Source organism: Stegodyphus dumicola, chromosome 10 (genome assembly GCF_044657685.1).
Source record: "Stegodyphus dumicola isolate Sdum_Otavi_A_Nest chromosome 10, ASM4465768v1".
NCBI lineage: Eukaryota > Metazoa > Arthropoda > Arachnida > Araneae > Eresidae > Stegodyphus > Stegodyphus dumicola.
This window is the reverse complement of record NC_140777.1, coordinates 100,133,642-101,287,074: the sequence shown is the minus strand read 5'-3', so window position 1 is coordinate 101,287,074 and position 1,153,433 is coordinate 100,133,642. Positions and strand designations below refer to the sequence as shown.

General features: G+C 32.6%; 7 protein-coding genes and 2 long non-coding RNA genes across 11 annotated transcripts; 4 read left to right on the top strand and 5 right to left on the bottom strand.

The window, feature by feature from the left end:
* The first annotated feature begins 286,991 nt into the window (after positions 1-286,991).
* LOC118189896 (uncharacterized) lies at positions 286,992-315,128 on the top strand. The gene is made up of 3 exons (XM_035360599.2): positions 286,992-287,139; positions 291,840-292,172; positions 314,881-315,128. The coding sequence occupies exons 2-3, from the start codon at positions 291,857-291,859 to the stop codon at positions 315,060-315,062; spliced, it is 498 nt and encodes a 165-aa protein (XP_035216490.1). The 5' UTR covers positions 286,992-287,139; positions 291,840-291,856; the 3' UTR covers positions 315,063-315,128.
* Positions 315,129-356,208: 41,080 nt separating this feature from the next.
* On the bottom strand, positions 356,209-698,059 carry LOC118189897 (filamin-A-like). 2 transcript variants are annotated; one of them, XM_035360600.2, is made up of 39 exons: positions 697,832-698,059; positions 624,298-624,748; positions 551,379-551,639; positions 550,076-550,173; positions 548,760-549,026; positions 548,496-548,573; positions 543,888-544,050; positions 542,524-542,724; positions 541,136-541,273; positions 530,825-531,082; positions 522,331-522,521; positions 519,347-519,607; positions 519,111-519,231; positions 518,865-518,983; positions 515,501-515,606; positions 506,984-507,556; positions 500,678-500,851; positions 490,907-491,043; positions 490,396-490,582; positions 487,013-487,183; positions 486,400-486,529; positions 476,934-477,087; positions 476,183-476,372; positions 471,725-471,972; positions 398,444-398,570; positions 394,401-394,541; positions 394,121-394,249; positions 393,850-394,023; positions 393,591-393,749; positions 392,228-392,431; positions 385,935-386,087; positions 385,705-385,833; positions 383,904-384,170; positions 381,044-381,181; positions 380,667-380,909; positions 377,415-377,585; positions 377,121-377,336; positions 364,685-364,882; positions 356,209-357,318 (listed from the first exon to the last, which is right to left on the bottom strand). In XM_035360600.2, the coding sequence occupies exons 2-39, from the start codon at positions 624,647-624,649 to the stop codon at positions 357,131-357,133; spliced, it is 7,215 nt and encodes a 2,404-aa protein (XP_035216491.1). In that variant the 5' UTR covers positions 624,650-624,748; positions 697,832-698,059; the 3' UTR covers positions 356,209-357,130. The 2 variants fall into 2 exon arrangements, with proteins under 2 accessions (XP_035216491.1, XP_035216492.1); XM_035360601.2 differs by lacking the exon at positions 506,984-507,556 and having other exon boundaries at positions 697,832-698,051.
* LOC146995052 (uncharacterized) lies at positions 637,596-672,771 on the top strand. Its single transcript, XR_015043684.1, has 3 exons — positions 637,596-637,710; positions 669,508-669,660; positions 672,691-672,771. It is a non-coding gene; the product is annotated as an uncharacterized LOC146995052 (long non-coding RNA).
* Positions 698,060-703,991: 5,932 nt separating the features above from the next.
* LOC146995051 (uncharacterized) lies at positions 703,992-738,910 on the top strand. Its single transcript, XR_015043492.1, has 3 exons — positions 703,992-704,059; positions 714,545-714,697; positions 738,584-738,910. It is a non-coding gene; the product is annotated as an uncharacterized LOC146995051 (long non-coding RNA).
* A 954-nt stretch (positions 738,911-739,864) lies between these two features.
* LOC118195176 (vesicle transport protein SFT2A) lies at positions 739,865-769,971 on the bottom strand. The gene is made up of 8 exons (XM_035366432.2): positions 769,819-769,971; positions 769,478-769,546; positions 766,638-766,724; positions 754,926-755,011; positions 749,720-749,801; positions 746,769-746,804; positions 744,164-744,252; positions 739,865-742,703 (listed from the first exon to the last, which is right to left on the bottom strand). Exons 2-8 carry the CDS (start codon positions 769,541-769,543, stop codon positions 742,664-742,666), a joined length of 486 nt encoding a protein of 161 aa, XP_035222323.1. The 5' UTR covers positions 769,544-769,546; positions 769,819-769,971; the 3' UTR covers positions 739,865-742,663.
* Positions 769,972-770,123: 152 nt separating this feature from the next.
* On the top strand, positions 770,124-805,817 carry ave (sterile alpha motif domain-containing protein aveugle). 2 transcript variants are annotated; one of them, XM_035366433.2, is made up of 6 exons: positions 770,124-770,267; positions 778,010-778,107; positions 787,426-787,594; positions 788,434-788,500; positions 795,327-795,406; positions 798,265-805,817. In XM_035366433.2, exons 2-6 carry the CDS (start codon positions 778,024-778,026, stop codon positions 798,276-798,278), a joined length of 414 nt encoding a protein of 137 aa, XP_035222324.1. In that variant the 5' UTR covers positions 770,124-770,267; positions 778,010-778,023; the 3' UTR covers positions 798,279-805,817. The 2 variants fall into 2 exon arrangements, with proteins under 2 accessions (XP_035222324.1, XP_035222325.1); XM_035366434.2 differs by having other exon boundaries at positions 770,132-770,301.
* Positions 805,818-807,052: 1,235 nt separating this feature from the next.
* LOC118195175 (tubulointerstitial nephritis antigen-like) lies at positions 807,053-975,054 on the bottom strand. The gene is made up of 11 exons (XM_035366431.2): positions 974,516-975,054; positions 872,336-872,399; positions 856,056-856,160; positions 834,864-834,954; positions 833,619-833,760; positions 831,497-831,647; positions 825,233-825,395; positions 825,096-825,141; positions 814,039-814,165; positions 810,688-810,730; positions 807,053-808,314 (listed from the first exon to the last, which is right to left on the bottom strand). The coding sequence occupies exons 1-11, from the start codon at positions 974,823-974,825 to the stop codon at positions 808,183-808,185; spliced, it is 1,374 nt and encodes a 457-aa protein (XP_035222322.1). The 5' UTR covers positions 974,826-975,054; the 3' UTR covers positions 807,053-808,182.
* Positions 975,055-1,016,471: 41,417 nt separating this feature from the next.
* Positions 1,016,472-1,026,143, bottom strand: LOC118195179 (uncharacterized). The gene is made up of 6 exons (XM_035366436.2): positions 1,025,987-1,026,143; positions 1,024,405-1,024,463; positions 1,022,424-1,022,528; positions 1,020,962-1,021,000; positions 1,018,321-1,018,353; positions 1,016,472-1,016,615 (listed from the first exon to the last, which is right to left on the bottom strand). Exons 1-6 carry the CDS (start codon positions 1,026,087-1,026,089, stop codon positions 1,016,583-1,016,585), a joined length of 372 nt encoding a protein of 123 aa, XP_035222327.1. The 5' UTR covers positions 1,026,090-1,026,143; the 3' UTR covers positions 1,016,472-1,016,582.
* A 34,591-nt stretch (positions 1,026,144-1,060,734) lies between these two features.
* LOC118195178 (cysteine dioxygenase 1-like) lies at positions 1,060,735-1,084,980 on the bottom strand. Its single transcript, XM_035366435.2, has 2 exons — positions 1,084,653-1,084,980; positions 1,060,735-1,061,171 (listed from the first exon to the last, which is right to left on the bottom strand). The coding sequence occupies exons 1-2, from the start codon at positions 1,084,958-1,084,960 to the stop codon at positions 1,060,865-1,060,867; spliced, it is 615 nt and encodes a 204-aa protein (XP_035222326.2). The 5' UTR covers positions 1,084,961-1,084,980; the 3' UTR covers positions 1,060,735-1,060,864.
* Between the last annotated feature and the right edge of the window lie 68,453 nt (positions 1,084,981-1,153,433).

The window sequence follows — 1,153,433 nt, the reverse complement described above, 5'->3', positions numbered from 1 at the left end:
CGTAAGCCCAGATGCGGCGCAGCGCTATTCAATTTCCATAGCCATGTCTATCCCTAATTTAGTGGCACTTCAGTGTAGTTACAAAACATGAAGCTTGGACATACGTATAACGATTGCAATAGAAAAAGATTAATTTACTACCAAAAAAGAGGAGAAAAAGACACAGTATATTGGTTCAGAAAAATTAAGGACAATTTTTCTAAAGGTTTTATTGTTCTTACTGGATTCTTTTATAACGAGAAACTTAAAGTAAGGAATGTAGAAACAAATATCAAAATTAATTCGGATTACAGTCAGAAAAAACTTTAAACACCTATATTAAAAGACGAAATGTCATCTCTTTATCCAAAAGATCTTGAATGTATTAAGTTCCATCAGGTCAAGGCTACAATTCATACCTCTAAATCTACTGCTTTAAGGTTTGAAAAAATAAGATATGAAACCGGAATTAAAGCTGTACCCTCTAGTTGCATATCCTCGAAATCTCCTGATGTGTCTCCCATGGATTAATGTGCATTTGTACGTTTAAAACAAGCTCTTTATACCCCACATAGCACAAAAACATCTTTGGGATATCCCGAGGATGTTGCTCGCGGGATATGCGCACATCCTCAGGACATCCCGGAATATCCCGCAAACCTCCTCCCGAGTGCTTAATGTCACATCCCGGGATATCCTCAGGACATCCTAACTAAGTCCCATCGACAGCGTGCGGGATGTTATTAGGATATGAACTCCTACCTACTACATCCTCAGGACATCCCACCATATCCTAAAAACATCCTATCTCCCATCGACAGCTCATGGGATGTTATTAGGACTTAACGTCCTACTTACTACATCCTCAGGACATCCCGTAATATCCCAGTTTCCTCCTAAAGTCATCCTCCTGAGTGTTTAATGTCACATCCCAGTATATCCTTAGGACATCCTATCTAGGTCCCACCGACAGCGTATGGGATGTTATCAGGATTTCAAATTTTTACTAGTTACAATATCACTTTAACCTTTAAAATACATACTCTCCACTGCTTAATACCCGGTATATATACAAAGAAACTTCCAGTGAAAATATGTGAAAGTGTCGTAATGATCTAAAACCTACTTATTTTACAGACAGTCTCAAATCCTTCTCCTAGAGTTACTCAGGAAAAATCAGAAATGTTGAGAATATTTATACAACTTATTTTGTTTTAAAAACTAAATTTGTGAATATATTAAAACTGAGCAAGGAAATTAAAATGAATTATTAATACAAAATATTATAACAGAAAATTTTGCTTTTATTTTTAAGATATTAAAAATCTTTCGAACATTTTTAAACATCCAATAGCCCCCAAATTGAAGTATTCACAATTAAACTATTTTACAAAATCAGTTTCTAATTTCAGTTAATTTGTATTAAAAATTCAATAATAAAATTAGCCATTTAATAATCTTTACATAAATGAATCATCTTTCTTTAAAACATGTAAAGAAATTTTAGTGTTTTGATGAGACTGTTGGGAAATTGTTAAAAGGAATAAATTGTATTTTTAAAACTAAATCAGTATGTTTTTGTAACATGAAAATGCTGCAGGCTGTTTTATATATTTAATATTTAGTTGTAAAAATTATGTTGACATTATGTTAACAATTCTTTACATCATTCAAAAGGTAACTCAAGCTCTTCTAAAATTCTATCTTTCTACTCACACACACACACACAAAAAAAAAAAAAAAAAAATCTGAAAGGCCTCAGATTTTAGCAGTCACTTAAAAGGGCTCAAAGTTTATGAGTGCATAGATTATCAATACAGACGGGGCAGTGGAAATAGCAAAACATTTTATAAGATACTGACACCAGAAATTTAAATATCTTCTGTATATTTGAAAGGTGAAGAACTATATCATGTAATTATATAAAAATATTAAATGTTTTCAATTAGATATATGATGAATTAAATGCATTTTAAATCAATCAGATTAAAAAGTAAAAAAAAAAAAAAATACATTGTTAAGAACTGTGTGTATTGCTTTTAAATAGCTTGGCTTGTTAATCAATAAGAGATTAGATTTTAATATGTTAAATTTTGCCAAATGACAAAACTTGAATGAAAAGCGAAACAAGTTTACAATTGACGACATGAAGTCACATTTTGAAACTAATAGCCCTTTTGGACTAAAAAAAAAAAGTTCTGAAAATAATTTGCACTTGTGCTTATGCAAATTTCAGTACAATGAAATTTACCAGTTGAAATCAGCACCAAATTAAACTTCGTAAATTCTAGCACGTTAAAGGTTATCTCATCCAGAATTTTATTACTAACCATTCATTTTCAGAGCAAAATAACACAGTAATTGCCATTTATATGACAATCAATATCGAAAATTTAAATCTGCATTTTACACAACAGAGAAAAATTCCAAAAGAAGATCTACTGTTTACCATGCAATTAAGGCATTTTATTCTGCAATCAGCTTTACCAATTATTAATACTTCTAAGTATATTCAGTTTATTCTTTCTGTTTAATATACGTTGTGTAAAATTTTCCATAAATTTATTCATTCATTTTATTTTGAGGTGAGCTGTTGTTCAATTCTCAATGTCAACGAAAATGTTTAGTTCATGTTTTATTCGGTCTCAAAAGAGAAATGAAAACATGTGGATTTATGTACGTGTTATAAATACATGTATTATGAATCAAAATACATGAGAAATCAGAGTGAGAAAAGCACTACTACCTTAATCTGTGATTATAATATAACAAATGCAGTGAATTATAGTTAATAAATAGTGAAAATATTTATATTTCTGAAATATTTCATATATAACATTTTAAGTTTCGCATATGTGGCAATTTGAGAATTTTTTACGTATACCAATTTTTTTTAAATGTCTAAAAATTTTTGTATTTTCAAGGAAAGCTTATTCTTTCACCTTTAGTATACAAGTAATGGTGTAACCAATCCCTTAACATAAACTGTTGGACTAACTGTGACAACAAGGCTGCCCTCTGGTGAGTAGCCAGTACTTGCCTTTTACTGAAGTACTTCAGTAAAAGGCAAGGCTCCCACTAGATAGGTTGTACCAGACTGTTGCGCTGTAACTTTTCTTAAAGTTAAATGTAATGTCCGTGTGTAACTTAAACCTGTTAATAAATATTTGTTACACTATACCGGACTCTTCTATGACCCTATCTAAAATGACCCTTTTACAACGGTAATTTACCAGATAAAATTACTTATTAGGGAATACAGAAAAATATCTAACCACTTACCTTTGTGACTTCATCTGCAGAGAGACTAAAAAAGTAATTCAGCTAAATCTGTTATAATAAATATTTATAATAATGCTAAATCCTGCAATAACTATTAATATGACAAATTTTGTAAACCTATTTATTTGGATGAAAAATAAACACTTTCAGAAATTTATGGCACTATATTATGATTAACAGAGGAAAAACACTTTTCAAAATTCAAAATAGTTTTTATTAATCCAATTTATGACATTTTCTTTTAATTCCTGAAAAATAATCTTAGATCCATGTAAAAAAAAATATGTATTGTATATAAGAACTCTTGATAAACTGGATCTCTGCCATTGCCTTTCACAGCACCTAAAATAAAAAACATTCACAATTACTATATGTGAATATAATTTATAATTAAATTTAAACAAATGACTATTAGAATGCAAATTAAAGGAAGCATTTAAATTTTTTAACATTTAGTACCTATAAACAGAGTAGCAATTATTTGATTATAGTAAAATAAATATGGGGGATGCCTTTTAAAATTTTTTATGTCAGAAACTAAACTTAAACCACCAGCTGAACATATGAGGAGTTTTATCAATCAGCCATTGGTAGGTGACCTGGATACTGAATTAACATATAAAGTTGCCAAGATAAAGAGAGAAACAAAATTATGATAATCACATCTTACCTAATCATAAAACTATTTTAAATTTAATGTGTAGGCAAGTCCAAAAAGAATGAGAATGAATTTATTTTGTAACACAAAGTAAAGTTATCTTGCAGGAGCAAAAAAAAACTTGTCTCATGAGATTGGCAAGTAAAAAATAATTAACTGCATCTGATAACATTTATCTGATAACACATAAGTGGTTGTTAACCATGCGCAGAAAATAAAATCTGATCACGATACAGATTTTATTTTCTGCACAGATTAGATTTTATTCATTTTAAACTTTTGAATTTAACTGCAGAAATCTACCAAAGAAGTATATATTTTATGTTGTAACAGTAGTAAATGAAGATGTGGCTAATCTTTGCTGTATGGTACACCTTGGTTTCTGTCTGAAAAAAATCGCAAAGTGGTAATGGTTGTTCATGAAACCTGGAAGCCCATTGTGTCAAATAAGTTTTTTGGTAACCCTAATATTGATAATGTTAGCGAAAGTATTCTTGGGAGGGAAATTAAGTTTTTGTCAATAAAAAAGGGTTACTTCCGCAAATATTGTCAATGTGTTGTGATAAACTTAGTTTTGGGCTCTTTTTTTGTAATAGTAACTCTTTTGTATGGACCCCGGTTTTTGGTTACTACCACTCTTTTCAATTGCAGTGTTTGGTTTCATGTAAGTGGTATGGTCTTGTATTTTGAACTTGCTATTATTTTGGTGTGGGTATCATCATTTGAGTATGTCTGAGGTGACTAAGAGACGAAAACTTTAATTGAATTGCTTACCTGGAAGATGGAAGAGATGGTGGTGGGAAGCCTAAACGTATGCATTTGAAAAAAAGGTATGTTAAAAAATGACGTTTCATTTATTTATTCGTCTCTGTGTGTTAATTTTTGTTAAAAGATTTGTTGTTTAATTTTTTATGTTAGGAAATATGTATTTTTTGTAACTTATTCTGATCTGTTTGTGCATTTTTGGTTGTCTCTGTGTTTTAAGACAGCGGCAAATTTTTTCTGGTTAACATGATAGTTTTAACCTTCTGATTTTCTTAAAGTGAAAATAGATCGATGTGTACATGGGCAAAGTTAAGGCAGTGCACAATGCCTAGTTTGTGCAGTTCTCTCTCTCTCTTTTTTTTTAAGTTAAAATAGGTCGATGTGTACATGGACACCAAGTTTGTGCATGTCTTTGACTTCTTATTTTGGTTTTGTGTAGTGCCCATCTTGAAATCGGTGCCGATCTTGGTATCAAAAAAGAAACAATTCGCCAAGGGTTACTGTAGAGTAAATTTTTACCAAAGATGTTCTACCATAATCACCGTTTCAGTGGTTTAAACACTAGTGGAGCAGTATGCAGAGATGAAGATTTGAGTTTTGTTTACACAGCACGATGGTTTAGGCACTCCAGCTATTACGGTGAACAAGATTATAATAAACATAGCCACAACAATTGTCTATAAACATTGATGTATAACACTGCATGAACTAATAGATTTCTTATGTTAGTATATAGAGAATCCTTAATCGAAGTGAAAATGAGAAGACTGTGCATGCATTTCCTTTAATTGAAACATGGGTTTGACCATACAAATCTCAGTCTTATGGGACATGCCACACTATGCAGATAGACAGTAAATAGTGCTCATGCTGTTTTTGTTTCTTAGAGCTATGAAATAAATATACTTCTACATTTTTCTTTTCGGTTGATCTTTACATTACGGTAACTGGTAGTTTGGCGACATTTTGGAGGCGATAAAGGTTACTACCTGGGACTTTGGTAATAATGTGAGCAGTACTGAGTTCTGATTACGCATTATTTTGTGTGGGGGAAATGAGAGATCATGGGATATGTCATGTGATATTAATGGACGAATTACGGTTCTTTAATCGGAAAAGGGGGGAAATCGGGACAAAATCTGGAAATTTTGTATTTGGCTTCATTCTGTGTTGTGTGAAATAGTGTTTGTGAATTTTTGGATCCCATGGCCGTAAGTAAAGTGAATTCGAAATGGGTATTTAGTGGTATTGAAAAGGATAGTAAGAAATGTTTTTTAAGGTTGTGTGAGAGAGAAATAAACATGTTTTATTATGTTATTTATTTTACCTGGTATATTGCTTTGAAAGATAAGTATGATTTTAAAGATTCTGAAAGAGAATGAAGAAAAGTGTATCCGCCACGTAATGAAGATTCTGAAGGAGATTAGGTAAGTTAGTATTTTTAATTATTTTTATGCATTGTTGGAAATGTAAGGTGGAAAGGAATTTGGTATTATTGGGAAAATTGTTATTAGCAATGATTTAGTTTAAAGTAATTAGGATTGTAAGGTAATTTTTATTAATTGAATGTATGTGCTCATGTATATTTTAAGTGGTGTTTTTGAATTTAATTATATTTTAATGAAATGATAGTTATTTTGTGAATTTTATACTTGTAGGAATTTTGTGTATGTTTAAGTTGAAATAAATGTGCATGGAAATAATTTAAATATTTGATAATAAATATTTGTAATGCTTCATGTATGAATTCGTTGGTGACGTGTATAATGTAATAGATGATTTAGAGGTAAAAGTTTTTGGATATTTTATTTATTTTATATGTGGAAATGTTCATATTTGTAAAGGGTAAATACTTTTTCGCGATCAGGTAATTTCATATATGTTCTTTTTACCGGGTTTAAAGATTGAAAATGTCATGTATTTTCGTGAAATTTTTCGAATTTATGAGAAAAAAGCAGTGTACATGGATATAGTGAAGAGTGTGCGCAATGCCATTTTTGTGCAATTCTGGGATGTTTTTTTAAGTAAAAATAAGTCGACGTGTACATGGTTCAGTGATATTTTAATGAAATGATAGTTATTTTGTGAATTTTATGCTTGTAAGAATTTGGTTTACGTTTAAGTTGAAATAAACGTGCATGGAAATAATTTAAATATTTGATACTAAATATTTGTAATGCTTCATGTATAAATTCGTTGGTGACGTGTATAATGTAATAGATGATTTAGAGGTAAAAGTTTTTGGATATTTTATTTATTTTATATGTGGAAATGTTCATATTTGTAAAGGGTAAATACTTTTTCGCGATCAGGTAATTTCATATATGTTCTTTTTACCGGGTTTAAAGATTGAGAAAATTGTCATGTATTTTCGTGAAATTTTTCGAATTTATGAGAAAAAAGCAGTGTACATGGATATAGTGAAGAGTGTGCGCAATGCCATTTTTGTGCAATTCTGGGATTTTTTTTAAGTAAAAATAAGTCGGCGTGTACATGGTTTATGTGTATGTGTTATTTTGAAAAACGCGTAAGGTGTATGGTATTGTGCACTTTTTCCGAATTTTGCAGTGAATATTTGTCATGATTAAGCAGTTTTGTGTTTGATAAAATTTCTAGCATAAGTGTAATTCGGCTAGTAGATTGTTGGAAGAAGTGTTCAGTAGATAAGAAGAAAAGAAACATGTCTTTACTTCGTGAAGACAAAATGGCGGCGGGGAAAAAAAATAGAGGGTTGCTGTAGGGGAGTTGGTCACCAAATTTTCGCCAAGTTACCGTAATGTAAAGATCAACCTTCTTTTCTTGTTTCACATTTGGATTACCTATCAAAAAGTAAGGAATTTTGATATTATTACAATATCTGAGTTAAAATAACATTCCAAATAACAATTATTGGTCATGTTAAGGTAATGAAAATTATAAATTAGGTTAAAAAGTAACCCTTAATGTGGCATATTTTTGAATTAAACTCTATCGACTTTAAAAACAACAAAACATCCCTCTTTATTAGGGAATTTAATAAACTAATTTTAAAGAGCTATGTATGAATTCTTTCCCTTCCATGTTATAATAACTGAAACAAAATTCCACTGATACAGTCAAAATTCCTAAATGCAAGTACATAAAATTTACTTTAGCAATTTTAAGAGATGAGACAGACTGAACACATGAATAAATTTCTATCAAAGAATAATTTATTAAATTTGGCCCGTTCCATAGTAAACTTTAACCATTAGATTACATTATTACACCATGTCATCAATTTGAAAAGCAAGTCATATGCCAGACCTTGATTGTAAAAGAAATACACAGAATAATATATAGATTATTGAAAAATGATCTGTACCAGTGTTTATAGATATGATTAAATGTAACAGAAAATTTACTGTCACAACCACATTTTTAAGTGAAATGTATAATTTTAACATTTTATAATATTTAAGATATAGCATTAAATGCAAAACTATGTACATGGACTAAGTAAATTAAAAAAAAATAATAATAATTAAAGAATGAATGTCATGAAAAATTTCAAAACAAGCAGAATTTAATTTAGAAGGCTTTTAGACACTTATGATAAATAAATTTGAGACTTCTTCACCCAAAATTAAATTATAATTAACTAAAACCAGTGTGACTGACCTTCCACAAAATCCTTCAGCTGCGATTTTTTTAAGCTTGAAAACCAAATTCTTCTGGTAATAACAGCTTAACCAGTTGAAATCCCTACAGAAAGTTTGATAACACAATAATAGAATTAATAGAATAGAAAAATTAACACAAAATTATAGAACATCATTTAAACTTAACATTATTACAAATTTTGGTGCTTTCTGACTATCTGCAAAGCTGTGAAAATCGGCAAAATGTTTGGTTAGTTTCTGGTTCATATCTACTGCTCTGTTCACAAGTAGTAATTCAAATAAGCACTTTAATTTTAGGATGCACACACACAAAAATATATATATTGGGTCAACATTCACATATTTTTCATCCAACGGAATACTATTTGGAAATAAAGATTAAATATAAAGCATGTAAATACATGTGTGTGGTATGCATATTCATATTTTGCTGTTATTGTGTACATACTCTTGCAGTTTTAACATAAGTTGAAGCTGTGAGGGCAGATGATCAGAAAATATCAGAATTTTTCATGTACAAGAAAAAATTGCCCTGACAATAAACAATGACAATAGTATCTCAATTGTTTAGCACTGACATTTACATAGTGCATTAGAAATATATAGTAATATATGTATAATAAAAAGATAATTGCGATAATTGCATACTATTAAATCCTTTTTTTAAATGACAAACTTATAACAATTCTTTCACATATAATTAAACAGAATTCTTTCACATGAACATCCAAAATCCATTCTTAACTAAAAAATAAATAATAAAACCATGTAAATTTCTTATGAAGCTCATCATTTCCAAAATGTCCATTTCTGAAAGTTCCCAGCATTTCTCAGTATATTATTAAATTACTAAACTAAGCATCAATGATTGTCATGTTCACTAATGTGACAATATCTTTCACACTTCTTTGTTACCACAAGTAACAAGTAAGCTTTGATAAATCTTTAACTGATACATGCTACATTTGTCTAAAATTTGTACAAATACTAAAATTAAATGAGCTTTATAATGTACTCAAAGAAATAATTTTGCATGAAAATTTGTATGTTATGTAGCAGAATATTGGCCTGATTAATGATTCAGGAAATAATTCAAATTTCAGCTTGTGTTAAAATAAAAACTATAACACAAAGATAAGCAAATTTCCTCATGAACAATGCATATTAACAATATTATATACTGGCGATCACACAGTACTGATTGCTTCAATAAACATTATTGTAATGGTGTTATTTAAAAGACTAATATTTTAATTACTTTCTTAATTAAAACATTAGTCTTTTTCTCTTCCTCTTTCTAATACCAAAAGAAAACCCAGATAAGAAATATAAAAATATCAGTAAAAATAAATTATATTATTGAATGACACTTTACATTAATTACACTTATGCATATATTATTTTATTATAAATTATTTCAAAATAAAAGAAGAGAAGGAGGAGAAACTTTATTATTGGCATTTCTAAAATAATATAAACATTAATAATTTAGTACAGTTTATTATTTCAGGCAAAAAGAATTCCCTTTTCTGGATAGCATTTATATTTCCCTCTCAACTTCAATAAAACATTACAGAAATGTATTTATGTATGCTTGCATATTTGTAAATGTATGTGTGTGTGTATACATAAGCACATACTTACAAACCCAGGTTCATACATTTCCGAATCCGGTCCCGATAACAGAACAGTACCCTCCAAAAAAACTTAAAACTTCCAATTCTCCATGTTTTAAAATTGAATTACTAACTAGATTAAGATAATGTTTCAACCATACGTATTTTGAACAAAACAATGCAAACTCTTATTTTTATACAATCGTTCAAACTATTTAATATAAATTTATTGCTGCAATAAAATAATAATCTGATCACACATAATATTTTGAAACAGAATGCATAAACTGAACTAAAAAGAATTCAGTCATAAACATTTGGATAGCAGGACAAATCAGATATTTGAAGACAGCCATTGAGATATACACGTAATTCACGACAGAACGGTAACAATTCATAAAGCTGTGATAGCTAACACATTTAACTGTCAAAATAACATAAATCAAAAAGCAGAAAAGTAAACATACAAGTATTGCAAATGAACTTACCTTTCATGCAACAAAAAATATCCATAGAAAAAGTAAACCTCATGGCGCAGCCATCTTGGATTTCGTTTCAAATCAGACGGACGCGTGACGTTTACAGATTTGCGGAAGAATACAAGGAACTAGTAGTTTGCCGGATGCAATGTGCAATGACGCGTAAGAATATAGTTCTGCAGAACTTCCTACATTATTCCGTAATAAACAGTACTATGTCATATTTTTTTCTTTACCTCATTAATTAATTAATAGGGAAATAGTTAAGTAATGCTGAATTAATTTTCAATGAAATGTAAAAATTTGCATGTATGTGACGACCACCTTCTGTCCAATATATTTCTGAGAATATAAACATATTTTGGAATCTGAGAGTATTAGTAAATAAATGTATAGAATATCGCCTCTCAAACGACCCCTCCTGAAAGTGACCAATAGTTCTGAGATTATAAATAAATATTGATATTAAGCATTATTTCTATAAGACGACCATCTCTATATAAGACCAAAGTTTCTAGAATCTTGGATAGTCATCAAAGAATTATTTTTACTGCGAAATTATCGCACGACTGTAATTCAATATCAATAACAGATCTCGCGATTGAAAAACATTTTCTGTCCTGTAATTAGGGGAAAAAATTTTTCCTTATGAGGTATTTCTCCCGCTTTCCTAGCGTGCCTTCGTGGTGTAAAGGTTCTGCACGCTGGGCCAGTATTTCAGAGGTCCGTGGTTCGATTCCGGGCAAAGGCGGTTGCTAATTTTTCATCTCTACGGCTTTCCAAAAAAATCCTAATGTCTCTACAGTGGCGCCCGAACTACAAAAGTGTTGGATGAGGTATATCCACACCTAGGATTTAGTGATTGGGTACCCTTAAAAAAAAGTCGCCCTTTAAAAACGCTAGTAATATAAGGTATTTCTCCCGCTTTCCTAGCGTGTATTCGTGGTGTAGTGGTTCTGCACACTGGGCCGGTATTCCAGAGGCCCGTCGTTCGATTCCCGGCGAAGACAGTTGCTAATTTTTCATCTTTCCTGCTTCCAAAAAAATACCTAATGTCTCTATACCCAAATTTTAAAAAGAAATTCGTTTCAGAATTAAAATATATATATATATAATTTTACCTATACTTAGTAGGATTAGTAATCTGTAAGTTATTATACATGTAATTTATACATTTTTTATAAAAAAAATATATGTTATTTAGAATTTTGCAAATATTCTAGAAAATGCTAATCCATTGAAAAAAACTTTTCCATGACTAAATAAATTTTGAAAAACGTCAGAAAAAATAGCAGTTAAAATTAATAACAAAATAACAAGAATAAATCATCAATCATATCAATATTTTTAATGTACAGCATTTAGAAACAATTTAGTAAAATACATATGAAAATTAAATAATGTGTAAGTTTCCAGATGTGCAATGTCAAAAAATTAAAACTGGTAAATTGAACAAATATCCTCAAAATGTTTGACAACGGAAGTCCTCCGGACAATGCAGAATGAATGTCCTCAGGATGTGAAATTGGTGAAGTCCTCAGGACATCTGAGAATCAACATCTTCAGGACGTCCTGTCATGTCCCGGGATATAGCGACTTAAATAAGACATCCTCAGGATGTTAAATTACGATCTCCTCAGGACATCTGATAATCAACATCCTTAGGACATCCTAAGTATGTCCCGGGATATTACGACTTAAATAAGACATCCTGAGGATGTTTTGTGCTATGGGGGACGTGGCATCCCCAAACATTGGATGGACTGTGGAACATTTTGAGGTAGAAGTGGCATAAAATCAACCTTGATGTTTTCAGGAAAAGGCTTTTCTCTTGGAAATCATGATGTAATATGATAGTTCAACAAAAGGACTCTCAGACGGAATATATTAGAAAATGAGATTATAAGATGTGTTTATATATCTAAATCTTTGCAAAATCCTTAAAAAAATACCTGAACACCCCCTGTACTCAGTGGTTTCCGATAGGTTTGTTGAATTTTAAATTTCAGACTGAACGTTTGAGGATTATTCATAGTGTTTCCTTTATTCTCATTTTTATTAATAATGCCTCATAAATATTTATTCAAATATATGAAAATTTCATTTTGTAATTTATAAAATACGCTGTTTTTAAATATTTTTTACCCAGAGGGATATTAGCCCGAATTCTGATCAAATGTGTATGTGTGGTAATGAAAAAAATGATCCCTTTGCGCGTAATACAAAGTATGAAAGCTTTCAGTTTAATATTTGTTTTTCCTGTATCTCTGGGTTTGTAAATTCTTTAACATCCAGTATATATACAATCGAGACATTTTTATAAAAAAGTTATTTAAATCCATTTCTTCCAAATTTCATGTCGTGACTGATTTGTTTGAGTAAAAGTCAGGTTATTTGAAAAAGGCAAAGAAAAGGATGGTTACGTACCTGGCGCGAGGGAGGGCTTTGCGGAGAACGTTCTAAGGGAAATTGCCTCATATACGTTGAGATAACGGAAACTGCAGAAGCCAACCATGCAGCCAGCACGTTGGCAAGGAATGAAACAGGGTAAAACTCTTAGCAATCTTAATGACAGAGCATATTGCTATGGAACATATATTGAAAATACTTCGTTTGAAAAGAAAGCAATATATTCTCATTTATTATTTCTAGTACGTTTTGACATAAAAGCCACAGAGAGAAAAAAATCTAAAATAAAAAATAACATCCTTATTCGTGTTTTAACGATAATCTGGAGATTTTTTATGCGAAATGCCGACAAATCACTTACGAAAAACAAAAAGGAAGTGGCTGACGGTCACTTCGAATTGGGAGCACAGACAAGAAGGGAAAATATGCCTAAGAAAAATTTCAATAATAGCTACAGCTTTCCTTAATTCAATGAGAAGTTATACTTAAAAATAGAGCATATTGGTAAATCATAACTGAATATGGTGTGTAAACTAGTAAATTAATTTAAGAACACAAAAAGTAATTTAGCAATAGCATTTAACTGCAAATAATCATTTTAATTTCAGGTTAAGATATAATTTCATTTTTATTTTACAGTTCTGAAATGTAGCTGCAAAAAAGAATTTTAAACTGACTTTCTGTTTGCATTTCAGCTGTAGCGAAATCGATTGGACTGAAAACATCCTTCCTCTCTCTTATCGAATAAGGCAATTTTTTCCGTTCAAATCCAATGCTCAGTCAATGAGATCGTCACTTAGTCAGTCATTTTTCAGTCAAAGTCCAATTTTTATTCAGTCACTGGTCAGGCAAGGAGATGTTCCCTTTCTCGGTCCCTGTTCAGTGAATGTCCAATTTTTAGTCTGTCAGTGGTCAGTCAATGAGATCGTCACTTAATCAGTCATTGCTCAGTCAATGTCCAATTTTTAGGCAGTCACTGGTCAGTCAATGAGATTGGTGTCATGGCAAACGAATTTTTGACGAATATGAATTGAAATTGTGTAAACTTGTCTGAGATCTCGATAGTATGCTATAAGTCCTTGGTTTATTTTTAATTTTTTAAAGCAGAAATATTTTACTAATGGTTTTCTTAGGTTTGAAATTTTGAAACGCTTGCTATGATTGGTAGAAGGGATTGGTGTCATGGCAAACAAATTTTTGACGAATATGAATTGAATTGTATAAACCTATCTGAGATCTCGATAATATGCTATAAGTCCTTTGTTTATTTTAAATTTTTTAAAGCAGAAATATTTTAGTAATGGTTTTCTTAGGTTTGAAATTTTGAAACGCTTGCTATGAGTCGAAGAAGGATGTTGAGTGTATTCGTCATCAATATAGATAACAGGGACGGTACCAAAGACGGCATCAACAGGGTGTTCTTGAGAATCTTGAATTGGTTTGAGTTCTGTTCTGTCTATTTGATCCAATTTGCCATTCATTCCTGGTTCATTATTTGTGTTAAGGAGATTACCAGAATCGATGTCACTTTGTGCTCCAAGATCGTTATGCGATACAATGCATTCAGCATCCAATGATTTAAAACAGGCATTCAAACTGAATTCTTCTTGGTTCAACATGGTTATACTGCTATTCGTGCCTATTTGATTACCTGAGTTATCAGGTTTTGGAAAATCAAAATCCATTTCTGTTTCATGTTGCAGGTAATTAAATTGGTTTTCATCGCTGATATTGTGCACATCATAAGGATTATTATCGAAATCTTTGGCAAAATGGTGGATGTGGTCAGTATCACTATCAATATGCAAATTAAGAAGATTATTATCAAGAGCTTCGTTATTAACTTCGAGGACATCGGTGTCACTGTTTATATCCACATCAAAGGAATCATCATTAAATTCATTAATATCATCATATGAATCAAGGAAATCTAAATTAAGTACCTTCTTTCCGTTGTTAAACTTGTGTTCATTACGGTTAATAGAGTTTTCATCATTATTTTTCCGAGTTTTCTCTTCTCTTCCAGGAAACAAAAGAAACACAGTCGCAAAACAAATAAGTATGCCCAATAGGCTGTCGATAAACGGTGTTGGTATAAAAACGTAGCACAATACTGTGAAAAAAAAGAACTCCATTTCTAAAAATGGTTCCAATTCGATTTCAGCATTAAAAATAAAGAGTTTAAGCAAATAAGCTCCACACGTAAGTTTTGAGCACCACTAGATTCGGTATCTCTAATGATTATGGTTTATAAGCATTGTTAAAAATGTATACATTAACTTTGTTGTAATTCAACAAAAGCCTAAAACAATTATTGGTAAATTCATTGTTTCGAACGCTATTAAAAGGATTCCTTGAATATGTAACAATGAAAGGTATTCTGATATATAACTCATAATAGAAGGAAGATTCTATGTGTCTGTCTTTCGTTTGGGCTGAGTATAAGCTAATAGACCCAGGGCTACGAATTTGCTACATAGGTGCATCTAGACAAGAGCCAGTGCACCTCGAAACGAGGTTTCCAAAATTTGAATGAGGTTTCAAATTATATTTTTTTAATTTTTGTTTTATTCATTTGTCTTTGATAAAATCGATAATTCTCTTTCATTACATCAGCAATAATGGCACGAGGCCATTGTTGCTAGTGTATCCCTGTTGCCATTCGGAAAAATGAGGGCGAAAATTACCGTTTTAAGAATTTTTAATTAATATCTCTGATTTTTGCTATTTTTTGGATAAAAGTGTAAGCGGAAAATTGGAAAACGAACCAACGCTAAACTACCGCTGCCATACATATTCAAATAAATAATTCTTTTTGGGGGGGGCTTCTTGCTATACAAAACATAAACGTAATACTTATATATAACCAGAGATTATTATTATTAGATCGAAAATACGTGAATACTATGGAGAAAATATTTATCAATAAAAAAAGTACTTTCAAAACATGTATTTTTCTTTGACCTATTATTTTAAAGCACAGAAATTATGTTATCCATACACTCTCATGAAAATGGCTTCATCAACCTTAGGCTGGGTAAAAATTCATCTAAATATATACACAATACAGAAATATATCAAAATATTTTTAATTCTTTAATATCCACCTCTTTAAGATAAAATCAACTGGTTAGCGTAACGTTAACTTACGTTACATAATTAGCAAGAACAATACACCAAAATGAGTTTTGGTGATCGATGTGCATAGTGTATATAGTGTTTTTCCTACTTTTCATTATTTATTCTTTATTATATTTCCTTAATTAGTGCTGGCAAATCGATATGGATCTTTCGCCCTCTGGGGCAGCACTTTGATGTGTATTATGTATTAAAAATTTCGATAACTGGTCTGTACAACTATGCTTCGCCCACTCCTTTTGTGTGCCTCAACAACTACCCCTACGCTATTCCGTTAGTTCAAGACACGGAAGTAGGAAGACGCTACAGCTGTAGCACCTACGAGGAGAACGATATGCCAAAGTTTTTATACTACAGATGTGCTAATTTGCTTTTACGATTTGAAAGTTATGCTTCAGATATATTTAAATCGCTGTTTTACCTAAGTTTTGCCACTGTTACATATTGCCACATTGTATGTGATTCAGAACTTCAAGTGCACAGGTTTGTTCCATCATTTGGATTTATTTTTCACTTTTATGATACCCACTAAGGACAGATATGGATAGGTAAAGATTTCAGGGTCATGTTCCTATTAAATAAGCGAAGCCCTATGACCTATATATCATTAGAGGTAATGTATTTATCCCTAGGAAGGATAAATTCAATTTCCATAGCCTTGTCTATCCCTAATTTAGTGGCACTTCAGTGTAGTTACAAAACATGAAGCTTGGACATACGTATAACGATTGCAATAGAAAAAGATTAATTTACTACCAAAAAAGAGGAGAAAAAGACACAGTATATTGGTTCAGAAAAATTAAGGACAATTTTTCTAAAGGTTTTATTGTTCTTACTGGATTCTTTTATAACGAGAAACTTAAAGTAAGGAATGTAGAAACAAATATCAAAATTAATTCGGATTACAGTCAGAAAAAACTTTAAACACCTATATTAAAAGACGAAATGTCATCTCTTTATCCAAAAGATCTTGAATGTATTAAGTTCCATCAGGTCAAGGCTACAATTCATACCTCTAAATCTACTGCTTTATGGTTTGAAAAAATAAGATATGAAACCGGAATTAAAGCTGTACCCTCTAGTTGCATATCCTCGAAATCTCCTGATGTGTCTCCCATGGATTAATGTGCATTTGTACGTTTAAAACAAGCTCTTTATACCCCACATAGCACAAAAACATCTTTGGGATATCCCGAGGATGTTGCTCGCGGGATATGCGCACATCCTCAGGACATCCCGGAATATCCCGCAAACCTCCTCCCGAGTGCTTAATGTCACATCCCGGGATATCCTCAGGACATCCTAACTAAGTCCCATCGACAGCGTGCGGGATGTTATTAGGATATGAACTCCTACCTACTACATCCTCAGGACATCCCGTAATATCCCAGTTTCCTCCTAAACTCATCCTCCTGAGTGTTTAATGTCACATCCCAGTATATCCTTAGGACATCCTATCTAGGTCCCACCGACAGCGTATGGGATGTTATCAGGATTTCAAATTTTTACTAGTTACAATATCACTTTAACCTTTAAAATACATACTCTCCACTGCTTAATACCCGGTATATATACAAAGAAACTTCCAGTGAAAATATGTGAAAGTGTCGTAATGATCTAAAACCTACTTATTTTACAGACAGTCTCAAATCCTTCTCCTAGAGTTACTCAGGAAAAATCAGAAATGTTGAGAATATTTATACAACTTATTTTGTTTTAAAAACTAAATTTGTGAATATATTAAAACTGAGCAAGGAAATTAAAATGAATTATTAATACAAAATATTATAACAGAAAATTTTGCTTTTATTTTTAAGATATTAAAAATCTTTCGAACATTTTTAAACATCCAATAGCCCCCAAATTGAAGTATTCACAATTAAACTATTTTACAAAATCAGTTTCTAATTTCAGTTAATTTGTATTAAAAATTCAATAATAAAATTAGCCATTTAATAATCTTTACATAAATGAATCATCTTTCTTTAAAACATGTAAAGAAATTTTAGTGTTTTGATGAGACTGTTGGGAAATTGTTAAAAGGAATAAATTGTATTTTTAAAACTAAATCAGTATGTTTTCGTAACATGAAAATGCTGCAGGCTGTTTTATATATTTAATATTTAGTTGTAAAAATTATGTTCTTGACATTATGTTAACAATTCTTTACATCATTCAAAAGGTAACTCAAGCTCTTCTAAAATTCTATCTTTCTACTCACACACACACACACACACACACACACACAAAAAAAAAAAAAAAAAAAAAAAAAAAATCTGAAAGGCCTCAGATTTTAGCAGTCACTTAAAAGGGCTCAAAGTTTATGAGTGCATAGATTATCAATACAGACGGGGCAGTGGAAATAGCAAAACATTTTATAAGATACTGACACCAGAAATTTAAATATCTTCTGTATATTTGAAAGGTGAAGAACTATATCATGTAATTATATAAAAATATTAAATGTTTTCAATTAGATATATGATGAATTAAATGCATTTTAAATCAATCAGATTAAAAAGTAAAAAAAAAAAAAAAAAATACATTGTTAAGAACTGTGTGTATTGCTTTTAAATAGCTTGGCTTGTTAATCAATAAGAGATTAGATTTTAATATGTTAAATTTTGCCAAATGACAAAACTTGAATGAAAAGCGAAACAAGTTTACAATTGACGACATGAAGTCACATTTTGAGACTAATAGCCCTTTTGGACTAAAAAAAAAAAAGTTCTGAAAATAATTTGCACTTGTGCTTATGCAAATTTCAGTACAATGAAATTTACCAGTTGAAATCAGCACCAAATTAAACTTCGTAAATTCTAGCACGTTAAAGGTTATCTCATCCAGAATTTTATTACTAACCATTCATTTTCAGAGCAAAATAACACAGTAATTGCCATTTATATGACAATCAATATCGAAAATTTAAATCTGCATTTTACACAACAGAGAAAAATTCCAAAAGAAGATCTACTGTTTACCATGCAATTAAGGCATTTTATTCTGCAATCAGCTTTACCAATTATTAATACTTCTAAGTATATTCAGTTTATTCTTTCTGTTTAATATACGTTGTGTAAAATTTTCCATAAATTTATTCATTCATTTTATTTTGAGGTGAGCTGTTGTTCAATTCTCAATGTCAACGAAAGTGTTTAGTTCATTTTTTATTCGGTCTCAAAAGAGAAATGAAAACATGTGGATTTATGTACGTGTTATAAATACATGTATTTATGAATCAAAATACATGAGAAATCAGAGTGAGAAAAGCACTACTACCTTAATCTGTGATTATAATATAACAAATGCAGTGAATTATAGTTAATAAATAGTGAAAATATTTATATTTCTGAAATATTTCATATATAACATTTTAAGTTTCGCATATGTGGCAATTTGAGAATTTTTTACGTATACCAATTTTTTTTAAATGTCTAAAAATTTTTGTATTTTCAAGGAAAGCTTATTCTTTCACCTTTAGTATACAAGTAATGGTGTAACCAATCCCTTAACATAAACTGTTGGACTAACTGTGACAACAAGGCTGCCCTCTGGTGAGTAGCCAGTACTTGCCTTTTACTGAAGTACTTCAGTAAAAGGCAAGTACTGGCTTTTACTGAAGTACTTCAGTAAAAGGCAAGGCTCCCACTAGATAGGTTGTACCAGACTGTTGCGCTGTAACTTTTCTTAAAGTTAAATGTAATGTCCGTGTGTAACTTAAACCTGTTAATAAATATTTGTTACACTATACCGGACTCTTCTATGACCCTATCTAAAACGACCCTTTTACAACGGTAATTTACCAGATAAAATTACTTATTAGGGAATACAGAAAAATATCTAACCACTTACCTTTGTGACTTCATCTGCAGAGAGACTAAAAAAGTAATTCAGCTAAATCTGTTATAATAAATATTTATAATAATGCTAAATCCTGCAATAACTATTAATATGACAAATTTTGTAAACCTATTTATTTGGATGAAAAATAAACACTTTCAGAAATTTATGGCACTATATTATGATTAACAGAGGAAAAACACTTTTCAAAATTCAAAATAGTTTTTATTAATCCAATTTATGACATTTTCTTTTAATTCCTGAAAAATAATCTTAGATCCATGTAAAAAAAAATATGTATTGTATATAAGAACTCTTGATAAACTGGATCTCTGCCATTGCCTTTCACAGCACCTAAAATAAAAAACATTCACAATTACTATATGTGAATATAATTTATAATTAAATTTAAACAAATGACTATTAGAATGCAAATTAAAGGAAGCATTTAAATTTTTTAACATTTAGTACCTATAAACAGAGTAGCAATTATTTGATTATAGTAAAATAAATATGGGGGATGCCTTTTAAAATTTTTTATGTCAGAAACTAAACTTAAACCACCAGCTGAACATATGAGGAGTTTTATCAATCAGCCATTGGTAGGTGACCTGGATACTGAATTAACATATAAAGTTGCCAAGATAAAGAGAGAAACAAAATTATGATAATCACATCTTACCTAATCATAAAACTATTTTAAATTTAATGTGTAGGCAAGTCCAAAAAGAATGAGAATGAATTTATTTTGTAACACAAAGTAAAGTTATCTTGCAGGAGCAAAAAAAAACTTGTCTCATGAGATTGGCAAGTAAAAAATAATTAACTACATCTGATAACATTTATCTGATAACACATAAGTGGTTGTTAACCATGCGCAGAAAATAAAATCTGATCACGATACAGATTTTATTTTCTGCACAGATTAGATTTTATTCATTTTAAACTTTTGAATTTAACTGCAGAAATCTACCAAAGAAGTATATATTTTATGTTGTAACAGTAGTAAATGAAGATGTGGCTAATCTTTGCTGTATGGTACACCTTGGTTTCTGTCTGAAAAAAATCGCAAAGTGGTAATGGTTGTTCATGAAACCTGGAAGCCCATTGTGTCAAATAAGTTTTTTGGTAACCCTAATATTGATAATGTTAGCGAAAGTATTCTTGGGAGGGAAATTAAGTTTTTGTCAATAAAAAAGGGTTACTTCCGCAAATATTGTCAATGTGTTGTGATAAACTTAGTTTTGGGCTCTTTTTTTGTAATAGTAACTCTTTTGTATGGACCCCGGTTTTTGGTTACTACCATTCTTTTCAATTGCAGTGTTTGGTTTCATGTAAGTGGTATGGTCTTGTATTTTGAACTTGCTATTATTTTGGTGTGGGTATCATCATTTGAGTATGTCTGAGGTGACTAAGAGACGAAAACTTTAATTGAATTGCTTACCTGGAAGATGGAAGAGATGGTGGTGGGAAGCCTAAACGTATGCATTTGAAAAAAAGGTATGTTAAAAAATGACGTTTCATTTATTTATTCGTCTCTGTGTGTTAATTTTTGTTAAAAGATTTGTTGTTTAATTTTTTATGTTAGGAAATATGTATTTTTTGTAACTTATTCTGATCTGTTTGTGCATTTTTGGTTGTCTCTGTGTTTTAAGACAGCGGCAAATTTTTTCTGGTTAACATGATAGTTTTAACCTTCTGATTTTCTTAAAGTGAAAATAGATCGATGTGTACATGGGCAAAGTTAAGGCAGTGCACAATGCCTAGTTTGTGCAGTTCTCTCTCTCTCTCTCTTTTTTTTTTTAAGTTAAAATAGGTCGATGTGTACATGGACACCAAGTTTGTGTATGTATTTTTTGTAACTTATTCTGATCTGTTTGTGTATTTTTGGTTGTCTCTGTGTTTTAAGACAGCGGCAAATTTTTTCTGGTTAACATGATAGTTTTAACCTTCTGATTTTCTTAAAGTGAAAATAGATCGATGTGTACATGGGCAAAGTTAAGGCAGTGCACAATGCCTAGTTTGTGCAGTTCTCTCTCTCTCTCTTTTTTTTTTTAAGTTAAAATAGGTCGATGTGTACATGGACACCAAGTTTGTGTATGTCTTTGACTTCTTATTTTGGTTTTGTGTAGTGCCCATCTTGAAATCGGTGCCGATCTTGGTATCAAAAAAGAAACAATTCGCCAAGGGTTACTGTAGAGTAAATTTTTACCAAAGATGTTCTACCATAATCACCGTTTCAGTGGTTTAAACACTAGTGGAGCAGTATGCAGAGATGAAGATTTGAGTTTTGTTTACACAGCACGATGGTTTAGGCACTCCAGCTATTACGGTGAACAAGATTATAATAAACATAGCCACAACAATTGTCTATAAACATTGATGTATAACACTGCACGAACTAATAGATTTCTTATGTTAGTATATAGAGAATCCTTAATCGAAGTGAAAATGAGAAGACTGTGCATGCATTTCCTTTAATTGAAACATGGGTTTGACCATACAAATCTCAGTCTTATGGGACATGCCACACTATGCAGATAGACAGTAAATAGTGCTCATGCTGTTTTTGTTTCTTAGAGCTATGAAATAAATATACTTCTACATTTTTCTTTTCGGTTGATCTTTACATTACGGTAACTGGTAGTTTGGCGACATTTTGGAGGCGATAAAGGTTACTACCTGGGACTTTGGTAATAATGTGAGCAGTACTGAGTTCTGATTACGCATTATTTTGTGTGGGGGAAATGAGAGATCATGGGATATGTCATGTGATATTAATGGACGAATTACGGTTCTTTAATCGGAAAAGGGGGGAAATCGGGACAAAATCTGGAAATTTTGTATTTGGCTTCATTCTGTGTTGTGTGAAATAGTGTTTGTGAATTTTTGGATCCCATGGCCGTAAGTAAAGTGAATTCGAAATGGGTATTTAGTGGTATTGAAAAGGATAGTAAGAAATGTTTTTTAAGGTTGTGTGAGAGAGAAATAAACATGTTTTATTATGTTATTTATTTTACCTGGTATATTGCTTTGAAAGATAAGTATGATTTTAAAGATTCTGAAAGAGAATGAAGAAAAGTGTATCCGCCACATAATGAAGATTCTGAAGGAGATTAGGTAAGTTAGTATTTTTAATTATTTTTATGCATTGTTGGAAATGTAAGGTGGAAAGGAATTTGGTATTATTGGGAAAATTGTTATTAGCAATGATTTAGTTTAAAGTAATTAGGATTGTAAGGTAATTTTTATTAATTGAATGTATGTGCTCATGTATATTTTAAGTGGTGTTTTTGAATTTAATTATATTTTAATGAAATGATAGTTATTTTGTGAATTTTATACTTGTAGGAATTTTGTGTATGTTTAAGTTGAAATACATGTGCATGGAAATAATTTAAATATTTGATAATAAATATTTGTAATGCTTCATGTATGAATTCGTTGGTGACGTGTATAATGTAATAGATGATTTAGAGGTAAAAGTTTTTGGATATTTTATTTATTTTATATGTGGAAATGTTCATATTTGTAAAGGGTAAATACTTTTTCGCGATCAGGTAATTTCATATATGTTCTTTTTACCGGGTTTAAAGATTGAGAAAATTGTCATGTATTTTCGTGAAATTTTTCGAATTTATGAGAAAAAAGCAGTGTACATGGATATAGTGAAGAGTGTGCGCAATGCCATTTTTGTGCAATTCTGGGATTTATTTTAAGTAAAAATAAGTCGGCGTGTACATTGTTTATGTGTATGTGTTATTTTGAAAAACGCGTAAGGTGTATGGTATTGTGCACTTTTTCCGAATTTTGCAGTGAATATTTGTCATGATTAAGCAGTTTTGTGTTTGATAAAATTTCTAGCATAAGTGTAATTCGGCTAGTAGATTGTTGGAAGAAGTGTTCAGTAGATAAGAAGAAAAGAAACATGTCTTTACTTCGTGAAGACAAAATGGCGGCGGGGAAAAAAAATAGAGGGTTGCTGTAGGGGAGTTGGTCGCCAAATTTTCGCCAAAAAATCGCCAAGTTACCGTAATGTAAAGATCAACCTTCTTTTCTTGTTTCACATTTGGATTACCTATCAAAAAGTAAGGAATTTTGATATTATTACAATATCTGAGTTAAAATAACATTCCAAATAACAATTATTGGTCATGTTAAGGTAATGAAAATTATAAATTAGGTTAAAAAGTAACCCTTAATGTGGCATATTTTTGAATTAAACTCTATCGACTTTAAAAACAACAAAACATCCCTCTTTATTAGGGAATTTAATAAACTAATTTTAAAGAGCTATGTATGAATTCTTTCCCTTCCATGTTATAATAACTGAAACAAAATTCCACTGATACAGTCAAAATTCCTAAATGCAAGTACATAAAATTTACTTTAGCAATTTTAAGAGATGAGACAGACTGAACACATGAATAAATTTCTATCAAAGAATAATTTATTAAATTTGGCCCGTTCCATAGTAAACTTTAACCATTAGATTACATTATTACACCATGTCATCAATTTGAAAAGCAAGTCATATGCCAGACCTTGATTGTAAAAGAAATACACAGAATAATATATAGATTATTGAAAAATGATCTGTACCAGTGTTTATAGATATGATTAAATGTAACAGAAAATTTACTGTCACAACCACATTTTTAAGTGAAATGTATAATTTTAACATTTTATAATATTTAAGATATAGCATTAAATGCAAAACTATGTACATGGACTAAGTAAATTAAAAAAAAATAATAATAATTAAAGAATGAATGTCATGAAAAATTTCAAAACAAGCAGAATTTAATTTAGAAGGCTTTTAGACACTTATGATAAATAAATTTGAGACTTCTTCACCCAAAATTAAATTATAATTAACTAAAACCAGTGTGACTGACCTTCCACAAAATCCTTCAGCTGCGATTTTTTTAAGCTTGAAAACCAAATTCTTCTGGTAATAACAGCTTAACCAGTTGAAATCCCTACAGAAAGTTTGATAACACAATAATAGAATTAATAGAATAGAAAAATTAACACAAAATTATAGAACATCATTTAAACTTAACATTATTACAAATTTTGGTGCTTTCTGACTATCTGCAAAGCTGTGAAAATCGGCAAAATGTTTGGTTAGTTTCTGGTTCATATCTACTGCTCTGTTCACAAGTAGTAATTCAAATAAGCACTTTAATTTTAGGATGCACACACACAAAAATATATATATTGGGTCAACATTCACATATTTTTCATCCAACGGAATACTATTTGGAAATAAAGATTAAATATAAAGCATGTAAATACATGTGTGTGGTATGCATATTCATATTTTGCTGTTATTGTGTACATACTCTTGCAGTTTTAACATAAGTTGAAGCTGTGAGGGCAGATGATCAGAAAATATCAGAATTTTTCATGTACAAGAAAAAATTGCCCTGACAATAAACAATGACAATAGTATCTCAATTGTTTAGCACTGACATTTACATAGTGCATTAGAAATATATAGTAATATATGTATAATAAAAAGATAATTGCGATAATTGCATACTATTAAATCCTTTTTTTAAATGACAAACTTATAACAATTCTTTCACATATAATTAAACAGAATTCTTTCACATGAACATCCAAAATCCATTCTTAACTAAAAAATAAAAAATAAAACCATGTAAATTTCTTATGAAGCTCATCATTTCCAAAATGTCCATTTCTGAAAGTTCCCAGCATTTCTCAGTATATTATTAAATTACTAAACTAAGCATCAATGATTGTCATGTTCACTAATGTGACAATATCTTTCACACTTCTTTGTTACCACAAGTAACAAGTAAGCTTTGATAAATCTTTAACTGATACATGCTACATTTGTCTAAAATTTGTACAAATACTAAAATTAAATGAGCTTTATAATATACTCAAAGAAATAATTTTGCATGAAAATTTGTATGTTATGCAGCAGAATATTGGCCTGATTAATGATTCAGGAAATAATTCAAATTTCAGCTTGTGTTAAAATAAAAACTATAACACAAAGATAAGCAAATTTCCTTATGAACAATGCATATTAACAATATTATATACTGGCGATCACACAGTACTGATTGCTTCAATAAACATTATTGTAATGGTGGTCATTAAAAGACTAATATTTTAATTACTTTCTTAATTAAAACATTAGTCTTTTTCTCTTCCTCTATCTAATACCAAAAGAAAACCCAGATAAGAAATATAAAAATATCAGTAAAAATAAATTATATTACTGAATGACACTTTACATTAATTACACTTATGCATATATTATTTTATTATAAATTATTTCAAAATAAAAGAAGAGAAGGAGGAGAAACTTTATTATTGGCATTTCTAAAATAATATAAACATTAATAATTTAGTACAGTTTATTATTTCAGGCAAAAAGAATTCCCTTTTCTGGATAGCATTTATATTTCCCTCTCAACTTCAATAAAACATTACAGAAATGTATTTATGTATGCTTGCATATTTGTAAATGTATGTGTGTGTGTATACATATGCACATACTTACAAACCTAGGTTGATACATTTCCGAATCCGGTCCCGATAACAGAACAGTACCCTCCAAAAAAACTTAAAACTTCCAATTCTCCATGTTTTAAAATTGAATTACTAACTAGATTAAGATAATGTTTCAACCATACGTATTTTGAACAAAACAATGCAAACTCTTATTTTTATACAATCGTTCAAACTATTTAATATAAATTTATTGCTGCAATAAAATAATAATCTGATCACACATAATATTTTGAAACAGAATGCATAAACTGAACTAAAAAGAATTCAGTCATAAACATTTGGATAGCAGGACAAATCAGATATTTGAAGACAGCCATTGAGATATACACGTAATTCACGACAGAACGGTAACAATTCATAAAGCTGTGATAGCTAACACATTTAACTGTCAAAATAACATAAATCGAAAAGCAGAAAAGTAAACATACAAGTATTGCAAATGAACTTACCTTTCATGCAACAAAAAATATCCATAGAAAAAGTAAACCTCATGGCGCAGCCATCTTGGATTTCGTTTCAAATCAGACGGACGCGTGACGTTTACAGATTTGCGGAAGAATACAAGGAACTAGTAGTTTGCCGGATGCAATGTGCAATGACGCGTAAGAATATAGTTCTGCAGAACTTCCTACATTATTCCGTAATAAACAGTACTATGTCATATTTTTTTCTTTACCTCATTAATTAATTAATAGGGAAATAGTTAAGTAATGCTGAATTAATTTTCAATGAAATGTAAAAATTTGCATGTATGTGACGACCACCTTCTGTCCAATATATTTCTGAGAATATAAACATATTTTGGAATCTGAGAGTATTAGTAAATAAATGTATAGAATATCGCCTCTCAAACGACCCCTCCTGAAAGTGACCAATAGTTCTGAGATTATAAATAAATATTGATATTAAGCATTATTTCTATAAGACGACCATCTCTATATAAGACCAAAGTTTCTAGAATCTTGGATAGTCATCAAAGAATTATTTTTACTGCGAAATTATCGCACGACTGTAATTCAATATCAATAACAGATCTCGCGATTGAAAAACATTTTCTGTCCTGTAATTAGGGGAAAAAATTTTTCCTTATGAGGTATTTCTCCCGCTTTCCTAGCGTGCCTTCGTGGTGTAAAGGTTCTGCACGCTGGGCCAGTATTTCAGAGGTCCGTGGTTCGATTCCCGGGAAAGGCGGTTGCTAATTTTTCATCTCTACGGCTTTCCAAAAAAATCCTAATGTCTCTACAGTGGCGCCCGAACTACAAAAGTGTTGGATGAGGTATATCCACACCTAGGATTTAGTGATTGGGTACCCTTAAAAAAAAGTCGCCCTTTAAAAACGCTAGTAATATAAGGTATTTCTCCCGCTTTCCTAGCGTGTATTCGTGGTGTAGTGGTTCTGCACACTGGGCCGGTATTCCAGAGGCCCGTCGTTCGATTCCCGGCGAAGACAGTTGCTAATTTTTCATCTTTCCTGCTTCCAAAAAAATACGTAATGTCTCTATACCCAAATTTTAAAAAGAAATTCGTTTCAGAATTAAAATATATATATATATAATTTTACCTATACTTAGTAGGATTAGTAATCTGTAAGTTATTATACATGTAATTTATACATTTTTTATAAAAAAAATATATGTTATTTAGAATTTTGCAAATATTCTAGAAAATGCTAATCCATTGAAAAAAACTTTTCCATGACTAAATAAATTTTGAAAAACGTCAGAAAAAATAGCAGTTAAAATTAATAACAAAATAACAAGAATAAATCATCAATCATATCAATATTTTTAATGTACAGCATTTAGAAACAATTTAGTAAAATACATATGAAAATTAAATAATGTGTAAGTTTCCAGATGTGCAATGTCAAAAAATTAAAACTGGTAAATTGAACAAATATCCTCAAAATGTTTGACAACGGAAGTCCTCCGGACAATGCAGAATGAATGTCCTCAGGATGTGAAATTGGCGAAGTCCTCAGGACATCTGAGAATCAACATCTTCAGGACGTCCTGTCATGTCCCGGGATATAGCGACTTAAATAAGACATCCTCAGGATGTTAAATTACGATCTCCTCAGGACATCTGATAATCAACATCCTTAGGACATCCTAAGTATGTCCCGGGATATTACGACTTAAATAAGACATCCTGAGGATGTTTTGTGCTATGGGGGACGTGGCATCCCCAAACATTGGATGGACTGTGGAACATTTTGAGGTAGAAGTGGCATAAAATCAACCTTGATGTTTTCAGGAAAAGGCTTTTCTCTTGGAAATCATGATGTAATATGATAGTTCAACAAAAGGACTCTCAGACGGAATATATTAGAAAATGAGATTATAAGATGTGTTTATATATCTAAATCTTTGCAAAATCCTTAAAAAAATACCTGAACACCCCCTGTACTCAGTGGTTTCCGATAGGTTTGTTGAATTTTAAATTTCAGACTGAACGTTTGAGGATTATTCATAGTGTTTCCTTTATTCTCATTTTTATTAATAATGCCTCATAAATATTTATTCAAATATATGAAAATTTCATTTTGTAATTTATAAAATACGCTGTTTTTAAATATTTTTTACCCAGAGGGATATTAGCCCGAATTCTGATCAAATGTGTATGTGTGGTAATGAAAAAAATGATCCCTTTGCGCGTAATACAAAGTATGAAAGCTTTCAGTTTAATATTTGTTTTTCCTGTATCTCTGGGTTTGTAAATTCTTTAACATCCAGTATATATACAATCGAGACATTTTTATAAAAAAGTTATTTAAATCCATTTCTTCCAAATTTCATGTCGTGACTGATTTGTTTGAGTAAAAGTCAGGTTATTTGAAAAAGGCAAAGAAAAGGATGGTTACGTACCTGGCGCGAGGGAGGGCTTTGCGGAGAACGTTCTAAGGGAAATTGCCTCATATACGTTGAGATAACGGAAACTGCAGAAGCCAACCATGCAGCCAGCACGTTGGCAAGGAATGAAACAGGGTAAAACTCTTAGCAATCTTAATGACAGAGCATATTGCTATGGAACATATATTGAAAATACTTCGTTTGAAAAGAAAGCAATATATTCTCATTTATTATTTCTAGTACGTTTTGACATAAAAGCCACAGAGAGAAAAAAATCTAAAATAAAAAATAACATCCTTATTCGTGTTTTAACGATAATCTGGAGATTTTTTATGCGAAATGCCGACAAATCACTTACGAAAAACAAAAAGGAAGTGGCTGACGGTCACTTCGAATTGGGAGCACAGACAACAAGGGAAAATATGCCTAAGAAAAATTTCAATAATAGCTACAGCTTTCCTTAATTCAATGAGAAGTTATAGTTAAAAATAGAGCATATTGGTAAATCATAACTGAATATGGTGTGTAAACTAGTAAATTAATTTAAGAACACAAAAAGTAATTTAGCAATAGCATTTAACTGCAAATAATCATTTTAATTTCAGGTTAAGATATAATTTCATTTTTATTTTACAGTTCTGAAATGTAGCTGCAAAAAAGAATTTTAAACTGACTTTCTGTTTGCATTTCAGCTGTAGCGAAATCGATTGGACTGAAAACATCCTTCCTCTCTCTTATCGAATAAGGCAATTTTTTCCGTTCAAATCCAATGCTCAGTCAATGAGATCGTCACTTAGTCAGTCATTTTTCAGTCAAAGTCCAATTTTTATTCAGTCACTGGTCAGGCAAGGAGATGTTCCCTTTCTCGGTCCCTGTTCAGTGAATGTCCAATTTTTAGTCTGTCAGTGGTCAGTCAATGAGATCGTCACTTAATCAGTCATTGCTCAGTCAATGTCCAATTTTTAGGCAGTCACTGGTCAGTCAATGAGATTGGTGTCATGGCAAACGAATTTTTGACGAATATGAATTGAAATTGTGTAAACTTGTCTGAGATCTCGATAGTATGCTATAAGTCCTTGGTTTATTTTTAATTTTTTAAAGCAGAAATATTTTACTAATGGTTTTCTTAGGTTTGAAATTTTGAAACGCTTACTATGATTGGTAGAAGGGATTGGTGTCATGGCAAACAAATTTTTGACGAATATGAATTGAAATTGTATAAACCTATCTGAGATCTCGATAATATGCTATAAGTCCTTTGTTTATTTTAAATTTTTTAAAGCAGAAATATTTTAGTAATGGTTTTCTTAGGTTTGAAATTTTGAAACGCTTGCTATGAGTCGAAGAAGGATGTTGAGTGTATTCGTCATCAATATAGATAACAGGGACGGTACCAAAGACGGCATCAACAGGGTGTTCTTGAGAATCTTGAATTGGTTTGAGTTCTGTTCTGTCTATTTGATCCAATTTGCCATTCATTCCTGGTTCATTATTTGTGTTAAGGAGATTACCAGAATCGATGTCACTTTGTGCTCCAAGATCGTTATGCGATACAATGCATTCAGCATCCAATGATTTAAAACAGGCATTCAAACTGAATTCTTCTTGGTTCAACATGGTTATACTGCTATTCGTGCCTATTTGATTACCTGAGTTATCAGGTTTTGGAAAATCAAAATCCATTTCTGTTTCATGTTGCAGGTAATTAAATTGGTTTTCATCGCTGATATTGTGCACATCATAAGGATTATTATCGAAATCTTTGGCAAAATGGTGGATGTGGTCAGTATCACTATCAATATGCAAATTAAGAAGATTATTATCAAGAGCTTCGTTATTAACTTCGAGGACATCGGTGTCACTGTTTATATCCACATCAAAGGAATCATCATTAAATTCATTAATATCATCATATGAATCAAGGAAATCTAAATTAAGTACCTTCTTTCCGTTGTTAAACTTGTGTTCATTACGGTTAATAGAGTTTTCATCATTATTTTTCCGAGTTTTCTCTTCTCTTCCAGGAAACAAAAGAAACACAGTCGCAAAACAAATAAGTATGCCCAATAGGCTGTCGATAAACGGTGTTGGTATAAAAACGTAGCACAATACTGTGAAAAAAAAGAACTCCATTTCTAAAAATGGTTCCAATTCGATTTCAGCATTAAAAATAAAGAGTTTAAGCAAATAAGCTCCACACGTAAGTTTTTAGCACCACTAGATTCGGTATCTCTAATGATTATGGTTTATAAGCATTGTTAAAAATGTATACATTAACTTTGTTGTAATTCAACAAAAGCCTAAAACAATTATTGGTAAATTCATTGTTTCGAACGCTATTAAAAGGATTCCTTGAATATGTAACAATGAAAGGTATTCTGATATATAACTCATAATAGAAGGAAGATTCTATGTGTCTGTCTTTCGTTTGGGCTGAGTATAAGCTAATAGACCCAGGGCTACGAATTTGCTACATAGGTGCATCTAGACAAGAGCCAGTGCACCTCGAAACGAGGTTTCCAAAATTTGAATGAGGTTTCAAATTATATTTTTTTAATTTTTGTTTTATTCATTTGTCTTTGATAAAATCGATAATTCTCTTTCATTACATCAGCAATAATGGCACGAGGCCATTGTTGCTAGTGTATCCCTGTTGCCATTCGGAAAAATGAGGGCGAAAATTACCGTTTTAAGAATTTTTAATTAATATCTCTGATTTTTGCTATTTTTTGGATAAAAGTGTAAGCGGAAAATTGGAAAACGAACCAACGCTAAACTACCGCTGCCATACATATTCAAATAAATAATTCTTTTTGGGGGGGCTTCTTGCTATACAAAACATAAACGTAATACTTATATATAACCAGAGATTATTATTATTAGATCGAAAATACGTGAATACTATGGAGAAAATATTTATCAATAAAAAAAGTACTTTCAAAACATGTATTTTTCTTTGACCTATTATTTTAAAGCACAGAAATTATGTTATCCATACACTCTCATGAAAATGGCTTCATCAACCTTAGGCTGGGTAAAAATTCATCTAAATATATACACAATACAGAAATATATCAAAATATTTTTAATTCTTTAATATCCACCTCTTTAAGATAAAATCAACTGGTTAGCGTAACGTTAACTTACGTTACATAATTAGCAAGAACAATACACCAAAATGAGTTTTGGTGATCGATGTGCATAGTGTATATAGTGTTTTTCCTACTTTTCATTATTTATTCTTTATTATATTTCCTTAATTAGTGCTGGCAAATCGATATGGATCTTTCGCCCTCTGGGGCAGCACTTTGATGTGTATTATGTATTAAAAATTTCGATAACTGGTCTGTACAACTATGCTTCGCCCACTCCTTTTGTGTGCCTCAACAACTACCCCTACGCTATTCCGTTAGTTCAAGACACGGAAGTAGGAAGACGCTACAGCTGTAGCACCTACGAGGAGAACGATATGCCAAAGTTTTTATACTACAGATGTGCTAATTTGCTTTTACGATTTGAAAGTTATGCTTCAGATATATTTAAATCGCTATTTTACCTAAGTTTTGCCACTGTTACATATTGCCACATTGTATGTGATTCAGAACTTCAAGTGCACAGGTTTGTTCCATCATTTGGATTTATTTTTCACTTTTATGATACCCACTAAGGACAGATATGGATAGGTAAAGATTTCAGGGTCATGTTCCTATTAAATAAGCGAAGCCCTATGACCTATATATCATTAGAGGTAATGTATTTATCCCTAGGAAGGGCTACAAATAATAAGATCAATCATATGCTTACATACGGAACGATCACAACAGACGACATTCTGACATCATACCAGGCGACGACATTTCATACGACCATCATAACAGACATTCTGAACATGCAAAACCGAGTGAATAGACTATAAAACTTCAATCCTCTACATTCCTCAATAATATGATATACTAATTTGGAAAGATGCTCAGTAGAATTCAAGGCAGGGCTGTCTACTACGAGGCTCAGGAAGCTGTCTACTACCAGCTCCCCCACAACCGGGGTTAATTAGACGGATCGAGACTCATCGCTCCTACACATTTCAACTCCACTAGTGTCTATTCTCTATATTTTCCTGCCCAGGTAAGAATGGCAACTCGATGGCATGTATTTAGGAAAGGTACTCTCGTGTGTCTACGGCTTCCGAAGGCCATTGAAGGGAGCGATACGCGATCTTATTACTGACTGTACGACTGTCGCCTGCTTCAGCTAGGGGGTAATTTGAGCTATTGTTTACTTCGTTGACAGTGTAAAATACGGCTGAGACGTCTCACTCGACGATTATTCTAAGTTAACTGTGCTTTGTACTTTGCCCCATCGCTAGTTCGTTTTCCCGCCATCCGTGCATTCTCGGTATGCACTTGACACTGTCTTATATTAAAATGCTGTCCCGCTGAGGATTTTGGAAATTGTATTTCCCATGCGACGAGTGACTACTATCTGCCCGATATTGAAGCTGTGTCATAAAGTTTACCTATACTGGTATGTGAAACCACTGATTATCAACAACCACAGTGCTAGCTTTACGTGCATTTAGCACAACTTCCTCACGTAAGCCCAGATGCGGCGCAGCGCTATTCAATTTCCATAGCCATGTCTATCCCTAATTTAGTGGCACTTCAGTGTAGTTACAAAACATGAAGCTTGGACATACGTATAACGATTGCAATAGAAAAAGATTAATTTACTACCAAAAAAGAGGAGAAAAAGACACAGTATATTGGTTCAGAAAAATTAAGGACAATTTTTCTAAAGGTTTTATTGTTCTTACTGGATTCTTTTATAACGAGAAACTTAAAGTAAGGAATGTAGAAACAAATATCAAAATTAATTCGGATTACAGTCAGAAAAAACTTTAAACACCTATATTAAAAGACGAAATGTCATCTCTTTATCCAAAAGATCTTGAATGTATTAAGTTCCATCAGGTCAAGGCTACAATTCATACCTCTAAATCTACTGCTTTATGGTTTGAAAAAATAAGATATGAAACCGGAATTAAAGCTGTACCCTCTAGTTGCATATCCTCGAAATCTCCTGATGTGTCTCCCATGGATTAATGTGCATTTGTACGTTTAAAACAAGCTCTTTATACCCCACATAGCACAAAAACATCTTTGGGATATCCCGAGGATGTTGCTCGCGGGATATGCGCACATCCTCAGGACATCCCGGAATATCCCGCAAACCTCCTCCCGAGTGCTTAATGTCACATCCCGGGATATCCTCAGGACATCCTAACTAAGTCCCATCGACAGCGTGCGGGATGTTATTAGGATATGAACTCCTACCTACTACATCCTCAGGACATCCCGTAATATCCCAGTTTCCTCCTAAACTCATCCTCCTGAGTGTTTAATGTCACATCCCAGTATATCCTTAGGACATCCTATCTAGGTCCCACCGACAGCGTATGGGATGTTATCAGGATTTCAAATTTTTACTAGTTACAATATCACTTTAACCTTTAAAATACATACTCTCCACTGCTTAATACCCGGTATATATACAAAGAAACTTCCAGTGAAAATATGTGAAAGTGTCGTAATGATCTAAAACCTACTTATTTTACAGACAGTCTCAAATCCTTCTCCTAGAGTTACTCAGGAAAAATCAGAAATGTTGAGAATATTTATACAACTTATTTTGTTTTAAAAACTAAATTTGTGAATATATTAAAACTGAGCAAGGAAATTAAAATGAATTATTAATACAAAATATTATAACAGAAAATTTTGCTTTTATTTTTAAGATATTAAAAATCTTTCGAACATTTTTAAACATCCAATAGCCCCCAAATTGAAGTATTCACAATTAAACTATTTTACAAAATCAGTTTCTAATTTCAGTTAATTTGTATTAAAAATTCAATAATAAAATTAGCCATTTAATAATCTTTACATAAATGAATCATCTTTCTTTAAAACATGTAAAGAAATTTTAGTGTTTTGATGAGACTGTTGGGAAATTGTTAAAAGGAATAAATTGTATTTTTAAAACTAAATCAGTATGTTTTCGTAACATGAAAATGCTGCACGCTGTTTTATATATTTAATATTTAGTTGTAAAAATTATGTTCTTGACATTATGTTAACAATTCTTTACATCATTCAAAAGGTAACTCAAGCTCTTCTAAAATTCTATCTTTCTACTCACACACACACACACACACACACACACAAAAAAAAAAAAAAAAAAAAAAATCTGAAAGGCCTCAGATTTTAGCAGTCACTTAAAAGGGCTCAAAGTTTATGAGTGCATAGATTATCAATACAGACGGGGCAGTGGAAAATAGCAAAAACATTTTTATAAGATACTGACACCAGAAATTTAAATATCTTCTGTATATTTGAAAGGTGAAGAAACTATATCATGTAATTATATAAAAATATTAAATGTTTTCAATTAGATATATGATGAATTAAATGCATTTTTAAATCAATCAGGATTAAAAAAGTAAAAAAAAAAAAAAAAATACATTGTTAAGAACTGTGTGTATTGCTTTTAAATAGCTTGGCTTGTTAATCAATAAGAGATTAGATTTTTAATATGTTAAATTTTGCCAAATGACAAAACTTGAATGAAAAGCGAAACAAGTTTTACAATTGACGACATGAAGTCACATTTTGAGACTAATAGCCCTTTTGGACTAAAAAAAAAAAAAAAGTTCTGAAAATAATTTGCACTTGTGCTTATGCAAATTTCAGTACAATGAAATTTACCAGTTGAAATCAGCACCAAATTAAACTTCGTAAAATTCTAGCACGTTAAAGGTTATCTCATCCAGAATTTTATTACTAACCATTCATTTTTCAGAGCAAAATAAACACAGTAATTGCCATTTTATATGACAATCAATATCGAAAATTTAAATCTGCATTTTACACAACAGAGAAAAAATTCCAAAAGAAGATCTACTGTTTTACCATGCAATTAAGGCATTTTTATTCTGCAATCAGCTTTACCAATTATTAATACTTCTAAGTATATTCAGTTTATTCTTTCTGTTTAATATACGTTGTGTAAAATTTTCCATAAAATTTATTCATTCATTTTATTTTTGAGGTGAGCTGTTGTTCAATTCTCAATGTCAACGAAAAATGTTTTAGTTCATTTTTTATTCGGTCTCAAAGGAGAAATGAAAAACATGTGGATTTATGTACGTGTTATAAAATACATGTATTTATGAATCAAAATACATGAGAAATCAGAGTGAGAAAAAGCACTACTACTACCTTAATCTGTGGATTATAATATAACAAAATGCAGTGAATTATAGTTAATAAATAGTGAAAATATTTATATTTCTGAAATATTTCATATATAACATTTTAAGTTTCGCATATGTGGCAATTTGAGAATTTTTTACGTATACCAATTTTTTTTTAAATGTCTAAAAATTTTTGTATTTTCAAGGAAAGCTTATTCTTTCACCTTTAGTATACAAGTAATGGTGTAACCAATCCCTTAACATAAACTGTTGGACTAACTGTGACAACAAGGCTGCCCTCTGGTGAGTAGCCAGTACTTGCCTTTTACTGAAGTACTTCAGTAAAAGGCAAGGCTCCCACTAGATAGGTTGTACCAGACTGTTGCGCTGTAACTTTTCTTAAAGTTAAATGTAATGTCCGTGTGTAACTTAAACCTGTTAATAAATATTTGTTACACTATACCGGACTCTTCTATGACCCTATCTAAAATGACCCTTTTACAACGGTAATTTACCAGATAAAATTACTTATTAGGGAATACAGAAAAATATCTAACCACTTACCTTTGTGACTTCATCTGCAGAGAGACTAAAAAAGTAATTCAGCTAAATCTGTTATAATAAATATTTATAATAATGCTAAATCCTGCAATAACTATTAATATGACAAATTTTGTAAACCTATTTATTTGGATGAAAAATAAACACTTTCAGAAATTTATGGCACTATATTATGATTAACAGAGGAAAAACACTTTTCAAAATTCAAAATTTTTTTATTAATCCAATTTATGACATTTTCTTTTAATTCCTGAAAAATAATCTTAGATCCATGTAAAAAAAAATATGTATTGTATATAAGAACTCTTGATAAACTGGATCTCTGCCATTGCCTTTCACAGCACCTAAAATAAAAAACATTCACAATTACTATATGTGAATATAATTTATAATTAAATTTAAACAAATGACTATTAGAATGCAAATTAAAGGAAGCATTTAAATTTTTTAACATTTAGTACCTATAAACAGAGTAGCAATTATTTGATTATAGTAAAATAAATATGGGGGATGCCTTTTAAAATTTTTTATGTCAGAAACTAAACTTAAACCACCAGCTGAACATATGAGGAGTTTTATCAATCAGCCATTGGTAGGTGACCTGGATACTGAATTAACATATAAAGTTGCCAAGATAAAGAGAGAAACAAAATTATGATAATCACATCTTACCTAATCATAAAACTATTTTAAATTTAATGTGTAGGCAAGTCCAAAAAGAATGAGAATGAATTTATTTTGTAACACAAAGTAAAGTTATCTTGCAGGAGCAAAAAAAAACTTGTCTCATGAGATTGGCAAGTAAAAAATAATTAACTGCATCTGATAACATTTATCTGATAACACATAAGTGGTTGTTAACCATGCGCAGAAAATAAAATCTGATCACGATACAGATTTTATTTTCTGCACAGATTAGATTTTATTCATTTTAAACTTTTGAATTTAACTGCAGAAATCTACCAAAGAAGTATATATTTTATGTTGTAACAGTAGTAAATGAAGATGTGGCTAATCTTTGCTGTATGGTACACCTTGGTTTCTGTCTGAAAAAAATCGCAAAGTGGTAATGGTTGTTCATGAAACCTGGAAGCCCATTGTGTCAAATAAGTTTTTTGGTAACCCTAATATTGATAATGTTAGCGAAAGTATTCTTGGGAGGGAAATTAAGTTTTTGTCAATAAAAAAGGGTTACTTCCGCAAATATTGTCAATGTGTTGTGATAAACTTAGTTTTGGGCTCTTTTTTTGTAATAGTAACTCTTTTGTATGGACCCCGGTTTTTGGTTACTACCACTCTTTTCAATTGCAGTGTTTGGTTTCATGTAAGTGGTATGGTCTTGTATTTTGAACTTGCTATTATTTTGGTGTGGGTATCATCATTTGAGTATGTCTGAGGTGACTAAGAGACGAAAACTTTAATTGAATTGCTTACCTGGAAGATGGAAGAGATGGTGGTGGGAAGCCTAAACGTATGCATTTGAAAAAAAGGTATGTTAAAAAATGACGTTTCATTTATTTATTCGTCTCTGTGTGTTAATTTTTGTTAAAAGATTTGTTGTTTAATTTTTTATGTTAGGAAATATGTATTTTTTGTAACTTATTCTGATCTGTTTGTGCATTTTTGGTTGTCTCTGTGTTTTAAGACAGCGGCAAATTTTTTCTGGTTAACATGATAGTTTTAACCTTCTGATTTTCTTAAAGTGAAAATAGATCGATGTGTACATGGGCAAAGTTAAGGCAGTGCACAATGCCTAGTTTGTGCAGTTCTCTCTCTCTCTCTTTTTTTTAAGTTAAAATAGGTCGATGTGTACATGGACACCAAGTTTGTGTATGTCTTTGACTTCTTATTTTGGTTTTGTGTAGTGCCCATCTTGAAATCGGTGCCGATCTTGGTATCAAAAAAGAAACAATTCGCCAAGGGTTACTGTAGAGTAAATTTTTACCAAAGATGTTCTACCATAATCACCGTTTCAGTGGTTTAAACACTAGTGGAGCAGTATGCAGAGATGAAGATTTGAGTTTTGTTTACACAGCACGATGGTTTAGGCACTCCAGCTATTACGGTGAACAAGATTATAATAAACATAGCCACAACAATTGTCTATAAACATTGATGTATAACACTGCATGAACTAATAGATTTCTTATGTTAGTATATAGAGAATCCTTAATCGAAGTGAAAATGAGAAGACTGTGCATGCATTTCCTTTAATTGAAACATGGGTTTGACCATACAAATCTCAGTCTTATGGGACATGCCACACTATGCAGATAGACAGTAAATAGTGCTCATGCTGTTTTTGTTTCTTAGAGCTATGAAATAAATATACTTCTACATTTTTCTTTTCGGTTGATCTTTACATTACGGTAACTGGTAGTTTGGCGACATTTTGGAGGCGATAAAGGTTACTACCTGGGACTTTGGTAATAATGTGAGCAGTACTGAGTTCTGATTACGCATTATTTTGTGTGGGGGAAATGAGAGATCATGGGATATGTCATGTGATATTAATGGACGAATTACGGTTCTTTAATCGGAAAAAGGGGGGAAAATCGGGACAAAAATCTGGAAATTTTGTATTTGGGCTTCATTCTGTGTTGTGTGAAATAGTGTTTGTGAATTTTTGGATCCCATGGCCGTAAGTAAAGTGAATTCGAAATGGGTATTTAGTGGTATTGAAAAAGGATAGTAAGAAATGTTTTTTTAAGGTTGTGTGAGAGAGAAATAAACATGTTTTATTATGTTATTTATTTTACCTGGTATATTGCTTTGAAAGATAAGTATGATTTTAAAGATTCTGAAAGAGAATGAAGAAAAGTGTATCCGCCACGTAATGAAGATTCTGAAGGGAGATTAGGTAAGTTAGTATTTTTAATTATTTTTTATGCATTGTTGGGAAATGTAAGGTGGAAAGGGAATTTGGTATTATTGGGAAAATTGTTATTAGCAATGATTTTAGTTTAAAGTAATTAGGATTGTAAGGTAATTTTTATTAATTGAATGTATGTGCTCATGTATATTTTAAGTGGTGTTTTTTGAATTTAATTATATTTTAATGAAATGATAGTTATTTTGTGAATTTTATACTTGTAGGAATTTTTGTGTATGTTTAAGTTGAAATAAATGTGCATGGAAATAATTTAAATATTTGATAATAAAATATTTGTAATGCTTCATGTATGAATTCGTTGGGTGACGTGTATAATGTAATAGATGATTTAGAGGTAAAAGTTTTTTGGATATTTTTATTTATTTTATATGTGGAAATGTTTCATATTTGTAGGTTTAAAGATTGAAAATGTCATGTATTTTCGTGAAATTTTTCGAATTTATGAGAAAAAAGCAGTGTACATGGATATAGTGAAGAGTGTGCGCAATGCCATTTTTGTGCAATTCTGGGATGTTTTTTTAAGTAAAAATAAGTCGACGTGTACATGGTTCAGTGATATTTTAATGAAATGATAGTTATTTTGTGAATTTTATGCTTGTAAGAATTTGGTTTACGTTTAAGTTGAAATAAACGTGCATGGAAATAATTTAAATATTTGATACTAAATATTTGTAATGCTTCATGTATAAATTCGTTGGTGACGTGTATAATGTAATAGATGATTTAGAGGTAAAAGTTTTTGGATATTTTATTTATTTTATATGTGGAAATGTTCATATTTGTAAAGGGTAAATACTTTTTCGCGATCAGGTAATTTCATATATGTTCTTTTTACCGGGTTTAAAGATTGAGAAAATTGTCATGTATTTTCGTGAAATTTTTCGAATTTATGAGAAAAAAGCAGTGTACATGGATATAGTGAAGAGTGTGCGCAATGCCATTTTTGTGCAATTCTGGGATTTTTTTTAAGTAAAAATAAGTCGGCGTGTACATGGTTTATGTGTATGTGTTATTTTGAAAAACGCGTAAGGTGTATGGTATTGTGCACTTTTTCCGAATTTTGCAGTGAATATTTGTCATGATTAAGCAGTTTTGTGTTTGATAAAATTTCTAGCATAAGTGTAATTCGGCTAGTAGATTGTTGGAAGAAGTGTTCAGTAGATAAGAAGAAAAGAAACATGTCTTTACTTCGTGAAGACAAAATGGCGGCGGGGAAAAAAAATAGAGGGTTGCTGTAGGGGAGTTGGTCGCCAAATTTTCGCCAAAAAATCGCCAAGTTACCGTAATGTAAAGATCAACCTTCTTTTCTTGTTTCACATTTGGATTACCTATCAAAAAGTAAGGAATTTTGATATTATTACAATATCTGAGTTAAAATAACATTCCAAATAACAATTATTGGTCATGTTAAGGTAATGAAAATTATAAATTAGGTTAAAAAGTAACCCTTAATGTGGCATATTTTTGAATTAAACTCTATCGACTTTAAAAACAACAAAACATCTCTCTTTATTAGGGAATTTAATAAACTAATTTTAAAGAGCTATGTATGAATTCTTTCCCTTCCATGTTATAATAACTGAAACAAAATTCCACTGATACAGTCAAAATTCCTAAATGCAAGTACATAAAATTTACTTTAGCAATTTTAAGAGATGAGACAGACTGAACACATGAATAAATTTCTATCAAAGAATAATTTATTAAATTTGGCCCGTTCCATAGTAAACTTTAACCATTAGATTACATTATTACACCATGTCATCAATTTGAAAAGCAAGTCATATGCCAGACCTTGATTGTAAAAGAAATACACAGAATAATATATAGATTATTGAAAAATGATCTGTACCAGTGTTTATAGATATGATTAAATGTAACAGAAAATTTACTGTCACAACCACATTTTTAAGTGAAATGTATAATTTTAACATTTTATAATATTTAAGATATAGCATTAAATGCAAAACTATGTACATGGACTAAGTAAATTAAAAAAAAATAATAATAATTAAAGAATGAATGTCATGAAAAATTTCAAAACAAGCAGAATTTAATTTAGAAGGCTTTTAGACACTTATGATAAATAAATTTGAGACTTCTTCACCCAAAATTAAATTATAATTAACTAAAACCAGTGTGACTGACCTTCCACAAAATCCTTCAGCTGCGATTTTTTTAAGCTTGAAAACCAAATTCTTCTGGTAATAACAGCTTAACCAGTTGAAATCCCTACAGAAAGTTTGATAACACAATAATAGAATTAATAGAATAGAAAAATTAACACAAAATTATAGAACATCATTTAAACTTAACATTATTACAAATTTTGGTGCTTTCTGACTATCTGCAAAGCTGTGAAAATCGGCAAAATGTTTGGTTAGTTTCTGGTTCATATCTACTGCTCTGTTCACAAGTAGTAATTCAAATAAGCACTTTAATTTTAGGATGCACACACACAAAAATATATATATTGGGTCAACATTCACATATTTTTCATCCAACGGAATACTATTTGGAAATAAAGATTAAATATAAAGCATGTAAATACATGTGTGTGGTATGCATATTCATATTTTGCTGTTATTGTGTACATACTCTTGCAGTTTTAACATAAGTTGAAGCTGTGAGGGCAGATGATCAGAAAATATCAGAATTTTTCATGTACAAGAAAAAATTGCCCTGACAATAAACAATGACAATAGTATCTCAATTGTTTAGCACTGACATTTACATAGTGCATTAGAAATATATAGTAATATATGTATAATAAAAAGATAATTGCGATAATTGCATACTATTAAATCCTTTTTTTAAATGACAAACTTATAACAATTCTTTCACATATAATTAAACAGAATTCTTTCACATGAACATCCAAAATCCATTCTTAACTAAAAAATAAATAATAAAACCATGTAAATTTCTTATGAAGCTCATCATTTCCAAAATGTCCATTTCTGAAAGTTCCCAGCATTTCTCAGTATATTATTAAATTACTAAACTAAGCATCAATGATTGTCATGTTCACTAATGTGACAATATCTTTCACACTTCTTTGTTACCACAAGTAACAAGTAAGCTTTGATAAATCTTTAACTGATACATGCTACATTTGTCTAAAATTTGTACAAATACTAAAATTAAATGAGCTTTATAATATACTCAAAGAAATAATTTTGCATGAAAATTTGTATGTTATGTAGCAGAATATTGGCCTGATTAATGATTCAGGAAATAATTCAAATTTCAGCTTGTGTTAAAATAAAAACTATAACACAAAGATAAGCAAATTTCCTCATGAACAATGCATATTAACAATATTATATACTGGCGATCACACAGTACTGATTGCTTCAATAAACATTATTGTAATGGTGTTATTTAAAAGACTAATATTTTAATTACTTTCTTAATTAAAACATTAGTCTTTTTCTCTTCCTCTTTCTAATACCAAAAGAAAACCCAGATAAGAAATATAAAAATATCAGTAAAAATAAATTATATTACTGAATGACACTTTACATTAATTACACTTATGCATATATTATTTTATTATAAATTATTTCAAAATAAAAGAAGAGAAGGAGGAGAAACTTTATTATTGGCATTTCTAAAATAATATAAACATTAATAATTTAGTACAGTTTATTATTTCAGGCAAAAAGAATTCCCTTTTCTGGATAGCATTTATATTTCCCTCTCAACTTCAATAAAACATTACAGAAATGTATTTATGTATGCTTGCATATTTGTAAATGTATGTGTGTGTGTATACATAAGCACATACTTACAAACCCAGGTTCATACATTTCCGAATCCGGTCCCGATAACAGAACAGTACCCTCCAAAAAAACTTAAAACTTCCAATTCTCCATGTTTTAAAATTGAATTACTAACTAGATTAAGATAATGTTTCAACCATACGTATTTTGAACAAAACAATGCAAACTCTTATTTTTATACAATCGTTCAAACTATTTAATATAAATTTATTGCTGCAATAAAATAATAATCTGATCACACATAATATTTTGAAACAGAATGCATAAACTGAACTAAAAAGAATTCAGTCATAAACATTTGGATAGCAGGACAAATCAGATATTTGAAGACAGCCATTGAGATATACACGTAATTCACGACAGAACGGTAACAATTCATAAAGCTGTGATAGCTAACACATTTAACTGTCAAAATAACATAAATCAAAAAGCAGAAAAGTAAACATACAAGTATTGCAAATGAACTTACCTTTCATGCAACAAAAAATATCCATAGAAAAAGTAAACCTCATGGCGCAGCCATCTTGGATTTCGTTTCAAATCAGACGGACGCGTGACGTTTACAGATTTGCGGAAGAATACAAGGAACTAGTAGTTTGCCGGATGCAATGTGCAATGACGCGTAAGAATATAGTTCTGCAGAACTTCCTACATTATTCCGTAATAAACAGTACTATGTCATATTTTTTTCTTTACCTCATTAATTAATTAATAGGGAAATAGTTAAGTAATGCTGAATTAATTTTCAATGAAATGTAAAAATTTGCATGTATGTGACGACCACCTTCTGTCCAATATATTTCTGAGAATATAAACATATTTTGGAATCTGAGAGTATTAGTAAATAAATGTATAGAATATCGCCTCTCAAACGACCCCTCCTGAAAGTGACCAATAGTTCTGAGATTATAAATAAATATTGATATTAAGCATTATTTCTATAAGACGACCATCTCTATATAAGACCAAAGTTTCTAGAATCTTGGATAGTCATCAAAGAATTATTTTTACTGCGAAATTATCGCACGACTGTAATTCAATATCAATAACAGATCTCGCGATTGAAAAACATTTTCTGTCCTGTAATTAGGGGAAAAAATTTTTCCTTATGAGGTATTTCTCCCGCTTTCCTAGCGTGCCTTCGTGGTGTAAAGGTTCTGCACGCTGGGCCAGTATTTCAGAGGTCCGTGGTTCGATTCCCGGGAAAGGCGGTTGCTAATTTTTCATCTCTACGGCTTTCCAAAAAAATCCTAATGTCTCTACAGTGGCGCCCGAACTACAAAAGTGTTGGATGAGGTATATCCACACCTAGGATTTAGTGATTGGGTACCCTTAAAAAAAAGTCGCCCTTTAAAAACGCTAGTAATATAAGGTATTTCTCCCGCTTTCCTAGCGTGTATTCGTGGTGTAGTGGTTCTGCACACTGGGCCGGTATTCAGAGGCCCGTCGTTCGATTCCCGGCGAAGACAGTTGCTAATTTTTCATCTTTCCTGCTTCCAAAAAAATACGTAATGTCTCTATACCCAAATTTTAAAAAGAAATTCGTTTCAGAATTAAAATATATATATATATAATTTTACCCTATACTTAGTAGGATTAGTAATCTGTAAGTTATTATACATGTAATTTATACATTTTTTATAAAAAAAATATATGTTATTTAGAATTTTGCAAATATTCTAGAAAATGCTAATCCATTGAAAAAAACTTTTCCATGACTAAATAAATTTTGAAAAACGTCAGAAAAAATAGCAGTTAAAATTAATAACAAAATAACAAGAATAAATCATCAATCATATCAATATTTTTAATGTACAGCATTTAGAAACAATTTAGTAAAATACATATGAAAATTAAATAATGTGTAAGTTTCCAGATGTGCAATGTCAAAAAATTAAAACTGGTAAATTGAACAAATATCCTCAAAATGTTTGACAACGGAAGTCCTCCGGACAATGCAGAATGAATGTCCTCAGGATGTGAAATTGGCGAAGTCCTCAGGACATCTGAGAATCAACATCTTCAGGACGTCCTGTCATGTCCCGGGATATAGCGACTTAAATAAGACATCCTCAGGATGTTAAATTACGATCTCCTCAGGACATCTGATAATCAACATCCTTAGGACATCCTAAGTATGTCCCGGGATATTACGACTTAAATAAGACATCCTGAGGATGTTTTGTGCTATGGGGGACGTGGCATCCCCAAACATTGGATGGACTGTGGAACATTTTGAGGTAGAAGTGGCATAAAATCAACCTTGATGTTTTCAGGAAAAGGCTTTTCTCTTGGAAATCATGATGTAATATGATAGTTCAACAAAAGGACTCTCAGACGGAATATATTAGAAAATGAGATTATAAGATGTGTTTATATATCTAAATCTTTGCAAAATCCTTAAAAAAATACCTGAACACCCCCTGTACTCAGTGGTTTCCGATAGGTTTGTTGAATTTTAAATTTCAGACTGAACGTTTGAGGATTATTCATAGTGTTTCCTTTATTCTCATTTTTATTAATAATGCCTCATAAATATTTATTCAAATATATGAAAATTTCATTTTGTAATTTATAAAATACGCTGTTTTTAAATATTTTTTACCCAGAGGGATATTAGCCCGAATTCTGATCAAATGTGTATGTGTGGTAATGAAAAAAATGATCCCTTTGCGCGTAATACAAAGTATGAAAGCTTTCAGTTTAATATTTGTTTTTCCTGTATCTCTGGGTTTGTAAATTCTTTAACATCCAGTATATATACAATCGAGACATTTTTATAAAAAAGTTATTTAAATCCATTTCTTCCAAATTTCATGTCGTGACTGATTTGTTTGAGTAAAAGTCAGGTTATTTGAAAAAGGCAAAGAAAAGGATGGTTACGTACCTGGCGCGAGGGAGGGCTTTGCGGAGAACGTTCTAAGGGAAATTGCCTCATATACGTTGAGATAACGGAAACTGCAGAAGCCAACCATGCAGCCAGCACGTTGGCAAGGAATGAAACAGGGTAAAACTCTTAGCAATCTTAATGACAGAGCATATTGCTATGGAACATATATTGAAAATACTTCGTTTGAAAAGAAAGCAATATATTCTCATTTATTATTTCTAGTACGTTTTGACATAAAAGCCACAGAGAGAAAAAAATCTAAAATAAAAAATAACATCCTTATTCGTGTTTTAACGATAATCTGGAGATTTTTTATGCGAAATGCCGACAAATCACTTACGAAAAACAAAAAGGAAGTGGCTGACGGTCACTTCGAATTGGGAGCACAGACAACAAGGGAAAATATGCCTAAGAAAAATTTCAATAATAGCTACAGCTTTCCTTAATTCAATGAGAAGTTATAGTTAAAAATAGAGCATATTGGTAAATCATAACTGAATATGGTGTGTAAACTAGTAAATTAATTTAAGAACACAAAAAGTAATTTAGCAATAGCATTTAACTGCAAATAATCATTTTAATTTCAGGTTAAGATATAATTTCATTTTTATTTTACAGTTCTGAAATGTAGCTGCAAAAAAGAATTTTAAACTGACTTTCTGTTTGCATTTCAGCTGTAGCGAAATCGATTGGACTGAAAACATCCTTCCTCTCTCTTATCGAATAAGGCAATTTTTTCCGTTCAAATCCAATGCTCAGTCAATGAGATCGTCACTTAGTCAGTCATTTTTCAGTCAAAGTCCAATTTTTATTCAGTCACTGGTCAGGCAAGGAGATGTTCCCTTTCTCGGTCCCTGTTCAGTGAATGTCCAATTTTTAGTCTGTCAGTGGTCAGTGAATGAGATCGTCACTTAATCAGTCATTGCTCAGTCAATGTCCAATTTTTAGGCAGTCACTGGTCAGTCAATGAGATTGGTGTCATGGCAAACGAATTTTTGACGAATATGAATTGAAATTGTGTAAACTTGTCTGAGATCTCGATAGTATGCTATAAGTCCTTGGTTTATTTTTAATTTTTTAAAGCAGAAATATTTTACTAATGGTTTTCTTAGGTTTGAAATTTTGAAACGCTTGCTATGATTGGTAGAAGGGATTGGTGTCATGGCAAACAAATTTTTGACGAATATGAATTGAAATTGTATAAACCTATCTGAGATCTCGATAATATGCTATAAGTCCTTTGTTTATTTTAATTTTTTTAAAGCAGAAATATTTTAGTAATGGTTTTCTTAGGTTTGAAATTTTGAAACGCTTGCTATGAGTCGAAGAAGGATGTTGAGTGTATTCGTCATCAATATAGATAACAGGGACGGTACCAAAGACGGCATCAACAGGGTGTTCTTGAGAATCTTGAATTGGTTTGAGTTCTGTTCTGTCTATTTGATCCAATTTGCCATTCATTCCTGGTTCATTATTTGTGTTAAGGAGATTACCAGAATCGATGTCACTTTGTGCTCCAAGATCGTTATGCGATACAATGCATTCAGCATCCAATGATTTAAAACAGGCATTCAAACTGAATTCTTCTTGGTTCAACATGGTTATACTGCTATTCGTGCCTATTTGATTACCTGAGTTATCAGGTTTTGGAAAATCAAAATCCATTTCTGTTTCATGTTGCAGGTAATTAAATTGGTTTTCATCGCTGATATTGTGCACATCATAAGGATTATTATCGAAATCTTTGGCAAAATGGTGGATGTGGTCAGTATCACTATCAATATGCAAATTAAGAAGATTATTATCAAGAGCTTCGTTATTAACTTCGAGGACATCGGTGTCACTGTTTATATCCACATCAAAGGAATCATCATTAAATTCATTAATATCATCATATGAATCAAGGAAATCTAAATTAAGTACCTTCTTTCCGTTGTTAAACTTGTGTTCATTACGGTTAATAGAGTTTTCATCATTATTTTTCCGAGTTTTCTCTTCTCTTCCAGGAAACAAAAGAAACACAGTCGCAAAACAAATAAGTATGCCCAATAGGCTGTCGATAAACGGTGTTGGTATAAAAACGTAGCACAATACTGTGAAAAAAAAGAACTCCATTTCTAAAAATGGTTCCAATTCGATTTCAGCATTAAAAATAAAGAGTTTAAGCAAATAAACTCCACACGTAAGTTTTTAGCACCACTAGATTCGGTATCTCTAATGATTATGGTTTATAAGCATTGTTAAAAATGTATACATTAACTTTGTTGTAATTCAACAAAAGCCTAAAACAATTATTGGTAAATTCATTGTTTCGAACGCTATTAAAGGCATTCCTTGAATATGTAACAATGAAAGGTATTCTGATATATAACTCATAATAGAAGGAAGATTCTATGTGTCTGTCTTTCGTTTGGGCTGAGTATAAGCTAATAGACCCAGGGCTACGAATTTGCTACATAGGTGCATCTAGACAAGAGCCAGTGCACCTCGAAACGAGGTTTCCAAAATTTGAATGAGGTTTCAAATTATATTTTTTTAATTTTTGTTTTATTCATTTGTCTTTGATAAAATCGATAATTCTCTTTCATTACATCAGCAATAATGGCACGAGGCCATTGTTGCTAGTGTATCCCTGTTGCCATTCGGAAAAATGAGGGCGAAAATTACCGTTTTAAGAATTTTTAATTAATATCTCTGATTTTTGCTATTTTTTGGATAAAAGTGTAAGCGGAAAATTGGAAAACGAACCAACGCTAAACTACCGCTGCCATACATATTCAAATAAATAATTCTTTTTGGGGGGGGCTTCTTGCTATACAAAACATAAACGTAATACTTATATATAACCAGAGATTATTATTATTAGATCGAAAATACGTGAATACTATGGAGAAAATATTTATCAATAAAAAAAGTACTTTCAAAACATGTATTTTTCTTTGACCTATTATTTTAAAGCACAGAAATTATGTTATCCATACACTCTCATGAAAATGGCTTCATCAACCTTAGGCTGGGTAAAAATTCATCTAAATATATACACAATACAGAAATATATCAAAATATTTTTAATTCTTTAATATCCACCTCTTTAAGATAAAATCAACTGGTTAGCGTAACGTTAACTTACGTTACATAATTAGCAAGAACAATACACCAAAATGAGTTTTGGTGATCGATGTGCATAGTGTATATAGTGTTTTTCCTACTTTTCATTATTTATTCTTTATTATATTTCCTTAATTAGTGCTGGCAAATCGATATGGATCTTTCGCCCTCTGGGGCAGCACTTTGATGTGTATTATGTATTAAAAATTTCGATAACTGGTCTGTACAACTATGCTTCGCCCACTCCTTTTGTGTGCCTCAACAACTACCCCTACGCTATTCCGTTAGTTCAAGACACGGAAGTAGGAAGACGCTACAGCTGTAGCACCTACGAGGAGAACGATATGCCAAAGTTTTTATACTACAGATGTGCTAATTTGCTTTTACGATTTGAAAGTTATGCTTCAGATATATTTAAATCGCTATTTTACCTAAGTTTTGCCACTGTTACATATTGCCACATTGTATGTGATTCAGAACTTCAAGTGCACAGGTTTGTTCCATCATTTGGATTTATTTTTCACTTTTATGATACCCACTAAGGACAGATATGGATAGGTAAAGATTTCAGGGTCATGTTCCTATTAAATAAGCGAAGCCCTATGACCTATATATCATTAGAGGTAATGTATTTATCCCTAGGAAGGGCTACAAATAATAAGATCAACCATATGCTTACATACGGAACGATCACAACAGACGACATTCTGACATCATACCAGGCGACGACATTTCATACGACCATCATAACAGACATTCTGAACATGCAAAACCGAGTGAATAGACTATAAAACTTCAATCCTCTACATTCCTCAATAATAAGATATACTAATTTGGAAAGATGCTCAGTAGAATTCAAGGCAGGGCTGTCTACTACGAGGCTCAGGAAGCTGTCTACTACCAGCTCCCCCACAACCGGGGTTAATTAGACGGATCGAGACTCATCGCTCCTACACATTTCAACTCCACTAGTGTCTATTCTCTATATTTTCCTGCCCAGGTAAGAATGGCAACTCGATGGCATGTATTTAGGAAAGGTACTCTCGTGTGTCTACGGCTTCCGAAGGCCATTGAAGGGAGCGATACGCGATCTTATTACTGACTGTACGACTGTCGCCTGCTTCAGCTAGGGGGGTAATTTGAGCTATTGTTTACTTCGTTGACAGTGTAAAATACGGCTGAGACGTCTCACTCGACGATTATTCTAAGTTAACTGTGCTTTGTACTTTGCCCCATCGCTAGTTCGTTTTCCCGCCATCCGTGCATTCTCGGTATGCACTTGACACTGTCTTATATTAAAATGCTGTCCCGCTGAGGATTTTGGAAATTGTATTTCCCATGCGACGAGTGACTACTATCTGCCCGATATTGAAGCTGTGTCATAAAGTTTACCTATACTGGTATGTGAAACCACTGATTATCAACAACCACAGTGCTAGCTTTACGTGCATTTAGCACAACTTCCTCACGTAAGCCCAGATGCGGCGCAGCGCTATTCAATTTCCATAGCCTTGTCTATCCCTAATTTAGTGGCACTTCAGTGTAGTTACAAAACATGAAGCTTGGACATACGTATAACGATTGCAATAGAAAAAGATTAATTTACTACCAAAAAAGAGGAGAAAAAGACACAGTATATTGGTTCAGAAAAATTAAGGACAATTTTTCTAAAGGTTTTATTGTTCTTACTGGATTCTTTTATAACGAGAAACTTAAAGTAAGGAATGTAGAAACAAATATCAAAATTAATTCGGATTACAGTCAGAAAAAACTTTAAACACCTATATTAAAAGACGAAATGTCATCTCTTTATCCAAAAGATCTTGAATGTATTAAGTTCCATCAGGTCAAGGCTACAATTCATACCTCTAAATCTACTGCTTTATGGTTTGAAAAAATAAGATATGAAACCGGAATTAAAGCTGTACCCTCTAGTTGCATATCCTCGAAATCTCCTGATGTGTCTCCCATGGATTAATGTGCATTTGTACGTTTAAAACAAGCTCTTTATACCCCACATAGCACAAAAACATCTTTGGGATATCCCGAGGATGTTGCTCGCGGGATATGCGCACATCCTCAGGACATCCCGGAATATCCCGCAAACCTCTCCCGAGTGCTTAATGTCACATCCCGGGATATCCTCAGGACATCCTAACTAAGTCCCATCGACAGCGTGCGGGATGTTATTAGGATATGAACTCCTACCTACTACATCCTCAGGACATCCCGTAATATCCCAGTTTCCTCCTAAACTCATCCTCCTGAGTGTTTAATGTCACATCCCAGTATATCCTTAGGACATCCTATCTAGGTCCCACCGACAGCGTATGGGATGTTATCAGGATTTCAAATTTTTACTAGTTACAATATCACTTTAACCTTTAAAATACATACTCTCCACTGCTTAATACCCGGTATATATACAAAGAAACTTCCAGTGAAAATATGTGAAAGTGTCGTAATGATCTAAAACCTACTTATTTTACAGACAGTCTCAAATCCTTCTCCTAGAGTTACTCAGGAAAAATCAGAAATGTTGAGAATATTTATACAACTTATTTTGTTTTAAAAACTAAATTTGTGAATATATTAAAACTGAGCAAGGAAATTAAAATGAATTATTAATACAAAATATTATAACAGAAAATTTTGCTTTTATTTTTAAGATATTAAAAATCTTTCGAACATTTTTAAACATCCAATAGCCCCCAAATTGAAGTATTCACAATTAAACTATTTTACAAAATCAGTTTCTAATTTCAGTTAATTTGTATTAAAAATTCAATAATAAAATTAGCCATTTAATAATCTTTACATAAATGAATCATCTTTCTTTAAAACATGTAAAGAAATTTTAGTGTTTTGATGAGACTGTTGGGAAATTGTTAAAAGGAATAAATTGTATTTTTAAAACTAAATCAGTATGTTTTCGTAACATGAAAATGCTGCAGGCTGTTTTATATATTTAATATTTAGTTGTAAAAATTATGTTCTTGACATTATGTTAACAATTCTTTACATCATTCAAAAGGTAACTCAAGCTCTTCTAAAATTCTATCTTTCTACTCACACACACACACACACACACACACAAAAAAAAAAAAAAAAAAAAAAAAAAAAAATCTGAAAGGCCTCAGATTTTAGCAGTCACTTAAAAGGGCTCAAAGTTTATGAGTGCATAGATTATCAATACAGACGGGGCAGTGGAAATAGCAAAACATTTTATAAGATACTGACACCAGAAATTTAAATATCTTCTGTATATTTGAAAGGTGAAGAACTATATCATGTAATTATATAAAAATATTAAATGTTTTCAATTAGATATATGATGAATTAAATGCATTTTAAATCAATCAGATTAAAAAGTAAAAAAAAAAAAAATACATTGTTAAGAACTGTGTGTATTGCTTTTAAATAGCTTGGCTTGTTAATCAATAAGAGATTAGATTTTAATATGTTAAATTTTGCCAAATGACAAAACTTGAATGAAAAGCGAAACAAGTTTACAATTGACGACATGAAGTCACATTTTGAGACTAATAGCCCTTTTGGACTAAAAAAAAAAAAGTTCTGAAAATAATTTGCACTTGTGCTTATGCAAATTTCAGTACAATGAAATTTACCAGTTGAAATCAGCACCAAATTAAACTTCGTAAATTCTAGCACGTTAAAGGTTATCTCATCCAGAATTTTATTACTAACCATTCATTTTCAGAGCAAAATAACACAGTAATTGCCATTTATATGACAATCAATATCGAAAATTTAAATCTGCATTTTACACAACAGAGAAAAATTCCAAAAGAAGATCTACTGTTTACCATGCAATTAAGGCATTTTATTCTGCAATCAGCTTTACCAATTATTAATACTTCTAAGTATATTCAGTTTATTCTTTCTGTTTAATATACATTGTGTAAAATTTTCCATAAATTTATTCATTCATTTTATTTTGAGGTGAGCTGTTGTTCAATTCTCAATGTCAACGAAAATGTTTAGTTCATTTTTTATTCGGTCTCAAAGGAGAAATGAAAACATGTGGATTTATGTACGTGTTATAAATACATGTATTTATGAATCAAAATACATGAGAAATCAGAGTGAGAAAAGCACTACTACCTTAATCTGTGATTATAATATAACAAATGCAGTGAATTATAGTTAATAAATAGTGAAAATATTTATATTTCTGAAATATTTCATATATAACATTTTAAGTTTCGCATATGTGGCAATTTGAGAATTTTTTACGTATACCAATTTTTTTTAAATGTCTAAAAATTTTTGTATTTTCAAGGAAAGCTTATTCTTTCACCTTTAGTATACAAGTAATGGTGTAACCAATCCCTTAACATAAACTGTTGGACTAACTGTGACAACAAGGCTGCCCTCTGGTGAGTAGCCAGTACTTGCCTTTTACTGAAGTACTTCAGTAAAAGGCAAGGCTCCCACTAGATAGGTTGTACCAGACTGTTGCGCTGTAACTTTTCTTAAAGTTAAATGTAATGTCCGTGTGTAACTTAAACCTGTTAATAAATATTTGTTACACTATACCGGACTCTTCTATGACCCTATCTAAAATGACCCTTTTACAACGGTAATTTACCAGATAAAATTACTTATTAGGGAATACAGAAAAATATCTAACCACTTACCTTTGTGACTTCATCTGCAGAGAGACTAAAAAAGTAATTCAGCTAAATCTGTTATAATAAATATTTATAATAATGCTAAATCCTGCAATAACTATTAATATGACAAATTTTGTAAACCTATTTATTTGGATGAAAAATAAACACTTTCAGAAATTTATGGCACTATATTATGATTAACAGAGGAAAAACACTTTTCAAAATTCAAAATAGTTTTTATTAATCCAATTTATGACATTTTCTTTTAATTCCTGAAAAATAATCTTAGATCCATGTAAAAAAAAATATGTATTGTATATAAGAACTCTTGATAAACTGGATCTCTGCCATTGCCTTTCACAGCACCTAAAATAAAAAAACATTCACAATTACTATATGTGAATATAATTTATAATTAAATTTAAACAAATGACTATTAGAATGCAAATTAAAGGAAGCATTTAAATTTTTTAACATTTAGTACCTATAAACAGAGTAGCAATTATTTGACTATAGTAAAATAAATATGGGGGATGCCTTTTAAAATTTTTTATGTCAGAAACTAAACTTAAACCACCAGCTGAACATATGAGGAGTTTTATCAATCAGCCATTGGTAGGTGACCTGGATACTGAATTAACATATAAAGTTGCCAAGATAAAGAGAGAAACAAAATTATGATAATCACATCTTACCTAATCATAAAACTATTTTAAATTTAATGTGTAGGCAAGTCCAAAAAGAATGAGAATGAATTTATTTTGTAACACAAAGTAAAGTTATCTTGCAGGAGCAAAAAAAAACTTGTCTCATGAGATTGGCAAGTAAAAAATAATTAACTGCATCTGATAACATTTATCTGATAACACATAAGTGGTTGTTAACCATGCGCAGAAAATAAAATCTGATCACGATACAGATTTTATTTTCTGCACAGATTAGATTTTATTCATTTTAAACTTTTGAATTTAACTGCAGAAATCTACCAAAGAAGTATATATTTTATGTTGTAACAGTAGTAAATGAAGATGTGGCTAATCTTTGCTGTATGGTACACCTTGGTTTCTGTCTGAAAAAAATCGCAAAGTGGTAATGGTTGTTCATGAAACCTGGAAGCCCATTGTGTCAAATAAGTTTTTTGGTAACCCTAATATTGATAATGTTAGCGAAAGTATTCTTGGGAGGGAAATTAAGTTTTTGTCAATAAAAAAGGGTTACTTCCGCAAATATTGTCAATGTGTTGTGATAAACTTAGTTTTGGGCTCTTTTTTTGTAATAGTAACTCTTTTGTATGGACCCCGGTTTTTGGTTACTACCATTCTTTTCAATTGCAGTGTTTGGTTTCATGTAAGTGGTATGGTCTTGTATTTTGAACTTGCTATTATTTTGGTGTGGGTATCATCATTTGAGTATGTCTGAGGTGACTAAGAGACGAAAACTTTAATTGAATTGCTTACCTGGAAGATGGAAGAGATGGTGGTGGGAAGCCTAAACGTATGCATTTGAAAAAAAGGTATGTTAAAAAATGACGTTTCATTTATTTATTCGTCTCTGTGTGTTAATTTTTGTTAAAAGATTTGTTGTTTAATTTTTTATGTTAGGAAATATGTATTTTTTGTAACTTATTCTGATCTGTTTGTGCATTTTTGGTTGTCTCTGTGTTTTAAGACAGCGGCAAATTTTTTCTGGTTAACATGATAGTTTTAACCTTCTGATTTTCTTAAAGTGAAAATAGATCGATGTGTACATGGGCAAAGTTAAGGCAGTGCACAATGCCTAGTTTGTGCAGTTCTCTCTCTCTCTTTTTTTTTAAGTTAAAATAGGTCGATGTGTACATGGACACCAAGTTTGTGCATGTCTTTGACTTCTTATTTTGGTTTTGTGTAGTGCCCATCTTGAAATCGGTGCCGATCTTGGTATCAAAAAAGAAACAATTCGCCAAGGGTTACTGTAGAGTAAATTTTTACCAAAGATGTTCTACCATAATCACCGTTTCAGTGGTTTAAACACTAGTGGAGCAGTATGCAGAGATGAAGATTTGAGTTTTGTTTACACAGCACGATGGTTTAGGCACTCCAGCTATTACGGTGAACAAGATTATAATAAACATAGCCACAACAATTGTCTATAAACATTGATGTATAACACTGCATGAACTAATAGATTTCTTATGTTAGTATATAGAGAATCCTTAATCGAAGTGAAAATGAGAAGACTGTGCATGCATTTCCTTTAATTGAAACATGGGTTTGACCATACAAATCTCAGTCTTATGGGACATGCCACACTATGCAGATAGACAGTAAATAGTGCTCATGCTGTTTTTGTTTCTTAGAGCTATGAAATAAATATACTTCTAAATTTTTCTTTTCGGTTGATCTTTACATTACGGTAACTGGTAGTTTGGCGACATTTTGGAGGCGATAAAGGTTACTACCTGGGACTTTGGTAATAATGTGAGCAGTACTGAGTTCTGATTACGCATTATTTTGTGTGGGGGAAATGAGAGATCATGGGATATGTCATGTGATATTAATGGACTAATTACGGTTCTTTAATCGGAAAAGGGGGGAAATCGGGACAAAATCTGGAAATTTTGTATTTGGCTTCATTCTGTGTTGTGTGAAATAGTGTTTGTGAATTTTTGGATCCCATGGCCGTAAGTAAAGTGAATTCGAAATGGGTATTTAGTGGTATTGAAAAGGATAGTAAGAAATGTTTTTTAAGGTTGTGTGAGAGAGAAATAAACATGTTTTATTATGTTATTTATTTTACCTGGTATATTGCTTTGAAAGATAAGTATGATTTTAAAGATTCTGAAAGAGAATGAAGAAAAGTGTATCCGCCACGTAATGAAGATTCTGAAGGAGATTAGGTAAGTTAGTATTTTTAATTATTTTTATGCATTGTTGGAAATGTAAGGTGGAAAGGAATTTGGTATTATTGGGAAAATTGTTATTAGCAATGATTTAGTTTAAAGTAATTAGGATTGTAAGGTAATTTTTATTAATTGAATGTATGTGCTCATGTATATTTTAAGTGGTGTTTTTGAATTTAATTATATTTTAATGAAATGATAGTTATTTTGTGAATTTTATACTTGTAGGAATTTTGTGTATGTTTAAGTTGAAATAAATGTGCATGGAAATAATTTAAATATTTGATAATAAATATTTGTAATGCTTCATGTATGAATTCGTTGGTGACGTGTATAATGTAATAGATGATTTAGAGGTAAAAGTTTTTGGATATTTTATTTATTTTATATGTGGAAATGTTCATATTTGTAAAGGGTAAATACTTTTTCGCGATCAGGTAATTTCATATATGTTCTTTTTACCGGGTTTAAAGATTGAGAAAATTGTCATGTATTTTCGTGAAATTTTTCGAATTTATGAGAAAAAAGCAGTGTACATGGATATAGTGAAGAGTGTGCGCAATGCCATTTTTGTGCAATTCTGGGATTTTTTTTAAGTAAAAATAAGTCGGCGTGTACATGGTTTATGTGTATGTGTTATTTTGAAAAACGCGTAAGGTGTATGGTATTGTGCACTTTTTCCGAATTTTGCAGTGAATATTTGTCATGATTAAGCAGTTTTGTGTTTGATAAAATTTCTAGCATAAGTGTAATTCGGCTAGTAGATTGTTGGAAGAAGTGTTCAGTAGATAAGAAGAAAAGAAACATGTCTTTACTTCGTGAAGACAAAATGGCGGCGGGGAAAAAAAATAGAGGGTTGCTGTAGGGGAGTTGGTCGCCAAATTTTCGCCAAAAAATCGCCAAGTTACCGTAATGTAAAGATCAACCTTCTTTTCTTGTTTCACATTTGGATTACCTATCAAAAAGTAAGGAATTTTGATATTATTACAATATCTGAGTTAAAATAACATTCCAAATAACAATTATTGGTCATGTTAAGGTAATGAAAATTATAAATTAGGTTAAAAAGTAACCCTTAATGTGGCATATTTTTGAATTAAACTCTATCGACTTTAAAAACAACAAAACATCTCTCTTTATTAGGGAATTTAATAAACTAATTTTAAAGAGCTATGTATGAATTCTTTCCCTTCCATGTTATAATAACTGAAACAAAATTCCACTGATACAGTCAAAATTCCTAAATGCAAGTACATAAAATTTACTTTAGCAATTTTAAGAGATGAGACAGACTGAACACATGAATAAATTTCTATCAAAGAATAATTTATTAAATTTGGCCCGTTCCATAGTAAACTTTAACCATTAGATTACATTATTACACCATGTCATCAATTTGAAAAGCAAGTCATATGCCAGACCTTGATTGTAAAAGAAATACACAGAATAATATATAGATTATTGAAAAATGATCTGTACCAGTGTTTATAGATATGATTAAATGTAACAGAAAATTTACTGTCACAACCACATTTTTAAGTGAAATGTATAATTTTAACATTTTATAATATTTAAGATATAGCATTAAATGCAAAACTATGTACATGGACTAAGTAAATTAAAAAAAAATAATAATAATTAAAGAATGAATGTCATGAAAAATTTCAAAACAAGCAGAATTTAATTTAGAAGGCTTTTAGACACTTATGATAAATAAATTTGAGACTTCTTCACCCAAAATTAAATTATAATTAACTAAAACCAGTGTGACTGACCTTCCACAAAATCCTTCAGCTGCGATTTTTTTAAGCTTGAAAACCAAATTCTTCTGGTAATAACAGCTTAACCAGTTGAAATCCCTACAGAAAGTTTGATAACACAATAATAGAATTAATAGAATAGAAAAATTAACACAAAATTATAGAACATCATTTAAACTTAACATTATTACAAATTTTGGTGCTTTCTGACTATCTGCAAAGCTGTGAAAATCGGCAAAATGTTTGGTTAGTTTCTGGTTCATATCTACTGCTCTGTTCACAAGTAGTAATTCAAATAAGCACTTTAATTTTAGGATGCACACACACAAAAATATATATATTGGGTCAACATTCACATATTTTTCATCCAACGGAATACTATTTGGAAATAAAGATTAAATATAAAGCATGTAAATACATGTGTGTGGTATGCATATTCATATTTTGCTGTTATTGTGTACATACTCTTGCAGTTTTAACATAAGTTGAAGCTGTGAGGGCAGATGATCAGAAAATATCAGAATTTTTCATGTACAAGAAAAAATTGCCCTGACAATAAACAATGACAATAGTATCTCAATTGTTTAGCACTGACATTTACATAGTGCATTAGAAATATATAGTAATATATGTATAATAAAAAGATAATTGCGATAATTGCATACTATTAAATCCTTTTTTTAAATGACAAACTTATAACAATTCTTTCACATATAATTAAACAGAATTCTTTCACATGAACATCCAAAATCCATTCTTAACTAAAAAATAAATAATAAAACCATGTAAATTTCTTATGAAGCTCATCATTTCCAAAATGTCCATTTCTGAAAGTTCCCAGCATTTCTCAGTATATTATTAAATTACTAAACTAAGCATCAATGATTGTCATGTTCACTAATGTGACAATATCTTTCACACTTCTTTGTTACCACAAGTAACAAGTAAGCTTTGATAAATCTTTAACTGATACATGCTACATTTGTCTAAAATTTGTACAAATACTAAAATTAAATGAGCTTTATAATATACTCAAAGAAATAATTTTGCATGAAAATTTGTATGTTATGTAGCAGAATATTGGCCTGATTAATGATTCAGGAAATAATTCAAATTTCAGCTTGTGTTAAAATAAAAACTATAACACAAAGATAAGCAAATTTCCTCATGAACAATGCATATTAACAATATTATATACTGGCGATCACACAGTACTGATTGCTTCAATAAACATTATTGTAATGGTGTTATTTAAAAGACTAATATTTTAATTACTTTCTTAATTAAAACATTAGTCTTTTTCTCTTCCTCTTTCTAATACCAAAAGAAAACCCAGATAAGAAATATAAAAATATCAGTAAAAATAAATTATATTATTGAATGACACTTTACATTAATTACACTTATGCATATATTATTTTATTATAAATTATTTCAAAATAAAAGAAGAGAAGGAGGAGAAACTTTATTATTGGCATTTCTAAAATAATATAAACATTAATAATTTAGTACAGTTTATTATTTCAGGCAAAAAGAATTCCCTTTTCTGGATAGCATTTATATTTCCCTCTCAACTTCAATAAAACATTACAGAAATGTATTTATGTATGCTTGCATATTTGTAAATGTATGTGTGTGTGTATACATATGCACATACTTACAAACCCAGGTTCATACATTTCCGAATCCGGTCCCGATAACAGAACAGTACCCTCCAAAAAAACTTAAAACTTCCAATTCTCCATGTTTTAAAATTGAATTACTAACTAGATTAAGATAATGTTTCAACCATACGTATTTTGAACAAAACAATGCAAACTCTTATTTTTATACAATCGTTCAAACTATTTAATATAAATTTATTGCTGCAATAAAATAATAATCTGATCACACATAATATTTTGAAACAGAATGCATAAACTGAACTAAAAAGAATTCAGTCATAAACATTTGGATAGCAGGACAAATCAGATATTTGAAGACAGCCATTGAGATATACACGTAATTCACGACAGAACGGTAACAATTCATAAAGCTGCGATAGCTAACACATTTAACTGTCAAAATAACATAAATCAAAAAGCAGAAAAGTAAACATACAAGTATTGCAAATGAACTTACCTTTCATGCAACAAAAAATATCCATAGAAAAAGTAAACCTCATGGCGCAGCCATCTTGGATTTCGTTTCAAATCAGACGGACGCGTGACGTTTACAGATTTGCGGAAGAATACAAGGAACTAGTAGTTTGCCGGATGCAATGTGCAATGACGCGTAAGAATATAGTTCTGCAGAACTTCCTACATTATTCCGTAATAAACAGTACTATGTCATATTTTTTTCTTTACCTCATTAATTAATTAATAGGGAAATAGTTAAGTAATGCTGAATTAATTTTCAATGAAATGTAAAAATTTGCATGTATGTGACGACCACCTTCTGTCCAATATATTTCTGAGAATATAAACATATTTTGGAATCTGAGAGTATTAGTAAATAAATGTATAGAATATCGCCTCTCAAACGACCCCTCCTGAAAGTGACCAATAGTTCTGAGATTATAAATAAATATTGATATTAAGCATTATTTCTATAAGACGACCATCTCTATATAAGACCAAAGTTTCTAGAATCTTGGATAGTCATCAAAGAATTATTTTTACTGCGAAATTATCGCACGACTGTAATTCAATATCAATAACAGATCTCGCGATTGAAAAACATTTTCTGTCCTGTAATTAGGGGAAAAAATTTTTCCTTATGAGGTATTTCTCCCGCTTTCCTAGCGTGCCTTCGTGGTGTAAAGGTTCTGCACGCTGGGCCAGTATTTCAGAGGTCCGTGGTTCGATTCCGGGCAAAGGCGGTTGCTAATTTTTCATCTCTACGGCTTTCCAAAAAAATCCTAATGTCTCTACAGTGGCGCCCGAACTACAAAAGTGTTGGATGAGGTATATCCACACCTAGGATTTAGTGATTGGGTACCCTTAAAAAAAAGTCGCCCTTTAAAAACGCTAGTAATATAAGGTATTTCTCCCGCTTTCCTAGCGTGTATTCGTGGTGTAGTGGTTCTGCACACTGGGCCGGTATTCCAGAGGCCCGTCGTTCGATTCCCGGCGAAGACAGTTGCTAATTTTTCATCTTTCCTGCTTCCAAAAAAATACCTAATATCTCTATACCCAAATTTTAAAAAGAAATTCGTTTCAGAATTAAAATATATATATATATAATTTTACCTATACTTAGTAGGATTAGTAATCTGTAAGTTATTATACATGTAATTTATACATTTTTTATAAAAAAAATATATGTTATTTAGAATTTTGCAAATATTCTAGAAAATGCTAATCCATTGAAAAAAACTTTTCCATGACTAAATAAATTTTGAAAAACGTCAGAAAAAATAGCAGTTAAAATTAATAACAAAATAACAAGAATAAATCATCAATCATATCAATATTTTTAATGTACAGCATTTAGAAACAATTTAGTAAAATACATATGAAAATTAAATAATGTGTAAGTTTCCAGATGTGCAATGTCAAAAAATTAAAACTGGTAAATTGAACAAATATCCTCAAAATGTTTGACAACGGAAGTCCTCCGGACAATGCAGAATGAATGTCCTCAGGATGTGAAATTGGTGAAGTCCTCAGGACATCTGAGAATCAACATCTTCAGGACGTCCTGTCATGTCCCGGGATATAGCGACTTAAATAAGACATCCTCAGGATGTTAAATTACGATCTCCTCAGGACATCTGATAATCAACATCCTTAGGACATCCTAAGTATGTCCCGGGATATTACGACTTAAATAAGACATCCTGAGGATGTTTTGTGCTATGGGGGACGTGGCATCCCCAAACATTGGATGGACTGTGGAACATTTTGAGGTAGAAGTGGCATAAAATCAACCTTGATGTTTTCAGGAAAAGGCTTTTCTCTTGGAAATCATGATGTAATATGATAGTTCAACAAAAGGACTCTCAGACGGAATATATTAGAAAATGAGATTATAAGATGTGTTTATATATCTAAATCTTTGCAAAATCCTTAAAAAAATACCTGAACACCCCCTGTACTCAGTGGTTTCCGATAGGTTTGTTGAATTTTAAATTTCAGACTGAACGTTTGAGGATTATTCATAGTGTTTCCTTTATTCTCATTTTTATTAATAATGCCTCATAAATATTTATTCAAATATATGAAAATTTCATTTTGTAATTTATAAAATACGCTGTTTTTAAATATTTTTTACCCAGAGGGATATTAGCCCGAATTCTGATCAAATGTGTATGTGTGGTAATGAAAAAAATGATCCCTTTGCGCGTAATACAAAGTATGAAAGCTTTCAGTTTAATATTTGTTTTTCCTGTATCTCTGGGTTTGTAAATTCTTTAACATCCAGTATATATACAATCGAGACATTTTTATAAAAAAGTTATTTAAATCCATTTCTTCCAAATTTCATGTCGTGACTGATTTGTTTGAGTAAAAGTCAGGTTATTTGAAAAAGGCAAAGAAAAGGATGGTTACGTACCTGGCGCGAGGGAGGGCTTTGCGGAGAACGTTCTAAGGGAAATTGCCTCATATACGTTGAGATAACGGAAACTGCAGAAGCCAACCATGCAGCCAGCACGTTGGCAAGGAATGAAACAGGGTAAAACTCTTAGCAATCTTAATGACAGAGCATATTGCTATGGAACATATATTGAAAATACTTCGTTTGAAAAGAAAGCAATATATTCTCATTTATTATTTCTAGTACGTTTTGACATAAAAGCCACAGAGAGAAAAAAATCTAAAATAAAAAATAACATCCTTATTCGTGTTTTAACGATAATCTGGAGATTTTTTATGCGAAATGCCGACAAATCACTTACGAAAAACAAAAAGGAAGTGGCTGACGGTCACTTCGAATTGGGAGCACAGACAACAAGGGAAAATATGCCTAAGAAAAATTTCAATAATAGCTACAGCTTTCCTTAATTCAATGAGAAGTTATAGTTAAAAATAGAGCATATTGGTAAATCATAACTGAATATGGTGTGTAAACTAGTAAATTAATTTAAGAACACAAAAAGTAATTTAGCAATAGCATTTAACTGCAAATAATCATTTTAATTTCAGGTTAAGATATAATTTCATTTTTATTTTACAGTTCTGAAATGTAGCCGCAAAAAAGAATTTTAAACTGACTTTCTGTTTGCATTTCAGCTGTAGCGAAATCGATTGGACTGAAAACATCCTTCCTCTCTCTTATCGAATAAGGCAATTTTTTCCGTTCAAATCCAATGCTCAGTCAATGAGATCGTCACTTAGTCAGTCATTTTTCAGTCAAAGTCCAATTTTTATTCAGTCACTGGTCAGGCAAGGAGATGTTCCCTTTCTCGGTCCCTGCTCAGTCAATGTCCAATTTTTAGGCAGTCACTGGTCAGTCAATGAGATTGGTGTCATGGCAAACGAATTTTTGACGAATATGAATTGAAATTGTGTAAACTTGTCTGAGATCTCGATAGTATGCTATAAGTCCTTGGTTTATTTTTAATTTTTTAAAGCAGAAATATTTTACTAATGGTTTTCTTAGGTTTGAAATTTTGAAACGCTTGCTATGATTGGTAGAAGGGATTGGTGTCATGGCAAACAAATTTTTGACGAATATGAATTGAAATTGTATAAACCTATCTGAGATCTCGATAATATGCTATAAGTCCTTTGTTTATTTTAATTTTTTTAAAGCAGAAATATTTTAGTAATGGTTTTCTTAGGTTTGAAATTTTGAAACGCTTGCTATGAGTCGAAGAAGGATGTTGAGTGTATTCGTCATCAATATAGATAACAGGGACGGTACCAAAGACGGCATCAACAGGGTGTTCTTGAGAATCTTGAATTGGTTTGAGTTCTGTTCTGTCTATTTGATCCAATTTGCCATTCATTCCTGGTTCATTATTTGTGTTAAGGAGATTACCAGAATCGATGTCACTTTGTGCTCCAAGATCGTTATGCGATACAATGCATTCAGCATCCAATGATTTAAAACAGGCATTCAAACTGAATTCTTCTTGGTTCAACATGGTTATACTGCTATTCGTGCCTATTTGATTACCTGAGTTATCAGGTTTTGGAAAATCAAAATCCATTTCTGTTTCATGTTGCAGGTAATTAAATTGGTTTTCATCGCTGATATTGTGCACATCATAAGGATTATTATCGAAATCTTTGGCAAAATGGTGGATGTGGTCAGTATCACTATCAATATGCAAATTAAGAAGATTATTATCAAGAGCTTCGTTATTAACTTCGAGGACATCGGTGTCACTGTTTATATCCACATCAAAGGAATCATCATTAAATTCATTAATATCATCATATGAATCAAGGAAATCTAAATTAAGTACCTTCTTTCCGTTGTTAAACTTGTGTTCATTACGGTTAATAGAGTTTTCATCATTATTTTTCCGAGTTTTCTCTTCTCTTCCAGGAAACAAAAGAAACACAGTCGCAAAACAAATAAGTATGCCCAATAGGCTGTCGATAAACGGTGTTGGTATAAAAACGTAGCACAATACTGTGAAAAAAAAGAACTCCATTTCTAAAAATGGTTCCAATTCGATTTCAGCATTAAAAATAAAGAGTTTAAGCAAATAAACTCCACACGTAAGTTTTTAGCACCACTAGATTCGGTATCTCTAATGATTATGGTTTATAAGCATTGTTAAAAATGTATACATTAACTTTGTTGTAATTCAACAAAAGCCTAAAACAATTATTGGTAAATTCATTGTTTCGAACGCTATTAAAGGCATTCCTTGAATATGTAACAATGAAAGGTATTCTGATATATAACTCATAATAGAAGGAAGATTCTATGTGTCTGTCTTTCGTTTGGGCTGAGTATAAGCTAATAGACCCAGGGCTACGAATTTGCTACATAGGTGCATCTAGACAAGAGCCAGTGCACCTCGAAACGAGGTTTCCAAAATTTGAATGAGGTTTCAAATTATATTTTTTTAATTTTTGTTTTATTCATTTGTCTTTGATAAAATCGATAATTCTCTTTCATTACATCAGCAATAATGGCACGAGGCCATTGTTGCTAGTGTATCCCTGTTGCCATTCGGAAAAATGAGGGCGAAAATTACCGTTTTAAGAATTTTTAATTAATATCTCTGATTTTTGCTATTTTTTGGATAAAAGTGTAAGCGGAAAATTGGAAAACGAACCAACGCTAAACTACCGCTGCCATACATATTCAAATAAATAATTCTTTTTGGGGGGGGCTTCTTGCTATACAAAACATAAACGTAATACTTATATATAACCAGAGATTATTATTATTAGATCGAAAATACGTGAATACTATGGAGAAAATATTTATCAATAAAAAAAGTACTTTCAAAACATGTATTTTTCTTTGACCTATTATTTTAAAGCACAGAAATTATGTTATCCATACACTCTCATGAAAATGGCTTCATCAACCTTAGGCTGGGTAAAAATTCATCTAAATATATACACAATACAGAAATATATCAAAATATTTTTAATTCTTTAATATCCACCTCTTTAAGATAAAATCAACTGGTTAGCGTAACGTTAACTTACGTTACATAATTAGCAAGAACAATACACCAAAATGAGTTTTGGTGATCGATGTGCATAGTGTATATAGTGTTTTTCCTACTTTTCATTATTTATTCTTTATTATATTTCCTTAATTAGTGCTGGCAAATCGATATGGATCTTTCGCCCTCTGGGGCAGCACTTTGATGTGTATTATGTATTAAAAATTTCGATAACTGGTCTGTACAACTATGCTTCGCCCACTCCTTTTGTGTGCCTCAACAACTACCCCTACGCTATTCCGTTAGTTCAAGACACGGAAGTAGGAAGACGCTACAGCTGTAGCACCTACGAGGAGAACGATATGCCAAAGTTTTTATACTACAGATGTGCTAATTTGCTTTTACGATTTGAAAGTTATGCTTCAGATATATTTAAATCGCTATTTTACCTAAGTTTTGCCACTGTTACATATTGCCACATTGTATGTGATTCAGAACTTCAAGTGCACAGGTTTGTTCCATCATTTGGATTTATTTTTCACTTTTATGATACCCACTAAGGACAGATATGGATAGGTAAAGATTTCAGGGTCATGTTCCTATTAAATAAGCGAAGCCCTATGACCTATATATCATTAGAGGTAATGTATTTATCCCTAGGAAGGGCTACAAATAATAAGATCAACCATATGCTTACATACTGAACGATCACAACAGACGACATTCTGACATCATACCAGGCGACGACATTTCATACGACCATCATAACAGACATTCTGAACATGCAAAACCGAGTGAATAGACTATAAAACTTCAATCCTCTACATTCCTCAATAATAAGATATACTAATTTGGAAAGATGCTCAGTAGAATTCAAGGCAGGGCTGTCTACTACGAGGCTCAGGAAGCTGTCTACTACCAGCTCCCCCACAACCGGGGTTAATTAGACGGATCGAGACTCATCGCTCCTACACATTTCAACTCCACTAGTGTCTATTCTCTATATTTTCCTGCCCAGGTAAGAATGGCAACTCGATGGCATGTATTTAGGAAAGGTACTCTCGTGTGTCTACGGCTTCCGAAGGCCATTGAAGGGAGCGATACGCGATCTTATTACTGACTGTACGACTGTCGCCTGCTTCAGCTAGGGGGTAATTTGAGCTATTGTTTACTTCGTTGACAGTGTAAAATACGGCTGAGACGTCTCACTCGACGATTATTCTAAGTTAACTGTGCTTTGTACTTTGCCCCATCGCTAGTTCGTTTTCCCGCCATCCGTGCATTCTCGGTATGCACTTGACACTGTCTTATATTAAAATGCTGTCCCGCTGAGGATTTTGGAAATTGTATTTCCCATGCGACGAGTGACTACTATCTGCCCGATATTGAAGCTGTGTCATAAAGTTTACCTATACTGGTATGTGAAACCACTGATTATCAACAACCACAGTGCTAGCTTTACGTGCATTTAGCACAACTTCCTCACGTAAGCCCAGATGCGGCGCAGCGCTATTCAATTTCCATAGCCTTGTCTATCCCTAATTTAGTGGCACTTCAGTGTAGTTACAAAACATGAAGCTTGGACATACGTATAACGATTGCAATAGAAAAAGATTAATTTACTACCAAAAAAGAGGAGAAAAAGACACAGTATATTGGTTCAGAAAAATTAAGGACAATTTTTCTAAAGGTTTTATTGTTCTTACTGGATTCTTTTATAACGAGAAACTTAAAGTAAGGAATGTAGAAACAAATATCAAAATTAATTCGGATTACAGTCAGAAAAAACTTTAAACACCTATATTAAAAGACGAAATGTCATCTCTTTATCCAAAAGATCTTGAATGTATTAAGTTCCATCAGGTCAAGGCTACAATTCATACCTCTAAATCTACTGCTTTATGGTTTGAAAAAATAAGATATGAAACCGGAATTAAAGCTGTACCCTCTAGTTGCATATCCTCGAAATCTCCTGATGTGTCTCCCATGGATTAATGTGCATTTGTACGTTTAAAACAAGCTCTTTATACCCCACATAGCACAAAAACATCTTTGGGATATCCCGAGGATGTTGCTCGCGGGATATGCGCACATCCTCAGGACATCCCGGAATATCCCGCAAACCTCCTCCCGAGTGCTTAATGTCACATCCCGGGATATCCTCAGGACATCCTAACTAAGTCCCATCGACAGCGTGCGGGATGTTATTAGGATATGAACTCCTACCTACTACATCCTCAGGACATCCCGTAATATCCCAGTTTCCTCCTAAACTCATCCTCCTGAGTGTTTAATGTCACATCCCAGTATATCCTTAGGACATCCTATCTAGGTCCCACCGACAGCGTATGGGATGTTATCAGGATTTCAAATTTTTACTAGTTACAATATCACTTTAACCTTTAAAATACATACTCTCCACTGCTTAATACCCGGTATATATACAAAGAAACTTCCAGTGAAAATATGTGAAAGTGTCGTAATGATCTAAAACCTACTTATTTTACAGACAGTCTCAAATCCTTCTCCTAGAGTTACTCAGGAAAAATCAGAAATGTTGAGAATATTTATACAACTTATTTTGTTTTAAAAACTAAATTTGTGAATATATTAAAACTGAGCAAGGAAATTAAAATGAATTATTAATACAAAATATTATAACAGAAAATTTTGCTTTTATTTTTAAGATATTAAAAATCTTTCGAACATTTTTAAACATCCAATAGCCCCCAAATTGAAGTATTCACAATTAAACTATTTTACAAAATCAGTTTCTAATTTCAGTTAATTTGTATTAAAAATTCAATAATAAAATTAGCCATTTAATAATCTTTACATAAATGAATCATCTTTCTTTAAAACATGTAAAGAAATTTTAGTGTTTTGATGAGACTGTTGGGAAATTGTTAAAAGGAATAAATTGTATTTTTAAAACTAAATCAGTATGTTTTCGTAACATGAAAATGCTGCAGGCTGTTTTATATATTTAATATTTAGTTGTAAAAATTATGTTCTTGACATTATGTTAACAATTCTTTACATCATTCAAAAGGTAACTCAAGCTCTTCTAAAATTCTATCTTTCTACTCACACACACACACACACACACAAAAAAAAAAAAAAAAAAAAAAAAAAAAAAAATCTGAAAGGCCTCAGATTTTAGCAGTCACTTAAAAGGGCTCAAAGTTTATGAGTGCATAGATTATCAATACAGACGGGGCAGTGGAAATAGCAAAACATTTTATAAGATACTGACACCAGAAATTTAAATATCTTCTGTATATTTGAAAGGTGAAGAACTATATCATGTAATTATATAAAAATATTAAATGTTTTCAATTAGATATATGATGAATTAAATGCATTTTAAAGCAATCAGATTAAAAAGTAAAAAAAAAAAAAATACATTGTTAAGAACTGTGTGTATTGCTTTTAAATAGCTTGGCTTGTTAATCAATAAGAGATTAGATTTTAATATGTTAAATTTTGCCAAATGACAAAACTTGAATGAAAAGCGAAACAAGTTTACAATTGACGACATGAAGTCACATTTTGAGACTAATAGCCCTTTTGGACTAAAAAAAAAAAAGTTCTGAAAATAATTTGCACTTGTGCTTATGCAAATTTCAGTACAATGAAATTTACCAGTTGAAATCAGCACCAAATTAAACTTCGTAAATTCTAGCACGTTAAAGGTTATCTCATCCAGAATTTTATTACTAACCATTCATTTTCAGAGCAAAATAACACAGTAATTGCCATTTATATGACAATCAATATCGAAAATTTAAATCTGCATTTTACACAACAGAGAAAAATTCCAAAAGAAGATCTACTGTTTACCATGCAATTAAGGCATTTTATTCTGCAATCAGCTTTACCAATTATTAATACTTCTAAGTATATTCAGTTTATTCTTTCTGTTTAATATACATTGTGTAAAATTTTCCATAAATTTATTCATTCATTTTATTTTGAGGTGAGCTGTTGTTCAATTCTCAATGTCAACGAAAATGTTTAGTTCATTTTTTATTCGGTCTCAAAGGAGAAATGAAAACATGTGGATTTATGTACGTGTTATAAATACATGTATTTATGAATCAAAATACATGAGAAATCAGAGTGAGAAAAGCACTACTACCTTAATCTGTGATTATAATATAACAAATGCAGTGAATTATAGTTAATAAATAGTGAAAATATTTATATTTCTGAAATATTTCATATATAACATTTTAAGTTTCGCATATGTGGCAATTTGAGAATTTTTTACGTATACCAATTTTTTTTAAATGTCTAAAAATTTTTGTATTTTCAAGGAAAGCTTATTCTTTCACCTTTAGTATACAAGTAATGGTGTAACCAATCCCTTAACATAAACTGTTGGACTAACTGTGACAACAAGGCTGCCCTCTGGTGAGTAGCCAGTACTTGCCTTTTACTGAAGTACTTCAGTAAAAGGCAAGGCTCCCACTAGATAGGTTGTACCAGACTGTTGCGCTGTAACTTTTCTTAAAGTTAAATGTAATGTCCGTGTGTAACTTAAACCTGTTAATAAATATTTGTTACACTATACCGGACTCTTCTATGACCCTATCTAAAATGACCCTTTTACAACGGTAATTTACCAGATAAAATTACTTATTAGGGAATACAGAAAAATATCTAACCACTTACCTTTGTGACTTCATCTTGCAGAGAGACTAAAAAAGTAATTCAGCTAAATCTGTTATAATAAATATTTATAATAATGCTAAATCCTGCAATAACTATTAATATGACAAATTTTGTAAACCTATTTATTTGGATGAAAAATAAACACTTTCAGAAATTTATGGCACTATATTATGATTAACAGAGGAAAAACACTTTTCAAAATTCAAAATAGTTTTTATTAATCCAATTTATGACATTTTCTTTTAATTCCTGAAAAATAATCTTAGATCCATGTAAAAAAAATATGTATTGTATATAAGAACTCTTGATAAACTGGATCTCTGCCATTGCCTTTCACAGCACCTAAAATAAAAAAACATTCACAATTACTATATGTGAATATAATTTATAATTAAATTTAAACAAATGACTATTAGAATGCAAATTAAAGGAAGCATTTAAATTTTTTAACATTTAGTACCTATAAACAGAGTAGCAATTATTTGATTATAGTAAAATAAATATGGGGGATGCCTTTTAAAATTTTTTATGTCAGAAACTAAACTTAAACCACCAGCTGAACATATGAGGAGTTTTATCAATCAGCCATTGGTAGGTGACCTGGATACTGAATTAACATATAAAGTTGCCAAGATAAAGAGAGAAACAAAATTATGATAATCACATCTTACCTAATCATAAAACTATTTTAAATTTAATGTGTAGGCAAGTCCAAAAAGAATGAGAATGAATTTATTTTGTAACACAAAGTAAAGTTATCTTGCAGGAGCAAAAAAAAACTTGTCTCATGAGATTGGCAAGTAAAAAATAATTAACTGCATCTGATAACATTTATCTGATAACACATAAGTGGTTGTTAACCATGCGCAGAAAATAAAATCTGATCACGATACAGATTTTATTTTCTGCACAGATTAGATTTTATTCATTTTAAACTTTTGAATTTAACTGCAGAAATCTACCAAAGAAGTATATATTTTATGTTGTAACAGTAGTAAATGAAGATGTGGCTAATCTTTGCTGTATGGTACACCTTGGTTTCTGTCTGAAAAAAATCGCAAAGTGGTAATGGTTGTTCATGAAACCTGGAAGCCCATTGTGTCAAATAAGTTTTTTGGTAACCCTAATATTGATAATGTTAGCGAAAGTATTCTTGGGAGGGAAATTAAGTTTTTGTCAATAAAAAAGGGTTACTTCCGCAAATATTGTCAATGTGTTGTGATAAACTTAGTTTTGGGCTCTTTTTTTGTAATAGTAACTCTTTTGTATGGACCCCGGTTTTTGGTTACTACCATTCTTTTCAATTGCAGTGTTTGGTTTCATGTAAGTGGTATGGTCTTGTATTTTGAACTTGCTATTATTTTGGTGTGGGTATCATCATTTGAGTATGTCTGAGGTGACTAAGAGACGAAAACTTTAATTGAATTGCTTACCTGGAAGATGGAAGAGATGGTGGTGGGAAGCCTAAACGTATGCATTTGAAAAAAAGGTATGTTAAAAAATGACGTTTCATTTATTTATTCGTCTCTGTGTGTTAATTTTTGTTAAAAGATTTGTTGTTTAATTTTTTATGTTAGGAAATATGTATTTTTTGTAACTTATTCTGATCTGTTTGTGCATTTTTGGTTGTCTCTGTGTTTTAAGACAGCGGCAAATTTTTTCTGGTTAACATGATAGTTTTAACCTTCTGATTTTCTTAAAGTGAAAATAGATCGATGTGTACATGGGCAAAGTTAAGGCAGTGCACAATGCCTAGTTTGTGCAGTTCTCTCTCTCTCTTTTTTTTTAAGTTAAAATAGGTCGATGTGTACATGGACACCAAGTTTGTGCATGTCTTTGACTTCTTATTTTGGTTTTGTGTAGTGCCCATCTTGAAATCGGTGCCGATCTTGGTATCAAAAAAGAAACAATTCGCCAAGGGTTACTGTAGAGTAAATTTTTACCAAAGATGTTCTACCATAATCACCGTTTCAGTGGTTTAAACACTAGTGGAGCAGTATGCAGAGATGAAGATTTGAGTTTTGTTTACACAGCACGATGGTTTAGGCACTCCAGCTATTACGGTGAACAAGATTATAATAAACATAGCCACAACAATTGTCTATAAACATTGATGTATAACACTGCATGAACTAATAGATTTCTTATGTTAGTATATAGAGAATCCTTAATCGAAGTGAAAATGAGAAGACTGTGCATGCATTTCCTTTAATTGAAACATGGGTTTGACCATACAAATCTCAGTCTTATGGGACATGCCACACTATGCAGATAGACAGTAAATAGTGCTCATGCTGTTTTTGTTTCTTAGAGCTATGAAATAAATATACTTCTAAATTTTTCTTTTCGGTTGATCTTTACATTACGGTAACTGGTAGTTTGGCGACATTTTGGAGGCGATAAAGGTTACTACCTGGGACTTTGGTAATAATGTGAGCAGTACTGAGTTCTGATTACGCATTATTTTGTGTGGGGGAAATGAGAGATCATGGGATATGTCATGTGATATTAATGGACTAATTACGGTTCTTTAATCGGAAAAGGGGGGAAATCGGGACAAAATCTGGAAATTTTGTATTTGGCTTCATTCTGTGTTGTGTGAAATAGTGTTTGTGAATTTTTGGATCCCATGGCCGTAAGTAAAGTGAATTCGAAATGGGTATTTAGTGGTATTGAAAAGGATAGTAAGAAATGTTTTTTAAGGTTGTGTGAGAGAGAAATAAACATGTTTTATTATGTTATTTATTTTACCTGGTATATTGCTTTGAAAGATAAGTATGATTTTAAAGATTCTGAAAGAGAATGAAGAAAAGTGTATCCGCCACGTAATGAAGATTCTGAAGGAGATTAGGTAAGTTAGTATTTTTAATTATTTTTATGCATTGTTGGAAATGTAAGGTGGAAAGGAATTTGGTATTATTGGGAAAATTGTTATTAGCAATGATTTAGTTTAAAGTAATTAGGATTGTAAGGTAATTTTTATTAATTGAATGTATGTGCTCATGTATATTTTAAGTGGTGTTTTTGAATTTAATTATATTTTAATGAAATGATAGTTATTTTGTGAATTTTATACTTGTAGGAATTTTGTGTATGTTTAAGTTGAAATAAATGTGCATGGAAATAATTTAAATATTTGATAATAAATATTTGTAATGCTTCATGTATGAATTCGTTGGTGACGTGTATAATGTAATAGATGATTTAGAGGTAAAAGTTTTTGGATATTTTATTTATTTTATATGTGGAAATGTTCATATTTGTAAAGGGTAAATACTTTTTCGCGATCAGGTAATTTCATATATGTTCTTTTTACCGGGTTTAAAGATTGAAAATGTCATGTATTTTCGTGAAATTTTTCGAATTTATGAGAAAAAAGCAGTGTACATGGATATAGTGAAGAGTGTGCGCAATGCCATTTTTGTGCAATTCTGGGATGTTTTTTTAAGTAAAAATAAGTCGACGTGTACATGGTTCAGTGATATTTTAATGAAATGATAGTTATTTTGTGAATTTTATGCTTGTAAGAATTTGGTTTACGTTTAAGTTGAAATAAACGTGCATGGAAATAATTTAAATATTTGATACTAAATATTTGTAATGCTTCATGTATAAATTCGTTGGTGACGTGTATAATGTAATAGATGATTTAGAGGTAAAAGTTTTTGGATATTTTATTTATTTTATATGTGGAAATGTTCATATTTGTAAAGGGTAAATACTTTTTCGCGATCAGGTAATTTCATATATGTTCTTTTTACCGGGTTTAAAGATTGAGAAAATTGTCATGTATTTTCGTGAAATTTTTCGAATTTATGAGAAAAAAGCAGTGTACATGGATATAGTGAAGAGTGTGCGCAATGCCATTTTTGTGCAATTCTGGGATTTTTTTTAAGGAAAATTAAGTCGGCGTGTACATGGTTTATGTGTATGTGTTATTTTGAAAAACGCGTAAGGTGTATGGTATTGTGCACTTTTTCCGAATTTTGCAGTGAATATTTGTCATGATTAAGCAGTTTTGTGTTTGATAAAATTTCTAGCATAAGTGTAATTCGGCTAGTAGATTGTTGGAAGAAGTGTTCAGTAGATAAGAAGAAAAGAAACATGTCTTTACTTCGTGAAGACAAAATGGCGGCGGGGAAAAAAAATAGAGGGTTGCTGTAGGGGAGTTGGTCGCCAAATTTTCGCCAAAAAATCGCCAAGTTACCGTAATGTAAAGATCAACCTTCTTTTCTTGTTTCACATTTGGATTACCTATCAAAAAGTAAGGAATTTTGATATTATTACAATATCTGAGTTAAAATAACATTCCAAATAACAATTATTGGTCATGTTAAGGTAATGAAAATTATAAATTAGGTTAAAAAGTAACCCTTAATGTGGCATATTTTTGAATTAAACTCTATCGACTTTAAAAACAACAAAACATCCCTCTTTATTAGGGAATTTAATAAACTAATTTTAAAGAGCTATGTATGAATTCTTTCCCTTCCATGTTATAATAACTGAAACAAAATTCCACTGATACAGTCAAAATTCCTAAATGGAAGTACATAAAATTTACTTTAGCAATTTTAAGAGATGAGACAGACTGAACACATGAATAAATTTCTATCAAAGAATAATTTATTAAATTTGGCCCGTTCCATAGTAAACTTTAACCATTAGATTACATTCTTACACCATGTCATCAATTTGAAAAGCAAGTCATATGCCAGACCTTGATTGTAAAAGAAATACACAGAATAATATATAGATTATTGAAAAATGATCTGTACCAGTGTTTATAGATATGATTAAATGTAACAGAAAATTTACTGTCACAACCACATTTTTAAGTGAAATGTATAATTTTAACATTTTATAATATTTAAGATATAGCATTAAATGCAAAACTATGTACATGGACTAAGTAAATTAAAAAAAAATAATAATAATTAAAGAATGAATGTCATGAAAAATTTCAAAACAAGCAGAATTTAATTTAGAAGGCTTTTAGACACTTATGATAAATAAATTTGAGACTTCTTCACCCAAAATTAAATTATAATTAACTAAAACCAGTGTGACTGACCTTCCACAAAATTCTTCAGCTGCGATTTTTTTAAGCTTGAAAACCAAATTCTTCTGGTAATAACAGCTTAACCAGTTGAAATCCCTACAGAAAGTTTGATAACACAATAATAGAATTAATAGAATAGAAAAATTAACACAAAATTATAGAACATCATTTAAACTTAACATTATTACAAATTTTGGTGCTTTCTGACTATCTGCAAAGCTGTGAAAATCGGCAAAATGTTTGGTTAGTTTCTGGTTCATATCTACTGCTCTGTTCACAAGTAGTAATTCAAATAAGCACTTTAATTTTAGGATGCACACACACAAAAATATATATATTGGGTCAACATTCACATATTTTTCATCCAACGGAATACTATTTGGAAATAAAGATTAAATATAAAGCATGTAAATACATGTGTGTGGTATGCATATTCCTATTTTGCTGTTATTGTGTACATACTCTTGCAGTTTTAACATAAGTTGAAGCTGTGAGGGCAGATGATCAGAAAATATCAGAATTTTTCATGTACAAGAAAAAATTGCCCTGACAATAAACAATGACAATAGTATCTCAATTGTTTAGCACTGACATTTACATAGTGCATTAGAAATATATAGTAATATATGTATAATAAAAAGATAATTGCGATAATTGCATACTATTAAATCCTTTTTTTAAATGACAAACTTATAACAATTCTTTCACATATAATTAAACAGAATTCTTTCACATGAACATCCAAAATCCATTCTTAACTAAAAAATAAATAATAAAACCATGTAAATTTCTTATGAAGCTCATCATTTCCAAAATGTCCATTTCTGAAAGTTCCCAGCATTTCTCAGTATATTATTAAATTACTAAACTAAGCATCAATGATTGTCATGTTCACTAATGTGACAATATCTTTCACACTTCTTTGTTACCACAAGTAACAAATAAGCTTTGATAAATCTTTAACTGATACATGCTACATTTGTCTAAAATTTGTACAAATACTAAAATTAAATGAGCTTTATAATATACTCAAAGAAATAATTTTGCATGAAAATTTGTATGTTATGTAGCAGAATATTGGCCTGATTAATGATTCAGGAAATAATTCAAATTTCAGCTTGTGTTAAAATAAAAACTATAACACAAAGATAAGCAAATTTCCTTATGAACAATGCATACTAACAATATTATATACTGGCGATCACACAGTACTGATTGCTTCAATAAACATTATTGTAATGGTGTTATTTAAAAGACTAATATTTTAATTACTTTCTTAATTAAAACATTAGTCTTTTTCTCTTCCTCTTTCTAATACCAAAAGAAAACCCAGATAAGAAATATAAAAATATCAGTAAAAATAAATTATATTACTGAATGACACTTTACATTAATTACACTTATGCATATATTATTTTATTATAAATTATTTCAAAATAAAAGAAGAGAAGGAGGAGAAACTTTATTATTGGCATTTCTAAAATAATATAAACATTAATAATTTAGTACAGTTTATTATTTCAGGCAAAAAGAATTCCCTTTTCTGGATAGCATTTATATTTCCCTCTCAACTTCAATAAAACATTACAGAAATGTATTTATGTATGCTTGCATATTTGTAAATGTATGTGTGTGTGTATACATATGCACATACTTACAAACCCAGGTTCATACATTTCCGAATCCGGTCCCGATAACAGAACAGTACCCTCCAAAAAAAACTTAAAACTTCCAATTCTCCATGTTTTAAAATTGAATTACTAACTAGATTAAGATAATGTTTCAACCATACGTATTTTGAACAAAACAATGCAAACTCTTATTTTTATACAATCGTTCAAACTATTTAATATAAATTTATTGCTGCAATAAAATAATAATCTGATCACACATAATATTTTGAAACAGAATGCATAAACTGAACTAAAAAGAATTCAGTCATAAACATTTGGATAGCAGGACAAATCAGATATTTGAAGACAGCCATTGAGATATACACGTAATTCACGACAGAACGGTAACAATTCATAAAGCTGTGATAGCTAACACATTTAACTGTCAAAATAACATAAATCGAAAGGCAGAAAAGTAAACATACAAGTATTGCAAATGAACTTACCTTTCATGCAACAAAAAATATCCATAGAAAAAGTAAACCTCATGGCGCAGCCATCTTGGATTTCGTTTCAAATCAGACGGACGCGTCACGTTTACGGATTTGCGGAAGAATACAAGGAACTAGTAGTTTGCCGGATGCAATGTGCAATGACGCGTAAGAATATAGTTCTGCAGAACTTCCTACATTATTCCGTAATAAACAGTACTATGTCATATTTTTTTCTTTACCTCATTAATTAATTAATAGGGAAATAGTTAAGTAATGCTGAATTAATTTTCAATGAAATGTAAAAATTTGCATGTATGTGACGACCACCTTCTGTCCAATATATTTCTGAGAATATAAACATATTTTGGAATCTGAGAGTATTAGTAAATAAATGTATAGAATATCGCCTCTCAAACGACCCCTCCTGAAAGTGACCAATAGTTCTGAGATTATAAATAAATATTGATATTAAGCATTATTTCTATAAGACGACCATCTCTATATAAGACCAAAGTTTCTAGAATCTTGGATAGTCATCAAAGAATTATTTTTACTGCGAAATTATCGCACGACTGTAATTCAATATCAATAACAGATCTCGCGATTGAAAAACATTTTCTGTCCTGTAATTAGGGGAAAAAATTTTTCCTTATGAGGTATTTCTCCCGCTTTCCTAGCGTGCCTTCGTGGTGTAAAGGTTCTGCACGCTGGGCCAGTATTTCAGAGGTCCGTGGTTCGATTCCCGGCAAAGGCGGTTGCTAATTTTTCATCTCTACAGCTTTCCAAAAAAATCCTAATGTCTCTACAGTGGCGCCCGAACTACAAAAGTGTTGGATGAGGTATATCCACACCTAGGATTTAGTGATTGGGTACCCTTAAAAAAAAGTCGCCCTTTAAAAACACTAGTAATATAAGGTATTTCTCCCGCTTTCCTAGCGTGTATTCGTGGTGTAGTGGTTCTGCACACTGGGCCGGTATTCCAGAGGCCCGTCGTTCGATTCCCGGCGAAGACAGTTGCGAATTTTTCATCTTTCCTGCTTCCAAAAAAATACCTAATGTTTCTATACCCAAATTTTAAAAAGAAATTCGTTTCAGAATTAAAATATATATATATATAATTTTACCTATACTTAGTAGGATTAGTAATCTGTAAGTTATTATACATGTAATTTATACATTTTTTATAAAAAAAATATATGTTATTTAGAATTTTGCAAATATTCTAGAAAATGCTAATCCATTGAAAAAAACTCTTCCATGACTAAATAAATTTTGAAAAACGTCAGAAAAAATAGCAGTTAAAATTAATAACAAAATAACAAGAATAAATCATCAATCATATCAATATTTTTAATGTACAGCATTTAGAAACAATTTAGTAAAATACATATGAAAATTAAATAATGTGTAAGTTTCCAGATGTGCAATGTCAAAAAATTAAAACTGGTAAATTGAACAAATATCCTCAAAATGTTTGACAACGGAAGTCCTCCGGACAATGCAGAATGAATGTCCTCAGGATGTGAAATTGGTGAAGTCCTCAGGACATCTGAGAATCAACATCTTCAGGACGTCCTGTCATGTCCCGGGATATAGCGACTTAAATAAGACATCCTCAGGATGTTAAATTACGATCTCCTCAGGACATCTGATAATCAACATCCTTAGGACATCCTAAGTATGTCCCGGGATATTACGACTTAAATAAGACATCCTGAGGATGTTTTGTGCTATGGGGGACGTGGCATCCCCAAACATTGGATCGACTGTGGAACATTTTGAGGTAGAAGTGGCATAAAATCAACCTTGGTGTTTTTAGGAAAAGGCTTTTCTCTTGGAAATCATGATGTAATATGATAGTTCAACAAAAGGACTCTCAGACGGAATATATTAGAAAATGAGATTATAAGATGTGTTTATATATCTAAATCTTTGCAAAATCCTTAAAAAAATACCTGAACACCCCCTGTACTCAGTGGTTTCCGATAGGTTTGTTGAATTTTAAATTTCAGACTGAACGTTTGAGGATTATTCATAGTGTTTCCTTTATTCTCATTTTTATTAATAATGCCTCATAAATATTTATTCAAATATATGAAAATTTCATTTTGTAATTTATAAAATACGCTGTTTTTAAATATTTTTTACCCAGAGGGATATTAGCCCGAATTCTGATCAAATGTGTATGTGTGGTAATGAAAAAAATGATCCCTTTGCGCGTAATACAAAGTATGAAAGCTTTCAGTTTAATATTTGTTTTTCCTGTATCTCTGGGTTTGTAAATTCTTTAACATCCAGTATATATACAATCGAGACATTTTTATAAAAAAGTTATTTAAATCCATTTCTTCCAAATTTCATGTCGTGACTGATTTGTTTGAGTAAAAGTCAGGTTATTTGAAAAAGGCAAAGAAAAGGATGGTTACGTACCTGGCGCGAGGGAGGGCTTTGCGGAGAACGTTCTAAGGGAAATTGCCTCATATACGTTGAGATAACGGAAACTGCAGAAGCCAACCATGCAGCCAGCACGTTGGCAAGGAATGAAACAGGGTAAAACTCTTAGCAATCTTAATGACAGAGCATATTGCTATGGAACATATATTGAAAATACTTCGTTTGAAAAGAAAGCAATATATTCTCATTTATTATTTCTAGTACGTTTTGACATAAAAGCCACAGAGAGAAAAAAATCTAAAATAAAAAATAACATCCTTATTCGTGTTTTAACGATAATCTGGAGATTTTTTATGCGAAATGCCGACAAATCACTTACGAAAAACAAAAAGGAAGTGGCTGACGGTCACTTCGAATTGGGAGCACAGACAACAAGGGAAAATATGCCTAAGAAAAATTTCAATAATAGCTACAGCTTTCCTTAATTCAATGAGAAGTTATAGTTAAAAATAGAGCATATTGGTAAATCATAACTGAATATGGTGTGTAAACTAGTAAATTAATTTAAGAACACAAAAAGTAATTTAGCAATAGCATTTAACTGCAAATAATCATTTTAATTTCAGGTTAAGATATAATTTCATTTTTATTTTACAGTTCTGAAATGTAGCTGCAAAAAAGAATTTTAAACTGACTTTCTGTTTGCATTTCAGCTGTAGCGAAATCGATTGGACTGAAAACATCCTTCCTCTCTCTTATCGAATAAGGCAATTTTTTCCGTTCAAATCCAATGCTCAGTCAATGAGATCGTCACTTAGTCAGTCATTTTTCAGTCAAAGTCCAATTTTTATTCAGTCACTGGTCAGGCAAGGAGATGTTCCCTTTCTCGGTCCCTGTTCAGTGAATGTCCAATTTTTAGTCTGTCAGTGGTCAGTGAATGAGATCGTCACTTAATCAGTCATTGCTCAGTCAATGTCCAATTTTTAGGCAGTCACTGGTCAGTCAATGAGATTGGTGTCATGGCAAACGAATTTTTGACGAATATGAATTGAAATTGTGTAAACTTGTCTGAGATCTCGATAGTATGCTATAAGTCCTTTGTTTATTTTAAATTTTTTAAAGCAGAAATATTTTACTAATGGTTTTCTTAGGTTTGAAATTTTGAAACGCTTGCTATGAGTCGAAGAAGGATGTTGAGTGTATTCGTCATCAATATAGATAACAGGGACGGTACCAAAGACGGCATCAACAGGGTGTTCTTGAGAATCTTGAATTGGTTTGAGTTCTGTTCTGTCTATTTGATCCAATTTGCCATTCATTCCTGGTTCATTATTTGTGTTAAGGAGATTACCAGAATCGATGTCACTTTGTGCTCCAAGATCGTTATGCGATACAATGCATTCAGCATCCAATGATTTAAAACAGGCATTCAAACTGAATTCTTCTTGGTTCAACATGGTTATACTGCTATTCGTGCCTATTTGATTACCTGAGTTATCAGGTTTTGGAAAATCAAAATCCATTTCTGTTTCATGTTGCAGGTAATTAAATTGGTTTTCATCGCTGATATTGTGCACATCATAAGGATTATTATCGAAATCTTTGGCAAAATGGTGGATGTGGTCAGTATCACTATCAATATGCAAATTAAGAAGATTATTATCAAGAGCTTCGTTATTAACTTCGAGGACATCGGTGTCACTGTTTATATCCACATCAAAGGAATCATCATTAAATTCATTAATATCATCATATGAATCAAGGAAATCTAAATTAAGTACCTTCTTTCCGTTGTTAAACTTGTGTTCATTACGGTTAATAGAGTTTTCATCATTATTTTTCCGAGTTTTCTCTTCTCTTCCAGGAAACAAAAGAAACACAGTCGCAAAACAAATAAGTATGCCCAATAGGCTGTCGATAAACGGTGTTGGTATAAAAACGTAGCACAATACTGTGAAAAAAAAGAACTCCATTTCTAAAAATGGTTCCAATTCGATTTCAGCATTAAAAATAAAGAGTTTAAGCAAATAAACTCCACACGTAAGTTTTTAGCACCACTAGATTCGGTATCTCTAATGATTATGGTTTATAAGCATTGTTAAAAATGTATACATTAACTTTGTTGTAATTCAACAAAAGCCTAAAACAATTATTGGTAAATTCATTGTTTCGAACGCTATTAAAGGGATTCCTTGAATATGTAACAATGAAAGGTATTCTGATATATAACTCATAATAGAAGGAAGATTCTATGTGTCTGTCTTTCGTTTGGGCTGAGTATAAGCTAATAGACCCAGGGCTACGAATTTGCTACATAGGTGCATCTAGACAAGAGCCAGTGCACCTCGAAACGAGGTTTCCAAAATTTGAATGAGGTTTCAAATTATATTTTTTTAATTTTTGTTTTATTCATTTGTCTTTGATAAAATCGATAATTCTCTTTCATTACATCAGCAATAATGGCACGAGGCCATTGTTGCTAGTGTATCCCTGTTGCCATTCGGAAAAATGAGGGCGAAAATTACCGTTTTAAGAATTTTTAATTAATATCTCTGATTTTTGCTATTTTTTGGATAAAAGTGTAAGCGGAAAATTGGAAAACGAACCAACGCTAAACTACCGCTGCCATACATATTCAAATAAATAATTCTTTTTGGGGGGGCTTCTTGCTATACAAAACATAAACGTAATACTTATATATAACCAGAGATTATTATTATTAGATCGAAAATACGTGAATACTATGGAGAAAATATTTATCAATAAAAAAAGTACTTTCAAAACATGTATTTTTCTTTGACCTATTATTTTAAAGCACAGAAATTATGTTATCCATACACTCTCATGAAAATGGCTTCATCAACCTTAGGCTGGGTAAAAATTCATCTAAATATATACACAATACAGAAATATATCAAAATATTTTTAATTCTTTAATATCCACCTCTTTAAGATAAAATCAACTGGTTAGCGTAACGTTAACTTACGTTACATAATTAGCAAGAACAATACACCAAAATGAGTTTTGGTGATCGATGTGCATAGTGTATATAGTGTTTTTCCTACTTTTCATTATTTATTCTTTATTATATTTCCTTAATTAGTGCTGGCAAATCGATATGGATCTTTCGCCCTCTGGGGCAGCACTTTGATGTGTATTATGTATTAAAAATTTCGATAACTGGTCTGTACAACTATGCTTCGCCCACTCCTTTTGTGTGCCTCAACAACTACCCCTACGCTATTCCGTTAGTTCAAGACACGGAAGTAGGAAGACGCTACAGCTGTAGCACCTACGAGGAGAACGATATGCCAAAGTTTTTATACTACAGATGTGCTAATTTGCTTTTACGATTTGAAAGTTATGCTTCAGATATATTTAAATCGCTATTTTACCTAAGTTTTGCCACTGTTACATATTGCCACATTGTATGTGATTCAGAACTTCAAGTGCACAGGTTTGTTCCATCATTTGGATTTATTTTTCACTTTTATGATACCCACTAAGGACAGATATGGATAGGTAAAGATTTCAGGGTCATGTTCCTATTAAATAAGCGAAGCCCTATGACCTATATATCATTAGAGGTAATGTATTTATCCCTAGGAAGGGCTACAAATAATAAGATCAATCATATGCTTACATACGGAACGATCACAACAGACGACATTCTGACATCATACCAGGCGACGACATTTCATACGACCATCATAACAGACATTCTGAACATGCAAAACCGAGTGAATAGACTATAAAACTTCAATCCTCTACATTCCTCAATAATAAGATATACTAATTTGGAAAGATGCTCAGTAGAATTCAAGGCAGGGCTGTCTACTACGAGGCTCAGGAAGCTGTCTACTACCAGCTCCCCCACAACCGGGGTTAATTAGACGGATCGAGACTCATCGCTCCTACACATTTCAACTCCACTAGTGTCTATTCTCTATATTTTCCTGCCCAGGTAAGAATGGCAACTCGATGGCATGTATTTAGGAAAGGTACTCTCGTGTGTCTACGGCTTCCGAAGGCCATTGAAGGGAGCGATACGCGATCTTATTACTGACTGTACGACTGTCGCCTGCTTCAGCTAGGGGGTAATTTGAGCTATTGTTTACTTCGTTGACAGTGTAAAATACGGCTGAGACGTCTCACTCGACGATTATTCTAAGTTAACTGTGCTTTGTACTTTGCCCCATCGCTAGTTCGTTTTCCCGCCATCCGTGCATTCTCGGTATGCACTTGACACTGTCTTATATTAAAATGCTGTCCCGCTGAGGATTTTGGAAATTGTATTTCCCATGCGACGAGTGACTACTATCTGCCCGATATTGAAGCTGTGTCATAAAGTTTACCTATACTGGTATGTGAAACCACTGATTATCAACAACCACAGTGCTAGCTTTACGTGCATTTAGCACAACTTCCTCACGTAAGCCCAGATGCGGCGCAGCGCTATTCAATTTCCATAGCCTTGTCTATCCCTAATTTAGTGGCACTTCAGTGTAGTTACAAAACATGAAGCTTGGACATACGTATAACGATTGCAATAGAAAAAGATTAATTTACTACCAAAAAAGAGGAGAAAAAGACACAGTATATTGGTTCAGAAAAATTAAGGACAATTTTTCTAAAGGTTTTATTGTTCTTACTGGATTCTTTTATAACGAGAAACTTAAAGTAAGGAATGTAGAAACAAATATCAAAATTAATTCGGATTACAGTCAGAAAAAACTTTAAACACCTATATTAAAAGACGAAATGTCATCTCTTTATCCAAAAGATCTTGAATGTATTAAGTTCCATCAGGTCAAGGCTACAATTCATACCTCTAAATCTACTGCTTTATGGTTTGAAAAAATAAGATATGAAACCGGAATTAAAGCTGTACCCTCTAGTTGCATATCCTCGAAATCTCCTGATGTGTCTCCCATGGATTAATGTGCATTTGTACGTTTAAAACAAGCTCTTTATACCCCACATAGCACAAAAACATCTTTGGGATATCCCGAGGATGTTGCTCGCGGGATATGCGCACATCCTCAGGACATCCCGGAATATCCCGCAAACCTCCTCCCGAGTGCTTAATGTCACATCCCGGGATATCCTCAGGACATCCTAACTAAGTCCCATCGACAGCGTGCGGGATGTTATTAGGATATGAACTCCTACCTACTACATCCTCAGGACATCCCGTAATATCCCAGTTTCCTCCTAAACTCATCCTCCTGAGTGTTTAATGTCACATCCCAGTATATCCTTAGGACATCCTATCTAGGTCCCACCGACAGCGTATGGGATGTTATCAGGATTTCAAATTTTTACTAGTTACAATATCACTTTAACCTTTAAAATACATACTCTCCACTGCTTAATACCCGGTATATATACAAAGAAACTTCCAGTGAAAATATGTGAAAGTGTCGTAATGATCTAAAACCTACTTATTTTACAGACAGTCTCAAATCCTTCTCCTAGAGTTACTCAGGAAAAATCAGAAATGTTGAGAATATTTATACAACTTATTTTGTTTTAAAAACTAAATTTGTGAATATATTAAAACTGAGCAAGGAAATTAAAATGAATTATTAATACAAAATATTATAACAGAAAATTTTGCTTTTATTTTTAAGATATTAAAAATCTTTCGAACATTTTTAAACATCCAATAGCCCCCAAATTGAAGTATTCACAATTAAACTATTTTACAAAATCAGTTTCTAATTTCAGTTAATTTGTATTAAAAATTCAATAATAAAATTAGCCATTTAATAATCTTTACATAAATGAATCATCTTTCTTTAAAACATGTAAAGAAATTTTAGTGTTTTGATGAGACTGTTGGGAAATTGTTAAAAGGAATAAATTGTATTTTTAAAACTAAATCAGTATGTTTTCGTAACATGAAAATGCTGCACGCTGTTTTATATATTTAATATTTAGTTGTAAAAATTATGTTCTTGACATTATGTTAACAATTCTTTACATCATTCAAAAGGTAACTCAAGCTCTTCTAAAATTCTATCTTTCTACTCACACACACACACACACACACACACACACACAAAAAAAAAAAAAAAAAAAAAAAAAAAAAATCTGAAAGGCCTCAGATTTTAGCAGTCACTTAAAAGGGCTCAAAGTTTATGAGTGCATAGATTATCAATACAGACGGGGCAGTGGAAATAGCAAAACATTTTATAAGATACTGACACCAGAAATTTAAATATCTTCTGTATATTTGAAAGGTGAAGAACTATATCATGTAATTATATAAAAATATTAAATGTTTTCAATTAGATATATGATGAATTAAATGCATTTTAAAGCAATCAGATTAAAAAGTAAAAAAAAAAAAAATACATTGTTAAGAACTGTGTGTATTGCTTTTAAATAGCTTGGCTTGTTAATCAATAAGAGATTAGATTTTAATATGTTAAATTTTGCCAAATGACAAAACTTGAATGAAAAGCGAAACAAGTTTACAATTGACGACATGAAGTCACATTTTGAGACTAATAGCCCTTTTGGACTAAAAAAAAAAAAGTTCTGAAAATAATTTGCACTTGTGCTTATGCAAATTTCAGTACAATGAAATTTACCAGTTGAAATCAGCACCAAATTAAACTTCGTAAATTCTAGCACGTTAAAGGTTATCTCATCCAGAATTTTATTACTAACCATTCATTTTCAGAGCAAAATAACACAGTAATTGCCATTTATATGACAATCAATATCGAAAATTTAAATCTGCATTTTACACAACAGAGAAAAATTCCAAAAGAAGATCTACTGTTTACCATGCAATTAAGGCATTTTATTCTGCAATCAGCTTTACCAATTATTAATACTTCTAAGTATATTCAGTTTATTCTTTCTGTTTAATATACGTTGTGTAAAATTTTTCATAAATTTATTCATTCATTTTATTTTGAGGTGAGCTGTTGTTCAATTCTCAATATCAACGAAAATGTTTAGTTCATTTTTTATTCGGTCTCAAAGGAGAAATGAAAACATGTGGATTTATGTACGTGTTATAAATACATGTATTTATGAATCAAAATACATGAGAAATCAGAGTGAGAAAAGCACTACTACCTTAATCTGTGATTATAATATAACAAATGCAGTGAATTATAGTTAATAAATAGTGAAAATATTTATATTTCTGAAATATTTCATATATAACATTTTAAGTTTCGCATATGTGGCAATTTGAGAATTTTTTACGTATACCAATTTTTTTTAAATGTCTAAAAATTTTTGTATTTTCAAGGAAAGCTTATTCTTTCACCTTTAGTATACAAGTAATGGTGTAACCAATCCCTTAACATAAACTGTTGGACTAACTGTGACAACAAGGCTGCCCTCTGGTGAGTAGCCAGTACTTGCCTTTTACTGAAGTACTTCAGTAAAAGGCAAGGCTCCCACTAGATAGGTTGTACCAGACTGTTGCGCTGTAACTTTTCTTAAAGTTAAATGTAATGTCCGTGTGTAACTTAAACCTGTTAATAAATATTTGTTACACTATACCGGACTCTTCTATGACCCTATCTAAAATGACCCTTTTACAACGGTAATTTACCAGATAAAATTACTTATTAGGGAATACAGAAAAATATCTAACCACTTACCTTTGTGACTTCATCTGCAGAGAGACTAAAAAAGTAATTCAGCTAAATCTGTTATAATAAATATTTATAATAATGCTAAATCCTGCAATAACTATTAATATGACAAATTTTGTAAACCTATTTATTTGGATGAAAAATAAACACTTTCAGAAATTTATGGCACTATATTATGATTAACAGAGGAAAAACACTTTTCAAAATTCAAAATAGTTTTTATTAATCCAATTTATGACATTTTCTTTTAATTCCTGAAAAATAATCTTAGATCCATGTAAAAAAAAATATGTATTGTATATAAGAACTCTTGATAAACTGGATCTCTGCCATTGCCTTTCACAGCACCTAAAATAAAAAACATTCACAATTACTATATGTGAATATAATTTATAATTAAATTTAAACAAATGACTATTAGAATGCAAATTAAAGGAAGCATTTAAATTTTTTAACATTTAGTACCTATAAACAGAGTAGCAATTATTTGATTATAGTAAAATAAATATGGGGGATGCCTTTTAAAATTTTTTATGTCAGAAACTAAACTTAAACCACCAGCTGAACATATGAGGAGTTTTATCAATCAGCCATTGGTAGGTGACCTGGATACTGAATTAACATATAAAGTTGCCAAGATAAAGAGAGAAACAAAATTATGATAATCACATCTTACCTAATCATAAAACTATTTTAAATTTAATGTGTAGGCAAGTCCAAAAAGAATGAGAATGAATTTATTTTGTAACACAAAGTAAAGTTATCTTGCAGGAGCAAAAAAAAACTTGTCTCATGAGATTGGCAAGTAAAAAATAATTAACTGCATCTGATAACACATAAGTGGTTGTTAACCATGCGCAGAAAATAAAATCTGATCACGATACAGATTTTATTTTCTGCACAGATTAGATTTTATTCATTTTAAACTTTTGAATTTAACTGCAGAAATCTACCAAAGAAGTATATATTTTATGTTGTAACAGTAGTAAATGAAGATGTGGCTAATCTTTGCTGTATGGTACACCTTGGTTTCTGTCTGAAAAAAATCGCAAAGTGGTAATGGTTGTTCATGAAACCTGGAAGCCCATTGTGTCAAATAAGTTTTTTGGTAACCCTAATATTGATAATGTTAGCGAAAGTATTCTTGGGAGGGAAATTAAGTTTTTGTCAATAAAAAAGGGTTACTTCCGCAAATATTGTCAATGTGTTGTGATAAACTTAGTTTTGGGCTCTTTTTTTGTAATAGTAACTCTTTTGTATGGACCCCGGTTTTTGGTTACTACCATTCTTTTCAATTGCAGTGTTTGGTTTCATGTAAGTGGTATGGTCTTGTATTTTGAACTTGCTATTATTTTGGTGTGGGTATCATCATTTGAGTATGTCTGAGGTGACTAAGAGACGAAAACTTTAATTGAATTGCTTACCTGGAAGATGGAAGAGATGGTGGTGGGAAGCCTAAACGTATGCATTTGAAAAAAAGGTATGTTAAAAAATGACGTTTCATTTATTTATTCGTCTCTGTGTGTTAATTTTTGTTAAAAGATTTGTTGTTTAATTTTTTATGTTAGGAAATATGTATTTTTTGTAACTTATTCTGATCTGTTTGTGCATTTTTGGTTGTCTCTGTGTTTTAAGACAGCGGCAAATTTTTTCTGGTTAACATGATAGTTTTAACCTTCTGATTTTCTTAAAGTGAAAATAGATCGATGTGTACATGGGCAAAGTTAAGGCAGTGCACAATGCCTAGTTTGTGCAGTTCTCTCTCTCTCTCTTTTTTTTTTTTTAAGTTAAAATAGGTCGATGTGTACATGGACACCAAGTTTGTGTATGTATTTTTTGTAACTTATTCTGATCTGTTTGTGCATTTTTGGTTGTCTCTGTGTTTTAAAACAGCGGCAAATTTTTTCTGGTTAACATGATAGTTTTAACCTTCTGATTTTCTTAAAGTGAAAATAGATCGATGTGTACATGGGCAAAGTTAAGGCAGTGCACAATGCCTAGTTTGTGCAGTTCTCTCTCTCTCTCTCTCTCTTTTTTTAAGTTAAAATAGGTCGATGTGTACATGGACACCAAGTTTGTGCATGTCTTTGACTTCTTATTTTGGTTTTGTGTAGTGCCCATCTTGAAATCGGTGCCGATCTTGGTATCAAAAAAGAAACAATTCGCCAAGGGTTACTGTAGAGTAAATTTTTACCAAAGATGTTCTACCATAATCACCGTTTCAGTGGTTTAAACACTAGTGGAGCAGTATGCAGAGATGAAGATTTGAGTTTTGTTTACACAGCACGATGGTTTAGGCACTCCAGCTATTACGGTGAACAAGATTATAATAAACATAGCCACAACAATTGTCTATAAACATTGATGTATAACACTGCATGAACTAATAGATTTCTTATGTTAGTATATAGAGAATCCTTAATCGAAGTGAAAATGAGAAGACTGTGCATGCATTTCCTTTAATTGAAACATGGGTTTGACCATACAAATCTCAGTCTTATGGGACATGCCACACTATGCAGATAGACAGTAAATAGTGCTCATGCTGTTTTTGTTTCTTAGAGCTATGAAATAAATATACTTCTAAATTTTTCTTTTCGGTTGATCTTTACATTACGGTAACTGGTAGTTTGGCGACATTTTGGAGGCGATAAAGGTTACTACCTGGGACTTTGGTAATAATGTGAGCAGTACTGAGTTCTGATTACGCATTATTTTGTGTGGGGGAAATGAGAGATCATGGGATATGTCATGTGATATTAATGGACTAATTACGGTTCTTTAATCGGAAAAGGGGGGAAATCGGGACAAAATCTGGAAATTTTGTATTTGGCTTCATTCTGTGTTGTGTGAAATAGTGTTTGTGAATTTTTGGATCCCATGGCCGTAAGTAAAGTGAATTCGAAATGGGTATTTAGTGGTATTGAAAAGGATAGTAAGAAATGTTTTTTAAGGTTGTGTGAGAGAGAAATAAACATGTTTTATTATGTTATTTATTTTACCTGGTATATTGCTTTGAAAGATAAGTATGATTTTAAAGATTCTGAAAGAGAATGAAGAAAAGTGTATCCGCCACGTAATGAAGATTCTGAAGGAGATTAGGTAAGTTAGTATTTTTAATTATTTTTATGCATTGTTGGAAATGTAAGGTGGAAAGGAATTTGGTATTATTGGGAAAATTGTTATTAGCAATGATTTAGTTTAAAGTAATTAGGATTGTAAGGTAATTTTTATTAATTGAATGTATGTGCTCATGTATATTTTAAGTGGTGTTTTTGAATTTAATTATATTTTAATGAAATGATAGTTATTTTGTGAATTTTATACTTGTAGGAATTTTGTGTATGTTTAAGTTGAAATAAATGTGCATGGAAATAATTTAAATATTTGATAATAAATATTTGTAATGCTTCATGTATGAATTCGTTGGTGACGTGTATAATGTAATAGATGATTTAGAGGTAAAAGTTTTTGGATATTTTATTTATTTTATATGTGGAAATGTTCATATTTGTAAAGGGTAAATACTTTTTCGCGATCAGGTAATTTCATATATGTTCTTTTTACCGGGTTTAAAGATTGAGAAAATTGTCATGTATTTTCGTGAAATTTTTCGAATTTATGAGAAAAAAGCAGTGTACATGGATATAGTGAAGAGTGTGCGCAATGCCATTTTTGTGCAATTCTGGGATTTTTTTTAAGTAAAAATAAGTCGGCGTGTACATGGTTTATGTGTATGTGTTATTTTGAAAAACGCGTAAGGTGTATGGTATTGTGCACTTTTTCCGAATTTTGCAGTGAATATTTGTCATGATTAAGCAGTTTTGTGTTTGATAAAATTTCTAGCATAAGTGTAATTCGGCTAGTAGATTGTTGGAAGAAGTGTTCAGTAGATAAGAAGAAAAGAAACATGTCTTTACTTCGTGAAGACAAAATGGCGGCGGGGAAAAAAAATAGAGGGTTGCTGTAGGGGAGTTGGTCGCCAAATTTTTGCCAAAAAATTGCCAAGTTACCGTAATGTAAAGATCAACCTTCTTTTCTTGTTTCACATTTGGATTACCTATCAAAAAGTAAGGAATTTTGATATTATTACAATATCTGAGTTAAAATAACATTCCAAATAACAATTATTGGTCATGTTAAGGTAATGAAAATTATAAATTAGGTTAAAAAGTAACCCTTAATGTGGCATATTTTTGAATTAAACTCTATCGACTTTAAAAACAACAAAACATCTCTCTTTATTAGGGAATTTAATAAACTAATTTTAAAGAGCTATGTATGAATTCTTTCCCTTCCATGTTATAATAACTGAAACAAAATTCCACTGATACAGTCAAAATTCCTAAATGCAAGTACATAAAATTTACTTTAGCAATTTTGAGAGATGAGACAGACTGAACACATGAATAAATTTCTATCAAAGAATAATTTATTAAATTTGGCCCGTTCCATAGTAAACTTTAACCATTAGATTACATTCTTACACCATGTCATCAATTTGAAAAGTAGGTCATATGCCAGACCTTGATTGTAAAAGAAATACACAGAATAATATATAGATTATTGAAAAATGATCTGTACCAGTGTTTATAGATATGATTAAATGTAACAGAAAATTTACTGTCACAACCACATTTTTAAGTGAAATGTATAATTTTAACATTTTATAATATTTAAGATATAGCATTAAATGCAAAACTATGTACATGGACTAAGTAAATTAAAAAAAAATAATAATAATTAAAGAATGAATGTCATGAAAAATTTCAAAACAAGCAGAATTTAATTTAGAAGGCTTTTAGACACTTATGATAAATAAATTTGAGACTTCTTCACCCAAAATTAAATTATAATTAACTAAAACCAGTGTGACTGACCTTCCACAAAATTCTTCAGCTGCGATTTTTTTAAGCTTGAAAACCAAATTCTTCTGGTAATAACAGCTTAACCAGTTGAAATCCCTACAGAAAGTTTGATAACACAATAATAGAATTAATAGAATAGAAAAATTAACACAAAATTATAGAACATCATTTAAACTTAACATTATTACAAATTTTGGTGCTTTCTGACTATCTGCAAAGCTGTGAAAATCGGCAAAATGTTTGGTTAGTTTCTGGTTCATATCTACTGCTCTGTTCACAAGTAGTAATTCAAATAAGCACTTTAATTTTAGGATGCACACACACAAAAATATATATATTGGGTCAACATTCACATATTTTTCATCCAACGGAATACTATTTGGAAATAAAGATTAAATATAAAGCATGTAAATACATGTGTGTGGTATGCATATTCATATTTTGCTGTTATTGTGTACATACTCTTGCAGTTTTAACATAAGTTGAAGCTGTGAGGGCAGATGATCAGAAAATATCAGAATTTTTCATGTACAAGAAAAAATTGCCCTGACAATAAACAATGACAATAGTATCTCAATTGTTTAGCACTGACATTTACATAGTGCATTAGAAATATATAGTAATATATGTATAATAAAAAGATAATTGCGATAATTGCATACTATTAAATCCTTTTTTTAAATGACAAACTTATAACAATTCTTTCACATATAATTAAACAGAATTCTTTCACATGAACATCCAAAATCCATTCTTAACTAAAAAATAAATAATAAAACCATGTAAATTTCTTATGAAGCTCATCATTTCCAAAATGTCCATTTCTGAAAGTTCCCAGCATTTCTCAGTATATTATTAAATTACTAAACTAAGCATCAATGATTGTCATGTTCACTAATGTGACAATATCTTTCACACTTCTTTGTTACCACAAGTAACAAATAAGCTTTGATAAATCTTTAACTGATACATGCTACATTTGTCTAAAATTTGTACAAATACTAAAATTAAATGAGCTTTATAATATACTCAAAGAAATAATTTTGCATGAAAATTTGTATGTTATGTAGCAGAATATTGGCCTGATTAATGATTCAGGAAATAATTCAAATTTCAGCTTGTGTTAAAATAAAAACTATAACACAAAGATAAGCAAATTTCCTTATGAACAATGCATATTAACAATATTATATACTGGCGATCACACAGTACTGATTGCTTCAATAAACATTATTGTAATGGTGTTATTTAAAAGACTAATATTTTAATTACTTTCTTAATTAAAACATTAGTCTTTTTCTCTTCCTCTTTCTAATACCAAAAGAAAACCCAGATAAGAAATATAAAAATATCAGTAAAAATAAATTATATTACTGAATGACACTTTACATTAATTACACTTATGCATATATTATTTTATTATAAATTATTTCAAAATAAAAGAAGAGAAGGAGGAGAAACTTTATTATTGGCATTTCTAAAATAATATAAACATTAATAATTTAGTACAGTTTATTATTTCAGGCAAAAAGAATTCCCTTTTCTGGATAGCATTTATATTTCCCTCTCAACTTCAATAAAACATTACAGAAATGTATTTATGTATGCTTGCATATTTGTAAATGTATGTGTGTGTGTATACATATGCACATACTTACAAACCCAGGTTCATACATTTCCGAATCCGGTCCCGATAACAGAACAGTACCCTCCAAAAAAAACTTAAAACTTCCAATTCTCCATGTTTTAAAATTGAATTACTAACTAGATTAAGATAATGTTTCAACCATACGTATTTTGAACAAAACAATGCAAACTCTTATTTTTATACAATCGTTCAAACTATTTAATATAAATTTATTGCTGCAATAAAATAATAATCTGATCACACATAATATTTTGAAACAGAATGCATAAACTGAACTAAAAAGAATTCAGTCATAAACATTTGGATAGCAGGACAAATCAGATATTTGAAGACAGCCATTGAGATATACACGTAATTCACGACAGAACGGTAACAATTCATAAAGCTGTGATAGCTAACACATTTAACTGTCAAAATAACATAAATCGAAAGGCAGAAAAGTAAACATACAAGTATTGCAAATGAACTTACCTTTCATGCAACAAAAAATATCCATAGAAAAAGTAAACCTCATGGCGCAGCCATCTTGGATTTCGTTTCAAATCAGACGGACGCGTCACGTTTACGGATTTGCGGAAGAATACAAGGAACTAGTAGTTTGCCGGATGCAATGTGCAATGACGCGTAAGAATATAGTTCTGCAGAACTTCCTACATTATTCCGTAATAAACAGTACTATGTCATATTTTTTTCTTTACCTCATTAATTAATTAATAGGGAAATAGTTAAGTAATGCTGAATTAATTTTCAATGAAATGTAAAAATTTGCATGTATGTGACGACCACCTTCTGTCCAATATATTTCTGAGAATATAAACATATTTTGGAATCTGAGAGTATTAGTAAATAAATGTATAGAATATCGCCTCTCAAACGACCCCTCCTGAAAGTGACCAATAGTTCTGAGATTATAAATAAATATTGATATTAAGCATTATTTCTATAAGACGACCATCTCTATATAAGACCAAAGTTTCTAGAATCTTGGATAGTCATCAAAGAATTATTTTTACTGCGAAATTATCGCACGACTGTAATTCAATATCAATAACAGATCTCGCGATTGAAAAACATTTTCTGTCCTGTAATTAGGGGAAAAAATTTTTCCTTATGAGGTATTTCTCCCGCTTTCCTAGCGTGCCTTCGTGGTGTAAAGGTTCTGCACGCTGGGCCAGTATTTCAGAGGTCCGTGGTTCGATTCCCGGCAAAGGCGGTTGCTAATTTTTCATCTCTACGGCTTTCCAAAAAAAATCCTAATGTCTCTACAGTGGCGCCCGAACTACAAAAGTGTTGGATGAGGTATATCCACACCTAGGATTTAGTGATTGGGTACCCTTAAAAAAAAGTCGCCCTTTAAAAACGCTAGTAATATAAGGTATTTCTCCCGCTTTCCTAGCGTGTATTCGTGGTGTAGTGGTTCTGCACACTGGGCCGGTATTCCAGAGGCCCGTCGTTCGATTCCCGGCGAAGACAGTTGCTAATTTTTCATCTTTCCTGCTTCCAAAAAAATACCTAATGTCTCTATACCCAAATTTTAAAAAGAAATTCGTTTCAGAATTAAAATATATATATATATAATTTTACCTATACTTAGTAGGATTAGTAATCTGTAAGTTATTATACATGTAATTTATACATTTTTTATAAAAAAAATATATGTTATTTAGAATTTTGCAAATATTCTAGAAAATGCTAATCCATTGAAAAAAACTTTTCCATGACTAAATAAATTTTGAAAAACGTCAGAAAAAATAGCAGTTAAAATTAATAACAAAATAACAAGAATAAATCATCAATTATATCAATATTTTTAATGTACAGCATTTAGAAACAATTTAGTAAAATACATATGAAAATTAAATAATGTGTAAGTTTCCAGATGTGCAATGTCAAAAAATTAAAACTGGTAAATTGAACAAATATCCTCAAAATGTTTGACAACGGAAGTCCTCCGGACAATGCAGAATGAATGTCCTCAGGATGTGAAATTGGTGAAGTCCTCAGGACATCTGAGAATCAACATCTTCAGGACTTCCTGTCATGTCCCGGGATATAGCGACTTAAATAAGACATCCTCAGGATGTTAAATTACGATCTCCTCAGGACATCTGATAATCAACATCCTTAGGACATCCTAAGTATGTCCCGGGATATTACGACTTAAATAAGACATCCTGAGGATGTTTTGTGCTATGGGGGACGTGGCATCCCCAAACATTGGATGGACTGTGGAACATTTTGAGGTAGAAGTGGCATAAAATCAACCTTGATGTTTTCAGGAAAAGGCTTTTCTCTTGGAAATCATGATGTAATATGATAGTTCAACAAAAGGACTCTCAGACGGAATATATTAGAAAATGAGATTATAAGATGTGTTTATATATATAAATCTTTGCAAAATCCTTAAAAAAATACCTGAACACCCCCTGTACTCAGTGGTTTCCGATAGGTTTGTTGAATTTTAAATTTCAGACTGAACGTTTGAGGATTATTCATAGTGTTTCCTTTATTCTCATTTTTATTAATAATGCCTCATAAATATTTATTCAAATATATGAAAATTTCATTTTGTAATTTATAAAATACGCTGTTTTTAAATATTTTTTACCCAGAGGGATATTAGCCCGAATTCTGATCAAATGTGTATGTGTGGTAATGAAAAAAATGATCCCTTTGCGCGTAATACAAAGTATGAAAGCTTTCAGTTTAATATTTGTTTTTCCTGTATCTCTGGGTTTGTAAATTCTTTAACATCCAGTATATATACAATCGAGACATTTTTATAAAAAAGTTATTTAAATCCATTTCTTCCAAATTTCATGTCGTGACTGATTTGTTTGAGTAAAAGTCAGGTTATTTGAAAAAGGCAAAGAAAAGGATGGTTACGTACCTGGCGCGAGGGAGGGCTTTGCGGAGAACGTTCTAAGGGAAATTGCCTCATATACGTTGAGATAACGGAAACTGCAGAAGCCAACCATGCAGCCAGCACGTTGGCAAGGAATGAAACAGGGTAAAACTCTTAGCAATCTTAATGACAGAGCATATTGCTATGGAACATATATTGAAAATACTTCGTTTGAAAAGAAAGCAATATATTCTCATTTATTATTTCTAGTACGTTTTGACATAAAAGCCACAGAGAGAAAAAAATCTAAAATAAAAAATAACATCCTTATTCGTGTTTTAACGATAATCTGGAGATTTTTTATGCGAAATGCCGACAAATCACTTACGAAAAACAAAAAGGAAGTGGCTGACGGTCACTTCGAATTGGGAGCACAGACAACAAGGGAAAATATGCCTAAGAAAAATTTCAATAATAGCTACAGCTTTCCTTAATTCAATGAGAAGTTATAGTTAAAAATAGAGCATATTGGTAAATCATAACTGAATATGGTGTGTAAACTAGTAAATTAATTTAAGAACACAAAAAGTAATTTAGCAATAGCATTTAACTGCAAATAATCATTTTAATTTCAGGTTAAGATATAATTTCATTTTTATTTTACAGTTCTGAAATGTAGCTGCAAAAAAGAATTTTAAACTGACTTTCTGTTTGCATTTCAGCTGTAGCGAAATCGATTGGACTGAAAACATCCTTCCTCTCTCTTATCGAATAAGGCAATTTTTTCCGTTCAAATCCAATGCTCAGTCAATGAGATCGTCACTTAGTCAGTCATTTTTCAGTCAAAGTCCAATTTTTATTCAGTCACTGGTCAGGCAAGGAGATGTTCCCTTTCTCGGTCCCTGTTCAGTGAATGTCCAATTTTTAGTCTGTCAGTGGTCAGTGAATGAGATCGTCACTTAATCAGTCATTGCTCAGTCAATGTCCAATTTTTAGGCAGTCACTGGTCAGTCAATGAGATTGGTGTCATGGCAAACGAATTTTTGACGAATATGAATTGAAATTGTGTAAACTTGTCTGAGATCTCGATAGTATGCTATAAGTCCTTGGTTTATTTTTAATTTTTTAAAGCAGAAATATTTTACTAATGGTTTTCTTAGGTTTGAAATTTTGAAACGCTTGCTATGATTGGTAGAAGGGATTGGTGTCATGGCAAACAAATTTTTGACGAATATGAATTGAAATTGTATAAACCTATCTGAGATCTCGATAATATGCTATAAGTCCTTTGTTTATTTTAAATTTTTTAAAGCAGAAATATTTTAGTAATGGTTTTCTTAGGTTTGAAATTTTGAAACGCTTGCTATGAGTCGAAGAAGGATGTTGAGTGTATTCGTCATCAATATAGATAACAGGGACGGTACCAAAGACGGCATCAACAGGGTGTTCTTGAGAATCTTGAATTGGTTTGAGTTCTGTTCTGTCTATTTGATCCAATTTGCCATTCATTCCTGGTTCATTATTTGTGTTAAGGAGATTACCAGAATCGATGTCACTTTGTGCTCCAAGATCGTTATGCGATACAATGCATTCAGCATCCAATGATTTAAAACAGGCATTCAAACTGAATTCTTCTTGGTTCAACATGGTTATACTGCTATTCGTGCCTATTTGATTACCTGAGTTATCAGGTTTTGGAAAATCAAAATCCATTTCTGTTTCATGTTGCAGGTAATTAAATTGGTTTTCATCGCTGATATTGTGCACATCATAAGGATTATTATCGAAATCTTTGGCAAAATGGTGGATGTGGTCAGTATCACTATCAATATGCAAATTAAGAAGATTATTATCAAGAGCTTCGTTATTAACTTCGAGGACATCGGTGTCACTGTTTATATCCACATCAAAGGAATCATCATTAAATTCATTAATATCATCATATGAATCAAGGAAATCTAAATTAAGTACCTTCTTTCCGTTGTTAAACTTGTGTTCATTACGGTTAATAGAGTTTTCATCATTATTTTTCCGAGTTTTCTCTTCTCTTCCAGGAAACAAAAGAAACACAGTCGCAAAACAAATAAGTATGCCCAATAGGCTGTCGATAAACGGTGTTGGTATAAAAACGTAGCACAATACTGTGAAAAAAAAGAACTCCATTTCTAAAAATGGTTCCAATTCGATTTCAGCATTAAAAATAAAGAGTTTAAGCAAATAAGCTCCACACGTAAGTTTTGAGCACCACTAGATTCGGTATCTCTAATGATTATGGTTTATAAGCATTGTTAAAAATGTATACATTAACTTTGTTGTAATTCAACAAAAGCCTAAAACAATTATTGGTAAATTCATTGTTTCGAACGCTATTAAAAGGATTCCTTGAATATGTAACAATGAAAGGTATTCTGATATATAACTCATAATAGAAGGAAGATTCTATGTGTCTGTCTTTCGTTTGGGCTGAGTATAAGCTAATAGACCCAGGGCTACGAATTTGCTACATAGGTGCATCTAGACAAGAGCCAGTGCACCTCGAAACGAGGTTTCCAAAATTTGAATGAGGTTTCAAATTATATTTTTTTAATTTTTGTTTTATTCATTTGTCTTTGATAAAATCGATAATTCTCTTTCATTACATCAGCAATAATGGCACGAGGCCATTGTTGCTAGTGTATCCCTGTTGCCATTCGGAAAAATGAGGGCGAAAATTACCGTTTTAAGAATTTTTAATTAATATCTCTGATTTTTGCTATTTTTTGGATAAAAGTGTAAGCGGAAAATTGGAAAACGAACCAACGCTAAACTACCGCTGCCATACATATTCAAATAAATAATTCTTTTTGGGGGGGCTTCTTGCTATACAAAACATAAACGTAATACTTATATATAACCAGAGATTATTATTATTAGATCGAAAATACGTGAATACTATGGAGAAAATATTTATCAATAAAAAAAGTACTTTCAAAACATGTATTTTTCTTTGACCTATTATTTTAAAGCACAGAAATTATGTTATCCATACACTCTCATGAAAATGGCTTCATCAACCTTAGGCTGGGTAAAAATTCATCTAAATATATACACAATACAGAAATATATCAAAATATTTTTAATTCTTTAATATCCACCTCTTTAAGATAAAATCAACTGGTTAGCGTAACGTTAACTTACGTTACATAATTAGCAAGAACAATACACCAAAATGAGTTTTGGTGATCGATGTGCATAGTGTATATAGTGTTTTTCCTACTTTTCATTATTTATTCTTTATTATATTTCCTTAATTAGTGCTGGCAAATCGATATAGATCTTTCGCCCTCTGGGGCAGCACTTTGATGTGTATTATGTATTAAAAATTTCGATAACTGGTCTGTACAACTATGCTTCGCCCACTCCTTTTGTGTGCCTCAACAACTACCCCTACGCTATTCCGTTAGTTCAAGACACGGAAGTAGGAAGACGCTACAGCTGTAGCACCTACGAGGAGAACGATATGCCAAAGTTTTTATACTACAGATGTGCTAATTTGCTTTTACGATTTGAAAGTTATGCTTCAGATATATTTAAATCGCTATTTTACCTAAGTTTTGCCACTGTTACATATTGCCACATTGTATGTGATTCAGAACTTCAAGTGCACAGGTTTGTTCCATCATTTGGATTTATTTTTCACTTTTATGATACCCACTAAGGACAGATATGGATAGGTAAAGATTTCAGGGTCATGTTCCTATTAAATAAGCGAAGCCCTATGACCTATATATCATTAGAGGTAATGTATTTATCCCTAGGAAGGGCTACAAATAATAAGATCAATCATATGCTTACATACGGAACGATCACAACAGACGACATTCTGACATCATACCAGGCGACGACATTTCATACGACCATCATAACAGACATTCTGAACATGCAAAACCGAGTGAATAGACTATAAAACTTCAATCCTCTACATTCCTCAATAATAAGATATACTAATTTGGAAAGATGCTCAGTAGAATTCAAGGCAGGGCTGTCTACTACGAGGCTCAGGAAGCTGTCTACTACCAGCTCCCCCACAACCGGGGTTAATTAGACGGATCGAGACTCATCGCTCCTACACATTTCAACTCCACTAGTGTCTATTCTCTATATTTTCCTGCCCAGGTAAGAATGGCAACTCGATGGCATGTATTTAGGAAAGGTACTCTCGTGTGTCCACGGCTTCCGAAGGCCATTGAAGGGAGCGATACGCGATCTTATTACTGACTGTACGACTGTCGCCTGCTTCAGCTAGGGGGTAATTTGAGCTATTGTTTACTTCGTTGACAGTGTAAAATACGGCTGAGACGTCTCACTCGACGATTATTCTAAGTTAACTGTGCTTTGTACTTTGCCCCATCGCTAGTTCGTTTTCCCGCCATCCGTGCATTCTCGGTATGCACTTGACACTGTCTTATATTAAAATGCTGTCCCGCTGAGGATTTTGGAAATTGTATTTCCCATGCGACGAGTGACTACTATCTGTCCGATATTGAAGCTGTGTCATAAAGTTTACCTATACTGGTATGTGAAACCACTGATTATCAACAACCACAGTGCTAGCTTTACGTGCATTTAGCACAACTTCCTCACGTAAGCCCAGATGCGGCGCAGCGCTATTCAATTTCCATAGCCTTGTCTATCCCTAATTTAGTGGCACTTCAGTGTAGTTACAAAACATGAAGCTTGGACATACGTATAACGATTGCAATAGAAAAAGATTAATTTACTACCAAAAAAGAGGAGAAAAAGACACAGTATATTGGTTCAGAAAAATTAAGGACAATTTTTCTAAAGGTTTTATTGTTCTTACTGGATTCTTTTATAACGAGAAACTTAAAGTAAGGAATGTAGAAAGAAATATCAAAATTAATTCGGATTACAGTCAGAAAAAACTTTAAACACCTATATTAAAAGACGAAATGTCATCTCTTTATCCAAAAGATCTTGAATGTATTAAGTTCCATCAGGTCAAGGCTACAATTCATACCTCTAAATCTACTGCTTTATGGTTTGAAAAAATAAGATATGAAACCGGAATTAAAGCTGTACCCTCTAGTTGCATATCCTCGAAATCTCCTGATGTGTCTCCCATGGATTAATGTGCATTTGTACGTTTAAAACAAGCTCTTTATACCCCACATAGCACAAAAACATCTTTGGGATATCCCGAGGATGTTGCTCGCGGGATATGCGCACATCCTCAGGACATCCCGGAATATCCCGCAAACCTCCTCCCGAGTGCTTAATGTCACATCCCGGGATATCCTCAGGACATCCTAACTAAGTCCCATCGACAGCGTGCGGGATGTTATTAGGATATGAACTCCTACCTACTACATCCTCAGGACATCCCGTAATATCCCAGTTTCCTCCTAAACTCATCCTCCTGAGTGTTTAATGTCACATCCCAGTATATCCTTAGGACATCCTATCTAGGTCCCACCGACAGCGTATGGGATGTTATCAGGATTTCAAATTTTTACTAGTTACAATATCACTTTAACCTTTAAAATACATACTCTCCACTGCTTAATACCCGGTATATATACAAAGAAACTTCCAGTGAAAATATGTGAAAGTGTCGTAATGATCTAAAACCTACTTATTTTACAGACAGTCTCAAATCCTTCTCCTAGAGTTACTCAGGAAAAATCAGAAATGTTGAGAATATTTATACAACTTATTTTGTTTTAAAAACTAAATTTGTGAATATATTAAAACTGAGCAAGGAAATTAAAATGAATTATTAATACAAAATATTATAACAGAAAATTTTGCTTTTATTTTTAAGATATTAAAAATCTTTCGAACATTTTTAAACATCCAATAGCCCCCAAATTGAAGTATTCACAATTAAACTATTTTACAAAATCAGTTTCTAATTTCAGTTAATTTGTATTAAAAATTCAATAATAAAATTAGCCATTTAATAATCTTTACATAAATGAATCATCTTTCTTTAAAACATGTAAAGAAATTTTAGTGTTTTGATGAGACTGTTGGGAAATTGTTAAAAGGAATAAATTGTATTTTTAAAACTAAATCAGTATGTTTTCGTAACATGAAAATGCTGCACGCTGTTTTATATATTTAATATTTAGTTGTAAAAATTATGTTCTTGACATTATGTTAACAATTCTTTACATCATTCAAAAGGTAACTCAAGCTCTTCTAAAATTCTATCTTTCTACTCACACACACACACACACACACACACACACACAAAAAAAAAAAAAAAAAAAAAAAAAAAAAAAATCTGAAAGGCCTCAGATTTTAGCAGTCACTTAAAAGGGCTCAAAGTTTATGAGTGCATAGATTATCAATACAGACGGGGCAGTGGAAATAGCAAAACATTTTATAAGATACTGACACCAGAAATTTAAATATCTTCTGTATATTTGAAAGGTGAAGAACTATATCATGTAATTATATAAAAATATTAAATGTTTTCAATTAGATATATGATGAATTAAATGCATTTTAAAGCAATCAGATTAAAAAGTAAAAAAAAAAAAAATACATTGTTAAGAACTGTGTGTATTGCTTTTAAATAGCTTGGCTTGTTAATCAATAAGAGATTAGATTTTAATATGTTAAATTTTGCCAAATGACAAAACTTGAATGAAAAGCGAAACAAGTTTACAATTGACGACATGAAGTCACATTTTGAGACTAATAGCCCTTTTGGACTAAAAAAAAAAAAGTTCTGAAAATAATTTGCACTTGTGCTTATGCAAATTTCAGTACAATGAAATTTACCAGTTGAAATCAGCACCAAATTAAACTTCGTAAATTCTAGCACGTTAAAGGTTATCTCATCCAGAATTTTATTACTAACCATTCATTTTCAGAGCAAAATAACACAGTAATTGCCATTTATATGACAATCAATATCGAAAATTTAAATCTGCATTTTACACAACAGAGAAAAATTCCAAAAGAAGATCTACTGTTTACCATGCAATTAAGGCATTTTATTCTGCAATCAGCTTTACCAATTATTAATACTTCTAAGTATATTCAGTTTATTCTTTCTGTTTAATATACGTTGTGTAAAATTTTCCATAAATTTATTCATTCATTTTATTTTGAGGTGAGCTGTTGTTCAATTCTCAATGTCAACGAAAATGTTTAGTTCATTTTTTATTCGGTCTCAAAGGAGAAATGAAAACATGTGGATTTATGTACGTGTTATAAATACATGTATTTATGAATCAAAATACATGAGAAATCAGAGTGAGAAAAGCACTACTACCTTAATCTGTGATTATAATATAACAAATGCAGTGAATTATAGTTAATAAATAGTGAAAATATTTATATTTCTGAAATATTTCATATATAACATTTTAAGTTTCGCATATGTGGCAATTTGAGAATTTTTTACGTATACCAATTTTTTTTAAATGTCTAAAAATTTTTGTATTTTCAAGGAAAGCTTATTCTTTCACCTTTAGTATACAAGTAATGGTGTAACCAATCCCTTAACATAAACTGTTGGACTAACTGTGACAACAAGGCTGCCCTCTGGTGAGTAGCCAGTACTTGCCTTTTACTGAAGTACTTCAGTAAAAGGCAAGGCTCCCACTAGATAGGTTGTACCAGACTGTTGCGCTGTAACTTTTCTTAAAGTTAAATGTAATGTCCGTGTGTAACTTAAACCTGTTAATAAATATTTGTTACACTATACCGGACTCTTCTATGACCCTATCTAAAATGACCCTTTTACAACGGTAATTTACCAGATAAAATTACTTATTAGGGAATACAGAAAAATATCTAACCACTTACCTTTGTGACTTCATCTGCAGAGAGACTAAAAAAGTAATTCAGCTAAATCTGTTATAATAAATATTTATAATAATGCTAAATCCTGCAATAACTATTAATATGACAAATTTTGTAAACCTATTTATTTGGATGAAAAATAAACACTTTCAGAAATTTATGGCACTATATTATGATTAACAGAGGAAAAACACTTTTCAAAATTCAAAATAGTTTTTATTAATCCAATTTATGACATTTTCTTTTAATTCCTGAAAAATAATCTTAGATCCATGTAAAAAAAAATATGTATTGTATATAAGAACTCTTGATAAACTGGATCTCTGCCATTGCCTTTCACAGCACCTAAAATAAAAAACATTCACAATTACTATATGTGAATATAATTTATAATTAAATTTAAACAAATGACTATTAGAATGCAAATTAAAGGAAGCATTTAAATTTTTTAACATTTAGTACCTATAAACAGAGTAGCAATTATTTGATTATAGTAAAATAAATATGGGGGATGCCTTTTAAAATTTTTTATGTCAGAAACTAAACTTAAACCACCAGCTGAACATATGAGGAGTTTTATCAATCAGCCATTGGTAGGTGACCTGGATACTGAATTAACATATAAAGTTGCCAAGATAAAGAGAGAAACAAAATTATGATAATCACATCTTACCTAATCATAAAACTATTTTAAATTTAATGTGTAGGCAAGTCCAAAAAGAATGAGAATGAATTTATTTTGTAACACAAAGTAAAGTTATCTTGCAGGAGCAAAAAAAAACTTGTCTCATGAGATTGGCAAGTAAAAAATAATTAACTGCATCTGATAACATTTATCTGATAACACATAAGTGGTTGTTAACCATGCGCAGAAAATAAAATCTGATCACGATACAGATTTTATTTTCTGCACAGATTAGATTTTATTCATTTTAAACTTTTGAATTTAACTGCAGAAATCTACCAAAGAAGTATATATTTTATGTTGTAACAGTAGTAAATGAAGATGTGGCTAATCTTTGCTGTATGGTACACCTTGGTTTCTGTCTGAAAAAAATCGCAAAGTGGTAATGGTTGTTCATGAAACCTGGAAGCCCATTGTGTCAAATAAGTTTTTTGGTAACCCTAATATTGATAATGTTAGCGAAAGTATTCTTGGGAGGGAAATTAAGTTTTTGTCAATAAAAAAGGGTTACTTCCGCAAATATTGTCAATGTGTTGTGATAAACTTAGTTTTGGGCTCTTTTTTTGTAATAGTAACTCTTTTGTATGGACCCCGGTTTTTGGTTACTACCACTCTTTTCAATTGCAGTGTTTGGTTTCATGTAAGTGGTATGGTCTTGTATTTTGAACTTGCTATTATTTTGGTGTGGGTATCATCATTTGAGTATGTCTGAGGTGACTAAGAGACGAAAACTTTAATTGAATTGCTTACCTGGAAGATGGAAGAGATGGTGGTGGGAAGCCTAAACGTATGCATTTGAAAAAAAGGTATGTTAAAAAATGACGTTTCATTTATTTATTCGTCTCTGTGTGTTAATTTTTGTTAAAAGATTTGTTGTTTAATTTTTTATGTTAGGAAATATGTATTTTTTGTAACTTATTCTGATCTGTTTGTGCATTTTTGGTTGTCTCTGTGTTTTAAGACAGCGGCAAATTTTTTCTGGTTAACATGATAGTTTTAACCTTCTGATTTTCTTAAAGTGAAAATAGATCGATGTGTACATGGGCAAAGTTAAGGCAGTGCACAATGCCTAGTTTGTGCAGTTCTCTCTCTCTCTCTTTTTTTTAAGTTAAAATAGGTCGATGTGTACATGGACACCAAGTTTGTGTATGTCTTTGACTTCTTATTTTGGTTTTGTGTAGTGCCCATCTTGAAATCGGTGCCGATCTTGGTATCAAAAAAGAAACAATTCGCCAAGGGTTACTGTAGAGTAAATTTTTACCAAAGATGTTCTACCATAATCACCGTTTCAGTGGTTTAAACACTAGTGGAGCAGTATGCAGAGATGAAGATTTGAGTTTTGTTTACACAGCACGATGGTTTAGGCACTCCAGCTATTACGGTGAACAAGATTATAATAAACATAGCCACAACAATTGTCTATAAACATTGATGTATAACACTGCATGAACTAATAGATTTCTTATGTTAGTATATAGAGAATCCTTAATCGAAGTGAAAATGAGAAGACTGTGCATGCATTTCCTTTAATTGAAACATGGGTTTGACCATACAAATCTCAGTCTTATGGGACATGCCACACTATGCAGATAGACAGTAAATAGTGCTCATGCTGTTTTTGTTTCTTAGAGCTATGAAATAAATATACTTCTACATTTTTCTTTTCGGTTGATCTTTACATTACGGTAACTGGTAGTTTGGCGACATTTTGGAGGCGATAAAGGTTACTACCTGGGACTTTGGTAATAATGTGAGCAGTACTGAGTTCTGATTACGCATTATTTTGTGTGGGGGAAATGAGAGATCATGGGATATGTCATGTGATATTAATGGACGAATTACGGTTCTTTAATCGGAAAAGGGGGGAAATCGGGACAAAATCTGGAAATTTTGTATTTGGCTTCATTCTGTGTTGTGTGAAATAGTGTTTGTGAATTTTTGGATCCCATGGCCGTAAGTAAAGTGAATTCGAAATGGGTATTTAGTGGTATTGAAAAGGATAGTAAGAAATGTTTTTTAAGGTTGTGTGAGAGAGAAATAAACATGTTTTATTATGTTATTTATTTTACCTGGTATATTGCTTTGAAAGATAAGTATGATTTTAAAGATTCTGAAAGAGAATGAAGAAAAGTGTATCCGCCACGTAATGAAGATTCTGAAGGAGATTAGGTAAGTTAGTATTTTTAATTATTTTTATGCATTGTTGGAAATGTAAGGTGGAAAGGAATTTGGTATTATTGGGAAAATTGTTATTAGCAATGATTTAGTTTAAAGTAATTAGGATTGTAAGGTAATTTTTATTAATTGAATGTATGTGCTCATGTATATTTTAAGTGGTGTTTTTGAATTTAATTATATTTTAATGAAATGATAGTTATTTTGTGAATTTTATACTTGTAGGAATTTTGTGTATGTTTAAGTTGAAATAAATGTGCATGGAAATAATTTAAATATTTGATAATAAATATTTGTAATGCTTCATGTATGAATTCGTTGGTGACGTGTATAATGTAATAGATGATTTAGAGGTAAAAGTTTTTGGATATTTTATTTATTTTATATGTGGAAATGTTCATATTTGTAAAGGGTAAATACTTTTTCGCGATCAGGTAATTTCATATATGTTCTTTTTACCGGGTTTAAAGATTGAAAATGTCATGTATTTTCGTGAAATTTTTCGAATTTATGAGAAAAAAGCAGTGTACATGGATATAGTGAAGAGTGTGCGCAATGCCATTTTTGTGCAATTCTGGGATGTTTTTTTAAGTAAAAATAAGTCGACGTGTACATGGTTCAGTGATATTTTAATGAAATGATAGTTATTTTGTGAATTTTATGCTTGTAAGAATTTGGTTTACGTTTAAGTTGAAATAAACGTGCATGGAAATAATTTAAATATTTGATACTAAATATTTGTAATGCTTCATGTATAAATTCGTTGGTGACGTGTATAATGTAATAGATGATTTAGAGGTAAAAGTTTTTGGATATTTTATTTATTTTATATGTGGAAATGTTCATATTTGTAAAGGGTAAATACTTTTTCGCGATCAGGTAATTTCATATATGTTCTTTTTACCGGGTTTAAAGATTGAGAAAATTGTCATGTATTTTCGTGAAATTTTTCGAATTTATGAGAAAAAAGCAGTGTACATGGATATAGTGAAGAGTGTGCGCAATGCCATTTTTGTGCAATTCTGGGATTTTTTTTAAGTAAAAATAAGTCGGCGTGTACATGGTTTATGTGTATGTGTTATTTTGAAAAACGCGTAAGGTGTATGGTATTGTGCACTTTTTCCGAATTTTGCAGTGAATATTTGTCATGATTAAGCAGTTTTGTGTTTGATAAAATTTCTAGCATAAGTGTAATTCGGCTAGTAGATTGTTGGAAGAAGTGTTCAGTAGATAAGAAGAAAAGAAACATGTCTTTACTTCGTGAAGACAAAATGGCGGCGGGGAAAAAAATAGAGGGTTGCTGTAGGGGAGTTGGTCGCCAAATTTTCGCCAAAAAATCGCCAAGTTACCGTAATGTAAAGATCAACCTTCTTTTCTTGTTTCACATTTGGATTACCTATCAAAAAGTAAGGAATTTTGATATTATTACAATATCTGAGTTAAAATAACATTCCAAATAACAATTATTGGTCATGTTAAGGTAATGAAAATTATAAATTAGGTTAAAAAGTAACCCTTAATGTGGCATATTTTTGAATTAAACTCTATCGACTTTAAAAACAACAAAACATCTCTCTTTATTAGGGAATTTAATAAACTAATTTTAAAGAGCTATGTATGAATTCTTTCCCTTCCATGTTATAATAACTGAAACAAAATTCCACTGATACAGTCAAAATTCCTAAATGCAAGTACATAAAATTTACTTTAGCAATTTTAAGAGATGAGACAGACTGAACACATGAATAAATTTCTATCAAAGAATAATTTATTAAATTTGGCCCGTTCCATAGTAAACTTTAACCATTAGATTACATTATTACACCATGTCATCAATTTGAAAAGCAAGTCATATGCCAGACCTTGATTGTAAAAGAAATACACAGAATAATATATAGATTATTGAAAAATGATCTGTACCAGTGTTTATAGATATGATTAAATGTAACAGAAAATTTACTGTCACAACCACATTTTTAAGTGAAATGTATAATTTTAACATTTTATAATATTTAAGATATAGCATTAAATGCAAAACTATGTACATGGACTAAGTAAATTAAAAAAAAATAATAATAATTAAAGAATGAATGTCATGAAAAATTTCAAAACAAGCAGAATTTAATTTAGAAGGCTTTTAGACACTTATGATAAATAAATTTGAGACTTCTTCACCCAAAATTAAATTATAATTAACTAAAACCAGTGTGACTGACCTTCCACAAAATCCTTCAGCTGCGATTTTTTTAAGCTTGAAAACCAAATTCTTCTGGTAATAACAGCTTAACCAGTTGAAATCCCTACAGAAAGTTTGATAACACAATAATAGAATTAATAGAATAGAAAAATTAACACAAAATTATAGAACATCATTTAAACTTAACATTATTACAAATTTTGGTGCTTTCTGACTATCTGCAAAGCTGTGAAAATCGGCAAAATGTTTGGTTAGTTTCTGGTTCATATCTACTGCTCTGTTCACAAGTAGTAATTCAAATAAGCACTTTAATTTTAGGATGCACACACACAAAAATATATATATTGGGTCAACATTCACATATTTTTCATCCAACGGAATACTATTTGGAAATAAAGATTAAATATAAAGCATGTAAATACATGTGTGTGGTATGCATATTCATATTTTGCTGTTATTGTGTACATACTCTTGCAGTTTTAACATAAGTTGAAGCTGTGAGGGCAGATGATCAGAAAATATCAGAATTTTTCATGTACAAGAAAAAATTGCCCTGACAATAAACAATGACAATAGTATCTCAATTGTTTAGCACTGACATTTACATAGTGCATTAGAAATATATAGTAATATATGTATAATAAAAAGATAATTGCGATAATTGCATACTATTAAATCCTTTTTTTAAATGACAAACTTATAACAATTCTTTCACATATAATTAAACAGAATTCTTTCACATGAACATCCAAAATCCATTCTTAACTAAAAAATAAATAATAAAACCATGTAAATTTCTTATGAAGCTCATCATTTCCAAAATGTCCATTTCTGAAAGTTCCCAGCATTTCTCAGTATATTATTAAATTACTAAACTAAGCATCAATGATTGTCATGTTCACTAATGTGACAATATCTTTCACACTTCTTTGTTACCACAAGTAACAAGTAAGCTTTGATAAATCTTTAACTGATACATGCTACATTTGTCTAAAATTTGTACAAATACTAAAATTAAATGAGCTTTATAATATACTCAAAGAAATAATTTTGCATGAAAATTTGTATGTTATGTAGCAGAATATTGGCCTGATTAATGATTCAGGAAATAATTCAAATTTCAGCTTGTGTTAAAATAAAAACTATAACACAAAGATAAGCAAATTTCCTCATGAACAATGCATATTAACAATATTATATACTGGCGATCACACAGTACTGATTGCTTCAATAAACATTATTGTAATGGTGTTATTTAAAAGACTAATATTTTAATTACTTTCTTAATTAAAACATTAGTCTTTTTCTCTTCCTCTTTCTAATACCAAAAGAAAACCCAGATAAGAAATATAAAAATATCAGTAAAAATAAATTATATTACTGAATGACACTTTACATTAATTACACTTATGCATATATTATTTTATTATAAATTATTTCAAAATAAAAGAAGAGAAGGAGGAGAAACTTTATTATTGGCATTTCTAAAATAATATAAACATTAATAATTTAGTACAGTTTATTATTTCAGGCAAAAAGAATTCCCTTTTCTGGATAGCATTTATATTTCCCTCTCAACTTCAATAAAACATTACAGAAATGTATTTATGTATGCTTGCATATTTGTAAATGTATGTGTGTGTGTATACATAAGCACATACTTACAAACCCAGGTTCATACATTTCCGAATCCGGTCCCGATAACAGAACAGTACCCTCCAAAAAAACTTAAAACTTCCAATTCTCCATGTTTTAAAATTGAATTACTAACTAGATTAAGATAATGTTTCAACCATACGTATTTTGAACAAAACAATGCAAACTCTTATTTTTATACAATCGTTCAAACTATTTAATATAAATTTATTGCTGCAATAAAATAATAATCTGATCACACATAATATTTTGAAACAGAATGCATAAACTGAACTAAAAAGAATTCAGTCATAAACATTTGGATAGCAGGACAAATCAGATATTTGAAGACAGCCATTGAGATATACACGTAATTCACGACAGAACGGTAACAATTCATAAAGCTGTGATAGCTAACACATTTAACTGTCAAAATAACATAAATCAAAAAGCAGAAAAGTAAACATACAAGTATTGCAAATGAACTTACCTTTCATGCAACAAAAAATATCCATAGAAAAAGTAAACCTCATGGCGCAGCCATCTTGGATTTCGTTTCAAATCAGACGGACGCGTGACGTTTACAGATTTGCGGAAGAATACAAGGAACTAGTAGTTTGCCGGATGCAATGTGCAATGACGCGTAAGAATATAGTTCTGCAGAACTTCCTACATTATTCCGTAATAAACAGTACTATGTCATATTTTTTTCTTTACCTCATTAATTAATTAATAGGGAAATAGTTAAGTAATGCTGAATTAATTTTCAATGAAATGTAAAAATTTGCATGTATGTGACGACCACCTTCTGTCCAATATATTTCTGAGAATATAAACATATTTTGGAATCTGAGAGTATTAGTAAATAAATGTATAGAATATCGCCTCTCAAACGACCCCTCCTGAAAGTGACCAATAGTTCTGAGATTATAAATAAATATTGATATTAAGCATTATTTCTATAAGACGACCATCTCTATATAAGACCAAAGTTTCTAGAATCTTGGATAGTCATCAAAGAATTATTTTTACTGCGAAATTATCGCACGACTGTAATTCAATATCAATAACAGATCTCGCGATTGAAAAACATTTTCTGTCCTGTAATTAGGGGAAAAAATTTTTCCTTATGAGGTATTTCTCCCGCTTTCCTAGCGTGCCTTCGTGGTGTAAAGGTTCTGCACGCTGGGCCAGTATTTCAGAGGTCCGTGGTTCGATTCCGGGCAAAGGCGGTTGCTAATTTTTCATCTCTACGGCTTTCCAAAAAAATCCTAATGTCTCTACAGTGGCGCCCGAACTACAAAAGTGTTGGATGAGGTATATCCACACCTAGGATTTAGTGATTGGGTACCCTTAAAAAAAAGTCGCCCTTTAAAAACGCTAGTAATATAAGGTATTTCTCCCGCTTTCCTAGCGTGTATTCGTGGTGTAGTGGTTCTGCACACTGGGCCGGTATTCCAGAGGCCCGTCGTTCGATTCCCGGCGAAGACAGTTGCTAATTTTTCATCTTTCCTGCTTCCAAAAAAATACCTAATATCTCTATACCCAAATTTTAAAAAGAAATTCGTTTCAGAATTAAAATATATATATATATAATTTTACCTATACTTAGTAGGATTAGTAATCTGTAAGTTATTATACATGTAATTTATACATTTTTTATAAAAAAAATATATGTTATTTAGAATTTTGCAAATATTCTAGAAAATGCTAATCCATTGAAAAAAACTTTTCCATGACTAAATAAATTTTGAAAAACGTCAGAAAAAATAGCAGTTAAAATTAATAACAAAATAACAAGAATAAATCATCAATCATATCAATATTTTTAATGTACAGCATTTAGAAACAATTTAGTAAAATACATATGAAAATTAAATAATGTGTAAGTTTCCAGATGTGCAATGTCAAAAAATTAAAACTGGTAAATTGAACAAATATCCTCAAAATGTTTGACAACGGAAGTCCTCCGGACAATGCAGAATGAATGTCCTCAGGATGTGAAATTGGTGAAGTCCTCAGGACATCTGAGAATCAACATCTTCAGGACGTCCTGTCATGTCCCGGGATATAGCGACTTAAATAAGACATCCTCAGGATGTTAAATTACGATCTCCTCAGGACATCTGATAATCAACATCCTTAGGACATCCTAAGTATGTCCCGGGATATTACGACTTAAATAAGACATCCTGAGGATGTTTTGTGCTATGGGGGACGTGGCATCCCCAAACATTGGATGGACTGTGGAACATTTTGAGGTAGAAGTGGCATAAAATCAACCTTGATGTTTTCAGGAAAAGGCTTTTCTCTTGGAAATCATGATGTAATATGATAGTTCAACAAAAGGACTCTCAGACGGAATATATTAGAAAATGAGATTATAAGATGTGTTTATATATCTAAATCTTTGCAAAATCCTTAAAAAAATACCTGAACACCCCCTGTACTCAGTGGTTTCCGATAGGTTTGTTGAATTTTAAATTTCAGACTGAACGTTTGAGGATTATTCATAGTGTTTCCTTTATTCTCATTTTTATTAATAATGCCTCATAAATATTTATTCAAATATATGAAAATTTCATTTTGTAATTTATAAAATACGCTGTTTTTAAATATTTTTTACCCAGAGGGATATTAGCCCGAATTCTGATCAAATGTGTATGTGTGGTAATGAAAAAAATGATCCCTTTGCGCGTAATACAAAGTATAAAAGCTTTCAGTTTAATATTTGTTTTTCCTGTATCTCTGGGTTTGTAAATTCTTTAACATCCAGTATATATACAATCGAGACATTTTTATAAAAAAGTTATTTAAATCCATTTCTTCCAAATTTCATGTCGTGACTGATTTGTTTGAGTAAAAGTCAGGTTATTTGAAAAAGGCAAAGAAAAGGATGGTTACGTACCTGGCGCGAGGGAGGGCTTTGCGGAGAACGTTCTAAGGGAAATTGCCTCATATACGTTGAGATAACGGAAACTGCAGAAGCCAACCATGCAGCCAGCACGTTGGCAAGGAATGAAACAGGGTAAAACTCTTAGCAATCTTAATGACAGAGCATATTGCTATGGAACATATATTGAAAATACTTCGTTTGAAAAGAAAGCAATATATTCTCATTTATTATTTCTAGTACGTTTTGACATAAAAGCCACAGAGAGAAAAAAATCTAAAATAAAAAATAACATCCTTATTCGTGTTTTAACGATAATCTGGAGATTTTTTATGCGAAATGCCGACAAATCACTTACGAAAAACAAAAAGGAAGTGGCTGACGGTCACTTCGAATTGGGAGCACAGACAACAAGGGAAAATATGCCTAAGAAAAATTTCAATAATAGCTACAGCTTTCCTTAATTCAATGAGAAGTTATAGTTAAAAATAGAGCATATTGGTAAATCATAACTGAATATGGTGTGTAAACTAGTAAATTAATTTAAGAACACAAAAAGTAATTTAGCAATAGCATTTAACTGCAAATAATCATTTTAATTTCAGGTTAAGATATAATTTCATTTTTATTTTACAGTTCTGAAATGTAGCTGCAAAAAAGAATTTTAAACTGACTTTCTGTTTGCATTTCAGCTGTAGCGAAATCGATTGGACTGAAAACATCCTTCCTCTCTCTTATCGAATAAGGCAATTTTTTCCGTTCAAATCCAATGCTCAGTCAATGAGATCGTCACTTAGTCAGTCATTTTTCAGTCAAAGTCCAATTTTTATTCAGTCACTGGTCAGGCAAGGAGATGTTCCCTTTCTCGGTCCCTGTTCAGTGAATGTCCAATTTTTAGTCTGTCAGTGGTCAGTGAATGAGATCGTCACTTAATCAGTCATTGCTCAGTCAATGTCCAATTTTTAGGCAGTCACTGGTCAGTCAATGAGATTGGTGTCATGGCAAACGAATTTTTGACGAATATGAATTGAAATTGTGTAAACTTGTCTGAGATCTCGATAGTATGCTATAAGTCCTTGGTTTATTTTTAATTTTTTAAAGCAGAAATATTTTACTAATGGTTTTCTTAGGTTTGAAATTTTGAAACGCTTGCTATGATTGGTAGAAGGGATTGGTGTCATGGCAAACAAATTTTTGACGAATATGAATTGAAATTGTATAAACCTATCTGAGATCTCGATAATATGCTATAAGTCCTTTGTTTATTTTAATTTTTTTAAAGCAGAAATATTTTAGTAATGGTTTTCTTAGGTTTGAAATTTTGAAACGCTTGCTATGAGTCGAAGAAGGATGTTGAGTGTATTCGTCATCAATATAGATAACAGGGACGGTACCAAAGACGGCATCAACAGGGTGTTCTTGAGAATCTTGAATTGGTTTGAGTTCTGTTCTGTCTATTTGATCCAATTTGCCATTCATTCCTGGTTCATTATTTGTGTTAAGGAGATTACCAGAATCGATGTCACTTTGTGCTCCAAGATCGTTATGCGATACAATGCATTCAGCATCCAATGATTTAAAACAGGCATTCAAACTGAATTCTTCTTGGTTCAACATGGTTATACTGCTATTCGTGCCTATTTGATTACCTGAGTTATCAGGTTTTGGAAAATCAAAATCCATTTCTGTTTCATGTTGCAGGTAATTAAATTGGTTTTCATCGCTGATATTGTGCACATCATAAGGATTATTATCGAAATCTTTGGCAAAATGGTGGATGTGGTCAGTATCACTATCAATATGCAAATTAAGAAGATTATTATCAAGAGCTTCGTTATTAACTTCGAGGACATCGGTGTCACTGTTTATATCCACATCAAAGGAATCATCATTAAATTCATTAATATCATCATATGAATCAAGGAAATCTAAATTAAGTACCTTCTTTCCGTTGTTAAACTTGTGTTCATTACGGTTAATAGAGTTTTCATCATTATTTTTCCGAGTTTTCTCTTCTCTTCCAGGAAACAAAAGAAACACAGTCGCAAAACAAATAAGTATGCCCAATAGGCTGTCGATAAACGGTGTTGGTATAAAAACGTAGCACAATACTGTGAAAAAAAAGAACTCCATTTCTAAAAATGGTTCCAATTCGATTTCAGCATTAAAAATAAAGAGTTTAAGCAAATAAACTCCACACGTAAGTTTTTAGCACCACTAGATTCGGTATCTCTAATGATTATGGTTTATAAGCATTGTTAAAAATGTATACATTAACTTTGTTGTAATTCAACAAAAGCCTAAAACAATTATTGGTAAATTCATTGTTTCGAACGCTATTAAAGGCATTCCTTGAATATGTAACAATGAAAGGTATTCTGATATATAACTCATAATAGAAGGAAGATTCTATGTGTCTGTCTTTCGTTTGGGCTGAGTATAAGCTAATAGACCCAGGGCTACGAATTTGCTACATAGGTGCATCTAGACAAGAGCCAGTGCACCTCGAAACGAGGTTTCCAAAATTTGAATGAGGTTTCAAATTATATTTTTTTAATTTTTGTTTTATTCATTTGTCTTTGATAAAATCGATAATTCTCTTTCATTACATCAGCAATAATGGCACGAGGCCATTGTTGCTAGTGTATCCCTGTTGCCATTCGGAAAAATGAGGGCGAAAATTACCGTTTTAAGAATTTTTAATTAATATCTCTGATTTTTGCTATTTTTTGGATAAAAGTGTAAGCGGAAAATTGGAAAACGAACCAACGCTAAACTACCGCTGCCATACATATTCAAATAAATAATTCTTTTTGGGGGGGGCTTCTTGCTATACAAAACATAAACGTAATACTTATATATAACCAGAGATTATTATTATTAGATCGAAAATACGTGAATACTATGGAGAAAATATTTATCAATAAAAAAAGTACTTTCAAAACATGTATTTTTCTTTGACCTATTATTTTAAAGCACAGAAATTATGTTATCCATACACTCTCATGAAAATGGCTTCATCAACCTTAGGCTGGGTAAAAATTCATCTAAATATATACACAATACAGAAATATATCAAAATATTTTTAATTCTTTAATATCCACCTCTTTAAGATAAAATCAACTGGTTAGCGTAACGTTAACTTACGTTACATAATTAGCAAGAACAATACACCAAAATGAGTTTTGGTGATCGATGTGCATAGTGTATATAGTGTTTTTCCTACTTTTCATTATTTATTCTTTATTATATTTCCTTAATTAGTGCTGGCAAATCGATATGGATCTTTCGCCCTCTGGGGCAGCACTTTGATGTGTATTATGTATTAAAAATTTCGATAACTGGTCTGTACAACTATGCTTCGCCCACTCCTTTTGTGTGCCTCAACAACTACCCCTACGCTATTCCGTTAGTTCAAGACACGGAAGTAGGAAGACGCTACAGCTGTAGCACCTACGAGGAGAACGATATGCCAAAGTTTTTATACTACAGATGTGCTAATTTGCTTTTACGATTTGAAAGTTATGCTTCAGATATATTTAAATCGCTATTTTACCTAAGTTTTGCCACTGTTACATATTGCCACATTGTATGTGATTCAGAACTTCAAGTGCACAGGTTTGTTCCATCATTTGGATTTATTTTTCACTTTTATGATACCCACTAAGGACAGATATGGATAGGTAAAGATTTCAGGGTCATGTTCCTATTAAATAAGCGAAGCCCTATGACCTATATATCATTAGAGGTAATGTATTTATCCCTAGGAAGGGCTACAAATAATAAGATCAACCATATGCTTACATACGGAACGATCACAACAGACGACATTCTGACATCATACCAGGCGACGACATTTCATACGACCATCATAACAGACATTCTGAACATGCAAAACCGAGTGAATAGACTATAAAACTTCAATCCTCTACATTCCTCAATAATAAGATATACTAATTTGGAAAGATGCTCAGTAGAATTCAAGGCAGGGCTGTCTACTACGAGGCTCAGGAAGCTGTCTACTACCAGCTCCCCCACAACCGGGGTTAATTAGACGGATCGAGACTCATCGCTCCTACACATTTCAACTCCACTAGTGTCTATTCTCTATATTTTCCTGCCCAGGTAAGAATGGCAACTCGATGGCATGTATTTAGGAAAGGTACTCTCGTGTGTCTACGGCTTCCGAAGGCCATTGAAGGGAGCGATACGCGATCTTATTACTGACTGTACGACTGTCGCCTGCTTCAGCTAGGGGGTAATTTGAGCTATTGTTTACTTCGTTGACAGTGTAAAATACGGCTGAGACGTCTCACTCGACGATTATTCTAAGTTAACTGTGCTTTGTACTTTGCCCCATCGCTAGTTCGTTTTCCCGCCATCCGTGCATTCTCGGTATGCACTTGACACTGTCTTATATTAAAATGCTGTCCCGCTGAGGATTTTGGAAATTGTATTTCCCATGCGACGAGTGACTACTATCTGCCCGATATTGAAGCTGTGTCATAAAGTTTACCTATACTGGTATGTGAAACCACTGATTATCAACAACCACAGTGCTAGCTTTACGTGCATTTAGCACAACTTCCTCACGTAAGCCCAGATGCGGCGCAGCGCTATTCAATTTCCATAGCCTTGTCTATCCCTAATTTAGTGGCACTTCAGTGTAGTTACAAAACATGAAGCTTGGACATACGTATAACGATTGCAATAGAAAAAGATTAATTTACTACCAAAAAAGAGGAGAAAAAGACACAGTATATTGGTTCAGAAAAATTAAGGACAATTTTTCTAAAGGTTTTATTGTTCTTACTGGATTCTTTTATAACGAGAAACTTAAAGTAAGGAATGTAGAAAGAAATATCAAAATTAATTCGGATTACAGTCAGAAAAAACTTTAAACACCTATATTAAAAGACGAAATGTCATCTCTTTATCCAAAAGATCTTGAATGTATTAAGTTCCATCAGGTCAAGGCTACAATTCATACCTCTAAATCTACTGCTTTATGGTTTGAAAAAATAAGATATGAAACCGGAATTAAAGCTGTACCCTCTAGTTGCATATCCTCGAAATCTCCTGATGTGTCTCCCATGGATTAATGTGCATTTGTACGTTTAAAACAAGCTCTTTATACCCCACATAGCACAAAAACATCTTTGGGATATCCCGAGGATGTTGCTCGCGGGATATGCGCACATCCTCAGGACATCCCGGAATATCCCGCAAACCTCCTCCCGAGTGCTTAATGTCACATCCCGGGATATCCTCAGGACATCCTAACTAAGTCCCATCGACAGCGTGCGGGATGTTATTAGGATATGAACTCCTACCTACTACATCCTCAGGACATCCCGTAATATCCCAGTTTCCTCCTAAACTCATCCTCCTGAGTGTTTAATGTCACATCCCAGTATATCCTTAGGACATCCTATCTAGGTCCCACCGACAGCGTATGGGATGTTATCAGGATTTCAAATTTTTACTAGTTACAATATCACTTTAACCTTTAAAATACATACTCTCCACTGCTTAATACCCGGTATATATACAAAGAAACTTCCAGTGAAAATATGTGAAAGTGTCGTAATGATCTAAAACCTACTTATTTTACAGACAGTCTCAAATCCTTCTCCTAGAGTTACTCAGGAAAAATCAGAAATGTTGAGAATATTTATACAACTTATTTTGTTTTAAAAACTAAATTTGTGAATATATTAAAACTGAGCAAGGAAATTAAAATGAATTATTAATACAAAATATTATAACAGAAAATTTTGCTTTTATTTTTAAGATATTAAAAATCTTTCGAACATTTTTAAACATCCAATAGCCCCCAAATTGAAGTATTCACAATTAAACTATTTTACAAAATCAGTTTCTAATTTCAGTTAATTTGTATTAAAAATTCAATAATAAAATTAGCCATTTAATAATCTTTACATAAATGAATCATCTTTCTTTAAAACATGTAAAGAAATTTTAGTGTTTTGATGAGACTGTTGGGAAATTGTTAAAAGGAATAAATTGTATTTTTAAAACTAAATCAGTATGTTTTCGTAACATGAAAATGCTGCAGGCTGTTTTATATATTTAATATTTAGTTGTAAAAATTATGTTCTTGACATTATGTTAACAATTCTTTACATCATTCAAAAGGTAACTCAAGCTCTTCTAAAATTCTATCTTTCTACTCACACACACACACACACACAAAAAAAAAAAAAAAAAAAAAAAAAAAAAAAATCTGAAAGGCCTCAGATTTTAGCAGTCACTTAAAAGGGCTCAAAGTTTATGAGTGCATAGATTATCAATACAGACGGGGCAGTGGAAATAGCAAAACATTTTATAAGATACTGACACCAGAAATTTAAATATCTTCTGTATATTTGAAAGGTGAAGAACTATATCATGTAATTATATAAAAATATTAAATGTTTTCAATTAGATATATGATGAATTAAATGCATTTTAAATCAATCAGATTAAAAAGTAAAAAAAAAAAAAATACATTGTTAAGAACTGTGTGTATTGCTTTTAAATAGCTTGGCTTGTTAATCAATAAGAGATTAGATTTTAATATGTTAAATTTTGCCAAATGACAAAACTTGAATGAAAAGCGAAACAAGTTTACAATTGACGACATGAAGTCACATTTTGAGACTAATAGCCCTTTTGGACTAAAAAAAAAAAAGTTCTGAAAATAATTTGCACTTGTGCTTATGCAAATTTCAGTACAATGAAATTTACCAGTTGAAATCAGCACCAAATTAAACTTCGTAAATTCTAGCACGTTAAAGGTTATCTCATCCAGAATTTTATTACTAACCATTCATTTTCAGAGCAAAATAACACAGTAATTGCCATTTATATGACAATCAATATCGAAAATTTAAATCTGCATTTTACACAACAGAGAAAAATTCCAAAAGAAGATCTACTGTTTACCATGCAATTAAGGCATTTTATTCTGCAATCAGCTTTACCAATTATTAATACTTCTAAGTATATTCAGTTTATTCTTTCTGTTTAATATACATTGTGTAAAATTTTCCATAAATTTATTCATTCATTTTATTTTGAGGTGAGCTGTTGTTCAATTCTCAATGTCAACGAAAATGTTTAGTTCATTTTTTATTCGGTCTCAAAGGAGAAATGAAAACATGTGGATTTATGTACGTGTTATAAATACATGTATTTATGAATCAAAATACATGAGAAATCAGAGTGAGAAAAGCACTACTACCTTAATCTGTGATTATAATATAACAAATGCAGTGAATTATAGTTAATAAATAGTGAAAATATTTATATTTCTGAAATATTTCATATATAACATTTTAAGTTTCGCATATGTGGCAATTTGAGAATTTTTTACGTATACCAATTTTTTTTAAATGTCTAAAAATTTTTGTATTTTCAAGGAAAGCTTATTCTTTCACCTTTAGTATACAAGTAATGGTGTAACCAATCCCTTAACATAAACTGTTGGACTAACTGTGACAACAAGGCTGCCCTCTGGTGAGTAGCCAGTACTTGCCTTTTACTGAAGTACTTCAGTAAAAGGCAAGGCTCCCACTAGATAGGTTGTACCAGACTGTTGCGCTGTAACTTTTCTTAAAGTTAAATGTAATGTCCGTGTGTAACTTAAACCTGTTAATAAATATTTGTTACACTATACCGGACTCTTCTATGACCCTATCTAAAATGACCCTTTTACAACGGTAATTTACCAGATAAAATTACTTATTAGGGAATACAGAAAAATATCTAACCACTTACCTTTGTGACTTCATCTGCAGAGAGACTAAAAAAGTAATTCAGCTAAATCTGTTATAATAAATATTTATAATAATGCTAAATCCTGCAATAACTATTAATATGACAAATTTTGTAAACCTATTTATTTGGATGAAAAATAAACACTTTCAGAAATTTATGGCACTATATTATGATTAACAGAGGAAAAACACTTTTCAAAATTCAAAATAGTTTTTATTAATCCAATTTATGACATTTTCTTTTAATTCCTGAAAAATAATCTTAGATCCATGTAAAAAAAAATATGTATTGTATATAAGAACTCTTGATAAACTGGATCTCTGCCATTGCCTTTCACAGCACCTAAAATAAAAAAACATTCACAATTACTATATGTGAATATAATTTATAATTAAATTTAAACAAATGACTATTAGAATGCAAATTAAAGGAAGCATTTAAATTTTTTAACATTTAGTACCTATAAACAGAGTAGCAATTATTTGATTATAGTAAAATAAATATGGGGGATGCCTTTTAAAATTTTTTATGTCAGAAACTAAACTTAAACCACCAGCTGAACATATGAGGAGTTTTATCAATCAGCCATTGGTAGGTGACCTGGATACTGAATTAACATATAAAGTTGCCAAGATAAAGAGAGAAACAAAATTATGATAATCACATCTTACCTAATCATAAAACTATTTTAAATTTAATGTGTAGGCAAGTCCAAAAAGAATGAGAATGAATTTATTTTGTAACACAAAGTAAAGTTATCTTGCAGGAGCAAAAAAAAACTTGTCTCATGAGATTGGCAAGTAAAAAATAATTAACTGCATCTGATAACATTTATCTGATAACACATAAGTGGTTGTTAACCATGCGCAGAAAATAAAATCTGATCACGATACAGATTTTATTTTCTGCACAGATTAGATTTTATTCATTTTAAACTTTTGAATTTAACTGCAGAAATCTACCAAAGAAGTATATATTTTATGTTGTAACAGTAGTAAATGAAGATGTGGCTAATCTTTGCTGTATGGTACACCTTGGTTTCTGTCTGAAAAAAATCGCAAAGTGGTAATGGTTGTTCATGAAACCTGGAAGCCCATTGTGTCAAATAAGTTTTTTGGTAACCCTAATATTGATAATGTTAGCGAAAGTATTCTTGGGAGGGAAATTAAGTTTTTGTCAATAAAAAAGGGTTACTTCCGCAAATATTGTCAATGTGTTGTGATAAACTTAGTTTTGGGCTCTTTTTTTGTAATAGTAACTCTTTTGTATGGACCCCGGTTTTTGGTTACTACCATTCTTTTCAATTGCAGTGTTTGGTTTCATGTAAGTGGTATGGTCTTGTATTTTGAACTTGCTATTATTTTGGTGTGGGTATCATCATTTGAGTATGTCTGAGGTGACTAAGAGACGAAAACTTTAATTGAATTGCTTACCTGGAAGATGGAAGAGATGGTGGTGGGAAGCCTAAACGTATGCATTTGAAAAAAAGGTATGTTAAAAAATGACGTTTCATTTATTTATTCGTCTCTGTGTGTTAATTTTTGTTAAAAGATTTGTTGTTTAATTTTTTATGTTAGGAAATATGTATTTTTTGTAACTTATTCTGATCTGTTTGTGCATTTTTGGTTGTCTCTGTGTTTTAAGACAGCGGCAAATTTTTTCTGGTTAACATGATAGTTTTAACCTTCTGATTTTCTTAAAGTGAAAATAGATCGATGTGTACATGGGCAAAGTTAAGGCAGTGCACAATGCCTAGTTTGTGCAGTTCTCTCTCTCTCTTTTTTTTTAAGTTAAAATAGGTCGATGTGTACATGGACACCAAGTTTGTGCATGTCTTTGACTTCTTATTTTGGTTTTGTGTAGTGCCCATCTTGAAATCGGTGCCGATCTTGGTATCAAAAAAGAAACAATTCGCCAAGGGTTACTGTAGAGTAAATTTTTACCAAAGATGTTCTACCATAATCACCGTTTCAGTGGTTTAAACACTAGTGGAGCAGTATGCAGAGATGAAGATTTGAGTTTTGTTTACACAGCACGATGGTTTAGGCACTCCAGCTATTACGGTGAACAAGATTATAATAAACATAGCCACAACAATTGTCTATAAACATTGATGTATAACACTGCATGAACTAATAGATTTCTTATGTTAGTATATAGAGAATCCTTAATCGAAGTGAAAATGAGAAGACTGTGCATGCATTTCCTTTAATTGAAACATGGGTTTGACCATACAAATCTCAGTCTTATGGGACATGCCACACTATGCAGATAGACAGTAAATAGTGCTCATGCTGTTTTTGTTTCTTAGAGCTATGAAATAAATATACTTCTAAATTTTTCTTTTCGGTTGATCTTTACATTACGGTAACTGGTAGTTTGGCGACATTTTGGAGGCGATAAAGGTTACTACCTGGGACTTTGGTAATAATGTGAGCAGTACTGAGTTCTGATTACGCATTATTTTGTGTGGGGGAAATGAGAGATCATGGGATATGTCATGTGATATTAATGGACTAATTACGGTTCTTTAATCGGAAAAGGGGGGAAATCGGGACAAAATCTGGAAATTTTGTATTTGGCTTCATTCTGTGTTGTGTGAAATAGTGTTTGTGAATTTTTGGATCCCATGGCCGTAAGTAAAGTGAATTCGAAATGGGTATTTAGTGGTATTGAAAAGGATAGTAAGAAATGTTTTTTAAGGTTGTGTGAGAGAGAAATAAACATGTTTTATTATGTTATTTATTTTACCTGGTATATTGCTTTGAAAGATAAGTATGATTTTAAAGATTCTGAAAGAGAATGAAGAAAAGTGTATCCGCCACGTAATGAAGATTCTGAAGGAGATTAGGTAAGTTAGTATTTTTAATTATTTTTATGCATTGTTGGAAATGTAAGGTGGAAAGGAATTTGGTATTATTGGGAAAATTGTTATTAGCAATGATTTAGTTTAAAGTAATTAGGATTGTAAGGTAATTTTTATTAATTGAATGTATGTGCTCATGTATATTTTAAGTGGTGTTTTTGAATTTAATTATATTTTAATGAAATGATAGTTATTTTGTGAATTTTATACTTGTAGGAATTTTGTGTATGTTTAAGTTGAAATAAATGTGCATGGAAATAATTTAAATATTTGATAATAAATATTTGTAATGCTTCATGTATGAATTCGTTGGTGACGTGTATAATGTAATAGATGATTTAGAGGTAAAAGTTTTTGGATATTTTATTTATTTTATATGTGGAAATGTTCATATTTGTAAAGGGTAAATACTTTTTCGCGATCAGGTAATTTCATATATGTTCTTTTTACCGGGTTTAAAGATTGAGAAAATTGTCATGTATTTTCGTGAAATTTTTCGAATTTATGAGAAAAAAGCAGTGTACATGGATATAGTGAAGAGTGTGCGCAATGCCATTTTTGTGCAATTCTGGGATTTTTTTTAAGTAAAAATAAGTCGGCGTGTACATGGTTTATGTGTATGTGTTATTTTGAAAAACGCGTAAGGTGTATGGTATTGTGCACTTTTTCCGAATTTTGCAGTGAATATTTGTCATGATTAAGCAGTTTTGTGTTTGATAAAATTTCTAGCATAAGTGTAATTCGGCTAGTAGATTGTTGGAAGAAGTGTTCAGTAGATAAGAAGAAAAGAAACATGTCTTTACTTCGTGAAGACAAAATGGCGGCGGGGAAAAAAAATAGAGGGTTGCTGTAGGGGAGTTGGTCGCCAAATTTTCGCCAAAAAATCGCCAAGTTACCGTAATGTAAAGATCAACCTTCTTTTCTTGTTTCACATTTGGATTACCTATCAAAAAGTAAGGAATTTTGATATTATTACAATATCTGAGTTAAAATAACATTCCAAATAACAATTATTGGTCATGTTAAGGTAATGAAAATTATAAATTAGGTTAAAAAGTAACCCTTAATGTGGCATATTTTTGAATTAAACTCTATCGACTTTAAAAACAACAAAACATCTCTCTTTATTAGGGAATTTAATAAACTAATTTTAAAGAGCTATGTATGAATTCTTTCCCTTCCATGTTATAATAACTGAAACAAAATTCCACTGATACAGTCAAAATTCCTAAATGCAAGTACATAAAATTTACTTTAGCAATTTTAAGAGATGAGACAGACTGAACACATGAATAAATTTCTATCAAAGAATAATTTATTAAATTTGGCCCGTTCCATAGTAAACTTTAACCATTAGATTACATTATTACACCATGTCATCAATTTGAAAAGCAAGTCATATGCCAGACCTTGATTGTAAAAGAAATACACAGAATAATATATAGATTATTGAAAAATGATCTGTACCAGTGTTTATAGATATGATTAAATGTAACAGAAAATTTACTGTCACAACCACATTTTTAAGTGAAATGTATAATTTTAACATTTTATAATATTTAAGATATAGCATTAAATGCAAAACTATGTACATGGACTAAGTAAATTAAAAAAAAATAATAATAATTAAAGAATGAATGTCATGAAAAATTTCAAAACAAGCAGAATTTAATTTAGAAGGCTTTTAGACACTTATGATAAATAAATTTGAGACTTCTTCACCCAAAATTAAATTATAATTAACTAAAACCAGTGTGACTGACCTTCCACAAAATCCTTCAGCTGCGATTTTTTTAAGCTTGAAAACCAAATTCTTCTGGTAATAACAGCTTAACCAGTTGAAATCCCTACAGAAAGTTTGATAACACAATAATAGAATTAATAGAATAGAAAAATTAACACAAAATTATAGAACATCATTTAAACTTAACATTATTACAAATTTTGGTGCTTTCTGACTATCTGCAAAGCTGTGAAAATCGGCAAAATGTTTGGTTAGTTTCTGGTTCATATCTACTGCTCTGTTCACAAGTAGTAATTCAAATAAGCACTTTAATTTTAGGATGCACACACACAAAAATATATATATTGGGTCAACATTCACATATTTTTCATCCAACGGAATACTATTTGGAAATAAAGATTAAATATAAAGCATGTAAATACATGTGTGTGGTATGCATATTCATATTTTGCTGTTATTGTGTACATACTCTTGCAGTTTTAACATAAGTTGAAGCTGTGAGGGCAGATGATCAGAAAATATCAGAATTTTTCATGTACAAGAAAAAATTGCCCTGACAATAAACAATGACAATAGTATCTCAATTGTTTAGCACTGACATTTACATAGTGCATTAGAAATATATAGTAATATATGTATAATAAAAAGATAATTGCGATAATTGCATACTATTAAATCCTTTTTTTAAATGACAAACTTATAACAATTCTTTCACATATAATTAAACAGAATTCTTTCACATGAACATCCAAAATCCATTCTTAACTAAAAAATAAATAATAAAACCATGTAAATTTCTTATGAAGCTCATCATTTCCAAAATGTCCATTTCTGAAAGTTCCCAGCATTTCTCAGTATATTATTAAATTACTAAACTAAGCATCAATGATTGTCATGTTCACTAATGTGACAATATCTTTCACACTTCTTTGTTACCACAAGTAACAAGTAAGCTTTGATAAATCTTTAACTGATACATGCTACATTTGTCTAAAATTTGTACAAATACTAAAATTAAATGAGCTTTATAATATACTCAAAGAAATAATTTTGCATGAAAATTTGTATGTTATGTAGCAGAATATTGGCCTGATTAATGATTCAGGAAATAATTCAAATTTCAGCTTGTGTTAAAATAAAAACTATAACACAAAGATAAGCAAATTTCCTCATGAACAATGCATATTAACAATATTATATACTGGCGATCACACAGTACTGATTGCTTCAATAAACATTATTGTAATGGTGTTATTTAAAAGACTAATATTTTAATTACTTTCTTAATTAAAACATTAGTCTTTTTCTCTTCCTCTTTCTAATACCAAAAGAAAACCCAGATAAGAAATATAAAAATATCAGTAAAAATAAATTATATTATTGAATGACACTTTACATTAATTACACTTATGCATATATTATTTTATTATAAATTATTTCAAAATAAAAGAAGAGAAGGAGGAGAAACTTTATTATTGGCATTTCTAAAATAATATAAACATTAATAATTTAGTACAGTTTATTATTTCAGGCAAAAAGAATTCCCTTTTCTGGATAGCATTTATATTTCCCTCTCAACTTCAATAAAACATTACAGAAATGTATTTATGTATGCTTGCATATTTGTAAATGTATGTGTGTGTGTATACATATGCACATACTTACAAACCCAGGTTCATACATTTCCGAATCCGGTCCCGATAACAGAACAGTACCCTCCAAAAAAACTTAAAACTTCCAATTCTCCATGTTTTAAAATTGAATTACTAACTAGATTAAGATAATGTTTCAACCATACGTATTTTGAACAAAACAATGCAAACTCTTATTTTTATACAATCGTTCAAACTATTTAATATAAATTTATTGCTGCAATAAAATAATAATCTGATCACACATAATATTTTGAAACAGAATGCATAAACTGAACTAAAAAGAATTCAGTCATAAACATTTGGATAGCAGGACAAATCAGATATTTGAAGACAGCCATTGAGATATACACGTAATTCACGACAGAACGGTAACAATTCATAAAGCTGCGATAGCTAACACATTTAACTGTCAAAATAACATAAATCAAAAAGCAGAAAAGTAAACATACAAGTATTGCAAATGAACTTACCTTTCATGCAACAAAAAATATCCATAGAAAAAGTAAACCTCATGGCGCAGCCATCTTGGATTTCGTTTCAAATCAGACGGACGCGTGACGTTTACAGATTTGCGGAAGAATACAAGGAACTAGTAGTTTGCCGGATGCAATGTGCAATGACGCGTAAGAATATAGTTCTGCAGAACTTCCTACATTATTCCGTAATAAACAGTACTATGTCATATTTTTTTCTTTACCTCATTAATTAATTAATAGGGAAATAGTTAAGTAATGCTGAATTAATTTTCAATGAAATGTAAAAATTTGCATGTATGTGACGACCACCTTCTGTCCAATATATTTCTGAGAATATAAACATATTTTGGAATCTGAGAGTATTAGTAAATAAATGTATAGAATATCGCCTCTCAAACGACCCCTCCTGAAAGTGACCAATAGTTCTGAGATTATAAATAAATATTGATATTAAGCATTATTTCTATAAGACGACCATCTCTATATAAGACCAAAGTTTCTAGAATCTTGGATAGTCATCAAAGAATTATTTTTACTGCGAAATTATCGCACGACTGTAATTCAATATCAATAACAGATCTCGCGATTGAAAAACATTTTCTGTCCTGTAATTAGGGGAAAAAATTTTTCCTTATGAGGTATTTCTCCCGCTTTCCTAGCGTGCCTTCGTGGTGTAAAGGTTCTGCACGCTGGGCCAGTATTTCAGAGGTCCGTGGTTCGATTCCGGGCAAAGGCGGTTGCTAATTTTTCATCTCTACGGCTTTCCAAAAAAATCCTAATGTCTCTACAGTGGCGCCCGAACTACAAAAGTGTTGGATGAGGTATATCCACACCTAGGATTTAGTGATTGGGTACCCTTAAAAAAAAGTCGCCCTTTAAAAACGCTAGTAATATAAGGTATTTCTCCCGCTTTCCTAGCGTGTATTCGTGGTGTAGTGGTTCTGCACACTGGGCCGGTATTCCAGAGGCCCGTCGTTCGATTCCCGGCGAAGACAGTTGCTAATTTTTCATCTTTCCTGCTTCCAAAAAAATACCTAATATCTCTATACCCAAATTTTAAAAAGAAATTCGTTTCAGAATTAAAATATATATATATATAATTTTACCTATACTTAGTAGGATTAGTAATCTGTAAGTTATTATACATGTAATTTATACATTTTTTATAAAAAAAATATATGTTATTTAGAATTTTGCAAATATTCTAGAAAATGCTAATCCATTGAAAAAAACTTTTCCATGACTAAATAAATTTTGAAAAACGTCAGAAAAAATAGCAGTTAAAATTAATAACAAAATAACAAGAATAAATCATCAATCATATCAATATTTTTAATGTACAGCATTTAGAAACAATTTAGTAAAATACATATGAAAATTAAATAATGTGTAAGTTTCCAGATGTGCAATGTCAAAAAATTAAAACTGGTAAATTGAACAAATATCCTCAAAATGTTTGACAACGGAAGTCCTCCGGACAATGCAGAATGAATGTCCTCAGGATGTGAAATTGGTGAAGTCCTCAGGACATCTGAGAATCAACATCTTCAGGACGTCCTGTCATGTCCCGGGATATAGCGACTTAAATAAGACATCCTCAGGATGTTAAATTACGATCTCCTCAGGACATCTGATAATCAACATCCTTAGGACATCCTAAGTATGTCCCGGGATATTACGACTTAAATAAGACATCCTGAGGATGTTTTGTGCTATGGGGGACGTGGCATCCCCAAACATTGGATGGACTGTGGAACATTTTGAGGTAGAAGTGGCATAAAATCAACCTTGATGTTTTCAGGAAAAGGCTTTTCTCTTGGAAATCATGATGTAATATGATAGTTCAACAAAAGGACTCTCAGACGGAATATATTAGAAAATGAGATTATAAGATGTGTTTATATATCTAAATCTTTGCAAAATCCTTAAAAAAATACCTGAACACCCCCTGTACTCAGTGGTTTCCGATAGGTTTGTTGAATTTTAAATTTCAGACTGAACGTTTGAGGATTATTCATAGTGTTTCCTTTATTCTCATTTTTATTAATAATGCCTCATAAATATTTATTCAAATATATGAAAATTTCATTTTGTAATTTATAAAATACGCTGTTTTTAAATATTTTTTACCCAGAGGGATATTAGCCCGAATTCTGATCAAATGTGTATGTGTGGTAATGAAAAAAATGATCCCTTTGCGCGTAATACAAAGTATGAAAGCTTTCAGTTTAATATTTGTTTTTCCTGTATCTCTGGGTTTGTAAATTCTTTAACATCCAGTATATATACAATCGAGACATTTTTATAAAAAAGTTATTTAAATCCATTTCTTCCAAATTTCATGTCGTGACTGATTTGTTTGAGTAAAAGTCAGGTTATTTGAAAAAGGCAAAGAAAAGGATGGTTACGTACCTGGCGCGAGGGAGGGCTTTGCGGAGAACGTTCTAAGGGAAATTGCCTCATATACGTTGAGATAACGGAAACTGCAGAAGCCAACCATGCAGCCAGCACGTTGGCAAGGAATGAAACAGGGTAAAACTCTTAGCAATCTTAATGACAGAGCATATTGCTATGGAACATATATTGAAAATACTTCGTTTGAAAAGAAAGCAATATATTCTCATTTATTATTTCTAGTACGTTTTGACATAAAAGCCACAGAGAGAAAAAAATCTAAAATAAAAAATAACATCCTTATTCGTGTTTTAACGATAATCTGGAGATTTTTTATGCGAAATGCCGACAAATCACTTACGAAAAACAAAAAGGAAGTGGCTGACGGTCACTTCGAATTGGGAGCACAGACAACAAGGGAAAATATGCCTAAGAAAAATTTCAATAATAGCTACAGCTTTCCTTAATTCAATGAGAAGTTATAGTTAAAAATAGAGCATATTGGTAAATCATAACTGAATATGGTGTGTAAACTAGTAAATTAATTTAAGAACACAAAAAGTAATTTAGCAATAGCATTTAACTGCAAATAATCATTTTAATTTCAGGTTAAGATATAATTTCATTTTTATTTTACAGTTCTGAAATGTAGCTGCAAAAAAGAATTTTAAACTGACTTTCTGTTTGCATTTCAGCTGTAGCGAAATCGATTGGACTGAAAACATCCTTCCTCTCTCTTATCGAATAAGGCAATTTTTTCCGTTCAAATCCAATGCTCAGTCAATGAGATCGTCACTTAGTCAGTCATTTTTCAGTCAAAGTCCAATTTTTATTCAGTCACTGGTCAGGCAAGGAGATGTTCCCTTTCTCGGTCCCTGCTCAGTCAATGTCCAATTTTTAGGCAGTCACTGGTCAGTCAATGAGATTGGTGTCATGGCAAACGAATTTTTGACGAATATGAATTGAAATTGTGTAAACTTGTCTGAGATCTCGATAGTATGCTATAAGTCCTTGGTTTATTTTTAATTTTTTAAAGCAGAAATATTTTACTAATGGTTTTCTTAGGTTTGAAATTTTGAAACGCTTGCTATGATTGGTAGAAGGGATTGGTGTCATGGCAAACAAATTTTTGACGAATATGAATTGAAATTGTATAAACCTATCTGAGATCTCGATAATATGCTATAAGTCCTTTGTTTATTTTAATTTTTTTAAAGCAGAAATATTTTAGTAATGGTTTTCTTAGGTTTGAAATTTTGAAACGCTTGCTATGAGTCGAAGAAGGATGTTGAGTGTATTCGTCATCAATATAGATAACAGGGACGGTACCAAAGACGGCATCAACAGGGTGTTCTTGAGAATCTTGAATTGGTTTGAGTTCTGTTCTGTCTATTTGATCCAATTTGCCATTCATTCCTGGTTCATTATTTGTGTTAAGGAGATTACCAGAATCGATGTCACTTTGTGCTCCAAGATCGTTATGCGATACAATGCATTCAGCATCCAATGATTTAAAACAGGCATTCAAACTGAATTCTTCTTGGTTCAACATGGTTATACTGCTATTCGTGCCTATTTGATTACCTGAGTTATCAGGTTTTGGAAAATCAAAATCCATTTCTGTTTCATGTTGCAGGTAATTAAATTGGTTTTCATCGCTGATATTGTGCACATCATAAGGATTATTATCGAAATCTTTGGCAAAATGGTGGATGTGGTCAGTATCACTATCAATATGCAAATTAAGAAGATTATTATCAAGAGCTTCGTTATTAACTTCGAGGACATCGGTGTCACTGTTTATATCCACATCAAAGGAATCATCATTAAATTCATTAATATCATCATATGAATCAAGGAAATCTAAATTAAGTACCTTCTTTCCGTTGTTAAACTTGTGTTCATTACGGTTAATAGAGTTTTCATCATTATTTTTCCGAGTTTTCTCTTCTCTTCCAGGAAACAAAAGAAACACAGTCGCAAAACAAATAAGTATGCCCAATAGGCTGTCGATAAACGGTGTTGGTATAAAAACGTAGCACAATACTGTGAAAAAAAAGAACTCCATTTCTAAAAATGGTTCCAATTCGATTTCAGCATTAAAAATAAAGAGTTTAAGCAAATAAACTCCACACGTAAGTTTTTAGCACCACTAGATTCGGTATCTCTAATGATTATGGTTTATAAGCATTGTTAAAAATGTATACATTAACTTTGTTGTAATTCAACAAAAGCCTAAAACAATTATTGGTAAATTCATTGTTTCGAACGCTATTAAAGGCATTCCTTGAATATGTAACAATGAAAGGTATTCTGATATATAACTCATAATAGAAGGAAGATTCTATGTGTCTGTCTTTCGTTTGGGCTGAGTATAAGCTAATAGACCCAGGGCTACGAATTTGCTACATAGGTGCATCTAGACAAGAGCCAGTGCACCTCGAAACGAGGTTTCCAAAATTTGAATGAGGTTTCAAATTATATTTTTTTAATTTTTGTTTTATTCATTTGTCTTTGATAAAATCGATAATTCTCTTTCATTACATCAGCAATAATGGCACGAGGCCATTGTTGCTAGTGTATCCCTGTTGCCATTCGGAAAAATGAGGGCGAAAATTACCGTTTTAAGAATTTTTAATTAATATCTCTGATTTTTGCTATTTTTTGGATAAAAGTGTAAGCGGAAAATTGGAAAACGAACCAACGCTAAACTACCGCTGCCATACATATTCAAATAAATAATTCTTTTTGGGGGGGGCTTCTTGCTATACAAAACATAAACGTAATACTTATATATAACCAGAGATTATTATTATTAGATCGAAAATACGTGAATACTATGGAGAAAATATTTATCAATAAAAAAAGTACTTTCAAAACATGTATTTTTCTTTGACCTATTATTTTAAAGCACAGAAATTATGTTATCCATACACTCTCATGAAAATGGCTTCATCAACCTTAGGCTGGGTAAAAATTCATCTAAATATATACACAATACAGAAATATATCAAAATATTTTTAATTCTTTAATATCCACCTCTTTAAGATAAAATCAACTGGTTAGCGTAACGTTAACTTACGTTACATAATTAGCAAGAACAATACACCAAAATGAGTTTTGGTGATCGATGTGCATAGTGTATATAGTGTTTTTCCTACTTTTCATTATTTATTCTTTATTATATTTCCTTAATTAGTGCTGGCAAATCGATATGGATCTTTCGCCCTCTGGGGCAGCACTTTGATGTGTATTATGTATTAAAAATTTCGATAACTGGTCTGTACAACTATGCTTCGCCCACTCCTTTTGTGTGCCTCAACAACTACCCCTACGCTATTCCGTTAGTTCAAGACACGGAAGTAGGAAGACGCTACAGCTGTAGCACCTACGAGGAGAACGATATGCCAAAGTTTTTATACTACAGATGTGCTAATTTGCTTTTACGATTTGAAAGTTATGCTTCAGATATATTTAAATCGCTATTTTACCTAAGTTTTGCCACTGTTACATATTGCCACATTGTATGTGATTCAGAACTTCAAGTGCACAGGTTTGTTCCATCATTTGGATTTATTTTTCACTTTTATGATACCCACTAAGGACAGATATGGATAGGTAAAGATTTCAGGGTCATGTTCCTATTAAATAAGCGAAGCCCTATGACCTATATATCATTAGAGGTAATGTATTTATCCCTAGGAAGGGCTACAAATAATAAGATCAACCATATGCTTACATACGGAACGATCACAACAGACGACATTCTGACATCATACCAGGCGACGACATTTCATACGACCATCATAACAGACATTCTGAACATGCAAAACCGAGTGAATAGACTATAAAACTTCAATCCTCTACATTCCTCAATAATAAGATATACTAATTTGGAAAGATGCTCAGTAGAATTCAAGGCAGGGCTGTCTACTACGAGGCTCAGGAAGCTGTCTACTACCAGCTCCCCCACAACCGGGGTTAATTAGACGGATCGAGACTCATCGCTCCTACACATTTCAACTCCACTAGTGTCTATTCTCTATATTTTCCTGCCCAGGTAAGAATGGCAACTCGATGGCATGTATTTAGGAAAGGTACTCTCGTGTGTCTACGGCTTCCGAAGGCCATTGAAGGGAGCGATACGCGATCTTATTACTGACTGTACGACTGTCGCCTGCTTCAGCTAGGGGGTAATTTGAGCTATTGTTTACTTCGTTGACAGTGTAAAATACGGCTGAGACGTCTCACTCGACGATTATTCTAAGTTAACTGTGCTTTGTACTTTGCCCCATCGCTAGTTCGTTTTCCCGCCATCCGTGCATTCTCGGTATGCACTTGACACTGTCTTATATTAAAATGCTGTCCCGCTGAGGATTTTGGAAATTGTATTTCCCATGCGACGAGTGACTACTATCTGCCCGATATTGAAGCTGTGTCATAAAGTTTACCTATACTGGTATGTGAAACCACTGATTATCAACAACCACAGTGCTAGCTTTACGTGCATTTAGCACAACTTCCTCACGTAAGCCCAGATGCGGCGCAGCGCTATTCAATTTCCATAGCCTTGTCTATCCCTAATTTAGTGGCACTTCAGTGTAGTTACAAAACATGAAGCTTGGACATACGTATAACGATTGCAATAGAAAAAGATTAATTTACTACCAAAAAAGAGGAGAAAAAGACACAGTATATTGGTTCAGAAAAATTAAGGACAATTTTTCTAAAGGTTTTATTGTTCTTACTGGATTCTTTTATAACGAGAAACTTAAAGTAAGGAATGTAGAAACAAATATCAAAATTAATTCGGATTACAGTCAGAAAAAACTTTAAACACCTATATTAAAAGACGAAATGTCATCTCTTTATCCAAAAGATCTTGAATGTATTAAGTTCCATCAGGTCAAGGCTACAATTCATACCTCTAAATCTACTGCTTTATGGTTTGAAAAAATAAGATATGAAACCGGAATTAAAGCTGTACCCTCTAGTTGCATATCCTCGAAATCTCCTGATGTGTCTCCCATGGATTAATGTGCATTTGTACGTTTAAAACAAGCTCTTTATACCCCACATAGCACAAAAACATCTTTGGGATATCCCGAGGATGTTGCTCGCGGGATATGCGCACATCCTCAGGACATCCCGCAAACCTCCTCCCGAGTGCTTAATGTCACATCCCGGGATATCCTCAGGACATCCTAACTAAGTCCCATCGACAGCGTGCGGGATGTTATTAGGATATGAACTCCTACCTACTACATCCTCAGGACATCCCGTAATATCCCAGTTTCCTCCTAAACTCATCCTCCTGAGTGTTTAATGTCACATCCCAGTATATCCTTAGGACATCCTATCTAGGTCCCACCGACAGCGTATGGGATGTTATCAGGATTTCAAATTTTTACTAGTTACAATATCACTTTAACCTTTAAAATACATACTCTCCACTGCTTAATACCCGGTATATATACAAAGAAACTTCCAGTGAAAATATGTGAAAGTGTCGTAATGATCTAAAACCTACTTATTTTACAGACAGTCTCAAATCCTTCTCCTAGAGTTACTCAGGAAAAATCAGAAATGTTGAGAATATTTATACAACTTATTTTGTTTTAAAAACTAAATTTGTGAATATATTAAAACTGAGCAAGGAAATTAAAATGAATTATTAATACAAAATATTATAACAGAAAATTTTGCTTTTATTTTTAAGATATTAAAAATCTTTCGAACATTTTTAAACATCCAATAGCCCCCAAATTGAAGTATTCACAATTAAACTATTTTACAAAATCAGTTTCTAATTTCAGTTAATTTGTATTAAAAATTCAATAATAAAATTAGCCATTTAATAATCTTTACATAAATGAATCATCTTTCTTTAAAACATGTAAAGAAATTTTAGTGTTTTGATGAGACTGTTGGGAAATTGTTAAAAGGAATAAATTGTATTTTTAAAACTAAATCAGTATGTTTTCGTAACATGAAAATGCTGCAGGCTGTTTTATATATTTAATATTTAGTTGTAAAAATTATGTTCTTGACATTATGTTAACAATTCTTTACATCATTCAAAAGGTAACTCAAGCTCTTCTAAAATTCTATCTTTCTACTCACACACACACACACACACACAAAAAAAAAAAAAAAAAAAAAAAAAAAAAAAATCTGAAAGGCCTCAGATTTTAGCAGTCACTTAAAAGGGCTCAAAGTTTATGAGTGCATAGATTATCAATACAGACGGGGCAGTGGAAATAGCAAAACATTTTATAAGATACTGACACCAGAAATTTAAATATCTTCTGTATATTTGAAAGGTGAAGAACTATATCATGTAATTATATAAAAATATTAAATGTTTTCAATTAGATATATGATGAATTAAATGCATTTTAAATCAATCAGATTAAAAAGTAAAAAAAAAAAAAATACATTGTTAAGAACTGTGTGTATTGCTTTTAAATAGCTTGGCTTGTTAATCAATAAGAGATTAGATTTTAATATGTTAAATTTTGCCAAATGACAAAACTTGAATGAAAAGCGAAACAAGTTTACAATTGACGACATGAAGTCACATTTTGAGACTAATAGCCCTTTTGGACTAAAAAAAAAAAAGTTCTGAAAATAATTTGCACTTGTGCTTATGCAAATTTCAGTACAATGAAATTTACCAGTTGAAATCAGCACCAAATTAAACTTCGTAAATTCTAGCACGTTAAAGGTTATCTCATCCAGAATTTTATTACTAACCATTCATTTTCAGAGCAAAATAACACAGTAATTGCCATTTATATGACAATCAATATCGAAAATTTAAATCTGCATTTTACACAACAGAGAAAAATTCCAAAAGAAGATCTACTGTTTACCATGCAATTAAGGCATTTTATTCTGCAATCAGCTTTACCAATTATTAATACTTCTAAGTATATTCAGTTTATTCTTTCTGTTTAATATACATTGTGTAAAATTTTCCATAAATTTATTCATTCATTTTATTTTGAGGTGAGCTGTTGTTCAATTCTCAATGTCAACGAAAATGTTTAGTTCATTTTTTATTCGGTCTCAAAGGAGAAATGAAAACATGTGGATTTATGTACGTGTTATAAATACATGTATTTATGAATCAAAATACATGAGAAATCAGAGTGAGAAAAGCACTACTACCTTAATCTGTGATTATAATATAACAAATGCAGTGAATTATAGTTAATAAATAGTGAAAATATTTATATTTCTGAAATATTTCATATATAACATTTTAAGTTTCGCATATGTGGCAATTTGAGAATTTTTTACGTATACCAATTTTTTTTAAATGTCTAAAAATTTTTGTATTTTCAAGGAAAGCTTATTCTTTCACCTTTAGTATACAAGTAATGGTGTAACCAATCCCTTAACATAAACTGTTGGACTAACTGTGACAACAAGGCTGCCCTCTGGTGAGTAGCCAGTACTTGCCTTTTACTGAAGTACTTCAGTAAAAGGCAAGGCTCCCACTAGATAGGTTGTACCAGACTGTTGCGCTGTAACTTTTCTTAAAGTTAAATGTAATGTCCGTGTGTAACTTAAACCTGTTAATAAATATTTGTTACACTATACCGGACTCTTCTATGACCCTATCTAAAATGACCCTTTTACAACGGTAATTTACCAGATAAAATTACTTATTAGGGAATACAGAAAAATATCTAACCACTTACCTTTGTGACTTCATCTGCAGAGAGACTAAAAAAGTAATTCAGCTAAATCTGTTATAATAAATATTTATAATAATGCTAAATCCTGCAATAACTATTAATATGACAAATTTTGTAAACCTATTTATTTGGATGAAAAATAAACACTTTCAGAAATTTATGGCACTATATTATGATTAACAGAGGAAAAACACTTTTCAAAATTCAAAATAGTTTTTATTAATCCAATTTATGACATTTTCTTTTAATTCCTGAAAAATAATCTTAGATCCATGTAAAAAAAATATGTATTGTATATAAGAACTCTTGATAAACTGGATCTCTGCCATTGCCTTTCACAGCACCTAAAATAAAAAAACATTCACAATTACTATATGTGAATATAATTTATAATTAAATTTAAACAAATGACTATTAGAATGCAAATTAAAGGAAGCATTTAAATTTTTTAACATTTAGTACCTATAAACAGAGTAGCAATTATTTGATTATAGTAAAATAAATATGGGGGATGCCTTTTAAAATTTTTTATGTCAGAAACTAAACTTAAACCACCAGCTGAACATATGAGGAGTTTTATCAATCAGCCATTGGTAGGTGACCTGGATACTGAATTAACATATAAAGTTGCCAAGATAAAGAGAGAAACAAAATTATGATAATCACATCTTACCTAATCATAAAACTATTTTAAATTTAATGTGTAGGCAAGTCCAAAAAGAATGAGAATGAATTTATTTTGTAACACAAAGTAAAGTTATCTTGCAGGAGCAAAAAAAAACTTGTCTCATGAGATTGGCAAGTAAAAAATAATTAACTGCATCTGATAACATTTATCTGATAACACATAAGTGGTTGTTAACCATGCGCAGAAAATAAAATCTGATCACGATACAGATTTTATTTTCTGCACAGATTAGATTTTATTCATTTTAAACTTTTGAATTTAACTGCAGAAATCTACCAAAGAAGTATATATTTTATGTTGTAACAGTAGTAAATGAAGATGTGGCTAATCTTTGCTGTATGGTACACCTTGGTTTCTGTCTGAAAAAAATCGCAAAGTGGTAATGGTTGTTCATGAAACCTGGAAGCCCATTGTGTCAAATAAGTTTTTTGGTAACCCTAATATTGATAATGTTAGCGAAAGTATTCTTGGGAGGGAAATTAAGTTTTTGTCAATAAAAAAGGGTTACTTCCGCAAATATTGTCAATGTGTTGTGATAAACTTAGTTTTGGGCTCTTTTTTTGTAATAGTAACTCTTTTGTATGGACCCCGGTTTTTGGTTACTACCATTCTTTTCAATTGCAGTGTTTGGTTTCATGTAAGTGGTATGGTCTTGTATTTTGAACTTGCTATTATTTTGGTGTGGGTATCATCATTTGAGTATGTCTGAGGTGACTAAGAGACGAAAACTTTAATTGAATTGCTTACCTGGAAGATGGAAGAGATGGTGGTGGGAAGCCTAAACGTATGCATTTGAAAAAAAGGTATGTTAAAAAATGACGTTTCATTTATTTATTCGTCTCTGTGTGTTAATTTTTGTTAAAAGATTTGTTGTTTAATTTTTTATGTTAGGAAATATGTATTTTTTGTAACTTATTCTGATCTGTTTGTGCATTTTTGGTTGTCTCTGTGTTTTAAGACAGCGGCAAATTTTTTCTGGTTAACATGATAGTTTTAACCTTCTGATTTTCTTAAAGTGAAAATAGATCGATGTGTACATGGGCAAAGTTAAGGCAGTGCACAATGCCTAGTTTGTGCAGTTCTCTCTCTCTCTTTTTTTTTAAGTTAAAATAGGTCGATGTGTACATGGACACCAAGTTTGTGCATGTCTTTGACTTCTTATTTTGGTTTTGTGTAGTGCCCATCTTGAAATCGGTGCCGATCTTGGTATCAAAAAAGAAACAATTCGCCAAGGGTTACTGTAGAGTAAATTTTTACCAAAGATGTTCTACCATAATCACCGTTTCAGTGGTTTAAACACTAGTGGAGCAGTATGCAGAGATGAAGATTTGAGTTTTGTTTACACAGCACGATGGTTTAGGCACTCCAGCTATTACGGTGAACAAGATTATAATAAACATAGCCACAACAATTGTCTATAAACATTGATGTATAACACTGCATGAACTAATAGATTTCTTATGTTAGTATATAGAGAATCCTTAATCGAAGTGAAAATGAGAAGACTGTGCATGCATTTCCTTTAATTGAAACATGGGTTTGACCATACAAATCTCAGTCTTATGGGACATGCCACACTATGCAGATAGACAGTAAATAGTGCTCATGCTGTTTTTGTTTCTTAGAGCTATGAAATAAATATACTTCTAAATTTTTCTTTTCGGTTGATCTTTACATTACGGTAACTGGTAGTTTGGCGACATTTTGGAGGCGATAAAGGTTACTACCTGGGACTTTGGTAATAATGTGAGCAGTACTGAGTTCTGATTACGCATTATTTTGTGTGGGGGAAATGAGAGATCATGGGATATGTCATGTGATATTAATGGACTAATTACGGTTCTTTAATCGGAAAAGGGGGGAAATCGGGACAAAATCTGGAAATTTTGTATTTGGCTTCATTCTGTGTTGTGTGAAATAGTGTTTGTGAATTTTTGGATCCCATGGCCGTAAGTAAAGTGAATTCGAAATGGGTATTTAGTGGTATTGAAAAGGATAGTAAGAAATGTTTTTTAAGGTTGTGTGAGAGAGAAATAAACATGTTTTATTATGTTATTTATTTTACCTGGTATATTGCTTTGAAAGATAAGTATGATTTTAAAGATTCTGAAAGAGAATGAAGAAAAGTGTATCCGCCACGTAATGAAGATTCTGAAGGAGATTAGGTAAGTTAGTATTTTTAATTATTTTTATGCATTGTTGGAAATGTAAGGTGGAAAGGAATTTGGTATTATTGGGAAAATTGTTATTAGCAATGATTTAGTTTAAAGTAATTAGGATTGTAAGGTAATTTTTATTAATTGAATGTATGTGCTCATGTATATTTTAAGTGGTGTTTTTGAATTTAATTATATTTTAATGAAATGATAGTTATTTTGTGAATTTTATACTTGTAGGAATTTTGTGTATGTTTAAGTTGAAATAAATGTGCATGGAAATAATTTAAATATTTGATAATAAATATTTGTAATGCTTCATGTATGAATTCGTTGGTGACGTGTATAATGTAATAGATGATTTAGAGGTAAAAGTTTTTGGATATTTTATTTATTTTATATGTGGAAATGTTCATATTTGTAAAGGGTAAATACTTTTTCGCGATCAGGTAATTTCATATATGTTCTTTTTACCGGGTTTAAAGATTGAAAATGTCATGTATTTTCGTGAAATTTTTCGAATTTATGAGAAAAAAGCAGTGTACATGGATATAGTGAAGAGTGTGCGCAATGCCATTTTTGTGCAATTCTGGGATGTTTTTTTAAGTAAAAATAAGTCGACGTGTACATGGTTCAGTGATATTTTAATGAAATGATAGTTATTTTGTGAATTTTATGCTTGTAAGAATTTGGTTTACGTTTAAGTTGAAATAAACGTGCATGGAAATAATTTAAATATTTGATACTAAATATTTGTAATGCTTCATGTATAAATTCGTTGGTGACGTGTATAATGTAATAGATGATTTAGAGGTAAAAGTTTTTGGATATTTTATTTATTTTATATGTGGAAATGTTCATATTTGTAAAGGGTAAATACTTTTTCGCGATCAGGTAATTTCATATATGTTCTTTTTACCGGGTTTAAAGATTGAGAAAATTGTCATGTATTTTCGTGAAATTTTTCGAATTTATGAGAAAAAAGCAGTGTACATGGATATAGTGAAGAGTGTGCGCAATGCCATTTTTGTGCAATTCTGGGATTTTTTTTAAGGAAAATTAAGTCGGCGTGTACATGGTTTATGTGTATGTGTTATTTTGAAAAACGCGTAAGGTGTATGGTATTGTGCACTTTTTCCGAATTTTGCAGTGAATATTTGTCATGATTAAGCAGTTTTGTGTTTGATAAAATTTCTAGCATAAGTGTAATTCGGCTAGTAGATTGTTGGAAGAAGTGTTCAGTAGATAAGAAGAAAAGAAACATGTCTTTACTTCGTGAAGACAAAATGGCGGCGGGGAAAAAAAATAGAGGGTTGCTGTAGGGGAGTTGGTCGCCAAATTTTCGCCAAAAAATCGCCAAGTTACCGTAATGTAAAGATCAACCTTCTTTTCTTGTTTCACATTTGGATTACCTATCAAAAAGTAAGGAATTTTGATATTATTACAATATCTGAGTTAAAATAACATTCCAAATAACAATTATTGGTCATGTTAAGGTAATGAAAATTATAAATTAGGTTAAAAAGTAACCCTTAATGTGGCATATTTTTGAATTAAACTCTATCGACTTTAAAAACAACAAAACATCCCTCTTTATTAGGGAATTTAATAAACTAATTTTAAAGAGCTATGTATGAATTCTTTCCCTTCCATGTTATAATAACTGAAACAAAATTCCACTGATACAGTCAAAATTCCTAAATGGAAGTACATAAAATTTACTTTAGCAATTTTAAGAGATGAGACAGACTGAACACATGAATAAATTTCTATCAAAGAATAATTTATTAAATTTGGCCCGTTCCATAGTAAACTTTAACCATTAGATTACATTCTTACACCATGTCATCAATTTGAAAAGCAAGTCATATGCCAGACCTTGATTGTAAAAGAAATACACAGAATAATATATAGATTATTGAAAAATGATCTGTACCAGTGTTTATAGATATGATTAAATGTAACAGAAAATTTACTGTCACAACCACATTTTTAAGTGAAATGTATAATTTTAACATTTTATAATATTTAAGATATAGCATTAAATGCAAAACTATGTACATGGACTAAGTAAATTAAAAAAAAATAATAATAATTAAAGAATGAATGTCATGAAAAATTTCAAAACAAGCAGAATTTAATTTAGAAGGCTTTTAGACACTTATGATAAATAAATTTGAGACTTCTTCACCCAAAATTAAATTATAATTAACTAAAACCAGTGTGACTGACCTTCCACAAAATTCTTCAGCTGCGATTTTTTTAAGCTTGAAAACCAAATTCTTCTGGTAATAACAGCTTAACCAGTTGAAATCCCTACAGAAAGTTTGATAACACAATAATAGAATTAATAGAATAGAAAAATTAACACAAAATTATAGAACATCATTTAAACTTAACATTATTACAAATTTTGGTGCTTTCTGACTATCTGCAAAGCTGTGAAAATCGGCAAAATGTTTGGTTAGTTTCTGGTTCATATCTACTGCTCTGTTCACAAGTAGTAATTCAAATAAGCACTTTAATTTTAGGATGCACACACACAAAAATATATATATTGGGTCAACATTCACATATTTTTCATCCAACGGAATACTATTTGGAAATAAAGATTAAATATAAAGCATGTAAATACATGTGTGTGGTATGCATATTCATATTTTGCTGTTATTGTGTACATACTCTTGCAGTTTTAACATAAGTTGAAGCTGTGAGGGCAGATGATCAGAAAATATCAGAATTTTTCATGTACAAGAAAAAATTGCCCTGACAATAAACAATGACAATAGTATCTCAATTGTTTAGCACTGACATTTACATAGTGCATTAGAAATATATAGTAATATATGTATAATAAAAAGATAATTGCGATAATTGCATACTATTAAATCCTTTTTTTAAATGACAAACTTATAACAATTCTTTCACATATAATTAAACAGAATTCTTTCACATGAACATCCAAAATCCATTCTTAACTAAAAAATAAATAATAAAACCATGTAAATTTCTTATGAAGCTCATCATTTCCAAAATGTCCATTTCTGAAAGTTCCCAGCATTTCTCAGTATATTATTAAATTACTAAACTAAGCATCAATGATTGTCATGTTCACTAATGTGACAATATCTTTCACACTTCTTTGTTACCACAAGTAACAAATAAGCTTTGATAAATCTTTAACTGATACATGCTACATTTGTCTAAAATTTGTACAAATACTAAAATTAAATGAGCTTTATAATATACTCAAAGAAATAATTTTGCATGAAAATTTGTATGTTATGTAGCAGAATATTGGCCTGATTAATGATTCAGGAAATAATTCAAATTTCAGCTTGTGTTAAAATAAAAACTATAACACAAAGATAAGCAAATTTCCTTATGAACAATGCATACTAACAATATTATATACTGGCGATCACACAGTACTGATTGCTTCAATAAACATTATTGTAATGGTGTTATTTAAAAGACTAATATTTTAATTACTTTCTTAATTAAAACATTAGTCTTTTTCTCTTCCTCTTTCTAATACCAAAAGAAAACCCAGATAAGAAATATAAAAATATCAGTAAAAATAAATTATATTACTGAATGACACTTTACATTAATTACACTTATGCATATATTATTTTATTATAAATTATTTCAAAATAAAAGAAGAGAAGGAGGAGAAACTTTATTATTGGCATTTCTAAAATAATATAAACATTAATAATTTAGTACAGTTTATTATTTCAGGCAAAAAGAATTCCCTTTTCTGGATAGCATTTATATTTCCCTCTCAACTTCAATAAAACATTACAGAAATGTATTTATGTATGCTTGCATATTTGTAAATGTATGTGTGTGTGTATACATATGCACATACTTACAAACCCAGGTTCATACATTTCCGAATCCGGTCCCGATAACAGAACAGTACCCTCCAAAAAAAACTTAAAACTTCCAATTCTCCATGTTTTAAAATTGAATTACTAACTAGATTAAGATAATGTTTCAACCATACGTATTTTGAACAAAACAATGCAAACTCTTATTTTTATACAATCGTTCAAACTATTTAATATAAATTTATTGCTGCAATAAAATAATAATCTGATCACACATAATATTTTGAAACAGAATGCATAAACTGAACTAAAAAGAATTCAGTCATAAACATTTGGATAGCAGGACAAATCAGATATTTGAAGACAGCCATTGAGATATACACGTAATTCACGACAGAACGGTAACAATTCATAAAGCTGTGATAGCTAACACATTTAACTGTCAAAATAACATAAATCGAAAGGCAGAAAAGTAAACATACAAGTATTGCAAATGAACTTACCTTTCATGCAACAAAAAATATCCATAGAAAAAGTAAACCTCATGGCGCAGCCATCTTGGATTTCGTTTCAAATCAGACGGACGCGTCACGTTTACGGATTTGCGGAAGAATACAAGGAACTAGTAGTTTGCCGGATGCAATGTGCAATGACGCGTAAGAATATAGTTCTGCAGAACTTCCTACATTATTCCGTAATAAACAGTACTATGTCATATTTTTTTCTTTACCTCATTAATTAATTAATAGGGAAATAGTTAAGTAATGCTGAATTAATTTTCAATGAAATGTAAAAATTTGCATGTATGTGACGACCACCTTCTGTCCAATATATTTCTGAGAATATAAACATATTTTGGAATCTGAGAGTATTAGTAAATAAATGTATAGAATATCGCCTCTCAAACGACCCCTCCTGAAAGTGACCAATAGTTCTGAGATTATAAATAAATATTGATATTAAGCATTATTTCTATAAGACGACCATCTCTATATAAGACCAAAGTTTCTAGAATCTTGGATAGTCATCAAAGAATTATTTTTACTGCGAAATTATCGCACGACTGTAATTCAATATCAATAACAGATCTCGCGATTGAAAAACATTTTCTGTCCTGTAATTAGGGGAAAAAATTTTTCCTTATGAGGTATTTCTCCCGCTTTCCTAGCGTGCCTTCGTGGTGTAAAGGTTCTGCACGCTGGGCCAGTATTTCAGAGGTCCGTGGTTCGATTCCCGGCAAAGGCGGTTGCTAATTTTTCATCTCTACAGCTTTCCAAAAAAATCCTAATGTCTCTACAGTGGCGCCCGAACTACAAAAGTGTTGGATGAGGTATATCCACACCTAGGATTTAGTGATTGGGTACCCTTAAAAAAAAGTCGCCCTTTAAAAACGCTAGTAATATAAGGTATTTCTCCCGCTTTCCTAGCGTGTATTCGTGGTGTAGTGGTTCTGCACACTGGGCCGGTATTCCAGAGGCCCGTCGTTCGATTCCCGGCGAAGACAGTTGCGAATTTTTCATCTTTCCTGCTTCCAAAAAAATACCTAATGTTTCTATACCCAAATTTTAAAAAGAAATTCGTTTCAGAATTAAAATATATATATATATAATTTTACCTATACTTAGTAGGATTAGTAATCTGTAAGTTATTATACATGTAATTTATACATTTTTTATAAAAAAAATATATGTTATTTAGAATTTTGCAAATATTCTAGAAAATGCTAATCCATTGAAAAAAACTTTTCCATGACTAAATAAATTTTGAAAAACGTCAGAAAAAATAGCAGTTAAAATTAATAACAAAATAACAAGAATAAATCATCAATCATATCAATATTTTTAATGTACAGCATTTAGAAACAATTTAGTAAAATACATATGAAAATTAAATAATGTGTAAGTTTCCAGATGTGCAATGTCAAAAAATTAAAACTGGTAAATTGAACAAATATCCTCAAAATGTTTGACAACGGAAGTCCTCCGGACAATGCAGAATGAATGTCCTCAGGATGTGAAATTGGTGAAGTCCTCAGGACATCTGAGAATCAACATCTTCAGGACGTCCTGTCATGTCCCGGGATATAGCGACTTAAATAAGACATCCTCAGGATGTTAAATTACGATCTCCTCAGGACATCTGATAATCAACATCCTTAGGACATCCTAAGTATGTCCCGGGATATTACGACTTAAATAAGACATCCTGAGGATGTTTTGTGCTATGGGGGACGTGGCATCCCCAAACATTGGATCGACTGTGGAACATTTTGAGGTAGAAGTGGCATAAAATCAACCTTGGTGTTTTTAGGAAAAGGCTTTTCTCTTGGAAATCATGATGTAATATGATAGTTCAACAAAAGGACTCTCAGACGGAATATATTAGAAAATGAGATTATAAGATGTGTTTATATATCTAAATCTTTGCAAAATCCTTAAAAAAATACCTGAACACCCCCTGTACTCAGTGGTTTCCGATAGGTTTGTTGAATTTTAAATTTCAGACTGAACGTTTGAGGATTATTCATAGTGTTTCCTTTATTCTCATTTTTATTAATAATGCCTCATAAATATTTATTCAAATATATGAAAATTTCATTTTGTAATTTATAAAATACGCTGTTTTTAAATATTTTTTACCCAGAGGGATATTAGCCCGAATTCTGATCAAATGTGTATGTGTGGTAATGAAAAAAATGATCCCTTTGCGCGTAATACAAAGTATGAAAGCTTTCAGTTTAATATTTGTTTTTCCTGTATCTCTGGGTTTGTAAATTCTTTAACATCCAGTATATATACAATCGAGACATTTTTATAAAAAAGTTATTTAAATCCATTTCTTCCAAATTTCATGTCGTGACTGATTTGTTTGAGTAAAAGTCAGGTTATTTGAAAAAGGCAAAGAAAAGGATGGTTACGTACCTGGCGCGAGGGAGGGCTTTGCGGAGAACGTTCTAAGGGAAATTGCCTCATATACGTTGAGATAACGGAAACTGCAGAAGCCAACCATGCAGCCAGCACGTTGGCAAGGAATGAAACAGGGTAAAACTCTTAGCAATCTTAATGACAGAGCATATTGCTATGGAACATATATTGAAAATACTTCGTTTGAAAAGAAAGCAATATATTCTCATTTATTATTTCTAGTACGTTTTGACATAAAAGCCACAGAGAGAAAAAAATCTAAAATAAAAAATAACATCCTTATTCGTGTTTTAACGATAATCTGGAGATTTTTTATGCGAAATGCCGACAAATCACTTACGAAAAACAAAAAGGAAGTGGCTGACGGTCACTTCGAATTGGGAGCACAGACAACAAGGGAAAATATGCCTAAGAAAAATTTCAATAATAGCTACAGCTTTCCTTAATTCAATGAGAAGTTATAGTTAAAAATAGAGCATATTGGTAAATCATAACTGAATATGGTGTGTAAACTAGTAAATTAATTTAAGAACACAAAAAGTAATTTAGCAATAGCATTTAACTGCAAATAATCATTTTAATTTCAGGTTAAGATATAATTTCATTTTTATTTTACAGTTCTGAAATGTAGCTGCAAAAAAGAATTTTAAACTGACTTTCTGTTTGCATTTCAGCTGTAGCGAAATCGATTGGACTGAAAACATCCTTCCTCTCTCTTATCGAATAAGGCAATTTTTTCCGTTCAAATCCAATGCTCAGTCAATGAGATCGTCACTTAGTCAGTCATTTTTCAGTCAAAGTCCAATTTTTATTCAGTCACTGGTCAGGCAAGGAGATGTTCCCTTTCTCGGTCCCTGTTCAGTGAATGTCCAATTTTTAGTCTGTCAGTGGTCAGTGAATGAGATCGTCACTTAATCAGTCATTGCTCAGTCAATGTCCAATTTTTAGGCAGTCACTGGTCAGTCAATGAGATTGGTGTCATGGCAAACGAATTTTTGACGAATATGAATTGAAATTGTGTAAACTTGTCTGAGATCTCGATAGTATGCTATAAGTCCTTTGTTTATTTTAAATTTTTTAAAGCAGAAATATTTTACTAATGGTTTTCTTAGGTTTGAAATTTTGAAACGCTTGCTATGAGTCGAAGAAGGATGTTGAGTGTATTCGTCATCAATATAGATAACAGGGACGGTACCAAAGACGGCATCAACAGGGTGTTCTTGAGAATCTTGAATTGGTTTGAGTTCTGTTCTGTCTATTTGATCCAATTTGCCATTCATTCCTGGTTCATTATTTGTGTTAAGGAGATTACCAGAATCGATGTCACTTTGTGCTCCAAGATCGTTATGCGATACAATGCATTCAGCATCCAATGATTTAAAACAGGCATTCAAACTGAATTCTTCTTGGTTCAACATGGTTATACTGCTATTCGTGCCTATTTGATTACCTGAGTTATCAGGTTTTGGAAAATCAAAATCCATTTCTGTTTCATGTTGCAGGTAATTAAATTGGTTTTCATCGCTGATATTGTGCACATCATAAGGATTATTATCGAAATCTTTGGCAAAATGGTGGATGTGGTCAGTATCACTATCAATATGCAAATTAAGAAGATTATTATCAAGAGCTTCGTTATTAACTTCGAGGACATCGGTGTCACTGTTTATATCCACATCAAAGGAATCATCATTAAATTCATTAATATCATCATATGAATCAAGGAAATCTAAATTAAGTACCTTCTTTCCGTTGTTAAACTTGTGTTCATTACGGTTAATAGAGTTTTCATCATTATTTTTCCGAGTTTTCTCTTCTCTTCCAGGAAACAAAAGAAACACAGTCGCAAAACAAATAAGTATGCCCAATAGGCTGTCGATAAACGGTGTTGGTATAAAAACGTAGCACAATACTGTGAAAAAAAAGAACTCCATTTCTAAAAATGGTTCCAATTCGATTTCAGCATTAAAAATAAAGAGTTTAAGCAAATAAACTCCACACGTAAGTTTTTAGCACCACTAGATTCGGTATCTCTAATGATTATGGTTTATAAGCATTGTTAAAAATGTATACATTAACTTTGTTGTAATTCAACAAAAGCCTAAAACAATTATTGGTAAATTCATTGTTTCGAACGCTATTAAAGGGATTCCTTGAATATGTAACAATGAAAGGTATTCTGATATATAACTCATAATAGAAGGAAGATTCTATGTGTCTGTCTTTCGTTTGGGCTGAGTATAAGCTAATAGACCCAGGGCTACGAATTTGCTACATAGGTGCATCTAGACAAGAGCCAGTGCACCTCGAAACGAGGTTTCCAAAATTTGAATGAGGTTTCAAATTATATTTTTTTAATTTTTGTTTTATTCATTTGTCTTTGATAAAATCGATAATTCTCTTTCATTACATCAGCAATAATGGCACGAGGCCATTGTTGCTAGTGTATCCCTGTTGCCATTCGGAAAAATGAGGGCGAAAATTACCGTTTTAAGAATTTTTAATTAATATCTCTGATTTTTGCTATTTTTTGGATAAAAGTGTAAGCGGAAAATTGGAAAACGAACCAACGCTAAACTACCGCTGCCATACATATTCAAATAAATAATTCTTTTTGGGGGGGCTTCTTGCTATACAAAACATAAACGTAATACTTATATATAACCAGAGATTATTATTATTAGATCGAAAATACGTGAATACTATGGAGAAAATATTTATCAATAAAAAAAGTACTTTCAAAACATGTATTTTTCTTTGACCTATTATTTTAAAGCACAGAAATTATGTTATCCATACACTCTCATGAAAATGGCTTCATGAACCTTAGGCTGGGTAAAAATTCATCTAAATATATACACAATACAGAAATATATCAAAATATTTTTAATTCTTTAATATCCACCTCTTTAAGATAAAATCAACTGGTTAGCGTAACGTTAACTTACGTTACATAATTAGCAAGAACAATACACCAAAATGAGTTTTGGTGATCGATGTGCATAGTGTATATAGTGTTTTTCCTACTTTTCATTATTTATTCTTTATTATATTTCCTTAATTAGTGCTGGCAAATCGATATGGATCTTTCGCCCTCTGGGGCAGCACTTTGATGTGTATTATGTATTAAAAATTTCGATAACTGGTCTGTACAACTATGCTTCGCCCACTCCTTTTGTGTGCCTCAACAACTACCCCTACGCTATTCCGTTAGTTCAAGACACGGAAGTAGGAAGACGCTACAGCTGTAGCACCTACGAGGAGAACGATATGCCAAAGTTTTTATACTACAGATGTGCTAATTTGCTTTTACGATTTGAAAGTTATGCTTCAGATATATTTAAATCGCTATTTTACCTAAGTTTTGCCACTGTTACATATTGCCACATTGTATGTGATTCAGAACTTCAAGTGCACAGGTTTGTTCCATCATTTGGATTTATTTTTCACTTTTATGATACCCACTAAGGACAGATATGGATAGGTAAAGATTTCAGGGTCATGTTCCTATTAAATAAGCGAAGCCCTATGACCTATATATCATTAGAGGTAATGTATTTATCCCTAGGAAGGGCTACAAATAATAAGATCAATCATATGCTTACATACGGAACGATCACAACAGACGACATTCTGACATCATACCAGGCGACGACATTTCATACGACCATCATAACAGACATTCTGAACATGCAAAACCGAGTGAATAGACTATAAAACTTCAATCCTCTACATTCCTCAATAATAAGATATACTAATTTGGAAAGATGCTCAGTAGAATTCAAGGCAGGGCTGTCTACTACGAGGCTCAGGAAGCTGTCTACTACCAGCTCCCCCACAACCGGGGTTAATTAGACGGATCGAGACTCATCGCTCCTACACATTTCAACTCCACTAGTGTCTATTCTCTATATTTTCCTGCCCAGGTAAGAATGGCAACTCGATGGCATGTATTTAGGAAAGGTACTCTCGTGTGTCTACGGCTTCCGAAGGCCATTGAAGGGAGCGATACGCGATCTTATTACTGACTGTACGACTGTCGCCTGCTTCAGCTAGGGGGTAATTTGAGCTATTGTTTACTTCGTTGACAGTGTAAAATACGGCTGAGACGTCTCACTCGACGATTATTCTAAGTTAACTGTGCTTTGTACTTTGCCCCATCGCTAGTTCGTTTTCCCGCCATCCGTGCATTCTCGGTATGCACTTGACACTGTCTTATATTAAAATGCTGTCCCGCTGAGGATTTTGGAAATTGTATTTCCCATGCGACGAGTGACTACTATCTGCCCGATATTGAAGCTGTGTCATAAAGTTTACCTATACTGGTATGTGAAACCACTGATTATCAACAACCACAGTGCTAGCTTTACGTGCATTTAGCACAACTTCCTCACGTAAGCCCAGATGCGGCGCAGCGCTATTCAATTTCCATAGCCTTGTCTATCCCTAATTTAGTGGCACTTCAGTGTAGTTACAAAACATGAAGCTTGGACATACGTATAACGATTGCAATAGAAAAAGATTAATTTACTACCAAAAAAGAGGAGAAAAAGACACAGTATATTGGTTCAGAAAAATTAAGGACAATTTTTCTAAAGGTTTTATTGTTCTTACTGGATTCTTTTATAACGAGAAACTTAAAGTAAGGAATGTAGAAACAAATATCAAAATTAATTCGGATTACAGTCAGAAAAAACTTTAAACACCTATATTAAAAGACGAAATGTCATCTCTTTATCCAAAAGATCTTGAATGTATTAAGTTCCATCAGGTCAAGGCTACAATTCATACCTCTAAATCTACTGCTTTATGGTTTGAAAAAATAAGATATGAAACCGGAATTAAAGCTGTACCCTCTAGTTGCATATCCTCGAAATCTCCTGATGTGTCTCCCATGGATTAATGTGCATTTGTACGTTTAAAACAAGCTCTTTATACCCCACATAGCACAAAAACATCTTTGGGATATCCCGAGGATGTTGCTCGCGGGATATGCGCACATCCTCAGGACATCCCGGAATATCCCGCAAACCTCCTCCCGAGTGCTTAATGTCACATCCCGGGATATCCTCAGGACATCCTAACTAAGTCCCATCGACAGCGTGCGGGATGTTATTAGGATATGAACTCCTACCTACTACATCCTCAGGACATCCCGTAATATCCCAGTTTCCTCCTAAACTCATCCTCCTGAGTGTTTAATGTCACATCCCAGTATATCCTTAGGACATCCTATCTAGGTCCCACCGACAGCGTATGGGATGTTATCAGGATTTCAAATTTTTACTAGTTACAATATCACTTTAACCTTTAAAATACATACTCTCCACTGCTTAATACCCGGTATATATACAAAGAAACTTCCAGTGAAAATATGTGAAAGTGTCGTAATGATCTAAAACCTACTTATTTTACAGACAGTCTCAAATCCTTCTCCTAGAGTTACTCAGGAAAAATCAGAAATGTTGAGAATATTTATACAACTTATTTTGTTTTAAAAACTAAATTTGTGAATATATTAAAACTGAGCAAGGAAATTAAAATGAATTATTAATACAAAATATTATAACAGAAAATTTTGCTTTTATTTTTAAGATATTAAAAATCTTTCGAACATTTTTAAACATCCAATAGCCCCCAAATTGAAGTATTCACAATTAAACTATTTTACAAAATCAGTTTCTAATTTCAGTTAATTTGTATTAAAAATTCAATAATAAAATTAGCCATTTAATAATCTTTACATAAATGAATCATCTTTCTTTAAAACATGTAAAGAAATTTTAGTGTTTTGATGAGACTGTTGGGAAATTGTTAAAAGGAATAAATTGTATTTTTAAAACTAAATCAGTATGTTTTCGTAACATGAAAATGCTGCACGCTGTTTTATATATTTAATATTTAGTTGTAAAAATTATGTTCTTGACATTATGTTAACAATTCTTTACATCATTCAAAAGGTAACTCAAGCTCTTCTAAAATTCTATCTTTCTACTCACACACACACACACACACACAAAAAAAAAAAAAAAAAAAAAAAAAAAAATCTGAAAGGCCTCAGATTTTAGCAGTCACTTAAAAGGGCTCAAAGTTTATGAGTGCATAGATTATCAATACAGACGGGGCAGTGGAAATAGCAAAACATTTTATAAGATACTGACACCAGAAATTTAAATATCTTCTGTATATTTGAAAGGTGAAGAACTATATCATGTAATTATATAAAAATATTAAATGTTTTCAATTAGATATATGATGAATTAAATGCATTTTAAAGCAATCAGATTAAAAAGTAAAAAAAAAAAAAATACATTGTTAAGAACTGTGTGTATTGCTTTTAAATAGCTTGGCTTGTTAATCAATAAGAGATTAGATTTTAATATGTTAAATTTTGCCAAATGACAAAACTTGAATGAAAAGCGAAACAAGTTTACAATTGACGACATGAAGTCACATTTTGAGACTAATAGCCCTTTTGGACTAAAAAAAAAAAAGTTCTGAAAATAATTTGCACTTGTGCTTATGCAAATTTCAGTACAATGAAATTTACCAGTTGAAATCAGCACCAAATTAAACTTCGTAAATTCTAGCACGTTAAAGGTTATCTCATCCAGAATTTTATTACTAACCATTCATTTTCAGAGCAAAATAACACAGTAATTGCCATTTATATGACAATCAATATCGAAAATTTAAATCTGCATTTTACACAACAGAGAAAAATTCCAAAAGAAGATCTACTGTTTACCATGCAATTAAGGCATTTTATTCTGCAATCAGCTTTACCAATTATTAATACTTCTAAGTATATTCAGTTTATTCTTTCTGTTTAATATACGTTGTGTAAAATTTTTCATAAATTTATTCATTCATTTTATTTTGAGGTGAGCTGTTGTTCAATTCTCAATATCAACGAAAATGTTTAGTTCATTTTTTATTCGGTCTCAAAGGAGAAATGAAAACATGTGGATTTATGTACGTGTTATAAATACATGTATTTATGAATCAAAATACATGAGAAATCAGAGTGAGAAAAGCACTACTACCTTAATCTGTGATTATAATATAACAAATGCAGTGAATTATAGTTAATAAATAGTGAAAATATTTATATTTCTGAAATATTTCATATATAACATTTTAAGTTTCGCATATGTGGCAATTTGAGAATTTTTTACGTATACCAATTTTTTTTAAATGTCTAAAAATTTTTGTATTTTCAAGGAAAGCTTATTCTTTCACCTTTAGTATACAAGTAATGGTGTAACCAATCCCTTAACATAAACTGTTGGACTAACTGTGACAACAAGGCTGCCCTCTGGTGAGTAGCCAGTACTTGCCTTTTACTGAAGTACTTCAGTAAAAGGCAAGGCTCCCACTAGATAGGTTGTACCAGACTGTTGCGCTGTAACTTTTCTTAAAGTTAAATGTAATGTCCGTGTGTAACTTAAACCTGTTAATAAATATTTGTTACACTATACCGGACTCTTCTATGACCCTATCTAAAATGACCCTTTTACAACGGTAATTTACCAGATAAAATTACTTATTAGGGAATACAGAAAAATATCTAACCACTTACCTTTGTGACTTCATCTGCAGAGAGACTAAAAAAGTAATTCAGCTAAATCTGTTATAATAAATATTTATAATAATGCTAAATCCTGCAATAACTATTAATATGACAAATTTTGTAAACCTATTTATTTGGATGAAAAATAAACACTTTCAGAAATTTATGGCACTATATTATGATTAACAGAGGAAAAACACTTTTCAAAATTCAAAATAGTTTTTATTAATCCAATTTATGACATTTTCTTTTAATTCCTGAAAAATAATCTTAGATCCATGTAAAAAAAAATATGTATTGTATATAAGAACTCTTGATAAACTGGATCTCTGCCATTGCCTTTCACAGCACCTAAAATAAAAAACATTCACAATTACTATATGTGAATATAATTTATAATTAAATTTAAACAAATGACTATTAGAATGCAAATTAAAGGAAGCATTTAAATTTTTTAACATTTAGTACCTATAAACAGAGTAGCAATTATTTGATTATAGTAAAATAAATATGGGGGATGCCTTTTAAAATTTTTTATGTCAGAAACTAAACTTAAACCACCAGCTGAACATATGAGGAGTTTTATCAATCAGCCATTGGTAGGTGACCTGGATACTGAATTAACATATAAAGTTGCCAAGATAAAGAGAGAAACAAAATTATGATAATCACATCTTACCTAATCATAAAACTATTTTAAATTTAATGTGTAGGCAAGTCCAAAAAGAATGAGAATGAATTTATTTTGTAACACAAAGTAAAGTTATCTTGCAGGAGCAAAAAAAACTTGTCTCATGAGATTGGCAAGTAAAAAATAATTAACTGCATCTGATAACACATAAGTGGTTGTTAACCATGCGCAGAAAATAAAATCTGTATCGTGATCAGATTTTATTTTCTGCACAGATTAGATTTTATTCATTTTAAACTTTTGAATTTAACTGCAGAAATCTACCAAAGAAGTATATATTTTATGTTGTAACAGTAGTAAATGAAGATGTGGCTAATCTTTGCTGTATGGTACACCTTGGTTTCTGTCTGAAAAAAATCGCAAAGTGGTAATGGTTGTTCATGAAACCTGGAAGCCCATTGTGTCAAATAAGTTTTTTGGTAACCCTAATATTGATAATGTTAGCGAAAGTATTCTTGGGAGGGAAATTAAGTTTTTGTCAATAAAAAAGGGTTACTTCCGCAAATATTGTCAATGTGTTGTGATAAACTTAGTTTTGGGCTCTTTTTTTGTAATAGTAACTCTTTTGTATGGACCCCGGTTTTTGGTTACTACCATTCTTTTCAATTGCAGTGTTTGGTTTCATGTAAGTGGTATGGTCTTGTATTTTGAACTTGCTATTATTTTGGTGTGGGTATCATCATTTGAGTATGTCTGAGGTGACTAAGAGACGAAAACTTTAATTGAATTGCTTACCTGGAAGATGGAAGAGATGGTGGTGGGAAGCCTAAACGTATGCATTTGAAAAAAAGGTATGTTAAAAAATGACGTTTCATTTATTTATTCGTCTCTGTGTGTTAATTTTTGTTAAAAGATTTGTTGTTTAATTTTTTATGTTAGGAAATATGTATTTTTTGTAACTTATTCTGATCTGTTTGTGCATTTTTGGTTGTCTCTGTGTTTTAAGACAGCGGCAAATTTTTTCTGGTTAACATGATAGTTTTAACCTTCTGATTTTCTTAAAGTGAAAATAGATCGATGTGTACATGGGCAAAGTTAAGGCAGTGCACAATGCCTAGTTTGTGCAGTTCTCTCTCTCTCTCTCTTTTTTTTTTTAAGTTAAAATAGGTCGATGTGTACATGGACACCAAGTTTGTGTATGTATTTTTTGTAACTTATTCTGATCTGTTTGTGCATTTTTGGTTGTCTCTGTGTTTTAAAACAGCGGCAAATTTTTTCTGGTTAACATGATAGTTTTAACCTTCTGATTTTCTTAAAGTGAAAATAGACCGATGTGTACATGGGCAAAGTTAAGGCAGTGCACAATGCCTAGTTTGTGCAGTTCTCTCTCTCTCTCTCTCTCTTTTTTTAAGTTAAAATAGGTCGATGTGTACATGGACACCAAGTTTGTGCATGTCTTTGACTTCTTATTTTGGTTTTGTGTAGTGCCCATCTTGAAATCGGTGCCGATCTTGGTATCAAAAAAGAAACAATTCGCCAAGGGTTACTGTAGAGTAAATTTTTACCAAAGATGTTCTACCATAATCACCGTTTCAGTGGTTTAAACACTAGTGGAGCAGTATGCAGAGATGAAGATTTGAGTTTTGTTTACACAGCACGATGGTTTAGGCACTCCAGCTATTACGGTGAACAAGATTATAATAAACATAGCCACAACAATTGTCTATAAACATTGATGTATAACACTGCATGAACTAATAGATTTCTTATGTTAGTATATAGAGAATCCTTAATCGAAGTGAAAATGAGAAGACTGTGCATGCATTTCCTTTAATTGAAACATGGGTTTGACCATACAAATCTCAGTCTTATGGGACATGCCACACTATGCAGATAGACAGTAAATAGTGCTCATGCTGTTTTTGTTTCTTAGAGCTATGAAATAAATATACTTCTAAATTTTTCTTTTCGGTTGATCTTTACATTACGGTAACTGGTAGTTTGGCGACATTTTGGAGGCGATAAAGGTTACTACCTGGGACTTTGGTAATAATGTGAGCAGTACTGAGTTCTGATTACGCATTATTTTGTGTGGGGGAAATGAGAGATCATGGGATATGTCATGTGATATTAATGGACTAATTACGGTTCTTTAATCGGAAAAGGGGGGAAATCGGGACAAAATCTGGAAATTTTGTATTTGGCTTCATTCTGTGTTGTGTGAAATAGTGTTTGTGAATTTTTGGATCCCATGGCCGTAAGTAAAGTGAATTCGAAATGGGTATTTAGTGGTATTGAAAAGGATAGTAAGAAATGTTTTTTAAGGTTGTGTGAGAGAGAAATAAACATGTTTTATTATGTTATTTATTTTACCTGGTATATTGCTTTGAAAGATAAGTATGATTTTAAAGATTCTGAAAGAGAATGAAGAAAAGTGTATCCGCCACGTAATGAAGATTCTGAAGGAGATTAGGTAAGTTAGTATTTTTAATTATTTTTATGCATTGTTGGAAATGTAAGGTGGAAAGGAATTTGGTATTATTGGGAAAATTGTTATTAGCAATGATTTAGTTTAAAGTAATTAGGATTGTAAGGTAATTTTTATTAATTGAATGTATGTGCTCATGTATATTTTAAGTGGTGTTTTTGAATTTAATTATATTTTAATGAAATGATAGTTATTTTGTGAATTTTATACTTGTAGGAATTTTGTGTATGTTTAAGTTGAAATAAATGTGCATGGAAATAATTTAAATATTTGATAATAAATATTTGTAATGCTTCATGTATGAATTCGTTGGTGACGTGTATAATGTAATAGATGATTTAGAGGTAAAAGTTTTTGGATATTTTATTTATTTTATATGTGGAAATGTTCATATTTGTAAAGGGTAAATACTTTTTCGCGATCAGGTAATTTCATATATGTTCTTTTTACCGGGTTTAAAGATTGAGAAAATTGTCATGTATTTTCGTGAAATTTTTCGAATTTATGAGAAAAAAGCAGTGTACATGGATATAGTGAAGAGTGTGCGCAATGCCATTTTTGTGCAATTCTGGGATTTTTTTTAAGTAAAAATAAGTCGGCGTGTACATGGTTTATGTGTATGTGTTATTTTGAAAAACGCGTAAGGTGTATGGTATTGTGCACTTTTTCCGAATTTTGCAGTGAATATTTGTCATGATTAAGCAGTTTTGTGTTTGATAAAATTTCTAGCATAAGTGTAATTCGGCTAGTAGATTGTTGGAAGAAGTGTTCAGTAGATAAGAAGAAAAGAAACATGTCTTTACTTCGTGAAGACAAAATGGCGGCGGGGAAAAAAAATAGAGGGTTGCTGTAGGGGAGTTGGTCGCCAAATTTTTGCCAAAAAATTGCCAAGTTACCGTAATGTAAAGATCAACCTTCTTTTCTTGTTTCACATTTGGATTACCTATCAAAAAGTAAGGAATTTTGATATTATTACAATATCTGAGTTAAAATAACATTCCAAATAACAATTATTGGTCATGTTAAGGTAATGAAAATTATAAATTAGGTTAAAAAGTAACCCTTAATGTGGCATATTTTTGAATTAAACTCTATCGACTTTAAAAACAACAAAACATCTCTCTTTATTAGGGAATTTAATAAACTAATTTTAAAGAGCTATGTATGAATTCTTTCCCTTCCATGTTATAATAACTGAAACAAAATTCCACTGATACAGTCAAAATTCCTAAATGCAAGTACATAAAATTTACTTTAGCAATTTTGAGAGATGAGACAGACTGAACACATGAATAAATTTCTATCAAAGAATAATTTATTAAATTTGGCCCGTTCCATAGTAAACTTTAACCATTAGATTACATTCTTACACCATGTCATCAATTTGAAAAGTAGGTCATATGCCAGACCTTGATTGTAAAAGAAATACACAGAATAATATATAGATTATTGAAAAATGATCTGTACCAGTGTTTATAGATATGATTAAATGTAACAGAAAATTTACTGTCACAACCACATTTTTAAGTGAAATGTATAATTTTAACATTTTATAATATTTAAGATATAGCATTAAATGCAAAACTATGTACATGGACTAAGTAAATTAAAAAAAAATAATAATAATTAAAGAATGAATGTCATGAAAAATTTCAAAACAAGCAGAATTTAATTTAGAAGGCTTTTAGACACTTATGATAAATAAATTTGAGACTTCTTCACCCAAAATTAAATTATAATTAACTAAAACCAGTGTGACTGACCTTCCACAAAATTCTTCAGCTGCGATTTTTTTAAGCTTGAAAACCAAATTCTTCTGGTAATAACAGCTTAACCAGTTGAAATCCCTACAGAAAGTTTGATAACACAATAATAGAATTAATAGAATAGAAAAATTAACACAAAATTATAGAACATCATTTAAACTTAACATTATTACAAATTTTGGTGCTTTCTGACTATCTGCAAAGCTGTGAAAATCGGCAAAATGTTTGGTTAGTTTCTGGTTCATATCTACTGCTCTGTTCACAAGTAGTAATTCAAATAAGCACTTTAATTTTAGGATGCACACACACAAAAATATATATATTGGGTCAACATTCACATATTTTTCATCCAACGGAATACTATTTGGAAATAAAGATTAAATATAAAGCATGTAAATACATGTGTGTGGTATGCATATTCATATTTTGCTGTTATTGTGTACATACTCTTGCAGTTTTAACATAAGTTGAAGCTGTGAGGGCAGATGATCAGAAAATATCAGAATTTTTCATGTACAAGAAAAAATTGCCCTGACAATAAACAATGACAATAGTATCTCAATTGTTTAGCACTGACATTTACATAGTGCATTAGAAATATATAGTAATATATGTATAATAAAAAGATAATTGCGATAATTGCATACTATTAAATCCTTTTTTTAAATGACAAACTTATAACAATTCTTTCACATATAATTAAACAGAATTCTTTCACATGAACATCCAAAATCCATTCTTAACTAAAAAATAAATAATAAAACCATGTAAATTTCTTATGAAGCTCATCATTTCCAAAATGTCCATTTCTGAAAGTTCCCAGCATTTCTCAGTATATTATTAAATTACTAAACTAAGCATCAATGATTGTCATGTTCACTAATGTGACAATATCTTTCACACTTCTTTGTTACCACAAGTAACAAATAAGCTTTGATAAATCTTTAACTGATACATGCTACATTTGTCTAAAATTTGTACAAATACTAAAATTAAATGAGCTTTATAATATACTCAAAGAAATAATTTTGCATGAAAATTTGTATGTTATGTAGCAGAATATTGGCCTGATTAATGATTCAGGAAATAATTCAAATTTCAGCTTGTGTTAAAATAAAAACTATAACACAAAGATAAGCAAATTTCCTTATGAACAATGCATATTAACAATATTATATACTGGCGATCACACAGTACTGATTGCTTCAATAAACATTATTGTAATGGTGTTATTTAAAAGACTAATATTTTAATTACTTTCTTAATTAAAACATTAGTCTTTTTCTCTTCCTCTTTCTAATACCAAAAGAAAACCCAGATAAGAAATATAAAAATATCAGTAAAAATAAATTATATTACTGAATGACACTTTACATTAATTACACTTATGCATATATTATTTTATTATAAATTATTTCAAAATAAAAGAAGAGAAGGAGGAGAAACTTTATTATTGGCATTTCTAAAATAATATAAACATTAATAATTTAGTACAGTTTATTATTTCAGGCAAAAAGAATTCCCTTTTCTGGATAGCATTTATATTTCCCTCTCAACTTCAATAAAACATTACAGAAATGTATTTATGTATGCTTGCATATTTGTAAATGTATGTGTGTGTGTATACATATGCACATACTTACAAACCCAGGTTCATACATTTCCGAATCCGGTCCCGATAACAGAACAGTACCCTCCAAAAAAAACTTAAAACTTCCAATTCTCCATGTTTTAAAATTGAATTACTAACTAGATTAAGATAATGTTTCAACCATACGTATTTTGAACAAAACAATGCAAACTCTTATTTTTATACAATCGTTCAAACTATTTAATATAAATTTATTGCTGCAATAAAATAATAATCTGATCACACATAATATTTTGAAACAGAATGCATAAACTGAACTAAAAAGAATTCAGTCATAAACATTTGGATAGCAGGACAAATCAGATATTTGAAGACAGCCATTGAGATATACACGTAATTCACGACAGAACGGTAACAATTCATAAAGCTGTGATAGCTAACACATTTAACTGTCAAAATAACATAAATCGAAAGGCAGAAAAGTAAACATACAAGTATTGCAAATGAACTTACCTTTCATGCAACAAAAAATATCCATAGAAAAAGTAAACCTCATGGCGCAGCCATCTTGGATTTCGTTTCAAATCAGACGGACGCGTCACGTTTACGGATTTGCGGAAGAATACAAGGAACTAGTAGTTTGCCGGATGCAATGTGCAATGACGCGTAAGAATATAGTTCTGCAGAACTTCCTACATTATTCCGTAATAAACAGTACTATGTCATATTTTTTTCTTTACCTCATTAATTAATTAATAGGGAAATAGTTAAGTAATGCTGAATTAATTTTCAATGAAATGTAAAAATTTGCATGTATGTGACGACCACCTTCTGTCCAATATATTTCTGAGAATATAAACATATTTTGGAATCTGAGAGTATTAGTAAATAAATGTATAGAATATCGCCTCTCAAACGACCCCTCCTGAAAGTGACCAATAGTTCTGAGATTATAAATAAATATTGATATTAAGCATTATTTCTATAAGACGACCATCTCTATATAAGACCAAAGTTTCTAGAATCTTGGATAGTCATCAAAGAATTATTTTTACTGCGAAATTATCGCACGACTGTAATTCAATATCAATAACAGATCTCGCGATTGAAAAACATTTTCTGTCCTGTAATTAGGGGAAAAAATTTTTCCTTATGAGGTATTTCTCCCGCTTTCCTAGCGTGCCTTCGTGGTGTAAAGGTTCTGCACGCTGGGCCAGTATTTCAGAGGTCCGTGGTTCGATTCCCGGCAAAGGCGGTTGCTAATTTTTCATCTCTACGGCTTTCCAAAAAAAATCCTAATGTCTCTACAGTGGCGCCCGAACTACAAAAGTGTTGGATGAGGTATATCCACACCTAGGATTTAGTGATTGGGTACCCTTAAAAAAAAGTCGCCCTTTAAAAACGCTAGTAATATAAGGTATTTCTCCCGCTTTCCTAGCGTGTATTCGTGGTGTAGTGGTTCTGCACACTGGGCCGGTATTCCAGAGGCCCGTCGTTCGATTCCCGGCGAAGACAGTTGCTAATTTTTCATCTTTCCTGCTTCCAAAAAAATACCTAATGTCTCTATACCCAAATTTTAAAAAGAAATTCGTTTCAGAATTAAAATATATATATATATAATTTTACCTATACTTAGTAGGATTAGTAATCTGTAAGTTATTATACATGTAATTTATACATTTTTTATAAAAAAAATATATGTTATTTAGAATTTTGCAAATATTCTAGAAAATGCTAATCCATTGAAAAAAACTTTTCCATGACTAAATAAATTTTGAAAAACGTCAGAAAAAATAGCAGTTAAAATTAATAACAAAATAACAAGAATAAATCATCAATTATATCAATATTTTTAATGTACAGCATTTAGAAACAATTTAGTAAAATACATATGAAAATTAAATAATGTGTAAGTTTCCAGATGTGCAATGTCAAAAAATTAAAACTGGTAAATTGAACAAATATCCTCAAAATGTTTGACAACGGAAGTCCTCCGGACAATGCAGAATGAATGTCCTCAGGATGTGAAATTGGTGAAGTCCTCAGGACATCTGAGAATCAACATCTTCAGGACTTCCTGTCATGTCCCGGGATATAGCGACTTAAATAAGACATCCTCAGGATGTTAAATTACGATCTCCTCAGGACATCTGATAATCAACATCCTTAGGACATCCTAAGTATGTCCCGGGATATTACGACTTAAATAAGACATCCTGAGGATGTTTTGTGCTATGGGGGACGTGGCATCCCCAAACATTGGATGGACTGTGGAACATTTTGAGGTAGAAGTGGCATAAAATCAACCTTGATGTTTTCAGGAAAAGGCTTTTCTCTTGGAAATCATGATGTAATATGATAGTTCAACAAAAGGACTCTCAGACGGAATATATTAGAAAATGAGATTATAAGATGTGTTTATATATATAAATCTTTGCAAAATCCTTAAAAAAATACCTGAACACCCCCTGTACTCAGTGGTTTCCGATAGGTTTGTTGAATTTTAAATTTCAGACTGAACGTTTGAGGATTATTCATAGTGTTTCCTTTATTCTCATTTTTATTAATAATGCCTCATAAATATTTATTCAAATATATGAAAATTTCATTTTGTAATTTATAAAATACGCTGTTTTTAAATATTTTTTACCCAGAGGGATATTAGCCCGAATTCTGATCAAATGTGTATGTGTGGTAATGAAAAAAATGATCCCTTTGCGCGTAATACAAAGTATGAAAGCTTTCAGTTTAATATTTGTTTTTCCTGTATCTCTGGGTTTGTAAATTCTTTAACATCCAGTATATATACAATCGAGACATTTTTATAAAAAAGTTATTTAAATCCATTTCTTCCAAATTTCATGTCGTGACTGATTTGTTTGAGTAAAAGTCAGGTTATTTGAAAAAGGCAAAGAAAAGGATGGTTACGTACCTGGCGCGAGGGAGGGCTTTGCGGAGAACGTTCTAAGGGAAATTGCCTCATATACGTTGAGATAACGGAAACTGCAGAAGCCAACCATGCAGCCAGCACGTTGGCAAGGAATGAAACAGGGTAAAACTCTTAGCAATCTTAATGACAGAGCATATTGCTATGGAACATATATTGAAAATACTTCGTTTGAAAAGAAAGCAATATATTCTCATTTATTATTTCTAGTACGTTTTGACATAAAAGCCACAGAGAGAAAAAAATCTAAAATAAAAAATAACATCCTTATTCGTGTTTTAACGATAATCTGGAGATTTTTTATGCGAAATGCCGACAAATCACTTACGAAAAACAAAAAGGAAGTGGCTGACGGTCACTTCGAATTGGGAGCACAGACAACAAGGGAAAATATGCCTAAGAAAAATTTCAATAATAGCTACAGCTTTCCTTAATTCAATGAGAAGTTATAGTTAAAAATAGAGCATATTGGTAAATCATAACTGAATATGGTGTGTAAACTAGTAAATTAATTTAAGAACACAAAAAGTAATTTAGCAATAGCATTTAACTGCAAATAATCATTTTAATTTCAGGTTAAGATATAATTTCATTTTTATTTTACAGTTCTGAAATGTAGCTGCAAAAAAGAATTTTAAACTGACTTTCTGTTTGCATTTCAGCTGTAGCGAAATCGATTGGACTGAAAACATCCTTCCTCTCTCTTATCGAATAAGGCAATTTTTTCCGTTCAAATCCAATGCTCAGTCAATGAGATCGTCACTTAGTCAGTCATTTTTCAGTCAAAGTCCAATTTTTATTCAGTCACTGGTCAGGCAAGGAGATGTTCCCTTTCTCGGTCCCTGTTCAGTGAATGTCCAATTTTTAGTCTGTCAGTGGTCAGTGAATGAGATCGTCACTTAATCAGTCATTGCTCAGTCAATGTCCAATTTTTAGGCAGTCACTGGTCAGTCAATGAGATTGGTGTCATGGCAAACGAATTTTTGACGAATATGAATTGAAATTGTGTAAACTTGTCTGAGATCTCGATAGTATGCTATAAGTCCTTGGTTTATTTTTAATTTTTTAAAGCAGAAATATTTTACTAATGGTTTTCTTAGGTTTGAAATTTTGAAACGCTTGCTATGATTGGTAGAAGGGATTGGTGTCATGGCAAACAAATTTTTGACGAATATGAATTGAAATTGTATAAACCTATCTGAGATCTCGATAATATGCTATAAGTCCTTTGTTTATTTTAAATTTTTTAAAGCAGAAATATTTTAGTAATGGTTTTCTTAGGTTTGAAATTTTGAAACGCTTGCTATGAGTCGAAGAAGGATGTTGAGTGTATTCGTCATCAATATAGATAACAGGGACGGTACCAAAGACGGCATCAACAGGGTGTTCTTGAGAATCTTGAATTGGTTTGAGTTCTGTTCTGTCTATTTGATCCAATTTGCCATTCATTCCTGGTTCATTATTTGTGTTAAGGAGATTACCAGAATCGATGTCACTTTGTGCTCCAAGATCGTTATGCGATACAATGCATTCAGCATCCAATGATTTAAAACAGGCATTCAAACTGAATTCTTCTTGGTTCAACATGGTTATACTGCTATTCGTGCCTATTTGATTACCTGAGTTATCAGGTTTTGGAAAATCAAAATCCATTTCTGTTTCATGTTGCAGGTAATTAAATTGGTTTTCATCGCTGATATTGTGCACATCATAAGGATTATTATCGAAATCTTTGGCAAAATGGTGGATGTGGTCAGTATCACTATCAATATGCAAATTAAGAAGATTATTATCAAGAGCTTCGTTATTAACTTCGAGGACATCGGTGTCACTGTTTATATCCACATCAAAGGAATCATCATTAAATTCATTAATATCATCATATGAATCAAGGAAATCTAAATTAAGTACCTTCTTTCCGTTGTTAAACTTGTGTTCATTACGGTTAATAGAGTTTTCATCATTATTTTTCCGAGTTTTCTCTTCTCTTCCAGGAAACAAAAGAAACACAGTCGCAAAACAAATAAGTATGCCCAATAGGCTGTCGATAAACGGTGTTGGTATAAAAACGTACCACAATACTGTGAAAAAAAAGAACTCCATTTCTAAAAATGGTTCCAATTCGATTTCAGCATTAAAAATAAAGAGTTTAAGCAAATAAGCTCCACACGTAAGTTTTGAGCACCACTAGATTCGGTATCTCTAATGATTATGGTTTATAAGCATTGTTAAAAATGTATACATTAACTTTGTTGTAATTCAACAAAAGCCTAAAACAATTATTGGTAAATTCATTGTTTCGAACGCTATTAAAAGGATTCCTTGAATATGTAACAATGAAAGGTATTCTGATATATAACTCATAATAGAAGGAAGATTCTATGTGTCTGTCTTTCGTTTGGGCTGAGTATAAGCTAATAGACCCAGGGCTACGAATTTGCTACATAGGTGCATCTAGACAAGAGCCAGTGCACCTCGAAACGAGGTTTCCAAAATTTGAATGAGGTTTCAAATTATATTTTTTTAATTTTTGTTTTATTCATTTGTCTTTGATAAAATCGATAATTCTCTTTCATTACATCAGCAATAATGGCACGAGGCCATTGTTGCTAGTGTATCCCTGTTGCCATTCGGAAAAATGAGGGCGAAAATTACCGTTTTAAGAATTTTTAATTAATATCTCTGATTTTTGCTATTTTTTGGATAAAAGTGTAAGCGGAAAATTGGAAAACGAACCAACGCTAAACTACCGCTGCCATACATATTCAAATAAATAATTCTTTTTGGGGGGGCTTCTTGCTATACAAAACATAAACGTAATACTTATATATAACCAGAGATTATTATTATTAGATCGAAAATACGTGAATACTATGGAGAAAATATTTATCAATAAAAAAAGTACTTTCAAAACATGTATTTTTCTTTGACCTATTATTTTAAAGCACAGAAATTATGTTATCCATACACTCTCATGAAAATGGCTTCATCAACCTTAGGCTGGGTAAAAATTCATCTAAATATATACACAATACAGAAATATATCAAAATATTTTTAATTCTTTAATATCCACCTCTTTAAGATAAAATCAACTGGTTAGCGTAACGTTAACTTACGTTACATAATTAGCAAGAACAATACACCAAAATGAGTTTTGGTGATCGATGTGCATAGTGTATATAGTGTTTTTCCTACTTTTCATTATTTATTCTTTATTATATTTCCTTAATTAGTGCTGGCAAATCGATATAGATCTTTCGCCCTCTGGGGCAGCACTTTGATGTGTATTATGTATTAAAAATTTCGATAACTGGTCTGTACAACTATGCTTCGCCCACTCCTTTTGTGTGCCTCAACAACTACCCCTACGCTATTCCGTTAGTTCAAGACACGGAAGTAGGAAGACGCTACAGCTGTAGCACCTACGAGGAGAACGATATGCCAAAGTTTTTATACTACAGATGTGCTAATTTGCTTTTACGATTTGAAAGTTATGCTTCAGATATATTTAAATCGCTATTTTACCTAAGTTTTGCCACTGTTACATATTGCCACATTGTATGTGATTCAGAACTTCAAGTGCACAGGTTTGTTCCATCATTTGGATTTATTTTTCACTTTTATGATACCCACTAAGGACAGATATGGATAGGTAAAGATTTCAGGGTCATGTTCCTATTAAATAAGCGAAGCCCTATGACCTATATATCATTAGAGGTAATGTATTTATCCCTAGGAAGGGCTACAAATAATAAGATCAATCATATGCTTACATACGGAACGATCACAACAGACGACATTCTGACATCATACCAGGCGACGACATTTCATACGACCATCATAACAGACATTCTGAACATGCAAAACCGAGTGAATAGACTATAAAACTTCAATCCTCTACATTCCTCAATAATAAGATATACTAATTTGGAAAGATGCTCAGTAGAATTCAAGGCAGGGCTGTCTACTACGAGGCTCAGGAAGCTGTCTACTACCAGCTCCCCCACAACCGGGGTTAATTAGACGGATCGAGACTCATCGCTCCTACACATTTCAACTCCACTAGTGTCTATTCTCTATATTTTCCTGCCCAGGTAAGAATGGCAACTCGATGGCATGTATTTAGGAAAGGTACTCTCGTGTGTCCACGGCTTCCGAAGGCCATTGAAGGGAGCGATACGCGATCTTATTACTGACTGTACGACTGTCGCCTGCTTCAGCTAGGGGGTAATTTGAGCTATTGTTTACTTCGTTGACAGTGTAAAATACGGCTGAGACGTCTCACTCGACGATTATTCTAAGTTAACTGTGCTTTGTACTTTGCCCCATCGCTAGTTCGTTTTCCCGCCATCCGTGCATTCTCGGTATGCACTTGACACTGTCTTATATTAAAATGCTGTCCCGCTGAGGATTTTGGAAATTGTATTTCCCATGCGACGAGTGACTACTATCTGTCCGATATTGAAGCTGTGTCATAAAGTTTACCTATACTGGTATGTGAAACCACTGATTATCAACAACCACAGTGCTAGCTTTACGTGCATTTAGCACAACTTCCTCACGTAAGCCCAGATGCGGCGCAGCGCTATTCAATTTCCATAGCCTTGTCTATCCCTAATTTAGTGGCACTTCAGTGTAGTTACAAAACATGAAGCTTGGACATACGTATAACGATTGCAATAGAAAAAGATTAATTTACTAGCAAAAAAGAGGAGAAAAAGACACAGTATATTGGTTCAGAAAAATTAAGGACAATTTTTCTAAAGGTTTTATTGTTCTTACTGGATTCTTTTATAACGAGAAACTTAAAGTAAGGAATGTAGAAACAAATATCAAAATTAATTCGGATTACAGTCAGAAAAAACTTTAAACACCTATATTAAAAGACGAAATGTCATCTCTTTATCCAAAAGATCTTGAATGTATTAAGTTCCATCAGGTCAAGGCTACAATTCATACCTCTAAATCTACTGCTTTATGGTTTGAAAAAATAAGATATGAAACCGGAATTAAAGCTGTACCCTCTAGTTGCATATCCTCGAAATCTCCTGATGTGTCTCCCATGGATTAATGTGCATTTGTACGTTTAAAACAAGCTCTTTATACCCCACATAGCACAAAAACATCTTTGGGATATCCCGAGGATGTTGCTCGCGGGATATGCGCACATCCTCAGGACATCCCGGAATATCCCGCAAACCTCCTCCCGAGTGCTTAATGTCACATCCCGGGATATCCTCAGGACATCCTAACTAAGTCCCATCGACAGCGTGCGGGATGTTATTAGGATATGAACTCCTACCTACTACATCCTCAGGACATCCCGTAATATCCCAGTTTCCTCCTAAACTCATCCTCCTGAGTGTTTAATGTCACATCCCAGTATATCCTTAGGACATCCTATCTAGGTCCCACCGACAGCGTATGGGATGTTATCAGGATTTCAAATTTTTACTAGTTACAATATCACTTTAACCTTTAAAATACATACTCTCCACTGCTTAATACCCGGTATATATACAAAGAAACTTCCAGTGAAAATATGTGAAAGTGTCGTAATGATCTAAAACCTACTTATTTTACAGACAGTCTCAAATCCTTCTCCTAGAGTTACTCAGGAAAAATCAGAAATGTTGAGAATATTTATACAACTTATTTTGTTTTAAAAACTAAATTTGTGAATATATTAAAACTGAGCAAGGAAATTAAAATGAATTATTAATACAAAATATTATAACAGAAAATTTTGCTTTTATTTTTAAGATATTAAAAATCTTTCGAACATTTTTAAACATCCAATAGCCCCCAAATTGAAGTATTCACAATTAAACTATTTTACAAAATCAGTTTCTAATTTCAGTTAATTTGTATTAAAAATTCAATAATAAAATTAGCCATTTAATAATCTTTACATAAATGAATCATCTTTCTTTAAAACATGTAAAGAAATTTTAGTGTTTTGATGAGACTGTTGGGAAATTGTTAAAAGGAATAAATTGTATTTTTAAAACTAAATCAGTATGTTTTCGTAACATGAAAATGCTGCACGCTGTTTTATATATTTAATATTTAGTTGTAAAAATTATGTTCTTGACATTATGTTAACAATTCTTTACATCATTCAAAAGGTAACTCAAGCTCTTCTAAAATTCTATCTTTCTACTCACACACACACACACACACAAAAAAAAAAAAAAAAAAAAAAAAAAAAAATCTGAAAGGCCTCAGATTTTAGCAGTCACTTAAAAGGGCTCAAAGTTTATGAGTGCATAGATTATCAATACAGACGGGGCAGTGGAAATAGCAAAACATTTTATAAGATACTGACACCAGAAATTTAAATATCTTCTGTATATTTGAAAGGTGAAGAACTATATCATGTAATTATATAAAAATATTAAATGTTTTCAATTAGATATATGATGAATTAAATGCATTTTAAAGCAATCAGATTAAAAAGTAAAAAAAAAAAAAATACATTGTTAAGAACTGTGTGTATTGCTTTTAAATAGCTTGGCTTGTTAATCAATAAGAGATTAGATTTTAATATGTTAAATTTTGCCAAATGACAAAACTTGAATGAAAAGCGAAACAAGTTTACAATTGACGACATGAAGTCACATTTTGAGACTAATAGCCCTTTTGGACTAAAAAAAAAAAAAGTTCTGAAAATAATTTGCACTTGTGCTTATGCAAATTTCAGTACAATGAAATTTACCAGTTGAAATCAGCACCAAATTAAACTTCGTAAATTCTAGCACGTTAAAGGTTATCTCATCCAGAATTTTATTACTAACCATTCATTTTCAGAGCAAAATAACACAGTAATTGCCATTTATATGACAATCAATATCGAAAATTTAAATCTGCATTTTACACAACAGAGAAAAATTCCAAAAGAAGATCTACTGTTTACCATGCAATTAAGGCATTTTATTCTGCAATCAGCTTTACCAATTATTAATACTTCTAAGTATATTCAGTTTATTCTTTCTGTTTAATATACGTTGTGTAAAATTTTCCATAAATTTATTCATTCATTTTATTTTGAGGTGAGCTGTTGTTCAATTCTCAATGTCAACGAAAATGTTTAGTTCATTTTTTATTCGGTCTCAAAGGAGAAATGAAAACATGTGGATTTATGTACGTGTTATAAATACATGTATTTATGAATCAAAATACATGAGAAATCAGAGTGAGAAAAGCACTACTACCTTAATCTGTGATTATAATATAACAAATGCAGTGAATTATAGTTAATAAATAGTGAAAATATTTATATTTCTGAAATATTTCATATATAACATTTTAAGTTTCGCATATGTGGCAATTTGAGAATTTTTTACGTATACCAATTTTTTTTAAATGTCTAAAAATTTTTGTATTTTCAAGGAAAGCTTATTCTTTCACCTTTAGTATACAAGTAATGGTGTAACCAATCCCTTAACATAAACTGTTGGACTAACTGTGACAACAAGGCTGCCCTCTGGTGAGTAGCCAGTACTTGCCTTTTACTGAAGTACTTCAGTAAAAGGCAAGGCTCCCACTAGATAGGTTGTACCAGACTGTTGCGCTGTAACTTTTCTTAAAGTTAAATGTAATGTCCGTGTGTAACTTAAACCTGTTAATAAATATTTGTTACACTATACCGGACTCTTCTATGACCCTATCTAAAATGACCCTTTTACAACGGTAATTTACCAGATAAAATTACTTATTAGGGAATACAGAAAAATATCTAACCACTTACCTTTGTGACTTCATCTGCAGAGAGACTAAAAAAGTAATTCAGCTAAATCTGTTATAATAAATATTTATAATAATGCTAAATCCTGCAATAACTATTAATATGACAAATTTTGTAAACCTATTTATTTGGATGAAAAATAAACACTTTCAGAAATTTATGGCACTATATTATGATTAACAGAGGAAAAACACTTTTCAAAATTCAAAATAGTTTTTATTAATCCAATTTATGACATTTTCTTTTAATTCCTGAAAAATAATCTTAGATCCATGTAAAAAAAAATATGTATTGTATATAAGAACTCTTGATAAACTGGATCTCTGCCATTGCCTTTCACAGCACCTAAAATAAAAAACATTCACAATTACTATATGTGAATATAATTTATAATTAAATTTAAACAAATGACTATTAGAATGCAAATTAAAGGAAGCATTTAAATTTTTTAACATTTAGTACCTATAAACAGAGTAGCAATTATTTGATTATAGTAAAATAAATATGGGGGATGCCTTTTAAAATTTTTTATGTCAGAAACTAAACTTAAACCACCAGCTGAACATATGAGGAGTTTTATCAATCAGCCATTGGTAGGTGACCTGGATACTGAATTAACATATAAAGTTGCCAAGATAAAGAGAGAAACAAAATTATGATAATCACATCTTACCTAATCATAAAACTATTTTAAATTTAATGTGTAGGCAAGTCCAAAAAGAATGAGAATGAATTTATTTTGTAACACAAAGTAAAGTTATCTTGCAGGAGCAAAAAAAAACTTGTCTCATGAGATTGGCAAGTAAAAAATAATTAACTGCATCTGATAACATTTATCTGATAACACATAAGTGGTTGTTAACCATGCGCAGAAAATAAAATCTGATCACGATACAGATTTTATTTTCTGCACAGATTAGATTTTATTCATTTTAAACTTTTGAATTTAACTGCAGAAATCTACCAAAGAAGTATATATTTTATGTTGTAACAGTAGTAAATGAAGATGTGGCTAATCTTTGCTGTATGGTACACCTTGGTTTCTGTCTGAAAAAAATCGCAAAGTGGTAATGGTTGTTCATGAAACCTGGAAGCCCATTGTGTCAAATAAGTTTTTTGGTAACCCTAATATTGATAATGTTAGCGAAAGTATTCTTGGGAGGGAAATTAAGTTTTTGTCAATAAAAAAGGGTTACTTCCGCAAATATTGTCAATGTGTTGTGATAAACTTAGTTTTGGGCTCTTTTTTTGTAATAGTAACTCTTTTGTATGGACCCCGGTTTTTGGTTACTACCATTCTTTTCAATTGCTGTGTTTGGTTTCATGTAAGTGGTATGGTCTTGTATTTTGAACTTGCCATTATTTTGGTGTGGGTATCATCATTTGAGTATGTCTGAGGTGACTAAGAGACGAAAACTTTAATTGAATTGCTTACCTGGAAGATGGAAGAGATGGTGGTGGGAAGCCTAAACGTATGCATTTGAAAAAAAGGTATGTTAAAAAATGACGTTTCATTTATTTATTCGTCTCTGTGTGTTAATTTTTGTTAAAAGATTTGTTGTTTAATTTTTTATGTTAGGAAATATGTATTTTTTGTAACTTATTCTGATCTGTTTGTGCATTTTTGGTTGTCTCTGTGTTTTAAGACAGCGGCAAATTTTTTCTGGTTAACATGATAGTTTTAACCTTCTGATTTTCTTAAAGTGAAAATAGATCGATGTGTACATGGGCAAAGTTAAGGCAGTGCACAATGCCTAGTTTGTGCAGTTCTCTCTCTCTCTCTCTTTTTTTTTTTTAAGTTAAAATAGGTCGATGTGTACATGGACACCAAGTTTGTGTATGTCTTTGACTTCTTATTTTGGTTTTGTGTAGTGCCCATCTTGAAATCGGTGCCGATCTTGGTATCAAAAAAGAAACAATTCGCCAAGGGTTACTGTAGAGTAAATTTTTACCAAAGATGTTCTACCATAATCACCGTTTCAGTGGTTTAAACACTAGTGGAGCAGTATGCAGAGATGAAGATTTGAGTTTTGTTTACACAGCACGATGGTTTAGGCACTCCAGCTATTACGGTGAACAAGATTATAATAAACATAGCCACAACAATTGTCTATAAACATTGATGTATAACACTGCATGAACTAATAGATTTCTTATGTTAGTATATAGAGAATCCTTATTCGAAGTGAAAATGAGAAGACTGTGCATGCATTTCCTTTAATTGAAACATGGGTTTGACCATACAAATCTCAGTCTTATGGGACATGCCACACTATGCAGATAGACAGTAAATAGTGCTCATGCTGTTTTTGTTTCTTAGAGCTATGAAATAAATATACTTCTACATTTTTCTTTTCGGTTGATCTTTACATTACGGTAACTGGTAGTTTGGCGACATTTTGGAGGCGATAAAGGTTACTACCTGGGACTTTGGTAATAATGTGAGCAGTACTGAGTTCTGATTACGCATTATTTTGTGTGGGGGAAATGAGAGATCATGGGATATGTCATGTGATATTAATGGACGAATTACGGTTCTTTAATCGGAAAAGGGGGGAAATCGGGACAAAATCTGGAAATTTTGTATTTGGCTTCATTCTGTGTTGTGTGAAATAGTGTTTGTGAATTTTTGGATCCCATGGCCGTAAGTAAAGTGAATTCGAAATGGGTATTTAGTGGTATTGAAAAGGATAGTAAGAAATGTTTTTTAAGGTTGTGTGAGAGAGAAATAAACATGTTTTATTATGTTATTTATTTTACCTGGTATATTGCTTTGAAAGATAAGTATGATTTTAAAGATTCTGAAAGAGAATGAAGAAAAGTGTATCCGCCACGTAATGAAGATTCTGAAGGAGATTAGGTAAGTTAGTATTTTTAATTATTTTTATGCATTGTTGGAAATGTAAGGTGGAAAGGAATTTGGTATTATTGGGAAAATTGTTATTAGCAATGATTTAGTTTAAAGTAATTAGGATTGTAAGGTAATTTTTATTAATTGAATGTATGTGCTCATGTATATTTTAAGTGGTGTTTTTGAATTTAATTATATTTTAATGAAATGATAGTTATTTTGTGAATTTTATACTTGTAGGAATTTTGTGTATGTTTAAGTTGAAATAAATGTGCATGGAAATAATTTAAATATTTGATAATAAATATTTGTAATGCTTCATGTATGAATTCGTTGGTGACGTGTATAATGTAATAGATGATTTAGAGGTAAAAGTTTTTGGATATTTTATTTATTTTATATGTGGAAATGTTCATATTTGTAGAGGGTAAATACTTTTTCGCGATCAGGTAATTTCATATATGTTCTTTTTACCGGGTTTAAAGATTGAAAATGTCATGTATTTTCGTGAAATTTTTCGAATTTATGAGAAAAAAGCAGTGTACATGGATATAGTGAAGAGTGTGCGCAATGCCATTTTTGTGCAATTCTGGGATGTTTTTTTAAGTAAAAATAAGTCGACGTGTACATGGTTCAGTGATATTTTAATGAAATGATAGTTATTTTGTGAATTTTATGCTTGTAAGAATTTGGTTTACGTTTAAGTTGAAATAAACGTGCATGGAAATAATTTAAATATTTGATACTAAATATTTGTAATGCTTCATGTATAAATTCGTTGGTGACGTGTATAATGTAATAGATGATTTAGAGGTAAAAGTTTTTGGATATTTTATTTATTTTATATGTGGAAATGTTCATATTTGTAAAGGGTAAATACTTTTTCGCGATCAGGTAATTTCATATATGTTCTTTTTACCGGGTTTAAAGATTGAGAAAATTGTCATGTATTTTCGTGAAATTTTTCGAATTTATGAGAAAAAAGCAGTGTACATGGATATAGTGAAGAGTGTGCGCAATGCCATTTTTGTGCAATTCTGGGATTTTTTTTAAGTAAAAATAAGTCGGCGTGTACATGGTTTATGTGTATGTGTTATTTTGAAAAACGCGTAAGGTGTATGGTATTGTGCACTTTTTCCGAATTTTGCAGTGAATATTTGTCATGATTAAGCAGTTTTGTGTTTGATAAAATTTCTAGCATAAGTGTAATTCGGCTAGTAGATTGTTGGAAGAAGTGTTCAGTAGATAAGAAGAAAAGAAACATGTCTTTACTTCGTGAAGACAAAATGGCGGCGGGGAAAAAAAATAGAGGGTTGCTGTAGGGGAGTTGGTCGCCAAATTTTCGCCAAAAAATCGCCAAGTTACCGTAATGTAAAGATCAACCTTCTTTTCTTGTTTCACATTTGGATTACCTATCAAAAAGTAAGGAATTTTGATATTATTACAATATCTGAGTTAAAATAACATTCCAAATAACAATTATTGGTCATGTTAAGGTAATGAAAATTATAAATTAGGTTAAAAAGTAACCCTTAATGTGGCATATTTTTGAATTAAACTCTATCGACTTTAAAAACAACAAAACATCTCTCTTTATTAGGGAATTTAATAAACTAATTTTAAAGAGCTATGTATGAATTCTTTCCCTTCCATGTTATAATAACTGAAACAAAATTCCACTGATACAGTCAAAATTCCTAAATGCAAGTACATAAAATTTACTTTAGCAATTTTAAGAGATGAGACAGACTGAACACATGAATAAATTTCTATCAAAGAATAATTTATTAAATTTGGCCCGTTCCATAGTAAACTTTAACCATTAGATTACATTATTACACCATGTCATCAATTTGAAAAGCAAGTCATATGCCAGACCTTGATTGTAAAAGAAATACACAGAATAATATATAGATTATTGAAAAATGATCTGTACCAGTGTTTATAGATATGATTAAATGTAACAGAAAATTTACTGTCACAACCACATTTTTAAGTGAAATGTATAATTTTAACATTTTATAATATTTAAGATATAGCATTAAATGCAAAACTATGTACATGGACTAAGTAAATTAAAAAAAAATAATAATAATTAAAGAATGAATGTCATGAAAAATTTCAAAACAAGCAGAATTTAATTTAGAAGGCTTTTAGACACTTATGATAAATAAATTTGAGACTTCTTCACCCAAAATTAAATTATAATTAACTAAAACCAGTGTGACTGACCTTCCACAAAATCCTTCAGCTGCGATTTTTTTAAGCTTGAAAACCAAATTCTTCTGGTAATAACAGCTTAACCAGTTGAAATCCCTACAGAAAGTTTGATAACAAAATAATAGAATTAATAGAATAGAAAAATTAACACAAAATTATAGAACATCATTTAAACTTAACATTATTACAAATTTTGGTGCTTTCTGACTATCTGCAAAGCTGTGAAAATTGGCAAAATGTTTGGTTAGTTTCTGGTTCATATCTACTGCTCTGTTCACAAGTAGTAATTCAAATAAGCACTTTAATTTTAGGATGCACACACACAAAAATATATATATTGGGTCAACATTCACATATTTTTCATCCAACGGAATACTATTTGGAAATAAAGATTAAATATAAAGCATGTAAATACATGTGTGTGGTATGCATATTCATATTTTGCTGTTATTGTGTACATACTCTTGCAGTTTTAACATAAGTTGAAGCTGTGAGGGCAGATGATCAGAAAATATCAGAATTTTTCATGTACAAGAAAAAATTGCCCTGACAATAAACAATGACAATAGTATCTCAATTGTTTAGCACTGACATTTACATAGTGCATTAGAAATATATAGTAATATATGTATAATAAAAAGATAATTGCGATAATTGCATACTATTAAATCCTTTTTTTAAATGACAAACTTATAACAATTCTTTCACATATAATTAAACAGAATTCTTTCACATGAACATCCAAAATCCATTCTTAACTAAAAAATAAATAATAAAACCATGTAAATTTCTTATGAAGCTCATCATTTCCAAAATGTCCATTTCTGAAAGTTCCCAGCATTTCTCAGTATATTATTAAATTACTAAACTAAGCATCAATGATTGTCATGTTCACTAATGTGACAATATCTTTCACACTTCTTTGTTACCACAAGTAACAAATAAGCTTTGATAAATCTTTAACTCATACATGCTACATTTGTCTAAAATTTGTACAAATACTAAAATTAAATGAGCTTTATAATATACTCAAAGAAATAATTTTGCATGAAAATTTGTATGTTATGTAGCAGAATATTGGCCTGATTAATGATTCAGGAAATAATTCAAATTTCAGCTTGTGTTAAAATAAAAACTATAACACAAAGATAAGCAAATTTCCTTATGAACAATGCATATTAACAATATTATATACTGGCGATCACACAGTACTGATTGCTTCAATAAACATTATTGTAATGGTGTTATTTAAAAGACTAATATTTTAATTACTTTCTTAATTAAAACATTAGTCTTTTTCTCTTCCTCTTTCTAATACCAAAAGAAAACCCAGATAAGAAATATAAAAATATCAGTAAAAATAAATTATATTATTGAATGACACTTTACATTAATTACACTTATGCATATATTATTTTATTATAAATTATTTCAAAATAAAAGAAGAGAAGGAGGAGAAACTTTATTATTGGCATTTCTAAAATAATATAAACATTAATAATTTAGTACAGTTTATTATTTCAGGCAAAAAGAATTCCCTTTTCTGGATAGCATTTATATTTCCCTCTCAACTTCAATAAAACATTACAGAAATGTATTTATGTATGCTTGCATATTTGTAAATGTATGTGTGTGTGTATACATATGCACATACTTACAAACCCAGGTTCACACATTTCCGAATCCGGTCCCGATAACAGAACAGTACCCTCCAAAAAAAACTTAAAACTTCCAATTCTCCATGTTTTAAAATTGAATTACTAACTAGATTAAGATAATGTTTCAACCATACGTATTTTGAACAAAACAATGCAAACTCTTATTTTTATACAATCGTTCAAACTATTTAATATAAATTTATTGCTGCAATAAAATAATAATCTGATCACACATAATATTTTGAAACAGAATGCATAAACTGAACTAAAAAGAATTCAGTCATAAACATTTGGATAGCAGGACAAATCAGATATTTGAAGACAGCCATTGAGATATACACGTAATTCACGACAGAACGGTAACAATTCATAAAGCTGTGATAGCTAACACATTTAACTGTCAAAATAACATAAATCGAAAGGCAGAAAAGTAAACATACAAGTATTGCAAATGAACTTACCTTTCATGCAACAAAAAATATCCATAGAAAAAGTAAACCTCATGGCGCAGCCATCTTGGATTTCGTTTCAAATCAGACGGACGCGTCACGTTTACGGATTTGCGGAAGAATACAAGGAACTAGTAGTTTGCCGGATGCAATGTGCAATGACGCGTAAGAATATAGTTCTGCAGAACTTCCTACATTATTCCGTAATAAACAGTACTATGTCATATTTTTTTCTTTACCTCATTAATTAATTAATAGGGAAATAGTTAAGTAATGCTGAATTAATTTTCAATGAAATGTAAAAATTTGCATGTATGTGACGACCACCTTCTGTCCAATATATTTCTGAGAATATAAACATATTTTGGAATCTGAGAGTATTAGTAAATAAATGTATAGAATATCGCCTCTCAAACGACCCCTCCTGAAAGTGACCAATAGTTCTGAGATTATAAATAAATATTGATATTAAGCATTATTTCTATAAGACGACCATCTCTATATAAGACCAAAGTTTCTAGAATCTTGGATAGTCATCAAAGAATTATTTTTACTGCGAAATTATCGCACGACTGTAATTCAATATCAATAACAGATCTCGCGATTGAAAAACATTTTCTGTCCTGTAATTAGGGGAAAAAATTTTTCCTTATGAGGTATTTCTCCCGCTTTCCTAGCGTGCCTTCGTGGTGTAAAGGTTCTGCACGCTGGGCCAGTATTTCAGAGGTCCGTGGTTCGATTCCCGGCAAAGGCGGTTGCTAATTTTTCATCTCTACGGCTTTCCAAAAAAAATCCTAATGTCTCTACAGTGGCGCCCGAACTACAAAAGTGTTGGATGAGGTATATCCACACCTAGGATTTAGTGATTGGGTACCCTTAAAAAAAAGTCGCCCTTTAAAAACGCTAGTAATATAAGGTATTTCTCCCGCTTTCCTAGCGTGTATTCGTGGTGTAGTGGTTCTGCACACTGGGCCGGTATTCCAGAGGCCCGTCGTTCGATTCCCGGCGAAGACAGTTGCTAATTTTTCATCTTTCCTGCTTCCAAAAAAATACCTAATGTCTCTATACCCAAATTTTAAAAAGAAATTCGTTTCAGAATTAAAATATATATATATATAATTTTACCTATACTTAGTAGGATTAGTAATCTGTAAGTTATTATACATGTAATTTATACATTTTTTATAAAAAAAATATATGTTATTTAGAATTTTGCAAATATTCTAGAAAATGCTAATCCATTGAAAAAAACTTTTCCATGACTAAATAAATTTTGAAAAACGTCAGAAAAAATAGCAGTTAAAATTAATAACAAAATAACAAGAATAAATCATCAATTATATCAATATTTTTAATGTACAGCATTTAGAAACAATTTAGTAAAATACATATGAAAATTAAATAATGTGTAAGTTTCCAGATGTGCAATGTCAAAAAATTAAAACTGGTAAATTGAACAAATATCCTCAAAATGTTTGACAACGGAAGTCCTCCGGACAATGCAGAATGAATGTCCTCAGGATGTGAAATTGGTGAAGTCCTCAGGACATCTGAGAATCAACATCTTCAGGACGTCCTGTCATGTCCCGGGATATAGCGACTTAAATAAGACATCCTCAGGATGTTAAATTACGATCTCCTCAGGACATCTGATAATCAACATCCTTAGGACATCCTAAGTATGTCCCGGGATATTACGACTTAAATAAGACATCCTGAGGATGTTTTGTGCTATGGGGGACGTGGCATCCCCAAACATTGGATGGACTGTGGAACATTTTGAGGTAGAAGTGGCATAAAATCAACCTTGATGTTTTCAGGAAAAGGCTTTTCTCTTGGAAATCATGATGTAATATGATAGTTCAACAAAAGGACTCTCAGACGGAATATATTAGAAAATGAGATTATAAGATGTGTTTATATATATAAATCTTTGCAAAATCCTTAAAAAAATACCTGAACACCCCCTGTACTCAGTGGTTTCCGATAGGTTTGTTGAATTTTAAATTTCAGACTGAACGTTTGAGGATTATTCATAGTGTTTCCTTTATTCTCATTTTTATTAATAATGCCTCATAAATATTTATTCAAATATATGAAAATTTCATTTTGTAATTTATAAAATACGCTGTTTTTAAATATTTTTTACCCAGAGGGATATTAGCCCGAATTCTGATCAAATGTGTATGTGTGGTAATGAAAAAAATGATCCCTTTGCGCGTAATACAAAGTATGAAAGCTTTCAGTTTAATATTTGTTTTTCCTGTATCTCTGGGTTTGTAAATTCTTTAACATCCAGTATATATACAATCGAGACATTTTTATAAAAAAGTTATTTAAATCCATTTCTTCCAAATTTCATGTCGTGACTGATTTGTTTGAGTAAAAGTCAGGTTATTTGAAAAAGGCAAAGAAAAGGATGGTTACGTACCTGGCGCGAGGGAGGGCTTTGCGGAGAACGTTCTAAGGGAAATTGCCTCATATACGTTGAGATAACGGAAACTGCAGAAGCCAACCATGCAGCCAGCACGTTGGCAAGGAATGAAACAGGGTAAAACTCTTAGCAATCTTAATGACAGAGCATATTGCTATGGAACATATATTGAAAATACTTCGTTTGAAAAGAAAGCAATATATTCTCATTTATTATTTCTAGTACGTTTTGACATAAAAGCCACAGAGAGAAAAAAATCTAAAATAAAAAATAACATCCTTATTCGTGTTTTAACGATAATCTGGAGATTTTTTATGCGAAATGCCGACAAATCACTTACGAAAAACAAAAAGGAAGTGGCTGACGGTCACTTCGAATTGGGAGCACAGACAACAAGGGAAAATATGCCTAAGAAAAATTTCAATAATAGCTACAGCTTTCCTTAATTCAATGAGAAGTTATAGTTAAAAATAGAGCATATTGGTAAATCATAACTGAATATGGTGTGTAAACTAGTAAATTAATTTAAGAACACAAAAAGTAATTTAGCAATAGCATTTAACTGCAAATAATCATTTTAATTTCAGGTTAAGATATAATTTCATTTTTATTTTACAGTTCTGAAATGTAGCTGCAAAAAAGAATTTTAAACTGACTTTCTGTTTGCATTTCAGCTGTAGCGAAATCGATTGGACTGAAAACATCCTTCCTCTCTCTTATCGAATAAGGCAATTTTTTCCGTTCAAATCCAATGCTCAGTCAATGAGATCGTCACTTAGTCAGTCATTTTTCAGTCAAAGTCCAATTTTTATTCAGTCACTGGTCAGGCAAGGAGATGTTCCCTTTCTCGGTCCCTGTTCAGTGAATGTCCAATTTTTAGTCTGTCAGTGGTCAGTGAATGAGATCGTCACTTAATCAGTCATTGCTCAGTCAATGTCCAATTTTTAGGCAGTCACTGGTCAGTCAATGAGATTGGTGTCATGGCAAACGAATTTTTGACGAATATGAATTGAAATTGTGTAAACTTGTCTGAGATCTCGATAGTATGCTATAAGTCCTTGGTTTATTTTTAATTTTTTAAAGCAGAAATATTTTACTAATGGTTTTCTTAGGTTTGAAATTTTGAAACGCTTGCTATGATTGGTAGAAGGGATTGGTGTCATGGCAAACAAATTTTTGACGAATATGAATTGAAATTGTATAAACCTATCTGAGATCTCGATAATATGCTATAAGTCCTTTGTTTATTTTAAATTTTTTAAAGCAGAAATATTTTAGTAATGGTTTTCTTAGGTTTGAAATTTTGAAACGCTTGCTATGAGTCGAAGAAGGATGTTGAGTGTATTCGTAATCAATATAGATAACAGGGACGGTACCAAAGACGGCATCAACAGGGTGTTCTTGAGAATCTTGAATTGGTTTGAGTTCTGTTCTGTCTATTTGATCCAATTTGCCATTCATTCCTGGTTCATTATTTGTGTTAAGGAGATTACCAGAATCGATGTCACTTTGTGCTCCAAGATCGTTATGGATACAATGCATTCAGCATCCAATGATTTAAAACAGGCATTCAAACTGAATTCTTCTTGGTTCAACATGGTTATACTGCTATTCGTGCCTATTTGATTACCTGAGTTATCAGGTTTTGGAAAATCAAAATCCATTTCTGTTTCATGTTGCAGGTAATTAAATTGGTTTTCATCGCTGATATTGTGCACATCATAAGGATTATTATCGAAATCTTTGGCAAAATGGTGGATGTGGTCAGTATCACTATCAATATGCAAATTAAGAAGATTATTATCAAGAGCTTCGTTATTAACTTCGAGGACATCGGTGTCACTGTTTATATCCACATCAAAGGAATCATCATTAAATTCATTAATATCATCATATGAATCAAGGAAATCTAAATTAAGTAACTTCTTTCCGTTGTTAAACTTGTGTTCATTACGGTTAATAGAGTTTTCATCATTATTTTTCCGAGTTTTCTCTTCTCTTCCAGGAAACAAAAGAAACACAGTCGCAAAACAAATAAGTATGCCCAATAGGCTGTCGATAAACGGTGTTGGTATAAAAACGTAGCACAATACTGTGAAAAAAAAGAACTCCATTTCTAAAAATGGTTCCAATTCGATTTCAGCATTAAAAATAAAGAGTTTAAGCAAATAAGCTCCACACGTAAGTTTTTAGCACCACTAGATTCGGTATCTCTAATGATTATGGTTTATAAGCATTGTTAAAAATGTATACATTAACTTTGTTGTAATTCAACAAAAGCCTAAAACAATTATTGGTAAATTCATTGTTTCGAACGCTATTAAAAGGATTCCTTGAATATGTAACAATGAAAGGTATTCTGATATATAACTCATAATAGAAGGAAGATTCTATGTGTCTGTCTTTCGTTTGGGCTGAGTATAAGCTAATAGACCCAGGGCTACGAATTTGCTACATAGGTGCATCTAGACAAGAGCCAGTGCACCTCGAAACGAGGTTTCCAAAATTTGAATGAGGTTTCAAATTATATTTTTTTAATTTTTGTTTTATTCATTTGTCTTTGATAAAATCGATAATTCTCTTTCATTACATCAGCAATAATGGCACGAGGCCATTGTTGCTAGTGTATCCCTGTTGCCATTCGGAAAAATGAGGGCGAAAATTACCGTTTTAAGAATTTTTAATTAATATCTCTGATTTTTGCTATTTTTTGGATAAAAGTGTAAGCGGAAAATTGGAAAACGAACCAACGCTAAACTACCGCTGCCATACATATTCAAATAAATAATTCTTTTTGGTGGGGCTTCTTGCTGTACAAAACATAAACGTAATACTTATATATAACCAGAGATTATTATTATTAGATCGAAAATACGTGAATACTATGGAGAAAATATTTATCAATAAAAAAAGTACTTTCAAAGCATGTATTTTTCTTTGACCTATTATTTTAAAGCACAGAAATTATGTTATCCATACACTCTCATGAAAATGGCTTCATCAACCTTAGGCTGGGTAAAAATTCATCTAAATATATACACAATACAGAAATATATCAAAATATTTTTAATTCTTTAATATCCACCTCTTTAAGATAAAATCAACTGGTTAGCGTAACGTTAACTTACGTTACATAATTAGCAAGAACAATACACCAAAATGAGTTTTGGTGATCGATGTGCATAGTGTATATAGTGTTTTTCCTACTTTTCATTATTTATTCTTTATTATATTTCCTTAATTAGTGCTGGCAAATCGATATGGATCTTTCGCCCTCTGGGGCAGCACTTTGATGTGTATTATGTATTAAAAATTTCGACAACTGGTCTGTACAACTATGCTTCGCCCACTCCTTTTGTATGCCTCAACAACTACCCCGACGCTATTCCGTTAGCTTCAAGACACGGAAGTAGGAAGACGCTACAGCTGTAGCACCTACGAGGAGAACGATATGCCAAAGTTTTTATACTACAGATGTGCTAATTTGCTTTTACGATTTGAAAGTTACGCTTCAGATATATTTAAATCGCTATTTTACCTATTCGCTATTATCGCTATTATGGCTATTTTTAAGTTTTGCCACTGTTACATATTGCCACATTGTATGTGATTCAGAACTTCAAGTGCACAGGTTTGTTCCATCATTTGGATTTATTTTTCACTTTTATGATACCCACTAAGGACAGATATGGATAGGTAAAGATTTCAGGGTCATGTTCCTATTAAATAAGCGAAGCCCTATGACCTATATATCATTAGAGGTAATGTATTTATCCCTGGGAAGGGCTACAAATAATAAGATCAATCATATGCTTACATACGGAACGATCACAACAGACGACATTCTGACATCATACCAGGCGACGACATTTCATACGACCATCATAACAGACATTCTGAACATGCAAAACCGAGTGAATAGACTATAAAACTTCAATCCTCTACATTCCTCAATAATAAGATATACTAATTTGGAAAGATGCTCAGTAGAATTCAAGGCAGGGCTGTCTACTACGAGGCTCAGGAAGCTGTCTACTACCAGCTCCCCCACAACCGGGGTTAATTAGACGGATCGAGACTCATCGCTCCTACACATTTCAACTCCACTAGTGTCTATTCTCTATATTTTCCTGCCCAGGTAAGAATGGCAACTCGATGGCATGTATTTAGGAAAGGTACTCTCGTGTGTCTACGGCTTCCGAAGGCCATTGAAGGGAGCGATACACGATCTTATTACTGACTGTACGACTGTCGCCTGCTTCAGCTAGGGGGTAATTTGAGCTATTGTTTACTTCGTTGACAGTGTACAATACGGCTGAGACGTCTCACTCGACGATTATTCTAAGTTAACTGTGCTTTGTACTTTGCCCCATCGCTAGTTCGTTTTCCCGCCATCCGTGCATTCTCGGTATGCACTTGACACTGTCTTATATTAAAATGCTGTCCCGCTGAGGATTTTGGAAATTGTATTTCCCATGCGACGAGTGACTACTATCTGTCCGATATTGAAGCTGTGTCATAAAGTTTACCTATACTGGTATGTGAAACCACTGATTATCAACAACCACAGTGCTAGCTTTACGTGCATTTAGCACAACTTCCTCACGTAAGCCCAGATGCGGCGCAGCGCTATTCAATTTCCATAGCCATGTCTATCCCTAATTTAGTGGCACTTCAGTGTAGTTACAAAACATGAAGCTTGGACATACGTATAACGATTGCAATAGAAAAAGATTAATTTACTACCAAAAAAGAGGAGAAAAAGACACAGTATATTGGTTCAGAAAAATTAAGGACAATTTTTCTAAAGGTTTTATTGTTCTTACTGGATTCTTTTATAACGAGAAACTTAAAGTAAGGAATGTAGAAACAAATATCAAAATTAATTCGGATTACAGTCAGAAAAAACTTTAAACACCTATATTAAAAGACGAAATGTCATCTCTTTATCCAAAAGATCTTGAATGTATTAAGTTCCATCAGGTCAAGGCTACAATTCATACCTCTAAATCTACTGCTTTATGGTTTGAAAAAATAAGATATGAAACCGGAATTAAAGCTGTACCCTCTAGTTGCATATCCTCGAAATCTCCTGATGTGTCTCCCATGGATTAATGTGCATTTGTACGTTTAAAACAAGCTCTTTATACCCCACATAGCACAAAAACATCTTTGGGATATCCCGAGGATGTTGCTCGTGGGATATGCGCACATCCTCAGGACATCTCGGAATATCCCGCAAACCTCCTCCCGAGTGCTTAATGTCACATCCCGGGATATCCTCAGGACATCCTAACTAAGTCCCATCGACAGCGTGCGGGATGTTATTAGGATATGAACTCCTACCTACTACATCCTCAGGACATCCCACTAACCTCCTAAACACATCCCATCATATCCTAAAAACATCCTATCTCCCATCGACAGCTCATGGGATGTTATTAGGACTTAACGTCCTACTTACTACATCCTCAGGACATCCCGTAATATCCCAGTTTCCTCCTAAACTCATCCTCCTGAGTGTTTAATGTCACATCCCAGTATATCCTTAGGACATCCTATCTAGGTCCCACCGACAGCGTATGGGATGTTATCAGGATTTCAAATTTTTACTAGTTACAATATCACTTTAACCTTTAAAATACATACTCTCCACTGCTTAATACCCGGTATATATACAAAGAAACTTCCAGTGAAAATATGTGAAAGTGTCGTAATGATCTAAAACCTACTTATTTTACAGACAGTCTCAAATCCTTCTCCTAGAGTTACTCAGGAAAAATCAGAAATGTTGAGAATATTTATACAACTTATTTTGTTTTAAAAACTAAATTTGTGAATATATTAAAACTGAGCAAGGAAATTAAAATGAATTATTAATACAAAATATTATAACAGAAAATTTTGCTTTTATTTTTAAGATATTAAAAATCTTTCGAACATTTTTAAACATCCAATAGCCCCCAAATTGAAGTATTCACAATTAAACTATTTTACAAAATCAGTTTCTAATTTCAGTTAATTTGTATTAAAAATTCAATAATAAAATTAGCCATTTAATAATCTTTACATAAATGAATCATCTTTCTTTAAAACATGTAAAGAAATTTTAGTGTTTTGATGAGACTGTTGGGAAATTGTTAAAAGGAATAAATTGTATTTTTAAAACTAAATCAATATGTTTTCGTAACATGAAAATGCTGCAGGCTGTTTTATATATTTAATATTTAGTTGTAAAAATTATGTTCTTGACATTATGTTAACAATTCTTTACATCATTCAAAAGGTAACTCAAGCTCTTCTAAAATTCTATCTTTCTACTCACACACAAAAAAAAAAAAAAAAAAAAAAATCTGAAAGGCCTCAGATTTTAGCAGTCACTTAAAAGGGCTCAAAGTTTATGAGTGCATAGATTATCAATACAGACGGGGCAGTGGAAATAGCAAAACATTTTATAAGATACTGACACCAGAAATTTAAATATCTTCTGTATATTTGAAAAGTGAAGAACTATATCATGTAATTATATAAAAATATTAAATGTTTTCAATTAGATATATGATGAATTAAATGCATTTTAAATCAATCAGATTAAAAAGTAAAAAAAAAAAATACATTGTTAAGAACTGTGTGTATTGCTTTTAAATAGCTTGGCTTGTTAATCAATAAGAGATTAGATTTTAATATGTTAAATTTTGCCAAATGACAAAACTTGAATGAAAAGCGAAACAAGTTAGTTGACGACATGAAGTCACATTTTGAGACTAATAGCCCTTTTGGACTAAAAAAAAAAAAGTTCTGAAAATAATTTGCACTTGTGCTTATGCAAATTTCAGTACAATGAAATTTACCAGTTGAAATCAGCACCAAATTAAACTTCGTAAATTCTAGCACGTTAAAGGTTATCTCATCCAGAATTTTATTACTAACCATTCATTTTCAGAGCAAAATAACACAGTAATTGCCATTTATATGACAATCAATATCGAAAATTTAAATCTGCATTTTACACAACAGAGAAAAATTCCAAAAGAAGATCTACTGTTTACCATGCAATTAAGGCATTTTATTCTGCAATCAGCTTTACCAATTATTAATACTTCTAAGTATATTCAGTTTATTCTTTCTGTTTAATATACGTTGTGTAAAATTTTCCATAAATTTATTCATTCATTTTATTTTGAGGTGAGCTGTTGTTCAATTCTCAATGTCAACGAAAATGTTTAGTTCATTTTTTATTCTGTCTCAAAAGAGAAATGAAAACATGTGGATTTATGTACGTGTTATAAATACATGTATTTATGAATCAAAATACATGAGAAATCAGAGTGAGAAAAGCACTACTACCTTAATCTGTGATTATAATATAACAAATGCAGTGAATTATAGTTAATAAATAGTGAAAATATTTATATTTCTGAAATATTTCATATATAACATTTTAAGTTTCCCATATGTGGCAATTTGAGAATTTTTTACGTATACCAATTTTTTTTAAATGTCTAAAAATTTTTGTATTTTCAAGGAAAGCTTATTCTTTCACCTTTAGTATACAAGTAATGGTGTAACCAATCCCTTAACATAAACTGTTGGACTAACTGTGACAACAAGGCTGCCCTCTGGTGAGTAGCCAGTACTTGCCTTTTACTGAAGTACTTCAGTAAAAGGCAAGGCTCCCACTAGATAGGTTGTACCAGACTGTTGCGCTGTAACTTTTCTTAAAGTTAAATGTAATGTCCGTGTGTAACTTAAACCTGTTAATAAATATTTGTTACACTATACCGGACTCTTCTATGACCCTATCTAAAATGACCCTTTTACAACGGTAATTTACCAGATAAAATTACTTATTAGGGAATACAGAAAAATATCTAACCACTTACCTTTGTGACTTCATCTGCACAGAGACTAAAAAAGTAATTCAGCTAAATCTGTTATAATAAATATTTATAATAATGCTAAATCCTGCAATAACTATTAATATGACAAATTTTGTAAACCTATTTATTTGGATGAAAAATAAACACTTTCAGAAATTTATGGCACTATATTATGATTAACAGAGGAAAAACACTTTTCAAAATTCAAAATAGTTTTTATTAATCCAATTTATGACATTTTCTTTTAATTCCTGAAAAATAATCTTAGATCCATGTAAAAAAAAATATGTATTGTATATAAGAACTCTTGATAAACTGGATCTCTGCCATTGCCTTTCACAGCACCTAAAATAAAAAACATTCACAATTACTATATGTGAATATAATTTATAATTAAATTTAAACAAATGACTATTAGAATGCAAATTAAAGGAAGCATTTAAATTTTTTAACATTTAGTACCTATAAACAGAGTAGCAATTATTTGATTATAGTAAAATAAATATGGGGGATGCCTTTTAAAATTTTTTATGTCAGAAACTAAACTTAAACCACCAGCTGAACATATGAGGAGTTTTATCAATCAGCCATTGGTAGGTGACCTGGATACTGAATTAACATATAAAGTTGCCAAGATAAAGAGAGAAACAAAATTATGATAATCACATCTTACCTAATCATAAAACTATTTTAAATTTAATGTGTAGGCAAGTCCAAAAAGAATGAGAATGAATTTATTTTGTAACACAAAGTAAAGTTATCTTGCAGGAGCAAAAAAAACTTGTCTCATGAGATTGGCAAGTAAAAAATAATTAACTGCATCTGATAACACATAAGTGGTTGTTAACCATGCGCAGAAAATAAAATCTGATCACGATACAGATTTTATTTTCTGCACAGATTAGATTTTATTCATTTTAAACTTTTGAATTTAACTGCAGAAATCTACCAAAGAAGTATATATTTTATGTTGTAACAGTAGTAAATGAAGATGTGGCTAATCTTTGCTGTATGGTACACCTTGGTTTCTGTCTGAAAAAAATCGCAAAGTGGTAATGGTTGTTCATGAAACCTGGAAGCCCATTGTGTCAAATAAGTTTTTTGGTAACCCTAATATTGATAATGTTAGCGAAAGTATTCTTGGGAGGGAAATTAAGTTTTTGTCAATAAAAAAGGGTTACTTCCGCAAATATTGTCAATGTGTTGTGATAAACTTAGTTTTGGGCTCTTTTTTTGTAATAGTAACTCTTTTGTATGGACCCCGGTTTTTGGTTACTACCATTCTTTTCAATTGCAGTGTTTGGTTTCATGTAAGTGGTATGGTCTTGTATTTTGAACTTGCTATTATTTTGGTGTGGGTATCATCATTTGAGTATGTCTGAGGTGACTAAGAGACGAAAACTTTAATTGAATTGCTTACCTGGAAGATGGAAGAGATGGTGGTGGGAAGCCTAAACGTATGCATTTGAAAAAAAGGTATGTTAAAAAATGACGTTTCATTTATTTATTCGTCTCTGTGTGTTAATTTTTGTTAAAAGATTTGTTGTTTAATTTTTTATGTTAGGAAATATGTATTTTTTGTAACTTATTCTGATCTGTTTGTGCATTTTTGGTTGTCTCTGTGTTTTAAGACAGCGGCAAATTTTTTCTGGTTAACATGATAGTTTTAACCTTCTGATTTTCTTAAAGTGAAAATAGATCGATGTGTACATGGGCAAAGTTAAGGCAGTGCACAATGCCTAGTTTGTGCAGTTCTCTCTCTCTCTTTTTTTTTTTTTTAAGTTAAAATAGGTCGATGTGTACATGGACACCAAGTTTGTGTATGTCTTTGACTTCTTATTTTGGTTTTGTGTAGTGCCCATCTTGAAATCGGTGCCGATCTTGGTATCAAAAAAGAAACAATTCGCCAAGGGTTACTGTAGAGTAAATTTTTACCAAAGATGTTCTACCATAATCACCGTTTCAGTGGTTTAAACACTAGTGGAGCAGTATGCAGAGATGAAGATTTGAGTTTTGTTTACACAGCACGATGGTTTAGGCACTCCAGCTATTACGGTGAACAAGATTATAATAAACATAGCCACAACAATTGTCTATAAACATTGATGTATAACACTGCATGAACTAATAGATTTCTTATGTTAGTATATAGAGAATCCTTAATCGAAGTGAAAATGAGAAGACTGTGCATGCATTTCCTTTAATTGAAACATGGGTTTGACCATACAAATCTCAGTCTTATGGGACATGCCACACTATGCAGATAGACAGTAAATAGTGCTCATGCTGTTTTTGTTTCTTAGAGCTATGAAATAAATATACTTCTACATTTTTCTTTTCGGTTGATCTTTACATTACGGTAACTGGTAGTTTGGCGACATTTTGGAGGCGATAAAGGTTACTACCTGGGACTTTGGTAATAATGTGAGCAGTACTGAGTTCTGATTACGCATTATTTTGTGTGGGGGAAATGAGAGATCATGGGATATGTCATGTGATATTAATGGACGAATTACGGTTCTTTAATCGGAAAAGGGGGGAAATCGGGACAAAATCTGGAAATTTTGTATTTGGCTTCATTCTGTGTTGTGTGAAATAGTGTTTGTGAATTTTTGGATCCCATGGCCGTAAGTAAAGTGAATTCGAAATGGGTATTTAGTGGTATTGAAAAGGATAGTAAGAAATGTTTTTTAAGGTTGTGTGAGAGAGAAATAAACATGTTTTATTATGTTATTTATTTTACCTGGTATATTGCTTTGAAAGATAAGTATGATTTTAAAGATTCTGAAAGAGAATGAAGAAAAGTGTATCCGCCACGTAATGAAGATTCTGAAGGAGATTAGGTAAGTTAGTATTTTTAATTATTTTTATGCATTGTTGGAAATGTAAGGTGGAAAGGAATTTGGTATTATTGGGAAAATTGTTATTAGCAATGATTTAGTTTAAAGTAATTAGGATTGTAAGGTAATTTTTATTAATTGAATGTATGTGCTCATGTATATTTTAAGTGGTGTTTTTGAATTTAATTATATTTTAATGAAATGATAGTTATTTTGTGAATTTTATACTTGTAGGAATTTTGTGTATGTTTAAGTTGAAATAAATGTGCATGGAAATAATTTAAATATTTGATAATAAATATTTGTAATGCTTCATGTATGAATTCGTTGGTGACGTGTATAATGTAATAGATGATTTAGAGGTAAAAGTTTTTGGATATTTTATTTATTTTATATGTGGAAATGTTCATATTTGTAAAGGGTAAATACTTTTTCGCGATCAGGTAATTTCATATATGTTCTTTTTACCGGGTTTAAAGATTGAGAAAATTGTCATGTATTTTCGTGAAATTTTTCGAATTTATGAGAAAAAAGCAGTGTACATGGATATAGTGAAGAGTGTGCGCAATGCCATTTTTGTGCAATTCTGGGATGTTTTTTTAAGTAAAAATAAGTCGGCGTGTACATGGTTTATGTGTATGTGTTATTTTGAAAAACGCGTAAGGTGTATGGTATTGTGCACTTTTTCCGAATTTTGCAGTGAATATTTGTCATGATTAAGCAGTTTTGTGTTTGATAAAATTTCTAGCATAAGTGTAATTCGGCTAGTAGATTGTTGGAAGAAGTGTTCAGTAGATAAGAAGAAAAGAAACATGTCTTTACTTCGTGAAGACAAAATGGCGGCGGGGAAAAAAAATAGAGGGTTGCTGTAGGGGAGTTGGTCGCCAAATTTTCGCCAAAAAATCGCCAAGTTACCGTAATGTAAAGATCAACCTTCTTTTCTTGTTTCACATTTGGATTACCTATCAAAAAGTAAGGAATTTTGATATTATTACAATATCTGAGTTAAAATAACATTCCAAATAACAATTATTGGTCATGTTAAGGTAATGAAAATTATAAATTAGGTTAAAAAGTAACCCTTAATGTGGCATATTTTTGAATTAAACTCTATCGACTTTAAAAACAACAAAACATCCCTCTTTATTAGGGAATTTAATAAACTAATTTTAAAGAGCTATGTATGAATTCTTTCCCTTCCATGTTATAATAACTGAAACAAAATTCCACTGATACAGTCAAAATTCCTAAATGGAAGTACATAAAATTTACTTTAGCAATTTTAAGAGATGAGACAGACTGAACACATGAATAAATTTCTATCAAAGAATAATTTATTAAATTTGGCCCGTTCCATAGTAAACTTTAACCATTAGATTACATTCTTACACCATGTCATCAATTTGAAAAGCAAGTCATATGCCAGACCTTGATTGTAAAAGAAATACACAGAATAATATATAGATTATTGAAAAATGATCTGTACCAGTGTTTATAGATATGATTAAATGTAACAGAAAATTTACTGTCACAACCACATTTTTAAGTGAAATGTATAATTTTAACATTTTATAATATTTAAGATATAGCATTAAATGCAAAACTATGTACATGGACTAAGTAAATTAAAAAAAAATAATAATAATTAAAGAATGAATGTCATGAAAAATTTCAAAACAAGCAGAATTTAATTTAGAAGGCTTTTAGACACTTATGATAAATAAATTTGAGACTTCTTCACCCAAAATTAAATTATAATTAACTAAAACCAGTGTGACTGACCTTCCACAAAATCCTTCAGCTGCGATTTTTTTAAGCTTGAAAACCAAATTCTTCTGGTAATAACAGCTTAACCAGTTGAAATCCCTACAGAAAGTTTGATAACACAATAATAGAATTAATAGAATAGAAAAATTAACACAAAATTATAGAACATCATTTAAACTTAACATTATTACAAATTTTGGTGCTTTCTGACTATCTGCAAAGCTGTGAAAATCGGCAAAATGTTTGGTTAGTTTCTGGTTCATATCTACTGCTCTGTTCACAAGTAGTAATTCAAATAAGCACTTTAATTTTAGGATGCACACACACAAAAATATATATATTGGGTCAACATTCACATATTTTTCATCCAACGGAATACTATTTGGAAATAAAGATTAAATATAAAGCATGTAAATACATGTGTGTGGTATGCATATTCATATTTTGCTGTTATTGTGTACATACTCTTGCAGTTTTAACATAAGTTGAAGCTGTGAGGGCAGATGATCAGAAAATATCAGAATTTTTCATGTACAAGAAAAAATTGCCCTGACAATAAACAATGACAATAGTATCTCAATTGTTTAGCATTGACATTTACATAGTGCATTAGAAATATATAGTAATATATGTATAATAAAAAGATAATTGCGATAATTGCATACTATTAAATCCTTTTTTTAAATGACAAACTTATAACAATTCTTTCACATATAATTAAACAGAATTCTTTCACATGAACATCCAAAATCCATTCTTAACTAAAAAATAAATAATAAAACCATGTAAATTTCTTATGAAGCTCATCATTTCCAAAATGTCCATTTCTGAAAGTTCCCAGCATTTCTCAGTATATTATTAAATTACTAAACTAAGCATCAATGATTGTCATGTTCACTAATGTGACAATATCTTTCACACTTCTTTGTTACCACAAGTAACAAGTAAGCTTTGATAAATCTTTAACTGATACATGCTACATTTGTCTAAAATTTGTACAAATACTAAAATTAAATGAGCTTTATAATATACTCAAAGAAATAATTTTGCATGAAAATTTGTATGTTATGTAGCAGAATATTGGCCTGATTAATGATTCAGGAAATAATTCAAATTTCAGCTTGTGTTAAAATAAAAACTATAACACAAAGATAAGCAAATTTCCTTATGAACAATGCATATTAACAATATTATATACTGGCGATCACACAGTACTGATTGCTTCAATAAACATTATTGTAATGGTGTTATTTAAAAGACTAATATTTTAATTACTTTCTTAATTAAAACATTAGTCTTTTTCTCTTCCTCTTTCTAATACCAAAAGAAAACCCAGATAAGAAATATAAAAATATCAGTAAAAATAAATTATATTACTGAATGACACTTTACATTAATTACACTTATGCATATATTATTTTATTATAAATTATTTCAAAATAAAAGAAGAGAAGGAGGAGAAACTTTATTATTGGCATTTCTAAAATAATATAAACATTAATAATTTAGTACAGTTTATTATTTCAGGCAAAAAGAATTCCCTTTTCTGGATAGCATTTATATTTCCCTCTCAACTTCAATAAAACATTACAGAAATGTATTTATGTATGCTTGCATATTTGTAAATGTATGTGTGTGTGTATACATATGCACATACTTACAAACCCAGGTTCATACATTTCCGAATCCGGTCCCGATAACAGAACAGTACCCTCCAAAAAAACTTAAAACTTCCAATTCTCCATGTTTTAAAATTGAATTACTAACTAGATTAAGATAATGTTTCAACCATACGTATTTTGAACAAAACAATGCAAACTCTTATTTTTATACAATCGTTCAAACTATTTAATATAAATTTATTGCTGCAATAAAATAATAATCTGATCACACATAATATTTTGAAACAGAATGCATAAACTGAACTAAAAAGAATTCAGTCATAAACATTTGGATAGCAGGACAAATCAGATATTTGAAGATAGCCATTGAGATATACACGTAATTCACGACAGAACGGTAACAATTCATAAAGCTGTGATAGCTAACACATTTAACTGTCAAAATAACATAAATCGAAAAGCAGAAAAGTAAACATACAAGTATTGCAAATGAACTTACCTTTCATGCAACAAAAAATATCCATAGAAAAAGTAAACCTCATGGCGCAGCCATCTTGGATTTCGTTTCAAATCAGACGGACGCGTCACGTTTACGGATTTGCGGAAGAATACAAGGAACTAGTAGTTTGCCGGATGCAATGTGCAATGACGCGTAAGAATATAGTTCTGCAGAACTTCCTACATTATTCCGTAATAAACAGTACTATGTCATATTTTTTTCTTTACCTCATTAATTAATTAATAGGGAAATAGTTAAGTAATGCTGAATTAATTTTCAATGAAATGTAAAAATTTGCATGTATGTGACGACCACCTTCTGTCCAATATATTTCTGAGAATATAAACATATTTTGGAATCTGAGAGTATTAGTAAATAAATGTATAGAATATCGCCTCTCAAACGACCCCTCCTGAAAGTGACCAATAGTTCTGAGATTATAAATAAATATTGATATTAAGCATTATTTCTATAAGACGACCATCTCTATATAAGACCAAAGTTTCTAGAATCTTGGATAGTCATCAAAGAATTATTTTTACTGCGAAATTATCGCACGACTGTAATTCAATATCAATAACAGATCTCGCGATTGAAAAACATTTTCTGTCCTGTAATTAGGGGAAAAAATTTTTCCTTATGAGGTATTTCTCCCGCTTTCCTAGCGTGCCTTCGTGGTGTAAAGGTTCTGCACGCTGGGCCAGTATTTCAGAGGTCCGTGGTTCGATTCCCGGCAAAGGCGGTTGCTAATTTTTCATCTCTACGGCTTTCCAAAAAAAATCCTAATGTCTCTACAGTGGCGCCCGAACTACAAAAGTGTTGGATGAGGTATATCCACACCTAGGATTTAGTGATTGGGTACCCTTAAAAAAAAGTCGCCCTTTAAAAACGCTAGTAATATAAGGTATTTCTCCCGCTTTCCTACCGTGTATTCGTGGTGTAGTGGTTCTGCACACTGGGACGGTATTCCAGAGGCCCGTCGTTCGATTCCCGGCGAAGACAGTTGCTAATTTTTCATCTTTCCTGCTTCCAAAAAAATACCTAATGTCTCTATACCCAAATTTTAAAAAAAAATTCGTTTCAGAATTAAAATATATATATATATAATTTTACCTATACTTAGTAGGATTAGTAATCTGTAAGTTATTATACATGTAATTTATACATTTTTTATAAAAAAAATATATGTTATTTAGAATTTTGCAAATATTCTAGAAAATGCTAATCCATTGAAAAAAACTTTTCCATGACTAAATAAATTTTGAAAAACGTCAGAAAAAATAGCAGTTAAAATTAATAACAAAATAACAAGAATAAATCATCAATTATATCAATATTTTTAATGTACAGCATTTAGAAACAATTTAGTAAAATACATATGAAAATTAAATAATGTGTAAGTTTCCAGATGTGCAATGTCAAAAAATTAAAACTGGTAAATTGAAGAAATATCTTTAAAATGTTTGACAACGGAAGTCCTCCGGACAATGCAGAATGAATGTCCTCAGGATGTGAAATTGGTGAAGTCCTCAGGACATCTGAGAATCAACATCTTCAGGACGTCCTGTCATGTCCCGGGATATAGCGACTTAAATAAGACATCCTCAGGATGTTAAATTACGATCTCCTCAGGACATCTGATAATCAACATCCTTAGGACATCCTAAGTATGCCCCGGGATATTACGACTTAAATAAGACATCCTGAGGATGTTTTGTGCTATGGGGGACGTGGCATCCCCAAACATTGGATGGACTGTGGAACATTTTGAGGTAGAAGTGGCATAAAATCAACCTTGATGTTTTCAGGAAAAGGCTTTTCTCTTGGAAATCATGATGTAATATGATGGTTCAACAAAAGGACTCTCAGACGGAATATATTAGAAAATGAGATTATAAGATGTGTTTATATATCTAAATCTTTGCAAAATCCTTAAAAAAATAACTGAACACCCCCTGTACTCAGTGGTTTCCGATAGGTTTGTTGAATTTTAAATTTCAGACTGAACGTTTGAGGATTATTCATAGTGTTTCCTTTATTCTCATTTTTATTAATAATGCCTCATAAATATTTATTCAAATATATGAAAATTTCATTTTGTAATTTATAAAATACGCTGTTTTTAAATATTTTTTACCCAGAGGGATATTAGCCCGAATTCTGATCAAATGTGTATGTGTGGTAATGAAAAAAATGATCCCTTTGCGCGTAATACAAAGTATGAAAGCTTTCAGTTTAATATTTGTTTTTCCTGTATCTCTGGGTTTGTAAATTCTTTAACATCCAGTATATATACAATCGAGACATTTTTATAAAAAAGTTATTTAAATCCATTTCTTCCAAATTTCATGTCGTGACTGATTTGTTTGAGTAAAAGTCAGGTTATTTGAAAAAGGCAAAGAAAAGGATGGTTACGTACCTGGCGCGAGGGAGGGCTTTGCGGAGAACGTTCTAAGGGAAATTGCCTCATATACGTTGAGATAACGGAAACTGCAGAAGCCAACCATGCAGCCAGCACGTTGGCAAGGAATGAAACAGGGTAAAACTCTTAGCAATCTTAATGACAGAGCATATTGCTATGGAACATATATTGAAAATACTTCGTTTGAAAAGAAAGCAATATATTCTCATTTATTATTTCTAGTACGTTTTGACATAAAAGCCACAGAGAGAAAAAAATCTAAAATAAAAAATAACATCCTTATTCGTGTTTTAACGATAATCTGGAGATTTTTTATGCGAAATGCCGACAAATCACTTACGAAAAACAAAAAGGAAGTGGCTGACGGTCACTTCGAATTGGGAGCACAGACAACAAGGGAAAATATGCCTAAGAAAAATTTCAATAATAGCTACAGCTTTCCTTAATTCAATGAGAAGTTATAGTTAAAAATAGAGCATATTGGTAAATCATAACTGAATATGGTGTGTAAACTAGTAAATTAATTTAAGAACACAAAAAGTAATTTAGCAATAGCATTTAACTGCAAATAATCATTTTAATTTCAGGTTAAGATATAATTTCATTTTTATTTTACAGTTCTGAAATGTAGCTGCAAAAAAGAATTTTAAACTGACTTTCTGTTTGCATTTCAGCTGTAGCGAAATCGATTGGACTGAAAACATCCTTCCTCTCTCTTATCGAATAAGGCAATTTTTTCCGTTCAAATCCAATGCTCAGTCAATGAGATCGTCACTTAGTCAGTCATTTTTCAGTCAAAGTCCAATTTTTATTCAGTCACTGGTCAGGCAAGGAGATGTTCCCTTTCTCGGTCCCTGTTCAGTGAATGTCCAATTTTTAGTCTGTCAGTGGTCAGTCAATGAGATCGTCACTTAATCAGTCATTGCTCAGTCAATGTCCAATTTTTAGGCAGTCACTGGTCAGTCAATGAGATTGGTGTCATGGCAAACGAATTTTTGACGAATATGAATTGAAATTGTGTAAACTTGTCTGAGATCTCGATAGTATGCTATAAGTCCTTGGTTTATTTTTAATTTTTTAAAGCAGAAATATTTTACTAATGGTTTTCATAGGTTTGAAATTTTGAAACGCTTGCTATGATTGGTAGAAGGGATTGGTGTCATGGCAAACAAATTTTTGACGAATATGAATTGAAATTGTATAAACCTATCTGAGATCTCGATAATATGCTATAAGTCCTTTGTTTATTTTAAATTTTTTAAAGCAGAAATATTTTAGTAATGGTTTTCTTAGGTTTGAAATTTTGAAACGCTTGCTATGAGTCGAAGAAGGATGTTGAGTGTATTCGTAATCAATATAGATAACAGGGACGGTACCAAAGACGGCATCAACAGGGTGTTCTTGAGAATCTTGAATTGGTTTGAGTTCTGTTCTGTCTATTTGATCCAATTTGCCATTCATTCCTGGTTCATTATTTGTGTTAAGGAGATTACCAGAATCGATGTCACTTTGTGCTCCAAGATCGTTATGGATACAATGCATTCAGCATCCAATGATTTAAAACAGGCATTCAAACTGAATTCTTCTTGGTTCAACATGGTTATACTGCTATTCGTGCCTATTTGATTACCTGAGTTATCAGGTTTTGGAAAATCAAAATCCATTTCTGTTTCATGTTGCAGGTAATTAAATTGGTTTTCATCGCTGATATTGTGCACATCATAAGGATTATTATCGAAATCTTTGGCAAAATGGTGGATGTGGTCAGTATCACTATCAATATGCAAATTAAGAAGATTATTATCAAGAGCTTCGTTATTAACTTCGAGGACATCGGTGTCACTGTTTATATCCACATCAAAGGAATCATCATTAAATTCATTAATATCATCATATGAATCAAGGAAATCTAAATTAAGTACCTTCTTTCCGTTGTTAAACTTGTGTTCATTACGGTTAATAGAGTTTTCATCATTATTTTTCCGAGTTTTCTCTTCTCTTCCAGGAAACAAAAGAAACACAGTCGCAAAACAAATAAGTATGCCCAATAGGCTGTCGATAAACGGTGTTGGTATAAAAACGTAGCACAATACTGTGAAAAAAAAGAACTCCATTTCTAAAAATGGTTCCAATTCGATTTCAGCATTAAAAATAAAGAGTTTAAGCAAATAAGCTCCACACGTAAGTTTTTAGCACCACTAGATTCGGTATCTCTAATGATTATGGTTTATAAGCATTGTTAAAAATGTATACATTAACTTTGTTGTAATTCAACAAAAGCCTAAAACAATTATTGGTAAATTCATTGTTTCGAACGCTATTAAAAGGATTCCTTGAATATGTAACAATGAAAGGTATTCTGATATATAACTCATAATGGAAAGAAGATTCTATGTGTCTGTCTTTCGTTTGGGCTGAGTATAAGCTAATAGACCCAGGGCTACGAATTTGCTACATAGGTGCATCTAGACAAGAGCCAGTGCACCTCGAAACGAGGTTTCCAAAATTTGAATGAGGTTTCAAATTATATTTTTTTAATTTTTGTTTTATTCATTTGTCTTTGATAAAATCGATAATTCTCTTTCATTACATCAGCAATAATGGCACGAGGCCATTGTTGCTAGTGTATCCCTGTTGCCATTCGGAAAAATGAGGGCGAAAATTACCGTTTTAAGAATTTTTAATTAATATCTCTGATTTTTGCTATTTTTTGGATAAAAGTGTAAGCGGAAAATTGGAAAACGAACCAACGCTAAACTACCGCTGCCATACATATTCAAATAAATAATTCTTTTTGGGGGGGCTTCTTGCTATACAAAACATAAACGTAATACTTATATATAACCAGAGATTATTATTATTAAATCGAAAATACGTGAATACTATGGAGAAAATATTTATCAATAAAAAAAGTACTTTCAAAACATGTATTTTCTTTGACCTATTATTTTAAAGCACAGAAATTATGTTATCCATACACTCTCATGAAAATGGCTTCATCAACCTTAGGCTGGGTAAAAATTCATCTAAATATATACGCAATACAGAAATATATCAAAATATTTTTAATTCTTTAATATCCACCTCTTTAAGATAAAATCAACTGGTTAGCGTAACGTTAACTTACGTTACATAATTAGCAAGAACAATACACCAAAATGAGTTTTGGTGATCGATGTGCATAGTGTATATAGTGTTTTTCCTACTTTTCATTATTTATTCTTTATTATATTTCCTTAATTAGTGCTGGCAAATCGATATGGATCTTTCGCCCTCTGGGGCAGCACTTTGATGTGTATTATGTATTAAAAATTTCGACAACTGGTCTGTACAACTATGCTTCGCCCACTCCTTTTGTATGCCTCAACAACTACCCCTACGCTATTCCGTTAGCTTCAAGACACGGAAGTAGGAAGACGCTACAGCTGTAGCACCTACGAGGAGAACGATATGCCAAAGTTTTTATACTACAGATGTGCTAATTTGCTTTTACGATTTGAAAGTTACGCTTCAGATATATTTAAATCGCTATTTTACCTAAGTTTTGCCACTGTTACATATTGCCACATTGTATGTGATTCAGAACTTCAAGTGCACAGGTTTGTTCCATTATTTGGATTTATTTTTCACTTTTATGATACCCACTAAGGACAGATATGGATAGGTAAAGATTTCAGGGTCATGTTCCTATTAAATAAGCGAAGCCCTATGACCTATATATAATTAGAGGTAATGTATTTATCCCTAGGAAGGGCTACAAATAATAAGATCAATCATATGCTTACATACGGAACGATCACAACAGACGACATTCTGACATCATACCAGGCGACGACATTTCATACGACCATCATAACAGACATTCTGAACATGCAAAACCGAGTGAATAGACTATAAAACTTCAATCCTCTACATTCCTCAATAATAAGATATACTAATTTGGAAAGATGCTCAGTAGAATTCAAGGCAGGGCTGTCTACTACGAGGCTCAGGAAGCTGTCTACTACCAGCTCCCCCACAACCGGGGTTAATTAGACGGATCGAGACTCATCGCTCCTACACATTTCAACTCCACTAGTGTCTATTCTCTATATTTTCCTGCCCAGGTAAGAATGGCAACTCGATGGCATGTATTTAGGAAAGGTACTCTCGTGTGTCTACGGCTTCCGAAGGCCATATGTTGAAGGGAGCGATACACGATCTTATTACTGACTGTACGTCTGTCGCCTGCTTCAGCTAGGGGGTAATTTGAGCTATTGTTTACTTCGTTGACAGTGTACAATACGGCTGAGACGTCTCACTCGACGATTATTCTAAGTTAACTGTGCTTTGCACTTTGCCCCATCGCTAGTTCGTTTTCCCGCCATCCGTGCATTCTCGGTATGCACTTGACATTGTCTTATGTTAAAATGCTGTCCCGCTGAGGATTTTGGAAATTGTATTTCCCATGCGACGAGTGACTACTATCTGCCCGATATTGAAGCTGTCTATGTCATAAAGTTTAGCTATACTGGTATGTGAAACCACTGATTATCAACAACCACAGTGCTAGCTTTACGTGCATTTAGCACAACTTCCTCACGTAAGCCCAGATGCGGCGCAGCGCTATTCAATTTCCATAGCCATGTCTATCCCTAATTTAGTGGCACTTCAGTGAAGTTACAACACATGAAGCTTGGACATACGTATAACGATTGCAATAGAAAAAGATTAATTTACTACCAAAAAAGAGGAGAAAAAGACACAGTATATTGGTTCAGAAAAATTAAGGACAATTTTTCTAAAGGTTTTATTGTTCTTACTGGATTCTTTTATAACGAGAAACTTAAAGTAAGGAACGTAGAAACAAATATCAAAATTAATTCGGATTACAGTCAGAAAAAACTTTAAACACCTATATTAAAAGACGAAATGTCATCTCTTTATCCAAAATTATATTAAAAGACGAAATGTCATCTCTTTATCCAAAAGATCTTGAATGTATTAAGTTCCATCAGGTCAAGGCTACAATTCATACCTCTAAATCTACTGCTTTATGGTTTGAAAAAAAAAAGATATGAAACCGGAATTAAAGCTGTACCCTCTAGTTGCATATCCTCGAAATCTCCTGATGTCTCTCCCATGGATTAATGTGCATCTGTACGTTTAGAACAAGCTCTTTATACGTGGCATCCCCAAACATTGGATGGACTGTGGAACATTTTGAGGTAGAAGTGGCATAAAATCAACCTTGATGTTTTCAGGAAAAGGCTTTTCTCTTGGAAATCATGATGTAATATGATGGTTCAACAAAAGGACTCTCAGACGGAATATATTAGAAAATGAGATTATAAGATGTGTTTATATATCTAAATCTTTGCAAAATCCTTAAAAAAATACCTGAATACCCCCTGTACTCAGTGGTTTGCGATAGGTTTGTTGAATTTTAAATTTCAGACTGAACGTTTGAGGATTATTCATAGTGTTTCCTTTATTCTCATTTTTATTAATAATGCCTCATAAATATTTATTCAAATATATGAAAATTTCATTTTGTAATTTATAAAATACGCTGTTTTTAAATATTTTTAACCCAGAGGGATATTAGCCCGAATTCTGATCAAATGTGTATGTGTGGTAATGAAAAAAATGATCCCTTTGCGCGTAATACAAAGTATGAAAGCTTTCAGTTTAATATTTGTTTTTCCTGTATCTCTGGGTTTGTAAATTCTTTAACATCCAGTATATATACAATCGAGACATTTTTATAAAATAATTATTTAAATCCATTTCTTCCAAATTTCATGTCGTGACTGATTTGTTTGAGTAAAAGTCAGGTTATTTGAAAAAGGCAAAGAAAAGGATGGTTACGTACCTGGCGCTAAGGGAGGGCTTTGCGGAGAACGCTCTAAGGGAAATTGCCTCATATACGTTGAGATAACGGAAACTGCAGAAGCCAACCATGCCGCCAGCACGTTGGCAAGGAATGAAACAGGGTAAAACTCTTAGCAATCTTAATGACAGAGCATATTGCTATGGAACATATATTGAAAATACTTCGTTTGAAAAGAAAGCAATATATTCTCATTTATTATTTCTAGTACGTTTTGACATGAAAGCCACAGAGAGAAAAAAATCTAAGATAAAAAATAACATCCTTATTCGTGTTTTAATGGTAATCTGGAGATTTTTTATGCGAAATGCCGACAAATCACTTACGAAAAACAAAAAGGAAGTGGCTGACGGTCACTTCGAATTGGGAGCACAGACAACAAGGGAAAATATGCCTAAGAAAAATTTCAATAATAGCTACAGCTTTCCTTAATTCAATGAGAAGTTATAGTTAAAAATAGAGCATATTGGTAAATCATAACTGAATATGGTGCGTAAACTAGTAAATTAATTTAAGAACACAAAAAGTAATTTAGCAATAGCATTTAACTGCAAATAATCATTTTAATTTCAGGTTAAGATATAATTTCATTTTTATTTTACAGTTCTGAAATGTAGCTGCAAAAAAGAATTTTAAACTGACTTTCTGTTTGCATTTCAGCTGTAGCGAAATCGATTGGACTGAAAACATCCTTCCTCTCTCTTATCGAATAAGGCAATTTTTTCCGTTCAAATCCAATGCTCAGTCAATGAGATCGTCACTTAGTCAGTCATTTTTCAGTCAAAATCCAATTTTTATTCAGTCACTGGTCAGGCAAGGAGATGTTCCGTTTCTCGGTCCCTGTTCAGTGAATGTCCAATTTTTAGTCTGTCAGTGGTCAGTGAATGAGATCGTCACTTAATCAGTCATTGCTCAGTCAATGTCCAATTTTAAGGCAGTCACTGGTCAGTCAATGAGATTGGTATCATGGCAAACGAATTTTTGACGAATATGAATTGAAATTGTATAAACTTGTCTGAGATCTCGATAATATGCTATAAGTCCTTGGTTTATTTTTAATTTTTTAAAGCAGAAATATTTTACTAATGGTTTTCTTAGGTTTGAAATTTTGAAACGCTTCCTATGATTGGTAGAAGGGATTGGTGTCATGGCAAACAAATTTTTGACGAATATGAATTGAAATTGTATAAACCTATCTGAGATCTCGATAATATGCTATAAGTCCTTGGTTTATTTTAAATTTTTTAAAGCAGAAATATTTTAGTAATGGTTTTCTTAGGTTTGAAATTTTGAAACGCTTGCTATGAGTCGAAGAAGGATGTTGAGTGTATTCGTCATCAATATAGATAACAGGGACGGTACCAAAGACGGCATCAACAGGGTGTTCTTGAGAATCTTGAATTGGTTTGAGTTCTGTTCTGTCTATTTGATCCAATTTGCCATTCATTCCTGGTTCATTATTTGTGTTAAGGAGATTACCAGAATCGATGTCACTTTGTGCTCCAAGATCGTTATGCGATACAATGCATTCAGCATCCAATGATTTAAAACAGGCATTCAAACTGAATTCTTCTTGGTTCAACATGGTTATACTGCTATTCGTGCCTATTTGATTACCTGAGTTACCAGGTTTTGGAAAATCAAAATGCTTTTCTGTTTCATGTTGCAGGTAATTAAATTGGTTTTCATCGCTGATATTGTGCACATCATAAGGACTATTATCGAAATCTTTGGCAAAATGGTGGATGTGGTCAGTATCACTATCAATATGCAAATTAAGAAGATTATTATCAAAAGCTTCGTTAATAACTTCGAGAACATCGGTGTCACTGTTTATATCCACATCAAAGGAATCATCATTAAATTCATTAATATCATCATATGAATCAAGGAAATCTAAATTAAGTACCTTCTTTCCGGTGTTAAACTTGTGTTCATTACGGTTAATAGAGTTTTCATCATTATTTTTCCGAGTTTTCTCTTCTCTTCCAGGAAACAAAAGAAACACAGTCGCAAAACAAATAAGTATGCCCAATAGGCTGTCGATAAACGGTGTTGGTATAAAAACGTAGCACAATACTGTGAAAAAAAAGAACTCCATTTCTAAAAATGGTTCCGATTCGATTTCAGCATTAAAAATAACAAGTTTAAGCAAATAAGCTCCACACGTAAGTTTTTAGCACCACTAGATTCGGTATCTCTAATGATTATGTTTTATAAGCATTGTTAAAAATGTATACATTAACTTTGTTGTAATTCAACAAAAGCCTAAAACAATTATTGGTAAATTCATTGTTTCGAACGCTATTAAAAGGATTCCTTGAATATGTAACAATGAAAGGTATTCTGATATATAACTCATAATAGAAGGAAGATTCTATGTGTCTGTCTTTCGTTTGGGCTGAGTGTAAGCTAATAGACCCAGAGCTACGAATTTGCTACATAGGTGCATCTAGACAAGAGCCAGTGCACCTCGAAACGAGGTTTCCAAAATTTGAATGAGGTTTCAAATTATATTTTATTAATTTTTGTTTTATTCATTTGTCTTTGATAAAATCGATAATTCTCTTTCATTACATCAGCAATAATGGCACGAGGCCATTGTTGCTGTTGTATCCCTGTTGCCATTCGGAAAAATGAGGGCGAAAATTACCGTTTTAAGAATTTTTAATTAATATCTCTGATTTTTGCTATTTTTTGGATAAAAGTGTAAGCGGAAAATTGGAAAACGAACCAACGCTAAACTACCGCTGCCATACATATTCAAATAAATAATTCTTTTTGGGGGGGCTTCTTGCTATACAAAACATAAACGTAATACTTATATATAATCAGAGATTATTATTATTAGAACGAAAATACGTGAATACTATGGAGAAAATATTTATCAATAAAAAAAGTACTTTCAAAACATGTATTTTTCTTTGACCTATTATTTTAAAGCACAGAAATTATGTTATCCATACACTCTCATGAAAATGGCTTCATCAACCTTCGGCTGGGTAAAAATTCATCTAAATATATACACAATACAGAAATATATCAAAATATTTTTAATTCTTTAATATCCACCTCTTTAAGATAAAATCAACTGGTTAGCGTAGCGTTAACTTACGTTACATAATTAGCAAGAACAATACACCAAAATGAGTTTTGGTGATCGATGTGCATAGTGTATATAGTGTTTTTCATATTTTTCATTATTTATTCTTTATTATATTTCCTTAATTAGTGCTGGCAAATCGATATGGATCTTGCGCCCTCTGGGGCAGCACTTTGATGTGTATTATGTATTAAAAATTTCGACAACTGGTCTGTACAACTATGCTTCGCCCACTCCTTTTGTATGCCTCAACAACTACCCCTACGCTATTCCGTTAGCTTCAAGACACGGAAGTAGGAATACAGCTGTAGCACCTACGAGGAGAACGATATGCCAAAGTTTTTATACTACAGATGTGCTAATTTGCTTTTACGATTTGAAAGTTACGCTTCAGATATATTTAAATCGCTATTTTACCTAAGTTTAGCACTGTTACATATTGCCACATTGTATGTGATTCAGAACTTCAAGTGCACAGGTTTGTTCCATCATTTGGATTTATTTTTCATTTTTATGATACGCACTAAGGACAGATATGGATAGGTAAAGATTTCAGGGTCATGTTCCTATTAAATAAGCGAAGCCCTATGACCTATATATCATTAGAGGTAATGTATTTATCCCTAGGAAGGGCTATAAATAATAAGATCAAGCATATGCTTACATACGGAACGATCACAACAGACGACATTCTGACATCATACCAGGCGACGGCATTTCATACGACCATCATAACAGACATTCTGAACATGCAAAACCGAGTGAATAGACTATAAAACTTCAATCCTCTACATTCCTCAATAATAAGATATACTAATTTGGAAAGATGCTCAGTAGAATTCAAGGCAGGGCTGTCTACTACGAGGCTCAGGAAGCTGTCTACTACCAGCTCCCCCACAACCGGGGTTAATTAGACGGATCGAGACTCATCGCTCCTACACATTTCAACTCCACTAGTGTCTATTCTCTATATTTTCCTGCCCAGGTAAGAATGGCAACTCGATGGCATGTATTTAGGAAAGGTACTCTCGTGTGTCTACGGCTTCCGAAGGCCATTGAAGGGAGCGATACACGATCTTATTACTGACTGTACGACTGTCGCCTGCTTCAGCTAGGGGGTAATTTGAGCTATTGTTTACTTCGTTGACAGTGTACAATACGGCTGAGACGTCTCACTCGACGATTATTCTAAGTTAACTGTGCTTTGCACTTTACCCCATCGCTAGTTCGTTTTCCCGCCATCCGTGCATTCTCGGTATGCACTTGACACTGTCTTATGTTAAAATGCTGTCCCGCTGAGGATTTTGGAAATTGTATTTCCCATGCGACGAGTGACTACTATCTGCCCGATATTGAAGCTGTCTATGTCATAAAGTTTACCTATACTGGTATGTGAAACCACTGATTATCAACAACCACAGTGCTAGCTTTACGTGCATTTAGCACAACTTCCTCACGTAAGCCCAGATGCGGCGCAGCGCTATTCAATTTCCATAGCCTTGTCTATCCCTAATTTAGTGGCACTTCAGTGTAGTTACAACACATGAAGCTTGGACATACGTATAACGATTGCAATAGAATAAGATTAATTTACTACCAAAAAAGAGGAGAAAAAGACACAGTTTATTGGTTCAGAAAAATTAAGGACAATTTTTCTAAAGGTTTTATTGCTCTTACTGGATTCTTTTATAACGAGAAACTTAAAGTAAGGAACGTAGAAACAAATATCAAAATTAATTCGGATTACAGTCAGAAAAAACTTTAAACACCTATATTAAAAGACGAAATGTCAGCTCTTTATCCAAAAGATCTTGAATGTATTAAGTTCCATCAGGTCAAGGCTACAATTCATACCTCTAAATCTACTGCTTTATGGTTTGAAAAAATAAGATATGAAACCGGAATTAAAGCTGTACCCTCTAGTTGCATATCCTCGAAATCTCCTGATGTGTTTCCCATGGATTAATGTGCATTTGTACGTTTAAAACAAGCTCTTTATACGTGGCATCCCCAAACATTGGATGGACTGTGGAACATTTTGAGGTAGAAGTGGCATAAAATCAACCTTGATGTTTTCAGGAAAAGGCTTTTCTCTTGGAAATCATGATGTAATATGATGGTTCAACAAAAGGACTCTCAGACGGAATATATTAGAAAATGAGATTATAAGATGTGTTTATATATCTAAATCTTTGCAAAATCCTTAAAAAAATACCTGAACACCCCCTGTACTCAGTGGTTTGCGATAGGTTTGTTGAATTTTAAATTTCAGACTGAACGTTTGAGGATTATTCATAGTGTTTCCTTTATTCTCATTTTTATTAATAATGCCTCATAAATATTTATTCAAATATATGAAAATTTCATTTTGTAATTTATAAAATACGCTGTTTTTAAATATTTTTAACCCAGAGGGATATTAGCCCGAATTCTGATCAAATGTGTATGTGTGGAAATGAAAAAAATGATCCCTTTGCGCGTAATACAAAGTATGAAAGCTTTCAGTTTAATATTTGTTTTTCCTGTATCTCTGGGTTTGTAAATTCTTTAACATCCAGTATATATACAATCGAGACATTTTTATAAAATAATTATTTAAATCCATTTCTTCCAAATTTCATGTCGTGACTGATTTGTTTGAGTAAAAGTCAGGTTATTTGAAAAAGGCAAAGAAAAGGATGGTTACGTACCTGGCGCGAGGGAGTGCTTTGCGGAGAACGTTCTAAGGGAAATTGCCTCATATACGTTGAGATAACGGAAACTGCAGAAGCCAACCATGCAGCCAGCACGTTGGCAAGGAATGAAACAGGGTAAAACTCTTAGCAATCTTAATGACAGAGCATATTGCTATGGAACATATATTGAAAATACTTCGTTTGAAAAGAAAGCAATATATTCTCATTTATTATTTCTAGTACGTTTTGACATGAAAGCCACAGAGAGAAAAAAATCTAAAATAAAAAATAACATCCTTATTCGTGTTTTAATGATAATCTGGAGATTTTTTATGCGAAATGCCGACAAATCACTTACGAAAAACAAAAAGGAAGTGGCTGACGGTCACTTCGAATTGGGAGCACAGACAACAAGGGAAAATATGCCTAAGAAAAATTTCAATAATAGCTACAGCTTTCCTTAATTCAATGAGAAGTTATAGTTAAAAATAGAGCATATTGGTAAATCATAACTGAATATGGTGCGTAAACTAGTAAATTAATTTAAGAACACAAAAAGTAATTTAGCAATAGCATTTAACTGCAAATAATCATTTTAATTTCAGGTTAAGATATAATTTCATTTTTATTTTACAGTTCTGAAATGTAGCTGCAAAAAAGAATTTTAAACTGACTTTCTGTTTGCATTTCAGCTGTAGCGAAATCGATTGGACTGAAAACATCCTTCCTCTCTCTTATCGAATAAGGCAATTTTTTCCGTTCAAATCCAATGCTCAGTCAATGAGATCGTCACTTAGTCAGTCATTTTTCAGTCAAAGTCCAATTTTTATTCAGTCACTGGTCAGGCAAGGAGATGTTCCCTTTCTCGGTCCCTGTTCAGTGAATGTCCAATTTTTAGTCTGTCAGTGGTCAGTGAATGAGATCGTCACTTAATCAGTCATTGCTCAGTCAATGTCCAATTTTTAGGCAGTCACTGGTCAGTCAATGAGATTGGTGTCATGGCAAACGAATTTTTGACGAATATGAATTGAAATTGTGTAAACTTGTCTGAGATCTCGATAATATGCTATAAGTCCTTGGTTTATTTTTAATTTTTTAAAGCAGAAATATTTTACTAATGGTTTTCTTAGGTTTGAAATTTTGAAACGCTTGCTATGATTGGTAGAAGGGATTGGTGTCATGGCAAACAAATTTTTGACGAATATGAATTTAAATTGTATAAACCTATATGAGATCTCGATAATATGCTATAAGTCCTTTGTTTATTTTAAATTTTTTAAAGCAGAAATATTTTAGTAATGGTTTTCTTAGGTTTGAAATTTTGAAACGCTTGCTATGAGTCGAAGAAGGATGTTGAGTGTATTCGTCATCAATATAGATAACAGGGACGGTACCAAAGACGGCATCAACAGGGTGTTCTTGAGAATCTTGAATTGGTTTGAGTTCTGTTCTGTCTATTTGATCCAATTTGCCATTCATTCCTGGTTCATTATTTGTGTTAAGGAGATTACCAGAATCGATGTCACTTTGTGCTCCAAGATCGTTATGCGATACAATGCATTCAGCATCCAATGATTTAAAACAGGCATTCAAACTGAATTCTTCTTGGTTCAACATGGCTATACTGCTATTCGTGCCTATTTGATTACCTATGTTATCAGGTTTTGGAAAATCAAAATCCATTTCTGTTCCATGTTGCAGGTAATTAAATTGGTTTTCATCGCTGATACTGTGCACATCATAAGGATTATTATCGAAATCTTTGGCAAAATGGTGGATGTGGTCAGTATCACTATCAATATGCAAATTAAGAAGATTATTATCAAAAGCTTCGTTATTAACTTCGAGGACATCGGTGTCACTGTTTATATCCACATCAAAGGAATCATCATTAAATTCATTAATATCATCATATGAATCAAGGAAATCTAAATTAAGTACCTTCTTTCCGTTGTTAAACTTGTGTTCATTACGGTTAATAGAGTTTTCATCATTATTTTTCCGAGTTTTCTCTTCTCTTCCAGGAAACAAAAGAAACACAGTCGCAAAACAAATAAGTATGCCCAATAGGCTGTCGATAAACGGTGTTGGTATAAAAACGTAGCACAATACTGTGAAAAAAAAAGAACTCCATTTCTAAAAATGGTTCCAATTCGATTTCAGCATTACAAATAACAAGTTTAAGCAAATAAGCTCCACACGTAAGTTTTTAGCACCACTAGATTCGGTATCTCTAATGATTATGGTTTATAAGCATTGTTAAAAATGTATACATAAACTTTGTTGTAATTCAACAAAAGCCTAAAACAATTATTGGTAAATTCATTGTTTCGAACGCTATTAAAAGGATTCCTTGAATATGTAACAATGAAAGGTATTCTGATATATAACTCATAATAGAAGGAAGATTCTATGTGTCTGTCTTTCGTTTGGGCTGAGTGTAAGCGAATAGACCCAGGGCTACGAATTTGCTACATAGGTGCATCTAGACAAGAGCCAGTGCACCTCGAAACGAGGTTTCCAAAATTTGAATGAGGTTTCAAATTATATTTTTTTAATTCTTGTTTTATTCAATTGTCTTTGATAAAATCGATAATTCTCTTTCATTACATCAGCAATAATGGCACGAGGCCATTGTTGCTGTTGTATCCCTGTTGCCATTCGGAAAAATGAGGGCGAAAATTACCGTTTTAAGAATTTTTAATTTATATCTCTGATTTTTGCTATTTTTTGGATAAAAGTGTAAGCGGAAAATTGGAAAACGAACCAACGCTAAACTACCGCTGCCATACATATTCAAATAAATAATTCTTTTTGGGGGGCTTCTTCTTGCTATACAAAACATAAACGTAATACTTATATATAACCAGAGATTATTATTATTAGAACGAAAATACGTGAATACTATGGAGAAAATATTTATCAATAAAAAAAGTACTTTCAAAACATGTATTTCTCTTTGACCTATTATTTTAAAGCACAGAAATTATGTTATCCATACACTCTCATGAAAATGGCTTCATCAACCTTCGGCTGGGTAAAAATCCATCTAAATATATACACTATACAGAAATATATAAAAATATTTTTAATTCTTTAATATCCACCTCTTTAAGATAAAATCAACTGGTTAGCGTAACGTTAACTTACGTTACATAATTAGCAAGAACAATACACCAAAATGAGTTTTGGTGATCGATGTGCATAGTGTATATAGTGTTTTTCCTACTTTTCATTATTTATTCTTTATTATATTTCCTTAATTAGTGCTGGCAAATCGATATGGATCTTTCGCCCTCTGGGGCAGCACTTTGATGTGTATTATGTATTAAAAATTTCGACAACTGGTCTGTACAACTATGCTTCGCCCATTCCTTTTGTATGCCTCAACAACTACCCCTACGCTATTCCGTTAGCTTCAAGACACGGAAGTAGGAAGACGCTACAGCTGTAGCACCTACCAGGAGAACGATATGCCAAAGTTTTTATACTACAGATGTGCTAATTTGCTTTTACGATTTGAAAGTTACGCTTCAGATATATATAAATCGCTATTTTACCTAAGTTTTGCCACTGATACATATTGCCACATTGTATGTGATTCAGAACTTCAAGTGCACAGGTTTGTTCCATCATTTGGATTTTTTTTTCACATTTATGATACCCACTAAGGACAGATATGGATAGGTAAAGATTTCAGGGTCATGTTGCTATTAAATAAGCGAAGCCCTATGACCTATATATCATTAGAGGTAATGTATTTATCCCTAGGAAGGGCTACAAATAATAAGATCAATCATATGCTTACATACGGAACGATCACAACAGACGACATTCTGACATCATACCAGGCGACGGCATTTCATACGACCATCATAACAGACATTCTGAACATGCAAAACCGAGTGAATAGACTATAAAACTTCAATCCTCTACATTCCTCAATAATAAGATATACTAATTTGGAAAGATGCTCAGTAGAATTCAAGGCAGGGCTGTCTACTACGAGGCTCAGGAAGCTGTCTACTACCAGCTCCCCCACAACCGGGGTTAATTAGACGGATCGAGACTCATCGCTCCTACACATTTCAACTCCACTAGTGTCTATTCTCTATATTTTCCTGCCCAGGTAAGAATGGCAACTCGATGGCATGTATTTAGGAAAGGTACTCTCGTGTGTCTACGGCTTCCGAAGGCCATATGTTGAAGGGAGCGATACGCGATCTTATTACTGACTGTACGTCTGTCGCCTGCTTCAGCTAGGGGGTAATTTGAGCTATTGTTTACTTCGTTGACAGTGTACAATACGGCTGAGACGTCTCAGTCGACGATTATTCTAAGTTAACTGTGGTTTGCACTTTGCCCCATCGCTAGTTCGTTTTCCCGCCATCCGTGCATTCTCGTTATGCACTTGACACTGTCTTATGTTAAAATGCTGTCCCGCTGAGGATTTTGGAAATTGTATTTCTCATGCGACGAGTGACTACTATCTGCCCGATATTGAAGCTGTCTATGTCATAAAGTTTACCTATACTGGTATGTGAAACCACTGATTATCAACAACCACAGTGCTAGCTTTACGTGCATTTAGCACAACTTCCTCACGTAAGCCCAGATGCAGCGCAGCGCTATTCAATTTCCATAGCCATGTCTATCCCTAATTTAGTGGCACTTCAGTGTAGTTACAACACATGAAGCTTGGACATACGTATAACGATTGCAATAGAATAAGATTAATTTACTACCAAAAAAGAGGAGAAAAAGACACAGTTTATTGGTTCAGAAAAATTAAGGACAATTTTTCTAAAGGTTTTATTGTTCTTACTGGATTCTTTTATAACGAGAAACTTAAAGTAAGGAACGTAGAAACAAATATCAAAATTAATTCGGATTACAGTCAGAAAAAACTTTAAACACCTATATTAAAAGACGAAACGTCAGCTCTTTATCCCAAAGATCTTGAATGTATTAAGTTCCATCAGGTCAAGGCTACAATTCATATCTCTAAATCTACTGCTTTATGGTTTGAAAAAATAAGATATGAAACCGGAATTAAAGCTGTACCCTCTAGTTGCATATCCTCGAAATCTCCTGATGTGTCTCCCATGGATTAATGTGCATTTGTACGTTTAAAACAAGCTCTTTATACGTGGCATCCCCAAACATTGGATGGACTGTGGAACATTTTGAGGTAGAAGTGGCATAAAATCAACCTTGATGTTTTCAGGAAAAGGCTTTTCTCTTGGAAATCATGATGTAATATGATGGTTCAAAAAAAGGACTCTCAGACGGAATATATTAGAAAATGAGATTATAAGATGTGTTTATATATCTAAATCTTTGCAAAATCCTTAAAAAAATACCTGAACACCCCCTGTAATCAGTGGCTTGCGATAGGTTTGTTGAATTTTAAATTTCAGACTGAACGTTTGAGGATTATTCATAGTGTTTCATTTATTCTCATTTTTATTAATAATGCCTCATAAATATTTATTCAAATATATGAAAATTTCATTTTGTAATTTATAAAATACGCTGTTTTTAAATATTTTTAACCCAGAGGGACATTAGCCCGAATTCTGATCAAATGTGTATGTGTGGAAATGAAAAAAATGATCCCTTTGCGCGTAATACAAAGTATGAAAGCTTTCAGTTTAATATTTGTTTTTCCTGTATCTCTGGGTTTGTAAATTCTTTAACATCCAGTATATATACAATCGAGACATTTTTATAAAAAAATTATTTAAATCCATTTCTTCCAAATTTCATGTCGTGACTGCATTTGTTTGAGTAAAAGTCAGGTTATTTGAAAAAGGCAAAGAAAAGGATGCTTACGTACCTGGCGCGAGGGAGGACTTTGCGGAGAACGTTCTAAGGGAAATTGCCTCATATACGTTGAGATAACGGAAACTGCAGAAGCCAACCATGCAGCCAGCACGTTGGCAAGGAATGAAACAGGGTAAAACTCTTAGCAATCTTAATGACAGAGCATATTGCTATGGAACATATATTGAAAATACTTCGTTTGAAAAGAAAGTAATATATTCTCATTTATTATTTCTAGTACGTTTTGACATGAACGCCACAAAGAGAAAAAAATCTAAAATAAAAAATAACATCCTTATTCGTGTTTTAATGATAATCTGGAGATTTTTTATGCGAAATGCCGACAAATCACTTACGAAAAACAAAAAGGAAGTGGCTGACGGTCACTTCGAATTGGGAGCACAGACAACAAGGGAAAATATGCCTAAGAAAAATTTCAATAATAGCTACAGCTTTCCTTAATTCAATGAGAAGTTATAGTTAAAAATAGAGTATATTGGTAAATCATAACTGAATATGGTGTGTAAACTAGTAAATTAATTTAAGAACACAAAAAGTAATTTAGCAATAGCATTTAACTGCAAATAATCATTTTAATTTCAGGTTAAGATATAATTTCATTTTTATTTTACAGTTCTGAAATGTAGCTGCAAAAAAGAATTTTAAACTGACTTTCTGTTTGCATTTCAGCTGTAGCGAAATCGATTGGACTGAAAACATCCTTCCTCTCTCTTATCGAATAAGGCAATTTTTTCCGTTCAAATCCAATGCTCAGTCAATGAGATCGTCACTTAGTCAGTCATTTTTCAGTCAAAGTCCAATTTTTATTCAGTCACTGGTCAGGCAAGGAGATGTTCCCTTTCTCGGTCCCTGTTCAGTGAATGTCCAATTTTTAGTCTGTCAGTGGTCAGTCAATGAGATCGTCACTTAATCAGTCATTGCTCAGTCAATGTCCAATTTTTAGGCAGTCACTGGTCAGTCAATGAGATTGGTGTCATGGCAAACGAATTTTTGACGAATATGAATTGAAATTGTGTAAACTTGTCTGAGATCTCGATAATATGCTATAAGTCCTTGGTTTATTTTTAATTTTTTAAAGCAGAAATATTTTAGTAATGGTTTTCTTAGGTTTGAAATTTTGAAACGCTTGCTATGAGTCGAAGAAGGATGTTGAGTGTATTCGTCATCAATATAGATAACAGGGACGGTACCAAAGACGGCATCAACAGGGTGTTCTTGAGAATCTTGAATTGGTTTGAGTTCTGTTCTGTCTATTTGATCCAATTTGCCATTCATTCCTGGTTCATTATTTGTGTTAAGGATATTACTAGAATCGATGTCACTTTGTGCTCCAAGATCGTTATGCGATACAATGCATTCAGCATCCAATGATTTAAAACAGGCATTCAAACTGAATTCTTCTTGGTTCAACATGGTTATACTGCTATTCGTGCCTATTTGATTACCTGAGTTATCAGGTTTTGGAAAATCAAAATCCTTTTCTGTTTCATGTTGCAGGTAATTAAATTGGTTTTCATCGCTGATATTCTGCACATCATAAGGATTATTATCGAAATCTTTGGCAAAATGGTGGATGTGGTCAGTATCACTATCAATGTGTAAATTAAGAAGATTATTATCAAAAGCTTCGTTATTAACTTCGAGGACATCGGTGTCACTGTTTATATCCACATCAAAGGAGTCATCATTAAATTCATTAATATCATCATATGAATCAACGAAATCTAAATTAAGTACCTTCTTTCCGTTGTTAAACTTGTGTTCATTACGGTTAATAGAGTTTTCATCATTATTTTTCCGAGTTTTCTCTTCTCTTCCAGGAAACAAAAGAAACACAGCCGCAAAACAAGTAAGTATGCCCAATAGGCTGTCGATAAACGGTGTTGGTATAAAAACGTAGCACAATACTGTGAAAAAAAAGAACTCCATTTCTAAAAATGGTTCCAATTCGATTTCAGCATTAAAAATAACAAGTTTAAGCAAATAAGCTCCACACGTAAGTTTTTAGCACCACTAGATTCGGTATCTCTAATGATTATGGTTTATAAGCGTTGTTAAAAATGTATACATTAACTTTGTTGTAATTCTACAAAAGCCTAAAACAATCATTGGTAAATTCATTGTTTCGAACGCTATTAAAAGGATTCCTTGAATATGTAACAATGAAAGGTATTCTGATATATAACTCATAATAGAAGGAAGATTCTATGTGTCTGTTTTTCGTTTGGGCTGAGTGTAAGCTAATAGACCCAGGGCTACGAATTTGCTACATAGGTGCATCTAGACAAGAGCCAGTGCACCTCGAAACGAGGTTTCCAAAATTTGAATGAGGTTTCAAATTATATTTTTAAATTTTTGTTCTATTCATTTGTCTTTGATAAAATCGATAATTCTCTTTCATTACATCAGCAATAATGGCACGAGGCCATTGTTGCTGTTGTATCCCTGTTGCCATTCGGAAAAATGAGGGCGAAAATTACCGTTTTAAGAATTTTTAATTAATATCTCTGATTTTTGCTATTTTTTGGATAAAAGTGTAAGCGGAAAATTGGAAAACGAACCAACGCTAAACTACCACTGCCATACTTATTCAAATAAATAATTCTTTTTTGGGGGGCTTCTTGCTATACAAAACATAAACGTAATACTTATATATAACCAGAGATTATTATTATTAGAACGAAAATACGTGAATACTATGGAGAAAATATTTATCAATAAAAAAAGTACTTTCAAAACATGTATTTTTCTTTGACCTATTATTTTAAAGCACAGAAATTATGTTATCCATACACTCTCATGAAAATGGCTTCATCAACCTTCGGCTGGGTAAAAATTCATCTAAATATATACACAATACAGAAATATATCAAAATATTTTTAATTCTTTAATATCCACCTCTTTAAGATAAAATCAACTGGTTAGCGTAGCGTTAACTTACGTTACATAATTAGCAAGAACAATACACCAAAATGAGTTTTGGTGATCGATGTGCATAGTGTATATAGTGTTTTTCATATTTTTCATTATTTATTCTTTATTATATTTCCTTAATTAGTGCTGGCAAATCGATATGGATCTTGCGCCCTCTGGGGCAGCACTTTGATGTGTATTATGTATTAAAAATTTCGACAACTGGTCTGTACAACTATGCTTCGCCCATTCCTTTTGTATGCCTCAACAACTACCCCTACGCTATTCCGTTAGCTTCAAGACACGGAAGTAGGAAGACGCTACAGCTGTAGCACCTACCAGGAGAACGATATGCCAAAGTTTTTATACTACAGATGTGCTAATTTGCTTTTACGATTTGAAAGTTACGCTTCAGATATATATAAATCGCTATTTTACCTAAGTTTTGCCACTGATACATATTGCCACATTGTATGTGATTCAGAACTTCAAGTGCACAGGTTTGTTCCATCATTTGGATTTTTTTTTCACATTTATGATACCCACTAAGGACAGATATGGATAGGTAAAGATTTCAGGGTCATGTTGCTATTAAATAAGCGAAGCCCTATGACCTATATATCATTAGAGGTAATGTATTTATCCCTAGGAAGGGCTACAAATAATAAGATCAATCATATGCTTACATACGGAACGATCACAACAGACGACATTCTGACATCATACCAGGCGACGGCATTTCATACGACCATCATAACAGACATTCTGAACATGCAAAACCGAGTGAATAGACTATAAAACTTCAATCCTCTACATTCCTCAATAATAAGATATACTAATTTGGAAAGATGCTCAGTAGAATTCAAGGCAGGGCTGTCTACTACGAGGCTCAGGAAGCTGTCTACTACCAGCTCCCCCACAACCGGGGTTAATTAGACGGATCGAGACTCATCGCTCCTACACATTTCAACTCCACTAGTGTCTATTCTCTATATTTTCCTGCCCAGGTAAGAATGGCAACTCGATGGCATGTATTTAGGAAAGGTACTCTCGTGTGTCTACGGCTTCCGAAGGCCATATGTTGAAGGGAGCGATACGCGATCTTATTACTGACTGTACGTCTGTCGCCTGCTTCAGCTAGGGGGTAATTTGAGCTATTGTTTACTTCGTTGACAGTGTACAATACGGCTGAGACGTCTCAGTCGACGATTATTCTAAGTTAACTGTGGTTTGCACTTTACCCCATCGCTAGTTCGTTTTCCCGCCATCCGTGCATTCTCGTTATGCACTTGACACTGTCTTATGTTAAAATGCTGTCCCGCTGAGGATTTTGGAAATTGTATTTCTCATGCGACGAGTGACTACTATCTGCCCGATATTGAAGCTGTCTATGTCATAAAGTTTACCTATACTGGTATGTGAAACCACTGATTATCAACAACCACAGTGCTAGCTTTACGTGCATTTAGCACAACTTCCTCACGTAAGCCCAGATGCAGCGCAGCGCTATTCAATTTCCATAGCCATGTCTATCCCTAATTTAGTGGCACTTCAGTGTAGTTACAACACATGAAGCTTGGACATACGTATAACGATTGCAATAGAATAAGATTAATTTACTACCAAAAAAGAGGAGAAAAAGACACAGTTTATTGGTTCAGAAAAATTAAGGACAATTTTTCTAAAGGTTTTATTGTTCTTACTGGATTCTTTTATAACGAGAAACTTAAAGTAAGGAACGTAGAAACAAATATCAAAATTAATTCGGATTACAGTCAGAAAAAACTTTAAACACCTATATTAAAAGACGAAACGTCAGCTCTTTATCCCAAAGATCTTGAATGTATTAAGTTCCATCAGGTCAAGGCTACAATTCATATCTCTAAATCTACTGCTTTATGGTTTGAAAAAATAAGATATGAAACCGGAATTAAAGCTGTACCCTCTAGTTGCATATCCTCGAAATCTCCTGATGTGTCTCCCATGGATTAATGTGCATTTGTACGTTTAAAACAAGCTCTTTATACGTGGCATCCCCAAACATTGGATGGACTGTGGAACATTTTGAGGTAGAAGTGGCATAAAATCAACCTTGATGTTTTCAGGAAAAGGCTTTTCTCTTGGAAATCATGATGTAATATGATGGTTCAACAAAAGGACTCTCAGACGGAATATATTAGAAAATGAGATTATAAGATGTGTTTATATATCTAAATCTTTGCAAAATCCTTAAAAAAATACCTGAACACCCCCTGTACTCAGTGGTTTGCGATAGGTTTGTTGAATTTTAAATTTCAGACTGAACGTTTGAGGATTATTCATAGTGTTTCCTTTATTCTCATTTTTATTAATAATGCCTCATAAATATTTATTCAAATATATGAAAATTTCATTTTGTAATTTATAAAATACGCTGTTTTTAAATATTTTTAACCCAGAGAGATATTAGCCCGAATTCTGATCAAATGTGTATGTGTGGTAATGAAAAAAATGATCCCCTTGCGCGTAATACAAAGTATGAAAGTCTTTTAGTTTAATATTTGTTTTTCCTGTATCTCTGGGTTTGTAAATTCTTTAACATACAGCATATATACAATCGAGGCATTTTTATAAAAAAATTATTTAAATCCATTTCTTCCAAATTTCACGTCGTGACTGATTTGTTTGAGTAAAAGTCAGGTTATTTGAAAAAGGCACAGAAAAGGATGGTAACGTACCTGGCGCGAGGGAGGGCTTTGCGGAGAACGTTCTAAGGGAAATTGCCTCATGTACGTTGAGATAACGGAAACTGCAGAAGCCAACCATGCAGCCAGCACGTTGGCAAGGAATGAAACAGGGTAAAACTCTTAGCAATCTTAATGACAGAGCATATTGCTATGGAACATATATTGAAAATACTTCGTTTGAAAAGAAAGCAATATATTCTCATTTATTATTTCTAATACGTTTTGACATGAAAGCCACAGAGAGAAAAAAATCTAAAATAAAAAATAACATCCTTATTCGTGTTTTAATGATAATCTGGAGATTTTTTATGCGAAATGCCGACAAATCACTTACGAAAAAGAAAAAGGAAGTGGCTGACGGTCACTTCGAATTGGGAGCACAGACAACAAGGGAAAATATGCCTAAGAAAAATTTCAATAATAGCTACAGCTTTCCTTAATTCAATGAGAAGTTATAGTTAAAAATAGAGCATATTGGTAAATCATAACTGAATATGGTGTGTAAACTAGTAAATTAATTTAAGAACACAAAAAGTAATTTAGCAATAGCATTTAACTGCAAATAATCATTTTAATTTCAGGTTAAGATATAATTTCATTTTTATTTTACAGTTCTGAAATGTAGCTGCAAAAAAGAATTTTAAACTGACTTTCTGTTTGCATTTCAGCTGTAGCGAAATCGACTGGACTGAAAACATCCTTCCTCTCTCTTATCGAATAAGGATATTTTTTCCGTTCAAATCCAATGCTCAGTCAATGAGATCGTCACTTAGTCAGTCATTTTTCAGTCAAAGTCCAATTTTTATTCAGTCACTGGTCAGGCAAGGAGATGTTCCCTTTCTCGGTCCCTGTTCAGTGAATGTCCAATTTTTAGTCTGTCAGTGGTCAGTCAATGAGATCGTCACTTAATCAGTCATTGCTCAGTCAATGTCCAATTTTTAGGCAGTCACTGGTCAGTCAATGAGATTGGTGTCATGGCAAACGAATTTTTGACGAATATGAATTGAAATTGTGTAAACTTGTCTGAGATCTCGATAGTATGCTATAAGTCCTTGGTTTATTTTTAATTTTTTAGAGCAGAAATATTTTACTAATGGTTTTCTTAGGTTTGAAATTTTGAAACGCTTGCTATGATTGGTAGAAGGGATTGGTGTCATGGCAAACAAATTTTTGACGAATATGAATTGAAATTGTATAAACCTATCTGAGATCTCGATAATATGCTATAAGTCCTTTGTTTATTTTAAATTTTTTAAAGCAGAAATATTTTAGTAATGGTTTTCTTAGGTTTGAAATTTTGAAACGCTTGCTATGAGTCGAAGAAGGATGTTGAGTGTATTCGTCATCAATATAGATAACAGGGACAGTACCAAAGACGGCATCAACAGGGTGTTCTTGAGAATCTTGAATTGGTTTGAGTTCTGTTCTGTCTATTTGATCCAATTTGCCATTCATTCCTGGTTCATTATTTGTGTTAAGGAGATTACCAGAATCGATGTCACTTTGTGCTCCAAGATCGTTATGCGATACAATGCATTCAGCATCCAATGATTTAAAACAGGCATTCAAACTGAATTCTTCTTGGTTCAACATGGTTATACTGCTATTCGTGCCTATTTGATTACCTGAGTTATCAGGTTTTGGAAAATCAAAATCCTTTTCTGTTTCATGTTGCAGGTAATTAAATTGGTTTTCATCGCTGATATTGTGCACATAATAAGGATTATTATCGAAATCTTTGGCAAAATGGTGGATGTGGTCAGTATCACTATCAATATGCAAATTAAGAAGATTATTATCAAAAGCTTCGTTATTAACTTCGAGGACATCAGTGTCACTGTTTATATCCACATCAAAGGAATCATCATTAAATTCATTAATATCATCATATGAATCAAGGAAATCTAAATTAAGTACCTTCTTTCCGGTGTTAAACTTGTGTTCATTACGGTTAATAGAGTTTTCGTCATTATTTTTCCGAGTTTTCTCTTCTCTTCCAGGAAACAAAAGAAACACAGTCGCAAAACAAATAAGTATGCCCAATAGGCTGTCGATAAACGGTGTTGGTATAAAAACGTAGCACAATACTGTGAAAAAAAAGAACTCCATTTCAAAAAATGGTTCCAATTCGATTTCAGCATTAAAAATAACAAGTTTAAGCAAATACGCTCCACACGTAAGTTTTTAGCACCACCAGATTCGGTATCTCTAATGATTATGGTTTATAAGCATTGTTAAAAATGTATACATTAACTTTGTTGTAATTCAACAAAAGCCTAAAACAATTATTGGTAAATTCATTGTTCCGAACGCTATTAAAAGGATTCCTTGAATATGTAACAATGAAAGGTATTCTGATATATAACTCATAATAGAAGGAAGATTCTATGTGTCTGTCTTTCGTTTGGGCTGAGTGTAAGCTAATAGACCCAGGGCTACGAATTTGCTACATAGGTGCATCTAGACAAGAGCCAGTGCACCTCGAAACGAGGTTTCCAAAATTTGAATGAGGTTTCAAATTATATTTTTTTAATTTTTGTTTTATTCATTTGTCTTTGATAAAATCGATAATTCTCTTTCATTACATCAGCAATAATGGCACGAGGCCATTGTTGCTGTTGTATCCCTGTTGCCATTCGGAAAAATGAGGGCGAAAATTACCGTTTTAAGAATTTTTAATTAATATCTCTGATTTTTGCTATTTTTTGGATAAAAGTGTAAGCGGAAAATTGGAAAACGAACCAACGCTAAACTACCGCTGCCATACATATTCAAATAAATAATTCTTTTTGGGGGGGCTTCTTGCTATACAAAACATAAACGTAATACTTATATATAACCAGAGATTATTATTATTAGATCGAAAATACGTGAATACTATGGAGAAAATATTTATCAATAAAAAAAGTACTTTCAAAACATGTATTTTTCTTTGACCTATTATTTTAAAGCACAGAAATTATGTTATCCATACACTCTCATGAAAATGGCTTCATGAACCTTCGGCTGGGTAAAAATTCATCTAAATATATACACAATACAGAAATATATCAAAATATTTTTAATTCTTTAATATCCACCTCTTTAAGATAAAATCAACTGGTTAGCGTAGGGTTAACTTACGTTACATAATTAGCAAGAACAATACACCAAAATGAGTTTTGGTGATCGATGTGCATAATTTTTTGAAGCAGAAATATTTTACTAATGGTTTTCTTAGGTTTGAAATTTTGAAACGCTTGCTATGATTGGTAGAAGGGATTGGTGTCATGGCAAACAAATTTTTGACGAATATGAATTGAAATTGTATAAACCTATCTGAGATCTCGATAATATGCTATAAGTCCTTTGTTTATTTTAAATTTTTTAAAGCAGAAATATTTTAGTAATGGTTTTCTTAGGTTTGAAATTTTGAAACGCTTGCTATGAGTCGAAGAAGGATGTTGAGTGTATTCGTCATCAATATAGATAACAGGGACGGTACCAAAGACGGCATCAACAGGGTGTTCTTGAGAATCTTGAATTGGTTTGAGTTCTGTTCTGTCTATTTGATCCAATTTGCCATTCATTCCTGGTTCATTATTTGTGTTAAGGAGATTACCAGAATCGATGTCACTTTGTGCTCCAAGATCGTTATGCGATACAATGCATTCAGCATCCAATGATTTAAAACAGGCATTCAAACTGAATTCTTCTTGGTTCAACATGGTTATACTGCTATTCGTGCCTATTTGATTACCTGAGTTATCAGGTTTTGGAAAATCAAAATCCTTTTCTGTTTCATGTTGCAGGTAATTAAATTGGTTTTCATCGCTGATATTGTGCACATAATAAGGATTATTATCGAAATCTTTGGCAAAATGGTGGATGTGGTCAGTATCACTATCAATATGCAAATTAAGAAGATTATTATCAAAAGCTTCGTTATTAACTTCGAGGACATCAGTGTCACTGTTTATATCCACATCAAAGGAATCATCATTAAATTCATTAATATCATCATATGAATCAAGGAAATCTAAATTAAGTACCTTCTTTCCGGTGTTAAACTTGTGTTCATTACGGTTAATAGAGTTTTCGTCATTATTTTTCCGAGTTTTCTCTTCTCTTCCAGGAAACAAAAGAAACACAGTCGCAAAACAAATAAGTATGCCCAATAGGCTGTCGATAAACGGTGTTGGTATAAAAACGTAGCACAATACTGTGAAAAAAAAGAACTCCATTTCAAAAAATGGTTCCAATTCGATTTCAGCATTAAAAATAACAAGTTTAAGCAAATACGCTCCACACGTAAGTTTTTAGCACCACCAGATTCGGTATCTCTAATGATTATGGTTTATAAGCATTGTTAAAAATGTATACATTAACTTTGTTGTAATTCAACAAAAGCCTAAAACAATTATTGGTAAATTCATTGTTCCGAACGCTATTAAAAGGATTCCTTGAATATGTAACAATGAAAGGTATTCTGATATATAACTCATAATAGAAGGAAGATTCTATGTGTCTGTCTTTCGTTTGGGCTGAGTGTAAGCTAATAGACCCAGGGCTACGAATTTGCTACATAGGTGCATCTAGACAAGAGCCAGTGCACCTCGAAACGAGGTTTCCAAAATTTGAATGAGGTTTCAAATTATATTTTTTTAATTTTTGTTTTATTCATTTGTCTTTGATAAAATCGATAATTCTCTTTCATTACATCAGCAATAATGGCACGAGGCCATTGTTGCTGTTGTATCCCTGTTGCCATTCGGAAAAATGAGGGCGAAAATTACCGTTTTAAGAATTTTTAATTAATATCTCTGATTTTTGCTATTTTTTGGATAAAAGTGTAAGCGGAAAATTGGAAAACGAACCAACGCTAAACTACCGCTGCCATACATATTCAAATAAATAATTCTTTTTGGGGGGGCTTCTTGCTATACAAAACATAAACGTAATACTTATATATAACCAGAGATTATTATTATTAGATCGAAAATACGTGAATACTATGGAGAAAATATTTATCAATAAAAAAAGTACTTTCAAAACATGTATTTTTCTTTGACCTATTATTTTAAAGCACAGAAATTATGTTATCCATACACTCTCATGAAAATGGCTTCATGAACCTTCGGCTGGGTAAAAATTCATCTAAATATATACACAATACAGAAATATATCAAAATATTTTTAATTCTTTAATATCCACCTCTTTAAGATAAAATCAACTGGTTAGCGTAGGGTTAACTTACGTTACATAATTAGCAAGAACAATACACCAAAATGAGTTTTGGTGATCGATGTGCATAATTTTTTGAAGCAGAAATATTTTACTAATGGTTTTCTTAGGTTTGAAATTTTGAAACGCTTGCTATGATTGGTAGAAGGGATTGGTGTCATGGCAAACAAATTTTTGACGAATATGAATTGAATTGTATAAACCTATCTGAGATCTCGATAATATGCTATAAGTCCTTTGTTTATTTTAAATTTTTTAAAGCAGAAATATTTTAGTAATGGTTTTCTTAGGTTTGAAATTTTGAAACGTTTGCTATGAGTCGAAGAAGGATGTTGAGTGTATCCGTCATCAATATAGATAACAGGGACGGTACCAAAGACGGCATCAACAGGGTGTTCTTGAGAATCTTGAATTGGTTTGAGTTCTGTTCTGTCTATTTGATCCAATTTGCCATTCATTCCTGGTTGATTATTTGTGTTAAGGAGATTACCAGAATCGATGTCACTTTGTGCTCCAAGATCATTATGCGATACAATGCATTCAGCATCCAATGATTTAAAACAGGCATTCAAACTGAATTCTTCTTGGTTCAAAATGGTTATACTGCTATTCGTGCCTATTTGATTACCTGAGTTATCAGGTTTTGGAAAATCAAAATGCTTTTCTGTTTCATGTTGCAGGTAATTAAATTGGTTTTCATCGCTGATATTGTGCACATCATAAGGATTATTATCGAAATCTTTGGCAAAATGGTGGATGTGGTCAGTATCACTATCAATATGCAAATTAAGAAGATTATTATCAAAAGCTTCGTTATTAACTTCGAGGACATCGGTGTCACTGTTTATATCCACATCAAAGGAATCATCATTAAATTCATTAATATCATCATATGAATCAAGAAAATCTAAATTAAGTACCTTCTTTCCGGTGTTAAACTTGTGTTCATTACGGTTAATAGAGTTTTCATCATTATTTTTCCGAGTTTTCTCTTCTCTTCCAGGAAACAAAAGAAACACAGTCGCAAAACAAATAAGTATGCCCAATAGGCTGTCGATAAACGGTGTTGGTATAAAAACGTAGCACAATACTGTGAAAAAAAAGAACTGCATTTCTAAAAATGGTTCCAATTCGATTTCAGCATTAAAAATAACAAGTTTAAGCAAATAAGCTCCACACGTAAGTTTTTAGCACCACTAGATTCGGTATCTCTAATGATTATGGTTTATAAGCATTGTTAAAAATGTATACATTAACTTTGTTGTAATTCAACAAAAGCCTAAAACAATTATTGGTAAATTCATTGTTTCGAACGCTATTAAAAGGATTCCTTGAATATGTAACAATGAAAGGTATTCTGATATATAACTCATAATAGAAGGAAGATTCTATGTGTCTGTCTTTCGTTTGGGCTGAGTGTAAGCTAATAGACCCAGAGCTACGAATTTGCTACATAGGTGCATCTAGACAAGAGCCAGTGCACCTCGAAACGAGGTTTCCAAAATTTGAATGAGGTTTCAAATTATATTTTTTTAATTTTTGTTTTATTCATTTGTCTTTGATAAAATCGATAATTCTCTTTCATTACATCAGCAATAATGGCACGAGGCCATTGTTGCTGTTGTATCCCTGTTGCCATTCGGAAAAATGAGGGCGAAAATTACCGTTTTAAGAATTTTTAATTAATATCTCTGATTTTTGCTATTTTTTGGATAAAAGTGTAAGCGGAAAATTGGAAAACGAACCAACGCTAAACTACCGCTGCCATACATATTCAAATAAATAATTCTTTTTGGGGGGGCTTCTTGCTATACAAAACATAAACGTAATACTTATATATAACCAGAGATTATTATTATTAGATCGAAAATACGTGAATACTATGGAGAAAATATTTATCAATAAAAAAAGTACTTTCAAAACATGTATTTTTCTTTGACCTATTATTTTAAAGCACAGAAATTATGTTATCCATACACTCTCATGAAAATGGCTTCATCAACCTTCGGCTGGGTAAAAATTCATCTAAATATATACACAATACAGAAATATATCAAAATATTTTTAATTCTTTAATATCCACCTCTTTAAGATAAAATCAACTGGTTAGCGTAGCGTTAACTTACGTTACATAATTAGCAAGAACAATACACCAAAATGAGTTTTGGTGATCGATGTGCATAGTGTATATAGTGTTTTTCCTACTTTTCATTATTTATTCTTTATTATATTTCCTTAATTAGTGCTGGCAAATCGATATGGATCTTGCGCCCTCTGGGGCAGCACTTTGATGTGTATTATGTATTAAAAATTTCGACAACTGATCTGTACAACTATGCTTCGCCCACTCCTTTTGTATGCCTCAACAACTACCCCTACGCTGTTCCGTTAGCTTCAAGACACGGAAGTAGGAATACAGCTGTAGCACCTACGAGGAGAACGATATGCCAAAGTTTTTATACTACAGATGTGCTAATTTGCTTTTACGATTTGAAAGTTACGCTTCAGATATATTTAAATCGCTATTTTACCTAAGTTTTGCCACTGTTACATATTGCCACATTGTATGTGATTCAGAACTTCAAGTGCACAGGTTTGTTCCATCATTTGGATTTATTTTTCACTTTTATGATACCCACTAAGGACAGATATGGATAGATAAAGATTTCAGGGTCATGTTCCTATTAAATAAGCGAAGCCCTATGACCTATATATAATTAGAGGTAATGTATTTATCCCTAGCAAGGGCTATAAATAATAAGATCAATCGTATGCTTACATACGGAACGATCACAACAGACGACATTCTGACATCATACCAGGCGACGACATTTCATACGACCATCATAACAGACATTCTGATACATGCAAAACCAAGTGAATAGACTATAAAACTTCAATGCTCTACATTCCTCAATAATAAGATATACTAATTTGGAAAGATGCTCAGTAGAATTCAAGGCAGGGCTGTCTACTACGAGGCTCAGGAAGCTGTCTACTACCAGCTCCCCCACAACCGGGGTTAATTAGACGGATCGAGACTCATCGCTCCTACACGTTTCAACTCCACTAGTGTCTATTCTCTATATTTTCCTGCCCAGGTAAGAATGGCAACTCGATGGCATGTATTTAGGAAAGGTACTCTCGTGTGTCTACGGCTTCCGAAGGCCATTGAAGGGAGCGATACACGATCTTATTACTGAGTGTACGACTGTCGCCTGCTTCAGCTAGGGGGTAATTTGAGCTATTGTTTACTTCGTTGACAGTGTACAATACGGCTGAGACGTCTCACTCGACGATTATTCTAAGTTAACTGTGCTTTGCACTTTGCCCCATCGCTAGTTCGTTTTCCCGCCATCCGTGCATTCTCGGTATGCACTTGACACTGTCTTATGTTAAAATGCTGTCCCGCTGAGGATTTTGGAAATTGTATTTCCCATGCGACGAGTGACTACTATCTGCCCGATATTGAAGCAGACATTCTGTCATAAAGTTTACCTATACTGGTATGTGAAACCACTGATTATCAACAACCACAGTGCTAGCTTTACGTGCATTTAGCACAACTTCCTCACGTAAGCCCAGATGCGGCGCAGCGCTATTCAATTTCCATAGCCATGTCTATCCCTAATTTAGTGGCACTTCAGTGTAGTTACAACACATGAAGCTTGGACATACGTATAACGATTGCAATAGAAAAAGATTAATTTACTACCAAAAAAGAGGAGAAAAAGACACAGTATATTGGTTCAGAAAAATTAAGGACAATTTTTCTAAAGGTTTTATTGTTCTTACTGGATTCTTTTATAACGAGAAACTTAAAGTAAGGAATGTAGAAACAAATATCAAAATTAATTCGGATTACAGTCAGAAAAAACTTTAAACACCTATATTAAAAGACGAAATGTCATCTCTTTATCCAAAAGATCTTGAATGTATTACGTTCCATCAGGTCAAGGCTACATTTCATACCTCTAAATCTATTGCTTTATGGTTTGAAAAAATAAGATATGAAACCGAAATTAAAGCTGTACCCTCTAGTTGCATATCCTCGAAATCTCCTGATGTGTCTCCCATGGATTAATGTGCATTTGTACGTTTAAAACAAGCTCTTTATACGTGGCATCCCCAAACATTGGAGGGACTGTGGAACATTTTGAGGTAGAAGTGGCATAAAATCAACCTTGATGTTTTCAGGAAAAGGCTTTTCTCTTGGAAATCATGATGTAATATGATAGTTCAACGAAAGGACTCTCAGACGGAATATATTATAAAATGAGATTATAAGATGTGTTTATATATCTAAATCTTTGCAAAATCCTTAAAAAAATACCTGAACACCCCCTGTACTCAGTGGTTTGCGATAGGTTTGTTGAATTTTAAATTTCAGTCTGAACGTTTGAGGATTATTCATAGTGTTTCCTTTATTCTCATTTTTATTAATAATGCCTCATAAATATTTATTCAAATATATGAAAATTTCATTTTGTAATTTATAAAATACGCTGTTTTTAAATATTTTTAACCCAGAGGGATATTAGCCCGAATTCTGATCAAATGTGTATGTGTGGTAATGAAAAAAATGATCCCCTTGCGCGTAATACAAAGTATGAAAGCTTTTAGTTTAATATTTGTTTTTCCTGTATCTCTGGGTTTGTAAATTCTTTAACATACAGCATATATACAATCGAGATATTTTTATAAAAAAATTATTTAAATCCATTTCTTCCAAATTTCACGTCGTGACTGATTTGTTTGAGTAAAAGTCAGGTTATTTGAAAAAGGCACAGAAAAGGATGGTTACGTACCTGGCGCGAGGGAGGGCTTTGCGGAGAACGTTCTAAGGGAAATTGCCTCATATACGTTGAGATAACGGAAACTGCAGAAGCCAACCATGCAGCCAGCACGTTGGCAAGGAATGAAACAGGGTAAAACTCTTAGCAATCTTAATGACAGAGCATATTGCTATGGAACATATATTGAAAATACTTCGTTTGAAAAGAAAGCAATATATTCTCATTTATTATTTCTAATACGTTTTGACATGAAAGCCACAGAGAGAAAAAAATCTAAAATAAAAAATAACATCCTTATTCGTGTTTTAATGATAATCTGGAGATTTTTTATGCGAAATGCCGACAAATCACTTACGAAAAACAAAAAGGAAGTGGCTGACGGTCACTTCGAATTGGGAGCACAGACAACAAGGGAAAATATGCCTAAGAAAAATTTCAATAATAGCTACAGCTTTCCTTAATTCAATGAGAAGTTATAGTTAAAAACAGAGCATATTGGTAAATCATAACTGAATATGGTGCGTAAACTAGTAAATTAATTTAAGAACACAAAAAGTAATTTAGCAATAGCATTTAACTGCAAATAATCATTTTAATTTCAGGTTAAGATATAATTTCATTTTTATTTTACAGTTCTGAAATGTAGCTGCAAAAAAGAATTTTAAACTGACTTTCTGTTTGCATTTCAGCTGTAGCGAAATCGACTGGACTGAAAACATCCTTCCTCTCTCTTATCGAATAATGCAATTTTTTCCGTTCAAATCCAATGCTCAGTCAATGAGATCGTCACTTAGTCAGTCATTTTTCAGTCAAAGTCCAATTTTTATTCAGTCACTGGTCAGGGAAGGAGATGTTCCCTTTCTCGGTCCCTGTTCAGTGAATGTCCAATTTTTAGTCTATCAGTGGTCAGTCAATGAGATCGTCACTTAATCAGTCATTGATCAGTCAATGTCCAATTTTTAGGCAGTCACTGGTCAGTCAATGAGATTGGTGTCATGGCAAACGAATTTTTGACGAATATGAATTGAAATTGTGTAAACTTGTCTGAGATCTCGATAATATGCTATAAGTCCTTGGTTTATTTTTAATTTTTTAAAGCAGAAATATTTTACTAATGGTTTTCTTAGGTTTGAAATTTTGAAACGCTTGCTATGATTGGTAGAAGGGATTGGTGTCATGGCAAACAAATTTTTGACGAATATGAATTTAAATTGTATAAACCTATATGAGATCTCAATAATATGCTATAAGTCCTTTGTTTATTTTAAATTTTTTAAAGCAGAAATATTTTAGTAATGGTTTTCTTTGGTTTGAAATTTTGAAACGCTTGCTATGAGTCGAAGAAGGATGTTGAGTGTATTCGTCATCAATATAGATAACAGGGACGGTACCAAAGACGGCATCAACAGGGTGTTCTTGAGAATCTTGAATTGGTTTGAGTTCTGTTCTGTCTATTTGATCCAATTTGCCATTCATTCCTGGTTGATTATTTGTGTTAAGGAGATTACCAGAATCGATGTCACTTTGTGATCCAAGATCATTATGCGATACAATGCATTCAGCATCCAATGATTTAAAACAGGCATTCAAACTGAATTCTTCTTGGTTCAACATGGTTATACTGCTATTCGTGCCTATTTGATTACCTGAGTTATCAGGTTTTGGAAAATCAAAATGCTTTTCTGTTTCATGTTGCAGGTAATTAAATTGGTTTTCATCGCTGATATTGTGCACATCATAAGGATTATTATCGAAATCTTTGGCAAAATGGTGGATGTGGTCAGTATCACTATCAATATGCAAATTAAGAAGATTATTATCAAAAGCTTCGTTATTAACTTCGAGGACATCGGTGTCACTGTTTATATCCACATCAAAGGAATCATCATTAAATTCATTAATATCATCATATGAATCAAGAAAATCTAAATTAAGTACCTTCTTTCCGGTGTTAAACTTGTGTTCATTACGGTTAATAGAGTTTTCATCATTATTTTTCCGAGTTTTCTCTTCTCTTCCAGGAAACAAAAGAAACACAGTCGCAAAACAAATAAGTATGCCCAATAGGCTGTCGATAAACGGTGTTGGTATAAAAACGTAGCACAATACTATGAAAAAAAAGAACTCCATTTCTAAGAATGGTTCCAATTCGATTTCAGCATTAAAAATAACAAGTTTAAGCAAATAAGCTCCACACGTAAGTTTTTAGCACCACTAGATTCGGTATCTCTAATGATTATGGTTTATAAGCATTGTTAAAAATGTATACATTAACTTTGTTGTAATTCAACAAAAGCCTAAAACAATTATTGGTAAATTCATTGTTTCGAACGCTATTAAAAGGATTCCTTGAATATGTAACAATGAAAGGTATTCTGATATATAACTCATAATAGAAGGAAGATTCTATGTGTCTGTCTTTCGTTTGGGCTGAGTGTAAGCTAATAGACCCAGAGCTACGAATTTGCTACATAGGTGCATCTAGACAAGAGCCAGTGCACCTCGAAACGAGGTTTCCAAAATTTGAATGAGGTTTCAAATTATATTTTATTAATTTTTGTTTTATTCATTTGTCTTTGATAAAATCGATAATTCTCTTTCATTACATCAGCAATAATGGCACGAGGCCATTGTTGCTGTTGTATCCCTGTTGCCATTCGGAAAAATGAGGGCGAAAATTACCGTTTTAAGAATTTTTAATTAATATCTCTGATTTTTGCTATTTTTTGGATAAACGTGTAAGCGCAAAATTGAAAAACGAACCAACGCTAAACTACCGCTGCCATACATATTCAAATAAATAATTCTTTTTAGGGGGGCTTCTTGCTATACAAAACATAAACGTAATACTTATATATAACCAGAGATTATTATTATTAGAACGAAAATACGTGAATACTATGGAGAAAATATTTATCAATAAAAAAAGTACTTTCGAAACATGTATTTTTCTTTGACCTATTATTTTAAAGCACAGAAATTATGTTATCCATACACTCTCATGAAAATGGCTTCATGAACCTTCGGCTGGGTAAAAATTCATCTAAATATATACACAATACAGAAATATATCAAAATATTTTTAATTCTTTAATATCCACCTCTTTAAGATAAAATCAACTGGTTAGCGTAGGGTAACTTACGTTACATAATTAGCAAGAACAATACACCAAAATGAGTTTTGGTGATCGATGTGCATAATTTTTTGAAGCAGAAATATTTTACTAATGGTTTTCTTAGGTTTGAAATTTTGAAACGCTTGCTATGATTGGTAGAAGGGATTGGTGTCATGGCAAACAAATTTTTGACGAATATGAATTGAATTGTATAAACCTATCTGAGATCTCGATAATATGCTATAAGTCCTTTGTTTATTTTAAATTTTTTAAAGCAGAAATATTTTAGTAATGGTTTTCTTAGGTTTGAAATTTTGAAACGTTTGCTATGAGTCGAAGAAGGATGTTGAGTGTATCCGTCATCAATATAGATAACAGGGACGGTACCAAAGACGGCATCAACAGGGTGTTCTTGAGAATCTTGAATTGGTTTGAGTTCTGTTCTGTCTATTTGATCCAATTTGCCATTCATTCCTGGTTGATTATTTGTGTTAAGGAGATTACCAGAATCGATGTCACTTTGTGCTCCAAGATCATTATGCGATACAATGCATTCAGCATCCAATGATTTAAAACAGGCATTCAAACTGAATTCTTCTTGGTTCAAAATGGTTATACTGCTATTCGTGCCTATTTGATTACCTGAGTTATCAGGTTTTGGAAAATCAAAATGCTTTTCTGTTTCATGTTGCAGGTAATTAAATTGGTTTTCATCGCTGATATTGTGCACATCATAAGGATTATTATCGAAATCTTTGGCAAAATGGTGGATGTGGTCAGTATCACTATCAATATGCAAATTAAGAAGAGTATTATCAAAAGCTTCGTTATTAACTTCGAGGACATCGGTGTCACTGTTTATATCCACATCAAAGGAATCATCATTAAATTCATTAATATCATCATATGAATCAAGAAAATCTAAATTAAGTACCTTCTTTCCGGTGTTAAACTTGTGTTCATTACGGTTAATAGAGTTTTCATCATTATTTTTCCGAGTTTTCTCTTCTCTTCCAGGAAACAAAAGAAACACAGTCGCAAAACAAATAAGTATGCCCAATAGGCTGTCGATAAACGGTGTTGGTATAAAAACGTAGCACAATACTGTGAAAAAAAAGAACTGCATTTCTAAAAATGGTTCCAATTCGATTTCAGCATTAAAAATAACAAGTTTAAGCAAATAAGCTCCACACGTAAGTTTTTAGCACCACTAGATTCGGTATCTCTAATGATTATGGTTTATAAGCATTGTTAAAAATGTATACATTAACTTTGTTGTAATTCAACAAAAGCCTAAAACAATTATTGGTAAATTCATTGTTTCGAACGCTATTAAAAGGATTCCTTGAATATGTAACAATGAAAGGTATTCTGATATATAACTCATAATAGAAGGAAGATTCTATGTGTCTGTCTTTCGTTTGGGCTGAGTGTAAGCTAATAGACCCAGAGCTACGAATTTGCTACATAGGTGCATCTAGACAAGAGCCAGTGCACCTCGAAACGAGGTTTCCAAAATTTGAATGAGGTTTCAAATTATATTTTATTAATTTTTGTTTTATTCATTTGTCTTTGATAAAATCGATAATTCTCTTTCATTACATCAGCAATAATGGCACGAGGCCATTGTTGCTGTTGTATCCCTGTTGCCATTCGGAAAAATGAGGGCGAAAATTACCGTTTTAAGAATTTTTAATTAATATCTCTGATTTTTGCTATTTTTTGGATAAACGTGTAAGCGCAAAATTGAAAAACGAACCAACGCTAAACTACCGCTGCCATACATATTCAAATAAATAATTCTTTTTAGGGGGGCTTCTTGCTATACAAAACATAAACGTAATACTTATATATAACCAGAGATTATTATTATTAGAACGAAAATACGTGAATACTATGGAGAAAATATTTATCAATAAAAAAAGTACTTTCGAAACATGTATTTTTCTTTGACCTATTATTTTAAAGCACAGAAATTATGTTATCCATACACTCTCATGAAAATGGCTTCATCAACCTTCGGCTGGGTAAAAATTCATCTAAATATATACACAATACAGAAATATATCAAAATATTTTTAATTCTTTAATATCCACCTCTTTAAGATAAAATCAACTGGTTAGCGTAGCGTTAACTTACGTTACGTAATTAGCAAGAACAATACACCAAAATGAGTTTTGGTGATCGATGTGCATAGTGTATATAGTGTTTTTCCTACTTTTCATTATTTATTCTTTATTATATTTCCTTAATTAGTGCTGGCAAATTGATATGGATCTTGCGCCCTCTGGGGCAGCACTTTGATGTGTATTATGTATTAAAAATTTCGACAACTGGTCTGTACAACTATGCTTCGCCCACTCCTTTTGTATGCCTCAACAACTACCCCTACGCTATTCCGTTAGCTTCAAGACACGGAAGTAGGAAGACGCTACAGCTGTAGCACCTACGAGGAGAACGATATGCCAAAGTTTTTATACTACAGATGTGCTAATTTGCTTTTACGATTTGAAAGTTACGCTTCAGATATATTTAAATCGCTATTTTACCAAAGTTTTGCCACTGTTACATATTGCCACATTGTATGTGATTCAGAACTTCAAGTGCACAGGTTTGTTCCATCATTTGGATTTATTTTTACTTTTATGATACCCACTAAGGACAGATATGGATAGGTAAAGATTTCAGGGTCATGATCCTATTAAATAAGCGAAGTCCTATGACCTATATATCATTAGAGGGAATGTATTTATCCCTAGGAAGGGCTATAAATAATAAGATCAATCATATGCTTACATACGGAACGATCACAACAGACGACATTCTGACATCATACCAGGCGACATTTCATACGACCATCATAACAGACATTCTGAACTTGAAAAACCGAGTGAATAGACTATAAAACTTCAATCCTCTACATTCCTCAATAATAAGATATACTAATTTGGAAAGATGCTCAGTAGAATTCAAGGCAGGGCTGTCTACTACGAGGCTCAGGAAGCTGTCTACTACCAGCTCCCCCACAACCGGGGTTAATTAGACGGATCGAGACTCATCGCTCCTACACATTTCAACTTCTCTAGTGTCTATTCTCTATATTTTCCTGCCCAGGTAAGAATGGCAACTCGATGGCATGTATTTAGGAAAGGTACTCTCGTGGGTCTACGGCTTCCGAAGGCCATATGTTGAAGGGAGCGATACACGATCTTATTACTGACTGTACGACTGTCGCCTGCTTCAGCTAGGGGGTAATTTGAGCTATTGTTTACTTCGTTGACAGTGTTCAATACGGCTGAGACGTCTCACTCGACGATTATTCTAAGTTAACTGTGCTTTGCACTTTACCCCATCGCTAGTTCGTTTTCCCGCCATCCGTGCATTCTCGGTATGCACTTGACACTGTCTTATGTTAAAATGCTGTCCCGCTGAGGATGTTGGAAATTGTATTTCCCATGCGACGAGTGACTACTATCTGCCCGATATTGAAGCTGTCTATGTCATAAAGTTTACCTCTACTGGTATGTGAAACCACTGATTATCAACAACCACAGTGCTAGCTTTACGTGCATTTAGCACAACTTCCTCACGTAAGCCCAGATGCGGCGCAGCGCTATTCAATTTCCATAGCCATGTCTGTCCCTAATTTAGTGGCACTTCAGTGTAGTTACAACACATGAAGCTTGGACATACGTATAACGATTGCAATAGAAAAAGATTAATTTACTACCAAAAAAGAGGAGAAAAAGACACAGTATATTGGTTAAGAAAAATTAAGGACAATTTTTCTAAAGGTTTTATTGTTCTTACTGGATTCTTTTATAACGAGAAACTTAAAGTAAGGAATGTAGAAACAAATATCAAAATTAATTCGGATTACAGTCAGAAAAAACTTTAAACACCTATATTAAAAGACGAAATGTCATTTCTTTATCCAAAAGATCTTGAATGTATTAATTTCCATCAGGTAAAGGCTACAATTCATACCTCTAAATCTACTGCTTTATGGTTTGAAAAAATAAGATATGAAACCGAAATTAAAGCTGTACCCTCTAGTTGCATATCCTCGAAATCTCCTGATGTGTCTCCCATGGATTAATGTGCATTTGTACGTTTAAAACAAGCTCTTTATACGTGGCATCCCCAAACATTGGAGGGACTGTGGAACATTTTGAGGTAGAAGTGGCATAAAATCAACCTTGATGTTTTCAGGAAAAGGCTTTTCTCTTGGAAATCATGATGTAATATGATGGTTCAACAAAAGGACTCTCAGACGGAATATATTAGAAAATGAGATTATAAGATGTGTTTATATATCTAAATCTTTGCAAAATCCTTAAAAAAATACCTGAACACCCCCTGTACTCAGTGGTTTGCGATAGGTTTGTTGAATTTTAAATTTCAGACTGAACGTTTGAGGATTATTCATAGTGTTTCCTTTATTCTCATTTTTATTAATAATGCCTCATAAATATTTATTCAAATATATGAAAATTTCATTTTGTAATTTATAAAATACGCTGTTTTTAAATATTTTTAACCCAGAGGGATATTAGCCCGAATTCTGGTCAAATGTGTATGTGTGGAAATGAAAAAAATGATCCCTTTGCGCGTAATACAAAGTATGAAAGCTTTCAGTTTAATATTTGTTTTTTCCTGTATCTCTGGGTTTGTAAATTCTTTAACATCCAGTATATATACAATCGAGACATTTTTATAAAAAAATTATTTAAATCCATTTCTTCCAAATTTCATGTCTTGACTGATTTGTTTGAGTAAAAGTCAGGTTATTTGAAAAAGGCAAAGAAAAGGATGGTTACGTACCTGGCGCGAGGGAGGGCTTTGCGGAGAACGTTCTAAGGGAAATTGCCTCATATACGTTGAGATAACGGAAACTGCAGAAGCCAACCATGCAGCCAGCACGTTGGCAAGGAATGAAACAGGGTAAAACTCTTAGCAATCTTAATGACAGAGCATATTGCTATGGAACATATATTGAAAATACTTCGTTTGAAAAGAAAGCAATATATTCTCATTTATTATTTCTAGTACGTTTTGACATGAAAGCCACAGAGAGAAAAAAATCTAAAATAAAAAATAACATCCTTATTCGTGTTTTAATGATAATCTGGAGATTTTTTATGCGAAATGCCGACAAATCACTTACGAAAAACAAAAAGGAAGTGGCTGACGGTCACTTCGAATTGGGAGCACAGACAACAAGGGAAAATATGCCTAAGAAACATTGCAATAATAGCTACAGCTTTCCTTAATTCAATGAGAAGTTATAGTTAAAAATAGAGCATATTGGTAAATCATAACTGAATATGGTGTGTAAACTAGTAAATTAATTTAAGAACACAAAAAGTAATTTAGCAATAGCATTTAACTGCAAATAATCATTTTAATTTCAGGTTAAGATATAATTTCATTTTTATTTTACAGTTCTGAAATGTAGCTGCAAAAAAGAATTTTAAACTGACTTTCTGTTTGCATTTCAGCTGTAGCGAAATCGACTGGACTGAAAACATCCTTCCTCTCTCTTATCGAATAAGGCAATTTTTTCCGTTCAAATCCAATGCTCAGTCAATGAGATCGTCACTTAGTCAGTCATTTTTCAGTCAAAGTCCAATTTTTATTCAGTCACTGGTCAGGCAAGGAGATGTTCCCTTTCTCGGTCCCTGTTCAGTGAATGTCCAATTTTTAGTCTGTCAGTGGTCAGTCAATGAGATCGTCACTTAATCAGTCATTGCTCAGTCAATGTCCAATTTTTAGGCAATCACTGGTCAGTCAATGAGATTGGTGTCATGGCAAACGAATTTTTGACGAATATGAATTGAAATTGTGTAAACTTGTCTGAGATCTCGATAGTATGCTATAAGTCCTTGGTTTATTTTTAATTTTTTAAAGCAGAAATATTTTACTAATGGTTTTCTTAGGTTTGAAATTTTGAAACGCTTGCTATGATTGGTAGAAGGGATTGATGTCATGGCAAACAAATTTTTGACGAATATGTATTGAAATTGTATAAACCTATCTGAGATCTCGATAATATGCTATAAGTCCTTTGTTTATTTTAAATTTTTTAAAGCAGAAATATTTTAGTAATGGTTTTCTTAGGTTTGAAATTTTGAAACGCTTGCTATGAGTCGAAGAAGAATGTTGAGTGCATTCGTCATCAATATAGATAACAGGGACGGTACCAAAGACGGCATCAACAGGGTGTTCTTGAGAATCTTGAATTGGTTTGAGTTCTGTTCTGTCTATTTGATCCAATTTGCCATTCATTCCTGGTTGATTATTTGTGTTAAGGAGATTACCAGAATCGATGTCACTTTGTGCTCCAAGATCATTATGCGATACAATGCATTCAGCATCCAATGATTTAAAACAGGCATTCAAACTGAATTCTTCTTGGTTCAACATGGTTATACTGCTATTCGTGCCTATTTGATTACCTGAGTTATCAGGTTTTGGAAAATCAAAATGCTTTTCTGTTTCATGTTGCAGGTAATTAAATTGGTTTTCATCGCTGATATTGTGCACATCATAAGGATTATTATCGAAATCTTTGGCAAAATGGTGGATGTGGTCAGTATCACTATCAATATGCAAATTAAGAAGATTATTATCAAAAGCTTCGTTATTAACTTCGAGGACATCGGTGTCACTGTTTATATCCACATCAAAGGAATCATCATTAAATTCATTAATATCATCATATGAATCAAGAAAATCTAAATTAAGTACCTTCTTTCCGGTGTTAAACTTGTGTTCATTACGGTTAATAGAGTTTTCATCATTATTTTTCCGAGTTTTCTCTTCTCTTCCAGGAAACAAAAGAAACACAGTCGCAAAACAAATAAGTATGCCCAATAGGCTGTCGATAAACGGTGTTGGTATAAAAACGTAGCACAATACTATGAAAAAAAAGAACTCCATTTCTAAGAATGGTTCCAATTCGATTTCAGCATTAAAAATAACAAGTTTAAGCAAATAAGCTCCACACGTAAGTTTTTAGCACCACTAGATTCGGTATCTCTAATGATTATGGTTTATAAGCATTGTTAAAAATGTATACATTAACTTTGTTGTAATTCAACAAAAGCCTAAAACAATTATTGGTAAATTCATTGTTTCGAACGCTATTAAAAGGATTCCTTGAATATGTAACAATGAAAGGTATTCTGATATATAACTCATAATAGAAGGAAGATTCTATGTGTCTGTCTTTCGTTTGGGCTGAGTGTAAGCTAATAGACCCAGAGCTACGAATTTGCTACATAGGTGCATCTAGACAAGAGCCAGTGCACCTCGAAACGAGGTTTCCAAAATTTGAATGAGGTTTCAAATTATATTTTATTAATTTTTGTTTTATTCATTTGTCTTTGATAAAATCGATAATTCTCTTTCATTACATCAGCAATAATGGCACGAGGCCATTGTTGCTGTTGTATCTCTGTTGCCATTCGGAAAAATGAGGGCGAAAATTACCGTTTTAAGAATTTTTAATTAATATCTCTGATTTTTGCTATTTTTTGGATAAACGTGTAAGCGCAAAATTGAAAAACGAACCAACGCTAAACTACCGCTGCCATACATATTCAAATAAATAATTCTTTTTAGGGGGGCTTCTTGCTATACAAAACATAAACGTAATACTTATATATAACCAGAGATTATTATTATTAGAACGAAAATACGTGAATACTATGGAGAAAATATTTATCAATAAAAAAAGTACTTTCAAAACATGTATTTTTCTTTGACCTATTATTTTAAAGCACAGAAATTATGTTATCCATACACTCTCATGAAAATGGCTTCATGAACCTTCGGCTGGGTAAAAATTCATCTAAATATATACACAATACAGAAATATATCAAAATATTTTTAATTCTTTAATATCCACCTCTTTAAGATAAAATCAACTGGTTAGCGTAGGGTTAACTTACGTTACATAATTAGCAAGAACAATACACCAAAATGAGTTTTCGTGATCGATGTGCATAGTGTATATAGTGTTTTTTCTACTTTTCATTATTTTTTCTTTATTATATTTCCTTAATTAGTGCTGGCAAATCGATATGGATCTTGCACCCTCTGGGGCAGCACTTTGATGTGTATTATGTGTTAAAAATTTCAACAACTGGTCTGTGCAACTATGCTCCGCCCACTCCTTTTGTATGCCTCAACAACTACCCCTACGCTATTCCGTTAGCTTCAAGACACGGAAGTAGGAAGACGCTACAGCTGTAGCACCTACGAGGAGAACGATATGCCAAAGTTTTTATACTACAGATGTGCTAATTTGCTTTTACGATTTGAAAGTTACGCTTCAGATATATTTAAATCGCTATTTTACCAAAGTTTTGCCACTGTTACATATTGCCACATTGTATGTGATTCAGAACTTCAAGTGCACAGGTTTGTTCCATCATTTGGATTTATTTTTACTTTTATGATACCCACTAAGGACAGATATGGATAGGTAAAGATTTCAGGGTCGTGTTCCTATTAAATAAGCGAAGCCCTATGACCTATATATCATTAGAGGTAATGTATTTATCCCTAGGAACGGCTATAAATAATAAGATCAATCATATGCTTACATACGGAACGATCACAACAGACGACATTCTGACATCATACCAGGCGACGATATTTCATACGACCATCATAACAGACATTCTGAACATGCAAAACCGAGTGAATAGACTATAAAACTTCAATCCTCTACATTCCTCAATAGTAAGATATACTAATTTGGAAAGATGCTCAGTAGAATTTAAGGCAGAGCTTTCTACTACGAGGCTCAGGAAGCTGTCTACTACCAGCTCCCCCACAACCGGGGTTAATTAGACGGACAGCTCGGAATAAATAGCTCGTTCAAAACTTCCAGCTGTTCCAGCTGTTCTGTGCTTATACCAGCTATAGTAAACTTAAATGTTTATGTTTGTAAAGAGAATTTTCATTTTCCAGCCTAATTATTCTCCAAATTTTAGATGCAGTTTGGCAAAATGTAATTGGAATTAAAATTAAAATTGCAAGAAACTGCAACAATATTTTGAAATATGTGATTTCAATTATATTGCAATTGTAATTAGCTTCGCAATTACAATTAGAAAATAAGTACTTTTTAAATGCAACAATAATGTATGTAATTGCATTTTAATTCTTAAGTCTTACAATTACAATGCAATGATAATCACAAACATTAAAATTATATAATCTAATTACAATTACAAATTTTATTGCATCTAATCACAACTACTTTAATATTAGCTAAGTACAACGTAATTTTAACTGCAGTTGCAGTAGTTAATTATAACTACGTAATTAGGAAAGTAATTGTCTCTGATAATTAGAATTACTTAACATAGTGAAAATATGATCATAATTGTAATTATAAGTGTAGTATGCATTTGTAATAAAATTATGCAATTACTAAGTAGTTATAGTTAAAATGTAGCTGTTTTTTTAATAACAATTACAATTTACGTAATTTCATTTAAATTACGATTACTCTATATTTGTGAAATCCAATTTCATATTCAATGCTACTGCAAACATGTAATATAATTACAATTACACTGTCATTGTAACTCCAGTAAGTAATTATAATAATGTAATTAGGATAGCAATTATTTCTGATAAAAGCAGTTACGTAGCCCAGGAAAATCATGATCTTAATTGCAAATGTAATTGCAGAATGCAATTGAAAACACATAGTAATTGGAATAATATTATGCAATTATCTTGTAATTACAATGTAACAATTTTTAATTATATATACAATTTACTCAAATGCATTTTAATTATAATTGCATTTTAATTGTGAAATCTAATTGAGTAAACGGTATAACTGTAATTATATTATCTAATAAAAATTACAATGCAATTGTAATGACCTCTTAATTAAAATTGCGCAGCAGATGATTGTAACTATTTAATCAGAAAAACAACTGCCCCTTATAATTTCAGTGACATAGGCTAAGGAAATCGTGATAATATTTGAAAATTACAGTCAATAATATTATATTCGAAATGTTTCTGCATTTTGGATAATGAGTTTTTAAATAATACAACGGGATAATCACCTATGAGAAAAATATTAATATTTTCTGTCATGTCTTCTGAATCATCTTACATATATTGTAGTTTGTGGTACCAGCATAAATAGGAGTTTATTTAAAGGAAATATTTTATATAGACCGAAATGCACATAACGTTAGTAAGCAAATATGTATGTTTATGATCTTCGATATACATGTGAACTTAAATTACAAGATTAAGGGAAAGCAAGCAAAGAGTTTATGTCAGTGCAAAGGGATGTTTCCGCAAAGGATTTGCTACGGGACGCTTGTCCAACCTATTGCTTTAGCTGGTAAAAAAGGATTCTGATCAGCAATCAGTATGCTTAATTGCTGTGTGTATTAGACATTTTACTAAATCCATTTATTATGAATTACCGCGCAGACAGTAAAGCGGTTCGTGACTCTGGTTGCCGTACCGAAGAGCCTGGGTTCGAATCCCGGATAGGGCATGAATGTAATTTGTTCGTCCTCTTCATAGGTGGCAACGGTGGCCAACGTATTAGTTCCCTCCTTAATAACATGACCGGCCTTAGTAGTGATCAATGTCTATAAACGGCTACTCCCTGCCATTGGAAAAAAAAATTACGAATTGGTCTTTTATTCAACATAACACACATTTTCCATAAATAGTTAAAATGCATTATTCAGTTACAAGTGAAAGTACTTGCATGAACTATTTTCCATCATTGTTTCACGTAAGAACAAATAAAAGTACAATTTTCTTATGCACCTGTGATTGTCATATTATTTGGATTACGGTAAAGACTGCAAAGATGCTTCTATGGAGAACTTTCTAAGGGAAACTGGCTCATGTTCACATCACCCGTTAATAAAAGCAGGAAAAGATCTTTATTTAATTGAATGCAACGAAACGTTTAAGAAGAATGATGTACTCATAGAGAACTTTCTAAAATAAAATGATTTGTATTCATGTTACACATAAGGAAATCCACGGAGCTATCTAAACATTTAGATTGTTTGCCAAAATGGGCATCCGATTTAAACTTGTAGTATTCAAAAGACGACTTATTACTCTGCTGAGCGAAAAATCTAATTGCTTTTGAATTTATATTGTAATTCGAACAATCATTGTATTACAATTATTATTATTTTATTTTTTCCCCAATGGCAGATTGGGAACAGTTACAGTGCAACACAGTCCATTAGTCTATACAAGGCCAGAAGTTGCAGTCACTTTATTATGGAGGCATCTAATATGTGGGCCACCATAGCCTCCTATGAAAGGACGAACAGTTAAAGCCATGCCTTCTCCGGGATTCGAACCCAGGCCCTTCGGTATCGCAGTCTGGCTTCCCTAACCACTGTACCATCTGGGCGGCACAATTACAGTTATAACTGCATTAGTTGTAGTTTTAACTACAAAGTAACTACAATGAATTACCAGCTTTTCTCAGTCAATAACAGATAGCTTAAACTTTAAAGATAAATGGAAGGTCTTATAATTTGTCGAATGGCAATATTCTAAGAAAGTGTAGTCTCCAGGATGGTCGAAGTTTAATTACAGTCTTACATTTCGCATACTCGCAGCACTTGCCCAAAGGCTGTTCCAAGATTATTTCTGTTCACCTCATCCATTAATTTTGGAGACAGAATCATGTCTAGAGACATTTTTTTATGAGGACAGTATTTTATATAATAGAAAAAAAAAATAATAATAATGCGTCTCCCTCAAGGTGCGACGAGTACTGATAAATTTAATTGAAATTACAATTACAATTATAGTTAATACAAATACAATGTTACTTTAACGGTTAGAATTACATTATAGTTCCTAATGGCAAAAATATCAAATGAGTGTTATAGATTAGTATACTTATCACAATATTAAACTTTTAATACCGTTTTATTTTAATTAGCTTATCACAATATTGAGCTTTTTAACACCGTCGGTACTGAAAAAATGTTTTACTACTGTCATGAAATGTATATTCGATAATAGTTTCTCATTGATGTTTTTCTTATATATTTTTCTGCATAATTCATAAATGTTTGCAATGGAAATAATTCTGAGGCTTTTATAATACTTCTAAATTTTCATGAAATAAAGTTCCATTAAGGTATACTTGAAGGAGACTCTCAATGCAAGCACTCGAAAAGAAGTTATGCTACATTTACATATTATGAAATGGTTGAATGTACAGTATTTACTTATAACAGCGGTGCTCAATATATCGCGTTTTCTGAAAGAATGCATATGTTGCCTAAAATCGAATTTAAATCACTATAATCAGAATAATTGGCTAAAGTATTAAATTGTAATTTTTACAGCATCAATCGAATTAGTGGATTTTATTGAAGATAAAAATGTGTTGATATTGACAAGCTATATTAGTTTTTGTACTATAATGAATGCTAGCTAGTAGCTATATGAATATAATGAATGTACTATAATAAATGCTACCTAGTAGCTACTCTAGCTAATAGCTAGAGTAAAACTCAGGATATGGTAACATTAAATAAATAAATAAATAAATAAAATTTTAAAAAAAAGAAGAAGAAGCAGAAAACAAAAGCGAAAAGGAGCTGAATACATTCGGAAAGAGAAGGCTTACTATGGTGAAACATTAGAAACGTGTAGACAAAGTGTTAGTACTTATATGTGAGAAAATACTAAGGACAAATTAAAATACATCATAACTACGTTTGGTGCTTTCTATATCATTTGTATCAATATTAATATAAGTACCGAAAAATACTTAAAAAATAGGTATTTTCGAAAATTTAAAGGAAAAAAATTGCAGTCTGAAAATTTATAGCAGCGGAACTTTTGAAGTAATTTGATGCCTTCTGAAGGTCGCCATGAACATAACAATTTATAACTGTCAGCTTTTACAACTTGGAATCAGATAAACTCTATTGTTTGGTAAACCGGACTGTCTAGTAATGTTTTCGGTACTGTCTAGTTTCCGGGAATGGCGGCGATGTATGCAAGCTTTCTCCTCTTTCTGCCCTAAGAATAAACAGCTCATAGGGGAATTCTGAAAAATATATAACCCTTTCATATATGTACTCATACCCTGATATTCACAATAGCGTTTCTTTATTTAGATAGCTTTGAGCATGCAAATTCAGTAAAAATCAGAAAAGAAGTACCATACTTATAACAAAGCAGGTTATCTCAGTAAATGAAGGGAATTAAGTACCGGCAATGGCAAGATTTTCCCATGGTTTGAAGACTAAGTAATTTATTCCTTTCAGAAAATTTTCTCGGAAAGCAAATCATCACTTACGGATAGAAGAATGTTCTAAGAACTACGGGATAAATTTATAATGGGAATAAAAGAATGAAAGAAATCGGAAACTCTTTTCTAGTAATCATTTTACTCCTCGAAAGTTGGTTTCAGTATCACCTTTTTAAGGAAATGACACATGAAATGGATTTCAGAAACTGAATCTCGAAATCATCAATAACTATCCAATATTCTGCATTTGTAAATATTTATTTAATTTGCATTTCAACCAAATGTTGAAAACAAAGCGGAAAAAAATCTCCTTGCAAAAGGAGAAAAAAAAAAAAAGATTCCCATTCTTTTACAGTCATATTCCGTTAAATTATATCAGAAAATCATATCACTGTTGGATGCAATAAATACTAATTTCAGACATGTTACCTGTTTATGTTGTTAACTCTCTTTTGCAACTGAACACTGGTAGTTTTGCCTAAGTTTGAATTCCGGCGAAGGCGTTCGTTGCTTGGTATTTTGGTGAATTTTAGGTTGAATATACCAAACCAGTTTCCCTGAAAAAGTCATCTACAAACGCATCCTTTTCCTCAAGCAGGTGTTCATCGTATGCTGCCTGACGAATATGCAAGAATTTTTCTTCTTTTATACAGCTTTCATAATCACATATTACCCACCAGCGGCCGAGCGGTAAAGACGCTGAACACTGGTAGTTCGGTCCGTGGTTCGAATCCCGCGAACGGGCTGGCTGCATGGTCGTTTTCGTGGTTTTCCCCATGTGTAACGTGTATACGAGCCAGTTTCCCTTAGAAAGTCCTCCACGAAGGCATCCCTCCATTTAGGCAGATAACCCTCGTGTGCTTTGCCTTGAATAGTACCATACCAATAATACCATAATCACATATTATATTATTGAACATTTTTAATTTGCAAAACTATAAGCTATGTAAAACTCAATGACATATTTATTTAGATTAATAAAAAGATAAAAATTAAATGCGTCATTGGCATCATTTTGTTAGTAATATCATTATATAATGTTTTGTACTTTTTTTTTTTTTTTTTTTTTTTTTTTTTTAGTGTACTGGGGAATTAAAGAAAATTTCTCAAAAGTATCATCATGTTTTCGTAAACTGATATATAGTGTTAAATTATTATATTAAATTTCAGTTTATTATAGCAGAAATCGTAAATAGCTGCATTATGTATAGCTCTTGCTTCACTGAGCTTTCGGAAGTTAATCTGCGTCCATCCGCATAATCGAGAAGCAGGTCGATTTGTTTCTCAGTGCAATCGCTGTGGGGTCTTAATTCTACTGACCGATGTTCTATAAATTTAAAATATTTTGCCCTGCCTAAATTCTGTAGCTCTCTACATTCTAAAACTTTTGCCGTTGTCAAGTGCCAAATTCTTAGAATTTCGCCATCTCTAAATTTTCTTGTTCGATGCCTCTTTAAATTCTAAGAATTTTTCAGCCATTAATCTGCCTTCTGGCCAGACGTGTTTTTCGATTCCACATATGTCACTGAAAAAGGTTGAAAAATCGGAATTTTAAAAGCAAACTTCCTACTTTTCATCAAATAAATTTTATCGATTAGCAGTGCTATGGAAGCATTAAAACATTTATGTAATAAATACACAAATACTTCAGAAACATTTTTTTCTCTCTACTGAAGAATGGCCTGTCTCTGACTACCTGCGAATTTGATTAAGTTTTATCCAAAATCTACGTCAAAGCGTTTCTTTTTGGCCTAATATTAAATTTTACATTGGCATGTTCCTGTCCCTGCTTGATGTTGACAAGATTTATTCAAAACTGACTGTTCTTATTTTTTATTTTAAAACAAACAATTTAAATGGAAATCCTCTGCTTGCTTTTATTTATTTAACTAACAACATTTGATAATGTGAATTGAGATCTCTAAGTAATTTGCATATTTGAAAACAAAAAAATTTTAAACACCAATTTTGAAGCTTTTGTTTTGGTTTGCTTTATTTTTCCTTCAAAGCAAGAGAGAGCTATCTGCCTAAAGGAAGGAATGCCTCCGTGGAGGACATTCTAAGAAAAACTTACTCGCGCCCACATTATGCACAGAGAAAACCACAAAAATTCCACTTTGAAAGGTAAAAGTGTCTAATTTTTTAGAGCGAGATTTTCCTAACAATGAATTTTAGCAATTTAATACAAGTGCTATATTTAATTAAGAATTAAAACAATGTTCTTTTGTGATTTACGTAAGTTAACTCTTTCTGTCAAAAATAATCATATGAAAATGCACCGAATTTCAGAACCATGTAATTTAGTTCGGAAACTGAGAGGTATCTGTGACATCTTGTCTATATGTAGAAAATTTTTAATAAGGTTATTATGACTGAAATTTGTTTCAAAATATTCAATCAACCAATAAATGCGATGAAGGTAAACTCCCCTTTTATAAATATGAAACAAGATAAACGAAATAAATTTGTGGTAAAATGAATTACAAACATTATGCCGAAATGACTGACACTGAGCATGTGTTTGTTATTTTAATAGTAATTCTATAAACGTACATTAAAATACCGAAACGCAATAAAAATTAATAACATTTATACTTAAAAAGCAACAAAGCCGGGCTCATGTGAATCACTAGAAGAGGCGCCAAATTGGCTATACGCTTTCGAAAATTACTTTAATTATTAGGGGAAATAAGCTTCGTCAAACTTAAATCAATAAAACAAACCAAAAAAATTGCAAGGGAACCTGGAAATTAATGCAATATACATTTCAGTGTTATTTCTTATTTATCAAAAACTAATTTTTTAACGTTTTCATTTGAAAATTATAAATAATTGGCTACATTATTTCTCTGAATTTATAAAACTACGATTAAAAAATACTTTAAGAATTATGGTATAATTATGCTATAAGAGTTATGACATTTTGATTTAATACAATTACTTTTGCTTAATACAAGTGTAGCTATTTTTATATTTATATGGACGCGCATTGACCTCTCTGCCTCAGGTGAAAAAATATCTTTGCAGGGCTCTGATAAGCAATTAAGATTAGAAATATGCACAAAATTAGTAACAATGCAATACAAAACTTTCTTTTCTGTTTTGGATTTCCAGAAAAAAATATCTTTTTTCGTCTAACCAAAGCATGGACACAAAACATGTTCCTTCCTCCGTAAGGGCAAAAGCAGCCCATCTGCTTAATCGCCTCTAGGCGGTAATCAAAGGACAGTAGGAAGCCATCACTTAAGTGAAACGATTTGTTGATCGCCCTACAAGGAGGGGGGAAGAAAATCTAACAAAGGCCGTTTTCAGGACAATTTTGGTTCACTCTAAGTGAAAAAAAAATTGTAAACATGGTTAAATTTTACTGCAGTTTTCGAGACGTAAATAGATTTGAATGCGAGCCGCCCGGTGGGTTAAGAATTTCCGTTTTAGAGCAGTTATTGAATCAAAAATAGAATTTTTTACAAAATGAACGTTTACCTATAAGAGCATTAATGAAGACACAATAACACGCCGAATAAATACTAATTCAGAAGTCAAACAACAAAAATCAGCGTTATGTTTACAAAATTTTCACAGGACTAGTTTCGATGGTTTTACCGAACCATCATCTTCAGCTGCAAAACCGCAAATGAACAAGATAGGAAATAATGATTCGATTAGATAAGAAAGCCTGGACAAGAATAAGCAAGTGGCGCCATCTGTTTGCGAAACCAGAACAAAAACATAATTTCTCTAAAACCCGAAGGCAAATTTGGATTGGAATTAGGATCGTTAACTAGAACAGAAAGATTTTTATGAATGTGAAATGCCTCTAGAAAATCCAGTTCTCCAATGGAAGATGTTTTTTGAATAATTTTGGCAGCAGAAAAATTGAAAGTCTGATTTTCGGACCAACAATGTTGAGCAACAGAAGACTTCTGTGTTTCCTTTTTTCTAACATATGCCTCATGTTCTTTGACGCGAAATTTTAAGGCTCTCTTAGTTTGGCCAATGTAAATTAAACCACACTGGCAAGGAATCCTATAAATACCCCAGGAATTCATATCCGGAATGGGGTCCTTGAGTATAGAAGTTGGCATTTTATTGATGGGAGAATAAACAACCCGAAAGTTAAATTTCTGCAAAATATGTGCAACTTTATAGCTAATTGATGGAAAGAAGGGAATGACAACAGAATTTTTATAATCTCCTAAAATAAGAGTGTGGCTTTTAGTGTGTTGAGATGAAAATTTTTTAACTGCTTGATTAATAATGTTGGGTGAAAAGCCCCTGTCAATAGCTATTGCTTTTAAATAATTTAGTTCTTCATCAAGGGCTAGTTTGGAGGAGCAAACTTGAAGAGCACGGAAAACATAGGAATAAAATGAAGCTAACTTTTGTTTAGTCGGATGACATGATTTAAAGTGTGGTGGAAGGCAAATCGATGAAGGTTTACGGTAAACTGTAGTACTGAAGTTGGATGTGTTACGTGTGACCAGAATGTCGAGAAACGAAAGAGAATTGCAAGTCTCAAGTTCAAAACTGAACTGAATAGCAGGATCAATAGAATTCATTGTTGAAAGAACTTTATTTAAATCATCTTTATTACCTTCAAACAGGGTAAAAGTATCGTCTACGTAGCGGAACCATGCCGGGAAGTTTAAAGTTTCAAACAATTTTGATTCATAATAATGCATGTAGATATCAGCCAGGATGGGACTGAGGGGGCTTCCCATGGCTAATCCCTCAGTTTGCTTGTAATATTTATTTTGGAAAACAAAATGTGTTTGTTTCAAACAGAGTTGAGTGAGAGAAATTAGCTCATCAATTTCGATGCAAGAGAAATGAAATTCGCGAAGTCTGGTTTCTAGACATCTTAATGCACCCTCCACTGGGACATTGGTGAATAATGATTTTACATCAAAAGAAAGCATGAGTAAATTACTAGGAGAAATGTTTTTAACCTTTTTTACAAACTCTATTGAATTTTTTATGGTGTAAATGTTATTGTCTAATAGAGTGGAAAATCTAGAAACTAAATATTTAGCTAATGGATACGAGGCAGTACCTAAATTTGATACAATAGGGCGGAAAGGAATACCACTTTTATGAATTTTGGGAAGAGCATATAATCTGGCACAATTCGCAACAGATGGGATAAGCGAATGCTTTAAGTTGCTTGAAATGATTTGCGAAGATTTGATCGCAGTTTAATTTTGGATAAGTCCGAAGGTGAAGGATCTTTAGGGATCGGATTATATGGTCCTTCGTTTAAGAGTTTAGTGACACCATCGATGTAAGTGTTCTTATCCATGACGACTATCTGGCCACCTTTGTCGGCCTTTGAAATGATAATATCTTTGAAATGATAATGATTTATTCGGCGTGTTATTGTGTCTTAATTATAGAAGCCCCAAACAGGCTTACATTTTGCTTTCTTTTTTGCACGTGGTGTGGCCGCCATTTTGTGATTGTAGGAGTTTCGGTGAGTACATTTTTGCAATTTTCAAGTTATTTTTATGTTTTGTACATTTGGATATTGTGCTTTGGTTGTCTGATTTCATGCATTTTGCTTACAAACGTTTTGTTTTCTATTCATTTCAGTGAGGGATTTTTCTGCTGTTTTGTGTGTACTTTATTATTGCTCAGTTAATTTAATTTGATTTTCTGCATTGTTTATCATGCCTTCATCCGTTAATCGTTTCACTAAATTACGCCTGAAACGGCAAAAATTCCTGAATAATCTTGAATTTTTACTTAAATGTAAATTTAAAAAAATTGATCCCCAATTTTATTCAAATCAAATCTAATCAAAAACCTTCGAGTCGCGTTTCAAGAATTCTGTTAAATTGCAAGCTTGCCTTACTTCGGTCCGTGATAAGGGATACACGTCAACAATTGTCCAAAATTGAACATGAACTCTATAAGCTTCATCTGGAACTCGCTAAATCATATCCAAAATTCACTGCCCTTGAACAAAAGTCTTGGTCTAGAACGGAGAATGCAGTTAACCGTCATAAAAACACCCTTGCAGTTAAATTCGAAAAACTTCTTTTACAGTCTTCCAGTTCAAGTAGTTCAAAAAATCTTCCCATTGTAAACATCAAGCCAATAGTTAATATTTCTAATGTTAGTCTTTCAGAAGAACAAGAGAGAATTCTAAAATATAATTTTAACTTCTCACAAACCTGTAAACCCTCGATTCCAAAGATTTTGGCTCCTATCGAAAAAGCTTTCAAGTTCAGTAAAGTTTCAGATTCACAGAAAGAAATGATTAGGCATCTTATCGCTCATAATGTGAAATTCAATAATAAACCTTTGAAACCAAATCTAACTGCGAGAGAAAGAGCTACAATGCGTGAAATTCATTCTAACCCGGATATTATCATTTCAAAGGCCGACAAAGGTGGCCAGATAGTCGTCATGGATAAGAACACTTACATCGATGGTGTCACTAAACTCTTAAACGAAGGACCATATAATCCGATCCCTAAAGATCCTTCACCTTCGGACTTATCCAAAATTAAACTGCGATCAAATCTTCGCAAATCATTTCAAGCAACTTAAAGCATTCGCTTATCCCATCTGTTGCGAATTGTGCCAGATTATATGCTCTTCCCAAAATTCATAAAAGTGGTATTCCTTTCCGCCCTATTGTATCAAATTTAGGTACTGCCTCGTATCCATTAGCTAAATATTTAGTTTCTAGATTTTCCACTCTATTAGACAATAACATTTACACCATAAAAAATTCAATAGAGTTTGTAAAAAAGGTTAAAAACATTTCTCCTAGTAATTTACTCATGCTTTCTTTTGATGTAAAATCATTATTCACCAATGTCCCAGTGGAGGGTGCATTAAGATGTCTAGAAACCAGACTTCGCGAATTTCATTTCTCTTGCATCGAAATTGATGAGCTAATTTCTCTCACTCAACTCTGTTTGAAACAAACACATTTTGTTTTCCAAAATAAATATTACAAGCAAACTGAGGGATTAGCCATGGAAAGCCCCCTCAGTCCCATCCTGGCTGATATCTACATGCATTATTATGAATCAAAATTGTTTGAAACTTTAAACTTCCCGGCATGGTTCCGCTACGTAGACGATACTTTTACCCTGTTTGAAGGTAATAAAGATGATTTAAATAAAGTTCTTTCAACAATGAATTCTATTGATCCTGCTATTCAGTTCACTTTTGAACTTGAGACTTGCAATTCTCTTCCGTTTCTCGACATTCTGGTCACACGTAACACATCCAACTTCAGTACTACAGTTTACCGTAAACCTTCATCGGTTTGCCTTCCACCACACTTCAAATCATGTCATCCGACTAAACAAAAGTTAGCTTCATTTTATTCCTATGTTTTCCGTGCTCTTCAAGTTTGCTCCTCCAAACTAGCCCTTGATGAAGAACTAAATTATTTAAAAGCAATAGCTATTGACAGGGGCTTTTCACCCAACATTATTAATCAAGCAGTTAAAAAATTTTCATCTCAACACACTAAAAGCCACACTCTTATTTTAGGAGATTATAAAAATTCTGTTGTCATTCCCTTCTTTCCATCAATTAGCTATAAAGTTGCACATATTTTGCAGAAATTTAACTTTCGGGTTGTTTATTCTCCCATCAATAAAATGCCAACTTCTATACTCAAGGACCCCATTCCGGATATGAATTCCTGGGGTATTTATAGGATTCCTTGCCAGTGTGGTTTAATTTACATTGGCCAAACTAAGAGAGCCTTAAAATTTCGCGTCAAAGAACATGAGGCATATGTTAGAAAAAAGGAAACACAGAAGTCTTCTGTTGCTCAACATTGTTGGTCCGAAAATCAGACTTTCAATTTTTCTGCTGCCAAAATTATTCAAAAAACATCTTCCATTGGAGAACTGGATTTTCTAGAGGCATTTCACATTCATAAAAATCTTTCTGTTCTAGTTAACGATCCTAATTCCAATCCAAATTTGCCTTCGGGTTTTAGAGAAATTATGTTTTAGTTCTGGTTTCGCCAAGAGATGGCGCCACTTGGTTATTCTTGTCCAGGCTTTCTTATCTTATCGAATCATTATTTCCTATCTTGTTCATTTGCGGTTTTGCAGCTGAAGATGATGGTTCGGTAAAACCATCGAAACTAGTCCTGTGAAAATTTTGTAAACATAACGCTGATTTTTGTTGTTTGACTTCTGAATTAGCATTAATGAATTAAAACGAGAAAAATAAAGGTAATAAAGGCAAACATAAAAATCTGAGAATGCAAATCTTTCAGATTTTACATTACGCCCAAAGGGCGTTTTTTTTAACGGTTTGTGGGTTACGTTTATTTTTAAATATCATGTTCTTCGCACTTAAACCATAAAACTTCAGTTAAACATCAATACCGCAAAATAAATTTTAAATGAGCATATCTTTAGAATTTCCAATACACAGTCTCACCCGTTGAAGATAATTTTTTATATTATTATTTTCATACAGTGTTGCCTTTGCTCGCTTTAAAATCGTTGAGTTTCTTAATAAAAAATTCATTGAAGTTTTACGAAGTAGGAAACATATAATAAAACAAATTCCAAATCTCGGCTTCGAGATGCCCATATTCGGGTGGAAATGTACGTTATTCAAAATTGGATGGGTCTAGGTACCGTTGTTTTATCACAATGCGAGAAACATACATATATTTATGCAGATTATTCATTATTTAATTTCAAGGCAGATAGCCCTCGAGTGCACTGCCGTAATCTAATAAACCAAAACCATTATTTAATTTCTTTAAATATAATATAGGGCTGTAATATGTGGTAGCAACAGTTTGAAAAGTGAACTGACATAGTTTTCAACGGAAAATGAAAAAATGAAGTTAATAGACCTTCTCGGCTAACGCCCTTTGTTTTAAAAATAATGCATCGTGTAATTTAATGGGAATACGAGATTAAATAATTCTCTTTAAAAAATTCTTCTACAAATTTATATCACGAATAATAAAAACGTGAGGCTGTCTTGATAAATTTATAAATATTATACATCTGACAATGCGATTCAATTATTTGATTTCGTAATTTAAGAGCCTATGATTCTTCTTATAAAACTGTACAGGAATTTAGCAAAGAAGCTATTAAGTAATCTCTTATTACCATTAATCTATGCGATAAATTATTATTATTATTATTATTACTTTTGGTTGAGTCTTTTACTTCCAAGTATGCTTTTACCTCAAATAATCGAAACAATATATAAATTTAAAACAAAATTCGCCCCCAAATCAGAAATTAGGTTACAAATTTCATGCAAATTTTATTTCAAAAGCTATTTTACGCTCTGTAAAATGATGCAAACTTAAAAATTTAAGATTTTTAGTTTATTCATAAATGGAAATATGCGCAAAAAATTTCTTCGACATTAAATTTTAAAAACTCTAAATCGAATTATTATCATCCGTAAACGGTGTGTGTACAAAATTTGAATTCAATAGCTTATCGATAAGCAGTTCAAAAATCGACGACGAGCTTTTGATTAAACACCGTGAATGAACTGAATACAATTTTTGGAACAGCTCTATTTTTAAGCACTTTGGAAAGATCGGTAAGTTGTTGATATAAGCATAACCGTTATTTTTATAACATTCTTGGCATTATGAAACGTGTAAGTGACATTCATAAGCGATTCCCGACAGTTCTGTTCATTTGTCAAAGTGGCTGCTTTTGAAAATATTGTGAAGCTCACTCGATGTGCTCCACTATCTATGATACTCATTAAAGATATTTAATAATGTTTTATTTCTATACAGAAATACTGGTAAAATTAAGAGGTCAAATATTTAATTATTTGAGTTATATAACTACTTATACTGTCTCAAGAAATTTTGAGTCATTTTGTAAAAATAATCTTTTCTTTAAAATTTCCTTTTTCCCTCCCTACCCACTATGCTTCATGACTTTATTACTATTCTGATGAATGGAAGGTTTTTAGAGACATTACATTTTTTTTAACAGCAAGAGACATGAAAAATGAGCAATGTCTTACCCGGGACGCGAACCACGGACTTCTCGAATGCGCGCCGAGCGTACTGAGACCACGAAGGCATACTAAAAGGGCGGGAGAAAATACCGTATATACTCCCCCTTTTAAAGGGCGACTGGGGATTAGGGGACCGAATCGCCAAATCCTTGCGGCGGAGAATCATCATCCACCACCTTTTTTGGTTTGGGTGCCACTATAGAAACATTAGGTTATTTCGAAGCAGGACATGTGAAATAGGAGCAATGCCTTCGCCGGCACTCGAACCAGCAACCTCTCGAATACACGCCGTGCGTGCTGACCATTACACCACGAAGGTATGCTAAGAAGGAGGGAGAAAATACCTTATAGGTTACAAATTTGAGTAGGTAGTCACAAATCTAACTAATAAATGCTCTACAAATACAACTTTTAATATTTTAGCAGAATTTTTTGGAAACGTATTTATATAGATTGTTTTAGAAATCGACACAGTTTGATGCCAGTTTAGAGGAGGGGTTGTTTATGAGCGTATTAAAAATGCTTTTCCCACTCAAAATGTTAACTACTTTAAAATAAGAATTCATAATCGCACTGAAGCTGATGTTTACAATTATTTCCCCTGAGATTTCTTTAAAAAGAAGAATTACAATTGTGTTTAATGCAGAAAATTTAATGGAATTGGCATCTGCGCAAGAGGACGGAAACTATCAGGGAGGACTTTCTAAGGAAAACTAGATTTCTTTCACATTGAACGTAGAAAACTTTCACCGAACAAGCGTGTTCACCAGGATTTGAACTTATGTAGGATTACCAGTACTCAGCGGTTTTAGCGCTTGGCCACCGCAGGCCGATTAACCTTTAATCTTGTTTAGAAACCTTTAATCTTGATTTAGTGTGACAGGTGCCGTAGTTTGAAAGTAAGGATTACTTGAATACAGCAAAACACACGAGGACTATCTGCTTTTAAGGAAAGAGATGCCTTCGTAGAGGACTTTTTAACGAGAAAACTCTCATATTCATGTTATATATAGGGAAAAACATGGAAAAATATCATTCAGCCATCGTATTCGTTCGTCAGGGTGTAAATTGAACTACCAGTATTTACCGGCCACTAATATGGCCGTAGTTGAATAGGGGAAATAACTGTTGGATTGTAAGGCTTCTAAATTAAGAAAAAAAAAAAATATCACTTCTGAGGTAATCTTAAACCCAAATTAAGTTTTTTATTATAATTATGAAAGAGTTCAACTCATTTGTTAATTTTCAGATCGTTAAAATTAGTGTGGCTTTAATGAATGATTATTTAGACCAGTTACAGGAAACAAATACATCAAAAGTTTCCTTTAAAATATCAGGAATTATTGAAAAATCTTCTGTAATTTATAAACGAGAAAACGTATTTATCCAGATTTTACATGTGTGAAAAAATAATGAATTTTGATCTTCCCTAGTAGAGACATTTGTAATTATATTTCTAGTTCCAAATTCAAAGTGAGAAATCTAGGTGCCTGAAGCCAGAGAACACTATCGATTCTTCTTTTCTATTTTCAGCGACGAAATAGATCAACTGCATGGAATTTTTATGATTTTTCTCAACATGTAAACTAAATGCGTGTAAGTGTTTCTTAGAAAGCTCGTCGGAAGTAGAATACCTTTATCTTGGTAGATAGATATCGTGTGCTTTAGTAAATTTAGCAAATCTAAACACAGGGCCGACAGTACTATGTTTGAGGCCTTTCTCTAACATAGTCGAATAGTGTATCGAATAGTCGAACAATGAAATCACCCTACATCGCCCTCTTTTACTTACTTTTATACTTTTATCTCTATGTTATATATTGCATCCACAAAAATTTCTCTAAATTAATGTTATTTGGATTCGAAAACCATTTTATGCTTAAATACATGTTTCCAGATGTTTGTCTTTTACTCACTGAGAGTCAATGCTTCTTGAAGATGTCAATTCATGAATGAAAAATTATTTCTTGCTTTTCCGGTTTCCCCTAACCGTTCCCACAAAGGCCGAACCTTTGGGCAAAAACAGCCCTCCTATGATGTTAATTCCTCAGTAAAAGAGAAAGCACTGAACGGGCTAAAGTAGTAGAAATCTTGACTTTCCTTTTCACTCAAAATTCAAGCATTCCCAAAATCTACTATAAAAGATATACTCCCTAAGGTATAAAATTTTTGTGTAATGAAATTATAAAATGCAATATATATATATGCATTATAATATATATATATGCTAAAATATGAATGCATATATATATATCATTGATTATATATATATATATATCATTGATGACATATATATATCAATTAAACCTTTAGACACACTCACACACATACATAATCAGATATATTACATATATAGAATCACATAGTATCAGTAGGTGAAAGAAGAAAATAAATCCTACTGATGAAAGATTGCTGAAGAAATTCAAAGCATAATGAAAGTTTCTTTTATCTTGGAATCAAAGAACTTTTTTATCGCTTTAGTTTTTGGGAGACTATTAGATTAAAATGTAATAAATAAATAAGTATATGGAAGAAAAATAAATCTTTAAAGGAAGAAAAAGGAAAAAAAGAACCAAACAATCAAATCATTTTCAGCATTAAAACCAATTTTAAGTGTGACAGTATATTTTCCTGCCGATACGAAAACTTAAGAAAATAGACAGAAATCTGCATTGTTTCACCTATCAATATACGACAAATGGAATAACGATACAAGAAAAAGTAAATTTGAAAAATTTGCGAAAGCGGAATAATTTCGAATGCTGCACAAATAGAAAGATACCATGCAGATACATTGGATTTTTTTCGAAGCAAGAAATGCGAAAATTCAGCAGTGCCCTCTTTGTGCTTCTAATAAGGAGGTCTTCCAAATTCTAGCTAGAAGGACTTCCATTTATAACAAGATAGTTAGAATGGCATAATTCCTTATTATTTGTTTTCATTTAAAGGGCGAGAGAGAAGAAGCACGAGGCACTGTCGGAATAATTCATGTGTTAACGAATTATCGTCTGACATGTTTTCGTTGGGGTGCCATTGAAGAGACATAGCGTCTTTATGAGGGAAAAAAAAAAAAAAAAAAAAAAAAAAAAAAAAAAAAAAAACACACACAAAAAATCCGTTATCCTATCAGCGGAATACGAACCACAGGCATTCCGACAGATAGTCCGATCTACTAACACCCCGAGTTCAAATTCTAGATAATTTCTCATAATCAATACGGATATATAACTGATGATTCTAAAATTCTATTATCATTAAGACTGGAAAAAATACACTATTTAATTCATTTTCATACATTTTAAAAGAAGTTAAATTTTTCAGAGAGTTACTATAAAATATTTATTAGAATGTCAAATTTAAGCATTTCAATTATTTATATAATAAAGAATAAATTTTATATTTATATAATAAAGAAAAATCGTTAATAATATCACTCTGATTTTAGTGGAGATATTTTAAGAAGTAAATAAGTGAAAGCTGGAGGAAGAAAAAGTATTTCAAGTTATATGTTTATCTTAAAAGTAACGAGAGAAAAACTATGTTAAAAGAAAAGGCACGCATATCGAAATTGTTTCCTGTACTGCTGACAAATTGTTATATGGCATGCATACTATAATGTTCATGAATAATTGATTGCTACTAGATTAATACAGTCATAGCATATTTCTAGGGACTGATTTGCTGTAATTTCCAATTTGATTTTTGCATACTTTTATATTTAGGACACTAATTACATCACACTGAAGATTACTCAATGCAATAATTCCATTGCAGTTTTATAGAAAATTATAAAATTTTCAGTTTCAATAAACAAATATATAATATTTCGATGACTCAGCAGGTAACATAATTTATTATCTTTCAAGTTTTTTTCGAAAACACCTCGGCAGATATAGAATCAGCCGCAGACTGTACTAACTTTAACAAGCGGCAGTATCTGAGTGTTCACATTTCTGTTTATAACTGCAATAAGAACAAGTATAAGTTTGAAAAGTTTACCAATGGCTATGTGGATAAAAGAGATGATCATAAGTATTTTGACCTGGTTTTGGTTTCTGGTCAATACGTTGGCTGTAGGGAAGATTTCGTGATTTTTTCCATGTGAACTAGTTTTCTTTATAAATTCCTCTAAGTCTTTCGTTAAGTACATACAAAGTTGCTACATTAAACATTAGTAAGTGTTTACATAGGTAAACATTTTAAAAGCGACTAGCGTAAAGAAAGATTATTTAAATTATGTTTTTTAAAATGCAAATTCAGAACACTGAAAACCAAACAGTAAACATTATAAGACTAATTTAATAATCTTTGGTTTGGTTTACTTGAAAACTTTACATAAAAAACGTTGAAATTTACAATGTTTACAACAATCTATTATTCTGCCATATTCATCGATTGCGTTAATCAAAATCTAAAATTATTTAACGTAAAATGTATTTATCCGAAAATTATGTAAAATGAGAATTTTTTCCCTCTATATCTGTAGTTTACAATGGCTAGAAAAAAAGATAGCTCTAGATAATGAGTATTTCTAGAATGAAAAAACTCTATTGACTAGAAATAGTCTTTCGAGACCTTAGTGTCAGTTAGCCTGCGGAGGTCAGGTTCCCTTCCAAAAAAAAAAGGTAAAACTGTTTAAAATGCATATAGTTTAACGCTTCCTGTTTTATTTGGAATAACATTTAAAAAATAAAACTCGTGTTGGTTACGAACCAAGCAATTCTTAACGGGATAAAAAGCCGTACTTTGATAATGCTAGGATCATGCATTCAGTTTTCGTCGTTTTAATAAAATCCATTATGATACTTATGCTGGTAATTATAAACTGCATTTACGGATACAGAAGTATGATTAATACACTAATATCACAGAATATAAGCTTTTTATGCTCTGACAAGTTTTGTCAAGATACCAATTTTTAGTTCATATACAAGTCGTAAATTCCCTAGCCAGATTCCTTTTTTATATAAATAGATGCATAGAGGAGAAAATGGAACAGTTAATTATATTTTTTATTCTTTTTCAAAATTTAATTCTTTTAGATATAATTTTTAACGATAAACGATATTCTGCTATCACTCAAAACAGAATTGGAAAACTCATTCAAATCATATTTAATCAAAACATTTTACGAAGTTATGGGAAAAAGGAATTTTGGGGTTTGTTTGATTTTTAACGGTGAATTCAATCATTAAAACATTTTTACCGTGTTTCCTCATTCATAAAACATTAGAAAAATAATTTACTAAATAATTCTTAGATGTAATAGTATTCTTGTTTATCTTTTGTTATATGACTAAAAATAAATAAAAAAGCGGCTGGTATTCAATATTATTTTATTTAATTACAAATACTTGGCTATTGGTACTCAAGACATAGTCTTTCCATATTATCACTTTTCTATTAGGCCTTGAAATTATGTTAACGACCTAATAGAATTCGGAAAATCCTATGATTGCATAAAACTGCGGGAGGTGCTAATAATGACAAATTTTAAATGAAAATAGAAATTTATTTCAATAAATTTATTTAAATTCTATTTGTGAGTGTCTGCTTTATGCATTTAATGTATCAAATGCAGAAAAGTAAGAAATAATTCTTTCTAGTCTGTGGTAAGATTGTATCAAATTCATTTAAACTTCCGTTTAAATTCGAAATGCGATCTCTCAAATCAACGAGGGAATACATTTTTGGCTTTAAATTCTACATTAGTAGGAACTGTATAATAGCTAAACTTACCAAAATATTTGTAGAAAACCGCCAAAATTCTAGAAATTGCTATAAAATCCCGAAAAATATTAGGAAGATTATGCTTGCCAATTCCACGCTGAAAAGACGAAGATGAGCTCGACAGTAAACGAACAACTTGTGGAAAAAATTCAACGCTAAAATATAAATGCATATGCGAAATTTTCCAAAAATTTCTGATAAATATTGTACTCTCATCGTAAATATGTATGGACTTATAATGTGATGAAAACTGAGTCGGTAAAAGAATGGATTAAAATTTAATTTCCCATAATAAATTGGTTCACTAAAACTAAATAAAATAGATAAGTAAATAGTAAAAAAATTGTGTAACAAAATAAATAATGATCTTTCTTAAAATACTGCCAAATAAAACATTTCGAATAATTGAATGTTCACAAGCTTGGAAGCTAAAATTCTAAAAAGATTTCGGAAAATTCGGCAGTCACATGTTAAAAGAAACAAGTCTACAGGCTACTAGTACAAAGAAAGAGGAGGGAGACGAAACTAAACGGAACAACTACTTCTTGGCATTCAATAGCGGGGAGGCAATTTTATGGCTTATCCATCACACTAAGGGGAAGCAAACATCCTGCCTTAGGCTGGGCCATCATTTCAGAAAACGAAAGCGATTTTTTTTGGAGGGGTTTGTTGTCTGACAACGCGACCGTTTTCGAAGCATTTCGTTCCGAGAGGCGGGCTCGTTGATGGGCTAGAGAATTCCGGTAGGGGAATTCGGAGAAGAAGACTATTAGGAAATTTGTAATTCGCTACACAAGAATCATCAACTTTTAATTCCTTTTTGAAACCTTCTTTTTGAAACTGAGTAATGAGGTTTAAAAGACTTATCTCTTTTGTCTCACGGCGTACTGGAAGTACACCGTGAGACAAAAGTTCCAGTTCTCTAGAAAAGCATCAATTTCTTCTAACTCTTCGTCTTAAACTTTTTCATAATATAATATTCATTACGCAGTTCGTTCACATTGAAGTAGGAAGGACCAGGTCCTGCTGCAGTCCTATTATCGAAACAAATTCTTCAGCAGCATCCAAAACGGCTAAAGTGAAACCTTGTTTTGCAGCTTTTATAAAAATTTCTATAAGAGTAAGCTTATACAGCAGCGGTCTGCCCATTCAAAATAATAAGAGCCATTCTTCTACGACTCGAGGGATTACCAATGTTACGAATTAAAAGGAACACAATGCAACTAGAAATCAGAAAAAATAAGAACCGTTAATTATTTCTGATAAAAGGGAGGGCATTCTCAATTCGGAACCCGGACCCCTTTATCTGCAGACCCAATGATTCTGCGCTTTTAACGCGCGGCCATTTTTTGATAGGACATCCACTAAACGCACTTTTAGAACCAGAACCCTTAGGTAGGCCAGATAACAGGTAAACCCGCTGGAACAGAAGAACAAAAATTATCCAACAAGTATGGAAAAGATTTCACCGCGATGATATTAACGCCCTGCAACAAAGGATTAAATGGCAATTTTCTAAAGATGACGTTTCTCCTGCTGCTCTTGCATTGCTGAAGGAAGATAATTTACCTGCCTGAAAATAGACTCTCTATTGCATAGAAGTAATAGCTGGTCTTGAAGGCAAAATTCGCTTGGTGACTAAAAGAACCGCAACAGCCACCTTTAAAAGATTATATGAGATGATGAAAGATTTAAAAGATATGTAAAGAATTTATGCATTTCTTATTCAGTGAGAAACTGTTGTTTTATGTAATCTTTAGTTTATTATTGCTATTTATTAGCTCAAATGATATTATTGCATTTGTTTGCCATACTGCTTAGAAATTGTTTATTTACCTATTTAATTTGAAAGGCTGAGACATTTCAAACTAGGACGGGATGCTGAGATCATTATAACATTTATTCTAGCACAAAAGATTGTCTTTTCAAGTCGGCAACCATGATATAAATTCTAAAGATGTAACAGTCACATATGTTTTATTATTATTATTCTAGTAATTTCATCTGCTTTATAGCTTGAATTCTTATAAAATAAATTAAATTAGTACTTCCTGTAAGGGACACCTCCAAATAAAGGACAGTTCTTTGAATAGGAAGACGCTCTATTTAAGGGACATTGAAAAAGTTTCAGAAATAAGATAAAAGTAAAACTAGAAATACTCTTTGTTAGTAATTTTTTGAAGTTTCAGAGGCAAATTTGCGCTGAGTGAAAGATAGTTTTGTGACAAGAGAATAATAAAATAACTAGTTTGTAAGGACTATGTTAATTTTATTAACAGTTAAATTTTGAGTTAAACATCCTTTCCTATCTATTCTTAATTTCAACTTACCACTTCTGGCCAGAACGTAGTTTTAGAATGCTAATGAGGAAGAGCGGTATTTAATCGCGAAGTTCTAGCGTCTTAGTAAGAGAGATACCAGATATTCTGGCTGCACGCGTGCTCCTTTTTAGGCTACTCTCTCGTAAGCTCGGCCGTACTTTAGGCCCTCGATAGCTTCGCAGTCATTTAACATTAAGGGTTAACTCTTTTAGAATTTTGATAGCTTCTGTATCTCTTTAGTTAAGATTAGTTTAGTTTAATTCTTAGTTTCTTAAGTTCATGTTCTAACACGAAAGGAGATTTTGAAAAACAATTTGTAATTATAAAGGCCAAAAAATAAAGATGCTTCAAACACATCAATCTGAAACTTCATCTGTCCGTTGTCATCACAACAAAAAGTCATGAATGAAGAAAAGCATAATGTCAAAATGGTTGATTGCTCTTTATGAAACAATGTCTGGAAAAAATAGGAAGATTTTGCTATTTCTTGAGAATTCGCCAGCCCACACGTCAAATGTTAAACTGAAATCGGTGAAATTAGTGTTTTTCTCACCTAATGCAATATAATATTGCAGCCTTTGGATCAAGGTCTAATTAGAAGCTTCAAGGTTCATTAGAGAAAACTGTTTTTACGGAATTTTCTTCGACAAGCTACCTGCGGAAACAGCGATTGATTTGCAAAATGTGTCAGTGTAATGAATGCCATTCTGTAGATAACAAATGCCGTTAAATCAGTATTACAAAGATGTGTTTAGTACTGTTTTAAGAAAGCAGGCTTTGAAGTTCGACTTTCAAGTGACCTCGGTGAAAATACTACTGATGAAAACGAATTATTTCAATTTCTCAGAATCAGAGGCAGAACTCAAATTGAATAATATTTAGAAACTGATGAAAACATATAATATTGGAGACACCAAAAAAAAAAAAAAAAAAAAAAAAATGACGACATAAAATCTTTTATTTCAACTGTAATTGATGTTGCAAGTTTTTACAATAATTGCTTGGAAAGCAGTGAGGAAGACGAAGAACAATCACACGAAAAGTTTGACATAAAAAAAACTATACAGATGCCTTAAAATACGTAATACATTAAAAAGAAAATGCATGATAACTGTTGGTGACAGTGAAGGACACTTAAGATTACAAGTCTAATATCCACGTGGTTAAAATGCAATGCAGACTTTAAAAATAACCTATGTAACGGATTATCTTCAATAAATTTCTGCAAATACAAAACTCTATTGTTAATTTCATACATTTTTGCAATATTAATTCAGAAGTCAAACAACAAAAATCAGCGTCCTATTTTCAAAATTTTCACAGGACTAGTTTCGATGCTTTTACCGAACCACCATACTCAGCTGCAAATGCGGGGGGGGGAGTCTTAATTTTTACATTTAAGATAATCAGAAAAGTTTAACTAAAATTATTTATTAATTTTAGTTAAACTTTTCTGATTATCTCAATTTTAATTAACTTTGTATGGCTCCTCACTTTTATTCTATTAAACTAAGTGTTGAGGGACCTAATGAACTACTAAAGCAAATAGTCGCTCAAGTCCAAGAATAGAAACGTAAACTCAAGAAGGGTTAACCCTTTGTCGCATCATGTCCACTCTAGTAGACAAAAGTTTAAAATTGTTTATTCTTCTGCAAATGCCTTAACAGATTCCATTTCTGTGTTTATTCACTCTATATTATTAGAACTTTCAACTGTCGATCGTAGATGGATGTATAGCATCACTAAGTAAAGCATTGCTATTTGAAAAATGGCTGCTACTTCTGTTTCCAAGTTAGTACAATTTCTCATAGTAAACATTACATAATATTGCTTACATTTTCTTGTACTGCCATATTTTATTCATAATTAGTAATTTTAGACACTTTATTTTAAATGTCAGTTTGAGAAAATTGTGGAGTGGGTAGATAAAGATCTACCGAAAAGAGTGAATTGAAACTGCTTATCAAGCCAAAACACCATTGGAAATGTTTATATTTGGCAAGGAATTTCTAGAACATTTGACATTTGAATCCAATAGGTACAGGTTACAAAATCGTAGCAAAATGAATTCAATCACAATCGATGAAATGAAGATATTTTGGGGGATCTGTATGTACATGTCAGTTGTAGATTTACCATTTAGAAGATGGTAATGATCACTGCAAACAAGGCAGAAAATGAGTTCAAATGCAATGACCGTAAATCGTTGGGAAGAGATTTGTATGCATGTACATTTAAGCATGCTGTACACTGTAGTGAACAAACTGTATCAATTATTTGAAACGAATGAAATTGATTTTTTTTAATTATTACTAAGGTTATTTTAAGTAGAAAAATACAAAAATTTTCGTTTAACTTCTCTAGATTATTTGTATGCAAAAAAGGTTTAATTACCTTTTATTTGCTCCAAATAAAGATATATAGTCGCCCTTTTCTCTGGGCGTACAGCTATGCCTCCTCTTAGGCTTAAAATGTAAAAAATAAGAACTGACTTATGACTAACTAAAGAGATTTAGCCGAAGCTAACACAATTCTAAACTAGTTGGTCCGTAATATTAAATTAGACAGAGAAGCTATCAAAAGGTACGTAATACGGCCAAGTGTATTAACAGTTAGAGAGACGTAGCCAAAAGGCAAAGGTGCACTTTTCAGAAATCCTTACTCTTCCTGGCGAAGTCAGTGGAAACACTACTCTACTTCTCATTTATATTTAACGCAATTCTAAAAACTCATTCTGGTAAGAAAGTGTAATCTGCAGCTAGGAGCGATAGGAAAGTGGCATAAAATATCTGTTGTAAAATTAAAATATACCTTACAACTTAAAGTTAGATAAATATCTGTGACTTTGTGACTTATTTATATGTCATTTATTTAAAGCTTTATACAATCTGAATTTATAGTTAAATTACATTTTTTCGTATGTACCCTCTGAAGAAGGCACACCTCTTTTTCAGGGACAAAATGTCTGGACCGGTGGATGTCTCTTATTGGGAGGTATTATAAGGTTATTTCTCCCACTTTCTTGGCATGCCTTCGTGGTGTAGTGGTTCTGCACGCTGGGCCGGTATTCCAGAGGTCCGTGGTTCAATTCCCGGCGAAGGCGGCTGCTAATTTTTCATCTCTCTTGCTTCCAAAAAATACCTAATGTCTCTACAGTATTACCAAAGAATGTTATTCTTAAGAGAGAAAGCTTCTCCAAAGTAGCAGTGGCTTCCTCAAGCCACAGAGGAAAACAGCTGAGCATGCGTGAAAACGCTGCCGAGTAGGCGCCAATATCAAGAGTTGAAAGTTCTGTGACTCCATTTTTTTTACTCCGTAGCGACAAAAATGAAATCAGTGATCAAATGCGATATGGATCAATCAAAGCAAGTGAATTCTTCGAAAATTCGAGTTTAAATTATCTCGAAAAGTCAAAGAAGAAAATCTTTGTCAAAGAACGAATCCTTTAGATTCTCTAAATTTGTACCGTATTCCACAATTTCCTATATACCTGGAGATTTGGCGACGGGACCCGGCGGGAAGAATTTCTCCTTCCGCGATATAGCCACGCGGCAGTCAGACTGGTTTACATTACGTCTATGGAACCTTTCCTTCTTTACATACATGTTTCTGGTATTACTTACAGTTCTTAGTTATTCTTGCTTCTAGTAGCATTGCGCTCCTCTTAATTCGCAACACCGAGTCTTTTTAGAATATTTGTTTCTTCCTTTGTTGCGCTCTGCTCCGCTTATCTCACAGAGAGGCATGTAGTTTATGTATGATGGAGCCTTAGCATATTTTATTACAGTAGGTCTGTCACTTCTTAAATTACACATATCTCGCCAGTGGAATGAATATAGCAGATCTGACGCTTAGCCTCCACGCTCACCGGACATAAATCCCCTGGACATTTTCTGGGGTACATGAAATAATTGGTGGAAAAATCTGGTTGTAAGAATCGTTGTTGCAACAGACAAGATAAATATGGAACCAAAAGCCTATGAGATTGTTCGCCGGTCTTTTCATTCGCCGATGCGAACTGGCAACAGCAGTCTTGGACCCCACTTTTAGTTTACACTTGAACAGCTAATTTTAATCTTTTCGCAACTTATAATTTCATAAATTCTCTCTCTCTTTTTTTTTTTTTTTTTTTTTTTTTTTTTCATTTTTGAAATTTTGACTCAGATATTTAACTGTTCGCTTTTATGGTACTCTGATCGAAGTTCAGAGTACCATAAAAGCTTGTGTTCCATTGTAAATATATTTCGTTTTAATATACAGGGTGTCCGGTAAATGTTGCGACAGACCATGGAGGTAGGAAGTAAGATGGAGTGGCCCTAAACAGGTTTCTCCCGTACCCTGCTCTGAAGCACTGGCGATCTCTACGTGGTGACCAAAGCATTGGGTCATTTACCATTACATTGGGTTTTGATCGGATGTAAATATTTTGTAATTACGTCGTAAATATACAGATAAATGTATATATTTTCTTTTTCTACAACGCTTCAGAGTCCTAAGTATATGAAAACAACATATTTTTAAAAAACATTTCATTCTGAACGGAATTAAATGCTATACTTTTCACAGGACAGTTTTCTCAGAATGGTTTAATTTGAATGAAATATTTTCACAAGTTTTCGTTAATTACATTAGAAAAAAAAATTAAGGTAATTCGGTTTTATTCGGTTAAGGTACAAAAATTAAGATCAAAGTTTATTGTATTATTAATATTAAAATCATGCATTATGTCTTTTCTATTTATAGAGCTTCTTCCTAAAATACTTTCTTAAATATGACATGATTTTTTGGCTTCTGAGGCATCTTTTAAATCGAAAAATATAAGTCAATTGATAATTAATGCTCTATTCGGTTCATTTTAAATTAGAGAGTTATTAGAAATTAGCGAAATACTTTAAATAGTACTTAACTTTCTCTGAACATTTCTGAAAGGGAATAAAATAAGGATTTTTTTAAGTATTATTTAAAACTTGTAACTGAGTTATTATAAAATGTAAGGGGAATAATTCTTTTAATTATACTTATCAGATTTTTTTACCATTAATTTCAACAATACATATTCCAAAACTCTTTATTACTTTCTTAAGTGCGCATCTCATAGCATTTGCTTTACAACGCCTTTTAACAGATTGCTTTCCAATACGAACAATTCTTGCTTAAATAGTTTTATAACGTATTTGTCAACAGGATTTCAATTTATGTTTACAATTCAATATTAAGTTTATTATATATTTAGATAACATTTATAATCATTATAAATTAGATACATTTAATAATTAGATTTCTTCACAGTTGTTTATAAATGAATAAAGTCTTCATTTCAAATACATTTATAAAAAATTTAATGAATATTTATGTATTTTGTTAAAAGCAGATACATGCTTTTTGCAAGCACATGCATAAATACCCATACATATTTCCTATTTATCATTTCCGTCATGTGCAAATCTTTAATTTCTGTGCATTCACTATATTTTATTTTTAATTAACCCAAATAAGTAAAACGTGTAAGCCTAAAGTGATTATTTTTCAAATATATAAAATTAAAATGATGAGTTTAAAATGAGCAGCAGTAAAGCCTCTCCTCTAAAAAATTTTAAAAGGTACATGTTACAATAATATATGGATGTGAAAAAATTTATTTTATTTAAAACATTTTGGCGTTTGGAACATAAAATAAAAGTAGGGAATACTCTATCAAGGGTATCGAAAGACGTATACAATTTTAAAGGTACCGTAAGGTATTTTTCATTCCTTAAACATAACATTTTTGTTAAAATTTATATTTTTGTAGTTCAACAGCTTAGAATTTTGTAAAACAAATTCATAATCTAAATCGCAGTTGTTAGTTATCGAAAAATAACCAAGATGTGATTTTTGTGTAAATGTCACTAAACTATACAAATTGCTATTATCCATCACACTATGAATGCTCCTTTCATGCATAAGTGTCCCTTTTTCGATTTGTATGGAACTGTCGTGTGTCGAAATACTATCAGAACACTGTCAAGCGAGGTTCTGAGTGTAAACAAAGAACACCCCATCTGGTGACCGAAGCTTCGAAGCAGTGCTTCACTTCTAGTGCCGGTTGGCCACTCTTTCCTTTCTTACCTCCATGCGACAGACGTTTGGGGAGGTAGGGCACATCATAAGAACTAAGAATTGCATAGGAACCCATACTCAGAAACGTCACTGTAGGCCGACAGGCGGGGTAGTACAGGAGAGTGCTAGTCTCGTAAACCAAACGTTCAATTGTAGTGGGCTCCCGGGTAACAAACCCTATCCCGATAGAGTAAAATTATTGCACTTTTCGACTGTTATCGAGCATGAAAAGGATGTTAATTTCATGAAGGTCCTGTCGATGTTTCCGTGAAAAAAATCCTGTCGATGTTGTATACGAGTTCGAAATTGAATGCAGAGACGAAATACGCAGATATTTACCTCGGAGAGTGAATGCGTAGCTGGCAAGAGCTGTTAGGGAAGGCTTGGGTAGGGAAGTATAAGTGGTGCCATCTATTGAGAGTTGCTGCTAGTCTAGAAAAACCAGGAGGAGTAGAGAACGAGCATCGGCTACAGAGAAGAAGGTGATTGGTCAGCGAGTGATCCTCAGTGTGCTAGGGAAAGGGGCTCTTTTCATTGCGATACTAATTTAGAAGGATAGCCAAAAGTGGGGGAAGGGGGATTTGCTTGCTGAATTAAAGAAGTTTCAATAGGAAATGAGTTAGAGAAAAATTTTTAATTTAGAAATAACTTAATGGGATATTGATACGTAAATTAGAGAATTAATTTGGGATGGAGTTGTTTAATTCCTCAAACATTAAGAATAAAATGTATATTATCTCCATCAGAGTATTAGCGTTTCTGAGTTCGTTAAGTTTTTGGTTAATTAGGTGAGTTATTTGGGAAATTTGTATACCAAAAATGGATTCTAACTCCTTTATTGCTTGAAAAGATTCTAAGAAGGCTGATGGAGGTGTGTTTGCAAGGTTTTGAGTGTTGTTTAATTTATTTGTGTCGAGAGTCGGGTTATGTTGAACTGAGTTAGTGTCTCTGCTTGTTGGGAGTTAGGCTTCTGAGATTTATTTGCTATTGCTTCCGAGCAGAGTTTTCTGGGTTGATTTGGGTTATTAATTTTGGGTTTCGGGAACTTTAAACATCCACGATATGATGCCGAGTGAGAATTGCTGCAGTTTACGCAAACTGGATTTTCTATAAAAACCTTTTTTAGGGCAGAGTGAAGATTTATGTTCACCTGCGCATTTCACGCAGCAGGGCATTAGAAAGCAGTTGCCTGAAGAATGATGCCATTTTTGGCAGTTATGACACTGTGGGATGAGGTTTTTGTTTGTATATTTTTGTACTTGAACTATGAAAAGCGAAATGTGTGTTATATCATGAATTGCTTCAATGTTAGGTATAGGGAGAAGTTGTACCTGAAATAGAGGCATTGGTTGGCGTGTGAGTATGCGTGTCATTTGAACATCCTTATGAACGTTGTAGCCTAAGTCTGTTAACTGTTAAGATATCGCATATTTCTGTGGTGTCCATATCTATCGGTAATCCACGAATTACTACATTGACTGTTTTTTTTTATGTTGTGCGTTAATCAGATAGTGTCTATGGAGTGGCTTTTTAGATAGGTGGTGAGTGTTCTATGATCATCTGGGGTGGCTCGAAATATTTTTAAAAATTCTCCGCTGACTTTGCCATAGAATTTTGAGGCAGATTGATTGGCAAGTTGTTTTAAGTAAATATTTTGTTTGATGTTCGCTGGTGGTTTGATCATGATAGGGGGCATTGTTTTAGCTTTAGTTTGTGGGGTTATTTGTTCGGTAGAGGAATTAGATTGAGTACTTTGGATATTTTCATTAACTTGTAGGGTTTATATTTATTTTAACTAACATTTATTTTAAGTTTAAACTATCTTTCCTGTCAAGCCTTACTTTCCCCTGGAACTGCCAATGCCAGAATATGTAAATTTGAGTAGAACGCGCAAGGATTCAAATTATCAGCGGAAGTATTATGATTTAAATAGAAGGAAACAAGTTCGGTGTGTGATATTCTTACTTAGCGAGCGCGGAGGTAGTTAGCGAGAATTGAAGAACCCCGCGTTGCGGCCTATGTGCTTGGCGGGAAGGAGTGGTCATCGTTCCAGTGAGCTTCAAGTCTGCTGAATTAGCAGCGGTATTGTAAAACGCGGTGAGTTAGTTATTTTAGAGAGCCTCGTAGTTAGAATCTTGTCTTTACTTTCTTTTCAGGTTATTATTTTTATTTTGACTGCCCAGTTGGCACAGTTTGTAAGCGTCAAGAGGACGCAATTGTAATTTATTACGTTGAATAAAAAGGGACTTAAACCCTTTACAAGACTCTGTGGTTTATACAAGCTTTCACAGTCACCCTTGGTTGCGTGCAAGTTGGAGGCGCGCAACGTTATATTGGCGCCCGAACACTTATCGAACTGAAATGGCCGAAAATTGGATGGAAGCCGCAGGACAACACCAAGAAATGACAACGCAGTTAGAAGGATTTGGATACCTGGTCCAGACTTTGAGAGCGTCAATCAAGCCAAACGTCTATTTCGACGGAAAAAATTCGGTGTCGGTATTTCTCGAAGGTATAGAAAACCACTTTCAGCTCTACCCTGTGCCTGAAAGACAAAAAGTTTCCATCGCCACATCAGCACTAAGAGGACAGGCCGCGCTATGGTGGAAAAATATAGGCAAATTTCTTCTAGGTGAATTTGGAAGCCCGACGTATACATTTGAAAATTTCAAAAAATCGTTAGTAAAGGCCTTCCCCATAGTGAAAGATCGCGCACGGCTGGAAGCCGAGCTATATAGTTTCTATCAACGGGATACAGCAGATTTGACGGACTTTATTTTACGAAAAATCAAGCTAAAGGATATGCTGTATGGGAAAAACCCCGATGCGGAGATTATTGAAATAATATTACCAAGATTGTTACCCGCTGTCCAAGACTACTTTGAAATTAGAAACCCAAACACATTGCAGGAACTTTTCGAATTGGCGGTGAAGTTTCAAAATCGCAGAATAGCGGAAAAAGCGAGAGGGGAAACATATTCTCAACATACCCGAAGGAAGGAGGAAACCAGAAATGGAAATCGCTCATATGGGGGAAAGAACTATCAAGCTAACGCATCGAAACTCGAAGGTCAAGGCCCAAAAAGAAAATTTGAAAATAAGCATCCGCGTACCCAGAAGACACAGATTGAAAGGAAAGCTTTAAACGACTAGAGGGGCCTGTGAAAGGGAGGGTCCAGACCCCGGAAGTTTTAAAAAAACCCTCAAATAGACATTTAAATACAGTCATCGTAAAAAACTCACAGCTACTAATTATACAAGTCCTGGTTGGCGAAGTACCAGTAGAAGCCCTCATCGATACAGGAGCAGAAGGAAATTTCATGAGTGAAAAGTTCTTCAAAAGGAATTTTTATAGGATACGAGTATTTAAAACCAGAAATACGGAAATTATAGCGGCGCAAGGAAAAACATGTCACTGCATCGGGAAAGTATCATTAAACGTACAGGTAAAAGAGGAAAATCTCAAAGTATTAATTTTTGTGGTGAAACACCTGCAACACTCTCTTATTTTAGGTATGGACTTTTTAAGGGCCGCGAGGGCCAAATTAAATTTTCAAGATAGTTCCGTGGTGCTGGAGATGGACCAAAGGGTGGTGGAACCTGTGGAGACACCTGAATTGGACCTTAGCCATTTGAATGACCAGGAAAGTAAACCAATACAGCAAGTGGTGAGTAATTTTTCTCATTTGTTTTCAGAAAAACCAGGAAACTGTCAAATCGTGACTCACAAGATTCAATTAAATGCCGAAAAACCTTGTAGGACTAAACCGTATCGCTATGATAAACAAAAAGACTTAATCATCGAAGAACATATTCAGGAGATGTTAAAGAATAAAATAATAACGCCCATAAATAGTGAGTACGCGAGTCCAGTCGTACTATGTAGGAAAAAGAACGAGTTTCCTCCTTCGGATAAAAGGGCTTGGAGGTTTGCTATCGATTACAGAAAATTAAATAGCATTACTAAATTTCCAGTTTACCCTTTGCCGGTTATAGACGAGATCATTAGACAGATCAAATCGACAAGATATATGTCTACTTTGGACTTAACGTCTGGCTACTATCAAATAGCTATGAGACCCGAAGATATACACAAAACCGCGTTTATAACAAAATCGGGCACTTATGCATTTTTACGCATGCCCTTTGGGTTGTGTGGGGCCCCATCAACATTCCAGAGAGCTAGGGACATTGTTCTAAAGCCTGTCCTAGGAAAATCAACTTTAATTTATCTAGATGATATAATTATAACGAGTAGTACGTTGGAACAACACATTAATGACCTCGAACAAGTTTTTAAATTATTAAAAGAGGCCGGTCTTACAATTAACGCCTCAAAATGCAAGTTCGCAACTAAAGAACTTAAATATCTCGGTTATAAAATTTCGCAAAAGGGTATAGAAACGCAAGATTCAAAAATAAAAGCTATTAAGAATTTCCCACCGCCCAACACCGCCAAGAAACTTTCGTCTTTCCTTGGATTATGTTCTTACTATCGATCTTTCATAAAAGATTTCGCTAATATTGTTGAACCACTCTTAGTAATCAAAAGAAAAAAGAGTAAATTTACGTGGACAGCGGAAGCTAACACAGCTTTTGAAAGATTAAAAGAAGCGCTTATTAATGCCCCTGTTTTAAAATTCCCTGAGGGGGACGAAAACCTGGAAATTGCGGCAGATGCGTCAGACTATGCGGTGGGTTCGGTTCTTATGCAAAATAACCATCCGCTGGCATTTTTTAGTAAAACGTTGAATCAGACACAAAGGAATTATACAGCTACAGAAAGAGAAACATTAGCCGTATTAATGGCTGTACACAAATTTCGAGTTTATTTCGGCAAATCGCCAGTAACAGTCTTTTCGGATCATGCGGCTGTTGGTAGACTTTACTCGGGGAAAAACCTAACGCCCAGGTTAATAAGATGGGCTTTAAAACTCCAAGAATATAATATCACAATAAAATATAAACCGGGTAAGGAAAACAATGTAGCTGACGCACTTTCTCGTATAAAACTGGACGACGAAGGAAATGAACTTAAATGCGCTGTGTTGACTTCAAAAATTTTAGATTCTAGAGATACGGTTATTACTGAACTGAAAGCTGATCCTGAATTTGGAAATATCTATGCTTATTTGAAAGACCCCGAAAGCTTTGAGCACACAGATATCGATGCGATAAGAAATAGAGCAAAAAACTATGAAATAATAGATAATTTATTATTCTATACGAAAACAACAAACGAAAATCTTGAGTATAAGCCAGTCATCCCAGCCTCGCTTCGATTAAGCATTTTGAAGGAGTTGCACGAAAAAAAAAACAGCGGGCCACCTCGGGGTCAGAAAGACTATAAAAAGGGTACGCGAGGCGGTATATTTCCCGCAATTATACAAAATAGTAACGGCGTATGTCAGGTCGTGCAATCAATGTCAGTTAATAAATGATATTAATTACAGCCCGGCCGGGTACTTAAATAGCATTCGCGCTACATTTCCGAATGAAATTTTAGGAATAGATCTCCTTGGTCCCTTCCCCCAGAGCGAGTTAAATAAAAATCGTTTTCTTTTAGTAATAGTAGATCATTTTTCAAAATGGATAGAAATTGTTCCACTTACACGCGCGTCAGCCAAAACAGTCGCAGATGCATTCTTACACAGATACATTTTAAAATACGGTGCACCGATAAAAGTCATTAGCGATAACGGAAAACAATTCATTAGTCAAGTATTTGAAAACATATGCAATGGACTTGGCATACGCCATATCAAAATGGTTCCGTATAGACCACAGGCTAACATAGCAGAAAGAGTTAATAAAAACATTGTAAAAATAATTCGCAGTTACGTTAGCACACATCACAAGCGCTGGGATGGCTACATAAATGAATTAGCTTATGCTTTAAGAACGGCACATCATGATACTACGGGAAAAACTCCAGCAGAATTATTTTTAGGCAGAAAGTTAATTACGCCTTTAGATAAATTATTCTTTGTGCAACAAAGAGAGCAGGAGTTTAAACAACAAGATGTGCAAAAGTTGATTGATCAGGCGCTTAAAACCTCGGATACGGCAAGAAATAGACAAAAGTTATATTATGATAAAAAACGCCGTGAAGCAGATTTTAAAGTTGGGGATAAAGTATTGAAGCAGAAATTTTCCTTATCAAGTGCCCCAGACAATTTTATGGCAAAGCTAGCTCCAAAGTTTGAAGGCCCCTATGTAATTCAGGAAATCAAAGGAGTAGTATTATATCTTAAGAACGACAGAGGGGAAATCTGTAAAGCAAGTCCCGACCAGGTGAAAAAATACTATAATCCAAATGATTTTGAAATCCTTAAAAGTTTCTTGCAGGACTCAAGTCTAAACGAAATAGAAGGGCCAGAGACTGCAACAACTATTCCACCACCCAAGAAACAGAGAACTGAAGAGAGACCTAACACTTCTACAACCCGGACGTCGGTATCAAAAAGAAAAAATGATTTTCAAACTCCGGCGTTTAAGAAAAACAAAAATACAGATGAACCGGGTAAAGAAACCGTGGTAAAGACGAAACCACCACCTACAAAGGATGGCAGGAGAAATTACACATCAAGGAGAACGCGCACACGGCCACAGAGTCAGGTGCCAGCAAGGCCGCCGTTCCGGAAACTGAAACGACAACAGGAGGCACAAAAATACGACGAACAGAAGAAATTCAAGAAGGACTCCAGACCGGAGGACGTCAAGACCAGCCGTCCCAGGCAGAAACGCAAAGGCCAACAACCAGACGATTACTCCGTCAAGAGGCCAGCATGTAGAGGACGCAAAAGAAAGAGCAACGTGGACGACACTCGGAGATCAATAAGGAGAAGATTGACATCCATGAAACCTCTAACTTGGGATCAATTTTGCCAAAAACGGATGACGGAATTTCAAGCATCGAAAACTCAAAGATAAGTTAAAACCTTCTATAATTTTTTTTTCTCTTTTGTTCCGAAATGTTATGCATAAGTACGAAGTTCTATGTTTTGACGAAAGTCAATATGTCTCGGTTGAGACTTAGTTTTGTTTTACTTTATTTAGCTAAGGCAAAAGTATTATTTTCTTTAAGTGTAAAAGCTAAAAACAAGCATTTTCTGTTGGTCGAAAGACTAATTCTGTTATGTTAAAGCCAAAATTTGGCCGAAGATAAAAATAACTTCGTATTCTTGTATTAATAAGAATTTTACTTTCAGTGCCGCCAGCTTGGCGAAGAATGAGTAAAGTAAAAATTAATTTTCTCTTATTCATTTTATGGTAAATTGTGAAAAGCATATGTATTAAAATTTTGTAAATGTATGTAAATACTTGAAGGTTATGTAAAAGTAGAATTTAGTCTAGAAGCATAAAATTGTAGATGCTAAAAGTGAATGCTTAAAAGCAATGAAGTCAAAATTTAAGTATTAAACTGTAAAGTCATGCTTTAGAGCGAAAGCCTGCATGTTTAAAGATGAATGAGGGGGAAGTTAGAATGAATGTGTTTTGTAGGGTTCTCCACCTACATTTGAATTTTTAAGAATATTAAAGTAGCTCATTGAGTTGTAGAATGTCGAGTAAGGTGTGTCTATTTGGTTGTTGAATTCTAACAAATCATGGTGGTTAGGGGAAGTGTTGTAAGACTAAAACACGAATATTCCCGTTTGACACCACACACGGTGGAGAGCCAGGGTAAAGTTAAATTAATGCTTGAAAAATTGAATGAATGTGAAGTAAGCAATAACTAAGAAAAACGAATCGTTTAAAAACAAAAATTTATTGTGTCAAGAAAGTGTAAATTATAATGTATGTAGAAAGATACTGATACTTATTCCTTCCAGATGCTGGAAGGAAAGACCAAGATTGATTGATGAAGTCCAGGAAAAGTTGCTGTAAGAAGAAAGCTTTGTAACGAGTAACAGAATTTTAATATATAATTGTTACATAAGATTTTTTTTTGTGTAAACGAGGTTCTCGCCAGTTAGTTCAGAATTAGATAAACTTACAACAGGTCGTTTGTAGGACCTGCTTCCAAGTTTTCCAAATTCTGGCAGCGGCAAATGTAGGGTTTATATTTATTTTAACTAACATTTATTTTAAGTTTAAACTATCTTTCCTGTCAAGCCTTACTTTCCCCTGGAACTGCCAATGCCAGAATATGTAAATTTGAGTAGAACGCGCAAGGATTCAAATTATCAGCGGAAGTATTATGATTTAAATAGAAGGAAACAAGTTCGGTGTGTGATATTCTTACTTAGCGAGCGCGGAGGTAGTTAGCGAGAATTGAAGAACCCCGCGTTGCGGCCTATGTGCTTGGCGGGAAGGAGTGGTCATCGTTCCAGTGAGCTTCAAGTCTGCTGAATTAGCAGCGGTATTGTAAAACGCGGTGAGTTAGTTATTTTAGAGAGCCTCGTAGTTAGAATCTTGTCTTTACTTTCTTTTCAGGTTATTATTTTTATTTTGACTGCCCAGTTGGCACAGTTTGTAAGCGTCAAGAGGACGCAATTGTAATTTATTACGTTGAATAAAAAGGGACTTAAACCCTTTACAAGACTCTGTGGTTTATACAAGCTTTCACAGTCACCCTTGGTTGCGTGCAAGTTGGAGGCGCGCAACGTTATAAACTAAATTATCGGAAGAGCTATTTTGAGTTAGAGAGCTGAACTTATTTTTTGTGGTAATAAACATTCTGAGTTGTATGAATTTTTTTACCTGTTTTAGCTACTCTGGTGGGTTTGATAAATCCATCGTTTTGATTAAGGTTATCATCTGAGAAATCTGAGGTATTCTGTTTTTTTCTTTTTTGAGAATTTGAATTTACATTGCTAGCAGGTTTAGGAAGAAGGTAAGCACACCGAGAAAGTAGGAAATCTCGCTTACCTATAAGGTGCTCCTTTCCTTTCTTGAGGTCTCGAATATTCTTGGCTATACTTCAGTATATTTATCAGAGGCTGAAACTGGTCTATTGGCATCGAGCTTGTAGGGTTTATATTTAACTAACATTTATTTTAAGTTTAAACTATCTCTCCTGTCAAGCCTTACTTTCCCCTGGAACTGACAATGCCAGAGTATGTAAATTTTTAGTAGAACGCGCAAGGATTCTAATTATCAGCGGAAGTATTATGAGTTAAATAGAAAGGAAACGAGTTCGAAGTGTGCTTTCTTACTTCACGAGCGCGGAGGTGGCTAGTTAGAAATTGAAGAACCACGCGTTTCGGCCTGTGGGCTTGCCTCGGCAAATTATTAATCTTTCAACGTGGTATTCAGAGTTTGCTGAATTATCAGCGGTACTTTAGAACGCGGTGAGGTTAGTTACGTTTAGAGAGCCTCGTAGTTAGCCTCTTGTTATTATCTCTTTTTAGTTTCTTATTTTTATTTTACCGCCGGGTCGGCGTAGTTTGTGAGCGTCAAGAGCACGCATTTGTAATTTCTAAAGTTGAATAAAAAGGGACTTAAAACCTTCTCAAGACTCTGTCTAATTTCCAGTTTCAGCAGTCACCACTTTGTTGCGTGCAGGTTGGAGGCGCGCAACTGTACAAGCTGAATTTTCATTTGTTTGCTCTGGTCAATTTTAGTGTCATCTGTTTGCATCTGGTCAATTTTAGTGTCCAACATCATAATTTACATATGCAGGTCGAGAAGAGAGCTTTCAAATCAAGGCGCCATTGTCCATAACAGTAACCGTATCCTCTTGAAATTCATCAGTAGGGTGCAGTCCAGTCAGAAAGGCATTTGTCCGGCGGAAGAGCTAATTGAATTAGGATCATGGCTCGCCATGAGAGCAAAGATAGAGCAACCTTCACCCACGGAGGCTGAAGGCACCTAACGAGTTAGCGGAAAGTGAGGATTGCTTCTTTCGAGTGGGAGTTGTGTGATATTCGAGGACTGCTTCATTCCAGTCATGGAACGCTATACGAACCGAAAGCTTGCGGACATGCACTTAGTGTATGGAATAGCTGAGGTTAATGGACGAACCGCTGCACGCATTTATCGAAAACGCTTCTCCGACAGACATCAACCATACCACAGCTTGTTTGCATCTCTGCATCAAAATTTCTGCGACTACGGGTCATTAAGAAGTGCACTCATTTTGGACTGGATGTTCGTAGCCGCTTCAACAGGTCATTCCCGCATTGATGGATTGGGCATGGTGGACCAGTTGAGCCTTGATTTCTTTTAATGGGAAGCCATGAAAAGTGTCGTGTATATCACGATCCTATTATGTCTGAAGTGGATCTCGTGGCAAAACTCGCCTGCGCAGCTGCTACAATCAAAGAAACTCCCGGTGTGTTTGAACATGTCCGGCAATCAATGGTAAGTCGGTGTCAGGTATGTTTGCCGTCTCATGCTGCAAACTTCGAACATCTGTTGTAATATTCCAAGCTGTCGTACACCATTTATATTCATGTCCGATAAATGTTTCAAATTAATCACTCTTGTTTCTTTTTCCATCTTCTACCTCTGCTACCACTTACCCCTCACATTTCCGGGCACAGGTTCCTATGCAATTCTGAATCCTTATGATGTGCTCTACCTCCCCCAGAAGTTTGTCGCAACATTTACGGGACATTCTGTATAATACCGCTCCTCATATTTTATTGAGATCTTTTATGAATACCCTGTATGAGTAGAAATTTCAACGACCGGCACTTGTGATCTGAGCTATAAGTGATTATGGAGTATCGCATGAGCACTGAAGAATGAGGAAAAGCTAATACATTGCAGAATGGTAAAAATTTTCGATAGAATTAAATTCATCTCTACTCTCTACACATAATAAAAGAAAGAGTCTGTGTGCCTTTCGTTCGTGCTGCGCGTAAGCTACTAGACCCAGGGCTAAGAAATTTGGTATATAGATGCATCTAGACAAGAGCTAGTGCACCTCGAAGCGATTTTTTCAAAATTCGAATCAGATTATTTTTTATTTTATCTTTTCGATTTTATCGTATTATTTTGAATAGTTTCATTCTTTTAGAAACATGGTTTGGGCAACAGTTTTTCATTCAATTGTATACTGGACTGCTGACAGTTGAAAATCAGCACGTTGCCACCTGGAAAAATGAGGGCGATAATTCTGTGCAATTTTTAAATTTAATGTTTCTCTTGGATACTGGACGTTTGTTGAGAGAAGGCAACGGGAAGTTGGTTATTTTTTATTAGGATAATTAATGTTTGTATTAATTAAGGGATATTGCTTATTTCATTGTAAATTTGTTATATGTAATACATTTAAAAAAAAAATTGATGAAGTTGTTCTACAGAGTAAAATTCTGCACAGTTTTAAAATTTAACGTTTGGCATTTATTAGGCATTTTTCCGATACATTTCAAAGCCAGACGAAGGCTGGCTGCGTAGCTGCTAGTCAAAAATATAACAAATATAAACATAAAAAAAGAACAGAACAAAAAAATCTGAAAGGTTTCAGACTTTAAATAACTTCCAAAGGAGCATTTTTTTTAACGTTTTGTGTGTTACATTTATTCATTAAATACCGTGTTCTTTGCACTTAAACCATAAAATTCAGTTCAGCAGCAGTATCGCAAAATAATTTTAACATAAGCATATCTTTAGAATTTCCGATTCCCAGTTCCGCGCTGGAGATAAAAAGGATGTTTTCTCTCGTAGAGTGTTGCCATTACTCGCTTTTAAATCTTTCAGTTTGTTAATCAAAAATTCGTTAAAGTTTTACAAAATATGGTATGGTGTATTTAATTATGGCAAAGCACACTAGGGTGGAGGACTTTCTAAGGGAAACTGGCTCGTATACACGTTACACACGGGGAAAACCACGAAAACGCCCATGCAGCCAGCCCGTTCGCGGGACTCGAACCTCGGACCGAACTACCAGTGTTCAGCGACTTTACCGCTCGGCCGCTGGTGGGCTACAAAACATGAAATCGATAATAAAACACATTCTAAATTTCAAATTTGGGCTTCAGATGCCACACATATTCGCAGTAGGATTACGTCATTCAAAATTGGATGGATCTAGGTACCGTTGTTTCATCACAATGCGAGAAATATAATACATACATTTACGTAGATTCTCCATTATTTAATTTTTTTAAATATAAGACTAATATTTAGTGGCAACAATTTGAAAAGTGATACGCCGTTTATCGTGATTCGACGCAAAATGCCAAAACGAAAACAATAGTCCTTCCATGGCAAAAAATCCTTTGGACTAATAAAAAAAAGGTTTATTAATTTCAGACTTCTGTAGTATCTTGTAAATTTTGATAGACTACTGAAATAATTAAATGATAGCAGAAACAAGTAAAACAAAGTTGATCTGCAGTAAATGTTTCATTAAAATATGAAAATAAACCGCTTATATGCAATATATTTATGCATGCTTATGAGATATTTAATGCTAACTAAATATAATTCGCTAATAAATTATTTTTGTTCGTGGCAGAGGAAAGAATTTGCCTCATGCGCACATGAAGCAAAACGCAGCTCTTATAATGACCTTCAGCGGATTTTTAATTTCATAGTATTCCCAGAAACAAATTCAAATTTTTCTCTTCTACTATTTATCATTTCGGCCTTCTTTATTTTATAAAATTAAAATTTTAAAAGCCTGCATCTTTTATTTTTAGAGCATTAAGAAATTGCTAGCTAGGATACTCCCACTGTAAGTCTTTTTTTTTTTTTTAATTCTGGCCTCCATCGTGAAAATTGAAATCATTTTATCACTCATTAACTCGAATATAAAATGTGTAGCATAAATGAAATATTTTGTTCTATGTCTATTTATTTATTTTATGTAATAAGTAAATATTACATAAATGTAAGAGTTAACCTTTGAATTTTTCAGACTTTAAGGACTTTTGAAGCAGTTGCTTCTCTGTTGTCTTGCAGAAGAGATTGATATCTTGGGATATCACACTTTGGGTAGTTTTCTGTTACCGGGACCGGATTCAGGAATGTATGTATGTGTGTCTACACACACATACACACGCACACATACATTCCACATATGTGCTTTTCTTAATCCAGTCCCGATAATAGAAAAGAACCATATTTTGCTATGGTTGCTCTTATTATGCGATGTTTTTTATAAATGGTATGGGTATTATGATGACCACCCATTCAAATACAACTCTTGCAATGCAATGCATCTTTCCTAGCGTTCTGAAAGCTATTTTGCTGCTCTTCAAACATTATTTTAATTTGGGTGAACATTCAGTCACGAACTGGTGTCATGACGCTAAATTACCATAAGGATATTGCAGTGTGTGCCACTTTCCTAACCGTAACATATATAGTTCTTCTATATCTATGAAACATGGTCGAAGTTTGAAAGCCTTAATTACACCCTTCCATTAAAATCTTCGTGAGGATCCTCTGTTTTATTAAGAGAGGCATCTCCTTCTTACTCATCACTTTTACAGGGCCACACGAGAATGATGAGGCCGCTGTAACAGGCCTCATCAATCTCGTGTACATCGTATCATAGACTTTTACAGGGGCTGCTGAGTTGCAGATATACATGAAGGCTGAAATTACCAAAACCATACATTGTGTCGCATGAATCTCTATAAAAATTTCAGCAGGCCTAATCATATTTAAATGTCTTAATATCATTAGGAATTATTCTTCTTCTTTTAAACTTACGTGTTTGTTTCTTTGTACTACAGGTTAATAAACGACTATAATGCAATATGCAAATACATGCTCCATAAAAATAAAATTGTCAGAACCCCGTGAAATAATTTTTGTGACTAGTTGCTGATTACTTTCGTTAGAAATTAACCAGTATTGTTCCTAACCGTTTGTATTGCGAAATGTTTATACTGAAATAATTTTTTTGGAAACAAATTTTCTCGGCATTGCTGAATTGGACGCTTTGACTTTCATTCTAAGATACAATTATCGTGTAATTTAAATTTAATTTTTTTAGTGAGGCTTAGGCGAACAATGTAAGAATGTCTTAGGCGAGCAGGTCAATTTTCTGCTGCCGGATTAGCCGTGTAAAACTGCGTATGGCACAGACTGAATTAGGCTCAATGAAAATGGGCCTCCAACAATGGAGGAGAAAATTACATATGCTTCTATTTGTGCTCATTTTTTGCAATGAAGTTTCACAGAAATTTCGCAAAAAGTTCTAAAAAAATGAAGATACGATTTTCAATACTTTGCAAATCTCTATGGATCATTTGCTGAACATGTAATGCAATTCACGGGATAAACTTCAAAGATACATGAAACAGAAACAAAGGAAATGCCATTTAAATGTGATTACAGAGCAGTTAAAACTTCCACTTGGTGTTTAAATTCTGCCTGAGTCTTCCGGAACCTCTCGCACTTTTCAGTCTTTGAGATAAATCGCAGTTCTAACTGGTGCTCACCAAAGCCCTAAATAAAATGAACTCCAACATTTCTTTTTATTAATCTGAACCACAGTTCAGCAGAAAATTCTATTTGAATGTAAAAGTTTATTTTAGCAAACAATGAGATTTGGAAATCGATACTAACTAATAATACCTGTCTTCCCTGGATGAAAGCTGAGATGTTCAAAGGATCGTTTAACACGTTTGAGGATGTAATCAAACATAATGCAGTCGGGGAAAGCAGTACATTTTCCAATTATGAATAAAGCATAAAAAATATTTTCTTCACTCCTACCACCAAATTTATTTTACTGTTTATTTGCATTTGCATTTTAAATTAGATATATATAGGGTCATTAAGATTTCTAAAGATGTTAAGCTGACATTTCCTGCCGGTTTAGCATTTCTGGAGATTTTAGACATACATCAGTGGCAGGCAAGCCTTATTAACATATTTCAACACAAATTTTTAAAGTGTTCCACTCTCGCTTTATTCACGACTACTCACCTAAGAAATATATATTCTATATATATATATAATATATATATATATATATATTTCATTCTGAGTTATAAAATGAATGAGATATAACGTTGTTAAGTGAACCTAGTGCCAGAGTATCGCTACGATAAATAAATATAGTGAATTTTTTAAAGCGCATTTATTCTGTTTTGGTTTATGCGCTATCGACAAAGTATATTTAATTAAATTCAATACGTTTCAATGAAATGCAGGAAAAAATGAGTCTAATTTAATATTCCGTACAAGGAAGTCATGTGGAGTGCAAATCAGATTTTTTTCATATTAATGTGTAGTACACATTATTCCGAATTGTGGACGAATTCAATTTATTAGCCAAAAATAATTGAACAACATTAACACTAACGCAGATCATTCATTATCATTCTATACGCAAGAAACCTTGCAAATTGCATGCGTAAAAAAATTTGTAATATAAATGGTAAGCTAGGTAAAAAACGAATAATATGACACATTCAAAATATATGGCATATTGTATTAGCAGTTCTGCTAAAATTCATAGAAAAAATCATAAATTCACAAATATATACAAATCATGGAATATTTATTAATAATGTATACTGTTGGGTTATGAGTATTTTGTTTAAAATATGATAAAAAAGAGAGAATAATAATAAAAATTATAAAAATTTGAAAACTTTCAGATTTTACATTATGCCTAAAGGAGCTTTTTTTTAACCTTTTGCGTAAATGTTTTTTGCACTTAAATCATAAAATTCAATTCAACAGCAATATAGCAAAATAATTTTTATATGAGCATATCTTTAAAATTTTTGATACGCAATCTAGTGCGCTGGAGAAGTAAATGTTTTTTTTTTTTTTTTTTTTTTTTTTTTTTTTTTTTTTCCCAAAGCGAGTTTAGCCATTTCTCGCTTTGAAATCGTTGAGTTTGTTAATCAAAAATTCGTTGAAGTGTTACAAAATAAGAAATCGATAATAAAACACATTTCAAATTCCAAATTAGGGCTTCCAAATGCCCATATTCGGTGGAAGATTACGTTTTTCAAAATTTGATGGCTTTGGGTACCGTTATTTTATCACAATGAGAGAACCATATATACATTTATGCAGATTCTTTGTTATTTAATTTCTTTGAATAAAGCACAGGGCGATAATATTTGGTGGCAACAATTTGAAAAGTGAACCGACATTTAAAATTTTCAACGCAAAATGCCAAAGCGAAATTAATAGCCCTCCTGGGCTAACGCTCTTTTGGCTAAAAATGAATAAAATCTGAAAGCATTCAGATTTTACATTACGCCCAAAGGGACGTTTTTTAACGTTTTGTGTATTACTTTTACTTATTAAATATCATGTTCTTCGCACTTAAACCATAAAATTCAATTCAAGAGCAACATCGTAAAATAATTTTAAAATGAGCATGTCTAGAATTTCCGATACACAGTCTCGCGCGCTGGAGGAAAAAAAAAAAAAAAAAAAAAAAAAAAAAAAAATTCTTTCCGTACGGTGTTGCCATTATTCGCTTTAAAATCGTTGAGTTTGTTAATCAAAAACTCGTTAAAGTTTCATAAAATATGAAATAGATAATAAAACCAATTCCAAATTCAAAATCTGCGCTTCCAGATGGCCATATTCCGGTGGAGACGTACGTTATTCTAAATTTGATGGCTCTAGGTACTGCCGTTTTATCACAGTGCGAGAAACATTCATACATTTATGCAGATTCTTCATTATTTAATTTCTTAAAATATAATACAGGGCTCTAATATTTGGTGGCAACAATTTAAAAAGCTAATCAACGTTTATAATGAATCAACGCAAAATGCCAAAACGAAATTAATAGTCCTTCTGGGCAATTGCCTCTTTGGTCTTATAATGCACGATTTAGTTAATAAGGTCTGGCAACAGTGAGTGTCGTCGTCATTAGGAGATCGCGCTTTGAGATGCTGTTGTTCTAAAGCTGTAGTTCTTCTTTAGTTAGTAATTTCAATTAAAACATACTACTTTTATTCTGCTATTAGTTTTCTTTTTTTAATTCTAGAAACACCTTTTTCACATTTATGCAGCAAGTTAAAGCAAAAATTCGTTTTCCATGTACATACATTAAATGTTATATTTATTTTGTTAAAAGCATTTCACTTAAGGATTTAATCTGTTTACTATATTTTAAGTTAGGAAGCTGAATACTGAAATGCTTCCGTGATTTACGTGTATGTCAGTCGTATTTAACATTAAGTTTCTTACAATAAAATTGGAAAACTGCCTTCATTTCTACCCATTCTGCTCCAGAAAAGTCATAATGTTCTTTATATGTAAATGCAGAAAATTTATATCTTTAATTTTTTTTTTTTTTTTTTTTTTGTGTGTGTGTGTGTGTGTGTGTGTATGTGGAGGAGCTGTTAAACTAAATTTCAGTCCCTTCGAGAGTTGCGTGAATGCATAAATTTATATGCTGGTATCGTTACTTTAAACATCGAAATTCGATTTTATGTTCAATAGGCAAAGAAAACAAAAATATGGAATTGGAAAGTAATGATGACATTTTGGCTTCTCTAAATGTATTAAGCAATAAAATTAAAGACTTGGAACTGCGAGTGAGTGGTGTAATGATGAAGCAGCGCGACATGAAGGATATATTGGATTCGATGCGAGAGGATATAGGGAGCGAAGAACGAAGTTCTGCAGGTCAGGATGAGGCTACAGAGGTAGTCTATCCGGAGGATTATCACGTCGTAAGTGATTTGAAGAAGGCTGTTGAAGAAATGGAAAAGATGCAGAAAGCATGGATGGAAAGTGTTCGGCAAATATCTAAGGTGCAAACTGGCTTAGAAGGTCTGTGCTAACTTTTTATCTATGTTGCTGTTTTGAAGCAGCATTTGTTTAAAAGTTTTCAGGTGTCTGAGTTAAACGGATCTAAGAAAATGCATACTCTACTTTGGATATACAAATAACACGTCATATACTCAGGTCTTAATTTGCGAATTAAAAAGTTACAAAATGCAGCAGAAAGTTTATTAAAGCACGCTAATGAAATTTTAGTCTTTAAAACTATAAAAAAGGCTCTTAGTCTTTAAAGCAGTAAAAACATTTTTATTAATAAAATTTTTAATTAAACTTAGAAGAAAGGAAATGGAATATATATATAGCTAATTAAAGCAAAAAGAACAAACGATAAAAGACCTATGTGGTCAAAAACTTTGCGCATTGAGCTGCAAAATTTTGGAAAAAGTTAAAAGAAATTTCCTAGTTCGTACGCTAAAAAGTTTCTTAGATACTGTGTTTCCGTGAAAATATTAACAAAAGTAAAATAAGGTGCAATGAAATGTGTTATAAATATTTAAAAAAAAAACAATACTAACACTTGAATATTTAAAAATAAAATTAAATACTAATTGTAAGCAATATGCTAATCAAAGTAAGACATATTTTAAACATAAGAATTAAAGTGCGACAAATGATTAAAGCAAAAATAAAAAAACTAAGAAGCGGTAAATTGTAGATTAGCTTAATTCGAATCTCCTTATGGCTTTTCAGGGGAAATTATTATTAATGATTTTCGAATCAAGCTAACTCCAGATCGCGTTTCGCCGAAACAGATAATTGAAACTGTATACGAAACACTTTTTATAAATTAATTGAAACATTTTTGCCAAAACCTTTAGTTTTAATTCTCTGTTCCAATTTCCCGAGGCGTCCGCTTGAAGAAACACATTAAGGTGTAATAAAAACTATAGACAATGTATTGGCAATGCCATTGTACAGAATAAAATAAATAGAGATTTGCTATTAGTCAAAATATACAAGTTTTTATGGGAGGACCTACTAGCTTATAGAGTTTAAACTTTGTAAAAGTACCAAAAATTAAATTTAGCATAATAATAATAAAACAGATGAATTTAATGTAAGACCAAAAATCAACACAAGAGAAAGAAATATTTTTAAAAACCAGACCTGGAAAGCCGACGTCTTCATAGCAGGAATGATTAAACTCAGAAGGGGGTGCAAGCCTTGAGCTAGCAAGCTGCTAACTAACATGGCAGTATAATGTAAAAAGGGGGAGAAACGTCATGAGGAAAAAGCCAATGAAAAGTAGCTGACCGTTGGTAAAAACCTGACTCAGTGTAAGGGGGATCAATGCTTTGAAATATGCAATAGCTGTTCAAGATAGCGTCTTGCTCTACGAGTTTGAAGAAAGTTGGGCGCGGGTGAAAGAAAAAATGCCTAATTCAACAAAATGCTATAATATAGCCACAAAAGTGCGAAGAAATAATGAAAAATAGCTATTTATTAATTAAAGTCGAAGTTCTTCAAGCTAGAGAGCGATCAAGCTTCCAGAAACGAAATGGCCCATAAGTTACTAACAGGAAAGAAATGACCAGTAAATGCTTATAATGTATTTAAGAATAGAATTAAGTATTGTGCCAAATTTTATGAGTAAAAATTGAAGCTGTGAGAGGAACTATTTATACATTTATACATGAGATCTTCTGAATCAGCCATCCACTTTACACCGTCCCATGCATAAAATTTCATTATCTAACTCAAAAAATATAAAAGATAAAGTTAATGCCAGCTTCTTTTAACGTATTTTTAATTACTTTTTTAGGAATTAGGTTATTCTTCAAAATTGTTATAAAGTATAGTACTTCTTGGAAATGTTTTGTTGCATTGCAAATTCTATTAATTCTAAGCAGTTGTGCGTAAATTGTATTGAGGACGACTCTTTTAGAAATATTGGAATTCAAGTTGGTTAATTTAAGTGTAGGAAAGTTGAAATCTCTTCGTTTATCGTAAATTTTCAAAAAACTGTAATCTATAATATGCAAATCAAGATAAACTATATCATGTTGCACTGTATTTGTAGTATAAAGTTGCAGGCATGAAGGGTATATATTAGCTTTTTTGAAGTTGTTGAAGGCTATTACATTATCAATAGAACGATGTGTTGGTAATAGTTAGGATCTTCATTATTGAGCGAACGTACAAAAGTCAATTCTTGTGTAAAAAGGAATAATTCACAAATTTCAATTGAAAAATTGCCCCCCCCCCATAGGTATTCCCTGTATTTGTTTAAAGATGTTGTTATTTAATTGAATATAATTATTGGAAAGTACGCCAAAGAAAAAGTTGCCATTTTTCAGCATCTAATATTTTAGAAATTTGGGGAACAATTTAGGAAGAGCAAGTAAACTGCTATAAATTTCTTCAAGTGGCAAATATATATATATATATATATATATAGATAGATAGATAGATAGATAGATAGATAGATAGAGAGAGATGTAGTAAAAGATGATATCACAAGGCTAGAGCATACGCAAGTATAATTTAATATTACTTAATAATGGCTATTAGGTTTGGGAAAACAAGAATTGGGAAAAATCAACTGTGCTAACAATAACTTGTGTAACTTATCTAGCGGAAGCACGGTTCAGTCTAATTGTTTTTGTGAAACGCGAAACAACGCCCAACTATAATATGAGTCATTTTTTATTTTTTAAAGAACAGATACACTATTAGTAAAGACGAAATGTGTTTTCTTTCAATATGAATTACAAATTCTTGTAAGGATTCATCAATCTTTTGTTGTCGCGCGTCTTCAAATAGAATTTCTTAGTTTTTAAAGTAGTTTTTCTCAAACACAACGCTCGTTCGTTTATAACGATTTTGCAGTTTATTTTCCCCTATACCAGATTTTCGCAGAGGTCCAAAACTTAAGGAGGAATTTATTTATCCAAAGTTATCTCGGCAGAATCTGGCGTATCAACTTCTATGATTCGTATGGCTAAAGTATGAGCCGTAGAAAGCAAACTAACGTGATTATGAAAATTTCCGAGAGATTATGCAAATCAGAAGCCTGGTTATGTAAATTTGAGTCTTGCGTTTAACTCAAAAACAGATAAAAAGAAAATTAGCACTACCGACAGGACGAATTACATTTGTGAGAAACTGGCATGAGAAAGAACATGAATATAAACATGACATTTCGTCGTTCATCGAAGGCGTAATCTGGAAGATATTGATACGCACTAAGGAAAACTTAAAAAAAAAAAAGGCTTTGAGTCATCAATATTGCAATAATTTGAAGTCGCTTGTAAGGTTTATCCTAAGTTTATAAACAATTCCGGTCTCTCCTAATTTCAGCTTATAATTCTTTACCAGAATGAGCTTCTAGAATTGCCCTAATTTGCAAATGAGTAGGAGTAGTATTTAAGTTGAAGTTCGTTTGATTACGCTCGGCCGTATTACGTGACCTGGATAGCTTCGCTAGCTAATTTAATATTAAGAATCAACTAGTTAGAAATTGTATTAGCCTCGGCTAAATCTCTTCAGTTAGTTATTAGTTAAGTTCTTATATTTTTGAGTTTAAGCCCAAGTGGAGGCTTAGTTGTACGTCCTGAGAAAGGGACCGTCTGTACACTTTTAATTTGAGCAATAAAGAGTAATAAACCCTTCTTGAGTTTTACGTTTCTCTTTCTGGACTTAAGCGATTATTCGCTTAGTAGTTCACTAGGTTCCTCCACACTTAGTTAATAGATAAAAGGGAGGAACACTACACTCTTATTGTCTCTAAACTTTGAGCAGCATTCCAAACAACTGAATGTGTTTGCGACTCACCGCTTATTACATACAGTGCGCGACTGTACAAAACGATTGATATTTAGCGGTAACAACTAAACGTAATGCATGCTACACCGCCTAAAAACTCGCTAACCTTTTCTTTTGTGGAATAAGTATCAGGAAATCTCATCAGATTGTATCTAGAGACTTGAATTATTCACTCTCCATGACAAAACTCAGGCTGCGCACGGAATACGACTATTTCCAAGCCTACTTGCAGCGCATGCCGCTCTGTGAGGTTGGAAGAACAGACGGAGAATATTTGCGATGCTGCAGTGGGCTTGCCAACAAACCGCACTCGCAGTATATAGTCACGTCCAGCCTATACTGAGAATCTCCTCTCGGAATGGCAGAATGTCCGAGAGCTAGCGTAGGTTAAAAGAAAGTAAAGTTTGCATTATGAAGGGCTCTATGATATCAAACCGATCATCTGTGTGGCGCTGTCCAGAGAAAAGTAATGTAAATAAAAGTTTTGAAATATGAAGGGCTGTATGCTATACGACCGATCATGTGTGTGGCGCTGTTTAGAAACACCGCGTAAGAAGTTTAATCTGCGTTCACAGTGGTCCTTTTGGGCGGAGAGTGGCAACGTGGAAAAAAACGCTTTCAGCGGACGTCAGTTCACATGAGCGCGGCAACGTTCTCTTTAAAAGTTGTCATATACTCGCCCTAGATAGCTCTTCATATCAGAAACTTGGGGGGAAAAGTGAAATTTTTGTGTGGTACGATTACATTTTAAAATTAAAATGGATTTAATTTCTGCTCGATTAAAACTTATTTTACTTCTTGCTTTGTGTAAGAGAAGCAGAATGCAGTGGTTTATACTAATATGTGAGAGATCACTGCAGCAAGGAGATGCAAATAATTTAATTGAAGAAATGCGCTTGAACGAAACAAAATTTCTTTCAATTACTTTCGCGTGAAACCTCACCAGTTTGATGAATTTCTAGCCTCATTGAACTATTTATTCAAAAGCAGAACACTCATTTTTGTCAGAATATCGCAGAAAAGAATCGTTTGGAAGATGGGAATAGAATATTCCAGAAAATCATCATTGTATATATCTAAGGCTGTATTACATCTAATTTAATTTATTTATGAATTTGTTGAATGACAATTAAAAAATCCTAATTGCATGATTCTATTTTTGAGAGTAAATTTTTGATAGGGTAGAATACTATAAATGTTTTTCATGATGTATGAACTTCCGTTAAATAAACTTCTCTTAACTGGTTTAAATAATGCTATAAAAAGTATATTTTGTTTAAATATATGTAGGATTTAGATCATTACTAAATTAAATATCACACTTAAAAAAGCAGTTATTTTTAAATTAATAAACAACAGTAATGTTTTAAAAAGTGTTTTAGTTTCTGCCTTATGTGCATATTTTTACCTTAAATGTAACCGTAATTCCTTCAATAAGTCATTCATACATTAATGAACAGCCATTATCTAAAGTTTTATTTTATATGATCACTTTTATTCTAAAACTCATTGAAGTAACTGAATTTTTTATAATACTTCTTTTTCTGCGTTAAAAATTGAATTCCACAGTTAGCAAATTTGCTAATGCTCATGCAAAAGTTCTTTAAATTAATGAAAAATTATTATCAAGATTAAACCTCTGGTCAAGTTCAAATATAAATTGTTCGAAAAGTAATCATGCATGTAAAGAAAAACAAACATGAAGCCATTAAAATGCATAGAAGTATTTCATAAAATCAGCTACATACTAGCAAGCTTCTTTTTGTATAAATAACACTTTTCTTAATTTTATTAAAAAAAATGTTTACTTGTCACCACTCGTTTAAAATTCAGAACTCACTAAATTTTTTAATTAGATGAAACAGCAACATTATACTAATAGCAGTATCGCTTTTGCTAGTCTCATGTCAGGCGAAATAGAATCAGATCATAGTAGTCAGATCTTCTTATGAATTATACCAAAGGCTCGTTGTCAAAAGAAGGATAATGCACACAATGCCGAGCGAAAATTAGGTTTATATGAATGATGAATGAAATGAAAGGAAAAATAAATGTCCCCCCCCCCCAAAAAAAAGTAGTGTAGATTTAAAAAGTTGTAGTAGTTGTAGTAGTAGTTGTAGATTTAAAAAAAAAAAAGTGTATTCGTACCATCATCAAAGGTAGGAAAAAGCAATGCTCTAACCCGCAATACAAAGTTCCTAAGTACCAATTAAGGTATCTTGTGGGTATGTGTGGTTTTCACACTTCACGTTCAGGAAACAGAAGCATCTGGGCTACTCTAAAACTAGCGATAATATTTATTTTAAATACCATCTCCATTACAATACCACTCCTGGTGACGCTTGAATCCAAAATCTTTAACTTAAGAAGCCACCGTTTTATCCACTAGACCACTAGAGTACCCTTAAATTGATGTAGATATATTTTAAGAAAGATTCAAAATCTGAAATTTCGAAATCCATCACTATTTTCTCGTAACAATCTATTGATTTAGATTATTCCGTAGAAATTATCAACCATATATAACTTATGGTTGATTATTAAAGTTTATTACTGTTAATAAACTTGAGAATTTTCCTTTAAATATTTTATAAAGCTATTTATTCTATTTTTATTATTATCTGAAATTTTTACATTTTTTTTATTATTATTATCTGAATTTTTATTAAGATTAGTCCACTTGCCTTTTTTTTTTCAACAAGAAAAATTTTTGCATTGATTTAAAAACCATGGTATGAACTGAATGTTTGAAACGAGATGCCTGAAACTGACGCATCAAGTGTCAAAATGTTGAAGTTAAGTCAACTCACGCGTTCCGCGCGTTCTTCGGTCGTCCGGAAAATGACGTCTCTGAGCTCGCGTCTGATAGGTCAACTCTTTCCGCCCGAACACGTGATCGCGTTGGTGCGAACTGAGCTTCACAATAATGACAGACCCACCGAGACTGGATGGTGCAGTAATGGACAAATATGCTATTCCATAAAAGGCCATTCAGTCTGGAGGTTCAAGTCACATGACGGTAAACGGAAGACTAAAGAAATATAATTATCGCTACCGTCAGAAAAATGTTCAAGAAAGGTATCGATAGTGTTGGAATGATGGTTAGGGGCGGAATCATGACTGCTGGATGTATTTAGTTACAGGTAATGGACAACGGCATCGAGGTGGTAAAGAGGTTATCGAAGAACATATATTGGTTATCGAAAAACCCATAATAAAAACATATTTATTATGGTGTACTCCTGGCGAAGCAATTCTTTTAATATATACTGCTGTGCTTCACTGAGCCAGAGCAGTGAAGAATCTGCTGAGAAAAGAGGATATCCGCTAAATAAATGTGCTACATGTTTCCCGACTTCAAACTCACTAGGCAATGGGAGTATTATGTGGATATGATAACTCGCAGTCCTTTCTCGAAAGACAAGTAAAAAAAAATTCCACGCTGTTGAGCAGGAATAAAACAATCTCTTTCAGGAATTTCTAAATCACTTGTTAAAGAGCACGTACCAAGGCGTTCTTTTTGCTACATAGCAGCTCGAGATGGACATATCCCTCCTAAGAAATCATAATGGTGGGGCATAGTTAGCATTCCTTCAATTTATTCGATTTAATTATGAATGAATTCCTACATGTAAGTTTTCTTCAAAAGGCATGCTAGCATTCCTTTGTTGTTTCCAAGAGGTGTTTGGTTGGAGTGCTGGAATTTTACGTTGGGTATGAGGAAATCAATAACTTATCATATTAATTTCTTCCATAGCAGGTTTTTACACACGCAAAACTGTCGCTCATATTCTTATGTGTGCACATCAAAAATAGTCGAAACATGTCTTTCTTTGAATGCAATCAACGGATTCCAATTTCATTTGAAACGGATCGTACAGGTTACAAATAGCTATCTTGAATTAATAATGTATTTTTGGAAGTTTTAGGGAATATTAAGAAGCCTGCGAAATTTAAAATTTCGCAGGATGTTCTTGTGTAATAGACGGATTAATAATATTTTAACTGCATGTTGGAGGAACTGAGAGGAAGCAGGAGTAACTTCGTAACCTTGTGCAAATTAATTGGGATAAATAAGACAAGTATTTCCATATAAAGATAATTTGTTGAAAATTGAATCAGCTTGGTTAAACATATTACGGTTCAAATTATTAACTATATTCAGTTGATATATGTCTATTAGATTTATAATCAAATGCAGAAGGATATATTATAATTGCAAAATGATATTATCTTATATATGCGGCTTAAGTGTTCGTCGCCGATAGTTTATTGGTTGCTTGCGTTTTATTTCCCGTGCAGTGCAGCGCGTGACGAATATTATGAGAAAGCAAAGCCGGAAAAATTAAAAATACAAGAGCACGTGCATTTAATATTTAATAAATAAATTTAACATCTATATATAATAGAATTCGATAATATGCAACCGGCAATGGTGAAAAAACAAATAAAATGAAATAAATAAATATCATTATTATATGCGGCTTAAGTATCTGTTTGTCGCCGATAGTTTATTGGTTGCTTGCGTAGCTCTACAAGCCAATGAGGTGAAGTTGCCACGGCACAGGATTGCCCTTTCCATTGAGACGTAGACAATTTCCTGTAAAACTTGCCTTTGCTATGACCATCAATAAGTCTCAGGGCCAAACGCTTAAGCATGTTGGCATTTTTTTACCTGAGCCTGCATTTGGACACGGTGAACTTTATGTTGCCTGTTCAAGAGTTCGTGAAAGAACAGACGTAAAATTAAAAATAATCGATGGTCCTCTGCAAGGCGAGCTTAAAAATGATGGAAAGATCTACACAAAAAATGTTGTGTACAATGAGATCTTTGACATGTGAATTAGCATTTTATTATTTAAATCACCTTTATTGATTGAGCTAGCGGTAGCTCTTAAGAAAAGTACCGCCAGTGGTTTCTTCATTGCACTCTACTTTAAGCAAGTAGAAGGGGGATACTCCGTGGGGCAGTAAGCAAAGGGGCGTCCTCGCCGCCTGCCCTGAGTAATTGAGTTTGAATTAGCAGACACCTTTGCACAAATCATTTTAATTACAATTTATAATATCTAGAACAGCAGTCATTTCGTATGACCGCCGGGCTTTCTAGTCATATATAGCAAGCAATAATATGAACATTATTGCTTGCTATCACAATTAAGGAATCCATTGTTTCCTGAATGAAGTTAAAACAAAACATTCGGAATATCACGTTTTTCTCCATGTAGTTGTTCTGCAGAGTAAACATCGATTTTTGAAAAGCCAAAGAAAAATGTCCTGAAATCTACACCCGTTTGCAAAATTAAGAGAATTTGTAAATTATGTCTATTTTTACGAAAAGTATTGAACCAAGGGTATTAATTATGCTGGCGAAAAATTATGCAAATATTCAAAGTCGAATTCGTGAGTGTATACGTGCGCGTCTGCGGAGCTGTGATTGTGGAGGAGATATAAGCACACTAGGGGTTTTCAGCGATTTGTGTGATCGTACTCCTATTAGACATTCACCGTGTTTCTGGCAAGAATTGAATAAATTTTATAAGCTATACAATAAAATAAATAGCCACGAACGAATGGATGACGGAATGAGATGGAAAACTGTCGGAAAACTAGAGACAGCCCAGGTGGCTATAGAGCTCACTTTAACTCTTATTCTCGTCTGCAGTTTTTGAAAACAGTTTCAGGTCACTGAAACGAGATCCGGACACATCGAGAAACACATCGAGATCCGGACAAGGTCATCAAGCTCAAAACGACGAATGAGGCTAGTTATTTGGCACTTTCAGCGTGGCAAAACGGGACTGCTAAAGCTTCACAGCTCTCACGTGAGTTGTATGCTGCCACTGTAACCTCCAGTTTTACTGATAATCATGCGTACTTAGCATGACATTTGAATTGTACAGTTGTTTCTCTGTTATAAATGTATATTCATACCAAATTTTGTTAAAATCCGTCCAGCAGTTTTTCAGAAGGTCGACATAATATTGTTATGGTTTTTGCATTTATTTAGATATTTTTAGTAGTATTTGGATTAAAATTGTTTTATATTCTCGTGCCATGCAGAACGAGACTTAATTGAAGAGAAAGCTACTCCGGAAAATTTAAAATACAGGAGCATGCGCATTTAATATTTTAATAAATAGATATCTCGTAGTTGCACTCTTATGCTATCCAGAACAATCGAGAAAATACCAGAAAGTTCTCGTGCTTGATTAAAAAGCTTATAAAACCGGGATCAAAACATCTCAGTTCAGCTGTCTACTTAGTGCTGTAATTGACTGTAGCAAATTCGCGGTGAGTTCGGATAAACTTTCTTAGTGTTTTGAATTGAGTTCTATTCAACGTTTTAGTAGTTAAAATATGACTACTGTGAGATATTGTACTAGTATCTATGAGAAAATTTCAGCATTTTGTTTTATTGCTTGGGATAAGAATAAATTTTATTAACTTTATATTGACTTGTGCATTCAATCCATTACGAACCCGTACGCACGCAACACATTTTGGTGTCAGAAGTGGGATTTGAATGCCAATCACAAGAGCGATGGAAGAGAAGTTAAGGATGCTGATAGCATCCTTTGCTGCATTTAAAGCAGAAATGAAAGCTGGTCAAGAATCCGTTAAAGAGGAGGTGAAACCGTTAAAGAGGTCCTTTAACAGATACTTTACTCGTAAAGTATCTGTTAAAGGAGATATGAAGCCGTTCAAGAAAAGATGAAAGCTGTTAAAGAAGAAATGGAAGTGGGCCAAGAGGAAATGAAAAGATAAATCAACTGCATAATAGAAAACAAATTTGAAGGTATTGAAGACAGAACTGACACGGTTAAAAATAGAGTTGGAGAAACTTAAGAAAGAGTTTCTGCCGTTCAACAACAAATCGAACAACAAATTGATGACAGGGTTTCTCCAGTCGCCAAAGAAGTTGACACCTTAAAGAAGTGCATAGCGACAACAGGAAGTAATTCTGATGAATTAAAATTTTTATCCGTGCCTTCTGGTTCCTCCCTAAAGTTATCCACATATCATGGGAAGATATCTTGGCAAGTATATAAGACACAGTTTTCTCTTGTGGCGGAAGCCAATGGATCGGATTCCCAAGCTAAGGCCTGTCATCTCGCCGCTTCTCTGAGAGCAGACGCAGTAGATATCCTTCAAGTTCTCCCAGAAAACTAGAGACTAGACTTCGAAGCTCTATCCGGCGCGTTGGAGCTGCGTTATGGCGAGAAATGTTTAAGACTACAGTAGGCTTCAATTGAAATCCCGTCAACAGAAGCCCATGTAAATACTCCAAGAGCTCGCCACGGATGTTGAAAAGCTATCTCACCTCGCCTTTTCGGAGTACTCAACAAAAACAAGGGAAATCCTGTCGCTGCAATACTTCATCGACGGCATCCGGGATCCTGAAATACAGAAAACTCTACGAATGGCGGATGTCAAGGAATTAAAAAGTGTTCTAGTGCACGTCAGCAGGCAACTCGTAGAGACCGCCACCCAGTCAAAGCTGCGCAATTCCAGAAGCCAGTGGATCAATTGACGTCTCGTTTAGATGATTTATGCAGATAAGTCAATTCTTTGACACGGAGTAGGAGTGAGAACAAACTGGCTCTAAAGTGATGAAAATGGGGTACTGAAGGCCACATACGACGGCACTGAAAAACAACCTACGGCACGGAAAATAAAACAGCTGATTTGACCAGACAAAAGGAATGAAAAATAACAACCCTAAAGTGCTGGAGCTTCGGTGCTGAAAGTCTCATACGGGGAACTTCAGAACACCCAGGGATATGGAAAATAAGACGGACGATTTAAACCGACAACTGAATGTCATGAGATGAGCAAGGAATGACAAGAAACCGAAGCGCTGGAACTGCGGAGCTGAAGACTACGTACGAAGGAACTGCAGAACACCCCAGCGTTGGGAAAAGACGACCATTTCCTAGCAATGACGCAGGAAACCAATTAATGACCATATCACGGAGAGGAGTTTGAACGATAGTGGAAAACCCCATTTTAAAGCGCTCAAGATTTCTGTAGTGAGTGGCAACAGTAATGGCCATCGATGGGCATATCGATAAAGCTCCTTGCAATATGATCATTGACACAAGAGCTACTGTTACCATCATTCGGAAAGATTTAGCTCAACAATTTAAAAATAAACTCATTTGGACGCCGTCCTGTGTTACCCTCCAGACTGCGTCTGGTGATAAAATGAACATAGATGGGAAGCTGAAGGTGAACATCACGTTTGGAAAGGCCGCCTAGCATTATACGGCATATGACAGAGATTACGGAACCTTGCACACTCGGATTGGACGTTTTAAGGAAATACATTTTTTCGTTGGACTTCAAAAATAATAAACTGCTTTCAGAATCAGAGGATGTAACTATTCATCATCAGAAGGGATCCTGACCTGGAAACGCCGACGTCTTGTCTGAAAGCCCATACTTAGAAAGCTGCCGAAATCATGCTAGGGTCGAAGAAAAACACGAGACTGCCAGCTATTCTCCAGCCTAGATGCTTTTCGGTCTTGACATTCGTCAGCCTAGTGATCGTTTGTTTGGTCACCCTCCGGATGCGCATTCATCCCCTGAAGAATACATGTAAGAACTCCAGGCCCGGTTTGAAGTGATGCCCAATTTTGCACGAGAGCAAGTTAACTTGGTGACGGAGAAAATGAAGACCCGATACGACACAAGAGCTTACTGGCCATTGAATCAACAAAAGGAGGCAAGGTATGGTTGTGCAATTCGTCTCAACGGAAAGGCCTCTGTCCTAAACTACAGTCACCTTGGGATGCTCCATACGCAGTCCTAAACAGACTGAACGATGTCGTGGTTCGGATCCGTAAGCCATTGAACTCAAAGCGCCCACCAGCGGCCGACCAGTAAAGTCGCTGAACACTGGTAGTTCGGTCCGAGGTTCGAATCCCGCGAACAGGCTGGCTGCATGGGTGTTTTCGTGGTTTTCCCCATGTGTAACGTGTATACGAGCCAGTTTCCCTTAGAAAGTCCTCCACGAAGGCATCCCTCCCCTTAGGCAGATAGCCCTAGTGTGCTTTGCCATAATTAAATACACACCGAACTCAAAGCCTAAAGTCGTTCATTACGACAGGTTAGCTCTTTACTATGGCCATAGTACGTAGTGTATATGATGTAAATAGTAGAAGACCATTGTAACAGCTTTAGATAGTATTAAAATCTTGTAGTTTAAATAATTTAAATAGATGAACATTAAGGTATTTGTGAATGGCAATATTTGAAACCAGACTCGAGTGCCTCGTGCGACTCTCGCACGAAGAATATAATTTATTTTTAAATGTTAGAATTCTTTCTTCTTCTTGCTTTGTATGTCGCCATTTGAGTGTTAAATAATGTTTTTTCTGTGTTCCATCATTAGAGTTGCTTCATATTGCCAAAGAAGTATCACAGTCATATTATTTTGGAGGCACCGACCGAGACCGAATAATCGTGCGTATTTTTATTTTATTAGTTCATCACTGAACATAATATTAGTGATACCAGATTATTACTTCCTGTTAATATTGAATTGCTTTATGTTATTAATGCATCACTAAACGCAATATTATTGGTACTAGATTATTACTTTCTGTTAATATTGAATTGTCTTATTTTATTACCGTATTGAATATTATTTTTAATATTCATTTTAGTTGTCCAGACAGTAGATATATATACTGCTCTATGCTGTTATTCTTATTTTAGTCACAATTAATGTGGTAGAGAGAATGAACTTCATATAATTTAAATATTTCACTTTTTGAGGTATACGTATTTAACAGAGTGCATTTAATTCCGTGATTCTTGACTGCATTCATTAATTAAAGTAATTGAATTGAGCTATTTTGAGGAAGTAAAGAACACAGTATTCGTTAATTTTAAACATAGAAACAATGTCTTACTTAGGAAGAGCTCGTAAGGAAGATTTGCAAAATCTCGCGGCTGAACTGGGAGTTCATGTGACTGCAGATTTGAAAATAGTCGATTTAAAACAGAAAATTGTTGAAAGTAGAGATTATGATAAAGTATTCGTCAAAGGAGTCTTAGACAAAATAATAGAAGAACGGAAAGAGAGAGAGGAAAGGGAAAGAGAAGAACGGAAAGAGAGGGAGGAAAGAGAAGAACTGAAAGAGAGGGAGGAAAGAGAAGAACGTAGAAGACAGGAAGAAGCGGAAGAGCGGAGAAGGAAAAGACAGTATGAATTAGAGAGATTAAGACTTGAAGCAGAGACAAAGTCTCAAAATACCGGACAGATCCGGCTGAAAACGGAGCTCCGTCACCTAATGCAGAAATTCGATGACAAGAAAGGAGATATCAGTCTATATTTGCTATTGTTTGAAAGGCAAGCAGAATGGGCTCAAATTGGTAAAGAAGAAATTGTATCTCATTTACTAGGACTACTTCCTTACGAAGTAACCCAGTTAATAGTTAGAGAAACCTCCGATAAAGCTAAAGACTATGAACACGTGAAGAATTTATTGCTAAGACGATTTAAACTAAGCCCGGAAAAGTTTAGGCAGAAATTTATGAAACATCAAAATAGTACCGAATCCACATGGGTGGATTTCAATTATGAAATAGAAAATTATTGCAAAGAATGGGTGACTGGTCTAGGAGTTAAGACTTTTGATCAGTTGCTAGATTTGATGGTGATTGACCAACTTAAGCGTCGAGTTCCTCCTGAAATTCGAGATCATTTTCTTGATGAGTGGGTAGAGATGATTTCATCTAAAAAATTAGCTGAAAAACTTGATGCCTATGAAAACATTTGCGGAAACTTTCATAAAAGGCCTGTAGTGGATCGGCAGTAAGAAAGATACAATGCACTAACTCAAGGTAAATTGAGTTCAGATAATAAAAATAAAACTGAAAAAAAAAAAAAAGTCAACAGGATTTAATTCGGAAAGCTGGTTTCATAGACCTAGAAGTCCACGTCCAGATGATAAATATGAAAAACGAAAGACGCCACAATGCTATCAGTGTGGGTCCTATCAACATTTAAGACCCCAATGTCCAAAACTTAAGAATAGTACTGAATCTCCTGCTAAACGTAACAGAATTAGTACAAAACCAGAGGATAAGTTTCTATTACCATATACTAGTATGAGTTACGTAAATGGTCATAAAATTCCTATATTAAGGGATTCAGGTGCTAGTATTGATATAGTTTGTCGCAAATACATCACACCGGAAATGCTGACAGGTGAAAATGTGTAGGTGCAACAGCCGTTATATCTGAATCCAACCTGTTTACCATTGGCTGAGATAGAACTAAATTGCGATCTTGGGCGAGTAATAACTAAGGCTGCCATTATTAGAAATGAACTCGACAAAGGAAGGTATTTATTAGGCAATCGAACTTTTGCACTGTTGAATAAACAAGGAAAGGACCCTGATAGTTGTCCTCACCAGGTTAATGCTCTCTCTACTAGAGCTCAAAGGAAAAGATAAATAGCTGAAGAGAAGATATTGGAACCGATGAAGGAAGAAAATAAAACATCCGGAGATGTTTTTGAAGAAGAAGATAATTTACCGGAACTAAATACGGAAGATGAAGCTCTCATGAAACTGGTAAACATTGACTCAGAAGAAGTTGCACAACTTCAGCTTACTGATAAGGAACTGTCTAAAATCATCCAAGAAGTTAAAGTAGGTACATGCAAAAATGAGAACTATAGTCTGACAAGAAGAGAGCTTTTAGTTAAAAAAACGACGGATAAAATGGGCTTTGAAAGACAGCTTGTAGTTATACCTGAAAAACTCAAGCCGTCAATTATAAAGATGTGCCACGAAGGAACTTCTGGTCATTTGGGTGTCAAAAAGACCAAAGACAGACTTGCTAGATATTTTTACTGGACGAGGTGTTACAAAGAAACTGAGGATTTTGTAAGAACCTTTGATGCTTGTCAGCGCGCTGGAAAAGGAAATGACAAAAAGAAGGCTCCAACGACATTATATTCTCTAAAATAAATGTCGATGCTCTTGGTCCGCTACCTATTTCAAAGACTGGAAAAAATATATTATTACAGCTCTGTGTATGTCATCCAAATATCCAGATGCTGTTGCGGTGACAGACATTTCTTCGCCATCTGTGATTGATGCTTTCTTACAGATTTTCAGTCGTATGGGTTTCCAAAAGTGAGCCAAACAGATCAGGGGACTTCTTTCGTCAGTGCTTTGACAGAGGAATTTTTGGAGCGTTTCGGAATTAAAAATGTAAGAAGCTCTGTGTATCATCCGCAGAGTAATCCCATTGAGCGATTCCATAGAACGCTAAAAAGGGTGTTAAGAGTCGTATGTATAGGCGCGACTTGGGAGAATTATTTACCATCAGTTCTTTTTGCTCTCAGAACAGTCACACACGAAAGCACTGGTTTTACACCAGCAGAATTAGTTCATGGCAAAAACCTACGAACGCCAGTCACTCTACTTTATGAGCAGTGGCTAGAACCGATTGAAGAAAGTAATAATGTTGTCAGTTACGTTTTCGAACTTATTAATCGAATGAAGAAATGCCAAGAACTTGCCGTGGAAAACATGAAAGAAGCTCAACAACGGAGGATAACATGGTACGATCCAAACGCAGTGAAAAGAGAATTTGCTATAGGAGATTTAGTTCTTGTTTTATCAACGAATCGTCAAAGTAAACTAGAAGTACAGTGGAAAGGACCTGGATAAATAGAGCAGAAAATTTCAGAAACCAATTATATTGTAAGTTTCGAGGAACAAAATGAGCCAAATCAAGTATATCACATTAACATGCTTAAACCATATTATAAAAGACCAGAAATGATTAATATGATAACTGAAATGGAAGGAGACTTAGAAATGAACATTCCTCATTTACCTTCCAATCCAAGTATATTAAATTTCTCGGACATCATAGAGGAGAATGAACTCGAGAAAAGGTTGAAACCCGAGCAAGTAGAACATTTACGAAAGATTTTATGGAAATATTCTGGTTGTTTTTCAAATAATCCTGGACTAACAAACTTAGTTTGTCACGATATTGAGCTATTATAAGTAAATAACGAACCAATACAAATAAAACCATACAAACTGTCACCCCGACAGACTGAAATTCTCAAAAGGGAAATCCAGAAAGTGCTCGATCTTAAAATTATAGAGCCGGGAGAATCGGACTATACATCTCCCATGATTTTGATAGAATCTTCATCAAAGGATCCTCGGCCTTGTATTGATTATCGTAAACTCAGTGCTGTTACTAAAACCGAATACTATCCTTTGCCTAATATTGAAGAACGTATCGAGACTGTAGCAAAAGCAAAATATATTACCCTATTAAATTTATCTAGAGGCTACTGGCAAATTCCGTTAACAGAAAGAGCCCAAAGATATGCAACATTTGTAACTAGTTTTGGAAGTTTCAGGCCTCTATGTTTACCCTTTGGCTTAAAAAATGCCTCATATTTTTTTAGCAAAGTTATGACTAAAGTCCTGGCTGGATGCGAAGGATTCGCTGTACTATACCTGGATGACATTGCCATTTACTCAGAAAACTGGGAAGAGCACTTTAAAAACTTAACTTCTGTTCTAGAGAGAATACAGAAAGCAAACTTACGCCTAAAACCATCAAAATGTAAATTTGCACAAGATAAAGTGAGATAACCTAGGCCATGTTGTGGGACAAGGACAACGAACCCCGGATGTAGTAAAGATCCTGGCTGTAAAGGAGTATCCTACACCTAAAATCAAACAGAAGTTTGTGTTTTCTTAGGACTGGTAGGGTATTATCGCCAATACATACCAAGATTTTCAGAAATTGCTTCACCCCTCACGGACGCTTTGAAGGGGGAAACAAAAAAAAAAGGAAATATACAATGGTCTGAAATATGTGACAAAGCTTTTAAAAATTTAAAAGAGTTACTATGCAAGAAACCAATTCTGTATGCTCCCGACTTTGATAAAAGGTTTATTATACAAACCGATGCCTCAAACAATAGCATGGGTATAGTACTATGCCAATTAGATGATGAACAACGTGAACATCCTATCTTGTATATAAGCAAAAAATTTACTAAGTTTGAAAAGAATTATTGTACTACTGAAAAGGAGTGCGCTGCTATCATCTACGCTATCAAGAAACTGCATTTTTATCTGGATGGTCAGCACGAATTCTTGATTCAAACTGATCATAACCTTTTGGTCTGGCTACAATTCAACGCCAAATGTAACTCTACATTGATGCGCTGGGCACTCTCATTACAACCTTATAATTTTAAGGTCATTCATCGCAAAGGATCTTTGCACAAGAACGTAGATGTTCTGAATAGAATTAAGTAATGTAATAACTCTTAGTGTATGTAACCAGGTTCAGAATTTATTTTATTATTTAATGTATGCTCAACTGATGTGTTTGAACGTTTTCCATTTTTTCTTTTTAAATGTGGTGTAAAAGTATTTGTTTAAAACTTAAAATTTTTGTTCTGAAATTTGGAAACTTATGAGAGAAGTTACCTTTTCTCTTTAAGCAAATGAGCAAGCCGAGCTTATTAAACTGTCGAATTTTACAGAACTTTTCTCCGTTGAAAGAAAAAGTCTCTCCGTTGGGGGAGAGGTTGTAACAGCTTTAAATAGTATTAAAATCTTGTAGTTTAAATAATTTAAATAGATGAACATTAAGGTATTTGTGAATGGCAATATTTGAAACCAGACTCGAGTGCGTCGTGCGACTCTCGCACGAAGAATGTAATTTATTTTTAAATGTTAGAATTCTTTCTTCTTCTTGTTTTGTATGTCGCCATTCGAGTGTTAAATAAAGTTTTTTCTGTGTTCCAACATTGGAGTTGCTTCATATTGCCAAAGAAGTATCACACCATGCTCCTTTTTGTTTCATAATTTGTAAATTTATGCACTTATTTATTTATTTAGTATTTGATTTGTTTTAAGTTAGTTATGGAAATTATTGTTTATGTTGTTTGTTATTGTAATGTAATGTATATAATTGAATTGATGCTTTAGTTGTAAATATGACTTCCTGTTCAGGGATTGCACAGCCCGGGACGTGCAGTCCTTGAGAAGGGGGGAGTGTTACGAATTTTGTATTTAGTTACACATTTTTAGTAGAATTATAATTAAAATTGTTTTATTTTCCCGTGCAATGGAGCGCGTAACAAATTTTAAGAGAAAGCTACGCCGTAAAAATAAAAATACGAGAGCACGTGCATTTAACATTGAATAAACGTTTATCTCAGTAATTTATTTTAAAATTTAATTAAGCGTAATTGATTACTATATATTAGCTCTAACAGTAATTCTACTCTGTTTGCTTTCCAGAAATTGCTAGAACTGTCTCGCGCGGCTGATTTCAAAAGCTATAAAAACCGGAGAGAAACATCTCAGCTCAGTTGTTTACTTAGTTGCTGTTGATGATTGTAGCGAATTCACGGTGAGATCGGATTAGCTTTCTCTGCGCTTTGCTTTGGATCACGTTCTACTTAACGTTTTAGTAGTTTAAAATATAACTACTGCGTGATATTGTGATATTGTACGAACATCTTTGAGGAAAAATTCCAGCATTTTGTTTTTATTTCTTGTAATAAGAATAAAATTTATTAACTTTTTATCGGACTTGTGCATTCAATCTATTACGAACCCGTACACGCGCAACAATACTTTACTAATAATATTTCCTTCATTTGTAGAAAAAGGATTTTCTGTTGCTAAGCGAAAAATTCTGCAGGCTGCTGGTTAATCCAATATCGAATTAGATGTATGTTTGTAAAAGGGTTCAAGATACAGAGTCAGAAGGATAGTTTGGAATTATAACTCATAAAATACCATTTATTCATTATATTTGGGGAGGAAACCTGAAAAAGAATGAAACCTGATCTCGAATATTTTTCAAAATTCAAGACTGAAAAAGAAGATACGAGCTTAAGAGTTTTGAAAGAGATTGAAAGATTTTCCTTCATTCATATATTTCGAATTCTAATCTAAAACGCTCCTGCACACTGGATTAAAAACTTTAGAAAATTTAAGTACATTAATTACCGGTAATATCTAGAAGTGTTCAACACAAAAGGAAAGCAATTTTGAAATTTCAGGGATTTTGAAGCTTCAATATAACTTCGCGATGGCCCTGAGTTCAACAGTCTCTCTCTCTCTCTTTGAGAAAAAATTATTTTATTTTTTAGCGAATAATTATTAAAAAAAACTCTCTTCTTTATACAGTGATTCCTCGTTTTTCGCGGTTAATGGAAACCAGAACCTTCCGCGAAAGCTGAAAAACCACGAAGTAGGATTTGCCCCTAGGAATTTTCGTGTATGCGGGTACAAGAATGTTGTAAATATGTAAACAGTATTTATACTTTATACATTTAAGACAAAAATTACAACAGTATACGTATTTACTTAAACGTTTCAGTGCTAATTAATAAGGTTAATTAAAAAACATTAATACAGTAATAAACATTAATCAACATTGCTTTCTGAGAGAGGCGAAGAGTCTTGTGTTGGTGGCGGAGGAGAGGCTCTCACTTGACTCGTAGAAGCTTTAGGCTCACACGGAGACTCTTCTGCTAGAGGCGTTGACACTAGAGCCGAGAGCTTTACCTTGGAGAGAAACATGGTGATGGGTAGTTGTTGTCTTTGTTTTTTCTTATCCTTCAAAATTCCTCTGTACAAGGACATAACCCCGTCAACGTGATTGCTGAACTCGATAGCTCGAACCATATTGTCGTCAATGTCTTGTGCAAATTGTTGCATCGCTCTTGCCATGTTGCACAAATGTTGCAGATTATGCAGGGTAAGGCCACGCTTTTCAGTTTCTTCTTCGTCTTCCTCTTCGTTTTCTTCCTCACTTGCAGACTTAGTCATCTCAAGGAGGTCTTCATCGGTCAGTGGGTCCTTGTGGCAATCGATAAGGGCGCTGATGACTTCTTTTTTGTCAAGTCGACAAATTCTTCATTTCTTATGATGTGAGCCAGCCTCACCGCTTTCTCCACCGCTGAGTGATGAACTTCTTTAGGACTAAAGTCTGGATAGTCGTGCACCACGTTCGGCCATAATTTCTTCCAGCTAGAATTTATAGTCTCACTCTTCATGTCCTTTAATGCTCTCTGAATATTAGACAAACATGAGGTAATGTCGTAACTGTGCCAGTATGCTTTGAAGGTGAATTCGTCATTGCCATTGTCAACTGACGAGATGAGGCTCTCCATCGTGCAGCTAGTGTAGAGTGCCTTAAAGACACAAATGAGACCTTGACACATCAGCTGAATTAGAGATATAGTGTTCGGGGGTAGAAACTGTATCTACACATCGTCATATTGCAGGTCCGTTGCATGGCCTCCTGCACAGTCCATCAGAAGAAGGACCTTAAAGGCCTTTTTTACCCAGATACAGCTTCACCTGAGGAATGAAGCAATGGAGGAACCACTCAAGGAACAAAGCTTTCGTTATCCAGGCCTTGGAGTTATGCATCCAGAACACGGGCAACAGAGCCGTGTTTTTGCTTTTTAATGCCCGTGGATTTTTGGCTTTATAAATAAGGCTTGGCTTAAGCATAAAACCTAGAGTATTGCCAGCCATGATGACAGTTTTTGTGAGCCTTGAAGCCTGGCTTCTTTATTTCGTCCTTGAAGAGGAATGTACACGAAGGCATCCTCTTCCAAAAAAGGCATGTTTCATCCATGTTGAAAGCTTGTTCAGGGAGGTAGCCTCTCTTATTGATTAGGTTAGGGAACTCTTCCTCCACGTAACGACAAGCAGCATCGTTGTCAGCAGAAGGAGCCTCATACAGACGCACGTTTCTGAGGCCGTATCTTTTTTGAAATTTTTCGAACCAGCTTTTGCTAGCTGAAAAGCCTCGTCCTCCAGGAGGCGAATCACTCTTCGAGGCAACGCTATTACTGGCTTGAGATTCATCAGCACATCCTTCAGCCTCTTCATTGTCGTCATCGGGCAAGATTTGGTCTTTGTCGTGATCATATTAGTGTACAAACTCACTGTCTTTTCCTGCTATCCACAATGCCAGTGCAGCTTCCATTTTCACAATTCTGCTATTTACGCGGAGTTACCACACGTTTCGCTTCTTTATTGAAGGTTATTGCAGCAGTTTTGCGAATGTTTGCTTCCTCTTTCTTGATGTACCGCACTGTAGATACATTCTCCCCGTAATGGCGTGCCACAGATGCATAACTTCTGCCCTCTTTGATCATATCTAAAAGTCTCACCTTTTCTCTGATGGTCATTATCTTTTTCTTCTTAGGCCCCCCTGCGAAAGCTTCCTTCCCGGAGGAAGCTTTCGCAGGGGGGCCTTTATATTAGCCCGTGGTATGTACTCTGAGTCAACTCATCTCTTTGACATGCAGGGATCCTTCTCTCGCGCGCATCAACATGAAGCAACGCTCCTTTCCGAAATGTGGCTGCCGACACGGTTGTATTTTTCCATTTTTACTTTTTGATGAATATTTTGGAAAAACCCGCGAAGCATTGAAGATGCAAAACATGAAGCCCGAAGTGGCGAGGGAACACTGTATTTGTTTTGCTTTTAAAAAGTCCTGAAAATGGGGAAAAAATGAAATATTACTAAAATAGATTTGTCCAATTTTATTTGGAAAATAAATCTCGATATCCAAGAGTTGTAATTACATACTTCGTTTAGTAAATTTCGTTTGAATTATCTTAATAAGCATAGGTCTAGTTTTAAAAACTGTATTTCCGTTTATGCTACTAGTTTTGCATAAAGGATCCGAAATATTCGGTAACTGTTTAGGATTCGGGCTCGAGAAAATTTAGGATTTCTTCCATTTTTCTTTTAAATTAAATTCCCGTATACAATTTTTTATATCTAAGTGCATTTTTTGATAAAAAATGTATTATTTTTATTGTGCTCAGTGGCTACGTTTGTACCATTAAAATAGCTGTACAGGTATCTTTGTTTCCCATTTAGGGTTAAGAATCTTCAAAGATATGCAAAAATATCTTTCGAATCGGTTAGAATTCATTCAAATGGCGAAGTCTGTCGTTCAGGCTCCATTAGTAGATGAGACACCTCCACCTCCAGAGGAACCTCCAGTAGAAGTTCCTGAAGTAATCAAAGAAGACAAGAAAAAGGGCAAAAAGAAGAAATAAAGTGAGGAATTGTTTAAAAATTGTATTTATTCTTCCTTTTGAAATTAAAGTACATATCAATCAGTGCTGAAATTAGAGGATTTTCTTTTATATTGTTACGTGCATACGACTTAGTAATGAATTTAATGCACTCGGAACTAATGACAGCTTGATAAAATTTATTTTCCTAGAAGAAATACTTAACAGTAGAAATACTTAACTTCTCAAAGTTTTCACAAAATTACTCGTGCAGTTGTTCTGAGTATGACAGAGCACTAAGAACGTTAATGCTCAACAGAGGTCAGCGTATGATTTTATTTTAACTGCTTTAGATGCGCCAATCAATAATGGCAAACTGTTTTTTCTTGACGGTCCTGGAGGATCTGGAAAAACATATCTTTATACAATTCTGTTGAGGTATTGCAGAAAAAAAAAACAATTGCCTGTCCTCTTTGCTGCTACAACAGGCGTAGCCGCAAATTTATTACTTGATGTAAAGACAATACACAGTCTTTCTGGATTGCCAATTCCATTAAATGAAACTTTAGTATCTAATATTAATACTGACAAAGCTTTTAAGAGAGCAAAGCTCATAATAATTGACGAATGTGCCATGGCTTCAAACCATGTTTTGGATACAACTGACAGGTTTTTAGAGTTTCTTTATCTCTATCTGCAAGTGCCATCTGTTCCCCCAGATAATATTGATTTTCTTGCATATCAAGATCAGCAAGAGGATCATTTAAGCCAAAGCTTGAACATTTTAAGGAGTGTTCTTGCAAAACACTCTGCACTTCAAAAAGTGCGAAATTTTCACAATTAAAATGTGGGAAATGTTCATTATTAGGATGGATTTTATGGCAAAAACTTTCCATCATGTTTTGCCTAGACGGATTCCATAATTCAGCATGCTGAAGAAAATCGTCGGTAAATTTGCGTATATATGCAAAAAAAAAAAAAAAAAAAAAAAAAAAAGGCAAAGTTGCCTTGAATTCAAAAATTCTTTAGTTTCATCTAGGGTTGTGTTCCACAACTGGTCATCTTTTAAAAGACCGCGAGCCTTTGCCGCTTTATAAAAAGTCGAATATTCCACTTCACTAAATGTTTTAAGGTATTCAAAAGAAGTGGCACCCTTGACGTGTAAAAGAAGAAGCCGTAAACAATAGCGTTCTTTATCAGCTGAATTGACAATGTAAACATTCTTCCGATTACTTTGGCTCAGGCACCATTGTTCTGGTGCTTTTGCATTGTATACAAAATGTTCATGGGTATCACGATAGTAATATTCCTTAGCTTCATCATTGTGCTTATTAAGTTCAAACCAAGCAGTCAAATTTGTGTGCTTATTTGCTGCTCTTTCAACAGCTCCTTCTAAATCTTCAGGATTGAAGCACACATACTGCTCATCAGGAAAATGCACTTGTAATCTGTAAATTGTATGACTCTGATAGTGCATATATTCGCCATGTCGCTTCAGGGACGCTAACATAACGTGATTCCACAAATTTCCAAATCTCATCCTGAGTTTGATTTCTCAGTTCAACTCGTGCACAGTCATGTCCTTTATAAATGTATTTATAAAGATATTTGACACTTTGAATAGAAGCACAAACTTCTACATGTATATGGCAATTGTATTTTAAAAGTAAATAAGAACTGGGTGGCACAATCCACGAATTATCTATTACTTTATTGCCAATTATGGTAGGCTTCGTCCTTCTACGTTGTATTTTGGATACCCATTCACATCTTTATTCCTGAAATTAGCAAATGCTTTAGGAAATTCCTTTTTACATTTGCCATTTTCCATGCAGACGAGTTTGGGTTTATTAACCCATTTTATCCCAATTTATTTATTTTGTTCAAATTTAAAAAGAATGATATTTTCTAAGGTTAATTAAACCTAAACGAACTAAATATAACAAAATTAGAAAATTTTTTATATTTTATATAAGAAATCTGGCCGGTCGTCTAAATAGGACACTGGGATAAAGGGGATAAAATTTGCACTTACATGTTTTTAGTGTTCTTTTCAATGATGAAAAGTGATTTCCGTGTACAAATTTTACTTTATTCGACTAATACTTTCTTATTTAAAAGATAGTTCACTTTTCAGATGAATTTCACTCTAATCTTGGTGGAAAGGTCCAAAGCAAGCCTGACAATGTGTTTTGTCACATTTGCCACGGTATGTTTTTGGTTTTCCTTTGCAGCCCTCTCTTTGACAACGACGCTGTTTTTCTAGCTTTAATAAAAAATGACTAACATTATCTTTACGGATGTCTTCGTTTGCATCAGAAGGTATAGTCCATATTCTAGGTCTACCTTTTGTTCTTATCACAGTTTCTTTTAGATAAACTGTTGTCACAGCTCTTTGGAACTCCTTCAAGTTTAGAGCTTCATTTTTGTTCAGAGTTTTGTGAATTAGCCAGGCGTTTACCATAGCCTATCCAGCGAACGTGTAAAAAGTGGCCAGTACCAATTTTTCCCACGAATTTTAATGGAATAAAGTCCAGCCAACCAGTCGTGGTGATCCACACCGCCCATATGTTTGTTGTAGAATTAATCAAATTTGGCATCTTCACGTTATCTTTGTGTCCTCTCACTCGCCTCTTCAGATCAAAGAATGGTTCTAAAGTGCTGAAATTTGTAGCGACAGGGACAGTACTATTATCATTCCATCGCACCAGGAAAATCTCAGATTTCTCGTCAAATGCAAAATCAGACGTGCCTCTTTCTTTCTTCCGCATAGACTTAGATTCTTCTAAAGGAAACTCGTGCTTTATCCGATTTTCTCGTATGGTTACTGTAGCTCGAAAACACTGTTCACCAAGACTTTTCAAAAGATAAATGCTAGTAAAAAAGTTATCAAAATATTAAGTGTAGCTTGAAGGATTCACAATATTCTGTGTTAGTTTCATCACAAACCGAGTACCAAGAGGAGCATCATTTCTCGCATCAGATTATATACCGCAATAGAGAGAAAAATTGTAACAATATCCCTCGCTCCCACAGAGAGCCCAAAGTTTATATCCAAAACATATAGGCTTGCCTCGGACAAACTGTTTCAGACTATTCCTACCGTAATACATAACGATCATTTCATCAATTCTTAGATTTGCAGAGAAGTGTCCAAATTTCATAAAATTATTTTTGAGTACGGCAAGCAAAGGTTTACTTTGAAGCAAAGGTTTACTTTTTACTTTGAAGGATTGATCCTGGGCATGTTGACTGACAGTTCCATTGTCCACAAAGTATAAATAAGATTTCAACTTTTGGAAGCGGTTTTGTGACATGACATTTTTCACCAGGGTAATGCCAAGGTATTCAGCATCTGACCAGCAGTCACGTTCGCAGGCGTTGTGTAATTTGAAGGAAAAGGCTAGAGGGTGCTGTTGCTCGGATAGTTGAAAAAGAATAAAGTTTGTTCATGTTGAATGCGGCGGCCTAAGAATACGCTCTGTATATAGTAATTAAAATATTGTTAAAAATGTAAAAGTGTTAAAATTAGTGAACTCACTAAACCACCATTATCTGACTTAGAAATGCACAAAAATTATTAGAGCAGGTATTTAAATGATAACCAGTTAGAAGCCAAATTCCTGTAAAAACACGTATTTCGTTGGCAGTAGTCAAGAAATCGTGTTCGTTTTTATATATCTGTTGCATATCGCACAGTTTCTTTTACAATGAGATCGTAGACTTCACTGGAATAAAACTGCTCAAAAAGCTCTGATGGAGTTTTGTCTTTCAATGCAGTTTTCATCTGCTTGAGCAAGTCACTTGCAATTGATTCATCCTGTGTTTTCCATTTTGTATATTGTGGTGATTTATTCTTTATTCAAGATGACTGGTGATGTCTTTTAGCTTTTTTCCTACTCTTTCGTGTGGAAACACTAGAGCTTGTGGACGGTTCAGGCTGGAAACTATCTCCAGTTATAACCTCCAGAGACCCAGGAACATCGGTTACAATAATCTCACCAGTATTTACTTCATTCTCATCTCCTTTATCTTCGTCAGTTAGTTCACTGGCATCTGGTGGTAACACAGCAATTTTAACTTCGCTCTCATCTGAATCTAAACTATTGAATAGTTCTAATGCTTCCTCTAACTTCAGAAACCTTTGCACTGACATAATTCAGCAGGGTTGAAACACTAGAATTTTTTTTTTACTCGTATTTATAAAGAGGGAAAGAACGCGTCAGTTGCATACTCATTGTTCCATTGTCCTATTTAGAGGACAGTTAAAAAACAAAGCCCTAAAACTCACCTAATAACAATAAAGCTTTCATTAACCACCAGGATGATAAGGTAAGAGTACTTTCGCATACAAAATGCCCAGCCGAGTGTCCAAAGTAAACTGAAAACGAATTCTGCAACTACAAAGAGATGATACAAACCACGCCCACTAATGCGATGAATAATCAAAATGTCCAGAGGAAGGAGGAGTGGACGAGACACATAAATCACGCTAGCAGATGCTAATACATATTCCAGCTGGCAAAATATTCTCACGAAGCAAATACTGATTTCTACATGCTATTTTCAGCTGTCCTTTGAATAGGACAGTGGGATAAAATGGTTAATCTACACGGACCGTGAATAATGTGCTATGTTACAATTTCAACAATTTGATGGCATCAACTTTCGTTGAAAGAGGTTTAAGTCCTTCAGCTGACACTTCGTATCCCAGGAATGCAAGTTTTGTTTGACCAAATTTACACTTTTTCCTCATTAATACACAGGCCATATTCGTTTAGTCTCTCGAGGACTGCTCGTATATGTTTTCGATGAGTTTCTTCATCTGGAGAGGCTATTAGAATGTCTTCCAAATAGCAAAACACGAATTCTAGTCCATTCAACACACTGTTCATGAAACGTTGGAACGTTTGGGCCGCATTTCGTAGGCCGAACGTCATGAATGGGAACTCGAATAAGCCAAAGGGAGTGAGAATGGCCGTTTTCGGTATATCTTCTTCGAGAACTGGAATTTGTTGGTACGCTCTAATGAGGTCTATGGATGAGGAAACTCTTTTTCCAGCTAAAATGGAACTGCAATCTGTTAAAAATGGGAGAGGGTATCTATCAGGAATCGTGACGTTGTTTAACGCTCGATAGTCTCCACAAGGTCTCCAATCACCTGATTTCTTCATAGCGAGATGTAGTGGGCTCGACCAGTTACTTTTGGATGGCCTGCATAAACCCATTTGGAGCATAAATTCAAACTCCTTTTTAGCCGCTTTAAGTTTCTCAGCTGACAGTCTCCTGGCTTTAGCGAAAACTGGTGGACCTCTGGTTTCGATATAATGTTCGATGTTATGATTTTTAACTTTATTATTAACTACATTCAGTTTTAACAAATCCGGAAAATCGTTAATGATACGTTTATATGGATCATTTACGGCATTTAAAATCGGAATATTATTATTGTTATTTTGAAAACAAGGAGTTCCATTGGTTGTTAAGAATGTAGTACCATCAATCAACTTGCAATTTTTAGAATCTACCAAAAGGTTAAAATTTGCAAGAAAATCCATGCCTATTATCGGTTTGTTTACGTCCGCAATTACAAAAGGCCATGTGAATGATCGTCTGAGTCCAAGATCAAGCTTGAGTAATTTTTGGCCATATGTTTTAATTTTCGTACCATTTGCAGCAAAGAGTTCTAATTTTGAGATTTTTTTTTTATTTGCAGGCAAGGGAGAAATGACAGAAATTTCTGCCCCGGTATCTATTAAAAATTGGGTAGCCGATTCCTTGTCGCTGATGAAGACTACTCAGCTGCACCCCTTGTCCTTCCGTCGTCAGTGAGAGACGGGGAGCTGGTTTTCCGGACTATTTGTCTGTGATTTTGATGAGTAGTTGCAGGGTTGTTTACACTTAAATGACTTATCACCGAATTTTTTATGATAGTAACAAATATAACTAGATCTGTTACCACTGTAACTCCTATCTCTTGATTTGGATCGGTTACGACAATAGGGACGACTGTGGCGTTGCTTGTTTAAAGCAGAAACTTGTAAGCTAAGTTCACTAACCTGTTTTTGTAAACTTTCAATCACTTCCGATTTTACCGTTATGGATGATGCAGCAGCTATTTGGGGAGTAACAGGGTTTAATTCCCAAATCTTATCGGCCATTGTAGCCACTTTTGACAAATCTTCACTACTAACAGATATAATGCTACGCATATTAACGGGTAAACGTTGTAGCCACAATGTTTTTAGGAAAGTATCTGTTACTTTATCGCCAGCCAAATTACGCATCTCACATAGCAATTGAGATGGCTTTTTGTCACCCAGTTCTAACTCACTCAGTAATTTTTGGGTTTTTTGAGTCTCTGAATCAGCATATAATGAAATTAGTCTATTTTTAATTGCCTCATATTTATTATCTTGTGGTGGACTTAGCAAAATATCAGATACCTGTGACAAAATATCGGGTTCAATGGAACTTATAACATAATCATATTTTGTTTGATCTGCACTAATTTTTGCATTTCTAAATTGTGCTTCTAGTTGAATAAACCATATTTTAGGATCTGGCTTCCAAAAAGGAGGAACTTTAACGCTTACCTTGGCGACAGATGGAGTTGTTGCTTTAATTTCGGTTTCGTCTTCGTCAGCCATTGTAGAATTCGATCACGCCGGGATACACCAGTGAAGTGTCTGGTGTGCAAATGCAGGAAAATAACACTTCTCTGACTCCAATGGAACCAATATTTTATTCCTTACCATGTTATAGATTCTTATTCATAAGATTTATTTACATTTTACATGCACGTAGCATTGCGTGACAAAAACTCGAAGTTTGTTTACTTCGTTCTTCGCGAAGACTAGAAGGTGTTGCCATTCCGCTTTAACTAAATTTAATTAGAAACTCGACGGAACTGAAGCGACACTACAGAGATGTACTACGCACAACTCGTTAGTTGGTTTCGTCTCCTTTAATTTCTCAACGTTTGCAGGTTTCTTGGTAATTCATATGTAAATATAGTTAAATGCATAATAAGCGACACTTGTATGAATTAAAAATATTTAAATGTTCTTAAATACCATGATAATATAATTAAAATAATGATAACTGCATGTATGGTATCAGTGTATATGGACTATTTGAATGCCGTGGCAACTTCACCCCATCGGCTAATACAGTTACGCAAGCAACCAATAAACTATCGGCGACAAACAGACACTTAAGCCGCATATAACAATGATACGTCAGATTTCAAAACGAGCCGAAATGTAAATTCACGTATATCTTAGGAAGTTGCCTAAAGGAGTATACAGATAAAATTTTGTAAAAATTGCACTTACCATTTCAATTCTGTGGGTGTTCCATGAGGTGGAACACTGCACCACCAGAGCTCTTAAAAGTGCGACTAAGCGAGCATTGCAGTGAAGCACGAAAATTAGTAGAAGCTTATGTATAGTAATGAAAAAACAATGTATTATGGCTGTATACATGGTTTTCTGGATATACACAATATTCTTGAATATACCGGGTGATCAAAAAGTCAGAATAAATTAGAAAACTTAATAAATCACGGAATAATGTAGATAGAGAGGTAAAAATTGACAAACATACTTAGAATGACATGGGGTTTTATTAGGAAAGCTGTAATTAGAAAAGCAATAATCTGATCAGAAAAGCAATAATTAGCATAACAAATTAAGACAAAGCAAAGATGATGTTCTTTACAGGAAATGCTCAATATGTTCACCATCATTCCTCAACAATAGTTGTAGTCGAGGATTAATGTTGTGAACAGCACTGTAAAGCATGTCCAGAGTTATGGTGAGGCATTGGTGTCGAATGTTGTCTTTCAGCATCCCTGGAGATGTCGGTCGATCACGATACACTTGCGACTTCAGGTAACCCCAAAGTCAATAATCGCACGGATTGAGGTCTGGAGACCTGGGAGGCCAAGCATGACGAAAGTGGCGGCTGAACACACGATCATCACCAAACGACGCGCACAAGAGATCTTTCACGCGTCTAGCAATATGGGGTGAAGCGCCATCCTGCATAAAAATCGTACGTTCCAGCAGGTGTTTATCAGCCAGGCTGGGGACGATGCGATTCTGTAACATATCGGCGTATCTCACCCGTCACGGTAGCAGTTACAAAACCAGAATCACGCATTTCCTCGAAGAAAAAAGGCCCAATAACAGTACTTTTTTTAAAACTTTTTTTTTTTTTTTTTTGGTTTTAATAAAACCCCATGTCATTCTAAGTATGTGTGTCAATTTTTACCTCTCTATCTACATTATTCCGTGATTTATTAAGTTTTCAAGTTTATACTGACTTTTTGATCACCCGGTATATGGATAAATGAGATAAATATATGTATATTCACAAGTCCTATATACAAAAATATTTACAAATTTTTCGATTTCATAGCTTCGTGAAATTTTTAAAGCATGTCACATCTTTTTGATAAAAGCACAAACCAACTTTGCAAGTTTTGAACAAAAAACTTGTTTTGTGCGACTTCTGTTCCATGCAACAATATGTTTAGAATTCCAAGTAAAACGAAAGAAGAAAGAGAAAAAAGAAACTCTTTCCTAGGAAAGAGTTTTCCTGCCATTTATAGAAAATTAATAATAAAATATTAACTGCAATTAATATTAACAATAAAGGAAAATAAGCTATAAGATATACATGCACAAAAAATATCTACAAAATTATTGAAAATAAACGGGAATGAGACTAAAAAGCGACGGCAAAAAATTCGTGCAGCTCCTAAGATGACTCGAGCTACTGATAAAATTCCCACCTGAACACTACTCACAAAAATTTCGGGATGCCCATATTAGGGCTTTCATAGCACAAACCACACCTCATCCCTCAAGACTGCTTTGTTTGACTTCATTCACCCAAAACAACGGAAGTAGAAAACATATACAACAGATGTTTTCTCCCAAGACAGATGTTCTGATGCATAATACAGTCAAAAGTCGTTAATCCGTACTCGTCGGGACTTCGGCGATTCCGGATTATCGATTTTTCCGGATTATAGATCATCAGTTTAAATCTGGTAAGATGGCATGCAGAAATTATAAAATTAAAAATATGAAACCGTAATTTATAAAATAAACAACAATTATCATCTAAAGGGTATCAATATTTACAAAAAGAAAAAGCTTAATATTTATTTGCTTACTTTATTAAACATTTCTTTCAATGTAAGTTGTTTAAGTTGCTTCGTTTTATGTGATAATACTTTCTCTTTAATTCTATAAACAGACATAATTTCTTGTTCAGTTACAAAGTTCCGCTGTTCAAGTCCTATAATTTCTGTGTCGAGAATACTGACTAATTTCAATCGAAATTTTTTCGTTTTCAATAACCTCTGTGTCATTTTCTTCACTATCGCAAACAAATTATAATGACGGGGAATTTGATTTAAATCATATCAAAGACGGAATACATCGAGATGAAATACTACATTTAGTAAGGAATTATAAGCCAAATAAAATGAAAACATCTGCCCTGAAAATAAGGATAGTGCTGACAGATCAACTTCCAATTCATTGCGCGCCGCGGCGTCCCCCCCCCCCCCGCCGCAGAGCAGCGTGAAATTGATAAACAGATTTCGGAATGGTTAGGTCATTTTTTGCAGCAATTCCACTTTTGTTTAATGGACTTCGAAACATACTTTCGCTTTGTAGATCCTTTACATATTAGTAAATATATATCGGAAAATCTATTTGACATAATCGAAAGTTCAAGCTTACTTTTATAAAATTGCTCTAACAGTCTGCAAAAAATAATAAGCCGGATCCAATTCGAAGATTAAGGAGCAGCGCAATCTGCAACATTAACTGAATTAGATAATTTTAGCTTAGCTTATACCGTCCGTTATACATTAAACGAGCATGCGTAAACGTATTTTGCGCATGCGCACACGCATATTTGCAGTCGTAAAGGTCTTACGCGCATGCGTCTACGCGACGCATGCGCAGAAAGTTTGTAGCTTTGACGTCCGGATTATAGATCATTCCGGATTATGGGTGTCCGAATTAACGACTTTTGATTGTAGAATGAGATCGCTAAAGGCGCAGTGTTCCCGCTAATGGAACACCCCGTTTTATTTAATGATTCTGTGCGTGCTTTTTGTATGAAAAATGTAAAAAAGTATATAACAAATAATATAGAGTACAGCCATCAAAATTATACAGAATTTTTTTTCAAACAAATTTTTTTGCATCACAAAAAATATAGAAAATTACTATAAAATATGTGGATTTTAATAACACATCATAAATGAAAATTCTGGGTCTCCTTGCGATATGCTGCCATCTACTATTTAAAAAGGGAATTTTGAAGTATATTAGTAGTAGGCATTTTTATCCATTTACGGTTGAATTTAACGGTTTCAGAAGCGATTCAATTTGGGTGTTCCATGTAGTGGAACACTGAGCAACAAAGGGTTACCATACGTCACAAGGGGAAGGAAAGACAAAGGAGAGGCGGAACGCGCAAAATCGGTATTTAATGTTCCTGACGTGTACATGTGAAATAAACAGTAGATAAACAAGAAGATAAATTAAAAACAATATACAAGAATACAAGAAAAAGGGTAAAATTCAGAAAACTATATACATATGTACAGAAGCACTCACAAGTACTAAGCTAAGTCGAAAAGTTAGCGTTTCTAGTAATGTGTGCGGCATAAGGTCTCAGAGTACAATCCTCTTGCAGTGGGATGTATTCAAACGTATGGAAATGTGAAAGATACTGGCAATTGATGGCTTTGTCGAAAAAAACAGTGTTCAGACGGTGCAAGTACTCCTCAACACGCTCAATCTTCAAGTCTCTGTGCAAAGTGTCATTTGAGACATAGTAATGTGCATTTGTCATGAGACGAAGCGTCTTGTTCTGAAAGACTTGCAGTTTTTGTATATTATTTGCTAGTGGCAGCCGTCCAGGCCGGCATGAGGCGTAAGAAAAGATGGGTCGAATAACCGCAGTATACAAGTGTCTCTTCTATGCAAGATTTAATAATTAATCAAGTTTTTGCCTATAATCGGTGCTAGATACTGTAAGGCAGTCATAGCCTTGTTACGTGCTTTGATTACACGGTCTTTCAATTTAAGTTTATTGTTGAGTATCACACCTAGATACGTAGCGTTTCGTACGACCGGCACGTCTACATCGAAAAGTTTTAAAGTGGAGTCCTGGGAGTTTTCCTTCTATAACAATTAGTTGTGATTTCTGTGCATTTATTGCAATCCTCCATTTGGTGCACCAGTGCTCAACAGCGGGCATAATGCTTTGAAGTTTGGCGATGGCGTGTTCTGCTCTGGGAGAGGCTGCAGCCAACGCAGTATCGTCTGCGTAGCACCCGAGGAAAGTATTGTAGTCAATATTGTACCTTGGAAAGTCGGCTACGTACAACAAATAAAGGACGGGGCCTAGAATTGACCCCTCGACCACACCAGCATTAAGACGTTTGCACTCTGATTTGTCATTTCCCATGCTTACAAAAAACTTACTATCTTTAATAAAGGAATATATAAGCAGTATCAAATCCCTCTCGATGTCAGTAGAAATAAGTTTAAAAATGAGCCCCTCATGCCAGACGCGGTCGAAAGCTTTCGCCACGTCTAGCATGAGTAAGGCGACACTTTGATTCTTATGCATAGCACATCCAGTGTATTCCATAAGTCTTACTAATTGTTTAGTAGTAGACAACTCTTTCCTAAAACCGAATTGTTCTGAAGAGAGTCTAGTCAAGTAAGGGTCGAGTCTTTTGAGAATAACTCTCTCGAAAATCTTCCCTAGTCCTGGGAGTAAGCTTATTGGACGATAACCGTTCGGGCGAGTGATATCCTTGCCTGGTTTTGCGAGTAGGATAACTTTGGAAGTCTTCCACCTAGTCGGAAAGTAATTATTCATTAGTCATGCGTTTAGGATGCCCGCGTATTTGGTAATCATGCTTAGAGGTAGATTTTTAAGGGCCACGTTTGTGATAGAATCATATCCTTGGGCTTTTCTGTTCTTCATGCGTTTAATAATTTCTAGGATCTCATACGGTGAAGTGAAATTTATTCTGTTATGCGCCCCAGGGCCAATAATCCAATCTTTAACAAAATAACGTACGTCATACGAGAAAGTAAGATCGCAGGGATCTGAATTCGGCATGAATTAATCTGCTAAATGCTGAGTCATGATGGATACGTTATCCTTATTAGTGAGAGCAATGCTGTTCCCACTATAAATCGGCTTGTTACAGTGAGGCTTACGTCGGAGATTTCTTGCAAATGTCCAGAAAGAATTATCGGGCTCATTAAAGCTCAATATTTTCTCATTCCACGTGTCATCTCTATGTGACTGAATGGCGTTCTTTATCTCCCGATTAAGTTTGTTTAGCTATTTCTTAATACGTGGGTTCAATGAAATACGGTACTTTTTCCTCAGTCGATTTCTGTTTTTAATTAACTCTCGAATAGAGCGTGGTAAAATATCTGTATGCTGGTCAGCAGGAATTTTCTTTGAGGCGGAATTGTAGGCGTCCAAAATGGAATTTGTCAGCGTATCAATAGCGTTGTCTATATCCTTGGGATTTTTAAGGTTGCTAAAACACGGGCCATTTATATTCAGATACTCAATATAGGCATTCCAGTCCGTGCGATATATATACTTCGTTTCAGTGCACTGGTTTGTACCTAAAGTGGCGATGACTGGCAGATGATCCGAAGTGATTTCTACTTTGACATCTAGGTACATTGGGATTGCGGTGGTAGTGAGCAGAATATCAAGAATATCCCCTCTCCTCAGATATTCAGGAACAAAGGTGAACTCAGATGGGGCGTAGAAGTAAATTGGGTAATTGTAATAAAGTCCAGGAGGGTCTCACCATTATAACTTGTCCTCCGACAACCCCATTTGGTATTTTTGGCGTTTGTCGCCAGCGAGAATCACATTTTTGTCATTTGGTAATGACTCGGCAAGGAAATTTTCATCCAGCGAGTTCTGAGGTGGGTTGTAGAATGCAGTGAAATATACTACCCCGTATAGAATGCAGTGAAATGTACTACCCCTAAAGGCAATAGAACAGAAACTGTGAGCGCTTCTAAGCCGCTGATACGATAGTCTGCAATATGGCAAGATTGCAGCGAAATTTTTATGTAAATAGCCACGCCCCCACCCCGATGGCTTTGCCGGTCGCAGCGGAAGCATCTGTAGTTAGCAATCTAAAGACTGAAGCACGGAGTAGCAAAAGTCTCTGTGATTAAGGCGATGTCTATATCATAAGTCAGTAGAAAATTGTGGAATTCCGTAATTTTATTTAGCACATTGTGTGCGTTCCATGTCATATCTTGTATGGGCGCCCTTTTAATTTTGCTTGGGCACATTATGATGTGTTTCAACATTTTATATTTCCCGATTGCTTTTGCTCAAGTTTTTGACTGGCTGGGTTAACTGGAGGAAACCCGCACTTTTAATAATACTGACCAGCTCTGCCAAGTCGTAGAATACCTTCATGGCTTCGTTAATCGTTTCAGAGTAGATTCCTGTCCAAATAGCTTGGGAGTACGATTTCCCTTCTATGATCCTATTGGAGAGAGTTTTAGGTTTCTCGGTTTTATGAGATTTATTTTTAGGGTACTTTTCGCACCCTTTAAAGCTAGAAGTGTGATTCCCATTGCAATTTGCGAAACAGAGGGGCTTATCGGGGTTATTTTTGTCCGGACAGTCCTTAATATAGTGAGGGCCGCTGCATCTGACACATTTGAGTTGATATCTGCAGTAATCCTGTGTATGGTTAAACCCCTGACAGCGGAAACACTTTACAGGGCCCTGTCTTCCCTTATCTTCAACAATCTTGACAACTAAATCACCAAGATGTTTTCATGATAGACTTTTCTCGAAACTTAGTTCTTGGGGAGAGTTACGAGAAATAGAGGAAGTTTCTGCACTTCTCCTCTGCGTCTCGACATTTGTTTCAAATGTAATATTTTGTAACTTTTATTTTCCAATTATGATTTAATATCCTCTATTGAGGTGGAAAGAAGAAGTCCGTTAATGACGACTTTTAGGTTTTTGTCTTCCGTTAATTTGTAAGAATGTTATTCCACCTCTAAATCTTTTAAGACTTTGGCAATACCTCTATAGCAGTCTGGGTTGGAAATCATGACTTTAATTCTTTCACGGAGTTTAATCCCTACGAATTCAAACTTGTTTTTATGAAATATGTTTGCTGTTCATCAGCCTCATTTGTATCCATGACTTCGTTTTCAATATGAGTATTAGCGCTTGCATCTGATTTATTTTGATTAATGGTATTGGTGTCTGTGTTTATGTGTATATTATCCTGATTTATTTTAACTGCGAGTGAGATAATTCGTGTATGCGTGTTGAGTTTAATTTTCTTGATTCCAGCACGGAAGTTTTTCGTGCGAACGGTCTTATCGCCATGGCGGCGTTTTGGTTCTTCGTCATCAGAACTCGTATCTTTGTCAAGAGTTTTCTCTTCTGCACTGTCTGTTTCCTCATTTGTCAAATTAATAGGACTCCTGGCCCTATCATAATCTTGTAAACTAGTGTTTACACGTGTTTTATCCTGTAAAATAACATCGTGATTCGTGTTACTATTACTAGCATTATTCGCATTCTGTGTCAATAAGGCTTTGATAATATCCAGCGAGCTCTGTAGAAAAGTATAGAATTTATTTTCTATATCAGATAATTCACCTTTCTGAGCCCTAGTCTGATCCAATTCCAGAATTTGCGCATTATATATCTCCTGTAACCTCTCCATGGTCACGTATGAAAATGGAATCAAAAAATCCCGCGCCCGAGAAATCGCAAGTAGCCTACGCCCCGGAACCGGACCCACTCAACGGTGTCCCGGCAGACGGATGGGCAAGCGGAAACACGCAAAGCCTCTGCCTCTGCCTCTCACACTCACAGCGAGAGCTTGGGGTAACTAGCATACTCACAAAGCCTACAGACAATTTCGCTACTGGCTGCTCTCATTGGAGGAAACATCTGCTTGGCGGTCATATTTGGAATGGCGAGTTATCGCCCTGTAGGCGTGGTAATTAACGCCAAACAAACGGAAACAGCGTTTATTTCATTCAATATTTTTTTAAGTTTATAAATGAAAGCTTAGAGGAATTGTGTGGAATATATCTAAAATAACCTACTGATCTTATTAATAGTTTATTTGTATTTGAATTTAAACTTTTAAAAGTACGTAATTGTTTACAAGAAAAGGTGTTTATATCGAGACAGCATATGCACTTTTTCGTTATTTCACTTAGGAAGAGTCTGTTGTGTAAATTTTCATAGCGCATTAATTTATACAAATAAAGAAATATTAAAAAATTAACCAAATGAAAACATTCAGTAAACATTTAAGGGTGTCGGATACCTATTCTTTTTACGAGTAAGTATAACTAAAATTATATTTTATTCCATCATGCGCTATATCTATTGAAACGCTTTTCGGGATCTTGGATGGTAATCTTGCTTACTGGTACCTACTACAAAGAGTAGAAACCAGTATATAAAAATAAGAAAAATTAACATTAACAAAAATAGAGAAACTAAAGGCGTTTAATTTTTAACACCGTACCCGAAGGCGAAAAGACAAATAATGACAAAGTCATTCAATAAAGTTAAAAAAAAATAAATCCGTATAGAGCAGAGTTTATGAAAGCTACGAGCGGGGATAGAACCGGCGACCTAGAAGTCTGTGAATTATTCTCCCGCTCGTTACCACTGGGCTGCGGTTTCTCCGGTGGGTTATGCTAACATTTTGGTACACGACGCTCAGATACAAATTGTAAAGACGATGAACCAAAAGTCGCCAAGCACTAGATTCTGTAACCCTACCTCTTTTAACCAATCAGAGCAAACAGCAGAAGAAACGGTCTGTAGGCTTTGTGAATAAGCGGGTAACTATGCTCGTTGTACGACCAATCCAGGGAAAATAATTAAACATTTAACAAATAATAATAAATACTAAGCTAAAAATAACAGCAATTTAATGCGATAACTGAGCTATCACGCGATAGTAAGCGATTAGTAAAATATAGTGCTGGATGTAGCACGTGGCATGTTGTGAAACCGGATCTGGTGGGAGGAGCAATCGCTTTCGCGTTGACCTTCGCGCACCACGTCTTCCCTCCGAATCGATGATCAAATGACGATCAGCTAGAAACTTAAAGACTGAGCTAAAATTGGACGGCCTACTGTTACTGCGTCCTAGCTCGAACTGAGGATACGACATACGTGTGTCATGTCAGGTCAGGTCATAACATTACACTTCAAGTTTCGTATTAATGAAAGTACATTACTTGACCTGTTATATTATCCATGTAAGGCTTTAGAAATGTATTGGTGTTTGTCTCATAAGGATGCATGTAAGTAGTAAAAGAGATTCTTGAATTACATCATTAATTCGAGATGTAGATTACAAAAGTGGCATCTATGCCAGGGATGGAAATACAATTTACTAACGTCGTAAGTCAGAGTTCTGATCGCGTGTGCAATTTCCGTGATGTTGATTCGCAGAGGCGAGAAAAGTTAAAAATACATATTTTCCTTTATATTAAAATAAATAATAGACTATTTACAAATCTGAAGTATAGAACTGATTTCTAACATTATCAGTAAACTTGAAAAAATATCAGTATGATGATGCTGATGCATGATGATTGTAGAAAAATATAACTTGAGTATAAGGGTGTGGCAGCTATCGGCCAATACAGTTGCAGATAAATAATTTCTTGAGTAAATAAGAAGCTAATACTTCAATAAGAGTTCAAGTTCAAAAGTCAAAGTATTGAAGTATAGCAAAATGTTGAATAAATATTGAGTAAATAATAAAATAATAAAAAATACGATGATGAGTATATACATATGTTACCAACGAACATTGTGGTGAATTGTCCGCGGTCTTTTGTACTGCTGTTCTATTATGTAGTCGTAATTGCCCATGTTTTTGATAAGATTTGAAGGGTGATTTTCTATTCTATTGTAAAATTTGTAGACGGTCTTTAGGATTTCTTCGTCTATTGTATTAATTTTCATATCTCTGTAGCACTTCATTTCTTACAAACCAAGGAGCACCCAGCATGGTTCTTATGATTTTATTTTGTAAAGTTTACAGAGGCTTTTTGTTCGTGCGTGCTGCTGCTGCCCAAACTGGTGAACCGTATAGCATGACAGGTCTTAAAGAGTTGTAAATAGATGATTCTTTTTGCATTTATGCTCAGTTTCGAGTGTCTATTGATTACTGAGTATACACTCATAAAAGCTTGCGTAGCTTTGGTAGCTTGCAGATGAATTTTAAAATTAAGTTTAGAATCTAGGTTAATGCCAAGAATTTGACGGAGATTTCTGTATTGACCGGTTGATTATTTATATAAAGATACTCGCATACAGGTCTTCTATTAGTGCGTTTGAAAATGATGTTAGTACTTTTCTGTGAATTAATTTTAATCTTCCATTTCTGGAGCCAATATGTGTGTCGTTAGTGCTCTGCATTTTTACCTTAGCCAGGTCTGCAGTGCGCATGTTACGTCTTAGTAATTTGCATACCAATAGAAATGTGAACCCTGACAGCGCCATCTGTCGGTATATTTTGAAACTATTTTTTTCCTTCTCCAAACCAAATTCCATTGCCTCCCGATTGGTCTTGTAAGCTATCAACTCATACTGATAAGTAGTTAAAAGGTAGAGCGTTTTGAAATCGTAACTTCAATTATAATCACCCTGTACTCAGATTAAAATGTCCAATAAATTTGTATAAAATTATTTCTAGCTATTTAGAAAATCGAAAAATAATATATAATATAGAATAATAAAGATAATAAAAATAATAACAAATAATAGAGATGGAATAAATATAGAGAAAAATTATAATAAAGGCGTACCCAAGCGTCTGGCTTTGGTCCTACTTTATGAAATTTGATTGCACATATAACTTTGAACTTGAAATTTGATGAGGGAGTCAAACTACAAACTTGTGCTGATGATTTTGCTTTATTTATCTCTGGAGGAAGCAGATTAGTTAAAGAGGAAAAAGCTTTGCAAGTGGACTGAAGAAAACTGTTGAGAATCGAGCATTTAATTAATATTATGTGCAGTTTCAGTGGCATCATTGTTTTATTGCTTTATTATGTTTTATGCATCTGGCATCACTGTTATTTTTGTCATTCTAAAGTTTGACATGTAAACAGTAAGACGTACGTAAGTTCTCTCTAGATTTTTTTGTTAACAAAATCCAAAATTCAATTAGCCATCACTCTGTCTGTTAATTTCATAACAGGTTATGGGTTTTAGCGACGTTTAGCTGCGCAAATAAATTAACGATGGCTATGTTGATGTATTTGAATCACGGATTTTTTTTTAACTTTCGTTTCGATTTCAACACTTCCACCTGAACAGTGTGTAAGTAGACGCTACAGTGTACCGATAGCCTTTTATTTTTGCTGCATATTTCCTGGTTAATAACCACGTAATATGGAAGCTAAAAATTTGGTTCAGTATACCAAATTGAAAGGTTTATCCAACTGGACTGATTGGAAATTTGAAATAAACTTTATTTGTGCTCAACGATTGTGCGGGCATCTTCGATAATTCCCTTATCGAGCCAAAAGCTCCGGCAGAAAGCACGAATGAAACGCGAGTACAGCGAAGCCGCAAAAGCATATGCAAAGGCGAATGCGAAATCTGCTGTGATCATTCGCACAAATGTATCACCGAATGTGTTAAATTTGATCCGTATGCATGTTAATTCTGCACTAGCGATGTGGAATGAGTTATTAAGTAACTTTGAGAAGGTGTCAAGTGTGAAATTGGACACTCTTCAGCAACATTTTTTCACTTTTCGGATCGAGAAAGACGAAAGTGTAATGCAATCACTCGCACGTTTGCGTACACTGTGGGTGGATCTTCAACGTGAGCAAGAGTTGAGCGGTGAAGGAAAGTTGCCGTAGAACCTGCTAGCACCGCGAATCTTAATCTATTCTCCCTGATGACGAATATATCGAGTTCAAATCACAGTGGGACTCAATGCCAAAGACGGAAAAGTCAACTGAAAAACTGATCGAACAGATCAACATGCGGCTGCAAAGAAGAAATCAAGGGCTTAGAAATGAAAGTACGATAACATTTGTAGCAAATGCTAATTATAGCGGAAGAAGGGTGGAAAGAAATGGAAGAAGGGTGGTAAGAAACCTCAGATGGTCAGCCAATCCCAACCCTTGACAACAAATAATGCCAAAACGATGAACAGACTTAGTAAGACCAATGATGGCGTGAAAGGTTTCAATGGCATCTGTTTTCATTGTAATAAACCCGGGCACATTGGTAAATTTTGCCTAGATTTCCTTGACAAGCCAACCACGACGAATAGCAAAACAGAGACCTTCTTTGCAAATAATCAATGCAGTGCGTTTGCTTGTCAATAAGATGATTGTGGCCGAAATTTGTGGCTTAAAGACGATGGAGCTGCAGCACACATTACACATTCAGCCGAGTATTTCAAGACGTACCGTCACTTTGACAAACAAGCAGAAATCACCGTCGGTAACAAACAGACAATACCAACATATGGCTGTGGAGACATTGACCTGTGCGCGGTGATTGGAAACATACAAAAATCTATTGAGCTGACTGATGTACTTACTGTACGCACCAGAAATTGGCAAAAATTTGTTATCAGCCTCGAAAGCAATGAAGCGAGGAATCTCAAACTTTGATGATTCAGACGATATGATTTGTCGTGTCTTTCGCAAGGAGACCCCAGATAATATACTTTTAGAAGCCCCATGTTCATCAAATGGATGGACTCTTTGAACTACGTGCAAAACCAGTCAAGCCACAAGGGGGTTCTGCTGCTGCACCCTACTTGGTTGACAACGAAATGACGACTCCTTTTCCTGAGACGGCAATGAAAACGACGACAAAATTGCCATTATCACTTGGGCATCAAGGAACACACTACGTAAAACAGTACTTGCGCCAAAATGGTATATATTTTATCGACGATGGACTATTTTGTGAGCCATATGCGTATGGTAAACAAAGTCGACGAACATTTAAACCAAAACGATTCAAAACACAAAAGTCTCTGGTGAGATAATACATGCAGACTTACTCGAATCGCCAGTCTTATCAAAAGGTGGAAAGGAGTACATGTTAGTGATTAAGGACGATTACTCTAAGTTTCGACATGTAGAACTTCTGAGACATAAAAATGAGGCTGTGGATAAAATCAAGCAGTTTCTTTTTCGAACCAACAAAGATGGTATAAATGTAAAAGAACTGGTCACAGACGGTGGTCGTGAGTTTGACAATTTAAATTGGTGAAACTGACTGATGATATAGGCATCAAGCTGCGAATCACTATGCTATGTACACCAGAACAAAACGGATTAGTTGAAAGAGAGAATCGTACAATAATGAATGCAGTTCGCCCTATGATCAAGAATTCAGGCCTACCACAGTTCTTATGGGCAGAAGCAGCATCTACAGCTGTCTACGTTCTCAATCGTACCGAACCAAGTAAGACTACTTGAAAATCTCCGTTTGAGGAATGGTTTGGACGCAAGCCGGCAATCAACAGAATTCGAGTTTTTGGATCAGCTGCATTTGTACATGTACAAAATGTAAACAGAGGTAAATTAGATGACAACGCTATAAAGGGCTATTTAGTTGGTTATTGTGATGACGATGGGTATCGCATTTTCATACCATCAAGGAATGATACAATAAAAAGTGCCAATGAACAACAAATGTTCAATGAACAGCAAATCGGCCCTACTTCCCAACATTCAAAATTAGCATCTAACACCGGTCTATCAAGTGATATGAAGTTTATTTTGGAAGATGCACACGATGGTGCAGACACACAGGCGGCTGGTGACCTGTGCACTGATGAAGATGAATCAACACAGATGACGCGCGTACATTGTGAGACCGTTCAACTATCTAACGGCCTGTCAGATTTAATGACTACGACGCGTATAACGGCATTCTGAAGCTGGAAGAGCCTAAAACATAGCATGAAGCAACGAAGTCTCCTGAATACGCCGATTGGAAACGAGCCATGGACGAAGAAAGGGCTTCGCATGCCAAACATGGAACATGACAACTTGTTGAGCCACCTAACGGACGTAAAATCCTCGACAATCGCTAGGTTTACAGAGTGAAGACAAATCCCGATGGCTCAATCGAGAGATTCAAGGCCCGTTTAGTAGCAAAAGGGTACACCCAGACGGTGAATATCGACTACGAAGACGCATTTAGCTCGGTGTGTCGCTATGACACTATTCGAGCTCTAATTGCAACGGTAGCTAAGGAGAATCTCAACTGATATCAAATTGACGTGGAGACGGCATTCCTTTACGGTGACCTAACTGAGGAGATCTACATGTATCAACCCGAAGGCTATAACGACGGAAGTAAGCGTGTAATACGACTTTTATACGGCTTGAAACAAGCTGGACGATGTTGGAATGCCAAGTTTACTGACGTGCTGAAGAAACATGGTATGATACAAAGTAAATACGACAACTGCCTGTTCATACGAAATGATTATGGACATAAGATGCTGATGGCGATTTATGTTGATGATGGCATTGTCGCTATTCAGGACAAAGCAGCATTCTTCAGATTTATTGACGAGCTCAAGCAACATTTTAACATTCGAGTAACGACGTTAAATTGTTTCCTTGGTTTACAAGTTGAACGTTTGAAAGACGGCTCACTCTTCCTGCACCAAGAAGCATTTACAAGAAAGATATTAGAACGATATGGAGATACTAATACATCATACATCCCATTAAAGAAGTCGAGTCTCAAGGTCGACTATGGTCAACCGAATGACGACGGCATGATCAAGATCAAGGAGGCGAAGCCACCCAGCAGTCAAATTCCATACCGATCAGTTGTTGGCAGTTTGCTGTACTTGGCGATGGGGACCCCACCGGATATTGCTTACGCAGTGGGTTTGATGTCTCGAAAGCTGAACAATCCTACAGAGATTGATTGGGAAATCGTACAGACAACATTAAGGTATCTTCGCAATACCATATAGGACACGGCATTGTGTACAATAATAAAGATGATAGAAGTTTGATGTTGTTTAGTGATGCAGATAACAACAGCTGTGCAGAAACACGCAGGTCTCGAACAGGTGTTATTTCTTTCTATGATGGAGGTGCAATTACGTGGCGAAGCAAGCTACAGGATGCCATATCCAATTCGACGACAGAGGCAGAGTTCATGGCAGCAGCTGATGCTACAAAAGACCTGATATGGTTGAAGAGCTTGTTTAATGAGATAGCTAATAATGTCTCGTTGCCTATCCTACAAATTGATAATCAAAGTACTCTCAAGTACATCAAAAATCCAATGTTTCACGCACCCACAAAGCACATTGACCAAAGGTATAAGTTTGTGCAAGATGAGTTCTCGAAGGGACGTTTTCAATTAGGCTATGTCAAAAGTAATGAACAACGAGCAGACATTCTGACGAAGGTGCTTCCAGCACCTCAGTTTCATTTCCAGAAGTTGATTGGTGTGAAAACAGTCAAATAAGGAAAGGTTAATCTATATGAACAATGACTATTTTCATGCTCGAAGGAGGCTGTTGAGAATCGAGCATTTAATTAATATTATGTGCAGTTTCAGTGGTATCATTGTTTTACTGTTTTATAATGTTTTGTTTTATGCATCTGGCATCACTGTTATTTTTGTCATTCTAAAGTTTGTCATGTAAACAGTAAGACGTACGTAAGTTCTCTCTACATTTTTTTGTTAATAAAGTCCAAAATTCAATTAGACATCACTCTGTGTGTTAATTTCATAACAAAAATAAGTTGGAAATTAGTGAAGATAAAATATTCATGATGACTTTTCCAAAGAAATCGACGCTAGTTCGTCCACCTTCAGTATATCATGGAAAGACAGGAATATTATTAGTAAAGCCACTATAAAATATTTGAGAATAATTATGGACACAAACCTTAGCTGGATTCCAGATTTGACAAATGTTAGTCAAAGGTTTATAAAATTATTAGTAAATTAAATAGATTGATAAATGAAGATAATTATAAAAATAAAAACATATTCAAAGAGTTGTGACATATCTAGCACAACATATGGAAAAAGATATAATTTATGGTGATTTGGTTGTCAACCACGAAAATATTGATATAAAAGAAGATAAATATTATTACCATCCTGCAAAAATAAAGAAAATAATATGGGAAAGAAACATCCCACAAGGACGTGATTTAGATATTCACTGATGGCTCGGTGATGGACGAAAAAGCAGGAGCTGCCTTTGTGGCTTATTATAACGAACAGAAATGCGAAGATAAGGGATACAGACTTAATGAAAAAAGTACAGTTTTTGAGGCTGAATTATCAGCCTTTAAAAAGCTTTAGAATGGGCTGATATATGGATAAAAGAAAATAATTTGGCAAATTGTTTTATTTCAATCTTCACCGACTCTCAAAGTGTGTTGAAAGCAATGAATTCTAAAAACTGTCTTTTTAAAAAAGTAATTGAAGTAAGAAATAAAACCGTAGAATTTATAGAAAAGCATAACTTGAAAATTAATTGGGTTAAAGTTCATATACGAGTGCTAGGAAATGAAGCCGCAGACAACACTGCGAAGGAAGCAACTAAGAGCAATATTATAGATATTTTTTCCACCATATCAATAGAAACGTGAAAATATTATTGCAAAGAAATAATGAAAAAAGACAAGGTAATGTTAACATATGGAACAATGGATGTTTATAATGGGATAATGTTAACACTGGAAGAAAATTATTTCGGATTTTTCCTGAAGTTAAGACTACAAGGCTCTCTAGTGACAAAATAATAAATCAAGCACTGACAGGTCATGGACAAAGTCCAGAATATTTAAAGAGATTGCAGAGAAAGAAAGTAAAATTTAAGTGTGGTTGTGAAGAACAAAATGCAGATTTTATACACTATTTGTGTGAGTGCGTGCAGACAGTCTCCATTCCAGAAGAATATTTAAAAAATAACTCAAAAGAAAATATGAAGTATTTATTTATGAAAGAAAAATCCAGGTTAGGAAGTATAAAAAATGTAAATAATCTAATTGGATATGAATATTTTGAAGTATATTGATTATGTAGTAAATTTATAAAACTGTAACTAAGTTGAACTGTATATCTGTGATTGCTTATGTTTTTTAGTTAGAAAGATTATGTAATAAGCAATAATGGGTTTCACAACTGGTGTGAATTTATGTTAAAAATTATGTTTTTTAATTAATTTAAATGAATAAGTGATTTAATGTTTAAGAAAGATGGAAAATCTCGATTCACAAAATTGTTGAAACAATATTTTTAATTGTATCATATTTTATTCTAGCTCTTATGTTGAATGTATTCAGAATAAAGGTCAAAGTGACCCTGCTGACGAGGCCAGAGAATCTTCCTCGGAGGATGAGTTTAGGGCAAGCGGCCCAGTTTGTTTTTTAAATTTGGTTAATTAGTTTATTTGGTTCTTTGTTCGTTCCTTAGTTTTACCGGTTTGCCAGTATTGGAGGTACGGTTTATATGTTTAGGTTTAAAGAACTTTAAAACTTAAAGATTCCTCAACATTATTTTTCTGTCAGAAATCTGAAAGGTGAATGAAGATTTAAAGATTGATATATTCTCAAATGCTTCATTAAATGATTTTGGAGTGGTGTCATACTTTAGGTACAAGACATTACATGGCACTTTTCAAACTAGCTTCATTATTTAACAATGAAAAGTAATGATTTTTAATATCGGATGCTAATTCTTCTTTTATTTTCAAATTATTTTCGGTTATATTTTCGGTTAGAAAACTTTCTAAAAGTAGTAAAAATATTATATTATAAATCTAATATTATTATCCAATTCTTTGATTATTAGCCCGAGTTTTTTCATATTGCATTTGTTTTATCTCTTATGGTAAGCAAAATAGCACTCTGTCCTTGTCCAAAAATATCAGCTAAATATGCTAAGCTCGCCAACATAATTCACTAAATAAACATTTTTGCAATTCAAGTTTTGAATCACAGAGGAGAATTTGAATTTCTGATCGGAGTTTCGAAGATCAAAAAAGACGATTTAAAATTTTGCGTCTGGGTAACCATCTTACTTCGAAATGTAACAAAAGCGTTTCATATTCACTGCCCATCCAAAATCGTAAAAATTCTTGAATTTAAAGCTCGGCTTTTAATAAAATTAACAATTTTCCCAGCTTGATTCAAAATGAGTTTCAGGTTTCCGTGGATTATTTTGGTTACTGAAATGTGACGATAAATGGAGCTGTGAGTAAATTTAGTTTCAGATGCAACTTTCTTTATTTGAGATATAATACCGGAATGTTTTTTTTTTTTTTTTTTTTTTTGCTAAAGCTGGAGCACCGTCACTTCATACAGCAATGCACTTATTCCAAGGAAAATCATTCTCAGACATAAAATTCACAATTACTTTGAAAATTTAATTTGCAGTTGCTCTATCATGAAGGGATTTAAAAAATTCAACGGCAATTCGTTTATCTTCTTCCAAAGTTATGTAAACTAATAATTGAAAATTTCGTTATATCAGTACTTTTCCCAATTGCAATGGGAAATACTCACCGTGTTTAATTTTTTTGAATAAGACTCTCTTTTATAGAATTTCTCATTTCATGAATTCATCGACTTATTGCACCATTTGGTAACGGAATACTATCAAATTCATTAGCCGCTTTTTCTTTAAATAATGTTAAAACAACATTTTTAGATGCTGATAATATAAAGTTTTCCGGAAAAGTGTAAGCCTGCCCAGTCTTGACAATTCTTAGGCTTATTAGGTAACTAGCTTTCAAAGCTTTTCCATTTGAAGTAACAAAATCTTTCATTACTTCTTTACTACCTTTGAACTTCGAAAATTTTCTCCTAAATAATGCTTCAGATTTATCCTTTAAACTGGCATGCATTCAAGATGTCTTTTAAGAAACGATGGTTTCATACTTTGCATAACAGTTCACTGCAAACAACACATTGAAGTTGAGTGGGTCCATTTCATCTCCATTCCAAATAAACACAAATGATAATTAATTAATAAATAAAATTCATTATATTTTCTACAAACAAATTTTCTTTTATTTTCAATATTTTTAGTGCTAGTTAGATTGTCCTGGATTCATCACCTGTGAATCGTCACTTTTCTACTCTTTATATCGCCACCATAGTCATTCTAGCCATTTTTCATTTTGAAAATTTATGTTTGTTTTATTATTTTTCACAAATATTTAAATGCTCAATATGTTACGAATTCTTCAAAAGCAAATGACGATATTCTCAAATCGCGTAGAAAAGTAAGGAATACAAAGCAACAAGAAGACAAAGCACCTGCTGTTTGAGACAGCAAATCGACACAAAATTTATTCTAATTGAAAACAGAGCAATACGAGCCCGGAAATGGTGTCGATATAAAGTGTAGACATGATAATAAATCGATAAACTCTAAAAGAATTAATTACACACTATTACCATTTTATAGGAATTTATTTTAATTTCCCACTAAATAGAACTTTCTATTACTCCTTTTAAAAACTATTTCTATTATTCCTTTTAAAAACTATTTTCTATTACTCCTTTTAAAAACATCATTCATGACAAATTTTTGTTATGTTCATGGATAAAATAATATTTGTGAAAATAAAAACGAATTACTTTGCTAGTCTAAGAGCGGTTATTGAACATGAACAAAGCTCTGACCATATAAATTTACGTGTGTTAGAGAAAAAACTTAAACAGGATGTTGAGGTGTTAATTTTTGAATTTAATAATTAAAAATATTTTGTTTCTTTTCGTACTATCTATTTTTCTCTTGCGTACCACCGCTTGAGAATCGCTGGTCTAGCCCTTTTAACGGAAATCATGGGCCCTTCAGGAAATGAGATGGATTGGACAGGGAATTCAAGATTGCAGAAAACACACAGTATTTTTTTCAGTTTGATCCTAAGAAACATATGTTTGGTACAGGCTTCATTATTCGTAAGAGGATTAGGCATCTTATCATTGATTTTGAGGCCAAATCGCCTAGACTGTGCAAGATCAGATTGAGAGGCAAATTCTTCAACCTACAGCATAATAAATATACATGCCCCAACAGAGGACAAAGATGAGGAAGAAAAAGACATTTTTTATGAAAAAATTCATGCATTGTATTCTTCCAGTCCCAAACATGACATAAAAATAGTGTTGGGTAATACGAATGCCAAGATTGTGAAAGAAGACAAGTTCAGACCTCCAGATTGTGACACCTTTAATCAGACTGATCACGTCTTAACCGATCTTAGACATGTATCAGACGTACTAAATGTCAGATCATATCGTGGAGCAAATTTTGACTCGGACCACTACGTAGTAATGGTAAAAATTAGAGCAAGAATTTCTAGTGTCCTTAAAAACCAAGGGATGAAACTAGAAAAATATAACTGCCAGCTGTTGAAAGATACAGATATTAAGCAAAGATACCAGAATGAATTGGAAACGAAATTGAAAAACATTAAATTGGACGAATTGGAAAGTACTGATGAGAAATGGAATTCATTAAAATTGGCTATTAAGGAAACTGGCAACTCTGTCACAGGAAAAGTTAAACAGAAAAAATGTGACGATTGCTTTGATCTAGAGTGCAGAGCTGCTACCGAGCTTAGGAATAAGGCGTATAAGAATATGATACAAAGAAAACATACTAGAATAGCCGTTGACGAATATAAATGTGCCAGAAAAAAAGATCCACCGTATTAAGAAGACGAACTTTCATGAAAACCTCTTAAAGGATATTGAACATCTTAGGGCAGTAGGGAAAAGCAGAGCTTTCTTTCATGAGATTAATAGTGGATGAAGAAATTTCAAGCCGAGAACTACACTGTGCAGAGGGAAAGATGGCAATACTTTAAGTGCGAAAGGTGCGATTTTTTTAAGATGGAGGGAGCACCTGAATGAACTGCTGAATTCCGACCTGCCTTCAGAAGTTAGTGGATCAACAATCAGAAATTTAGAGACTATTGATCTCCCTTCCTTGACAGAAGTGAATAATGCTATAAAAAACTAAAAAAACAATAAATCTCCCGGACCTGACAATATACCGTCAGAACTTTTAAAAGTTATGGGACCTAACTGTGTACAGCGCATAAAGAAATTAATTCAACATATTTGGAAGAGTGAGACACTCCCAACGGAATAGAAACTTAGTACCATTTGCATGATACACAGAAAAGGTGACGTCTTAAACTGTAATTATAGAGGAATCAGTATCCTTTGCACATCCTATAAAATTCTGTCTCCCATTCTTTTTGACAGACTTTTGCCTTTTGTTGATAACTTGATATGCGACTATCAATGTGGATTTAGGAAGGGAAGGTGAGCAAATTTTCAACTTAAAACAGATTCTTCAAAAGTGTAGAGAATTTGGAATTGAAAGTCGTAATCAATTTACCGATTTTAGAACAGCATATGATTATATTAACAGATAGCTCCTTATAAAAGCTATGCATGAATTGAAAATTCCAGAAAAACTTGTTGCACTTGTAGCCTTGACTCTCAAAGAAACCATAATTCAAGTACGCATACAAAGTGATTACACAAACCCGCTTGAGGTAAAAAATGGAGTGCGACAGGGAGATGCACTGGCATGCTTCCTGTTTTACAGATCACTCGAAAAAGTTATTAGAGACTCAAAGATCAATATTAGAGGAAATATTTTTACTATGCCAATTTAAATACTGGCTTATGCTGATGACCTTGGCATTATTGCCCGACCCGCACTGGCTCTCAAAACAGGCATTTATGGCAGTGCTAAATGAATTAATTTATTTGTAAACGAAAATAAAACAAAATATTTATCTTGCTTAAAGTCTGACTTACAACTTTGACTCACTTCGAAATTGGCAATTATAAATTTGGAAAAGTTAACAGTTTTACTTTTTAGGAAAAAGAAATAAATAATAAAAATGTGTTGGTGTGAGAAATATATTGTTACGAATTTGGTAGTTAAAAAGCTAATGTTAGTTCAATTATAAATTAAATGGTTTTATTTCCCGCGCAGTGCAGCGCGTGACGAATATTAAAAGAAGAAAACAAAGCCGGAAAATTAAAAATACAAGAGCACGTGCATTTAACATTAAATAAATAAATATGTCTTTTTGATTTCGAGAAAGTACCAGAAAATTCTCGCACGCGATTTAAAAATATTATAAAAAGAGGAAAACCTCTCAGTTCGTGGTAGATGTAAGTTCTAAACGTACGCTGTTGTCAAAAATTTTTGTGTCTATAAATTGTGTCTATAAATAAGTCATTGATTTGCGAAACCGAAAAACAAAAATGCCCTTTTATAAGACACCGCTCGATAGTTCTGATGAAGAGGACTACCGAAGCGAGCGTTCGTCCAAAACCAACAAGACCTATCCATTGAAGAAAGAGGATTTCATCCTTATGGCCAAAGAAAAGAAAAGTAAAGCGGAAAAGGCGAAAACTATGTCAAATACGGAAAGCGAACAACCAAGAAGAAAGATGCTAAACCTGGTAAGGAAATAAAAAAGACATTCAAACACCGAATGGAGAAGCTACTGATGAACAGACACCAGAAGATTTATCAATGGGAAATGATGAGAACATCCCAAAATTCAAGTCATGTTCTGAAGAAGAAATCCGGGACCAGATTGCGAAATTCGGATTTGACTTAATTTGCAATTACTTTCATAAAAGAACTAAGGGTGAGATGGATGTAGAGACATTCACGAAAAAATTTTATCCAGGGCAGATAACTGAACAGACAGCAGAGAACAAAAATGGATTTCTCCTAAGAAAACCGCGAAAATATCAGAAAACGAAGCTCCAATGAAAGTTACGACGGAAAATCGATTTGAGCAGCTAAGTGAACTAAAAGGTATGGAAGAAGGAGGAGCCGAAAAAGAGGAAACTCCACCCCCAATAGTTTTCCAGCAAAGCGAAGTGAATTGGCCTAAAATTCATGAAATCCTTATCAATACCTGCAATAAAGAATTCGAAGCCGACATGAAAATGAAACTACTATATGTTAATTTAAAGTCAGTAGACGATTACAGAGAAGCAACTCTGGTTTTGCAGAAAAGAAATAAACCATTTCATACTTTCCAGTTACTAAGCGAAAAACCTATTAAGGTTGTTCTTAAGGGCATCCCATCGACGATGAAGGAAGAAATAATCCAGGCAGATCTGGAAAGAAGGAAATTCCCGATAAGTAAAGTCAAGCAGTTTTCCAGACGAAGAGGAGACGCTATCGAGAAATTTCCGATTTTCCTGTTGGAGCTGAAGAAAACGAAGGAAGGACGTGCAATTCATGAACTCAACAATATGTTAAGTGTTAATGTCAAGATCGAGAAGTTTGCCCCGAAAAAAACGCGTAATTCAATGCTATAGATGTCAAGAATATGGACATTCGCAACATCTTTGCTCAAATTCTGAGCGATGCTGCAAGTGTGGACAGCACCATAGAAGTAAAGAATGCCCTCTAAAGCCAGAAGAAAAACCTAAGTGCATCTTCTGCTCACTACCGCATGTAAGTTCATGCAGGGGTTGTCCCTTGTACAAGAAGCGATATGAAGCAAAGAAGTAGCAGGCGAAGCCAGCAGCTAAGATCCCTACGCCGGCAGATTTTCCGAAATTCATCGAAACAGAGGAAGACAGCAGTAAAACCCAGATGAAACCTCTCTACAGTGATAGAGTAAAGAAAAAATTGGAAAACCCTCCCACAGAGTACAAGGATATCATAAACTGGATCCAAGATCCTAAAATCAAAAAATTTCTGAACAGTATGGTTGAGCACGTTGAGAAGATCCGCGCTGCAAAAACCACGGCTGAGAAGTTTACTGCCGGGTTCAAAGCAGCCATGACACTGATGAGATTTGCTGAAAGTGAAGAGTAATCACCAGCTTAGAAGCATTTGAGGGAATTTCACTATGTTTACGATTTCTTTTCACTTTTTGAACACACTGTTTATAGCAGCAGAGCTCGAGGTCAGTACTTGGGTGGGTGACCACCCACGTGAGTGGCCTCGACATATCATCTTTCTTCAACTAGTGAAGATACATCACAGCTTGTACGGCGGCCAGATGCTTGAACCCTCCTTCTCCAAAGTCTACTTGACCAACTGACATGCATTAGCACATGTTCTTGCTTCACCTTTGTCGGTGCGGTGTAAATCACCTTAATTTTTAATTCTTCCCAACGCCTTAGGGCATATCTCCAACAGAGACGGTTAAAGTAGCAGAGGCTACTAAATGCCGCTTAACCATTCACTCGATTTCGATTTCAGTTCGTGGTAGTTACTTAGTTTATTGTTGTTTAGAAAACTGCTCTTGTTGATTGTAGCGAATTCGCGGATTAGCTTTCTTTAGCTGTTTTGAATTATAGTTAAAAGATAACTACTGTGATATATTGTGATACTGCACGATTATTTGAGGAGATTTAATCATATTTGTTGTTATAATAATAAATTTTTGTTCATTTTTCATCGGACTTGTGCATTCATTTCGTAACGAATAATATGAAAAGAAGTTGGCAATTATAAATTTGAAAAAGTTAACAGTTTTACTTTTTAGGAAAAAGAAATAAATAATAAAAATGTGTTGGCCCCAGAAATATATTGTTACGAATTTGGTAGTTAAAAAGCTAATGTTAGTTCAATTATAAATTAAATGGTTTTATTTCCCGCGCAGTGCAGCGCGTGACGAATATTAAAAGAAGAAAGCTAAGCCGGAAAATTAAAAATACAAGAGCACGTGCATTTAACATTAAATAAATAAATATGTCTTTTTGATTTCGAGAAAGTACCAGAAAATTCTCGCACGCGATTTAAAAATCTTATAAAAGGAGGAAAAACCTCTCAGTTCGTGGTAGTTACTTAGTTTGTTGTTGTTTAGAAAACTGCTCTTGTTGATTGTAGCGAATTCGCGTATTAACTTTCTTTAGCCGTTTTGAATTAAGTTCTTTTGAACTTTTGAGTAGTTAAAAGATAACTACTGTGATATATTGTGATACTGCACGATTATTTAAGGAGATTGATTAATATTTGTTGTTATAATAATAAATTTTTGTTCATCTTTCATCGGACTTGTGCATTCATTTCGTAACGAAACTGTACGCACGCAACAATGTTTGGTGTCAGGAGTGGGGTTTGAATGCCAATAACAAGAGGGATGGAAGAACAATTGAGACAGATCATTACTGCTTTTGCTGCGTTTCAAGAAAAGATGGAAGCTGGCCAAACATCTTTTAAAGAAGAAATTAAAGAGAAAATGGATGCTGTTCAAAAATCCGTAGATTGAAGCAGGACAGGAAAAGATTGAAGCAAGACAAGAAGAGATGAAAAGAGAAATTACCAGCGTAATAGAAAACAAATTCGAGGTTATGGAAGACAGAATTGACGCAGTTGAAAATAAAGTTGGAAACATTGAAGAAAACGTTTCTTCGGTAAAAGAAGAAATAGAAGAGACAGTTTCTGCCGTGGAACAACAAATTAATGATAGAGTTTCTGCGATCACCAAAGAAGTTGATGATTTAAAGAAATTCGTAGCGACGGCAGGCAGCAATCCGGAAGGTTTTAAATTTCTATCCATGCCTGCTCGTCCCTCTCTGAAGCTATCGACAGCCGCGTAGCTATAGGGGGGGGCATCTGTCCCCGGGCGCAGAATCCAAGGGGCGCCAAACTGATGTTACGACATTTTAGAATTAAATGTTTTCAATCCTTGGCAAGCAATAGAGGGCGAGCATTCTTCAGTTGTCTCTGGGCGCTGAAAACCCTAGCTACGACTCTGGCTATCGACTTATGATGGGAAGACCTCCTGGCAGGTGTATAAGACACAATTTTCTATCGTGGCGGATGCGAATGGATGGGATTCCCAAACTAAGGCCTGTCATCTCGCCGCTTCTCTGAGAGCAGACGCAGCGGATATCCTGCAGACGCTTCCCGAAAACCAAAGACTTGACTTCGAAGCTCTATCCGGCGGACTGGAGCTGCGCTCTTTGGCGAGAAATGTTTAAAAGACTACAGCAGGCTTCAATTAAAATCTCGTCAACAGAAGCCCACCGAATCACTCCAGGAACTCGCCACGGATGTTGAAAGGCTCTCCCACCTCGCCTTTGCGGAGTGCCCGAGAGAAACGAGGGAAATCCTGTCGCTGCAATATTTCATCGATGGCATCCGGGACCCTGAAATACAGAAAGCACTGCGAATGGCGGATGTTAAAGATTTGAAAAGCGCTTTAGTGTATGCCATGAAATTCGAGGCAGCCCAGCAAGCCACTCGTCGAGACCGCCACCCAGTCAGAGCTGCTCAAGTCCAGGAGCCAGGGGATCAAGTCACCGCTCGTCTAGACGATTTAACTAGACAACTGAACGCCTTGAGACGGAATATTGGTGAGAAGAAACCGACCGTTAAGTGCTGGAACTGCGGTGCTGAAGGACACATACGACGAAACTACAGAATACCCCAGGGTACGGATGTTAAGACCGCTCCTAACAAACAGCAGGGAACTAATTAGTGGCCATCTCGCAGGGCGGAGGTTGCCAGATAATGAAAAGCCTGAGTTTAAAGCGCTTCAGATTTATGCAGTGAGAGGCGGCAGTAATGGACTTTCCATAACATGGACATATTAATGGAGTTCCCTGAAATATGACGATAGATACAGCAGCCAACGTTACCATCATTCGAAAAGATTTGGCTCAGCAACTGGAAAGCAAACTTATCTGGACGCCGCCCTGCGTTACCCTACAGACTGTGTCTGGTGAGAAGATCGACATCGATGGAAAAGTAAACGTTAAACATCACGTTTGGAAATGCCGCTTACCATCACACGGCATATGTAGCAGAGATCACTGATTCTTGCATACTCGGATTGGACTTTCTAAGAAAATACAATTTTTCCTTGGACTTTAAAAATAACGAATTGCATTCTACATCTGAGGACATAGCCCTATTCGGAATTAATGATGGAGTGAAATCTATTCACAAAATTATAGCACAAGACAATATCACAATACCGGCAAGAACAGAAATTTTACTTCCTGGATCCATAGCCGAAAACAGAAATTTCCGCTACGGCATCATAGAATATCCCAATAACTGTAATAGCCCAAAAGGAGTACTAGTAGACTCAACACTCGTCGACCTATCCAGAACGGTTCTCCCGGTGAGAGTCGCCAATGTAACTGAGAAGGGGAGAATTATTAAGAAAGGTGAAGTGGTTGCAGTATGTACTCCAGTAACCACCGTTGAAAGAAAGAGTAACATCCAAGAATCCGTGTCCTCAGAGAGCATTACATCGGAGTTATTGCAGAATGCGCAATAAAACGATAAAGAGAGGAATGCTGCCGATCGCGTCATTAAAGGTCTTCAAGTTGTTTTTTCCCCGCTCGTCTTCTGACGTGGTTCGAACTAGTTTGACACAACATAGAATAGATACCGGCGATCATCCCCTTATCAAGCAACATCCAAGACGTCTACCGTTTGCTAAACAGGGAAGAGGTGTGAACACTGTTAAAAGATATGGAAGAAGGCGATGTCATCGAGCATTAAGTAAGTCCATGGGCATCTCCCATCGTCCTAGTCCGAAAGAAAGACGGCTCAACAAGATTTTGCGTTGACTATCGCCGGTTGAATGAGGTTACGAAGAAAGACAGTTACCCTCTTCCTAGAATTGACGACATTCTAGACACTCTTTCTGGAAGCAAGTGGTTCTCAACACTTGATTTAAAGAGTGGGTATTGGCAGGTAGAAATCCATCCTGAAGACCGAGAAAAGACGGCATTTACTACGGGACAAGGGCTTTGGCAATTCAACGTGATGTCGTTTGGACTGTGTAATGCGCCGGCAACATTCGAACGTCTTATGGAGACTGTTTTCAAAGGCCTTTCCTACGAAGCCTGTCTGATATACCTGGACGACATCATCATCGTCGGAAAGAGTTTTGAAGAACATTTAGAAAATCTTAGGAAGGTGCTTCAGAAACTGAAAGAAGCCAATCTGAAGCTGAGTCCCGCTAAATGCAAATTGTTCCGAAAAGAAGTGACTTACCTGGGACATGTCATCTCTGCAGAAGGTGTGCGCACGGATCCTGAAAAGGTATCAGCGGTTAAATCCTGGAAACGTCCCGAAAATGTCCATCAGCTGAGAAGCTTCCTAGGGCTTTGCACCTACTATAGAAGATTCGTAAAGGACTTTTCTTCCATCGCAAGACACCTTCACAAGCTGACAGAGAGCAACCAAAAGTTCTTGTGGACAAAAGAATGCGAGGATGCATTTAACAACTTAAAGGAGGCTTTAACATCTGCTCCAATCCTGACGTATCCTCAGCTCGACCGACCATTTATTCTCGACACCGACGCGAGCAATGAAAGTGTCGGTACTGTTTTGTCCCAAGAAATAGACAACTGAACGTCATAAATAGACGGCCAAGAGCATGTAGTGACGTACTGGAGCAAGTGCCTGTCTAAACCGGAGAGGAATTATTGTGTCACCAGGAAAGAGTTGCTCGCCATAGTCAAAGCTGTAGAATAGTTCCATCACTATCTATACGGCAGAAAATTCCTGCTCCGCACCGATCATGCATCATTGACCTGGCTTTTAAATTTCAAGAATCCTGAGGGTCAAATAGCTAGGTGGATACAGAGACTCCAAGAATATGACATCACTATCCGTCATCGTAAGGGATCAACACACGGGAACGCCGACGCCCTGTCTAGACGACCTTGCCCAGAATGCTGCCGATATTGTTCCAGGGTGGAAGCGAAATACGAGGTGCTGACTCCAGTTGCAAGACAAATTATAACATCAACATCGGCTGTTCGAGATCCGTGGAGTGATGATGAAGTCAGGAAAGACCAGTTGGAAGACCGCGACATTAAACCCATAATTGATTTAATGGAGTCATCAAACAGAAAACCTACCTGGAGGACATTTCTATCTGTAGTCCTACAACAAAACAATACTGGGCACTCTGGGATTTACTTCACATTCGAAACGGCGTCTTATACCAGAAATTCGAATCGGAGGATGGGAAGACGTTCCGATGGCAGCGGATGCTTCCAAGATCCCGCATTCCTGATGTCCTTAAAGAACTACATAACAGCCCTACGGGATGTCACTTTGGAATAATGAAGACCTTACAGAGAGTTCGTGAGCGCTTTTACTGGAATAATGCAAAGCATGACGTGCAAAAGCGGTGCCGATCCTGCGATGCCTGTGCAGGTCGGAAAGGACCGAAGAGACGCAGCCGAAGCAAGCTGCAACGTTACAACGTAGGGGCGCCTTTTGAATGTATAGCCTTTGACATCTTGGGACCTCTGCCACGAACTGCAGATGGCAACAAATACATACTCGTTGTCATTGATTACTTCACCAAGTGGCCTGAAGCATATCCTGTTCCTGATCAAGAGGCTGTTACAATAGCTGAGGTGATGGTACAGCACTGGATTTCCAGGTTCGGAGTGCCTCTTCAGTTACATTCCGATCAGGGAAGGAATTTTACGTCTTCAGTAATCAAAGAACTCTGCAAACTACTCGGCATTGACAAAACACAAACGATGCCATTACATCCCCAGTCGGACGGCATGGTAGAGAGGTTCAATCGAACCATCCTTAATAACCTCTCATTAGTGGTTTCCAGAAACCAACAGGATTGGGATGAGAAATTACCACTGTTTTTACTGGCTTACTGCAGTGCTGTCCACGAGACTACCGGCTATTCCCCATCACAGATGCTCTTCGGTCGTGACTTTCGTCTGCCTTGTGATCTATTGTTTGGTCGCCCTCCAGATGCTTCTTCATCGTCTGAGGAATATATTCAAGATCTCCAGGCCCGGTTTGAAGTGATGCACAACTTTGCAAAAGAGAGAGTCAACTTGGCGACAGAGAAGATGAAGACCCGGTACGGCACAAGAGCTACTGAACATCCAGTCCACGAAGGAGACAAGGTGTGGTTGTGGAATCAGACTCGACGGAAAGGACTTTGTCCGAAATTACAGTCACCTTGGGATGGCCCGTACACAGTCCTAAAAAGGCTGTATGACGTCGTGGTTCGGATTCGTAAGTCTTCGAACTCTAAACCTAAAGTCGTTCATTACGACAGGTTAGCTCATCACTATGGCCATAGTACGTAATGTAAATAATTGTAAATAGTATAAGACCATGGACCTTTTGTTTTTAAATGTGTATTTGATTTGTATTTAGTATTTGATTTGCATTTAGTATTTGATTTGAATTTGATTTGTATTTGATAGAATTTGATTTATTTTATTTATTGCATTAATTGTTCATGTTGTTTATTATTGTAATGTAATGCTTATTAATGCATTTATGCCACAGTTGTAAGTTTAGCTTCCTGTCCAGGGATTGTACTGCCCGGAACGTGCAGTCCTTGGGAAGGGGGCAGTGTTACGAATTTGGTATTTAAAAAGCTAATGTTAGTTCAATTATAAATTAAATGGTTTTATTTCCCGCGCAGTGCAGCGCGTGACGAATATTAAAAGAAGAAAACAAAGCCGGAAAATTAAAAATACAAGAGCACGTGCATTTAACATTAAATAAATAAATATGTCTTTTTGATTTCGAGAAAGTACCAGAAAATTCTCGCACGCGATTTAAAAATCTTATAAAAGGATGAAAAACCTCTCAGTTCGTGGTAATTACTTAGTTTGTTGTTGTTTAGAAAACTGCTCTTGTTGATTGTAGCGAATTCGCGGGTTAGCTTTCTTTAGCTGTTTTGAATTAAGTTCTTTTGAACGTTTGAGTAGTTAAAAGATAACTACTGTGATATATTGTGACACTGCACAATTATTTGAGGAGATTTAATCATATTTGTTGTTATAATAATAAATTTTTGTTCATTTTTCATCGGACTTGTGCATTCATTTCGTAATGAACAATATGAAAAGAAGTTATTCAAAATCCAGCTTTCTTAAATTAAGGACTAAACTGCTTCTTTACAAAAGTCTTACAAGATGTGTCTTGACTTATGCATCAGAGACTTGGGCTTTGACTTTATGTGATGAGGAAGCTCTGGGAATTTTTGAGCGAAAGATCTTGCATTGCATTCTTTGTGGTGTGTGTCCAAGTGAATGGATCATAGAGAAGATCTAATTTAGAACTCTAAAAATTTACAAACAACCTGGTCAAATTACAGAGACTTAAATGAGCTAGCCATCTGGCTAGAATGAATGAAAATCCTTGCCGAAAGCAAATCTTTCTGATAAAGCCCATGGGGAAATAGACCTCGGGCACACACCCGTTAAGATGAATTCATTGTGTCAAAAAAGGTCTTAATATTTTAAAGGTTAAAAACTGGAAAACAGTAGCCAAGAATAAAGATGCCTGGAGAAGACTTCCGTAGAAGCCCAGGGCAGGGCTGTCAAGCCACTGAAGAAGCAGAATTTTCATAATGGTAAATATTTAAAAAGTACCCTTTGGAAGTACTGGGTCGTCCAGTTTTCGACAACAAATAAAAATAAAGCAGTACAAAAACAAACTGTCGCTAGATTATATAAGCACAATTTTACTTTATGGCATTTTGCCACTTCTCCTGTAGATAGAAGATTCCTTTTCAAAAAACATCATTAGCTTTATTCGTAAGGACATTATTGGCATACTGTTTGACAATCTCCCCTCCCCAAAAAAAGTGAATTACAGATCATTCAGAATTTTGAAGTACCCAAAGAGATATATGGTCTGGTGAATATTGGGGGTCAAGGGTTACAGAAAACCTCTAAGCTATACTCAGTAAGTCTTTGTTCAACATTTGTTGAAATGTGGGGCCGAGCATTGTCATGAGGGTAAACAACACCTCGAAGATGAGTTATGAGGATTCTGCTTCAATTTCTTCTCTTATAACTGCTATCTAGAAAAGTACTTCTCTGAATTTAATACCTGAATTTAGTGACAACATTCATAGTACAGTCAAAAGTCTTTAATCCGGACGTCCATAATCCGGAATGATCTATAACCAGGACCTCAGAGCTACAAACCTTCTGTGCATGTGTAAACGCATAACGCATTTATGCATGCGCATAATACGTTTACGCATACGCGTTTAATGTATAACGGACGGTATAAGCTAGGCTAAAATTATCTATTTCAGTTAATGTTGCAGTTTGCATTGTTCCTTAATCTTCTAATTGGATCAGGCTTATTATTTTTTGCAGACTGTTCAAGCAATTTTATAAAAAGTAAGCTTGAACTTTCGATTATGTCAAAATGAGTTTCCGATTATGGAGCTGGCAAAGCACCTACAAAGCAAAAGCATGTTTTGATGTACCGCTTCCGATAGTGAAGAAAATGACAGAGAGGTCATTGAAAACGAAAAAACTTCGATTGACAAATTAGTCGGTATTCTCGACACAGCAATTATAGGACTTGGAACAGCGGAACTTTGTAACTGAACAAGAAATTATGTCTGTTTATAGAATTAAAGAGAAAGTATTAGCACATAAAACGAAGCAACTTAAACAACTTACATTGAAAAAAATGTTTAATAAAGTAAACAAATAGTAAGCTTTTTTTTGGTAAATTTTGATACCCTTTAGATCACAAATGCTCTTTATTTAATAGATTACGATCATAGATTTCATAGATTACGGTTTCATAGATCCATTCTGACTGTTCATGAATCCATTTGAATGATTTTTTTTTTTTTTTTTTTTTTTTTTTTTTTTGTGCAATGTCTGTACGGACAAAATAAAGGACGGCTTACTGATTCAGAAGTCAAACAACAAAAATCAGCGTTTTATTTTCAAAATTTTTGCAGGATTAGTTTCGATGGTTTTTACCGAACCACCATCCACAGCTGCAAGAACAAGATAGGAAATAATGACTACATAAGATAAGAAAGCCTGGACAGGAATAAGCAAGTGGCGCCATCTGTTGATGAAACCAGAACTAAAACATAATTTCTTTAAACGCCGAAGGTAAAGACGAATTGGAATTAGGATCCTTAACTAGAACAGAAAGATTTTTTTGAATGTGAAATGCCTCTAGAAAATCCAGTTCCCCAATGGAAGATGTTTTATGAAAAATTTTGGCAGCAGAAAAATTGAAAGTGTGATTTTCGAACCAACAATGTTGCGCAACAGAAGACTTCTGTGTTTCCTTTTTTCTAAGATATGCCTCATGTTCCTTGACACGAAATTTTAAGGCTCTCTTAGTTTGGCCAATGTAAGTTAAACCCCACTGGCAAGGAATCCTATAAATACCCCAGGAATTCATATCCGGAATGGGGTCCTTGAGTATGGAACTCTGAATTTTATTGATGGGAGAATACACAACCCGAAAGTTAAATTTCTGCAAAATATGTGCAACTTTATAGCTAATTAATTTTGAATAATTGATTTATAGCTAATTAATTTATAGCTTAATTAGCTATAAATCAATTATTCAAAAAACATCTTCCATTGGAGAATTGGATTTTCTAGAGGCATTTTATATTAAAAAAAAATCTTTCTATTCTAGTTAACGATCTTAATTCCAATCCATCTTTGCCTTCGGCCTTTAAAGAAATTATGTTTTAGTTCTAGTTTCATCAACAGATGGCGCCACTTGCTTATTTCTGTCCAGCCTTTCTTATCTTATCTAGTCATTATTTCCTATCTTGTTCATTTACGGTTTTGCACCTGAGGATGGTGGATTGGTAAAAACCATCGAAACTAGTCCTGCAAAAATTTTGAAAATTTTTTTTTGAAAATATAACGCTGATTTTTGTTGTTTGACTTCTGAATAAGTATTTTTTCAGCTTGTTATTGTGTCTTAATTAAAGGACGGCTTTTTTGCAAAATGTATTCAAAAGTGATTATTTTGTTACATCTGTACGTACGAATGTATGTATCACACACAACTGAAAAATGATTAGCCATATAACATTAAAACTTTGCATATGGGACTGCTATAACATCTAGTACACAGAACATGATATTTAATAAATAAAGGTAAAACACAAAACATTAAAAAATCACCCCTTTGAATGTAGATTAAAATCTGAAACCTTTCGGATTTTTTTTTTTTTAATATGGCAACCACTGAAGTAGTAATATGTGCTATATGCTATATTATAAAATGTAAGTGTATTCCATAGTAGATCTGCATATCAAAATTCAAAACAGAATTTTCTGAATGTAAATTGCAAGAATTTTATTTGATCCTTTAATTATACAATTTGGGACAAACATTTGACACAGGTTCTGAAAGCTCAGACATTTGGAGAAAATTGCTTTTAAATACATCCTATAATTATATATAAGAATATCATTTAAAATAAATAAAGCACAAAAATTTTCATTAGCAAAAAAGCATAAGCAAAATTGACAATTCCTAATCATGCGTATTCAAAAATAAATTTTAGAATACAAGTTTTTACTTCATTAGGAACATAACAAATGACAAGAATACACAGAAATATGAGACTTTTAGAACAATTAAATATAAATATTTTCCCATTATTTGAACATCACAAATAATAATTTTAAGTACAAGGTAGGGTTAATATTTTAATAGATAAATTTTTAAAATGCGATTTTTTTTTCTTTTAGATATGACTAAAGAATTCAAATATGAATATGTAATTTCAATATGATTTGAGATGCATAATCATTCAGACATGTTTTTACACAAAACATAATTATCGATGCATCAATTAAGACTTTAGAATATTTGTTTCCCATATTTCATAAAAGACAATAAAAAAGCTTTCAATGCTAAAAGATTCAAGTAATATAATATTCCAATGCATAATGCAGCAGCCATGGAAATTGAAAGATTATCTTTCTGAATTACAGGAAAAAAATATCAATATTCTAAACATGACATACATGGTCAGTCTCCACTTGAAGGAAAAGTATGGAAGACAACAGTACACCTACTCAATGAGCAAATCCCCCCTAACAATGAATCATTTGGCAACATTAATTAAAAACAAAAAAAAAAAAAAAAGAACAGATCTATTCAAACTTCGAGCCTGAAGAAAAAACAATACCGAAGTTTGAAAAAAAAAAAAAAAAAGTTTCAGTCCTCTCTTTATTTTTATAAAACTATACTACTTCTACTTTAAATGGACTTCCAGGGATGTGATCATCACCATACTTCACAATGATAATATGATCACCTCTTTCTTTTGCTGTGTAACTCACTTGGTACATATCTCGTCCTATGTGCTTAACATGTACTTCATCACATGGACCTTTAGGCCCATATACAGCACAGTACAAAATATTTTTTCCTAGAAATTAAAGGTTTGGAATATAATACAAAGAAGATGCTATTTAAAATAATATACAGTTCATGAAATAACTAACACTAGAAGTAACAAGTTACTATTTCATTGATTACTTTTAGAATAGGCCCAAAATTTTTATATATTTAGTTTCAAATATACTTATTGAAATTAATATATTACAAAATTAAAATATACAATTTAATTAAAATATACTTATTGAAATTAATACACATAATGAATAAATTTTAATATTAAAGGCATAAATATTAAAAAATTTCTGATAGCATTAATCTATTCAATTGAAAGTTACACTTTGTTGGATATGATTCATTTATACAGTAATATGAAACACCACACAAATGTCATAAAACTATTAGATTGATTTGTGTGCAGTTTTTAAAAACTTTTATCTTTAACACAATTCCCATTTTCTATTATTTCTAAACATGTAATGAAATTACCATAATTTCCAGAAGAAACAACCCAGCGTTTATGTGTTTAAAACTTAAAATTTTCAGCGGGTGCGGCGTTTCTACCCATGCGGTGCTTAGGTGCACTAAAACAGAATATTTCCTATGATGTCATTGTGCTTAGTTTGAATGACCTTGTTACTATATATAGATTGGTGCTGTTCCCACACAAAAGACCACTCACTTGCTTTCTGCCTAACTTTATTTTGTTTACATTCTTTCCTTTGAATGGACCTACATGCCTTATTCACCTTAAATGGGATCTCAGACGTTCTTCCCTCTTTCAAATTAGCATTCTCATTAGTTTGAATTGTCTCTTTTCTCTGCTATTCAATGAATCTTCCAGGACCTATCCTCTCCCCACCCCTGCCTTTTCCACTGTAAATCTACTGCAATTTTTTTCAAAGGCGGACATCACCTGCGTTGCAATAACGAATTCTGACATATTTCCCCTTCAGCACGAATTGATTTTTCTTCGCATTCTGCCAAATACAGATCCCATCAGTTTGGGTAAAGTACTTGTTGGATAGCTTTTAAGTAAGAAAGGAGCGGAAATTTTTTGAAAATGGGCACCTAAACAGCCCAGAAGCTATACTGCTGTTTTTAAGCTAAATGTAATTTCACGTGCTGAACAAATTGGAAATAGAGCAGCAGCTCAAAAGTTTAAGTCGACAAGAGATGCATTCGATGTTGGAGAACTGAAAAAAAAACTTAAAAGTATGCCACAACAGAAAAGAGCCCAAAGAAGTGGTATTGCAAGGTGGCCGAATCTAGAGGACGACCTTGCAAACTGGATAAAGGAGCAACAAGGAAAGGGAATGGCAATTTTGACTGTAAAAATTTGCTTATTTATGGCAAAACAAATGAACATAAATGATTTCAAAGCAGGGCTTTGCTGGTGTAGCAGAGTTATGAAAAGAAAAAATATTTCTGCGGGTACTAGAACAATAGTCCAACATCAATTACCAATGGACTGGCAGGATAATAAAGCATCTTTTCTAAAATATGCGACAGATATTGACAAAAAAAAAAAAAAACTTTTTCCATCGCAGATAATAAATATAGATGAAACGCCCTTAGCTTTAAACTCTCCTGCAAACAGAACTATTGATGAAACTGGTGCAAAAACTGTATCTGTGCTTATGATGCGGCATGAAAGAACATCATTTACATGTGTGTTAGCTTGTGCCGCAAATGGTGACAAGCTAATAATGGATTCCATGCATGCTCACTCAGTCAGTGAAAACCAAAATATCAAAAACTGTCTATGACCATAGCAATAATTCCTGGTGGTTTGACAAAAATCTTACAACCATTAGATTTGTCAGGTAATAAATCCTTCAAAGCTGAAGTCCGAAAGCAGTGGGAGTGTTGGATAAGTGAAGATTTGCATACGTACACCAAAAGCGGCAAAATGCATAGAGCATCTTATGAAGAAGTTGCAAAGTGGGTAGGAAGTGCATAGAAATCAGTGAAACATCGTCAATAATAGCAGCATTCAAAGAAGCTGAATTATATCCTCAGCTAAAGAGACTGTAAACCAAGAGGATGAATGTGATGATCTGAAAGACTTAGATCAAGATTTACTAAATCTTTTTAATTCAGATAGTGAAGAATCAGATTTTGATGGCTTCATTTGATGTACAGTTTGCTGTAATTCCTTTGTAAGTAAAATTTAAAATTTTCTTTTTTCATTCAAATTTAATATCTCATTATTGCAACATTTTTTATAATATAGTACGAATATGACAAATATGGACTTCTTTAGTGGGTAAATATAAGTATATTTGTGAACATAAATATATTTTCAACAATTCTTACCTTTTATTTATTTTTGAGTTATAGTTTCATATCATGCATTTTTCTTAACTGATATGTCATATAGCAGGACATAGGTCAAGATTTTGCATCTATACGGTCCCCGACAATGTCACGCGTTATTTAATCTATTGCGGCATTTACGCTGATTCAGTGTTTCTGCATAATTAAAAATTTTTTTTGCCATTTTCTCATTTCTGGCATTTATGCTGATGCGGTCTTTCTTCTGGGAAATTACGGTACTTTCCCAGCAGTGATTATTACACAGGAGTTCAATTTTTATTTAGTTTTACAAATTTATTATGCAGCAAAAATTAAATTAAAAAATGGATTATGGAAAATGGTTTAATAAAACCAATGTATGATTGTTTAGTAGATATTCCTCCTCCAACCACAGTGTATATGTGAAAACTCTTAATCTGTCATTATTTCTGTGCTGAGGGAAAATATATATATATATATACGAGGCGTATTCGGAAACTAAGTACCGTTTTGAAAAAAAAAATAGTAAAACAATTTTTTCGAATCCAATTTTATTTTTACATGAAAATACATGTCTTAAACTATTTTTCAACATAGTTTCCGCCAATGATCAAACACCTGTCATAGTGGGTGACCAGTTTTTGTATACCATTGTCAAAGAAACTTCCCACCAGTTTCGATAACCACGACTCCACAGCATTTTTCGTGTCATCATCAGATCCAAAGCGCTTGCCACCAAGCTCGCGCTTCACGTGCAAGCTGTGCAGGCAAGTCCGGGCTGTAAGGCGGGTGATCGAACTGCTCCCAATGAAACTGTTGAATTAACGATTGAGTGACACCAGCAGTATGGGGCCGAGCATTGTCATGGAGCAACATAATTCCTTTACTGAGCCTTCCTCTTCATTTGTTTTGAATGGCACGCCTGAGTTTTGTTAAAGTCTCACAATATCGTGCTGCATTAATGGTTTCATCTCTGGGAAGAAATTCAGTAAGCAAAACGCCTTTCCTATCCCAGAAGACAGTGCACATGAATTTTTTGTGATGACATTTTCATCATTGTCACTTTGAACTTTTGTTTTTACAGAGAATGAGTGTGTCTCCACTCCATCGATTGTTGTTTCGATTCTGATGTGAAATGACACACCCAAGTTTCATCACCTGTCACAATTTGGTTTAAAAAGTTTTCTCCCTCATCACTGTACCACGTGAGAAATGTCAGGGCACTACCAGATCGCTTTGTTTTGTGAACATCAGTGAGCATTTTGGGAACCCATCGGGAACACAGTTTGCGATAATTCAAGCGGTCAGACACAATTTCGAACAAAACAGTACGTGAAATTTGTGGAAGTGCCTCTGAAAGAGTTTTCATTGTGAAGCGTCTGTTCTCATGAATTGCTTCATCAACTTTCCTTACCAAATCATCGGTGACAACAGAAGGCCGACCACTCCGAGCCTCGGCATGGACATTTGTTCGACCTGCATTAAACATTCTACCCACTTTCTCACCATTCCATCACTTATCGTGTATTCACCGTAAACTTCTGTCACTTGACGATAAATTTCGGCCGGTTTAACATTCCTCGCGTTCAAAAATTTAATCATGACACGAATCTCACAGTCAGAGAGAGAACTAATTGTCTTAAACATTTTGAATGTGCACAGCAAACTGAAAACACAACATAGAGCAACCAAAATGGCGACAATTGAAAGTCAGTAAACAAGAAAGACTAGTGACCATGCGTGGGACGCCTACCACAGCGCTGCGATGACGCTAGAATGAAACGGTACTTAGTTTCTGAATACGTTACGTATATACCATTGCCTTAAGAGAAGAAACTTAAAATTATCATTAAAGTTATCTAGGAATTCTGATTTAAGGAATTCAGTGTGTTTCAAATTCCATTAATTAAGCTGTATGGGAGTAAATGGATTTTTTACAAAACTTCGACTTTTTTTCTCTTAAAAAGTGTTACAAAGAAAAAACACATAAGCATGATAAAATAAAATCAATGAAAACGATAGATTCAATAAGCATTTTTATTTGGAGTTCAAATTATGATTATTCCAAAAATTTCACACTGCTCAAAATAATACGAAAATTTATAACTTGGTATGACATTTATAGCCATACAATTGACTATTTTTAACAAAAATTAAAACTGAAAGTTATCAGATTAAAAAATTTCAGAATATGCAGATTTTATCCATGATGCTGAAAAATATATGTTTTTAATACTTATTAGTATAAGATATTTATAAAAAGTGACCTACAATATTTTTTATGTAGCAGAAAATTGTAAAGTACTAACATGAATTGAATGTTTCATATCAGTGAAGACAATGTCTCAACAACATGCCCGAGTTGTAACAGTAGACTAGAGGGCCACTGGTCATTTAGAAGCTAGCAAAAATAACCCATTGCAATGGAAGCCAGTCCTAAAGTGCCAATTCCAGACTATGAAATTGCTTTTTATAAATGTTGCATGAACAGCATGCAACAACACAAAACAGAACCGGGATTTAGCATCAAAAGCCAGAAGAAACTGCAGTATAAACACTTTTGTGGCAATAGCATCTGCTCAGAATTACCGTCATCAGTGTTTTAATTCAAATTATTTGAAACTCCAAAAGTGTCGATTTATATGCTTACAAACTTACGCTTTGTATTTCTTTAATAGTGGGCTTTTGTGCTGCACAAAGAAAGTGGGCTCTACTGCACCTCAGATGGAGATGAACTGAATGAAGCAATATTCTCTTCTCATATGAGTCCTGCTTTAATTTACAATCTGATAATGGGTAGTTTATCTTAATAAACTTGCATTTGTCATATTTTTAGAGCAGTCAAGAGTTAAAGTCTGGGCTGATGCCTCTATTGATGGCTGTACTGTAACAAACATCAACAGAAGATGGATCACTGATGGCTCAGTGATATAGGAATAAGATCCTTAGACATTTTGTTGTTTCTTATGCTGCAGCAATCAAATATGAATTCATTCTCATGAATGATAACACCTGGAAAACATTATGCTTGGCTACTGAACAACTTCCTTTTCAATGAAGAAATCTTTCAAATGGATTGGGTAGCATGTTTCCCAAACATGAATCGAATTAAACATGTTTGGGACATACCAGGAAGAAGGGCTGCTTGTCACTTATCACTCCCACATACATTTTCAACAGTTGTTAAGGAGTATGTAAGAGTGGGATCTAAAAGAGTAGGAGAAAATTTTCCAATCCCTCAATAATAAACTCATTCACACTATAACCTCAGAAGTATGCAATACTGCTTTCAATTATGGGAATAATAAACCTTATTAAACCTCATTTTTGAGCAAGAAATCACACTTTTTTCATTTTATAGCATATACAAAATATGCATTTTTCATTCTCCAACAAAAAAATGAGAATACTATTTAATTATTCCTTTTTCCATTCTTAATTTTCTTTTCTTATAGATTACAACATCAATAATTTTTTCTCATTCACAGGTATTCACTATCCAACATTGAAGATGCAACACCAAGAAGGAATGGCCAGAAAATGATGAAACTCAGCAAACAGAGAGAGACAACAACAAATAATAAGTGATATTTCAAAATGATATGCACAATACAGAACAGCGTTGGCTCAGTAGATTGTAGAACCACCTTGGATGGTGATACATGAAGCAACACATCTAGGTACAGAGTCAATGAGACTACGGATGGTGTCCTAAGAAGTGGCTCTCCATTCCTTGTTAACCCATTTGCCACAGTTCATCTTCTGAATGCGACAATGGCTAGGTCTGCAAATGGCATCCAATCACATCCCACATATATTCCATTTGCGGAAGATCATGAGAGAATGGTGGACAGGGTAGCATCTGCACATCTTGCAGAGTACGTTTGCTAATGCGAGCAGTATGTGGTCACGCATTAACCTGCTGATAAAGGATACTGAGCATGCCCTGAAGATAGGGAAGTCGCATCGGCCACAGCACATCATCCACGTATCGTTGGGGCATCACAGTGCCTTGAATACAAACTACAGGTAACCTGGAATCGTACGCAATTGCACGCCAAATCATGATGCCATGTTTTCGCATGGTGGGATGTTCCACAATTGCTGCTGGATTGGACTTGTCTCCACATTGATACCACACATGTACACAGCGATTATCATTGGAGAAACAGAAGCGGGACTCACCTGAGAATACGACCCTGTGCCATTTCGTTATCCACATCGCTCACGCTCGGCACCATTGAAGACATTGGCATCCATGATGGAGGATCAATGGTAGTCTTCTTTACGGATGCTATAAGTGCAGGCCACTAGCCACCAATCGACAGCAAATGATTCTGGTCGATATGAGAATATCCAGGGTGTCTTGAACATGCTGCAGACTGGAGGTAAAAGTGGCTTGCTGGTGCACCACCACTTGTCAGTGGATGCATCCATCCATGCGTGCTGACATCATTCTTGCCGGAGTCGCATCCCTCGAACTTGTCACATTTCCTTGTTCCAACCATTGTTGCCACAGCTGGAGCACTGCGGACATGTCCAGGTGTGTATCAGCTGAGATTTGCCATATGGACCAACCTGCCCTTTTCAGTCCGATGACCATGCCCATTATAAAATTATCTGTCTGCTGGAACTGCCTCCATTGACAACGGCATGGCATTCTCTGCTATTACATGCGTCCTTTGAGACAAGAACAAATTTTCTATAATGCTTTCCCTAGCAGAATAAATGGCACGGAAATTAAATGTTCTGCAGGTTCCTTCCCTTATATCATTCTTTCCCTTATATGGGCTGAAAAGTTGCACATTTTACATCATTCACATAACTCGGTGACGTCCATCTACCCTGAAATTTTCATAATTTTTGGGCCCCTTCTTTTTGGGTTGCATTTTAAATATTGGGTGTGTATGTCAAATCATAACTCGGTGATAAAAACGAAAATAATAAAAAAGTAATATCTGAAAAAATGTGTTCACTTCAGTACTAAAAATCTGAATCTTTTAGTAATGAACCAGTTTTTCTTTAACTTTGCTATTAAGGCTAAGGAATTAACAAACACTGCATAGATACTGAAATAAAAAGTCTCAAAATATACATACCTGCATCTGCACAATTAACAGTAAATTGGCTAGGTTTGTTTGCATGACCTCGCTTTAGTCCAATACCTTTGCATGTTGCTTTATTAGCATCAGATTTAAACCTAGGTAAGCTCTCAGCTTTTTGCTTGGCTTGTTTTGCAACTGTTTCAACAACTACAGAGGATTGTTCTTTAGCTCCAATATCAGTCACTGCACTACCTGTAATATGAATGCTATGTTAAAAAAATTGCAACTGTATTATAATACCCTTATATCATTCTTATATCAACTACAGAGGATTGTTCTTTAGCTCCAATATCAGTCACTGCACTACCTGTAATATGAATGCTATGTTAAAAAAATTGCAACTGTATTATAATGCACAAAGACCTTTATCGAAATGACAAGCTTAAGATCATTCAGTTCTTATATATCTCCTTAACTAAGTTTACGTCACTATTATAACCTCCCTTTCTGTTGTTGATAAATTTGCATCGTGTAATTTACACAATAAAAAATAGAGCAATAAAGGTACAGCAAATTAAGCAAATCTATCATAGCAGTGACACAAAATGCTAAATTTATGGAAGATGTTAGTTACTGTGGAATTTTTCTTTCTGTGGTATATAACATATGCAAAGAGTTAAATTATATAATGCCCAGAATGAACAAAATGCATTTATAAAATTTATCTGCAATGAAAATCTCTGGCAAGTTAGTAAATGCTAATACTTACAATAAGTAAATAATAAACAATAAATGTAAAATTTCATATAGTTCCTTTACTTGGGACAATATGCTATACAAGGACCTGATACAGTCAAAAGTCGTTAATCCGGACTCGTCGGGACTTCGGCGATTCCGGATTATCGATTTTTCCGGATTATAGATCATCAGTTTAAATCTGGTAAGATGGCATGCAGAAATTATAAAATTAAAAATATGAAACCGTAATTTATGAAATAAAGAACAATTATGATCTAAAGGGTATCAAAATTTACAAAAAATAAAAAGCTTAATATTTATTTGTTTATTAAACATTTCTTTCAGTGTAAGTTGTTTAAAGGGTATCAAAATTTACAAAAAATAAAAAGCTTAATATTTATTTGTTTATTAAACATTTCTTTCAGTGTAAGTTGTTTAAGTTGCTTCATATTTTATGCGATAATACATTCTCTTTAATTCTATAAACAGACATAATTTCTTGTTCAGTTACAAAGTTCCGCTGTTCAAGTCCTATAATTGCTGTGTCGAGAATACAGACTAATTTGTCGTTTTCAATAACCTCTGTCACTTTCTTCGCTATCGGAAGCAAATTCTAATGATGAGGAATTTGATTTAAATCATATCAAAGACGGAGTACATCGAGATGAAATACTACATTTAGTAAGGAATTATAAGCCAAATAAAGTAAAAACATCTGCCCTGAAGATAAGGATAGTGCTGACAAATCAACTTCCAATTCATTGCGCACCGCGGCGTTACAGATAAACAAAGTTTAGATAAATAAACGTTAAAGTTTAGATAAACAAAGGATATGCCTTTATCCATTTTTTGCAGCAATTCCACTTTTCGTTTAATGGACTTTGAAACATACTTTCGCTTTGTAGATCCTTTACATATTAGTAAATATATACCAGAAATTCTATTTGACGTAATCGAAAGTTCAAGCTTACTTTTATAAAATTGCTCTAACACTCTGCAAAAAATAATAAGCCGAATGCAATTCGAAGATTAAGGAACAACACAATCTGCAACATTAACTGAATTAGGTAATTTTAGCTTAGCTTACAATGTCCGTTATACATTAAACGAGCATCCGTAAACGTATTTTGCGCATGCGCACACGCATATTCATGACGCATGCGCAGAAAGTTTGTAGTTTTGAGGTCCGGATTATGGGTGTCCGAATTAACGACTTTTGACTGTATTATGTTTTGCACTGTTATTTGCAATATGTTTAGTCTTTACACGGGAAGGACAATTTCTATATTAGAAGAGTTCACAAATATACAAAGGGGGAGGGAAATTAATACCTGGAAAGGGGAAATCTACATAGCATAGAAATGAAGCCTATGATGTTATGCTGCATACTATAAAAATCATTTCTGATACACACTGTAGCTATTTGTTGTGTATTTTTTTAATGAAAAAATTCAAACTTGAATGTATTGAAGAAAATTCTATCTTTGATGCATATATCAGTAGTAAGCTTTAGGGGTGTATGCATGAGTCCTTTGTTAAATTTATCTAATTTATGAGCTTTTCTTTTTGTTTGGAACAAGAAAGTGCTATGGTTGAATATATACATGCCCGTCTAATTAATGCTTTAACTTTTCTGCTCCCAGCTTATCATATATGATACAATTCAGTTTCCCTCCATAAGCCGACTGTATTATATTTAATATGGAACATTTTATTTCAGATTTTAAATGCGCAAAAATTAGGTCAGAATGCATTGAAAATGTACTGAATAGAGCCTCTAGATTGTTAGCATTGTTGTGATGAATATTATTTATCCTTTTATTCTACGAAAGTAAAGTGCATAATGCATGTTCATAATTTCATGCAGTGCATGTAGCTTAAATGTTTTATAGCTAAATATAAATACCATATAAAAATTTATCATATGATATAATAAACACTGATATTTAAATACGGGAATATAATCATTATTAATAATATTTCACTCATTCTGAATTTTTATTTTAAGTATTAGGGTTTTCTGTTCATGTTCTAAAAAATACCATTTAAATAACATATATGAGAATATATATATACTCAGATAAAAAGAAAGTTTTATACGAATTTTTGCATGTTAGGGTTAATTGCAAAATGCGCTCGAGCACCACTAGCAATTGCAATTTCTGACCAAAAGTTCAATACCGGTATTCGATACTTTTTAGACCTTAATACCGGAAAAGAATCACAAAAAAGTGGAGAAGCGAGGAACATCTTATGTATTTAAATCATAAAAAAGTGTAAATATTATTATTCAATTTGTGGTACTATTACAAATATTTGAAATGTGATCTTAAAAAACATAATTCATCAATTGTACCATCATTAAGCCTGGAACATAATTTCTCGTCAAATATTACCAGCTGTCGAAAACGCTCTTTCAACGCCTTTGCTAGTTGGTGGTACTGTTAGCAATGCGATATCTATGCAGTATTTATCTCCATATTCCTCAAGTTCAAATAAATAGATTTTTTATTGGATGGTTTTTGGATATAACTGATTTCTGTATTGTATTTTGATTTGTTGAAATTCTTTTAGTTATTGCTAATTCTAATTTTTGTTCAATAGACAATTCGTTTTCACTGTCGATATCCACATTAGTGTCATCATCATCTTCGATAACTGTATTAAATTCTTCCGAAGTAGATAGGTTTGTCAATAAAAATTTTAAAGAAAATTTACCATAAACTTGATCAAATTTTGTTTAGTCTCTTTTCTTCTTTTTCATTTTCATGTTTAAAATCATTATAATTATGTAAATACCACAAGACATTTTCTATTTCAGTATGCCTTTCTTTCTTCAGATCGTGTGCTGTTTTTTTAGTGACTGCAACATGAAATTTATTGTTGCATTAGCTGTTAATAAATTAAAATCTCTCCAATATAATGCCTCCACAGCCAGTTTTATTGGAAGTAGAGCTGGTACAGTTCTGGATATTAAGTCGAATTCACTATCAGAAAAATTAATTTGCAGGTTTAAGTCGACTGTTGCTTTTTGGATTAGATTTTTCAGTTTCAAAAATTATTCCATCATTAGGAGTAAACTGTTCCAATGTGTTTTAGAATCTAATATTAACATATGTTCTGTTTTATTTTCAGTTAGTATATATATTTGTAATAAGGAATTTTTTACAGGGGAACATTTAAATATATTAACGATTTTTTGAACTTTATTAATTATAGGGAGCAATTCTTGATGAATTAATATTTCATCCTCCTTAGCAGTATCTTCAACAATTACATTGTCAGTATCACTCTTTCCAAAGTCGGAATCAGAAGTTTCTATATGCATTGTATTTCGGTTCTTCTGTTCTTTATTTTTTTTGGTATAATACATCTATTATTCCTAACTGAATTAATTCCATGAGCATAGCACAATTGCTGATTTGCACCAATCAACTTTCCAACTTTTTTTCATAACCGTAGCTTCAACAGTTGTTATGGATACAATATCTTCTTTCAGGGATAATCCATGTTTTCCTAATTTAGATTTAAGCACTTCCACACATTTTTCAGTTGGAATACTTCCCGAGACATGTGCAAGTCCTATATTTCAAAAAAATTTTTCTGAATGAATATTTATATTCAAATAACATCTATTTCTTACACCTTGCCCATTCATCAAATGCAAGACTAAATATTTCACCATTAACTTTTAATGGTATTAACTCGTGTTTCAAAGAATTGTGAACACTGTAGTTTATAAAAATTCCTTATAGTGTTAATCGATGTTGATAGTGACTTTCTTAATTCAGTAGAAGTGCAAAACACTCAAAATGGCAAACCATCTAATGCTTTCATTTTACTTATAATTTCATCCAAATAATCTTTTTGTTCAAAATAATCTAAAATCTCTGATGGTCTGGGCTTAGAAACTGTGCTTAAATTTGTATCTTCATTGCAATTAGATTCTTTCCTCTTTAACAAATTTGTATCATGTTTCTTTTTAAATGTGTAAGGAGTCCACTTGTACTTCATTCACTTCAGTAACATTGTAAGTTTTTATATTGTGCCACCATACTCTTTTTATCATACAAATAATGAAACCAAAGGAAAGTATTATCAATAGATTTTTTATGTTCTTTAAAGTTATTCATTATTATGGGTTTATTAATTATAAGTACAAATACAAAATAATATACGGGTTTATTAATTATAGGTACATAATAAATCTGAAGAATATTTTGAACCCTAAAGTACGATATGCAAATACAATGTAAATAAACTCAACAATTTAAAGAATATCGAAATTTTTCGAAATATTACGCACTTTCTTCACAACTACAGCCTTTTTTTACAGATATGAATATCGGACTATGAATCCTATGCGTGTGCAGTATTGCTCCGAGCTGTAATAGGACCGGACAGTTTTAGCCCACCTCCTTGGATGATTCACATATTGTATAACTTCTCTAGACAGTACAATGCAACTTTGTATTCACAGTCTAATTAATTTTGCCCATTAGGGAGACATAAAAACAAAAATGTATACTATTTTGCTATGTTGGCGATCCCTGAACATATAGTGGAAACAATTTAAAAAATTTCTAGTAAATACCGAGAAAACAGTATTCAGTATACCGGTATTGCAATCCCTAGGTACCACACAGCGATTATTAGAGAAATCAAACAACAAGAATCAGCAATATTTGCAAATTTTGCAGGACTAGTTTAGATGGATTAGCTACAGAACCACCTTTCTCAGCTGCCTAATTGCAAATGAATGAGATAAGAATGGCTGGACAGAAGTTAAACTACAGTCACCATCTAGTGATGAAACAAGAAAACTAAAATAATTTTCTTAAAGGCTGAAGGTAAAAATGGATTGGAATTAGGGTCATTAACTAGAAGAGAAAGATTTTTTTGAATATAAAATGGCTCTAGAGAATCTAATTCACCAATAGAAGATGTTGAATAATTTTGGCTGGAGAAAAATGGAAAATAAGATTTTTGGACCAACACAGGCTGTGTTTCCTTTTTCCTAACATATGCCTCATGTTCTTTAATGCAAAAATTTAAGGGTCTGTTAGTCTGACCAATGTAAATTAAATCACAGTGGAAAGGAATCCTAATAAATACTCCAGGAATTCATATCCGGAATGGGGTCCTTAAGTATGGAACTGAGAATTTTATTGATAGGCCAAAAAAAATTACCTGAAAGTTAAAGTTTCTGCACAGTTGACAACTCCCCCAATTTTCGATTGCTCTCCTGCCAACCCAATTTACAATATATTTCTCCAGACTTTCTTATTCTTAAAATTTCTCACGATTTTTATGGAACTTGGCTTAATACAAACTGGCTTTATATAAACACACACACACAAACAAACAAACAAAACAAAAAAAAAAAAAAAAAAAAAAAGTGATTTTGGATATCTGAAAGCAACTGAATTTTCTCTAGATTATATCTAAAACAAAACTTTGTGAATCAGATGAGAATTTCTGCTTTGTGAGTGAGAGCATACATATACAGAAACATCATTCTCCAGTTCTCCAATGGGCATCGAGCTTCACTGCATGTCATCTGGCATATATTAACCAATGAGCACAAAGCAAAGAAGCTCAAGGCTGTTATTTGGATGCTCTTTAGTTATTTCATTCATCTTGTTCTGAGTTGTGCGAGTACACATGCCTTTGGGAAATAGTTTTAAAAATTATCTTTTGTTATGTCTGCCAGAAAGGTGAAATACTCATGTACGTTTCAAAAATCTTACACAGTTGACTTTCCTTCCATTATTTCCTCAAGGAAATGTAATAAATTTGCAATGTGTACCGTCTGCCATCGTGATTTTTCGATTTCGCATGGTGGAAGGTCAGATGTTCTCAAACATATGCGCACACAAAAACACAAGGACAACATGAGTTATTTTGAAAAAAAAAAAAGAAAAAAAAGAAAAAAGAAAAAGAAAAAGAAAAAAAAGAAAAATTAAATTTTTCTTCGCAAACAAAGGACCAAAAAGTTATTAATGCAAAATGTCTGTTCTCTGCCTTTTTACTGGAGCCTTTTTCTTGTAATTCTATGTATGATGTGATTTATGGTAAAATAAAAAATCAGAAGAAAGATGAAGATTTGGTAATAGGAGCTGCAACTACAAAAGTAGTGGAAGAACTTTCAGAAGAAGACAAAAAAAAAAAAAAAAAAAAGTTTTATCTTCATGTTAGAAGTTACTTCTGTCGAGTATGTGATTACATACTACATAAATTTGCAGTCAATGATGAAGTGATTTGCATGCTAAAGTTGCTGATGTTTCTGCTCTAGTAAATGCATATTTTTCTGATATAAGGTACTTTTTTAACAAATTTTCTGTGTTACTTCATTTAGTCACGAAAGATGGTGATGTTGATGTTGATGTTGCCACTAATATATTGCAGTCGCAATTTTGCAGTTTACAATTAGAAAACCTAAAAGAATTTATAAAATAAGCTAGGATTGACACCCAATGGAGTTTAATTGGAAAACTGAAAGGTGCTGATGCAATTTTAAAATATAGTGAACTGTCTAGAATTATGTTGGCCATCTTGACAGTTCCCCATAATAATGCCAGAGTGTGAAAGGATTTTCAGTGTTGTTGCGAAAACAAAGATTAAATTTAGATCTAATATTAGTGATGACACATTAGAAAAGCTTTTATTAGCGAAAGCAGGCCTATGTAGCAATTGCTATGAACAAAATTATGAAGTTTCTTTCTTAACGAAAGCAAAATCTGCCACTGTTTATAACATTTGTACATAAACTGATTAAAGTTTTTTTTTTTTTTGTTGTTGTTTTGTTTTCTTAAATGATGCAAGTAATAAAAATGTTTTTTATGTGTAAGGTATTTTTATGTTGCTTGCATTTAAGAATTAGTAACTATTTAAATTTAATTCATTATTAAAAACTATATTTTTATCATTTAAAAAGTCTTTTTAACATCGTGAAAAATCTCCTGATTTTTGAGTGTCATAGGCTGTCAAGTACATTTCAAGACAGGATATTTCTTTCTTAAAAAGTAAACAATACCTAGATGGGATATTAGCAAGACGTACAGTTGTTTAGTTAAAATTAAATTTAAACAAAAGTTTAAATTCAATCTAGGTTTAATTTCTTTAAAAAAAGATTTAAATTCAGTCTAGCTTTAATTAAGTTCAACCTAGTCTTCAATGATTTGTTTATTCTGACTTTTATAGATTATAAGAATAGTCTTGCAAATTACTCCAATTCTCACTTTGGTCGTTTATTGCCCTTGTCTGTTCTACCACATCCTTCTGGACAACCAGTACAGATTCTGGATAGTACGGACACTGATGTTAATTCATTCTCATTTGTGCTGTATATGGATGGTAGTAGGATTGATGATAAAGTTGGTCTTGCTTATGTTATTTTTGAAGATGATATTGAAATTGAGTGTCACCAATTTCGCATTAGAAATGAATGTACTGTATATATTTCTGAACTTCTGTGTATTAATTTTGCAATCAAGTGGATAATTAGCCAGAATGGAAGTGGTTCCAGCTACTTAATCTGTACGGATTCACTCTCTTCCCTGGAATCTCTTAAAAATACCTCTTTATGTAATGATATTATTGTCAATATACAGCAGTCTCTCGGAGATCTGGAGAAGAGGGGTATTTCAGTGTTTTTTACATTTGTCCGTGGTCATTCGGGTAATTATGGAAACGAGAGAGCTGATTGGCTTGCTAAGAATGCAACTAAAAATGATATTAACGTTGATGTAAATATTCCAAAATCTTATTTAAAAAAAACATTCAAAGCTAAAATGATTGAGCGGTGGAACTGTGATTATATCTCTTCTGATAAGGGATCTGTTACAAAAGCATTCTTCCCAACTATTTTTGAAAGACTGAAAAGTAAGGACTTGTTGCTCAATTTTAAAATTACGCAATTTTTGTCTGGACATGGTAAGTTTAATGTTTATCTTAAACGATTTAAGCTGATATCTTCCAATTTGTGTAATTGCAATCTTAGCGTTGAGCAAAGTGTTTTCCACCTGCTTTTTGATTGCCCACTGCTTGATAAAGCAAGAAATCTTTTGAAATGTAGATTGAAATTCATTGGAATTCATTGGCCGCCGAAATGTTATGATTTTGTATCCTCGATTTCGGCCTACCGAGCTTTCAATGATTTTGTTGACTTTTATTTTAAACACTGTTAATGATTTCTTTATACATTTTTATACTTTTGTATTTACTTGTGTTTTTTTTCCTTGTTATGATTTCATTGTATTGTTGAAAACTGATGATATTACTTACTATTCTGCCTTTTTCACTTACGATTTGTAAGTCTCGTGCGATACTTTGTGGTGCACGAGGATTTCTTTTTCTTTAAATAAAAAAAATAAAAAAAACCTAGTCTTCAAGCTATTTCAAAGTCTTTAATTCAGCAAAATGTCTTAGCTGGAGGTTGACAAAGATTCACTTCAATGAGTATTTCTGTCCAATTAAAAACAGGAAACATTTAGAGCTGTGTTTCCCAAATGTTTCTGATCGCAGAACACTTTCTAAGTTCTAAAATGTTTAAGCAACATTACAGTAAATTTTGGTTTTTAAGCTATATTAAATGATAACATAGTTATATTAGATAAACAAAATAAAGACTTATTCCAGTTAAGATACAATAACATGCCAAACAAATATTAATTTAGAAGTCAAACCACAAAAATCAGGGTTATATTTTCAAATTTTCACAGGACTAGTTTCGATGGTTTTACCAAACCATCACCCACAGCTGCAAAAGCGCAAATGAACGAGATAAGATATAATGATTAGATAAGATAAGAAAGCCTGGACAGGAGACAAGCTACTGGCACCATCCGTTGATTAAACCAGAAATAAAATATAATTTCTTTAAAGGCCGAAGGCAAAGATGGATTGGAATTAGGGTCGTTAACTAGAACAGAAAGATTTTTTTTTTAATGTGAATGCCTCTAGAAAATCCAGTTCACCAATGGAATATATTTTTTGAATAATTTTGGCAGCAGAAAAATTGAAATTGATTTTCGGACCAACAATGTTGGGCAACAGAAGACTTCTATGTTTCCTTTTTTCCAACATATGCCTCATGTTCCTTAATATGAAATTTTCAGGCTGCCTTAGTTTGACAAATGTAAATTAAACCACACTGGCAAGGAATCCTGTAAATACTCCAGGAATTCATATCCGGAATGGGGTCCTTGAGTATTGGAATTTTTTCGATGGGAGAATAAATGACCCGAAAGTTAAATTTCTGCAAAATACATGCAATTTTATAGCTAATCAATTGAAAGGAATAGCATCAGAATTTTTATAATCTCCTAAAATGAAAGTGTGCCCTTTGATGTGTTCAAATGAGAATTTTTTAACTGTGTGTTTAATAATGTTGAATCAAAAGTCCCTGTCAATAGCAACTGTTTTAAATAATTTAGTTTTTGATCCAGAGCCAATTTGGAGGAGCAAACATGAAGTGCACGTAAAACAAAGGAATAAAATGAAGCTAACTTCTGTTTAGTCGGATGACATGATTTGAAGTGTGGTGAAAGGCAAACTGATGAAGGTAAGAAGTACTGAAGTTGGATATGTTATGTATGACCAAAATGTTCAGGAACAGAAGAGAATTAGATATCTCAAGTTCAAAAGTGAGCTCATTAGCAGGATCAATGGAAATCATTATTGAAAGAACTTTAAATCATCTTTATTAATGTCAAACAGGATAAAAGTATCATCTACATAGTGGAACCATACCAGGAAAATTAAAGTTTCAAATAATTTTGATTCAGAATAATGAATGTAGATATCAGTAAATCATGTCATTTGACTAAACGTAAGTTAGTTTCATTTTATTCCTTTGTTTTCTGTGCACTTCAGATCTGCTCCTCCAAGTTGGCTCTTGATCAAGAACTAAATTATTTTCAAGCACTTGCTATTTACAGGGTCTTTTCACCCAACATTATTAAGCAAGCAGTTAAAAAATTCTCACTTCAACACATCAAAAGGCACACTCTCAGATTATAAGAATTCTGTTGTGATTCCTTGCTTTCCATCAATTAGATATAAAATTGCATGCTTAATTTTCAAGTTGTTTACTCTCAGAGCAATAAAATTCAAACTTAAGGACCCTATTCCGAATATGAATTCCTTGCTAGCATGGTTTAATTTACATTGGTCAAACTAAGACAGTCTTAAAATTTTGCATTAAAGAACATGAGGCATATGTTAGGAAAAAGGAAACAGAGAAATCCTCTATTGCCCAGCACTGTTGATCCAAAAATCACACTTTACATTTTTCTGTAGCCAAAATTATCCAAAAAATATCTTCCATTGGAGAATTAAATTTTTTTGAGGCATCACACATTCAAAACAATCTTTCTGTTTTAGTTAATGACCCTAATTCCAATTCATCTTTACCTTCAGCTTTTAAGGAAATTATTTATTTATTTGTTTCATCAATAGATGGTGCCAGCAGCTTAACTTCAGTCCAGCCTATTTAATTTTATCTTATTTTATCAGCATTTCTAATCTCATTCATTTGCACTTAGGTAGATGGTTCTATAGTTAAATCATCAAAACTAGCTCTGCCCCACCCCCCAAAAAATACAAATATTATGCTGATTGTTGTTGTTTGGCTTCTACAATAATCATTATTCAGCATGCTATTTTAACCTAAATTATAGAAGCTTCATATGGTGATATTCAATGCTCCAAGCTCATTGGCATTTAGGGTAGCTTAATTCGCTCAATGCGAGGAGGTTAAATTTGTATGAAATTTCAAAATCATTTAATTACATTCTGCTGGTACTACTATTGAAAAAAATCTGGAGTTGCAATCAAACTTCTGTAAAACTTTGGCATCATACAGACCATACATTCTCACATATATTTATTTAATTTTTAAAGCTAATTTTATCATTCTAAGATTGGTAAGGATGTCAGTAAAAAAGGTCTAAAATAAGTAAGAAATTGGCGATTGGTCTAAAGTAAAGATGTAACAAGTGAAACGTAGCATGGATAAACTATGGGTAAATATCACATTATTATTTCTTTAAAAGAAACCTACATTCTAACAAGATTATTCTGTAATATTAACATTACAATATCTGAGAGATGCCTTAATTTCTACTTCCCTGCAATTTGAATTTCACCCATTTTTATCGCTGTCTCTGCTATTCTTTAGGCTTCAGATAATCCATAAATTATTAGGAAAGGTGAAGCTGAATTGATAAAACCACAAATGTTAATTTGTTTCTTTAACTGTGATTGGTCAGCTCTTGTATTACGTTGGCATAGTTCAACAGTTAGAACAGAAAGGTTTTGGCATTACTTTTGCAAATAGTTTGCAAGAGTTTGTCTTTGTTAGCAAGACGAAAACAATCACTACATGGACATACCCATTTTAAGGGAACTTGTTGTCTGAATGCATTTATCAGAGATCTGATTATTTTAAAAATTTGATTTCCTTCCAACAACTAATTCAAGTTCATCTGAACAAATGTTTCTTCATTTCATTTCTTCCATTATCTTTAATTATTAAAAGAAAATTATCTGTGAATCAATACAAGCAGTTTATGGAAGACAGGTAAATAACCAGATCTTGAATACAAGGAACAGTTTTTCAAAAGAAACACACTTTTTCAGAATCATCAGGCATTATCTTGAATTGAACTCATTTTTTAGATGGTTTACATAAATAAATTTCAGTTATTGCGCAATGCTTAAGAAAATGTTAAAACAAATAATTACAAACCTGTACATGAAACTTTAAATGGACTACCGCTTATGTGATAACCATTATATTTCACAGTTATGAAATAATCGCCTGGAGCCAGAGGGGTATAACGAACTTTGTAGCCTTCTTCCACTTCAGTACAATCCATCGATACTTTTGAAGGGCCGTCTATAGTAACTGCTAGTGTACCAGTACCAGCACTGCAAGTGTCAACAATAAAGTCCATCTTTGTACCTTAAGAATGAATATTTATTATTAGTAATAGGCAATTATTAATATTTTAATGGAAATTCTGTAAGGTTTTAGTATTACCTGACTTAGCTTCTTTAAGACCTTGGCCATAAGCATGAACTGCAGCAGGATCTGCATCATCAACACCAACACGCAAGCGGAATGGACTCTGAGGGATATGAATACCATCACAACGAATATGAATTAGATGAATACCATTCTCTCGTGGTATAAAACGTAAAGCCCACTGATCTGAAGGAAATATTTAGGAACTATTAATATTCTGATTGAAAGTAAAATTTTTATTTAACAAACTATTAATTCATTTTTTATATAAACCCCAACATCTTAATTCGGTGAACTGACATTATGCTTTCAATGTCAAAAATCTAATTTGACATAAGATGCAAAATTTAAGTTGAAATGTCACCAGCATGCTTACTATGAGTAATAAAGTTTTTATTACTTTTAATAAAAGTAGTATTTTTATTCAAATTTTAGTCAATTTATAAAAAAATCGGGAAATGTAATTCATTATTTTATAAAAGCAAATGGTTCCTTATGCACTATCAAATAATCACTAAACCATAAATGTTGGTTTTTGTTTGCTTCACTGTGATTGATAAATTTTTGTATTAGGCTGGTATAGTTCAAGTACCATTACTTTGAAAATTATAGCATTGCACTAGAAATCACAGAATGAATGTCTAGTGTAAGGCTATAATTTAGCGACGGGTGAGTGGTAAAATCACTGAACGCTAGTAATTCTGTCTGAGGTTGAGTCCCATGAATTGGCTGGCTGCATGGGTGTTTTTGTGCTTTTTCCCATGTGTAATGTGTATATGGGCCAGTTTCCCTTAGTCCTCCACAAAGGCATCTCTCCCCTTACGGAGATAGCCCTTGAGGCTTTGCATAATCACACAAAACCAAAAAACCAGAATGAATTAATAAGAATCAATAATGTAAAAATGACTTCTGTGGTAGAGAATTACCGTTCACTGAAACAACTATGCCTTAATTTTTACAGCAAACATTATGACCGAAAGAATCAATGAGCTAATATTATGTTAACAGAACATTTCAGATGCAATCAGCTTGAAGCACTCAGCTGGCACAAGACTACTGATTTACGGTGATTCCACCATATTTTATGCTTAAAAAATTCTGTTACTGTAACGAAAGACTAAACTTCATTTGTTTGAAATTAAATAACACTCTCTTTACTGCCAAAGAGATGAACCTTCAAGACTATTGAGAGAGATAGCATTACACAGAATGTTAATGCCAGAAAACTCCCAGTTTAAATGCTAAAGTACTTTTGCTCGGTAAGCAATAGCATAGGATCAAGCTGCTTCAGACACTTTGAAGGAATTTTTGCAGATCTGATACTGTACTGGTCAGTAACAACAACCTAAGCCTCCAGATGTTATATTGACCAAAATAGTATCAGAATACTTTGAAAAAAAGATACATGATAAAAAAGTCATGAAGCCATTAAGAATGATATCAATCAGAAATGGTATATAAGCACCTAACTTATCACCTAAAGATGAATTCATACTTAAGCAGCAACACAAAAATGCTCTATGTATGAGAATTATGGCTGAGTTAAAAACAAGATATCATAACATGCATTTAAAATTAAAGCAATAACCAGTTCTAGATTCTGTAACAAGAGTGCACACAAGGAGCTTGAAAAAAGAGGAATATCACAAGAAATTATAAAACTTGAATTCAGAACTGGAACAATATAGTCAAAATCCTTCATCTTTAATTATGTGCTTGGGGAACAAAGAAACTCCTAGCCAAAAATTGCAAAAATCAACATAAATAGGCTAGAAGATTTAAAGCACATAAATAAGATAGCTTGAATTTCAAGAGATTTTGTGTTGCAGTTTCAATTAGTATTTATTTTTCTCTCATACTTACTTCTGCATTTTTCAATTCACTACATTTTTTCCCTTTGATTTATAATGTGATAATTATTTTACTACTACTTACATATGCATGTTTCCAGCAATATAAAAATCTCATGAAGCCTAAACTACTTTATTTAGATTCTTTTACATCATTTTGATTTACATCAAAGTTTATTTCTAGACTGCAGGTTGTAATGCATATAATTTTCTTCAGTTTCCTTATTCCCTTCAACTCTTGATTTTAATTACATATATAATTAAAATCGATGTAAAATTTAAATTAATTATTAATTTAAATTAATTACTGATTTTATTTAAAATTAATTACTGATTTTATATAAAATCAATTTCAAAGTAAAAAATAAAAGGTGGAAAAAAAAATTTAATGCCCAAAACAAACCTAATTATCTATGTGAAGTTGGTAAAACCAGCGAATATATATATATATATATATATATATATATATATATATATTATATATATCAGTTTATATTCCCAACAAAAAAAAAAATGAAAGATATGAAAACTGATGAAATGAAGACATTTATTGTCAAATGACATGACAAAGCCTAAACTATAAACAAGCATTAAGAATTTTAAAATCTTTTCCATTCAGATTTTTTTTCTTTAGTTCAAAATAATGACAATTTCAGTTTTCATCCTCCATTTGGGGAAATATGAATAAAATAAATTTTGTGCCACTGCAAATGCCATATGAAGATGCAGTGGAGAAAAACTGTCAGAAAATTAGAAGGTATTTATACTGGCAAATGATTTGCTACTTTAAAAATCACATTTCTAATAGAAGTAAGCTGCTATTACCAGTTTATGGCCATTTGAAAAAAATTAATTAAGACTTTAAGTAGGACCTTTGCACTTCTGGAAATGTATATATATTTTCCTCATTTACATTAAAATTCCATTAATTAAAAGTGTTTTGTCTTTCGGTATAGTGCCTAAACACGTCACTTTGGTTTCCAGAAAAGGGTATTACCTGATAGGCTTTCAAGACTATCATAATTTTGCTAATGTGACATATATCTAGTAAAAATGTACAAAATTAAAATTTTACACACAAACTATGTCAAGAAGTTCCAGCTGGTGAATTTGGTGGAGCAGGCAAAATATTATTAGCAAAAAATATATGGCATGAAAAACTCATATTAGGTTTCAGATTTAGATATAAATCTAACACTCAGATAGTTATGAATCTTGTATCTAAATACTTTTATTTATTAAATCAGAACTGTTTAGACTAATGTTTATATTTAATCATATAATTAAGGTATTTAATAAAGGTTTTAGTTTAAACAAGAAAAAATTCTAATATTAAAAAACTGTATTCTCTTCATTCTAGTATTATTATGAAAACATATCAGTTATTAAAACACCAAAGCATTGAGATAGATAGTACCTGCATCAAGTGGTGCAATGAAGCAATCATCTTCAGTACCAGATGGTGTTATGACCTTGCCATCCAAGTTTCCTTTAGCTCCATTCATAACAATTGCCAGTGTCAAAGGCTTATTCACTTGTGCCTCTGGAATTTCTCCTAGCTCAATCTTGGCTGCATCACCAGCTGGTGGCATAATATACACATGGAAAGGACTGTCTGGTATGTGCTGCTCATTAAATTTAATTCCCACTCTATAATCACCTGGAAATATGAATTTTATCAAGTTCCTTGCACTAGAAATAATTTGTTGTCATTTTTCTTTTAATTCTCCCACAACTTTTGCATATATATACATATGCACACACACACACACACACACACACACATACACATACCTGGTTCAGATACTTTGTATGTTACAAAACAGGAACCATCTTTGCAGTCTTTAAAATCAATATCTGCTTTTGAAGGACCCTCTACAGATATTGCAAGACTTCCTGCACCAGCTTCTCGAGTCCAAACATTAAACTCACCTAGAGAAAATAGAAATTTATACAATAAATTTATTGCTTTACTACAGCTGTTTCAGTGGCTATATACCTTTCCACAATTCATGTTTGCAGATATTTATTTTAAAAAGGAAAAATTACTAAACTACATCAAAAATATTTTACTTGCATTTAAGTATGCTCTAAAGCAGTGGTCTCAAACTGGTGGCCAGTGGGCCACATGCTGCAACCGAAGCAATTTTATGCAGCCTGTGAATACATTTACCATAAGCTAATTAGCATTATTATGCAAGAATATGAAGAAAGATTAATTAGTTTTAATAATTTTTGGTGTAATATTACATTATTTCCACTGTTATTACTTTATCAAAATTAAAACATGATGTGCTGAAGCTGAAAGTTGTAGTAAGAAATAAAGAAGTTTATAAATATTTATATACAAACATATGCATTTTTTCTGCTTGCAACAAAAAAAAATTTTATGCATAAAAGAAGAGTAATACACTATCATTACTTATTCTTAAAATTCTGACACATTTTGAATGTTTTCATAATTTCTTTAATTGTTTAATGCTTAATTTAACATATTACAATTATTTGAAATAAATATTAGTCTGAAAACTTAATATTTAGCTATCAATACATTTGAATTACGAAGTAACAGAAATTTCTTGCAGATACTAACCTTTAGTTCACACATAATATAAACTGGAATTTTTTCTGCTGCAACATTTTTATTGTTTATAAATACTTAGTAAATAAAATTTTAATTAGTTTAAAAATTTTGTTTTCTAAAAAACCTTTTTTTATCTTTTTTCAAAAAAGGCATTTGTCAGCTGCTTTTAGATTGTGCATTCAGCCTGTAACTGAATTTGATACCATTGCTCTAAAAGACTTGATTTAAAATACTATTGTTCTGTACTTGCAGATAGCGAGTCTTTGTTTTTTATTATTTTTAAAATGCAAACATTTTATTAGAATGATACAGTACAAAGTCCATAATCCGGACTCGTCGGAACTTCTTCGATTCTGGATTGAGGATTTTTCCGGATTAGAGATCAATTTAAATCTGCTACGATGGCATGCAGAAATTATACAATTAAAAATATGAAACCGTAATTTATGAAATAAAGAGCAATTATGATCTAAAGGGTATCAAAATTTACACACACACACAAAAAAAAAAAAAAAAAAAAAAAAAGCTTAATTTTTATTTGTTTACTTTATTAAACATTTCTTTCAATGTAAGTTGTTTAAGTTGCTTCATTTTTTATGCTAAATGCACATGCATAAACATTAAACGCACATGTGTAAAGCATACAAAAAAAAAGTTTCTGGCTTTGAGGTCCGGATTATAGATCATTCCAGATAATGGAGTTCCAGATTACAGACTTTGTACTGTACATGATATTTTTAAGTAAATAATTTGGATCAAGCAACTTTCAATGCCTTTTGATTTACTATTTTTTATAATAAGCCAGTAATCACAAATTTATCATTGCATTTTCCTTCCAAAAAAGTGTAAAACCATATATGAATTCTTGGAAAAACTTCTTGATATCTTGATATTATGATACTTTACCACTGTGGCTATTAAGTGGTCCACAGTAAATTTCCTTTTCAAAATCTTAATAGTTTTTACTATTCATGGTAATATACTCATGAAATGTTTTATAAAATTGTTAACCAATATACACTGATGATAATGAATTTGGATCACTGGCAGTTTGCACAGCATTGCAAGAGAAAGCATGGTATACAATATAAGTTTTTTTATTTAATATGTTGTTACGTAATAAATAATTTTATTTAATTTTCACTTAAAATGTTCAACATATCTAAACTTACTTTTATTTAAATTTAGCTTTATTTATTTGAATCTAGCTAGACCTTAAATACTTTAGATATATTATTATTACAGTACTTGTATGTAACTATAAATCTTGAAAGAAATGTCTAAATTTATATCAAAATATAAATTAATTTTTTTGTATCTGAAAATTTATTTAGCATTGACAAATTCAAACACATACTACAGTAAAAGTTTGATATGGGAAGCGTGGAAAATTCTGACTTGCAGATAAATGAGAATATAAAAAATGCAATTCATATTAGAAAAGCCAAATGAATAAGGAAGCAATCTCCTTATATGTTACCAACTTTAATATTAAAAGCCTACATTTAAAATTATATTACAGTTTCATAGGAGGGACGCATTTAAATCATAAAAGGCCACCACAGTATCTTGTAGGTCTCAAACATAAATTATCTGATCTAATTACGAAATCCTGCCAAGCATAATTACTGGTGATGTCACCAATCATTCTGGCAGAAGTTTAATTGAAAAGATCCTTCTTTATTTAGTAAGGGAATAAACAGATACAAATTATTGATACAGCATTATAAAAACTTAAATCTCTTATCATAATTTTTGCCATTGTTTATCCATTTCCAAAGTTGTGTACGGTGGCTTTTTTTTAATGCCTGTACCCTGTAACTTTGGAAAAACTTCACTGCATACTACTCCAAATATTAATAATTTTTTTCCAAATATGAGGAAAATCAAAACTTAGGCCTTCTTTAAAAAAATTAAACCAGCTTATCAAGAATAAATCAAAGTGAACATCTTATGATTGTGTTGTGCAATCATGTTTATCCATTACTGACACTAAATCACAAGCCAATATTTATTTTTTAAAATTATGTTGCAAATTTTAAACACGAAACGATAATTAGAAGTACTCACATGTTTCACCTGTGCTTCCTCTCAACAAACCAGGACCACCAGCATGGACACGATGGGCTCCATGGTCTCTGAAGGGTCCAACAGTGAATTGAAATGGTGATCCAGGTATATGTATATCCTTGCATCGGACACTTACAGTGTGTACTCCTACTTCTTTTGGTACAAATTGAACACAGTATAAACAGTCATCCAAATCTGTAATAACAGCATCATCTGATACGCCAGAAGGAGATGTAACTTTTGCAGACATGTCAAAAGCACTTGAACCTAAAAGGCAATAAACTTGATCAATATCTTCATTTGATCATTATGAGCATATGTACTGCATGTCTGAACATTTGTAAATCATGTTTCTACTTATGTATTTTAGGTACTTCCTTGTTAAAGCAGCTATAATATACATCTTCTGTGACTCAAATCTGAGATTTATAAAGTGGCTGACTCAAATCTGAAATTTATAAAGTGGCATAGTACAAATTTGGTGATTAAGTGCACCAATTTTGATGAAGGACTACAACAGCCAATAATTTAACCAGGAAGCAGTGCTTAAATTGCGCCGGAGCCTGGCTCCGGTACTTCTCAATTTTTAAGATAAATTACAATTTTAACCGGAGCGCACCGGAGCCCTAAATAAGATGAGCTCCGGTACTTCTTTTTATAAAATGAACCACAATTTAAAGGGAAAAAAATTAGAATTCCTAACGTTTTAGTTTAATAATAAGCAGACCTTGCAATACTTTTTTCCCCTACAAATACGAGCTCATGAGAACATTAGGCGTTCAAGTAAAGTCCCCTCACTCACATGCGGAAACCTTTTCCTTTCAGAAGGGCAATAAATATGGGGGGGGGGGAGTTTGTTTAGGAACGCGTAAATTTCTTGATAATCTCGATTTCTGGATATAATAAACTGCTCATGCACGTCCTATACATCGTCTTCAAACAGTATCCACTAATGGGGGGTGGAGCGTAAACAGCAACTTTACATTCATCCTTAGGAGCCAGATTCACGACTCATTTTACCCCTGACACACATCTGCTTGATGGCTATAATTATATCAGTAGAGAGCCGTGGTCAAAGAGAACATACTCTCACCAAAATTCCCCTCATTTTTTGTTTCCACCCACTCATACCCTCATTCTGTTTCACCTTGGAATTTTCATCAGCTATACTTTAAGTATATTTAATTTTTGTGATGATAAAAGAACCTACCTCCCCCCCCCTATGATCAGGGCTTAAATTGGGCTGGAGCCCACCGGATCTCGGCTCCGGTGCTTCCTAGTTTTTGTAATAAATCATAATTCTAGCCGGAACGCACCGAATAAGAAGCCCTGAACAAGAAGGCTGCGGCACTTCTTTCATGTAATTGAATAACAATAAAATTATATTAAAAATCGCTTATTAAATTTCAATTTATCTCTTTACATTTTAATTATTTAATTACTTCAATCTTTAATTATTTCAAGAAATAATAATTAATTATCTAATAACTATTGATTAAATTATAATTAATTAACTATAATAATTATCAATTAAATTATAATTAATTATATAATAATTATTGATTAAATAACAATTTATAAACATTAATTAAGTAGCTATTAATTAATTTGATAGTAATTAACTATTTAATTAAAAAATTATTAATGAGTTTAATAGTCATTTTATTTATTTATTTACTGTTGTTTCTCTTTGCTGACGGTCTTTCATAGGGCTCCGGCACTTCTAATCTTAGAAATTAAGCCCTGCCAGGAAGTATCATATTTTATGCATCACATGCATTAAACTTTCAGAATATATTACCTGGAAGCCTGAAGGTAAGTTTACACTCATTTCCAACATCTGCAACGGGGACAGACTCCCTTTGCTTCTTAATGAATTCTCTTTGGATATTTGAACCCTCACCTACTACTCTTACAGTAAAGGGACTACCTAAAATAAGCAATTATTAACCAATTAAAAAGAATTAAATATGTATTTACCATATAATAATTAAACACCAATATTAATAAAAACAAAAGAATGTATTTTACCTGGAACATGATGATCAGCAAACTTCAGATTTACTATATAGTATCCAGGTTCAGTAGGCTTATAACTTACAGTTAATGTTCCATTTTCATTATCTTTGCATTGAATATCAGCTTTACTAGGTCCTTCAACTGAGAGACTGAGACCACCAAAACCTATAAGAGAAAAATGCTTAAAATCTAAAGGAATAATTATGATGTTTACCAAGGATGGTTTAACATATGTTGGGTTGCAGTAAAATTTCTATAGAATTTGAAAAATACTTACATAGAATGAGAAATGATAATTTTTTTAGTGAAAAATATTAAAACAACATTCTGCCTTATGCAATTATTTAAAAAAACCACTGAAGGGGGAAAAATATTTAAGAAAAAATTCAGCTTTCAATTAAAAATATATGCAAGGAAGATTATGACACTTGTTAGAAACTGACAGTATTTCTATTCAGCAAGTACTCATATGAAAGTCTTAATCCTTTTTTATTTACTTCATCTTTGACTGTCTGGATAATGATTGATGCTCTAATTCAGGTTTCATACACTCCCAACAGCATGGCGAATGCCATTGTGACATCGTGTCACACTGTGATGATCTCAGTGTCCCAATGACATTGTAGGTATGGCTTGATGCCTGCTTTTGTGATGTCACATTGTGACGTTTACGAGACATCACACTGCAACATTTATGTGATGCTGTATTGTGACATTAATGTGAAGTCACATTGTGACATTGATGTGTAGTCAGGTTGCAATGTTGTCATGGACTTACACTGTGATGCTGCTGTGAAGTCATACTGCAACACTGATGTAATGTCACATTCCGACATTGATATAGGGTCGTAGAGTGACATGAACATAATAAAATGGCATGAATGTAATATCACTGAAGATGTGAATGCATGTCGTGCAATACTGCATTAGTTTTAAACAATTAGTGCAATGTCACAGTACTCCTGTTTTAGAGAGTTTTTTCAGTAAAACCGAATTTAAGCAATGTTTTATTAATCCAATAAGAATTTATACTCAAGGTAAAGTATTTCCATAATATTTGAAATTTTTTAAATTACTGAAAATATTCAATAAAATCCTATTAACTTTTCTCATTATAATAAGGTTGAATCTTATAGTATTAAAGTTATATAACTATATTTAATTCATAATTTATTACACTGTATAAATTCCTCAATTTAAAAAGAAATATTAAAAAAAATTCTATTTGGCTTGCAGTATTATTTTTTAATTTTTGTCTTTTAATACAATTTTTTCTCTATTTCTTTCTTAATTGCTTTTCCTTCTAGACAAAGAACAAAATTATTAGATTTGACAATTAGATGAAAGAAAAACCATTTTAGGACTATATTTGGAAGACATTAATCTAACTGAATATTTTTCTGGTAAGACAAAATGTTTTGTTTTGAATAAAAACCTTTTGTAAATCAACCTAATCTTTTACTGAAATCTTAGTTTTCAAATTAGTGATTTGTTGCTTAATCTTCTAAGCTGAACAAATAGTTATGGGTACAAAAATCAGTGGATCAAGAACGTAACCCTCAAAATTAAATTAAAGAAATATTTTATTTAGTTATATAAAACATACATTTTTCTTTCACCATTATTTCTCCATTGACAAATTACAATTTTATGCAATATTCTAACTATAAATCAAAAACATCTTCTGTGCATTTGCAGCGCTTCAATATATTTAAATAATTGTATTAGGTAAAAATGTTGTATGATTTATTTCATTAATCTGAATCACTTATTTTAAATATTTATGCATTTCCTAAATCCATTTTGCTGGTCTCTTAACAGCTAAAGCAAACTGAACATAATGCAGCCATTTATATGATGAATTTCAAAAGTTCCATGTCTTAGTCACATATATGGCGAGTAAACATGAATGATAGCAGTAATTAATACAGTACAAAATCCGTAACCCGGACTCGTTGGGACTTCGGTGATTCCGTATTAAGGGTTTTTCCGGATTACAGATCATCAATTTAAATCTGGTAAGATGGCATGCAGAAATTATACAATTAAAAAATATGAAACCATAATTTATGAAATAAAGAGCAATTATGATCTAAAGAGTATCAAAATTTACAAAAAAGCTTAATATTTATTTGTATACTTTATTAAACATTTCTTTCAATGTAAGTTGTTTAAGATGCTTCATTTGTTGTGCTAAACGCGCATGCGTAAAGCATACAAAAAAAAAAAAAAAAAAAAAAAAAAAAGTTTGTGGCTTTGAGGTCCAGATTATAGATCATTCCAGATAATAGACGTCCGGATTACAGACTTTGTACTGTATATAATTAACATGAAATTCAGAAATTATAATTAAGAATGAAATGATTAACACCAAGTAAAGTACTAACATGGTAGAAGTGAAAGAAAATCAAGGAAGATTCTTTGTAATCCACAAATTTCTTCAAATGTAGGATGAAATCAGAATCATTTTTTGACTTGGGCATTTGGAAAATAACTTTAATATGATTTTAGAGAGCAAAGGTGGGGATCTGGAAAATATGTTTCGAGGTATAAAGATGAGGTAACATGAGATACACGCGTTCATGCTATTCTTCTTATTTAATGCAAGTATGAAAATAGAGAGGAGTTCTAGTTACAAGAAGTAATATGTCTAAAATTCTATTTAGGAGGATTGATTATTTATTATTTCTATCTTATCTGAAATTAATTTCGTTTTTATGTGATTTAAGTTTTTTGCTTTGATTTAAATAAGATGAAACTATTATATTTCATAATGCATACTTTTCAAAAGTTTTTAAATAAATCTAAATCTGTACAACAAAAAGCCATGCCGTTTATAGGGCGATTCAGGTACTTGCCAGTGATGGGGCACAAATACTGCATAAATAAAGATTTCAAAAGTAATGCAAATATTTAGGAGATGCAATTATAAGATTTGTTTCAGGTATTAAAATCTGACGGCATGGCTCTGATGCTGGATAGGTGGATTTTCTTTAAAGTATTCATTTGATTTTCTTTATTAACATCGGGAAAAAATTCAAATAATTCTATATAAAATAAAGTAACTTTTGGACACTAATCAATATTAATTTACACTCTTTTGTCACAGGTGATATTTTTAACTTCTTTCATATATAAGTACTGATGAAATGGTATTTTCTTATCTTTATACTATTATCATTTAAATAATGTATTTATTTTAAAGTTTACTACCATTATTATACTCCTTTAATCTCACAGGTAAGAAATACTTTTGTATGGGTTTCTTAATATGTTCATGAATACGAACCAGCGTTCCTTAGACAGCTCTCCACAGAGGTATCGCTTCTGTTAGGAATGAGGACTTTATGTATTTTGTCATTTCAAATAATCTAACCTAAACTAAGAAATTTCTCTAACTAAATCTCTTAATAAAGAAATTGTATTACCTTAACACAAAAAATAAATTATATGAAAATTAATATGTCATTTGTAAAATTATAATAATTAAAACTCATTTTATATAACTAGAATCTGGTTGAAGAAGCATGTCATTATTTGTAATGTTATGGAAGTGTGGCATCATTTGTAATGTGATGCAAGGTACTACGCATGGACGTAAGGAATTAAATTATGAAATTGATTTTGGAAAACAGGAAAGCATGATGCAAAGTATTTCAATAAAATGCATACAATAAATCCTTTTTTCATGTCACCTCTTTTTAATATTAAAATAACAGAAATTGAATTATATCCACCAAATAAAATTGACTTCCTAAATAAAAATTTTTAAGTTGTAAAACAAAAGATGACATTAAACTATTACCAATGCCCTTGCTTCTGCACTCTTGGTAATGCAAATGAAAGTGAATTATTGTTGATTCTTTATTTCTTTTTGCTCCCCACTTTTACACTATGCTTTTATTATTACGTGTTACTTATTACTGGTATAGTTCACATCAATGTACAATAAACAGTGTTTATCTGAAAACTTAGCAGTGACAGGATGTTCAGCTGATAGAAGGAACAGAAAAAAATGGTTGTGAAGATCCTCAAGACAAAAAGCACTATACTAACTCTTTGGTCAACCTCTCTTGATAACACCAAATATGTGTATACATGCATCATAAAATATAGTTCCATGCTTTCTTAGTATCGCACCAAGTAAAAACATAATATAAAATACCAATATTTTTAACAAAAAAGGAATAACTAAAATCACAGGCTATTAGTATAAAAAATAATTTATTTCAAAAAGGATGGAATTTTTCAAAAGGGATTCTATGGATTTATTGAAAAATTTCAATAATTAATCAAGGGAGAGGGGCAAAATCAGCATGCAGAGATATCTCTCATTAAAGAATTACGTGAGCAAGGTCAAGAAAGATCAGGGTGGAAGAGATTAAGATATTTCTTGTAGTCACATTAAATGTTTGCTGTGACACGTATTGACATTTGTGCGACATTCACATTACTGTACACTCAGGAAAAAAGAAAAAAAAAAAAAAAAAAAAAACAGGGAGGGGCAGTTTCATATAGCTGTTCTATATAGTTCTATCTTACTGAGCTGATTGACAAAAATTTAACTTGAGTTTTTCATGTCTTGAAAGTGCGACTGAGGATATATATTAGATTTATATATAGTATCATTCTAACATATTTATTTTGAGACAAAATCTGACCTTTTCTGAAATGATATAATGATTTTTCTCATCGATTCTACGACTAAAGATATGCCAAAGTGCCAGGTGCCAAGTTTTGTAAAAATCACACGAGAAGTTTTTAAAAAAATTATCTCCCAAAATTTTAGTCCCTCAATGTTATTGCATTTGGTATATATTTATTAAAATATTTTTTTTATTAAATTTACTTGATTTCTTCTTCCACAATTCAAAATTTAGTTTTAATCCAAATAAAATAGATATTTTCTGATTTATTTTTTAAATTTGTATTTTTTAATAATTTTTGTAAATTTTATGAAAAAATATTTCAATAATAATCTAAAAATGTTTACTATCACCTTAAAGTAGATGTATTTCTAGGCATTTCTGCAAAAAACTAAGAAATTAAATTTTATTCAAAATTTCCCCAAGATTATCTTTGTGAATTTATGTATAGGTGTGTTTTGGAATTTGGCATATTTGTTATCAGTGATATAAAGCCAAATGTGGTTTACATTTTGTTAAAATTATTTGAAAAAATATACGATGCACCTTTTTTCCACTGGTGCACAATGAAGGGGAAAGGGAAATAGGTTACCATAAATTAGGAAATTTGCCAAGTGAATTATTCTTGACGCAAAATAGTCAGGTTTTATAGCAAAATACCTATGTTAGAATGATATAATACATAAATGTAATGTATATCCAAAGTTGTGCTTTTTAGATATGAAAAACACAAATTAAATTTTGGCAATATGCCCTGTAAAACTGTCCCGTGCCTCCTTTTTCTGGTGCAGGGTGTACTCTGGGTGCAGCTAAAGGATCATGAATATTTCTACAAGTAAAGAAACAATAATCAGCAATTTTTTTCTTTATGAACATTCATCAAGTTGAGGTAAATTTTTCTACACAATTTTAGAATTATATTTAAGTTGTAATGATTTTTGAAAAATAAATACAGCACATGTTCAATACAGTCTTAAAGACTTTATTTTTTCTGCTGCGTAGAAAGATTGATCCAATAATATTTTCATTTAACTATCTTACACACACTAGGTCTCAAGTTTCTATTGCTCATGTGGAGTTGAAATGCGTTTTCATTTACAATCGCCAACTTTATTATATTTCAGGATTGCTATATTTCAAGATTATATTTTTATATTGCTAATATTTCATATTAACAGTTTTTCTGTTTTTGCAGTTATTTTCAGCATTTTTTATTGACTATAAAGTACAAATTCTTTAATATGATTTAAAAGTTAATGTACTTAGTATTACCAAATTTTTTTTATTTATTCATATTTGAATACTTCTGATCCTTTTTACAGATTCATCCAATTATAAACTAATTTTACCTTCAAGGAGATCTAATTTATATATATGTTATAGATGGAGATTAACCATAGGCTGGATTGTCAAAAAAGTGACTTTTAATACACATTGGTCATTTTTTGCATTTCTCAGGTACTATTTTGGCTCAGCATATAGCTTTAATATCACTATATCTTATCAGTTTTAATACCATTAAAAATAGTCAGCATAAAAAATCAAATACAAAATAATAATGTTTAATATTTAAAAAATTATATCCAAACAAACTAATGCTTGTACAACATTAAATAAGAAAAAGTTGCTTTAAATAAAACAAGAATATATTCAACATACCAGCTTCTCTAGTATCAATGGTGAATTCATTGGCAGTATGTGTCTTGCCCTCTTTTATAGCATTTCCAATAACTTTCACCTTGGATGCATCTCCTATTTCTCTATCCAGAACATTGATCTTGAAAGGACTACCTTGAATATGATTTCCAGTTCTCTTCACATTCACCAAGTGCTCACCAGCTTCACGTGGAGTAAATGATATACCTAAAGGGAAAAGAATGCTCCATTCTTTATTGGCTGTGTATTAACATAAACCGAAGTATAATACTAGAAAGAGGAACTTTGATAAGCTATATAAATTTTATATATTCAGTATTGAAGACATTTGCAGAAAGACTTACTGTGTATAACGATTTCACGGACATTAATTAAGCCATTAGTATGGACAGAAATGAAGATTTAAAAATCAGTTTTTACGCATTTCTAAAACATTTCACCATAACATATAAAAATTTCATCAAAAACAAAATCTTAGAGTTCTGATAAGTTTTTCAGTTATAAAATATTAGCATTTAAAACTTCTAAAAGATATGTGTATAATATTCTGATTATTTTGATAGTAACCCATTTCAATTTGTATCATAAAATGTATTAAAAATACGCTAATTTTGAATGTATTAAAACTTTTACATAACTATTGATTCAATTTTAATAAATTTGATAACTTCAGTATTAAAGGAACTTTAAGACATTAATAAACACTTTACACAGAAATTCTCTTCAATTTATATTTTTTAAAGTAATTATTAATAACCTTAGTTCCTTGTAAGGAATCATAATGCCCATGAAATCATTATACACAATAAGCCTTTCTGCATATGTCTTCAGTACTGAATGTATAAAATTTATATTAGTACACAATGCTCATACTTGCACTGCTAGTATAAAAGATTGAAAATTTTTCTGCTCTCTAGCTGTGTACATTGTTAATACTGTTCTTTAAATAATACATATACAAATGAAATTCAGGTAATGGTATTATTTTGATGCATTTTCTGTGTATGTTCCTTACTTTCTAATATTGGAAAGTATTTGCTTATTTCATATTTAGAGTTTAAAGAAATGTATTAGAATGCACTAATTCTTTAAGAAATTATTTTATTTTATCTTTTTTCAAAAAAGTTTTTCCTCTTTTGCTAATTTTTGTATTGAAAAAAAAAAAAAAAAAAAAAAAAAAAAAAAAAAAAAAAAAAAACTCGTAAGTAGATTTATAACTCATTTATACTTTAAGATATAAACATGATAATTAGGTTCAAAGATTAATTCTCATTAATAAAAATTTTAATATATACTGAATTTTTGTCAAAGTAACATGCTTAAAGTATATCAAATAAGTAAATACATTATCTTGAAAAATTCTCACCTAAGTGTCCATTGGGCAGTGTTTTCAGGAAACAAGGCTCTTCTAACCCTGACGGTGAAACAATGCTGGCGTTTAGATTCCTAGCATCCTTTTCTTGAACTTTAAGTGATACTTCACTCGAATGACCAACAGATATTTGGTTCCTTTTCCGTCCTTCTCCTACAGAATATATTAACAATGAGTACATACATTTTGCAACAAACTGATTATGGGACATTCCGAATAAGTAACAACACTTCGAAAGTATCTTAATACATACCAGTGATTTTGGCTGTGAATGGACTGCCTTTAATATGTTTACCAGCAAACTTTACAGAGATTGTATATTCACCTGGGGCAGCAGGAAGATAATTAACTGCAACTGTACCATCTTTGTTATCGTGACATGTGATTTCTGCTTGTGATGGTCCTTGTACAGCTACATCCAGACCACCTGTAAATTTGACAAAATTTGAAAAACTATCAACTTTTCATTTTTAGTGTATTTAAATCTGGTTCTAGTTTATGTATTTAGAGAATAATTCTCTTACCAGCACCAGCCTCTTTTGTATAAATGGTAAAATTAGCTGGTTCTCCAGCTACACCACGACTTAAGCCTGGTCCATGTGCTGTGACAAAACCACTTGAAATTGTATCGACAAAAATTTTGAAGGGACTTCCTGCAATATGCATGTAGGTAAATACATTTGTATATAGACATGCAAACAATAAGTGAAATAATTAAAAAAAAAACTGCAATTTTTAGGAGTCTCAAAAACACACTATAAGGCTACTCCACCAGAAATTAAAGTATGGAAATTAAATGCAGACCTGGTATATGTTCTTGATTATATTTCACATGTAATTCATGTAAGCCCTCCTCTTTCGGATCATATTTGATGGAAATAGTACCATCTTGATTATCTATTACAACTGGTTTATCATATTTTCCAGATGGCATTTTAACTTCAGCTGTAAGAAAAGAAATAAAATTAATTTAATTATATATATATATATATATCTTTATGCATTATATAATTCATATACATATAAAATGAAAACAATAGTTAAAACATAGCTGCCAATTAATTGAAGAAGGCCATATATTGATAATTTTACATTTCAATAGTCAGAATAGCTAAATTTAATGAGATTAAAAAAATTTATATTGCAGGACTCTTAAAAAAATTCAATACAAATTTCAAAATCTAGATGTCCAATAGCTGGAATAATCTAAAATCTGAACCTCCAGACATTCAATTTTTTTTTAAAGATTTTTTTTTTGGGGGGGGGGTTACCTTTACCCATGAGTGCTTGATATTTTTTTATAATAAAACATGCAGAGAGTCCCAATTCTTAATTTCCCTTCAGCGCTAAATAAAATACTTCCATATTGTAGAAAAAATAATTTATTATGTATGATCAATAATTTGGCTCTGTACCTGTCTTTTTACTTCACATACATATCACACTGAAACATTCTTCATTTTATGCATACTGAATAATATATATTCCCGACACCAATCTACCGAATTATTATTCATTAGTTTTTACCTTCATCATGACATAACTACTTACACATGGCAGTTTGAGAAATGACTCACAATGTCTAAGAATTTTTTTAAAAAAATATTTGCAATTGAATGCCAAAGAGCATGGTAAATTTTTATATTGACATTATGCTTGGTGATGATTACAGACTGCGCTGAGAAGTGTTGAATGTGTTGATGAGGAGAAATAATTTAACAGAAATTTCTTTCCATATACAAAAAATAGATTTTTATAAATGATACTTAAGGTCAAAAGATTACATTTGAATTGAGACCAGCCAATTAGTTATTCAGATAAGGTAAGAAGCATTAAGAAGATGCAAAATTTTTAGAATTTAGAGAAGCACCGAGCAACAAAATTTAAGGGATGGCAAAATCTTTGAATTTAGGGAAATCACAGAGATGCAAAATTTTAAAAATTGAGGAAACTTGGCAACAGAAGTTAGACCCTACAGGGACTGCACTGGACCACAAAATGTCTACTGCCAGCTCTGGATAAGCCTTCAGCATATATGGGAATTAATTTATTCAAGACTCGGATAAGCCTTAAGCATGAATGGGAAGTAGGCATAAGTATAATAGTACATAACTAATATAATTCAGGCTTACCTTCATCACTGTGCAATTCAAGGAAGACAAAATTTAAAGAACAACATGTCTTTAGCTGACAATCTTATGACACATCTCCAATAGGATATAGCAGATTTTAGCTACGCTTTGCGATGATAGCCACAAATTTGAATGTTTTTCAAATATCGTAAACGAAAAGGGACATTTTTCCATTTGATGGAATTTGTGAAGAAGTGATAATAAATAAGATGATATAACAGAAGATTTTCTATTGAGATGATAATGCCCCAATTATCAACCAACTGACAAACAGCAAAATCTATGGTATTATTTTAAAGCCAGAGGATATTGCTAAACATAGGTTGCTGAGAACAAAGAAAATTTACTGGCAATTTAGTAGGAATTCTCGACACATTTACAGGACTTGAACAGTGGAACTTTGTAACTGAACAAGAAATTATGACTATCTGTAAAATCTAAAAGAAAGTATTAGTCCAAATTCTCGTAAATTTTGATTCACCTAAGGTCATAAATGCTAAATTATATCATAAACCATTATTTCACATATTTAATTTTCTCAAATTTAGAGTCGCTAAAGCCCCGATGATTCCAGATCTCAGACTATGTACTACTATATGAATACAAAAATAAAGGATAGTGCATATATTACAGATTTTTAACAAAGAGATATCAATACAGTCAAAAGTCGTTAATCTCGACTCGTCGGGACTCATCGATTCTGGATTATCGATTTTTCCGGATTATAGATCTTTAGTTTAAATCTGGTGAGATGGTATGCAGAAATTATAAAATTAAAAATATGAAACCGTAATTTATGAAATAAAGAACAATTATGATCTAATGGGTATCAAAATTTACAAAAAAAAAGCTTAATATTTATTTGTTTACTTTATTAAAAATTTCTTTTAATGTAAGTTATTTAAGTTGCTACGTTTTTTATGTGATAATACATTCTCTTTAATTCTATAAACCAGTGCCCCACAACCGGAGTGCCGCGGCACACTGGTGTGCCATGAGTACGATACAGGTGTGCCGTAATCAAATACATGTATTTGACATTTTGCAATTTTTTATCATGTATTTAATACACAATGACAATTTTTTTCCTTAATAATGTTTAAATGTTTTTATATATTTCACTGTTGCGTGGTTGTGTGTGTGATTGTGTGTCAGCATTTGAAATTTTTCGGCACTTCCTTGATAACTCGGAACTCTTTGGTGTGCCACGAAATTCCAGAAAGATTTTTTGTGCATCGCAGGTGAGAAAATGTTGCGGAGCACTGCTATAAACAGACATAATTTCTTGTTCAGTTACGAAGTTCCGCTGTTCAAGTTGTATAATTGCTGTGTCGAGAATACCGACTGATTTGTCAATCGAAATTTTTTCGTTTTCAATAACCTCTGTTACTTTCTTCGCTATTGGAAGCGAATTATAATAATGAGGAATTTGATTTAAATCATACCAAAGACGGAGTACATCTAGATGAAATACTACATTTAGTAAGGAATTATAAGCGAAATAAAATAAAAACATCTGCCCTGAAGATAGTGCTGACAGATCAACTTCCAATTCATTGCGCGCCGCGACGTTAAAGATAAACAAAGTTTAGATAAACAAAGGTTATGCCTTTATCCATTTTTTGCAGCAACTCCACTTTTTTGTTTAATGGACTTCGAAACATACTTTCACTTTGTAGATCCTTTACATATTAGTAAATATATATCAGAAATTCTATTTGACATAATCGAAAGTTCAAGCTTACTTTTATAAAATTGCTCTAACACTCTGCAAAAAATAATAAGCCGAATCCAATTTGAAGATTAAGGAACAACACAATCTGCAACATTAACTGAATTAGATAATTTTAGCTTAGCTTATACCGTTCGTTATACATTAAACGCACATTTGTAAACGTATTTTGCGCACGCACATATTTGCAGCCGTAAAGGTCTTATGTGCATGCGTCAATGCGACACGTGCAGAAAGTTTGTAGCTTTGAAGTCCAGATTATAGATCACTCTGGATTATGGGTGTCCGAATTAACGACTTTTGACTGTAACTTTCACATAGCTTTCAAATTTTCTATAATTTCATGATGTGATGAGCCTCGCATTCATATTGATTGGACTCTGAATCAAACATCCTAGTTTAAGCAATGAATAAAATCAAAATACTTTTTCAAAAATTATATTATGGGAAGCTTTATTATGCCATGGTTTGACTAATTTATATCTTCCCCTCTTATGAATATCTGACGGAATTCTATGTACAGAATACTGTAACAATGATTTATATAAGACTGGGCAATATTACCACACAGATCTAAAGCTGTACTAAACATATTTTTGGTGACAATATTAGCTTATTTTGTAATATGATAACTACTACCCAGAATGCTTTGTTTTAGCCACTATTAAGCTCCAAATTTAATCCTTGCAATATACGTTTGCAGATTTATGACAAATATCTATAGCATAAAGCGTAATAGCATGTGTAAGAGAAAGACTGCAAGAAATGTGTCTCTGAAACTGTATTAAGTGAGTATACTTTAAATGAAGAATCCAGAGCCATGTTATCAGACTATAACACATGAGGCAAATTTTGGAAAAGGGACAACCTAAATTTGTTTATCACTTTAACTATTAAATTATCCACAAACATTCAGTTTATTAAAGAATGAGCACATATTTTCTTCGCTTATTATATTTTAATAATAATGATGAAAGCATTACCAGTTATTTGCCCTTTACCAGGTGGAATAACAATACTATGTAATTCAACACTTCTAAACTGAGTTGTTCTTGTTTGGGTAGTATGAGTTTTTGTGATAGTCTTCTTATGAACTTCTTCAGTGACAGCCTGAAATTAAAAATTAAAAAATCTTAAAATCATGCATGACTAAATAAAATTTATTTTCCCCCACTAATGAACAGCTGTACATAAAAATCTATATACATATGTATGTTAAAAGAAGCAAATAATCATAGCTTCCAACCTTGAAATATGAAAAACATGATTTCAAAAGAACTTTAAATTTACTTATATGAGGTGTGCAAATAGAGTAATGCATCTGGAAGCATAATGTTCGATTTGGCAACACTGCAGACTTCTCATTGGAGGGGAGGGATATTTAAAATTTGATGCACAGTCAGTATGAGTCTGAACTTTGTAGAGTCCCTTAGTTGTCTGTAGGTTTTTTTCTGTAAACTGTTTTCATTTTTTTTAGTGCACTCTGAAAGTAAGTGACATCAATTTCATACAACGCTTTGCTATCAGATTTTACTTCAGATCTGAGCACAGTGTGACACACTTTTGCAAAGCTTCAGCAAGACTACGGAAACAATATTGCCAACGACATAGGATTTCAGGTGGTTCAAGGTATTTCAGAAGGAAAGGAATTGACTGACAATGAACCTTGCAGGGAAAGGCCTGCAATTGCAAGAAGTGACGAAATTACTGTCAGAATCTGGAATCTTGTAGGTTTGGATTATTGCTTAACAATCAGAATGATCATAGAAGAGTCAAATTTGAATCCCATCACCATTCATCAGATTTTGACACATGAATTGGGGATGAGGAAGATGTTCTGAAATACCTTTCGCTCGCACAAAAAAAAAAAAAAAAAAAAGCAACAAAAGGGAAAAGGGCTTTAAATTTTTGCAGTGAATTAAAAATGATTCTCATTTCCTAGAATGTGTCATTATCGGTGACGAGTACTAGGTGTTTAAATACTACCCAGAAACAGAGTGCCAAAGCCAAGAATGGCACACTTCAAATTCATAACAAGACCAAAAATCAGGAATGAGCTAGTCAAAAATCTAAAGTCTGCCGATTTGCATTTTCAATGGTGGGGGAGTCAGTTAAGAGGGAATTGGTGCCTCAAGGCCAAACAGTAAACTGATACTTTTTATCAAGAAGTTCTTGAAAGACTTCAAAAAAGCATTATGCATGTGAGACAGGAATCAAGACCGACTGGATGCCGCATCACAACAATGCACCTTGTCGCACTACAGTTCCAATTATTGAGTTTTTGGCAAGTTAAAGCATCAATGTGGCATATTTAGCTGCTTTATTCCCTCAACTTGAATCCAAGTGACTTTTTCCTGTTCCCGAGATTGAAGATCTATCTCTGAGGGCATTATTTTGGGACACAACGTTAAATTGGTCGTAACTAACCAATTAAAGGCAATTTCAGTATCCAAAATCAAACAGAGTTCCACTGGAAGGGACAAAAGTCGTCTCCATGGCTATACAACTTACCAAGGGGATTACTTTAAAGGAGACAATGTGAAAATTTAATTTTAATTGAATAAAAAATTATATAAAAAGAAGCGGTCATATTACTTTATTTACACATCTCATATTCACTTTATAATGCTTGATTCAGGTTGCTGAATAACTTATAATATGATTTTGCTGTAAAATATATTAATATTTAATTAATTTCATTTTTAAATTTTCTTATACTTTTATATTGAAAAACTCCCAATTAGGGATGGATCAAAACACTTTAAAATTCGATAAAAATAAAATAATGATTACATTGTGTGGTTAAACTTAATAAGGTATCATATATTGATGTAAAACAAAATTAAATACAAATATTAATGGATTAAACATTGGTTGAATCTTCATACAAACTTATATACATGTCTACAGTAGTTTAAGATAATTCAGATCAAATAAAATTTGGTAAGAAAAATCATGAGTGGAGGAATGGAACTTGCACCCTGAAAAGTAAAAACTGGGAGATTCTATGATCTAAAAGATGTGATGAAAACTGGTAGTTGCTAGATAAAACTAAGAGAGTTGACAGTTATGCATAATAATAAATTTATCTCCCAAATAAGTGAAAAGTTATGAAAAGCTTTTACTTCATATAATGCAGAGCAAATTTTTTTCCAAAGAAACCCATAGTTTATATAATATTTTATATTTCTTTTATATAAAAATCATAATGCCTCTATTCATCATTTATAATATGAAGATGTTTTTATTTGAGCCAAAACCTTCGGCAGAATTTGTTTCAAGAGATGCACAAAACACTTATAAAAATTTTTTCAAAGAATTTTGAATGTTATTCAAAATTATTAAATCTTTAAATACTTTCTTTTATTGCATAAGTATCAGGAACTAGGATTGGAATCTGACAATATATAAAATTATAATAAAATGCAGAGTAGCACTGTAAGCATACATTAAAAATATATCAAAATGCCATGTAAAAAAGCATAACTTCTGAAATATTTGAATAAAAAAATAAGAACCAAAAATTCTTCAGTAATATTTAACTATAGGGAGTTTATTATTCTAGAGTTGTCCCCTTTTTATTGTTTATTATATTTCTAAACTATCAACAAGGAGAAAAGTATTCATACATTTGTGTGATTATAAAACAATTTAAAGTTTTATGAACAATTTTTAATTTAAATATCTGATTCATATTCAAATGAATGAAATTTTCACTGATAAATATTTCAGCTTATACTGAACACAATAAACACAAACATATAATAAAATAAAAAGCTAACTTTGCATATAGTAAAAAACATAAATCGGAAAAAGTTCTCATACACGTAACATTATGTCAATATTAGAACAAAGGAAAACAATTTAATACTTTGTTCACTATACTTTTACATTAATAAATAGGCTAGAAGACATTGACATTTACATATTTGGAACTACCGAATTCAAGCACATTTCTTCAATTTGTTTTCTCATACTTACACTAAATGATGCTTAAGGTGATTTTATTTGATACTGAATATTCTGAAGTTTCCTTTACATATCTTTCCAGTTATGTATGATTGGATTAATGTTTGGTGACAGTGGCAGACTTTCCAGGATATGTGATTATTACATAATAATCAGTCCTTCAGATTTCGAGTTTTGTGCTTGGGACCATCAGTCTGTTGAAAGTAAAAATTTCCAAAAAGACCTAGTTCTTGCACACTTTATTTCTAAAATGTTCAAATAATCATAACAATTCAAAACTCAACCAATTATGGTTTCCAATGCTATTTGCAGCCATGTATTCCAGACTACTATATTTTCACAATTGTATTTTACATTACTTACATAATTTACTCCCTTATACTAGCTTCACTAGCTTTCCTCAGCTTCCAACTTCCATACTAACTTAGTCCACCTAATTGATGAACAATAAATTTACATTTATTTGAAAAAAAAAACCCTCAGTGCCAGAAGTATATAGTCTTGTTAATGAATTCTTTTTCAAATTTTAATCTTTTCTCTGTGTTAGCTTTACTTATGAACGGTTTTCATCTACTCAAACACAATATCCAGGCTTTTTTTAAAATCAGATTTCTGCTTTTCTAGAAAGATATTGTCTGGTTGCTTCTTGAAGTTCTTATGCAATTGAAGAAGAGCTTACAAAAGGATGTGATTTAATTATTATTTTTTCCCCTAAATGAATCATTCATCTCTTGTGCAGCTTTAACACCCTTCCAGAACGTTACTTAATTTGCCTAAATGCCTATGTCCAGAACCTCCAACTTGCTGAGAAACAGCTAGTAATATCCATGTTTTTGTTCCTCGAGATTTAAGATACTGACAAACTAATTAATCTAGTCTGTAGGCAGAACTTAATTTTGTGAATATTTTAAGTGGTCACACTACATGATCCACATAGAAATTTCACTGGAAAACTGTAAAGTGAAGAAATGTATCTGCAACAAGATTTCATGAAGTAGTAGGCAAGCCCTTCCCCATTTTTTTTTAAATATATATATATATATATATATATATATATGATTTTCAATTAAGCAGATTCTACACAGGAGCAAAGTGCTCTGTTTCTTCTTCCGATTCAGATATGCCTCTTCGAGAGAATCACCCTAACTGGTTTGATCACCGTCAGGCCCATAAAGGGATTAGATAAGTAATGGCAAGAGCAGGCTAATATTGCCTGTTGTGCGCCAGTATAACCCCAAAAGTTCCAAGCCTATGTAACTCTAAATGTATCCGGCCCTTAAATGTAATGGTGTAAATGTATTAAAATTCATAATAAGGCATCTTGATGATGTGGCACATTCATATGGTCATGTCACCTTGACCGCACATAGTACTTCCGCCAAATTCGCAAATGTATCAGTCTTCTGTTCCACACATTTGTGTAAAATTGTACATAATTTACACAAATGTACACTTACAAATCAATCAAAAGTTAAGTTATTGCAATATCTGTGTGCATATTTATTTATTTTGACGAGGATTGCAGCATCTATTGGTAATTTTATTTTTTTAATTAACCCAAATAAGTAAAAAGTGTAAACCCAAAGTGTTTTCAGTTATATAAAAATAAAATGCAGAGTTTAAAATGAGCAACTATAAAGCCTCTCATCTAAAAATTTTTAAAAAGAACATGTTATAAAAATATGTGGATGACAAAGAAACTTATTTTATTTAAAACATTTTTGTTTTTGGAACATAAAATAAAAGTAGTGAATACTCTATCAAGGGTATCGAAAGACGTATACAATATTAAAGGTACTGTATGCTATTTTTCATTCTTTAAGCATAATATTTTTGCTAAAAATTTATATTTTTGTAGTTCAACAGTTTAGAATTTTATAAAACAAATTCCAAATCAAAATCGCTGTTGTTATTTATCGAAAAATAACCAAGATGCGATTTTTGCATAAATGTCACTAAACTATACAATTTGCTATTATCCATCACACAATGAATGTTTCTTTTAGGCGGAAGCTTCCCGTTTGTCGATTCCCGATGCATAGAACTGTAGTGTGTGGAAATACTATCAAAGCGGTGTCAAAGGAGCTTCTGAATGTAAACAAAAAACACCCCATCTGAAAACCGAAGCCTCGGAGCAGTGCTTCACTTGTAGTGCGGGGTTGGCCCTTCCTTCCATTCTTACCTACCTGGTAAATATTGATTGTATTCTGTCGCATTGAGAATAGCTGTAAGAGTACTTTTGTGGAAAGTTCTAGAACTGTAAAGTGTTTCTTTTATGAAAATATATTTTATCAAGCTAACATTGGTTCTGTGTGCATTCAATCCATTACGAACCCGTACGCACGCAACAATATTCCCGTCTCACTCACTGCATGTCAAGAATTCAGAAGAATATAACAAAATGAGGCATTCTTGCAAAATTAATATGTAAAATATCGGGATTAATTAGTAATAATGCGCTAATTAATTTATGAACAATATATCTTACTTTTTTAAAAATTTCTGCACTATATCCAAATAAAATATTTTTATATCAGCTGCCATTCACTGAGTTATTAAGAAAGAGGTTAAATGGTTTTAATTTAATTTATGTGATTACGACAAAGCTTCGACGACTATCTGCCTAAGGAAAGGGTTGCTTTCTTGGAGGTCATTCTAAGCAAAACTGTCTCGTATACACGTTACACATGGCGAAAACCCACGAAAACGCCCATGCAGCCAGCCAGTTCGCAGGATTCGAGCCTCGGATTGAACTACCAGTTTTCAGTGACTCTACCGCTCGGACGCTGGTGGGCCAGAAGTTAAATGATACATTTCTTTAAACACATTTGAATAAGTTCCATTGTTTTTTGGTTATTTATTTAATCAATTATAGAAATGCTCAAAAGAGCTATCTGTTTAAGGATAAGAATGCTTTTGAGAATAAATTAAGGAAACAATCACATTATGCATGGGAAAAACACTTATACAATCAGCTGATTTTCCAGGATTTGAACTCGAATCGAATTATCCCGGCCACTAGTCGGTCCTTCGTCCATTCTAATCGGCTTTAGAATTCTTTAACGAGGCAAAAATTAATCAATTCTTAAAAACTCATGTTTTGCATTTTAATTATAATAATACATTGAACAGAGAATCATTTATTGAATGTTAATACCAAAACCGAAATTAGTTCTAAACTGATCCAATCATTTTGCATTTTGGAATACTAAACCTGTGAAAATATGTTTTTCTTTGTTATTTTTCGTTACATATCTTAATTTAATAAAATCATATTTAACGAAGCTAATCATTCAAACTAAATTGATAAAACTAAGTATATATTTTAAAACAGGTCTTAATAATCAATTGAAAAGCATAAAACTAATACTGAAGTAAAATTTATGGATCTAAACTTCACTAAAAATGCTTGAAGACAACATCCACTCAGCATATTAATTAAATGTTAAATGAAATGTTTAATTTTAAAAATATAGAATAAGAAAATTTAAAACTTTCTCGGATGACCTCTTAATAACCGATCTTCTCAGATAACTATATTAATTGTTTATTTAGTTTTCATGATGCAACCTTAAAAATAACAATAATTTGCAAACTGGCTTAGATAATGCACTTCTAAAAAGTGAAGGTCTAGAAAATTTGCAGGGGTAAGTTAGTTATTACTTTTTCCAAATGTGAAATTGCTTTTTCAAGCAACAATCATAAGGAAAAATATCTGATGTGGCCCTCACATGACTTGCCACCAATTCATGTTTTAAACAGCTTTCGGTTTATCAGTTTTGGCTAACACCTGATATATTGTTCTATTAGTCTTAAATACTAAAGGTTCCTATAAATCAAATACTAAAATTGAAAAGTTTCGGATTGTATTTTAATACATTTTTTTGTACTCCTTTCGATTGTCCAGTTTTATTCAAAATCTAATTAATTCTCAACATAAATGCAGAAAGCTTAAATATAGAAGACAGACAATTTTGAAAGTTTGCACAGTTTTCGTGGACAAAACAAATTGTCGCACAAAGACAGATATTGTAAAAACAGTGAAAACGTGGGTACGGTACGAACTGCGCCGAATATGATCGAAGATCCCCTTCCCCCTCTTACCTAATCCACGAATTGCGCGACATTTCCTGTCCCTCCTTTCTTTACCAAGAAGATTGGATGCTACAAAAAGTCATTTATCGCCATTAATGGAACATTTTATTGAGACTGCAAGCCACTATTTCCGTTTATCAATATTGTAAAAATTGTGCATACTAAACAAATACTAATTTAAAATCTGGCATGTGCTAAAGTAAAAATGAATTTCTTTTACACTCATTTTAAAGTTTTATGAAGCTTACAAGAATGATGAGCCATATCTTTTTTATTCTCTGTAAGAATTAAAAACTTTCTAAGTTGTAGATTTTAGTTCGCTGATATATATACGTATATATCAGTTTTGAATAATAAAATTGATAGATTAATGACATACATAAAACTGATACATTATCAACCTATCAAATATCGCATTTGTAGCGCACCTTTAATAAGTTTCTTGTCTAAATAAATATTAACAAATCATCTTAGATAGCAGAATGATTTTAACTATCAAATTTACCATTTTAGGAAAATAGTTCTAATTTAATTTAAACAATTATCTTTATTAAATCTAAAAATTGGATTTCTTAAGTGGTTCTAAATTCGCACTAATAATATTGCAATATATTGCCGTATTAAGCTTTCCATTTTTAGTCATTGATAAATTATTTAACTATTTATGGTTTATTAGTTACGGTTAAGTTTATTTAACTTTCTTACAAATTCCATATTTTAATACTAGAAACGTTTAAATATTTATTCTGTTTTCCAGTTACTCTACTTGAAGTACTTTGTAATACATTTAACTTCTAATGCACATTTAATTAATAAATTGATAATTATGAGCTTCTACAGAATTTTCATATTTAACAAATAAGGCAAAAAAAACGAACTCCTTTATATTCATATCTTGGGATTTTCAGTTCCCTTTTAATCCATTCCTTTTTCACATACTGTTGCACTGTATTCAAGTTTCATATGTATGTTATAAACTGACTCTGACATATAAATTGTAAATAATTAAAATTTATTTACAATTTATACGTCAGAGTTAAAAATGCATACTAATGTTGTTATAATAGATTTCATGCTAAGCTTTTTTTTAATTTAATTACTAATTTCTGCAAACATTTACATGCTTACTTTTAATTAACAAAAAATATTTCTAGCACACTTTGATACGGAATAATCTTTTGAAGCCTGTGAGCTATACTAAATTTTCCAGTCTAGTTCAGACATCATGACTATTATTGATGTCATTTATAAAAAACGCAATTGGTATGCTTTATAATTATTTAATTTATGATATTATTATAATATTCCTTGCTGTAATATTGTAATTAATGAAAGATGTTTATAATGCTAATATGTATGTTTACTAATACTTTTATTTTCTTTGTTAGCTCTCGCATTTATTACTGTTATTCAAGTAATTAGCCTGCTTGTTAAATATTCTTTACTTGTTCTTGTGATTGATATATGTAATTCTATTTCTTTATTTTTATTTTCCTCTTGGCTACAATTGGCTTCGAAAAGTAAAATTGTAACCCTGTAGGCAACGGGGGTAAGAAATTTTGATTGGCGCAGTTGAACTATACCAGGACGAGGGGGGGGGGATTTTCATCCGCGCAGTTGGAGTATACCCAAAACGTGTTGGGGACCTTACTTCGTGCTTATCACTGAAAACTCACTATCAAATTTTTGGACTGAAAACATTACAACTCCTACCTATGCATATAGGTTGGCGGCCAGTAAGGAGAATTTAGAAGAGTGATGATTAAATTCGTCTGTTTGGTAACCAACCAACATTTCGTGACTCAGCTAAGTTTGTCAAAGGCAGAATTTTCCCCCTTTGGACACAAAAAAAGGCTTGAACTATCGAAAGAACTGGATCTAAGCGAACAACAGGTTAATTAAACTTTTTGTTAAAATGATTCTCAGCCTCTTCTCTTCTTCCGGGAAAACCTTTGATTCAAAATTCTACCAAAACCACCTGAAGAATTTTTTACAGCATCCATGTTTGATCAGATAACAGTTCCTGATTCATGCAATAATGGACAAAACATGTTGAGAACCCATAATGACTTCGTTTATGGAGGAGTCAATACGCCAAGGAATTTTCCGAACAGTAATTCTTGTCCTTTTCTTCTATGAATATATTGCAAGATGCTGGTAACCACCCAAACAAATGAATTGTGTGTGTGTGTGTGTGATTACGGCAAAGCCTCGAGGGCTATCTGCCTAAGGGGAGGGATGCCTTCGTGGAGGACTTTCTAAGGGAAACTGCCTCGTATACACGTTACACATGGGGAAAACTGAAAACTCCCATGCAGCCAGCCCGTTCGCGGGATTCGAACCTCGGACCGAACTATTAGTGTTCAGCGACTTTACCGCTCGGTCGCTGGTAGGCTCCCAAACAAATCAAGTGGAAATTCAAATTACACGTAGAATGGCAATTCTTTGTAGAAATGGGTTACGATGAAGTGGTTAAGGCCTTAATTTCGTTATTACACATTACTGTTATCATTTACTGCTGAGCGTAGCTACGTGTCGAAATATAGCAAGCATCAGGACAATTCCTTTCTTGCTTTCTTAAAAAATGAAAATTCAAAAATTTCTCAGGAAGAAAGCAATTGAATAGTTTAGAATGGACAGTAAAAATATTACAGAGAAGCAAGAGGGAGAAAGAAAGAATATAAATTTAATAAACGTATTCTTTCTTAGCCACGCAACATAGTACTGTGACGATTTAATCAAGTTATTAGAGTAAATATTTAGTTACCTTCATTTACCTTTCTACCTTTGAAGTAAATCAATCGCCATCTTTATCAGAAATTATACGGTTCAGAAACATCAGTGACCTTTTATAAAAGACAAAAGTATTTTCTTATATATTTAGACATATCAGTATTTAAGTAAACCGGATGCGATTGGTTGTTGTTATATATACAATTTATTACTCTGAATATCAACAGAAACGTCTGTTCTATAACAATTTTGCTCCACAAGCATGCGACGATTCAATCACCCGCGCTTTGTACACCCTCCCCCTTGGAATTAATGCAAAAAAGTGACGTAATGAATATTTCGAAGTGGAAAAAAAGAAATTTCCCCACTTGCTATTAACCCCATCAGTTAGGGCAGACGTAAGTACATTATGCTGAGGAAGATTTCGTGTGCTACCTAAAAGCTAAACATTTTCTTAAAGAACAAGGCACCATCTTGGCAAATACTCAAGTCATTTTTTTGAAGGGGGGAGGTAGGTGTTATATTGTGGCTTGATCTTGCAATTGAATATACCCAAAATGCCTATGATACCATCCCTCTCTTCTGAATGGGCAACCGTTTATCACAGGCAGTGAATGGGATTTATATTAGGGGCATCGGATCAACAACTTGCCAAGTTCCCAGAATTCCATGCATCTGGAAGTTATAAATTAGAATAGAAGTTCTTCATTTTCCCCTTCAACTCACCTCAAAGCTTTTCAATGAAGTGACAACTGGAGGTGTTATCATTAAGTACCAGAAATAGCATTGAAATGCTTATTACGATTAGTCACTTGATTTAGAAAGCAAGTAACATTAAGAGGACTGAACAAGTAATATGCCTTTCAAACTTGCATTCTTTATCAGCATAAAAATAAGTTATACCAAATACACACGTTCATACATTTTTTGACACATTCTTGCAATCTTCAGTTCCCTTTAGAGCGCCAAAATCAATACATGCAGTTATTCACAAAACTAATCAAACACTTGCACAGATATATTTTTAAATACACTGGTGAAATAAATTAAGAGAATTTTCAAATTTGATCTACGACCTCCAATGGACAGATTTTTAATAAAATTCGGTGTGAACATAGCTTGATATAATAAAACAAAATAAACATTCAAAAGTTATAATAGACACACATGTTCGTGTGTAACACTCATGGAAGTCTGAAGGCCTGAAACAGCGGTTGCAGAAGACACAAAAGAAATGGGTTAATAGAGGATATGGTCCCCTCTTATAGCCATACAGGGCTCGCAGTGTGATGTCATACTAGAAATAAGGCAGTTTATCAGTGCCAGTAGCAATTGGTCCCACTCATTCAGAAACGCTGTTTTCAGTTCCTGGATGGTTCTCGGAGAAGGGTTGCGAGTTGCAATTGCCCTCCCGAGAGCATCCCAGGCGTGCTATATAGGTTCGAGGTCTGGAGACCTGGCTGACCAATCCATCCGGCGAATATCCTCTCGAAAAATTCGTCGACCAGAAGAGCTCTATGTGGCATCGTGTTATCGTCCTGTAAGATAAACTCGGGGCTCACTGCACCCCGGAAAAGGAAAACGTAGAGCTCCAAGACCTCATCCCTATACCTCACACTAGTCACAGAGCTTCCATCAAAGACGTGGAGAGGTGTGCGGCCATCCAACATGATGCCTGCCCAGACCATTACACCGCCACGCCATAATTGTTGATGTTGCGGACATTGGAGGGTAAGTAGCGAGTCATTGGCTCTCTCCATATGAAAGTACCGCAAGAATCGGTATTTAGGCTAAAACGGGACTCGTCAGTTAACAGAACGGTCGCCCATTGCTCCGTACTCCAATCACTATGCTGCCTGCACCATGCTAAGCGGACTCTCCTGTCCGTATACGTGAGCGGGACGCAAACAGCCGGTTTAACAACCCTCTCCTCATTCAATCTTTTGGAAACAGACACCCTTGTTACACGGGTTCCTGTGGCTGCATTACATGGGTTCTTGTGGCCAAACAGTGTGGCACTCACAGCCGTCATTGGGTAAATTTGGTGAATCAGATGCCATTGAAATTTCAAGAAACGTGTTCATTTTTCAGTGAGTAATAAAACTGATGCTTTCAAAATTTTTATTTAAGGCGGAAATAAAAATTTTTTTTGAAATAAAAGTTTTTATTTAATTTTTTATTTATTTTTATTTTATTTCATTTCTTAGGATTCGAAATAAAAAAAAGCACCAAGATTCGGGTTTTTGCAAATTTAAACCTTTTTGAAGATTTGCGAGAAATTGAATGTTTCATCCTCATAAAAAAGCATAACTGAAACCCAAATCGCATCAATTATTTAGGTCTAGATTATCTTAGTATGTCAGTCCTCGCGTTAATTTTACGGGAAAAATTAAATTATTATTTTTGTATAAAATTCTGAAAAAGATTATAGCTTACTTTTAAACAAAACTTCAATTTCGAGGAGAGTATATACGAGCCAATTCACACAAAATCTTCATTAGAAGATATCCCTTTCTTTTGGCTTATAGCCCTCGTCTACTTTACCAAATTAAAAACGAAGAAAAATCACTCGATTCATTTTTCAAATTATTGCATTATTCTTCACTTTTGATTTTAGTATACTTCTGCTAAGGCCATTCAATAATTATAAACGGGGGGGGGGGAGGAGGAGGGAAGGAAAACACAAGAAAATGCTTTGTTTTTCTGCCTGAATTGTCCAGCTGCCTCGTACGGTAGTTTCAGATTTGTATATCGTAGAAAACATTTTCCTGTATACAGGTGGTGTATTTAATTATGGCAAAGCGAAACTAGGGCTATCTGCCTAAGGGGAGGGATGCCTTCGTGGAGAACTTTCTAAGGGAAACTGGCTCGTATACACGTTACACATGAGGAAAACCACGAAAACACCCATGCAGCCAGCCCGTTCGCGGGATTCGAACCTCGGACCGAACTACCAGCGTTCAGCGACTTTACCGCTCGGCCGCTTTCCTGTATACAGAGCAAGGGAAATAAAAATTCTAATTTATATGTAACCGTATTAATTACAAAAATGCGAAATTCTCATTAACTAACTTCAAAAGTTTCTTTTCATGAAAATATGTTTTATTACTTTTAAAAAGATCTAAAAATGGTATTGTGACTTAAAGAAAATCTAATTATGGCTTTCGAAGTTTCCCCGAGTCCTAGCATCCGACTCGTAGTTCTGAAGTTTGGCCAACCATGTAACATACTTTCGTTAAGTCATAATTTATTTAACATTTACTTTCACAGGTTTAAGGAAAATTTAGACAATATTTTAAGAAATATTTAATTTCGGGACAAAAATGCATTGAAAAATACAACTCAAATCAGTAAATTTAGTAACCTTTACAAATTTCGTATATAAAAGTAGCAGATAATTTAGGTTATGTAACTTTCGTATGGCATTTGAAATTCTCATTAACTAATTAATTAGATTAATCATTAAATTAGAAACATGAAATTATATAGGAATTACGACATGACAAGCGACAAGATATGATTAAAGATGTTAAGATACGATTATAGATGCCCTATTAAAAAAGACGCAGAACGCCTTTACTAATACCCACTTTCGCTGTATCTTAATTACTGTTAGTCACATTCATCTCACAAAGTCTTCTGTGGAACACAAACCTCCTGTGCGATACACTCGGATGACAGATAAAATGCGCTCCAACAGTTTCATTTACGTGAAACGCATCTATTGTTATCTAAAAAAGTAAATGCGGTGCGCACCTAGTAGTAGTTAAAATGGGATATCACTCTCGCTAGTTTCAAAATACAGCACTGTAATTAAAAAGAACATTCTAAATTTATGAATTTTAAGCGTTCAAGAAATTCTTCTTAAACATTAATGCCATCTAAAGGCCTTCAAAAAATCAAGAACGTGACATAAACGCAAACTTCTAATAAAAAAGGTTACCCTATTTGCTAACAGGACTTCCAAAAAGAACTAAAAATATCTGTGTTGAAAAGCCATCAAGAATATACAAGCATCATTTAATGTGAGCGAACATACATCATCATTTGAATGTGTGTACAGAACAACTGTCACGAAGTGTAAGCCGATATTTACTCAAAATAAACAACTCTCACTTTGCAAGACGCATCAAAACAGATAAATGCGTCTGCGCGTTATGCGCCGTTGAATGAAAAGTGAAGATTCACGTGACCCAGTCTTGATAGCAGGATTTTCTGGAGATGCAAATGACACCTAGACGCATCTATAATGCTTTCGTCAAGCGGCCGTTCAAGAGCATTATTTATTGCCTGTGAAGGTTATTTTAGCCTCGAAGGAAAACATCGTCTCCGCTCTGCGGCGTTGGGATTCCCATAGGATAGGGGGTCTTCAACCCGTGGCCCGCTGAAGGCATTTTAGTGGCCCTACATTTGAATTTGAAGAAAAAATTAAGAATTTTAAGAAATTTTGATTGCCTAGTCAGCTTTTAGTCGCTTTTTTTTTCTCTTATTCTTGATATTTAAAACATTTTATTGACATACCCGATATTATTCGAGATAAAATTTTCTGAAAATGACGAATTTTTCAAAAAATTTCATTTTATCTTATGTAATATTAAAAATAAAAAATTTCACTACGCATAAAATCTCAGTTCCATAAAAAGGTAATTTCTTATCTCTAACAGGTTTGCAACAGATGTCAATCTTTCATCAATACTTCGCCAAATGTGATTTGGAGTGTGCCGCTACTATAGAGGGGAGGGGGAATAAATTAACAGAATTCTATTTTTCCTAATGTTGCAATCAGTTGTCAAAGGGAACGGGGATCGTAAATATCCTGTTTCATTTGGTGATAATCAGATTTTCTAAAGTTGATTTTAAGCTAGGTTATTCCGCATTCTAAAATTCAGAAGCTCATTCCACATTCTAAAATTCGGAAGCGTTTATGGTTTTTGAATGAGTACACAATGGCAAGTCGTAATAACAAAAAAGAAAAGTTGCAGGAAAAGTGCGATTTTCTCAAGATCAGATCTTTATTTTTTGTTGTACTTAAATGTAAGGCAGTTTGCATTATTTGCTACGACAGTGTAGCTGTGATGAAGGAATACACCATTAAGAGACAATATGATACTAAGCACAGTGAGAAATATTCTGCATTAGTCATTTTCGAAGTGATAAGGAGAGTGAATTAAAAGAAAAACTAAATTTTCAGCAGTCTTTCTTCACCACAGCGAATAAAGAGCTCGTGTTAGTTACATGACAGCAGAAAAAATTGCTAAGCGCGGAAAACCCTTTGCTAATGGAGAATTTTTAAAAGAATATCTTCAGAGTGCAGTTGATGTGCTTTGTCCATCACAGGCTCAAATCATGTCGAATATTAGCTTGTCTGGTGTGACAGTAGGGAGACGCATAGAGGATCTGGCAACAGATATATTCAGTAAATTAAAATCCAAATGAAAAAAAAAAAAAGTTTTATTCTGTAGCGATGAATGAATCAACAGCTACTGCACAAGTAGCCATTTTTATTCGTGGCGTTGATAGAGTCTTCACAATTATAGGGGAATTGACCAGCGTCTTTGCACTTGAAGGTACAAAACGAGGAACAGATTTTTTATTTGAGTCTGAAACAAACTTTGAATAAATGTGAGTTAGAATTCAGTAATATATCCGCTATAACCACATATGGTACTAAATCTATCACTGGAGAGAAAATAGGAGAAACAACATTACTTAAATCTGATGTGAAGGCAAGTGGAAATAATACTATGATGACTTTCCACTGCTTCATCCACCAAGAAAATGTGTGCAAGAAGTGCTTCTCAAACTTTGAACATGTGATGAACGTTGTTGTAAAAGCGGTTAATTTCATTCGATCTAAAGGACTTAATCACAGGCAATTTCAACAGTTCTTGAGTAATGTGGAAGCTGAATATGGTGATGTTGTGTATTTCGCGGAAATACGTCAGTTGAGCCGAGGAAAGATGCTTCAGCGCCTGTTTTCTTTGAAGAGCGAAGTTTAACAATTCATGGAATCTAAAGGAAATTTATTCACGAGTTTAGTGATGAGAAATGGTTGAAAGACTTTGAATATTTATCGATGTTACAGGCCATCTCAATGATTTAAATTACCGCTTAGTGGGAAAAGGTGTACTTGTTCGTAATCTTTATTAATTTGTGAAAGATTTTGAGACAAAATTAATCCTGCGGGAAAGTTAGTTCCTAAATAAAAATTCCACTCACTTTCCAAAATTGATGGAGTGCGTGAAGAACTCGACAACATGGAATTCAATTTATTACGTATAATGCATTTCAAATTTGAAAGTGGAATTCAAAAGCAGATTTTCTGACTTTCGTTAAAATGAAATTTTTATGAGAATGTTCTCCTCGCCATTTTCAGTAGACGTTGGATGTGTTCCACTTAACTTCAATTAGAATTTATAGATTTTCAGTGTGACTGCAGTAAAATGAAAGTTTCTTGAAAATCTTACATTAATTAATTTTTATTCGAAGTACGTGACGGAAGAAAAGTATCCAGGAAATCCTAAACATGCACTCTTCATGTCTTATTTTTAGCAGTACCTACGTATGTGAACAGCTTTTTAGTAAAATGAAAATCCTAAACTCAAAAGCAAGAACACGGCTGACAGACAGACATTTGGAGGAAACTTCGCAACAACACAGATTAAACCAGATATTCAGTTGTATCAACCAAAAACAATGACAAATTTCACATTAAAACTAAAGTCAACATAAAACTAAAGTAACTACCATCTCTCGCCAATAATGCAAGTTTTTTTTTTTTTTTTTTTTTTTTTCTGTTTTTTTTATTGTACATGCATTTTGCAACATAGTCCTGTACAATAATCTTTGTACTTTTTTTCCTGTACAATAATCTTTGTACTTTAGTTAAAAAAAAGATGCAAAACATTTTAATTCGATTTCCATTTGAATTTTTGGAACCAATGTATATAAATACATTGCTTTTATAACATTATCTCTTCGCTTAGAATCAGTTGTAGTCTTGCAAAACAAACCTCCCTTTTTTATATAACTTTCCTGACAACACTATTTTTTTTTTTTTTTTTTTTTGGACAAACATGTGGCCCTCGGATCTTTGTGAATTTATTGATGTGGCTCTCGGGCGTGAAAGGTTGAAGACCCCTAGATTAAGGCATACTCCACAATATTTAAATTTATTAATTAGATTAAAATTAATCTAAAACATCAATAATAATTAGGAATATTTAAAGATTATTTAGTTTTAGAATCATATCGAAATTATCGGATTCCTTCATATACTGAGAGTTATATAAACCTATTTCCGTTAATTGAATTTCTCATCAACCGAAAGAAAATTTTGCAAATCAAATCATAAGATGATCAAAATTGCTATGGTGGAATAACTGAAGTGACCTATGATTTTATTTAAAAAACATGCTCCTTTAAAAGAAGCTCTAGGTAAGTTTTTCTGCACTTCATTTGAACTCTGTAAACATACCGTAAGTCTCATTCGAAGTAGTGTCCTCCAGACAATACTAATTACGACTGAGTGAGTACAAAATAGAACATTGTAATGTTTTGATAGTGAATAAACTCATTTTTCGTTTTGCAATTCGTCGTTCTTTAAGAATTACTTAGATTATGACAACGCATACAAAGATTCTTTGCCGAAGGCGCTCATAGAAAAAGTATGCGTTCATGGAGGGCCTTTCTAAAGGAAACCGACTCTTATTCATCTTAAAACATGGAGAATACCATAAAAAGTCCCATGCAGCCGGTCCGTTCACTGGTACTTGAATACTTTGTTCGCCGGTGAAAGGAGAGCGATATTTCAGCGATCTTATTGCTTGGTAGCAATTTTTTTTTTTTAAACTAAGACATTTCATTTGCAGTTGAATTCTATACTAGAACTAAAACGAAAACCGTACACTGATTCTTTATTAGTCGATAAAAGAAAAAAATGAATTATAAATTCTTCCCTCCTTTCCAACCAATGCTCCCACTTTTTACGAGGCCTTATCCTAGATCGGATGACACACACAAAAATTTAAATGACAACAAATATACTTTTTTCCCTAATTAACATTTACACATATACTGCATTCACAGTCAGCCTCATATTTACGTGCCTCAATTTAAAGCTATTTTTTTAATACTTGATTTAGGGGAAAGAAGAGCGAAATAATATTAGAAAGTTAATAAATATGAAGTGAAAATTCTATAATTGTGAGTTACTTTCTTCTGGAAAGGAGGGGGGAACCTTCCCTGGTTTTCTAAATAAGGATACAATTTTAAATATTAATTAATGCAGATATTAATCCTGTATACATACATATATATATATAATATTACAAAAATTTTCAACTGCTAAAACATTTTACTGCATTTTTTTCATTCAATATGATAAATTCTTGATTTTAAAATTACGAGCCTAAAACTTATTATGCTCAGGCATTTCATCTATAATGCAGAAACTAAAACGTAGAATTAGATAAGCACTGAGTATTTCTCAGAAGCTTTTTATGCTCATTTTCGGGATTTCCCAACGGGATCGATGTAATTTTAAAAGCGGGCAATTATAATCAAAGGGCCGATAGGGCGTCGACAGCCGTTTATACACAGGCAATTGAAGGCAGAATTAAGATACCATTGATTACAAACAAAAATCATTAACTAAATTGATAATTGCTTATTGATATTAAAGCTGCATCATATAGTAAAGAAGAAACCATATAAAATAAATATAAGGGAAAATGCGCTAAAATTATTAAACATATTTTAGAAATCAATATATTTTTTAAATAATAAATATCTATGCGATAAGTATAGTATGAAAAGTTGTACAGGATTTTGAATATTTTTTGCCGAAGTGATTTAAAAAGTCAATAAGCAGCCGTCATATTAATTAAAATCGAACTTTTGTGCAATTAGAATCTGAGATTTTGTTTCTGAAACCTTGCTTACATTTATAAAATTACAAATAATAGTAATACAACAAACAAACAAATCTAATAAACCGATTTTTTTTCCAAAACCTTTCGTTCACATTCTTAATCTAATTGTTAAAGTTATTGACGTGCAATCATTTGTATTGTGATTATGTTGCATATGTTATATTACAGTCAGAAATATAAGGGGGTGTTCGATGAAGTTTGGTTGGTTTGGTTTAGTTTAGTAGATTATGGCAAAGCCCACTAAAGCTATCTGCATAAGGGGAGGGATGCCTCCGTGGAGGACTTTCTAAGGAAAACTAGCTCGTATACACGTTACACATGCGGAAAATCACGAAAACACCCATGCATCCAGGCCGTTCGCCTGGAATCGAACCCAGCAGGAACTGCCAGCGTTCAGCGATTTTACCACTCGGTCCCTGGTAGGCCTCAGGAATCGATGAAGAAAACCATTACTTTAAAATGAGTTAATGAAAAAAAAAAAATGTTGGGATTCCCTTGTCTACTCCGTGCTTCATAGAAGACCGTATTCATATTATAATGGAACGATGAAAAAATAGCACAAAATAGTAAAGCCTTCAGAAACTTCAATGTGCAATTAATGGAGCTTTAATGATATTGCTTCATTCGCTAAGTTGGCGAGACCATGAATGCATCGAATCAATTACGCATTATATCAAAGAATCATTTCCCCTCCCCAAAAAGGATCATCATTAAAATCATATGGCCTCCTCAGTTCAACGACTTAAAATTTTTTTTTAAGGAGAAGCCTGTAAGGGAAGAACAGACAAAATAATGCTCGTAAACTCACAATTCAATATGAAATCTAAAATTATATCCTGCGGCAATCAGTAAATACGCTTTATTCTTATAACAAAAACAATACATTATGTTTTATAAAAAAAGTTTATAAAATGTTATAAAATTTTTTTTTTCTGCATTTATGTACTATCTTTTTGACAATTTTTTTTTCATTTCTTTGAACAATTTTAACTATTTTTTATAATATACAGCTCATTAATTAGGTAATTTATACCAAAATATGAAATAACTTCCGTTAATCGTGAGAACAAATCTGGCACTCTAAACTGTTATTCGGTGAACTTCGCATGCAATTCAAGGTTGTACGACATTCTTTGGACAGCTTTCAACAAATCTACTTGCTGCATCAAAGCTACCTGGCTATAAGTCAACTTAATGCAGGTAAAAAATAATAGCTTAGTTGTTGAGCTTGAAAGTGACATGGAAACTCTTCAGGAAAGTAGATCGTTCCGTCAACAGTGCTTGAGAAGCGCAATCAACTTATTAATTGTAAATAGACGATTTAAAATACGCATGTTTGAGCAAGTTAGATTTTCTTTGAACACGTTACAACTCTTGCTTCTAGGCAGACAGAAATGCGCACACAATATCTATAAGATAAATGTTTCAACTCTTTGTTAGATAATATTAAAAACTGAACTAATTACGTTAAGCTAACAAAGTAGGCTTATACGCATTTTTAACATAGTAGTTATTGTAAATGAATGAGTCTTATATCTGGTGCAAGCAATAGACTACTAATGCGTTTAATTGGTGAAGATAATTCAAGGAGGTTAGAATAGAAGGAGGGAAGGTTTAACTCAAACGGTGAAGCTTGGCGGCCATGTTACTGTTATCACTGTGACTTGTGCAAGGAAGTCTGTAATTGTAACATTTTTTTTTTTTTTTTTTTTTTTCCTCTTTTCTTTTCTTTTTGAAGCATGTCTGCTTATATTGCATATGGATGCACAAATAGATTTTTGAAAAATATTCCTGGGATTACTGTTCACTCGTAAGTATTTTCTTTTTTTTTTTTTTTTTATGTAATTTCATAAATATGTTAAAAAAAATGTCACAATGTCATGTTTTCTTTCCAGATGTGACAAAAAAGACTTAATAATAATCGAAACATGTTAAATACAATACATTTTAATGCTTTTGCTTACAGCTGGTATCTTCGTTCCTTAACATACAATGATATATGCTAGGATTATATGCTTGCTGTATAATTTGAAAGCTTAGATAATTCGTTTTATAATTTTCATGAAAAGTAAGAAATCAACTGTTACTATTTTTAGGAATTGTAAAGGTGTTAAATAAAGCAACGCTTTTCTTTATGTATTAATTATTATTCATTCTTAAGTTTTGTGAACTGTTACGAATATAATTTGTGCATTTGATCAAGATAAACTGTTCTGTTAAAATATTTTTGCATAAGCTTACAAATTTCTGGGCAGTATAGCGATAAACGTAAGTAAAATATTTACACAATTGAACATGTGAAAAGATATATCCAAAAATTTATATAGGTATATTCTGTAATTCAGCTTAATTCAATGTAATTTCTTTGAGATTCATAAATATGAAACGCGCATAAACTGAAATCATTGAATTCACATACATCTGTTTTATTTTATTAATATTTATTTTCTTGTTGATATAAGGTTGTTGATTGTGAAAAGAATCTATTTAAAACTTTCATTTAAAAAAAAAAAAAAAAAAAAAAAAAAAAGCAACATGTTACCATTTTTTTAGATAATTATCTGCTATTAATTTCAGGTAAAAATGATTCGTTAATAAATTATAATAATATTGCGAATAAATCAGAAATATTACTTCTTAAAGAAACAATTGGAAAGTATACCAGAGAAGTTGCTAATAAAACCTAAACAAATTCGTGAAATTATGCAGAAACATAATTTGTAAAGGCTTTAATGTTATGCACATGCATTAAGATTTCGAAATATTTCTTAATGATTTTCTGTACTTAGTAAATTACAGATATCATCTTTATAACTTTAAAACAAAAAACTAACAATAGCGAAGCATTTGATTATAAATTTAACATATTTTTACTGGAAAATTCATGCATAGAACAGCTTACAAACACGCACGTTTCACTAGCGTATTGCAATGTTTTGAAGTAACAAACATGGACGCCGCTTGTTCCGTGGAGTTTCATTCCCCGATAGTGGAGGAAACTGCTAACCCTCCCTCCTTCTATTCTAACCTCCTTGAGATAATTTACATTTACTCGGTTATGTCAAAACAAGTGAGGGGGGTGGAGTTTTCATAGTAAACTTTTCAAGGAAACGCTGCCTCGTGACGGGAAAGTAAATAGCATTATTATCTAAGAACTATTCAAGAAAAAAAAAAAAGAAAAGAAAAGAAAAAAAATTTCCAAGTAGGCATAAATGGATTAATATTATGGCATTACCGTTTATTTTGAAAATTTGCTTCTTTTGTAACACAGTTGGCACCACTTATAAAAAATAGCTCGCTTAAGAGCAACAATTTGTTTTTTAACCTTTCCCTTGAAGAAAACGTGGTTGCTCTTTCGTCACTAATTTATGACATTAAATTTTACTTTAATTTATTAATATTAAGACTTAGAAACTAAAAGTGACAAAAACGGAAAGCACTTCCATCTAGCTTAACATTTAAATTTCATTGCTCAACGTCTGAAAAACTGGAATTACTGAATAATATATTCCTATTCCTCATCTGCAGCAGTGCTTTAAATATAGAAGAGCAAAGTAATTACTAGTTTGAATGAAAAATATGGATTTAAACAGATCATGCATTTTCACAAAAGGCGCTTCTTTTTCAATTAATTGCGCATACTAAGAGATGCGCATTTTAATAATGCAACACATTTTTAAAAAATATTTTATGTACTAGATATAAATGAAATATTAAAAAATATTGTTGCTTGCGTACGGATTAGTAACAGATTGAATGCACACAGGTCCGATTATATATTATTAAAACTTATTTTATCAAAATAAACACTTCAAAGTTCTGCAATTTTTCACAGACATATTCGTACAAGTGTTCACAGTACAATCAGTAGTTGCATTTTAAACTACTAAGAACGTTGAACACAACGCAATGCAAAGCGCATCTAAAGAGAAAGCCAACTCGGATATATAGCAATTTATGCGGAACTAACGACTCGCACAACAATAACTAAGCAACTGCGAGCAGATGCTCTCTCTTCGGTGCGGCCACTTTAATTTGCCCCACCCTTTAGTTTTCAAGTGGCCGCCGAGATATTTCTAGTACTTTCTGCTTCTCAAAATTGATGGAAAGTAATATGAGGGTAGAATTACGGTTACAGCTAACATAGTGATCAATTACATTTATTCAGTTTCAATACATATTACGGTAACACAGGGACCAGACCAAAATGTCGCTGAATGGTCGCCAAATTTGGCGACTTTTAGAGATTTCTCGCCAAATTACCGAGATACCCATTTACTCAATATTAAATGCGTTTGTCCCCGTATTCTTACTTTTCTGGCATAGCTTTCTCTTAAAATTTGCTTCACGTTACATTATACACAAAAATAAAACAATTTCATATATAACTACACTAAAATCATTCTACGTACAAAATTCGTAACAATATGTAATAATCAAGATAGCCTTTAAATTTAGATTAAAAGGGAAAAAAGGAAGCGCTAATTGGTTAGCTAAAAATTTACAATTTGTGAGAAATTTTAAATTTGTATGAAAATGATAAATGAAAATTCAGTCGCACATGCATAAGTAGGGATATCCCGATATTAGCCGAATGATAACACTGAAAACGAACATTTCATAATTACCGGTAGTACCCGCTAGGCCTCATTTTCAGGATTTCTCGTTTTTATTTGCCAAGTGACATCAGTCTGATAGCAGTAATATGTCTTGGGTGCTGATTCATGCCTATTCCTGCTCGCAATCCATTTTTATGATATACGACCAAAAGAACAAACAGTGCGAGTCAGTTTTTTTTTTTTTTTTTTTTTTTTTTTTTTGTAGAAAATTGAAGCTGAGACTATTATGCTTCGAAAAAATATTTAAAGATGAAGAGTTGTATAAATCACAAGAGCAGAAAATTTTCAGATTCAGAAATCTTGACATTTCAAATGAAAGCTGCTATGATTTGAATCGTTATTGACAAACCGAAATGAGAAAAACATTGCGATTGACTATTAAAGATGGCTGAAAGACTTCCTACATATGGGATGATTTTATTATTATTGTGTATTAATACCAATATTCGCTCTCTCTCTCTATATATATAAAACGCACATACATATATACACACACATGCACAGACACACATTCAGTTCAATCGGGATATCATGAAACTGATCCGAAACTATAACTGATAAAGAGAAAACTGAAGCCAGTTTTGGAATCATTGTAGTGTGCAACTTTCAAAGCAACATGTTGACCATTGAAATTAATAAGTTTACAAACATACAAATATTTCTTTGATTAACCGATTGTCACAAAGGATAATAGATTAAGTGGTGAGATGATTTCGTGGAAGTTTTTCTAAAGGAAACTGGTTCTTATTCTTATTACACACGTAACACAAAACTATAATGTATGTTACGAGTATAATTTTGCTTTCTGGAAATCCAGCTTGGCACATATTTAGTAACACAGAGATTATTTCTCATATAACAAGGAAAGCGACGGCGTAACAATGCGCATCTCAAAGAATTAGGAATACTATCTATATAAATAATCTACTTGAAAATATTATATGAGCCACTTTATAAGTGGAAGCACATATTGTAAAATTAAGAATTCATTAGGAAGAAATCATAGGTTGCCAAACTATTAAATTATTTGTCTTGGCATATTATCAGCTACATCAATCTGATTTCAGACATACGAAGTCAACAACCTTTCTGTTATCACATACTTTTTAGGTGTCTAGCCATTAGCGACGTTACAGCACATGCAACCTTTTTTCGTAAGTATTATCGCATAGTTACTTTTGACACAGCTACTCGTAAGAATGCAATGAAGAAGAACATCCAAGGTAGACATTTTTTAAAAGTTATACATTAGACTAAAAAACAGGATTTAAGAAAATCTACGAAATAATAATAAATATATAAATAATAAATAACTATAAATACAGTAAAACTAAACCAGCGTTTTGTTTCTTAAAATTTATTATACGCTTTGCGGGAGGGAAGACTGCATATAAAAAAAACAATAAAATTGATGCCAATAAAATAGTTTCTCCTTTGGACTTTTCTATACTTACACTCAGCATTTACGTTCAAACTGAAGGTGAAATTTTAGTTAATTTTACTGCTGTATAACACCCCAGTTAAGTCTCAATAAACATGAATTCCTTATTTCCCAACCCTCTAAAAGAAACCTGAAATCATCTTTAGAGTACTTTAAAAACATTCTACCTTGATTAACATTATAAATAACTGTTTCTAACATATCAGAAGAAAAATACCTCAGTCAGCTTATAATTTAGCATAAAACCTCTCATTGAACTACTTTCACATTTCTTAAATTCATGGATATTACTAGAGATTTCACGGAGAACGCTCATTTCTAAAAATAAGAGACTTCCTGACAATGTCATTTGATCTGTAGGTCATGTCTCTACTTGCATTCCTATAATTGCAGCTGAGAGGGGGGGAATCGTTTCAATTAAACACATTAGTTGAAACCTTTACAAATACTGAAACATCGATATCAAAATAGGCATGAAAATACTAACGCACGAAAATTCATCTTGAACTGCCACTAGTAACACTAAATTTTACGTTATTACAAACTATTTTGTTTAGTGCCGAATGAAAGCATGGATTATATATATGAAAGAATTTGGAGCGCTAAGCTTAGTGAGGCGCCATATCTTTAAGAAGCTATTTTAAGTTATTTATTTTGTTCTAATACTCTATTAAAAGGGTGCTACAGAAATCGCTTGCCTGAAATCAGAATATTTTTTGTCCAGCCCCGATTGTGCTTTATTATGCTCATCCTTTTCCGATTAATTCTAGAAGTTGAAAATCAAGATAGCACAGCGAACAGTTCAATCGTCTTCTTTAGAAGGCGCAGAATGAAGAGATCACAAGAAGATGATGTTACTAATTTTGCTACGACATTTAGCTACGTTTTCTGGTCAAATAATCAGATGCAAATCTGGATGAAAAGTGTTTTTTTATCAATAATCATATTTCTTACGTCCATGCAGGTAACTAGAATCTATGCTCTGCAATGACGCCCTTTCAGATTAAATGTCGAAATTGTACTACTTTACTGACGATAATAAACCCCAGTTATGCTAACAGTACTCGTGCATAGGAATTTTCTGGGTGTGCGCATACACAAAAGAAAGAGGGAGAAAGAAACATTACCGGTCCACCAAAGAAAGAGTTTGAGGATTACTTTAACGTTTTTTGACACATAAAGATAATCAAAAGCATTCATAGGACCTAAATCATTTAAATTAACAGCTTTATTTTATAATGTATTTTATCACCAGCTCTTTACAAATTCACTATCAACGTTATAAATTAAATTTAATAAAATATCAGCTTCTTCAAATGTGTTAGAGATTTTAAACTGCAGTGCGAAAGCATTAAGGTAATGCAAAAACGAAGGCAAAGCTTTCATCCATATGCTGGGTCGAAAGACTGTATTTCAAGACAGATTTTCCCACTCAAGTTGGATTGTCAGCGGAAGAGAAAAGTAACGGAATTTGGTTTTGTAGCCAATAGTTTTTCTGTAGCAAAGTATCCAATGTTCAGTTGTTACCGGAAATAGAAATGAGGAAGACTCATTCGCCTGGGCTTATTCCAAGAAGAGGCACAGAATTGGGTAATTTAGTCGGTCGTGTTAAAACAGGTAATCTGGAATCTTTGTTCAGGGGAGAAATGTTTGATCTCAGAAAAATGGAATACGCAAAAGATGTCACAGAGTTTATCTATATTTATTGATCAAAATCCAAAAAAATAAGCCAAACAGACGCATATTACTTAAACATGACCTCACATTCAAGATTATAAATAAAGATATAGAGTTCCTAATTCCTTATAGTAATGTCTGAAAACATTTGAAACATTTTATAACGAAAATCGATAAACAAAAAAACAATACAGCATAAATATGCATATGAAGAAAATGCGAGAAAAGATATTATGCCAGAAAGGAAGAAATAAAAGATAATGCAAGTAACGAAATGCTGTTTGAAAGCAACATTTATCCTGAGAGGGTTACTGTGAAAAGCTTTTAATTAATCTGTCATAACAATGACAAGAATCATTTGAGTTATTTGTTATATTTAATGTATTTTGCAATTGATACAACATAAAAAAACAGGCTTCATCACATTTTCATTTATCAACCAGTCTTCAGCGAATTAAATCATAGCTAATTTCTGTTCTAAACAATGGTTTGTACGGAAAATATATTTCCGAAATACAGATTTTCGATTATTGCCTACCAAAGATAATTTTTTTTCAAAAATAAACTGCTTACTTTCTCACCTTCCAGCTTGTCAATAAAGCAGAGTTTAAAAGGTTAAAATTCTTTCCGAGTGCTGATACAGTATATAAATTCAATCATTTACTTATATTTTAGAGTTTCTAACTTTAGTAGATTTATATTATAAATGTGATTTATATTTTTCACGACACACATGGCTAATCAAATTATCAGAGTACGCCATAAATCGCGAAGGATGGAAAAAGGCATTAGGAAACGAAATCAGAAAATACAATCTACCTTTCTCAAACATTCATCTAACGAGACATAACACTACGGCAAGGGGACAGACGGATGATTAACTATAGAAAGTGAGACTGAATATAGTACTTCTCCCTACATCACAAAATAGAAGCAAAAGTGCATGATTAGGGCATCTATTTTTACAATTTCAAAGGAATAAAATAAAAATCACACAGGCATTTTTTACATTTTCAGCTAATGATAAGTAAAAAAGCACATTTTATTTTAGCTAATAGTTGATCAAATAATAATAGACATGATTATTTATATAACGGACATTATTATAAATTCATTCAAATTATTCATTTAGTACTCACTCAATCTGCGAAACAACAACGCCATTCCCTTCACTTTGTAAGGTATTTTCTCCCTCTTTAAACACATGCCTTCGTGGTGTAAGTGAAACGCACATCCGGCTAGCTATCGGAAGGTCCAGAGTTCGAACTCCGGTGAAGACATCGTTGATGACTCTCCACAAATGCAGTCCGAACTAAAATCTGGCGGATGATAATTCGTCACCATATCTAGATCCCCTCCACCTCAGTCACCCTTTAAGTAGAGAAGGATGTAAGATATCTTCACCCTCCTTACGGCCTCACGTGCCTTACTGATGCAATTCGAAAGCACATTCGGCTAGCAATCGGAAGGTCCCGAGCATGTCGTAGTGAGGGCAGTACACATTTTGCATGACACACTTAATGACTCAAACTTTATTATAATGTCTCTCAGCAGAAAAAATAAAAGGAACAGACTGCATGCTGATTGACAGCTAATTTCTAATAAATGGATTATTAATATAAAAGATTGCAATTCAAAATTCCCCATGGTCTTAAATTTCTTAAACTCATCTTCTTCAACTTATTTTGTAATAAAAGACAAAAAGTATGGTCGACACGCAAATGACCCAGAGTACTTTATTTATTACTTTGCTTAAAGAATTATTAATTTTGCATGATTATTTCTTGACTATCCTTTTCAGTATCATACAAGAACAGTAAACAAAAAATTTGTCGATACTATTTCAGTTTTAGCATTCATCATTACAAAATCCGTGTTTTGATTTCCCTGTTTCAGACTGGACTATTACAAAAAGTATTCGCGAATGTTTATGAAATCCCAAATGTTTCAACAAATCACAGATCTATTTTAGAACTCCTAATATTAAATACGATCCTTCAATTCTTCGAATAGTAAAATATATACAAACAATTATCAATAAACGCCATCTCTTTTAGAACCATTCATATTGTGTAGCGCCATTAGGTTTTTCTGAAACCGGAGAGGTGAAAAATGTGCAGTGCCCTAGCCGAGACTTGAACTCTAGACCTCTCGAATACGCGTCGAGTATGCTTCCAATTACACCACGAAAGTATGCGAAAAGGAGGGAAAAATACCTTATATACTCCCCCTTTCAAAGGCCGACTGAGGCTAAGCGGACCCAGTAATCAAATCCTGGTGGTGGCGAATTATTATCCACTACTTTTTAGTTCGGGCGCCACTTGTTATTTTGAATTTAGGTTATTTTGAAGCAGGAAACATGAAAAATGTACTGTGCGCTCGCCCGCACTCGAACTCAGGATCTCTTTAATGCGCGTCGAGTATGCTTCCAATTACACCACGAAGGCATGCGGAAAGGAGAGAGTATATACTCCCTTTTAAAGGCTGACTGGGGATTAGGAGACTCAATCGCCAAATCCTGATGGAGACGAATTATCGTCCACCACCTTTTAGTTCGGGCGCCGCATGTAGAGTCATCAGTTATTTTGAAGCAGGAGACATGAAAAATGAGGAATACCCTCATCGGGACTCGAACCTAACGCGCCGAGTGTGTTACCGTTATACCACGAAGGCATGCTGGGAGAAGAGAGAAAATACCTTAAAATTGAATGTAATCCTTCAGTTATTAGGAATTTCAAAATTTTACTTTTATTTACATTATATATCAAACAATTTTCTTAATAGCAAAAAAATATACAAAAAATTATCAATATAATGCTATGTGTTTTTCTGAACTATAATTTTATACCTTTAAGATGCATGGACATCTAGACCATCATAAGTAAAATTTAAAAAAAGGGATACGGCTTCCACAGCTTTTTCTCAGTAGATAGCTACTTATCACAGATCGTAAGATACCAGGTTTGATTTGGATTTCAATCAAAAATTTAAAAAATAAGTCAAAATGTAATCAGCAAAAAGTACTATATTTATATATGCGTATTATATTAGTTATAAGCTAAAATCCCAGCGATAGAAACAGCTGATCTGCATTAGACGGGTAAAAAAGCGTTAACTTTTATTCAAAATTTAATCCGACTTTCAGTAAATCTTAATATTTAAATGAGAAAAAATACTATGAAAGATCACCTATAGTTTCAGTGATAAAAATTTCGCAATATTATGCATTATATATGCGGCTGAATTGATTAGACAACGTAATTCATGTGAAATGCACATGCTGAAATATAGATATAGCATTGATGATGGCAGTTGTTTCTATAGCAGACAAGAGTTTATTGTCCCTATGCAGTTATCGTGTGAATATCAAACATCTGCTATGCTATTTTTGAAAACAATAGGCCTCCTAAATTCGCATCCCTGTCCGTTAGAATTGCCATTTTTGCAAACTTCAACAGAAATGCAAACGTGGACAATGAGCTATATTAGAAATATTCTTGTCAATCGCTTAATTAGAAGTCAGCGGGAAGTCGAGTGCATAATGCTCTGAAGAGTCCTTGAGAGACTTGAAGAGGTTGTTAAATGGCACATTTCTTGCAAAAACGTACACAGAAAAGGGTTTATGTTCCTGTCGCATAAAAACAGAGCACAGATTTCACAAATCTCTAGTTGTTGATTACATAAAAACTATATAAATTATCCGTTTTATAAATTTAAATCATCTGATGTGTTACAGTGCATATTATACGAACTCTTCATTTAAAAATAAATCTTTATTCTTTACCAAATGTAACTATCGTACAATATATTAGAAGCGTTAAATTAATCAATATTATGTGAATTTTTACTCAGAATAACATTATGTGACATATTATGTGAATAATTACTCAGAACACTTATCAAACAGATATTTAAAGCTATTACATATTAATTTTCCAACGTTTTTATTTCAGCAATTTCGTCAGTTAATAAAAGCAGTTAATGGTAAAAGTAACAAATTTATCGAACGCTAGCATATATTTATTAATAACCTTTTAAAAAAAGAACATTTTCAAATGGAGAAACATTTTCAAATTTTTATTTCTTTTGGCATTTAGAATGGCATCAGTGGAATTACGGGTATAAACGTCCTCAAACATTGATAAAGAATGTCTCAAACATTTAGTGATCTTAACATTTGTTCGTCTGGAAATGTTAACGTAAGCGCGAAAGAATTTTTTTTTTTTTTGGCAAGAATCCATTTAGACATCGGAAAGCCTCTCGATATGGTATGTGTTTGAATTTCTAGCACTTAGCCTTTTGATTTTAAAAAATTCTGTTTGGGAAAACACATTTTAGGAGCACAGAGATTTCTTACATAAATTAGAATGTATTCATCGGATATTGCAGAAGTATACTCGCTAAAGAGCGAATAAAGAATTCTTTTTAAAAGTGTTAATTTTAATTAAAACTGAAATGTTGACATCGTAAACTTCTACCGGAAGTTTCGAAGCAGCACTGAAATATATACTGCTTATTGCTTACTGTGTGCTGCTGTGACGAAAAGTTAGAAATTTTCTTGTTTGTCCAATATGAATTTAATTAACAGTTTTTAAAGATGTTTTATCTGTAATGTAAAAGTAGGAGTTTTTAAAGAAAAGCACATAATGTATAGCGGTAGACATATTTTGTTAATTAATAATGTATAAACTTTCACAAAAGATCAGTGCTTAGAAACTGCTGTCTAGAAGCTAAAATTCTGTGAATCTTATTCCTACCGGAAAGTATGAAGAAATAATTATTTTCCAATGGCCCATTTAGTATTAAGTAATACACTGTCACAGTCTGAAAGCAAATTAAGTTTAAAAGATCACATACGGTTTGCCAGCCGAAGAAATATTACACCCTGCAGAAGAAATCAATCATGTCTTTTAAGATATCAAGAAAGTCAGTTATTTTTCCAGAAGAGTGAAAGGTCTGAGGCATCATTTTAAACTTCCAAAAATTCTGAACATTTTGGTTCCATTCCAAAAATTCATGCATCATTTTTGTCAAACAGGACGATTTGCAGCTTAATACGCAAAAAAATGTAACATTTTTTGGACTTTGATGTACATCCTTCCCTTTAAAGATAATTAAAGACATTCGTTAGTATAACATCAATTCGAAGTTACATTTTGCAATAACCAAGGATTTCATTTAAGCCTGAAACGCTTGACTATTGCATGCATTTTCAAAGCTGGCTGCCAACACAAATAAAAATTTGACATTCCTTTTGCGATTTTTGATTAAAAAAACCACCCAAATGAACAGCACAGTTCGCCAGTATTTCAAAATATAAATAAATAGGCATTAAGAAAATCTGACATAAATATATTGTAAGCAACCTTCCACTATGTGGTGTTTCAATGTTAATCACAGAAGGGGGAAAAAAAAGACGTAATATGGCTAGACGGATGATGTTTCAGTTATTATTGAACACAATTTTAATTGTCATTAGCTGACGAAAATTTCCAACTGTACAGTTTCATGATGGGACTCTAAGTATTATTAAATTTAGGAAAATAATTATTTTACTGCATGCATTAATGCTTCTACAGATAAATCATCAGACATTCTATTGTTTGTGAATTGCGTGGATAATTCTCTACATATTTCAAAGTGACATTATTTTCGAAAGCTCAAACAAATGTGTTGCCCTTTTTCCTGCAGATCAAATACGTATTCACTGTAAAAGCAAGTAACTGAATTTCGTATTTTCTTTTATCCTGCCTTTTGGCCTTAGTTGGGTACTATTAGCTTCTTTAGAAGCTTGTGTAAACGCACCCAAAAATATTATTTCGCTTTCACTTTCTGAACTCGAAACGGAAAGTTCAAGGTGTATTTTGGAATTCTTTTTCAAGATATGGAACTTTCTAACTCAACCGTAATATAATTAACATTAGCTACATTATGTTTCTATGTATTATATAAGATATTTTTGTTTCCATGCAACCTCTGCTTAAACTCTGCAGCAAAACTAAGATTTTCAATATATTCACTTTAGTTGGTGAATAAAGACTATACCTGAAAGACTAATGATGTCTGATAGAATGACTGCGTGTCTATACCCTTACCCCTACCTATCTACCAGCTTACGTCACACATATAACCTTTCATCAGTGGATTAAACATGAAGAAACAATGCAGCTTTGTAAATCTCCGCAAATCAAATGCAAAAGAATTTTGGACTGCAAGTTTTTTTTTTTTTTTTTTTTTTTTTTAACTGTAATAGAAAGCACAGTAGAATTTCAATTATTTAAACTTCAATTATCTGAATCGCGTGTTCTTCTGACAGAAGTTAAGCTATTAATTTATTTAAATATTCTAATTCACAAAAAATATATGGTTACCAAATTTTGTTTCATGATGTTTCTTTTTAACAAGATTTCACAATATTATTTTCGGCACGTGAAATTTTGTTGCTTCAAAACTGTGCTGCTTATTAAAAAGGCATTTTGTGAAATAATTATGTGTATGGTACATACATATATCATTCTTTAGCTTTATATTTTTCTCCCCATCAGTATATCTCATAAGCTTTGGAATGGGCATTCTAAGACAGAAGAAAGATTTAAACAAAAAAGGAATAGGACGAGAAAGAAAAAAAGAATGCTATTAAAGTCCAGTTTATAAACAACGCGAAATATTTCACATAAAGTATTGCACGATCGGATATCTATAAAATAGACGGATTCCCATAATGTTTCAGGAGTCGGTTTGAAGCAATTGAGACATACTTCAAATTCGCCGATGTAGAAAGTCGCTAAGCATTTACTTGAAGCAAACTTTTACAAACAGATAAAATTTACAGAAAACTTAAAAGACCAGGTTATGAGAACTTAATATTCTCATACTTCCCACACAGGTAAAAAAATACATGTAACGAAGTTTGTTTAAATATATTGTTAGTAAAATCCTATCATAGCAGCACAGGTACTAACTAAAGATTTAAATCTTTTAAACTCATTATTAAAAACTGAGCTCTCTCAGGTTTATTATTTAATCACCAAATTATTAAATTTGCTGCAATAACTGCACTGATTGAAAACAATATAAGAATTATATCACACATTTTTTATAAAATTCCAAGGAAGTTATTTAAAACATGAATGTTTAACACAGCAAAGAAATTGAGAGTCCGTACGATTTTCCCTGTTTGGTACAATATCAAAATGCTTCTTAAATGAATTTTAAGAAGAAAGTTTTAGTTCAGAAATAGTTAATGAAATTAAAGACTTTTACTGTATTTTAACATATAACTTGTCGCATTTTCTTCAGAAAAATATACAAAACATTAAATCAAGCACACTGTCCAAAAATAATACAAAGGCTAATTAAACAAACAACTATGTATGCTATTTCTGAGAGGAAAAATTAAAGGAATAACTTAGCAGAACGAAAAACGCCATATGAATAGATATAGCGATGTTGTTGTATTCTATATCACAGTCGGTTAAAATTATTGCTTTTAATACCATCCTTTTTACTTTCACATTACTCTTTGTTGTCGCTCATACCTTGCATGTTACTGCCATAATTATAAAATTTTATATGCTGAGAAGAAATACGCAAATGTGAGAAATATATGAGTAAACGTGTTATACCAGATGGAAGGTATTACAAATGTTTTCGTGCAAAAAATAATCATCGTTAAGGTGCACTATGCACCGCTTACAATTCTTACTAAGAGAAAGTAAACTCTAAATTTTCGTTTAAAATAACACGTTTATGGAAATCTAAAATTATGATTCACGTAAGTTTCCAAATGGCAACTATAGCAACAATAACTGTAACCCATAGTAACATGTTTATCCTCCGTATAATACTTATACTACTCGTCAAAGGATATCGTTAAAGTCTGCCTAAAGAATGAAATAAAAAGCTTCAAAAATCAATAATTGACAAACCAATAACCGTAAAGTATGACACAGCCTTTTTTTTAATTAAAAAGTTTATAAATTTTTTCCAAATATCATGGTTGAAATGATGATCTATCAGAAATGTTTCTTAAAAATAAATGAAGGAAAATGTTAAAAAATGAAAGCATTTGAGAAACCAATAAAAATTGTAATTGACAACAATAATTGCACATGGAGATACCAAAAGAATTTTTCAATGAAAGGCTAACAGCGAGAAAAAAGATCTCTTAATCTATTTCAAGACAGAATAGAAAACTAAACAGGACAAGAACAGTTTGGTTGAAAGTGCATGAGTTGCTGATAGAAAATTGTGAAGATGAATTCGAAGCTGATATGAAGTTCTACTGAACACTGAGTGACTACGCTATATAAACTACAGAGTCGAACAGAAAAAGCTAGACAGCCGGCTAATGCTTCTGCAACTAGAACATTAAAAAGAAAACCCTTCAGAAGTCCTTGGTTACTATATAATACTATACTGAGATCATACACACACTTTTTTGAATGCATTGTCAGTTAGAAGCTTTTAATTCGCTCCGCCCCCCCCCAAATGTCAGATCAACTGAACACAGGCTAAATGCGCAGGCGCTTCCAGACTTGACATAAGAATGGCAAGCGTTCCTGAAAAAAGACTTATGCATGCCCGTTAGTTCAGCTTGCGTTAAAATGGGATGTGACAGAAGTAGGATGGCACGTGAGAAATTTGCCAAGTTACTTGTTTTGCTCTTGAATGAATTTTGAATTCATTTCTTGTATAATGATATTTCCTTCAAATTTCTAACTAATTCTTGCTGTAAAGCTCTCCGGAATTTTCGGAAATGTTTATAGAGCGAATTTCCAATAAGAATATGAAAGACATTTCTCAAAATAGATTGGACTTCTGCCCTTATTGACTTATTGTGCAAAAAATTAAAACTGTAGATATGTAACAGTGTTTTATAAAAGTTCCCAGTCCCCTCCCTTAATTTTAACATTTCGAATAAGACTTGTATATTCACTAAAATACTAGAGAAAAGCCATTCACAGCAGATTGATTATGATGACTGCCAAATTCCTTCACAAAACTTATTTTATCACTGTTAGTCACTTTTTTGCTTTAATTTTTAGCTCTGCCTAACTAATCATATAAAGGCTTTATAAACTCTTTTAATGCGTGTATAAACTTCTCAGAGGATTAGGTTTTTTACTCAAGATAAATCGAGATCACATAGTTATACAGAGTCAGAAACGTCATCGTGATATGCAATAGTGCAGATGAAAAGAAACGAAAGAGGAATAAGAAATGATCATATGTTATTCGTCAAAATTTAACGATTTAGATACTAAAAGGTGGTGTTCGAAGTTTCGGCTACCAACTGCAACAAAAGCCTGGCATCGGCGCCGCATGGAATCACGGACGTTTTGAAATATTCGGGGCAACTCTCGGACGGCCGCAGTAACTACACTGATACGTGCGTTAAGATTCTCCTTACTGTCACAATTTAAGTGCTCCTGAATATCATGGTTGAAATGGGCTGGAGTCCCACTGTGCTGGAAGAACATAACATGGAACAGACACTGCTGGATCACTTCGTAATTTAAGAGTTTGAATAATACTTCCCTAAAATAAGAAAAAAAAAAAAAAAAAAGAAATAACTTATAAGACCGTCTGTCCAAACGAATGGATAAGAGATAATATGTACCTATTAAGTAGCCCTTCACAACGGTGAACTAAGCAGCGACAGTACACCTACGGATTTTCCACCGCCTATATAAGAGAATTATATGCACTATAGAAATTTTTTGGGTGAAAAATACCTAATACAAGAAACTCTCCTCCCTTAAAAAAAATAAAATAAGAGAGAGAGAGAGTGACACTCTTTTCTTCAGATATCATACAGCAAATGTAACTTTCTGGGGTAAGCATCAAATTTCAGTAACTGTGCGTGCTGTTCATTGCATGGGCACAAATAGTTCGAGTTCAAGATACAGGTTCGAGTCCGTGTTCCTCCAAGTGGGTGGTCTGGGGAAGACTAAAACGAGTAGCGATTGCTCGTGTACTGGCACGAGGAGTGGTATATGACGAAGCACCACCACTTCCTCGATTTCAGCGGTCCGGGCAGTTTGTCAGAGATTCATGGTACATCTCGAAGGAACCCATTTCATATAATCTTTGATAGAGGTGCAGACATTTTGTGGTTCAGAATATGCCTTTATTGTGTAGCGCTCTCGATATGGGCGTACAGCGGTTCTCCCGTTCCAAATGCTAGATAGCTAAATAAATATCCGCTAACTTCGCATTTGTGAAACCTTCCATCCTACAATCCGTGCGAGTATTATCCGCCCCCCAATGGCGGGCACTTGCCAATAACGGCATTCGTCACTACTACGGCAGAAATGGTGGCCATTTTATTGTGGAGGCAACCTAATAGGCGACCACCCCTATCTCTTATGAAGGGACAGACAATTTTACATCTATGCCTTCTCCGGGATTCGAACTCGAGCGCTTCGGTATCGCAGTCAGGTTCCCCTAACCACTATACCGTCTGGGCGGCCTTCCATGCGGGTAATTGTCGAATACCTATTTTTCTGCGCAAACGTTTTACCAGTTCCCAAAAAACTTTCTCTATCCTGTTATGATTGCGTTTCTGACCCCGCATTACAGTCCGATTCTAATGCGTCTTTTTGAGTAACCTACCCCCTTCTAGGAGTTTATACACGCGGTAGCGAATCACTCCTTATAATCATCTGAACATATTTTTCATTGTGTAAAAATATGCGGGTGATTGTGAAAAACTGCGTTATGAAACGAGTACTCCAAGTGTTCGTAATATTATACGGGCGTCTGGTTATGAATTAATAAAATATTATCAGATTTAATGAATAAAAGTTAATCGAATTACTGGATGAATATGCTGCACGACTATAGAGATATTAATAAATATAATATGAACTAGATTTCTAAAACGCATGTTATTTGTACTTTCCAGGAAAAAATACAGTCAATGGTCAGCATTCAAAGAAGAATAAAACTATACATACAAGCTTCATACCTGTAAAATAATTGAAAATTCTTCACACCGACATCCTGAAAACTGAAAGAACCTGAGAGATTGATTATCCTTTATGAAGATTGACATGTTATCAAATGAAATATCGATCATTGTTTTCCAAACATTTTGAATCACCGATCTGTTTTCAAGGGTTTATCCCCCCCCCGTTTTTCATTTCTTTTAGAAAATCTAACCTGATTACAAAATTTCCAAGAGCAGTTGTGAGAGTAGCTTTGAATTTTAAAATTTTAGGTTGAAGGTGACGACACTAATTAGAAATCGAAATTTTAAAGTTAACTACGAAACAAGTAAACAAAGATGAAATTATGATACAATCAATGTATTAAAAAAGTAATCATTAATGAGAATTCAAAAACAAATGCGATGCTTACATTGGCTTTATTTCTTTCAGTGAAAATACTTCTTATATCCCCGGACTTAGCTAGCAGCCTATCCTTTTTTTAATCAAAAAATTTGTTACCATTCGAAGCCTACATTCAACTGAAATACAGCTAGATAAATACATATCCTGAACACAAATTCGCAATGGTGGATAAACCTCACTGTATTTTCTTTTCCAGTCCCATGTGTTTATTTCCAATTATTAGGAATTTTAATTCTCCCTGCGTTCTTAATACGATTACTTCTTTTTTGTAATGGTCATTTGACTTGATGAGTGCCTGGAAATCGATCAATGAAGAAATTCAATTTTCATTAGCATGAGCTGAACTTTAAAAAACGGCGTGAGCTGAAAGAATATTCTACTTCTGAAGTATTTTTTCGGGAGGACAAGAATCAAAAACACTAATTTTAAGTGAATATTTTATCTTTTTGTATTTTTGTATTTTTTACAAACGAATATTTGCAAGCACAAAGACGAATTTGATCTTTGGAAGATAAGAAGTTTAAGACAATTTACGAAATAACTACGAAAATAATTTCCAAATAAAAATGGGAAATACTGCTTTATCTAAAGAACTGAAAGCATATGCATAATTATATTGAAGCTAAATTATGGTATGAAAATGATCTTTTTGAAAAACACAAGAAGAAAAGAACTTACTTTCCTGTTTTTGATTTACTTCAAATTTTATTTCATGTGCATTTAAGATTAAAGAATAATTCGGTATGGATATAATTTTAGATGTAGTAATAATAAAATAAAGCATCAAATTCAGAATGTAAGTTTGCGGGGGGTATACCTTTAAGAAGAAACATAGTTATTGTTTTTCTTGAAACCTTTAAATTTTATTCTTCAATGATTATTTGCTAATCAATGATTTTTAAATTAGCATATACATCGAAACTCCCAAAAAATTAAGAGCTGAGGCTGAAGAGTATGATAAAATTATATTTTACTGGCAAAAGTTTAGGTATATAAATTTGTTTTTATATTGCATTACACTCCATGGCTTATAATATTAAAATGTTTTATAAAAATTAAGAACATATTTTAAGAAACTCAAGCAAAACATAAATTTTCGATTTAGCAAAAATGAGAAAAGAAACTTTCAAAGTTAGCAAAATAAACAGTATAACGTTACATACACTAGAAATGGTAAGAGTTTTAAGGAATTCCACTAGCAACTAGATCGAAATTAACAACGTTCACCACAATTAAAAATAAAACATTCATTTTTTAATATTAATATTTAACATTTTTATAGTAGATAAATTAGTTTTTATGTTTCGTTTTTATTGGCATAAAAATTATGCAGAAAGGATTACACTAAACAGCTACCTGTAAGAAAATGAAAATTCTAAAAAAATTCTAAAGAAAGGAGTTAAACATTGAGGTCAAAATAGTATTGTTATTATTTATATACTCACGTAGAAAATTCAAAATTCAAACAAAATGCATCCGATAGTCACAAGTAGATCCTAATAATCAGGATAGACAACTAACAACAGTTAGGGAAAAAATAGGCAGAGGGATCGTGCAATGATGGCAGAAGGGGAGAACTTTTCTCATTGGTTATTTCGGAGGGTGTCAGACAACCGAAAATGGGAACCAGAATTGAGCCATTTAGATGGGGAAGAGAGGAAGAAAGCAAAAAAATTGAGTTAGGTTGAAAATAACTTTTCTCAAACAGAACGATGGTGTTGCCGTTTGTTCTTAGCGAAGGACGCGGAAGGTAGAAGACGTTGAGTGTTCTTTCATTTATTAAAATGAGGAGTAAAATAGATGTTCATTGTACTGCAATAAAGTCTGATTAAAATTTAGCTTCCTGTGAATTAGTGAGCAATGTGCAGATAAAAAATGATAAATAGTTACTTAAGAGATGAGTTTTATATAGAAAATTGAACTAAACAGGATGGCGTTAAACATTAGCATGCACAGGAGTCAAAGGAAATTAGTAAAATGAAATAAACTAAGTAAATGAAACATATGATATTCTTTAACAATAATATTGCTGCAACCTTTTACTCCAGATAGAAAATTTGCTGATATAATTTATGTATCATTAATTGGGAAATTCCTATCCCAAACCTCGAGTTATATAACGGAAAGATAATGGATTATAAAATTTAAAATAAATGAAAAATACGTATTTTTAACGGAATTGCATGTATAAAAATCATCATCAACAAGATATTTCGGGCATAAGATTTCGAAGTTTTTTTAATGGTATTTCTACTTATTTTTTTTTTTTTTTTTTTTTTTTTTTTTTTTTACATCAAGATCAAATAATTTTCACACGAGAGGAATAAAAGCAGCTTTCCATTTAAAGAATCAACAGGCTAATGATCTTATTAATGTTTACTTTAGAGCTTCCGTCCTTTACTAAAATCAATAACATGATTTTGACCTTTTAAGAAAAAATTTCCATTAATTGTTGAAATTAGTTTCCTAGAAATGCAACAGTTGAAAATTTAGAAACAATGGCTATATCAGTCGCGTGATTTTAGCTTTGGGGCTGCAGATTATAACGGAAATAGAATGTGAATACAAAACAAACTGCGATACAATGTAACAATGTCGGAAAATAGTATACAGTTTGAACAAATTTTCGGTTGTAAAATATTGATATTTATCAGATCGAAAACAAAATCTTTCTCAGTTTTACAGTATAACTTAATTATACATTTAAATCATTTTATTTAAAATGAAAAAATAAGTTTCAGATTAACTTGCTAATTGTATAAACATATCAATGTTCATAATTATCTTTAGAATTGTTTGAAACCAATATGATATTTAAAAATATTTTAAAAAATCTCTTTTAGATCAGTAAGAATTATTCTAAATCGATAACATCTAAATGGAAAGTTCTTTAAATGAAAACCAAGACGCAGCTTTTAAACAAGCTAGATAATAAAGCAGATACAAAATATACAATTTTAAAACGCACTTATAGGTAAATATTAAGACAAAAACTAAAACACGCAGCATAAGACGCAAAACCAGAATTATTGTTTCGGATACAAAATACTTATTTCATAATTTAAAGAATCGCATCTAGCAACACGGAGAAAATTCAAAGCAACAAAATGAGTTACTGCAAAAATCGAACTTTTTAAGGCAAATTAATTCTTACATTCCAGTTTTAAGTTCTGGTATTAGTACTTTACTTTTCTAGAGAAGAAGAAAACATGATTATATGAAATTTAGAAAACCCCATTTTAACCGATTTATCACGTTTTAAAATAGTAAATCATACTATAATTAATAAGAAATACTATCAATCAAAATTGATTTTAACTTATAGAACTACAGAAGGTTATATGCGTATGTTGCTTAACAAATTATTTAAAAAATATGCTTCAGAGATAAAGAATTCAGAAAAAAAAAAACTACACGGAAACGGAACTATAAGATAAATGAGCACACACAAAGAAAAAGGAGATGCTATCTTTTATATGGATACTGATTAGCTAAAATCGAAGCGAGGTAGCGCAATCACGCGACGATGAGATTGTCGAAAGATGCCAGCCGACGAAATAGATGATACAAGCGCCTTTTGACAAGCTTCAAAGCAAGAAAACTCATGACAAAAGCACAGTGCCAAATTACCCGGGAAACAAAAGTTTCAAAATAAATCGTTTCAAATGTCTCAACAATGCCAAACAGTTTAACTTTAAGATCTTAAAGAACTTTTATGCGTTCTAAAGAAGTCTCAATAAATTTATTACCATATTTGTCTTTCAAATAAAATTTGCAACAACATTTTTGAGCTGCTCATAAGAAGATATTGGATTAGTACTAAACGAAATCATTGAGAGATAGACAGGTTTTACTGATCAAATTTTGTAATACCGCAAGTTGCCAAATAACTTAGATCAACACTTTTTTCAGAGAAATGTTTATTCAAAGGCAGTAGTCTTGAATCTGACATCCACTATTAAGCTAAGCAAAATTTGTTGAAACAAATCTTCAGTCTTCAAAGTTCTTGCTAAATTTATAAAACATAATTTATAAAATGAAAATTTTGTTAAATAAATTGTGTGCTTTGCCGAAATCTGGATTTAATTATAGCTTTAAGAGCAATAAAATACAGCTAGATAAAATTAGTGTGGCCAAACAAAAAAGAAATAACTTGCATTTGAATAAAAATTTAATGTCAAGAATTTAGAAATGCAGCAGGTGATATTAATGATATAAATATGTTAATTCTTAAAACAGAATACGATTAAATATACGCAGTGCGTCTATTAAATTTTAGGAGTGTTTGTTTATAATCAAGTCTAAAGAAGCTTCGGACAATAATTACTAATTTCCCTCGTGTTTCTTCAGATAATGTCAGTTAGCAGAAAAAAATTTAAAGAAGATTTTTATTTAATTTTTTTGCACCCGTTATCTGTTATCACGAATTCAAAGACTGAATAAAAGGAAGCAATAAAATTTTTCATTACAGCTAATTAAACTGTCACAATGGCTTTTAAAACTGCGCGCGCAGGTAGAGTGATCAGGCATTAACACAACCTAACGTTTTCCGCTCCTACTACGAGTTTCGCGATGGGATGAAGAACCTAGCAATAGTCTCCCTACAGAAACACAAATGAATGATAAAATTGAATAGATTGGCAGCTTCCGTAGGAAAACCATCATTCGTCGCTTCGAAGGACAGCATGTGAGCTTAATATAACCAAAAATACTACCCGAAAATCTTTTGTTGAAGATACAATAAAAATATTTTTAAAAAATGCTTCAATTCCCCCCCCCTTACGTATTGAAACTGGAAAATAGAAGTGCTACACGTCATGATTATTCGATTGAAATGGTAGAAAGTATTTCTTTCGGGTAACCGCAACCGATCACGAAATTCTTTGCTTCGGTTGTGACACAGAAATGAAAAATGACAATTACTTGCAAGGAAATTCGGCCTACCGATAGAAATGACGGTTTCCGAAGTCTTGAGTAAAGACCAGTTGATGACGTTTGACCAGCAGAATATAATTCATAAAACGTATAAAATAATATAATATATATATATATATTTGAAAAACTGCTAGAAAATATGTTTTACAAATTAATAAATCATCTGAATTTAGTTATGCTAGACTAAAAGGATTGGATCAAGTGCTGATTTCATGATAATACGGCTCCACACGGTGCAAATATCATCAGACAGTTTATTATGAAAAAAATTAACTTCATTCACCTTTTTTTATTCACTATATTTGACGTATGAAAATTACATCTCAAAGTGAACTCATTTTAGAAAGAAATGGAAAAAAAATTTGGAAAAAAAAAAAATTCAGAAAAAAGTGACGAAATTGGTAAAAATATTGCAGCTGAATTCTCCCAATTCATTCAGAATCTTCAAGATTTATAAAAAATAAATGTATACAAAAACTAAAGAATAATAGTTATTTTCTGAAAATCTCCAGATTTTATGCGTCCAAGGCCTAAATTTTCATAGATTATATTCATGCATAATCACAGCACTTTTAGTAACACTGCAGAATAACACCACTCTTTCTATATATAAAACATATATACTGTTGCTTAACATCTCAGCATAAATCATATATTTAATACACAGGAAACAAGTGAGATACAAACAGATCATGTGTTTAATAGTAAAAAGAGATACACACAATAGACAACTTTACAGTAGAATACTAAGTATGTCCACCCTTAGTTTTCAAGGCAAATGCCATGCTTGACTAAGCATTATATAACAGCACACAATCGATTGGCGGTTTTTCTTGTATTGAACACCTTCAGTTCTACAGTACGTGAATTCAGTCAATGTACACAAAATTTTGAGGTACCTCCCTCTCCCTCCAGAGGAAAAACTCCAGTGCAGATAAATAGAGTGAGATGTGAGCCCACTTACTGAAATCAAGCGGTCATCAGCATTATGGGAGATCTCTCATTCAATTATCACATATGCTACTTTAGGTATATTATAATACCATATAACCAGCAGGTCAAATACTTTATAATAAACAAATATACTTTTCTAACATGTAAAACATCAAGTGTCTTGATAAAATAATCACTCTGATTTAACTTAAACGACATTTTATTTCTTTTTAAGGAAAGGAAGGAAAAAGCAAAAAATAAGACAATAACACTGGAGATTCATGAAATCATGAGCAACAAATGAACGACTAACAGAATTCTGAATTAGTTATATATATATCAAAAAGAGCAAATATTTGTCATTAAACACAGCAGAAGTTTTGACTTTAATTCCCCTCAGTAAATGAGTTCTGTTTCATTTAACTAGTTAACCTTTCGATCTAAAGCTCCGAGGTATTTAAGATGTTCGAAATGATGAGTTTCTCGTATCTTCCGCTGCCCATCTTTAGATGCATCATTTTTAATTCTACCGAGTTCAACTAAGCTTGACTTCATTTTTGCTATGTACTTCAAAATATGCCATTATTATGAACTCATGTCTAATATCCCGAGATATGGCTCTTGAACTTTAAAGCAATCTACTCGCCTGATATATCCTTTCCTATTTTCATTATATACTATAGAGTCATTAAGATATTTTGAAGCGGGAGACATGAAAAATAAGCATACCCCTCACCGAGACTCTCGAATACAAAGCCAAGTGTGCTACCGTTACGCCAGGAAGGAATGCTGGAAGGAGGGAGAAAGTACCTTATAATGCAATAAAAGCCTCTGCGTGCATGTGAACTTATCTCTAAACAGGTAAAACTTCCAACCAACAGCAATGAATGGGTGAAAATATGAATATCCAAAACTTCAAGCACATCTCTTTGATAGAAATAAAGAGATTCAGTCTACATGAACATTAAATCTAACGGTACATCTTTTAATCTTTGATACGAAGAGGGGAAGACATAACTAATGAATTGATAATAACTGTATTTTTAAATTATCAACACCTGGAAACAATCAGTCATTCATTTCTTTCCATCGTTTACAAATAAATGTTTTTCAATTAAAAAAGAATTTTCACGATTTTCTAAAATTACGAATGAAAGTGAATAGTGTGCATTAAAATTTTTATTTTCGCAGTGAAATTTCTATCGCAAAAACTTCCGAAATGTTGCGAAATATCTTTAAGGATAATACTTTATAAACAGCAAGAGTTTCGAATAGTGTAAAATATCCAATGAAAGCAGAGAACATGCTGAGCTCGCACATATCATCTATTCAATTAATCAACACGTCGATCAAGTTATACATTTATTGCTTAGCGATCGTCGTACAGAAGCCTGTGGTGCGTTGTTTCTCGAACTGTTCCAAAATCAACATGTTCAAATGGCCAAAAGGAGGTGCTTTAATGAAGACAAATTGTTCTTAAATTCCCGGTGATGAAACGTGGATCTGCAGTTCTGGTACTCAAAAAATGAAACAAGACTGAAAAGACCATAATTTAAAAAACTATCGAAAGTCAGAGCAATGTTAATCTTTTTTTCAGACTGTCGTGGTTCTATGTATCATGAATTTCTACCAGCTCGGTAAACCGTCAACAAAAAATATTATTGGCTTAATTTTCTGCGACGGCATAAATAAAGCAATTCATAAAAAGCCACCTAAAGTGGCGAAATAATTCATGCATATTGCATCGTGATAATACACTGTTCCCAATACCTTTGTTTTTCTTGATATTTTGGTATTTTTTTTTTTTTTTAAACATATGGCTCTGCAAACTCCGCATTCGCTTGATATAGAACGATGTGAATTTTTTCTTATTCTTATGTTTAAAATTACGGTTTTATTGTAAAGACTGAATCCAGCGACGCAATAAAAAAAAAATTACTGCGAATCTCAAAAGTATTTCATTAAAATGACTTTGAAACATGTTTTGAGAACTAAAAATTTGTTGGCATAAATTATTTTAATCAAAAGGGTTTACTTTGTGTAATATAAGAATTGACAAATAAAAGAATTAAAAGTTTTCTGTTCTGAGGAATTATTCTCAATACAATTCTCATAACGGTAAAATTTTTGTTTCTGTTGCAAACGCTGTTTTAAGCTGCAGCACTAAATCATTAATAGTGGAACAGAACGAATGCTTCTTAATATTTTGTCAACTTTTCAATGGTAATAAAATTACCAGTAATTATTATCTGCAGACTGATGTTTTATTAAAGATTTCAGAGTTTCTATGTAGTGGTTTTATGGTTATTTTAAAATAACAATATTATAGTTGTTTATATTATCAAATATGGTATGAAAATAACGGCAAGAAATGAAATCACAGTCGGACAGCAGCAAAACAAATATACAAGCTGAAATGAGACAGCGCTAGATAACATATAAACACTGTACCTTAATTATATAAACAAGGTTTTCAGATGTTGTTATTTAATACTCCGGTCAGTAGTTAGAAATGCAGTGGAACCTCAGATCACGAACGCCTCACCTCACGAACAAATTATCCGAACAAAAATCGCCCCTATTAACATGTTGAGCGCGGCAGTGAACTTTCCGTGTGGCCGGCGTCGGTCCCTGGGAACCGCCATTGGAAATTTCGTTTGGCTGGCGTCGGTCCGCGGGACCGACAGTTTTAAAGTTAAAAAATAAATGTAGTCTCAATGAAATGTGATCAAATTTAGTTTTAATGAAATGTATTGAAACATTCTAAACAAAAATACGGCTTAGTTCGCTGCTGGCTGAAACGGAAAGGACAGCAAATTCGGATTCAGATGTTGTTATTTAATACTCCGGTCAGTAGTTAGAAATGCAGTGGAACCTCAGATCACGAACGCCTCACCTCACGAACAAATTATCTGAACAAAAATCGCCCCTATTAACATGTTGAGCGCGGCAGTGAACTTTCCGTGCGGCCGGCGTCGGTCCCTGGGAACCGCCATTGGAATTTTCGTTTGGCTGGCGTCGGTCCGCGGGACCGACAGTTTTAAAGTTAAAAAATAAATGTAGTCTCAATGAAATGTGATCAAATTTAGTTTTAATGAAATGTATTGAAACATTCTAAACAAAAATACGGCTTAGTTCGCTGCTGGCTGAAACGGAAAGGACAGCAAATTCGGCACCGCGCTCAACGTGTTGAAGAATGCTGTCTCATGGCACGGCAACGCATGTGATTCAAGTCGACAACATATGATTTTCAAAGGTATTTTTAGGTAACTTATAGCAAACAATTAATATTCAGAGCCAAACAATTAACATCATAAGCTAGGAAAATAAAAACATGGAGAAGTTACCTAGAGGACCATAAAAACGTTCTAACAAGAAAAATCAGAATCAGCAATACAAAGAGATTGTAGAAGAAACACTTTTAGAACAGCAAGAAAAGAGCAAATGACTCTAGTTCTCTGATCTGCGAAATTTATGAAAAATGGGGTACGATGCAAAGTTTTCACGTAACGATATCACCCCGATAAAGCAGTAGCAAGCTACAAGAAATTTCAATGACAATGCCATGTCTCACTTTAAAAAGATTTTAAAAGGCAGATAAGCAGTAAATCACACTTGAGAAATTTTAAGTGATGGCACATTGGGCAAACTCAGAGTCCCGGTGAGTCTCGAGCAGAGTCAAATGAAAGCTTAGAGACAAAGAAAAGATAAAAGAGTATGCACCTCCTAAAGACGGGTTACATGATACTTTTAAGGAAGAAAGTTTCGCATCTAAACACATCTTACTCGTCATTATTCACTTTTGCCGTCTGCTTTGTACTCTCATATTAAAATTAAGTTTCCGTTTATTATTGTGTTTACATATATTGTTGTATGTTATTGTATGCATCGTTAAAGTATTGTTATAAGGGTTAAATAAGCAATCGTCTGCGGTTCAGAAACGAATAAATTCATTTTACATTAATTTCTATCGGGAAAATTATTTTGGTTTACGAACGGCCTCCAGAAATTAAGTTCGTGAACTGAAGTTTCACTGTACAATTAAAATAACGTCCATAACAGTTATGTATGTCAGATTTTAAGCATTTTGCCAATACCTTTGTATTTCATTTACATCTTTCCGTTTGCCTCATTTCACCACAAGGTTTGCTTATTCCAGAATTTATGTTGATTCGAATGGCAAGCAATTCTACTGTATCAGTGGTTTTCAACCTTTTTTGCCCCATGCAGCCTTTTCAGTTTCGCTAAATGATAATCCCCCTTTACTAAAACTCAAATATATTTAAATTTAGATTATTTTTAAATAGTTTTATAAATTAGAACAACAAGCAGTATAGAAAATGTTGATAAATAACAAAAAGAATATTTTTTTTTTAAATATTCATAAATTAAACACTTAACAAGTAAATGAAAGGCTGATCGCATTCCCGCCTAAAACTAAGAAATTTGCCCAAAGTTGAGAACGGCTGTACAAAAAGTTAGTAAAATTAGAAAAATAGCAGCTGGTTTGTGAGAGTTTTGGTATTCAAGATGAACACTACCTGCGAGGGATTTTTCTCTTGGCGAATAACCGCTGTCTCGAATTAGCTTGAAAATCATAAAGATAGAATTGGTTTGGCAAGTTAGAATTTTGGTTCGCAGTTAGAGGTTTTAGGTGAATCTTGTAGCCACTGCTCGAATACGTTAGATTTTTGTAATTTAGGCAGTTTCAAAGAAGCTTATGTTTTCAGCTAGATACAGGTAGCTGGTGCTTTTGCATTATTTTATTTTAGTTCAGCCTTCACAGGTAGCGAGCTAAAAAACATTTTAAATTAATGCATATCTGTGTCTACTTGTTTCAAGATTTTAATTACTGAAGTTGTGATAAATTATTCACATTATGTATGCAACGTCAAATTTAACATGTAAGGAAGCTAACTGAGTTTAAGTAACAGCATACCTATTGCCCGTGTTTATCCTGTTCATCGCTTATTTAGGGAAAGTTTTCTTGCTTTAATTTTTATCCGTTTTTATCAAACATTTAGAGCTGTGTCTGTCCGCTCTCTTTTCGACAGCACCCTCTTTCATAAACATTCATTTTACTATGCTTTACTAAATCTTTCTTATATGTATCAGTACATCTCATTAACTCCTTCCGCTGGAAAAGAACTAACAATTTTCGTCATTCACCGAGACACTTTTTTTAGTTTGCTTTCTCTTCTTATCGCCAGAATTTCTATTTATAATTTCGCGCTGATGCAGAACAGCACAAACAGGTCTTCGAAAATAGCACTGGCTCTAACACAGTATATTCCTATGCTAAAACAATTCCTTCAATTGCTGTCAACGTGTTAAATAAAAGAAAAATACAATTTTCTATAAATTTTAGATAATTTTAGAATTAATTAGAGAAATGAATATCTAAGTAGAAATGGATCTTGTGCATAAATGATCACCAGTATTTACATAATCCACTCTTTCTGAAACCCTTCTAACCAAAATAAAGAGCTTTCTTTAGCTTAAGATTTTCCAGACAGTAAAACGGATGAAAAGAAAAACCATAAATTATAGATATTGTCTATCATATGCTGTCTCCCCCGGGAGGGAAACAAAGTGTGGCATCTTATTAATTATTACAAGTCATGCTTCAGAGTATATAGCTTAATTGCTTACACCTTATGTAAAAAAAAAAAAAAAAAAAAAAAAAAAAACTTAAGAACTAAAAACGTCAATGTAAGGTTAAAAGCGATACATCTCCTTCCTACGTGACTTTACAAAATAGAAAAAATGAAGGGACATGAACAAATCCCTGAAAGAAAATTGCAGATGAAAAATAATAGATGATTATATAGCTATACATTGCTAATTGACTAAAATTCTATTTCACCGGAATTCTATTTCAACATAATGAATAATACAATCTGCCAAGTATGAAAAAGATTTTTTTAATTATTATTGACAGCGGGATAAAAGAAATGGTAGACATATCTGGCAAAAGATCTCATGAAAAAAATCAAAAGATATACCAGGCAACAAGCTCCAAAAACAGAAAAATCCGAAACAATTTTTAGGGGTTGAAATATTACTGCTTGCCTAGCCATCCCTTGACTTCAGTGGTAACTGGAAATCGAGGTTCCACAATATAAGAGTTGAAAAAAACATTTGTGCCAGATTTGGTGTGGCTATGTTGAACTGTACAACAGCTTTTGTTTAACATACACGCATATTTTGATTTCTTGTAATGTTTTCTGAAAAGAACATCTTGTAAAGTGAAGCAGCGTGACTTCGATCTTTTAGGCTATAACTACAGTCAGTTTCATATTCCCTCTACACTTTCATTCCAAAAATTACTGCATTCACTTTTTCTGCAGAAAAAAGACTAAATTACAAAGACTAAATTTTAAACGATAATAAAGCAGAACGTAAAATATATCTCAATAAATTCTCGCTAACAGAGTATGATTATATGTTACCGTCTCTCAAAATCATTGAAGTATTCAGTATTTAAATGAAGTATTCCGTATTAAATTTAATAACCAAAATTATCCCGTTTGAAGATTTTGAAAAACAACAAATATATATATATATACGTATAAGCAGAAGCAAACTGCTGAATAACATTTCTATTCTAGCTCCCCTTTTTCCCTACCTTTCAATTTAATTTCATTCAAAACAAGAAGGCAATGTTAAATAACGACTTATCCTAAACTAAAGGAGTAGTTTTTATTAGTCAAGATTTTAAAACTACCAACTTAAATTTTGCTGAAAGAAAACGATTGATAAATTTTCCATACATCTTTAGAGAATTAATTACGTTCTCAGAGGTAATAATTCTTTTTTGATTTATTATCTTTCAGGCAGCCGAAACAATCAATACGAAATTAAATGTTTTGTCTCGGCTTTTAAACGAGTTTGAAATAATTTACACAAATCAGTCACGTCGACACCACAGACAATAAAACTTCTGACAATGTTCGCCTGCGACAGCAGCCACAACGGATGGCGTTTATAAGGATATAACTGAGGTTGGGTTTATCAAGCAGATCTCAGTGCACGACAATAATGCTATCACTTACGGCTAATGAATAAGCAGCACCATCTACTTTTCCCTTGTCTGCAACTTGCTACCATTACCAAAACATCATCGCTGGACTGCGTCCAACAGACCTGAATTCTTTTTATGATTCTTTTTAGGTTAATGAGTAGAGGGTTGTATTTCTTTTTATTCTCATTCCAAGTTCAGGAATGATAAAAGCCGCCTACACACAACCCACCTGTACGCATATCTTCATTACAAAGATCCATCTGCCAACATGCTGCAACCGCAAAAACTAAAAATAATTTTAAAATATTCTCATACCAAATTATCTTATTTGATATATTCATGAATCAAAAATCGAGAAAAGAAACAGAGAGACCAACAACTCAGTCTTCATAAAAAAAAAAAAAAAAAAAAAATGATCACAGCGTTTTGGCATTAATTTTACTGATTAGTTTAATAAAATTTAACTTAGTCCCCCCCCCAGTATTCCTATATAACTTTAGAATAAAATACGTTAACTATATGCTTATAGTTTTACTGAATATCAACTTTTCTTCTATAAATTACCAAACAAATTTCAACTTCAGACTTCAATTTCAACTTTCAACAAATTCAAGAACTACTATCTTGAAGCCGTATAAGACTGATAGCACATCAAAACTCGGATTTCTGATCAAGAGTTTTGAATGTGCTTACATTCCAGCTCGGGAACTTAATACCAATGACAGTCTTTCATAACATTTCTTCATAACAATTTTTAAAAAAATTGGCTGCCGGCAATTAAATAAATACACTTAAACAGCGATATTCTTTACACTTACTCAATCTGAATGCAAAATTTTCAGACAGCTGACCAATTAAAGCTTTTGCAATACCTAACTCTATACTTCGAAAGTTGAAGAATTTCGGAAAATGAAAAACAAATAGAATACTTCATTTTATGTTCTTTATCTGGTTCTACTTAAACACCTGAAAATGTATTTTCTGCCATAATTAAAATAAAATAAAAACCAACAACGATTTCTGGACAAATTTGTACAATAACATTGCTCACAATACTCACATTTTAATTCCATTATAATAAAATTCTTGATATGAATGATGATGGAATACAAATTTTCAATTTTAGTAAAATACGTATATACTATTATCTAAAATGAATCTCCAAAATATTGATATTTTGATAATTTTTAACTACAGCGCAATACATGCATGCTGTTAAACCCTACCTAAAATTATTCATATATCGATACTTTTGTATCTAGCATATAGGAGCTATTTCTTTTTTATCGTATTGTAACTTTATTGAAAATAATTCATGTCATTATAAGAGCTAACATTTTCTTTTATCTAGTTAATCATCTTATCAGCGAAAACGAAAATCATTTCTTTACGCGTTTCTCAAAAAATTAGCCCCAATAGACGCCAGGTAGTTAAAGACTACTACATGCTGAGAGTTCGACTTGGTTTCGATACCAGGGGAACGAGCTGGCTGCATGGTTGCTTTTGTGATTTTCTCTATGAAAGGTGAATACGAGCTAGTTTCCATCTGAAAGTTCTTAACAAGGCATCCCCCCCTCTCAGGCAAACAGCCATTATGTGTTATGCCATACTTATATAACCTGAAAAAATTATTAATTTCAACAAAATAAAAATTATTTAAAAAGTTCTAAAGTCAAACTGATTTCTCAAAACAATGGCAATGAGATAAATAATCAGTCTACTGCTTTTGCCAAATTTAATCGAATTTAACGATATTAAATTTCATCCTTCTTTAAAACAAAAGCTAAATTCACTACTCGAAAAATGAGGTCAGCAGAAACATCAGCTTTTTAAAATCAGAGTAGCAGTTTGGTTTTAATCACGTTTCATAGCTATTTGGGGATTGTCAGCAGGCGACTATGCCAAAAATGCAGAATAGTTGCTGTCGCAAAATTCATTTGTAGAATAACAAGAAAGTTAAGACCACACTTTTACAATATCGAATTAAAAACGAAACAGACATTACAAGCACATAGTACAGATCAGATTCAAAGCAGTTTATTTGAAATAATCCACGTTAAAAATAAAAGAATACATTTTTTTTAAACTTCACGTCTTCGATATAAATTTCCAACAGATATGCTATTTTGATTTTAATTCGTCACATTATCATCTATATTGCTGAATTTTCGGCAAAACTCTAAGCACTAAAACCTGATTTTTATCTTGACTGAATGAGTTATTTCATAAATATCTATTGAAATATTAAACTTTCAACTTCGAATAAAGTCAATTTTTCTTCAGATATAATTTCTATTCTTCCTTATTTTGGATCAGTATCGATTATAGAAATGAAAGTGTTTGATGATTTTTTTTTCCACTGAAGTACAATAGATTTCGAATATGATATCAAGAGATCTTAGTTTTGAGTCGAATTACATAGAAAAAAACATTTCCAAATTATCTTTGCAAAAGAAATTAAACCTGCAGTGATAATCTTATTTAAAATTCTTTTATCCCACTCATTAGAGTAACATTTCCTCTAATCTGATTGCGGGCATCTGTTGACTTTTGAGGAATTCTACACGTCCTTTTTTTTATTACTTGTCATTGACACAAACAAATATAAGCTGTATGAAGAATTTACGAATATTCAGGCAGTTCGAAGATTTTGTTTAACGCCACAGAATATAATATTAAAAAAATTAAACATCTTATATTTACTAAAGCGAATGACGATAAAATACAAAAAAATACAGATTAATGTTTCAACGGAGAAGTTAAAATTATGCATAAATTTCTGCTACAGGCAGGTTTAAGAAAAAAGACAGACAAAAAAGAGAGACAATTGCACTGAGGATAAGAATTTAAAACTATTTTTTTCAGCCAACATAGACAAGATCAACAGAATGCAACTCGACGAACCTTTAACAGTCTGGGATAACAGTGATCACATTTCTGCACCAACCATTCCAAAGTTGTAGCCAAAAATATAAATTAGCTGAGATCAGCGATTTTCGAGTAACATTTGTTAGAGCAAACGAAACAACGTAGTGTCAAGCGAGGTTCTAAAAAAAAACTATAAAGGATTTGCTAAGATCAAAAGGCTAAGTTGAAAATGTTTCATTTTTCTCACAAAGATGGCTCAGATGATAAACTGTTTCCTATTTATCCTACTATCTTGTTTCCTACATGTGCTTATTTTATTTCAAAAATTCAGTTCCGAATTGTTTTACTGTTATAAGTAAGTTCGAAGCTTTTATGCTTTTGAGCTATTGAACTAAATTATGCCTTATCTGAAAGTGCACATGTGACTAATTTATCAAGAAGAGAAAGAATCCTAATTATTTAAGCATAAAAATCACCGAACTTTTTTTTGTTAGCTGAAAAGATTTGGATATCTCGGCTAGTCTTTCGATTAAAGATGCATTTCAATGAATTAAAACTGAGGGCTGGATTATTTTGAATGTGAAAAAAATACCACAGGCAGGTAACATAAAACATCACGATTCCTGTCCACGCGAAAAGAGGCGCTTTCAGAAACGACTTTGTACGGAAAAATAATTCTTTTTTACGTTACATAAGAAGGGAAGGGGAAACTCATGCAGACCATTCACTAATAAACCATTTCAATAATAAAATAAATCCAGGAAAAATATATGTTTCTATAAAACTGACACTGAATACACTCTTCGAGATACTGTCACAGAAAGATTAAATTTTATGGTATCACGACCATGGCTGAAAAGTAACGATTAATTATAAGTGAACTAACTGCGTTGTTTAAATAAAACGTCAAATCTATACATTCAAAAAACGCCTGTCCTCGATCGCCAGGCTCATTTTGTGGCATTATGTTCAACTAGCAAGTTCTATTTAATTTATAGTTTTCCTTTTGTCTCATTTTCACACGAGGTTCTCTTTTTCCAGAATTTATATAGATTTGAATGAGAAACAATTCTAATATAGAGGAATATGCAAAGCCGATGTGTGAAAGCTTTGGCATTAACGCCACTCTGTCCGCCGTAGAATTTGCGTCTTGGCGAGTAACCGCTGTCTCATGCCACACTGAAAGTTGCAAGATAGGTTTGGTTCGGTAAGCGTACAATTTTGAGTTACTGTTAGCAGTAATAAGTGGATCTTGTTGCCTCTGTTAGAATTTTGATATCGTAATAGCATTTTAAGCATATCGTAAGCATTTTAAAGGAAATAGTATGCTTACAAACAGGTCGGGGTGACTCTTACATCTATGTTGGATTATTTGTAGTTTAACCTTAACAAATGGCATGACAGAATAAATTTAAATTTGAAGTATATTTGCACCTATTTATCTGAGGAGCTTTAATTATTATAGCTGTGAAAATTCACCGAAGGAATACACAGAATGCCTAGTGAAATTTTCAAGTTAAGCTAAATGAATTTTGACTTGCGATATTACTATATGGGCAATTTCCCCCACCAAACTTGTAGGGGGGACAGAAGTTCTACAGAATAAAACCCTTTGCATTAAAGGTCAACGCTCCTTCATTTATTAGAAATTCTGTTATTCATTGCGACAACGACATACCAAAACATACGTGATTATATTTTAACGAATTCTTACGACTTCTTTAAAAATATGTCCAAGTCCATCTATACTGAAATCGCAGCAATTACTGTTTATAATCCTACATTTAAATGCATCGTCAAGCGACCAAGAATGATACAGTATAATACATCAAATGGTAATTCTCCTTGTATTGACACCTGACGTTTTCCAGGACCTCACTTTATTTTCTATGTAAAGATAGGACTTGGTTTCCTTTATTTTAAGACCTTGTTTTTAAGTTTCCTTCAAAGAATATCTACACTCATCCAGGGTTGAGCATACCTTAAGATTACCTTGCACTCCACGCCTAAGGGAGTACACGTCTTGCGCTTCACTGTTAACATTCACATGGCGTTCGGCAGTATTTGCAAAATACAGGTAGGCCTCCTACAACGCCGTACTTTCACAACGCGTTTTCGCTCCAAAGCGTTTGAAAAAATGCGGAAATTTTCTTACAATGCTGCACTTTTACATATAAGGAATCATAGAGACATTTAAGTCACACTACATCCGAAAATCATTTGAATTAATTTCGGAGAAAATAGATATTACAGTCAGTGAAATTTGAAAACAGTTTTAAAAGTTAAATTGTGTAGAAATTATCGGCTAGTCCGTAAAAGAAATGCGACAATCGACTCTAAATGCTTCCTTGAATGCTTTATTACCGGAAATGGTCAGTCAGGAAAATGCTGTTAATTCAGAATAAATATAATAACACAGTAAGCCTTGCACACGAAATAGGAGGCGATGGATTTACTGAAATAACTGTTGTTAATATTCTAGAATTAGTTCCGGAAAATGAAATACAGGAAGCAGATTTGGTGACAGTTTTATCTGAAACATTACCGATTGAAAATAATTCTGAAGGTCTTTTCAATGAAAAAAACCCCGAAAACTTCACTCTGAACGGTATAGAAAAATGCTTGAACAAAGTGAAATAGACGAAATTTTACTTTTCACAGAACGACCCTCTGGCGGGGAGAGCGGAAATATTTAAAGGAGATCTTAAAAACTGTTTATCTCCCTTTCATGAATTTAAAGGATTTACAAAGCAAGAGCAAATAATATCTAATGACAGATTTTTTAAAACCTAAACCTACCGGAAGTGCAGTGGAACTTGCTGGTGAAAAAAAAGCTCATATCTTGAAAGAAGGCTCTTGAACAACTAACGATGACGCTAAATAATAAATGACGAAGTGGAATAAATTTGCGAACATACCATTATGTTTCTTTTTGATTTTGATTAGAAATCCTGATCTCTAATTTTTATATGACGGTGAATTTTATTTGAGTTTTTTTATGAAATGTTTTTATGTACATGAATTTAAATGATGGAAGATATTACACCATGAAAGGCAGTTTTTCTCTTCTTAGAACCGAATTCCAGTTTCTCTATTAAGTTGGTGTCTCCTATAACGCGACTTCCCACAAAGCGGTATTTTCAAGGAAAGTATCTACCGCACTGTAGAAGGCCTGGCTGTATACGATTAAAAACGCTCATTGCATTATAGGTTCACTGTACCAATAAGATCTAAGATCCAAAGGTCATGGAGACTTCTTAGGATAATAATTGTAGGCCCTTTTTTTATTAGTTGAGAGTTCCACTACATTTTCAATTTCTCAGTTGTGCTGTATATAAAACCAGCGACAACGTAAAGAATCTTTTGATCTCACCAAACTGTGGGAAATTCAGGTTTATTTGACAACATTTATGTAATCTAATCACAATAAAACCCAATAAACGTCTTAAAGAGAGAAAGAAATTAAATCTTAAAATCATCTCTAACAACAATTCTTTCGATAATTACCACTATGCAAAAGCCGAGTGAATACATTTCAAATTTATGATTATAAAAAAATTTAAGCATCGATTCATACAGCATGAGAACAACAGTCTTATAATAATCATGAATATTTAAATTTCATGACCAATTTAAAAGATGGGAGAAAAGACGCTTCAAAACTAGTGTTATAAGAGTATCTTCATAAATTATAATAATTTAAAATAGATTATCTTTTCCTTGGGAGCACAATATTTATTAAGAGACGAATTTAAGAATACTTTATTATCTTAACACTTCTTTTATTATTATCGAAATAACCAAGCTATTCCATTACCTAACTTTATTCTTCAAAATAAAATGAAAGTGTTTGGAAGCATTCTCTCATTTAAGCTCCCTGGAGCATCTGATGTGCCTATACATGGCTGAGTAAATATGGCCGCAGAATAGTAGTAGTTCGACTTGAATTTGAATCCTATACTTTCTAAATCAAATATGTAGTGTAAAGTAAATATGAGTCATATTCATACAAATAATATGAGTTCTTACAAAACTTTTCTTGAAGCTCAGCATAGGAAGGCATTCCTTATCTGTTTTATCACAAAATACTCAGAAAACAAAAAAAGCATTGGCACAAAGTTTTTTTTAAATAAAATAAAAACAGACTAAAGAATGTGGATAAAGAAAATTAATAAAACGCTCAGACGCATAAACTAAGAGCAGTAAGAATAAAAGAAAAAGAAATACGACATTTATCGCTCCAAAAAGCAATCTAAAAACATTCTTTTATCCATGCTATTTTTATTTCAGGTAACTCAGCCAAGACGCATCCAGCATCCTCTGCAAATCAACCATACTACAAAAACCGAAAACTAGCCACTGCACACTAACTTCCGCATGTTTTTTATCAATATGCTTCACAATAAATATATGTTACTGGTTAGTATCAAGTGAAAGAATGTTTTTCACGTAAAATAATCAAAGATGGTAAGATCCAAAAGAAAATTCTAGAGAACATCCAGCTCTTAAGGATTTGTAAAAAATGCCTCAATCCTAATGAAATAATTTTAAACACATATTTTAATAAAGTTATTCTGCATTTTACATTACAATTTATTATTCTTAAAAGGAGCTTATATATGCTAATCTATTCTGCTAAGGTTAAACTATTCTGAATAATTTGTTCTGCAAGTACTTTTATTTCTCCCTTAAAAATAAGTCAAATTATTGAAATTACACGATTCATTATTTTAACAGCTATTTTCGCCATTGTTCTAAAGCACACTTGTCTGCAAAATTTCAAGAATTTGCCCTTTATATCCACTTTATGAAGAAATAATGGATAGAATAAAATTCGGCATGAATGTACATTTAGAATAGAGAAAGAGATATACTGTTAAAAAGTCATTTTATGTACACGTGATTATCCTAGTTCAAAATCCACGTTGTGATATCGAACTGAAAATAAGTCTAATATGGGATATGATCCCTTCTTACAGCCAGACAGGTCGCGCAGCGTGACGGCATACTACACAGGAGGCAGCTGAGAAGTTCCTGTGGCAGTCGATCCTACTCCTGCAGCAAAGCAGTTTTCAACTGCGTGATGGTTCTCAGAGAGGGGATGGCGAAATGAAACTGCCCTCTGAGATCTAGCTGGCCAATCCATGCGGAAAATATCCTAACATTCCAGATAATTGTCGACCATCTGAGTCCTATGTGGACGAACGTTGTCGTCCATTAACAGAAATCCAGGACCAACTGCGTCCCTGAAAAGTGGAACATAGGACTCCAAAATCTCTTTTCGATACCTCATTTCTTTACTCTCATATTCTATACCTTAGCATTCCCTTACTGCTGTTCTCATAGCAGTCAGGAAGCCTCTGTCAAACACATGCAGGGGTGTGCGTCTAAGCCATTACACCACTGTAATGATCTTTTTCTCTGATGAGGGAGAGAAGGTATGTTCCAGTTCTCTCCAGATACAAGGTATGCTTAGAATCAGCGTCGAGGCTGAATCTCATCTATAAAAAAGAGCGGTGTTGCACTGAAATCTGATGCAAGGCGCGCTCTCTTGTGCAGTGGGCGGGACGCAAACAGCGGGTCTTCTGGCATACTCGTTACTTTGAGCTCTGTAGCCACCTGCGCTTGTAATTTGCCTACCTCCAACCTGCCGCCAATTTTATAGCTCATTCCGCCATCCAAACGTTCGTGGCTATTCATTTTACTTGATATCTTATAAAATTTACCCAACTCTTGAGAGAAACACGGCGAATGTCAAGAAAGAGTACAAGCATACAAATCGCCGAAAACCCCTCGTGCGCTTACATACCCCCCCCATAATTATGGATTCGCAGACACGCACGCGTGCAGTTACGAATTCGACTTAGAATATTCGCATAATTCTTCGGCAGCATAATTAGTACATTTGGTTCAATACCTTTCATAAAAATAGACATGATTTGCTATTTCTCATAATTTTGCACATGAATGTTTCATTAGCAGTTAAATTGCTCAACAAATATATGAGTATATCAAATATTTTAAGAGTATCCGAGTCATACTCGGGATGTCTTTTCTAACTTTTTATATAATAAATATTTTGTGTATATAGTTAAGTTTTCTAATACAAACAATACTTTATGAAGAAAGAAGTTGTAGAATTAAACATTTCTAGTCCTGTACAGGTTAACCACAAAACTTAGAATGAAGATATTAAAAGCTGATAATCTGGATGTAACATTCGACTGAGAGAAACATTTACTTGAAGGACACAATATTGCGACATGAGTTGTCAAAGACTAATGAGTTAATAAACTAGTTAATCGTCTGAATCAAGTAAAATAAGCAAAGAATTTTGCCAAGCCATTTTTGTGCAGAAATTACCAAATTGAATGCTTTTAAAAATTATTAAATTTTATTAAATTAAAAAATTATTAAATTTTATGAAGCATTTTAAAGTTCACATTTACCATGTTACCATTTTGCTTCAATAATAAAGGTGTTAATTAAGTTCCGAAGGGCAAAACAAGTGGATAAATTACGTTAAATAGTTTTGTCTACCTAGAAATTGCTATTTTTTTACAATATTTTCGATTACATGCTAACTTAATAAAACAATTTTGATTACTCTTTTCGTTCATAACGAAACAATAGGCCAGATGGGTGATATTCGTATGTCCATCTCTGTTTAACAGTGTAACTATAAATCAATTTTCTACCAAAACTTTTCGCTAATCTGGTTTGTATTAAATTATATCTAGATATTACTGTACATCTAATACCTTATCTGCAATGATTATTCATCAAGCCTTTCTACATACAAATTTTTCTTCGACTGCCAATTTTTGGAAAAAATATTAGTTCTTACTATTTCCTTTACTTCAGATTTCTAAAAACTAAAATTACACGACATCCGAACCTTTAAGCATAAATCAAGTGTATATGGTGTACACTTTAAAGCGAGTAACAGTATTCAATAAAATTATTTCCCATATAAATTCTTTAAAGTTATAAGATGACAGTATGGTCAAGATGACAGTATGTTATAAACTGAAGCAAATATTTTATCTTGAATAGTGAGAAATATAATGCCTTTAATAAAAAAATTAAAAGGACAAAGAATTTAAAATAAGTAAAAACAACAGGTTAATATACGATTCTGACAACCTGTAATACTTGCATTTCAACAAGTATAATGTGTTACCAGAGAAGCCCCCTTTACAGGAACAAAACATTATAAAAAAACAAAAAGAATTGTATTTTTCCCTTGATTGCAGCAAATTATTGTTTTCCGCTATCATTTGAAATTTACATGATCTTCAGATTTATTACATTACAAAATTTCATTTATTGCATTATTTAAGAAAGCTAATTAATGGAAACTGGCAAAAAATTAAGAATGGAGACAATCGACAGGAGTTTATAACAAATGAATGCTCAAAAATGAAAATGACCAGAAAAGACGACCAATGTAGCAATTCAAATAATTTTTAAAAAATTTGCTTAAGCGTAAGATTTCAATTTACTAGACCTTTTTTTATTTTATCTAAATACTGTTTAATCCCAATTATATATTTATATGTCAGTTCTTCACTAAGTTCCCGATCTGCCTTTTTTACTATTTTCAATTGCATCCATTTTCTAGGTTCTTTTTCAAAGTTTTAAACCATATTAAAAAGAAACAAATTATTTTCTAGAATTTTAAATTCAGTTTTTTTTTTTTTTTTTTTTTTTTTTTTTTTTTGTCAAAAATCACAGACATGCCAAACGCTGATATGTATTTTTCTCGAAATAACGATTTTGCAGCTTTGGCATGGAAATTCTGATTGAAAAAGGTGGCTACAGACTTACTTTCTAAAATAACGAGCTTCTTGTAATTGCCAATTACAAAGATTCTCGAAATGACAAATTAGGTACAGAAATTTAAAAATTCATTAAAAAAATTATAGATGTTAACTTTCTGCTTTGAAACCCATCAAGAAGTATTGTTTTAAACCCATATTTAAAGTAACAAAATTTTATTATCAGTTTTAAGGAAAATTTCAGAGTGTTACATTCTTGATAGCTATTTCATTCTCTGAGCATGCTTTTACATGGCCAATTGTGCGATGTCTATTAAACATCTTGCATAGTAAGCTTCTTGGACAAGAAAGTGTTTCTCAGTTTATATTTGAAAGAACATAATTTCAGCATAAAATAAGCAGCAGTTATTTAAATAACACCTTCTTTTAATTTCTTAAAACCAGCCACTGTTTCACATTTAAACATTAAAGTGCACTCCAGTAATACTCTGTAAAACAGATCAGTTTCATTTACCACGAATCCAACAATTTTGCTGCAATGCCATCAGGGTATTTAATGAAAAATAAGAATTTAAATAATACTATGACTATCACATAGAGCAGCGGTTCTCAGCCTTTTGACTAACACGTACCATTTAAACAAAAACCCAAAACCTTTAGTACCACCACTACAAAGTACTACATGGTTCGTACACATTTCCTTACATGAAAATTAAGGACTTTTAAGGACCATCAAAGAAAAAATTAAGGACCTATCAGCAAACAAAAAAACAAATAGAATAAAGCAATTATCCATACAACTGACTTCATACTTGTAATTTCACTTTAAGAAACTAACAGAAGTGTGTATTATGCACTATTATTAAATTCACTTTAATACTTACCATAAAACAATTTTGAAAATTAAACTAACTCCCTACAAGTTATGAAGTAGATAACATTAAATTAGGAACATAATTTCTTTAAAAACATGTATAAGTGTATTTTACACTAATAACAGTCACTATTTTAGAGATTTACATGATTATTATTAACTTATTTGATATTTATTTAAACACAGTCAACTACTATTATAATCACAAAGTAAGAATATTTTGCAGATTAAAATAACTGATTTTAATCTGCTTTACAATTACAATTTATTTCCTTGGTTTTTTTGAAAGATACTAGAATAATAAACTGTACAATAAAAGATACAAAACATTTGTGCTTTTTTTAAATCTGAAATCTTTTCAGCTATTTTAACATCTAATTTATTTATGTCTATTTCCTTTTCTTTAACTATTCTTCTAAGTTCATTTGCTTTGATAAACAAATACTATCAGATTACAGATTACTATCAAATTACAGATTGCTTTGATAAACAAATCAATGTTCATGCTGGTCTCAGCTTCATCTGCTAAAGCATCTACTTCTTCATTAATATCTTTAATGTCCCTTTGAAGAAATTTTTTCTTCTGCTTCATATAATCAATTTCTTCCTCAATGATATTTCTTTTCCTCTTTGAATTTTCAGATTTAGTTAAAGATTTTTGTTCTTCTAAATACTGCATATATTTAGACCTTGCAGAAGCTGCTGCTGATCTCATTTCTTTATTAATTTCGATATTAAGAACAACTCCAGAAAATTTTATGTAATCAAATACTGTGTGTTGAAAAATGTATGATGAGTCACTTAAATTTTCAATTTCAATTGCTTTATTTACAGAGAAGCCCCTTTCCACAGAGGCCTGCCCATGTGACAAGATAAGAATCATTTTCACCATTTTCCATACCTTTGAATAGTGAAAATCATGAAAATAAGAAGTGAGAAATGTGTCAAGAGAAAGATTTTGAGGATCAAAAGTAGAAAATTCATGTAAATTTGTCTTAACTATTCTCCAAACTGCAGCAGAATTTCATCCCAATCATCTTGTAAAACACGTTTATTCTGCATTAATAGCGTTAGAACTATTTTCATTTTGTTCTGGGCTTTGTCTGGACTTTTAACCATCAATCGCGGGTCTATACAAGATGCATTTCGAATAAGAGAATAATTTATTGGACATTTAGACATTAAGTGTTGTACTATTGTTAAGACACATTGTTGACCTTGTTTCAATGCAAAACTTTCAGCTTGTGAAATGTCCTTGCGGCATTTATCATTCATTAACTGCTCAGCAATGAATCCCAAATAAATTTTACTTTTATCATTATAACAATTTGGATCATTAAAATCAAATTTATAAAGATTTTCTGCTTTAGTTATTTTTGAATATTCTAGTTTCAAAATTTTAAAGTGTTGAAGGCAATCATTTACAAGTTTTAAGATATCTTAAGCAAAAAAGGGAATAAGTGGTTTATCACTTTGATAATATTCAAGGAAAGGCAATAATATTTTCGACAGAGAGAGAAAAAAATTTAATTTTATATCTTTAGTTGCCTCCAAAATATTTGAGAAGGATTTCGATGATTTTTTTTTTAAACTTTCCCATTTCAACTTCTTTAATGTACAGTAGCAAGTCATCCCATATTTCAATGGCTCTTTCAACTGCTGGGGCATTTTGCAACCATCGGTAAAAGCAGAACTTCAGAGGTAGCTTTTTTAAGCCAGATATACTTAAAAAATTTTCACGTCTTGCAGGAGAATCTTTAAAAATCCAATATAAGGAGGATAAGAATGATGAAATGTCCCAGCCAGTGGATGACATCCTATGCTTGAAAGCATTGTTAAGAATGTGTAAACCACATATCCCTAATGCCAAGCATTGAATGTTATATTCCTTTGTCAAGTCCTGTTGCAATAAATCATAAAATTTCCAGTTTACTGCAGGACCATCCATCGATATTTGTAAGAGTTTTGACAAGTCTAGTTTTTCAACACATTCATAAAATTTGGATAGAATAATTTCACTTTTTACATGCCCTATAAATGCAGAAGTAAGGTACTGAGTTCTGACCTTATTTTCGTGATGCCAGTACCTCACATAAATATCTAGTTGCTTCTTTTGATTTGTCAGATTAAGAGTCTCATCAAATAGTAATGTAAAAAACTCAGCATTTTTACAATGCTGAGTTTTACAGCATTTTTACAAAGTTTTAAAATAAGGGCCAAGACCAAAATAACAGATATAAGCACATTTCTTTTCACCACATGAAAACTATTTTGCAATGGAATTATCCGGGAACATTTTAGTGAATAAAGGCCCAATATCATCGCACGATTTAAAAGAATAGTGGCTTTTGATGCACTTAAAAGCCCACAATATTTCTGCATCTGTAACTTCAGATTTGAAAAGAAAAGAACTTATTTTATTATTTTCTACACTTATTGATGGTGAATTAGCAGTTACATCTTTTCCTGAAGTAGATGGTTTTTCTAACTTGACAAAATTCATGATACTGTTAGAAGAAACTCTGCAGTTGAGAAGGAAAAGATGTTTTGCAGCTAAAAGGGGCATTACATGCAAGGCATTAGTAAAATTAAGTATCGCATATAATATGTATATAATGTATCTATCTATCTACCTATATATATATAATAGTAAATATATATATAATAAGAAATGTATACTGAAAATATACATTTTTTACTATATATATATATATATATATATATATATATATGTATGTATGTATGTATGTATACAGTACAAATTCCGAGATCCGGACATCCAATATCTGGAATGATCTAAAATCCGGACCTCAAAGCCACCACCAACCAATTTTTTAGGGCTTTTTTGGAGGGAAGGGGTATGCTTTACGCATGCGCATTAGATTTGTTTCCTCATCATAAAAAAACATGCCGGAAATCCCGATTCTTAATCTCAGTTTGGCGCTAAATAACATATCTCATTATTGAAGAAATAATTATTTTAGCATAAATTTGTGTGATTAGTAACTTGACTCCATAGCTGCATATCTGCTTGGCATAATCTCAAACCGAAACATTTGTTAATTTTACACCAACTAATATTTTATATCCTTGATGCTGAAATCGCGAATCATTATTTATTGTATTTTGCTTTCATCACCGCATGTTTATCAACGGATGACAACTTGAGTGATGACTCATGCAGCGACGCCAAATAACAGAGTATTCTCCGATTACAGATTTAAGTTTAATGCGCTAAAATGTTGACAAGGGGAGATTTAACAGAAATTTCTTTCCTTATGCTAAAAATAGATTTTGTTAATGATACTCATAGGACAAACGATTATATTTAGTGCTATTTGAATTAAGAATAACTGATTTGTTATTCACATAAAGCCAGAACCAGCGCCTCGCATGGCCGCACCAGGCAGCAGAATTTAGGGAAGTTAAACAGTTTTTCATTGCAATGACAATGCCCCAATCATCAATCAATTAACGGAGGGCGAAATCTGTAGTATGGTTCTAAATCCAGAAAATACAGCTACCGATAGTTAAGAAAGTAACAGAGAGGTTACTGAACGAGAAAAAATTTTGATTGACAAGTTATTCGGAATTCTCGACACAGCAATTACAGGATTTGAACAATGGAACTTAATAACTCAACAAGAAATTATTTGTCTATAGTATTAGTCTAAAGTATCAGCAGAGAAAACAAATCAAACAACTCACATTGAAAGAAATGTTTAATAAAGTAAACATATAAATATTAAGCTATTTTCTTTTGTAAATTTCGATACCCTTTAAATCATAAATGCTTCATTATTTCATAGATCACGATTTCATATTTTCAATTTTATAATTTCTACCTGCCATCTTAGTAGATTTAAAATGATCTAATATCCGGAAAAATCTCAAATCTGGGATCGCCGAAGTCCCGACCTCGGACTTTGTACTGCATATATATATATGCAGTACAAAGTGTATATATATATATATATATATATATATATATATATACGGAATGTATATTTTCAGTTAAACTTCTACCCAATAACTTTTTAGTAATTTATGAAAGTTAATTTTGCATCTAGTTAATTCAGGAAAATTAGTTTTAATTAGTTGTTTTCAGCTTTAAAATATTAAAAATTTTTTAATTAGTTAGTTGTTTTCAACTAATAATTGTATCGCCATTAGCAAAAATAATGCATTACTATCAACAGCACAGGATTAAACCAAATACATAATTGTCTATTGAAGCTTCAAAACGTATTTCCGAACTTCACTTTTTCTCGGCTAACGTTACCGAATTTGCCCTTGGCGACCTAAAATCGAAATGGAGCCAACAGATTTCCCGCGAAATCGATAACAGACCCTCCGCAGAAATAAACTCATAATCCTGATATCCCATACATATAATATGTGAAAAAGAGAATAAACTCCGTAGAAGGTGATAAAAAATTAATTTACGGCTTAATTGAAACAAACACAGAAATTAAGCTAAGCAAAACCGTGTAAAAACAAATTGAAATGATAAAACGGAACTTAATTTTCATGTGAATTTTCAGCGCTGACTTCCCATTATAGAAATTTCAATTTGTTTCAAACAAAAACCACATTTAGCTTTATAAGGATTGTCATCCATCAATATCCAGTCTTTGTAGTCAGCTTGATGAAGCCACAGTTTATTGAAAATGCACTTTCCAGGCATCTCGTTCCTATTGGCATCGGAAGGGTTGTGGCCTTCCAGGTTGGGATTGCTCTAATTTTGGAAAATATTTTCAGAATCCCACCCCCCTTTTTTTTTCTCGAGCACCTTCATCATCACTTTCGCCTCTTAAACAACTTCCGCCTTCACGCTTTCGTCACAATCTGCCTAAATTTATGGATAACACCTGTTTCAAAAGATTGGGTGAATAGCCAATCAGACACCAATACTTTCGTTAGGGTAGCTTTTTTTTTTTTTTTTTTAAATCGTTTGCAACGCAAATCCGCCAACAGATTGGTTAAGAGCCGTGCAATTTTAATTCCATATTCACGAGAAATCGCAATTCACACATAGAATGGCAATCATTAGAAATGATAAGAAATGTCAAATGAGCAAAATTAAGGACCGATTATTCATTTTGGCCAAAATTAAGGACTTTTAAGGACCAAAAATCATTTTTGAAAAATTAAGGACTTTTAAGGACCGTACGAACCCTGTTACTACTACCACCACTATTGAACAAAGCTCAGATCGCATAAATGTATGAGTGTTAGAGAAAAAAAAAACTCAATCAGGATGTTGGGGTTTTAATTTTTGAATTTAGCAGTTAAAAATATCTCGCTTCTTTGCATACCACCTACTTTTCTCTTGCGTACAACCAGTTGAGAACACCTGACTTACAGATTTAAACTCGATCTTCTTCTTCATTTTTAAAATCCTCACTTGAAAAGCATTTATTTCAAAGTCTATATAAATATGGAATGAAATGAGCCCAAAATAGTGAGCTTCCCTTGTTAGGACTAAGTGTTGCACACAGTTTTTTTTTTTTTCCCCCCCCATAATGTTGCACAAGTAAGAGATGTCCAAAGCATTGAAGCTGTAAGTATTAAGCTGGACGTAACTTTATACTTTGATGGATTTCAGTGGTTTAAATTCCTTACTCCAGATAAAAATTACATCTGGAAGATTATTTTTTTCTACATACTACCAAATTACTGAATACATTTGATAAAGATAAACGTGCACAGATATAGTTAATTTTACTATACACCATGTCCAAAAAAGTCATTACCTGGCCTTTATTATCGCAAGTGCTAATGGTAGACATACTTCCAACAGCTAAAGGCTTTTAAACGAGGCAAAGATTCATGTTTTCTAATTTAAAATTTTAAAAGTTTATTTGGTATAAAGTACAAAATCTACCTTTTTATAAATTTCTTTGATCGCTATATTTATATTTAAGAAAATTTTGTACTCGCTATAAAAAATAAAATACAAAATATTTGATTCTCATATGAAAAAAAAAAAAAAAACTGACCAAGCTATTTTATTTCAAAATTTGCTATCTTTGGCATTATTTTAAATTTATACTGAGAGGTCTGTTAATAAACTAATTGGAATAATCCCAGGTAGATTCCATTCAATAATATTCTTTTGTCTTTAATTTTTAATTTTGTTAATTTGTTATGGCAAAAACTTTTCACACAAATAATTTATAAGTTTTCAACGTTCACAAATACATTATAAATATTTTCTATATTTAAATGTTGTTTGAAGTTTTACTAGTTTAGAATCATAAACTAGGAGTCATACAAAAATGTATTAAGGTACAAATGTATTTAATTTTTAATTAATTATTATTTTTACATATTCTAAAATATTTTCTATATTTATAATGTCGTTTGAAGTTTTATTAGTTTAGAATCATAAACTAGGAGTCGTACAATAATGTATTAAGGTACAAATGTATTTAATTTTTAATCAGTGCAAATAATATTATAAGGTAACTATGTGCCAACACTTAAGCCTCCCAGTATTTAATAGAACATGAATTCTGTTAAAATTCTGGGAATAAGATCTCCATTTTGAAAAAAAAATTATATTGACCAATATTTTTCAGAATAATCTGCATAGCAATGCTCGTCACATAATTGCTTAACATCAGATACCTTTTCCTAAATGAATTTTTTTGTTTTTAGTTATGTATAACTGCAAACATTTAACCTTCTGTTTGCATGTGCCCCTTGCATGTAATTACCTAATTCAATATCAGATATCACAATCAATTTTTGTTTAAAGAGGAGTCAAACTTTTTATGTTTTATTTTTTTTTTTTTTTTTTTTTTTTGTAAAGAATACGTAATTTTTCCAAACATAAGTATAGGAACCAGAAGAATATACAATAAGTTAGACTTAATCTTTTAAATAAAATATTTTTTTAATTTAAATATCTGAAAACATGAACCTTTTATTAATTTAAAACATTTTTGTAATTGGAAGTCTAAATTTATGAGCAAATATTACAAAATTAAAGGGCTGGGTAAGGATTTTTATCTGTAAATCATTTCGAATTCGTACATAAACCAACTTCCAAACTCCAGAGGTTAAAATCTGCAAAACTTCTGCAGAATAAATGGTAATTAAAAATCTAATTCATTTTAATTTTCCAAAGCTTTCTGAGTTTTATAGAACCTAAAAGAATAAAAAATGCCTTCTGAGAACTTCTACAAGCTGCAGTCAAAACAATTCTCCACTTATCCTTTATTAATAAATACTTAAGGGCTATGAGCTTAAAAAAGAAGTCTGCCGCTAATGAAAGGAGCTATGTTATATAAAAACCTTGGCAAATACAATATCTTAATTTTCTTATTTATAATGATAGTTTAAATATTTTCAAACTAATTTCTATTTCATAAAAAAACAGTTTTAAATGCCTGTTATCTTGACAAAAGTTTCTACATTTTTAATTCTTTGTCTCTAATGCAATGAACAAAATACCTTTATTTTGTGCACATATAATTCTCTCTCATTAAGAAATATCTATTTTTCTCACTTTCTTATGTTTTAGTTCTTGCGTTTCATTTGTTGTATGTATATTTAACTTTACTTTAAAAATTGAAGTACGTAATAAAAATGCATCACTATCAATAATTTTTACACATTCAGCTAAAAATATTCTGATTTTTGAAGAGATTTTCCTGCAATTTGCCTTTAATAAAAAATTTGTTAAAATATCCATTGATTATGACTTTAAAATCATATATAAATTTGTATTTAAGTTTTTAGAAAAAAAATCAAACATATAAGCAGCTTTAAAAATTACCTAATCACTGGTTAACTATATCAAAACTACTCTTTTTCTTAAGTCTTAAATATGCTGCTTAGAAGTTATTTTATATTGTATAAGTAACTACAAAAATATTTTCAGACATGATTTCACAAGAAATATTCCATTCATTTCATTACTACCATTCTCTTAATGCCTATGTAATACAAATGCTTTTTATATTCATTATCATGCTTACCTGCCCCTCTTGTTACTTTGATCATCCTCTAAGCTTACTACGCAGAATGACTACCTAGTAAAAATTATTCCTAACTTAAGGAAATAAAATATACTAGATTTCGAAAGAAGTACTAAAATTTTATTTGCTCTGTTTCACTACTTTTATGGTAATTTATGAATGTCACTGTTTCATTATCATACATGACTTCAATGTTAAATTGCTAAATTAATATTAATGCATGTCCAGCAAATATCAAAAGGAAAATATCAAAACGTCTTTCATTTTAGCCATTTATGAAGCTGAACACTTTTGGTTACCTGATTTTTTATTTGCCTTAAGACATTTAGTTGTTAAAAATATATAATTTATGTACATATATATTTCATTTATTAAACATGCTAATTACATACATTCTTATGTATAAGGGAAATCGGGAATTATTTGTCATTATTTTTTAAAAATTTTGTTAAATAATTTAGCAAATAGTAAAATTTATCACTGAATAATAATTTATTCTTTCTGAATCAAAATCAGTCATTCTTTAACCCCCAGAGTAGCATGACTGCCTTTATCTCCTCAATTTTTTTTTTTTTTTTTTTTTTTTGTCACTTGGTATATATTAGAATTTATTTAAGATATTTTGGTTTCTTACTTTCTTTAATAACGTAAATAACATCTTGATGAATATAAGTTTGTGAAAACAGACTAAAATAAGAAATTATAGAAATTTATCTAATAAAAGCTGTTTAAAAGGTCTCCATAAGCAGATCCAAATGGCTGTACCACTCAGATGGTTAAGAAAGTCAATTTCTAATTTAATTGTTATTTATAAGGAGTTTGAATTCTTACTGTTGACTCAGAGAGAGCAGTAGGTGTACTGGAATAATGAACAGTGACACAAGATGTATTTAACACAAGTGACACAAGATGCATAATGAACAGTGACACAAGATGCATAATGAACAGTGACACAAGATGTATTTAACAGTAGAAACATTATGCTTCCATATACGTGTGTGACTTTCGAGTGGAGTGAAAAGAACATATTTATCCTTGATCATGGGGCGGGGGCTTGTATCTACAAAACAGCATTTGTGAAAAGTCTTACTCCCTTTCTTTCATATCAAGAAATCTGCTGTGGAATGTTGTTTGGTAGAGGAAGCATATATGGAGAACATGCTTGTCGAAAACAAAGTGTGCAGAATTGGTTTCAATAATTCAAAGGCTATGATTTTGCGGTGAGTGACAAAATGCATCATGGTCAGTGAAAAAAAATTGACAATGGACAGTTAGAGACCTGACAGAAGATTCATCTCAGACACTTAAATGCGACTGAAACACTAAATCTCAGACTGAAAGACTAAATGTGGATGCATAAACTGTTCATAAATGTTTAAAAGTAATTGAGATAATTCAGAAATTAGGAAAATGGTTACTGTATGAATTGACAGAAAGATGTTATGAAATACTTAACCATTTGTCAAACGTTGCTTCAAAGTCAGAAATGGAAGTCATTTCACTTTTTTTTTTTTTGCATGAAAACATAGGTGCATTCATTGAAAACCATCAACATCAATACCAGATAGCCATGGCAAGAAAATTATGTAGTGCATTTGGGGAGATCAAATCGACATGGTGTACTATGAAACGGTTTATCCAGATCAAATAATGAATGCTGAATTACAAAGCACAGTTACACGGTTTGAATCGTGCACTTCAAGACAGATACACACAATATGCTAAGACCTTTACGGCTGCGAATATGCATGTAGGCATGCGCATGATACGTTAATACGTTTACGAATGCACGTTTAATGTATAATGGACGGTATAAGCTAAGCTAAAATTATCTAATTCATTTAATGTTGCAGATTGCGTTGTTCCTTAATCTTCGAATTGGATCCGGCTTATTATTTTTTGCAGACTGTTAGAGCAATTTTATAAAAGTAAGCTTGAACTTTCGATTATGTCAAATAGAATTTCCAATATATATTTACTATAATATGTAAAGGATCTACAAAGCGAAAATATGTTTCGAAGTCCATTAAACAGAAAGTGGAATTGCTGCAAAAAAATGGATAAAGGCATATACTTTGATTATCTAATCATTCTGAAATATGTTTATTAATTTCACGCTGCTCTGCGGGGGGAGGGAAACGACGCGGCGCGCAATGAATTGGAAGTTGATCTGTCAGCACTATCCTTATCTTCAGGGCAGATGTTTTTATTTTATTTGGCTTATAATTCCTTACTAAATGTAGTATTTCATCTCGATGTACTCCGTCTTTGAGATGATTTAAATCAAGTTCCTCGTCATTATAATTCGTTTCCATTAGTGAAGAAAGTGACACAGAGGTTATTGAAAACGAAAAAATTTCGATTGACAAATTAGTCAGTATTCTCGACACAGCAATTATAGGACTTGAACAGCGGAACTTTGTAACTGAACAAGAAATTATGTCTGTTTATAGAATTAAAGAGAAAGTATTATCACATGAAACGAAGCAACTTAAAACAACTTACATTGAAAGAAATGCTTAATAAAGTAAATAAATATTAAGCTTTTTCTTTTTGTAAATTTTGATACCCTTTAGGTCATAATTGTTCTTTATTTCATAAATTACGGTTTCATATTTTTAATTTTATAATTTCTGCATGCCATCTTACCAGATTTAAACTGATGATCTATAATCCGGAATCGCCGAAGTCCCGACAAGTCCGTATTAACGACTTTTGACTGTATTGGTATTTTAGATTTGGTGAAGTATTTTACATAAGAATTTATATTTATAATCGGAAGGCAAATTTATGAGAGTCGCACTAAATGTCAGAATCCCGCATAACTGTTGGTTAGTATTACAAAATAATCATGTAAATGTATGGGATATAACCCGCAATTACTTAAGGCCTAAAAAATAGAAATTTATAAATTAAAAAATAGAAAATACTTAAGACCTAAAAATATAAGACAGGATAGTGTAGAAAATGAAATTATATTTTAAAGAAAATTACTTTAATTTGCGATCAGGTATTAAAAGTGATAATGAAATCTTACCTTTGTTGAAAAACTGCCACCAGGTACAGGATTACCACCAAATTTCACACTTATGGTATAATCCCCAACTTCTTTGACAGAATAGAAAATTGAGAAGGTCCCATCACCATTATCTTCAACTTTGATATCCACATCACTGGTTGTGTTAGTACTAGTAATATGACAAGTAACTGCACCAGTTCCAGCTTGATCTGCATTAACAGTAATGCAGTATTCCTCACCAATAGCAACCTTCTCCTGAATACCCTCTGAAAACAATTATTTCATTTTTAAATTGCACTAATAGTTCAATGAAATTAAAAAAGGATAATCATGTAGCTAATGTGTAAACAGTCAACTATACTAAAAAGGTTAATCATATTACTGCTTTTAGTTAGTTATTTTTTTTTTTTTTTAGATAGTGGCACTAAAATTGATTTTTGTTTTTAATATTTCTTTTGCCCACCATTTTACTGCACACTTGAATTTTAAAATAGTGTTTTAGTAGCACCATCTAAGAAATGAATAAATAACTAAAACCAGTATATTGCATACTACACGATTATATAAAAAAAGCACTTATAGTTCATAACATAAATCATATTTCCTAACATTTCAAAAAACAATATTAATTCTGTTCATATTTTAATTCTCAATGTTTATCAAATTTTTAAATGAAAAGCATAACATAATATAATACAGTGGATTAAATATAATCAATCAAAAGCACACTAATACTACACTGCCACACAATTTTCAATATCTGAGATATCCAGTGTGCCACTGGAACAAAGCTGCCCGATATACAAATTCAATTAAAACATTAACCAAGCATCATAGGAAGAAATCTAGCAGATGAAACATTCCACTGTACTAAAAACTAAATATGGTTCTTGTTGAAATTCTTTTTTTCTCCCAATGGAGTGAATTTTTCTTTTATTATTTATCTTGTTTGTCACAGACTAGGTCATGTGACCAACGGCAGAGAAAGAATGAAAAACCTCTTTTTTTTTTTTTTTTTTTTTTTTTTTTTTTTAGTTGAAGTGTGATGCTTGAAAATTAATTGTTTCAGCTGCATGGCAGTAATCAACAATTATAATATTTGTTCTTGATAAAACTAATCTTGGCCCTATGATGAGGAAATTTATATTGTATGTAAATTTCGTGTTTCAAAAATGTAAATAGTTTCTTCATTAAATATTACTGTGTTTCAATTGCAACTTTTCCTTCTTGAGTTACTCAAGTCCTTTACGTGATATACTTGCATATTCTCGATTTAAATGATGCTCTCTCAACTCGTGAATGAAATAGAATCATGAAATGTGATCCCAAGTCCAATTTACAGTCTTAACTACTTTTAGTATCATCTTTCAAAAATTATTTAATACTATAAATATATTTTCAAACTTTGCTGCCTAACATTCAAGAATAAATAAAACATTAAATAGACTTTTTTTATCCTATAATAATTTTACAAGTCACTAGAGCTGAACTTTATTAATCTCGTGAATTTCAGTACATTGCGTTCCCAGAATAAATAACATGATGACAGATTACTGTTAGTGTAATATAATCATAAGAATGAGTAATCGGTTACATGAATTTAATATATATATATATTTAAATGCATACAGCAAACACTTATCAAAACTCAAATACTTATTTTAGGTAAATGCTAGCAATGAAACAATACAGGATGCATCAGAAAAATATATGCAGACTTTGAACTGTCATAGAAAATTTATTTTCCAACTTATAAGGTTAAGTTTCTGGGAAAAGTAAGTTCAGTTTCAAAGTAAGCTATAGTTCAGTTAAAAAAAAATGTTCTTTCTGGTCAAACTGAATGATAAAAAAGATGTTTAAAGTAAATATTCAAAATGGTGACCTTCTAAACTTCTGAGTACAAGTTATGACTGATTCCATACTCCGCACCCAAGTATTCAAAGGATTTCTGTGCACACCTTTTGAATCTTGAAGATGTTTACACGTGAACCGGGATTTATGTGCAGCATTATTTGATCAGATGAAGCACAATTTAAATTTAATAGAACTGTCAAAAGGCATAATTGTGTGTAGGTTAAAGATGATCCCCACATTACTGTTGAGAAGCTTGTGAATTTGCCTGGTGTAAATATGCTGTGTGTTTTGTCTCCTAAGGTACTCATTGGACCTTTGCATCTTGAAGGTACTGTAACTGGAGAGAAATACCCAATACAGTTTGCTGATTCCATTTTCTCTGCCATTCTGCAATGTACAGTGATGTCAAGTTTTATTACCAATAAGATGGCATTTCTCCGCACTATCATAGGGATGTGAAGCATAACTGGATCAAAATGCACCAGGCTAATGGATAGGACTCAGGGAACCAATCTAGTTTCCTGCAAACTCTCCAAGCCTTGCACTGCTTGATTTTTTTATGGGGCATATTAAAAGATGAGGTGCACTGTCACCAACCAAATAACCTTGACACACTTTGGGATGAGATTCAAGTGATGGGCGCAGAAATCCTATCGGGAGCTTTAGTGTGAAGTATGGAATCAGTTGTGACTCGTACTTAGAAATGTAGCGATGCTGAAGGCTGCCATTTTGAAGAATTACTTTAAACACCATTTGGAATGTTCAGTTTAATCAGAGTATACTTATTCTTCATACTAGACAATAGCCTTACTTTTCTCAGAAATTTAACCTTGAAGGTTGGAAAATAAATTTTCTATGACAGTTTAAAGTGCGTATACATTTTTTGGCACACCCTGTAGATGCTCCCCACTTCATAAACTTTTACTTCACAAATTTTTACAGCTATGAATAATCCTGTTTTCAAAGAATTAAATTTGTTTGGAATCAAAAAAGGAAATAAATAATATTGAAAATAGTAAATGAAAAGAGAAAATAAAGCACATATAATGACAATGCAAAAAAGTGACAAATATTTCATTTGAAACAAAAGACATGGAAGTGATTAATGTCATACAAAAATGGTATGAATCACTGAAAACTTGGAATCATTCTTGAGAAAAAAATTGCATAATTGGAAACATTAAGAAAAATATTGGATGTATGAATATGTCAAAGGTTCATGCTGATGCAATCAGCAGATCAAATACATCTTAAACAGCAGCTGAGATAGGAAGAGCCTGTCTCGATACAAAGTGAATGACAACAGCAATTTTCCAAGTTTGAAGAAGGCTTTTTTGAAAATCAAAACCCTAATTCTGAGAGGATTTTTAAATTAAAGTCTGCTGTGCATGATGCCATACAGTGCTCTCGTCTTTTTTATGATATAAAGAAAGGAAAACCAGTTCAGACATGTTTAGACACTTACTTTCCTAAGAAACATACTTCAAAAACCAGGACTACTGGCCCATCTCACATGCTAACTTCTTCCACCTCTCATTACAAATGTTCCCTGACTTGTTGATGAGTCTCCAGACACTGACTCATCTCCACCCATGTAAGCATTTACTAGCTTACATTCCTCACCCCATCCACATATCTTAATGATGACAATCCATGGTATATGCTAGATAATAAAGTTATAATTTATTTATAATTTTTTATTTATCATGTACTGTATATTTAAATTATATCATTTATTTGTTTTAGTGTTTTTGTTTACTTGATAGTATTTATAGTTACTATCTCACGAGTGTAAGAAATATGCATAACAAACCTTCTATGAATAAATTCATGATACATACTGTCATTCAGAATGTAACTGATTTGTAAAGTGGGGAGTTTCTGTACTTAAATTCCAAATCCATCTTTAAGGCCTAGAAGAACAGTCATAATTTCTTGAATGGCTTTATGAATATGAATACTTAAAAAGGATCAGGTGGAATCAATGTCCAAATTAGAACTTTGACTGTTTTCTGTAGAAAAGAAGGTGCACCCACACTGAAATTAATCATTAATTGAATGAAATTTATGGTTATAAAGCAATTTTGCACCAATGTGCGATTTTTGAGAATGTACAAATGAATGCTGAACATGATTACAGACAATTCCAACTTCAAAGATGAATGCCAGCATTAATGATGTTAAGGAACTGAAAACGTAACCGATAGTTGACAAAATTATGGCACACTTCACATATATTACATCAGCTCAGAACGTCTGAAGTTTTGAAAAGTGCATGTTTGATGGGTGGGACTTGAATACTGCCAGAGCAACACAAAAAATAATATTTCCGAACCCTTGAATTTCTAGATCATTAAGTGAAAGAAGGAAATGACTAGATGTACAAAACTGTAGCCTGAGGCAAATGTTGGGTCTACAATTTCTTAGCAGAAAGGAATTGCCATGTGCTTCATCCTATGAAAAGAGAGAATTAAAGGCAATATCATTCAGACAATGACCTGCAATGTAATGATGTTTACTGAAAGATGGACCAAAATTATCTAAATAAAGTATACAAACAGCATTGCCAGCTGTAAAGATATAATAATTACTTTTTTAATACAACAAATAAATTTCACTTACCTGTTATTTTACATTTTTCAGCATGACCAACAGCATAACTGTTAACAGTAATAGGAGAATTTGGAACCTCTTGCCCACCATATTTCACAGAAACTTTATGGGGCCCAACATCTTCAGGAACATATTTTACTTTATAAGTACCATCATGATTATTCACAACAGTTGCTTTCAGTGGCTTACCATCGGGTCTCTGAAAATTATGAAAGAACACATGAAATATTTGGAAAATTTTTTTTAAATAATGGTTCTCAGATATAAGAAGATTTAATAAGTAGAAACAAAAAGCAATTCTTCAGCAAAAATAATCAATTTTAAAAGATTTACAAAAAATTTCATTTATAAAAATTTACAGAAAATAGACTAGTTCTTCAATTATTGAAGTACAACTAACACAAAGAGTTTTAAAGGGGAAAAAAAAATATGCATATTACTCTGAAACAGAAATTTTTCACCAAAGTAATAATAATGAAAAACTGAAATTTTCACATAGCTTGTTTAATGTTGTATGATATAGTTTAAGAATTATTTTCAATATTATGGGCAGTAATTTTTATTTGTTATAATACAAAGATAAACAGAACCAAGGCCTCCAACAAATGTTTATAGGTTTAAAAGAAAAGAGGTTGGTTGTTTTAAAAAAAAAAAAAAAAAAAAAAGGAAAAAGGAAGGGATAGAAAAGAATAAAACAAGTTTGAATAACTAAACTTGAAATTTATGAAAATAAATAATGCATGAATAAAGATCAACATACCTTAATAGCAACTTCAGGTTCAGCATGACCAGCTTCTCTAGTATCAATTGTGAATTCAACAGGAATACTTGCTGGTACTTTGTTTTGTAATCCAGGCCCTGAAAGTTTTACATTTTTTGGTTCGACAGCAGGCTTCACTTTCATTTGGAAGGGACTACAGAAAAGAAATTATAAGACTTTAAATATCAATAAAACAGTTTTAAAATTGAAGTGTTATGACAATTAACCAAAGTTATCAGATTATAAATAAATATTTCATTGAAGAATGATAGAATGATTATATTAGGTTATAAATAAATATTTCATTCATCCAATTTTTATGTATGACAAACATCTTTAAATGTACTTCTGTAATGGCAAAGTTTTGCTTTTTTATTATACAAATTGTAGTGTAGTGGCCAAAACCGCTACGCAAACCCTGGGTTATGAAACATGGTTGAAATGAACTTCTAACTCAAGTTCTAACAATAACATGAATTTTAATGAAATAAAAACATTAGCTGTTGCAAATCTTGACAGTATGGGACTTGGATACATTTAGTCCCGTAATTTCAGAATTTTGTTATATGAAAAATGCTCTAATGCATTATACATGAGGAATGATCGTTCTTAGTAGGCCAACATGCCCATAGCTCTAAACAGGAAAGTTCTCCCTCTTCTCAGGAAACCACCTCACCACTCTTTGCAGGCCAACATGCCCATAGCTCTAAACAGGAAAGTTCTCCCTTTTCTCAGGAAACCACCTCTCCTTATATATCTCCCTGTGTTTACTTGCACTGACTCCCAGGGGGTGAGGGAGATTCTTTCACTCATACCTAAAAAAGTGAATCTCCTGACCCTGATGAAAAGACTTCTTTTACTTCTTTGTGCACTGGAGTGACCTTCGAGGCTGCAACCGGAATCATTAACAAAGGCACCGGATGTCACCACTGATGAAAATTGTTGCACTCTGAAATTACTCATCCTAGACAAAGAACCTTTATGCCACCTTATCACAGCATTATATTCTGCATTTATGTTTTTTCTGTTAATAATTTAAGTTGAATTAAAGTTTGAGCTATTATTTTTGTTGTTAAAGTTTAAAATTTAATACTGTTCTACTCTTGAAAGAAAATTTGTAAATACTCTTTAATGAAAATAAGCAGTAATTCATAAAAATTTAATCTAATGATTTATTTTTGTAACATATTTGACCTTTTAATTACATTTAATTCAGTTGCTCTGGTTGAAAAATTATGACTTACCAGCAACTTAGCAGTAAAATTTCTGAACATTAGACAAACCCAGGTTTCAAATCTTGACAACATTAGTAGGTCAACTAAGGTTCAACTCTTGATTCAGTTTTATAGAAACTGGATTTAATACAGATGCTAGACGCTGGACTTAATATGATTTTATTCTTGCTCATACTTCAAATCTACAGCCGAACTAAGATAACTTTTATCACTATTTTAGAAAGAGTATAAAAATCAGTTTTTAATTTTATAATTTAGCTGTGCATGAGAGAGAAAAAAGGAATATCTACAAAAAATGGTCAATTTTTCAGATGCTTTGCTTAACAGCAATAAACAAAGGCTGAGTCACTGTAAGAGAACTCAATTTAGTACAGACCAAATAGACTTATTTGAATAATGAAATTGGAAGAATAAGAAAATTCTTAATTTATTGGTCTGATTTGGCTTGTTCTACTTCATTATATTTTGGGATAGGATCTATGATACTAAGAACTGTAAGAATACATTGAAAGCTTCTTTCAGCAGGCATTTGCTCAATGTTTGGTTCTTCATAGAAAAATGACTGGTTTTCCTAAGAATAAAAAAGTGCTGAGAGTATTATGCACCTGATTAGTTAGGTCACGCCTCTAGAACTAATGCTGAAAAATTTCCAACTCATTTCTCTCAATAATACCCTTAGCTTTGCTGATAATTTACAGTGGCTAGTGCTCCCTTCTCTGTGCACGAGTTCATTAACTTTTAGAGATATTTCCTGCCCAAAACACTGAAATAATTAGGTTATCTGATAAAGCCAGCTTCATTTCTTCACTAAAAATCTACTCAATAAAATGGTCTGCTGCAACATATGTAGATGATAATCCAGGATCTCGAACATTCTGAAAGCTAAGAATTATTTCTAATGATTCCTAAATTTTAAAATTTTTATATAGGTACAAAACAGTAATATAGTATAGGACTAAGATTGTAATCCAGGATAGAAATAGATTCAGTCATGATTGTAAAGGTTTTCTCTTGTTAAAAAGTTGCAGGGATGTTACAGTTTGTGATTATCTATGTTGAAGACGATTTCAGTTACCTAAAGTTTTACTTCAAATGATATTTTACTTTTGCTCATATTACTGATATGCATTACACATCAAGTAAAACTGTATTTAATTTAATCCGGTTAAGTTTTTTTTTTTTTTTTTTAATTCACTGGATTGAAGTTGAGTTGACCAACTATATTTTCACATAACACAAGTTGCTATCAAATTTTAGCTTTGGCATTTATACCAATGGATATTTAATAGCTTTGTTATGAAATTCAAAATAAATTGTGAATAAGTTATTTTTAAACACAGCACTAATTTATTTGAAACAATATAATTGCCTTTTTATTTATTAGTAAAATGTTATTTTTATGTTCATGGCACTACAAGGGACATTATCTCATAGTAATTTCATAAAAATTCAAAATTTAAGATATTGCTATGAATTGAAACATGATTTGCTAACGAAGTAATTAAAATTTAATCAAGTTAAAGGAAATCTATTTAAAAAACTGACTAAATTAAATAAAAAATAAAATTCAATATAATTTAAAATATTACTTTTAAAATAGCTCTCAACAAAAATATACCTGATGACATGGAAAGGGCCTAAACAAATATTTGATATTTTTTAGAGTTATGGGAATGGGTTTAGTTCTTTACACAGCATTTGAAACTACCTGACATACTTTACACTATAAATAAAAACCATGAAAACATGCATGTGTCATGAATAATAAATATGCATCTTTTTTTAATCCGTTGTGTGACCTGTTGCTTGCTTCAAATACAAATTGATGATCTTTATACGAACTTTTATGTGAACTGACAGCATTTATGTGTCAAAATATTAACATGCAACTATGCTGGGTACCTCTCAATTTGTCATGCGGCAATATTCACTTCATTTATTTTCATAGCCTATACTATGTTCAAACGATGAATTACACTATGTATGCTTAATTCTGCATTGTGTGCATTAAATAATATATATTTTTGGGTTCTAAAATACAAATTAATTTTCTTCACACAATAATAAATTTAATTAACTACAAGTGTTAAGATAGTGGTTTGCAACCTTTTTAGCCACACATATCCCTTTCACCATTCTTAAGTCATTCCTCAATTAATCCTTTCCAAAACTTAAAAAATGCATATATATTCATTTCAATTATTTGTAATGCATTTTTTTAATTAAAAAAGAAGAAAGTAACAGAAATTTGATAAATTCCAAAACCTGAATAAAAGTATTTTTCATATTCATAAATTAAGTATATAATAGTTAAATGAAAGTATGAAATAACCCCCGGAAAGAACTGCCTTAACCTGAACTTCGGATTGGCTAAGTAATGTCAATATCAGTTTTCTTGGTTGAAAATATAGCAAGACTTTAAATTGGAATTTTTACCTCTCTTTCAGCTATGGCCAGTAAGTTTTAATTACGTTTTCTGTTATTACTTAGACTATACCAGATATATTGTTAGTGCTAGTCACAATAGAATTTAGGTCATAATTATACTTAGTTTTTTTAATTGCAAATTATATTTATGAATAAATATTTTACTTGGCACTGTTTTTATTTTATATATCTGAATATTCTGAGATGCAATGATTAATACAATTTCTTTTCTTCATTAGCTAATGTTCGCCTCTCAGAGCATCATGTGATCCTAGTGTTCACATATCAGAGCATCATTCAATGATGACTTGTTTTTGGTAGTCTTCCTACTTAAGTACTTAAGCTCTGAACTTCAGTAATTGAAATGCTGATCACTACAATGTGAATGCTCAGTTTTCCATTTTTATTAATCCACTGTACATGAAGTTAATTTTAACAGGTTATGGGGCTCAGTGGTTAGAAGAAGCCTTTCATAAAAGTGCATAGTAAGATTCAGTCAGCATTTTGGATTAAACTGATGAACAGTGATTACTTTTGTTTATTCATTCTTCCTCTATGATTATCCAGTAATGCCACCTATGAATCTAAATTGCATGTGCACCGTAAAGCTGAATGACAGGAATTACTATACATGGAAATTCAAATTAGAACTATTGCTGATTATGGAGGATTTATGGTATCTTATTACTACAGACTATGGGTTTCTGTAGTAACAACATTCCAAGATGGAAAAGCTGGAGCAACTATAGGACTTTTATTGGAAGGTAACCAACTAGGGCATATTAGGATGTGTACAACTGCAAAGGAGACATGGAACATTCTCAAACAGCATCATTCTCAAACAAAGTCAACACTGCCTCAAAAAGTTGGAACTTTTGAAAAAGCTGTGTATTTTGCAGTAAAGCAATAAAGAAATAATGAGCAATTATCTAATATAAAAATCAAAGCAATTGTGGATCAACTATTAGTGCTAGGTGAGAAAATTTCAGAAACTTTATGCCTTGCATTTATTTTAAGTAGCTTACCTGAATATAATGTTATGTTAATAACAGCTTTGAAAACATGACCAGAAGCAGATGTAACTCTTGAATTAGTTAAGAATAAATTGTTAGAAAAATACACCCGTCAAAACAAAACTAAAGAATCTGGTACAGATAATTACAACAAAACATTAAAGTCATGTTCTTTATAGTGCAACATTGCAACAGACAAAAATCGCAAAATCAGAAAACTTTTCTAACAAAAGAAGCAAGTACATTAATACTACTTCTTTTACAAGAAATTAAGATATTTAAAGGCTGATTGCAAGAAATTTGCAAAATAGAAGTTTAAGCATAATCAAAAGCAACAAGTTAATGCAGCTATGAATTCAAGTGGCATTAATGAAGCGAAACAAGTTTTGAATAATTACCGCTTTACAAATGTGAATAATTTATATTTTGACTGGTATATTGATTCTGCAGCCACCATTCACATGTGCAATGATAAAAGCCTGTTCAGTAATTTTAATAGTAATTCCATTCCTGAATAACTTTAACTAATGGATTTACAGAGTTTCATCAGGGAAAGGGAAATTGCTAGACAAAAATATCAAAATAATCAAAATGAGGAACACAGATTACAATCAAATATGTGCTTTTTGTTCCCCAGCTATCTGAAAATGTGTTATCTGTAAAGAAGCTAGTTGAACAAAGCTAGCTATATGAAGTGAACTTTAAATGAAAATTAAATTAAGGGTGTAAAATGCCATATTGTTAGGAATGATAATATAATGGCTTTCGGCTACATCAGAGAAGGCTTATATGTTCTTAAGGAAAGTGAACATGCTCTTCGTACAAAACAAAGCCATGCAAAATGCATTCATAAACTCAGGTTATAGAAATCTTGCAGATATTTTAAGGATGTATAATGAATCCATAGCTGAAGATATGAATATCAGTCCTTGCTCCAATTTATTGACATGTGATGATTGTAATGCCACTAAAGCATATACAGAATTATTTTTCAGAAAGTCTATTTCCCAAACCTTTGAAATAATCGATTTAATGCATACTGATGTTTGCAAACCAATGCAAACTATAACTTCAGCTGGTGCAAGATATATACTGACAGTAACTGATGAAAGATGATTACAGTAGATGCACTATAGTTTACTTTCTGAAGTATAAAGAGAAAACTAAAGCATGCATTGCATACTTCATCAAACAAGTATTAATGGAAATTAAAAAAATAAAAATTAAATTAAATTTGACATCGTAAATGCACCAAAATGACTGAGGTCAGATCAAAGAGGGGAATATGCAAGCAATGACTTTAATAAATTTCTGAAAGAAAATTGAATAATACACAAGTTCCTTATTCTCTGCAACAGAATGGAATCGCTGAAAGAAAATATCATGCACTTATTGAGATGATAAAAGTGATCCTAAAAAGCACTAATCTTTCAAAATACACATTGGGGTGAATGTGTAATTACAGCAAACTACCTGGAAAACAGATTGCCAACAAAGGAATTTAAAGTAACTCCTTATGAAAAATGAAAAAAAAAAAATCCTCATTAGCAAATAAAAAAGCATTCAGTATTGCAGCATATGTGCATATACTGAAGGAGAAGAGATAAAAATTTGATGACACTTCTGTTAAATGAATCATGGTTGAATACAAAGAAGAAAGAAAAGATTATCATTTGCTGGATACAAATACCAACAGTATCGTAATTTAGTTAGAATGTGACATTTACACTAAAAGATCCTCATCCAAAGAATAAACAAGAAGATACTAAAGATGTAACTACTTTTAAAGATAATTCAGGAAAAAGAGTATATATCTGAAAATATAGAACTGAGGCAATCTGCTAGATGAAAAAAAAAGTGTATCACTTAATAGATATTAGTTCTTCCACAACACAATCAGAGAAAGCAGCAGGTCCAATATCATATCATGCAGCTTGCCCAGATGCCAATAAGAAAGAATGAGAACAATTCATGCAAGAGATTAATGCTTTAAAGACGAATGGCACAAGCATTTTGACAAATGCTCCTGAGGGTAAACCCTATATAAGTTGCAAATGGGTATAAAAGATTAAAAGAAAGGTAGAATTTCTTGTTAAAAAGCTAGACTGGTTGCTCAGTGATACCAGCAGAAATATGGACATGACTATGATGAAGTATTTGCTCAGCCAGTCTGATTACTTTGAGAACGCTTCTTACCATAGCAGGAAAAAGAAAAATGACAGTGCTTTGAGATAGTGTTTATGATATCCAGTCAGCATACTTAAATGGACATTTATCCCTTAATATATACATGAAGCGATCTTCTAAATTTGAAAAAAGCAAGTCTGTAAGCTTGTAAAGTTACATGAAATCAATACGGGGGAAATGAATGGAATAGAAAACTTAATAAAATTGTCTTATGTAAAAGATTTCAACAAAGTCTAAATGACCTTTGTTTATATACAAGATAAAGAAGCATTTCTATACATTACAGTACATGTGGATGATACAGTCGTTGTAGATTTACTTGAAAATTTTGAAAATGAAATTGGTGAACATTTTGCAATGAAAAATTTGGGAAATCAGGCATACATTTGCAACTTGACAGCAAGGGAATCTTCTACATAGACCAATCAAGCTACATTTCATGAAAGCTGAAACAGTATCTCATGTATGATTGCAAAACATCTACGTTTCCTACTGATCCAGGATATTAAAAGCAAAAGAAAGATGCAAAAGCTTACAGTATTTTTGAGGAATATGAAAGTGCAACAGGATGATTATTGTACCAAGCAGTTAATATCAGACCACACATAGCAGTCGCTGTTTTCTTCTTAACCAGAAAAGTCAAAACCTAACTGGTTGACTAGATCAAAGTTAAAAGGTTCTTCAGATATTTGAAATTAACTAAAGTTCTGCATCTGAGAAATATAAAGGAGGGGGAAAAAACAACACTCTATTATTAAGTGGATGCAGATTGGGGAAACAACCCTTCTCATAGGAAATATAATTCTGAATATTTCTTTACAAAAGCAGTGTTTTTATGTGGAACTGCAGAAAACAACCATATGTGACTTTGTCATTGACTGAAGTGGAATTTATAGCAGCAGAGGATGCAGTTTGGCTAAAACCTCTCAGCATTACAGAGGGAAAATTTCATATAGAACAGTGGTTTCATGTTCATTACACATACAAATTTCTGCCAGATTTAAATGTGTTCGATTTCAGATTGGATGTATATTGAAAGAAAAGGAATGAAGGTACAAAGTGAGAGAGTCATGTTTTTAAAATTATAATCAAGAATATGCATTTATTCATTTTGTGGACTGAAATTTCAGGGCTAAACCCTGAAGGGTTTTGCAAGATCCCCTGAAGGGATTGCTCAAAGGGTTAAAAAGGCTTTTGAAAGATTTCCATGAAACTGACACCATTTGCACTTTTTATGAGGGTAAAAGCTACATCAAAATGTTAAATAGGGTCAAAGACAATGGGAGAACTAAACATATGCATACAAAATATCCTTTTGTGAATGACCTTGTAAAAGAAAAAAAATTATGAACTTCGATATCTGCCCACTGAAGAAATAACTGCAGATATTTTAACATAGCCATTAGTGGCAAACAAAGTAAAAACTTTTTTCCAAAACTTTGGAGTATGCTCAACATGTAATTTCATACTACACTTTTAATATACCAGTTACTACCTTAAAAATACTGATAATCCTTTAACCTCCATTATAGTACTTTTAATATACCAATAATCAATTAATACCTTCATTTTATTCATTGATTGTTCTTTTTTATGCATTTATTTTTTTATATATTTATGTTCTTTTATTAAGGATTAATCATAGAGGATGGGTGCTGCTATTTCATACCTCTGAATACTCAAGAATGCAACTATTAATGGGATTTTTTTTTTTTATACATATATATTCGCTTGTGTTCCCTTCTCAGAATGTTATGTAAGATAATCCTTGTGTTTGGCAATCTGCCAACTTGAAGCTCAGAACTTCACTAACTGAAATGTTTATTGCTATAGTGCGAATGCTTACTTTTCCAGTCTCCTAATAAAATCTTTTATTATTTTCCGTTCTCCTAATAGAACCTTTCCCTTAACTACTGTACATGAAGTTAATTTTAATAACCACTATTATTAATGTACTTATTTAGATATTTTGATAAGATTTATAAATAGTTTCAGTTTCACATGTCATAGTTATCAATAAATAATAACTACTTATCTACGTTTGTAAGTTCCTCTAAAATTTTTTTTAATAAGCTGCACAGTAGTAGTTAATTTACTCAGTGCAGCTAAGGGGTATACCTAGCAGCTAAAACATTTTACTATTTAATGCCAGAACAACCTTACTAGACACTTGAAGCATTATGATGCAAGAAGAGAATATTCACTCAATTAAGTCTAATAACCTAGTCTTCCACTATCTTCCGAAGAAAATATTATTTAACAATTTCCTAAACCGAGCATTACAGCAAAGCGGAAAAGCAAGCAATAGGTAAAAAAATACATCCACATATCTGCATGCAATCTTGCTGTGAAAGAATTAACACAGAATCAAATCTGGACTCATAGTTAGTGCTTGATAATTATTTTAATTTAAATAATTTCCATGGAAAATCATTAAAAACTGAGAGTTTTCAGGATTATATTGTCCTTAATGTTAAATTATTGCAATTTCTGTATATACAAGGTAATTAGTAGTGGAAAAAGGAAAGTTAGCAGTCTTAAAAAGTCAAATAATTTAGTAAGAAATTTTTTCTATAGATCACAGCTCACACACTATAAAGTTACCTTCCAGGAATGTCTTTTCCACCATAAGTAACTTTAACATTACATTTACTACCTTCTGGAGGTGGCAGGTAGGAAACATCATATGTCCCATTTCCATTATCTCTAATTTCTGGTTTTGTGGGCAGAGGACCTAAGAATATAAGATTATGATTACGTAAACAAAATTCATGCAGAGGTATATCCACACAGTTTGCTTCGAAACAAGAAAATTTTAGCAGCAACATTGATCACATAAAATTCAACAGAAAAATAATATTTAAATTTAGGTATGTGTGATAAACAAATTTCATCGAAATGAGAATAAATTTATGCAGTTTAAATATAACAATATTCTTCATTATCTATGAAACATTTTTCTTTAATTCAAACAGTAAAAAAGAAAAAAAAAATTCTGCAGCCTTGAGAATGTCAGAAAAGTATTTTAAAAATCATTTTTAAAAAAATCATTTTAAATTCTGAAATTTTTTCAGAGCTGATAAAAATAATAAAGGTATTGTGTTTTGTTCCCTTATAATGTCTTCTTTAAGGATAGTTTAATTACAGCATTTTGAAAAAATGTCTTTCTCACCTTAAAATAATTTCATTAAATTAAAAAGGGACTTAGAACTCATACCTTTATCTGAAGATACTTGGACATCAAGTGGTGCTTTTCCAGACTTCCTGGCATCTACAGTAAAAGGAAGAGGTCTACCAGCTCGACACTGATTGGGTTCTATGCCAGGCCCATGTGCAACAACTTTACTAGCATCTACACTGGCTGTGCACATTACTTTAAAGGGACTTCCTAAAATTCATGAAGTTCAGGTTGTTATAAATTTTAATTTACATAAGAGCTTTAAATCTATACCTGACTGAACTAATGCATATTAATAAATCACCTTAAATTCTTCTTAAAATACATAGAGTACAAATTATGTTAAATAGAAGCTTCAAAATGAATTAAGAAAATAAAATTTAAAATTTTTAAATTATTGCCATACATTTTGTATTAAGTTAATATCTAAGTGCGGATGATTTCCTTGTAAGTGATCCGCACTTGATCCTTGTAAGTGTGGATCATTCACTTGGAAAACTACCACAAGAAAATTACATATAGTAAACCACAAGAAATCATTGCATTCAAACATTGCACCTACACTTTAGACATAATATAGAAGATAAATTACATAACAAATTATTAAAATATTAAAAATATGTCATACTGGCTTTTTTACTTAAACTAATCATTTAAGATAAATGATTCTTTAGTGTCAACCATCAAATTTTGAATAGTTTTTAATTCAAAAAATAAGTTATTTTCAAAACTTCTACAATTTCTTAAAAACTTCCAAAAAGTTAAATGTTCATTTAAAAAATATTCTTCATAATTATTTTCTTCTCATAAGTGTGGCCTTTGCAAGCTAAGTTTTCTCATTCATAAAATTCAAATATATTTTATGTGGTGCTAAGAGATGTGGCAAAATCATTTGCATTAGCGGGCATATCAATTCTGCATGCAATGAAAACATAGGCTATATTGTTTTACTGCAGAATTTTACTTAAAAGTTCTACGAGTAAATATTTTATCTTCCATTAAACATGTACATCATTGATACATAAAATGGCATGCACACAAATAATATAGAATTCATGTGTATGTCATTTCATGTGAAACTAGTGCTCTAATATTGTGTAAAAAATTTTAAGCTCACCAATGAATTTTTACATGTGAAAAGAATATATTCCACATGGATGCAAAAATAAAGCAGTAACTAAAATTTTGCAACGCATTGATCATGTGGAGGTTTTAAACCCAAATTTCTGATTTTGTCAAATTCACTGCAGTTTTTCTTTTTCTCAATATACGAGGGCATTTCGAAAAGTAAAGATACAATGGCTCACATTCCTTAAAAAAAAACATTTATTTAGAAAACGTCAGTTACATCTTATTAACTGGATTATTTATTATTTTTCGACATAATCACCCCCGTTATCCAAACATTTGTTAAGTCGGTGCACAAGCTTTTGTATCCCACAGTCATAGAAGGTTGCCGTCTGTTGGAACCCAGCGCGCTCACAATTTCCTGTACCCTAACTTGACAGTCACAACTTCATAAAGAGTTGTCATTGACACTTCTGGTATGATCTGATGCAATTCTTTCAATTTGAGATGTCTATTCGCACAAATTGCTTCCTCTATTCTCTGAAGAAGAGCATCAGAGATCACAGATGGCCGACCCTTTCTTTGGACCCTTTCTTTATTCGTCATGAACATCCGTCCTACCTTCAGAGAAATGACGACACCATTTTGGCGATTCATAATGTTCCCATACACAGAAACAATTTCTTTTTGAATATCCGCTGGTCGTTGACCTTTTGCATGAAGAAAATGTATGACAGAATGCACTTCGCGTTTGGCGGAATTTTGAATCGGCGCAGCCATTTTAAACACGACCTACTCCAACCAGAATCAACGTTGAAATGCCGAATGACTGCGAGGAGAAAGCTATAACGGTTCAAGGTTAAAACCTGTGTTGCCAACTTGCTCACCAAAACTTAAACATTAATTATATATGCTTTTGCTCTGGCTTACGGTGTATCTTTACTTTTCGAAATGCCCTCGTTTACAGTACAAAAATATGCCTAGTAAAACATTCCATGATAGAAGTCCTTTGTAGTATAACTTAGCTTCTTTTTTACTTAATTTCTTTTTTACTTAAGATTTTTAAATTTATCTTCTTTAACTTAGCTTCTTTTTTGCAAAAATATGCCTAGTAAATCATACCACGATAAAAGTCATTGTAGTATAACTTAGCTTCTTTTTTACTTAATCAAAAGTAAATTGAAATTATGTTTTAAAATAATGAGAGCTATTTTAACAGGGCACCTGTCACTAAATATGTGCCAAATGTGGTTGTGAAGTTGAACCTCTACCTGATTATTATCTTTATTTTGATGTAATTTAGTAAATCGCGATTGGCAACAGTTGAGTTTTTACATCTACGTTTTCGAGTTTGTTCTATTGTTTACTTTCAATTTAAGTAATGAGAATAATGACTTTTTGAGATGGTTTTCATGAGTATTTAAAAAATGATGAGTAATATTTTATGCCATTTATGTTCTGAGTATTGCTTTGAGGTGTCAAAGCTAAAACTAACACTTAATTAGACTTGTAAATAGAATCGTAATATTAAACTGTTTGTGTTGTGATGAGATGTCTTTCATTGGATAATTGATTGTATACTCATTTTCCATCATAATTCTTCTGATATCGAAGGTAAAACGGGATAGTGGTAACCTGCTTATATCATGTCATGAACAGCTGCATGTTTAATGTGCATAATATCAAGGCTGTATAAACATTAATTATATATGCTATATTATATAATACATTATTATTACAGTTCAGTTGTTTCATAAATTTTACACATGATTAGAATTGTCACCATCTTAGTTGGATTATTTATGCCGATGGTTATGTTTGGCACTAAGATTTCATGTCACCTGTTTACTTTCAGCACTAAGTGGCACTCCATTAACAGAAAACTACCTGCAAATAATTATTCTACTCCAAAAGCAAAACTCCAGAGCTTTGCATAAATGCAAAATTCAGCTTTGGATTGAGTTTAATGAATCTGATTTTGAATGGAAAAAGGTAACAGAAAATGAAATATGAGAACAATTTTTTTTTCTTTTGGTAAGATAACAATCTATACTTTTTCTGAATTCTTAATTTTTTCCAATTTATTCCCAATAAAATTAGCTTTCGAGACATGAAATGTGTTTTCATCATGCATTTTTGCTTGCCCAAATGTATTTTGTGTTTAGAAAACCGTTATTCAAAATCTGGAGAAAAAGACTTCTTATTTTGTTATCAAAGTTTATCATCAAATTTTTTTATAATTAAAGATTTATCTTTTGTGTATATGAAAGCGATTGCTCAAAAATTTAAAGGCAGTAATAAAATTTATGTCTACAATAAAATATTCTAAAAAATTAAAAATACTAAAAAAATACCTGGAACATGTTGATCAGCATATTTCACTTCTATTTCATGCATTCCAACTTCAACAGGGAAATATTCAACAGTACAAGAACCATCCCTATTATCCCTACATGTCATTTTTGGCTCAACTGGTCCTTCAATTACAAGACCAAGACCACCTCTTCCAGCTCCCTTTGTTTCTACAGTGAATGTATTTGTCTAAAATAATGCAAAAAAAAAAAAAATTATTTTTAATGATTATAAGATGATTTCAGCAGGTATTTAGCATTAATTTCGGACTAAATAATATACATTTTAAACAAAAAAACAAGAAACTATACCGAGTTTATATATAACTTACACACTAAAAACAGATTGATTTAGCATACATGCCATATAATAAGAAATTAAAATTTTGTAACACGATGCTGTATTTAGATAATGTAATAATTTATTTGAAAATCACATGAAAATGAAAAAATCATTATTGGTCTCAATCTGCAAACAAACTATACAAATCTTAATTAAACAGACTTTAATTACCTGATTTACAATTGCCTGTTCCAAGCCTGGACCAAATGCCTTAACTTTTCTAGGATCACAACCTCTCATCACATTAACTTTAAAAGGACTTCCAGGTACTGGCAAACCATCATAGGTAATATCTATTTTGTGTGGACCTGAATTAAGAAAAGCATTTTGAAACAAAATAGAAAGTTCATTAATCATTAATTTCTGAATAAACATTAGTTTTACATAACATAATAAGAATTTTGGGTGAATTAAAGAAGGGAATTATATAGCCCCATACTTTTCAAGGGGAGGCACGTTTAAGAGCCAGTTCTTTTTAAAGCAAAAGGTAGGAAAAATTTGCAATTACACTGCACATTATATGTGATAGAAAAATAATAGCTATTGTTTTTGTGTTTTTCTTTGCTTCAAAAATGTTGAAATATCCCTAGATATAATGCAAATTTGATATACTTTCATGATAAATTTGGTAAATAACTTTGAGTGACAGAACCTTTTCCCTTTGAGTATCAGCATGAATAAAATTTTGTCAATGGTTCAAGCAACTGTGATTTCGTAATTTAATATTTTTTTAAAAAAATCAGCTGAATTTAAGTTGTCTCAAATTGAATACAGTAGAGCAAATCATGTTGACCAAGAAATTTCACCTACCAAGAAGAAAGTTTTGCAAGAAACAAAAATGGAGAGAAAAGTGTTTTAGAGGAGCATTTTCTGTCTAAGGTTACAATTTTATTGCAAATTTAAAATAGGTGATAAACAATTCAGTATTCTTACTAGCACAAGTTACAAGACAGATGTAAATATCTATAGAAAAGCTTCCAATTAGAGTAAATAGATCTCTGAATTCAATAAGAATTTGATGCAATCTTTCAGCAACAAATATTGCTTCTTTGATACATTTTAAGACTTGAGCTATGTCATCTAACTTTCAAATGGACACTTTTCCAATATGCTGTTAACTGTATCTTGCTGTAAACTGGATAAAGGAGCAACAAGGAAAGGGAATGGCAATTTCGACTGTAAAAATTCGCTTGCAAGCAAAATTTATAGCAAAACGAATGAACATAAATGATTTCAAAGGAGGCCTAGAAGATTTATGAAAAGAAAAAATATTTCTGTGTGTACTAGAACAACAGTCGGGCAACAATTACCTATGGACTGGCAGGATAAAAAGGCATCTTTTCTAAAATATGTGACAGACATTATTGAAAAAAAAACTTCTTCGGTCACAGATAATAAATATGGATGAAACGCCGTTAGCTTTCGACTCTCCTGCAAACAGAACTGTTGATGAAACTGGTGCAAAAACTGTATCTGTGCTTACAACGGGGCATGAAAGAATGTCTTTTACATGTGTGTTAGCTTGTGCCAAAAACGGTGACAAGCTAAAGCCGATGATCATTTTTAAACGAAAGACTATTTCGAAGGGAGATTTTCCTGATGACGTAATTATTTGTGCAAACGAGAGCGGCTGGATGTGCAAAACAATCATGCATGAGTGGCTACAAAAAGTTTGGCAGTGTCGTAAGGGATCTTATTTCCAACCAAAAGGGTTATTGATAATGGATTCCATGGATGCTCATTAACTTGAGTTAGTGAAAACCAGATGTCAAAAATTGTCTACGACTGTAGCAATAATTGCTGGTGGTTTGACTAAAATCTTACAACCATTAGATTTGTCAGGTAATAAATCCTTCAAAGCTGAAGTCTGAAAGCAGTGGGAGTGTTGGATGAGTAGAGGATTGCATACGTATACCAAAAGCGGTAAAATGCGTAGAGCATCTTATGAAGAAGTTGCAAAGTGGGTAGAAAATGCGTGGAAATCGGTAAAAATATCATCAATAATAGCAGGGTTCAAAGAAGCTGAAATTATATCCTTAGATAAAGAGACTAAACCAAGAGGATGAATGTGATGATCTGGAAGACTTGGACTTAGATCAGGATTTACTAAATCTTTTTAATTCAGATAGTGAAGAATCAGATTTTGATGGCTTCATATGATGTATAGTTTGCTCTAATTCCTTTTGTAAGTAAAATTTAAAATTTCCTTTTGTCATCCAAATTTAATATTTCGTTGTTGCAACATTTTTTATAATATACTCTGAGTATTACAAATATGGACTTCTTTAATGGGTATATACGTGACTTCTTTAATGGGTATATACGTTAAGTATATACGTGAATATATTTTCAAAATTTCTTACCTTTAATTTATTTTTGAGTTATGGTTTCATTTCATGCATTTTTCTTAACGGATATGTCATATATCAGGACTTAGGTTGAGATATTGCATCTATACGGTCCACGACGATGTCCCGCGCAATTTACTCTATTGCGGCGTTTATGCTGATGCTGCATTTCTGTGTAATTTTAATTTTTTTCCCGTCGTTTTTCTTGAGTACGGCATTTACGCTTATGCAGCTTTTCTCCCGGAAATTACGGTAATGCATGTTCATATTGTGAAATTTTACGATGCTTATAAAGAGCTATTCAAAACAAATGAAGAAGCATGCTGATTTCTCGAATTGTTTTGATCCATGATGCCTGTACTCACAGTGCTCATGTAACCAATGGCTCCTTCAGCAATTTCAATGGGACATTTTCGATTACCCACCATATAGTCCTGACCTAGCGCTGAGTGACTTCCATCTTTTTCCTGAACTGAAGCAGTGGCTTCGGGAGGGGGGGGGGCAGTGCTTCCAAAATAACAAAGGAGCTCAGAAAAACCGTCACAACTCACTTCCAATCATTGGTGGGAACATTTTATGAAGAGGGTATTGCAAAGCTTGCTCACAGATATAACAAATGCCTCAGTTGTCAAGGTGATTATGTAGAGAAATAACTTACATTGTACATTACTTTTGGTAATAAAATCTTTTTTGTATATTCCACTGTCTTTCTTTTTTTTATAACCCATCGGAGGTTGAAAAAAAATAGCCTACATACAAAAAAGGAACATATTTGATGCACAGTCATTTTTATCCCCAGCAGTTTTAAAAGTCAATATTGATTTCTTTAAATTACATAATTACCAAAATTTTTGTGGCATATGATGCAATGGGTACAAAAGAAAATTTACAAAGCAATATCAGGAGCAAACAAATAATTCAACGCAAAATTATCATATATAAATAAGAAATTTATGGCTAACTACAGTTTCATTGGAACTTGGTCCACATTTATCAAAGCATCAATGTTTGCTTAGTCATATTATGCTAGTTAATTGATAGCATAGTTTCTATCGGGTATGGAATCTTATTTCATGCAGTAATAAAAAATACTTCTGTCTCTGCAGCTCTTTTTCATAGGTCTGAGGCATGAACTCCTAGTCAAAGAACAAAAAGGGAGGACAGTTCTATATCACTATTCTGGTCAGCCAACAGATAAAGTTCAATTTGCATTTTCAAGTCTCAATACAGCAACTTAGGAAATACTGTAGATTTATACAAAGGGTGTTTACATGTTTTTAAAATGATTTGGGGGCTGTTTAATTAAAGTTTAAATGCAAAGAGTATTTTTTAAAATGTTTGATCAGATAACTTTGTTTTTCAACATTAAGTCTCCATCGTAATTTGCATAATAGAATGGCTTTTCATAAAATTTCCAGGGATACTGACTTCATTCCTCTTCCATTATTTTCCATAGTCCATCAATCGTTGTGGATCTGCACTTAAAAAGAGCTCTTTTCAGGAGTCCAGAGGCACAATAGTAAATAGGTGAAACATCAGAGGACTTTGCGAAAATATATTGAAAAGGTATATATGCAATACCTATATCAGTCGTCGTTTTTTCAAGGAATGCAGTGGTACTTTTAAAAGTATGACTTAATGCTTTGGCTTGATGAAGTTTCACTCACTGAAAGGCACCGGGATATAGAAATCGAATTTCTTCTGCAAGTATTGGATGTAAAACTTTCTCTTGATAGAACAATGAATTGATTTTAATACATTCTCCACTCTTTTAATTTCTTATTCTAAGAGAATATTGCTGCATTGACAGAACCAGCTTTATGCATTTCTTTTTCCTTTTTGTTTTCAAGAATAATTCAACTTTTTTTTTTTTTTTTTTTTTTGTGTGTGTGTGTGTGTGTGTGTGTGTGTTGCAGTCATTTAGGTAAATCCAAGTTTCATCAAGGATCATAATGTGTTTTCATTTATCTCCTGCTAAATCATTTTCGTATCAGGTTCTAAAAATTGTTCTCCATTGAGCCATGAGCCACATATGTCCAATTCTCTAATTTACTATTCATTTTATAAATACTTAAAATATTATAGTCTCAGGCACCAAAAAGCAAAGTTAAGTTTCCATTACCATGCTACTTCATAAACTACCAAACCAGCTCTGCAATTTAAACATTTGGCTGATTAACTAGCTTAAATAGCTAAGAATTAAGAAAATTTTTAATCTTACATTTATTTAGTTGGAAAACATTACTCCAAATATGTTGTATTTCGTGATAATGTATCTTCCCACCAGTCAATAACCACTGTGTAGACTTATCTTCCCACCAGTCAATAACCACTGTGTAGACTTATCTTCTCAAAAATAAGTCTCATCCCATACATTTTTCCATATTTGCTCTTATTTTCATTTCCCTAAAACTAAAGTTGCCTCTCGGAAGAAAGTTTTCTTTGGTGACATGGAAGATCTAAGCATCAGTGTATGCTCTACAATGTTTGTTTCTTTTAATACACTCTGATTACTTATTTGATTAATATACACTAAAAAATCTATTACTTGAGTTTCAGAAAGCTGAAATTTTTTATGAAATGGCTGTCAAAACTAAAAATCTGAAGGTAAGTCAAAGCCAATGTCACATCACAATACTTAAAATTTATACTACATTAAAGAGTATAGAAATTTATAATGCTTCGAATCTTCAATATATATAGATATATATTATATCTATATATATTTAGGAGTGTGTCCTTTTAGTTCTGGCTTACTGAAAGTACTCATTTACCTTTTAGTTCTCACTTATATTTTAATTGATTCTTTGCTTTCTAACATAAAAGCAAAAATTCTATGCACGATATACCTATTTCACAGCACGTAGCTTCAACTTAACTATTTAACAAAATAAACTAGGCTTTAAGAGTTTGACAACTCTTGTCATATGCCACCTTTTGAAACATCTTGGCTTTTAAACATTCTTGTTTAGCAAGTGTATACAAAACAGAGATTTTTATATGAATTTTTTTACAAAAAATGTTTTAAAATAAGAGTTTTTTTCTCATAATGTAGACAATTTTATAAATATGTTCTTTAATATGTAATTACTATAGGATCACAAGGTGCGACAGAATAAACACTGGATTCTATTTTAGTTTAGTTGATTATGGCAAAGTACACTAGAGGATTATCTGCCTAAGGAAAGGGATGCCTTCATGAAGATTTCTCTGTGGGAAACTGGCTCATATACTTGTTACACATGGAAAAAACCTCAATAATGCCCATACAGCCAGCCCGTTTGCCTGGAATCAAACCCAGATCAGATCTACCAGCATTCAGCGATTTAATTCCTTGGCCAATGGTGGGCTGTGGATTCTGTTGACCAGAAAAAACTGGAAGATACATCTGTCATAGGTTTAGAAGATGCTTTTATCATTTGCTAAACAGGTTTTAACTCAGTTGTTTGTCCTCTGGCTTTACTTTAAACTTAATTTGCAACTAAATTGTCCAGAAAATGAAAAGGAGTCTCCCTGCAAGATACACATGAAATGTTAGGAAGATTTTAGAACAATACAAAATTTATGAAAATATAATTGTAGAAAAAACTAAATATTTTTGTGCCAACAATGGAAACAAATATTTCTAAAAAAAAAAGAAAATCAGAAGAAAGAATGACAGTTTGCAGAAAATCCACTTCAAAGATGTGTGTTCAAGGTAAAATATCTGGCCATTCAAACTCTATTTTGCTAAAGTTTTTTGCTCAGTTCAGTGCATTAAATATTCCAGTGAATGTGTCTGCATTATCGGAAAAGGTACAAGAAATAATATCATGGATGAACGTGATTATTTTTTCACTAAAGGGCTGTTTAAATTTAAGTTTGAATTATGCCACAGAATGTTATATCATATAAATGGAGAATCCAAAGATGTCTCAGCCAAATTTGTTGAAGATTCAAAATGTTTATCCACAAAAGTACATGGATATTAGCTAAAAGCATTTTCAATGTTAATGAAAGCTAGTTTTATCTTTTCATCTCCTGTCTGCAAAATGTCTAGGCTCTGAGCCTTCAATATCATAGTCAAAATCAATATTTTATGCTGAATAAATATCAGTGAAACAGATCTAATGGACTGTAACATCTAAAAATGTTACAAATGTCAAGATGATTCAAAAGGACTTATGATACATAATGATGATAATAAAATAGCAAATATATAGCGAATAAAGACTTATGAATGATGGCAGATATATTTGCACAATTCTTCAAGAAAACCAAAAAGATATTAAAAAGAATTTTTTTTTTTCATTTATATATATATATATATGTAAGATAAAATTATATGAATCAGAATTATAATATAACTATAAACATTAATTCTTCCTCTCTATTCTAAAATCGTAATAACTTCTCTGCATTGCATCATTTCTAGATCACTCTATGGCCCGCACAGCTCTGATGACGTAATAACTGGAAACTGAAACTGCCTTTGTAAACCAAAACTTTTCTCTTCACGTGCTACTATCTTGCATAACTACGCACTTCAGCTTTGCTCTCTACGATGGTAAGATGTAATTTCGTTGGCTTGCTTTCTATCTCAACAATATCAAAAATGTAAATCTTCTGTGGAAAGGCACGACTAGAGTGCCATGTGATTGTGGATATCGAATTGGCCGACACGCATACTGTAGAAGTCGGTATTGCACTTGTTGATAATTAAAAGGTCTCACACTACGAAAACTTTGATAAGGAGTGGCTTGCACTGGTCTGGGATAATAGCACCTCGGAACAGTTTGCCTTGGAGAAACAAATTGGTAATTACTATTTCCTAGACCATCCAACGGCATCTGAACCGGAAACAGTTTCCTAGCAAGAGTAATTCAGTCTTTTGGTGTGTCTATTTTTTGCACTGTTAACAGCATTCTTTGAGACTCAGGAAGTCCTTCTGTAAGTGCTTCCACCATTGTCGAATCTGTTAGTTTCAAGCTGGCTCCTAATTTCAACTTATTATGAAAATAAACATCAATATTATTAAATTTCTCGTATTTTAAAGATACAAAATCACTAAAAGTAACAGATTCCGATGTTGTGAAGTATGTCTCGAAAATATCCTTTATGTTGCTCCAGTCTTTATCTAAACAATCACGTAAATAGAGGGCTAAAGCCTCTCCTCTAAATACACTCTGAGAAAACAAATTTCACTGTATCCACAATAGCTACGAATTCTTGCTTATCAGTTGACATTTTTCCCGTTTTTGAGTGTGTTAGCATTCCAATCACAAAATCCTGAATTTAAGAGTTTGCATACATATCAATTTGAACACTAAAATCAATCACTTTAGAAGCACTTGATAACACGCACAACTTTGGAGGCGAGATAAAACACTTAAGCATCGCCGGAAAAGAAGCAAAAGCATAAGACGATCACACACTGTCCTTGACCCACTGTTGAATTTAGAAGCGTGTTAAAAATAAATCCCGGAGCTCTTTTCCCCACGTAGAGGATAAATCCTACCGGCTTAATTAATTAATAACTGTAATGTTTTCAGTTATTCCAACACATCGTGGGTGAATGGTGAGGTTATTCCATTTCACTTTTTGGCAGATGGTTGACGAAGCTGGGATGATTGCACCACAGAGAAAAATGACGACTCAGGACTTTTCACTTTTAACAGCATATCTTTATTTTACTTTACAGCAGATGATTTTTTCCAGATGAAGTTACTCAAATAACTTATTCAGTAATTGAATTATTAGATACGACTGACTTTAATATGTTATAACATTCTAACAAAGAAAGAGGAGCATAGCTGAGGCGTTAGCAGAACGAAGGCGAGAAGGCATATGTGTAGGAGAACTTATGACGTAGCATTTATATGAAAGGTTATGTAACAGAGTAGCTTCTAGAAAAATGTAGAAAAACATATGACGCAGCATTTATATGAGGAGGTTATGTAACAGGCGCGAATGTTCTAGAAGGTACTGGTCTATGGGAAGATCCTGAATTGCAGAAAATTAATTAAAGGTTGCTGGTTTACAAATAGCAAAGCCATCGTAGATAAAATTATTTTAATCAGAATTATAATATAACTATAAACATTAATTTTTCCTCTCTATTCTAAAATCGTAATAACTTCTCTGCATTGCGTCATTTCTAGATCACTCTATGGCCCAAGCAGCTCTGATGACATAATAATTGGGAACTGAAACTGCCGTTGTAAACCAAAACTTTTCTCTTCGGGTGCTTCCATCTTGCATAATTACGCACTTCAGCTTTGCTCTCTACGATGGTAAGATGTAATTTCGCTGGCTTGCTTTCTATCTCAACAATATCAAAAATGTAAATCTTCTGTGGAAAGGCACGACTAGAGTGCCAAGTGATTGTTTTCACAAATATCAGTTGCAAATAAAATTGGAATTAAAACTGCCTCGACTGCCAAGTTCTTTACATATTCCCAAGTTAGCATTACTAGCATACTACGCAATCAAAATCTTCTTCAATATGGGTCTAATCACACATCTACAGTGTTCCGTCTTTTCCTTTGCTTTTATTATGACATATATATATATTAATTATATGATAATATAATTCTTTTCTTTGAAAAGAAATGCAATTCAAATAAATAAAATCAAATTCTTAAAATATTTATATGCACACAATTCAAATAAATAAACAGAAATTTTAAAAATAATTATTTGAAAAATATAATTCAAGAATTAAAACGAAATTCTAAAAAGGAAAAATATTTAAAAATAGCAATTATGAATAAAAAATATATTCTAAAGTAAAAATATATACAAGAAAGAAAAAATACTTTTTTCTGCTCCTGCAAATTGAAAAGGAAGGTGAAATAGGTTTACCATAAATTGAAGAGTTTATGAAGTAAACTATTCTCAATCAAAATATGGAAAACAATCAGAATGCATTTCAGAAAAAGTTTGGTTTCTGTCACAAAATAAATATGTTAGAAAAATGTTTGGTTTCTGTCACAAAATAAATATGCTAGAAAAATGCGACATATAAACTTAATATACATAAATCAAGCTTCTGATATATGACAAAAGAAAGTTAAACTTTGTGAATTAGCCAAGTAGAATAGGAGATACAGAACTGTCCTTTTGCCTCCCCCTTTTTTGAATGTATCAACTTTGCCTAATCATCAATACAACCTAATGGTAAATGCCAATTGCACATGTAAGGGATACATAAGAACTCAAGATGCTATCGCTTCACAGTATGCATGAACTTAGTGAGCAGCTACAAATTAGCAAACAACAAATTCTGCAGGATTACATTTGATATTTGCACATATCTAGTTTATTACCTGAATGCATGCAGATCAAACACCTTAAATGTCTTTCTATTATCTAATGATTTAGATTTAAGTTCCCTCAATAAATGGATTAATTATACTTGATTTTAATCACATCCACATGTCATCACTGCTTATGATTTCATTAAAATTAAACTATTTTGTAAGTGTATAAAGTTCTTTTGACACAGATAATTTAGATCAAGCTTCTAAAATTTTCTAACTGGATATTTAAAATTAATTAACTGAAATTAAGTACTTTTGCTAATGTTATTTAATAATTAAGGAAAATGCATCACCTTCTTCAAATGGTGTATAACAAATTTTGTAAGTTCCATCATTCAGGCTTTGAACAAATGAATCTGTCCTAGTTCCTGATGGATTAATGATAGTACACTGCACTTTTGCATCACTTCTTTTTGATACAGCTCTAGCATCAACAATAAAGTCGGTTGGCGAATCAATAAATACACCTAAAATGAAAATTTATGCTTGAAATAATGTATCAGTCAAAAAAATTAAATTGAAAAATTTGAATAAATATTTAAAGACTTAAAAACGAAGAGTATTTGAGAAAGCATTTCATAGCATTTACACAAACTAGAGTCACAATTTAATTATAAGCTTACACACTTTTTATATCTTCATGAAAAAAAAAATTATGACAGTAAAATACATGTTATCACTAAGCCAAAACCATGAATATGCATTTTTTAATGTTTTCACTCATGTTTTGAACTATGCCTAAAACTAAATGTCCATATAAAAGAATTATTATGTAGTCATAATTTGACTTATAAAACTAAAAATTTTCAATTCATGGTTTCAGCATGGATTATAGTTTTGGCACGATTCATTAATTACTTATGTAAATGAATTCCAAAGGAGATATTTGTTTTGAAATACATATTTTCTTCTATGATTAAATTATTATTCACATAAATATTTAATACAATTCTTTCACAGCAGCTTTTGATTCATAATTTTACTGTCATAGATTTGATGCATCTAATTTAAAGTCTCTGTCAGTCACAGTAAGAGTTTTAAAAGAAAAACGAAATACAATTAACGATTTATGAAAAAGACTTCTAGACATATGAAGGTGTCTTATCACAGATAAAATAAAAATGTCAAAACACAAGAAAATAGAAGTGAGAAAAAGAAAATATTTGAATAATTAATAGTAAAAAATTAAAAGGGAAGCAAAAAAAGAAGAAAATCAGCATTCAAAATGACTGAATAGTAATGGGTTTCAAATAATAGCTATAATTCACCATTACAGCCACTGGACTTGAGAGTCAGACGATTTTCTTCAACAGCCAGTACATATTTAAGTAGCACACATATAAATATCACTAAAATTTTCATTTTTAATCTGCTAAAATTATTTAAAGAATCACAGCATTTTTTCATACTTCTAGAAGCTTCTCCAACTAACTTAGAAAGCAAAATGCTTTTCTGAGATCAATCAAATGCAAGTGTACAGTTACAAGCATTCAAAACATAGTAAAAGTTCACTATTAGATATCCCTCTTTAATGCAGAGATTAGGTTATATGAACATTGCAAAGTACTCAAGGGCTATCTGCTCAAGAGAAGGGATGCCTTCATGGAGTATTATCTAGGGGAAGCTGGCTCGTATCCCTATTGCACATGAGAAAACTACAAAAACGAATTATGCAGCCAACCTGTTAACCTATGATCAAACCCAGGTCAAACTCCCAGTATGCAGCAGTTTAGCCACTTGGCCACTGATGAGACGACCCTTTAATGCACAGATTATGTGAAATTTAATGACATATGCAAAATGCAAAACAATAATATTCTGCCTGTTTGATAAAGAAAGCTTAAGCAAATTTTCTTGCTGTAAAAAGGTTCTAATAGATCTTCACTATTTTTTTAAATAATGAAAGATAAAATTTTAATTCTGCTGAAAGAATAAGCATGACATAAGTATGAATAACATAAGACTCGATTTCTAGAATTTCAACTAAGGAAGGCTGTTTTTTGCAATAAAACTTAAAATTAATCCATGTGTTCAATAAAATGAGCTCCACAGATGTTTTTGTTTCCAAATATATCTGCACCACTAGCTAAATATCTTTTTCTAATGAACATGTCAATGTTAGATTTTTCTGTAGATTTGACCATTCAAGTTCCATAATTTCATATGAATGGCATAAAAACTGCACAATTGTGATACTTGTTTTCTTGTAAAGCTAAGTCTGATACATCTCAAGAATGTTTTACAAAAAGCAGAACACAAGAAACTGTGAAAACTTTAAAAATCTGTTCCAAGAGTTAACTTTCTTGCACAGCTATTTCTGTAACATATACTAGTTCACAAGATTAATTCCAAATATAGATTACTAACTCAATGAGCAAATCTTGAGATCCTAATACAATTTTTAGCCAAGAGTATTAAGATGAAAATGTTAAAACATTCAAAATCAGATTAAATTAAAATTAATTCAGACTAATTATCAAATTAAAAGCCATATTTAGCTTAAACTGTCCATTCCATGATTTCAACGTTCTGCTACTCCATATCCTAACTTCCATAGAATAATCTTAGAAGAAATAATTATTAAATATTAGAAAAGCAAAAGTAATCTCGATATCAGCCATAAATCTGACTGGTCTTGATTAGGTATTTTAATAAAAATAAAAAACATGAATCCTCCTAAATGTGGCCTAACTCGAGATTTCACACAAAGAACAAAAATGAAAGCTCGACTTGAGCTATTATATCCTAAGAATAGACAGCTAACATTTAATCAAAAGAACTAATTACTTTTCTGCAGATACCTTTCATTCCATTTATCTAGAGTGGTTACACAGCAGTTAACAAAAATTAATATAATTTTAAGAAATTCCCCATGTATTTTATGAAATATTTTATAAATTTTAAATAGGAAATTAAAGAAAAGTGGCATGTTCAGTGAAATGCTTTAAAACCAATGTTGGCTTTTAATGCATTTTTTCTTCTGAAATTTCCATTCAGCACTCAGGAAGATTAATTACTGGAATTTCCAGCAGCTGAATAAAATTTGCTCTAAAGAATGATGTCTGAAGCATACAAGACCTTATGATTGTCCTTTTGCATACAAGTTTGAAAATTTCAGTTTGCTATAACCTTTTCTCAATGTGCCCTCACAAATTACACTCTTGAAGTCTCAAATATCATATCTCAAGACTTGATATTGATTGCAAGTTAATATGGTCATAATCACATTTATAAAAAATTTCAATTCATAATTTGTTTTTAAATTATTAAAAATTTTAAAATATTTCATTCTGTGATTAACTATAATTCAGTACTGTTGAATTTATCATTTAATATTTTAGTCACTACGAAACAAACTCTGATATGTTTTTATAACTTTTTTTAATTAGTATTATAATTGCATGTTTAAAATGCTCCAACTTTTTCAACAAAGCTCCATTATCTATTTATTAGCAAGGAATTGCTATTTTTAACACATGAAATTCCACTTAATTTTATATTTCAACTCTAGCATATCTCTGTTTAAACAACAGACAGTGGCATTATATCAGAGATTTCAAATTTAACAAAATGATGGCTAATAATCTTGATCTGAATCTAACATATATTCTCAATTATATTAACTTATATTTAATATTAAACCCTTTTACTAAACTGCAACTTTATTTTGAAATGCAGTCAGTGCCAGATTTAAGTATAAAGCTATCTAAGCTACAGCTTAGGGACTCAATTTCTTTGGGGCCCCCAATAAATTGCCCTATGTTCCATATAAAAACAGTTGTCCCATATCTCATATAAAAGGTATCATAATTCAAATAACTTAGAGACTCTTCAAATCTAAATCCTGGCTTGAATACAGTGAAATGTTTAACTATCTTAACATAATATTCTTCACATGAATGTTATCGTAAATATAATTTTCACATGTTTATAATGCACAAACTTTCTTAATGAGAAGCAAACTATTCTTAATTTACGTACCTTCTTATCCAATATTTAGGCAAATTTGCATACAGTTTAAAAGACAATATCCCATGAATATCATAATTTCATGTTCTCTTTACCATTTTTTAAAATTTTTTAATATCTTCAAAAATTCTTTACATTTCTGATTTCTAAGTTTTCTTTATTACGTACTTGTACGAAGAAAAGTACTGTTATCGCGAAAAACTTTGGATATCATATTTCAATGAAAATATCCATTTTGACAGTTCTTGAATCCATTTAAATGATTCTTTTGCATGACATTTGTACATACACACAGAATAAAGACTTTTTCCGAAAATGGATTTAGATACTTTTTCATGACATCTATACATATGTATGTATCTGTCTCAAATGATAAGCCATTAGAATGCTAAAATTTTGAATACGGGAACTTTTATAACATTTAGTTGTGCACCTCCCTTTCTTATTGCAATCGTCCACATCAAACGTGTATATATATATATACACAAACACACACACATATCCTCTTACCCGGTTTGATGATCTCTGTTTTTTATTCTTATATGTTGGTAAATTGTGAATTTTTTGCTTTGAAAATGACTGAATTATGTTATGTTCTGGTTAAGTTTTTTAAGCCTTTACTTCATCTACATGCAATAGTTAAAGAATTATCAACAATTTTAGAAGTTTAAATAGTGCTACGTCTAATGTGACCACCATTTGTTTACAATTGAAGCTCTTTTGAAGTTTTAGGATTTTCTGCATTTTTCAATTTTTAATAAAGATATTTTGAATTTTTATGTATTTTTGCCTTACTGCAAAATGAGAACAGAGTTGATGGAATGAAAAATGCATCTCTAATAAAATTTGTGGAAATAAGTTTAAATGAAGTGTCAGAAAAAATGTGTATAATTTAATAGGCCATACAATGAAGTCAAGTGGTGTCCACATCAGATATTTAAAATTAATTTTAATGAAAGCTGTTAGTTTCTTAACAAGAATTTTTATTTGATTCAGTTGTCTTTAAGATGTTACTTAACCTCTTTTATAAATTTTATTTATAGCTAGAGACTTTATATTATTGATTTGAATACCATTAACTAGATATTTACTAGTTTTTTTATTATTAGCTAGTTTTTTTTTTTTTTTTTTTTTTTTTTCCTAGTTTCCCTTAAAACATTAAAGGTTCTTAAGTTTGCATTTAATGAAATGTCCTAATATATATAAATTGTAGTCCAAATAAATATATATAATTAATATAATAAATATTTGTAGTCCTAATATATATAAATTAGATCACTATATAATATACATATGATACATGAATTACTAAACAAAAACCCAGAATTTTATGTGTGTCTATATGTCCAATGTTCAACTAACTTACGGTTCAAAATCTTATCCATATATGCTACTGGCAATGTATGAAATGCCAGCATTCTATAGAATGCCTGGCATTGTTAGGCAAAGTATAAAATATGAGAATTATTATACACTTTACCTAGGCATTTTATAGAATGACAAATGTGCTTTAAGCAAAGTACGAGAAAAAGCATAAAAAAAAGTCATGATAAACTATTTAAAAGACGTTCATTTCTGAAAAATACAAATGTTATTTTGAAAAAATAATGAAAGTCTGCTACTAAAAAACTTTTACTTTAAATACATGGAAAAAAAAATAGTGAAATGATCTTGGTACACCATAATAAATTTCTTTTCTATCTGACTGGAAATCAATAAGATCTACCTGACAACAGGAATTAAATTAAGAAAACTCATTTTAAGTTTCATAATAATGCCCTTTTTAATACCTTTTTCCTGGCAGGGCTCACAAAGGTGGATGTACAGTTCAATATCATTCCATGGCATTCAGTTAAAATTTCTTCAATATTCTGTCACGTCTTCCATGCCCAAAAGCCAAATGAATTTCATGAAGAACATGAAATAATTAATGCTTTCCTTAATAGGATAAATGAGTTTATCTTTGTTTTCCATAAACATCACATCATAGCGATTCAACAACCAATGGTTCCATGCTTCCTTTGTAGCAGACATTTTGGCTTTTACATCATTTATTAACTTCTGGTTAGTAGTTTGTTATTTGAAAAGAATCACAGATGCATTTCATACTTTGCGATTTGTCATTTGACATTCTATAAAATGCCTAGGCAATGTGTGAAACATTTAATCATTTCATACATTGCCTGCCAGCTTTTGGCACTCTATAGAATGATGGATTTCATACTTTGCTGGTTACATATATATGCACACACTTCTTTTGTTCAGCAATTAGATTAGCTACTATTTGATTACATACAAAATAAAAGTATTGAACTTTTTATTTCTCTTCATTTTAGAGTTTTACAGAAAATTAAGAATATTCTTGCCAATAAATAATAGCTTAAAAGTTCATGCAAGTTTTATTCCCTATAGCTAAATTTGCAGAGAACTATATATTTAAATATTTGATATTAGATTTAAAAGCTTTAAAAGTTAGAAAGCTAAGTTACTGAACTAAGCACAAAATTTTATAAGCCAGGCCTTTTAAGCAGCATATTTTTTCTTAAAACAATAATAAACTCACAAAATGTACATTTAATGAATAAAAGCATGCAAATATTTAGAGCCTGGCCAGGGTTCAACTGCCATACCCTGGGGCTGGATGCCATTTCCCAGTACTCTGATCTTCCAGACGTCCACATCAGATGTGATGAGGGCAACAAATGGTGATCCTTGTATGTGATGTCTGTCATAGGCGATGTTGATGATATATTCTCCCACCTCAGTTGGGAAATAAGCAACTGAACAAGTGCCATCACCATTGTCCTTGCAATTAATAGCTGCCTCACATGGACCTTCAATAGTTATCCCCAAGTTTCCATGACCTGCACCTCTTGTATCAACAATAAATTCAGCTGGCCTATTTACAAGTCCTTGATCAAGACCAGGGCCATATGCCAGAACTTTGCTTGAATCAGCGTTGGACATGCACATCAAACAGTAAGGAGAAGGTGTCAGAGGAATTCCACCAAATGATATGCTCAGTAAATAATGACCCAGTTCTGTTGGAGTAAAGTTGACTAGAAAACCTTCTGCAGTAGGAATGATGTGTGCTTTTACTCGACGGCCTGAAGGACTGGTTATAGAGACAGCAAAATCAGCTTGGTTGACACCAGCACCTTTGGTTATCACTCTGAATTGTTGCAGGGAGTTTATAGGAGCCGCTGATTGGGCGAGAGTGTATCCATTTCAACCCAGATGTCATCTTCAGCACTAAATTTAATACACTAAGGTTGTAAGCAGCACACAGGGTTACTTCATGGAATTATGCTCATGCTAGTTATGCAGTGCAATCTGACATAATATCATGCTGATAAAATATGACATTCTTAATACTTAAATGGCAAGTACACTTTGTCAGTATTGAATGCAAAAATCTTGTAAACAGCATGCTAAGGAAAATCCAAGGATCATCATGCATTTTAAAATTAGGCAAAGATAATGCAATATTGAATATTTGGAAAAGTTAAAAATATAAATGCAGTAGCTATGCATACTCCAAAATTATGAATTTTAGGAAGATATTCCCATAAATGAAAAACCTAACTTTATACACTATATTCATCAAAAGAATCTCTTAAAAAAGGGCTCATTTGGATTTTGTTACTTTATATTTATTTCACTTTTCAAAAAGCTATATTTCATATGCTCGGTTAATAATTAAAAAAAAAACATTAATAGCAAAACAATGAAAGATAGGGGGGAAAATGTCAAGATAGAAAAGAACAGAAAAATAATCAGGCAGCCAACACATTACCAATAAAGAGCATAGAAAGAGCAACAAAGTACCTTAATGCCTATCATTAAAAGTGCAATGCCTGAAATGATATGACAGCAATATTGAAGACCATGTATTAACCCCTTAACTGCCACGGGCGTATATATATGCCTTGCTCAGCCGATGCATTAACTGCCCTGGGCGTATATATACGCTTTTCCAAACTACTATCATTTTGCTTTGCGCTGCTATCCGTAAAATTATTCGCAAAGCTTTGGAATGCAACACCACAATGACCTTGTCAAAGTATGCGAAGGAGGATACTATTTCAGAGAAGTGTGGGGAGAAATTGGAGAGAGGGGTGTGTCTAAAGTGGTGAAATTAATGACTGTGCAGTATTGGCTGGTGTTGTTTGAGTAAAACATTTTTTTTATTCTGTTTCCTCCATTTTTGTATACTTTTTGTAGTAGGTTCTAGGAATAAAGAAAGATATAATGGGTTGTTTCAAACCCATTTATCTTTTTTGAATTATTTTTTGATGAACTGCTTGTGCTTCATATTGTTACTGAAACTAACCGTTTTGCAGACGAGTATATGAACCAACACCTTGCAAACGAAAAATCAAGAACAAAATCGTGGCATTGAACCAGTTCACAAGAAATATATGTTTTTTTTTAGGCATACTGATTTCACAAGGTATATCACTGAAACCTGATATTACACTTTACTGGTCTAAAAATGAATTGATCGAAACTCCATTTTAGGGATCTTTTTTATTATAAAAACAATATTTTTATTATACTTACAACTTTTTATTATACTTTTACTCAAAACATTAAATTTTGTGCATTCATTTTTTCTTTTATTCTTTATTTTGTGAAAGTAAACAGTTCTTAGAAAGTAAAACTTACATTTATTTTTCCCCTAATACATTGCATAACTACGTGCACCTGTGTGAAAACCGTGGCATTGGGAAATGAATCTTGTACATTTTCCACAGGAGTTAAGGGGTTAAAAATTAAATAATTAAAATAAACTCTGTTAGGCTAATAATTTACAAAATAAATAGTATCTCATATTGTTACTATAAGCAGAAATAATTAAGACTACATGGTCATGCACAAGAAGGATAATTGATGTCTGTTAGAGATATAAAAATCCATGTACATTTGATATTTTGTGTAACTGTTATGCATGAATCAGTTCATAGCAGATTGAATACACATAGAACTGATGATAGCTTGATAAAATTTATTTTACCAAAAGAAACACTTTAAGGTTCTAAAAATTTTCATAAAAATAGTCATACAGCTCTTGCCAGTATCTTAGACACAATCCGTATTTACACTTCAAACTACCAAGAATGTAAAACACAATGCAATGCAAAGCGCATCTAAAAGGCGAAGCTCTCATGCATATCCCAGTATGCCAAATTCAGCTTTGAACTAACAACTGAGAAACTAATCCTCTCTCCAGTCTTGTATTGTCTTTCCCTGGCCATTAATAAATCTCTAGTACTTCTCGAAATTACCAAAAAGGCATATGAGGGCTGAATACTGTTACAGTTACACAGAGGATCAATTACAGTTATTCACTTACAATATCCATTACAGTTACACAGGGACTGGACCAAAATGTCGGCAGGTTTGGAGACTTAGTAATTTCTCACCAAATCTGGCGGCAAAACCATCACCATTTGGCAATATCTCACCAGTTAAGTGAGATAGCCATTTATTCATTGTTAAATAGACTTCTCCCTGTATTCTTACTTCCCAGCATTTTCCTGGGTTATTTAAATTCGCATGTTATATTATACAAAAAAATACTATAATTTCACTAAATATATCTACATACATACTAAATTCATAACAATATGTTATATTCTTTCAAATAATGCAGTTGCAGAAGACTATGTCTTATGAATCAGTATAAACAATGCAATGGCCACACAGCAAAAATGCTCTCTAGATGCAATGTCCCAATGTGCAATTGAACATATGGCTATTATGTAACACATCCTGATAGATGATAAAACTGTTCCAGCTCTCTTAGACAAGCACACCATACAGTTAAGCTACCTTCTCATTTATCTGCTGATTGCTATTGTAATTCCTCATACTCATGTTAATCTCTCTTATGATGGAAGCCACATTCTCATCAGTGCCATATGATTTTGTCCATTACAAGCATTGGTGTATTGATAGAAAAATGCCTCTTTGTTCTCCTGATGTTACAATTCTTTCTTTTTTCAAATCATGGATCCTGGTTTTATCACTATTATGTTCTTCAATGAAACATTCACAGCAGTGAGAAAAATCCAAATGAATACACTTCAAGTATTTTATATTGGCTTTGTTTTATGAGGCATAAGTCAGTACTACACTCATGCATGATTTATATATCTACAGTATCACCCAAAGTGACAAACCTGCAGTATTTTGCTTTTTTACCCTACATATATTTTCTAAGTTGTTTTCATGATGTTTTACACTAGAAATTGAAAGATATATATTATTTGTTATTCACATGAAAGATGTGTGCTATTATCATTTCTTACTTTAAATCCCAGCGCTGATCCTCCCTAATTAAACCTGATATTCAAAGATGGAATACATTTGCACCTTTTTAATCCTAGCTAACCCTCGATATAATGCATGTACACAATTTTAGTCATAGGTACCAGTCATCAAGGTCAAAATTCCACTGGATGCTTTTACTTCCATTTATTCCCTGTGATCAATAATACCCCATTAAATGCCTAAGATCCCATTAGTCTCCAATATGGAATTAAAATGTTTTATCACTTAATCACATCCCTTAATCTCTCAGTAGAGCTTTCAACAGCCAGTGATTTTAAGGTACTTCCCCTCTGCAAACGCACTGCAATTACAAGACTTCATGCTTTGCCGGGGGTTTAAAATAGCATGCTCTTCAGCCTGTGAACAGCCCCCTACTTGCTTCCATACCAACTAAGAAAAAACAGAACTTTTATTGCCTTCTCAAACTGATTATCCCTTCACATATATACTATTTTCCAAGCTAACAATTTTACAAATTTATAGGTTTAACATAGTTTCAGTGATATGAATATATTATTAACCATATCCATGCTTTGAGTCTAAAATTGCACAGATTTCAGGCCAAACAGGTTTGTATATTCTAATATTGTGGTTTTAATGCTCAATAATATGTAAAGTCCAAATTTAAACTTTAAAAAATGGTAAATTTTCATCCTCAGTATCCAGTATGAAAATACTTATAAAAACTAAATTCACAATGCACCAAAAGTAATTTATATTAAAACATGGAACTGCAGATCATTAGCAAAAATGCACAACACAAAAATTTCATATTATCTTAGCTTTTAATTATCTTTTTTAACATCAAAGATTTTTATTAATCTCCAATATTATTTATATTAATTTTTTTTCTGGTGTAATCTGATAATGATGTGTCACTCATACATTTAAATTCTTAAAAAAAGTACAAGAACCCATTGTAAAATTAACAACAATATTTTAATAGTAGCACCTCTCTTTCTCTGCACATGTATATCATCTGCTATTTTTTCTTTCTTGATTCTCAGAAATAAGAGGTTTATAAAAGTTTTTTTTTTTAATTTCAAAATACCAATTTATTAAAAAAGATTACACCTCAAAAAAAACAAATTGCAAAAATTTTAATGAGCAACAGAAGTTTCAATATACTCATTTAAATTTTCGATTTTGGTGACACTGGAGAAAATTTGTAATGCTTAATATCCTTCACCTTACACTGTGAAAAGTATAAGAGGAAGAGAAATGTATAATAAATCCCAAAAGGGCATAAATGATAATTATGATTAAAATAATTTCCCATGGAATAATACATTAGCAATACTTAAAATTAGGAAATACTTCATATTTATTTCAAATTTAATTTAAAAAAATGATCAAAAAGTTTGTTGGTTATCTTAAGTTCTGCTATTGATCACAGAGATATGACTCAATTATAGCCGAGTCCTATGCACTTTTCATCACAGAGACAAGGAGTGTCTGTAATAACTACCCTTTTGCCAGCTCCATCCCAGTACTGAATAAACAAGATAGAGTTTGAGAGTCTCCTATCCCTTCTTCCATGATTATCAGTCTCCTGGTAATAACTTCAAATATTAGATTTTAAACTGAAATTATTAGAAAAACCAGTATAAACTATTCACAAATATCTGCATTCTACTTTGGATTTAAATTTCAGTCCTTTGATATGAGAACAGTTTCTAGCCACTGCACTGATGGCAATTCTCCCCCCCCCCCAATCCAAATATCAAAATTTGCCTTTTACAGAAAGTAGAAAAAATATAAGATGAAAGTCTCATTTTGGCAATACCGCAAATAATGAATTTCATGTTATGCTACTTCCTTACATTCGTTCTGTTTCAGCAAAAAGGATTTTATGCCAAATAATTCGAGCCTAATCATGAAAATTTACCGTTATTGAAGCAAGAATTATTATGGAACATTTTATAATCCCTGTTCCACTGAGAGGAAAGTTTTTACATAAACTATGAAATTTAATGTTTTTGAACTCTAATAACTTCCAGCAGGAATTCTTACTTAACATTTTATAATCTCTACTCAGCAGAAAATATTTATTCTTAAAAAATTTAACTTAAAATTTCTGGAGCTAACATTAGCAGAAAATTCATATTTACAACATACTAGGAGAAAAAAATATCAGCAAAGCTAGATTCAAATATCTAATATGACAAACAATTAAGAAAAATGTACTAATCATGGTATATTTAAAAATATAAAAATGAAATGATGATGCATTATGTTATCATATTAAAAAAGTTGTTAAAAATGCTACTCATGACAGGAAGGATCTATGAAACAGGAGCAGACTAAATGTTAAGCAGCTAAATTCAAGCACTTTTGCTATAGAGATATTAAAGTAATGTACTTCAACATGCAGGTGAAAGTTCTACTTATAGAAGACATTAATATTTTTAGTATTCATTCTACTTACAATGTAAGAACTAAGGCAGCATGAAACAGTAAATTGATAATTGTGAAATATAACAAATACAACAGAAAAAAAGAACTAATGCAATATAAATGTACAAGCATTATATATTTGGATAAAAGTACAAGCATTATATATTGGACACACAAGGGAATACAAAAAGAATACCTGAAAGGGCTGCACAGTGAAAAGTAAAAAAAAAAAAAAAAGATAAATATTTAATTAGCCTACTTAACAAAGTGAGAATTTTAGAGATTTGAATTTAAAAATTGTTTTAAAATAATTAAATGTTGTATTGAAAATAAAAAAGACATACATAGTTTTCTCAGACTTGTAAAAAAATTTTAAAATCAAGATTAAAAGTAACTTAACATTTTACAGTCAGTGTCCCAAATGACTAAAAGAAAAATGAAAAAAAAAAAAAAATTAAGGTTTATTACTAGTATGTATCACATTGAAAAAAAACTTTAGAGAATCCTGAGTATTTCTTAGCTAAAAATGAACTGGATTTTTATAATACAAAAATAATTTACATATCATAAAAAAATCTGCTTCTGTTACTTTAAAATGTTAATATTTTATTTTTATAATGAATCTTAAAAAAAATGTTATTTAAAAAAATGTTTAAAAAAATTTCAGATGAAAAGTTTCCTGATACTGTGTGTCAACAATTAGTACACTCAACATTCACATAGAGTATAAAGGATATATGTTTCATCAAATAAAAGGTTATTAAATAATAAAATTGTCAGTATTTAAAAGTTTACAATGTGATTTTTGCATCTGAATGTGAAAGGATCAAATCTGATTTTATTAAATTTTAAAACTGAAATTTCTAGAACATACAAAATATTTTAAAAAGAAAGCTATCTTGCCGAAGAAAAGAAAACTGAAGATGCATATAAAATAATTTTTACTGCTCATTTGCTAAAATGTTATAAATTTTGGAGATAGTATAATTTTTATTAAAGCCAACTATCAACAGTGAAGAACTTAAAGCATTTGCTCTCACATGTCTGAAATGCCTAAAATTATTATTATTCATGTACACACAAAAAAAATTAATGTTAACAGTACATTATAGTATATGTTAAAAGTGAAGTTCATTCCTAAAATATTCTTTTATGCATTTATTTCTTAAATTACCAAATAATCATCCAGTAATCATAAAAGACTATCGGATGAATTTTCAATTTATCTCATTTCTTGCTAGAAGCAGCTCAAGCAAAGCAAAATCCAAATAAAAGTATGTATTATGATGCTGATCTGACTGTTACAGAAACTGCAAATTAACAGAAGAAAGCTCCCTCCTCTAACTTACTAGAAAAATAACAGCTATTGAGCACAAATCAAAGTTAAACTGAATGTAATATCCCAATATTAGCAAAGTCTAACTTAAATCTTGGCTCCCTAGACTGATTACTTGCAACGAATAACAGCAAGTAAATCTTCACCAGCAAGCTGATTACAAACATAAAAAATTCACAGTAACCACTAGTCTAAGCAGCTAAACTTTGAAATCAACTTTAAAATAATTTGCATTCAGGTGGAAGTTGACAAAAGTAGAATGATTGATAATGGTTATTTAAAATCAATATGTTATACCTTTATTATCAGATACTTCTTTAAATTGACACTACCAGTGTGAATTAGTATGTATTCTTATTAGTAGCTGATACAAAGTAGTGAAAGAAATTACAAATGCATTCATTTACGTTTTAACTTAAACACTTGGATAAAATATTTGCATATGTAAATTTCAGCTACCTTATGTACAGTAATTATGATTTTATAAAATATAAATTTTTAGTAGAAATATTTGAAAAACTGTATCTATGATTCACTAAAAGCTACATTTTCAATCTATTTTACCTGAACTGCCTTTTTATTTTATCTGAATTGCCTTTTTTTTTTTTTTTTCTTTTTTTTCCCCTGAATTTCCTTTTGAATTGCCTTTTTATTAGCTAATAAATGAATGTAGAAAATTAATATGATGTTTCTTTTAAACATAAAATACTTCAAGTATATTCTGAAGTCTTCATGTATCAAGAAATTTTTAAATAAATAAAATTGCCAAAAAAAGTACGAGCATACAAAACTAAAAAATGCTTTTGTTCTCCAGTGAGAAAAATTTCAGCAGAAAAACTCATTAAGACTTAATTTTGCACTTTAAAACTGTACTAAAAACCACTGCATAGCCCTTGTCAGAATTCTATGCAATATCTGACACAATCAAATATTAGTCACAATGAACATCAATTTTACTATAAAATCACATAAAAGACAAGTTATATATTTTACTACTACATATTAAAGCAAAATATTTAAAGACATTTAATGCATAATTATTTAAAAATTTGAAACAAGAAGATTTAAAAAAATTTACTTGGTTCTAGGCCATCCACCTTTATTTTACTAACATCTACCTGTGGTTCTACTTTTACTTTAATTGGACTGTTAGGAACTTCCTTTCCAGCAAATGCCACAGAAACCTAAAGTAAACATACCATTAAGTGATAAAATTATATGTCTATTAGCATATATCTTCCTTTATTTTAATTATTGGAAATAAAGCTTCCCCCCTCTTTATTTTTTCCCTTTAATTCTTCTAGCACTAAAAAAATACATTTATCAAAGCTCTGTTCAAGAGAAATTAGATAAAAAATTTGAAGAAGCTGAAAGTATTGATGTATCAAATGATGCAAGACAAGGAATATTACATGTTTAGGGAATAATTAGATTAACTATAACAGGAATAAAATATTCAATATTATTTTTTAATCATTATCAGTATTTCTGCAAACCATAAATAATGATACATCAATAATAATAATAATACTCCCTACAAAAAGCATCTTCAAAGAAAATCATTTTGAATTGTATATGATTGTCTTTAAGAGGTTTTCACTGTATTTTGAATGACTTTACCAGAAAGCACAATATGCATTTAACCTTTTCTGGCATGCTACCTTTTAAAGTTGGAATTTCAACAAAAAAAAAAAAAAAAAGAAAGAAAGAAAGAAGGTGGGCAGTCTAATTAGGCCTAGAGAAGTACACAAATAAAATTTTGTGAAGATAGCACTTATCGTCTTAATTTTGTGGATGTGCCCAAAGCGGGCATACTGACTGAATAGAGCTTTGAAAAGAGTGCTGAAACGAGCATTGCTGAGAAGCGTGTAAAAGAGTAAGAGATTTTGCCTACAATTAAAAAATACTAGATTCTGAATACCATAGGAGATTTAGCATTACCCAGGGTGCCACAGAAAGACCTGCTACTCTACACCCTCCCTAAAAAGCTCTTTTTTTGGTTATATGATCATTACATGCACATCGATGGGGGGGGGGGGAAAGTAACTTGGGTATATGATACTTACATTATTCACATTTCATATTTACCCTTTAGTCTATTTTTTTTTTTTTTTTTCCATGCTGGTACTTTTCAAAGAAAGTTACACCACCTTTGAAAAAGCACAACCCAATATTGCATGTTTTGCACAAGTACAGGAATCCGTATCAGATTCACTATCTGAAAGCAATTCGTGTAGCACTTTCAGTGCTTCATAAATGGTCAGCCCTCTATGATCCATTTGGAAAATAGTTAAAAATTCGAAAAAAATAAACTAATATTATATCTACAATTAGAAATTATAAACTATAAAATAAAATTATATAAACGTCTGCAATTCAAAACTATTGAACGTAGCGCTAGCGAAACTTTGAACGAAAGAGAAAGAGAAAAAGAGAACTGCTCTAGTGAAAAACTAAACAGCTAACTGATAAAATTACCTTTGACCTTCAGAAAATCACCCCAACAATTTGTTAGTTGATAACCAAACGTCCTCTCCCTTCCCCCCCCCCAAAAAAAGAGAAAAACAAGAAATAAAACACAGATGTGGATCTATCTTTCTATGAACTGACCAATGAGATGCAGAGAAACAAAGAATACAGTCTCTCAGTTGTCCTAGATTCTCGGTGAACCCGGTCTGGGAACACCTGAGGAACCCAGTCTGGGAACACCTGACTTTAAGCAAGATTTCAAGGTAAAAATTTAAAACTAATATAGAATAAGGAGATTAGCATACACCCAAAAAAATAACAGAAATTTCTTTTCAAACAATTTCTTTTATACCCTTACAAAAAACGGAAGATTTCTTTGAAAAATAAGAATCTTAAAAAACTAAACATGGCTAAAATATATGGACTGGTTTGTGTTGAGCTGCCATCTACTATAAATAAAGAAGGTTCAGAGCAACCTATAAATCCTTTTTCAATTAAATTTTTCTACGTGTACAGAAGGAAGTTTTTAGGTGTGCCCAAACCGATAACACCGTGCCGCAAAGGGTTAAACTGATTTACACAAATGAACTACACTGACAAAAAAGACACACACATGCAAAATCTGCATTTACTGACTGGCATTAGAAATAGTGAGAAAAACAGCAAGGAATCAATGAGATTTTTAAATGAGGAAACTTTAAATATGGATATGTCTTTAGTCTGTGAATGGCGATAGAGAGCAATCAAAAGCTTTTAGAGGTACTAAAACTCTGTATTATTAGCAATTTAATAAATTCTTAATAGTGTTTATTTATCACAACATGTAGGACATGATGCCATTATGAAGTTATCAGAAATATTTTGAGATGATGACTAACAAACAAATCAAATTATTTTGAGCTGCAATAATAAAAGCAGTTGAAGACAGATTTTCTTGGCTTTCTGCCACCTACACAGCCCAAGTGCATAAGAAGAAAAGTTTGAAAAACAGACAGATAATGTTAGGTTCAAATTGATATTATTTATACAATTCAAAACAAAAAAGCTTTTATATGAAAATAGTACATGCATCGAGAAACAATAATTATCCTTAAACCACTAAACATAAAATTCCATATATTAAACATACCTCAGTATTCATATCGTACATAAAGACCATTCCCTGCTAGCATTTTTTTTTAAGTGGAGAAAGCACATGAATTATGAAATTTTTAAAATTCATTAAAAAAAATTTGTAAAATATATGATAATGTCATTCAAAATCACTTATCTTGCTACTTTCACATCACAATATACTATTTGTATATTTTATCATTTCTAATTTATCATTTAACTCAGCAAGTTTTACTACTTATATCATATTTATCGCTCACCTCCTCATTATATATAAATAATCAGAAAAAAAAATTATATCTACTTTACTGAGATCTTGTAAATTACACAAAATTTCACAAAATTTAACTTGCACAGTTGTTAGCACATACTTTAAAAATATGTAACTGAAAAACCTACCGATATCTTCGCATATTTTAAATCTCTAAGCACAAATAGTTTTTATAGCCACTTTTGAAGTGCTATATTCATACAGTAGATATTATATACTCATTTATATAGACTTATTTTAGTGTTCATCTTCATAATGTTCAGAATGATTTTTAGACAGAAAAAAACTAAGAACAAAGAATTTTAAGAAATAAGGTAATGCAACAAAGCAGACTCCAATCACACGACTGAGGGGAAAAAAAAAAAAAAAAAAAAATCATGTTACTCAGAAATTTAATATAACTGGTAATAGGCATAATATTTCTAAGAATAGTACTTGTAATACATATTAACTGCGCTAATTAAGTCAGAATTAAATCATTAAACCCCTCCATGAGCATGCATGAACTATACTTGAAGTTTTCTAAAAACAAACAAATTTGGGAAGACAGAAAATGAAAACTTAACTTTAGATACAGAAGTACTTTTACCTTATAATTCCCTGGTGTAGGAGCTACATAATCAACTGAATAAGTTCCATCCTCATTGTCTAGAATTTGGACAGGAACAAGAGTGCCTTTTTCATCTGTCAGTTTCGCTTGAACATTCCCTAAAAGGTGTTAGAATAAAACAAGTAAATTAGAATACCTTAAAATGAAAAAAATCGAAATGCATTTCTAAAAAACAAAACAAATGACTAAGATAAGAAAAAGTTGCTATTACAATGAAATACTTACCTGTTCCAGCTCCCCGGCAGTCAATATTAAAATGCGTTGGTACTTGAGCTTTCACACCAGGTTCAACTCCAGGTCCAAAAATCTTCACTTTATTCGTATCTGTTGGTTCGCCAACATGGACCTATAAATGAGTCACTTTTTTTATTAAAGAAATAAATTATGTTTAAGAAATGGTTAACCACATAAATATTACTAAAAGTTTAAAAAAATAGTTTTTAAGGCTATGAGAAACTTACTCTGAAGGGACTTTTTGGTATGGCAACTGCACCATAATTTACTTGGACAGTATGCTTATTATTTTTAGTTGGGCGATATGAGGCTTTAAATGTGCCATCTTTGTTATCCTGGACTTTAATTTCCACTGGTTTACAGTCTTCATCCATGACACTGACATCAAGTGGAGCCTGGCCCCCTGCTTTTCGACAGTCAATAGTAAATTCAGTGGGTTGACCTTGTATAACACCTTTTGGTTGCAAGCCAGGACCATAAGCTTCAACCTAAATTTTCAAAACTCTTCTACATTTCATTCAGATTTCACACAAAAGAAAATTCAAACAAAGCTTTGATAAGAAAATATTGGTAATATCACTATTAATTATATATAAAAAAACAAACTCAAGTTCAGTAAAGAAAAATGGCATTGAAATTACAATTGCAAAATTACACTAAATGTTATTTTTCCCACGATTTACAACATACTGCCTGATGAAGAAAATGCCTTACCATAGAAAAGAAAATGCATAGCCATGCCAGTTACAGACAGTGCACATGTACAAGTTATGAAATGCTGCATTTGGAAGCCAGTCGGATGATTAGCATGCTGGATTAAGGATCAAAACAATGCAAGGAGCCAATTTTTTTGGCATTCTTGTGGCTATAATTTGCACATTTTTCAATTTGTTTCCAAATGTAATGAATTAAAAATACGAAATGATGTAAGACACTGTAATCAGTATCACCACATGGCCAAGTCACAAGGAGCTTCATGCTAGGTCTCCATATTTCTGATCAGTGCTTTCACCATAAAGGAAATGCAGGTGGATGGTCCTGCTTTGGTTGAATTTGACAACAATGAGCTCAGGAAATATACAGGGCTGTGCAGGGTTTGGAGCATTCAGATAAACACAAGAGATCTAACTGCTTCATAAACAACATTCCATATCTGACCCATGGTTCATAAGTCCAAACATTTTGCAAAATACAGGACAAAGCATACTGGACACTACTCAAATATCAACATGAAAGTTTCATGATGACTGGCGGACACAGTTTTGACGTCCAGCCATTGTTTATGAAATGCTACAAACTGAATTTGATGTCCAGCCATTGCTACAGAACTGAAAACCCTTTGGAGACAGGTGTGTCATATATGCATCAATACAAATTATCACTAGTAGCCGGATGATGCACTAGTGCATCACCACTTGCATTGATCTACCAAACAGGTGTATCACATATGTATTATCAAACGTAGACATTCTTTTAGAATGTTTTTCAATCACTAGATGGCACTTTGCATCTGTTACATCTAGACATTCCGTATTTATGATTATAATACTGTTAGTTATGATTACAGAAAAAAATCAAAGCAATTGTTAGGTAAAATTATTTATTTTTTATTTATTTATTTATTTATTTATTTTAAGTTAGGCTTTAGTGACATGAAATACGCCATCTTTTACCTGCATTGCAAACTATGCTGAGCCACTGAACAAAATTTTGATGCAACTAAAGCATCACTTGTCCACGAAGAGAATAACTATTCTGATAAAATATTTCATTATTTAAAAAGAACTATGTTCTTCTGTGCATTTTTGTCACATGTTACAGTCTATATTATTTGAATTATTTAATTTTTGCTTTTCTGCTATTTTGGGATCACACAGTACATTGTATAGAAATAATGTGAAGAATATTAAGAATTCCATCATTTAGTCAAACATCAGCATTTATTTTACACCATATGCCATATACAATACTAAACTAATTCTTTTTCATAACTCTTAATATAAATACTACATCATCTATCTTCATGTGTGAGGAACTCCTACATTTACATTTCTTGCTGGATATTTGATAGTGTAGCAACACCCTCTATCAATCTAGCTTCAACCTAAATTTTCAAAACTCTTCTACATTTGCCAGTAACATCTTTTATCATCAAGAAAGTTCTATTGAATGATATGGGTAATAATCACGTACAATATGTAGAGAGTACAAAGTTTATATTTAGACCTTTGTATAACTGTTAATCTGGCTTTGGATGAAGGAATATTAGCAATTTTTTTTGGGGGGGAGGGGGTTATACGGATGAACATATTTTCTTTCAAGTCACATCAGAGCTGGTTACATCTTGATCGCTTTAATAAAACTATGTAAAAATTTTTATTACCTTTGAATGTATTCTCTTTAAATTATTTTTATTTTACAGACAATTTTATTTGATTATCAGTTTTTTTTTTTTTTTTTTTTTTTTTTTTCAGTTGATCTACATACAATTCAAAAAATAACTATTTTTTAGTTGCAACTTGACAAAGACCAAAGAGGTCTATTGTTTAATATTTATTTAATCTTTATTTTTTTCCATTAATTTTTTTTCCAATTTTTTGCTACAAACTGATTTTAATTGTCAGATAGTTTATCCCTCTTGGCTGATATTAATCCTATATATTAACTTTATTTATTATATAATAGTTTTAAATTTGTTATTTTAAATAAATGTAGTATTAATACTCTGAATATTCTTTCCTCCAAAGCCAGATTAACAGTTATACAAAGGTCTAAATATAAACTTTGTACTCTCTACATATTGTATGTGATTATTACCCATATCATTCAATAGAACTTTCCTGATGATAAAAGATGTTACTGGCAAATCTGAAAAATTTTGGAAAGAGCATTATACATCTCCCAGAGGGATTTAAGGAAATAACAGAACAAAATGGATTGTATATAACTTAGTATTAAGTAAAACTGTATTTTTCATGCTTTACTTATTAATAAATGAAAGAAACTTTTGGTAATCTAATACATTATACACACACTAGTATTTGTACGCAAATTCAGATGCATACATATACACAATAACTTAATAGTTATGGAATCAGCATGTATGGAATTTTAAATGCCTTGATTACAAATAATAATGATCATAATATCTGATAATAATATAACTGATGAACCTAAACCTCAATACAAGACAAACAATACATAACATTACCTTTTCTGGAAAATAATCTGTTTTTGGCAATATTTGGGCCATATATGGAGACTTAGGAATGTCTTCATCATTACACAATATATGTACAGCATATTCTCCAGGAGCAGTTGGAAGGTATTCTACATCTGCAGACCCATCACCATTATCATAACATTTTATGTCTGCATGAGATGGACCTTCAACTAGAAAGCCTAAAGCAAAAAGGATATAAATTCTTTTACAATTATGGTAATAAAAGAACTTATATTTTACAATTTAATTGCATGCATTTATACATTTATCTTTCCATTTATGTAATAGGATACAATCTAACATGATCTAATAATAATAATATGCTCTCTTAAAATTATGTATAGATGTATTTATACCCAAAAGGAGCAATATAAATACAACTGTAGGTTTCACTTCGCAACAGATTTCTTTACTCCTGATGAAAAGGGACTTAAACCTATTTGCCCTCGAAATCAATAGAACCTTAACTAACATCTATACCAAACAAAAGGTTGCTGCTTTGCCTAATTCTATATTTTACTTTGGCACGTTTCTTATCTGTCCTGAAAACTATCTCTCTCTCTCAGGATTTTGAAAAAACTTAGGTATTTGCCCTATAAACTGCTAAGACAAATAAAAGTCTTAATTAGAGGTAATATAAACAAAGACAAGAAAAAAATTATATTTCAGATTTAAAAAAAAAAAAAAAAAAAAAGAGGAAGCAAAAAAAAAAAAAAAAAAAAAATTCTACAAGAAATTTTATGAGTATATTGTAAAAGAATTTGCAAGTAAATAATATTTGGAACTACAGTCAAAAGTCTTTAATCCGGAATGATCTATAATCCGGACCTCAAAGCTACAAACTTTCTGTGCATGCATTTACGCATGCGCATTTAATGTAGGACGGACGGTATAAGCTAAGCTAAAATTCTCTAATTATCTATTTCGGTTAATGTTGCAGATTGCATTGTTCCTTAATCTTTGAATTGGATCCGGCTTTGTTATTTTTTGCAGACTGTTAGAGCAATTTTATAAAAAATAAGCTTGAACTTTCGATTATGTCAAAAAGAGTTTCCGATTCTGGAGCTGCCAAAGGATCTACAAAGCGAAAGCATGTTTTGATGTCCATCAAACAAAAAGTGGAATTGCTGCAAAAAATGGATAAAGGCATATCTTTTGTTTGTCTAATCATTCCGAAATCTGTTTATCAATTTCACGCTGCTCTGGCGGGGGGGGGGGGGGGGGAACAGACGTCACGGCACGCAATGAACTGAAAGTTGATCTGTCAGCACTATCCTTATCTTCAGGGCAGATGTTTTTATTTTATTCGGCTTATAATTCCCTACTAAATGTAGTATATCATCTCAATGTACTCCGTCTTTGATATAATTTAAATCAAATTCCTCGTCATTATAAATATCACGAATACATATAAAATAGTTTTCTGGTTGCAATTTTCTAATTTCGACTGTGCATAATGTATGCTTTACGCATGCGTGCATTGAAAGAAATGTTTATTAAAGTAAACAAATAAATATTAAGCTTTCTTTTTTTGTAAATTTTGATACCCTTTAGATCATAATTGCTCTTTATTTCATAAATTACGGTTTCATATTTTTAATTTTATTATTTCTGCATGCCATCTTACCAGATTTAAATTGATGATCTATAATTGAGAAAAACTGATAATCCGGAATCGTGGAAGTCCTGACGAGTCCGGATTAAAGACTTTTATCTGTATAATATAAAAAAACTATTTCATGGCAATTTCGAGGGAAATCCTCATCTTTGTTCTTGCATTTTGTTAATAAAAATTATTCTTGTATTATATTAACATACAAATAATATTTGGCAAAGGACTTAAGCTCTGCTTTTCTTATGACCCTCTTAATATAACAAGGTAATTAAATAAAAAAAATTATTGAGATATTTTTCACTGGTCACTGATCATACATGAGACATAAATGAATGCTTACCAGTGTTACTGAAACAAATTTTTAAGGTACAAGTTAAATTATGTCTAATACTTTTTTAATTCTTTAAAAATTATTCAAAATTTAAGAAATAAAATTTTTCTCACAAGAAAGTTTTTCTTCTTTTCTTAATGTCATTTCATGTATTAAGTTATTTATAACCATCATGCCTTTTCAAAAATATATGATTTTTTTAATCCCATTGACACCCAAATAGTATTTAAATTTATGCTTATCTCAAAGATCTAAGTGGGAAAATAATAATTGTTAAAACAAATTATCAGCGCTTTTTGCACAAAAATACTTTACACAAGTATTCTTATGCAGAATTATATGATGAAGTACAAATGTCAAATTCAGAAAAACAAATATTGTAAGAATATATTAAATCTAATGCAGATTCTATATCAATTTCTGTTTTCATAAAACTTAAATCCTCTGAAAGGGAACTGAATTAAAGGTACCATAAATCACATTTAAGATGAATGGCATGAATAAAATTTTTAATTTAACATGCATTTCATGTGAAATTGCATGCATTTCCAAATATACATAATAAGACATTCAAGATTTTAAATTAATAGTTATAGATCAAAAGCAAAGTAACAATATCTACCTTGGTTTTTATCTTTAACAGAGACCTTGTAAGAGTAACAAATGAGCCTTTCACTACAATGGAATTCCATTCCTAAACTACTTTTCTTGTGTCATTATTTGAGGAAGGGAATGACTTGTAGAAAAAAATTTACAGTACAAGATTAAAAAAAGAAAAAAAACACCCCACAGTGGTTTTTTTAAGGAAAAAAATTTAAGTACTGAAACTTATTTGGATCATGTCCATTCAGAATTTATTTGATTGTATAAAGCAGCTGAGTTTTATATGTGGTGCTGGGCCACATGCAGGATTTCGTTTTGGTTACAGATGCAAGGCTGGATATTTTGGAGGAGGGAATTGAATTGGATTATTCAATTATTGCAAAGCACATGAAAGCTTCTTCCTAAAGAAAGGGATGCCTTTGTGGAGGACTTTTTAAGGGAAACTTGCTCGTATACACGTTACACTTGGGGAAAACCACGAAAATGCCCATGCAGCCAGCCCGTTCGTGGAATTCGAACCTCGGACTGAACTACCAATGTTCAGCGTCTTTATCTCTTGGCTGCTGGTGGGCTTTGGGGGAGGGGGATATAAAAATAAGATCTTTACAAATTAAATGCACACATACCTGAACCTCTCTCTCCTTGCATACAACCCCACTGCTGAGGTTAATACTCTGTTCTGATATTCTGTTTAATATGCAAGTCACATACTTTTTTTTTTTTTAAATAAAACTTTCATTATTTTTTTTTCTGTGGATGACAAACGTCATTTTCATTCGGAAAAATTGTAGTTACTTCAACATGCTAAACAGATTAACACAATATATAAGTATATCAAACATTATCTAAAAATTTTATTCATTAGAATTTATTGCATATTTGTTAGTAGCTTTTCAATGGCGGTCTCCAAAACATGACATTGTTTGTAACTTTTTGTATTTTCACCTTTAAGTTCAAGAGCTCTTTTAAAAATTTTTAATGCTTGTCAAGACTCTGATGCTGTTGGAACAGGATCAGGATTGTCACCTTCAGACGCACTTTCCTTTTCACCAATTCCTTTGTTTTCTCTGATAACTTCACTGATCTCTGTATCACTCTTTTCATAGCAAGTCTGGATATTTTCCTCCATTCCCAAATATTCAAAGATGGTCTCATTATGCATTTCTTAATTGTCACCCTTGTCTTTCGGCACATCTTGAGAGTTTCTAGAAATTTGCTTTGGATGGAAGCTGGCTTTTTTAAAACAATTTTAAATCATTTGTGAAATTACTTTATCCCACACACTTAAAATAACATGCATGACATCTAAGAGAGAAATTGACTTATGCTGTTTCCTTAAAAGAACAAACCACATAAGTTGTACCAATTTTAATAATAACATTTTAAATTGCATCCTTCCTGTAATGACTCTTGAATGCTTTTATAACACCCTGATCTAATGGCTGAAGAATGCAAATTGTATTAGGAGGAATGAAACTAATTTGATGTTCTTCGATGAGAGATCAGTTAGATGGGCAGCAGTTATCTAACGAGCACTATTTTTCTTGCTGCTAGGTTCTTTATCGATACTTTGTAAAAAAATTGCTAAAAATATTACTTGTTGGTACAAGCATTTTTATTGTTGTAATAAGTCAAATGCTTGACACCTTTCAGACAACTAGGGTTTTTGCTGGCACTGATGAATAATGGAGTCTTTTTAACTGTTCCATCTAGATTACATGTTAATAACACATTAACACGTTGTTTCAGTTTCTGACAACCAGCTGATGACTCACTTTTAAACATTAAAGTGTGCTGAAAGAAGGCTTGATAATAAAGACGAGTCTCATCAGTGTTAAAAATTTGAAGCCATTTGTATTCTTGCAAAAGTCTGGCTAAATTCTTTTGTATCCAATTATTGGCTTCATTAGAGTCTGCATCTTGTTTCTCTCCATAAAATTCTCTGAAAACGAAACTGTTTCTTTATCTTGTGAGCCATCCAATGGTAGAGACAAACTCCTCTTCCAACAATTTGGTGAATTCCGTTGCCTTTTGATACAGGATTTCTTGTGGCATTGTGGTGTTCTTGTTCCTGGCATTTCAAAAACACTCCAAGATGGCAATTTCTATATCAGCAGACTTTCTACTTCGCTTCTGCTTATGTGAGACATTTGCACTTGCCATCAGTTCATACGAAATTGCCTCCCTTCTTTACGGCAACATTCATAATGTAAATTGTGAAATTCAGAGTTGTACAGAAGCTTCACATTGGCAACATTTTGGTAAAGCATCATATTACTTCAACAATTCTTCTTTATCTTTTAAGCTAAGTCCTTGCATCTGGACACTTTGAGATATGACCAAACAACAAAAGCACAATATAGATGAGTGAAATGAATGACTTGTATAAGCAAAAAAAGATAGTGTTTTGTAAAGATTCTCCCTCACATCGTTTTCTTTTATGTTTCCCTCCTTCCCCCAACTAGTCAGAGCCAGTTCTGACAAACCTCTTGTAACTCATGCCCATCCATGTCCAGATTAAAAAACTATAGCATTTGCAACTCCACATATAACAGTGAATTGAAATTGAATAAAATCACTGAATTTGAAACACAAAGTTGGGGATTTTGACAATTCTAGATAAGAAAATTCTAACATTTGCACCTCCACATGCAAAACTGAATCGATTCTGACAAAATCAATTAACTTGAAACACAAACTTGGTGGTTGTGACTTTACAATGTTAAAAGTTATCTGATTTTAAACTTTTTAGATCGGGGATTTCACTCCTGTAAGAACCTTAAAAAGACGGGTTTTCGTTACTTGTGCTTTCCCCCTTTTAAAAAGTCCCTTGCCGTTGCCAACAATGGCACTTTAGATAGTTTGCTTCATCCTGAAAAAGAGACTTTCCTTTATAAAAGGAAGGGAAGTGTAGTGATTATTGTCTAAACTGTTTTCCTTATGAAGGAAAATTTAAAGGTGCAACTGATTCCAAATCAGACTACTCAATGATGCACAGAAGGGAATCAATATATATACATATATAAGGCATCATTCTATTTCTCCATTTTATAACTCATTAAAAAACATGTATGAGATTTTAAGTAATGATTTTAATTTATCCTACCAAATTAAGTGCCTTTATAAAGTGATAAAAATTTAGTTTTTATAGTTTGAAGTTATGTTATAAAATTCCTCCATATCTGTTATTTTATAGATATTATTATTATGATCAGGTCTCCATCTAATTTTTTAATGCATCTGAAATTTTTACAGACTTCACAAACATATTTTCTTAAATCTAAAAATATTCATGGCTTCGACAGCAAAGAAACATCATGCAAATGTCGCAGTAAACACAAATGTTATTTACTGTCATATTCTTTCTAGTGTTAATTTGTTTTGCTGTATATTTTATTTAAATTATCTAAATTCTTAAAAATTTTCTCCATGGAAGGAATAGTTAAAAAGTAAGTTTTTAATTATTTATATAGTGATGATTTTTTAAACTACATGGAAATGGTAAAAATTTTAATTGCAGAAAAATTAAAATTTTAAGTCTAAATAAATATTAAAAACTTGCATGAAAACGTAATGCTTAAGAGCAAAAACTGACAGTTTAAAATATCCAGTGTCTAGTTCAAATATGACACGAACTATGCATTGTTTAGATATTTCATGCTGCAAATATTTTGCAGCAAATAGCTTTCAAATCAGAAGGAAAAATTTGTGCAGTGCATATAGTTTTTGAAAGAATGGGAGGAATTTACAAGACAATTGTAAATGAGGTAACCTTCAAATTCTCAAGCTACAAGAATGAAAAGGGAATTATAAGGAAAACCGGATATGTAACACAAAGACCTTTGAAAGAGAAAAGTAGTTAATATTCCAGGGATATCAAACTTGACAGTTCACCCCACCGTTTCAGCTTGGAAAATGGGGGAAAAAGACATGACCACTAAAGTGGACATCCTTTCAAACAGGAGATATCAAGCCACTATAATGGCCATCCCATCCCCATAAGGTTAATAAGTAGTAACATTGATCTTATTAAGTTGTTATTTTATAAAGATACTGTATTCATTTGAATTTGCTCCTTGATTTTTAATTTTAATAAGCACTTGATGTTATAAAGCAGTGATTTTCATTAAATGGTACCCACTGTAACTTTAAAAAAGTTAATAAATACTGTTTATTACATGCAAACTGGTTATTTTACATATAGTAAAATAAATTTTAGGGAAAATTATATTCATTATAATATTAATTATATATTTTAAAAATTGGCATTTTCACTCTGATACTCTGCTTATGATTAAAACAGAAATAAAATTATATACACTAAACATGTGAATTTTACAGATATATCTAATAAAATATATTATAAGCATGCACAAAAATTATTAGCATCAAAAGAAAAATTTTCAAAATCATGAGATTTAGCTTATTAAAAATACTTAAATTTATTGATGATTTAATATTCAGTATAGAAGTCTCTGGCTTTTCTCAGCATTATTTACCTATTCAATAAGGATTTGTAATTATTTTAATATTTATGTCATGTTTCCATATTTGGATAAAACATTAAGGGATCCAATCAGTTATTCTCTCTCCCTTCCTGCCACCAACCACAAATTTTCTATAGCCTGAGTACTCCCTGAGTGAAGCAGTACTTTTTATGTTTAGTTAAAAATTAGAAACATTTTTCATTTTATGAAACGGTAATATTATACAAGATTCCTTTTTTTCCCTAAAATATAGCAATTTTGTGTTTGGGACAAAAATCACGTTTCTAAAATGCTAATATCTTGTTTTTATTTCAGACTTCTTTTTGTAACATGTAACTTTGGAAGATTTTCAACATTCATCACACTCCAGATCATTTCTGTTACAGGATGCTTCACAGCCCACTAAATACTATCTTAATGGCATCTTTTAGTTACCTACAAACCTATTGTGCTTTTTTATTAAAAGAGAAAATCAGCACTTTATAAAAACATACCTAAAGAAAATTGACCACAATTTTTCTGATTTTTTTTTTATCAAGGAAACATATAAGCACACTGAAAAATAAGATTACAAACAAAACTACAGTCATCAGTATAAAAGTTATTGTTAGTTATTGAAAGTTATTTTACATACTTTATTCTATTTTGCAATATCCTAATCCTTAACCTTTCCAACCTAAATATATCCCATTTTAGCCATATCAGGTTAACTTTGGCCATTATTCTGGGTCTAAAAACTATTAAACAATATTCTTTTCACCATCTCAGTTGATATTTTCAAAATCATAGAGGATAAGGGATTTTTTTATAGCGTTAATGATGCTTTTGTATTTAAAAACTTTTTTTTTCCATCAACTGTTGTCATGGGCTTCGTGTCAGTTTGATTTTTCTGTTGCACTTTCTTTTGTAAGTTGTTGAAGTAATTCCAATTCTTGAACGCGATGATTAGATTCACATAGTTTTGATTAACCCTGAATTTTGTAATAGTTCCTCTAATTATAAGTACTGTGATGACTATGAAATAGAAAAAGTATACAAAAAAATCTCATAACTTTTAAAATTAACTTTTTTAACAAATATTTGAACCACAAGAAAAGTAGAATTAAAAATAACGGGAAGAAGAATATTCTGCTAAAGAAACTAAATGATGTCTCAATTGTTAAAAAACATAACTATCCATTTTCTCCATAATAAAATTAAGAAATAACAAAAACATTTTAAAATAACTGTCAATATTTATTTAGAATTATAGTAATAATACTATTTATAAAATATCAATCTGCTTTACCAAAACCTAACTCTTTTTTATTTGAATAGTAATCTGTCTGTATCTGTACATAAAATGAATAAAAAAAATTACATTCATATTTATGAAGAAATTTTGCTGACAGCTGAAATATCAACTCTCAGTTTGGTTTGCACAGTAAAATATACCATAATACATACCAAGGGTTCCAGTTTCTCCATTTGTTTCAGCAGTAAAACGAGCAGGATATCCAACAACTCCACCATATAATCCTGGCCCATAAACTCTGATTCGAGATTCTTTGTATGGTCCAACATTAACTTCATATGGGCTTTTGAATATTTCCTGTCCTCCATATGATATAGTAACTATATAACGGCCTTCTTTATTAGGATAATATGCACATTCATAAGTATGTTCATTTACTTTACGAATGTCAAGCTTTTCTTGCACACCACCTAAAAGTTAATAGATTTTGTGACATTAAAAATTTAAATCATTTAAATTTTAGTCATACTATTAAAAATTTAACCATACCATTAAAAAATTCTGAAATAATAATAAGATGAGTTGAAAAATAATTCTTAAAAAACATGAAATAAGCTTCAAAAGATAAATATGTCAATTACGAGGGCCATCCAGGAAGTAGATTACGTTTCCGTCTGTGTCCGCTAGGGGCGGGGCTAGCGCGGCCATCTTGGGGTCAGAGCGTTGCGCAGCTCAGTCTGCATCTAGCCGTGCTAGTGAGAGGTTCGTGCTGTGCTCCGTTCAGATACTGTGACGGTTTGAAATGTCTGCGTTAATTGAAAATCCCGCGAGGTGCGCTCAGTAATAAGGTTTCTGACTGCAAAAAACTGTAAACCGATAGAAATCTATCGGCAGCTTCGTGAAGTGTATGGGGACAACATTATCACTGAAGGTGGAGTGCGTCAGTGGGTCATAAAATTTCAAAATGGCCGAACCAATGTTCACGACGAAGATCGAAGTGGGAGACCCAGCATAGTGACCGCCGAACTTCTCGAAAAAGTCGATGCTAAAGTCCGTGAAAATCGAAATTTCACAATAACGGAACTTTCTTTGAGTTTTCCACAAATTTCGCGAAGTTTGTTGCACGAAATCATCAGCGAAAAGCTTGGTTACCACAAGTTTTGTGCAAGATGGAAGGCAAGAAGAGGTAACGAAGTGGTTGAAGGCGCAGGCGGCCGAATTTTTCGAAGAAGGAATTTCCAAGCTCGTACATCGCTACGATAAATGCCTTAATTTGTATGGTGACTATGTAGAAAAGTAGTATTTGAGTGTGGCTTTCATCTGTATATAATAAAATTTGTTTCCTATACTTTGTTTATTTTTTTATTCCAAAACGTAATCTACTTTCTGGATAGCCCTCGTATATAAAAATACAATGTATATATCCTCACAGCACTGAATTATAAAGCAATCTTTAAAATGTTATAGCACATCTATTAATGCCAAAGTATCCAAGGACTATTTATCTGGGGAAGGCATTTGAAAAGGGAGATGCAAACAGATGTTTTAAACTCATAAAATAACTAGTCACGGCTTTTCAAACTCAATGAAAACAATCAACGTTCCAAAATTTTAGTAATTTAGCTTCTAGTAAGCTGGGATATTGAAAGTACGAAGAAATAAACAGAGGGATACAGGGGCATAAGAGGTCAGCACAGATATGACAGACCAAAGAACTCAAAAAAAAGGATGAATGTGAATTAAAAGTGCAAAATTTTGACATATAACAAGTTATACATCTTCTTGCAAAAATGAAAGTTAAGTATTTAATTAAATGACTCGAATAAGATTTACATTAAACTGATAAATTTACATTTTAGTTTTGAAGAATAATAAATTGTAATACTCAATAACTTTAAATACTGGAAAATAAAGCTGTATAATGGCAATTTCATTACATGCTTGAGAATTAAATTTAAGAAAAAAGCACTTTAATATACAAACAAGGCATTAAATTATCTAAATAGAATACAATATTTGAAATTACCTGCATTATGTATTGAAATAATTTAAATACTAAAAATATGCATTTAGAAAAATCAATTATCACACTCAGAAAGTTAAATTAAAGGTAAATGACAATTCTTTAATCCACAATTCATTCTCCATTGAGATAAGTGAAGATCAGTTTCATAAGAAGTTAAATTAATTGCAATATTTTGGCAAGAGAATTCACTGTAAAATGCAGCAAATATAATTTAATGCGAGTTTGCTAATATAAACCAGTCAATCTTAAAACTACATTTGAAAAATAGTTTATAAAGATTTACTTGCAGAAAAAATATTAATTAAACTAAATTATTTGCTTCATTTTTACAAATGTAACGGTATTATAATGATATTTTTTATTCAGATAGGTACAAAAAAAAAAAAACTCCTGACTCACATACATTATATATAGCATATACTGAAAGACTTACTTTCATGTTACTCTGATTTTAGCAAAATGAAACTTTTACAGTATTTCCTAATTACTTTACAGTCAAAAATATACATATTTTAATTTTCTATTTAAATTAGAATTAAATATTTGAGCAATTAGTCACTCAAAAATTGATCTAAATGCAAATATAGAGGTTTTCTACACCAAATAATTACTATTTTAAAAAAAAATATTTATATTTCATATTAATTCCAATTACTTTTTTTGCCATTTTTTCAACATATTTTTCTATAGCATTTCCAAATTAATACACTGGTGTGCAAAACTTAAGCAACAGGTGTTCTTTTTGCCATAACTCCACAATAAATCATCTAAGAGACATGAAATTCAGAAATGAGAAGCAGCATTTTGTATTTAACCCTCTCAGCGTTACGACCGGAAAATTCCGTACGGAAGGTTGCCTTCCACATTCATTATACATGAAAATTTCTGCTAGTTTTTAATGTATCCAATTTCAGTTTGGATGTATATTGGAAGAAAAGGAATCAAGGTACAAAATGAAAGTCATTTTTTAATTAAAATCAAGAAAATATCACTTATTCGTGACATTTTGAGGAACTTTGAAATTTCAGGGCTAAACCAATAACACTCAGAGGGTTAAACGATGATGAAAGCATAGTTGAGCAAAAATGAATGCAATGCATACAGTACGGAATGAAGCAAAATAAGGCTTTATTGAACTCATAGTATCGTTACACATGATTGTCTGTATAAGAGGAAAAGCAACAAGCAGATATTCCTTAATATGGGATATGCCCTCCCCTCACTGCAATGGTTGCTTCGCACCATCTCCGCATACTCAGAACCAGCTGGTGCAACATTTCTTGCCATAGGAGCACCCATTCCTCAATCAGCATCTGTTTGAGTTGTTGGGTGTTCTCCGGAGGATGTAAGTGTGCTGCAATGCGTCTCCCCAAAGCATCCCACACATGTTCGATGGGATTTAAATCTGGGGAGTACACTGGCCAATCCATTCGAGTGATAACTTCACTTTCCAGTAGCTCCTCAGCAACAAGAGTCTGATGTGGCTGTGCATTGTCATCCATAAAAATTAAGTCTGGGCCAGTGGCACCTCGGGACAGACGCACATGGGGAAGGATCACTTCCTGACAATAGCGATCTTCAGTTACAGAACCCCTGATGAAAACGTGGAGCTCAGTCTGCCCGTTCAGCATAATGCCTCCCCAGACGAGAACTTCAGGAGTCTCTTTCCATGATATTACTGGGATGAAACCATGTCCCGACCTCTCTCCAAATCAAATGATGTTGAAAATCGCTTATACCACTAAAACGATTCTCATTCGTAAAGATGACACATTTCCATTGATGAGATGTCCAGTTTTTGTACTCTTTGCACCACTCTAAACAGTGGCACTGATGGCCAACTTTCAAAGGGATGCAGCATTCAGGACGGCGAGCGAATAGGCCACCTTTGTGAGGGTGTCTAAATACAGTAAACCACGACATTTGTTACCCCGTTGCTGTACACAGTTGCTGAACTATGGTGCTTGATGACTGATTTCAGGCTCTTTTCGCCTGCAAAACAATATATCGGTCATTCACTACAGTTATTTTCCTGGGCCAGCCACCACTGAACTTTCTAATGATTGTACCTATGGTTTTGTTGATTCCGAACTCTTCAGCTATACTGGTCACAATATGCCCCTCCTCCAGCTTTCTGATCATTCTTCCACATGCGAAGTCATTCAGGTGATTTCTTTTAGCCATATTTCATGAAAAATTCATTTGCACTTGCAGCAAATGTCTTTAAGCAAATGTCCTTCCTTTCATTGTACTCTTGAAATGAGCACGCCGACCGGACACGTTTTGCGTACGCTGCCTGTGAAGTTTTCTTCCCAATATTTGTATATGCATCATCTTTCTACTGAATTGCATGTTCATTGTACTAATCGCAAGAACCCCTTTTCTGCAATTTCATGGCTATCTGATTAAAATTTACATTGTTGCTTAAGTTTTGCACACTAGTGTACACATACAATACAGTCATAAGTCGTTAATCCGGGCTCGTCGGGACTTCGATTCCGGATTATCGATTTTTCCGGATTATAGATCATCAGTTTAAATCTCGTAAGATGGCATGCAGAAATTCTAAAATTAAAAATAAGAAACAGTAATTTATGAAATAAAGAACAATTATGATCTAAAGGGTATCAAAATTTGCAAAAAAAAAAAAAAGCTTAATATTTATTTGTTTACTTTAAACATTTCTTTCAATGTAAGTTGTTTAAGTTTCTTCGTTTTATGTGATAATACTTTCTCTTTAATTCTATAAACAGACATAATTTCTTGTTCAGTTACAAAGTTCCGCTGTTCAAGTCCCGTTAATTGCTGTGCCGAGAATACCGACTAACTTGTCAATCGAAATTTTTTCGTTTTCACTAACCTCTCTGTAACATTCTTCATGTCTTTATCCATTTTTTGCAGCAATTCCACTTTTTGTTTGATGGACATCAAAAACATACTTTCGTTTTGTACGATCCTTTGGGAGCTCCAGAATCGGAAATTCTATTTGACATAATCGAAAGTTCAAGTTTACTTTTATAAAATTACTCTTACAGTCTGCAAAAAATAATAAGCCGCATCCAATTCAAAGATTAAGGAGCAACGCAATCATCAACATTAACTAAAATAGATAATTAGATAATTTTAGCTTATACCGTCCGTTATACATTAAACGCGCACGCGAAAACGTATTCTGCGCTTGCGCACACGCCTATGCGCAGTCGTAAAGGTCTTACGTGTACGCATAAACGCCTAGGTGCATGTGTCAACGCGGCACATGCGCAGAAAGTTTTTAGCTTTGAGGTCCAGATTATGGGTGTTCGAATTAATGACTTTTGACTGTAGTAAGATTTATATCAGTTAATAACTTTATTATCATAAAATGATATTACTTTTCTCACAGCTCTATTATATAATAATTAAGTACTTCTCTTTTAAGATTATCTTCCCTTTCTTAGATCTTAAGATAACAAGCATAAAACTTCTCTCATCACTGTTTATTCCCATATTTATCATATATTTCAAGGTTCTATGGTTAATAGCATTTTTCAGAGAATTTTCATCACTTTAGGATCAATAGCAATGCATCCTAAATGGGATTTGCCAGCATTTTTCTGATACTGCTTGTACCCAGTCTTGTTTAGTCTTGTTTTAATATATTGTCTGTACATTTTATACTAAAAACAAATGAAAGAAAAGCATGACAATGTAATTTAGACAAAATTTAACTTTTGACTGATGTTAGTTTTATACAGAAAATATACATTTTGATGAGGACTGATATAGGATATTTATTCTCTTTCTCTCTCTCTCTCCAAGGAGCAAACATATTCTGCAAAGCTTTTTTGCTCCTTTAAAAGAAGAGGCATTCTTATCAGTCTGTTTTACAATGCATGGTTTTTCTACCAGACAAATATTTATCTGAGGTTCAATTTTGACCAATTTAAAATTTATTGGTAAATCCATGGACAAATACAAAATGTTTTGCGAATATTATGCATTGTAGGTAATATGGAAACACCAATTAATCATGATAAATGCTGACTTAAGGCTCATAATACATGTCGTTCATAAACATACATTTTTGTAGCTTTAAAAAAATTACCAAAACGTTTTGTACAACTGAATATTTACTCATAAAACAACAGCAGATTACATTTTAATTTAGAGTAAGAAATTTAACTGGTGTTTTATCAGAATTTAAAGTATTTTAATAAGGTATTGCCATTGGTCTAAATATAAAGAATTAAGGAATGCTTGTAATCAAATGATGGTAATTATTGATTTGCATTATTAATTTATCTTATTGTAAATCTAAAAGTTTGTAAAAAATACTGAAATAGAAGTATTGTATATTAGATTATTAATACTATATTTAAATAGGAAAAATGATGTTACAAACCAAGCTCCCTTTACCCTTCAAGAAAAGCCTTACATTATAGACTTTATTCAGCTGTTTTGAAAATCTTGCTTATACAATAAAATCTGGGCACTTGATTTTCTGTTCTGTTTAACCACTTATTTTTTAAAGCAGTCTGAACTTCATAAATAAATTATTTTAATACCATCTACTTTGAAACTTAATTGTTTTATCTTAACAGAATTATTACTCCCATCAGACGAAATTTTTGACTTGTCTACTATTCCATTTTAACCTTAAAAACATACCGACAACAGGATACTGGGATATATACTGGAATCATGTACTCAGCATGAACAAACTGAGAAAGCAGAAGTAATGCTTGAACTTAATGAGACAGAAAAAGAGGCTATACAGAGTAAGCAAATATAAAGATACAAAGAATAAAATGCAAAATACAAGATGCTATATATGTCTCAGTAGGAATAAAGCCTTGGCAAGAAAAAAGTACTAAACTATAAGTATATGTATACAAATCCAAAAATAAGAAAGAAAGAAATCATGAAAAAGAATGCAAAGTTAAGCATGAAACAGCAATTACAGAGAAGTTGGGTAACGTATGAGCAGAGTCTAAAATCCTCCTTGAAAATGGTCACAAATGCATTTGAAATGGTCACATACCATTTTGAAATTATAATCTTTTATTAATCCTCTGACTAGCATAGGGTTTTTCTATGAAAGCCCAAATTTCTCAAAACTGCCATGAGAAAAGAGGAATTTTCTTGATTTTAATGTCAAAATATGACTGGTAAATTATATTTGGATTTATATACTTTCAGTATATTGCCTTAATTTCTTGGACATATTTCAAGATGTATGTATATACAAAGTAAAAGCTTGACTACTCAGAGAGCTCATGAGATCAACTCAGATACATGAAAATTGCAGCTAGTTGAGCATACAAAAAACAAAATTCACACTAGGAAACCGAAATTGGTGAGAAACATTTCTGTTCTAAAATTATAAAACAATCCTTTCATTTGTTATCAACTTGAATATCAAACCCACATTTAAAATTAAGAGTCTGAAAAATGCATTTCAGTTTTATAAAAAACTTACGTATTTCAAAGACCTAGTCCAGGGGTCAGCAACCTGCGGCTCGCGAGCCACATGCGTGGATGTGAAGCTGCAGCTCTTTAATTCCATACGCAAATATTAGATGAGTCTTGTGACATAAAAGACACAGTTGCCCTTTTTGTCAGGTATACGTCTTCTCAAGATCTAAAAGAACTTTTAGGATTGCTACCACTCTCGGGACAAAATAGAGGGGAAGATATAGCGAATGCCGTGCAAAAATGCCTTGAAGGCAATAAGATTGATTTAAATAAAATCATTTCAATAGCAACTGATGGAGCCAGAAGCAAGACAGAAAAAAATAAAGGGGTAGCAACGATTCTTCAGAGCAAAATAAACCAAGAAATTCTTATGTTTCACTGCATAATACACCAAGAAGCGCTTTGTGCCCAAACATTTCCGGCCGAAATAATTGAGGTCATGAATTTGGTAATCAAGATTGTTAACAGCATCTTGTCAAAAGCACTGTACCATCATCAGTTTAAAGAATTCTTAAACGAAATGGAGACTCAGTATTCCAATCTCCTTCTTCACAATAAAGTGCGACAGCTTTCCAAAGGAAAGGTGTTGAAACGTTCTGCTTTGTGCTTGAATGAAATAAATACATTCCTAAATGAAAAAGGGCATTAATCACCCTGAATTAGAGAATGACAAATGGTTGCAAAAATTTTACTTTATGGTGGATGTCACAGCGAAATTAAATGAACTGAATCTAAGACTGCACGGAAAAGGAAACCTAGCCTATATTTTGGAAGAAGAATGAATTGGTTTGTTTTAAAGAAAAAATAATTCTTTTTGCAGAAGATATTCAGAGTGGTAAATTACTTCATTTTCAATTTCTAAATCAATATCGCGATAAAACCAGTGCCACTGTTGACATGAATTACTTCAGCATAGTTATAAAAAAAATTAAACATGAATTTGCTGACAGATTTGAGCAATTCAAAACCAACAAAACCACTCGAGCATTCATAGTAAACCCTCTCAACACAAACAGTAACGAAATCCACATTGAACTATTTGGAATTGATACTAGATCTCTAGACATGCAATTGATCGGTTTAAAAAGTAAAGCTTTGTGGAGTGAAAATTTACAGAGTTCAAAAGCAAGTTGAAAGAGTTGGAGGTCCAGAAATGAATGTACGTAACACAACAAAAGTGGACAGCTTTAAAAGAAATGCCACGAGTTGAAGCACTTATATTCGACGCATGGAATAGTCTTCCAGATTGCTACAGTGAGGTGAAGAAGTTGGCATTTGGAGTGCTGACTATCTTCGGATCAACATATTTGTGCGAGCAAGCGTTCTCTTGCATGAATATAATTAAAAGTACAGTAAGAAGCCAACTAAGAAATAAAAATTTTAGAGTCGTGTTTGAAACTTAAAACAACAAGTTATGAGCCAAAATTATCAAAACTTTTTTAAATTATGCAAAGCCAACGCTCCCATTGAATTTGTTTGCTCAGATGTATGTTTTTTTTTTTTATTTTATTTTTAAGTACAAGTTACATTGTTTAGTAAAGTTTAAATTTTCTACTTGAATAACCATGCAAAGCCATCGCTCTCATTGAATTTGTTTGCTCAATTGTTTGCTATTGAAGCACAAGTTAGTGTTGTAAGAAAATGTTTGTTTTAATTTTTTACTTAAATAATAATTAATTTATCTAATAATGCCATATACAATTTAATTTGTCGTGAAAAACACTATTTACATATGAATATATAGATATTTTTTCTTATGAATAAATAGATATTTTTTTCTTATGAATAAATATATTTTTTTTTTATCTAAAAACTTTATTTATACGAGTACTATTTATTGTTGGCAAGAAAACATTTGGTGGCACTTTGAAATTTTGTAAATTTTAATTTTTGAATCTTCTGACTCAAAAGGTTGTCGACCCCTGACCTAGTGCAATTATGAAAGTATGCCGAACACAGAAGTTGGCAGAGATGTTGCCGATCATTCCGGCAGAAGCTTAAATGAACATATCATTCTATAGTTAATTAGATACAAATTACAGATATAGCATGTAGAAAAAACTTAAATTGCTTATCGTATTTTTTGCATTACATTTTTACTGTTTATCTGTTTTCAAACTCTCACAACATGGCTTATTTTGATATCCGAATCCTGTAACCTCGAAAATATTCCATTTCATCCAATCCCAAATAGTATTAATCATTTTTTCAAAATGTGAGGAAGGAATATAATTAAAATTTTTCTTTATAAAAATTAAACCGGCTTTTTGAAGATTACTAAACTTACTAAAATGAATTTCTTATGATTGCATTGTGATATCATACTTATGCATTATTAGCGCTAAATCACACTGTTTCACAACAATGCATATGTGCTAATAGCATTACTAACTATCATGGCATAACAAATCTCTAATTTACTCATTTACTAAACATTTTAGGGAGTTAAATTTTTTTTCTAAAACTCTAAAATATTCCAATTACTTGAACTTTCAGTTAGTTGAATGCCAGATAGCCAGGAATTTTCCTTAAAAATGTCCCCAAAATGTCAACGGTTTAATGATGGTAACTGTTATAATTAATCTATCATATCAATTTGCAAAGACTAGAAACAGAAAAATTACTGAAAACAATTCAAGAGTAATTTAATAATTTAAAAAGTACTATGTATTGAACAATTACAAAAATAAAACACATTTCTAAAACTGTTTTTCCATAAAAAGTAATTTTGCTGGTAATTTCTCAATATGTATTATATTTAGAACTACTTTAGTCTAATAAAATCAAGATGCTTTGGTGCTTACGAAAAACATTTTTGATAATCTGGGTTAGGTTAGAGAGTGATCTGCTTAGAGAAGAATATTATAATTATTTGTATTAGTTTCTTTGTTACTAGAAATATTGGTTACTTTTAAATCTGATCATCTATGGAAAGTGACTGCCATGAAAGGGTTCATTATATTTACATTTTATTAGTTCAAAATTAAACATGATTTTCAAAGTTTTAACAATCTTTTAGTGCACAGCATTTTAATTTTCTCACCTGGCCCAATAACTTTAACATCCAATACTCCATTTCCAGCATTTTCAGTGAATATCTTGAAGTCTGCGATATCTTTAACACGAATGCCATTTTTCTGCAATCCTCTACCAACTGCTTTAACTTTACGAGCATCACAAACTGTAAAAGTTTTTTTAAAGTTGAATAATTTAAAATTTATCTGCATAATTAAGAAAATAGATCAAATATTTTAAATTGATAATAACTTCATGATGTTCAGATCATAATTTCAAAAATTTCAAAATATTAATTTCATACATTAGCATTAAAACTTACATATAAAAAAGAAACAGAGAAATAAACTGCCTTACCTAAGAAGTGATCATATCTGTATGAACTGGGATAATAATTTTATTGGAGGAGGGAAAGGTAAAATTTGTAGAATAGAATGGAATAAATTGTGAAAATTCAAAATTTTTAAAGCTAAATGGTTAATTATCAGTATATGTATATGTTGCAGAATAAATAAAGTAACATACTCACATCAAGAGTTACTTAAAGAAGCTACACAAAGGAAGGATACATAAAATATTTGATGTTTTGAGAAATAAGATAACTTCCATAAAATAATAACTATAGTTACCAGAAAAATTGTATAGCTTTATAATTATTTATACAAAAATTACAAAGGAAATAGTCATAGATTTTTCTCTTTAGCTTCTTTCTGGTGATGTATAATAAGGTGTTTATAATTTTTAGAAACAAACACCCGAACCATACACTGTATATTAATGTCCAATACATTTCTTCTTTCAGTGAATTCTCATAAATAAGAGTAGTCAGAATTATTCAAATGATATTAATGCAGAAATTGTAGATAAATGATATCTTTAAAATGTTAAGAACAAATTTTTAAGTACTTAAAAAGAAACTGCACCAAAAAAGTAACATTTGCATTATATACTATCTCAAGTCTAAAAGCATTTTTCTCAATAGAAAATAAACAAACATTATATAACAGTTATCCATAAGAATACTTTCCATCTTTATAAAAAGGCAAAGTAGATTAAATAGAAAAAAATATGTGCATAAATAGTTATCTAATGTTTAATGTGAAACTAATTCAATGTTCACAAATTATTTAATAATGATTTTATGTAGCAATTTATTCAAATATATGCTTAAATAGTTATGAAAAACCCAAGAAATGGAACTAGCCATATTCAATGATTTTATCTAATTGTCACATTGATTTTTAGGATTAGGAAATTAAAAATGTTCCCTGTTCAGAAATTTTTTAAAATATGCTTTTTAATAAAATTAGACATGAAATAGCAAAAATATAGTCATACTAAGAATTACTTCATTTAATATAAAAAACAACAGTTTTTAAATTAATTTATAATTCCACTTTAATACACAAAACTAACCTGGTGTAACTTTAACACCAAATGGACTTTTTGGTATCTGTTGGCCAGCAAAGAATACATTTACAGAATGCATTCCTGTGGTTTGAGCCACATATTCACATCTATAAACATTATCTTCAGTCTTGCGAATTCTACAAGGAACAGTATTTCTGTTTCCTTTGGGATCAAGTATTATTACTTCAACTTGGCCACGTCCAGCATCTGAGGAACAAAATGATAAAAATTTAGTAAATAGAAACATGTCTTTGAAAAACGTTACACATATTTTTAGGTCATCCATAAAGTAAACTTAAAAGTACAAATTTTCCATTAAATATTAATATGCAGTTTACATAACTTAAATAAAATTTTAAAATTTGAATTATAATTTATTAAATTTAAAATTTAATATTAAAACCGAAAACTACATCATATTGCCTCTACTTATGTACTAATTTGCATTAATGTAATTTTTACTAGCTATAAATTTTAAATTAGCCTGTTTTCATGAGCAGTTACTCTTAAGGTAAGAAACAAATTAGTCCATTTAAATATATTTTTGTGCAAAATTTAATTATTCATATTATTAATTTACCCAAAAGAAATGAATACTTAAAATATGTATTATATTAATATATTATTTAAAATATTAATATTTAAATATATTGTTACTTTTTTGTATTTAGTTTGCTATCTTTAGTAGAACTGTTATTAAATTGTTTCATTTCTCAGTGCAATGCTGAGCACGACAAGTTTTAAGAAAAAGCTATGCCAAAAAAGTAAAAATACAGGAGCACTTGCATTTAACAATTAAAAAATACCTCATAATCGTACTCTTGCTATTCAGAAAAATCTAGAAAATACCTGAAATGTTCTCGTGCCTGATTAAAAAGCTTATAAAAGCCAGATCAAAACATCTCAATTCAGTTGCTTGCTTAGTGATGTGATTGATTGTAGTGAATTTGGGCTGAGATCGGATTAGCTTTCTCTGTATTTTTGAATAGAGTTCTATTTAACGTTTTAGTAGTTTAAAATATTACTACTGTGAGATATTGTGATGTATGAATATCTTGCATTCAATCCATTATGAATCCATATGAACACAACAATATTTTACAATACAAAAGTCAGGCAATAAAACAGTGAAAAAATTTTATAAATTCCAACATTTCTATTGACAGCAGCATATTAATTTCTGAAAAAAGTTGAATACACAACAGAATGAGGACAGTATATCTTAAATTAGGAATTACTCTTAATAAAAATTAGCACATTTTGTGACTATTTTTAAAATGTGTAATAAATGTATTATACTCATTACAAAAATTTGATTTTTAATGCCATATCAGACAGAAAAAGTTACACGAGCCAGTGAAGGAAAGCACCTTTGGTAAATATATCAAAATATGTTGGTTTTCCAACCATAACACCAGTTGGTTCTAAACCTGGACCAGAAGCTGTAACTTTGGCTGGATCTCCAGCATGTCCTTCAACCATCACATTGAAAGGACTCTTTGGTACTTCTTTGCCAGCAAACAGAACTTTAACCTAGAGAGAAAATAAAAGTCTCAATTTACATAGTATATCATTTACATTCCTCTCTTTTAATCAGTTAAATAGCTACGTTTATGCATCAGTACAAAATCACAAAAGTCACAATAGGATCGCCACAAATTATATGGGTGTTGAAGGACATCAAATTTCCATTAGTTGCAAAAAAATGTATGGTAATACATTTTTGGAATTGGAATGGAGGTTTGTGTAATTTATATGTCCTGTGATAAAATCATGCATGGTTGATACAACTGCAGTACTTGTTTTGTTCAGTGAGCATTAAACACTGAATGCTACCAACATACAGTCATGCAACCAAAATCCATTCGTCAATTGTGACTGTGAAAGAGAAGTGGATATTTTGTGAAAATCATATGCATTTGTCACACTGCTTGTGAAGATGATGCCCCAAGAAAGGACTTCAAAGGCACCTTTGTACCTTAAAGATTTTCACAGCATAGTGATCCAATAGTGTCATTTACTGCAACCCTGATTAGTATAATGGTATGTGATGCTGGCTGGCATATCATTGAGCCTATGTTTAAATCCTTTGATGGATGTTTGTAACAGTATATTGTCAGTGTGGTATGGGAGCACTTAAAATACTGGCAAACTGAAAGTGATTTGGTGGCAAGAAAAGAGTGTGGGGTGACTCAAGGTGAGAGACTCTGATATTGTTGGAATAAAAGTTTCCACAATATATAAATAATTTCTTCAAATTAAAAATGAGAAGTAAATATAGAAAACTAAATGAATGTACGAGGGCCATCCAGGAAGTAGATTACGTTTCCGTCTGTGTCCGCTAGGGGCGGGGCTAGCGCGGCCATCTTCGGGTCAGAGCGTTGCGCAGCTCAGTCTGCATCTAGCCGTGCTAGTGAGAGTTTCGTGCTGTGCTCCGTTCAGATACTGTGACGGTTTGAAATGTCTGCGTTAATTGAAAATCCCGCGAGGTGCGCTCAGTAATAAGGTTTCTGACTGCAAAAAACTGTAAACCAATAGAAATCTATCGGCAGCTTCGTGAAGTGTATGGGGACAACATTATCACTGAAGGTGGAGTGCGTCAGTGGGTCATAAGATTTCAAAATGGCCGAACCAATGTTCACGACGAAGATCGAAGTGGGAGACCCAGCATAGTGACCGCCGAACTTCTCGAAAAAGTCGATGCGAAAGTCCGTGAAAATCGAAATTTCACAATAACGGAACTTTCTTTGAGTTTTCCACAAATTTCGCGAAGTTTGTTGCACGAAATCATCAGCGAAAAGCTTGGTTACCACAAGTTTTGTGCAAGATGGAAGGCAAGAAGAGGTAACGAAGTGGTTGAAGGCGCAGGCGGCCGAATTTTTCGACGAAGGAATTTCCAAGCTCGTACATCGCTACGATAAATGCCTTAATTTGTATGGTGACTATGTAGAAAAGTAGTATTTGAGTGTGGCTTTCATCTGTATATAATAAAATTTGTTTCCTATACTTTGTTTATTTTTTTATTCCAAAACGTAATCTACTTTCTGGATAGCCCTCGTAGTAAGCATTATATTTGAGAATGTCCAATCACACTGGCATTTAGAAGAGTTTTCCAATAAAATCTCAAATAATAAACTATTAGTTACAATTCTCAAATATCATACTTATATATGTATATTAATGAAGTTGATTATAAAGGAAAATAATGTTATTTTATTAAAATAACATTATTTTCCTTTAATAGTTAAAGAACATTATTTCCAAGTTTGGTGGACTGAAATGTCGCCACGCCTCTTTTATCACCATGCTAAGTATTGTATTTGAATAAAAGTAACTGATCACTACATTAGCTGTAACCGTATCTCACAGTAGATCATATGCCTTCCAGTAATTTTGAGAAGCAAAAAGTACTAGAAATATCTTGGTGGCAGGTAAAAACTACTTAAGACCGGAGAGAGCATCAGTTCTCAGTTGTTAGATCACTGCGACTTCGAAGTATTAAAAGGTTCACCTTTTAGGTGTGCTTTGCTTGCGTTGTGTTTAATGTTCTTGGTAGTTTGAATTGTAACTACCGATTGTACTCCATGATACTGCGAACACCTGCATGAGTATTTCTGTGGGAAGTTCCAGAACTCTGAAGTGTTTCTTTTCATAAAAAAATTTTATCAACCTATCACTAGATCTGTGTGCATTCAATCTATTATGAACCTATATAGATACAATAATATATACAAGCACAGAGTTTGTGAATTTCAGACAAAGCTTTTGGCAGCCCTAGGTGACATGCTGTTATGTTAATGCATTTCTCCTACTTGACTTGAAACTGATCGGCTTTAGCTTCAATGAGACACATTTACTTCACAGAATATTTAAGCTCTGAGCCAAAGGTTCCTTAAAAGTGTGCTTCTTTGTATTGCATATTTTAATCATTTGTTCTACATTTCCCGCAAGTAGCAGATGTCGAGTTCCTGTTATCATATTAGTTTGTATAATGATCAAGGTGATGTCTTAGTAAGTTTTTTTAAACCATCATTTGAATATGTATTTTACTGAAGCTGGAAGATGAGATGGAATGAAAAGTCTTTCTTTATGGTACTAAGAGTTGGCATTTGACACAGTATTGAAACTGTACAGTATGGCATAAATGACTTTACACTGACAACTTATGCTTTATACAAGGATTTACTTTACAATGAACTTAATATGATTAGAAAACTATATTATTATTTTTCTAAATATTAATACTTTATAGAAGAGATGACCAACTTGCTTTTTATTGAAATATTTTATCCAATCCCCCAAAAAAATTATTTGGTCACATATAAAATTTACAAAACTTAATGCACTCAAATCCTCTGGACTAACTGATGACAAGGAGTTAATATAAAAATATTAATTTTTATCAATAATAAAGCCAAGTTTATGCTGCTACAATTTGGTGGTCATCTTGATTAATATAGAATATTACTTGGCACCCACATAGACTCAGCACTGTTTCTACAGATAGTGCAATACATGCATTTCCACAGTACGGTAAGTTTTGAAAGATGGCAAAATTGGCCTCATATGTATAATTAACATAATTAATTGGCAAGAGGCAAATGATATGCATTTCCTACAGTTGACACTGGATGAACCAAATATTTCTTTGTAATAAGTCTTCTAGTAATACTAGCATGTGCCTTGAACTTGATTCAAATATATATCCATAAATATATCTAATGCATTGATATAATTTATGCCTATTTCAGTGAGTAACATCTTGCCATGATGTTTGTTTGTGTTTGATCATCAACTCAAATTCCATTTAGTTTTATGTGTGTAGCAGGATATTCTATCGAATTTCGAAACTTGCTGGTAAGCATTTCTTCTCCTTATTCGAGGCATAACACAATATTCTAAGCACACTCCAATCTTACAAAGCACTTTGCGAATGAAAAATCCACTACACAACTTTTCTTTTATGCAGTGCTTCAGATGTCGTTTGTCCCTCATGGCTCGAAATACTAATCATTTTTATATCCCAACTTCTTCCTTTCGTGTGAATTTGACGTTCATCAGATCATTCCTTCCTGATGTTGCAATTTTAATGGCCAGCAGTGTACATCTTAAATTAATAGTAAGATTCCCCCCCCCACAAAAGCTAAAATGCATTACATTATTCTATAATTAAGATGCATCTTATGTTTGATGGATTTGAAGAAATATGATACATGTTAAGTACTTTCTTATTAAATGTATATGATACATACACAAATTAATCTTGACATGATTTATGGCTTTAAGCATTAAATATAATTTTCTTCAAATTATGAAGCTTCACTTGCATACTGGTATATCAATTAACAAAACCGTTCAATATAGAAGCATATAATATATTTCAAATATTGCTATATACCATGTTTACTTACTCCCTTTACATTTTAGGATAAATTTAAAAAATAAAAAATAAAAATGTAGTTAAATATTTGATGACAGCAAGGTTTTGATCAGAATTCATTTGTTTAATTAAAATGAAAAGCAAGCTGCATAATTAAATACAGTATCTAACTATTGTATTGAGAGACTAATAAGGAACAACTAATGATGCAGTATTACCTATTCGTTTTCAAAGAATACCTGTAACCAGTATAGTGGATGCAAGGCGAAGTTGAAATGACTTAACTAGATATGGCTTTTATAATTAATGGTAGTTATGCAGTTTATATATATGTGTATAGTAATTACCTGCATGATTTATTTAGCATTTAAATAGTGTAATTATTCTGTACAGTATCATAATTAAATTCTTTACTTTTATTCTGGAATTTCCTTTATTAAAACAACTGATAAGAAAAATTTAAAACAAGAATGTAGCCAAAAAAAAAAAAAAAAAAAAGGAAATCTTATTTTTGAGTAAATACAGTATTTGATAAACATTCATATTTTAAATAAAATCTTAAGCGTGAACACATATTAAAAAAAGAAAGAGAATTTACCTTATGCAGACCTTCAATTTTAGCAGTATAAGTTACAGTATATGTTTTACTTCTGTCATCATTGAACTTAATTTCCACCTACAAGAATAAAACATTTCAAAAATAGCACTTCAGAATCTTTTTTTTAAATAAAATAAAAACAAAAGATACTCAAAAAATTGTGAAGATACTTTAGAACTTCGTAAGGACTTAAATTGATTCGCCGAATAATATCAAATATTAGGCATCAAATTCTTAAATACAATTATTTTTAAAAGGACTTACTGGTTCAAGTTTCCCTTTGGGATTTTCAATAAGAACTTCAACTTTGCCTTTGCCTGCGCTAAAAGTTTCAATAGTAAACATAGTAGGTGCACCAACATTAACTCCAGTTGGCTCAATTCCAGGTCCATAGCATCGTACTCTGTTGGGATTAGTCCTAGGTCTCAATGGTGCACCTGGTTTCAGCTCAGCCTTAGGATATTGTGAAAGGTAGGTCATCATTGAAAGATCATCTACATTAGGATTGACCATTTCCTCTGGTTTCACCAACTGAAAGATGAGAAAAAGGCAAATGAAACATAATTATTGTACTGATTAATTTTGGTTTCTTAACAGAAAGCATGGATCTGAAAGTTTACACTTAAGAAATGTTTAGTGTTACATATGTTGGATATTGCTATTCATTATATTGTATTTTACTTTAGATGAATCTAATATTTAAAATTAAATGACATTAGCTGGTATGCAGATTACAAAAAAAAAAGTTAAAGTTGCACAACTGGTAAAAAATGAAATGCAGATATTTTTAAATCCAATTTCAAAGTTCTAAAAATTATAGAATGATGACACTTGGTTGCTTTGAGAATTATTAAAGATATAATTTTATCAAGCATTGGATAAATATAAACTAAAGTGCTTTAAGAAATTTTTATTACATATCAACATAAGCACAGATTGTCAAATTGTTGTGTGCAATTTGAATTCAGGGAAGAGTCACTATGGCTAAGCTGAAATGCTTTGGCCATAAAATTTGTATTGAATTGTGTAAAATATACATAAAATTTTGAGTGAATTTACTATTTAAAAAATCAAAACCTTTTAAACTAGCAAAAATTTAAACAAATGTTTATTCTGGCGACTTTCAAACTAGTAAAAAGTTACAAAAATTCGTTTATACAGATTTGACTTTCAAGAATGAGATTTAACTGCGAATAAAACTTAAATGAGTTTGAGGGAATTGATTTTATTGAACGCAAACTCCACCATCTCCAGTCTTGTTTCAAACTTTAATGATGGTAATAACAGGTTTAGCAATAAATTTTAAACTATGTTAAGTAATATATATATTTTAAACTATGTTAAGTAATATATATATGTATGATAAATATTACAACTAGATAAATAGTACAAGATTATTACAACTTTTTCACAAAATGCCAAATATAAACCTGCTACTGAATTTTAACAATATCATGCATATGAATATTTAGACTCTCAAAACTATTTCAAACTTTAAAATTGTGACCATGAAGATGCATTTAAAAACATATGAACAGAATTTTCATAAAAATTAGTCATTTAGATGGGTTCTAACATACTTGTGGAATACCCAACCAATTATCAGCAAGATTCATAGCTTCTTTAGCATTCTGTAAAGCATTTTCAGGCTTCATGTCACACCAGTCTGGGCATAAACCTATTTTGAAAGAAAAACTTATTTTTAAAATAATTTCTAAGAGAACATTACATAACTTAAAATCATTTATTGTAAAACACTACATAACAACTTACTTGTTAAGCTAATTGTTTGTATACACATTAAAGAAAAAGAGAATCAATGACTGGTTAGTTTATTGAAATTACAGCAAAGCACACTAGGACTATCTGCCTATGGGGAGGGATGCCGTCATGGAGGACTTTTTAAAAAAAAGCTTGCTGACATACACATGGGGAAAACCATGAAAACGCCCATGCAGCATGGAAATGAATCCAAGTCTGAACTCAGCAAATTTACTGGTTGGCCGCTAGTAACCTCAAGAAGCAATGGACTAGAGAAAACAAAAATTTAAATGTGTATGATACTGATCAAAGCACTAAGTTTTAAGCTGTCAGACTGAGTTAGCTTTTACTCAGAATGAGCAAAGGATAACTGCATACAAGGAAAGAAAGTAACCTAGAAACAATTTAGTGGGACACAATTAGTCTTCTAAATGCCTTCCCTTCCCCAATTTTTTTTTTTTTTTTTTTTTTTTTTTTTTTTTTTTCATTGATGAAATGCTGTATATATTTAAAACTAAAGGATTAAGCTTAAACAAATAGCAATCTAAAGAAAGAGGACACTAAGTATCTGAAAGTGGCACACATGTATTTAAATATCTACTATGCATTTTAGCAGTTTAATTAGGAAATGAATAAATATATAATAATAAATAAATATGGTAAAAAGGCAATTTTAATTCTAAGGAATAAGAAACTAACTTTCAGATAAATTTGCACGATTTTCTAAGAAAGAACTTGATTAACAATTTTATACTAGTTAATATAGTAAAATTTTAGTATCCGAGTTCAACTAAATTTTAAAACAATCTCTTTTATGAAAAAAATCATACTGAATTTTAAAATTTAATGAAAAAAACTTTATAATTTCCCAAATTTTTCTTTTCTTTTTTAAATAGAGGTTAACAATTTAACATACTTTTTCAGTATCTTACTGAAATATTTAATTTAAAAAAATTATAGATGTTTTTAAAGTTGGCATCAGGATGAAATCATTCTTAGACACTAAACTACTTCATCAGATAATAATGATGTTAATTCACATCATCTTATAACAATATATTAGTGAAAACAAAATACTGATTTTAATTTAAGTAAAATACTTATTAAATCATCATAATTTACCTGGAGCAAGAGCATCCACCAAAGCAGCAACAGCTCGGCCATCATTCCAGTCAGAATTAAAATTATTAATAGGCAAGTCAGGGAGTTTACTCTGAATCCAGCCAAGTAACCTCTGTTTTGGTGATGGCCCACCTTTCTTGTCAAATACTGAATCTCCTTCTTCTCCCTCCCACATAGGAAGGGAAATAGAATAATGAAGAATAAGTGTCCATATTAAACCAAGGATAAGTTTTAATTTGCAATCTACAATATCTGTACTATCTGCAAGGAAAAAAAGTTTTTTTAACTACAGGAAAATGTTTTAAAAATAATTGCATGATAAATTACAAATATTTGATGGCTAATATTCACATAATGGCTAATTCACATAGTATATTTAAATTTTGCAGAATTTTAAAATTAAAAACAACTTTAAAATATCATTAGTTTGTTTCACTAGGTCACTCCATATAACTACATTTCTTATCACACTTTCCTAGTGCGCTGGTTCTCAACTCCACGCATCCCCTTTCATCACTGCCAGAAGAGCATTCCCTCTCTCAGCCCTTTCCAAAATTTGGAAAATATATACTATATTTTCCAAATTTTGGAAAGGTTTAGTTAGATTTTTTAACATGTTTTATAAATTAAACAAGAAAAAGGATACAATATGTTGATAAATACCAAAACTTGAACAAAAATAACTTTTTATACTTCTAAACAAAAACTAAATACTTAACAGCTGAGTAAAAGGCTGACTACATTTCCCCCATGAAGCTATGAAATTCCTCTGTGGTTGAGAACCCTTGTTTGAGCGGTTGTTTTCAGATGACTTTCAGATTTATGTGAAATGCACAGAAATATTCGTGATAAGATAACAACACCTTGTAGTGTCTTTCCCCCATGTGACTATTCTACTGTTACCTGAATAACTGTTCCCATTATTTTAGCTGTGCACTAAGCAATAAGATATACACCAACATTTTCAGATTACCTCAGTAATAATAAGAGACAGTTTGACCATGATGTTCTTTCTACAGGATGAAATTATAAACCACACACTAAATATAAGCATGACTAGATACTTCTTCAGCTTCCAAAATCGAGAGAGGAAAAACTATGGACATCTCATAATAACACTTTAACTTTTCACACTGTAATACTTCTAAATCTTTCTTTAGATGACTTTAAAAACAACAGCAATGGAGAAATATCAGCTAATGATTAGGACATAAAACACAGGACATTCACTGATACACTCACTTTCAATTATATCAGCAATGATAGCAGACATTTCAAAAACTTTTCTTTTTTGAATGATACTTGCCACATTCCCACTTTTCTTTTTTGAATTCCCATGTAGACTACAGTAAATTAATAAACCACATGCCACTTTTCTATATGAAGTGCACTTCAAATTACACCTAATTTTTGGAAGACTCACCAGTGAGACATCTAAAAGATTTCAAGAGTTTACAGAAATATATATATTACAATTCACTAAGAGGAACATGTAAAAATTACTAAATGTTGTGCAGAAGAAAGTTTAGATCTTATTTTTAACCTGGTTTTATTTAATTTGAATTCTCTTTTCTATCAAACTTAAAATTAACATCCAGCTTTGTTCTACTAACTCAATTTCCTTGAAATGTTTCAGTTATACACACTTGCAACAACCATATAGTATTCCACAAAAACCTTTTCAAAAACTCATTTTAAAATTTTGATAACAGAATTTTTACTTTGGCACTGAATTCTTTTCATATCCCTATATAACAGTCAAAGTTATTGTAGGATTCTCCCTCCTCATCAAATAGATAAAAATTAATCTAAATGGAAATTTTCAAAATTTCAGTAATAATTTGCTGATTTCTTAAAACTGCTAGATTTTTCTTTTATTGCATAGTTCATAATAATGATGAATTGTTTGTCCAAGATTTAATCCTTTTTTATTATATGCCCCATGATTTGAAGTGATGATAAAATTGGCTATCTAAATCAAACAGAAATTTAAATGAATTAAACGTAAGTTATGCGATTAATCAGAAGATCTTGAAAAAAAGATGTTGTGGATTACTTTATTGCTATACCGATTAGGAGAAATAATTTTCTCATGTTTAAATATGCTAATTTGCTTTGTTTATTTCATATTTTAAACATAGTCTAATAGGTTTTTCAAAGTGGTAAACATGAAAAATCAGCAATCAGATTTTGAATTCAAGATCGTCTAAGTGGTAGCATATCTGGCTACCACTTGGATGTGAAGGCATGCAGTGAAGAAGATGAAAACTCCTTACATATAGACTAAAAAGTGTACATATATATATTTTTAAACACAGCTTTAAGCAAATATGCTAAAGTAAAAAAGTAACTTTTGTACCTAATTTATTGTTCTTTATAATACGTGACAAAAAAAGAAAATCATGAAATCCCATGTAAGAACTGTACTAGAACATTAACAGAGTTTTAAAAAACAATAAATGATAATGCAAAAATCAGATACAGCAGAAAAATATATGAGAATACTACATTCAATTTATCACAGTTTCTCGATAATTTTGTTTAAAATCTGCCTCTACAAACAGTCCCTGATTTTATTTTAATATCCCATATGACCGTGAATAATAAAACAGCTAAAATTTTACTTGATTTTTTACTTTTAAGATCACTCAACTAAAGCTTCATAATATAAGTTTCTTAACATTTCATTTTATAAATATTTAAATAAGTAGGATTTGAAATATTTGATTACGGCAAAGAACACTCAGAATATCTTCCTACAGGGAGGCATGTTTCCATATACAAATTTATAAAGGACAATGGCTCAAATTCATATTGCACATGGAAGAAACTACAAAAACACCCATGCAGACAGCCTCTCTGCTGGAATTCAAACTTGAGTCAAATTATTAGTTTAAAAGTTCTTATCAAATAGAGCACTGGCAGACATTTGATAAGTTTTATGTATATAAGTAATAATATACATTTCTGATGGCATTTGTATTTTACAAAATGCATCAAGACCAGTTATTTTTTAATTTTAGTTTTGTGTATGTGTATTGCATGTGCATACATATTCTAAAATTTAAATCAGAACTAAAAGGTTAAAAATACAGAAACTAATTTTTAAAATTTTATGTAATTAAACCCCATGAAATTTTTAAAACCCATTGCAATTTGTAACAAACTGTGTCTTTACCCAAATAACCCAGTTACATCAACATAGTAGAGACTGATTTAATTTAATCAATAAATAAAAGTATTAAAACGGTAAAATTACATAATATTGAAAAACACTACAGAATAAATAAAAACAATGATTTGTAATAAAGCACTTCATTAAACATATAAACTTTTGATATTTTATCAATGCAACCAATTCTTCAGGTATTTTCCGTATACAATTTTCTCTCTTGGCTGTAAATCTTATAAAAAAAATTTTTAAAAATAATAATAATAATAATAATAAAACTCATAGAATACATGTATTTCCCCATTACATTAAAAAATCTATAATAAAAATTTTATTTATGTTTTACTTAATATATATTATAGCATCAATCAGGTCTTCTTTTTCTTGCTGTATAAATGGCTTAATTTCTTTGTAATTAAAATGCAGTCCCTTTAAATCATTTATGAGCTATTTTTTGCTTTCTCCAAACACTAGCAGGGCTAGATTAACATTAAGCAACATAAGCTCTTGCTTAGGGCATCAAAGAAAGGAAACACGCCAAAAAGGTCATTGGGAATTCAGGAAAAAAGAAAAGAAAAAAAAAAAAAGTCTTCCATTCCCAGTTTCACATGGAATGCACAGTGCAGCTAAACAAAAAAAAAAAAAAAAAGAAAGAAAGAAAGAAAGAAAAAGAGAGAGAGAGAGAGAGAAAGAAAATGAAAAAAAAAAAAAAAAAAACTGGCATAAACATATATGGATCCTCAAAATCTTTTAAGTGCTTAAGGCCTCTAAGAGTCTTCTGTTAATACTAGCTATTCTATGTAGCTGTTCTGGGAAAAGGAGAATTTCTATACATATCAATGTAATTTAAATAATAAACAGTTTATATAATATAGCGAATAACTCTGATTTAAGTATATGTTGCTTATTAAATATCTAATAAAATGTCAGAAGTGTAACACTCTTTAGCATGTGCTTAGTATTATGCTTCTGAAATTATTTTAATTATAAATGTTATGAAAATCTGTTTTACATACCATGAAACCCAATAAACAACAAATTTTCTTACACAATTTTCTAATAATAAATGTGGACTTATTCAAAATGGAATTTTTTTTTAATTTCAAATATTATTTTTATAAGTATTTGATAACTTTTTAATATATATAACAAAAGATAATTTTTTCATTATATACATATATATATATAAATTAATTATAATTAATCTTATTTTTATTGTATTTGATACCAATAATAATATAAATGTAAAATTAGTATTTCAATTTCAGAATTCATATTTCAGAATGAGTCCATGAAAATATCCGTCTTTCCGTTTCATATATTGATCATTTACAATTTTCTGCTGTAAAGGAGACAGAAAAATGGAAATTCTTATTTGCATATTTATAATAAAATTAGTGATGCTATAAATGTTGATTATACGCAAAGCAAAGTGCGCAAAATTTGTAGCACAGCATATGTTGAATAAAAATTTAATTGAAATTCAATCAATATACTATGCATATTTTCTTTGTAGCTTTCAGAATACAGTGCATAAAATGTGAAAATACTTTTGGGGTAAACTATTATTCAGATGTTTAAAAAATTTTTAAATGTCAGATTTTTCTCATTGACAGCCTTTTAATCAAACTTAGCTTCGGATTATCCAGTTATAGGTTACAAGTAATGCCAGTACTATTCATTTAAAATAATTCTTGAATTATCATGTAGCTCAATCCAAAAATATTCAAATGTTAACTAGACCCATAGTTTTTGAAAAAATCCACATTCAAAAGAGAGTGTTTTATAAAATGTGTTTAATCTTTGAAAAATTGCCTAATCTTTCAAAAATACAATTCCAATAAAAGCATCACAATTAGCCTAGGCTATTAAGAACTTCACGTAAATATATACTTCCTATAAATAACAATTTAGCTTTTTTGGCAAATATATCTGATCTACCAACATCAGTACTTTAAAATTCACACACAAAAATAATTTGTAGTCGTCTATAGGAATAATTAATGCCTGGGGATATATTTGATCTTTCATGAATATCGTTTATAATTTTCTAATTTTGCAGGTCATGCAGAAATTAGCAATTTGTACTAGATGCGCTTCAACTTTTCCTCTTTGAAAACTTTATATAACAACAAGTGTGAAAAATCTTAAAATCACTAAACTAATCAGACTGCAGATATTTTATTTAGTTTTTTCTAGATTTTTAGCTTCTTCCAGCATATTTCATAAGATATTTCCAACAATCAAAACAATTTCGCACGGTTTTCAAAAAAGAGCGCTGTATTTACATTCGATGATTCGCCGCTTATGTATAACTTTGTTGCCAACTTATGTTCGAAAATCAATGCGAATTCTTTCAATACCTGGCCCGCTACAACCTGAGTTTCGTACCATATCACTAGCACAACTTTTTTTTGAATTCGTTTATTAAATGATTCATTACTTTATGCTGTATGAAGATATTTAAGAGCTTATCCTTAAACAACATCAGTTTTTCAATTATGAGAGAAGGAGTATCGTAAAATTTACGAAGAAAGACCTGGGCAGCAAACGAAATGTCTCACTGATCGTTTTTATGGAAGGTATTTGCAAACCATGTCGAGGAAAAAAAAGGGGATCAATATACGTAAGCTTTCAAGATTCGATATTTATTTTCAAGTGAAATAAGTCATGACATAGAATGGAAAACTATGAATTTGCTTGAAACAGTTATTCGTTTATTCAAGGTTGAAAATACATTTATATGGCTGACCCTATCTTCGTGAGACAAAAACGGAACATTTACAGGACGCAAAAACGAGAATTAAGGATGACAAAAGTAAAAAGAAAAAAACTTTTTATGATAAATGTTTACCTTTAACTCTCAGTAACAAAAGTCAAATATTCCTTACACCAGAAATCCTCAGCCGGTGGTACGCGTACCACTGGTGATATGCAAGAGCAAAATAGGTGGTATGTAAAGAAACAAACTATTTTTCACTATTAAATTCAAAAATTCCCCCTCTATCCTGTTTAAGCTTTTTCTCTAACACTCGTAACGTTATGCGATCTGAGCTTTGGGTCAACAGCCGCTCACAGATTTTAGCAAAATAATAAGTTTTTAATTTCACAAATATTCTTTTAGCCTTATAAATAACAAAATTTCCCATAAATGATGTTTTTAAAAAGAGTAATAGAAATGAACGTTGTATTTAAAAGGAAATAAAAATTAACTTGATATAAAAAGATAACAGTATCTCATTAATTTTCTACACTTTATGTCGCCACTATTCTAGGTTCATATTGCTCCATTTTCAATTAGAATCATTTTTTACGTCGATTTGCTGTCTTTAACAGCAGTTTTGTCTTCTTATTGCTTTGTATTCAATATTTTTCTACGCGATTTGAAAATATCGTCCCCTTCCCCCCCCCCTTTTTTTAGAGAACTCGCAATATATTGTGCATTTAAATATTTGTGAAAAAATAATAAAATAAACCTACATTTTCAAAACGAAAAAACTGATGCGTACACCACGACTTCCTTGTCACTTCATTTAAACTTATTCCTCGAATTTCATTAGAGATATATTTTTCATTCAATTAATTCAGTTCTCACTTCGCGACATGGCAAAAATACATAAAACCCCAAAGTATCTTTATTAAAAATTGAAAGGTACAGAAAAACATAAAACACCCAATACGGTTAAAACAATTAAAAAACATTTTTTACAATTAAAATTAGAGTTTCTACGGAAAAACAAGCAATTCGGCCAGCATGCAAGAAGGCAGATTTTTCGGTGCAAAAAAAACTAAAAGTTTACTTTAGTCCCACTCAGCGAAAAGACACTGAAGGTGCAACAACCGACTTATTCTGCTAAGTTTCTAATGTAAATATGACTGCTATGGTAAAAAAAAAAATAATAATAATAAGCTTAGTTGCACTTAAACATCTTTTAAATTATAAAACTACTGCATGCAGATTAACTAAAGGCAAAGAAACCTTAACCGGAAAATAAGAATAACATAATTCACTCAATTTTAAAGCAAAAAATGCACAATTTACTAACATAAAAGAATAGAAAAATGAGCTCACTGAGCCAAGTAACAGTATACATTTTTGCTGCGTCCGATTGCAACCAAAAAGGGAGATGCACAACTACATGTTATAGCAATCCTGTATACAACATTTCAACATTATGAGGCTACTTGTTTTTGATTTATGTGAGATACAAACATACGCTTATACAGACTCCACGGAAAAAAAAAAGAAAAAAAAAAAACCCTCTTCTGAATTTATTTTAAATCACTTTTATATAACTCGTTTTCGGAAAAAGAATCCTCACGCAAAAAAGAACAATTGATAGAAATTTCCTTTCCTCAAACTCTAACTGAAGATTTCAAATAAACACACTTTCGGCTGCTTGTTAACTTTTGGCTCAACTGAAAAAAAATAAAAATAAAAATAAAGGCATTTCAAATACAGCTATTAAATTTTTATTGCCTTTTCGAACAACCTATTTGTGTGAACAAGGACTTTCTTCCATGTTATATTTGAAAAATATATACAGAACACAATTAAAAGTGGATTCTAATTTACGATTAAAACTAAGCGAAATAAGACGACACAAAGAACTTGATTTCTCTTAAACAGACCCTAATTTTACACTAAATTTTAGAATTAAAATATTACAACTGAAATTTTGATAATTAAAATAACCAATTTTTAATCTGATATTTTTATGTGTGAATATTTAAAACAAATAGGCAATAGTTTGCACAAATGCAAAATATATATCTTTTTAAATTTTTCTATCGAGAAACTGAAAAATAATCATTGTAAAATGTAGTAGTGATACTAAACTTTTTGAAATTTTGTTTAAATGGTACGCGTTAGTCAAAAGGTTAAGAACCGCTACCTTAAACAATTCATACTATAAATGTCTTTCTGACGAAGTTATTTTGCACAGTAAAAGGAAAGAAGTCTAAAATGTTAAAAATGTTTTAATATAGGCTTCTTTCTCCCACTTCAGAAAAAATTCGACAAATAGCTGATACAGAAATGTTCTTTTTATTCCAAACATTTCCCACTGCTTCACTATTATAGATTTTATGAAAGTCCACTTATCGAATATAGATAAAACTGACTTCAAGTTTAAGCGTATTAGGCAGCCGCATAGGACGTTGATTTTCGGAAGACACCAACTAAGTTATTCTTACATGAGACAAATAAATGACGGTATATTTCGCTTTAAATTATTAATTTATTATGATGCTTTTAAGTACACAGGCACGCATCTTGAAATTTGTCCAGCTAATCCAGCTGGTATATGTTTTGGAAGGAAACGAGTCACAGTACAAAGCAGCAAGGTCATTTAGGAAATCAAGAAAATAGCATTTGCTTGCGGCTTTTGGGTGAAGTCTGGGTTTGCGGTCAAAACCATTGGCCGCTTTGAAAGTTACGGAATTGTCTGCGTTTGAAATAATAATTGTGTACTTTGGAAAAGTAGACAATTATCTATTTGCAAATGATCACCAGTTTTCGAAAGGATCTGCAGATCCTCATATCTCAAAAAATTAAAAGCACATTGTTCTTGAGAAAAAATTAAAAACTATGTCCGTCATTTTTAAATTTCTGCTATTGAATTACAGGTTACGAGTAATAATTTCGCAGTGGCTAATCGCACTGACGGTGCAAATAGCTAACAGGCTGGGTTTGCGGTCACACCACCTACGTTCGCGCATGCGCACAAGCAGCCCAGGTACCAGCACTTTACGCCTATTTCCGTAAGGCAGGCGGTAGTGAGGGCGAAGGTTGTTAACCCTAACTCAGCAATAGAAAGGGTTGTTAATAGTTCACCAGCAAGAGAATAATTTGCAAGTAATAATTATCAGTTACAAAGACGAAGTCAATCTATATACATGATAATGTTCAGGAAATGATTAGATAAAATAGGGATTTAATGATGGTTCTAATTGCAAGCGAGGACAAGTAATTAGTTAAAAAATCTTTAGTGTATTGACAAAAAGGCTACAGAAATTACTTAAATTCTTTTATTTAACAGAGGAATTTTTATGCAAACTCAGACCTATTCTTATAGCACAGGACTGTCAGAATTTATTATTCAATAAGAAAACTTATTGAAAATGATAATATTCTTACATATTCATCACTTTTTCAGTATCCACACAGGTTTATAGGTTCAAATGGCATATTTTAAAATCAAAGTTATTTATGAAATAAAACCTTACAAAATCTGATAAATAAATTTGATTTATGTGTGCAAATTTTTAAATCTAAATCTCTTACATTATATTATTTCTGTCTTTTAAATTAAATCTCATTAATTATTTCAATTTAATTGATTAATGTGTTTGTACTAATATTTCAAAGTTCTTTGAAGCACTTTTTGTGTCCTGAAAATGCCAAGTATTTCAAAAAAAAAAAAAATAAAATAAAATAAAATAAATAAATAAATAAATAAGCAGGCATACAGAATAATTCATTTAATAGTTCATATAATCGCTTTTAATTTATTTCATGTCTAAATTTTCTACACAGAAATCCGCTGTCTAATTTTTAGTATCTTTTATCGGACGAAATTTTTCAAAGAGGAATGAATTAAAAGCTTGATTGAGCAAAACACATCTTTAAAGCTAAATGTATTCTAAGAAGTACAAAAAAATGTCAACACAATTTTGCTCTCCCTTCAAATCAGTCATTTAAACTATTCAAACCGTTCAGGAAAAGGATAAACATTGCGAACATAAAAATCTGCCCTTTTTAATATATACTTTAATAAAAGGAAATGTATTCCTTCTAAGAAAAGGAACCATTTTCCTTTCTAAACTTTTGAAAGACGCCAACGCTTAAAAAATGATAATTATTGTAAATAAGTATTGAATTAAAAATATACAAGGCTAGGCACAGGCAGCCGCCTAGAGAATCGAACAAAGATGCCAAATTTCCTACCTCCATGGATATTTGGGGGGGGGGGGCGCAGTGTGGGAGAGACGAGGTTAAAATACCGCCTTGCGTCGTTAAACGTGTTTAAAAACCAATGTCTGGACGTCTACCGCGAAGTAAAAGCCGAGATATATGAATAATAAGCAATTAATTGAAAAAGAAAATGTAAAGCTAACTGGTAATTAGACGTAAGACCTATCTGGTCTCAAAAACTTTTGCGCATAATGCTGCAAAAAGATTTGAAAGAATAGTAGTAGGTAGGAACATTGCAGCAACCTTGCTAAAAAGTTACCAGGAGCTGTAGCTCCACGAAATGTTGTAACACAGTACTACATAAACAATAAGAAATTTGTCTGGTAAAACTGGAAAAACTGTATAAGCGCGATAAAACTGCCAAATTTTAGTGCTGGAAGACTTGCTAATGCACGAAAAAAATTAATGAATCTGACCGTTGTGAAATGTGAAAAGTTAACTCACATAAAAAATAGTTCGACGGAAAAAATATATATATATAAGGATGTTACAAAAAACATGGATTATAAATGTCAATATATAAAATGCCAATACATAAAAATTAAAATTAAAAATTGCCAATATATAATATGCCTATACATAAAAATTAAAATGTTGAAGTTACCGATTTCTTTAAAGGCAGCATTATTTCTCACATCTTTATAACTTTACCGATTAATTATTTCGATTTTGACTAGGCATGTTATTTTCATCTATTTAATTAGATGCAGTTTTTTAATAAATTGCTTATCTGGTTTGCTTATCTTAAAATCGTGTATTCTTTAAGTTTTACTCTGCATCCATGCCAAAGCTGTAGTTAGGGTTTTCAGCGTCCGGTGACAACTGAAGATTTTGCGCCCCTCCATCTGTGTTCAATAATCTAAAACATTTCATTCTAAAATGTCATAACATTAATTTATCACCCTTTGGATGCTGCGCCCGGGGACAGATGTACCCCTTGCCCCACCCTAGCTACGCCACTGATCTATGCTGCCATATTTAATTTGCTATTTATCTTTGTTTTGCTTTTACATTTCAGCTTGTAGTTGAAAACTATTAGAATTTAACATAAGAAAGAAATGTTCAGTCATGAATATTTTGATAAAGCTCTAGTAGATACAGAAAACTAGTTCCAAATATACTTTTTCACTCACTTACAGATCAAGAACTTTTTTCATTAAAGCATCAATTCGAGCGCTCTAGCATGGTAAGCATAGATTAATCATACCTTCATGATCTTGAAAAGCTGGATAGGAACCTTCAGTGAAAAATTTCAAAAATTTTCGATGTTTAACATAAACGACAACTGAGGAAACAGTAAGGTAGTCAGTCTGATGAAGAGGTGACCATAGAAATGCGCAGCGTATAGGATTTCATTACCGGTTGGCAAATGTACCAAAAGAAGTTTCTTCCTACATTCAAATATACTGCTTGTAAAATACTTATCTTAAAATATGGTTGTGACCCTCTTCCCTTATTTCGATAATAAGCAGAGCAGCAGAGAGATGTGTTTCTAACCCGAAACTGTAAAGAACTTATCAGAAGTTCTGTTTTGTCAAGAAAAGGGAAATTCCTTTTTCATTTCTATCAATAAAAAATTATTGAAGCTAAAGCTTTACAGTGCAATGACATCATTGATAACTTCGTCTTATGAAAACCGTATTAAATTCCTTTAAAAAATACGTTTAATTGCTACGGGACCCCAAACTGAGCTGATCTTTAAGTCGGGATTTCGCAGTCGACTCAGGCGAACGCAGTTCGCAAAGCGGGCTCCCACGCGTGAGCGCAATCCCAGACTATGTCGTTAGCGATTTTGTATCTGGAATGTAACTGAGCATGAGTGAGTCCTAAAAAGTTCAAGTGAGTAAAGATGGCAATTAGATGAGTTGTGGGTTGATAGCATAAACAGTAGAGCGTCTCCGAGGAAACACTGTCTCATCTGCATCATCACAAGTGGGTCGTATTGATTGGCTGTAAGAGAGCAGGTAAGTAAAGTGCTAAAAACTATCCGGCCATTCAAAGAGGAGAGTGTGAAGTCAGAAAATGCAGCACTAAAGAATAATTTTAAGCTAAAAGGTCTCTAAAATTTTGAAATTTTTTTTAATTAATTTATTTTTAATATAATTATATATTTAAATATTACTAGTAAAACTAGGTGTTAGCTATATGGCGCAAAATTGCCCTCGGTCTTCTTCTATTTCTGTTGCTTCTATAGTCGTAAGCTAATATTGGGATTGTTGGGTTTTGGACTTTAGGAATTTTCCTAAAGAAATTTTTGGCCAACTTTGCCATATAGGCGTTAATGGGTATTGCGTTGAATTCTCTGTGGATAGCTTCATTACGGATGAACCATCTGCAATTAGTGGCTTGTCTTAGGACCGAATTTTGGTCAATTTGCAGATTTTTAATAGATGAATCGCTAGCGTAACCCCATACGTGGCAGGCATGCGTAATAATAGGTTGTAGCATGGCTTTATAGATGAGTATTTTATTTTCTATTGAGAGAACACTGTTCCGAGCGATTAGAGGGGAAGTGCAGCTTTACGAACTCGGAACTTCTTAATTACGAGTTTAATGTGAGGCGACCATGTGAGATGCTTGTCAAGAATTACTCCTAAGCAGGGTACTTGCTTTTCCCAAGGGATTGCAGTATTAAACATAATGATCTGAAAGTGTTCATCAGTTTTGATTTCCCTGGTGAACAAAATAGAGTCGGATATGCCAATTTTCCAGGCGAGGAGCCAAGACTCCAGTACATGGATGTGATTTTGGAGTGATTGTTTTACTGAGCTGATAGATGTATTTTGGGTGAGTATTGCCGTATCATCTACATACATGGCTGTAGTTGTGTCCTGTTGTTGTGGGATATCGTTCAAGTAGATATTATAGAGGACTGGTGAAATTAAAGAGCCCTGAGGGACGCCAGCCATGATTGGTCTGGGGATTGAGTATGTGCTATTGACTCGAACGACAAAGTGTCTATCCTAAGATAGGAGTTAATGAGTGTAATGATGTAAGCTGGAAAATCCAGGTTAATTTGTAAGTGAGGCCCTCCAGCCACACACGGTCAAATGCCTTAACAACGTCTAGAAAGATACCTCCGGTAGTGAGATTATTTTGCAGTCCTGAAGAAATCAATTCAGCGACCCGGTATAATTGATGCGTGGTGGTGGAGTGTCGTTTGCGGAAGCAGTATTGCTCATTGATGAATGAATTATTTGCTTCCACGTGTTGCATGATCCTTTTTAAAATGACATATTCAGTGATTTTACTTAAAGCTGATAAAAGGCTTATTGGTCTGTAAGATACCGGATCACAAAAAGCTTTTCCTGGTTTAAGAATTGGGCATACGATTGCAGTTTTCCATTTTTAAGGGTAAATTCCACTTTTGATAATAAAGTTGATGATGGTAACCAGGTTGAAGATGATAAAATACCCATGTTGGCAAGCATTTTACTGGAAATCTTATCCAGACCAGGACTTTTCTTGGTTTTCAGTTTGCATATATATTCAAGGACATCTGACGGCATAACTGGAGGGATGTTGTCAGAGTGGAGATTTGTCAGGAAATTTGTTAGCGTATGATTAACCAAGTGTTCTATTGGTGGGCGAGAAATGTTGTTGGTTCGGAACTGAGAAGCGTAGTGATCGGCGAGCGACTCAGCTTTCTCAATTTCGGTATAGGCAATATTTCGGGGGCCATAAAGGGACGGAATATTAGTGTAGCATCTTTTAAATTTTGTAGTCGCTTTCCAGATAGAGTTATCTTCTGGATTAAGAGTAGGTAATCAGCCCAGTTGCGTTGTGCTTGTTTACGTGTCAGGAGTCTGATCTCGTGAAGGATCTCTAAGGAAAGAAAGTTTCCTGTCGTGGAGGAATTTCTAAGGGAAACTGCCTTGTATTCACATTGCATATGTGAAAACCCACGAAAATCAACTATTCAGCCAGTCTTTCCTGAGACCGAACCCAAATTGAACTCCCAATATTCAGCGGTATTAACCACTAGACTACTGGTGGGAAGGACTGTGCTAGTAACTCACAAGCCAATTAAGTCGTTGCATTTCCAAAAATGTCATTTAACGCATCAGTTATACATGAATTTTAAGTAACTGTTAATGAATAAATCAAATAGCAGTAAAAATAATAGGCCACTAGCGGCTTAGCGGTAAAAAGACGTTGAACAGTGGTAGTTCGGTCCAGGTGGTAGTTCGATGAACGTTCTGGCTGCATTTTACATTTTTGTTATTTTCCTCATACGTAACGTGAATATGAGCTACTTTCCCTTAAAAAGTCCTCCACGGGGCATCCCTCCCTTTCCGTGTAGTGTCTAATGGCGAAGCACGCAATAAGATAATAATAATGATGATGATGATGATTCTCGGCGAGACTATTCAGTGTGTGGGGAAAAGACTAATTCCATTAAATCTAGTCATAAGCTGATTGAATCTAACTCCAAGATGGTAAATAATTATTGATACTTCATTTTTCCGATTCAATATTTCACTTTCTTGATTCACCGAAAAATTTCTATAAATATGATGAATCTTAACATGTTTTTTTATATTTTAAAGTCCATGGCAGAGCAAAGTGTAGTCTTAATTTCTATAATCCTTTTAATTTACTAAAAAAAAAAAAAAACACTGCAAGTTAAAAATGTTGCAGAAAAAGTAGAAATTCGACAAGAAAATTCAAATAAATAACTAAAAAATAATAAAGAATTTTAGGCTGAGAGTTTTAGCAATAGGTCGCCAAGGGAGGGAAGAAAATCCAAAGTTTTGACTCATACAAACAGGCTTGCCTTTTTTGACAATTATCATTTGAAACACTTATGAAGCTCTTGACCTATCTAATCTCTACTTTTCGAAGCCGCCTCCGCGTTTTCAGCAACGTTTCAAGAGGTTCAAAGGGGAGGAGGGTAAGCATAAAAAGCTCGTGGCGATAAGTCTTGAACTAAATGCTCGCTACAAGAATGACATCTAGAACAAGTTTTTAACAATTATTTTCCTACATATTAAAAGTTAAAATGTAAGAAATCATTAAGAACTACTAATGCTAAAAATGCAACATTTTTCTCGCATATTAGGGGGTTTTTATAGTTCTTAAAGTTAATATTAAAGTACTGTACATCAATAACTGTAATAAAAATCCCTTCGTGCATTTTTTACTTTGCATATAAACGTTTGTTTTTTATGGATACTTAATATTTTCATGCCCCATGGTATTTCCTTAAAACGAAATAACAGTGTAAAGAATTCCTATCAGGAGAGTACGTACTGCAGAATATTTTATTGCACAGTGATACCTGCGTACGGTTTATTTATTACGGTTCATGTAAATACACAAAAGTTAGGTATGCTTAAGTTGGTTAAGTGGGGGGGGGGGGGATAAGACTCGCTTAAGACTTGCAAGGGCTATCTACCCAAGTGCAGTAAGACCTTTCTTCGGAAAATTAGAATTCAAATTCCACATAGGAAAAACTGCGAAAACGCCCATGCAGTCAACCAATTTCCCCAAATCAGAAATTTTATGTACTGTTTTATTATTTGTAACTGACAGAATTAATTTCAACATTATATTAGACAGACGCAAAGAGAAGCAATGAATTTCAAAAGACAAAGAAACTAGTCTTAACTTATATTTCTGCAATTTAACGGATGAGGGTAGTGTCGTGGAAGCAAAACACATCAGCTGTCAAATAAGTGGGATACTAATTATACGAAGAACTAATTGCAAACGTAATGTTATAATCGGTACTTTTAGGTGACTTGAATTTATTTGAATACAGCGAAACATACTGGGACACTCTGCCTAAAGAGAAATGATACTTTCATGGATTACTTTCTAAGGTAACCTAGCTCTTATTAACATTATACATTTGGAAAACTATAAAAATGTTTGAATTCGTGTCAAATTATCAATGCTCAGTGATTCAATATACAAAGGTCTGTGCAGGGGGAAGAGAAAAATAATGTAGCATTTGATTTAAATTTGTTTTCACTTCACCAAATAGCCAAATAAAGGAAAATGAAGAAAATTATTAAGAGTTAAAACTAATAATTCTCCTTAAGAAATTTTTAGAAATATCCATTAATTGCACACAAAATTCGACCAAAACGTTCCACATAAACTTAATCATGACTGGCATTTCTTTAACAGGTTTCAAAAGATTGGAACAAAATTTGACTGTAGCAAATTAATCTTTAATTGCTAAGGTCTAATGGGCATAAATTATATATCCGAAAACAAATGTATAGATTTCCATATACACAAATATTAATACCGATTTAAAATACAACATGCTGAGTATTTTCACCGAGAAAATTGGTGTTTCAGTTTACACAAAATGCGCAATGTTCCTTTGGAAAAAAAAAGGGGGACGTTATAATGCTTGAATTTCTAAAGCCCATATCATACTTAGAAGTTAACAGAATATCAAAAGGAAAAGCTAAACATCATTGATATGGAAATAATAAGATAATGTTTAATTAATTTTTTACTAATTACAGCTAATCTTTTATTCTTTAATCAGCATAAGTAAAAAAATTATTTTGCAATTCATGATTAAATGCAATTCAGTTTATTGATGAATCTAACATTTGCAGTTAATAAAAAATACAACATTTTTCTCGCATATTATGGGCTTTTTATAGTTCTTAAAGTTAATATTAAAGTACAGTACTTCAATAACTGCAATAAATATCCCTTTGTGCATTTTTTAATTTGCATATAAACGTTTGTTTTTTATGGATACTTAATATTTTTATGCCCCATGACATTTCCTTAAAAAGAAATAACAGTGTAAATAAGAATTCCTATCAGGAGAGTACGTACTGCAGAATATTTTATTGCACAGTGATACCTGCGTACGGTTTATTTATTACGGTTCATGTAAATACACAAAAGTTAGGTATGCTTAAGTTGGTTAAGTGGGGGGGGGGGATAAGACTCGCTTAAGACTTGCAAGGGCTATCTACCCAAGTGCAGTAAGACCTTTCTTCGGAAAATTAGAATTCAAATTCCACATAGGAAAAACTGCGAAAACGCCCATGCAGTCAACCAATTTCCCCAAATCAGAAATTTTATGTACTGTTTTATTATTTGTAACTGACAGAATTAATTTCAACATTATATTAGACAGACGCAAAGAGAAGCAATGAATTTCAAAAGACAAAGAAACTAGTCTTAACTTATATTTCTGCAATTTAACGGATGAGGGTAGTGTCGTGGAAGCAAAACACATCAGCTGTCAAATAAGTGGGATACTAATTATACGAAGAACTAATTGCAAACGTAATGTTATAATCGGTACTTTTAGGTGACTTGAATTTATTTGAATACAGCGAAACATACTGGGACACTCTGCCTAAAGAGAAATGATACTTTCATGGATTACTTTCTAAGGTAACCTAGCTCTTATTAACATTATACATTTGGAAAACTATAAAAATGTTTGAATTCGTGTCAAATTATCAATGCTCAGTGATTCAATATACAAAGGTCTGTGCAGGGGGAAGAGAAAAATAATGTAGCATTTGATTTAAATTTGTTTTCACTTCACCAAATAGCCAAATAAAGGAAAATGAAGAAAATTATTAAGAGTTAAAACTAATAATTCTCCTTAAGAAATTTTTAGAAATATCCATTAATTGCACACAAAATTCGACCAAAACGTTCCACATAAACTTAATCATGACTGGCATTTCTTTAACAGGTTTCAAAAGATTGGAACAAAATTTGACTGTAGCAAATTAATCTTTAATTGCTAAGGTCTAATGGGCATAAATTATATATCCGAAAACAAATGTATAGATTTCCATATACACAAATATTAATACCGATTTAAAATACAACATGCTGAGTATTTTCACCGAGAAAATTGGTGTTTCAGTTTACACAAAATGCGCAATGTTCCTTTGGAAAAAAAAAGGGGGACGTTATAATGCTTGAATTTCTAAAGCCCATATCATACTTAGAAGTTAACAGAATATCAAAAGGAAAAGCTAAACATCATTGATATGGAAATAATAAGATAATGTTTAATTAATTTTTTACTAATTACAGCTAATCTTTTATTCTTTAATCAGCATAAGTAAAAAAATTATTTTGCAATTCATGATTAAATGCAATTCAGTTTATTGATGAATCTAACATTTGCAGTTAATAAAAAATACAACATTTTTCTCGCATATTATGGGCTTTTTATAGTTCTTAAAGTTAATATTAAAGTACAGTACTTCAATAACTGCAATAAATATCCCTTTGTGCATTTTTTAATTTGCATATAAACGTTTGTTTTTTATGGATACTTAATATTTTTATGCCCCATGACATTTCCTTAAAAAGAAATAACAGTGTAAATAAGAATTCCTATCAGGAGAGTACGTACTGCAGAATATTTTATTGCACAGTGATACCTGCGTACGGTTTATTTATTACTGTTCAGGTAAATACACAAAAGTTAGGTGTGCTTAAGTTGGTTGACTTAAGTTGAGGTAAGACTCGCTTAAGACTTGCAAGGGCTATCTATTACAAATTTTCATAAAATCGCGCCTGTACTAGCACAACTTGCCTCCTCCTACTAGCACAGAAGTACACTCCTAGTGTTCTTGATATTCTCTACAGCTGTACTGTTACGTCAACTTAGAATTGCTCTATTCCTATCCTAGTAAGGGACTTTAACGCTAGCTTTTTCTAGCACAGAATTCTTCGGCCCAAATACCCCACCTTGGTTTTACTTCGCATACAAATATTGAAATGCTTGATTTGGTTAGCCACAGAAAACGATATGGTTAATTACTGTACGTTGCGAATACTTACACAAGAGTGGATAGTTACCCAGGAGTCTGTAATAAAATTAATTTATTTTAGCGTGTATAACATGTCATTTTTAGATAACAGTCAAATCAAATTTTAAGGCTCAGATTACTACAAAAGTCCTTGAATATTTTATTTACTAAAACTTGATTCGAACTAAATGGATTCAAAGAGTAATATAGTTGAAATATATCTAATACAACTTAATTAAAATCTCTAGCCTATTATTTCTTGAAAAATGTTGAATTTAGAAGTTACGAAACGCATTTAGAATTGATCACGTTTAGAATGTGTGAAAAATATTTTTCTTTAAAAAATTATTTTATATAACAGTTTTTATTGTTATATAAAAATTATTTTATATAACAGTTATATTATTTTATATAACAATTATATTATTTTATATAACAGTTTTTACAATGTCGACATTCGTTTTTTTTTTTTTTTTTTTTTTTTTTTTTTTTTTTTTTTTTTTTTGGAATAGTGTAAAAAAAGTGGAACCAACATTTTGATTTTTTATTACAACTGTGAATACACTAAACTAAAAGCGTGTGCAATAGTGGAAGAAAAAAAATGCGCTCTACTTTAAAAAGTCTTGACCGCTGCTTACAGCAAACGTCAGCCATTGCAAATAAATAAATTAACTGTAAAATCTGGCACACTATTACAAAATCTTTGACAAAAAAAAAAAAAAAAAAAAAAAAGTGTTTGAAAAACTTTCGTGGAAACGCGATTTCCTTAGGTGGAAAAGACTAGATAATATCCTGAAAAGAGCTTTACAACGGGAAAGTGCGAAGGCCACAATGTCTGAGTAGAATTACCAACGGAAATAGTAATATTTGATACCTACAAAATTCTTCTGGTTCTCTTTGAACTTTTTCTCTAGTATGGAGAAGGGTAAAAGAGAAACTCAAGATAAGTTAAAAGGAAGATGGAAGGTTGTTTAAGACCTACTGTTTGAAACAAATTACCTACTGTTTGAAATAATTGCGTAGAATTGTAGCGCAAAAAAAAAAAAAAAAAAAAAAAAAAAAAAAAAAAAACTGAATTTCACAGTCAGTGAATGACGGGTCAAATCAACGAAAATTCTTTTACAGGATCAGGATGAATCTTTCAAAAGGCAGAGCAGGCTTCTTGCAGAATTTTGGCAAATCATGAGCTTTAAAAAAATAATGAACGATTTCAGAATAATGTTTTAGAACATCAGGATTATATCTAATCACACTTCAGCAGTTCGACACACTCCGAATATTAAGAAGTTTAGCGGGGTAAGTGTAGATGGGGTAAGCGGGATAGCGTTAACAAATCTAAGATTTATCACTAAATTAAAAATTTAAAAAACAAAGCAATTTACTTAATTACTTCTTATTTTTATTTTATATTGAAACAGCTCTTGATTCAACTTAGATTACGTACGATTATACATTGCGAATGATAATCGTTATCTATCACTCATTCATAAATCAAACATAAATTCTTAATATATCTAGATTCTAAAATTTTCTTCTCAGTTGTTGATTCCGGTGAATCATGTTTTTTCACTGTCGTAATGTGATTTAGAAATGGAAAAATTCTTTGCTTAAATTAAGACATGAGCTACTATACTTATCTTTTATAGAAATAGATAAATCTTGACCCTATGTTTATATACGCCTACATACAGTGCGACACCTACTGTATGGATTACAAGATCACGGATCACTTTGCTACTAGCTTCAACCACTGTGAGTTCTTACTAGTCGATTTAGTTTATTGCTCTAAGGCCAAGCACAGTAATTTTTTGAATTATGGTGCAACTGCACCTTACACCCCGAGACGGCGCTGCTATTTTGGCAAAGTCAAGAGTTCAAAGCTAAGTTCGTAAATTCCCATGAGCACTGTGGTCTTGAATTCTTGAGATTCAGTCTCTTAATTCAAATATATGTTACCGTGAAAGACCGAAGTTGGAGAATGTCGACTTTCACCGGAGAATATCAACATTCACCAAATACGTCGGTGAAAGACCGAATATTTCACTACATTCTTGTATATTCGGACCCTCACCCGTGTATGTCGACATTCACAGATATGCTCTGGTGAAAGTCGAAAAGAGAGGTCATAAAGTGCCATAATAGTTTAAGTTGTTGCAATAAATAAGATTTGAATCACATAATTTAGTAAGTTTTTTATTATTGTTATTTTATTTTCTCATTTAGAACGTACTGTATAATTAAGTAAGTTTTTAACTTCTATAATTTTCCTTTCTCATTTTGAATGTATTGTGTGTTTTAGGTTCTCATGTTCTTATTTCAAGTCTCAAGTGCGTTCATTCGCGACTGAATTACGAAGAAAATATAATATTGTTATATGTTCAACATTCACCATTAGTACATGGTGAATGTCGACATTGACCGGTAAGTCAGAAATAAGAGTATTTGGAAAATATTTCGGACATACACCAAGAGACTATGTGAATGTTGACATTCACCGGTGAAAGTCGACATTCTCCAGATTTCGGTGTTTCACCGTAACATATACACTAATTACACAGTCTTAGATATACACAATATTGAAACTTGCGATTTCTTGGTCGCATGACGTGAACTAGTTAATGGGAAATTTTATTTCAGAAATTGAAATTAAATTAATCTTCTAAGCAAAATTTTGTAGAAATTTAATTGCAGGTACTTGATTCATTTAAATAAATTCGTTTAATGTTGAAATTTCTCTTTCATAATTTACGGAACTGAAAAATAATCTTGAAAATTAATTTTTAGGACTGAAGTCGAATGTTGCAGGCTGAAGAATGGGAAATGAATTAACTAAGATCACGTGGTGTGATTTCGCTATTGGCGAACGTTCCCGCTCAAACTTTGGTAGTAAAATTTTTAAAAGTACATTAAAACATTGGTTTGATTTATTTAATTACGGCAAAGCACACTAGGGCTGTCTGCCTGAGGGATGTCTTAGTGGAGGACTTTCTAAGGGAAACTGGCTCGTATACACGTTACACATGGGGAAAACGCCCATGCAGCCAGCCCGCTCGCGGGATTCGAACCTCAGACCGAACTACCAGTGTTCAGCGACTTTACCGCTCGGCCGCTCATTAAAACGTTGAATAATAATGATTAAATGAATGCAGTAAATAAGTTTATAAGTAAAGTCCTTAACCTGCTTTACCAGGTACCAAGTCCATTTCCTGCTTTGTCAGGAGAAATAAAAGTAGAACAACGAAAAATTTCTATTTACCATATGTACAAATTTACTACCACCAGCGTGAGCCTACTGTATGATATTTAACTAGACATATTTGTAACTGACATATATATATATATAGTGGGTGTGTTATTTGTTTTTCGGCAAGAGAAATTCATTTACATGCTACAAAAAGAATAGTTTTGATGATTTTCGAACCAGTGCTCTGGTTCCTAGTTCCACTTTGTGCCGCGAATATTTTGCACGACGTGTTCCAACTCTATCAGTACTGTCGTTTAGACCAGCGGTTCCCAACCTTTAACTAACGCGTATACCATCTAAAGAAAATTTGAAAAACTTTAGACTACATTTTAAAATTATTATTTTTCACTTTCTTAATGAAAATGTTAAATATATAAATATATTGCCATTTGCACAACCTATCGGTTATTTGTATTAAATATGCACACATAAAAATATGAGGTTAAAATTGGTTATCATTTTAGTAATCAAAATTTCAGTTATAATATTTTAATTCTAAAATTTAGTGTGAAATTTGGGCCTGTTTAAGAGAGATCAATTTATGTCTGGTCTTATTTCTATTAGTTTCAACCGTAAATTAGGATCTAATTTTAATTTTGTTCTGTTGTTATTTTTCAAATATAACACTGAAGAACTCCTTGTTCACACAAATAGGTTGTTCGAGGCAATAAAAGCTTAATAGCTTTATTTGAAATGCATTTAAAATCTTTCTTTTCTGTTCAGCCAAAAGTTTACAATGTGTTATACTTTTGAAATATTCAGTTAGAGTTTGTGATGTGCATTTAACACAGTTAAGGCGTTAGAGTACACTATCCTCTATTTAGCACAGTTTTATTAAAGAATCGTAAGTTAGAATGACTGTGAAATCTTTATTTAATGAGTTGGAGAGTTTGCTTAACTCAGCACAAAATTAAAGTTAACAGTCTTTACAAACATTTAAATCGAAGTAATGAAATAAACTTACAAGATACTCACTCATAATTTTAAATATCTTCAAGATTACTTAGTAGGCAATATATTCCATAGAAAAGAATAACATGCTAAAAGAATGAAGGAAAAATACGACGTTAGCACAAAAATCTTTTTAAGACTTCTGGGCATCAGAAGTTTTGTCCAATAAGCATAAGCCTGCCCAGTTTTGGCAATATAAGGTTTTGTCAATAGGCATGAGCCTGCCCAGTCTTGACAGTTCTTAGGTTTACTAGGTAATTAGCTTCCAAAGCTTTTTCACTTGAAGTAACAAAACCTTTCAACTCCGATAATTTGCTTTTAAAACATTCTTTAGATATATCCTTTAAATTGGCACGCTTAGATTTAAGACATCTTTTAAGAAACGATGGTTTCATACTCTGAATAATAGTTCACCGCAAACAACACATTGAGGTTAAGGGTCCATTTCATCTCCATTACAAGTAAATTCAAATCATAAATAACTTTCATTATATTTTCTAGAAACTTTTTTTTTTCTTTTCAATATCCTTAGTGCTAGTAGATTGTCCTGGATCCATCATCTGTGAATCGTCACTTTTCAACTTAGTCAATCCCAAACCTTTTTTGTTTTTCATTTTGAAAATCTAGTTTTGTTTTACTATGTTTTCACAACTTTTTAAATGCACAGTACAATACGAGTTCTTCAAAAACAAATGACGACATTCTTAAATCGCGTAGAAATGTAAGGAGTACAAAGCAACAAGATGACAAAATAAGTGCTATTAGAGACAGTAAATCGACGTAAAAAATGATTTTAATTTAAAATAGAGCAATATGATCCCCGAAATGCTAACGATATAAAGTGTTGACATGCTAATAAATCGATCAGCTCTAAAAGATTTAATCAGATACTATTTTTTATATTAATTTACCCAATATGTAATTTTACCCAATATGTATTTAGCCCAATATGTAATGAACCTATATCACATAGTCAATATGATTCCTATTTAATAAAACATCCATTTCTATTACTTCTTTTAAAAACATCATTTATGACAAATTTTGCTATGTTTACGGCTAAAAGAATATTTGCTAAAATAAAAATGGATTATTTTGCTAAAATCTACAAACGGCTTTTGACCCAAAGCTCAGGTCGCATAAATTTACGAGTTTTAGAGAAAACAACTTAAGCAGGATGATGGGGTATTTAATTTTTGAATGTATGTTTTGAATGTTGCTGTATACTTTAGGGTGTCACAATTCTCAGAATTTTTTAAAACGCGGGCGTTAGTTTTCCTTAGATAATTTGCAAAGAATTCAGTTTTGAGGTCATCGTACAGCCTCTGATTCATTACATAAAAATGTATGGTCTTCATTGTTCTGAGTAATTTGGATTGCACAACTTGAAGTTTCCGAAATTCACTCTCAGTTGCAGTAGCCAATGCAAGAGAAGCATATGTCAGTACGAACCTAACGGTAGAAATATAAACAAACCTCTTTTTGGCTAAGCCCATTCGGGAGAGTTTGCCGGAACGGGTTCTCCAAAGAGAAGAATATCCTTCTTGATAGGTGCTTTTTTCTTTTCTTCGTCGGATCAGGAGAAGCTAGGACTTTTGCTCATTTATGGAGACTTTCTAGCGTCGGCACCAGTCCTCAATGAGCGGTACTTTCCTTGCAACTTCTGGATAGCGTGATTAATGTTAATCGACTTAAGAGAGAGAGCTGTCTTACCTGCATAACAAGCTGGAATGATGATGATAGAGCTAGAAATAGGCACGAGGAAGTCAACAACGTAAAATAAACACATTAGCGGGCTAATAGCGGTCTCTTTTGGTACTAACTTGTCAAACAAATACGGAACGTTACAATAGTAATACCACTGATGATATAGCGTGCAATATTATTTAATGTTCGCGAATTAAAACTTTCGATTCTATGAATGTTCACATTTGTTACTCTTCCTTGCCCTACAGACGCAAAACATGCGTTGGAAAAAACCTTGTTGCTGTGGCTCCTGTGTATGTACATCAACTGACCATTGCCTAAGAATAATTTAGAAATGAAACCTAACAAGTGCTATTTAAAAATCGAATTCAAAGCAGAATCATACATTCAGTATACCAGTACTAAATGGTATATTCAATATACCAGCACCATATTATAAAAAGGGCGAATTTTTACGAATGCGACCATTTAAGCAACTGCTAAGTATAAGATAGCTCACTTATAACATTTTTACTTCTAGATTTCCTCTAGCCACAAAATATCTCTACACAGTTCTGTCTCTTTTCGAAAGAGCAAAATGTTCCCACAGAACCGCAACCACATCGAAGAAAGGTCCATTAGCTTTAAAGATCGTTCACAGTTTTGTTTTTCTAAATTAATTTATGCAATACCGTGCAGCGAAATTTTATTATTAGCTCTCATGAAAGCTGAAAAATTTCTTTGTTACAAAAGAACAGCTAGCTCTCATAACATTCGTGAATGTGATTTATACAATGGAAATATTCAAATGTGTTCGAAGACTTCGTGTGCATGATTTTCTTTCGACTGTGGCCCAGGTACTGAAGAAAGAAGGCTCACCATTAAGTATTTAAGAAAATATTTCTAGAAAAACTAATAGAGTGGAGCACCATTTATATTTCTTTTACATACGTTGTTCATCTTGGTCTCGATTTATTTTAAATTTTAATAGAAAAGTATTTCTTTTTGTACATCGCATAACTTCGCTTATACATCAACTTTTCCCCCCTTATTGTATCGTTTTACATTCCCACATTTCAAGTATTTTTCTCAGAAACGGGAATAGGAGAAGGAAGCAGAGGCATGAGGTTTCACAGTCAGGTACAGAAGTAGAGAAAACAGTTCATGAATTGAGAGGATACTGGAAAGTAAAAATAGACAACGCTTTTTATTCTGAATAGGACACTGTGTTAAACCAGATGGAGCAGAATTAGCTGATACAAAAGCGAAGGTGAAAAGGCACTTTTATCAAAAGATAAAATTCAAATCTTAAGAGTTTGGTGAGAATACTGGTTTGATGAAAGTCGAGTTAACAAAAAAATTGGATATTCTTGTGACAACACTGAAAACGTTTGTTTATGATCGAAAAAAGTTGAAGAAAGAGTAGATATCTGTGGACAGTTCGATTTAAAGAAATTACGTGTTCAAGATGAAAAGTTTCTTGTGATCGAAGGCATTTTGTCAAAATTTTCCCATTCAGGATCGTGCGTGCAATATTTTAATGAATGGCCCCATGTTAATCAAGTCAAAAGAAGCAGCACTTCGATTGAATATGAAGGAAGCTTGCTTTTCAACTGGATGGCTGCATAAATTTAAACTGCGGAAAGGAATCTCATGTTATATAATAAATGAAGAATCAAAAAGCGTTCCTGCTAAATCGGTTGAAGAGTGGTTCAAGAATTTATCCACCAAAACTGATGGATATGAATTAAAAGGCATTTTTAATGTTTATGAAATTGCTCTCCCCTTTAAACTTAGAAAAACCGTGCAAGAAACGTAGCTTTCAAATGTGGCCAGTTTTAAGGAGCTAAGCAAAGTAAAGAACTCCTCACTGTTTTACTTTCTGCAAATGCTGATCGTACGGCAAAAATGAGTCGTTTAGTTATTGGAAAATCTCAAAAACAAGGTACTTCAAACATGTTAAACATCTGCCATTATAATATAAAGCAAATCAAAAAGCATGGATAACTATGGCTATTTTTACAGAATTGGCTCAAGAAAATAGGCAAAACCACAAAATTTTATTTTCTATGGATCAGCGTACCGGCTATCCTAAATCAACAGATTTCTTACAAAATATGAAAGTTGTTTTCTTCCCTACAAATTGGAATAGTATATTTCGATTTTTAGATCTGTTTTTCGTTAAGAATTTGAAAATGTTCTACAGGCAAAAGTTAATTCAATTAGCCCTTCACAACACAACAACAGGAAATACACAGAAAAATTTAAATATTCTTGAGACTACGATAATGATTTCATTTGCCTGGATTAAAGAAAACCACAATTTTGCGGCTAATGGAAAAATCACAAAAAGTCTAAAATTACTTCATTAAAGGGGGGGGGGATTTTCGAATAACAGTCAAGTATTGAAGATGAAATGATGACGAAACTGTGATAATGGAGGAAAAAGACTAGAAACTAGAAGGATTAGACATTACACTCCAGGAATACGTAAACTGTGATGCCAATGAAATGACTTCCGACCTATAGCACAGCTAAAAAAGTGATTGAAAACATTTTAACTGATGAATAGAGGGAATGAAGAAGAAAATGAAGAAATAATCTCACATTCTTTTCAAAATGGTATCTACTGCATTGACGCCCTCACGGATTTCTTTATGTGTAATAAAGCAAGCGAGAAAACATTTCAATAACTGAATTCAATTCATAGCGCTTCAGAATCAATAGATTATATATATATATATATATATAAGCTGATTGAGTTTTTTTTTGACGCACTCTCAATAGCAATTATTTAAATTTTATTAAATTATGCTAATTTGTTCAAGACTTTTTTTTTTTTTTTTTTTTTTTTTTTTTTTTTTTAATTTTAAAAATGCTGTCACTTTCCCTCAAAAGGAAACTAATATATTTCGTTTCTTCCCAAAATAATAGTTGTTCATTGTATCGCGAGTCGATGTTTCAGCTTGCCCTTTTAGGCGATTAATCGTATCACAATAATTCTAGCCGCACTGTGCAGCTAGAAACTAGAATATTATGTTATAATTATTTACTGAGCTTAAGTTTCTGAATTTACATGTTTTGAATAGAAATGCATATTTATGTTATATTTTCTATACAAAGGCTGATCTTGTGCATTATCTAAAATTAAATAATCATAATTTATTATGTTTGGTTTTCCCTTTAATCCTGTTTCATTTCTGATGATGCTACAGCGAAACTGTGTCTGGTACTTTCTTGATTATCCACACCCCCGCGAAAAGTCGGCAAGTCACTAGCGACTTCGTGAATTTGGCGTAAAACGTTTTTTGATTATCTTTAAGCTTCATGCGCACTTTCTTTTCATAAATAATAGTGAAAAGAAGCATTTTACAATATAAGAATAATAAATTTCATGAAGGGAAAAATCTGTAATGTTCTTATTAATAATTGACAAGTTGAATGATGTCTAAATTAATGTAAAGCGTATAAATCTACGCGAATTCAACCCGTGTCTGGTATGTGCATTCATGTGTTGACTATTGTGCGTATATTCAAAAATACGCTAAATACACAGCAGTTTTACAGACTTCGCTGTGGAATCGCTTAATTCGAATAACCAAAAGTACCAAATATGTTTCTACAGCCTTTAAAAAGTGCTACGAATTTGTGTTTTCTTACAGTTTAAATAAATCAAACTGCTTTTTGATAGTACTTCTCATATTTTGATATGCACTGCTCTGATAAATTTTTTAAAAAATTCTTAAAACGCTAATATGAATCTTCACCGACTCACAGTAGTTTCTTGAATTTAAAATAAAATCCATTGTTAAGAATGTACAACCAGTTTTAAAAAAAATGCTTTTTTTTTCCCCCCAGTTTTTCAAACAAACATTCAATTTGGCCGTTTACGACTAATTTGTAAACAATCCTCATCAATATTACATTTAAATATATAGAGCTAACTAGGGCACAGACAACTTCCTATTAACAGCAAACAACCAATTAACAAAAGAAAGCTCATGCGATTCATTAGGCCCTTCGCTACAAATAAACGTAAATAATAAAGTCGAATGTGTTTGTTTATTTATGGGTTACAGGATGATGAACATAAAAACTGAAATCTTTTATCTAGCCATTGTATTTTTCCTACAATAAATAGTATTTTTACGAACATAGTTGCTATAACATTTGTGTTGTCGAATATTATATATATATGCAGCTGTTCTCGCAGATCATACTCCCAGAAATCGTCAGATGATTTGACTTCAAAACTCCGTATCGGTTACAGGCCAAATCTTTATATTAATAACAGGCAACTTAATACCAACAACAGTAACCTTCCGATATCTATTCGGGCAGATTAACTGGATCCTGTCTAAAAACAATGTTTAATGCGGAGCAACGGGAAAATTACGACAGCGAAACATCGTTTATATGTCTTTTGCATTTATACGTCCTTTCATCTTGGTTCCGATTCAGTCCTACTTATTTTAATGGCAAAATATTTCTTTTATAAATTGCATAACTCGTAAATAAACAAAGTGGTTATACATTGCTTTTGCTTGACTTACTGCATTGGTTTAACAATGAGCAGATACACCGTTCAATTATTTTTCCCAGAAATGGGGGCAGGAGAAGGAAACAAACGCATGTTAAATCACAGTCTGGTACAGGAGTTGAAAACTAGTTAATGAATAAACGGGATACTTGGAAGGAAAAATAGGTATGATTTTTTTTCCTTCCTAACAGAATCCTGTGTTAAGTAAACTAGGTGGAGCAGAAATAACTGATATAAAAATGTTATGAAAGCGAAAGGCACTCTCATTAAAAGATAAAATTCAAAACTTAAAAGAAATTAATAAGAATTCTGGTTTGATGAAAGCTGAGTTGGCAAAGAAACTAGTATTCCCGTGACAACACTAAAAACGATTATTTATGATAGAAAAAAAAATTGAAGAAAGAGCAGAAATTTCTGGGCAGTCCTCTTGTATTCAAGATTAAATATTTCCGGGGTCGGAGCCATTTTGCCAAAATTTTTCATTCTGTGTCGTGCATCCAATATTCCAGTGAATGGCTCCAATTTAACAGTCAAAAGATATAGCACTTCCATTAAATGTGAAAGAAGCTTGCTTTTCAAAAGGATGGCTGTACAAATTTAAACTGCAATATGGAATCTCATGTTATATAATGAATGGAGAATCAAAAATCGCTCCTGCTGAGTTGGTTGAAGAGTGGTTAAAGAATTTATCCACTAAAATAGATGGATATAAATTAAAAGACATTTTTAATGCTGATAAAATTGCTCTTTCTTTTAAACTTACGCCTGCGAGAAGCCTAGGTTTCAATGGTGACCAGTGTCATGGAGCTAAACAAATTAAAGAATGTCTCACTGCTTTACTTTGTGCAAATGCTGACGGTACGGAAACGATGACTCTTAGTTATAGTCTTCAAGGATGTTAAAACTCTGCTGTCAGAAGATAAAGGAAATAAGAAAGCATGGATAACTACGGACATTTTTACATAATGGTTGAAGAAAATAGACAAAACTGTGAGGAGATAAATCCGTAAAATTTTTCTTTTTAAGGTTCAGTGTACAGCTTATCCTTAAAACGACAGATTTCTTGCAAAATATGAAAGTTTTTTACTTCTAGACAAATTGCATTGATGCACTACAACCTTTAAATTTGAGTGTCATTAAGAATTTGAAAATATTCTATAGGAAAGGGTTGATTAAAATAGGCCTTCAAGATACAACAACAGGAAATAAACAGATAAAAATTAATATTCCTGAGTCTATGAATATGTTTTTACTTGCCTGGACAAGTAAAACCACAAACAAGTAAAATTTGCTTTATTAAAGGGGGATTTTCGAACACAAGTGAAAGCATTGGCAATGAAAATGACGAAACTTTAAATTATGGATGAAGAGGATTGGAAATTACCTGGATTAGACACTGCAATCGAGAAATGCGTAAACTGTGATACCAGTGAAATGACGTCAGGCTTATGCACAATTGAAGAGCTGATTGAAAACATTTTCCCAGATGAACATTAGCGAGGATGAAGAAAATAAAGAAATAATCCGAACTTCTTTAAAAAATGCTATCTATTGCATTGACAGCCTCAGAAATTCTTTGTTTAATAATACATGTGAGAAAACATTTCAAGAACTGAGATCGATTCATAGCGCTTTGCTCAAGGTTCAGAATCAAAAGACAGGTCAGATGACAAGGAATTTTTCTTTAAAAAAAGAAAAAAAATCTGATGTGTACACCACATGACTTCCTTGTATTGGAATATTAAATTATACGCATTTTTTCTTGCATTTCATTTAAACTTATTGGATTGAGTTAAATCTACTTCGCCGACAGCGCATAAACCACAATAGAATAAATGCATTCTTTAAAATTCACTCTAGTATTTGTTTACCATAGCGACACTCTGGCGCTAGATTCACTTAACAGTATTAATAACTATATAACAATTAACTTATATAATAATTATATAACGGAAACTAAGTTAAATGTTATATAATCCAATAATTATATAACAGTTAACTTATATATTTCGTTCATATTATAACTCATAATGCACAATATTTATATAATTTAAAGAAGAGAATTATCTAATCGTTGCCACATGTTCTATTCAAATACTTTAATAAAGCTAGAATGATGTATAAAAGAAATTAAGCAAACAAAACAAAAAAGAAACAGTTTTTCACAGACGATTGAGTATTTCTCATTCAATTAATTCAGTTCTCACTTCGCGAGGAGGCAAAAATACATAAAAACTCAAAATATCTATATTAAAAATTACGAAGTAAATCTTAAACACTTATTTCCTCGAAAAAATTCCAGAAAGAATTAAGCATGATTTAATTTGCAATAATAAATGAATGCGTTATCTTTGTTGTTGCGAAGCTAAGTTTCTCTAGATTGGCAACAAATCCACTAGTCTCCTGTTTCAAATGTAAACATCAATGGCCGCCATTAAAAAAAGACTTAGCGGCAATTAAACAACTTTAAAATTGCTGATAATTCTAAAAATATTGCACACAAATTTACTAAAGGCATAAAATCCTTAACCGGAAGATAAAAACAACATAATTCAATCATTTTTAAAGCAAAAAATGTACAGTTTACAAACATATAAGAGTAAAGAAACTGAGATTACTGAGCCGGGTAACAGAGTGGATATATATATAAATATATTTATATACGTTTAGTGCGGCCGATTGCAACCAAAATACGAGGTGCACATGCACATGTTATAGCAGTCCTATATACAAAATTTCAACGTTCTGAGGCTACTCGTTTTTGAGTTATGCGTACGTACGCACGTGCGTACGTACGTTCGTACAGACGCCACGAAAAATTCTCTTCAGAATTAATTTTAAAGCAGTTTTATAATTTTTTTGAAGGAAAAGTGTATTTTATTCTGTCCTTACGTACAGATATCACGCAAAAACATCGTTAAATTGCATTCGATAGCGGTCAAAATGGATATTTTCGTTGAAATATGCTGCCTGAAACTTTTCGCGATTACAATACTTCCTTTTTACTTCGTACAAGGAAGTAAAAAGGTTAAAACTTGCTTTAAAATGTTCTTTGAAAAAGTGTTACTTATTCAAGATGATAATTCAAATAAAGGTATGAATTTTTATCGATTTTATGAAACTACGTACAGAAATTTGCATTCTTATGATTTAAAAAAATTTAAATTTTTAATAATGCTATCTTTAAAATATTAATCACAAAAAGTGTTTAAATTGTTTAATTTTTCCAAATATTAATATTAATTATATATTTATATTTTATCAAAATTAAATAACAAAGTTTTCTGTTTAATACGCAATGACATACGTAGCTCGTAATAACTGAGCGAAGAGTACAGTATACGTTGTTATTACCAAACTAAGCACACGACACGGTACTCCGCAGAAATTGGGCGATCGTTAAAACTGGAAAGTTTAAAGCAGAATGGGTCATCACAACTCTATTTATTGTAATAAAAATGAAAACTGATAATGAAACAGTAACTCAGCATATGAAGAGCTCATTTATTAGCCACAAAGGGCAACCAATTTACGATGGTAAATTAATTAAATCATGTTTGCTTGTGGCAGACGAAGAAATGTTTCCAGAAAAAGTAGCTATGTTTCAACTGCCAGTTTTTCGGTGAAAACAACTGTTAGAAGGCTTGAAAACTTCGGAAGCAACATCGTGTCAATTGAAAGACGGGGCAAAAAATTTCAAATGATTTTCGTTGACTCTTGATGAGTCGACAGATATTACGGATACTGCCGAATTGCTGGTATTTAATCGAGGGGTCAATGCTGAATTTGCGGTGATTGAAGAGTTAGTTTCTATGAAATAGTCTGCGCGGAACAACACATGTGAAGATATCATCAAGGAAGGCGAGAAAACGCAAACACAATGCACTTTGCAATGGAATCGGTTAAAATGTGTCAAACGGATGGTGGTAAAAAATATGTATGGAATGGGAAAGGATAACTGGACAAATTTTTAAGGCTCGTGAAGATGCTAAATGTTTAAAACGTCTGATAATTCACTATTATTCACCAGCAAACTCTTTGTGAGCAACACCTCAATCTGTCATGTGTCATCTCAATCTGTTATATGTTCTTATATTATAGGCTTTCATTTATTTTTATTAATAGTTATTTTAATTTGTTAGCCTTTTCTGTCTGTTCTTATTTCTCTCGCGTTTCCTCGGCAGGATGTAAATTAGCTAGGGTGAACGAGTGTGTTTAAACTGATGTAGCGAAAAGTTTAGTCAGAATGTAGTTTCGCTATTGTAAGCAGATGCTGTTACTTCTTCCAGCTGTTACCTTGAATATCGGTTTCTCATTCTTGCTGTCTAATTATTATCCTGCATTGTAGGTAATCAGTCACCCTGTTAGCTCAAACTAAATTGTGTAGTCTTGTACTAAACTTACTTTTAAATTTAGTTTTACGTTACCTTGAGTTTCTCATTGCAAGTTGTCGATGTCCGTAACCACGCAAATCCGTGTTATCTGTAAATGATTGTGTTCAATAAAAGGATCTTTTACACCCTTTCCCTGTTGTGTTAATCTTCAAGCCTTTGAGAGACGTTGCAAGGATTAACACTCAAGTAGATCTAGTTACATTTTATGATAGCGAAAAAGACTAGATCTTAGAGTATCAATAGTAAACTATATTCTCTGTTATTAACTTATGTCAGGTTTCGTGAATTTTTATCAGAGACAAACTGAATATCCTGACTTGCGTTATTTTGTTCGATGGCTCAGCAACGGAAAAGTTTTCTTGAGATTCTTCGAACTGACAGAAGTCATAGATATTGTTACGTTTTTCTTCACGTACGTATGGGTTCGTGGATTTGGAGTGAATAACGACACTTGATGATGAAGTATTGAAACACAATTTATTAGCCAGTATTATTCAAGACAGCTCAAATAACACGTTTACAGTCGTCGAAGATGTACTATAAACACGCTCAAACAATCAGCGGCACAGCCTTCAGGCTATCATGCTATAACGGTGAAAACAGCTTCACGACAAAGCACCAAAGTACAGTTCCCGACACTGCTTGGTCGTTCTTGGAACTCTACGTACTCTCGAGAGTCTCCACGCTACAACTCGCGATGCACTCGACAATACACTAGAGTACAGCTCCCGACTCGGTTCGGTCGGAGCTCAACATGCTCTAAGATGAAACTCGACGACCAACTCGACACTAGACTATGAGACACTCGCTCACTGACTATTAACTGACTCGACTAGGCACTGAGCACTTCGCCAAAGAACGTCTATGTAAAGAAGGAAAGGTTCCATAGACGCAATGTAAAACAGTTTGCTATTACGTCGCTGGAAAGCGGAGGGAAGATTTGCCAAGAGATTTGGCGACGGAACCGGGGGGGGACAAGAATTTCCCTCTCTGCGATGTGTACAGGAAATTGAGGAACACATGTTAAGAAGAAGCGTTCTTTGACAAAACGTTTCTTCTTTGACTTTTCGCAATAATTTAAACGCGGATTTTCGTAGATTTTTTTCCTATTTAATTAATCCATTAATTAATTTACTTGCGCGAAAAAATATTTGCTTTTTCCTTTAAAGAAATTTTAAACGGTGTATTGAGAATACGGCAAAGCACACTAGTGCTATCTGCCTTAGGGGAGGGATGCCTTCGTGGAGGACTTTCTAAGGGGAACTGGCTCGTATACACGTTACACATGGGGAAAACCACGAAAATGCCCATGCAGCCAGCCCGTTCGCGGGATTCGAACCTCGGACCGAACTACCAGTGTTCAGCGATTTTACCGCTCGGCCGCTGGTGGGCCGAAATTTTAAACGATATTCATTTTATGAACTCTTGATAACGTGACCTTCGAACCTCGACATCGGCTGTGACTTTGGCGACAGATATTTCGCGCATGCGCAGCTATTTCCCTCTATGTTGGAATGGAGCCATTCCTGTTGCAGAGAAGTTTTCCTCCTTAACAATACATATTCTTTGACTTCGCGTATCAGCAGGGTTTATATAGCTTTTGGCGTGCGTTCGAAATCATTCTAGGCTAAACCGGTAAGAATTTGTTCCAGAAGGTTCTCCATTCGTCTATGGCATGTTGCCAAATATGGCAACCCTGCCTTCCCTTGCCATTTTCTGGCAATCCTAAACCTGCTTTGTAGGGAAGCTATTTACCGCGGTTGGACATTTCCTAATATTTTTTTAAATGAAAAAATTACTTACAACCTTTATTATCAAAGAGCGAATGGCTGCATAAATTAGCATTTGTCACAGAGTCATAGAATATCTCAAAAAATTATATTTAAAACTACAAGGGGAAACAGTACTCATATTTGAAATGTATTCTATCGTAAAGGCATATCGCCGAAAATTTGCATTATTTGAAATGCAAATATAATTTTTCAGCCCGTAAAATATTTCCAATGTTAGTGATGTCTACTTTCCTCAAAATTCGCGCATGATTTATTTTCTGAACTCGTACTATAATTAAAACAGCGTTTTTTGGATCTTGATGCAAGTGCAAAAGACATTTTCATGTTTCAAAATCCATTTGACTGTATACTTGAGGAGCTTCCATCAGACATTAAATTGGAAATGATTGATTTTCAAAATGATATGATACTAAAAATGATGTTTAAAAAAAAGGATCTAATTCAGTTCCATAAATATCTTTTGAAAGATAAATCCGCTCAATTAAAATCACATGCACGGGGACCGATATCCTTATTTGAAGTACTACCAGTGCGAAAAGACATTTTCGAAAATGAAGCATGTAAAATCGCAATTCAGATCATCATTTACAGATGACCATTTGCTAACAACTTTAATGGTAGAAAGCACTAAAAAATGAATACTACTTTTATTTTATGAGAAAATTACCCACTGATATCTTCATGTTTGCTACCGAGCCTAAAATTTTTACTCTCAAGCCTTTGTTTGACAACCACTGTACTAGATGACTGATAAATATAAACTATATCAATAAATGAGGAGTACTTATTTTTAATCGTTTCATGGTAAATTTGTCTTTGCCACAAGTTTGTAAAAAATGCTATAAAAAGCTCTCAATTACCACTGAATAGACTAAAAAAAAAAAAAAAAAAAAAGAACAAGAAATTTCAGCAGATGGTTGAAAATTATTTTCATGTAATCATTTTAATGAACACACATTTGAGTCCTAATTGATCGCATTAGCACATTTTAGATTAGTCACAAAGGAAAATTATGTAAACTAAGTGCTAAAAGTAAAGTTTTAAAAAACCAAAAATGAAAAAAAATTCCCGACACAAGTAGTGAGATGAAAGCATTTAAAGCAAAACGCCCCACTCTTCTAATAATAGAAGCCACGCGTATTATAGGTGCAAAACGGGAAGAATTAATGTTTCCTAGCTGAGAGATGCCAATAGTTATTTTTAGAACAGGAAAACCCAGCAAGACAGCAGCAGTGTATACTGTTCAAATTGTCAAGAGTAAATGGGTAAAGCGCTATCATGAGGAGTAATTAAAACATGTGGTGTTCTTTTTGGAGCAACGCAATTTCGCTTTTAAAGTATGGAAAAAGTTCCATATATTTATAAAGCATATAAATCGCTTATATCAACACTTTAAAACCGCATTAAAAATAGAAATAAAGCTTTCTCAAAACTTCCAGTTCAGAATAGTAAATAAAAGATTTTGTAATCAAATTACACTTCGGTTTGATTAAGAAAAAATATTTTTTATTTACTTCTCATAGGAATGCCATCATATAGCAGTGAGGTGAAAAACAATTATCCATCACATAATCAAGAGGTATAAAACTTCGACTTAAAAATATTGCATCGGTATTGAAACTATTTTAAGTTTGAATAATAGTTTCTTTCCTGACACTAACGATCACTTAGATACATTTCGGTTACCGACATAGGGCCTAGAAGTCTAGAATAAACGAATTAGACTCAACATTTTGACTAACGCGTCAAAAATTGAAAAACTATAGTACCACCACCACATTTTACAATAATTTTTCAGTTTCTCAATAGAAATATTTAAAAAGTAATGTGTTTTGCTATTTCCACAATCTTTCGGTATTTGTATTAAATGTGCACACATAAAAGTATTAAATTAAAAATTGGTTACCATATTAATTATCAACATTTAAGTTATAAAACTTTGATTCTAAAATTTAGTGTGAAATTTGGGCCTATTTAAAAGAGACAAATTTCTACATGCCTGGTCTTATTTCACTCAGTTTTAATCGTAAATTAGGATCCGCCTTTTAATTTCTGTATTTATTTTTCAAATATAACACACAGAGGAAAATGCTTGCTCACACAAATAGGTTGTACAGAAAGGAAAGAAAATTTAACAGCTTTGTTTGAAGTACCTCTAATTTCTTTTTTTTCGGTTCAGCCAGAAGTTAGCGTGTTATTTTTGAAATCTTTAGTTTTAGAATTCGATCACAGGAAATTTCTATGAATTGTTCTTTCTCTTCACGAGATAAAATTTCAGGTACATTTGAACAAAGTGGATTTCTAATCCAATTTTTTTTTTCATTGCATTTATTTTATCTCTAATAGTAAATAAATTAACACTTTGTCCTTATAATCCTAAATTTAACTTTCCAAAAATATGAGCTAAATATGCTAAACTCGCCAACCATAATTCACTAAATTAACATTTTTGCAATTCAAATTTTGAATCACAGATGAAAATTTGAATTTCTGATCGAATTTCGAAAAGATGATTTAAAACTTTGCCTCTGGATAACCACTTGACTTCGGAATATAACAAAAACGTTTCATGGTCGCTGCCCATCTCTTGGCATAAAATTGTAAATATTCTTGAATTTAAAGCTCCGCTTTTAATAAAATTAACAATTTTTGTAGCTCGATTTATTACGATTTTAAGGTTTTCGGAGCTTATTTTCGCTACTAAAGCTTCATGATGAATAGAACATTGAGTAAATTCAGTTTCATGTAAAACTTTGAGAAAAAACACTGGAATGTTTTACTTTTCAAGCCTGAGCTCCGTCACTGCATACGGCAATGCACTTATTCCAAGGAATACTGACTGACTGATAACTTATAGCCAGAATACCACTGAGATCAATACCACTGAGTTTATCTGGCTCAATCAAATTTATGCCAGATGGGCACAATAACATAGAACTATCTTCACATAATGTCCGTAAGGAGGAGCAAAGGCGGATAAAGAATAGGAAGACCAGCAACGCAAAAGCTCCTAGCAAGTAACCGGCCCGGTAAAGGTGTGACTAAGTGGGAGTCGTAGAATGTGAATAAAACTAGTGAATTTAAGAAATACACAGTACAATAAATGAGTAAGATACAAAATTAAGAATGCTAATAAACACATTAGGCACATTATTTACAGGTGGGCACTAGGTGGGAAAGTTCTGGTGCCTGATAAGGTGGGCCGCAAGTGGGCGCAGTTTGGCGTCCTCATTCAATATTTCGTAGGTAAAGATATCAAAATTTCTCATATGGTCACAGTTCAGAACTTTCGTGAAGAATTTCCTGTTGATCTTATTCAGGTGCTCTTCTAGAGTGTCCAGTTTTAAGTCACAGTGCAGTGTAGCATTGCTCACAAAAAAGTGAGCATGGGTGATAAGCCTTAAGACTTTGTTTTGCATGATTTGAAGTCTTTTTATATCATCCTTGATAGCCGTGCACCAGGCCGGCGACGCATAAGTCATCAATGGCCTAATTGCCGTGATATATACTAGCCTTTTTTTCTTGAGGTCTAAGCTAGAATAATTACCCAATATAGGGATGAGACTATTTACAACAACGAAAATTTTTCTTCTGACCTCTGTTATATGATCTCCCCATTTTAATCTTTCATTTAGCATTACTCCTAAATATTTCGCCTTACTAACTCTAGGAATCTCTTCAGAGAATAAGAAGAGATTGCTATTAATAGTCAATTGTGTATTTTTCCTCCTTATCATTAATAATTGCAACTTGCTGGCATTAATAGCAATCCTCCAAGTCGTACACCACTTTTCTACCGCTGGTAGAAGCTCCTGTAACTTCTTGATTGCATGGTGTGCGTTTGCGGACTTTACGGCTAATGCCGTATCGTCCGCATAGCACCCAAGAGCTTTCTCCGGAAACCAAATTGTTCCGGAGGCAGTAATTTAATATAGTTTTTCAATCTGCTGTAGATTATTCTCTCAAAGACCTTTCCTAGTCCGGGGAGCAAGCTAATGGGCCTGTACCCATCTGGCTTAGTGTTATTCTTGCTGGGCTTAGGCAATAAAATAACTTTTGCGATTTTCCATTTTGTTGGAAAATAGCATTGACTAAGACACGCATTGATAATACTCGTGAATTTTGTCACAACATTACAGGGCAGATTTCTAAGTGCGTGATTATTAATACCGTCTATGCCAGGGGCCTTTTTGTCTTTAAGCTTCTTTGTGATTTCCTTAATCTCACTGGGGGTAGCAGTGGCCATGTATCTCTTAGCAGTGTGGGCATTAAGCCAATCCCTAACAAAGTAGCATGCCTCATTGACAATATTAATGTACATGGGCGTCATGTTAGGTCTGAACTGTTCTTCTAAATGGTCCGCAAGGGCCGTTGATTTGTCTTTATTATTGAGAGCAACAGAGTTTTCAGTATAAATCGGCTTATTGCATGTACGCTGCCTTTTCAAGTTACGCATGAACGTCCAGAGAGTACCATCATTCGAACCAAGATTCTGAAATTTTTCCTCCCATACATCTCTCTTATGCTCATCTATTTTCTTTTTAATTAATTTCTTTAATTTGTTCATATCTCTTTTAACGTGAGGTGCTCCATGTAAGGCGCCACGCTTTCCTCATCCTATTCCGGTCCTTAATCATCTCTCTAATTTCCTGTGGCAGAATGCCAGCGTTATTATTTCTTCTCACGTGTCTAGATGCATTTTCAATAGCATTATTGATTGAATCAGTGAGGGTATCAACTGCATCATCTATATCTTTCCGCGAGTTCAGAGTATTAAAAATGGGCGGATTCTAACTGAGAAACTTCTGGAACTTATTCCAGTCAGTCGAGCGGATCATTTCATTTTCTGCCTCTTTAGTAGTGCCTAGGTAAGCAATGACCGGTATATGGTCAGAGCTCAATTCGTGCTTTACTTCAGTATAAATAGGGATTGAAGTATTTGTCAGAAGAATATCAAAAAGGTCTGCATTTCTTGGGTTCATTGGTCTGTACGTATACTCCTCAGTAACATGCAGGGCAACTGGGTGATTATTTATAAATTCATAGAGGACCTTACCATTTTGGTTAGTTTTACGGCATCCCCACTCGGAGTGCTTTGCGTTGAGATCACCCGTTAGGACATACTTATTAGTGTCAGAGAGAAGTTTGGAAAGAACACTTTCCGTCAGTAGTTTCCTGGGCGGATTTTAAAATGAAATGAAATTCAAATTAATAATACATTACGAGCATTTTGATCAGCTCTAGAAATTGCTACAACTTTAGCTATGTTTAAGGGCTTATATCTGTTCTAGTACATGATTTACGCTGAAGTAATTGAATTGGAGATATATTAAGTATTATAAAGCTCATTTATTCATTTATTCATTAATTCATTATATTGCGGTAAGTAAACTGAGACTGTGACCATCTCATGTCCGTCGTTTCTATCTTGGCTAATCAAATAAGACTGGAGCGAGTTGCGCACATAAATTGCGCCCCCCCCCACCGCGGTGACTCAAACGATCGCACCTATATGTGCGGTAATTAGGCAAATTTATACGCATGCATGGCGTGGCAAAAGTCTCTGTTACAAGGGCAATATCAATATTGTGATTGTTAAGGAAATTTAAAAAAATTCGTCAACTTGTTCTGAATGGCATGACCATTCCAAAATGCTAATTTTATAGGATTCCTTGTGTTGTGTACCTATCCATTAAGATCTTGATTTATGGTAGTTTTGTCCTTATGAGTAGGTACATTTTGTCCTATTTGCTGTGTTAAAAGAAAGCCGGAGCTCTTTATGACTGATACAAGCTCGGCCAGGTGTGCAAAAACAGTTTTTGCTTCCTTGATCGTGTCTGCATACAAACCAGTAGGCAGGGCTTGTGCAAATGATTTATTTTCTATAACCCTACTAGTATAGACTTTTGGCTTATCCTGTTTCTTTTTAGGGAACATCTCACACCCCCTAAAGTTCGAGGTGTGAGATTGTTTACAATTCGCACAACGTGGTGGCAAGTCAGAGTTTTTATTAGGGCATTCAAAGCACAAATATCCCTCTCCGCATCTCACGCACTTGGGTGCATAGTTACAGCCAGTTTGCGTATGATGAAATCCTTAGCACCTATAGCATTGTAGCGTGCCCGATCTACCTTTATAATTTTCGACTTTAATTCCTAGGTCACATAAGTGAGTTTCGTTGTGTATATCTTTAGATTTGGGTTTGTTAGGCAGAGTAACTAAAAATAGCGGGAGTTTAATAACCTCTTCCCTTTTCTTCTGCGCGTAAGTTGCTTAACTGATTCAACTTTGTATCCTAAATCCTCTAACTTCTCTTGTATTTCTACTGTATCTGTATCTTTTAAGAGACCTCTTATCACTACTTTTATGTCTTTATCCTCAGGAAGCGTGAAAGAGTGATGTTCCACTTTCGTGTCTTTTAAATACGTAACAGCCAAGTTCAGAACCACGTGCAGAGTTCAGACTTGCTCGTACTTTATCCGATAAGTTAGGGAGAAGTTTTAATAGAAAATCCAGATCAATTCTTTCATCCTCAGTCAAAGGTAAATCCTTCTCTTTGGATGTTAATTCCGCATATCGAGCTAAGATTAGTTTGACCAGTGACATGTTGATCAAATCCTTAAACCAGTTCAGTCATCAGGGGAAAATGGATGCAAAGAATCAGTAAAATCGCACTAAGGCCTTTTTACTACTCTTTGGTCACTTAAGACCGGTGAGCAACCTTTTATGTGCTAACAACTGATCGTAGAAGAAAAATCAAATCGACTTGGTAAAACCGAGAGCCGCGCTAAGAGAACCTACACGTGCGACTGCTCGGACCAGACTCCTAATTGTTGTAAAACTCTTGTATCTCCAAGGAATATTATTCTTAGGAAGTTTATGTAGTTCTCCGGGTCGTCATTGTAGCGATCATGTTGGTGCAAGAGACCTCGTTGTCTCCGGGTCTGTAGTTGCTTGCTTAAGTCGCCATCTATAAGCATCAAAGAAAAATCCTGCAGCGTACGAGTTTTGGGTGCCCTTAACGATAACGGCATTGGGATTTGATCCTGGGTCTCTTTAATAGCAGTCGAATATCATACCGCAGTTACAAAAGGGATCCTGCTCGACAGATTTTAATATTCGCCCTGTTTGTAAACGAGCATTTTGATTAGCTCTAGAGATCGCTACAACTTTAGCTATGTTTAAGGGCTTATATCTGTTCTAGTACATGATTTACGCTGAAGTAATTGAATTGGAGATATATTAAGTATTATAAAGCTCATTTATTCACGTGAATAAACATTCTGTTACTGTAAATATTTAATTTCAGTTAACATTCCTCATGAAAATCGTTTCACTCCTGATCCGAATATTGCAAAATTCGCAATCCACATGTTGCAAAATTGCTATTAAAATCATATTCGCTTAAACAGATCGCTGCAGAATAACTTGCATTGTGCCGGATAATTAAAATTTTGCACATACTATACCCGTTAGAGTTCCATACAACTAAATAATTAATATGTAATTTACAATAATACATAAGATTTGAAGGAAACAGATTTTAATATAACTAATTTACGTTAAGATGTTTGAAAACTAAATGCATAGCCACAGAAAGTACTTATTTAAATGGTTTAAGTCACATGCTTTTAATTTTAAAATTTTCCGAGCAGCACAACTCGAATGTTAAAAAAAATCACTCAAAAGTCTTACGTCTCAAAACGGTTTTCATTGAACGTATATTCAGTTAAAAACGCATTTAAAACGTTAGTGTAAAAATATTTTAGAACAAGCGAAACATCTCGTAATATAAAGGTTATGAATTTTTATTATTTCGAATTTTCCTCCGAATAACTTTCACTTCCCGTTTTAGGTCATACTGAAAACCGAATTTTTATGTATTTCTTTCCATTATCTTGAAATTTAAGAGGGTGTGAAAAGCTGTCAGAATGATAGGGGAATTTTGTTTTTCATTTCAAATAAGATAACTTATCTGGAGCCATTAAAACTGGAGTGAATATCAAATTGCAGTTTCTTTTAACTGAAATGTTGAGTCAATTCATCCTTTGTTTGACTTAACTTTTAAAAACGAAATAACAAAAGTTTTTGATTTTCCAGTACAAATTAAAAACTTTAACACAAAATAACCACTTTTTTGAATAATCTCAAAAAGATGTTAGATCATAATTTGGATTCGGACGACATAAGACTTGATATAAATAAATCATAAAATGTTAAATCTTAAGAATTCTTTCCACTTTACAGAAAATAACGATTTATTAGGTCATACACATATACTATACGGCAAATGCTTATTTAATTTCGTTGCCGAAAAGAAAAAGTATATTTTTAAAAAATTGTTGTGATTTACCTTATATCATTTGTTTAAATATCTGCTACAACTTAAGACTTTAAATTACATATGGTGTTTTGTCTTTATTTCTGTTGCTGTAAGCTTGAAGGGGGGAGTGCTGAAACGTTTTACGCCCAAAATATCGAACTAAAAAATTTAGTTTCGAAACGTAATTGGAAATGGTGGATATTGACCTAAACAGAACCGAAAGGTTAGATTAAATTAACTGAATATGACAAAGCAGACGGCAGCTATTTGCCTAAAGGGATATCTTCGTGTGGAACATTTTAAAGGAAACTGTCTTGTATGTAAGTTACGCATGGGGGAAAATCACAAAAACCAACCATGCAGCCAGCACATACGCCCGTCCTCGAATGCTCAGCATTCAGCGCTTCTAACTTTTCGGCCATTTGTGGGATCGACTGCCGAAAGGAAACTGTAGTTCAAATGGCAGAAAAATATTAACTCTTGTCCACAAGTGAAACAAAACGAGTTTTATGCCTCATTTTTTTTTAATTTTGAGGAACTACATTAATCAGTGCGAAACACCATCGTTTACAACTGCTTAATAACAGACAACTTAAAAGTTCTGTTTCTTTCCCATAAGAAATTTTAAGGCAAAGTAAGTGCATGACCAAAAGTTATTCTTTCCTCAAAATAGTCTCTATTATATTTGAATACATTGAATTATCTTTGTCCAATTTGATTCGAGCTCATATACCGCCTCCGTGAAATGCCATGCTTTTAGAGACAAAAATCCTGGTACCTTCGATTTAATCTGTGCACCATTATAGAAACGTCTTCTGTGGACATGATTTTCTACAGCATGGAATAAGTGATAATCAGTTGGAAAGATATGTGAGAAATAAGGCAGACTTCTGATGCACGGAGAGTTTCGCACATTCCAGCAGTAATAAAGGGTAGATTTCATCTGAATCAGTTTGGCCTTTATTAATTGTGCTACAAAAAGTTTCCGTTTTGTGATAAATCATTTAATGATGTGCAGTGGTTAAAGGAACTCTTAGCATATGACACCAGCAATATGTCCCCAAAATAATGATCCTTCTTGGGATGCACTGGAAGCTTTGTAACTTGACGAATGGTATCTGATGGCAAAAGTCTCTTGTTGATGAGTACCGGACCAATTTCTTATCACATATTAACAGGAAATCTAAAAATGGTTCCTTCTTTGTGTCGACGGATGAATAATCTCAGCAGATGAACTGAAGTTTTTTTTTTTTTTTTTTTTTTTTTGTTCGCGCGCTGTCCACCTTCTTAACTTCTTCGCCTTCAATCGGTTGCAAATGCAAATAGCTAGGTTCCGCAATTGCGATGAACCTTCCGGTAAGTTTCAGACAATTCAGGAAGAAATTTTCTTCGATCGCGCTTATTAAATCGACGGCATTACTAATAGATAATCTTCTGAACCACTGCACATCATTAGATGATTTATCAAAAAATAAATAAATAAATAAAAATAAACTTTTTGTAGCACAATTTGTTACTGCATTTTGTTTCAAAATGCAATGGTTATTTTGCGCTATGCCTTAGAAGCGACTGCGGCGAGTTTTTACTCGCACGATGAAATAAAGGTACCATTCGCAGATATGAGTTAAGTCGCTCTTCCATAGAACGAAAACTGAATTAAATTTAGGAACTTCGCAAGTAAACCTTGCCTGTGTGCTGTCGAATACGTGAGTCATCCTACGCACGTACATGTACGACCATATCTGATCTTGCAACGAAAATTAAAATAACTTAAAAACGGTAGGCAGAGCTATTTTATGCTTATATGCACGTGTATCGCATATCACAAAAAATTCATTAAATGTATATAACTAAAATTTCTGCTTTACATATTTTTCCCATTTAACAATTTTTAACTGGTAATACATGCAGTACTGGACAGTCTTCTCCCTCACACTGGACAGCAAGAAGGCCCTATATTGGCCCACATTTTAATGCTGAAAGAAATGAGCAACATAGCTATAAAGAAACCAGGAATTGCTGTAAAACGTGTCTTGCAAGATTTTATTTGGCAACTTCGACAGCATAAAACATATCAAAGATGATTAGTTCTTGTTACCTTTCCCTATCCAAACTTTAATGTGAGAGAAACCATTCATATATCATTTTGTAATTACTATAACAGTTCTAGCTTTTTTTCATAAAACATATTAACTGTATAATAGATGAGGTATCGCATCGTAAAGCGTATTTTTGCATGACATGAAATTTATTAAGGACATGAAACTGATATGATGTCACATAAATTAGTGAAAGTTTACTTATAGTATATCTGGAATTTTTTTTAATCGAAAACGGTTATAGCCTTCTTTTTGCGTATAGATTTTAATTATCTTAGAAAGAACCCGTTTTTGTGCTAAAAATCATGTTTTGCATATTTTACTACCTTTTATCGTAAACCAAATGACAAAAAATTAATCCATCAATTACCGATGGTCCCGTTCACCTTTACCTGGCTCAGCTCACCGTTAGACGAAGACAGCCTTACTTTACTGTAGCAGTACACTGAGGTTGCTAATTCTTAAACCGGAAACAGCAAGATTATTATGGTGGATGAGAAAAACGTCTTTACGGTTCAAGGTTAGAGGAGAAAAAACAAGTCAGAATAAATTTTTCAAAGCTTTTCTCACGCTGCACTAAGAACGTGAGTATATAACCAGTTGCCGGAACAGACGGTATGAACAATAAAAATGCTGGCAAGCGCGTAGGCAGGTCTTCTCCCGCAATTCTAACGGTCTTAACGTTTAGACAGTGGAACAATTCCAGAAAGGAAAGGCGGGAAGGAGATGCATAAATATATTTACGTCTCTTGAATGTAAGATTTTTCATCTTCCAAGTGCAACAAGAGATTTTCTATTGCACAATATCTTAACTTTCAACGATCTGCAGAGTGATTAGCGTTTCGTTCCAGGTCTTCAAACTGCATCAGATTATTCTTGCAATATATTGATGTAAGGTAGAATGAAGCAGAAAGAAGATATCCAAATGTATGAATTTTGATCATACATTAGCTTTCCCCAATCCCAAATGTGATTAAATTAAAATACTGTAGAATTCAAATCAACTGCACTCATGTTGTACGGAACTCCAAGATTATTTGAATCTTTTTCCCTTTCCATGCTGAAATTTCGTAATTTATTTATTTACGCTGTAACAAACAAACACTAGCTTAAGCTTTTCCTGATCTTATTTTTGAGTTTGGAGTGGGTTTCTTTTTCACATTCTGTAAAATTTTAAAAATAACAGAAGTAACACTGAGCAATGCGTGTTTCTTAAAACGTTATTAAATTAAGTGAATTCTATGACGTGCATAATGGCTTTAAATGCTCAACAAATATTAATGCAAAAGCAGTTATATAGCTACTACCCAATATGGTTACTATTTTAAATTTAATCTTTAATGTTTTTACGTTATAACATCAAAGCCTTAGTTTAATTTCATTTGAATAAAAATATGAGCTACATTTTGTTTTACAGAAATAAAAATTTTCTTGTTTAATTTTAATACAATTAGTTCAGCGTACAGTAAAGCTTACGGATAAAAATTAATACAATAATTTCATAGCTTTTATTTTAGTAGTAGCTGTTTAAGCGAATAAATAATTTCAATGATTAATTTTGCCACAAAAACTGTGCTATATATATTGTTTGATGGCCCAAAAAAAAAAAAAAAAAAACTTTTAAATACTATAATAATATTATACTTTTAAAAATTCTTTTAAATGCGATAAATGAGAAAAGTGCATCTTACCCTCCTCACGAGAAAAAAAAGACAGTCGGAACAGACGGAACATAACGAATTGTTACATTTTAGATAAACTACGATTTCATTAGTCCTAATCGTTCTGAAATTTAGCTGTAGTTCTTTAAAAAAAAAATCTGAAAATTTTTATATTACGCTCAGAGGAGTGGGACTAAAAAATTCATCAAGTTTTACAAAATATGAAATAGTAGAAAAAATTCAAAATTCAGACTTCGAGGTGCCCATATTCGGGTGGAGGACTACGTTATTCAAGATTAGTTGGCCCTAGGTACCGTTATTTTTTCTCCATACGAGAAACACACATACATGCATGTAGATTCTTCATTATTTAATTTCTTTAAATATAATAGAGGGCGATAATATTTGGTGGCAATAATCTGAAAACTGATTAAACGTTTTTAATGATTCCACGCAAAATTCTGGGCTAACTCCTCTTTGGGCTTTAAAAAAAGATTTTTACAATTTAAAAATTTTTTTATAATGTCCTTGCTGAAACAAGCGATTAGAGATAAACAAAAAATTCTGACAAGATATGGTTTTAGTTTACTTAGCACGATTAATTTTTTAACATGCCTTTCGTCTATGCGGCTACAGCTTACGGAGCAACTAATGAAAAGGAAAGTATATAAAATGATTTCCGAGTACCTCCTTTGAACAGTTGATCTGTTTCCTTCCGAACCCCCATAGATAAAATGTAATTCCGAGGTCTGCGTTTGTGTGGCGACGCATATCGCGCGAAATTCACATGTGAAATAACGATTTGCACAAGCAGAACGCCTTTACCTACCGCTTAACAACGCACTGTACAACCTCATCGCGCTATTTCCACACACACATTCCATTGTAAAATCTGTTTATTTCTATGTTACCTGTCTGCCTCTATATATGATTTAATTATAAATGAAAAACATTCACGTACTCTAAACTCTGGTAGGGTGTTACTTTCATGCAGAACTTCAAAACATTTAAATTATATTTAGTTTTGAAAGTTACATTTGTTTAAATCCGGCTAAATTGTTGAGAATAAGCTGCAGAATTCTGAGATTGAACTTATAGAATTGCTAACTTATAATTTTCGTTAAGCTTCTATCCTGTTAAATGATCTTTTCCGACTTTAATTGAAGCATTTTCTTCTAACTAAATCCTTTCATAAATGTGGAGATCATCGACGAGTGATACTGAATTAGAATACCAGCGTGGTGATGTCATCCCAGCTTAGCGCAGTGCGGAACAGTTAAGACAAGGCCAGATAGCGTCCAAACGTTGAAGAGTGTGGAGCGTAGCAGATGCGAGCGCATGGCTTGCTTGTCCTCAAGAGTTGAAGAAGACAGACGGTCTTCTTTGGTGTTTAAGTGCCTTTGTTGCTTAAGACAAGCTGATCATAGTATTTAAAGCTAGCTGTGGAAGTCAAGAGGATAACGCATTCTATCAACGCCGGTGGAACTAATAGTGTGTGCGAATTGCTCATCATTACATGAATCCTGTGGACTGATCATTCATTCCCTGCAATATCAATTCTTACTTAACTTACCTTTGTTTACTTTTATCTATTTCTCTTTAGTTAAAATAAAAGCATGTAACAATGCAATATCCGTGCTCTGTCTGAGTGTTTTGAAAGTAAAACCTACATAAATATTAAACTATACATACGGTAAAAACCCTCTAGAGACCACCAGGCAATTTTTTATAGATCTTAGAAAGAACACCATTTCCCGCAATGTTATATCGTCATTTAATTGTTCTGAGAAGTACTAACCATTTTCATAGATGGATTCTCTAATGCCAGCCATTACTCTGTTCTAGCAAAAGAAGCAAAGAATTAATTACATTTAATGAAACCTAAAATAGCTTTAAAAAGTAATAAGAAAATTTAAAAAGTCAGAATCGGTAAAAATGCACGTTATTGTAACGTAGTAAAGTAAGTAAAGCATTACTGTAACAATAGTACAATAAGTACATACAAATGATTATAGCTCAAGTTGACCTCCGACCGGGTTGTTAGCCATATGGAGTTTAGATGGACACTCGAAATATGGCTATGATAGTGAGATGAATTCTTTTAAACTAACAGCATATAACTAGGAAACTAGTTAAAGATGACAGGACACTGATTTACAGAAGACTTGAACACATGCATCACTTTGAGCAATCGGGGAAAGACAAAACTGTTATAGCGTTTTACGAACAAAGTTAAATTGCATCTAGTGCGTAAGCTAATGTAAACATATCGGCATCAGAAAAGAAAATAATCAAACTGAAAATATACACATCAATGCAGAACTATGTTCAAAACTGAATATTGGTAACAGTGTTGAATACAGGGGGGTTGTACAGTGGTACTCATATTCTCACAGCAATAGGAGTAGAGCGGCACGTTCCCCCTCTATATTCAACGCGGTTACTCATTCAGTTTTATACATAGTTTTGTATTGATGTGTATATTTTCAATTCAAGCACATACTACTGTATAACAAAAACTGTAAAGGCAAACTACTGTGAAGGTAAAAAAAAAGTTTAAATGTACCCTTGGTAAAAAATTTACTTAAAAAAGAAATCAATTATTCATTTCTTATCCGATTCAGAATACCGGTAACAAAAAAAGATTCGAAATGATCAGATAACGCTGACATCTCTGGAAATTTGAATCAGATTTCAAAAGTTCAAGCAAAGCTGTGGATAAGCAAGATAGTAAATGTTTTGAATCTTTCTTTACATCATATTAGTTTCAATTTACTTCAGAATACTTTTTCCCAAAATATAAATTAAAAAAAAAAATGTTTACAACAAATATTTGTTTCTACACTTTTGAAATACAATAGACGCTGCTTAATGTACTTGCGATTAAACATCTAAATAATGTAATTCGAATACTGTTTTCGAATTGCCACCCGTTTGTACACATCGCTTAATATGATCAACAATTCAGTTAATCAAAATAGAAGTGAAACACGCCTTAATGAAACATAAAATTAGCAAAGCAACCTTTTGTTTGTCATAGTCAAGATCTGAATCGATTTCGAGGGCAAACAGGTACAGATCCCTCTTCATCAGGAGTAAAGAAATCTGCAAGACTCGATCACCTTGCAAATTTCTTTGCTCCTGATGAAGAGGGACATGTACCTGTTTTCCCTCAAAATCGATTGAGATCTTGACTAAATCTACGCCAAACACAAGATTATTGTTTTCTTAATTTTATGTAATTCACTTAATATTATCAAAGTATTATCGAACATTTTTAAATTAAAGTAAAACCGCCAAATAAGCTCAAAATAGATTATAAATGTTGACAAATATCAGAAAAATATCGCCAGACGGCTTGTTTTTCTATTTAGTCAACCATTTAAAACAAAGCAAAAAAAAAGCAACTTTAGTTTGGCTTTAGGTTTTGAATAATTATCGATTATGAGGATGATCAAGTAAAAGTCGTTTTCAAGCGAAACATTTTGTGCTGACTTCCCCACCCCTTAAAAAATTAAAAAAGTAAACTGAAAACCTCCTACGCCAAACTCGTTCTTTTAGCCTATTTTTTAAATTTACATTTGCACGTTCTCTTTAAGTGAATGAGAAATGCACTCTGAGTATTAAGAGTAAGGCTATAGCATCAATCAAAATTTTTTTTGAAATGTTAAACAATTCATAAATGAAACATTGTGTTGAAGACATTATGAACAGTTCATAAACATATATTTTTCTAATAAAAATTCTGTGAAAGTAGTGATTTATATGCTTCTTATTGTATTTATATTAAATTAGTGAAATTCCATTGATGTTTTGAAGGATATTTTTTTCTCAACATTTAATGTTATGATTCGGTTAATGTTATCGAATAGGCCGCGGACAAGCGTGATCACTTTAAGCGGCAATTCACCATTGAATATCATTTACTATCGAAACGAGTTTCAAATTTTGAAATTAACATTTCTATCAAAATCTCACATTAACAGTATGCATCTTTAATTCGAAAATATTTTCTTGTACTTATTCGAAAATAAGACACTTTCGTATGTAAGTATTTTAGACATTTTAAAAATAGGCAGCATGCTTATGATTAGTTTTCATTTATTTCTAATGAAAGGCAAGTTATCTAATTAATGCAGTGTTTTACTAAAGTATAGAAGAAAAATTTAATGCTACATTATTAGCTGTTCATTTTTAGGCATATCAGTAAGCAAGTATAGTGGATGCAGGCCCAAAATGAAATTATACAACTGGCCGTGTTATTATAATTGGCGATAGTTATGCAGTTTATGTAAACTGTTAATTACCTGTATGGTTTATTTAGTACTTAAAACAGTATGATTATTCTAGACAGTATGATTAACTCCTTCCTAAAATTGCAGAATGATATTTTACCATATTTTAAAATTTAAAAATAACTTTAAAATAAAATTGCAGAACTATACCAAATTTTAAAACAATATAGCAAATAATGGTGTTGGTGTATTTAATTATAACAAAGCACACTAGGGCTATCTGCCTAAGGGGAGGGATGTCTTCGTGGAGGACTTTCTAAGGGAAACTGGCTCGTATACACGTTACACATGGGGAAAACGCCCATGTAGCCAGCCCGTTCGCGGGATTCGAACCTCGGACCGAACTACCAGTATTCAGCGACTTTACCGCTCGGCCGATGATGGGCTTATAGCAAATAATGAGAGCCTTAAGTTAGAAAATATCAATAAGAAAAACCATCTTTGATGGCCGAATTAACTCAAAATAGCATCCAAATGCAATCAATTTCCTGACACAAAATTTCAGTAAAAAAATTATTTCTGATGAAGAATTAATTCAAATATATCTCCATACGATCAAAATTTCCCGAGATAACTAATTCAAATTTTTTAGAACTGTGCAAAAATATTGCGAAATACAGTTATTTAGATAATCTGTCGAATGCAAACCGCATGTTAAATGCTACAACTACTCGCCGTCACTCTGAACTTAACATGTGGATAAACATAATTTTAAAAAATATAGCAAATATTAACTTATTTACTTATACCATTGATACACCAAACATTCAAACAAAATGTTGTACAGCTGTAAGCAAACTGTAGTGAATAGTACTGTTTTTCATGAAAAGATCTGATAATGGGAAAAATATTACTTTACGCAGAAAGCTTCAATAGCACCGCACGATTAAATATCGCCTGAATGGGTTGCAGTTCCAAAATAGTTTAAGAAATTAATCAAATAAAGTAAATTCTCAAACTGTGACAATTTGGGGCAAGGGATAATCAGTAAAAATATATGAAATTTAAATTTTTTTAATGTTAATAAGAAAATGATTTTTGATAGCCGTAATCCAAAAATAGTATGTCCACGCAATCAAAATTTACCAAGATGAAAAAAATGTCAGTGAAAAAATTGTCTTTGCTAGCCGAATTAATTATATATAATACAGCTGAATTAATCAGATATCTCCATGCAATCAAAATGTCCTGAGATAACTTCAATTAAAACTTTTGGGGATCGTATACAAATAATCTGTCGAATTCAAATATCTAAGAGAAATCAATTAGGTCGGAAAAATTAGAATATTGTAACTCTAATTCCAAATTCCTTTGTTTAAAAATGCTAAAATTTGAAATCTTTTAAAATCTAAAGTAATTTAGTTTTCCCACAGCAATCAAACCAGTGTTTTCCCTCTTCCCTTTTAGCAAATAAAAGAAGTTTAAATACCGTGCTTTCAACAATTTTTAGGCATTATTTTACCTGTCAGCTAATCCTTAAAAAGTACTCAGCAGAGCAAGGAAAAATCAACTAACTGGAATTTTCTTCGAAAAAGGCATGTGTAAAATTTTAAATTTCATTTCGAAATGAAAGGAATCGTAGAAGTATGAGACGACTGATCGAATCAAATGACTAAAGTTATAAAACACTGGTATTTCGCCCTGTAATTCGACGAGCCAGTTTTCCTTAGAAAGTCCTCTATGAAACCATTCCTCTCTTAGGCACGTACGCCTCACATTCTCGGTTTTATTCAAACAAACAAGCAACAAGCCTCCTATTCTGTTTCGGGGGGGGATTACATAACTTTTCTCACTTGTAACATAAATGTTGGAGTTTCCTTTACAAGGTCCTCAAGGAAATCTTTTCGGTCGATATGGAGATAACCATAGATGATTTGCCTTGATTAAATAATTCAAACTAGATAGAAAAATGATCACGATCTGAAAGTTCACCATTATGCGATTTTTGACCATTATATGAAAATGGAACAATGAGTCTACGACCAAACGTTCAGGAGTTATATACAGTACAGTTGTGCGTCTTTTGGAAACACTGTACTCTCAAAGCTTTTGCATTTTTTAAAACCATAAATAATGCAGAATCATTTTAGACCTAAAAGAACAATAGCAAATTTTGAAAGCATAAATCTAAAAGGCATAAAGTTTAAACTTTTAAGGCACCGTTCTCTCACCGTTCTTACGATATTCATGTGTAATATAATATTGCTTTAGAAAGGATTATCATTACTTAGAGGTTTTTACTTCTACTAATAAATATTGCTATGTGATGCTAAAATAAATTGTGATGAAATACTGAGTATTTTATGATTTTCCACAATGCACTAACATAGTGCGGTTCACGCGAAACACAGTTACGTAATGGAGATTTTTTAACTTTGTCTTTAAATCAAGGCCTAAAGGAAGCATGAAAACACTCAGTGTTCACTTTTATCGCAGTAAGAAATGACCTGAACACAGCTGATACAATTATTCAAATAACTGTTTCTTTACAGTGTGAAAAAAATTACATCAAAATGTTTCTTTGATGAGGACCAACAGACCACGAAAATATCAAATAATGTTTTAGAAAAGATACAATAAGTGGAAGATGATACACGAAACTCATAGAACTATATTAAATTTTAATTTTTCTTTAAAAATAACTCACTAATCGATGAAAAACTTGATCGTCAACTAAAACAGATTATCAAATCTACATCCTATTTAGCGCTACTTCTTAATTTTTAAGTTTACCGACTTAATACAAGCTAAATCTATAACTGAACTATTCTAATGCCAAAGCTCTTTACTTTACATCCATATCTAATATGCTTGGACAGTAGTAAATTTTTAATAAATTATAAACTAAAAATTCAGTTTAATACACTTCTGTTACTAAAATACGTTATTGAAATTTAGGTGATACAAGGAGGAGGCATCATAGCAGCTATGATGAAACCTTCCATTATATCTTTTTAAACCCACAGTATTAATCAAATGTGATTGATTACAGTGAAGATATTAATTCAAGAAGAGAAAAATAAGTAGAAGTTTACTACTCTTACGATGTTCTGATATAGTTTTTCATAGGTTCTGATATAGATCATCAATCTCTCATCTAAACGTTCTGGTGACCTATTCTAACAAGTCAACAAAAGCATCTTTTTAACGCCAGAGATATCAAAAAAGATTCTGTTGGATTCAAGGAAAATATGGTAATTTAAAATTTCACTTTCTTTAATCCTTCATGAAGTGTACAAAAAAAAAATCAGAAGCTTGGCAATATCATTAAAAGAAGGCCGGCATGATTTTGTTCAAGTTGTTTAATAGTTAGGAAACAGGTGTGCTTGAAAGAAATGGAACATGTTAAGAAATCGCAATTATATTGATTTAACTAGAAACAAGGAGAGAGAAAATGGCACAAGTCGGACTCACCCCCTACAACTTTTTGTTTAGTTTATTCGAATGAAAAAGTGTCTAAAATCATATTTTGTAATTTCACTATTCATGGCTGTGTAAGAAAAAATAAAATATTAACTGGTAACAAAAAATAGTTATTGATTAAAATGTGATTCCTTAACGTTATACAAAAAATCCTGAAATTGAAAAAAAAATAATAACCTTTAAACCTGGAAGATAAACTTATGCTTCACTCATGTTAATTAAAGTATACTTGTTTAACAGCACTGGTGCAGCAACAACCGCCGAATATTTTAAAATATTTAGTGCAGATCTGATGCAATATGGCTGTATAAATGTTAAAATATTTTTTATATTTAAATATTTTGCTTGTAACGAAATTTAAAAATATAATAAAAACATAATTATAATCAATCTTTCTATGTCAATTATGATTTCTTAACTGCTTGGTAAAATGATTTAATCACAAGTGCAAGAATGTCCTCATTAAAGACTGGCTAAACTTAAAATATGATATTATTTTACATAGAATATGATATTTTTTTATTTTTCATAGAAGCTTTAAAATATTGATACTTCACCGCAGTACTAGTTAACGTACTATTTAATTTCACTAATGAAAGGTTGGAGAAGTGACTTTTAACGTAGAAAACAATAAAGTAAAGAGAGAAAAAATGAATTAAAGATTAAAGAAAACCTAACAAATGTCCAGGCGTTGTGGTTCAAAAAATAATATTTACGAAAAATCAACACCGGAACTTCTGGTGACCAACCTGCGTGATAAGTAATACAGGTTCTAGGAAAACAAGCTCATCCTTTCCCATAACAGAAAAGGAAGGAGAATTATAAGCAGATACTTGAACATTAAAAATTTCAGACACGAACTTTTGTCAAGTTATATAAAAAGACATTTCAATACTAAGAAAATTACATTTTCCACGAAAAATAATAAATACGTTAATTAAAGTTTTAGATAAATCAAATAAGTCAACAAAAATATTAATGCAAACAACTGTAGTACAGCAGCAATGCTAATAACTACCCAAACATTACATAAAAAGTATTTTTATAATCTCTCATCAAAATTATTTTGGTGTTTAAGAAATCACAGTTCAACTGAAAATTCGTTCTTCAAAGACAGTCTTTTAGTTCATCCATGCTTTCAGTTGTTTAAAAGGATAAAGCACTAGAGTGTTGTTTATCTAGTGCAGAATGCTTTCGTGGAATACATAAAAAAAATTAACTTGTTTGTGCCATGCCTAAGAAAAATCATGAAAATGACCACTTAGTTTTGCTACGACGAAAAAAAGTAATCTTTGTATTCAATCATGAGCTCTCTGCGATTCAAACCATTCGTTGCATCTGCAGACCAACTTTTCTTCATTAGATAATCTGATGTGCTTAAATGAAGCATTTTGCTTAAGGTGAAATTTTATTCAATATTTATACGCATTCAATGCTATTTTTTATGGTGAATGTACGAGAACTCAGATTATAAATATGCACATATGCAAGTCCAAAATGGCATAATGATCTCGTTTCTGCCATTATTGCTAAATTTCAGAATAAAAAATTTTCAAAAAATAAGCCCAAACACATTCTTAAATATTTCGCAAGCAAATTTTCTTTAATTTCTTTCTTTTCTTTTTTTAAATTTCTTGAGGTAATAGCAACCCTAGTTTTGACTCATAGAACCTTTAAATACATGAACACCTACTTTTCAAAATGTTAACTTCAGAGTGAATATAATTTAACTTTTATCTGTTTGAAAAATATAACTATCTGCTTTTCTGCAGTCTATTCTACAGTCGTTTACTATTGAAGATACCACATATCATATCTGATCTCATACCTGTTTGTATTATATCGATTAAATGTTTTTCGGCTTATTTATTTTATATTTAAAATGTCTTCAAGCCAAACACATACAGACCATGCTAAAAGAAGTATATTCCTCGTTTCCTGTATTATAATAAAAGTTTAAATAGCTTAAAATTATAATTCACCAATAAATCCAAAAACCATTCAAATCATGCCCAGCATGTAAAACATCATGATGATAAATTCAACTCAAGATAACTGTGTCTGAAAATGCCTCCTCTAAAAATAAACTAGAGATTAATATATCCCAAAAGAAGGTGTCTGCGTAGGATGAAGTAGAGAATTTGATAACGAAATCACTGAAATCTTTCCCGCGGTTTCGCACGATTGCAGTTAAATGTACGATAGCGATAAAATGATTACAGATTTAAAACTTTTTTTTTTTTTTTTTTTTTTTTTGCAACATTGATACTATAGTCGCACAAAAGCGCAACGTCCATGGGCGACGGACCGTGGCGGTCAAGGGCCCACACCGAAGCACTTCAGGTAACATCCGCTATGATCAACAAATCAAAGACTGTGCCTGGTGCTGTGAGGTTTTACTAAGGACATCCTGGTTACGTGCAGACGATTGAAAAACGTGATGGAATGCACCTCGAACGCGCGTTTAAGTAATAACACGTAGTAACATAACAGTTTTTTCCCTTAAGTTTTTAAAGGATTTTTCGGAAATCTTCACATATGATCTCATAAGCAGTAATGTTTAGCATCATTTTTGGATTACTCTTGCATCATTTTTGGTACGTTTTGTATACATGTATTGTACATATTTTTTGATTACTTTTGCATCATCATTTTTGCATCATTTTTGGATTGTAATCACGAAAAATTCCGGGTACCATATTTCAACGGTACAATACATGTATACATGTATACAAAACGTTCATTTCTATAAAACCATGACTTCCGAAGTACAATACATGTATACAAAACGTTCATTTCTATAAAACCATGACTTCCGAAACAATAAAACTAACAAGCTGAAAACATAAATTGAAAAACAAGACAAAACACACAAATCTGTTTAAAAAATGAAGCATCAAGTTATCGTAAGAACAGATATAAGCTCCAACAAACATTTCATTCGAATACTTCTTTTAGAAGTAGACAAGTTCACTCGGGCTTTCCTGTTTCATCAAAATTATTTGGATGAATTAACACGCAGACATTGTGTCTCCCTTATGTAATCATCAATATCCTGTTCTGGTATTTTACTCAGGTAAAATGAATGATGAAAGCAATTCAAACTGAAGATACTTATCTATGCCATGGGAGCAATCAGTGTGACAAGTTCAGTTCAAGAAACTTGGAAGATATTTAGTGTTCAACCTCTTGTAAGTATTTTACTCGGAAGATTTCATTCTTTGAAAATTAGATACCCATTTTAATTTGAGCTCTCTTTTCTTTTATCTTGATAAAGAATTACCAAGCATCTTCTGCTATGAGCAACAGAAGTTATATTTTCGCAAGAGACCAATTAATGGCAAATCCTCCAAATCCAAATATCACTGAGCAAGCAAACGAACATACGCAGTCTTTGAGAATGACTGGTAGGATTTCTTAAGAACTCTGAATTAATTCAGTCACGAGCAAAATAAACGTCAATATACGCACCAAAACTATATCACGATTAAATGCCCAACAGATTTTCTATTTCAGCCCGTACTCTGGCGGACCCACTAGCGGCCGAGTGGTAAAGTCGCTGAACACTGGTAGTTCAAGTCAGTGGCTCGAATCCTATAACCATGTGTATCGGGGATAGTTTCCCTTAGAAAGTCCTCCACGAAGGCATCCCTACCCTTAGGCAGATAGCCCTCAAGTGTTTTGCCATAATGAAAAAAAAACCAAACCATACTCTGGTAAGAACGCTCGGCGTATGATCGCAATTTCTTGCGTGATTCTCTTTTTGAGATGATCTAGATTATTAACTCTCACTGTAGATTTCATTTTGGACAAAGCCCTAGAGCAATGAACTAAAACTAGTGGCCCGTGGGTCGCACACAGCCCCCGAAGCAACTTTATGTGGCCACGAATATATTTCAATTCTGTATTTAGTGCAAATACGGTGTTACAAAGATGTCGTGAATGTTTTTTTTCTTGGAAGTACGAGTATATATTATTTTCATTGCTATTAAAAATGAACATGAATAACGCACTTAAAAATGGAGCTAATTAACTTACAGTGTGATATAAATCTTATTCAAAGATTAGAAGATACATATTTTATTAACTTTTCGTTCGTACTTTTGTCAAAAAATAATCTGTTTTGGATTTTTGCATGAAAAATAATCACTTTATTTTCAAATACATTTATATGTGAATACCTTTTTTTTCGCATTTTTTACAGTTGAAAATTAATAAGAAAAGACCTCGACTGATTGATGAGCATCTAAAAATACCTGACAATAGTTTCTAGCAATTTCTGTAGGGGCATAAATTTTATCAGAATCAAAATGCTATGAAGTGTCAAACTACAGCAAGAAATAAAGAAGTTTATAACTATGTGTCGCTGAAAAATTTAATAAATAAGAGAAAGAGATCAGGTTGTCTTTATTTATTCTCAAGTTTTTCTCCCACTTTGAAATTTTTCTCTGAAAACTTAAACTTTCATAATTGTTTTTATTTTTAGTTTAAAATACATTCAGTAATTTAATGATTAAACATGTTAGAGGTATTTCAAATGAATTGTCAGTCTAAAACTTTAATATTTAGCTAGCAGTATATTTGAACAGCAAAGCGTAACCAACAAAAGTGTTTTGCAAGTACCGAATAGGTTTCAGATACAAAATAAATGATATTTTTTTTTCTGTTTGCGATATTATAATTATTGTTTTTATGTACTTTTTTTATAAGCGATTAGTAACGAAATTTAAAATTTATTTAAAATACTTTTTATTTTATTAACAGAATTTTTCATTTTGTTAAGAGAAAAAAAAGAAAAAGAATTTTGACTTTCAGCTGTTTTTAAAAAAGATTGTGTATTTGGGCCGCAGGCAATTTGAGTTTGAGACCACTGCCCTAGATAAAGTAACTGCTCGCCACGGAGGTCTATTTTTGCCGAACGTGGACATTGACGTTTAACGTTCACTGTTGAGTCGAGCACACAGTAAAATACTTAACCTTTTCGAGAGAATGTATTATTTAAAAGGCATGTTAATCCATTTCTCAAAACACAAACTTCATAGAAAACCTATGAAACACCACCAATAATTCTCGGATACTCATGTATGCATTCAGCACATAATTTAATTTCCAGTATATATATGTATACATAATAGTCCACAATAAATTTAACCTGTCAGAAGTTTGTGCAGAACTCTGAAAAGTTATACAATAAATACCCCATCTTGTGTTACAGTACGAGAGCTACGAGTAAAAGAAATTCAGTACAGCATTGTTATCGACCAGCTTTTAGCTGTAAAATCAGAAACGACTAATCATTGGCTACGGGTCAGAGAGAAAAATGCAATTTAAATGGTTGATACTGAAATTCTAACTTAAACACAGAACTAGGATTTGCGATATAAATCAATTCACTTTTCTTTAAATACCCTTCTTTGAAACCTTTAACATTCTTTTAAATGCTTTGAAAGTTAATGTTAAATATTTTTTTAAGTTCTCTTACCTTTAACATTAGCTTTAACACACATTGCAAAAGCAATATGTTAAAATACACTGGGATATTTCCTCCAATGAGGACAAACTCTAAGAACCTGCATTACAGCCAGGGAATCAGGAAACATGATTACTCTAGCAAATCTATCTTCAAAAACCAAAAAAATATTTCAGAGCAATTCGGCTAGTCTCCACTTCTGACTTTTCATCAAAAACTGTTCAAAATTTCCTCGTTGAAGCATAAAGGGAAATTAAGCTAAAAAAGATGCTTGAGCCTGCAGTGAGATCATTATAAAAGGAGCCATCCGTGAAAACATGAAACTACTCGATTTTAAATACGTCATGTATCTAGAGCAGTGGTTTTTCCAACCTTATGTCCGCGGGCACCATGACCCAGGCCGATCGTTTAACGTATGGGCGCTGCTGTGCAATCACAATAAAAATGTTTTAGTTTTCAATAAAATTCTATGTGAAAGTTCTAATTTTTAATGAAACAGAAATTGCATCCAACACGGATACTAGCACAAAGCAAAATGCGACCAATCTCTATGCGCATGTATAACTCTATCCAACTGTAAATTCACCTTGAAGAAGTAAATGGTGCCCGCCGTCCAACAGATATTCTAGAATGTGCTCTTAAGGACAAAAAGTTTGGGGACCCCTGGTCTAGGGCATAACATTTCAAAATAGAGTTCTCTTGAAATGCGCGAGAAAAGCATAAATTTGATTCAATATGCACAACTTCAAGTGGGTTTGAAAGCTTTGTAAAACCTTGCATATTATCCAGCAACTTAAAATTTCGTCTGACATTCCGAGAAAATTGAACAAAACCGATTTGTGTTTTTAAATTTTTAATATTTGTTGGATAATTAATCTTGAATGACACTCATCCAGTAATGTTGGATAATTAATCCAGATTAAGACTTTTAAGGAAAGAAAAGCTCTACCCACATGTCAAAGGCTTAAAGGTGGAATAAATTTACGAAAATGGTCACTTTCTCAGCTAACCCTCGATTTTTGAGGAAAATTTTCTCCTCTTGTCCTATTATGTTTGACAAAAGTATATCGGCAGGAGATCGTGGTCAGAAACTGTTGTCCTCTTCCATGTTTTCATACATAGAACTCGGTTAAAATTTCCTCAGTGACGCTTTAACATTTTTACCTTTTTTCATTGGCGAGCAGGAAAAAGAATGGTCTTTATTTCTATCATCCCTTTGTGTAAGACATTATACGGTATATTCAGGATTTCAGTGGCATAGCTAGGGAGGGTGCTCCGGCCCGGTCGGCACATTTTTAGGGTCTTTATTTTTTGCCTGAAACATTATTTTATAGGAATTACTAAGGTAGATAGTCGAGATAGGTCAGGAATTATTATATTCTAAATTGCCATAAAACATTAAACTGAGAAGAAACAGCTTTTACTCGAGACAGAGTACTCAAATAAATCACCATGTGATTTCAACAGCTACATACCTTTAATACACCTTTTTTATTCCACTGAAGCTTTTGAATTCAAATTACGAACGTCAACTAAATTATTATCACGGTGATATCAATAAGAAAGAATTCCTCAGTAAGAAATAAGTATTTCAGAATTTTATTTCCGCTATTGCTGGGGAAACCGAAAAAGCAGCGTGAAAGGCCGGCCCTTTTGAAATTTTGCAATTTATTCTAAAATACAATCTCCAGAACAAAGTTCCAAATATTTTAATACTGATGCAAATTTTTCCTCGATTGTTATAAGTTTTGTTAGTTCTGAGAAGCGTTTTCTAAGTAAAAATCATTCAAAAATCATTTAAATAACTACCAATGTATATTTACATTTAAGAACTTACATTTAAGACAAAAAGCATACAAAATAAAACTTTAAAATGTTGGAAATCAAGTTTGTTTTCAAAAATAAACACGAGTTTTAATTTATTTCTCTACATGTCGTTTTGACAATTTTCGTAGTTATTTGCGTATATATCAAGAAGGAAGGGAAAACTCAAGGACCGCTTCTGGAGACAATAGATCTAGTTACGCTTCTGCAGGGCTTAAATTCACTGAGCCTAGTTAACCTAGTTCTTAACTTTTAAGTTTTAGTTCCAGCCGGAGCTCCAAATAAGACGAGGTCTCTTATTTTATTACTTAACTATATCATTAATTTAATAGTTTAATTTTTTATTTATCTCTTTATATACGATTTAATTTTAATTATTAATTTACTTTAAATATTAATTACTTTATTATTTAATTTTTTAATTATTTTACTATTTTATTTATTTATTTGTATTCCTTTTTTCCCTGACAGTTTCCGTTGGGTTACGGTAATTCTAGTTTGAGATTAAGCCTTAAATATAATAAACCCTAAATTTACAAATGCATTTATAGTGTACCTAAATATCATCAATTTTTACATATTACTTACAATGCACAGCTTAAATTTAAAAAAAAAAAAAAAAAAAAAAAAAAAAAAAAAAAAAAAAAACAAGCACTTAAAAGCAGACTTTTTTGTTACTTTTGTTCTATTGGAAAATTTGTGACGTTTGCTTTAATTCAGCGATTTCGCAGAAAATACTGCATTCCTGCAGAAATTTTACTGCAGTTTCTTCTATTACAAGAAAATTCCACAAGCGCTTATTTTAAAATTGAAGCAAAAAGTACTATAATATGTCTATTTAAGCCGTTGGACCTTGGAATACAGAATAAGAAATGCATACGAAAATGGAGATGTTACTTTTAAAACTTAAAACAGCTATAGCATGATTGCCTGATTTTTGCACACTCTGGCAAACTTTTTTTACCTACGAAATTGCGCTATAAATACTTCTATCTACCTATAGGAAGAAATTCTTTCATAGATGATTTCTTAGCTGGATTAATTATATTCAGAGAATGCAAGGCCCAGGAAAGTTGCCTTCATGGAAAACTTTCCAAGAGAAAATGTTTCATATTTTCTAAGCATTATGAAAATCTGATGCAACCACCCCGTTTCAACAACTAGAAAACCAAATGGTTAGAACAACAAGTGTTTCGGAGCTTTAGCTATTCGTCTAAAAATGAGGGTTTTTTTTTTTTTTTTTTTTTTCATTTTTGCACAGGAATTAATGAAACAGTTTCAGTTATCTTATACGTATAAAAAAATCCAGTTTAAAAGTATAAAGAAAGTAAAACAAAAAGTTTTTAAAAGATCTTTTCGAAACAAATTAATAAAATATCAGCTAAAATTTCCTAGTTAATGACAGTTAGGCAAATATTTATCGAAAAGAATAGCAGGTTTAGCTACAGTACTTCAAAAATATTGGAGCATAGAAACTTTCAAACATTCAGTGAAGAAATAGTCAGCTATTGTTTCAAAACTATACACTTTTTATTGTTTCCTGTGTCTTTTTCTTATTTGTTATGCTAAATGTATTATTATGAAAGAAATTAAAATTTTATAAAAAAAATTAGATGTATGAAATATGCTGACTTTCAATACGAAACTTCAAAAACTACGAAAAATAAGTAAAAAAAAATATGATGTGTACACCACATGACTTCCTTGTACGGAATATTAAATTATACGCCTTTCTTCCTGCATTTCATTTAAATTTATTTCCTCGAATTTCATTAAAGATTTATTTCTCATTCAATTAATTGAGCTCTCACTTCGCGACATGGCAAAAACACATAAAACCTCAAAATATCTTTATTAAAAATTGAAAAATATGAAACATAAACACAGTTAAAACAATTTAAAGAACAATTTTTACAATTAAAATTAGAGTTTCTACGCAAAAACATGCAATTCGACCAGTGTGCAAGAAGGCAGATTTTTCGGTGCACAAAAGTGAGATTTTGGTCTCACTCGGCAAAAAGACACTGAAGACGTAGAAACTGAATTTGTTGTGGACGCTATGCTGAGTCAATATATGAGATAATTTAATAACTTAAATGATAATTCCTGAGTGGATAAAGCATTATTTTAATTCGCAATAACTGAAAATGTTATCTTAGTTCTTGCAAAGCTTAGTTTATTGTAGATTGGCAACAAATCCACTATTCTACTAAGTTTCAAATGTAAACAAATATGGCTGCTATGGGAAAAAAATAGGCTTAGCCGCACCTAACAGCTTTTAAATTGTTGATATTTCTACAAATATTGCATGCAGGTTAACTAAAGGCATAAAAACGTTAACCGGAAGAATAAAAAACTCAGCTCACGGAGCCAAGTAACATTTGGTGCGGCCGATTGTCACCAAAACGGGAGGTGTATAACTACATCCTATAGCAGTTCTATATACAAAATTTCAACATTCTGAGGCTACACGTTTTTGAGCTATGCGAGATACGTATGTACAGACGCCAGGAAAGAAATCTGTTCAGAATCCATTTTAAATCAAATTTATAACTTTTTGGGGGGGGGAATCTGAGCCCTTTATTCTGTCCTTACGTACAGATATCACGCAAAAAAATCATTAAATTGCATTTGATAGCGGTAAAAATGGATATTTTCGTTGAAATATGGTACCCGGAATTTTTCGTAATTACAATACTTCCTTTACTTCGTACAAGGAAGTAAAAAAGTATTAACTAACAAGATAAACAGAAATTATGACCTTTTTTTAAATGCCTTGAAAATTTTTAAAAGCTAAAAAAGATAAAATTTAAGGTTGAGGAAAGTATTTCGCTGTTAGAAAAAATTCTGTGCTTTCTTTTGACGCGAGAAAACTTATAATTTTTCACTGGGAGAGTGAAGAAAAATAAATTAATCAAACTACATTTTTCGCAGTTTCAATAAATATTTAAAAAAGATAATGAATTTCAACAAAACTCAAAAACGGTAACGAAAAATAATGAATGCTCGATAATGAAATTGTCGAGCAGGTTGCCTTTCTAGTAGAATACTTAAGGTAATCAAAATCCAAATGAATCACAAAGAATTCAGAGCAGTATACATTTTTTAGAATCATACAAGCACTGCGAAGTTTCTTGAATATTTTAAACAAAAATTAATTTCCCTACCGAATTATTTCTGCAAGAGAAATTCATTTTCCCGCTACTGAACAAGGAAAATAATAGTAATAATAAACTAAACTTTCAATGCAGAAACACTTCAAAGCATGCATATAGCAGTGACGGATCTCGGTATACTATTTGACTTATTTTCAACAATATAATCCTGAATCAAAGGAAACAGACAAGAGAAAACCCGTTTTCCATCTTCCACAATGATGTTGTCTGGCGAGTTCCCTTTCTTAAATAATCAGTCGTTAAAAAATAGTTGTGCGCATTTGAAAATTTAATGAATTTCCGAACTAAATTACACTTTTGAGAATGTTAACTTTCTCACTTTCTCTCACCTTCTCAATTATGTTAAAGAGCATCCGAGACAGACTAATGCCAAATCTTTTTTGACAAAGTAATCAAATGTACATACATTAACAAGTTCATTCAGGCGAAGGGACTTCTTTCACAAAGAGATACTCAAATTCGCAAAAGGAAATTTACCTAAAGGTCACTGAATATAAAGAAATAAAAATGAGGAAAATCTGAAGCTTTCCTCCTCTATTAGTCTTTTTGAGAGATTTTTAGGTGTAACAAAATGCCGTACTTAAAAATAGCATAAAGTTTCAAGATATCATTTTACGAATCATGTTATTAAAATATATAACTACGAAATGCATAAAATAAGAACGGAACATAATGGTAAATATGCATTATGTAAGAGGAAAAGTTATTTTCCAATGTGACACTAAATTATGCATTTGCTACTCACAAAAGCCTATTATTATTTAGAAATATATACATAAAATGTGCATATAACATGTTTCCAATATTCCTAAACTAAAAACATTTTTGAAGAAATGACAGTAATTATGGCTAAGCGGGAAGGTTATCTGCTTATAGAAAGGGTTGCATTCCGTGGAAGACTTTCGACAGGAAACTGTTTCGTATTCAGATAGCATATTGGAAAAGATGAGAAGTGCGGAATCGGAGCCTCAAGTGACCAATATTTAGCGTTCACCCACCAGCGGCCGAGAGGTAAAGTCGCTGAGGAATAGTAATTCGGTTCTGAGATTGAATCCCAGGGTAAATGAGCTCCATAGCAGTTTTCGTGGTTTCGCCTATGTGTAACGTAGATACCAGATATTTTCCCTTAAAAGCCTTTCATAATACGTCTTTTCTTTCGACAGATACCATTATGTGCATCGCCGTAATCAAAAACCATACATATAGCGTTTGGCTGCTGGTGAGCCCAGGAATATGAATTAAAAGTAGAAACTGTTGAGAGGACAGAAACAGGTTACGTAGGTTTTTAATGAATTACAAGCAACGCATAGTATGTTGAAATGCTTTTAATGGAGAACTGTTAAAGGATAAATACATCCTATTTTACGTAGCATGGGAAAAGATTAGATATATTTCGGAAAGCAAATCATTATTACCGTATTTGACGGCATATAAGAGGCACTGGTATATAAGACGCACCCTTATTTAGACGGCCACACACAAGGGAAAAAAGTTTCAATAGCGCGGTTTCTTTTAGTTCTCACGTTTCGTAAAAGCCAAATAAACAATTATTGAATGCAATTATCTTCACGTATAAGACTGTGTCCTTCACGTATAAGACGCAGGTAACTTTTTTGAGACCAAATTTAGGAAAAAAGTGCATCTTATATGCCGTCAAATACGGTATTATTCCGTTCGCGAGCCTCAGTTCAGTTCCACAATTCAAACTGCTTCATCACTGGGATGATTCAATTACATTACTATGTAGGTATGCCTGGAGAAGAAATATCTTTTTTGTGAAGGCAAATTTTGAAGGTTTTTGATTCTAAAGATATAAGATCATTAGAAGTGTGAATGTCGTATAAATATCACATAGCCAATAGATTTCATCCTAAGAATCGAAACTGAGATGTATACTAGTAATATTTCATTTGAAGATTATTTGTTCCTTCAGAGGTTTATACCACAGATGATTGTTTCATCATTACCAAAAATAAAAGCATACATAAAATAAAGTTTTTCAAAGTTCAAAATAAAGTTTCAGTTTCATGCATAAGTTTAATCAAATTATTAAGACAAAGCACACGGATATGTGCTTAAACGGGATTTTCAAACAGCTGGTTTGCATTTAAGTTACACGTGGGAGAGCCAAACTTTATAACATCAAATATGTTTGGCATAAATATGCAGAAAGAAATCCAAGATTTAATTTATAAATAAATTTCATGATTTAATGATTTAATCTTTACCTCAGAGATAGCTGTTTTTGTTCATTTGCGTAAGTACAAGAAATCCGCTTTGCGCATGCTATTATTAAATCGTATACTTTTAAAGCAGTAAAATCAATATTGACGCAGTAATTTAGTGATACGATACAAAAATTATTCAGCTGAAAAGTAGCATTTCCAAAGGAACATTCGTACAGTTTACTTTATATTGACGACGTCATGTACACAGCAAATTAAATGTAATATATGAAAAGAATGAAAAATATTTAAAATTATAATTTACTATATAGAGGACCCTTTAAATCTAAACATCCATCTACTTTCTTCGTATGCATAAAAAGGGAATTCCTCGTTTAAAATTAAAACTACAGCTATAAGATGGGATCTCTAATCATACGTAACAAACGAAGTGAAGATAAATGAACAATAGTTGAAGAATATTTTTTTTCTCTTTAAAGAAAAGTATTCTTTCAGCATTACTACGGTATTCGTACAACGATTTGGGGCTTTACTGTTTTCATTCGTCTTCACATGGGCACAGCCATTAAATGAGATTTAACTAATAAGTCCGTACGTACAACAATGAAGCCCAGAGAGGTACAGTCACTGAACACTAGTAGTTCGACGTGGATTCGATTCCAGGTGAACGAAATTCTCGTGGTTTTTCCTTCATGCGTAACGGGGATATGAAACAGTTTTTCTTCAGAACGTCCCCCACGAAAGCATCCCTTCTCTTAAGCAGGTAGTAGAAGTGCAATCAAATGAAAAACAAACTAGTACCAACGCATTGAGGTTTTCCTCTTTTGTAACCGTTATTTTACGGATTATTTCAACTAAATCTTCTTTTAACCGTTCAACAACATTTAAGTTGGGACGATTGTAAGGGCGGAAACAGCGGCCGAAGGACTTATTGTACCACACAAACAGCATGATTTATGACATTACGCTGCAGTTAAAATTTTTGATTCTGAAAAGCCTAATTTCATTAAACTAGATTTTAAATTCGCCTTCGAGATAAATAAATAAGGCTTTCAGGATGTTAAAAATTCTACATTTTAACTATTTTTATTCAGGCTGGCATTTATAAAAGTTGACTGTCCTTTTAAAAACGCATGGCCATTAAATATCTATATTTCATAATTCTCCTTTTTTTTCTTCTTTATTATGACAACCAATACATTTCAGATTTTTTTCAAAGAAGCATTTTCCTCAACACTGAACATTTAATTTGAATTGCTGACTGGAATTTTTTCTTTTACATATCAGAGGCATCTCATAAAAAATGATTGCAGGAAGCTTGATCTTTTAAGGGGATAGGATATCTTGATGGTTTCACAATTTGCCAATTCCTCTCCCTCTAAAAATTTTATGTGTTAAAGACTATACATTTTTTTAAAAAAATTGAATAGCTGGCTGATCACAGCTCTAAAAAAAGCGTGAAAAACTTACATGTCGCTTACATCAGTTTTAAAGGAAACAGTTTTTTAATCTGGCGTAACCTCTTACCGATAATATCCCTCAAATTATTCGAAATGGACTTCTGCTAATTCAGTTATGTGAATTTATAAAAACTACAAAATTAGTTTTATTTTTGGAGGAAAAAGTTCTTTATTCTGTTCATCGTACAGACATCACGCAAAAAGAGCATTAACTTACATTTGATAGCGGTCAAAATTGATATTTTCGTTAAAATACGGTACCTGGAATTTTTCGTGATTACAATACTTCCTTTACTTCGTACAAGGAAGTAAAAATTCAATATTTGTCTTAAAAAGTAAAAAAGGTGAGCGATAGAATCGTTAACGAAAATACAAACAAATCAGATACAGCTCCTAAATTATTCCCAATTTTACCCCCCTACGAAACTGAGACAGCTCATTACGCTCCTGACAGATCGGTATAAACATCAAAAATTGGAAATTATATTTCTTTTTCAGTAACAAATAACGAAATTTAAGAATTTAGGCAAACTTTTGAAATTACTGGCAGCAAACGTTTTTACACTACGAACTTAAGAACACCAAACATTGGCATATTTTCATAGTCTTTAGAGCAGTGGATCTCAACCTTTTCACTAACGCGAACCATCTAAACAAAAACTGAAAAACTTTAGTACCACCAGTACATTTTACAACGATTAATTTTCAATTTCTCAATAGAAATATTTAAAAAAGTATATTTTGCCATTTGCACAACCTGCTGGCTATTCGTATTAAATGTGCACACATAAAAAATATTAGATTACCCATTGGGGTACTATTCGGTTTCGAGGCCGTAAAAAAATTGCAGCGAAAATGTATGCGCAAAAGCGCCAAATCTAGCAAACCCGCCCACTTAACAGCGCGCCAAATCTAGCGTACGCGCTGATTTCAGATTGCGTAAGTTTTAGTTCTATATTTTTAAGACGCCATTGAAATACTAGTTTAATTTTTAAATCCCTTTTTGATATCCTATGGATTTAACAATTTGGGAATTGCCCATGACGGAAAGTCGCCAATAGAATTTTGGGTTAAGTGCAGAATCGCCTACTGCTTGACGCGTTTTTAAGAATTGCACATACTCGGTATCCATGTGCACATCGACCTATTTTCACTTAAAAAAAAATCCTAGAATTGCACAAAAATGACACTGCGCACACCCTTGACTTTATCTGTGTACACATCGACCTATTTTCACTTAAAAAGTAAAAGAAAATTGACAAAAGTCCAATTGTGTGTACCCTTGTAAAAAGCCGCAAACAAATAAGTGAGCGATTCTGCACTTTACCGAGAATATTTTCAAAGAAAAGACATCATTCATAATAGAAAATTACGTTTGAACAACCAACGAGATGAAATTAGGTTTTAGCGATAAGTCGGTAGCGAAATAGCGATGCATGCATCCATTCAGTTATGTTTAGCAATTTTTATATAAATTATAATAATGATCTGAAATAGTTATTTACTCTTATGCTTCCATTCAGTCGTGTTTAGCCTTTTTCATATAAATTATAATAATAAAAACGTATTATATGAAATTAACCTTTCATCTAAATTAAAACATCAATCTTAAAAAGTTATTTACTATTATACTTCCTTTCTTGCCGCAATTATTAGTGTTGCCGCAATTATTTTTGGCAGCATTGGCATCAACAATAGTTTGGCGATTTTTTACAAGGCTATTCTAACCTCCTTGATTTTTTACGGCCATCGAAACCGAATAGTACCAAAATGGGTTATTTTAATTAGCAAAATTTTAAGTTATAAGATTTAATTCTAAAATTTATTATGAAATTTGGTGCCTGTTTAAGAGAGACAAATTTCTTTATGTCTGGTCATATTTCACTTAGCTGCAACCGTAAATTAGGATCCACTTTTAATTTTTTTTTTTTTTTTTTTTTTTTTTTCAAATATAACGAGAAATAAAATCCTTGTTCACACAAATAAGTTGCGCAAAAAAGAAATAAGAATTTAATAGTTTTATTTGAAATTTAAATTCTTTTTTCGGTTCAGCCAACAGTTAACAAGTGGTGTAACCAATCCCTTAACATAAACTGTTGGACTAACTGTGACAACAAGGCTGCCCTCTGGTGAGTAGCCAGAGAAGTACTTCAGAAAAAGCCAAGGCTTCCACTTGATAGGTTGCACCAGACTGTTGTTCTGTAATTTTTCTTAAAGTTAAATGTAATGTCCGTGTGTACAAAGTACTTTCTTTGTAAAGGGGTCGTTTTAGATAGGGTCATAGAAGAGTCCGGTATAGTGTAACAAATATTTATTAACAGGTTTAAGTTACACACGGACATTACATTGAGAATCGGTGATTTAGAGCATTAATTTTCATTACTTTAATACGTGCAAGAATTATTTTGGTGACAACTAGATTCCAGCTAAAGGAACTTCAAAAGTTTGAATTACTTAAAATCTATATGATGTTTTCTTTTTTGAAGAAATTATGAAACACATGGTTTATTTTATATCCAAATCAATTTGATTTGGATAGCGGATCAAATTTCATGTGAAGAAATCTTTAACGAATTACTAAAAGCAAAATTAATTTCGTCTTTCATTTACTGAATTAATTAATGAAGAATATTTCAGTATATTAGTGCAGAATTTCGGGTTTCCTTAGAAACAGTGATGAAAGTACAACACTATTCATTTCTTCTATGTAGAGGCAAGTATTCGGCTGCAAGTACCGTTATATCGTAAGATATATCGATGTTATTTTTAGAATTACATAAACAAACCGATACTTTTCGTCATGATTAAAATCTGCAGCTATACCCAATATCACGAAGGAAAAAAAAAAAGCAAGGAGACGAAAGAACTCTTATCACTTTACTGAGATTTATCTCTTGAAAATTCGTTTCGCCAAAGAATGCAGCCTATACCAATATTATCAGTTTGAGAATTCTGTAAAATCTGTTATCAATAAAATCGTATATAAATTTGGGTAAAGTGCTGAATCGCTCACTTGTTTGGCGCTTTTTACAAGAGTAAGAAGAATTGGATTTTTGTCAATTTTCTTTGACTTTTCAAGTGAAAATAGATCAATGTATACATGGATAAAGTCGAGGGAGTGCGCAATGCCATTTTTGTGCAATTCTGAAATTAATTAGCCGAAGGTTAAAAATAAAGAAATGGTAAAGACGGGAAACATTTATAATACTGCATGTCCCTGTTCAACAAATTTAAAATGTAGATACAAGTCAAATTAATCAAAAATAGAACTAACTTTGAAATATTTCTTTGCGCTTTGAAATATTTCTTTTTAATTTTTGTTCGAAATGTAAAACTACCACACAGAAGTTAATTTTCCTCTTGATTTTTTAAAATATTTTTGTGAAACCCGATACTAATATGCAAGAATTTTCTGACTTTTAAATGCCAAAGCAACTTATTGATAGTCGCAGAGAGAAAAATGATGAGAATAGAAACTTACCTATATTTACAATTTTAATCCCTTCGTCTACTTCCAAAAACTTCAGAGCAACAGACACATTTTCCAATTTCTGAGAACGAAAATTTGGGCGCGCATTGTGCTTGGGAAGCCGCCGGCCAGAAAGAACTTCAACTAGTGCTATCAAACGCAAACCGTCCGATAAATCAGTTTCTAGGTTTGTAATAGTTTTGTTCACGGTTTTGAGATGTTCGTTTGCCCATCTCGTGAAGGTGTTTTGCTGAATTCTCTTCCACACTGCGTCCTCGGCCAAATCACGCTCCATTTCGTCTGGCTCGTTTTCGGCTTGTCCACCCTGAGCTGGGTTTCCATCCGTCGTGGTTTGTTGCTGCATTTTTGTTTTATTTTTTCAGCTTCTCGCGCAGCCGGTAGTGACCTCACAGGCAAGCACTTCCGCAAATCCTCTCTTGATCGCTTCTTCGGGATGTTTAGTCTGCAAAAGACAAGATAAGCAGAGTGGTTAACAGGTGGTGATAGTAAAAACTGCGACGAATGTGGTTATATAGACACCCACGCAATATATTTCATGGGTGAAAATGTTATAATACCTGTTTGTTAAGAAATAATTCGCAGTAAAACCCTGTTTATCCAAAACAATTTAAGCGGGACATTTATGAATAAACTTGGAAACCATTTATGACACTTGAAAAAAAATATGTATCGCACCGTTGAGCTAATGTATGTATAACAATAAATTTATATACCTACATTATTTAAAATAAAGAATGATCATTTGAGTTTACATTTCATCAGAGCTTACGATTAGCTACGCAGCCTATCATTTGATGAGTAACGTTGTGCAGTACTCTCAAGTTTAAATTTCATGCTGGCCGAATGCACGATCTAAAAACATCTGGCGAGAAAGAGTTTACAACAAAATGAAAAACTTTATTGACAAATTAAAAAGCATTTTAAATCAATTTTAAATTTCACTTAGTAAATGTTTAACAGATCTTGCATAGACAACAAAAATAAAGTAAAGGAGGAAAATTCAAATTTTTATTTATTGTTTACCTGAAATCTAAAATTTCGTACTTCTAAGACATTTTTGTTGGTTGCACATTGCAATTCAAATATATTGCCTGATAAATATTAAATTCTTAGAGTAGTATTTCTTTCAAATAATTATAACATGTTTAATTAATCATTAAATAACTTACTTTAATTTAAACTATAACTAAACAAATTATGAAATCTTTCTGAGTTTTCGGAGAAAATTTACCAAGTGGGACAAAATTTGAAAATAAATAGTCTTTTTCCTTTTCTTCCACGGATAACTAAACATTTGACGTTGGCAACGCATGACTCCCTTGTACGGCCTATTAAATTATATACATTTTTTCTGCACTTTATTTAAACTAATTTCCTCGAATTTCATTATATTTCATTCAATCAATATTTCTCACTCTATCAGTTCAGTTCTCATTTCGCTGCAAAGCAAAAATACATAGAAACTCAAAATACCTTTATTAAAAATTGCAAAATACAAAATAATTAAATAAATAAATAAAAATAACAAATAAAAGATTAAAAAGAAAAAAAAAAAAAAAAAAAAAGAAATCTCATGTGTACACCCCATGACTTCCTTGTACGGAGTATTAAATTATACGCGTTTTTTCCTGCACTTCATTTAAACTTATTTCCTCGGATTTCATTACAGATATATTTCTCATTCAATTAATTCAGTTTTCAATTCCCGGCAAGGCAAAAATAATTCTACAACTGTTGGATGTAGATTAACTAAATGAATAAAAACCTTAACCGGAAGATAAAAATAACATAATTCAATCATTTTTAAAGCAACAAATGCACAATTTACCAACATACATGAATAAAAAAGCTGAGCTCACTGAGCCGATTAACTCTTTGAGTGGGCATATATATTTGGTGCGGCCGATTACAGCCAAAAAGGGAGGTGCACAACTGCATGTTATAGCTGACCTATGTACAAAATTTCAACATTCTGACCCTACATGTTTTTGAGTTAAGTGAGATACATACGTACGTACGTATTGACGTCACGAAACAATCTCTTCTGAATTTATTTTAAATCAAATTTTATAATACGTTTTCGGAAAAAAATTCTTTTATTCTGTCCTGAAGTAAAAAGATATTATATTTTTAGTTTTAAAGCCTAAAACAGTTGAAATGATTTGCATGTTAGGAAAATAAAAACTAATTTCATGATTTGATTTTGTTCTTAAGCGTGTCTTGAATTTAATTTCATAGAATAAATATACCCACTGTTTTTTAATCTGTATAATATTTGTTGAAATAAAATATTATGAACGAAAAAATAAAATTCTCCGTTACAGTAAATATGTGTACAAAATGCACTTTGCAATAAATACATATTTGGTTTTAAAAAAAGAATCAATCATGCAGAACTTTCGAATATTCATCTATGCCATGGTTCAGTTCATTTTAGATATTTAGAGTATTTCCGCAGTTACAGACTTTCTCTATAAATGATTTATCGCAGATCATTCACTCAAAATGGTAACCAGTATTTCACTCCTCGTTTCTTGTATTGTGATTATTTTTAATTGATATCTTCATTTTAAATAAAAATGATAAATAAATAAATTTTCTAAGAAAAACACATAGGCTAATGTTCCATGTATTTGTTCTTAAAAACATAAAATTCGATAAATTCCTAAAATTTTTACATAAAATCTCAATTAACAGACCCTTCCACACATATAAATCTTAACATTTTTATTTTGTTCTCAGTTCTACTATTCTTTTTTAACTGACATTAATAAAGAAACCTTATTGTTCAGCTAATATTTGCCAAGATTAAAATACTGGATCCGTTATATTCCACAGTTCAAAAGGCAAAATTTAAAATTAGCTATTGCTTGTTTGAAATCTGATTCAAAACATATGCCATAGTAGTGCATGAACTTTCATGTACATCAGGGATGTCAAACTCATAGGTACACTTGGGCCAAACAAACAAGGTTTAACTTTAGGCGGGCCGAAAAAAAAAAAAAAAAAAAAAATCAATATTCATAGAAACGTAGATTTATTTCGAATAATACAATAATAAACATATATATATATATATATTTATATAGAAAAGAACAAGAAAAATTTAATGTTTACGTCTTGATACTTGACATCTCTTCTCTGCTATTATCTTTCCTATTTCGGGAGAAGTTTTGTTTGCAGTGATAACTTTCAACGCTGACCCAAGGTGAGCATCATTAATACGGTTTGCAATAGGAGACTTATTACCTTTCATGACTGAAAATAACTGCTCGCACCGATAAGTGCTACCAAACATGGAAATAATTTCATATGCGAATTTTCGAGTATTTTCAAACCTGGCTGGTAAATATTTGTAAATTTCAGGCACGCCCACTTCAATGAATTTTGCTTTCAAATTTGAGTTGCATTGAATCTCGATCACCTCCATTTGCATATGGCTGGGTACTGAGTCAATACTTATTGAGAAAATCGAAGAAAACAAAACAAAAAAAAAATTGTCTTCGAGGGAACTAAAATCATTAAACCTCGTTTCAAATTCAGTTGTTAAATTTGCAATTCTTTTCTGCGTATTTTTGATACGAACAAGTATCATCTAAACTTGAATTGTTCATGCTGCACGTCGGGAAGTGCGTCCAATCTTCATTTTTAAGTTGTTTTTCCCAAAGAACTAGTTGACATTTGAATGCTTTAATTATGTCAAAAATGTTCGTAATGATATCATCTTTTCCTTGTAACGATAAATTTAAATCGGTTAAGTGTTTGGTTATATCAACCAAGAAAGATAAATCTTGTATCCATATTGTATCGTAAAACAAACTTACGTCTTGATTTTTTGTTTTTAAAAACTGACATATTTCTTCTTTCAAATCCCAGAATTGTTTGAGAATCTTGGAGCAAGATAACCAACGTACCTCGGTATAGTAAGACAAACCCGAATATTCACTATCTATAACTCACTTAAGAAAGCAGTGAATTGACGCTGATTTAAACCTCGAGATCTTATAAAATTTATAACTTTTTTTATATATGACAAAACATTCTCCATATTTATTACTTTCGTGCATAGAACTTCTTGATGTATAATACAATGCATATTATGAATGTTTGAACCGTGAATTTCACTAAGTTTTTTTTCTTAGTAATGCTACGAAGCCCTTGTTTTTCCCGGTCATTGATGGAGCGCCATCTGTAGCTACAGAATTTAATTTTGCCAAAGGTAGATTGTATTTCTGCAGAAGTCCAAAAACACAAGTAAATATATCTTCTCCTGTGGTAGTACCAGGCATCGGTATTAGTTCCAGTAATTCCTCAAAAATGTTAAAATTCTTGTCACAAGAACGAAGAAACACTGCTAATTGAGCTTTGCCACTAATGTCCGTGCTCTCGTCACAGGCAATGCAGAAACTTTCGAAACTAGATGATTTTGCTTTGATCTGATCATTTAAATTCGCGGCTAAATCAGTAACTCTTTCCGCAACTGTATTTCGAGACAATGAAATTGATTGAAAAGCCTTCACATTTCCAGGACAAACAATTTCTACAGCTTTCATTAGGCATTCCTTGATGAGATCACCGTCAGTAAAAGGCTTGGAATGTTTAGCTATCAACTCGGACAAGACGTAGCTTGCATGTACCGCCGCTTCACTTTCTTGCAATACTTTACTAAACATGGACTGTTGCTTTTCCCCTCCTAACTTGAGCTCTTTCAACTTTTCTTCTCTCATTAATCCTTCCTAATCGTTATATTTCGATTTGTGTTGTTCGTAATGACGTTTAATATTATATAACTTTGGTACATTAATAGTATTATTACATATCAAGCAGATTATTTTATCTTTTATTTCACAGCAAAAATATTCTAATTCCCATTTTACTTGGAATATTCTATGTTCGTCAGCGATTTTTCGTTTAATTTTACTACCACTTGGTTTTGATATAGACATACTGAATACAAAGGGCTGGAATAAACACGGTTAACGTTAAAAAGTTAACAAAAATCTATTCTTTCCACAAGAGATAAATCAAAATGCTGAAATATTTCTTCAAAAATATTCTAACAATATCACAAAATGTCAAACGTTTAGCAAAAATCAATTCAAAACAGAGAAACTAATTCTATCTCACAGCGAAATCGCTCTAAATCAATCACAGCATTAAGTAAACAAACAGTTCGCTAGAACTGCAGCTACTACTGAGATGAGTTGTTTGTTCTCGGCTTTTATAAGCTTTGTAATTAATTTCTCGAATATACTAGAAACATCTATAAATATCTGGATTTTTGTGGATGGCAACAGCAATTACGAGATATTTATTTATTGGGTATTAAATGCACGCGCTCTTCTCTTTTTAACCTTCCAACGCAGCTGTGTTTTCAAAAATCGTCTGCATTGCTAAGGCAACATGAAGCAAATCTAATTACAATTCTAAATAAAAAAAACTAAATAAATAAATAACTATGAAATCCCTAACAATATGAATTAAGTAATAATTAATAATAAAGCAAAGTGCATGCACATGCATGCACCAATATATCGTACAAAACTATGATTGGAAAACTGAGACCATGAGTTCGGCCACATTCGGCTATCGGGGGATGCGCACAAGTTCTGAGTGCACGTGTCCCCCAAAAGCCGAAGGTAGCTGAACGCAAGCTACTCACACGCATTTGTAATTTAAGTAGTGTGTGTGTCAGCTCGCTGTGAGTAATCTAACAACACTGAATAAATTATCGTTAATTACTTAGCAGTAAACATTTCATTTTTTACTTCGTCGATATGTTATTTTATTATTATATATTATTATTTGCCGATATATTGGCTGGGCCGCAAAAATATTTGTTGTGGGCCGCGATTTTGACATCCTTTTGATGTACATCGTTCCGGATATAACAGATGGTAAAAGGTCATCCTTTACTCAAGAGTAACCGAAACATTTTGATCGAAAATGATCTATCTAACCCCAGCAGTAATACAAAAGTATGAAAAAATATTAATAGAAACGCATAACTGGGAGATTGAATATTTAAGAATTATTAATAATTATATATTAAAAAAATCTTGAATAAGATGTCCAATTATTTTCGTAATCGGATTTTCAGGCATGCTGAAAGTGCACTGATGCAAACAGAAGTGTTTTTTTTTTTTTTACTAACCGCTATGTGTTTGTGGAATTTTAATAACATGGAGATTTGATAGCAGAATTTTTTAGGTTATTTAACAATGATCAATCCAAAAGTCCCTTCAAGTAACTCGGGATTAGGAAAGAGGGATAGGAGACTCTCTGATTCGTTTTCCGAAATGTTCTCGATCAAAAGTGGAATGAAGCTTCAGAAAGTCATACAGGTAACACTAGTACTCACGGTGTATGATTCTACGATCATCGAGCCAGATGCCGGTGCTATTCTATTCATTTTATTATTTACAATACCTCCCTTGTGGCTAATGTCAAAGCATTAAAAATAACAAACAAAATAAAATGCTTCTCAGTGTGAATTAATAGAACAGAGATTACGAGAAAATAAATCAAACAGAAAAATAGAATAAAAGGGGAAAGATACAAGAAGTAGTTTTAAGCCGTAATATATAAATAAGAATAAGTATTAAGACACAATAATACGCCGAATAAATACTAATTCAGAAGACAAACAACAAAAATCAGCGTTATATTTACAAAATTTCCACAGGAAATAAGAATAAGTATTATTAAAAATATTTTAATTTTTCTGATAAATCGTCAATTTCATGACTTCAAAAAATATTACTTCGATTCGGCTAATCTGTCTGTATCATTTCATAAATATTTTAATCGGGGCATAAAATAAAGAAAGATTTAAAAGTTAGAATGAAAGTATACTTGCATGACAAACTCTAGCGAAATTCAACATAATCACGGAACGGATGTCTTATTAATATTCTTCTTTTCTCAGCTTCAACGTAGTAGACTTTAGGATATTTCCAAAACTAGTGTCATGTATTTTATCAAAATGAATACTTGACCCTATGCATTTACAAAACTTCTAAATTCAAAATAAATGCTTTTAATTCCTTCGAGAGGTTGGAGGAAAAGACAGAGGATTCTCAGATTCCATTAACCGTGGAAATCTAGCACAAAACTAGGTTGAAACTCAGGTAACCCTAGCTGTTGTTTTGGTCAAATCAGATAATCCAATCTATTTCTTTAACTGCATCTCTCACACTGCGCAACTTTCTTCATGACACTTAATCAGTTATTCTTATTGCTTTAATTTTTAAGGATTATTTAATGTAGTTTGATCACATAACCCCACTTGATTATTATAATTATATAGTTAACATGGAAATTTAATTGAAAGAGGCGTTGATTCACGGAACATTCCTATCAAATTACACCCCATTTCTAAAATTACTCTTATTAAAAAGGTATCTATCAAGCATGAAAGATAATGCAGATAACCTTTTAGACAGATGCCATCTTACAAAAGATACTGCTATTCAAAATACCACATCCCTTTTAAATATCTCGTTATGTTATTTCTTTAAGCACTTAATAGGGATGTACGCCATGCGTGTCATTCTACTATGATATTTGTATTATTTTGCTCAAAGGCCAGCTTTAGAAGCAATCGAGCAGAACGTTTATTCATCGTAGGAGGCAACTGGTGATTTCAAGCAAAATACAGGTATATAACAGAGGAAAAAAAAGTCATTTCATTTATGAGATGCACAAATGGTTAAGATCCTAATTTTACTTTTCTAATTTTTTAATTACTTTTTAATGAAAATTGACTATTTGAATCTCTGAAACCTGCAATTTTTCATGAAACGATATGTTTAATAAGTACACTGCTTTTTAGGTTTCTTAATGGAGTAAAACACAAGCAACTCTGGCAGTATTCAAGCATGGTAAAGAGCATTTATACAAGTCAGCTGGATTGATTATGACGAAGCGCGCAAGAGCTGTCGCTTAAAGGCACAAATGACCGGCCATGATTTTCCGAATAAAATTGGCTATTTTTATGTTAAACATGGCGCAGACATTACAGCTCGTTCGGCAATAAGAAACTGAAGGCGGAACATATCACTTGAGATATTTAGTCATTGGAGGATTGTAAAATATAACTTTTGATCGATATGAAACGAATTAAAAATAATTCATTGTGAAAATCATCCTATGTGAAGGAAATTTAATGCATCAAAATAATGAAATACAGTCAAAAGTCGTTAATCCGGACTCGTAGGGACTTCGGCGATTCCGGATTATCGATTTTTCCGGATTATAGATCATCAGTTTAAATCTCGTAAGATGGCATGCAGAAATTCTAAAATTAAAAATATGAAACCGTAATTTATGAAATAAAGAACAATTATGATCTAAAGGGTATCAAAATTTACAAAAAAAAAAAAAAAAAAAAAAAAAAAGCTTAATATTTATTTGTTTACTTTATTAAACATTTCTTTCAATGTAAGTTGTTTAAGTTGCTTCGTTTTATGTGATAATACTTTCTCTTTAATTCTATAAACAGAAATAATTTCTTGTTCAGTTACAAAGTTCCGCTGTTTAAGTCCCGTAATTGCTGTGTCGAGAATACCGACTAACTTGTCAATCGAAATTTTTTCGTTTTCACTAACCTCTCTGTCACCTTCTTCATATCTTAATCCATTTTTTGCAGCAATTCCACTCTTTGTTTGATGGACATCGAAACATACTTTCATTTTGTAAATCCTTTGGGAGCTCCAGCATAGGAAATTCTATTTGACATAATCGAAAGTTCAAGTTTACTTTTATAAAGTTGCTCTTACAGTCTGAAAAAAGTAATAAGCCGGATCCAGTTCGAAGATTAAGGAACAACGCAGCCATCAACATTAACTGAAATAAATAATTAGATAATTTTAGCTTATACCGTCCGTTATACATTAAACGCGCACACGCATATGCGCAGTCGTAAAGGTCTTACGCGCACGCGTAAACGCCTATGCGCATATGTCAACGCGGCGCATGCGCAGAAATTTTTTAGCTTTGAGGTCCGGATTATAGATCATTCCGGATTATGGGTGTCCGAATTAACGACTTTTGACTATAACTACTTCATATTACAAACATAATACCAATCATAATTATAATAAAAATAATGTTATGAAATCTTACCGAAATTTTTTTAAATTGTATCAGAATAATTATGAGACGATCTACTTTTTTCTTTTTCCCCTTTTCGGTTTTTTTGCCCCTCGATTTTTTTATATTTTAGAGTGAACTGCATGAATGATTTGTGAAGTCCTTTTGAGTAACTAACAGAGGTTTGAGGTTACGGCAAAGCATACTAGTCCTATTTGCCTATGGGTAGCTAACACAAGAAACTGTCATGTACATGCATTCTGACATAAAAACCTGTGTCAGGTCCGAATACTAATCCTAAGCAAATCACATAGCCATGTTAAATTTATTGCGCGGATCGTTCTTTTACGTAGATGTTAACAGATTCTAAACAACTCTTCCTTTGAAGGTTTCGAGTCAAAATTGAGGTAATATAACACTGAAAAATAGTTTCTCATGGATCATGGATCTTTTAATCACAAGCGCACCTATGGTCGTGTGTCTAAAACAGAGGATTGCCAACCACTGGGGCATATTTCGTCGAGTCTTTAGGTCTTCGTAGCTGAATAGCTTGGCTGAATGATATTTTAGCCATATTACTTATTAGATATTAGAGACAGGTATATTTCTCCACTTTTTCACCACTAAAAAATCCTTCACGAAGGCATCCATACCCTTGAGGCAGATAACCCTCAAGTGCTTTGCCATAATCAAATAAACCATACCAAACCATAAAGGTCTACTGTACCCTTTTGTTTTGTTTCCAGGCGACTTACTATTAAAAATGTTATAGCTTTAAGAAGATGGTTTAGTTTATTATGGCAAAACACGCTAGAGCTATCCAAGGGAAGGCATGCTTTCGTGGAGAACTTTCTAAGGGAAATTGTCTTGTATACACGTTACACATGGTTTCTGCTATAGACAATGCGTCACCACATAATTTCATTTCCATCAAGCATTGTCTAGCAAAAAAAAAAAAAAAATTGTCACATTTCTGAGCCACTCCAGATCTGATACTTGTAAACAACTCTCTATTTCCAGATACAAGTATAGTCACATCTATCTAAGGCTATTTAATAACAGAAGTAAAGTCACATCTGTACATAATAGAAAAATCATCTGTGTTTAATAGATGTGACTTTACTTCTATTATTAAATATTCTACTATATATGTGTGAGTAATAAGATGACTTGGAGTAAGCTGCATAGGTCTGACGATGGTTCTTTGCGTTATAACCTGGAAAGACTTTACAGCATAGTTAGATAGATGATAGTCGAAGAAGAGGCTTGTAGACAGACATGACCGAGTTGAATTTAATTTTTATTGCCGGATGCGAACCAATTATTTAATATAGTAAATTTTTCATTGCACTTGATCATGGGCGCTATACGCACCCCATAGTTTTATACAAATAACGGCGTAGTTAGCATCACGACAAAGCAAAGGGAGCGAAGTAGCGTCTTAACTGCAAGAGAGTTGAAGCCGAAAATGTTCAGTTATCCTATATGGAGGCTCACCCAAGAGAAAGTTCTGGTTTAGATTAGAAAGGTTTCAGTTCACGAAGTTTTGAATTCAGTTTCCGAATTAGCTAAGTCATCAGCGTTACGCAAGCCATGGAAGATAGACTGATCTAAAAACGACGCAGTCCAGAAAAGTTATTACGATTTTTAGAATAGAGAGGGGAAATTAAGAGATTACGGCTAGTTTAATTAATAATTTTAATTTAGATATTTTTTATCTTACATATTTATATAACATATCATTGAATATTTACTAATAGAAGTAAAGTCACATTTATCTAAGGTTATTTAATAATGTCCTCAAAAAGATTCAGAAAACCGAAACCAGAGACTTAATTAGTGCTTTAAAAGAAAAGTTCTACATCGAAATCGACTAGCTATATAAACTTGCCAAGCGTCATGTAGACTTACAAGAACCGTGTATTGAAAGCTAAGAAATAAAACAGTTTTCTTATTTTGACATTGTATGAACTTAAATTTTGTAGATGTACTATTTAATATAGTATAAAATAATTAGAAGACGGCATTAACTATTTTAGAATAGTTTTCAATCACTGTTCGCAAAAAAAATTAAAAAAAAAAAAAGTATCTGTAAGAAATGTAATCTTTTCTATGTATTCCTCTTTTTGTTTATACTGGTAATTTTGTAACTAGGAATACGAATTCTAGATTTCTGCTCTCTTCAAAAACTATAATTTCAGTCTTAGTCTTTTCTGCATTACTCTCAATCTGATACTGGCAAAACAATAGTTAACATCTGAACTGAACACTTTGCATGGTTTCAGCTTTATGGCAACAAAATCGATTTTTAACAAGATTTTACTTAAGATTCGGTTTTAGTTTTCGAGGTTCAAAAATGAGAATTTAGTAGCTGATGTTACGACCTGACAGCGCCAACCATCAGGTTGCGCATTAGGCATCCTGTCTTTGGAAAATTTTAGATGCTTCGCATTTGGAATGCAATAATAATGATTCTAAGCCTAAGAATATTTAAGACGTAAGTCTAATAATAATGTATATTGCTTACGCTGTATGTTAATTATGTAAATAAAGATTTGCGTTTGTGTCAAGATCACTTGTCATTTGTGTTAGCATCACTTACCTTTTCGTTAACACTTCGTACCAAATGAAAGTACAGTATCATAGTTACAACAAACTGAGTCCCTTCATAATATTTGAAAATCTTTTAAAAACTCAAACTTCTAAACTTCAGCTGAATACTTGAAGTTTAGTAAATTTATTTCAGATTACGCAGTGAGAAAAAAAGAAAGGTAAGTTTCACATTCTTCCAGATAAAGGAAATTTTGCATGAAAATCTTAAATCATTTCCACATTTTACAAATTAAACAAAGAATAAGTACTTAATTTAAATTCAATTACAAACCTCTAAAAGAAATTTTACTTTTAAACATTACTTTCTTTTTTAAGGAGGGAAGCGGAGAGCAAGTGTTTCATGTTTTTATTCGGCATAGAGTGTTTCTTTCTTCGACAGATTTGCGAAGACGTTTTCCGAAAAGGGCCGCATTCTCAGTTTTGTGACAAATACCTTTGGCTTCCACTTGCACTGTTTTCATAGAAGTTTCATTCGTTATCTCACAGCGGGTGGAAGAAAAAGTTATGTATACTCGAAAGAGATTATAAAATAAAATGTTTTTAAAAGTAGACATTTAGACATGGAATGTTTTTCCCCCATTCGGAGCTCGATGAAATATATCCTCAATCTGATGCTCTATGACGAAACTTGTACATTTTTAGATAGTTATATAACCTCTTATCATTACTCTCTGCCAATTTATTACTTAGTTCTCTTTTTTTGCATTAACCGTTTGAAGACAATACTAAAAGAAAGTCAGACTTTTTAACGAAATGATGCTTGCATGACAGTAAAAATAAAAACAGTACAATGCTTTTAATTTTATTCTTCTGGAAACATTAAATTGAAGTTTTCATAAACTATATAATGATCTCAGAAAGAATTCGTTTATTACTGCTCACGTCAAAAATAAATTTTTATAGCTCTTAATTTAAAGTATCGAAACTAACTGAATGATCAACTGGAGATGGTCTAAAGAGTAGTCTATTTGATCTTCTAGACTATTATTCAGATACTTCCTAAAGCAATAAATATTTAACAACTTACAGGTATCTGCTGAGAGAAAAAAATATTTAAAGTTCTTGGTCATAAATGTTTGAAATAAATCTTTTCGTAATAATGTAAAGTTACAAATCAGGTATTTTTAATAAATATGTTTTTGCTTTATCTCACAATTTCAAATGGTAAATTAAAACTGGAATACAAAATTATTTCCTACAGTTAGAATTACATAACTGAAAACAAACAAAAGATCTATAAGAAAACCTAAGAGGTACTGTTTATACAATGTAGCAATATAAAAATATCAAATAATGTCTTCCTTTTTGCATAGGATATTTCGAATCGCTTTTTCATTAGCTCTCCAAATATACTACCTATTTGAGGCTTCTAAACGCTTGTTTCATGGCTTGGTAAGTCAAAGATGGCGGTAGAAGGAAGAGAATAGAATAAAGGTTAAAAAATTCCGACCGTCTGGCAAGTTCTGTCCTTGAACTCTTGAGCTGGAAATGCTTGTTCCACGTGATGGAACTGCGCGCTTTTTTATGAGTGTAGTAATTTTAAAATCTATGCGGCGCTAAAAGGAAAGTGATAGCGTGAGCTTAAACAATTCATCCAAACGCTTGCAAAGAACTGTTCTTAAAAGCCCGTGAAGAAGTGATTGTAAACGTGGTAGGGAGAGGAGAATATTTAAGAACAACTAGCAAATTTAAATGAAGGTAATAGTTTTAAATATATAAATTTATAAAATATACAATTAAAATGGTAAATGCTTCAAATATCCTCACGAAATTATTGATGATAAATATAAGTTGTCAATGATTAAATTGAACTGTTAAGCGAAAAACATTAAAGATTACTTATTTTTTTAAGACTCAATTTTTTGAGTAATTATTTCACAAGAAAATCAGATTTTTCACATGAAAGCATCGAGTTTTGGTAGAAGAGAAGGTGAAGAAATTACATAAGTAATTGAATATTTGTATGTAATGTTTTGTATTTAAATACTGAACCCAGAATTATTGTATCATACTGAAAGTTCTGAAATATGAAAAGAAGTCGATTCCGGCAGAAGTGTACTTTTTTCGGAGGATGAAATCAACGTAACAGTGGTGCAGTGTAATTCCATGTCAGTTTACCCTACCAGTGGCTTAGCTAAGACCGCTGAAAACTAGTAGTCTTGATCTGGATTCGTATCCCAATATTTCCAACGAATCCTTGATCTGGATCCAACGAAAGGGATGGGTGCAGCGGCATTTTTGTAGTTTTCGTCATGGGTAACATAAAAACAAATCAATTTCTATTAGGAAATTTTCCTTTCAGGTGCCTTTCCTAAACAGATCGCACTCATATGCTTCATTGTAATCAAATAAACAAAACACCACTGAAATATACAATCAAGCAGGCAGTTTATGACGTAATCAATTTCGTTATTTATTCAGTTATTTTAAATATTAGACAAAGGCAGACGTGTGAGATAAAGAAGCATTTCTTGGACTCATGCTCAAGCTAAATTTTTTAAACAGCTCGAAGAATTACCCGTTTATGTATTGAATTCAAAGGGGAAGTAGAATCAATTCTTTCTATTTTCTTTTTCAATTAATTATCATTCTTACCTGTGAACCCGGAGATCTAATTTATAATGGAGCTCCAAACAAAGAAAGATGAAATTACTATTCTTAAATGAATTACTATTTTTAACTGAGGATTGACCCGACAGTAACCTCGAGTGGTTAAGACCGCTGAATACTGGCTTGGGTTTTAAACCCTGGCATACGGGCTTGTTGGTTTTCGTAGTTCTCCCCATGCGTAACGTAAAATACGATGCAATTTCCCTTAGAGTGTCCTCAGTGAAGGTATCCTTCCTCTTAAGCGTAAAGCCCTGGCGGGTTTACCGCGTTTCAAAATAATTTTACCTTTCACTGAAGATCTCCTATATTATCTTATTCTTTTGTAAAAGAGAGTGGGAAAAGTCTTTAGTCCAAAGGGGCAATTTTCCCAGAAGGAGTATTAATTTTGTTTTGGCATTTTGCGTTGATTCACTATAAATGTCGGTTCACTGTTCAAATTGTTGCTACCAAATATTATCGCCTTGTGTTATATTTATAGAAATTAAATTATGAAGAATCTGCATAAATGTATGCATGTTTATAGCATTGTGATAAAACAACGGTACCTAGAGCCATCAAATTTTGAATAACGTATGTTTCCTCCCAAATATTGGCATCTGGAAGCCCAAGTTTGGAATTTGTTTTATTATCTATTTCATATTTTATAAAACTTTAACGAATTTTTTATTAGCAAACTCAACGATTTCAAAGCGACCAATGGCAACACTGCACGAAAAAAAAATTATCTCCAGTGCGTGAGACTGTGTATCGGATATTCTAAAGATATAAAATTATTTTGCGATATTGCTATTGAACTGAATTTGATGGTTTAAGTGCGAAGAACATGATATATGATAAATAAAGGTAATACAAAAATTGTTTAAAAAGGGCCCCTTTGAGCATAATGGTTTTTTTTTTTTTTTTTTTAAATCATTTTAAAAATTCAATAGAAAAGTGGGATCAAATGATAGAAATCGCGCTTTTTCAAGTAACTTACCGTCACGAGAACAGTCAAAATTTTAAGGATGATTAATCTCAAAATGTTAATTAATAAGTGATTTATTCCGATTCTTTCTAGCATTTATTCGACGAGAGAAGCCGCTAATGAAAGCAGACTCATTGGACAGGTGAAAAAACGTTACTGGGCATGATATATGGTTTTAAATACACATAATTTTGAAAGGAAAACTTCCTAATCAAATTAGGATTAGGTGCTTAAGAAGCAGGATTAAAGAAATTAGGGATTTGAAGGCTTAAGAAATATGAATTGTTTAGTTACATGTCATCAGAAGTGAAATTCAATAAAATTTGTCACGAAGACACTCATCCTAGTACCAATCATATTTGAAAATAACAATTAATACTTTTTAAAATAGATCATGTTAAATAGCATGGATCCACATGTAGTCGTTTTAAGAATATTTCATTGTAATTTATTATTATTTAAGAATTTAAATATTTAAAACATTCAAAGTTATGACTATATGCATAATAAAATGAAGAAATAATGAAATATATAAAAAAAAGTTATAACTCGCTTCTGTTGCTCATTATTGGATACTTCTTCATCATTGCTGCGGATTCGTAGATCTGCAACCTTAATCTATTAATTTACATTTTATATAAAAAAATTAATCTAAACACAGAAAAAGTTAATAATTTAAAATAAAAATATATTTTTACACGTTAAATTATAAAACTGCATTACTATTATAAAAGTTTGAATGTATTCCAAATTGTGATTTTTATTACCTCAGTTATTTTCTACCTACATAAAATATTCTGCAGATACTATTGATAAAAATAATAAAATAAAAAAATTATGCAGTTCACATGTTCACACACATGTACTATTTTTACCGCATCGACAAAATATTAGATGAATTGGTTAAATTAACTAAAATCATTTAAGCTTACATTTATGTATACGCATTGTTATAAAATTAAAAAATATAGTACTACATCTCTATGCATTATTATAAAATTTAAAAATATAGTATAGTTTGACAGTTTTTCTGTCATTATATTGTAAACAAAAATTATCTGAAATATGCTCTTAACTTTCAAGATAAAAAGTTTTTTTTTTTTTTTTTTTTTTAAATTTTATGAGCTTTCGGCACGTTGTCCATTCCCTTTAAGAAAAAGTTCGTTGAAATGTTAGAGACGAAATAAAATATTTTTTCGCGATGAGCATATCTTTCAGTGCTGCATTCTTTCTTTCACCGTTACACCATTTTCAAATATTGCAAAAGGAACAAACAAAAAATAAAATATGTATTAATTCCGCGTTAAATTATCCTCGGACGCAGAGACAAATCCATTAAAGGAAATTTCAGGATCAGAGAAGACGCTATAGTTTAGTGGTGAGTCAAAAAATTCTGCTTATCGTAGGCGTCTGCCATTCATAGAAGCTCAAACCACCGGCGCAACAATGGTGTAGCAATGACGTCACATACATCATCGTGTTTTCGGGAATATCTATGATGTCATGAATGCTTGCAACACACACTGATCGGAATGCTTTACTAAGCAAAATTACAAACAGAATCAGCGATTTCTCGTTTTTTCAAGGAATTTTTTTATATTTATCATGTTGCGATATTGAATCGACGTGGTAAAATTCGTATTTTTCATTGAACACAGTTATTATATTTGAAATCCTTGTGAACAAATTCGAAATTTTTAAGACAATACAATATCGTTTTAATAATATTTTCTTTCTTAAAAGTCCAATTATTATAATACAGTTATTTACTAAAATTGCAGAAATGTAATAAATAAATACATGAAAAACTGAAGTCCAGATTTTAACGGTCGCGCAGAACAGCTGTTATAGTTATGGTTTATTCATAGGAATTATCGATACAGGTGGAACAGCAAAGCATTTTATAGGATACATTTAGACTAAGGGAACGTTATATATTTTCGGTATATTTGAAAAGTAAAAAAATATGTCATACAATTCCATAAAAGTTTTAAAACTAGATATATATCATGAATAAAATGCATTTTTACTTAAATTAATCAGATTAAAAGAATTAAAAAGTAATATTCTTAAGAACTACATCTATTGCTTTTAAATAGCTTCGTTAATCAATAACATCAATCAGATTAAATTTGGAAACTCCTACGATTTGCTGAATGAAATGGTGCAAAATAATTGTATTTCGAGACTAACAGCCCCTTTGGGCTAATAAATAAAATAAATAAAAATATAATTAATTGTTAATAAACAAGAAACATATACAATTAATAAATAAAATTTAAATTACTTAATTAAAGGACATTATTTTTAATTGAAAGACATTATTTTTAATTAAAATTTTCCTACTGACTAAGTAGCGACAAATATTTCTTATGCACACTGCGCACACAAAAAAAGACAGTTCTGTATTTCCTGTTCTACTGGGACGACTGACAAAATTTAAATTGCGTTTTCGTGTCTCGAAAGCGCAACTTGATTATATATTAGATTTATAATAACAATGTTCTAACATAGGCATTTTGGAAAAATCTGACTTTTCTCGAATCTAATCTGAAATGATTTTCTCTGAAATGACAAATTTTCCAATTTCGATTCGACGATTCAAATTATGGCAAAGTGCCAAATGTAATAAAATTAGCACAAGTAGTTTTTAAAACATTAGCTCTCAAAATTTTAGTTCCTCAAGGTTAAATTGAATTTAATATTATTTATTAATATCTCTTTTTTCATTTTACGTGATTCCTTTCACAGTTCGAAATTTAGATTCAATCCAAATAAAATTCGCAGATATTTTCTGATTTATTTTGAAAATTTATATTTTTATTAATTTTTGTAAAATTTTCGAAACAAGTTTTGAATTATAGCCCATAAAATTATCATTTTAAAGTAAAAACATTACCTTTTTACCACTCGTGCACAATGAAAGTGAACGGAAAACAGGTTACTTTAAGTTAAGAATTTCATCACGTGAATTATTCTTGGCTCAGTTGAAAAAAAGTGAGCCAAGATAAATGTTTAAATTTCTCTGTAAGTTTCTGACCAAATTTTACAAAATTTAATATTTAATCATAATTTGAGTCTTAGAATCGAAATATGGAAAACATGGATATGTCATTTAACAAAAAGTTCGATTTTGTGTCACAAGATACCTATGTCAAAGCAGTGCTATATATAAATCTAATATATATCCTAAGTCACGTTTTCGAGACAAAAAACACGCAGATTAAATTTCTCAATCAGCCCAGTAAAATGGAACATACAGATATCCCAAGATATATACAGGATAGTTGATCGGGTTATTTTTAGAAGTTAAATTAAATGTTTATTTCAGAGTGTAAAATGTAGGACTTTCAAATGTCAGGGTCCAAAAAATAATTCTAATTGTTGCACTGACGCCCTCTTAAGATGTCTGTGGTTCTTTTGTGAACATATCGCGATGCAGAACATAGCCTTCAGTGAAATTTAATACCATTGTTTAATTATGCTCGCATAAATGCTAATCTTTTCCCGAACTAAAAGGGGAATGAGTGTCGTGTAAGATTTCATTGCATATAATTAAATTATATATAGTTTGTAATTAAACAAAAATTTAGAAATGCTGATCTAATGTAGAACACTGAGACGTACAAATGCAGAAATACTGATGGCGAAGCACGTAAATAGTATAGAACTTAGATCCATATTGAAGAGAATGAATTCTGACTGTTTAGAATGCTAAAATGTTGAATCCGTAACAACTAGGAAACTTGGCAGCCGAGTAAATTTAAATATTCATTTTTATTTCAACTGACATTTGTGGTCACAATTCACTTGGCATTCTAATCGTGCCTATTTCCAGAATATTTACATTTTTGATACTACTGCGACAGGAACAGAGCACAACGAAATAGCGTTTAAGCGACAACAGAGATAGAAGCGAAGGGCGAAATTATCCAATATGGAAACTCACCAAGAGAAGATTTTGGTTTATGTTAGAAAGGTTTCAGTTCTTAAAATTTTGATTTCAAGTTTCGAATCAGCTATGTATTAGTGTTACGCAAACGATAAAGAGAGGAAATACTCAAATTAAAAATGAGGAATTAAGAGGTTATTACTAAATTAAATCATTAAGCGGATTTATATATGTTTTATCTTACACACATATATATATATACAGCATCATTTTCAATCATCAGCTTCTAAGTTCGTAAAAGATTTAAGCAACGTGAGCGTAAAATAAAACGATGTTCAATGAATTTACAGAAAATAATACAATAAAATCTCTCAAGGCGACCTCCGTCTTTAAAGAACCACTTCTGGGAAATATTTGATGAATATTATAAAATAGAGAGACTAAATATCACAAATAATTAAAAAACCTCGTCCACAGAAGCCTAAAATTGTTTAGAAAAAAGTAGCCGGCTTAGGAAGATATAGCTGTCTAAAAACCAAAAAAAGTTCTCAACAGCAATAAAATTTTATTTTCACTTCGATGCCAGATGTAAACTTTGTTTCTACTGCTTTTACTACTATCATCTGTCGGGAACTCCAGCCGAAATTTTGATTTCACTCAGAAAAACTGAGAAGTGACAAAGCTGGGCTGCGGTTGATTTTAAGATCAGGAATTTCTTACAGAAGAATGAAGCTTGATTAAAAATCTAAAATATTGCTCTATAAAGTCTCATACATTAAGTTATAGCAAGTTTTATAACCAGGGTACGTTTTATGTTTTTAAATTATTAACAAACTCAAAAATGGTTATAATTTCTTTCATTGCATAACTATGCATTTTAAATGCAACCACGACTTCTTGGTTAAAACACGAATTTTAGTTAAATGACATACATTACTTACATAATTTAGTTAAATTACATATATGAGAAGATATGCTTCCTACTCACACATATGCTGAGATGAAAAAGTCTGATGTGGATACCAAATGAATTCCTTGTACGACTTATTAAATAATGCACATTTTTTGCTGCATTTTATTTAAACTCATTTCTCGAATTTTATTAGAGATATATTTTTCATTCAATTAATTCAGTTCTCACTTCACGGCAAGGCAGAAGAACTCAAATCATCTTCATTAAAAATTGTATAGAAAAACATAAAACACCAAATACAGTTAAAAACAGTTAAACAAAATTTTTACAATTAAAATTAGTTTCTTCGCAAAAACAAGCAATTCGACCAGCGAGCAGGAAGACAGATTTTTCGGTGCACAAAACTGAAAGTATACTTTTGGTCCCAATCTGCAAAAGGACATTAAAGTTGGTGCACAAACTGACTTAATTCGCTAGTCTACTCAGGGTTTCAAAATGTTGATAATTTTATAACTGTTACATGCAGATTAACTAAAGGCATAAAATCCTTAATCGGAACATAAAAGCTACATAATTCAGTCACTTTTAAGGTTACTTTTAGAGACACTTAAAATCGCTTTTTACTTCAAGGAAGTAAAACAATTGTTGCTGACAGGTTGTTGCTAAACAAGAGGTTTATAGCAGTCAAGATGAATCTTTGAACAGCTTTGTTGTTCCGTTCCTTTACTTGCATTGCTTGAAAGAAAACACATCCTCGTAACAGTAATTGGTGTTAATGACAGTAATTAAGAGTAAAGGCTCTCTGAGAGTAATTGAGAGAAAGGAGCTGTGACCTACATGAAAATATACTGAATAACTAGCGCGTTCCATTGCGCCTTACTGATAAATTTGACATCTGGCTGACTAGACAGAGCGTATTGTTCTTGAGAAAGTGGAAATATGTACGCAGTTCAATAATTTAAGCATTTATAAATTTAAGTTTTGAAAACATTATTCAATCAAAATGAAAGCCTTCATATTGTAAGTTTCCTTTATTAAATATGTAAAATAAAAAATATCTACGTTTCTAATAATAAATTAACAGTAACCCTTTAACACCTCTTTTAACTCCCTCTTCATTCTACAAATAACAAAACAGAAACTTTTCTAATATAATCTTTAGTTCCTGTAATTCTGAAACGTGATCCATCATCTGATCACTATTGCGCATTTTTTCCTGGAATTTGGGTGTGAGTGGTGTCCTAGGTGGTTGTGGGAGGGGGGAAGATGAAACCCGAATCACGTTTGAGGCATGGCCGAGAAGACTATAACTTAGATGACGAATGGTGAGCAAATCACAACTGGCTTGATGGTTAAAACAACATTTTTTACTTTTGCACAGTAACAATTATCCAGAAATACATCCACAATATCGATATATTGTATGTATTTTAGATATCGAAGAGCGATATATTTTAGACAACGAAGAAGAAGGGGAAGCGAGAAACGTGGTTTATTCAGACAACAGCAAGCTAGAAAAAACTATGCGTACTCACTTCGATCTTATTTATAGCCGAAAATCATTGTGTTAATCCTGAGAAGCGATTTGGGCTACAGATGTCGCAGTGCACAGAGATTGCTGGGAAAGAGTGACGTAACATGCAGCAAAGCGACGCAGCAAGTGCGTATCCTTTCAAGCGAATGTGCGTTTAATTAAAATTTATGAATGTGAAGATTTATTGCCAGTTGATTGCAATTAAGTTTAATAATTGTATTTCATATTTTATATTTTACATATCCCCCCCACCTCTTCAAAGAGAGAAAGGCTCGGCGAAAGAAACGCCATTTGAGATTTTGAGAAGAAAACAGTAGTGTTAACACAGGAAGGGAAATGTTGGAGATTCTTTACACTACTTACAGATGCAATGAGAAAGCACATGAAGTGCTTCTGGGACATAGCGTATAAGGTTTTCAATATGCCCCGTCATTTATTTCATGAACTTTCTCATATTCGAATTTAAAAAAACATACAGAAATATAATAAGAAAATATTTCACGATTTGGAAATGAAATGCAGAAATGGACTTAAAGTTGTATTTGAAAGATAAGGGATAAGTCTTTAACAGTTAAGTCTGTAGAAGTCTTGGAATATAGCTGAAACAGCTTCTCCATAATGGGGAATATCAACCACTGAGAACGGGCAGAGTTCTTGAAAAGGAATCGTTAGAACACGTCATGAGTTTTACAGTCAGCCGAAAGTCTTGTAACCGTGCTTTATAATCAACATACATTCAAAATTTTTCTAAGATATAGTGATAAAATTATATTTCATGCAGTATAAAACAAATTCAGATTTTGTTATCGTGAAGCAATGTAATACTGAATACATAAAACAAACAAAATGCAACATAATTCAAAAATGGCAGGTTCTGTACAAGCGAATTAGAGTGATTGCCTGCTGATAACTGCGGGATATTTAATTACAATTATACATAAAAACCCCTGTTTCTTATAAAAGGTGACTGGCTTTTAGTATCGTGTGATAAAGACATTAACTTCTAATGATGAATAATTTTACTCCCGAATTTGGCCTTTTCTCTACATTGGCTCCTTTCTTATTTTACTACCTTTTTCTTCTTTCCAATGTTTTTCCGCTCAAAATTTGTTCCCCTAAGCCACGGAGAGGAGGAGAGGAAAAACTTTACCTCTCAACATTTTATAATCTGGTTACATACTATATTCTAAAAGATACATATTATCTTGCTATAATCCGACGCGAGGTTTAACACTATGTGTAGTAGACTGTTTTCAAAGACCATTTGGTCGTTGAAAAACCAAATGACCAAAATATTTTGATGTAAAATTTCTACTAACTTTGAAGATGCTAACTAGAAATCCCATTTCCTAACATTTATATGTATAAAGTAATTTATTATCGTTAGAGGAAATCAAAGATCACCAAAGTTTAAATAATATTTGTAACCCTAAGTATAAGACAATTAATGATGTGTTAACTATAAAGAAACAATTTTTATCCAAAATTGTAATTCCAGTATCTCTTTATACCAAATTACTTGAAAACACTCATGTTGAATTTGGGCATACAGGTGTCTCCTCGGTGCTAAATTTGTTGCGACCTCAGTATTATTGGGCAGGAATAGTATAAGACATTCGAAATATGTAAACATTGTGAAGTATATCAGTTTAATAAGAAAAGTAAACAAAAGAAATTTAGTCTAATGCAGGCATTACCATCTATATGTGAACCTTTTGAACAGTGGCGTAAATAAGGGTATGCAAGGAATGCCGTCGCAGAGGGGCCCGAAGGCTTAGGGGGCCCTTAAATGTCCTGCTGAACTGCATTTACATATTTAAACTTAAAAGATGGATTCCATTACATATATATAGAAGCTTTAATTCATTTTCCCTTGATGAGTTCGAAATTAGAATTTCAATAAAAGAAGATTAATTATTATTTTTATATTTTTATCTTGTATTTCTCCTTTTGCTTTAAATTTTTATTTTTAGAATTTGTACTACTATGAATTCTTATTTTAATTTTGATATGTTTTGATTTTGTGTTAAACCCCTTTTACACGATTGTTAATATAAATATAGTTGAGGAATAGCCTTGATTTGACTCCAATTTACTTTTAACTTTAGAATCTTTAAGTATATGTAGATAATAGAATTCGTTTTCTTTTAAGTTTTTAAGGGCCCCCTACCTATATGGTGCAGTAACGCAATTCTCTGTATGACGCAGATCGGAGGCCCTTGGTAGCACCTGAAACAAGTAAATTCAAGTGTTTGCAAAAGTTAAAATTCCAGCATTCGACTATGAAATAATAACTTCACGACCTACCCCAGTTTAGGGATAGCAGTGAGCGGAAAATAGGAAAAGTTTCTTTCTATTGATTAGTCTCAAACCTGAAAATTATTAAAGGCGACCCCCTAAAGGAAAGGTTTCTCCTTTTGCAATCCCAAATCAAATATAATTCTGAAGACATTAAATTTGTTTTGAAAGCAATATATTAATCTCTCTTCGTTTGAAAAAAATATAATAAATTACAATTTTTTTTAACAACGTGAAACATTTAAGCGTATAATTCAGTAATGCGAAATAATATGTACGTTATTTAAATGGAATTAAATTGATTTATTATAAAGCACTCGAGGACTATTTGCCTAAGGGGAAGAACGCCTTCATGGAGTACTTTCTAATCGTTATTTGAAATGAAATTTTACAATTTACTTTACTTTTACTTTTAATTTACTTCCCACAGCATTCACTACGTGAAATCATCAATAATAGTATAATAATGAAAATAAAAATGGCATCACACAACTAAAAGTATATACTATTTCGTAAATTTCGATAAATTAATTACTGAAAATATTAAACATATTTTCATATCAATGGCAGTGTTGCTCTAATAGTTTTAAGTTGCATTTCAACATCTGAAAGAACGCAAATTACATTGCTATTGTCACTACACAAACCAATGGAATATTTCAGAAAAAGAATGCCCCCCCCGTTATTGTAATATTTCAATAATTTTTGCAAATTAAAAATTTAATTAACACGTTTTATAGTAAATGATGCGATTTTCACTCATAAAATCCCTTTGTACATTATTCTCTTTCATTTCGGCATCACTGCATAACTTTTCTAAGACATAAATAGCTTTCGTTAATATATGTTCCCATACATTATATTTATTTTTTATATTTTTGTCATTAATAAATTAATGATTAAGATAAAAAATGGATACTGCTTAATTTATAAGCAAGGTAAAGACTGGAAATCTGAGGTCATTAATTTCTGAGGCATAAATAGCTTTCTAAGACGCAATTAAAACAGAGAACAATAATCATAAATATTAATGCTCCTAAAATAAATCCGCTTTTCCTAACTGATTTTTGCTTTCTGATCCACCTGGGGTACAACAAACCTATTTTCATAAATGAAGTTTTGTGCATTTCTCTACGAAGTACGCAAAACTTGTTTCATACAATTTTATTTTTACTAATTATGAAGAAACTTTCTACTTGTTTCCTAAACAAATATTTATGTGTACTACTTTTAGAATCCATGCGACAGAGTGTGTGTACTCATCTTCAAATACACGGTAGTATCAATAAGCTTAACTCTAAAATATTAAACATTTCTGGGACCTTGAAACTTGGAATGGAATCATCATATTTTGCTACAGTGAGTATTTAAATTTAGATTAATTTTAAAATTTCCATTTCGTATTACACAATCATTTTCAAAGCTCTTTGGATACATATCAATAAAATTTGTTTCTACCTGTTTATGATTTCATCGTAAACTTGCGAGGAATTTCCTAAATATATTCGAATATCCATAATTTTTACTGTTAAATATTTAATAATTATACATTAACTGAAATGCATTTATAGTACAGAGGAAATGTAGAAAGATATTGCAGGTGATGTATTATGTATCATTGGAATATGATAATAATAATAGAACAATCTGAATGAAGGGAGGGAAAAAAAAAAAAAAAAAAAAAAACAGATGTTTCAGCGTATGAAAAGGACAATGGACATCTTTACAGGAAAGTCTTGGATGAAAGTTTTACTGTGACTCAGCTTGGGGAGACACTGGAAATTTATAGTGGAGGCGGGGTCCCTTTCTTCGTTAAACAGCGGCATTGAAGTGTGAAACCAAAGAAAGTCTATATGTCTGCAATACATATTCTTTGGTGAAACGCTACCCCTCAAGTATACTTGTAAATTGGCTGATGACTCAGAACAGTAAACTGAAAACTTGCTCTTATTCTAATGCCATTTCTCTAGTCTATGGCGAGAACAAACAGAAGTTTTTCTTTAAAATTAAATTTCAAAGTCATCTCAAATATGATTCTTCATTATAAAGGTAAATTATTGATTTGTAATATCTAAATTAATCATAAACTAAATTCTTATAATTTAAAACTTGCTAAAAATTCAATTCAGCTAAACTTTTAATCCATTTATCTGAAAAATCCAAAATTATCACCATTAAAAATGCAAATGTCTACTAATATTAATAACGTATTGTTATATTAACATGAAATGTTTTTATTATAAATATGAAATATAAATATAATCTATGTTTCAATACATTAAGAAACATCATAACAGACCAAAATTAAAAACAAAATTTTTTAAACACGTCCTGCGCTATAGTGCAGGATCGATCAACCAATCAATCGGCTCGACAATCGAAAATCAATCGACTTGAATGGAGCTCATCAACATCTAAAAAGCGTTTCTATTAATATGCAAGATATGAAAAACAAGTTTGAAGACATTATGAAAGAAGCTGAGTTTATTGCAAATAAATGGGGCATAGAAACTAAATTTGAAAAATAAAAGAGAAATAAAGAACCTAAAACACTGTCATTTTTAACAAATACGGAAATTATTAATAATTTTTCAAAAATACAGAAAACATATAAAGAAGACTTTCACTGGAAGTACAACTTTTATTATTTATAAATACTTTCAGAACAGAAATCCAAAATTTGAAATCCGTTAAGGATTTAGCTAAATTAGCAATGGTAAAATATTATGACATGACAAGCAGTTATTCGGGAGTGTGTAATTCACTTATATTGTGTTTATCATTACCTGTAACCACAGCCACGAGTGAGAGGTCATTTGAAACTAATAAAACATATTTAAAACAGTATGACACAAGATCGGTTGTCAAACCTTTCACTATTGAGCGTTGAAGCTGAGATGGCTGAGAAAATGGACGTCCAAGTATTGATTTTGCGGAAATGAAAGTTAGGAAACGCAAATTTTAAAAGAAGGATTTTTTTCTTTATGATGAATTTTGGCCACCAATGTTATCATTACACTTATTGAGGGAGGAAAAAATTAGAGAAGAAGAGCAATACGGACTGAGGAAAATTAAAAGGAAACAGTAAAAAACTTTAGCATTCATATTTTTTATAAAAATCATGTATTCAAGTAGTTTAGTTTAACAAAAGGTTTTTTAAAAAGACAGAAAAAAACTTTACCATACATATTTTCTACAAAAATTGTATGTTCAAATAGTTTTCTTTATGAAGTTTATGATAAATATGTTTTATATTTAACAAATATATCATTTACATTATAAAAGTTCTTATTTATTACTTGTATATTATTGCATAAATCATGTTCGCAAGCTGAGTAAATCATAGAGTACTATACATTAATGTAATAACTTTTCTATCGTTTATCAATAAGTTTGCTAACTTAAGCGAAAAAAACTTAGATGGGCGCAGGTTTTATACAAAAATTTAAAACATTAGTGTATAAAACTTCTTGGATTTTATATAAAAATCTCCGCAAATCTAGGCTTTCTTCCTTTTCTTAATGCTATACGTCGACATGTTCCTTTTTTTATATAGACTTATTCATTTATTATCAGTATGCATCTCAGTGAAAGTAAAGAAAAATCTGTCTCTCGCACTCACACAAAAAGTCTTAAGTAACTGAATTAAATTCGTCTGACGTCAAATACCCAGACTAAAGCAAAATTTTCATTTCACCAGTTGCTCAAGGGAAATTATTTTTCTTCTTATTCTTTCTTCATGTTACGTACCTTTCAACCGGTTCCCTAAGAATGTGCTTTTTTTTTTAACAGTTAATCCAGATGTGATAAAAAATCATCATGAAAACATTGGCTCCTTGATTGGAATCCTTGATTTTTTATTAACTTTTCGCGGTTTTTTGTTATTATTATTATTTTATTTTTAAGCACATTAAATTTATTGGGAAAGGGGCCCAGGAAATTTTTTTGCATAGGGGCCCAAGAGTTCCAGTTACGCCACTGCTTTTGAACTGTTATCCATTTACACTGTTATACTCTTAGGGGTTTATATATATATATAGCATGGATATGGATATTTGCTTCTAAAAGTGTATCTACTAATACTTATATTAATTGCTTAAGACAAATATTTCAAGTTCAGATACCAAAGAAAGTTTTAAGTAATAGAAATGCTGCTTTTATTTCTTCAAAATTTAAGCATTTTTTTAGAAATAATAATGTACAATAATAATGTACACAATTCTTAACTTCTGCTGATATATGACAAACTAATGGCTAAGTAGAAAGAGTAATATAACATGCGGCAGTGTGACGCAGCAAAAAACGAATTCTTCGAAGCGAAGATGCGTTTACTTGAAATTTGTGAATTTGAAGATCCAGTGCCAGTTGATTAATAATGACGACGAAAACATGCAGGAAAAAGCGTATTACTCCTCCCGAAGTAACATTCACCTTTATTAGCCTAAAAGAAGTTATTAGTCTTGAAATAGGATTGTGCTGGTTCGCTATAAACGGGTTATAAATTTTTAGGGTTTACTTTATTTTTCTAATAGTTATTTTTATTTTGCAACAAACCTTTACGGTACATTTTCATTTCTCACCTACATTTCCCTGCCTCATAGGTTTTCATGATTACGTTTTATGTAAATGAGGTAGAAACGAGTATTTTAAGCTGAAGTCTGGGTCACTTCAATAGAAGAGCGTAGGAGAGCGTGTTTTGCCTTTCGGCCACGTTGTTGCTGGTAGTCTAAGTTTACTGATATATAGCCTGCTAGTTTACGCTTGTGCTAAGGGCCAACTCTGTTAGTTGATTCTGTGCAGCTTCGGCTTGTTTATTTTAGTTAGTATTAGATTAGTTTTACATTCTCTATCTTGATCATTTTCTATCTATCTTCTCCATTTTCTATCTGTAAAGATATTAAGTAAAGATATCTGTAAAGACATAAAGTGACAGAAAGATCTATCATTTCTAACTTGTGCCCAAGTGGAAGCTTATTGTAAGCCCGAAAAGGGGCCATGTGTTCATTTATTTTCAGTTGGAATAAAGGGTAATTTAACCCTTCTTTGAACTTGTTAGTTATAGAACTCAACGAATAGTCGCTATACAGTTCTTTTAGTATTTTATCTCACAAGCAAATCTAACTTAGCTAGGATATTACAACTTTTCAAATTGTTGCCACCAAATAGTATCGCCCTATATTATTTTTAAAGAAATTAAATAATAAAGAATATGCCTGTATGTATGCATGTTCCTTGCATTGTTACTTAGGACCTTCAAATTTGAGTAACATAGTCCTCTTCAGCGCCGGATTTACGTGCAAGCTGCACAAGCTAGTCCTTCACAGTGCCGGATTTACGTATAAGCTGCACAAGCTATAGTTTACGGCACCCACTTTCTTGGGGGCCACACCCAAAAATTGTACAATATCCCATATAAAAAAAAAGTTGACTTATATCCCTCATAAAGGGCCCCATATCTCAAATAGCTTAGCATCTCGTTAAATCTAAATCCGGTCCTGGTCCTCCACCCGAACATGTGCGCCTGGAAGCTCGAATTTTGAATTTCCAATTTTTTATTATTTATTTTATATTTTATAAAACTTAATGAATTTTTGGTTAAAAACTTAATATTTGTGAATATTAGTGAGCAGTGGCAATAAATACTGTTCGAAATAAAATATTTTTAGCTCCAGCGCGTGAGACTATTGTCATTCGGAAAAATGTAAGATATTTATTTTTCACTTTTAATTAATAAACTCGGCTCTATGAAAGCAACGTGTTGCCACGGTCCGAAATAAATACCTTCATTTTCCATGGGCTAGCGTGTTGCCATTCAGTAAATCCTAAGATATATTTCACATTTAATGTGGAAGTTTACTGACTACTAAGTGATTTAAAAGCAATAAACACAGGTCATAATATTTTTTTCTCCTTTTTAATGCGGCTGATTTAAAAATCGTGAGATGTTTAATTAGAAATATTCAATATTTTTATTAAACTACACTAGATGGATTCATTAAAATCATTATACTGTTTAACGTTTTTTTATAACTATTTTAGGCGGTCGCTGGCGCAACCGGCTATTTTTTTAAAGAAATAATATAGCAAATATAAAAATAAGTACGTAATCTCTAACACTGTATCGGAAAATCTAAAGATATGCTGTTTTTAAATATTTTATGATTCTGCTGTCAAATTGAATTTTATGTGGCGTAAGTGCGAAGAACATGGTGTTTTAGTTAACACATAAAATGTTAATAGTAAAAAAAAAGTGCGAAGAATGTGATATTTTAGTAATCATATCAAAAGTTAATAATAAAAAGACCAAAAAAAAAAAAAAGTGTAAGCCATCTTACTGAGAAATTTGAATACTGATACGATAAACTGAAAGACTTAAAAAACATAAAAACATAAAAATGATAAACCAACACATCGGAGCTTCTAACAATGCTACTATGCAGCTTCTAAAATCTTGTTATTTTGTTGTTAGACTGTATGTGGCGTAAGTGAGAAGAAAACAATGCTCAATAAAAAAGCTACCAAAAAAAACAGAGGGGGCTAAGATTCTTTATTAGTGGTAGATTGCGAGCTGAGTGAGGGCGTAAAAAACCTTAACAAACCCCTTTTGGATGACCGTTAAAATCTGAAACTTCTCAAGTGTTTTTCTTCTTTTTAGTTATTTATTTTTACTATGTATGATTTTATATTAATTAACCCTGTTATCTTATCGTATCATTGTGCTTTCACTTGTACTTCATTGTTAACTTCATCGTCAACCATAATGCAAACTAATTAATGTACACTGCCCCCTCCCCCCCAAAATGGACAGTTCTACTGGGCCGATTGACGAAATTCAAACTGCGTTTTTCATGTCTCGAAAGCGCGACTTAGGATATATATTATATTTATATATAGCATTGTTCTAATATAAGTATTTTGACGCAAAATCGGGCTTTTTCTGAGACGATATGCCATTTCCCCCCCCCCCTCTGTATTTCGATTCTACGTCTCAAATTATGCCTACATATTATATTTTATAAAATTTGGTGGGAAATTTACGGAGAAATTCAAAAATTTATCTTGTTGTATATTTTCAGTTTGCGCGAAGAATAATTAATTCACTTGGCGAACTTCTTAATTTATATCAACTTATGTTCCTTTCCTTTTTTTCATTCTACAAGAGCAGAAAAAAAGTCATCGTTCATACTTTCAAATAATTTTAAAAAAGTGCATAAATCACATTTGGCGTTATTATCGCTTATAAATTATATGCCAATTTCCAAAACGCACCAATATATAAATTCACGTATATCTTAGGAAATTTTGAATAAAAAAGTCTATTTTATTTGTAGATACGCTTAGCAATACATCTACTTTAAGATGATGGTAAAAATTTCATAGGTTATAATAAAAAAAAAATTCGAAAAATTTATAAAAATTATTTCAAACTACAAATTTAAAAAATAAATCATAAAAATTGAGTGAATTTTATATGGAATGAACTAAATTTCGAAATGCGAAAGGAAGAATCAGAAATGTTTAATATCAAAAGATATATTAATGAATATATACAAAACTCAATTAACATGGAGTTAAATTTTGAGAGCTAATTTTTTAAAAACTACTCGCGATTTTTACAAAACTTGGCAGTCTGGCATAAGTTGAGTCGTAGAATCGAAATATGGAAAAACATTGGCATGTCATTTCAGAAAAAGTCAGATTTTGTATCAAAATACCTATATTAGAACAATTCTATATATAAATCTAATACATATCCTAAATCGCGCTTTCGAGACATAGTAAACGCAAGTTGAATTTCGTCAATCAACCCAGTAGAACTGTCCCCCCCCCCGCAGTGTACATTAGCGGAGAGCTTTTGAGTTTGCGAGAGAGCTTTTAAGCTGCCGTTCCTGGACCCGCTGCTCTATCTACACTTTCCTATTCTAGAATTGATTTGCTTCTATAAGCTGCAATTTTTTAGAAAATTTGAGATAAAACTTTCACTTGACTGTCTTAACGGTTTCGTAGTTCTGCACTTTAAAGTAGACTAGAACCGAACAACATCCACATTTTAGTCATTCTGAAACTCTTTTTTGAACATCTCCACTTCACATTATTTCAAACCTAATAATATGCACAAAACTTTCAACTCTAAGAATTTTTAATTTAGATTTATGAATTGTATTGGATATCATCAAAGTAGTAGTAAACTGGTAAGCAAAACTATATTGGATATCGCCAAGGTAATCAAACAATAGCTTTTCTTTTCTATCTATTTTGAATTAAAACATGTTCCGGCTCACTATTTGTAGGCGAATCCTGCAGAAGAAATGCATTCACTCAATACACGACGCAGCAGACGCCGGCCCTCTGTTGAAACTGGCAATGGCACATCTGTAGCAATGCACCAACATTGTGCCACCTGTTTAAAATGAAACTGGGCGGTTTGTTACTGTCGCACAGATGAGATATCATTCATTCCTTATTAAAGTAACATTTCATGGTCTATCGCCAGATCACACGCATCACTGACGAGGCATTATGCCCCCCTTTGAGCTACGATTTAACGTTAGAAAAATCTTTCTTTTTGCAAGCCGTTTATTCGCTCATGTGCAACGCGAAACTTGCTTATATCGGGCTCTTTGTTGTTGATGAGGTGAAGTGACTTTTCATGAAATGTTTACCGCTGGTAAAGAAACAATAACTGGCCATTTCTGGAGAAGTTCTTCGGCTAACGCATGCGCTACATCATTTTGAAATTCTAACCATTTGCATATCATAACCAGCTCTGAATTTCCTGTAAATTTCAGTTTATGCGTCTTTATATGCGTCTTTATGGTATTGCAATTTTCACAAAGAGGAATATATTTGGGATCTCAGATAGAGAGTCTTATGCAGTGATCAGGGATATTTCCATCTGTCGAAGAGCCCCAGAAGTATAGGTTTTTAGTTCTATCATATACCATTCTACCATTAATGAGTTGTTATTTTATATTATTCAGCGTAATTATAGTTACGGATATCTTTAAAAAAGTTGATTGTTTGTTCCGGATAAGTGAATAAAAGATGTTCCGAAGTTAAAAATAAAGTACGTAATTATTTTTTAATGAGGTACAAAAGAGGTGAAAGTCGCAGCCAATCAAATCCCAATTGCTCATTGATAATGCTCATCGAATAATCGCTTAGATAAAAATTATCGTTTCGCGAGGAACTTATAAATGCCTGTTGCCTGCTTCGATAGCTCCGCTGTACAATATGCGTCGGTTCGAAGAGGAAATTATTTGTTAAAAGCTCAGGGCTAAACATCTATGCATTTAAACTTAATTTATATTTAGTTTATATTTAGTATTTAGTTTTCATTAGTTAATAATTAGTTTATAATTTAGTTTATAATTAGTTTATTAGTTAGTTTTCATAATTTAATAATGTATTCATTAGTTAATAATGTAACTTATTTGTATTTAGTTTTCATTAGTTAATAATGTTCAAAGACATTTTTTGTAATTAATTTAAGATTACACTTTTGTGCATCAAAGGATATATATATACTATTAATATCATACTGCAACGGAGCGCATATTATATATCGTTATCATTATGATAATTTTGAAGACCAAACATCCAGATAGCAGAACGCAGAACAGTTGAAATAAAATTACGATTGAATAAAAGTAGGGCTTCAGTTATCCGAAATTTCAGTTAATCGGCACCCTTTTTCTTCTTTCTAGATCAAGTCTTCTTAATATTTTCGTAAAAGTAAATAATGTGAAAAGATGATACATGCAACAAATACCTTTAAAGAAAAAATAAACCAATTTCAATGCTAATGCTTTTTCTCAAGGTAAAAATAATATTCTGTTTAATTTTACTACATGAAATAAAAACAGTATTATATGCTGAGTCTTAGGCCCTAAGTAAAGAAAAATAAATTCCATTGTTTTGTTTTAGATGTAATTTAAATAGGTTATGTGTTTAGACAAATAAAAAACATTTTTATTTTTTTAATTTTGTAAGAAGAAGGCGTTTTATTTTATTTTACAGAAATAAAAATACTTTATTCTTTGTAAATTCTAGTCGTTTTTGAAATAAAAGACGTTAATTAAAGAAATAAAATTCCTTCGTTTTCACTGCAGGGAGTTCCCCCTTATTCAGATATCTGCAGTTCTAGTATATTTGCAAGAACTACCTGTTTGCTTTTCTAACATAAATTATTCGCAGATAATCCAGCGATATATTTTAATGTACATTCATACCTATAACAAAAACAATTAAATGAATATTGCATACATATATTTAAAAAAGTCATATTTTAAAACAGACCTATTGTTGTGGCGGTTAATTGCATGGTAATATTCAAGAAATGATCACTTCACATCGAAGGAATAAAGACTATAGAGGTTATTAAGCGTGAAATCAATAGATGGCGCCACTCTAAACGGCTTTGAGCCAGTACCTCTTCTTCTGTTAGGAGGTGGTGTCAAGGAGGTTAGAATAGTCCTCCTTGGGTGGTGTTTGAGCAGAGTAATAAAACCAAAATTTAAAACAGCCTAATTAAAATCGGTTTGCTGATACGTGGATAACCTTTAAACACTAATTACCAGAATTTAAATGAAAGGAGACTTAAAGTGAAATTTCAGCATTTTTAAAATTCGCTGTCTACATCGCATGTTCTTTACATCTGTCATTTTATTTCTGAGGATATCAGTTTAATTTGTGATATGAAACTAGTTGGTTCTAAATTCAGCTAATGATTGCTACATAATAAGTTATCTAGGTTCTTCTTTAAATGGACCCTCCCATCTTCAAAAACATCAGGGCCACCAGCGGCTGAGTGATAAAATCGCTGAACACTGGTACTTCAACGCGGTTTCATAAGCCAGCGAATGGTCTGGCTGCATGGGTGTTTTAGTGGTTTCTCCTCATATGTAACATGAATAGGATCCAGTTTCCCTTCAAAAGCTCTTTTCACTAAAGCATCTCTTTTCTCTGGGAAGATAGCTCTCAAGTGGTTGTAGTAGTTTAAATACATGGTACATAAATAAGCCAATCACTTCCGAAAAGGTAATTAGTTTTTCATAGTATTTCTTGAAAGGGCAACAACTGGTTTATATTGCAAGTTTAAGCAGGGTTCAATAATAATAATGATAATAAAATCTGAAAGGTATCAGACGTTCTCGCTAAGCTCGCAGTCTAACCAGTCTGCTCCTATACGCACTAACCCTCCTTCTTCTTTTCAGCTTTATTAAGCATCGTTTTCTTCGCATTTACGCCACAACAGCAAAATTACAAAATTTAAAAGCAGCATATCAGGATACGTTTGGAGTTCTCCACGCAGGGTTAAGTGTTAGCATAAAACAATTTTCGATATTTTTTAGCTTTTTCTTAGTCTTTCTTAGTTTTATTTTTTTTTTCGTCTTTTTATTTACGTTTTGTGTGTTAACTTTCTTTATTAAATATTACGTTCTTCGTAGTTACTCCACATAAAATCAATCAGACATCAACCGTAAAATCACAAAGTATTTAAAAACAGCATATCTTTAAAATTTCCGACAGACAGTCTCACGCGCTGGAGATAAAATTTTTTATATCATGCGGTGTTGCCGCTGCTCGCTTTCGAATCATTGAGTATGTTAATCAAAAATTCATTAAAGTTTTACAAAAATATGTAATAAATAATAAAAAGTATATAATGTCATTCTGCGAAAATACTGAATATTTTTATTTAGATAGATCATGAATGAAATGCATTATTATTATTTAAATCAATCCGATTCAAAAGTAAAAACAAATATTATTAAGAACTCCATCTACTGCTTTCAAAAATTTTAGTTTGCTAATCCACAACAGGCAGATTAAATCTGAAAATATATATTGCCGAGTGGCAGCAGACTGGAATGAAAAGTGAAGCGACACATTTATAGTGATTCGACGCAAAATCACGTTTAAGACTAATAGCCCTTTTGGGCTAACACATGAACGGTAATTTAACAGTAATAAGACATGGTATGTAAAATAAAATAAAATGAAATAAAATCTGAATGATTTCGGATTTTATATTACAACAAGGGGGCCCTTTTTTTAATGTTTTGTGTGTTACCTTTATTTATTAAATATCCTGTTCTTCGCACTTAAACCATAAAATTCAATTCAACGGTAATACCACAGAATAATTTAAAAAAGAGCATATCTTTAGAATTTCCGATGCGCATTCTCGCGCGCTGGAGATACAAATGCCTTCGTCCCCGTACAGTGTTGCTATTGTTAGCTTTTAAATCGTTGATTTTTTTAATCAAAAATTCGTTAAAGTGTTACAAAATATGATATCCATAACAAAACAAATTCCAAATTAGGGCTTCCAGATGCCCATATTCGGTGGAGGATTACATTATTCAAAATTTGATGGCTTTAAGTACCGTTGTTTTATCATAATGCGAGAAACATTGATACATTTATGCAGATTCTTCATTATTTAGTTTCTTTAAATATAAGGCAGAGCGATAATATTTGGTGGCAACTATTTGAAAAGTGAAACGAACATTTAAAGTTTTCAACATAAAATGCCAAAACGAAATTAATAGCCCTTTAGGCTAATAATAACAATAACAATGAAAATCTGTTTAACGCAAAAAAATTGGGAAAGCTTTGACGCTCAAACGGACCTTTTTTTTAACGTTTTGTTTCTTACCTTTATTTATTAAATATCATATTCTTTGCACTTAAACCACATGAAATTCAATTAAACAGCAATGTCACAAAATATTTAAGAACAGCATACCTTTAGAATTTCCGATGGACAATCTCGCGCGCTGAAGATAAAAATGTTTTTTCCGTACTATGTTGCTATTGCTCGCTTTGAAATCGTTAAGTTTGTTCATAAAAAAATTCTTTAAAGTTATACAAAATATTAAATAGATAATAAAACAAATTTGAAATCCAAAATTCGGGTTTCTAGGTTCCCATGTTCGTGTGGAGGACTACGTTATTCAAAATTTAATGGCTCTAGGTACCTGTTGTTTTTTCACAATGCGAGAAACATTCATACATTCATGCAGATTCTTCATTATTTAATTTCTTTAATACAAGGGGATAATATTTGGTGGCAACAATTTGAAAAGAGATAAGCCGTTTTTAGTGATTCAATGCAAAATGCCGTTTCGAGACTAACCTTCCTTTTGGGCTAATAATAATTTTAAAACTTGCGGATTGTAAACTTCAGATTATAGTTCTAACATCTCGAAGAAGTTTGCATTAAAAACTTTAAAATTCTTGCTGATAGAAATATTACTATGCGCACAATTTCTTACCGCTTAATTCTGCGTTTTCAAAATTCTTCAGTTTTTCAAATTTGAAAAAACATTTGGGTCAAATGTAATTCTTGATTTTTGATAAACTACAATTCTATGTTAAATCGAAGAAAATGTACGAAAAAAATTATAAAAAAGAAATGGCAGATTTTAAAGAATACTGTATCTAAATTATGATAGTAACGTGGTATTTTAATCATTATGACAGCATTGATCCCATTACTTGGATAATGAAGGAAATGAACTTAAAGATCTAAAATTATGTAGTCGTTTATTAATAATTCATAAAAACATTATTCTTAATTTAATTGCTAAGTTATTAGTTATTAATAATAAATCAAGTAATACAAATTAGAATCATTAAACAATAATATATCGCTCTATTAAATATCGAATTCGATTTTTATTCTGTAAAGAAATATGCAAAATAAACAAAGGAATACTAAAAAAAAGTAAAGAAATTTAACAAAATAATGTGCGAGAAAGAATACAGAATCAACATAATTACTTACAACAAAATACATCGATTTCGTATTTTTAGATTAAAGTGATTCTGTATAAATATTTTTAGACTTTATCAAAATAAAAATATTAATATTACGTTCGAATAGTCGTTTTTGAGATATCAGTCAGTAACGAATTTTATTGCTGCTACTGAACACGAATTGAAAATAAACTAACAAAATAATTTTCAGACGAAAAACTAAGGATTCAAGAAATTAAAAAAATAAAGGTAAAAATTTTCTGAAAATTTCAGATTATAGTCTAACACATCGAAGTGTTTACTGATGGAAATTTAAAAATAAATAGGAAACAAATAAGTAAAAGTGTTAAAAACATCATACGAATAAAAAAGTTTAAATAAAGATTCAATACTAGTCACATAACGTACGGCATTAGAAACATATTTTGTTAATTACAATAAAGCTGTAAATGCTCGTAAAAGTTATCATTTAGATATATTATAAAGTAATGGTATTTTTATTTATATTTGTTAGATATATTATTATAAAAGTAAAGACTAAATTGGTAAAAGATGCATACTTTGCTTTTAAATCGCTCAAAAGTTTTATGTTTTGTGCAGTGGCAACACTTGGCAAAGCGAGTAGGTGATATGTAGTGCTTCTAGTTTCATTCATACTTTATATAGCCAATTGAAAAATTGCTTATATTAGCTACCAGTATTTCCAAGGTATTTCACAAGATATGCAGAAAAATCTCAGCTTTTGGAAATTTTAAAACAAAATTAGAATCTGCATTTTGTAATATTGTATGCCAGTAACAATCCGAAATTTTGATTGTTCGATTAAAGATAAATTAAAATAATAGATTTGATCGCCTAATTAACGAAGTTTTTCCTTATATCTTTGTGAGACAAAAGGATTTTCAAAAGAGGTAAGATCCAGAAACTAAAAATCAAAATTTTGAAGTCTATATCTTCCTCCTCCAAAAACTTATCCTACCGATACATGTTATAAATAGGAATTGATCTAATTGGAAGTCAAACTGAAAAAGAAGCATGTTAGCGTAAAATTTAAAGCTAGGCAAAAAGCAACTTTAGATTTGTTCCTCAATCTCAAGCAACTTTCTTCAACCTCCTTCATCCTCCTCCAAAAACTTATCCTACCGATACATGTTATAAATAGGAATTGATCTAATTGGAAGTCAAACTGAAAAAGAAGCATGTTAGCGTAAAATTTAAAGCTAGGCAAAAAGCAACTTTAGATTTGTTCCTCAATCTCAAGCAACTTTCTTCAACCTTCAGTATCTCTTACGGAGGATCTTCTGGATTAGACCATAGAAAACGTCAGAATTAATTTTCACATAACCACCTCTTCAGTGGCATAAATTTTCAACCTTAAGAAACAATTGTAATTGAAAAACAAGCCTAGGGTAAGTTTAATTAAATAAATAACTTTTATCGAATCACTTTTCGGCCACATAATTATAATAAATGATAACATATTTTATAATAAATGATAACATTTTGTATCAAAACACGTATATAACGAGATGTCAAGATTGGATTATTAACGCTTTACTAAGACTTTCCTTGAAGCGTTAGGAAATAGATCTATCGTTATGAAGACAGTAATAGTAAACATTACGATGAGCTTCCTAGTCTATTTGTTCGGTAAACAAGTCAGAAAGATTCAATTCTTGTGCGTTTTTAAACATATAACTGAAAGCAGAACAACTGAACGATTCGAAACTCATAAAGACGTTAATATATATACCAACTACAATATCTAAATCCCTCTGCAAAAAATTGCAAAAGAGAAACTATGTACAAATACATGCTAGTGCATACTCTCCAAAGAAGAAAAAAAAAGAAATCCAGTTGGGATAAATTTCCGGCAGAATTTTTAAACACACTGACTCACATTCACTACTAGAGTTCAGATAACATCATAGTCGGCTGTTTTCTCTTCGAAATGGTTTAGTAATTCCAGCTCGATAACTTAAATCACTAAGTGACAAATTCAACGATGTAGTTTCGTTGTAGTGCATAGCATATTAGATTTTTCAAGGGGAGGATAATAAATAACAAATTTTATTACAGCATTATATTGGAGAAAACTATACTATATCAGAATATATACTGAAGGAACTCTGGAGATCGGAAGAGTTTCACACATTAATCTTTAGGTATAAATTGATATTTTAGACAAGACATGATATTTCTTTCTTAAAAAGTAAATATAAGCTAGACGGGAAATTTGCAAGACGTACAGTTGTTTAGTTAAAATTAAATTTAAACAAAAGTTTAAATTCGATCCAGGTTTAATTTCTTTAAGGAAAGGCATAAATTCAGTCTAGCTTTAATTTATTTAAATTCAACCTAGCCTTTAAGCTATTTCAAAGTCTTATACGTTGTCGCTAAGAGAGCAAAAGCAAAATATGAGTACTTCGTTTTGATAAAACCAGCTATTCTTCAGACATACTTATCCAGAATTTTCTCAAATGTAATTCTTTAAAGATTTTTATGCTGGAATTAGTTTTTCAAATCAATTAATTTTTCAAAAGCAGTTGCGCTCATATCTGTCAACTCAGCTGTCATCGTAAAAGAACTTCGAATCGAAGAATTGTCTTACTACACCGTAGGAAATAATGACCAAAGTTTATCTACAAGTCATAAAAGTATTGGTGATCTATTGTAAACTTCATAATGTCTAACTTTCTTCATTAAAAAAGTCCACGAAGGTAGGAAAACAATAAAATTTATTCTTTTCTAGTGAAGAAATCCAGAGTATCAACTTTCGTACGACTGTCACAATTTTATCTGTTACATTAAAAACGGAAATGTTTATTCCTTGTAATGATAATTTTTCGCCTAACACTTAGTGGTTATTTGCGAAACATCAATTTTCCTTGAAACAAAGTTTGGGAATCGCTTATTTAGAGATAGGAATAGAACAAGAAGACATTTTTTTAACTTTAAATAAGACTACTCATTTTCAGTATTTTTAGTCATAAACATTAGTTAATTAAAATAGCAGTTCATGCATTTTCTCCGTGAGAATGCAGTACTGGTAAAAAAACAAGAAAAGAAAAATTTAAGTTTCTGTGAATTATACTTTAAGCCATTTTACGCAAAATAATAATTATCTTTTTTAACACCTTGATTATGGCAAAATACAGTTTATTATTTACATTATCTTGCTTAAAGGAGGAATATCTTTGTAGATAACTTTTTAAGGGAAACTGGCTCGTATCATTGTATTGGATTAGGTTAGGTTAAATTATTTGAATATGGCAAAGCCACGATGGCTATCTACCTAAGGGGAGGGATGCCTTTTTGAGGAAAACTGAGTATTCACGTTACACATGGGAAGAAACACAATAACCAAACCATGGTTCTAGACCACCCGTACGGGTTCGAACCGAGACAAGACGAACTACCAATATTCAGCGGTCTTAAAGGCTTGGCTACTGACGGGGGACACATTTCAGATGGAAAAAGCCAAGGAAACTTCCTTTCAACCAGCCCTTTCAACAAACAGGATTTGAACCTGAGCCGAGCTACCAGCAACTTTACGCTCGGCTGCTGTAGACTAATAATATACACTTATATGAGAGGTTTAGGGTCAATATAAAATACCTTTATTACCCCAAAGCATATTAAACGATTCAGATTTCTCTTTCGATCCATGATGAAGAATATTATATGCTCAGCAAATTCTAGCAAATAGATTATTTTTTTTTTTTTAGTAAAATAGAGCAAGATCACTACAGATTTTTAATTTAAGCTTTGAACAAACAGAAACACATGACGACGCATGGTAAACTTCATATGATAAAATCCTAATCACTTAATCCAATTTCTATATCTCATAATTCTCACACTTTATGCAACTTCAATATTTGTATTGTGAAATTAATGCTTAGTTTTTACTGCATGCACTTGAAACATCTTTTGTGTTTTTTCTCATAGCTTTTACATATTAAAGCAAATATGGCATATCGTGATATGTATGATTAATACATTATTCAATAGATTCTGATATTTTACGCACGACGCATAGAGGTTTGATTCTTCTTCAGACATTTTTGAGTAATGTGACAGGGAATTTACTTATTCCACCTCATGCAGAGGTACAAAATGAGTCAACCAGATTATTTTCATTTCCCCAACAAGCGAGGGCTAATTTTAGAGGGGGAAACCTCTGGCTTTTTTTCTTCCCGGGCACCAGAAACGCTTGGTAGATGTCCGCCCACACCTTCGAAGATTTTCTCAGCGAGGATCGGTGTTCGAAATACATTGTGAGGAACGCCCATTGCATATCCAACTCGGAAGAGAAGGATTTTAAGGCAAAGTTTATGTAATTAACTTCTTTTCTTGTTTGTCTCTCCAGTTGCTGAATTTGCAAATTTCCTATATATATTTTCAGCAGCATTACGGAGGAGCTACCTAGAGTTGTTCTTTGCTAACTGTGAGTTTGCGTAAACTTTTGGAACCAAATGAAAGTAATAAACAGCGGAATTCGTTAATAACCTGCATTAATTACATGTAAATATGCATTTTTTGAAAACAGGATAAATTTGAATGTGCGTGGTTCCTCAACAATTTAGAATTATAGACTGCATGTCAGAATTTGGAGTAGCAGCATTGTTAGTGATCATGAAACTCTTAAAAATTGCCAGAAATTAACTGTTTCTCACAGTCATTTTTTTTATCAGTCTTCTTTTTTTATGAAACTAAGAAAGTTCTGACCTTTAGAGAATATGAACTGTGAATTACATCTAAAAATTCATTTTCTGCCATCACTCATTTTCTTCAATTATCATGTTCAGCGACCGTCAAACTTTGTTAACCTAAATGTGGTTGAACTATGAGATTATCAGTTCGAATTTTATAAAATTTAGTTTAAAAAATGAATATTCACTTGTTGTATTGGTTATAAATATTGAGATGAGTTTTCTAACAGGAATTTTTTTATCATAGAGCAAACTGCAAACAAGTAAGGTTACTGTTTGCCAACTTCATATCTTAATGGACAAACGGTAGAAGTTTATGTCCAAGGTTTACACAAAATTTTTTTTCCCGATACGGTAAGTGTTTCAATGCCATGAGTGTCTATGTCAAATAATAATCCAAAGTACATAACTTTCAAAACGAAAAACGTTTTATTTAATTTTTTTTTATCAAACATATTACTTTTTAAATGTACACTGCTAAAAAAAGGGGGAGTGCAGTTCTATAGCTACCGTTCTACTGGGCCGATTGACGAAATTCAAATTACGTTTTTAATGTCTGGAAAGCACGACTTAGGATATATATTAGATTTATATATAGCAATGTTCTAATACAGCTATTTTGATACAAAATCGGACTTTTTCTGAAATGGCATGCCAATTTTTTTTCCATATTTCGATCCTACGACTCAAATTATGCTTAAATAATAAATTTTGTAAAATTTGGTGCAAAATTTTCGGAGAAATTCAAAAATTTATCTTGGCGCATTTTTTTCAGTTTGCGCCTCGAATAATTCACTTGACGAACTTCTTAATTATTTCTATTTTCCTTTCCTTTTTCCATTGTTAAAAAAAGTCACTGTTCATTGTTTCAAATAATTTTAACAAAGTGCGAAAGCCACATTTTCTTTATTATCGCTTATAATAAATACGCCAAATTTCTAAACGCTTCAATATATAAATTCACGTATATCTTGGGAAATTTTAAATAGAAAACTCTAATTTTTGGAACTTATGTCTAGAAATACATCTACTTTAAGATGATGGTAAAACTTTTACTGATTGTAATTTAAATTGTTTCTTGAAAAATTTGTAAAAAGTATTTAAAAATACAAATTTAAAAAATAAATCATAAAAAATGTGCGAATTATATTTGGATTAAGCCTAAATTTCGAATTCTGGAAGAAGGAATTAAGAAAGTTTAATAAAAAAAAAGAGATATAAATAAATATATATCAAATTCAATTAACATTGAGGAGCTAAAATATTGAGAGCTAATTTTTTAAAAACGACTCGTGCGATTTTAACAAAACTATTCAGTTTGGCATAATTTGAGTCGTAGAATCGAAATATCGAAAAAAATTGGCATGCCATTTCAGGAAAATTCCTATTTTGTGTCAAACTACCTATATTAAAAGAATGCTATATATAAATCTAATACATATCCTAAGTCGCGCTTTCGAGACACAGAAAACGCAAGTTGAATTTCGTCAATCAACCCAGTAGAACCTGAGATGTCGAACTGTCCCCCCCTTTTTTTTTGCGCAATGTACATTGTCATTATTCACTTGTTAATATAAATAATATAAAAACAAAAATGTACTGATTTCGTTTCAGGAATCGCAAACTTTTAATTTCATACTTCATTAAAAGTTTGTTTGTTAGTTTTATAAATAACAGCATTTAAATAAAATTCACTCATTAGAATTCAAACTGCTGTTATGATGATGCAATACTGTTTCCCTTAACTAATTTCTAAATATTAATAAATAATAAAATTATTAATGAAATATTTAAAGGTATGGAACTGACGGTTTTTTCTAAAGAGGCAGAAAAGATCTTAATTTATAGTTTCCTTAATAAATCTTTTCATTAAGATTGATGTTACAATGCAGATTGATGTTATTGCAGCACTAAATTTGCTTTGTGAGGAACGCTATGTACAAAACTCTAGTGCATTTTAATATAGATAACTGCGCAGTATAGGTAAGAAAATAGCACCAGTTTATTACATGAAAATTCGATGTATACATGTGTACTATGGATTTTTGCTATAGATATCTTATAAGGTATTTCTCCCGCCTTCCTAGCGTGCCTTCGTGGTGTAGCGGTTCTGCACGCTGGGCCGGTATTCCAGAGGTCTGAGGTCTGGGGCTCAATTCCCGGCGAAGGTGTTGCTAACTTTCATTTTGCCTGCTTAAAAAAAAAAAAAAAAAAAAAAAAAAAAAAAAAAAAAAATTATGTTTCTACAGTGGCGCCCGAACTAAAAGGGTGTTGGATGATAATTCTCCGTACCCAGGATTTGGCGACTGGGTGCCCTGAAAACTCCAGTCGCCCTTTAAAAGGGCGAGTATATAAGGCATTTCTTCCGCCTTCCTAGCATGCTTTCGTGGTGTAGTGGTTTTGTATGCTGGGACGGTATTCCAGAGGTCCGTGGTTCGATTCCCGGCGAAAGCGTTGCTCTTTGATCTTGCCTGCTTTCAAATTAACTAATGTCTCTACAATCTTTGTTAGATGAAACAGAGGGTGAAGCTTTACCGAGGATGGTTATAATTAAAGTGATTCTACTCAGACCTATCTAAAAGAGACCGTTCCGGTTGACTTATTTTATTGAAATTTATTTTATACATTATATGGATCACGCAACAAAAGAAAACTGCAATAAAAATAATAGTTCAAATTTCGACCGTTCGGGGACGTTTTTCACACAACGCAGAAGGGAAGTCGTGGAAATTAGGAACTCTTTCAAATACCAGAAGTAATTTTTTTTCTTTTTCTTTTTTTTTTTTTTTTTTTCCATTTTAGGCAGTACATGGAAAGGAAATGGAGGGATATCTCGTAGAGCACTTTTTAAGGGAAACTGGCTCGTATCCACTTACACATGGGAAAACAAAGAAAACGCTCTGCAATCAGCCCGTTCGGCAGGTCTCGAATCCCGGACTGATCTACCAGTGAAATGTGAGTAGCCAATGCAACAATTTAAAATTATTCTTTACCCTGTTCTCTGGCTTAAGGAGCGTAATAAGTCTGGAAAATTTGTCAACATCCAATACGGACACTGCTTTTATACAGCCGTCAGAAAATTGTCGCAATAGATTCCAAAATAGAAGAGTTGTAGATAATCTCACGTTAATTAACCACAAGTTAGCAATGAGTGTTTAAGCTGAGGTTTTTCATATTTGAAGTAGAGTGTGTTTTTGGGCATCGCGGGAGCGCTACATCGTTAGTTTCGTACCAGCTCTTTAATATTTGAAATTATTCAGCTTTGCGGCCTTCGCTGCTAACACTTCATTTCTGACGTTTCGGCAGAGTTAGTGAGCTAGCTTCTAGTATAGTACTTAATTGTGTAGTCTTTGAGGCAACGCTTAAGTGAAATTGCATTGTTCTGTTTGTTTTGCATCACTACGAGTTGTGGTCATTGAAGCACAATATCCTGCACTTATATTCTAAATTCTACTTAAATGAAAGGTTATTTTAAACTTTCTCAAGACTTTGTCGTTGTTCCCAGATATAGCGATAATTCGCTTCACGTTTGCTAGGGTTAGAGGACTAAAAGAGGATTATCAGATCAACTGTAACCTTACAGAGTAGTGAGCAGAAGGTGACTAAAAGGTTGCAAGCAAAAGAAAGCCCCCAAAAATATCGTTTTTTTCACGGCTCGTCAAAATTGTCCACAGAATGCTACAAAACTGCAATGGCGTTCTCAGCTATCAAAAAACATTCACAGTCATTTTTGTAAAGCAGAACGGGATGTTCCGAAACTATTCATGTACCAGATATTAAAAAATAAGAGCTTAAAAACAGTAGGCTGCAGAAAGAAGATGCAGATTTTGAGAAATGGCATTTTCATCTGTTCAGAAATGTATGAACTTTACGAGCCAAGTAATATCATAAGAAATAGACGCAAACTGATAGAGAAGAATTTTGGTTACAGTAAGCTTGGTCTTATTGAATTTAAAGTAATCCGAAGTCATTAATGACAGTAATGTACAGAGAAGATACTTTTTGAACTTCCTCGTATAAAAAATACACGTCCGCACAAAGCATAACTGATTGCAGATATTCGACAGTATGAAGAGTTAGAATTGTAGGGGTTAGACAGCGTCATGAATGGATTCGAATTCAATTGAAAGTACATAAAATGGTATGGAAATGTCAATACATGCATTAGAATGCTTCTCTGCTTAACATATTGTTTCAAATTAAAAATGTTAAAGTCGTTTTCATAATCCAATTTCTTGGATGAAATTTGCTCGGATCCAATATTGAATTAGATAAAACTGCTTTTGTTATACGTCAGTATTTTTTAACCAAGCTACTGAAGCTTACTGTATAATATTAAGAGGAGAATTTCATTTTCATACTGCATTAACTGATATCTGTTTTAACATTCAAGATGGAAATTTCTTTGTCTGCCAAATTCAGTCAATTTCTTGAAAGCAGGAATGAAAGAAAAGACACAGTTTCTGTGATATCAATCTTTCTTCTCAGTATCTTTCTCACTAAATGCCATATGTTTATGTTAAGGGCACAATATTTTTATATTCTGGAACTAAAAACACCTGTTTTGTTTCTGAAGAGTAGGAGTAAAGTATGTGCGTTAAAAATAAATTACTGTTAAACAGTGCGAAAGATAACATCTTTATGACTCAGTATGACTCATATATTCCAGTTCCTACATGCTGAATCATACAGGAAAACGCTGGAACTAAAAGCAGATAAAAGTTAAATATTACATTTAAATTTAATGAAGTTTAATATTACATGTAACGTTAAGTATTTCACGTGCAGAATTAAGAGCTAAATTTTAAATTAATCATGATGTGAATGTTATAAAATGAACAAATAAATGAGAAGTCAGAAAAGGCTAAAATCGAATATTCAGCTTTTAAATTTACTATTCACCGTATCAACATATTTTACTATAAATGCACCAACCAGTCTGAAGAGTACAATTTCAGTTAGTCTTCTTCCCGATTCTTGTTTAATTACGTCTTTTACAGTAGTGATTTGACAGTAATGTTAATTTTAGCAACTGAAGTTGACGACTTTTAATCTAACTTACTTTAGAAATTGAAAATTTTATTTATTTAGAAATTAGAATTTAAAAAACAAAACAGGAATGTAAAGAAAAAACTATATGTAAGAAAATGTTTTGGTTATATTAATAAAAATTATACATCTAAGAAGCTGCATTGTGTTAACTACAACCCTGCGTGAGAGAAGCTGGAACTTGTCAGGCCAACATAAGAAAACGGTCGACAGTAGAAATAATATGCAACTTTCTTTGATATTAATTTATCGAACAAGAAATAATTGATTGATTATTTGATTAAAGCTAAACAAACTAGAATTGTGTGTCTGATGAGAGAAATGCGCTTCTTTGAGGATTTTCTAATGAAAACTGACATTAATCGAAGAGAGAAAGGAGTACAAAAGACAGATAATAACAAAGAAATGAAACAATTTCAATGACCTTCTGAAGGAGAATAAGTCATAACAATGTACTTAAATAGTTATACTTCATACGGGTCGAATTCATACGGGATTGGGTATATTTGAAAACTAAAGAATTTATTTAATCTTATACAGTTGCCCTATGATTTCAAAATCACTTCAATGTATAGATGCATATTTTTCAGCCTATTTACTGTAATATTTAGCTCATAAGGGAGTGAAATGATTTGAATAGTTTTCATCATAATGCCATTTGACTTCAAATCTAGGAAATAAAGTATATTTTAATTACTAATTTTGAAAACTTAATTGTGGTGTTTAGAACTCCATGCATAAACCAGGATCTAAAGAACTATTCTAAGAAATCAAATCATTTTGAAAAATGTCGTTTTCAGAATTCCATACATAAAAAAAAAATAATCTAAAAAACTATGCTAAGTTAATGCATTTTGAAAACGCAATTTAACTATAGCGTATAAAATTCTATGCATTAAAAATAAAAGATTGCTCAAAGTAATTAATTCATTTCAGGAAGAAGTCCAAAGCAAAAGAGCTCCGGAGAGATTTGAATCATTCCCAAGAAAATTCTGGGCCACTAGAGCCGCAGAGTGAGTAATTACGAATTGCACAAGAAACATAATACATAAAGCATTTCTTTTTCTTCTTAAGCTTCTAATCTAGAAAGTTTTTTTCGCTACGATAGTTCAAATTTACGTCATTTCCTATAAGATGGGAACGAAAAATATATTATTTAAAATTTTTATAAAATTTTCACTAAATGTTAAAACATAGCATTCGAAAATATTTTACTGTAACTTTTTTAAAATTCTCATAACTAACACTGCGTTGAGGTAAATAAACATTGGAAAACGCATGCACAATTTAAAGAATAAAATGTAAGCCATTTAGCCACATACTATCAAATATTTCGAAATGTCTTGTATTGCTTTAATTTGAAATTAAATATAGAAATATAGTCAAATTTAGCTAGAGTGGACTTAGATCTAACGAACTTATAGCGGTATTGAATAAAAATCGATAAGTATTTAAGGATATTTCCATATAAATTAAAATTATCTTGGATATGGTGATTAGCGGCATAAAACTCATCTTAGTATCCTATTGGTCCATATAACTAAATCCCATTATATAAAATATTCACTTTTTCTCAGAATAAACAAAATTGTACAAGTCTATCAAAGACATAGTTCTAATTCTTTATTACATGTTCAGCGCAGATTAATGGATTGGATTATTCAATTATGGTAAAGCACACGAGGGCTATCTGCCTGAAGGGAGGGATGCCTTCGTGGATGACTTTCTAAGGGAAACTGGCTCGTATACACGTTACACAAGGGAAAAACCACGAAAACGCCCATGCAGCCAGCCCGTTCGCGAGATTCGAACCTCGGACCGAACTACCAGTGTTCAGCGTCTTTACCGCTCGGCCGCTGGTGGACCTCGCAGGTTAATGAAACCTAGAGGTAATATTGACACATTGAACAATGTGCACTCTTCTTTTACTAGAACAAAATAACTATGAAAAACACAGGAAGCTTAGTTCTGAAGATTTATTTGCGAAAAAGCCACGAAATGTTATGCTTTAAGTGTAACGACCAACATGAAAAGATGTATAATAATATATATATAATTTAAGTACACTCTATGAGAACATTCACTGTGAGACTGTACGCTGCAATGGTTGATGTCGCACTTATTCGTATCGATTAAATGCCTGTCCACAAACCTCAAGCGTGAAGGCACTGCATGGTGTCGTAACCATATTTTCCAGACCGCGACCCCACGGAAAATTTGGTGGCCCTTGCTCGTGCTGTCTTTATCTATGTATTCCTCTAGTTACTCTCGAAGAGTTCGAAGCTGCCCTATTCGATGGCAATTAGTGTCTGCTGGTAAGTATGATTCCTGGAACGTTGCTGTAGAGCATATACGAAGGTCAAAGCCAGAGCTGGCGCGAAAGCTGGTGAAAACGTTTAGCGCCGGCCCTAGTCAGAGCTGCTCTCATCCCTCATCATGGTAAGTTTCGTTAACTTGCATACTTTGCAATGTACAAAAGTGAGGTACATGTGCAAATGACATGTATATATGCATTACAAATACACTTAATTTTCGTTTAAGGTAACATTTTAGTTATGAATATACAATTGAACAGTTTACCTTCATGTGCCATTAAAGTAATCCTTTTCCAGTTATGGCAAATTTTTCATTATGTGCTCAACTTTTGGAAAAGAGTGTAATACTGCAAACCTTAAATAACATAATAAATCCTCGTTGAATTGTCACTAGTTATGTTTGTCTTACTTCCAGGAAGTAGAAAAAAAGTCCTGATGTTTCAAGAAACATTTTACGATGAAAGAGTTTTTGATTGTAAAATGTATACTGTATTTCTTAAAATGGTCTGCTGTATGGAAAACCTAAAAGCCATAAAAATCTCATGATAAGTATGATGATCCATTAAAATACTGAAGCAGTTATATTGATTACATTTGGCTTGGTCTTCTGAAGCAAATCTATCGCCGCTTTGTTATCAACACATGAATCTTTGTACTTCTAAATAAAAATGATTTTCCTCCGCATTAATCTTTTCATTTTTGATATCCGATATTAATAACATGTATAATATGTAATTTGAATAATATCTACAGAGCTTTATAAGACAATATTCATACAGATAATCCCAAATAGACGATTCTATTTATAATATCATGGAATACAGTAGACTGCCATAAATGTAACTATTTTCTTTATGGTTATTTAATGTTTTTTTTTTTTTTTTTTTAACGGCGAATCACTTTTCAAACTGTTGCCACAAAGTATTATCGCCCTGTCCTATATTTAAAGAAATTAAATAATGAAAAATCTGCGTAAATGTGTGTATATTTCTCGCATTGCGTAAAAACAACGGTACATATAGATATCGAATTTTGAATGACGTAATCCTCCTACGAATATGGGCATATGGAAGCCCAAATTTGAAATTTGTTTTATTATCGATTTCCTATTTTGCAAAACTTCAACGAATTTTTGATTAACAAACTCAAGGATGTCAAAGCGAGCAATGGCAACGTTATACAGGTGTTGGTGTATTTAATTATGGCAAAGCACACCAGGGCTATCTGCCTAAGGGGAGGGATGCCTTCGTGGAGGACTTTCTAAGGGAAACTGGCTCGTATACACGTTACACATGGGGAAAACCACGAAAATACCCATGCAGCCAGCCCGTTCGCGGGATTCGAACCTCAGACCTGACTACCAGTGTTCAGCGACTTTACCGCTCGGCCGCTGGTGGGCCCAACGTTATACAGGAAAAACATTTTTATCTCCAGCGCGTGAGTATCTGTATCGGAAATTCTAAACATATGTTCATTTTAAAACTATTTTGCAATATTGCTGTTGAACTGAATTTTAATAGTTTAAGTGCGAAGAACGTGATATTTAATAAATAAATGTAACACACAAAATGTTTAAAAAAAAAAAAAAAAAAAAAAAACCGCCTTTTTGGATGTAATTTAAAATCTGAAACATTTCCGTTTTTTTTTTTTTTTTTCTTTTTTTTCTTTTCTTTTCACTGGTTGCTCTATAAGAGTACAATATATAATACATACTGTAAGGAAAATATGTATTAGCTTACTGTTTATGCAATCAGCCAAAAAAAGGTTATTAATAATTAAGTTTTTAGGGAAGCAGAAATTATATGTAAATGTGTAACTGATTGAAGTTTTTTTGAACTCCTAACCATCTGTCCAATTAAATTGTCAGTTGAAATGGTACGAAAATTCAAAAATAGCTGTAATTTTAGCTTTTTGCTTCAATTGAACATTTTTATAATTCTGTTGGCTTGTGGTCATTTTACATTTCAACTACTACACAGCTTATTAATTACACAGCAGCTATAACTTTACTTTGTAACTAATGTAATCCGCCAGTAGATGCAGGGGCGCCTAGCGGGGGTGCAGAGGGTAAAAATACACGAGTGGCGAAATTCAGAGGCGGCTGGACTCTCGCGATAGCAAGACTAAATATTTTAAATTCACTGAATTCATTGTAAGTACATTATAAATATTTTTACAATTTGTCATATGTAAGTACTTAGTGAGTATGAAATAAAAGTTTTATTAATTTATTGAGCATTTTTTTTTTTAATTTTGGGGCGGCAATCCTATGTAAGTACGCGGGCAGCCAATGGCCTAGGAATGACTGAAAAATGGCATTGTAAAAACGCGGCCGTGGCGCAGAATAGACAGAGGTAGAGAAAAGAACGCGAGCGATGTGATCATGATTTTCCAGCATACAAAGCCGGATGCATATATGTAATTAGTTCGTTAATAAACCAAGTTTATTACTACTGTTGCCAGCGTGAGGGGTTGAAAAACAGAGGGAACAAATAATACGAAAACCAAAGGGGGGGGAAGGCGTGGGAATGTTCTCTTGAATTATGCTTAAATTTGATAATGATATAAAAATATATTTCCACCATTTATCAACAAATAACTACATTTAGGACTATATGAAATTTAGTGCAATCCATCAACAACATACAGAAATAAAGCAACTTTTTGAAAGAAGTTTTTCAGATAGTTGCTGTTATGTGAAGCTGAGTCCTAAATCTGCGTTTATTTTAGAGAACATAAATTTCCAAGCAGCAACATTTCTGACAAAACATATGAGATCTAAAATGAGAAATAGGTCACCTCTCTAATACCATGTATCTTTGGCGATGTTAAACTAGAAATAGACTTTAAGTCTTAAGGACTTTGAAAATATCTGTTTTTTAACCTTTAATAAACACACAGCATTTTCGAATGTATACATACAGTTCTAAGCTTGATGCAATAAATATTAAATGCCCGACTTTCATTCCTTCCCTCCATCTTTAATCTCATGTCTTAAATCATTCCGAAAATATAAAAAAATCAGAACACTGCCGTTTTAACATTCCAGCAGATTTTTGATACACATTTGGATCTCGATCATTCTAAAATTAGCTACAATTTGTTATCTTATTGAACATATTCTAAACGCTCTTCGAGTGATTAAGTTATATTTCCATAATTCAGAATCAACTACATATTCTGAAACTGGCTGAAGAAAATTATTAATTATAAGATATTTTTGAAACAATGGAATTGAACTATGTTCGAAACTAAGAATTCAACTATGTTTGAAACTATGTTCGAGCTTCAGTTAAGGCATTTTACATACAAGAACCTTGTAATGTGATGTGAGAGGCGAAGCCCGATCCTCCTGGCAGGCTTTACGTCGCCCTATGGCCTTTATGCGGGCTGCTCCAGAGCAAGCCAAAACAAGAACCCTGTATCTAAAATGCATTGACTGAAGCTTCAATAGAAGATCGCATCATCTGTAGATGAGGGAAATACATTAGAATCGCTAACTTTCTCCCGTATCTATCGAGTATGTGCGAAAGTTCTTGCATTTTTCTGTAAAAAACTTTCATTATAAGATAGTTCATTATTAATTGCCAGTTGACTATATATTTTCTCTTATTATCTTCAAACTGCTTTTTCAGGGCTAAATTTAGTACCCCTTTCCTCTAAAATTTACCTCCTTTACAGGAGTCCACGATGAAGATCCTCTACATTTTCTTACGCCCACCCCCGAAGGAAATCGTGTAGTGACAGAAAGAAATGATATTTTGTTGTAGCAATTCCCAGTAAATGTGGATGGAGGCAGTATGAGTACCTAATCGAAATCCTGTAAACCTTCTTCTAAACAAATGTGTGAGGTTTTAACGTTGTCGTGTTGGAATACTACTCCTTGATGCTTCGTCAGCCATAGCTGCCGTCATTTGAATTTCTTATAGAGAATCCATTTTTCAGCATTGGTTGCTATTACTTATTTATTACTGATTGCTATTGCAAAAAATTAGAACGTCTAATTCCAGCAATGTTTGAAAACATATAATTTAATCTCTTTTTCCAGTGTCTTTCCAAAACAATATGTCGTAATAAGTGCTAATGTTTGTCGAAATCCGAAATTGCGAACCCTCTTCTTCAGTGTGATCCTATGAACTCCAAATTTCTCCATGAATTTTGCTAAAACTATCTTATTGCCACATTCAGTGACTTGCAACAAGTATTCATTTTTCAATCACCGAATCTTGCTGCCATTTTTTTTTTATTCGGAGGCTTCTCACCATTATTGAATCGCAAAACCTAATAGTAGTAAGGGTGTTCTGATACACGTTACTGATATGTGTGGCATATGTAATTCAATAGACTTCTTTCAGATTGTGTTGTAGATCATACTCGTATAAAAGACAATGTCTGATGTTCTCGTTTTGGACTTATATTTTTAATCTTTCACTTATTTCTTAGAAGCAACATGCAATGCTCGTATCAGCACCTTTTGTTAAACAAAATCCCAGAAATCTTATTCAGCAGAAGGCCCCAATAAACATAAACAAAACGTTTCCAGTATCAAAAGTGTTGCCGCCATAAAAAGGCTAAAATTTTTTCACATACCCGGTACTTGAGCATTTGTCAACCAAATGCGTCCTCTCAGTTAATAATTCTTATTACATACTCGCAGCAAAAGAGCAACTTTACTTTTGCGTATATTTTGATCAAAACTCAACCTTCTATGGGAAAAAAATCACATGAAATGTTTTTGTTCGTGAAGAAAAAGTACCTTTACGTAAACGCTATCAAAATCTAATCCAAAGTAAAGTTGTTGTTTTTTCGTCTAATTAAGGTGACGAACAATAATGCTGAATACTAGTTGTTATGTCCAAGATTTGAATCCCGACGAACGGGCTGGCTGCATGGGCGTTTTACTGGTTTTCCCATATGTGCAACATGTATACGAGCCAGTTTCCCTTAGAAAGGGCTTCACGTAGGCATCCCTTCCTTTCGGCAGATAGCTCTCAAGTTCTATGCAGTTGTAGAGTCATTAGGTTATATCGATACAAAAACGTGAAAAATGTGCAATGCCCTCTCTGGGATTTGAACTACGGACCTTCCGAATATGCATCGAGCGTGCTTCCAGTTATACAGCGAAGGCATGCAGAAAGAAGGAAAAAAATACCTTTCTGGATGCCTTTATTTTGGTTATTATTTATTGGTTATAACCAATAGATAATAAACAAAATAAAAATAATAAACTTAAACCAAATCAATTCAATTTTACAATAGCTTCCATTTCAAATTTTGGAAATATCGTATTATGCTAAGCATGGTCAACATTTATTTAAAATGTAAATTTAATTTTTATGCTAAGCTTTTATGCTATGTTGACCATGGTCAACATCACTTTCACGTTTTAATTGAAGGAAGAAATACATGCGTTCACTAAGAATCACAGGCACAATAACTGAATAGCAAATAGAAAATTTACGATAATTAATTCAGTGTCATAGACACTATAGTAGAACTTCATATATCTGCGTCAGAATACTACCCGAGTAATTCTTCATGGCAATGCTAAATCGAGGAATCTGATTAGCTACGAAAGCTCTCAGTTTGAGCATGCATCATAACGGGATTTACCTCAGCAATGTTGATAGTTACCGAGTTTATGCATTCATTTTAAACCTGAATTGTCGCCATTCCAGGTAATTTTACAATTACTATCAATATAACATGTTTATTTCTAGTAAAATCGCATTTTTGTCCTTTTGCGGATTTCGATGCAGATTGGAGATCCGTCTAATATATATCCACGATATACGCTTTTAGAATAATGCTGAAGAAAATGAAAATAGCAGACAAACTAAAAAAAAAAAAAAAAAAAGTTAAACATGGAATACAATTTGGAGTGAATAACAGTTATAAATTTGCTTAGAGACTTTAAGAAATTTGTTTTTATTCGGCAAACCAAATAAACTGTCTAACAGACTTTCAGCTAACATTTAGTTAAAAATATGACGACATGTAGAGTCTTATTCGAGTCTGCGGTCTAACAAATCGGGCTCCGTGCCAGATTTGCTAAGATTCCACATTTCTAATAAAAAAAAACTTGAAAATTTCATGTTACTTCATATTCCGCAAAATATTTATCAAACACTGCTCGTAAAACATATTTATTTCTAACATTACCTTTTTTGAAACTAACATTAAGACAGGTTTTTAAGATATGTTCCTTCTATTTTGTATCTGGCTTCAGCAATTGTCAAATGCTGTCATTTAACTGGTCCTGTATAACTATTACAAAATAAATAAATAAATAAAATTCCTCTTACTGGCTTTCAGCGTTTCAGCGTTCTGCTTTGAGAAGAGCGTTCTCAGCGTTCTGCTTTGAAAAACAATTAAACTCAACTCGAATATAACCGAAACCTCCCACTTGCCACTCGCATGTGCTGACTACTCTGCAACAAACACGAATGAGAGCTCCTGTCGATCTTATAATACTTTCTAGTCTTCCCTCAAATGAAAGGTCTACTGATGAAGAACAAAACTCTTTCTATTCGGCCGTCAAGATGGCGACAGGATTTTGTCGAAACATTTTAGATTGCGCGCCAATATAGAGTCATTAAGTTATTTTATGAGCAAGAGTCTTTAAACGACAACAGTTTCTTCACCTGGATATCTTCCAGTTGCTGGATGGATTACTGATATTGTGATACATCACAAGGGCATAAGGAGTATTTTCAGTCCTATATTATGCGGTAAATTAAGCCAGCTGTTAAGCAAACAATAATTGGATATTTTATAATTTATAAGGCATTTTTCGCTCTCCTTTCCAGCATGCCTTCGTGTTGTACAGTAGCACACTCGGCGCTTATTCGAGAGGTCTAGGTTCGAATCCCAGAGACGGCATTGCTTCTTTTTCACGTTTTCTACTTCAAAAAATCCTTATGGCTCCCCAGTGGCGCTCGAACTAAAAGGTGGTGGATAATAATTCGTCTCCACCACGATTTGGCTATCGGGTCCCTTAATTCCTAGTCGCCCTTTAAAAGAGGCAGTATATAAGGTATTTTCTCCCTCCTTCCAGCATGCCTTCGTTGTGCAACGATAGCACACTCGGCGCATATTCGAGAGGTCCAGGCTCGAGTCCCGGCGAGGACATTGCTCTTTTTTCATGCACTCCTTCTTCAAAACAACCTAATGACTCTACAAATTTATCACTGATTTTTAGGAATTTTGTTTGCGTATTATGGAAATTTTATTTTAGAACTGATAACGATCTTACTCTTTATTGAAAAGAAATATAATCATTTAATTTGCCTATCTATCGTGCTGACATTCAAAACAAAAGTCAGCTTAGAACGAATATCGTGACAGAAAATATGATAGAAAACACGCTAGGTTTTACGAATCGATTTTAGAATATTTAAGTGTTTAAAAAAAAGTGAAAAAATTCCGTTATGCTTCATTATTTCAAAAGCACTCTTTTTTCTTAATGATAGTGATAGTGAGAAATAGAAGCAAACTGAAATCAATTAATCTATCTAAAAAGTACTTCTAACCTCAATATGATCAGCAAATCTCTCTTATTATTATCTTTATAAGTAACTCATAACTGTCATTAACAAGAGTGTAATTGCTCTAAATTACTTTTGAAATTTTCAAGTAATTGCATTGAGTGCATAGGTAGAAATTTAGTAACGAATTTCTTAATTCGAATAATAATGAAATTGTAATTGCTCATAATACAGCATATGTTTTAACGTCGTCGGTAAAGAGAAAAAAGTTTAAAAAAAATTTGGCACCCAGAATTTAATATACGTTTTCTTCTAAACTGAACAATACAAAAACACCTCTAATTTCTCAACTAATTATGTCCGCCATCAGTATTTTGATATCATGCAATACTTCTGTTTTGCTATAATCGAAGATAATTGAAAACTTTATGCTGTATAAAAACTTACTGTCTAGTAAAAAATTACATCTACCACCAATATGTGCTTTTAATTTTCCGTTGGAAAGCTTTACGCGTGTTATGTAAAGAAAGAAGATACGCTCCTGCAGCCTTATTCTCCATTTGATAAAGAACACCAGACATTGTTTTAATCCAAATTATCAATCTGCCTTTCATTTAAAAAAGGAACCTTGTCCTACAAACGTCATGACTGAAGAAACGCTTCGTGAACAGAGCAGTAAATTCAAATGCAGCGACAGTCGTTTTTAACTCGAGTTTAACGTATGAATAGAGAAGACACCTTTCTCTTTGAAATCCGATTCTGTATCGGAAAGCAATGCACGATGATTCATCCAAATTGTCTACTCTTAAAATAATAGTTATAAAAAACCTAAAATAATTCTTTGTTCATCATACGTAGGTATGCATAAATATTCATAGCCGTAACAGAAATACAGTCACAACCTTTTTGAAGAATTTCTGTATGTTAAACATCAACGTTTATTCTGTCACAAATATGCAAGTAAATGATTTATGAATACATCATTTACCTGAATGTTTCCAAATGTAAACTTTTCTGACTAATTTGCTTTTGAGAGAACATTCTTCTTCTCGGAAATACATCCTCTTCAAAGTAGAAAATTAAGAACATAGCAAATATTTTACCTTTCGATTAGAACCAAAACCCATGAAATATTTTCAGGAGTAAAAAGTAAATTTATGAAATGACGCTTGAAAAAGATATCAAATAACACACATTGCGAATTTCTAGAATTATGAGATTTTTAAAAAATACAGAAATTTAAAGACTATTCTGGGCAGTGACCTGGACTTTTGTAAGTGGAAGCCACGATACAGAGGAACAGAGCAGTCAAGTACACTTTAAAAATTTTATTTTTTAAATAAGTAGGTAGCAGGATTTCTAATAAATAATAATAAAAAAGAAACAACGTTCTTTTGGTATTATTATTTGAATTTAGGTTTTGTTTTTGTGCATGCAATTTATTTAAAAAAGATTCTTCATTTTTTTAAATGCTTCATAAATCTTATTAAGCATTAAAGCATTGCAATTTATGAGGAATTAACTAACCTGTATTCGTTAAAATGTTATTTCATTTATCAGTTTTAATGCTGATCTTACTAATGATTTAATGTTAAATTAACGTGATTCTTTTAACCTTAATCTTAATAACAGCTTTATGTTAATATCCCTGATTTGTTGCTTAATTACTTAACGGCAAGCTAACTGGATTCTTAATGCTAATTTAACGTTATTAGTTTTTAACTTAATTTGTTAATTGACTCACAAATGAAAATTAACCCTTGACATATCTTTGCTAGGTTTTGCAGCCCGGAAACTCCAAAATTCGGTTCAAATGAGGGTGCCCAAAACCCGAGTTAAGGCGGGTAGCAAAAAAATCTCATGCTAAATGGGATCGCGAGAAAATTCTGAGGAACCTTGCTTTTTTTTTTTTTTTTTTTTTTTTTTTTTATTAGTCCAAATAGGGTTTGTCCCTGAGGAAATATTGTTTTCGTTTTGCGATTTTGCGTCTAATCACTCTGAATGCCCGTTTCACTTTTCAAACTGTTGCCACCAAATATTATCGCCCTGTTATATTTAAAGAAATTAAATAATAAAGAATCTGCATAAATGTATGTATGTTTCTCGCACTGTAATAAAACTATGGTACCTAGAGCCATCAAATTTTGAATGATGTAATCTTACTGCGAATATGGGCAGCTGGAGGCCCAAATTTGAAATTTGGAATTTGTTTATCGATTTCATATTTTGTAAAACGTTTAACAAATTTTTGATTAACAAACTCAAGGATTTCAAAGCGAGCAATGGCAACGTTATACAGAAAAAATATTTTTATCTCCAGCGCATGAGACTGTGTATCGGAAATTCCAAAGATGTACTTACTCAATTTAAGATTATTACCCTTGAACTGAATTTTATGGTTTAAGTGCGAAAAACATGATATTTAATAAATAAAGGTAACACACAAAATGTTAAAGAAACGCACCTTTGGACGTAATTTAATATCTGAAACCTTTCAGATTTTCTTTTTTTTAAAAATTTATTTATTATTTTTTGTAATTACGTGCTCTACCATTAGGCACGATAGGGAGGGGATGGACCGTAGAGGACTTTTTAAAGGAAATTTTCTCGTATCCACGTTGCACAGGGTGACAGCCACAAAAACGCCTATGCAGCCAGCCCGTTTGCCTGGACTGGAACCCTGGACCGACCTACCAGTGTTCAGCGGCTTTAATCGCTCGATCTCTGAGACTGAAATCTTGCATCAGATAAGTGATTTCAAATATGTAAACAGTTAAAAAGAACTGAAAGGAGAAAATGAAAATAAAAAGAATGAGCATTAAAAATAGTCAATAGAAGCAAAAAAAAAAAAAAAACTGAGATTGTGTGTTAAAGTAGAAAGGAAAAAGTCAAGGACAGGTATTAAAAAAATCGGGCTGCAAAATTTTTTTAAATTTTTAAATTTTATAGCCATAACATTAAAAAGGTGAAGTAAGCATTAAAAAGATAAAAATTATCCTTCTGCCTTCTTTCTTACTTGTATCTTATGACGAGTGACTACCGTCTTTCATGTTTTCATTACTTATTACTTTAATTCATTCGTTTATTACTGAGACTGCGTTGCTTTTATGTGATTAATAAATTTTAATCGTCTGATGATAATTTAATTAGATAATTATGGAGAGCAAAACGAGAGGAGAAGGCTCAGCTTGCAGCATCGGAAAAAAAAAAAAAAAATTAAAATCAGTACCTTATTGCAGAAATGAAGAATAATTTAACTTTCTGGATGCGTTGCCAACACGCTTTACCAAATTCTTTCTCTCTTAGCGCGTGAACTGAAATGCGATCTTGACCTTTTTTTTTACCAAAGACCATTTAAGGAACTCCCTTTGCCCGTCTGTTACAGCAAGACCTACTTTCTACGTCAGTGTTTATTTGTTTAGTTATTTTTGAATGACCACAGACGACCATAAAATGCATCTTGTGAATCAACCACATTCTTTTTCTCTTATTTTGTCGTTATTGCGGTTGTTACATATTTGGTCTGAGTAAAGTGATAATGTTGTCATAACTGATAAAGAAAAAAGAAAAGGAAATGCAATGAATGTAAGTGAGACAGACCTTACTGTTGTTTAAAAAAAGTGTTCAGAAAATCGGAAAGTTAGCCGTCACTATCATATGTCAATGCGAATGAGAAAACGTAAGAATTCAGTTACTCTTTTTGGATAATTCCCTTGGACCAGCTCTGGAATCCGATCATTCGTTTCTGACATACTTTACTGTTATAGTACTTGCCATACCTGATATTAGAAATACTCACTTAAGTAAACTAGATATTGATAAATACTGAAAAGGAATAAAATAAAGAATAAGATGTTAAACTTTTCAGAGTGAAAGTTTTTAAAATGATGAAAAATTGCAAAAAAATTATAGTTATTATTTATGGTTTATTAAGAAAAGTACCAACTGTACTTGAATGTTCGACTGATAAGTTACTGAATTCATGACAAGCCCTTTTAAAAATCTTCTCATCCAATAAAAGAAAAGCAGAATGATAACTCTTAAGAAGACTCTAAAATAAAAAATAATACCTACAGTTGAAAATATAGCTACAACTTCAATATTAAAAAAATTAATTTAACTAGCTAACTAGATAAACATGTAAAAGAGCTTCAATTCTGGGAGTTTCGATATTTATTTCAGTTCTATTTTTTGAATGAAATATGGTAAAAATATGGAAATTTCAAAATATTAAAAAAATGCATTGCTATCTGAAAGGAAAGCAAAAGTCTAAATCAAATTTAAAAAATAAAATATGCAGAGAACAGTAATCTGTGTGTTACTTTAAAATTTCATTTTGTTTTAAAGAAATCGAGTTAATTTTTTTGCAGTCAACATGTCGCACGATATTAGAAACGTATTTTATTTTTCGCACTAGTAGTAAAAATTCGCACTTGTTGGTAAATATTTTATTAAGAAGTGCAGATTATGAACTTTGAGAAATCACTTATAATGATAAACGCAATTTCGTAAATATATGGAAAATAAATACAAAAGTTAAGATTCATTGATTGGAAACAGCTTCTAATCTTTTTTTTTTGGGGGGGGACAAAATAGTAAGTGAAAACAACAGCAATTCGATGTTTTAACTTATTAATATTCTTTACAAGATTAACAAGAGACCTATTTAAAGTACTTAATACCCATCAAGTTGAATTCGTTCCCGTTTATTAGACATTTTAAACTTTTTAAATTAATTCATTAGGTACATAAACAATTACTACATAGAAATTCATTATATTATCGTAGCACTAAAGAATTCTCAAGACATTTAAGAGGACATCATATAACCAAATTTTATACAATTTAACACCTTTTTTACGATGACTTGCGTGCGTTCATTGTATATACTTTGCTAAATCAAAGTATATGGTTCAAAATGTGAAAGAATATAGATGAAATATAATAGATTATTAGATTAATTAATAATTATTTTATGAAGTGTTAAATTTTCTGGTTAAAATAATAAAAAAGCTAAATTAAAAGCTCTTTCGTATCAAAATTATCTGAAATTTATTTATTTAGAATTTTGCCTGAAAATCAGAAACATTTTATGAGTTAGTTTTCTTTTTTGATGAAATTTAATTATTAAGGATAGAAGATGTTTTCAAGATTCACCATTTGTATAAATTTTAGGGCCATATTTTTTAAACCAAAATATTCATTTATTGCTAATTTTAGTGTGCCGCAGTTTGAATAACTAATGCAAAAAACTTTATATTGGAATTTTTACAATTCTATATTTCCTATATACTCAACCATCTAAGAACTGTTATTTTACTTACTTGAATATAAAAGTCCAAAAACTATCGAGGGGTCATTGAAATTTACCTTTATGAACATACTTCTCAAAATATTATTACTTTTTAGGGCTCTATCGTAAGTAACTGAAGCTTATAGTTTAACAGCAGCATAAGATATTTCCTCATTTAATACTATTCTTTATTTGATCAGCTTGCAGACTTTCTCCAGAGCTTGGATTCTCTTGAATTCGAAACATCCGACAAGTATATTTGTTTAGTGAGTCGATGACATATTTCTATATGCAAATAAACCTATTTCGAAGAATCTGGGGTAAACCTGCTCGCACAGTTAACTATTTCTCATCCAGAATAACTTTTATAAAGAAATTTTGAAATAAAATTACCGCATATAAAGTAATATTGAAAAAGTTATTTTAATTAATTTCAATTAATTGCATAGCAATTTGGTATTAAATGAACTTCATATTTAGTGTGCTTTATTAATATATTTACTAAGCACAGAGTTTTGGTTTTACTTAGGGAGTTAATCTTAGAAAATAAATTTCGCATCAGTACTTACATGAAATTTCCCCATGGATGACTGACTAATGCCAAAAAAATTAGTTAAGTTGCGCTAAAGGTTTGCTTCCAGAGATTAAGAGGCTGACTGCATAGGGTTTTCGTGGTTTTAATTCTGGAATAGTGCAAACTGGAGCATCTCTCTTAGAAAGACCTTTAAAAAGGCATCCTTTTCCTTAGGCAGACAGGTTCACTTTGCAATGCCATTAATCTCAGTTATGACGTGAAATGTTTTGAATTGATATCATTCAGTATTACATTTCTATTGATTATGATTTGGTAGGTATATTCGATTACGTCAAAGTACTCGAGGGCTATCTGCGTAAGGGAGAGCTTTATAAGAGAAACTGGCTCGTATACATATTACACATGGGACAAACCACGAAAACGCTCATGCAGCCATCCCGTTCGCCGGGATTCGAACCCCGACTGAACTATTAGCATTCAGCGACTTTACCACTCTGTGTCTTGATGGGCCGAGGTAAAAAAAATATGCCTTTTGTTACTTTATTATGGAAAACCTGTGAGTTATGCTTTGCATGAGCTGCGGATCTCTATGGAACAAGCTCACGTGGTTTAATGACATAAGACACGTGATTTAATGACCGAAAATATAATATTAGAAACAATTAGGAGTAAAATCTAGGGAAAAAATTCCGGTATTTATTGCATCTATTCTCTCTGTCATTAGTGTTCAGTTTACAGAAATAGAAAAAAGAGAAGACACTTACACACGAAACTAATGTGTTTTGATTAGTTCTAATGGTAAGTTCTTTGGTAGTTCATCAGATTTTATTGTACATTGACCATTCATGAACTTCAGTATTTTGATGGACAATTTTTACCAAGAAAAGCGTTTGCTAATGAAATATCTGCATGTCTGAAGTAGATTGCTGCGTGATTATAAAAGATATATGTACTTAATTATTTTTATGCTAAATGCAACCTAAATACAGAAATTACAGAACAATTTTGTGATCATGCTATTAATTAGGGATGGTAATAATTTCCAGCTATGTCGTATTTACTTGAAACATGGGCAAAGCATAAAATCCCTATGGACATAATTCGCTCAGTCACCAAGACTGAAGGTAGTTTCCTAGGAAGACTTTACCCATTTCGAGGAAATAGTCAGGTCTCCCTCTTTTAAAAGTAGCAAAATTAGTTAGAAACTGGGACTTAGCCGAATATGGTTCATATACGGATATTTCTATGCGTATGAAGGAAGAGAAACTTTCTGGATGTTTTTATTTTAGCGTCTGCCAAACATTACGCCGATGTTGGCAGAATATTTGTGCTCATTGCAATTAAGTTTCAGTATTCTTATCTACTCACGCAGTAGCTATTTTAGCTAAGCAACTACTAGGTTTCTAACACATCAACGATTTTTAACACAACAATTTATTTGAAAATCCTTAACCGATGGGCTTAATGACAAAAAATATAAAACAGCTTAATGAAAACTTTCAAAGTGACAGCGTCCCTTAGACGACTACTTTACAAAAGCTTAAATTATAACGGTAATGCGTAGTTGTAACATACATTTAACGCCAGGTTATTGGGGCTGTTGTCAGATCTTTAATTGAAATTTGAACTAAGTGCACATATTCTTCAGCTTTTATTTTAGAAAAAAAAAACTGATCCAGAAACTTTCTTCTAAGCTACTATTCAGTGCTATAGCGTTAACTTCAATTATGTTTGTAACAGGCAGATAACCATACCTCCCTTGCCACCACCCATGCTATTTAAGAATACAGTTCACGTTATTGTATTCTAGAACATTATCACATATATCTTTTCCCTTGAATGTCGAAAATTTAATGAAAATCATAAGGGGGCAGAGAGCAGCTTAAACTAAAAAAATACTAAACTAAAACGAAAAATAAAAATAGCTTCATGCAGACGTGCACAGATGCGGCAGATAGAGCTAAACGATATAAATAACGCTATCAATATATATTTAGCTAGTAATTATGTTTAATCTTTCATCTTTGAGGTATGCTTCTTAAGATGTATACTCAGGGGCAGAGCTGGATTAACCATTAAGCAATATAAGCTCTCCTTAGGGCACCAAAGGAAAGGAGACAGCACAAAAAGATCCTTAGGTATTCGGGAAAGGGAAAAAACAAAAAAAATTCCTATTCCCGGTTTTACCACGGAATGCATAGTGCAGCTAAATCAAAACATTCCAGAAAGAAGGGATGAAGACAAAACTGGCTTAAATATATGTGGGGTACCAAAATCTTTTAAGGGCCTCTAACAATAGTCTTAATCGGCCCTGGGCAGGAACCTTGACCTTTGGGAGTAAATAAGCAACGAACTAGGTTCCTCGTGTGCGGATTAGCTTTGTAGCTGAACACTTCGTAATATTGGTACCTTTAGTTAAAAGCTTCTATACGTGATGCAGAAGTGTGCTAAATTAAGTGTACTACATTAATATTTTTAAATGCAGATTTATCTAATCTCTTTTATTGTACAACGCAACTCTTTCGTAGTTTAGTAATGAATTACATACCTAGCATACTATAGCGCTAAGTCAGCATAATTTCTTCCCTGACTGTCAAATGAAATCTTAAAAATGTAATTGATTCCTCACAACTCTTCACTCAGTCAGCAATTCTTAACTTATCCTATTGCTCTAAGAGGCTGTATCAATTATTTTGTTTGCAATCTAGCAATCGAATCTACGAAATTCAAAACCTATCAAAATTAGTATAAAAGTACATGTCATTATAATTTCATATTAAATTGCAATTATAATAAAACTTTCTGCTGTCATTAAAATTGACATTAGAATTTGTAAAGTAGACATTAAGGAATCTGAAAAGTCATCTACGATATAAAGGGAATATCTCAAATTTTTAACATTTAAATTCACATGAGGTTAGATTGAACAATTTCTGCTTTTTATATAACTCGGCTCTTCTTTTCTCCAATAGAGCAGAGCTATGTCTATTGTTTAAAATAAACTAAAAAATGATTCCGGATGCTGCAGCCAATTTGCCTTATATCATTAATTCTGCAGAAACTAGTCGGATGCATAGTAGTTCATGGACAAGTTGTAAGGGTCACCTATGAATAATAGAGTGGCCGATAGTGTTAATTAGTTCCAGAAAGTGACACTGAAATATAGTGTACTAAGTCATAGACAGATGAATGGCAGAATGAAGAATCGGCCATGAAGTGAAAGCAACGTAAAAGGGTCATCAAAAAATAGGACTTAACCTTTAGGTGAACTGAGTGATGAAAAAGGAATTTTATTATCAACATAAATGAATAGAAATAATTTCAGTAAAGAGGTTAATGTGAAAAGTATCCCAGGAAATCGTTGCAAATATTAATCAAAAGACAAAATGTCTGTATAAAAAGTTATAATTTGGCGAAAAACTTTGTAGAGTCATAAGCCATATCGATGCTTGGAACATGAAAAATGTGCAATGCTCTCGCCGGGACTCGAAAATCCGCGTTGAGCATACTTCCAGTTACACCATTAAGGCATGAGGAAAGGAGGGAGAAAAATGCCTTATATACTCCCCCTTTTAAAGAGCGCCTGAGGATGAGAGGACCCAGTCGAAAATTTCTGGTGGTGACGAATTATCGTCCACCATCTTTTTAGTACGAGCGTCACTGCACAGTCGTTTAGAATTTTTTCGTACTCAGGAAACTGAATAAATCCGCAGTGGCCTCGGAATTCAAACTCCAGGTCTCCCGAATATGGGTCGAGAATGAATCCAGTTGCACCACGAAAGCATGCGGAAAAGAGGATGAACATAACTTATAATTTTCTCTAATGATTATAATAAGGCAGAAACTTTAAAGATTAATTATAAAGTTAGAAGCAGGGAATTTCAAGCCAGGAAATAAAAGACCGCAGTTTTCACACATCTGCGATTCTTCTTTTCTCATAAAAGCAAGTTAATCAACAAGCGATCAACACTAAAATTAATGCGCACTCTATCACTCATATACTAAATTTCATTTTGTGAAACTATTAACTATGAATCAGAAACTCCGAAAATGAAAACTGAATCTGTGATTTAAAATTGAATCTTAATTCTTATACTTTTATATGTATTCAACTCTGGGTTTCAGTAGCAAAATATTAATTTCCTGCTCAATGACCAGCCATGGAAATAGAATAGGCAATTATGAAATATAATCATTCTTATACTGGAGAGTCATTAGGTTAATTGGAAGCAGAAAAGATGAAAAATATGCAACCACCTTCGCCGGGAATCGAACCACGGACCTCTGGAATACCGGCCCAGCGTGCTACCGTTGTTACGCCACGAAGGCACGCTAGAGAAGTGGGAGAAATACCTTATATTCTCCCCTTTTGAAAGGGTGACTGGGGTTTTAGGGAACATAGTCGCCAAATCCTGGGTGCAAGAATCATCATCCACAACCCTTTTAGTTCGGGCGCCACTTGTAGAGTCATTAGGTTAATTGGAAGCAGAAAAGATGAAAAATATGCAACCGCCTTCGCCGGGAATCGAACCACGGACTTTTGGAATACCGGCCCAGCGTGCTACCGTTACACCACGAAGGCACGCTAGGGAAGTGGGAGAAATACCTTATAATATTAATGAAAAAAACGAGCAAATTTGTCTTTAAAATGAATTTTTAATGGACACAATGTATGTGAACATAGCTTAGATTGATAGAAGGGTCACTGTAGCATTTAGACCGTATACGATTACTGAATTGCTCTGAAAATTTGGAAGTAACTTGAATGAATGACTGGCCTCAAATTTGAATTTAGAAAGGAATGGAAAATGAGGTAAGGAAATATTGTTCACTGACTTGCCAAGTTTTTGTCGTTACCTGCATAAAAACTGGCAGTTTGCGAGATGGAAAAAGAAAACATCTTCTGCTGAAAGGAGCAGATAATTATGGAAAATATAAATCAATACTGACAGTTTAACAACCAGAAAAGAAACTGGAGCAAAACAGAAATGTTACCTGCTAACATATTTTCATCAAATGCATGCATTCATAAAATATTGCAAGCTTCGAAAATGTACCTCAATTAAACTTATTTTTTCTATTACTAACCATCCGAAGTTTTATTTTTCTTTTGAATGCAATTATGTGAACGATTAATCAGATTTTTTGTGCTCACTTTATTAAAAGGGAAGATATCTCTTCCACTTAAACTGAGTAATGCGGTAGCAGTGAAAATAAATGCTATCAAATGCTTGGCTTAGTTAATACTAATAGGAATTAAAAAAGAATTTGATATATATTTCCCTCATGATGTTGGGTTTTGCGTACTTACGTTAGCATAAAACATTCATGGCTATTTCTTATGATCATAAAGATGAAAAAATGTGAATCAACGCAGTAAAATTGGCACAGTAAAATGAAAATAAGAACAGCCTTGCTTTATGGAACAAAGACAAAACTTGTTTCGAAATATTATAATTACAAAAGTTATAATTACTGTTAAGATTTGAAAATTAGAAGTATTTCAGTACCTTGAACAATTTATGGAAATCAGTCAAAGGAAATGAAGAGAGAATAATGAATGTTCAGGAACCAGTCCAGACTTGGATCAGGAGAACTGATGGCCCACTTTGAAAAGGGTCAGAAACTCATGATTTTGCAGTTCCATTTCAAGGAAAAAGTTCAAGGATTGAAGTTGAATCTTGCATAAGCAGGGCAAACGATCATCTGGGCTCTGCTAGAACTATAATTTTTATGCGAAAAAGGAAAAGATGCGCGCAGGTTTTCCATTTTAAACTAAACAAACCTTCTGCATACGGCTGTAAATTATTTGAAGCGTTTATAGATAAAATATATCGGATTGTAATTTTTATTTACTTAAGTGATAGACACGAAACTTGCAAGAGGTTTTACTTACAACTTTATATCATTACACAAGAATTTACATTACGAAATAAGCATTATTTTTAACGCTTATAATATACTAAAAATTTAATTAAATCTCTGCACGAGTCTGGTGGCGCTAAGAAATGTAAAAGCTAACAAATTCCAACTAAATATTGACCACCAAACTAACATTTTTATAATTCTATTATTACTTATTTTTTAGCCCAAAAGGGCTTTTAGTCTGGAAACACGATTTTGCGTTATTTCAATTTTCATTCGCATCTCTTGACATTCGGAAAAAAGTAAGACATTATTCTTTCATATTTAATCTGTTATTAATTAATGAAATAAACAAAAGTATTTAAAAAGTAGGTTTAGTTCATTAGAATATTATTTTTTAATCTGATTGATTTAGATAAAAATGCATTTAATTCATCATATATCTAATTAAACACATTAAATGTTTTTATAGAATAACATTGCATATTTTTTCACATTTTAAATATATAGAAGATTTATAAAGTCCTCAGTGTTTGTCGAATTTAAATGCATATTCACCTAATTAATATCCTATAAAACGTTTCGTCATTCCATCAAGTGATCATCGATGAGCCATCTCTATCGATAATTTCTACTGCTAAACTTTAAAAGAGTCCTTTTGGGCGATCGCTAAAATCTGAACCCCTTTCAGATTTGTTTTATAATTATGTTTTTAAAATAATTAATTGCTTTTCTTTTAAAATTCTTTAGCTCATAAAGATCCTATTTCGGAAAATGTAGGTTTGAATGGTACACATTTTTAATTTGGAAATGAATAACCCTCGCGATTCGGTATGATGGCCATTTCTCAATTTACGTTTCGCTAAGAAAAATATACAATTCGATTTGAAGACTTTCCGTCAGAAATTGGAATGTAGCCGCATACTAAGATTAACTACCCCAAAACTTTTGTTAGGAATTATTTTTTTAATGCAGTTTCTAGTTTTCTTCTCCAGTACTTCTTTCTCTCAACAAAGAGAAATATAATAAACGCTTTTCTAAAGTGGCCCTTTTTTTGTTCCCTGTCTGAAGCCGGTTGTCTGAGTGAAAACGATCAATGGAAACTTTTCATACTTTCTAAGTAGAGCTTTAATTAGCTCTTTGCGTTGGTGTTCCGTGAATGACGTCACGAGCGGGGACAGCATTCTGGCTGCACTAGTCCAATTACGAAGCAACGTCTTAGCTCACATATCTCTCGAAACACTAAATAAATTTGCCTTTTTCCAAGATAAAATGCGCCACAAGTCAACACTTACGATTTCATGAGAATTCAGGCCTTTTGTGGCCAAAAGAAATTTTTCTCACTTCCGGCTCTCCCGGAAGCGGAGGAGTTTACTTGTTGCTATCCGCAAATGAAATACTGAAATTATTAGAAACATGATAAAAACAGATATCGATGTTTTGTGTAAAATTACCATTTTAGCCATACAATTATATCATAGATTTAACATACTACGTTGGAAAGTAAAGATCACCACATGTTGAGGGTACGTTTCTGAAGAGTCAATATTAGGAATAATTGGATCGAACTGCTGACACAAATGATATTTTCATTTTAATAAATAAAATTTAGGAATTTTTAATTTCAAATGATAGTACTTCTGAATAGAATTGATAAATGACAGCGCATTTTCATTTATGCACTTGTACTATTTAAGATACTAGAAAGCAATCACTTTGCAACATGCATGATAAATGTCGGCGTAATGTGTAGTTGTATTGTATTGTTTAGAAGCTGTATTTCAGGTGGAAAATTACATGAAATGCAAAATGTGCAATTAATCTCAAAAAAAGATATCAGGCAGGAACAGACTGAACTATAACGCACAACTGCTGTCCTCAGCAGCAATGAAGTAGATACGAGAACTACACGATATATAAAAGTGCAGTTTAAAGCAGATTGCAGTCGTACGCCATCCGACTGTATGCTCCTTTGAACTGGACTTCCGTACCATAAAATACCATAGCCATTAAGTTATTCTAAATGGGCAAAACCTGAATTGGGTTTCGAGACTGGGGATAAGGGAGTTATCAGTACGAATCTACGTCATTACAGCGACCAAATTGATTTGAGAGAAATTTTGCTAAAACGTCTGAGTAATATTAAGACTTTCTTATAAAGCAATTTAAATTGTAATGGATATTAAAAAATGAACATACGATAGGAATTTGTTTTAGTTGTTTGACGATATTTAAAGCATACTAAGCATATACTTTATGCAACGCATTGAAGGTAAATCTGAAGGATTAATATTATATTAAGGGCTTTTAATTAATTTTTTAAAGAAATTGATTAATGAATATATTAAGTTACGAAGTTTCTATCAAATCACATGAAATGCAATGAATAATTTTTATCATTTAATGAAAAGCTTTCTTTTAGAATTTTTAACGTAATATTATTCATATTAGGGGTTAAGTTATGTAGCTAATTATTAATTTGAATCACATTTGTAATATGTAAGTATTAATTTGTATACTGCACTAATCATGCATTATAAGGTATTTCTCACGCCTTCCTAGCGTAGTGGTTCTGCACGCTGAGCCGGTATTCGTGACGTCCGTGGTTCCAGAAGTTCTAATTTTTCATTTTGCCTGCTTCCAAAAAAATACCTAATGTCTCTAAAGCATGATTAAGTAGTGAAATTCAAAACAGGCTATGTTTTGTTTTTGTGAAAGGGCTTGCTTCACGAATATTACTCCATGAAATTAATATATCAGTTTCTGATATTTTCAATATATGAGATACTTTGGAGTGTCATCACGAAAAAACAGGTTGTATTATATTTTTATTGAAGGTGCGTTAAAAACTTTTTAAGTGCCATGATAAAATATTTACAAATGTAAGTTAATAAGACAAATATAGGTTAATAAGTGTTAATGCAATATGAATGATAATTTTGCATCAGTTGTATTGGTATTGAAAGAATGCTCTAACTAGCAAAGTAACCAATGCAAAATATCATCCCTTTAGTCGCAATACTAAAGAAAATAGTAAAAGTCAAACTAGTTTAATCAAACTAGTACATTAGACTGTTTATTAAGTAACAAAAATACTAGTATCTGAAATAAATCATACTCCTGGGGAAATTATATGTGAAGAGATTTTAAAATATATTCCTAGTTTGTGAACACTATCAAAAGGATCCGGACGCTAGATTAAAATACCGAAAAGTAATCCCTGCCCAGCCTTATGATTAAGTTACGCAAGGTACTGAGTTGCAAGTTAGTGCAACGTATGAAGATACGGACGCATACGTTAAAAGCATAAAAAGAAAGTAGGTTTCAAAGGATCAATTTGTTTTCGTTCCACGGGATGTAGTTTTTTTATAAACAGTAAAATGGCACAAAACAAATCGAAATCTTATATCAGAATAAAAAGAAGTTAATAAAAAGAAGTTAATTAAACTATTTAACTCCAAACAATAATATGCCAACCTTTCATCTGCAGAAAGAAAAATGATAGTAAAGTTCAAATTAAAATATAACCTAAAAAATAAGCTTTTCAATTTTTGAGTACAGCATATATAAGAGACAAAATTTGACAAATCGTTTCATAATATTTAAATTTAGAAATGCTTAGGTATTTATTAACTGTTTATGATATGATGCATTAAAATATTAACTAATTAGTTCCTGTATCTATTTGAGACAGAGTAATCAATGCCAAAATTCACAGTTCTTTGAATTACTTTGCAGAGAAAATTTAACTCCATAAGAACGCAGAATCAAAATAAATATATTTCGGTATATATAATATTAATTTGCAAGAACATAAACATTAGCAGCAAGAAGTTAAAAAAAATTACATTAGTTTGGAACGAAAGCGAAATATGTGGGTATTCATACTGCATTCTAATAAAAACACAGTAACTGTATTTTCCTAAGTTTCATAAGTTAGCTATAGACACACACACACAAAATAATAATAATAATAATAATAATAATAATAATAATAATAATAATAATAATAATAATAATAATAATAATAATAATAATAATAATCTGTTTATCCATTCTTTGCCTAAATATTTTAGTTGAAATCTCTGATTAATTATCATGCATCATTAAGTAAAGTAATATAATTTTACTTTAATAAAATTTCACCTTGTTTAGATGAAGTATTCGGGTTTTTTAAAAAATATCTTATTAAAATCGAATATTTAAATGAAGAAATTGCGTATTACGTTCTTATTTATTGAAATTTTTAAGAATGCATAACAATATCTGAATACAATCCATTGCATGCTTCTTCACATTAAAATTAATTAAACTACCTAAAATATCAACAATTGAATTCCCGGCATTTTTTGTTCCCCCAAAATACGCAAGTATTAGTATCCTGATAGAAATTTTAATACTTCTAATAAAGTTAAAAGGAAATAATGTAATATAATTCCTAATTACAATTCAATTCATAATTACAATTTTTATCATTGGAGAAGTTATCCAAAAAATTTCTATGATGCACTGTAAAAGTTGTTTGATAATTCAGTGTTCAAATCTTTCATATACACATGCCATGGAATCTAAAGGAACTTACCAGCTGTTCTCTTTCACCGCTCACGTTTATGCTAAGCAAGTTTAAGTCCAACGAGATGCAGGAGGAAAAACTTTTCGCAACTTCCACTCTCCGGTTATCACCGCAATCTGACAGAAGAACGGAACAGCGCCGCCGTCAAAACAACGACTCCGATACGACCAATAATAACAATAAAGATAAATAAAAACTCAAACCGAGATGGGGAAGAAGTGAATGAAGTAAAACAAAAAAATAAGTTGGTGAGAGGGAGGTTAGAGCTGAACGGGGTTCGAAATGTTGCAAGCAGCGAGCCTCCCAAATATAGGCAAGGGAAGTTGAGAACCTCCTTCCCGCCTTCTAGGGATGGCTTACTTAAGGAGCAAGAGAAAGATCAAACGAGGTTTCGGGATTGGCAGTTACGACATAGTTTGCTCGTTTGTGGAAGTTTTCCGTTGTTGAATGAAGAGTAATGAAGTGATAAATCTGATAAACTTCTTTTCACGTCTTCTGAATATGAACATTGTGATAATATAAGGCAGAATTACCGACAGCAAATTTTCGTGAAGTATTGAATAGGGTTGCTTCCCAGACCATGTTAAAACCTCCTTTCATTAATACAAAGGTAACAATTGACGCAACAATAGCAGTTCACTTGGTTTTTTTTACTTGCTAGGCAAACACGCACAAGCTTTCAACACTTTATCTATTCTCTCATAATGCTTTCAATGAGAAGTAATTTTCACTTTTTTAATAAGAACTACAGATACCGAGTCATTTTTTGAGAAGCAGTGTGGAAGTGAAATATTCGAATACTTTGCCGTTTTCTTCATACTTGACTAAAATGTGCAAAATGCAAAACCGTGCCTATATATTTTTTTACTTGAGGCAAAGAGGTAACTGTGCGTCCCCATACCTTCAAAATAACAATATTTGCACGCTGTTATATTCATCCAAAGCGGACTGTTTTAAAAAATAATATTCTAACACTTATAATATTTTTAATCATAGCTATATACGCAGAAAAAGGATGCAAACAGTAATTTACTGTTTTTCAATTTATTATCACAATTTCTAAATTCTGATGTGATTGGATGAAACTATAGTCATAGATAATCTCTGAAAGATCTTAACTTAAAGCAGCATTAAAAACAATTGGTTTTTAAGATTAGATATTTTTGATAAAAATTATTGAAGCATTTGTATCACTTGACAGTTTAAATTTTCATAAGCTGATTCTTTTAAATTACTTATTCTAATAACATTAAATTTTGACAGCAAGAAAATGGAAATTGAAATTTAAGCCTTTAATATAGAATTTTTCATCTATCAGTTCTTTCAGTTCTACTTGTACTTTTCTGAAAAGCGTAGCTCTTTTATCAGTTAGTTCTTCGAAATTTGATTTATTAATCTTTTTTACCCCTGCTTCTCTTTAAATTCTGTTGACACACCCATTTTCAAAGCTACCTTTCTCTCATTTTATATAAAGAAAGAAATAATCCGTCTGTTATTTTCAGTTCTTTAATTCAGTGTTGCAAAGCATACAAAGGATATCTGCCTAAAGAGAGTTATGCTTTTAAAAAGAACTTTCTAAAGGGAACTGGTTTCATGTAATTCGTCGACAAAACCAAGAATACACCGATGCAATCAATGCATTCGCCGGAACTAGAAATTAAACTGGAATCTCTATTAAACTTGAAGCTTTGTGTACAGTCAACAGCTTTCGATTGCAATGCTTTATTTACCTTTCCTGTACCTTAAAATATTAAATTCGACGAAGACAACATACATAAAATTTTAAACTGATTTCCTTCAACTTGCTGTTAATTTCAATCTATTCCAGTGATTCATCATCTGACGCCTTATAAAATTTGATAGATTTACATAATTACAAAGCAATAATAAAGAGCTGACAAATCTATAAAGTATATAATGATGATTTTTGTGCCTTATTTCATTTTGATTTTTGTGCCTTATTTTTATTATGTTAAATACTTAAACCTTTTGATAATTATTGAATTTTTTATTGAAGTTGGTTAATTGATTAATGAAAAACCACGCGAATGTTATCTGCTTAGCGAAAAGAATACGAAGCGGTCTGATGTTTAAATCGAATGGGGAAAACGCGAAAATACGGGTACGAGTTTATACCATTCAGAGGTCTTACCTAGTTGGCCAAATGGCAGAAAAAGTTTTTGATTGCCATTATTTCCAATAAGTGTCTTTATTATTGTATATTACTGACACCTTTTTTTTATAATTTAGTTTACATTTTAAATATGTTAATGAAGGAAAACTTTTTTTTTTCTTTACTGAGTTAACGTTTCAAAACAATGTTTATTTACTGCTAATACTTAATATTTTTAATAAATTAGCTTAGGATTAACTGGAACACTTTGTGCCAGTTTTTTCAAAACAAAATTAAAAATTTTGAACCGCCTTTTCTATTTCTTTGATATTAAAAAGTTCAAAAAGAATTCAGAAAAAAGAGATACTGTACCATACCTTATCGCATTATATTCCAGTTTTCACAGAAAATTAAATTAAGGTTTCTATTCTCTAAAATTCTAGCAATAATTGCAACTTTTCGGCTATTTAATGAATAAACATAAATAAAATCAAATTTTCATTTCTAATAAGGGAAATTAAATATGGATACAACAAATTAGAACTTAAAATATACCTCTGGTTCAATGGCAAATTTTAAAGTGAAAAATACAACAGGTCAAATTTATGAACAACAGAGAAAGAAACTTATAATATTGTTTATTGCAATTTCAGACGTTATCGTTCAGTTTCTTGATGCCATTTCAAGACACATTTGAGCGTTTAAGGGTTTTGAAGCAAATTCTAAGGATTAGCTGGGTCTTCTAAGCACAGTTCGTGAACTTTGAAAACTTGTTATAGCGAAATCGAACTAAACGGAACTTCAGTATGATCCTTTGCAGTAATAATTACAGTAAAAGCTACAATTTAGATTAATAGCATACAGTATAAAATTATTGATGCTGGCGACATGGAATTTCTTCAGTGAGTTCAATTGAAACACATTACCCCAAATGTAAATGAATTCATTACCTTAGTTTCAACAATTAATGTTAGGAAACAATATAAGTACTACCATAAATCCGTTGCTCTTTAGAGAATTAATTAATGTCATTATTCTTCTTTCCTTTCAATGGATTATTTACACAAAAAGTTTTTTTAAACATTTTTCACCGAATTCATGGAAACTCATTCAATAAAAAGTTGTAAAGAAACCTGACCGCGAGGTGCTGATAAAATAAATGAATTAATTGGTATTTTAATAATTGTACTGTGCATTGCGTTAATTAGGCTCTGTCAAACTTCTGTTAGGAGATACCCCTTGACCTCAAAAATGGCTAAGAGAACTGATTGATGGGAATTAGGCAGTCGGCCGTATAAGCTCTGAGAATGGAAGCAGTATTAAGAGCATAATGTTTTTAAATTACACTCACTGCCACAAAAATTTGCGCACCAAAAAATAACTGTGAGATAGATATGCAAATCAGGTAGATATGCAAATGATTAGAAATGCAATGTCATTGCGTAATGCCACTGGAGGGCGTTGAACTTCGTTCTTCTTGGAGTATAAAACAGGTAAGCAGAGCTTGTTTCAGTGTACTTAGTCTTTTGCTAAGGAAATGCTGAAGTAGACATACCGTTACGCCGCCATCGAAGCAAATCAGCAACTGTCAGAGTTCGAGAGGGGAAAAATCATCGGGATGATGGAAGCTGGGTGGTTAGCTCGGCGAGTAGCTCTTCAGGTAGGCCATTCTGATTTTACTGTGAGGAGGTGTTGGATCCAGTGGGCAGAAGAGACGTCATTTACAGGGCGACCAGGCTCAGGATGCCCTCGACAGACCAGTCGTCGAACAGAGTCGTAGCTAGGGTTTTCAGCGCCCAGGGACAACTGAAGATTTCGCGCCCCCTACTGCTTGCCAAGGAAGGAAAACATTTAATTCTAAAATGTCGTAACATCAGTTTGGCGCCCCTTGGATTCTGCGCCCGGGGACAGATGCCCCCCTTGCCCCCCTCTAGCTACGCCCCTGGTAGCAGGTCTTCCTGTGGCAGCCCGGGTAATGCTAAATCTCCTATGGTATTCAGAATCTAGTATTTTTTAATCGTAGGCAAAATCTCTTACTCTTTTACGCGCTTCTTAGCAATGCTCGTTTCAGCACTCACATCATAGGATATGCATGCGTAGAGCGAACTGCCTCATTGACCACTATTCATACACAGGGAGCAGCTTCATTACGGGCCCCTGTGTCTTCCCGAACTATCGCAAGGCACCTGGCTGTTTACTGTCGAGCGTCGCTGTTTTCACGCTCCTCAATATTCGTCATTTTCGCGTAAGTCCTCATAATTAGGTTAAGTAAATCATGCCATCCTATTGAGGAAGCCAAGACATGCGTTTTGATACATGGATTAAGCCTGTATCCTCCATACGTAAAAAGTTATTAATTAATTTCTAGTTTAGTCATGGGAGCCCATTGTGTTCGCCATTGTTCATGCAAAGTAAGAACAACATGACTTTTTAGTCCATCATTTACCCTCAAGATTTATATCATCGGACGCGCAATTGTGTCAGGTATTCCTTGGAACTATTTTCGTAGTGATCAGATTATTATTACGTTAATTACGTAAGATAATTTAACTAGCACGTGGTGCGATGAGTCATCTGTGAAATTGCAGGAAAAAGTACGGTTTCATCCCTGAACGTATTGCTAACTACGACAAAGAGCTCCAAAGAGATAAGAAAAGCTGGTGATAACAAAAGGTACTAGTGGTTTCTTCATCAGGCAGTTTCTCCAGTTTTTACAGCCCATTTTTCATGAAAAAAAGATGACAACAATCAGCGGAAAATGACGATTAAGGATTTCTAAATTAAAAGATTCTCCGTCAAATAGTTCAGAAAATATAAAATTTGGCTTATTTTCTCCTTTCTACCCTGGAGGAAATCCCACCGCAACAATCCCCACAAGGAAGGAATCTGCAACGTTCCCCCTCCCCCCCAGGACCTTACGAACCATAGAGGTAGGAAGTAAAAATCTTTTAAATGAAATCTGTATGAAATTTTTAACGTATTTCATGATTTTTTATCCAACTTTCAAAAACCACTATATACTTTTTTTTTTTTTTTTTTTTTGAAGGGCATGATATTTGACTTTTATGGTTTTAAGACTTCAATATCCAAAAATGTAGTGGACATAAAGTTTTGACATTTTTATAGATTATAAAACAAACACTTCGTGTTCTTTTAAAATAAGAATTATACAGAAATATTTATTGAGCGATTTCTTACATTTTTAATGTAAAATTTACAAAGATGCTATAATGAAATTTTGGAATAAATTAAAAATAATAATTTTTAATGTAAAATTTACATTAAAAATCAGTAAAATAGTGGTCAAAATTTTTCTTGGAGCTGTTTGGAAAGTACATCAAAATGATATCCAGAGTTAAAATTTCTTGTGTAATTCCACTCCTTCTTACCTGATGATTTCCTTAATTCATATCAGCACAATTCTTCACACCTTGTTCCCTCCAACGGTAATTTTATTCCAAAATTTCATTATTGCATCTTTGAACTTCCATCTGCTTCAGGACATTTTCAGACCAATAATTATTTCCACATATGTTGCAGGTTATTAGTAAGGAGATTACAAAGCTTAGAATATTGTATATTAATTATTCTTAATATTCTCTAATGAATGTGTTAAATCTAAAAAGTTTACCTATGATGAATGAGGATGTTAAAAGATGTATCCCCCTCCCAGAGAACCGTTTCTTAGCGTTACCACACACATTTCTTTCCAAAATGTTCGACTGCATACTTTGATATATTTTGCCTCTAATAAACATGAAATTTCATACAAAATTTATTCAGCCCATAACATTATGTTTCTCCCGAGGAGATCAAACTTAACTTTGCCATTTTTCACATTTCCCGACGGAGTTTTAGACCAGCATGTACAAATATAATTTTATTACGTTATCAAAATCAGGCACATTAAACTTCGTTTCGTTACTAACGATAACAAAAATCCCAGAAGACCAAAGGTTTGTTTACAGACTCCCTGACAAACTCATTTTATTTTTGTTTACTTAGTTGATAAAGGGCTTGAGTTTCTTCTTTACAACACATCATTTTTAACTGGCTTTCTTAACAACATTTTTTTTTTTTCTTTTAGGTGATATTTATATATCATACTCCATTTTCAGGCAGCGGTAAGTAATTTTTATACTGTGTTGAACGTTTTTGAAAATATCCCTTAACATCGCATAGAAAAACGAATTAAAAATGATAGATAATAGAATATGTATTATCTATCATTTTTATTTGTCCTAAATTTTAAAAAAAAGTATCAAGTCTACATTTTTTTTAAACTTAGGACACTCAAAACCTATCTAAGTTAAGGATTTCAGTTTACTATGTTATTTATAATACATAGGTAGATGCAAAATTTTCTGGTCTCACCTTATAAAAAGTTTTCTGGCAATAAATTCCTTTTGCAAAGATGTAGTGACAATATTAAACGAATAAATTTGACAGTTTCATTACAGATATATATGTTTTTTTCCTATTAAGTGGTGTGCTTGTTTGTTCTAAAATGTTTAAAATTGAGTATCATCCTGTGATTAAATATTTGGTTAAAGAAAATCTTAATCTCAAAGAAATAAAACAGTGCTGTCATTATGTATGTGGTGATTCTTCTCCTTCCAATTCTGTATTCAAAGAGCGGCTGAAACAATTTTGCATGAGCTGATAAGTAGTAGAAAGTTATTCCCGTGAAGGTTGATCGTTGGAGGTATAGACATCAGAAAATATTGCTCTTATCCAGAAGAAAATGCAGAGCGACATGAGATGAAATTCATAGAGATAGCAAGAATATCAGATCTATCCGTTTTGCGAATTTTAACGCACGTATTTGTATAAACAAAATCTTTGCAAGACGGGTACCCCGACTTCTTTCAGAAATTCAAAAATGGCAGCAAGAATTTTAGGAGCTTGAACACTCCTTTTATATCTCAGATATAGCTTCAGCGATTATTATTTGTTCTTTAAATTGAGATCTAACTTTCGTGGAAAGATTGACTCTTTTCGCGAAATGTAATCATAAATTTAATCATGAAATCAATTTAATCATGATGATGGCGTAAAAAAGCAGTTAAAGAGCATTTTGAAGAAAATCTTTCAAATTACTTTTCAGGGACGCAGAGTTACTGAGCGCTGCCTGAGATCACTGATCTGACTTTGTTGTAAAAGTCTTACAGTATTAATATTTATCCTGGAAGAAGGGAATATTTCTCCCATATAAAAATGTAAACATTACATGGGCATACAAGGTCTGCGTATAAGCATAGATATGTTAATTACATACATTGTCTTGTACAAGTTGGATGATACATTTAGACATAATCATTATAGTTCTGTGCACATTTAAACATTATCTGAATTCATATTTACAATACTTTTACTGAGATAATCAAATTAAACTTATAATTCAGTTACACATTTTTAACTGCTTTACAACATTATTTTTAACACGTATATGCAAAATGGATAGTAATAAGCTTACATCACAATAGTTTTTGCTCTTACAGTCCAGTTACTATTCTACGGGGCGAGCTATTTTCCTAATGTTTATTTTTAGTTGTTGTAGTACTATCTGATTTAAACTGGGTAGGGAGTTAGGTGACTCATTTTTCTGGTACTTTAGCTTATTTGCTTGGAAAATTTGCAACTGCTATTGCAGTTTTAGTACCTATCAAGGAAGTATCTTTGTTACTGTTCAATTACTTGGATATTACTGTAAGTGACAATTGCACTAATCTGCTGCTCCGTCATCTGCGAGTTGTTAGTTCAATGTACTCCACTTGTGTAAGACCTCTTCCGACCACTTTTATATGCTATTGTAATTATGCTGCGAAGATCTAATTCTCAAGGAAGGAATTTCTTAATACCTTGCTGAGCAGATCCTGATCGCCTCCTCTATGTTAGTTTTCGCCTGCTTGTTACCGCAGATATTCTCCTCCCACTTAGGCCAGTATTCACTGCTTGGTGTTTTTAAATGCAATTTATCGGTTTGCGGGCAGTTGAAGAGGTAGTAATCACATAGTTCTGAGTCTTGTTTGCCGAATCTCTTAAGATAATGGGGGAAGGAACCATGGCCAATGTAGAAAATGAGTTAGTACGCCGCTGTGTATTTTAACTGAGCATGAAACTTCTGGAAAGAACTTGGAAGTTCTCCTCGTTGTGCTTTCCCTTTCCCATCTTTTCTGCCATTCTTGTAGAAAGCTAATGATCGTATTTTTTTTAAACAAGACTGCGGCACACTTATTGTGCTTTCCAGTCTACTGGAGTCATTGACTGCAGATTTCGCAAGCAAATCTTCCACTTCGTTGCCAGTAATACCCACATGAGCTGGAAACAAGATCAGGTTGGGTCTGCTATCTGATGGGAGCCCTAGGAGAATTTTTTGAATACCTTGCTTAAAGGACTCCTTTACTTATGCCCTCGGATGGCCTCCAAGCTTGAGGCAGAGTCACTATATATATATACCTTTGTTTCTAATTCATATTTTGGCAAATTGATGGCTGCTTGTAATGCTAGAAGCTCCGCCTGAAAGACGGTATTTTTGCTATTCAGTCGTCTTTCCCAAGTTTTTATTACTTCTCCTTCTTGGAGTACACAGTAGGCGCAGCCTGTACCCTTCTCCGCCTTTTAGCCATCTGTATATATAGCTAGGGCTTTCTCATCAAGCGAGGTGTATTGCAGGTGTACTGTGCGCGATAAGTCCATATCTGCAGGGTGTCCAAGCATGATCTGCTTGCGCTTCTCATAGTCTGTGGTGGTAGAATGTCTTTTGTCACAGAGAGAAGTTATCTCCATGCGCAGTGTCCTTATTAATAACGATTCTATCTCCACTAGAGGGTCCAGTTGAGAGATATCCGCCAGCAATTGCAGTGCGGCGATTGGGGATGTTCTATAAACTTTGCATATACTCAATAGTTACATTCTTTGGGTTGTGTGAAGCTGCCTCCTCATATAAGCGGTGAGCTTTATTCTCTATATGTTAGCCCCATATAATATGATCTTTTCTGAGATTGTTCTGTACCAGTTTTTGATCATAGTGATTGGATTAATGAGGTCCTACTGTTCTAACCGTGGAATTGCTAAGCTGATTTATTTGCTGCTTAAGCTCTTTAATGTGTGGTGCCCAGAAAAGCCCATTGTTAATTATAATAGCTAGGTATTTAAGGTCGGTAACTTCTTTTATAGAGACTCCATTTAGCTTGATGCTGGGATTCCAGTTTCGTCCTCCATGCCAACATATAAACAGTTGTTTAGTTTTATCTGCCGAGATATTTAATTTGTGCTGATTTGCCAGCTCGCAAAAGTATTGATTGCAATTTGTGCTTTTAGCTTAATGTCCGTGCTACCAGAAATTACCAATAAAAACTCGTCCGCGTACGCCTGGATACCCACTCCTTGCTCATAAATTACGAAGGCCAAAGCGTAGGTCCCAAAAAGGAACACTGAGGTCAGCCTCTTTCCAACTTGACTTTGAGTACACCATTATCCGTTGCAACCTGTACCCAACGATCCTGCAAGTAGATGCTTATAAGGTTCAGGATTTGCTCTGGGCATTTGATAATGTCTAGGCATTCGATTACGGCTGGCCACCTTAACGAGTCAAATGCCCCTTTGATGTCCAACGATATAACTAGTGTTTCGAAATTGTTGTCTTTGTTCTGCTCTATGTTATCTAGTAGTTGCTTTAAGGCATTATCTGTGTACTTTCCTGCTCAGAAGCCATATTGTTTTTCGTCTATAGTCTTGTTCCTGTATATGTGGAAATTAAGACGCAGATTTTAGAAAAATATTTCTACAGAATTACTTTTTCTGAAATCTTACTGATCAAGGGCAATAACCTTATAGGCCTGTATGATGTCGGATCTGACAGGTCTTTGACCTGCTTATGAAAGAGTGCAATTTCGGCCAGTTTCATGCTTCTAGGAAAGTGTCCCAGTCTCCAGAAGGGTCTGCATAGTTTTGGAAACAACACTGGAAATTCTTTGTGAATTTCTTTAACAATGGTATTATCTGTACCATCAGGTTAGATAATACCATTCTTAAAGAAACTGATGCCTTTTTGTCTGCTAGGGCTTTGATTATGTTATGGAATTCGTTACTTTAGGAAGAGTAATATCTCTGTAACTGCTTTCCCAATTTAAATTTTGCCTTATTTCTGTGTGAGATACTAAATAAATTTCCATCTTGTTTTTAGCAAAGATTGTTTCTAGGATGGTCTTCAGAGCTTCTGTTTTGTTTTTTGCACCTTGTTTTACTTTAGCGGTAACTTCCAGGGGTTGATAAACTTTACCGGTGGCTATTTTCTGTAATGTACCACAGATTGCTTGCGCGTTACTACAGAGCTTAGGCCATGACTCTTGTTTCGCTGCCTTGATTTGTTTTTTGTATTGAACTAGTTCCTTCCTGTAGCATACCAACTTTAATATTTTCAGCTCTTCATCATTCTCTGCTTATACCTGTCTTTTCAGAGTTCTTATTTTGCTTCTTCTTTCTTTGAGGTGGTTGTTCCACCATGACGTAAATGTTTTCGGCTTTATTGTTTTAAATTTGTAGGAAGCTATTGCTACCTTAGTTAGTTTAGTTATGATGAAGTCATATGTAGTATCTAGCTCCTCCGGAGAGCCGCAGTTATCCAGTTGTTCCAAGATTTCGCTCATCCATGGCCTGAAAGTAATATTTTAAAGTGTTGTGTCCTCCGTAGCAGGACTTAAATCGCCTTTTTGTTAGGTATGTGAGTCTACTATTGATCTCACCTAATAAAGAAAAATATGCACATGTATTAAGAATTATTATGTATTTATGCAATACTGTGAGTTTTCTTGTGTTACTTTTTTCTCTAAATTAAATAATTAAATGCTTGGAAGATAAAATAATTGTTGCTTTTATTAACTTCATTTATGTCAGAATGATTCAAAAATCTAAAAGAGTAGGTTTAGAAACATCAAAATTAATTTTCATTGTTCAGAATTTCATAAAAATAACACCTGCCATAGCTTTAACTGTTCGTGCAAGACGTTTAGAAAATAGGTCTTGTAATGATTGATTTTTGTTTTAATAAATATTTTAAAATATATTTTTAATGCGTTAATACGTATTGCCCATTCTTCATAATAAGATGATACATTCACATTTCATTATTACATCTACTAGAAAAAAAAGTGTCAAAAATATTGAAATTAATATCATCAAATGCAGTAGTTTATCTAGTTTTATTCAGAAGTCAAACAACAAAAATCAGCGTTATATTTTCAAATTTCACAGGACTAGTTTCGATGGTTTTACCGAACCATCATCCTCAGTTGCAAAAGTACGTGTTATTTCAGCCGCAATCTAGTTTTATATTAAATTTTAAAATTTTCTCTTTTATAGTCTATACTCTATTTCTGTTAATTTTTCCAATTGCATCACTTAAGAAGAAAAAAAATCTGATGTAGACACCAAATGACTTCCTATTAAACTACACATTTTTTTTTTTTTTTTCATTTCATTTAAACTTATTTCCTCGAATTTCATCATAGGTATATTTTTCATTCAATTAATTCAGTTCTCAATTCAAGGCAAGGAAAAAATACATAAATCTCAAAACATCTTCATTAAGAATTGTAAAATACATAAAAATATAAAGCAAAAAATACAGTTAAAACTGTTAAAAAAACAATTTTTTCAATTAAAATTAGAGTTTCTATGCAAGACTTTCAGTTTTATGCCTCGAAAATCCCACTCGGTCCCACTCGGCCAAAAAGACAGTGAAAGTGCAGAAACTGACTTAATTCACTATTCTACTAAAAGTTTTCAAATATAAACAAATAGCTATTCCGTTAGGCTTAATAGCACTTAAACAACGTATAAATTGTTGATAATTCTACAACTATTGCACGCAGATTAACTAAAGCCATAAAAATCTTAACCTTACCTAAGAACAACATAATTCAATCACTTTTAAATCCCCCCTCCCAAATGCACAATTTACCAACATATAAGAACAAAAAAAAAAAAAACTGAGCTCACCGAGGCGGCTAAAGATTGGGTAAATATATATATATATATATTCGGTGCAGCCGGATTGCAACCAAACAGAGAGATGCACAACTGCATGTTATACTAGTCCCATATACAAAATTTCAACGTTCTGAAGCTGCTCATTTTTGAGTTATGCATGAAACATACATACGTACATACCTCATGAGAAAAATCTCTTTGAATCTATTTTAAATTCCTTTTTCAGCCGTTTTGGAGAAAAGATTTCGTTACTCTGTCCGTACGTACAGATGCCACGCAAAAACATCGTTTAAATGAATTCAAGAACAGTCAAAATGGATATTTTCATTGAAATACGATACCCGAAATTTTTCGCCGCGATTGCAGTACTTTCTTTACTTCGTACAAGGAAGTAAAAAAGAGGATGTTGAAAAAAGTAATCTGCGCAATATTATACACAGGTAAAAGTATAGACACCAGCGATGTACCATAGGTCAACTGGTAATACCTTCCCATACTAACTCTTAAAAATAAGGAGGGGGGGAAATTGCAAGTTTTATAAGAATTTACATAGACAGAAGGTCTAGAGTTTGCCTATTATGGTACATCGTGCAATCCCACAGTACGTCCCGCATCGAGTATTTATTAAAAATAATGATGTTGGACATAAGTAGATTACAAAATAGTCGGAATATAATTTGAGATTCACAAGATAAATTGAACATCTGATTTGGTGCAATAAAAATAAGAGATAAACATAATTAATAAACAGATAAACATAATGAGATAATTATAATTAGTACTGGTAACACAATGTTAAAATGTTACACCAGCGTGTATTTTCCTCCTTCACAACACATTGTCACTGCACTCCAGGAGCTGGAACAAGTCATGATCATTCCGACTAGGAATAAGGTAATCGCTGGGGACTTTAACGCTACTAGCCCTCTATGGGGTGCGCCAGAGGAAAACAGGCGCGCTTGCCCTGTCCTTGACTTCATCACTTCTCATAACCTTGCAGTCGTCAACCCCTCCGACAGCCCTCCATATTGAACTACCAGGGCTCAGGGGTGGCCTGATATCACTTTAGCCACCACTGGTATACATAATAATATTCACAATTGGAAGGTTAGCGAAACCCCCTCGTTCAGTGACCATCGCTACTTTGAGTTCGGAATTGATTCGGAGCACCAATTTATAACAAAGAACAGATGGAAAACGAAGTACATAAACCTCAACAAATTTAAAGATGCACTCTCAACCCATATTGAAAGTCTCGTCGCACAATGTAACAATTGCAACAGTGGTAAAGACATCGACGCCATGAAGATCTTATGCAAACACTGCTCTCAGTGTACGAAAAAGGCCCTCGAAAAAGAAACATTACGCAGCCCGGAAATGCACTCCTTGATGGAGCACCACGCTGACTGCTGAACGCAGCAAAGACCGTGCCCTAAGGCGCAGAATGCAAGCATGCAAGGATCCCTTAGAAAGAGAGACACACTCGCTAATTTTTCGAAAACACATAGCTGCTTACAAAACACAGATTGCAAAAGCGAAGTTTTCATCCTGGAAAGAGTACTGTACAAACACTGCGAATAAGTTCGGTACTGTCTCCCGTATTGCACATGATAAGATGTTTACACCTATAATCTTACTGCCACAATAAGACACGGAGCAGCAACTAGCACAGAAGTAGTCGCCCACATTCTGGACAATACCTTTAGACCTGATAACGCAGACACAGATAATCCCTTACAAAGAAATATCAGAGCTAGTGTTGAGCAATATTACAATACCAAGAAAACAGATTTTGAACCGCTGCCAGACGCCAAAGAAATGAGCGACATTGTTAAAGCATTAAACACCAATAAAGCCCAGGTCCTGATGGGATAGATAATGGCATTCTGCAAGCCATTAACAGTACGCATTCGGAGTTACTGTATGCCTACATTACTGCGTGTTGGCGCAACAGATATTTCCCAGCCGGTACGAAACTTGGTGAGATGGTGCTCTTCCTCAAAGCTAAAAAAGACCCTAATGTACCAACGTCTTACCGGCCTATTTTCCTTCTTCCTGCCTTGGGTAAAGTACTAGAGAGAGTCGTCCTTCAAAGACTTAAACACTATATCCTGTCTGGACAAAGCATAAATGACAAACAATACGGCTTCATTCCTGGAAGATCGGTGGATCACGCGCTGCAGCACCTACGAAAAATAATAGCAAATAACAGAAGAAATAACCAACATAGTCTCATTATCTCTGAGGATATACAGAGCGCTTTCGACTCGTTGTGGTGGCCCAACGTACTGAAGAGATTACAGGACATGGGTTGCCCTAAGATTCTCTTTGACCTTATTTACAGCTACCTAAGCGATCGCCGCTTTCAAGCCACTACGGACGCAGGAGTGCACTCATGTTCCATCAATAGAGGCTGTCCTCAAGGATCCTGTCTGGGTGCAGTGCTCTGGAATCTTGTAGCCGACACAGCGCTGGCTCTCTTTAACACAGATCCTCACACGGAAATACTGGCTTATGCCGATGACTTTTTGCTGGTAACCAAAGGGCACAGCCGCAAAGCATATGAGACTAGGGAGCAACAAGCAATAGACAAGATGGCCAAATGGGCCAATGACTATAAGTTAACTCAAAAACCCAAGGTATGCTTATTTGCCCAGGTAAGCGCCATCGAAAAACCCCGTGCATCAACCTTTATGGGGAAAATATTAAAATAGTCAGAAACCTGAGGTACCTTGGAATTATAATTGACGACACATTCACTTGGATGCCACATTTAAAGGAGGTCAAGGCACGACTTCACAGGATATTTCATTCCATGCTTAAGAACAGCAGCACCAACATGGGGAGTTTCTTCGAGGATGCTTAAGACGTGGTACTCTGTAGTTGCTGAACGTATTGCACTGTATGGGGGCCTCCATGTGGGGCATAACGATCACTACTAAAATGGAGAATCTGCTACGCTCAGCACAAAGACCATTTCTCCTCAGCATTACCCGAGGATATAAAACCTCGCCCACTAATGCTCTAAACGTGATTTCAGGACTACCGCCTCTGCATCTCTTAGCTCAGCGCGAGAGTGCAATAGTGCGAGTGCTCCGACTCAAAGAGACAATAAGTTTATGGGACAGAACTTATGTTTATACTGACTATGAGCAAAGCATTCCCGAGCCACCTTGCCACCCGGCCGAATTCAACATCTCGATTAACTGCAGGTCACCAACGTGATTCAACGCCACTGCTATCTACACCGATGGTTCCAAAGGAGAATGTGGCACCGGTAGCAGATACTGTGTTCTACATGGAAACCAGATCTTAAAGACCTGGGAAAGAAAGCTTAAGCACCACAACTCAGTTTTTCAGGCTGAACTGATTGCATTAAAAGCTGCACTTGTCTACGCACTGGAAAATAACTACTCCAGTATATATTCAGACTCAGCCTCTAGCCTCCAGGCAATCCAAGGCACATGTAGTAAAAATCCACTCGTCAGGGTCATACAAAAACTCTTACTAAGAACACCTAAATACTATAGGCCTGAACTCCAGTGGGTACCTGCCCACACCGGAATACTGGGCAATGAAATTGCAGATGCAATAGCCAAAAGAGCAGCAACTGACCCCCACGTTCGCACACTTGACGTGCCTCTCCCGTGTTCGTTCTTAAAAGGCTGAGCTCGAGAGAGAATTACTCAAATGTTGGCAACATCTATGGGAGACAGAGACCACCGGCAGAAGAGTTTACAGATTTTTTTCCCAAAGTCTGCCGGCTTCTAAAAAGTGGCTCGTCTCACTTCACTCAGTATCTAACAGGACATGGTCCCTTCATGACTTACTTGCATCGCTTCAGACGACGCGAAAACGAGCATTGCTCATGCGGGATGGTAGGAGATCCGGACCACTATCTGTTCGCTTGCAGAGAGACCGCCAAATATCATCTTAGTCAACCAGTAGCAAACCACATCCATGCATGGGCCGAAGCTACTTCGAAAAATCGCAATGCATTGAAACGCATATGCGATTGCATAAATATTGCACGCAAAATCTCAGACAGGCTGGAGTAATTCTCAGTTACCATCCTCGTCACCAGCACAGCCCCTGTATGCTCTGTACCTGTAATGAACTAATTTTATCTTAAGTTAGCTTATTCGGCTTTTCTTAATCCCTGTATATATTTATATTATTGAACTGTAAACCTTGAATTATGAACCTTGATTTATTTATTTTGCCTTATTTTATGTATTGTTTTCACTGTTTTGCCTTTTTTTATTTTATGTATTATTTCACTTTTTAGTATTTTACTTCTTATTATTTTTAGTATTGCTATTTAGTATTTAGCCATATTTTATATATTATTCTTACTATTTTATCAGTCACTTTGTTAATTGCTCATATATTGCACTGTACTCATTTATTGTTCACGTTGTGGATGTCTTTTGTAACCACCTATCCATAACTCTGTAAATATGTAACTGAAATTGTTCTTCTTACCCGCAATGCACCCTTCTTCCATTACTGCACTATCGTCTTCGTCCAGCATTTGTTTGCACTGCCCCCAGCAATCGTCTTGAGCACAATATGTACATATAAGTGTATTATTTTGATCAAGTTATTTCTGTCAGCGGGGCTACCTGGCCGATATGCTAACTACCCAGTGGACCGGCTGCCTCGCTGTCTGTGGAAAGAAAGGAAAGAAAGTATCTTCGTCTCATGCTTTCTTACATTCGGAATTGACTCAGAGGATCACAGATCACAGATCATCATTCATGCAAAAGGTAATGCGCCTGTTAAGGCCTTTACCAGTCTATATTTCTTAAGCTCCTAATGGCATAAAGATGAGAAAAAAAGAGCTATTGAGTACAGAATATAATACAATGTATACAAATATAGTTCACATAAACCTGCTTTATCAGGTACAAAAATCTTCTTTGCAAGGTACGAAAAATAAAAACTTGGTTAAATATGGATAAAATATCAAACTTGTTTAAATTAAGTAAATGAAAAAAACATTAGATAATATATACAAGCCCTACGATTTAGAATTGTGACGGATAATGCGAGTTCTTTTATGATTTTCTTCTATGACATAGTCCTAATGGCCTAATTTCTTAATGATTTCCTTGCTGTGTTGATCACATTTGAGGAAGAATTTATGCGAGAATTTTAGAATTTTTGAGTCTGTAGATTTAATCCTAAGGTCATTATGCAGAGTGGAGTTTTTTTCGAACCAGGGAGCATTGGCTATGATTCTTAAGGTATTATTTTATATTCTTTGAATTTTCAACCTGTTCGTACGAGCGTTTGCCGTTCTAAGTGAACACCCAGATATTTGACTGAGGTATCACGTGCTATTTCAATATTATTAAGATTGGTATTTTCATGAGGCTTTTCGGTGGGATATTTTTGAAAATAAACAACAGTAGAATTTTCAGCGCTGATTTTTATCTTCCAGTCTTCAAACCAAGGGTAAATCTTATACTGCTTGAAGTTTAAAGACGGCTTTCTCAGGATTCAAAGATTTGCTTAAAATTGCCGTGTCATCGGCATAGCATGCGATGAGGGCTTCTCTAGGATAATTAGGGATATCATTGATGTATATGTTGAAGAGCACAGGTGCTAAATACTACCTTGCTTTACCTCTTCAGTAAATTTTTAATTTCAGATAAGGAATCTTTAATTTTAACTTAAAAAGGTGAGCGATTGAAGATAACTGGCTATGAGAAGAATGATTTATGGTGAAAAATTATAGGCCATTAATTTAATGAGTAGGCCGGATGACAAACTCTGTCAAAGGCTTTAACTATGTCGATGAATATTTCCACGACAGTCTCCTTCTTGTTAAAACTTTCCCCGATAGGCTCAGCTATACGGGTTATTTGCTGTGTAGTAGAGAACCCATGCCTTAAGCCAAACTGATGATCTCTAATGATGTCTTCTACGAAGGTTTTGATTCTATTTATGATGAGACGTTCAAATAATTTTCCTAAAACTGAGAGTAAGCTGATAGTCAGTAATCTGAAGTTTCAAAACCGTTCTTCTCAGGCTTCTTCAGTACAAAAATAACGGTGTGTTTCCAGTTGCGAGGAAAAAGGTTTAATCTTAAGCAGGCATTAAAGATATTTGTGATTTGCACAAATTCCTCATCTGGGAAGCTCCATGAGTGCTTAATTAGTGATGGTGTCGAAATTTGCTGCTTTTTTAGGATTTAATTTAGTAATTTAATTTAGTAATTAAAGATTTAATTTCATTAGGTGAGGTAGGATATTTTCTTTTATCTTGGTGGGAGGAGAGAAAGTCGGTCGCATGACTGCAGATGAGTGACTCACTTGGGTTGTAGAATTGATTAACGGTAAATTGCTTTTCATACGTACCGGCAAATGTATTAGCAATAATTCAAGATTTGTTAATTATTATATTGTTGTCTTTAATCGGATCAATTTCAGAATAATGTTTTTTTAAGGCTTTTCCAATCTGCCATATGGAGTGGTCAATGTACGACAGGTTACGAATAAAATCATCCCAGCTAGAATCTTTATAATCCGCCATTAATTTTTTGAGGTTCAGATTGCTTAGTTTAGACGAAGTTTGTCAGTAGGATTCAGAATGATTTTAGAAATTTTCCGTAATCTATTCTTCTCTGTAATTTTATTTTTGTTATGAACTGGCAAGATAAATTTATCTACGGGAACGGATTATCACTGAGTTATTAATAGCCGAAATGATATTGTTGGTGAGCACTTTTATGGAATTTTCAGCTTCATTGTTATCTGTGATGTTATTATTCATAGAAATATTGTTATTGAGAATGTGGGTGAAATTATTCCAGTTTATTTTGCTATGTAACGGCGGTAATCCATGGCAAAGTCCATATAGCGTCCATATATTTGATGGGAATATGACTCAGAGGTTGGGCATGCCCCTTTTTAAGGCATTGTGGTGTGAGTGCGGGATTGCATTTTGTGCTAATTTTGGTTGCCTATTTGCATTCGGCGATACAATCTCTACCTCATAATTAAACTGTATGTTTTAATTTCCCCTTTTACATTTGTACATTTCCTTTTAGCGTTTGTTGCTTATTTTTTAGCACGATTGTAACTTTGAAAATCTTATATTATTTAATTACTATTTAATTACTGACTACTGATCATATATAATCTGCTATTATATAATCTGCTTTCATAATTACTATCATATATAATCTGCTTTTGTGAACTAAACAGATTACACAATTACCATTATTTTTATTCACACGCTATTCAGATCTGAGAATTCTGAACAGAAATGTAGTTTGCATGTTTTACAGTACAGTATTTTATATCTATTTTAAATGCATTTGATTAAATATTTAATTTAGAAAAGATATGTAATACATGCATCATTCAGAAACAGAAAACGGAATTACAGTCTAACACAATGCATATATAATCGATCATATAAAAGAATGAAATTAAGTTTTTATAAAATTTTTAACATATTATTACATTTTATAACCTGTTTTTTAGATAATACATTTTTTATTAAACTGCACTGAATATTTTCACATTCTCGTTATGATTCCAAAGGGATTCTCAGCAAATCTTTTTTTTTTCATCTGACTTGAATGCTTGAATATGCACTCTCTTTCCTCTGTTTTTAGAAAGAAAGTATTACATCTCATTATCCATTGAACTCATCCAATTGCCTCCAATTTACGCTATAAACATGGCTGTAAGACCTTTTTGTATTCGACTCCTTAAAGGATAATAAAACATTTACAAAGTGGAATTTTTCTCCACAGGAATTATGTAAAATGTTAGATTTCATGCTTACAGAACTCTCTCATTCATAGTACTTACACTATTTTCATAAAATGCTCCGTCTTATTTTGGGGAACTGTACTTCAGGTACTTGTCATAATTTGAAAAAACAATTTTTTAACTTTGCAAAATGTTATATGAATTTTATATTTCCTAAAAGTTCGATCAAAACAGTGGAAGAACACTTATAACTTGCTCTATATTCATTTCTACACTATACAAGAGGCAGAAGCTGTCCAACCTTGCACTTAACACAGTTGTTAAGATTAAGATGGTTTGCTTTCAGCTAAGCAAAATTGACAATATTCATTCTAAAAATGAATATAAGAATACACAATACAAATAATTTTTTCTTTAACCTGGTTTGATTTAATGAAAAAAAAATAAACCTGGCATTTGTTTTCTGCAATATTAGAGTCTATAAAGGGCAGAGTTGTAACTAGAATTTTCAGCGGCCAGGGCAACTGAAGATTGCCCGTTTGACAAGAAAAGGAAGCAATTCATTTTAAAATTTTGTAACTTTAGTCTGGCGCCACCTGGATGTTGCATCCGGAGGACAGATATTCTTGCCTGACTACTCCACTGATAAGGGAGCGTAATCAACACAACATCATAGTTACACTGGAGGGAAAGATTAGTCATGCCTGAACTATCTTCAAAATCTTAATTCAGATTTTCTGCAGAAAATTAATTTAAATAAGAAAATAGGAAATTTAATATAAAATGGGGTGTAAAAAAGTTGTGGTTACAACACATACAAAAAAAAATTAATTGTGTTCGTCACCCAGACCGAAATGCAAGCTTTAGAGGGATTTTTTATGCTGTGTGTCAGATTGGCTAGGAATTCTCGTAATAACAGCATGTATTTATGACAAATGGCGGTTTAACATCACCAATACCTTTAAACCGTTTTCAGATTTTTGACATGACGTTTTAGCTACTTTGTCTTTACAGTCCTGTTTCCATTCTCCTAAACGTACGCCATTCCTCAGAATCCGTCGGATTACTTCTCAGCGACATGTTCATTTTTTACACGCAAAAGTTTTATCCGGCTAACTCGTACAAACTTTAAAATTATTATTTGAAGCACCTCCCCCTTTGCCGAAGGCATAAAAATTTGCGGATTTCTGTGTAGCGAAGGTGAATTCCATTGAACTACATGATAACTTTGAGCTAAATAATTTGATGATACATAGTACACTATCACAGTGCTACCTTATTCCTCTGCAGGGCTTTTGGGCGATGTCATTTTGCCGCTCGGTGCAATCTCTGCTTGTTTTCTGTGGCCCGATGCGCTCCTAAATTCTAAAAATTTTATATCCCTAAATTCTGCTGCCTTGTAAGGATTTATATTTATTTTCACTAACTAGTTAAGTTTATGCTTTCTTTCCTATAAGCCTTCATTCCCTTAATTATCAATGCCAGAATATTTAAATTTGGTAGCGCACGTGCAGAAATGCAAATTCTAACATTAAGAGAAAAGGTTTAAATACAGACTTCTAGAAGGGAAAGTGTTAAACATAGAAAATGCCGTGGTTCGCAGAGCAAATATTTATTACTAAGATATGCAGAGTAATACGCAGAGTTACATGCAAACAGAGATAAGCATAAGCAGAGTAATACAAGCACTAGCACAGATAAATAAGTACAGGCAGAATAATACAAGCAAGCAGAATAATACTAAGCAGCGATAAGCGGTTACAGAGGTCATATATATAACTTCATAACAGATCATGGTTTAACAAATCATAAACAAGACACAATAAATAACCAATCAAAAGTAACATGCAGAATGGGATTTAGTTTCAGAATAACTCGGACCTGGCTGAAAGCTAATGAATGTTTCGGACGTGACAGAAAGCTATACTTCCTTTTAAAAAAGTAAGGAATGCGATTACAAATATCTCACAAAGCGGAACTTTTTGCGGAACACCTTTCTAAACAGTTCATTCCAAATTCCTTCCCCTCAGATCATAGTTCGGACATTCAAGTTCATTACCTTAACGATCAATGGCTGCACTCCCCTTCTACGGAATCTTCTATCAAACTAACCACGCCGCACGAAGTGCAGAACATTATTAAGGGACTTAAATTAAAGAAAGCTCCAGGAAAGGACAAGATCACGAACCAGATGCTGAAAAACATGCCTTTTAAGACCGTATGCAAATTAACAGGCATTCTCAATGCATGTTTGTATCAAAATTATTTCCCGCTTTTCTGGAAGCAAGCAAGCATCCTGATGATTCCTAAGCCAGGGAAAACACAGGATTACCCGGCAAACTTTAGACCCATCAGCCTGCTGTCCTCCATAAGCAAGATCCTGGAACGTATTATTTATCTCAGAATGCAAGGAAACTTGGACTTTCTCGTTGATCACCAGCACGGTTTCCGGAAAGGACTTTCGACCACAACGCAGTTAGTCAGGCTCACGGAGTTCATCGGCGCGGCTATGTACAACAGAATGAGTGTTGCTATCCTGATGCTAGACGTGGCAAAGGCTTTTGATCGCGTCTGGCATCCAGGGCTAATCTATAAGCTAATTCATCTCGGTTTCCCCAGAAATCTGATACTCATTATCAAGTCCTTCCTTGAAAATAGAACTTACACCGTTGAAGTTGGAAATGCAACTTCATGTGTCAAAAATATTTACGCAGGTATTCCTCAAGGGTCAATTTTAGGCCCGCTTTTTTACATCATCTATACCAACGATTTCCCTTGCTTTTCCGAGGATACAAATGTTCTCGCAGCCAGCTACGCTGATGATACAGCGATAGCCACCAAGTCTCTAAACCCAGAGTATGCCTTGTCAAGAATTCAGGCCAAAATCCCTGCTATTGAGGGGTGGTGCAGTCGCTGGAAAACGTGCATTCAGCCAGAAAAGTCCAAGATTCTACTCATTCGAAATCGCAGACAGAGGAAAAGGGTCAGAACTGAGGTTAAACTTTTTGGCAAAATCATCCCTACAGTTGATAAAGCTAATTACCTGGGAGTTACCCTTAACAAGAACTACAATTGGAAGGATCATATGCTTAGAGTAAGCGGAAAAGCACACGGGATCATTTTCAGGCTTTTTCCTCTCCTAAAGAATGAAAACCTCACCCTCAGACTGAAAAAGAGGATTTATGAAACTGTAATCCGACCCATTCTCACGTATGCTTCCCCAGCCTGGGCAAACTACAAAGCAAACGAAATTAGCAAACTCCAAGTGCTTCAAAATAAGGTGCTAAGAATCATCACAAAAGCTCCTTACTATGTTCGGAATAGGACTCTCCACTCCGACTTGAAAATAGATACTATTCAGGACTACCTCAGCAGAATAAACAACAACTTTTTTAATAATATTATCAATGTGAATCCCGCTAATTTCACGGACATTCTTATCTACGAAATCCTGGCTGAAGACAAAAACATCCGCCCATTTGCCGCCCACCTCTTGAGTTCAGAATTCTAAGTTCCAGTTTTCCGGTTTTCAAGCAGCATCGATCGGGGTCAGTTTCTGGGAGGGTGACCTCCCACGTGACTGGCTCCGATGAATGAACAGTTAGTATTCGGGCTATCTTACACAGGTCATCCGAAGTTTCTTTCTCCGGCCCCTGCTAGGCGGATTCCATCCAAGATGTAGCAGTACAGGAGCAAAGTGCTTCTTTTTCTCTTTTTCTCTCTCCAGCACACTTCTACCTCCACGAGAGAAAATTTCTTTCAGGTTTCTACTCTGTCAGGCCCCACATGGGATCACATCAGGAACTGGCAAGAGAAGGACTTTAATTTCCTGCTGAAAGCCAGTATAACCGCAAAGTTCCAAAGTACAAATATCTCAACACTCCCCCTTAATCGCACATTATACAAAACATAAAAGAATTACACAATTTTTAAACAGCTCAAAGATAACAGTTTATAGAATTTTGTTTTGGACAAAGCCTTAGTTAACATATCTGTAATTTGTAAACCTGATTGTACATATTCAATTCTAATATTATTTTCCTTAACAATCTTACGAGTGAACTTTAATTTTATATCTATATGTTTCAACCTACCTGAAAAGTTTTCATTAACAATACTTTTGATACATGACTGGTTATCCTCAAAAATATAAACATTTTTAACACTGGAAATTTCATTTACTACATTTTTTTATCCATAAAACATCTTGAATACCTTTACATAAAGCAATTATTTCAGCTTCTGTTGATGAAAGTGCAATACACTTTTGCTTGTTACAGCACCACATAATAGGACAGTTTGAAAACATTATAAAGTAACCAGTAATTGATTTCCTATCTTGAGTATCTCCCCCCCCCCAATCTGCACCTACATACAAACACAAGTTTGCCCTTTCCAAATCACCCTTTTTGTATATCAATTTTAAATTTAAGGTGTTTTTCAAGTACCTAAGAATTCTTTTTAGAGCATACCAGGCAACATCAGTAAGATGCTCCTGCAGTTGGCTCAAGCAATTTACTGCAAAAATAATATCTGGCCGTGTGATATATGCTAAGTAAAGTAAAGATTCAATTAATTCTTTGTATGGGCCATGAAATGCATTTCCTTTCTGAAAATCAGCTGCTGTAGATTTTGGTTGAATGGGAGTTTGGGCTGTTTTACAATCAGACATTTTAAATTTATCAAGTAATTTTTCAATATATGATTTCTGATCTAAATATAAACAACCAGACTCAAATTTCAGTCTAATACCCAAAAATTCCGAAACACTTTCAAATTTTGACATTTTAAATTCATTTGATAACAATGATATTATAATATTTGTTTCTTTTACATCTGAACCTGCAATTAATAAGTCATCTACATAAAGAGCCATAATTACTTTCTTACAATTTAAATTTCTGATAAAAATACATGGTTCAGAGTCCAATTGCTTAAAATCTAATTTAATAACAAAATTAAGAAATTTCTGATACCATTGTCGAGGAGACTGTTTAAGACCATATAAACTCTTTTTAAGTTTACATTTCTTACCACTCATATCATATCCTTTTGGCTGGTCCATGTAGATGATTTCATCTAACTTACCGTTCAAGAAAGCTGTCTTGACATCTAAAGTAAAAGTTTGCAGACCTTCATTATTGATAATTACCAGGATTAAACGTAAAGAGCACATACTAATCACTGGAGAAAACGTTTCTGTATAATCTATGCCTTCCTTTTGCATAAAGCCACGAGCAACAAGCCTCGCTTTGTAAGTTCCATCTTGTTTTTTACGTAGAACCCATTTGCAGGAAATGGCTCTTTTATCAGGGGGTAAACTTTGTAGGTCCCATACGTCGTTATCTTCCATAGATTTCATTTCCTCGTCCATAGCTCTTTTCCATGGTTCTTGTTCTACTTGTGGTAGATTTGCAATATCTTCAAATGTCAGAGTGTCTTGTGCAAACATTCCTTGGTAAATCTCAGGATCAGGATACCTAACTGACTGTTTCTTTTCTCTTGAGGATTTTCTTTGTTCCTCCTTCTTATTTGCATCATTTAATTCCCCGTTATCAGTGTCTGAAATTGATTTGTCTTCATTTTTAATGTCATCATTGTCATTTTCACTCAAATCAGAACTATCGCAAATATATTTTTGATTTTCTACTTTCTTCTTTTCTTCATTAAATTTAACATTTCTGGAAACAACGATGCGTCTTGTTTCTGGAATCATTAAACGATATCCCATTGTGGAATAACCTACAAATATCATTCTGACAGAATTTTCATCTAGTTCCTTTCTTTGTGATGGTGGCACTAGAGTATAAGCATCACAGCCAAATACACGCATGTTTTTTTAAATCAGGATTTTCACCATACTTCAGAAAATAAGGAACATGATTGTCAATTGAACTATTTGGGAGTCGATTATTTATGTAAGCAGCCGTAAACACTGCTTCACCCCAAAGGAATTTTGGTAATTTTGTCTCTAGTATCATTGCTCTAGCTTTTTCCAGTACAGTTCTATTTGCTCGTTCAGCAACACCATTTAGAAAAGGTGTATAGGGAGGTGCAGGATCTATTTTTACACCTGCTCTTTTAGCAACTTCATGCAATTCTCCACTGACATATTCTTTGGCATTGTCACAGCGCAGTTTTGCAACAGTTGGATTCAATTTAAAGAATAGCTTGAGTTCATCAGCAATGTCACTTTTTCTTTTGAGCAGTCTGATTTCCATAAATCTCGAATAGTCATCAATTATAGTCATGAAATACCTTTCCCCATGGAGTGTTTGAGGTTCTATTGGACCACATATATCAGTGTGTATAGTTATAAGCGGTTTGGATTCTTTTATGCGATGACCCTTTCCTATAGGCAAAGCACTTTATTTGGCACGAACACATACTTCACAAAAGGATTCTTTTGCAGGAAGATTCATCAGTTTTAATTTTTGATCACAACAGTGTCCTAACCTTCTGTGCCTTAAATCATCATTCTTTACTGCTAAAGCTGTAAATAAATTTGGTGAAAAATCACTAAAATATTGTCCGCATTTATCCAAGTATCCGAATCTAAAACGCTTGTTTTTGTTTTCAATATAAACCATTTCATTTTTAAAAATTACGCTCAAACCTGCTGCTTCAATATTTTTAACAGAAATTAATTTTCCGTTTAATTTTGGAACGTAAAGAACATCTTTTAACATTATTTCAACACCATTCTTAGTTTTACCGCAAATATCACCAATTCCTTCCACTTCTAAAACCGCCGACTTAGACGCGCACTTAACAGTTCCAGTCTTAGGCTTAATTGAGGTGAACCATTCCTTGTGAGAAGACATATGAGAAGTTGCTCCAGAATCAATAATAAATTGATCATGCACAATATTTCCAGCCATAAAAGATATTGCAGGGGAAGCATACTTATTACTATTTGAATTTCCCTGCTTTTTAGAATTATCAAAACATTCACTTTTGAAATGACCACTTTTCCCACAGTTATGACAGACGCAGTTCTTTTTCCTAGAAAATTTAACAGAATGTCCTTTTCTTTTACAATAAGTACAAAACAATTCTTTACGAGCACTAATAAAAACAGAGTTATCTGTATTTGGTTTAGAATACTTATTTTCATTTTTATAATCAAACATAAGAGATTCACAATCAATAAGTCTACTTGTAACAAAATCTAAACTCAAATTATTGCTTGGCTGATTCTCTAGAGATGCCTTAATATTTTCATATTCTTTTGGCAAAGACATTAAAATGTAAATAATAATATCAAAATCGCTTACTTCAGAGCCAGAGACGCGTAGACTACTCACCAGGTTCATTATGCTGTCAATATGCTGTCTCATTGACACACCCTTGGATTTCCTTATGGTAGCTAGACGTTTACGCGTTAAATTTGACTCACTGCACCTTTAGCGCTATACGTAGCTTGTAGTTTCTTCCATATTTTACATGCAGTGTCTTCACGTTGAAGAGAAGCAATAACATTATCACTTAGAAGGGCAAGTATTAAGGCATAAGCCTTTTTTGATTTCAAAACATCTGCAACTCTGTCCGCAACTGCTTCTGTTTCCAAAAACGTATCCAATTCTCTTGCCGTAAATACTGCTCGAACTCTTCGACACCAAACAGTAAAGTTATTAACACCGTAAAATGGTGCTACACCAAAAGCTTCCCTTTCACCTCCGGAAAAAGCCATCATTCACAATATACCAAATCAAAATCACGCGAACGATAAATTATTACACTGAAGGTTCAATTAGGGAACTACAGCGAATTCTAACTTTTGAAGGAACCACGCTCTGCTGTTAAACATAGAAAATGCCGTGGTTCGCAAAGCAAATATTTATTACTGAGATATGCAGAGTAATACGCAGAGTTACATGCAAACAGAGATAAGCATAAGCAGAGTAATACAAGCACTAGCACAGATAAATAAGTACAGGCAGAATAATACAAGCAAGCAGAATAATACTAAGCAGCGATAAGCTCTTTGTCTTTGTCTTTTGAATGGTTAGGAAGCAATTAGCAGCCTCTGCTGCTTTAACCACCGCTTTTGAAAAAAAATGCCCTTAGGTGTTGGTATATATAATTGAAAAAATGGGCGTGTAACGCCGCGCCTACTAGGCGAAGCTGAAGCAAATACAAAGGTATGTAGAGTGAAAAAGCATCTGGGGAGCTGTTCGAGCTGTGACGAAAGGTATAACTAGCTGAAAAGTTTGCTTAATAAAGCATTTGAAAAAATAAACATTAAGTAATTTAAATTAAGTATGCTTTTGAAACAGTTTCAGAATGAAATGGATCGTAATTATACTGGTGGGAGTGGCTCAAATGAGGAATAAGTCAACAGTAACATATTTCTGGTGAATTTCAAGAGTTCTCGTACGAGAAATGTTAAAGTCATATAAATTAACAGTATTCACAAACAGTTCACACTGTACAAAGTTCTGGAATAAACACACTTTTAAGAAACACTTGTAATTTTAAAAGACACAATATTTCAGCATAAGTCACAGTTTAGAAGGCGGGATGGTGAAACACACATAATTAAGTCAGTTTGTGTGTCCCTAACAAAGTCTTTATAGGAACACTAATAAAATATAAGGAAGCACTTCCGGAGAGAACCCGGTAAATGTAAACATCGCCAACTTTGGCGATAATAGTTCAAACCTGGTAACCCAGCGGATTTATCGTATTCGCATGTTCGAAGTTTGCAACCATTCCTCTTGCGTTCATTTTGTTGAATTATCACTGTCGTTATTCGCATTTGCAGATTTATATTAGTCTTATTTATTATTATTTTTCTGAATTTTTTAACAACGAATAGATAGAAATATTTTCGTAGATAGATGCCGGTTCTTGGTCGGGATGAAAGGAAGAAAATACGGCGGGAGGGGTGAATGCTAATTTGTAACACGGCTGTTCAGGTTGTGTTTCTTATGTATTAACAGCTCTAAGAACCAGCAATTTAAATAACTAAGTAATGCTTTTATTTTTATTATTGGTTATTGTCATCTAAAATTATGAGAATAAATCAATTTTCTGGCGTAAAATTTTAACAAGATAATATACTGTTAAGCTTTTCTAACAATAACCTTTCAGAGGATGGCAGGTGTGACATAAATAGATGATTAAATTGAAATACAAAATATTATTGATTATCTAAGATGACAGAATAGTTTGATGCATCAAAATTAGCAAAACACTGCTGGTGTAAGGAATATATTGTTTTCTGTGTTAACTGGAATTTAAGAGAAATTTTTTTCGTTTATCACGTTTAACCGGTTAATTTCAGTACATTAATACTAATTTATGTTTTTCAAATGAATTCTTATTTCCGTTATATATGCTTATATATTGTCTTATGCTTAATATATTCTTTTCTGTGCTAACTTGAATTTAATACAAATTTATTTAGTATATCACGTTTAACCAGTTAGTTTTACATCTACATGCTTATTATCTGTGAATTTTTACTACCATATGCTTAATATATTGTTTTGTCTGTAAATAAATTTAAATGCACTAAAAATCACGTTTGCGGCTCGGCTCATCGCCGATGAACCGCGAGCTTGGCGAGTAAAAATGCAACGGCGCCAACGGGTTCTCTGCGGATGAAAACCCAAATATAAAATTCTTGAAAATAATGATATAAAGTAGTAATCCACTGAGCTTTTTTAAGTCCTAAATAAGTTGAAAAAAACACAAAAGTCTCTAGTGGGGAAATATTTACAGTATGTACAGCTATTTACAAGTTTCACCACCTTGGATTATGAAAAATGCTCCTAGGACGCTTAGCAGCATTTTCAAGTGTTGGATCATAATTGATTAGTTCCTTAATATGATCATATTGAGACTGTTCAATTTTACTATAAAAGTTGTGGCAGGTTGAAATAATTTGGTCAGCAATTGGTCTGATTTTTAATTCTTTGTGTATTTGCAAATTTCTAACGAACCAAGGAGAATTAACTATTTCTCTTAGAATCTTGTTTTTTATTTGTTTGAAAGATTTGTAACTTGTGTCTGTACGTTTTGAACACTGTAGCCCATATGGGAATTGCGTAAAGTAGTGTCGGTCTAATCAGCATCATGTAAACTCTTTTCTTTAATTGAATGTTTAATTTTGAGTCTCTTTGATGAGAGGGTACAGAGCCATTTTTGCGACTGTAGCTTTCCGTAAGGCATATGCAGTCTGTTCCTTGAAGAGGAGTTGTGAATCGAAAATGACACCCAGGTATTTAGTACTATTGACGACGGGGAGTGGCTGATCTTCTATCTTTATATTTACGTTTACTGGAGTAAATTTTCTATAACTTCTAAAGAGCAGAATTTGACATTTAGCCGGATTGACTTTAAGTTTCCAAGATTTGAGGTAATGTGCGATGATGTTAACTGCTTCTTCTAATTTGTCTACGGCAAACTGTGGTTTTAAAGATTTTGTAAAAATAGCGGTGTCATCTGCATATTTCACAAGTTTTGAATTTAGTGGGATTGGCATATCATTAGTAAAGATATTCAAGAGAATTGGCCCCAAAACACTTCCCTGGGCGATGCCGCTTTGATTCTTTTTCTTGAGGATAAAGTGTTATTGATTTTGACATTAAAATTGCGATTTTTTAGATAACTTTGCATTAGTTTGATAAAATTTATAGGTAGATGAGCAAGGTGTAGCTTAAAGAGGAGTCCCTCATGCCACACCTTGTCAAATGCCTTTTCTAAATCTAGGAAACAGCTTGCAATAGTATTTTTTTTTTTTTTTTTTTGGAAAAGGAATCGGCAATAAATTCAGTAACATTGAGAAGTTGATGTACTGTGCTATGCTGTGGGCGAAAACCAAACTGTTCATTTTGAATTATCCCTCTATCTTCCAAGTGTCTCGTCAGCCGTTTCTGTAGAACTCGCTCAAAAACTTTGCTAAGACTTGGAAGCAGGCTAATTGGGCGATAAGAGTTAACATTTTTTGGATCTTTGCCAGGTTTAACAAAAGTAATGATATGTGCCATTTTCCACTGCTTCGGAAAATAGTTAAGCCTTATGCAGGCATTAATTATGTTGGTAATTAGGACAATATATCCCTTGGGGAGAATTTTGAGCACTTTATTTGTTATCCCGTCGTAGCCGGGGGCCTTTCTATTTTTCAGATTTTTTATAATGTTTTGAATTTCAATGGGCGAGGTGTAACCAATATGCTGTCCATCTGTTCTATCAGGAAGGTGAATAATGAAATTAAAAACTTCCTCTTCTGTATCTTCATCTTGTGAGTTATTTGTCGTGAAGGTTTTTTCAAGATGTGTTGCAAGAACTTCTGCCATATCTTTTTCAGAATATGCGATTCCAGTATCGGTGTGCAACGGTCCAATGTTGTCGCTATGAGTTTTTCTGAGCGCTTTCCCAATACGCCACACTGTATCAGGGTTGAAGTCCATTGAGTCTAATAAATTATTCCAACTATCAGATCTGTATTCACTTAGAAGATTTTTAATATTCCTATTTTTTCTGTTAAGAATTCTTTTGATATTAGGATCAGCAGTACGGCGCCAAATTTTAGCGGTGCGATTTTTGTCCTTAATTTTGTCAATAATGTCATCCGGAAGTTTTTCTTTTTTATGTTCTTCATATTTAGTAGATTTGTCAAGAGCACTTTTTATACAATTATTGACCTTAGTGATTTGATACTCAATGTCAGTAATATCGGCTAAAGCAGGATGCGCTGGTAGTTTTTCCAGAGAATGAATGAATTTCTCCCAGTTTGTGATTTTTCTAAGTGGAATATTTTTTTCAAAGCCGTAATAAGTAAATCTGTCAGGGAGATGATCGGAAGTTAGCTGGTGTGAAACTTGTAGGAAGGGAATTTGTGCAATATTTTTTGTGATAACAATATCAAGAACTTCAGCGCTGCCAGTATGGCTGTATCTGGTGGGATCCGTTGGTCCAAAGATACTTAAACCATTTGTAAGGGCATAATTATGAAGGAAGTTCCCGTTTGCATTTGCACGTCGAGAGTTCCAGGAGTGATGCTTCGCGTTTAAGTCTCCGGCTAGTATTGTGGGAAGCATAATGCCGCTAAAGATGCTCATGTCACTGTTGCTGATATTATGTCCCGGGGATTATAAGCAGAAATAATCACAATAGGTTCATTAGTGCGAGAGTGAGCTATGATGGCAGTAGTTTCAATATTACTAGAACTTGGGAGATTAAAATAGGTGGCCTGCAAGTGTCTTCTGATGAGAATCAGGATGCCACCACCCCTGTTATTTTCTCTGTCTTTTCTAAAGGTTCTATGACCTTGGATGTTAAATTTATCACTAGCTCGAAGATGTGTCTCGTTAATTAAGAAAATATCAATGTCATGGCAATTAAGAAAGTTTATGATCTCAGTGTTCTTGCCGCGAACTCCGTTGGTATTAAAGAAGGCGAAATTTAAACTGCTGGAAGCAGTAAGTTGGATGCTTGCATAGTTATTTACAATATTAACACTCATAATTTAAATTTGCTAAAAGTTCAAAGGCTTCCCACCCTATTTGGAGCTTTTCCATTATTGACTTGGCTTTAAAAAAGCGTTCAAATAGCGCTTTGCCTTGGGTAAATAGATTTTTGATCCATTTCAGGAAATCCGGGGCGGAGCCTAATTGTTCTCTTTCGTGAGCTTCATTCTGGTTGGCTGATGAGGGACTGGCTTCATTAACATTTTCGTTAGTGTTTCTCCTACTCGGTAATAGGGGGAAGTTCTCCAAGTTGTTTTCTGGAGGATTTGTTCTTGTCTTTCTCCAGGCATCTCTTTGATTTTCTTTTTCAGCAATCTTGCGTTTAATATTGTCAGGGTGCATTTCGCAACCCCTGTAGGAACTGACGTGGGGTCCCCCACAAAGGCAACACTTTCCTGGAAGATTTCTATCTTTTGTACAGCTAGTGGTGATATGGTTTAATCCGCACTTCAAGCATCTTGGTTTATGTTTGCAGTGGGAGCGACTATGTCCATATCTCTGACAGTTATGGCACTGTTTGTGTCCTGGGGTTGGTTGGAAAGAGGTAATTTTGACCGCAAGGTCCAAGATATGTGTTACCTGAAATATCTTTTTTCCTTCAACAGTCCGTGGGACTTCTACAAGGAAAGTTGGCAATTTGACAATTTCATTGTCAATCTTTTTGGTTATCTGTCTAACCGTTTTAACTGGAATTTTTAATTGTTGGAGTTCTTCTAATATTTCTTCAGGTTTAGTATGCACTGAAAGCTTCTTTATTACTACTCTAATGGGCTTATCCCTTGGTAGGGGAAAAGTGTGATAAGGTATTTCCTTATTATCCAAAAATTTTGTGACTGAGCGATAGTCATCGTCAGATTTGACTTTTATGTGGATGTCTCCACCTTTTTGTACGCACTCCATAGCTGTGGTAAATTTTTTAATTTCATCTCTAAGGGGCTTCCAAGACGTAACATCAGATATTATAATCGGCGGTACACGGTTTGCAGTTTTTCTAAGGGCTATGAATTCGCCTTCTTCTGATTGATCCATATCCTGAGGGTTTGTGTTGAGCGTTTGATTGACTTCCATGCTGTCATCTATTCTAAGGGTAGAATATCTATTTTTTATTGTTGTAACAGATGAGTTACTGCTATCACTTAAAGTACGCTTGTGCATTTTTTTGGGTTTAATCCAAGTTTCGCCCTGCTTAAGAGAGTTATTGTCTTGCACATTGACATTATTCATGTTTTGTTGGGTAAGAATCTGACCAATTCCTACAATCTCATCAATTTCCTTTGAAGATTTAACATTTTTTAATTGCCGTTTACAGAAGAGTTTGGCTACCATAACCTGAAATAATTTTTCAACTTCTGGATCAACTATTTTTTGACCACTATCAATAAGATTTTTTTGGATTTGCAAATAAGTAGATATAGCATCTAATTCCTCTTCTGAACCACTTTCAATAAGATTTTCGATAACATTTTTATCATTAATTAAGTTTAAAGTCTGAATATACTCTAAATTTGGATTCATTGCAACAGTCCAAAATGCCTACCGTGCCTAACGGAAAGGCAAGTCCATCATGAAAACACTTGCAAAAATCAAAAACCAAACTCGAAAACTACTTACGCGCACGATCGATCAGGAACACTTCACCAAGCGACCAGCTCACAGTAAATCCAAAGCTTGAATTTTTGCGCAAAAAGAAGCAATGAACAAGGAGCGCAGCGACTATTTACAATAGCAGAAAATGACGCCGAGCAAGCCAAGAAGAGCGCAGCGATAAGCGGTTACAGAGGTCATATATATAACTTCATAACAGATCATGGTTTAACAAATCATAAACAAGACACCATAAATAACCAATCAAAAGTAACATGCAGAATGGGATTTAGTTTCAGAATAACTTGGACCTGGCTGAAAGCTAATGAATGTTTCGGACGTGACAGAAAGCTATACTTCCTTTTAAAACAGTAAGAATGCGATTACAAATATCTCAACAGAAAGTGAGAGAGAGTGAGTAAGCACTGTACTTTTGCAGCGTGAGCTTCTGATTCTGCATTTATTGCTGGTTAAAGTGGCGTCTATTACTTTGCTGCCACTAGACTTCGACGCGGTTTTAGGTAACAGGAGCCCTGGGGAAATTCTACTGTTGTGTTAATACCTTACAATTCTAAGTTTAATTCTTTTTAACTGAGTTACCGCCCGAGCGAGCCGTAGTTTGTTAGCGTCAAGTCGACGCATTGTGAATTTTTAGAGTCTAATAAATAGTTTTTTTTAACCCTTCTCCTGTCTGATTCCTGCACTTACTTCAGCTGTCACAAGTAGATATTGCAGCCTTCACGAAAATCTAAAAAAAATTTTTCTCGATGGCTCTTTAAATTTTAGAACGTTTAGGCTGTAATTCTGTATGGCAGAATAAAATTCTGAAACTTTCTCTAAATTTCCAAACGGTAAACATCTTCAAGCGTTATTTCTTCCCAATAACGGCAAAATCCGAATGCTAGTCATCGTTTAATGAATAAATGAGACAAGTAGTTTCATAAATCGTAACAAAACTCAGATGCATACCAGCACAAGAAAGTGTGTTTCTTTGTAAAGAGAAAAACAATTTAGCCATCTTTACGGCTGTGTTTCTTAGAAGAGACGTACTAGCAGTATCTATCACTTGAGGCTCCATTCTGTGGCCGAACAGTTAGATTTCTCAATACTGGTAGTTTGTCCCGAGGGAACAGGCTGGCTGCATGTTTTTCCCATGAGTAATGGGAATATGAGTCAATTTTCCTTAGAAATTACTCCAAATGAAGGCATTTTTCATTTTAGGCAGATTGCCCTCACGTGCTTTGCCATATTCAAATAACCAACTAACCACCACTTGAATGGGCACATGAATTTTCCATCCGCTAAAACCAAGAAAGATTTTTTTATCTACATAACTACTCTTCTTATAAGCAAATCAACTTAGTTTGCTTTGTACACTGGTGTGCAAAGCTTAAGCAACAGCAGGGTTTTTTGCCATAACTCCACAAGAAATCAACTGAGAGATATGAAATGCAGAAATGAAGAAGAGTATTGTACGTAAAGGATAACGAAAGCATCGGAGCTGAAAAAGGAATACAATACATACGGTATGGAAACAAAAACAAGCTTTATTGAACGCATAGTATCGTGACTCATGATTGTCTATTCAAGAGGAAGAACAACAAGCAGATGTTCCTTAATATGGAATATGCCCTCCCTTCACTGCAATGGTTGCTTCGCACCGTCTCCGCATACTCAGAACCAGTTGGTTCAACATTTCTTGCGGTAGGAGTGCCCATTCCTCAATCAGCATCTGTTTGAGTTGTTGGGTGTTCTCCGGAGGATGTAAGCGTGCTGCAATGAGTCTCCCCAAAGCATCCCACACATTTTCGATGGGATTTAAATCTGGGGAGTACGCTGGCCAATCCATTCGAGTGATATCTTCACTTTCCAGTAGCTCCTCAACAGCAAGAGTCCGATGTGGCCGTGCATTGTGATCCATAAAATTAAGTCTGGGCCAATGGCACCTCGGAACAGACGCACATGGGGAAGGAGTACCTCCTCACAATAGCGATCCCCGGTTACAGACCCTCTGTCGAAAACGTGGAGCTCAGTTCGCCCGTTCAGCATAATGTCTCCCCAGGCAAGAACTCCGGGACCACCGTTACGGTGATTTTCCTTGATGTTACTGGGATAAAACCGGGTTCCGACCTTTCTCCAAATCAAAACGCGTCGAGAATCGCTTCTGGTACTGAACCGACTCTCATCCGTAAAGAGGACATGACTCCATCGATCAGATGTCCAGTTTTTGTGCTCTCTGCACCACTGTAAACGGTGGCCAACTTTCAACGAGACGCAGCGTTCAGGACGGCGGGCAAATAGGCCCCCTTTGTGAAGGCCTCTGGCCACAGTAAACTGGGACAATGGCGCTTGCTGACTGCTGTCGGCCTCTTTTCGCCTGCAAAACGATATATCGGTCATCCACTGCAGTTGTCGTCCTCGGGCGGCCACCACCAACCTTTCTAACAGCTGTACCTGTGGTTTGGAACGCTTTATAAGCGCGCGAAACGACACTTTTGTTGATTCCGTACTCTGCAGCTACACTGGTGACAGTACGCCCCTCCTCCAGCTTTCCGATCATTCTTCCACGTATGAAGTCGTCCAGGTGATTTCCTCTAGCCATATTTCACGAACTCACTCACTGGTACTTGCAGCGAATATGTTGAATTGCGTCTCCGTCCTTCCTTTTATTCTACTGTTGAGCTGCGCGCGCGACATCACGCGTTTTGTGTACGCTCACGTCGCCTCTGACGTTTCGTTCCTGATATTTGCATACGCATGACGTTTCTATTCACTTACGTGTTCATTGTACTGATCTCCAGACCTTCTTTTCTGCAATTTCATGGCTATCTGCTAAATTTTTACATTGTTGCTTAAGTTTAACACCAGTTTAGTTAAGTTTGAATTTCTCAAGGAAATTAATGAGTAGTGAAATACCTAATTTACTGAGAGCAATTTTCTAATTATTTATAAATACAGCTAGTGGTCAAATAAAACTCTATAAAAAGTTAAGCCGCATTATCACTTCATTTGAAAATGCTATGCTACTAACTAAAATTATGTTTGTAGTCATTTTCTGTCCTCACTTTCACAACTGCATTAGATTGGTAGATGAAGAATTTTCTATGGTTTTTCAATACAGATGAAACCTGAAAAATGCTACCAGTATTTTTCATACCAGACCTCCATTTATACAGACATCACTTCATACTACAACTGAGAAAATTTAAAACAAGAGGGGGATAGGATGAATTTTGAAGCAGAACAAGTAAGTATTTCAACAAATTTTAAATTGCCTAATACTGAAACCACAAAAAATTCTTAGATCTGAAAGATATAAAGCATCAGTCCAGAAGCACAAACACTGCTTTTCACAAAATGCTTTAAAGAAATTTTGATTCTTGATGAATTCCATTTCAATAGATCAAGTGTAATTTTAAAACCTAGATGTACAGAGCAATTTAAGAAAAAAGATAAAGACAGAATGATGAAATTTTAAGAGAGAGAAGTAGTAAGGTAGGGGAAAAAAGAATAAATAAAAAGCAGCAGTAGGAAAAATATTTAAAGCATTTTAACCAGCAATAAATTTTGGATTTTTCAGTTTGGAAACCGAAATGAAATGATTACCTGAAATTCTGATTTTCTGCAAAGAATTCATGAAAGTTAAATTGTCTTAGGTTTAAAAATATATTTCCTTTAAAAATACCATTTACTGCATAGCGAGTGATTTTTCTTGCTCAGTGGTTGAAAAAGTAATTCTAAAAATGGTTTGTATTCTATTATTTCTATCAGTCCTTTTACAACTGCATATTAAGATATTCATTATGCTACAATAATTGAAGGCTATAGAAGTCCCTTAGATTTCAAGAGAAATTTACTAATACAGTCAAATACCGAAAATCCGCCGACCTGAAATCGCATTGCCTCTCAAAATATAAACATTTAGTTTATAGGTTTCAGAAACTGCAACACGGAGTACAAAATATCGAAGAAAAAATACTTATTGGATAATGACGCCATAATTACCAAATAATAATGAGTCATAATGGATTGGATTGGATTATTTAATCATGGCAAAGCACACGAGGGCTATCTGCCCAAAGGGAGGGATGCCTTCGTGGAGGACTTTCTAAGGAAAACTGGCTCGTATACACGTTACACATGGGGAAAACCACGAAAATGCCCATGCAGCCAGCCCCTTCGCGGGATTCGAACCTCGGACCGAACTACCAGTGTTCAGCGTCTTTACCACTTGGCCGCTGGTAAGCTTGAGTCATAACGAAAATACCAAATTATTGACATCATGATAAGAGTTTCCCCCCCCCCTCCAATCTGCATTGAGGTAAAAAAGTAGACAATTAACTCAACTCTTCTTTCAAGTTCACGCTGTTGTACTTTCTTTGTTATTTCACGAGAATGCTTAGTGATGTCATTTTTTTTATCCGCATATTTTATAGATAAATTAAGAATACTTTTAATTTCAACATTTTTTAATACGACAGATAAGAAATGCACTCATGATTTTACTGCTTGCAACGTTGAAAAACGTAAACACGTTGCATTGACGGTAATGAAAAAATTGGAAATTCTGCTAAAGATGGAGGCATGTGCTACTGCTCACTTTATAGCAGAATCGTATGGAGTTGCCACACGGACTGTGTATGATATACGCATACTTGCCAACCTATGACACTCAAAAATCAGGAGATTTTTCACAATGTTAAAAAGACTTTTTAAATGATAAAAATATGGTTTTTAATAATGAATTAACTTTAAATAGTAACTTATTCTTAAATGCAAGCAACACAAAAATACCTTACACATAAAAAAACATTTTTATTACTTGCATCGTTTAAGGAAAAAAAAAAAGGAGGTTGTTCACTGCAATTGCCACGTAGGCCTGCTTTCGCTAAGAAAAGTTTTTCTAATATGTCATCACTAATATTAGATCTAAATTTAGTCCTCGTTTATGCAACAACACTGAAAATCCTCTCACACTCTGCACTACTATGGGGAACTGTCAAGATGGCCAACACAATTCTAGACAGTTGACTATATTTTAAAATTCCATTAGCACCTTTCAGTTTTCCAATTAAACTCCACTGGGTGTCAATCCTAGCTGATTTTATAACTTCATTCAAGTTTTCTAATTGTAAACTGCTGTTATGCAACTGTTGGAACTGTTTCAATTTTTCCTTTCCGTTTAGAACTCCTTTCAAGATAATAATAAATATCAACAATGTGTTCATCCACACTTATTGGTAAAGAAGCTACCCCTTTTTCAGCTGCTAAATTTAAGAGGTGACAGGTGCACCTCATAATCTGTAAATCTGAATTTTCCTTTCTTAAGATGCCTGCAACAGTCTTCAAGCCTACCAATACTGGTGCATTATCGGTACCAAGTGCTAAGCAATTATCCAGAGGGCCTGCATTTTCTTTTAAAGTATAATAATTAGCTGTGGTATATTAAAGCCTGTCAAATGTCCTTCTAAAATGGGGACAGAAAGTAAACTGCACTCAATTTCTTAAGAATCTGGATTAAAAAAAGAAACAACAATTGGATACAGTTTTGAATCGGTATTATTGCTTCCATCCGTAGAGAGGCAGAACGGAGCTGTTTTATGCAATCAATAACTGAAGATTTATTTTTCAAACCCATTTCTTTAACAATTGAACCTGTTTTGGTTCTTGCACTTGAGTATTTCTTAGCAATTTCACTATCGGGAAACATTTTTCTAAATAAAGCTGCAGCGTGATCCGATGCATTCAGTGGTAGGTTGTGCTCCAGTAAAAAGGCAGAGAACAGGCATTCTGCATTAATAACTTTTTGGTCCTTTGTTTCCGAAGAAAAATTTAATTTTTCGTTTTTTTAAAAAACAACTCATGTTATCCTTGTGTTTTTGTGTTCGCACATGATTCAGAACATCCGCCCTTCCACATTGCGAATTCGAAAAATCGCAACGACAGGCGGTGCACATCGCAAATTTATTACATTTCCTTGAGGAAATAATGGAGGGAAAGTCAACTGTGTACGATTTTTGAAACGTACACGAGTATTTCATTCTCGCAGACAAAACAAAAGATGGTAATTTCTAAAACTATCTTCCGAAGGCACGTGCACTCACACAACTCAGCACAAATTGAATGAAATAACTAAAGAACATCCAAATAACAGCTTGCCTTGTCCTCATTGGCTAATATATGCCAGCTGACACGCAGTGGAGTTTGATGCCCATTGGAGAACTGGAGAATGACGTTTCTGGGATACGTATAATGCTCTCACTCACAAAGCAGAAGTTATCTGATTCGTAAGGTTTTGTTTTAGATATAATCTAGAGAAAATTCAATTGCTTTCAAACGTCCAAAATCACTTTTGTTCATATAACAAAGTATTAAGCCAAGTTCCATAAAAATCGTGAGAAATTTTAAGAATAAGAAAAAGTCGGGAGAAATATATTGTAAATCGGGTTGGCGGGAGATCGGTCGAAAATCGGGAGACTCCCGCCTAAACCGGGAGAGTTGGCAACTCTGTATACGGAACAATAAAGAAAAGCTATTGAAATTTTACTGCAACAGTGATTCTAACACCGGAAATCTTTACATGAGGCCAGAACCCGCCACTGCCAGGACCACTCATACAAGACAGCATAGGCAAACCTCGATGCTGTCTTGTATGAGTGGTCCTGGCAGCGGCGGAGTGATGGGGTACCTATTTCAGGACTACTCCTGAGAGAAAAAGGGAAGCAGATTAATGCTGATTTAAGAATAGAGGAGCCTAATGTAATTGAACAATATAATATAATCAGTTTATATATGTAATATTAATTTAATGCATATAATTAATTATTGTATATAATAAGCCTTATTTATTTTGAACTTTTAGCCTGAATATTATCTTTTCTTTCCTGAAATCTTCAAAACCTCTGGTTCCAAGTGTTGTGGATTTCTGGACTTCTACTGTAGTCATATTACACATGGGAAAGGAAATCACAAAACCCATATGCTATCAGCTATTCAGTACACTGGTAACCAATGATTTTATTTCACTAATGAGCAGTGTTTTATGATTGTAAGTAAAAAATTTTATAATACAAACATTTTATGTAACAAAGTGCCTTTTAGGTGATAACTGTAACACCATTTTCCCTATTTCACATAATGAAATTCAATATCTGCTATAACTACAGTATTTCCAGTTTCATGATTTGTAATTCATTTTAATTCAACATATGAACACAAAGAAAGTGGTTTAATTTTTGCATTTCCAATATTGCTTGCTATCTTTATAATTATAAATTATTCGTGAATCTTTCTCTTACAGATTTTATTACTTTGCAGATTTACACTTTTTACTGGCAAAGTGGAAATATTCATTTATTTTTCTATTACATACAATTTAATATGTGCAAATGAAAAGAATTCCTCCACTACTGGTTGAGAAGTAATGTAGTGAACATTGATAGTTTGATCCAATTTCAAATCCTGGCAAAAATTTTCGTTGTATAAGTGTTTCCTTCTTATAATGTGCATATGAGTTAGCTTGCATCAGAAAGTCTTCCACAAAGGCACCCCTTCTCTTAGCAGATGCCCTAGTGTGCATTGCCGTAATTCCCTCTAAAAAAATCCCCAAACAAGTATTATTATATGTATGTGTATCTACACAACAGAGAACTTTTGTTACTATAATATACATTTCAAATATAGATTAAATTTAAAATAAATTGCATATCTGAAAACTTTAGTTAGATGCTTAATATACACATTCAAGGAAAGAAGCAGCTTTTTTTTTTCTTCAGCAATTAAGTTTTAATTAGTGAATGGTTTTAACAAAAATGAAAAAGTTGTATTCAAATTTAGTTATGCCAGGCTCCACAATTCAAAAATACTGAACTTATAAAGTCAGCACAAAGATATTAGCACATTTATCTGTTTTCTAAGTGTCCTGGTGATGCTTCTTTGTAAACTACACAGCAAGGACTAAATAATCCAGTTCCTGGTTGTGTAAAATGAAGTAAGACTATTAGCTAACTTAATATAAGTGAAATGAACATCTATGACATTAAGATGCTTGCCTAAGCAACGAGTAAGTAATTTTGACTTCAAACTTTACAGAATGTTCAAACATCAGAATGAGACACAAAGAAATATACATTCAAACTTTAGAAACTTTTTGCCAGAGGATTTATTCAATTACATCTTTTACAGTAAACACTTAATATATTTATAACAATGACATTAGAAATATTACAATACAAGGAAAAATTCAACGGTTGAACAATATTGTAAACAATATTAAATATAAATCAATATATACAAGTGATTGTATGCCATAACCATTATTATTCACAAATATTCACAAAGCATTAAACACAGATCAGAAGGAGTGTGCACATATATGTATATATATTTATTTTTATATTGAATTATGAAACAAATACTGAAAAGAAATCAGTGCAAGGACAAATGCAACTTATTTTTTATTTCCAAAATTTCCTTGCATATTCTATTTTTTTGCCAGAGTTCACATGGGAAATAAAATAGTCACAAAAAGTTATATTGCAAGACAAAAAAAGTACACACAGTTACTAACTGCACTCGTGATTGACTAAAGCTCTTTAAATGTAATTAAGCAGTCTCAAGTGCAAGAACAATAATTCTCTTTCAGATCTTCAACTATCTCAATTATCAATAGTTTGCATCCCAAAGAAATTATTTTTCAGGACAAAATACAGAAATTAAAACTTTTTATGAGAAACATTTGCAATGGCTACAAATGAAATTAAATGTTTATATAACCTTACATGAATATTTTTTAAAAACAAAAACAAATATCTCCACTTTTCTAAATATAATGAGTAAAATATAATAATAAATTAAACATGTAAGACATATTATACCTAAACTACATTAAGCATTTATTTCTAAAGCAAGGATACAAAATTCATAATACTTTGGATAAAAAAAAAGGAAGTTGAAATGGGAGGGTCAATGCATGTTTATTATCTCTTAATAAATACATTTTTAATTATAAAACTGCAATTTATCTTGTTAATAACATAGTTATATGCATATGTAAATAAGTGTTCTAGTTAACTACCAATTAGCAAAAATAAAAGTTTACAAAGAACAACATTGCAGGTGCTAAGAAACATTCTCCACTGGACACTACACAACAGTGTTTAAAACGTTGAAAGTGATGACAAGAAATTAACCTCACAAATCAAATATTTATTAAATCATAGCAGAACCTACACTAAGAATGAGTGACATTAAATAGTAAATGACATTAAATGAATACAAAAATGGCCTTTAAATTTCAAGCACTGGATGCATTTACACTCCTAAATAAATGAAATAAATTACTCTAGATACATTTTTCATTAAATGTGAACAAAATTACATCATGTGATAGCAAATAATCACTAAATGTAAAATGCCAATATTTGTAAACATTAATAAATAATACATTAAATATGAAAATGGCGAGTATTATGAAATAAATTTAAATACTGCTGTAATCATGCACTGGCACTTCAAGATATTACAATTTGATTATTACAAAGTTTACTTCAAAAACTCCTATCAGTCAAAATATGCAATTCATAATATATTAAAAAAATTTACAACTCAGCCAACTTTCCTATTCAAAATTTAAAAAAAAATGCCTCAATATTTAATAACATGGCTATATCTCAATTTATAAAATATCTAATTTTACAAAAATATCGATTTTTTAAAAATGAATGAAATTACTGCATTATATTTTAATAACCATTTTGCAAAATTTTATTATTTCACTACATTAATACATCACAATTTTAGGTACAGCATGTTACTAAAATTTGTTTTTATGTACATAATAAAAAGCTAAATATTGAAAAGCAATATTTAGCTTTGTATTATATTATATTTTAATATTTAGCAATATTTACCTCTGAGCAGTATGATTATTTTTATTCAATCATGAGATTTGCTACTACTTGACATATATTACCTTAATTAAAATATATTATATTCTTTAATTGGTTTATTTGATTATGGTAAAGCATGTAAAGGCTTTACGCCTACTTTAATGATAAAACTATCATCTTAAAGAGAATGAGACTATGAAAACCATTAATAAGTAGTTATACAAATTTAGCTAATAAATGTTGTTTAAACACAGCTATTCACGCACAAAGACTGCCATGGCATGCTGCTTAAAAGGCTAAATATTATTTAAACAAAATAAATATATGAATAAACTTTTTTGTTTTATATGCTTTCACATGTCATACTACAAACATCACAGCATGAATAAACTATTTTCAAAAGTTGAGGTAAAATAATTATAAAATTATTATTTACAAAATACTATATAATATAAATATAATTATACCTCATGTAACTGAGTAAGATATTTATGGTTATGATTTCATAAGAATACATGTTTTTATAAAAATACTCTTTACAAAAAATATTACAAGTTTCTAAAAGTTTTTATACCACATTTCAGAAAATAGTAATTGCATTTTTGTTATAAAAAAGCACTAACTTGTTCTAGGCATACAAAGAAAAAAAAGGAAAAGCTGTTATAGTTCCTATATTAGCATATATTAGAAAAATGGTTATTTTGCAAAGAAATGCAAATTTATATATCACTTTTAATGAATTAGAAAAAATTTTGATTGTAGATATTAAATTCATTTGTATAAAATTTATGTCTTAATAATGCACAAAAACTTACATAGATTCACAATAGTGTATCAAAAATAGCTATTCATTATTCAATTATTAAGTATACAATAACACAATAAATGTCAGTCTGCAATAAGTGCAGAAAATTTCTTGCTGAATAGCAGTATTCATACAAAACAATGTTCCAAATTACACACATATTTTGGTTGTTTTGATTAATTGTAAGACTCATAGAATCAGAAAGCTTCAGAAAATAAGTTTACATTGAAATATTTCTTCTTAATTACTATGATATGCATGACTGGAAAAACTTTAAGACAGCATTCCTATGTTAAAGAAATAAATTAATAAGCAAACAAGAATTTATGAAAGCACAGAATTTATGAAAATTAAAATCACAGTCAGCTATGAATATAAATAATCCCTACAGTATAGCATAATCATTTCAAGTCTCAGACATTTTTTTAAAAAAGGCCTACCAATATAAGTATAAATATATTGTATTTTTTTATTTATCTATACTTCTATTATTTAACAAAACATCATGGTAACAATAAAAGATAAATATTATTTACATATAAGCATTTATTGTTGTTACAGTAAAATGCTTAAGTTACTCATTTTTTACTACTGTCCAGCAAAATATTTAAGCTGTTATGCACAAACAATTACATATGTAATAGAAGTTAAATGTTAGGAGTAATGCACTCTAGAAAATGATTATTGCTTCTCTTCTTTTCCCAAACTACTTGATATTAACTTTCTGTTTCAAAATGAAATTTCACTCAAATTAATTTTTATTAGTAATATATTCCATGGACAACAAGGATATATATTTGGGGGGGGGAGAAAGAAAAATTCTTTGAAAAAAATTGAAAAGGGTTCAGATTTTAACAGTCGCACAAAAGAGCAATTATAGCAATTCCTAACTTTTCTATTATCAAATCCTCATATATAACAAATTCAAAAAACAAGTTATAACTATTGACAACATCAGGCCGAACTGCAAAATACATTTACACATCCGGAGAATATAGTTTCAGGTCCTCCATCTTCCTAATAAGAGTTTATTATTATTATTTGTTTATTATTATTATTTTTTTAAGTAGCAATAAGGATTACATTGCAGCACAAGAGAAAAATGGTTACTGAAAAGTTACTCCAAAATTGAAGTATGAGGAACTGTGTGATTTTTATAGGCAAAAATTCTCAACTATCATAAAATTTATTGTGATTTTACAGAGGTGCATGGGAGATACACAAAGTAAAGTCATGTCCAGCCAGATAAAGAAATACCAATAGTTGGAAAACCACTGCAGACACAACTTATGCTGATCAGCATGGAGGGTATTAACATCAATGACAAAAGTTATGCTGAAAATTGATGGAATGATTAGCACTAACAGCAAAGTGACAATTTAAAACTGAAATTCAGTCAGGGAATAACTTGTCAGTAAGGAATAAATGCAAATTGGTTTTAGGATGGCACCAAGATCAAGGAACAAATTTCTATCAAGGAACCAAATGTCTAGCTAACTATGTAGACAAGTGTTTTGAGAACCTGGGTGCTTAAATAAGTAATGTACCTCTGCCATATTGTACTCTAGTGCACTGTTTAATGAACTATTCTTCACCTAGGGTAATTAAATTTTAAACTATCATTTTATATAATCTAAACAAACATATTTCTAAAAATTAAAAATTGCTATTCGAGAGAATTTTTTAAAATATAGTAATATATATAGAACTTGAAACAAATATTTATAGAAGGCATTAAAAAACTCACCTAGCATAAGGAATGTATGATAGTGAATACCATGTCATAGAAAGAAACTGAAAAATGCAGAATAAAACGACCAAGCCAATTTTTTTCCACTGAAATACACATAAATATAATAGTGAGTCAAATAATACAATGCATTTTATATATCATTTTTGATAATGTCACTCAAATTAGAAAACCTTGAAATAAAGATGTTACATTAACAAATAACTAATAAATATAACAAATAATAATTTATAATAAATATAAAAAATAACTAATATTAATTTTCAAAAAGTGAAAATAAATGCACTACAGCAAACACTATAATTTTAGCCATGGTGCAATGATGTGATACATGGAATAGAGGTTTTGAACACTAGAATGGGAATAGGAATCTAGACTCATGGACAGCATTTATATGTAGTATATATTTTTTCCTCACTGTCTTAGGTTGACATATCCTGTTCATCTATTACGCTCACCCACTAAAATTTATGTTTCACTTATATCAAATACGCTTCTTTGGTAGGCAACTTTGCAAACACTCTTAACATCACCAATAACTAAGACATGAATTCAGTTTTAAATTTCCTGCATAAACACTGAGATAGTATACATTACAGAGTGGTGACTGCAGAATGAATGCAAACAGGAATTGAAAAATATCCCACATAATGAACTTTGTACTACATTATGAATCCCCCTTGATTTTCATCACACAAATTTATTTTGAAAATTTATTTAAATTTGAAATTGAAAGATGCCCAATTCATGGCAAAGTAGTGACATTCCAATAAGCTGAGATGTATACAGTGGAACGTCATTCTCTACTTCTGAATCATCTTAAAGAGGAGGAAGATGCTTTAGATAACTTCTTGAAAGATATGTAAGAAAGTAGACGTGCAGACAGTGAGTCTAGTATCTTCATTGAAAGAGTAGGAAGACTTACAATAATTAAACTACACTACATGGAGATTAAGATTATAAAATGAAATACAACCTATAAAACATAATGCATAAAATTTAAAAAATAGTCCTTGTTTATATACTTGAATATTTAAAATATTCACATGAGAGGTTATGCTCACACTATGTACATATCAATCAATTAATGAAAAGGATATTTTAATTTAATTTTTACTTTAAATCAGAATGTCAACATTTAATATTTAGGAAGAAAGATACAAGAAAACATCTCATGGCAACCACCTTTGAAGCTACTATTTCTGAGAACATAAAAAAAAATCTGATATGGATGCCACATGACTTCCTTGTAGGACCTATTAAATTATACACATTTTTGCTGCATTTCATTTATTCTCTCGAATTTCATTAGAGATATAATTCTCATTCAATCAATTCAATTGTCACTTCGTGGGAAGGCAAATATACATAAAAACTCAAAACATCTTTATTAAAAATTGTAAAATATGAAAAAACATAAAACACCAAATACAGTTGAGAACAGTTTAAAACACAATTAAATTGGTACAGTTTCCATGCAAAAGCAAGCAATTCAGGCAGTGGTCAAGAAGACAGATTTTTCTGATGCACAAAACTGAAAGTTTACTTTCGGTCCCACTCAGCAAAAAGACACTGACGTTGGTGCAGAAACTGATTTGATTCATTATTCTTCTAAGAGTTTCAATTATAAACAAATAGCGGCTTCATTAGTCCTTAGTAGAACTTAAACAAGTTTTAAATTGCTGCTGATTCTACTCTGTATGCAGATTAACTAAAGGCATAACAACTTTAACGGAAACATAAGAACAACATAATTCAATCACATTTTAAACAAAAAATGCACAATTGAATATAAGAATAAAAAAATGAGCTCACCAAGCAGGGTAACAGAGTGGGTGTATAAATATACTTTTGGTGCAGCCAATTGCAACCAAAAAGGAAGGTGCACAACTACATGTTATAGCAGTCTCTTATACAAAATTTGAAACTTCTGAGGCTACTTGTTTTTGAATTATGCAAGATATATACACATGCATGCATGTACAGATGTCATGAAAAAATATCTTCTGAATCCATTTTACAATCTGCTTTGTGAAAGAGTCCTTTATTCTGTCTATAGATACAGCAGATGTCCTGCAAAAACATCATTCATATGGATTTGATAGCTGTCAAAATTGATATTTTCGTTGAAATATGGTACCCGAAATTTTCCATGATTATAATACTTCCTTTACTTCATACAAGTTAGTAAAAATGATATTAAATGTCATGGACAGTCATGTTCTCCAAGACGCTCAATTATAAAGGCTAAAATTATCTGGAACTATGAATGGTCATTTTATCAAATTTTCATGTATTGGAATCAACATAAATCTGCACAAAGCTAAACATTAAAAGACTGCTGAAGGTGTCTACCTTCAGCACTCTTTTAGTGTTTAGCTAAAGAAGAAAATATAGTTTTAAGCATAATTTCCAAATATTCTTATAATTCTGGGGATTATCAAGCAAGATGTGCGTAAGGAATCACAGAAATTCATCAACATTAAATTATTCATCAGTACTAAATATTATACTCAAAGTTTAAAACTCAAATATTAAAAATATTCCTGAAAATCATTATTTTTAAAAAGGATAATTTTTACTACTAAAAAAGAGCACATACCCAAAATGCTGCACACAGAGTAAGAGCAAGAAAACTCTAAAAATGAATAGTAAAAAGTAATTTAGTATAAAACAGTAAAAACATAATTTTTTAATTACATTTAGATTTGATTGGTACATAAAAAATCAGTGATTTTAATTTGATTATTAATTAATTGCATAGGCAATCTAAGACTGTCCATCTATGGGAAGCATAAATGCCATTGCCATTTTCATAGAACACTACAGCTACAGTGTTATACAAAAAAGAATGTATACAAGGAGATCAAACACATGATTTTACTACTTGATTTTAGAAAGTTTAAATTTTATACTGCATTTTGTTTTTACAACTGTTACCCGCTTCCCTTACAAATTTTTTTGAAAAAAATTTCAAAAAATCATCACATTTTTTTATTTTATTATTAAATACAACAAAATGAAACAAATAAAAATATGTGGGTTTTAAGTTAAATTTTAATTCTTTGAAGGTGTAAAAGCATTTATTTTTAATATTCGTTTACTATCTCGAGTTATCTCGGGCAAACGAAAAAAAGTTAAATATTAATCTTTGTATAGTAGTTTTTGAATCAAGGGACAACATAGAGTGATATCTGACATTCTGCACTGGTATCTGGTTTCTTTTCTTACTGGCTTACCGCTGGAATCTCTTTCACTGTAGCACAGAGTACACTGTCTCATTGGATTTGATTTTTTTCCCCCACCTCTTCATAATCACTATCTGAAAAATCATCGCTTTCGCTATCTTGCATCATCGACATTATTTTATTTTTTTTTTCAACGCATGTATCCTTCTTTATATATTACTAATCCACAAGCCAACGTATACTATACAGTAGGGAAACACGTGACCAGTCCCTCCAAAATAACCGCGCAACCAACAAAATTTGGCAAACTGCCAATCAAAGCTGAATATTTCCTTTCATTTCCTCCAGACTGAGTAAAACCGTTATAAAAGAAATCGTACTAACAAATTCTGCTTCGCCCGAGTTTTCGCGGGATAATATGTATTGCAGTTAATGCAATATATATATATATGAAGAGATAACTCGGGATAATCAGGAAGTGGTTAAAAAATTCAACTTCTTTTACTGCCTGGCTGCTTTAGGTAAATTATCATGCTATGCCACTGGCTTCAATTCAAGTCATGGATACAGGGTATATATCTGTGAATCTAAAGTGTTTGGGGAATGATGGGGGCACTTAAAATCTGTTGATATAAACATGCTCTAAGATACTCTCAGATTCCAGCTTCTCAGGATGGAGCTTAAGCAGGTGCCATCATCTGCTTTGTTTAACTTAAACAACCTAATCAGTCATTTATTCTCCGATTAAAAAGTACATGAAATAAAATTGTGGCCATTCACATTATAAAGATGACATGTTTATATACTTGGTAAAACAGATCTGGATCAGGCATATGTGTTTGCATTTACAGTCATAATTGTAGTGGGAAGACAGCATTATCTATTCCATAAAATAAAAGATTCATAAACATATCCAGCAATTCTTGTTGGCACTTACATTCTTTTCTCAAGAGAAAACTTCCTCTGTCATACGTAATGCTGACACTTCACGTTCATAAAGTGTTTTGTATTCTTATAATACTTTGAATGCATATTATACTGTTTATTATGCTTAAAAATTGGAATTACTCTTAAAATGACTTTTATGCTCAAAGTACATAGTTGTTGCAGAATTTTATGCCAAGTTCTATTTCAGATATTCATCTTGTAGCAATTTCACTTATTTTTTAACAAATGCAACAGGAATTCCTTAAATTCTTTTTTCAATATGTTCCAACCATCCAGTTTAAATCAGAAATTTAAAATTTTTCTTTTAATATCAGTCATAATATTTTATTTTATTTTATGAATGAATAAAAAACTAAACTATTCAAATGAGCTAAGCTGCATAGTTGTTTTCGTTATATGGCAACATTGTAAATTTTATTTTCAAGGCAAGAATTCATACCCATAATAATACATTACTAACTATTATCAAATTAGAACACAATTATTTACACTGGTATAAACACAATTATTTACATTGAAACACAAATACACAAATAATCATGTAAACATGATTATTTACACTGGAATATAAATAATCATGTAAACACAATTATTTTCAAATACTCTTTTAATTGACATCACAGCTATAACAATCTATAAATTTGCCTGAACTTGGATATTGATTTCATAGTTCATATTTATAAAATTTACAAATGAAGTTTGGTTCAAAAAACTCTTCAATCTTGTACAAACATTATTTTGAGCATCTGAGCCATAAAAGGTAGAGTCAGTTCCAACTGCAAACTGTATTTCAGTAAGACAATTTTTTGAGGATTTCAGAAAGGAAGTTAAAGGAAATAAGATATACTGAAATTTTTCATAAATTAAAAATATTAATATTACTTCAAAAAAGCACATTGTATGACTTTTGTAAATCACAAACAGTTACAAGCATTTCAATACCAAGTTTTGAATGTTAGGAAAGTTACAGCAGGAATGTTAAGAAGTACTATAAATAGACACTGGGTAAAAGAAAACTAAAAGCAACATAATTTTTCGAGAAAGAATTTTCACTCAAACTTATTTCACAATTTATTTTTAAGGAAATTGTCAAATGTACACTGAAAATAAATGAATTTCAATAAATTCCACCACTAAAATATTATATTTTTACTTTCAATATAACAATTTCAACAAAATATTAATAGTAATGCCAATAAAAGAAATAGTATTTATACAGTCTTCCTATAATGATGAATCCTGAGTAATTAATACATATATAATTCTACTTATAACTCACCATATTATTAAATCTCAAACTTCCTCCATTAAACTTTATGTAGTTGCAGTTGTTTATATAAACTTGAATAAATTACCTCTACATTTTGATGCTCAATAAAATAATTTAAAATCTTATAATACAATTTTATATACAAACCAGGACACATATAGTGGCCAAAATTCTTGTTGGTGCAAACATTTTTTGCAACTGATTCCACGGTCCCATTAAAAACATGGTGCTGAAATAATAAAAGATTGTTTATAATCTGCAAAGTTAAAACATAATATTTATTGAATATGGTAAAAATAGATAAAATGACATTCTCAAAAAAATTCAGAATTTAAAGTTCTAATTTCCAGGCAAAATTTTAGAAAATTTTCTAATAACATGACTGTTGTAAAACAACAACAATATAAAATATGATGCATATACTCATGACTTAAATTTGAGCCAACTTTTCATATAAACAGCCAAGAGATGACCAACTACAGAAGATTATTATAACCCATTCTAGTTTTCTCTGAAGAATGAAAATCTGCCACAGGTAATTAATTAGTCGCAATTACCACAAGAATTAGGTTTCTGATTAGAGACAGCACACTCTTTGAGGTACAATTCTTTTGTGTGTGAGATGATGTCATATGAAAGCTTTGATCTTTTAACTGGGTTAAAGGAAACAAGGGAGGAAATTGTTTCAATTTCATATGAAATTTTAACAATTGCATTATTACACAGGCTGTTATAGATTGCCCAGTGTAGCAAGTTTTAGGCATTTAAAAAGCAAAACAAATCCTTTTTTTTAAAGCAATTAAACCAACATGAATGCTTCAAAATTTTGAAGGAATTGTTATAATGATTTTGTAAAGCTTCCCTTAAAAAAAGAAGGCTGCAAAACATACTTTATGTAAAAGAAAATAAAAAATGTACCAGGACACAATGCAGAAGAAATTACATTTTTTTGACTTTTTTTAATAAAATTAATAAATGCATTATGTGCTGTAAAAAACAGTAATAGACTGAAAAATTACGGGAAGTTTGTACTTACAGCATTCTAAACAAAACTCCTAGCAAAATCGGAGGGCTTAACAAAACAGTAGAAATCAACGAGAGCTTTTTATGAAGCGGGTCAAATACTAACTGTACATTGAATAAAGAGGCAAATGAATGTTTTAGATATTCAATGTAGTTTCTCTACACTTATCTTTGTATTTCAGCTGGGCTTGAAAACACAGCTGGGAGTCTCAAATATTTTCAATATTTTATTAATTTTACCTGTATCTCTTTGATACAGTTAAAATAATATCAATTCAACTCATTCATTTCATAGAAATTTAAAGATGTTATCTGAAGTGAAGAATATGTAAATAAATATTGTATATATAACAGTTAAGCCAAGGCATAAAATACTAATGTTATGAATAAATGATATACACTGTTGCACCAAAAGAATTTTGTTAGTTAAGCCTTATAACTAATCAAGTACAGATGCACATCTTGCTGTGTCAGAAAATGCAAGTCTTCATAAGGGAGCACAAATCTTATAGTGCCATTATCGAATATGTCAAAGTTTATGTATCAGTAACCATTACTCAGTGTTGGCTTCTTTCCAAATGTCTACTGTGTTGTTGCAGTTTGTCATTGTAATGAATGCCATATGTAAACTCAGGAAATTTCTTGAAATAAGAGTAACTCACAGACCACATGCAACCAATCCTCTGGTTATGACGAGGTAGTTCCAACACCTCTCATTGTTTGGAGTCACCAGTGAGGAATTCGAGCCATAATTTGGTTGGTAAGATTTTTAATTATTTTATTTCTTAGTATCGATCTTTCAAATGAAACATGATGCATGATCTAGGAAAAGCTTTAAAAAATTTTCTATTGCATGTAGTAAAGTTACCACACTTCTAAATAAATTTGAGAAATATTTTTCAGCAGAATTAAATAAAGAACATCTAGAAAATTTAAACTTGTCACATGATAACTCTTAAATGAATCCCTCAAGAAACTTAAACTCCAGACACAAAGATCAATGGTCTAATCTTTGATGGAAAAGAATATGATAAAGAACTACTTGCATGTGAAGAATGTAACGAAAAAATCATGTTTAAGATTGTTAGTAATAAAGAGAATTAAAAGTGATAAAGTTGTTGCAAATAGTGCTTCAATAAAGTTACCTAAAATAAATTTAGAAAAATTTTTTGGTGATCCTAGTAAACCACTAGAATTTTTTAATTATTACGATAATGCAATTCACTCTAATCTGGGTTTATCCAAAACAAAATTATGATATGTGTATTAAAAGTTTAGAAAAGAGGTTTGGTCGCAAAGATGTTATTACATCAAAATTTATGCAAATCCTCTTACAGTTTAAAACCAGTTAAAAGGTACATTCTAATGATTTAAGATAATTCTATGATCAGTTACAAATCTCTGTTAGAAATTTAAATAGTTGGATGTTACTAGCAGGTCATACGACCAGTTACTGAACTCAATAATTTTTAAATTGTTACCAGAAGATTTAGCTCTTGAATTTCATAGGAAAAGATCATCTGAGAAAAATACCAAAGTGAGTAAATTAAGTGAGTTCATTAAAATCAAAACTGAATGCAGAGAAGACACTATGTTAAATAACAACTCTGTAAGTAATGATTATGTGGCGGCTAATCTAAAACAGGTGTTCAAAAATATACTTAGTACTACTATTAAGAAAATTTTTGCTTTTCATGATACTTATAATGAACATGATTCTCTTGAATGTATGAAATACACTGACAAACAGAAACAAAAGCATTTAAAAACATTGAATTTGTGCTACCGCTGCTTTAAAAATAGGGCAGTTTACGGTAGAATAAGTGTAAAAACTTGTAAAATTTGTTACAAATCGCCCCATAATAAACCTTTTTATTTATCTAAAAACAAACCCGAAGTAGAGAATTATACTGCTTGGTCATTACTCATTTAAAAAAAAAAAAAAAAAAAAAAAAAAAAAAAAAGGAGAGAGAGAGAAGAAGAAGAAGAAGAAGAAGAAAGATTTGTCGAATCTTATTTGATTCAGGTTCCAAGTTGAGCGAGCTACTGCTCAAAAGCATTCGCAAAATAATTAAATTTCGCTATAAAAAGAATAAAAAAGTCAAAAGTTATCCATTTAGAAATAATTGCGAAGAAAAATAATTTCCTGTTAGTTCCATAACTTTCAAATGTAGAACTAATCCGTCAAAAAGCATATTTATTGGGGTTTATACAACAGATAAAATATCACATGACTCAAGCTCAGTTTCAAGGTCAACTATCTCCTTTTGTTACAGAATTTATGGGAAAGCAAAAGCGTTACCTAGCAGAGTATCCCTTAAGTGAATGGAAAATAAATGTTTTAATCGGAATGAGTTATTTGGTCTGTACAAACAGGCCTTAAAAGAAAAATGCTGGATATATTATTTTTAATTCTGACACTGTTTGGACAAACCATTTGAAAGCAGAAATCTTGAAATAGAAGTATTTCAAATATTTTTACTTGTTATGCTTCAGTTAAAGAAGTAGATGATTCAATTATCCTGTTCGACATTCAAACATTTTGACATCTAGAGTAATTTTTTTGAGAGACAGTGACTTATTATTGCAAAAAGATTCATAGGTTATTGAACTGTTTGAAAAGAACTTACATTTCAAGAATGCAAAATACATTGTTACGTTGTTATTCAACAACAGAAAATTTGAGCTTAAAAATAATTTCCTAAGCAGAGATTTTTGAAGTTCAAAAACTAACTGAAACATAATGATTAGTTATTTAGTGAATGAAAGGATAGCTATTCTGTTTGTATATTCCTGTAATTTGCCATCACAAGGCAACCAGTGCTGTATGTATCGTCTATGACTGTTCATCTAAAGACAAAGGTGCCAATTCTTTAAACGAATGTCTAATTCAGGGACCCAACTTGTACAGCAATTTATTAGATATCATTTTAAAATTCAGGTTGCCCAAAATAGCTTTTGGGACAGACATAAAAGGTGGGCTTTGTTCTATTTTGCTTCATGAAGATTAAAAAAAAATATTTAAAATTTATTTGGTTCAATAATGATGAAAATATGTCATTTCAAATATGCAAAATATCACAGTTACCCTTTGTAACTTGTTAATCACCTTTCACACTTGCAGCAACTATTAAATATCATATAAAGAAATAAAAGGAGGAATAGCTAATAATTGGAAGCCTTTTGTAGAAAATCATGTTAGAAAGGTACATAATTTAACTGCTCCTTCTCAGCGGCATGCAAAGGAATTGAAAATCCTGCAGATGTATCATGAGATGCAAAGTTGATAGATCTTATACACAACGAATTTTGGTTTTGAAACTTTCTCTTGAAGAGCATAGAAAAACTGTGGTGTGCATTACATCCAATAATCAAAATGAATTTGACCTTTTTAGTAAGTTTTCCCCCTGGAATAAACTCTAAATTGTAATGGCATGATGTCAGATTTGCAAAAAATTCCAATTCTTCACATTAAAAGTTGATGGAGTTTTAACTATTCCTGAACTGAATACAGTTTCAGATATTATTGTGCACTTAGTCCAGAAAAGTGAATTTAAAGTCAAAATCTGTGGCCCGTCGGGAAAATTCACAGATGTTTTCTGATCAAGTAACTAACTTTCTTGGTGTAGAGCGTAAATTACAAAGGGTTAAGGCATGAATTTTTATCGTCTCTAAAGTTCCAAAACCACCTGACACAAGAAAGCATTGTTTGAAGATTCGGTGCTCCCTCTGCCCCATATTTCGGGGGGGGGGGGTCTATGGGAGAATAGTATTAAGAAAATGAAAAATCAGTTAAAATGCATAATAGGAGTCTATTTGTTCCTAACATTCCAATAACACTTGCAGTGGTTCAGTGCCACATTCATATGATAATCCTACTATTAAATTTACATCTTAAATCATTATGAAATTTACATTTTTATTGGTCATACTCATGCTGAATTTTCTGAAGTTATATTGAAATATGTCTTTAACAATAATTTATGTATTTTGCATGTTTCTCCAAGCTTGAAATAAAATTTAATAAATTTTCTGCATTTGTCTAACTAATCATTTCAGCAATGGAGATGATATGGATTAAAAATATAATGTACAATTCATTTACATAATCAGCAACTACTTCTACTCACTCAACTGTCATAAAATTAAATGACAAATTATTACAAGCAGTTTGCAAAAAGTGAACAATTTTCATTATATAGAAGTATTCCTAAAGCAGGCACATCTTTTCATTTATGTGTTAAATCCAATATATTTACAAGTCGTAACCTCAAAAATATTAAAAAAATCTGACACAGAAGACGATAATGGGAAAACAAAAATAGCAAACCTGGCTAAAGCAGTAATATTTCCTAATGTATAAAATATTCCAAAAAGAATAAAGCCTTTTCCTGGAATCGCAAAACATGCAGAACCCTATAAGAGAAAGAAATACACAAAATAAATCAGAATGCAAATGTATTACATACCATAATTATTATGCTAAGGAAACATTTTCTCAATGATTTTATTTTTATATTTGTACAAAAGTTATCTTAACTGCTACTTCACACAGAGAAGAAAATATGTGCTGCTACTCTGTATCTAAAGCAGAACAACATATTCTGAGCATTCTGTAAAACAGTAATAAAGCAGTTACATGCGTAAACATATTATAAATGGGTTAACGCATGCGCGTTTAATGTTTAACGGACGGTATAAGCTAGGCTAAAATTATCCAATTATCTATTTCAGTTAATGTTGCAGATTGTGTTGTTCCTTAATCTTCGAATTGGATCTGGCTTATTATTTTTTGCAGATTGTTAGAGCAATTTTATAAAAAGTAAGTTTGAACTTTCGATTATGTCAAAAACAGTTTCCAATTCTGGAGCTGCCAAAGGATCTACAAAGCGAAAGTATGTCTCAGTGTCCATTAAACAAAAAGTGGAATTGCTGCAAAAAATGGATAAAGGCATGAAGAAAGTGACAGAGGTGATTTGTTTCTCTAACTATTCTGAAATCTGTTTATCAATTTTACGCTGCTCTGCGGGGAGGGGGAAACGTTGCGGGGCGCAATGAACTGGAAGTTGATCTGTCAGCATTATCATTATCTTCAGGGCAGATGTTTTTATTTTATTCGGCTTATAATTCTTTACTAAATGTAGTATTTCATCATCTATGTACTCCGTCTTTGTTATGATTTAAATCAAATTCCTCATCATTATAAATATCACGAATACAAATCAAATAGTTTTCTGGTTGCAATTTTCTAATTTCGGCTATGCGAAATGTATGCTTTACACGCGTTGAAAGAAATGTTTAATAAAGTAAACAAATAAATACTATTAAGCTTTTTTTTTTGTAATTTTTGATACCCTTTAGATCACAATTGCTCATTATTTTATAAATTACGGTTTCATATTTTTAATTTTATAATTTCACATGCCATCTTACCAGATTTAAACTGATGATCTATAATCTGAAAAAAAATCGATAATCCGGAATCGCCGAAGTCCCGACGAGTCCGGATTAAAGACTTTTGACTGCATTTGCGTTGCAGGTAACAAAATCCAAGCCATAATTTATTTGAGTGACGAGATATCTGTCATAAATCTGAAACACATATCAAATTTCTCTATTGAGAACAACTATAATATTGACCTAATTTCTGCATTTGGAGAAACTATATCAGCTAATGTGGCTAGAATTCCTATATCCATCAGAAATGCTGATAATCCTAATTTATTGAAACCTGTCGAAATATTAGTAGCTTTAACAGAAAAACTTCATATTCCCTGCGTAATTACTCCATACGTTTATGATTTATTGACCTCTGAATCACATCTGCTTAGCACGATTTGTGATTGTGACACAGTGTCTCCATCACAGATACCGGAAGTGAGGAGTCATCAGTCAAAACAACTCAAAGGCGAAAGCCGCGCTTGATTTATTTATGACAGGAGGAGAGCAAAATTTAGTCATAAGTTGCATTCAGGGCGAAAACGAAAGTGAGGATACATTAAATGTGAATCAGCATTTAGATGCCAGTATTTTTAAACAACAGCAAAGGGAATGTGAGACATTACGCAATATCTATAAAGATGCGCGAAGAAATAAAAATAAATATTTTTTAATGGATGATTTGATTTTTCAGACCGAAAGCATTTCCGGAGAACATGTTAGTCAATTGGTATTACCTAAAGTTAGAAAGGGACAAATTTTAAAATTAGCTCACGAATCTATTTCTGCAAATCATTTAGGGATGAGAAAAACAAAAGAAAGGATTCATTATTCATTTTATTGGCCAAACACGTCATGAGATATTAAAGAATATTGTAAAACTTGTAAAGAATGTCAATTACAAAGTAGAGAAAGAACCAACGATCGTATACACATAGTTTCATAGTTCGAATGGAAATTCAGTTCAGCGACTTGAATTTCCATTCAACGCAGTAAATGTAGATATAATCGATCCAATTGAACCTCCATCAGCACGTAAACACAAATATGTACTATGTTTAGTCGACCAACATTCTAGGTGGCCAGAAGCTGTCCCTTTGAGAACAATTACAGCAAAATCAACATGCAACGCATTGTTAGAAATCTTTATGAGAATGGGCATACCTCTGGTAATAGCTAACGATCAAGGTACCAATTTTGTTGCAGAATTAACACAAGAATTTCATGCCAGATTAGGAGCAAGTCCTAGATTTGCAATACCAGGACATCCACCAGGACATCGCAATACCAGGACAGGAAGTTCGGGATTAGTTGAACGGTATAACCAAGTTCTAAAACGTATGCTTCATCATATCATTACAAACGACTCTAAAAATTGGGACAAACACATACCATACCTGTTATTCGCTTACCGCGAAATTCCAAATTGTACTACGGGAGTATCCCCATTTAAATTAATGCATGGAAGAGAGACCAGAGGTCCGTTGTCAGTATTAAAATCGTCATGGTCAGGAGAAATTCCATTACAAATAAAATTGGGTAAAAGTGCTATTGGTTATCTACAGGAACTAAAAATGAATTTAGAAATAGCAGCAGAGCAAGCATCTATAACTGCAGAATTGAAACAAGGTGCATATGCAAGATATGCTAATCGAAGGGCTATATATAAAGAATTCAGTCCTAGAGATCAAGTGTACCTGCTGATTCCAGTAATAAATTATATGCCAGATGGACAGGACCTGCAGAAATAGTATCTCGTCATAATCCAGATTCTTACAGAGTCAAACTGACAGATGGTACAATAAGAAGAGTACACGTAAATAAAATTAGAAAATTTAATCCAAAAGTACAGGCAGTAGGTGTAATATTTGAGAACAAAGAAGAACTAGGAGAAGTCCATTCCACACCCAGTGCGAGTAACAAGTCCGATCATTTTCATCTTAGTGAAGTAGACTTAAACCATTTAAATGATGATAAAAGGAATGACATGATGAACTTGTTAAGAAAATATGAAAACTTATTTATAAATAAGGTACAAATTGCCAAAGTAAAAGAACATAAAATAAGATTAAATGACACTGAAAGAAAGAAGCCATATGTTTATCGAATTCCAGAAGTATTGAAGCCTCAAGTAGATAAACAAATCGAAGAAATGTTGTCAATGGGATTGATTGAAGAAACCAACGCTGAAATTTCGTACCCTATTGTATGCGTTATGAAGAAAGACGGTAATCTTTGCCTTTGTGTTGACTTTAGATCCCTTAATGCAGTAACGAAACCAGATGACTTCCCTATGGAAAATCCTAAAGAGCTCTTATTCCACATTGGAAAAGCCAAAGTGATATCCAGCATTGATTTACTCAAAGGCCATATTATTAGAAAGAGAAAGTCAAGAATTAGCATGGTTAAGACACATCGAGCTCAGTATCAATTTAAAGTCATGCCTTTTGGGCTACGCAACGCCGATGCAACATTTCAGAGAGTGATGAACTAGGCCCTTGATAAATACAAAGATTTTTCTCGAGCCTACGTCGATGACATAGAAATTTATTCAAATAGTTGGAATGAATATTTAGTACATCTTGACAGCATTTTTTTAAAACTGTTAGAACTACAGTTTTCTGTAAATCTCAAGAAGTGTTCCTTCGCTAAAACTCGTATTAAGTATCTAGGACATATCATCGATTCCGGCAGTCATCGTACAGATACAGAGAAAGTGGAGGCTATCCAGAAATTAGCTAGACCTCAAACAAAAAAACAATTGAAAAGCATTCTAGGCCTATGTAATTATTACAGAGATTACATTCCACATTACGCCGAAACAGCTTATCCATTAACCGAGCTCACCGAAAGAAGAAGTCCTGAAGAGCTGTGCTGGACAGAAAAACACGACGAAGCATTCAATAAATTAAAGAAATGCCTAATGGAAGCACTTAGTCTTTATACCAATGTTCCAGGGTTACCTTTTATAATTCAATGTGATGCATCTTCAACAGGTGTTGGAGCCTGCTTATCTCAAAGGAAAAACAGAAAGTTGTACCCGATTAGTTACACCAGCCAGAAACTAACCAAAACACAACAAGCATGGCCAACTATTGAGAGGGAAGCTTATGCTGTTATTTGGAGCTTGAAAAAGTTTGAAACTTGAATTTTTGGATCACCTGTGGAACTGATAAGATCACAATCCGTTAACTTTCATCACAAAGAATGCACCACAATCTTCTAAGTTACAGACATGGGCTTTAGCATTACAAAAGTATGATACTACAATTTCACATTGCCCAGGTGGTAAGTTAAGCAATGCTGATGCGTTGTTCAGACTAGAGACTATTGAGTGACTTGTGTGAAAGAAAGAACTTTTCATAGACATTTATGAACTTTTAAGATTATTATTTTTTTATGTGTGTGTTTCTTTTTTAGCTACTCTCCTAGAAACTTTTAAGTATACCATAGAAACTTTAAGTATTCTATTGTATTATAATTGTTTCATTACTAATTTTTAATTATTTATATGTTACAGTTTTAGAAGAAGTCTTGTAGTAGAAGTAATCTGTATAAGTATTGTGTTATGTATCTTTCAACTTCAGTATTGATTGATTTGTAGACTTTAGTAGGTAGGTAACTCTTTTGTTTGACGTCACCATAATTTGTCATATTTCAATAGGCTTTCACCCTATTTCAATCTTGGATGGGGGATGTGATGTATGGGTGACACCAACCAACGAGATGTATAGAGGGCGCTGGCTCTTAATCTGAAGGCGCCAAAAGTTTTAGTTTCCAAGAGGGAGACCGACAGAGAGGTCATACGGAAGGTTCGTGGGAGCCATTAATGAAAACGAAATTAACTTGTATTACTTTATATATTTCAGTTATTAGTATTGTAGTTTAGTATTAGTTTTGTGTTTGTGAAATAAATGTTTAAAATACAAGAAGGTGGAGTTATTTCTCTATGGGGCGGTGGATGAAGAGACGGATGATATCACATATACTAATTAACTGATTTGAATGTTATTAATAAAAAAAAAAATTTTCATTTTTTGCCTAATGGAATTTCAATCGTCCCAATGCACTAAACCACCAAATATGATAACATGTTTACTTCACCTCATAAATGTAGCTATGCAATGATTTCATTACAGATAAGCAGGTAGAATGTGCACTGATCCTATAATTTTTCCGTTGACATTTTAAGCTGTATTTTTATTGAAGTAATTAACATACATATGTACGGATTACTTGCCAAATGATGAAAAAAATGTGAATTCTTCCAAAATTATCACCCACACTGAAGATTATGTTTGGGAAATTTCAAAATGAGATTCTATTTTACTATTACTAATGAACTAAAATTCGCTGCAACAAAAAACTGCATTATAAAAAGAAAGGTTTACAGAGAGGATTCAAGCTCAAAGGTTTGCATATTCATACACTGATAGTTATTTGATTCACTTATTTCTGCACCACGTGGGATCAAGAATTAAAAAGACTGAATTACTGCTGGTATCTTGGTAGAATTCTATCAATTTCAATTGTCAAATGGTGTGAAGTCTAAGAACTGGAATAATTATAAGTATTATTACTTGTGAATTTCTGTATTCATTTTTATATTTCACATTTAGTTCAGATTTAATAAAATAATTTTTAATAAGCCATATTTATTATTATGTATTTCTCTCTGTATTTACATATCATGTCACTATTTACATTTGGTATTGGATGGCTACTTGTTAACCAAAAAAAAAAAAAAAAATATGTAGCTATTTATCATAACCTCAACAAAAATCATTTTGAAAAATGGCTATTCAGTATTTAGTTTATTATGCTGTAACAGATTTCTTATCAATAAGCATCTCTTGTTACCACAAAATTAAGAGCAATACTTGCTAAAGAATACATTTTTATATTTAACTTAAAATAGACAATTCAGCAATGACAACACGCTTTAGTTTGCTTTTAAATTTTGTGGCAATTTTTGTAGAAATAAAAAATGCTATGCCACTGTTAAGGGCATAGTAATAAACTAAGGCTTAGCCAAATGCTGAACAGCAGTGTAAAGCATTCTTGATGAGTCATTAGGTTATCAAGCTACATCTGATGCTAACAATAATGTGTGGCAATGCCTCCTACTCCACTGACAGAAAAGTATCGAGTTGTAAAAAGTAAGGGCTATTTACGTTATGTTTAAATTGCATGGTAAAAACAAAATGTGTTGCCATAATGTTTTGTGTTATTGGAAAGAGAATCTTTCCCTCTACAAGTTGGCATATATGATTTTTTTGTCTGAGTTAATTTTTGTTATTTTTCAGATTATTAAAATGGAATGTCAAGTTGACAAAAATAAGCATTTCTGACACCTTCTTCTTTTTGCGTTTAATCAAAGCGCCTATGCTGCAGAAGCTGCCTGAGAGATTTGTAAAGTGTATGGAGAAGATGCAATGCCTGAACGAACTGCAAGAAATTGGTTTCCCAAATTCAAAAATGGAAATTTTGACATCGAAGACACTGCTTTTTCCACATCCCCTTTTATGGATGAAGATCTGTTTTTGCTCGCGGTGTCGCTTGTTTATCCCGGCTTAACCCTTCCTTGCGCTACTTCATGTTGGCATAAAGACACCATTTTTTGTCGCCTGTAATAATTCGCTAAAGAAAGTGCTTCTTGTGTCTATGAGTTGAGCGATGACGGGCAAGCAAACTGGCAGAAATTGTAGATCGTTGTTTGTGCTCAAAAGGTGCGATACCCATACTTTGAGTTTTTGGATTTTTCCATAGATTTTTAAGTGGTTTGGTGTGTGCGTGTTCATACAGAAGTTGATATTCAAATGCTCTTCATCAAACTCATTTGGTCGTCCAGAACGAGCAGTGTCTTTGAGGTTGAAGTTTCGACTTTTGAATTCAGCAAACTAATTTCTTGCAGTTCGTTCAGGCACTGCACCTCCTCCATACACTTCACATATCTCTTGGGCAGCTTCTGCAGCATTAGCACCTCGATTAAGCGCAAAAAGATGAAGCTGTCAAAAATACTTATTTTTGCCGACTTGACACTTTTAATGATCTGAGAAATTACAAAAATTAGCTCAGACAAAAATATCAAATATGCCATCTTGTAGAGGGAAAGATTCTCTTTCAAACAACACAAAACACTATGACAATACATTTAATTTTTACAGCATAATTTTAAACACAACATAAATGGCCATTACTTATGTTTCAACCCAATATTTAATAATAATTATTTTCCAATGTACAGATCAACTTATCCAAATGATGTCTTTACTCGCTTTCTAATAATAATCTCTGCACCCAAAGAAAAGTTAGTACCATTAATTATTAAACTGAAGATTTCTGAAGAGTTGTAAAGAGTCACAACAAAACCTAATTCTTTTAACAAAATTTAATTCATCAGCAAACACTTGCATGAAAGATCTGCAAATTAATATGCAATAGGAGAAATGGGCTAGTGGTCAAAATATATTTTTAAGTGCTCCAAAACTAGCTTTTACAGGACCTTAATAGAAATAAAAAATATATTGCAGCAAAACTTAAAAGATAATTTATTTAAATTTTACTTACTTATAATGTGAACTAATATACTACATCATAGCTGTCAACTTTGAAATATTAAAAAAAAAGGAGGGTTTTGTGTTCTATGGTGAAACTATTTCAAAAAGAATTCCAAACTGATTTTAATCAATTTTATAATGCATGATTCCGATTTAGACAATTTTTAATATTCTAACGTAAAACATATTGCCATAAGATCTTTGACCAATTTTATTTTATAATTTTCTTACACTTTTATACTAAGAAAATCTTGAGTAATGAAGGAAAGGTTTTATTTATTAAAGCCTTTTAAATAATGAAGAAAATAACATTAATAATTAACACGCATACAGAACATATCACATAATGTGATTGTAGTTAATATTATCATTCGGATATTGTTATCGAACTGCTGAAGACCCACTCGAAAAAGTTGAAAATTCTTCACTTACTACTGTAAGTAATTCTGTAAATATGACAAAAATATTATAGAATAAATTTTTTAAATTGAAGTAAAGTCACAAAATAAGGTCAAAATAGATTGTAAAAATTGGTAAATGACAAAGAAATTTCCCCACATAAGGGATTAAGTCATCAAACAGCTTGATTTCAGTTTTAATCAAACATTTAAAATTAAAGGGGGGCAATCTTAGTTTGACATAGATTGTGAATAACTTTTTATTACTTATTGTGAATAGCAACTAGTATCGATTTTGACAGCACTCTCCTTCAGGGAGTGTGTGAATTCTGCAGAATATTTAACTATTTCCTTGCTCATTAAAAAAAAAAAAAAAAAAAAAAAAAAAAAAAAAAAAAACAACTACTACCACGTCTTCAAATGAGGGATGCCCTGCAAGTATTAAGATTAGGAGTTCAGCGTCGGTCAAATAATTTCCAGGAACATTATGAACCATTCACAAATGAACTTTTGCATTGAAGATATTGTGAACAGTTCATAATTTTTTTTTTTTTTTTGTCTTTTCCTATATAAAATTCTGTAAAAGTAAATGCTATTTATATATTTCTAATTACAGTATTTATATTAAATTAGCTAAATTCCATACCTACTTAAGAAGGGCATTTTTCTCTCAGTTTTTTATATTTGTAAAATAGCCAAAGACAAGTCCCATTAAACAGCACTAACTGTACTGTTGTATCAATAAATTTATTAATGTACCTTATACCAGGGTTTCTTAAACTTTTTTCAGTCGCAACCTATTTTTTATCACGGAGATTTTTTTTTGCGACCCCCAGGACCCCATAATATTTATAAAAATTTTGTGGGACCCCATAAGTATTGCTCAAATCCAACATGCGCTTGAGTAAAACTGTCAATTTTTACACTTTTCTGTAATATACTATTGCACTTTTAGGTCATCGACTTTAATTTCTAATTTTAAGATGTAGAACAATGCAAAAATTTTAAATAAGTAACAGACAAAATGAAGCGTCACGTTCAAAGCAAGGAAAATGAACATTTATATTTTAAAAAGAATGCATCGAAACGTTTTCGTTTTTTCCTTTGTCTGTATTGTCTTATCTTTATCTATTTTCAGATACATTGTGTAAAAATATTTGGTAATTGTGAAATTATTATAATAAGTTAAAGAAATATCAAAACTGCTAGAATTTTTGGTGACACCCTGCTGCAGGTCCCGTGACCCCCTCAGTTTAAGAAACCCTGAGGTAAAAGATTAAATTAGTAGCATAAATTAATTTCCCTTCTCTATTCTAAAAATAGTAACCTCTCTTTGCACTGCGTCATTTTAAGATTAATCCATGTCATATGCCTTTTACATAATTCTGATGATGTAAATGGAACTAAAACTCCAACAGCCAATAGTAATTTTATAGCAACATTAACTATTCAATCAAAATGTATTGAGAACCAACATAACACACTTGCTTTCTATGCTTCGGCCTAGCTGAACTGCAGTCTGTCTGTTTCTTCTATCTTACTGCAAATTTATCTAAAATGTAAACTTTTTGGAATAGGCACATTTAATGTGCCAACTTATTTGTGGCTGCAACATGTTTACTGAAATAAAATTGAATTAAATATAACTTAACTGCTCAAATTTCTTATTCATTGTGAATCGGTGTTTCACCATTCTACAGCATCAAAATTCTAGATTCAACCGCCTGCATTCTACTACAGAATCTTTTACATGTACATACATATATATATATATATATCATGAGGTAGAAGTATCCAGATATCTAAACACTACAGATTATATGATTACAAAATATATACACAAAATAAATCATTCTTACCAAATCAACAGATGGAAAGCCATAATGTGAATTGTGTTTGGCAAGAATAACAGAAAAAACATATATATACACACGGACCTTAACCTTTTAACTGTCATGCCCGAGATTAGCACTGGTGTTCAAAAATGTCACCCCCGAGTATTTCTCGGGGTAATTTTTTTTTTGAGTGCATCGTATTGTCATACCCGAATATATATCGGGAGATGTTTATTTCGGCTACATTTGGTTTTTCCAATAAAAAAATTTGACAATTTGTATACCCAAATCATCAAAATAACTTGACAGTTAAAGGGTTAAAAAGGTACTCCAGAAATTAGTACCTCCCAAAGGCAATAATTCTTCTGGACATTGCTTTATTGAATACACATTATCCAAATTTTGTGTTAAAATACAGAATATGTATTTTTTTTTAATTGTGATCTAATTATTTTTACCAACTTTCTTCCCTAAAATCTCATTAAAAGATTAAAGAACTTAACTGGCAGTAGTGGTTCAAAGGATACCCATAGACTGCAACTACTACGGATTATCCGTAGTTTCTATGGAAGTTCATGAAAAACTACAAGCTACAAAAAATATGGAAAAACAACGGATTTTACAGAAACAGAGTAGGAGAACCAGTATGAAAAACGGAACCAACTAATTCATCCGATGATTGGCTGAATACTCGTGTCATCATATATCACGTGTTGAGTGTGTTGCTGGTTTTGAAGAATAGCCATTTGTAGATCAGTAATTCCAACCGCTAATGACTTGTCAATAGTTTCCCCGCAGCATCTGTCTACTTTGTCTGTCTCCCAGGTTCTTGCTGCTGCGTGTTTAGCCTGACTTCGGCTCCACTGTTTGGATTACAGCGAGAGCTTAGTGTGCGTCTTGTGAACTGTGATTCAGGTGGAAGTTTTTTTTAATAATGCTACCTCGAACGAAGAAGCCAAAATTATCAAAGCAGAAATTTTAAGACTTATATTCTTCAGAATTTCCATGCATTAAAGCATCCGAAATTTCTGTGAATCACGAACACTGCAGTGTATGCAACAAAGACTTCTAGTTGCACATGGCGGAAAAGATGACTGTAAACAATATTTTTTTCCTCAAAAGCATATAGAACTTGGCACTGTAAAATCTAAAGAAATAACGAATTTCGTAATAAAAGATGACGAAACAGGTAGAAGCCGATTGCTATTTTGTTTGTCTGTATTGTCTTATCTTTATCTATTTTCAGATACATTGAGTAAAAAATTTGTTAATTGTAAACTTATTATATAATAAGTTAAAGAAATATCGAAACTGCTAAAATTTTTGGCGACTCCCTGGTGCAGGTCCCGCAACTCCCAAGGGAGTCGCGACCCACAGTTTAAGAAACTCTGCCTTATACCAATCCAAAATAAAATTAAACACATATATTGATTTATTATTGCTTGAATCTCTACAAAGTTCTACATATGTCTTTAATAGATTATGACAATTTAGATCAAATAAAATTATTAGAAAAAACATACTAAAAATTATTAAAAGTGACAGTGAAGTTTGCACAATTTAAATGTCATTAATTCAATTAATTTCATCTTTTGCTTTGATAGTTTTCCTAAATATAGGCTAAAAACTAAAAATTGGGAGATCAGGAGATGTGCTGAAACACTGGAAAAGTTAGCAGCTATCAACTAAAACATTATTTATTATATTTACGACATGCCAAAAAATATACACCTACAAACTAAAACATTTTATCTACAAAAAAAAAAAAAAAAAAAAAGTACTTAAAATGGAGCTAAAAATCATGCCTTACCAAAACAGAAAATGTAAAGCCCAAAACAAAGCAGATGGCAAAACCTTTAATTCTAGTTGACCAACTAAGAGAAGAAGCATCTATGACCTGAAATCATTCATTAAGGTTAAAGTCATCCACAGCCACTGTATACTTATTTAGAACATATCTATGCACAGAGAGGAACTAAAAATTGTTTCTAATTTTGAGAAATTTCCTCAAGATAACATATTTATTTGCCTTATTAATAAAGCTCAATTTCTTACGCAAAATAAAAAAATGCACACTTGCTCATTAAAATGAAGACGAAAATGAAAGATTGAATTATGGCAAAGCAAATTAAGATTATATTGCCTAAACTTGCAAGTAAATTGTTTTTATTTTTTCTTATCAAATTTCTTGTGACTCTTTAAAATTCTTATCAGAAATAACCTATCAAATGATCAGTTGTAAGGGATCAAACTTACTACAGATAATACATGAAAGGAATGTATAAATTTAAGATTTGCAATATTTTTCATGTTTAGTATTTAGGTTTTCAATCTTTTAGTACATTTGCAACTTGAAACTTTCCTCATAATCTTACAAATCCAAATTTTTACGTGGTTAGGTTTACTTAATCTTCTTTCTCTAAGGATAAGAGAAAATAAATCTAAAATGGCAGAAGTTGCAATTAAAACCCGAGATGATAGTCTAACACTCTGGAGTTACCATTAGATGTAAAAGTGTTTTTAAATAGTATCATTTAAAAATATAAAAATTATGAGATTAGAAAGAAACTGCAATTTGTCTTGGTATACGGATTTCAGTTTAATACCCAAAATGGTTTTACGCTAAGCAATTATAATAGTTTTACTGTTATAAGAATTAAATCTATAGAACATAAAATCTTGAAAATAATTTGAGCTGTTTAAAATGATGAAGTCATATTGCAGGGAAAAAAACTGCTATGACATTTTTTCCCTCATAATTAACATGATTATTTGAATCTTGCTTATCTGGCACTTAAAATGCACAGACCTCATAAATACTTTAATGAAATGTGCTACTTATGCATACATCCTGTTTTATACAACATAATGGAAATACTTATTTTTCAACTGTAGTTTATTGAGGATATGCATTTTCTTAGTTTCTTTCAATTACTAATATTAAAAATACTAAAAAAAATTTTGAATATCACTGCATGAGTCACTTCTCAACCTGGAGTCATATGTTGATGAAATCAAAAAATAATAAATAATGATTCATCAGGTTGGCATCCAAGCTAAAGTGAAATTAAGAATTGGTACTCTCTGCATGTTTTAATAGTGAAAAAATACCAAATGTGCAAACATGAAGCATTAAAAATAATAATAATAAATTCTAAAAAAAAAGTTGCTGGTGATACAGAGGTCAGGATTTTAGATCATTCTAGATATTAGATGTACATACTTCAGACTTTGCACTGTATAAACCACAGAACTATAAGAAGAAAATTTAGATAACTTAAACTATTTTTTCTTGTGACACTGATGATAAAATATCAAACTAATGAACACCATTAAACTCCGTCAGTGAATGAGAGTTTTATTTTGCGATTATTGTTTCAATTTACATTTAAAATGCCAAAATTCTTTTTGGTAAACGTTTACAACAGGGTATCCTTTGATATTTTTGGTGATCTTTATGATGCCAAGATTGGTGCCAAAAAGTAATGTTTCCAAGATGACTGTCACCCAAAATGACACTAAAAATGTGTGTTACAAAAACAACAAAAGTACTCACCTCGTGTGTGGCTGTATCTCATTATAAGCATCCAAGACTGTGGCATATACATAATGCAGATCATGTAGTCCTGGAGTCGACCCTCTTTCTGATCCCGGTATTGGAGATGCCACATAAACTCTACAAAGCAGGAATACAAATATCATCTGACAACTGCCTAAGATCCCGCGTGTGAAAACCCCCACTTAATATGGCTTCACATGCCCTCAGTGATGTTGGTATGAGTGCCAGTTTCAAATGCTTTTTCTCGACAAACCCATTCATAGCCATGCGATTGATCCTTAAGCTCGACCAGACACATACCTTTCATATAAACTTGACAGTCATAGCAAAAACTAATTAAACCTTCATCCATACACCAATCAGTTATAGCTTTCTTACAATTTCACTCTAAATCTTGAAATGAACAAATAGTTATCTTATCAAACATAGTTCTTTGTCAAAGTCACAGGGCAATGATTAAATTAGAACCAGCCAGCTAACAAAAACTAAAGGTCAAATAATTGCAATTAAAATTCCTATACTTCAAAATTCAAAACATGCAGTTTGTAGTACATGATACACTTACTACAAATCACATAGCCCTCAATCACTGAATTAAAAAGTTCCAATCAGATTAAACTTAAGAAAACATTGGAACATAATAATAATAAAAAGGCTGCCATTGCGTTTTGTTTATTATTTTATTTACAGCCACCTCTAAAAAATTTTAAAGGTTACAACAAAAAATAATAACAAATGAATTCTATAGGATTAAGACACTTTAAATTGAGTTTTTCGAAAAAAGCAAGATTTAATCATTTTATTACCAATTTTTCTAAATATGTACAAATGTGAATTTCAATGCATATGCTGCTTTCAGTTTGATCAGTCCTTAAAAAAAAAAAAAAAAAAAAAAAAAAAAAAAAAAAAGAAAGGGGGGCGAAAGCCACTAATGATAAACATCAAAGCAAAGATAATAAGAATTTTGTTACTGAAACAACCCACGTAAGTAACGACGGCCGAATCAAATTAATAAATATCACTAAAAAATCGAAATCAGCTATTTAAAAAGCTAAACAAATCTACCAAATAAAAGTGAGAAAAATGATTACTTGTGTCATAATTCCTTGCTCTTCATCAACATCATCACCACTTAATGCTTTCTTTAATTTATCCATATTCTATAATAAAAGTCATGAGATGAGCAAAAACATATATTCATACAGTTCATAAAAACTACACAGAATTTTTTTTTTTTTCATGGAGGAGGGAAATTATAGCTTGATGAGAGCACTAACTAATCAGTATTTACACTATATTACGAAGTATGATTAGAATAATGCAGTATTAAAAACAAAACAATCAAGAGCCAAGCAAAATATGTTTTCATGTTCTGTTTCAAGATATATTAATTTACTTTATTGGATAATGATGATACTTAGAAAATCATTACCTTTTCACAATATGAAAACAGAGGATGTATAGACAAGATTTACAACATCAATACAATCCGAATTAAAAATATTACACGTTTTATAAACGTTCAACAGGATACCATATTGCCGCCTATTACTACCGCAGTAATTTTAAACTCATAGTCACTACAATACGTCACGTGTCAGTAAATAATAAAATCCAGATGCCAAATGCTGTGGGAAAACTTAACGGAAGCGACCTACAGGTGTTTACTGTCAGTTCGGTTTTATGTTATATTATTTAAATTTACGTACATTTTAGTCGTTTGAAAAAAATATTTCTTCTCTGCTGTGTTAAGGTCAACTTAATTTATATAATAGAAGAATACATTTGAATTCTCCAGTGTAATTGCATATAAGGATTCTATTTTTTTTTATCGTTTGATTTTACTTGCGCTTCCTTGCACTTTGATTGTTTCAATTCACGGTAAGCCATTTTTTGAACTCTTTAAACATTTGGGGTAAGTAGTAATTAAGTATAATCTAGAATAGAATTTTTGTATTCTTATTGAAAATAGTAATTTTAATAATGTGAACCATATAAAGTCGGTGATGAACTTAACGTTTATATTGTTTGTATTATTTGTAAAATAGTTGTATGTTATACATACCAAACTGTATTATAATTTTAATTTTATTTTTGCGACATGTCAGGAATGTTCAAACAGATAGGAATAGTGAAAATGACTGTCTATTTTCTATAACAATCTATTAATGATCATTTAAAGAAATTTTGGATTAGTTGTTGATCGGCTCATGATTAAAGGATTTTATGATGGCTTTTGACGCATTTCGCTAATGAATGTCGTCTTTTGATACGATGTCTTTGTGAATCTTTGTCGTTAATTCATTTTATTTTTGTGCATAATTTTGTCTGTTAAAATGTACAAGGAAACACATTTGCTTTATTGAAAGTATACACAGAAATGAAGTACTTTAAACAAATGGAAATTCATAAAATTTATAATCTTGCTATTTTATAATATCTTATACCTTCACCAGCATAGACTAAGTTACGAAAATCTGAAAAACTAATACCAAATGTGGTATTTTTTTTTAAACTTTTCTGACACAGGATTATAGCAGTGAAAACAAATGATGCCCTAGTATTTGAGAGTTGTTGTTTATATCCACAGTAGTACAATCCGAAATATATAAACATTATTAAATGTAATGATGAACTAAATAATTTACAACCATTAATCTTCTGTCGAAATACAAGAGTAATGTAAAAAAAGCATTATTATCATACTTTTTGATTTGTGACTGATTTAATTTGTTTAGATTATATGTCTTTAATATACATTAACTTCTTTGTGGTTTTAAAAATAACCATAAAGTTAGTTAAAAAAACAGTCTGTATTGAAAATGGGTTAGTTATATCAATAATAAATAAATGTAAACATGTTAAAGAAAACAATTACTAAGCAACAGATACTGGTGCAACATGAGTAAATTTATGGACTATAATTGTAAAAACTGCTTCTTCAATTATGGGAGTGAAAATGACAAAAAAAAAAAAAAAAAAAAAGTCTATAAGACCAACAGAGAAAAATTCAAGATTTTAACTAAATGTTACTATCATCATGTTCATCATCTGGTATCATCTGTTGATGAAAATGTGACTGGAAAAGAAAAAAAAGGAACATGAAAAACTGATGCTAAAGGAAGGAATTAGGATCATTGACCAGAATTGAAAATGGCTCTAGTGTAGAATTGGGTGCCCTTTTGATTAGCGACAATTTTTTATAAAATTTTGGCGATGAAATCTTATTTCGGTTACCATGATAGTTTAACTTTGCTTTAGCCTCCTAATTTTTTTTAAATAAAAATAGATTGATATGTACATGGTCAAATTTAAAGCAGTGCGCAATGCCTAGTTTGTGCAATTCTGGGATTTTTTTAAAGTGAAAACAGATCGATGTGTACATGGATACAGAGTTTATGCAATTCTTTGACTTCTTATTTTGGTTTTGTGTAGCGGCCATCTTGAAATTGTGTTTTCCTGACGGCGATCTTGGTGTCAAAAACGAATCGCCAAAAAACAAGGGGCACCCAATTGTAAACTTTTTACCTTGAAAAGTTTTATGGATGTGAAACTGCTGTAAAAAATTTAATTTGCTTATAAAATTTTTTTTTCCGGAAGCACTTCTGCAGAGAACTCGGTAAATGAAAACATCGCCAACTTTAGTGATAATAGTTCAAATCTGGTAACCTAACGGACCCTTTTCTTCTTCTCTAATAATTTTGGTCACAGAGAAATAAAAAATGTGAATTTTTTTTACTAGCAGTTCCTACTGTTGAAAATTTACGAGTTTCTTTTTCATCAGTGTAAGTCTCTCACTCTTTAGTGTAAAATTTCAAGGCTCTCTTTATGTAGCCTATGCATATTAAACCATATTAGAAAGACATACTATACATATCCCAAGAGTTCATAACTGAAATAGCATTTTTAATTATTGAACTGCATGGCAGGAATAAAAATATGGGGGATTGACAAATCGATGAAAATTTCTTTAGTTTAAGGCCTTACTTTTATAAACTTTTTAAATCTTATCATTTTGCTGAACGAAAATCAGCTTCATTTTATTCTTTCATTTCCACGCACTCAAAGTTCCCTACTCCATGTCAGCTGTTGATCAGGAATGAAACTTAATGATTAGACAATTGAATTATTAATGGTAATTGAAATTAACAAAGGTTTCTCATCTTATATTGTTGATAATGTTAAAAAAACTTTACAACAGGAGAAACATTTTTAATACAAGGAAAACCATTTTTATGTTTTGGGTGATTTTACAAGCTCGCTAATTATTCTGCCCTCCAACCAGTATAATGGTTAGTGCCGCTGACTGCCATGCTGAAGGGCATGGGTTTGAATCCCGGAGAAAGCATGTAAATGTATAGTGTTGGTGCGGCACTCTAAATATTTGGTAAGCCAAAAGTCCTCTTGTGTGGTTTGGTGGCAGGGAAGAGGGGTGAGAGCCCTCAGACCTGCCCCCCTGGGGTGCTCTCCATGAAAATTGGGAGCAAAACTGAGCCAACTCACACTGTCATCTGGCAAGCTGCGTTCACACTGGTTTGTTGGAGCGTCAAGCATCAAAGCGTAAAAAAAACGCTTTCCGTGTATGCCAGTTCACACCAGCGCATCAACTTTTGCTTTAAAAGTTGTAGTATGCTCGTACTAGATGGCACTTCATATCAGAAACCTGGGGATAAACATAAAATTTTGGTGTGGTATTTTGACTTTTTACGATTACATTTTAAAATTAAAATAGATTTAATTTCTCCTTGATTAAAACTTATTTTACTTCTTGCTTTGTGTAAGAGAAGCAGAATGTTACGGTTTATATTGTTACGAAATGTACAGGCGTAGTAAGATGGCTTCCATGCAAAGCAGATTTAGGGTTGCCATAAAAAGGCAAGGTAAGGCGGGGTTGACACATTTGGCGAGAAATTGCCCATTTGGCGACAAAATTGGCGATATACCATATAGAAACTGTGTTGCACCAGATGGCGCTGTGTGCGCTTGAATTCTTCCGACTAGTTCAGAACCTTGATGATTGCGAGAGATGTAACACCAACGCAAAACATTAACCAAAGTTTATATGTGCTTCTCTTTGTTGTAAATGTATTTAATTGTGTTGTAAATAAAATATAGAGAAAATGATAAAAGGTGAGAATGCGTCTGACAGGTAAGTGAGATTTCTTTATATTTTGATTTAAATTGAGTTTTAGCGACAAAGAATGTATATGCATATTTACATGCCACGGATGGATGGAGAACCTTCTGAACAATTTCTTACCGGTTTAGCTCAGAATGTTCTCGAACACAAGCCGAAAGCTATATGAACCCTGCTGGTCCGCGTCGAGAGAATGTGTCTCATCTAGTTAGTCCGTGCGGAGAATGATCGAGTTGACAGTCGGCCAGTGAGCGCCGAGTTGGTCGTCGAGTGCACCGAAGGAGTCTCTTAGTGTATCTCGGTTAGTGCATCGTTGAGAGAGCGTGTTGAGCTTTAGGAACGACTAAACCAAAGAGTCGGGAGCTCTGCTCTGTGTGTCGTCGAGTGCATCGCGAGTTGTAGCATGAAGAGTCTCGAGAGTACATGGAGTTCCGAGAATGACCGAGCAGAGTCAGGAGCTGTACTCTGGTGCTTTGCAGTGAAGCTGTCTCCATCTTATAGCCTGATAACCTGAAGGCTGTGTCGCTGATTGTTCCAGGGAGTGTATAGTAGATCTTCGACGACTGTAAAATGTGATTTTGGAACTGTCCTGATTAATATTGACTAAATAAACTGTTTTGATACTTCATCAAGTGTCGTCGTTATTCACTACAAATCCACACGAACATCGTATGTAACGTGGTGAAGATAAAAAATAACACACAAATATTAATATGTGTGAGAGATGACTACAGTAGGGAGATGCAAATAATTTAATTGAAGAAATGCACTTGAACGAAACGAAATTTCTTTTAATTACTTTCGCATGACACCTCATGAATTCAAAGAATTTCTAGCACTCATTGAACTATTTATTCAAAAGCAAAACACTAATTTTTGTCAGAATATCCCAGAAAAGAATCATTTGGACTATAGGAATAGGATATCCCAGAAAAGGATCGTTGTATATATCAAACGATATATCTGATTTAATTTATTTATGAATTTTGTTGAATGATAATTAAAAAATCCTATTTGTATGATTCTATTTTGGAGAGTAAATTTTTCATGTGGTAGAATACCATAAATGTTTTCGCATGATGTATGAACTTCCTTTAAATGCTTCCTTAAATAAACTTCCCTTAATTGGTTTAAATAATGCAATAAAAAGTATGTTTTGATTAATTACATATAGGATTTATAACATTAATAAATTAAATATCATACTTCAAAAAAGCAGTTATTTATAAATTAATAAACAACATCAATTTTTTAAAAAATATATTTTAGTCTCTGCCTTATGTACATATTTTTTACCTTAAATGTAACAGAAATTACTTTAATTAGTCATTCATATATTAATGAACAGCCACTATCTAAAGGTTTATTTTATAAGGTCACTTTTATCTAAAACTCACTGAAGTAACTGCATTTCATACAATACTTTTCCTGCATTAAAAATTGAATTCCACAATTAGCAAATTTGCTAATGCTCATGTAAAAGTTTTTTAAATTAATGAAATATTATCATCAAGATTAAACCTGTCGAAAAGTGGTCAAAGTTAAGAAAAACAAACATGAAGCCATTAAAATGCATGGAAGTATTTGATCAAATCAGATACATACTAGGGAGCTTCTTTTCTGTATAAATAACAGTTTTCTTAATTTTTCTTAATAAATGGTTTACTCGTCACCACTCGTTTAAAATTCAGAACTCACCAAATTCTTTGATTAGATGAAACAGCAACTTTATGCTAATATACCAGTATCACTTTATTTAGTCTCATGTCCAGTGGCGGCTCGTGGCTAAAATTAGTGGGGGTGCTGTTCCAAAAAAATTTAACCTTTGTTCTAAAATTATGTAAAAGGAAACAAACATGTATAAAAAGAAAATTTATTTTGAAACTTGCAATCTTACAAGAAAAAATTTAAACATTTCTTAATTACTTAAACAAAATTATTACAGTTCAATCTTTGTCTAGTCATTTAAAAATGAAATCCATTTCTCTTGTTTTAATTTGTGCAAAAAGATCAATGATTTTCTCCTTGAACTCTGGATGACACTGAGGAAATTTTTCTTTATTGAAAGCAATGCAAGCGCATTTAGTCTTTCCGAATTCCTAGTGCTTCTTAGAAAAGTTTTCATTCTTTTCAATGTTGAAAAGCAGCATTCTGCCTCTGATGTAGTCATGGGAACTCTCAAGAGAACTTTTATCAGTTTCGTAATTTCATACTAAGAACATCATCTAGATTGTTTTCGAAGATAAATTTCAGTAGCTCAATTAATTTACAGTATTCATGGATATCAGACCTACAATAGAATACTTTTAGTTCAGTTTCAAGCTTTTCTTTGCCAATCATTGGATATGCTTCAGTGGTCAGTACTATTTCTTCTGTAGAATGTTCATTCCTAAAACTAAGCATTTCTTTTTAAACAATTTAGCAGGTGCTAAGTGTTTAGTGAAAGAATATCTGTGCATTATATCAATACATAGTATAAAGTCACATATTTCCTTACCTTTTGCCATCAGTGAAAAATTCTTACAGTACTTTGAGCTTCTTAATTCTAAAATAGCAGTTTTGAAAACTTTAAACACACTAATTTCTCTGGATTGCATTTAGTTGCATATTATTTCAACGTGAGGTATCTGATAAAAAAAATCTCTAACCAAAACTTGAAATTATCATCATTTAGATATTTTAAAATTCCTGTTGCTTTTGCAATAGTTTGATCTGCATTTGATGTTGATTGAATTTCAGTAGGGCAATTTTTTAAAAGTTGCAAACTTTCATGAACTCTGTTTATGGTCCGTATGATGAAGTTCCTCCTTGTGAAGGAATACCACACGCGAGGAGTAAAAAGAAATCACGTTTTCAGCAACATGCCAGAAATTCGGCACTGCAAGAGCGACAGTGCTCTTCTCCCTACCCGGCTCGCGTGCTGTTTTCTGTGTGCGCATGCGCAGAACAGCCAAACACCACGTTGCTGGAACTGGGAAGCACGTAGTTCCAAAGACTTTCGTACCTTTTTCACAAAGTGGGGGAAGGCTACTGACTGATTATGTATTGTAAAAGTATAAAGAAAGAATTAAAGACTAAAGGGCACACTATATTAAATATAAAAAATAATAATAAATGGAAATAGGGGGTGCTGCAGTTCCACAGTGCTTATTACGAGCCACCACTGCTCATGTCAGCCGAAATAGAATCAGATCATAGTAGTCAGATCTTGTTATGAATTATACCAAAGGCTTATTGTCAAAAGAAGGATAATGCACACAATGCCGAGCAAAAATTAGGTTTGTGTAAATGATGAATGAAATGAAAAATAAGTGCAAATTTCTTGTGTCCCCCCCCCCTCCCAAAAAAAATCGTGGTAGATTTAAAAAAAAAAAAATAAAAAAAAAAAAAAAAAGATATTCGTACCATCATCAAAAACAGGTAAAAGCAAGGCCTGAACCCGCAATACAAGGCTCTAGTAAAAGATGAATTTTTTGCTTGAGCATGTTACCTCCGCGTTAAGGTTCCTTACGGGTAAAAATCGTTTTTATAGTTCACGTTCAGGTAACTGAAGAAGCATCTGGGCTACTATGAAACTAGCCATAATATTTTCTATAAATATTTTTTTAAAAATACCAATTCCTTTACAAAACCACTCTGGTGACGCTTGAATCCAAAATCTTTAACTCAAGAAGCTAACGTTTTATCCATCGGGCAACAAGAACAACCTTAAATTGATGTAGATGTAGTATTTTAAGATAAATTCAGAATCTGGGATTTTGAAATCCATCACTATTTTCTCGCAACAATCTATTGCTTTAGATTATTCTGTTAAAATTATCAACCATATATCATCATTTGAAACGAGATGCCTGAAACTGATGCATTAAAAAGTTGAAGTTGAGTCAACTCGCGCGGTCTTCGGCCATCCGGCAAATGCCGCTTCTGATTGGTTAACACTTAACGCACGAATGCGTGATCGTGTTGGTGTGAATGCAGCTTTAGGTGCTCAAGGCTGTTGCCAATGACAGGCATAATCTAGAACTCCTTCCCACAAGGATCTTCGTAGGTTTGGGTTGACTACGTCAGACAAGTGATCATAAGCAACAACAGAAAACTAAATTAAACTTAAATGTATTTTATATAAATTTAACTTTCATTTCGTATTCAGTTCTCCAAACTTGCATTATGATGATTCCTGTTGCTTATTATTAGCTGCTTTAACACTTAGATTTTCACCATGTTTTATTAAATGATGAAATAATGCAAAGATACAGTGTAAACGTATTCCTTATAAATGCACCTACAATTTAGAAAAAAAAAAATCATAAAATTATTTATTTGTTTTATTTAATCCTCTTTTTCCTTTTAAATTGTTTTTCTTAGCTGGTACTTTTGGCAACTTGCATATATGACTTTCTTAGTTAATGGAAATTGTAAAAAGCTTTTGAAAGCAGATATACATTTTTTACAAAATCAATTAAAATAACCTTTTTTTCCCTTTTAGCATGGCTGGCAGGAATGGAAGAGAGCACCTTTAGAAAGGTGCTGAAAGACCAGAGTGAAAAGCAATTATCTGCAAACATAATGACGAACAAAAATAGTGTAAGTAGTGTTCGGATATTTGTTTTTATCTTCATTTTTAGAAATTAATCTTATCCCCATTTTTAGTAAGTATACATATTGATATATTTCCAAAACATTAACCAAATGATAACGTTAAGCAATTAAAAAATATCCTTCAAAATATCAGTGAAATTTAACTAACATAATACAGATAATGCAATATTATAACTATTATAACTAGTATATGACAACTACTAGTTACATAAGATAAATACATTCATAGCATTTTAATTAGGAGAAAAAGTTGTCAGTAGTTGAATGTTTGAAATTTTTATGTGAAAGCTCCTTGTCCATATTCATGTTTAAGGAAATTATTTTACTGGAGTTGTACTCATAATCTTAATACTTATAGGGCATCCTTTGTCTCGGCATTTATAGGAAATTCATTTCTCATCTTCAAATTCATCCTGTCATTGATGCTGCAACCTGAGTTTTTTCATCAATATTAACCCAAGTGTTAAATTTCTGACAATTCATGTCAGTTAGATATGTTTTTAGTTCTTCAGCATCCATTATTTCATCATTTAATAAATGGTTGGGGGTGCTTAATACAGTTGTGTACTGTCTTTTCTGATAGGTCGTACTAAAATTTGAATGTTGCCTTAAATCAAAATCAAGGCAGTTTGCTACTTTATACCTCACTTAGTGACATGTTTCTGTCATGTGGCTAATTCTTTACTCTGTTTCATCCTTATTTGGTGACATTTCTTTCATAAAAAAATTCATTCTGTAATATTTTGATAATGTTAATCAACTAATTGATCACAATAAGGGATGTATTTTTATGCTTTTGTTGTTATACAAATGGTCGAGACTCGCACAGACATACATGAAGGTGAACACAACTGGGAAAGGGCGTAAAAAGCCCTTTTTATAAGCACAACTCTTTAGAAGAAAGGCATGGACTTTGTGATTATAATAGCACTGACTTCTTGTGGTGAGAACTTAAAGGTAATTAAAAAATAAAATTCAAAAGGTAAGATATAGTGCTCAACTACACAATTTAATTTAATCTAACAGGCTGACTCAGCAACCTATGCCAGCAATGGACTAACTAAATGACCAGGATGCATAACTGCTGCTAAGATTTACAGCTGGAGGACAAATTAGCAATGTGTGGTACACTAGTGAAATCACACTCTGTCTAAACTTCTCATTTCACCCGTTTAAATACTCTCATTCAGCTACTTAATTTGCACCATGGCGAGGAAATGCAAGGGGGAAATAAAAGAATTCACAAAAGGTACCAAAATTAAAATAACTGGTTAGTGAACTAAAGGGAACCTTGTATCTTTCTCTGCCGGAATTTAACTATCGTATAAACAAGGCTTGAAAAGCCTGGGCAAGATATCTAAATTTTAAACCTAACCTGAGTCAACCTTTGCAGATTTCAAATATTAATTTTCTTAGTTAAAATTTTTACAGAGGAAATATTGTGGCACTTCCATACAATTCTTCTTATAGACTTTTCACTCTTGGCTCATTCGAGGTATTTAGAGGAAAATAGTTTAGAATGAGTTTCATACAGTTAACATTCATTTAGCATGCAAAGATTTAACACAAGTAGACATATTTAATTTAGTATCGTATGAGGGGAAGGGAACTTTTACTCATTACATTCTTTCCAAAATTTTAAAACTCTTCCCTGCTGTCAATAAGGTATACTGATATGAAAACATATGTTTCTGTAGAATATGTGCAACACTGCCAACTACCCACATTCTGCTTGTTGGAAACTAGACATTCTAAACTTCAGAAATAACCCTTCATTCATTCTCAGCCCTGAGATGCTAATTCTAGTGAAAAAATTAACTTAGTGTTGGCTGGAGAGCCTAAATTTAATTTTCTTTCATTCTCAAGCTACTTTTTACTGTTAACATACATTGTACTATTAGTTTGACATAACTGTTTCATTCATACACATTCATTTTTTTATTATAAGCATGCAGAAATACTTCTGGCATTAATAGAATTCAGAAAAAAAATTTACATATTCAGTTTCTTACTTGCTTTTGCTAACAATGTAAAATTAATTACATGCAACAAAATTTTTTAGATCAGCATTTCCCAACCTTTTAACTAATGCGTACCACCCAAACAAAAACTGAAAAACGTTAGTACCACCACTACATTTTACAATGATTATTTTTCAATTTCGTTATAGAAATATTTTTAAAAAATGTACAGTGGCTCCCAAAAGTGTTCGTACACTTATGATTTCATTGAAATAGGGCTCCATCCATTAATTAAATGTAAACTTCCTGAATGAGATTTTAATAATAAGATCTATAATCTATTCATAACAAAATTACATGAAATATTTCTTAAATATAGCGAAAATTTATTTTTAAGAAATTAATAATAAAAAAATGACAAGTATTTTATCTTACAAAAGTTTTCGTGCACTGAAATATTTTTGGATAAAATCAAAATTAGAATTATCGTTTGCCACTTTTTTTAAAATTTTGTATTATGGTGGCATTTAAAAAATCGTTTACTTTTAATTTTTTACTGTTTACTGCATAATATTCTATTTATTATTGAAAAATGGGTCGCAGTCGTAAAGAAATTACAAACAGCATTCGAAAATTGATAATTTTTCACCATAGTAGTGGTAAATCAATTCGAAATATAGTTAATGTATTCCATTCTACAGTGCAGTATGTAATAAAACGTTTTAAAGAAGAAAATCAGATTGAAAACAAGGTAAGAAAAGGCCGACCGAGAAAGTTAATTAAACGTGATGAGAGATTTATTATTAGAAAATTTGTGAAAAACCCACATTTGAGTGCTGTAAAAGTTTCTGCAAAATTTAATGCAAAGTTTTCTACTTCAATTTCACCTGAAACTGTTCGACGAGTTCTCAGAGAAGCTGGATTACATGGGCGTTGTGCCCGTAAAAAAAATTTGGTACTTACGTATTATCGCAACCAGGTTGGTGCTATTTGTAAGTTTGAGTAAAAAAGTATGAATAGAAAGAAAATGTACATTTATTAATTACAGATAATTTTTAATACAGTTTTTTATATTATTTTTTATATTATTTGGTATTTTAAAATATAAAATAGCAATTAAACCCTTCCGGTTTCGAACTTGAATAAGTTGCAGAATTATTTGTTCGACGGAAATCTTTTGGCTATTGCTTTTAGCACTGATTGAAAACCGTATTCGCCATAACCATGTACACGTCAACTTATTTTTACTTAAAAAAGCATCCCAGAATTGCACAAAAATGGCTTTGCACCCACTCTTGACTTTATCCATGTACGCTGCTATTTTCTCATAAATTACAAAAATTTGCACGAAAATGCAGGAAAATTTTGTGAATCTCTACATGCTCTTTTTACAAAACTACATATAACACGTAGGGTTGCCGTTAAGTAGGGTCACCAAATTTGGCAATTTATGCGAATTTTGGCCTGGTTGCGTTAATACGCAAGTACCAAAAATTTTTGTTAGTGAGAAAAACAGAAAGCTTAAGCTTTTCATTCACAAAATCAATGATAAATACACCTGAAACGTACTGGAATAATGTCCTATTTGCTGACGAAAGCAAATTTAACATTTTGTGTTCCAATGGTCGAATAACTGTATGGAGAACAAAAAATGAGGAACTTCATTCTAAGAACTTAGTTGTAACAGTTAAGCGTAGCGGTGGAGGTGTTCTTGTGTGGGGGTGCATGGCAGCATCATGACTAGGTAATTTGGTATTTATTGATGGCATAATTAATCATTCTTTTTATTTAAATATTTTAAGAGACAATTTAAAATTATCAGCCCAAAATTTGGGTATTGGAAACAACTTAATTTTTAATCATGATAACGATCCTAAACATACAGCTCTCAACGTTCGCCTGTGGTGTTTCTATAATTGTCCACATGTTTTGAAAACACCTCCTCAGTCGCCAGATTTAAACCCCATAGCACATATTCAGAAAGAACTGGAGATTAGAGTACGAAAACACGACATAAAACGAAAAGTGAACTCAAAACAGTCATGATGGAGGAATGGATGAACATTGATACAGAAATTGCAAAAAAAACTAGTAAAATCTATTCCCAAACGTTTAAAAACTGTTGTGGATACTAAAGGATATCCTACTAAATATTAATTTAACGAAAAATGAAAATATTTACTAATATGTCAAGATTTTTTTGAAGTATATGAAGACTTTTGTGAGATAAAATGTTTGTCATTTTTTTTTTATATTAATTTCTTAAAAATAAAGTTTTGCTATATTTAAAAAATATTTCATGTAATTTTGTTACGAATAGATTGTAGATCTTATTATTAAAATCTCATTCAGAAAGTTTACATTTAATTAATGGATAGAGCCCTATTTCAATGAAAATTATAAGTGTACGAACACTTTTGGGAGCCACTGTATATTTTGCCATTTGCACAACATATTGGCTATTTGTATTAAATATTCAGAGATAAAAATTAGTAGATTAAAAATTGGTTACCATTTTAATAATCAAAATTTAAGTTATAATACTTTATAATTCAAAACTTTAGAGTGAAATTTGGGCCTGTTTAAAAGAGATAAATTTCTTTGTCTCTTCTTATTTGGCTTAGTTTTAACTGTAAATTAGGATCCACATTGAATTTTGTTCTGTAAATGAAAGAAAATCCATGTTCACACAAATGGGTTGTGCAAAAAGGCTACAAAACTGTAATAGCTTTACTTGAAATGCCTTTAATTTTTTTTGCTCAGCCAAAAGTTATAAGTGTGTTATTTTTGAAATTTTCAGTTAGTGTGTGATTACAGGAAATTTCTATCAATTGTTTTTTTTTCTCTAAGAGATAAAATTTCAGGTACATTTGAACCAAATAGATTTCTAATTCAGTTTTCTTTTCAAAATCCTCAGAAAATACATGTTAATAATTTCAACATGTATCAATGAAACACAATGATTTTCAATGTCGAATGCTAATTTTATTTTCAAATTATTTTTAGTTAGAAGCTTTGTAAAAGTGGTAAAAAGCTTTAAATATTATTATCCAATTCTTTGATTATCAGCTCGAGTTTTTTTTATCATTGCATTTATTTTATCTGTAGTGGTAAACAAATTAACACTTTGTCCTTATAAACCTGAATTTAATTCATTTAACTTTCCAAAAATATCAATGAAGTATGCTAAACGTGCCAACAATAATTCAGTAAATAAACAATTCTGCAATTCAAATTTTGAATCACAGGAAAAAAAAAAAAAAAGTTTTTCTTTTCAGTATTCTTAATGGTAGTATATTGTCCTAGACCCATCACCTATGAATCGTCACCTTTCCTCTTAGCCAATTTTAGCCATTTTTCGATTTGGAAAATTTAGATTTGTTTTATTATTTTTTCACAAAATCTTAAATCCACAATATAATACAAGTTTTTTAAAAATAAAAAACAATATCCTTAAAATATGTTGAAAAGGAAGGAAATACAAAGCAAGAAGAAGACAAAATCCATGCTGTTAAGGGACAGCAAATCAACATTAAAAAATGTTTGTAATTGAAAATAGAGCAACATGAGCCCGAAAATCATGGCGCCATAAAGGTCGGACCAGTTAATAAATCGATCAACTCTCTAAAATAATTAATAAGATACTATTACCTCTTTATAGGAACTTATTTTTACTTCCTATTGAATACAATATCCATTTTTACTATGGCACTATGGCTGAAAGAATATTTGTGACAATAAAAACGGATTGTTTTGCTAAAGTCTATGAGCAATTATTGACTTTTTAAAAAAGCTCAGATTGCATAAATTTAACAAGTGTTAAAAAAACTTAAGCAGAATATTGGGTATTAATTGTGGAATTTAATGGTTAAAAATACTTTGTTAATAATCTTCTAGAAATGCATAGAGCTTCATGCTTAATACAAAATTAAAAGCTTCTTGCTTAATAATAAAAAGAAAAAGCTTCATGCTTAATATACAATACAGAGCTTAATCAGAATAAAATTGTTCTCTATCGAGGCAACAATTAAAGGAAATATTTTCAGCCAACTTCATACTTAAATTTAGAACAAACGGTTGGGTGCACCTTGGATTATCACCAAGTTGTATGTTGTTTCATTTATCACCAAATTGTTGTTTCATTTATGGCAACCTGAGTAGTTGAATGTTACCGGAACCCTATTATGACATGATTGGTAGCATGATTGCGGTGAATTTGACTGATGAGAAAATATTTTTAAGGGCTTGTTTCTGCATTTGATGTCAGTTAGAAAGTACGTTGCTTATTTTGTGCTTTACACCGTAAAATGGCTGTATGTGTTGAGATTAGTGTGAAGTTCCTGTACAATTTTAGAACAAAAGGAAAAAAAAGCATTAATTGACTGGTGTTTAAATGAAGGTTTACTTAGTAGTCATAAATGTCCCGTTTGTATGAAGGAAATGCATATGATCGAACGTAAAGATTGTTCCGATGACTTTGAATGGGTTTGTCACAAGAAAGGTTCATGCAAGAAATGCCACCAACAGTCGGATCATATATACGGATACGGAGGATATTTTTTACTCTTATTTTTTTTTAATTTATGTGGTGACGGCTGTATGCATGTTCTAGTTCAGATAATTTTAGAAAGTTTTTGGATGCTGTTAAGGAATTTTGTGTGCCACAGATTGAAGACACAGAAATTTCTAAATATGGTAAGTTGATATTTCCTTTTTGTAATGTGTATATGCATGTATTTTCTTTTTTATGTTATTTGTGTGATTTAAAATGCAGCTTATTGAGCTTTGATTGGCTACAAATTTTGTTCAGTTTTGGCGATGAGTAACTTTGTTTTAACATTGTATGATGTCATCATTCTCCTGACTTTTTTTAAGTGAAAATAGATAAATATATAGATGGACAAATGTCAAGGGAGTGCGCACTGCTGAATTTGTGCAATTCTCTGATGTTTTTTGAAGTGAAAATAGATTGATGTGTTCATGGGCACTGAGTTTGTGCAATTCTTTGACTTGTTATTTTGGTTTTGTGTAACGGCCATCTTGAAATTGTGCCTTGCTGGCCAGTCGCCAGTTTTCGCCAAGGGGCACCCTGAAATATATTTTTACTGAATAAACTTCAATAGAGTAAGTTTCACGTATATTTCATTTGTTGAAGTCTGACCTTGTTGAAGTCTTTTGGATGAATTCATTCCAGGAGAGGAATTCGGCAATCAGCTTGACCTTCAGCTGACAAAATGGTCTGCTATTATTCTCCTTCTCCATTGGTGCTTTCTGCCTGTACTTGACCTCCTTCCCCCTTGAAAACTTTTTTCGGTGTTAATCAAAGGTCTGGCTGTCGAATTTCCTTTCTGTGCTTGGAGAATGCTGGCTTGATCATTCATTGGAGTCCACTGGTTCTAAAGCAGTTTACTGCACTGGGGAGGTTATTTGATTGGTGTGGAATTTGCACTGCCATCCTTCTTCGGTACTTGAAAAGCAGATTGCTGATTTCTTAGCTGTCATTGTTTGCTGTCAGCCACTCGCTGGATCTCATAGGGGGTCTCTGTCTGCAGAGCCGGATTTAGATTTGATAAGGCCCTAAGCTATTTCAGATATGGGGCCCTTTATAAGTCTGTTATACTATGTTTTAATACTGTATTTATATTATATTTTATATTTTTTGGGGGCCCCCAAGAAAGTGGGGGCCTTAAGCTATAGCTTGTGTAGCTTATACATAAATCCTGCACTGTCTGTCTGCTTTCCTTTCTCACTGACTTGCTACTCTTTTATACTGGACCCAGTTTTTCCTTGATATTTCCTTTTGACTCCTCACATGAACTCCCTTTACCTTCAGGTTCCATCACTCTGGACTCTTTCTTTTTCTTTTCTGGAACTAAAATTCTTGATGTCGAAGGCCTATCTCTTGTACTTGACACTGGTGCTTCCCTTCTTCGAGAAGGTGATTTCTGCAGAATTTTTTTCAGATATTATAAGCAAAGTTGTTTTATCATACTTAACAATCTTGTATTTATTTAAATGTAATGTATGTGTATTATTTAAAAAATATCCATTATATCAAATCAAAAGGGAAACATGCCTGTGTAAAATTTACAGATAAGTCAAAAAAGCAATCTTAGATTAGATTAAATTTTGAATAAAACTGTTGATTTCAAGGGCAATCAAACATAAGTTTGTCATCTGAAGCTGCAGAAAAAGAAATTGACATATATTCAAAACTATGCCAACCTGAGGTTCCTTTTTTTTCTTTCGTAATTTTAAAACGATGTTATTGTAGTTATCTTAAAAAGAGGAATAGAATTTCCCTAAGAAAGGTTAATGAATACCATAGTTTATTTATTTATTTTTTTATGATTTAATAATAATTGCACAGAGAAAAAACCTGCAACTTTTAAGAAAATGAAACTGTAGTGCATTTTAACTATAATTTTAAAATTAATAAATAAGTATTATAAACTTTTTTAACATTATAAATTTACAGTTATAACATTATCTGTTGTAAATTATAATTTTTTTATGCACAGTTTTAAGGCTTTTTTGTTTTCAAATTTAAAATGCTAATTTCTTTGTTGTGAATTGCATCTTTGCAGTCAGTGTCAACATGACTATGTCATCACTCTTCACTTCCTGTTTCAGGGGTAAGAGCTCTATGAACTAGCCCTTCTCTTTTAAGTCCTGCTGCATACAGCCAGGCTACATGATGAAATAACAGTATGCAGGGCACAGATTATTTTTAACTCAAAAAATTTCCTTTTATGGTGATATATCTTAGCTATCTCAGTTCTCTAAACTAATATGTTCTGACTTTCTCATATGGAAGTACTTCCATGCAAGAAGTATTCCATATACATAACACTACAATAATTAAATTGAAGGATCATTTCAGAGCTGCTGTCACTGATATCCATATGTAAGTAAGAGACAGCTCCAAGTGCTATTTGAAAGAACTGTAGTGGAGTGGGGCTGTACAGTTCTTTGCTTGTGCTATGATTTTATTAATAGTTTATGAGTTCAGCTGCACTTTGTATATAATTTTTAATTCTTTTTTTTAAAGCATATTAGTCATCTTCTTTCATCAGAATAAACAATATCTTTGTCCTGTATCTATAATTATTGCCTTTATTATCTATTGCACATATGTATATGTAATTTTTTTTGTTTGATATACTATATCATTTATGCAGAATAATTTTTTTTTATGGAATAAATGTCGAAAATTTAACTATATAAAAATGCTCTTAAATATCATTTAATGGAAAATTAAAGAAGCATTGAATACATTTTCTGGTATTATTGCTGCAACCTAGAAAGTAATTTTTATCAAAATTGTTTTATTATCATGTAGGTTTCATCATCAAGTTCTGGAAAAGATAATGAAACTGCTACAAACACAAATACTCGTCCAAAACTTGTGTTCTTTTGGACAAATGCTGAAGTGCTGAAATGGTTACGTAGGCACTGTGAAGAACACCACACACTGTATGCAAGTTTATTTTTGGAAAATGATATTACAGGTAAAAAATAATTACTAAAGTAACTTTTTACTAAAATGACTTTTCTTTATCAAAGGGAAATGTTTTGCATGAAAATATCATGAATCTAATTAATTGTGGCAACATAATTAAATAAAATTGTCGAAATGTCTATATTTTCACATATTGCTACCTTTCTTATTTCACTTTTGTCTTGTCTTTATCACATATTTTTATACAGATTTGCAAGCCATTTTTGTCTTGTATAGTGTGCTGGTTCATTTTCTGTAGTTAAAATGAAGAGGTGCCTAAATGAGTACAAGATGTGAATAAACTATGTTTTTGCTGTATCACTTTTGAGTGATAAACTGAATGCCTTTTATATTACAAACTGGTAACAGATAAAGATATTACTTAATATCTACTCAGGTAATATTTAAAAAAAAAGTTTTAACTGATGTTTATTTCTGGCATGGTTTCAGTGAATTTTACCCTTTATGTGCTATAAATTTAAGAACTTTGATCATGTATTTCTCCTTGATCTTCATGCTGGCATGTAAGAGACTTTATTCACTTAATTGACTGTAAGTTTTATTCTGGTAAAAGTTACTTGTCAATTGAAATAGCAGTGACATTGGTCTTTTGCCGTAAATTATTTTATGGAAAAGGTTAGAAAGAACATGAGTGATGAATCTACTGCTATATGACCTTAGAAATAAATATCATAAATGTTAGAAATTAATTTGTTTAATTTAAAAATAAAATTCTTTTTACTCCATTTTGTACTTAATATGTTCTGTTTTAAAATTTGATTTATTTTATATTTATACAGTATATAACTTCATTATATATATATATAACTTCATTTATACATTTTGCAGGACGATCTTTATTAAGAATGAATGATTCAACTCTTGAAAGGATGGGTATTAAGGAGAAAGCGCACAGGTATTCTTAATTTTTCAGTTTATTAGTGATATTAAGAAGAGAGGTTTTTGGGGGGGGGTATGGATGTTATGTAGGAAGGACAAGGTTGAGATGTGATGTTTTTTATTTACTATAATATTCTTTTAGAAGAAAGTCCTCTTAGTTAATTTGTTAGTTTGATTTTTAATATCATATTTTGGATGTCTTTGCTTTATATGAAACTTCCTTATTATTATGGCACATATTACTTAAATAGCATCAAGATTATGCTCAAATTTTTTAAAAAATTGAAAACTTATATTTAAAAATGTTTAGTTCTTGTATATACTTCATGAGGGAAAAAATGACTAACCAGTTAGGATCAGTAACAACAACAACGCAACATATACTTCATGGCTGCCATTTTTCTGCTTTATTTATTTATTTATTTATTTATTTTTATTTTTATGTATCATCAAAAGTAGTTTCTTAAGTTGTCAGAATATGTCCTTTTCTTTTGCTTATGACTTTCATAAGCAAACTTTTGCATCTCTAAATGTTTTCATTGATACATAGTTTCATTCTGTAATTATTTTCATATGTTTGACTGCAAAGTAAAATGTGTCTTTCTTGGAAGAATAATATAGCATCTTTCTCACTTAATAATAAAAAAATCATTAGCATTTTTGGAAAAAGGAAGGAAAATGTGATAGGAATAAAAATAACAATAACATGTAACCGTGGTTATGATTGCCAATCATTTTACAGTGGTGTGTGATAATACTAGTTGTTTAAGCAGCAGAAGCTGTTAATAATAAGTAAGTACATTTGTTAGTTTGGTTTACTATATTACACTTTTGCTGTCTTTTTTCTATGTTTGTAATAGTGGCTGTTAACAATTTGCATTTTACAATACATTCATAGACATGGGGTTTGATTCATAGACATGGGATTTGAGTAGATTGAAGGGTGCCCCTTGTGTTATCGTCAAGTTGTTGTTTCATTTATGGTAACCTGAGTAGTTGAATGTTATGGAAACCGTATTATGACATAATCGGTTGCATGATTGTGGTAAATTTTTAATTTTGGGAAAAGATTTGTAAGGGCTTGTGGTGTGTGTTGGTTAGGAAATACATTGCTTGCTTTGTGTAGAATGGCTGAATGTGGTAAGATTAATTTGAAGTTTCTGTACGATTTGGAACGAAAGGGGAAAAAAGCATTAACTGAGTGCTGTGTAAATGAAAGTTTACTTAGAAGTTATTATAAGTGTCCTGTTTGTAGGAAGGTAATGCACATGGTCAAACATCGGAAGTTACCAGCACTATAGAGGATATTTTTTTACTCTTATTTTTGTGAATTTATGTGGTGTTGCCAGTATTCAGATTCTAGTTCAGATAATTTTAGGAAGTTTTTGAATGCTGCTAAAAAATTTTGTTTGACTGAAAGGGAAATTTGTAAGTAATGTAAGTGGGTATTTCCTTTGTGTAGTGCTAAGATGAATTTCCTTTTTTATGTTATTTGATTGCTTGATTTAAAATGTAGTTTACTGAGATTATATATTTTTTGTTTGCTGTTCCTTTGAATTTTTAAGTGAATTTAGATCAATGTGTACATGGACAAAGTCAAGGTAGTGCACAATGCCAAGTTTGTGCAATTCTCTGATGTTTTTTTAAGTGAAAATAGGTTGATGTATACAGGATACTGAGTTTCTGCAGTTCTTTGACTTGTTATTTTGTCCTTGTGTAGTGGTGATTTTTGAGAAATCGCTGCTGCACAAAAGCCAAAATAACAGCTCAAAGAATTGCAAAAACTCTGTATCCATGTACCGCCAAAAATTGCCAGTTTTCAGCAAGTTGCACCCATAAATATATTTTTACCGATATGGATAGTGTAATAGTGTAATTTAAATATACTTATTTCTCTGTTCTATATGGATATAAGCATAATATGCATCTATATGGATAAAAGCATAATATGCATCTATATGGATATAAGCATAATATGTTGAAGGCTGTGTAGAATATATCATAAAGTTCAATTTCATACCATATGTTATAGGAAGGAAACATGCAAACTGTTTGGCTATGTTAAAGGTTTTGTAGAATACATCTTGTAGTATTAACTGTTATGTTAGGTTCCATATTTTTCAAATGTTTTATACATTAATGGAAATGTAGTTATATAGATCTTTACTGTTGTTTAATATTTATAAAACTTAGAGATGGAAAACCTGCTTATGAATTTATATTTCAAGGTGAAATAAATTATCTGTATTGTCAGATTGCCTGAAGCTAATGTGTCTAGGAAATACATCGTACATATGTCATTTAACTTGAAAATGTACGATCATAATAGTAGGTGCACCTAAAAATTATAAATTATTTCCTAATGTTTTCTTACCAAAACTTTTGGATGAGCATGATAATAGCAATTTAACATTCATTGCTGTTGCCTATCATGCTGCATATAATGCTTCATCCAAGTCACTCAGATCATCTCTTACACATAGAAACATAGTAAAAGCTAAGGCCTTTAACAACCACAATGTATTGGTACATATTCTGAACATTCTTTTAAGAAAGTTTATGTGCAAAAATTTGTTCCATGTGCTAAAATCTTTAAAAGCATATGAAAATAAAAATCATATAAGCTATAATAATCAAAGCTTATCCAGAAAGTAGTTAGTTACCTTTTGGTTATTAAAAAAGATGAGCAATTTGTTTTCATTTCTATTTATTTTACACACTTTAAACTACTTTTCAATGTATTCACCATGAAATTAAGAACTGTGTTGCATCTTGGCACTAACTGCAAATTACCCACTTCGTAGAATTTGGTCCCAAGTGACCTGAACCACTTCTGGATCTTTACCTTGATCTCATCATCACTTGCAAAATGCTGGTTGGCAAGAAATTTTCTGAGATGAGAAAATAAATGGAAGTCAGCTGGAGCTAGGTTCAGCCTATAAAAAGGGTGATAGAATTGCTCTTAATTAAAGGAATCAAGCAGTGCCATCATTACGCATGCAATATGCGGTCCCATGTTGTCTTGCATGAACACAATACTAGAAGTCAATAGCCCTGTATGTCTTTTGTTCCGTATCACACATCTTAAATTCTTTAATGTATCGCAGTAAGCTGTAGCATTCATTGTTGTGCCTTGTTCTATCCAGTTTACTAACAAAATTCCTTGACAGTCCCAAAACATGGTGTACATGATTTTTCTTGAAGGAAGAGGTGGCTTTGCTTTTTTAGGTTTCGAGAACCAGTTTGGCACCATTCAACTATCATTCCATTTCATGTGTCTGATAACAAATCCATGTTTCATCACCTGTGACAATTCTTTTCAAAAAGTCTTTTTCATCTGATGCATAACACTGCAAAAACTCAAAGGCTGCTGTTTCCATTTTTGAACATATGTTAGTGTTTTTGGTCCCAGTCACAAATGCAATCATTTGTAATGCAAATTTTTAGTCACAATTTCGTGTATTGAAGATCGTGAAATGTTTTGTAAATGCATTGAGAAATCAGAAATTGTGAATGGTCTGTTAGAATGAACTTTTTGTCGATGCAGCGCATCAGTTCTTTTGTGATCAATGACGGATGTCCACTGCACACATCGTAAATGAAATGTACACTCATGTCCAAAATTGTCTTTACATGCATGAAATCATGAATTTTTCAGAAATTGTGATCTGTAGTTTTTAAGAATTTGTGTGAAAAGATGCATAACATTGAAACATATACATATAAAGAAAACAAATTGCAAATTCAGGGGAAATAAAAGAATTAGAAAAAATTATGATTTATAAATTTAATGTGGAATGTGATCCAATTGTACATTGGATATTCCATTTGTACAATGTGATCTTCCCTGCCTCTACACACATATCACAGTCAGGACTTCCATGCCTGGGGTTTTTCCACCCATACCTTTTTTTTTTTTTTTTCCCCTCCCTATTGTCATCTAGTTTAATAGGTTTTTTTGGGGGGGGTAATTTTGAATTTTAAATCAGAATTGATTTTTATTTCTTGTAAATACACTAATATTTAATGCATTTAATAACAGTTTTCTTAAGTGTGTATTCTGACATTAATGATCATAATCTGCAATATTTCAAGTGCTGGTACAAAATACTGCAAATTTAAAAGGATTTCAAAGTTTTTGCAGTTTACCCTATAATTTTCATTTGTGTTACTTACATGTTATTTGTGCAGCCTGTTGTATAGGCGGAAGATGGTCTTTGTTGTCATGATCACTTGTGCGGTTTATACCATTATTTGGTTTGTTTTTTATATTTATGCGTGTACTACGTACAATGGTGCAATAATTTTAATTTGTGACTGTTTTTATTTTATATTAATGGATTAGTGCTTTATTGTTCTATTTAATGAACATTTTTAGATAAAATAACTACTAATTAGCCACACCCACGGTGTCTGAAAATTGATGCCCACAGAGAAAATGAATAAATAGTGATATGCTCAAAATTTTAGGCGTGATTAATTAAAATATCTGGAATTAAAAGATTGGTTGAAAGGTGACAGTATGGTAAAATATGTATTTTACTATATTTTTTGTGAAATGAAAATGAAGAATACAAACAGAGGAGGTTACTAACTAACGAAAGTACAAGTAAACATAAGAAAGTATAAATATTGCTTAGACTAGTTCAATGTAAGACATGTAATTCGCAAAAAGTAAAACAGAGAAAGAAGAATAGCAAGTACACAGTTAACAGTTGCTGCACTCATTTTTGAACATAATATTTCATTGGTACAATGTAATCATCTTAAGAGACATGTAAAAAGCATTTCATGATGGCAGTATTGTAAAACAAGCTCAGGTAAAGCTGACTTAAGTATCTTTTCTTATCTTATTCAAGATTGCACAGCCTGTCATGAAAAAATATACATTTCTAACATAAGCAGAAACAACAAATTTTCAGTGATAAAAGATGAATGTACATATATATCTGTATGACAAATTTTAACTGTTGATGTTAGATGTTTTTATATAAAAAGTTGACATTTTAGATACATTTCTGGTGTATGTCAAATGTTTGTTTATGTCATTTTTTATGTAAAAAATGGTACTTCAGAAGGGCTTCTTCAAGCTGTAAACTTTTCGTAGAAAAACATTCCAATAAATAATTTTGTTTGCCATGATAATTGTACCACTAAGAGTGGGTCAGGTCATTGCTAAGAAAAGATATACCATCAGTCAAGGTACTCCCATCATATCTAGAAATATTTATAAAATGTATTTCTCATTATTTTCCCCATAATAGAGAAAGATTAAAATTTCACAATCATACTTCTAAGCATAAAATACCCAAATTAGTACAGACACAATTAGTTATTCCATCGCTTGGTAAGCACACTAGGGCTACTTGCTTAAGGAGAGTAATGCTTTAATGAAAGACTTTCTGAGAGGAAGAGGCTCATATCTGTGTTACATATAGGAAAGCCCACGAAACGCCCATGCAGGCATAGGCCAAGCTGCTTCAATGACTTAACGGTTCAGAATAAAAATTATTGAATAGTGGGATGTATTTTTACTTTATTTTCAGTCTCGATCAAAACTAGACAAAACAGGTGATGGAGGGAGTATTTGCAATGCTATGATCACCAAAGAAACTAAGCATATGTTGCTCTTTTAGGATATGCACTGGTGAAAACAAGCTGTCTATGTATTGAATGTTAGTCTGAGTATTTTAGATTGCATTTACTTCGTTCAGTTTCAATTGAGTATAAAATCATTCTTAGATTTTTTATAAAAGACAAAGTCATAACTTCAAGTTGGTGCAGATTGATCCAACAAATGGAATAAATCAAAAATCTTGGAACAAAATATATTTGGAAGCCCAATGTATGGCCTTATTAAATTCAGTACTACTTGAGGACAATTAAAGCAGGTTTAAAAATGATTGTTTAAAATTCCTCGTTAAACATAGTATTGAACATAGTTATACATATCAAAAAAAGAAATTTCCTCTAAATAATGATGGTGGAATTGTCACCAGTGTCAGTGTTCTTGACCCAGTAGTAGTACATGATCATGCCAAAATGCCATCTTCAGTTTTACATTTAGTAATGGAGTTCCTTCACCTTGTTTCTGAAGACAAATTAGATCTTCTAGATCAAAGGTGCCCAACCTGCAGGCGGCTTGTGACCAAAAGCAAGTATCAATGTGGCTCAAGAAGCGAATGCAAAAGAAATATTGAGGCTCCACCCCAATGATAATATGCTGTTGAGATAGTTATTTAAATCTGTCTTTCAACATGGATCAATAGGTTATTTGATACTCCAAGTTGGAGTGAATTAGAATGCATTTGGGTGAAGTGGTGATTCCAAACCTTCTACAGACTTGTGCACAAAGTGATTATTTACATTTTGATCATCTGTGTTTGTACATGACACCAAAGTGAGGATACTGAGATTACGTTTTCCAGCCTTCAAGCTGCAATGGAACAGTGTTCTATTTTTAAGTGTTTAAAGCTGGGATGCTCGAGTTGTGTGCAGAATTGTTTCATACGTTTAGCAATATCTTTTATGCAGTTACTTCATGTCAAGTTGAAAAATCGTTGTGTTCATATGGATGCCATAGTAAATAATAGTGTTTAAATTGTGATTTTAATTTTTTACATTGGATGTTTATTATATTTATATGTTGAACTTGTATAAGTCATACTTACCCAGACACAAAGATGTCTCGCTTTGTTGAATATGTATTTGAGCATGTGAAGATAAATTTGGACATAATTATATTTTTGAATACCTAAGCATGTTGAGAATAGAATCATGAGCATTGTTATTAAATTTTTCTATTTGAATATCTGTAATTATTTTATTTATTTATTTTTTAGAGAAGTAATATGTACAGAAATACTGAAACTGAAACTCAAAAGTGATATTTTAGAATTAAAAGATTTGCAAAAGAAAAAAGGTAAAATGTGAATGACCTTTTTTGCTGTGTTATTTTTACTTGCAATTTATTTCTCTATATTTCTTTGGTATTTGTATATCAATTAAATATATTGTTTCTGGTGTATTTCTATATGTTTCCCCCCCTTGACATATTATATTCTCATATTCTTAATCAGATTTAAGGTAAAAATTAGATATAGTGTTAGAATCCCCCCTCAGAGTCTATTTCACTTATGTATTTAAACTATTTTTGTTAAATTTCGCGTCTTATTTTAAAAAATTTGGAAATAAAAGTATTAGGCTGGAAAAAAGTTCGTTGCATTTTTGGAGTAAAGTTCAACTGGTTTTCTTAAAGCTTAAAATAGAATTTATTGAAATCAAATATGCTTCATTATTAATGAAAATGTTCTGATATCTTTCGGGTAGAGCCATGATGCGAACGGTGAAGAATTTCTGTGGTTTCTAGTTAAAAACTGAGTTGAGTGGTTTTCACAGGCCTCTTTAGAAATCAGCCTAATTCCATTGAAAGAGTTCTGCACACATCAAAACAAGTGATAGTCCGAAGGTCCTATGTCTGGACTATACGGTAGGTCATTATAACTTCTCAATCAAGCTCGCACAATTTTTGACAGTCATCAAAGGAGTATGTGGTCAAGCGCTATCATGAAGGAAGACAACATCTTTCCTATTACACAATTTGGGCCATTTTCTTTCAGTTGCCTGGCAAAATCTCTCTCTAGTTGTTCACAGTAGAATTGAGAACTAATCCTCTGCCCAACTGGAAGTATCTCATGGTGAATGATTCCCTTCTAGTCCCACCACAGACACCGCAACACCTTATTTGATGTAAATCCTGGCTTCGCAACAGCTTGTGACGGCTCTCCATCCTTTATCCACGATCTTTTACACTTGCGATTATGGTATGTGATCCATTTTTCACCCCCAGTTACAACATGTTTGAGAAATGGCTCCAGTTCATTGCATTTCAGCAGTACATCACATATGTTAATTTGGTCTAGCATGTTTATTGTGCAGAACTTGTGTAGAAACCAGACATCGAGCTTCTTTTTGTAGCCAGCTTTGTTTTTTGCCAAACTATTTTTTTGTAAATGCAAGCATAAGCCAAGGGGCTTCAATGACTTAACTGTTCAGAATAAAAATTATTGAATAGTGGGATGTATTTATAAACTATTTTTTGATAAATGCTCATCTCCATACCAATGTTGACACTGCTGATGTGCTTATCTTGCTGGACTTTTGCAAGAATTTCATCAACGTTTTCAGTGATTGGATGACAAGTGTGTGACTTATCTTTAACGTCAAAGTTATCAGAACAAACGTGAGTGAAACATTTCCGTGCACGAAATTTTAATAAGGTACATTCACCGCACATAGTACAAATATTTTCATAAGCCTACACAGCATTCTTTCCTTTGTTGTGATAATATTGCAAAATATACTGCAATTTTTCCTAACTTTTCTCCATTGTCAAACGCACACAACTTTCCACCCAGTTCACCATGTTCAATGTTTATATGCTCAGTAATGCTCAAAGAATCACCTTTCCAATATGAAATACATGGTTAGGGCTGGCAGCCATTTGATGGTAGTTTCCATTGCTGATTTATCAGATAATCTTCGTTCCATTTAAAAATGCAGGCCATAATACTAAAGAAATACCAAAATTTTTACCTAAGCCTCCTTCTCCCAAAAAATAAAAAGTAATCATAGTATGGTAAAGATTTTGTATTGAAATTAAAATTTGTGCCACACTATCCTTGCTTTCACCTAATTTAAAATTTTACATTGGTGTGTTTCTATTCCATTTAATTGAAGAAATTTCACATTTTAGCATCCATTATTTCAAACTGTATGTGAATTAAATGAACTCTTGATTAACAAACTTAGTGATTTAAAAGTCAATCTGAAAAGCATAAGGTAATTATATTTCTATTATTTAGAGAATTCAGTGATTTAATAGAAATGTGTTATCACTCAGCAAAGCATCTTTCAAATTCAATATGAAAACTCAGCAATTTATAGGAAATGTATTATAAAATATTATTATCTTCCACATACCATTCAGTGAGGTATAAGATATTTAATTTTCCTTTCAAATTTAATCTTTTTTTTTTTTTTTTTTTTTTTTCCTAACTATTTTAGGTCATTGGCCATGTGATAGTTTTTTATTTTAGGTCATTTCTTCTAGTTTTTGAACATATCACTAGAATATCCTGCCTTTTAATTTCTAGCCCTTAAGCTACAGAGAAAAATATTTCTCAACTAAAAATGAAATATATTGAATTAACGATACTTAATTCCATTCTGATTCTCTAGTGATTTTATTATAGTTTTTCTTGTTAAATTTTATTTGATCTGAATTTCCTTAATTTATAGAACTTTTTATGAAGATTCAATGAATGTTTGATTAAGGTTACTTTTTATGCTTAATTTTGTTTCACATCCTATATGGTACAATACTAATTTTCCAGTGTAGTAATATGTATATTAATTATTAATTTTATTTTCATCATAATTTAATGTACTTTAGTATAACTTTACTTCCCTACTCAGGATTTTCTTAGTATAAATGTAGAAGATAATTACAGAATGAAAATTAAGATATTTAGTTAAATATTAATATATTTTATAACAGAATCCTATTATAAATAGTTCAATAAATTGAATCATGCATTCTAAAGTAATTTTGGAATTCTTTTGAAATGATGTTGCAGCACATCATGTAAACCTCTTAGTTTTCATGTAATAACATCTCAATTTTTTATTTAAGTTAAATTAATTTTTATTGTTTTTTCCCCTTTTCTGGAATTTTTCTTTAGAAATGAGTACCTATTAATTTTCTGTATATCTTTTTAGGTGATTCGCTGTAGAAAGTTTGCAGAAGTTTTAAATCCTGATTAAAATAAAATTTGTTCTTGTGAGAAGAAAGTTTCTTTTGGTGGTTGAAACATGTGTGTATATCACAAAAAATTGTGTGCATTTTCAAGTATATAGAAGTGTAAGATGCAATATTTGTGAAATCAAGCATTTAATGAGCTTATCCTAAGAATTAAATATCTGTGTTTGATAGAATATTGTCATAATTTTCTGTTGTGCACTTCTGATGATGATTTGTATTTTCAGTGCACATGCATGAAAATAACATTGCTGTTCTCCAAATTGGAAAAAAAAAATTTTGCCAGATGATTTCCCCCCCCTCCCCTATATTTACAATACTTTTTAAAACACAATTGAGTTAGGTAGGAAAATATTACCTTTTCCCCGTTGCATCAAGCAGCTTTAAATGGCTTCTTGAATTCATTTATTTTCAAAAATGTTAATGGTAAAATGATTTACATAATTTATTTTCTTCACTAGTGTCTACAAAACAATCAAAAGCAGTTCTGGTATTCATTCTTGGATCACCCTTCAATATTATTTGCTATAGTGGCAATGGTATCCTATAGATGAGACAAAAAACCAAGAATGTTTTTTTTTGTCTCATCTCTTGTTTTTTTAATTAGTAAGGAAATTGTTTTCCAATGACAAATAAAATTTAATTAATTAATGAAAATTAAATAGTTTAAATTTCAGTCTCTCTTTCTAGTGATCTTCATAAATTTTTCTTTGATCTGAACTGTCTTAATCTACTGTGGACATATATAGAATTTTAATGAAGATTCATTTAATGTTTAGTCAGTAAATATTTGCATTGAATTTTGTTTTATATCCATATGTGGTACATTACTAAGTTTATCCACACAATAGTTTGTACATGCATTATTAATTTTATTTTTATCAAGTTTAGAAGTACTTTTATAAATTAAAACCTTTCCCTAGTCAGGAGTTCACTTAAAGTTCAAGCATGGTTTGTGGCACAAGAAATTCATGATTTTTTATATTTCTAAGTTGGCAGTATGGTTGGTATCCATAGACTCCAACCTGCAGCAGAACTTGTTAGTAGTAAGCGCACGAACGACATTTTTACAACTTTTAAAATGTGTGCGTAATGCATGTTGTAATTAACCATTAATTAATTTTTAATTAATCATTAATTGTAATCAATTTTGTTACATTTAAAACCCATATACATATAAAACTGAATAATTTAAAATATGCCTTGTAAATTATATGCATATTAAATTAGAAATTTTCATTTAATTCCTCAAACCATGTGTAGCACTAAATCTATTATATGAAAAAAGTATGTATTTTAAATACTACTAATCATAGAAAAAATCAGAATCCATAAATCGTATATCTTTATTCTGGATTTGATTTCCACAGGGAAATAAAATTTATATAACCAAGAGTAATACATATAAGCATTATGCAAAGATTTATATGTAGCATGCTTAGCAAGCTTAAGTTCTGATTTTAAGAATTTTTTTTTTATAACACAATTCTTCATTTGCCTACATACTTATTTTTTTAATCGAAACTGCTTCAAGAGTTTTAGGACCTAAATTTGGTCGAAATTCTGTCTGACTTTTTTCCAACAATAGAAAAAATTCCTTTGTGAGGTGCATTTGAATGAGGTATTAAGACAGCAAGCATTACAATAGGCAATAGTTTGTATTTAATACACCCATTCATATTTTTTAATTTGGCAATTTCTCCCCATGCTATATCAATATGCAAATCTACAATTTCTTTCAAATCATCTACTTGATACATGGAAAATTCAATTTCCACTTGATTAAGGTATTTTTCATCAATAATGGATGGAAAAGTATTCATCAAGTAAATAACAGATGAAAATGAAACTTCAATCCTCAAGTTGATGTCAGCAACTTCAGCATGTTTTAGAAATGAATCACTTAGTGGAAATTTATCTATTATATATGAACATGCAGTTACAAAAAAAGCTCATACAGAATTGAAAAATGATTTCACTTCACTTTCATTCAACTTGGCATTTTTTAAATATAGTCTTGTTTTCGCACCAATCACTAAATTTTCACTTTGATTTTGTTTACTATACTTCTGAAATGGAGGAGATGTTAGAGTAAAATCTTCATTTTCTTTAGAAATTACTGATGGTTTTACAAATCTAACAAATAAATTCATTAAAAGTTCAACAAGTTCTCTTCTCAGTTTATGTATATAAGGAACTTGTAGTTGCAAATTAATATTTACTGTTGTAAACAAAGTATTTTTCAAAACTAACAAGTACAATTTGGTGATAGGTGATTGTAACATTTTTTTTAATGTTTTGAAATCTCTTCTCTTCATTCTCACTGTTATCTGGTTGATCTCCAAAAAAATTTATCACAGTATCCCACTGTTCCAAAACCTTTGCTATAGATTCTAAAAGAGACAGCCATCTCGTACTGCAATATTTCAAAGTTTTATGAGATTTTGCATTCTGTTCCAAAATTTGTTGAGCAACTTTGAAGCTATGCTTCCATTTTGAACTTTTCTCCAAATAAAAATATGTATCTATTTACAACATTTCGATTTCTGAGCCAATTAATTTTTCAGTAGCCTTTTTTGCAGCTATATGCAAGAGGTGCCATGGACAACCTGGGATGATTATACTTGGTTGATGCATTTTGATAAACGATGCTACACCTTTAAACTTTCCAATCATATTACTAGCATTATCTGAAGGAAATGATAAGGAATTTTTCCATTCTAAACCTTAGCTTTTAAAGTTTTCATTTATACAATTAAAAATACCTTTTCCAGTATTATTCGTGCACTCTAAAACAGAAATCAATGACATAATTATCACTCCATTTTCTTTACTGTAATATGTAATTTCTTTACTTCCATCAGTACTTAGAGAAAACGATGTATTGTACACTCATTTTATAATATCCGCAACAGTACTTTCTGCAAGCGTTTGCACAATAGCAGCAGTTTTGGTATGACCACAGCTAAATTTTTTTGCTTTGTCAGAATCCAGAAACATTGCTTTGAAAAGCTCTTTGGAATGATCCGAAACAGAAAGCGGTAGATTGTGTTCAATTAAAAACCGAACAAAATAGCAATCTGCTTCTACCTGTTTCGTCATCTTTTATTAAGAAATTCGTTATTTCTTTAGATTTTACAGTGCCAAGTTCTATATGCTTTTGAGAAAAAAAATATTGTTTACAGTCATCTTTTCCGCCATGTGCAACTAGAAGTCTTTGTTGCATACACTGCAGTGTTCGTGATTCACAGAAATTTCGGATGCTTTAATGCATGGAAATTCTGAAGAATATAAGTCTTAAAATTTCTGCTTTGATAATTTTGGCTTCTTCGTTCGAGGTAGCATTATTAAAAAAAACTTCCACCTGAATCACAGTTCACAAGACGCACACTAAGCTCTCGCTGTAATCCAAACAGTGGAGCCGAAGTCAGGCTAAACACGCAGCAGCAAGAACCTGGGAGACAGACAAAGTAGACAGATGCTGCGGGGAAACTATTGACAAGTCATTAGCGGTTGGAATTACTGATCTACAAATGGCTATTCTTTAAAACCAGCAACACACTCAACACGTGATATATGATGACACGAGTATTCAGCCAATCATCGGATGAATTAGTTGGTTCCGTTTTTCATACTGGTTCTCCTACTCTGTTTCTGTAAAATCCGTTGTTTTACCATATTTTTTGTAGCTTGTAGTTTTTCATGAACTTCCATAGAAACTACGGATAATCCGTAGTAGTTGCAGTCTATGGGTATCCTTTGAACCACTACTGCCAGTTAAATTCTTTAACCTTTTAATGAGATTTTAGGGGAGAAAGTTGGTAAAAATAATTAGATCACAATTAAAAAAATACATATTCTGTATTTTAACACAAAATTTGGATAATGTATATTCAATAAAGCAATGTCCAGAAGAATTATTGCCTTTGGGAGGTACTAATTTCTGGAGTACCTTTTTAAGGTCCGTGTGTATATATATGTTTTTTCTGTTATTCTTGCCAAACACAATTCACATTATGGCTTTCCATCTTTTGATTTGGTAAGAATGATTTATTTTGTGTATATATTTTGTAATCATATAATCTGTAGTGTTTAGATATCTGGATACTTCTACCTCATGATATATATATATATATATTTATGTATGTACATGTAAAAGATTCTGTAGTAGAATGCAGGCGGTTGAATCTAGAATTTTGATGCCGTAGAATGGTGAAACAACGATTCACAATGAATAAGAAATTTGAGCAGTTAAGTTATATTTAATTCAATTTTATTTCAATAAACATGTTGCAGGCACAAATAAGTTGGCACGTTAAATGTGCCTATTCGAAAAAGTTTACATTTTAGATAAATTTGCAGTAAGATAGAAGAAACAGACAGACTGTAGTTCAGCTAGGCCGAAGCATAGAAAGCAAGTGTGTTATGTTGGTTCTCAATACATTTTGATTGAATAGTTAATGTTGCTATAAAATTACTCTTGGCTGTTGGAGTTTTAGTTCCATTTACATCATCAGAATTATGGAAAAGGCATATGACATGGATTAATCTTGAAATGAAGCAGTGCAGAGAGAGGTTACTATTTTTAGAATAGAGAAGGGAAATTAATTTATGCTACTAATTTAATCTTTTACCTCAGCGTTTCTTAAACTGAGGAGGTCTCGAGACCTGCAGCAGGGGGTCACCAAGAATTTTCGCAGTTTTGATATTTCTTTAACTTATAATAATTTTAAAATTTCAAATATTTTTACACAATGTATCTGAAAATAGATAAAGATAAGACAATACAGACAAAGAAAAAAACGAAAACGTTTTGACACATTCTTTTTAAAATATAAATGCTCATTTTCCTTGCTTTGCACGTGACACTGTCATTTTGAATGTTACTTATTTAAAATTTATATTACTTATTTAAAACAGAAAAGTGTAAAAATTAACAGTTTCACTCATGTGTGTGTTGGATTTGAGCAATACTTATGGGGTCCCACAAAATTTCTATAAATATTATGGGATCGTGGGTGGTCGCAACTGAAAAAAGTTTAAGAAACCCTGTTTTACATTATAAGGAATTTCTCCCGCCCTCTTGGCATGCCTTCGTGGTGTGGTGGTCCTCACGCTGGGGGCGTATTTCAGGAATGTGCGGTTTGATTCCTGGCGAAGGCGTTGCTCATTTTTAATCTTTCCTGCTTCCAAATAACCTAATGTCTCTACAGTGGCGCCCAAACTAAAAGGGTGTTCGATGATGATTCTCCACACCCAGAATTTGGCTATTGAGTCCACTAAAAACCCCAGTCACTCTTTAAAAGTTGAGTGTATAAGGTATTTCTCCCACCTTCATGGTGTGGTGATCTGCATGTTGGGCGTGTATTCCAGAGGTGCATGGTTCGATTCCCGGCTAAGGCGTTGCTCATTTTTCATCTTTCCTGCTTCCAAATAACCTAATGTATCTACAATATATTATTTATTTTTCTTACATATATGTCTCATTTAGTGCTTATTTTAATTCTTGAAGTACATGTAGTCTTTTACTTAATTAGTTATGGCTGATATTTCAGAGGTTAAAATTAAGATGACTTTGAAACTAGATGAGATTAGAACAGAAAGAACATATTTTCAACACCTCCCGTATAGGATATTAGTACAGTAGTAATATTAATTACGTTGATGAAATGCATTACTAAGATGTTAATGAATAAAATAACATCTGTCTAATGCAGAAAGAGTAAATGAATTATACCTCTGGAAAAAGTGTTTCTTGAAATAAGATTATAGAAATATGTTGAAACCAATATGATCATAAAATTTCAAATACTGCCCTAATTAATACATACTTTAAATGTAAAAAAAGTGTTGTCTGTAATAATATTTTTTTTTTAGCTATATCATGATTGCAGTTTCCATGAAATGTTTTATTTTTAAAGATAATGAATTATTCTCTGAAAAATCATTTACTCTTTTTGTCATTGATGATATGAAAGTATGCTAAAAAGCTTACCACATTACATAATTCTGAAAAATTCTAGTTTCTGAACAAAAAAGTACCAATTCAACAATCTTAAATGTAACTCCATTTTCTTTGAAGAAAATATTTTAGTCGAATGTGTACATGCAGCTTTGATATCTTTCATCTTTATTTACAAATCTAATTTCATCAGGTGCTTATTTATTAGTTATTTTCTAGTATTTCAGAATTTGTCATTTGTGTTCAACTTTAAAGCATCATTCAACCCTACCAAATTTTAATATCCCCCCTTTTTGTAGTCAATCGAAATCCTGCATTATTGCATAGAATTTGGAGAGAGAGAGATTCTTGCCTGCAAAATGTGTGTATCATTGAGATATCTACCGCCATTAACGTAATGCTTATAAAAACATTAACATTGAAGCATCCAAATATTCTTCTAGAATTTTTTTAACCATATATGCTTGTTTATTGTGATGTTTCAAAAGATTTTTTTTTTAAGGTATGCTGATATAATTTGTTTCTTGAAAAGTATATATCATTTTTAAGCTTGTAAACAAAAGATTGCATGTATGACTAATTGTTAAAATAATGCATTTTAAGATGTGAAGAATTTTAAAATTATGTATTACTTGTATATGCTGGTTTAATATTTAGAACTTTTATGCTGATGAACAGAATTTGTGTGTGTGTATGTTTTGTCTGTCTGAAAAGTCTCCATGGTTTGTTTTATAGTAATCAGTGTATTTTGGATTCTTTATAGTATGAGGGAGAGGAGGGGGGAACCAGGAACATTTTTTCCAAACCATTGTCCATAAAGCTGTTGTTGAAGCTACAGTTTTATATATATATTAAGTATTTGCTGTGGTCGTCCATTTTTCTGTTACTGCTAATATAAAGGAACTGATACATTTGCAAAGTTTTATAAGTATGAATAGTTAATAAAATTAGTTGCTAATGCTCATGCCCCATTATTGAAGAGCTAGAATATTTTAAACTTTTTTTATTATTGTTATTCCTATTATTTAATTTTCTCCTTTCTTTATTATTTTATAATAAAACCTGGATAACTAATAAATAAATAGTAAATTGAAAAATTATCTTACATCCAAGTACTCTATAATTTTTATTAGTAATCTCCTTAGATAATAATAAATTTTAATGCTGTAATTTACATCCACTGACATAAATTTGGAGATTTATAAATCTGATGTAACTTTAAGAACTTTTTTATATTTATTAATTTTTAGCTTTTATTTACTTTTTATGAACTTGAATTGTATTTTCTGTGTTTTTATGCAAATTACTTATGCTAGCTATGAGAGGTGGTTTTTGTAATCTCTCTAAAATTATATCCATATAATGTGATGTAATTTTTATCCTCAATGAGACTTTGTAAATATGCTTGTTTGTACTTTCTTCTTTAATGTGAGCTTGCTTATCTGAAGAGTGTTCTCAGAAAGTTGAAGCTGTATTCATTATTCACCTACATATAACCAGCCTCATCATGGAATTATTTCATAATGAAATAAATTTTGGTTTATACTATAATGTTGTCCTTCTTTTAAAATATTTTTTCATCAGAAAGTTGTAATGCAAATGTAAGGGATTATCAGAATTTTAGTTGTTTAAAAAAAAAAAAAAAAAAAAAAAAAAAAAAAAAAAATTGTTGTGTACACATTTTCCAAATTATCTTATAAAGGCAATTAGATATGGCAAAACACACAAGGGCTATCTGGGTAAAGTATGCCTTCATGGAAGACTTTCTGGGAAAAAATGGTTTATATTAATTTTACAGAGGGATGAACCCATGAAAGTTTGCGCCAGCTCATTCTACTTGGCTTGAATCCAGGGACAGATTATGAGTATTTAGCAGTCTAACTCAGCTACGGGTGGGAGGCCTTCTATCTATAATTGTTAAAACAGTGCAAACACTCTACCTCAGTGCATGTCAGTGGTCAGAATTAGCTTGTCTTTGTTCTGTATATCTATGTATATGATTTTACTAACATTGAAAGGTCTCAAAGTAATTGTCATTTAGTATCTATTTTCCAGTATTTATTACTTGACCAATTTTATCTGTAATCATTGATCAGTAATCGTGTGATACAAAAACAATGCATTTTGTAGTTAAAGAATTATTAAATTTAAATTACTACTTATTCATGTTAATTCATAAGCTTAAAATTTCTAGCATACATCTAATGAACAGAAATGCTAATAATATAACCTTGTGAGGCTTATGATGTACCATGTATGCTATTTTTTTTTTACATCATTTCCTTTAATTTTTTAAAACATTTTATTACTTTTAGTTCCTTTAATAGTTATCCATTCATCTAAAAAAAATGTTAAAAGATATATTTGTTATAGTTGTTTTAGACACTGGAAATCTGAATTCTGATTGGCAAACTCAATATGCTGCACGAATACATTTATGCATGTTGCGTTGTGAATATTTTTGTCAGTTTTAAATTTACATACTGGTATCTTGAGAATTTTTTTTATTTTTCTCATGTGAATAAAAGTTTCTCAGAGAAAGCCATTCAAAAAGGCATCCATATCCTATGTAAACAGCTGTAGTATGCTTTGCCATAATCTCGGGTAATCCAGTTTTTAAATTTATCTACATAGATAGATTTAAAGATTGGAATTTTGAAATCTATATAATATCTATTGTTATCTTCTAATCTGACTGCATGTAATGCAGAAAAAATGCATTTCAATAAATTATTACCAAGAAGTATAATAAATTCATTCAGTATATAAAATTAGAAAGAAAAAAATTTCATGAAAATATTTTTATTTTGGCTTAGATTACAGATATATCGTACACTAAAAGATACTTGATTAACTTTTGAGTATTCACAACAGCCCTTCATAAACCTAACTTTGAGTAATCATGAATAGTTTTAAAGTGGGGAATGTTTTGACATATAGACAAATGGAAGGAACAACACTTTAAAAAAAATACACATATGTATGAGTGAATGAATAAAACTGAAGCAATTGTCATATGGCAGTGACAGACATGACATTTATGTTGACTGGAGTTGTTCAAAAGAAATGCTTGAAAAATCTAACACTGCATTATTTCTCTAAAAATATTACATAAGGCCATGTCTTAATATGTTATATAAGATGGATTTTACTGCAAGATGTTATGATGATGGTAGATGCTGTATGAATATTGCAAAAAACTGCATCTAATGATAAATATTTTAATATATGCATCCATAGCTAACAGTTAAAAGAAAAAAAAAATTAAGAGTAAGAAAATAAAAATTCTGAATGTAACTTTTACTTGCAAATCTTAAATTTATGTTTATAGTTAAGTTTTGCACACAAGTGTTTCTAGTGTTTAAAATTAAATTTAATATACATTTTTATAATTTTTAATAAAATTTATCATAAGTGAAGAGTTTATTTTTATCATTATTCAATATCCAAGTCTAAAGTTTAATGCTTATCTAATACAAATGAAAAAGTTCTGTTTTCACCAAGCATGGAAAAATAAATCATTAGATATGTAATTTTATATAAGAAATGATCTACAGTTATTTGTTACAGTGCTTTATGTTCATATTTGGTTTAATAAATTATTTCACTTATTTAAAATATGATACTTGCTTTGCAGTACTTTGATTATGAGGTTTATGATTAATAAAAACACGGTTCTCTTGGAGAAAATTGCTTTTCAAACCATATCATTTCTAGATATTTATGTAAATGCTTTGTACAATGTTTGAAATTAAAACCGAAAAAAATTAAACTTAAAAAAAAAAAAAAAAAAAAAAAAAAAAATGTGTAACTGTTAGAACAGCAATGATACAAAAACCCACCTTACAAATGCATACAAAAATATAACATCTAGCTAAAAACATTCTTAAATACAATATACACATAAGAATGACTTTCAGAAATGGTACATTTCAGTATGTGCCCAAGCGCCCACTACAAACATTTCTATGTCACATTCATCTTGACCTCTTACAATACGGAAAAATCCGTCTTCTCCCCACTCTTCACCCCACGAATTGGCACACATCTGAAAATAAAAATATAAAGATGATTATTATATTTCAAAGCATGAATTTTAGACCAATCTTATCTGAAAAATTAATATTTTCATAAATAAAATAAATCAACTGCTTCATTCTCCAAAGCTTGTAAGATCCTTCAATAAATTTTATATAAGACCTTAAGTGAGACATTGCCATTTAATGATTAGTTTAGAAGTGAAATAGTTTACTGAGAATTTTGTTTGTTTATTTAGTTTTGCTACTACATTTTCAGTTTAATTCTATACTTCCATAATACAGTACAAAGTCCGTAATCCGATGGATTAGGGGTTTTTCCGGATTCAACCCCTAATCCGGATTCCGGTTCGTAAATTTAAATCTGGTAAGATGGCGTGCAGAAATTATACAATTAAAAATATTAAACCGTAATTTATGAAATAAGGAGCAATTATGATCTAAAGGGTATCAAAATTTACAAAAAAAAAAGCTTAATATTTATTTGTTTACTTTATTAAACATTTCTTTCAATGTAAGTTGTTTGCTTCGTTTTTTGTGCTAAACGCATTACGTGCATGAAAAGAAATTATGATCTAAAGGGTATCAAAATTTTCCAAAAAAAGCTTAATATTTATTTGTTTGCTTTATTAAACATTTCTTTCAATGTAAGTTGTTTAAGTTGCTTTTTTTTGGGGGGGGGCTAAACGCGCATGTATAAATGCATTATGTACATGTGTAAAGCATACAAAAAAGAAAGTTTGTGGCTTTGAGGTCTGGATTATAGATCATTCCGGATTACGGAGTTTGTTCTGTAATTATATTAATTTTAAATGGATTAATACTTGATGTAAGATTAGAATTCTAAATTTGCATTCTACTTTTCCCCCCTTCATATTATTCTAGAACAGACAATTTTGTATTCCTTTTTGCCCTCTTCCATTTAATGATATAGGCCTGATTACATCAATTTCTCATTCAAATGCACAGATAAGCAATTAAGGACTACATGTATATATGTGTTATTATCATAATATATATATATGTATGTGTGTGTGTGTGTTGGAATACAATAAATAACTCAGGTACACTAATTACATTTTTCTCATTAATTTGTACTACATAAATTTTATATTTAAAAGTATCAAGTATGAAATATTTAATATTATTTAATGGTTCACATGATTAAATTAAGACCATGAAACTTACGTCATTTCACTGAAAAATTTCAGCTAATATTTTTTTTAATGACACTTAGTAAGCTAATTTTGAATAAAATGTAATGATTGCTTTAATCTTCCATGTAATAATTGATGCATCAATATTGCTATTATGATAGTTTATCCAGACTGGAAATATCTAAATAAAAGTAATAAATATGCAACTTTTAGTATTTCCTATCAATTAAATAATGCAACCAAAAAAAAAAAAAAAGTCTTGCTGCATTTAATTGTTTCTTAAGCATGTAAATGTGAATATTAAAAAAATGTGCGAAGGTGAAAAGTGTTTTCTAATTAATGGCTAGTTGATAAACTATTAAAGAATACCACTGAGTAAATTTTCATAAAGTTTTTTAATACAAACTTTAACAATATTTTTTATTATGAATTAATGTTAAGAAATTGCAGGTAATGATGTTTGACCAATACCAATCTCTCAACTATGATTCTGTTCTATACTTTACTGTATATTCTGTTCTATACTTTTTTTCTTCCAAGGAGGAAAATAAATTTCATTTAAAGTTCTTTTCATGTTTTTATCTGTAAAGACTGAAGCAATAAATAATATTACCTTTTTTTTTAAATCCCTCCAAAGTATGTGTATACAAGAGTATTTTATTTATTGCCATTATCTACATAATTTTTATATTTCCTTACAATGTCAAAATTAATTTATTATGTAGTTTATTTAAAATTCTTAATCTTTTTCCCTTTCAAAAAAAAAATTAAAAATCATTTCACTAACAGGAGAAAACTTTTGTGACACTAAATCCTTATAAATTCTGTTCATTTGACAGTAAATGTTCATAGAGTGCAAGCATATATACGAAATCATTCCACAGAATGTATTTTCTTTTTTTAAATTCTTGTTTATATCAGTTTTTTAGTTTTTATTTAAATTTGCAGCATTATTTTATTAGTGAATACACAAACAGAATGTATTGCATCCATACATTTATAATGCTGATTTCAGCTGCCAGAAACTTATCACAATTATTGCTCTTCCTTCTTGTATGCAATTATGACATGTGGAGTTATTAAATCTGTGAATGATTACAAATATAAAACCAATTTTTCTTTACGTATTGTTTCAAAAAAAAATTCTGTGCTTTCTATCACCTATTTTTAACTTAGCATGTTTACTACGCATGTAATATTATTTTTAATCTTGAAACAAAAACTTACCCAATATTTCAATCGTTTGCCATCCACAATGTCCTCACCCCATCTATAATAAAAATATAATATAACATTTTTTAGCCAAGCACTACATTCATACATCTGTATGAAGATGATAAATCATATGTAACTGTGTATTTTCTAAAAAGGTGCATTTAGATTAAATGGTTAGAGTTAAATTAAGAATATAAAAGTATTCATTGGTTATCTAAAAAAACTGGTTTGACAGTATGTTGCATTTAGAGAAGATAAAGTTAAGCTGGCTATGTTTTAAATTTAATTAAAACTAATTTTGAACGTAATAGAAAAATTTCATAAATTATTTATTATATAACAATATAAAATAAATACCATATTTACTTCCATATTCTGTCTTTTCCACTAATTTTACAACTTGAGAACAGGGAGGGGGGAATATATGCAGTGTGGACTATTTCTGAAGAGATGGCTTTAAATGATACTCATACCACAATAAAAAGACACACCAATATTAGTGTTTTATGTATTTCAAAGGAGTTAGGAATTTCGTTAATATTCTTTTTACTTACACAAAATACTTTCATCATTGTATGTACATTTTACATTGTTACCATAGATTAGAAGTTTCTAAATCCTATGCTGAAGACAAACTAGGTGGAGAAATATGCAAGTAAATATGGTATTCTTCCTAGGGCTTTTTTTAATATTGTTTAATAATAAGTGATTTATGGACATAATAATTCATTACTGTCTTGGTTATTTCCTTTCAAAATTAAAAGTCCGATAAAATTTATATTTGATAAAAAATGTGATCTTTAGCAAAAATGTTATTAATATGCAAATAGTACAAAATAAAATATTATATTTGGAGAAGCTAACTCTAATTGCATGCAAAATTTAACTTCACAAAAAGGTGTGTGTGATTATGGTAAAGCCTCGAGGGCTATCTGCCTAAGGGGAGGGATGCCTTCGTGGAGGACTTTCTAAGGGAAACTGGCTCGTATACACGTTACACATGGGGAAAACCACGAAAACGCCCATGCAGCCAGCCCGTTCGCGGGATTCGAACCTCGGACCGAACTACCGGTGTTCAGCGACTTTACCGCTCGGCCGCTGGTGGGCCTTCACAAAAATGAATGAAGGATTTTAGATGCCATTTTTCAATCAGTTTAGCTTTACATATCTTATTAATATAGTTTGTTTTCCTGTGTTAATAACATTATTGAAGGAAAAGCTAGTAAAAAAAATATGCAGTTCATTATTACTTCCTGACAAATTCTGGATTAGTGGCTTTCTTGTGTTCGCAGAAACAAAAATTCTAGCTTGAGGCTTGAAGAAAATTTTATGCCTCCCTGGAGAATGTGCTGTTTCTCTGGATCTTATTATTTACTAGGGAGAAACTATAAGTAAAATGTACCCAATTGGTATGTTTGCCAACTTGTCTTTTTTTTCCAGGAAACACATTGTTCAGTGTAAAATACAATTTAATACTTCCGTTCTCACACATGGTTGTTTTAAGACCTTATTTCAGTTTGCGGTTATGAGTGTCGCAAATATCATTACTGCTTAACACAACCTACTACACTGGTGTTCAGTGGACCATATTACAGTCTTGTATATAACATCAAAGTTAATATTTTTAAGAATTGTGTACATATGTAAATACTTTTAGTGAAATTATCTGTGAATTTGCATAATTTTTGTATAATGTAAGATGAAGTGTTTGAAAGCGAAGATGCTCTGCCAGAAAAATAAGAATATAGGGCTAGTCAATTTAATAACTTTTATAGGCCTGTTCTCCACATCTCTCGATATCAGAATGTTATTTGCACAAATTTTTTTTCTCTTTTTATTTAATGCAGGGAAACATTCCAAATAACTGGTAAAACTAACAACTGCTCGGCCAGGGGGATTATGCTATAAGGATATACATAAATTGAAGATGTAATATATTTGATAAATGTGTATTAAAATACAAATTAGATACTTATGTATTATCCAGCACCTGCCGATATAGCTATAATAATACCATTCACTATCCTGCTTTTCTGCGAGCATTGCAAAAATCCTAGCAACTGCTTTAGATTCTTCTAGAAAGATGCAATTTTTTATTTCTTTTAATTTTTTAGCTATGAGACTGCAGAGATGGCTTTGCTTTTTTTTTAATTCAATATGAACTACAGACCAGTATGAGTAAGTATATAACTGCACTGTTTTTTTTTGGGGGGGTGACATTCTCATGGGAAGTTCTGGCGATGCTTTTCTTCATTTCATATTAATTTTTACTAAATTTTTGTATTATGGATTTATAAGATTTCATGAGAAATGAAGCGATTCATCATTTTTTGGGCATGAGATCTGCCAAAAATATCTTGAATATTCTGTTTCTCACATAATAAAACAGCACATGACAGAAGAGGTACATTAGATAAATTATTTGGTTATGGCTATCTGCTTTCTATGAGAAACCGGCACATTTTCATCTTATACATGGGCAAAAACACAAAAGCACCCATATAGCCAATACATTTTCCCAAGTTCAAACCCGGGCCAAATTATTGGTATTTAAGGGTCTTAGCCATTCAGCCAGTTGTAAAGGTCAGAGAAAGGTGTTAGCATACAAACTGGAAGGTGGTTTTTGTGAAATGCAGGCAAACAAGCTGAAGAGAGTAAAAAATCTGTTTGACATGATTCAAGAAAACTCTGCTGGGGGTGGGGAATTGTTTAATTGATCTGCTGATGTTGAAAAATATTTTATTGAAAGTGGCCGTCAACAAATTATTAGTGATATATCAGAAGATACAAAGTGAGAAGATTAGTGAATATCCAAGTACTACAAATTATTATATATAAAAAATATAATGAAAAGCATTTTATTAATTTTGTTTCAAATATTTGATGACCAAATTAAACTTTTTTATATTATTAAAAATCAATATCTAATCTGATTTTTTTTCCCAAGTTTTGTTATGTGAAAATAAACATTTTAAATACAAAAGAAAAGCACTTTGACAGCAATCAAGTGGCACCTCCCTAGGATGACCTCACATGATTTTAAACAATTTTGGTCTTCGTTGAAAGTGGTTCTGAAAATCTGCCTGTTGGTCTCAAGAATGCTGATCACTTTCAGAAGTTGTTGACCCAAAATGTTTCATTGCTATATATTAATGAAGTACTTTACTATTGTAAAAATAAGTTTCCTATTTTTGAAATTTAAAATGTCACTGATGAATAAAGTGACAATGGGAATATTAAGGTGAAAATATTTCTGTGTAAAACAGTAATTTTGCTTTCGTTATTTTTATAAAAAAAGAGAAGAGGCTTTTAATTTTAATATATAAAAAATTATTCAAAAAAAGGAAGGGAAATATTACAAACCCTATGATTCGAACAGAGTGCCAGTCCTGTTGTCTGAATGCTGATGGAAGGCCAGCAGTTAAGGACTCAACATGATGGTACACACCACTTTTGTATAAGAAGAAATCTGGTTGCACTCTGAAGGTTGCTACAAAAATATTTGAGGTAAATGTGACTAGAGGCATCTAAATCAATCAGATAATTTCAATAAAAATACCTTTTTTAATGCATAATAGTTCATTTCAGGAATTAAATAGCATTACTTAAATTTTAGCCCAGATTTCTTTCCTCAAAACTGTTAGATAGATGCATAAATTCAATATAATAATTTATGAGCCATATTGCCTAAACAAATAAATTTCCATTTAACCTGTTCAATGCAAATGGATGTATAATGAACAATATAGAATTAAGGATTATAAAATATATTATTGCATTTTATTAGATAAAATAAATATTTCTCTAGTACAGGCAAGATATTAAAAAAACATTATTAATTAGAAATTGGCTGTTGTTTCTAGAATTAGAAATTGGCTGTTAATATAGAACCTCAACCTGCATTAATCAGGCTCAGTCACTTTTTAAAACCTGAAAAACTGCTCATTCTGCAAGCAAGATTTCTTGTAAATTGTTTATACCAGAGGTTCTCAAACAAAGGGGGAGGGGGGTAGTTAGCCTTTTAATTTAGTTATTAAGTGTTTAGCTTTAATTTATGAATATAAAAAACTCAAGTTTTGGTATTTTTCGACATTTCCTACCCCCCTCTTTTTTTTTCTGCTTAATTTATAATGCAATAAATAAAATGCATTAAATAAAAAATCATCTAAATCTAGAGTCTTGTTTTTTTAATTTTGGAATGGAGGGGGAATTATCTTCTATTAATGGTGAAAGGGGTAATTGGGATAATAAAAACCGGGTTGAGAACCCTTAGATTATATGATTCAACGGGGAATAGCAAACAAAGTCGCATTTGCGCACAAATAGAAAAGTGGGGACACTAGAGCACAAGAAGCATTCACTGTTGGATGAATAATTAGTAGTTTATATAGCTTAACAGGGGACATTAGTGCACAAGAAGCATTCACTGTTGGATGAATAATTAGTAGTTTATACAGCTTTGTGGCAGTTCCGCACAAAATTACATCTTCTTGATTATCTTTCGATAACTTGGAATAATGACTTAAATTACTAATTTCTTTTATAAAATCTTTATTCGATAACTTGGAATAATGACTTAAAGGCCCGTCTACACGAAGCGATTTTCTCGGCCGACTTTCTCGTAGAGCAAGGATGTCAAACTCGCGGCCCACAACAAATATTTTTGCGGCCCGGCCAATATATCGGGAAATAATAATATATAATAATAAAATAACATATCGACGAAGAAAAAAATGAAATGTTTACTGCTTTCTCCGCGTAGTAAGTAATTAACGATAATTTCTTCAGTGTTGTTAGATTACTCACAGCGAGCTGACACACACACTACTTAAATTACAAATGCGTGTGAGTAGCTTGCGTTCAGCTACCTTCGGCTTTTGGGGGACACGTCCACTCAGAACTTGTACGCATCCCCCGATAGCCGAACTCATGGTCTCAGTTTTCCAATCATAGTTTTGTACGATATATTGGTGAATGCATGTGCATGCACTTTGCTTTATTATTAATTATTACTTAATTCATATTGTTACGGATTTCATTATTATTTATTTATTTAGTTTTTTTAATTTAGAATTGTAATTAGATTTGCTTCATGTTGCCTTAGCAACGCAGACGATTTTTGAAAAGACAGCTGCGTTCGAAGGTTAAAAATAGAACAGCGCGTGCATTTAATACCTAATAAATAAATATCTCGTAATTGCTGTTGCCATCCACAAAAATCCAGATATTTATAGATGTTTCCAGTATATTCGAGAAATTAATTATAAAGCTTATAAAAGCCGAGAACAAACAACTCATCTCAGTAGTAGCTGCAGTTCTAGCGAACTGTTTGTTTACTTAATGCTGTGATTGATTTGTAGCGATTTCGCTGTGAGATAGAATTAGTTTCTCTGTTTTGAATGGATTTTTGCTAAACGTTTGACATTTTGTGATATTGTTAGAATATTTTTGAAGAAATATTTCAGCATTTTGATTTATCTCTTGTGGAAAGAATAAATTTTTGTTAACTTTTTAACGTTAACCGTGTTTATTCCAGCCCTTTGTATTTAGTATGTCTATATCAAAACCAAGTGGTAGCAAAATTAAACGAAAAATCGCTGACGAACATAGAATATTCCAAGTAAAATGGGAATTAGAATATTTTTGCTGTGAAATAAAAGATAAAATAATCTGCTCTATATGTAATAATGCTATTAATGTACCAAAGTTATATAATATTAAACGTCATTACGAACAACACAAATCGAAATATAACAATTACCAAGGATTAATGAGAGAAGAAAAGTTGAAAGAGCTCAAGTTAGGAGTGAAAAAGCAACAGTCCATGTTTAGTAAAGTAGTGCAAGAAAGTGAAGCGGCGGTACATGCAAGCTACGTCTTGTCCGAGTTGATAGCTAAACATTCGAAGCCTTTTACTGACGGTGATTTCATCAAGGAATGCCTAATGAAAGCTGGAGAAATTGTTTGTCCTGGAAATGTAAAGGCTCTTCAATCAATTTCATTGTCTCGAAATACAGTTGCGGAAAGAGTTACTGATTTAGTCGCGAATTTAAGTGATCAGATCAAAGCAAAATCATCTAGTTTCGAAAGTTTCTCCATTGCCTGTGATGAGAGCACGGACATTAGTGGCAAAGCTCAATTAGCAGTGTTTCTTCGTTCTTGTGACAAGAATTTTAACATTTTTGAGGAATTACTGGAACTAATACCGATGCCTGGTACTACCACAGGAGAAGATATATTTACTTGTGTTTTTGGACTTCTGCAGAAATACAATCTACCTTTGGCAAAATTAAATTCTGTAGCTACAGGTGGCGCTCCATCAACGACCGGGAAAAACAAGGGCTTCGTAACATTACTAAGAAAAAAACTTAGTGAAATTCACGGTTCAAACATTCATCATATGCATTGTATTATACATCAAGAAGTTCTATGCACGAAAGTAATAAATATGGAGAACGTTTTGTCATATATAAAAAAAGTTATAAATTTTGTAAGATCTCGAGGTTTAAATCAGCGTCAATTCACAGCTTTCTTAAATGAGTTAGTTAGTGAATTTTCGGGTTTGTCCTACTATACCGAGGTACGTTGGTTATCTTGCTCCAAGATTCTCAAACAATTCTGGGATTTGAAAGAAGAAATATGTCAGTTTTTAAAAACAAAAAATCAAGACGTAAGTTTGTTTTACGATACAATATGGATACAAGATTTATCTTTCTTGGTTGATATAACCAAACACTTAACCGATTTAAATTTATCGTTACAAGGAAAAGATGATATCATTACGAACATGTTTGACATAATTAAAGCATTCAAATGTCAACTAGTTCTTTGGGAAAAACAACTTAAAAATGAAGATTGGACGCACTTCCCGACGTGCAGCATGAACAATTCAAGTTTAGATGATACTTGTTCGTATCAAAAATACGCAGAAAAGAATTGCAAATTTAACAACTGAATTTGAAACGAGGTTTAATGATTTTAGTTCCCTCGAAGACAATTTTTTTTTTTTTTTTTTTTTTTTTGTTTTCTTCGATTTTCTCAATAAGTATTGACTCAGTACCCAGCCATATATATGCAAATGGAGGTGATCGAGATTCAAATTTGAAAGCAAAATTCATTGAAGTGGGCGTGCCTGAATTTTACAAATATTTACCAGTTAGGTTCGAAAATTCGCATATGAAATTATTTCCATGTGTGGTAGCACTTATCGGTGCGAGCAGTTATTTTCAGTCATGAAAGGTAATAAGTCTCCTATTAGAAACCGTATTAATGATGCTCACCTTGGGTCAGCGTTGAAAGTTATCACTGCAAACAAAATTTCTCCCGAAATAGGAAGGATAATAGCAGAGAAGAGAAGTCAAGTATCAGGACGTAAACATTAAATTTTTCTTGTTATATATATATATGTTTATTATTATATTATTCGAAATAAATCTACGTTTCCATGAATATTCATTTCTTTTTTTTTTTTTTTTCCCCCGGCTCGCCTAAAGTTAAACCTTGTTTGTTTGGCCCAAGTGTACCTGAGTTTGACATCCCTGTCGTAGAGCAACAATTTTAAGGATCTGCGCATGCGCCAAAAATCGGTCATGTTCTCTGCCGCGATTTCAGAACTGGTGTTCACTGCTCACTAGCGTACGATAAAATCGGAGTCTTAAGCCAATAAGATTGCTTTGAGTGATCACGTGCTTTTCTCCTCATTTGGAAAAATAAACATGGCTGCATTTCGTTGGAGCGAAACTCAAATTTTTGAACTAATAGATTTCTATAGAGGAAATGTTGTGTTGTGGGACACGAGTAATATAAATTTTAAAATAAAAAATTAAGGGATTCTCTTATTTTGGTAAGCTTTGTCTTCCCCATTACTTTATATATTCAAATATTTTCTATTCGGGGTGAAAATTATTTTAACCCCCAAGAAAAGTTCCAAAAACTATTAATGACACCATGTCATGAGTACTAGATAAAAATATTCAGAAAGCAAAATCTCCAGTCGAGAAATTACGAGCCGATTTAAAGCAGCGCAGAGATTCATTGACTTCGCCGAAAATGGGCGTTAATCAGGTGCCGAAGTACATAACTTTTCCGACATATCCTCCACGAGTGATTATAGCCCAGTGGTAAGGAGCAGAGCCGGCTTTCTTCGTACATCGAGATCGTGGTTTCGATCCCCCACATTAATTTTGGACTTTCTGCGCTTAGAAGAACTTTTTAATTTAGTTTCTCCATCACTAAATTCGGAACTGCATGACTTAAAAGTCACTTTTTATTTTTTCGCCTACGGTTGTGGTGTTTATTGAATTTTAACGCCTTTCTTATTATTTTTCGAATGGCCATTGGCACGTGTTTTAGACTACTAATTTCTTTTATATTATTATATAAGAAGACTGAACTGCACAAATATAGATTTTAACAAAATGTTTATATTATGTATCAACACGTAAGGAATGAAAAATACCTTAAGTTACTTTTTAAATGAGAAAATACCAACATTTTAAGGCTCAATATACACTGGTGTGCAAAAATTAAGGACGAGACGGTTTTTTCAATATAACTTTGTACAAAAGCTTTCCAAATCAACACATTTAATACCGTAAGATCCCCAATACGTAAGGACATGAGTAATGTAAGCAACACTTACTAAAAGAGAAATCAGAGGGATAAAAAGAAGCTTTATTGAAAAAGTAGCATGGAGCGCAGTGCGACTGAAGGCCGAAACATCCCTGTGATGGGTGTCCAGCAAGAAACATCCGGTCTTTAATAGGGGATATGATCTCCCCTGACTGCTAGGCAGGTTTCACAGCGTCTGACCATGCTGAGAATGAGGGTGTCAATGAGTTGTTGAGGCATTGCTGCCCATTCTTCTTGCAGCGCCAATCGAAGCTCCGGAATCGTTACTGGTGGTAAGGTACGAACTGCCAAGCGCATGCCTAGAAAATCCCATACATGCTCGATGGGATTGAGATCCGGAGATCGTGCCGGCCAATCCATACGTTCAATATCCTCACTCTCTAAGAGCTGTTCGGCAGCTACTGTGCGATGATATGGTGCATTGTCGTCCATGAAAAGGAACTGCGGACCCATAGCGCCTCTAAAAAGACGCACATATGGAAGAAGAATCTCGTTACAATAACGGGTCCCGTTGAATGAACCTGCGCCGAAGATGTGAAGGTCTGTACGACTACCAAGCATGATGCCTCCACAAACGAGAACACCGCCACCTCCATACCTGTCCCTTTCAATGATGTTCGATGGATGATTGCGGCTTCCCCGCTCTCTCCAGATGAGTATGCGATGAGAATCGCTACTCACACTGAATCTGCTCTCATCTGTAAAGAGTACTCGTCCCCATTCATTGTCGCTCCAATTCCGGTGTTCCCGGCACCACAGAGAACGCCTTCTCCGATGGGCAGGCGTTAGAGGTACACACCGTACAGGGCGTCGTGCAAACAGACCACCACCGTGCAGTCTTCTGGCCACGGTAAAACGCAATATCGGTCGTCCAGTCGCCTGTGTCGTGTGACTAGCGATTTCTCCCGCTGTCTGCCGCCTGTTTCTTCTGGCCTGTAAGGCAATATACCGGTCATCTGCGGGTGTGGTTCCTCGTGGACGACCACTACTAAATACCCGGATAGCTGTTCCTGTAGTTTGAAATTGTCTCCAAAGTCGTGAAACGATGCTGTGAGTAATTCCAAACTCTGAAGCCACACTTGTCACACTGCGGCCTTCCTCCAACTTCCCAATGATTCGACCTCGGGTAAAAGCATCCAGATGTCGTCTAACAGATTGATTATTCGCCATTTCTCGCTGAGGCAGCAACTCGGTGTGATTTTAACTGCTATACGGCGTGCAATCTCTTTGCCAGAAATACTGATCTTACACCGACAACATGCTTTATACTACCCAGACACTCCCCCATTACGTCTACCTGCATATCTGCGCATGTGCTACCGTACATCACCTTACTTAATCTCCTGATTGGTCTTTCTGTCCGCTCTGCCTCTTCGTTCAGCTGATATGCTAATTTTTAGACTTCGTCCTTAATTTTTGCACACCAGTGTAGTTATAACTGGTTTATTAGCGTGAAAGTTTGCATACTTATTTCGATACCCTTAAGTTTTGCTAATAATACAGAGTGGTTCTAAATTATTTTTACAAGTTAAGAGGGGTGATAATACTCATCCAGATGGCAAACACTCAAATTGGTTGGCAAGGTCTCAATTATAATGCACAATGCAAACAAAAACGTAAATGAAATCCAGGTTCTGCTAGCTATTGGCGCCTGCAAGTCCCCTTCCTCTCCCTTCCAAAGCATCGCCTGAGAAATTATAATGATCCCCCCATAACACAAGACATCCTCAGGATATCCCATTTAAGTCGCAATGTCCCGGGAAGCAGTTAGGATATCCTGAGGATGTTGATTCTCAGATTTCCTGAGGACTTCTTAAGTCAACACCCTGAGGATATCCTATTCAAGTCTCAATGTCCCGGGATATATGAAGATCTCCTCAGGATGTTGATTTTCAGATATCCTGAGGACTTCGTAAACCAAGATCTTAAGGATATCCTGTTCAAGTCGTAATGACCATGGATATATGCAGATCTGCTGAGGATGTTGTTTCTCAGATATCTTCAGTACTTACTTTTTATAGAAGCTCATATCTGAAAATATTAAAGTAAAGTAACCTTGTACCACACGTAAGTCATGTTATAAGAATCGAAATCTTACTCTATGCATTACCTATTCTGCATATGAAAATTTAATTGTTATGCTTACACACTTATTTTTTTGTTGTATATGTTGGCTGTAAGTATTAAGTAATAATACTTTCAAATTTTTGTTGTTGTTTCACAGTGCCTAGTGATCAGAGTACTTTCTTACAAATTATAGACACGTGTTTTCAGCCGTTTTGAGTTTCATATTGAAATTGCGTTTACGGTTAAATTCTAATTGCTACATAATATATTTTGTAAACATTATTTTAGATATTTTTCTGATATCTTTGAACACAAATATTATTTACGTTACAGGTTAGCTCAGAAAACCTTTCACGAAGACATTTATCCTATGAACAGATGGGCATGATGAACATCCATGCCTTATCTGGCATTCGAACTTGAGCCCTTCTGTACGGCAATCAGTCACTAATCACTTACTCGTCTCTGAGGCACTAATCAGAAATATCAAGTTATAAAAGCATTCTATTAAATACACCGATAGTTCTTAGCATAGAAATAACTATACTTTGAAACTGCAAAAGAAAAAAATACTTTTTGATCTCTTACAATATTATATTAGTAATAAATGATGTTTAGTGCTGTGCAGTAATAAGTAACAATAATTTTTTTTTTTTTTTAAACAAACGAAATTTTAGTTTACGGACGCAGTTAAAAACTAGTCTGTACGAGGTTTAACTTGCTTTAATTTGAATTTATAAACAGAAGAATAATTTTATTGGGCTAAAAAATTCATTGCAGTTTCTTCGTTCATTTTCTGGTAAGTTCTTTAATGAGAATTAGTCTTTCAAAGCGACTGAGGTAAAAAGTAACTTATTTTTTACCTCTCTGTAATAGGAAAATGAGGTTTAAGAATGGCAAGAACTAACATTAAGTTCTTACTCTCTTCAAACCTCACTTTGCTACCTCTTTAACCATACAAATATTCGATCTTTGCTAAACGAAGCGCGAAAAAATATATCCAGCGCTCTATATCCTGAGGATGCAGTCTTATACGTTATGCCGGCAATGCTACATGACTCCTTATAATTTAACAATAATTACTGCTTTATTAATTTATTTGTAACATCCAGAAAATGCAGTAAACACGTTTGTTCAAGGTATATAACACAAAGTTAAATGTTGTTATGAAAACTCAAAATTAGATAACGGATTAAATAGATGTTCAAACTTTAAATTAAAATTATTTAATTTTTAAATTAAACGCGTTCTTTAAACTCAGCAGTTTTATTACTTTATTTTATACTATAAATAACAATTGAAGTTGAAAATGTGAAATCTTTGTTTCAATCATTATCATTGAGCGTAAAACTGCTTCTCAAATTTTCTTTGCTTAAACATCCCTTCACAACAAAATACGCATAATGCCCCCAACGGTTTTAATTGCTCCGTAATAGTGATATCCTTGAAGAACCCCACAAAGTGGAAAGTACACGTGCTTACTTTCTGATTACCAGAATTCAGCTATTCTGCTAAACGTTAATAGCCGTCGTTCCAAATTCTGTTTCAGTTACGAACTGACTTGCAAGCGTTACATTGAGAGAAAATGAAAGGTAGGTTTCAAAATTTTTCCTTTATTCTACAAAAATGATCAGAACTAAAAAAAATTATCTCAGATATCTAAAAGACGGATTTATAGCAGAATAAATCAATGTATATTATCGGATTCGTTAGAAGATAAAGTAGCATTTAATTATGAAAAAAGCCTGTGTCGAATTTTCGCGCTAGCAAATATTCTTTTCAAACTGTGATTCGGAATATGAACTTTTATGTCTCAAGAAGAACTGACTGATGACGGACGATTACCAAAACGATTATCCCATTTAAAGGAATATTCCAAATATGGGACTAATAAATATTCCGTTAGACTTTATGCTCCTTGTGTGCTTAGAAGTAGTACAAAAAATGATTACTATTAGGATAGGCGGAGGCACCTTACAAGCACGATTACCATATAAAAATGTTGAACTAATTTTTGTTTTAAATGACCAGTTTTTAAAGCCTTATGTATCAACTGAATTTGCAAGAAAACCAAGGCACCAATACTAAAAGAATTGAAACACTGGAAAGCTACAGAATACCGTCAATTTTTACTGTACACTAGCCCACTTTTTTTTTTTTTTTTTTTTTAAATTTAACAAAAATTTATATGATCATTTTTTACTACTTCATATTTCGATTAGACTCTTATGCAAAATACAGAATCAGATGGCAACTGATGAATACGCACAGTCTCTATTAAAACTCTTCGTAGTAAATTTTGGGCTTATTATGAAAAACAGTATATTTCTCATAATGTTCACGGCCTACTGCATATTTGCGAAGATGTAAAAATGTTTGGGCCGTTAGACAATTACAGTGCATTTAAATTTGAAAGCTATATATCTTCTATAAAAAAATTGATTAGAAAATCTTCCGCTCCATTACAGCAAATACAGAGTCGTAGCTAGGGTTTTCAGCGCCCAGGGACTACTGAAGATTTCGCGCCCCCTACTGCTTGCCAAGGATGGAAAACATTTAATTCTAAAATGTCGTAACATCAGTTTGGCGCCCCTTGGATTCTGCGCCCGGGAACAGATGCCCCCTTCTAGCTACGCCCCTGAGCAAATAGCAAGACGAACTCATGAATTGTTTAATCATATTGTAACCATGAATAATGATTCAATCAACGTAACCAACTTAAGTTCAGAATTTCAAAATTTACACACATCTGGTCCACTACTTAAAGGTTATTAAATGCTTAGTTTTATTATTGAATTTTGAATACAAATTAACTGAAATCAGAACTGAATTTGTAGAATAATTAGAATAATATATCGAAGATCGATAGAATAAAAAATCGAATCGTTCGATAGAATAATATATCGAAGAATTCAGTTTTGGACTATTGAATGGTTAAAAATTATCGAAAGATTTTTAATATTTTAAAGCAAAATTTTCTCTTATAATATTTTGTATTAATAATTCATTTCAAGTCTCTTGCTCAGTTTTAGATATATTTACAAATTATTAAATAAATTGAAATTCAAATTAGAAAAATAAATTGTATAAATATTCTTAATATTTCTTATTTTTCCATAGTAACCACAGACTTATGTAATCGACACAGACTTATTTAATGCATTTTTCGTGGTGGGGGTCAGCTCTGTAGACCATTATTGCGATTTATAATTTAAATTTTTACGATTTATTATTCTTCAAACCATTATAGAAACAATGGTACTTTTTAAAAATTTATAAGTATCGATATTTATTCTAATTATGTATATTACTCTTGGTCGCGTCGCCGGTCACCGGTGGCACCCATGGCGCTATAGCAACGTGTTAGCAGTTGAAGCTGGAATAAGCTCTTCGTATTCTTTTTCCTCAGTCGAGGGGCGGGAGTGGGAAAAAATTTGAACTTTTACACTTAACGTTAAAACAGCAAGTAAAACAAACTTAGCTTTGCATTTACAGAGTGGGCAGACAGGGTAATTGGTGTGCGTAACAGAACAGCACCATTGGATCATTTCGTCAAATAACGCCTTGGTTAAAGCACGTGTTCGCAAGCAGAGGTCCCTGCTTTGATCCACAGTCGGGTTCCACATCTTTAAAACCTTAATGATTATACTTATGATTACGTAGAAATATTTAAAACACTATAATCAATACGCTTATATAGATGATACATAAAAACTACTTACCTTGAACAGGTCCATTAAAATAGAGTTCTCTCATTATTTCCTCTTCCTAGAAAAGAAAGAAATGTTACACCATTTAATACCAACAAATAAATATGTTTAAAAAATGCTTGTAATAAAAAAATATTACTCTTGCTTACTTTTGGTCCAACTCTATAAGGAGGTGTAGAATAATACAGCTCATCTTCACCTCCTCCAGGGCATCGAACTTTTCCGCCATTAACTTTTCCATTATTCCCATTAGAAAAAGGGCACTTCGTATATTCATTTCCGGTATACGGGAAACATGCGCCGGTAGTTATTCTGGAAATTTAATTTCAAAGCGTTAAATGCTATCTCAGAAGTAATATACAGGACTACGTTTTGTCACTAGATAAATATTCTGAATTCAAGCTTAGAATTAATGTTTCTGAATATATCTTTAAACACAATATAACAGTGAGTAAGGGCATTCAGTTAGATTTTCGAAACCCAATCTAATATAACAGCACATAAAAGAGGCAGAAAGTGTTCTTAAGTTGGAAAAGTCCTTCAAAAGACTCATCTCAATGTGATAAGAGCGCCATATAAAAATAAACTGCTGGCCATTAAAACTGCAACACCAGGAAGAAGTGATCTGACGAATGTCAAAATCACATGAAAGAGAGATGTTGGTATATGCAAATGATTAGTATTTCAGTGCATTTAGACGAGGCAGGAAGGAGAAATGACATCTGAAGCTCTGCATAAAAGAAAAGCTGTGTAGTGGATTTCTCATTCGGAAAGCGCTTTATAAGGTCGGGGTTTGCTTAGAATATCGTGTTATGCCTTGAATAATAAGAAGAAATACTTACCAGTAAGTGTCGGAATTTGACAGAGGCAGGATCGTAGCCTATGAAGAATGTGAATTATCGTTAACTGTCATGCGAATATGGAATCAATGGGTTGCTGAGGGTCATACGCAACAGCATGCAGGATCTCAATGCCCTCTCATGATTAACGCCCGAGGCATATTGTGAGGTCAGCCTCACAAAACTATACAACCACATCACGAACCATAAGTCAGGAATGGGCATGTTTGCAGTTCGCCCAGTATCTGCTCGTATGGTGCGTCGAAGTCTGCAGTAACGTGTACTATCAGTAAGGAGACAATGCAGTATGGAGAGAGACGGCGGATGCTTAGATGTATATTACTTTAAGATGATGGTAAACATTTTATAGATTATAATTAAAAGGTTTTTTCGAAAAATTTATAAAAATTATTTAAAAATACAAATTTTAAAAATAAATTATAAAAATGACCGAATTATGTTTGGATTAAAAAATGCCCGAATTATGTTTGGATTAAGCCTATATTTCGAATTCTAGAAAAAAGAATCACGTAAGCTTACTTAAAAAAAAAAAAAAAAAAAAAAAAGAGAGAGAGAGAGAGAGAGAGATTAATAAGTATATATAAAATTCAATGAACAATGAAGAGCTAAAATTTTTAGAGCTAATTTTTTAGAATCTACTCGTGTGATTTTTTTCAAAACTTGGCAGTTCGGCATAATTTGAGTCGTGGAAGCGAAATATGGAAAAACACTGGCATGCCATTTCAGAAAAAGTCCGATTTTGTGTCAAAATACCTATATTATAACAATGCTATATATAAATGTAATATATATATACTAAGTCGCGCTTTCGAGACATGAAAAACGCAGTTTGAATTTCGTCAATCGACCCAGTAGAACAGGAGATATAGAACTGTCCCCCCTTTTTTTTCCTTTGCGCAGTGTACAATACTGCTATAAAATAAAATTTTGGAGATGTATAAACTCAGAACAAGGCCATGATAAAACCAAAAGTAATAAATTACGAAGTCCAAGATCTGGAATCGTCGGGACTTCGGCGATTCCGATTTTCGGAAGTTTCCGGATTTTAAACTGTAGGGTTTAATTTTCTAATAGTTATTTTTATTTTTGAACAAGCCTTTCCTTTACTTTCTCATTTTCCGTTGCCAGAATGATGTTTCAGGATTACGTTTTATGTAAATGAGGCAGAAACCAGTATTTAAGCTGAAGGGTGGCTCACTTCACTAGAAATTTTTTCGATATTTACCATCGGACAGTTAGTTCGTTCGTTTGGGCACACATTCAGAGGTTAGCGTCGCTGTGCGACGCACGCATCCTGATTTGCTCTGTAAGTATTTTTGCTTTCCCTCCTCATGGCGGCTAAAAAACCACCAGATCGATTTTGGAATAGGCATGATAGCGACAGCGATATGGATCACGACTCAGATTATTCCACCTCATCTAAGAATAGCGGAAAATTAAAACTTAGATTTTCTCCTAAAAACCTCCAGCTTAGAAACTAAATTGCAGCAGTTTAAAAGAATAAAGAAAAGTAGCGTCCCCACTACTGCGACTCCAAAAACCAAAGAATTTCGCGACACCATGGAAAAATATAAACATATTTTCCCTAACTTATTTCAAGGACTCGGAACTGAATTAGAAAAAGATCCGGGATTTCAAATACTCAGGAATGGAGCCCTAACAGAAATCTTAAATAAATCCCAAGAACGTATGATTGAACAATCGAATTTAATGGACACAGGATCAATGGACGAGAAAGCTTACGCAGAAAATGTAAAAGAACACGAAGAATTAGTGGTCTCCATCAAAGAAGTTTATAACAATTTAATAGTCCCAGAAGCAAATAATAATTCAGAACAAAATTGGTCAATTCCCTCAAAAACATGCAAACCTAATCTAAAACCCAGCGAAGAAGAAGAAATAGAACAAAATAACAGATTCGAACCTTTAAAAGATGAAGAAAATAATGAAACTACTGAAGATAAAACTAACGGTAAAACTGAAATAAAAATCCCACCTTAGTTATCACGCAAGTAGAATTAGATTGGATAGATTTACAGAAAATCGTAAGTACTAAAATTCAAAAAATGAATACGAAACCCAAATGAAAGCCAAAAAAGTTTACTTAAATACTTCCACCCAAGAGGATTACAACAGCGCCATCGAATTTCTAAAGAAATCATGCATAGAATTTCATACTTACCAACTTTACTCCAAAACTACATTTAAAGTCATTTTAAAAAATATGCCCAGAAGTATTTCCGAAACTGCAATATTTGAAGACCTAAAATATAGAAAATTTCCAGTACTAAAAGTAAAACAGTTCACAAAGAGAATGGAAAGCGATATCATAAAATTACCCATCTACTTCATTGAACTTGAAAGGAATAAATTAGAAGAAGCGATTTTCAACTTAAATAATATTTTTAACTTCAACATCACTATTGAGAAATATGCACCTAAAACTAAAAGACCGATACAATGCTGCTTCAAATGTCAGAGCTATGAACATCCACAAGCGAATTGCTATAAAAAAGAAATATGCTGTAAATGTTCCCAGAATCACCGATCTAATACATGCTCTTTAAAACGTGAAGAAAAACCCATCTGCTATTTTTGCCGTGGAGAACACGTATCGTCATACCGTGGTTGCCCGATTTATAAAAAGCGTTTTCAAACTCCTAAACCTGCAGAGAAAACCCAAGAAATTCCCAATCTTAAAGATTTCCCAGCACTCGCATCTAAATCTGAAACTGAAATTAAAGAAATTCAAAGGAACATCCCATTCAGCGCCGTCTTTAAACAACAGAAGATCCCAGTAGAAAATGATAATCCAATATCCCAAGTTTTTTCAAATCCTAAAGTGTTCCAATTCATTCAAGATATGAACGACGTTGCAGTTAATATCAAATCCGCAAAATCCAGTACAGAAAAACTTTCTATCGCTTTCTTAGCAATGAAGATTGCTCTTGATTTCGCAGAAGAGGAAAACTAAGTTCTGAATTTTATTTCTTGTTACTTCCTGACACTCCAATAGATGGCGACACCCAAGCGACGATGTTTCCACCAGAAACTTTCCACTTTAAATTACTAAAGTGGATTTAATTCACACTAAGACGTACCCCGCAGGGTAAATAACTTCTGAGTCAAAGTTCCCAGGACTATATACTCATTGTTACTTCAATTCAATTCAAAACTTCACTAGAAGAGTGTAGGTGAGTGTGTTCTGCATTTCGGCCACCTTGTTGCTTGCTAGTCTAATCTTAAGTGTTATTCGGTCGTACTGTTACATGCCTGTTAGTAAACGCCAGTGATCTTAAATAGAGACCAAAATTCTGTGTAGCTTTGGCTGGTTTATATTAGTTAGCATTAGATTACTTACATATTTTTTATTTTGAGTTAAAGCCCAAGTGCAGATTTATTGTAAGCCCGAGAAGGTGCCATCTATTCATTTACTTTGAGATGAAATAAAGGTAATTTAACACTTCTTTGGACATCTTACTTGCAAGAATTCCCTCCCGGGGGTCAACGTAGAGAATTCTGCGAAGCTACTGGCTAGGATCTGTACCTAGGCAGTCTTTGCCACGGGGGTATAAAATTTATGAACTTGGTGGTTCTGAAGGCCGCGGGAAAGGTCACTCTCGTCGGCCGGCCTCGGGGTCTGGCATGTCCTGAGCGGTTGGATCCGTAGCCGGGGGCTTTTCCCCCGGTTTGCTAGGTAACGGTCTTCTGCGACGGGCAGGAGCAATTGACGACCTGTGCGCGTAATGGCAAACCGCACATTGAGTTGATCAATGTTAAAGAATTTCGCTTACTGCGCATGCTCAATCGTGTACCGTTGGCGTGGGATCAAATTCTGGCGACTAAGCATAAGCAACCCTACACAAGCCTGTTTGTCATATTTGATTTACTGTTTACAATTTAAATACTCCGGAAATTTGTGTGTGCTTATTGCGTGTGCTCTTGTTTCATTTCATTTTGGCTTATTTTATTCATAAACATTACATTTAATATCAGTTATTCGACTTTAATTCTGTAATTTAAGCTGAATTTATTCCTTAATTTGTTAAAGTATATAGAAATGGAACGTATGATAAATACTCAATTACTTTTATTCCTCAGAATTATAATCAATAAGCATTCGGCTAATATATTTTGTAATCTTTCCTGTTTTGTTATCCTTTTTAAACTAAAATTTGCGTAGTATACAATCGATAGTTACATTCTATGTAATGAAGCAACTTACAACCTAACAAGTTTTAAAACCCCGAACTGTTTAACACCCAGATAACACAATATCAACCATATACCGTATTTATCTTCTTTAAGAATTGCGCCAAAGTTGCAATTGCACCAAATTATATTCTGGGCATGCGCAGTAAGCGAAATTCGCCTAACATTGATCAACTCAATGTGCGGTTTGGCATTACGCGACCTGTGCCGCCTGGTGTTTTATCCAAGTGGTGCGCTGTTCCCCTGGAAGGGTAATAGTGGAGGTTCCCCACGAAGTGCCCAAAGGGGGAGTGGACCTGTAGTGTGAGAGAGTTCACAGAGCAGGGAATGCCCAAATCTTGTTGTTGTTACTTGCAAGAACTCAGCGAGTCGCTACACACTTCTTCAGTATTCTAGCTCTTAAGGAAATCCAATCAAGCTACGATGTTACAGGATCATCACTTTAAATCTAGTAAAATGACATGTCAACTTCAGCAGGACTTAGGAGCGGTAACATTTTAGAATTTATATAGCTACCAGGCAGCAAAATTGCAGAGACTGCACTGGGCAAAAAGCTTAAAGCCGGCCTTGTAATCCCCACAACCAGGGCCTGACTTAGCCTAACTGGGGCGCGGGGCAAAAACGTTTTTGGGCCCTCCCCTCTCTGCTTCACTACTTCAGTAGTAATCAACCGAACTTTATAGAGGTGTTTAAATTTTTATAATAATACACTTTGTATTCGATTTGGGGCCCCCTTGGGGCTCTGCCCACAACCACTCAAAGGTCGAAAGTATGATCCTCACCAACATCACTACAACTTCAATCAATGTATTGTAATTGGCTAGGTGTGACGCCCTAATCAGCAGCTGTTTGACAATGGCATGCCGGGATCTCAGTTGGGAGAGGAATCGCATTTATGGCACACCTATTGAGTATTATATTCTCCATTCCAGGATTTTATTAGGATAGATTTTTTTATTATTTTATTTCGTTTTTGGCTACTGGCCCTGAAATTCGGATATTGGATGACCCAGATTTCAGACCTTTTTACTGTATATGACTTCGGATCTTTAATTTCTTGAGTTTTCAACATGTATTATAGAATTAATTATCTATGTTCCGAAACATCTTACAGACAATTTTACTCAACAAACTTCATAAAATGCAAATTTATTATACATGCATCAATCAAATAACTTAAAACATGTTTCAATTCATTTTCAGGATTTTGTTATTAAGATGAGCAAACTGGGAAAAAAGGGGAAGGAAACTATTAAATTTAATTTCACGTTCGAAAATATAATAAAGAATAGTCTACTGAATAGCTCTGTTTGAAAGAAATATAAGCAATGAAATTATTACCCTTTTTTCCTAAGAAAGTACCACGCTTTGTCCAGATGGCCCCCATGACAAGCTCTTTGTCCTCTCTTTTGACAAGACAGAAGATGCTGAGGTGATAATTCCATTCGCTCCATCCCCAGAGATTCGATAGCAAGACGATCGGACGCTAATGCTAATGATAGAAATGAGGTAATATATGTTTATAAATATATTAAATATAATACGGAATAAATGTTTATAAATTTTATTAATAGAAAACAATTTAATATCGCAAAAGTGTACTTTAAACTATCAGAATGTTTGCCTGTATTTTCAAAATGTTCAATGTGTTTCTATGACAATTTTTTGCGGTACCCCTATTGTTTGTCAGGACGCGGTGGGGGTACATCCCACCCCAATAGAACTTTAAAAAAAATTACAATTCAAAATAGCATTTTATGCACTTAATTTTGTTCTTTAAATTTAAGTAAGTCCTAGACGGTAAACATGGGGTTACGAACGTAGGCGCTGCATGCGGATCAACCAATGAAATATAAAATTTCAAGGACTATGAAGCAAGAAAAGGCATAGGTGATTAATCAAAACACACTTTTAAAAATTTATAGCTTTCTGTACATTTTTATTTTTATTGCAAACACTTTGTTGAAAAACAATTATTAATATGTACTTGATGTATGTGAGACGTGAAATCTTGAATGTTCGTTTGTAATTTTTTTATCCAAATTTAGGTAGCTACCGTCCTTTTTAGGAAAGGACAGTCCTTTAATCAGCTTACCTACCCTTTCCTTTTTGAGCTCATAAAAAATGTCAGATATCTTTTATTTCAAAATTGAAAAATTTTTGCGTCTCAATGATGACATTTAGCGCCCTTATTTGAACAACTAGCACAAGGAGGTTAAAGCTCAAGAAAAAGAAAAAGGGAAAAAAAAAATGTTCTCAGAAATATGATTGATCAAATCACAATTGTTTCCAGGATCAACTTTTGACTTCCTTAAATTCAGAAGTTTTCAGGAATAATCTTTTACTTCTTTTTCAAGAATTTGTTTTCTGTTTATTTTCTTATTTCGATTACTTTAAAAACATTTCTCTATATTTCGTTTGAGATTTCTTTCTTCCAAGTAATCAGTGCTTTTGCTACATCATTAAAAATGTATATGAATCCCATCATGGTACACTTTAGACTCAAATTTTATAGATTATGGATCTAAAAAACAGTGTAATGACTTTTGTGGGTTGATAAAATGCCTCACACTATTTTATTACCTTTTAATTGTCCACAAGACTTCCAACTGATATATCTAACTAACAAACATTTCGGAATCGTATCAACAAGTTATTCAGGACTCAAAAAATAGTGTTTTCCCTATACCACAGCCTGTATTTTAACGAACACAGGGTTATAAAATTGACGATCACATAACTTTAAGGGATAACAGAATATAGCAAATGTAATGATTACCGCGGTATAATCTATGGTAGAATGTCATCACACGAAAAAAATAAGTACAAAAAGCATGGAAAATGAAAAGTTGTTTTAATCATGAATATTTATAAGAAACGGTGTTTGATATTTAAATGAATTATTCAAATGAACGACCAGAAACTATACATGCATCAGAATGGCACTAAGAATCTCATTTAAAACTCTCAGATTGACTCTACTGAAGATCTTATCATCAAAATTAGAGTCGTTGTTGCAGTATGTTGAGTACGCTGAATTAGAGTTGTTGCTGCATATGTCGGGCAGCTTCCTAAGTGTGCATTAATCATTTCATTGTCGATGCGATGCATGTATTGCAGTTGATTAGTTGCTCATTATACCATATACTGGTTCCATTTCACCACACATTGTAGTACCAGATGTGTCACTTTTACCATGTACTGTCATGTCTTCTCTTAAAGTTGGGACCATAAATCTGTTACATCTTATTTTTACTTTTGATACATCCAATAAAGGAGAAAATTATCCTTTTAAAAGAGAAAGATGGCTGAAGGAATGAGAATAATTTTGCCTCAGTTATATATACTGTTTTCTATTATTCTTTTAAAAGAGAAGGATAGCTAAAAAAAGAAAGAATATTTTTGCCTCAATTATATGTACTGTTTTCACATACTTACGATAAATACAATTTATTAATCCTACCAGTAGTGGAGAAAGCCCAAGATGCTGCGCAATCTCCTTGATCCCGGATTGGTGTGATGAGATTCCTCCACTTCTGACGTGCATCAAATGTTGGAGGTAACGGTCCTTTCATAATCTGATGAATTTCTGTCATTTCCATTGTCTAAGGATAAAAAAAATCAATTATCTATATACCAACGCTTATCATAAGTAATAATATTAGCAAATGAACATCCATGAGGGTGCATATACTACTAAAATAAGGACAATATAATAATGAACTAGAGACAAGACTTAACGTTAAGATGCGCTGAAAAGGTTTTTCTCGACATTCCTATATTTAAAATACGTGGCAATTTTATCTGACATTATACGTCACGTTTATTCTACTGGCTAAAATTCTCTAACTACTTTATACACTATGACTGAGTAATCAATCTAGAATGTGTGTAAGTGAAAACTAGGAAAATGAATACTGGCTTCCTAGAGCTCTATCAGAATATTTAAATTCTGATAGTTGAATTCTTCAGTATTCACAGAGAACAACAGGCAATATTCTGTGCCGCATTTTATATATCCCGCATTTTTTGAAAATATAAATCAAAGCACGTATTCTGTCATTTGTGAATTACTAATACAACTGAGATTTCGCAAGAATTTAAGACGACGTTTTCTAAAAGTTGATAATAAAAATGAGTTTAATTTAAAAAATAGGAAGCTGATTAAGTACTGATTCGAAAACGTTTTTTTCGACACTTCTTTATTTCAAGAATATGACTGACAATTTCATTTAACATTATTCATTGTATTCATTGATTCGCCGATATTCATTCCAACTTTTGCAGCGCCGTTTAAAAAATATTGCTCTTCCTCAACAGAAGAACTATGGTTTCACCATTATTCTTTTGAAACAGAAAAGCAGTCTAACGTTCGCTATTTAAGGTCCGTTATTCTATTCCGAAGTCTGCTAACTGAGTATGGGCGGCGATGGAACTGCCCTCAGTTTTCGAACTGCCCTCATTTAATATTTACACGTTTGAGAAAATTAAATACAGTGCAAATTCTTCTGTTTTTCATAAATATTTCTATATCTCCATAGAATTAGTTTAAACTAAAATTTATTTTGCCAGAAATTACTAACTACTTGGTACAAGATTTCTGTGTAATTAAGAACTTTCAGCAAGCTAACTTAATTTTTTAAATAGATATTTGTTTTCTAGAAACAGCACGAAAATCATCAACAGAATATTTAATGATCTCTCTTACCGGTCTTATAGGTTTGAAAGTACCAAGGCGGTGCTTGATTCCGTCATTCAGGGTTTTGCCCCAAAATATAGAATAATTGCTAGCTTTCCATCTGGAATCAAGGAGAACAAATAAATACAAAAATGAAACATATATATATATATGTGTGTGTGTGTGTAAAATACAAAATATCTATCTTTCAAAATCTTTCAAATAACAAATTAATAATAGCACTTTAACTCCTGTCTTCATTCTAAAAATAACAGAGCAATAATTTTTCTAACTAAACGAAAAAGATCCGTCATCTAATCTGTATTGCGCACTTATCGATGAAATCTGAACTGGACATTAATCTGTCATGCGATCCGAAATGGAATTCGTTATAAAAGGTTAATCACGTCGCCTCCTCTTCTCTCTTCATTTCTGCTTCTAAGACGCTTTTAGAACCAATTTTTCACAAAGACCAAAAATTAAAATTCATAAGTAAATTATATATATATAGATACATATATATATATATATATATATAGGGTGCGGAAGTGTTCATAGCGTAATTTGACTTGCGTAGTACAATGACGTACTGCATGAATGCGCGCCAGCTCGTGCCGCATTCTTGTACTAATGAGCTGCCGTTTCGACTGTGACAGTGATATGGATCGGTGGAGTGCACAGCATCGTGCCTTTGTTGTTGAAAGTTATTTCAAGAATAAATACTCTGTTATTGCTACCTACGTTTATTTCGGCAACATTTCAACTTGGGACGTCATGGGAAAGTTCTACATGGACGGACCATTGCGACAGACAGTTCCAGGTGGAGTAATTTCCCGTTTTGGTGACATTTCCTGGCCTCCTCGCTCACCTGATCTTTCTCATGTGCAGACCTTTTCCTTTGGGGCCACCTGAAGCAAGTCGTTTTCCGAACACGTTGTGCCACCATTCCTGAGTTGAAGGATCGCATCAGGACTGCCTTTGGCGATGTTCCAGGGAATACTTTACGCCGAGTTATGGCAAGCTTTCAACGCCGCCTAGATGAATGTGTTGTGCAGAGGGGGGGCATCATTTGACAGGCATCATATTCAAAAAGTAATCCAAACAATGGACAATGACTTACACATTAGTAAATGGCACACCTTTAACTATTAATTAACATAAGAGGTAATAAATAAATTATAATTACTGCCTTATGGTGTGTTTTTAATATCCTACTATAAACGCTGCCGCACCCTGTATATGTAATATAAAAAATAAGGTAAATCCAAAATTATAATTTAAACTCTCGGTAACCTCTTATTTCCCCCTCTCTATTCTAAAAATCGTAATAATAGCTTTTTTGGACTGCATCTTCGAGGGCTATCTGCTTAAGGGGACTCATTCACCTTAAAACCCATAAGATCTTCGAATATGTGACTGTGGCAAGAATTAGGATAACTTATTTATTTTAAAAGCAATTACTTCCAACTTTTTATAGCTGCTTTCTGAAATAATCAGAAAGTTTGTGTTGCCACAAATATTTTTATAATTTTCCCGCTTTGTGACAAAATTTTTCGTCATGTTTCCACCTTGCGAGCACAGTTTAAAACATTCTGTTGCATAATTTAATTCCATATTTAATATTTAGCTTTTATAACATTTGGAAACTACTGTGAACCAAAAGTTCTAAGAATTTCATATTAAATTTTTATTTCATTTGGAGTTGAGTTTAAAAAAATGTATTTTATTAAAAAAAATCTGTAATGTTTTCGTGCATAAAATTTTTTAATATTAAAATATTCATCAGATTTTTGGTTCAGTTAGAAAATAGTGTCTATATAAAGAATTACATCAAATTTCAAGTATGTACCATTAGCCATTTTTAAAATATCATGCACGCAAGGTGGTAATGTCACGAAAAATTTTGTCACAAAGCGGATTAAATTACAAAAATATTTGTGGCAACACAAACCTTCTGGTTACTAGTTTCCAAAGCAGCTATATTATGTAGTGAGCTGTAAAAAGTTGGAAGTAATTGCTTTTAAAATAAACAAAATATCTTAATTCTTGCAACAGTCACATATTCGAAGATCAAAAGGGGTTTAAGGTGTATGAGCCCCCTTAAGGGAAGGGATGCCTTCGTGGAGGACTTTTTAAAGGATATCCGCTCGTATGCACATTACAGACAAGGAAAGCCACGAAAACGACCATGCAGCCAGCCCGTTCGCGGAATTCGAACATCGGACCGAACTACCAGTGTTCAGCGACTTTACTGCTTGGCCCGCTGGTGGGCCGCATAACGCTGTTGACATCTATCTCGGAACCCGAATTCAGAATTTCGAGAAATGAAACCTTTCTAATCTAAACCAAAACCTTCTCTTGGTGAGCCTCCATATTGAAGAATAGCGTACTTTTAGTTTCAGCTCTCCTGCAGTCAAGATGCTATTTCGCTCCGTTTGCTTTGTCGTGCCGGTAACTATGCCATGATCTAAAATGTGATACTATATATAAAATTGAGGGGTGCGTATTGCGCCCATTATCATGTATGATGAAAGATATCTTTTTGATAATTAGTTCTCATTCATCAATAACAGTTATAGTCAATTCGAACTCGTCTGTCTACAAGTTTTTCCTTCGAGTGTCACCTTTCTAACTACGCAGTAAAGTATCCCTAGGATATAACGCAGAGAACCATCATCAATCTGTTGCAGCTTAATCTAAGTTATCTAATTACGTCTTTCTTGTTAAAAACCAATGTACAGTGCAGGGGGGGGGATCGAAATATGGAAAAACATTTGCATGTCATTTCAGAAAAAGGTCCCATTTTGTGTCAAAATACCTATATTAGAACAATGCTACAAAGAAATCTAATATATATCCTGAGTCGCGCTTTCGAGACATGAAAAACGCAATTTGAATTTCGTCAATCGGCCTAGTAGAACGGAAGATACTGAACAGTCTCTCTCTCTCTTTTTCGCGTACATAGAAATTTATCATATTTAATTATGATTGAATAGGTGTCTGCCAGGGTAAATTGGATATGTGTGAAAATAAAGACAGGTGATTTGTCGAAATTCGGTTTTGCTGCCTTCATCTGTATGCTTTGACCACGGCCATCACGGACATTGAGAGTTCCAGCGTTCGACTGCGCATCCCAAACCATTACACACACACACACACACATATATATAATTATAAAACAAAATATAAAAATTTTTTTAAACAAAATATAATCATGTCTAGAATTTTCGCGCATTAAGCTGCTGAAAAATTATCAGTAAAGACATAAACTAAGAAATTTAGAACCAATTTTTCACAAAGACCAGAAATTGAAATTCATAAGTAATAAAATTTCAAATAATCCTATAAATGCAATAAAGAATTTAATAAATGTTAAAACCAAAACTTTTCAAACAAGCAATACCCCAATTCAAAAAATCAATGAAAGTTAAAGAAAAAAGAACATGAGGAATTCAATCAACCTTCAATGGCACTTCGTCAGGAGGAGGAACACTGAAATCAACTGAAATCTCTCTTCCACAAAAATCCTTGCTTTTCTGTATCCCAGTTAGCCAATGAATCATTTCAAAGTATTTTAATTATAATAGTTCACTTGAAAATTCTGGCTCCTCTTATTCAAAGACTAGAAAACGTAAGTGAAATATAAAAATACTTTAGTGAAAAATTCAAATCAAAATTTTATCTTTAAACTAAGAGCACATAATCCAAAGAATTTAAAATGTAAGTGAAAAGACTTGAATAAAAAGTCACAAGAAGTAATTAAAAACTTCGAGCACTTTCATTTTGAACACATTCGAAACTATGAATAAGATCATTATAGTAGTGACGTTTTAGGTTTGCCATTTTGGCTTCATTTGTGAAATTAAAATACTGCGGCGAAAAAGTCAAAAGGCTAAAAATTGGAACAAAAGATAGAGTTTTGAAACCAAACGAAAAACTTTCTAATACTTCTATTAAAATTTCAATTTTGAAAAAGAAAGTACTAATTACTAATTAAAATGAAATTTATGTGAATTCTGACCGCTCTTTTTTAACAACAAAAAGGGCTTTTCTTTAGAAAAAAGAAATAAGTTACAAAGATGAGTTGAGTATGAACTTAGCATTGGAATTCCTTGTGTTTGTAGGTGAAGAAATGTTGAATGTTTAATATAGTTATTATTTAGTCAAAAATGTAGAAATTCATTTCATCTTGTAAATCCATAATATTAAATATTTCACGGAAAAAATTTGTCATTTCTAAAAGACTTTCGTAGATTTCTTTGATGGTGAAGACGTGTAGAGGTTTCAAGTCATAGCAGTTAATATTGTAAATTTTAAGATTTAACGTCTTCAGTGACTTTCAAGTTGTCGTAAATAATCCAGCAGAAGTTTTTGTCAGCTTGTTTGTATATTACAAACATTTTTAAATAGATTGGTAAAAATATTATCAAAATTCTTCTTGAAATTTCTAGTACTACTGGCTATAAATTTAAATTTCACAAGATTGTTACGAAATTTTGGTAAGGTACAAAGATTGGAAAATCTTTTATTTGTAGTTAAAAGAGAAATTCTCCGTATTTTGCGAAACTGAAATTTTATTAATAACATTTCTTTCTTTATTTTTGTAGACGCTATAGTTAGAAGAATTTTTCAGTTCATTTTCAAAAATTGAATTGTAGGATTCTTTCCCTAAAATACTGAAATTATTGTTTGCTTTATCAATTTTGATTATGGTTAATTGTTTTTTTTAATTGTGAAAACTTCAAAAGAAAATTTTCCAGTTATTAATTAATTCCTTTAAATCCTTGAATTTGCTTTAAATCCTTGAATCTTTGAGTAATAATCTCATTCTTACATTCTTTAAATAGATGCGAAGATAAATATAGTTGAGAACTTACTTTCAAGATAAAATTACCAATATCTTTAGAAATAGATTCTATACAATGTAATTTTTAATGAATTTAATAGGTCAAAATTTCGTTCTTTTTTTCATAAACAGTTTAATCTCACGATCTTGCATAATGTCCAGATTTCCTGTTGTAATACGCTTGTGCTCTTCGTCAACAAATCGTAAAAAATTTTCTTCATTATAAAATCATACAGGTAAAATTTTGATTTTAATTTTTCACTAAAGTATATTATTATTTCACCGTATGTTTTCAATTCTTTGAATAGAATTCCTTTATTCAAGATTTTAATTTGAATTTACTTTGTTTTTTCCTTGCTTTGGAGACGGGCCAGAATTTTTGAGTGAACTATTATAATTAAAATACATTGGAATGGTTCATCGGCTAAATATGGATGCAGAAAAGCAAAGATTTTTGTGGAAGAGAGCTTTCAATTGCTTCCAATGTTCCTCCTTCTGACGAAGTGGCATTGAGGTTGATTAAATTCCTCTTCTATTATGTTCTTTCTTCTTTAAATTTCACTGACTTTTTTTAATTAGGGTATTGCTTGTTTGAAGTACTTTGGTTTAAACATCTTTTAAATTCTTTATTACATTTATAGGATTATTTGAAATTTATTACTTATGTTGGTCTTTGTGAAAAATTGGTTCTAAATTTCTTACTTTATGTCTAAAGAAAGTAAAAAACAAGTAATTATCGCTATTGATCGGAAATTAGTTGACTTTTCAAGGGGAACAAACCAACTCCCGTTCAATGAACAATAATTAATAAATGCAAAGGTATTTCGTCTTTTACTCAAGTAAGAATGATGATGCCAAACTGGCAAATTAAGTTAGGCAAAAATTTTATTTTCGTGAAGTGATGGGATGATAGCCAAAGTAGAGTATCAAAGAACTTATTCTGAATGATTTATACTGTAGAAGAGCTGATGAGTGTGATATTGTGATATTTCTGGAACAGCATTTATTGAACGATGACCAGAGAGAGACATATTTATACTGAAGAGGTAACCATAGCATTGAGTAAAAAGGAAATGTTAGTAAAGCCCATAAAAAGTAGAGTTAAGAAATCAAAATCAATATTTCAGCGAAAACTCAGTTTTCTTTTGCAGTAATTTCAGGTTTTGTATTTACTATTTTTTTTCCCCGAAGAGATTAATATTTTATTTTCAGACAAGCACAGTTACTTTTACAATCTATCTCACAAACTTTACTTCCAAATTTCAACAACTTTTTATAGTATTCCATAAAATAACCCCGAATTATTACAGTATGGCTTTCTGTCGAAATATTAGATGCATGCATTAATTCACGGCCTTTTTTCCCATAAATGTTTTTGGTTATTTACACACACACACACCCAAAAAATCTACTCTTATCTTGAAAATAATCTCCATTTTCGATGCATTTACTGGTTACCAAACAAGCAGATGGTGAACCCCCTCTCGAAAAAAAGCTGGCAGTTTTTATCTATAAAGTCAGTAATGCTAGTTTTAACCTCTTGGTGCATTTTCAAGTACGTATGCAGACCAGATGATGTTGAAGTAAACCAGACAAGAGATAATCTGAAGGGGATAGGTTGGGTGGAAAAAAACAGCAACATTGACTAGTCCAGGAAATGCATGCATGACCTGAGCTTAGTACTTTGTTGCGAATTATAACAATATTATAATACGAAAGCCGCGTATTATAATACTGTATAATTCCGCTGCTAATTTTGAGCGACTACCACTCGATTTTTGCATCACTAGCATCCCCCCTAATCAAAACGGTAGAAAAAAATGCGATTCCTGACATGCTGTTTATCAGGTTACATCGTAATGAGTCCTGCTTTGTGAGGATTCGTTGTCAGGCTGCGTTAGTTATTTTTACTATCAAGGGTATTTTTTCGTTTTTGAAAATCACGTTCAAAGAGAAGTCGGGTAGCCATTTGTACTTTCATTATTATATATAACTGGTTCATTAACTGATTTAGGTAAAGCACGCAAAATACTGCATTATTTATTCCAATAGTATGCACACATATAAAGCATATTATTTCATCAACATATTACTACTTGCCCTTGTCTTTAAAGAACGAAGTTTCGGTTTGAAATTAACGTTTCCGCCAAATGCAGTATTTCAAGGGAGTACGCCGACTCTGGCAAGAGCTCTACTTTAGTTTGATACCATTGTATAGCTATCGGTTTCGACTCGGATTTGAACACAGAACCGTATCGTATGCTGATGAAAGTGATTTATTTATGTAACCAATGACCAGTCTCTCCGAATATATATTTGAATGTCCATTAGACTTGAACTAATTTGAATTAGTTAATATGCAATTAATAACACACTCCTAACGCTGAGGATATGAACTCCCTTTTTGCGTCATGCAAGACCGTAAATTTTATGTATCGCTTCTAATTCAAAAAGAATAAAAAATAAGCAGACCAATGTTTATCAATACACATTTTCGAAAATTAGCATTGGAATTGTACCAGGTAATAAAAACTTTTTTTCTAATAGCTGAAATCATGGATTATTATCATGGATTAAGACCAGAGAAAACTACAACAGAAAATTTTACAAGCCAGACGCCGTATTACTAATAAGTAAGAACTTTTAAAACTGAACTAAATGTCAGTCATTATATAATAATTTCCAGCCATATTTTTTCGTTTCGATATTTCACAGCTAAAAGACAACTAATCTATAATAGTTTTTAGATGTTTAAATAAAATGTAAAAATTCCATTGGAAGTTCTTCCCCCCCCAAAGGAAGGATGGTCACTGTATAAGTTATTTTCTCCCTCCTTTCCGTGGCTTCATGGTGTAACAGTAGAACACGGTGCATATTCCAGAGGTCCAGGTTCAGGTCCAACGGCATTGCACATTTTTTCACGTCTCCTGCTTCAAAATACCCTTATGACTCTACAATTGCATTTGTTAATTAAAATAAAATAATTTCATCAATACGCTATGTTCTGAAGTCAAAGCAAGAGTTAATAATAAGAACCCCTTTAACGCTTTGACTACTAACGGGACATATATGTCACTGAAAGTTTAAAACTTACTGCTGGGTTAAAAAGTACTTAGAAGCTCCTGAATGTTGGGGATCATCTTCTAATAGTTGGAAAATCAAGACGCCGTTGTACACAAAGAAACATAGAGGAAAGAAATGAAAAGAAAGAGTTGCTCAATGTTGAATGCTTTACCCTGTATCATACGATGTAAAATCTATTTCATACAATGAAGTTTTCCAGAATAATAGGTGTGCTTATGGTAAGTTGATCGCTACGTGTGGGAAATATGTATCCCACCATTAACTAAGGCTGAAAAATTTCTTGGCTTGAAAACCGTTTGTTAGAAAAATCCCAAATGCTAAATTTACCTTATTTATAGAATACTTTGTTCACTTGGCTAGAAAACGGAGTAAGTTTTTTTATTCATAATCAAAGGGTTAAAATTAGCCAAATGTAAATTTGAGAGATTAATTTTTTTATTATTAGTATTTCAATATCGTTTTAATTTCAACGGAATATAATGTGTGGCGGTTATAGTACACCGCTTGAAACTTTCCAGTTAGCTTTCTCTCGGTTATTTAAATATGACAAAGTACACGAAGGTTTCATTTGAGCAGGAGAGGTACTCTCGTGGAGGACTTTCTAATGAAAACTGTCTCGTATTTACGCTACACGTGCAGAAAACCATGTAATTATCCGTGCAGCCAGCCCGTTCGCCAAGATTTTAACCGTATTTGACCTAATAAGTGTTCGGTCTTAACTGTTCAGCTTCTGGTGAACTTAGCTCTAGCCTAGTGATGTAATTATGGAATAAAATCTGAATGAAAATATTGATTCATTCGGATATTTATACACTGCTTAATGATTCGTTCAAACGAAAAAATAAATACTGAAATCCTTCAGTTAGTATTTACTGATACATAGAATCACCGAGAGTGTTGAAAATGATGAATATGTGCATATTAACGAGTTAAATGAGGCTTGATTAAAACAGAGTTAACGAATCGTTAAAAAATTATAAATTTAATAATTTCCTAGGATTAGGGGAAATAGCGTTACATCGAATCAGTGCAAATCGGAATAGAACTAAGAAGTACCTTGACTGTATCTGTTTTAAACCCATGTTTAATTTTCAGTTGATGTTTCAAGCGATGTTTGGTAAGCCGCAAATATACTTTAATTATTAACCTTTGTACGTTTAACTTTCAATTATTAAACTTAATTTAAAATTTGAATTTTATAACAATTTACACTGATATTTTAGACTATTATTTGAAATAATTTTAATATTTCAGGTGGTATTTAACTGGCAAATCGGTAAGAAATAAATTTACTAATTTTGACACTTTTCATTCGGCACAGCATTACAACGTCCAATTTACTGTGATGAAATATCGGGCTTCTACAGGCGTATTTAAGACATATTATTCTGAAACACTGAGCACACGCAGTTCGAGATTATGTTCTGAAATATATAGTCCTTTTTAATTACGTAAATTTCCTAAATGTAAAAGACAGCTAGCTATTATACGTTAAACACAGTCGTTAAAATTACAAAATTCAGGGCTGCAAATTATATATAGAATATATCGCTTTCATATTTACTTTGAAAAATAATTTCAGAATCCTAACTCAATGAAATTTTTCATTTAAATTCAATGGTATTTTCTTTTCCTTAACTATCCGTCAATTGACTATTCTTCCATCATCTTTTTCTTGCAGTTATTATTTATTATATTTGACTGACGGTCAAAATTTTTATGAATTTAAGAGTTTAGCGCTAAGTCAGCAGACATCTCGACTTATGCAAGACAGTCCCGGATTTCAATGTTTCACAATATATGCTATAAAATACCCCGTAATCCGTAAATATTCTCGGATTTTGCACGGATAGTTAAAAATTTTATTACTGTCACTTGTGCAGATGCTTCTTGTGGCATATTCAATATATTCAAAAATCGTGATTTTAAACATAACTCTTTAAGAAACTAGCAAGATTCTCAAAATGACCAACTATTCTATTTCAACCGGGTTGCATAACTGGGATAACTGGCTGTGAAATTAAATCATCTGAAGAATTTCAAACGGATAACAGTTTGAAATTACTGTAAAAAATATACATATGAAGGAAAGCTTAAATTTCGAAAGAAAATATTTTGAAGAATAATAATTATCTGATAACAAATTATTTAATGAAATTTTAGACTTGCAAAGAAATGAAATATCCAAAAAAATTAAACAAGTGTCCAAGTATAAAACTGCAACTGAGCGAAAGAAAATCAGAATAACCATGTTTTTCACAAATCTGTAACATTAATAATCGCATTCCGCTTACTACGAATAACTTTAGCAATGCAGTATACATGATACCGCTGGACCACTTTCGGTCCCGAATTAACAGTCTAGCGAATGGGCTGGCTGCATGGGTGTTTTTTTGGTTTTCCTCATATTTAACGTGGATACGAACCAGTTTCCATTAAAAAGATACTTCACGGGGCACCCTTCCCTTGTCGTATAGTACCAACGGCGGAGCACGTTTTAAATTAAAAAAATAAAGGTAGTAGTACACATTTCGGTAATTTCTCCAGATGTGGATGTTAATTCTCAGAACATATATAAATACTGCAAATGAGCATTACAAAAATCATATTCTTGAAGGCGATCATTTTTACAAAAATAAGAAATAATTTGGAAGTATTGAGTCTTTTTTAATGGTTTTGCTATTTAAAATTGAGCAATTGGTGGGGGAGGGAATCAACTAAAAATATTAATCGTTTTAAATAATAAGATTAGCCTTCAAACAAAGTTTTTATTTGTTTGCCTTTTGCCAAAATTATCTTGTCCCATACTGGTTTCGAAAAAAATCTGGTCACTTTAACTCAGTAAAAAACACATCTGCGGTAATTCACGTAATTGATATGTTAAGGGCGAGTCTATCATGGCCTGCTTCTTAGAACAGCACTGCATATCGCTCTCACATAAGCTCATCAAATTACCCTCTTTAGCAAAAGGCCTCATATTTTGAATATAATAGGAGTAGAATCTTATCACCAGGAAACTTCCTTTGTAGCAGCTGGCAATCGAGCTCCATCAGGAAAAAGCATGGTAAAAAGACGGATGACTTTCAAATCGTTTTAAGTTACTCGAACTTTTATTCTTCCATTTATAATGTAAGTGACATAGCTCTGTTTCAAAGCATTTCTAAGAAAATTAACTATAACTGAAATCATAGTCCAGATAAAGTTTAGAATTCAAAAGATATTCAAGCGCATACACAGGCTAAATGGGGGGAAAAAAAAGACTTTCGTTCCACAAATGCACTTTTAAATAGAAATTTACAAATATATCTTAGTTATTTTCAAAATTAGAGCAAATTTACATCATTAAACGTTCAGCATTAATTAAATACTAAAAACTTCTCAGTAAAAGTGTCTATTATATATTTTTTAGTTTTCTGTATTACCGATAAAATGAGATTTATCACTCTCGTGTTCAAAACGTTCATGGAAAATGCTTCCAGGAACTCTATTTGAAATATAAAAAATATTGCTTAATCGTTCATCAGGTAACATCCATAGTATCACACTGCAGGGTTCCCTTAGTTCGCACTATCAATTATTTTAATTTTGGTATCTTTTCTGGGCCTCTCATTTTTCCTCTCGCATTTCCTCGCCAGGATGCAAATGGAAGTTAAGTGAAGAAAGTATAAAAACAGACGAAACTAGAAGTTTATTCACAGCGTGATTGCGCTAGTACAGCGCACGTTGCTATTTTCCCTTCCAGCTGTAAATCCCACGAAGTTCCACCCCAAGTCATCGGTGTTTTTGTAGGTACGAAGTGCGTGCATTTTATGTTAAGAGTTTGACGAATAATAAAAGGTTAATTTACCCTTCTTCTGTGCTGGTATTCTTTTACCCCTGTGCGAGAAATCGCCAGGTTATCTCGTAAGATCATTTTAACTTTATCTTAGCTAAGACGGTACAATCTTACGAGCTTTTATTCAAAATACGACATCGAACCAAATGTCGAAAGATACTTATCTTCGTTGCCATTACAACGCGAACTATGTTATCCTGAACGATGTCACTATATATTTCTCCTACGGAGAATACGCTAATGCCTTCTGAGAATGAAGCTGACACGAGCTGAGAAATTCCCTGTAGAAGAGAAGCATTAACTGGATTATTGGAAGCTCCAATTAGTGATGAAAATAATGGAAAGAAATACCAAATGTTTAAATTTCAGTATTTCTTTTTAATCAAATTAACCATTCACTAGTGGCATTAGTCAACTGAACCTCTCTGCCCTTTATGGAATGAATGTGAATTCACAGAACTAACACTTCATTATGTCTTTTTCGATGAAATATTCTCAATAAAATTTATTGCATAGCGAAGTTTCGAGAGTATAATGTTAACAAAATGTTTTCTGCTATAATTATTCAGTGGGGTATGATTAAAAACACATAAACATAATTTTATATGCTTCTTCCGAAATTCTGTAATGATCAAATAATTTAGTTGTAATACTCAAATACTCATGTATTTCCAATCTCCGCTTCACACGAGTGCTCGTCCATGCAGTTGCCGCCATGGTTGCCCCATTTTTTTCGCTTTCTCGCCCGCGACGCTGTGTTCAGCTTTCTCGCCCGCGACGTGAATGAGCAGCCAATAGCTGACTGATTTCTTATCACGTGTCGTAACCCGAAAAAACTTCTTGTTTACACTTTTCAATATGGCATCGGAACCACTTAGCGAGGAGATCACGGAAGTTAACCTCCATGGATGAAATCGTAACTATCCACAGGAAAAAAATCACCAGCATTGTTTACAGCATCCTCAATCATCTCAAACCATATAGATTGGTAAAAATGTGAAATTCTCATTAAACGGAAAATAATTGTAATTTTATAAAGCAATGATCCAACTAGTATGACTTGACATATGCTTCATATGTATGTAGCACCGTAAGTAATAGGAAACTAATTAAATTACAGTTTCTACGAAATCAAATTTTCTACCTACAAAATTCTCCTTTATTGTTACAAATATTCGCTGTCTCATGTGTAACAAGATGCTCTATAAGTATCTCAAGATTAAATACACCAAAAACTTACTTCAACAATATAACAACTTCTAAAATAAAGTAATTGACTGTGAAAGAGCATTCTATAAAATACAGTTACGCAATTTTCGAGGACAGTTACAATTTGATTATTTTATCTATTCTCATTATTATTATTTTCAATTTAGTTTAAAAATGTGAACTTTAATAGAAACCATTAACCTATTGTATAATGATATATCTGCATCCTTTGTATAAATTATCTCTTTGTTTTTACCTCACTATATATTTTATTCTGAATAATTTTACACAAACTGTCCAAAATTTGAACCTTATTCTAAATTCATTTATATTACGCCCAAACGGGCGTTTTTTAGACCAAAGTGTCCTTGTCCCTGAGGGACTATTGTTTTCGTTTTGCGATTTTGCGTCGAATCAATCTGAATGTCCGCTTCACTTTTCAAACGTTTGCCACCAAATATTATCGCCCTGTATTATATTTGATGAAATTAAATAATGAAGAATATGTATAAATGTATGTATCTCGCACTGTGATACAACAAGGGTACCTAGAGCACTCCAATTTTGAATGACGAAATCCTACTGCGAATATAGGCATCTGGAAGCCCAAACTGGAAATTTGGAATTTGTTTTATGATCGATTTCATATTTTGTAAAACTTACGAATTTTTGATTAACAAACTCAAAGATTTCAAAGCGAGCAATGATAACATTGTACAGAAAAAACACTTATCTCCAGCGCGTGACATAAACAAGCAAGCCATGGGAGGAGAGAAGATTAAAAAAAAATTTAGTTGATATTGTTATATGATGGATGGTGCTTCAAGTCATTTAATTCTCTTTATATAATGTATTTCAAATCAATTTTATAAATCTTGAGACTTGCATAGAAACTGATTTGTGTGTATAATAACTGTTTATTGTCGAGTTGTTAAATTGTTTATTAAACAAAATTTCACAATATAACGAGGCGAGTATAATATTTTTCTGACCAGCTTATAAAACATATATAGCATTATCCGACCTTCGCTAATCCGACATAGTTGGCGGGGGGGGGGGACGTAAGAAATAACAAATTAATGAGCGTGCACGGGTAAGCAGCGTTTGCGGTGATTAGCGCGAGATAGTAATACTGCAGTCAACAGTTTCTACCTCTGAGTTTGTTGACCTTAGTACGAAGTTATATTTTTCAGATGAAGTGACATTTTGTTTGTTCTCTGTTCCTGTGACGATGTTCGATTTACGGTACAGTATTTTTATCTTGTACTTACGTATCCTTTTGTGTGGTGCGTTGCAATGGCTTCAAAGGGGAAAAAGTGTCCTTTTCTATGGAAGAAAAACCGAAAAGCTTTGAAGAGATTGGATTATGGTGAAACGTTATTAAACGGGGCACAGGATTATACGTAGGAAAAACAATCGCAGAGGATTTGAAAAGGAACCGAATGGGAGGTAGGAAAGTGGTGTTTCGAGTGAGTGGCAGCTAACGCTATAGAGCAGCGGTTCTCAACCGGTGGTACGCAAGAAAAAAATAGGTGGTATGCAAAAAAAAAAAAAAAAAAAAAGTATTTGTGACTATTTAAATTTAAAAATCTCGTGAAGAAAAAGCAAAATTGATAGAAATTTCCTGTGATCGAACTCGAACTGAAAGTTTCAAAAATAATACACTTGCTAACTTTTGTATGAACCGAAAATTACACTTGTTAACTTTTGTATGAACCAAAAATAATTTTAAAGCATTTCAAATAAAGCTATTAAATTGTTATCGCCTTTTTGCACAACCTATTTGTGTGAACAAGGATTTTCTTCCATGTTATATTTAAAAATTAAATACAGAACAAAATTAAAAGTGGATCTTAATTTGCGGTTGAAACTGAGTGAAATAAGATAGCGAATAGGTTGTGCAAATGGCAAAATATATTTATTTTTAATATTTCTATTGAGAAACTGAAAAATAATCATTGTAAAATGTAGCGGTGGTACTTGAGTTTTTCAGTTTTTATTCAGATGGTACGCGTTAGTCGAAATGTTGAGAACCGCTGCTATATAGAGCAAGGTTCCTGGACACAAGTCACCGTCCCACGGACACAACACCCTTCAAGTAGATTACCATCTCAATTGCCGTTTTCACAGCACTATTTCAGCAGAGCTGGTAACGTAGTGCGAATAATTCATTATTGGTATTGGCTACAGAGCAAGGATGGCCAAACTCCATGTCAGTAAGAGACACATATATGAATTCAGGGAAGTTCGAGAGCCGCAATGAGATTTTCCAAAAGCCCCACGTATATATTTACATCATTTTAAAAGTTAGTGAAACAGATTCCATATGGAAAGAAAGGTCTCATTCTAAACAATCGTTCAACTACAGTTTGTCTTCAGACGTGATGATTTGTCGAAGACAATATGAAGTTTTGTAGTGTCTTTGTTTCTTTCTAATAGTCGATGAAGTAAAAAGCAGTAAAAGCAGTCGATGAAGTAAAAAGTACTCATTTTCAGTGTCTAAATACTTCGAAACTTCGACTCACGAAACTTCGAGATCCAACAGGTAAAGATAAATTGAAGATTTTGTTTTCAAAATCCTTCCATCGAATCACCACAATATTTATATTTTCTTTATGTTTTTAAACAGCATTATTAAGTTTCTTAACTAACAAGAAATGAAATGTAATCAATACCTCTGGAAATTTATGAGTTAAGTTTACTAATAACTTTGTAGAAAGAAATTAAAACTAATTACTTTCTTTTACACATTGAGTAGTTTAGTTTAGCATATGTCAGACATAATAATTTTATTGCATAAGAGCTGCACCACACCGTCCGAGAGTCGCAAGCGGTTCGCCAGCCACTCTTTTGCCGCCGCTGCTGTAGAACAAAGAAAAGCAATGAAAAAAAAAATGTGAGTGAATTAGTCTTACAGGAAAAAGTCTCCACATTTCGAAGGAATGGAATGAAGGTGACCCTAAAGTTACAGCTAGTGTTGGGTCGCTGGATAGATGGAAGAAAAGGCATGGTATACGGTAGCTAACTGTATGTGCAGAAAACTTTTCAGCAAATGATGAGTCGGTGAAAAGCTTCAGTGATAATTTTCAGAAGTTATTGGTCAGGGAACGTTTGAGTGGTGACCAAATATTTAACTGCCATCAGATGGTACTAAATTACAAAAGGCTCGCTACTAAGCTAAAACGCTCGCTACTAAGCCTTAAGCAGCTGCAGCACCTGGCTGCAATCAAAGTAAAGATCCTTGCCCGTAGTAATGTCGCAACAAATTTTAAAATTAAATTTGCTATGTCAGGAAAATCTAAAAATCCAACAGCTTTCTAGAATGTATCTAAAAAATACTCTTTCAGTCAGATATTTTAACCTAAAAAGTGCTTGGATGATTTTACTCGAAAAGGCTAATACTGCGCAGAACGAGAAAGATACAGAAAAGTAATGAAGATGAAGTAGTGACGACAAAAATGAAGAACAGAATTTTTCACACCGAAGGTCATAAAGTCCATGAGATAACATTAAAATACATAGAGCAGCTTAAGGAAACTTCATTAGCGAAAGTTGATGCAGTTGGGCTGCAGAGGCTGCGAGGTCTACAGAGGGGTATTTACATATTATTAGAACGATTTAGGGGCCGTTCAATTAATATTTAAAATGTAAAGAGTATGTTTTAAATGCTCTGTCAGACAGCCTTCTTCTGGACTTATAAGCCTGCATCGTGAGTTCCACGATAGAAGGGTTTTCGAAAATTTCCAGCGACAATGTTTCTTCCAGTATTTTCTAGAGTCCGTTAATCGCAGTGGGTTTGCGCTTAGAGAGAGCTCTTTTTTGCAGTCATTTAGGTAAATCCATGCTTTATCGAATGTCACAATGTATTTCCATTTATCTCCTGCTAAATTGTTTTCATACAGGGTTCTGCAAACTGTTCTACGTTGAGCTACAAGCCTTTGTAACGCTGGTGAATATTATACTTTTTTGCTGTGTCAAGTGGTAAATCTCAGTTTATTATTTTATTTATTGCTGCTACAGATGCTCTTAAAGACTTTAAAATTGATTCCTGCTCCGCCCGATTTTCTCTTGTTACCAATGATTAAAATTTAGAACATTAGAAATAGCGCATATCTTTTACGGGTATTCGTTTGGAGTCTTCTTCTCATGTAGAAAAGATCTGATGTATACACCACATGGCTTCCTTGCACGGAATATTAAATTATACGCATCGCATTTTTTCCTGCATTAAATTTATTGAAATGAATTAAATTTACTTCGTCGATAGTGCATAAACCACAACAGAATAAATGCACTCTTTAATATTCACTATATTTATTTAACATAGCGACACTCTGGCGCTAGGTTCACTTGACAAAGTTACACCATTCATTTTATAACTCAGAATGCGAAAAAATTATATCACCTGAAGAATTATCTAATCGTTGCCACATGTTCTTTTCAAATACTATGATGATAAATCTAAAATGATGTATGAAAGAAATTAGACAAATAAAAAAGAAACAGTTGTTGCGAAGCTTAGTTTCTTTAGATTGCCAACAAATCCACTATTCTGCTAAGTTTCAAATGTAAACTAATATAGCTGCTACGGTTAAAAAAAAGGCTTAGCCGCACTTAAACAACTTTAAAATTGTTGATAATTCTAAAAATATTGCATGTAGGTTAACTAAAGGCATTAAAACCTTAATCAGGAGATAAGAACAACATAATTCAATCATTTTTAAAAGCAAAAAATGCACAGTTTACCAACATATAAGAATAAAAAAAATCTGATGTGTACACCACATGTCTTCCTTGTACGTAATATTATATTATACGCAATTTCCCTGCATTTCATTTAAACATATTGAAGTTAACGAATTTTGAATTAAATCTACTTCGTCGATAGTGCATAAACCACAATAGAATAAATGCAAGCTTTCAAGTTCACTATATTTATTTACCCTAGCGACACTTTGGCGATAGGTTCACTTAACAGCAATACATCTCATTCATTTTATAACTCAGAGCGCACAAAAATTATATCATCTGAAGAATCACCACAAATTCTATTCAAATACTATAATAAATCTAAAACAATGTATAAAAGAAATTAAACAAATAAAAAAGAAACAGTTTTTCGCAGATGATCCAGTGCCGCTTACCTAATGCGCAAATTCAAAATATTTTGATTAAAATTTGAAAGATATAGAAAAACATAAAACACCAAATACAGTTAAAAAAAATTACAATTAAAATTACAGTTTCTACGCAAAAAAAGATAATAATTTAAATGATAATTCCAGAATCAATTAAGCATAATTTAATTCGCAATAATAAAAGATGACGTTACTTTGTTGTTGTGAAGCCTAGTTTCTCTAGATTGGCAATAAATCACTATTCTACTAAGTTTCAAATATAAACAAACATGGCTGCCATGGTAACCAAAAATTAGGTTTAGCCGCACTTAGAAAACTATTAAATTGTTGATAATTCCACAATTATGGCATGCAGGTTAACTAAAGACATAAAAATCTTAACCAGAACAACATAATTCAATCATTGTTAAAGCAAAAAATGCACAATTTACAGACATATAAAAATAAAGAAATTGAGATCACTGAGCCGAATAACAGACTGGATATATATATATATATATACTTTTGGTGGATACTTAGAAATTATCAACGTTCTGAGGCCACGCGTTTTTCAGTTATGCGAGATAAGTACGTACAGACGCCACGAATATTCTCTTCAGAATTCACTTTAAATCAGTTTTATAATTTTTTGGGGGAAAAAGAGTACTTTATTCTGTCCTTACGTACAGATGCCACGCAAAAACATCGTTAAATTGCATTCGATGGCGGTAAAAATGGATATTTTCTTTGAATTACAATAACCGAAATTTTTCGTATTACAATACTTCCTTTTGAATTCGTACAAGAAAGTAAAAAACTGAGCTAACGGAGCCGAGTAACAGAGTTGGTATATGTATAATATATATATTTATTTCATTTTTGATGCGGCCGATTGCCATCAAAAAGGGAGGTGCACAACTACATTCTATAGCTGTCCTATATACAAAATTTCAACGTTCTGAGGCTACTCGTTTTTGAGTTATGCGAGATACATACATATATACACACGTACGTACATACAGACGCCAAGAAAAAAATCTCTTGTAAATCCATTTTAAATCAGTTTTATAATTTTTTTTTTGGGGGGGAGGGGAAAAGTTCTTTATTTTGTCCACATATACAAATGTCACGCAAAAACATTGTTAAATTGCATTCGAATGTTTTCGCTGAAATGGTACCTGGAATATTTCGTGATTACAATACTTCCTTTACTTCGTACGAGGAAGTAAGTAATAATGACTGACGGTTTTCCCTTTCCGATTAATAGTGTTACTTATTTTGCACTTACAAAATTTTACACCATGCATTTCACAATATTTTTTAATTATGGAATAGGAATACTTCTCTTTGGAAAGCAAAGAAACATATCCTTCAAGCCATAGCTTGTTTACATGCGACATTTTGAAAGAAGAATAAATTTAGAAGAAGCAAATGATGCTTCTAATTTTAAACAATAAGCTGTTGCAAGAAATTTTTATTCCAAAACACATGCTGTTTAATTTTTTTTTTTTTTTTTTTTTTTTTTTTTTTTTTTTTTTTTTATTGAATTTGTTCTAAATACGTGTAAACACAAAATGGAACTACGAGAAAACGTCACCTTTTTCAATTAAGTTTGACTGTTATTTGTGGTGTATATATATATATATATAATAAATTTGTAGTTTATTCAAATTACTAGTTTGTAGGTTTTGAAATAAAGAATGTATTTTGTCACTTTTAAACGTCGTATCAATTAACACCTTCGCGCCGGGTAGCGCAAACGCACGCTTGTCGCGGAGGCCGGCAGTGTCTTATTACGCGAACGTCTGTCCATTACCGGGGGCTTTTTTTGCTATTATGCCTAAATCCATGAAATTTCCGATTTATTGTTTAATAATGCTCTATAGAGTATTTAAACGGCTTATGCTTTATAGATATTTTTATATATACTTTAATTACCTTATTTCTTGTTTAAATGCATATTTTACACATTTTATTTTCATTACTTACCATTTTATGACTTTTAACATTATACATCTGAAAACTAAATATATTACTTAAAATTATCTCTTTTCGTATGAAAAATTTGAAAACACACAATCTTACGTTACATTCCTTGCACTCGTAATAACGACATTGATGATGAGGACATTAATTAATTAAGGATTTCCGAAATGTCCTCATCATCATTAGATTCGCCAGATTCTTTATGATCAGAATATATCATAGTATCACTATCACTACTATCAGAATCTGTTTCAGAATCAATATCTGAAATATTTTGCATCATTTCTGCTATTTCATGCTCTGTTAAACATTTTCGACGCTTCGACATTGCAACGGTAAAAAGAGAAAGAATTCATGCCTAACAAGATCTAATTATTTTCTAAAAATGAACTGCAAACCGAAATACCCAACGCTTTAGCGAAAAATAAAACTTCTCTATTTACAATAAACAACTACCACGTGCGAATTTAAAGAGACGTCATAAATCACGCCATTCGGAAACATTTATTTCCCCTTTTGTTCGTATAATCAAAAACACGTGTATGTGAGTCATGCTTCTCTCATTTCGAGTAGAAGGTCTAATGTACATGTATCTGAAACCATATGGATATACAGTGCCATCTTGTGGCAGAAATTATAGTTTTTAAAACGTTCCAGGACACTGGCACAAATACGTGACAGACGGGGCTCAACGGGAAAATGCTCTGGCACGCCTGCGTGTCGGCCGGGAAGTGAGTGTGTTCGTTGCTGGCACGTTGACGTGACAGTCGGCGAGAAGGGGTTTTAAACCTTCATCCGACCCTGCCACGGCCAGTAAGACTGAATAATCGGAACTTTAAGTATAATATTTCAAATACTCCCTGCAATCATATACAAATGGTTTAAAAGTTTACATTGTATTATTGTACTACTGTCATTGACATATTTCAGCACTAAAATATGTCAGCAATTAAATTTTAGGTAACCCACACAGTGTGAATCCTATTTCCCAGTACAAATTATGTATATAATATATGCTAATAAAGTACTTCTATAACATCGTCATGAAATTTTGTGAATGCTAATGGCTAATGATTGTATGCCTTCTTTTCAATCCAGAGTTAAGGAAATTTATTATTTTGAATGAAAAACAAAATAATAGTTACCCATAGCGTCCGTCATTGATAGTACTGAGGAGTTCTGATCTCACCAAACAGATATTCTGCTCGCATACGAAATCCAGTATTTCGTTTTCTTTTAGCTGGCACGTGCTGCAAAATGCAGATAAAATGAATGATATCAATTACATTAAAAACATAAATAGTTTAATCATACTACAGCAGTTCATTTTGGTTATACCTGCTGTCATATCAACACATATAACACTTTGAAAAACTTAATTTAATAAAGCTTAAGCTTTGTGTAAGGCATAATAATAAATATGCATCGCTAAAAAGGCCAAAGAAAACTTTCCCCTCCCAAAAAGATATCTAAATTTAACTCATCCTTTATTTAAGCACTGGTATACATGCAATTAGATAACATGAAAGGTAATTTAGGTAAAATATTTCACAATTAATAAGCATTACATGCAAGTTTACTGGTAAAAAACACAAGAATAACCCAGAATAATAAATAATAATTATAATTACTTGCTCCAGAAGATGAGAAAAATCTGCTCGTCATATTTAATTCAAACAATGTGGAATTATTAAAATGCTTAAAACTTAAAACTATTAAACTTAAAACTTAAAACTTAAAACTATTAAAGATGCAATAATCGCAAGCGTTAACGCTTGCGATTATTGCATCTTTAATATTTCGTAATTATATAACTGTTAATTTTATATTAATTTCTGATCTACGTAGAATAATTTAACTAAATGGTGCATCTTCAATAGAACTTTTTTAAAATGAATAATTAAAGTATACAAATGTGAAATAATTATGCTATTTGCCTACTTATTATGCTTAAAGTTTTTGTGATGGATTTTAATTAATTATTCAGGTTTATAACAGCATTTTAAGAGCTTTCTTTAACAAATTTTAGGGCTGTTTTGTCTGTCTTTTTTGTTAGGGTTTAGGGCTTTAACATCAGGTCTTTAATAATTACATAGTATATAACACAGCTAAGCTGGAAGACAAAAAGTAAAGAATTTCTAAAAAATCAGCAAAAGATATTGCAGAAATTGCATGAAAAAAATAACAGATCTGAAAGGGAACTGGAAAATGGTTTTCAAGAAACTTCCGGTGTTACAGGTTGTGGAGGAAAGGTTCATTTACGAAAATATTAAAAATAAAAAAGTGACTTTCGTCAGAAAATTTATAAGGTATTTCTCCCGCCTTCTTAGCATGCCTTCGTATTGTAGTGGTGTGCACGCTGGGCGCGTATTCCAGAGGTCCGTGGTTCGATTCCAGGTGAAGGCGTTGCTAATTTCTCATGACTCCTGCTTCAAAAAAAATGTTTAATGTCTCTACAAAGTCTCAAAAGTCTTTTGTTTATGTAAATATATTTTCGGAAAGCCTGCTTAATCTAAAAGACTTGAAATTTTTATGACTAGGAATATAATGCATTTTCAGTAGACAGCTTTTGTAGATATCTAGTACAAATTCAGTAGATATCTAAATACAAATAAATGATAAAGTGAAGCTCTCAAAAATTAGAATTTTTTAAAAATGATAATTTGTGAAATTTAGGTTAAGTAATCCACTTCCTTATTATTTAAAGTATGCTACCATTTTTCATTAGCTGTCACCAGGATGTAAATTAGATACTGCATAGGTGTGCACAAGATAAAGTTTACTTAAAGAGAAAGCTTTGGCAGCAACGCTGGCTGTTATGCCAATTCTTCGCCTGGCTCTGAGAAGTACAATGTGTTTTAAAAAAGAATGACCCGATTTCAAAAATTCATAATTATTAAGATTTTAACCCGTTTTGCTAGTATAATACGTCGGTAGAAAAGGAAAAATCTCAAGTTTCACGCATTTGACAAGAGGTAGCGTTAACGCTCTTCTTTGCCCATCACTTCAGCGTTTGTGAAAGTGGCGACGTATTTTGTGTTCTACGCTTCGCGAAGTATGAGTCCGTAACAATTGTTCAGAGTGATCTAAGTCGCGAATACCCTGGTGTTGAACCTCCTGTTACGAAAAGCATTAGAAGATAGTATTAACAATTAAAACACACTGATTGTTTGTGTAAAGGAAAATCACCTGGCCATCCCCGCATATCAGATGAAAATGTGGAGAACGCCCCAGAGTTTCACACGTAGACTCTGGCGTGCTAAACAAATCTACTTTCCGTGTTGGTAAGGAACTTAACATTCCTTCAACATATTTCAGGCCTATTTTGGGTTGCAAGATTCAAAGATCTTCACACAGGTAACAAGAAAAAAAAAAAGTTTTGGAGTTTTGTGAATTCATTGTTAAGAACTTGTTAGAAGATGACAATTTTGTAACACGCTTGGTGCTTAGTGACGAGTCAGTGGCACAGTAAACCGCCACGATGTTAGAATATAGAATATTGTACAGTATGAGAAAGACTGGTCCAAAGTTAATGTTTTTTGTGCAGTTTCTAGCAAAAGGTATATGGCCCCTTTTTTTCATAGAGACGACTGTTACAAGAATTACATAGCTGGATATACTTAAAAACTGGCTTTTTTACAGTTAGAAACCGCTTGACAGTTTAAATGACTTCATTTTCCAGTAAGACGGAGCAACACCACACAAGAGCTCGAACGTTTGCCATTTTTTTAAACAACTGCATTCCCCACTGATGGTTCGGCTGTGATGGAACGGACCAATTCAGCTAAACATCACTAGTCTCCGAGATCGCCGGTCTTCACAGTGTGCGATTTCTTACAGGGTTTTTGTAAATGACCGCGTTTATGTGCTTCTCATTCCAGCTACATCAGCCGAACTGAAAACACGCATAAAAGCAGCCGTGGAAGTAATCGATGCAGACATGCTTGCAAAAGTTTGGGACGAATATGCCTACCTTGTAGACATATGCCGTGCATCCAAAGGTTGACACATTCAGCACCTTTAAATTAGTATGTAAAAATACTTTATTATTATCCATGTAATATGAAATTAATCTGAAGTGTCTATGCACAATATTTTTCATACAGGGTTCGTACACATTTCTGCACATGGAAGTTACGTACTTTTATGGACCATTAGTGAAAAAAATTAAGGACCTATCAGCAAATGGGAGCTGAATGAATTCAATTAAAATTCAATCAACTTATATCTGTACTCCGTTTTTATAATAACCCTCTAAGAATAAAATAGATTCGTAAATAGGATGCATTCATATTAAACATAATTTAATAAACATAACTAGAAAATAAATTTGAGAATAAAATCCCCTTTATAAAATCTATCAGGTAGCATTAAATATTTTACATGTATAATATTTGGACATATTTTCAAAGAAGATTAGGGACATTTTATTTACGTTTTACTAACAGTAAGCTTTATGTTGATTCTTTTATTTTATGGCTCCTTTTGCCACGTACTTAGTCTAGAGGTTTAGTAAATAGCAAGTAATTTTATGTCAAATGGCATAGGTTAAAATGAGAAATAAAATCATAATCAGCATGATTCTTAGCAGAAGATTGGCTGTTGCCAGTGCTGCTGCTGCCTAGAGAGACAATTGTTGATCAGAACAAGCCTGAAAGCCTGATGTAGTTTTGAGGTTGGCAGGTTTTGAAAGTTAGTTGTGCTCCATCTGTCTGAAGCAGTTAGTGTTATAGATTCATATAGAGTTCCTAGGACTGTAACGTGGTTAATATATTTTAAGGTTCCAATAAGCCACTAATGCACCACAGGTGATAAGTTGTGTTGTATTATTTTAAGTCTCACTAGATGCAAAGAATAAGTTTTACATTAATTTTTACATTTTTGTGCTGTATCTTGTGACAGTAAGGATTAATAAAAGGCAATAACTTGTTTTAATATGCAGAGATAAGTTTTAAAGGTGAGCGGTTAGTTACAAATAATTAAATCAGGTAGTTAAATACGCTTAATTGTTATAGACTTACATGACCACTATTAAGTTTTATTTATTTTTTAAAAAGAATTGTTCAAAAAGCATTATTAAAATCACAACATTTCAGTTTAAAATGCATGTAATTTTAAATTGTCAGTTTTAAATCAATATCACAACACTGATTCTTAAATGGTATTAGGGTAATTCCACATTAAAAGCTATAAAACATTGTTTTGTAGAGATCATTGTCATTTGCATTGTGTGTTTGAGATTGTTGTGATTTGCATTATGGTGAGGAACCCGAAAGGGAAACTTATTGTAAAGGCTAAAATTATAAAACACTGGTTAATTTGCATAATAACTGTACATATCATAGAAGAATAATTTTCTTCCTCTTTATGTATTCAGTTTCTTTCTTCAATTCATTTCCTCTTCACTTTAGAATTTTTGGATTTAATAAAGATTTCTGTTATTTAAAAAAACCAAATGCATTTAGAATATAAAAAAAGCTGATAAATATGAAATGATGTAAGGGCTGATTTCAGGGCCTATCAGGAAGAATTTTTAGAATTTAGTGACACACCGAAGCAACAAAATATAGAAATGGCAAAACTTTTAGAATTTAGGACAGGCAGTGGGAGCAGAATTTAGGATCCACAGAGATTGCATCAGGTGGGAAATTGCCTTGCGTCAGCCCTGTGTATGATTCATCGAGATATATAAGGTGAATCTTTTAAATTGTCAGTTTTAAATTTCTTTATTAATAGAAAAATTCTTTTTTATAAATGCCTGTCCATGCGAATTGATTAGAAACATTTTTTATATTTTCCATACTTGTGTCTAGTGAAAAGTTGGAAAAATAAAGGGAAGATAAACATGTTAAGGATAAGACTTCTAGTATCAGAAGTTCAATATTCAAACATTATGTTTTCATTGTCCTTCCAAAAATTCCCCAAAATGTAAGATATTCAACACAAACTTTCTGTAAAATACCTCCATTATGCGTTAATACAATGAAGACATTTTCATTTTGTCAATTTTTTCTGGAGCCTTCTAGAATTGTGGTTCTATAAATTTTGCCTTCAAATCCTTCTGAACTTTCCAAGTTGCAACGTTTAAAATCCTAAAGAAAAATTAGCCCTACCCATTCTGCAAGAGAAAAAGGGCTAGAATTATTTTGAAAAAAAAAAAAAAAAAAGTGGAAAAAGTGGAAAATTGATTTCATAGATAAAACTGATACATATTCTGACAATTCTGAATATTCTGAGACAATTACATGGGAAAAATTCTTACCATGAAAAAATTAAAAGGAAGAAATTTTTAATTAATTACATAGCTCTTTTGCTTTTGCTATGAATTGTTTTGTAAACAGTGCTTTATAGCAGTGTTACCTCAACTGGATTTACTCCAAGGACGGGTAAAATATTTCGGTACTTTCTCGCGGACCGGTAAGTTTAATAATTCGACCCATTGGCACAATTTTTTCCACAAAAATTGTACTGTAAATTTTATTGTAATGTAGGTGCTGTTATAATATCGGTTGTCGGCCGATGGCAATTTGGATTTGGACAGATAGCTGGATATTTCGCGGATCGGCAAATATCTCTTGCAGACTGGCGGTTGAGAAACACTGCTTCATAGCATTTATTACCTTGTTTATATTTCAGATTAAAATACTATATAATAAGTCGCCAAAATGGAAAGTAATGCCTTTTTATAATATGACAGCAAAAGAAAATAAAAATGTTTAATTTTAATGTTATTCCTTAAATGTAATTTAAATATATTACTATTATTTTAGTTAAATTTATCAATATTATACTGTTACCCCCCAAAATCGTCGAAAATGCCCATATCTCCGAATTAAAAATTTTCTATACAAATTAATCTTAAAATCGCCAAATTTAGAGCCGTTTAATGAAAGAATTCACATCCCCAAAAGCAGAGCGTTGCTTAAATCCTCTTAATTAGAAAAAAATTAAATAATTTTGAAATGCTTTTGTTTGACTCCTTGCTCAGAAACTCCAGTATCCCACCCTTTGCATTAGAAATAGGAACAAATTATAACCCATGAACTCATTCAAAAGATAATCATATTTGTCATTGAATTGTCAAAAATATTCCTCTATAATGATAATTCACACTCAAAACAGCAGTCGTAAAAACAAGACAGAAATTTCAGATGATTAAAAATTAAGGACTTTTAAGGACCAAAAATCGATTCCAAAAAACCTAAGGACTTTTAAGGACCGTACGAACTCTGTTCATAATATACACATTTCAAATCGGGTCATTTTTTTAAACACTGTGTACCTTGTCTGGCGTTAGCATATTGTTAGGCTGCGTATTTGTAAATCTCCAGCGTTAAATTACTTAAAAATTTAATTCACACGTTATGTTAGTTGAATCCTGCAAGTTGCGTAGATAACTTCTGTATGCACAAATCGTACGTCTGTTAAATTCAAAGTTATAAAGGTTTCATTTACTTGAGTTTGTTACAACCATTACAAAACGTAATATATTATGTAATGACACCTAATTAACTGATTGCATAGACAGGGCGATAAGTCGTCTAACAGTCTCAGTAATGAACAAAGAGTAAAAGTGAGTAGAACCCTACGAATTTACGACATATTTTGACTCAAACAAAATTAAAAGAAGTTGATAAAAGAATAATTATACAGAACATAGGTGTCCAACCGTTTTTGCTTTAAGAGCTACTTTTAAATTTCTGCTATGCCTCGCAGACATCCGGTGTTTTGTATTTAGAAAATAACAATTTTATGAAAAATTAGTGATTTTAATGCATGATTTTGTGTTTCGAAGTAATAAAGTAAATTAATAAAAAAACTAGCAAAAATTGAAAAAAATCTACTAATAAACACAAATATAGTGCAGGTTCAAACTCATTTTATTTCAAATTAGGAAATAAAGAAAGCACATACTAATAAGCTAATTAATAATACAATAAAATGCAACAGTTAAATTATCAGATATCTCACTTAGTACTGTATTAAGTCATTAACTTGCTATTATATTAATTTGATTATTAATATTCTCGGACAGCTTAATAAAATTTGGATTCTGATACACAGCATCGTAGCGCCATGTTGTTATTCACATGTTCTGTAGTCAATACACTGACGAGCCAAAACATTATGACCATCCCCACATTCTTCAATGAACTTGTATGGATGACGTTGAGGGCACGTGATTGTTTCCATTTAATCATGTGGTATTTAATCATGTGGTATTTGATACTGGAGAAGGTAAGGAATCATTCTTGCACTTAACATTTGCGAGTAAAGGGAAAGGGTGCTGATCTAAGCGAATTTCATAAAGGGCAGGTTGTAATGGTCCGAAACTCAGAACGAGTATCTCTGAAACTGCACGACTGGTAGCTTGTTCTCGATCTGTCGTTGTTAGTATTTACGTAAAGTGGATAAATGTCAGTGGTACCAGAAGTAGACAGCAAGGTGTTGGACGTTCACGCGTCATCAAAGAAAAACAACATCGGAGATTGTCCGGCTTGGTTCCGCTTGGCGCCGGACAGTGGCTCAGATAACAGCCCAATGAAGTGCAGTCCAAGTGCAAGTGTTTCGGAACATACAGTTTAGCGGACACCGTTGGATTTGGGACTGCGCAGTCCCACTCGTATGCCTCTGTTGACCAAGCGCCATTGTCAACTACGCTTACAATGGGCCGTGAAACATCGAAACTGGACATGGATAAGTGAAAGACAGTTTGCCCGTCGGATGAATTATAATTTCTCATTAATCAGGTCGACGTTCGTGTCAGGGTAAGCAGTCTTCTAGGCGAACATTTGCTCCCCCTCCTGTACGGTAGGTCATAGACAGGCTGGGGACGGGGTATTATGCTTTTGGGGACGTTCTCATGGGTGGTTCTGGGACCCTTAATTGTGGTAGAACAGCCAATGAAAGCTGCGACTATCTGAATATAACCGCGGATCGGTTGCCCCCTTATATGGCATCTGTCTTCCCAACTGGAAATAGAATCTTCCAGCAGGACAACGTCCCATGTTACACGGCTCGAACTGTATTGGAATAGTTTGAGGAGCATAAGGATGAATTCAAGTTATTGTCCTTCCACTTAACCCGCCGGATCTTAACTCGATAGAGCACATTTGGGATCTCATGGAGTGGCAGCTCAGAGCTCAAACTCCACTATGTCGAAATATCTCGACTTTGAGTGACCGCTGCTTGGACATTTGGTACAACCTACCTCCAATCATCTATCAAGACTTTGTGGTATCCATGCCAAGGCGAGTTGCAGTTGGTTTTGCAGGCCAAAGGCCGCGAAACGCGTTATTGAGTAGGTGGTCATAAGGTTTTGGCTCTTTAGTATTTATTTCTGTACTTGCTTTTATTATTTTAAGTTGTGAAGAAGCCTGTTGATAGAGGTATGTTGACCCAAGAAATGCTTTCATTCTTAGTGCACACCTAAGCATGTTTTTTTTTATTATTATTTATTTATTTTTATTTTTTTATTTATTTAATAGGATACACTAGTTTAAGAACGTCATTACTTTTATATCCTCTGCTTTTTGAGAGTTACGAAGAGTAATAATCTCTGATTCAGCCTCCGATTTGTTAATAAAACAAAATTTTTCCGTTGACGAAGTTATTTCTCTTATGCCTAATTCCAAGAACGAATTTTTTGTGAACAATCCAATACATAGAAAACATGCTTGGTAATCTTCTTTGACATTCTGAGTTAAGAAACAGAAGGTTTCAACATGCTAAGATAAGATCATGCTATAGAATAAATTCCGTGTCTATAATGAAGGTAAATGACGGAAAATGCTTATAGTTTTTCTCCAATAAGTTATTCTTCCACGAATCGATTTTAGCCAGGAAAGCACGTATGGAACTTATCATTTCAGATACGTCTTTACCTTGTAACGTGGCACTTAGGTCGTTGCGTTTTGCACTGATTTCGGTTAAAAATGCCGAGTCAGCAAGCCACTGAATGCCACTCACTTTTTGGTCATAATCGTGTTCGAGAAAAGCTTTAATCTTTGACCTCAGACAGCATTACCACAAATTTTGTTAAAATGTTTCCTGGACTCAGCCACATAACTTCTGGGATGTTAAATTATATCACTATACTCGTTATCTAGCTCATAAAGCACAGTTTTAAAAAGTCGATAATTCAAATCCGTCCTCGGATAAATTAACAATGCGTATAATAACAGTCATTACGTAATTGAGGTTGAGCTTTTTTGCAGCCAGATTTTCTTGATGAATAACGCAGAGGTATGAATTAAATTTGGAAGATGTATCATCCTGCTTACAACCAGCCCAACAAACCCAGTATTAATCCGGCTCACTGACCGTTGTGAATTGCGACGAGTTTTTTTAATTGGTACGTTCTTCTTCAGTAACATAATTTTTAAAACTGTGTCAGTAACATTAGCGGATTCACTAAAGAAAATCTCACTTGTTACGTAGATGTAATGTCGCCCATTCTTTCGTGTTTCGTGACAGAGGCACATCTTTTATAGCTCAGATTATTTAATTTTACTTTTGAAGTTCCTGAAATGAAAGACTCTTGTCATTATCAGCTCAATTTCCTTCACAATGGTTCGTATGAATATGTCTTTTTATGTGATGTAAGAATATAACTTACTCTGAAGAATGCTTCTGTGAGATTCATTGTTTCATTTTTAGGGTAAAAACACTGAGATGAGCTTTTTTGAGAAGATTTCAATGACTGAACTTTATACTTACGTAAAGTAAACCTGAATGGATACCTACCGTTGAAATCCTTATAGATCGTTTTGGTATAAAATTGCTACTGAAGCGCTGCATAATAAACTGCTTTTTCGCCAACGTTTGTAAATTACGGCTCTTCTCCCGTTCGTTATTGAAGTGCTAATTTTCTTCCTCCCATTCGTTGTTGAAGTGCTGATATTTTTTCCTCTCCGACGTTCGTTGCACGTCGAGTACACCACAAAGTATACGAAAAAATAAAAGTGTTATTTTAAAACTCGTCAGAAACAGCGCAGTTTGGTAGCCATTACCGAGAGCTTTTATCAACTTATTTCAATTGAAGACTCAGGTGTTTAGAAACACTTGTTAGCAGGCACTCGGGTTATAAAACCACATCCTGTGTTGAACACGTGCGAAAATGGCATATCTTTCCTATCCTAACGTGACAAAGTTCGTAGTTTGAGATAAAAATCTCGTGAAAGTGCGATTTTAGAGTCTTCAGATACAGCAGGCGTTGAGATAGTTCTCCTAAATATGTCCGGTGGTGTAAATGCAATTTCTACCGTTACCTTAAACATGCAATAAGGCATATCTGTGCTAGCGTCAGAATGGCGAGAGTAAAGAAATGATATTCCACCAAATATTTGAACTCAAATCGTGGATTCAGAGTCCACGACTGTTAACCGTTACACCACGAAATCTCCATTCCTATAATAAATTTTTCCCGTTTGATTTCAGCGGGGATCGAACTCTTGAGGTTTTTTAAGTGAGCTGACTGATTGACGAAACGTCGACCATGATTCATCGTTTGTGCAGACAATCAGAAGAGCGAACTTTGTGTTAGCAAACACTCTAATCCTAATTCTCCAGAGCAGATAAAATCGCAGAAACGGTTCGACTACATGTCTGTTATTTCTAATAGACTCTACAATGGCGCCCGACTAAAATTTCGGAGATGATAATTCGCCAAGAAGGGCGACTGTTCTCCTAATTTACCAGTCGCTCTATAAAATGAATTAAGAATAAAAGGAATTTTCAACTTCATCGCTGTTTGCCCTCGTGTAGGGAGTAGCACGTCTGGCTAGCAAGCAAAAGGTCAGGAGCTAAAACGCTGTAGCTGTTAAAATAACAGCTACAGCATAGCTGATTTTTCATGTTTCTTGCTCCACTAAATTTCTAATCGCTTATAAAAGTAAGTTAAGCTGCAACAATAATTCGAAATTTTCAATACATCAGACTGATTGTCGGAACAGGAAATTACAATTAACATGAATATTTAACTCGAGTTTTTGACAATCTCATTAGTTTCGGCTTATCGATGTTCGATTGTATACGCACATAAAAACTGCATATACAGTTATGCAGTCCTCTGTTATTTTCATTAAACGCTTTTAACATTACAGTCATTTAAAAAATAATGTAATAGGAAATAACTATGACTGAATATAATTGGAGCCAGGATAAAAACGTGACGGAATAGAAAATTACTATAAATTTACTATACAAAATTACAGCAGATGTTGATCTTCTGTTTACAACGAAGAATTAAAACGGCAAAGCTGACTTCCAGCTTTATAAACTTAATTACTGAATGCGGAAGAAACTCCCCCGCCAAAATAGTAAGCAAACTATTCACTTAAAACTTAATTGCATAATTTAAGACAACTTGATCTTAAGACTTGCAGGGTTAAGGACAATCATGGGCAGAGTGAAATGAAGAAAATGTTAGAGGTCTTGAACGCCCCAACGGTTTCAATCTAGAAAAGTGTTTGAAGGTTAAGTCTTTTATATATTCCACACCAATTTACTTAAGATCTATTCATTTACCAAAATAACTGAATCTTACAATGTGAATAGTACACGCATGATCGTTATCAGTAAAATATGAAGAAAAAAGTGCATTTAAGAGCACAATGCAATGTATCATCCTCGAAATCAAGTATTAGTAACAACTAAATTTTACTTTTCCGGTTTTAAACAGCACATTGTCCTAATTTAAAAATACAGTTATACGCATATATATAATTCAGATACTATTAAAAAGCACAAGAAGTGAAATTTAGAGTACATAATACAGAGTCGGCTGTGAAATTATTGTTCGGAATCAGTTCATTAGCTGGACCTGAGGTATTATAAAACAGAAATTTTCACAGCTAGGATTTATAATTTTACCCAGTACACACAATATCCGTTACACGAAATTAAGGCTTTTGACAAGTGTTTGCATCTAGTAGTTTAACATATTCTAAATCTTAAAATTTATTTAAAATCATTCATCTTGCTAAGTGAATAAAAACTGAAAGACAAGAAAATAAGTACAGCAAAATACGACAGGTTAAACTGTTTTCAAGGAGTTGCCTTCATAGAACACTTGAGTAAAGGCCTTAGATCCCATTTTATTCCTCACCAAAGAAAATTATGAAATCTATACTGCCAGCTAGCCCTGGCTACAAACTGAATTACTATTAAAAATAGTAGCAATAGTAAATGACATATTTTTCCCTTCGGCCATTAGAGGTTCAGAATAATTCAAAAATAACACATTTAAAAAATAAATAAATAAAAATTAAAATTAATATAAGTAAATATTTATTTATTTTTCTAATTTATTACGTAAAACTATTCGATTGAGAGAAAGAATTTTGGGAGTGTTAGTGTAATAAAGGGATTCTCAACCCTTTTCTTGTTTTTCGATCCCCGTATATTTTTCCTGTAATGTACAACATAATCATAATACAAATAGCTACATATAAATAATCTAAGGATAATAATTAGACTAAGAATACGGAGAAGAGTTTTGAAGAAAAAAAAAGGTTTCTTAGATTTATATTCTAAAATTTTTATTTTCTATTATTATTTTTAATTTCACAAATATAAACAAGTGTTCAGAAATAAAATCACAGATTCGAATAGCACAAAAGCCTGTTTTATTTAATATAATGGGTGTGCTTGGTGTACTGATGCAATTCTTCTTATATATATATATATTTGGCATAAATTGCCTAACTTAATTCTTAAATCACATCGTTCAGAAACATTCAACCAGTTTCTTGTTTTTCGTAAATTATTGACTTCACTAAATAAAAAGAGATGGTTAATCTGCTTCTACTAAATAAAAAGAGGGTTAGGTTATTTGAATATCGCAAAGCACACAAAGGTTATATGCCTAAGGTAAGAAATGATTTCATGAAAGATTTTCTTAGGAAAACTTCCTCGTATTCATGTTATATATGGGGCAAAGCACGAAAACAAATCATGCTGCCCGCCCGTTCGTTTTGTTTTGAAAGCGCGACAACTACCAGCATTCAGCAGGCTTTAATCACTCGGCCACAGGTAAGAAGAGAGAAACACGAATAATGTTGGTTCATTAAAAGCTTTTATTTTGGGATATTTTTCTTGTATAATCTTTGAATTCGGCATACAACCCCCCCCCCCGAAAAAAAAGGTAGATTTTTTATTGTGGTTTATTAGTTTTACATTTTTCATATTTTTTCGGCAATAAATAATTAAATTTTTTATGCTCTTGCGTTTTATTTTTATTTCATTAAATGATTTTGATGTTTTTCCATTATATTTATTTTATACTGATGCGTGCACATGCGTTCGTAATGGATTGAATGCACGCAGATGATAGCTTAATAAAATTTATTCTCCCAAAAGAAACACTTACCATGAAAGTACTCGTACAGCTCTTCTCAATATTACAGAGCACAATCAGTAGTTACCAGTTTTAAATAAGAAAGTTAAACACAAAGCAATGCAAAGCGCATCTAAAGAGAATACGAGATTGCGAGATCTCGTACAGAAATCTCGCAATAACCCCTAAGTCAATTTTGAACTAAAAACTCTTAACTCAAACTGAAACTGAGACTCGATATTATACCAAACAATTGTTGAATTCAACGTTGCCGATTCCTGAAATAAAGCCCAAAGGCACATGGCATAATCAGCACCGGACGTGGGAAAATCTCTGAAGAGAAATCGGAGGCAAGGAAAAAAAGAAAAAGAAGGGTGACCAAAAAGGTCCAAATGGCCAAAGAGAGAATCAGACAAGTACCTCAGAGCATGACGAAAGTCGGAAAGAATAACTCTAAAGTTATCCAAAGTTCAAAATTCAGGATACAAAATGCAATATACAGTCAAGATACACTATGTAAAATACAACCTACAAGAATATACTGATACAAGATGCAATAAAAAAAAATCAGTAAGTACAAACAGCAAAATTATAAATGCAGAGAAGAAATCCATACATATGTAGTATCAACAAGAATTAAAATCTAATAAGTGATATAAGTATAGGCAACCACCACCGAGGAGCTCAAGTAACAAAATTTTGGTCGCCATCGATGATAGTGTGTGCAGCAAGAGGTCTATGTCTCTATCTTCATAGACTATCTCATAAAAACTTAGCATAGTTAACGAAGTCATATGAGCTGGCCTTAGAAAAGAATTTTCTTGTTAGTTCTTTTGATGAATTAAATAAAAGTTTCAACTTTTAAATCCCTGTGCAAGAGTTCATTTCTGACAAGGTTATCGGCATCAGTAATAATTCGTAGGAATTTGTTTTGAAACACTTGAAGCTGATAAAGTTGGTTCTTCGTAGCAGTGTTCCATGCAGGAGCAGCGTAACAAAGTATGGGCCTGATGCATGTAGTGTAAATATGCTTCTTTGAGATTAGAATATTTCCCGATAAGAGAGACAAACCTGCTCATGATATCAATAGCTTTGCTTTTGACGTTTTTGATGTGGTTTGAGCATTAATTCTTTGATTCAAAATTATACCCAATTATTTGGCATGATTAACGATGGGAAGTGGTTCTTGAAACAAGAGAAGCTGTTTAAAGTTGGTGTGTTTCCTAGTCTTGCCGAGGATGAGTAGCTGAGATTTGCTTGCATTGATTTTGACACGCCAGTTGGTACACCAATCTTCCACCGTGTAGAGATAGCTCTGCAGCTTGGTTAATTGCGGGGTTGGCTTTGATATATCTGACGGCTACCGCCGTATCGTCGGCGTAGCAAGCAAGAAGTGAGTAGTTGTCCAGCCCGCGATGCGGGAAATCAGATATGTAAAACAGATAAGAGTATGGAACCTAAGACACTACCTTGCGGCACACTGGATCGTACAGTTCTTAAAGCAGAAGTTTCGTTGCCTTGGGGGACGAAAAAAAGTACGTTACTGATTTTCTCTTTTCTTTAGGAATCAATTCTCTGTGCTAAGAAAAATCAATCCTCTGTGATGTTGTACATAAACTTAGTATTAAACCCGTGCAAAAACGCAACAATATTATAAGGTTTAACTTATTAAACACGAAAATTTCAATGAGGTGATGCTAATTTAGTAATGTTAAATAGCCGTATCACGACACGAAAGACTGTTAGATCAAACGCACCACTGTACCAAAATTGTTAAATATCTGAAAAAACAGAGATAGCATTGAAAGAGTGAGGGTATCTGAAATCCATACGTACTTAATATAAGTACTATTACTAATGTATTTCCGATCGCTTGCAGACCTAACGACGAAATCCAGCAGTCGTTACGTAATCAAGCTGTGACGTCATTCTTTCGATTACGAACTGCGAAAGCGCGAAGCAATAAATTAGGGAAATTCACCTATAGATGATGGACGATTGACGTTGCAGCAGAGACACTGCTTCTGTTAAAAAGAACTATGAGGAATAATTACTTTTTCCTTCTCGTAAATGTTAAATTTACGTTATAATCGTCTGTCTTCATTAAAATGTCTTTCGTTAATTAATTTGTTCATCGTTTTGTCCCGACACTAATATTTCAAAATACAATAATAAAATCTACCATGTAACGCTAATTAAACCGAGTATGTGAAGACATTGCGTTGTGTTTTAAAAGTTTTCCGGGCTCGCATCGGTTGAATGGCCAGACACTCGATTACGGAAAAATACTCAAAACATTAATTTAAAACATACTGAGGCTAACATCTAAACTGTTAAATAAATAAACCATTAGCAATCATGAGGATAAATAATAATAATAAATTGACAGACTCTACTATTACTATTCTGATTTATTTACTAAGGTTAAATCTTGACTGACAATTCGGTTTTACATGACTGTAAAGTTGTAACAGTTGTTGTTCGATTTTACAGTAACTGTTAAGTTTTCCATATCGGAAAATAATTTCTATCAAGCTATCATTCGGTTCTGTGTGCATTCAGTTCGCTAACGATCCTGTACGCACGTAACAGTATAGTCAATGTTAATATTACTGCTTCACAAAATAAACTTTAAACTTTCCATGTACTACATACACATAGTGCTGAGCTTAAGGAATTATTACATATTATTTCTCAAAACTCAAATCTTTTTGAAAATACAAACATCTCCCATATATAAACTTACTTTTTCGAAATATACTGCAAAGGAAAATTAATGTTAAAATTTTAAATATCGGTAATGGAAAACACTTTTACTTTTAAAAGAGACTTTTTGAAATTTAAACCATTTTTCTGAAAGAACCTTTAACTTCCTTTATGAGTATTTCATTAAACTTAATGGCAATTGACGACTGTCATCATTTTAAGAAATAAATATTAACGAACAATTTGGATTAAATTTATTTCCTTTCAGTAAAGTAGTGGCACTTAAAACATACGAAACTTTCAACTCTGCATTACTATAAATACGGCGGTGACACACAGTTCAGATAATATGAGCTAAATCATTTCACAAAATATACATACCATTTGTTGCAATTTATTTTCACAGTCTGTCCAAGATAGTACTTTCGGCCTTGATAATGGCAAACTGTAATAAAGTAAACAAATTTAGGTTGTACAACATTATAAACATTTTAAGCTCATTATAATTCTTAATATAACCTTTTGATATACTATGGAGCATTTTATGAACTTTCGAAAATCGGAAACATACCTCCCAAAAGAGCTTTAACATTTTTTAAAAGACTAATTAATATCTTCGCTAAATATACTGAATTTATAGTAGCACATCGTTAAAATTAGGAAAAACTGCAACATTATTTTGGCTTTTTTTCCTTCCAGAAGAAGACAGGTTTTGGCAACCGCCGTTGATTTCCCTAGCGCATGCGCATGATAAGCGAGTTCTCTGCTGCGTAACACTTATACTTAGTTAATAGGTAGTTAACAAAAGTCAATGGTGAGTATTGCATGTAAGAGAGAAGTTCAAAGCGCTGTGTAATATCATGTTTCTACGCTGCTGTTCAACGTTTTCATAGTTAAAATAAATGTTTGTCATGTATATCGAAGACGTCATTTTATTATTCATAGGTTATGGGCCCAGATAGCGCTAACTGTGCAGTGCAACTACCATTGTTAAATTTCGGCAAGCCAAGCTGCGTCGACTGAAATGAAAATGGCGACGACTAATACAGTGTCAATTGAAAAGCTAAACAAGGACAACTTTGATACGTGGAAGTTGCAAATGGAAGCAATACTGATTTAAAATGATCATTGGGACTATGTAACTGGGAAAATTCCGAAACCAGAACCTGGTGATGAAGAATTTTCTAAATGGAAAACTACTGACCAAAAAGCACGAGCGGATATAATTCTATCCATCTTACCCAGTGAACTTCCACAAGTAAAGAATTGTGTAACATCTCACGAACTGTGGCGTAAATTGCATTCTATTTACGAATCGAAGGGACCAGCTTGGCCACAATTCTAAAAAAATTGCTTTTTACAAAAATGAGTGATTCTAAACAAATGACTGTTCATCTAAATGATTTTTTCATTCTTGTGGACAAACTTAAAGAAATGGAAATAAACATTGCGGATGATTTGCTTACAATATTGCTTTTATATAGCATACCGGACTCTTATGAAAGCTTTCGAATAGCAATCGAATCTCGTGATGAACTGCCTTCTCCAGAAATGCTGAAAATTAAACTGTTGGAAGAAGCTAACGCTCGCAAAAATAAAGATTCATCGTTTTCTGAACCACAACATGCGTTCTATTCGAAAGATCGGGAGTATACTCAGCAACCGGTTCCTAAACTGAAACCAGATAAGTCTGCAAACCGAAGACAGTATCCAGTTAACTACAGATGCAACTTCTGCCATATCTATGGGCATAGAGCATCGGAATGTAGGAAGAAAAATAAAGAAACTAAAAGCAAACGCCTCAGTGAAACTGCGATGTCTGCAGAAATTCGGAATTCCTTGGAGCGAGAAAAAGCCGTAGCATGCACTAATAGTAATTCTAAAGACATTTTTGTCTGGATAGTGGTGCAACATCGCATTATGTGTAACAGCAAGGAACTGTTTCAAGAAATTCACGAGGTAGGTGATACTTATGTTAAATTAGCTGCTGATAAAACTGTTAAAGCTATTGGAAAAGGAACTGTTAAATTTAAAGTTCGCATAGGTTCTAAAACTGAAAATATCAAACTCAAAAATGTATTGTGTGTACCTGATTTGAAAAATAATTTAATCTCAGTGTCTAAAGTAACTGAAAATAAACTTTCAGTAATTTTCAAAGAAAAATGTGCTCAAATAATTAATTCTAATAACGAAACAGTAATTTTAGATAAACGCGAAAATGATATTTATTTTGTCATGCCAATATATGAATCTGTATCAATTGCTAAAGAAATAGATCAGTGGCATATAAGATTTGGCCATTTAAATGAAAATGGTCTTAAAAAACTTCAAATAAATAACATGGTTAGAGGTCTTTCTTTTTCTCAAAATGACTCTCTTTCTACTTGTAAGGTATGCATTCAGGGTAAACAAACCGAAATCCCTCTTCCAAAAGAATCTGAATATAGAAGTACTGAAATGTTGAATCTAATTCATTCTGATTTGTGTGGTCCCATGAGAACTGAATGAATCGGTGGATCATTTTATTTCGCAACATTTATCGATGATAAATCTCGATATGTTCGTGTTTATTTTCTGAAATCTAAGGATGAGGTTAAAGAAGCTTTCAGAAATTTTAAAGCATCTTTTGAAAATAAACTTAACTCTAAAATCAGAATCCTGCGAACCGATAACGGGCTAGAATATTTAGGGAAAGACTTTAATAAATTTCTTAATAATGCGGGAATAAAACACGAAATGAGCACTCCTTACACGCCAGCCCAGAATGGCGTCGCCGAAAGATTAAATCGCACTTTGGTTTCAATGGCGCGATGTTTGTTATTGCAATCCAATCTGCCTCAGAAATTCTGGGCCGAAGCCGTCAATACCGCTGCTTACATTCGAAATCGCTGCCCAACGCGAGGTTTAAAACACGAAATAAAAACACCTTCCGAAGTGATGTTTGGCAGAGTACCTCCTGTCTCTCACTTCAGAACCTTTGGCCAAAAGGCATTTTCGCTAAATAAAAGGCCAAGAATAGGCAAATTTGATATTCGATCTAAAGAATGTATTTTTATTGGCTATTCTGATGAATCAAAAGCGTATAGACTTTGGGATCCCGAGGCATGTAAAGTGATAATAAGGAGAGATGTAAAATTCATTAATGAGTTTGAAAACTGCTGTAGTTATGACTTAGAGCAAGAAATAAATCTGCCTTTCGCTCCGGAGAAAAAAATTATAAATAAAACATGTTGTGAAAAATAATCACCTCTGGACGGTAGCGAGTCGCCACTTAAATCTGAAGCTGAACCGGAAAGCGGAAGTGATTTAGATAGCGAATCAATGCAACCTATCCTGATTAAAAGGGGGCCTGGTAGACCCAAGAAACTAAAAACAGGTTTGCCAGGAAGGCCTAAAAAGGAATATCACTATACAGTTGTAAATAAAAATGAACAAACTCAAAATGTTGTTGAGGAAAGCATTAATCCTACGGTGCAAGAAGCATTAAATGGACCATATGCTGAAAATTGGCATAATGCCATGCTGTTAGAATATAACTCGCTTGTTCAAGAAAAGGCTTGGGAATTAGTAAACAGACCTGAAAACAAGAAAGTTATTGGTAGCAAATGGGTTCTTAAATTAAAATATAATCACGACGGCACTATCGAAAAATACAAAGCTAGGCTAGTTGCTAAAGGGTGCGCTCAAATCCCTGGTCTCGATTTCACTGAAAACGTTTGCCCTGTTGCTAGATTAAGTTCCATAAGAACAGTTTTAGCCTACGAAGTAGAACACAATCTCAAAGGTTACCAATTAGATTTTGTAATGGCCTATGTAAATGGAAATTTAGATGAAGAAATCTACATGGACATTCCCGAAGGTTTTCGCGATAAAACTAATTCAGATAAGGTGTGTCTTTTAAAGAGATCATTATACGGTCTTAAACAGTCAGGACGTCAGTGGTACAAAAAGTTGGATGAAAAATCGAAATCTATGAAATTTAAATCTCTTAATTCAGATAATTGTGTTTATATTAAAAAGACGCCTAACAGTGAAACTATTATAATCGTTTATGTAGACGATCTTATCGTTTTTACCGATTCTAAGCAAACGTATGAAACAATTCGCAATAGTTTAGCTTCTGCTTTCAAAATGAAAGACTTGGGGAAGTTACATTATTGCTTAGGCATAGAATTTCACCAAAATGAGAATTCAATTAAAATTTCTCAAAAGAAATACGTTGATGATATTTTAAATCGGTATAATATGCAAAATGCTAAATCCGTGTCTTCACCTATAGATAACAGCAAAAAATTATCAAAAGAGATGAGTCCTAAAAACGAAAACGAAATCGCTGACATGAAAAATGTTCCATTTAGAAATCTGATCGGATCACTAATGTACCTTTCAGTAGCTACTAGGCCAGATATCACATACGCCGTGAATTTCTTAAGTCAATTTAACAACAATCCGGGAAAAGAACATTGGCATGCTGCGAAAAGAATACTTCGATATCTAAAGGGAACACAAGATCAAGGACTAATTTATACGAAAACAGGAAAACCACTCATCGCCTTTGTGGATGCAGATTGGGCATCAAATGTCGATGATAGAAAATCCTACACCGGTTTTGTATATATATTAAGTGGCTCAGCCATAACCTGGGAATCACGAAAACAACGCAGTGTAGTTCTATCTTCAACGGAGGCGGAATATATGGCTTTGTCTGAGGCCGCCAAAGAAACCGTCTACCTACGTCGTTTCCTGAAGGAGCTGGGCTACAACATAGAACACCCAACAACAATATACTGCGACAATCAAGGAGCTCAGAAAATTACGAAGAACTCTGTGTTTCACTCCCGTACAAAGCACATACACATTCGCAATCATTTTGTGCGTGAAGTGTATGAACGCGGTGAATTAAATGTGAAGTACATACCTACCAGTGAAATGGGAGCTGATGTGTTAACCAAACCCCTGATTCCCGTTAAACATCAAAACTGTTGTACAATTATAGGATTGAATACTGTTTAATATGTATTTTGTTTTACTTTTCAGGAATATCAGAATCAACGTCGAAAGGGGGTATGTTTGCAACCGCCGTTGATTTCCCTAGCGCATGCGCATGATAAGCGAGTTCTCTGGTGTGTAACACTTATACTTAGTTAATAGGTAGTTAGCAAAAGTCAATGGTGAGTATTGCATGTAAGAGAGAAGTGCAAAGCGCTGTGTAATATCATGTTTCTACTCTGCTGTTCAACGTCTTCATAGTTAAAATAAATGTTTGTCATGTATATCGAAGACGTCATTTTATTCTTCAACAGGCTTGGGTCTGATCGCCTTCAAAATCGATAGTTTTATTTAAAATCTACGCTAAGTTTGGTATTACTATTTGAGTACAGCATTATTGTTTCCTGAGTAGAACTCATATTACTAGTCATATAAACATGTTAAATTTAAAATAATCGAGAATGCTTCAAAGTGAATCAGTTCTTAAAGTACAATATTTCTCCTATTGAAGAAGCAGTGAAAAGTTAGTTACATTGATTACCTTTATGCAGAAATAGATTTTCAGAACTTAATTTCATCTAGGGTATGAGCATATTTTATAGCAGTATCCAAACAAAATGTTTGGCATAATTTGAGGCGTAGAATCGTAATAGTATATATCAAATAGATATTAATAAGTATATATCAAATAAAATTAACACTGAGGACCTAAAATTTTGAGAGCTAATTTTTTCGAACTTACTCGTGCGATTTTTACAAAACTTTGCAGTTTGGCATAATTTGAGCCGTAGAATCGAATTATGGAAAAAATTGGCATGTCATTTCAGAAAAAGTCCTATTTTGTGTCAAAATACCTATATTAGAACAAAGCTATATATATACAAATCTAATATATATCCTAAGTCGCGCTTTTGAGACATGGAAAACGCAATTTGAATTTCGTCAATCGTTCCAGCAGCAGAACGGGAGAAATAGAACTGTCTTCTTCTTCTTTTTTTCCCCCTCCTAGTGTACATTTATTACGCTGTTTTGGTTTTACGAATTTAGCTTGCAGCAATAATTAATATAGAACATTAATGTATTAAGATTTAATGTCATATTATGTTTCATAAAAAACAAGACCTTTTATATCCACTTGCGGTGCTATTCAACTGCTAAGAAAATTTCTTCTGTCGTAGAAATGATAGTCCCTTCCTTTTAAATGTTTACCGAGTATAGTCAATATCGTTTTCTTTATGTAATAAATAATATAAAATAATTCAAAGCCGCTAAACTCAACAGTTATGACTCCACCCAAAGGTTTCTTCTAGCCATCATAGTATTATAGAAGAAATTTAATATTTTTTTTCTGTTAGACATGCACATTAAAAAATTATAGGATGATGGTTTTATTATTTCTTTAGATGATCAATTTCAATGTTATGTACCAGCTGAAGTACCCTATGTTGCCAGGGCTTTACGCAGAGTGTAAAGATTTCATTTAGAGGGATGGGGGTAAGTGAAATTTCAGGTAGACAGTGATATCCATCTTATTTTGGTTGAAGGCGAAATGTGCAAAATTCTACCAAGCTCAAACAAAACTATAGAATAATATAAAACTAATACTGTGCCATGTAACAGCTTCAGTTAAAAAGTTATACTTGTTTTTGTTATCGGTTATGTCTTTTTCAGAAATGAGCTTTCTGAAAACCACCATCCACTTTGGCCTTTCCGAAATATTCGCGTAAACCTGTCACAGAACACACTTAAATTTTGCTTTAAAAGTTCTAAACTGTACTAAAGAGTTAATGAACACGGCGCGATCTAACAGTTTGAATAACTGATTGCAGGAACGCAACAGAGGTGAAATGAGCCTAAGACAGGTGACAAGTTCTGATATAAATGTCCTCAGTGTGGACCCCGTGGGTGGTTTTTTGAAATCTGATGTAGGTAGTGACCTTCTCCTTGGTTTCAAGGTCAGGTCTGCAAAATTTCATGAAGATTCAAACAAAAGTATAGATTTGTATGAATTACACAAACAACCAAACAGACACTCTTCTTTACATATTGTTATGAATTTTGTACACATGTAAATAATTTTACTGAAATTACATGTGAAACTGTAGGATTTTTTGCATGATGCAACATAAAATGCTTGAAAAGACGAAGATATGCTGGAAAAATAAGAATGCAGGAGCACGTCTATTTAACGCTGAGTAAATAGCTATCTCACTAAATCAGCGAGATATCCACCCAGCTGCCGATGGGTTTTAGCGACTAATTTTTGTCGCCAGATTTAGCAAGAAACGGCCAAAAGGTTATATACATTCCAGAAATTTCGAGAAATGGAGTTTACTAGAGATTTCTTGGCGGTTGGGTGGAAACTATATAAGACCAGAAATATATAAGACCAGGTATGTATCAGTTTCTCAGTTGTTGCCCGCTCAGAGTTGAATTCGGAATGTTGAAATACCCGTGAGAGCATCGCCTTTTAGACGCGATTTGCATTGCATTGTATTTAAGGTTCTTAGTAGTTTGAAGTGTAACTACTGATTGTGCTCTGTGATACTGAGGACAGCTATACGAGTATTTTTGTGAAAAGTTCCAGAACTGTAAAATGTTTCTCTTGCTAAAATAAATTTTATCAATGTTTCATCAATGTCTTAAACAGGCCCAAATTTCACACTAAATTTTAAAATTAAAGTATTATAACTTAAATATTGATAATTAAAATGGTAACCAATTTTTAATCAATATTTTTTTTATATCTGCATATTTAATACAAATAGACAATAGGTTGTGCAAATGGCAAAATGTATATATTCTTTTTAATATTTCTATTGAGAAATTGAAAAATAATCATTGTAAAATGTAGGTGATGGTACTAAAGTGTTTCAAGTTTTGTTTAGATAGTACATATTAGTCAAAAGGTTGAGAACCGCTGGTATAGATACTTATTTTTTTTAGTTAATTTTAAGAAAATTCAGCATCTAATTAGGCAATATTAAAGTATTAAATTTTTGAAATTTACAAATGAATATGCAGATTTCCATATACAGATTAAAACATTCCTTATTTTTAAATGCCATGATGTTAAAATAATTCTGTGATTGACGTTTAGCGCAGAGGTCAATCACCTTTTTTACTTTTGACTGCATCATGAACCAAGATTTCAAAACACGGACTTTAACCTTTAGCATCAAGGAGCGCCACATACCAGAATGGGCGAGCGAACTAATGCAATGGGCGGAAGTGAAACTCTTCAATCATCTGAACAAGTCAAAACTTACGAATCCTACAAAAATGAATTCTTAGTGTTTAGTGTAAAACCCGTGTTTAGGAGGTACGAATAAGAATAGAAGTCTTTACCCTCCATACCTCACTAATAGCTGCAATTAGTCTAGAGTTTATTATTGTCTGCCTGCGCTCCAACAAAATAAATTAAATCGAAAGAAATTGCCCTTAATTACACCAAAAATTTATGATTATTCTTAAGTGAACTGCTGCAAAAGAGAAGAATTTCATCTACCTCTTTATTTAATTTAAGAGATAATTTACAAATAAAATAAAGTAAGCTGAATTAGGTAAATATGTCCCAGAATGCTGACAAAAATGAGTAAAATGAATGATTTTAAGACATTTTTCCCCCATTTCTATTTCGAGAATCGAAACTCTTAACTAAATCTATAGCTATAAAATCTTCTGAGAGTTCAAAACTAGTAAAGACTCGCATAATGGAAACTGTGATAAAATAATCACATCTGATATGCTTTTTTATTTCCTGCACATTTAAAAAAGTAAATTGTATAGGTACTTACGTATTTAGCGCAACCACTTTAGTAGAACACACCAAATTTTCAGAATGCGCCAAACTCTGGTAACGATATGCATAAATTTTTAAGCAACCATGTCCATAACAACTATTCAGTTCTTACAAAAAATGTTGCAATTTTCGTATGCATTCCTTTAGCTATACTTTCCAAGTTCCAATGGTTTTAATAGATAACTTGTGACACTTTTGTTCTGCTTTGCTTCAAAATCATGCGCTTGTGAGATTTCTCAAGAACGGAAGAAACTGATACCATTTCTGTGGAAATACATTATTTTGCCGCAAAGTCGCTAATGGAAGCCATTGTTTTGGATTCATTCTTAAAGCGAGCGCCAAGAAATTTCCATCAGAACAAAATAACTCAAAACGCGCTTGTATATAGGTTTATTTATTGATTTCTTCGGACAAATTATATACTGTGTGTGTGTGAGTGTGAGTGAGTATGATATAACAAAATACGATAGCTGCTTTAAAAAAATAATTGGCGACCTCAAAATTAACATTCTAAATTTGGTGCTCTCCCCCTAAATTCATCTGTTCTCCAAAATTGTATATACTTTATTTTAGGTTTACATGCATAAATTGTGTAGGGGAAGTTTCAATAGGCAAGAGTTTCTAAATTACTTTGGTTTTCTAAAAAATTTTGTTTTCTAATCTGAATTGGCATTTAATTAATATTTTACTTGCCAAATTTCTCAAAATTCCTACTAGTTTAAATTTCTTTTTTGTAATTAAGACACAATAACACGCCGAATAAATACTAATTCAGAAGTCAAACAACAAAAATCAGCGTTATACCTACAAAATTTTCACAGGACTAGTTTCGATGGTTTTACCGAACCATCATCTTCAGCTGCAAAACCGCAAATGAACAAGATAGGAAATAATGATTAGATAAGATAAGAAAGCCTGGACAAGAATAAGCAAGTGGCGCCATCTGTTGGCGAAACCAGAACTAAAACATAATTTCTCTAAAAGCCGAAGGCAAATTTGGATTGGAATTAGGATCGTTAACTAGAACAGAAAGATTTTTATGAATGTGAAATGCCTCTAGGAAATCCAGTTCTCCAATGGAAGATGTTTTTTGAATAATTTTGGCAGCAGAAAAATTGAAAGTGTGATTTTCGGACCAACAATGTTGAGCAACAGAAGACCTCTGTGTTTCCTTTTTTCTAACATATGCCTCATGTTCTTTGACGCGAAATTTTAAGGCTCTCTTAGTTTGGCCAATGTAAATTAAACCACACTGGCAAGGAATCCTATAAATACCCCAGGAATTCATATCCGGAATGGGGTCCTTAAGTATGGAACTCGGAATTTTATTGATGGGAGAATAAACAACCCGAAAGTTAAATTTCTGCAAAATATGTGCAACTTTATAGCTAATTAATGGAAAGAAGGGAATGACAACAGAATTTTTATAATCTCCTAAAATAAGAGTGTGGCTTTTAGTGTGTTGAGATGAGAATTTTTTAACTGCTTGATTAATAATGTTGGGTGAAAAGCCCCTGTCAATAGCTATTGCTTTTAAATAATTTAGTTCTTCATCAAGGGCTAGTTTGGAGGAGCAAACTTGAAGAGCACGGAAAACATAGGAATAAAATGAAGCTAACTTTTGTTTAGTCGGATGACATGATTTAAAGTGTGGTGGAAGGCAAACCGATGAAGGTTTACGGTAAACTGTAGTACTGAAGTTGGATGTGTTACGTGTGACCAGAATGTCGAGAAACGGAAGAGAATTGCAAGTCTCAAGTTCAAAAGTGAACTGAATAGCAGCATCAATAGAATTCATTGTTGAAAGAACTCTATTTAAATCATCTTTATTACCTTCAAACAGGGTAAAAGTATCGTCTACGTAGCGGAACCATGCCGGGAAGTTTAAAGTTTCAAACAATTTTGATTCATAGTAATGCATGTAGATATCAGCCAGGATGGGACTGAGGGGACTTCCCATGGCTAATCCCTCAGTTTGCTTGTAATATTTATTTTGGAAAACAAAATGTGTTTGTTTCAAACAGAGTTGAGTGAGAGAAATTAGCTCATCAATTTCGATGCAAGAGAAATGAAATTCGCGAAGTCTGGTTTCTAGACATCTTAATGCACCCTCCACTGGGACATTGGTGAATAATGATTTTACATCAAAAGAAACCATGAGTAAATTACGAGGAGAAATGTTTTTAACCTTTTTTACAAACTCTATTGAATTTTTTATGGTGTAAATGTTATTGTCTAATAGAGTGGAAAATCTAGAAACTAAATATTTAGCTAAAGGATACGAGGCAGTACCTAAATTTGATACAATAGGGCGGAAAGGAATACCACTTTTATGAATTTTGGGAAGAGCATATATATGCTCTTCCCAAGCCCATTATATATTTTTTCATAGTTTTAGATACGTGCACTTAATTTAGATATGCTCTAAATTTTGGTCATTATTTAAATGATATTGTAAATTAGTTAGCAGCAATAATTAATTTTATTTTTGTAATTAAAATTTCTTATTAAATTTTAAATTTATATTAGTTTTATACGTATGGAGATGATTTTATATGCGTGGAAATAAAGACTAGAGATTCGTCAAGGTCATGTTTTGTTGTCTTCATCTGTAAGCCTCCACTCTCCGCCACGACGACTGCAAGCTGATTCTTCTTCTATGCTTCCCGGAATTATGACATATATATGTATAATAAATAACTGCTTTACATTTATAAATCGTCATTCATTTTCTTCCGTAAAAAGTCGGCAAATGGCGTAAGGTGGTTGTTGTGAGGCGTAAGTATCAATTTAAATTCCTAGTTTGTTTATAACAATTAAAAAAATTGAAAATTTCTAATTTGTGTACAGCATCAATGAAGTGTCATTAAATATCATGTGGCCTTTTACTAACTGTAATAAAAACACTGACTTTTAATGTTCTACAGCATTACAATAATTTCCCAGTCAAAGCATCGAATTCGAACTGTATCGCTTTCATTTACATTTTAATCATAGAAAAAAATTATTATTACTATATCAAACTTATAACATACGCATTCGCCAAAATATATCTTTTGCCCAAGCCAAATAACTTCACTAAAACGTATTTTTAATGTGTATTTAGTATTTTAATGTGTAAAAAAGTAATTTCTCTAAATCACAATTTTAATCCTATTTTAAACTAGAGAAATTTGCATTCTTATGAAATCCGACAGAAGAAATACAACAAGAAAGAATTAATATAAAAATAATTCGTTTGCTGAAGTAAACCTTATAAGCACATATCACTTGGAGAACACGAAAGTAAGAAATGAAGTAAATTGTATAACCTGACCTTGTATTCTATTCCCCCCCCCCCAGCTAAAATTTACTTTCAACAAGGTGGGTGCTTAAACCGTTGAGTATTTAAAGCGCTGATATCTGACAGAAAAACGATTTTGGTTTAAAATTATGACATCAGTCAATGATTCATAAAACTCTGACATATCATTTACGCGTGTCATGTTAACAAACGTAATAGTATCTTGTTCCATTAACGCATTCTTCGTTGCTGGCATTACGCCAAAACGGATCTCTATCTTATTCTTAAGTGCGTTTGTGAGAAGACGTTAATCATTCATCGTAATTACAGTAATTTTTACTATTATTTTCTCTCTACGAATCGGAAATGTGATTTTTTATGAAAGGCTACAACTTTCAAATTATCTTGAGGGTATCGTACAAATATTTCTTTAATACTAAAACAGACCTCTTAATTCGATTAAAATCAATAGAAAAAAACTTCGATTCGAAACAAATTTAATAAAATATTTGAAATCAAATTCTAAAATAGATCTAACATATTTCTTTATTAATCCAGCAAGTGATTTATTGATAAAAATATATATCTGAGAAAATTAGCAGTTTAGAAAAATTAATTTAGTAGAAATAATTGACAGAGAAAAGTATACAATTTTGACTTAAATTTTAAGTCGTAAGTTCCAACTTTTGAATGGAAGAAATACGGTAACTAATAAGGTAATTTATTTCGAAATTACCGTAGTATATGAATATTCCTATCTATAATTCAAAAACTGGGTCTTATTTTGGTCAAGGTGTTCTTATTTGCAACCTACTGTTACCTAAATTTCACGCACTTCCTCTTAATTTGCATATTTGTATCTTCAAACATCGTTAAACCTTGTCATAGACAGTTGTTCGAACTTTTCATAGTATAGAAGGCGCTGTTGCGCTGAAAGAATTCTTCAGTGTGTTTACATTATGTAACTGTAGGTTCGCCGTTGCGATATGTTCGTATTACTGTGATAGTATATTTTGGTGTTTTCATTTCTTAATCTCCTAGCCAGACCATCGAAACGTTTCCGAGCCACTTCTCTATTATTTGCTAATTTCTCTTGCATACCTGGTTTCCACGGCAACTTTACACAATACCTTTTATCTACGAACCCAACAGAATTATTAAATTCATCAAGTATCTCCTGTTCCACTAAAGTCAAACACTTCGCTTCCTTGTTTTCAATACCTAAATTTTCTAGTTCCAGAAACGCCTGAGTTCAGCTGACACAGTGCTTTGATCATCCAAAACTAAGTTTACAGCAGCCGTTTTACTCATATCACCACAATTTCCTTGCAAGGACCATCCAAGTTCTGTGTTTACAGCTACCAAAAACGTATTTAACCTTTCAAAACCTTTTGTCAAATTCCAATAAAAATCTATACCTATTAACAAGGAAATTTCATTATCATCTGACGCTTGATTATATCCCCACGTTAAAGTTAATCCCTTGGCTTCCATTTCAGCTCTTATAGTCTCATTCGGCAAATTAATCGCAGCCCTCGAAATTTCATCTGTTTCCAACGCCTGTATTACGACATCTTTTCCATCTAAAATATTTCGCAATCTCACTTCAACTCTGCGACATGTTTGCAACCAAGGATCCTTTGCTCCAAATGAATAAATAATGTTACTGACCCTAGACATTTTAATCCCAACTTCATAGATACATTTCTTTTAATAAAACTCTTCTCACTACCGTTATCAAACATTGCAATAACTATACCTGACGATTTACGACCAACAATTTCTGTCCTAACACACTGCAATAAAATCACATTCCTATCATTTACAACTGAATTCGAAATAGTAGGCAGAATTTCGATTTCCTTTGGTTTTTCTTCTTCCGGTTTTGAATTAGATTTACACTTGCTAGAATTTTCAAATTTAAAACAAATAGCTTTGGCATGTCTACCAGAGCAGAATAAACACTGTTTAGCATTACATTTTTTCACAAAACAGTTTATGTTACAACACAACAGACATCTCCTTTCCTTAATACCTTTTTTGTTGCACAGTCATGTTTTCACATTCAGTCTTAAAGTGACCTTGACCACAAAATAAACAAACTCAGGAAGTTTTCGCCATAAATTCTGTTACTGACGCATGCTGATTATTACGACTCGGAGGGAAGTTTCGTTTCTGATTTCGAAAATTGTTTTGTTTGTGTTGGTTAGAATGAAAATTATTATATGATGATAGATTAATAAAATTAATACGGAATGCTTTTTCTCTTGCACTAATAGCATTATGTAAAAACTTCAATTCCTGTAAATCATGACAATTATTTATATTTTTCTTAGAAAATTCAAGAGTCAATTCTCCTGGCAGATGTTTTAGTATTATGTTAGTCAGTATTGTTGTGTATGTTTCCGATTTGACATTTCATTCCTGTAAACATCTGATTTGAGTCTGGGCTTCAAAATAAAGGTTACGAAGAGCCTGAATGTTAAGAGGCATTTTTACAGGTGCTAGATTTAATAAATTTGACAAGTGAGCATTTATTAAAATGTCTCTTTGACCAAATGTTTCAGAAATTAATTTAACAGCCTGTTTATAATTCTCTGGAGTCATTGAGAATCCTTTAATGCTAGCTAGGGCTTTACGACCTAATAACGACTTTAAATAGCAAAATTTGTCAACCTCAGTTAAATTACAATTATTATGCACAGAATTCTCAAACTGATTCCAAAAATCTACATATTCTGAAGGCTCACCATAGAATCGAAGAAGCGAAAGTTTAGGAAGTTTAGTTTTCTGTTTTCTAAATGCAAAGTTTTATTTTCTACGTGAACATTTTCTGGATTTACTGTTTGTTGTAACTTTTCCAATTGATTTAATTTTGTTTTGCAACTTTACTTTAACTGATATTATTTTTTCGTTATATTCATCTACTGTGTTAATTTCATCCTTAATTTCTTGTTCTTCTTTCAACAATTCATCAATGTCACTATTTAGTATGTTAATAATTTCAATTTTACTATTCAACTGTTCTAAATATGAATCACATACATCTATGTCAATATCTGATTCATTCAAATATATGTTTATCTCTTCTACTAACTTTAAAGTTTGTTCACGATGTGTGTCACGCTTAGTTCGAAGTTTTAACAATTTAGCCATTTTCACAATTTCGAACAACAAATTTTACCCCTCAAATACTTTAACAATAAATTCTAATTCTAGAATTCTAAGAAAACCAACTGTAATTTTCAACGACAAATCACACTTCAAAGCATTAACAACAAATTCTAATTCTAAGAAAACACATTTTCTTACTTGCAAATATATTCGAACTTCCAAATATCAATGCAAACATTCATCCCGGCGACATGCACCACATATTACAAAGCGATTAATGATACGAATGCAAAGTTCGAAAGGCGAGTATAACACTTGACGATTCTTGTTCGAACGCCTATTTTTGTTTCGACGAGTTTGCATTCGTATCGTTAATCGCTTTGTAATAACAGTCAACAAATAATAGGCAAAGAGCATACGATAATCGCTTTGTAATAACAGTCAACAAATAATAGGCAAAGAGCATACGATATACAGGAGTGCAGTTACGAGGGAGGGTTTCTTATCTGAACTTAGAGGGAGACCCTTTAATTTAAGACAGAAGGTATGATATTTACTATTTTTTAAAAAAAATTAAATAAAGAATTTGAGGCCCTCTGATATGCGTTACCCTTGAAATTGCGACCTGCGTAATTTCGTAAATTTTCTATGTATCTCTTTTACATAACTTTTACATAACTTAAATTTTAAAACATATGAAAAAATATCTTAAGAAATTTCAAGAATTAAATATGAATTCGTATGTTATTCTTGCAAAAGATAGAACGATTTGTGACAAAAATGGGAACGGAAAACTTATATTTGGTTCAAATAATCATAATCTAAATTTGTATTTATTTGCAGAATATGACTCTTAAAATGCCAAATAAAAGTTCAATAAATTATTTTTGGAAAAACAGCCAAAATTTCCAAATTCCGTTAAAAGAAAGAAATGATAAATATGATATTTCAATTATGATAATATGAAATCAAACTTACAGTGAAATATTGCTATTGTGAAGTAGAAAACACTGCTATTGTGAAGTAGTATTTGCTTACATTTCGATAATAAATACTAATTAATTAAAAATACAGTTTGTAAGAGCGTACAGATCTTGACGAGCTAACTTAACAGTTGAGAGAACTGATAAAGTTTTGCCTTTACACTAAAAACCAAGGAGGTTAGAATAGAAGGAGGGAAGGTTCAACTCAAACGGTGAAGCTTGGCAGCCATCTTCCTGTTATCACCGTGACTTGTGCAAGGAAGTCTGTCATTGCAACATTTTTTTCTTTTCTTTTTGAAGCATGTCAGCTTGTATTGCATATGGATATGCACAAATAGATTCTCGAAAAAAATTCCGGGCATTATTTTTCACACGTAAGTATTAATTTTCTTTTTTTATGTAATATGACAACTATGTCAAAAATATCACAATGTCATGGGGTTTTCTTTCCAGATGTGAAAAAAAAGGACTTAAAATAGGTTATTTAATATAACTATAATCAAAATATATTAAATACATTTTAATGTTTCTGTTTATAGCTGGTATCTTCGTTCCTTAAGATACAATGCTATATGGTAGGATTTAAATTGTATAATTTGAACGTTTTAGTTAATTCGTTTTATAACTTTCATGAAAAGTAAGAAATCAATTGTTACTATTTTTATTAATTGTAAAGGTGTTAAATAAAGCGATGCTTTTCTTTATATATTAATTATTATTCATTTTTTTAAGTTAAGATAAACTGTACCGCTGTTAAAAATTTTTTGCATAAACTTACAAATTTCTGGGCAGTATAGTGATAAAATTAAGTAACATATTTACACAATTGAACATGTGGAAAGATGTATCCAAAAACTTATATAGGTGTATTTCTGTAATTCAACTTAATTAAAGGCAGTTTCTTTGAGATTAATAAATATGAAATGCGCATAAACTGAAATCAATGAATTCACATAAATCTGTTTTATTTTATTAAGATTTATTTTCTAACCTAAGCAAGTTCGTGAAATATGCAGAAACATAATTTTTAAAGCCTTTAATGTTATGCGCATGCATTTAGATTTCGAACTATTTCTTAATAATTTGCTGTACATATGGATACCATCTTTATTACTTTAAAACAAAAATTCAACAATAGCGAGGGATTTCATTATAAATTTAACATATTTTTACTGGAAAATAAATGCACGGAACAGGTTAGAAACACGTACATGTCACTGCCGTAATGCAATGTTTTGAAGTCACAAACATGGACGACGCTTGTTCGGCGGAGTTTCATTCCCCGATAGTGGAGGAAACCGCGAACCCTCCCTCCTTCTATTCTAACCTCCTTGCTAAAAACGGGCAGTTTTGTTGCCGCTGCATTCACACTTTACTGAAACAAAATCTTCAAAATTAACGTTCAGAATATGTTTAGTTTCTAATCTGAAAAACGGAATGCTGCATTACATAAAAATTTCTCAGCAAAGCTATTGCGCAATGAAATGACTTTATCCTTTCTCAGAAAAAAAAAAAAATTACAACCTAACGATATCTATCAGTAACTGCTACAGAAACCAGTAGAATAATAAATCTTAATCTGGTTGGATTTTATCTGGTTTCCTGTCTGATCTACTGAAACCTGCATATGAACTATAATTATACGTAATAAAAATTTAAATATTCCATATTACGGAAAGTTAACAACATTTCTGGAATATGGAAACAATTTTTTTAAGCTTCACAAAGTTGTAATCTAGTATCAGTCAGTCCCCCAAACAACACCCCTATTATCTAAATAATATTAACACATTACCCGTATTATGCCGTTATTAAATTTTAAAATGTGTTACAGGACAGCAGGGCATTAAAGTAGAAAAATGTAATTTTAAAATTTAAAATAATGAATATTTGCGTAATTTAAAGTATTTATAATTGGTAGTATATGTCTACAACCAACGATCGTAAAAATAAAGGCCGCATAACGAATAGTATCATTAATTCGCAGATTCTAAATTTTTACAAAATTTTACAATCTAGCATAATTTTTCTGAGCCGACATTTCCACCTACACGGTACGAATTTTTTTGCAAAATATTGAGAGAATTTTTGAAACCTTTGAATTTTGTCCTATAACGCGAAAATTTTGCGAATTTCCCTTGGACTGACTGCTTTTGGAATTTCTTTCTCTCTCTCTCTTCTTTCCCAGCTCCTCAAGAGCTATAATTATTACCTTAATTAAGGATATCTTGAATAAGAAAATGACAACAATGTTTCCGCATGTCTTAATTTATTGAATTTCCCAATGTCTACTAAATTTTCAAATTCTCCGAACCAAGACAATCTAGCAAATCGTAAACACTGTATACACCCCATTATTACTACCTTCTCTTTAACTAAAAAACTTTAACATAAAAAAGGACACTAAAATCACGATCCTATATATGTTACATATATGTGTGTGTGTTATGGCATTTAGGACACAGTAACAGTTAATTAAATCAAGCATATATTTAGATGTTTGCTTACAAGTGTGCGATTCCTACTTGCATAAAGCGGTACTTGTTCTGAATATTTCAACCAGTAACTGCTGCTTGTTGACAGATTTAGCTCGAATTAATCAAAAGATTAAAATATGGAGTGAACCTCTGAACCAGGAATCTGGATTCAATTAACTTTTGAGAGGTTTCAAGGTTGTGGGAGGTTAACAAGCCATAATCTGACCAGTTATTCATAAAAACGATGTGCAACTTATAATTTTAAATCATGCCTGTAACGCTGACAGTTAACAGCTAATTTTTAATTACTTAACACAAACAGGACTTTGCGACTTTAATGATTGGATTGAAAACTAACATTTCTCCAGGACAAAATTTGTTTATATGCGTTTTGCTTGTAAATCATAAAGCTTAAAATAAATAAATAAATAAATAAAAATAACTGCCACTAGGGCTTTGGCCCAGGAACCCATGCCTTGTGCCTTGCGGCCACCCAATAAGTTATAAATGTAGATTTTCGCATTTACTAAAGAACCGCTTTATGTAACGTTATCACAGTATATCTTTAGCGAAACTTTTTTGCCCCATGCAGCCCCTTTCACCGTTGCTCCCTTCCCCTCATTTCCAAAATTCGAAAAATGCATGCATATTAATTAGATTTAGTTTCTTTTTTAACGTGTTTGTATAAATTAAAGAGCAAAAAGAATAAAAAATGTTGACCAATATCAAAACTTGAATGAAAGTAATTTTTTATACTCATAAACTAAAACTAATTATTTAGTTAAATAAAAGACTAATCGCATTCCTTCACTGAAACTATGAAATTCTTCCCCAGGGAATAATTACTTCCCCTCAAATGAGAACCTCCGTTTTAGAATTTTAAACCAGCAACTGATGCTTTATGATAGATTAATTTGGACTTAATAAAAATATTTGAATCTGAACCAAAAGAAAAAGAGGTGTTGGTGTATTTAATTATGGCAAAGCACACGAGGGCTATCTGCCTAAAGGGAGGGATGCCTTTCGTGGAGGACTTTCTAAGGGAAACTGGCTCGTATACACGTTACACATGGGGAAAACCACGAAAACGCCCATGCAGCCAGCCCGTTCGCGGGATTCGAACCTCAGACCGAACTACCAGTGTTCAGCGTCTTTACCGCTCGGCCGCTGGTGGGCCCAAAAAGAAAAAGATTCAAATATAACTTATTAATACCGAAACGTCTAAAAAGTATCTGAAACCAGCGTAATTTTTATTTACTTATGTAGAGAGAACTTCTTTAACCTCATTTAGCGAAGTGGATTACAAACTAATAACAGCCAGAAAGAATTTTTAGTAAGTATATATATTTAAAAATATAATAAGGGAATAATACTCTGAAAGGAAAAAATTGAACCTTTAGAAAACTAGGCAGAAAAGATGAATATTTTTCTAAGAATACTTGCGTAAACGATTCTTCACGCAAAATATAATCATAACAATCTATCTGGCCCCAAAAAGTCATGGCATTATAATTAACACTCCTAAGAATGCTGGATTGATTATATCTAATCTCTTTTTATTCTGATATCATATGAAATAATACGTCAAATTCTAAAATCACCCACTAGTGAACAGTATTGATTTCCCTTGCATTAGCTACAAATGACATGCTTATCTAAATAAACTTAATCAATCTGCTTCATCTGATTAATTAAGAGGATCATAAATATATTTTACAGTACACAAATATCTTATATGTGAAATTGGTTTCTAAAAGAAGCGTTTCAGGTTCTATGTTCGGGCTGAGCTGGGAGAAGAGTGAGGCACTTGCCTCAGGTTAAAGGCTAGACAGGGCGCGAAATTAGCTGCAAAATTTTACAAATACATCAGAAAAATAAATTATGATTATTATCTTTCAGTTTCCAAACGTATCGAAAAGCACCAGTTTAAAATGCAATATTTAAAGCAATAAAAAGGAAGCCACATTCTTGAGCACTTGCGTATTTTTCTAATCAGCGCATTAGCTACTTAAAGGCGGTAAAAAAAAAAAAGATCCCTCGGTACCTCCTTTGAGCACATTCTCCGTTTCCATCCGATGAAAATACATACCGACGAGCGTTTTGGGCGTGAATATAATACTTTAAGAAAGAGTAAATATGGAAAAAAAACCTTGCAATAAAATTTTAAAGCTGCACACTTAACACAGGGAACCTGTGTGATTGTTATTATAATTGCAAGTGTAGTCTTGGGACTGGGGCAGGTTCCATTCGGGGCAAGGCTGGGCAACTCACCCAGACCTGCCTCGACAAGAAGACCCATAAAGAGCATCGCCAGCCAGGCTAGAGTACTCTGCCCAGTAGAGCTTTGTGAGTAAGATGTTAAAATGTACCACCAAGATCTGCTCAAGCCTTCATACTGGGAGTGCTGCAGAACACGCAGAGATGAGAAAATCGTGTGTGCGATCCCCGCAAGTCACTGTTCCCAAGCTTTTACGACATGTCACACGACACGGTTCTGATTTCGCAGAGGCAATAACACGTTGCAGTTGACAGTACAAGAGACATAACTTCACGACCAGTATCAAGAGATTTTAGCGTTCTGCACTGCGTCTGTCGTCAAAGTCTATCCATATCAAAAGGGCTGGCGAACCAATGACCTTGTTTTTCCTCTGATATCGTTCCAGATGTAACAAATCAGAGAATATAAAATGCAACTGAAAAATTAAGGAGGCGTAGCTAATTCAGTTTGGATATTTTTTTCCATCGGAACAACACGTCAGAATGCTCTTGAACTCTCGATTAGAGGAGACCCTCAGTAGCATGTTTCTCACGTCACGAGGTCTATACTCCACTTCAGTAACTATTCTATGTTATCCATGAATTATATATATTTGTAAAGAGCTTCTCGTAATTGTAATAAACATGTTTTGAGTTTAAAATGCAGTAAGTATTACGCAACTTCACAAATGTACTAATCATTATACGGAGTCAGATGCGCTACCTGCCGCCACCTTACTATAATGGTGACCAACGACTGACAACTGCAATAACGAACTAAACAATCATAAATTCTTCTGACAGCTATACGGCAATTCGTCCAAAAGCTTCATTAACTGCATCTTCACGTAATTCGTCCGGAAAACCTTCATTAACTGCATCTTCACGTAATTCGTCCGGCAAAGCTTCATTAACTGCCAACCCACAGTCTCACAACCGCAGCTTGGTAGCGGGACCGTTAGGCCTCTCCACTGCGCCGAGGTGGACACGCACAGAGGAGCCGGCACTACCAGACAGATAGTGAGTTATCTCTGCGTCTTAAATACTCACAAGTGCTGCAGAAGGTATAAAATACCTTCCCCCCCCCAATTTTAGTCGTTAACTGAACATTAAGGCACAACTTATGCTACAGAGGAACCAGTACTTGTGAATGCTTAAATTATCAATAACAGACAATTAAAATTAAACACTTGTAGCATAGTCTGAAACTACACTATTAATAAAATAAGCTGGCTCAAAGCAATTTATCGGCATGCAATTTAAAGCATCGGCTAGCGAAAATGAGGAATTAAGCAGAGCTGGCGCAAATATACTACAGCAAACGCGATTTCCAAAAGCTTTCTCATTCAGAAGTTCAGTTAAATTCAAAGCCCCCAGCTTAAATACACTCAAAGGTAATTTGCATTCTGGTGAGGAAAACGGAAAGATGTTATAGTAAGGATCAAAATCATAATAACTCGTTAATTAACATAAGATACACTACAAACATAATATAGAATCCTGAAAATTGCGTTGACTGCATAAGTATTTTCGTGGCTTTCCTCATGTGTAACGTAAATACAAGTCAGTTCTTAGAAAATCTTCCACGGATGCAATCTTCCTCTTAGACAGACAGCCTTCGTGTGCCTTGATATGTTGAATTAAACAAACTAATGGAATATAAGGAATATTTTTCCTTTACAGAAACCGAGAGAAAATATTTTTGATAAATGTGAAAATTTAGCTCTTAAAGATGAATAAGTTTAAAAAGAAGCAAAAAAGAAAGATTAATAAGTCAGACTGCTAAGATTCAGTTATTAAAAAACCATCAGTTAAATTAAGAAAAGTATTTTTTCAAAGTGGCGTATGTTTTAATCTAACTGGTAAACTGGAGATATCAAAAGTTATACAAGACAGCTTCCGATTTCCATGAAATGATGAAAAATTAACGTCATCTGAGTAACTTACACATCTTTTCAGAAAATCCAGAAACGTAGTTTATTTCACTCGGATCGGTAGATTTGGAAATCGAGCTAAGAATATTTCCAAGGATACTTATTACTTCTATTCCGATGAATAAAGCTTTAACCAACTTAAAATAATTCATAGCTATTCAAAATACCCTCTTAGTCACCCCCACCAAAAAAACTTTCCAAATATGGCTATTTTTTTATACAGAACGTAACTTAAATATTAAATGTCGCGTATATTTTGAAAGAATTATTGTTGATTTTGCGTTGTTAAAAGCAAGAAAAAGTAAATCATAGAAAAGGTTGAAAATTAAAGCAATACTTTTTAATTAATATTGTTACGAATATTGTTTTTTAATATTGTTACGAAATGTCCAGCGCGGTAAGATAGCTTTCCCGCAAAGCAGTTGCAGGGTTGCCATAAAATGGCAAGAGAAGGCAGGGTTGCCCCATTTGGCGAAGATTCTCCCATTTGGCGACAAAATTGGCATATGCCATGGACGGTTGGAGAACCTTCTGGAACGAATTCTTACCGGTTTAGCCCAGAATGTTCTTGAACACAAGCCGAAAGCTATATAAACCCTGCTGGCCCGCAGTCAATGATTGTCCCTCGTTGAATGAGAGTGCGAGTCAGTGTGTCTCGAGTTAGTCCGTGCGGAGTCGATCGAGTTGAGCCGGACAGCGAGTGCCGAGTGGGTCGTCGAGTGAACCGAAGGAGTCTCTTAGTGTATCGCGGTTAGGGCATCATCGAGAGAGCGTGTTGAGCTGCGGGAACGATTGAACCGAAAAGCGGGGAGCTGTGCTCTGTGTCGTCGACTGCATCGCGAGTTGTAGCGTGGAGAGTCTCGAGAGTACGTGGAGTTCCGACAACGGCCGAGCAGAGCCGGGAGCTTGGTGCTTTGCAGTGAAGCTGTCTCCAACGTTATTGACTGACAGTGTGAAGGCTGTGTCGCTGATTGTTCCTGCATGTTTATGGTAGATCTTCGACGACTGTAAAAAGTGATTTTGGCGCTGTCCTGATTAATATTGGCTAAATAAAGTGTGTTTCGCTATCTCCGTGCTGTTGTCATTATTCACTCCAAATCCACACGAACCCCGTAACGAACGTGAACGAAGAAAATAACGTAAAAATATACTTATATTTTATACTATTTAATTTATTTCAATGAATTTTTGCTTTTTATCGAGAAGGTAACATTTAACGTTTTTATTCAAAAATTATAAATTAATGCTCGTGTTATTTTCCTGAATATATAAGGTTACAACTAAAAAAACAACATACTACATGACATTAAATACACATGACACATGACATTAAATATTAATACATTAATGTTCTATATTAATTACTGCTGCAAGCTAAATTCGTAAAACCAAAACAGCGTGATAAATGTACACTGGAAAGGGAAAGGAAAAAAAAAATAAATAAATAAAAGACAGTTCTATTTTTCTCGTTCTATTGGAACGATTGACGAAATTTAAATTGCGTTTTCCATGTCTCAAAAGCGCGACTTAGGATATATATTAAATTTATATATATAGCTTTGTTTTTAGGTATTTTGACACAAAATAGGACTTTTTCTGAAATGATATGCCAATTTTTTTCCATATTTCGATTTTATGACACGCATTATGTGAAAATGCCAAGTTTTGTAAAAATCGCACGAGTCGTTTTTAAAAAAGTAGCTCTCAAAATTTTAGCTCTTCAATGTTAATTGAATTTGATATATATTTATTAATATCTTTTTTTTAAATTTTAATTTTAAACTTTTTTTTTTAACTTATTTGATTCCTTCTTCCAGAATTCGAAATTTAGGCTTAATTCAAATATAATTCTCAAATTTTTTATGATTTATTTTTTAAATTTGTATTTTTAAATATTTTTTATAAATTTTTCAAAACATTTTTGCATTACAACTAATCAAATTTTTAACATCATCTTAAAGTAGATGTATTTCTAGGCACACCTGCAAAAATTAGTTCTTTTATTCAAAATTTTTCAAAGATATACATGAATTTACATATTGGCACGTTTTGAAATTTAGCAACGTTTCTTCTGAGAGGTAATAACGTCAAATGTGGTTTACGCACTTCGTTAAAATTATTTTAATGTATGAACGATTACTTTTTTCCCTCTCGTCTACAACGAAAAAAAGGAAACTAGGTTGCTATAAATTAAGAAGTTCGCCAAGTAAATTATTCTTGGCGCAAACTGAAAAAAATGCGCCAAGATAAATTTTTGAATTTCTCCATAAATTTCGCACCAGATTTTACAAAATTTAATATTTAGGCATAATTTGAGACGTAGAATCGAAATGTGGAAAAACATTGGCATGTCATTCCAGAAAAAGTCCGACTTTGTGTCAAAACGCAAATTATTTATTAATTATAACGTATACCCAAGTCGCTCTTTCGATACATGAAAACGCAATCTGAATTTCGTCAGTCGAAGAGATATAGAACTTCTTTCTTCTCCCCCCCCCCCGCGCGCAGTTACTTTTAGGTTTTGTCATGAATGTTGTCTGAAGTTGTAATGAAAGTAAGCCGGAAAAATAATTGAACTAATTTAATGACTTTAAAATTATAATCGGATATTTAAATGCTATGATAAATGTCTCCTTTTTCATTTATTTATTTATTTTGTTTTTGGAATTTTTGTAACAGCATCAGATTACCGGCAAATTAGCATGACAACATTACAAAACTGTTTTTCTTTAGCGTTAGTCTATTAAATTATTTTCTGTTTCAGAAGAAGAATGAGTAATTTTATCTGTTTCTTTTTCATTAGTATTATTTGGACCTCTGGTTATTGACTGCTTAATGAGTTATTTATTTTGTTACACACATATGCTTTACATTCTCCTTATTGAGTTACAACATAAAATTTAAAGAAATTCTAATAAAATTTACTGTCTTTAAGCTATTTCATATGCAATGAAAATTTAATAATACTGGCATTTTGTTAGTAAACCGCGTTTAGCAATATATAAAGGTATAAACCGCGCTCATCAATGTTCAAAATCTTTTTCCCCCTTCCTCTTTCCGTTTCCCCCCTTCCCCATTTTATTTATTTAATAACCAGCTCGAAATGTTTTGCCCTTTGTTTAATGCATTTGTAATAGTGCACTGCTTAGTTTTTACCTATAGCAATCAAGTAAGTACAATTACTAAAGTCATTAGTTGAAAAAATTTCCACACCTCATATTTCATATTAAGCACCGCTGGATTAATCTTAGAGGCTCTCACTTAAAAGATTTTGGTGTCCCCACATACCTTTACTCATATTTTTTTTCTCTTTACTTCTTTCTCGGTCTTGGTTTAGCTGCCCAGTACCATCATAAATCCGGAAATCGGAAATTTTAGTGGTGCCCACTGTCTTTGATGCCCTAAGCACGTGCTTATTTTGTTTAATAGTTAATCCAACTCCGATATTAAGGAATATGAAAGTAAATTCCTGTGAAATCGCTTTAAATACCAATTTTATATTAAAATAACACTTTATATTCCTATATTACATTCTTCCAGACGCATTTTTTAGCGTGCAACGTATACAATCCAGACTTAGAGACTGAAATATTTAGCACTTTAGCGAACAAATAAGAGTAATGGCTAGTTCTGAAGTGCAAAGTATAGCATTTCATCAGCAATGAAAGAAACGGACTCGGAATGTTAGGCATTTTTCTTTAAGCATGCACTCTCACGTATTTGAGAATATCTGACCTTCAGTTACTACGTTGTATGTATTCCGCTCTTCCAGAAAATACATTCGTATTTAAACCACATGAGGAATCAGCAGCAAATATAGATTCATCTTCAGTGAAGGAGGAAACAATTTTCAGTTTCATATTTTGAATTCATCACTAAAAATAATTTAGTTATTATAGACAGCCGAATTATTTTTCAGTTTTATTTTATGAACACTAGGAGATCAAGTGTATGTTAAAATACCCACAAGTTAAACGTATTTATTAAAAGCAATTACCTTATAAGCTTAAATCTTTCAGTGCATTCAGTCTTGATTATAGCGCTAGTTCGCTCAATGAAAAATTCTAAAACACTTATACGATATCAAAGTTGTCTTAAATGTAATAATTATTAGGTGTGGTGTGGTGTATTTAATTATGGCAAAGCACACTAGGGCTATCTGCCTAAGGGGAGGGATGCCTTTCGTTGAGGACTTTCTAAGGGAAACTGGCTCGTATACACGTTACACACGGGGAAAACCACGAAAACACCCATGCAGTAATAATTATTAATCTCAGCTAATTTGCACTTAGTTGTTTAAGTATTGTCCATTAGCTTTGCAAAGAGACAATGTCCCACAAATGAGCTAAAACAATTTTTTTGGGGGGAGAGGGGTGTCGTTTTCACAGTATTTAATAAAAGTGTATTTGCTGCTCTTTTTTTTTTTTCTTCCTCTCCCCCTCACGTCTCAGTTTTCAAATCAGACACAACAGTGGATTTATTCTTTCCATTCTCAAAGTGAAATCACCGAAATTTTATACAGCAGGTTACACTGATTTGGGATACTTTGATTATTGGAGTAAAAATCATAACTGCATTAATATTCATGTAAAATAGGAACAGAATCAATTTAACCCTGATTATCAGAAAATTCCGAAATCGAAAGAGGAAAATACTCGACTCATTACCAAAACATACAAAAAATTACTTCTCTCAAGCTAAAAGCCGTATACAGTAATCTTTCAAAGCCTCGGGGATGATATTATTAAGAATTTTGTGTATATGGACGTAATTTTAGTAAACTTGGTAGTGTCTTTTGTATAATGTGACATGAAAGGCTTTATTTCCCCGAGATAATTCGAATAGTAAACATGGAAGGCTTGTAATAGTGAAGCTCTGCTGAAAAAATAAGGTTACAGGGGCAAGTCTATTTGACATGGGGGTAAATGTTATCTCGCTTGGCGAGACATGGTCAAGCTGGCGTTGGTTTTGGCAACTGATTTTTGTCGCCACGTTAGGCGAGAATTCGCCAAAATACGACAAACCTGGCGACCATTTGTCGACATTTTGGTCAGGCTCCTGTATAGCTGTAATTGGTACTGTAATTGACACCTTTATGTAACTGTAACCAGCCGTTATATGTAATTTTAAACGTATATACCTCTCGTAATTTCGAGAAATGGAAGTTCCTAGAAATTTCTTGGCGGCCGGGAGTAAACTATATAAGCCCGGAGAGAGCGTCAGGTCTCAGTTTTTAGTTCAGAGATGGATCTCCTTGCATGCTTCGCTCTTTTCACTGCGCTCTGTTTAACATTCTTAGTACAGTGGAACCCTGAGACACAAGTTTATTTCGTTTCGGCATTGAGCTCGTATAGCGAATTTCTTGTATCTAAAAATAAACTTCTCCATTGAAAATAATGAAAATCCAGTTAATCCGTTCCGCACCCCCGAAAAAATCAACATAAAAATCAATTTTCTAATAAATAACATAACTGTAGTTTACCTTTATGAACAGCTTCCGACACCGACCTTTTAAATGCACCTCGTTAATCCACAACAACAACAGCTTCTCAACATCTTCTAGAGTTTTGGACGGTGAACGGTAACTCCTTTGGCTACATCAAGTTTCTCAATTTTTTCCCGCTACTTCAGAATAGTGTAAATCGTCGATATCGAAGGGACGTAAGTCTTCGCCAATTTCGTCATTCTCAGACCACGCTTGTTTATATATGATTTCTTTCTTAGTTTCAACGACTACGGTTTTCTTATTTTCCTTTACACCACTATCTAAGGTACAGAAAGGACACTGTGTGATCTGACGAGGGGATTCTCCGAGTCGAGCCGGATCGGGAAATGGCGCGCCGCATACCAGCAGCCTGGCTCATTGCTCATTACTCGAGTTGATCGTATTTAGAGACAAATGTTTCGCTCATACTTTCCTCCTACCTCGAATTTCTCGTATATAGAGGTGCTCATATCTCGAGGTACCACTGCAGCTTATTATTTTCTCCCTCCTTCCGGAATCTCTTCGTGGTGTAACAGTACCGCACTCGACGCATATTTGAGAGGTCCAGTTTCGAGTCCCGGCAAGGGCATTGCTCATTTTTCATGTTTCCTGCTTCAAAATAACCTGATGACTCTACATTTTAAAGTGATAACTACTCACTGCGGTCTGTCATACTGAGAAGAACTGTACGAGTACTTCTTTGTAAAGTTCTAGAGCTGATGAAAAGTGTTTCTTTGGTGAAAATAAATTTTATCATGTTATCATCGGTTCTCAGCGCATTCAATCCATTACGAAACCGTACGCAAGCAACAACATAAAAACATGTAAATTCTTTGCATATCTGTCATTCATGAAGTATCTGAATAATTTCAGTTTAAATGATAATAACGTATGTCGATATGAAATGTTTGTTGAAATCTACTAACTAATTTTAACAATGAATATTAGTTCTATAAAATATTAGCCAATTAAAGTAAAAACAAGTGTTTTATAGAGTTTGTTTTGCTCTTTTTTCTTCAGAGGTCTTCGCGTAATTTTCAAAGGCTTAGTAACTTTTGACTGCAATTACGTTTTAATGAGAAGATTTAATCCGAGAACAGGATCTGTTGACACTCCATCCAAAGAAAGATTTCATTCAAAGCTTTTAAATAAGAAATGAGCTTCCTCCTATCCTCTTATATTTTTTGCTCTTCAGTAAGATGATAAGCTTTTTAAGCCCATCTAGTGTTCTATGGATAGTTTAATTTTGAAAATTTCTTATATTTTTCTATTGAGAAACGAAGGAAAGCTTTTAGCGTTTATTTTTTTTATTTAAGTACTTATAAATACGAGCGAAACAAAATTAATTGTTAATGCACATACTACTGTATAGATAAACTTAATAATGCACAATATACTGACGTAAAATATAACACAAATATTAGCATTGATCAAACATTTGTTGAAATTTTATACAAAGATCCACAGATATCTGCAATAAATTTAGAAAAATTCAGATCAAATCAAATTTTATAAAAATCACTAGGATTGGGAGAATGACATTTGCACAACTGAAGTTTCATTGATTCAATAAATTTCATTTATTGGTGGGAAACAATTTATTTAATAACCGCTAAAATTAAAAAAACCAGGTGACTGGGTCACGTATCGATACCTGTGATGAAAATTCTGTAGTCTTCCGGAAAACCAAGATATTTGACAAATACGCTACAGTCACACGTATACTAGATACATACTGCATGCGTACGATTTCATGATGTATTGAATGCACACAAAACCGATGATAGCTTGATAAAATTTATTTTCCTGAGAAAAACACTTTACAGTTCTGGAACTTTCCACAAAATTACTCGTATAGCTCTTCTCAGTATAACAGAGCACATTCAGTAGTTACCGCTTCAAACTACTAAGAATGTTAAACAAAACGCATCTAAAGAGCGAAACTCACACGGAGATCTCTCAATATTCTGAACTGAAAAAAACTCTGAACTCAAACTAAAAACTAATCCTCTCCCCGGTCTTATACAATTTTCCTCTGGTCGCCGTGAAATCTTTAGCATCTTCCATCTCTTAAAATTAACGAAGACATATACGGTTAATTTACATACAAGGGCTGGATACGATTAGAGTTACATATAGAGATCTATTACCCTAACAATTATAGTTATACAGAAACAGACGAAAATGTTACCAAATGGTCATTAAGTTTGGCGACTTTTGGCAATTTCTGGCCAAATTTGGCGACAAAAATTAGTCGTTTAAACCATCTCTAGCTTGGCGATATCTTACTAGTTCATCAAGATAGCCATTTACATAAATGTTAAATAGACTTGTCCTGCAATCTTATTTTTCCGCTTTTCTTGAGGCCGTACGAAATTCGTAACAATATGTTATGGAGAAATTATTAATATAACACAAATAATAATGGAGAAAATATCGTACATAAATACACTCGTACGCTTTTCGCCAGATATATTGTGAGTACGTTACTAGTTTGCAAAATTAAACAGTCTGTGCTTTAAAACTAGCAAGGCCTTTAATGTTAAGATCGTAAATTTTATGCGGTTGTGCTGCACTATTAGCGATAGCCAGTTGAATAAACAATGTTACTAGATTTATAGTTATAGTACATCCATCAGATTCATCGAGTAATGGACATTTGTGCTCGTGAATTCTGTTGAAGAGAAGCGGTATCAACAGCAGCTACAGCAGGCAATTCTATACCAACAACTTTCATAATTCTTACCTTACAAATTTGGTATCTTACTATATACGATAATATTCAACTACTGAAATTAGGACAATTTCAGAGACTAATGGCATGCCATTGTACCTATGTTACGTATATGCATGACAGCCATGTTTAGCGCAGTACATGAATAACTTTGCTGGAACATGTTACCTCCTAGATGCAGATTACCACAATCAATGTCTGTCTATTTGTACTTCAGGTGTCGCTTCTATCCATTATTAATCTTTAAATTTTATTGCGTTTATTTAATTTTTGTATTGTATTCTGTGTATTTCAATTTACATATTGTCTTAGTGTATTGACTTGTTAAGTAGTAAGTGCTAATCTTTAAATTTTATTGTGTTTACTTAATTTTTGTATTGTATTCTGTGTATTTCAATTTACATATTGTCTTAATGTATTGACTTGTTAAGAAGTAAGTGCGTTGTGTTATGTTTTCAAATTCAGTTTGCGGTATAATAGTAAATACATATATAGAGCTCTCGGCTAGTACCATGAAATATTGTGTGCAAATGTTTTGTAACAGTTTCTAGTATTGTGCAAAATGCAACAGTTTCTAACAAATATTCGTGGCCGCAGAACCAATTTTCTGATGAGCACATTGTATATTGATTGTTATTTTGTAGTATTCGCCATTTTATTTCAGTGTATGTACAGTATTCCATTAAGTATCTTGTATAATTTTTTTCTATTGATGTGGAGTATAATAGTTTAGGGTCGTATAATGATAAGTAAGTGTGATGTATAATAGTAGTATTGAAACAGACTTTCTTGGTTGTAAATATGTATTGAAATATTTTGCTGGATTTAATGTTTTGAAATGACTCGTATTCTAACTCTGCTACAATATATAATATTCGTAATTTCACTGTAACTGTTTTCAAAGGTTATTGTCTAGTGCTCTTTTGATTAGTTTTAGCGTTACAGTACAGCATTCATGTACAAAATTGTCTACTTTTCTGATACGAGCAGTATATATGTTGTGTTTTATTTGTAGTATCAGTTTTACTATGTCAGTGTGTACTTTTCTGATACGAGCAGTGTATATGGTGTGTTTTATTTGTAGTATCAGTTTTACTATGTTAGTGTGTTGTTCAGTATTATAGTAATATATTGCATAATTTTTTTTTCTTAAGTAGTCTTAAATTTTACTGTTTTTGTTTTACCTTTACCAGTTTTGTATCAATGCAGCTTTGTACTTCTAAGTTTTTTTTTTTTTTTTTTTTTTTAAATCTATGCTATCAGGAATGTCATATGTATTCAAGGTAGTCCTTTGTATTCCCTATCTAGATGTGACTCTGTAATCGTATTTTTTTTTTTTTTTTAAATTTAGACTTAATAAATGTCTGCAGGGCGGACATCATACTGCAAGGGCTTGTTCCCGGTCAGTAGTCCTTAGCAGTGTAAAAAAAAGTTATAGTACATCCATCACTGAAAACTCTCTATATTTTTCAAATACCTATTTCATAAATCTGAAGGCTTCTTCTGCGAGGCCAATTAACATGGCTCTTAAAATATGTATATTCCTATTCCTGACGATAGTATGACATATGCATAAGCTGCATTAAATCACAATAGCACAGATAGTGCTTGTAGATTACCTATTTGCCCGCAAGTGCAAGTACAGTAAACCCTCGTTAACACAAATCTCAATAAACAAAAAAATTAAAGCGTTCGTATTAAAAAAATTCGTGTTAACTGGGGACTCGAATTTTATTTTTGGAATATTTTTTTCTACACATTAACCACTTACAGTATATAGTTATATGAGTACTATAATATATCATGCATGTTTTGATAGAAAACACGAGAGTACTACATTAATTACTCTACGGTAACTTGAAAAAGTGCACTCATAGATTATTTTTTGGTGAAACATGCTCTGTCACGGATGGTTACGAAAATGCCAGATAACTTTAAGACCAACTGCTCTCATGGCTTCCGTAAAAGTAGTGGTAAATTCGGATGTTGCAGCAAAACGTTCTACTGTGTCCAAGGCATATAACATTTCCCTGCTGTTGGGCGGAATGATATTGTCATCCTCACTTTCTTTTGATGACGCTTCTAGCACCTCATACACAACTGCTTGTACATCAGATTCCACTGCAGCATACGCAGCAACATCGTTATCTGCACTAAACTAATGCCATTCCCCAAAACTAATGCCAGGGTCCGCAATGCCTTATAGACTATTCCATTTGTCATGTGAATTCCATTCGTCACGGTGTCACTATGTAACTCGTCAACAGATTAGCATCTTTTTGTCTCCAGGCTAAGCTAAAACAGTTCTATATGTGCTGTGGTGATTGATATGGATTTTCAGGATACGAAGATACCTTTTATTCCATCAAGGACACTCCAAGTTGCCGTTTCCATCTCCTTTTCAACATCGCGAATTGCAGCTCTCACAAGTCGCTTCAATAAGATATTTCATATTCGCAATATGTCTTAATCCAAAGACTGAAGATGACTTATAGCATTTGGAGGGGCGAAGTGAACCTTTACATTTGTTAAGCTCAGATCACGTTACGTTATGGCTTGCACACCTGCCCAGTGACATAAGAGGTTATCAATTAAACGTAACGTAACATTTCTGAAAACAGCCCTAGCAAAGAAGCAACAGGAAACAATATCAAAAACTTTGATAAATGACAAAATATAACGACGCAGCAGACCAAAAAACAGTTTGTAATTCGCACTTCTCTTTAAGAAAGTGAGAATACTACTGAGTCTCAGAGTATTATTATTTATGCCTACCCTAGAAAAAAAACCCATTTCAATGATATTTGTGGAACGAAAGAAAGAAACTTGAATTTTATCTAGAAAAAAATATTACCAAATTTTTCGTTTTAAAACAGAGGAAAGTGTTTCCGTAATTTTCAAGAAAATGCGATAATTTCCAGCATTGTATAGCATTCTAAAGGAATTTTTTCAACACAGCATTAAATGTAATTTGAATTATATTGTTGAATTGAATTATATTCTTCCACGGATTCTTTACCTTTGTATATTGTGCCATAGTATCTGGAAACTTGAAAAGTAGTACTGATGAGTTGGTTATTGTTATACAGCAAAGCTCGCGAGAGTATCTTTCTAAAGTAAAGTGACCACAATTTCATTGAGACAAAGTGGGACAAATGGAATGAAATGAAAATTGTAATTTAGTTATGAAAGCAAACTAATATTTCAAAAAATATATTTTATTGTATACATTCATATATTGTCTATAAATATACAAAAATATATTTATTATTAACTATTGGTAACTATAAAAATATTTGTAAAAACTACAATTTGAATATTATGATTTTAATTAGTTTAAAATTTTATTAAAAAAATTATGATTTTCTTTCACAGTCATATTTTTTTTATCTCAGTGAATACTTTGCAATAGATTCGGATAATTTATTAAAATGTCGTGAAATTTCTCGCATGAATTGGTCAAATTATATTTTACTCTTAATACAGATTTTAAAGTTTTAATGTTCAACTGCATTTTTTTTCAATAGTCCATATTTTATTGATACTAGAAAAAACAAGTTCTGTTGCTGCATTTGTTCCTGGAAGTGTGAGCGCGTGTTCTACAATTTTCAAAATATTTTCATACGGAATATTATGCTGTTTAAAATGAAGGAATAACTCCGTCCATTTTTTGTGTGTTTCCACATTTGCAAAAAACCAACATTTATTTTTTTTTTTTCAGTAAAGCATCTTTTTACCAATGACACCTCATCAAAAAGATCATTTTCGCAAATATTATTTTTCGGGAAATGGTTACTAATATATTAAAAAGAATTTTCCACATATTCCCATAAAATCTCCTTTTTTAATGTCACCCAATGAAAATTTTTAATATCCTCGAATTGAACTGTCCGTTCTTCAAGATAATCCAAGCAGTTATAAAAATTTTTGACTTCTTTCAGAAAATCAGGTCCTTTAAGGGCACCTTGTTCTTCCAAACTAGTGATGTCCTTTTGAATAACTAAAGGAATGTAATCGTTATCAATTCTTTCTCGCAATTTTATTTTTAAATTATTGATTTCAATTGACACTTCCGTAATTTAAATTTTGCCCCCTTCAATAATTTTCACAGCATTGTGAAATAATGTAGCTTGGTTGTGGATGAACTGAAGCCAAATTTGTGATGTGTCATTTTCAAAAAAGAGCTGCAATATTCTTGGATATTTATCTTGTGATAAAAAGTATGATTTTAACGGTTCGTATATTTTTTAATATTTTCTACATCTGGTAAAAAAGCTAGCCGTCGTGTTTTGCTGTAAAAAAAATAATTCATTTATATTCGATTTCTGCGCTTTCACAAAAATCCTTCAAACTTTCAACACGCACAGTATATACATAAAAATAGGAATAAATTTTTGTAATAATATTTTCAAGATCCACTGTAAGTAAGGGAGATGCTGTTTGAATAGTACTGTGTAGAATATGCGCTGCACAACCTACTCCAATAATTTTTTTGTTTAAATGTTAAGTTTCGTAAGAACGTTATTGATGCTTCTTCTAGCTTTTCCACCAAAATTTGCGCTAATGTTATCCTCATAATAGGCAATAATTTTATTGTTCAAATTACTCTTTTAAAAAATAGAACTTATCGAATCAAAAATTATTTATGAAGTTTCACCCGGCAATGAAACAAAATCTGATATTCTAATTCCTGTTTCTGGATCAAAAAGTCTAACAATTGTGAGAAATAATTTTAAATCTTTGTGCTTGGAACCATCATAATATATGGATATAAATGTGCCTTTCTCTAATTCTTTCTGCATTTGTGAAAACGAATACAGTGAAAAAACATTACAAATAATTGCTTCGACTTTTGTCCTTGCACATGCAAATTTTTTGTCGTGCAATGTTTTGATCATTTGCGACGTACAATCCATTGATCTGAAACTTTGATTGTGGGTTATGGTGTGGAAAGCAAACAGCCCTTCAGCCAATGCTAGCTGTTCCTCCGTTAACAATACATATTCCTTGACGAGACGTAACGAAAATTTTATTATAATAAATTGTTAACTCATAGTAAACTAAATTAGGCAGCATCCATTTTATGTGTTTTTTTATTTATGTATTTTTTATTTCTTTATAATTGCTATAATAATTAATAAATAATAGGTAATACATTTTTACAGTACATTTAAAATAAGAAATGCAGATGTTTCCTAAAAAGCGGGACATTTTTAAAAATCCGCGGGACGCGGGACAGTCCTCCAAAAAGCGGAACTGTCCCGCCAAAATCGGTACGTGTGGTCACTTTACTCTTAGGGAAGGGTTGCCTTCGTGGAGGACTTTCAAAGAAAAACTAGTATTCGCATTACATGTGGAGAAACACACGAAAACTAAACAAGCAACCAACCCACTCGCCTCAGCTCGAACCCATGACAAACAACCAGCATTCAACGGTCTTAATCACTCGGCTGCTGGTTAGACGCTGGGAAAAGTGACGAAAGGAAGGGAATGTTATAAACAGCTGGGCTATCTCCGTGAACAGAACGGGAGAAAACGATAATTTGGGGATGACTCAGTTTACTGTTATGGCACATAATTATAATTTTGTGATTAAAAGTTTCGATCTTTTCATCTCAAAAATTTACTGAAGATTAAGGACAATCTACTCTAGTGCCACATTGGTGCGACTCAAGTGCAACGTTTCTAGTCGCAAATTCCGTCACCCTTGAGATATTTACTTCACCAAAAATAACAGCGACATAGAATTCCTACATTAACAATCTATTTATTCACAAACAAAGCACTCAGAAAATTAGGTTATCTTCTTCTCTAGAAGATTACATATTGCTACACATGTCTCCGATGATAATTTTTTTTACCATTTCCTCAAAGATTGCGCACGACATGAGTTATTTTTTCATATGTGCATATTACTAATCAACTGATGAAACATTCATGGCGACTAGAAATGCCCTAAAATATTAAATATAAAGATAGCACTGCCGATTAAAATAAACTCAAAAGATTCAGCATTGCTGATTAAAGTAAACTTTCAACAAAATATTAAGGAAGAACTAACACACACACACATCTGTGCGTGTGTGTTTAAATACTGAAAATTTAATACGATTTTAAAAATTACATTTAAAAAAATCTTATGTTCAGAAATCATACTTTACAATGATCTAACTATTTTGTTCAAAATTTTATGATTTACATTTATTTTCATTTGCTACTGCTTTAACACTTTTCCTTTAGGCTTTTATGTCGCAAAACCTTTTCTCCTTCAAGGTGGGGATTAGCAATAGCCCCCAAGTGCTTAATTTTGATTTCTTCTTTTTTCTCTCTTTTCTAAAAGTAATAATTCCTTTTTCTGCACTACCTCATTTAGAGACTAATCCATATATCATGTGACTCTTACATAACGTTGGCGACGTAAATAGAACTAAAACAGCCAATTATAATTTTACAGCATTATTAATTATCCAATAAAATGGAAGGGAAACCGAAACTAATAGATCCTGAATTAAAATTTCATCTTGAACAGAAGTCATTAATTTTCCTTTTCGGCCTACATATACTGTTGCCTCCTGCTTTTCTTTTTACCGCAAAGCAATCCGAAATGTGGATGTTCTTGAAAAGGACCGAACAGAATGCCAATTTATCTGTGGCCGCAAAATGTTTACCGATAAAATTAATATTTAGTGTGCCTCGGTTACCAAGTTTGCCCTTTATTATAGATCAACATTCTGTACAATCAATATTTCTAATACATCACCGATAAAATTTATATTTAGTGTGCCTCGGCTGCCAAGTTTGCCCTTCATTATAAATCAGAATTCTGTACAATCAATATTTCTAATACATCACTGCTCCTAAGTTTACTTCATTACACATACATATATAATACGTAAGATATCAAAATGCAAAGAAAAATGCATTAGGAAAAGAAACTTAATTGGAATGGTTCTTTAAATTCTTAATTTGAAATGCATACATCGCCTCTTCAAGGCTCTATATTGCACCATGTTGCATCACGCTTTCCCTGCAGTGACCCATTCGCAATGCGAAATCTTTTTTCCAATCGCTGGTCAAGATTAAAACAAAGGCTTTCCGGGCTTATATACTATGTACCACTGCAATTAGTACACATAACTGTTTCGCCTGCTCGCTCTGTAGGAAAGTCAGATCTCTTCGTTAAACTTCTATTATCTAAAATGTAAACTGCGTATATAAAAATTGCGGGGTGCGGTTGCCATCTCTAGTGATGTACCGGTTTAAGGAGCAATGTATTTCTGAAGAATTATTCACGTTCAAAATAAAAATGATGTTTTAACGATCAAGACAGTTGTGATTTTCCCTCCAGTTATATCTATACAGCAGATCTTCTCGCCATGGCTTAAGTGAATTGGTTTCATCTTCCGCAAAAACTACAACATCAAAAACAAACAAACACGCATATGTGTGCATAAAGTAAAAGAGGTATTTTTTTTTTAAATGCTTTATGAGTCCCTTTAACAAGTTGATGCAGATTTCTTGAGGGAAAAGTTAATTTTCAGAAATATAAAACAGTATTCGATTACACATGTGACCTTGTGGTGTATTAACCGGAAGCACGTCTGGCTAGCCTCGGGAGGCCAAAGTTCGAAACCCAGTGAGGGAATGCTAGTTTTTCATGTTTCCTGTTGCAAAATAAACTTAATGATTCTACACAAATTTAATGATTATATGTAACATATAAAAATTTTATAATTTTGCGACGCTTTATGGTTTGCGTATAATCTAAATACGTATTGAATGTTATACAAATTATCATCCACTGTTGAAAACTACCAGTTTTTACCGCTGTTTCCCTTAAACATGAAAGGCGGTATGAGATATTTCAGTAATATTTTTTTCATTTTAAAGTACACATGGCTTAACAAATTGAGTAATTAAAAACATACACAAATATTCCTTATTATATATTTAATTACTTTCAATAATATCCGTAACTGTAATTGATGCAATTAATACAATTTATAGTATGTGTTATATTTGCATCATTGCAGTGTTATAAAAGTTCAAGTATTTCTCCGAATCCAGTCGGAAGAATGTAAAATTTAAGATTACGCAAAATACTAAGCTTACTCTGGCGTAGATTTTGATTTCAGCGTTTATCGATATAAAAATTGAATAAAGAAACTCTGTCGATATCAAAGCAATCACATACATTGTCATCTCTTCTTAAAAAAGAAGGCAAGGGAAGGGGGGAGAAAGAAAGAAAAAAAAAATCTTCTAAAGAAGAGGGTCGGGTGGTCTGTGTCTGATCGCCCGTGAAATCAATTGATCGTGAAACTGATTATTCAAAATCTACGTCAAACCAAAGTTGCTGTTTTACCTAGTTTTGTATTTAGTTCTCCGATTCCCAGTAATCTGTGCGGTCTCTATCCTCATTCTGAAAATTTCTTAGCATACGGTTATTAAGTATTAATTTGCACTGATCATATAAATGTGCTATAAATTTAAAGACCCACCCATGAGTAATGGTTTTATCACGTGATCTTATTTGAAATGACCCGAAATGACATTTTGTTACAAGTACGTTTATAGAAATTATTATCATTTACTTTGTTATACACAGCAAAGAGATAAAGCAAGAAATGTTTAATAAATGATCGAATCACCAACTATCATCTATCAGCAATTTTTTTTCCTTTTAACCTGTAATCAGCAGCGAGGTGATTACAGTATTCTACCTTTCTACCAATATCCGCGCTTATCATTTAAGCATTTATTACACAGATTTTGAGAACCGTTATTTCCTGCGAAGTGCAGTGAAAATAATTCAGGAACTTCATGGTGAATGAACCAATCCTCAAAATTACCTTTAAATGTGCAAGAAGATTTCGCTTAATGCTATTTAATGAAATAAAATATACAAGACACGTTTTTAAAGACGGCTTTAATCAAACGCACTAAAAATAAAAGATAATTAGTTCAGCTATCACGGCATTCTTGATCATATGGGATTAAAAATAAAATCATGGGTCTCCCGTGTACGAACTGTCAACGGAAATGGTTTGGTTTATTTTATTTGATCACAGAAAAGCATGATACGGCTCAATACAGTCCTGTCGTGCTTTGCTATAATCAAATAAAGGGAAGGATGGCCTAAGGGGAAAGATGCTTTTTTGCAAAGGACTTTCTAATGGAAACGGTTTTGTATCCATGGGGAAAACCACTAAAACGCCCAAACAGCCAGCCCGTTCGTCTGGAATCGCACCGAGGTCAAACTATCAGTTGTCAACGACTTTACCGCTCGGATACTAATGGGTTCACAGAAATGATGCTACAGAAATGACACATATAAAAATGATTACATTCGGTTTTTTTAAATTTCAATTTGACAGTCTGATTTAAAATCGACATTATTAGCAGCCACACGACTTTTTTAATTACATATTATTAAAATATTTTGATAGGAAAAATTATTATTTACTTTTCAGATAATTTGATTAAAACCATGGATACGTGCGTATTAACGCCACCGCAGCTGCACATTTGGCGGTTTTTAAGTGCCACCATTCTACACCTAAAACTTTTGCAATAAATCATAAATTAAAACACCTTATTTAAAATCAAAAGTTATTTCAACTGAGAAAGAATAAAAATTATACAGCCTTGCAGCAATTTTATTTATTACTGAATGAGATTTTTTTAACATCAGGAGTTAAAATTCTCAGCATCTTTTGCAAAACTGATTAAAGAAGACTATGGTGGCCCTATTTGAACTTTTAAACAAAGAGTAACCACGTTGTTATGACAATGGACACGAATTAGTCTAAGACAAGAACGTCTGCAAGCGACTTATATTTCTAAGAACATCATTATACATCACTCGAAACATCATTCGCTTAAGTCGATTACATCCAGAGAGGACCAAAGAAATGGTGGCTTGTCCTACAGAGGTGCTTCACAGTATTTTCTTTCATATTTCATCAAAGCAAATGGAAAACATTTTAGACAATCGAAAGTTAAAAGGTAAGTATGACATTTAACAGAAGATGTATTTAAAATAAAAATTAATTAATAATTAAGTTTTCTGAAATTTTTATTTATTTTCGAAAGCATAATTTTTTAAATGAAGTAGTTTGAAATCATAACTGCTTAACATTTAATCCACGTAAGTTCCTTTAAGTTAGTCATACAATCTGGAGCAGAAAACAATATTCATTGGAAACGTTTCGGTTTCATCTGCTTATCAATGAATTAAATGATTGCTTTTAATGGTGACGAGAGATTTATTTACAGATAAAAATATATAATACCGCGATAACTCTAAACACTACACGTGCATGTCAAAATATCTGAATCTAAAGTTTCAATCAAGCATGTTTCGGTTAAATTTAAAGCAAAAACATTTAAATACATTTTTTGAATATTTTGAAAGTCTTTGAGATGTTAATGACTGTATCTCTAGTTTTCAGACTAAATCTGAATTTAATATTACTTAATATTTATTTGTTTTGAAAGGAGAGAGAAAATATCTTAAGTACTTCACACGATTTCCTGTTTTAAAATTATGTTTCTTCGTAGCAGTTCAGGGTAATATCAATCATTCTGAGAATTTGTACGCATCTTTCAAGATCGAGATCAAAGTCCATCTGCTTCATCTGTTCAACAATATGAAATACTATTTCCTGAAACTATTGCAATTTCTCCTTCGGAAAAGCTTTCTCCTTCAGTTAATTCGTCATCGTCATATCCATACCCTCGCTGTTCGTAGTTCGCTATCGCTCAACAGTTAAAAATGCAGTTCAGTAATTCAACATAAGAGACTAAATACTTCGGTCATTACTCATTTTCATAAAAGTACTATTTAATATTACTTGGAATGGTCTAAGTGAAATTACCCATGTTAAATGAAAATACATTAGAGTTTCTATAAGAATTTTCAACTCGGAAAACATGCTAGAAATATCAGACTCAGAAACGTGCTATTTCTAAGCGAGGGATGATCTTCCCCCCTCCCACTCCTTAAAAAGAGTAAATTATTAATTAGCTTCAAGATTATTCTGACCACTGTAAATAAGTGAGATCTAGATGACACGTAAACAAATTTATAGAAAATATTTGATAGAGTAAAGCATAAAAAATTCAAACGCATCAGTTACATAAAAAACAGTAAAATTTTAAATTAATGGCCAATAAATTCATACTGAATATTTTATGCACCTAACTTAGGAAAAGCAAGAGCACACCGTTCAATCAGCTAGTGAATGAAATTCAAAATAGTGGAATTCTACTATTTTAAATGTAAAATTTTATGCCTTTCAATATGGGATTAGAAAACTTTTAGTCATACCGATGATTTGGAATAATTTTTTTTTTACTTTTAAGATATTTATTTTATTTATTTGATGCTATTTTTAATAAATTCTCATTACGCTATTGTTTGTTATAAGCTACTTTTAACTAATTATGCCACTTACAACTCAACTATTGTTGTTGAATCAAAGTTGTTGGTAATTTTATTTCCTGATTATACTCTCCAAATATAAAGTTGTTTAAACATTGTAAAACTTCTAAAAACAGTATGTACTTAACGCTGTAAAACTTATGATATCATAACATCAGCATAAATGGGAAAAAGGGGGCCAAGTTTGGAAGAAATGACGTTCGGTTTACTCAGTGTTACCGAAAAGAATTGAGATCTAATGGATAGCAAGTTCCATAGATCGATGGACCACTTTCCATGTAATCGTGAACCAGTTGAGTCCTATGCGGATGAACGTTGTCGTCCATTGACAGGAACCTAGGACCAACTGCGCCCTTAAAAACTCAAACATAGGGCTTTACGATCTCCTCTCTATATGTCATAGCGGTCAGGAAGCCTTTTGTCATACGCATGCAGAGGTGTGCGACCGTCAACATAATGCCTGCTCAAACTATTACATCTTTACCATCGTAATGATCCTTTTCCCTGATAAGAATGGGATGGCATCGTGTACAGGCTCCCTCCAGATACAGGTACGTCGAGAATCAATGCCTAGACTGAATCTCTACTCATCTGTAAAAAGGCTCTGGTCGAAAGCGTACCTTGTCTAAACGCGCTCTTTTGTGTACTGCAGTGAGGAAGACGCAAATAATTGGTCCTCTAGGATAAGCCCTATCTCATGAAGTCTTCAGGCAAGTGTAGCCTGAAACTCGGGTTCCAGGAGCAGCATACAGCTTACATGTGAGCTATGAAGCTGTACCAGTTCTGTGTCGCCGCCTGAACGTGCCAAATAACGATCCAGGTTCGTCGTTATATAGCTCGGTCGACTCTGTCCATGTCTTCTCGATTTGGATCCAGTGACTTGAAAATGTTTCCACAAATTGCAGACGACACTGGGCGTTACACTGAAGTCTCTAACCACCTGCGCTTGTGATTGTACTGCCTCCACTCTACTAGTCCCAGTCTCCAATTTTATAAAATTTACCCAACTCTACAGAGAAACTCGGCGAATGTTGTCAAGGAGTACGAGCACACAAATCTCCGAAAACCCCTAATGCGCTTATATCCATTTCATAATCACAGCTCCGCAGACACGCACGTGTACGCTTAGGTATTACACTCTGAATGTTGGCATGATTCTTCGTCGGCATAATGAATAGATTTGGTTCAATACTTTGCTTAAAAACAGGTATAATTTGCAAATTCTCAATTTTGCGCACGATTGTATATACCGGTCAAACATAGAACAGATGTAAATATATGAATGCAAAATTTACAAAACTATAAGGAAAAAAGATGAAAGATGTAAAACCGAAAACTTAATGAAACAAGAAGATAAATCTGAAAAAAAAATTAACAGGTATTAAATGAATTTAGAAGAGAGTAAATATCATGTTTATGTCTGCAAATGTTACCTACATGTAATTCCTTTAATGGCCGTGCAGTCAGTATCATGTATAGAAAGCATTTCTTGTATACGTATTACGCTATCATAATTCTATGAGGGCAATTTCGAGTAAATAAATAATGCATATAAGTACTGCCACTTTCTAGTTAAATATTACTTAATAATTCGGCAACACTGAAAATGACATGCACAGAAACCGTATTTTAGGATTTAAATTAAAGTTATACCGTTACCAGCTACAGCTAACTGCTGCACGTTTCACAGAGGTTTAGAAAAAAGATCACACGCATTCATGACTATGAACAAACCAGTTTGGTAATTTTTAAACAAGCCTGTATTTTTAAAATAGTCAGTATCTTGCCTTTAAATGCAGATCAATTCACACTGCTGCTACAAAGCAGACCAATTCCCACTAAAATTCTGCAGAATGAGTCAAACTTTCAAAGTCGGTGAATTAAATACCACACATTTACAAAACCATTCTCATGGTACATTTTTCAAGAAATATTTTCAGTATGAAATTATGTTCTTGAAAAGCATCAAAGTTTTAAGCCCTTTGTGACCAATGACGCTTTCCATTTCCGTGAATTCTCAATCATATTAATAAAAGCTGCATTTGACTCGAATTCATTTAATTATTCTTGGTAGAAAAGCTTCGAAATTCTAATTAACATTTTTAGATGATAATGGAAAGGAAATCTACTTGCAAAAGAAGCGCAAGAGAGGAATGTTTTCCGGTAAAAAAACATTAATGAGAACAGATATTTGGCATAAAAATTATTTAACATATTAACCTATGTTGGAAATTTGCATTCCTCCCGTTCGCGACAACGCTGAGCAAAAAAGGTGAACTATATAATTGCGCGGAAGGATCCTTCCGATGGATGGAGAGAAAGGTTTGTGTGTCTTCCCGGATCTGATGGTGCTGAAGATTGTCCTTCCAGCCATATCTATCCTAGGTGTTCGTCGACGTGGCTGCGCATCGGTGGTTTTGAGATTCAGTGGTAATCCAAGTTTGTTGAAAGTGTGGTGGTTCAGCAAAACATAATATCACATCTCATAATTAAGACACAATAACACGCCGAATAAATACTAATTCAGAAGTCAAACAACAAAAATCAGCGTTATATTTACAAAATTTTCACAGGACTAGTTTCGATGGTTTTACCGAACCACTATCCTCAGCTGCAAAACCACAAATGAAAAAGATAGGAAAAAATGATTAGATAAGATAAAGCCTCGATTTCAAAGATTTTGGCTTCTATCGAAAAAGCTTTCAAGTTCAGTAAAGTTTCAGATTCAGAGAAAGAAATGATTAGGCATCTTATCGCTCATAATGTGAAATTCAATAATAAACCTTTGAAACCAAATCTAACTGCGAGAGAAAGAGCTACAATGCCCGAAATTCATTCTAACCCGGATATTATCATTTCAAAGGCCGACAAAGGTGGCCAGATAGTCGTCGTGGATAAGAACACTTACATCGATGGTGTGACTAAACTCTTAAACGAAGGACCATATAATCCGATCCTTAAAGATCCTTCACCTTCCGACTTGTCAAAAATAAAAACTGCGATCAAATCTTCGCAAATCATTTCAAGCAACTTAAAACATTCGCTTATCCCATCTGTTGCGAATTGTGCCAGATTATATGCTCTTCCCAAAATTCATAAAAGTGGTATTCCTTTCCGCCCTATTGTATCAAATTTAGGTACTGCCTTATATCCATTAGCTAAATATTTGGTTTCTAGATTTTCCACTCTTTTAGACAATAACATTTACACCATAAAAAATTCAATAGAATTTGTAAAAAAGGTTAAAAACATTTCTCCTAGTAATTTACTCATGGTTTCTTTTGATGTAAAATCATTATTCACCAATGTCCCAGTGGAGAGTGCATTAAGATGTCTAGAAACCAGACTTCGCGAATTTCATTTCTCTTGCATCGAAATTGATGAGCTAATTTCTCTCACTCAACTCTGTTTGAAACAAACACATTTTGTTTTCCAAAATAAATATTACGAGCAAACTGAGGGTTTAGCCATGGGAAGCCCCCTCAGTCCCATCCTGACTGATATCTACATGCATTATTATGAATCAAAATTGTTTGAAACTTTAAACTTCCCGGCATGGTTCCGCTACGTAGACGATACTTTTACCCTGTTTGAAGGTAATAAAGATGATTTAAATAAAGTTCTTTCAACAATGAATTCTATTGATCCTGCTATTCAGTTCACTTTTGAACTTGAGACTTGCAATTCTCTTCCGTTTCTCGACATTCTGGTCACACGTAACACATCCAACTTCAGTACTACGGTTTACCGTAAACCTTCATCGGTTTCCCTTCCACCACACTTAAAATCATGTCATCCGACTAAACAAAAGTTAGCTTCATTTTATTCCTATGTTTTCCGTGCTCTTCAAGTTTGCTCCTCCAAACTAGCCATTGATGAAGAACTAAATTACGAGGGTTGGAACTTTAATAGTGGCAACACAGCTGAAAAAACGCTACACAACAAAACCAAAGGATATCGCGTATACCACACGTAAATTACATACCTACCTTACCTCTCAGCAAAAAGACTCGTCCTGCCTACGTCACGCGCATGCGGAGTGACCCGAAGAACGGATTCTTGCATTGGCTCGCGGTCTAAAGTAAGTGTTGTCAGGATGTTTTCAAAACAAGAACAACGATGTTGAATAAAAATTGAATGTGCCAGAGGTTGTACAGCACGACAGTGTCATCAAGGGCTTCAAGAGGCTTGCGGGGAATCTGCATTGCCTTACAGAACCGTAGCAAGATTGGTGAAAGCATTCAATGAAGGATGCCAAAATGTGGCAGACATGCTGCGGCCAGGTCATCCGAGTGTCAGCGATGCAGACGAGAAAGCTGTTGCCGCAATTATGGACAGTAATCGTCGCCAAATGATTCGTCAGCTGGCCCGACAAACAGGATTAGCGCATACACTGCACATTCTGAAGGAACGCCTGTCCATGAGAAAAACTGCTTCACGATGGGTTCCACATCAATTGACGGAAATGCAGAAATGGCTACGATACGATGCTGCCCGAACCCACCTGGAGCGCTATGAGCGCGAAGGAGATGCTTTTTTACACTGTATCATTACGCTGGATGAGACTTGGGCCCGATTGTACCAACCAGAACTGAAACGCCAATCAAACGAATGGCGTCATCACGGGTCACCACAACATTCGAAATTTCGTCAGAACCCCAGCAATGTGAAAGTTATGGTGATTCTCGTGTACGACTGTGATGGTGTCATCCTAACGCATACCGTTCCCCCACAGCAGAGCATCACTGCGCAGTATTACTGTTCATTTTTGGAGCACAATCTTCGACCAGCTTTGAGAAAAAAATGGCGACACTTTCTGCAGAACGCTCCTCTCATTTTGCATGACAATGCTCGGCCGCATGCAGCGCAAGCTGTGACTGATTTGTTCAAGCGATGGGGCTGGGAAGTGCTTTACCATTCACCATACTCCCCAGATATAAGCCCTTGTGACTATGACTTAATTCCTAAGATGAAGGAACCATTTCGTGGCACTCGCTTCCAAACTGTTCCTGAGATTCTTGCGGCAGTAGACCAGTCCATTCAAACTATCAACAAAACAGGCGCTGCTACAGGTATTCTTCGACTTCCACATCGTTGGAAACAAGTTGTACACAATGCTGGTGACTATATTGAAGAACTGTAAAAATGGTGACATGAATCACTTTTGTATTCCTTGTAAATAAATAGTTGCCACTATTAAAGTTCCAACCCTCGTATTTAAAAGCAATAGCTATTGAAAGGGACTTTTCACCCAACATTATTAATCAAGCAGTTAAAAAATTCTCATCTCAACACACTAAAAGGCACACTCTTGTGTTCGGAGATTATAAAAATTCTGTTGTCATTCCCTTCTTTCCATCAATTAGCTAAAAAGTTGCACATATTTTGCAGAAATTTAACTTTCGGGTTGTTTATTCTCCCATCAATAAAATTCCGAGTTCCATACTTAAGGACCCCATTCCGGATATGAATTCGGGTATTTATAGGATTCCTTGCCAGTGTGGTTTAATTTACATTGGCCAAACTAAGAGAGCCTTAAAATTTTGCGTCAAGGAACATGAGGCATATGTTAGAAAAAAGGAAACACAAGTCTTCTGTTGCGCAACATTGTTGGTCCGAAAATCACACTTTCAATTTTTCTGCTGCCAAAATTATTCAAAAAACATCTTCCATTGGAGAACTGGATTTTCTAGAGGCATTTCACATTCATAAAAATCTTTCTGTTCTAGTTAACGATCCTAATTCCAATCCAAATTTGCCTTCGGTCTGTAAAGAAATTATGTTTTAGTTCTGGTTTCACCAACAAATGGCGCCACTTGCTTATTCTTGTCCAGACTTCCTTATCTTATCTAATCATTTTTTACTATCTTGTTCATTTGTGGTTTTGCAGCTGAGGATGGTGGTTCGGTAAAACCATCGAAACTAGTCCTGTGAAAATTTTGTAAATATAACGCTGATTTCTGTTGACTTCTGAATCACATCTCATATCAATAAATCAAAATCAATAATTACCAATCAATAAAATATAAATTGATTTAATTAAATATAATAATATCTCAATCTCAGAAATCGCACAGCATCCATCGAGTCTCAGAACACATTCAATGGCGCTCTCAGCGCCCTCTAACGTTAGGCGGGTCTTACCAGCGGCCAACAGCTTTGATTCTTTCGAGCGTGGTGCAGAAATGTAATACATAGAATCCTAAGAAGGAACAACAGTACAGTGGAAATAGTAATCTAGCTAAGCATTCCGGATAATCTTTCTACATCGCCAAGTACCTGCCTGTATGAATGGACTGTGAAGCAGGTTCAAATCATGTTGTACCAGTCAAGTACGGAAAGAAAGTAACCGATTAAATCTTATGTTTTCAACTTAGTGCAATTTGTACTTCTGTAACAAAGAACCTCGTTTCTACACATAATACTGCGTTTACTCTCAAGGTCTTTTAAAGAACACAAATTTCAAAAACAACAACCGAAAACTAGCTTTAGAGGTTTTCTTTTATGCTGGAGGAATGAAAAATGAGCAATGTCGCCCGGATTTAAACTTCTCGAATACGCGCTGTGCTACCGCAGGAAGGCATGCAGAAAGGAAGGAGAAAATATCCTTTTAAAAGGCGACTGGGAGTTAGGGGACCCAATCGTCAAATCTTGGTGGTGAAGACTCATCATTCACCACCTCTTAGTTCGGGTGCCACTGTTGAGTCATTAGAATTTTTGAAGTAGGAAACACGAAAAATGAGCAATGCCCTCACCAGGACTCGAACCTGGACCTCTCGAATACGCGCAGAGTGTGCTACCGTTACATCACGAAAACATGCAGAAAGGAGGAAGAAAATACCTTATAAGCTGAATAAATTCCAGAAATGAATAATTAGTGGAAGGAGGGCTGCTAAATTTTCTCGAATTCCAGTCCTAAAAGAATCTTCAATCCTTCATATAACAGCAATAAGAAGGATAAAAGAAAATATTTACCTCCTATTAAAAGCTTACATTAATTCATGCAAAATTTGCAATCTATGTTTAATGAAATACAAATTTAGCAGTACTTACTTAAAATGTCTTGAAACTAGAGGTTCATTTTCTAAACGTAATTTGATAAAAATATATCTCGAATATATAGTTCACATTTTTAAAATTTTTTTATAAAATCGTTTAAATTCAAAATACGTGTAAAAGAAGGGGCACTAATTCCAGAATTAACACAGACAAACAATAGAACGCTAAACTCTCCCGGAAAGTAGTGCGGCACTCAAGGCTGCATACGGAAATAATACTCATATTCGAAGTCTTTAAAATTGCAATAATCGCATGCTTTTTTCAATGAATGCTTCACTGGATATCAATAAAATTTATCTTTTATCAAGGTTTGAGTCAAGACATTATTTAATATCATTCTTTAATCTAGATTTTTAAAAAATGAGTTTTCGAATGTTTCGCGAGATTCGTAATGTTCGAGGATTTGAATGCCTTATTCCTATATAAAAATATAGTAAAATAAATAAATTATAACGCAGAAGTCAACATTTAAACGGCCCGCATAGTCTGGAATTCACATATATCCCTAAATAAGTTCCCTTTTCCCTCTGCAGAATATACAAATGTATGAAACAGTCGTTAAACACATATTAATGCATGTGCAAAGAAAATCGGATACCTAACAATTCTTGCTTGAACAGAGTTTTATTTATGCGAGCTCAGGATCTAAGGATGTTTATTCAACCGTAACTTTACTTAATGGTACAATGAAGGACACTTTTTTAAAGTGAGAGGGAGGTATGTTCGTTCTTATGATGTTGTGTATGTGAGGTTTTTCTTTTCTTTTCTTTTCTTTTTTTTTTTTCTTTTTTTTTTTTTTTCTTTCTTTGTTTGTTTAAGTTCCATCTGCCCTACAGAAAAAAATGTCCCCTAACGTGTTTTGTTAAGCCAGTTTAAGACGCTAGACGGCAATTGTGCGCTCTCAAATGCATTTTTATAGACTACTTTTGAATGAAAAATGGCTTTTGGGGAGAAGACAGTAAACTGTCCCGTCCACAGAAGCGGGCGCATATATGCTTCTTTTTTGCTGGAAGGTTTTACGCTTTGGCACTTTTGTTATTCCTCTTCTTTAACCATCACTATAAAAGCGAAGATTTTCATTTAAAATTTATCATTTTATTGATCAACAAATAGATAGATAAATAGATACAGATAAATTCTTTCAACAAGCTAATGCAATGCCATTAATTATATTTATAATAATAGACATAAGAACACCTAAAAGTTACATTATATCTATGCTTTCGCTTGAAATTCATTTCGAATTAAAAACAGATTTTTCTAACAAAAGAAAAATATACATTAGATTCCGAAAATAATAAATAATATTTTTTGAATGGTTATAAAAGTATTCATTTAAAACGTTGCTCATGGTCTTCCTATAAGCTACTATCATAACTATAGCTTCATAAAATAAATACTACTTCACATAATGGAAAATAACGTTATGAAAATTCAAAACGTATTAAAACGTTTTCCAGATTTTTTTTTCATTAAACTCTCTATAGCACTAGTTCACTACTCTCTAAATTCCCTAAATGTTTAATTAAAAATTTAAATTGTCATAATAACACAAAAAAGAATGCGTAATATATAAAAAAAATATATTTAAATATCTGTTTGTAACGCAGTCCACTATAATTTGTTTAAATTCTCAATGTTTGTTTAAATAAATACGGCATAGCACGAAAGATATCAACTTCAGAGAATGAATACCTTTGTGGAGGTCTTTCTATGGTAAACTGAGTGCAATAAGCATTATAGGTTTTTGCGAGATTTTATGTTACTTCTATGTAACTTTATTTGACGCAGTTTCAATCAGTTTTGAATTAGTCCTCACTATTTGGCAGACCTGCATTTGATAGTTGGATTGATGTCTATACCTATGCAGTACAGATGGAGAAAGACCCCTTAAAGTAGTAGCACACACTTCTTGGGTGGTCTTACACACTACATTTTCGGATTAAATCACATTTCGGCCACGGATGGGCGGCAGTACAATGAAGCACTGTTTATATTTTTTCTCATTTATGTCTTTTATAAGTCATTTCATCCGTGTTCATATGATAGTAATTTCATCCCTGCCCCTTTGAAAGTCATTTATACATACATCTTTTATGAGACATTTCATCCTCGTTCCACTTAATTCCTATTCGTGTTTTAATATAAATCATTTGTACGACCCATAACTTCAATTATGCGTTTTCTTTCCCTTCATTTATATATAAACGTTTCTTTTAAAATTAAAACAGCTTCTTCGGAAATCACTTCAGGAGTGGTATTTCAGAATTACGCTTAGGGTACAAGGAACAGAAAGGAAGACATAGGACACTGCAGACTGGACAGGGAGAGGTGATAGGAAGCGAGGGTCCCATGTAAGGATAGAACCAACAATGAAGTCCTCTGACCAGACATGTTTGCTTACTGCTGCCGGGAGATGTTTCACTTCTACGTCATATTTTAATTGGACTGCTGTTTAAATTTTGGACGTTTAGGGATTTCACACTCAAAAACTGCAGGAAGAATTAAAACCTGCATGCATGTCAGTTTAAATTTTGGGCGTTTAGGGATTTCACACTCAAAGACTGCAGGAAGAATTAGGACTCAAAGACTGCAGGAATTATAGGGGAGCCTACTGCGGTCCCGAAAGGGTCGGGCTCGAAACCCAGAAAAAGCATGGATGTTTGTAAATGTGCAGTGTCTTTGCGGCATGGGGGTACTCCAAATATTATATGGCGAGCCGAAAGTCCTCTCATGTGGGTTTGTAGTAGAAGGAGGGGCGGGAGACCCTCGGACCTGTGAACCTCTTCCTCAAAATTGGGTAGGAATTACAAGCACAACCTTTTTGAGGTTCTGGCAAACATTTTTCCGTGAAATACATGGACAAGACAACAACAACACCAGCAACTTATTTATGAATTATAAATTGTTTTATTAAATTATAAATTGTTTTATTAGTCCAAAGGGGCAATTTGCCCTGAAAGACTATTAATTCCATTTTGACATTTTGCGTTGAAAACTTTAAAAGGCTGTATCACTTTTCAAATCGTTGCCAACATATATTACCGCCCTGTTTTATACTTAAAGAAATAAAATAATGAAGAATCTGCATAAATGTATGTACGTTTCTCGCATTGTGATAAAACAACGGTACCTAGAGCCATCAAAATTTGAATAACGTAATCTTCCATAGAATATGGGCATCTGAAAACCCAAATTTGAAATTTTGAATTTCTTTTATTATCGATTTCATATTTTGTAAAACTTTAAAGAATTTTTGATTAACAAACTCGACGATTTAAAAGAGAGCAATGGCAACACTCTACCATGGGGGATACCTTTTTATCTCCAGCGCGCGAAACTCTGTATCGGAAATTCTAGAGATATGCTCAATTTAAAATTAATTCGCGATATTGCTGTTGAACTGAATTTTATAGTTTGATTACGCAGAACATGATATTTAAGAAATGAACGTAACACGCAAAACGTTAAGAAAACGTCTCTTTGGACGTAATTTCAAATCTGAAAACTTTCAGATTTTTTAATACTATTAATTTTAAACAATTTTTAATACTATTTATTATTATTATTATCATTATTATGTATTATTATTATTATAATATTCATTTATTTAAATTATGAACAGAGTAAAAACACAGATCTCGAACTGTCAATGAACATCTTGATAATTAGGTCTAAGCTGGAACACCATCCTGAAACAAAAATACTGGGAACCAAGTATCTATAACATTAATAAGAAATTCATATTCAGCTTATATAAATATTATATGGCTTGATTAGATAGTTTCAAAGTTGCTTGAAAGACTTTCGAATTCTATACACTGCAAAAACATTTTGATACATTTTATTAAAGCATAAGCTTTCACTATTTGGATATTTTTTCCTACGATTACACTATAAAAATTCAGATTGCATACATAAAATCTCCCATTCGATATTGAATCTTCATGAAATTCTGAACCTTCTTTCATGAAATATTGCACAAGTTTCTCCCACCGCCACCACCTGTAACACTTTATGAAAGTACGGTTTAAAATAAAACAAATAATACAGAAACTATTTAAACAAAAATAGCATAATTATGCCATACAGATATATTCCCTTTCGAACATTGAAAGGAGGATAAAGAGCACCAGAAACTGTAAAGTGAGGATAATGCATTTCGATTCGTCATCTAATAATTAGTTAGTTCTAAGCACTGGCCCCCAGCCCACCTAGCACGCGAAGCCTGCCATATGGCTACGAGGGGACAGGCTAATCCAACAACAAACGAACTTTAAATAAAGAAACATAACAAAATAAATGGTTACATAACAGAAAAAACTTAATAAACATCTGGTATTAAGTTCAGATCATACAATCACACAAAACGAACATAAAAAAACTCAAATAACTAAATAAATAAAAAAGAGAGAGAGAAAAAGAGATAAAAAAAAACACGTAACGCAGATACCAGATACATGCATTCAAAAAAACTTTCGGTCAAATTAGCATATAAAGGTATAGTTTCCATTTCTGTATTTTTTCCTAAATTTTAAATATTTTATCGTCATTTGAACCAATCAGATCATTTTGTCTATAAATTTTAACGAGCGCCTGGCCAACTGAACCGCTTCATAACGGTGTTTACGCAATTTGGCCACAGTTCCAAAAGACAGAAATCTTCATAAGGGAGCGTACACGAACTGAAGATCAGTTTCTCGCCGGAACTGATCGTCGGCACCCTCATGCCAATCTGGAGTTTTTCATAAAGGAGCACATCTGCGTTCTTTATAGAAATAGCCGGTCCAACTTTCTGGAAACGCAGATTTAAAACACTGAATAAATTAGAAAGAGATTCTCAAAATATAGGTTGCGTCGCGAAATAATTTTCGTTGAGGATTGAAAAGACATTTGAAAAATTTTTTTTTCGTTTCACAGTTATGTATACTTGTATACTGATTCAAATTATGTATTAATTTGTAATTATTAAATGGATTAATTCATTTTTTGATAATTATACATATTTATTTATCATTACTTCGTTATAACATTATTTTCTGCTGAATGCCTTTTTCGTTTTTCATAGCAAACAACATTTTCTAAATTTTTCGAACGCATCTTTCGTTTTTCTACAGAGCTCGTAGTCACGATGCTAAAATATTTTGGTTACGCTAAGATAAAAGGAAATATTAAATCGAAGAGGGGATTCGGAACATTCCATTATTAAATACGTATGCTTTGTTATATTTAAAATCGACATGCAACTTAATAATCGAAAGAAAATCAGATAGGATATTTAAACTATTAGCTAGAACGTACGAAAAATTGAATTTTTGACAGAATATTGAAGATTTATCGTAAGACATTTTTTTATCAAATTTAAGGTCTATATTCATTTCAAATCAATTAAATATATAAAGATTAGGTTTATCTCTTATATATGTTCAGCAGTTTAGTGAAAATAAAGTTTAATTTATTGATATACACGTGTCCTCTTTCGGAAAAGCACAGCCTGGAAAATTGTTTTGATTCACGAAACTTTCGGCATTTTTACGCCACTCTCGCGTTTTCATAAATTTGCGGTCAGCTTTATACCAATTCACCTTTTTCACAAACGTACGAACAGCCTTATAACAATTCAGTGTTTTCCTTACAAGTGGCGAAAATTTATTTTTTCCCTGCTTAATTAATTAATCAGTAACTGAAACGAAAATCGGACTTGTAAAAGGATGCGAACACCTTTTATGAAAAACTCAAAAATGCTATAAGGGCACTGACGGTCAGTGTCAAGCGTCACCCCTTGCGATTACTTCTGTCTTTTCGATTTGCGTAAAGGTTTCGCATTGTTTTGTCAAGGCATCGTTATGAAAGTGTTTCGCCAATGTCGAAATTTATTGTTTTCTAGCTGATTTGGTAGGCTTGAAGTAACTTTGGTAGGCTGATTTGGTAGGCAGATAGTATGCTTGAATGATAAAACTAACACATTTTTTTGTGCAGTTCTTTTCAAGCATTTTTGCTAAAATTATCCTAAACCTGTTCGTAATATCATAATTAGTCATACTTTTCTGCAATTGTTGTATAAAACAAACACTGAATCATACTTTTACTTTTCCAGCTTTTTTTCATAAAATCGATAACTTTCTTCAGATTTCATTCGCTAATCGAAAACGGAACTTACTTTGTTCTTTTGTGAAAGCGAAATTTCTTAAATCGATTGTTCAGAAAATGGAGGATACCTGATAGCATATCTCTAGTATTTGCTTCGATAGCTATTTATAAAATCAATATATAAGTGAATATAACTTGTAGTTACTTTCGTCCAGCTTCGTTTGCACACGATCTTCGGCGACGAATAAGTGAGAACAGTGAATTAAGTCGGAGCCCTTAGTACAAAACTGCTAATGCTTTCTCAGACATTTTATTCTCCATAATCCCAAGAAATACTTACTGAATTTTCACATGCTGAGTATTGACTGCGTAATGATTCACGACTTCCAAAAAGAAAGATTGAAAGACATAAGCCACTTTTTATTCACATTCCTAGAAGTTTCATCTCGCACCGTTAAGAACGCAGCGAAGTTTATAACCCTGTGGAATTCGGTCACGAAACTTGAGGAAAATAAATTAGCAGAATAAAAATCAATATATGAATCATTAATGAATAATTAAAATTTAAAAAACGTAAAGAGATTTTTAAAATATTAAGAAGTTAAAATAATGAAAAATAGATAAATATTAAGTGAAAGAGTCAAGCAATAAACTCGATGATATAAAGACATCACTACGAGAATTAAAATATATTTTCAAAGTGTTATTTGCAATCAGATAAAATTGCTTCTTTAATTTGGCTTCTAAAAACTTTGAAGCGTTAAACCTCTAAATATCCTAATTCTGAAGAGACTGCATTTTGAATGTGCTGAAATTTTGAATTGCATTTTGAATGTGCTGTCTTCCCCAGGAATATGAAGCACATATTTGGTAAGCAATATCACTAACAGCAGTCTTAAAAACTTCTAAAAAAAATAATACATGAATAAGATCTACATTTAGCGGTTTTCAACCGTTTGACTAACGCGTACCGTCTAAACAAAAACTGAAAAACTTTACTACCACCACTACATATTTTACAATGATTATTTTTCAGTTCCTTAATAGAAATATTTAAAAAATATATATTTTGCCATTTTCAGAATCTATTGGCTATTTATACGAGTATTAAATATGCCCACATAAAAATATTAGATTAAAAATTGGTCACCATTTTAGTTATCAAAATTTAAGTTATAATACTTTAAAATTTAGTGTGACATTTGGACCTGTCAATTAATGTCTTTATGTCTGGTTGTATTTCAAATAGTTTTAACCGTAAATTATTATCCACTTTTAATTTTGTTCTGTATTTCTTTTTCAAATATAACATGGAAGAAATTCCTGTTCACACAAATAGGTTGTGCAACAAGGCAATAAAAATTTAATAGCTTTATTTTCAGCCAAAAGTTAAGCAGTGAGTTATTTTTGAAATCTTCAGTTAGAGTTCGATCACAGGAAATTCTATCAATTTTTATTTTTCTTAACGAGATTTTTTTAATTTAATAGTTAAAAATATTTTGTTTCTTTGACTACCACCTAATTTTTTCTCGCGTATCACCGATTGAGAATCCCTAATCTAGATCAATAAAAGAAATCTATATAACAAAGCCATCTAGTGACATTTATTTTTTACATATCACTAGAAGTTTAGGTATAAATACTGCTTTTCTTCTTTATTGTTCACGTCACAATTTTCATTCAGACCAGAAGATTATGCAAATCTAAGGCATACGAAAGAGACTTCAAAAAAGATAAATGATGATTGCAGCTTATATTGCTGGAGAGAAAACGCTTCTGCCATCGGTTACGAGCAGTTCCAGTTTTGTTTGTAACACCTGTTGTGAGTACAAATAACTTAGCTAAATAAAAATAAAATTTAGGTGTTACTTAGGTTCTGTGAGGTGAGTTTTCACCAGCAGAATTTCTAACTTTAAACAAACAGGCACAGAACTAAATACACTTTAAATTTTAAAGGAGGTTAAATTATAATACACAAAATTTCAAACCAACTGGACCAAGCTTAAACACAAAATGCTTTCACAATTGCTATTTTCAACAATTTAATCTAACCTACATAGAGGCCACAAGCTTCGCAAACGTATCACGTAACCAAATCCAAATCTATCCTTAGTCAGTAATATTCAATTCGAGATCAGCACTGGTGTCACGGAACGTTACCGTGGCCTTCGAGATTAGATGGCCTGGTCAGCTGCCGAATCACGTGATTTGACGTCACGTAAGGCGTCTGAACTTTCCCCCTTCGCACTGCATTGTGTGGACACTGCAAGCGAAGACTTCTTATTACGTTGATTGCGTGCTGTATATTTTTATTATTCGTGTGTTTTTTATTGCTAAATTTAAGTAATGTTGTTAAGGATATTTTCGTTTTTAAATTGAGATTACTAGTTAATTTATTTGTTAACAAGAATAACGATCGACGTCTACGTAGAGCTGTCTTCATCATGCCTGCACGATGTTGCGTTCCAGCATGCAAATCTAATTACGATGGCACTAATGAATATGTATCACTATGAATGATGTAGCACTATGATGTATGGCACTATGAATGATGTAGAATCATATGCAAATTTCAGGAAGTAACCAGATGACACCGATGGTACGTCACAATGACGAGAGTGTAAGAGAATGATATATAAGGAATACAGGCAAAGAAGTAAAATTGTTCGCAGGCGCTTTAAAAGCATTTCAGTGCAATAACCGAATAGTTATGACACAAAGGACGCATTTGGATGATTTTTTAAGTGGTGGAATTATCGGTCGTCTGAAATGTGGGCGTACCCAACTGGAAGTATCAGACGAACTTGGAATTCCCCAGCGTGTCATCTCCAGGCTTTGGCAACGATTTCAAGATGATGGTAATGTGAGTAGACGTTACAGCACAGGTCGCCCCAGAGATACAACGCCGAATGAGGACCGGTATTTGGCAGCTACTGCCAAAAGAAACAGGCGGAGCACAGCCTCAGACCTGTCTCGTCAGCTCTCTTCAGCCACTGGTACGACAATTTCAAGGCAGACCGTGTACAGACGCTTATGGCAGATTGGTCTATATGCTCGTAGACCTGTCAGATGCGTTCCACTTACTGCAACTCACTGTCGCCTGCGATTAGCCTCGAGTAGAGAGCATGCATTGTGGACACAGCAACAGGGGGCTGGTGTGATGTTTTCCGACGAGTCCAGGTTTAGCTTGCAGTCTGATTCTCGCCAGACTTTCATATGGAGAGCTCCAAGTACCCGTTACTACCAAGAAAACATCACTGAACGACACCGTTACGGTGGTGCAGGAGTGCTCGTTTGGGGTGGAATTATTCTGGGTTCCAGAACTGACCTGCATGTTCAAATTGGAACCATGACAAGCCAAATCTATCGGAACGTCATTCTGGAACAACATGTACGTTTGTTTCGGGGCGCCATCGGCGCACAATTTGTGTTTATGGATGACAACGCCCGTCCTCACCGTGCAAACATCGTAAGCGAATGCCTTCAATCGGAGAATATCACCCGTATGCACTGGCCAGCATTCTCACCGGACTTGAATCCAGTACAGCACGTGTGGGACATACTTGGCCGACGAGTTGCAGCCCGTCAACCTCCTCCTACATCTCTACCGGAACTTCGGAGAGCATTGCTTTTTGAGTGGTGTAATATCCCCCAAGATCAGATCGATAATTTGATACTCAGCATGCCTAGGCGTTGCACGGACTGTATTGCATCGTCTGGGAGACATACAATGTATTAACAATCATACCAACCATGTAATATAGGCTTTTTGTAAATAGGTGTTTTTTGTAATTTGCTCCAGGGAGAAAAAATCGCTATTTTTTTAAATAATATCAAACATATAGCATCTTTCTTTGCTCCTTACCTTTTGTTTAATAACTAAGCTTTACAAATAAGTCAAATTTGTTTTGCTTCTAACTCTTCCTTTGGCTGATTTTGCGTTATCCTTAATTTATGAACATGAGTGTACTTATCTGAAAGCCCAACTCCTCAGAGAATGAGCACGGAGGAAAAAAGAGCTAAGATGGAGAAACATATTTTTAATGAATTTTTGAGAAAGGACAAAATAGCATCATTTGAGGATTTTTCTTCTATGTTACCAAATAAATTAAATATTTCAAATACTTCAAATATTATTTTACATAAATCTGTTGCTGGTATTTATATTTTATTGCTCAGTTTTCATCCATATCCTAAAATTGAGAAAAGTATCTTTGCATCGCTTCATATAGATATAGCAGTTTATCTAGGAGATAAAGTTGTTCCAGTTGAAAGTAAAGAAGAACCAGTAAGTTGAACAGCATTCTTTGCTGGTCAAAACTTACCGAGATATATGTACGAAACATTAACATGTTTGATGTTCATGAAACTTGTTTAATGTGTGGAATTCTCTTTTCTAGCAGATTAAAAAAAATAATGAGCACCATTTCAAATATTTGTTTAAACAATTATACTAAAGTTCTTCAAAATAATATGCATACAAAAATCGATGAAAGGAAACTTAAAAAAGTCAAGAATACATGATGAAAAGATATGAGTATATAAATGACATTGTTTTATTTTTTAAAAATAGTGTACTAAATATGATGCAGTTCAAATATATTTTCAATAATGTATCTTTTACATTTAAATTTGTTAATCCTTTTGCTGTTTCCTTATTATTTGATAATACTTCATAATTTTTCAAAATAAATTATCAATTGCGATTAATTATTGCTTCAGTATACTAGTACAACTTGCACAGTATTTGCTAATTAGACAGAAATGATGGTTTGTTCTATGTATAGTTGTTTTGAGGTTTTCGTTGGCAAATTTATTGATTTTACGCTTTTGTGAAACATTATATGGATGGCTTTTATTTGTAAATATATTATTTATTATGCATCTACATCTAACTAATAATGTAAATATTATTATAATTATTGCTATAGATAACATATAAATATGTGAAAATTATTCGTTTTCTGTAATGTTGCAGCAAAATTGTAATTTATTTAATTTACAAAGTTTTGAGATTTAAATTTTTTCTGTGGCTTTTCTGTTCATTTTATTAGATAGTAATTTAAATGAATTAAAAATACATTTACATAATGTTTGGAGGCTCTGAAATATTTATAGTTTTAAGGAAAAATTATTTTTTATGTCTTTTAATTTGCTAAATTATATTTACTTTTGTTAGTGAATTATTTATATTTCTAAATCTTTTTCATTCCTTTCATTCCTCTCCTTCTCAAACTAATTTTTATGTTAATAAATAACAGCCTTTTTATTTACTTATTTCAAAACTTTCTTTTTTGAGTGTATCCTAACAAATTATTACAATACAGTGTAAAAAAAAATGCACAAGATAACCTAAAACATGGCATAGAAAATTTCGTGAATATTTCTTAAAAAACAATATTTATTAAGTTATTAAACTTAACTGCAAATGAATATACGACCTTTTATATACGTTTTCAAGTCTCTGAAAATTTAATTATTATGCATTATTAAAAACAAAACACTCTAAACATCGAACGAAACGCTCGCATTCAAATCTGAAGCAAACAAAGTCACTGAAGGATCGGACGCCTTTCGTGACGTCACTCGTAGCTAACCAGGCCATGTTATCTCGAAGGCCACGACGTTACTCGGCAAGGTAAACGCTGCTAGCAGGCCCAAACTCTCTCACACAGCTATTTGTAGTTCTAAATTAACAGTAAAACTGCTTGCCACACATATCTACATAAATTCTGGAATGAGCGAACCTCGTGGCGAAATGAGGCAGAAAGGAAATTAAAATTAAATAACATTTCATTAGTAAAACTTAAAACATAAATTTATTCAAAGAGGTTTGGGTAGTCGTTCGGTTCATCGCCGAAATCTTGTGTCCGTCCTGAATGGAAGTGTAATCTTTTTAAGTTTTAATCCAGGTGTCTTTTAGGACAAACAAATTTTGACTTTTTCTGACTGTGAGAGAGGTCGCCAGATTCAAAAATTTAGATTCGACAATGATCGACTTCTAGTTCCCTTAAATTGTACTTAAGAGTTGATGTAAGTGTTGGTAAAATAAATTTTTCTTTTATTTTAATATATTATTTCTGTACGTTTTATTTCGATTATAACTGTCTGATACTTTAAGTAACTCGCTCGCCGTTAGGTGAAGAAGAGATCTATAATCTCATTTGTGGCTCCGGCGTATTACCGCTCGGATTCCTTCAAAAATTAGAAGTGCCGGAGGGTACTCTGTAAGCTACGGCTAATTTAAGCCTTCAGTGTAGGAGTCCTTAGTGGGAAATCCTCAGTTCAAAGAAAGAAATTCGATTTAGACCAAAATTTGAAGTTTGATATTTAGTATTCCCAAACAACTACTTTTAGAGATAAAAGTTTCGGATTTTGCTACTATTCAAAGGATGTCCAGCGATATCTTCGATAATACTAGGAACTACATTCAATCTTTATTCTCAACTATATTAAATATATTCGCTCTGGAGCTATAACAACAAAAGTTTTCCTTATCACTTGCTTGTTAATGCGATTAACCATGAAGCACTTGCAAGCAGCCGTATAAAGAGAAACTGTGTTTAGAACATAATGCAACTTTTGAATGAACATGGAAATCCTTCGAATCGGAGCGTTTTAAAGCAATTTTCCTTGACCCCTACATTCCTCTGCATATGTATGCCATTTTATTCGACTATAAAACAGCATCCTTGAGGAATAACAAAGTCCGTAAGCACCTCTTGAAAAGAACTAAAAAGATAACTCTGAATCAGGTTAATTGAGTCGTGAATAAAAGAGAGTATCCATTTTATCTTCGCGATGACTCCATCTGGAGAAGTAAATACTCCATCTGTCATCTCCGATAAAAAAGTGATGAACAGAACATTTGTTTTCATAGTGTCATAACGCAAATACCATGAGCCCTTCTGAATATGCTGACATAATATTAGAGGAAGATCTTAGCACAGTCTAAAAATCAGATAAAACGACAAGAAACAAAACTGCATATAAGAAGAATGTGTTGTATCCTTGAATAAAACTTAACTTGCGTATACACCTGGCATCTGTTTTATCTAACAGTTTAAAAAATTATTTTTAACGTCTAGGAAATAATGTATTTGCTTTCTCTATTAAAGATGGAAAATATAGTATTTTGTCAAAACAGATCTTTAGTCTCTTTAGGGGTGTTCCAGATTTCAAATAACGAACCGACTGGTAGTAAAAATCAGAATAAGGAAGTATTCACAAATGAGTAGCTCCACAAGTCTTTAAGCACAGTTTATTTATTTACATACAATATTACACGATTATTTACATAGGAAGTTGAAGGTACATTATGTTTCAAATTGATGCGAATGTACGTTCTTTTTTCCAAACGTTTGGAATGCCGCTTTTCTCGAAACATTTTCAAATACGAGTACATGTTGGGAAGGAGGAAACAGATTCTCGCGAAGGGGATGACATGCAAGTACAAGCAACATTCGCAGTTCAGCGCACTCACTATATTATAAAAGTTTTATAGCAGATTGATTATAAGCTAATATATATAACTAGTGGGCTGCGGCCAAAGCAAATTCTGAAAATAAAATGAACTATTAATTTAATGTATTACACAAAGTTGCTAGCTTCAGCCAAAGCAAAATTTACAAGTTCTTATACAACTCGAAAGAAAACGCACAGCCAAAGCAAAATTTACAAGTTCTTATACAACTCGAAAGAAAACGCACAAAAACGTTTCAGTATGAACGAAATCAGCTCATTCTTTTCAAGCAACAATTCATAAATAATGTTTTGTTGCCAAACCAGGAAATTAAAACTTTTGACACTCCAGGGTTATATATATGATGTCATCATTTAATTTGAAGATTTTTTTTTATGGCGGGTATTAGCCATCTTCAAACTTTCGCCACTACTAAGGTCAGAAGTGGTGGTCATTTTATTAAGGAGGCACCTAATAGGCGGCCATTGTTACCTCGTACTGAGCGGATAGACAATTTACACCCGTGCCTTCTTCGGGATTTCAACACGGGGCCCATCGGTATCACATTCCTAACCACTATACCGTCTGCGCGACAGTTTAATGTAATATAACAACTTTTCTCAATATTAATAAAAGAATTAACGTGGCAATAACATATCCAGTCAATTACCCTAACCAGAAACAAAAAAACGTTGCTAACAGCAGATGTCTATTTGAAATGCAGACTTAATGAAACCTTTTGGACATCATGGACCTTATAAGAAATAGACTAACCCAAATGGGTTTTCTCCTTCGTCTGAGGCGTTCTCGGCTGTCAATTTAACGACATCCGGAGAAGTAGGGACGACTTCAGTCTTTTCAGAAATTTAACAGTGGTTGCCTATCGCAGCGTGTATAATTGTCAAGAAAAAGCTGGTTGTAGCGCCTCATTTCACAAATTAGAATTTCTACATATTTTTATTTTTGAAACTGAGATTGATTAAAAAAAATTAGCATGTTTATCGAGCATAATTAACGTTCCAAATAATTATAAAGCTGTTGCTGCTTTTAGGGCTGGATATTTTTTTGGCTTATGCTGTAAGAAAATTTGTAACTACTTCTTTTAGAAAATAACATTTTAAATCTGAACTAATAGAAAATTTCAAACAAGCAATTTTCTCTTGCAATTTTTATGCTTTTTATTGGTGTAAATAAGTAAAAAATACTAAAATATTTAAAAACGAATTTTTGCAAGTTTTGTTTAAAATTCTAAATTGTGCTGCTTTTTTTAAATTATAGATGAGCTCTGTAGCACAATTTCTATAAAGGAATTTTATTTCAATTATATTTCATAGTACATCATAGTGATAAACACTTTTGACTCCTTAATAATTTTATACATTTAATTCTAATATTAAAATTGTATTTAACCGTAATATTTAATTTTGCTTGTATTTTAGAGTGTTTATCTTTTTAATTTATTTTTAGTTCTGCGTAAGATTTTTTTTATTTACTGTTAATTTAATTTAGTTATTTTATCCAAAGCAGCGGTAGCCTAAAAAGGTTGTTAGCTGTTAGCATTTTATGCTGTTTCTCAATAAATGTCCGTGTCTCCTTGCAAATTGTTATTACCAAATATTATCGCCCTGTCTTATATTTAAAGAAATTAAATAATGAAAAATCTGCATGAATACATGTATGTTTCTCGCACTGTGACAAAAACGACATCAGACGACTACAGCCATCAAATTTTGAATAACGTAATCCTCCACCCGAACATGGGCATCTATCTGGACGGCCGAATTTAGAATTTGTTTTAATCTATTTCATATTTTGTATCAGAATTTGTTTTAATCTATTTCATACTTTGTAAGACTTTAAAGAATTTTTGATTAACAAACTCAACGAGTTCAAAGCAAGCAATGGTAACGCTGTACGGAAAATAACATTTTTATCTCCAACGCGAAAATTCTAAAGATATGCTGTTTTCAAATATTTTGTGATATTGCTGTTGAATTGAATTTTATGTGGTTTACGGGCGAAGAACATGATATTCAATAAACGTGGTAACACACAAAAAGTTAAAAAAAGTCCCTTTTGTTCGCAATATAAAATCTGAGTGCCTCTAGATTTTATTTTTATCTTTTTTCCCCCCTTCATTACACTCAGAAAATTTTATGCTCCGAATTTTATGAATTATTAAAATAAATAATCCACTTTAATGTTAATAATTTAATGATCTCTATAATCAAATGAATGATTGTTTTGTAATGTTATTATAGTTTGGAAAATCACTGCCTGAAAATGTTCATTAAATTAAAAAAAAAAAAAAAATTAAATCTTGTTTAATTGTACCTTATTGATTTCAAAGCATCACGTACTATCAATCTTATTTAATTTCACTTTATTTGTACGCAAAATTAAGTTCATAAATTTTGTGGTTAGAGTGTTTACCGTTTTACCAAAGTAAAGATGTTCGTACAAGAATTACGCGTGAAAAAAAAATGCGCGAAATGCAATAAAAAGTGCTTTAATGAGATACATTAAATCCTATTTGAAAAAAAAAAACTGTGACTTTCATAAGCTCATCATTATACAACGTATCACATTTAATAATTAAAAACAGTTATGTGGTACAAACGCCATAGGTCTCAGTGTTAAAGTAAACCAGATCGTTCCTACTCTTTCTTGAGGACATGTCGGTGACGCGCGCCCCGCCCACTGGGTTAGTCTATCTCTTATAAGGTCCATGTTAGACATACCATGACGTCACATGCAGTTGCGTGCTTTCTTCAACGTCAGAATATGACACCATACAATAATAATATGTTTAATGTTTGGCAATGCTATGTTTATTTCATATTTTGTAAAACTTACAAATTTTTGATTAACAAATTCTACGATTTGAAAGTGAGTAGATTTTTATTTCCAGTGCGCGAGACTGTTACCATTAAGAAAAATGAGTGCAAAAAATATCGTTTTCAGAGTTTTTAATTATTATCTCATCTGGTCAAAGTCGTACGAAGATGAGAATGGTCGAAATGGCTTCCCACGAATTTTTGGAATCCGCTGGTACCTCTCTCGAAACTCAACTCCCTGCCGTTCCGGAGGAGGTGATATCACAAACAAACAGAAAGACGCGCAAAGATTTTATATATAGTTGCCAATAATATCTATAACAGGAACTGTTGCCAATTCGCTTGCCATAATATTTGATTTCAATACTTTTAGTTAACGAATCAGACGTAAGTAATATTTCTCAGAAATCAAGATTCAAAGGTTAGCGCGTTCTTTGTCTAAATCGGTACACCGATGCAACGTTTTGAAAATACGAATAGAAATTTCTTTATGACACTTTCAAATTAGCATTAAAATACTGTGTGGGATTATAGTATAAAAATCATTAACACGTGGCCCTAAACTTGTATTAAAATATTTTAATCGCTCTTTGGTTTTAACAGTAACACTGAAATATTTTAGATAACAGACGTTTTATTTGAAATAAAGCTCTTTATTTTGTCTTCCTCAATTTTTTTAGTTTTAAGTTATTTACTTTAAAATTTATAAAAACAGTGTGAAATTTTAATCTTTATTAATGCATTTACAAACTACAACTTACAATAAAACTTACAATAATATACATAATATAATTTAGAAAACTAACAGTAATTCGTACCTCTCTTTAAACAATTTATTTCCTAATCGAAGTTTTCCAAATTGTCTCTCAAAAGATCGATAACTTGTAAGCATAAAAAAAAAACATGTGATAAATAAATTTAAAAAAAAATTCTAATGTTCTCATCTATTTGCAAAGATACTCCACACCAATCGGTTACACGCAATGGAAGAATTTTTCAGATAGCAAGAAAAAGATAACAGCAAAGATTATGATTCATCCATCTATCACTTGAACAACGGAAACGAAAAATAACACGTGAAGTGATTTCATTAAACTGAATTGTGATTGCGGCATAAATAACTTCAGATGTATCTCAGTTTCCTTCCATTTTTTTTACTTGTTGACCTTTGTTGACGGTTCATTGAAGAATGTTCTAATATTACTGGGAGTCTGAAATAAAACCCTTACATGTTCACTGAGCCGGGAAAACAAGTATAGAATTTAATTCTCATGTTCAACTCATTCCTGAAAATTTTAGTTTAAAATTAAAACTTAGTTTTGCCGACTTGGTTGACTTAGTATGTCTCAGGTACCACATGAAAAGCATCAACAATGAAATGCAAAAAAAAAAAAAAAAAAATTAGCTATGAAACAAATTTTAAGTTATTTCGCAAGATTCTTACTGCATATTTAAGAACTTCAACCTATACTATATTCTATAACAGGGGTTCAAAACCTTTCTTGTTCCATGCATCCCTTTCACCTTCACTAGACGATCATCCGCCCTCATTACTAAAACTCGAAAAACACATATGTTTAAATTTAGATTATTTTTAATGTGATTTATAAATTACGTAAAAAAAGCATACAAAATATTAATAAAAACCAAAACTTGAATAAAATTATTTTTGTATATTCATAAACTAAAACTAAAACACTGATCGCATTGCCCTGTGGTTGAGAACCCCTGTTCTACAGTCTTCATGAAAGCTCTTCAATGGGTATCGGCAAAAGCCTTTTGCATTTTTACTGTGGTAACACGTTTGATGTCGGGAACTTTTGCTTGTGCTCATTAATTCATAGAAGAACTAAATTGTTTAGTCTAATTGGATTGTCTGTTGTTTAGTCTAATAAAAGGCGCTGACACGTTGTACGCTGCTTGTAAGAGATAACGGTGAGAGAATAAAATTAAGATTGAAAAGATGCATATCAGACATAATATTTTGTATGAGTGTGATTTATAGCAGGCCTACGCAATCTATGACCCGCGGCTATCGAGTGACCCATTTTATTCTTTGAAGTGACTCGCTTGAGTTCCGAAAAAAATTATATAAAAATAAATTATAAAACATAAATATGAAACAAGCACCTGAAGAATACATAAAAAAAATCCGATGTACCACATGACTTCCATGCACGGAATATTAAGTTATACGCATTTTTTCCTGCATTTGATGTAAACTTGTTTCCTCGAATTTCATTAGAGATAGATATCTCATTCAATTAATTCAGTTCTCATTTCGCGACAACGCAAAAAAAGCTTATAATATTTTAATATCTTTATTAAAAATTGAAAGATACAGAAACACATAAAACACCAAATACAGTAAAAACAATTAAACACAAAAAACAATTTTTACAGTTAAAATAAGTTTTTACGCAAAAACAAGCAATTCGGCCAGCAGGTAAGAAGGCAGATTTTTCGGTGCACAAAACTAAAAGTTTCCTTTTGGTCCCACGCGGCAAAACGAGACTGAAGGTCCAGAAAGACTTAATTAAATATTCTGCCAAGTTCCAAATGTAAACAAATATGGCTGCTATGGTAAAAAAAAATTAGGCTTAGCCGCCCTCAAACAACTCCTTAATTGTTGATAATTCTACAACTATTGCACGTAGATTAACTAAAGGCACAAAAACCTTAACCGAAAGATAAGAACAACATATTTCAACCATTTTCAAAGCAAAAAAATGCACAATTTACCAACGTATGAGAATAAAAAATACTGAGCTCACTGAGCCGAATAACAGAGTGGGTATATATATATATATATATATGTGTGTGTGTGTGTGCTTTTGGTGGAGGTGTACAACTACATGTTGTAGCAGTCCTATGTAGAAAATTTCAACGTTCTGAGGCTATGAGTTTTCGAGTTATGCGAGACGCATACATACGTACGTAACGTAAGGACAGACGCCACGAAAAGAAGCTCTTCTGAATCCATTTTAAATCAGTTTTATAATTCGTTTGGCGAAAAGGAATCTTTTACTCTATCGTTATGTACAGATGTTCCGGAAATATATTGTTAAATTATTATTCGATAGCGGTCGAAATGGATATTTTCGTTGAAATATGGTACTCGGAATATTTTGTGATTACAGTACTTCCTTTACTTCGTACAAGAAAGTAAAAATAAACCGAAAATAAATAATAACAATCAAATGTTTGCTTGATTACAAAGTTGCAGCAACGAATTTGCGTTTTTATTTTTAAGAAATAAAAATTTTTACATATTAACACAATTTTAAGGAGAATTCGATAAGTTTGGCAACGCCGATCCATGATCCGTAATTCCAAAAAACGGCTTTGCACTTTGTCCGCAGTCGGTTCAATTTATAAATGCTAGCCAATATTTTCACGCAGGAAATTTATTTTAGGTAAGAACGAGTCTAATTATAATTATAACCAAATTAGACTAAATTGACGTCACAAGTTCAGTATTATAGAAGCCGCTCGAAGAGAAAAAGTTCATTCAGTAATAAATATAATTTTAACTTTAAAAAAAAAAAAAAAAAAAAAAATGAACTGACTGGTGTGGAGTATCTTCGCAAATAGATGAGAATATTAGAATTTTTTAAAATATATGTTCATTCAGTAATAATTATAATTTTAATGTCTGAAGATTTAAGTACACTGTAATTATTTTATCAATAAAATATATCTTATTCAACAAGAAAGATTGTTGTAAAATAAAAATACCACTGACTCGAAACGTCTTAATAAAAAATTTGGTTGATTTTAACCCACAGCTAAAAATGATTGCCGATGCCTGGCACCGGGTTACCAGAAGTCCGGAATCCGCTTAGACGGTCTCGAATCTAGATTTATAACTGCGTCTGGAGCTTCTGTCCGGGATAGAGAAATTTAGATAAGACTGACTGAACTTCTAATTAAAATCAGCTTTGCAGAAAAGATTTTTCAACTACGAGCCACAATTTGATCTTCAGAAAGAAGTCCATTGCAGGTACCAATACTAAAAGAATATTTTACTTAGAAAGAAAGTGAATTCCAGATATTCATGCAAAGTGATAATGAGTTTCTAAGGACCTTATTTTCTAATGGAAAAAAATATGCAAGAGTGGAACAAAAATAAGAATCCAACCCAACTTTAGAAGACATCATACAGACAGATTGCAGTCTACTTTTCAATATATTGAATATTTTGCTGTCAATGCTGCATAATTTTCTTTTATTCCTTTATACCTACTTTTATTTATCATACATGCTACTAGACCTGAAGGATAAATAAATAACTATTGAAATAAAATTAACTATTGAATTATTGAAATGACATCCTGGATATGAGCATCCGCAGAAACTTTTCGGGGCAGAAATGGAGCCAAATAATTACATCAATAAATTTTTAATTCAGTTTTTATTTGAGGGTTCACATATAGATTACGCAAAAAAGTACTGTATCAATAAAACACATGAATTATGCATATACTTTGCATGCACTTACACAAAAAAAAAATCGTTTACTAGATTTCAACAAGGTGTTTATTACGTATCATTATTATCTTCAGGGATACGACTAAGACAATGTAAAGAATCTTCTTGGTGGAATAGAAAATCTTTCCCCCCTCAGAGTGATAAAAAAAAGGTAGCCGTTTATATATATTTTCAGCAGTTTATAAAGAATAATGGGGATTTAAATTGTAGATTGAAAGAAATTTTGTGACACATTACAATTTTCGACAAATTACATCTTCATGCAAGCGAAGTTTAGGTGAGTTACAAATATTTGAAATTTTATGTTAAACCGATGTGCGGATGATTGGGATAATCCGCATCAAAATACTTTTTCAAATCGAAAAGGTAATAAGGGAATAAATCGCCTAGGAAAGTTTCTAAACAATATCAGAACCCATCCATAAATATTTCCGCACTACATTTTGATATGAAACATCGACAGGCTACTGATATTTATCTTAATAGCGTCATAGTAAAGCTGTGCTGTTATAATGGCAGCAACGTTGAGATAATCTTCGAGGATGGTTTTAAACATCTTTCATATTCAATCAACTTCGGATTCTGCTTTTCTTGACGTTTCCAGGACCAGTCAACTGTTATTCCAAATTATATCACTAAACTCGCCTAAAGAAATTCTAGTGCCATTGAAATGACACGTATAAACCGGTTACTTAGCATTTTCATTATTATTCTACACGATCAACAAACATCTTTCATCAACACATTTGCATTCATAGTCATCCACTCTCTCACGCTTGACTTAAGTAATATTTATAGCCATAGCATTCCTGTGATGCATAAATGAGATATTAAAAGCAATGCATGTGAACGTATTCAAATATTAATGATGTGCCCAACTTGACTTTTTTGTTTGCTCCTTTTTTTATGTGTTCTTTTCTGGACTTAATAACGAAGATTATTTCATTTTAATTTATACACATCCAGGTTTTTTGCACTCGAATCTCAGACTTACTAATGATGACCATCTTTATATACATTTTTTAAATTTCTCAAAATAATATTTATTATAGCTACACAGCTATTACATAAAGACATAAAATAAAAATTACAATGTTTGCATCTACGGTAGACTCTTGATTAATCGGGGTAATATCGGAGACAAAATATATGGTTCATCTGACAGCAGCTTGGGTGGGAAAAACTAATGACTTCCTGAATCTGATGATACCACATAAGACTTTGTTTCACGACCTATTAAATACACATTTTTTGCTGCTCTTCATTTACACTTATTTTCTAGAATTATTCTAACTTAATTAATTGATTCCTCAAGGCAAGCTGAAAATGACATCAAAAACGGAAAATTTTGAAATTAAATATCCAGGTCAATTTTTGTCATATGGAAGTCAAATTTATTATACTTTTTTCCATAATGAATATTATGCTTTTTCAAATATAAGTAAGTATAGGAACCGAGAGGCCCCATTAAACGTCAGATTTCGTTATCAGTCCAAAATTATTATTATTATTATTATTATTATTATTATTATTATTATTATTTTGGATTTCCAAAATTAGTTTTTTTCGTTATTTCTCCAAAATTCCTTTTAATTGCCAAAACATGAATGTTTTCGTTATTTAGAACATTTCTGTAATTGGAAGTATATTACTACGACTAACGATTGCGAAAATAAAGACGTGTAAAGATTTTTAAGCCAGGTAAGCAGTTCATACAATGAAGGTTCATACAATGAAGCAGACTTGGATGTAAATAATGCAGGACTGTCCATTGCGTAGACATTGAGATGTTGATCCATAATGAAGAGCAAAATTGGCAGCATTGGCAAATTAAATATTAATTTTTATTTCAATGGATATTTGCGGCCACTATTCACTTGGCACTCTAATTATGAAACATTATAATTATGCTAAAAAGTACATTCACATCAATGTAGATGATGCTCCTCTTTATATATGAACATTTGCTTCTAAAAGTGCAACTATTGATACTTACATAAATGGTTTAAGGTCCCAAAGGAAATTTTATGCTATAATAATAATACAATATGGAATAGTATATATTTTTTCATAGTTTTAGATACGTGCAGCTATTTTACATATGCTCTTAGAATTTAAATGATACTGTAAATTAGTTCGCAGCAATTATTTTTATTTTTATTTCCTTTTGCAATTAAAATTTCTTAATTAAACTTTAAATTTATATTAGCTTTATACGAATAGAGAATATTTGTTAAATTTAAATTTCATTCCTTGCAGCAATGGAGCAAGAGAATTATTTAAATTTAATTTAACTTTACTATATTCTTGTGAAACAATAGTATATAAATATATATCTATAAATACATATTATATTATAAAATTTAATATACAATTATAAATGCTGCTTTTACCTCCTCAAAATTTAAGCATTTTTTGAGAAACCATAATGTTACACAATTATTCACTACTGCTAATAGACCACAAATTAATGGTAAATTAGAAAGAGTTAATCAAACCATTACATCTAAACTAAAATGTAAATTAATACTGCTAATAGACCCAAATTAATGGTAAACTAGAAAGCGTTAATCAAACCGTTACATCTAGATTAAAATGTAAATTAAATTCTTATCAAGGTAATAAATACTGTATGGACAAAACTGCTACCTCAAGTTACTGAAGAATACAAAAATACACCAATTTTTGTAACAAAATACTTATTATACTATTTAACATAGGAAATAGTCTTTAATTTGGACATTCAGTTTAGATATTATGTAACTTTTTGTTGTATTTTTTCCAAATTACATTTTTATGTATAGTTTTTGTATGATATGAGAAATATGTAAGATATGAGAAGGTTTATGAACAAAATTGTGGGACATGGTAAAACCTAAACCTTACGCCCTTGAAGAAACTTATTTTCTTAATCTTATGGTATATTGTACAAAATTTATCTTCATTTGCTAACGCTCTAATGCTTTTTTCTAAAAAGGCTTTTCTATTATCAAGCCTTTTTTAAGGGGGGATATGCAAGATAAAAAAAATATATGAAATTCAAGATTACCATCTTTAATTTGGCTACTTCCCCTTTCTGGAATCTAAACTGCGTCACTTGAAATACTAACCCGTATTATGTCATCTGCAATGCTGCTGTGAGCTTTTGTCCAATTACCATCCAAAACTGAAACAAAGGGTTTCAACGCTATAAATAAGCTTCCCTGAAATGTGCAATCTCTTATCTACTATCTCTTACCCTACTTGCGCATGTGTCACTGCTTCGCTGTATTATTATTTATTGTCGAAACGTGATAAGTTATATATAAAACATATTTTATACGTTCAAACATACTTAATTTTTTGTTATTTTTTTGTTTGTTTATATTACTCTAACATACCAACAGAAATCAATACGGAATAAGAGAATAATGGCTACATTCATTATTATGATCTAGCAATTATGATTAATGGATAATTATAAACGGATGATTTAATAACGTTTTTATGTTCCACGTTATATAAATTAAATTATGTGCTGTTGTAGATAAAAAAAAAAGAATACCTATAAATATGGTGACATCACTTGCTGTCATACCCAATACATTTTATGACTTTTTTTTATTCTGTTGACATTTCGCTTTTTCTGATTACTTGGATAGTTCTTCAGTAAAAAAACTTAACAATAATTTTGATTTTAAACAACAATTTATAAAATTTTAATTTTTTAAAGAAAGTCCCAGATAATCTGTTACTCGATTAATCTGTCCTTCGGTTAATCGGGACTTGATTTTATAAGTAATTTATAGCCTCTTTAAACATGGCATAAAAAAGGTGGGAAAATTTTAAAAAGGAAAATTTTGTACAAAACCAAATTTTAAACGCAAGTTTATTTAACTTGTGTAGCCTTCTTTGCTCTGCTTATTTGTTATCTGGTCTCTTTATTTCTCCTTTCCAAGCTTGAAAATAATTTTTAAACCCTGTTCTACAAGTCCGATTTTTAAAAACTTTTTCACATATAATACATACATACCTGCAATAATTGTATAATGTTCACACAAGAATATTTACAAAATTCGACGTAATTTCTTTCATTTCGACGTAAATTTTTATCACATATACATATTAGTCATCAAATTAAAATATAGCAGAAACCTGATTTTTATACCATTACAGAGTTAATGGTTTTCAACCAGTTTTGACCCATGCATTCTTTTCACCAGTGCTAGAAGATCATCTCCCATTTCCAAAAGTCGAAAAATGCATAGAAATTATTTATTTAAATTAATAAACATACATAGATATATATAGCAAATATAAGCACAGAAAATATTTATTTGGATTAATTTTTACGTGTTTTATAAATTTAACGATAAAAGTATTTACAGAAAATGTTGCTGAATGCCAAAACTAAATAAAAATATTTTTATGGTCATAAAAAAAACTAAATATTTAATAGCTGAGTAAAAAGCTAATCGCACCGGGGAAAATTTCCCTTGGTTTAGAACTCCTGGCATCATCAATTCATCTTCCCTTCCACGCACCTCTTTCACCATTGCTAGACGATCATGCCCCCTTCCCCTCCTTTCCAAAACTAGATATCTATATTCATTTAAATAATGTCTTTTGTAATTAAAAAAAAGCATAGAAAATATTAATAAATACCTAAACTTGAATGAATGTAGTGTTTTACATTCATAAACTGAAACTAAAGACATAACAGATAAACAAAAGGCTGACCGCATCCCTCCTGAAACTATTAAATTCCTCCCTGGGTGAGAATTTGCGTTCTAGACATTCTCATAAGAATTATATATAAGTAAACTGATCAGTTTCACTTCAAAAAGCTTATCATCAAATTTATCCAAAATTTACAAGTCATTTTGGTTGACGTACATTAATATTTGAAAGAAAACCCGAATTATCTTCAAAATTTCCATTTCTAAACTTATTTAAAACAGTTTTATTTTCAATGAATTCACTTGATTTTTTTTAGCTACCACGATTCTCTTTTGATCTTGTAAATGTAATTAACTACCAAATCTGCTAAAACAAATGTGTTAAATTGTGACTGCCATTCGACAGAATATGAGGTCCTTAATCCTCTTTTGAATTTTAAGTCCTTAATTGATCTTTTGAATTTATTCGATTTTTAAATGACTCAGCAGTTCAAACGTAATAAATAAACACACTTTTAATATTTATTTTTCAATAACATTATGATATAAATTAAAATATATTAGAACACATTACTGTAATTAACAAAAAAATTGGTTTTTACGTCTCCGTTGAGTACGAGGTATAGAATGTCTTGATTTTATCGTTTGGTTTTGTTCGTTATACCTTTATTATCTTTTGTTTCGTATCGTTAGAAGTTAAGTAATACTGTTTATAAAAGAGATTACTCAGGTAGTCTTATTTTGGAATAAGACAAATATAACTTACCTAGATTAAGAAAATAAAAAGATACGGCAATGTCATTTAATGTTTAGTTGGCTTTCCTATATGAATCTTATCTACCAAAACTGCATCACAACTGCTTAGAGCGATAACTTATTTTTAATTCAATTCAATTCACGTCCTGATTCTCCGAGAAGAGATGACAAAATATTAATTGCTTTGCGTTCACGCCTGACAGCGATGGCATACTAAGTGCTTATTCCGCATACATTTCTAAATGACGCAGATTGCATGACCCTTAATCTGCTTTCTACATTTTTCACAGGTATCTACTAAGTGCTTATTTACCAATGATACATATTAGTTGACAGTAGAAGAGAGACGGCGAGACTATCATTCTACCCCAAGAGGTTAGGTGATACTGTATCGCATCCCCGCATATTTAGCATTAGGAGATAAATCAAATAACAGTGTAAAATATTGTAGCCGTTGTGGCTCAGGACATATTTACATGTCCTATTCTTAGATGTTTAAAGAAGAATTTTTTTGTGCAGTTAGAAGAAAGATTGGCACGAAAGCAGATCTACATGAATTATTACATCATTTCAAATACTCAAATTACTTTACAGCAGAACATACACTTACAGTAGAACACAATACAAATACACTTTACAATAACAAAACTTTACAGATTTTACAGAAATTAACAAACCTTCGTTGCGCAACATCCAGATAGAGTAGTAATACAGAGAGTGAAACTTCTAGGAGCAAACAAAGAGAAATTATTTTTTCTATAACTACCCTGCCCTATTTCACTTCGGCTGATGCTACAACGAAACTATGTGCTATACTTTCTGATTATGCGCACCCTCACGAAAAGTCGCCAACTAACTGGCGGCTTTGTGAATCGGCGGAAAACTTATTTTTATAATCTTTAAGATCCAAGTGCACTTTTTTTCATAAATAATAGTAAAAAGAAGCATTTTATAAGAAATAATTTCATGAGAAAAACAAAAAATTCTGTACGGCCGTTAATTATAATTGACGGGCTGAATGATGGTCACATCATTATAAAGCGTGTTCATACGTGTAACTTCTGGCACGTGCATTCATGGTCTGGCTATTGTGCTTACATTCAAAAATACGCTAAATACGTCGCAGTTTTACTGAACTGGCTTGTGGAATCGTTGGCTGCAAATAATCGAAAAGTACCAACTATGCTTCTACAGCGTTTTAAAACTGATATGAAGCTGAATTTTCTTGCAGTTTAAATAAAGCAAACTGTTTTTTTAATTACTTGTCACATTTTGATATGCATTGTTCTGATAACTTAAAAATTTTTGTTAAATCGTTAACAAATATCTTCACCAACTCACAGTAATTTCTTGAATTTAAAATAAAATCTTTTGTTAAAAATGTACAACCAACTTTAAAAACGAATGCTGGTCTCTTCTTCCCCTCCCCCAGTTTTCAAACAAACATTCAATCTGACCGTTTACAACTAATCTGAAAACAATTCTCATCAATAATTCATTTAAATATGCAGAGCTAAATGGGGCACAGACGACTTCCTATTAATGGTAAACAATTACACAAGACAGTTCATGCGATTAAGAGCCCCTTAAATACAAATAATAAATAAATAAATAAATAAATGTGTTCATCTTACTTCTGGGTTACAGAATGATGAACATAAAAATTAGAAAAGAAATACCGAATCTTTTATCCAGTCACTGTATTTTTTCCTACCATACACAATATTTTTACGAACATTCTTGCCATAACATGTGTTACCAAAAATTGCATATTATGCAGCTGTTCTTTCACATCATACTCACAAAAATCATCAGAAGAATTGACTTCACAACTTCATATGGGTTGAGTATATATCTGTATACTAAAACTAGACAACGAAACTAGTTGCGAAAGTGAAGGCACTCTCGTTAAAAGATAAAATTCAAATCTTAAACGAAATTGATGAGAATTCAGGTTTGGTGAAAGTTGATTTAGCAAACAAACTAGATATTCCTCTGACAACGCTAGAAAAGGTTATTTATGATAGAAAAAAAAGTTGAAGCAAGAGCAGAAATTTGTGGAAAAGATGAAAAATTTCACTGGTTTGGAGCCATTTTGTTAAAATTTTTTATTGTGTCGTGCATCCACAATTCTAGTAAACGGCTCAAAAGAAATAACACTTCGATTAAATGTGAAGGAAGCTTGCTTTTCAATTGGATGGCTGCATAAATTCAAACTGCGGCATGAAATCTTATGTTATATAATGAATGGAGAATCAATAGGCGTCCCCGTTGAGCCGGTTGAAGAATGGTTCAAGAATTTGTCCACTAAAATGGATGGATATATATTAAAAGAAATTTTTAATGTTGAAATTGCTCGTTCTTTTAAATTTAATGCATGCAAGAAACCTAGCTTTCAAAAGTGACCAGTATTATGGAGCTAAGCAAAGTAAAGAACGTCTCAGTGTTTTACTTTGCGCAAATGCTGATGGTACGGAAAACATCAGTCATTTAGTTACAGGGAAGTTTCAAAAACGAAGGTGGTTCAAATATGCTAAATCTCTGCCATTAGAATGCAAAGCAAGTAGGAAAGCATGGATGACTATGGACATTTTTACAGAATTGGCTCAAGAAAATAAGCAAAACTATAGCGGTGGGTGGCGACAAAATCAAAAAATTTTACTTTCTACGGATCAGGGTACCGCTTATCCTCAAATGACAGACTTCTTGCAAAATGCCAAAGTTGTTTTTCTTCCCGACAAATTGCACTGGTTGTCATTAAGAATTTGAAAATGTCGTACAGGCAAAAGTTAATTCAAACAGTCCATCACAATAACTACAGGAAGATTTCACTTGCCTGGATTAGAGTAAAACCACAAAAAATTAAAAATTCCTTCATTAAAGGGGGATTTTTGAGTCAAGTCAAAGCGTTGATAATGAAACGATGATGAAACTGATTATGGATGAAGAAGACTGGAAACTAGAGGGATTAGACATTACAGTCCAGGAATATGTAAACTATGATGCCAATGAAATGACTTTCGACATATGCACAGTCGGAACTGACTGAAAATATTAAAGCAGAGGAACAGTGGGAATGAAGAAGAAAATGAAGAAATAATCTAACCTTCTTTTAGAAATACTATCTACTGCATTGAAATCCTCTGAAATTTCATTGTGTGTAAAAAAACAAGCAAGAAAGTATTTCAAGAACTGAGTTCGATTCTTTGCTTAAGATTTCAAATTTAAAAGATACGTCAGACGACAATTAAAAACCTTTTCTTCATAAAAAGTTAAAATCTGCTTTAAAATGTTCTTGCAAAAAAACGTTACTTATTCAAGATTGTAATTCAAGTAAAGGTATCACACTTTTTTATTTATGTATATTCTTATAATTTTAAAAATATTTAATTTGTATTAATAACATTTTAAATAAATAAAATAATAAAATTGTGCAATATTAGCAGTAAACCTGTAAGGCTAATGCTACTCCTCCTCCTTCTACTTCAAGTAAAACACAATCACTTTGAAAGACTTACAATCGCATCTACCAAATAACCTGTAAAGAATGTTCTCTCACGTATATAGGTCAAACAAAAAACCCTCTCAACCTCAGAATTAATAACCATAGATCTCATATCAAAAAATTTAAAAATAAAAACAATAATAGCACCAAAGATTATCAGCTTACAGCAATTCTTGAACATTATAATTTACATAATTTTAATAACATAGAAATAAACGTGCTTGATATTGTTCCAAACACCAAACTTAGACTGTTTAAGGAATCGTTTTACATACTTCAAAAAAAGTCACTTTATCCTTACGGACTGAATGCATATCTTAGTAATACCACCAATAGACAGCAAGAAATCTCTATATATGGACAATTCAGATTTTTTAGCAATACTATTACCAGAGGATCTAGAGGAGGTGATACCAAAAACAAAAAAATTTTTTCAACACAAGATCTGAAATTAATTATTCACAATCTTAATTCCTACTTTGAACATAAAGAATTCACAAAAAATGCCATAAAACTTCTTCATACTTTTAAGAATACTACCTTATGGAATCTGATAAAAACAGTAAATCAACCTTCTCAGTGCTTCAAAATAGTCAAGGATCTGATTATTGACTTCTGCAATTTTAAACTAAAGAACAGTAATTTTTTTCACAAAAAACTTTTTTGTACTATTCAGTTCAAACACCCTTCTTACGATAAGTTAAAAATAGCTAGCATTTAAAAAAAATTTCAGCACTTGCTTCCTGACCAACCACTTCAAATTAAACCCTGTTTTAAATTTGAAAAAACCTTAGGTCAACTAGTTATCAACCACCACGTTATACAAGATAATAGCAAATGTAATTGCCAATTGACTGTCTACAAAAATTTATGTCGATCCTTTCCACCGACATGTTATTACTGGAGATCTTAATATCATTGAAGATGTAGAATTACGAACTCTTTTGCAACTTGGCACCAAATTTCGTCCTACTTTCGGTATTAATAAAGACGTCTGCCTCAAACAATTCAATAATGATCTTGATAAATTTATTATTTTAGCTAGTAATAGATCCAATTTACCCACTACAACTTTTCTTGAATGGAAAGCTGCACTAATTAAAGAATTTCAACGTTTGTTGTTGAAGTCACCTTTTTTCAACTCTTTACACAATAAAAAACGTCTAGAGGATCTAATTCAAAAATTGCAAGATAACTTTATCATCACGAAGATTGACAAAGCAAGCAACAATTTTAGTGTTATTTGACAACAATTCTACTTCAACCTTCTGCATAAAAAGTTAAATAACACCTGCACTTACCAAAAAATCACTACCAGTGCTAAGATTCTTCTCAATAAATTTAAAGCACTCCATAAAAGGCTAAAAATACAACCCCAGAAATATAACAACAGGTTTGCCAATCTCTATGCCTTACCTAAATTTCATAAGTCTCCAATAAAATTCAGGTTCACAACTAATAGTATCAAAAGTTATCTCAAAGAAATAAATTATCTCTTTGCACAAAAACTTCGTATGATACGTGACCTAATTAATAACTATGATTTTGAGGGTCTGCATTGCAACTGGATGATCTCTAGTAACGAACTAGTTCTTAAAACTATGAATTCACTTAAAATAGACCATATCCAATGCTACGACTTTGAAAACCTCTATACTTCTCTACCACTTGAAGAAATTTTTACAAGTTTACTAGCTCTTCCAGATTTATTTCCGCAAATTTCTACCATTCTCAGCAACGAAAAATGGCAACTATTCCTCTCCAGCGTACTCTTCAATAATTTTATTCAATTTAACAATAGCATCTATAAACAAGTACAGGGAATCCCAATGGGCGGTAATTATTCAAGCTCTGTCTGTGAATTATTCCTTTTTACAAAAGAATTGACCTATGTCCGTTCACTCAGTACAGAAGAACGTATATTTTACCAACACATCTATAGATATATTGATGATGTCATTAAAACAAATACAGAACATAAAATACAGATGTAAATAAAACAAATACAGAACAGCATAATGTAGTCTACCTTGATTTACATATTATAGATTACAATTTTATTAAAGTTTTCGACAAAAGAAGAGAATTTAATTTTTCCACACTAAAATTAACTAACTGGAATTCAAATATTTCCAAAAGAGTCATACTTAACACAATTTATTCACAGCTACTCAAAATAAAAAGAATCTGCAATACTGCGAAACACTTACACGAAGAAATACTATACTTCGTAACTATTTTGAAAAGTAACCTAATTCTTCATAAAATAATTAAATATACCCTAAAAAAAGCTGGCATTAGCCTTACCTATTTTTAGATTTTTTGAATTAGATAATGATATTTTATGCCTAAAGCCCGAAGGACGGTTTAAGATGGATGACTGATTCAGAGAATCTAATGTAAAAATGTACAGATAATTCTTGTTTATTCATTCTCTTTCCTCCTAAATTTTGGCACTTTACTTTTAAATACTATTGTTTAAATAGTTTTAAATTTCTATAATGGCCAATTTTACTGCTTTTATTAACAAATCGGGCCTTTTCGTTTTTCATAGTAGCTTGATCGCCCGCTAGCTTGAAGAATTACGACTTTTTTAACAAATGACTGTTTTTTCCTTTTACTTTGGCTTTTGTGGCCAAGTTTTGTAGTTTTAGCTGAATTTAGCCATTTTCACTTTCAGTCACAATTTTTTCTTCCAACTACATGTCAGACGCCATTTTGAAATCTTTTCACGTTTTTCCGAGTTTTCCGACCCCCTTCGATAATTGGAGACGAGTTGCAGCTAACGGACAGTCTTTTCGTATTGGCTGATGCCCACAGAACATCGCTCCCCCCTACATACGTCACACGACTGAAGTACACAGAAGGGAATTGCAACTACTTTTCAACATAGTTTTAAGAGGGAGAGCTCTGCATCGCCACAGGTCAGTTTTTTATGTTTCTTTTGTTACAACTTTTTCTTGGTCTTAGCAAGACCCACTTTGTTAGTTTTCATCTTAATTTTCTTTTATTTTAATTACAGATTTCTAAAATATATAAAATTATAAATCTTTAAGCTTGCAGGCCCAGCCCGTATGTTTTTGTACATTTAGGACTAATAGCAGACCGCTATTTATTTTTGTTTTTATTTTTATTTTTATTTTTATTTTTATTTTAGTCTAGATTTTAGATATATCGGAATAGTTTTTACATATTTTAACACCTTAATGTGTCATTTTGTGCGGACGCGTCGGGAAATTGGAACAGAGAATTGAGACTGTTAAAGTTTTCCAAGACACTTTGTCTAAATTAAATTAAAAAATTTTGTAGCGAAAAAGTTTCAATTGTCTGTTTCGGCGAAACACGTAATGCAGTTAGCTTGATTCGACGTTCAAACCAAAAAAATTTCCCTTGAAAAGCCAGTTTGGAAGTCGAGTTCGGCTAATTTACCATTTTCCGCTTACTTTTTTATCTGATTTTGTTTTTTTAATGTTTTACCTGTTAAATGGTTTGATTTTTATATGTATTAATTTTTAAAACGCGTTGAACTTTTTGGAGCAACAGCTCCTGGTAACTTTTAGGCGAGCTTACTACAATTTCTAATTTACTTATTTTGCAGCATATTGCGCAAGATGTTTTCTAGACCAAATTGGTCATTCAGTATTGTAATAACTACCCTACTTGATATATATATATATTCAAAATAAAGTAATTAAAAGTAAATTAAAAAGCCTAAAACTTGCGCTAAAGCTGCAAAGTAATAAACCAATAATTCATAATAATAAGAAATCTTTCCATATAACCATCTCCAAAGAACGCAAATTAAATTTAAAACTATGAAAGAACAAATTTTTAGAATATAAATAGCATTTTAAATACTAATTTCAACTTTTGTTTATAAACCGGCTAAGAAAAGTCTTTAATCGTAAAAATTAAAAGTAAATTTTAAATATTGAATAGGCAGCACTTGTCATTGATCGCAGATTAATCGACTTATCGATAAACCAATCAATCTACTATTAATTAACAACAACTAAATTAAGAGAGTGTTTCATCTTACTTCAAAGTAAGGATCAAATTATTTGCTAGATTCAAACCATAAGTACAACTAATACTCAATCCAAATAAAGACATTAGTCTATTTAAGCCATAAGAATCTTGTAAAACAAAATAGCAAATAACCTTAAAATTAAAGTTTCTTATTAAGAACACAATCTGTATGAGATTCTTACTTTAGAAGACCTATCCCTTACACTCTCATTGAAATTCAAAAACAGAAGTAAACAATTAAAAGTTTATTCAAAATCATCATAAGAAGGTAAAAAATCCTAAGAAGAAAAAAAACTATATATGTGTGTGTGTGTGTGTGTACGTGCTTCACATCGTAAAATAAAATTTCCTTTATACGTTTATTTAACGCAATATAGTTTTAATTAACGTAAATAAATTTAATGTATGCGCAACAAAAATATTTTGAGTTCTCCCAAATAACTGATATTTGCTTTTTACATAGATAACGACTATTTAAATCAAATGAAATGTTCAATTCCGCATTCAAGAGTCATTCGCAGTCCTTATTTTAAAACAGCAGATTAATTCAGTTACGAGCTGGAAGCCATATCTCATCGCATTAAGCTCGAAATATATGAATTGCAGCATTTGTAATGTCTTTAAACGTCTCTTTAAGCCACTTTGAAACGTTCCACTATAATAAAAAGCAATAAAAAATATTCCTTAATTGGGGAACCCACATGCGAGGCAGAATGAAATGAACAATACCCTTAATTCTGAGATCAAAACCACCAATAGAATCGTCGGCTTTCTTCAGCCTACTTGAATCAACTATTTTTTCCCCTCCCCCCCTCTCTCTTTAATATGATAGGAGTTAAAAATGGATCCGGATCTTAGCGTAAATGAAGGAGAAGGATGATGTATTCATTCATGGCCTGAAATAATCGCTTAGACAGTTTAACAAATTAGGTTCAGACTAAATTACCTTCTTGCTTACAAAAATACATAGCAGCATGCATATATTTGCAATTTATTCACTGGTTAACCGAAGTGTCATCTTAGCGTCTTCCGACCACCTCGATTTTCTAAGAAACCACCAAGGAGTTCTGCTATTGATAGTAACATTAGATAGAATGGTATTAGTGAATACAAACATTGGCTCTTGTGTGTTACAACACTTGGCAAAAACATCCGTCACCTGGTGGTTATTCTTTCTTTCCATTACTTTAGTTAGCGTTTGTCTTTTGACATGATTACTTTAGGAACTTATGAGGTCATATTCATTTAATTTTATTCTTATTAAAAATAAAAAGTTTTCAAGGTGAACTGAAAACTAAGTTTGTTAAGTTACCCTAAGATGCATAATAATAGTAAGGACAAACGTACTCCAACGAAAACAAACAGAAGTATTCCGTCAAGACTGAACTGGCACGGTTGACTATTCGTTAAAATAGAAGTAATCTCGTATTTTTCATACCATGACTAAGTCTTCAAGGTTAAGAATCTCTGTTCAAACAACAGACTCTCTGACGGCAAAACATAACGGAAGTTGCTTTTGATTGTTAAAAATAAACCGTGTGTTTATAAACACCTACATTAAACACGTTGCTTTCCAGAGCCCAGATAAATCCATTAAGAAGATTCTCATACAAGTCTGTACATTTTCATAACTTTTGAACAGGGTAATGTTATGGAAGAAACGTACGCCTTATAGCAAAGCGACCATACACATTGGAATTCAATATAACTGTAGCGATCTTAGCAGCGAAATATGCAACAACAAAACAAAACAAAACAAAAATTTTTAATCCGAAAGGTTTCAAATTTTAAATTACGTCAAAAGGGGCGTTTTTTTAACGTTTTGTGTGCGACCTTTATTTATTAAATATCATGTTCTTTGCACTTAAACCATAAAATTCAGTTAGATAGCAATGTCGCAAAATAATTTTAAAATGAGCATATCTTTAGAATTTCCGATACACAGTTCCGCGTCCGCTGGATATAAAAAGGTCCCCCCCCCGTAAAGTGTTGCCATTGCTCGCTTTTAAATCGTTGAGTTTGTTAATCAAAAATACGTTAAAGTTTTGAAAAATATGAAATCGATAATAAAACTAATTCCAAATTTGAAATTTGGTCTTACATGCCCATATTCGTAGGAGGAATACGTCATTAAATTTCGATGGCTCTATGTACCGTTGTTTTATCACAATGCGAGAAATATACATACATTTATGCAGATTTTTCATTATTTCATTTCTTCCAATATAATGCAGGACTCTAACGTGATTCAACACAAAATCGCAAAACGAAAACAATAGGACTTCAGGGACAAAGGCCCTTTGGACTAAACACTCACCAGTTTCCAAAATGAAGACGAAAATCAAATGGCATTCATTTGGTGAAACATGATTCTCATTTTGACAGACTAACAGTAAAAAAAGAACAATGCGTTAGCCGAGACCGACATCCGGCAATTACCGAGCAATAACAACAGAAAAGTAATATACGCAACATAACTATGGCTTCATGCTTACTTAAAAGTTTGGAACAAAACCTTGTTAGACATAAAAAATGTTATAGATGGGGGGGGGGGTGAAAATTGGGCAAGACCGAAGTATGATGTCAGAAGGTTGATGATGGTTATCTTCATGTATGTCTGATGATATAATTATTGAGAATGTAAGCAAAATGCAAAAACATGTTGCAGAATTTCGTAAAGTACGATACATTTTCTCGTTTCCATTTTCTGTATCGTGACCTAGTTGCCGGAAGCCGATTTTCACTGATATTTGGATCAGCGATTTCAGTTGGGCAAAATGTTGTCTTTGTATTAATTACACATCCCTCTCCCATTCCGTACACAAAAGTTTTTGCCTTTGTTTGCTGCCATCTGAATTAACTTCTTTTTTAAGCCATATTTTATTTATTCTGTAAACTGCACATCGTCACTTTCCCACAGTCAGACTGCACTTGTATGGCAGAAACGTTTGAGCTAAAGCAGCCAGAGAAAATTAAAAAAGCAGCAAAACGTAGCACATGACATCAGCGATCAAGCAATTTCTGTGACGCTATAGGCTCACATGACCTCTGACGTCATCATAAATTTAGTCTCATGTACTAAAAGTTATTGACCAAAATAAGTCCAAATTAAGTTACAATTCCATTGTTAATTCTATTGTTTGTCGCTTTAAATACATATACGTATATTTGACGAAAATCTTAAAACCAGATAGGTTAATTTTCTATTGCTTAGTTCTCAGTTGATTTAAGTTATTATTTTTCGTCCAAAGGGGCTTTGTCTCTGAAGGACTATTGCTTTCGTTTTGCGATTTTACGTTGAACCACTCTGAATATCCGTTTCACTTTTCGAACTGTTGCCACCAAATACGCCCTGTATTATATTTGAAGAAATTAAATTATGAAGAATCTGCATAAATGTATATATGTTTCTTGCATTGTGATAAAACAGATATGCTCATTTTAAAATTATTTTGCGACATTGCTGTTGAACTGAATGTTATGGTATAAGTGCAAAGAGCATGACAATAAATAAATAAAGGTAACACACAAAACGTTAAAAAAAAAGTCTCTTCGGACGTAATTTAAAATCTGAAACCTCTCATATTTTTTTTCTAATTAGTTTTTTCATAACCTAGCACAATTTAAATAAAAAGACAATTTTAGTGTTTTAGTTCCTGATCACTCGTTGACTGATCTCCAATTATTGACACCAGCAAAGGTTGAATTTTTACCAAATATTTCACGCTCCGTTATTCAAAGATAAAGTGATTTCTTAATTCCTTTTTTAATTCATAAGAACGAAAGGCGAATAGAAAAGTTACAAATACAATTCATCATAATAAGCTCCCGATTAATCGGCGTAATATTGAAACTAATCATAACTAATCTGACAACAGTTAAAAATAACAGGAAAAGAACCAAGGAAATTACATTTATTATAATTAACAAAATTAATCATTAATTATTTAAATCACCTATTTACAATTTACCTCTATTTTAAACAATTTAATTTCGACAATAAGTTCATTTAGTTCTTTGATCATCAGAAAGAACAATGCTTTTATTTATTTTAATTTATTCTTAACTATTGATTTAACAGTGTTTGCAGATTTCAGATTATGTACTATTAAAGTAAATTACTGTTGTGATTAAAAACAATTTTAGAATACTAACATCAACTCTTTGCTATCACTGAAGAAATGCATCATTAAAAATGCTGTTATCATCAGCATTTTCTTCCTGCAGAAATTTTGTTTTATTCTGATAGATTGTGACAGCCAAATTTTCCGTCGTTCCACAATAAATAATACCTAGTTAATCAAGAACTGACTACAGCTTTCATGCATGTTTAACAAAATGGTTATTCCGCAGAAAAAGCGGAGCGGAATAACTATATCTATTTTTGGCTTTACGCACTTATGAAGAGAAAAAAAAGCACTTCTGAAAGAGAGGAAACGTAAACAATACGTTCAAGTGAGGTCAAAAAATTTCAAGAACGCCCGAAATACGCTCTTCACTCAGAACAAAGGCAAAAAAATAAACAAACAAATTAAATAACAAATAAAAGTAGTATCTGCTCTTGTAGACTTTATTTGTTGCTCTTCTTACCAGCTGAATTTTGACAATCTGATTTATTAACCTTTCTTTTTCGTTTCTGTTCAAATTCTGTTTGAGATATTTATTTTCTAAAGTACAATTTTTACATTTCTCAAATATACTTTCAGATACTTTTTAAATATAAGAGAGATCTGCTTCACAGGCAATTAATAGTTTTTGGCTGCAAAGCTTTCTTTACTTCTTTGTTAATTGCAGTATGAAACTGCAAGCACATAAATATGCACAAAAAAAAAACTGTTACTTATTTGTTTAAAAATGTTATTATTTTTACTCCAATGCAATGATTTAAGAGCTGGTGCCTGTCTTTTGAAGAATCAGCGTTTGCTTTTGATGCCCATGGCATATAAGTGTGATTTTTAAATGTTGTTTTAAAACTACCAAATTTCATCCATCAATACATCAGATTTTTTAAAAAAAGCTCTTCTGTACACTTTTTTCTAAACACAATATATATCACAATATATAGATATAGATATATATAGTTTAATTACTTTAACAAACGAGGATGAAATTATTAAGGAACGAATCACAATTACCCACGTTAAAAAAGCTTTCTATTGACAATGTTTATTTTGAAAATAAAACTGTTATCAGAGATAAGAATGACATATTTATTTTTTTAATGATTAATAGGCACCTTTCTTCAGAAAATTGGATGACCAGCGGTCGAGCGTTAAAATCGCTGAACACTGGTAGTACCGACCTGGATTCGATTCTAGGCGAACGGGGTGGCTACATAAGCGTTTTCTGGTTTTTCCCATGTGTAAGGCGTATACAGGCCAGATTGCCTAAGAAAGGTCCTCCACGGAGGCATCCCTCCTCTCAAACAACTCCCTAGTGACCTTTGCCTTATCAACTAAATCAAAACTTCAGAAAATTATTTAGCGCGTGTCGTTCTGTAAAGAAAACATTCTATACTTTAACGCAAGCTATACTTTCGCTATATAAAGTTCTCAATAATTTGCTGCCATAATTAACTTATGAATATCTCAAAGTATATAACAACTCTTAATTTACATTAGTAATCCCTATGCAGAGTAAAACTGAAGGAAACTTACCGCGATTTCCATACTGAAAGCGTTTGATTTTCTTAAAAAATTACTCAAATGTGTTTCCATCGCCGATTCGAATTCTGTTACACGGAATGAATTTTACAGATTTTTGATTTTCCTTTTCTTCATCCTTATTCTGTCAACAAATAATCCCTTTCGATATGATTAAGGAAAACATACAACTTTCATTTTAAAAGATATTCTAGATTCCAAAAATTTTACTTATCAACTATAAAATAATAAGTTTTACGTTCTTTGTTTTTATGTTAACATTTGTTGCTCACTATCAGATGGTTGGGTAATATTGGCTACTTCACATAGCACGGTTCATGGCGAATGGGTTGGCTGCCTATAATTTTTGGACATCGCCCTGTGTAACTTGTATATCGAACCGAATTGAATACGATATTGTTCGCGTAGAATATTTTTCGCAAAAGCATCCCTCGTACAGGAGATATTTCCTTGTGCTTCACAATATATAATTAATGAGTAAACTAGTCTTTCATACACCTTTTATCATTCAGACGAATTTTTATTGCAAAAAAAAGCACATTTGAACTCGAGCAGAACTAATTTAAATATGGCCAAATCTCATTGGAGATTCATCAGATGATTTACTTTAGCCATAATACATTAAAACTAATGTGCAGCAACACCAAAATCAAGCATTAAATCCCGAAGACACCTAAGTATAACCAATATAATAAAACACCTCCAAGAAAATATTAAATAATTCTTAAATAAGTAGTCGTCGGCTCTACTATGACCGAACATCCTAGGCACTCTCGGTTATCATGACCTAACCGTTAAATAGCTCTTTTTCGTTTCCTCCCCCCTCTTGATGTTTTTAGCCATCCTCCCCTCATCCCCCGTGCGTTGAATTTATTTTTTGATACATCACTCTAACATCATTAGGAACTGTAAGTTAGGACATATTTTATCGACGTTTGAGATCAAGGATCAAGGAATTTTCAATTACAGTGTTCCTTAGGCGCCTTATCACTCTGATCTGCTAAATAAGAGCTACATGGTCATAAAGTGATATACATCTACTTTCTACAAGCTGATTTACTATACAGTATTTAAGTAGAGAAAATATCCTCGCGCTGCGTACGTTCAGATTCGTAATGGATTAAATACACACAATGGATTAAATGCACACAGAACTGATGATAAATTTTGTTTTTCCCAAAAGAAACACTGTACAGTTTTGGAACTTTAAACAAAAGCACTCGTACAGCTCTTCTCAGTGTCACAGAGCGCAATAAGTAGTTACACTTAAAACTGCTAAGAACCTTAAACATAGTGCAATGCAAAGCACATCTAAAAGGCGAAGCTCTCACGAATATCTCAATACTTCGAAATCAGCATTGAACTACAAAAATTAAGAGCAAATACTCTCTATGGTCTTATATAGTTTTCCTCCTGCCGCCAGAAAATTTCTAGCAGTTTCATTTCTCTAAATTACTGGAAGGCATATACGGTTAAAGTTACATCTGTAGGCCGGATACGGCTACAGCTACATACAGGGAACAGTATCAGCATCAGAGACTGGACCGAAATGTCGCCAAATTTAGCGACTTTTGGCGATTCCTCGCTACAGTTGGCCATGAAAATTAGTTGCCAAAATCGTCGCCAGCTTGGCGATCTCGTCAGTTTAGATCTGCCAGTTTAGCGATATTGCACATTTATCTTAATGTGAAATAAACTTGCCCCTGTAATCTTATTTTCCGGCAGAGCTTCGAATCTTCAAACTTTTCATGTTGCATCATAAAAAGATACTACAATTTAACATATATCTTCAAAAACACTTATTTGCATAAAGACAAAATTCTTAACACTGCCCCCTTCCAAAGACTGCATATGTCGGACAGTACAATCTCTTGACAGGAAGCCATACTTACAACTAAGGAAAATTAAAGCAACACTAAAACAATTATTTCAATAAATAACATGCAACAAATCTAAAACTAAACCAATAAATAAATGCATGAATTTATTTAATTTGTATAAAATAAAATAAATTCATGCATTTTGTTTTGATTGCAGAATTCAGATAGGACCATGGTCTTATTGTACTATTTACATTATATACATTATGGGGATTCTGCACTATGGCCCTTGTAAAGGCCTACCATAATGAACGACTTTAGGCTTAGAATCTAATGACTTACGGATCCAAACTACCCCAGAGTGACAGTAGTTTAGAATAGCAATCGCCAATCGGTGGTCCGTGAAGACTTTTTGATGGTCCGCAGAAAAATTGGGACATAATTTATATTTTTATGAAGATTCAGTTTAAAAAATGACGAGTAACAACACCTATTATGGAATATGGATTATACTTTTTTTTTTTAATTTTAGCTACTACTTTTAGCGAAATTCCTTTTGAATTTAGCGACTTTTTAGCTACTTTTGTATCTAACGACATTTGAAAGTGAGAGTTGGCATCCATGGATATGCTGCTGTTATCAATAATAGCGCGAACTGAAATCCTCTTTCCTTTTGAATTACAAACATATGCTATCGTAGTCGTTAAAAACACAGTTTTCCTCCTTGTCAATAGGCAACTTTATGGATTTTTTATGAGAACCATCTGCATTCTCGTTTATAATTGCATCACTGGAAGTTTCGGTTTTTTTTGGGGGGGGGAGGGGACTAACTGTTGATCGATGACGCCATTGCTGAGTTAAGCGATGATTATTATGTTATCAATAATTAAGCATTTGCGGCATAACATTATCAGTTTATTGATACTGCTTTGCCTTTGCCGGTTTGTTCTTGCTTTTCGTGAAGTTCCTTTTCAGTGATATGGAAATGTGAAGCTTTCTGTACAAGAAGGTAAGATATTTGTACTTTTCATGGAATTTTTCAATGTGAACGAAATATTTGCAGTTTGCTGATTATTATTGTATAAATATATTTACCTTTTTTTAATTCATGTTAGTGGTCCGTCAGATATAAAATATATAGTGGTCCGTCAAATATAAAATATATAGTGGTCCGTGAAGTTCTAAGCGTTGACGACCGCTGGTTTAGAAGAATGTCCTATGCGTCGAATCGAATCCCATACCCCCACTTTGTCACCTTCGTTGAATCGCTGTCCTGTAGTTCTCCTGTGGTATCGGCTGTTTATCTCCTCCATCGCCAAACTGACTCGCTCTCACGCAAGCATCACTTCAAACCGTGCCTGGAGATCTTGATTTACTCATCAGGCGATGAAGGCAAATCCGAAGGACGGACTAAACAAGAGATCGCAAAGCAGATGAAGTCTAGACCGAAGAGCATCTGAGATGGGAAATAGCTGGTAGTCTCGTGGACAGCACTGCGATAGGCCAATAAGAAGAGCTGTAACTTCTGGTCCCAGTCCTGTTGCTTCCTGGAAATCAGTAACAAGAGGTTACTGCCGTATGACTGGAGATATAAAGGTGACGTTTGGGTTTTGTCGATGCCAAGTAGCTTGCAGAATTCTTCACTTATAACAGAGATGAAATTCCTTCCTTGATCTCGGAACAGGATAACCTTCGGGCCACCTTATGAAGTAACCATTGACAGCGACGATGTATTTGTTGCCATCAGCAGTTCGTGGCAGAGGTCCCGGGATGTCAAAGGCACTCTTACAATGTAACTTTGCACCTTCCCTCGGCTGCGTTTCTTCAGTCCTTTGCTTTTCTCAGGGCCATAATCAAATTTTATTTAGAAATGATACAAGAAAATATGGTAAGATAAACGCAAATGTATTAAATCTAAATTAAGACTAGAAATTAAACCCCCCCCCCCAATTTGTTTTTAAAATTTTATTTTTGCTTTCTTTTCCAAAGCTAAATTCCGCGGAAAATAAACTGATTACTAGAAACTTTATAAGAATTTCTATTGCATTTTTGTAGTGAAGCTTTTAAATAAACTAAAGAAAAGGAGGAGCCCAAAGTCCAGTTTACACAATTAAAAATATTTACTAGTAGTTACACAAAAACATTTAACAAAATAGCTTCCACAACACCTACATAAGGCACTTATAACGAAGAACACATTTGGAAAAAGACAGTATGGTTTTTAATACAGTAGTTGTTTCTTTAGAATCTGGATTTTTCATTACGTGCCACGTCATCACCCCTAAGAGTTTTCAACTCAAACAGTGTATTTTAAATTAGATGTTAAAACAAACAAGGGAATAGTTTATTCCAATACATGTAGGTATAAATAAATTTAGACTTTAATAAATTTTATTAGTTACTTATTTTATCAACGCATAAATCATTTTTATTTTAAAAATAAGTTTAAATTATCCTTTCTTGTTTGCCTACAGCCTACAGCTAAAATTTTCAGTTCGTTTTGGTCATATAAGCTTGTTTGATTAAAACTGCGTTGTAATTGTTCTTTGCCAAAAGCCTGTTACGCTAATTTTAGCCTATTAAAACCATCAAATTGATAGTTTGGCAAAGTTAGTTCACTAAGTCCGTCCATTCATTTAGCCCATTTGTAGAGACATTAGGAATTTTTTTGGAAGCAAGAGAGATGAAAAATAGCAACGCCTTTGCCGGGAATCGAACCACGGACCTAAGGAATACGCGCCCAGCGTGCAGACCACCACACCACGAAGGCACGCCAAGAAGGCGGGAGAAATACCTTATACATTAGCGCGCGTCCTGCTTAAAATATTTTTATATCTCGTCATTTAAAATATCAGTAGGAATCAAAATACAGCACATGGCTTAAGATACTTTTCGCTTTCTTAACGTATATAGCATTAATTAACCTTATTTCTTTAAATTTCGATAAACAGACAGATAGTTATGAAGGGTAAAAATAGTAGAAAACTCTTTTTCTTCATAACTCACATGATATCAAATATACATGAAAATAATTATAACGATATTTCAGAACTGAAATACGGCAATATTATTCGCTTGTAATGAACATGAGGTAGAATATGTTTATTTCTTAGGAGAGCTTCCGTACTAGATCAAATTACTTGCCTAAATAGCACTAATTTCTTAGCAGCAACCTATAATTCTAATTATTTCTTTTACGCTATCAAACTCCTGCATGCAGATTTTCATTTAATGCTCAATAGGCTAGTAAAAAATTTGTTTTGTTTTGATTCCTTCGTTGCAATACAGCTATATACAGAGTCTATTTAATAGTTCTGTTGCAGTTATTCTCTGCCCAAAATGCAGTGGGAGGAAAACATTACCTGCATACATGCCACTACGGAAAGATACAACTCTTTCCTATTTTATAGAAAAATTTTAGATCACATTTCCACTATTTTCATTAATAAGACTTAACTAAGATTTGAACACGGAAATAAATTAGTCTGTTGAAGTGGTATTACACATTCAAAACAATTAGGAAGAAAAACTCGTTGGAACAATTTTTTTCTGCTTTCCCACATCATTTGGATAGGCAACCACCGCAATAGGCAACCACCGCGGAACGTTTTTGGGTTACCATGTAAAAGAGAAACTAGTTCTCCAATACAAATGATAGCTGATGACGGAAAATTCGATGCTAATAGGTTGTTGAAAACAAACAACTGACAATTTTTTGCAAAAGAAAGGATAAAATCGCGAGCTTTATTTCAGTAATAAGGTAGGTAAAAAAATTTTCTGAAACAGTTGTTCGTCTGAAATAAATGGTTGTGTGATACCACCCATACACAACAAGATGTTTCAAACATTTTAAAATTTCCAGATTTACAGACTGCCACAAAATTAACCGTAAAAATGTACAAAGAACAACATGTTGGAAAAAAAAATTAGAGATCTAAATTTGAAGGAATTCTTTACTTCAGTATATCGAAATACCGGAAATTTCTAGAACGGTCACCAGAATTAAAAAAACGATCAATTGAAGTACGTTGAAAATTGGCACGCCCGAACTCTACTTACCGAATACTAAGGGAGGTTTGTTCAAGTACCAAAGATTCCTCACATTGCCGAAGGAAAACACCCCATACCAAGATTCAGTCACCATGGCCTTCTACAGTTCCAACTTGGCATGCAGGATCCATGGCTTCATGAGCCTGACGCCATATTCTCAGCCTCCTGTCGGTGTTACTCATCATTCCATGCTACTCGTTTTCAGTCCTCCAGATTCCATTCTCTGTGGTCGCTTGACCAGACATGACGTGCTGCTCGATGGCATGCATTAAACATCTCTGTCTTCTCTTGCCTAAACAAGATTCGGGGGGTAGTTGTTACTCCCTTGAAGTTAGAAAGGCTTGAAACTCCGGAACCGACCATTATATGCAAGGGATCTGGACCTTCTGAGAGTGGGTGCAGCTGCCGGGGCAGTGACGCGCTACCTTATAATTCCAGTCCAGCATCGGCCTCCTCATGCCCTCGTCGGTAACCAGGTTCATCTGAGCTGCTGATGTTGGACACCCGTTCCTAGGATTCGACTGGGTTGAAATTTCCGGAACCGATCATTTATGGCAAGAGACCCGGGGTTCTGTCCCGACAACTGGCTAGACCTGTGTCTAGACAGCCTCGACCTCTGGGGTAAATAATCAGTCTTCACGGTCTAGAACTATCGTGTTTTCGGTAGTTGATTCAGGCTTGGCAGGTACCGTACTGGTACTGTCTTGGATGTGGGGACGTTACATGGTCAGATATTGAAGATTATCCGGGGAGTGGCGCCTCTAGGTCAACACTTGGGGGAAGAACGATATCGGACATGTGAGGTCCCCATGGGTTCACCGAGGGAAGTGGCGCCCTCTCGGATAGCCTCTGGAGGTTTGGGCACTTAATCTGTGTAAGGCTGTTACGAACAGCCAGGGAATGACAGCTCTTGTTCTTTGGTTTACCTGTCGAGGCAAGACGTGCAGCTCGATGGCATGCATTAAACAATGATACTCTCGTAGGTCTACGGCTCCGAAATCTCATACGATGAAAGGAGCGTTGCACGATCCGTTTATTGACTATACGACTGGCATCTTGATTCAATTGGGTAGTAATTTGGGCTAACGTTTGCCACGCTGTCTCAAACCACGCTCACTTGAAAGAAATTGTCCTTTGCAATTTTCCCGATTGCTAATTTCCAGCACGACCATTCTCGGTATACTTTTGACACTGTTGACCTTGAAATTCCTAGCCCTCTGACGATTTTGGAAATTGAATGGCCCATTCGTGAAGCGCCGAAAAATGTAATCTAAATCAGAAGTTTTACCCATACTGGCAATTGTAACGACAACAACTATAGTACTAGTTATATGTGCAGTGAAAAAAAAACCCTCACGTGAGCATAAATGAGACGAAACGCTACAAATTTTACATAGCCATATATATTCCTAATTCAGTGGTACATCAGTGTATAAACCAAATTTAGCGCTTTAAGAATGGTACTTAATGTACAGCGTGATATTATGCATGTGTAAGTTCAAATTTAGCTTGCTATCGGATAATTAGTACAATTAAGTTCAGGTTATCGGAAAAGCAGACTGTTAAGCATAAGTAAGTAAAAATTAGCATAAAAAGTAAAGTAAATGTTAATATTATAATTGAAATAGATCTTTCATTAATTATATTATTCTAAAGCAATTAAAAAACTGGTATACTTATATCTAACATTATTTCATTTACTTTTTAGATTTCTATAGCCCCGAAAAAAGCCCTTCCTTCTTTTTCAAAAATTTAAGGAAACTGCTAAAGATTTATTGCATTAAAAGGATGTAATCCTCAACGGCTCTTAAATTTTCCGTGAATGTATGCTGCCTTTATGCTTAACTTCACAAAGAAATCAGCTAAAGTTTTCTTGTAACTAAATATCAGAGGCCGCCTATGTGTTTCTGTAGATGGGGTATGTGCACCAGTTGCCGGATTAACGAAACTTGTGGAACGATTAACAGTCTGAGGCACATAATACACATGCTTGCCTAAGAATGTGTATATCCGCCATTCATCATTCATAATAGTAATTTCATTTACCATATGCTTCTTAAACAACGGTATCAGAATCTCTGCTGATCTGTGATCTCCTGCTGCTGTGAACATGTTTTCAATGAAGGCGGTAATCCTTCTGCATCCGCACCACTGCAGACAAGCATCTGCATTCGACAACTTCCTTAACTAAGCGAAAAAATCATCACCTATGCACTGTTAAAAATTCAGAAAACATAGCGTGGAAACCAGAAAAAATAATAAATAGTAAGTGAAGAATAAATTACAAGTGCAATGACAAACAATGTCTGAGATGCTACAATATACAAAATTATGAACAGCAATGTAAGGAACCAAAAGGAATGGATTAGTGTGTTTTAAATTATTTGATTACGGCAAAGCACTCGAGGGCTATTTGCCTCAGGGAAAGGATGCCGTCATTCCCAAAAGAATGTAAGAGGAATTCTTACTGCTTTCGAACAAGCCAATTCGTTGGGTAACCAGGTTTGTACTATTACAGCTATTTGTGGCGAAGTTTATGGGGTTTTTTGCGAAGTTCTTCCTAAAATTTTATTTGGAGAACTTCAGATATCCGGATTAACTGGGACTAATATTTCATTCGTACACTTAAAATCCAGATAACTGGATTGTCGTCTTCCTGTACGCTAATGTATTTAGTATGATGCAAGTGAGAGAATTGAATTTTTTCGTTTAAAAATACTTACTTCATAAAATCGCTCAACACAGCCGTTTAAACTTGAAAAATTTAAATCTTTACTCCAGTTATATATATTTAAAATTGTGTTCCATTTATTTAATTTTAGCACATTTAGTTCGATTGCTAAAATTAAATTGAAAGTTGCAGTTCAACTATATAACTTATGTTTCTCTACAAGTTGGCAGTCGTTACAAGTTGACAGCTATTACCATCATGTAGTTCAAAGTTATCAGGAGGTAAACGCTAAACTTAAATAGCATTTAAAAATTTAAAACGAACCGATGTATAGATAGGTGACCGCTATGACACTTCATCAAAATAAGGGTTATGGAGATCAATTTATACGTCATAGAGCGGGGAACCACGATAAATTAAGATGGATTTTAAACTGAAATCTAAGTACAATAGTTCCGTTCAACAATGATCGCGAACGAATACGAGTTGGACCAACTTACAGACCACCAGTATGGGCTGAGGCTGCAAATTTATATAACGTAAATTAAATCAAGGTATATATCATTTTTGGTCCTTGGTGACCTACAAGTTGACGATCATTGGATGTTAAACCGTAAGTCACTGATGCAAAGAAGTAGTGTAAATTCAAATAGATTTTAAAATTAAAATTAAACCAAAGGACACTATTTCCCTTTGAGATCCCCCTTACGCGGCCAATATGAATTAATACAATAGGTTCTGACAGTTATTAAAATTAAGTCAAATGGTGCAAGATTCGCTGTTAATCACCAGTGAGCTTGAGCTTTAAGGTCACTTTAAAGTCCGCAAACGGATCACCGCTGTGGATGATACAACTCTTTCTCTTTTTTAAAATTATTATTTATTTATTTATTGGGGAGGGCGGAGGTGCTTATTTGACAAGAAACAAAATTCCACTTCATTTGTATTAGTTTTAAATGAAATTAAGTAACTTATATTTTAACGTAAAATAATAAAATTTACAATATAATATATGCTTTTAAAGTTTTTGCACAAGACAAAAAAATAATAAATCTTCTGGGTTAATCAGACTGTTTTACAAGATTGCTACACTTTCATGAAAGTGAAGGATTGCTACAGCTTTCCTTCACTTTCATGAAAGCAAAGCTTTGCAGCGAATTCTTTCGAAAGCCGAAATATATAATGCAAAAGGAAAAGTTAAGTTATACATGAAATTTTTCTGAACCTTCCGCCGCTTAAAATGCAGCCTATTAAATGACGCCAAAATGCAGTAAAACTTTAAATAATATTAGCATACAGTAAAACTAAGGTATGATAATTATGATATATTAAATATGCAATACATACAAACAGAAGTAATATACTATCTATACATATAAGTATTTTGTTTTTACAATATAATTTTATAAGTATTTATTTTCCAATATAATTTTATAAGTATTTATTTTCCAATATATAAGTATTTTTACTTTTATTTTCAATACTTTTAAAACAAAAGAATTCTTTTTTTTTAAGATTTTCTAAATGTTCTTAGGTTTTACACTAAATAATTGTATTTATTTCCTTTTGTGTTTTATTAGAGTAAAAATTTTACTTTAATTTCATTCAGTTAGTATGCTTTCTGTTTCTTTGAATAAAAAATTAAATTTTCTTTGAAATATTTTAACGTTTTCCTTTTGGTTTCAAAATTACATTTACGTACAAGATTTTAGCCTTTTGAGCGATTAATTTCTTGTCAAAGTTTTTTAGTTTCGCCAAAGAAACCAAGATGGAAAAAATGTACGAATTATTCTGTATCGCCTATCAAATTTAAACTAGAGTCTAATGAGAAAGAAGGGAGTTCTAATTTCATTTTGTATGTTCTAAATAGGTTTCTCAACTACATCTTAGTTCATTGGCTTTCTTCTGTTTAAAGAATCACATTGAAATTTAAAAATGTTTCACTGAAGTTTTGTTTTTTCATTTTTGTTTTCATTTCTTGTAAAGGGATAAATTTCTCTTTATTTACGATTATTCTAATGTTTATAATTAGAAAAAAATTTTCCCTTGCTTTGTGGAAGGGCTAGAATGTTCGGATGAACTATTATAATTATAATTTAAATACATTGAAATGGTTCATTGGCTAATTCTGGATACAAAAAAGTAAGGATTTTTGTAGAAGAGAGATTTCAATTAATTTCAAGGTTCCCTTCCCTGATGAAATGACATTGATTGAGAATTCCTGAGATTGATTGAATTCTTTTTCTGTTTTTGTTCATTTTTATTTTAATTTCATAATTTTTGAAGAGAAATTTATTAATTATGAATTTCAATTTCTAGTCTTTGTGAAATATTAGTTCTAAATTTTTTACTTTATATCTTTATATATATATATAATATATTTGATTGTTTTAGAATCGGGAAGGCGAAGAACACAGAAAGTTGATAAAATGCAGAGACATGCTGACAATGGTGCATAAATCTGACTTGACGGATCTTCGTAATGGAAAATGCCGAAGGAAAAGTATAGGAGAAAGAGGAAAAGAATTATAGAAGAGGAAGAGGGTTTTTTAATTAATACACTTTTTTGATTCGATTTGAATTAGTCAAGTCTCCACACTTTCACTCCTATCATAATTCCGAGGAGAGGTTTGTTCTCTGCTGCGGTTGAGGTGAAAGGCTTGAAATACGACAGCATGCTTGATTACTTAGACTTATATTTTTTCCTTCACGTATAGTTCTTCGTACGCATAAAAATGTTTTGCAAACTTGCCTAGAAACAGTACACTCTTTTAGAATTAAAATGTTGTTTTTCTGTAACCATTTCGGAAAACAAATCGTTAATAATAATTACACTTTTAAACTTTCTTTCGGTTATGTCTCATTTCAGTCAATGTATTGTCTTTCTCGATGAGGTAGGGTAGAAGTTTCCATTTCAGTCTTTCTATTCAAAGCTAAATCTGAAATCACGATCGAAGGTCGCGTAACTGTGAAATATATGTGAAATGATGTCCCGATTATGGTCCGTCAATACGTGTTTAGAAGATGTTTAAATACAACGTTAATATCATTTAGAAGTAAAATCTAGAACAAAAATGTATTTAATTACAGCTTAGTACTTCAAAATCGAGAAAAGTTTGGTCAAAAAAACACGATGCTTGAATTTTTTATATGAGCCTTAAATAAATAAAAAGGCAAGAAGCAGTCAAAGAGGGAAAAACAATTTAAGGGCAAACTGTCAAAGTAAAATAAAATATCCCCCACTTCTTCTTATATGATGCAAATTGCCTCAGATTATCATAAATTAAAATTTTTGAGACAGTATACATAAAATACTAGAATATGGAGTTATAAGTGTTCGTAAATTTTACAAAATGATGAATGGGTTTAGTTTCTCATATTGTTTTAATAAAGAAATTCAAAATTTTCATATTTAATGTAATTTTATTAGTACTGCACCCCCCCTTCTGCCCAAAAACATCTTTGTCATTTGCTTTAAGTCGTATAACGGTTTCTTAATCGACGCTTCTTAAAAAGAAATCATAAGTCTACCACACACCGTTCAAAAGCTATTAAGGAATGCAACATTTCTAAAACACTCTTTAATACTGTATGTACATGGTCCAGGCTCAAACAGCATGCGAACCGAATGTTCGATTTGAAAGCAGCTGAAAGGCCATAATATTTTTTTAACAAAATTTTAAAACATTTTAAACAAAACACACAATCAAATAAATTTTAGCTTTCACTTATTGAAAACATACATAAACAATAACACAAAGAAAAATTCAAATTACTGTTTATTTTCTACTTGAAGTCTAATGACTCGTTACCAGCTAGAAATTACTTTTATATATACTATTAATTTTTTTTTTCATATTTAGAAATTACCTGAAATTTCAGAATACTGATGAGCTACCACCTGTCAGTTGGGAAGCTAAATTTACTGGCAGGAAAAATTCTCCCATATTACCTCAGTCAGGTGGCCTGACGTAGAATCGTACAAACACAAAAACAAAGCTCCAACCTATTCATTCTCTTTTTTACCCTTCAACAGCAGTCGCGCATGTAAGCTCAGTCCACATCGTTATGTCTGTAAAACTTAAGAACCGTATTTGCAACACTTACACAATTAAAACGTCTTCGCAGGTCACATAAAGTTGTTTCGGGAACCGCATGCCGGCCGCGAATTATGAGACCATTGTGGTACGCAGTCGCTTTTCCATTAACATTCACAGGCTACATATTTACCAATTGATCAAATTAAATGTCGCAAATGTTGACCTAAATAATTTAATAGCTTTTTTAAAAATTGTGTATTATATTGCACATTATTAAAAATCAACAGCAAAATTAAGTTTACGGCTTTTAACACGCTCAGTTTAAAGGGTTACAGACCAATTAAATTTAAAAGATAAATAACAAATTTTATATTTGTTCGAATAGTAATGTTCTAAGAACTGGACGCAAACCTGCGTTTATATAATGGCAACTGCCTGTCAAGAATATTAGATTATAAAAGCATAACATTGTAGTCTAACCTAACGTAACAGTCCGGAAATTTTGGAAAAATATCTGGTTTCAAAATACAAATATACAAACGTCAAAATACGAAAATAAATTAAGAAAACAAGAGTAACTTAGAAACCAGAACATTTGATTCGAATAATTTGAGTTTCAAATATACTTGTTTTGTTTTGTATACTATTAGAGAATTCAAGAAGCTGGTATTGCATCGAATTTAAATTTCTGTTATTTCAAATTTAAACACCATTTTTAAGTTTAAAATTATTTGTAAATTTATATATAATGCCATATTACAAATAAAAAGATTAAGTAGCGACATCATTACATAATACGTAAAACAATAGTAATTGGTTTTTTTTTTTTTTTTTTTTTTTTTTGTAGTTTTGCTTTTGAATTCCGAAGAAGTCTCAGACGTCAAAATTCACACATAAAATCCCACTATTAAATACTGAAATACAACTTACATTTTTGAGTTAGTTGTCCTGGAGGAGGCACTGGACTGATACCAAGACAGACTGCTTTGAAATCTGGACAACAATCAGCATTATTGGTTCGATTGCAGAACATATCACAATAGCATACTGTACCAAGAATTGGTACACTACAAGTATCGTCTCGTTCTCTGCAACATGTCACAGGGTACCTGTTACGGCAATAATCACCTCGTAAATCGTCGTCTACATATCGAGCTGGTACGTAGTATGGTGCTTGACCAGCTACGAGGTTCAACAAACAGATAAATTCGAATAAATGAATAAGTGCTAAAAGTTTCATGTTCAAATGATTAAATATATCAAAATTAACAATTTATTTTTTAAATTACTGCTTTGCTAATGAAGGAAATTTAAGAATTTCATAACATACAAATTCGATAAAATATGATGAAATGTCGAATCCCCGAAGAAATGATAATAAACGTAACAAATCCAAACTTTAAAAATTTAGATTCACGCGCGCCTATATTACCGATCTCTCCTAGTTTTCACCCAGTTGATGAGTGAAGTTGCTTTGGCAGTTTTATTTGCCATTAGGAACCACAGCGCCACCTTTGAACGCAAGGAGAAATGACGTGCTGAGAGAGACGAAAGCGTTATCTAGTATTAGCTAGCACCTGTATACTTTTTTCTCTTAATTTAGTATCAGCTTCCCGAATTTTAACAATATTTTCACTATTGTTATACTATAAGACTTTTAAGCAATGCTTTGTCTAATTTAATAATAACACCCTCATGAAAATACAAGAAAATCAGCAAAATTCTAGACAGCGGAATGTAGAATATCTTCATTCTCAATTGGCAAAGAAAATTCTTTAAGCAATATCCAAAGAAATCATCTAAGATTTTCGCCAAACAATTTAGCAGTAATATTTAAAAAAAAAAAAGAAATAAAGCCAAGTTCTATAACTTGAATGGAACCATATTCGAATCTATAATTCTTTCCTGGAAAGATTGTTAGTGACTAAATACAGAAATAAAAGAATGCAGGAAATCGAAACTTGTTAATATAATTTGAAATAAATTAATTAAATTAATATAAAATAATTTAATTAAATTTTGGACGTTATCCTTTTTCTAACATCATAGTTATAAAGAATCAAAAACATAACTTTCTGCTTTTTAAACAATTCTGAAACATAGATTTATAAAAATTTGTGTCATATCTGAAATGCAGAGCGAGGAAAATTATTTTTCAAATGAATCTAAATCAATATTGACAATTTCTGATAAATAAATATTTGAAAAAATTGTACTAGTTTTTGGATTCGAAGAACACTTTTTTTAAAAAATTATGAAAATGTCAGTCTACTTATAATTAAAAGTACAATGAAAAGTTACATCAAATGGTTCAAAGCTACAAGTGGCAATTAAAAATTAATTGCGAATGAAAAAATAAGGGTAAAATTGAAGGATAGAGATTTTTATCATAAATTTTCCAAAATTAGTGATATACTGAATATTCTAAGTTTTCATCCTTTAGAAAACTGATTTAGAAATTATTTTTATTTTAATTATATCAAATGTTTTCTTTTACTTAAAAGAAGACTTATTTTTGTCCTTAGTTTTATTTAAAATAAAAAATACATTTTAAAAATAAATTATATCTCATTAAATCTTAGAGTGAAAAACCTTTACATTAGACAAAATTCGTCTTTAGAATGACTGCAGAAATTCTATGCAATTAGTAGGAAACAGACATTGATCCTACTTCAAGCAGAAAGTCCTCAGGATACTTTTACAAATTTACAGATTTGATTAATTAATTGGGTAAATTTAAAATTTAATCTGGCGAGCTGATTTCTTGCATGAAGTATTATGTGAATGATGAGTTCCTTTCTTAGTTATACATGAAGTAGCTTACTTTCTTAGGTTTATATGAAATATCAGTTAATGTATTAAGTAATCTTAAGCTAATTTCATAAATGCAAATGAAGCGTCCATTATTACCAACATTAAAAATTCTAATTATTTGTTTATAATTAGTCTAGTTATAAAACAAACAAAATATTTAATGAATTCGTGACTTCTAACAGTTTAATGTCACCTCTTCTTTGAGAATCTGTATTTTATCACTGAAAGACTCTTGCAGATGTACTGGATTAAAAGTTAATTTTATGAAGGGCGTAATTTAACATATTATATTTAAATCTAGTATCAAAATTGAAATCACTAATTTCCGTTGTAAAACGATATTACCCTAAATTCGATTCCAGTTTAGTTAGCTCACAAATAAATAACAGCAGATTGACTGAGAGTTCTTGGGCTGATATCCCAGTCAGACGCCACGTTTCTCTATGACAAATAAAAGAAGCAATGTTAATTAACTTCGATATTATACGCCTTTTTTCCAAGGCCGCTGACATTAAGTGAAAAAATATTGTGTCATACATTATATCGCACATAGGCGAGAAATAGTATGTGTCAGATGTGCCGCACTTAAGGTAAATTATAAAGCTAATTTTATATTTATTTGTGTAATTTTTGTACATTTTTATATTAGACAATCTTCTTGACTTTTTAAGGAAATTACGAATTTTTTTCTTAAATAAATATTTTTCAACATAACTCAAATACTTTATTCGGACTGGGTAGACGTGAATTTATTTTTCTTTTTAAATAAGAAAGTTAATGTAAAATTATTAGTCGAAAAAAGCGTTAGCTTGAATAGGCTGTTTTTCTCAAAACGGTATTTTAGATTGTCCAGTATAAACGGCGAGTCACTTTTCAAATTGTTGCCACCAAATACTATTACCCAGTATTATCTTTAAAGAAATTAAATAATGAAGAATCGGTATGTATGTATGCACGTATGTTCCTCACATTGTGAAAAAACGATGGTACCTAGAGCCAATGAGTTTTGAATAGCGTTGTCCTCCTCCCCAACATATGCACCTCGAATTTTTTATTTCATATTTTGTAAACCTTTAATGAATTTTTGATTAACAAAATCAACGATTTGAAAGCGAGTAGTAGCAACACTGTACGGAATACAATATTTTTATCTAGAACTAGCTAGACTGTATGTCGGAAATTCTAAAGTTTAAAATATTTTGTGATATTTCGATTGGATTGAGGTTTATATAACGGAAGTGCGAAAAACGTGATATCTAATGAACAAAGTTAACACACAAAACTTTAATAATAAAAAGACACAAATAAGGCTTTGTAAGCCATATAAACTGAATACTGATATGATGAACTGAGAAAATACTAAAAAAATATAAGCATCCTTTGTCAGAAAAGTTCCAGGATATTTTCTTTTTTATTTCTGAGTTTGCAGTGCTAAACTAAAAAGGAAAAAACGTTGTTTTTATGTTACCTGGTATGTATTGTTATATGACATGACCTTGGCCGAGTTTCCAAGCAAACTTAATAGCTGGCAGGGCTGTGCTTAGCAACACACTGTTCGGTTTGTTGTCACATTCGTTAAGGTGACATAATGGATGCTGATTGTGGGCAAAGAGTGAACATTAAGTTCTGCGTTAAGCTCGGGAAAGCCCTTAGTGAAACGCGGCACATGATTAAGCAAGCATATGCAGGTGAGGCATTTTCAAGAAGTCATGTTTTCGTGTTTCATGTTCTCGTGTGTCACAAAAGGTTTCATGAAGGCAGAGATTCAGTGTAAGACGATCCCATAACTAGTTGCCCGTCTGTAGCACATACCAATGCAAACGTGGAGCATGTAAGGCAGTTATTACAAAAAGACCGCCGTACAAAAAGACGTGCGTATGATATCAGAAGAAATGAATTTGAATCGTAACGTGCGTCATAATATTTTAACGTGAAGATTTAGGGAAACTTAATGCAAGAATCGTCCCTCACTCACTAACAGCTGAACAGAAAGGAAAGACGAAGAATTTCTTCTAAACTATTGGATAGAGCCAGACGTGATCCCAAATTTGTGTCAAAGATTACTGTGATTTTTTCTTGTTTCCGTGAGTGAAAAGATGATTGAAAGGAAAGTTTCATCAAGATTATTGCAGACATTAAACGGGCTGTGACATAAAACGGGCTGTGTCTGTGATTATTGCAGACATAAAACGTGCTGTGTCTGTGATTATTGCAGACATAAAACGTGCTGTGTCTGTCATTATTGCAGACATAAAACGGGCTTGCAAGCATCGCACTTGAAGATTTCCTTGCTTGCTTCCAAGACCTCCAGAAACGTTGAAAGTTGTGTACAGGTAGCCAAGGGGATTAATTTGCTAGCAGCGAGGATCATAATTAAATAAATTTCCTATTTTTTACGACCTTTGTCCTGGAACTTTTCTGACAAAGGGTGTATATTATATATATATATATATATATATATATATATATATATATATATATATATATATATATATATATATATATATATATATATATATGTAATATTAACACAATTTTGAAAGCACTGAATGCAAGAACACTAAGACGTGGAAACGGATAAATACTGTTGTCGTAGATACTTGTTGCTTAGAGCGTTCATCCATTTTGATAAAAAATAAACAGTCGAGCCGTCACTTGTGGCCACAATCATTTGGCACTCTACTCGTGCCTATTAAAGAACATTTACAATTTTGATACTATACCGGTAGAAGCTATCATAGCAGCACGTAGATGATTGCAGCAAAGCATCTTAACAGGGTTAAAGCTTAAGGAGTAGACAGACAGAGTCGCAGTAGTAATGCAGTCAGAAGGGTGGGAGTCACTTTCAGTTTGAATTAGTTTTGGTTTGCAATTATTTTGATTCGGCAGGAGCTATCTGCCTTAAGATCGCATGATTAATTTGAATAACGCAGTTTAGACTCACGGCGCTATTTTTAGACAGAGAGAGATGAATCCCTAAATGAAATAAAAATAACACAGTTTATACTGAATTAAATTAAAAATTTGCTTTCATATTTTTTATCTTACACATCCCCCCCTTTCAAAGAGAAAAAGCAGAGCAACAGAGAAGCCTTTTTGAGAGAAAAAAAATTAGAGTAGCAAAATATAAGAAATATAATTTTGAAACATAGAAAACATAATATTAGCTTTTATTTTTAGTCCAAAGAGACTTGAATCCCGAAGGACTATTACTTTCGTTTTGGAATTTTGCGTCGGACGGATAAATGTCGGTTCACTTTTCAAACTGTTGCCATAAAATGTTAGAGTCCTGCATTATATTTGAAGAAATTAAATAATGAAAATCTGCGTAAATGTATGTATATTTCTCACATTGTCATAAAATAACGGTACATAGAGTCATCGAATTTTGAATAACGTAATCCTCCAACGAATATGAGCATGTGGAAGACCAAATTTGAAATTTGAAATTTGTTTTATGATCGATTTCCTATTTTTTAAAACTTTGACGATTTTTTGATTAACAAACTCAAGGATTTCAAAGCGAGCAATGGCAACGTTGTGCAGAAAAAACATTTTTATCTCCAGCGCGTGAGTCTCTGTATCGGAAATTCTAAAGATATGCTCGTTTTAAAACTATTTTGCGATATTGCTGTTGCACTGGATCTTATGGTTTAAGTGCGAGGAACATGATATTAAATAAAGAAAGGTAACACACAAAATGTTAAAAAACGCCCCTTTGGACGTAATTTAAAATCTGAAACATTTCAGATTTTTTTTTTTTTTTTTTTCGTATATGATAATTTTTATTTTTTTTATAATGGAGTGTGGCTAATTTTTTTATAAATGGAGTGTTTTAATGCAGCTGGAAAAGGCCAGTTACTTTATAAAAGGAACGGAGGTCTTTCCAAGTAACTGCCCAAATAGCTGGATATGTGTGTACTAAAAGAAAACTATAGGGTCTTCCAGTTTGTACAGAATAAGTAAATTAGAAATTTTGATAACAATAGCATGTTATTTCAAATGATGATTCAAGTGAAAATTTAATTACATTATAATATTTTGACATTTTTTGCGATTTTGTACATTTGAAAAGTGTTTAAAAGTCTTCCCTAAACAGATATAATTATGAAATTTTTCTTATTTTCTATTCACAAAATTATAAGGTCCATATTATTATTGTAGGGCAGTGTATAGTTTAATATATCTTTAATTTTTGCATATTTGCTTTTTATTTCATTTAACTAGTTTGAAGATTTTTATGGCCATAAATTATAAATGAAAACTTTAATAATTATACAATACAGGAAGCCAGTTACCTTTATTAAAGAATGCAGATTTCTATGTGTAATTGTATTTAAGCATCCCACAGCCATCAGCAAGTTGTCACGCTGATTTGCACTGTAGAGGACTTGCCCATTTTTTATCAAAGTTTATTTTATTGTTATTGTGCTGAATTTTTTTACTTACTATGCATTAAGTTCTAAATTCCAGTTTACATTGCTTTACAATTAAGAAAAATGTGGATTATCTTATAAACAATTAAATTCAAATTTCATGAATCTACAAAAGAAAATTTTGATTTTGGCAACATCAATTTTTATGAATGACATTCAAGCTAAGGACTGCAAAATATTATGATTATGATCTTCAAGCAAGGATTTTACAAGACAGTGTTCCAGGTTTTGTTTGAAAAAAATTAGGACATTCCTTCCGTGATTTTACAGAAAAATGAAATTGAAGACTTTTAAACTTCAATAGAATTTTCAATTTGAATTTATTGTTAAAAATTATATATACAAGAATTTTTATTTTAAAAAATTATTTATATCAAATTTTATGATTTTTCCAGTATTGCATTTCCCTTGTTTTACTAATTTCTGTAATGTATTTTTCTAAAAAGGCTTTTCTGTCGCCAGGTCTTTTTCTCTTTGAAGGGGAAGGGGGTGTATGTAAGATACAAAATATGTAAATCAAATTGTAATTTAAACTAACTGTAACTCTTTAATTCTTCCTCACTGTTTTAAAAATCGTAATAACCTCCCTGGATTGCGTCATTTCTAGATCATTCCTTGCGCAGCTCTGATGATGTAATAATTGTGATGAAACTTTTAACTCAAACCGAGTTCTCTTCGTGTGCTTCCACCTTGCATAACTACGCACTTCAGCTTCTCTCTCTGCTCTGTTTGGTCGTAATTTCGCTATACCGCTTCCTATTATATCAAAAAATGTAAATGTTCTTGGATAGGGACGGCTAGAGTGCCAAGCGAACAGTGGCCACAAATATCAATTGCAAACAAAAATGGAATTAAAACGCCCTCGACTGCCAAGTTTTTTAGATATTACGAAGTCAATCTATTAGCTTACGACGCAATCATAATTCTTCAATATGGATCTACGATCTATCCTATCGTATATAGCTATTACGCATCAACACTGCTCCGACGTTTACTTGCTGATTGTATCGTATATATATAAATCTATGCCAACACTTAACACTGCATCGGGAATTCTAAACATATACTTCTATGCTGCCTTTCAAATTTTTGTAATTTTGCTGCTGAATAGTGTACGGCGTTAAGTGCCAAGAAAATAGTACTCAATAATGAATTGAAGATGAATATGATAATGAAATGTGACTCAATAATGAAATGAAGCTAGCAGGAGTGAGTGAAATACCAGACTGGTAGACTGCGAGCTCAGCAAGAGCGTAAAAAACCTTAATAAATCCTTTTGGGCGCTCGTTAAAATCGGAAATCTTTCAGATTTTTTGTTTTCAAATTCAAATTAAAATTTGATATTCTCGAATCAAACTGAAATTTCAGTAATGAAAAAAAGGTTTTCTTAAATGATATATTGTATTAATGGTTTTAACTTACTTTTCTGTTTGCTATAATTTTTCAGACTAAAAGTAAGTTGCTTGAACAAGTTAATGAGGAAAAAGATTTAAAGAGTCCTATTTGTTAAAAAAAATCAAATGCACTCATAATATTGCAATTGAGCGTGGCAGTAAAAAAACTATTAAGTATCAGCATAACGGTATTTGCTAATTTTAAAATAATAATTGAAACAAAATGAATATTATATGTTTGGAATATTTAATGATATGCGCTTTTAAATTTCTTGAAGAATTTTTTACTGTTTTCAATCCTGTTATTTCTTGTACTGGCAAAATCAAACAGTTATTTCAAGCCTCATGAGCAAGCAGTGAAGAAGTAAGTCTTTTCTTGTTACATAAGTCTCCACGTGGCTTTAATTTATGATGAAATAATATCATACTCTATCTTTTATAATAAGTAATTTATCTCTGGCTTGCCATTTTGAACTGCTCATTTAAAATATAATATTTTATGTTTTATATTTTGAATTTCTGGCAGAATAATTCTTAAATTACAAGGCCAGTTGCGGCTGCTTAGCTTAAAATTGTTCCAGGAGTTTTGCTAAAATCTGCATACGAAAAACAGATTGAAATTTTTTAAAGCTACGCGATATATATGTGTGAGGGAATGCAACATATTCTACTTTATTTCGCTACATCGTTCTTTTAAAACTCTTTCCTAACGATACCGTTGAAATCTGAAAGTCTTCTAACTTCAAAAGAATATAAAGATAAATTATTAAGAGAAAACTATGAATTGGTACTCTTCCGAAGGTAACTTTATCGAATTTACATAAACAATTTAGCTTTCATTACATGATGAGAACATCGTAGCTATACGTTTTCCACGTTTTGAAATTTGTAGATGCATATTCGCATAATGATTTGTAAGCAAAGGCGGAATGAGAATACTTTTATTTTATATTTCATATTCCTGAATCAATTAATACATTTTTGAGGGAAAAGTATGAAGGGAAAAAGCATTAAAAAACTGAAAATTAATGCTATTTATAACAGTTAATAAAATTTAAATTCCCTAATGAAATATTATGTAGCTGATATGTTTCATGGTAACTAACAAATCGACATCCAAACGATTAACAGCACGCTTTACATGGCAACGTTAATGACACTTTAAAAAGACGAATAAACTGAAACAAAACAAGATTTCATTTTCATTGAAAGAACATCAGATTAACCAAGGTGAAAGAACATAATTTTATAATTCGATAATTGCTGAAAGAAGAGGCAACCTTACGCAGTCACTCATCTTCCTTTTTCTAGTCTTTCTTAAATTGTATTTTTCATGAAAAATTACTAATAAAATTTTATAAAAGAGATTAATTAATTAATGACTTTTATAATTATGTAAGCTTAAAATTATATTAAGTACTTTAAGTAGCATTAATATTCTACTCATTCACAATTTTTGAATGATTAAATTTCTTTCTGCTTTTCATCAAAAAATGTACTGTTAATTCAAAAATAGGAAATATAAAAGTAAAAATATGCTTCATTCCTTTATGCTTTCATAAATCATTACGCGAATATGAATTTACATCTTTTAAAGCTTGTAAAACGCATGTCTGCGATGTTATGGTCATACGATGATTTGAAGGTGTCTTTTTTTTACCATGCTATTTTTATGATTTATGGCAAGATCTATGAGCTACAACCACCAGACGTTGCTTTATCCCTTTACAGAGAGGAATGATTTGTAACCCTGTATAATTCGCTATTACAAATAAACCTCCTTGAAGATTTAAAATGAAGGAGGGAACTTTCGTATCCGAATTTCGGTAGGCCCCTCCCTAAATTTAAACTACAAGGCATATTTATTATTTTTCCCATTCGAACATTGCTTTACTTTGAATCAAAAGCGACTCACGACTCACGACCGCGAACTACGCTATTTCGATCAAACCACCTCTGTTTCCGTTTTTCATGTTTTAACAGATATCTGTAAACAATTGAATGGTATGGTCCTGAGTTTCAGACTGGAGAGGCTTCATGCATTTTACAGACACTATAAATTCGTTTAAATTCAAATTGGAATAAAATTAGTACTGGACCATGAATTTGTACTAAAAAGGGCAACTTGCAGGTACAGCTGAATGAGAGTCTGAGATATGTTTAGCAGAAGGAATATACAAAATTTCCTGCTGATGTGAGATGGCTTTATAAACACAAGCCGCTTTATGACATTTGTCATTTTTAATGAGAAAGAGAAGAGAGAGAGAAAATACTAGTTCCAGAAATGATAAGTACTCGTGTCAAGAGAATCAATACTAAAAAGAATAATTAAAGTTCTCCAAAAGAGCGCATAAAATATACACTGGTGTGCAAAAATTAAGGACGAGACGGTTTTTTTCAATATAACTTTGTACAAAAGCTTTCCAAATCAACACATTTAATACCGTAAGATCCTTAATACGTAAGGACATGAATAATGTACGCAACACTTACTAAGAAATCAAAGGGATAAAAAGAAGCTTTATTGAAAAAGTAGCATGGAGCGCAATGCGACTGAAAGCCGAAACATCCCTGTGATGGGTGTCCAGCAAGAAACATCCGGTCTTTAATAGGGGATATGATCTCCCCTGACTGCTAGGCAGGTTTCACAGCGTCTGCTCATGCTGAGAATGAGGGTGTCAATGAGTTGTTGAGGCATTGCTGCCGCTTCGTCTTGCAGCGCCAATCGAAGCTCCGGAATCGTTACTGGTGGTAAGGTACGAGCTGCCAAGCGTCTGCCTAGAAAATCCCATACATGCTCGATGGGATTGAGATCCGGAGATCGTGCCGACCAATCCATACGTTCATTATCCTCACTCTCTAAGAGCTGTTCGGCAGTTACTGTGCGATGACATGGTGCATTTTCGTCCATGAAAAGGTACTGCGGACCCATAGCGCCTCTAAAAAGACGCACATATGGAAGAAGAGCGTCGTTACAATAACGGGTCCCGTTGACTGAACCTGCGTCGAAGATGTGAAGGTCTGTACGACTACCAATCATGATGCCTCCCCAAACGAATACACCGCCTCCTCCATACCTGTCCCTCTCAATGATGTTCGAGGGATGATTGCGGCTTCCCCGCTCTCTCCAGATGAGTATGCGATGAGGATCGCTACTCAGACTGAATCTGCTCTCATCTGTAAAGAGTACTCGTCCCCATTCATTGTCGCTCCAATTCCGGTGTTCCCGGCACCACAGAGAACGCCTTCTCCGATGGGCAGGCGTTAGAGGTACACACCATACAGGGCGTCGTGCAAACAGACCACCACCGTGCAGTCTTCTGGCCACGGTAAAACGCGATATCGGTCGTCCAGTCGCCCGTGTCGTGTGTCTAGCGATTTCTCTCGCTGTCTGCCGCCTGTTTTTTCTGGCCTGTAAGGCAATATACCGGTCATCTGCGGGTGTGGTTCCTCGTGGACGACCACTACTAAAACCCCGGATAGCTGTTCCTGTAGTTTGAAATTGTCTCCAAATTCGTGAAACGATGCTGTGAGCAATTCCGAACTCTGCAGCCACACTTGTCACACTGCGGGCTTCCTCCAACTTCCCAATGATTCGACCTCGGGTAAAAGCATCCAGATGTCGTCTAACAGATTGATTATTCGCTATTTCTCGCTGAGGCAGCAACTCGGTGTGATTTTAACTGCTATACGGCGTGCAATCTCTTTGCCAGAAATACTGATCTTACACCGACAACATGCTTTATACTACTCAGACACTCCTCCATTACGTCTACCTGCATATCTGCGCATGTGCTACCGTACATCACCTTACTTAATCTCCTGATTGGTCTTTCTGTCCGCTCTGCCTCTTCGTTCAGCTGATATGCTAATTTTTAGACTTCGTCCTTAATTTTTGCACACCAGTGTATTTAAAAATTTAGTATATATATATATAATTGAAAAAGAAAATGTAAAGTGAACTGGTAATTAGACGAAAGACCTATCTGGTCTCAAAAATGGCTATCTGGCTCAAATTTGGTAGTTTTATCGCGCTTATACAGTTTTTCCAGTTTTCCCAGGCAAATTTCTTATTGTTTCTGTAGTACTATGTTACAACATTTCGTGTTCCTACCTACTATATATATATATATATATATATGTACATTTTATACATTCAGTATTTAGTTGAGCTTTGAAGATCTCTCAGTAATTTATAAGCAACCTTTATGTTAATAAAGTTGAAAGCGTTATGAAATTTACAATCTGAGAAATATGGCGTATAGCTGCCAGTCTGGCCGAGACCGAGATTATGCGAGGTTTCTGACCGGACGTTTCATTCTTAGCAAGGAAATAAAGTCTTGACCTCGTTACTTCCGCCAGAGGTGCCTCTAATTTCCCGTTAGAAAAGGAAATGACCAACTCTTTGTCTGAGAAGCATCAGCACCAAAAAGAAACGCAAATAAGTTTCGTGCCATTAGCGTAAAGTATATACTGAAGCACTTCCAAATACGGTATTGTGATGTTTGCTGTATTCTGAAGGAAGTTTATACAATTTTTTCATTTCAAAATGCAGATCTATCACTTATAAATAGTCATGTATTGAAAGTATTGTATTGTATGGTACAAAACTGACTGTATAGTACTCAGGTTGTAATGTATTGTATAGTATATTAAATTACTCATGTTCATTCAAGAATAGGGTCCAACATTACTATTGAATTGTGATTAAAATCGGTTTTGAATGTTTTAAAACTAGTAATATACAGAGTTATAAACCCACATTCTAAGAAGTACCTTTCGTTTTCAAAATTAATAATCTCGAGTCTAAAAAAAAAGTTTTCAAAAATTTTACATCTATTGGAAGCGAACTTAAGATATTCGAAATCACAGATAGAGAAGTATGATCACCATAGAATTATCGTAGAAGACTATAGTTTTTTATTTTTTAATGAATCGGGTGTCCTTAAAATGTGTTTACATTTTAAACTCATTATTTTGCCATTTTAATTTTTTATTTTAAATTCTGTTTTTACGTTGAATTTATGAAGTATGCCAAACCTCTTAAATATATTCCAATGCATGAAATTGTGTCTCCTTTATCTATACGCAATGGCCATTTTTTATTCTTTCGAACAGATATAGCGCAGCACATTTATAGCTTTGCTACAACTATACGAGTATTCTATAAAAGAGTTTTTTTAATGTATTATTTGCTTTAGGCTCATCTATGAAACCCATATTTTAATCTCTTAGGCTTTCATTTTCATGAATCTTTTATTTCATTAAAACTTAAGCAAGCTTTACAAAAGAAGATAGTGCTGTTAACCGAAGACAGAAATCTCAGTCAACAGAAACGTTTTTTAAAATAAAATTTTGCGGATGTGAGTCAAAGGTAAAGAATAAGCTTGCCGACATTTACACAAAATTTACACAAAAAAGTAAAAACGCACTGCATTTTCAGAGGTGAATTCTTTCTCCCTTTGCTTCTCTCTATACGTAAATCTTGTCATTCCGTTTAATTAAAACCTTTCCACTCTTACTCCATTGGAATTTAAAGTTCCTCGTGAGCAGCGTTACTACACCTTCTCTGTCGAACAAAATTGTAAATTGTTGTACTTAAAATTAGTGCGAATGAGTTATGTTGCGGTAAAGTTAAAAATAACGCCAACAAAAGCAAATCATTTTACACCAGAAACTCTTATATATGAATCAAATGAGGTATAGCAGTTTCGGATAATACTTCTTACCCCGATAACACACGATCCGACATTTGTTTCATGCGAAATAGAAAAGGTTCATTTTTCTACAACAGTGCTATGTTTAACACATTAGAAATTAATAAACTCTCAAATCTAACTTTTAAACGGATCTTTACCGTTCTACGAAATCACGTGTAAAGCAATATATGTAGAAAGATAAATGCAAAATGCATCAACTTTATACTTCCAGAAAAAAAAAAAAAAAAAATCTAAAATGTTTTAGATTTTAAGTTACGTCCAAAGGGGCGTTTTTTAACATTTTGTATGTTACATTTATTTATTAAGTATCACGTTCTTCGCCCTTAAACCATAAAATTCAGTTCTAGAGCAATATCGCAAAATAGTTTTAAAATGAGCATATCTTTAGAATTTCGGATACAGACTCGAGCGTTGGAGATAATAATGTTTTTTCTGTACAACGTTGCCATAGCTCGCTTTGAAATCCTTGAGTTTGCTAATAAAAAATTTTACAAAATATGAAATCGGTAGTAAACCAAATTCCAAATTTCAAATTTGAGCTTCCACATGCCCATATTCGTAGTAGGATTATGTCATTCAAAATTCGATGACTCTATGTACCGTTGTTTTATCACAATGCGAGAAACATACATACATGTATGCAGATTCTTCATTATTTAATTTCTTCAAATATAGCACAGGATTCTATAATATTTGATTTCAACAGTTTGAAAATTGATTCGCCGTTTGTTGTAAATTGACGCAAAGTCGCAAAACGAGAACAATAATAGTCCTTCAGGAACAAAGCCCCTTCGGACTAAAAAAAAAAATTCCCGTTATGATAATTTTTTTCTAAACATAAGAAATATATCTCTCAATATATTGTCATTTAGAAAAAACATTTATCACATTCGAACAATGTTATATTTGCAGGCGAATCAAAATTTAATATATTTGCGTCTGATCGAAAAATTTCTGTACGGCTAAACTGGAATGAAGAGTTGATTCCGAAAATCATGTTACCTACTTTTAAATGCGGGGTGTAGATGTAAATGGTTTGGGAATGTTCTCTGCTTGCAGGACGGGAAATTTAGGTTTTGCAAAAAAATAAGATCGATCAGTATAAATATACAAATATTTTTAGCGAAATCTGAAAGCACCTGCAAGAAAACAAACTTGGAGTATAAAAAGCAATCAGGTTCTAGCAGGATAAGAATTCAAACGTAAAGGCCAAATACAAACGTCTTGAAGTTATCAAAATTTTCAATATTCTCTGGATTTAAACTTTATTTAATGTGAATGGATTGAGTTGATTAAAAGAATAAGGAAACATGTTATTTTTTTTTAATATTTTCTACTAAAATCAAGCATTACTAAGCAATGGAAAAAAAACTGAACTTTGTTTCACGAAAATATGAGTGGAATTTATGCCAGTTGAAAGTTGTAATTTTAGCTAAAGGATATTCAAAGAAATATTAAATGCCCCCTCAGTTTCGTGGCTTTATCAAATATAATGCTCAAAGTGTCCGAATAGTTCATTCCAGGATTGTTCATTCATCCGAAAGGGAGTTCATTTCCAGGCCATTTTGAAAAACTTTTTTTTTTTTTTTTTTTTTCAAAACAAGAGGATTTTTAGAAACAAATATCAGAAGTATATGTGAAAGAAAAATAAAATCATTTCACTAATATATTCAGCAACTGATATTCGTTAATAAAACTGGGAAATACAAGTGTCCTAAAACAAATTGTGAGCCACTTTATTTAATCTGTATCGCGAGTCTCTCTTCCCCTTTTTCTATTAATTTATAAAATTATTTAATTAATTTATTAGTCATTTTCAAAGAAATCATTTAATACAACTAAAAATTTAATTGACATAATTCAACAATAATCTTGGGAATTGAACACTCAACGCCAGAAGAGTTTCCATTGCCTCTTTTTTGTCACAAATGAACTACAAGCAGTTGTTTGCATTACAAAATATGCATGCGAATCTAACTAATGAAGAAAAAAGTAACAGAGAAAATATTTAGTATCCCCTTAAAAACGAAATGATTAATTTTCATGCTTACCGATTCAGTTTAATTCACGTCGCTGTTTCGTTTAATCTAAGTTTTTACTTCAAATTTTAAACTTGTGACTTTTCTTGAATTACTTATTTATTCCTTCTTACGGCAATAATCCTCAGTGCTTCAGCATCAAAATGTCAAGAAATATGAAGCTGTCTGTTGAAGATGTAGTGTAGTGCCTGCCTATTAGTGTTTTAAAAATATTACAATGGAATTTAAAAATATTACCATTTTTTTATCTATTCTTCAGCTTCTGAGACGAGTGAAATAAATTCACTAAAATACAAAGGATAAAAATAAGCACAAGAAATCACAATAGAATAGGAGTATTTTGTAATCGTATTTAGAATAAAATGCAAAAATATAGTTTGCAAAAGTACAGTGCTAAAGTACACACGAAAAAAGTATTCTATTAAAAATTACAGTAAAATTTCGATAGTCCGGCATCCAGTGGTTTGGCCCATTCGGTAATTCGGCTCTCATTTCATCGACATTCTTATTGCAAGTTGCCGCTGCTCGCATTTCTTTCGGCAATATTTGGAAAAGTTCAGCAATATCATCTTACGTTTTTGCTATTGTCAGATTACTCATTAAAATTTCCATCTGTCTTTTATTCCAAACTTTGCGTTTAAGTAATATTTGATTGCTTTATTTTATACAGAATGTTTTGTAAATCTGATGAAAATGTTAATGAGGGAAACGAAACGAGGACATGTTTAAAAACAAACCATAAACTTGATAGTAATAATCCAATATGTGGATGAGTTATTTAAAAGTTTAAGTTTAAGAAATCGTTTGCGCAAAAATTATTTAATTCCTATTGCAGCATCAAGGGCTTTTAAGTTGAATTCAACACTAAAGATGCAATTTTCGCAGCCGCATTTGCTCGCAAATGTGTAAACAATGCAACGTTATATCTTTTTAGTTAAACATTAGTTAAGTTTTACTTCTAATTACTTTGTGTTCAAGTTCAAGTGGAGGTTTTGCTGTACGCTCTGAGAGAGGAACCGGCTGTTAAACTCTTGTTTTGAACAATAAAGGGTAATTAACCCTTTTTGAGTTTACATCTCTGTTCCGAACTAAAGCGATTAATCGCTTAACTGTTCGCGAGGTTCCTACACATTTAGCTGTTAGATAAACGGGTGGAACCCCATAAAACTAGGACCAGATTTATTTACTAGTAAGTTTTGCACATTACTTGTTTTCAGAACTAGCATATGCAGGTGTATTTAATTATGGCAAAGCACACTAGGAATATCTGCCTAAGGGTAGGGATGCCTTCGTGGAGGACTTTCTAAGGGAAACTGGCTCGTATACACGTTACACATGGGGAAAACCACGAAAACACCCATGCAGCCAGCCCGTTCGCGGGATTCGAACCTCGGACCGAATTACCAGTGTTCAGCGACTTTACCGCTTAGCCGCTGGTGGGCCCCACTAGCATATGCAATCTTTTTACTTCTCTATAACATTGAATATTTCCCGAAAATGACAGAGTATCGAACTTTGCTGCACAATGTATAACTTGCTGCACAATGTATGTTCTGCAGTCATAGGATATCATGTTTTCTGTGAACAATTTATCGGAAGGCTTATAAAACTGCATGTACTAGTACTTGAAATAACCAAAGGAAATTCTTGGTACGTAAGGAAATAAGAACAAAATTAGGCATTGCGTACAAGTCATATTTAAAGATATTTAATCCATGCATATTTAAAGATATTTAATCGTGTTGTGACTAGAAGCTCTTTTGGATTTGTTTTCATTGAACAAAATAATAAAAGCTATAACGTGACAAGTGTTTACCTCTGAATGCTAATTTTTATACGTACTATACAATGGTTTAAAATGAATTTTTGCTATTGATTGCCTTTACACGTAACTGGTGTTGTGAAGAGTTTCTATTATGCGTCTATTGTTTTCCTTTTATACATCATGATGGCGGTTCCAAGACTGACTAATAATCGGAATTTCACCATATTTCGATGGTATTTGGACAATTAGTCTGAAAAATCTTGCGTAGGTTTCCTGTACTTTCGATACACTATTCATGACATTATTCTCAGCAATTTTATAGCAGAAATAGTTTGCGTTCTTGTGAACAACGTTTTAGAAGAAAGAAATAATCCCTGGTGTTCTAAAACAGATAGATTTTGTGAAAATTTTAGTGATTCCTTGAAAATCTTTCTGTTAACTTTTCTAAAATCTTGCTAATTTGTGTATTTATTTGAAACAATCTGTTAAAAAAAGATTAAAAAAAAAACTTAGTAACGCGATTACTGCAGTCCACGTCGGAGACCAGATTCGGTAACCTCTATCTAAAGATCACATACATGTTATTGAAATCTTTTGATGTAAGTGTGTGTAGTGTCATTCGCGTGGGTGTCATTTTTCTGGCATTTCTAAATCGTTCACTCAGTGATGACATTTTGAAAATTTCTATCATTTTTTTTCCGGTTATTATTATCGCTGTGAAAATAGAAGGCGTTCTATTCCGCTACGTAGCTTCTCTTTCGGTGACATCGGGCTAATTTTTCGAAAGAATTTGTAATCTTTTCGACCTTCAGAATGTAGGAGACAAAGTTTTAGGATTCTTTTAAGCGGCAATTTCATTTTTATTTTGATACTGCATAAGAAGGAAACGCGATGTCACAAGATAACAAAAAGGTTTGCATCCAAATTCTTATCTTATCCAAATATTTCGTTTGTATTGTTTAGATATAATCTTTTACTCGTCTGCAGATTAAACCTTCTTGTTTTCACACGCTTCTAAGTCAAACGTTTGTAACAGTTGGGTAGCTATTAACATGTGAGGCAATAAAGTTTGTTAATTTCTGTAAACTCTCAATGGCCAAAATTGATAAGAATGCTGAAGGTTTAAGTTTGTTTTAAATTCGAATTTCGGTGACTTGATACATATGTTTTATAGTACAATGACAATGAAAGGACATTCTAACTAAACTGAAATAAATCCATATATTAGACCTGACGATAACAATTCTTTGAGAAACTAGCATTGTAAAGCTTTAAGGAGAATTGAAATACATCCACAATTGATACTTGATGATAAAAGGTCTTTAAGAGAAATTCCTGCAAAATTAGAGAAAGAACTGGAAGATAATGGCAGCTAATAAGCAAACCAAGGAAGAATTTACATAGTTTTCCCCCTATATATTGTGTATCCGATAGAGATTTCCTTAAAGTTTCTTCGCTAAAGCATAATCCCAATATGTAGAATCCTTGCGTAGTATGTCATAAGCACTGTTCAACGCCGGTTATAAATTTGTAAGAAATCCTTTAAAATGTTAGTTTCTGTGTTCAGAAATACTCCGAAATTACGCGATAGTTGCAACCAATGAAAAGCATGCAAATATGGCCTAACTTTGAATACAAATACATAGTAGTTTAAGTTTAGTTAAATAAGACCAAGGGTTAAAAAATATTTGTTCAGAAAAAAAAAATACGTAATAAAGAAACCGTTTGCAAACATATCATTATAAAATAATATTAAAATAAATGTGCTACGTAAAACTGAAGTATCAATGTCAGTGTCTTCATAAAACTTAACAAAATGCGTCTGACGTCTCAATGACTTTTTAATAACAACAAATTAATAGTTTTTATTCTTTGATTTGTAGCTAGAACGCTTTATTCATTAAAGTTTTCAAAAATATTCTCGGAAATTTTTAATCCTTCTTAAACAGAGCCAAGATTTCTGTCACGTTTGTAAATGTCACACGCTTTCTTAGTAATTCTGTTATCTTAGATTCTTCTTCTTCAGTCCAGAATCCTTCTGATATCTTCACGATTCAACGCCGAAAGATAGACTCTCTTCGAGTACATAACTGGCAAGATTGACAGACTTCTGTCACATGATTGATTTGATCAGTTTCCGACCTTGTTTTCATCTCGCTTTTGGAAAATAATTGACAAATTTTCTTCCACCAGCATTCAAAATTTTGCGGGAAATTTCATTCAAAAATCCTCCAACGTTTCTTTTGCCACCTAAAGTGATGAATTGTGTCCAACACAGACAGCATATTGTTTTGCCTTGCCTTATTCGCATGTACAAACGATGATCTCGTATAAAAAACCTTGAATATTCTGACCACTTGCTTGGTCTATCTTTAACGCAACGTAGTTGCATTTGGACGGGACGTGAGTCAAAACCATTTTAAGAGGCAAGAGGGTGACCGGGTGTACTATCAGTAAGCAACATAATCTTAAAAAGCATTTGTTTAGCTAGGCAATAGGATTCAACTTCGGGTATTAAGGGATGATGAACCAGCGTTATCAAAAACAGAAGCTATTAGGCAAGGTACTAACGAACCGCTTTAGTACTTCACTGTATACGAATAGCACATTTAGTAGCTTCACTGTATACGAATAGCACTTCATCAGCCCTTTTTTTTTGCAGTGTAAATGTAATTGTAATTCATATATCTACCTGCTTGCCACTGGCAGCTACCAGGGTATCCTCTTTCTATGTATCCTCGTTCTCTTCAGCTACCTATGTACCTAACTTCGAGTTCGGGTAAGTCTGTGCAGTGTAATTCGGGATGTTTCTACATGATAACATTAATTCCATCAGACTCATTGCTATTCTTCAACGAAAAATTGCACAAAATATAGAAAAAAAAAGACAGTCAAATATTATTTACAGGAGTAGATATTATATACATTAAAAATCTATAGCTAGCAAAATTCAATTAGCAAAGCTAGCGCGTAGTGCTCAGAACTATTTCAGTAATGTTTGTATTAAATGCAGATACTGCTAGTTACTTTGATTTCGCGGTAGTTTGATTCAATAAAAAAGTCTTTTGTTACGTTATATTGCCTATTTCATTTTATTCTTATTAAAACATTTTAAATGTTTAGCTTATAGGATGTTAAAATTTTATCTTGCATCTGAAACTACATTAAGTTCTTATTTAACTAATTTTAATCTTGCAAATAATTATTTATTTTTGATAAAATTTGTTAAGTATAAAAATATACAGCTTATATTAATTATATGATTATTTGTATTGACATCTCAAGTAAATTACTACTGAAGCAAGTATATTTGAGCCTCTGAATAAAATTTCTCATATTTCTAAAAATGAAAACTCAGTAAATTCAAACTTCCTTCATTTTAATAAATATATTTGTGAATTGAAATTTATTTTCGGAAACTAAACAGATTTGAAAAATATACCCTGCAAATTAATAAATGCTCATTGCAGTTATTATTACTATAAAATAAGTGACAAATTACGGAGGAGGAAAGAAGTAAAAGCTAATAAATTTTAAATAACATTTTTAATCTAAATTGAAAATATTTTTAGTTAATTGAAATTTAAAATTTAGAAAGCTCTTAGAAACTTCCTTCTGTATTTTACATTATGATATAAAGAACGATTCACGTACACTGCTAAAACAAACAAACAAAAAAAAAAAAAAAAAAAAAAAGGGACAGTGCTATATCTCCCGTTCTACTGGGCCGATTGACAAAATTCAAATTGCGTTCTTCATGTCTCGAAAGCGCGACTTAGGATATATATTAGATTTATATATAGCACTATTCTAACATAGGTATTTTGACACAAAATCGGTCTTTTCCTGAAATAACATACCAAATTTTTTACATATTTCGATCCTACGACTCAAATTACGCCTAAATATGAAATTTTGTAAAATTTGGAGCGAAATTTACGGAGAAATTCACAAATTTATGTTAGCACTTTTTGTTCAGTTTGCGCCAAGAATAGTTCACTTGGCGAACGTCTTCATATATGGCAACCTTGTTTCCTTTCCCGTGAGAGGGAAAAAAGTCACCATCATTCTTTAATTGTTTAAGTTGCATTTTTTTCTTCGAATAACTGTTTTAAAAATTTCTATTTACCTATTCAAACTGCGTCAATAACGGTGCAGCGTTTCTTTTTTTTTTTTCAAATAGTTTTCTTTATATATATTTATTTGTCATAGTTATTATTTTAGGAAATTTTTAAATTTTTATACTTTTATTTTAATTGTTTGTGTTGCATTGCCTCTTCAGATAATTGTTTTAAAATTTTCTATTTATTCCTTCGAACTGAGCATTTTAAATATATTTATTAATATAAGTTTTCCAGAATTTGATTTTATTTATTTGAATTGCGTTTCTTTCCGAAGAATATTTTGTAACCCAGACTATGATGCATTTGAAAACTGCATATATTAAAAGAGAAATTACAGTAAAGCACAGTTAACACGCTTTTCAGTGTTCCGTTCAGAAAAGAAATATATAAATAAGAGAGATGTTGTAACGGACATTTTAACATAGGATGACTTGCATACACTGCTTTAAACAGTTTAATCATTGTGCCCATTGCTTTACACAGTTTTATCCTACATTTGGTTTCTTAAAATGTTATTCATATTTTAGTCAAATTATTTTATTTTTGAAATCGCAAGAATCAAATATCATAAGATTAAAAAGTTTTAAATTTAAAAAAAAGTAGAAATATTAAATTTTACGCAAAAATTTATTTTTGTATTTTCTTTTTCTTCAGGCATTCTACTTTATTCTTGCTCTTTTTCTTTAGGCATTCTGCAAGTATATTAAAAAGTATCCAACTTTTCGAAATAATCTTGGTATTTCTGACAATCATTTTAAGTAAAGTTATCGCCTTCCATTTCATAAAGGCCCACAAACGGCCGAGCGGTAGAGAATCGTTGAACACTGGTAGTTCACTCCGGGGTTCGAATCCCGGTAAACGGGTAGGTTACAGGGGCGTTTTCGTGGATTTTCTCATGTGTACCGTGTATGCTAGCTGGTTTCTCTTAGAAAGTTCATCACGAAGTATTTGGTCAGAGCCTTTATCAGTCTTTAGAGGCTAAACATTTTGAAGGTAGGAGATGAAAGGAAAGTCTGGTTTCATCAAGAGGTTTTGGTTTATTTAATTATGCCTAAGGGAAGGGATGCCTTCGTGGAGGCTTCCTAAGGGAAACTGGCTCGCATACACGTTACATATGGGGAAAACCACGAAAACGCCCATGCAGACAGCCCGTTCGTGGGATTCGAACCTCGGACCGAACTACCAGTGTTCAGCGATTTACGCTCAGCCGTTTCTTTAGGTGACATTCACATACATCACTGGATAAACTCCTGAATCTTCAAATAATTCGACTGAGAAAATCATGGGATTCTCCATTTATGATACGATATGATGTTCTATAACGTAATTTAAATTTATACAACCATATAGTCGCTCTTCACTTTAATCTGTAATGATATCGTTTTTGTCTTTTCTGTTAACACAAGCTCAATTGATGGTATTTGGTGGTGGTGGTGTACACGTCCAAGTGTTTTCTCTTTGAACACCTAAATTCTTTGAAGTATCCTGAAGGTATATTCAAAAGCGTCCAACTTTTTGAAACATCTTGGTATGTCTGACAGCCAGATTTCCCTGCAAATTTTTGCTTACATTTCTCAATAATTTTCTTCTTTCCTTCTACAGTTATTTTCAGTGCTCACACACACACACACACACACACACACACAAAAAAAAAAAAAAAAAAAAAAAAAAAAAAAAAAAAATTAAGATTTTTCGATTCTTAGACTTCCATAAATTTTGCATTCTTGTAAATTTTTTTAAAATATCAATTGAATCAACTGCGTTTCAGCTGAAGACAGCTTTTCATTTTCTAGACATTTTAACTATAAACAAAGTGTTCACTGCCACGCCTATCGAATTAATTTCTACCTTTTCGTTGCCCTGCGTTGGCAACATGCTTTTGAGGTTTGTCGTTCGTAGGATTCGGTCGCTAAAAACGTAGCTGGCCTGTAACGGTTGTAATTATTATTTTATGCTTATCTGTACTTCTGAATTATTACTAAATGTTTACGTGTGAATGTTATATTATTAAATGTATTCAGTTTGGTTGAAATAGACCGAGAGTGGCTGAATTTATTAAGTATAATCAAAGTCGAAACTGCGTCATTCATGTCGGCGCCATTCTAATACGAGGTACGTAAACATCATTTGGAGGCACGCCGGCGAGATCATATCAAGAATTCGTCAGCAGTTAAAATACAGATAAGTGATGATTTTTTAGTTCGATTTACATCTAAATTTGATTCTTGAAGTTTTATATCTATTTTGTATTGATTTTGATTTTGAACTTGAATACTTCGATTACTTATTATGGATCAAGCTACTGTCATTAGATTGCGTGGTAGGGCAAAAGCGGCCTTCACAAGGCTTCAGAATACTATTTCTTCCGATTTATCTAAAAATGAAGTAATTTTGCATCTGGAGCGCTTGGAGAGGATTTATTCAGATTTTGATAAATTTGATGCCCAATTACCAGAAGAACAGTCAGAAATTGAAGATTTTGAATCGAAGTATTTTAGTTTGAAACTTCAGTATCAAAATTTATTAGATGTATTAAATGCGGCTAATTTGCCAAATGTTACAGGAAATTCTAATATTAGTAACTTTAAATTACCTAAGTTGAATATTCCTATTTTTTCGGGTAACTTTAATGACTGGATGAATTTTAAAGATTTGTTTGTTGCAACAGTGCATAATACTTCTTTATCGAATATACAGAAATTTCAGTATTTAATCGGATCACTTGCTGATGAACCAGCTTCTATAATTAAACATATTCCGTTATCAAATAATTCGTATGAAGAAGCATGGGCAAAATTGCTCGCTAGGTACGATAAAAAGAAACAAATCGTACAATCGTTAATTAAAACATTTATGGATCAAAAGTGTATTTCACAGGTTGATAATGTTAATTTACGGCAATTAGCTGATACTTCCGATGAAGTTATCAGAGGTTTAAAAGCTCTTGGTGACAAAGCAACTTCTAGGGATCCATGGTTAATATTTATGTTGCTTCAAAAGGTAGATTCAGAAACTCGAAAGTTATGGGCACAGAAAACAGCGGAAGATGATTTTCCTACATTGGAATCATTTTTTGAATTTTTAAATTTAAGGTGTTCTTCTCTCGAAATTATCATAAATAAAGAAGCGGAAGCTAAAGTTGTTGATAAAAGTAGTAATGTTAGTTCTAAAACATTACAGAATTCTAAATTTAGTAATACTAAATGTTCGAAATGTAACGGACTTCATGCGTTATATAAATGCGTTAAATTTAAGAATTTGGATGTTACTGCTAGAAAGAACTTTGTATGGAAACGAGGATTGTGTTTTTTATGTTTAAATTCACATCTAATCAAAAACTGTAATTCACAATTAAAGTGTAATTTGTGTAATTCAAAAACGCATAATAGTTTGTTGCATGAAGATATTAAAGCTAACAACGTACAGCTTTTAACAGCGCCAAATGAAAACGAAAGCACTCGAGAGAGAATTTCGAATGAATCATGCGAGGGTCAAGGTCAGGTAGTTGTGAGTAATAAGTTTCAAAATTGCAACTCGGCGATTTTGCCTACAGTTCTCGCACTCGCATTTTCATCCAGTGGCGAAGCTATCGAAATTAAATTATTATTGGATTCCGGAAGTGAAAGTTCGTTTATTTCTGAACGAGCTGTTCGAAGATTAGGATTAAAAAGAAAAAATCAAAGGTTACTTTTGCGTGGAATTGGCGGAGTGCCAGCTTCCCAAACTCGTGGTTTTGTTGATTTTAAAATTCAGTCAAAGGTAAATAATCAAGTAATTGATGTTAACGCATACATTTTGGATAGGTTAACTTTGCCATTGCCGGAACAAGTGATTAATGTAAAGCATATAGAATACATTAAATCTATTCCGTTAGCGGATCCGAATTTTGCTCAACCCAAAGAAATTGATTTGATTTTAGGAGCTGATTATTTTTTCTCAGTTTTAAGATGTGGCCAAATATATGGTTCGAAAAATGAGCCTGTAGCTCAAAATACAATTTTCGGTTGGGTGATTGCTGGGAAGGTCGGAAATAATATGGAAGGCCCAAAAACAGCAAATGCACACTTCATAAAATTAGAAGATGATATAAATATTGATTACGAACTTAAACGTTTCTGGGAAATGGAGGATATTGTCGATGTTGGGAAGAAGGAATTTCTGACACCTGAGGAACAATTTTGTGAAACACATTTTCAAAACACTCATGCTGTTAATTCAGATGGGCGATTTGTTGTAAAACTTCCATTTTATAAATCGCATTTGAAGTTGGGTGATTCAAAACCGGCAGCAATTTCTAGGTTGCGTTCCATGGAACGAAAATTCAAAGATAATCCGGAATTTGAAAAACAGTATAAAGATTTCATACGTGAATATGAACAGTTAGGACATATGACCGTTATTAATGATGATTTATCTAACAGATCGGATACAGAAAAGTTTTATCTTCCTCATCATGCGGTAATTAAACCTTCTAGCACAACGACAAAATTAAGAGTAGTTTTTGATGCATCCTGCAAATCTGAAAATGGTATATCATTGAATTCTCTTTTAGGGGTAGGTCCGAAATTACAAAGAGATATTTTTGAGATTTTGATTAATTTTCGATTTCCTAAAATTGTTTTCACAGCCGATGTGGAGAAGATGTATCGTCAGGTGATGGTAGCCCCTGAAGATCAGAATTATCAATTAATACTTTGGAGATACAATTCCAGTGATAAAATGCGCACGTACAAGTTGAAAATGGTCTTTCATTTTTAGCAACTCGATGTCTGAAGCAGAAAGCTTTAGAGTCTAAAGAGGAATCAGATGTATCTCGTATATTGCAAGAGGATATGTATATGGACGACTTATTGTCGGGTGCAAATACAGTTGATGATGCAGTATTTGTCTGCAAGAAAATATCTTCAATTTTGCATGCACGTGGTTTCGATTTGAGGAAGTGGAATTCAAATTCTGTAGAATTCTTAACTGAATTTAAGGAACATTGTTCATTGAATTCTGATTTTGAGATATCTCCTAATTCGAGTTCGAAAGTCTTAGGACTTTTTTGGAATTCAACTACTGATACCTTCAGTTTTAAAGCTACACTGCACATCAACGCACCTATAACAAAAAGACGCATATTAGCAGAATCTGCTCGCATTTTCGATCCTTTAGGTCTCTTATCTCCTTGCACTATATTGATTAAAATATTCTATCAAAAACTATGGTTAGTTAAAGGCGACTGGGATTCAGTTGTTCCCCAGCATATCTCAGATGATTGGTTTAAATTTCAAGAGACATTCAGTCAAATCAATAATTGTGAAATTCCGATATGTGTCATACTTACAACGGACAGTATTATCCAACTACATGGATTTTCTGATGCATCTTCGCAGGCTTATGCAGCAGCCATTTACTGTCGCCAAAGGTGCAATGGTACGGTTAAGGTTAATCTTTTGGTATCAAAGACTAAAGTCGCGCCTATAAAGCAAGTATCCATTCCTCGATTAGAACTCTGTGCTGCGTATTTGTTGACCAGATTAATGCGATCTCTATTGAACATTTTAAAGAAGTTTGATTTTGAAATTTTTGCGTGGACGGATTCCAAGGTAGTTCTGTCTTGGCTATCAGCTCATCCATCGTGTGACTTTGGAACGACCTTTTTACGCATCTGGTGTGGATTACGCAGGTCCTGTTACCATGAAATTTAATAAGGGTCGTGGCTCTAAAACAACGAAAGGCTATATAGCTCTGTTTGTTTGCTTGTCAACTAAAGCTGTGCATATAGAAGCAGTCAGTGACCTGACGGCAGACTCGTTTATCGCTGCACTTAGACGTTTCATTTCACGTCGCGGTGCACCACGGCACATTTACAGTGACAACGGTACCAATTTTGTGGGAGCATGCCGAAAACTACAAGAACTAAATCAGATTTGGTCTTCCTTGTATACAACGGAATCGGTTTCCCGAGAACTAACTAAGTCATCTATTGAATGGCATTTTATACCGCCTGCTTCGCCCCACTTCGGAGGAATATGGGAAGCCGGCATTCGCTCAGCGAAATTTCATCTGAGAAGAGTATTGAAAGAGACTATTTTAACCTACGAAGAATTGTCAACACTACTTACCCAGATCGAGGCTATTTTGAATTCACGTCCACTTACTTACGTGAACGATACTGATATTGACTGTATTAATGTTTTAACCCCTTCTCATTTCATTACAGGTGATACTTTAACTTCCTTTCCAGAGAGCCATCAGACTTTACGCACAAGGAGTTCTAGGTGGGAACTTGTACAGAATCTACGTCTGGGATTCTGGAAGCGATGGAAAAAGGAATACTTGACTTCGCTTCAGCAGAGATCCAAGTGGCAGTACAACAGACCCAATCTAAAAATCGACACGGTGGTACTTATCATCGAAGATGGATCTCCACCGCTAGCTTGGCCTATTGGACGGATCATCGATGTCCATCCGGGCAAGGACGGCTTAGCTCGCGTAGCCACTGTCAAAACTAAAACTGGTGTTTTCAAAAGAGGAATTAATAAACTTTCACCGTTGCCTGTGTATCAGGACTAAACCTGATAGGGTGGGAGTATGTTCACTGCCACGCCTATCGAATTAATTTCTACCTTTTCGTTGCCCTGCGTTGGCAACATGCTTTTGAGATTTGTCGTTCGTAGGATTCGGTCGCTAAAAACGTAGCTGGCCTGTAACGGTTGTAATTATTATTTTATGCTTATCTGTACTTCTGAATTATTACTAAATGTTTACGTATGAATGTTATATTATTAAATGTATTCAGTTTGGTTGAAATAGACCGAGAGTGGCTGAATTTATTAAGTATAATCAAAGTCGAAACTGCGTCATTCATGTCGGCGCCATTCTAATACGAGGTACGTAAACACAAAGTATAGAGCAAAGTCCAAAGCATAAATATTTTAATTAAAAGATTTTTGCTAAATGACAAAGAAATAAAACAGTCCAGCAGGGCTTATTCTGTACCACCGTGTAACCCGATTCTTATATCGGCTGAAACAATCTAAATCATATTAAAGATCATGTTTTTTTTTATACAATCTATTACGCGAGAGAAAAATTAGCTTCTTAAAACATTCTTTCTAAGAGGATTAATATAAAATATTATATTTAAATATATATATTTTTAAAGCTGGGACTTGAACCAAACTGTCAGACTTTTAAAGTTTAATTTACATGGTGGTTATAATTAAAGTTCCAATTTGAAATGGTCATAAAAGGAAAACTACTGGACCAAATGTTATCAAACTTGGGAATCGTGTAAAGGAGGTTATGGGAATTTATTTTCCCCGGGGAAAAAAAAAGAGTTCAAAAACTCACCACCAGTGGAAAAATGGCGCTGTATACAATATTGGTAAATGAAATAAGACATGAAAACGTCTGTTTAAAATGTGTTTAATAGTTACCGAAATGTGTTACAAAGCATGTTCAATGTAGCGTCCAGCATTTACCGAGAGCAGGTTAAATCCTGTTACTGCATTCTTAACAGCAGTTCTTAGCATATCAGGAGGAATGTTATGGACATTTTTCATTTCTGCCAAATTGTTTAGAATATCACCATAAACAGTGCTTTTGAGATAACCCCATAGCCAAAAGTCACAGAGATTGAGGTCTGGTGGGAAGAGGGGAATTGTCGGCCTATAAGACGTTCATTCGTGAAATGTTTCCTAAGTAACTGTGCGACACACGTGAGGTGAGGCCCAGCCCTGCATAAAAATCGTAGTATATAAAATGTCATGTTACTGCAGTTCCATGCATTTCATGTATCACGAAACATTTTAACATTGACTCTAAGTGAGCTGCAATCACAGTGGTCCAGCTGTCGCATGCTCTTCAGAGAGAAATGGTTCAGTTATAAAACTAGCTGTCATTCAACACTAAACGGTGTGGAATGACTGCTATGCAATCGAATGCAGTAGGAGAATGCAATGGAACTAGATAGATAACATGAGAGATTTCTTTGGCCCAAATCGATTAAAAGCGTTTTGAATCAGTATCTTCATGTTTTAGTGCCGAATTCAGGCTTCAAAAATTGCAAATTAGCGATCTGTAAGAAAACGATTTCCAGATTATACGCACTTGTGCGAGTGATTTGCGATCTCACATTTTCTAATCGCTAATTCGTGGTTTTCACGGACGAATTTCTCACTTACACGGATGGCGCACTCGAATTTTATCGAATTCAACGCTTTTAAATGGTAATTTGCCTATTTCAAAGTTTCTTAAGGGTATGCAACATGTTAAACCTGTGTAACAAAAGGTTAAGTTAGATTCCGACCCATATTTCGTTTAACAATATTGCATACAACGCCATTTTCCCCCTGGTGGTGAGTTTTCCAACTTCCTTTTTTTCGCGGAAAATAAATTCCCATGACCTCCTTTACACGATTACCAAGTTGGATAACATTTGATCCAGTAGATTTCCTTTTATGACCGTTTCAGTGTGGAACTTTAATTATAACCACTCTGTATATTATTAAATTTTAATTTGAAGCTATGCGTTATATGTATACCAAGCGTAAATTTTTCGCTTTTATGGAAAAAATAAAGAATCAAAGCAAATATACTTAGGATAATGGACCAAAACTGAAAAAATTTCCTCTCCCTCCGAAAATAAAATATTGAAACTTCGACCTTGAATTTATTGGATTATCGAAATATTTAATTTGACTTATCTTCTAAGTCCTAGTTCCGACAACAATTCCGTCAAAACTTCCGAATTGCTTAAGCTAAAGTAAAAGATTTAGTATATATTCACTGTATGTTAATAAAGTAATCAGAGTGGAATAAAAATAGATTATAAAATTTACGCTGATGCAACTTTTCGTCTGACTGCACAACATGTAATGGAAGAGAAGGCTTGTAGAGATCTGTTTTTGACATGCCTCTAAAAGTAGATGTCATACTCCTTTTGTCTCTTCAATATCAAAAAACTTTCCTTTGAGAAGCAACTTTAGTTTTTGGGAAAGAAAAAAATCACAAGAAGACAAATTTGAAGAACATGCAGGACGATTGAGTACACATACTTATTTTCTGAACACAAGCGGTTCTCCGACTGGTTATTGAATAATGAAGAGATGCATTGTCATGCAATACAAAACATTCGGAATAGGTTTTCTGACTGAAAACGTAAGACTAAAAGTCATCTGCTTAATTCACAGTCATTTACAAGTCAACTACTCGGGCAATTGCGGAATCGTTTTGATCCTGAGCTTGTAAGACAAACCTAATATCACTGGATTTAAACACTTCTTTAATCTTCCGAGAACGTTCCTTCTTTAGCTCATATTCCAAGAATATTAAGTGAATACAATTATTGCAAAAGCAATTGAATATTCATTTGCACTACGGCTTGGTAGTTTACTAACGAGTTAACAAAACTTAAATTCTGCTTTTTGTGTCTAACAATACAACAATATTTTAAATATTTAGAAATAAAATATTAAATTGGAGCCTCACCAGTTGCCTAGCATTTGAAAATTGTTAAATACTAATTGTTTGTTGCTCAGTCTAACCCAGGCTGCATGGTTGGTTTTCGTAGTTTTCTAGGTTCTCTTTACAAAGGTTCTCTATGAAAGCATCTTAATCAAATAGCTCCCATGTTCTTTCTATGTTTAAATAACCAACTAACCTAGTTTAAGCGCGATTTCTAAGTGAAGTTACTAGCAAAACCCGAATACTCATTAAAAATCATGTAGCTTGCCAATCGGGAGTAACATGAAAGATGCGGCGCCAATAATTGAATTCCTGCTACGGTACGTTGTTTTTAGACTTAGATGGTCGTTCCTTAATTAAATAGCTCACCAGCGGCCGAGCGGTAAAGACGCTGAACACTGGTAGTTCGGTCCGAGGTTCTAATCCCGCGAACGGGCTGGCTGCATGGGCGTTTTCTTGGTTTTCCCCATGTGTAACGTGTATACGAGCCAGTTTCCCTTAGAAAGTCCTCCACGAAGGAATCCCTCCCTTTAGGCAGATAACCCTCGTGTGCTTTGCGATAATTAAATAATCCAATTCAATCCAATCCAAACCTTAATTAAATGTAATTGATTTGTAACTTCTACTAGAGCTGACGGTTAGAATTGAAGTGTAAATAAATAATATCGTGTGCAATATTTGCAATTTATAAGAAGGATTTATTAATAACAGTAATAATTACTTATTATATTACTAATGATTAGGATTCAGTTCTTGACAATTACATTCTAAATTAGAATTTTAAGAATATAATGAAAATACGCTACGCACAAAAATACATTTTAAGATAAAAAAATGAGTTGATTTTTTATGTTTTAAAACTTCTTAAATTCATTTAATAAACATCGTATCCTCGTTGTTAATTGAATCCAGAATGTTGGGTGTCATTTATATAATTATTCTTACTTGTCCACAGAATCTGCTGACTTATCCAGCCATTAAGTAGCTGCAGATCATTTCTACACAATCACCGAACTTCCATTAATTCAGTCTCTAGAGGGTTGTATGTTTATATCATATTTTGACTTTTATAAAAATGATTAATCTAAATCTTATGTTTCTATAAAAATATACTGTGCTTTAAAAATATGTATCAGCCGCTCTTTCAGCCACTTCAAAAGCAACAGTTTGTTTTTAGAAATAAATTATGCAGTTACTGTCATAAAATTCAAATAAACATCAAACAAAAATTATCAGTTTTAGACAATTCGATTTAAACGAAGTAAAGCAGCAGACGATAAAACGCCGAAGGTAAAAATTTACTCATACAAAAATTTACTCTTATTATTATTTTTTTTTAATATAGAGAAATTTTAAAAAATAGTTAAAAATTTAAATGATATCATATAGAATTAAAAAAAATAGCTTTAAATATAGTATTAATAAATAATTATTACGCATCATTGAAGGAAAAAAATGTCATATAATTAATTCTCCGTAAAATTTTACTTGAAATTCAAGTTTAAAAATAGCTGTGGCAATGCAGTGTAACAAAAATCCATAGACCACATTTGGCGTTATTATCGCTCAAAAAAAGCTGCCAAATTTCAAAACGCGAAAATATGTAAATTCGTGTATATCTTAGAAAATTTTGAATAAAATAGCCTAATTTTTTGCAGATATGCTTAAAAATACACCTACTTTAAGATGATGGTAAAAATTTTATAGGTTATAATTCAAAATTTTTTCGAAAAATTTATAAAAATTATTTTAAAATAGAAATTTTAAAAATAAAACACAAAAAATGGATAAATTTTATTTGGAATGAACCTAAATTTGGAAATGTGAGAGAAAAAATCAAAAAAGTTTAATAAAAAAAGAGATATTAATAAATATTTGCCAAATTCAAATAACGTGGAGCTAAAATTTTGAGAGCTAATATTTTAAAAACTACTCGTACGATTTTTACAAAACTTGGTATTCTGGCATAATTTGAGTCGTAGAATCGAAATATGGAAAAAAATTGGTATGTTATTTCAGAAAAAGTCCGATTTTGTGTCAAAATACCTATGTTAGAATAGTGCTATATATAAATCTAATATATATCCTAAGTCGCGCTTTCGAGACATGAAAAACGCAGGTTGAATTTTGTCAATCGGCCCAGTAGAACGGGAGATATAGCACTGTCCCTTTTTTTTTTTTTTTTTTTTTTTTGAGCAGTGTACATAACAAACACATTTTAAACTCAGTTACAAAGCATTTTTGTTTTGCTCATAAAATAAATAAAAATTTGCATTTATATTGTACGTGGTATTAAAATTCAAAACTGTTTTTTGAGCAAACGTATATCCACACACAAAAGGAGTCAGTTGATTATTGTACAGTACTGAATAAATCTATTGCTGCCTATATTTCAAATATGGTATGGGTCTCTCTCTGAAATTCTGGGGGAAAAAAAAAAGAGTTGTTTTCTTGAATCTTTTTTAATGCTTTTCAAGATAAGTTATAAGCTATTGATTATATGTTTCCTTCATCCCTTTCCTTGAACCATCCTTTTCTTTTATACCAACCACTTTTTTTCTTAACTAATCTCAGCACAATTAATAATGAATGAATGAAAGTTTCTCTACAATTTCGTGCAGCTGTATGATAGTATTAATAGATAACCTTTCTTTTTTAGTCCAAAGGGGCTTTGTCCCTGAAGGACTATTGTTTTCGTTTTGCGATTTTGCGTCGGAACCCTATACACGGCGTATCACTTTTCAAATCCTTGCCACAAAATGCTATCGCCCTGTATTATATTTGAAGAAATTAAATAATAAAGAATCTGCATAAATGTATGTATATTTCTCGCATTGTGATAAAACAACGGTACCTAGAGCCATCCAAATTTTGAATGACGTAATCCTACTGCGAATATGGGCATCTGAAAGCCCAAATTTGAAATTTGGAATTTGTTTTGTTATCGATTTCATATTTTGTAAAACTCTAACGAATTTTTGATTAACAAACTCAAAGATTTAAAAGCGAGCAATGGCAGCACTCTACGGGGAAAAAAGAAACCTTTTTATCTCCAGCGCGCGGAACTGTGTATCGGAAATTCTAAAGATATGCTCATTTTAAGATTATTTTGCGACATTGCTGATGAACTGAATTTTATGGTTTAAGTGCAAAGAACATGATATTTAGTAAATAAAGGTAACACACAAAACGTTAAAAAAACGGCCCTTCAGAAGTAATTTAAAATCTGAAACCTTTCAGATATTTTTATCTTTTTTTTAGATGTAAACTATATAGAAATAAAAAGCGGCTTGCACATTTTTTGCAGCAGTCGGTTTGCGTACATCTTACAGGTGGCGCTTTGGGAAATGCAGCAGTGAGGAACATTTCTTGTTGTTGTTGTTATTCTTTAGTTACTAAAATAAATGAAATGGAAAGACGAGACCTGTAATATTCGTCACCTAATCTGAGCTGAGAGAAATACTACTCGGCTATTAAGAACAAGACTTAAAGGTTGAAAGAACTCTTGTCGAACTTTTGTTTCAGCATAGCTTTGTTTTGTTTAAGCACACGTAGTTCTTTGTTTTCGTTTCAAAAAAACTTTGCGATTCATTTGCAGAATGGCGCGATTTTGTGTTAGGTTAATGCACTGGATCCGGGTGAAAAAGAAAGAAGAAGAAAAGAAATGCTGAAATGTTTATGTAGAGAAGAAATTACGCAGTGTGTTAGGGGATACCATTTTATTGAAACTGCTAATAGTCATTAGTTGTTAACTGAAACGTATTTTTGTGTATACAGTATTGTGGCGGCACTCATCGAAAAGATGTTCATCCTCCATCTTCACTTGAGACGATAGGCTCTGACATTAGAGAAGCGATAATTCGTTCGGTTATGACTCCACCTGACGTTACAAGATTCGGATATTTTTCTAGAATATTTTCACATTCCCACGGGATATCTCAGGGCTATTCTTGTGCTGGGTGGGATACTACCAAATCTGAACTTTCAAAGGGATTATTTGAAATCAGTGCGCATATGCGCAGGGACAGTCTTTAAAAACTAGATTAAGTAATAATAAATAAAATTTAATTAAGAAAACGTCACATGCACATTTACCACGATATTCGACTCATAGCTAGACTTCATGGTAACAAAGGAACTCAACCAAATTTAAGTCAAGAAACGATCGTCAAACTGAGAGTACAGGGGGCAATAAAATTACCGTAAGATTTTAGTCACATAAATGTTTTGAGAATTACCAGTTGGTGCCAGACTACCATTCGTGCATAAGAAAACCAGCCGTCTTGCAATAGGACAGACAGTCATATGGAGAAAGTTTCCAACAAGGGCAAAATTTGTTGAAAAACAATTTTTAAATAATAATTAACAAGTTTCCTTTCACGAAACAAAAACCAAGAAAACGAAAACATTACTTGGAGACAGTGAATATATTCATAAAAAAATCTGGAATATCTGGTAACCGTATTATAAGGAAGACTGAATTCTACAATTTCTTTGCAACAGACTATTGAAAAGAAGAAATTAAAACGTCAAATATGTAGATAGGAACAAATATAAGATACAAAACTTTGAAAATGTATACTGTAATATTCAATTTTAAATATTGAACCTATCGTATATATTGCTTTTTTCTGTTCTGTATAACATTGTTCCTGCAGAATATTTCTGTAACCCTATATAATTTACAAGCTATAATGTCAGTCGATTATCTCCGATTTTCAAAGAATTTTCTAGTCTCTAAAATTGTAAGGCATATCTCATAAAGTAGTCCTAGTAAGCCATGTTTATGCTTTTAACGGCGACACGGGAGTTAGATGGCAATCATATAATTATCTCATTTGAAACGAAAGCAATGGCGAAGCTTTTGTCACCAACAGCAAAGAATTTCAAGTTTCATGGAATTTATCCTTCACATTACACGATTTATTAGAAGCGATTTGGACAGAAGAATTTCGAAATAAAATTATTGCTTCATCTTTTGCTAAAACGTTTGTAGAATCGGAGATTGTGTACGTGCTGGAGCAACAGCACTCTAATTACTGTAAAATTCTAATAATTTTTAAAACTAGCATGAGTTTGCGTTCATTTCTACATCGACTATAAATTTCGTAGAGAAAGATAATTTTTTCACAGAGTATTTGGACAAAGCATCTATTGCCACGTTCACAGAAGAGGACTATGACTTGAGATTTCATAAATAAAAGGAAAAAGTATGATCAGTCTTTAAAGAGAACTTTAATTCCACAGAAAGCAGAAAAACTGAAATTCAATTACCTTTTTTCAAAAAATTTAGTAAGATTATTTTGCACCGTTATAACTAGTAAGCACCGGGTTCTCCCACGCATCGAATAAGACAACACGTGAAACTCTTCTAAAATGCTAACGCTGTCACTTCTAAATCTTCCCACCTATGTTCATTAAAAAACATGGAATATCGTTTTCAGAATTCATGTTTACTCTTCCAGAATTTATAATACTTCGGAAAATCTAATATATTCTATTCAGTACCTTTCCACGGATAGATTTTGAAAAGATATTTTTATTTAATATTTCTGTTAATGCTTAAACAAAATTAGGTATTTTTTTTAATTGTTATTTTTCTTTTTTTTGCAAGACGAAAAAATACTGCAGCTCAGCAATGTGTCAAATTTCTTTGAAAATCCATCTCTGAGAAATTAAACGTTCTGTTTGGAATACTGAATTTTCTGAATTTATCTTTTCCTTGTTCATAAAATATAAGAGATACGAAAAATATCACATACCATTCTGAATCTTAAAAAAAAACATTGTTTGTAGAGACATTAGGTATTTTTTGAAAGCAGGAGAAATAAAAAATGAGCAATGCCCTCAAAGGGACTCGGACCTCTCGAATACGCGCCTAGTGTGCTGGCCACGAAGGCAAGCTAACAAGGCGAGAGAAATACCTTATGTACTCTCCCCTTTTGAAAGGCGACTGGGGATTAGGGGACCTAGTCGCCAAATCCTGGTAGTGGAGAATCATCAGCTGCCACCTCTTTTAGTTCGGTCTCCCTTGTAGAGGCATTAGGTATTTTTTGAGAGCAGGAGAGATGAAAAATGAGCAGTGCCCTCGACGGGACTCGAACCTCGGACCTCTCGAATACGCGTCGAGTGTGCACGCCATTGCACCACGAAGGCATGCTAACAAGGCGGAAGAAATACCATATGTTTAGAATTTTTTAGTGTTAATTTTAGATAAAATATTCACTGTATTTTGGCAAAAAAACTATCTATTCTTCCCATTATAAAGTTTCCACTATAAATGTTCTTTAAATGAAGTAAATTTGAAACTTCTGTTCCAGTTTGAAAGTTATTTTTGTCAGGACTTGTAAAGACTGCTATTGGATATATGCTTTATTTCTATATCCTTTAAAAGTTCTGTAGGCATTTCTGGAACCAAAATTCATTTTAATAAGCAAAACAACTTACTTTTCATTTTTAAATAAAGTCTTCTGAAATCATAAATGTAATGAAATTAAAAATATTAATATTTTGAGCAAGAATAGCTTCTGAAGTTATTCGTGATTTTGGGACTATTTCCCAAATTAAATCACATCATCTCTTTCGCTCTTCTAAATTTGCTGAATCTAAATATTTTAAATTCTTTATCACTCAATGGTAGAAAATTTCTTGCAGTGTGGATGTGACCCCCTAGTGAACCCTTCTTGATTACTTGCATAAAAGAATTTCAAAAAAGCACAATAATTGCGGAAAGTTGTTTAAATGCATGCAGACGGTAATAAGCTCATTTCTTTGCTTTGCGAGTTTACCTTATTTTTAGTTATTATATAAACCTTGTTCTAGTTGCTACAAAATAAAACATCGGCTTATACGAGAGAAACAGGGAACGGAAGAATTTAGTTTTCGCTCAAAACCAGCCTTTGGAATGCAGATTTAGAGTGTAAAAGAGAATCGGAAAGAAAAAACTACCGGGAGAGGGGGGAGAAACACCAATTGGATTCAATGTTGTGCTGCTGTGCCAACTCCATACAACAGTTGTTACACTCTTTCCTTCCAAGCGTTTTTGGCAACAGTATAAGGAATACGTTGATGGAAATACTGATGATTATAAACAAAATATAAACCATGGTCTAATTCATAAATTTTAAACTAAAAAAAAAAAAAAAAATATATATATGTATGATCAGTAATTACGAAAAGTAAAAAAGCTGCGTGTACGATATAAACATGTTCTCTTCTGAATTATAAACAAACAATTATTTTTTTAGGTACACTCATTAATGCTCTTGCATCGGATGAAACATCAGATTTCTTGAACCAAAGCAAAACTGGGTTAAATATTACGTATAGCACCTAGTAAGCTATTGTTTGTAACAATGGTAGGTGTTCCTTGACTTACAGCCAAGTTAAGTTTTGATAAACTCATCGTAAATTGAAAATTCCGTGCTTTGCATCAAATACATCCAGCTAACCAAATAAACATCACAGATTAATATACTTTAAACGTACTTAGACTACAGTTAATCGAGAGCATTTAATATCAAACTTATTTTACATTATAGATTTATATGCTCATGTTCTTACACTGACTGAAACCGCAGTAAACATAAATAGCGAGTTAAGTAGTGAATTTAATTTAATCATTAGGATGATTAGAATAACCTCGTCTTTTTTCCTTCTTTTTTTTTTTCCACTGCGCTTTGAAATTGCGCAATCATCAACGTATGCATATATTTTCATGTTACGTAAAATTTTTTTCCCAGATTAATTTTTGTATCTCGCAGCTGTACGAAAAAAATTGCCAGAGGAAAAACTGGCGGAAATGCTATAATAAATATAAAACATCTAATATGTACGCCACATTGACTTCCTTGTACAGAATATTAAATTATACGCATTTTTTCTTGCATTTTATTTAAACTTATTGAATTGAATTAAATCTATTTCGTCGATAGCGAATAAACCACAATAGAATAAATGCACTTTTTAAAATTCACTATATTTGTACATAGCGACACTCTGGCGCTAGGTTCACTTAACAGCGTTATATTTCGTTCATATTCTAACAGATCACAGATCATCATTCGTGTAAAAGGCATGCGGCCTGTTGAGGCCTTTACCAGTATATATTTCTTAAGTTCCTAATGGCATAAAGATCAGAAAAAAAAAAAAAAAAAATCCGAACAAGCGGATCTCATAAGAGGGTGCTGGGTGCGGATCTCATAAGAGAAAGAAGTACGACGCCATCTGTTGACTTCAATAATCTTCAGTAATGGCGTATCTTTGTACATTATAATTCAGAATGCATAAAATTGATATCATTTGAAGAATTATTTAATCGTTGCCACATGTTCTATTCAAATACTATAATAAATCTAGAACGATGTATAAAAGAAATTAAGCAAACAAAACAAAAAAGAAACAGTTTTTCGCAGACGATTCAGTATTTATCATTCACTTAATTCAGTTCTCACTTCGCGACAAGGCAAAAATACATAAAAACTCAAAATATCTATATTAAAAATTACGAAGTAAATCCTAAACACTTATTTCCTCGAAAAAATTCCAGAAAGGATTAAGCATGATTTAATTCGCAATAATAAATGAAGGCGTTATCTTTGTAGTCGCGAAGCTTAGTCTCTCTAGATTGTTAACAAATCTACTATTCTGCTGTTTCAAATGTAAACAAATATGTCCGCCATGTTATTTAAAAATTAGGCTTAACCGCACTTAAACAGCTTTTAAATTGTTGATAATTGTACAAATATTGCTTGCAGAATTCCTAGAGGCATAAAAACCTTAACCGGATGATAAAGAACAACATAATTCAATCATTTTTAAAGCAAAAAATACACAATTTACAAACACATAAGAGTAAAGAAAGTGAGCTCACTGAGCCGGGTAGCAGAGTGGATATATACATAAAAATATATTTCTATACATTTGGTGCGGCCGATTGCAACCAAAATACCAGTTCACATCTACATGTTATAGCAGTCCTATTTACAAAATTTCAACGTTCTGAGGCTACTCGTTTTTGAGTTATGCGATATACATACGTACGTACGTACCTACGTACAGACACCACAAAAAATTCTCTTCAGAATTCATTTTAAAGCAGTTTTATAATTTTTTTGGAGGAAAAGAGTTAAAACGTTAAGAAAATGCCCCTTTGGACATAATTTAAAATCTGAAAACCTTTCAAAATTTTTTAATACTTTTTTTGGCTAGTAATTTTTTTTTTTTAATTTAAAATTTTCGAAGAAAGGTTTAACAATTAAAATGTCATTCTTCTCCCTCAGTTTTCAATGTTTTTTCCCAAATTTTCTTATTGTATTTATTAGAGAGTTCTTAATAACTTTAATGATCGATTTTGCAAATAATGAATTAGTTTCTAAGAAAAATTAAAACATATTTTTATGTAAAAACTTTGAAACAAATATCTCATTCACATTTTCACTTCAAATAAATTTTCTTTTCAGTATTTTGCAAAACCCATCCTTGTTTCTATAAAGCAATATAATTTTAAATAAGCAATAAAAATATTAAATAATTTATGCCATATGTATATAAGTTTTAGGACATTAAATAAAAGGATTTATCGAAAAAATGCAAACTGAGAAAAAGCACTTTAAAAAATATAAACGGCCTAAATCGTCATTAAATCATTTCAAATTTCTTAAAAATGTTATTGCTGAATTTCAATATATATATATATAATAAAACCTAGTGCTATTCAATTTTTTAATATAAACATAAATTACAAGCTTTTATTTAAAATCTTCGTAAAACAGGTTCAAAACAATTTTAATGCATGAATTAATTATAACATATTTTCTAAAACGTTTATAATCAATATTAAAGCGTTTGTAATTAATGTAAATAATATTAATGTGTCATTTTATTAATTTTTTCAAAAAGCAAAGTTTGAAATTTTAACAGCCAGAAAACATTTTATTTAAAATTGTTCAGCAATATATGTGATTTCTTTTCTTCATTTAACCATTTGGTCTCGTATATAAATTGCATTTTAAATTAATTTAGGTGTATTTTAGTTAATTAAAGAGTTAAACTCCGATGGCTTTCGATAGCAATAGTAAACAATGCCAAAAAAGATGTGAGCAAACGTTAGAAATCCGCCAATCCGATCCGCGTTTGTGACATCATTCATTGCTCGCAGTGGCTTACGGGTTGACGGATGTACACCTGAACCGGTTCTGAAAGGCGAAACTGCTTTATATCCCCGTTTCTCCCTAATATAAACGGTGGCTGCGCGAAAGAGCGTTGCATGTAAACGGGGCTTTAAGTTATCAATATAGAAAAATAAGTTCCTGCTGCCATCTATGAACAACGATAAAAACAGAGCTGGAGCTGGAAAGGGGAAAACCCCCCGAAAATTTCATTCTGTGCTGTAGTGCTGCCATCTGCAGGTGTCAATCGCTACTTTAAATGTGCAACTGTTACATTAGCTTTTTCTAAAAATGTTTTTATCAGAACTTCATAGTTCTGAAATTTGGAGATTAGGAGAAAAAAGGTAATTTACCACATGCATAAGCAACTACAGAAATCTTAAAAATGCAGCCTAGATAACCACGAATTATGAAAGTTACATATTTATGCATAACGATAGAATTTATATATAATTTTATATGTTACGTAAATGAGATGCTGGCAGAAAAATTTAACTCATTTTATTTCAAAAATTTATTTCTAATTCTACTACTTTATGTGCTTTGAATTTTCACCTCTTTCTTTTTTTAAAATCATTGTCGATCAGTTTGAGGAATGCATTCATGCATTTTATTGTAATAAAGTTACAGATATAAGAATTTCTTCTGATACATATTTTTTTTTTCTTGCTTTAACGCTCTGCTTTGGATCATTCTTAACTTTGTTTTTAATAAAATGTAAAGCTTACTTGATACTTAAAGTTTAACGCTCTACGAGATCATATACGCTATAATCGTTATAACGTTACGTTCCTATTTTGATCCATTATGTACAATAAACGAGCAGATTGTAATATCTAATGGCAAGTAAAATGTATGTCAGCTTGTAAAATTTAATATTGATTGAAATTCTGGTGCCTCTTTTTTCAACTAAGAATGAAAACGTAAGGTACGTATACATGCATTTATGGTCTAGAAAAGAAGTAAAAATTTATAGCGTGGAAAATATTTATTTCATAAGGCAGAAATACATTTATATGCAGTTAAGAAAAAAAATCAAAATATGTAATCTTGAGTTCCGGTGAAGATGTCACTGTTATATCATCGGTTTGCAACAAGAACTTTGATGCACTCCTAGAGAAAAAATAAATAAATAAATAAATAAAACTTCATAATATGAGATGAATAAAGTAAAAAGTCAAATAAAAGTTCTTAAATCTTTCAAAATGCAATGATACCTTCCTTACGGAAACAGAACAGAAAAATTTTAAATTATGAATTTAAAACTTCATATAATTTAAATTTGAATGTATACTTTTGTTCAAGGGCTTAATGAACTGCATAAGTTTATTACATTGAAATGGTAACCATAATAAATTGCATACTACCCATACAAATTATCAGTTTATTATATTCAAATGGAAACCATGATAGGCATTTTCGCTTATTCAATTGCATGTTAGAAACTTCCTATACCCCTTATTAAGAATAACTGTTTTTTAATTAGTAATGAGCCATTCAAAACATTGAATTCCACCACGAATCTTAAAAAAAGTTTCGCTATTGGCAAATTCGAATTTTCGTGCCTTTTTCTTCACTTGAATCTTTCAAATCCCAACCCATTAAATGTTTTAACTCAAATTTTTAGAAAGATTAATTTTATCGACAATTCATTAGGGGGAAAACTAATTCATTAAGGAAAAAAACTAACTTGTAGCATCCCGTATTTCCTTTTCTTTAAAAGAATTCTGGAAAAGTATAAACAATTTGAACTCTTATTCAAGAATGTTTTGTTAAATTACACTGAGAAAATCAGTTTCAAGTTCTTCTACTATATTTTACTTGTTTACTGCTTTAAAAACAATTAAATCTGCATGCCATTAAACTTCATTTAACATCTGTATTACATTTCATAAAACTTTGATTTGAAATTTACTTTAACTAAAATCTTTTATAATTAAATAAAAGTTTTCTTCTTTTTCTTCTTCGAAAGGTTTCAGAGATTAGATATTCAAAAGATTCAAGAATTCGTCTCAACTCACATGTCTAGTTGTTCAAGGGCCTTTATGTGTGCATTTTGTGGTATTAAATTTGATTGCCTAAACCTTTTTACAAAAGAGACCATATAAAGTTTTTCCTCGCAGTTTATTGGCCAAAGATAACTAATAGTCAAATTAAGTAAACTTAAAATCAAGTAAATAGCTCTTATTTTTAGTGAGTAAAATAACATTCCGTGTTGTATACGCGACTCTTCTGTACTTCTGTGAATTTTTCTTTTACAAATTTTAAAATTTGTTCGTACCTTTCAAATTTTTTTTATTTATAAACTTGCGAATCGGGTTGTGATCCACAGGTCGTAGATTGGAAAAACCTGTGTTGATCCATAACTTTCTGCCCCATTAGTTTCTTTGTGACATAGTGTCTAGAATTTCTAATGTGATCAAAATGATGCTTATCCTAAAATTCATGCTCCAGAAAACATTTGAAATATTAACCTGAATTGGACAATTACAGATATTCAGTTTTAATGCGTGAAGCAATTTAATTCTGTTTCATTGATTTAAAACAACGTCTTCGGCTATAATGTAAAGGTATAGGGGTTTACGGTAACACTGTGGATAATTTTACTCTCTCAGGATGAAGGTATTCAAGGAAATTTTCATAATTGATATAATAGATATAACATCCTTATATTTTATCTCTCGTCTTTATTGTGAATGGTCCGTGAAGTATAACTGACATAAATAATAAAAATAATCGCAGTAGTGCTGTTATAACTAATAACAAAAACAACAAAATACTATATTTCTAGCTTTAACCAATGAATAGAATTACTTACCACAACTGGTTTAAGAGGAACGAATTCTGATTCCTATAAGAAATGGATAAAATTATTTTCGATGTCAGTTATGAAAACTAGTGATGATTTATTTCCCGATTCATATATAGTCAATAACTTAAAAATGGATTCTTACGCAAGTGACATTTCAAGCATATTTTGAAAGATAAAACTGTTGTTACAATTACAATATCGAATTTAAATCCTATGTTTAGAAGAAAAATCGACATACTTAAAATATTCCATTAAATATAGATAAAAGAAACGGAGAAAATTAAAAATATTTACAGTGATAAAATGAAAAAGATTAAAAGATTTTCCTTCTCATTTTAAGAGACAAAATAATGAAAAAAATGGTTGTCTCAGAAAAAATTAATTGCATATTTCTCAAAACTGATAATGTAAAAACTTTTGATGCACATTAAAGTCTGTAAAAAGGTCTGAAAATATATAGGTGGGCCTTTTTCAGTGTTATTTAAATTCCTAACCCCTCTTAGAGATTAATAGCTCTACCGAATATTATTTGTATAGTTTATATAACGAATAATAAAAGCAGCATTAATAAATTCCAGTTCTTATCAATAAAGTAAAATAATTCATCGGATTTCAAACTTCTCTATTTTCAAGCGTATTACAAATTTAATAATAATTAGTATATGAGAAACGTCACAATGTACTATTCACACACTGCAGGTGGTCTATACATATCTCTTTGGTCATGTAATACACATCCTAGCAGTAAACGAATTGTAATCTAACCCTCCAAGTTTCTTTATTTACTCTGCGTGCTCCTTTCTTTAGGAGTGCTGAAAGATTGTGTTTTCTTACCTGCTCCCTCTGCCAACAATATTGGTAGAGCTCAAGAAATGGATAAATAGTGTTGTGATGATCAGTGATAGGATAATGCTGTAAAAGATGTTTATCGAGCAACGTGATTGAGTTTGGGACAACTGCACATACAGAACATTAGAGGAAAACCTGATGAGTTCGACAATTTTTTTTTTTATGTTCAATATTAAATACACGGCTATCACTTTTATTAATTCAATGTTTTGAAGTCCGATGAATCATTTGTAGAAACCCTGTATTAATTTTCTATTCCGATATAGAAGACTGCAATAGTCTAAATCCTTACGAATTTTATATAAAAGATTAAGCAGCTGAATTGCTTATTTTTTACTAATACTTTTTTCTCAGTTCTTCGATATAATTTCTCGACATCTTTGACTGCTCAACCTCGAAAACTGAAAATTAATGATTTAGAAAAAAAATCAAGCAATTAAATTTTTATCTTCTTTTCATTTCTTTCTTTATTAAAACTTTTAGCTTCGAAGGAGTGAAAAAATTATCCACTTCACATAGTCATTAGTAGTGAAAAACAGACTGAAATCAAAGACTGAAAAATCCTTCACTGCTTTTTTCATTATATTAAATTGACATTCTTAGTAATTTCAGCTTCAGAGGAGTGTAAAATAACCTACATTACACTTCACATAATTGTAATCATTAGAACTAGTCAAAAAAGGCTCTAGAGTAATTAGGTTATTTTGAAGCAAGAGATGTGAAAAATATGCAATTCACTCGCCGGGACTCGAAACTTAGACCTCTCGAATATGTTTCCAATTACACCACGAAGGATTTCTGGAAGGAGGGACAAAATGCCTTATATACTCCCCCTTTAGAAAGGCGACTCGGAATTAGGGGACCAAATTGCCAAATCCTGATGATGACGAATTTTCGTCTACCATATTTTAGTTCGGGCGCCATTTGTAGAGTTATTAGCTTATTTTGAAGCAGCAGATGTGAAAACGCGCAGTGCCCTCGCCCAGACTCGAACCCGGACCTTTCGAATACGCGCCGAGTGTGCTGATTACTAAGGCATGCTAAGAAGGTGGGAGAAAATACCTATGCGTTATAAATATAAACTACATTTTTCTGAGAAATACCTTAGTTACATTTATTAATTAAACCAAAGTTTTTTTTTTCTTATTCTAATGCAAGGGAGGAAATACTTTATAAGACCTTTGAAATACTAAGACTGAAACACCTTTCACCGCTTATTTCATTATACTAAATTAAGTTTCTTATAATTTTATTTCTCGAAATGTGAAAAACATTTGAGAAATTTTTACGGAACACTCAATTTCCAAAACAAAATTAATTCTTAAGATTAATTATTTTAAATAACATGATTTTAATTTGCTGCACAATCTTAGAATACATCTTAAGTTATTTTTTCTGCCATGTTTTCATTTTGGCAAGTGAAAATACGAGAGTTGGATTCATAAAAAGTACTAGCACATGTATTCATTGATTGAAACGATATCATTGAATGCGATGGTTTTACTGAGAATACTTTCACACAGATTTAAAGAGAACAAAATTTGAAAATTATTTCAAATCAGTAAACATATCAGAATTTGAAAACAACAGTTTCTTTGAATAAAAAATGTCTGACGAATGAAAACTGAGGAAAATAAAACTAGAGGTTAAAATTTCAAAAAGAAAGCATACCTTAGACATTTTAATTTACACCAACAATGTTTTAAACACGTCAATAAATATTTGATAATTATAATTATTTTTTGATAAATCACCTCGGAAGGATTATATTCATGTTTCAGAAAAATTTCATACTTACTCCTCTTTCTCGATATTTTTGCATGATGCATTCATCGGACTAAAAGGAAAAGGGATATTCTCGAATTACTTTTCAGACTAAATTTAAAATAACAAAATTATTAATAGATCAAAACTTTGTATTTACAGACCGCAAAGTTCATCGGTACTCTTTATATATTATAAACGTTTGCAATCAATGTTTAGTTTCCTGCCAGAAAATTTTATCTGACGTTAGGTTCTGCATTTTTATCTATGTACATTATAATTTCATGAGTACAGAAATCAATAACTGTAAAAGTAATACTTTTGGCCCGAAACTACGTGTATTATATGTAAAACTAGAATAATTTAGTTACATAAATAAAATATTAAAATATTAATCATATTTCAATTAAACAGAAATCAACAGGAATGTTAATCAAAGTAACACGATAACTAACGAGTGCTAATATATTCAGAATCATTTTGTTGTATATCAACATATTTAAAGCATAACGAAAGCTTAGAATTTAACATATTCGTATTATATTAATGTTTTTAAGCAATAAGAATGTGATTGATTTTCCTTAATTCCCCTCTTTAAATGAAGTTAGAGCATTTCCATAATTACATCCCATTTCGTAATTAAACTTCACACAAATTTAAGCTCATGCTGATATAATTTCAAAAGCACATTCAGTAATCTTTTTCATCGCATGCAATTCCGCCAAAATAACCTTTCGCCGAAAATATTTTTGAAATTTTTCATTTGCAGAATTAGTAAAAGCTCTTACATATAATAATTGTTAGTGTCACATCTTTTGATTTATAATCAATTTAATGAGCATCACAAATGTTTTTGATTACTGCAGAAAAGTACTGTTTAGGAAGAACTCTCCTAGGAAATTACCCGCGCCGTCAAGGAGAACAGACTATCTGTATAAAGGGATCTGTCCATTCGGTTGGTGGTTAATGACATTTTAGATATCGTTTTCATCCGGTAGGAAATAAACTTTGTGCATTGTGTACACTAACATAGTTTATATTTAAAAGTTTAATTATTAACAATGTTACTGCAGTAAATTTCAATAAACTGAATTTAATTAATTAGCATTTAAAGAATTTTAATCCTGTGTATTTATTCTTTATAAATTTTAGCGCAAATTAAAGAATTGGAATGATTTCGCAATTTTCTTCAAGTTTAATTCATTTTACTTTTCGTGTTTAGTGCAAAATCATATCACAAAGTGTTTAATAATATAACATATTATAAAATAATATATTACTATTTGAAAATTATTTAAATTTAATTCTAAGACAATTCATTATTAATATCATTAGATCAAAGTTATATAAGAGAGGATGACTTTGGTGTTCATATTTGCTAAAACTGATTGATATTTAAAAAAATTTTAACTGCATGTACTTCGTGTAGTGAATTTTTATGCATGCAGAAGATGAATATTTATGTTCTCTATAAAACAACATCAAGTGAAACTTACTCTTTCAACAACTTCTCGGTTGTTGCAATATATATCCAGAAGTCTCGAATAATCGTTACCCATATCAGCCAATTCTGTGGTGCATGTTTTAACTATCTCCACGTGCTAAAAATTGAAGCAAATTATAAATTAAAGGTAAGCTTACATATGAAAAGAGTTTTTTCTTATTTTTACTATTATCTTTTAAAGGCAAAAATGTATTAAGCTGATTTATTAGCTTCATTCGGTGCCATCTTTATTAAATTAAAGCTCCTATTTCTCATTAAAAATCAGCTTCCATACCAAACTAAAAATATAACAATAAATTTCATTCATAAGAAGATGTTTCAAACTTGCTACAGGATCTTGTTCTAATGTTATCCAATACGCTTTAATTTTTGTAACTTATTTTTTCTCTTAATTTAATTGGATCTATTTAACATTAAATCTAATTATTATAACATTAATCTAATTAAATTAATTAACTAAATTAAATCTAATCGGATCTATTTAACATTTAAAAAAATGAACGCAGTGAATGCGTTATTTGCTAAAATACACTTATTGTGACAGTTAAAACAGAGAAATTTTATTGATTATGATTCGGTAATAGCAAAATCAGACAATATTTGATTAAATGGAGAATTTTTATGCTTCTTTTAACATACTGCACAGATGCAAGATTATCGCTTGTTAAGTACAGATAATTAGAAGGTGCATATATTAGTCACTAGAATCCAAATAATCCAAATAATTCATAAAATGCAATATTACAATCTTTCTTTTTGGAAAGATTATAATATTGCATTTTATGAAGATGCTACTTAGATGCTAATTCTTCAAATATAGAATTTGACGTGCCTATTTCCTGCAATTTGTCTTTCCTATGAAAGTCAGTTTAAAGTATTTTTTATGCCAATCATATTTAACTATCGAAATCATCTAATATTACAAATGAAGGGTTTAGGAAAATAATCTTATTTTTTAGTAGCAATATGCAAGGCACATTCATCTCTGTCAGTTTCATTCCCTTCCTTTTCATTTTGATAAAAGTTGGTGATCAAGTATCAGTAAATAATGCTTATAATATTATACATATAAGTGCTTGCAGGAAATGGCGATAATGGAAGCTGGATGTTATATGGAGCAATCGCGGCCAGCTGAATATTTCTTTATTCTTGGCATAACATTCATTTAATATGCACATGCCAAATATATAGGCCATATGTGAAGTAGTCCGTAATTATTAACTTATTTTTCACATATTTAGAGAACTGTAAATGGTAATAGGAAAACAAAACAGCGGACGACATTCAGGAGTCCAAAGAAGCCTAAGAATAGTGCGACAATTAAGATACTGCTATTTAATTATGAATAGCAAATTTCTCGTTCCACTTTGCTTCTGTTTGTTTTTTAAGAATTTTTTCTCGGCAATTTTTTTTATTTTTATTTTTAATGGATAAAAAAACTTCACTTTCACTTTTGCCTTCAAGCCATTACCATTATTAAACACATACAACAAAGATTAATTCTGAAATTACACACACGAGAAGAGTTTATTACAAGCATATAATTAATTTTTGAAAAGAGAGGGGAATTAACAAAATAAAAAAGGGAGACTTAAAGGGTTTTATAAATTAAGATATTCCTCTTCCATATATCTTATCTTGCGTGTATGTACTTCAAATAGGTGATGCTATAGAAATTTCTAACATTATGATAATTACTAAAAGACATTTCTAAATTTAATTTCTAAACTAACTAAATAAATTTTGAATTTAAAATACAAATTTCATTTATTTAGTGATCATTTGAACGTCACTAAGTATATAACTTTCAATTTACTTTTGTTTAAAATAAAAATTATAAAACTGTGTATCTAAAATACCATTGCATTCTTTTAGGAACTCGATACGTTTAAAAAATTATTATAATAATAATAACAATACTACTTAATAGATATAATAACAAATATGTGAGATTCGGGGGAAGGGGAACTTACACTATCCGGCATTAAGCTCAAGCATTCGATGACAGACGTTCTCGTTGTTTCTTCTTCAGCTGAAAATAAAAGTAACGAAATATTAAAAATAGTGTATTAAAATAAATTACTTTCTTAAATGTGAGATAATTTCTTCTGTGAATATTTTTAATTGTTGCAGGTTGATGAAACACTTTTGTTTCAATTTCTAGTTTCCTTGATTTACAACTCCACCTCCTTCCATAAGCATTAAAATTCAATTAGTTATCTGGGAGTCGCAGCAGTAAATAAACACGAGGCTGTGTTAGTTAACTTAGTTCTATTTTAATTTGTACCTCCTGCTAAATTCATTCGCTTAGCAAATAACCCTCGGTAAGAACGTTTTTAAAGTTGGCTGTTTCTTTTTGCTGAAATATAAAAGCTTTAAAAGTTTAACATTGTATATCCCTTACTGAAAATTTAATTTAGTATTCTAGACTTCACAAGTTGCGGAAGAACTTCAAGCTGCAATACAGCTTTTGCTCTTATCTATAAGAGTTGCAGATCCTGATAATACATTACTATCATTTTCAATACTAAATTTTCTGTCCATTTTAAGTTAATCTAATTCTGTTCGAGCAATAGTTCGCCTATAGCAGTAAACTCTAACAATGTAGTTTAGTAGGCTATTAAAATGTAACCGAAATTCATGAAGTGCTCTACAATATCACCTTCTAAAATGCTATATGAGTAAATACTTCTAAAAATTCTTCATTCATTCTGAAATAATTCTGAATTCCTACAGACTCACTCCAGAATATATATAAGCATATTTAAATTGTTGATGAAAAATATCAATTCAAGTGCGTATGAGAAAGAAATGTTCCTATGCTATGAACACTAGTTTGTTACGATTCATAACCCTGCTAATATATTACAATAAATTGTATGACAACGTATGTTTTTATTAAAAACTGCCATATTTTAAACCGATAACCAAGATTAGGTTGAGATTTTCAAATGAAAGGAAAAAGTTTTCTGAAACTGACTTTTTTACCATAATGAAACATATCATAATATCAATTAAAGTACCAAAATTTCTTATTATTAAGAACGTTAGAGATAGTCATTGGGCTTTATGCCTTGTTCTCTCAAGTAAAACAATGCTTTTGAATAAAAATATAAAGATTGAATCATTGTGCACATATGTGAGACAAATAAAATTAAACTTCTTTTTTATATTAATTTAAGAAAGTTTGGAGTTTGAATCCTGATTTATTTATACGCAGATCAGCAGTATGACTCCTGAAAAATTACAACTCCGTGAATTACAATGCATCATGCTTTCAAAGGGAAGAACCTGAGGATTTAGTAGTAATTTTCTAAAGAATAATTGTATGGTTGCTTTGAACGTCTGTAATGTCTCAAAACATGCTACTGTTTTGGAAAACGGAATCTTCCATCCTAGAACTAATTGATCAAGAGCTACAGGAATGAACATTCTGAGTGAAATTGAGTTTCACAAAAAATTAGTAAATTATGGCTTCAGTTTGTAGCAATGGTAATTAATGAACTATAACAGAAGTCTAACTAGAGTTATTCGGAAGTAAGAATTAACACTTACAACAAATAACTTCTTCTAACTGTTCTTGATCCTCGATTTCTTCTTGGCCCAATGTCGACGCTACAGCGAAGCAAAAAACGACCATAATGGTAGAGAAGTACATTATGGCAGTATGAACCGTGATTACAACTGACAAATGTAAAATCTGCCTTAGCTGAATCAAAATATATACTATTGGAAATAATGACTATAACTTCGACCTTCAGTTAGGTTTCATCCTACATTTATTATATGGCTATTCGTAGGGAAACGTGCTGTCAATTCTTTTGATGAGTTTCTGTTGAAAAGTGTTAAGTGCTTCCGCTCTTTGTGAAGCAATTGTAACATTCTGATAGCAACACCTATTCAAATATATATAATAGGATTTCCTCCTAAATTTGAAAGTAGACCATTTATTATTCGATTTGGAGCTATTTTATGAATTTCAGTTTCAATTTAAATGTTTAGATACCCTAAAATGAGTACAAATGGTTCACAAGTTTTTCATTACAATTCCGGTTCTGCTAAATTTAATACTTTAATATTCTATATTAATTATTGTAATTACATTAAAATTTTCAAAACTAGAGTGACACAAAGTTAATGTAATGATAAATAATTGCTGGCAACCAATTTTATAGAACTAATGGGAAACTAGTTGTTGAGCTTTAATTTGTTATCCTATTAAATACTGAGATAATGTTGCGAAGACAATACATAAGGCAGGTCATGAGACAACAAATAATATATTTCGACTTTATAAAATGGTAAAGTTATTTTAAAATGAATAGCCTTTGTAATAAATATACGAATAAAATTTTATTGGTATTGTTGTTGACAGAAACTAATTTAAGTAAAAACATATTTAAATTTTCATGCAGCCGTTAAATACATATTCCTTAATGAATTCTTAATCATTAGGGATAACCTTCGTGCTTTGCTATAATAGATTAGACAAATAACGGGTAATCAAATTTATCTTTAAAGTATTAAACTTAAATAGATAAAACCTTTATTAAGAAAACTTTTTTTTTCTACTTTTAAAGACGGTATGTTTAGTCATTATTTATTTTATGTGAAATATTTTTAAAAAAAATTAAGTAATTTCAGAACACAGAATGTTTTCTAGATCTTTAAGTTAAGAAAATCATCAACTGTCTTTAGAAACTAGAAAGATAATTTTAACTTAAAACTTTCTTCAGATTTGAAACAAACACGAAATCCTTAAAGTATGCATGAACTAGTTAGAAGTAACTACTTCATGACTTACTTATCGATACAAGTGAAATATTTCTCAGATTTCGTAAAACAACCTTTTGTCTCAACTCAAATAAAGGCAAAAGCTTTGGGATTAACAATACCAGATCATATTGCCGTAAGTTTTAGAATGACACGAAGTTTAACTCTCTCTCTCCTCTTTTTTTCGTGTTAAAATCACTAATATTTGAAGCACTTTTCTTCAGAATCTGGCAAACATGTATATGTTATTTCTTTTCTGTATTTGGAACTAGTTGCATTCCACGTTACATGACATTTGATTTAGCTACATCCTAATCAATCTGCTTTTATTCCTTTAATTTGAATTAAATACTGCAAAGCATTTCAAAGTTCTTTCTATATAAATATTTAAATATCCGCAGAAGTAGAATTGGTATTAGAATCTTAAGATTACTTTCTGAATTTTTCGAGTGTTTACATTAGATATTGTTTTTCCGTTACACTCATATAGAAAAAAAGTATCACTTTTGAGAAAACTTATTTCTAGGTTTTTTGTCAATACATTCCTGCTCAATAAGAGGATCATCAACAATTTTTCTGAAACTTAACTTGCAGTTTTTTCAGGATTATCTTATATATTTCAAGTGATTTCTGTAACATTTTTTATTGGTTTTTTACGACTTTTCAATCTTTTTTTCTCTTACATATATATATATAAATTTGTCAAAGCTTGTGTTATATAAGCATTAGCACTATAAATATTGTGCTAAAGTAAGTGCTGTAAAAATAAATATTGGTATTTTTATACTGAAAAAATTATAGCTAATAAGTAATTATTAATGCTAAAAGTTATATGATAAAATAATTTATATGCAAACGAATATGTGCATTTTCATACAGAAAAAAATTAAATTAATAAGAATTATCTAAGTGATTATCAAATTTTAGTTAATTAGTTAATGATAAGTAGAAAATTAAAATAAAGTAAAAATATGCTAAAAGTTATATGATAAAATAATTTATATGCAAACGAATATGTACATTTTCATACAGAAAAAAATTAAATTAATAAGCATTATCTAAGTGATTATCAAATTTTAGTTAATTAGTTAATGATAAGTAGAAAATTAAAATAAAGTTTAAAAATAAGTTTAAAACGACAGTTAGCTTTTGTTTTGCTACTAGATATATATTTAATTTCAATTTTCTTTCAAAACATTGAAAGTATAATTAACAATGCTATTGTCACTATCAAAAAATTAGATTTCTGCTCTAGATTTGCTATTGTGTTAGTTACACGTCAGCTGCTCAAAGCGCAGAACGTGTTTAATCGTGTTTACGTATTTCTAACAAATGCTTTCCGATTAGCTAGGGAAAAAAACATACAGTTTTAAAGTTCGAAAGGTGTAACTTTTATAGAATAAAAAATCAAAACCAGCTCATTTATGATTTTATTCTCTAGCTTATCTCAACACCGTAAACTATATGTAAAGTATTAGAAGAATGGGTGATTTCAAAGTAAACCTCCAGAGAACAAAAACCTTATGCAGTTAATACTTTCTTTTATTGAGAAGCTAACCTGGACCTAACTATCGTTATTCACTGGTTTAAGACCATTTATTTGGCAGACTGGTGAATCTTAAAAAGGAATAAATTTAATTTGTAGAGAGCCTAATGCTTCTACCAACGCTGTTCTTAGATGTTTCTTCCTTGAAATCACACAGTTAATAGCTGATCAAAAATTCATGACTGCCTGAAGTAACTTTTCGGACTTCCTTCCGGAGAAAGGCTCAATTTTGAGCTGAAAAAAGGCTTCGCATGATGAACAGTATCTCGAATTATGAGCTTTTAAATCGGCAGTGAATGATAAGCGTATGGGAAAAATTGTTTCAATTTACGAATACCTCAGCATATGGGAAGCGGCCTTCAGGAACGAATCAAGTTCGTGAATCGAGGTTTTGCTGTATTTTAAAAAAATTTGACGTTTTAATATTTTAAATAAGGTTGCTGATATATATAGAGTTATGCAACTCAACTTTAAACCTCACTCACTTATTTATGGCATTATGAGGATGGTTATTGTTAAGGAGGTATTTTTAAAAACGTTTTTTATTTTTTCCTTGAGATTGCTTAATTTGAAATTATTTTACAATTTTTGCAGTTATTTTACAATTTTGTATATTTATTTTTAATATAATTTTATACGTATTTTACAGTTTGCTGCAAAACAAAATTACCGTCGTTGCAAAATGACCAACATAATGCCTTTATTCTTGGAAAAACTCCAGTGCGCCATGTTTCAATATTGTGGATGCATGAAATAGGAAGTGAAGCAATAAAATGAATAGCTGTTTATTCAGTCAATTTCTTTGAAAGATGAACTGAATTCACGACAGAAGAGGTGCTGCCATTATTTTATTTTTCTTACACCAGTTTAAATTAAATAGTCAACCCTATGTATTGAATACTCAATAAAATTGTGTTGCGGGTTGAAGATCTATCCGTGACTTTCAAACTTATCACCGTTGTCATTCTCCCTATTCAGTCACCTGGGGTTTTTACAAAACCTTTGTGCATTATTTCTTTATATATGAGGGTTTGGGCAAACTTCTGATACAGAAAGATAGCTGCAGAAGATATGACATCAAATTTCTAAAGATTCTTCATTTTCCAGGAAGCAGTGAACTTTATCTCAGGTTAATGTATATATGGCTAGATGTTAATTAAACTTGCCTAAACAAAGTCCAGTATAAAAGTAAATAGATTTTTCGATAGAATTTTCTCAGAAGCATGGAATGCAAGTTAACGCGAATTAAAATGAAAGCTTGAAATTGTTAGTTTGCTCTCTACTTTCACGTTTACTGTCTCTCTGTTTTCATGTTTACGAACAAAAGTGATGAAATAATTATTTGGATTGAAAATCTAAACTTCTATATCAATGCCAGTACCTTTTGTTTGACAGATTCCCGATATCTGATTTTCGAACTCGTGTGCATTTTCTAATAAGCTAGTTGTGCTTCCTTCTTTTTAGAATAAGGGCTTCAGTATTATCTAAGTATTCGAATTGCCTCACTTCTACTGCCTGGAAGACTACTGTGGGTAAAGAAATCTTTCTTGTTGCCGTTTTAGTTTTCTTATTTAGCTTATCATGGAAAAGCGGTTTTTTGTGATGTGTTAAATAACTTTTCACTTTAGCCGTTTTGTTACCTTGATAGGTTATTTCATTTCCAAAATTCTAGATTTTTTTTATGTTTTAAACTAATTGAATGGGAGTAGCTTTCAAGATGGGGGGGGGGAGTTATCGCCATCTCATACGCTTAAGAGAATTAGGGTAATAATAAATGTAACTGCTAACTAAATATTTATTAAATGCTGCCTGCCACTTGTAACCATAATACAAATTAAAAAAATATAAAAAAGTTAGTTGTTGCTTCTAACATCAGAACATAGGTTTAACACTTTTACAACATTATATGTTGCAATAATAAGAATTTAAAAGAATATTCAAATAAAGAAGTAGAATTATCACTGCAGAGGCAGAGTGGATAAGACATTTTACAGTGAACATTAGTTGGATTTCAGATCCGTTCGTATTCGGAGTCCAATGAACAGACTGTCTGTGTAGGCATGTTTGTCAATTTCTCCCCGTGCAGCATGAATATGAGCCATTTTCTCTTAGAAAGCTCTGCATGAAGGAATACTTATAGATAGCCGTCTTGTGGTTTGTCTTAATCAATTAAAAATCAAGCAGACGAAGAAAATTTTATATAACTTCATAAGTGATTTTTAAATTTGTCTACCTCTCTACCTTTTCAAACTACTTAGAAGAAAAACATTTGTTTTATATGCGTAAACTACTAAGTGATTAGAATATTTTGAATAATTAAATTCACTGATCAAAAAATTACTTTTACGTGTTTGATTGTTTGAAGCCTTATCTAAACAAGATCTATAAAATATTAAACTCTAAACCACTTTTTGGAGCATGTAAAAGGCCCACCAGCGGCCGAGCGGTAAAGACGCTGAACACTGGTAGTTCGGTCTGAGGTTCGAATCCCGCGAACGGGCTGGCTGCATGGGCGTTTTCGTGGTTTTCCCCATGTGTAACGTGTATACGAGCCAGTTTCCCTTAGAAAGTCCTCCACGAAAGGCATCCCTCCCTTTAGGCAGATAGCCCTCGTGTGCTTTGCCATAATTAAATACACCAAACACCGGAGCATGTAAAAACAGTTCAATGATATAATTTTCAACCAAAGTTTTTGTAATCGATGTTTTTCTCATTTGCGGGGCATAATATTGGGAGTTATTTTTTTTTAATTTATTCATTTTTTGAGAACCTCATAGGAATTCTAAGGCTTTTCAACATAGTATACATGCATCAGTTTTAGTTTAAAAGATCCCGCTCTATTTATACCCAAAGAATATGTCAATGGACAGTTTAAAATTTTGTAACTTAAACAATCCTTTTCATTTGCTGGTATAAAAATGTTTATCAGCAGTTTCCTCCTAAGCCATCCTATTTCATCAGCATTGGATGCTTGTTATCTTCATAGCACATTTTCTGTTGATTCAATATCCGAACGCATTCTATTAAGTTTACATAATTACTTGTATTTATTATACACTTTTAATTAATTTGTATTTTCTTTTATTTATTTTTATGCTTTTAATATTTATTATTTTTAACATCTTGTTTTAAATACTTTTGTGCACATTTTTTTATATTTCATTTAGGCTTTTAATTCTTCCCTAGCGCATTTAGGTGTTTAATTAGTTTAAAATGTGTGAATCTCTTTCGTAGATAACTGTTGGAGTTATGTCAATAGCTCACGAAAATCTTGAAGTATCATCTATGAAAGTCATACCTTGACTACTTTACGAGAAATAAGGATCTCATGAGTGTAGAAGCACTTTGAATGATCTCATCAGAAAATTGTAAGTCCCTTTCCCTGTGCCCCCTACACTAATTCCTCCATAGGAAAATGATCTATAAAATATCGACAGAAGCTTTCAATCTATCAAGTTTTTAATTAATGTTGGATTTCAGCAGAGAATGTTAGTCAGTATTCTCAAGCTTAACTCAGTCAGTATTTTCAAATTTAAGCTAGTTTAAACTCAGAGCAATTTTACTGCATCTTTTGAGTCTCTACTCCGAACATTTTTAGAAACAAATGGTTTTGCGCTTTTAAAACTTAAATCTGCGAAATATGGTTTTATATTCAGTAGAATCTGGAACAATACTAATATCTCAGGAGCTATATCTGGCTGTTTCCTTCATCTGAAATAATTGAAAACTTGCGTAATTATTTGTGACGATCAAACAACAAATTTAAAGAATATAATATAGGATGATTTTGTCTTATAAACTATGGCAAAGCTAAATTTTGTTCATTGAAGGAATATATTTTTCCGTTTGATTAATATGTAGCTCATAGATTTCTCCCGATCCTTCATATATGATTTGATTATTAATGTTTATAATTTTATGCCATAGTTAAAATAATGTTATATGATTTTAAAATTTAAATGAGAGATATTATAGAATCTCAGTTATTCGAACTTGTCAGAACTTGTGGGTTTAGATATAGACTGATTTTAACAACTGATTTCTTAAAAAATAAAATAACGATTTCCAGGTAAACAATATATACTCAAATTGTAATTTAGTTTATTCAATATTCAAATGTTATATATTTAATTTAACTATAAATGAAAATATATTTTTAGTTTTAAATATTTTTCCAGCAATAACTTAGATTTTTTGGCCCGTTAATTAGCCATTTTTCCATATCATAATCCATAACTGGGTCAACAATGATGGAGCGGTAGGATTACTAAACTCAATGTAATTTGACTCGCCTTCAAATCCTTGCGAACGGACTTGCTGCGAAGGAATTTCCTAGTTTTCTCCTTGTATAAAGTGGAATGTGCACCAGTTCCCCTTAAAAATTGCTTCTCCAAGGCATCCCTCCCTATAAGTAAATAGCCTTTGTGTCGTTTGCCATAATTCAAATGCTTGTAACAATATTATCAGTAGCTAAAGAAGCTGTTGTGTTTTTGCTTAAATAGTGATGCTTATATTTTTGTCTTTGGTTGAAAGCTTTTAGATATTAGCAATAAAGCACTTGCGCAACTTTTTTTAAAAAAAAATTCATGACCAAAAGAACAAAGAATACAATTGAAGAACTTCTTTGCCAAAAGTACCAGGCACCCTATAATTTATCATAAGCAATATTAATTCACAATTTTAATGTTTGAAGTTTCCACGTTTAACTTTATTTATATGAACATCTGGGCCGATGTTACAGTAATATCTATATTAGCCGATAGTTTACTACACTCTTCCACATTTATGTCATTGCATACTTGCTCAAGAGCATTTTTTAAAGAAAACTTCGGTTGTTACTGAGTGCTGGCATAGCTTTCTTTTGCTTTAAAAGACTTCATTGGTGTTTTATCCAGTTAAAATTTGGGGGAAACGGTGGCCTGTTTAAAATTTTAATACTATTATGAACAAACACGCTAATGCATTAAAGTCGCCGATGTTTGGCATGCTGCACTATTTGCTGAAAGTTGATGCAATCCTTATTTATATCACTGAGTAATTTTGAAAAAAAAAATGGTTCTAGAGTCGTTTTAAGAACACTGATGTATTTTTGGTTACTCATGTGAGTTTCACAAATGTACACTTGGCCTAACCACTGGCCGCCATGCATCCCCAGATGATAATATTGCCGCCTTCTCGTTTTATAGTGCCTTCTGTTTGTGCTGTATTTTTCATCTTTTCTTTGTCTCAGATACGATGCACTGTGCATGCCAAATATCTAAACGTCAACAGCATAACTGTATTAAAATTACACTTTTTTAAAATTATACTTTTTAAGAGACTCGTTTTTAACTAAAAGTATAGACATGTTTGAAAGAACATTCTTTGTGTAACACTAAAGCAAAACAAAGTTTATCTGAAAGCTTGATTCATCCGAAAAGAAACTATGTAATTCTTCTCTTCTGCATATTTTGAGAAAAGTTTCTTTGGAAAGAATATTGCTATAAAGCGTTTGGATGATAAATTTCATTTTAATATGAATACTTAGTTTTCATGTGAAAGCCACGGCTCTTTTCTAGGTTTGCATTCTTTTCAGACCAGCTACTACAAGTCTCCAACTGATAGTTTACGCAAAAATTGGACGCCCAGTTTTCTCTGGCAACTCTGCAATAAATTCCTGAGAATTTTTTGTTCGATTTCTAACTGATTTTTGAAACAAAGTTCAATCATCACGTTTCGATATTACTTTTTTCGCAAATTTTTTTTCTATTTAAGTGTGAATTTGTTTTAGGAAGTTGCAAAGTATATTGTACAGAACACTGTGAGCATTTAAGACTTTTGGTAACCAACTTTAATTTTCAAAAGTATCAACTAACTAGTGTAATTCAACTATGAAACTTCTACTAAAACAAAGTAGCTTGTCAGTTTTAGCAAAACTCGTTTTTCGAAGAAAAAGATGAAAATGAATTAAAAGTTAAGTTGTTTATTTGCTTTTATTTTTTGCAAAGTATAATAAATTAAAAAAGGAATTTATAACTGTATGCAAATAAACATTTTTGTATTTAACTACTATATTTAAAGACACCTGAAAAACATGGGGGCGTTAATTTGACCAAAGCTGAAAGTCTAGAATAAGACAAATAGAAACAAATGGTAGTAAGTGATTACAGAAGTGGCAATTATCAGAAGTCTAGAGAAATAATGATTAAGATTGTTTAACAATGAAAAAAATCGATATTTTGAAGAATTTTGCTCATGTTATATCTTATTTCTTCATATTTTGTTTTGGAATTTTGGTTACTATCTGTCCGAAAAGAAATTATTCTGTTTCGGATAACTTATCATTCGAATAATAAACGTTCGATTAGTCGATAATCGAGCTTTACTGTATATTTATTTTTATAGATGCCGCCACTGGTTGTATTAATCCTTTGAATGTGTAGAGAAGATCCGGTTAAGATTCTCAGTTACAGTTAATAAAATAACTGCGTAGCTTACCTTAATTTTACGCATTTTAGCAATCTATGTGTAGCCATAATTTTACCAAATAAAGAATATCATCAAAATTAGTTTTACCAAGGTTGCCAAATAATTATTTACACATGTATTCAAGCAGTTTGAAGCTCTATTTTTTCGGTAAGTTACTGAGTCTTTTATCTTTCTACAGGATACTTAGCTACTTGTAGGATATTTCATATGCTACAGAATAGTATATGTAGGATTTTAAATTTAATTTATTTAAATTGTTCTCTTTAATTAATATTTAAAAAGCTCATATTTAAAATATTTTTTCATTTTTAAATGTACGGTAAAGTCACGCAAACTCATTCTGCACAGAATCCTGTTACGACAGTAATTACTGCCAAAATCACTGAATACAAAGATTTACTCCTAGTCATGAAATAGAATAAAAATATGCTATTAGTTTCAATTCTATTAGAAAATTTTTACTGATTCTACTTTTCTGATGCGTACAAATGCGAATTTCATAAAATAAAATTCTGTTAAATATTTATAAATTATGATGATATTCTGATTTTAATACAAATCTACGTCGCATATAAGATGATTATGCATACCTTAAGGCTTTTAAAGTTTTAAAGTGCATACCTCTTCTACTATAAAACAGTCATAGAGAATCTTAATATGTAATTTGTATCTGCTGGACCTTAAAAATATGCATTAAGATAATATATTTCAAAGACAAAATATCGTCTGTTATTCAAGTCAACGTGGTATGTTCGATAAAAAAAACTAAACAAAGCAACCTTTTATAATTTGCGTTTTAAAAAATATGATGAGTGTATTTTACATATTCCTCAGGAGATAAAATCATTTTTGAACATGCATAATACGCTGAATTATGAGTGTTTTCCTCTATCTCATAAAAGACTAAAAGAAACATCTGGAATCAGTATCAATAAATCAGTTATTGAAACTTCTTGAAATTTTGTTGCATATAAGTATAATAATATTTTATTTTCAAGCTGCTGTTATGTATTTAATTTTTTAAAAAGTATTTTAATGCAATGTAACCTAAAAATGCAAATTTCTCGTGCTTTTATTTTGTTTCTTTAGACGGCCTTACTTAAGGTAAAAAGCGTACGAAAACAGAAAGCCTTCTGCATTTTAATATTTCATTCAATTCATTCATACATTTCAATACTTCATTTCTTTCGTTGAAACATTAAAAGAAGTTATTCACAGAATATGATTACATTTATTTGCAAGTGTAGACAATGATGTAGGTATTTTTTAAAGTAATGATTTAAACTGGAACAGAAGCATGCAAGTGTAAAATTTAAAACTAGGCCCAAAAAAAGGGCAACTTCAGTTTAGTAAGTTTTTCTTTGTTACATTCTGGCAAAACATTTTTTTTTTTTTTTTTTTTTTTTTTGTTTTTGAAGAAGAGTGACCGTGTCTGATCGCCGTCGAAATAGACAGAATTTCAAAATTTACGCCAAACTAAAGTTACTTCTGTGTCTTAACTTAGATAACGTAGTCTATACATTCAGTTTTTTAAAACTGCTTCTGGTGTGCTTTTTTAAATCCTTGTTCTATAACCTAGATACATAGAGTAGAATACATAGAGTAGTAGGATTTCAAGAAGCGTTTGTTTCTTCAGATTCAGATGAACTCTTGAATACTGAAAGACCAGTGTAACTCTAAAAAGGTATTGTTGTGATAGCTAATTTGTTTACGTTTTTTTTTCTAAAATGTATACTTTTTGAATTTTTCATCAATCCGAAAGATTTTGATCGTAAATGCTTTACAGGCATAAGTATTAACATTACTCATAAAACTACAGTCCGTATTTTCCATAGTATAAAACATAAAAACTCATTTAAAAATTGCATTTTATTAGAATATTTAACTAAATTAATGAACGAACTTAAAAAAGGAAATTTCAAATTTCATTTAGTAAACTTAAAAAACACCTGTGCGTTACGATATATATCATTAGGGTGGAAGTACAGTACGTACTAAAAGTAATTTTATGTTATGGTCAAGCAATGTTTATTGGTCAGAATTATTTTATTAACAGGCGGTAAAATAGGGTGTTATAACTACGTTAAAGTACTACTCTGTCATCAGAATCTTCAGAGTTTGAAGTGTGGTTGATAGAATCAGGTGAGAATTCATAATTATAGTTTATCTGTTGTCACTGAAAATTGTGAAAGAGTTTGAATATACGCTTGCATATCTTCATGCAATCTATTTCTTATGCATTCTGTTTAATTAATATGCATGTTGTCTGAGAAGAGAAAGAAAAGAAACCGGATGTGGAATTTAGGTTTTTGCAACTAAACTATAAAGAATGAGAAGAAAGAAGATTTTAGAACCGTGTTGCCTTTGTTAGTTATAACTACTAATTCTGTGTAAAACGAATCATTTTTACAATATCTAGGTTAAAAAAAAGTTGAATATTCAAGGAACTTCACAGCTAAATTATTTTCAATGGGATATAAAATATGAATTTTATAACAAAATAAAACATATGTTGATAAGAGAAACAAGAAACCGTGTAAGATCATCCAGCCTTATTTATAAATCTTTCATTTTACTGGTGTGAAAACAAACATTCCACTTTTTTCAGCTTAAATAATCTTAGCGGATATTATGTGTGCTCTCATATATAATGAGTAAATGTTTGATTAGATGTTATGAATTATAGAGCAATATTTTGCTGGTTATTAGTTTAATTATACATATACACTCGAACTCCGCTATAACGAACTTCAAGGGAACGTAAATTTAGTTCGCTACAACCGGTGCTCCTCTATATACGTTCCGATAATGAAAATGGATTCTCTTACAAAGACGTGTAAAAATTATATGATAAAACACACATACACACACACACACACACACACACACACACACACAAAAAAAAAAAAAAAAAAAAAAAAAAAAAGGTTAACATTGCCACATCTTCCAAAAGTGTTTTTTAACACGATAAATTACTTATTATAAATATTAATGCACGATTCGCCTTTCGAATTGTCCATTTATAACTATGAATTATTATTTTATCCATAATAATATAAAAACACTAAAAATGATCAACAAACAATATTAACAAATTTAATTTTAACTTTTACTTAAGTTTGAGTTCGAAAATAATGTATAATTTTCTTTGGCGTGATATAGATTGCAGGAAAATTTTATCCATGGTTGCAAAGCAAAAACTCAATAACCTAACCTAAGTCTTTCAAAAGCCTAAAGTATGCAAAACCCTTATTAGAAGGAAGAACCTGAAGATTATTTATAATCAAACAAAACAAATTAATAAGGATTTTAATTTTATTTTCTAAAAGATGAAGTTATGAATCACTATTTTCTCTTTAACTGAATAGTGAAACTTTCAACCCATTCATGCTCTTCGATTGTCACTAACATCATACGGTGCTCTAAGACAGCTAATTGTGGCCCTTCTCCTAGAGACGAGTTCCCACTTGTCTTGAAGAGTATTTCTTTAAGCAAAGAAAAGTGGTCTTGAAGATAAAAAGAAGTAACGTAAAAGGTGTTTCCCTTTGATTTTTTCTTCTTTTTTCTTTTTTTTCTCCTTCCATTTTCTGACTTTAGCTATGCCTGAAATACCTCCGGACAATAGTACTTCAAACTCAACTCACCGTGGCATGAACGTATTGATGACTACATGAAAGACGATTCTGAAAGTGAAAATCCGACTTTAGTTATGCGAAAGTGTCGTCAACATACCGAATCCAAAGACGAAAAGATAGTTTATCAAAAAATTTCATCTCAAAATAGTGCATATATAAATGTCAGCAAGTACCGGTCTGAGGGGATTACCCATAGCCAATCCTTAAACTTGACGAAAATATGCATTTTGATGAAATATTTTATCCTTCTGTTTGCTATAAAATTGCACGGATTCTCCAGAAATTCAATTTTCAAGTCGGTTTCTCCCCTATTAATAAAATTCACCTTTCGATTCTAAAAGATCGCGTTTCTGTCTTGAATTCTTGGGGAATTTATAGTATATCGTGTCAGTGTGTTTAAGATACTATATTGGCCAAACAAAAAAAACGTTGAAGTTTCTTATCAAGGAACATGAATCTTATGTCATAAAAGGCGAAATCAACAAGTCTTCAATAGCGTATCATAGTTGGACATTTAACCATAATTTTGACTTTGGGTCTGCAAAAATTATCCAAAAGGCTTCTTCCATAGGTGAATTGGATTTTCTTGAGGCTTTTCATATTCACAAAGATTTAGCAAGTTTAGTTAATGACTTGAAGTCCAATCCAGTCCTTCCTAATGCCTTTAAAATTCTACTATCTTAATTCAGTTATTTTTGCCGACAGATGGTGTTACCTCCTCGCGTTTGGTACTACCAGAGGGTATAAAAATCCGTTCAGTGGTTGCTTTCCAGTATTCGAATTTCAGATTTTGAGCGTGAAGGTGCAGTTGGCCCCTCCCTCCCTATTTTTAACTTCGCTAATTTTTCTTGTCCTTTGGGTTATATGTTTGATCAGATAGCTTGGCTCAGTAAAAGTAGGCGGCCAGTGTAACTCTGATTAAAAATCCGTTTATAACCACGTGCAGTGCTGATAAGGACCACGTTTTTCTGAGACTCCTTCCCCTTTATTTTTTTTCTTTCTAGGTATTTCTTTCTCCTGATGAGGAGGGACCTTTAGCTGCCCTCGAAATCGATTGAATGTTTCAATATACTTACGCTAAATACAAGGTTGTTTTTACGATTTTGATTGTCACATTAGCGTGTTTCTCTACTAGTCTACCATAAAATTCACTGTAAAAAAAAAAAAAAATCTGTAAGGTTACTAAGAAAACTCATGGAAATTGGGATGCCGTGGGTTATTTGAGTAACAGCAACGGGTGTATTCTTTGTAACTTTACAAGAGTTTTGCCTATAATGGTTACAGATCTTTTTCTTGTAATATCATAGCATATAGTTATGTAGTAGAACATATTTTTCTCACGTAAAATCCCAAACGATATATCATTAATGGTTACAGAAAATTTGCGTGTAATATTACAGAAAATAATTATGTAAAACGAACATATTTTTCTCATGTAAAATCCCAAACGATATATCTGTAATGGTTACAGATTATTTGCGTGTAATATTACAGCAAATAATCTGTAAAAAGAACATGTTTTTCTCATGTAAAATCTCAACAGATATGTCTGTAACCGTTACAGATTATTTGCTTGTATTATTATAGCAAGTTATTATGTGAGTAGAAGATACTTTTCTTACGTAAAATTCTAATGGTTGTATCTGTAAAGGTTTCAGATTATTTCCTTCTAATATCCCATCAAGTAATTATGCATGTAGAATATATTTTTCATAGGTGAAATACTAAAGTATATGTCTATAAAAGTAATACATGTTTTGTCTAAAATGATGCTTATTATAATAAAATATATTGAAATCAATATGTTTTGAGTAAAAGAATGATATCTGTATGTATATACTATATATACATACAGATATATGCAAGTGAATCATAATAGTTTGGCTTTTTAAATTAGCCAATACGACCTCAGAATAGCATTAATTAAATTTATGTGCTTTCAACAGCATTCAATGTTCTTTTTCAAAAGGAAACATTATTCTGTTTCAGAGTATTTTTGTTTTATGAAGAGAAACTTATGTCTGATATTATTGAAAGGACTTTCATATTATCATTTTGATTAATTTAAAAGTTCAAATTGATATGCTACTCCTTACATTAAATCACATGTTATAACGTACTTAAAATAATACCTTGACATAAAATAATGGAAAGGCATCTGGAATTTATATTTGCCATGTAAAATAGCTGAAAAAAACAGTATGTTTTATTTGCATGTTTTAGTGTAAATTAATAAGATGTTTCAGAACTTTCTTTTTAGTAATTTTAGCTAAAATAGAAACATGTTGCTTTAGATTTAACTTATATGATTAAACGTGTTGCATGTTGATATGATCATATTATTACAGTAAAAGACACTTTGTGAAATATTTCTATGAAGAACTCAGAACAGCTGTTCTTCATGTTTCAAAAATATTATATTTTCTCCTTCTAAAAAATGACATTTTCAGTAAATTAAAGAATTCAACATAGCAATGAAATTCATTTTGTTAATACAAGGAATTCCAAATTTTGTTCATACGCTTGAATTACAACGTCCAACTAATCTTTTTATTCTTATCTGCACTCAGTGTTTGTCAACAGTCTGCTTTGTTTGAAATAATAGATGGTAAATGCATAACGTTGTTACCTTATCTTCAATTAATTTATTTTGAATTAATAGATAGAAGTCTTTCATTAAAAACCTAATGTCATGCTTTTCGAATAAGCATAAAACTTCACCAACTAACCTTAATTTGCAAAGACTTGCTTCCATTAAAATTCTTAATACTTAATACAATTATGCCTTTAACAGATTTGTTTAAAACATTAATACTTCAGTTTGGCTTAAAATTTAATGCATTTAAATTTTACCTGTAATTTTTTACAAACATGATATGTAATAAATATAAGCTTAATATTAACCATTTAGTATAAAGTAAAAAAGCATTCCTAGTTTTTATAAATTTAAAGATATGCATACAAAATTGCCCTATATATATATTAGAATTAATTAAGAAAGTTTATTGAATTTATAATTTTATTGTGAAACACTATGAAGCAAATAATATGCTAATTAAAATACAGAAATAAAAATAATTTATTACTTAACTAACTTTACATAAAAACCTGAAAAAAGAATTAATTAAAAAATAACACAATATAACATTTCATAAAAATTCGTTTCGCCTGCTTGTTAAAAATGAATGGTTTTCCCTCTTTGCACATGTAAACCATGTCTCCTAAATAAAGAAAAAACATTTCTTTTAAAATCATAATCATGCTATTAAAAAAAGCTTATAAAAATAATGTTAATAGATGTTTTAAACATGTACTTATAATCATATTTCTTTATAATATCTTGAGAAATTAAGAACAGCTTAAATTCTTTAAAAAATTAGATTACAGTGATCCGTCTCATTACGACAAGCTACCTCAGTCAATCACTTTTTAAATTTAACCAGCATCCCTCATAAAATAACTAATTAGTAAACATAACTTCTCTAGGATGCCCACTATTATTGAAGATCAAAATCTTCAGGAATCACGTATAGCAAGCTTAGTTCATTGTAAAAAAAAAAAAAAAAAAAAAAAAAAAATATATATATATATATAACTAACATTTTTTTAAATATTTTTTATGTGTATACTGCATGTTGTCGCCAATAAAGTCTGCTTGGCGAGATTTGCGCCGGCCAAACGTAAAAGTACCAAATTCTTCTGCAAAACTGCAAAAATTACCAACACTTTGGCTTATTTGATAACTTTCAAATTCACTCCTTTGTTTGCATTTAGAATTTATAACTTTAATTTTCTACAGAAATTTGTTTTTGATTTTAAAAAATTTCACTGGCATAATTTCATTCACTTCTGCCTCTATTAATAGATGCAGAAGGTTTTTGTACCTCACATAATTTTAAACCTTATGTAACCTTACGTAATTAATAACAAAATCAAAACATAGATCAGAAACTGCATAAAATTTAATTAATAATTACTACTAGTGTCACACGAAATGCTATGAAATTAATCAATAAAATAAGAATGAGATAAAATATATATAATTAATATTCCACATGTGTGAAGTTTGGAAGTTTTACGTTAAATGCTTTTTTTAAAATTAAGTATTTTTAAAAAATGTCCCCTTAGAGCATGGGACCTTTCGTAATTAGAACTTGCAAATCCACTTCGCTAGTCTTTCATAACATTGCTTTTCTTTTATTAACAAGAAATATTGCATTCAGTTATTGAATTTAAGATTTCCAAAATTAATGCTACTGAAAGGCATGAATACTTACTTAAATTTGAAATTAATTTGGGTACTATTCCGTTTTGAGGATCGTAAAAAAATTGCAGCGAAAATGTATGCGCAAAAGCGCCAAATCTAGCTGATTTCAGATTGCGTAAGTTTATATAGTTCTATATTTCTTATATATATTAAGATATTAAGTCTTTATTATATATTAAGACGCCATTGAAATACTAGTTTAATTTTTAAATCCTTTTTTGATATCCTATGGATTTAACAACTTGGGAATTGCCCATGACGAAAAGTCTGCAATAGAATTTTGGGTAAAGTGGTACAATCACCCACTGCTTGACGCGTTTTTAAGAATTGCGCATACTCGGTATCCATGTACATATCGACCTATTTTCATTTTTAAAAAAATCCCAGAATTGCACAAAAATGGCACTTTGCACACCCTTTATCTATGTACACATCGACTTTTTTTTACTTAAAAAGTAAAAGAAAAATTGACAAAAATCCAATTGTTTTTACCGTTGTAAAAAGGGGCAAACAAATAAGTGGGCGATTCTGCACTTTACCGAGAATTATTTCAAAGAAAAGGCATTATTCATTATAGAAAATTATGTTTGAACAACCAACGAGATGAAATTATGCTTTAGCGATAACTCGGTAGCGAAATACGATACAGGCATCCATTCAGTTATGTTTAGCAATTTTTATATAAACTATAATAATAAAAAAGTATGATATGAAATTAACCTTTTATCTAAATTAAAACATCAATCTTAAATAGTTATTTACTGTTATACTTCCTTTCTTGCATTACGGTTGCCGCAATTATTTTTGGCAGCACTGGCATCAAAAATAGTTTGGCGATTTTTTACGGCCCTCAAAACCGAATAGTATCTTAATTTAGTTAACTTAAAATAATATTAAAAAATAAATCTTCATATATATGTCTAAAAATCAGACCTTCATAATTTTCTTTTATTTGAAAGATATCTGAATTCAGCATTAGTTTGGAAGAGTAAATCATTGGGCAATTAAATGCCAAGCTATAAGTGAACTAATGTAGTTTACAAATGCACTGAATTTTATTTCCTGCATTAACTTTCAAAGAAAGTAAAATTTTTTGCATATTTGCATCATTTGGATTCATAGAATATGGCAAAGCATGCAAAGGCTATCAGCCTAAAGGGAAGTATATATTCATGGACGACTTTGTAAGGAAAAGTAGCTTGCACTTCTATTGTATTCATGTGTATATATATACATTGTTAATGCTAAAATCAATGATTCATTAAAAATTTATTATTATTATATTTTTAATACTAACATACAGAACGGTTTTAAATTCCAACAAACAATCATAATTTATTTTTAAGAAAACTTATTTTATGATTTATATATTATGCTATGTGAATAAGAGAAACATTTGTCAAGAAATGTATTAAACTTGTATTAGCAGATTTATGCTATCCTAGTAACAAGACTATCATACTTTAAAAAACTGTATTAAAACTGGGCAAAATAAAATAAACATAGTAAATATAAATTCTACATTAAAATGTTTAAAAACTTATAAGTATGCAATGGTAGTTATATATACAATATAATAAATTTTGTCATTTATAAAATATTAATGAAATGATATTTTTGGAAATAATGTACAAAATTTTAGTTTTCGTTTATAATAGTTTAACGAATTTGTAGAACAATACTATTTTAGGTCATTTCCATCGTTCCCCTGTTGATATTGGTATATTAAAATAGTACAGGGTTATCCAAATTAAACTTCCCCAACTCAGAGGCCTGTGCAGAGTGTTGTATGGGTCATAATGTGATGAAATTTTAAAAACAGACACTTCAGATCATGCGCTCGCAATTTATTAAACAACAACAACAACAACAACAACAAACAAAAAAAAAAAAAAAAAAAAAAAGTACAAGAATTTGTCGATAGGTGGCGCTGCAAATCAACAAGACATTCTACAAATGTTCTATATGTGTGCCATGGTTCTCCACAACTCTTTCCATTCGCAAAGCAGTGTGTTCCACAGCGTAAGTCTACATGAATTCCACGAACATGTCGAATAATTTCAGATGTACCAAGGTCGCTGGGTGTTCTCGGTAGACCCGATCCTTTAAGAATCCCCATAACCAAAAGTCGCATGGCGTGAAATCAGGCGAGCGGGGAGGCCAAGCTGTAGGGAAACAGCGGCTGATCACACGTGCATCGGTAAAAGTTGCCCGTAACACCTGTTGAACGCCACGAAGAATATGGGGAGGTGCACCATCCTGCATAAATATCGTGTCCTGGAGGCGGCCACATTGTTGCAGTTCAGGGATCACAAACGTTGTCAACATGTCCTGATACCGTTTTCCTGTGACAAAGCAGGTTTTGAACCCTGTTGGAGTCACCTCTTCAAGAAAATAAGGCCCAATGACGAATGTTGAAACCGCACCCATACAGTAACCTTTGGAGGGTTCAAGGGCACTTCATGGATTGCGCGCGGGTTTTCACTTGCCCAAATGCGGCAGTTGTGCGTATTCACTTGACCATTCAGATGAAAATGGGCCTCATCCATCCAAAGGATGTTCTACGGCCAAGCAGCATCGACTTCCACTCTGGCAAGGAAGTGCAACGCAAATGTTTCCCGAACTACAAGATCCCCGTCGGACAGCTGATGACGACTATGTATTTTGTAAGGAAAATAACCGAGGATTCGACGCATCACACGCCAGACGGTCGTATAGGGCATATCAACAGCACGACAAACATTTGGCACACTGACAACACACCATGTGGCGATTGGCTAGTGGGGTCCACGACCGCCAAAGCAACGTCTTCTACGCGTGCAGATTCCACAACCAGTCGTCCTCTACCTGGTAAAATTCCCAGCTGTCCCGTTCTTTCGAACTTCTTCATCATGTCTCGTAGAGCGCGTGGTGTCACTGGTCCTCGGCGTAAGATCTTCAGCCGACGGAATGCTCTCATCGCAGCACAGGAGTTCTCTTCATTCTGGTAGAAAAGTTTCACTAACAGAGCTTTGTGTTTCAAAGTCGCCATTGTGCATCAGCGAGCTGGAAACATCTGCCTGTGCAAGGCCTGTCTTCCACTTTTGTAGGGCTCGTCTTTTGGATACGTTGCGCAGAAGCTTTATTTCTGCAAATCCGCTGCTGCAATAGGCACATTACTAGTGTCACAGCGCCACCTATCGGCAACTTCTTGTACTAATTTTTTTGTGTAATAAATCTCGAGCGCATGATCTGAAGTGTCTGTTTTTAAAATTTCATCACATTATGACCCATACAACACTCTGCACAGGCCTCTGAGTTGGGGAAGTTTAATTTGGATAACCCTGTATTCACGGTATCTGAGCCTTAAACAATCGCCAATAACAGTGTTACGAATTGTGTATTTAAGATGTTAATTTTAGTAGAATTCTAATTTAAAATGTTGTATTTCCTCCTGCAACGCAGCGTGAGAGAAATTTTAAGAGAAATCTATACCGGAAAAGTAAGAATACAGGGCACGTGCATTAAACTTTGAGTAAACGGATGTGTCGGTAATTTGTATTGAAATTGAATAAATGTAAGTGACTACTAAATTAGCTGTAACCGTAATTCCATCCTCTTGTTTACATTGCGTTTGGCGAATAGTATGGGTTACCAGATCATATCATTTGTCGCCGCTCTTGGCGATATTTTTTTTGTTTAAAATTCCGGGTGGGCTATACTAAAGCTGTGCCTTAAAATATATGAAATAGTTAAGTTGCATCTAATTAGTAAAATAAAACACTACGAAAAGTATGATGCGACATGTTTTTAATCAATATAATTACTTCATTTTGGAATTATAACGTTATCGTAAGAAATTAATACCACTGAAAAAATATTATTACACTAAAGAATAAACGAGATTCTCTCAAGACCGCGTTGTTAAGTTTTTGTAACTTTAATTCATAACACATCTCGTACATAAACATATTAGACTGAATTATAAACCAAGTATAATTAATCAGGTAATCCTAGAAAAAGAATAAACTAAACCTAGCAAGCAAAAAATATATACATTACATTCAGAATTTTAAATGTTTACATAAACTTTTCTCGCAAGGCCTGCTGGGAAAAAGATGTCAAACGTTCTGTGGTCAGACGATTGCAAACGAACGCTAACATGATTAATTTTGTTTTCAACAACCACATTATTGTTTCAATTAAACACAACAATAGTGATTAAATTTTGGAATAATTAGTTATAAATAATACGGTCAATTTAAGGCGTAATTTATCGGATGCACAATGACAAAATAATAGTATTAGATCTGCATTTGGAATAAATATTTTATACTCTTTCAACTCATTAGACATTACGAACACTGATATTACTTAATAGCAAAGCTTAAACGTTAAAATACTTACTCAATACATATAACAGTGCAAAGTGCATAAGAATAATCTGCATGAAATGAACAAAAAGTATTTCAAACAGTAATTGTAACTTACTTACCTCCGTTATACAACCAAAGGCATTCAGCCATGTTTTTTTCTGCAACTAGCTTTCAAACACTTTTCTCCTGATTGGCTGATCTCCAGTCAGTCACGTGATTCTTCCGCGCGGCTTCTGAAACATTATCTGTAATGCTACACGCAATTCATCTGTACTCGCCACAGATCGCTTTCCAACTGTTCACATTACAAGAAATTCTTCTGTAACTTTTTGATTTCTGTAACTTTACAAAACTTTTGCCTGTAAAGAACAACCTTTTTTTTTACAGTGTTCGTCGAAGCCATTGGCAGAATCTTTTTCCATTCGTTTACTTAGATCTTTTTTTTTTTTTTTTTTTTTTGTAACAACTAATATTGTCTTTATCTGACCAAGTTTCAACAGTGTAACGTAAGCATTTGATTTTCATACGTGCTGAAGTTATAATCTTTTGCTTTTGTTCGACAGCAGATATCACTTTTTTGGTGCTACAGTTCCAATAATCAGGACTGTAGTTATACCCACTTGATATTAATAAGCTTTTGTCTTTTAATAAGGGCTTCTCAGTTGTTAGAACGATCGTGTATCAGGTTTTCAATTACGAAATTAGAGCTCCAGTTACCTTAAATATATGTACTGGTTAGAGATATTTCAAAAGATGCATTGAAATAGCTAGTAATAGTCTGTTCTTCCCTGTAATAGCTCAATCCAAAGAGGAGTTATACTTAGTTATACTGGCCGAAATTTAATGAAGCTTAGTTATACGATGCAAAAGTATTACTAAATTTAAAAAATTATTAATGTCTAAAAGAAATACGATGTTTACATTTTTTATTTTCAGTGTGCATTGCATTACTTACGGCTAACAAATTCGTTTATCCGGAAGCTCCCAGCTATGGAATCCCTTGTTCTGAATTGATCGAACCACAGTACAGGTGTATAAGCAGAAGTTCATGCCCTTTGAAATCCAGCGATCAAATCCTGCCACTTCCTTCCTGTGGTCCTGAAGATATCGGAGTCTGCTGCCCAATCATCAGCAAGCGCAGTCCTCCACGTGAGTCACATTCTTATGAATTCCTTTTATTCTTATGAGTTGTTCACATTCTTTTTATGAATAGTAATTAAATTAATTATTATTCATAAAAAATAGATCCAAAAAGGAGTCCTTGTTATAATTAACAATAAATTTAGTTCTGTACAAAGTGGCATAATTCTTCGTAAATACGATAGAAGTTTATTTTAAATAGCTGCTAATAGACTAATAAAAAAGTATAACTAGCTGTCTTAATGAGAGATGACGCCACGTGCCTTCATTCCCAGTTCTGAAGCTAAATAACTTATTAGGTTGGAAAGAGCATCGGCTTGAACGCCTAGCAAGCACCAGATCACTAACTTGTTAGGTTATCTAATAAAATGTTTTTGTGAGTTACTTAGCGACACTGATATGCTTAAGCAAAATTAACCTGAAAGAGATTGTGAAAGTCTATAACGAATGTTTACGCGTATTTACCATGTACTAGCTCTTCCTGAACATTATCATTGTTTTAGGGACCTCTGTACTATCGTAAAAATTAATTAGACATTTCTTTCCACTGTATTAACTCTCATTAAACCTATATTTATCACTTTACAGTTTTTTAGTTTATAAGGCATTTTCTCCCTCCTTTCTGCATACCTTCGTGGTGTAACGGTAGCACACTCGGCGCGTATTCGTGAGATCTAGATTCGAGTTCCGACGAGGGCATTGCTCATTTTCCCCGTTTCCAGAATCAGAATAGCCTAATGACTCTACAAGTTGTTGTTTTGAGGATGGAAAGTATATCCGTGAGTTTCATAAAAAATTAAAAAATGACAGTTATGTGAACAATTGTTTAGTTGTGAATAACTGAAAATCTAACGCGCGCAATTTCATGTACTGCTCTAGTTTATAGATTTTACGGCTTTCTAATATATTAAAATAATAAAGTTATGCAAACGATTTTGATAATAGTATATTTTATTAATTTATAGGACTTAAAATTAAAATTTATATAATAAAGGGTTTTCTTTATAAAGTTGATCTGAGCTCCTAATCTGCAGAAAGTCCTGAAATTTTTGTGTCTTTTAACTATGTGTAACCCGATTACAAGCTAGTTTTCCTTCGTAAGGGCCTACCAGTAGCCAAGCGGCAAAATCGCTTGGCTAAATGAGAATTTTCGAGGATTTCCTCGCATTTAATAGGAATACAAGTCAGTTTTCTTTAGAAAGTCCTCTACAGAAGCAATTTCTCTTTGAGCAAAAAATTATCTGCAATGCTTTAATTAATTAACTTAGCTTAAGCTACATATCATCTTGGTAAATTATACTGATTTATAGATTGTTTTCATCGATTAGCATTTTTAGACGATTTCTAATTAATGGGAAATTTTATGTCTCTGCGAAATGTTTTATTTGGTGCATGTACACCTCGCACACAAACAAACAAACTAAAAGCCACTTCTATATCTCTCGTTCTATTGAACAGATTGTCAAAATTTAACTTGCATTTTCCATGCCTCGAAAGCGCGACTTACGATGTATATCAGATTTATGTATAGCATTGTTCTAACATAGGTATTTTGACACAAAATAGGACTTTTTCTGAAATAACATACCACGTTTTTTCCCCATATTTCGATTCTACGATTCAAATTATGCCAAATTGTCAAGTTTTGTAAACATCGCACGAGTAAGTTTTAAAAAATTAGCTCTCAAAATTTTAGCTCCTTCATGCTAATTGAATTTGGTATATATTTAACAATATCTCTTATTTTATTAAACTAAATTGATTCCTACTTTCACATTTCAAAATTTAGATTCATTCCAAATAAAATTCGCACATTTTTTATGATATGTTCTTAAAATTTGCATTTTTAAATAATTTTTATAAATTTTTCGAAAAAAGTTTGAATTATAACCTCTAAAAGTTTTACAATCATCTTAAAATAATTGTATTTCTAAGCATGTAAGGATCTTAAGTTTTACTAACGTTTATTTTATTTTAAATCTTTACTATCACTTCTTATTTTCTACTTCCGGCCAGAATTATAAGTGTTAAGGTTTTTATGCAAAGTTTGCCTGGCGAACGCCAAGTATTTAAGTTGTGGCCTTTTGCCAAGCGAGAGAGAGGAAGCAGTGAGTTCGAAGCAGGCCGCTTACCTTAGAAGTTACGCAGTTGCTGTTTGCCTTCCAGGCCAGAGGTTTTAATCCTCTTGATAACTTTTAAACGTATTGTAGTGTTCTCAGTTATCTGTACTACATACGCCTTCCTGTTAAAATAAGGCCAATCTTCCACGTTTATTATTATAAAGTTAAATTAGAGTTTAGTTTTATTTTTTATACTTTTACGTTAGACCCCAAGTGGCGGGTCAGTGTATTCCGAAGTACGGAAGTTATTGTATATAGAGAAAAATAAAGGGTTTTGTATACCCTTCGTCTGTATCCTGTCTACTTACCACAATTAGTGAACATAGCTTTAGTAAGCTCTCTGTTCCGAGTCAGGTCCTTGTATGTTCCCGAAGAAGGTAAGAAGGAACATTGACCCTGATAGTGGCGCCCAACGAAGAAGAATAACCATGGCCGAGTTTCAAGAAGAACCTGTGCTGCCTGCAGAAACGGCTCAGAATCCAAAAATGCCAGCTGCCGCCCTGGAAGGATTTGGTTACATCGTCCAGACCATGCGCGCTTCGATGAAACCAGAAGCATCATTTAATGGAAACTCACCGGTAACCAGTTTTTTGGAAAAATTGGATGACCAGTTCATGCTCTACCCCGTGCACGAGTTTCAAAAAGTTACCTTAGCTACCAGCGCTTTGAGGGGCCAACCGCTTAACTGGTTCAAATGTATAGGCAGAAGTCTCTTGGGTCAAGCAGGAAGTCCCACCTATACTTACGAAAATTTCAAGACTGCCCTACTAAAAGCCTTCTCTGTTGTAAGGGATTGTGCGAAATTAGAAACGGAACTTTTCAGTATATATCAACAAAGAATCGAAAACCTCTCGAGCTTTATTTTAAGAAAAATTCACGTTTTCCAACTCTTGTATGGAAACCGTCCGGATCCTGAAATAATTCAAGTGATTTTGCCGAGGTTACTACCCCAAGTGCAAGACTTTATTGAATTAAGAAATCCGACTACACTGGAAAAGTTATTTGAGCTAGCAATCCAGTTTGAAAGTAGAAGAACGGCGGACGTCGAAAGAAGACGCCAATATCAACAGCGAAACCAATTTGGTGCGCCAAGACTACAGCAAACTCAAGCACACGGTTACGGAGAAAAAGCGAATCAGTGGGCAAGGAAACCCGAGCATTCAAAAACAGCCGGCGAACGTCGACAGTTCAATAGCAACCCAGGAAAAAAGTCTCAAGGCCAGTGGAAAAAGAAGGAAAGCACGGAAAGGAAAAATAATTTAAACTAAAACAGATTTCTGCTGACGAGAGGGTGCGGAAATCCGAAGGCCACGAAACCCCCCCAAAAAAATTTGACTCTTCCGAAGATTGAAGTCTTGGTGAATAATATCCCAGCCACCGCACTCCTGGATACCGGCGCGCAGTGTTCCTGTGTGGCAGAAGAGTTTTTTAGGAAGTATTTTCGCAAATACCGCATATATAATGCGGATAATACAACAGTGTTAGCGGCGCAAGGAGAAAAATGTAAGTGCGTAGGTAAAGTACCTTTGTATATCCGTATCAAGGACGAACAAGTAAAGGTGATGTTTTTTATAGTAAAGAATCTGCAAGCACATTTAATTTTAGGAATAGATTTTCTTTCAGAAGCACAAGCTACGCTGGATTTTAATGAAGCGTCCCTTAAGCTGACAATGAAACCAGTTCGTACAGAAAACGCTGAACCGCCGATGTTAAAACTTGACCACCTCCCTAATGACGAGCAAGGAAGAACCCGACAAGTGGTAAGTGAATTTGCTTCGTTATTTAGTGATATTCCAGGATTTACTAAGGTTACTAACCATAGTATTGACACCGGAGATGCAATGCCAGTTCGCCACAAAGCATACCGGTATGATAAGAACAAGGAAAAAAATATAGAATGGCATATCACCGATATGCTACGTAAAAAGATCATAACGCCCATCTCAAGTAGTTATGCTAGCCCGGTGGTTTTATGTAAGAAAAATAATGACTATCCTTTGACACATCCAAAAAGGTGGAGATTCGCGATTGATTACCGTAAATTAAACTCCATAACTAAATATCCGGTATATCCGTTACCTATTATTGAAGAAATTCTAAGGAACATAACATCCACCAAATATATGACGACTTTAGACTTAACGACTGGTTATTTTCAAATAGGGGTTAGGCCTGAGGACGTGCCTAAGACTGCTTTTATAACCAAGTCTGGCACTTATGCATTTTTGCGTATGCCGTTTGGCCTTTCAGGGGCCCGGCAACATTTCAGCGATGCATGGACATTGTGTTAAGACCTGTTCTTGGAAAGTCCACATTTATCTATTTAGACGATATCATTATTACTAGTGATAATCTCGACCAACATGTACAGGATTTAAGACAGGTGTTTTCTTTATTAAATGAGGCCGGTCTAAAAGTTAATGTCGAAAAGTGCAAATTTGCAGCCCCTGAATTAAAATATTTAGGTTACAAAATATCTCAAAAAAGGGATCGAGACAGATGAATCAAAAATAATCGCTGTACAAAAGTATCCGACTCCAAACACGGCAAAGAAGCTCTCTTCTTTTCTAGGACTATTATTTATATTATATATCATATTATAGGTCCTTTATAAAAAATTTTGCAGCTATTGCTGAGCCATTGTTAAAATTAAAAAGAAAAAAGGCAAGATTCTCGTGGACGGCCGAAGCCAATAGTGCTTTCGAAAAATTAAAACAAGCATTAACGCAAGCCCCTGTGTTGAAATTTCCTGAAAAGGATGAGAATTTAGAAATTTCAGCGGATGCTTCGGATTATGCGGTAGGAGCGGTACTTTCGCAAAATCAGCAGCCCGTGGCATTTTTTAGCCGAACTTTAAATCAAACACAAAGAAACTATTCCGCGACCGAGAGAGAGGCACTTGCAGTTCTGTTAGCAGTGCAAAAGTTCCGAGTCTATTTTGGAAAGGCGCCGATAACAGTGTACTCTGATCATGCGGCGGTATCTAGATTGTACTCAGGGAAAAATTTATCCCCCAGGTTAATAAGATGGGCACTCAAGCTGCAAGAATATAATCTGGTAATTAAGCATACCCCTGGAAAGGAAAATATCGTAGCAGATGCCCTATCAAGAATTAAAATAGACGAACAAGGAAATACCGTAAAGGTGGCAATGCTTACAGCATGTACAATAAATTCCCGAGAAACTGTAATAACCGAACTGGGTAAGGATCCTGAGTTTGGAAGCATTTATGAGTATTTGAAGGATCCTGAAAATTTTAACCACCAAGATATTGTGGCGATAAGAAATAGGGCGGCCCATTACGAACTAATAGATGGTCTTTTATTCTATACGAAAACTACGAATTCCAACAACGAATTTCGACCTGTTATCCCAGCTAGTCTTAGATTAAATATCCTGCAGGAGCTCCATGACAGCCCTTTAGCTTCTCATGCTGGTATTCGAAAAACTATCCAACGCGTACGCGAGGCAGTCTACTTTCCTGAACTGCAAAAGTTAACAAGGGCGTATGTCGAGTCCTGCCCAACATGTCAAGCAGTTAATTATATTAATTTCCGCCCGGCCGGGTTTCTAAATAGTATTAAATCCGAATTTCCAAATGAAATAATTGGCATCGATTTATTGGGCCCTTTCCCAAAAAGTCAGTTAAATAAAAGTCGCTATCTCCTTGTTATGGTTGATCATTTTAGTAAATGGACCGAAATTGTTCCCTTAAAACGAGCCTCCGCGAAATTAGTTACTGATTCTATTTTAAATAAGTATATTTTAAAATACGGGGCGCCCCTAAAAGTTATATCGGATAATGGTCCTCAATTTGTAAGTAATATATTTGAAGACATGTGCCAAAAACTGGGCATACGTCATTTAAAAATGGTCCCGTATCGGCCGCAATCAAATATAGCGGAACGGGTCAATAGAAATATAGTGAAAATTATCCGTAGTTATGTTAAAAATTTTCATAAAAGCTGGGATAACTATATCAATGAATTTGCTTTCGCCCTTAGGACCGCAAAACATGATACAACGGGCAAAACTCCTGCTGAGTTATTTCTAGGCAGAAAGATTATAACACCGTTAGATAAATTATTTTATGTGCAACAAAGAGCCCCAGAATTTAAAATGGGTGATATAGAAAAACTAATAAAAGAAGCAAAAAAGAATACGGAAGTAACACAAAGAAAACAGAAGTTCTATTATGATTTGAAACTACGGGGAGTAACTTATAAAGTAGGGGATGAAGTTTTAAAAATTAAGTATTCACTTTCTTCAGCACCAGAAGATAAAACTGCCAAATTTTTTCCACGATTTGAAGGACCATATGTTATAGAAAAAATAACTCACACTGTAGTAGTGTTAAAAGCCAGAAATGGTGAAACCTGTTCCGCAAACATTGATCAAATCAAGCCCTACTTCGATCGTAATAAAATGCAAATATTTTCAGATCTTTTGCAGGATCCGGCACGGCAGACACCGCAGGCACAAGCTCCAGAGGTGGAAAAACGACAAGTACAAGGGCAAGCCAATAAGAGGCAGGAGCAAGTGAAAAGAAAATTGCCCCGCGGAAAAATTGAAGGTAGCAAGAAAAAGAAGCCGTTCCACCGTCCAGAAAAGAGAGTTCACGAACACCCCCAGAATGAAGAAGGGAGAAGGACGACGTATGTGAAGAGAACCAGGAGAAATGACGGCAACTATAACCCGGCTCTAAAACGGAAGATCGACTCATCCGACAGGACTCTCCGCAGTAAATGTAGCCGAACTGCGGAAGGGCCATCAGCGGCGGAGGAAAAGTTACAAGGAAAATTTGAACGGCCAACAACGAGGTCCAAGCAGGAACACGACAGAAGTTTCCCGGTTCCGCTAAGACCAGCTGCCATCAAACGGCTAAGACCACAAGCAGAGGAGAAAAAGAAGGTATTCAAGGGTGACCGAACTGGTGAAAAAATGAAGCTTCCAGAGGAAGGCACTGAAGGGCGAGCCCGTACAAGAAGGAGGATAAATCAAACTACTATCTGCAGTACCTTTAAAGACTGGGCCCAGAAAAGGATGTCCGAATATCACAAAGATAAGTAAAATTTTATGTTACTTTGCAAACTTAAGTTAATCTTTCATTCTTACTGCAAGTGGCAGATTTCAAGAAGTTTTACCTCATGCGAGGTCTACCTTTATCGCCAAAAGGGCGAGAAATGAGTTGTGACCGATTTTCTTATTATGTTTTTCAATTACTCACGCGTAAAACTAAAGTTGATGTATAATAAAAATAATGTTGTGTAAAGACTTAAATATTGTAAAAAGTTATTGTATAAATTTTATTTAAAACATTCTGGCAAGAAAGAAGTTTTAGTCTGAAAGACTTTTTGAAATGTATTATTTCAGTGTAGAAAGAATTGGCACTTGCTTTGAAAAGAATAGAAGTTAACAATGTACTACTAATGTATGTTTTCAAATGTATAAAATTAACGGCATGTTAATATGTTCTTATATACAATGTGAACTGTTATTTTAAATGTTAAGAAATACCGTGATATGGTAAAAGTGAATGTTAATTTTTTTTTTTATTCGTGTGACTGTAAAAAGACTAAAGCATGGCGAATATGTGTTAAAGGTTGAATGATGTAGTTAGGCTCTCTGACGCTACACTTTAGAGTTAGCCACTTTTAGAATAATACCTCAGGATTTAGAGTTGAAATTAGGGTGTGTTAAGAGGTCTTGTTATGTTGAATTTTAACACGTTAGTGTTTTGATTGTAGGAGGAAGTGTGGAACACGTAGACAGAAACACATTCGTGTTTGGTGTTCTTTTACAACACATGTCAGAGAGCACGGGGAGAGATAATTAAAATAGTCATGAATGAAATAAGAATGTTAAGAGCAGTATAATTCTATATGTTACTTGCCATGTCATTGTGTAACATTTCATTAAACTAGTTTTCCTTCCAGATCTCTGGAAGGAACCAGAATTGAATAAAAGCTCCTGGTTAGATGCAGTACAGATGAAAAAAAGATTGTTGTATATCCTGGGAGCTGCTATTGTAGCAAATTTCTTTCTTTTAAATTTTCTAGTTTCTAACGAAGTTATGTTTGTAAAAGGTTGGCCTCGCGTTAGATTCTAGAGCTAAAAGTTTTCAACAAGGTCGTTTTAGACCTCAGTTTCAAACTAATTAACTCTGGCGGGAAGTATGTAAGGATCTTAAGTTTTACTAACGTTTATTTTATTTTAAATCTTTACTATCACTTCTTATTTTCTACTTCCGGCCAGAATTATAAGCCTTAAGGTTTTTATGCAAAGTTTGTCTGGCGAACGCCAAGTATTTATGTTGTGGCCTTTTGCCAAGCGAGAGAGAGGAAGCAGTGAGTTCGAAGCAGGCCGCTTACCTTAGAAGTTACGCAGTTGCTGTTTGCCTTCCAGGCCAGGGGTTTTAATCCTCTTGATAACTTTTAAACGTATTGTAGTGTTCTTAGTTATCTGTACTACATACGCCTTCCTGTTAAAATAAGGCCAATCTTCCACGTTTATTATTATAAAGTTAAATTAGAGTTTAGTTTTATTTTTTATACTTTTACGTTAGACCCCAAGTGGCGGGTCAGTGTATTCCGAAGTACGAAAGTTATTGTATATAGAGAAAAATAAAGGGTTTTGTATACCCTTCGTCTGTATCCTGTCTACTTACCACAATTAGTGAACATAGCTTTAGTAAGCTCTCTGTTCCGAGTCAGGTCCTTGTATGTTCCCGAAGAAGGTAAGAAGGAACATTGACCCTGATAAGCATACCTGCAAAAAATTAGTTTTTTATTCAAAATTTCCTAAAATATACGTAAACTCACATACTGGCACGTTTTGAAGTTTGGCATATTTGTTATAAACGATAATAACGCCAAATATGTTTTACGGCTTTTGTTAAAATTATTTGAAAGTATGAAGGATGAACTTTTTTCCGCTCGTGTGAAATGAAAAAAATCGGATGTGTACACCACATGACTTCCAATAATATGACGAAATATTAAATTTCACGCATTTTTTCTTGCATTCCGTTTAAACTTATTGGATTGAATTAAATCTACTTCGCCGACAGCGCATAAACCCCAATAGAATAAATGCGTTCTTTAAAATTCACTCTATTTGTTTACTATAGCGACACTCTGGCGCTAGGTTCACTTAACAGTATTATATTTTGTTCATATTATTACTCAGAATGCATAAAATTTATATCATTTAAAGAATTATCTAATCGTTGCCACATGTTCTATTCAAATACTATAATAAAGCTAGAACGATGTATAAAAGAAATTAAGCAAACAAAACAAAAAAGAAACAGTTTTTCACAGACGATTTAGTATTTCTCATTCAATTAATTCAGTTCTCACTTCGCGACAAGGCAAAAATACATAAAAACCCAAAATATCTGTATTAAAAATTACGAAGTAAATCTTAAACTCTTATTTCCTCGAAAAAATTCCAGAAAGGATTAAGCATGATTTAATTCGCAATAATAAATGAAGGCATTTATTTTTGTTCTTGCGAAGCTGCGTTTCTCTAGATTGGCAACATATCCTCTACTCTGCTGTTTCAAATGTAAACAAGCAATAGCCGCCATCAAAAAAATTATTAGGCTTAGCGGCACTTAAACAACTTTAAAATTGTTGATAATTCTAAAAATATTACATACAGATTTACTAAAGGCATAAAAACTTTAACCGGAAGATAAGAACAACATAATTCAATCATTTTTAAAGCAAAAAATGTACAATTTACAAACATATAAGAGTAAAGAAACTGAGATCACTGAGCCGGGTAAAAGAGTGGATATATATATAAATATATTTAAACAAATTTAAATTTTAACAAACATGTATATACGTAAAAAAACCAAATTTAAAGTTAAAATAATTTTAAAATGTGCAAACATATAAAAGATTTAATTTTCGAACTAATCTACAATATCATTTAAATTCAGATAGCATAAGCAAATCAAGTGCAAAACCAAACCATGAAAATAAATTCACCAATTTAGCAAATCAAAATTAATCTAAATTAAAAAAAAAATGCATAAGTGAATGACTGTTGAACAGGCAGGAGACAGACTGGTCTCCTGCCTGTTCAACAGTCATTGAAGTTGGTTGGGAAGTTGGGGAAGTTGGCTCCAAACCTAACGCTCCAATCATTCAATTCGTGTTTCGTTATTCATGCAGGTAAGGGTAAAAGTAAAAACCAAAAGTAAGGAGTGAAGAATGTCCAAAAAGAAATACCAATAAAGTGGTACCTTTAGAAATTAGCAATTAAAAATTAAAGTTCTAAAAGGAAAATACGAATGAAGTTTTTTGAGAAATAAGCAATGTAAAGTCAAGTATTAAATTAAACTTTTTAAAAAATTAAATTTTCAAAAAATTAATTTTTTAGAAAAATTAATTTAGAAACCAATGAATTTTAGAAACCCTTGTCTACAGAAACCTCCCCGACATGAATATACATATTAATAAAAAGAAACTAAAAAGGAACTAGACATAATTTATATAAACCAATAAGAAACAAAAAGAACTAATTCATAATTTAAAATGTATATATATATATATATATATATATATATATATACACATATATACATATACATATATATATATATATATATACTTAAAAATATAATTTCATATCTAAAAAATACTTAAATACTACATAAAAATATTTAAAAAATACTTAAAGCAAGTAAATAATAAGTTTTAATTCTAACTTACCTGCTATATTAGCGTTGGGGTCTGCAAAAGTATTTTCAAAGTGATGTAAGTGTGTTCTTCAAATTATATAGATGGCGCTTATGTAACTAAAGTTGAGTGCCCAGCTGCTGTCTTTGTTATATTAAAAAATTTTTTGCAAACTTTAATATTAAAATATTTAAATATAAATCTAGAAAAAATTAAATATCCTAAAAGTATGTAAGTCAAGTTTTAATTTTAACTGATCAACTATTTATGATAGGGAGTTAAGTAGCTGAGCCAATCAAGAGATGTAAGTTTGCTTTGCAAATATCATAAAAAGAGTACTAATTGAAGTAAAGTAGAGTTAAGTGGCTATTGTGAATTAATAAATGTAAACTGTTTGTAATGTGAAATGTGTGTTCTGTTGCAAAATTGTGTAAATATTGCAAATAACGTTTGGCGCGGCCGATTGCAACCAAAATACGAGGTGAACATCTACACGTTATAGTAGTCATATATACAAAATTTCAACGTTCTGAGGCTACTCGTTTTTGAGTTATGCGAGATACGTACGTACATATGTACAGACGCCACGAAAAATTCTCTTCAGAATTCATCTTAAAGCAGTTTTATAATTTTTTTGGAGGAAATAAGTCTTTTATTCTGTCCTTACGTACAGATATCACGCAAAAACATCGTTAAATAGCATTCCAAAACGGTCAAGACGGTTATTTTCGTTGAAATTTGCTGCCTGAAACTTTTCGCGATTACAATACTTCCTTTTTACTTCGTACAAGGAAGTAAAACGGAAAGGAAAACGGGTTGCTATAAATTAAGAAATTCGACAAGTAAATTAATTATTCTTGGCTCAAACTGAAAAAAATGTGTCAAGATAAATTTTAAAATTTCTCCATAAATTTCTCACCAAAAATTACAAAATTTAATATTTAGGCGTATTTTAGTGGTAGAATCGAAATATGGAAAAATTGGTATGTTATTTAAAAAAAGTCATATTTTTGTATTAAAATGCCTACGTTAGAACAATGCTATATACTAATCTAATTTATATCCTAAATAGCGCTTTTGGGCATGGAAAACCCAAGTTAAATTTCGACAATCGGTCTAGTTGAACGAAACACATAAAACTGTCTCCCACCTTTTTTTTTTTTTTTTTTTGGTTCCTTTGTTTGTTTGTTAAATGTGTACATCCGGAATGTTTTCAAGTAATTCAAAACCGCTATTTTAATAACATAAAAATTTTCACTGTCATAGTTGTATGGCAGTCTTTCCAAAGTCATGTCACAAATGATGCAAAAATCATCTACAAAATTTTATTTACTGTCTTAGAAAATGTTCAATACAGGTAATATAAGCAGAATTAAAATAAAACAATCCAAAAATAATTTACAATCCTAGGGCTTCCATGAATACCAGTGTCTCTATCAACAGCATGGTTTGATGAATTCGCTTGCTGCTTCTTTAGAGATTTTTGATTCCTCTCCGGCCAAAACTTTTCCAAAAACACTCCAGTAACTCATTTCGCACGGATTTGCTTCTCCAGTCTCGGCATCGAATGTATTGCATAGACTGAAAGGTGGAATATACAAGTGAAGAGAAACAGCGGGGTCCGACCCATCATTTTTCATTTCGTGCACGCCAATTGAATCGTCGATAAATGCGACGTCATCTCTTTCTCTGGTGTACTGGCCAATCTTGCTGAAATTTCTGCCTTTCTTTGGAATATCGTACCTGTGGATTAGTTTGCGAAATGATAGATAATTGTGAATTTCCTGAGAAAAATTATCCTGGAAAAAAAATATTTTCATTGTCTTCCAATGCATTTTTACCTAGATTAATAATAGAAAGAAATCATGTTGTCAACTACTGTATTTTGGGTTCATGTGTGCTGCAAACAGAAATATGCAAGAAACTTTGATTTTAAAGGTAATGAGCACAGATGTGTCTAAGTTGACAATTTGACATAACAATTGAGTGCAGAAGATAATATTTGCAGCACAGTTTCGTGACTTATTATATCACTACATCATATTATCATATTCTAAATGTAAGTTATTTTTACCTCTTTTCCGCTTGCCTTCGTGGTGTGACTGGAAGAATGTCCAAAGCGTAAACGGGTGGTCCGAAGTTCGAGTCCTGGCGAGGACATTGCACATTTTTCTCGTTTAGACAGCGATATAAACTTACGACACACTTTAAAAGCGTGAGTTTTTAATATATTTTCTCCCTGCTTTTCGCGTGCCTTCCTGGTGTCCGACGCATAATCGGGAGGCACGGAATTTGAATCCTGGCTAGGGCATTGCAGATTTTCTTTAGTTTCCTAGGTTCGAAAAATATTTAAAGGATTTTACAGTGCCTTCCGAACTAAAAAGTGGAGGACGAGAATTCGCCACCACCTCGATTTGGAGATGCTTTCGTGGTGTAACTAGAAGCACGTACGACACGTAATCGAGAAGTACAATCCCGGCGAAGGCATTGCACATTTTTCACATTTCTAGACATCGATATAAGTTAATAACTCTACGTAATCATAAAAAATGCTAGTATAACATATATATTTTAAACTTGGAATTATAGAAAAATACTATCATTCAAAGCTGCTTTCAGAAAACTAGAGAGTTTCTCAAAATGGAAGGGAAACGTGTCATCGTAAAATTCTAAATTAGGAAAATTTGCAATCATAGCTTGTCGTAGATTCTGAATAAAACTCTATTAATTTCGAGGGGAATCAGATAAAATAATATTTCCTTCTTCAAAATCAAGACCTTTTGCAAAAACAGGAGAAGGGAGAGCAATTATATATATATATATATAAAACAATGAACGGAGTAAAGCAAAATTAATGCTAACTGCCGAGAAAAATAGTAATGAAATATGAAAAAACAGCGTCTTAAAATTCTGAAAGCATTAGGAACAACTGAAATTAAAATTAATATCATTAAGTAGAGAAGATAATTTTTTATGAATGCCGACGAATCATTAAGTTGGAATAACAGTAGTTTTTGTGAAAGTGAAAGGCTTCAAGGAAATCTATTTCACCAGTTGATGGAGCTTTACGAATAGTTTTTGTAGAACACAAGTCGAAATTGTAATTAAGTGCCCAGTTATGATTAGCAATTGAAAGTTTGTTTATTTCTTCTGTTTGAACATAAAACGAGAGTTCCTTGACACGAAATTTTAGCATTCTTTTAATTTGGCTGATATATTTCAAACCACATTTAGAAGTTACTTACTTACACATTCCTCAAGAATTAAAGTCAGAGAAGGGATATTTAACAATGGACTGATGAATTTTACTATATATGAGGAAATGATATAAAACTTCTAGAAAATGCGGGAAAATGTTTAGCTTACAGAAGGAGTAAATGGGATCACGGCAAAGGTAGTTTGGTTGTTTGTATTATGATATGTCTTTTTTGACGGCAAAACGAAAACTGTTTAAATGTTTTTACCAAATAAAATAGGAGAAAATACTATGTCCATTAGCAATTGATTTCAAGTACTTGATTTCATAAGAAAGCAAAGATCCTGAAGAACAAATTAAAAAAAAGAATACATATAAGTGTAAAGAGAAGCAATTTTTGTTCAGAAAGGTGACAGGATGTAGCTTGGGGAAGTAAACAAGCAAAATATGGTTTACAGTAAGCAGTAATACTGAAATCAAATCCATTGCGGATAATTAGAATATCAAGGAAAGGAAGGGAATTATAAAATTCTCTTTCAATAGTGAACAGATGGCTGTATCTATCGAATTCGTAAAGATATCTCTTATTAAATATTCTTTTATACCATAAAAAATCATGAATATATTGTGGAGACATAGGTATTTTGGAAACAGGACAGATAAAAAATAAGCAAATTCTTCGCCGGGACTCGAACCATGAACCTCTCGAATACGCGCCAAGCGTGCTGCTCTTACACCACGAAGGCATGCCAAGAAGGCGAGAGAAATACCTTATATACTTCCCCTTTTAAACGGCGACTGGAAATTAGGGAACGCAATCGCTAAATCCTGGTGGTGGAGATGTAAGGATCTTAAGTTTTACTAACGTTTATTTTATTTTAAATCTTTACTATCACTTCTTATTTTCTACTTCCGGCCAGAATTAAAAGCTTTAACTTATTTATGCAAATTTGTCTGGCGAACGCCAAGTACTTAAGTTGTGGCTTTTTGCCAAGCAAGAGAGAGGAAGGAGTTAGTCGAAGCAGGCCGCTTGCCTTAGCAGTTTTTACTCGGTTGCTGGTTGCCTTCCAGGCCAGAGATTTAATCCTCTTAATAATTTTAAACGTATTGTAGTGTTAACAGTTCTCTGTACTACATACGGCTTCCTGTTAATATACGGCCAATCTTCCACGTAGGCCCTTGTTTATTATTCCAAAGTTAAGTTAGAGTTTAGTTAATATTTTTATATTCTTACGTTCAGACCACAAGTGGTTGGTCTCTGTATTCCGAAGTCCGGAAATTATTGTTTATTATTTCAAAGTTAAGTTAGAGTTTAGTTAATATTTTTATATTCTTACGTTCAGACCACAAGTGGTGTCTCTGTATTCCGAAGTCCGGAAATTATTGTAAAGAGTGAAAAATAAAGGGTTTCGTATACCCTTCCTGTGTATCTTGTCTACTTCCCACATTTATTGAACATAGCTTTAGTAAGCTCCCTGTTCCGAGTCAGGTTCTTGAATGTTCCCCAAGCAAGTAAGGCGGAACACTGAACCTGATAGAGAATCATCATCCACCATCTTTTTTTTAGTTCGGGAACCACTGTAGAGCCATTTTAGAATTTTTCGAAACAAGGAAATCTAAGAAATGTGCAATGTCCGCGACGGGACTCGAACCACGGATCTCTCGAATACGCCTCGAGCGTGCTGACCACTACACCACGAAAGCATGCTAAGAATGCGGGAGAAATACCTTATAATGTCGTCAGTGTACAAATCGAAAAGACAGTTTTTCAAATAATTTGGCCCCAAAGTGTTACATATAAACGTCAGAAAGTACTGTACTGAGAAGGTTATTCGTAGCTAATCCTTAAATTTGGCAGTAGTAATTATTTTTAAAAGTATAGTGTGTTTGACTCAAAGAAATTCCACCGAAAAACATTTAGTACCTCAATTCCGGTGTATGTGGGAAATTAAATTCCAGAAGTCTGGTTTCAAAATATTTTAATGGTCTTCAGCTGGAACCTTAATAAGCAGCTATTTAATATTAAAAAAATCATAACTGAGCGTTGTGAAAAAATATAAATCTATCAAAAAGTTCTAAAATTTATCCAACATTTCAAAATCACAATGTAATTTTACAGTGATTATTAGAACGTACTAAGGCAAATCCAAAAAACAAGTATTTGGTTAAAAGATATGATGTTATTCCTAAGTTACTTAACTATAGAGGGAAAAAGTATTTTTCACACTTCAACAATTCATCAAACATTCCAACAATATTTTTCTTAATCACAACATTTATAGTTTTATGAAATTTGGAATGAGCATAATACCTAGCAAAGTTAGCAAAAGATGAAATAAATGATTTATGAAAATGAATTGGGAGTTTATGAGCTTATTTAATAAATCTTCTGACTTTCGAGATGTTCTGAAAAATCTTCGGGAATCGACCAGTATGGGCCTTCTTTCATTGTTTTTGTTAAGTCCATCAATGTATGTGTATGGGTCCACGTCAATTATCTGTCCACCTTTATCAATTTTAGAAATAAATAATGCTTAGACTACAATGAATGGCACGTAAGATGATCTTTCCCTTTTGGTTAAGCTTTGAACGAGCGCTTCATTTTGTAGAGTTTATTTAATTTGTTTATCCAATTTTTTTACGTTACGATTCTTTACTGTTACATCTTTCTTTCCGTTTTCTCGCCAGAATGCAAACCATTCGCTTGTATTTAAGTGAGGATTTGAGGTGATTTAAACAGAGCGTGTTTAGCCTAGTGAAAACCAAGTTGCTAGGTGTGCTATTCTAAGATAAGAGACAGCTCAGCTAAGAGCTAAGGTGAAGCTAAGAGCCAACCTCGGGATTAATTTACTGTCTGTAGCCTTTGGTTATTTCTATTTAGATTTATATTTAAATTGAATTTCTATCTAATCTAGAAATCTAATTTGATTTCTCGCCACAAATGCAGGCTGATTAGTAAGCACCAGATGCGCTTTCTATTTATCTTAGTTTTAAAATAAAGGGAGCCCACCAGCGGCCGAGTGGTAAAGTCTCTGAACACTGGTAGTTCGGTCCAAGGTTCGAATCCCGCGAACGGGCTGACTGCATGGGTGTTTTCGTGGTTTTCTCCATGTGTAACGCGGTACACGAGCCAGTTTCCCTTAGAAACTCCTCCACTAAGGAATCCTTCCCCTTAGGCAGATAGCCCTCGAGGCTTCGCCGTAATTAAGTAACCTAACCTAACCTAAAATAAAGGGTCTTTTTCACCCTTCTCAAGTCTCTGTAATAATTTAAAGACATAGCGATAAGTCACTTACAGTCTTATAAAGGATTCACTACAAGTTACACTTAGTAAGAGGTTCATTCCTTACAATTTATTAAAATTAACGTTATGACTATTTAAGTGGCGGATTTTATCTTGCTTCTTCTCCGAAATTTTGCTGATCTTAAAAGCTTTTCAAATAAGGTAAAATAATTAAGGAGGAAAAAAAAATTACATGTTTTTGAAAAGTAAACATGTAAACCTTAAGATTTATAGCACTTTTTACAGCAAACTTTGGCAGTTTGCTTTTGATTAAGAATATCCATCTTATTTGCGTATAACTTAATATTCCGTACAAGGAAGTGTTAGCCATGTTTAACTTACCATCAACTGAACCCCCCAAGAACCCGAAATTTTACATACTGAGCGAAAAAGGGAAAACTGCCTCCACATAATATTACTTATTCGGTAATTACCTATTAGTGAAACCATCTTTGTAAAAATTAACAAATTTTCAGAATGCGCCAAATTCTAGAAACCTTGCTTATATCAGTTTTTCAGACAATCATTTTGCATAACAATTGCTCAGTTTTAACAAACAACGGTGCCATCAAACAGCGAGTAAAAAAATTTCCGTATCCAGCTATGACCATAAATGAAAATTTAATTAGTCACACAAAATCCTTTGTGAAGAAAATGAAAATTAACAAATTGTTCAACATTATTATATATATCATTTATGGATATATATATTTTACAAATTGCGGGCACTTGCCTATAACGGCATTGGCCACTACTAAGGCCAGAAGCGGTGACCATTTTATTATGGAGGCCCCTAATAGGCAGCCACAGTTACCTCCTATGAAAGGACAGACAATTTTACATCCATGCCTTCTCCGGGATTCGAACCCGGGCCCTTTGGTATCGCAGTCAGGCTCCTCTAACCACTATACCAACTGAGCGGCCTTATTTATGAATATTATAAAGAAAAACATCGAGATAACTAAATAATAATTTTGAGGGGGAAAAGTTCCATTAATGAGAAACAAAAAAGGTCTCCGTATGGTATTTGCGTAGTTTATGAAAGATCTTTTTCGAGATAACCAAGTTATATTTAATGGTTGATAGGCCCTCCATCGGCTTTTATTCCTTCTCTCAAACCTCAAACCATTCATGAGTTTTTTTGTTGCTTTAGACAAAATGTTGATCGAAATGCCCTGAATAGCATTTTTGAGTTTAACTTTGTACTCATTGGCGTATATATGTTTTTATTTCAAGACTGATTTCATCCCATGGGTGTACTCCAACTGCGCTAATGAAAATCCCCCCCGGGTCGAGCTATAGTCCAACTGCGCCAATCAAAACTTCTTCCCCCCCTGCTGCCTACAGGGTTACAATTTAACTTTTCGAAGCCAATTGTAGCCAATAGGAAAATAAAAATAAATAAATAGAATTACATATCACAAGAACAAGTAAAAAATATCTAACAAGTAGGCTAATTACTTGAATAACAGTAATAAATGCGAAAGCTAACAAAGAAAATAAAAGGTATTAGTAAACATACATATTAGCATTACAAACATCTTTCGTTTATGATAATAATATCATAAATTAAATAATTATAAAGCATACAAATTATATTTTTAATAAATTACATCAATAATAGTCAAGATGTCTGAACTAGACTGGGAAATTTAATACAGTGCAAAAAATTATTCCATATCAAAGTGTGTTAAAGTGTGCTAGAAATATTTTTCGTTAATTAAAGCAATACTGTAAATGTTTGCAGAAATTAATAGTTAAATTTAAAAAAAAGTTTAGCATGAAATCTATTAAAACAACATTACTATGCGTTTGGATCACTGACGTATAAATTGTAAATAAATTTAAATTATTATGCTAAGAAGTTTTTCTAAAATTTATCTAGAAGAAAAGAATTAGATAAACAGTACCGCAAATTAATATAATCAACCAGGCCTCTCAATAAATAAAAGCTTATTTTTTTAACCAAAAACTAAAAATTGGGATGCAAAAGTTTGTGTAATATACTTGGAAATATCTGAACATATAATTAGTTAGAAACATACAATTAAATTAATAACAAGCTAATTAACAGTAACATTAAGCTTAATTTCATTCAATCTAAAACAAGGAATCGATCAGGAGCTCCGCGAAGTTTTAATGCTATTTTACGTAGATTTGCGTATAAAATAAAAGTTGCACTTGTGAAGCAAGTGAATAATGTACTGATAGTCAACAGGAATTAAAATACAGTGGTTAAAAATATAACTACTTGTTAGAACGTATGCAAAGTTGCCATGGCTAGAGAAATTGGATGATTATAGAAAACTCATAAAGTTAGGCGCTACAGTGTGAAAAGAAAATTCTGGAATAAACATGTTAAGAAAATTAGATGGAGAAATAATCCTTAATTTATTGATATCCATATAAACTGTATGCTTTTGGAAAAATGTTACATATAATTTGCACCGAGGTATCAATCACCGAAACTGAGTTAATTTCTTTCCTTATTTTTTCTTATTAGAGGGATTTGTAATTTCTTATTAGAGGTAAAGGTGAAAATTTTTGCAATATTTTTAAAGAATAAATTAAAAAAAGTATTTTTACTTCATGAACTGAAATTTTTACGCTACATTTTTATACAGTAAATAAGTACAAAAAAAAGAAAGAGCTGGGGGATCACTGGGACTAGAAACTCGGGTCGAACTACCAATGTTTAGTGACTTTTCCACAAGACCTTTTGAAATTAGGCTGAACAATACATTAAAGAAAATAGAAGATACAGCACACGTAAGAACAAAAGTGGGCTGAATTAGAGATTTACGTGTTTGGTGAATGAGTTAAACTTACCTGTATGCCATTATGAAATATTAGGAATGTAGTATAAAAGTATGAGTGAAGAAGGCAATGGCAATCTAAATCATTGTAATCTAAATGTATATCATTATCAGTATCTACTATTAATTTCAATACTGCTGAAAAATTATAAATTAATTATATTATAAATTACATGAACTCATTGCATTATAAATTACAACAGTTAGAAATATTATTAGCGTGATTTAGCGACCATCTTTGTTAACAAATAATTTCAAGTAATTAATTTTACAAATAATTCAGCCTGAAACTAAATTGGAAAATACGCTACATGCTGAAGATTAAGCTTTGCCAAGATGTTTGAAACATCTTCTGTTAACTAGAGTTGTGATGCAAGAATTTGTAAAAATTATCATTTAAATATAAATTGGCATAAATACAATACAAAGTATGTAAATTCTACATACATGAAAACTTCAGTACAGTGCAACAATATGTGAAAAAGGAATTGATTAAAAGGGAACTGAAAATCCCAGGATATGAATATAAAGGAGTTTATTATTATTTTTTATTTATTTTTTTTGTTAATTATGAAAATTCTGCTGACGCTCATAATTATTAATTTATTAATTAAATGTGTATTAGAAATTAAATGTATGCCAAAGTACATCAGGTGGAAAACAGAATAAATATTTAAACGTTTCTAGTATTAAAATATGGAATTTGTAATAAAGTTAAATAACCTTAAAATATCTTCAATGATTAAAAATGGAAAGCTTAATACGGGAATATATTGCAATAATATTAGTATGAATTTAGAACGACTTAAGAAGTCTAATTTTTAGATTTAATAAAGATAATTTTTATATTTAAATTAGAACTGTTTACCTAAAATGGTAAATTTGAAAGTTAAAACCATTCTGCTATCTAAGAAGATTTGTTAATATTTATCTAGACAAGAAACTTATTTAAGGTGAGCTATAAATCCGATATTTGATACTTTGATTATGTATCAGTTTTGTGTATGTCATTAATCTATCAATTTTACTATTCAAAACAGATATATATATATATCAGCGACTAAAATCTACAACTTAAAAAGTTTTTAATTCTTACAGAGAATAAAAAAGATCTGGCTCATCATTCCTTTAAGCATCATAAAACTTTAAAATGAGTGTAAAAGAAATTTATTTTTTAGCACACGCCAGACTTTAAATTAATATTTGTTTTACATGCACAATTTTTACAATAATAATAAACGAAAATAAAGGCTTGCAGTCTCATTAGAATGTCCCATTAATGGAGATAAACGACTTTTTGTAGCACACAGTCTTCTTGGAAAGAAATGGGGGACAGGAAACGTCGCGCAGTTCGTGGATTAGAAAAGAGGAGGACGGGGATTTTCGATCAAATTTGGCGCATTTCGCACCCTACCTAACCTTCCCATAAATGTTCGATGGGGGGGGACTGGAGTAGCCTATGACTTTGCTATTTAACATCATAAATTCATCATTCTTGACAAGACTTGAAGATGCATTTAGAATCGTTGTCCTACGGATAAATAAATGTAATTCGAAGGCACATCGTTTCTACACTAGTTGACACTTTTTTTTCAGTATGTCAAGATACATGTATACAGCGAGAGAAAAAGGGTGGCAGTTCTACATCTCCCATTCTAGTACGTCGATTGACGAAATCGAAATTATATTTTTCATGGCTCGAAATAGCGACCTAGGCTATATATTAGATTTATATACAGCATTGTTCTAATATAGGTATTTTGACACAAAATCGGACTGTTTCTGAAATGACATGCCAATTTTTTTCGCTATTTCGACTCTATGACTTAAATTATGCCTAAATATTAAATTTTGTAAAAGTTGGTGCGAAATTTACAGGAAAATTCAAAAATTTATCTTGGCGCCTATTTTCAGTTTGCGTCAAGAATGATTTACTTGGCGAAATTCTTAATTTTATAGTAACCTACATTCCTTTCCTTTTCATTGATGCACGAGAGGAAAAAAGATCCATCTTCCATTTTTCAAATAATTTAAACGGCCCACCAGCAGCCGAGCGGTAAAGACGCTGAACACTGGTAGTTCGGTCCGAGTTTCGAATCCCGCGAACGGGCAGGCTGCATGGGTGTTTTCGTGGTTTTCCCCATGTGTAACGTGTATACGAGCCAGTTTCCCTTAGAAAGTCCTCCACGAAAGCATTCCTCCCTTTAGGCAGATAGCCCTCGTATGCTTTGCCATAATTGAATAATCCAATCCAAATAATTTAAACAAAGTGCGTAAACCACATCTGGCAGTGTTATCGCTTATCACAAATCTGCCAAACTGCTAAACACGCCAATATGTAAACAGACGTATGTCTTAGAAAATTTTGAGGAAATTTCTAAAAAATTTGGAAAAAAAAAAAAAAACCTTTAACTTTTTTGCAGGTATGCCTAGAAATACATCTACTTTAAGATGATGGTAAAACTTTTAGAGGTTATAATTCAAGATTGTTTTCGACAAATTTATAAAAATTATTTTAAAATGCAAATTAAAAAAATAAATCATAAAATATGGGCGAATTTCATTTGGAATGAACTTAAATTTCGAATTCTGGAAGAAGGAATCAAGTAAGTTTAATAAAGTAGAGATGTTTATAAATATATTGTTACGAATTTGGTATTTAAAAAGCAAATGTTAGTTCAATTATAAATTAAATGGTTTTATTTCTCGCGCAGTGCAGCGCGTGACGAATATTAAAAGAAAGCTAAGCCGGAAAATTGAAAATACAAGAGCGCGTGCATTAAATAAATAAATAACTCTTTTTCATTTCGAGAAAGTACTGGAAAATTCTAGCGCGTGATTTTAAAATGTTATAAAAGGAGGAAAACATCTCAGTTCGTAGTAGTTGCTTAGTTTGTTGTTGTTTAGAAAACTACTGTTGTTGATTGTAGCGAATTCGCGGATTAGCGTTCTTTAGCTGTTTTGAATTACGTTCTATTGGACATTTGAGTAGTTAAAAGAAAACTACTGTGAGATATTGTAATACTGCGTGATAATTTGAGAAAATTTAAGCATTTTTGTTGTGATAATAATAAATTTTTGTTCATTTTTCATCGGACTTGTGCATTCATTTAGTAACGAATCCGTACGCACGCAACAATTTTTGGTGTCAGAAGTGGGATTTGAATGCCAATAACAAGAGCGATGGAAGAGCAGTTAAGGCAATTGATAACAGCCTTTGCCTCGTTTAAAGAAGAAATGAAAGAAGAGATGAAATCTAGCCAAGGAAAGATGGAAGGGGCCGTCAACTCTGTTAAGGACGAAATGAAAGCCGTTCAAGCTGGTCAAGAAAAGATTGAAGCAGGTCAAGAAGAAATGAAAAGAGAGATTACCTGCATAATAGAAAATAAATTTGAAGCTATGGAAGGCAGAATTGACACAGTTGAAAATAAAGTTGGACTAATTGAAGAAAGAGTTTCTTCGGTGAAAGAAGAAATAGAAGAAAGAGTTTCTTCTGTAAAAGAACATATAGAAGGGAGAGTTTCTGCTGTGGAGGAACGAATTGAAGGAAGAGTTTGTGCCGTCCAACACCAAATCGAACAACAAATTGATGAGAGAGTTTCTGAAGTTGCCAAAGAAATGGATACTTTAAAGAAATTCGTAGCGTCGGCAGGGAGCAGGAGTGATGATTTTAAATTCTTACCAATGCCTGCTCGTCCACCTCTGAAGCTATCCACATATGATGGGAAGACCTCCTGGCAGGTGTATAAGACACAATTTTCTATCGTGGCGGATGCGAATGGATGGGATTCCCAAGCTAAGGCCTGTCATCTCGCCGCTTCTCTAAGAGCCGACGCAGCGGATATCCTTCAGACTCTTCCCGAAAACAAAAGATTAGATTTCGAAGCTCTGTCCGGCGCCTTGGAGTTGCGCTTTGGGGAGAAGTGTTTAAAAGACTACAGCAGGCTCCAATTAAAATCTCGTCAACAGAAGCCTACCGAAACACTTCAGGAGCTCGCCGCGGATGTTGAAAGGCTGTCCCATCTCGCCGTTTCGGAATGCCCGACAGAAACAAGGGAAATCCTGTCCTTGCAATACTTTATCGACGGCATCCGAGATACTGAAATACAGAAAGCTCTACGAATGGCGGATGTAAAAGATTTAAAAAGTGCTCTAGTGTACGCCATGAAATTTGAGGCAGCCCAGCAAGCCACTCGTCGAGACCGCCACCCAGTCAGAGCTGCTCAAGTCCAGGAGCCAGGGGATCAAGTCACCGCTCGACTTGACGATTTAACTAGACAACTGAACGCCTTGAGACGGAATATTGGTGAGAAGAAACCGACCGTTAAGTGCTGGAACTGCGGTGCTGAAGGACACATACGAAGAAACTGCAAAACACCCCAGGGTACTGATGTTAAGACCGCTTCTAACAAGCAGCAGGGAAACTAATTAGTGGCCATCTCGCGGGGCGGAGGTTGCCAGATAATGAAAAGCCCCCGTTTAAAGCGCTTCAGATTTCTGCAATGAGAGGCGGCAGTAATGGACTTTTCATAATAGGACATATTAATGGAGTTCCGTGCAATATGACTATAGATACAGGAGCCAACGTCACTATCATCCAAAAAGATTTGGCTCAACAACTAGGAAACAAACTTATCTGGACGCCGCCCTGCGTTACCCTCCAGACTGTGTCCGGTGAGAAGATCGACATCGACGGAAAAGTAAATGTTAACATCACGTTTGGAAGTGCGCTTACCATCACACGGCATATGTAGCAGAGATCACTGATTCTTGCATACTCGGATTGGACTTTCTAAGGAAATACAATTTTTCCTTGGATTTTAAAAATAACGAATTGCATTCTACATCTGAGGACATAGCGTTATTTCTCGTTAATGATGAAGAAGTTAAATCTGTCCATAAAACCATAGCACAAGACTATATCACAATACCGGCAAGAACAGAAATTTTACTTCCTGGATCCATAGCCGAAAATAGAAATTTCCGCTACGGCATCATAGAATATCCCAATAACTGTAATATCCCAAAAGGAGTACTAGTAGCCTCAACACTCGTCGACCTATCCAGAACGGTTATCCCGGTGAGAGCCGCCAATGTAACTGAAAAGTCGAGAGTTATTAAGAAAGGTGAAGTGGTTGCAACATGTACTCCAGTAACCAGCGTTGAAAGAAAGAGTAACATCCCAAAATCCGTGTCCTCAGAGAGCATTACATCGGAGTTATTGCAGAATGTACAATTAAACGATAAAGAGAAAAATGCTGCCGATCGCGTCATTAAAGATCTTCAAGTTGTTTTCTCCCGCTCGTCTTCTAACGTGGGTCGAACTAGTTTGACACAACATAGAATAGATACTGGCGATCATCCCCCGATCAAGCAACATCCAAGACGTCTAACGTTTGCTAAACAGGAAGAGGTGCGAACACTGTTAAAAGATATGGAAGAAGGCGATGTCATCGAGCCTTCAGCGAGTCCATGGGCATCTCCCATCGTTCTCGTCAGAAAGAAAGACGGCTCAACAAGATTTTGCGTTGACTATCGCCGGTTGAATGAGGTTACGAAGAAAGGCAGTTACCCTCTTCCTAGAATTGATGACATTCTAGACACTCTTTCTGGAAGCAAGTGGTTCTCAACACTTGATTTAAAGAGTGGGTATTGGCAGGTAGAAATCCATCCTGATGACCGAGAAAAGACGGCATTTACTACGGGACAAGGACTTTGGCAGTTCAAAGTGATGCCGTTTGGACTGTGTAATGCGCCGGCAACATTCGAACGTCTTATGGAGACTGTTTTGAAAGACCTTTTCTACGAAGCCTGTCTGATATACCTGGACGATATCATCATCATCGGAAAGAGTTTTGAAGAGCATCTAGAAAATCTAAGAAAGGTGCTTCAGAAACTGAAAGAGGCCAATCTGAAGCTGACTCCCGCTAAATGCAAATTGTTTCGAAAGGAAGTGACTTACCTGGGACATGTCATCTCTGCAGAAGGTGTGCGCACGGATCCTGAAAAGGTATCAGCGGTTAAATCCTGGACGCGTCCCGAAAATGTCCATCAGCTGAGAAGCTTCCTAGGACTTTGCACCTACTATAGGAGATTCATGAAGAACTTTTCTTCCATCGCAAGACCACTTCACAAGCTGACAGAGAGCAAGCAAAGATTCTTGTGGACAAAGGAATGCGAGGATGCATTTAACAACTTAAAGGAAGCTTTAACATCTGCTCCAATCCTGACGTATCCTCAGCTCGACAGACCATTTATTCTCGACACCGACGCGAGCAATGAAAGTGTCGGTGCTGTTTTGTCCCAAGAAATAGACGGCCAAGAACGTGTAGTAGCTTACTGGAGCAAGTGCCTGTCTAAACCGGAGAGGAATTACTGTGTCACAAGGAAAGAGTTGCTCGCCATAGTCAAAGCTGTAGAACATTTCCATCATTATCTATACGGGAGAAAATTCCTCCTCCGCACGGACCATGCCTCATTGGCCTGGCTTTTAAATTTCAGAAATCCTGAGGGTCAAATAGCCAGGTGGATACAGAGACTCCAAGAATATGACATCACTATCCGTCATCGTAAGGGATCATCACACGGAAACGCCGACGCCCTGTCTAGAAGACCTTGCCAAGGAAGCTGCGGATATTGTTCCAGGGTGGAAGCGAAATACGAGCTGCTGACTCCGGTCGCAAGACAAATTACAACATCAACATCGGCTGATCGAGACCCGTGGAGTGATGATGAAGTCAGGAAAGACCAGCTGGAAGACCGCGACATTAAACCCATACTTGATTTAATAGAGTCATCAAACAGAAAACCTACATGGCAGGACATTTCTATCTGTAGTCCTACAACAAAACAATACTGGGCACTCTGGGATTCACTTCACATTCGAAACGGCGTCTTATACCGGAAATTCGAGTCGGATGATGGGAAGACGTTCCGATGGCAACTGATACTTCCAAGATTCCGGATTCCTGATGTCCTCAAAGAACTACATAACAGCCCTACAGGAGGTCACTTTGGAATTATGAAGACCTTACAGAGAGTTCGTGAGCGCTTTTACTGGAATAATGCAAAGAATGACGTGCAAAAGTGGTGCCGATCTTGCGATGCCTGTGCAGGTCGGAAAGGACCGAGGAAACGCAGCCGAGGCAGACTGCAACGTTACAACGTAGGTGCGCCTTTTGAACGTATCGCCTTTGACATCCTGGGACCTCTGCCACGAACTGTTGATGGCAACAAATACATACTCGTTGTCATTGATTACTTCACCAAGTGGCCTGAAGCTTATCCTATTCCTGATCAAGAGGCAGTCACAGTAGCTGAGGTAATGATACAGCACTGGATTTCCAGGTTCGGAGTGCCTCTTCAGTTACATTCCGATCAGGGAAGGAATTTTGCCTCGGCAGTAATCAAAGAACTATGCAAACTACTTGGCATTGACAAAACTCAAACGACGCCATTGCATCTCCAGTCGGACGGCATGGTAGAGAGGTTCAATCGAACCATCCTTAATAACCTCTCATTAGTGGTTTCCAGAAACCAACAGGACTGGGACAAGAAATTACCACTCTTTTTACTGGCTTACCTCAGTGCTGTCCACGAGACTACCGGCTATTCTCCATCACAGATGCTCTTCGGTCGTGACCTTCGTCTGCCTTGTGATCTATTGTTTGGCCGCCCTCCGGATGCTCCTTCATCGTCTGAGGAATATATTCAAGATCTCCAGGCCCGGTTTGAAGTGATGCACAATTTTGCACGAGAGCGAGTCAACTTAGCGACGGAGAAGATGAAGACCCGATACGACACAAGAGCTACTGAACATCAATTCCACGAAGGAGACAAGGTGTGGTTGTGGAATCCGACTCGACGGAAAGGACTTTGTCCGAAATTACAGTCACCTTGGGATGGGCCGTACACAGTCCTAAACAGGCTGAATGACGTCGTGGTTCGGATTCGTAAGTCTTCGAACTCTAAATCTAAAGTCGTTCATTACGACAGGTTAGCTCATTACTATGGCCATAGTACATAATGTAAATAATTGTAAATAGTATAAGACCATGGTCCTTTTTGTTTTTAAATGTGTATTTGATTTGATTTGTATTTAGTATTTGATTTGTATTTAGTATTTGATAGCATTTGATTTGTTCAAGTTAGTTATTGCATTTATTGTTCATGTTGTTTGATATTGTAATGTAATGTTTATTCCTCAGTTGCATTTATGCCACAGTTGTAAGTTTAGCTTCCTATCCAGGGATTGTACTGCCCGGGACGTGCAGTCCTTGGGAAGGGGGCAGTGTTACGAATTTGGTATTTAAAAAGCAAATGTTAGTTCAATTATAAATTAAATGGTTTTATTTCTCGCGCAGTGCAGCGCGTGACGAATATTAAAAGAAAGCTAAGCCGGAAAATTGAAAATACAAGAGCGCGTGCATTAAATAAATAAATAACTCTTTTTCATTTCGAGAAAGTACTGGAAAATTCTAGCGCGTGATTTTAAAATGTTATAAAAGGAGGAAAACATCTCAGTTCGTAGTAGTTGCTTAGTTTGTTGTTGTTTAGAAAACTACTGTTGTTGATTGTAGCGAATTCGCGGATTAGCGTTCTTTAGCTGTTTTGAATTACGTTCTATTGGACATTTGAGTAGTTAAAAGAAAACTACTGTGAGATATTGTAATACTGCGTGATAATTTGAGAAAATTTAAGCATTTTTGTTGTGATAATAATAAATTTTTGTTCATTTTTCATCGGACTTGTGCATTCATTTAGTAACGAATCCGTACGCACGCAACAATATATCAAATTCAATTAACAGTGAGAAGCTAAAATTTTGAGGGCTACATTTTTAAAAACTACTCGTGCGATTTTTACAAAACGTGGCAGTGTGGCATAATTTGAGTGGTGTAGAATGATATGAAAAAAAAATTGGCATGTGATTTCAGAAAAAGTCCGATTCTGTGTCAGAATTCCTGTATTAGAACAATGCTATACGCAAAATCTAATACATATCCTAAGTCGCGCTTTCGAGACATGAAAAACACAAACTGAATATCATCAATCGGCCCAGTAGAACGAGAGATGTAGAACTGTTTCCCCCCCTTTTTTTTAGTCAAAAAGGGCAATTTGCCTAGAAGCACTATTAATTTTGTTTTGGCATTTTGCGTTGATTACTATAAACACTATAAACATTGTTTCACTTTTGAAATTGTGGCCACCAAATATTATCGCTCTGCGTTACATTTAAAGAAATTATATAATGAAGAATCTGCATGAATGTATGTATGTTTCTCGCATTTTTGTAAAATGACGGTACCTGAAGCCATCAAATTATGAATAACGTAATCTTGAACCAAATAAGCCCTAATTTGGAATTTGAAATTTGTTTTATTATTGATTTCCTATTTTGTAACATTTTAGCGAATTTTTGATTAACATACTCAACGATTTCAAAGCGAGCAACGGCAACACTGTACGAGAAAAAAACATTTTTATCTCCAGCGCCGCGAGACTGTTTATCGGTGTGTGTGTGTGATTATGGCAAAGCCTCGAGGGCTATCTGCCTAAAGGGAGGGATGCCTTTCGTGGAGGACTTTCTAAGGGAAACTGGCTCGTATGCACGTTACACATGGGGAAAACCACGAAAACGCCCATGCAGCCAGCCCGTTCGCGGGAACCTCGGCCCGAACTACCAGTGTTCAGCGACTTCACCGCTCGGCCGCTGGTGGGCCTGACTGTTTATCGGAAGTTCTAAAGATATGTTCATTTTAAAATTATTTTGCGATATTGCTGTTAAAGTGAATTTTATGGTTTTAGAGCAAAGAACGTGATATTTAATAAATAAAGGTAACACACAAAGCGTTAAAAAAACGCCCCCTTGGGGGTAATGTAGCATCTGAAAAATTTTAGATTTAAATTTTTTTTTTTACGCAGTGTACCCATAAGTTTTTTCTACCTATAAAACGTGCTCCATCAAACCATGATGTCTTTGCTACAGTGTTTGACAATTGCACGTAAATTTTTAATTAACGTCTCTTGATTTGGTTTTCTCCAGTCCATAACTCGATCATATGGCCCATGGATATTAAATTTTGATTCATCACTAAAATCCAACATCCAGAAAGATAAAACCTTATTTACATACTTCTTTGCACACTCGACGCGTATTTTCTATGATAGTAAGCATGTCCGTTGTATCTTGTTTTTTAATGATATTTCTTATCGTTAGAGGTGTCACACGCATTATTATTATTATTATTATTATTATTTTTTTTTTTTTTTGCAAACGGTTCAGTTTTGGATATTTTCTGGATCGATCCCTATCCTCAAAGCTTGGAGCTTACTTCAATAAAATATTGTACTGTAAACTTCGATTTATTAACGGTTTCAGCAGTTTTTCATTTCATAACTCATTTCATTTACTCACCAGTAGTTTTAGGAATTTCCATTTTAAGACGATAAGCTGCAAGCAAGAGTTAAAACAGCTGTTGCCGTCACGTCTTCTTAATGCTTACGTATGATCTACTTTTAAAGTTTACTGCGGTTGGATTGTCGAAGACGTCAGGATTAATTTACATATTACGTACGGAATTATTTTTCGTCGTACGCTTCTCAACATATCCTAAATATTTCAATTAAACCATTTGTTTCGTTTTTTAAGAACAGACATTTATTACAAATTCATTTTTAAGACTCAAGAATATTTCAGTAGCTAATAGAGTTATAAAGCAAAGATTAGAAATTATGAGAATATATTCTAATATTATTCGAATGATTGATATTGAATATTGAATAGTTCTAATATTATTCCGATGATGCCAATATATTCTATTATTATTCGAATTACAGAGACGGGACAAGGGTGAGGCACGTGCCTCATGTGAATCACCTGAAGAAGTCCCGAACTGGCTATACGAATTCGAAAATTACTTTATTATGCTTTTAAATTTGTTAGTTATTATTAGGGGAAATAAGCTTCGGCAAACGTAAATTAATAAAACAATAGGAAGAATTGCAATAAAACCTGGAAAATGATGCAGTGTGCATTTCGATGATATTTCTTATTTATCAAAAAAGAATTTTTAACATTTTTCATTTGAAACTTATAAATAATTGGCTATATTATTTTACTGAATTTATAAAGCTACTATTAAAAATACTTTAAGAATTATGGTATAATTAGAATAAGAATAATGATATTTTGTTTTAATACACTTACTTTTGTTTAAGTATAGTTATTTTGATATATTAGGTTGTTCGAAAAATAATGCAGGTTTTTAACCTATATCTTTAAAGTATCATAAGTCGACTCAAAAACAATTTTATTAATCAAAATAAACCCCAGCTGAATCAATGTATTTTTGCCAACGAGATATAAGTTTATTTATGCCGGTAGAATAAAATTCTGGAGTTCTTAACGCGATAAAGTTGTCAAAGGCGTTTTTGACCTCGTCTTGATTTCTGAAGCATTTATTCTGCATAATGTTATTCAAATGTTTTTAAAAGTGGTAATCGGTCGGCGAGAGGTCAGGCGAATATGGGGGAAGAGAGAGAGTCTCGTATCCCAATTCGTGCAATTTCTGTAGGGTCAGTTGCACGACGTGCGGACGAGCATCGTCATGGAGAAGAACTGGCCGCTTTCTGTTGACCAATGCCGAGCACATGCGTTGCGATTTTTGGTGCATTTCGTTGATTTGCTGATAGTACTTATCCGCTGTAATCGTTTCGCCCAGATTTAGAAAGCTGTGGTGGACGAGACCGGCCTCAGACCACCAAACAATCACCATAATTTTCTTATGGTGCAAATTTGGCTTTGGAAAGTCTGACCGAGGTCCAACCACTAAGTTGAATGTCGCCAGTTGTTGGAAAGAATCCACTTTTCATCGCACGTAACAATTCGATCAAGAAAAAGGTCGTTTTTGTTGCGAACAAGAAGAGCAGACGACACTTCAAATCGGCGATTTTTTAAATTTTCCCTCAATTCGTGAGGCACCCACTTATCGAGCTTCTTTGACTTTCCTATACGATTCAAGTGATCAGAAATCGTTGTTTTACTTGCGCCAAGCTCTCGAACTGTTATGCACGTGTTTGTTTCAACTTAAGTCATCAACAGCTGAAGAGCGTCCACGATGCTCTTGGTCTTCCAGGTCAAATTCTCCACGACGAAACTTTTGATATCACCGTTGAACTGCAGGTTCATTAACACTTTTCTCATCCCATACTTTGTTAAAATTTCAAGCAGCTTGTGCTGCGCTGTGACCTAGCTTATACTCATAAAGTAAATTTACAGAAAATCCCGTTTTGAATTTAAACAAAAACACCTAGTAAATATTTTTGAAAATAATTTTGGAACAAAATGATTATTATAGAAATATAGCGGGAAAACAGAGCTTCAAAATGATATATAAACCAATGTAATTCAAAATAATTTTGCTGCTAAAAATGTACAGGAAAGATAAACAATTGCAAAAACCTGTATTATTTTCCGGGCAACCTGATATATATATATATATATAGGGGCGCGCATTTACCTTTTTGCCTCAGATGAAAAAATATCTTGGCACGGCTCTGTCAAATGATTAACTTTAATTTTCATAAGAAAACATTCTTTTACCCACTGCATGTATATTCTTCTTATTGTTTCAAGTTCCAAAGATTTTTATAAATAAATCGTGATATTTTTATTTCTTTTAAAGTGAGTTTTAAAATACGCTTTTATGAAATTTACCTGCAACGGAAGAAACTGTGGTAAAGTTTCTGAAAGTTTGGTTTGATTTATTTGATTATAGAAAAGCACAGAAAGGCTCTTTGCCTAAGGAAACGGATGCCTATGTGGAGGACGTTCTAATGGAAACTGGCTCGTATCCACGTTACACATTGGGAAAATCAAGATAACGCCATGCAGCCAGCCGGGATTTCAACGCGGGTCGAACTACCAGCATTCAGCGACTTTACCACTCGACCGTTGATCGGCCAAAAACTGTTGCTCTACATTATTTTGCCGCAAAATCGCTAAAAGCAGCAGTTGTTTTGAATCCAATCTTAAAGCGATCACAATGAAATTTTCATCACAATAAAGTAATCCCAAGCTCGTTTTTCAGAAAGTTAATCGATTGTTTTCGTGATTAATGTCTAATTAAAAACTAAGATAATATGTAGGCATGTACTAAATAAAGTTAGCAATTATAACTCATCATTTACTTTCTTCGGTAAAAAATCGTCGAACAATGGAGGGTGGTTGTGCTAATACGCAAGTATCATTTATTTCGAAACAAAGTATTTGAAGAATTAATGCGAAAAGTTTCTAGAAAAAAGCGATCTTTCTGATAATTGGTTTCATGATACCGGAATTTTTTTTCTACATTGCTTTGCACATCATGTACTGCTGAGCTGAGAAAGTAACTTCCGCCTGATAGTACAATAGACAGTTAAAATTGAATGAAAATACAAAACTTGATTGAAACAAACATCCGAGGACTGTTTGTTGTTTATTTTTGGTTAAAGAAGGAAAGGTAAAATTGGTGAACTTGAAAACATTCTTAATTGGCAGAAGTCTGTTCTTAAATCAAATGGGCAATATGGGCAGAATTTGGTAGAAACGATGGGGTTTTAGAAGAAACTGCAGGCAAACGACCAAACGTTTTCTTGTCGAAATACCGAAACGTGGCGCCGAAACTGAAATGGAGAGGATCAAAGATCAAGATTAGGAAAAGATATTCAAAGAAAATATAATATATTAGGACTGATGGCATGCTCGGCGGAGTGAAGAATTAGAAAAGGTCGGTTTTCAATATATGGCAAAGAAGCATAAACTCAACTTTGTAGATTTAATATCCAGAGCACATATATAGAAAATCAAACGATTCCGGTGTAGCCAAATAGCATAACAAAAGATGAAGAGGAATGGTTCGTCAACATTTGAATTCGTATGCCACAGCAATATGCAGGACGAGAGAAAATACAAGAAACTTGGTTCACGGAATAAGTCACTTCTGAAAACCATCCATCATCTGAAATGCTCGTGTACAAAAATTATTTTTCCCACAGGAATCAATATAAAATAGATTAATCTGTTTCTGGGCCGAAGATGAATGTTTATCTAAGTTTAGCGACAATAATTCGTGCAAAAATTTATAACACAATAGAAATATATTCATAACATAACAGAAATCACTAAATTTAAGACTAATAATAATAACAATTTTAAAAGTGAACATGATATTAAATGGATAAAACATACAGAACCTTAATTTTACCGTATCTACACGAAGGAGAATAGACGGCATAAAGCGAAAGTGACGAGGAAGACAAAGGTAAGAAACATTATTCCTTCTGATGAAGAGTTCCTTTCTATAGGAACAACAGATAATTAGCTTTTTAAGACATTTTGTTGTGTTTTTTCTTTGTCTTTGCACCACTTAACTGTACTCATTCGGCTTCCGTTTCATACAAAATTTATCTAATATGATTTGTTGGTGTAGGTTTGAAATATTTGTTTGAAGTGAGATATTATCATTCAAAATGACTGTACTTTAGATACCGCTTTATTAGGGTGATATCGTTATACATGAAACTTTGTGCCTAAAACTTTGTGCCTATGATCATCTTTTCTTCCTTTCTCTTCCCCTTAAAACATTTTATCCATAGTCATCTTTTACTGCTGATCCTGAAGTTCTTCCTAAACTTTTCTGTTGGACTCATTTTTATGGTTCTTTTAATAACTTTTCTGTACATTCAGTATTCATTTTCAAGCTCATGGTTTGCCTAGAGATACATTATCGTTGATAACAAAAAATCCTAAATGTCAAACCCTTCAAACTCTCTGCCTGCGTCAATTCGGCCATAATTTCTTCCAAGTTAAATTCATGGTCCACTAATTCATTAATAAAGCTGCTAAGCTTTATTAATGAGATACGAGAACCGTAAATACTAAAATTATGTTTCCAAAAGATGCGGAGGTTTATTCCGTGTCACAGGCTAGCTCAAAACACCTTCGAAAATCATTTGTTGCCGACATGAGTGCTCCTAATCCCACACACCATTCCTCATCCAACACGTTTTTTCGCTCAAATAGTTAATTAGTGAACCGAATAATTATTCGTGAAGAGAGACGCTCGTGATATAAGGTTCCACTGTATTTGACTCCCTATTAGTAGCAATTACGGAATAGTCACCATAAAAATAAGCAAATGCTATTTTCTCTGTGCATATTGATGCGATTTTTCTCCTTTTAACGGCTGCCATAGTTGTTGTCTAGTTTTCACCAAATTAATTTTGAATGTATTGGTGGGCGCTTTGATAAGCAATAAGAAACTACTTCTTATTTATTATTAAATGTTATGATATGAATTTCTTATTAAATGTTAAGATTTTTTTCGGTATTGTTGAAGCGGCCATCGCATTATTTGTTGCCCAGATCTGAAATTTACATATTAAAGATTGGGAAATTAAGTTTGTCAGTTTTGGCGATTAGACACGATGGCCACTTTAACGGGGAAGTACTTTTGTTTCAGTCAGAAACTATGCATATGACACTCGTACCAGATGCTGTGCCAGCGATCCCCACCTCAATTCTGATACTTTCCTAAGTTTCGTGGATTAAATGCGGTGAATTTTTAAACTACGCAGTCCTAACATACTTCAAAGATTAATCAGTTATGTGTGCATTAAGCACAATGAGGTACATTAAGTCTAGTCCCCTTCTTTTATTTAAATTTAATTAAGGATTATTAAATGAGCTATTCGATTAATTTTAAATTGGGCTCACGGCGTTGATTTGGCGATATTTGGACATCGCTGGCGACAAATATACTCTTTCCTAATTACAGAAATTTGTTATATTTCGTTTATAGTCACAATTATTATTGCCGCCAAATAAATATTTCGCCAAAATCTGCCAATCTCGTACTTCTAGCTGAAGATAAACCAACTATTCTTACCTAATTTCTTGCAGGGTTCCAGCGAGGATTTTTACAAAACATTTTGATTTAGCGTGATCGTGGATGCAGGAGCCCTGGCCAGGTTTCCAAGCTAAAATCATAAGATTGTATTTCCCGTTACCTTCGTCGACGAGGTTACGTGTGTAGTTCCCGTCATCAAACTTAGCAAACATTTCCCAGTCTGTTTCGTTGCTTTTGTACATGGATAACAGTTGAATAATGGACGCCTCATTAATATCTTTCGATTGAAATTCTTCATTTATGGAAGATATTAAACTTTTAAACTGGTAAGTTGTCCAAGTGTTCATTATCACGCTGATGAGGTGCTTTTTGAAAGAAATAAATTTCATATAATTCATTAACGTTTGAAGAATCTTACGCCAGATATAATCAGCACTTTTACGTGTTGAGTTGATTATGCGCTGAATCCACGAAAAATAAATTTCACCATGATAATTAGTTATTCTTTCTTTAAACTAAACAAAAATTCAATGTAAAATGTATTTATTTCTTGTTTTTCCTGTATGAAAACTAAATATATGTCTTTTTTTTTAATATTTCTCAAAGAAATGTTAAAAAAGACACAGACTACATTGAGTGTGAAACTTAAAAGAAATAAAATAGTAGTGAATGATTTATTAGTGCTATAACTGTCTGTGGTACGTGCCACAATTTTGATTGTGATGCCAACTGAATGGTAGTTAATTTGTTCAATATTATAACAGTTTTACTCTACGGTTTCATTTAATTTTGTTTGTTGGGTATTTGAGTCAAATCTGAGCATTAATTTCTGGTTCCCTTCTTCCGACCTGATTTTCTTGATTTTGTCAAACTAATGAATGAAAACGTTTAATAATTACACCATCAAATAGACCAAAAATAATCTTCCAAATAAAGATTTATTGGTATTTCTAACATAATTTGATGAGTTATAGTGTTTGCTCAAATATCGTTTGAATTTTTTAGATAATGAGGTATTACTAATAATGATGGATTTTGAAACCAAAAGACTTAATCTTTCTACGAGGGCTATCCAGAAAGTAGATTACGTTTTGGAATAAAAAAATTAAACAAAGTATAGGAAACAAATTTTATTATATACAGATGAAAGCCACACTCAAATACTACTTTTCTACATAGTCACCATACAAATTAAGGCATTTATCGTAGCGATGTACGAGCTTGGAAATTCCTTCGTCGAAAAATTCGGCCGCCTGCGCCTTCAACCACTTCGTTACCTCTTCTTGCCTTCCATCTTGCACAAAACTTGTGGTAACCAAGCTTTTCGCTGATGATTTCGTGCAACAAACTTCGCGAAATTTGTGGAAAACTCAAAGAAAGTTCCGTTATTGTGAAATTTCGATTTTCACGGACTTTAGCATCGACTTTTTCGAGAAGTTCGGCGGTCACTATGCTGGGTCTCCCACTTCGATCTTCGTCGTGAACATTGGTTCGGCCATTTTGAAACCTTATGACCCACTGACGCACTCCACCTTCAGTGATAATGTTGTCCCCATACACTTCACGAAGCTGCCGATAGATTTCTATCGGTTTACAGTTTTTTGCAGTCAGAAACCTTATTACTGAGCGCACCTCGCAGCTCGCGGGATTTTCAATTAACGCAGACATTTCAAACCGTCACAGTATCTGAACGGAGCACAGCACGAACCTCTCACTAGCACGGCTAGATGCAGACTGAGCTGCGCAACGCTCTGACCCCAAGATGGCCGCGCTAGCCCCGCCCCTAGCGGACACAGACGGAAACGTAATCTACTTCCTGGATGGCCCTCGTATTTTTAACAGTCTTATTATTTCAATAAACGATGAGGCTAGATTTCTAAACCAAATAGAATTTTGGATGATCTTATGCCAGATTTGAAAGAATAATTTACCTTCGTTCAGAGACAATCAGAGGCAACACATTCTTCCGAGTGCTTAATGTCACATCCCAGTACATTCCCAGCAATCTTTCTTAGCTTTCGCTGAAAGTGTGTGGAGACGTTGTGATACCTAACACCTATTTATTTTCCACTGATACTCTCAGTTCTTTCTCCTATGGTTATCATAAAAGAATATTTTGATAAAATTTATATAACTTTTGTTTTTTTAATTTGAATTTCAATTTATGTCATAATTTGTAAATATATCCAAAAGTGAGCAAGGTATTTAAAAACGAGTCATTAGTACAAAATATAACAAGAAAAAAATTTGATTTTGAAATATTTAATTTTTTATTATTTTCAAACATCCAGTAACCCAATATCAAATTTTTCAATATAATCATAATTAAGTCATTCTCTAAAATCACTTTTCAGAGTCATTTAATTTGTATTCGAAATTAAATAACTAAATAAACCATTTACTAAACTTTATAGATTTAATTAATCATCCTTCTTTAATATATGTAAGGAATTTGTAGTCTTTTAGTTATACTTTGTTGGAAAATTGTTAAAATAAGCTTTTATTATTAAAACTAAATCATTTTTAGTCACAGAATAAATAAGTGCTTTCGTTACATGAAAATGCTGCAGGCTGATGTATATATTTAATGATTTGTTGTAAAAAACTATATTTTGTACATTGTTAATAATCATCTGCATTATTCGAAAGGTAACTCTAAAAGCTCTTTTAAAATTCTATCTTATTTTGGTACTCATACATTAAAAAAAATAGAAAGAATCGGAAAGAGTTCAGATTTTAACAATTGCCCAAAAGGACTCAAAATTTAATATAGTTTATCAGTACACATTATCAATGCAGATGGCCCAGGGATATAGAGAACATTTTATAGGATACTAACTAACATGCGAAACTTATATATCTTTTGCATATTTGAAAAGTGAAGAAATATACCACGTAATTATTTAAAAATCTTTAATGCTAGATATATCGTGAATTAAATGCATTTTTATTTAAATCAATTAAAAGGTAAAGAAATAATATTTTTAAGAATTGCATGTATTGCTTTTAAATAGCTTAGCTTGTTAATAACAAATTAAATTTAAAAGACAAAAAAAAAAAAAAAAAAAAATATGAAAGCTTTTAGGTTTTATATTACACCCATAAAGGCGTTTTTTTAACGTTTCGTGTTACCTTTATTTAGTAAATATTTAAACCATAAATTCAATTCGACAGCAATATCACACAAAATATTTAGAAGAGCATATCTTTAGAATTTTCGATACGCAGTCTCGTGCGTTGGAGATACAATGATTTTTTCCCTTACAGTGGTGCCATTGCTCGCTTTGAAATCGTTGAGTTTCTTAATCAAAAACTCATAAATGCTTTACAAAATATGAAGTAGATAATAAAAGAAATTTCAAATTCTAAATTAGGGCTTCCAAATGCCCATATTCGGTTGGAGACGTACGTTATTCAAAATTTGATGGCTCTAGGCACCATTATTTTATCACAATGCGAGAAACATACATACATTTATTCAGGTTCTTCATTATTTAATTTAAGTATAATACAGGGCTCTACTATTTGGTAACAACAATTTAAAAAGTAAAGTATATATTAAAAAAGTAGTTTAAAGTGAATCAACGCAAAATGCCAAACGAAATTAATAGCCCTTCTGGGCAAATGCCCCTTTGGGCTAAAAAAGAAAGAGAAAAAAAATTGACTTTCTAATTTTGCCTATATTGATAGTAACGTTTGTAATCTGCAAGTACTTACACAAGTAATATAATTTTGAAAATAAAAATATATGTTATTTACAATTTAGTAAATTCTTATTAACATATTAACTTATACAATTTTGAAAATTTAGTCTAGAAACTGATTATCCAGTGGAAATATCTTCCCCATGCCTACATAATTTTTTAAAAATGCCAGAAAAAATGGCAGTTAAAATTAATAGCGAAATAACAAGAATAACCTGGATATCAATATTTTTATTGAACAACATTTAGAAAGAACACTTACCAAAATACGTATGAAAATGAAAGAATGCGCATGCTTTCAGATGTGCAACGCCGAAAACTTAAAATTGGTAGAATTGAGAACAAATGTCAAATATCCTCGGAATGTTTGACAATTAAATTCCTCCGGAAAATGCTATATTTATATCCTCAGGATGTGAAATTGACGAAGTCCTCAGGACGTTTCAGAATCAATATGTTTCAGACATTCTCACATATCTTCGGACACATCAACTTACAAGACATACTCAAAATGTTAAATTATCATGTCCACAGGAGATCTGAGAACCAACATACTCAGGAAATAATAAGTATGTCCCAGGATAATTGCGACTTAAATAGAACATCTTGAGGATATTCTGTGCTATGGGGGGGGATTAATGAATAACAAAAGCAATGACGAAAGGCTTTAGTGTTTTAAAACACATTTTGCACAATTTATGTGTATTCCTTTTTTACTATATAATTAATCTTTTATATTCTTTAAAGGCTGTGGAATTCGTCAGTACCATAAGGTTCAGAGGAATCCTTTCCAGAATTCAGGAAGTGTTAGCAGACATAACCGAAAAATAACAACAGACCTCAGCCATACTGAGAAAATACGAATAAAACAGTATCAAACATTCGCAAAAGATAAACATCTCAGAAACAAAAATGTGATAGGAACCACACATTCAGATTCCGAAACAAATTTAGAAGTACACTTAGATGACGTAAGTAAATCTTTCCAACTGCAAAATAAAGCTATTCATGAAGCTTTCCTGGATGCTTGGAATCCGAAGACTTCCTTGCGTAAAGATCAAACAATGAATCAATATCAACCAAATAGGCAGAATATGAACCAGGTTATGAAATCACACTATATGAAGCAAACTAACGCATTTATTCCTAGTAATAATAAAAATGCGTACCAGAAAAGACCAGTGGATGAATCCTGGAAAACTCTAAATCGAAACTTTGGGAATTTTCCGCTATCAAATAAAGTCTCCCAGGAAAAGATTCTTCAGACTTTAATCTCTTCTGAAGCGATGTATCAAAAGTTTGGTCCAGCAAGAAACCAACTTATAGATCTAGAGCTTCCCAGAGAAAGAGAACTAACGATGAATGCTTGGAATCAAAACCAAATGAGGCATGAGATGCATATTCCCAATTTGGATCTTAAATTCTGGAAGGACAACTATTCCAGTTACATAAATCACCTAAGGTATCCAAACATAAATTATCAGTGGAATCCATTTAATAATGTAAAATATTTTAAAGATTATGAAAATTTTGAAAAGTTTTACAGAATAAATCAAAGATTTTTTAGCTATCCACGTTTAAGCGATACATTGAATTGTTTTCTGCCAAGTAAAGTCTCTCTGAAAAAGATTCTTCAGACTTTAACCTCTGCTGAAGCGATGCATCAAAAGCCTGTAATGGCAAGAAATGCATATAAATCTGCAGATCTAGAAATTCCCAATCAAAGCGAACTAGCGATGCATGCTTGGAATCGAAACCAATTAAAGCATACGATGCATATTCCCAATCTACATCTGAAGCTGTGGGACGAGAGCTATTCCAGTTACATCAACCACCTACGACATCCATATATAAATTATAAATGGGATCCATTTAATAACATGAATTATTTTAAAGAGCGTAAAGATCTTGAAAAGTTTTACAAAATTAATAAAAGATTTCCTCTCTACCCCCGTTTCGACGAATCACTGCATTATGAAAATCTTAAAAATTTTCAAATAATGAATGGAAGATTTTCTAACTACCCACGTTTACGCGATAAACTGCACTATCCTCAACGATGGAGCCAAAATATACATGAGAGAGAACATAATTATGTTATGCATCAGTACGAGACCCAGAAAGCAAAATTTGTGGACGAAACTTTATATCAGTACAAAAACGACAAGAACTGGCATCTTCCTTATATATTACCTAGTTCAAACGATCCTGTACAGAAAAATCAATATATGAAAGATTTGATGAAATCCTTAGGTTTTGAAGATAAAAGACAAGTTTTCCGACCAGCAGTTGAGGAACCTTTCTGTAATTTCAGAAGCAATAATTTCGTAGGAAAACGTAGAATTAAACGCCATATAATATCGTCAGATGTTTCACTCAAAGAAATCGGTTATCAATCTTCTAATCAAAGCATTACTCATAAGTTAGTGTTTCCAAATAAAAACTTCAGAATTTCAAATCAAACGCAAATAACTAAAGAATTAAATGTAAGATCACGGGATGATATTTCTGGTACTCTTGCTAAAAGGAACAACGCAAACCGTGAAAAGCTGAAGAGAGATATGCTCATAAAATCAACTGACAGGCATGTAAAAAAAGATATGAATAATTCATTCTTGCTCAAAAGACAGAAAAGAATAGATGATAATTTACAATATGCAGTATATCGCATTAAAGCCATTCCTCAGGAGCATGAAGCTAATAAGGTGAAACGGTTGCCTAAAAAATGTCCCGAGAAAACCCATTACAGTATTTCTTCGGAAAAAAATTATAACTGGCCAAACAAAATCTCAAAAACAAAAGATCAAAAAAGTTTTCACCACAATTCTACATACTTTAAAAAATATCAGGAAGACTATAGTCGCAATATAAATAATGGAACTTTATTTGGAACCGACTCTGCAACTCCAAATAAAAGACTGACACCAGTGGATCAAGCATCTGAAAATAAAAATGCGGAAATTAGCAAAAGCAACACGAATAATCAGTTCAACGAATTAAAAAATTGTAAGTCGGATGGAGGAAAAGCAGGTATGGAAAAGGAAATTAAATTTCTAAATCCTGAAATGTTTTCATTTAATAAAGAAATGTTCCCAGAAATGGTGCATGCAGATTTTACGCCCAAAACATCTTACCAAAAACAAATAATTAGTGATCAAGAGGAAGAAGATTTAGGTCTAGAAAATCCTTTGAAAGAAGAGATTCTTTTAGAACCGTTGCATCAAATATGGTCTCCAAATAAAAGAAAAAGATCTTCAAATAAAAATGCCTCTTCGAATGGAAGAAAAGACAGTAGTAATGCAGAAGAAAATTCTTCCCCAAAAATGGTTTTTATGGAAGAACATGAATACAACAGCAATAATTCCACTAAAATAAATTCATCATATGAAAAGGAATATTCTAGAATACACCATTCAAGAGAATCAATGGATAAAATTACTGAAAGTCGTTTAGAATATAACACATCAGAAACAATGCATTACCTGAATTCCGCGACGTCTGAATCTAATATAATTAATAAATCCGTCTTATACATGGATGCCATAGAGGGACAGAATACTGAGCACTTATTCGGGCTATCCATTTTTACGAATAACGACAATAATTTAATGAATACGGAAAGCACAAATATCAATGATTTAAAAGATGTCGATACAATAAATTCATACCACATGAATTCTAGTTCATTGGATTACACTGACGGAGGACAAGAAAATAGAGAACTGTTATTCAGTGGTTACAAAAAGAGCACTAGATATTCATCAATCTCAGAACTGGATCAGAAAGCAGAATATTCTGAAGAACATCCAAGAATTAATATGTTCCATAATTTTCCGAAAAATAATGTTTCTAATGAACAAATACTAGGGGAAATTCATTACAATAATGAGGATAACATTAATAGTACATTTATCAAAAACGTAGAGTTGACTGAACAGAATTTAAGCGAGCAGTCTTTTTCACATTCCTTATTGCATTATGCCGCATCATCACCGGAAGAAAATGCAGAAAATACGGAAAATCCGCCTAACTTTTTAAGCGCGAACAATTTTAAAGCTCTTAACAGTTACGGTAGCGTTAATGCAGTTGTTAAAACTCTGATTTACAATTCAACTTCCATAAAAGGCATTTTACTAGAAAATCTGAATGGTGACGCTATCCATGAAGCTGAAACTATGTTATTCAGAAAGAAGAACCATAATACTGAAGAAACATTTATGAGTGTCAATACAGAAAATTCTAGTGTACAGATCTCTGAACTGCTTCCAGAAGCTAATAAAATTACAGGAAAACAAGATACAGGTATTACATTAAACATGACCAATGAGAACAATGTTAGCGGTATAATGGACATTAAAACAGATAGCAACGGGAAGCATTTTTCAGTGCAAATAAAACAGGAGGCATATTCCAACCTACCAATACATACGTATACCCCTTTTCTTGACCAAAAGGAACTGAAGATTTCGGAGTCAATAAATTCGATTGCTAATACGTTCAGTTCCCTAAACATTAATTCAGAAGACAGGCATAAAAGTGAAGGTAATGGCTTTAATAAAATACTTCAAGGGACTAAAACAATGGCTGAAGGAAGAGAAAGAAAGCGAGAAAATGAAAAATTTAACAAATTAGTTTACATGAAGACGGTAAACGAAAGTAATTTTCATTTTCCTACAAATATGAAACCAAGTGAAGAATTTATTAGTGATGAATCAAATTTCGGAATACTTGAAAATGATGAAATAAAATCGCTGTTGTTACTGACAACATCAGCAGCTTTGATAAATACAGAATCAATACAGGAAGAGAATGATGATATCAACTGGAAGCAGCAGAGTGCAGCTGGTATAGTTGAAGAATCTGAGCATAACACTTCAGACGATGCAGCAGAAGCTAGAACTCAATCTTTAACTACGAGTAATGAAACTCATACCCCTGAACAGTCTGAGAATAACCCTGTTGAAGCATCCAGCGCTGAGAGTGAAAAATACAGCGATATAAACAAAGAACTGCTCAAGAAATTTGAACAAGAATTTGAAAAGTTATTGCCCAAAATATATGAGACTCGAGCTGATAATCTTGAAATATCGAGCGAAAATATATTTGTCACTGCAGAAAGTTCAGAGTATAGCGGTATACGTAACATAAATGGACAAGAAGATGAATATAAAAATAGCAGAAACAGTGATGAAAGGGTAACAAATATGCTAACATTAGATACCAACTTACGAAGCAACGGCGAGTCAGAAACAAATGACTATACCGCAAAGATCATGGAAAGCGGATATTACATGAGCGAGAAACCAAATTTCACTTCATTTGATGATGAAATGAGTTCACGATTATCCAAGGTTATTTCATCACATTCACTGAATTTAGATGAAATATGGAAAGACAACGACGATATCAGTAAAAACGCTTATATTACGACTAGTGCAGAACCTGAGAGTGATGTACTTCCTAAATATGCTTCAAAATCTAAAAGTTCATCCTTGAAACCCACGATAACTGGTTCTGAAAACTCACCGGAAAGCATGATACCAATATTGGACAATGCAGATGTTTATAATACAGGAGCGGATAGCCTGTATAATGTATACGGTAGCGAGGACAATAAAGAAACTGTAATGATTAATGATATTTATAAAACTACGAAAGGGGAAAACATAGATATTGATTTAGGCAATATATCAGCGACAGATACGTACAGCAGATGGAAAAACTCAGTTGCACAATCTGAAATGTTTATGCTACGACAAGAAGAACAAGAAAAAGAAACACTTCTGGAAGGAAAGGAAAATGATAGCACGACGAGTAAAGGTACGTCTGTATATTCTATCACTGGTAATCAGCTCCATGAGCAAACGAAGATAAACAAAATCAAAACAACCAACAATATGAGTGACAAAAAAACTCACCATTTAAAACAACTGATGAGAAGTTACCAGCGAAAACTTGCAGAGTTACTGTTCAAAGGCCATGACACTGTGACACATATGAGCAACCTTAAGTCATTTAGCAACAATGAAAGTGCCACAGCTCCGAAATTACAGGACAATGATAGATATCACACTAGTGGGGAAGAGAAACATAATGCTATATCAAACAGTGATAAAAACACGGCAGAAGTGATAACTCCATTGCATGAAAACTTGTCACATACTGATATAACGGAAAGGGAACGTTACTTTACCAATGACATAAATTTTAGCACATTTACGAAAGACGAAATCGTTTCGTGGATATCTGAAATTTCATCATCAGATTCGGTAGATATAGATAAAATACAGAAAATTAGTGATGCTATTAAAAACATCACAATGATGAATCATATATTTACACAATCTAAGAATAACAGTATCTTAAAACATGGTGCAGACACCGAAATACTGTCATCCATAGAACTTCTCATAAGTAGCACTGATAACTCCCAGAAGAGCCCCGGTGGTGTAGGAGTGGATAACATCTACGATATAAATTATGGTAAAGGCGACAAGGGAAACACACGAAGTACTGATGTTTATAAACCTGCGAAAGAGAAAACTATAGAAATAAGTAAAGTGTATGAAACTTCATCCAATTATGAAGATAATGCATCTTTAAAATCAGTGGATGATATTTATAACAAACCAAGAGATACAACTAAATATATGGGACCTCAAATAGCTCATGTGTTCGACCAAAAGGAAAAGCAAGAACAACGATCTGTGCATAAAACTGTCACAAGCAAAAGAAGTAATGGACCTTCCGAATCATTTTTCAGTGGACATGAATTCCCTGACCATTCCAAAATGAATACAATCAAAGCGTCTATTAGCAACAGTGATCAAAAGAGTTATCGTTTCAATGAACTGATCAACACTTACCGCAAGAACACTGAACAATTATGGTCCAGAGGCTATGAGAATATTACTCATATAGAAATACCTAAACAATTGAATCAAACTAGCCTTTCTAGATCGCAAAAATCAGACTCCAGTGATATTTATCTCTTACGAGAAGACACGCAAGAAGACAGAGGTGGCAGAAGTACTGGTGAACAATTGGAAACAAACAAAATGCTAATACCACAGAATAGTACATTGGCTGAAAGAGAAAAGGATGCTTCTAATATAAAAATCAAACCAAATGAGCAAACCTCTAGCGATGAAACTAATTTCAGTATGTTTACTGGTGAACAAAAAGGTTCGAAGCTATCCGTGATTGCGTCAACATACTCCATACCAACCGAAACAGTACAGAAAAAGACTGGCGACATCCATCAGAAGTTTCATACTATGATTATATCTGGAGAAAAGACAGAACAGGAATTTTTGAATAGAAATAAAACTGCTAGCACCAAGTATGAAAACCCGTGGGTACCATACTTCAGTAGCAGATATTTTCCGACACTTTCGGAAAGCATTACAGTAACTGCAGAAAGATCTTTGCATGGAAATATCGCAAGTAAAAATAGCAAGATTAGTAATGGAACTTCTAAATCATTTTTCAGTGGAAATGAATTCCCTGATCATTCCAAAATCAGTACAGTCGAGGAGTCTAATGGCAGCAGTGATCAAAATACTTATCGTTTTAATGACCTGATCAAAACTTACCGCAAGAAAACTGAACAATTATGGTCCAAAGACTATGAGAATATGACTTATATGGAAATACGTAAAGAATCGAATGAAAGTAACATTTCTAGTTCGCCAGAATCAGAATCTAGTGACATTTATCACGTACAAGAAGACACGCAAGAAAACAGAGGTGGAAGAAGTAATGATGAAGAACTCGAAACAAAAGAAATGGTAATACCACTGAAGAGTACTTTGGTTGAAAGAGAAAAAGATGCTTTTAATATAAAAATCAAACCAAATCAGCAAATCTCTAGCGATATAACGAATTTAAATACGTTTACTGGTGACCAAATAAGTTCGAAGTTATTCGTGATTGCGTCATCATACTCCATAACACCCGAAACAGTACAAAAAGAGACTGGCGATATCGATCAGAAGTTTCCTATTACGACTATAACTGGAGAAAAGACAGAACGTGAATTTTTGAAAACAGGTAAAGAAACGTATGAAAACCCACCTGTCCAATACTTCAGTAGGAGTTATTTTCCGATAATTTCGGAAAACACTACACTAAATGTAGAAAGGTCTTTACAGGGAAATTTCACAAGCACAAACAGTAATGGAACTTCTGAATCATTTTTCAGTGGAAATGAATTATTCCCTGATCATTCCAAAATCAATACAGTCAAGGAGTCTAATAGCAGCAGTGATCAAAATACTTATCGTTTTAATGAGCTGATCAAAACTTACCGCAAGAAAACTGAACAGTTATGGTCCAAAGACTATGAGAATATGACTTATACAGAAATACTTAAAGAATCGAATGAAAGTAACATTTCTAGTTCGCCAGAATCAGAATCTAGTGACATTTATCGCGTACAAGAAGACACGCAAGAAGACAGAGGTGGAAGAAGTAATGATGAAGAACTCGAAACAAAAGAAATGGTAATACCACTGAAGAGTACTTTGGTTGAAAGAGAAAAAGATGCTTTTAATATAAAAATCAAACCAAATCAGCAAATCTCTAGCGATATAACGAATTTAAATACGTTTACTGGTGACCAAATAAGTTCGAAGTTATTCGTGATTGCGTCATCATACTCCATAACACCCGAAACAGTACAAAAAGAGACTGGCGATATCGATCAGAAGTTTCCTATTACGACTATAACTGGAGAAAAGACAGAACGTGAATTTTTGAAAACAGGTAAAGAAACGTATGAAAACCCACCTGTCCAATACTTCAGTAGGAGTTATTTTCCGATAATTTCGGAAAACACTACAGTAAATGTAGAAAGGTCTTTACAGGGAAATTTCACAAGCACAAACAGTAATGGAACTTCTGAATCATTTTTCAGTGGAAATGAATTATTCCCTGATCATTCCAAAATCAATACAGTCAAGGAGTCTAATAGCAGCAGTGATCAAAATACTTATCGTTTTAATGAGCTGATCAAAACTTACCGCAAGAAAACTGAACAGTTATGGTCCAAAGACTATGAGAATATGACTTATACAGAAATACTTAAAGAATCGAATGAAAGTAACATTTCTAGTTCGCCAGAATCAGAGTTTAGTGATATTTATCGCGTACGAGAAGACACGCAAGAAGACAGAGGTGGAAGAAGTAATGATGAAGAAACGGAACCAAAAGAAATGGTAATACCACTGAAGAGTATATTAGGTAAAAGAAAAAAAGATGCTTTTAATATAAAAATCAAACCAAATCAGCAAAACTTTAGCGATATAACGAATTTAAATACGTTTACTGGTGACCAAATAAGTTCGAAGTTATTCGTGATTGCGTCATCATACTCCGTAACATCCGAAACAGTACAAGAAGAGACTGGCGATATCGATCAGAAGTTTCCTATTACGACTAAAACTGGTCAAAAGACAGAACAGGAATTTTTGAAGAGAAAAGAAACAGGCAAAGAAACGTATGAAAATCCAACGTTCCCATACTTCAGAAGCAGTTATTTTCCGATACTTTCGGAAAATACTACAATAAATGTAGAAAGGTCTTTAGAGGGAAATTTCACAAGCACAAACAGTAATGGAACTGAATCATTTTTCAGTGGAAATGAATTCCCTGATCATTCCAAAATCAATACAATCAAGGTGTCTAATAGCAACAGTGATCAAAATAATTATCGTTTTAATGACCTGGTCAAAACTTACCGCAAGAAAACTGAACAATTATGGTCCAAAGGCTATGAGAATACGACCTATATGGAAATACTTAAAGAATCGAATGAAAGTAACATTTTTAGTTTGCCAGAATCAAAGTCTAGAGATATTTATGTCGTACGAGAAGACACGCAAGAAGACAGAGGTGGCAGAAGTACTGATGAAGAATCGGAAACAAAGGAAATTCAAATACAACTCAAAAGTACTTTGGCTCAAATAGAAAAGGATGACTCTAATATAAATATCAAACCAAATGAGCAAACCTCTAGCGTTGAAACAAATTTCAGTATGTTTACTGGTGAACAAATACGTTCGAAATTATTCGTGATTGCGTCATCATACTCCATAACACCCGAAATAATACAGAAAGGGACTGGCGATATCAATCAGAAGTTTCATATTATAACTATAACTGGAGAAGAGACAGAACAAGAATTTTTGAACGCAAACGAAACAGGTAGCACTACGTTTGAAAACTCGTCGGTACCGTACTTCAGTAGCAGTTACTTTCCGATACATTTCGAAAATACTACAGTAAATGTAGAAAGATATTTGCATGGAAATGTCACAAGCACAAGTAGTAATGAAACTTCAGAATCATTTTTCAGTGGAAATAATAAATTCCCTGATAATTCCAAACTCAATACAATCAAAACGTCTAATAGCAACAGTGATCAAAAGAATTATCATTTTAATGAACTCATCAAAACTTATCGCAAGAAAACCGAAGAATTACGGTCCAAAGGCTATGAGAATGTGACTTACATAGAAATACCTAAAAAATCGAATGGAAGTTCGATTTCTAGTTCGCCAGAATCAGAGATTAGTGACATTTATCTCGTACGAGATGACACGCAAGATGACAAAGGCGGCAGAAGTACTGATGAAGTATCGGAAACAAATGAAATGCTAATACCATTAAATAGTACTTTGGTTGAAAGAGAAAAGAATGCTTCTAGCATAAATATCATACCAAATGAACAAAACTCTAGCGATGAAATGAATTTCAGTATGTTTACTGGTGATCATATAAGTTCGCAGTTATTCGTGATTGCGCCGTCGTACTCCATATCAACCGAAACACTACAGAAAGAGAATGGCGATATCAATCTGAGGTTTCATATTATGAATATAACTGGAGAACAGACAGAACAGAAATTTTTTAACAGAAATGAAACAGGCAGGTTTACGTATGAAAACTCACCGGTCCCATACTTCAGTAGCAGTTATTTTCCGATACATTCGGAAAATACTACAATAAATGTAGAAAGGTCTTTGCAAGGAAATTTCACAACCACAAGTAGTAATGGAACTTCTGAATCATTTTTCAGTGGAAATGATGTCCCAGATCGTTCCAAAGTCAATACAATCAAAGAGTCTAATAGCAGCAGTGATCAGAATACTTATCGTTTTAATGACCTGATCAAAACTTACCGCAAGAAAACTGAACAATTATGGACCAGAGGTTATGAGAATATGACATATATGAAGATATTTAAAGAAACGAATAAAAATAACATTTTTAGTTTGTCAGAATCAGATAGTGATATTTATCTCTTACGAGAAGACACGCAAGAAGACAGAGGTGGCAGAAGTACTGGTGAGCAGTTGGAAAGAAACAAAATGCTAATACCACAGAATAGTACTTTGGCTGAAAGAGAAAAGCATGCTTCTAATATAAAAATCAAACCAAATGAGCAAACCTCTAGCGATGAAACTAATTTCAATATGTTTACTGGTGAACAAAAAGGTTCTAAGCTATCCGTGATTGCGTCAACATACTCCATACCAACCGAAACAGTACAGAAAAAGACTGGCGATATCCATCAGAAGTTCCATACTATGACTATATCTTTAGAAAAGACAGAACAGGAATTTTTGAATAGAAATAAAATAGCTAGCACCAAGTATGAAACCCCGTGGATACCATACTTCAGTGGCAGATATTTTCCGATACTTTCGGAAAGCATTACAGTAACTGCAGAAAGATCTATGCATGGAAATATCGCAAGCAAAAATAGCAAGAGTAGTAATGGAACTTCTAAATCATTTTTCAGTGGAAATGAATTCCCTGATCATTCCAAAATCAGTACAATCGAGGAATATAATAGCAGCAGTGATCAAAATAATTATCGTTTTAATGACCTGGTCAAAACTTACCGCAAGAAAACTGAACAATTATGGTCCAAAGACTATGAGAATATGACTTATATGGAAATACTTAAAGAAACGAATGAAAGTAACATTTCTAGTTCGCCAGAATCAGAGTCTAGTGACATTTATCGCGTACGAGAAGACACGCAAGAAGACAGAGTTGGAAGAAGTAATGATGAAGAACCGGAAACAAAAGAAATGGTAATACCGCTGAAGAGTACTTTGGCTGAAAGAGAAAAGGATGCTTATAATATAAACATGAAACGAAATGAGCAAACCTCTAGCGATAAAACTAATTTCAGTATGTATACTGGTGAACAAAAAAGTTCGAAGCTATCCGTGATTGCGTCAACATACTCCATACCAACCGAAACAGTACAGAAAAAGACTGGCTATGTCAATCAGAAGTTTCATACTATGACTGTAACTGGAGAAGAGACTGAACAAGAATTTTTGAACGGAAATGAAACAGGTAGCACTACGTTTGAAAACTCGTCGGTACCGTATTTGAGCAGCAGTTACTTCCCGATACATTTCGAAAATACTACAGAAAATATAGAAAGATCTTTGCATGGAAATGTCACAAGCACACATAGTAATGGAACTTCTGAACCGTTTTTCAGTGGAAATGAATTCCCTCATAATTCCAAAGTCAATACAATCAAAGAGTCTAATAGCAACAGTGATCATAGGAATAATCGTTTTAATGAACTGATCAAAACTTACCGCAAGAAAAACGAAGAATTATGGTCCGAAGACTATCCGAATATGACTTTTATGAAAATACTTAAAGTATCGAATGAAAATAACATTTCTAGTTCGTCAGAACCAGAGTCTAGTGACATTTATCGGGTACGAGAAGACGGGCAAAAAGACAGAGGTGGAAGAAGTAATGATGAAGAACCGGAAACAAAAGCAATGGTAATACCACTGAAGAGTAGTTTAGATGAAAGAGAAAAAGATGCTTCTAGTATAAAAATCAAACCAAATGAGCAAAACTCTAGCGATGAAACGAATTTCAGTATGTTTACTGGTGACCAAATAAGTTCGCAATTATTTGTGGTTGCGTCATCGTACTCCATAACACCCGAAACACTACAGAAAGAGACTGGCGATGTCGATCAGAATTTTCATATTACGACTATAACTGGAGAAAGAACAGAACAAGAATATTTGAACAGAAATGGGACAGGTAGCGCTACGCATGAAAACCCACCGCTCTCATACTTCAGTAGCAGTTATTTTCCGATACATTCGGAAAATACTACAGTAAATGTAGAAAGGTCTTTTCAAGGAAATTTCACAAGCACAAGTAGTATTGAAGCTTCTGAATCATTTTTCAGTGGAAATGATTTCCCCGATAATTCCAAAATCAATACGGTCAAGGAGTCTAATAGCAACAGTGATCAAATTACTTATCGTTTTAATGACCTGATCAAAACTTACCGCAAGAAAACTGAACAATTATGGTCCAAAGGTTATGAGAATACTACCTATATGGAAATACTTGAAGAATCGAATGAAAACAACATTTTTAGTTTGCCAGAATCAGAGTCTAGTGATATTTATCTTCTACGAGAAGACACGCAAGAAGACAGAGGTGGCAGAAGTACTGATAAAGAATCAGAAACAAAGGAAATTCAAATGCCCCTGAATAGTTCTTTTTCTGAAACAGGAAAGGATGCTTTTAATATAAAAATGAAACCAAATGAGCAAAAGTCTAGCGTTGAAACAAATGTCAGTAAATTTATTGGTGACCAAATAAGTTCGAATTTATTCGTGATTGCGTCATCGTACTCCATAACACCCGAAACAATACAGAAAGGGACTGGCGATATAGATCAGAAGTTTCATATTATGACTAGAAGTGGAGAAGAGACAGAACAGGAATTTTTGAATAGAAATGAAATAGGTAGTACCACGTATGAAAACCCGTCGGTACCATACTTAAGTAACAGTTATTTTCCGATATACTTTGAAAATACTATAGTAAATGCATCTTCTGGTAAGAGTAGTCAAAATAATGAGCATTTAAGAGAACTTATAAAAAATTATGTAATAAACGGTAAATTATTATTGAATACAAACTTGCGAAATACAAATCAAAATTCGAGTCATATAGTACAAGCTATCAGGAAACAAGAAATGATAGAGGATGTTCATAATGGAATACCTAATACTTTTAAACAGAATGATTATGAGTATGAAAGGAGTCCCGATTTCCTTAGAAATACTGAAAAGAATGACGTGTTTAAGAAATTTTATACTGCAGAAGAAATTTCCTCAAAGATACCTGATAATGGTTCGTATTCTTCCGATCAGACCTTGAAATATAGTGATGTGGATGCCAAACACCAGCTATGGATTGTAGTTGATGGAAATTCTTCAGAACACTCACAAAGTGTTAATAGTGAAATTGTATCTGAAGAATCTAAGAAGACAAATGATGAATATTCGTTTAACCGAACTGACTACAAGATTACCAAAAAAACTCAAAAGTCAGACAGTGTCGATGTAGGACTTGAAAGCGCATTATTACGGGTCCATGAAGGGACTAATAGCATTACACTTTTCGGAAACAAAACAAAACAAAGTGAGGAAAGTTTTAAAACAAACGATGATTTTGAAGTAAAAATCACAAAAAATTCACAAGAAAAAAATTCCTCCATGCAAACAGGAAACGAAATCATCGAAACAACTAAAAGGAATTATGATAATTTTTCACAAGAGCAGGAAAATATTTTTGTGCGTAATCCGAGTATGAGCATAAATTATACGTTCTCTGGTATACTGCCAATGAACAAAGAAATTTCGTACTTTGACAGTGTAACTAAATCGAATGTTTCTCCTAGAATGTACAAAACCATACTCATAAAGACTCCAAATGAAATTTCATTATTGTTGCCAGAAAACACAAGAAATGACACAGATAAACAACTTTCGACCACTTGGCAGGTAGGAAAAGGAAAAATTAGCACACTTTTTGGTAACAACGTGCATAATAATTCTTATTCAAGTGAGAAACGTGTTGAAGCACAGGGTGATGAAGAATCGTCTATAAGAGCTTCAGGTTATATTACTTTGAATGAAGAACGTAATGGTATTACGTTGATTACAGAAAATACTACAGATCAATTAAATAATTTTAATGTTTCACTAGAAATTGATAGGAACATTACTGGTTATGAAAATCGAGAGCTCCATTTTAGGCAAAATACAAATAACACCAAAAATTCTTCGAGCACTGTAGAAGACATCATAATGAAAACATTTCCAAATTTGTTTGGGTATGGATCTGGTAATGAAGAACTTCAAGACATAATAAAGCGTGAAAGAGATAAACTATCTATGGAAATTTCCCTAGGATCAAATACAAACCAAGATACACAGGAATTGATTTTGGGGTTTCACAGTTCGCCTTTGTCTGCAGCGTCTTACAATACCGAATTAACAATAAATTCTGAAACAAAAAAATTTACTGCGCAGGTAGAGATTAACAAAACCGGTAAGGCGGAGAAGGTAGATGAGGCTATTAAAGTTCAGAGTTTAATTAAAACAACAAGTTTCCCTATTGAGAGCAGTCCTATAGCAGACTTAATAGAAGGCCGAGTTTCAGATCAAAATATGACGTTAACTACAATAGCAAATATTTTACACACTTTTAAAAATTTAAGCAATGTGCAAGAGCTAGAGAACTATACACATGAGTCTAGATCAAACATTGCTGATTTCAAAGTTAATATTGACAATATTGACAGCCGAGTCCCGAATACTATTGCAACACAGACAGGTCACAGCAGAAATCCGATTGCATTTCAAGACAATAATAACAGAAAAGAAAGCTATGAGAACAGATTGTTTATGAGAAAGACTAGAAACGACAGTGACGAAGATCGTGAAATAATGTTAATTTCAAACGTAGGAATTTCTGCAACTCAAATACGAAAGGAAAGCACGAAAACAACTGTTAAAGCAGTACAATTCGATGTTGCGGAAAAAAGCGGAGTATTGATTAAAGATGAGTATACAAGTACACAAGATGCTAGGAAACAATCAAAAATTAGAAAGATTACCGAACTTCCTGCAAGTTCGAAAAGTACTGAAAGACAGGATCTTGAAGAATTACCTATAAGCAGTTCAACAGATTATTATGATTTAAAGAAAGGAAACGATATTAATTTGATTGTTAAAAACACTAAACATCCATCAGATATTTTTAATGTATCACTAAAAGTTCATAACAACACTGCTAGAATTGAAAATCAAGAACTTCTTTTAAGACAGGATGTAAGTAATGCTTCGATTGCTATTACACACATCTTAACAAAGGCATTTTCAAATTCATTTGGATATGAATCTGGTAATGAAGAATCTCAAGATATTTCAAGGCGTGAAGAAGATAACCCATCTACTGAAATTTTCTCGGGATCAGATACGTTAGAAATGAAAGAATCAACTTACAGTTTTGCGGAAACTCCAAGTTCAGAAAATTTCCATAATATTTCTGAAAGAAATGATAAACTACCAGGCTTCACAGAACTAGAAATTGATAATGATATAATGAATATCTTTTTCAGAGCGAATAATGACAGTAATTTAACATTCATAGGAAACAATGAATTTTTCCAACAAGATGATGAAAATACTATTGTGCATGATCCTAATATGCAGGTAAATATGACATCCTCTTCTCTGCTGGCATCACTTGAAGAAACTTCTTATTTTAGTGATCTCACTAGAGATTTGCATATAATGTTCAGAAAGGAAAATATGAAAGATGCACATATTGCAACTCAGGACACCATTCCTCTAATGCTAACTAATAACAGCACAATGAATTCTGATGTGTTAAAAAACGAAAGGGGGGATTTTTCGGATAGCGGTCCCATTGTTGCGTTGATAACGAATAATGAAACATCAGATCAAGGATTCTCTTTATTGGATAACGACCGCATTATTACAGACAGCCCGAGTGAAGAACTATCAGATCAAGGTGCGTCACTCACGGTTTTTGATAGAGGCAGCAGAGTTTCAAAGATACAGAATGACGAGAAATCAGATAAAGATACGACGACATTTGTTTCATCACATAGTGCCAATATTGCTTCGGATGAAACGAACGATAAAGCAATAAATGAAGGTATGACGTTCGCTTTCTCGGATGATGACAGCATTAAATCAGAAAAAACGCGAAATGAAACATTAGATCAAGGTATGACATTTGCTTTCTCAGATGATGACAGCATTAGTTCAGAAAAAACACAAAATGAAACATTAGATCAAGGTATGCCATTCACTTTCTCGGGTGGTGGAAGCATTGCTTCAGAGGAAATGACTAAGGAAATGTCAGCTCAAAATGCGATGTCCGTTTTGTCAGATGGCAGCAGCATAACTACAGAAGAAACAAGAAATAGAACATCAGAACGAGCTGTGACATTCACTTTCTTGGTTAGCGGTAGCCTTAATTCAGAAGAAAAACATATTGAAACATCAGATCAACTTACTACATTCCATATGTGGGATGGCAGCAACACTACTTCAGAAGAATCGAATAATAAAGCGTTGGATCAAGATATGATATCAGCTCTCTCGAGAGGCGACAGCATTGCTTCAGAGGAAACGAGTCATGAAATATCAGACCAAGATACCACATTCGCTTTCTCGGATAGCAGCAATATTCTTTCTGAGATAACAAATAGTGAAACATTGGTTGAAGGTACGACAGTCCTTTCCTCCGCAATTAGTAAGGAAATAGCAAACCAAAGTACAACATTCGTTTTCTGGAATGGCAGCAACACTGTTTCAGAGGCAGTAAATAATGGAATTTCAAATCAAAATATAATATCCACTGGAACGTTACTCAATATGCAAGCTTCTGAAGATCTTGTCGATGAAGGAAAGACAGAAATATATGCAGAAAATTCCGGATTTGATGTAAAAAGTAATTTACATTTTGAAACATCTTTGGATAGTTTTGCATCAGTATCCAGTGTGGCTCTCAAGTATAGAGGTGTTATATCTAAGCATTCTGGAAACAACGTAGCAAATACTTCAGCTTTGTCATTTCCGTTGAATAACGTCACTTATGAGGTAAGAAATCCCTTTATCAATATTTTCTGAAGAAATAAATGATTGATTTGCTAACGCAAATGATAGGTTTTTTAATAAAAAATGCTTCTAATTATATTCAATTATCGTTTTGCAGGGAATAGCAACGAGAAACGCTATTGATGACATCGATCTTTATCTTCAGACTTCATCTTTAGAGAATGCAAATATTACTATTTCAGACGTTAAAAATACTTCTGCAGGTGAGATGCTTTTTCACTTTTGACATAAACTACCCATCATATTTGAAAAAGAGATAAAAAAAATGTACCATTTCTGGATGTGTCTTTGTGAAGTACACATTCTAAAGAGGAAAATGAGTTCCAATAAACTGAACAAGTCTGTCGATTATTAACCAGAATGAAAGAGGAAATAAAAGAACATTTGTACATAGTGATTCTACAAAATATTTTCTGACATTTATTGCACACATTTATAATATTTTCTTAAATGTAACAGAATATATGAAAATTTGCCTAAAATGTACGTCACAAAAGTTCTCACAAAGTGTCAGCAATAAGGAGTTTGCTGCCAATTTAGCGGATATTTTCAAGTTATTGCTGACAGTTTGTAAATCTGACAGAATTATTATCAAGATGCTTTTACTATTCATGCAGTTGAGTACATTTTAGCTTCATAAAGTATTTTTGAGTAGTATATTTTGAGTAAAGAATTTACACATCTCTTTCATGTGATACAGAGGGTGTAAACACATTTAGAACGATTTTGATATAAGATTTTTTTTAAATTATACATTTTGGAATAACGTTTTCTGAGAACAGAGTATAATTTGATATAAGAATATTGCCGACTAACTTAAAATATTTTCGCTTTCAAAATGTTAATGTAAAGTAGATGTAGATTGAAATGTATGAGTGGAATATATTGCTGAACTTAGTAAATGTTGTTAGAGTCCTAATTGAACACAATTCAGAAGGAAATGAACGAAATTGCGTTGTTACCTTTTATGATGCGCGAATTTCCATTAAGATCTATCATTTATTACAAAAAACGAAGAAGCATTTATTAAATCTGAATTTTCAGGTGTTAAAAATGCTGAAACAATCAATTGCGACCAGCAGTTTCAGGTTTTAATGCTAAAACAATGAAGTGGCGTTACAGGTATATATATAACTGCTATAGATTTCTTTTACAATGGAAAATTAAAAAGAAGAAAAGTCTGAATAAATGTTAAAGTTAATTCATCAGACTAGAAGAAAAATATTTTACATCCAACATTTACACACACACACACAAAAAAAAAAAAATTCCATCCCAGTTACTTTCACTACAATTAAAGAGGAAAACTGCTTCAAGATTATGCCACCAGTTGTATTTCAGAAGCTTTTCGTGGATTCCTCAAACAAACGAAGACCTCGTGTGTCTCCTTTTTTTAACTTCCGCCCTATTGAAATGGTAGCAAGGTAGCAATGGAACCATAGCTTTGAGCTAAGATTCGAATCCTGGGGAAGGCATGAATATTTATATAGTCTTTGCTGTGCGGAGGCACTTAAAATACTGCCAACGCGAAAGTTCTTTCGAATGAAACCCTCAAATACGTGCCCAGAGGTTTCTTCTTCAAAACTGAGACGCTGGGCAAAATGTTATTGTCTTAAGCTGCTCAAAGTCTAATACAGCTAAGACGCAACATTTCCTCTTAGCGACAATAAAATCCATGGATTTCATCTCTCTTACAAATGACACACAAGACAACAAGCTGTAACAATACTTCACAATAATAATACCCTTCACAATAACAACAAGCTGTTTTCATACGAAGCTCGCTGACATTTCACCAACGACTATTTTACCTTTACCTGCTGGGAAAAAGTTCTTCCTAAACCCAACACTGTTATGATTGATGGAATGTGGAAAGTATCTAAAGTAGAATGGAATGCAATGACCCTGGAAATTTTTGAAAAGATTCATTATCATTGCAACTGGGATGCAAAACTTATAGTTCAAAAACAACATCATATCAAATATTTAAATAATGGTATTTATTGTAAATAGTAGTTAAGTGAATCGTTCTAAAACACACTGCTCTCCCAAAGGTAAGGAACAGCATGCTTTTCAAAGCTTCACCATTACAAAAATGTCAATAACGTTTAAATTCACAGTTCATATGCATGACAGTAACGAAGTTTAAGAAAATATATGAAAAAAAAATTAAACTTTTATTTTATAGAAATGAATACTTAAATAAGAATTAGAGAAAAAATGCAAAAACTGTAAATTTTGTTCACGACTGTTGAACTTCAGTTGTTATTAGCAATTTCGTTGACAATATCCAGGAGAATCTAATAGTGTCCAGGAGAAGTCATTTGTCCGATCATTGAAGTGGCGGGCTATCGGATGGATGGAAATGGAGATGTCACAAGCTGATGCTGCTAGACGTCATAATGTCTCTCGTAATGGGTTCCACCGACTAAGGAATCAGTCTGAAGAGGATTGTATGTCTAGAACACATGTTTCAGGTAGACCAAGTTTTACAATACCTGCGGAAAACCGTTATTTAGCTCTTTCGGCTTGAAGGAGCAGCAACATTGCTATACCGCAGCTCATGGCAGAACATTTACTGGCAACAGAAACACGAATCTCAGCTACTAAAGTTGGCAGACGCCTGCACTAATACAGGTCTGTATGCAAGACGACCATTTGTTTGTGTCCCCTTGATTTGAGGACACAGAGGTGCTCGCTTAGACACAATTTTTTGTTTATGTTGGGCAAGAGAACACGTCTCCTGGACCGGTCAATAATGGGCGTCTGTTCTCTTCACAGACGAGTACAGGTTCACAATGAAGTTCGGCAGCTGATCTGGAGGAAATACTCGTCCGATACAATCAATTCCAACTTCTGAAAAGATATCGTTACAGAAATGGTAGAATAGTGGTTTGGGTTGGGATCTTTCTCGGTGGTCACACTGACCTGCATGTGTTCCATGGAGAAACTTTGACCAGTGGGAGATATCGAGACGGGATTCTTGATCAATATGTCCGCCCATATGCCGCTGCTATTGGTCTTGGATTTCTTCTGATGGGCAACAACAGGTTGCTGAAGAATATCTTGAGGATCACGGTATGAAGGGGATGGAAAGGCCAGTTCAATCCTCGGACCTGAATCCGATAAAACATCTTTGGGGCTAGTTTGGGAGATCGGTTGATGCTCTAAGTCCTCCTCTAAGGTTTTTAGATGAGCTTGAACAAGGATTACGCCGTGTCTGGTCGTTGCTTCCCATTTTACTGACTGACAGCTCAATTGACAGCATGGAACGTCGCTGCCGCCGTATTGCAGCTAGGAGTAGACACATTCCTTATTGGAACACATTTTTGTTATGTTACCACCCCATTTTCTTCAAAAAACTGTGATATATTGTTTCTCCAAGACTGGAGTTCTCTGCCAAGAATGCAAATTTTTGTTGTATTTCATGTTTGTGTTGAAATTTAGAAACATTCTATGTCGCATTCATTAAAGAACTGTTTGGTGAACATTTCCTGTTAATTTCTTGTTTCTATGTTGCTTTATTCTCAAATTAAACACAAAAAATACGCTGTTCCTTAACTTTAGGAGGGCAGTGTATGTTTATATCCTCTGTAACAATGAATGATTCAAAATAAAAGTTAGGAGAATTATTACCCTGGGAGAACAGGCAACGGAATGGGCTCCAGAAAGATGTTGTTATGTTTTTCATAATGCATACGATTACAAAATGTACATTAATGTTACACAGTCATGAAATAATGACATATGACAGGCATATTCTTAATTGAATACAGTAAACCCTTGCCGTACGCGAGGGTTACATCATTAACACGCGACGCGTACGGCCAAATCACTTTCTGCAAATTTGACTTCCTATGGAAGAAAGGGAGTTAGGTTTAGTTCAGATTAAGAAAGTATGTATGACTTATATAAATCCAAATATTATCATAATTAAAAGGAAAAATTGAAATGAATGTTTATTGAAAGGATTTCTATTACTACTTCATGAGTAGCTACATGACACAATTACATGTTTTAAATAGCTAGTGATTTTTGCTGGCGCAACTCATTAAATGTTTTGCGGTGCGGAGTGCAAAAAATTTGTCATACCTCACATAAAGTGCCCTCTTTTTTCTCCATTACAAAACAGACAGTTCTTATGCCTTTTTAAGAATTAATTTAACTTCTTGTACGTTAACACTTTGAGGCACAGTGTGTCCGGTCTGAGCACACCTAAAAATTTCCTTCTGTACGCACAGAAAAATTGAATGAAAAAGGATTTATAGGTTACTTTGAACCTTCTTTATTTATAATAAATGTCAGCTCAACACAAACCAGTTCATATATTTTAGCCATGTTTAGTTTTTTAAGTCACTCATTTTTCAAAGAAATCTTCCAGATTTATTTTAGGGTATAAAAGAAATTGTTTGAAAAGAAATTTCTATGTTATTTTTTTGGCTGTATGCTAAACTCCTTATTCTATATTAGGTTTAATGTTTTACCTTGAAATCTTGCCTAAAATCAAACGGCGAAACCTAGTTGTGCCCAGACCGGGTTCACCGATAATCTAGGGCAACTGAGAGTCCAAAATTTTACTTGTGCACTCCTCTAGGCCTAATTAAACTGCCTACGTTTCTTTTAATCAAAACTCCAACTTTAAAAGGTAGTCTGCCGGAAAGGGTTAAAGGTTCTTTATCTTTTTCATTCTCGCTGCTCTCTTCGGCGGCTGCTATTATAATATCATCTTCATTTGTCATTTCGCATCGTCATTCTAGACTAATTCTTTAATTTCTCCTTCTTCCATATTTGAAAATCCTTATCCACCTATTTCATTTGCAATTTGTACTACAAATTTGTACTTTCTTCGACTTCATTTTCAGCCAATGGAAATCCTTTAAAATTTTTAACAGCTTCTGACCAGCGTTGATATCCGCAAGCACTCAATGATGACAAATTCATTTGTTGTCATGCGAGTTTAATCACTTCTGTGGAGTGTCGAATGTGTTCTGTGGAGTGCTCCAAAACTTCGTTCTTTCCTTCGTCTACTGCTTTATTTTCAGAGATGAGAATATGCCTCTTATGGCTTTGAATGTTTTCATGATTTCTTGATCCATTGGTTAAGTTAAGGAAATGGTATTTGGCGGAAGGAATAAAATCCCTACATTTGGATGCAATGTTGTGAGGGTTTCAGTACCCTGTCGTGCAGCATTATAGAGAATTAGGAGAACTTTAAAAATGAGGTTTCGCTGTAATGTCTGCCTTCTTTTTAATGAATGAATTTTCAAACCAGTTATTAAAGAGGATTATCACAACGCTACAGACGTTCTGTATTGAAACTATCGCAGTGGACAAATTAAATGGAAACAATTAAGATCACGAGTATATGTAAAATTGCGTTCCGCAAATCCGCGTTCTGCAAGGGGTTACTATACATTAGAGTTCCATATGCGCATCTGTCTGTTACAGTTTAACTCAATTTACTATCACAGTTCATTTAGGAATCAGTATTTCAGTCCGATACTTCATAGATATAACAGAGCTTGTTCTATGTCCATAACTGCAATAGACTTGCAATAGACTGCAATAGACTTGCAATAGACTGCAATAGACTTGCAGACTTGTATTATAACGCTGTGTTACTTCTGCTATCTGTGTAGAGCCATTGGTTTGATCCTAGTGAAACTAGTTGACCTATGACAGAGAAATAAACATTCCTTACGATTCGTTCCTTTTCCATTAAAGTAAGAATAATCGATATAAATTTGAATTTTTAAAAATTTTCATTTTAAAGAGAGCATTATTTAACTCTTTTAGTAGCAACTATTAACAAAAAGAAAATAGAAAATATTTTATTTATGGCTTATAAATTACACAGTTTCTGGATACTAATTGTACAAATTGCTTTGATACTCCAAACTTTTATACAAAAGAAAGTTATCGTGTATAAAAGTATCTTCTGATGCAATCTTTGTTTTCAATCTTATGCTTCCTGCTTAATTAATTTCTAGCATGCAGCACGTGTGTTATGTAAAAATCTTATTAAATGAAGTATATTTCTTCATTTTTCCTTTCTTTCCAGGAACAGAATTCTTTTCCAGCAGAGCTCAGGAATATAAAGATACTGGAGAGATATTTTCGTTTGAAACTGTTTCTTCAGGCAATTTACAGCAAAAAGCATTTGTCTCAAATGTTTCAGATGTGAATGTCCCAGTAACCGAAAATAAAACTAACGTTTCAATAATCTCATATTCTTCTGAAATTTCCATTAATTATCCCATCATAGAATCTGTAAATATTAATCAAAATTTAGCAAACGAAAATGGTAATACAGAAATTCCCAAAACATCACTGCTGATCGATAGGAACCCAGTAACAGTAAACATACTAAGCTTAAGTGAAAAGCAGAATTTTGAAGAGTTAGATCAACATAGCAATGATAATCTTAGTACTTTAAGTATTGATGAGAGCCTGAGAGCATTTGATAATGACACTTTCTCCAAGTACGAAACATACGGAATATATTCTGCATATAACGCAACTAATGACTACTCTGCTTTAGACACTGAGATGACGTTAGAAGAGACAGATATGCAACAACTCTTCACTTATGAAGCAAATGATACGTTTTCTTCTGATGGTGTCGAAATGAAGTCGACAAACACTTCTAACAATATAACTTTGCGGCTGATTTACAGTAGTATCTTAAATGAAAAAACTGCAAATCAACCAGATAATGAACTTACTAAGCCCCAACATTTCTCATTTGAGAATGATTTATTGAAAAATGATCATTTTCTCGCAACCTGGGACACAAATTACGAAGATAAAAAGTTTGAAAAAGCGGACAGTGGAGATACTTTTGTCATAGATGATGATGAAGATGAATCTGAAGAAGGTTTCAGATATTGGAAAGGACCTGAATATGTAATAGGGGGAAGAGACGAAGAAGAACCTTGGCCATGGGTGGTAATATCATTCTTTTCAATATAAAATATTTTGGTGCATAATTAGTGTTACGTGCAGTATTTATAAATATGCATGGAAGTTTTGATACAGATTTTCGTTACTTTAAAGTATACTTATGGGCTGGTTAATGATAAATTTTAAACACATGTAAGTTAATGTTACTAGTCATTCTTCGTGTTAGTCGGTACCCAAAATAAAGGGGAAAATGATGAATTAGGCGTTTGCGTGTTTTAGATATTGCATCTGTAAGGTATTTCCTCCCTCCGTTTTGCATGTCTTCGTGGTATAACGGTTAGCACACTCGGCGCGTATTTCAGAGGTCCATATTCAAGTCCCAGCGATGAAATTGCTCATTTTTCATGTCATCCTGCTTCAAAAAACCCAATGACTTTACACTAGCGCCCGAACTAAATGGTGGCGGATGGTGATTCTTCAACTCCAGTATTTGGTGATTTGGCCCCCTAATCCCCTAACATATAGGTATGCCGCATACCCTTCGAATTTTCTTTTTATATTTTTGATCGCTTTGCTATCGTAAAAATGTACGTTTAACAAGATCTTTAAACAATACTGCAAACAGAATACGTTAGAGTAGTATAACATCTAAAAAATGAAACAAGAAAAAACAGGATGAGGTAATTAAAATATATGCGAGTAAATGTACACAGAGTCAAAAAAGGGACCGTTCTGTACCTCCGGTTCTGCTGGGTCGATTGACGAAATTCAGCTTGCGTTTTTCATGTCTCGAAAGCGCGGCTTAGAGATATGTATTAACTTTTTGAATTATAAAACTGTACAAATGCTGCCATCATCTTAAAGTAGATATGTTTCTAAGTATACCTGCCAAAAAAAGAAAAAAAAATAGAGTCTTGTATTCACAGTTTCCCAAGATGTACGTGAATTTAAATATTGGCGCATTTTGAAATTTGGCATATTTCTCATAAGCGATAATAACGCCAAATGTTGTTATAATCTTCAATGAATTGCAGCATATATTTTGAACCCTAATTTTCAAATTAACTTTTCTTGAGGATTATTCATGGAGAAAAATGCATCCATTTAATAGAGCGCCTTCGCAATGGTGCCCCTTCATAAGACTGCGGTCATTTTTATGCAAGACATATTTAAGTGCCCAAAACACCAAATAAAAATCTGTGTCTAACTTAAAAAAAGAACCTTTGCAAGGGTACCAACACCTCTGTGTTGGGACCCTGCTATGCAAACAGAATGTTTATTTTATTAACCAGGGTTGCAACTTAAGCCCTACTTTCATAGCGGTGCCACTGCATGAAGATGCCCGTACCTTCATGATACTTTTCAAATTAAAAACTAGCCTTCGTAAAGATAGGAATCTTCGCGCCGGGCACCTTTATGAATATTTCTGTCTTTTCGATGAGTCACCAGCTTGCATACAGGTACCACAAGTTTTATGACGAGACAATGTTTTGAAGCGTTTCCATTATAATTCTGGTTAGCGCGCAACTTTAAAAAAATTCACTTTTTAATGAAACAGATATTTGAAATATAATTTGTTGCTTTGAAATTATTTGCTTTCAGTTGCACAGAGTGTTATTACATAACGTTATTATTATCTGTATTCTAGGTATCCATTTACACGTATCCCGAAATGGTATTTGCGTGTGCCGGATCTCTAATTGACGACGAACACATTTTGTCTGCAGCACACTGCTTTGATATAACAAAGTATGTGTGTGTATATGTATAATATGATAATTCTTAAAAAGTTTCTCAATATCTATCAATGATATTTATTCAAAGCATTTGTCTTTTTTATAGTGTCTAAGGGGAAAAAAGTATTTTAACACGAAAGAAGTAAAAATAATAATTTTCATTTAACTTTGACACTAATGTATTGTAATATGTGTAAATTTTATTGAATTTAGGGAAAAGTATCTCGCTTTAGGAATCCTACCTTATAGCGAATACTGTCACCATAAAAGAGTTATACCTTGTTATACTAGCTCCTTCAGAGGGTTTTAAACTTTTGTCAGTGTGCGAGGAAAGGCTATTAAAATGAAGTTCCTGTATTTTATGTTAATTAACCAATTATTATGATTTAAATCTTTATTAAAACTTCTCCTTACCGTAGTTCTCCCCAGCACGCAAATTAGTTCTTTCTTTAAGATAAAATAACAAGCCAAACAATTATTAAATTAGAAGTCAAACAACAAAAATCAGCATTATATTTGCAAATTTTCACAGGTCTAGTTGCGATGGTTTTACCAAACCATCACCCTTAGCTGCCAAAGCGCAAATGACATAGGTAAGATAAAGGTGATCATATAAGATAAGAATGGCCGGACAGAATTCAAGCTACTGGCGCCATCTATTGATGAAAGAGAACTAAAACATAATTTCCTTAAAGGTTGAAGGCAAAGATGGATTGGAATTAGGGTCGTTAACTAGAATAGAAAGATCTTCTTTAATGTGAAATGCCTCTTGAAAATCTAATTCACCAATGGAAGATGCGTTTTGAATAATTTTGTCTCAAAAATTGAAAGTGGGATTTTCGGACCAACAATGTTCGACAACGGAGGACTTCTGTGTTTCCTTTTTTCTAACACATGCCTCATGTTCCTTAACGCGAAATTTTAAAGCTGTCTTGGTTTGACCAATGTAAATTAAACTACACTGGCAAGGAATCCTGTAAATACCCCAGGAATTCATATCCGGAATGGGCCCTTGAGTATGGAACTCGGAATTTTGTTGATAGGAGAATAAACGACGCGAAAGTTAAATTTCTGTAAAATACGTTGTAGCTAATTGATGGAAAGAAAAGAATGACAACAGAATTTTTATAATCTCCTAAAAGAAGAGTGTGCCTTTTGGTGTGCTGAGATGAGAATTTTTTAACTGCTTGATTAATAATGTTGGCGTTTCACATTCAAAAAAAATCTTTCTGTTCTAGTTAACGACCCTAATTCCAAGCCATCTTTGCCTTCAGCCTTTAAGGAAATTATGTTTTAGTTCTCGTTTCATCAATTGATGGCCCGAGTAGCTTATTCCTGTTCAGCCATTCTTATCTTATCTAATCACCATATCTTATATCGTTCATTTGCGCTTTGGCAGGTAAGGGTGATGGTTTGGTAAAACCATCGCAACTAGGCCTGTTGTCAGGACTTCTGTTTCTTCTAATAGCCTTTGGAAACATCACAGGAGCCCTGAGTCGGAACAGGGAGTTTATTAAAAACTATGTTCGTGCGAGAGGGGTAGCAGATACAGTACAAATGCGAAGGGTTAAAATTACCATTTATTTCTCACAGCGTACAGCCGATCCCGCACTTCAGGATACAAAGACCAGCACTTATGGTCTGAAGCGCAGAAAATAAGAAATAGAATGAACTTAATAAAACTTAAACATAGAGACTTTACAAAGACTAGTAACGTGAAGATTGACCTTTTAAAACTTATGTAGTGAGCAGAATGCGGGAAACTACAATACGTTTTCAAATATCAAAGAGAACTAAGTTCTGGCCTTAAAGGCAGACAGGAACTGACTGAAAAGCACTCGCGTGGCAATGCAACGAGAAGTCTCTCTTTAACTCTCCCTTTTGGATGAAAGCCATGTCTTAAATTCTTTACAGTTTGCAAGCTCAATTTGCATAACCAATCTGTTCGCGTTTATTCTGGCCGGAAAATAGAAAATAAGAGAGGATAACAAAGTTTCAAAATAAAAAAAAAACGTTAGTAAGACTTAAAATCCTTACATTATGAAAATTTGCAAATATAACGCTGATTTTTGTTGTTTGACTTCTAAATTAATAATTGTTCGGCGTGTTATTTTATCTTAACTATAGGAGTCCTAAACAGACTTTTTCTTTTTTGTTGTTGTTGTTTTGTTTCCTTTTTTTCCACGTGGTGTGATCGCCATTTTGTGATTGTATGAGTTTTGGTAAGTGTTTTTCCCATTTTTTAAATCTGATTTACGTTTTACACATTTTGATTTTTCTTATTTAACATTGTGCTTTGTTTATCTGATTTCATGCTTCTTAGTTGCAAATATTTTGTTTTGTATTCATTTTTAGTGTGATATTGTCTAATGTTTTGAGCTTTATTATTGGTTAGTTAATTTAGTTTGATTTTATGCATTGCTTATCATACCTTCATCCATTAATCGTTTCACTAAATTAAGCCTAAAACGACAGAAATTTCTGAATTACCCTGACTTTTTACTAAAGTGCAAACGTAAAAATTTGATCTCCAATTTCATTCAAATCAGATCTAATCAAAAATTATCCAATCGCGTTTCAAGAATTCTCTTAAACTGCAAATGTGCCTTGCTTCGAACCGTCATAAGAGATAGACGTCATTAGCTATCCAAAAATTGAACGCGAGCTACATAAGCTTCATCTGGAACTCGCTAATTTTTATCCAAAATTCATTGGCATTGAGCAAAAGTCTTGGTCTAGAACTGAGGATGCGGTTCACCGTCATAAAAACATCCTTGCATTTAAATTCGAAAAACTTTTTTGCAGTCTTTCAATTTAAGTACCGTATATACCCGCGTATAAGTCGATCCCCCCACTTCGACATAAAAAATTCGTAGAAAATAAAAAAAAACCCGCGCATAAGTCGACCCCCCACTTCCGAAATCGATCGAGAAACTTAGGAAAAAAAATTTTAAGTACTACATTTATTCAAAATCATCTGAGAAAAAAAAAAGTAAATATACGATAAAAAATACCTTGGTAAATAAACAAAATCAAAATCCTTCAATGTCCGATTCATGGTCAGATTCGCCAAACATTTCATAGAACTCTTCTGTCGTCACTTCAAGTAAGTGACTTATTTGATAAGTCGCCCAATTATATAAAGAAATTTTTGAACTTCCGATTCTTTTAATTTTTTATGGCCCCGCGTATAAGTCGACCCCCCACTTTGACGTCTTTTTTTTGTCCAAAATATCTCGACTTATACGCGGGTATATACGGTAGTTCAAAAATTCTCATTGTAAATATAAATCCAGTAATTAATATTTCTAGTGTAATTTTATCGGAAGAACAAGAAATAATTCTGTAATATCATTTTAACTTCTCACAAACTTTAAATCCCTCGATTCCGAAGATTTCGGCTCCTATCGAAAAGGCTTCCAAATTCAGTAAAGTTTCAGATACACAGAAAGAAATGATTAGGCATCATCGCTCATAATGTGAAGTTCAACAATAAGCCTTTGAAACCAAATCTAAATGCGAAGAAGAAGAGCTACAAAGCGCGAAATTCTTTCTAACCCGGACAAACGTGGCCAGATAGTCGTCATGGACAAGAACACTTACATCGATGATGTTACTAAACTCTTAAAAGAAGGACCATATAATCCGATCCCTAAAGACTCTTCACCTTAGGATATCTCAAAAATAAAAATTGCGATTAAATTTTCACAAATCCTTTCGACCAACTTAAAACAGTCGCTTATCTCATCTGTTGCAAATTGTGCCAGATTATATGCTCTTCCAAAAATTCAGAAAAGAAGTGCTCCTTTCCGCCCTGTTGTATCAAATTTAGGCACTGCCTCGTACCCGTGAGCTAAGTATTTAGTTTCTAGATTTTCAACTCTATTAGATAATAACATTTACACCACAAAAAATTCAAAAAAAAGTTAAAAGTATTTCTGCTAGAAATTTACTCATGGTTCATTTGATGTAAAATAATTATTCACTACTGTTCCAGTGGAAGGTACATTAAGATGTCATGAAGCAGACTTCGTGAATTTCATCGCTCCTGCATCGAATTTGAGCTAATTTCCCTCACTCAACTCTGTTTGAAACAAATTCATTTTAGTTTCGAAAATAAGTATTACGAGCAAACTGAGGGATTAGCCATGAAAAGCCCCCTCAGTCCCATCCTGGCTGATATCTATATGCATTGTTATGAATTAAAATTATTTGAAACTTTAAACTTCCCGGCATGGTTCCGCTACGTAGACGATACATTTACCCCGTTTGACGGTAATAAATATAATTTAAATAAAGTTCTTTCAACAATGAATTCTATTGATCCTGCTATTCAATTCACTTTCGAACTTGAGACATGCAATTCTCTTCCGTTCCGCGACATTTTGGTCACACGTAACACATCCAACTTCAGTACTACGGTTTACCGTAAACCTTCATCGGTTTGTCTTCCACCACATTTCAAATCATGTCATCCGACTAAACAAAAGTTAGCTTCATTTTATTCCTATGTTTTCCGTGTACTTCAAGTTTGCTCCACCAAACTGGTTCTTAATCAAGAACTAAATTATTTAAAAGCAGTAGCTATTGATATGGGCTTTTCACCCAACATTATTAATCAAGAAGTTCAACAATTCTCATCTCAACACACCAAAAGGCACACTCTTCTTTTAGGAGATTATAAGAATTCGTTGCCATTCCTTTCTTTCCATCAATTAGCTACAAAATTATATGTATTTTATTTTGCAGAAATTTAACTTTCGGGTCGTTTATTTTCTTATCAATAAAATTCCGTGTGCCATGCTCAAGTACCCCGTTCCGCATATGAATTCCTGGGGTATTTACAGGATTCCTTGCGAGTGTGGTTTAATTTACATTGGTCAAACTAAGACAGGCTTAAAATTTCGCGTTAAGGAACATGAGGCATGTGTTAGAAAAAAGGAAACACAGAAGTCCTCCGTTGTCGAACATTGTTGGTCCGAAAATCCCACTTTCAATTTTTCTCGAGACAAAATTATTTAAAACGCATCTTCCATTGGTGAATTAGATTTTCTAGAGGCATTTCATATTCAAGAAGATCTTTCTATTCTAGTTAACGACCTTAATTCCAATCCATCTTTGCCTTCAACCTTTAAGGAAATTATGTTTTAGTTCTCTTTTGATCAATAGATGGCGCCAGTAGCTTAAATTCTGTCCGGCCATTCTTATCTTATATGATCATTTTTATCTTACCTAGGTTATTTGCGCTCTGGCAGCTGAGGATGATGGTTGGGTAAAACCATCGAAATTAATCCTGTGAAAATTTGCAAATATAACGCCGATTTTTGTTGTTTGAGTTCTAAATTAATAGTTCTTGTGTTTAAGCTGATGGTTTGAATGTTTAGATTAGAGCTTCTGACAGGCTTGTCTTGCTGTTAAATATTATCGCCAGCTCTGCTTAAATTGATATGCGCCATTAACTGTCTTGGTCTAGTTTAAGTAGTTAATTTTGTGCTGTAGTCTCATACTACTTTACGTACATTTGAATTTAGTCTTTCCTTATATTAAGTTAAATTTTCGCTAGCAACAAAGGTTGTCTGTCGCACAAGCTGTGCCTTTCTGTTTATTTAAGACTTATAATGCTATTTTAACGTTGTTTGTGATTTTATTTCAGACTAAGCGATAACTCACTATCAGTCTAGTAAGGTCTGCAGGACTTTGACACAAGCTTTTAAATACACTACACATCCTTTCAGTGCTTTAACTTCAAGTCAATGAAAATACGTCATTATCTTGCGCTAATACATACTTTATGTAAATAAAAGACACCCAGTTTGAAAGCGGCTTCACATTTTAGAATTCATAAAATGTTATAGAGTTTTTTTTTTTTTTTTTTTTTTTTTTTTTTTTAATGACAGATGTTCTCTAGTTAACTTTATCACTTACATGTAAGAAATTAATAAACCAGTTTGATGGGGATAGGGAAGCATGAAGTCTTCGAAAGCAGAAAGGGGTTTGATGAATCTTTTGAGGAAAACAGGTTTTGTACATTGTCAAGCTGTGTATTTCTTTGGCTTGACTATTATTTTATAGAAATTTCATTTTAGATCGGAGTATTTTTTATAGATGAGACATAATTTCATTAAAGAGAATTTGTGTTAATTACCAAATGTGATGCTCCGAAACTTGCACCTGTTTATCAAGTCATCTCTACATGATGCCAAAACTGTTGTCTGGTGTGCAACTTAAGGTGACGAAATTTTTTTAAAAAAAGAAAAGAAAAAACGTGAAAGCTGGGATCTACCAAATATTATCCAGCAGTTCATAGCTTTATTGAATGGAGATTATTCTTGGATTGCGGAAAACTGAGAAATGAAGTTCACTCTTGGATACAGCAATATGATACAAAATATGATAAAGCATATAACACCATAAAGACATTGGCAAACGTTTGTGGCTGCAGAATGATCTAAAAACTACCACTGTAATCTCCTGCTTTTACCAGTTTAGACAACCTTTGATGGCAATGCTTAAGACAGCCTGTTTCTATGAAAAATTCATTTTGTTTTAAACTGTAAATCTTGGAAAACTCGATAATAAAGATAACTGTCGTCTTCTAGTATATAGGTTAGGAAAATCTTCATAATGTCGCTAGAAATATAATGAGTCGTGTAGAAAAATGGAACGTCATTTCCAACTTATATGCTGTAGACAAAATATGTCTCATAAATATATGTAGAGGCAGTAGATTCATTGCAGAGCATGAAACGTGTAAAATCAAACATGCTGTCGCCGGTATTCGAACTCGGAACCTCCAGATGGTAGCCGGAAGTGCTTCTAATTAATCATCAAGTGTAGCGGCTTGAAGAAACAGTAGTTCTTGGAAGAATCGAATCTCATTGGTTCAGTCCAGTCCCTTAATCCTCTGTTGATGAGATTATATTTTTCATTTTTTTTTTTTTTTCATTCCAAAAGCTGAAATCCAAAGTGAAGGTTCGTGAGTTTTATTTAGTGATGGACAGTCAGGCTGAATCACGGGGAAAGCTAGACATATTTATGTAAAATGATCTTCTAGAAACCATTTCAATCATGGTGCAGGCCCAAACAGTAAGAGTGTTAAATGCTGCTAGTTTGACATAAGTTCAAATTCCATCCAACGGACTAGCTGTTTTTTTCTCTTGTATAACGTAAATACGATTCATTTTCTTTAAAACGTTCTCTACAAAGGCATCTCTCCTCTTAGGCAGATAACTCTCGCGTGCTTTACTCTAATCAAAATACACTAAGATAATCTAATCATCAGTGCATAAATGCATTACTACTTTAATATGAATAAATACAAAATTAATTCAAGGAAGTTCCCAAAATTTGGTTGGTATTGCTCGTTTTTTTCTTAATCTCATAGCATTTCTTAGATTAATTACTTAAGCAAATTAGAACTAATAACATAAAAAAGAAGACTCTAACAGGAAGTTACTTAAAAAAATAACGGATTGTAAAAATTTGCTGAACATTTGTTTTTTCTTCCGAGTTTCAACTCCTAGAGAGATGGAGAGGGTGCAAGAAATTCATGAAGTCAACAAAAATTGTTAACATATGAAATAAGTGTATTAAAAATTTTAGAACACTCCCAGAGATCAGAACCTCTTTTAATAGAAAGTTTTATATATATTATAAGGTATTTCTCCCGCCTTCTTAGCATGCCTTCGTGGTGTAGTGGTCAGCACGCTCGACGCGTATTCGAGAGGTCCGTGGTTCGAGTCCTGGCTCATTTTTCATGTCTCCTGCTTCGAAATAACCTAATGTCTCTACAGTGGCGCCCGAACTAAAAAAAAAGTATTGGATGATTACTCTTCACCACCAGGATTTGGCGATTGATTCCCCTAAAATCCCAGCCGCCCTTTAAAACGGGGAGTATATAAGATATTTCTCCCTCATTCTTAGCACGCATTCGTAGTTTAGTGGTCAACACGCTCAACGCGTGTTCCAGAGTTCTGTGGTTCGAGTCCCGGCGAAAGCATTGCTCATTTTTCACATCTCTTGCTTCCAAAAAATTTTAATGACTCTACAATCGGATCATCTTATTTTCTTCAAAAGTCATTTCTTAAGTCCGAAATAAATCTCGCAATTAATTTATTTAGCTGTTTTCATTTTTTTATTTGTTTATAAATTTTTCATTGATTATGTAAAAATATAATAGAGTACTGTATACAGTTTTAAGAAGCCATTAAAATTAATTTACATTTATGTATATGAAATGCTAATTTTCCTGGAACATTCGAAATTTTATCATTATAAATGCGAAAGCAATCATAACAGTTCCAGCTTTATTTGATATAGATATATTTATAGAATAAGCCGTTGCTTACTGGTGAGAAGTGTTCTTTCACTAAAAACAAACATGGATTTGCTACATTTTTTCCTTGTCCAGTTAAGGAATTCTTGTCTTAACAATGAGCAACACAGTTACGGTCGGTTAATTTTTACTAGCGTTATTGGTGCACATAATACTGATTTTGTATGTGGTTACATGCTTGAGAACAAAGCACTTTTTTTCCTTTGAATTTAAAATGTAATACGTTTTTCAGATAAGCTGTAGTCTTGTTTGATCCGATAATTGAAGTTTTACTGTACAATTCTAAATAAAAAAATATGTAATTACGTAGATTATATTCTTGAATTATGCGAAATTAAAAATAGCTATAATCATAAATATGAATTGAAGCCATTGAATACGAAAAAGAAAGTTTCACTTATACACTATAATTTTCGCTTGCCGCTTGGTGATTAGTTATCGTGTTCATTACTTAAGTATTTACTTCATTTCATCAGCTGCTGTTACTAAATTTGATAATTTTTGGATTCTGAATTATGTGTCAGAGTAAATTTTCTGTTAAGGTGTTATAATACATAATTCTGTGTATATGTCTATTGTCATGTGAATTAAAACCCGAAAAAAAATTACGCACCTAACTCGTGACTACTCGAGGAAATCTAAGTATTTCTAAACGTTAGTTAAGAACTCAATAATTATAAAGCGAAATTACAAATAAAAATAAGTTACCTCCAGTCTATTAAAAAGAAAACAATGAAGTACTCTTTTTTACAAATCACAATAATTTTATTTCTTTTTCGAATTTAAAACTTACAAAAAATAAATAAATAAATAATAATTTAAAAAGTTCCAAATTTCAAATTACGTTCAAAGGGGCGTTTTTTTTTAATATTTGTGCGTTACCTTTATTTATTAAATATGTTCTTCGCACTTAGACCATAAAATTCAGTTGAAGAGCAATATCGCAAAATAATTTTAAAATGAGCATATCTTTAGAATTTCCGATACACAATCTCGCGCGCTGGAGATAAAAATGTTTTTTTCTGTACAACATTGCTATTGCTCTCTTTAAAATCCTTGAGTTGGTTAATCAAAAATTCGTTAAAGTTTTACAAAATATGAAATCGATAATAAAACAAATTCCAAATTTCAAATTGTACTTCCTGATGCCCGTATTAGCAGGGAGATTACGTTATTCACAATTTGATGGCTCTAGGTACTGTTGTTTTATCACAATGCGAGAAACATACATACATTTATGCAGATTCTTCATTATTTAATTTCTTTAAATATAATACAGGGTGATAATATTTGGTGGCAACAATTTGAAAAGTGAAATAACGCTTGTAGTGAATCACCGAAAAATGCCAAAACGAAATTAATAGTTCGTCTGGGCAAACTGCCCTTTTGTACCGAAAAAAGGCATTGGAATCCAGGAGAAAAATCTCTAGTTCAGGAAAAACCAGGAAAATCCGAAAAATTTTCATGTTACTAAATGTTTTCGTCAATCCGACTTTTCAACAAAACTCTTTCTACAAATGGGAGAAAATAAGAAATAATTAAAACGTGCCTTTATTAGATTCTAGTATCAATTTGCAAGAAAATCAAATCTTCGAGAAGAGATTTGAGTAATTTTTCACCTATTTTCGTATCACCATTTTTACAATCTTCCGAAAGTAACAAACATTTTAAAATCACATGAATCTCGAAAGACTACTCTTCTTTCTATCATACCCATTTTCTGTTTTTTCCGGTTTTTTCATTCTAACTTATCCGTGTTCCCATTCTGGAATGTAATGCAGCTTGCAGTTTCTAAACTTAGATTTTTCTTATTGACTATTGATTAATATTTCTTTGTGACATTTTGCATCCACTTAACTTTCAGATGTATATTAAGTTTCAAATATTTTGGTATTCTTGTGTCCAGACTATATGGCAATAAAATTCATAGATATATTAATTGCTTTAGTTATTTTTTTGCTTATAGTTCTTAAATTTCTTCCATAGAAAGGAGGAATATATAACTTTTATAGGCTACCTCCAAAGACCGGTTGAAAATTCTTCTTATCAAAATGTAGAAAACATTGGACACAAGGTGAAGAAACTTTATCTCCATGAAAATTTCACTATGGAATGCTTGTGCAATGATATAGCTATACTGAAACTCGAGGAGCCTGTGGGGCCAGAATATACACCCGTTTGTTTGCCCGAATTAGATGCAGCCGTAGAAGGAGAAAACACCACAGTACTTGGATGGGGTGACACTTCTTATGATCCCGATTCAGGTAAGACATATTTTAAATCTTCAAGCCTGTGATTAACTTTTTAATCCATCTTCTAATATAAGTTAAGCATTAAAAATAAATTTTCATAATAAATTTAATAAATACAAATATAACGATAGAGAAATATATAAACTGTATTAATATCCAAGTGTCAATAAGCTGTGAGGAATTAGAAAAAATGCTTCATATGGTTTAAACATTTCCATAATATATAATAATAGCTATTGAGGAGTTTTAAAAATGCACTTACATGGTAGAGACGCGGAAAGAGCGAGGATTCTAAAGATAAATAATCACATCTTCCCCAGAAATTCGCGAAAAAATTCTGATTTGCAAATTTAGCATAGGAAGGATTATGGTTAGTGAAAACAGTCACCTTATTTTAACTAAGTGGTCATTCCAGGCATAAAAAATATTTTTTAAGAATGCAAATTATATAACGGGTGGCCATAATTAAACTGACAGTGCTCACAGTGTTCTGTGCCACATTTTGTAGGAAGATTAAACAAGACGGGGGACGAAGGATTCCGCGAAAAAAAAAATAGCTCCAAAAGTCTCCGCTAGGGGAATAGTTGGCGCTGTGTAATAGAAAATAGAGTGTTAACAAATGCAAATCAATACGGAAATTACCTTTTACTTTGCATTCAAATGAGGTTCAATGTGGCTGCCATTGTTGTGGACGACATATTGCATTCTGTGCACAGTATGCACAATAGCAGAAAGTAATATGTCTGCAGGAATCTCCCGTACAGTCCGTGATATGTTATTCTTCAACGTAGCCAGGTCCTGGACCAACTCCTTGATAGGTCCTTGATAGCCAGGTCCTGGACCTCCTCCACAACTTCTGTTGTGAATTTCTATCGTAGCATCTGTTGCACCCATACAGCAACGTGTGGAGGGGCTCCATCTTGTATGAAAATTATTTTCCCCAGGCATTGTCTTTGCAGAAGTGCCGGAATGACAAAGCTGTTCAACATGTGGCGATATTTCTCTCCGGTAACAGAACAGGTTTCCGGTCCTGTCGGGGTAATGTTCTCATAGAAGAATAGACCTACGATAAATTTTATTCCGCATTAATTTGCATTTGTTAACACTCTATTTTCTATTACACAGCGCCAAATAGTCTCCTAACGGTGACTTTTGGAACTAATTTTTTTCTTTTCGCGGAATCCTTCGTCCCCCGTCTTGTTTAATCTTCCTACAAAATGTGGCGTCATTCTCGCAAATAGATCGCGCTACAGAACACTGTGAACACTGTCAGTTTAATTACGGCCACCCGGTACATAATAATGGGGGAGCTGACCACTTGTTCAGGGCATATGCTTAGGCACCCCGGGGCCCACGGGCAAGAAAGCAGATTTCGGGCACTGCAGGCCTTACCCCATTAGGGCTGTTACGCCACCGAGTCTATATATAATGGTATAATTATTTAAAGCCATACGCCTTCAAGACGGTTAAGGCTACTAACATCCAAGGTAACCATAATTCTTTACGAAAGACTTTTCAAGAGAAATTACCTTGTTATTTCCCTTATGTAAGGATAACAAAAAGTACGCATTTCATCGCCCTGCAGTTCATATGAGATACTACGACGTTAAGAAGAAGGTTTAGGACTTCATTATTACCCTCAAATGTCTGTTGATATTCATATTCTCTTTTGGAGTTCCAGAATGGTTTTCATTTGATATTTGATCTCCGTCTTCTAATGCTTCCAGTTTTTTATTTCATAATTCGATCAGTAAATATTGTACAAATGCCAAAAATTTCATTTTATGGAAAGCACTCTAAAGCGCTCTAACAGTCGAAGTTCATTTACTTGTATCTTTTAACATGATTTACTGCGAATATTTGAACAAAGGACCACCACTGATTAAAAAAATCGTAGCTAATGTTTGATGAAAACTGCATTTGTATTTCCTGTTTTTTTAGTTTCATTCTCCATTTGTAGCATCATTTTCCGATAGGTTGTTAAGAGATATTTAATTTTTAAACAGCCGTTATTTCATATCTGAGATTGCTTATGAAGATAACTGTACTGTCTACGTAAATATCAACTTATAAAATAAGCAATAAGTATTTTGTGTACGTTCCACTCTGACATATAAAGAAATAAGTTACTGGATTACAATGACATATGCAAAAAGAATAATATCAAGACTAGATCAGTCGAAATATATTATCTACTGGGCCCTTAATAAAAGTGTCTTTTAAGTTAAGAACAGTAGAAAGTAACCTACTTCCAAAATTTAGATGATTTTCTTCCTTTATGCACGTATGATTTTATGAGCATTCATATAAATATTCACCATGTGTCACGAAAATATAACAGGGAAATTGTAATTACATATTCATGCTCAATAGTAGAACAGTTGTCAGCTTCACCTATTTTTCAAAGAAATTTACAAACAAAGATAACATGTTATGCTACATGTTACTTTTAATATGGACTAACGTGGATTATACTGAAAGAGCAGTTGCAAGTTATAGGTTCGTAGACGTCTAGCTATTGAAACAGTTATTCTACATAAGTAGGAAGAAACTGGCAATTTACTGTAATTAATTATGACACATAGCAAAGTAATGTAAATAACCTAAGAAAAAAACCGGATATTATGCAAATCGTTCTTAGCACACAGAAACATAGTAAATTACCGATATTAATCATAGAGTAAAATCTAAAACACAATTTAGCTAACACTTTGAAAGCAGTCTCTCTGAAATACGCCCACCAGCGGCCGAGCGGTAAAGACGCTGAACACTGGTAGTTCGGTCCGAGGTTCGAATCCCGCGAACGGGCTGGCTGCATGGGCGTTTTCGTGGTTTTCCCCGTGTGTAACGTGTATACGAGCCAGTTTCCCTTAGAAAGTCCTCCACGAAAGGCATCCCTCCCTTTAGGCAGATAGCCCTCGTGTGCTTTGCCATAATTGAATAACCCATCTCTCTGAAATACTCAGAACTGGTTAACAACTGACTTATCGCATCGGACATCACTTGAGGTATCAACCGCTAGGAGTTTTGACCGGAGGGGTTGGCGTTGTGCTCTTAGGCCTTTGGCTGGAAATAGAAGAATAAGCGCTTTTGCGCAACTTAGATTAGTATCTAAGTTAAACAAACATGTAAATGTTATTTGCTTTAGGAAAAATGCAAAATAAAGTTGAAACATAATAAATATAGATGAAGTTGATTATATATCAAGAAACTGTATTCTTTCGATGAGGACTTGGGAAAATTATTCGCGAAGTAGATAATTGCGCTTACACTAGAATAATAAAGTACGTTGAGAGTAACAATAAGGGGTTGAAGTAAGGTACAAAAAAAGTCCTATTCCCGCTTTGTCGGGAGCAAAGTCCATTTCTTTGTAAGTTATATGAAGGTTGAATACATAACAAATGAAAATGCAAAATGATGTAGAGAATTCAAAACAAAAGCCAGTTAAATCACAATATTTAGTCTGATATCTGTTGCTTTGATGAGATTTAGTAACTATGAGCATGGAGAAAAACGAGGTTATTGCACTTTTGGCCTGTGTTGGCGAAGTTTAATATGCAGAGCTGTGATGAATAGTACGAGGACGCTTGTATGCGCAATTGTAGGATTATAGTTTGCGAGTTGTGCGATATGATGATGTTTTGAATTTTGTACACTTCTGAAAAAGTTATACGATATCATCGATATATAATTTTGGGCATGAGGAATTTTTAAATCCTGATGTATCTGTTGATTTCTGACAAACCATGGTGAATTTGTTAGGCTTCTAAGGATTTTATTTTGGAGGACGATGATCTTACGACGATAATATTTCGGCGCGGTGATCCAACACGGCGCTACATAGAAAAATATCGGCCGAATTAGCGTAAGACCTACATATTTTTTCACCTCAGGCAAAGCGGTAAATGTGCGCCCCTGTATACAATGCAAGATTATTTATTTACCAATTTGTGAGGGGGGAAGAGTAAATAAATGACTCTAAATGATGTCTGAAAACATAATATTATACAAACACGCGAAAATATACATATATGTATGCATTATTGCATATATACATATAATCATACATATAGAACAAGTTAACTATCTATTTTATTCTCATTAAAAGTAACTATTTCAAGTGAAAATACATTTTACGTTAATATTTAATTATAACTTTGTATATATTCCACAAAATGAAACATATCCAATTATTAACAATTTTTAAATTTAATATTAAAAATATGCTTTTTGAAAAATGGCAAATAATATTAAGTACTATAAATAAAACATCTGCTCAAAAATTTATGAATTTTATAATTATTTATTTATAAACTTTTCAAGCATATATATAATTTTATTTTTCTTGCTTTTAAAGAAGCAAAATCATTAATAATTTTTTCAAAATCTATTTAATTACCTATGTTCTATAGAGAGAATGGCTATATTTAATAAATTTTCTTCGTCTGGTGAAGATCATATATAGTTCTTTATTATTTTAAGTTTATTAAAGCTTCTTTTGTCACGAGCTACAGTAACTGGCAACGTTAAAAAAATTCTTAACGCTGCTTCCAAATTCGGATAGAGTTGAACTAAATTATAATCGTGAATTATTTTTAAAAGTTCTAAGCTTGTAGCTGCTTTTGTGTCCGGAATGATTGAAATAGCATAGTTTTTAAAACTAGATATTTCTGCCTGATTTTGTTCAGCGTTCATATCATCCGGATATTTAAGTGTTAAGTGAAAAGCTGCGCTGCCTTTAAATTACTTAAATCTAATGACATTAATTGTTCACGAGTTAGAAACTAAAAATTGAAAGAGATTTCATTTAACTTTTCGTATCGCCATTTTGTGAAATTAAAACATCGAACACTTCTCTAATTTTTATAGAAATATATTTTTCTGAAAAACTACGACTTATATTAACTGATTCGTCATAATTTGATTTATTAACTTTTCGTTTTTGTTTCTCCTCAAATTCTGATGATATATTCATCTCTAAAGCTGAAGTTTTACATTTTTCAAAAATGCATTTAGAAATATTTTCTCTCATTTCCTGTAATGAAAGACATAGTCCCTCTATTTAGTGTGTGGCTTTATAGACAGTTATAGTTTTTGACTGCAAGGCTTTACTTACATTTTCGATTTCTAGCAGTATTAAATTTCACGCAGATAACAAACATAAAAATTTTTAATTGATTTGTTTCACAGTGCTGTTATTTTCAGCCCATTGCAAAAATTTGTGATTTAATGCTTTATCTTTCAATAATCTATGTATTTCTGTTATTTGTGGATCTAATTCTTTTACAGCATTTCCTCTTGATGACCATCGTGTATCTGTATGATCTTTTAATGTTGTTTTCAAAACGGACATAAGTGCATCCCATCTACTCGTTGAAAATAAAAAAAAAAAAAAAAAAAAAAAAAAAAAAAATTATAAATCCTCTGTACAGTGCCAAAAAATATTAACATACTTGAATGTGTCGAAGCGGCATTTTTGCATACGAAATTTAAACTATGAACCGAATAAGGAATATACGTAGCTTGATCATTTCTTTTGACAGATAATGGCTTGCACACCTTTGTACAATCCAGCCATATTGGCTCCGTTATCATAACCTTGTCCTCGAACATTTTGAATGTCGAGGCCAATAAACCTTTAAACTGCTTGAGCCTTTAAACTTCTTGAGGTTCAAAAAACTGCATATTCGTATGCTTCCTTGCTTTTGCCCTGGTGGCGCCTAAAGCCGACATCTGTATGCCATGACGTAGTGTTAGTAGGCCGGATTGGTGGTCCGGTCTGTCTGCCAGTGTTTAAATAACTTCATTCTACTGTCCGGGGTTGAGGCCCCTGTTGATGACAGATGGTTTTTACCATCCTTCCAGAACAGGGACGTGGAATGTGAATTGCTGAGTATTCCTGTCGGCTCAGCCTAATCTTAGCTCGTCGGCTCGACCGATAGGTAAGCAGCTTCTTGGATCGCCTTTGGAGGTTGGGGCGTTTAACTGTGTTAAGGCAGGCTCGAGCTTTCCAGGTCTGAGTGCCTCTTCCTCCTAGCACACTGTCTTATTTGACCGAAAGGGTTATATCCAGGGGTGAGTTAGTCTCTGGTGTTCTCTTGTGTCTTATTTCAACGTGAAAATACGTGATACCGATGCGAATATAAGGGTAGACGAATTCGACAATTTGGTTAATCCTTATTTTGTGTCTACTGTTGCAATAGTAGTAATTTATGCAACATTTATCTTTTTTGTGATTGCTTGTTGTTATTGTTTTTCTACATAAAAAAGGTAAGTGCAGTTATATATTATGTTAAACTTAGGTTAACTTTTTAATTCGGAAAAGCAACGATTTGAGCATAATTATTCGAAAAATGTTTACCTCTCATGTTTGAACCATTGTCGTATTCTTGGCCGCGTAAATGACTAATATCTAAACCATTTTTCTCTTAAATTCTTTAATAAGAATGTTGTTCGTATCTGTTGTAATACAAAATACTAAAAAATCTTTCTTCAATGTTCATGTTCGCATTTTGTAAATGAAGATACCTCAAACAAATTGATATCTGCTCTTGATGGCTGCCATCAGGAGTACAATCAATTAAAATAGAAAAATGTTTTGCCTGTTTGACCTTATTTAAAATAATTTGCTTTATATTATATCCTAATAAGCTAATTATTTTATTTTGAATTTTATCTTCAAAGTAATGAAGTATATTTTTTAGTTTGAATTTTATTAATATATACAGACATGATAGGGTCAAATTTTGTGATCATTTCTATACACTTTAAAAAATTATTTCTTTCGAATAATTCATTACTGGAACCACGGAAAGCTAAGTTTTGCTTGGCTAAAACCTGAATGGATTAGATAATTCTTTCAATAACATCGCGCCAATGCTTAGTCTCGTTTTTTAATAAAATGTGAAATTCCGAATTAACAGGTTTGGTTGATCTTTACATTATGGTAACTTGGCGTTTTTTGGCGAAAATTTGGCGACCAACTCTCCTACAGCAACCCTCTATTTTTTTTTTCCCCGCCGCCATTTTGTCTTCACGAAGTAAAGACATGTTTCTTTTCTTTTTATCTACTGAACACTTCTTCCAACAATCTACTAGCCGAATTACACTTATGCTAGAAATTTTATTTAACAAAACTGCTTAATCATGACAAATATTCACTGCAAAATTGGGAAAAAGTGCACAATACCATACTCCTTACGCGTTTTTCAAAATAACACATACACATAAAGCATGTACACGCCGACTTATTTTTACTTAAAAAAAACATCCCAGAATTGCACAAAAATGGCATTGCGCACACTCTTCACTATATCCATGTACACTGCTTTTTTCTCATAAATTAGAAAAATTTCACGAAAATACATGACAATTTTCTCAATCTTTAAACCCGGTAAAAAGAACATATATGAAATTACCTGATCGCGAAAAAGTATTTACCCTTTCCAAATATGAACATTTCCACATATAAAATAAATAAAATATCCAAAAACTTTTACCTCTAAATCATCTATTACATTATACACGTCCCCAACGAATTCATACCGCAAGCATTACAAATACTTAGTATCAAATATTTAAATTATTTCCATGCACGTTTACTTCAACTTAAACGCATACCAAATTTCTACAAACATAAAATTCACAAAATAACTATCATTTAATTAAAATATAATTAAATTCAAAAACACTACTTAAAATATAAATGAGCACATACATTAAATTAATAAAAATTACCTTACAATCCTAATTACTTTAAACTAAATCATTGCTAATAACAATTTTCCCAATAATACCAAATTCCTTTACTTCCACCTTACAATTAGAACAATGCATAAAAATAATATCCTCAAATAATTAAAAATACTAACTTACCTAATCTTCTTCAGAATCTTGATTACGTGTCCGATAAACTTTTCTTTAGTTACGGCCATGGGATCCAAAAATTCACGAACACTGTTTCACACAACACAGAATAAACCAAATACAAAATTTCCAGATTTTTTCCCGATTCCCCCCCCTTTTCCGATTAAAGAACCGTAATTCGTCCATTAATATCACATGACATATCCCATGATCTCTCATTTCCCTCACACAAAATAATGCGTAATCGGAACTGAGTATACTGCTCACATTATTACCAAAGTCCCAGGTAGTAACCTTTATCGCCTCCAAAATGTCGCCAAACTACCAGTTACCATATTGTAAAGATCAATCACAGGTTTATTCTTTCTAATCGTTCTAAGAAATTGGGTTAACTTTTTCGCTGTTTGGCAAGATTCGACAAAAGTACATCTAAAGAAATTTACGTCCAATTTTTGTCTTTTGGGAAACTGGAACTCGAAACCAGGTTTGGTAATATCCAGGTGTGGTGGTGTATTTAATTATGGCAAAGCACAGGCTATTTGCCTAAGGGGAGGGATGCCTTCGTGGAGGACTTCCTAAGGGAAACTGGCTCGTATACACGTTACACATGGGAAAAACCACGAAAACACCCATGCAGCCAGCCCGTTCGCGGGATTCGAACCTCGGACCGAACTACCAGTGTTCAGCGACTTTACCGCTCGGCCGCTGGTGGGCGGTAATATCCAGGACCATTTTCTGTTAAGGCTTGAACTTGGGATGGCAACAATGGACTTGGGCATAATCCGGAATCATCAGGCGCAGGCAAATGCTTATCTTAATGCAGAAGTTGTAGATTTCAGTAGTATTTTTTATGTTTTATTTGACCGGCTGTATTGAAGTTCAAGGTAATTCCCGCATGAAAACACTTTCTAACTCTTTCTGCTTTTGGTAATTTCTATTTCTACTTTTGGTGCTTTTGGTAATTTCAGTGGTAGCTGAGACGTTGATGGACAGCTAGTTCTAGGAGGGTCAGCTTGGATATTCCTTGTGTTTTGGAAAAAACTGAGTAATTTTAAAGTTCTGGTTTATTAAGGCCTCCTGGCACTTTCTTTTTCTTCATTACATTCTGATACTTAGACAGTTTTTTCTGTTTTTCTTCCAACATATGAGGAAAAAGGAAAGCAGAAAAAGTGGAAGTAAAAATAAAAGTAGAAAATATTTATTATAAGAGATATTGCATAAAACACTTCTTAATAACATTTGGAAAGTCACTGTTTGAAATATTTTACCTTACTTCTGAAAAAAAAAAAAAAAAAAAAAAAAAAAAAAAAAAAAAATATGTCTTAAACCATTGCTTGGAAAATATATGAACTGTTAGATCAGTACCAAATAATTCAAGGAAGTGGTGGTACTCTTTTATTTATTAAAGTAAATAAGTCAAATTTAAAGTAGTTATTTAAGACGTAATGAAATAACGAAGCATTTTCCTTCCGTTTTCCGTATACGTGAAATCGGAAAATGGCCAATTTTTCATTTCAGAATACCTTGTATATTTTTGCTTCACTTCAAACCTTAAACAGGTATACTTTAATTTCAGTAGTACTCCGTAAATATGTGAAACTTTTCTTCTCGAAAGATAATGATTTTTAGTTTAATAAACAAATGGTTCGTGTAAAAAAAAAAAAAAAAAAAAAAAAAAAAAAAAAAAAAAAAAAAAAAACATTTTTCGAGTAATTTTGGTCAAATCGTCGCTTTTCTGAATTAAACAGCTAACCTAAGTTTAGCATAATATGTAACTGCTCTTACCTTTTTTTTTATGTAGCATAGAAAAAACAAGCAATCACCAAGAGAAATATCACACAAAAGATTAATGTTGTACAAATTACTACGATGGCAACTGTAGACACAAAATAATGACTAAGCAACCTGTTGAACGCGTCTACGGTGCCCTCTGTACCCTTACATGCGCATCGGCATCACGTATTTTCGTCCACATATACTATTTACAAGATCATCTCAACTTGTGTCCAAAACTACAAAACGCGTTAACTGATAAAAATCAAAGCGATATAAATAGTATAGATCTTATGGATGAACTGCAGTTTTTGCAAACTTTTGGAAGAAATGGAGCATCGCTGGTTGAAACCCCCGCCTCTATATCGTTGTCAACAATGTAGCGGTGTGCAGAAAAGAATTTTGGATATGTCCCTAGATATCAGTCCTACAGCATTTTTTGTGCCCTGTTGTAATCACAGTTTGAACCTTATCGTAAATTACGCTGCGAACAACAATTTATTCAGTGCAAAATTATTGGATATGTATATTAATTTGTTTTTAATTTTAAGATAATAAATAGTCTTCAGCAGTATATTTGGTATATTAATAATATACTAAACGCTTGCAGTGTTACTTTTTTATAACATGTTGTTGTTGTTGACTTTTGTTCACTTGTCTGACCTATAGTCGGCCCAAGCCCAAGTAATTCCTCGTGGTAAGGAGCGCAAGATTCGCTTGTCCTTGGCAACAGTCTTGAGCACCTTACAGGTGACAGTGCGATTTAGTTCAGTTTCGCCCCCAATTTTGATGGAGAGCATCCTGGGGGGGACGGGTCCGAGCGTCTGGCACCCCTCCTTCCCTACCACCAACCTTTCGAGAGGACTTTCGCCTCGCATATTTGGAGTGCCCCATGCCGCAAGGACACTATACATTTACAAACATAATAAGTCTTCTCCGGGATTCGAACCAGCGCGCTTCGGCACGGCAGTGAGCAATGCTAACCGCTATACTGATTGGGAGGCTTTTTATAACATAAATATATGTGTAATTCTTCAGTAAATATGTTTGAGTGTGGCTTTTAACAAAGCACAAAATGCTTGCATACTTCGACAAAAGATAAAGTGTAAGTTTTTTTTTTGTTTTTTTTGTTGTTGTTGTTTTTTTTTTGTTTTTCATATTATTATGTTAGTAATGCTTCGTTTTAAATGTTAACCATAAGTAATGTCCCCTTAATAATATCGTCACTACATAAAGGCGCTTGCTAGACATTTGCACGACGGCGCAAATTAGGCTTGGCGCGGGCCTGTATAAGAATATCTAGAACTTCTGTGGTACCATTATAATTAATTCGCGTAGGAGAATTTGGGTTAATTACTTGTAGTCCGTTTTCATGAGCGAAGTCTCTGAGAATTCTTTCATTTTCATTTGTAGTACTTGAATGCCAAGGGGAGGTTTTTGAATTTAGATCGCCTGCTACGATGAAGGGAAATTCAGCACTAGTGAAATTTTCTAGATCAGTATTAGACATAATATGATTCAGTGGGTTGTAAACTGAAATAAATGATAATGCTTCATTGATTTTCCCATAAATAAGGACTGCTCTATGCTGTATGGAAAGCGGTCTTGGTAGATTAAAATTTTACACATTTCATGTGACTTTTTACAAGAATTGCTGTAATTGTCCCGCCTCTATTATAAGTGCGGTCATTCCTAAAAATATTGTAGCCATGAATTTTAAAGCGATCACTCGGTCTTAAATGAGTTTTATTAAGCATTAATATATCAATATAGATGATGCTTTTGCAAGAAGTTAGTAACTTCAGATTTTTGTTTTCGTATGCCTTTGGCATTAAAGAATGTAACTTTAGTATAAAAGTTTTCTGTGCTTTGGTTGCGTATATTTGATCTCTTAGAAACACAGTCCATTTTCAAATTCCACTAATGTTTCTATTAGTTCAATTCCGAGTTAATATTTGTCAACAAAGGATTTGAATTTTTTTGTATGACTGCACGAGTGTTTTAGCTTTCGTAAGCCATTCCGTCATAGGTACATTGGTTTCTTTGGAGCTTGTAATAAGAGTTTCTTTGCTGGTTGGGGTGAGTTTATCAGGAACTGCGTCAGTATTATTTCTTGCTGTAAAATTCTTCCATCTTGGATCTTTTGTGGTGATGTACGTGTGAGTAACACGTGCATACGAAAATATCCCTAACATTAACTAGGAAAGCCGAAATCTTAGTTAAGATAGACATGTTACAATTAATAATCAAATTTAATAAGGAAAAGTAACAGTTGCCGGGTACATTATAACGGCTTAAGAAATTCAGAGCACAGTACAGATGCGAGTACACAAATTCACATATCTCGGCGAAGCAGAGACGCACACATTTGTTGAAGTAGTTCCACTGGACTGCCGGGGAAAATTCTTCTCCTCCGTCAGCCTGTAGGTTTGCCAAACGGGTTTACTGTTTCGCCAATTGGCGCTTTTCTGTACAGTTTTTAAGTCCGTATCGCCTGTTTGGCGCTGCCGCTGCATACTTCCTCCGCAGTGTCAACGAAATGTGACATACCGATGCGGGGGTCGGATTAATCGTCCAGAACGGGTGATACAAATGTCCGAAGTTTTTTTCACACTCTTGGAAGCAACTTGAGAAGAGTCCATGGTTACAAAAGCGGGTTTCAGTCTATCTATGGAGAGCGTTTGCTTAGTCCCTTTTATTTCGAGATCAAACGTTTTATCTTGTCTTTCTAGCACCTTAAATGGTCCATCATAAGGAGTTTGAAGTGGTTTTCTAACTCCGTCGTGTCGAAGAAACACATATGTGGACTTGTGAAGGCGTGGATGAATGAAACATGTTCGCTGGCCGTGGCTAGAAGTCGTGGTCGGGCGGACATTGGCAAAGTGAGATTTTAAATCCTCCACAAACTGTTTGGGGGACGCATCCAGAGGTGTCGGATTGAAAAATTCTCCTGGGAGACGGATAGTCTTTCCATACACCAGTTCAGAAGTGGTTGCTCCTATGTCCTCTTTGAGAGCGGCGCGGAAACCCATCAGCAGCGTTGGAAGGGCAGCCACCCAGTCACTGGTATCGTGCGCTTTTAAGGCAGCTTTCAAAGGACGGTGGAATTCCTCGATCAGTCCATTCGCCTGTGGGTGGTACGGAGACGTCCTGATCCACTTGATTCCCAATAATTGGGAAAAGGCTCGAAATAAGCCGCTTTCAAACTGTCGCCCTTGGTCGGTAGTAATAACAGTCGGACAACCAAATCGAGTAATCCAGTGGTCATAGAAAGCCTGTGCTACTGTGCGTGCTGTTATGTCTGGTATGGGTACTGCTTCGGGCCATCTAGTAAATCTATCTATCATAGTTAGACAGTAATAATTATTTTGAGAAGGATGTAGGGGACCAACAAGGTCAAGGTGGACGTGATCAAACCTCTGTGATTGGTCTGGAAACTTCATTAACGGGGTTCTAGTATGCTTGCTTACTTTTGCTTTCTGGCACGGAATGCACTGCCGTGCCCATTTCGCGCAATCTTTGCGGATGGAAGACCAAACAAACCGTGAACATACTAACTTTGTTGATGCGCGAATGCCGGGGTGAGATAAATTGTGCAAGGTGGCAAAAACTTTCTCACGGAATGCGGGAGGAATGTAAGGACGGGCGTTACCTGTTGACACATCGCAATATATCGGTAAGCTACAATTCGGTAAGGTAACTTTTTTGAGATGTAGAACTTTTGACTCTTTAAGCAATGTTTGTAATTCTGGGTCGATTTTTTGCATTTTAGCGATTTCCTCATAGTCGATAGGGTTAGGCATGCTTATTGCTTCTATACGCGAAAGTACGTCGGCAGCGATATTCTCCGAACCTTTTATATGGCGAATTTCAGTGGTGAATTGTGAGATAAAGTCTAACTGCCTAGCCTGACGAGGTGAACACTTATCCAAACGCTGTCGGAATGCATACGTGAACGGTTTGTGATCGGTGATTAAAGAAAAGTTCCGTGCTTCCAACATATGCTTAAAATGCCTAATAGCAGCATAAGCTGCCAATAGCTCTCGATCATACGCACTATAGTTCCTTTCCGCCTGCGAAAGCTTTCGTGAGAAAAATGCGAGAGGCTGTAAATTTCTATCAACTATTTGTGATAGCGTTCCACCGATCGCGAAGTCTGACGCATCAACCTGTAAAACCAACTGGGCATCTTTCTTCGGGTGTGCCAAAAGAACAGCATTAGCGATTAGCTGTTTGCACTTTTGAAATTCACTCCGCGCTTCCTCAGACAAATTCAGGATTGTCTTATCATTTTTCTTAGCCCCTTTTAAATACGAAGTTAAATGTATTTGATTCTGGGCTACGTTGGGTAAAAATCGACGGTAAAAATTTAAAAATCCTAAAAATCTCTGCAAATCTTTTACCGTTTTAGGAAGTGGGTAGTTAAGTATCGGTTCCACTTTGTTCGTCAGAGGCTTGGTACCATCTTTATTGATTATATGGCCTAAAAAAGATATTTCCGGAACGCCGAAAACACATTTCGAAGCGTTAATTGTCAATCCATATGAAGTTAATCTTTAAAAACAGTACGTAGGTGAGATTTATGCTCATCTTCCGTATCACTAAATATCAAAATATCATCTAAGTAGACGTAGGCGAATTTTAGATCTCCAAGAATTTCGTTCATAAACCTTTGAAATGTTTGAGCTGCTCCGCACAGTCCGAAATTTAAAAACGGAAATTCGAAAAGACCAAATGGGGTGCAAACTGCAGTTTTCGGTATATGATCTGGATGGACTGGTATATGATGATATGCCCGAACGATATCAATTTTTGAAAAAATTGTCTTTCCGCTAAGCGTATTATTGAAGTCTTGTAAATGCGGGATAGGGTATCTGTCGGGTTCCGTGCACGCGTTTAGTTTTCGGTAGTCTCCTACTGGCCGTATGTCGCCCGAACTTTTAGAAACTACATGAAGAGGTGATGACCATGCTGATTTTGATGGTCTACAAATACCTTGATCTATCATAAATTGAAATTCTTTTTTTACTGTTTCGTATAACTTAGGGCTTAACCTACGCGGTTTACTGTGCACAGGAGGACCGTTTGTTTCGATGTAATGAACCGTACTATGCTTTACTCTACCCGAATCGGATTTTAACTTCAGTACTTCCGGAAAGTCTTTCAAGATTCTGTGATATGGTGAATCACCAGATATTAACTTTACCGAAAAATAATTTTTAGAATCGGAAAGAGAACCAATACGAGTTAATTTCGTAGTATTATCGATAAGCCTACCTCGTTTTAAATCGATTAAAAGATCAAAATGCCTTAAAAAGTCGGCTCCTATTATAGGCACTGGTACATCGGCGATTAAAAACTTCCAAGAAAAGTTTCGTCTAAGTCTTAAATTCACAGTTAACAATTTTGTTCCATACGTAGAAATTCTGGAATTATTCGCGGCAAATAATTGAAGCGAATCAGGATGCATTTTCTTAAACTTAGAAGTCGGTGTCACACATGAAACATCCGAGCCCGAATCAATCAAAGAGTTTAAATTTAATCTGTTATCGTAAACATGTAAACGACATGAATGCGCGACTGCCGATGAATTTCGATCGACAGCCGCTACTACTAGTTTTCCTGGGCGTAGTGTTCTGAGAAAAGGAACAAGGTGCTCGACATTTTCGTGCATTATTATCGAATCGCGAATGAAAATAACAATAATTGTTCACACGCTCTCGGGAATGCCCACGCGAAAAACTACGTGCTGTGTTATGTTGATCCCGGGGGAAATTATTCCTCGTTTTTCCGCGGGAGAGTCGCTCGACTTGTTTACTTAGGGCAGAGATTTCACTCCTTAAGGCCTTAAGCTCCTCGAGGGGGCCACCAGAATCGTTAAGGTTTCTGGGGGAACTCGCCGAAGCTGCCTGGACCGCGAACACGCTGTTGTTCGTTGGCGTGCGCACTTCAGCTATCTTATCAGCCATTTTTGCTAAATTGTCTAAGGATTCCGAACTTATTGATAAAATGGCATGCACCTCGGAAGGTAACCTTTGCAGCCATAATGATTTTAAAAATTCGTCAGTTATACAGTTTCCACCTAGTTCTGTCATTTTTCTCAATAAGTGAGGTGGTTTGTCGTCCCCTAAATGCAATTCAGAAATAAGTCTGCGTATTTGCTCGCTTTCCGAATCTGAGAATTCTACTATTAACCTAGCTTTAAGGGCATCATATTTAGCCGTCGCTGGGGGATTAAATAAAATATCTGATACTGCGGAAAGAGTTGCAGGGTCTATCGAAGAAACCACGTGGTTGTATTTTGTACTATCGCTACTAATCTTCGCTAAAGCAAAGTTACTTTCAACTTGAATAAACCAAAGTTTAACATTTTTTTTTTCCAAAAAGGGGATTTTTAACTGCCACGTATGAAATTTGTGGCTCCTGAACCGCCATATTCGATTCCTCGTTGGTTTGGCATTCCGATCCTGGCATGGTTGCCAATTATAAATATATCGTAAATCGTAAACTTAATGTTTTGCACTATATCTTATCAAAACAGTATCAATTCAGAATAAAATAATGAAGACATTCAATATCTCAATAAAAGTGTGAGCACAAATATTACCTAAAGATCAATTTTAAACAATCAATAATTAAATTAAAACTATAATTTTAGAGCAAAACATATCACAAAAACATAATTAAGACCAATCACAGATAATTAAAAAATTTTGACCACATACCTGTAAATCCTCCTTAAGTGTGATAAACCACGTGTAATCCGTACGATAAAATGAGGAGGAAATAAATAGGGTGGAGCCTTTATCAGTCATAAGGAAGAGCATTGGCATCAAAATAAGTCATATTTTTAGTTTTTTAACAAAGATTGAGACAGATAGTCATTAGGGATCGAAACAGAAGGAGCGAGGGACAGGGTCACCAATGATGTACGTGTGAGTAACACGTGCATACGAAAATATCCCTAACATTAACTAGGAAAGCCGAAATCTTAGTTAAGATAGACATGTTACAATTAATAATCAAATTTAATAAGGAAAAGTAACAGTTGCCGGGTACATTATAACGGCTTAAGAAATTCAGAGCACAGTACAGATGCGAGTACACAAGTTCACATATCTCGGCGAAGCAGAGACGCACACATTCGTTGAAGTAGTTCCACTTGACTGCCGGGGAAAATTCTTCTCTCCCCGTCAGCCTGTAGGTTTGCCAAACGGGTTTACTGTTTCGCCAATTGGCGCTTTTCTGTACAGTTTTTAAGTCCGTATCGCCTGTTTGGCGCTGCCGCTGCAGTGGCTTTTGGCAGCGCAGGAAATTCTTTTTCATTTTCATCTGGTATAGGCTTGGGCTTATTTGGTGATGCTATTTTACTTTTTGGCTTATTCCGAGGATATTCAGGACAACCTTTGTAAGCCGAAATGTGATTATCGCCACAAAGAGCGCATTTGCCTGGTCTTTGTTCTTTTGTATAGGTGCATTCCCATGTTTTATGATATTCCGCGCATTTCATGAACCTGACTTTTTTAGAGCATATCGCCTGGCTGTGTCCATATCTCTGGCATCGATGATACCTCGTTGGTCCTGGTTTAGATTTGTAGCTTTCCGCTACGACTCACATTGATAGGAGATATTCAACTTTGAAAATACGTTTCCCTCGGGTGTTCGTGGTACCTCAACCAGGAACACTGAAAAGCGGAATAATATTTCTGTCTTGGTACTTCGTTAGTAGTCTTATTTTCCAGAATTGTATATTAAGTGCTTTTAGTTCGTCTTCGATATCTGCTACTTCCGTATTGGTCAGTAGCTTTCTTATGACTTCTTTAATTGGTTTGTCAGATTTAAGCTGTAATGCATGAAAAGGAATTCCAAGTTTGTTTGAATGCTTGGTAACATTTCTGTAATCTTCGGCCTCTTGAACTTTTATGCTTAGATGTCCACTTTTCAATTAACCTATAATAGGTTTTGCGCATATCGGCTCAAGCTCTTTTTTAAGCTGTTTCCAATTAACCTCTTCGTCGTCCGTAGCGCGTCTAGCGCGTTCAAGTGAAACTTTTGCAGGGAGGCCGTAACGCGCTTCAAACGGTCTTCTACATTTTAAACGTTTAAAACGCTTTCTAAATGTTTACTTGTTTTTGTTTGTTTGTTTGTTTGTTTGTTCTAATACCTCCTAGAGAGCAGCACTAATCAGGCATTCTATTTCTAATTGAATTCCCCCCCCCGGGTTTTATGAATATTCGCGCCATTTTACATAAGATACAAGACAGTGAGAGATGGCTTCAACGTCTACTTAGCAAAAAAAAAAAAAAAAAAAAGATAGAGAGAGAGATAGAAATGAGGTTGTGAATTGGACAGAAAGAAGGATATACGTTTGATGAGTACAGTCCATAATAACTCTATGGTTGATGTTGGAACACGAAAAAGAACTTAAAAAATCCAATAATTGTAAAAGATTACAACAACAAAATGGGAGAGTGGACCGCCTGGATCAGATGTTATCAAATTATCCTGCTGTTAGAAATAAGCAGAGATATTATTACTTTTCCATTATGCTTTATTTCCTTATAATTTTACTTAATATTCATTGACATTCATCCACTACGAAAGTTATGTATTGAAAATTATGATGTACAGAGAAAACAACATTACGTGCTACGAAAAACAAAGGGCCGCTGCGGAGAAATTTTCGCGGACAGGAGAGGACGGCGAAAGGGTTATTTTTCCCTCAGAGATGATCATGGGAGGTATTTTGTAAGCGGTTTCCTTTAGCTGAATGAATTTTGATTCATCGGTTTGCTCTTCTTTATTACCCTCTTCCATATGATTATCATCGAATAAATATTAAAATTGATTTGACTGTTCAATTACAGAACTTGAATCGCTAGGTTTTCTCTCTTGTGCTTTCTTAGGAGTTTTCCAATCACGCGCATTATTATCATTTTACTCTGGAGCGGTTCGTTTAACTTTTTGCCTTTTTAAAGATTTGCTACGGTCAAGTTCGTCAACTTTCGTTACAAGCGTTGGTGTAATTTTTATCGGGTGTTGTAATGCTTTTTTCTAATGCTCGTTTCGCTTTGTAAAAGTCCTGAAGAGTTTTGCTTTTGTCTTCATTAAGCTCCCTAACTTTCTTTTCCTCTTCAATGCAACTAATTTGAATGCAGCATTGCGCAAATATATTTGCTAATTCTTCAGTGATTAGGTTAATCAATTCTATCTGACCGTTAGCCTCAGCCATAAATTCTTAAACAATTCCTAATCCAGAATCCGTAAAATAGAGCTCTTACCTGAGCAGATGCCGGATAACTGCCGCCAAGGTACCAGAATATATCTGTAGTAAACTTTCAACATAGAACTCTAGAAGTCTCTTCCCCTCTTTTCTCCTCTCTGACTTATCGCAACTGTTGAAGCTGTATTTATAGGGTGTTGTACAGTTTTTTGAAAGCTTCGGAAAAAATCGGTACTAAAGATTCAGAAATGTGTTTTCCAGAAACATCAGAAAAGTTGCCAAGTCAGCTAGAAATCGCCAAAAGGCCCGTCGAAGCGTTTTTGTTTATGTCTTCGCTTTCCAGTTAAATAATTTAACAATTTAAATAATGTCGAATTCAGAATCATCCACAATTCATCCACAATTCTGGTCAAGAAATAAGCATTTACATACAAAATTAATGCTCATAAATTTAATTACGCAAAAGTAAATCCTCAAACTAGTACACAATATTAAAAAATAGTACATAATATTAATGTAATTAATCAAGCACTGTTGATAAATGGTGATGGTGTTAGGATCTAGTGACAAACGTAGGTTCTGTTATAATCACAGTTTTTGTTAAAAGTAAGAAAAACTTCGTTAATTTTTCATGTTGGTTGGGACTGTTGAATAACTTGTGGCTGGTGTCGTAGCTGAATAAAAATGATCGTTTTTTAGACGAAAAATATTGCCGAAACTTTACATTTTTACGTACGCATCACTTCAGAATACTGAAAGTAAAACAAATATTTAGCTGCAATTTCGTGAGGACTACAGCACACTGTCTTTTCTTAAATGTGGCTGTAAAAATTGTAATTACTTAATTGGGGCGGTTGCTAATTTTTCATCTCTCCGGCCTCCAAAAAAATCCTAATGTCTCTACAGTTGTACTACTACGCAAAAACAATTCATGAACAGAAAGAGTTAGTTTGCGATGTAGCTACAGAAGAATTTTCTCAGTCAATCTAATAGAACTTGACTGGAACTAGTCAATAATGATGGATCTCATAATTAATATTAATGAATAGTAAGATGTTTTCTCACATAAAGAATTAGAATAATACGCATAAAAATTCGATCCACCTAAAGAGGAGAGACAAGAAGAAGAACGCGATGGAGCAAAGAGAGTCATTTCTATAACGAAAACTGATTATCTGAAAAATTTTCTAATTGAAGAAACTCACATAACCGACAACAATTGGGACAAAACGACTTCATGAGGCGTTTAAATGAAATATTAGTGCCATGAGCATATGAAACATCATGCTATCAAATTTTGAATGAAAAGATAGCCTCTATAGAAGATACTGATCCCTTCTTGAACAAGGCAGTCATATTTTGATATTCTACTGCAGCTGCTGATAATCCGGATCCCCTTTCCCAGGCGCATATCCTCAATTTTCATACACGGCATGTTGCTGAATTCCAAATTCTTAAAAATAATGATAATAATGAATTGAAAGAGTTACATATATTGCAAATTTGGCTATAATATTTGCCAAAGTACTACTTATATACTGTTAGATATTGCATAACATGTAAAATAATGAAATACACATAATAAAAATTAAAACTTCGTCAGGTTTAAGGTCTGAAATGGAAGTCCTTTCAGGTAAGGTTTGCGAACAATGGCCTAGATTTATAATTCAATTTTACTGGATTTATGCAGATCGCACTATAGTATATTTCGAAATATAATCAGTAAATAAATCATATTAATCAATTACTAATTCATCTTAATGCCTGATGAAAGTTGAAGACTGGTACAGTTAACGCTGATATTAACAAAATCAGTTAACCCTAGTTTTAAAAGTTTCATTTATAGTATTATGAATACTACTGGTATTTATTTATACATGATATAAATTTATGTAAAGTTTATTTTCAATCTCAAGATAAAAGCAGAGAACATTCAACTTGAAAAATTCGTAAGGCTAGTATTAAATATATTTAATAAAATTTCAGGAAAACTGGAATTAGAAAAAGAAAATTTCTCTGCATTCACAAAGCTTGTAAATTCGCACTTATTATTACAATCAAGCATTTCGCATATTTTCTTGAACATGTTATAGTCACAGAGTACAGGTAACTGATTTAACATTCTTGAATACACATACTAATTAAAGATAAAGACTTTTTTTTCTTTCGTCCAATAACGTTTTGTGGTTTGTGGAGAAATCGTTATTTCCTTATTATGGTATTTATATGATTTTAAACTGCGATTTATAAAATCATTCCAAACGATAAACAAAAATCCATGTTAAACTGTGCCTACAGTTTTTACTCTTAATTAAATTTTTCAGGTTTGCTTAAATTTAGCTAATTGTGGTATCAGCAGAACGATCAAGGCCTGTAGAGTAGCTCTTGTTTTATGAAAGCATGTATACAGGGTGTTTCAGAACTATTGTTGAGGAATGTGCATGGAGGTCCTGAAGAGACAATAATTATACAAGAACATAGGATCGCATGCGCAACCCCCACGCGCTAGACTTCACAAAGACAGAGAAAGAAAGACGCAACACGATTTATAAAATAAAGAAGATTATATACAACACGTTTGAAATAAAGCTTTTGAAATCATTTGAAATAAAGCGTTCCAATTTGTGACTTGCAGATGAAATACATATCTCGCAAACAGGATGCATCGATCGACGAACGCTTGCAAAAATGCGGTTGTATTAGAAACAACAGCACTTGCAGCAACGATGAGTGCTACTACGTCCATGTCCGATTCCACAAGGGTTCCATACACTAAGCTTTTCAGGTAGAGCCCAAAAAATCCGCTAATAAATCCTCAGAAGCCCTAATCAATCTTCACTGCTCAAGGACTGCGCATGCGAACCCCCCGCCCCCGTGTTCATATATGATTATTGCCTGTTACGAGTTACAGACCCCCATACCCTGCATAATTTATCAATCTATTTAATAGTGTATTGTTTTTATTACCATATCTTTTTAAAGTTTTATATATATTTCCATTTGCTTATTTTACTAAAGACTTGTTCTTCATCGTTCATAGCCCACCAGCGGCCGAACGGTAAAGACGCTGAACACTTTCCCCATGTGTAACGTGTATACGAGCCAGTTTCCCCTTAGAAAGTCCTCCACGAAGGCATCCCTCCCTTTAGGCAGATAGCCCTCGTGTGTTTTGTCATAATTAAATAATCCAATCCAATCATCGTTCATATGTGAAAAGCTCTAAACTTATTCTAATCTTATAAGCAAGCCTTAATTTCTAAAATTAAAAGAGCTTGAGCTCTACAGAATACCGTCAGGAAAGAAACAAAATACATAAAATAGAACAATAAATAAAGCATTAAGTAATGAATAATTAAATAAAATATAAAGGAATAAAATATTAATACACTGGTTATCATAAATTAAGGAAAATCACAAAAATCACAATTACTGAAAAAGTTACATGTAGAATTTAATGAAACTTAACCACAATATACAACACATTAAGGTATCAAATAACATAAAAAGAAATTACTAGACAGATATGATAGTATAGAAACTAGCACATGTATAAAATGAACAAATCGAAGGTGTTAGTTTGCCATAGGAAAAGTACCTTCAATATGGAATATGATCACCTCTAGAAGCAATACAGCACATACAGCGATGTGTGATGCTTTCAATTATGCGGTCTATCAGTTCCATAGGAAGCGAGAGCCATTGCTCTTGCAAAGCAACTGCAAGCGCGACAAGGGGTCTGAGGGGGCGGATTGAGAGCAGCTAGACGTCTCCCTAAAGCATCCCAAACGTGCTCGATAGGATTCAAGTCCGGGAATCGAGCTGGCCACTCCATGCACATAATTGTTTCCTGCAGAAGATAATCATCTATGATGCGAGCCCTGTGGTCTTGCGTTGTCGTCCTGTAACAGGAAAGCATCACCTATTGCGCCGGAATATGGGCGCACATGAACATCAAGGATGTCATCTCTATAAATCTGAGCATTCACGGTTACCCTTGGAAAGACATAGAGGTCTGTGCGTCCACCCAAAGAGATGCCACCCCAAACACAGACACTGCCCCTTCCGTATGCATCTCTTTCATGGACGGATGTTTGACGGATTATAACGGGTTCTAGGTTCTCTCCATGTCAAATAACGCGTACTATCGCTTTCTAGACAAAACCTGGACTCATCCGTAAAGAGAATAGCCCTCCACTGCTCAGGCGTATAGTGGACATGTTGTCGTGCCCACTGCAAACGGTCCCTCTTATGGCGTGACTTGAGCGGCACGCAAATGGTTGTTCGCTTCGCCATACAGACCACCTTCGTGAAGCCTTCTACGCACAGTTGACGTTGACACCAACCTTCCGGTGGCCGCAGCAAGGGAGGATCTAAAAAGAGTCTGATTAGTGGTTCTATTCCTGAGTGCACATAAAGTCAAATATTGGTCATCGGCGCTCGTCGTAGCAGTTGGCCGTCCTTGGCTGAGCCTCTTAGATGCCGAATCTGTGGTTTGAAATTGCCTTCAAAGTCTATGAAACACAGAAGGACTCACATTTAGCCATCTGCCACTTCTGTTTGACTTTGTCCTGTCTCTAGTCTCCCAATGGCTCTCCATCGCAGTTCTGCAGGCAAATGATGCCTGGAAGTCATTGTTACGAATTGGCTATCTCAGATTTCTGATGTCACTGTCACAGTGAAATATGTGGGCTTGCTCTCAAACATGCACTTTTATGCTCCTCGCAGATGACGTATTCCGAAAGCAGCGCGACTAATTTGCATATCGCAGTTTTACTCAGCTACTCTTACTTGGCAACATATTCAAATTTTACACGGTTTGGCTTATTTTTGAGGGAGTTATTGCTATTTTTGTGATTTTTCCTTATTTTATGATAACCAGTGTATATTAAAATAAGTAATAAAACAATGAATTAAAATATCTAAAAATTAAAAGAAAATGAGTAAATTAATAATAAATGAAAAGGAAGTCGAAAAAATTGATTGAAATAAATAAACAAAGGAAAGGTGAGTAAGTTCATAATAACAAGGTATGATATAGACATAGAGGATAAAAATTTTTTTTTCTCTTTTTGTTTTCAAATGGCCGGGCATTTGCTCCTCTTATTTTTTGGCAAAAGCCGAACTGAACAGTTTCATCACTAATAATGTTGTACAAGAAGTACGTACGCTTCTCGCAAGCGTAATATCAGACCACATCACTACAGATGGTCTGATATTGCGCTTGCTAGAATGCAGAAGTCCACACAAACAGCCAAGCCTTATATCCTGTGATTCAGTCTATCAGTCAACCTGCGATAACTATTACAATCCAGGGGAATGATAAAACAAAAGTAAATATTTTGATTAATATTCTTCGTCCTCAACTATCTGTGAACTTTTGTTTTCGGCTTAGAATCCATTTAAATACATTTTGACTAAATGAATATAACCGATAAAAATGATTTTCCGTGGTGGGTTCGCAGTTTGCCAAAGATATTCTTCTTCGACTGCTGAAGTTTTTTCCTCGCATTGCGCTCTTTCCAGAAAAATTGAATTCGTTTCTTGTCTAATACAAGTATCAGTTTTAGTAACTGCTAAATGAAATGTCGCGTTATTTCTTTTAATAGTATTTTCTGTAAATATTTCAATTCAGTTGTACAACGGTGTGTGTTTCGTTTGAAGCTTCAGTTCGCTCTGGTTGGAATTGTGATATCACTCAAATATTTAGAAGTACCGAAACGGACATCAGCTGAATTCAAAACTTGATAACAGCGAAATTTTTATGTTTTGAAACGGATACTAATAATGTATTGATATTTTAAATTCATACTAATAATGTATTGATACTAATAATGTATTGATATTTTAAATTCATACTAATAATGTATTGATACTAATAATGTATTGATATTTTAAATTCATAACTTGAAACTAAACCATAGAAAAAAATACTGTAACATTTTTAACTATTAATTAGCTAGTTTTCTTGTATTGTTTAGTTTGTGTATGTCTCATATTTTTATCTTCGTATTTATTGAACACTGAAGTTTTATTATTTTTAAGCAATTTTTATTTTTCAAAAGACAATCAGAATCTAGATATCGATTGAATTAAGTCGCTTTAAAAGCAACTCTCTTTCCCTTTCAGTAGCTTTAAATTTCTTTAAAAAAATGTGTTAAGTAAAAAAAGATACTGTGTTACTTTGAACGAGGCTCATAAATAAGAATAAATAGATAACCTTAAATAATAATCCAGATTTAAATAAAATAAACTTTGAAATTAAATGTAGGGTACAACGTAAACTTTGAAACTGAAAAATCGTCTTTGCGTAACAATAAATGCTTAAAAATAATGCCTAAAACGTAATAATGAATCGCTCCAAATTTAATGCTAAACAACGAACATTTCCACCTGATGCCATAAGCGTGCAGATATTGAAAACTATTGGGCTGTTTCACGTTACAGGACGACAGAAGGGCAAAATGTATTATTTCATTAATGATACTGGTATTTAGACAGCATGCAGAAGCAGAGAAATCGACACGCAATTCGTTTTGTTTTAAATTTTCTGATTCTAAATAAAATCGATTGATGGAGTGCTAAGCTATATATTTTAAAGTAGTTAATAAAGAATTTACAATAAGATTGAGTGACAAGATAATTTCTTTAATATTTAATAATACTTTACTTAATAATAATTTCTTTTTTTTACAGTTGACGCCCATGGCAACTGGTCAACGGACCTATATGTACTAATCCCCTTATAAAATAAATAAATAATTTAAATAAAACTAATATAAATGAAATAATTCATAAAAATAAATATAAAATATTTTATAAAAATAAATATATTGAAATAATTCATAAATATAATTTTCGTTAATCAGCATAACCTAATACATCAGTATAACACTATGAGACCTAACCCAACAGTAGTTGACCTAACTCATCAATATAATATCATGAAAATCTTTTTAGCCCAGTTAGGGATTCATATAGCGGGGAATTATTTTTATGACGACTCTGTATTATCAGAAGTGTTATATCCTATTTCTGGCTTTCTTAGTTGAGGCTTTTTTAAAAATCGTATCATTTTATCCTCCTTCGATAGGGTGGGTAAAAACGATTCACGTTTCAACCTTTTCATTCAAGGTCAAAGTGAAAGCGCGATAGAAGGTGGCATAACTATGAAGTTTGTACTATAAATTGATGTCACAATGACTCTTTAAACTTTAGATACTGCTTAAATAAATACATTAAGGACATTGGTGATTATACCTAATACAGAAAACAAGGCGCCTTTAAAATTTTGAGTACGATACAGTACTCTTCTCTTTCATCGTAGATAAGAATATTAAACCATGCATAGGGAAATGGATTTTTTACGGCCATCTGCCGAATAAAGTCACTGTATGGTATTCACAGAATGTGTCTTCTTTTCCATCTGAAAAAAGTGTTCTTTATGCACCTTAAGAATTTTTTTATTATTTTCTTGTCTCGTGCATAACTTGTTTTGGAGCAACTTAAAATATATGAATTTTATCTTATAGCTGTGTCATCCTTACTTAACACGTGTTCATTTATTTGGCAACAGTTGTACGATTTCCCTTATATTGCATAACAAATTTATTTCAAGTTTGATACCTTTCCTGAACTCCTCAGCTTCCTCTAGCATTTTCTCGCCAGGATGTAAATTTAAAGTTAAGTGAATTGAGTGTTTAAACGGATGAATCTCTGAACACGCTCCGTAATTATTAACTACCTCAATTTTTAATAATAATACCGTAATTTCTTTGTTATCTCGCTGTTACGCTAGTAAGCCTCTTGGACATTTCGGATCAGCGTCACGCCTGTTAAGTTTTTGTTGACTCAACCTGTTAGACAATTACTTAACTTGCTAATCCAGCATTATTTTATTTTATATTTGAATTGATTTATATTCTACGTTTACGTTTCACCGCTAGTTGACAGTGTTTTTGTAAAGCACGAAAATCGTGCCTTTCTGTTCTCATTCGTATTAATGAAGGGTTATTTTCTCCCTTCTTCTGTGCTGGTAATTAATTCACGCCTGTGAGAGAATTCAACAGGTATGATCTAAGTTTAAGTAGAATAACAGAAATATAGCTTACACAGTATGAAAATTTATTTAACAACAGTATGAACATTTTTTGGCAACAGTATGAGCATTTTTTGCCAAATAAACAGTATTTATTTGGCAACTGTCTAATATGCAGTTCAGAGATATCAAACTCTGAATTACATATAGACTTTAATTTTTATTGTAAGACATACATTTTATTATACTGAAGAAAGTTTCTATATAATAATTGAATCTATTTGTCTCTGAATCACATCTTATTCAATCATTATTTAATATCTTAAACAATGTAGAATAATTCAAAATTGAAAGCAATAAAAAATATTTCATTGACAATAATGCTTAAAGAAACTAAATAATTTTTCGGAACATTCAGTGACTTTTCTTCTGTTGTAAAGATCATTTAGTATTTCTATTCTTAGCAAGCATTTTATTTTTAATTCTTATGTTTACATTTATAAACCTTAATTTCTACATGTGGTTTTTATCTGTGTAGCAGCTACCGTAATTTTTAATAAATTATCCTCTCCTTTGCATTAAATTGTAATTTTCCGTCTACATTATAGATTTTATGTAATTTTGCTTAAATTTTTTGCTTTGTTCTAAGTTTTAATGGAAATAAATATTAATTATAGTTATTTCCATTAAAACTTAGAATTATGCTTATTTACGTCACTGCAAAACTATCAGTGCTATATTATATATATTCATTTCGCATTCAAAGTCCTTTAACAGTCTGCTTCGTCTAACCTTGGTATACTTTTTCATTCTCTCTCTCTCTCTCTCTCTGTCCTTTTTTTTTTTTTTTTGACAGGAATTTTCTTCTGTACTTTGTATTACAGAGCATCGTAATAATAGGCAGCTTCTCTTAATTTTACTACAATTTCTCTTAATTTAGATATTTTCTTAAAATAATTCTTTCTTAAAATATATAAATTCT

What these genes read in the sequence shown, in the direction of transcription:
- LOC118189896 (XM_035360599.2), top strand. Translation starts at nt 291,857, where the DNA reads ATGGAATTGGAAAGTAATGATGACATTTTGGCTTCTCTAAATGTATTA. An exon ending in GGTGCAAACTGGCTTAGAAG is followed by an intron (nt 292,173 to 314,880) that starts GTCTGTGCTAAC and finishes TTTCCCATTTAG; the next exon opens with GGTTAAGAATCTTCAAAGAT.
- LOC118189897 (XM_035360600.2), bottom strand. Translation starts at nt 624,649, where the DNA reads ATGCAGCAACAAACCACGACGGATGGAAACCCAGCTCAGGGTGGACAA. An exon ending in GGAAAAGACATTCCTGGAAG is followed by an intron (nt 477,088 to 486,399) that starts GTAACTTTATAG and finishes TCTTTTCTGTAG; the next exon opens with TCCCTTCCAAATGAAAGTGA. An exon ending in TAATCAAGAACATATACCAG is followed by an intron (nt 394,250 to 394,400) that starts GTCTGCATTTAA and finishes TGCATATTGCAG; the next exon opens with GAAGTCCCTTCAAAATTTTT.
- LOC118195176 (XM_035366432.2), bottom strand. Translation starts at nt 769,543, where the DNA reads ATGGATAAATTAAAGAAAGCATTAAGTGGTGATGATGTTGATGAAGAG. An exon ending in GCTTTACATTTTCTGTTTTG is followed by an intron (nt 755,012 to 766,637) that starts GTAAGGCATGAT and finishes TTTCTCTTATAG; the next exon opens with GGTTCTGCATGTTTTGCGAT. An exon ending in TGGCCACTATATGTGTCCTG is followed by an intron (nt 746,805 to 749,719) that starts GTTTGTATATAA and finishes ATTCATTTTTAG; the next exon opens with AGTTTTCTTGCTCTTACTCT.
- ave (XM_035366433.2), top strand. Translation starts at nt 778,024, where the DNA reads ATGGAAGAGAGCACCTTTAGAAAGGTGCTGAAAGACCAGAGTGAAAAG. An exon ending in TTTGGAAAATGATATTACAG is followed by an intron (nt 787,595 to 788,433) that starts GTAAAAAATAAT and finishes TACATTTTGCAG; the next exon opens with GACGATCTTTATTAAGAATG. An exon ending in ATTAAGGAGAAAGCGCACAG is followed by an intron (nt 788,501 to 795,326) that starts GTATTCTTAATT and finishes TTTATTTTTTAG; the next exon opens with AGAAGTAATATGTACAGAAA.
- LOC118195175 (XM_035366431.2), bottom strand. Translation starts at nt 974,825, where the DNA reads ATGAAACTTTTAGCACTTATTCATTTATTCGAATTTATCTGTTTGTTG. An exon ending in CTTTCAAACCTATAAGACCG is followed by an intron (nt 833,761 to 834,863) that starts GTAAGAGAGATC and finishes TTTTATCCTTAG; the next exon opens with ACAATGGAAATGACAGAAAT. An exon ending in GCAAACGATTGAAATATTGG is followed by an intron (nt 808,315 to 810,687) that starts GTAAGTTTTTGT and finishes TTTTATTTTCAG; the next exon opens with ATGTGTGCCAATTCGTGGGG.
- LOC118195179 (XM_035366436.2), bottom strand. Translation starts at nt 1,026,089, where the DNA reads ATGTACTTCTCTACCATTATGGTCGTTTTTTGCTTCGCTGTAGCGTCG. An exon ending in ACCGAGAAGTTGTTGAAAGA is followed by an intron (nt 1,021,001 to 1,022,423) that starts GTAAGTTTCACT and finishes TTTTCCTTTTAG; the next exon opens with TCCGATGAATGCATCATGCA. An exon ending in AAAAATATCGAGAAAGAGGA is followed by an intron (nt 1,018,354 to 1,020,961) that starts GTAAGTATGAAA and finishes CATTTCTTATAG; the next exon opens with GAATCAGAATTCGTTCCTCT.
- LOC118195178 (XM_035366435.2), bottom strand. Translation starts at nt 1,084,960, where the DNA reads ATGAACACTTGGACAACTTACCAGTTTAAAAGTTTAATATCTTCCATA. An exon ending in GGAACCCTGCAAGAAATTAG is followed by an intron (nt 1,061,172 to 1,084,652) that starts GTAAGAATAGTT and finishes ACTAATCCACAG; the next exon opens with GTACGATATTCCAAAGAAAG.